Source organism: Gorilla gorilla, chromosome 14, assembly GCF_029281585.2.
Source record: "Gorilla gorilla gorilla isolate KB3781 chromosome 14, NHGRI_mGorGor1-v2.1_pri, whole genome shotgun sequence".
In the NCBI taxonomy this organism is placed as follows: Eukaryota; Metazoa; Chordata; class Mammalia; order Primates; family Hominidae; genus Gorilla; species Gorilla gorilla.
Genome location: NC_073238.2, coordinates 114,623,810 through 115,771,124, shown reverse-complemented (window position 1 = coordinate 115,771,124; position 1,147,315 = coordinate 114,623,810). Strand labels below are relative to the sequence as shown.

The 1,147,315-nt window shown below is 42.2% G+C and overlaps 7 protein-coding genes, 7 long non-coding RNA genes and 3 pseudogenes across 31 annotated transcripts; 13 read left to right on the top strand and 4 right to left on the bottom strand.

Annotated features, from left to right (window-relative positions):
• Positions 1-77,808: 77,808 nt before the first annotated feature.
• Positions 77,809-78,057, bottom strand: LOC129526082 (putative uncharacterized protein C5orf17). The gene has a single exon (XM_055359446.1). The coding sequence runs from the start codon at positions 78,040-78,042 to the stop codon at positions 77,809-77,811; it is 234 nt and encodes a 77-aa protein (XP_055215421.1). The 5' UTR covers positions 78,043-78,057.
• Positions 78,058-109,510: 31,453 nt separating this feature from the next.
• LOC109029479 (uncharacterized) lies at positions 109,511-114,457 on the top strand. Its single transcript, XR_002008572.3, has 3 exons — positions 109,511-109,801; positions 112,843-112,973; positions 114,368-114,457. It is a non-coding gene; the product is annotated as an uncharacterized lncRNA (long non-coding RNA).
• Positions 114,458-200,092: 85,635 nt separating this feature from the next.
• LOC129526081 (uncharacterized) lies at positions 200,093-208,758 on the top strand. Its single transcript, XR_008670690.1, has 4 exons — positions 200,093-200,165; positions 200,419-200,469; positions 201,416-201,454; positions 208,729-208,758. It is a non-coding gene; the product is annotated as an uncharacterized lncRNA (long non-coding RNA).
• Positions 208,759-307,545: 98,787 nt separating this feature from the next.
• On the top strand, positions 307,546-308,023 carry LOC101131785 (ADP-ribosylation factor 4-like; annotated as a pseudogene).
• Positions 308,024-314,911: 6,888 nt separating this feature from the next.
• On the top strand, positions 314,912-316,709 carry LOC129526080 (uncharacterized). The gene is made up of 3 exons (XR_008670689.1): positions 314,912-315,024; positions 315,948-316,075; positions 316,557-316,709. It is a non-coding gene; the product is annotated as an uncharacterized lncRNA (long non-coding RNA).
• Positions 316,710-383,609: 66,900 nt separating this feature from the next.
• TMTC4 (transmembrane O-mannosyltransferase targeting cadherins 4) lies at positions 383,610-453,312 on the top strand. 9 transcript variants are annotated; one of them, XM_055359441.2, is made up of 20 exons: positions 383,610-383,736; positions 389,698-389,913; positions 394,090-394,205; positions 395,247-395,463; positions 401,975-402,062; positions 415,875-415,975; positions 419,324-419,497; positions 420,156-420,248; positions 420,476-420,640; positions 421,444-421,646; positions 422,983-423,154; positions 423,242-423,373; positions 431,939-432,018; positions 432,197-432,304; positions 432,413-432,554; positions 442,277-442,315; positions 442,818-442,932; positions 444,735-444,847; positions 450,820-450,889; positions 452,104-453,312. In XM_055359441.2, exons 2-20 carry the CDS (start codon positions 389,752-389,754, stop codon positions 452,250-452,252), a joined length of 2,439 nt encoding a protein of 812 aa, XP_055215416.2. In that variant the 5' UTR covers positions 383,610-383,736; positions 389,698-389,751; the 3' UTR covers positions 452,253-453,312. The 9 variants fall into 9 exon arrangements, with proteins under 9 accessions (XP_055215416.2, XP_018895417.4, XP_055215417.2 ...); XM_063697482.1 differs by lacking the exon at positions 383,610-383,736 and adding an exon at positions 387,771-388,135; XM_019039872.4 differs by lacking the exon at positions 419,324-419,497.
• Positions 453,313-468,116: 14,804 nt separating this feature from the next.
• Positions 468,117-524,800, top strand: GGACT (gamma-glutamylamine cyclotransferase). 2 transcript variants are annotated; one of them, XM_004054689.5, is made up of 3 exons: positions 468,117-468,210; positions 472,952-473,124; positions 523,782-524,800. In XM_004054689.5, exon 3 carries the CDS (start codon positions 523,792-523,794, stop codon positions 524,251-524,253), a length of 462 nt encoding a protein of 153 aa, XP_004054737.4. In that variant the 5' UTR covers positions 468,117-468,210; positions 472,952-473,124; positions 523,782-523,791; the 3' UTR covers positions 524,254-524,800. The 2 variants fall into 2 exon arrangements, with proteins under 2 accessions (XP_004054737.4, XP_063553550.1); XM_063697480.1 differs by lacking the exons at positions 468,117-468,210; positions 472,952-473,124 and adding an exon at positions 475,594-475,862.
• Positions 524,801-525,935: 1,135 nt separating this feature from the next.
• PCCA (propionyl-CoA carboxylase subunit alpha) lies at positions 525,936-982,458 on the bottom strand. Of its 7 annotated transcripts, none has more exons than XM_019039752.4 (24): positions 982,064-982,458; positions 957,982-958,059; positions 949,076-949,123; positions 948,900-948,968; positions 906,278-906,391; positions 904,029-904,082; positions 851,390-851,521; positions 824,996-825,032; positions 803,214-803,292; positions 798,054-798,156; positions 792,319-792,413; positions 787,897-788,047; positions 758,105-758,248; positions 756,710-756,784; positions 752,448-752,516; positions 749,778-749,853; positions 729,007-729,117; positions 719,441-719,543; positions 691,213-691,315; positions 633,828-633,926; positions 611,309-611,362; positions 540,356-540,496; positions 528,563-528,640; positions 525,936-526,273 (listed from the first exon to the last, which is right to left on the bottom strand). In XM_019039752.4, the coding sequence occupies exons 2-24, from the start codon at positions 958,027-958,029 to the stop codon at positions 526,205-526,207; spliced, it is 2,052 nt and encodes a 683-aa protein (XP_018895297.3). In that variant the 5' UTR covers positions 958,030-958,059; positions 982,064-982,458; the 3' UTR covers positions 525,936-526,204. The 7 variants fall into 7 exon arrangements, 6 of the variants coding, with proteins under 6 accessions (XP_018895297.3, XP_004054742.4, XP_055215991.1 ...); XM_004054694.5 differs by lacking the exon at positions 982,064-982,458 and adding an exon at positions 971,708-971,906; XM_055360016.2 differs by lacking the exon at positions 957,982-958,059 and having other exon boundaries at positions 982,064-982,109.
• LOC134757020 (uncharacterized) lies at positions 540,492-546,086 on the top strand. Its single transcript, XR_010130620.1, has 2 exons — positions 540,492-541,144; positions 542,375-546,086. It is a non-coding gene; the product is annotated as an uncharacterized lncRNA (long non-coding RNA).
• Positions 575,229-576,653, top strand: LOC129526296 (uncharacterized). The gene is made up of 2 exons (XR_008670934.2): positions 575,229-575,935; positions 576,437-576,653. It is a non-coding gene; the product is annotated as an uncharacterized lncRNA (long non-coding RNA).
• Positions 910,283-910,931, top strand: LOC109029433 (large ribosomal subunit protein eL15-like; annotated as a pseudogene).
• LOC134757019 (uncharacterized) lies at positions 971,914-974,901 on the top strand. The gene is made up of 2 exons (XM_063697481.1): positions 971,914-972,300; positions 974,205-974,901. Exons 1-2 carry the CDS (start codon positions 971,914-971,916, stop codon positions 974,208-974,210), a joined length of 393 nt encoding a protein of 130 aa, XP_063553551.1. The 3' UTR covers positions 974,211-974,901.
• Positions 982,459-997,586: 15,128 nt separating the features above from the next.
• LOC101129383 (asparagine synthetase [glutamine-hydrolyzing]-like) lies at positions 997,587-999,838 on the top strand (annotated as a pseudogene).
• A 1,564-nt stretch (positions 999,839-1,001,402) lies between these two features.
• Positions 1,001,403-1,061,054, bottom strand: LOC129526295 (uncharacterized). The gene is made up of 4 exons (XR_008670932.1): positions 1,060,926-1,061,054; positions 1,060,027-1,060,062; positions 1,020,808-1,020,974; positions 1,001,403-1,001,503 (listed from the first exon to the last, which is right to left on the bottom strand). It is a non-coding gene; the product is annotated as an uncharacterized lncRNA (long non-coding RNA).
• A 10,503-nt stretch (positions 1,061,055-1,071,557) lies between these two features.
• ZIC2 (Zic family member 2) lies at positions 1,071,558-1,076,926 on the bottom strand. 2 transcript variants are annotated; one of them, XM_031001432.3, is made up of 3 exons: positions 1,075,179-1,076,926; positions 1,073,210-1,073,373; positions 1,071,558-1,072,996 (listed from the first exon to the last, which is right to left on the bottom strand). In XM_031001432.3, exons 1-3 carry the CDS (start codon positions 1,076,251-1,076,253, stop codon positions 1,072,637-1,072,639), a joined length of 1,599 nt encoding a protein of 532 aa, XP_030857292.3. In that variant the 5' UTR covers positions 1,076,254-1,076,926; the 3' UTR covers positions 1,071,558-1,072,636. The 2 variants fall into 2 exon arrangements, with proteins under 2 accessions (XP_030857292.3, XP_030857293.3); XM_031001433.3 differs by having other exon boundaries at positions 1,072,869-1,073,033.
• A 9,657-nt stretch (positions 1,076,927-1,086,583) lies between these two features.
• Positions 1,086,584-1,095,371, top strand: ZIC5 (Zic family member 5). 2 transcript variants are annotated; one of them, XM_031001455.3, is made up of 2 exons: positions 1,086,584-1,088,242; positions 1,092,565-1,095,371. In XM_031001455.3, the coding sequence occupies exons 1-2, from the start codon at positions 1,086,706-1,086,708 to the stop codon at positions 1,093,005-1,093,007; spliced, it is 1,980 nt and encodes a 659-aa protein (XP_030857315.1). In that variant the 5' UTR covers positions 1,086,584-1,086,705; the 3' UTR covers positions 1,093,008-1,095,371. The 2 variants fall into 2 exon arrangements, with proteins under 2 accessions (XP_030857315.1, XP_055215987.2); XM_055360012.2 differs by lacking the exon at positions 1,092,565-1,095,371 and adding an exon at positions 1,088,440-1,088,531 and having other exon boundaries at positions 1,086,714-1,088,242.
• A 5,690-nt stretch (positions 1,095,372-1,101,061) lies between these two features.
• Positions 1,101,062-1,114,654, top strand: LOC115930436 (uncharacterized). Its single transcript, XR_008670931.2, has 3 exons — positions 1,101,062-1,101,151; positions 1,113,647-1,113,799; positions 1,114,011-1,114,654. It is a non-coding gene; the product is annotated as an uncharacterized lncRNA (long non-coding RNA).
• The last annotated feature ends 32,661 nt before the right edge of the window (positions 1,114,655-1,147,315 follow it).

Here is a 1,147,315-nt window from a genome sequence, read left to right as displayed (position 1 = left end):
AACAGAAAAGGCACTTACAGGTCCAGGGCATGGGTCTGTACTAGTGCTGCATAAAAACAAGATGTTTTTGGCTCATTACACTTGAGTAATACAGCTTCATTCTCACGAAACTGCTGAGCCCTTTCTAAAACGTCTGGAATTGATGTTCAGCAGCACATCATTGTTGTTCATTCCGCAGTGAAGCCAGGGGCAGAATACCAATGTATTTAAAGCCATAGCACCCTATATTTTCAATGAAGCGAAACAGTCACACACTTCCTGTAGGACTCCTCTGTACGATTTTCCCGAAACAGGTAGAGCAGATGCAAGCCAGAGAAATTAAGCGCCATCCCCTTTTAGATTTTACCGCTAGATAAGCAAACAAACATATGAACAATCCCATTACACAGATGGGAAAACTTGGGTCACAGTGTTCCCTGGTCCTTAGGGAAGCCAGACACTGATACTAATTCTGTCATCACGCCACCCACTGCCTTTAATTAGAGGGCACTGTCGGTTCCAAAGGCACCAGAAAGCATATGGGGTGGAATACTTACTTGACTCAGAGCCCCTGAGAGAGCAGGCCACACATGCGTGACCCGTATGGCACTTCAAGGAGACTCAAAGGGAACAAGGATGGACAGAATGGAAGGGCCAATGCTATTCACTCTATTTTTTTTCTTTTTTTTTTTTTTTTTTTGAGACGGAGTCTTGCTCTGTCGCCCAGGCTGGAGTGCAGTGGCACGATCTCATGCAAGCTCCACCTCCCGGGTTCACGCCATTCTCCTGCCTCAGCCTCCCAAGTAGCTGGGACTACAGGTGCCCGCCACCACGCCCGGCTAATTTTTTTGTATTTTTAGTGGAGACGGGGTTTCACCATGTTAGCCAGGATGGTCTCGATCTCCTGACCTCGTGATCCGCCCGCCTCGGCCTCCCAAAGTGCTGGGATTACAGGCGTGAGCCACTGCGCCCAGCCTACTCTATTCTTAATGGTACTTCCAGACCAACATACATCAGCAGTGTCTGGCTGGCTGTGCCTTGGCCAAGCTGAATGAGATAAGGGTACATAGAAGAAAAACCAGTGTTATAAAGCCTTACAGGAAAGCAGCTTTAAGCCAGTGGAATGATGTGTTTGCCTGTTTCCTTGTAGGAAGTGGCATTCTGTACATGGGTGGTTTTCAGTATATCGGTAAGCAGTGGAACTGTTTCTAAGTCCTTCAACAGATCCCAAAATTTTAACCAGCCAAAAGCCAGGCAGCCCTCGTTGAAGTTGAGGTGAAGATGAAAACGGCACTCATGTGGTCTCTTCTCATCCACTATTATGGGTTTAAGTGTGACCCCCCAGAAGGATAGGTTGAAGTCCTAACCCTTAGTACCTGTGAATATGACCTTATTAGGAAATAGGGTCTTTGCAGATATAATTACTTATGAGGAGGTCACACTAGAGGAGGGTAATCCCTTACTCCAACATACCTGGTATCCTCTGAAGACACAGGCATGTGGGGAGGACGGCCATGAGATGGTGAAGGCAGAGGCATCGGAGCTATGCTGCCCAGAGCCAAGGGACACCTGGGCTACCAGAAGCTGCAAGAGGCAAGGAAGGCGCCTCCCAGAGGCTTCTGAGGGAGAATGGCCCCCTGTCAACACCTTGATTCTGAACTTCTAGCCAGAAGAACTGTGAGAACATACATTTCTGTTGTTTTAAGCTGCCCAGTTTGTCTGCTTTTTTATCATTTTATCATTTTCGTTTTTTAGTTTAGTCTCTGTCTTCTACTAACTCCCTTTCCAATTCTACTTTAGGACTCTCTAACATTGCACCTCCTTCTTCCTCTATTTCTTATTCATCCCACATAACCACAGGTTCACCACAGGCTTGATCTTGTCCACCCCATATACCCCCAGCCCGCAAGCTCTCCTTTCACACCTCTAGAAATACATTTGTATGCACTTCTGACCTCTGCCTTGAGTAGTTCTTCTATGATGCTTCCCAAGCTCTTGTTTCTATCTCCCAGGGAACTAGCAACCCAACAAGATAACAGCTTTCTCATGTGCACTTCCCCACCTCCCTTTTTTTTCATCTCAGTGTTTTTGTACATGTTCATTCATCCCCTCCCCCTTCTTTTCTGTCTTATAAAGAACCTCGCTTCTTCTCCAAGTCTTACTTCTCCACCTGAGCCACAGATCTCTTTATTTCCATCAAAACTTTCTCAGCATCTTCTATATACTGTGCTGTGCCTTGTGAAGAAGCCAGAGCCGAGCATACCAACATGATCTTTTGCTTAAACTGTAGTAGGAGAGACAAGACAGATGTGCGGGTCCCCATGATATAAGGTAATTGTTAAATCTGCCATAGAAAGGTGGAGTGGTGATCAGAGGAAGCTTTTGGGGTGGTGATGCCGTTTGAATTAAGCATTAAAGAATGAATACTTGGATTTAAATTGTCATAGATGGGGAAGTAGCAGACAGAATGATGCCTGGAATAATAAAAGGAAAATTATCAAGGAGAGCGTCAGTTGACTCTATTCAATGAATTCCCAAGTCTTCTGAATAGGTGTGCAAAGGCAAGACTGGAGACTTGGTCAAGGGCACAAAGAACCTTTAATGCCCCACATTTCATGTGGACAGTGATCAGTAGAAAAAGGGAGTCCATGGAGGTGGGGAGGGAGGGAGATTATGGTAATAATGCAAGACCAGGCTTTAGGAGGAGCACACCGGGAGCAATGTGCAAAATGGAATTGAGGAGGGAGAGACAGATGCAGGGTGAATGTTTACAATACCCCAGCTTTTCAAGAAAATTGTGGTTCTAGTTCTCCAACCTCAAAGTTGAACTTCTGTAGCAGCATGGGACATGGAAGGAGGGTGGAGATGTGACAGGGACTTACCAGGTGAAAGGGGCTGCAGGACCTCACCACACTGGGCTCATTCATCTTGCACCAATGACTTGCTCTTCCAAACAACACTGCCCTTTGTTAATCTTTTCTTGAACCAGGACCCACAGAAATACACTGACCATTTTCTGGACCTAATTCCAGAATACGCTTTCTCTCCTAGCTTTCTCCTACAGGCCTTATAATTATAAATTTTATTTAACTTACCTTTTTTGTTTGATTCTCAGTTCCCTGGATCACTTGTTAATCTTTTACATTATAATTGCTTGGGGGTACTACTCCTGGATCTTGCAAGCTGAATGGAATTTACAAGTTGGGAGTTTACTAGGTAGAGTTTTGTAGTTGATGGGAGAGGGATGGCCCCTCCAGACTCACCTGCTCTTAACAGCTATCCCCCTATGGAACACCCCTTCTCTCTTTGACTTTAGGGTTGCATTTTGAGATGTGGGCATCAAACTGCTCAGATTTTATTGTGGGGATGGGATGAAGAAGAATAGAGGTGCTGGAAGAAGAAAACTAAGGCAAAAAGAAACAAAAGTTCCCTAGAAAGACACACATTCTCCCTTTATCTACTGACCACAATGGTCTGGAATGAGGACTTATCATAAATAATGACAATTAATATTTCCTGGATAGAATTATGGTCCATCACCATTGACACCTTTTCACTCCCTATCTCTGACCTAGCTGGTTCCCGGTCTCACCATATCTTTTCCATATCATCTAAGCACCTCAATAGTCCCCAGACTTCTCTCCAACCATGCTCAAGGTCATGGCTTCCTATTAAAAAAAATTCTGTAGGCAGAAAAGTGCTTTCAGTCTCTCTCTTTCTCTCCAACATGAACCATTCTATCTGCCCTCCTTCCTCCTTGGCTTCAAACACAGATGCTCTCTCTCTTCCAACCCTTTCCAACAGACCTTTCATCTGTGCCAACTCTTGTTTCTGACACACCATCTTCTTATTGCACCCCCTACATTCCTGAACAGAAGTCACATCCAGCCTGAACATGCTGCATGCTTCCTGATTCTCAGGACATTCTTCTTCCATCAGGACAGAGCTCAGCAACGTCCAGTGCAGATTCAGTACAAAAGTTACACCAGAGAGATCTCCTTTCCTGTGATGATCCTCTGAGAATTCAATTCACAGGGGAAAAAAAAACAAAGTAGCTTTCCAAAAGACAGGTTATTCTCTAATTAGGAAGAACTGTCTGAACTCTGCCTATAGTAATTTATCAGTGGAAAGTCTAAATAACACAAGACACACTGTAATTGCCTGAGATCGACTATTGTCCGATGAATGAATCATCAGGTAGTTCACTTACTTACTCATCCATTCAAGATTGGGGCAGTCACGCTTCTTGCTCTGTGAGTCTACAGATGGATGCTCTAATCTCACGGTGTTTATGGTCTATTGGGGAAGCAGAAAATAAACAGGTAAATATATAAGTCAGAAGGCTTTAAGTGTAATGGAGAAAAATTAACTTGACTGAGAAGGATAGGCCTTCCTCTTGGATGTAATTTAGTCATTAAGGGACTCACTGCTCAGTTGCCATTTCAGCAGAGACCCGAGGCAGTGAGCATGGCAGCCATGGGGATGTGCTTCCCACAAAAGGTGCTATTTGCTGACAGCTTCTAGCTGCTGGTGCTTTCAGGATCTGCCTCGGTCTGTTTTTTTTGTTTTGTTTTGTTTTTTACTGTAGTAAAATGTATTTAGCATAAAATTTGCCACTTCAACCATTTTTAAGATTTTAAAGTGGTGTTAATTATATTCACAATTCTGTGCAACTATCACCACCACTATCCAGTTTCAAAAATTGTTAACACCTCAAACAGAAACTGTACCCGTTAAATGATAACTCCTCATTTCTTCCTTCTGCAAGCCTTGGACCGTCTAATCTATATTCTGTCTCTATGGATTTACCTGTTCTAAATATTTACCATAAGTAGAAGCATACAATATTTGTCCTTTTGTGACTGTTTTATTTCACTGAGCACAGTGTTTTCAATGTTCATCCATGTGGTAGCGTGTGTCAATACTTCATTCCTTTTCATGGCGGGATAATATTCCACTGAATGTGCATACTACGTTTTGTCCATCCACTCATCTGTTGATGGACATTTTGTTGTTTCTCCCTCAGCTTTTGAGTGGAGGTCACATGCTTCCTGGATAATCCTCAGCCAATGATGGAGCACAATGATACAAAGGCTTGCCATTTCCCGGGCAGTGTGGAACCCTTCCACAGGCAATCTCTGTGGCAAAAGCTCCCTGCTGGGCTGGCTGATACTTTCTCAGTGCAGTATGCATGGAAATCTGAGGCTCTTCATCCAATCCTCCTATCCCCTCCTATCCCTGCAAGGATGTCAGACCTGCACTGTGGTCTGAAGGCCCACCCTTCCCACTCCTGTCCCTTCTCTCCTTTATCTTTCACAGGCCTTACCCCCAGTAAATCTTGAGCTCTCCTAATACTGCCTTGGAGTCTGCTTCCCAGAGGACTCATCCAACTTAGTGAGAGAGTGGGCCATGGAAAGACCTCGGGCAAGGGTGTTCTGGCAGAGGAAATGTGAGGTGTCAAGGCCCTCAAGTGGATATAGGTTTGGTCAATTGGAGAAAACAGCAAGGAGGCCATACTGACTTAGAGTCTAGATATTAAAAGGGAAAGAGGGATGACATGAAGTCAGAGATGTCACAGGAATCATATCATTCAAGACTTCCTAGGCTGTGGTAGTCCCTCACTATTCCTATCTCCCAGTAATTCAATCAAATATTAACCTGGGTACTGCTATGATGAGATTTGGCAGATGCAATTAATATAGCAGACCTTAAACCAGGGAGTGGAACCCATCTAAAATTAGAGAAATGTCTCTGGCTGGAGTGAGAGAAATGTGGCTGGAGTGAGAAGAGTAAGGAGGAAAGATCTAAAGCAAGAGAGGGACCTGGACCCTACCTGCTGTGGGTGGAGGGGCCACCTGGAAAGATTGAGGGATGCAAGCAGCATCTAGGAGCAAAGGCTACCCTGGGCTGACTGCCAGAAAGGAAACGGAGATCTCATTGCTACAACCACAGGAACTGAATTCAGTGAATAACCTGAATGAACAAAGACACACATCCGTCTCCAAAATTTTCAAAAGGGAATACAGCCTTGTTAGCCCCTTGCTGTCAATCTGATGAGACTCAGGACAGAGAAACTAGCCAAGCCTACGAGACTCTGACCTGCAGAACTGTGAGTTGATAAATGGGTGTTGTTTTCAGCTGTTAAGATGGAGACAATTCGTTATGGCAGAATAGAAAACTAATACAAGAGAGTTGGCAAGATGGCTGAATAGGAACAGCTTCAGTCTGCAGCTCCCAGCAAGACCAATGCAGAAGGTGGGTGATTATTGCATTTCCAACTGAGGTGCCCAGTTTATCTCATTGGGACTGGTTAGACAGTGGGTGCAGCCCATGGAGGGGGAACAGAAGCAGGGTGGGGTATCGCCTCATCCAGGAAGTGCAAGCGGTCGTGGACCTCCCTCTCCTAGCCAAGGGAAGGCCTGAGGGACTCTACTGTGAGGGACTGTGCTATCCAGCCCAGATACTATGCTTTTTCCATGGTTTTTGCCACCCACAGACCAGGAGATTCCCTCGTGTGCCTACACTGCCAGGGCCCTGGGTTTCAAGCACAAAACTAGGCAACTCTCTGGGCAGATAAACAGCTGCAGGAGTTTTTTTTTCATACACCAGCAGTGCCTGGAACCCCAGTGAGACAGAACCATTCACTCCCCTGGAAAGGGGGCTGAAGCCAGGAAGCCAAGTCTTCTCGCCCAGCGGGTCCCATTCCCACGAAGTCCAGCAAGCTAAAATCCACTGGCTAGAAATTCTCGCTGCCAGCACAGCAGTATGAAGTCAACCTGGGACAATTGAGCTTGTTGGGGGAGGGGCGTCCACCATTACTGAGCCTAGAGTAGGTGCTTTTCCCCTTACAGTGTTAACTCTGACTGCAGAACTCACCACAGCATGGCAAAGTACCTGGGGCCAGACTGACTCTCTAGATTCCTCCTCTCTGGGCAGGGCATCTCTGAAAGAAAGGCAGCAGCCCCAGTCAGGGGCTGATAGGTAAAATTCCCATCTGCCTGGGACAGAGCACCTGGGGGAAGGGGCAGCTGTGGATCCAGCTTCAGCAGACTTAAATGTTCTGCCTGCCAGCTCTGAAGAGAGCAGCGGATCTCCCAGCACAGTGTCCAAGCTCTGCTAAGAGACAGACTGGCCCCTTAAGGAGCTCCCTGACCCTCGTGCCTCCTGACAGGGAGATACCTTCCAGCAGGGTTCAACAGACACCTCATACAGAAGAGCTCCAGCTGACTTCTGGCAGGTGCCACTCTGGGACGAAGCTACCAAAGGAAGGAGCAGGCAGCAATCTTTGCTGTTCTGCAGCCTCCACTGGTGATACCCGGCAAACAGGGTCTGGAGTGGACCTCCAGCAAACTCCAGCAGACCTGCAGAAGAGGGGCCTGACTGTTAGAAGGAAAACTAACAAACAGAAAGCAATAACATCAACATCAACAAAAAAGATGCCCACAGAAAAACCCCACCCAAAGGTCATTGGTATCAAAGATCAAAGGTAGATAAATCCACGAAGATGAGGAAAAAACAGTGCAAAAATGTGGGAAATTCCAAAAAACAGAATGCCTCTTCTCCTCCAAATGATTGCAACTCCTCTCCAGCAAGGGCACAAAACTGGATGGAGAGTGAGTTTGACAAATTGACAGAAGTAGGCTTCAGAAGGTGGGTAATACCAAACTCCTCTGAGCTAAAGGAGCATGTTCTAAACCAATGCAAGGAAGCTAAGAACCTTGATAAAAGGTTAGAGGAATTGCTAACTAGAATAAGCAGTTTAGAGAAGAACATAAATGATCTGATGGAGCTGAAAAACACAGCATGAGAACTTCGTAAGGCATACACAAGTATCAATAGCCAAATCGATCAAGCAGAAGAAAGGATATCAGAGATTGAAGATCAGCTTAATGAAATAAAGCATGAAGACAAGATTAGAGAAAAAAGAATGAAAAGGAACAAATAAAGCCTCCAAGAAATATTGGACTATGTGAAAAGACCTATGATTGATTAGTGTACCTGAAAGTGATGGGGAGAACGGAACCAAGTTGGAAAGTATACTTCAGGATATTTTCCAAACATATTTCAGGATATTTTCCAAGAAACATACTTCAGGATATTTTCCAAGAGAACTTCCACAGCCTAACAAGACAGGTCAACATTCAAATTCAGGAAATATAGAGAACACCTCAAAGATACTCCTCAAGAAGAGCAACCCCAAGACACATAATCATCAGATTTTCCAAGGTTGAAAAGAAGGAAAAAGTGTTAAGCACAGCCAGAGAGAAAGGTCAGGTTACCTACAAAGGGAAGCCCCTTAGACTAACAGTGGATCTCTCTGCAGAAACCCTACAAGCCAGAAGAGAGTGGGGGCCAATATTCAACATTCTTAAAGAAAAGAATTTTTGACCCATAATTTTATATCCAGCCAAACTAAGCTTCATAAGTGAAGGAGAAAAAAATCCTTTATAGACAAGCAAATGCTGAGGGATTTTGTCAACACCAGGCCTGCCTTACAAGAGTTCCTGAAGGAAGCACTAAATATGGAAAGAAAAAACTGGTACCAGCCACTACAAAAACAAACCAAAATGTAAAGACCATTGACACTATGAAGAAACTGCATCAACTAATGTGCAAAATAAACAGCTAGCGTCGTGATGACAGGATCAAATTCACACATAATGATATTAACCCTTAAGTAAATGGACTAAATGCCCCAATTAAAAGACACAGACTGGCAAATTGGATAGAGTCAAGACCCATTGGTGTGCTGTATTTAGGAGACCCAACTCACATGCAAAGACACACATACGCTCAAAATAAAGAGATGGAGGAATAGTTACCAAGCAAATGGAAAGCTAAAAAAATAAAAATAAAAAAATAAATAAAAAAAAACAGCAGGTGTTGCAATCCTAGTCTCCGATAAAACAGACTTTAAACCAACAAAGATGAAAAAAAGACAAAGAAGGGCATTACATAACGGTAAAGGGATCAATGCAACAAGAAGAGCTAACTATCCTAAATATATATGTACCCAATACAGGAGCACCCAGATTCATAAAGCAAGTTCTTAGAGACCTACAAAGAGACTTAGACTCCAACACAATAATAGTAGGAGACTTTAACACCCCACTGTCAATATTAGGCAGAACAATGAGACAGAAAATTAACAAGGATATTCAGGACTTAAACTCAGCTCTGGACCAAGCAGACCTAATAGACATCTACAGAACTCTCCACCCCAAATCAATAGAATATACATTCTTCTCATCACCACATAGCAGTTATTCTAAAATTGACCACATAATTGAAAGTAAAACACTCCTCAGCAAATGCAAAAGAATGGAAATCGTAACAAACAGTCTCTCAGACCATAGTGCAATCAAATTAGAACTCAGGATTAAGAAACTCATTCAAAACCACACAACTACATGGAAACTGAACAACCTGCTCCTGAATGACTACTGGGTAAATAACAAAATTGAGGCAGAAATAAATAAGTTCTTTGAAACCAATGAGAATAAAGACACAGCATGCCAGAATCTGTGGGACACAGCTAAAGCAGTGTTAAGAGGGAAATTTATAGCACTATAATGCCCACATCAGAAAGCAGGAAAGATCTAAAACCAACACACTAGAGCAGAACTGAAGGAGATAGAGACACGAAAAACCCTTCAAAAAATCAGTGAATCCAGGAGCTGGTTTTTTGAAAAGATTAACAAAATAGATAGACTGCTAGCCAGACTAATAAAGAAGAAAAGAGGGAAGAATCAAATAGACACAATAAAAAAAAGATAAAGGGAATATCACCACTGATCCCACAGAAAGAAAAACTACCATCAGAGACTGCTATGAAAACCTCTATGCAAGTAAACTAGAAAATGTAGAAGAAATGGATAAATTCTTGGATACATACACCCTCCCAAGACTAACCCAGGAAGAAGTTGAATCCCCATATACACTAATAACAAGTTCTGAAATTCAGGCAGTATTAATAGCCTACCAACCAAAAAAAGCCCAGGACCAGATGGATTCACAGCCAAATTCTACCAGAGGTACAAAGAGGAGTTGGTCCCATTCCTCCTGAAGCTATTCCAAACAATAGGAAAAGAGGGAATCCTCCCTAATTTTATAAGGCCAGCATCATCCTGACACCAAAACCTAGCAGAGACACAAAAAAATATAAAATTTCAAGCCAATATCCCTGATGAACATCGCTGCGAAAATCCTCAATAAAATACTGGCAAACCGAATCCAAGAGCACATCAAAAGTCTTATCTACCACGATCAAGTCGGCTTCATCCCTGGGATGCAAAGCTGGTTCAGACATATGCAAATCAATAAACATAATCCATCACATAAACAGAACCAATGACAAAAACCACATGATTATCTCAATAGATGCAGAAAAGGCCTTCAATAAAATTCAACATCCCTTCATGCTAAAAACACTCAATAAACTAGGGATTTATGGAACATATGTCAAAATAATGAGGCCTATTTATGACAAACCCACAGCTAATATCATACTGAATAGGAAAAAGCTGGAAGCATTCCCTTTGAAAACTGGCACAAGACAAGGATGCCCTCTCTCACCACTCCTATTCAACATAGTATTGGAAGTTCTGGCTAGGGCAATCAGGCAAGAGAAAGAAAGAGTATTCAAATAGGAAGAGGGGAAGTCAAATTGTCTATTTCCAGATGACGTGATTATATATTTAGAAAACCCCATCATCTCTGCCCAAAATCTCCTTAAGCTGATAAGAACCTTCAGCAAAGTCTCAGGATACAAAATCAATGTGCAAAACCCACAAGCATTCCTAAACATCAATAATAGATGAAAAGAGAGCCAAATCATGAGTGAACTCCCATTCACAATTGCTACAAAGGAAATGAAATACCTAGGAATACAACTTACAAGGGACGCAAAGAACCTCTTCAAGAAGAACTACAAACCACTGCTCAAGGAAATAAGAGAGGAAACAAACAAATGGAAAAACATTCCATCCTCAGGGATAGGAAGAATCAATATTGTGAAAATGGCCATACTGCCCAAAGTAATTTATAGATTCAGTGCTATTCCCATCAAGCTACCACTGATTTTCTTCCCAGAACTAGAAAAAACTACTTTAAATTTTATGTGGAACCAGAAAAGAGCCGATGTATAGCCATGACAATCCTAAGCAAAAAGAACAAAGCTGGAGGCATCACACTCCCTGGCTTCGAACTATACTACAAGGCTACAGTAACCAAAACAGCATGGTACTGGTACCAAAACAGATATATAGACCAATGGAACAGAACAAAGGCCACAGAAATAACACCACACATCTACAGCCATCTGATCTTCAACAAACCTGACAAAAATAAGCAATGGGGAGAGGATTCCCTATTTAATAAATGGTGCTGGGGACACTGGCTAAGCATATGCAGAAAACTGAAACTGGGCCCCTTCCTTACACCTTATACAAAAATTAACACAAGATTGCTTAAAGATTTAAACATAAAACCTAAAACCATAAAAACCCTAGAAGAAAACCTAGGCAATACCCCTCAGGACATAGGCATGGGCAAAGACTTCATGACAAAAACACCAAAAGCAATGGCAACAAAAGCCAAAATTGACAAATGGGATCTAATTAAACTAAGGAGCTTCTGCATAGTAAAAGAAACTATCATCAGAGTGAACAGGCAACCTACAGAATGGGAGAAATTTTTTGCAATCTCTCCATCTGACAAAGGTCTAACATCCAGAATCTACAAGGAACTTAAACAAATTTACAAGAAAAAAACAACCCCATCAAAAAGTGGGTGAAGGATATGAACAGACACTTCTCTAAAGAAGATATTTATGCAGCCTACAAACATGAAAAAAAAAAGCTCATCACTGGTCATTAGAGAAATGCAAATCAAAACCGCAGTGAGATACCATCTCATGCCAGTTAGAATGGCAAACATTAAAAAGTCAGGAAACAACAGATGCTGAAGAGGATGTTGAGAAATAGGAAAGCTTTTACACTGTGTGAGTGTAAATTAGTTCAGCCATTGTGGAAGACAGTGTGGCGATTCCTCAAGATCTAGAACCAGAAATACCATTTGACCCAACAATCCCATTACTGGGTATAAACACCCAAAGGATGATAAATCATTCTATTGTAAAGATACATGCACATGTATGTTTATTGCAGTGCTATTCACAATAGCAAAGGCTTGGAACCAACCCAAATGCCCATCAATGATAGACTGGATATAGAAAATATGGCACATATACACCATGGAATACTATGCAGCCATAAAAAAGAATGAATTCATGTCCTTTGCAGGGACATGGATGAATCTGGAAACCATTATTCTCAGCAAACTAACACAGGAACAGAAAACCAAACACCACGTTTTCACTCATAAACAAGAGTTGAACAATGAGAACACATGGACACAGAGAGGGGAACATCACACACTGGGGCCTCTCAGGGGATGGGGGACAAGGGGAGGGAGAGCATTAGGACAAATACCTAATGCATGCAGCACTCAAATCCTAGACAATGGGTTGACGGGTGCAGAAAACCACATGGCACATGTATACCTATGTAATAAACCTGCATATTCTGCACATCTATCCCAGAACTTAAAGTTTAATGATGATAAAGAAGAAGAAGAAGAAGGGGGGGAGGAGGAGGAGGAGGAGGAGGATGAGGACGACTAATACACAGGGCATGGTCACATTTTGAGATGTTACTCTAAGAATTGTGGGACGTCATTAGAGAATGGCAAGCTAAGAAATGATGGTATCTGATGTATGTTTTAAGAGTATTCTCACTTTGGGAGGCCGAGGTGGGCGGATCACGAGGTCAGGAGATCGAGACCACGGTGAAACCCCATCTCTACTAAAAATACAAAAAATTAGCCAGGCGCAGTGGCGGGCGCCTGTAGTCCCAGCTACTCGGGAGGCTGAGGCAGGAGAATGGCGTGAACCCGGGAGGCGGAGCTTGCAGTGAGCCGAGATCGCACCACTGCACTCCAGCCTGGGCGACAGAGCGAGACTCCGTCTCAAAAAAAAAAAAAAAAGAGTATTCTGGCTATGTGTGGAGACTAGACAGTAGAGGCAACACCAGACAGAAGGTGTTGTCCTAACCTACGAGAAATAACAGTGGCTTTAGCCAGCATGGTGGTGGCAGTGGTGAAGAGGGGCAGGATCCTAGATGAATTTATTTCAAAGGCAGGGCCGACAGAGTTGTTGACTGACAATTTGAGAGAAAGAACAAAGTCCAGAGTGATCCCCACTGAAAGAATAAAGAGGACATTTGTTGAGGTGGGCAAGGCTGATTGGAGGTGGGGAACAAAATTAACAATATCAAATTTGAAATCTCAGGCACCACAAACACAAAACCCAAAGGGAGGAGTCAAATTACCCTTGGCAAATTTCAGAATAAATGCATGGGAAATATTTTCAAGACTCTTGGATCCCTAAGCCAAATCTGGATTATGAAAAGAAGTCAAGCTGTGGAGAGATGGGACGATGGGTTTACAAGTGTGGTTTTTGTTGTGTGTTTTGTCTGTTTGTTTCTAAGAGGGAGCTCTTAGAGAGGTTACACATACCTCATTATACCACCTCCCTTTTGGAATTCAGGAAGAGCTGACCAGCATGTAACATCAACACAGACCTTAAGTCTGATAAGAAACATTTACAATCTATTCTCTCTGGAGCCTGCTACCTGGAGGCTTCATCTGCATGATAAAACTTTGGTCTCAGCAACATTTTATCATAACTCAGACATTTCTTTCTATTGATAGTAAGTCTTTCAACCAATTGCCAATCAGAAAATGTTTTAATCTACCTATGACTTGGAAGCTGCCCCGCCACCACCCCCCTGCCACTTCAGGTTGTACCACCTTTCTGAATCGAACCAATGTATATCTTAAATGTATTTGATTGATGTCTTGTGTTTCCCTAAAGTGTATAAAACCAAGCTGTGCCCCAACTACCTTGGGAACATGTTCTCAGGGTCTCCTGAGGGCTGTCATGAGCCGTGGTCACTCATATTTGGCTCAGAATAAATCTCTTCAAATATTTTACAGAATTTGACTCTCTTCATTGACACTATACTCTGATCCCAAAAGCTAGTGACCAAATTGAAGTGGCAAAACCATTTCAATGCCACCCTTAAATTATGCTTCCTTGACTGCCTGCTCTCTACATTGGACCAGTTTACCTGATTTAAATTTTGTACTGTAGTCTCTTGGTGGAAAAGACCCATGCTGTCATTGAAACCAGCAACAGTATTCTATTATTTTGCCCCAATGCTCTATGTTACCCATTCAACTTAAAAATCCCCCACAGTATGCCTAGTAAATACCTAAATTCCATTTGAATGCTAGAGAGCTGGTATCCCAACTCTTGAATTAAGCTATGGATGGTTTATTTAGAGGCAGATTTGAGGTTATTTCTCATTCTCCCTTCACGGGCAGTGGTTCAATGTCAATGTCAATTTTTAAGGCTTGGTTACAGATCAACTAACCTACAAGAGGAATTATGTAGTTTCATTGTGTTCCTTTCTCAAATTGGTATTTGTCACTCCATTTCCTGTATGATGTGGATGGTAACCCCCAAATAACACTAAGTGGAAACACTTGTTTTGTTGCAGCCTTCCTAGCAGTGTTCCTAATGCCTGACCACTGAGATGTTTAGCATTTAAATGAGATTAAACCTCTCTGTGGGTGCAGAAATGAACTAAGGCCCATGGGTTCTCTGCAAACAAATACATATTAAAAGATGATACTTTTGCATTCTAAACCATATCAAAACCAACTAAAATATTAAATTAGCAACTTGACCAAGGACTGCCAGGAAAAACAGTTTCCAGAAGTGTTCTTTTTTTTTTTTTGAGACAGAGTCTTGCTCTGTCACCCAGGCTGGAGTGCAATGATGTGATCTTGGCTCACTGCAAGCTCTGCCTCCTGGGTTCACGCCATTCTCCTGCCTCAGCCTCCCGAATAGCTGGGACTACAGGTGTCCGCCACCACACCTGGCTAATTTTTTTGTATTTTTAGTAGAGATGGGGTTTCACCATGTTAGCCAGGATGGTCTTGATCTCCTGACCTCGTGATCCGCCCACCTCGGCCTCCCAAAGTGCTGGGATTACAGGCTTCAGCCACCACGCCCAGTCCCCAGAAAAGTCTTCTTTAGCTAAGATTCCATGGAAAAGTGTTGAGCACATAAATTACACCAAGGCAAAGAGTTGAGCGCATAAATTACACAGGGAAATGTTGCTTTTTTGTTTGAATTATCTGCATATTTTCAGGCACTCTTTAACTTTGAAGACAGAAAATAATAAAAGTAGGTAACACTCTTGGAGCATAATAGTAGGTTGGAAAGATTAAGATAAGGATAGAGGACAGGGGAACAGGGAGATGGGAGGAAAAAAATAGCCTCTATTCTATCCTCTTTTCTGGGCAATAGATCATGCTATCTCATGTTTGCAGGTAATAAGGCTAGTGTTGGCCAATGAGTGTGGTCAAGGAGGACAGATCATCTACAATAGACAGAATGATTGTGTTAATCAGGGTTATCCAGAAAAACAGAGCCAGTAGGATATATAGGAGAGATTTATGTTAAGGAATTGACTCATGTCATTATGGGGGATGATGACAAGTCCAAAATCTGTAGGGCAAGGCAGCCTACTGGAATTTCAGGCACAAGATGATGTTGCAGTCTTGAGTCCAAAATCTGAGGCTGAGAGTCTCTATGTTAAAAGTCTTGAGGCAGAATTTCTTCTTCCAGAAACCTCGATCATTCTCGTAAGTCCTTCAACTAACTGGATGAGGGCCACTCCCATTATGGACGGTAATCAACTTTACTCAAAGCTTATGGATTTAAATGTTAATCACCTTCACAGCAACATCCAGCTAGCATTTGATAAAACAATTGGGCACCATAGCCTAGCCAAGTGGACATGTAAAATGAACTATCACAATGACTATCACTTTCTTAGTCATAGTTGTTGGTTACTATAACCTTAGGTCACTGTCTGCCCATGGAATCCAACCAGGTGTCTTTTGTCCTCAGAATAAAAAGCAAATAATTCTGATTTTATTCACTCACCTTCTTGCATTTCTTCTCTGCAAGGAAGCTGGGAAAGGAGATTGAGGAAGAGAGATGTTTAATGTGACTTTGTTTTAACATGTGTATTTGTGGTCAAGTGCTAATCTGAATTCACGAGCCTGTGTCAATGAATTTGAAGATGCATCGCCTACCACAAGGCACCTTCTTGATCTCCTCCGTCTTATGGGTCTTGGGAGCATTAGCACATTCATCTTAGGATAGATCAGGCTCGAAGCATTGTCTTCTCTTTCACAATCTGCATATTTTATATTAGAAACATCAGGTAGGGACCAACCCAGGGTAACACTGGAAGCGCAACAACAAAACAGTCAGCTAGGGAGCATCAGGCTGACAACAGATTGATAATGTATTTCACATATAGCAGGGAAAGCTGTCACACTGAGCCCAATTCCCTTCTCTGACACCAGGGAGCACTTAGTGGTGGGTTCTCCAAGACACAGAGAGAAAGCCTCTTTCTGTTCCTGTTTGAGCCGAGAGACGTGTACGGAAAGGAGTCCTCACTCCTTTGACACCATCCATGAGATTTGCAGTTTAACTGAAACATTGCTTATGAATTCTTTGCAAGGGGCGCGTTGGTCTCTTCTCACAAATCGTCTCTTTCTGGCCTTTGTTTGGGGCACCATACAGCCATCTCAAAAAGCCCGCCCTTGCCTCTGTGACACCGGATGCTCCTGGTACTTATCCTTCCTGTAGTCATCACTGGTTGCAGAAGAATGCCTCATTTCTGTGTTCTACTAGCCTAGCTTCAGAACCAAACCCATGGAGCGTGTCAAATCAGGTGTCCTTTTTGACTCACTCACTCTTTTTTTCCAGGGCAATGGAAAGGGGCCTTGCTTAGGGCCAGGTCAAGAGATAATTGGGAATTTTGCAAAGCCCTAATGAGCACAGCCTGAAGGTCCCGACTGTGTTCACACTTCCAACAGCCACTATGTGTCGACACGTCACACAACCAGCCCTGATTCTCCCATCCCGAGGTCTCCCAGCCCAGGCAGGGCCTCCACTCCCCTCTGCAATTGCCTCACACCCTTGTCTAACTGCTAATTAGATGCCTCATTTCTTGGCACGTGTATGGGCTTGAGCCATCTGCTTATTGATCACATCCTTCAGAATATATTGGATTTTAAGGAACCCAGCCACAAAGCAGGTTATGCTGCAGGTGGCTCATTGACATTTCTCCAGAGCAAACTCACGAGTGTATAGTGTGTGGTGACCTGTAGCCAGGCACACGAATCAACAAGGTATAGACATACTGCCTGCAAAGCTCAGAGACCGTCATCTTTATAAATTGATGCAAAAACAACACTCAAAATTCCTACCTGAAATCCTTCCACAATATTTGGTATTGCACAAAATAAAAATATATAAAGTAGGCAAACAAGGTACACACTTACTGAGACCTCTATTACAGTATTAAAGACTAAATAGTGGATTGCCTAGCTTACAGACAATCCAGAAGCTCAATCCTCCAGGCCAGGTGATGTTTCTGAATCCTCCACCAGACCTTAGAGAGCTGCTAGGGACAGGGACGTCTGTCCACATCTGTGCCTCTAGCCTCTCTAAACTGCATGTTGGAACATGTGTGATTCTTGATGCTGCTCTTTAAACAGAAAACAGTGGAAATGCTTTGGATCTTTTAAACTCACTTCTGAATAAGAATGTCTGATATCCCTGGCATTCATCATAAACAAAACAACAACCATTGGAAAGATTTCTCATTTTTTCATCCTGAATTCCTGTTTCATTCCTCCCTTTAACTTGCTCCTTTTTGGATCACAGCAACTTTTCTGGGTTAAGGTAAACCACCAGCATAAACAAAACAACATAAACTTTCCTGGAGAACATTTGGGATTATTCTTCAATTAATTAAAGTATCTCAGGACCCCTCCAAAATTCTTATGCAAAAGGGAAGATCACTGCAACACCTTCTCCCAAATGAATACCTGTTACCAGCATTATGCATTAGGTGGGTCCTCGGAGAGAAGTAAAAGGCCTCAGGTGAGGTGGAGGTGGAGCAAGATGGCAAAATAGAAGACTCCACCCATCATCCCCCCTTCAAGGACACCAATTTACACACACACACACACACACACACACACACACACACAACCTTCATCAGAACCAAAAATCAGGTGAGCCCTCATAGTACCTGGTTTTAACTTCAGAGGCAGGAAAAACCGTTGTGATGTGGTGTGGAGAGCATCTCTAGGCACTAGAGGAGGGAGAGCACAGCAATTGTGAAGCACTGAACTCAGTGCTGTCCTGTTAGAGCAGAAAGGAAAACCGAAAGGACCTAACTCAGCTCACTCTCACCCACAGAGGGAACATTCAAACCAGTCCTAGCCAGAAAGGATCACAGATCCCAGACATGCAAACTTGAGTTTCTGCAAACCTCACCACCGAGGGCTACAGCGCTCTGTGTCTCCAAGTAAACTTGAAAAGCAGTCTAGGCCACAGGAACTGCAACTCTCAGGCAAGACCTACTGCTGGACCAGGCCCAGAGACAGTGGACTGGGGATGTGCGACATACTGAGACACAAGCTGGGGAAGACAAGGGAGTACTGGCATCGCCCCTCCCCTAACCCCAGGCTGCACAGCTTGTGGCTCCAAAAGAGACCCCTTCCTTCTGCTTGAGGAGAGGAGAGGGAAGGGTGGGGAGGACTTTGTCTTGTATCTTGGATACCAGCTAAGCCACAGCAGGATAGGATACCAGTCACAGTTGTGAGGGCTTTGATCCAGGACCTGGCGCCTGGATGACATTTCTAGACACATCCCGGGCCAGAAGGGAACCTGCTGCCTTGAAGGGAAGAACTCAGTCCTGCCAGCACTCAACACCTTCTAACTGAAGAGCCCGTGGGCCCTGAATAAACAGCAGCAATACCCAGGAACTATGTTGAGGGCCTTGGTGAGCCTCTGAGACTTGCTGGCTTCAGGTGAGACTCGGCACATTCCCAGCTATGGTAGCTCTAGTAAGAGAGTCCTTCTGCTTGAGAAAAGCAGAAGGAAAAGTAAAGGGGACTTTGTCCTTCACCTTAGGTGCTGGTTTGGCCACAGAAGGGTAGAGCACCAAGTGGGCTCCTGGGGTCCCTTATTCCAGAACTTGACTCTTGGATGGCATTTCTGGACCTGCCTGTGTCCAGAAGGGAGCCCACTACCCTGAAGGGTGAGTCCCAGGCCAGGTAGCATTCACCACAAGCTGACTGAAGAGCTCTTGGGTCTTAAGGGATCATCGGCAGTAGTCTGGCAGTACTCCCTGTGACCTGTGGTGGCAGGGACTTCAGGGTGAGGCTCCTTTGCCTTTGGAAAGGGGAAGGAAGAGCAGGAAGGACTGTGTCTTGTGGTTTGAGTGCCAGGTCAGCTGCAATACAGTAGAACACCAAGTAGACTTCTAAGGTTTTTGACTGTAGTCCCTGACTCCCAGATGGCACCTCTAGACCCACCAGGGGCCTGGGCAAACTTGCTGCCCTGAAGGAAAAGACAAAGGCCTGGTTGGCTTTGCCATCTGCTTACTCTAAAGCCCAAGGGCCTTGAGTGAACATAGGCAGTGGCCAGAGAGAGGTTACAGCAGACCTTGGGTGAGACCCAGTGCTGTGCTGGCTTCAGTTCGACCAAGTGCCATCATAATGATGGTAGCCACAGAGGTGCCTGTGTCACTTCACCTACAGCTTAAGGTGGCTCAGAACAGAGATAGAGAGACCCTGTTTGTTTGGGAGGAAGTAAGGGAAGAGAACAAGAGTCTCTGCCTGGTAATCTAGAGAATTCTCCTCGATCTTGTCCAAGACCATCAATACCAAGAGATACCAGATGGTATATCTCTGCTAGTCTGCAAGAACCACAGTGTTACTGGGCTTGGGTGCCCCCTAAAGCAGATACAGCTTATATCACAACACGCTAGTTCTTTAAATATCTGGAGCCTTCCCAAGAAGAATGGGTACAAACAAGCCCAGACAGTGAAGACAACAATAAATACCTAACTCTTCAATGCCCAGACACGGAAGAACATCTAGCATCAGCACCATCCAGGAAATCATGACCTTGCCAAATGAACTAAATAAGGCACCAGGGACCAATCCTAATGAAACAGAGATATGTGACCTTTTAGACAGAGAATTCAAAATAGCTATATTGAGGAAACTCAAAGAAATTCAAGATAACACAGAGAAGGAATTCAGAATTCTATCAGGGAAATTTAACAGAGACTGAAGTAATTAAAAAGAATCAAGCAGAAATTCTGGAGCTGAAAAATGCAACTGGCATACTGAAGAATGCATCAGAGTCTTTTAATAGCAGAACTGATCAAGCAGAAGAAAGAATTAGTGAGCCTGAAGATAGGCTGTTTGAAAATACACAGCCAGAGGAGACAAAAGAAAAAAGAATAAAATACAATTAAGCACACCTACAGGATTTATAAAATAGCCTCAAAAGGGAAAATCTGAGAGTTATTGACCTTAAAGAAGAGGCAGAGAAAGACATAGGGGCAGAAAGTTTATTTAAAGGGATATCAGAGAATTTCCCAAACCTAGAGAGAGATATCAATATCCAAGTACAAGAAAGTTACAGAACACCAAGCAGATTTAACCCAAAGAAGACCACTTCAAGGCATTTAATAATCAAATTCAGGATAAAGATCAAGGATAAAGGATCCTAAAAGCAACAAGAGAAAAGGAACAATTAACATACAACGAAGCACCAATGCTTCTGGCAGCAGACTTTTCAATGGAAATCTTACAGGCCAGGAGAGAGTAGCATGACATATTTAAAGTGCTGAAAGAAGAAAATGTACACCCCAGAATAGTATATCTGGCAAAAAATGCCCTTCAAACATGAAAGAGAAATAAAGACTTTCCCAGACAAACAAAAGCTGAGGATTTCATCAACACTAGACCTGTCCTACAAGAAATGCTAAAGGGAGTACTTCAATCAGAAAGAAAAGGGTGTTAATGAACAATAAGTAATCACCTGAAGATACAAAACTCACTGTTAATGGTAAGTATACAAACACAGACTATTACAACACTGTAACTGTGGTGTGTAAACTACTTTTATTCTAAGTAGAAAGACTAAATGATGAACCAGTCAAAAATAGTAACTAGAACAACTTTTCAAGACATAGACAGTACAAGAAAATGTAAATAGATAAAACAAAACATTAAAAAGTGGGGGGATGAAGTTAAGATGTAGAATGTTGGCCAGGTATTGTGGCTTATGCCTATAAACCCAGCACTTTGGGAGGCTGAGGCGGGCGGATCACTTGAGGTCAGGAGTTCGAGACCAGACTGGCCAACATGGTGAAACCCCATCTCTACTAAAAACACAAAAATCAACTGGCCATGCTGGCACATGACTATAATCTCCACTACTTGGGAGACTGAAGTATGAGAATCACTTGAATATGGAGGCAGAAGGAGCAGTGAGCTGAGATTGCACCACTGCACTCCAGCCTGGGCAACAGAGCAAAGACACTGCCTCAAAAAAAAAAAAAAAAATGTGTAGAGTGTTTATTAGTTATCTTTTTGCTTGTTTATTTATGCAAACAGTGGTTAAGTTGCTATCGGGTTACAATCACGGGTTATAAGCTAGTATTTGCAGGCCTCATGGTAACTTCAAACCAAAAAACATACAATGGATACACAAAAAAGGAAAAGCAAGAAACTAAATCATATCACCAGAGAAAATCACCTTCAGTTAATTGAATACAGGAAGAAAAAGAGAGAAGGAAGAGAAGACCACAAAACAACCAGAAAACAATAACAAAATGGCAGGAGGAAGTCTTTACTTATCAATAATAACATTGAATATAAATGGACTAAACTCCCAAATTAAAAGGCATAGCCTGGCTAAATGAATGAAAAAAGCAAGACCTGCTGATATCTTGCCTATAGGAAACACACTTCACCTATAAAGACACACACGGACTGAAAATAAAGGGATGGAAAAATATCAAATTTGTCTGATATAAGCAGGAGTCACTATATTTTCAGACAAAATAGATTTTTGAGACAAAATCTATAAGAAATGACAAACAAGGTCACTATATAATGATAAAAGGGTCAATTCAGCAAGATAATATATGAATAACAATTTTAGATATATATGTCCCCAACACTGGAGCATCCAGATGTATAAGGCAAATGTCAGAGCTAAAGAGAAAGATAGACTCTAATACAAGAATAGCTGGAGACTTCAACACACCACTTTCAGCATTGGACAGATCTTTTAGACAGAAAATCAACCAAGAATCATCTGACTTAATCTTCACTATAGGCCAAATGGATCTAATAGATATTTATAGAACATTTCATCCAATGGCTGCAGAATATACATTCTTTTCCTCAGTGCAAGGATCATTCTCAAGCATAGACCATACATTAGGTGAAAAACAAATCTTAAAACATTCAAAAAATTAAAATAATTCCAAGCATCTTCTCTGACCACAATGGAATAAAACTAGAAATCAATAACATGAGGAATTTTGGGAAGTACACAAACACATGGAAATTAAACAATATGCTCCTGAATGACTAGTGGATCAATGGAGAAATTAAGAGGGATATTGAAAAATTTCTTGAAACAGATGTTAATGGAAACAACATACCAAAACCTATGGGATACAGCAAAAGCAGTACTAAGATGAAGTTTATATCTACAAATGCTTACATCAAAAAAGAGGAAATCCTTCAAATAAATGATCTAATGATGCATCTTAAAGAAATAGAAAAACAAGAGCACACCAAACTCAAAATTAGTAAAAGAAAAGTAATAAAGATCAGAGCAGAAATAAGTGAAATTGAAATGAAAAAAATAATAAAAAGGATCAATAAAACAAAAAGGTTCTTTTTATAGTTAAACACAATTGACAAACCTTTTAGTCAAACTAATTTAAAAAATAGAGATACAAAAACATAAAATCAGAAATGAAATAGGAGACTTCACAACTGATACTGCAAAAATTCAAAGGATCATTAGTGGCTACTATAAGCAACTACAGGCCAATAAATTGGAATTTCTCCAAGAAATGGACAAATTTCTAGACACATAAAACCTACCAAGCTTGTGCCAGTAAGAAATTCAAAACCTAAACAAACCAATAACAAGTAATGAGATCAAATAAAAATTCTCTCAGTAAAGAAAAGCCCAGGACCCAATGGCTTTACTGCTGAATTCTACCAAACATTTAAGGAAGAACTAATACTAATCCTACTCAAACCATTTTGAAAAATAGAGGAGAAGTGAATACTTCCAAATTCATTCTATAATGCAAAACCAGACAAAGACACTCAAAAAAAGAAAACCACAGGCCAAAATCTCTGGCCTTGAAGTCCTCAACAAAATACTAGCAAACTAAATTCAACAACACATTAGAAAGATCATTCATCATAACCAAGTGGGATTTATCCCTGGGAGGCAAGAATTTTTCAACATATGTATATTAATCAACATGATACATCATGTCAACAGAATAATGGATAAAGGATAAAACAGAATAATGGATAAAGGATAAAACAGAATAAAGGATATAAGGATCTTTTAAATTGATGCTAAAAAAGCATTCAATAAAATTCAACATCATTTCATGATAAGAAACCCTAAAAAAACTGGGTGTAGAAGAAACACACCTCAACATAATAAAAGCCATATATGACAGACCCACAGCTTGTATCATATTGAATGGGGAAAAACTGAAAGCTTTTTTCTAAGATATGGAACATGACCATGACAAGGATGCCCACTTTCACTAGTATTATCCAACATACTACTGGAATTCCTAGCTAAAGCAATCAGAAGAAAGAAATAAATGGCATCCAAATTGGAAAGAAAGAAGTGAAATTCTCCTTGTTTGCAAATGATATGATCTTATATTTGGAAAAACCTAAAGACTCCACCAAAAAACTATTAAAACTGATAAACAAATTTAGTAAAGTTGCAGGATATAAAATCAACATACAGAAATCAGTAGCATTTCTGTATACCAACAGTGAACAACCTGAAAAAGAAATTTTTGTAAATCCCATTTACAAAAGCCAAAAGTAAAATTAAAAACCTAGGAATTAACCCAAAGAAGCAACAGATCTCTACAATGAAACAACAAAACACTGATGAAAGAAACTGAAGACAACACCAAAAAAACGGAAAGATATTCCATGTTCATAAATTGGAAGAATCAATATTATTAAACTGTCCATACTACCCAAATCAATCTACAGATTCAATGCAATACCTATCAAAATACCACTGAACTTCTTCAGAGAAATAGAAAAAACAATCCTAAAATTTATGTGGAACCACAAAACACCCAGAATAGCCAAAGCTGTCCTAAGCAAATAGAACAAAACTGGAAGAATCACATTACCTGACTTCAAATTATACTGCAGAACCATAGTAACCAAAATAGCATGGTACTGGCATTAAAACAGACACATAGACCAATGGAACAGAATAGAGAACACAGAAATAAATCCACACACCTACAATATGTGAATTTTCAATAAAGGTGCCAAGAACATACACTGGGGAAAAGACAGTTTCTTCAATAAATGGTTCTGGGGAAACTGGATATTCATATGCGGGATAAAACTAGACCCCTATCTCTGGTCATATACAAAAATTAAATCAAAATGAATTAAAGACTTAAATCTAAGACCTCAAACTATGAAATTACTACAAGAAAACATAGATAAAACTCTCCAGGACATTGGTTTGGGTAAAAATTTCTTGAGTAATACCCAGCAAGCAAGGCAACCAAAGCAGAAGTGGACAAATGGGATTACATTAAGGTAAAAACCTTCTGCACAGCAAAGGAAACAATCAACAAAGTGAGGAGGCAACCTACATAATGGGAGAAAATATTTGCAAACTACCGGTCTGACAAGGGATTTATAACCACAATATATAAAGAACTCAAACAACGCTATAGGAAAAAGTCTAATAATCTGATCAAAAAACTGGGCAAAAGATTTGAATAGAGGTTTCTCAGAAGAAGACATGCAAATGGCAAACAGGCACACGAAAAAGTGCTCAACATCATTGATCATCAGAGAAATGCAACACAAAACTACCATGAGATATCATCTCACCCCAGTTAAAATGGCTTATATCCAAAAGACAGGCAGTAACAAATGCTGGCGAGGATGTGGAGGAAAGGGAACACTCCCACACTGTTAGTTGGAACATAAATTAGTACAACCACAATGGAGAACAGTTTAGTACAACCACAATGGAGAACAGTTTGAAGGTTCCTCAAAAAACTAAAAATAGAGCTACCATATGGTCCAGCAATCCCACTGTTGGGTATACACCCAAAAGAAAGGAAATCAGTATATGCAAGAGATTTCTGCACTCTCATGTTTGTTGCAGCCCTGCTCACAATAGCTAAGATTTGGAAGCAACCTGTGTCCATCAACACATGAATGGATAAAGAAAATGTGCTACATATACACAATGGAGCACTATTCAGTCTTAAAAGAGAATGAGATCCTGTCATTTGCAGCAACATGGATGGAACTGGCGAACATTATATCAAGTGAAATAAGCCAGGCACAGAATGACAAACATTGGCAATAAGGTGATTATAGTCAATAATAACTTAATTGTTCATTTTAAAATAAGTAAAAGAGTGTAATCAGATTGTTCATAAAAGAAAGGATAAATGCTTGAGGGGATGGATACCTCATTGTCCATGACATGATTATTACACATTGCATGCCTGTATCAAAACATCTCAGGTACTCCATAAATATATGCTCCTATTTTGTACCCCCCCGCTCACCCCAAGAAAAAGGACTCAGGCATCAGGAAAGGACAGTCCCCACAGATCATTCCTAAGTACATTCTTCACTGGCCTCCCATAAACAGAACCACCAGTTATAACTGTAGGTCTACAAACTAAGCCTAGCTCCTAAAACTAAAGTCTGTTGATTCCACACTGATGTCATGAAGAACTTCCTCCCAGGTGCAGAACAAAGACATAAGTAAAATGGACTATTCCTTTACTCTCTTTCTCTCTTCATTCGCCTTATCTTATGTAAAATGTAGTATTTGCCAACTGCCTACCTGCCCCTCTTTCCACATGCCTTTTCCCTCTAAGGAAATGTATAAATACTAAATCTCCCAAAAACCTCTTTGGAAAAACAACCCCAGATGTATCTGTGGCTCATGTTTTTTCCAGACGCACCCTAAGTAGTTTAATAAACCTTGATGATTGACACTACACCTCAGTCACTCATTCCAGTTGTCACTGAATTCTGGTTCCATTCCTCCCTTTAATTCCCTCTTTGAGGATCACAGACAACTGTTCTCTGATTAAGGTAAGACACCAGAGTACACAAAGTAATGAACTTTCCTGGAGCACCTGTGGGACTGTTCTTCATTTCTCGCCAAAGAGCTTTCTTCCAGAGACTCTGGCAGGATGCAAGGTTGCAAGAACACAGAGAGCAGCCATGGGAACCAAGCCTGCAATAAGCAAGGCCTGGAGTGGGGGCCACAATGCAACCCTGACCGCTGGCAGGGATGGCTATCAGGCCCTGTGGGTAACCATAGCTGGGTGGCTGGCTGGATGAGTGACAGGAAGCCACCTCTGATCCTTACCCTGTGCCCTGTGTCAGATAAAACAAATCCCAAGTTAAGTAAGGAAGAGCTTTCTTAGAAAAGACTATTGCAATATTTGATGAAAGTTTAGCATTTGGGGCCAGGCACAAGTTAAGTAAGGAAGAGCTTTCTTAGAAAAGACTATTGCAATATCTTGATGAAAGTTTAGCATTTCGGGCCAGGCACTGTGGCTCACACTTGTAATCCCAGCACTGTGGGAGGCTGAGGCAGCAGATCACCTCAGGTCAGGAGTTTGTAACAAGCCTGGCCAACATGATGAAACCCTGTCTCTACTAAACAAACAAAATTAGCCGGGTGTGGTGGCACATGCCTGTAATCCCAGCTATTCTAGAGGCTGAGGCAGGAGAATTGCTTGAACCCAGGAGGCAGAGGTTGCACTGAGCCGAGATGGCACCACTGCACTCACTCCAGCCTCGGTGACAAGAGTGAAACTCCATCTGGGTGGGGTGGGATGGGAAAGAAAGAAAGTTTGGCATTTCGAACTTTTAAACAGGTCAAGTTAGCAAGTACCTTGTCTAGATTAGTCAGTAGATACAAACAGTTCAACTGATTACATATAAGGCAAAGAATGGGAGTTTGGAGGATCTGGCACTGTGTCTGGTTCTGTCATAGGTAAACAAGGAGGTCATCTGTGAGGGTTTTGTAAGTTTTTATAGGGAAGGGCCAGTCGTTGTGGCCGGCCATTTCCTGGAACGCAGAAAAGTTTCCTGACCATGGCTCAGGTAAAGCTGAACGTTGTCAGACCTCCCAGAAGTGGATTCATCTCTCAGGACTTCCTTTTCTCTTCTGTAAAAGGAGATTAGTAATAATTGCTTGCTTTACACACCTCATGTTGAGATTATGAGGATCAAATGAGATCCTGTTTGTGAAAGTATTTTACAGCCTGTAAGTCATCCTATTAATAATGTCAGCTGTTGTTATTATCTCTGATAGTGGCTATTCAGCTCTCTTGTTCACAACGGGTGAAGGGGGGAACAGGTTCCAGAGGTCACCCTGGCTGACATTATTGTCTTAAAATCTCCAGACTTCCTGGCCGGAGGCCATGAGTTAGCTGTGGCAGCGGTGGGGCCTCCTCGTGGCTCCTCAGTAAACCTTGAGATGAGGCGTGACTTCCCCTCAGAGCCCATTTCCCAGTCTGCAAAATCCAGCTAAAGAGGTTGCCCTGGGTGTGTAATGGAGCCACAGCAAAGTATTTTGTCAGCCCAAGGAGCTACTCAGCTGCTTACGCAGAGGCGCAGGACCTCACAGAAGGCATCTTCCACACACGGAGACAGACAAAACAAGCACCTGCGACGGGCTTTACATCCTCAGAGGGCTGAGCTCCTAAATCACTTTTCTTTCAAAGGGCTGCACGGCTCAAGTCAGAGATTCAGACCACTGTTGTTCAGAGATAGGAGACTGGGAGCACCTTGCGGCGGGTGTGGCATTGGCGTGGCCGCAGGAGAAGTGTGAATAATGCTTTGGTCAGCAAACCAAATAAAGATGCCTGGGAAGAAAAGCTTTTTCAGAAACCCAGGGAAGAAAATCAATATTCCTGGAAAGGAGAGAGGGAAAAATCTATAGAAAGGGAAAGGAGTGGTATGTAATGCAATTCGAAGATTTTCTTTTTCTACCCTCAAGCAATTGACTCAATAGAGAGCAAAACCTAAAACCCTCTGATTAGAAAGGTGAAGGTTTCACTAGAAGAACCAGCTGGCTCTCATATTGACTGGCCACTGGTTGACTGGGCCACTACTGGTGTCTGGGCCTGTTTTTCTTTTTTTGTTGTTGTTTTTTGTTTGTTTGTTTGTTTTGTTTTTGTTTTCTGATTTATAAGAGTAGAGCTGATATGAATCTTCCAAAAATCAGACATTGAGTTCAGATTTGAAAAGAATGCTATGTCAGTTTTTAAGTTATTCTCTCTGCTATGAATAAAATCCAAATAAACATAATTTCTGCATTTGACTTCATAAGTGAATACAGGAAACTGCTTTTCAACAAGGTCTTGAGCACTAATTTGCAGCCTTCAGAAGCAATTTCATCAGAAATATTCTAGAAAGAATATCCATTTTTGCATTTGTTTAAGTGATTGATGGAGATATGGATGGCCTTCCTTAAATGATCAGATCTAGAATATGAATTCATCATTATTATATTATTGATGTTGGGGGTCAGGTCTTAATTACCTTTGCATGCCCACTACTATGAATATATTCATTCATTTTCAGATAGTGAAAGTGGCATCACTGTTTGTCACACAGACTACTGACCACTCTGGCCCACCTGTTTCTCCATCAATATACACATTGTTCTAACAACTGGTTCTCCATCACATATATGACTGAAAAAGACCAAATATCTTCAAACAAATACAAAGAGTACACAGTGACTTACGTTACCAGATCCTCCTCATATCTGCCTTGTCCTTCTGCCCGTGAGACCCAGGAATCCATGGAAATGATGGACAGGTAGTGTTTTCTGTCAAACACGTGAGAAATATTCTCCTAGGAAAGACTGTATTAGAAATGACAGATTGAATGGTGACTGTCGTCAACACCATTGACTATTAAAATGACCCATCTCATGAAAAACAAAAGAATAAAGCTCCTGGCTAAATGAATAAAATGTAACAGTTCTGTGTTTGTAACCTGGTCCTGTTTATCATTCCTCATCTCTTCAAATCAACTGAATATGACAGAGGCAAAAGTTAGCCAAGGGAACAATAGCTTTTAACTCTGATTTCACTTTGATGTGTTTGTTCACCAACCAGGAGCCCTGGGGGTTAACCTTTCTCTTGTAGTCATTGATCCTTTAAGATCTGAAGGCTTTTAATAAAATTGAGCTGACCAAGGCCTAATTTTTTTGATAATTTGTTTAAATCATAGACTGCCTCTCAGATTGTAATGAAACCCCTTACATCTATAAATGATGACAAGGAAACAGCCCAAGATATTGAATTTCCAGCTGTTTTTTATTTGAACAACTGACTGGGCCATTTTTTAAGCATAAAATAACTTCTAAACTGGCAATGTAAGGATACTTTCTCACTAGATATGACTTTTGCACCATATGGAGAAGAAAAAATGATTAAATTATTAGGTGACTCATGTGAGACATGCCCTATATACCAGAATCCTAGTTGGCCATGCCAAGAAAACCCCAACCAGTAGATATCATCCTGCCCTCTGAAAGAATCTTAGCTTTGTAATTATAGTTCATTCAGGTCACATTGGTTTCTTTGCTTTTGAAACAAAAAGAGAATGAACTGAAAGATAGTCACTAGAAGGAGGATGGTTTTATGATTCTCCTTAAGCTTCATCCATGGGAGCAGGCTAACTTTCTTATCACAAATGTGAGTTGCATCCACATGATTTGCCAATATTTCCTGTCATTTCTCCAAAGTAAGGTCATGATTGACTTGTAATTCAGTAAAAAGTGTTTGTTTTGTGAATTGGTTGTTTTCTAAATTACATTTAAAAATTGAATGACTGTCTTCTTTAAGAACAATAATTTTTAAGACCTGAATGGAGTACTTCTGTGAATTTCAGCAGAATTTTTCCTTCAATTAGCATAACAGGTGGGTCTATTTTTCTGTACAGGGCCCACTGCAGGATTCAGACATTTGCATCCTATCTACAACTACTCTGCTAGTTTCTTTTATTCTATCCTGGTAAATTTGTTTCCTAATTAGACAACAAGAATGATCTAAATAAGAAATTATAAAACTGTGGTAATATAAAGGGAAAAGTATGAAATTTGGAATCAGGAGACCCATTCTTCAGTCTTGAATTTTCTATATTCTGCTTATAGGCCCTTGAACAAATAATTAAACATTCTCAATCCCCCATAAAAAGAATAATAATACCTAATAAAGGTCTTTTATGAGACCAAACAATAAAATAAATGTGAAAGCTCTTTGATAACCATAAATTTCTGTGAACAAAGAACACCTTTGTTCTTACCACAGAGAAACAAATTGGTAAAATAATGTTCATGTAAGCCTTAGGATCAGACACACCTAGATTCAAAATCTGACTCTAAGACTGATGTGTAAGTGGCATGGTACATTGAGGTAGACACAATTCTTAAATTTACCCCAAGACCTTCAGCCCTAATGCCAGTGACTGGGAATATACGAGATAACACATCTATGGAAAAAGGAATTTTACAGATGTTATTAAGGTTACTAATCCATCAACCTTGAATTAGTAAAACTGGCGATTATGGAGGTGAGTTTAATATAATCACACGAGCTGTTTAAAAGCAAGTTTTCACTAGCTAGTAGCGGAAGGAGGAGTCAGAGAGGTTGGAAGCATGAGGAGGATATGATGAATGGTTGCTATCTTTGAACATAATGTAAAAGTTAAAAGGAACTCAAAGAGACATCTAGAAGCAGAAGGCAGCCCCTGGCCAACAGCTCACAAGAAAACAGCAACCTCAGTCCTACAACTGCAAGAAGCTTGATTCTGCCAAAAACGTAACTGAGCTTAGAAGTGGATTCCTTCCCCAAGCCTGAGTGAAGAGCCTAGCACAGCAATACCCTGCTCTGGGCCTGTGAGATCCTGAGCAGAGAATCCACTTGAGCCTCCCCAGACTGCCAATCCACAGAACTGTGAGAAAATAAATGAGTGTTGCTTTAAGTTACTAAGTTTATGTTAATCTGTCAGGACAGCAGTAGAAAACCTACACAGGCAAGTTTCAGTGACTTAAGTATAGCCCACCCAGTGCCTGGTGTGTAGTAGGAGAAGAGGAACCTGTGAAAATATTCATCCATTCCTTCTTGTAGAACCCCATTTCCCCAACTTTAATGTGTTCATGCATCACCAAGGGATCTTGTTATAATGTGGATTCTGATTCAGTAGGTCAAGGTGGAGCCTGAGACTATGTGTTACTGGGAAGTTCCTACGTTGTGCTGATGCCAAGGCCACTCATCAAGAATCATACTTGGAGGGCAGGGCTGTGGAGCTCACCTCCACCAGTGGATCTGAACCCTGATTGTACAGGATCCCTTGGGGGAAATTTTAAAATGCTCAGAAACCTGGGTTCTGCTTGTAATTTAATTGGTCTTAGGTGGAACAGAGGGGTCAGTATCTTTTTAAAAGTTCTTAGCACGAGTCTCCTCTGAAGCCAGGGATGAGAAGTATTGCCCAAGACTTCTGCTACTCAAAGCATGGTCCCCGGACCAGCGGCACTAGTTTTACCTGGGAGCATGTTAAAAATGCAGATCCCACTCCAGACCTATTCAATTGGAATCACTGGGAGTAAGGTGCAAGAATCTGTGCTTTCAGTAGCTCTCCACATGATTCTAATGCTAGCTGGAGTGTGAGAGGCATTGTCTTAGAACAATACTCTAATTTTACAGGTGTAGAAATGAAACCCAGAGAGATTAAATGATTTTCTAAGACTGAAGCTGGAACACTATAGCCTGTGGGCCAAATCTGGCCAGTTTCTGTTTTTGTAAACCAAGTTATATTGGAACAAAAGCCATGCCCATTCGCTTATGTATTATCTATGTCTACTAGTGGCAAAGTGGAGGATAACAACAAAGACCAAATGGTTTGCAGAAATGAAAATATTTACAGTCTGACCCTTAAAGAAAGAGTGTGCTGACCCCTGCTCTCAGAATACGCTTTAAATTAGTGGGGGGAAAAAAGGCAAAATGTCAGCTGTTTGGAGGTAGTAACTGATGCAGACATAGAGGATGCAGAACATTCGCTAAATAACCACTGGGATCTGTTTTATCCCTATGTTTTCAGGGCAGGCAGGGCTATGAGGCCTGATCCTGGTCATTGGTCTGGAGATGGTAAGGGGTCACAGCAAAGACCCTGAGGAGGATGAACACCACCTTGTGAGGAAGGATCAGCCTCAAGTGAGGTCTTTGTAGATATCCACTCTTCCTCTGGCTAAAGGAGGTCATGGTTCTTTAAACTCTTCCAACAGGCCTCCAGCTTTCACAGCACACCTTGAGTTGACAGTTGGCTGACCTGAGGGTACCATTTTCTTTAAGGCTGTCAATGCAGTTAACAAAATCCAACATACACTGTGATCCTAATAATTATGCTTGCACTCACACAGTTTTCCAAGTCCAGTAACCAGTGACCATCGGGAATCACCTGTGGTCAAACAAATTAGCATAAACTCAGCAGCTTGAAAGAGTGCTCATTTATTTCTAACTCTGGAGATCAGAAGTCTGGGGGGCCTTAACTGTGTTCTCAGCTTAGGGTCTCACAGGCCCAAATCAGCATTGACAGAGCTGGGCTCTTCCCTAGAGGCTGTGGGGGAGAATCTGCTTCCAAGTTCATTGAGCTTACTGCAGAGAAAAGAAGGCATTCCAGAGAACTGAAAACTGAACACACCCATGGCCAGTGGCTGGACCAGAGGTGGCAATAAGACTCTGAGCCACAACCTCTGTAGCAATCAGCCCAAAATGACCAGCACATGATTAATAGCTGACATATTTCTTGATTTTTGTCCCCACTTCCAATTCAGGACAAACCAGAGAAGGTCAAATATGTCCCCAACCAATCACATAGCCTGCCCTGCTCCTACTTGGCCACCTCCAGCTTCTCTAGGCCAACAGCCTCCAATCGGGGCACACCTGAAGACGTCCTTTTTGCCCACTGTAAAGCTCTCCCACCCACCCCCCTGCCTGCCTTTGAGTCTCTGCCAAACACCAGTGATGGTGGCCGACTCTTTTGCTACAGCAAGCTCCGAATAAATCACCATCCTTGTTCTCAGTTGGGTGGTCTTTATTTCTGTAGGGCTGTGGGATATCTTGGAAACTAGGAATTAAGATAGGATTTTTGTAGAATTTGACCTTGTGCCAGGTGATTGGAGGGAGAGTTGAAGGAAACAAAGACAGTTCTAGACTGAATGCTGTTAGGGTGTGTGAACAATTCAGTGATTTGGTTCCTTGGTAATTTTTAATTAGGAGGCAGGAGGATTGAATCACAGATAGAGTTGCAATCAGCACGAAGTGATAGTCTCTCATTCTTGTTAGAAGAGTGGCATGTTAAGTTATTTGGAGGGGAGTTGCAGGGTGTCCTTGTCTCTATCTTGTTTCACTCACAGTCATGAAGTGGTCTTGTCTGTCTTGTTCCATGGTGGTGACGCAGTGGCCTTGTCTAATTATTGCTTATATTCTGTGAGTGTTACTCATGTTCACTAGTACTATCTAGCCGTTAGCTGTCAGCTGCCATGGCCATTCTTCATGTTCTCATTGTTCACATGGTACCCTATCACTTACACCAGAGTTCAGCAAACTTTGTCAGTAAATGGAAGACAGAAAATATTTTAGGCTTTGTAGGCTACACACAGTCTCTGTTGCATATTCTCTGTGTGTGTGTGTGTGTGTGTGTGTGTGTGTGTGTGTGTGTGTGTGTGTGTGTGTTCCAATCCTCTAAAAATGCAAAAGCCATTTTATACTCACAGGCCATACAAAAATAGGCGACGGACGATGGCTTGCCAGCTGCTGACCTAAGTTAATGCATTACCTTCCACCTGTGCCACACATCACTCTACCACAGGCAAGAGCCGTAGTAACAGGAAGCTGTTGCATACCAAGGATTATCACCACTCCTCTTATCACCAGCAATGGGGTCCGTATTCCTCTTTGACTTTTAAGCAATCCAACTCTTCCCAGACTAATTCTCTTATCCACAGTTTCCCCCAAAGTTGAGTTGCAAGTACTTCAGTAGGGAGGGTGGTCCATGGACCAAGGGTGAGAGAAAGCAAAGCAGAGGAGGAGAGAGTCACCCTAACACTCTAATGATGTGTTCAGAAAGTTGGCCATCACCACAGGCAACCAGTTGCTCAATTCTGCAGACCTTTTTCCCAGAGGAGGAAAGGAGGAAGCATTTCTCCATTAGCTTCTGACCTACTCTGGTCACAAGCTGCCCACAGGGAAATAACTCTGGTGCACTCATGAGTACTGAGCAGGTGCTAATGGCCATGATCCATGCCATACCGATGGAGAAGACAGCAGCACAAAGCAAAGGCTATGTGTGTGAGCCTGGGTGAGTATTGTCAGTTACACCTGCTGGAAGGTGCTGGAACGGGGGCACAACATGTAGCTCAGTAGCCAAAATGAGAGATAACACCTAGTGGATTTGAAGTGGCACTTGAAGAGAAGCTATATGCCTCCTACCTCCACCATTCCCTCTGAGCCAACTACTACATGAAAGCATCAAGGGGAACCTCGCCCGCCCCAGTGGAATCCCTAGGAAATTCTTGCAAAATGAGTTCAGAGAAAATTAGATGACGCACTCCAGAAATCCTCACTTAGTCAGGAATCATATGTTTCATGTATCCACAACCCTGGCCACTGCTGACTGCTGCCCTCCCCGATGGAACTCTTGCTCCACCCTTGATCTCCACAGCTCCTCCCATCCCTGGTTTTCCTCTCACCTTCCTGGCTTCCACTTCCCTGACTTTTTCGCATCTGCAAGCATGCAGCTGAATTGGAAATGCTGATGTTTCCCAGGAATTTTTCCTAGGTTCTCTTTTTTCTCACTCTAAATGTCCTCCCAGGGAAGTCTGACAAGGCTTTAACGACAACCTGTGGACAGGCTCAAAAATGCATGTCAACATTTTTCAGACCACTGGGCACCTGATCTTACCTCTATTTCCATACCAACAAGCATAATGAAGTCATAACTGTATGTATCTGCAAGAATAGGCCTGAATTAGCATGGAGGAAACCTGAACAGCCAGGAAACATTTTTCCTTAATTAGTCCAGCCCCAGAGGAAAGAGGAACAGAAACATCCAGTATTGAATGAGTCCCTTGACTCCTTCAGCAACCTGTGACCCAGCCATCACTATCACTGATGGAGGCCAACAGCCAGCCTCACCTTGGGTCTCTTCTCTGTGAAACTACCTCAGGAAGGGAGCAACACAGGTCACTTGTGGAAGGTGTGAGATTTGGCTTTATTCGGGCATGAGCTAATAGAGCTGTGGTGGCCTCCTTTGATCACAGCACCCATTGAGGACTGGGTAAGAAGGTGCCTATGAAGGAAAAATGCATTTTTGCTTCCAATAACAAGAAAATAATTTGGAAGCAGGAAAGATAAAGTGTGTGGAGGTGTGTGTGTTTGTGTGTGAGAGAGAGAGAGAGAGTGTGTGCTCTGAAAATATGAATTACTGTCTCAGCTAATACAGGAAAGGCAGGAATGGTGAAAGAGGAAAAGGGAATAAGAGGAAAGACCTCTGTAATTTTATTTTCAAAAATAAGATGCACATCTGTTATGAGCTGAAATGTGTCCCCCCAAATTTATATGCAGAGCCAGTACCTCAGAATGTGACTGTGTTTGGAGATACGGTGTTTAAAATGGTAGTGAAGGTAAAATGAGGCTCTACCCTAACCCAATATGACTGATGTCCTTTTAAGCAGAGAGTAAGACACACATACACAGGGTGAAGACCATGTGAGGACACAGGGAGATGACAGCCCCCTGCACGCCCGGGAGAGAGGACTCAGAAGACACCAACCCTGTGGATGCCTTGATGTATTCTAGAACTCCCGGCCTCCGGAACTGCAAGGAAATAAATCTCCGACGTTGAAGCCACCCAGTCTGCGGTATATTGTTATGACATCCCGAGCAGGCTAATACATCATCTTATCTCGGGGTTCCTCAGATTCAGAGATTACCTTATTCAAAAGGAAATGGTTTGATTTTTTTTCTACATAAAGGATTTATTTCCCTACTGAAGAGTGGGCTGAATGAAGTGTCTGGAAAATCTAATATTGAAAAATTCCAGTTAAGACTTCCCTCCCTAGTTCATCACTCCACAATTTCAGGGACAGTGTGGGGAATTCCTGTTTCCCACCCAACCCTTGGAACAAGACCCTCTCTCCCAGCAACAATGGAGCAGACAGAGAGGCTCCTGACATGCTGCAACCTCCCTGGGTGCAGCTGAGACTCATTATGTCTCTTTATTATAAATAGCACTTATTGCCATGGGTACTTATATAATCTGAAAAACGAACTCTTTTCAAAGGAATGAATTAGAATGGCAATGTGGAAAAATGTAACAACCAATTACTGCAAGAAACTCCCTTCTTTTTTCTCCTTTTGACTTATCTCATTAAATCAGGCAGTTTATATACTGAATCTTCCAATTTTTAAAAAATTAATTATAAGTGCCTGAAGGTATTGAAGCCCTGAACATTTATGAGACTACACAACCAGACAAAAACAAAAGGATGGCTGATTTCCCAACCAGGCAACTTAATTTCCCAATTATCTTCCTTAGGCAAATTGCGGATCTAAATATAACATATTGTAACCTTTGCCATTTTTCTGCAGGGCTGATGCATCAATGCCTTCATCTCTTGTTTTCTCTCTTCTGCTCAAGAAAACAAAGTTGGGGGTGCTGTCTGGATGTTTGTCAAATAAGGCATTGCTACATTAAAAATGGAACCCACATAATATTACCCAGCCGGTATCAATGAGGGGAAATGGAAGGGCTTGAGCTCCCCATGCTGTGGACCCTGGGAACAAATTAATTAATGCCTTTGGATTTAGACACTTTAGGCAGCATCTCTGAACAGACTATGGCTGACTCATAGGAAGCCCCTGCTTGTTATTTCAGGGTGATGCTAATTCACAGGCCACGGAGCCTCCACTAAGCAGAGTGTTCATGGCAGCTGATGGCAGCCCAGAGAGCATCGGGAAGTGGCCCGTTCCCTGAGAAGGACCCCGCGGTGCAGGGGGTGAGGATGGGATCCAGAAGCAACTGAGTGTCGATGACTTACAGGACCAATCTCCTTTCTCAACTCACACCCTGATCTCCAACAGCTTCTTGAAAAGGTCCAACTGCACGTCCTAAAAGTGTCTTTTCCTTAACAGAGCCATCAAGCCTGGCTCTTCAGTTGTTCTGTGTTCAAATTGTTCCCGACCCTCTGCAATGAGAGAAACCACTTAGGGTCTGCCAAACCCCTCCGCGTGGTGCCCCAGCCTCTTCTCTCCCTCGGGACCACCTCATCCATGCCTACTATCCAAAACTTCTTCCCTTTCCTCATGCTTTGGTGTTGCATTTTGCTTTTGAATCTGTTTTTGCCAACATTGTTTAAATTTATATTTTTGCTCGTGCCTCATGTTGTGGGCTGAATTGTGCGCCTCCTGCCACCAAAATGCATATATTGAAGTCCTAACCTCCCAGTATCTCACACCGTGACCCTATTTGGAGGTAGGTCTTTAAAGAGGTGATTAAAGTTAAGTGAAGTAATTAGGGTGGATCCCAATCCAAAACAACTTGTGTCCTTAGAAGAAGAGATGAGGACACAGACACCCACACAGGAAAGACCCTGTGAGGACGCAGGGAGATGACAGCCACCTACATGCCCGGAGAGAGGTCTGAGGAGGATGCAAACCCGCTGACAGCCTGATCTCAGACTTCCAGCCTCCAGAACTGTGAGAAAATAAACCTCTGTTGTTCAAGCCACCCAGGCCATGCTGCTTCGTTACAGCAACCCTGGTAAACCAATCCACATCAACACCCTTCTAAGACATAACTTCTGATTTTTCCTTTTCTTTTTTTTTTCTCCTATTTCAACTATGTTTAAGGGAAAACTCCTCCACAATGCCTTCATCCCTTGGGACCAGGGGCAATGTTCAGAATATTTCAAAACATTTACCGTATGGGCACTGTTCACCCAGAATAGATTGCAGTTACAGTGATGGAGTCATTATTACCCATCTTCTAATAAAAGGTAAGTCAAGGAGTTCCTATCCATGCAACCGGGCAGCTGTGGCCACCCCCATACCTATCTTCCTCTAGTGGGAAAGAGGCATCCTCATTCACTCACTTCAGTAGATGCTGGAAACCTCCACATCACCCTTGATTCCTCCCTCTCCCTTGCGTTATTTGTGATCACTTCTTACTGACCCTATTTTGAATGTTCCCGCATTACTCCTATTTAACTTTAGTTTATTCTGTCTCACCTGCACGCTGCAATGGCTTACTAACTGGCTCTCTCTTCCATCCCATTCAACCTTAGCACTCATTCTAGAGCTATCATGCCGAAGGACAGTCCCAATAGAATTATCTCCCACCTCAAAAACACAATAAGCAGTTTCTGGTTGCACACTCCCAAAAAAGGTAAGAGTCTGCCAATCTATCTTTCAGGATCATCCACAAGCTGAGCCCAGCTCACCTCTTAGTCAATTTATTCATTCCATAAGTATTTATGCAACTCCACTAAGTAACATGTACTAGGATGAATGACACATGGCCCTTGGTTCCTCATATGCTAATGGAATAGGAAGGAAATTATAACAGAGCATGAGAAGTGCTGTGATTGGGATAAGTGCAGCATGCTCTGGGGACAGATAAGAGGGGCATCTACCTGAATTCAGTGATGACACCTGAGCTTGTTCCCAAGGGACATGAAAAATGGGGCACTTGAGCAGAGGGAAGGAGGACAGCTCAAGGCAGAGAGCACAGCTTAAACAAAGGCCAAGCACATTATCACTTTTGGTAACTGCAGAAGATTTAATAAGGTTGTAGGGTCAACTTCAAGGGGAAGAACGATAAGACCTAGACCTGGAGAGGCAAGCTGGAGCCCCTCCCGAAGGGCCCTTTCCTGCTGAAATACTGTGAGCAGTTGTAATGCAATGGTAATATTTGTTTATCTAAACATAGAAAAGGGACAGTAAAAAGATGATATTATAATTTTACGGGACCGCCATCATTTATGCAGTCCCTCATTGACCAAAACGTCCTTATGCAGCACATGACTTTATCTGTGCTTCCTGGCATGCTTTACTGAGAAAGTGGTTCCAGCTCCTGTGGTTTAGTCAAAGCTTTTACATGAGATCACCAGTTACCTTAACAGATGTCTCCTTTTCCAGGCCGATGGCTCTACTGAGTAGACCACCAGGTAGGACAGGCCCCAAAGCCCTCAACTGTCTCCATGAAAGTGCCTGAGGCAGAAGGAGATGGTCAGCGAGGTATTCCCATTTCCCTCCTTAGGGGATAAGAAGAGTGACCCTTGTTTTTCGATATCAAGCAGTGGGGACAAAAGATTTTCTTGTAAATGCTTGGGAATGATGGTTTCTAATCCCCTGGAAGCTTTGAAACTTGCAAAAGCCCTACGTCCACACCCAGAAAACTTCCTAGGTCTAACAGACAGAAGAAAACAATGCAGCTCTTATGGGAAATTTAGCAAAGCCTTAGCCAGATGCTTAACACTCTTGGGACTGGAGAGAGTTGGACCTTCCAGCACATGGGGGTGCCCTGTTGTTTTGACTGGAAGTTCTTCTCTTAAGATCTGGGGTGCTGTCTGATTGGGCCCTTTCCCTGGGCCAAACAGGCAGTCAGGGAGACCATGCAATCCCCGTGGCTCCTCTGCACGGTGGGAAGCAGAGCTTCTTCTTTGTATTTAGTGGCAGGGTGGCACTGAAGGATTTGGGGTAAGAAAGTGCTTTGTAATATCCTAGAAGAATCAGTGAGATCTAAATGGAGGCTGCCTGCTTGCATTCAAGACAGCACTCCGAAACAGTTCCTCCTGGTGTTTTGTGTGTTGTTCCAGACTTTCACAAGGGATAAGCCTCCTTGGGCAAGATGACATCTCCCTTCTCACCAAGCCAACCCCAACCCCACCCTGCTGGGGTGGCAGTGAGTTCACCCATTGAATCATAGGCACCTGCCTTAGAGGGTGAAGCACTACCACCATCTCAGCCTGCAAAAGCCATTTCCCAGCCATCGCCTAGGATCCCTGTGGCACTAATGACTGATGACTAACATCATATATTATTGCTCTGTTCCACCTGCCACCTTCTGGACTATTTTGTATATTTAGTCCTCATTTCCTCTTTTAATCCTCAGGACTTAGCATTTTCATAAATTTCTTACCATCCAAGATGAGAGGAACATCAGAACTCCTGCTCGCTAATGACCAGCAGGCTGTGTAGAGGTGAGCAACGGCCAGCCTCCACTAATTCCACATCAGAGATCACTGAGGCATCCCCAGAGCTTGAGAAGTTAGCTTGCAAAGGGAAAACAAAGGTCAGCAGCCTTTTGTGGTTGTTGTTTCACTAATTCTCTTCCACCCACTGAGAAACAGGACTTTGAATGTTCCAAGACATCATGAGGGACCTAGCTTCCTGCCACCTAGTTGGGTCCTGAAGAGACAATATGAAATCCGCTTTGGAAATGGCATGTGTTTTGGATACAGCCAGATCTTATATTTTTAACAGATAGGAGGGTCAACCAATGTGGAAGCATTGTCTTGACCTCAATATCAAAGAACTTAAAGAAAGAAACAATACTGTAATCCCAGCACTTTGGGAGGCCGAGGCGGGCGGATCACGAGGTCAGGAGATCGAGACCATCTTGGCTAACACGGTGAAACTCTGTCTCTACTAAAAATACTAAAAATTAGTCAGGCGTGGTGGCGGGCGTCTGTATTCCCAGCTACTTGGGAGGCTGAGGCAGGAGAATGGCATGAACCCGGTAGGCAGAGCTTGCAGTGAGCTGAGATCATGCCACTGCACTCCAGCCTGGGGAACAGAGCGAGACTCCGTCTCAAAAAAAACAAAAAACAAGAAAGAAACAATACAACATTAACATCCTCTTTTCTTCAGAAAAGAGCATAGAGAAAATTACAGAAGCTCTGTTCTTGTTGTTTGATTTGAATCTTCTCTGGGAAACACACTGCTGTTATTGTTCAATTACATGATTGCTTCCTTGTTAGATTCATTATTATGACTAAATATTAATACATTCCTTTTGGAGGGTGATGCAGTGGTTCTCCAGTGAAACTCGCAAGCAGAGTTAATGTCATTCCAAAATATCTTTATGAATTTAGATGTGCATACAGCCCCAAGGTTCCTGATTTTTCTCTCTGGTTCTCAGAGAGATTCTTTGCCATATACACATTGTCTGAAGGCTTTGTCAGCATAACCACATTTTGAATGCAGGTAACAGACATTATTTTGGTATATTCTGCACCTGAAGCTCTTGTATTTCTGGATAATGATATTTCTAGTACTTTATTCCTGTGCAAGAGCTGCAGTTCCTTGCTTCCCTCAGCAGATAGACAGCTGCAGTTTTATTAGGCATGGACCTTAAAAAATATATTTCTATATATTTTTGAAGGGATGCTCACTCCAGACATAATATTTCAGAGACAACAAACATCACTACATGTGAAATGCCAGCAGAAGAATTCAGGACTTCAAGTCAAGAGACTACAGAGCAGAGAAGCAGTTGAAAAAGCAATTCCAAAACTTAACACTGTGAAAAAAAAAAATCTGCCAGATGACAATTCTGTATAAAAGTAGCCATACACACATAGAGTTGTACATCATGTTGAGACATAGGACAAATTTAAATTAAGCAAAAAGAAAAGCCAAGGCACATTTGGGAAATATACAGACCTCAGGGTTTGGGGGGATTTTGGGGGGTGCTGTTGCTAGTGGTGGTTTGTTTTTTGCTTTTTTGTGTTTTTTAATAAATTGGAAAGTCAACTGTGGAAAAAGACACAGATGCAAAGAGAAGTGTGATCAAGATAAGAATTTTAAGAAGGTAAAAGAAACTTCAGACACAATAGGACTTTAAAAGAATCAAACAGTTGAATATTTCTTTGGCCTGATCAAACTAGAGGCCGCAGATTTTAGAGAAGACTTGCTGAATAGAATCAACTTTGGGTTTGGGTTTAGTTTGGGAGGTGTTTGTGGGGAAGGGTGGAGTTTGTGATTGATATATATATGATATATATATCATATATATAAATGGTATATATATCATATATATATAAATGGATATATATATCATATATAAATGGATATATATCATATATATAAATGATATATATAATATATATAAATGGTGTATACATATCTCATATATATATAAATGGTGTATACATATCTCATATATATATAAATGGTATATATATCTCATATATAAATGATATATATATCTCATATATAAATGGTATATATATAAATGGTATATATCTCATATATATAAATGGTATATATATATCTCATATATATAAATGGTATATATATCTCATATATATAAATGGTATATATATATCATATATATAAATGGTATATATATCATATATATATAAATGGTATATATATATCATATATATATAAATGGTATATATATATCATATATATATAAATGGTATATATATATCATATATATATAAATGGTATATATATATCATATATATATAAATGGTATATATATATCATATATATATAAATGGTATATATATATCATATATATATAAATGGTATATATATATCATATATATATAAATGGTATATATAATCATATATATAAATGGTATATATATATCATATATATAAATGGTATATATATATCATATATATATAAATGGTATATATATATCATATATATATAAATGGTATATATATATATCATATATATATAAATGGTATATATATCATATATATAAATGGTATATATATATATCATATATATATAAATGGTATATATATACACCAGGTCCAAGATCGATGTCACACCAAATTTTACACCCTATGTTGATGTCTGCTCCAGCAGACAAACATTATTAAATTCAATATATGCCACTCACTAGAGATATGGCTCCTCAATTCTGTTGAGAAATGAGTATCTCCCTCTTTCTTACTTCCCCTGCTCCTTGGCAAGCTTCTCTTTTTGGCCTTTCTGTTATAGTAATTTATGCCCAGATTCTGTCCAGGTGAGCCAGTTTCCTGAGATCACTGAAGAATCGCCTTGATGAGAAAAGCTGCAGATCATTTTATCGTATCATGTTTAGCTCAGCTTAACTTAAAGCAGGGCTAAAATGCCATAACTCCACACTGGGGCTTCCCGAACTCCTCTCACTCTATGATGAAGCACCACACACCCACCTCTCGGCCTCCCTTCCTGAGGGACAACCCCCAAAATGGCCAATATTTCTCATTTCAAATTCTATGCACAGCCCATATTTGTCATTTCAAATTCTATGTAAGCTTCCTGCAGCCCCTTGATATATAGTAGCTATGAAGATATACGTCTTTAATGCTTTAGAAACATACATTTATATTTATTATCCTTAATAAAAAGCAACAAGTTATCAACTGTTTTGTTCTCTGAGTTGATCTACCAGCCTATAACTGGTTTCTAAATGCTCCTAGATGTCCTGTACCTCCGCAAGTCACACTGTGGGAAGCAAATGAAATGCATGATCACAGTTTTACATAACATTCATATGTAAAAAGATGAATGCATCTCTTCCAAACACATAATTTAATAGGCTGTTCTAATAAAACACTGGGGAATTTAAATGTATTACACAATAACAATTCCAAATCCAATAAAAAAGAAAAGTGGATACATTGTCTTGAACTAATAAGGAAAATAGAATTTAAAATTTTTAATGCTATTTTTGTACAAAACAAGAGTTGGGCTTTTTTTTCTTCATCTCCCACAACAGAGTGCAAAGAATGACAAATTGTCTGATTCTGCATAAAGCTTGGAAATAGAGTATTAATCTTAGGTTGATGTAAAATGTAACATATAATGTGAAAGAGCATATTGTAGAGAAGAAATGGGACTGTATATCGTGACGAAATCTGAATACTTGTGTAGTGTCATGCTCACAGGGGTACCAAATGTGATGAGTAAACAGTCATGTTATTTTTCAAAAGGAGGTGATAGGTTCCTTTCCCAGCCATATGGGAAATTAGTTTTGGAGGGAGTGTTAATACATACCCCAAAATTGCCTCCAGACATAGCCAATCACCCAATCTTTGCTCTTTGTTGGGTTGTATTTTAGCTTTGTTTTTGTTGTGTTATATTTCCTGAGCATCATTCTATACATTCTCTGTTTTCATTATTGTTACTATCTATCTTCTGTTATCAGGCAAGCAAATTATGCTATATACTGGATCAAATGGAAGAAAACATTAACTTTGACCCCTGTCTCACAGTATAAGTAAAAATCAATTCCTGTTAGATTGTAGATCCAAATGTGAGAGGTAAAATTTAAAGTTCCAGAAGACATCATAAGAGAATATGTATATGATGTTGAAGTGGACCAGATTTCTTAAATAGGTGCTAAAACCACCAACTGTAAAGAAAAATATTCATACTTAACTATATTAAAATTAGATACTTCTGTATATGAAAAATTCAACATGAAGTAAATTTAAAAATATAAGTAGGAGAAGATATTTTCAATACATATAACTGCCAAAGGACTTAAATCCTGCCTATTTAAAGTATCAATAAAAAGGGAAAAAAATAAGTAGTAGAAAGTTGGACCAAAGGCTTAAATAGACACCTCACAAAAGAGGGTATCCAAATCACCAAGAAACCTGAAAAGGTGTTCAACCTCATTAGTCATCAGGAAAATGAAAATTAAAACTTCAATGAGATGCCACTCCACACTTGTTAGAATGAGTAAAATTCCAAAAGACCGAGAATACCAAAAGTTGACAAGAACATTGAGTAACTGCAACTATTGTGTAATGTTGGTGGGAGTCTATAATACAACTTCTTTCGAAAACTCTTAGATAGTATATGACCATGTATAGCTCTAGGATCTAGCAATTCCACCTCTGGGAATGTATATATATGTACAATAAATGACATGTCCATCAACATTAGAATAAATTATAAAATTGTTGTATACTCATACAGTAGAATACAACAATGAAAACATGCTACATTCAACTATATTGATGATCTCAAAAACAAAAGTAGATGTACACACAAAATTACATACTAATCAATTGCAAAGACAAGCAAAGTTACCTGGGGCATTAGAAATCAGGTTACCTTTGGGAGAACGGTAACTAAAAGAGAGTATGAGGTGGGGCATGGTGGCTCACACCTATAATCCCAACACTTTGGGAGGCCAAGATGGGACAATCACTTGAGCACAGGAGTTCAAGACCAGCCTAGTCAACATAGTGGGACCTCGTCTCTACAAATAATAATAATAATAATAACTAAAAATAAAATAAAAAGGAGTATGAGGAGGGGTCTGGTTGCCAACATTCTGCTTTTTTACATAAGTTGTAGGCACATGGATGTATTCACTTTATGAAAATTCATCAAACTGGGCTCTTAAAGCCTGGATACTTTTCTATATATACACTATACTTCAAAAAAATCTATTATTAAAAAAATTAAGAATGGCATGGCAACTATGAGCCCTCCTGGGTTGTCAATCCTCCCACCTCAACTTCGGAGTAGCCAGGACTACGGGAATATATCACCATGCTCATATTTAAAATGAAGAAGGTTGATTCCCACAATTGCAGACTAATTATATTGATATTTGATTTCAGGGGAAAAATAGTAAATCGGGTGAAAATCGCTTCTATATCGTAAAATGCCTTTAAGCCCAGCTATTTTCTAATAAAGCTTGTATATGTTTCTATAGACCATCCCATTTTGAATGGCATTATAATGCAAAAACCAGCTAATTTTAAGAAAACAAATTAAATTAGTTAAGCTATTTTTCTGATACAGCTTGTGTATGTTTCTATATACTGCCCCGTTTTAATAGAATTATGAAGCCCAAAGCTAGTAAGATTAAGAAAAAGAATTAAATGAGAATTAACTTATACAACAGGGTGCAATTAATTCTAAACTGCTATAATATATTAACTCACCAGAAGTGAACATCTTTTTTTTTTTTTTTTTTTTATACTTTAAGTTTTAGGGTACATGTGCACATTGTGCAGAAGTGAACATCAGGAGTAAATCAGACCTGCTGAGAGAGTGAGGGTGTCAGAATGGCACAGTCAGTTTTATGCCTGCCAAGTCTGTATCATTGCTAACCAAAGTCAAATACAGTTACTTTGAATATCTGCTCCATTTTCTCCATGTTTCTTTCTTCTATTAGTTGCAGGATAACTAGTAAAAAAAAAAAAAAAAAAAAAAAAAAAGATGCAGTTGTCAAATGAGACATCTCATACCTTTTGTGATGTAAAATTTTCAGGAAGGAAAATGTAAGACACATTACTCAGGATAGTTGATTGTCTTAGATTGGAGATAAGGGAACACCATAGCCTCACCCGTCTCTTTCTTACTAAGAAAAAGACAGATAACCAATAGAATATTGGATGGGAGACTTAAATAAGACTTCACAAAAGACATAGTAGAGGTGTAATGGCTGCAGTATTCAAGCGTTCCCAGAAGAGGGACATTAAGAAGCAGTGGGACTTGACAAGGGGTTAGACCAGGGCCAATGAAGGAAACTGCACATAGGAATGTAGCCTATGGACTTTAGATGATGTATAATGTTGACACCTTTCTTTTTTGCATTTCTAATTTCCTTATACCTTCCTCAAGTCTCCACTGGGAAAGTAAGGTAATGAGAAAGCTGCTAGAGAGTGGAGACAACCAGAAGAAGCAGTTTGACAGGAATTGAATCAGTTAGACATTTGCAGCTGCAGAATGCAAGCCAGTCCTGAGGCCCTTCAGCAGACTGTAGGGGGAGAGAGGGTGGCTTCCCCAATGTGATGGTTAATACTGAGTGTCAACTTGATTGGATTGAAGGATGCAAAGTATTAATCCTGGGTCTGTCTATGAGGGTGTTGCCAAAGGAGCTTAACATTTGAATCAGTGGGCTGGGGAAGGCAGACCCACCCTTAATCTGGGTGGGCACCATCTAATCCGCTGTCAGCGAATATAAAGCAGGCAGAAAAACATGAAAAGGCAAGACTGGCCTAGCCTCCCAGCCTACATCTTTGTCCCATGCTAGATGCTTCCTGTCCTGGAACTTCAGACTTTAAGTTCTTCAGTTTTGGAACTCGGACTGGGTCTCCTTGCTCCTCAGCCTGCAGGTGGCCTATTGTGGGAACCTGTGATTGTGTAAGTTAATACTTAATAAGCTCCCCTTTGTACATCTATATCTATCCTATTAGTTCTGTCCCTCTAGAGAACCCTGACTAATCTACCCACCATATGGGACAGAGCTCACATTTGACTCTCCACATAGTAAACAGAAGCATTTAGAGAGGTGGGGTCTACATGTGGAAAGAATCTTGCACACAGTAGTTACCCCAAAATAGGTAGCTATTATTATAATCATCTAGTTCATGCTACAAAAACATCAGGACCTCTACAATATTATTGAAAATCGAACAGCCTATGGCCAGTTAGGAACTGGTCCATACAGCAGGTGAGTGGTGGGTGAGCAAATGTGACCATCCAAGCTCCACCTCCTGTGAGATCAGTGGCAGCATTTGATTCTCATAGGACTGCCAGCCCTATCATGAACTGCACATGTGAAGGATCTATTCTGTGCCCTCCTTATGAGAATCTAATCCATCTCCCCACCACCCCTGTCTGTGGAAAAATTGTCTTCCAGGAAATCAGTCCCTGGTGCCAAAAAGGTTGAGGACCACTGGTCTACAGGAACATACACAATCTCTATCAGAAAAATAACTTGAATTTGAGGTACCCTGCAATATGGAAATTATGATATCACAACTAAGGAAAGTCACTCGTTGAAAAATAAGACATTAGTGCAAAAGTAATGATTTCTAAGAAAAGTTTGGAAGATTTTGTCAATAAAGAAAATGCAGATAGAGACTGGGAAGAATTTCAGAAGATTCACCTACAAATAGTCAGGGTTGTGGAAAATTGCATGTCATTATAGATTCTGCTCATTGAATTTTCTTTCATGTTCATTTTCCCTACATAGGAGGGATGCAAGTGTCAAATGAAATATGTGATATCTTTTGCAATGTGAAACTGTCAGGAAAAAAAAATTAAGATGTGTTACCAAAGGGCATAAAATTCAAGCTTTTAGGCCGGGTGCAGTGGCTCATGCCTATAATCCCAGCAGTTTGGGAGGCTGAGGCGGGCAGATCACCTTAGTTCGGGAGTTTGAGACCAGCCTGACCAACATGGAGAAATCCTGTTTCTACTAAAAATACAAAATTAGCCAGGTATGTTGGCGCATGCCTGTAATCCTAGCTACTCGGGAGGCTGAGGCAGGAGAATTGCTTGAACCCACGAGGCGGAGTTTGCGGTGAGCCAAGATCGTGCCACTGCACTCCAGCCTGGGCAACAAGAGCAAAACTTCATCTCAAAAAAAAAAAAAAAAAAAACCAAGCTTTTAATAGATTTACTAAAGTATAAAATTTCATCTGTGCAGACATAAATACCATATTTTACATATGGCATATTATTCAGTGTTATGGAGTAAAATAGGTACATTAAGCAACAGAAGGCCATGGGCACAAGATGAGTAAAAATACATACAATATACTACATGGTGCTTAAGAGGTAAGCTCCATATAGGATGCACAAAATGAGCGGAGAGTGCTTGAGGAACAATTCTGGTGAGCTGCACTTAGCTGTACTTAGATGAGCTCTACAGGACAGCTGAGACAATGAGAGGTGTCTTAGTCCATTTTGTGTTGCTATAATAGAATACCTGAGACTGGGTAATTTATAATAAACAAAAATTTATTGGCTCATGTTTCTGGAGGCTGGGAAGTCCAAGGGGTGAGCATCTGGTGAGGGTCTTCCTGCTGCATCATTCATGGCAGAAGGCAACAGAATGAGAGAATGAAAAGGGGGCCAAACTCATCCTTGTATAAGGAACCCACTCCTATGATAACAGCATTAATTCACTCAGGAGGTCACAGCCTTCATGGCTAATCACTTCTCATTAGGACACACCTCCCAACATTGTTGCATTAGGAATAAAGTTTCCAACACATGCTTTTTGGGGGATATATTCAAATTATAGCAAGAGATTCCTGTCCAACTTGATGGACGGGCAAAGCTAGCAAATGTGGCTAGATGAGGCTGACACACTTATAACTGGGAAGCATATAATGAATGCTTAAAACGTTGAGGATGGGGCAAATGAGTAAGTCTAGAGGAGCTGACTGGAGGTACCATCCAAGTGAGAAATAATCAGCATTAAGCGTGAGCTCAGTTTCCATCTTTTTTTACCCGATCCATGAGAGCAATGTGGATTTGTAAAACCAACCCAAGCGAAAAATGTATTGATGTGGCTTGAGTTTGTGTCTTTTCAAGAGTTCCCTGTGCCATCTGGCACCACCAAAAGCCTCGTGTTGGAGTGGGGTGCACTACTCCATTAGTGGCACAGGTGATGAGCGTGCCGTGAGGTCTGCTCTGCTGCGAAGGTCAGTGACATGCTGAGCTACACAAGATGCCCATGTCTGTAGTGCAGGCTCCAACATGTATGCTTAGGCACATGCGGGGCCCTTCTTTCCATACATGGAGGTGTTACAGTGCCTGCCTACTGAGATGCTTCATGTCAAATCAACATCTCCTTCATTAAACTTCTTGGAAGCCCTGTTTTCCACACTCATGATTTATGTCACTGCTTCCTTAATGAAAGGTCTACTATAGCTCATGGAATCCTGCATCGTGCTTTCTGTGAACAAATTACTTGGGGTAGGCCAGTCTCTTGAAATTTTTACTTAGCAGTGATTTGTCCAAGTGCCTTTTAAAATACTTCTAAAAGATTCATTGGTAACATGTTTTTTAATAATCAGCCTATATAAATCCCTCACTGACTTGTTATTACAAGAGTACTTATTATTGCAATTTCTAATTTGCCTCCTGAGATAATTTTAGTTTCCATATTTCTATTATAAATATTGTGAATAGTACCTATTATCATCATCATTCTGTACTGTGGCCTTTATTACACACAAGAAATTACACACAGACCTTCAAGCAAATCCAGAGTTTAGAAAGGCAAACTAAAAACATTCCTTTTATTTGCTAGAACAGTCTAGATCTGTGAGAGAGAGAGAGAGAGAGAGAGAGAGAGGGAAACTTCTGACAAGTTCTCACCCATAGGAATTTGTTCTGGGATTGCACCAAGTTGGCCTACATCCCTGAAGATACAGAAATCAAAGGAAGAATTTGACTCTAAGTATTAAGAGTGCATTTTTGTTTGAATGGTTCCAAGTTTGGGATAGAAACAATGATAGCACAAGCAGTAATCTGTAATAGTAAAGATTAAAATAAAGAGGTATTGGACTCTTACTTAGATTTTGCTCTGGTTCATTCAACAAGTATTCCCTAGAAATCTTTGTGTCTGGGGTAAGCATAAGGACTTCAAAATGAATGAGGTGTAATCTCCATCCTTCAGAGATTAACAAGACAGTGGGGGTAAGAAGGGAGAGCAGACACATAGACTTTACTGTTGCACAGGAAGCCTAAGTGCACGTGTATCATACTTAGTGTAAATTAATTGCAATGCAATGAGACTAGAGTGAAGAGAAGCAAGCTTCTATGGCACCACCTTTATACTGTTTTTATCAAATAGCCATAATCCATACTTAATTACAGCCGGATAAACTACAGAATTTACAACCAGCCCATATGATCCTGTTCAAGACGGCAGACTGAGTGCAAACATGTATGACCACTTCTTCCCAAGACTTCCTTAAGGTGTTAATAAAGCAATGTGGTTATTAACTATATACTCACAAATTAATTAAATATGGGAGAGGGAGGCAGCCTAAAACAAGAGATAAAACAAATTTCTAGAAGACAGAAATAGGTGCAGAGAAGGCTGCAGCTAAGGAGGAAGCCAGACTCTGGTGGGACCTCAGTCAGTACAGCTCTGTCATCAGGATGGCAGAGGTGGCAGAGGGCAGGGTGGGAGGGATGTTAATTAATAGTCTACATCTGAAACGCCTGAAACCCGCAACTCCATGTACAGATTGTCCTGCAAGACAGATGTTTAATCATGAAGAAAGCTGCAAGTTTTTCTCTCTAAAGAAATAGACAAACTACCAAGTGATAATTATAACCCTTAATGTAGGGTTTTGACATCCTGGAGCAAAGCCCCCCACATTCCAGCATTAGGGTAATCCTCAGTTTAATCACTAGGTCCTCTAAAAAAAAATCCTGCTGCTTTACAAATGCCACCAGGGAAACCTCAGTCTGAATATGACTGGGAAAGCAAGAACCACCAGAAATCTGAAGAAAGCCTGCAGCATGACAATGACCATGACAAATTATGCAGAAAAGCTAATCCCAGAGGGAAAGGACGGGGACTTGCAAAAATGGCTAATTAATATGAGAATTAATATTAATACGAGCGTTGATATAATGATGTATTACATCCAGAGAAGCAAGAGGAGAAGTAAGAGGAGCAAAAGAGGAAGGAGAAGGATAGGAAGAGAGGACGTCTCGTGAAAAAGGAACAATTACTTCAAAATCATGCCACTTTTTAATTCTTATATTAATCACTTTCTATCTGGACCATGCCTACTTCTGTTTTGTTTGCTTTAGTGGAGAATAAGAAAGCTGAATCAATTTGAACGTTTTTCCTTAAGTTGCATGGGGCTCGTGACACTGGAAGCATAGAGAAGGAAGTGTAATCAAAAGAAGCTACTCCATTCTCAATTTTCAGTAAGCAATGTTTGTATAATCATCTTAACAGAAATTCTGCATGTTCATTCAACACGTGTTTATTGACTCCCTACTATGTGCCAGGCTTGTGTAGGCACATGGACTACATCAGTGAACAAGACAGTAAACAAACAAGCCTCCCCATTGTAAGCTACATTCTAGAGGAAATCCATAATATATTATAGATAATCATTAGGTAAGTTTTGTAGGGTTAAGTGCATTGGGGAAATGCTAGAACAGGCAAAGAGGGATAGGGTGTGAGTCGTGAAGCAAGTTGCATAGGGGCCAATGAAATTAGGTGAAAAGATGTCATCCAAGGGAGATTTGAATATGGCGAGGAGGTAGCCATCTGAAGGCCATGAACAGCCTTTTGATGAGAAGGCTATTTGCCAACCAAAAAGGTAAAGGTGGCTGTCCCAGAGCAAATGAGTGAGAGAGAGAGTGGGAAGGTGGGATGGAAGTTGAGTGGGAGGAGGTAGGTGGGTTGTGTGGGGCTTTCTAGGTCCTTAGAAGGACTTCGGCTTTCACTTTGAGTGAATGGTGGACATTGCAGGGAATGGGGCCAGATGAGTGATGTGATCTCTAACAATATCATTCAGGCTGCTGCAGTGAGAACAAGTTAGAAGGGGCAAAGGTGGAAGCAGACAGACCTATCAGGAGGCTATTGCAGTTTATTGTTTTTTAATCATTTGATAGCCAAAGCACAGGAGGCTTAATCCATGTTAAAACTCAGATCGTCAACGTTAGCAGCCTGGCAATATTAAAGTCAATGCAGAACTCATAAAGGTGGGAGCTCACGATGGGGAGGAGAAGACTGGGATCAGTCGGTGCCTTTAAAAGACACTGCCTTTCATTATAAGCTCTTTTATGCTCTCCAGTTTTTAAACTACATATATGGATAACCAATTTTTAAATTGTAGGTTAAATATGCCAATTTCAGTCTAGAAAGTAGTCAAGATAACTACCGTATCGCTTATATTCAAATTGCTGCTTGTTGGCATTTGGGGCAGAACTTATTCCCTCATACTGGCTTTCTAAATTATTTTAAAACATCTATGTTATCATCTCTTTCAGTCATATGAACATTTTCTGCCATCTTCATTTACACGTCTGCAGCATCCAGTATTAAACAGCCAAAATTATGGTGCAAGACAAGGAGGTTGCTGGACTTAAATATTCAGCATGGGGAATGGTAGGAAAAAATGCAGAAGATTCCAGGCTCTGCCACTTAAGAAGGATGTGTCTCAGAACAGATATTCCTGAGCAACTTCCTGAATATCCCTGAGAACTGATAAAACTGGCCCAAGATAAGTGTTGAAACTGAGGGTTGTTTTGAGTGCTTAATAAGCTAATAGATGTGGAATACTTTGTAAAATTAAAGGTGCTAAAATTTTTAGGCTTATATAGTTGATATTTCATAATCATTAATCATTAATGCTTTGCACGATGCTCCATAAATTCTATACATTTTACTTTGTCTTCATTCCTTATAATAATTGTTAGTGGTGTGCTATTAAGTAAAACAGCAACTACCCTGAACTTTGATTCAGATGTGACAGGTGGCTGGTCCCATAAATCACTTTGTGATACTTCAAATCTCATTTCTTCATCTTCCAGTTTTAGGTCAACATAATTTCTATAATGAATTCTTCTGAGTCAAAGAAAACATTTTAAAGAACTTTACTCTTATCCTATGCAAAATTGGTCTTATGAAAATGACTTTACTTTGATCATATAACTTGCATGCTGGATTTTATCACATGGTGTTTTGACATCTATTTGAAATTTAAAGGAAATTATTTCACTCACCATGAAGTGTCTCTGCATACATCTCATATAAGAGGCTCCCTAGAATTAAAATACATGTGTGAAAAGAATAATTGCTCCTTCCAACACCCTAATTGTTCATAATATCAGGTCACTGAATGTTTAGAAACCAAGTTGTAACTAGCTTGCAATCATATCATCTTTGGCATGGCTGACAACAAGCCTTTTAACTACACATCCTACAATAAACAAGAAAGCAGGCCTCACATGTTCCCTAAAACTTTATTACGGTGCTAACCTTTCTACAAGAAATGGCATTTTGGAAATGCCACATGCATTTTAACTCTTGTTCCAGTTACTAATGGCAAGAATGACCTATCAACAAAGACAGAGGATAAAGAGTCTCATCATTACCCATATACTAACAACAGTCATTCGGGGTTATTACAACCCCATTTTTCACTCAGGGCAATGCCATTTTATTTGTCAAATTGCTTTAATAATTATTACTTTCTATCATTACCAGAGAACAGAAGTGTCCTGGGATACTTTAAGTTACAAAGTCCTATAGGGACTTTACTTCCAGTATCTTCCTGTATCTCTTTTCTTAAATTTTCTCTTTTCAGGTTGATCAGCAGGAATTGCTCTAAATGTCCAAGTCCAGATTCACATACAAGTAAAGGAAGAATGGATAATTTTTTTTCTCCTCAAATATCTCTTCAAAACATTTGCAGAGATTCTAAAAAGAGGGGAAATCTTCTTGTCTATTCTAGTCTGAAGAACAATCTACAGGCAAGAAAATCTCCCCTGGACCATGCAGATTGGGAAGGATGTAATTAGCATAATGAATAGGTTCAAAAGACTCTTGCTGAATCATTCAAATTAGCCAAATCAACTCTGACCACTAAACCAGATGATAGTTGAAGCTTCTAATGTGGTCAGCATTTGGAACTGCCAAGGGTTCAAGTCCAACAGCCCCATTTTAATAAATACTCTAGCAAATACATTTATGTTTTATTCATCAAACACCAATTGAGATGTAAATATTTATGTCAACCATGACCATAGGGTGTAGGAACAACAATGAACAAGACACCGACACCAAGTAATTGCCAAGTCAGTTTCCATTCCTGATGGGGCACAGAGATCAATAAAGGAGAGCAAGGGGCTTTGGGGTGTTTCATGTTAGGGGATGTTGTCATTTTACACATGGTGGTCAGAGATGTCTTCTGGGATAAAAATGACATTTCAGTAAAGACCCAAAGGATGGGAGAAAGTTAGCCATGTGAATGATGAATTCAGAGCAGACATCTACCTTGCCTCCTTACTTGTCTTTAAAAGCAAAGTTTCTGTCACTTATGTTTATCTTATTTTGATATGGAAAATAGAGGATAAGCAAAAATATTATTTTTCTTCTACTGCATCAATTTTTAACTTTCAGAAGCTAATTGCCTATTTGCATCTTCTCATTTCTGCCAAGTCACTTCACGATTCATCACACACAGAAAAAGTCACCAACAATCTTGGTCCTTGAGAGGACATGCCGTCAGGATCAACTCAGCGACTGCGTGCTGCACTCCAGCTGGAAGGCTGGATAAGAAATGCATGAGTGGGACATGAGAACTTACTGGATTTTCTTCATGCTTTCCTTGAAGCCTCTTGCCATAGATGCTCCATTTAGCTGAATCTCAGCCTACACATGCATCATAGAACCAGGGATGACAGCCAGCAATACTTTTAGGGGCCAGAACAAGTTTTCATTTCTTTTAAAATGACAACAAAAAAAATGAAGTTTGAGTTTTTTCAAGAGTCTTCATTTGGACACTTAGTTCTGATTTTGTGGTCCTCTTCCTTTCTGATGGAAGCATTTAGGATACAGCCATCTTTCCAGTTTTAACTGCATCCCATGAGTTGTGTTCCGTAACACTGGTGCTATCATTCACTTCCAGATATTTTTGGATTTTCATAATGGACTCTTCTTTGACCCATGGGATTCTTAAAATTGTGTTTTAAAATTTTAAATTATGGATAAGGATTAATATTTTATATGGCTTTCTAATTTGATTGCACTGTGGTATGATTGCACCGAGGGAACATGGTATGTTTGATATCAGTTTTTGGCGTTTATTAAAATTTGCTCTAGTGTCACTATTTAGGAAATTGTTTCATGTGTCATGAAAGTTCAAGAATTCTTTACATGTTGGGAGAAAGGATGTGTAACTATTATATTAAGCTTTCAAATTTTAATCTCCCATATCCTGTCTAGTATTTTTGTTTATACTATGAATTACTGAGCACGGCATGCCAAATCCCTCATCATGACTGTAGATCTGTCCATTTCCAAATGTCATTTAAAACGTTTGCATCATATAGAGCCAAGTGGTAACACGGGTGGAAACAGGTTTAGAATTCTAGTATCTTACTAGAGACTTTTCTTTTTTTCTCTTCGTATAGTGATTGTCTCTCTCCTAAATTTTGTTTTCTCATTAAAGTCTGTGTGGCCTGGCATTAACACTGCCAGCCACTCCGGTTAATATTTTCCTGGAATAATGTTTTCAGTTTCAACTCAACCTTTTCCTATTCCATATTTTAGGATTAATTCTCACAAATAGCATTCACAGTTAACTCAAAACAAAACTATTATTCACTGGTTATTCTGTGCCAGGTACAGTTCTAGGCAAAGGGAGAACAGAAGTGAACTAAACAAAGTCCCTGCAATCAAGGAGTTTACAGTCTACAAGGGGCAGTCAGAGGACAGGAGAGGAAGAAAGACAATAACTAACAAGGTAATACAAGAGGTATGAAGAAAAACAAATTAGAGTAAGAGGGTATGGGGGAGTGGGAGGGCATACTGTTTTGTGGAGGGTAGTCAGTGAAGAATTTGCAGATACAGTGGTATTTGAGAAGCCAGGGAAATCAGGGAGCAAGCCAGGGAAATACCTAGGAAAACAAACCCCAGCCTTAAGGAAGAGCTGGGGAACAAGCCCACAGTCAAAAGTAGGCTTGGGCACACTTGGAGATAGCAGGTGGCCAATCCCACTTCTGTAAGTAAAGTGAAGGGTCACAGGGAGAGCACAGGAGAGGAGGTCTGGGGTGGGCCAGCGAGATGGAGGGACAGCTCCCAAAAGGTCTTGAGGGGATGATAAGGATGCTGGACTTTCCTGTGAGTGAAATGGAGTGGACGAGTGACCAGATCTGATTTGCACTGAAGAACACATTATGACAATATTCCAGGTGAGAAACTTCCATGGATGGCTGAGCGGGGCTGAGCACTGAAAAGTAGGGAGCCACGGTCAGATTCTAAATGTATCTTGAAGGCAGAACCAAGATGATTTGCTGTTGGGTTGGATGTAAGATGTGATGGAAAGGGCACATCAAGGATGACTCCAGGGTGACTAGAAGAATTGAACAGCCATTTTCTGAGATGCAAGACTGCAGGAGGAGCAAGTTTAAGAAGAAAACCCGGAGTACGGTTTGGAAATCTTGTTGGGTTGGGAGGAGGCTTAAAAACCAACACCTCAATTCCAATTTCTGGTTTGAAACCAAAGGTTTCTAGGGTCAAGCAAAGAGATCTACCATCACCTTTCTTACTAAAGATGTTTGGAGAATACGGCTTCGTTGTGAAAGCCAGTTGGGCTGGTTCTTTCTCTCTCTCTCTCTCTCTCTCTCTGTGTGTGTCTGTGTGTGTGTGTGTGTGTCTGTCTGTCTGTCTGTCTCTCTGCCTCTACCTTCTAGTCCAGACCTTAGAAGAGCACACCCAAGGAAAAGTCTAAATCTAAGGGAAGACACACTTCCCCAGTATTGCTGCCTTGTACAGATCCAAGGCAGAGAGGGAAGAAAAGAAGTGGATTTCCAGGCTTTGCAACATTTTATTAGATTCGTTTGACTCACTCTAGGAAATCCGGGGCCATTGGTTATGGGAAGAAGCCATAAGCACTAGGGCCAGAGGCCAGGAACATTACTGCAGTAGGCCTCTTGACATGGACAGATGAAGAACTGGGAAATAAGTTTTGTTTCCTAAGTTTGAAATGACCACCACACACCTAAGTGCAACATATTTACAGATTTTGTTTAGCCAATCTGATTCTGTCTTTTAAAAATAGTGAGTTTGTTTACATAGATCATAAGTATTGAAATTTTAATTTCTATATTTTGTTATTTCTGTTTATTATGCTTTTATCTGCCCCTTTCATTTTCTCTTCTCTATATTACATTGGCCAAGTTTTATTTCTTTTTTTAACCTCCAATGATCTGGAAGTTTTATTTTTTAGTGTTAAATTTGACAACCCACACACCTCACCAACAAATATCTCTGATCATCAGAGAAATGCAAATCAAAACCACAATGAGATGTCATCTCATACCAGTCAGAATGGCTATTATTAAAAAGTCAAAAAATAACAGATGCTGGCAGGGTTGAGGAGAAAAAGGAATGCTTTTACACTGTTGGTGGGAGTGTAAATTAGTTCAACCATTGTGGAAGACAGTGTGGCAGTTTCTCAAAGATCTAGAAGCAGAAATACTATTTGACCCAACAATCTCATTACTGGGCATATACCCAAAGAAATATAAATCATTCTATTATAAACATACTTGCATGCATATGTTCATTGCAGCACTATTCACAATAGCTATCAACCTAAATGTGCATCAGTGATAGACTGAATAAAGAAAATGTGGTATATATACGACATGGAATACTAGGCAGCCATAAAACAGAACGAGATAATGTCCTTTGCAGGGACATGGATGGAGTTAGAAGCCATTATCCTCAGCAAACTATTACCTGAACAGAAAACCAAACACCATGTGTTCTCACTTATAAGTGGGAGCCAAATGATGAGAACACATGGACACATAGTGGGGAAAAACACACACTGGGACCTTTTGGTGGGGGTTGGGAGAGAGAGAGCATCAGAAAGAATAGCTAATGGATGCTAGGCTTAATACCTAGGTGATGGGATGATCTATGCAGCAAAACACCATGGCACACATTTACCTATGTAACAAACCTGCACATCCTGCACATATACCCCTGAACTTAAAATAAAATTTGAAGAAGAAAAAATAAAACAAAATCTAATCAGTAGCTCAATTCTAGTCACAATCGCTGCAAGAGACTTTTAACTTTGATTATCTGTCTCTGATCTTATATATTATTACTGCCAGCAATTTACCTCTGTCTTTTCCCCATAATCTGGATCTGTTATTCTTATTTTTGTTGTTCTGTATATTTATTATTTGGTTAGATTTCCCATACACTTGTCTTTTCCCCACACCTCACTATTGGTTTTTGCAGCTCATTTAACTTCCTTCTTCCTGAAATATATTCTTCAGAAGATTTTTTTAAGTCTGCCTGAAAATATCTTTATTTTTCCTTTGTTCTTGAATGATAGGTTAGCTATGCAGCATGACAGTTATTTTCTCTCAATACCTTGGCAGTTCTAGTGCTTTTGGTTTTTATTTTTGCTATTGAGAAGTGAACCATCAATCTAGTTGACAATTAGATTAATCTGATTTTTTTTTTTTTTTTTTTTTTTCCTGAGACAAGGTCTCTCTCTATCGCCCAGGTTTTGAGTGCAGTTGTATGATCTCGGCTCACTGCAGCCTCCACCTCCTGGGTTCCAGTGATACTCTCGCCTCAGCCTCTCAGGTAGCTGGGATTACAGACACATGCCACCATGCCTGGCTAATTTTTGTATTTTTAGTAGAGACCGGGCTTCACCATTTTGGCCAGGCTGGTCTCGAACTCCTGACCTCAGGTGATCTACTCACCTCAGCCTCACAAAGTGTTAGGATTACAGTCATGAGCCACTGTGCCCAGCCTCATCTGTTCTTTTCTATGCTTTTTAAGATTTGGGGGGTTTATTTGTTCTAATCTTCAATTTCACTCTGGTATATCAAAGTTTACTTTCACTTTTATTCACTCTGCTTGATATTCTCTGGATTTTCTAATGTACACATTCATATCTCTCATCAATTCTGGAAAACTATTAGCCATATTTTTTCCAAGTATCATTTCTTCTCCCACTGTTACTATCTTCTCTTTCTGCTCTCTCCTCTTGACATATGTTGGAGCATCCTGTTCCTTTCCTCCAGGCCTATTCATCTGTTTCTTATTTCCTATCATTTTATCACTCTTTGCCACATTTTTCATTCCTTCAAACCAATCTTCCAGTTCACGAATTGTCTCCCTAATTGGCCTTAAATACTAATGAGTCCTAAAATTATGTATCAGACAATTGTCACTGAAGTCAGACATTGCCTCTGAACTTGAATCTCCCATAACCAGCAGTTAACCCGACATCTCTACTTGGACATGTAATTAGCATATCAAACTTTTATGTCCAGAAATAAACTCTTGAACTTCCCTATGCACCCTGGCTCCTCCCACAGTCTTTCTTCTCTCATTAAATGGCAACTCCAACTTTCTAATTGCTCAGGCCAAAAACATGGAGTAGTTGTACATTTAAGTCTTAATTCATCTTGAGTTAATTTTTGTATACAGTGAGAAATAGGAGTCCAGTTTCATTCTTCTGCATATGGCCAGCCAGTTATCCCAGCACCTAGAAAACCCCATAGTCAACTTTGTCAAAGATCAGATGGTTGTAGATGTGCAGGTTTATTTCTGGGTCCTCCATCCTATTCCATTGGTCTATGTGACTGTTTTGTACTAGTGCAATGCTGTTTTGATTACAGTAGCCTTGTAGCATAGTTTAAACTTGGGTAGTGTGATACCTCCGGCATTGTTCTTTTCACTTGGAATTGCTTTGTCTATTTGGGCTCTTTCTTGGTAACATATGAATTATAGAATAGTTTTTTTCTAATTCTGTGAAAACTGACACTACTAGTTCGATAGGAATAGTGTTGAATCTTTAGATTGCTTTGGGCAGTATGGCCATTTAATGATGATTCTTCCAATCCATGAGCATGGGACATTTTCTATTTGTTTGTATCATCTATGATTTCTTTCAGTAGCATTTTGTAGTTCTCCTTGTGGAGATCTCTTATATCTTTGGTTAGATATATTTCTAGGTTTGTGTGTGTGTGTGTTTGTGGCTATTATAAATGGGATTGCATTCTTAATTTTGGTCTCAGGTTGAACGTTATTGGGGTGTAGAAATGCTACTGATTTTTGTACATTTATTTTTATATCCTCGATCTTTACTGAAGTTGGGTCTGTTCTGGGTTTTATCTCCTGACTCAGACTTGGGAGGTTGTATGTTTTCAGGAATTTGCCCATTTCCTCTAGATTTTCTAGTTTGTTAGAGGTGTTCATAATAATCTGAGAATCTTTTATATTTCTGTAGGATCAGTTCTAATTTAACCTTTGTTGCTTCTGATTGTACTTATTTGGATCTCCTCCCTTTTTTTCTTTGTAAATCTAGATAGCAATCTATCAATCTTATTTATCCTTTCAAAAAAGCCAGCTTTTGTTTTTGTTGATTCTTTGTATTACTTTTTGTGTCTCAATTTTGGTCAGTTCTACCCTGATTTTAGTTTTTCTTTTCTTCTGCTAGCTTTGCAGTTAGTTTGTTCTTGTTTTTCTAGTTCCTTCAGGTGCAATGTTACATTGTTAATTTGAGATCTTTCTAACTTCTTCACGTAGGTGTTTATCGCTATAAACTTTCCCCTTAACACTGCTTTAGCTGCATCCCAGAGATTTTGATATGTTGTGTCTCTGTTTTCATTTATTTCAGAGTTCTTAGATTTCTGTCTTAATTTTACTGTTTACCCAAAAGTCATTCAAGAGCAGGTTGTTTAATTTCTATGTAATTGTGTGGTTTTGAGAGATCTTCTTGTTATTTATTTATTTATTTATTTATTTATTTATTTATTTATTTGAGATGGAGTCTCGCTCTGTTGCCCAGGCTGGAGTGCAGTGGCGCGATCTCGGCTCACTGCAAGCTCTGCCTCCCAGGTTCATGCCATTCTCCTGCCTCAGCCTCCCGAGTAGCTGGGACTACAGGTGTCCGCCATCACACCTGGCTAATTTTTTTGTATTTTTAGTAGAGACAGGGTTTCACCATGTTAGCCAGGATGTTCTCAATCTCCTGACCTCATGATCCACCTGCCTTGGCCTCCCAAAGTGCTGGGATTACAGGCGTGAGCCACCCTGCCCGATCTTATTCGTATTTTTATTCCACCGTGGTCTGAATGTATGGTTGATATGATTTCAATTTTTTGAATTTATTGAGACTTGCTTTACGACTGAGCATGTGGTCAATCTTAGAGTATGTTCCCTGTGCAGATAAGGATAATATGTATTCTGTGGTTGATGGATAGAGTGTTCTGTAGATGTCTATTAGGTTCAATTGGTCAAGTGTCAAATTTAAGTCCAGAATTTCTTTGTTAGTTGTTTGCCTCAATGATCTAACACTGTCAGAGGGTGTTCAAGTCCCTCACTATTATTGTGTGGCTAAGTCTTCTTATAGATCTAGAAGTACTTGTTTTATGAACCTGGGTGCTCCAATGTTGGATGTGTATATATTTACAATACTTATGTCATCTTGTTGGATTGAACCCTTTATCATTCTGTAGTGCCATTATTTGTCCTCCTTCTAACTGTTGTTAAAGTCTATTTTACCTGATATAAGAATAACAACCCCTGCTCTTTTTTGTTTTCTGTTTGCATGATCTTTCTCCTGCCTTGAGTCTATGAGTGTTGTTATGTGTGAGATGGGTTTCTCAAATACAGCAGATGAATGGGTGGTGGTGGTGGTGGTGTTTTTTTTAACACAACTTGCCACTCTGTGCATTTTAAATGGGCATTAAGACCATTTACATTCAAGGTTAATATTGATATGTGAGGCTTTGATCTTATCATGAAGTTGCTAGTTAGCTGTTTTGTAGTTTCTTCTGTGTGTTGCTTCAAAGGGTCTGTGGATTATGTTGTTCCTTCATCTCCATGTTTAGAATTGCCTTAAGGATCTCTTGCAAGGCTGGTCTAATGGTAGTAAATTCCCTTAGTGATTGTTTTTCTGAGAAAGATTTTATTTCTCTTTTGCTTATGAAACTTAGTTTGGTTGGGTATGAAATTCTTGTTTGGAGTTTCTTTTTTTTTTTTTTCCTTAAAGATGCTGAAAATAGGTCCTCAATCTCTTCTGGCTTATAGGGCTTCTGCTGAGAAGTCTGCTGTTAGCCCGATGGGATTCCTTTTGTACATAATCTGACCTTTTTCTCTAGCTGCCTTTAAGACTTTTTCTTTAGCATTGACTTTAGACAACCTGGTGACTACATTCCTTGGTGATGTTCAGATTTTTATAGTATCTGGCAGGTGTATTTGGAGGTATATTTCTAGCCAAAAAAATTCAAGAATACTCTTCTGGGCTTATACCCCCACCTCCACCCTGTCTTTTCCAGGGTTGTTGCTAATTCTTTCACATAATGCCAGTTCTTTAGGCTTTAAGAAAAGCCAGTCAGCATCTGCACTGTCTTCTCTCTTCCTTAGTACTGTCACAACCCATAGAGGCCACCTCCCAGAGATGTTGGTATTTCACTGAATTGGCACATTAACATTCCTTTTCAACTTCACCATGCATTCACAGAAATTTGCTTTCTCTGGATCAAAGTGGGGAGAGATTCTGGGTTTTTTTATTATTATATTACATTTATGTTTTAAACAGTATTCATTCCACAACTAACTTCTTTAAAAAACCAAGTAATTAATTCTTAGCCAAGAATAACCAAGTAGTTAATTCTTAGATTCTTTTCTTACTCCTAAAGTTATTACAGAATGGCATACAAGACCTGAGGAAACCTGGAAAAGTATCAGTTTGTCTTTAAATTATCTTTGTCAGATGTGTAGAAAATATATGGGAACTGAATAAAGAAAGAGCTGAGAGCTGGATAAAGAAATAGTTGAGAATAGCAGAGTGACTAAGAAACGTTCTTCAAGCTTGGCTCTTATTTTTTTTTTTCTAGACAGAGTCTATTTAGTCTATATAGTCTATTTAAAAGAGTCTCCTATGCTGTCCAAAGGTCAGCACTATTGACTTTTGTGCTGGTTAATTCTGTATTGTAGATGTTTAGCAGTATCCCTGGCATCTACCCATGAGATGCCAGTAGCACCCACACACACCAGTTGTGATGATACAACGTTTGTATCTCCAGATGTGGCCAAATGCCCCCTGGGAAGGGTAAGGGTTGATCATCCCATTGAGAATCACTGGTCTAGAGGTTCAAATTCCATTTTCACCACTTACAATCTGAATGATGTTATCCAATATCCATTCTTGCTATTCTTACTAATAGAACCCCAAATTTGATCAGGTTTGCTATATGCCCAGCTAAAAACGTTAACATAGTTCTGCCTATTGAGACATAAGCTGAAGTTTTCTGGAAGGCTTTTGTTGATCTGATCTAGGCGACACTCCTTTTTCTTTCATCCTCCCCTTTCTCTTTGCCTGAAATGCCAACACAGTGAATGAAGCAGCAGCAGTCACAATGTGCCCATGAAGACCAAGCCATGCACTGAAAATGAGAATGTAGGAAGGTGGAAGGAAGCTAATACAAAGGCCAGCAAATCCAGCTTGCCTGTTTTTATACAGCCTACAAAAGGAATAGCTTTTACATGTTTTAATGGTTACAGGAAATTTTTAAAATCTATAATATTTTATGACATAAAAATAACATGAAATTTGTATTTCATTGTCCATAAATAAAGTTTTATTGGTACACAGTCATTTGTTTACATATGATCTGTGCTGCTTTTGTGCCCTAAAGGCAGAATTTAGTAATTGCAGCAAAGATGGTACAGCCCACAAAGCCTAAAATACTCTCTGACCTTTAACAAAATTTATCAACTCAGACAGAATAACATCCTTGACAACTCAACTCCAGACTTTTTGTTGTGCGAGAAAAATAAGCTATTTGCTTATATAATCCACTATTTTTCAGCTTTATGTCACTTCCAGCCAAAGGCAGTCTAACTGGTGCACAGCTAAATGAGATTTGATGAACTGGAAGAACCAAGGGCAGCATAATGAGGACACTGTCTAGAGGACATTCTGCAGACGTCAGGACATCTAATTTATTTCCCTATAATTTCCCAGGAACTTTAAAGCTTTTCTTGGAATAGACTGTGTCTATAAAAGGAGAGGAGGGAAGAAATGAAAACTTTGAGGAATGAATCTTTATAGGACTCAGCAGACAAATAGGTGCACAAAGCAGAGAAGGTACAGTAAAATAATAATACCTTAGTGTATTAGTTATTTATTGCTGTGGAACAAATACTCCTAAGCAACAACACTTTCATCTCACATATCCTGAAATTCAGGAAGCTGGGCATAGTTTAGGACTTGCATTTACTGAATTGTAGCCATCTCAGTAGATTGTAGCCATCTCAAGGCTCAATAGGAGCCACTTCCACACTCACTCACAAGGTTGTTGCCAGAATTCAGTTCTTTGCAAGCTGTTGGGCTGAGACCCTCTGTTCCTTACAGCTATCAGCCAGAGGCCGCCCTCAGCACCTTGCCACGTGGCCTCTCTGTAGGGCAGCTGGCGATGTGGCAGTGGCTTCACCAGAGTGGGCAAGTGAGGATATGAAAAGGAGTGTGTCCCAGATAGAAGTCACAGTCTTGTACAACATCATCCAGAAATGACATCCCAGCACTTCTGCTGTATTCTGTTCACTAAAAGTGAGTCACATTAAAAGTGAATCCCCACTTGAAGGGAGGAGATTAAGCAAAGGTGTGGGTACCAGGACGTAGGGTCATCAGGCACCTGTCAGAATCTCCCTACTACACCCAACAAAGTGTTCAAATTCATGGATTATTTTCACCTGGATTACTTTTGCTGCTAATCTTGGGGCCTTTTCTGAAAAGCAAAGGAAGTGGACCCAGGCCCATGACCAAATCTTTCAAATGTCATCCCTGTGTAAAGATTTGTGCCCTAAATAGAAGGAGGTTCCTGCTCCCACCTCGCTCCAACTGACACATAACCATCTCCACCCTCTCTGCTCTTGTCTTGGGAGTCCCTTATGTTAGCCAAACAACAAGAGAACAATTCTAACCCTGTCACCTAGAATCTAGGTATTTTTGGAAAAGTGTTTCCCGTAAGTAGTTTACCCTTTATCTTTTGTCTTAAAAGTGTTTGTTGCTTTTGCCACGATGTGGGTTCAGAAATGCAGGCTGGCTTGTTCGTGAGTACCTACCTACCAGTAAAGGCAAACAAGGCTCCCTTGGCTTAGATCTTCTTGTCCTGCGGTCTTTCCCACTCTCCCTCACTTTCCTCCTTAGCCTTCCTCCTCCAAAAGAGGGCTCCCTCACTTCACATTCTCTTCTCCCAGTGGGAAGTGCTTTCTGAAACAAAGAAGCCCTTGCCTAGCCCTAAGACGGCTCGAGTGTCCACTTCTGACCAAATAGGCTTCAAGTTGGTGCTACAACTAAGCACCGAGGGTCTGTGAATTAGACCCTTTAGCATGTGCAGCGCTGCTTTGATCTTGGCAGACAACAGCCCTCACTGAATGCCCCCTACCTCTTCTTCTAAGCGGACACTTCAGCCTCCCTTTGCTGAGACAAACCAAAGAGTTAATCAAACTCCTGAAATGAGTCCCAGGGAGTTAGAAACATGGCATCTTGCCCTGTCTATTTTGCAAATTTAAAGACACTGGGCTTCCAAAGAGCTGATACTTGACGGTCTTTTAAATGCCTAGAATACTAAATAGGCTGGGGGTTTTCTGTCCTTAGGCTAAACCAGCTGAAATAAGAAAGAAATATAAAATACTTTATTTTCACCTTTTGGACAGATCCATTTTTTATTTAAAAAGCAATAAATCAACAGATTGAAATAAAAAATGGTGAGTTCATGTCCTTTGTAGGGACATGGATGAAGCTGGAAACCATCATTCTCAGCAAACTATCGCAAGGACAAAAAAACCAAACACCGCATGTTCTCACTCATAAGTGGGAATTGAACAATGAGAACACATGGACACAGGAAGGGGAACATCACATACCAGGGCCTGTTGTGGGGTGGGGGGAGGGGGGAGGGATAGCATTAGGAGATATACCTAATGTTAAATGACGAGTTAATGGGTGCAGCACACCAACATGGCACATGTATACATATGTAACTAACCTGCACGCTGTGCACATGTGCCCTAGAACTTAAAGTATAATTTAAAAAAGGAAAATATGCATAAGTTTATACATATCCAATAATTACACTCAGTTGTTTGCAGAGCTTTTTACTTAATTCATCTTTTTCTTTTCTTTAAATGCAACACAGTGGGAGACCTTTCCTGCCTGGCCATTCAGAAGCAGGTCACAGGGGCAGCCACCAGTAGACCAGCTTGCATGAGGATGCCACTGCCCCTGGGAAAAACAGAAACAGTGAAAAAGATTTTGAGGACTGATGGGATTAAGACTTTCCACAGGGCAATAATGCAGACACAAGTTTTACCCCCAAATCTCTGAAAGAGGCAACCCAGGAGGGAAGAAGGCATTGAATTTCCTGGCACTCATCCTCAGGTGCGGGTTTATGATCAGCAAGGATTGAGGCTTATTAATATGAAAGTGAAGGAAGCCAGCCAGCTGTCCTCTGCAAGGAAGGAAGGAAAGGGTCTATTTAAAATAAAATCATCATAAAAATGAAGAAACAAATGAAAGACTGAATGTACAAATGCACAGCCTGGACCATATAATAAGAATAGAACTATCACCCTAAATCTGTAGCAGCCTGCTTAAGAAACCAAGCCCATTATGTATGATAAACAGCCCAGGAAGACAGCCTGCTAAAGCCAGACTTGCAGGAAGCCAGTCTGCTATCTCTAGTTGATAACCCAGGAAGCTAAACAATAACTTCTGTAACAAAAGGCCCAAAATGTTCAGGACTTAATTAATAATTGTATTAGTCAGGATTCTCCAAAGAAACAAGACCAATAAGATGTGTGTTTATACATATATATATATATATATATACACAAATATATATACTACATATATATTACATATACATGTATGCCTGTACATACATACATATATATGTGGAAATTTATTATGGAAATTGACTCATGCCATTATGCAGATTATGCAGGCTGAGTAGTCCCAAGATATGTCATCTGCAACTTGGGGAACCAGGAAAGCTGGTTGTAGTGGTTGTATAATTCAGTCCAAAGCTGAAGGCCTAAGAACCAGGGGAGCCTGCCCCACCTGCTAACTGCTGGAGTAAGTCCTGGAGTCCAAAGGCCTGAGAACCAGAAGCTCTGATGTTTAAGGGCAGGAAAAGATGGATGTCCCAGAAGAGAGAACTTCCTGTGCCCTTTTGTTCTATTTGGGCTGTCAAGGAATCAGATGATGCCCACGTGGGTGAGGGTAATCTTCTTTACTCAGTCATCTCATTCAAATGCTAATCTCTTCCAGAAAAACCCTCACAGACACACCCAGAAATAATTGATTACAAGCTATCTGGGCACCTCTTAGCCCAGTCAAGTTGACATATAAAATTAACCATCACAGTAACTGACAGCCTCCCTAATTTTTGTGACTGCTTCTAATTTAGGACTAACCAGAGAAAGCCAACTATGGCCCCAACCAATCAGACAGGCTTCCGTGCTCCAAATTGGCCACCCTGGGCTTCCTCTGGCCAACAGCTTCCAATAAGGGGCACACCTGAAGCCATCCCTTTTGCCCACTGTAAAGCTCTCTCACTCCTCTGCCTACCTTTGAGTCTCTGCCAAATGAAAGTGATGGTGGCCAACTCCTTTGCTATGGCAAGCGCTGAATAAATCACCTTTGCTTTTCTCATATGAGTGGCATTCAATTTTTTCTACATGGGCAACCTAAAAGGACTAAAGTATATTTCAGGAGTCTAGTTTTTAAAATCTCCAGGAAGACAACCTCCAGGGTGAGACCTTGGGTAGAAAACAATGTCACTCTCACTGTCACTGTAATCCATCCTTTTCTGTGTCCCCCAATCCTGAGTCAGCCTCAGATGGAAACCGAAATCAATTTAGCTCCATGAGTTCAACTGCTGATTCCTCACCTCGAGTTAGCTTCAAGCTTTTCAGGCATCTTTGGCAAGTCTCAAAACTCCTTAGCCCCTCTTGTAACAATTCTTTTTGAGCTCTGAACATTAATTTACATGGTGTATGTACTTTATTCATTTATCCTTGTTTTCATGTGTTTCTTTAGTATATTCTTGTAGGTTTATTTTTCCTCTCCAGTTAGAGACCTCATCAACCTTTATCTATGCCTATTATCCCCACCCAATACCCTTAAAAATGCTTCACACATGGAAGCCTTCTGGTCACTAAAGTTAACTGACTTTTAGAAATCACGTGTCTTACAAAGATTTGAAATAAATGACTCTTGCAAATATTAATACGTAGACCTTTGTTTGTTTTAACAAATGTGAATCTAAAATTGCTTGCCACTATGAATCAAATATAATTTCAGTACACATTAAATATAGGCATATACTTGTTCTATGTTTTAGGTAAGGAAGAACTAGCTAAAGATATAACAGATAAAATGCTAAATCTTAGTGGCTTCAGAGAACAGATGTGTATTGTGTTCACAAACAGGTTATTCCCTAACAGAGGGCAGGTCTCCAGTGACTCAGGGACCCAGGCTCCTTCTGGCTCACAGCTTCGTCATCTCCAATGCCAGGTTCCTCAGGTTACTACGCTTGTCTGCATCAAGTCAGAGGGGAAAGACCATGGGGGGCCATATTGTGCAGTTTTTATGAGCCAAGCCAAGAGGTGTGAACACGACTCTTAGCACATTCCATCAGTCAGATCTCAGTCACGTGGCCACACCTCACCACAATAGGGCTGGAAAATGATCTAACTCTGGGCTCAGAGGGAAGAGAAAATGGCTTTGGTTAAGAGCTAACCAGTTTCTTTCACACCTATCAAGGCAAAAAAAAAAAAAAAAAAAATCTCTGCTGTAAAGACCTCCTTACAAATACCACTCCCCTAACCCAAATGACTGGCTTAGTCACTGGAAAATGTGCACAGACTAAGCTCTAAATTGGATTCTTCATACATCAAAGGGTACAGTAAAGCTCTTGACAGCCCCTGCTTCTCAAACATGAAGGACAGCTCACAAGGACAACAGCAACAACAGAAAGCCCTGCCACTTCTCCCTGCCTTTTTAAGAGAGCACTGTGCTTTAATTTTAATGCTTCTAGAAGCATTGCAGCTTCTCATGAGCCAGTGAACTAGCTAATTGGCTACAGCAAGGACTGTATCTTGGAAGGTGGCACTTAATAAAACAAATATTAAGAAACTATGATTCTCTGGAGTATGAGCTTTCAAGGGTGAAGGGTATATCATGGGTCAACATGATACAACACCTGACAGTTAAGGATGGGGAGGAAATGACATCTTAGAAAGGGAGAAACTCAGTGGGAATGCTTAGGTTTGTCTCATACTGAGAGTATTAAAACCATAAGCTCCTATATAGCTGGGTTTTTTTTTGGCTGCAATTAAAATATAAAGAGCTGGTTTCTTTGACGTTCTGTGTCTGCCCTTTTTTCCCATTTTTATATATACAGCCTAAGCAAAACTGACAAAAAAAGTAATCGAGATTTCGGTTCTAATGCAGATCTTGATTTATTTTGACTTATTCACAGGGTCTAGTAAAATGATCCATGTCTTCCTACAGAAATGAGATGTCAAGATGCAAACAATGCTGCCTCCCTCCAACAAGCAGCCACAGCCCGCCCCACAGCCATCTCATACTGGCATCCCTCAAGGGCAGTCAAGATCTCAGCCCCTTCATCAGACTGACACCTGCCAACCTTTTTGTCCATTTCTGTAGGAGTCAAAGTTGTTGAAGGCCATGCTGAACTTGAATTTTCCCTGAAGTTCAGCAGAAAAGTAAGATCTACTTGCAGGTGATTCTTGCCGAAAAATGAGTCATAGACTAAAAATAGTGCAGCAATTTTTTTAATGAGAAAATGAACAAGATACGTGAACATGGCTCAGATATACCCATCTGTTTTCAATTGTAGTTGGCGGCAAATCAGCTCTCAATTTTCCGCTTGCTGTGCTTTCTAACACAGCTCCCCGTGCGTCTGCCAATGACCAAAATGCACAGCAACCCTAGGTAATCTTGCTCTACCTCTTTCCCCTTCCCAGACCACAGAACATCCAGTTGAATTGCAACATTATTAGGGCAGATATTTACATATTTATAATCTTTTTTAAAGTATGCATATGTTATCTTTTTCTTGCATTCATCTCTTATTATTTGCTGTCTTGTATTGCCAATGCCTCGTCTCTCCTCCATTAACACTGATAAATTGCAGTTGATTATAGTTTAGTTCCTTTTCTCGTGAGTTAAATGCAGTAAAATGAGCAGAAAAGTAGCAAACAAGGCCTCAGGGTGACATCAACACCCTATAATAGCTTATTTTTACCTCTAATATTTTCACAGATGATTCTGCCTGAAATTCTCCAATTTGGGGTAATGATGCTGAAAGTGTGTAATATAAGAATTTGGAGTATAAGCAAACAGCTGATGATGATGATGATGTTGACAGAAGGGTTATGTTTGGATAAAAAACCAGCTCTGCATGAAAGGATGGTCAGGGCAAATAACCCAAGAGCTAAGCTGAATCTTGATTCAGTGCTTCCATTAGTAAAAAGAATATGTTTGAAGCTTACCTTTTACAAAATAAAAAGAGCATATCTGACAGTGTATTTAGAAATGAGGGACCTGGCATCTAGTTTAAGAAAACCATTCTATTCACAGGTCTCTGGTGGCACAGGGATCTTGTACTTGGAGTAATCAACCTTTGTAGAACCTCTTTTTTGATGCTGGAATATTAGGCCTGCTGTCTTGAACCTCTTGGAGCTAATGGGATGTCCAGATGTACCTCCATACCTATATAACCCTGAGGACTGCTATGCAGCTGCTATGGAACATGAGGGGCTCATCTCTGTACTGAAAAAAAAATTGCCCCAAGCTTTTGTTTCCTAAGGCACTTTTTGTAGAGAAATTATGGCCACGATGACATGCTTACTCTAGGATAGAGGGAGTGAGACCATTAAAATTTAGAAAAGACCTGAAGTCTACACCAAGTGGCATCTCTCCCCTCCCCTGCAGAGACAGAACATGGTACCCACTGACCTCAACCCTTAATCCCTTGGGCCCTCTCTAAGTCTCCAATTTTACATGTCCCACTGTACTTCAGTGAATTCCTGCCAAACAGTTTTGGAGACTGTGCGGGGTTATCATGTACAGGTCCTTCACAACACCCTGATGCCTCACCCCTTAGAGCTTTACTTATGCCCAGCATTGTCTGGGCTCCCCGCCTGATTACTTTCCTTCAGTTTCACCCTGAACTCCAAAGCACTGCACCATAAAACCACAATGGCATTCATAATGGAGCCCCCTAGCCATTCAGGCAAAACTTTCATTCCTATCTTATCACACAGATAAGTCCTCTGAGAACATTTCTGTTAATCCCTCTTGCTTCTCAACTCCCACTTCCACACTCACCTCCTACACTTTAATATCCCAAATGGACTTAGACACATATGAGAGCCTCAGTATCTTTCTTCCCATCCCTGCCATTTCTAAGGAGAGAATTTGATCCTCTTCTAATGCCCCACACTTTCTACCTTTGCGCTGATCCCATCCTCACACCTTCTCTGGGACTTGGCTGCACCATTCCTCCTCACCCATACTTTGAACTTCTCCCGCCTTGATCCCTTTCTGCTCTTGAGTAATTCCTTGCATTAAATCAAAAGGAACAAAGTGAAATGAGCTAAAACCTCTTTTCCCTGGCCCACCTATGCTTAAGTTCCTTTTTAAAAAATTCCTCCTACTGAGCTAGACACAAACTCTCATATGTCCTCCCCCATCCCACCAAAAAAATTTATAGTTTTCTTCTCTGCAGAAATTATCTGTCAAACACCAACAATTTTTAAAACTTTTCCAAGGTCAGATTATCAGAATATTATATCTTACTGAATATCATTACTTACTGAATTTTGATTGCTTTTTAAAATTTGTACTGAAAAGCAATATGCATAAGTAAAACCTGCAATGAATGTGCACAAACTGAACACGTCTTTGAACCAGCACCCAGACCAAGAAACAGAAAATTACCAGAATTCTGGGCTTCCTGCTCATCATATACAGTGAAACTAAGTAGTTTAGAATGGATGAGGCTAGGCTGTGACAGAGAATAGAATCATGAGGCTAGAAACGTGTATTGAAGGGCTTCTATATCTTGCTAAGAAGCAACTGAAACAATAAATCAAGAAATCCATGAATGTATTGGGGTAGTGCTGTCTAATTTACTAAAGAGATCGTGTCTGAATATAAGATTCTATTTTAGTACCCAAACTAAGACAGCCATATGTCCTGGCTTTTCCTTGAGTCCACTGATTTAAAATATTTTGCCTTATCAAACCATGTGTCAGAACACAGCCCAACTTAGGGTCAGGAAAATTTTGTTACCATAACCTCATTCCATCCCACACACCATATTGTTTTTCCAAAAAATAGTACCATTTTTTCTGGTTGGTATCCTATACAGAAAATAATTTGATTTGCAGGCTTGCAAATCACACTTATAAATATTCAAATGCACAGCTCCAATTAAAACAAGAGCCAAAAGCCTGTGCTGCAGGCAATGAAAATATTCTTCCCATAGCTACATTTACTTTATTAACAGGCTGTAGCCTAAATGCCTAAGGAAAAAATTGTTATAGGCTTGTTATCTTGCTTCTAATCGAGTGATTTTCTTTCTTCTTTTCATTTACTGAAGTATTATGGACTTGGCTACTATAATGTATGAAACTGTAGTTACTGTGACCAATTCAGACCTAGCTCTCATACATTTAAGGGCTTCACATGACTCAGTCCCTGCTGGGAGTCAAATGCCAGGAAACCCAATTCAATCAAAAGGAATTTAAGAGGAATTCCAAATTTTAGGTTTACCTATGAAGAATTAGCAGTTCCAATTCACAACCCCCAACAGCAACACTTCTTAAAGTTCCTGCCCCCATTTGCAGCTCCCTCTCCTGCAGTGGCCCCAGCACCTCTCTCTTGCCAATCCCTTGACATTCTTCTTCTCTCCCCAGCCCTACATCTTTATCAAGATTGTTGCTGTCCTTGGCTTTATTTATTCTTGTCTAGAAGCATTTGGCAAGGAGCCATTCTAAATAAGTTTAGCATAATAAGGTTTTCTTTTTAAAAACAATTTTTAAATAATTCTTTATAAAATACATTACATACTTATATATTAAATCTTGTACACAAGTACAGGAGAAAGAGACCTGGGGAAAGGCGAACAGGTTTAATGAATATATGATAATACCTATGAGAGCAGATTTTCAGAATGAGAAGAGAGATTTTTAAAGATTCTGAAACAAATGGGAAATAGGAAATAAAGGAAAGTTAGTCATGCCTAAACTTAAGATTAAGTAAGCTTCAAGTGGTTCCAGGTTTAAACATCAGCAGGAAGATAAAAAGAAGTCACTCACTGAGACATAAGACAGAGAAAATTCCTTTTTCATGGAATGAAAATTCATAGGATAATTGTAGAACAAGAGGAAGCAGCAAGATGGGAGAAAGGCATAAATGATATTCAAAGCAGCTATGCGTAGGTGAGACTTTTACATTCTCATAGCAGCATGTCTCATGGCAACAGACATACAACCTGTATGTCCATCCCGTGAAGTTCCCCTTCAACCCTCTGCCATTTCTATTAGCAAATTCTATCAATTCTACTGACTTTCCCATTTTTGTCAATCTTTCTACCACTTCCTCAATCACGGTTGTTAAAAACTTTATAGTTTACTTTTTCAACAAGTCCTGCCAATACGTCTTTCAAAGTGGTTCTCAAATGTAGCTCTTTTCTTATTCCCAAGTACCACTCCCAATTTTGATCTCTTCATACATTATTTCTGGTTACTCCAATAGCTACTTTTTTTCTTTACTACTTTGTTGCAAATTTTTTAGTAAGTTTTTACTTTCTTTTACTAATTTATGAAGACATACATTACATAACAAGAACTGAACATATTTTAAATGTATCATTTGATAAATTTTGACATATCCACCCAAGAGATAAATCAATCAAGACATTGAACAGTTCCATCACCCTGCCCTGGAAATTTTCATGTGTCCTTTGCAATCAGTTCTTCCCTTTCCGATCCCATGATCTCCAGGCAACCAATGACATGCTTTCCGCCACTATACATAAGTTTTCACCTTCTGCAATTTTATCTAAATGGGACCCCATAATATGTACTCAGCGTAATGATTTTAAGATGTATCCATGTTGCTGCATGTATTGATTTTTACATCATTTTGTTGCTTGGTGATATCCCCTTATATGGATAGACGTATTTTGTTTTCCAATTTACTGTCCATGAACACACAGATTGTATGTCCATTGCAATGAGCCATGCTGCTATGAGAATGTAAGAGTCTTTGTATGAACATGGCTTTCATTTCTCCTGGGTAAATACCAAGGAGTGGAAGAGGCTTGAATTATGTATTGGTGTAGGTTTAACTTTTTAAGAAACCACTAAAATCTTTTCAGCTTGGCTGTTCCCTTGTACATTCCCACAACACTGTAGGAACATTCCAGTTCCTACATCCTCACCAACACTGGGTCTTTTTCCTAACAGCCATCTTATTGAGTATACAGGGGTACTTCATCACGGTTTCCACTGAGATGTCCCTGATGGTTAACAATGTTGAGCATCGTCTTTCCTGCTTACCAGTCATTCCTACAACTTCTCCTGTGAAGTGTCTCTTCAAATCTTTTTCCCATTTTGCTTGTTGTTGTTTTCTTATTTTCCAGTGTAAGGGGTTTTTGTTTTGTTTTTTGTATTCTACATGCAAGTCTTTTGTTTGATGTATGTATGTGTTGCAAATATTTTATCCCAGGCCATAGCTTCATCATTGCCACTGGGCTTAGTAAATCTTTGCCCTTCTATCTTGAGTTATTCAAGTAGGTGAATATTTAGTCACAATAATTACTGGAATAACGCAAAGAAAGCATAGAGCCTTTTACCAAACTTGCAGGGAGCCCTGAATGGTTTTAATTCTAAACAGCATTTCCAGTACTTTTACGGATCAACATACACTTTCTGGAGCTTTGGTAGAAGCGCTGTTGGAAAGAACATCGTTTTCCATTAGGCTATGATAATACCACTTTTTATCAGATAGCAGAGGTAATACTATGCTATTGAACGTGTGGGTAGACATGAAAGATCTAGCAGATGGTTTTGACTCAGCTGTTGTCACTGTGTGGGTTCCCCTGTGAGGAGGTAACCGTGATGGGTGGAAGGTGAAGGTGTGTTGATGGCTTTATGCGAGACTCTTCAAAAGGCAAATAGGCTAGAAATTCACCTGCACCCAGAAAGAAAGGAAACAAAATAACCACCACCAAAAAAGCCACAACTGGGTAAGGTAGTCTAGCCTCCGAACACACACACACACACACACACACACACACACACACACACACACACACACGAAGATGGGGAGTAAAGATACAAAGAGAAATAAACTGCAATCTGCTGCTTTCTTTTTTTCTACTGAAATAATGCATGTCCTACTGAGAATTTCTGTATTCTGCATATTAAGATACACATGCTTCCTTTGAATTCTCAGAAAGCTAGGGAAAAAATATCCAAGGTGAAAATCTCAGGGAGATGAGAGACAAAACCAGTAGTCAATGAGAAAACAGCCCAGAAGAGCTCCCCACGAAGGCAAAGTGAATGAAGTCAAACACACTTTTTTAAATAGTGACTTAGACTTGCTTAGACATTTTTGGTCTATCTGATCACTTGTTTACTTGGTGCTCTGGGGTAGGCAAGGTAGGTGGATGTTGGAATGGAAAAACCATGGGCTTTGGCATCAGACGGACCTGGATTCCAATCCTGGACATAAATATTTGAATGATTGTGAATTTGGTTACGTTTCTTAATTTAGTCATTCAGAAATGGAAGATAAATAATATCTATTTTATAGAATTATTAAAAATATTAAATGAAATCAAATGTGCTCATTTTTAAAAACAGGTATCAGAACAAAGTACACATTCATTAAATTCCAGACATTCTTTCTACTCCGACTTCTACTTACCCTTAATAAGAATGTTGTTTGGAAATTCCAGGCCTTTTTTGAATATATTAATTCTTGAAGTTGCACTGTGGTAAGCGAGAGAGGCTTGGCCACCAAAAGCCACATTCCATAAGACTGTAGGGATTATCTAATTTTATGCATCCATACTTTTGCCTGGGCATACAAGAAATGCTGAGCTAAAAGTAATGTCATAGTGTGTCTGGAATTGGGTTCTTGGTCTCACTGACTTCAAGAATGAAGCCGCGGACCCTCGCGGTGAGTGTTACAGCTCTTAAGGTGGCGCATCTGGAGTTTGTTCCTTCTGATGTTCGGATGTGTTTGGAGTTTCTTCCTTCTGAGGGGTTCGTGGTCTCGCTGGCTCAGGAGTGAAGCTGCAGACCTTCAAAGTGAGTGTTACAGCTCTTAAGGCGGCACGTCTGGAGTTGTTCTTCCTCCCGGTGGACTCGTGGTCTCGCTGGCTTCAGGAGTGAAGCTGCAGACCTTCGCAGTGAGTGTTACAGCTCATACAAGCAGTGTAGACCCAGAGTGAGCAGCAGTTAAGATTTACTGCAAAGAGCAAAAGAACAAAGCTACCACAGTGTGGAACGGGACGCCAGCGGGTTGCCATTGCTGGCTGGGGCAGCCTGCTTTTATTCTGTTATCCGGCCCCACCCACATCCTGCTGATTGGTAGAGCCAAGTGGTCTGTTTTTGATAGGGTGCTGATTGGCGCGTTTACAGTCCCTGAGCTAGACACAAAGGTTCTCCACTTCCCCACCAGATTAGGTAGATAGGGAGTGTGGACACATAGGTTCTCCGAGGCCCCACCAAAGTAGCTAGATACAGAGTGTCGATTGGTGCATTCACAAACCCTGAGCTAGACACAGGGTGCTGATTGGTGTGTTTACAAACCTTGAGCTAGATACAGAGTGCTGATTGGTATAGTTACAATCCCTGGGCTAGACATAAAGGTTCTCCACGTCCCCAGCAGACTCAGGAGCCCAGCTGGCTTCACCGAGTGGATCCCGCACCAGGGCTGCAGGTGGAGCTGCGTGCCAGTCCCGCGCCGCACGCCCACACTCCTCGGCCCTTGGGCGGTCTATGGGACTGGGCTCCGTGCAGCAGGGGGCGGCGCTCGTCGGGGAGGCTCGGGCCGCACAGGAGCCCATGGAGGGGGTGGGAGGCTCAGGCATGGCGGGCTGCAGGTCCCGAGCCCTGCCCGGCGGGAAGGCAGCTAAGGCCCGGTTAGAAATTGAGCGCAGCGCCGGTGGGCTGGCACTGCTGGGGAACCCAGTTCATCCTCCGCAGCCGCTGGCCTGGGCGCTAAGCCCCTCATTGCCCAGGCCGGCAGTGCCCGCCGGCTGCTCCGAGTGCGGGGCCCGCCAAGCCCACGCCCACCCGGAACTCCAGCTGGCTCGCAAGCGCCGCACGCAGCCCAGGTTCCCGCTCGCGCCTCTCCCTCCACACTTCCCTGCAAGCTGAGGGAGCCGGCTCCGGCCTTGGCCAGCCGAGAAAGGGGCTCCCACAGTGCAGCGGTGGGCTGAAGGGCTCCTCGAGTGCCGCCAAAGTGGGAGCCCAGGCAGAGGAGGCGCCAAGAGCGAGCGAGGGCTGTGAGGACTGCCAGCACGCTGTCACCTCTCAATAGGAGATAAAGAAGCTTGGGGTTTTGGTCCATCCTTTCAGTTTTTAAAAGTTTTGCTAATATGCCAGCATCAAACTAAATACTTTAATTTTCACAACCACCCGAGGATATAGGTACAATTGTTTACATGTTTTAGTTTACCTGTAAGAGACAGGGACTAAGAGAGGTTAATTTTCCTAGAGGTCCCTGACTTCAAATCCTGTTGTTTATAATATTACCTCTACTACATAGCTTTTAATTTCTGACTTCTATTTTTAAAGACTTATTATTTCATCTTTTACTCTGTGCTGCTCAATTCCTTTTAGGAAGTGAAAATGATATCAATTATAAATAAATGTTTCCAAGACAAATCAAAGATAGAAAACACAGGTAGGCAATTGATGAACTAGGCCTGGACATCAAATGCACTTACATGAAAATACAACCTATGGAAACAACTGTCAGTCAAATGCCTAATATGTACTGCCACAAGCTATGTTATTTATGGAAAACGATATGGCACCTATTTTCTATCCAAAATAGCATGTAGGGCTCCTATGAGATACCTAAGAGTGAGATTTTTAAAAAGGAGAAACTTGAGAAGTGAAATATATATACAAAGTCTGAAAAGACTGGAAATAGCTCTCAGATTCTGTCCCCTGAATATGACAGTATCTAGAAGGGCCATCTGCCTTATCCATCTTCTTACTTGGCTGGTGACAAAAATGATATCATCTCATTTTTTCTGCTTAAGACCCTGATCCCTTCTAAAATAAAAATAGTCCTGGGAGGGCTAACAAAGTTCTATCTGTCATTGAGAACTTGATGATGATGACATTCTATCTCTCAGAACACAGGAGGCAGAAATGGGCATGAGACACCAAGTGACTCAATTTAGAAACAGGAAAGAGCCAGTTCTCAATTTTGCCTGGAGTAAGCTCAGAGATACCTTTGCCCTGTTTGAGCTGACGTTCTTCAATCCTTAGGCCTTCTATGAAAATAAGTCAATGTTTTTAGAAAGCCAAAGTCCTCTTATTCGCACAGCAAAGTGCTGCCAATAACCTTAGTTGTGAGTAAGATGAACACAGTGATTTGCCTTTTTTCTATTGTGACATATTATTAGATGTTTTGCAGATTGACTGGAAAGGGCAATTCTACAGTAGTGGCCACAGATGTTATTGCATCCAGTTATTCTGCTACATCTGGCTCAAAAAAAAAAGGTGACTAAATGGCAACATAAATGCACTTCAGCAGATTTGTTTAGGGTAAGTTTTAGGTGGATTTCCCACAAATCCACCTATGATTGCAAAAGGAGAAACAATTGAAAGATAATACATTGAAGTACATTACAGGAATAAAATAATTGGAGCACAGCTTCAAGAACTTTCACAACTGACAAGTAGACCCATAAGTAAGAAAAATCACTGTTTGTTGTTTTAAGTCACTGAGAAATAGTGCAGTTGTTACACAGTGTTACTGGAAAACAATAGAAAGAATCAAGAAAACCAAAAACTGGTTATTTGAAAAGATCAACAAAATGGACAAACTTTTAACTAGACTGACTAAGGAGAGAAGATGAAACTAACTAAAACCATAAATTAAGGCAAGAATATTACTACCAACTTTATAGAAATTAAAATAAGAGAATAATATGAACAATTATATGCTGTGATATGTATGTGTATATATGTGTGCATGTATATGTTTGTATATACATATATGTGTGTTTATGTATGTGTATATGTGTGTATATATGTGTGGACGTATGTGTATATTTGTATATACACACATATGTGTATGTATGTACGTTTGTGTATATATGTGTGTATATACACACATACACATGTGTGTATATACATACGTATGTGTATGTGAATATGCACACACATATACACACAGGCACACATATATACACACATACACATGCACATATATACACACATATACACACACATATATACACACACACATATATATGTATTATATATATAATATATATGTGCGTGTGTGTATATATATATGTTTCACCCATGGTTCCTGGCTCATAACTCTCATAGCTCTTGTTACAATATATAGAATCTCTTTCTCTTACCTTCTAGCAGAAAGGGTCTTGCCTCATACCCCGAAGGAAGGAATGCTACACAGAGAGGCCAAAACGAATCTGGACAGGTCTTGCTAGGTTTAGAGCATGGCTTTTTTGTCCGATCACATTTTGACATGGTTGCCCATGCTTCAATCATGCCTACATAATGAAGCTTCTATAAAAACTCAAAAGGACTGGGTTCAGAGAGTTTCTGAATAGCTGAACACACGGAGGTTCCTAGAGGGTGATGCACCCAGAGAGGGCATATAAGCTCTCCACCTATTCTCTCTTACCTCACTCTATGCATCTCTTTATCTGCATCCTTTGTAACAGCCTTTATAATAAAAGGGTAAACATAAGTGTTTCCCTGAGTTCTGTGAGCTGCCCCAGCAAATTAATCTACTCCAAAAAGGAGATCATAGGAATCCAAACTTGAATTCAGTCAGTCAGAAGTTCTGGAGACTTAGACTTGCAATTGGTTTCTGATGGGGCCTGAGTTTTTGGGGACTGAGCCCTCAACCTGTGAGAGACCTGACAATATCTCCAGGTAGATAGTGATGAAATTGAATTGGAGGACACCCAGTTGATGTCTGCTGCAGAATCAATTGCTCACTTGGTGGTGGGGAGAACCCCACCCCCTACATTTGATCACAGAAGTATTATTCTGTGTTGATGATTATTGTGGTATGAGAGCAGAGGAAAAGCAGTTTGAGTTTTTTCCAAATATATGCCAACAAATTAAATCTAGATGAAGTGGGCAAATTATTAGAAACACGAATTACCAAAATAGACTCAAAAAGAAATAGGAACCCTCAATAGAGCTATAACAAAGAACAGATTGAATCAGTAATCAAAAACCTTCAGAGAAAGGCAAATCCAGGACCAGACAATTTCACTAGTGAAGACTACCAAATATTTAAAAAGTAATGAACACCAGTACTAGTCAAGCTCTTCCAAAAAATGACAAGGAAGGAATACTTCTTAAAACATTTTATGAGGCCAACATTCCCTGATACCAAAACCATACACAGAAACCACTAGAAAACTATAGACCACTGTCTCTTATTAATATAGATGCAAAATCCTCAACAAAATACTAGCAAACAAAATCCAACATAACATTAAAAGAATTACACACCATGACCAAGTGGGATTTATCTCAGGAATGCAAAGATGGTTCAACATTTAAAAAATCAATACACTATATTAATAGAACTTCAAACAAAGTGAAAAAACCACATGGTGATCTTAACAGATACAGAATATGCACTTTACAAAATGCAGCACCCTTTTATGATAAAAGCACTCACCAAATTTGGACTAGAAGAGAACTTCCTTAACGTGATAAATGGTATATATGAAAAACCCACACTACCATTATACTCAAAGGTGAAAAAATGAAAGATTAGGATTAGGAAAAAGAAAAGAATACCCACTTTTGCCACTGCTATTAAACATTGTACTGGAAATCTTAGCCAAGCATTTAGGCAAGAAAAAGAAAGAAAAGTCTTCCAAGTTGGAAATAAAGAAATAAAGCTATCTATATTTTCAAATGACATATTCTATATATAGAAAATTACAAATACACACACACAACACACAAACTACTAATGCTAATAAATGGGCTGGGCAGGGTGGCTCATGCCTGTAATCCCAGCACTTTGGGAGGCTGATGCAGTTGGATCACCTGAGGTCAGGAGTTTGAGACCAGCCTGGCCAACATGGTGAAACCCTATCTCTACTAAAAATATAAAAACTAGCTGGGTGTGGTGGTGGGCACCTGCAATCCCAGCTACTTGGGAGGCTGAGGCAGGAGAATCACTTGAACCCAGGAGACGGAGGTTACAGTGAGCTGACACAATGCCACCGCACTCCAGCCTCAATGACAGAGTAAGACTCCACCTCAGAAAATAGATAGATAGATTGATAGATAGATAAAAATAAGCAAAGTTGCAGGGTACAAGAACAACATATAAAATCAGCTATCTTTTTGTACACCAGTAATAAACAATCTGACAAAAATATTAAGTGAACAATTCCATTTACATTAACATCCAAAGAATAAAATACCTGGAAATAAATTTAACCAAGGAAGTAAAAGGCTTGACCAGAGACCTATAGGATATTGTTGAAAGAAATCAAAGACAATATTAAGAGAAGACAGCCCATCTTAATGGATTGAAAGCTTTAATATTGTTAAGATGGAAATACTCCCCAAAAGGATCAACAGATTCAATATAATCCCATTCAAAATTCTAATGGCTTTTATTGCAGAAATAGAAAATATGATCCTCAAATTCACATGAAATTGTAAGGCACCCTGAATAGCCAAAATAATCCTCAAAAAGAAGAATAAAGATGAAGGACTCATACATCTCAATTTCAAAATTTACTGCAAAATTTACAGTAATCAAAGTAGTGTGGTACTTTCATGAGGATAGACATATAAACCAACAGAACTGCAGTCCAGAAATAAAACCAATATCTATGGCCAATTGATTTTTGACAATGCTTCCAAGACCATTCAATGGGGAAAGAATAGTCTCTTCAATAAATGGTGCTTTGGCAACTGGATAACCACTTGCAAAAGAATAAAGTTGAACCCCTACCTCATACATAAAAATTAATTCCAAATGGATCAGAAACCCAAATATAAGAGCTAAAACTATAAAACTCTCAGGAGAAAATGTAGAGTAAATCTTCACAATTTGGCAATAGATTCTTGGATATGACACCAAAAACAACAAAAAGAAAAAAATAGATAAATGGGACTCTATCTACATTAAAAAAAAAATAAAATTGACACTTTCAAGAAAATGATAGACAACCTACAAAATGAGATAAAACATCTGTGAATCATATACCTGATTAGGGCCTAGTATCCAAAATATTGAAAGAACACTTTCAACAAAAGACAAAAATTCCAATTAAAAAATGGGCAATGCATTACTGGGTATATATGCAAAGGATTATAAATCATTCTACTATAAAGACACATGCACACGTATGTTTACTGCAGCACTATTTACAACAGCAAAGACTTGCAAGCAACCCAAATGCCCATCAATGACAGAATGAATAAAGAAAATGTGGGTTCCAAGATGGCCGAATAGGAACAGCTCCAGTCTACAGCTTCCAGCGTGAGCGACACAGAAGTTGGGTGATTTCTGACCAGGTTCATATCACTGAGACTTCTCGGACAGTGGGTGCAGGACAGTCAGTGCAGCCCACCGAGCATGAGCCAAAGCATGGTGAGGCATCACCTCACCCAGGAATCGCAAGGGGTCAGGGAATTCCCATTCCTAGCCAAGGGAAGCTGTGACAGATGGCAACTGGAAAATCGGGTCACTCCCACCCTAATACTGCGCTTGTTCAACGGTCTTAGCAAACAGCACACCAGGAGATTATATCCCGCACCTGGCTCAGAGGGTCCCATGCCCATGGAGACTCACTCATTGCTAGCACAGCAGTCTGAGATCAGACTGCAAGGCAGCAGTGAGGCTGGGGGAGGGGCACCCACCATTGCTGAGGCTTGAGTAGGTAAACAAAGTGGCTGGGAAGCTCGAATTGGGTGGAGCCCACTGCAGCTCAAGGAGGCCTGCCTGCCTCTGTAGACTCCACCTCTGGGGGCAGGGCATAGCCGAACAAAAGGCAGCAGAAACCTCTGCAGACTTAAATGTCCCTGTCTGACAGCGTGGAGACAGTAGCCGTTCTCCCAGCACGGAGTCTGAGATCTGAGAACAGTCAGATTGCCTCCTCAAGTGGGTCCATGACCCCCAAGTAGCCTAACTGGGAGGCACCCCCTAGCAGGGGCAGACTGACACCTCACATGGCAGGTACTCCTCTGAGATGAAGCTTCCAGAGGAACGATCAGGCAGCAATATTTGCTGCTCAGCAGTATTCGCTGTTCTGCAACCTCCACTGCTGATACCCAGGCAAACAGGGTCTGGAGTGGACCTCCAGCAAAGCCCAACAGACCTGCAGCTGAGGGTCCTGTCTGTTAGAAGGAAAACTAACAAACAGAAAGGACATCCACACCAAAACCCCATCTGTACGTCACCATCATCAAAGACCAAAGGTAGATAAAACCACCAAGATAGGGAAAAAACATCAGAAAAGCTGAAAATTCTAAAAATCAGAGTGCCTCTCCCCCTCCAAAGGAACGCAGCTCCTTGCCAGCAACGAAACAAAGCTGGACAGAGAATGACTTTAACAAGTTGAGGGAAGGCTTCAGATGATCAAACTTCTCCGAGCTAAAGGAGGAATTTTGAGCCCATCACAAAGAAGCTAAAAACCTTGAAAAAAGATTAGATGAATGGCTAACTGGAATAACCAATGAAGAGAAGGCCTTAAATGACTTCATGGAGCTGAAAACCATGGCACGAGAACTACGTGACAAAGGCACAAGCTTCAGTAGCCGATTCGATCAAGTGGAAGAAAGGGTATCAGTGATTGAAGATCAAATTAATGAAATGAAGTGAGAAGAGAAGTTTAGAGAAAAAAGAGTAAAAAGAAACAAACAAATCCTCCAAGAAATATGGGACTATGTGAAAAGACCAAATCTATGTCTGATTGGTGTACCTGAAAGTGACGGGAGAATGGAACCAAGTTGGAAAACACTTTGCAGGATATTATCCAGGAGAACTTCCCCAACCTAGCAAAGTAGGCCAACATTCAAATTCAGGAAATACAGAGAACACCACAAAGATACTCCCTGAGAAGAGCAACTGCAAGACACATAATTGTCAAATTCACCAAAGTTGAAATGAAGGAAAAAATGCTAAGGGCAGCCAGAGAGAAAGGTCGGGTTACCCATCAGAACCTTCCAAAGGGAAGCCCACCACACTAACAGTGGCTCTCTCAGCAGAAACTCTACAAGCCAGAAGAGAGTGGGGGCCAATATTCAACATTCTTAAAGAAAAGAATTTTCAACCCAGAATTTCATATCCAGCCAAACTAAGCTTCATAAGTGAAGGACAAATAAAATCCTTTACAGACAAGCAAATGCTGAGAGATTTTGTCACCACCAGGCCTGACCTCAAGAGCTCCTGAAGGAAGCACTAAACATGGAAAGGAACAACCAATACCAACCACCGCAAAAACATGCCACATTGTAAAGACCATCAAGGCTAGGAAGAAACTGCATCAACTAACAAGCAAGATAACCAGCTAATATCATAATGACGGGATCAAATTCACACATAACAATATTAACCTTAAATGTAAATGGGCTAAATGCTCCAATTAAAAGACACAGACTGGCAAATTGAATAAAGAGTCAAGAACCATCAGTGTGCTGTATTCAGGAGACCCATCTCACGTGCAGAGACACACATAGGTTCAAAATAAAGGGATGGAGGAAGATCTACCAAGCAAATGGAAAACAAAAAAAGGCAGGGGTTGCAATCCTAGTCTCTGATAAAACAGACTTTAAACCAACAAAGATCAAAAGAGACAAAGAAGGCCATTACATAATGGTAAAGGGATCAATTCAACAAGAAGAGCTAACTATCCTAAATATATATGCACCCAATACACGAGCACCCAGATTCATAAAGCAAGTCTTTAGAGACCTACAAAGAGACTTAGACTCCCATGCAATAATAATGGGAGACTTTAACACCCCATGTCAACATTAGACAGATCAACGAGACAGAAAGTTAACAAGGATATCCAGGAATTGAATTCAGCTCTGCACCAAGCAGACCTAATAGACATCTACAGAACTCTCCACCCCAAATTAACAGAATATACATTCTCTCAGCACCACATCACACTTATTCGAAAATTGACCACATAGTTGGAAGTAAAGCACTCCTCAGCAAATATCAAAGAACAGAAATTATAACAAACTGTCTCTCAGACCACAGTGCAATCAAACTAGAACTCAGGATTAAGAAATTCACTCAAAACCGCTCAACTACATGGAAACTGAGCAACCTGATCATGAATGACTACTGGGTGCATAGCGAAATGAAGGCAGAAATAAAGATGTTCTTTGAAACCAATGAGAACAAAGACACAACATACCAGAATCTCTGGGACACATTTAAAGCACTGTGCAGAGGGAAATTTATAGCACTAAATGCCCACAAGAGAAAGTGGGAAAGATCCAAAATTGAAACCCTAACATCACAATTAAAAGAACTAGAGAAGCAAGAGCAAACACATTCAAAAGCCAGTAGAAGGCAAGAAATAACTAAGATCAGAGCAGAACTGAAGGAGATAGAGACTCAAAAACCTTTCAAACAATCAATGAATCCAGGAGCTGGATTTTTGAAAAGATCAACAAAATTGATAGACCGCTAGCAAGAATAATAAAGAAGAAAAGAGAGAAGAATCAAATAGACACAATAAAAAATGATAAAGGCGATATCACCACCGATCCCACTGACATACAAACTACCATCAGAGAATACTATAAACACCTCTACACAAATAAACTAGAAAATCTAGAAGAAAGGGATAAATTCCTGGACACATACACCCTCCCAAGACTAAACCAGGAAGAAGTTGAATCCCTGAACAGACCAATAACAGGCTCTGAAATTGAGGCAATAATTAATAGCCTGCCAACCAAAAAAAGTCCAGGACCAGATGGGTTCACAGCCGAATTCTACCAGAGGTACAAGGAGGAGCTGGTACCATTCCTTCTGAAACTATTCTAATCAATAGAAAAAGAGGGAATCCTCCCTAACTCATTTTATGAGGCCAGCATCATCCTGATACCAAAGCCGGGCAGAGACACAACAAAAAAAGAGAATTTTAGACCAATATCCTTGATGAACATCAATGCAAAAATCCTCAATAAAATACTGGCAAACCAAATCCAGCAGCACATCAAAAAGCTTATCCACCATGATCAAGTGGGCTTCATCCCTGGGATGCAAGGCTGGTTCAATATATGCAAATCAATAAACGTAATCCAGCATATAAACAGAACCAAAGACAAAAACCACATGATTATCTCAATAGATGCAGAAAAGGCCTTTGACAAAATTCAACAGCCCTTCATGCTAAAAACTCTCAATAAATTAGGTATTGATGAGACATATCTCAAAATAATAAGAGCTATTTATGACAAACCCACAGCCAATATCATACTGAATGGGCAAAAACTGGCAGCATTCACTTTGAAAACTGGCACAAGACGGCGATGCCCTCTCTCACCACTCCTATTCAACATAGTGTTGGAAGTTCTGGCCAGGGCAATCAGGCAGGAGAAAGAAATAAAGGGTATTCAATTAGGACAAGAGGACATCAAATTGTCCCTGTTTGCAGATGACATGATTGTATATTTAGAAAACCCCATTGTCTCAGCCCAAAATCTCCTTAGGCTGATAAGCCACTTCAGCAAAGTCTCAGGATACAAAATCAATGTGCAAAAATCACAAGCATTCTTATACACCAATAACAGACAAACAGACAGCCAAATCATGAGTGAACTCCCATTCACAATTGCTTCAAAGAGAATAAAATACATAGGAATCCAACTTACAAGGGATGTGAAGGGCCTCTTCAAGGAGAACTACAAACCACTGCTCAAGGAAATAAAAGAGAACACAAACAAATGGAAGAACATTCCATGCCCATGGATAGGAAGAAACAACATCGTGAAAATGGCCATAGTGCCCGAGGTAATTTATAGATTCAATGACATCCCCATCAAGCTACCAATGACTTTTTTCACAGAATTGGAAAAAAACTACCTTAAAGTTCATATGGAACCAAAAAAGAGCCTGCATCACCAAGACAATCCTAAGCCAAAAGAACAAAGCTGGAGGCATCACGCTACCTGACTTCAAACTATACTACAAGGCTACAGTAACCAAAACAGCATGGTACCGGTACCAAAACAGAGATACAGACCAATGGAACAGAACAGAGCCCTCAGAAATAATACCACACATCTACAACCATCTGATCTTTGACAAACCTGACAAAAATAAGAAATGGGGAATATTTAACAAATGGTGCTGGGAAAACTGGCTAGCCGTATGTAGAAAGCTGAAATTGGATCCCTTCCTTACACCTTATACAAAAATTAATTCAAGATGGATTAAAGACTTACATGTTAGATCTAAAACCATAAAAACCCTAGAAGAAAACCGAGGCAATACCATTCAGGACATAGGCATGGGCAAGGACTTCATGTCTAAAACACCAAAAGCAATGGCAACAAAAGCCAAAATTGACAAATGGGATTTAATTAAACTAAAGAGCTTCTGCAAAGCAAAAGAAACTACCATCAGAGTCAATAGGCAACCTATGGAATGGGAGAAAATTTTTGCAATCTACTCATCTGACAAAGGGCTAATATCCAGAATCTACAAAGAACACAAACAAATTTACAAGAAAAAAAACAAACAACCCCATCAACAAGTGGGCAAGGGATACGAACAGACACTTCTCAAAAGAAGACATTTATGCAGCCAACAGACAAATGGAAAAATGCTCATCATCACTGGCCATCAGACAAATGCAAATCAAAACCACAATGAGATACCATCTCACACCAGTTAGAATGGCAATCATTAAAATGTCAGGAAACAACAGGTGCTGGAGAGGATGTGGAGAAATAGGAACACTTTTACACTGTGGGTGGGACTGTAAACTAGTTCAACCATTGTGGAAGACAGTGTGGCGATTCCTCAAGGATCTAGAACTAGAAATACCATTTGACCCAGCCATCCCATTACTGGGTATATACCCAAAGGATTATAAATCATGCTGCTATAAAGACATGCACACGTATGTTCATTGCGGCACTAGTCACAATAGCAAAGACTTGGAACCAACCCAAATGTCCATCAGTGATAGACTGGATTAAGAAAATGTGGCACATATACACCATGGAATACTATGCAGCCATAAAAAAGGATGAGTTCATGTCCTTTGTAGGGACATGGATGAAGCTGGAAACCATCTTTCTCAGCAAACTATCGCAAGGACAAAAACACAAACACCGCATGTTCTCACTCATAGGTGGGAATTGAACAATGAGAACACTTGGACACAGGAAGGGGAACATCACACACCGGGGCCTGTCGTGGGGTTGGGGGAGGGGGGAAGGATAGCATTAGGAGATACACCTAATGTAAATGACGAGTTAATGGGCGCAGCACACCAACATGGCACATGTATACATATGTAACAAACCTGCATGTTGTGCACATGTACCCTAGAACTTAAAGTATAATTTAAAAAAAAAAAGAAAATGTGGCACATATACACCATGGAATACTACACAGCCATAAAAAAGAATGAGTTAATGTCCTTTGCAGGGACATGGATGAAGCTGGAAACCATCATTCTCAGCAAACTAACACAGGAACAGAAAACCAAACATCACATGTCCTCACTCATAAGTGGGAGCTGAACAATGAGAACACACGGACACAGGGGAGGGGAATATCACACACCAGGGCCTGTCAGGAGGTGGGGGGCAAGGGGAAGGATAGCATTAGGAGAAATACCTATTGTAGATGACGGGTTCATGAGTACAGCAAACCACCATGGCACATGTATACCTATATAACAAATCTGCACACTCTGTACATGTATCCCAGAACTTAAAGTATAATACTTTAAAAAATGGGCAATGGACATGAACATACATTTCATGTACAAATAACCAAAAAGCCCACAAAAGGTTAATCAACTTAATTGGTCATTAAGGAAATGCAAATCAAAACATAATGAGATACCACTTCACCCACATTGGAATAGCTATAATGGACAAAAAAATAAATAAATAAATAAATAAAGGAAATAACAAGTGCTGCCGAAGATGTAGAGAAACAGGCACCTTCATGCATTGCTGGCGGTAACATGAAACGGTGCAGCCACTATGGAAAACAGCTTGGCAACTCCTCAAAATGTTAAACATAGAATTATCTTATGATCCAGCAATTCTACTTCTAGGTATATATCTAAAAGAAATGAAAACATATGAATACCAAACATGAATGTTTATAGCAGCATTTTTCGTAACAGCCGAAAGGTAGGAACTACCCAAATGTTCATCATTGGATGAATGGATAAACAAATTGTGCCATATACATACAATGGAATATTATTCAGCCATAAAAAGGAACAAAATACTGCTACATGCTACAAGTTGGATGAATCTGGAAAGGATTATGAATTGCTCACTTTAAAATGGTAAACTGTATGTTGTGTGAATTTCACCTCAATAAATATGGTCATATCATTACAGAGATGAAGATAGCTGGTAAACAGTGGTTGCTTCTAGAGACTAGGAGTTGGAGTGGGGGAGAGATTCCCCGTAGGGAACTATCACTTCCTATTTTAAGTCTTTGCATATATTTATTGATTGATTTCCATATTTCCATATTTTTATTTTAACTCTGTGCATGTATTACTTCAGCGAAAAAAGTTTTAATTATTTTAAAAAGACAAGTGTTCCAGGATGCTGGAAGTACTGGCAGTTCTCTGTGGATCCTCAGGAAACACCTGAGAATGAGCCCTTCTTTGACACACGTGGAATAACCACTCTCCAGAAATCTCTGCAGAAGTGAAATCCAAGGTTGGCATTTGGCAGGCAGGGGAATGTAAATGCCAGATTGTGAGCTGGAATTCAAGAGGTTGCTGAAATGAGATCCCCGAAGCTTTTGTCCCATGGTGACCACCCAGCTCCAGCTGCTGAATTCATCATGTCATCATCCTCGCTGTGAGTCTGGATTCCTTCCTGACGTTCCATTAGGTGTCCTCTTGTAGTGTCTTTTGAGCCTGTTCCAAAACTCATCTCAACACTTTCTGGATAATAAACTACACATCCAATCCATCAGCAAGACTTGCCAGTTTTACTTCCAGAATATGTGTCCAGCGGGCTCTGTTTTCACCATCTTCACTATCAATTCTTACCACCACTGCCACCACAAAACCAAATTGTTTATATTGGGACAAGTGCAGAAGCCCCTAAGCGCTGCCCCTCCATCCACACTTACCTCCAGCTCAGCCTCCACTCACCAACCACAGTGATGCTTTAATAAAATCGTTATGTCACACTCTTGCTTGAAACCTTTCAATGGATTCCTCTTACTCTTCAAATATTCCCAAATTCTACCTGTAGCTGACAAGGCCCCACATTATTTGGCCCTCTCCAGTTTATTGTCTCTCTCTTTCTTGGCCTTCTCTTTTTTTCCTGCTCACCCCAGGACCATCACACACGCTCTTCAACCCTCCGGGATGCAGGGCATCCCACAAACACCCACCCCATTCTCCCCTGGCTGACTCCTTCATGTCCTAGGTGGAAAGGCACATGGTGTGGAGATGCTAGCCCCCACCCCAACCAGCTCGGGTTTCCTGCTGCTCAATCTACTGCTTTTCCTTAGTAACAGCCTGATATTAATTAGATCATATTTAATTATTAGTCTGATTTCTCTCTCTTTCACTAGACTATACACTCCATGAATAAGGGTAAGGACTGAGGCCATTTGTGAACTACTGTTCTTCACCCCTTAACACAGGGTTTGGCACATAGTAGATGCATCAGAGATGCAATTGAATTAATGAATGCATGAATAAATGAGTAAAGATTATTTCTCTCTCTTAAGGAAAAAGACATTTGTGGTTGAATGTCTACTACATTTACAAGTTAAATTAAAATTTTTATTTATAAGCTGCTTATAAATCTTAACCAGGATGAATAAAGGCATATATCGCAATGCCTACAGGTAGGAAACTCATTAAAAATGAGGAAGAACACTTTAAAATAGGACTCTCACAATTGTGTGCACCAATGCATCTGTTCCAATTACAAATCACCAGTTTGAGAAAGTGGCAAGTAATTCTGATGCAAGTATTTTTAATAAAGAACTTATTCGAAAATGTTAAAACCAAGGTAACAATACTTCTGGACTTCAGAGCACAGTGACATCATTAACGCAAGGTTAGGTCACAAAGCCCGCAGTGAGATGTGGTGTGATTTTAAATAATTCAAGGGGCTGCTGTATTATTCTGGTTGGTCACTCAGAATGCTACACATGTAAAGCAAAGTGGAAAGTTCCCATAGCAATGACTTTTTACCAGAAGCGTTTACCGTTATGGCTCCCTCATCTTTTTGTGGTCTGAATTCTTCCTGATTCAGTCAGACTGCAGCTACATATTAGCCTTAAATTAGAATTTAACAAGAATTTGTGATGCTAACTTTCCAGAGGAGAAATACTAAGCCCTGGGTGTGCAGCCAGGGCAGCTCTAGGATGGGGCACAAGCCCACTGTGTCACTCACACCTTCTGCCACGTGTGCCCCTGAACCATGTTATATTTGCATCGTGTACATTTTGGAATGTTTTTATGTCTCCCCAAAGTCAGGAATTAGGAGTTGCAGACCCTCACCTCTCCATATGTGGAGAAACCAATTTTCAGAAGGTTGAAGTGTCTTGTCCACAATATTAAATCCAGTTCTGGAACTAGGACCTTCAGCTTATTCATTTTTTAAGCCAATATGTAATGGGTGCCTACTGTTTCCAGGCACTATTCTAAGTTCTCAGGAACACATCAGTATTTTTTGTTTATTTGTTTTAAAGACAACTATTTTTGCTTTCATGGAGTTTATGTTCTAGCAGAAAAATATGCAGGTTGTAATTTTATTTTTTGACATATCAAATTATTTTGAATTTTATTTGAATACAGAATTCCATGGTTAATAAATAAAGTTATCTTAATAAATTCTCAATTTTTAGATTCTAGAAATCCTAGATTTTCAATTTATGATGGAGAAGTGCAATAGAATACTTTTTAAATTTTAAATAGGGAGGTCAAGATAGGCCTCCATGAGAAGAAGACATTTGAGTAAAGAGGTGCGAGAATTGCCCTGAGAAGGTCTCTGGAGGCCCACCCAAGCAGAGCCGTAAGGCCCTAGTTCAGACATAATAACTGAGGGGTGGGAATGAGGATTACTGACAGTGAAGTTGGAGGAAAAAGAACCTGCTAGACACATATTTTGGAAGTAGAGCTGATTTGTCTCGCGGATTAACTGGACTGGTGGTTTGCGCTTCCTCCAGAAGGTGTAGAGATGATTTTTGAAACAGGTTCAAGGCACTAGATGAAGAAACCTGATGAAACATCACTAATGAATCCGTCTCAGGCCAACACTGAGCTGTTCGATGGCTGAGAAAAGGAAGGAAGACTTTGCTGAGCAGAAAGAGAGAGGGAGAGAGTCTTAATAGGGGAGGCCAAAGAAGGAACAGGAGCTAAGACTGCAGAGCCTTGTAAGCCACTAGAAACCCTGTGGCTTTTATTCTAAGGGAAATGAGGGGCCAGTAGCGAGTTCTGACAGAGAGATGCATGGTCTGCCCTTGGTGTTCACCAGGCTGCTAGGTTGATGTCAGTCTGTCAAGGACAAACATGGAATAGGAAATCCAGTGGGAGGCTGCTACAGCAATCCAAGCTTGAGATGATGGCAACTTGGACCAACATGTTGGCAATGGAGGTGATGAGAAGTGGTCAGAATTCAGACTTATTGTGTATTATGGAGACAAAGGCAACAGAATGTGCTGATGGGTTGGATGTGAGAGAAAGAGAGGAATCAGGGATAGCCATAACGTTTTTGGCCTGAGCAACTAGAAGCATGGCACTGCCAAGCACCGAGGGGGATGAACTGAGTGGGCAGGTTAGGGAAGGAGGAACAGGAGGTCAGTTTTAGATGAGTTAAGGTTAAGATGCCTGCCTGAGAGATGTCCAGGTTACTGTTGGATGTACAAGTCTGGGCTTCTGCAGGCACTCTCTGGCTGAAATGCTAATTCCTGGTACAGTGCTCATTTAAGCTTGCTGTACTTCTCCATAGCCATAGCTTGGATTTCTCCAGATTGAGAAGCACAGTGGTGAAGCTAAATTGTGCTGCTCTCAAATCTGCACTGGCCTTATTTCTGAGAAAAATAACCAGTCATCCTGCATTTCACCTAAGAAGACCTTCAATCAAGGAGACTCCCGCCCGTCTTAGTATGGCAGAAACCCAACTGCAGAACTTAAGACACAGTGAGAAATGGAACTTCATATGCTGGCACTGTAATTGAATATGGTACCATTTCTCCAATATCTATAGTATATTTAATCATTTTCCTACTCTATCAGGAGGATGAAATTTTGTTTTTTATATCCTTGTAAGACAAAATTGTAAAAGTCTGGGTAAGATCAAAAGTAGCTGAGTTGATCCAAAAGAGCCACACTCAATGCATCTAAATAACCTCGTCTTTGGTTAACAAGGAATCGATGCCAGTGGAATGATCATATTTTAAAACTTCCCCTATAAAATGTGACATATGCATCCCCATGTGTCAGCGTAATCTCTGCTGAAAACATTTCAGTGAATGACGAGTTGATTGGCCCCAATTTGAAAAGCATAGTGTATAAAAACATAATTTCAGGGGGCCAACATTATGACAGATTCTATATTCTGCTCATACACAGAACTGGTTTGAACTGTTTTGAGAATTTCGATAGTCTGTAAATGCCTGCAGCCAAGAAACTTGGCCAGATCGGAGAAGGAGGAAACGGAAGGAAGGAAATTCACAACTGTTGGGCAACTATTCTCAGCCAGACAATGCTTGAGAGAAAATGGCAGGGCAAGGGGACTGATAGATAATCATTGTTTTCACCACCAAAGGAACAGCAGCATAGAGATGAAAAGAACACTGGTTTTGTAAATGCAGACCCCTCGTGCAAATCCCAGCTCTTTCTCTTACTGTGAGATGTCAAATCATGTCACTTATCTGACCCTTGACTTTTACATCTGTGAAAGGAGGGTAACAATAGATGCTTTCTAGGTAGCTATGAGAATTGAACTAGGTTTTAGTTGCATACTCTCTCTCTCTCACACACACACACAATGTGCTTGACTTATTTCTAATGTCAATGTATTACAAATGGCATGTTAATAAGGCTCCAATATGATATGGAAGATATCTGAACCACACAGAAGGTATACACCACGGTTTAGAGGACCAAAGAAAAAATGAAAAATGCAGGTCATTTCTGCTAAGATGCCATACAGGGTATTGTCATTCAACAGCTTAGAGACTAAGAATAAACAAAGCCCAACGCAGGTCTCTGTTTTCTGTCCATTATACATGTCAGCCACGTTGGAGCTCTCTCCTGTGGTCTCCTCATTCATTTTAGTTGAGTGTATCTCAAAACCTATGGCCTCATCAGTTAAAAGCCACCAAAAGAAATTCTGATTTAAAATGTATAAGGTATATCAGTGAAAAGGTTTCCTGATTATTTGGGGGAGTCGAAGACATAAAAAAAAAAACCTTGTAAAAATTCCTCTGCAGTTTTCTATCAATAAACACCTTGCCTAGTATTAATGAGAAGCATCCGTAAGAGAAGTCTGCTCTGCAAACTGCTGATTCATAAGGGATTTTAATTCCTTTGTTACTTTTTTTTTTTTGGCCTGCTGTGAAAACAGGAAGGATGAGGACCAATTCCAAATCCTGGATCACAGCAGAAAGTCCAGAAAAATGGATGGCATATGGAGGCTGGGGATTAAGCAGGAAGGTGAGAGGGTAGTGAGAATCAAAACCCTGGAGAGAGGAGGAAAGCCAAAAACGAAGGAAGTTGGCTTGCCGATCCCATCCCAAGGGGACCTTAACTTTCAAATGAGAATGGTGCCTCTGTTTTGCTCTTTAAGCAAATATTGATTGGGTTTTTCAGAGTGACTCTAATGTGAGAAATTCTGTGACTCTGCTAGAAGCAAGAGTGGATAGATTGGCACCTTCTCCATTGAATTTGCCATCAAGCCAGATGAAGAAATAAACAATAACAAGTGAGGGGAGGAAAGTCATTGCTCAACTCTTCCTCAATTTTTTTTTTTTTGCACCAGTCTTCTCTTGCATAACAAAATCATCTCAAGAAACAGCATCTGTTTTGGGGGAATTGAAGAAAGAAACCCAAAATGTGAGACTGCAGCATACTTGCTGAGTATGAAGTGCTTTCATTTGAAAACTCTGATCTACCTACATACTGGGAACCTCCTTGGGAAAGATGGGACACATCTTGTATGGCAAGGAGGACCTCCACTGTGACCCATGCAATGGCATGCACTGAGCAGAGGGACAGCTCAAAGCCACATGCAGGGACACCACGGAGAGGTGCGCTGCAATAGGATCAAGGTCAAGGATACAGGTCTGTGGTGCTAGGGGCTCCAGCTTAATCCATGACCAGAGAAGGTGTTCAAAACCTGGGCTCTATGCAGTAAGGTCTCTGCCATGTAGCGTGGCCTCAAGTTGCCTCCTGCCTGGAAGAGGGAAGGAAGCACTTAGGCCAACTTTGCTGTGGGCCTTAATGGACAATACTCTTTGTCACTGGTACACTTTTCCTTGGTTTCATCTTTTCCTGACTCTTTTGTCATCAGAGAGTTAAGATTCAAGAGTAAGATCAGGTGTGAACTGAAGGAAAGGAAGTCACATATAGCCTGAGTCCCATGCCAGAGAGACAAGGGTAATCCCTGTGACTCACGTATCCCAGCCCAGCCACACAGGACTCCCTACACACATGGAGCAATGCCCCATAAGGGGCATGGGAGAGAATCAGGGGGACTTCTTTTGGCAAGGAGGGGAATGTACACTTTTCACTTAGCAAACTAGCTGCATGCACACACACACACACACAAGTGTGTATGGGTTTTCGTACTTTCCATATTTTCTACTACAAACATATTATTTTGACATCACAGAACCACAAGTGTCATAAAATGAAGATGAGCACCTAAAACACTTAAACCCTAAGGTATACTGACTTATTCAGCTAACCACACTCAACAATTTTTTGAATTATCACCTCTCCCACTGTTTCTGAGATTTGAACTGTTCAACAAACAAATGCTGCTCACTGTTCACTGTGAAATATTCATTTATTACCACTGGGTTCTGAAGCAGGTACAACCTATCTTCACATTAGCACATCCCTTACTATGGATCCATTGAAAAGCACTACATAGTTGCTTTTGTTTCATCCTACTTAAACCCTCTTAAAGCAAACGTCAAAAATTATTTTGTGAGTTTAAAAATGCACTGATGAGTATATACCCAAAACAATTGAAAACAGTGTTCCCAAGGGAGACAGTTGTACACCCATGTTCACAGAAGCATTGTTCACAATAGCCAAAGGTGGAAGCAACACAAGTGCCTGATGACAGATGACCCAATAAACAAAATGTGATATATGCACACAATGAGAATTTTTCAACTTTTGAAAGGAAAGAGAATCTGACACATGCTACAACATGGATGAACCTTGCGGACATTATGCTAAGTGAAAAAATCCAGTCACAAAAAAAGACAAACACTGTATGAGTCCACTTGGATGAGGTACCTAGAGTAATCCCATTCACACAGACAGCAAGCAGAATGGTGGTTTCCAGGACCTAGGGGTAAGGGGGAATCAGAAGTTTTGTATAATGGGTGCAGAGTTTCAGTTTTGCGAGATGAAAAGAGTGCCGGAGATTCGTTGCACAACAATGTGAAGGTACTTAACACTACGAAACTGTATGCTCAAAAATGGTTATGATGGTAAATTTTCTGTTATGTGTGTTTTACCACAATTAAATTTTTTTTAATTTAAAATGTATCATACGGGGCCAGGTGCAGTGGCTTACACCTGTAGTCCCAGCTACTTGGGAGGCTGAGGTGGGAGAATTGCTTGAGCCCGGGTAGTCGAGGCTGCAGTGAGCCGTGACTGTGTTACCACACTCCAGCCTGGGTGACACAGCAAGACCTCGTCTCAAAAAATAAATAAAAGTAAAACTAAAATGTATTGGGCCGGGCTTGGTGGCTCATGCCTGTAATCCTAGCACTTTGGGAGGCCGAGACGGGTGGATCACAAGATCAGGAGTTCGAGACCATCCTGGCCAACATGGTGAAACCTCGTCTCTACTAAAAATACAAAAATTAGCTGGGCGTGGTAGCACATGCCTGTAATCCTAGCTACTTGGGAGGCTGAGGCAGGAGAATCACTTGAACCCGGGAGGCGGAGGTTGCAGTGAGCCAAGATCACGCCATTGCACTCCAGCCTGGACAACAAGAGCAAGACTCTGTCTTAAAAAAATAATAATAAATAAATGAAATGTATCGTACAATCTATCATTCTGTTAAACGAAAAAGGCTATAGGAAAGAGGTGAAATTTCAGCAGGTACGCTTGGCAAAGAGCGTGGCTGGGAGAACAGAAGTATTGGGAAGGGATTCAGAGGCAAAGGGAGCAACACTGAGAAATCCATCTGGAATCCACTGGCACGTCGCCAATCGATTCTTGATGGAGTGAGCGTCTCTAAGGGCTAGGGACGTCCTTGTGTGAATGTACTGTCAGCAGAACACTGGCTAGGACTGGAGGGGAAAAGGCTCTTGAGGCAGTGAGGGTCTTGAAGCTAAGGGGATAGCTTTGGGTGTGGATGGACATGAGGGGTAATAGCGACTGTAGGGATTGAATGAGAGAGGTGATGCTGTCAGAGCAGCGGGTGAGAAAAATGAAGTTGACAGCTGCATGAAGGATTGACTGCAGGGAGCCATGCCAGAAGCAGGAAAGCCAGTGAGGAATGGATTGTAATTATTGGTCTTGGAACATAAGCATTTCCTTGCCATTAAATTGATCTGACCACAATAAATCACAGTATTTACCCAGTCCTACAATAAAATGGCTCAGTATTTTCCAGTAACAAGTTTCCAAGGAAACCCCAATATTAAAGTCCCAACAGATGCAAAAGGAAAATATTGAAGAAACGGAACCTTAGACAAGGGGGGAAAATGAGGAGAAATACAAAGACTAACATATAGGGAAATATATTGCGAAACCAATTTGTATCGGCAAACTAGAAATCCTCTTTTTTTTCCAAAAATAGCTGAACCACGTAACACTAGCCAAGACAATATATTAACATATCACACATTGATGAGTATTTCTTCTTAGGAGTGTTGAATAAGCAAAAACTGTAATAAGAGAGAATCATGTGCATTAAAAAGAAGCACAGAAGAAAGAAAGCATCAAATATTTTATGGAAGAGTAAGGGTCCCATTCCTAGTGGAGCATGGGGTATGAGTGAGGGAGAGGCAGGGAAAAGTGTGTGTATGTACGTGCGTGTCACACACATGCTAGAGTGCTACAGGGCTGGTGGCTGCATATGGCGGAAAGTACGGCACAGAGCCCCAGACCAAAGGATGGCGTGATGGTGCTGACTCACATATAGACCTGATTGTCAAAGATATTTGCTGGTGAGAATGAGCTCATGAAAGAGCATGGATATTGCTAAAAATAACTTATATTTAAACCTCAGTTCAGGACACTTCTGATGTGCCTTGGAAAGGCAACTTAACCTCATGAAGTCTCAATAAATATATGTCTAAAACAAGATGAATGCACTTAGTTGAGATGATTAGAAATAATGTGCATAGAATGCCTGGAATAGTGCCTGACATAGTAGGTGCTGAAACAAACAAACAAACAAAAAACAGTAGCTATGACGAAAATAGTGTGGTATTACTTATATATGTATATATAAACTACTATTGATCATTTCAAGGAAATTTACCTAGTCACATACCTTTTCAACAACACACATTTACTGAGCATCTATTATATGGCAAGTATTAGGTGTTGAAGGGATATACCACATCTCTGCCTTTAACAAGCTTAGAATGTACGCTGATGTACCAGTATATGTACTCTTCAGAGCCTCCTATGTGGATACCAAGATGGTCAGGTGCACAGGTGAGAACCTCAGCTGATGGAAGATGGGAGGACTCTGGTCACTGTCCGCCAAAGGCCCAGGCCAAGGTCACAGTCACCCTGTGATGTGCAGTGCTTTCCCTATCGGGAGGAGGGCTTGAAGACCCTGGGGCCTAAATTCCCATAGAATCAGAAATGGACCCGCTCAGATTGCTCAGCTACCATGCTTCAGAAAGTGGAAGAAGAGGAGCAATGTGAAGAAGGGAGTCCTCAGATGCAGGAGGGGCAGCCAGCTGACCCAGAGAGGAAGGCCGTCAGCTGGGTCTCTCTTGGCAGCACCACCACATCCCAAACCCACAGGGAGTTCCTGGCCACAGCAAAGAGCCAGAGGCCTGAGGGTGCTGCTACCAAAAGAGAAGATAGTTGTGAAGAATGAGTGAGTCTCTCCATCCCCATGGCCCACAACACAGTCATTTTGATCTCCTTTTTCAAACAGATATTCAGCAACTTCCAGGGACCTCTCTCATGGACTGTGTTGCATTCAGCCAGCCATTTTCATGTCCTGCAGCTGCACGAGCTCACCCCTGACGAGCTCACTCCCGTCATGTTGGATGCCCCCACCTCTGTGAGGGAGAGCAGAACATCAGGGAAGGCAGACATCGAGCAACACAGAATGCCACGTGGTGCTGCTCGGGGAACAGTGACTTTCAATGAGATGGCACGGAAAATCATATGAGGATGCAGAAGCTCGAAAGAGGTGTCAAAGGAAAGATACTCACAGATGAGGGGGATGAATAGAGAGGGCAGCAGGAAGGCTGCTGGGGGTTCATGTGGAGGAGGAGGTGGAGAGGGAACAGAAGAGCAGATCAGGAGACAGTTCTCAAAGATACAGAACATCAGGCCCACTCTGTAGACAATGGGATTGTTCCTGCCACACAGAAAATGAACGCAGGATTATTCATTTGGCAACTGCAACTCAAGATGCTGCAGTGGAATTCTTCTTGTCCCTCCCCCATTCCATATGCATTTCTGCTTCCTGAATCCCTGTCTCTGCTTATGATACCACCACCCACCCGTTTCCCTACATAGAAACTCGGGAGTCATCCTTCACTGCTCCTTGTCCTGGGTCCCCTACATCCATGCAGACATTCATCCTTATCTACACCAGTTTCTCTAAATAGCTCTCAGCATCCTCTCCTCTTCTCCATCCCTGCTGCTACTACGACCATTCAGGCCCTCACCCCTTTCTTGATCAATTTGCCTCTAACTTCAATGTCACTCAGTGTATTCTCTGCATTGTCCATCTCCTGCCACCAAGCTGCTTGCTCTCAAATTCAAAAACAGCCAAGCTGCCGCCATCTATTCGCACTATTTCACCAGCTCCCTATGGCTTTCATAAGAAAGTCCCCACAAGAAAGTCCCGGCTTGTCATGGGAGACCCTTCATGATCTAGTGCTCACCTATCTCTCCTGTCTCATCAACCATTCTCCCTGTCCCCCAGACACCTTGTCCTCTGGCTTTATCAAACTCCCTGCTGTCCCTTGTACCAAGAATGGGCCAGGTTGCTCCCACCTCAGGACCTTTTGCATGTGCTGTTGTTTTCAGACCAATGTCCTATTCCCTCCATTGTCTTGATTCACCCAATGAGTATTTCCTTCCTCCTGAAGAAAGGAATCCAGGCACACACACTGCCTCTTACATGAAGTGCCTCTGACGGCTCAGGCTGATTTAAGTTCCCCTCTTCTCTCTCTCCATGGTGCACCCTGTGATCTTCATAACAGCACGTATCACACTAGGCAAACCTGTAGACTAGACTGGGAGCTTCTTGACAGCAAGGACTGTTTTATCCAGCCCTGTGTCCTCAGCATCTATCAGGGTACTTGATTCATGGTGGATGTTTAATAACTGCTTTGCATTTAATGTATGAATAATGTAAACAAATGATAAATACTTGTGCCAGGCAGAAAGAAAGCTTGGAATGCTTGGGTTTTATCATCTGAGCTTCCCTCTAAATGGTAATTTCTAGAAGTAAAATAGAACACAACATGAAAAGAAGTTTCACTGAGGCCCAGGTGATTTGGCATATTGTATATCACCACTTTTAGGGTCAGATTATAAAGGTGGAAATACTTATGTGCCCACATATATTTGAGTTCAATTTGGTCTCACTATTCTCTGTATTATTGAGGTTAGTGTGCCCCACAAGTATTTCGTTTGGCATGTGTGGGGAAATTGAAGTTATCGTGCAAGTAACCCAATATGTCTGCTCAACGTCTTTCGTCTGTTCACACTGGTGCCCCATTGAGCCCTCTCTCCCACCATTGCCACCAAATGCCCTTCCCATCCTTGGATGTAGAAATACACCAGAATGTCAGGACAGATCTTCTCCTACCATGCCAGGCTCTGAGCCATCCTGCAGTCTTTACAGAGCCAAAGGGCTCCCTGGATTGCCTCAAGTGCTTCAAAATGAGCCCAGAAAGACAAGTGGAGGGCAAACATAACAAAAATATGCACCTGTAAAAATAGCCTTGTAATAACAGCCGCCCATGAGCGAGGTGGAAGCGGTAACAGATGGCTACGTCTGTCTAATTTTCCAATCCCTGAGGTTGTACCTCTCTGCTTCCTTTCCATCTCTTCTCCTGGAACACAGTTTTGGCAGGCAGTGGGTCCCTTGGAATCAACAGCATTATTCAAAGTCATTCCAGAATCTTACAGCAAACAAGGCCAACCTACATGCGATGCAGAATCAGGAACTCCAAGTTACAAACGTGAGCCATGCCCAAAAGAAGTCAGTGACCTTATTAGGACGTCCCTTGCAATTTAACAAAGGACATTCATTGAAGATCAAGGTGCCTTTTGAGCGAAAACAGGAGAAATTGGGCTCCATTGAAAGTCAAGAAGTATTTAGGCAATATTACCTGCTGATTACCTGCCAGGTGACTGGGCTCAGATCGGCCGTGCTGTACTAACTCCTGCTGCTGCATTGACCCACTTCTGACCCCCACCAGGGCATCACTTGTAGGCCAGTCCGCTTCCTCACTTCGAAAACAGTCTGCAACTTTACACAAACATTGACTAAAGCTCTTCCTCCTCATCAGTGTTCCCTAGGACAGACTCCCAGTGTCCTGACAGTTATCGATATTTATAAATATTTCATAGTGAATACAAAATGTAAAACACAATGTTTTCAGAATCACTTGAACTTATATTGGAATTCTATTCTTATAACTTCCTGGGGCCACTAATTTAAAGAGGTCGTGCTTTAAAGTATTGTACAAATAAAATATTTAATATATTTCTTAATACCTTATTTTCTTTACCATAATTATACAGGATAAAGAAAATGGATCTGATCTTCTCACTAAGCACCACACTGATGCCCTCACAGCCCCGCCAGGTTATCCATACAAATATTTTCACTTTCTAGGAGCACCAGGAGGTGAACAAATTTGGGGATTAACAGTCTAAGGAAATTGGAATTAATATGTCAAACATTTGATGTGCACTTACTAAGCATGGTGCTAGGCCCTCTAGGAACATGTCATATTGATAACAGTATTAACCCTGCACTCACAGAACTTTCTGTCTAATGACGATGAGGAAGCCAGTAGCCCTAGTGCCCAGCAGATGCAATGGATCAGGGTAAACTTAGAGAACACGGAGCTTATGCAGAGAGCTTCATATTCCTCCTCCCCATCCTCACCAAAGTCCTCTGATTTGGGTATTATTGCACCTCCAAAGGTGGGAGAACAGAGGCCTAGAGAAGTTAAGTGACTCGGCCAAGGTCACACAGACTAAATCATCAATTGTGCATGAGCCTGAGTCTGTCTGACTCTATAGAGTCCATAGTCTTTCTCTTAACTGAACCAGTTACTTCTCAGAAAAAGTATTACAGTAACACAAAATGCTGAGGCGACTAAGCAAGAAGGAGACATCCATTTCATTGAGGTTGCCAGTATAGGTATCAGAGAGGGCTTCGTGGAGGAGGTGGCGTTGGAGCTGGTCCTTGAAGGAATAAGAGTGCAATCGAAAATTCATGAGAAAGAGAATTTCAGGCCAAGGAACCCAGAAGGGTGTGAGGTTAGTGAGCTACCAGTTAATATGGTATGTTCTTGAAATGCAGGGAATCTGGAGGGATGGAGCAGGAAACGAGCAAAACGACACTGCCTGCAAAAGTCACAGTGTACCAGTGATGGTGTTTTCTGCATAGCAACCAGGCAAGCACGTCCATCCTCCAGCCCTCCTTCACCGTGGACTCTCCTCTAGCTGTTTACCACTAGTTCCCACCTTCCTCTTGCCAAAATGTTTACCTCTCATCCTTTCTCCCTATTCCAAGCGATTTAATGAGTGTGTGAAAATCAGAAGTCTTTAAAAAAGAATTCAGGCCAGGCGCCGTGGCTCACGCCTGTAATCCCAGGACTTTTGGAGGCCGAGGGGGGCAGATCACTTGAGGTCAGGAGTTTGAGACCAGCCTGGCCAACCTGGTGAAACCCTGTCTCTACTAAAATTACAAAAACTAGCCGGGTGTGGTGGCAGGCACCTGTAGTCCCAGCTACTTGAGAGGCTGAAGCAAGATAATTGCTTGAACCTGGGAGGTGGAGGTTGCAGTGAGCCAAGATCACGCGACTGCACTCCAGCCTGGGTGACAGAGAGAGACTCCACCTCAAAAAATAAATAAAGTAAAAAAATAAAAAAGGAATTCAGTTGAACTTGCACAGCATTTTTTTGTTGTCAAGCCACTCAAAACCATCTGTCTCTAGCCATCTGCAGCAGATACTTCCAAACTCCTGGAGGAGCCTTGGGACATTGTGACCTTCTGCTCTTTCCATGAGACACACATGGGGCCCAGACAACCTGTGAAGTCTACCCCAGAGATAAGACTGGGCATCAGCTTTACAGTTACATAGAACATATGGATCCAGGCACAAGAGAAAACTTCCATCCTCAGGTCACGACTTAGGGGGGATCTTGTGGGAGGAAGGCACCCAACTGCACTCTTTTCTAGACCTTTGCCAAGGTCGAGATCATTCCCACAGAAGAAGCAGGGATTGTCGTAGTGAGGCAAACCACACCATGTGCTCCAGACGAAAACAGCAAACGGAGGTAGGTGGGGCAGGTGGGTAGAAACAGAAAGGCACCACCTCCTGAGAATGATACTGGTCATGAAGGTATAGGGAAGGTAAGAGCAAATGCGTGGCTACTGGGCTGGTTTCCCTGAGAATTCTGGGTCTTTGTACCACTTGGTTCTTAGGAGAAACCTAATAAATAGATGAAAAGCCTTTGCTTCTTTAATTCCCTAGAGTGGAGCCGAGACAATGGCCTGCATGCACTGCAGCCTAAAATTATTCATCAGCCTAAGTGTATAAGGTTCCAGAAAAGCAGGGGTCTTTAGTGTGGTGGGGGCGGAAGGAGATTGTAGAGGATTTCAGTATGAACAGGAGTGAAGGCATTCAATAAAAAACACGTAAAAAAAGGAAATGAATGAGAGAAGAAAGAATCTAAAATAAACATGGGTGAGAGGGTGGGCTTGGGGGTTTGTTTTCCTTTTTTTTTTCACAACTGGAGAGATTTGATCATGTTTAAATACTGACGGCAAAGAATCAGTAAGAAAGAAGCTGTGGAAGCCCCAGGAGCAAAGCTGCTGGGTGAAGGGAACCCATGAGCAGGTGGGAGAGCACAGGGGAAGGTGTGTGCTTATGGAGGAGAAGGGAAAGGAAGTCCACACCACATTGCGATGACTGAAGCATGTGAGGATGGACGAAGACAAGTGTCGGGGAGACTGGACAGTTGAGCCAATTCCCATCTGATATCTTCCACTTTCCCAGGGGGGTCGGGGGACACAGGGAAACTGAGGAAGCCTTGAAGTAAATATGGTGGCAAGTGGAAGAGAGATGACTGAGACTCACAGAAGAATGGTCGCCCTCAGCTGAGGTTGGGGATCATGGACTGGTAGCAGCTGCAACCCAAAGATCGCGTGATTTCCTCCAGCCATGTTCAGCAGGCCAGGGTAGGGGCAGGAAAAGGAGATGCAAGTTGACCAAGATTGGCTTTTAGGTGGATGGCTGGGGAAGGCATTAGAAGGCAAGAGCACTGAAGACATTGGCAAGGGAATTGTTGAAATGTCTTCACTCATTCAACACATGTTTACTGAGCGCCTGATACATGCCAAGCTTTAGCCTAAGCATTGGAGACACAGTGGTGAGCAACACAGGCAAGGATTGTTCCAGTGCTGTGCAGTGGAGGCAAACAAGAAACAAGAAGACAAACAAGGAAATCAGAATTTCAGATGGTGGGTAGGGGCCATGACATAGTGCGACAAGGAAGAGCCTGCTGTGTTTGGGGTCATCCAGGAAGACCTGTCTAAGGAGGCTGAAGTGATCACCCCTAAGGTATAGGCAGGGTGGGGAACAAGCGGAAGTCCCTTGAGGCTGGTAGATAAGGAGGCTGACAGTCTTGCAGGGGCCCAAGAGAGTGGGGACACTGGAAAGCCAGGAAGCTGAGGCCAGGGCGGTGCATTCATTGCACAGTCTCAGCAGTTGAGCTGTTCCTGGACCTTTGGTTGAAAGGATGACACTGGGGCTTGGTATGTTTTCTCTGCTTTTCTCAGAATTGCAACTAAGGCCCAAAGCTGAGCCCAGAAGTCCTAAGAACTCAACATTTTAAGTTCAGAAAAACTTTCAGTTATTGCACAGGCTTGCTGAGACGTGTCCTTGCCAAGAGGACGATAACAGCACAGAGAGCCCAACAACTCTGACAGCTGCTGGCTATGAGGCGGAAGATATCTGCCTTGTCACCTTCATTTAGTTCCACTCGCCCCTGCCCCATAGAGGGGAGAGAAGACTCAGGAGAAAGAACCACAACTCTCTTCCATTCTAAATGGGGACCAGCCTCATGCGGTGGCCTGTGCCAGGTACCAAGGAGTCCTTTAGATGGTAGACAAAAGTTTAGAAGAGATAGGACTGGAATGAGCCCATCCTGAGACCCGAGAGTGACTGCACAGTTATGAGAGTCATGCCGAGAAGGGGCAGAGGAGGTCCACTCTTCAGTGGTAGCACTTTGGGAGAAGAACTGCTATTTTAGGTCTCTAGCCCAACACATCTGGATGCCACAAGAACTTGTTTTATGGCTTTAAGACAAAGTGGCTGGCGAAGAGTGAACTGGCTACCTTGTTCCTTCATCATCCAACAAGGGTTTATTTGGCACATAGGATGTACTCAGCTCCACAGCAGGCGCTGAGGAGACAGTGGTGGGCACAGTGCACAGATCCTCACCTTCCAGGCACTTAATGGAGGAGAGAGACATTAACACACCCAAGGACACAATAATTCTGCTTCTGATGTGTGCCCAGCATCAGGGTTGAGAGTGGTATTGGGGACAGGGAGAGGAAGGAACTCTTGTAGTTAAAGTGACCAGGGAGAGTTGGCATTTGAGTGGGGAACTGGATGGAGCAAGGGGCAAGCTCTGTGGATGACTGAAAGAGGAGCTCTCTCTGGAAGAGGATGCTGTGGGGAAGGAATGAGCTTGGTAGAATTGGGGGTGGCTGGAGTAGCCTGAGCAAGATGGATGTGGTAGGAGATGAGGGCAGAGAGGGGCCTACCCTGGAGGCCTTTCCAGACATGGTAAGGCTTTGGAGTTCAGTCTTGGTGTGAAGAAAAGTTCCTGGAGGGTTTTAAGTGGGGGTGTGACACAATGTGACAATTTTTTTTTTTTTTTTTTTTTTTTTGAGATGGAGTCTCTCTCTGTCGCCCAGGCTGGAGTGCAGTGGCATGATCTCAGCTCACTGCAAGCTCTGCCTCCCGGGTTCACGCCACTCTCCTGCCTCAGTCTCCCGAGTAGCTGGGACTACAGGTGCCTGCCACCACACCCGGCTAATTTTTTGTATTTTTAGTAGAGATGGGGTTTTACTGTGTTAGTTAGGATCGTCTCGATCTCCTGACTTCGTGATCTGCCCACCTCGGCCTCCCAAAGTGCTGGGATTACAGGCGTGAGCCACCGTGCCTGGCCAATGTGACACATTTTTAAGACATTCTTCTGGGTGTCATAGAAGATGGAAGATGCCATATAGGGCAAAAGCAGAAACAGGAGGCTGATTCCCAAGGCTGCAGTAGCCCAGGTTGAGGACTGTCGGGCCTAGAAGCAGGAAGGCAGAAGAAACGGTCAGATAGATTGGGATGGTGGGTCCTGCCATGTCCTGGTCTGTTGAGGTAGAAAAGAAGGTAAGATCCCAGGGTGGAGGGTGACTCACACACGCTTGAGACAAAGAGAATGGCAGCAGGTCCACGGACTCCCTGAAAGAAGGGAAGTGACCAGGAGACATGGTGAATGAGCGAAGATCTGCAAGGGACTCTGAGAGCAAGGAGGACCCCAATCCAAATGAGAGCATACACTTGAGAGCAAAGGTTTCAGTGAGAGCAAAGAAATGGTGAAACTTTCTGTAACTAGGTGAAGAGCATGCATGAAATTGTTTGCAACTAATAGAGGTTCCACAGAGCACAGCAGAAAAGTTTAGAAGAAGAGCAATTACATCAGGTCCAGGGAGAAGGAAGCACATGGCCACGTGAAGAGGACAGTGACCAGAGGACCTTGTTCAGTTTTTGTGAAAGACATGGATGAGTCATGGGGGAAAGAAACGACCTAGAAATGTCCACAGACCTGGACTCTGAAGTCTCTGATGGATTGGAGGACTCAGGCCTCTCTGGAAGAAGCCGGCTGCTCCTGGAAATCCTACACCAGGTGGGCTGGCAACAGGATTAGTTGGTTCTCAGGAGCTACCCTGAGTGCTGGAAATAATATTAGCTCCAGATGGATGGGAGGCCTTTCTGGATGGAATCCTTCACAGCTTGTCTTAACTGTGACTCCAGGGGAATACATGGAAAAATGGCATCATGGATTCTAAAATAACTGCAAGTGAGATCGTTGTATGTACTTTCTGTTTCCTTTACACAACCCTCACTCACTTCTCAACCCACAGAGATATGATTTCTGCTCACTCCATTTCACTAAAACAGCCCTTGCCAAGTTCTCTAGTGGTCTCCATATTACTTGAGCCAACTGACCTTTTTCAGCCCTCATCTTCCCCGACAACTCAGCCCTGTTGGCCACACGCTTCTTTGTGAAACACTTTCTTCCTTGGATTTCTATAGTGATGTCACCCTCTCCTAATTGTCTTCCTGTCCCCAGCTACTCATTGGCTCTACCTCTCAAATCCTCACTTACACAGCCTATAAGTGTTGGGGTGCCTTAATGCTTGATGTTAGGCCATCTACTCTTCTCACTTAATAACCTTTCTCTAAGGCATCTCAATCAGGGCTGTGGCCTCAACTGCTTAATATAACAGAGGCATGTGAAAAGTGCTGCAGGAGTGTTCAGCCGAGTGCGTGACTATGGCATGTGAAAAGTAGCTTGATTTGGGGTCACTGCTGTTCAGTGGAAAATGTAGCCTTGGGATGGATAATGCAGCCCAAATTTGAACTCTGAAAGACTATTCACTGGATTGGAAGACCAATAGATACCAATAAATTAAAAGTAATTGCTGTTTATCCTTCATCAAAATTACCATTATTCTACAAGGTAAGTGCTTGTCTATACATTACAAGCCCTGTGTCTATTGCCTATGCATTAACTATGTATTAGCATTTCCTACATTCTGTACATTCCCTTTATCCAAAATATTCATGTCTACCTCTTATTCAGCAGTCCACCAGTCTTTCCCATCCTCAGTAGCATTTATTGATTGCCTTCAGGATCTATAGTGATGTTTAAAGCACTATAATCCATCTCTATCCTCAAAGATCTTGATGGAGTATTACAATAACCCTATCACTTATTGTTGTCAGCTTTTCCATCAGCATCAATTAGAAAAGGCATGAAGGGACCACAGGTTGATCAATTACTTTATCAAGGGAACAAGTATGGAAGCATCACTTGCAAATGATCAACAATCATTATTGCATGCAACTAAAAGGAGTATGTTTTATTTATTTATTTTTTTGAGGCAGAGTCTCACTCTGTTGTCCAGGATGGAGTATAGTGGCACGATCTCGGCTCACTTCAACCTTCACCTTCTGGGTTCACGAGATTCTCCTGCCTCAGCCTCCCAAGTAGCTGGGATTACAGGTGTACACCACAACATCCGGCTAATTTTTTTATTGTAGAGACAGGGTTTCGCCATGTTGGCCAGTCTGGTCTCGAACTCCTGACTTCAAGTGATCCACCTACCCTGGTCTCCCAAATTGCTGGGATTATAGGTGCGAGGCACTGCACTCAGCCTGTTTTACTTTTTTTTAAATCCACAATATAGCCAAATCTCTTGTATACACAAAATAGTGATCTGCGGTCCATCTCATGGCAACCATGCTGTTCAGCCTATTGATCTTCTTTAATGAAGTACCTGCTTTGTTGACATCTGCACTCTGCAATTCCAGAATTGATCACACATTTCCCTCATAGCCCATCTCCTCATTTCCATTAATTTTACATACTGTCTGCAGAGATAATCCGCTGTAAAGGAGGTAACACTCACCTTGGAATCAGAAGTCCTGGGTCCAAGGTCTGACTTGTAATTCATTGGGTCATGCACAATCTAATTTTCTTCATCTATATATCTGCCGGAATAACCCTACACTCTCTCCACACCTCTCAAAATAGGCAGGTGGTAAGAGTTATTACTTATTAGAAGAAGCTTTAGAAATCCAAATATTTCACCATCGTCCTTGATCAATGGAAAGTTTAAGAGAGACAGAATCATCTATTCTCAGTAGCATGGACTGCAGGGAACTGCCTCGCTGAAGACCCTGTTGATTTATTACATTAATTCATTACAGTTTGTGTGCAGAATATTAGACACGCCTAGCTTCAGGTCTCAACCTGAAGACATGTGTCATCCAACTAGATCTTCAGAATTACTCTGTAAGATAGGCAGGGCAGGTGCTATTGTTTTGATTTTGCAAATGAGGAGAGGGTCAAAGTTTAGCAAACTGAACAAGATCACACAGCTAGAAAATGGACAAACCAGGGCTCCATTTTTCAAGCTTTCTAATCCCTAGTTCTTCACCTTCCAACACCTCTAACCGGAAGGGAGAAAGCAGTGCTTAAGTCCCTTTTCAGTGCAAAGAATGACAATAACCTGAGAGAGTTAATGCACCTTCCAAAAGATTCATTTCTCCCCTATTCACAAAGAGTCAGGCAGAAATTGATTTAGAACAATCAGGAGAAGACTCAGTAAGCTTCATCTACACAATAAAAATAATATACTTAGCATTCTCGTGTGACTTCACATTTTGTAGTTATTGACAATAAACAATTAAAAATGTATCTCATAGATAACCAAATGGCTAGTATAATTATTTTACAACACAAAACACCTAGACAGGCTTCCTTTTTATTAGGTAGAGATAATTTAAAAATCAATTTAACAATACCACTTTAAATGTACAGAGTTCCAAGCCTCGTTGTGGTGGGTTAAATCCCGGAAATTTGGGGCATTTAATTTACAATAAGCCTCAATAAACTGCCCTCATGAGATGGCTCTCATGACTAGAGGTCATTCATACAGGCTGAAGCTTAGTTGTAAACAGACTACACAGTGCGTTCTAGCCATTTCCAGCTTGAGACACAGGAAACTCCTCTTATCGTAATCAAATGCTGACAAGTCCCTTTGACTTAGAAAGTGGCATACAGTGAAATGGACCCCAGTTTAAATTCTTCTCAAGTTTTCAGGGTGAGAAAGCAATTCCAAAGCAGCCCATTAGAGGTATTTGTCTGCATGCACAAGACATTAGGCAGCCTGACATGACTTGATGTTTGCAAAGGGAAGGATGGGTTTGAGGCAAAAGGATTTTGTACGTGCAAAGTGATACAGGCCAAAAGAGCCACACATGTAACTTCTTTACATATAGCTTGCCAGATCTTTGCTTGGCTGCAACTAGCTGATTTTTTTATGAATGTTAAGTTCATGAGCAAATGAATAGAGGATCCAAACCTACCTTTTTAATTACAAAATGCTTTTTCCTCCCCTACAATCAGACTTCTACTCATTCCAGCACTTAAAAAAAAATGTAATCATCATAATTCCTAGTAGCTTGCTTCTGTTTCCGCTTCAATAGATACCCTGTAGATGGGAAGTCACATAACAGCTCCACGTCCTATCAAGTTGCTTCCACCCGAAAACAGCTGCAATGCTTATCTAATTAAACCCCAGCACCAAACTGTGAGCTTCCGCATCAATCATTAATATTGTATTATGGATCATTTTAAATTCTGACTGGGGTAGGTGGCTCCCCGCACACTGGTCTCTGAAGGAGATTTTTCAAATAATCTTTAAGCGGCATTGAAAAAATAAAACAAGCTGCCTGCTGTTTGAGGAAAGCTCTACTATCCTGCTGCACCCTGATTAGCTGTTAACACTAATTGAGAGATGAATATTGTTTATTCCAAAAATGCTAAAGATGGGTTTTTTTAAATTATGAAAAGGAAAACGCAGTTCTCCTCACCTCAAAAATGTGTCTGTGGCTCTTTGCCCAAATTCTAAACAGCGCCAAAAGAATGGTGGTTTCTGGGTCTCTTGTCTACAGTTTGCAGAGTGATTATCCTGAAACACTTCTTTTCTCTAGGTGGCCCTCCAGAGTTAGTGAACTGTGACCTCCACGTGGGATTTGGACATGCGTGCCCTACATCTGGAATGCAGAAACACTCTTCACAGAACTCTGATAGCCCAGGAATATTTATGTAAATCTCTGTCCTGGTAAGGCACATGTTGATGTACTTGGGCTTAAGCTCATAAACCAAGAGGAACAGTTTCCTACATCCCCCTTCTAATGACTAAAGCCAACGGGCTGAGCCAAATGGGACAATTTAGACAAAGAGAGACTGGCGAAAACCAAATGAATGTCTGCTTCCTTCTAGCATTCTAGGAAAAATACCAAGCGGCTGTGCCAATGTGCACTGCTTGCCTTTGTTAGGAAAATACACTCAAAATCAGGGGAATCAGTCAGTACCAGGTTCGGGAAAGATGTATGCAAGAGAGACTCCCTGATGAGGAAAAATCGACTACAGAAACACAGCACGCACCCAGCTCAGCACAAACACAGCTTAAAAATCCAAGGAATTAGGATGATGTGTAGAATCCCGAGGTTCTCATTCTTGTTCCCATAAGCCAGGATTGGCTGAGCCTTAGCCAGGATACCACCTGGCATTCAGCCACATCAGCTAAAGAGATGAGGAACCTGAGAGGAAACAAGTGTGAGGAAGAGGATGATTCAAGAGGACCAGAAATACAAGGAAAGGACAGAGGCCCTCGGATGGTTCACTGCAGAGAAGACAGGCTGAAAGATTTAGGAACCGGCTGAGAGCCAACATGCCAGAGCCTCCCGAAGGGTGGAATCAGAGATCTCTCCTTCTATTATTGTATCAGCAGCCTCACGTCTACCCTCGGGCCTGAATTTTGTTATAGATTTATACACATTTGATATAGAGTCCTTCCCATGCTACTTTCCTACTATCTCTGTGTTTCCTAGAACCAAGGTACACCCTCCCCATGGCCTCTCCCACTGCCATCACATTCTAAGCATATGTCCAGTCCTAGGGAGCTATAAGACCTTGAGTGTATTGGTGAAACTCTCCAAGTCTCATTTTCCTCATCTGTAATATGAAAATAGTGGAATATATTTAGGTACAATTGACATTTTTTAGTACTTCCTACATATCAAGTTAAATGTGGGTTTTTTGTTTGTTTGGTTTTTGGGTTTGTGTGTGTGTGTGTGTGTGTGTGTGTGTGTGTGTGTTTGAGACAGATCTCACTCTGTCACCTAGGCTGGAGTGCAGTGGTGCGATCTCAGCTCACTTCAACCTCCACCTCCTGGGTTTAAGCAATTCTCCTGCCTTAGCCTCCCAAATAGCTGAGATTACAGTCACGCACCACCACACCCAGCTAATTTTTGTATTTTAGTAGAGACGAGGTTTCACCATGTTGGCCAGCCTGGTCTTGAACTCCTGACCTCAAGTGACCCACCCGCCTCGGCCCCCCAAAGTGCTGGGATTACAGGCATGAGCCACCGCGCCCGGCCAAATGTGTTTTGATATATTATTATTATCCTTGTCCTAAAGCACAATGTGGAAAATGTTATTTCCATTACACAGATGAGAAAATGTAGGCCACAAAACTTTCCTGACGCTCCCAAAGTCATCCAGCAAGAAGTACCAGAATCAAAATCTTCTTATCCTTGCCAAAAAAAGAGAAAGAAAACATAAATAAAAGTGGAACAGTAAGAATAACAAAAAAGAGTGAGGGAGACAGAGAGAATCGGGAGGTACTACAAGAGGAAGAAACCTAAATCTAATTTATCTCACTTGGAATTAAGGACAATTTGTAAAATTTAGCAGTAAAGACTGTAATATGTTTGAAATTTAATAGACTTGGGAGATGTAATAAGAACAGTCTTTTTTTGCAAGTGTTTATTTTCTAATAAACAGGAATCAGGAAATTTGCCTGTGGGCAGTTTTTCCCCACAACTAATAATTGAAAATGTGAAGTTAGCAAATAATTCCTTTACAGCAAACATTGCTCTTTTATTCAATTGTTCATGAAAGAGAAACATCTATTGATTCCCATCTAGGTGCCAGGCATTGTGCACTCCATATGCCAGGCATGCAGTTTAGAGCCAGACAGTCTGGTATCTGAGCTTTAAAGGCCAAGAATCAAGTGTTTATGTCTGGCATGTTGTAATTAATTAAACCATTTTTATGCAATAATTGCAGGGTCTCAGAATACAATGCATTTGGTGACAAGCTGACTGGACTCAAAGACAAGTTGCTGTGGGATTTCTGCAAGACCAGAGTCTTAGAGGAGACGGTGCCCAAGTCTAACTTGTTCATTCTTGGAATGCCAGGCGCCAAACATGGTGCCTGGTCCATTGCTGGCAGTGGGTTCTTCCTATGTGCCATGCATTTGACTCTCTTAGGGAACTCCTTTAAAATAGAGGTATCAAGCACCCCCTCCTTCCCAGGAGATGCTCATCCTGTTGGTGGAGACAGGACCATGATGAGATTTGTTTGTATTTCTCCATGGGTGATTTGGGTGATTCTCTTCTTTTTTTTTTTTTTTTTTTTTTGAGATAGAGTCTTACTCTGTGCCAGGCTGGAATGCAGTGGCATGATCTTGCCTCACTGAAACCTCTGCCTCCCAGGTTCAAGTGATTCTCCTCCCTCAGCCTCCTGAGTAGCTGGGACTACAGGCGCACGCCACCATGCCCAGCTAATTTTTGTATTTTTAGGAGCGATAGGGTTTCGCCATGTTGGCCAGGATGGTCTCGATCTCTTGACCTCATGATCCGCCCACCTCAGCCTCCCAAAGTGCTGGGATTACAGGTGTGAGCCACCACCCCTGGCCAGGTGATTCTTATACATACCCAGTGACAAGAACCACTCAGTGTGAGCTTTATGCATATTTTTCAGTGTATGGTGGTTCACACCTGTAATCCGAGAACTTTGGAGGGCCAAGGCAAGAAGCTTGCTTGAGCCCAGGAGTTCTAGGCTGCAGTGAGCTATGATCTTGCCACTGCACTCCAGCTTGGGTGACGGAGTGAGATCCTAGCTCTAAAAACAAACAAACAAAAAAGAGTGAACTAGTATTATTAAAGTAAGTGCACACTATACTTTTTAAAACCATGTGGCACCCTTATGGGTATAAATTCTAAAGCAAGAAAGGGATAGGAGGAAGCGTTGGATTAACATTATGTGTAGGGGCAATACATACTATAATAGGATAAAAATCTTACTAGAAGATGGAAGGAACGTGGAATCTCTTAGGGTGAACATGAGGACCTTTTTTAACACCTAAAATAAAAGTTTAAAATAACATTTTTTGGCTATTATTAAACAGTCAAAAAAAAAAACAGATGCTAGCAAGGTCTTGGAGAAAAAGTAATGCTTATATGCTGTTGGAGGCAGGGGTGTAAATTAGTTCAACCACTGTGGAAGACAGTGTGGTGATTCCTCAAAGACCTAAAGACAGAAATATCATTCGACCCAGAAATCTCATTACCAGCTATATACCGAAAGGAATATAAATGATTCTGTTATAAAGACACATGCCTGTGTATGTTCATTGCAGCACCATTCACAATAGCAAAGACATGGAAGCAACCTAAATGCCCATCAGCGGTAGACTGGATAAAGAAAACATGGTACATACACATCGTGGAATACTATGCAGCCACAAAAAAGAATGAGGTCATGTCATTTGCAGGGACATGGGTAGAGCTAGAGGCAACTATTCTTCAAAAACTAATGCAGTAACAGAAAACCAAACACTGCATGTTCTCACTTTTAAGTGGGAATTAAATGATGAGAACACATGGACACATAGAGGGGAACAACACACACTGGGGCCTATTAGAGGGTGGAGGGTGGGAAGAGGGAGAGGATCAGGAAAAATAATCAATGGGTACTAGGCTTAATACCCGGCCGATGAAATACTCTGTACAACAAACCCCCATCACACAAGTTGACCTGTGTAACAAACCTGCACATGTACCTCTGAACTTAAAAGTTAAACAAAACATTTCTTAGACCCCTATAATATAGTTAGCATTTATATTTATTTTCTTTGTATTAATAAAAACAAACCTCTATGAATTCGATGATGCCTTTAATTAATTTGAATTATTTTAATCTTAAGTGTCTACTTACATTTTTAAAATACTAACCCATACATGTGCAAGAGATTATTTAGTCAACCTACAGATACTGCTTACTGGGCACACGGACTCAAGAAGAAACTCATGACGCACATGGTCTGCACGTCAGGAACCACAGACGTAGACCATCTAACTAGTAGTAAGACTAGAATGAAATTTTTCAACCTGAGGAAGAGGCAAAATTAGACTCTTTAGTGGTAAAGGGCATTTTAAATTTCTTTGTAGTGGCAAAATAAGTCACCAGGACCAAATGCAAAAATGTGTGGTGTTTTCTTATAAGTTACCATTTTATAGAATAAGTAATTTTAGCATGCCTAAGGAAAAGAAATAAATTAGACAAGATTTGGAGCAATAAAAACAGGATGCAGAGAATAGCTGAGGTAGAACAACTGTGCAATATTTGTAAGATTTTCTCTGAATAGGATTCAACTTAACATGATAATATCTGAAGAGACAAGACCAGGGAAAGAAAATTCATTTGATTATTCCATTTGGGGAAATGGTTAGGGAAGTACAATCAAATGCATAGCTGAAAAAAGTAAAAAACACAAATCCCATAAGTCAAAAGACCTTTCTTTTAAACTTATTGATAAATGTACACCCAAAATCAAGATCAAAAAGAGGTTCTTAATTAGAAATCATTTGTTATTAACAGGCAAAGTAAAAGAGGCTGTTATAGAAAAAAAAAAGCATCTTTTATCATTGGATGGATAAGCTGCTGAAACCTGAAGGTCACATAAGACCAAAATGTAAAAACAGCAACAAATGTTGCTGGACTTCCTTCTTCTCCAGGTTTTGCAACTTAGCCCTGAGTTGTTCTCAGGAAATTACATTTCTCTAAAATAAACATAGTGATAAGATTAGGATTCAACAACACCCGAGGCTCTCATATTACTACTAAACCTTTCTTCTATGCACGCCTCACAATATTATTGGCCATTTAAAATGGATTATCTCTTTTAAGGGGGCATATCTAACATTCTGCAATATCTGCCTGTTTATATGGACTCCAAATCACCAAAAATCCCAAGCAATCAGAATCATCCTCATTTGCTATTCAGCAACATTTCCCCAAGTCTTTTTCTCTGAATATTGGTGAAGATGTTCCTCAAAAAAGAGGGGAGGAGGGACTATGACTGGATAATTCGTATCTTGAAGATTCTCAGAAATCTTACATTGAAAACATCTGTTTAGCCTTGTTCATCCCATTATTTCTCACATTTATTTGACTTCAGAGCCCCTTTGTCATGTAACATTGGTTAAAATTCCACAGAAATAGCCTTCCAGGCACACAATTTGGACAGTCTAACTCTTTATGACCCTGAGACACTCCGAAATTGACTGCTCTGGTCCACCAATAGATGTTGAGCTTCAACATCGCCCAGGAACTGGTCTAGCTGCCGGGGATACTGTGGTGAACAAGATGAGCACAGTCCCAGGTCCCTGTGGAGCGCATTTTCTAGCATATGACGGAGTAAATGCACCTGATGGCTTCAGGGGAGTCTGAGAATAGTGATTGGAATGGGAGCAGGATGTGCCTTTAGACAGGATGGGCACGGAAAGCTTCTTCCCAAGGTGATGTTTGAGACCAGATCCTGATTCTGTTCACTCTCGTTTTAATACTTAATAGACTTTTCCAATTGTTTGAAAATCATTGATTAAAAAGTAGTAATGCAAGATTTGTGTTTTAGTAATGTTCTGTTAATAAGAAAGTCAGTTAAACAATGCTCATTCCCCATCCATCCCATTTAAATAGGCATGCATTGCATGTGCGTTAAAAACGTTTGTCTACTGGGATCTTACACTCAGTTCTCAGGGCAAGTGCACAGGGAACATCTCCGAGTCACAGCACTAAGTGGTAAAACAGTGTTTCTGACACAGCCCAGAAGTCCCTCCACACCGAAGGCACTGAAACGATTCCCCCTTTTTACTCTTCTCTAAACAGGATACACACCTGTAATTCGGCACCAGGAAACTCCTGTATAGCACATTGACAATGAATAGTTGTCTTAGTGGCTTATAATTAAGGAGAGTGATAATGTTGGGAATTTAACTTTGGTGGTACTTAACTCTGAAATCCCTGTTGATTGCTTATTAAAATGACTCCTGAAACTCCCAGGAAAACAACATGGAAGGCTGAGTAAATGCTTTTGTATTGTGAAGATACTCTTTAATGAAATACTTCTTTCCCACAGCAACAGACCTACTCTACAATCCAGGAAAATGGTTTTAATAAATGCTTCTGATAATAATCTTTATAATGATCATTGTGTTATTGGTTATAGTGATGAATAATAAAACCTCCTTCAAAAAGGCTCTAAAAGATAAGGTACTAATTCAAAAGAAGGTGGTGGTGGTTGTTTTTAATTCCAACATGCTTCTGAGAGATCCACTTAAACATTTGCAATAACAGTGGAAAATGTTTAAGCAGACCAATGAAAATTTTCTTCTTATTGTGCTTTGAGTAGTCAAATTGCACCCAGTATTGTAAAATCAAAGTGCTTTGTTGCTAGGCAATTCCATGAATCATCCCAAATCAGGTTTTAACCAGATTGATAAAAGTGTTACCCCCCCCTTGTTTTTTTTACTAGAACACAGTTTTTGGTTGAGCAACAAAATATGTGAACTGATCACATGGGAATAGAATTTTTATAGCAATAAATAAATCTTGCCCCAATGATAATATTTAATGATATGCATAATTATTGTTATAACACACAGGAATCAGATATAAGTGATATAAAGCCCAAGTGATGATTGCATTTAGCATTATGTTGACGTTGCAGATAAAAGCAGCTTTGAGATCAGCATGGAGGAAGAAGGAAAAGGAAGAAGCTGCTCTGAACTCCCTCCAGAAACACCTACATTCACATCCAAGGCACCAGCTGTTGAGTTTCCCTGACTTGAGAAATGGCATCGCTCTTGGCCAACATCTCCCAAGGAGACTAAATAGAATATTAATGTATTAGTAGAATATTAATATTAATATATTAGTAGAATATTACTAACAGATTAGAATATTAATATTAATATATTAGTAGAATATTACTAAGTAATAGATTAGTAGAATATTAATATATATTATTAGAAATAATATATTAGTAGCATATTCATATATTAGTAGAATTAAGCAAATTGACTGGTTTTAAATTCTAATATATTTGTTAAAGTTTAATCATTTAATTGATAGTTATATCTGATAATAAGAAATTCATCTCTTCATTTCATTTAATAACAGAATAAACAGATCATTAAGCATATGAATTTAGAATAGAGGTGAATCTAACTGAAATATTATTGGCATATGAGTATTTATGGAGTCTTCATATTCTTCACTACCTACCTGCAAAGTTAAAGTGTTTATTTGAGGATGTAGACATGGAGATCCACACAAATACGTGAAGAGCTATATATTGAAGACAACAGCCTTCAATCTTTAAACCAAGTACAAAGCTCTTATATATTCATAGTATAATATAGCTCCTACTATTTCAATGTTTATGTCGTATCTCTTCCGTAAGCGATTGGTGGGTCTGAAATCCACTTTCACTGAGATACTTGGTTGACGTCAATACAAATAAGAACAGTGCGGACCGTTCTGCCCTTCCCCTGAAAACACAAAGTGGAGCTTTAAAACAGGCTCTCACACTGGATTTTAGGTGGATTTGGATTTTAACTCCAGTTGTCTATGAAGAATTAAAAAAAAACCCACAGCAGGATGATTTCCAAGGATATTAGAGGATTTAATGAACAAGGATCGCATTTAAGGGAAGACGGGTAACGAGGAGTAAAACGAACTTTTCCTGCTTTTTCCTGTGAGAAGTATCATTGTAATTACCCATGTATCTAAATTAAAATTGCATATTCATGTTTTGCATTTTCAATTGGCCTTGTATAATTAAAACTGCATCACATTTGATGGATTTATAATTATGGCTAAATGTTTATGTTAACGTTCATCTCTTCCATGCTGAAAAACAACAAAAAACGAGAACATTTCTTTAACTTGTTTCTTACCAGAAATTCAATCTCCAGATACAAAATTCAATGACCACGTGTCCTGAAAATAAAATATCTTTGAGATCAATAGGCACAGCTTCAAGTGTGAGATCCAAAAATCCTGATGCTTGCAAAGCACAAACCCAAACTGCTTTAAAGAATAATCTATAGAGGAAAGAAATAGAATGAATGGTAGAAGGTCTGATTAAGGTCTTACAGAAGATACCTTACTAACTTCAATGAATTAGCAGGAGACAATCATATCTCCTCAGGCTATAATCATTGTACTTTAAATCCCCAACTATTTCCATTAAAAAAAAAAGAAGAAAAAAAAAAACTATGTGCTGCAAGATCAGAGCTTTCACTTCTGAATGTAAAAATGGTGACTAAATCAAACACCCATTATTCATTCTTTACTGAGAAACTCTTTCCTAACTTTTCCCAATGAGGGAATCATAAAACAAAAGCACAGTAGATTATAAAAGTTTACGTTGGAAATAGAAACACATGACTCTGGGTCTCTGTCTTGGCTGTTGGGAACGTTTCAGGTTCAAGATCTCCTGGACAAACATTTAGTGCTTAGATATTGCTATGAGTTGAACTGTGTTCCCCCACAGTGTTGAGCCCTAGCCCATGGGAATCTCAGAATGTGACCTTATTTGGAAATAGGGTCATTGTAAGCCGATAGGAAACACCAAACTGTTTGTACTATTCTCACACTCAACACAACACAGAACCTGCTGTGACCAAAATGTATGGGGGATTTTCTCTGCACTCCAAGCAATTCTCCAAGCAGACACCAACTGGGTGTCCTACAATTCAATTCAATTCTGATGCTATCTACCTAGAGATGATATCAGGACCTAAGGTGAAGGGCTCAGTCTCACATGGCTGCCCCCGACTTCAGATGCCAGTCACAAGCCCCAGTTGTGATCTGTGCTTCTGACCAACTGGCTATAAACTAGAGTTCCCAAGACCCGCTCTTCGGGTTTGATTTATTTGCTAGGACACTCAGGGAAATGCTTTACTTACATTTACTCATTTATTATTAAGAATATCACCAGCGATACAAATGAACAGCCAGATGGAAGAGATGCGTAGGCAAGGAATGAGGGAAGGGTGTGGAGCTTCCGGCACCTACTGGCACCTCCTCAAATTCAACAACCTGAAAGCACTCCGAATGCTGTCTTTGTAGGTTGTTACACAGGCGTGATTGATTAAGTATTGGCCATTGCTGATCAACTCAAACTTCAAGCCCTCACCACTCCCCAGAGATCAGGTGGGACTGAGAGTTCCAACCCTCTAATCACATAGTTGGTTCCTCTGGCAACCAGCGCCCCCAAGCCTGAGGCTATCCAGGAGCCCCCAGCCATCAGTCATATGCCTAGCATACACAGACACATATCATCACACTTTGGAGATCCCAAAGATTTTAGGTGCTGTGTTTCAGGAAATGGGAACAAGACCAAATATGCACACAGTCCCTCACGATGGGTTGACTTACAATTTTTTGACATTTTGACAGTGTGAAATGACATGATGCAGTGGAAACTGCACTCTGAGTACCCATGCAATCATTATGTTTTTCACTTTCAGTACAATAGTCAATAAATTACAATGAGATATGAGAAAGAAAAGACACACTGTAGCAGAAGAATGCAAGCCCCCCTTAAATGATTGGGCCCAGAGAAGCGTTGGAATGGAACAGCAGTCACGTCCCACTCCATTCTGACTTGATCTCTTCAAGGTGCTTGCCACGTTGACTCTAGACTGACTGACGCCAAGTAACTATAAATTACCCTGACAATGCCGCACCCTGGACACCACAGCTCATAACCTACAGTTCAACCATGTATAGCCAATCACTAAACAATGTTATTTCTGTAAATCAGTGTGACTTGTATCAGCCCACTCCTTGTCCACCTTTGCCCTTAAAAACCTCCTTGTAGCAAAGGCCGAAAGGTGCACTTCTCAAGACAACTTAGAAGTATTTCCCGGGCAGTTGTTCTCACCTTGGCTCAAGTAAACACTTTAAAATTATATTTTGTGTCTCAATTTCTTCCTTCAGGTCAACATAAATTCAATACCTTATTTTAAAATGGGCTTTGTGTTAGATGTTTCTGCCCAACCACAGGCTAATGTAAGCGTTCTGAGCACGTTTAAGGTAGGCTTGGCTAAGCTGTGGTGTTCAATAGATGCAGTGCATTGAACGCATTTTTAATTTATAATATTTTCAACTTACAATGGGTTTGTCAATTGATGTAATCCCATAGTAAGTCAGGGAGCTTCTGTGTATTTCTTGTTATAAATCACAGTATCACAGTCATTAAAATGTAATTAGTTAGATTAAATGGAAGCCATACTGTAGTACGTGGATACTGAATCCAATGTAACAAGTCTCCTGATAAGAAGAGGGAAATTTGGACACAGAGACAAAGAGGGAGAATACCACGTGAGGATGGATGCAGAGACTGGAATGATGAGCCTACAGGACAAGGAGCGCTAAGGATCACTGGTGTGAAATAAGAATGAAGTCCTATGCCTGGGCAACATAGCAAGACTACATCTCTACAAATAAAATAAAAATAAAAATAAAAAATAAAAAAGTTGTAAGTAGCCAGGTGTGGTGGTGCATGCCTGTAGTTCCAGCTACTGAGGAGGGTGAGGTGGGAGGATCGCTTGAGCCTAGGAGTTCAAGACTGCAGTGAGCCATGATCAGCCACTGCACTCCAGCCTCTGTGACAGAGAGAAATCCTGTCTCAAAAGAAAAAAGAATGTTCTAACCCCCTACAAGCAACTTAACAGACCTCTCTTGGCCAAGGGGACCCCAGAGAAACCTTGAAAACTGAGTTCCTGGCCACAATGAGATGGGAGGTCAGATGCGCCTGTTTATACCCTCTCACCCCAAATTGCCTTTCTTTCCCTTTCAAAAGACTTGCTCCACCACTGATTTTAACCAATCACTAGACGCCATACCCAGACTCTGCTTTCCTGTGGTCTCAACACAGCAGGTGACAAGGACCACATCACATTCCTCCAGAGACCATGGACTGGTTCTAGCCAGTCTACAGAAGCTGCACATGAATGCCCTGTGTCCTCCATTTCATCTTCTGACATATAAAGCCTGCTTTTAATGCATTTAAATGTTGTCTCCACCCCTAAGTGAACATGGGATGTATGCAACATACATTTTTGCTTATTAAGCATGCATGCCCCCTCTTTGTGAATATTCATAGTTCCTCCTATAACCTGTTGAATACGTCTACTTAGCTAAACTATTCAGCATTAGTTCCTGTCTCATCCTTCCTCCTTCAAAGTGCCTGCTTTCAGTCTCTGCCAGGGGCTATGCCTCTCAGCCTGCAGCATGGCCAGCCTGCAGGTTGCAACCTTTATTAAAAAACAAAGTTCTCTTCTCCAAATTTATGGATCTCATGATTTTAAGTCAACATCAGTAAAATCAGAAGCTAGAATAAGAGGCGAGGGGCTGGGCACAGTGTCTCATGCCTGTAATCCCAGTACTTTGGGAGGCCGAGGTGGGCGGATCATAGGTGAAGAGATTGAGACCATCCTGGCCAACATGGTGAAACCCCATCTCTACTAAAAATACAAAAAAATAACTAAGTGTGGTGGCACACGCCTATAGTCCCATCTACTCAGGAGGCTGAGGCAGGAGAATCACTTGAACCCGGGAGGCAGAGGCTGCAGTGAGCCAAGATTACACCACTGCACTCCAGCCTGGTGACAGATCAAGACTCCATCTCAAAAAAAAAAAAAAAAAAAAAAAAAAAGAAGTAAGGAAGGACCCCTTCCTAGAGCTTTTAGAGGGAGTATGGCAGCCCTGGCAGTACCTTAATTTCAGATGCCTAGCCTTCAAAACTGTAAGAGAACAAATTTCTGTTGTTTTGATGTACCCAATTTGCTGTACTTTGTTATGACAGCTCTCAGAAAATAATACAGATGTCTGCGGGACTTGGAAGATTATCTTCCCAGAATTTCAACTTGTATCCACATACTACAAGCTGTGTGAACCAATGTCTTGATGTTTTATGAAACTGAAGCTTCTTGCTTAGAATTCAAGCTTAGAATTCTTTTCTTTCCTTTGTTCTCAAAGAAACAGGTGAGAGAAAAATGTTCTTCTTGCAGAATTTATTCTCCAGTGCTAAGATCACTAACAGTACCTGCCTGCAAGGTCTCTAGGTCTGAGCCACGGGAGCCAGGATGTGGTATTGGAGGCAGCAGTGAAACCTGTGTTCACTGCCCCGTCTCCCTTACAATAAGGTCCAGAAGGTGCAGCCCCTCAACAGCAACGTAAGTACATGACGCTGTACAGACATACATACCCAGGTGTCTGGCTACCTTTTCAGGCTCCCACATCAAGTCTGAGGGAAATTGTCTTGTGAGTTGGCAAAGAGAACAAAGAAAATAAAATCTTTAACATGAGTATCCATTCACAGACATTAACGCAGACTAGACTGTGATCTGGAACACGAATCCAAAAGAACCACACAAGTTGTTTTGATTACTATGTGCAGATTGATCAACATGCTGATTACTTGACCAGTCATCAGCACCTCTTACCTTCCAATATTTTGTTAATAAATGTTGTACAGCAGGTACAAAGAGAGGCTGAATGCACAGGTCTATATTCTAATACAACCAGGATGCAGATCAACAGAGGCTTTGGGCAGAACGTGGTATGAATCACAGTTTAGGTTCTCTAGCACTTTTCATTCTACAGTGCACTTTAACAAACATTTCTACGTCTAGTTCTCATGTGGTCCTGTTAATTTTAGAGAGGTAGATAGTCAGAAAAGTTAAGTGACTTCCCCTGGTCACAAAGAAAGTACAACTCAAGCCATTTCTTCTGACTTCATATCTCCTGTTACAAATTCCCTGGAGAGAAATTCTCATTGGCTCAGTGGATCAAGTGTCCACCCCTGGTCCATTGCCTGGAGCATGGTCTAGCCTGGAGCATACTCACTGCCAGCTCACTTGCTGCTATGATCTGGAGATCTGTCCCCCCAAAATTTATATGTTGAAACATAATCCCCAATGCAATCATATTAGGAGGTGGGGCTTTTAGGTGATTACACCATGAGGACAGAGACCTCATAAGCGATATCAGTGTCCTTATAAAAGTGTCCTGAGAGAGCTTGTTTGCCCCTTCTACCATGTGAGGAACCAGGAAGAAGGTGCCATCTAGGAAGCAGACAGCCCTTACCAGGCACTGAATCAGCACATGCCTTAATCTTGGACTTCCCAGCCTTCAGATCAGTGAGCAATAAATTTCTATTGTTTATAAATTACCCAGTCTAAGGTATTTTGTTATAGATGCACAAACAGCCTGAGATGCCCGTCCTCCTCGGAATTGCTACCTAGCACTGTTACTACAACACCACTTCTGGTAATATCCTCTGCAGGAAATTTTTTTCAACATCAAGATCATCAACAAACAGTATTTTTTCCTGCCCCAATGACTACGTTTTCTACTGAACTGTTTTCGTCTCAAAGTAATGTTCTAGGCAACACCGTTGTCTTCGTTTGTTCAGCTGCCTTAATAAAAGGCCACAGACTGGGTGGCTCATGAACAACAGAATTTATTTCTCACAGTCCTGGAGGCTGAGAAGTCCAAGATGAAGGCACCAGCAGATTCCCTGTCTGGGGAAGGCCCTCTTCCTTGTTTGTACTCAGCTGTCTTCTCCCCAGATCTTCACATGGCAGAAGGGATGAGGGATTTCTCTGTGGTCTTTTTTATAAGGGCACTAATCCTATTCATAAGGAATCCACTCACATAACCTAATCACCTCCCAAAAGCCCCACCTCCTAATACCATCACTTTGAAGGTTAGGATTTTGACATATAAATTTTGGGTGCACATAAACATTCAGTCCATTGCAATTGTATTTGTCAGGGTTCTCCAGAGAAACAGAACCAATAACCAATAGAATGGAGACATATATGGGGGACCAGCACAAATATGAAGCATATATATACATACACATACACACACCCACATATGTAGGGAGAGAGAGAGAAATTATTATAAAATATTGGCTCGTGCAATTATGAAGGCTGAAACATTCCACGATTTGCCATATATGAGCTAGAAAGCCAGGAAAGCTGGTGGTATAGTTTGAATTCCTGAGAGCCAGACAGCTGATGGTGTAGATTCTAGCCCGAGTCAGGCAGCCTGAAAACCGGGAACACCAGGGCCAGAAGATTGATGTTCCAGCTCAAGCAGTCAGGCCAAGAATGATTTCAACATTCCTCACCTTTTTGTTCTATTTCAGGCCCTCAGCAGGTAGGGTGATACCCACCCATATCCCATGACCCTGTCAAATTGACACATAAAATTAACCATCACAGTCACTCTCACAGAACTGTTTCTAGAAGAGGGAAATTGGAGTTTCAGCAGCCCCCAGCCCTACAGTAATGTTAGATGTCACAAAACGGCACCAGAAAAAAAACAAAGGTCCACATGCTTATATTTGACCATCCTATAAAACCATCCTAAAACCACGACCATCCTATAAACCAAAAGCCTTCAAACTTCATTGCTCACATACCTCTTTAATTATTTTGAAAAATTATGTGCCCCTGTGAACACTTTTAAATTGACATCTAAACATTTGCTTTATAAGCTTAAATAGTTGTAAAGAATGTGATATTTAGCATATTGTAAATGTTGAAATTTAAAAATGAAAGTTACAACATCCTTCTAAATATATGCAATGGAATCTAAATTTCATAATGGTTTGAAAACCATCTGTTGGAAAACAGTTGCCTTTTCTGTTGCTTCTGCCTCTGATGATGACAGTATCCTGCAGAAGCCAGAGTCCTTCATCCCAGAGGTGAACACACACATCTGGCCCTGGAGTCAGAGAAGCTAAAAGAGGATCTAGAGGGAGATGGGACACAATACCCACAGGCCCAGTTACTACCTCACATCAACAAGGTGAATCAGTAGATCAGGAACCGTGAGGGTCATCTACAAACGGCTGCGACTTCCCTTCAGCCCTGCACATCTTCCACATCAACCAGAAATACACAATAAAGGGAATTCTGGAACAGTTTAGCCTAGGCAAACAGACACAAAGCCATGGCACCATGGACCTTGCCAGGCATGGGGGACATCAGCCCAAACATGAAGCTCATGCTGTCTTCTGTATCCTGAATAATGAAGTCTTATGTCTCTGATCCAGGAGTCACACGTCTTCTACCAGCATCCATGAACCTGTTACAGGCTAACCTACTAGGTTGCAATGAGGGTAAAACCTCAGCCTCTTCACAGTTTTTAGTAATACTATTATCTATTTAACAGTGCATGAACTAGCTCTTTCTTGACCTTTGAAATGTTTACATTTCCTTTCCTGTCTTGTATTCGTATTTTCATCACTCTTCATTCCGACTTGTAGCTTAATACATTTTAATGCTTGGAAGTCTTCTACTGATCCCACTACCACAGTTTATTCAATAAAAGCATGTTTACAGCAATCAAATTTTTTAATGTTTTATTTTCTATGATCATGTTTCAAGCATTAAAACTTCTTTCCATATTGTGTAATCATTAAAATTATTAGTAAAAAACAGATCAAAAATGTAAATATATTAAAAATGTGAATAAATATTAAAAGAAATTTAATTATTGGAAATTAGTTATCTCTTAAAGCAAAACTGCTAAAAAGCAAATCCATTCAGAAGCTAGCATATATATTTTATGTTACCAAGAAGTTGAAAATATTAAACATTTTATAACATGAAGTAGATTAATTATACTTAAATACTATATATATATAATGTGACAAAATAATTTTTAACTACCTAACTGGATAACATATCCTAAATCTGAAAAAAAATCACATAAATATTTAGCCAAGGGTTTTATATAATGTATCCTAAAATTTTTTGTAGTTTTAGATGCCTTCCAGTGACATTTTAAAGATTCTGCAATACTAACCTACTGTTAGCTTCTTCAACAAGCAGTCTCTGCTTTCCAGCTAATAAAGCAGACTAAAAATGAGTCCTAAGAATAGCTGAAAAGAATTGCTTATGGTTAAATAAATGAAAAAGGTCATTTTTAGCACTCAATATTTCTTAAAATGCACTTTGCTTTGCTCTCACAGAATTTTACATTTTTTGGCAAAAGGAGGGGGATGGAAGAGATACAGTCATTATTAAAAATGTCTTAACTCCCACTATTCCTATATCTGAACCAGATCATCTAACCCAGAGCTGGAACAGCAATTTTCACCCTTAATTGCATAGTGATTAAGACAGAGAAATACAGGGAATCTCTATGTGTTCAATGTGTCTTTACTAACATTTAAAGGAGGCTGAAGAGATTTTCAGACTTCTAATCTGTGGATAAGATTTGAGATGGGTTAGAGGTCACCTTTTTGTTTACCAGTTGGAAGAAGAACTATTGTGAATTCAGGCAAGCGCTCCAGGAATGAACTTTAGGAAAGAGGGCCTATAGAATTTAGGGACCTAGACACTGATTTCTTTAAAACTCTCCATGTTCTTATACCCCCTACGAAGCATATTCCAGTGGAGACCATTGCCATAAGCCACCTTGAGCTTCCCCCAAGGTGAATGAAGCTCCTTCTCATTTTCATATGGCCTCCATCCTCTTGGGGTACAGTTTCAACTGTTTCCCAGAGCTACGTATATGTTATAAATGCAAAGAAGAGCCTAGAAGGATGCGTGCCAAAGAAAGATCACTGTGGTAGAAAGCAGAATTGGGAGGAGGGGATTCATACTATTGTTTTTGCCACAAAAGTGTATTTATGCATTGTTTGATTTAAAATAAATAAATAGCAAAACAGGGTGAGTATAGTCAATAATATAATAATTGTACCTTTTGAAGTAACTAAAAGATTACAATTGAACTGTTTGTAACACAAAGGATAAATCCTTGAGGGGATGGAGATATATATATATATAAAATATATATTATAATTATTCCATTAATTATATATGTAAAATATATGTATTTATGTAAAATAGATGTAAAATTTACATATATGTAAAATAAAGTGAATAAATAATTTTAAAGGAGACATAAAGCAAGAAATTTACAATTGGAAAAAATGTTGGGAATGAGGAATTGGGGTAGGGTCAAATGTGGTGTATAAGGAAATAAGACAATGGCCAGGCACAGTGGCTCACGCCTGCAATCGCAGCACCTTGGGAGGCCAAGGTGGGCGGATCACTTGAGGCCAGGAGTTTGAGACCAGCCTGGCCAACATGGGGAAGCCCTGTCTCTACTAAAAGAACAAAAATTAGCTGGGCGTGGTGGCACCTGTAACCCCAGCTACTCCAGAGGGTAAGGCATGAGAATCACTTAAACTCGGAGGCGTAGGTTGCAGTGAGCCAAGATCACACCACTGCACTCCAGCCTGGGTGACGGAGTGAGACTCCATCTGAAAAAAGAAAAGAAAAGAAAAGAAAAAACAAGAAAAGGGAAGAAAAGGACAATGAAACCATACAGGGGATTTGCAGAGCTCCAGAGTTTAGACTAAACAAGCCACATACCAGAGAATGACCTCCTCAGAGTATTTTTCAACATTTTTCTCAAAATTCTATTTATTATGTACAGTTTCTAATCTCATCATAGTTAAAAATTGAGTGCTTGCATTTTAAGTGCAGCATCTGGGTATGATTTTACGGTAACCCTAACCCTAGGTCCCCCACAAAAAATAAAAAGCTAATATAACCAGGATGACTTAAACAATCAGAAATGGTAGCTATTGAGCAGATTGAGGCAAAGACAGCAGCCCTGCTGATATTTGCATCCTATCCATGCCATAATGAAGAAGAGATACAAATTCTGTTTTCACAAAAGCCTTTCGTTTGGTCTTTACTTAAAATATTGATACTTTGGGAGGCCAACGCAGGAGGGTTGCTTGAGCCCAGGAGTTTAAGACCAGTCTGGGCAACATAGTGAAACTAGGTCTCTACAAAAAAAAAAAAAAAAAAAAAAATTCTAAAAAACATTAGCCAGGCATGGTGTCACATGTAGTTTCAGCTACTAAGAAGCTGAGGCAGGACGATTGGAGGACTGTGGGAGCCCAGGAGTCTGCTTTATACAAACAATTCAGAAAGGTCATGCACCTTCAAATCACCAGCATGAATGCCAGATGTATAGTATGATGTTAAATTTTTTTATTTTGAAAATCATGTATCATTTGTGATTTCGTTGTTACGTCATTCATTTGTATAAAGCTGCAGTGAGATATGATTACACAACTGCACTCCAGCTTGGGCAACAGAGAGAGCTGGTCTTTGAAAAAAAAAAAACTGTGGAAAGCCAAGTGTGCAATGATGTTTTCAGTGATATTTGTTAATGTTGATGAATGTCAGTTTACAAAGATTGAGACTCTGAAACACTAGATGAAGTTGAAACTCTGAGTCCTCTAGCAAAATGTCAGAAAGAACTTCATTAAAGGACACCCCCCGAACAAAAGAAATGTCCAGCCCAGAATGCCCCCTTCTTTCATGAGAACTATCTGCAACACAAGAGGTGAGGGGCAGAAGTATCGGTCCTGCTTTGAAGATACTCAGGGGAATTGCGAAGAAAATGCAAAGGAGACCATAACGCTGCACACTGTGATGCCAGTTGCATCACGTCAGCTGCAGAGGACAATAAATTGGGTGCTTTGAATGACATAACAACTAAATCACAAGTGATAAATGGTTTTTAACAATCAAAAAAATTTAACATCATACTATACATCTGGCATTCACGCTAGTGATTTGAAGGTGCATGACCCTTCTGAATTGTTTGTATAAAGTAGCAACTACAAAATAGAATGCAGTGTAAGACATGCAATGATTGGAGGGATACGTGTTCCTGTATCTCCTGGGCCACAAAATTGTCTCAAAACCATTTGTTTCCAAAAACCTTATCTTATTGCATGATAAGGGAAGTGGAAGAAATAACAATATTTTGAGAGGCTGGGAGTGATGTGGATTTGTGCTATATCTTCAAGTTTAGGAGTGAAACCAAGAAAAAAAAATGCCCTAATTTTTTCTTCCCTGCCCACATTCCCTCAACCCCTACTGCCCTCAGATTCTGTGCTTGATCATCCCACTCTTATAACCCCTGGATTTTGCACCAACTTGTGGCCCTGGACGCGGTGATTTCCGTCAGAGATGACCAAAGGAGTGCTCATTCATTCATTCAGTATGTAGGGAACGCCTTTTAAACGCTGTCATTGGTCAGCTCTCCTAGAAGCAAAGTCTCAGAAGGGGACTCACTGGAGTGATTTATCGGGTGACAGGTCACAGGAGGAGCAGGAGAATTGTGGGATAGGACTGAAGAATAAAGAAAGCAAGGATGCAGCCATCTGAAGCTGGTAAACAGTGGCTCTTGTTTGGCCAAGGGTATCTGTGAGCTGTGGACACCAAGGCTCCCAGAAGCTGGGGCAGGTGAACTGGCTCAGTGACTGGATCTGGGTGGGGCCCTGACTGCCCCCACTGCACACCCATGACCTGGACTCAGATGCACTCAAACAAATGATGGATACATGCAAATAAATAATCCCCCTTAGATTTTTTTGGAAAACAATGCTCTTTCTGCCCTGCTCTTCAAGAGCAGGGAGCATATCTTTTATTTTATTCAATAAACATCTGTCCGCCCACTGTTAGCCAGGGACTCTACTCAGAGCTAGGAAAGGATCATAAGAGAAAGCAGCTATAAAAAGGAATGACTCGTAGAAGGGAGAATGCCTGCTGAGAAGGGTAGAGAGAAGGGGAAAATCAGGAGAGAGTTTTAAAGGATATAGTTACAGCTATATAGGGAGAATAAGTTCTAGTGTTCTATAGCATGGATGTAGGATGACTGTAGTTAAAATAATATGTTAATTATAGTTTCAAATAGCTAGAAGGGGGATATTGAATGTTTCCAACACAAAGAAATGATAAATGTTTTAGATAACGGGTAGCTAATTACCTTGATCTAATTATTACACATTATATGTATCACAACATCACTATGTACCCATAAATATGTACAATTATTATATGTTGGTTTAATTTTTTTAAGGAATAGAGACAGCATTGCTATCCCAAGCAATCTTTACCATCCCCCACCCAGTACCTGGCATAGTGTTCCGTGCCTAACATGTGTGAACTAACCTTGTTCACTTGCTTACTGATTTTTTTTTATCCATTTGTACCATGGTAAACACATTGTGATGAAACATACATAACATAAAAATTTATTATTTTAACCATTTTAGGGGACAGTTCTTGCTTATTCCTTCTAAAAGCAGTGTTCTATCAAGGGTTGGACATGTAACGTAGTAAGGGAGTCAGATGACCCTACCTTTGGCCTTTACGGGGAGAAAAAAAATCCCTTAAGCTCTGAGTCCTTACTACAAAACAAGTTGTCTGCAATGCTACTAGCTATGATATTTGGCACAACCATATCAGGCATTCAGCATTTCCATGTTCATAGGGGGAAAAAATTAAATTGCCCCTCCCTGGGCTAAACAACCTTGGCACTGCATTTTGATCCTTAAATGTATGCACATGCTATCATCAACAACAGACAGGGGTTCTGTTTGCTGAAAGAATATAAATAATTAAAATCCTGCAGGGAGCAGATTTTTATTTACAGGGCTCCATTGTCATTCTCGTACCTGGTGGGGGTATGGTCAAATTACACGAGTTTATTAAAAAACAAAAATTGATGGTTCCGGCTCCGTTCCTCTACCCCATGGAATGAGATCAAATAGAGGCTGCACAGAAGCAAACACTGTCAGTATTTAAAGAGCTATCGTTGGAATGGGGAGGGGCGCTAACTAACATTCGGGGGAATGAGCTCTCAGATGCGTGAGCTCCCTATCGCGCCCAGGGCTTCCTGGACATCACCACATCTTGGAGTTCAGATGTTCATGCTATGAAACGTTTCCAAGCCCGCTCTTCGCCCTTGTTGGATGTTCTGTTTCATCATTCCCTTTTTATTTATGATTCCCCACATTTCTTAAGATAAAAGCTTACACTGCAGAAACAGTCTAAAGCATACCCCCTACATACAAACTGATCTCCAGATTTCCAGTGAAATTGCTGCCTTTGTATACTTATGGACTGACGTGATAACTGAAAATAACTTCCATTAGCACTATAAAAACTCCAGCTGACACCAAATGAATTTCATTTGATACCAGCAGAGAAAAATATTGGCTACTGAGATATTCTTTGTTCATGGTTATTTACGGTTAGCTAGAATCCATGTACAATTCAGCCAGCCAGAAGGCCCCAGATGATTCCCTTTCCTGGAGGACCTTGTGTGGAAGGTCTTCCATGAAAACTGGCTCACCTTCATTTGGCAAAATACGAGGACCGCTCTTCTCACACCTGGTCCACCATAATACAAGGAAATGTCTGGTGATTAAATTTCTTGGGGTAAGAAAGATGTCAACAGATGTTTGAGAGATGTGCAGTACCTCCTTCTCCACCTCCAACCCATCACCAGGCGATCCTGTAAATGTTGGAAATGGTCGACTAAATTATCAGGAAATTTCCCCAAACCATGGTCCTGGTGATTTCTTTAATGTAAATATTTCAAAGGTGCATGTACCACCGCTAAGAATTATGTATCGATATTTTGTTATGTTTCCTTCAGATCTTTGACTTTTTAAGAAATATCACACGCAGTTGAGGATTCCCACTTGGCTCTTTCCCTCTCCGGTAAAACCACTGTCTTGCAACTGTGTACACCCTGGCCATTCATGAGTTATACTTTCAATACATATGCATGTATCATAAACAATCTTAGTTATCTTAAAATATATATACCTTTCTACAAATTTCTTTCTCCACTCCACGTTATGGATTTTTAATATTTTTATTGTAAATATACATAAGATGTCTATTTTAACTATTTTTATGCATCCAATTTAGTAACATCAAGTATATCCACAATGTTCTGTAGCCATCACATCCATTTCTAGAACTTTTTCATCATTCTAAATAGAAACTCTGCACCCATCAAACAATACTCCCCTACTTCTTCCCTCTCCCTAGCCCCTGGCAATCACCATTCCACTTTCTGTCTCTATGAATTTGACTATTCCAGGTACCTCACATAAATGTAATAATCACACAATTTCTGTCCTTCTGTCTCTGGCTGATTTCATTTAGCATATCAACATTGTTTTTAATATCAGCCCACGTTGGTACATACTGATATAGGTCATTCATCTTAAATATTGTATAATATTCAGGAGATTCCAGATAATAATTTATCCTTAACTCTATTGGTGGACATCTAAGTTCCAATTTTTTGCTATAACAAAATCCATCTTGCAGTAAGCATCAGAGGCGCTCAGCTGAAGTAGAAATGCTGGGTGTGCACATCCTCTGCTTTACCAGGAAGCTGCCCAATTGCTCTCTTAAGTCACGATAGTAATCAACATTCCTGCCAGCAGCAGAACTGAGTTCCTGCTTCCCCATGTCCTTATTTGTACTGACAAATTTTCCTTTTAAATGTTTGATAATTTGATGGGTGTGAAATGGTATCTCAATGTTTTCTTACTTGACATTTTTTCAATGAGCAGAGTGAGGCTGAGCATATTTTCATGCTCATTAACCATTAAAGTTTCTGTTCATGTGAAATGCTTGCTCATAACTTTTACTCTCTTTTATATAATTTTTTGCTTTTTTATTGATTTCCAAAGGGGAGAGATACATAGATACATACATGCATAGATACCTAGACATTCTGCATAATAATCATTTGACCAGCATAGTTCATTAATTTCTGACTTTATCCTTATTGTATTTTCCCTTCTGCTTGGGTTTACTCTGTTTGGTTTTAGTTTGATTTTTTGTCCATTTTCTTGATTTGGATACTTATTTGTTTATTTTATTTTTTGTTTTGTTTTCTAACTCATGCATGTAAGGCTACACATTTCTCTCTAAATAAATGGTTCATCTCATCTCACAAGCATTAACATGTAATATTTGAATTTAATTTAAAAAATTGTACAATGTCTGTTCTACAAACATACAGCCTTTGTTAGTTCCTTCAGAGGAGACCGGACATTTTCTTTCTCTTTGTAGATACGAAAGTGTCTAATTTTGCCTTAACTCTTGAATTACAAGAACAATGTGTGTTTTTCCCCGACCTCTTAAAGACCATTTTTACCCCCTCTTGCTGCTGGGGACAGCAGCTGTCCCCACGGGCATCTTTCTAAGTCATTGTCTTCTTTCTCAGGCAGAGTGGAGGATGTTCTCTTTGTCTTTGATTTTTTACAGTTTAACTTTAATGCATCTGGGATCTTTCAGGACAGTGTGTTCCTTCAGTCTGAGAATTTGCATCTTTCCTTGATACGGAATATTCCCCCATTGCATCTCTCCTCCATCCTCTCTGTTCTGTCATCCAGGAATGTCTATTAGGCATATCTTGGAACTGGCTTACTCTGTCCCAAGCCCTATAAATGCTCTCAAATTTTCCGTCTTTTGGTCTCGCTAATTTACTTTGCAGAGTTTTTATTTTTATTCAGTTCTCTTTCAAATCTTGTCACAGTGTCATGTTCCTACTCTGGTTCCTATTCCTTCATTTAAATATTTGAATGCTTAAAACACACTTACTTTTAAGTTATCTTTTATACTGTCCTGTTTTCTTTTGCTTTGGCCCTACCCTCCCTCCCTTCCTCATATGATTTGTCACGTTGGCTGCAAACTCATATTCAGAGAGCTTTCAAATCCATGGGAATTCCCAGAAACTAGTTATACAGGAAGCTCAGGTCACCCCCAACCCAATTAAATGAGAATTTCTGGGGTTGAGGTCCAGACACCAGGGCTTTTGGAAGCTCTCCAGGTGATTTTAATGTGCAGCTGAGGCTGAAACCACTTCCTACAGCACAGAGCAGCCTCCACCTGCCTCACAACCTTATGAGGCTTTTCACCCACCCTCTTCGTGCTGCTCCTAATTCTGTCTTTAATTTTGACACTTACGGATTTCCCTTTCTTGCTTTCAGTTTAGATATACTGGGGGGAGTTCCCATGATAAAATATACCTAACATAAAATTTACTGTTTTAATCATTTTAAAGTATACAATTCTGCAGCATTAAGTCCATTCAAAATGTTGTACAACCCTCATCATTGTCCATTCCCAGACATTTTCATCATCCAAAACGGAAACTCCGTACCCATTAAACAATACTTCCCCATTCTCCCACCCTTAGGGCCCTGGTAACCTCTAATCTACTTTTTATCTCTGTACATTTGACTATAAGAGGTTCCTCATTGGAGTGGAATCATACAATATTTGTCTTTTCGTGACTAGCTTATTTCATTTAGCATAATGTCTTCAAGGATCATTCATGTTACAGCACTATCAGAATTTCATTTATTTTAAAAACCAAATAATATTCCATGTCAAGGATATACCGTTCATCTGTTGCTAAACACTAGGGTTGTTTCAACCATCTGACTATTATGAATACTACTATAAACATTGTTCTACAAGTATATATACCTATACAGTACTATATGTATATACATTCATGGGGTACATGAGATGTTTTGATAAAGGCATGCAATGTAAAAAAGCACATCATGAGGGCCTGTCGTGGGGTGGGGGGTGGGGGGAGGGATAGCATTAGGAGAAATACCTAATGTTAATGTCGAGTTAATGGATGCAGCACACCAACATGGCACATGTATACATATATAACAAACCTGCACGTTGTACACATGTACCCTAGAACTTAAAGTATAATAATAATAAAAAAAGCACATCATGAAGAATGGGGTGTCCATCCCCTCAAGCATTTATCCTTTGAATTACAAACAATCCAATTACAGTCTTTATTTTAAAATACAATTTAGTTATTATTAAGTTATTATTGATTACAGTCACCCTACTGTGCTATCACGCAGTAGGCCTTATTCATTCTTTCTATTTTTTAACCCATTAATCATCCCCATCTCCTTCTCAACCCCTCACTACCCTTCCCAGGCTCTGGTAACCATTCTTCTACCCTCTATGTCCATGAGTTCAATTGTTTTGATGTTTAGATCCCACAGATGAGTGAGAACATACAATGTTTATCTTTCTGTGCCTAGTTTATTTTGTGATACTTCTTAAAGAAATGTAATGCAGACTTTATTCAGGACCATCATGATAGGCATAAGGATCCCCGCAATGGGATTTTGCGGTGGGAGAAAGATTGAGCTCAACTCTGAATACAAGAAAAAGTGGAAATTTATAGCCCAGGATAAGGGTGGGGGTCAGTGGACGGAAATTACTAAGAGGAAACATCACAGGGAAGGGAAGATTCTGGCTAAACTCACCCAGCATGATTCTTACTGAAGACAGACCAGGGCGATCACACACAACCTGAGGGATGGTGGTGGACGAAGAACCCTATCAGGTATCAGGGTGCTCAGATATCGAGGATGGAGGATTCTTGCTAAACTGACTTAGCAAAATTCTTGACAAAATTGGACACTGACCGCAGAATTCAGGGATTAATGGAGGAAAGGGGCTCAGAGGAGCCTGGGTAGAGTGTAATGAAGAAAACAGTCTTCGTCAGGAGTCAGGAAAGAACACAGCACTTCAGGAAGCTGATGAGGAAACCAACTTGCTGGGAGCAAGAGATGCTGCAGGGGTGGGAGCAAGAGATGCTGCAGGGGTGGGGGCAACGACACAGCCAGCCCGAGGACTGAGAGTTGATACTTCTGTCCACAGACTCCGGGGCATGACAGAAATTATTTGAGCGGGGCAATAAGCAAACCACTATTTCCTTACCTACAGCAGATAAAAGACTTCCATCCCAAACATATAATGAACTCCTATAGCTCAATCACAAAAAGAAAAACAATCCAATTAATTTTGATGGGCAAAAGACTAACTAGCACATCACACCAAAAATATACATACACACACACAGCCAATGGTCACATGAAAAAGTGCTCAACATCATTAGGGAATTGCAAATATAAAGGACAATGATATGCCACTAGGCACCCACACCATGGCTAAAATGAATCAACTGACAATACCAAGTGTTGACGACTTTTGCGAAGCAATTGGAATTCTCATACATTGCTGATGGGAATGAAAAATAGAAAAATCACTTTGGAAAAAAAGTTTAGCTATTCCTTTTATAAAAATTAAATATACACTTATTTTGCAACCCAGATATTCTACCCCTGGAAATTTTCTCCCAATAAAGGAAGAGAACATGTCCAGAAAAATCTTGTACATGAATGTTTATTATTAGTCTTGTATATCAATGTTTATTACTTACTAATAGTCCCCCAGAACTGGAACAACTCAAATTTCCATCAATAGGAGATTGGATAGTGGTGATCTATCTGCCTAATAGAATGCACAGGATAGAAAGGAACAAATCCCTGTACAATATAGAAGAATATCAAAGATATTATGCTTAGAAAAAGAAATCTAGAGTAGGCAGTTACTGATACTGTTTAACAGTTCAATGATGCTCATAGCTGGTCTCTTTCTTTTTTGTTTCACCACCCTTATCATCCTGACTTTCAGCCTCATGGTCACAAAAACACAGCCCCACACAACATATCCATGTAAAAGGCAGGAGAAAGAGGGCAAGGGAAGTACCAGTTCCATCTGCCTACTCCTTGTCAGACTTGCACTTCAATATTTTTTGCCAGAACTAGGTCACATAGCAATCTCAATGAAAGCCAGAATCAAGCATTTCAATCTTGATTTAGACCAATTTTGATTTCTTGTCTTAGGACTGGGATATACTGCTGCCCGGAGCAAAATCAGGTTTTTTTTTTTTTTTCAGCAAGACAGGGGGATGGTTATCACATAGACAACTAACAGTGTCAACCACACAACTTAAAGTCTAAACAAGTCATTCTAAATCCCTTGGGCCTGAACACACAGCAACAATGAGCACAAATGGCTTAAGCCATGTTACAGGAACCCACAAGAAGTCAAGGTACTTTCTCTCAAGCAGAGACTAAGAACTTCACTTAATACCAAAGGAAGAAAACCAATGGCATGGCCCAATAAGATGTGTTGAAATAGCTGCCGAGAAATGAGAAGCAAAGATTAAGACGTTGGAAGTCCCAATGCTACTGGCATTAAGAAAAAGTTAGATCCAGGAATTTAGAGAAGGAAAATAAGGATTATTAGCTTTGGTTGCCATAACAAAATACCACAGATTGGGTGGCTTAAACATCAGAAATTTATTTCTCACAGTTGTGGAGGCTGGGAAGTCCAAGATCAAGGTGCCAGCCAATCTGGTTCTTGGTGAGAGTTCTCTTCCTCGCTTGCAGGTGACCACCCTCACCACATCCTCACATGGCAGAAAGAGCAAGCTCTGGGGTCTCTTCCTCTTCTCATATGGGCAATGGGCCATCACATTAGGGCCCCACTCCTGTGATTCAGGTAACCTTCATCACCTTCTCACAGGCCCTGCCTCCAAATATAGTCACAGTGCAGGTGAGGGCTTCAACATATGAATTTGAAAGGGTGGTAAATAGTCCACAACAACGATCAAGGAACTATTTGGGAGGCTATGTCTCATTTCAAATGAACCCATGACTGTGGACATCAGGACACCTCTCCAAATTAAGCATCTAAGTCTGTTGAGAGAAAAACCACAAAAGCAGCACCTGGGAGGAAATAAACCCTAAATTGTTCCCCACTAGAGTCAGCAGGTTTGGTCTGAGGCATGGCCCCCGTGTGTTTCAGACACTCAAGATGCACATCCCAGCATTAACCAGGCTGCTACACACGACCACAGCCAAGCTTCCAATTCCTGCCTGTAGCAGATGTGTTGTTTACAAACAAAGTACACTGGCTGGCATATAGCAGATGTGATTAAGTTAATGACTAAGTGCTGTTTTAAGATGACAAATATCTGAAACCTACATATCTTGCATGCTATTATTTGGTTCTGTAAATGTTTAGACAGCTGGTAGAAGTTTGCCCTGACACTGGCATTAAAACGCATGTTCGTGAAGTCGAGTGCACCATGCATTCCTAACAACTAAGATTCTATTTCTTATGTATGAGGGACTCAGATCTGCTGTTCTGAGGCAAAGCCATCCAGGGCTCAACCCCCTGTGCCTCATGAGTGATCATTTATGTTCCGTACAACAAAAAGATGATAACAATGTCCCCCTCATTATTGCTTCATAAGAAAGAACATGGGCATATCTTAGCTGAAAAAGGCTTTAATGATCTTCTAGGCCTCAAACTCCCATTAGCAGTAGAACCCTGTTTCCAAGTGAAATATTCCATAAAGTCCCAGTAATTAAAAGAGAGAAAAGGAGCACGGCTTGGCTACAGCACAGATGTGGGTGATGTTCACAGCACCCTGGGGAGACCCTAAGTGCCTTTTCAATACCCTAGATCTCAAAAGAGCCTGCCTTAAAAACTCTTTATCTGGTCTGTTTCTGAGATTTCTAGAGCCTCTTTTGACACCTTATACATCTTGGGAAATAGAATCAGGCCCCTCCTGCCAATCTTCAGAACCAGGAGCCTAGTGGGAAAGACTGTGCAAGGGGAGTCGGGACTAAACATTTCCCATTGCAGCTGGAATGAGTTGTGATCTCCATGTGCTAAAATAGTTGAAGGGAAAAACAGAACCTGTCATTCCCAGGGAGGATGGGAACATTAAAAACAAATAAAAATCAAGTAGGTATCCATAGATTACCAGCTAAGATGGGGCAGGTGTGTTCCAGGTTTGAATCCAGTGAGGCGCCCTGGCTGAATGGGGCCAATGGTGAGAGGCCTGGGACCCTATTCCCTGGGTACCACCCCCACTCACCAGGGGTAGAAGTCTCAGAAGCACCCTCACTGAAGGCTAAGGCTCCCCAGAACACAGTTTGAAATCCACCATTCAATGCTAATGCCTGTAGTAATAGTAATGGGTGTCGTGAATTACCAGTAAAAAATAATGCTTCTAAAAGGACCATCTACAGAGATTCAAATCCAGTTTGTTTTTAGCATTCTCCACTCCCTCCTTCTGCCTGTTTCCCCACTCCCCAAACACAAAATACTCCCTCCTGCCAACGAGAAAAGCTACCAGATTGACTCCTTGACACTCACAGGTCTGGGGCTATTGTGGCTCCCCTCTCAAATGTCACTTCTAGAGAGGCAAGAGGAAAGAGAGAAAATCTTAAAAGAAGTAAAGGAAGGGTTTATGGAGAGATTGAAAATATCACAGAGTGTGGAAATTCACAATTCCTCTCAAATTACAATAGGAGAGAGAGTTCCTTACTTATGGGTAAAGTGGAGCTGAAGAAGCTGGTATAAAACAACCTCAAGGAGATCTCTATGCACCTAGAGTTTAATCAAAAGTTCAACAAAGATTTATTGAGCACCTACTAGTGGCAAGCCACTCTGTTCGCACTGGGGAGACAAAAGTTAAGGACGCTGGACCTTCCTTAAAGGGACTCAAAATCCAATGAAAGAAATTACAAAGGAACAAAAATTATTAAAGGAAATAAAAGGTAAAGATAAATTTCTAAAGAGGAACAGTAACTCATTTAGGGAGGGGACAGGGTGAGATATGTCTTAAAACCTGTATTTATCATTCCAAACTCTCCTTAAGTTTAAGGAGACTAAGGAATAAAGTCTATTGGAGGCCCACACACATGTGCAACTGGGAAGATTTGAAAGCATGAGTGGCATGCTGTAATCCATCTAGATATGTTATCCCAGCAGACTGTGGAAGATGCGTGTGGGATTGTGAGAACACACCTGGGTGCAAAGAGCCTGGTTAGAAAGTGAATTTAATAGTGCAGGCAACAGAGGATGGAAGTGTGAACTAAGGCAGGAGCAGAGCAGTTGGCTTCAAGACACATTTAAGAGATAAGACGGAAATAATGTGGTGACCGAGAGGGTATGAGTAGACGAGAAACTGACAATATCTATGGGTATCTCCTCCATCTTGCCATCATACCAAATTACTTTTTATTTCTATGTCACTGTCTTCTTTTGCACACTGTCACTCACTCAGTCCCTATGTCAGAGACTTCGAGACATCCTTAATGCTTCTCTTTTCTTCATTCTGACATTCAATCTATCAGCACAACCTGTGAACCTACCTACTGCTGATTATTTCTTAAGTAAGTTTACTCCCTCCAACCCACTTTACAATGTTGACTTTTACTTGAGTCCCGTGCTTCTAGAGAACAGTGGTGATTAAGAGATTTCCTACTCTTTTGTGCTCTGGAAAATGACTTATTGCAAAGAATCCTCTTCTATAACTTAGATAAGACCCTCGGATACCCCCCACCCACCTTTGTTTACTATGGCAAAGTCAGGCTCAGACCCTCCAATTCCACTCTTTGCTTCATAAACCATTACATGAACTGTGTGTCCCCACTGATCAATCAAAATAAGATGCCCATTAATCTGATTTGACCAAACTTTAGTTAGGTTTCTTTCTTTTCTTCAGTCCCTAACATTGACCTACCCTCAGCCTGAGGAGTGTGGCTCCAGCTTGAAGGACCCTCCTGAGAACAGGCTGACCCCAGGATAAAGCATTCTCAGATTTAATGTCTGATCCCTCCACCTGCCCCAGTTCATCCCACTTCCCCACACCCAGTTCTTTCCAGCTTTATTCACTCCTCCCTACAAAAGAAAAGCCTTTTTCCTGGGATCCACTTACAAATCTCATGGTCAGAGCATTCTCTCTCTTGCAATAATTCTCCTTACCCCCCACTGCAATCATCCTTTTCAATAAAGTCCCCCCTTACCTAACTTGGATTTGTTTTTATTTGGCACACTGCACCACCCTTGGCCAAATCATCCTTATCTCCCTTCTGAGGTTCTACAATGGGCTCCAAACTACTCTCGCCACTTTCCTTCTGGCCAGCCTTCAATTCATTCTCCATACCTGCACACAAGACTATGAACATGACTCCTGCCTACCTCTCCAGCTTCATCTCTCACCACTCGTCTCTTTGCTCTGTCCATGCCAGGCTGCTTTCAACCCCTCAAACACACATTCTCTCTTGCCTTTGGGTCTTTGAATGTGCTGCTTCCCATACCTGACTACTCACAATGGCCAACTGGCTATGACTTATCTTTTAGATATGAGTTTTGAGGTCAACCTCCCAGAATTGACTAGGGTCCCTGGTGATGTATTCCCATAACTCACTTTAATATTTGTTTATACCACACTAGATTGCAAACACTTTAAAGCAGGGACCATGCCTATCTTATTCACTTGTCAATTCTGTCTCAAACACAGAGCTTGTTAAGTATTTGTTAAAAAGATGGAGATGGAAGAATGGGAGGATGGCTAGAGAATAAGAAAAATGTTATTTGGTGGGTTGAGTGCAGTGGCTTATGCCTCTAATCCTCTAATCCCAACACTTTGTAAGGCTAAGGCAGGAGGATCGCTTGAGGCCAGGAGTTAAAGACCAGCCAAGGCAACATAGCAAGACCCTGTGTCAACAAAACATTTAAAAAATTACCCAGGCATTGTGGCACAAGCCTGTAATCCCAGCTACTTGGGAGGCTGAGGCAGGAGGCTCCCTTGAGCCCACATGTTCAGGGTTACAGTGAGCTGTGATCACACCACTGCACTCCAGCCCAAGCGACAGAGTGAGACCCTGTCCTTGGAAAATAAATAAATAAAGGAAAGAGAGGAAGATATATGTCATTTAGAGAGAAAGAAACTATTTCCCTGAGAGGAAATGGCTATAGAGATAGAAGGAAAACCAGGAAGCTAAGGCATGTAAGAATTTCAGGAAGGAGGAGGTGTTCAGCAGCATCCAGTGACGAGAGGCCAAGTGAGATGAGAATGGGAAGTAAATGTTCAATAAACTAAAAGATAATTAATGAACATGGTGAAAGGTGTTTCTCTGGAGTGGAATGGGATAGAAGCCAGGTGGAACTGGATTGGAAACTGAATGGGTGATGAGGAGGCTTTCAAATAGAGACTGATCTACCAAATAATGCAGATGGCAAGAGCAGCAGAGAGAGATAATGTGTCTGGAAGAGAAAACTTCCCACCTACCTGCTGCCCAACCCCATGTACTACTGTCCTGGTATGGACATCCTCTGGATAGAGAGACAATGATTTGGAGTTAAACAGGTCAAAGTGCTTATTTCAGACCTTTCTACCCATGGGAAAGAAGACTGCACAGCTTTCAGGTGAAGCCTTTGTTGCGTGGCCCCGAGTTCAACAGCAGCCCATCACCAGAGCACGGCAAAGGCCAGAGTTTGTCCAGGATCATTGAGCATGTGCCTTGCATTCTTCTTCCCCATCCCTCAGCCTAGGATGATGACACTGGCTAAGAAGAAGGCAAGAAGCACCTGAGTATTGTGTCAGTGCTTCTGACCCACGTATGCAGTTGACTTGTAGGAAACCAACAACAGGGACCCTCTTCTAACCAATAACAAGGTCAAAATATGAACCTCTACTTTTATTTTTGGTGAAATGGTTAAGTAGTTAGATTGAACAACTCTCCCACTGAAACCACTAAAATAAAGGTTAAGGCTTGCTAAATGTCCTTTTAAATGAGTTGGCAGAAGGGAAACAATCCACAATGACCAAAAATAAAATAAAAGCAGGAACCCTGAAGACAAGAAAACACCAAAGCTAGCTCTTTCTTTGTGAAGGTTTCTGCTGAACCCTGAATATATTGAGTTTACACTCTGATGATGGCAAGATTGGAGAGAAGAAGAGATGAAGCCTAGGACTCACCAAACATCAGGAGGCTAAAAGAAGAATCACCACGTGAGATATGGAAGAACTGTGCCTGACGGTAAAGATGGAGAGAAATAAACTGGCCATTGAGAAGAAGACATCAAGGAAACTTATCTTGACTTTGGCGCTAGGTAAAAGAGAGAAGGAATTTCCCCTGAGAATGCATAACCAAAAAATAAGCTCTCGTGGGCCTGTGATCTAATCCACAATAACTGAGAGTACAAAAACAAACTCAAACTTATTTTCAATTCGTCCCAGGTTGTCAGTATCTGCAAGAAATAAATGCGAAATTACTCTGAAAAAAACACAATTTCAATCAAATTTTCAAATTAATTCCACAAATGACACTCCAAGGAAAAAGACCAGCTTGCAGTCAAAACTTAGAAAATAACATCATGAGTGAAGCAAAGACAAAAATAGCAGAATCAGATCAACAAAGACTTCAGAGTTTTGAATTAACAGATGCAGAATATAACTATTATGAATGTTTTTAAAAAATTGTTGTTGAGATAAAATTCACATCACAAAATTCACCGTTTTAACCATATTAAAGGGTTGAACACTATTAAACATTTCAGTAGTTTTTGGCATGTTTACAGTATTATGGAACCATCAGTGCTGTCTAATTCCAAAATATTTTCATCACCCCAAAAAGAAAACTCATATATCCCAATGCTTCCCTCCCCATTTACTGACAGCCACTAGTCTTTTTGTCTCAATGGATTTGCCCGTTTGAACATTTTATCTACATTGAATCAATATGTGATTTTTTTCTTACTAGCTTCTTTCACTGAACATAATGTTTTCAAGTTGTAATTTGTATCCATATTTCATTCCTCTTTATGGTTGAATGATGCTCTATTGTAGGGATATATACCTTTTGTTTCTCTCTTCATTGGTTGATGAATATCTGAGTTGTTTCCACTTTTTGGACGTTATTAATAATGCTGCTATGAACATTTGTGGACAGATTTTTGTTGGAAGATGTTTTCAGTTGTGGGGGGCATATACTTAGTAGTGGAAATGCTGAGTCATATGGTAATTCTATGTTTAACTTTTTGAAGAACCACCAAACTGTTTTCCATAGAGGCTGCACCATTTTATGTACCCACCATCAACATATGAGGGTTTCAGTTTCTCCGGACGCTCATCGATACTTGTTTTCTGGGTTTCGGTTTTGTTTATTATTTAGCCATCCTAGTTGGTGTGAGGTGGTGCCTCCTGGATGTTTTGATTTGCATTTCCCAGATGACTAATGATGCTGAGCATCTCCTCATGTGCTTGTTGGCCACCTGCATATCATCTTTGGAGACATGTTTATTGAAATTCTTTGCCCATTTTAATACATGAATTTTTTTACAAAAATCAATTGTATTTGATTGTCTTTCTGTTGTTGAGTTGTAAGAGTTCTCTATATATTCTGGATAGTAGACTCCTATCAGCTAAACTATTTGCACATATTTTCTCCAAGTCTGCAAGTTGTCTTTTCACTTTCTTGATGGCATCATTTGATAAGTGAAAGTTTAAATTTTTGACAAAGTATAACTTCTCCTTTTCTTTTGCTGTTTGTGCTTTTGGTGCTATATTTAAGAAACCATTGCCTAATCAAAGGTCATAAAAATTTACACCTACATTTCTTTCTAAGAGTTTTATAGTTTTATCTCTTACATTTCAGTCTTTATTTTGAGTTAATTTTTGTATATAGAGTGAGATAGAAGTTCAATTTCATTCTTTTACATGTGGTTTTCCAATTATCCCAGCATCATTTATTAAAGAGACTATTTTTTCACCCACTGAATGTTCTTGGCACTCTTACCAAAAACCAACTGATTATAAATGTATGGGCTTATTTCTAAATTCTTAATCCTATACCATTAATCTATATGTCTATCCTTATACTAGTACAACACTATTTTGATTACTGTAGATTTGTAATAAGTCTTGAAATCAGGATATGTAAGTCTTCCAGTTTGTACTTTTTCAAGATTGTTTTGGCTATTCAATGGTCTGTTGTATTTCCAATGAACAGAACATTAGTTTTGTCAAGATTGTTTTGGCTATTCAATGGTCTGTTGTATTTCCAATGAACTGAAAATTAGTTTATCCATTTCTGCAAAAAAAAAAAAAGATTGGGATTTTGATAGAGATTGCATTGAATATGTAGATCAATTTGGAGAATATTGCCATTTTAACAATATGAAGTCTTCCAATACATGAACACATATAGTCTTTGTTACTTTTGGTCTTCTTTAATTTCTTTCAACCCTATTTTGTAGTTTTCAGTGTACAAATCTTGCACTCACTTGGTTATATTTATTCCTAAGTATTTTGTTCTTTGGTGCTTTTATAAGTGGAATTATTTTCTTAATTTCATTTTCAGATTGCTTATTGCTAGTGTGTAGTGATACAATTGATTTTTGTAAAAAAATGTGTTTTGAAAAAAGAAAAAAGTTTGAAAATATAAGAATCTGTTGACAAAAAGAGTCAAACTGTAAAATATTTTAAGAGATTTATTCTGACCCAAATATGAGTGACACATAGAGATTTTAAATATTTTAAGAGATTTATTCTGACCCAAATATGAGGTACACAGCCCTCTGGAGGTCCTGAGAACATGTACCCAAGGTGGTCGGGGTACAGCTTGGCTTGATATGTTTTAGGGAGGCATGAGACCTCAATCAAATACATTTAAGAAGTACATTGGTTTGGTTCAAAAAGGCGGGACAACTCAAAGGGGAGTGGTGGAGGGGGTGTGGGCTGGGGGTGGCTGTCACTTCCAGGATATAGGTAAATGTAAATATTTTCTGGTTGACAGTTGGTGGGAAGACCTGGGATCTATAGAAAGGAAATGTTCAGGTTAAGATAAAAGATTGTAGAGACCAAAGTTCTTTTGAAGTCTTATAGTGGCTGCTCTGAGAGACAATAAATGATAAATTTTCCTATTCAGATCTTTAAAAGGTGCTAGACTTTTAGTTAATCTCTTCAGGATTGGGAGAGCCTGGAAAAAAAAAAATCTAGCTATGTTAATAGAGATTCTTTACAGATGCAGATTTTCCCCCACAAAGGACAGCTTTGCAGGGCCATTTCAAGATATGGCAGAGAAACATGTTTTGGGGTAAAATATTTTTATTTTCTTCCTTGTTATGCCAGAGTCAGAGTCAGATTGGAAAGTAAGTCATAATATACAGGATTTAAAAAAAAAAAAAATCTGATGAGAACTTATGGTTTGTAGGGCATGACTCCCCAGACCCCTTAGATAGAAATGTGGGCAAGATAAAACAAATCAGAGCCTAGTCCTCAAAACAAAAGACTAAAAATTTAAACCAGAGACTTCCAGTTTCAGCTCTCACATGAAAAGATCTTAGAAGTTGCCACTCCCATCCTTACACTGAGAAGCTGGGCAAACTGGAAACCAATATTACTTTTTGGCCTAACAGAACTGAGCTCATTGGCCAAATCAACATCTCCAAATTAGGAGAGATAGGCACATCCAGGGGAAAACAACAGAGATCTTCTGAGCTGGAGGAGAAGCAACTAGAGCCATGAATTGCTAGGAATACTTAAATGGCAGTTGTGAGAAACTTCTGGAGGTTGGGTGTGAACTAGCACAAGAGTGAGAAACTCCTGGATACCCTGCAGCTCTAGGAGGACCTGCAGGCATTTGTGGCCTTTACCTCCAAGAACCCTACAAGGCTCTTCTCATAGTAAGGACCCAACAAAGATCTTTTCAAGGCTCTGTCAAGGGGAGGGGAAGAGTAATCATTGTGAAATATGCCCAGAGCCTTCTCCATAACAAATTGAGACAGCCAGGTAAAAAGGGCTCCCTGGCAGAACTTCCCACAGGCCTGTGCACTGGGAGGAGTGCACACCAGGGTGGAGGCTTGGGAAGTTCAAGTCGTCTTTTGCAGGGGGGAGGAGACTGGCCTCTCCTGGTCTGGGTGGTAATCTGGAATTCAATCTGTGAGGCGAGAAACTGGTTAGCAGGATTCTTGCTTTGCTGAGAGTCCCTGTTTCCCTTTTTTTTTCCTTTTCACCCAATAAATTCCATTTTTCTCACCCTTCAAAGTCTCTGACAAGAACCTCGTATGACAAGAACCTGAGTTTTAGCTGAACTAAGGAGAAAGTCCTACAACAAAATGCCTACCCTCCAGGTGAAAGGACTTGGCCAGAGCCCAATTCCCATACCTTATCCCAGATGGAGGAGGGAGATACTCCCCATATCAGCCCACACTAGCCTTCCTGTCTCACCTAATGAAGGCAGAAAGCAGTCAACAAGGGTCAAGGCTTCAGAGAAATTGTTCAGGGTGCTGCAGCCATGAGATGGAGTAGGGGAAGGGGAAAGAGGGCAAAAAGCTACACCTACACCATGGGAGGAATACTTATGAAGGTCGCAGCTCCAAGACAAAGGCCCATCAAAACACTGATGAGTAATTGGAAAATTATGAAACAATCTCCCTCTCCCGCCTTCTACCACCACACCAACAAGGCTCCAGTATAATAACAGTGGATTATAACCAAAAGAGCTATAAGACACAGACTCTTTGAGGAGAAGCACATAGGGAAACCCAAAGTCAAGAGGAGAGACACAACAAGGACTTGGAGGTACTTGATGCCTATGGTCCACACAGCTGCAGCAGACATTAAGCACAGCCCACTCACAGCCAGTCCAACATATTCATCCTCAAATAGCTTATTTACCTCAATTTCTACCCAATACAACACATATGGCTTTCAACAACGTATTGCAAAGCATGCCACAAGGCAGGCAAAACAGTCTCCAGAGAGAACGCAGTTATGAGAAACATACTCAGGTTTTATTCAGATCTTGGAATGGTTAGACACGGAATTTTTAAAAATGATTATTAATATGTTAAGCATTGAAATTTAAAAAGTAGATCACTTGGAAGAGATGGGGAGGTAAGCAGAGAGATGGAAACTCTAAGGAAGGATGCTACAAATCAAACACCCAGTCACAAAAAGGAAAAATGCCTCCAGTGAGCTCATTGGTAGATTGACAAGGCCAAGGTAAGATTCGGTGAACTTGAAGATAGGTCAATATAAACTTCCTAAACTTAAATGTGAAGACAAAAAAAAGAAAGAAAGAAAAAACAGAGCAGAACATTCAAAACTGTGTGACAATATCAAAAGGAAATGATACATACATAGGTACATAGATACATAGATAGATCTGCAATATATACATAATTGGAATGCCAGAAGGACAAGCAAGAGAAAACAAAGCAAAAGAAATATTTGAAGTAAAAATGGCTGAGAACTTTCCAAAATTCATGAGACCCAAAGCATGGATTCAGGAAGCTCCAAGAACACCAAACAGAATAAATACAAAAAAAAAAAAATAGCAATGCCTATGCCTAGGCTTATATTCAAACTGCAGAAAGTCAAAACAAATAAACTGAAAGAAGGCAGAAGGAAAAAAAAGTTACCTATAGATAAACAAGGATAAGAATTACATGCAAGCAAGAAAAGGGTAGAATGAAATATTTAAATTGTTTAGAAAAAGAAAACACTAACCTAGAATGCTCTATACCATGAAATTAACCTGTAAAAGTGAAGAAAAATGCATTAATAGTGGAAATTTAAAATGGTGTAGCACCTGTGGAAAATGGTTTGGCAGTTTCCCAAAGAGTTAAACATAGAATTACCATATATCCCAGCAGTTCTACTTTTAGGTACATACCCAAAGGAATTGAGAGCAAGGTCTCAAAAAATACTTGTATACAGTGATTACAGTAGCATTATTCACAATAGCCAAAAGGTAGAAATAACCCAAGTGGCCATCAGGAGATGAAAGGATAAACAAAATATAATCTGTCCATACAATAAAATATTATTCAGTCTTAAAAGGGAATAAAATCCTGATGCATATTGCAACATGGATGAAACTTGAAAACACTGAGCTCAATGGAATAAGCCAGACACAAAAGGACACATAACATGAATAACGCTACTACACACCTACTATAGTAGTTAATATCCAAAAAACTGACAATGATAATTGCTGCCAAGAATTCAAAGCAGCAGGAACTGTCATTCATTGGGGTTGGGAATACAAAATGATATAACCACTTCAGAAGACAATTTCATCAAGTGCATAGTATTTGACAGTACAAAGAAGGAACCTTAAGTTATGCAAATTTAAAAAATATTATTTCAAAGGTCAAGGTATGTCAGGGTGGGATGGAGACAAAAGAATCTAACCGCGTTACAAATGTTTGAGAAAACCTCACAGAAAAAGGTTGTGGGAAGGGGGAGGGGATGATCTAAATAACTTTGGAAGTGAGTGTGGACTACAAGACTGAAGACCAAAGGAACTGTATATAAGCATGGTACTCTCCTAGATAAAGTTTTTCCACAAGTCACAGGTTAACAATCCTGAAACCATGATATATGTATAATGGAATCAGGTAAGTGGATGCCTAATGGTGGGAAACAGGTTTCTTTCTGTTGGAGTGGGAGGTTACAGATAAGCAAAAGAAGAAGGCTAGAATGATCCACGTAGTAATCCACATGACTCATGTTTAGCTTAATGTACACACAGATGGATACATATAGAAATATTTATAGATATATGTATACTGTATACATGAGTTAGCATACCCACATATATTTTCTTGCTCTCTCAGCTCAGAGGGCCTAAAAGCGTTAACATCCCAGTAGCAATGAGCACATCTAGTTCCCAGGTCTTGGTTTCTAATTCCGTTCTCCAATAAAAGGAGCCATGGTTCCTTAGAGAAACAACTGATTCTAGGGCTGGGGCAGGACAATATACAGGAGGAGCCTGGAGCATCTCATGGTGCCAGAAGGTAAGAAAGGGCTCAAGAAACCAAAATGATGTTGGGGGGGGCGGTGCAGAGGCATGTCAAAGGGACATCAGAGCCAGCCTGAAAGAACTATCAATAGCTACAGCTGAACAACGTAAGTAACAAAATAATGTAGTATTGGATTCTAAAACCAAAGTATCAAATAAATCTCCATGAGTCCAGACTTATATAGATGGGGTAAAAGAGACAAATCTTCCATAGAGATTAATTTCAAATAATTTATGTACATATCCTCATTTCTAGGAGGTGCAGTGTAACTCCTCACTCTGGCACAATATGGAAAGGAAGAAAAAGAGTTACTTTATAGCAGAGAAACCTGACAAATACTACTTCAGCCAGGTGATCAAGATTAACATCGATAGTGGTAATATATGCTGATAAAATGCACTAATATGCACTTTATCTCTGTGGTCTTCCTTCCAAAATCCCAGTTTAATCATAAGAAAAATATCAGACAAATTCCCACTGAAGGATATTTTATAAAATATCTGACCAAAATTCCTGAAACGTCTCAAGGTCTTAAAGCGCAAGGAAAGTATAAGAAACTGTCAGTCCAGAGGAGCCTACAAAGATATGACAGCTGAATGTAATATTGCATTCTAGATGAAATCCGTGAACAGAAAAAGGTCATTAAAGGTAAACTAAAGAAATTTGAAGGATGTACGAACTTTAGTTAATAATAATGTATTGATAGTGACTCATTAATTATTACAAATGTACCATAGTAATATAAGATGTTAAAAACGAGGACACCATGTAGTGTATATGGGAATTCTCTGTACTCTCTGTAACTGTTTTACGAATCTAAAACTATTTTGAAATTTGTTAAAATTGAAAGAAATAACAAAATGACTTGGGATTTATTTAGAATATAAAGAATATACTTTAGGCGGAGAAAAAATAACACTAGATTAAATATCTGAGATGGAAGAAATAATCATGAAGAAAATATAGATAAATATAAACAAACATCAATTGTATTCAATAAAATATCTAATATATATGAGAATAGAATAGACGATAAAAATGTAGATGGTCATAACATGTGACTTAAAAGAGTTTAAAAGAAGTTAAAGTATTCTAACATCTTTAATTATTACAGAATACAGTGAGCATGTGATAAACTTTAGACTTTGATAAGTTGAGTAAGCACATTAAAATAGTTACTGTGAGCACTAAGAGAATAGACATAGAGCATCATAATCCTATCAGTTCTTCAACATTTATTCAGAATCTGACCATTTGTCTTCACCTCTTCTGCCACCTACTCAGGTCCAAGACATTGGATTCTTTCACCTGGGTGAGTGTTGCAACCTCCTAACTGGTCTCCCTGCTTTTACTCTACCCTTATTGAGTCTACTGTCAACACAGAAACTAAAGTGGTCCTGTCAGAATGTAAGCTAGATCTTGGTGTTTCTCTGCTCCAAGTCCTGCAATGACTTCACTTTTCATTCAAAGTAAAAGCCAAAATTATCACAATGATTTGCAAGATCCAGCATTAACTGGCCCCTACTTACTGCGATAACCTTGTATCCTACCGCGTTTTCTCACCTTCCTTCCATTCCACACCCTCAGGCCTCTAACGTCTAACATTGAAGACCCACTCTCACCTCAGCCTTCACACTTCCGTCTGCCCAGAATGCTCTTCTCCATGGCATCTGCATGAGTCATTCCTTGGTTTACTTATACAGGAAACATTCCCTGACTACCCTATTTAAAATGAAACCCCTTCATCAGAATTCACTATCCCTCTTCCTTGGTTAATTTTTCTTTGTCACCAATGAACTTACCACATAGTTTAGAGAAACTTTGTTCTCTAAGATCATAGACTATCAAAAGCTTTGCCGTTTGAAATTAAATCAATATGAGACATTCTGCTCTTGACTGAGGATCTAAGTCACTTTGACGCAGAGCAGCATTCTTGATTCACAACTCAGCTACAGAGCACCAGATAAAGGATTTCTGGACTCAGCCTTCCATGTCTATCTTAACTTTGTAGATTCCAAGGAAATAGGACCTTGGGTTACCTGATGCTGCTTTGAGCCTAAACTCCATCCTTCCCCCAAATCCTATAATACTTCTATCCTTTCCTTTGTTTGGTGAGACATCTTATGATTCTCAGCATGTGGTTTTCCTCATTGCAATGGGCCAGTAAATCTGATTTTGTCAGACTGGAGGTCACACAGAGAAAATTCTAAAGTACTGGTTCACAGGGGTTCATTTTATTGTTATTCTTTATACATAGATATTTTATTGCACTCTGCCATTGAGGTATATTGATTATATCAGTAAACTATGTTATCTTTAATTACTAAGACAAATCAAAATTAAAATGAGCATCTCTCTAAATTAGGTTTTCAATTACATTACGACATATCAAGATTTCCTAATGATTTCCTATTTCATTCTTAATTCATGGAATGTCTGACACTCCCAAAGAGCAGTGCCTTCTTCCTTTGCTGACATAATCTGACTGCGAGTGGCCAAATCACACCGTTCGGTTCAGCTGCAAGGATGACAATATCCTCAAGTGGGTGGTTTCTCTCCTCCTGAAGCAGGTGATGAGGCTGTGGGAACTTGGCCCCATCACCTCATTCCTTCCATCATATCCTTGCCAGATGTTTCTGCCAGATTGATAAGGCTTCCATCCCTCTTTGTGTCTCATATTTCTTTAGTAGTCATTATACCAACCTGTCTACTTTCTGGAAAAAAAATTCCTATAATTAAGAGCCCAGACATTGTGTACTTATTAGACACAATGGTGTCTCAAAGACAAATTAGGCACATTAAGTGTTTTTCCTGTGACTAGTTTATTGAGCTTATGTGAGCACAAGTGACAACACAACAGGGCCATCTTTTAAATGAATCACTGATTTGCTGAACATCTGTTGAGTTTAGTCAGAATTAATCATTTGATGTCCTAGTATATGTCCTATATTTTGTAATCTTTCTTCATGTTCTCCTCAGAACTTGATGACATGTTTCAATAAGTAAATTTCAAGGGTTTTTTCTCCCATAAAATAAAAAAGCTATTTTCCTTCCAGGAAGAATTATAAATTTGACTAAGTTTTTTAACATTTGGATTCTTTATGAAAATCTTCCATGGTTTCCTGCTCTCTAGCTGGAGTTATTTAGAAACCCTATTAAAAATCCTATTTAGAAAGTGATATTACATATCTTTGTTCTTTTCAGTAGTAAGTAATTATTGGTATGGCAATAATAATAATGATGTGTAAATACACTTGCTATGAATTTCCTATGTGCCAGCTAGCTTGCATACCTTCATTGTCTCATTTAATCTTTTAAAAATCCTGCAGATTTAGTATCCTTATCCACATCTAAGGGTAAGGAAATGGTAGCTAAGAGAGGCTGGGTGACTTGCTAAGGGCACAAAGCTGGGTCAGTATTTAGACCCAAGTCTGTCTGATCCAAAGTTTACCTACATTCCAATATACTCAGCCTCCTGCACCGATGGTGCAGTTAATTAAGAGGGTAATTAACTGATAGCTAAGCCTTGGCCTCCCTATGTAGAAACAAGACTGCATTTTCATTTTTTATTTTTACCAGTCATTAGGACATTCCCAAACATGAGCATGCTAGGACTTCTGAATTATGAGTCAGAAAGGCAAGGAAACCAGGACTGAGCTGATGGAGAGTGAACAACCACCACCCTGGTACAAGGAAGACAATTCTTTTCCAATGTTCAGTATTTATCCAATACAGAGGATAAACGGAGAAGATAAACAGATAGGCTTCAGTCAAGGAAATCCAAAAGGACCACTCTGATGGCTAATTTTATGTCCACCTGGCTGGGCCTGGCTGCCCAAAGATGTGGTCAAACATTATTCTGGATGTTTCTGTGAGGGTGATTTTTGGGGAGACTAACATTTTAATCAGTGGACTAAGCAAAGCAGATTGCCCTCCATAATGTGAGTAGGCCTCATCCTGAAGGCTTAAAAAGAGCAAAAAGCTGACCTACTCCAAGTAAAAGAGAATTCTCCTGCCTAATAGCCTTCAAACTTGAAGTGCAACATCAGCTCTTCCCAGGTCTTCAGCCTGGCAGTCCACTGGACAAGCTTTTGACTTGCCAGACTCCAGGATCACATGAGCCAACTCATCATAAATCTCTCTCTCTCTCTTTCTCTCTCTCTTATTGGTTCTGTTTTCCCGGAGAATCTTAACAAAAACAGCCACTTTGGGTTTGGTTAGCATCTCCAGGGCAGCAGCACACAATGCTTCAAGTCAGATGGCAGCACAGGGGCTCTTAGGGCCTCACAGCAGCTGAAGGGCATGGGAGGTAAGAAGCAACCCTCTAGGGGCACCAATAAGAAGCTGAGGAATTAACAGGGTAAGTGAAGGATCCTGGTGTTGTGAATGGATCTGGCCAGCAAGAAGCTCTCGAGGGGCTGTGACTCCAGCTGGTGCACTGAGGCTGCTGCTCACTTCCTCTGGTCAGAACTGGTTCAGGAAGTAGGCAGGACTAAAGCCACAGGTAAAAGACACACACACAACTTGAGCCTGAAAGGTGAGGAAGGCCAGCAATTGACCTTTGGTGGGGGTGGATGGGGCAATTCTTTTGTTGTTTAACATCTTGGAGGAGAAAAGTTTTTGAAACCTAGTGCATCAAGAAAACACCTCAAACCTCAAAAGGGAATGGGCTAAGACTTGAGAAGACTTTCACCTCCTCTCTCCCAAGCATAGGAAGTAACAAAGACCTCTTCCAACCCAATCCCAAGCCCCTGCAGTCTACAGAGCTGGTTTCAGGAGACTATTACATCAATTCCAAAGCAAGCAATCACTTTCAGAATTATTTTTCATCCGCAGAAATGTCCATGAAGTAAAAGTTCCCGTCAACTCCCACAATCTTTCCCAACTCCACCTGCCACCCTCCAAACACTTCAGATCTATTAATGAAAATAATTTTTCTAATTTTGATGTGATATCAATTCTAAGTCTGGGAGCAAAAATACAAATATTATCATGTTGTAAATATTAATAATTCAAAAGACCATCTGGAGGATGCTCTCTTGAATGCTCTGAAAATCACAATTACTGATAACTGCATTGTGCATAATTACCACATTTTATGAATAATCTTTTATTTATCCATCACATCATGGGGGTCAGTTTAATTATTGTTTCCTCTTAACAGAAAAGAAAAACTGTCTCCAGAGGTAATGACTGACTTGCCCAAGGTCATGCAACCAGGAAGGTCAAGGCTGGGTGTATAAGTCCCAGTTCTCTGACTCTGCAGCTTATACTGTGTCCCTTCCCACCACACTACACTACCTCTACACTTCAAGAATCTCTCTTCCAAAGAAATAGAGGTCAGGTTACCGTGTCCACTGCAAGCCTACTCTTCAAGATATGGCTCTTTGCTTGGCATTAAGCCACTGCCACCACCCTCCAACTTTGGTACAACTGAACAACCTTATTTTTGAAGGTCCTTCAAGAAAAGACTAATAAAGCCCTATGGCTTAGTTAAGACCTAAACATGATGTGTAAGCTATCAAAATTTCTGTTCAGGCTCAAAAAGAAGCATACTTTATTTCAATAGTGGCACATTCATTCATAGATCACACTCCTCTGGTCTGGTGTGTCATTCCTTTTTAATTGCCATGTAAATCACAATGTCACAAACCACAAAAGCTGTGAAATTCTGAGCCTGCCATGGAAATACGACTCCTAAAGTATGTCAAGGGAAATTGGCCAAATCCAGCAGGACTTCTTCAGGGGAAGCTTTGCATTTTTCAGCCCACTGTTTTCACCTCCATATCTGCAATGAACACAACGGTGTGGGGTAATGGTTACTTTTACTTGTGTTCATTAGAGATGCAACATTTATCTATCTGCATAATTTGGGTGTAAAAGAAATTATTCTATTCAAGATTCTCTCTTCAAGAGTTTCTTTCCATCACGTGTGACAAATTGCAAAATTTGTCATTTTTGCCTCGATGACACCATAAAATCTATTGTCTTTTTTCATGGTTTCCATCTTTCCTTCCTACTTTATAAATAAGATAGACTTTTTAAAGGAATATTAACAATCATATCAGTAGCATAATTTGTAATTTAATACCTTTGGATAAGGAAAATGGCTAAGATAGGGACATGAAGATATTTCCCTTCCCATTAAGGTGGTTTGGCCCAGGGTGAGAGAAAGAGATCACTGTTTTATAAAATATACAGTCAGATTCAACCTCAGAGGTCCCAGGAAATTTTAGGACCTACTCACCAATGAAAATCAAATGGTTCAAAGACCTACTCTTGATGGCAGCTGAAAGTAGTTTGTCCTCAATGCACATTCAAGATTACGGCTACCCATATTTCAGTTCTGAAGGATTAAGTACATGATGCTTTTGCCTTATCAAGGGTGGTTCTGGCACCAGACATTGACCTTAGCCTGAAAAGCAACCCCACAGCTTTCAATGATCGATTGCCAAAAGGTATTCATTACAAGATAAGGACTTAGATCTCTTCCATGAACGCTCAGGGTAAATTGTCATTTCTTCCATAAGGTAATTTGAGAGATCAGATTACAAAAAGACCTGTTTCCATCTTGAGTGCCCTCTCTTGCTCTCATTTGCTTATTCTGAGGGAAGCCAGCTGCCATATGGAGAAGTCCATGTGGCAGGAAACTGAGGGAGCTCTTCAGCCAAGAATAAGCAAGAAACAGGCCTCCATTCACCAGCTAAAAGAAATTGAATCGACCAACAATCCCATGAATGAGCTTGGAAGCAAGTTCAACCTTCAGTCAAGCCCACAGATGAGAACACACTCCCAGCTGACACCCAGACTGCAAATCTTGGGGAGAAGCAGAGACACCCAGCTAAGCTGCATCCAAATTCCTGACCCACAGATATTGTGAGACAATAAATGTTTGTTGTTTTAAAGCACTAAATCTTAGGGTAACTTTCTATGCAACAATAGATTACTGATACACACATCCTTGTCTTGTCCCATACCAGACACAGACATCTCACATACCAGCCCTGACCTAATTCCAGCTCTCGGGCTAGAATAGGGGCTAGTAAACCTTGACAAGCAGTCCCAGTACTACACAGTCCTTCAGAAAGACTGAAGATGGGCCAGGCACAGTGGCTCACACCTGTAATCCCAGCACTTTGGGAGGCCAAGACAGGTGGATCACTTGAGCCCAAGAGTTCAAGACCAGCCTGGAAAATATGGTGAAACCTCATCTCTACACACACACACACACACACACACACACACACACACACACACACACAAAAACACACAAATAAAAAATAAAAAGACTGAAGATGACCAAGGAAGCGTCCATTGCACAGAAGACTACTGACTGCATCCCACATCCTACCCCCATTTCTTATAGACTCAAGCCTCCAGGGCCAGTGGAACCTTATAGCAAGTATCTGAACCTCTTAGGGTTCTCTTCATCCCTATGTTACTCTTATAAAGAATCAGATCTTAAAGCCACCTTCTCTGTTCTTCTTAGCGTTTCTAAGGCAGATGGATAGGTAATTATCTTGCAAGATGAATCCACAGAGTTTCAGAGTCAATTCCCAGCAGTTTTTTTTAATGTATTTTCATGAAGTTGAGAAGCTTGTACATTTCTAAGATACTGTGGTAAACATAAAACCAAGTAAAGATACCATTGTTTCCATTCAGGAATTCATGCTCTTTAAAAAATAAACCCAAAGTTATACATGACAAGGAGCAAAGCATGAACTGCAAAGACAACTCCCCAGGAAGAGCGTAAGTCAGAAGGTGTAGGTGTTTACACGATGTGGAACTTTAGTGTTGGTGGGTTTCATGCTGCAGACCAGACTGACTTCTATGAACATTACATCTTATCCTCCTACAAGAACAATTCGCCAGTCGTATAAAAGTGTTTGTGCATCCATTAATGCATTATTCTATCTGAAAAGCCCGACTACAACAAAGGGAAAAGCTGAAATCTCATCTCACCCTGAACTCAGCCTACTTAGTTAGAGATGAGAAAACAGAACTTTCTTTATGCCAGTGCAAGGGGGAGAGCTTTTTATACTCGTATGTAAGAGCAGAATTACAAAGAAGCAGAATAAGAGTTTCTTTTTGGGAAATGATGTCTTTTACCTAATGATCACAATTCTAAATACTAGATCAGGTTCCATATCCCAAGCAAGGCCCAGACACAAAGTCATTGAGAGTCAACAAGAGTGAGAAGATAGCTACTCTAAAAATGCTATAAAACAAGAGTATTCCTCCATTTGCACTGCATTCTCCTGGGATAACTAAGGCAGCTTTGTCCTCAGCAAAGAATGGTGACAACTATGTGACCTTTATCAGACACAATGTGCTTGTGTTTTATGAGAACACAAAGGGTGACTAAGCAAGTTGGGTGACCCTCAGCCCTAACTCCTTCTAGAACTCATGTCCAGTTGGCAGAGCAAGGCTGAGACACCACCATGAAGTTGCTTGTCCATTTCTAAAGCATATACAGGTAAACTACCTATCTCAACCAACATTTTGCAGGATCTGAGATTGAACAGAGGCAGTGGTAGAACAAAATCCAAGGCTCAGATATTCCAAAGTTCCAACCTTAAGAAAATGAAAGGAAAGAAGCCAACTTGAAACCTTAGTCCCCTGAGAGCCTGACACTGCAATATCCCACTCAATTTCTATGTCTGGAAAGGTTGGCAGGGCCAACAAAGAGGGTCTTTGGTGTTCCATAATGTGTGGCCCTCTCCCCCAACTAAAGCTTGCTGTTCCTCTTGGTCTATTCATTACCTCTGTATTCTCTACTTGCCCATCTCAAACACATTCACCCACCACACACACACACACACACACACACACACACACACACACACACACTCTCACACACAAGCCCCAAAGCCTGTTATAGACCCTTGGCTCTCTCAACTCTAACCCAACCAAAAGTAAATGTGCCCTCACCATAGCTAACTACACAAAAGCATCAGTGTGTCGGCCTTCACGTCTTACTTACACAAGGCATCTTGAAGCATAGGGATCACTGCCTTCAATTCCCAACCACCCAATCATTTTACAATTTTCATTCAATTAATCTCTAATATTTCTTCAAGCCAGGAGAAAGCAGTGACCTAAATAGTCAATAAAATGAAAATATCATCTTTTTTGTATTTACTTATCCATAATACACATATTTGCAATTACATATTTTTTGCATTTATGCATTTATTTATTTGCACACTGAATGCACAGGCAGCCATGTTCCTCACTGTGTGAACTTCACCTTTCCAAGATCAGTGTCTTCATCTGTGAAGCTCTTATGAGGACTAAATGAAACAATGCACATGAAATGCTGGCCACTTCCTGGCACATGCAAAGTGCTTAGAAAGTGACAAAGCACTGATGACTCCAGAAATCCTTGACTTTGATAGAACATGGATATAAACAGCAATGACACTAAGATAATAATCTCTTGGGATGCTGGAAATATCAATCTTTGTAGTTTACAAGCAGCTCGATATCAAGAGAATCACCAGTCATCATGGATTGAAGGAAACTTGAATAAATTATGAATGGTTCTGTTAACAGACTCATATGTTAAATATGATACTTTTGAGAATGAATTGATGCTACAGAGTAAATGAATCTTTACAATTTTTCCAAAGAGTGTGGAAAATTGAGAGATAACCTTTAATTGCAAAACTATTTAGGTCCTACACCTCTAGCATCTAATCCAGCCACTGTGCCTTATTGAATCATGGCTCATGGTTTATTGGATGAAGCCAGATTTCCAGATTTCTTTTTAGCTTCCTCAGTCAAAACTGGAGGATTCTTTCACCTATCAAAGGAGAAGTTCTGGCTGAAGGCTTTTTCCTTACTTTGTGGATTTTCTGACACTGCTCTCTTTTTACCACTCTACACAGTGCAATCCAGCAAACCAGAAGATCAAAAAACACGAGTAAATGTGACAGGAAAAGTAAATGTCAGGGCACAAATATTCCTCTGGTAAGAGCATCAATGGTCAGGGGACAGTGTTCTGGTGTTCTTCACATTTTTTTGTTTGTTTGTTTGTTTTTGGTTGTTGTTGTTTTGTCTTTGAGAGAGAGAGAGTTTCGCTCTTGTTGCCCAGGCTGGAGTGCAGTGGCGTGATCTTGGCTCACTGCAACCTGTGCCTCCTGGGTTCAGGCGATTCTCCTGCCTCCGGCTCCTGAGCAGCTGGGACTACAGGGATGCACCACCATGCCTGGCTAATATTTTATTTTTAGTAGAGACAGGGTTTTGCCATGTTGGTCAGGCTGGTCTCAAACTTCTGACCTCAGGTGATCCTCCTGCTTCGGCCTCCCAAAGTGCTGGGATTACAGGCGTGGACCACCACGCCCGGACTTCACCTTGTCTTGAATGTGCTCACTTACATCTGCCAAAGAGGGAAGTACCTTAATGCAGTCTGTAATCACACCAATATTTCTGGGTTAAGGTTGTTCAAGCTAATTGGCCCAAGCTCTTCCCAATCTTCTGGTCCCTGGAGAAGTATGGATAAGGGGGAAGTCAGACAGACAGTTTCCAGTGAAAATTTAGACTCGAAGAAATTACCTATTTGACCTCCCCCTTGATACTCCCTTTTTGTCCACTGTAAAGCTCTCCCACTCCCCTGCCTACCTTTGAGTCTCTGCCAAATGCAGGTGATGGTGGCTGACTCCTTAATCCAGGGAGATTGGGTATCAGGTTAAAGAGCAGGGTGGATGGAAGTGACTCTGTAGTACAATGCACTTGAATGAATTATTGCAGGATGCTCAAATGGGAAAGACTGAAGCAAAAAGAACCCTCAAAACTCACCAGGGATGTGCTCTGATAAACCCTACCCTGAGTCCCCTCAAAGCCTTTTATATCCTTGGATGATGAGGAAAAGAAAAGACAGGGAAAGCCTGCTATCCCCTAAGGAGGAGGCAGGGATGTGAAAGACAAGGGGGCACCATTCCAAAGGGTTAATCTGGCCTGGCCACTGCTTGGCCAACAGCGCAGCAATAATAGGCATTGATGCCATGAGGAGCTAAAGTGAAAAACTTCCACAAAGGGTGTGAGATGGGGCAGGAGTGTTGAACACAGCCCTTCTGTAACTGTGAGTACAGGATTGGGCATGCTGTCTACAGCCTGAGAGATAGTGGGTCATGTGGGATGGAACTTAGCGGAGAGCGTAGGACTAGAAATCCATCAGTTTCAATGCCTGAGCTCTGAGGGGTGCCTTCTGTTTTCCAACCACACTTCCAGGCTGGTGAACCCTAGAGAAACAAAGGTTCAGTTATTACTCCTTCCAAGAGCACACACCCAGATGCGGCCTTGTATGGGAGAAGCTAAGCATGGCATGTGGACGCTTTAGTTTGACCTCTATGTATATGCAATGCCGCATCTCAGATGTGATTCTGATTTCATTCCTCTAGGGCTGTGAGTCTCAATCAGAGGTCAGCACCAGAATCAACCAAGGAGCTTTTCCAGTCTGCAGGTATCCACTTCCCACCCCAGACCTATAGGAGCAGAAACTCTGGGGGTTAAGCCCAGTAATCTGGGTTTAACAAGCCCTCCAGTGATTCTGGAGTTCATTAAAGTTTGAGAACCACTGCCTTAAAGAAATAGTTTAAACCTGAGAGACATTCGATAGGACCAATGTCCGGGTCTCACCCCCCAAGAGTACAGCCTACCTAATAGGAGTTTTAGAAACTATCCAGATGTTTTTAATATGCAATCCAGGTTGAGAACCTCTGCCTTTAAAAGTCTATATAAATGGATTCCTCATTTATGAACCCCTTGAAACAGTGTGTAAAATTGGGTGTATATGTATATGTGTATTTTTCTGGGAGAGAATCCATAACTTTTATCAAATTCTCAAATGGGTCTGTTATTCCAAAAATGGTTAATAATATGAACACTTAAGAGAGAGCATGCATTTTCTCTTATTTATTTTGTAACTGGGACACTTCATGAAGAAAGTGGTTCAAATATTAATGTGTGCCAAAGATGCTAAATAAATATGAATTAACCTTTTTCAATCAAGTACAATATGGTTTCATATGTCTTAGAGTAGACAGGGGTAAAGGAAGGATAGCTGTTATTCCATACTGGTCTCTGTCATTGTCATCATTAAAATTTATTCCCTATCCTAGAGACAAGCTACCATATTGCATACAATTTTTCTCATTTGATATACATACAACCCTGTGAGCTATGCTAGGCAGGTAATACAATCCTATTCTTAGATGAAAGGTGAAGTGACTTGCTCAGGGTCACACAAGTCTTAGTAAAATAATAATTTAAATGAAGATCTCCATTAATGTTTGGCCTTAACTACGGGAGACTAATACAACATGGAGAATGGCTAGACCATCTAAAAAACAGAACTCTGACTTGCAAATGCAGCAGCCTGCCCAGTAAACCAACCCCTTATCTATAATAAACAACAAAGGAAGCCAGCCTACTCAAGCTAGACTTGCGGGAAGCCAGACTGCTATCTCTAGTAACAATCCAGCAGGCTAAACAATCACTTCTTCAACAAAAAAAAAAACAAAATGTTGAGGATTTGATTAATGAATGGCAGTTTCTCTAATTTTTGTCACCACTTCCAGCTTAGGACCAGAGAGAAAGCCAAATATGCCCCCAACCCCTTACATAGACTTTTCCAGTCTGCAGGTATCCACTTCCCACCTCAGACCCATAGGAGCAGAAACTCTAGGGGTTGACCCCAGTAATCTGGGTTGTTGGCTGTAATCTGGGAAGTTGGCTGCAGCCAGCTTCCCTATGTCAACAGCCTTCAATCAGGACACACTTGAAGCTGTCCCTTTTTGCCCACTGTAAAGCTCTCCCACTCCCCTGCCTACCTTTGAGTCTCTGCCAAATGCAAGTGATGGTGGCTGACTTTCTTGCTACATCAAACTCTGAATAAATCACCTCTGCTTTTCTTATGTGAGTTGTCTGTTTATTTCCACAACTAACTTTATGGGCTCACCCTTCATGGTTTCAAAAGCAAGGAACACCACTACTTATTGCTAAATACTACATATACCTTCATACAGATACACTGATGGGATGATGCCTTTTCAAGTTAGCCCAGGGTAGAGTTTTTCCCAGAGAAATATCTATAAACTCTACCAATATGTGAGTCAAAGCGAAAGATAGATCCATGGAATAGATTCTCATCCCCACATGGCTTCCAGACTGAGGATTCAACTGGATCTGGGATGAATATCTTAAGTGACACCTTCTTCCCCCAGCCCAGGTCATATTTAATTCTGATCTTCACCTTTGGATCTAGCTCTAAAGCATGTATTGGTGATTTCTTAACTACGTATAGGGCTTTTTTTCTCTTTTTTATCTTTTCAAAGTATTATTGATGATCATATCCTCTTACGGAGTATGAGCTAGGTGGGGAAACTGATCTAGAGAGAGATTGCATGACTTGCTTGAGGTCACGTGACCATGGCCTCAGTCTCCCAACATGGCTCTGTGTTATCCCAAAACAGGATATGCAGGACATTGCTGTCATCCCATTCAGGAATGCAGGACACTGCTGTCATCACATTGCCAGCCCATATCTTGCTCATGGGGCCCTCCTGACCCCAAGGAAAGGCATTCTCTGCCTTCATTGCATGCTCACTTTGTCCCAAGGGAATCTGGAATGAGTTTCCTTCACAGCCTCTTAATGACACAATGGGGTTGAGAAAGGACATTGCTGAGTCATTTCCAGCCAAAGGAAAGTATTATTTATAGCAATCTGCACAGACCAACCTTGGTAGTAACTGAAATGACTTCCTTCTGGCACAGGGTAAGTACCAGGCTAATTGTCACCTGTACCCTTTAAAACAGCTCATTAAGTATATATGGGCTGCCAATTGCCTCCCCTAAGTTTTCCTATCTCTCTACTCTGGACATGTTCAGGTTCTTTAGCCCCATGGGCTGCATTTATACAGCCTGAGAGGTTTGTTCTTCCGACGTAATTTAAATCTATATTGTGCATTTTTGGCAAAGTTTGACTATGGGCGGAAAACTGAAAATTTTGCAGGACTTCCATCACACCAGTGCAGTCTCTATCTCTTTACCTTTTATTATTGGAACCTCCTTCTCTTTTTTCCTACCACTCAGCTTTTTGTGTTGCTTTCTTTCCCTTGTACATTACTCTCCACTGTATTCACCAAGTCTTTCATCTTTCCCATAAACCAGACTGATGTTGACAACTCATTTCTTGTCCTTGCGCTTCACACCAAAGTGTCTAGTTGAAATATATGGGCCATAGCACAGTGAAAATTGAGCACTGGCAAGAGATATTCCTTGACATTTACTATATTACTCAGGTGATTCCTAATTATGTATTGTCTTGCATTTTACCTTTTTATCCTCATATGATTTGTATGCCCAGAGAGACCATAAACCAAGACACTACCATATCTTCCATTTATATTAGCCCTGTTAGCCCTCACCGTATCAGTGCCCAAAGAATTTGGTTGAATCAATGTCTTTCTTATACAGCATGCCCAGATCCCAGTATTTAGAAAATAAACCTGCATTTATCGCTTTGAAGATTCAAATAAAATCTCTTGTCCCACATGTCGAGTTTCTCACTTTGCTTGTTCTCAGATAGAAGAGTAAATAGTAAGTTTAAATGTTCTCTCAATTTAACTCTAATAATACATATCATTAAAATTGTATCTTTGAAATTTGGAGTATACATAGATACATATACACACATATACTATGTGTGTATACTATACGTATACATATATTTGGAGTACACATATGAATACATACATGTTTATATACATATGTAAACATGTGGATATGTGTACTCCAAATTTAAATTAAACCTTTGCTTGAGATTTCAAGCATAGCTAAACGTTTGAAACTCCCGTTTCTCCATTTGTAGCACAAATGCTACAAAAATTACTCAGCAAGTAAGACTGCTCTTCTAAAAGAAGGAAATGATCATTGAAATGAGATTTTACCTTGGATGGATTAACGTTTGAGTTATTTAAAATATTCAAATAAAGTGTTAAATGGGAGCAACATGGAATATGTAGGACACCACATATGGAATAATATAATTTGTTCTATAACAAATACAAAAACATACATATGTATGCATATAGCATATAGATGTGTGGAAATTTACTTTTACTTTTCACTTGTTTTTCCTGATATTTTACCATAATCATTAACCACATTTTACAGAAAAAAATACTAGCTAAGGCCAGGCACAGTGGCTCACACCTGTAATCCCAGTACTTTGGGAGGCCAAGGTAGGTGGATCACAAGGTCAGGAGTTCAAGACCAGCCTGGTCAAGATGGTGAAAGCCTGTCTCTACTAAAAATACAAAAAATTAGCCAGGTGCAGTGGCAGGCGCCTGTAATCCCAGCTACTCGGGAGGCTGAGGCAGGAGAATCGCTTGAACTCGGAGGGCAGAGGTTGCAGGGAGCCGAGATTGCACCACTGCACTCCAGCCTGGGCAACAGAGTGAGACTTCGTCTTAAAAACAAACAAACAAACAAACAAACAAAAAACTAGCTAAAAAATTACCAATCTCTTAACATAATTTTCAAGATTAACATTTTCCATATGTGCCCAATATGAAGTATCTCTAGATTGGCATGACTACTTTTGCCTATCTCCATGGGTCCTACTCCATTGAACATTGATCTAGGCCAAGGTTGACAAGCTTTTTCTGGAAAGGGCTAGATGATAAATATTTTAAGCTTTGCAGACTAGTCTCTGTTGTAACTATACAACTCTGCTGTTGCAGTTTAAAAGCAGCTGCAGCCACATGTGGCTATTTAAATTTAAATGCAGTAAAACTAAATACAATTTAAAATTCCGTTCCTCAGTTGCACTAACTACATTTCAAGTGTCCAGTGACCACGTGTGTCCAGCAGCCACCATTTCAGACAGCACAAAGAACATTTCCATCATCACAGAACAGCAAAACCTAACTCTCAAGATCTTCAGACTACATTAAAATTCTTCAGAAAAGAATGGGAAAAAAACATTTCATTCCCTAAGCTACTAAATCCTAGTCATTTTTGACACTTATTCAATATGAATGATTTATAATAGCATCAAGTAGTGTGAAAGTTTCATATTTTGCACAAAATTTCCATGGTGTGATTTTAAACAACATTTTAATTTTCACCAGAGATGAGGTGTTAAAAAGCATGGTGGAAATTTTATTTAGAAGAGTTAAGAATGGAAAGCCAAAACTATCTATACAATAAAAATTATGGGGCTGGCCTCCAATTATTTTTTTAAACATCTTATAAAACTGAAATCCAAAATACAATCATTTTAAATACATCCAAAAATGATAAGGAAGGAAAAAAACAGGCAAGAGAGAAAGATATCAAGCAAAACTGTGTCTAGGGAATGTATCATTTAAAACTACCACCTGCTTTCAGCGGTATTTGAAAGGGACTTTGTCCAATGACTACTTCCCATGATATGGCCACACTTCTATCCCGAAGCTTGTTCTGCTTTCCTTAGAGCATAGGAGTCAAATATGGACACAAGATGGGACAGAGACACTTTCTTTTTAAAATCAAGCACTAGAAAGGTTGCCAAATGATGCAAAACTAAGCAGGATATGAAGAATAAAAGGAAGAACTTTAAGAGAAAAATCACACCGTAGCATTTCCAACTTGTTACCAGATTTTCATAAGCTTTCATTTTCCCCATGCATTTCTTGGTGGTTTAGGTAGACACACTATTTATTGCCTACCTGCAATTCCCTCTGTATAGAGGGAGAATTCACATTCCAAGAAAACTAGTGGAAGAAAAAACAAAAAAAAACCAATGGCCTAAGAGAAGCGGCTCACATTCATCTACTCACCAGCAGCCAGATGAGCTTTGTCTCTTCCACAGCCCATTTGAAAGTGGGTACAAGAGCAGCTGCCCCCAGCAGCAGCAATAAACATTTGTCCTCAAAAAGTTATGACCATTGACTGCAGAAGAGAGGATGGAGAGTCTGAGAACAAGGCAGTTTGCTTATTGATTTTGAAGCCCACAGTGTGACAAGAGACCAGACAGAAATGTGTTCAGTTAAACTTGGCACAGACGGGGGCCGACAGCCACGTTTTAAACTGTATAATTTTATAATTAAAGATCGGGGTGGTCAAAATAAATAGAACAACATTAATCAAGTCTTTAAGATGCCACTGTACAAATCAGCCTCTCTCAGGTCAAAGAAACTTCGACAACTTTCAAAGGGCGTCATTTTGTGCAAACAACACACTATATTATAACTGTTTAATTAGCTCAGGTATCAAAAGGCAGATGTGGCTGCAATGGGAATCCCAACATTACCTATGGCAACGGCTGCCTGAGCACGATTGTGGTCACATTCTCTATGCGACAGTTCTCCCCAGTCCTCAGCAAGCCCTTTTTATTCTCCAACTCGGTTTTTCTTTATAAAAATGGTCAAAATGTGAGCCTCCTCACAAGAATTTGATGAAATTTTATGTGGTTTCTGGAGACACACTTTGAAGCTGAAGGCAGCAAATTTTATATGAACAAAGAAGAGTTGTGGTTTTTAAAGGAGTGCTTCTCAAACTTTAATGAGATATCCATCACCTCGGGATCCTGCGAAAATTCTTATTCAGGAGACCTGGGTAAAGTCTAAAATTCTGTGCTTCTAATCAGCTCCCAAATGATGGTGGTCTGCTGGTCCACAGACCACACTTTGGATAGCAAAGCTAAGTAACACATTAAGTCTCCATGATCAAAGACTCCTCCTTAGGCTTGGAATTGATAGAGGGTATTATTCTTTAAATGCAGAGTTCTAACATATTAGAGTGACATAGGACCTAAGAGATTATCAAGAATAAACTCTTCCATTGTTATGAGCACTGAAGGGACACACTCACAGTTACACCACAGTGTGGCAGCAGCTTCTGGGTCTGGCTTCCTTTTGACAGCCATAATAACACATATGTCAAGCCCTATGCATTAGAAAAGCATGTTCACTATGACAGAGAAGAAGGAATAGAGGGAAGGAAGAGAAGAGAGAGGGAGATGGCTTATTTCTCACATATCTGTGTAACTGAATTCCGCAAAAAGCATGGTGCACGACATCAAGAATCATTCGGAAGAGTTGTAGGGCTAATGAGGTTCCAATAGAATTAATCAGTTCACAAAGACTTCACCATTCCTATCCAAACTTTTCCTTGTAATCAATACTATTACCTTCTGAAAAACCAGTTGAGATGGTATGGCTCCCATCCTAACTGTCTTACTTCTCTCCACCAAAGCTTTTATATAGCACCTATTCTGTACCTAACATACCTTCGTGTATGGTATCACATTCAACTATTGCACAAATCTGTAAAGTGGATAGAATTACCCCTTTTTTGGATGAGAAAACTGAATTTCATAGTGATTAAGTACTAAGTATGCGGTAATACAGCTAGTAAGAGGCTCAGCTAAGATTCAGAGTCATGGCCCCTTATTGCAACCCTGAACTATTTCTTTGTTTTCAAGCCTGAAATCATACCAGGCCTATAGCTTAAGTCAACTTGTAATGAGTTTACAAATTTATTACGTTCCATTTGAAAGCTAGCTAGTACAAGTTATTTCTAAAAGAAACTACCTCTCCCACATTGCATCAGTTTGTAGATTAGGAATAGCTCAACTCCACCTTTTTTTTTTTTTTTTTTTTGCCTTTAGTACCTCAGGAACAGAGATTTGAATTAATCATATGTATTAGTCAGGATTCTCTTAGGGGGACAGAACTAATAGGATATATATATACATATATATAAAGGGGAGTTTATTAGGTATTAATTTGCATGATCACAACATCCTACAATAGGCTGTCTGCTAGCTGAGGAGCAAGGAGAGCCAGTCTGAGTCCCAAAACTGAAGAACCTGGAGTCCAATGTTTGAGGGCAGGAAGCATCCAGCACGGGAGAAAGATGTAGGCTGGGAGGCTAGGTCCATCTCGTCTCTCCAAGTTTTTCCACCTGCTTTATATTCACTGGTGGCTGATTAGATGGTGCCCACCAGATTAAGGGTGGGTCTGCCTTTCCCAGTCCACTGACTCAAATGTTAATCTCCTTTGGCAACACCCTCACAGACACACCCAGGATCAATATTGCATCCTTCAATCCAATCAAGCTGACACTCAGTATTAACCATCACATCATACCTCTGGATTTAGAACATATTATAATAATCATTTTGTACAAGGACCTACTCTTGTTTTCTTTTGTTTTTCCCCACAACCCTCATCCCTAACTCTCTCCTCTCCACAGATTTCCACTGTGATGTGTTGGATATGCATCTTTGAATAGTTGTACGGATACACACAAATTTTAATTTGCATGTATGACGCTGTTCTGTTTTTTTAAACAAATGCTCTCCAAAGGTGTTTCACTTACTACTGCAAATGCTCCCAGGAAGCAGTTTTAGGCATTTCAACTGGGCAGCATGTCCCTGAAGGGAAGCAGAGAAAGGCTGGCACTCAGGCATGGAGAAGAGTCTCAAGAAAAGGACATTAATTTCCCTCTCTACCCAGTTATGCCTGGTCCTCAGTGTCCTCCCTGGGGGAAGGCTCATCCGAAGACCTCCTAGAGATGCTGAAAGTGTAGATGCAACCAATGGAAACCCAGAGATGGATACAGGGGAAAATTTTGTCCATAATCCAGGCATATAATTCAGGCATAAGAAATCATAACTGATTTATTTTAATCCATCTATTTCAATTTTTTTACACTTTTAATATTTTCAGCATGAGGGCCACTGATTATTTTACCTCTTTTCTCTAAAGAAAAGTTAATTATAAAGACTCAGGCCATAATTTCCCAGGAAAGTGTCAGGATGATCTAAGACGAGTCCCAGGCCTTTGCCATGAAGCAGACTCTCATGGATATTGTGAAATTGATATTTGAACAATGTGTGCACATTCATTTCTCTATTGCTTCAAGGACATTCAAACCCAGGAAGGCAGGTGGGCTTCTGAGTTTTGATCTGTGCCAGTAGCTCTCACCCTTGAGCTGGCATGAGAACCCCCAGAGGGCTTGTTAAAGCTGGGTCCATCCCAAGAGCTGCTGACTCAGTAGGGCTGGGGCTAGGGCCCATCAGTCTGCATTTCTAACAAATTCCCATGCGGCACTGATGCAACTGATCCAGGGCTTTCACTGCAAGAACCGCTGCTGTATGCAATGTTAGGACCAGATGTTTCAAAAGATCAGAAAATGGATTGGGATTCTTAATTGACTCTTTCTGTTCAGACAGTATCTATACAATGTGTGATAATTTTTATTTTCTCCACATATGTCTTCTTGTTTCTTAAATCCTCGTGATCCTCTAGATATATATTTGGAGCACAATTTTCACTCAATGCCCCCAAAAAAACCTGTTATGGTTTTCAAATACTCTGTATCTTCATTTTCTGTCTACTTGATCTGTCGGTTTCTAAGAGTATTAAAATCTCTCACTATGAATGTAGATTTTCAATTGTTTGCTTTATTTATATGTCAAAACTATGATGGGCACTGTAAATTGCTTTATGATTCTTTTATCTTCATGGTGTGTTTTTGATTAATATAAAACTTCTTTTTCCTTCTTAACGCTTTTACCCTTGAGTTACATTTTGTCATTTTAGCATTATTACTTCTGTTTTCTTTTTATTAATGTTTGCCTGGTTTGTATTTTTCTTTCTTTTTATTTTCAACCTTTCTGCATCATTTGGTTTTATATTTGCCTCCTGTAAACAGCTCATAACTGGATTTTTTATTCAATCTGAGAAAGCCGTGTTATTTGCATAGATTGTGATTCCTGACATGTTTTTCCTTTTTGCAATTCTGTTTTGGTTTTCTGTTTATTGTGCACCCTTTTTATTTTTTTCCCTGTTTCTTGTTATAAAGTTTTCTTTATTCCATTTTTCTCCTCTGATTACTTGGCTATTACCTCTATTACTTCTATTCTCTAAATAATTACCTTAAAATTTTTAACATGCATATTTAAACATATTTTCCAACACTGAAAATTATTTGTTCATTCAACAAATATTCAATGCCTGCATACCCTGTGTGAAGCATTGTCCTGGGAGCAGGGGTTCCACAGAGTAGGAACAATAAGCTCATGGAATTTACATGCTGGTAGGAAAAGCAAGGCACTAAGGAAAGTAAAGCTCACCTGCAGATATTTGCAGAAGAGCCAGGAGGCAAATGTCTGGAGCCACTGAGCAAGATGGAATGTCATGGGAGATGACATCAGGGAAGTAAAGAATGTTGCCAGGGCTGTGTGGGTCAAAGTGAGAAGCTTAGCGTGTTGTTGTTGTTGTTGTTTTATTTTGTTTTTGTTTTCGAGACAGAGTCTCACTCTGTCGCCAGGCTGGAGTGCAGTGGTGCAATCTCAGCTCACTGCAACCTCTGACTCCCTGGTTCAAGCGATTCTCCTGCCTCAGCCTCCTGGGTAGCTGGGATTACAGCCACGTGCCACCACACCCAACTAATTTTTGTATTTTTGGTAGAGACGGGGGTTTCGCCATGTTGGCCAGGCTGGTCTCGATCTTTTGACCTTCTGATCTGCCCACCTCGGCCGTGCTGGGACGACAGGCGTGAGCCACTGCACCCAGCCGAGAAGCTTAGTTTTGCACTAAGTTGGGAATCACTGGAGGATTTTGATCATGGAGAGAAGCAACCTGACCTGCGTTTAAGCAGGTTCAGTCTGGCTGTGGAGGTGAGAATCCAATGACAGAAAGCACCGGCAGAAGCAAAGGCTGTTAGAAAAATCCAGTCAAATCCAATGGTGGCTTGGATCAGAGTGGCTGCAAGGAGTGGGGAAGTGGCCACATTCTGCGTATATTTTGGAGGTAGAGCCAAAAGTAAGGTTTGCTAAAAACCAGATTATCGGTGTTAGCGTAAGAGAGGAGATGAAGTTAACAGCAGGTGTTTAATCTGCAACACGGAGGACCAGATGTGCCATTCACGAGAGCAGAAACTGGTTCCTGCAGGGCAGGGTGGGAAATGTGGGGGCCACGTGCAGGTCATGTTCAAATGTGAGATATCTACTACACATCCCAGTGAGACAGAGTGTGCAGTTATAGAGAAGGGACTGCAATCGATGGGAGGCAGAGTCCTCGACATACGGATAATATTTAGACAGGAACTTCGATGAACTCTCCTGGGCAAGCAGAGTAGATGGCAAAGAGAAGAGTTCCAAGAATTGAGTCTTGGGGCAGAGACCATGTAAGAGGCCAAGAAGAGGAAGAGAAACCAGGAAAAAAATTAAAAGAATGAGAGAGAAAAAAAGTGAGAATGATTGCAGGAAAATCAGCTGAGATGTGTTCAGGAAGCCAGGGACAAACAGTGTTTCCAGGAAAGAATGTCAATTTCTGTTGATAGGTCAAGTATAATGAGCTCGGAGATTAACCACTAGATTTTTCTAGGAACAGTTTCAATGGAGGCAAAAACCTGTTTGGAGTATTTTCTGGAGAGAAGGAGAGGAGAGGAATTGGTAGCAATTATAGATGATACTTTGAAAGAGTTTTGTTGCAAAGAAGAGATGCTCTTGGTAGCCTCAGTCAAGTCAGGTGAAATTTTTTTTTAAGATAGGAAAAATAATAACATGCTCGTATGTTATGGCACAGATTCATTTGAGAGGAAATAACTGATTTCTGCAGAAGAGAGAGGAAAGCATTGATGGAGAGCAGGTAGAATACATGGGGACATCCCTTTTTCCCTTTGGAATATATCTGCTAAAGAGACCAGACCACTTATCCTGTAGAGTTTCCTGAAGTCTGGTTGTTGCTCACTGCATTTTCATGGTATAGTTTGGAATGTTCTCAATGGTTTCTAAACACAATTTTGTAATAACAAAACTTTTCCTTTAAATCAAATTTTAGCTGGAAGCACAGTAGAAAAAGCCTCAGAAGGTGCAGCTTGCGTGTTGGAGTGGGGCCAATTGGACAGTCCCAAAAGTGAGCCAGGGGCTCCACCACGGCTGTCTTGGGGCCTTGTATCTGAACAACTGTGGAATGGATAATTAGTAGAGAAACACAGATTTCTGTTAAAAGGGAGCTTTTGAACACCTCCACTTGTTTATAGCATTGAGCCCAAATGAGACCAAAATCTCACTTCCTGAAATAGCTAGCATGCAGATTTTCCATTTAAAGCTATTGTCATGACAAGAGATTATCTTCCATAAGGTGAAAACCATAGGCAACCATGCTGTCTGGGATTTGTACAGCCCTTTGCATTTTGAGAGTTTTTCACAGACAGACATGACATCCCTAAATTCTAACCGCTAACCACCTGAGAAGGAAGGTGAGGCTCTAAAGGTCAAGGGAGGCCATTATCACACAGATAAGTGGGGTTCTTTCCATAGACTGTTTTCTTTGGGTATGGAGATAGCAATATTGACCAAAGACATCAACAGGGCTTGCACTCTTAAGTGGATTGGCCAGAAGTAACAATGCCCAAGTGTTCAGGTATTTGGTTTCTTTAATGATGAGGAAGACATGTTCTCCAAATGACTTTGCAGAGCCAGAGACACAAGCAGTGATTACTGAACTCAGCCAAATTAACTGGCCCTTGGGAAAGTCAGAACATGGCCTCTTCAGGGGGCCCTCACTAACTCAGCTCACCAGCCTGGGAAGCCTTCTAATTCAAGTAATATTAGAAAGGGGTGTTTTTCTCACTGGTTGTCCATTCCATGTGGTACATAGAACTATTTATTTATTTTACTATGCATTTTGTATCGTGTTGTATCATGTATCATGTCGTTCCCAGTTAGAGCATATCTTGGTTCTGTTGCAGCACAGCTTTGGGGTTTATTAGAAAAGTAATGAAACAGGGGAATCAAACATGTCAAAAAAGGAGAGACAATTTAACAAGAACATTTCTGTGTAGAAACAAAGACCTGTTTTTTTAGAACCGTGAGTTTCTTGCTGTCTTCTCCAGGCTTATGTAACTGCTAATTTGCAATCAGGACTTAAGTTATTTTCACACCCTCATATTAAAAAGCAGAGAATTCATAAATATTTACCAGATAATTGCATGTGATACATAATTTCTTCTCTCCCCATAAATTATGAACACATTTGATACATCATGAGGAGGAAAAAAGTTTAGGAAGACAACAAACAAAAATGGCCATTAAAATGGCCAGTCCCACTTTGGTGGCCTGTCCAATTCTTTTTCCTCATAAAACCCCACTACGGAAAAAGAAAGATTCTCAAAATTCCTAAGGCAGTGGCTTAAATTAAACATCCACAGTCCAAGATGAAGCTGATTGATCCAGGTCACTTCCTAACTCAGGGTTCTCGCACTTACAAAGTTTCCAATAATCAACCATTAACTACTGTAGTTCCCTGAAGTAAGCTTTTAAAGGGCCATAAAGCCACATTTTCTAGCTTCTCCTCTAACACAGAAATCTTCACATTGATTTTCCTCTTCTCATCGGTTCTAACCCCAATATCCCAAACTCATTTTTATTATCTTAAATAATCAAAATAATGTCCAATAAGAAATAATAGCCAAATAATAACTAAACTCTCAAGCTATAGAGGATGCATTGCTTGAATGCTATGGCATAAGAGATTAAAAAACGTACAGATTAAAAACCAATAACTCACCATTCCAATCTAGTTACAAACAGGTATTGTCTATCCCACACAGTGTTTCATAATTTTTAGTAGATTACTAACATTGACAAATTGGGAGATTTCCCATAAATCTGCTTTTATGGCTCAACCTCAAAATTTGGAAAATCTGGCAAAACTGGGTTCACTGATTATCTTGGGGTCTCCAAATTGCCATAGTTCCTCCCATTCCCTCCTGCCCTTACACTCACTCTGTTTCCCTTTGTAGGCATTTGAGCTTGCAATCCCTTTCCAATTGTAATTCCTGTCCAAATGCAGCCTGCTTCAGTAACAGAGGAACCTCGAAGAATAAGTAGTAAAATACTCTTTTTTGTCCCATTTCATTATTCATTGATTTATTCCAACAATAGCATGCCCTATGCTAGACTAGAACTTTGAAGATATTAGTATACATCTAGTAGAAAGGCTCACATCCGAAAATCTGACAGCATCAAATGCTGGAGAGGATGTGGAGCATCAGGAACTCTCACTCATTGCTAGTGGAAATTTAAAATGGCACAGACATTTGGGAAGACAATTTGTCAGTTTCCTATGAAGGTAAACATAGACTTACCTAGCAGTGAATCTGGCCCACAGTTGAGGTACAATACATAGTTTTGGAAAGAAAGGAGGAAGGAAAGAATGAGGGAAGAAAGAAAGGAAAAAGGAGGAAGGGAGAGAGAAGGAGAGGAGGAAGGCAGGAGATGGAGAGATATGGGAGGAAAAGACGAGGAAAGGGAAGGATTTGCATTATGATAGAAAAACTCATGGGATGAGAAGGATTTGACTGTGCAAGTTTGGATTCTCAGTAGAGGTTACATATGAAATAAAATTTGAAAAATAAATAGGAATTAGCTAAGCAAAAAAGGCAGATAAAGCAGTCTTATGAGGTACTTAGTAAACACATTTGCTCTTTTCCTGAGCACTCGACTAGTCATAAATTCAATTGTGGTTGGATTCATGTGACCATATTTGGCTATCACAATATAAGTGGCTAGTAGAGTGAGTCACCACTTTGGTTTGCCCAGGAATTTCCCTTTTTAGTGCTGAAAGTCTGATTTCCAAAAAATCCCTCTTCATGACACAAAGAGTCCAGATTTTTGGAAATGAATGCAGAAGTTTGGGACGAGAAGTACAAACTCCCAATGGATAGGGTTTGAACTTCTTGGGCAAACCAGGGTGGTGACTATACATTGAGTTCTTCAAAAAATAGAAGCTGGAAGCAACGCTGTTTTTAGTGGCAAAAAGATATGGCAAAGATTATCAGCCTTCCATAGCTGTCATCACTGTTTTTTCCCCCAACCACTGATTTGACAACCTCATTTTTGGTTCACAGTAATGAGTCATTCATCTTTACATCATTTTGAGTGACATGACTCAAGTTTGCAATTTAAGTGCATTGTAATTGTGAATCTTCACAGACCTACTTTGCCTGTGAATTACCTATTGTGCCTTGAGTCAAGATGGTGCTATTTTACTATTTAACAGTGTGAATGTTGTGATTAGGACTAGAATTAACTAGTCCCATTGTTGTGCATGTTTTCTAAGAGTTCAGATAATGAAAATGAGAATGAATACAATACCAACACCAGCATGACCCAGACATCACTGAAAAGAAGGCTAAGAATGATGATTTCCAGTTTCATCCATGTCCCTACAAAGGACATGAAATCATCATTCTCAGCAAAATATCACAAGGACAAAAAACCAAACACCGCGTGTTCTCACTCATAGGTGGGAATTGAACAATGAGAACACATGGACACAGGAAGGGGAACATCACACGCTGGGGACTGTTGTGGGGTGGGGGGAGGGGGGAGGGATAGCATTAGGAGATATACCTAATGCTAAATGACGAGTTAATGGGTGCAGTACACCAACATGGCACATGTATACATATGTAACAAACCTGCACATTGTGCACATGTACCCTAAAACTTAAAGTACAATAATAATAATAAACAAAAAAAGGCTAAATGACTGTTATTTTAATTCCAGTTGGAAGGACACATAGAACTGAATTAGCAGGTAAATAATCAAAAGAGATAACAATGCACAATCTGTAGAAAAGGATTTGGGATTGGACCTGGTGGAGAAGAGAACATGAAAGCGTACTTGGAGATGGAATCTCACAAGTTCAGAAGGACAGAGGCAGGTATTTCTAAATCAATCAAAAGTTGTCTTTTCTCGCCAAAAGACACCAATGCCCTATCAAAAACTGTAGCCGCTAAATTAGCTAGTGTGCTAATTAGTGCTAATGCTCTAAATTAGAGCATAACACAGGAATGAACACACATCATTGCATGGTTCCCTTGATTGCTTTATGGAACTGAATAAAGCCAAACTTTCTGATTCAGAGTTGCAACTAGACTGTTTCACGGATGAACAGAGAGGAGAATTTTGATAACAGATGTGTTAGCCTCTCTGAGTATGGGGCTGATTCTGTCAGATCTTACCAGTGATCATATTTTCTATAGTAAACCAAGTGATGTATAGAATCACAGCAACATAAAAATGTCCTCTTGGATCTTAGATACTTTGATGTGAAAAAATGGAGTTTCAAATCAACTTCTTGATTTCTTTGAAGATGTTAAGGAAACCACGGGAAATACAAAACAGAAGATTGTTGATATATCGTGTCCAAATACAAACTAGGCTTTACTCATCTGTCTGCACATTCAGGAGACAATGCAAATGTAAATTTGGGAAAATTCCATCCAGTCTGTAAACTTCTTACCAAAGAAAATAAAAAGATCTGATTTCTAAATGTCCTACCTCCTTTGTCCATGACACTGCTGGAAAGAGGTGTGATTTGCTTACCTGGGATACTGAGACTTTCCTAATCAAAGTTTCTGGCCACTTTACAATTTACTCAAAATGTGCAAAAACACTTCATGAGACTTTTTGCTTTGTGGAAAAGTGAAAAGAGATTGCTTCCTAAAACATGTCCTAAAAGATAACTGTAATTGTGGTCCACCATAAAAAAGATGTTAAGATGTTGGCTTTCCATAAAATCTTACTTTCAAAGAGTGGAACAAGAAGAATGCCCTTGTCTAATTTGGAAATACATCAAGGATAAGAATAGGGAAAAAGATTATAATAATACAGACATTTATGTGCTATTTCTCCAAAATTGTGTGATGACCTTTGAAGAGGCCATAAGAGCTTAGAAAGAGATGAACTAACCATACCTGAGTTGTTTGGTGCAATGTGTAGGTTGTAACAAAAACTCATACAGAAAAAAGACCACAGACTTTTCTAAAAGTTGGTCACCCTAGGTGGAAGGGATGTTTGCCACTTCTAGCCCAGCCAATAAAACCTCCCACAGAATCCTCCATACTCCCACTTTCCTCATCAGGTGAGTACAGTGATTGGCCAAAGGGGTCCAAGGGCCTAAGACATGGTAGAGCCACTAAATCTAAGGAACCTAGATCCCTGAAGTTCTGTGTGGAGCAGAGTTTCACTGCCACCCTGCATTGGACCCTGGCACGCGCAAGGTGTTAAGACTCTGAGACTCTGGGGCTGTTCATTACAGCAGCTGGACTGCCCAGACGTAGAGGGTGGCATAATGCTGTCTCATTCAGGACGGAGAACAGGAAGCCACAGCACGAACCCTGAGGATGTAAAAACCTCAGTGCCATCAGGGAAAGTGCTTCAGAGCAACTACTTCCCCAGGCGGCAGCAGCCAGAGCCAAGTCTGTAGAAGAGGCAGCAGAGGCCCATAATTCAGGGCCTGCACACCCGCCCTGGGGGACAGGAGCACCCAGGAGCTCTCCCAATCAGCCCTGGGGTGCTCTCCCACTCAGCAGCCTGGGAGGAGCAGCACATTCCCTTATTTACTGTAGCTTGAGCAACGGGAGCCATCGATGGAACCAAAACAATTTCTCTTTATTCTTGTCATTGTAGAAGAGGTGGCCAATCTCATCACCCTTCTTGGGATTTAAGGTTTTATGAGTAAACATCTGGCAGCTGGAACTTCAGGGGCCCAGGAAGATTTAGCAATAAGGCAAATCAAGCCAAGCCTGCTGTGTGGTGTTTACATCAAAAGAATGTTTACACATGGTGAGGACAGAAAACAGTGGGTGGTGAGACGGTCCCTCTGAAACTTCTTCACCCTCCCTCCCTACTTTCTAGCAGGCCACCTTGCCTGACTGACCAAATGAATGAATTAATAAACATCTTCCAGGTACAATTAGAAAGGGCTTTCATTGGGGTTGAGGAGTAGTAGCATGAGAGTAGAGAAAAAAAATGGTGCAAACTAAAGGAAACGAGAGAGGAAAAGTAAACTTACAAATTATTTTTATGTTGAAGGCAAAGGAATAAGAAGGATAGAGGCACATAAAGACTGCCTCACAATTTTCTTCCATTTCTCGCTCTCTATTTTATTAAAATAAGTTTTCTCTTGGCAGGGCACAACGGCTCATGCCTATTATCCCAGCACTTTGAGAGGCTGAGGCAGGAGAATCACTTGAGCACAGGATTTCAAGACCAGCATGGGCAACATGGTAAATCCCCATTTCTACAAAAAATACAAACATTAGCTGGGCATGGTGGCACACACCAGTAGTCTCAGCTACTTGGGATGCTGTGGCGGGAGGATGGCTTGAGCCCAGGAGGTGGAGGTTGCAGTGAGCCGAGATCGCACCATTGCACTCCAGCATGGGCAAGACAGTGAGACTCTGTCTTAAAAACAGAACCAAACAAAATAAGTTTTCTCAAAAACTAAACAACGAGTACATTCCATTTTATTACTCATTAATTCTTTTAAAAATACAGCTATTATCAGCTTGCAGTGAGCTGAGATCGTGCCACTGCACTCTAGCCTGGGCGATAGAGTGAGACTCCGACTCAAAAAAAAAAAAAAATACAGCTATTATCAAGCCATGAAAAAATATGGAAGAATCTTAAATGCATATTACTGAGTAAAAGAAGCCAATCTGTAAAAGCCACACACGTTGTGATTCCAACTATATCATGTCCTCAAAAAATATGGAGACAGAAAAAGATCAGTGGTTGTCAGAAGTGCGGGGATGGAGAGACGAACAGGTGAAGCACAGAGGACCTTAGGGCAGAGAAACTGTTCTATATGCTACCAGAAAGGTAGGTTAAGGTGGATGCATGCCATTACACATTTGTCAAAACCCAGAAAATGTACAACTCCAAGAGTGAACCCTAATGTAAACTATGGATTTGGGTGATAATGATGTGTCAATGTAGGTTCATTGATTACAACAAATAGAATATGTGGTGGGGGATGTTGGCAGTGGGAGATAATTGGCAGGGGCTACATGGGAAATCTCTGTATCTTCCTCTCAGTTTTGCTGTGAACCTACAACTGCTCCAAAAAGTAAAGCCTGGATTTTTAAAAAATACATTCGGCTTTCCAAAATATAAAATATATTTTATAACATGAATACAAATGACAATATATACCACTTATACACATGTACATTTTCATATACACATAAAACACTTACACAAATGTAGCACGTATAGAAAATGTGTACAAAAGCTCCTTTCCGAAAGATCACCATCAGACAGGATTGATTTTGCTTCTTTGTTTTTGTTTTCTTTTGTTTACTTTTTTACCCTTTAAAAACAACACTGCTAAAAACAACACTCCAAACTCTAGGTCCAAAGGTTCATGGAATCCATACTTGACTGAAAGGCAACATTTTATTTCAAAGCATGCCCATTTTTTAGTGATGTTGCCAGTCACTTTATATATTTCCTATGTGTCTCTACATTGCAATTAAATCTTCAACAGATACAGTTCAACAACATCCTGGGGCAGGAAGGGACACACTGACTCCTAGGCGATAAAAATTCACAGTGAAGCCACAGATGTAGCAGAGTGAGAATTACTGCACCAGCAGGAACTGAAGATAAAAGAGGATTACACAGGATGAAATGTAGTAATTGACTAGAAGTCACTGAAAAATACCAGATGGATGTCACTGCTGTATATAACTCTAATGCGCCTGTAGACTTTATTGAGCATCACTGGAGATTCACTTTTAGTATTTTCTTGAGTGTAATTGAAGTTTATTGATATGCTATTATTGCCCAGTTTAGATGTGACTAGAAAAAATACAGTTTGATGTACTTATATCACCATATAAATCTTGGGCTTTGCAGCTTAAAATAAAAGCTCATAGTAATAATTGCCATAATATTTATTCCTCTTCCTCCATTAGTCCTTTACATAGAATATGGACAGTAACTGCTCCAGATAGCATTGAAATTGCAGGGATATTTTCAGAAGTGATTCATACATAAAAGATCAGACATGCAATTTTGGATACTACCAAGGGAGATTTACAAAGGATTTTTATGTTGAAGGTAAAAGAAAACAAATTTATGTACTGAAATGAGTTGCCATAGGTGGCGCGGTCCCCTATTAGTCTTCATAGGTTTATTTCCCATTTGGTTTTCAACATAGGAATGGGATACAAATAACTGTCCATCCAAGCTAGAATATTCATTCTGTAAACACAGAAGTCTCAGATCTCAGCAAAAGACCCCCCAGCACAAGCATAGGCCATTTCCCTCAGCAACAAACATTTTAAATTAAGCTGGAAATAATGGGTGTGAAAGCCATTGTTTCTCAGAAAAGCAAAGAAAAACTCTTCCTGGGAATTCCAAGTACAGCTCGAATCTTAACACTGACAAGATAGTCTAAACTGGTAAGAAGCTGCTGTAGGCCAAAGTCGAAGGGCCAGGCCACTTGATTATATTTTCACAAGCTGAAAATCAAATTCCATTAAGAAAGGAAACCATTTAATTCTGAACTCTGGTGAGCTGCATCGAGCAAAGTAAAGCCAGGAAAGGAAGAACGTGAAGCCTGACCATTGGAACCCAGGACTCCTCAGGGAAAAGAGAGGCAGGAAAGGCAGATCCCAGCTGAAGGAGGTCCCTTTCATTTTCCCCACAGCCCCTTCTCTCCAACCCATGCACACATACTCCATTCCTATGGACATACCCTATAGGTCCTGCCCCAAACACACTTATTTTCTATGGGCTGCTCAACTTCAGTGTTAAGAGCAATGTGCTAATATGGCTAAGGTAAGGACCACTCACCTGTACTTCCAACCCCACAGTAGTATTCTCAAAGGGTATTTGTCCATGGACCACTTGTATGGGGATCTCCTGGAGTATTTACTAAAAATTCAAATTCCTAGGCTCCACACAAGACCCACTGACTCAGACTCTCTAGGAATAAAGAACAAGCAATCTACATCTTTAATAAGCAACCTGGGGAAATCACATTCACAGAGAAGTTTGAGAAGCATTCACTTAGAGTTTACAAAGACCTGTAAAAACAACTAAAGGGAAGAGTTGGTACTACATTATAAAAAGGAAAAACCCTCTAGATATACGGTGACTGACTGTGGATCTGGCACACAGTGGGGTCTCAACATGTTGAATACTAGATGCATGAATGAAAAACTTCAAAAGAATAAAGGATTCAGGACAGAATGTTACCAAGATAGCTGACTAGAAGCTCCTATTACTCTCCACCACCAGCCCCTCCAGCCAAAAAAAAAATCCAAAACAATAAATAAACAACTCCATTTCAACAAATAACTAAAGAAGAGCACAAGAGAAGAGCAAAGAAGCAGCAAAAATCCTGCAGAGCACAGAATCACATGTTGGCCACACAGCAAAAGAAAGGAGGCACCTCTCCTCCACCACCCCAGCCCATAAGTGGGGATCGGCCTGAAACCAAGAGGGACCCCTTCCTGCAGGGGAATGGTCAGCAAGAGGACCCCAGCAGCCCCCATCGCCAAAGCAGACACCTGCAATTTTCACTGCTGGAGACTCCTGCAGTCCTCACAGGCTCAGAGCCCCATTGAGAAAGTCTCTGGAGTCCACATGCTGAGCTACCCACAGAAAAGGAGCTGACACTCTTCCCTGCCCTTCCACCATGGCCCATGCTGCTACTATACTGTGCCATCTTGGAACTGGAGACACGCTACAGTGCGTCCTGCTCTGGGGGTGGGTAGCCACTGAATTCTTGCATCCCTCAGGCTCAGCCACCAGTGCACCATACCCACTTAGTGCCATCCCAAGCAAAGCTGCTGCTACACTTTATTCCCTAAAATCAAGCTATTGAGCTGCTACATCTTCCACATCCTAGTCAGTGGTGCACCCTCCCCTTAGGGATAAGTGGAAGTGGTGCTCCACCACTGGGGACTCGGAGCCTCGAACTACCAGAGCAGTCATACGCCCTGGCACCACAGTTGAGGCAGCACCCCACCCCCAAGGGACCTCAGGCCTTCCACACACTGGAGCTGTCTTGCACCACCACCCCATGCCACAGGTGAAGCGGCATTCTACCTCCAGGGGTTCTAAGTCTCCAGCACACCAGAGCAGGTGCACCTCCCAGAACCACAGCTGATGCCGTACCTACCCACAGGGACCAGAGGCTCCACTGACCCATGCAGCTGCACTTTTTAAGGCCAAGTAGACACAATGCCTCAAGTCCCAGGGAATCAGAGCCTTGGCTGAGTTGTGCCACCCTATCCTCCAAATACCCACAGAGCTCGACCTACCTAGAACAGGACTACCCTCCTGTAGTCCAAGTTGCTGAGGCTTTCTGCCTCTCTGAGGAGTGGAGCCATCACTGTGCTGCTCCCTGCCTCCTAGGACCCAAGCCATGGTGGCATCTTGCCATTCCTAGTTCATTCCTTCTGCTATACCTGGCCTCACAGAGCCTGGAATATTGCTGTATCAGGGTCCAGAGGTAACAGCACATGATATCTTATACCCCAGAACACAAGTTGTCGTGTCTGTTGGCTGTGGGTCGCGAATTGCAGCTGTGCTCTGTTCCTCAGGGCCCAAGCCTTCAGAGTACCCCTTATTTCCTGGAGCTATGTCAGTACTATATATACCCTTCCCTTAAGGGTTAGAAGCACAATTCTATCCCCCTGGGCCTGAGATGCTGGGGTATGCCTCAGAGCAACAGATCCTGGCTTAGTGAAAGAACTGCATTCACTTGTGCCTTGGAGAGTGAATCTGTGCCCCACATCCCAGGTGCTATAATAGTTTTTCAAGACCCTCAGCCCAAGAACCCAGCTCCACAGCCCCTCTGAGCACCTGTGTCTTGGATCCCAGGGCCACTGTGGCTGCCTGTGAGCTGTGTCAGACCCAATACTAAGAGAGATACCCTCAGCTAAGCCTCCCCACTTTGAGTAAGACAGTAACAGAGGATATTGATATTGTCTTTGAAAAAGGCAATAACAGAGGATTCCCTAAAGCCCTTGCCGTGATAACCTATGCAGCCACCATTATTGCCACAAACTCCTGCAGCCTAGGCCACCAAGGCACCTGCTGTCATTGCTAACATTGATCACAGCTGAAGAATCTGCATGGAGACTATAGCATTACACTCACAGTGAACTAGTGAACGTGAACATTCTGCTCAACCAGTACTCTCAGTCCCATCTGCAGGTGAAAGTCTTCCCCTACAAAAGCCACTCTGTAAAGTTTGGAAGAGGTACACCACCAGGTGCACAGACATAAATGCAGAAATACAAGAAACATGAAAAAGCAAGAAAACATGACACCACAAAGGAACATAATAATTATTTGGTAACTGACCCCAAAGAATTGGAAATGTATGAGTTACCTAAAAAATAATTAAAAATAATAATCTTAAGGAAACTCACTGAGATATAAGAGAATGCAAATAGACAACTGAATGAAATTAGGAAAACAATTAATAATCTGAATGAGAAATTCAAAAAAGAGATATCAAAAAAGAACCAAACAGAAATTTTGGATCTGAAGAATTCAATCAATGAAATAAAAAATTCATTTGATAGCTTCAACAGCAGACTGGATCAAGTAGAAGAAAGAATTTGTGAACTGGAAGATAGGTCTTTTGAAATGACTCAGTCAGAGGAAAAACAAAAAAAAAAGAATGAGAAAGAGTGGAGAGAGACTACAGAACTTATGGGATACCATTAAGTGAACAAATATTCACATTACAGAATTTTCAGAAGGAGAGGAAATAGAGAAAGCAATAGAAAGCTTATGTAATGAAATAATTCCTGAAAAGCTCCCAAGTCTTGGCAAGTCTTGGAAGAGATATGGACATCCAGATCCTTGAAGCTCAAAGGTTCCTAAATAGATTCAACCCAAAGAGATCTTCTCTGAGACACATTATAATCAAACTGTCAATAGTCAAAGAAATGAGAAAATTTTTAAAGCAGCAAGAGAAAAGTGCCAAATCACATATAAGGAAATATCTGTCAGACTATCAGTGGATTTCTCAGCAGACGCCTTGCAGGCCAAAGGAGAATAGGATAATATATTCAAAATTCTGAAAGAAAAAAATACTCTTAGCCAAGAATACTATACCAAGCAAAGCTATCCTTCAGAAATGAAAGACAAATAAAGTCTTTCACAGGCAAGCAAAAGACAAAGGAATTCATTACCATAGGCGTGCTTTACAACAAATGCTTAATGAAGCTCTTGAAGCAAAAACAAAAAAAGGAGAATATTTACTATCATGAATACATATGAAAGTATAAAACTACTGGTAGAAGTAAGTACATAATCAAATCCAGAATACTCCAATACTATAATGGTGGTATATAAATTACACATATCTCTAGTATGAAGCATAAAAGTCAAAATGGTCAAAAATAACTAAAACTATAATAAGTTGTTAAGGAATACACAATATAAAAGATGTAAATTGTGACATCAAAAACATAAATTGTGGGAGGGCAGGGTAAAATATAGAGTTTTTTACATGATGAAAGTTGTTATCAGCTTAAAATAGTAGATTACAACTCTAAGATGTTTTATGTAAGTCTAATGGTAACCACAAAACAAAAAGCTACAGTAGATATATAAATGATAAAGAGAAAGAAATCAAAGCTTACAGAAAATTATCACATCACAAAAATAGAGAACAAGAGAGAAAGAAAGGAACAAAGGAGCTACAAAACAACCAGAAAACAAGTAACAAAATGGCAGTAGTAAGTCCTTACATATCAATAATAACCTTGAATGTAAATAAATTAAAACCTTTAATCAAAAGACATAGAGTGGCTGGATTTAAAAAATTAAAAACAAGGCCTAACTATATGCTACCTCCTTATAAGAGATATGCTTAAACTTTAAGGACATACATAGGCTGAAAGTGAAATAGTGGAAGAAGATATTCCACGCAAATGGTAATTAAAAGACAGTAGGGGTAGCTATACTTATACCTGATAAAATAGACTTCAAGTGAAAAAATGTTGCAAGAGACAAAGAAAATCATTATTCAATGATAAAGGGGTCAATTCATTAGAGGACATAACCATTAGAAATATATGTATCCAAAACTGGAGCACCTAAAACATAAAGCAAATGTTAATGGAGGCTGGGTGTAGTGCCTCATCCCTGTAATCCCAGCACTTTGGGAGGCCGAGGTGGGCAGATCACCTGAGGTCAGGAGTTTGAGACCAGCCTGGCCAACATGGCGAAACCCCATCTCTACTAAAAGTACAAAAAAATTAGCCGGGCGTGGTGGCGGGTGCCTGTAGTCCCAGCTACTCGGGAGGCTGAGGCAGGAGAATGGCGTGAACCCGGGAGGCGGAGCTTGCAGTGAGGCGAGACGGCGCCACTGCACTCCAGCCTGGGCGACAGAGGGAGACTCCGTCTCAAAAAAACAAAAAAAAAAGAAGAAAGATTCCAAGTAAAAAGTCTAACATTGTATGCCTCAAGGAACTAGAAAAAGAAGAACATGCTAAACCCAAAATTAGCAAAAAAAAAAAAAAAGGAAATAATAAAAATCAAAACAGAAATAAATCAAATAAAGAATATAAAAACCATACAAATAATCAATAAAACCCACTTTCAACAATGTATTAATCAATTAGACAGAAAACTAATAAGGAAATACTGGACTTAGAATTTCACTTTTGACCAACTGGTGTAACAGACACATATAGAACATTCCATCCAATGGCAGCAGAATACACATTTTTCTTCAGTGTGTGTGGGAACATTCTACAGGACAGACTATATGTTAAGCCACAAAACAAGTCTTAACAAATTGAAGAAGACTGAAATCATCTCAAGTATCATTTCAAACCATGGTGGTTTGAAACTAGAAATCAGTAACAGAAGGAATCTTGGAAAATTCACAAGTATGCAATGGGTCAATGAAAATATTAAAACGGAAATTTACAAACATCTTGAGACAAATGCAAATGGAAATACAAAATACCAAAACCTATGGGATGCAACAAAAGCAGTTCCAAGAAGAAAGTTTATAGCAATAAATGTGTACATTAAAAAAGAAGAAAGAAAAAAAAGAAGAGAGATCCCAAGAAAAACATCTAATATTATGCCTCAAGGAACTAGAAAAAGAACACACTAAACCCAAAATTAGCAGGAGAAAGAAAATAATAAAAATCAGAACAAGCCACCTGAGAGGCTGAGGTGGGAGAATCACTTGAACCCAGGAGGCGAAGGTTGCAGTGACCCGAGATTGCACTACTGCACTCCAGCCTGGGGGACAAAGAAGGGAGGAGACCCTGTTTCAAAAAAAAAAAAAAAAAAGAACAGAAGTAAATCAGTAAATCAACAGAGAACATAAAAAAATTAAGAGATAGTTTTTGGAAAAAATAAACAAAATTGACAAACCCTTAGCTAGTCTAAGTAAAAAAGAGAAAAGGCTCAAATAAGTAAATCAAAAATCAAAAATAAAACTGAAGAAATTTCAAGACACCCCAGAAATTTTAAAAAAGATAATAAGGGACTGTCATGAACAAATATATGCCAATGAATTAGATAACCGAGAGGAAACGGATAAATTCATAGAAAAATACAACCTACCAAGATTCAGTCAGGAAGAAATAAAAAGCCTGAATAGGTCAATAACAAATAATAAGATTGAATAAGTAATAATAAAAAAAAAAAAACTATCAAAAAATATCCCAGGCCCAGATGGCTTCACAGCTGAACTCTACTAAATATTTAAAAAAAACAATAATTCTTATACTCTTCTACAAAATAGATATAAAGGGAATACTGCCAGCATTACCTGATATCTAAGCCAGACAAAGATATCACAAGAAAAGAAAACTACAGGCCAGTTTCTCTGAGGGCCATTGATGCAAAAATCCTCAATAAAACACCAGCAGACCAATCCAACAACAAATCAAAAAGATTATACAGCATAAAAATGAGATTTATCCTTGGTATGCAAGACTGGTTTAACATACACAAAGCAATCAACACAATACATTACATTAACAGAATGAAAGTTAAAACCACATGATCATCTCAACTGATTATCAACTCAAATAAATAAAATCAAAGATAAAAGTGAAGAAATTTCAACAGACACCTCATAAAATAGAAAAGATAATAAGGGACTGTTATGAACAAATACATGGCAACGAATTGGTATGATGCTGAAAATACATTTGACAAAGCCCAGCAGTCTTTCTTGATAAAAGTTCTCAACACTTTGGGTATAGAAGGAAAGTTCCTCAACATAACAAAGGCCATTTATGAAAAACCCACAGCTAACATTTTAAGCAATGGGAGAAAACTGAAGACTTTTTCACTGTGATACGGTACAAGACAAGGATGCCCATTCTTGTCACTTCTATTCAACATAGTACTAGAAGTACTAGCAAGATCAATCAAACAGGAAAAAGAAATAAAAGTAAAATGATCTCTATTTGCAGATGACATGATCCTACCTGTAAGAAAAAAACAAAGTATCCACACACGAAAAAAAGTTAGAAATAATAAATGAATTCAGTAAAGTTTCAGGTTACAAAGACAACATACAAAAATCGGTAGCATTTTTATATACAAATAACAATCTAACTGAAAAATAAATCAAGAAAACAATCCCATTTATGATAGCATTTTTAAAAATCTAGAAATAGATCTTACCAAGGAGGTGAAAAATCTGTACATTGAAAACTATAAAACATTAATGAAAGAAATTGAAGAAGATACAAATAAATAGAAAGACAGCTCATGTTCATGGATTGGAAAAGTTAATATAGTTAAAATGTCCATACCACCCAAAGCAATACACAGATTCAACACAATCCCTATCAATATGCCAATGGCATTCTTCATAGAAATAGGAAAAATATTTCCACCATAATGAGAACTTGTCTCTACAAAAATTAAAACAAAAAGGCCGGCCTCGGTGGCTCACACCTGTAATCCCAGCACTTTGGGAGGCCGAGGCAGGTGGATCACGAGGTCAGGAGATCGAGACCATCCTGGCCAACATGGTGAAACCCCATCTCTACTGAAAATACAAAAATTAGCTGGGTGTGGTGGCGCGTGCCTGTAATTCCAGCAACTCGGAGGCTGAAGCAGGAGAATTGCTTGAACCAGGGAGTCGGAGGTTGCAGTGAGCCAAGATCACACCAGCCTGGCGACAGAACAAGACTCCATCTCAAAAAATAAAATAAAATAAAATAAAATAAAATAAAATAAAATAAAATAAAATAAAATAAAATAAAAATAAACAAAATAAAATAAAAACTAGTTGGGCATGGCGGTGCATGTCTGTAGTCCCAACTACTCAGGAAACTGAGGTGGGAGGATCACTTGAGACCAGGAGGTCAAGGCCAAGATTATGCCACTGCACTCCAGCCTGGGTGACAGTGTGAGACCCTGCCTCAAAAATAAAATAAATAATATAGCAAAGCTATAGTTATCAAAATAGTATATACTGACACAGTCTAGTAGAACAGAATACAGAGTGCAGAAATACATTGAAATATACACAGTCAATCAATTTATGGCAAAGACACCAAGAGGATACAATAAGGTATCTCTTCGATAAATGGTGCTGGGAAAACTGATTTCCAAATGCAAAAGAATGAAACTGAACCCTTATATCATACACAAAAATCAAGCTGAAATAGATAAAAGACCTAAATATAAAACCAGAAACTATGGAAGAGAACATAGGAGAAAGTTTTCTAGATATTGGCCTTGACAGTGATTTTTTGGATATCACACCAAAAGCTTAGGCCACACAAGCAAAAATAAATAAATAAATAAATAAATGGGACTACATCGAACTAACAAGCTTCCACACAGCAAAGGAAATAATCAACAAAATTAAACAGCAGCCTACAAATTGGGGTAAAAATATTTGTAAAAGATATGTACAAGAAGTTAATATCCAAAATTCATAAAGAACTCATACAACTCAATAATGGGAAAACAAATAACTGAATTAAAAAATAGGTAACAGACCTGAATGGACATTTCTTCAAAGAAGACAGAAAAATTATCACTAGGTATATGAAATGGTCCTCATTATTATTTTATTTATGTATTTATTTATTTTGAGATGGAGTTTTGCTCTTGTTGCCCAGGCTACAGTGCAATGGCGTGATCTTGGCTCACTGCAACCTCCACCTCCCAGGTTCAAGCGATTCTTCTGCCTCAGCCTCCTGAGTAGCTGGGATTACAGGCACCTACCACGACGCCCAGCTAATTTTGTATTTTTAGTAGAAACGGTGTTTCACCATGTTGGCCAGGCTGGTCTTGAACTCCTGACCTCAGGTGATCCACCTGCCTCAGCCTCCCAAAGTGCTGGGATTACAGGCGTGAGCCACCACACCCGGCCCTCACTATTAATAATCATCAAGAAAATGCAAATCAAAACCACTATGAGATACAACAGTGGATGGCTATTTTCAAAAAGTCAAAAAAAAAAATGTTGGCAAAGGTGTGGGCAAAAGGGAGCTCTTGTACACTATTGGTGGGAATGCAGGTCGGTATAGTCATTATGGAAAACAATATGAGAGTTTCTAAACAAATTAAAAATAGAACTACCATATGGCCCAGCGATTCCTCTTCTGGGAATATACCCAAGGGAAATGAAATCACCACCTCATAAAGACATCATCTGCACTCCCACGTTCGCTGCAGCATTCTTCACAACAGCCAAGATACGGAAACAATGTAAGCATCCAGCAATGGAAAATGGATAAAGAACCTGTGCTACCTACATACGATGGAATATTATTCATCCCTAAAAAAGAACAAGGTTTTGCCATTTGCCACAACATGGATGAGGCTGAAGGACATTACTCTAATAGAAATAAGCCAGACTGAGAAAGAAAATATTGTATGATATCACGTAGAGTAAAAAAAAAAAAAAAAAAAAAATTCAAATATTCAGAGATAGACATAGAGGACAAAACAGTGGCTACCGGGGGCGGGGGAGGAAATGGGGAGATGTTACATCAGAGGATTCGAAACAGCAGATATGTCAGACGAGCAAGTCTAAGAAACCAATGTACAACACGAGTACTGTAGGTAACAAACTTATGCTGGAGATGGGACTCGTGCTAAATGAGTGGATTTTAGCTGCTTTTGCCACAAAAAAAAAAATAGAGTAACTATGTAAGAGGATGGAATACTAATTTGCTTCATGATAGTAACTGTTTTACTATCTATATGTATTGTATAATATGCTGTAGACCTTAAATATACATGATGAAATTTATTTTTTAAAAAAAGAAAAAGAAGAAAAGATCCACTTCTTTCATGTCGGCACCAACATATTTTCACAGGTCAACTACATCTGCTCCTACTTATGTATTTTGGGGAAAATGAATTTATATTTGTAAGTAGTTGCTTACAAATTCTAAGAGTAAAATAGCCACAGGCTGGCCCAGCACCTCCGTGCATCTGGCTGGACTGGGACACCCAGCAACAGGGTGGGCAGAAGAAAGCAACAGAGATAAGCTGAAGCCCAGCTCTGCACAGCACGGGCAGCTGGGGCTGTTTGGAAACAGCAGAGAAAGACAGGAACTCCCAGGAGGAGGCCATGTCTTCTCCCTTTGCTTTCTATCACATCCTGGTCTTGATTACAAAACATGATACGTATGTGGACAAATTTCCATTACACAACTCCAATAGTTACGAGCATTACACAAACAACAACAAAAAGCCATATGTCATGACTATTATTGCTATGTGCCAGCGTACCTATTCCTCTCTGGCGTGTCTGTCTCGTCCCCCCGCCATCCTCATCTTCCCATATGCACATTTTCACCATGGACCCTAGATTTCACTGTGGGACTGAGGGCCTATATAGAGTGAGCACAGAAGCAGAAATCAGATTTGTCCTATTTTTGTTTTTCCCTTAAGAATCAAAGGTTTTAAGCACTGACTTTTGTTCCACATGAGGTTCTGCAGGTACCCAAGTGCATGAAACACAGTTCATTCCCTCAACTAATACATACTAGTCAGGGGACTGCTAGGGCTGAAATGTGTCACCCCCAAAATTTGCGTGTTGAAGTCCTTAATTACAGTAACTCAGAACATCACCATGTGTGGAGACAGGGTCTTTAGAGAGAGAATTGAGGCAAAATGAGGTCACTGGGGTAGATCCTAATCCAACAGGACTGACATCCTTCTAAGAAGAGATTACGACACAGAAACACACAGAGGGAGGACCACGTGAACACACAGAAGATGGTCATCCACAAGCCAAGAAGAAAACAACCCTGCTGATACCTGGATCTTGGACTTCAGGCCTCCAGAATTATGAGAAAATAAATTTCTGTTGTTGAAGCCACCCAGTTTCAGGTACTTTGTTATAACACACTTAGCAAACTGATACAGATGCACTCAGTCCTGTGAAGTGACCTCTGCAGATCTCAAGGAAGAGGCTGCAGAGGTCACTTTATAGGACTGAATCCTTCTGCATTCCTTTCCTATGGCACTATAACAAAGCACCACAAATTAGGTGGCTTGCAGCAATGGAAACTCATTCTCTTACTCAGAGTGCTGGAAGTCAAAGATCCAGGTGTCGTCAGGGCAATGCCTCCTCTGGGACTGAATAGGATGCATCCTTGACTCTCCCAGCTTCTGAGGGTGGCCGGCAACTCTTAGCAATCCTTGGCTGGCAGCTGCATCACTCCAATCCCTGCCTTCGCCATCCCCTTGCCTTTTCCCTGTGTGTCTCTGTCTTTATGGGGCTATCTTCTTTTAAGGACACTAGTCGTATTAAAGCAGGGTCCACCCTACGATGAGTATGACTTCATCATAACTCATTACATCTGGAACCACCCTATTTCCAGATGAAGTCACATTCTGAGGTACTGGGGGTTAAGGGCTTTAGCATATCTTTTAGGGGGACACAATTCAACCCATATCAGCTTATTGTAAACATACCCAGTGAGCTGAGGTAGAAAGAGAAACTGCCCCATCAGCAGGACAGTCACCTTAGGCTCAAGTTTTCCTGACTGTCAAAGACACGACAGAAGTCACAGGCAAATGAGAAAATGTTTCAGCGTCCCCTGAGGCTTCACAGACTTGGAACCCATGTCGCACTGAGTTGCTCTCCATTTGCCTTCCATGACGAGACTATAACCAGGGTAATTTCACTTCACCCTGAGTTTGGAGTGACTCTCTTGGGCAAAGGAAGTGGCTCCACTTCAGGAGTGACTGGGCCACATGGCCCAGTGTGGCCAGGAGAACAGTTGGCACTGCCCATTTAATGCAGAGTACCTGCGTTGAAACAAAAAGTTAACTAGACCCACTTCAAAAGGTGTTTTTATAAGTGATCTGCACTAAATAATTATAATTGCTAAATGTATGTCTCATTTAACTATCAGAAATTTTTGCCCAGAGGCTGAGGAAGGAAAATGGTGTGATCTGCCAAAATTTACACTCCTAGAAATACTGTTCCTGTATATATGCTTAAAGAGCTTTAAGAAATGAGGAAACCTAAACTCATACACTGAAATGCACGAAAGAGAAGTCTTTGTCTTTGCAATAAGCTGCATTAAAAACTAGAATGATATATAATCGCATCTTCAGTCACCAAATTAATGCCAATTATTTGTATCCAATCCCCCTCCTATTCAAGATAACTACAGAATCCACTTTGGGTGCTTGGAGCCCAAACATCAGCAGCCATGGTATTGGCCATTGGATGGTGACTCCACACATGGTTAATTAGGATTTAGGGAATAGAGAAAAGAACAGTTGCGCCCACCCAGTCGTTAAATGGTGACTGCCTCACGCACAACCCCGTTCCAGCAGCACTTGCCCCTCTGATGCAGATGGGTCAGTCTCAGGACCTGCATTGACAACTAGCTGGTGCTTGCCTGCCATAGTCCCAAAAATCAGAATCTCAAGAGACCAAAATCCATGTCCCTGAGGCAGGCTCTGTGGGTTGCCTTTCTTGAGAGTTCCAAACGGACGTAGCATGTGGTCAGAATCAAATTATTACTATAATATTTTACAATTATCTCCAGGGTCAATTTGTTGCCTAGAGCATTTAAGCATTTATGGACTCAATGAGTGTTTATGGGGTGCCTATTATTTTTCAGGGACAGGCATTTGTAAGTTTCTCCATTCATCCTTTCTGAGTGCCAGGCACTGTGATCTGTGCTGGGCATAAAGTGGAGGATCAAAGCCGTGGCTGTTGTACTGTTTTCCTGCTACTGATTTTTGTGAGGAAAATACCCAAACACTCCTGGCCTCCACCCTACCACTAGCTCCTCCTCATGCAGGTCGAATGACTTACCTGGTTGGTTTGGTTCAAATTCTCCATTGTATGAAGCTAAACTATTAAAGATTCTCATCAAGCCAGGCACGGTAGCTCACGCCTATAATCCCAGCACTTTGGGAGGCTGAGGTGGGTGGATCACCTGAGGTCAGGAGTTCGAGATCAGCCTGGCCAATATGGCGAAACCCCATCTCTACTAAAAGTACAAAAATTAGCCAGGCGTGGTGGTGCATGCCTGTAGTCCCAGTTACTTGGGAGGCTGAGGCAGGAGAATCACTTCAACTGGGGAGGCAGAGGCTACAGTGAGTCGAGATTGCGCCATTACACTCCAGCCTGGGTAACAAAAAAGATTCTCATTAGAGGAGGGCGGAATCTGCCCCCTTTCTCTTCTTCACTGGACTCATGGAAACAGCCATCTACCTAAGTATGGGCACCTGCAGACTCTGCTTGCTCCCAGAAGCCTCTTCCAAAGTGTACTGAGGAGGAAAAAGGCACCCTACCCATGTGGGCTCACACATGTCCAATACCTTCCAGTCCCCCTGCCCACGGGAAGTGAAAGAGTGACTGGGACAGAGACATACTGTGAGGCTGGATCAGCACTTGGGAGGTCTTGGTAGTCTCCACTCTGCCTGCCCTGAGGGCACAGCAGCAGGGAAAGCCATTCTGCCAAGAGAAAATAATGAAGCACTCATGACAGAGGGAGAAAAAGAAGCCAAGAGATGGGCAGAACAGTCCTTGGGTTTTTATCAAATTCCCAGCTTTTTTTAATGATCACCAGTGACAAGGGTGATCCTTCCATTTTCTCACTGGTGCCTCTTTTTATCTTATTTTCCAGCCAATCAAAAACACATGGAGAAGAGGATGTTGGTGTCTCCCAACATGTGCACGCACGCACACAGTCTGAATAGAGGCAACCATCTGCCCCGCCCCCTCTCCCATTCCCCCATCCACCCATTGGGTGTGAGCTTCCCTGGCAAGGCCTCTGCACCTTCCATGATAATGTCACTCAGGATTTATAATGATGAAGGTGACAGAATAACTCCAAGTTCCTTGATGAATCCTGGCACCATTGTAGCTTCTTATTTATCTTGTGTCTTGGGTTAGATAGAAATGTATGTTTTGATTATTCCCTGATAATTCATTCCATAATAGCAATAATTAAAACTTCACAGTTACAGCTATTCCCTTCTTCAGCTTTTCACAGCTTAAAAAAAGTTTGCATCTTTTGAGGATTTCAGGCAAATATGGTACAAAAACGATAAAATACGGTCCTCATCTCACAACAACTTGGGATGCTGAAAAAGAGGAAGAGGAGAGGTTGAAACAGTAGGGCAAAGAAGAAACTAAAATTTAGGAGACTGCAGAATCACAGATAAAATCTGTGGCCCTCCTTTCAGTGTTTTTACTATAGGTATAATCAAACTCTTTAGCGGACTGCTCAGTATATGATGTGTATAATTTCAGAGTGCTCTCTGACCAAATCTCTCTTTTACATTGGGAGAAATGGTGTGTTGGTGTTGATCTAGCTCTTGGAAGCATCTTGGACTCAACCTGACAGGTCACTACCCCTTTGTGTTCCCTCCTCACTTGTCAACTCTGGGTACCAGACTGTGGTCACATTAATGCTCTTCCAAGTGACTCATTTGAAGAACATATAATGTATTTAGCGCTCTCTTAGCTCTAAAAAGATATGAATTGCCAAGACCTCACCATGACGATCCTGGTTTTCATGATCATCTAAAGTATTAGGAAAATTCCTTGATGAAGTCAGTTGAATGTGTCAAATTAAAAAGCAGTAGAGACATGCAGACAAGGACACCTGGTGTGTCATTAACTGTCCTCACCTATTCACAGTCATATTTGCCAGCCCACCCTGTTCCACATGCAGATGCATGCATGCATGCACACGCACACACACAACACACATAGGCACATACACAACCACCCTGGCCCCCTAAGACTGAACCAGAGGCTAGGCAATAGATCGAGGCTGGGCCAGGGTCCCTTCTCTGGAACTTGGAATTGAGGAAGTGAAAGACTGACTGGGACAGTGACACACTGTGAGGCTGGATCAGCACTTGGGAGGCCTTGGTCACCTCTGCTGTGCCTGCCCTGAGGGCAGAGCAGTGGGGAAAGCCATTCTGCCAATAGAAAAGAACGAAGCACTCACCACAGAGGGAAAGAGAAGCCGAGAGAGGAGCAGAATATTCTTGGGGTTTTTATCAAATTCCCAGTTTCTTTAGTGATCATTTCTGAATCCCAGTGCCATCCATGCCCTTAAATTGCATGAAACACACCTACCTGTGTCCCTAATAATTAACTTGTTTTTTGTTACTTATAACCAAAAGAGATGGATACGGTGCAGAGCCACTGTAAAAAGTCGCTGGGTGCCCAAGTTGTAGCAAAAGTCACAGTGAACAAAAACGCCTTGCATATATCTGATATCACTCTCCCTTGTTAATTCCCTTGGACATATGAATAGTGCCTGTACGCTACTCATTTTCTGTCATCAAAGACATTCTCCAACCCCTAATCTAGAGCCCTGAACCCCTTCTGGGAGACAGAGCTGGTTGACAATGCTTGGATGTGCCGAGTCTGTGCAATTGCCATGAAAATAATGGACCAGTACCATGCAACTCAGATTACAAAACAAGAGGTTAAGTGTGTCCAGCCCAGATCATCAAAATGCAATGGCAATTATTTATATCAGTCACAAGCGGCTCCACTTAACAGCTATTTGGAGAAAAAAAATGGAGGGAAGTAGGGAGAGCATTCTTGCTACTGCATCGAAAAGCATGAAAATGATCATTTGGATAACGTAGCTGCTGTCTTAAACACTAATATGCCCACAATGAAAGTGGAGGTCAAAATAACGGCACCGACAAACAGTGCAAACATGTCTCAAGAAGCACACCCAGGGTTTCATTTTCTGACTTACTTAAAAGGCTCACAGGTTGCAAGCATCGTTCTTTTCTCATTTCCAAAGCCTAGGTTTGTCATGCCTGTTCAGGGCCAGTGTGACCGAGCTGGGTCTCCACTGCCCTCCTTTAAAGTATGCATAAAACAGAGGTGCCCAGAGCTGTCCCTGAGTACCAGACCCAGCTGCCACAGCTCTGGAATGCAAGCCACTTCGGCTGGGAGTGATGAAAGCCCAGGATCAGGCATCTCCACCGCTTTGATTTGCAAGAACAGCTTGACATCCATAGCAACATGGTTAACGTGAAAAACACAAGATAAAAACATTCCATTTAATTAAAAGCCCACAGTTCAATGGTAGTATAATTATTACAAGTGCATTTTATGGCTGTCTGCATTCATTTTGGGTACATAAATTAATATGCAAATTACCAGCCCCTCTCGTGTTCTTAAGAAGTCCCCCCATCAATCTTTTTTCCAACATGTCAATTGGATAAAGCATGGCTTTTTAAATGCAAAATAAAATTCACATTTATGGTCCTTCTGTAATCTCCCTGTGCTGGCATGCTTTGTTTTAGATGAAGAGTGTTTAATTAACAGAGTTCACCTCTCTCTGAGGGCCTTCAGGACAACAGAGAGGCCAAGACACTTCTATGGTCTTCGGGCTAGTCAGGATTAGAGACGATTTTCCATCTCAAGGACCACCTATCAAGGTATTTGTGATTCTCCACTCAGCCCATCAAGGACCTTGTTATGGGAAAATATTGTTCTGATTTACAAAAAAGCAAATTCCTAATTGTAGACAGATGAACTTAATATTATTCACCAGGGAAATGCTATAACGAATTACTTAACAGATGGTTTGTGGGTATTTAGAAAACATTTTGCACACAGGCAGCGGACTCTAAGAAACGGTATGGGAAAGAACAAGATGGGCTCATCAGACCTCATTTCCTTCTTTGATAGAGTTGCTCAACTGGTTCATAGGAGGATCGCATAAGTACAACGTCTCCTACTGTAAGTAAATCTTTTGGAAAAATCTTTCATAACTCCCTAATAGATGTATACAGCAGATGAATCCACTATTGGAGCAGACACACCTGCAGTGTATTCAAGCATCAGGACTTGAATGTGGGACTCTGAGGTCTTCTCTAGAGCCCCAAACTTGGTGCTATTCTGTCAACACCTCTAGTGTTAGCCTGAATAAAGCCAGAGAAAATATGCTTGAATAATTCACAAGGGTCTCAAAGCTAGAAAGGACAACTAGTATACTTTTTGTCAGAATTAAAACTCCTGAAATACAGACATCTCAAGACACTGAGCCAGTCTGATGAAAAAAAAATCCACTTTCCAAGGACAGGATCAACTTAACAGTTTATTTTTAAAAGTAAGTTTTAGTTGCCTGTGAGTCCAATAGTGCCCATTAGCTTGACATGGATGCCTACATGATGATAACAGGTTTCATCAAAATAACAATTCTATAATATAAGCAAAATGAAGGCAAGGATTTTGTCTTATTTGCTGCTGATGCCAAGCACAGTACCTAATACATCCTAGGTGCTCAAGGAATATTTATTGTATCAATAGCATAACATATTTTCCATCCATCTTTTTTAGTTATAAATGAAATTTGCATGGATTGTAAAAAATTTGGGAAGTGCAGAAAAGCACAGTTACCCTTAATCCTGAAATGATCTACATTAATATCTTAGCATATTTCCAAGTCTTTTATCTATGCACTTTTCACATGGTGAATTTATTTATATTATAAAAAAATATTTTCTATGCTATTAAAATCTTTATAAATGCAATTTATATAACTATGTAACAGTTGACTTTGTCTATGTAACTTGGTTCCTTTAGCTGACAATGTATTGTTGACTATTTATGCTGCTTCCAAATGTTTTAAATATTTAAACTGCTGTGATGAGTATCACTGTGCAAAGCTTTCTCTATATTTCAGAATGAGTAAGAACTTTCTGGCAGCTGGATATGTCCCAAGGTAAAGTGAGTTCTCAATGAAAATTGCCAAGGCAATTGCCCTTCCTAAAATACAGTGCCTGTCAGGGAAATGTCAGAGAAGATAGTTAATTTTGGTGAAACATGAACTTGGGAGCCACACATTTCTGCCTGATTTTTGGCTCTGCCGTGTACCTGCTCTGTAACAGATTGGGCAAGTTTTCTTGCAGTCAGAGCTATTTTCTGTTCTGCAAAATAGTAGTAACATGGACTTTGCTGGGTTGCTGTAAGGGAAAAAGGAAACTATTGCCTAGTAGCTCTTGATGTAATAATTTAGCACAAGGTGATGATTGTGACTGAGCACATACTGATGGTTGACATTGCTGCTTCTGCTACCAGCATTACATGATTTGCAGGTGGATTCATTCTATTTCAATTTGGAGAGGCTTGACCCTACAGAGGCCACTAGCAGGGATGCTGAGTGAGATTGTGCAGGCAGGACCAGTTACAGAATTTGCAGGGCCCAGTGCAGAATGAAGATGCAGGTCTTCTTGTTCAAAGTTATTAAGATTTTCAAGACATCACCAGCAGAGCATAAAACCTAAGTACAGGGGCCCTGTGGGATTGCACAGGTCACACATGCATGAAGCTGGCCCTGTGTAGAAGCTGTATGCAGTCAGCTCTGGGGCATGCAGCAGCTCCGATGGGCTCCTTACTCTGGGAGGCTGCTATCCACAGTGAAGGAGGAGCTCAGTGACTCTACCCTATTATTATTATTATTATTATTATTACTACTACTATTAATTGAGACAGAATCTCACTCTATCACCTAGGCTGGAATGCAGTGACACGACCTTGGCTCACTGCAACCTCCTTCTCCTGGGTTCAAGCAATTCTTCTGCCTCAGCCTCCCAAGCAGCTGAGATTACAAGCATGTGCCACCACACCCGGCTAATTTTTGTACTTTTAGTAGAGATGGGGTTTCACCATGTTGGCCACACTGGTCTTGAACTCCTGACCTCAGGTGATCCACCTGCCTTGGCCTCCCAAAATGCTGAGATTACAGGCGTGAGCCACTGCGCCCATTGTGTTATTGTGAATGTGGACGTGGCTATCCAAGCCTCAACTGGCTCTTGGCAGAATCCTGTAACTTGGCCTCCCAGAACACATACTCACTCACTGTTGGGCAGAAAGTTCTTCCAAGTCAGCTGAACAATCAGAAAGGCTAAGAACAAACTCATGGGGAGGTGGGGAGATGAGAACTACAAAAAAAGGCCACCTCTGACTTAATGGCATTTGAAAACTTCTAAAGTCATCCTGAACTATGCCTCTCCTGACAGTCTCCTACTACCTTCAATGGTACAGTGTTGTGAGTCCTAAAATTTTCCAGAAAGTTCCAAAATAGTTTTAGAAATCTATTTGTTTCAGTCTGTTCAGGCTGCTACAACAAACTCCCATAGACTGGGTAGTTTATAAACAACAAAAATTTATTTCTCACTGTTCTGAAGGCTGAAAAGTCCTAGATCAAAGCACTGGCAGATTCACTGTCTGATGGGAGCCCATCTTCTCACTGTAACCTCACATGATGGCAGGGGACAACTCTTTCATCCCTTATGAGGGCACTAATGCCATTCATGGGGGCTCCACCTTCATGATCTAAGTACTCCACTTCCTACTCCATAACCGTGGGGATTAAGATTTCAGTATGAATTTTAATGGGACTCAAACATTCAGTCTATAGCAATTTTCCTATAATTGCTAATAACTTCCATTCAGTCAAGAAATCAGAGGGGACCAGTACTGTGGCACACACTTGTAGTCCCAGCTATTTGGGAGACTGAGGCAGAAGGAACCCTTGAGCCCAGGTACTTTGAGACCAGGCTGGGCAACATAGTGAGACCTCATCTCTAAAAACAACTGAAAAATAAAACATAAAAAGGAAAATTAATAAACCAGAGGAGCTCTCTCTAAAATATAAATCAATGTTGTTGGGATTATGTAACAATAGGTGGTTACTAACATCCAGCAGTTGTTATAAGAAGAATGGCTAATTATCAACATTTATAGCTCTTTCTACATTTCAGAAAAATTACAATACCCTTATATTTTCTTATTCTAAGACTTTATTTTCCAAGTTTTTCCCCGTGTTCAATGTTTCTTTCTAAAGAGTCTACTTACAAGTATTGCTTCATCTATCAAGTGATTCAGACTCAAACTGGATCCATAATTCCATGCAGGGCCCCTGCCTTGCCACAATCCTTTTTCCGATCCTTCTTCTAACCTGGGTCTTAATGTAACTCTGTCCCCCTGAGGTAAGCTGAAAAATAGTCCCCAAAGGTGCTCACATTCCAATCCCTGAAACCTTTGAATATTACCTTATATGACAAAAGAGACTTTGCAGGCATGATTAAGTTAAGGACCTTGGGTGGGGAGTTTATCCTGAATTAGCCAAGTGGGCCCTAAATGTAATCACAAAGGCCTTTTAAAAGTGAGGTAGGTCAAAGGAAGGTCAAAGGAGAGGTCAGAGATATGACAGCAGAACATGAGGTCAGAGTGATTTGAGGAAGGGGCCACAAGCCAAGGAATGTAGGTGGCCTCCAGAAGTGGGAAAAAGCAAGGAAACAGATGTTTTTCTAAACCCTCCAGAGGGAACCAGCTGACTGACCACCAGTGATCTGGGCTTAGACCCCTGGCCTCCAAAACTGTATGAGGATAAATCTGTGTTGTTTTACAACACTAGTTTTGTAGTGATTGTTACAGCAGCAATAGGAAACCCTTTGACTATGCATTACCTTTTTCCTAGAAAACCTTTTCTTCATCACCCACCTCCTCTCACCTCCTTCTTTCATCCAACCTCATGAACAAATTACTTCTATAGGGAAAAGGAATTCTCAAACATCTTTTTAAATAAGTTTTTGTTGTAATTTTTAAAGCATGTACAAACATTGAACAAGTAAAAACTCCTGTGCATATAGCTCTTAGACAGCTCTACCACCAAAATAAGGTTACAAAATAAATACAAATGAAACTACAACCCCAATACAATTTTTCAAAAATCATTGCTGTGATGGATGGTATTTACTGAGAGCAAATCACTAACACTGTGGTTCATAGAAGAAAGATATATATATACATCCCTTTTGATTTTGCTGATTATTGACTTGCTTCTTGTGACTTTAAGCAAGACAGATCATCACTGAAGCTCTCACTGTTATCTCTGTTATTTTTCCTTTCTAACACTAAACTAAAATTGAGCCCTGAACCATTTTATCTATAGGCCATGCAATGTAATAGTATATCCCAGAACAAAATATTGTCATCTTCCACGTGTTCATTTAAAGAAAAAAAAATCATAATTTCATATTTAACACTACAATTGCTAATAATTACAAAAACTTATGTACGCATTCAGGTTCAGAATAATATCAATCAATACGTTCATGTGTTGGTTCTTTTGTGTTGAGCAGCCACATCCCATATGTTACTTCATTCGGCCTCCACTTTCTCCACAATCAAACTGCTATGAATAACTTTTTCATCCAGTGTCCTAGAATGTTTTTTTTTGCTTCCAGTTATCACAAATATGAAAGTAAATAGAAGTGCAAATGCAGACCTGAAATTGCCCAGCAGCACCCAGTTAAGAGATACTCATCTGTCACCCAGCATATTCTTCAGCAAATTTTTCTTTAGCTTGCCATCAAATGAAAATGGTAAAGTCTCATAAAACTCATGGGCCCTAGAGAGTTTAACCATAGCCCACAGAGACAAGAAAAGCCAATCTGGGAAATTTTAGTCTAGCCTTTGCTGATTTCTCTACCCTTTCTTTTCTCTACTTCAGTCACTATAATTAATTTGTTTCCATAAATTTCCTTTTCTTCCCTAAGGTGGTCCAATCTGTTTTACTTCCCTCTCTCTTGTCTGATAGCAAATCCCACAGCTGCTAATCTGCCACCTAGGAATCCTTTCCTCCTTTTCTCTAGTGGAGCCCAGGCCACCGGGATGAGTGGATGCGTTTAATAAGCCAAGAGCTGCCTCCGGGAGGCGCCATTCTCATTTTCTCGCTCAGGAAATGCGCTGATGCTATTTCCTTTTTTCACAGTGCTCCCTCCACTCCACTTCCATTGCTTCCAGGGCCTTTGAATGACTTACACCACATTATTGCCTAATTGTGTTGACCTAAATATACTGACTCCTTGTCAGGGGACATCTACTTTGACATGTTCTCATGTCAGTCTCGTGTCAGTGAACATCTGCTGGTCTTTCCTTACCTACTGCATGACCTGGAATATCTCCTGAGAGAATCTATAGCCGTAAAGCAGCAGCAACAGGTACAGTGTACCTGGGGCCTCAGCCTCAGTGCAGTAAGCTCTGTCTCCCAATACTGGGTACAAGTCGTACTAGGTTGTGATCATTTGCACACAACGAATGTGACTGCTCATGCAGTTGTTTCAGAAAATAACTTTTTGGCCTCTTGGACAAGTATACTGTTGCGCATTTCAGCACCTGAACAAAACTACTCAATGCTAAACACTCAGAAGCAAAATAAATATTCAGCTCACTTCATGTCGAAGAAACTCCAGCCTGAATTCATGCACCCCACTCTTGGGATAGACGGCGTTACTGTTCCCAATTCTTCACGCCTCCCTGTGGACACAAGCTTTGTCTTGTGACTCTGCACTTCCTTCTACTGGAGGGAGAGTTTATTCCCTATCCCATGAAACACAAATTTGACCATAGGATTCATGTTGGCCAATGGAATGTGGGTGACAGTGATGGTGTGTAAGTTCTGAGCCACGGCCTTGAGAGACATTGCATGCTTCCACTAACTCTTCTGGAAGCTTCCAACTTCTGCCATGAAGGGAATATGCCCCAGCTAGCCCACTTCTCCAGGAGACTGAGAAATGTGAGACCTGCCAAGCCCACCAGAACCCAGTTTAAATCAACTAAACCCCATCTGTTATGGGATGAATTATTTCCCCCACCAAAATTTATATGTTGAAGCCTTAAGCCCCAGTACCTCAGAATGTGACTATTTGGAGACAGAACCTTTAAAGGGGCAATTAAAATAAAACAATGTCATATGTGTGGACCTTGGTGCAATAGGACTGGTATCCTCACAAGAAGAGGAAATTAGGACACAGACATATCTGTGCACAGAGACCATCTGAAGACACATCAAGGGGCCACCATCTGCAAGCCAAGGAGGAAGGCCTCAAAAGAAACCAAGCCTCCGACACCTTGATCTTGGGCTTCTAACTTCCAGAACGATGAGAAAATAATTTTTTTATTTAAGCTACCCAGTCTGTGGTATTTTGTCATGATAGCCCTACCAAACGAGTACACCATCCAACCACAGTGTAATGAAAAAGTGTAGATGATTATTGTTGCAGCCATTGAGTTTTGGAATGGTATGTTACCCAGTTATCATTGTGGCGACAGCTAACCATTACATGAATTTCCACTCTTCATCCACATTGTGGTCCTTGTAGTTACAATACAAATGTTTTGTTTATACAACACAAAGCCAAAAGTTCCTGGAAGGCAAGAACCATCTTTCATTTGGCTTTGTGCCCCTTTGTCTGGAATGATGCCCATCACAGACCAGGTACTCAGTGAATGATGGTGGAATGAATGAATGAGTGAGGACTAAGGGTGTACACAATTAAATGGATGCTGCTCCTAGCTTTGAAAAAAATGGAGGAAACATGACAGATGAATGGTTTTGAAGGAAATTCAAGGGTAAAACTTGGAATATGTTTTACTGTCTATGTGCAAAGAATAATGGGGGGGGGTTGTTTTTTGGGTTTTCCCCTCTCTTACCATGAAATTGCACATCCAAATCTGTTTTTCTTTAGTCCAATACTACCTAAGGAGCAATTAACCATTTATCAGGCAGCAACAGGAGCAAAAGTCCATGAAATGCAAGCTCATGACCCCTCTGAGACCTTGGTCTGTAGCAGACATCATAAAGGAGTCTAAGGCACTCTCCATCAACCAGGCGCTACATGATGTCAAGAGTGTATTTCTGTGAGAAGGGAAAATGAATTGATGACACTGAATGTTCACTGAGGCCATGCATATGACTGCTGTCTTTTAAAAATCAAGACTGGCTGGGCGCAGTGCCTCACGCCTGTAATCCCAACACTTTGGGAGGCCCAGACAGGCGGATCACCTGATCTTAGGAGTTCAAGACCAGCCTGGCCAACATGGCAAAACCCTGTCTCTACTAAAAATACAAAAATTAGCCAGGCATGGTGGCACATGCCTGTAGTCCCAACTATTCAGGAGGCTGAGGCACAAGAATCACTTGAATCCGGGAGTTGGAGGTTGCAGTGAGCTGAGACTGTGCCACTGCACTCCAGCCCAGGCAACAGAGTGAGACCGAGTCTCAAAAAAAAAAAAAAAATCAAGACTGAGTCCCTCTTAGTTCAATAGTCTCAAAATGGTTTCATAAGCTCCATAGTAATCCTCCTGGAAATGGTTTTGTAGCAGTAATAAACTCACAATTATGTGTGCTGATGATCGAAGAGAACAGACTAATAGATAATACAATAGTAGTTTATAGTTTATAGTTGGCAGGCAGTTTGGCATAGTGGAAAGTATACAAAATTAAAACAGGTCTCCCGTCACTTATTAGCTGTGTGACCTCAAAAAAGTTATTTCACCTCTCTGAGATTTAATTCCACATCTAAATGAGCATAGTAATGCCCATGTCCTAGCAGTCATGTTATCTGGTATTGTACTTGGGGCTTAGTAGGCACTTAATAAATCAAAGGTTTTATTATTATCACTGCTATCATTATTTGGCTTGCTACATAAACAGAATTACTTAGCTCAATACATTTAATGTCCATTTTCCTACCAAACTAAAACCTCCTCGATGTTAGGGATCATTACTTATTCAGTACATTTTTATTGGTGAGAGAATTTTTATTGGACATACTCAAACTCCTGCACTGTCCACAGAAAACAAGCTGCTATCATCACTGGAGATAACCAATTATGCAGACAACTCACTCACAGAGAGAATTTCTTCTGATGGTAGCAATGAAAACTTTGCTAATGAAAAAGCTAATTTTATGGAATGCATCCAAGAGGGACATTCTAGAAGCATTGGGTAATTAATTCATTTGAAATTTAAAATGAGTTATTTATTGACTTCAGCTAGATAGCTTTGTCTTTTTATTTCTGAGCTGTTGGTTCCCTGTTCACGGTCTGATTCAGGCTGCATGACGGTATCTCCCTGGCTTGCAATGTTCTCATGTTAAAACCAAATGCTGGGATTAAACTTACATTTTTCCATTTCCTTTATGGCAGACAATAGCAACATACCTTCCACTCCCACCAAGGTTGTCTAACAAGACTTCATAACAGGATGAATCTAAAACTTGTATTTAACACAGGTAATGGCAATAATTGAATGTTTGGAAAGAGTATTAAGGGTTTAGTCAACTGTTCCCTACCTTCAAATTTGTGCTTATGACTTTTCTTTCCTCCTTCTTTTTTTTTTTTTTTTTTTTTTTTAGAGACAAGGTCTTTCTCTGTCACCTAGGCTGGTGTGCAATATCATGAACATGGCTCACTGCAGCACTGACCTTGGGCCCAAGCAATCCTCCCATCTCAGCCTCCTGCGTGTTGGGACTACAGGTGCATGCCACCATGCCCAGCTAATTTTTTAAATTTTTTTGTGGAGACGAAGTCTTACCATGTTGCCCAGGCTGCTCTTGACCTCCTGGGCTCAAACGATCCTCCCACCTCAGCCTCCCAAAGTGCTGGGATTACATGCATGAGCCACCGCCCCCAACCCGTACTTACAACTTCTTAAGATATGGAGAAGTTGTGGGGGGAATCCTGCTAACCCCTTCAGTGTCAGGTATTGTCCTAATCTATTATCTGAAAAATAATCTAAGTTCACTTTATTTCCTACCACCAAATTGAGGTAGAATATTGAGAAGTTAGCAATATTCTGTATAATAGTGCTTTGTTTTCTAATTTATTTGTGTTTCTTTTTTGGAGGCATTGCAGTTTTTAATTACTTCATGTTATTTTAAAATTTTGTAAGTAACACACGCTTATTACCTTCCCAAAATACAGAAATACTTAAAGAACGAATAAAGATCACCCCAATCCACAACCTAGAGTATTAACTGCAGTCGATATTTCAGTCTGTAACCTTCATATACAAAAATTGATTTTTACAAAAATAGAGTCATAACTGCATGCTGTTTTGTAACCTGCTTTTCTACCCTTAGAAACTTACTGTAGATATCTCTCATGCCAATAAATATAGATCTATGTCATCATTTTCAACAGCTTTATAGTATCCCATGGTAGAGACCAGAGATTGACAAACTACTTAGCAAACTAGTCCCAGGGGCCAAATCCAGCCCACTGCCTGTTTTTGTATAACCCACAAGCTACACATGGTTTTTACATGTTTAAATCCTTACTTTTAAATTATTATATTAGTGCCTACATATATCTTCAATTTTGCCTCCTGACCCCATATATTTTGATCCCGTCCTTTAAGAAAAAGGGCTGACCCCTGTTATAGATATATCATAATTTGCTTAATTCATCCCAGATTGATGGAAACGTTGGCATTTATAAGATTTATCTGGGATAAACACCAGTGCAGTGAACAACCTATGTACGGCTTTTATCGCTGGACCAAAGTTTCCCTTAGGATAAAGTCCTATTACTGGAATTGCTGGAGCAAAGTAGCCTCTTTGTTAAGATTTGGAAACATAACTACCTCATCGTTCTCCAAAAAGTTGGCCAGTGCAGGCTCTCATCAGCCTCTGCAGTATCTGGGGTGAGGGTATTCCCTTCCCCCTCCCATTAGCCTACTGGGTAAGAGCAGACCTTTCTAGTCTTTGCCAGTGTTATACATGAAAAACCATTTCACATTTTCCCTTTAATTTTCATTTTTCCTGATTCCTGACATTGACCATCTTTTAATCAGGTAGAGCAACCATTAGTTCTTTGGAGAAAAACCTGTGCTCATCCCTGGCGCATTTGTCTTCCGTGGTGTGCAAAACACCTCTCTCTCTACTTTAGGGCGTTATTTCATCTCCTTGACCTTGCCTTGTGAATAATTACAGACCCTTACTCATAAACCCTCTTTTCCAAGATTTTAATCACTTTGTGATTCTTCTCTGAATCCTTTCCAGCACTCTTTCTCCATCCATAGGTCTACAGACAGATGTTTTAAAAACCATTTCCATCGTGATAAGTATTCCTCCTCATGGCAGACTTTCTCAGGCAGGTCAGGCCTCTCCTCCCATGCTCAATGCGGGCCCATGGCTGCCACACTGCCTGGGCTCAGTTTGTGGAACTAGAGGCATAAAATCATGCAGCAAGAGCAGGGTGAGGCTACTTCACTGCATTTCCCATCTGAAACCAGCTCCAGCAACTTCAACAAACCACTTCTCCTACTATGAAGATGAAGTGTCATTCCTCTTAGAAATTTTAGCCACAAGAAAACTCAAAGAAGTCTCATTAGTATCAGCTAATTTTTACCCTTGGGAATAAGGGTGACTCTTTCCAGAATCTTCTGCAACGTCTAAAACTATAAAGATTTTATTCTCTCTGCCTAGTGAAGGATCAGTGCATTCTCCAAATCTCAGAGTTCATTTGAAAACAAATTTCCACATCAAATTACAGTATGTGACTCTCTAGCCTACTTGAATGACTGGTGCATGTCTGATAGGGAATTCAGCAGCAATAACAATTCCCAGACTCTACTGGGAACTGTCAGTTACAGCCCTCGGGTGTCACGTTTCGCAGGAATGTTTGCACACTAAATATCTAATCTTGGCTAGAACAGAAGTAGTAGCAAGAAAGCAAATTTCCAATTACACCTACCTATAATATAAAAAGGTTGACTCCTGAAAGATGTTGTCAAAGAGCTTAAGGAAATCAGAGCATCTCCTCTTCCCATCTTCACTGAGGGGCTCATTTACCCACCCTGTGAAAGCAAAGCCCAAAAAATCAATAGCTAAGGAATTAGTAGTCATTACCTGTCTGCCATGCTTGAAAAACCAACCAGAATTTACACAATAAACACCAGGAGATTTCACACACTGGTACTTTATTTTCAAATGAGGCCCCATTAAAGATTGAGCTATTTTCAGAGTGTTAGAGGAAGCTACAGTAGCTTCCTTTATTCATTGTTTTCATTTGCTTCTTGATTGTTTTGCTTTTATCCAGTATATAAGCTGTTCATTTGTTAATTCATTCAACAGACATTTTTTGAATCACCAGGCAATGAAGAAAAGCCTCTATCCACTTGGATATAAGCCCCTGGTCATTTGTCATTGGCTCTTCCAGCCTCAGCAGTCACCTCCCCATGTTTCTCCAGAGAACCTCCATAGCAGAAGAAAATCATCTGTCCAAGAGCGAAAGACAACTTGCCAAGGGGTTGAAATGTAGAGGGGGGAAATCAATGAAAAGGCTGGAGAAATGAGAACTCTCAGTTTCCGCACCTATAAAATGGGACTATTACTTTTTACATCTCGGATGCCCCATGCCACTACGCCTCTGAGTCAGGACAATTCTCTTCTCTAGGTTTCCTACTAAGACACCTATGCACACTCCCACTCCTCTAGTCAAATTGTGAGTCAGGCACAATCTATGATGCTGGGAAATACCAACACAAAAAAGCCCTGATTCCTGACTCCAAGTCGCTTACAGTCTAGAGCAGGGAGATATTCAAGTAAATTACATATGGCAGCCCCATGTGATAAATGGAACAACAGAGGCAAGCACAGGGCTGATGGGAGTGCACAGCAACGTGCCCAATGCAGACAGATATGGAAGCCATAGGCAGGGCCAAAGAAGGTCTCTCTAAAAACAAGTACAATAGTTGCTATTTTACTGAACGCTGACTGCCTCCAGACCCCGTGATGAATGCTTTATACGGATTATCTTATTGAATCCTATTAAATTATATTCTTATCTTCATTTTATAGACCAGGACCCTGAGCCTTCAAGAGATTACCTAAGTCACTCCACAGGACACACCAGACCACATCAGGGACAACACCAAAGCTAGAACTCAGGCCTGTCTAGACTCAGGGCCCACCCATGCTGTCTTCATTGCCATACTCTACTTCCTCAAGCAGGTGACTCTGGGCAAGCACAGTCTTGAGGATGGGCAGCTGTGGGTCCAAATAAGACAGGGTGGGGGACCCCATGGCAGAGACACAGCCCTGGGGAGTCGGGAGGCAGAGCCGCTGTCTTACGCTGAGTCAATTCACTAATTAGCATTGGAGGGCTCAAAAACATTCCAAAAGAATTTCTTTGAAGTTTAAACAGATAATCCCTCCACCGGTAACGTATTGTTTTTGTGAGCGTGGTGTGGTACCCAGAGGGCTGGCCAAAGGGTCAGGAGAACAGGATTCTTGTACTAGATCATTCCCTGATTAGCTCTGTGAATTCTAGCAATTCCATTATATCTTTGGGCATTGGATGCCTCACCCAAGAAATGAGAGGCTGGACTAGATGGTCATAGGATTCCTCCCAGGTCTGACATTCTCTGGCCTCTAACTGATGGTTTTCTGTGGTTAGGATGTGCTTTGAATCTACTAGGCCTCTCAGTCCGGACAATTCTCTTCAGCTTTCCGCCTAAGACACCTGGGCACACTCTCACTCCAGTTACTCTTTGAGCCATTTCATTGGCTATTTCATCTTTTCTCACTTTGGTTCCTCCGTAGGTTTCCCACTGCTGCTGTAACGAATTACCACAAACCCTGAGGGTTACAAACACCATGCATCATCATCCTGCAGTACTGTGGTCAGATATTGAAATGGTCTCACTGGACTAACACCAAGCTGTCTACAGAGCTGTCTTCCTCTCTGCAGGCTCTAGAAGGGAATCCATGTCCTTGCCTTTTCCAGCTTCTAGAAGGTGCTCACATGCCGTGGTTCCTGGCCTTCCTCCTCCGTCTTCAAAACCAGCAACAGCAGGTCAAGTTTTTCTCACTGCCATCGCCCTGGTTCTCCTCTGCCTCCCTCTTCTCCTTGTGTGGCCTCCTTGGATTACACTGACCACCACCTGAATAATCCAGAATCATCTCCCTATTTTTTTTTTTAGAGTCAGGGTCTCACTCCATCACTCAGGCTGGAATGCCGTGCTATGATTATAGCTCACTGCAGCCTCAAACTCCTAAGCCCAAGTGATCCTCCTGCCTCAGCCTCCCAAGTAGCTGGGACTACAGGTGCGTGTCACCACACCTGGCTAATATTTGTATTTATTTTTTGTAGGGATGGGGTCTCACTACGTTGCCCAGGCTGGTCTCAAACTCCTAGGCTTCAAGTGACCCCCCTGCCTCCCCAAAGTGCTGCGAATACAGATGTGGGCCACCATGCCTGGCCTCTCTATTTTAAGGTCAGCTGATTAGCAAACTTAATTCCACCTGCAACTTGAATTTGGCACGTAGCAGGTTCCAGGGCGGATGAAGGGAGGGCCATGACTGCCCCCACAGTCCCCTGCATCCTTCAAATAGTCTCTGTGCCACTTTCACCAAGTAGTTTGGACAGCACAAGAGTAGTTGTGGAAATGGCTGCCGCCAGGCCAGTCCTACCCAGTTAAATACCAATTTCACATGAGCAACACATAATTGTTTTAGTATATGCATGTCCCATTTAATATTTGGGACTTATTTACACTAAAAAATTACTTGTATATTTGTATATTGCAGGTAAGCTGCCACCTTCCTCACAACCTGTCCCTGAGGTTTGCCTGCGCCCCGGGATGGGAGAATATGAAAGGTTCACAATGCTTTAAGAAGACTCGGTATGGGAACTGGAAGTGATACAGTTTCAGGTGGCCCATTCTTGCGCTTCTCCTTTTCCAGAACACGCTGAACAGCCCCCAGTACGGTGTTCAGGCCTCATTCCCACAATGCCTTGCTCTGAACTAGAACCCATCAAAGCTACTATTTCCCTATACATAATGGAAGCTTAAAACAGTATGTTAATAACTGATCTGAAAAACTAAAAAAATCCCTTAAGAACCACAGGAATGAATTTAAAGTAGATCTTTCAGATAAAGGATAAGGTTCCCTGTGTTTAGGGTTGCAACATAACATATAGGAAGTCCTGTCAAATTTGAATCTTGGACAAAAAAACAAATAATTTTCTAGGCCAGGCAGAATGGCCCACACCTGTAATCCCAGCACTTTGTGGGGCTGCGGTGGGAGGATCACTTGTGCCCCGGAGTTTGAGACCAGCCTGGGCAACATAATGAGACCCCATCTATACAAAAGTTAGCCAGATGCGGTGGTGTGCACCTGTAGTCCCAGCTACTCAAGAGGCTGAGGTGGGAGGATTACTTGAGCCCATTAGTTCGAGGCTGCAGTGAGCTATGATCACACCACTGCACTCCAGCCTGGTTTACAGTGCAAGACTGCAACTCAAAATAATAATATAATTTTTTAGTCTGAAATATTGAATGAAATACACTTATACTAAAAATTTATTTGTTGCTCATCTGAAATTGATATTTACTAGGTGTAATGTTATTAGATAAATCTGACACCCCTATCTACCTGAACCCACTCAAATTACACTATACAAGCAGCTCTATATTTCTCCCATCCAAAGGCCAGACATGTTTCCAAGGTCCACTGTTCCCTATCCTGGCAGAGAACACTTCATAGCCATCTGCAAACACTAATAATTGTTACCAGTAATTTTTAAAGCCACTGTAAAGCCATCACTTTTCATGTGTTATTTCCACTTATATATATTGTAATCCTCCAAATAGCCCTGCAAGGAAGAAACTCAGTCTCAGAGAGTAACTTGCCTATGGTCACCCAGCCACTGAAATGCAGACTGAAAATGCAAACCTAGGTCTGCCTGCCAGCAGATGCCAAAGTCATCCCCCTCCCCAATTCCACTCCCAGCCATGCCCATGGGGTCCAGGGCTCTCACACAGGGAACCAGGCCTCTGCCCATTCACAAAGTTTCCATGGTTTCGCTATCCACACATTTGCATTATCGGTGCCACAGTTCTCTTTCTCTGGCATTAATAAAGTCATATTTGACACTTGAAATAAATGTACCTGTGAGCCCAGGCAGGAAAAGATAAAATGCACAACCAATCTATAGGACAGAAGGGAATATTTTCTGCTGTCACGCGGCACGGGAGCTTAGCTATTTCTGTATTTACAGAGATTTCCTGAGTTGTTTTTAAAGTCTGAGGCATATCATTTACTAGGCCACCTTTGACTAAATTGACAGGACCAAATTTTATTTAATTCCATTTGATACTAGATCTGCTCCAAAGCTCACATTTGATTATCCGAACTAAAAGAGGGTATTAGAAAATGCAAGATAAGGCAAAAATTAAATTTTCCTTTAGCATATATTTCTGCACTTACATTTTGTCTAACACTGCAAAGCAGAGTCAGAGGCTGCCCTGCCTGAGTTCTGCCTACCTCAGCCTCTTCTCTCTGTGCATAAGTAAAGGCCCCAGACTAAGGAATGGTCACTGTGCTGTGGTCTTTCCTCAAGAGGCAGGGATAGGGTTAAGCACTGGGTCTTCTGAGGGTTGTACTATTAGGTCACAGCTGAAAATGACAGCTTCATCTTTCAGGACTATAGATCCAGGCCTACTGTCAAGTTAAAGTGCCTCTGAGTGATGAATGAACTATAACTCCATGCCTACCATTGAATGATCAATAGATACCATTTGTCGTTTCTTTCCTTCAACTGTGGTAGGTGCTGGGAATACAGAGATATACTATACATTATCTCTGTGCTCTGGAAACTCAGTGTTGAAGGGAATTGGGACAAAAATACAATGTAATGTGAATGGATAAACAAAATGTGGTATATACCTACAATGGAATATTACTCAGTTTTAAAAAGGAATGAAATTCGGGAACATGATATAACAAGAATGAACCTTTAAAACTTTATGCTAAGGGAAATTAACCAGACACAAAAGGGCAAATATTGTGTGATTCCACTTATATAAGGTACCTAGAATAAGCAAATTCATAAAGCCAGAAAGTAGAAGTTACCAGGGCCTGGGGGAAGGAGAATGGGAGGTTATTATTTCAGGGGCACAGAATTTCCATTTAGGAAGAGTTTTTAAAGTTCTGGAAATGGATAGTGGTGATGACTGCACAATATCGTGAGTGCATTTAATGGAACTGAATTGTACGCTTATAAATGGTTAAAATGGTAAACTTTATGTTATGTATTTTTACCACAATTTTTTTCACCAAACCGAAATTTCCTCTTAAGGTAACTAATAAGCTTCTAAGGACAATTAAAAGCTGATAATTTCCTTGCTAAAAAAAAATAATAAAATACAATAAACACTATACATGCTAGAATTAGCAAAAAAAAAAATCATCTAAAGAAATAAAACCAAGATGGCTATTTAATTCACTGGGAGGCCATACGAATTTGCTTTGCAACTTTCAAAATATAGGAGATGATATCTTTCTTTTGCTTGGCAAACAAAATAGAAATGACTCAATCGCAACCTGCCACAGTTGGATGAAAATCCAGGCTCAATCATTTTGTGAGGGGGTTGGTTGGAGGGAGGAGATTTCCTGAGATGTGGCAGGAGTCTGGTGGACTTAGTCGTGCCCCCCAGGGAAATCTGCTGAAGGGTGGAGCTTGCTGGAAGGTGGAGCTTGCTGGAGGGTGGAGCTTGCTGGAGGGTGTGTAGCTTGGCTGTTTCTTCCTAGAATATGCACTCCCTTCACACCTAACTTAGCGACAAGGACTATCACTAAGATGCTAGAATTCAGCTCTCAGTAATATATGCAGTGACCACACCCCCCCACCAAACTCTTGCCATCATCATCAGGATTTTTATTTATTTGTTTATTTTTACATATTTATACTATATATATATATGCAAACACATATTGCTGTACACGTTCTTTGCCAATAAAATCTAAGATGAAACAATTTATTTATTTTTTTTTTTGAGATGGAGTTTTTTGCTCTTGTCACCCAGGCTGGAGTGCAATGGCGCTATCTCAAATCACTGCAACCTCTGCCTCCTGGGTTCAAATGATTCTCCTGCCACAGCCTCCCGAGTAGCTGGCATTACAGGCGCCCACCACCACACCCACCTAATTTTTTGTATTTTTAGTAGAGATGGGGTTTCACCATGTTGATCAGGCTGTTCTTGAACTCCTGACCTCAGGTGATCCACGCCCCTCTACCTCCCAAAGTGCTGGGATTACAGGCATGAGCCACTGTGCCTGGCCAGATGAAACAATTTAGATATATGTATATCAACAATACCACTATATTATATACAATATTGCAGATATTACATATAATGTATATAATGTAGTGTATATATATAATGTATATTATGTCACGTAATATATATACAATATTATAGAGAGAGAAGTATTGGTGATATACATATTTCTAAATTGTTCCATCTTATATTTTATTGGCAAAAAACATGTACAACAATGAACATCCACGTGTAGCTTGCTGGTGAAAACTGGATGTTAAATATAAGTAAAATTCCATATGGCTTTTAAATTTCAGTTTGAGTTATATTTTCAAAGTGTATTGAGCCATGATAAAGAATTTCCTGTACAAGAGAACACTATATTCCTTTGCACATTATATGGGCTCATGCTGTGAGTCATCACAACACAGGACTCAATTCTCAATATATGTGAAAACGATACTTGCAAATGGTAAGACAAAATTAGAATTCATTCTTTTAAAAAATTTTCGAGCAAGCTATCAAGAAAAAGTATAACTGAAATCGTGCTTAAAATACCATAAAAAAATAAAAATTCTACTCAATACTGAATTTCTTGCAAAGCAAGATTAATATCCTGAAGATATTGGATAGTTGTATAAGACAAATCACTGGGCCTCAGTGATTAAAAAAAAAAAAAAAAAAAAGATTATTAGGCCGGGCACGGTGGCTCACGCCTGTAATCCCAGCACTTTGGGAGGCTGAGGCGGGCGGATCACGAGGTCAGGAGATTGAGACCATCCTGGCCAACACAGTGAAACCCCGTCTCTATTAAAAATACAAAAAATTAGCCGGGTGCGGTGGCGGGTGCCTGTAGTCCCAGCTACTCGGGAGGCTGAGGCAGAAGAACGGCGTGAACCCGGGAAGTGGAGCTTGCAGTGAGCCGAGATCACACCACTGCACTCCAGCACTCCAGCCTGGGCGACAGAGCAAGACTCCTTCTCCAAAAAAAAAAAGATTATTAAGATTATTAAAGATAAAAGCAGAACGTACTGGCATATGCTCTCGGTCTTTTCAGGAATCCACACGTTGTATATTCTCTCCTTTAGCTTTAATTTTATCACCGTGCTTAACATCATTTTCTTATTTGCAATATGTGTTAAAATATTGTCCTATTAGGGATGACTTAATTAAATGTCAGGAAGAAGGATATAAAAAGTGATTAATTAAACTGATTATAAAATGTTTTCAAAGTATCATAGATTTTCCAAGTAATTAATTCAAAACACTTTACTGCAATGCTAAATGGCATAGACACGGCAGCCTTTTGCTAATCAATGAATAGCTTACCTTAATCTGAGTTTATTGAGAGCATTTTTTTTCCCAATTCAGATATGTATATTCAGGTCCCTGGAGCAAGATCAATCTTGAAACAATTTGACCCTTTCTCAGGAGTGGGCAGCCCACTCTGATTTCAACTCTGAGAGTACACTGGCCACGTTCCCTTAAAAAGAAGACTCCTACCCCAAAGGGAAGTTGTAGTAACATTTGCTGATAATGCCCATATTGTTGATATCAGTCAGGATTATTTGTTGCATCAAATATTTGTTGCAGAATGATCTCTGTCTCATTTAAGTAAGAACAGCATTTCTGAAAGAATATTGAGCATCTCACAAAATTACCAGAAGGCTGCAGAATTACAGTCACACTTATGGTTGTCTAAGACCATTGTCATACTCTTCTTCACTGGTGACATTTGTTGAGGCTTATCATGTGTCATATTGTTCTAAAAGGTTTACAAGAACTAATTAATGTAATTCTCACAACAATCCTATGAGGCAATAGAGCAGGCTGAATAAAGGCCACGCAAAATATTCCCCCCAAGAATATTACTCCTAATCCCTGGAACCTGTAAATGTCACCTTATGAGGAGAAAACGTCTTTGCAGATGTGATTAAGGACTTTGGCTGGGGAAGGTTATCAAGGATCAAACTAAATGCAATCACAAATGTCTTCATAAGAGAGAGGGAGAGGGAGATTTGAAATACACAGAAGAAGACAAGGCAGAGATTCGAGTGATGTGGACGCACACCCAGGCATGCCAGCAGCACCAGAAGCTGGAGAGACAATGGAGGACTCTTCCCTCGGGCCTCTGGAGGGGGCATGGCCCTGCCAACACTGTAATATCAGATTTCAGGCCTTCACAACTGTGAGAGAATCACTTCCTATTGCTTTAAGCCACTAAATTATGGTAATTTATTATAGCAGTGCCAAGAAACTAATACAGGTAGATAATATTTCTATCCTAATTTTGCACTGGGGAAACTAAAGCATGGAAAGATGAGGGAACCTGCTAAGGTAAGTGGCAGAGCCAGGATTTGCACTCAGGCAGCTTAGTTGCAGAGCAAACCCAAATGCAGAATAAGAATCCATTCCACTGAAGACAAATCACTGCCATCTCCACAATGTAAGCAACCATCCACAAAGACACTGATCCCCCACCCCACTTCTCAGCCCCCAGGATACATCAGAGACTCTGGGCTGGACACTGCCATTAGCAAAGTGGACACTTGGCAATGGGGGTAGCCAAGTCACGACTCACCTTTTCCATCAAGGGAATTTTATCATGAGTGTTTTGACCAAGCACCGGAGCTGCTGCGGAAAGAGGCTGCCTGCTAGACACAAAGCAGGTCCTTCAGCCTCCTGGCTCTTGGGAGTCCACTATGTATTGGTTTCCTGAGGGCTGCCAGATTGCCAGATCAAAGTACCACATACTGGGTGGCTTAAACAACAGAAATCTATTGTTTCACAGTTCTGGAGGCTGGAAGTCTGAGATAGAGGTATCAGTGGGGCTGGTTCCTTCTGAGGTTTGGGAAGGAGAATCTGTCCGACGCCTCTCCCCTGGCTTCTGGTAGTTTGCCAGCAATCTTTTGGCACTCCTTGGCATAGAAGCATCACCCCAATCTCTGCCTTCATCTTCATGTGGCTGTCCCTGTGTGCATGTGTGCCTCCAAATCCCCAGTTGTATGGGATCAGGGCCCACCCTGATGACCTCACACAATTTTTTGATTTTATAGAGAGACATGGGCCTTGCCTACCAACAAAATTCAACCTGTAGGAGACTCCTTAAACATAAAAAAGGATTCAATTGCTATATAGCTGAAAGAAGAAGGAATGTACATTACACTGTCCCAATAAACAGATCCATCTGAGCTTTCAAAGCAAAATACCACCTTGAGTTGTTATAGTGATGTTCACTTTCTGAAATACTTTCTCATCAGTACTTTCGGGTTATGCTAGATGGGAGGGCTGACCATCTGACTTTGAAATCTAAGAACTGAACCCACCGCCCTAGGTAAATGTCCAAACTTAAGACCAGGAGGCAGGACCCTGGTATGGTGGGAATCAGAGTCATTTACCCATGCCCTCATTTATTAATTTCTTCATTCATCTGATTCATTAAGTCCCTCCCCTATACCAAGCTTATTTTAGTCTTACTCCCAACTGGTGTTGGGAGTGAGCACTGGGGGTAGCCAATGCCACTGTGGAGCATTGAAAGAATGACCTCATTTCTTGGTAGCTCAGTTGTTTCCTCAATAGAATAAGATGATAAAATCTACATCATGAAGTTCTCTTATAGCCCTAAACTCTAGAAAAAGACATTTCTGAAAATGCTGGATGTTCTGGTATCTTTTACAGGGAACATTAACCAGTCTAAGTAGGGTATATAAAAATATAAAGGATCTCTTTTCCGATTAGGAGGTATCATTTGGCTGTGTCCCCACCCAGATCTCATCTTGAACTGTAGCTCCATAATCCTCACTTGTCGTGGGAGGGACCCAGCAGGAGATAATTCAATCACGGGGGTGGGTTTTCCCATGCTGTTCTCATGATAGTGAATAAGTCTCATGAGATCTGATAGTTTTATAAAGGGCAGTTCCCCTGCACACACTGTCTTGCCTGCCACCATGTAAGATGTGCCTTTGCTCTTCCTTCTCTTCTGCCATGATGGTGAGGCCTCCCCAGCCATGTTGAACTGTGAGTCCATTAAACCTCCTTTTCTGTATAAATTACCCAGTCTTGGGTATTTCTTCATAGCAGTATGAAAATGGACTAATACAGAAGGTATGCCTTCTTTGAGGTCATTGGTGTTGACTGCACATAGTCCAACACTCCATTTCCTCAGGGTGACTACCCTTCTGTAGTTGGAATACGACAAGCCAGGGACAGTAGGCTGAGGTTCAGTACAGAAACGGGTCTTCCTGAGCTCATTACCAAGGAAGAGAGCCAGGTTCTGAGGCTGCTGAGATGGGAAGAGGCTCTAAGCATCAGAGGAAACTGCAAGCACAAGATTGTTTGATTGTAGATGAATGTTAGAATTAAGCCACTGCCACGAGAACTACTGCTCCGGAGACTTCAAGTCCAACGAGGACCTAGAGATGGCATCTCAGGAAGGGATGTAGCATAGCCAAGGATGTGGAAGCACATACATGGTGCCCTTGACTTGCTAGTGACTCCAGACAGAAGTACTGGAGCTTGAAAGACTTTTCAGGGTGAGGATGACATGTGGTAAAAAAATATCAAGTTTCAGTTTGTGCATGAGAATGTTCTGGTAGAGGGCTTTAGCCCAACACACATAGAAGAGCTTCCAGAGAAGAGACTATGCGTGGAATGCCTGATAAGCTGCCAGGAACATGACCCCCTGGGAACTATGGTTTAAATATCCTTGGGAGCATTGATATTGATAGTGATAGTGACCTCACAGGCTTTAGGACTCAACGTGGGACTCAAGAGTCATGAGACAAGGTCAAAAAACACAGCACACAGTGCAAGAGTCTAGATAGATCTGTGGACTTTGATAGAATGTTGGTGGTCAGGCCATCCTGGCTAACATGGTGAAACCCTGTCTCTACTAAAAATACAAAAAAAAAAAAATTAGCCAGGTGTGGTGGCAGGTGCCTGTAGTCCCAGCTACTCAGGGGCTGAGGCAGGAGAATGGTGTGAACCCGGGAGGCAGAGCTTGCAGTGAGCCGAGATCGTGCCACTGCACTCCGGCCTGGGAGACAGAGCGGGACTCCATCTCAAAAAAAAAAAAAAAAAAAAATATTGGTGGTCAAGGAGATAGAAATAATGAGTATGAAACATGACCATAATTGGTTCCTTTTAAGGATAAGTAGACAAGAATAAGATTCAAATGCAGGTCTGACATTGAAGATCAGTCCATGAGGCAAGGAGAAATGGAATGCAAAATTTGCCAGGTGCGGTGGCTCACACCTGTAATCCCAGCACTTTGGGAGGCTGAGGTGGGTGGATCACCTGAGGTCAGGAGTTCAAGATCAGCCTGGTCAACATGGTGAAACCTTGTCTCTACTAAAAATACAAAAATTTGCTGGGCATAGTGGCAGACACCTGTAATCCCAGGCTACTTGGGAGGCTGAGGCAGGAGAATCGCTTTAACCCAGGAGGCAGAGGTTGCAGTGAGCCAAGATCAGGTCATTGCACTCCAGCCTGGGCAACAGAGCGAGACTCTGTCTCAAAAAAAGAAAAAAAAAAAAAAAAACAAAGAAAGGAAGACAAGAAAAAGAAATGGGATGCAAATCTCTAAACCAATGCAGAGATAGTAGGCAGTTGGAGAGGCCCACATGGCAAGCAACCAGTGGAGGCCCAGTTAGGTGGCATTCAGACGCCAGGATGTCTAACCACTGAGGGGGGCTGAGTTCTATACAAAAGCAATTCCCTTATTTAAGAAAAGGGGCAGAAGAAACAGTTATGAGAGTTCTGAAGTACAAAGCAGGCATCAGTCACACTGAAGCAAGGCTAGATGTCGGTCACCATGTTTTGTATCACGTGATTTCACTTGCCCCAGCCATGTTGATGGACTCAGAGGTAAGTAAGCACCTGACCTAAAGGCAGGCAGTCCAGAAACTGGGCAAGGACCAACGACATGGTCTAAAGTGAAACAATGAGCTGACCCCCTCGAATTCTCCCTCAGTGTATCTTAGGAAACATGGAGAACTGGGGCCAGTTCAGAGGGAGCTAAAGCTACGGGAACAAGAGAGGGGCCAGGGCAACCACAAACGGCAACACTCGAGCTGGAATTAAGAGAAAACAAGAGTTATATCTAAACAGCAAAAAGCCACATGGTGAAAAGAAGAATGAAAGGGACAGACGAGGGAGCAGAAATGCCTGGAGAAAGAGAAGCTGTGTGGTCTGTGAGAGTCATAGCACAGCTGGTCCTGCAAGCTGCCTTCAGTTTCAAATATGTCCTTATAATAAACATCCCTTTTCATGAGGTAACTCAAGGGAATCTGTTTCTTAGAACCCAAATCCCCGGTTAAAACTGTAGAACCTAGGCCAAGCATGGTGGCTCACACTTGTAATCCTAGCACTTTGGGAGGCTGAGGAGGGCAGATGGTTCAAGCCCAGGAGTTTGAGACCAGCCTGGGCAACATGGTGAAACCTCTCCTCTACAAAAAATACAAAAATTAGCTGGGTGTGGTGGTATGCGCCTCTGGTGGGTGGTAGGAAAGATCAACTGAGCCCAGGAGGTCGAGGCTGCAGTGAGCTGAGATTGCACCACTGCACTTCAGCCTGAGAGACAGAATGAGACCCTGTCTCAAAAAGAAAAAAAAAAAAGAAAAAGAAAAAGAAAAGAAAAGAAAAGAAAAGAAAAAGAAAAACCATAGAACCTAGTGCCAGGGACCTTCCAACCAAGAACTCCTCCTACCTTTTTATGATGTGCAAGATGTGTCTGGGGTCAGGGTGGGGTAACATCCAGTGAAGGCTGAGTGGCCCTAACTTCAAGGTCAAAGGGCTTAAGAAATTGCAAGTCAGGGAGGTATAATTGATCCACATGATTCACAGATTCTGTATTTGCAAATTTGCCTGCTTACTAAAATGTATTTGTAACTGCAGGATCAATACCTGTGGCTCTTTCCTTGGTCATTTGCAGAAGTGCACAGAAAATTTGAGTCACCCAATGTGCATGTTCCCAACAAGCTGAACAAGTTCAACTCTTTGCCTTCTCGCTTCAGTTCTCATACTGTAAATGTGTCCTTTTCAGAGTCTATCCAGTGCCACCTTTTTCTTATTTTTGTGCTTTTTCTTGGTGATTTCACTGTTTAAAATGGTCCCCAAAAGTAGTGCTGAAGTGCTAGCTAGTGTTCCTAATCACGGGAGGGCCATGATGTGTCTTATGGAGAAAAGATGCATGTCAGATAAGCTTCATTCAGGCATGGGTTACAGTCCTGTTAGCCGTGAGTTCAATGTTAATGAACCAAAAATGTCTACTAAAAAGGTGCCTTTAAACAGAAACACACGTAAGGCAAAGTTATGGATTGATCAACTGATGAAACTATTATGACCAGAGGCTTGTAGGAACATAACCTTGTATTTCTCCTAGGAGCAATGGCTTAGTATTTGCTAATTCAGTGTTTTTGGTGACTTCATCAAACAGAACTACCTTGAACACCAAGAATTGACTGTATAATACTTTAATATCTTGTTGGGGAATGACCCCATCTATCATACTCACTGTTGTATCTTCAATGTCAAACATAGCACCTGGTACACAGTAAGTATGCAATAAATATTTGTTGAACAGAGGAATAAACAAAAGGAATTCACTCATTAAGAATCAAAACAACCAGCAGCCTGGGTCAGAAATTTTCCTTGCTCTTGAGAATCAATGGCAATGAGAGTCTTTCTGAAAAACATGAGCATCACTGCATAAGGGTGATAACCCTGGGGGTTTTTAATTATATCCTATCAATTGTTACTACTGCTGCAAAAATTCCCAGTCTGTACTCAGTACTTTCATTTCTAGAGCTGTTCGATAAGGCTTCACAGGCATCACATAAGCCTCAGACATGGCTTGTTGGTATCGACTGTTGCCTCTAGAGGGGGAAACAGACATGGTGAATCTCATCTGCTTCTCTAGGGTCAGCAGTAACACAGGATTTGAAGCCCCTGGTGTGTGTGTCATGATCCTTAGCTAGGATTCATTTCCTCAAAATGAAGTCATTTTCTAAAGAGAATTATTTCGCATTTTGGTAATTGGAGGTGTCACTATAACCAGAATTGCAATTTTAGTGCTTCTGTGTTGGGGCAATTTGGGACTTAAATTTTACTTCATTATGTTTCATCATAAATATTTCTACTGTCAAAACAGAGTTCAGTTGGCAGTCTTTGCCCAGAAGCATCTCAGAACTAATTTAGCATGAGGAATTTAAAGCTGTCTTTCTCCAGCCTTGTTTTCTAGGTCGTCCTGGAAGCAACAAGAACAGGCGGATGGAGGCACACAGCATTCACGGCTCCCAGCATGCACTTTAATATTCTCCCCAGCACAATTATCTTACTAGGCACTGAAAAATCTATTACCCCAATTTATGGCAGCTCTGGAATCATAAGAAAGCACAAATTGTTCCCATTTTGATTGGAAAAGATAAATTGCAATCACTTCGGAAGGAAGCTTATCACGGGAAGCTCTTGTCAACCAGAGTGATTTTAGTTGGAGAATAAAGAGCTGGTCACAGAAGACAGCAGAGGAAGAAACAGTTTCTAAGGTATCATGGTTCTGATCACAAGAGGCTGTACGTGCTCACTTGCACAGGCTGGAAGGAACATTGCCAAATGTGAATTTAGCAAGATTAATAAATGACTCATATATTGTATGTCATGTTCATATTAGCGACAATGAAACAGATTGCAAACACCAAGTAAAGTGATTAACACAATATTTGCCATGCCCAGAGAAGCCAGAAATACTATTAGAGTTCCCTCTTTGATTTTAAGCTTGGGTGTTAAGAGTACAGGCTAAAATATTAAGCAAACATTTGCCCCATTCCAGGGCATATGGCTTAGGGAAGGGAGTAGCAAAACTAGAGAAGTGTTAAGTGCTTCAGTCTTACAGGAAGACAATTTTTTAAAAAAAATTTTAGAAACAACCTGTCGCCCAGGCTGCAGTGCAGTGGTGCCATCATAGCTCACTGCAGCCTTGGCATCCTGGGCTCAAGTGATCCTCCCTCCCCAGTCTCCAGAGTAGTTGGGACTACAAACACATACCACCAAACTTAGCAAATTTTTAAAAACCTGTATTTTGTAGAGACGGGGTCTCACTACGTTGCATAGGCTGGTCTTAAGCTCATGCCCTCAAGCAATTCTCCTGCCTCGATCTCCAGATTGAGCACTGGAGTTACAGTTGAGGCCACCACACCAGCCAGAAGACAAATTTTAGAGTAAGCAATGGAAGCTGCAGAGAACATTAAAGGGAACATGGAACTAAGAGTACAAGGACCTAGGTTTGAGTATCTACCTGTCTATCCAAAATGGCTATACCACTTCAAATAAGCCATTTGGATTTTCTGGGTCTTAATTTTGTCATCAGTAAAGTGAAGATAATTAAAAACTTTCCTCTCTACAAAACAAAGTTAGAAAAAAACGCTGTAAAACCATGTGCAAGGTTCTTAGAAGTCTGCATATTAGCTTTGTTTGACATTTAAGGGTTGGAAGAAAATTATCTAATGTAAATTTAATTTTTTATAAATGCAATTGTTCTTAAAGAGACTGTTCACTCAGATTCTTGTCCTGTACACAGTCGAGGCAGTTGTGCAGGCAGAATACATAGTGAAAATAACCAAAGTCAGGACACCTGAATTACTTTCCCAGCTCTGCCACTGTCTAGCTATGAAGTCTGAGCGCGTCACAGCCACTTTAGATACGAATTGAGTCATCTAGAAAGTGAAAGAACTGGACTAGGTGTTTCTAATGCCCTTTCCAGTTCTAAGATTTTATAAAGGACTTTTTTTTTTTTTTCCATCTGTTGTTCTTAGTTACAGATACCTCCGATCCCTTCCCATGTTCAGGGATCTTGTTTATTTCAACTCCACTGGAAGCAGCAGGGCAGAGAGGACCACTGAAAGCAAAAGAATGAATTTATTTTCTTCTTCATTTCTGAGGTCCTATTATAATTCATGGGACGTGAAAAGGGGGATGATTAAATTTAGGATTTCTGATTTCTTGATAGAAGATTATTTGGAAGGAAAGTTGACTTTGCCACGCGTCGCAAACTCCTGAAAGTGATCATATTTGAGCTGAGTGGTTGTATAAACCTGTGTTCAATAAAAGCATATCGATTGGGCAAAGTAGTCTTCCAAAGCTGAGAGAAAGGATGCAGTGAGCATGAGGCGGGGTAAGAGCACTCCTCAGACTTCAATAATGTATTGTTAACTGGTGTAATCTTCTGAGAAAGTGCAAGACCTCAAATTAACAGCACTGAATTGAGTCTAATAACTACATTTCACAACATCATATCTACTCCTCAATCAATACTTAATTTTCTCGTACAGCCCTCGGCCTCCTGCAAGCTTTTATTGTGTTTTGCAGAGAATAGCATTGACCTTGAGGAACGCTGGTCACCTACAACCCTAATACCCCCAAAAAGCCAAAGGCATCTTGAAATATTCCCGAGACAAATACAGGCTAAAATGCACACCCAGGATAAAAATTGTTCTACCACATTCATTTCCATATTGTGTCAGATCTGTCTGATCTTCATCTTACTGGAAGCCTAAAGTGACTCAGGTTTGGAAATCAGCCTGCACTTTTAGAAGTAACTTTAAGAGACTTGGCTTGAAGTCACATGAGTCAAATCAGCAAATTCATACTCTGAGGTTGCTTTTTGCTGCCTAAATTTCATATTCTACAATTCTGGAGCTTTGATTACGGAAGTTCAGCAAGTCTAGAGGGAAAATGACTTTTTCCATTTCAGTTAACAAAGGTTACTCTGGAGTGTGACAGGAGGATTAACTCTGAATCTTTGGGGACTTTCTTAATATTTTGCTCCAGCATCTCATTGTTGTACATTACATAGCACAGGTATTATTCGAGGTAGGAAGAGGATTTTCCAAAATAAGTAATCTTTTTTCTACTTACTCATTCAATTCATAAATCAGGTGCTGAGTTGACATTCCTTCCAAAGATAAATAATGTGAAGAGGGCAGCTGTCTCTTCACATTTCCCAAAATGTTCTTTGGCAATAATCAAGTGTTGCTCTTCCCAGGGTCTGGTTAAATACCACTTTAACATTTCTATTTATATGAGGTTTCTGTTGTCAATATCACAAATTACCACAAACTTGTCCACATCCAGCAGGAAAATGGGTGCATCCTTGTCCCAGCCTTTCCAGAATAATTATTGAGATTCATTATGATTAAATTGGCTCAGGTTGCACAATCCCCCCTGAACCAGTCCCTGAGAGCAGGGTAGATGGCTTAACCTGGACATCATGTTCCAATCCTGGATCCAGACAGAAAGCACAGCTCTTTCACCAAGATAAGTGTAAATGGATCTTGGGTAGCAAAAACACTGTGCAATTGCTGGACATTACTGTATTTAAAACTTTTCACCAGCTTCATTATAAACTTATGAGTGCATTATATTCTTAACTATTACTTCACTGTTGGACATTTTAGATTGTTTCTAGTGGCTTACTAATAAAAAGTAGTTGCCCAAACAATAACTTTGCCCTGGAATATTCTTTTTATTTAAGATCGTTTTCCTAAAATATATCTGCAGCAACAGAACTATTGAGTTAAAAGAATAAACACTTTCAAGTCTCTTAACACACATTGCCAAATTTCTTTCCAGCAAGCATTTTTCACTTTATTTTTCTGCTACCATTCTGTGAGAATTTCCACATCGGTGCACTCTTTCCCAACATGAAGCATATTCATCTTCCTTCATCTGTGCCAATTTGAGAGGTTCAAAGAAGACCCAGAGGGAGCTTGATAAAATCAACGGATCTGATCATGTGACTTTGCTGTATACAGGATTTCAATGACATCCTGCTGCCTTGAGGACCAAAGTCCAAACTCCCTGGGATGATGCACAAGGTTTTATAGGATGTCAACCCCAATGGTCTCCCCACCTTTGTCTCTGCTGCTTTCCAATCCAGCCCTGGAAAACTGAACAACTTAGAATTCCTCAGACTCTGCATCTACATTCATATTTCTACGTGTTTGCATACACTCTTTCTTTCTCTCCTTATCATTCTATTTCCAATCCAAGAATTCCCTCAACCTGTACATAACATCTAATTCAGGTCTCCATCACACAGTATTGCATTAACCCTTTGCATGATGACCCTTTCCCATACAAAAATATTTTCTGTGGCGGGGGCCAAAAATATATATTTTTATGCAAATACTAGGCCCTGGCACAGTGTCTGGCACCAAAAAAAAAGACATACAGTAAATAATCGTCGAATGAATCACAAGTGGTGATGGAAAGAGAATGGATATTGACAAAAAAGAGTGAAAAGAAAATTGATAACGTACAAAGAAAATCTGCATTTGTCCTCTGTGATCTTGAAACAATATTGAAGCGCTCTGAGCTTCCTTCTTCACAACATTATTTTAAGATCATGTTGAGTATATCAAAGTGCTATATGACTCTCAGATGGTATAATAAATAATACATTTTAAAATATTCTTTAGGGTTTTGAGAAGCCCTGGCTCTGCAATGCTTCAGGAATGTCCCAGTGTTTTATCACCTTCACAAACCTCACACAATCATATGGGGGAGGAAAAAGTGGCAGATGGGAAAATAAAGAGTATTTAGGAGAAATTACAAGCAGACAGCACTCTGGGGGTTCTAGGGTGAGCTCCAGCTTTTCTATAAAGAAAGCAAATCTAGAGTTCTAGTAAACAGTGCTGCTGAAAGCCATTAACTCGACGTGTTGTTGGGGTTGAAATGACTAAAAGAGACATTTTACGCTCTCTGGATCAGGGTTGCATAGAAAATGGAACCCTGGAAAAGGGAGTGTAATCAACAATACAGCCAGTGCAGAAAGGCTGTGTACCACCTCACAAGAAATAAACCCAGAGAAGAGGCCAAGAAGGGCAACTAAGTGATCATAGGAACAGACCAACATCTAAGGCCAAAACAGATTCATTTAAAAAGATAAATTGGCTGAAAGACTCCAAAACATGCCTCTACCTATCTGCAGGCTCCAGCCCTAATTAAGGCAACAGAGCATTATGCGGAAGAATGAATATTCAGAAGAATGAATATGCAGATTATGCATATCAGAGCTGATTGATGGCTTTTTGGCCCTTCAGCTGGCAAGCACTGACCCTGGCACCCAAGAGAGGCCATTTTCACAGCTTCTGGAAAGAGAGGCTATTTTCACGGCTTCTGGAAAGAGAGGCTGGGTAAGACAGCTGCTGTCACTTCCCATAAGCCACTCAAGAAGAGTGGCCGCATGCACCTCAATGGGTTCTGTCGGGCAAAGGCAGGGCCTGGAGCTTGCGGACATTACGAGGATGTACTGAGGATTAATTAGACCATGTCTCTAGAGTACTTTGAAATCCTTGGAGGGAGGTCTTTTAATTATAGTATTGGCCGGGAGCAAGTGGAAAAATAGATAGGGAAATAATACCAGTTTTGTCTGGGTAGGAAAGAAGAGACACCATTTGTATAATTTTCTTGCTTCAAGTAATGTATCTCTGTTTTTCCTCCTCCCTATTCTAGAACCTAGATATTGCTTGGATGAGACACAGCAATGTTATGTTTCCATTTGCTCATGGAGGGTGCTATAGCTGGTTTTTTTTTTTTTTTTTTTTGGTTTTTTTTTTTTTTTGGTTTTTTTTTTTTTTGAGACAGAGTCTTGCTCTGTTGCTCAGGCTGGAGTGCAGTGGCGTGATCTTGGCTCACTACGACCTCCGCCTCCCGGGTTCAAGCTATTATCATGCCTCAGCCTTCCAAGTAGCTGAGATTACAGGCATGAGCCACCACATTCAGCTAATTTTTGTATTTTTAGTAGAGACGGGGTTTTACCTTTGTGGCCAGGCTGGTCTCAAACTCCTGGCTCATTTGATCCACCAGCCTTGGCCTCCCAAAGTGCTGGGATAGTTGTTCTTTTTGTTGATATTATTATTCAGATGTATTACTCTTCAATTCATTTTTGAAAATTGCCTTTTAAGAAGTAAAGATGCCTCTTTTCTCTGCCTATTTAAACTTTATATTAGTTGTATAGAAAGAGCATATTTACCTTAATTCAGTTACAAGATTTGGTTTTAGATGTAATTCGTTTGCTGTTAAATTTATTCCGTATTGAGGAGTAAATACCGGCTCGTAACTGCTTGTCAGAGGCACGTGATGCTGTCTAAGTTTCTTGGAAATTAAGTTGTACTTCAAACTTCAAATGAGAAAGCCAGGCAGGGCTTTTCAGTTGTGAAAACATGAGCAGGTCCAACTCTAAGTTAAAGGAGTTTGTATTGAGACATCCTCCAGAAGAGACTGAAATAATCCGAATTTTGGCTCACACAGCATTGTGCTACATTTAGTCATTTGTATTTAGGAAATAGGAGGTTTGACTTTGTTTCCTTTATCATGTCAGGATTAATCATTTAGGATTAATCAGTTCAATTAATGATATTAATTAGGAGGAAGGAATTAGATTATCATCCAGACTTAGGTTCTAATTTTAATAAGTTAAAAAATAATTTGGAGTGATGGGTCCTACCTTGGCATTATGGGCCTTAGAATGCAAAAGGCGCATCGAGTTTCTCCAGGTTGATATGCTAAAAAGTGAGGGTGAAAAATGACAGGTGCACACTGGACTTGCAGGTTTGCACAGTGCTTGGCACAGATATGCCTCTCATTCCTTGCAACTTGCCGTTAAGGCAGGAAAATGAATGTGGGTTGAAAGTGGATGAATGGAAGCTTGGAAAGGGAATAAGAGAAGCCCAGGGCACAGTCACTTCCTTTAGCTCTCCAATTCAAAGGCATCCCAAGTGTAAGCCCACAGCTCAGTGTATGGCTGAGATGAACTACCTGGCGATTAAACTGCAGCCAGCTGCCTTCAGGCATCAAAGGTCTTCCCCTGGGGTATCCAGAGGCCCTGCCTACATGTTAGTAGCCATATACGAAACCATGGGTGTCTACTTAGGAATTATATACCCCCGGAGGCATCCCTAAAGGCAGGTGAGGGTGTCCAGCCAACATTTGCAAGGTCTGCTCAAGTGACTATTTTCCTGACACTCTGCAATGCAACACAGGAAAATTTTTATCCTTAATTATAGAAGAAGCAACCTGAGTGAGAGAATTTAGACCATTTGACAGATCAATAAAGAAAAATGAAATCTCCACAGGTCAGGGATTTGGATGCTTTTGCCTTAATTGCTTGAGGATCAATCTTTCTAAGAATCTTCCCAGAGCCCTTGTCAGGCCCTCACCACGGCCCCTCCCACCTGGCCCTCTGGGTCAAGGGCATACAACACTGGATTGGATGATTTCCAACTATGGATCATCTTTTTCATTTGCATTATGATTTCATCTTTGATCCATTGGGCTATTTAGACATGTGGTTTAATTTCTAAATATATAGGGAATTTTTCAATTCAATCTTCTTGCTATTGATTTCTAACCTAATTGCATTGTGGCAAGAGAATGTGGTCTGAATATTACCAGTTCTTTGAAAGTAATTGATAGCTGCCTATGGCCTACTATATGGTCAATTTCAGTAAACATTCCACGTGTGCCTGTGAAGAATGCATATTGGGGCAGAATTCTACATATGTTCAATAAATCAAGCATGGTAGTTGTGTTATGCAAATTTTCTTTACCATTTTTCAGTCTGTTTGACATATCAATAACTGACAGAGATGTGTTGGAATCTCCCACACTGATGGTGGGTTTGTCAGATAGTTCTTCAATTTAGATCTAACAATTTTTGCTTTATATATTTTGAAGATATTTTATTAGGTGCATACACATTTGAAATATTAAATCTTCCCAGTAAATTGAATCTTTATTATTAAAAAGCGATCCTCTCATTCCTCAATAATGCTTCTTGCCTTAATGTCTACTTTTGTTTGATAGTAATATGACTGTCACAACTTTCTTTTTAATTGTATTTGACAGGTATATATTTTTCCATCCTGTTTCAACATTTCTGTTCTTATAAGAAATATTTCTTAGAAATGTCATTTCACTAGATCTCTTTGTGTTTTTCCCCAAAATCTGTTTTTCTGACAATCTCTTTTAAGGTATGTAAATTCAGCTTATTTACTATTTTTGAGATAAATAATATACTGAAATTTGTTTCTATTATCTTATTCTTAAATTTGTATTTGTCTCTCCTTTTCTATGCCTCTTTTATTTCCCTTTCTTAAATTTTAATGCCTCTTTTTTCTTTTTTCTTGGTCTTTTGGGATGGACTGAAAATTTTTATTTGTTTTATCATATTTTCCATTTATTCCCTTTACTGGCTTGGAAATTAAAGCACCCTAAATCTGATATTTTACTGCCTTTGAAATTGTGCTATGCATCTTTAACTTAAAGTTTAGTAATAGATTATATCTTAACCTCTTTTCCAAGGAGACAAGGACTTCAGAGAAATTTTTATATAACCACTATTCTTTCCCTGATACAACTGACAAACACACTTGACAAGGGCTTCCATTCTGGGACTTTTTTAAAAGACAAAAATGAATCATTATTTTCTAATTTACAAACTCTTTGCTTCAATGTATGTATTTGCTATTTTATTGGCTCTGCATTCCTTTTTGCCTCTGAGACTTTCCTTCTGTGATCATTTTTTTTTCTTTCTGAAATACACCCTTCAAAGGGTTGTTTTATGCTATTTGGAAGAGGTAAATCCTGCACACCTTTATCTAAGAACAAAAGGTCTCTATTTCTCTCTCAGTTTTAAAAGATAATTTTTCTAGATATAGAATTCTAAGATAACATTTCTTTTCTCTCATGAATATATTATTCCACTATTTTCTGTCTTCCATGTGACTATTGAGAAGTCCACTCACTAATTGACATTCTTCATAGGTAATCATTTTCTCTGACAACTTAAAAGTCTTCTCTTTGGCTTCAGTATTGTAAAGTTTCACTATGCCTTGTCTTGGTATGGGATCAATATATTCATCTTTTTCAACAGTCTTGCAATTTCCCAGCAGTGATCTCTTCAAATGTTGTCTGGCTTGATTCACCCTATTCTCTCTTTCTAGAAACTCTTAGATTTTTAGTATACCTTTTCATTCTGTGCTCCCTCCTAAATTTTATATTACATTTTTCATCTCTCTTCTCTGCATCTGCTCTAGATAGTTTCTTCAAATATATCTTCTTGTAATTCTCTTTTTAGATGTGTCTAATTCACTGTCTCATTATCCCACTAAGGATTTTTCTCAACAATTATAGTTTTGATTTTCAGAAGTTCTCTTTTGTTCTTTTCTGAATTGTTATGGATCATCCTGTCTCCTGTTGCTGGCTCACGTCTGTGAGTTCATCCTCTATGAGTGGTAAGGGTTAACTTTCTAAGATAGACACCCTGAAGGTTGGCCTCCCAGAAAAGAACTTGGCCTCTTGCAAAGCTCCATGGAAACCAGCCACAGCTCAGTGCTTAAGACAATCAATCCTATTCAACCTCAAAGGTTGGCCTGCAGCCCTCTGGCCATGCCTGGGGATACGCTGCACTTCCTCATCCATGAACATTGAGTTGGCAGACCAGCGCTGGAGCCAAAGTTCTGCCATACCATATTGCTGTTGTATCTCTTCCCAACCAATGCAATCTAAAAGCCCCACAGCCCAAGGTTAGGGTCCTCCTGTGGACTCTGAGGTCTGCCTCTGTACCACCCTAACTCAGTGGATTTTTCCCAATAAACACTATCTCATTTCCATGAGTTGGTGCCACATCTCAGTTTAGTACCAACTTCCAGATCAAGATGCTGTTGTTGGCATCTGCTCCCAAGATAACCCTTTTCTCCTGCTAGCTTACTGCTCAAGCCAGAGGTTAGTTTCAGTATTCTCCCCTCCATCACTGACAGGCTTTGAGAGGAAGTTCCCCAAGAGCTTTGGAGAATGCTGGGAGAATGCTAGGATCTAAAACGTTGGTCACAGGCAGTTTGTTCTCATCCCTGACTGCAGATTAGAATCACTTGAGGAGCTTTTAAATATCCCAGTGTCCAGGCAGCACCCAAGATCAATTATATCAGAATCTGTGGGTGTGGAACCCAAGCATCAGTATATGGATGCAAAGATAAATAATTCATGATCTCTGTCCTGGATAAGCTCACAGACACAGGAGGAAACAGATAAGCAGACTATCAAAACAATGTGACATAGGCCGTATTAAAGAGCTGAAGTGGATCAGAATATACAACCCCAAGATATGCCACTTTGGCATATGTATTATTATGAGCGGAAGGCAACTGAGAATCAACAGATACAGAAAGAAGACTTCTCAGAGATTTTCTTATCTGACTAAAAGCAGAAACTTCTGAGAAATGAAGACTGCCATAAATCCTCTCTCCAGCAGTTTTATAGCCATGAAGAAGATGAAAAGTCACCAAGATGAGTCTGCAGAGAGAAACCTTGCTAAAATAACCCTTATCTTCCATGAGTTTCCACACACACATTCACCTCCCCACAATTTACCACCACCCCAGAAGCCTAAACCTCCCTTTTCTTTGTCTAGTCACTTCTCCACAATGTATTACCCTTTGTTAAAATGGTATATAAGCTTCCAATCTAACTACTTCTTGGGGTTTTCTCTGTCTTGTGAAGCTCCTGTGAACAAAAAATATTAACATCATAAAGAAACATACCTTTTCTCCCGTTAACATGTCTTTTGTCAGTTAATTCACAGTCCCCAGTTACTGAGTCTGAGTAGAGGAAACACTTTTCTGCCCGCCCCACCACCCACCCCTAGATATGTGTATATGTATTAAGAGCAGAGAGAACACAGTTTTGGAGCAGGACACGTGGTGTGGTGAATTCACCATCACATCCTTATCGCTATGAAGAGTTGGGGGCAGGTCGGGGGTGGAATTTCAGGGACAGATTCACAGAAAAGGGAGGGGATGCCTGTGCTGTGTTGAAGATTAAATAGAAGTTTGGGTTAAATGCAGTGGCTCATGCCTATAATCCCAAAACTTTGAGAGGCTAAGGTGGGAGGATCACTTGAGGCCAGAAGTTTGAGACCCACGTGGGCAACATAGCCAGACCCTGCCTCTACTCTCTCCCTCTCTCTCTCTCTATATATATATATATGTGTATATATATATTATATATTATATATGTGTATATATATTATATTATATATGTATATATTATATATTATATATGTATATAAATAATATATTATATATAATATACATGTATATATTATATATGTATATATGTATATATATGTGTATATGTATATATATGTATATATGTATATATATGCATATATGTATATAAATAAATAAATAATTAGCCAAGCATGATGGCATACACCTGTAGTCCCAGCTACACAGGAGGCCGAGGCATACTCCAGCCTGAGTGACAGGGTGATACCCTGTCTCTAAAAATAATTTTTAAAATAAAAAATTAGAATTTGCCAGGTGGGAATAATTCCGGGCAGACAGAACAGCAGAGGCAAGGCACACAGGCACAAGAGAGTGGAATGCCTCAGGCATTTCAATACAGCTAGAGAACAGGCACTGTCAGAAGCCTCTTAGAAAGATAGGAAAGGCCTGAGCCAGGAGCTCAGACTTTTTTCAGAAGGCAGTGGAGAGGTATTGATGGATCATAAACACTAATTACTTGGTTAGATTTGCATTTTAGTGACAGGTAAGGAAACAACACCCCAACTACTGTTCACGTTGCTGTCATAAAGAGGCTGGACTATCATTCTGAAGTGTGGCTTTTGGATGTGCATGGAGACCACAGGGCTAGGCCACACCCTTCTAGGTAAGGAGTGTGGATGCCCCTGAAGAAAATAGAGTACCACTATCAGCCCCCTTGGGAAAATTGGAGATTCTAGGACAGAAATAGAGGGCTTAGAGGTTTTTTGTGATACCAAAGGGCAGGGAGATCTCTGCAAATGCCTAGAGGAGCTCCCTGCATGAAGAGGACACATGGTCTCTGCCATGGTACAGCAGAGAAGAAGCTGAGCAGGGAGCATAAACAGGTAGCAAGACCCCCCACTTCCCCCAGCATCTTGAGCATCTCTGGTAACAAGTACAAAACAGCTCCTTGTATTGTCATTCGCTGTTTTTCCATGGAGAGAAAGAGGCTTTTTTAAGTGCTTACGTGCCAGATTTGGTGTCAGCTGTGAGGAAGGAAATTAAAGAAAAGGGTCTATGTCCTGAAGTGCCATGGGAAAATAGAGCTATAAACGCCGGCAGAGGTAGCAGCCATGAGTAATGGCATCCCCAAAGACAGGTTCGATCTCAAGGACGGGAGCAGGGAACATGTGGTCCAGCTGACCCTCCCAGCCCCAAAGCATCTTCTCCACCATCTTTTAGGTAGACTGAGATGTCATATTATTAAGAGAGCCCAGGGGTCCTCAAATATAGTGTGGGCCAGGGACCACAGGGGAGGAGACTGGAAGCAGGAAACTCTGTTAAGAGGATCCATGCCTAGTTAGGAAATGACAATGACCTAAGACAGTGAGGATGGAAAGGAGGGGAGGAGAGACATTTAGGAGGTAGACTGGCCAGGGTATAGTAAAATAGGCCAGATGCCAGGAGCAGGGGGAGAGTAATGATCTTGCAAATGAGAATAAAGGGAGTATGCGTGAGAAGCAGCAGGGAAACTTCCTGAAGCGTGTAGCGGAGAAAAAAATTAAGTTAACTGGGATGCAGCCTTTTCTAGTTCAGAGAGGCAAGCTTTGAAAGTAAGGGAGCAGAGACTTGGCAGGAAATAAAGGATTCCAATCCTCTAGACAATGAAGACAAAAACCATGCCCTGTCTTCTCATCTGACAGGTCCCAGCTTGCAGCTGAATACGTGTTTAATGAATGAACAGAAGAAACGAAACCTTTAAACATATACACATATATTAGCAAATGAAAACGTATCAGTCTGGCAAAGTGAGCCTGCTACATAGTAAGAGTTAGGATTCAAACCCAAATTAGTCTTCTTCCAAATCCTATGTTCTTTCCACCATGACATCCAAGGTGCTAGGGGAATTTGGGGTGGTTTTTTTTTTTCCATTTGGTTTTTTTCACTGAGAATGTGTCTCAGCTTTGTTCCAACAGCACAGCTCTCTTCATGAGGGCCACATGCCCCATGCCATGTGACGGACGTAGTATGTGTACAAGGAGATTGAACCACAGAGATGCCAGGTATTACACAGCTAATCAGGATGTGAAGCTGAATTCACCACACCGCCTGTCCTGCTCCAAAACTGTGTTCTTTCCACCATGAAAGGCGGATTCAAAGCCTGCCTTAGCTTTTTAGTGGTCATTTTCTCAGCCTCAATTTCCTCATCTACTCAACAAGGACACCACAAGGCCTCACTAACAGGGCTGCTGTGCAAGCTAAGTGAGAGGATGCATGCAGAGAGTGGGGTGCAGCCTCTGGCACAGAGCAGGTGTCCTCACTACTGTCTGTCTCCATGGTGGGCAGAGTGACAGCCCCCAAGGACCCCACATCCTAATCCCCAGAACCTGCGGATATGTTAGGTTGTATGGCAAAAGGAACTTGGCAGATGTGGTTCATATTGTGGACCTTGTGACAGATCTGGAGGAGCCTGGATTATCTGGGTAGGCCCAAGAGGATCACAGGAGTTCTTAAAAGTAGAAGGAGGAGGCCAGGCACCATGGCTCGTGCCTGTAATCCTAGCATTTTGGGAGGCCAAGGCTGTCAGATCACTTGGGCCCAGGAGTTCAAGACTAGCCCAGCCAACATGGTGAAACCACATCTACTAAAAATACAAAAATTAGCAGGTGTGGTGGTGCATACATGTAGTCCCAGCTACTGAGGAGGCTAAGGCAGAAGAATTGCTTGAACCCGGGAGGCGGAGGTTGCAGTGTGCCAAGATCATGCCACTGCACTGAAACCTGGGCAACAGAGCATGACTCTGTCTCAAAAAAAAAAAAAAAAAAAAAGGCCCAGCCACTCAGCAGGCTGAGGCAGGAGGATCCCTTGAGCCCAGGAGGTCAAGGCTGCAGTGAGTTATGACTGCACCACCGAACTCCAGTCTGGGCAACAGTGAGGCCCTGTCTCAAAACAAAACAAACAAAAGAGTAGAAGGAGGAAAAAGAAGAGAATTAGAGAGAAAGATATAAAAATGAAAAAAGAATAAAAAAGGTAAGTGAGAGATGATGGAGACCACGCTGCTGGCTTTGAAGATGGAAGAGGCAGCCACGAGCAAAGGAAGGCAGGGAGTCTCTGGACGCTGGAAAAGGAAAGACAGCAGACTCCCTAGAGCCTCCACAGCAAGGAGGCTGCCATCACTAATTCTAAGCCATGTCTGACTGCCGACCTGCAGAACTACAAGATAATACATTTGTATTGTTTAAGCCACCACATTTTTGGTAATTTTCCCAGCAGCCATAAGAAATTAACACAGTCTGGAGGAGCTAAGGATGCTATGCTGTTAGTTGCCCTGCAAGCCAGAGTCATGCTTCTTCAGAAGTCTACTAGGATACACTATAAGCCATTTCAGGGCAGGGACTACGGATGATATCTGCAAAGCTCTAGGAGCATCACTTGATTCTGTCTGTGCGACTTCCTAGGAAATTTGGCCAATGCATCAGACCACTAGGAAATGCCTCTAAGGGAAGAGGCTGTCCCCTCAAGACCCCTCCTCTGTCACCCCACCATCCAAATACAGGAGACTGGGATTCCAGCAACTAACCTCAGGCTCTGTCAGCAACTCAGAGCAGGTGGCACATGAGAGGATGATGGGTCTGCCAACATGTTACATACCTTGCATGTCCCTTGGGCTATGAGAAGTGAGCATAGGTTTCTTGCATCCTTTCCAGGAGTAAGCATGTAAGGGACTGTGCCTGTGTCCCCCTGAGACAGGGGTCATTCAGGGTGGTTGCAGAATAGAAAATTGCCAGCAGCAGTTTAACCTGATTAGCAAAAGGAAAACTGTTGAAATAGCTGCAGAAGCTTGAGGCTGATAAGACTCTGAACAACCAGGGTGTGGGCCAAGCTAAGACTAAGACCAACTAGACCCAACGTGGCACTGGATTTGACCTAGGTTTCTCCTAGGAGTTTGTGATACACTCATTAATATGCTAAATATATTAATATATTAAACACAGCCAGTGCTGTGACCATTCCGGGAAAACCAGTATTTGGTGTAAAAATGCGTGGCACCACAGTTCCGAGAAGTCTCCACCTTTTTCCAGGAATTGTCCTGAATATTCCTTTGTTTAAACAAACACATAAAGGCAGCAGCCCCAAACCCCCTTGAGCATGGCTCTCTCTTGAATACTCCTGCACTCCCCTTTCTTGAGTGTATACTTTTCACTTTGCAATAAATCTCCATACTTTCACTACTTTACAACTCATCCTTGAATTCCTTCTCAAGATGCTGTCAAGAGCCTGGACACTGACTGGGGTTGAGGCCCCACTGGTGTTTGGGGACAACTCCCAGCCCCCTGGAATCCCTTTTTTCCCACATCTTGGAGGCCTCAGAAACACACATGTGTTACTACAATTTAAAAAAAAAAAAAAAATTAGGTCTCCATTCACCTGGGTCCCTCTGGACCCTGGAACATGCAGCATGAGCTAGAAGTATACTTCTGCTGTGTTAAGCCACTGAAATTTGGGGATCGTCTGCAATGTTGATGCATTTTATTGAATGAGGGTAGAGTCAGCTTTCGTAATCTCTTCCAAAAATTCTACAATTTAACCACAGTTAATACCGTCACTGCTCAATTCTACTACTTACCAGGATTTTTAGAAATTACTTACTTAAGAAGGAGGCTGGCAGTTTGGAGCTCCATCTCTCTCAACAGTATTTTTGTCAGAATTTTAAGTCATGCCAATAAAAAACAAAAGTAAGGTGCTACTATAACATCAAGCCTTAAGTGCACATTCTGCTCTAATTTTACAGACTTCTTTTCCCCATGTTTGCAATGTGACGCACAAAATAAACCCGAGCTAGGAATTGTTCATTCTATCCTCGTCTGAGAGCTAAGAGCACAGCGGTTCACAGAGACCATGAAGTGATAGAAGTAGGACTAGAACCCAAGTTCAAGGGGCCCAGAGCCCCCTCCTCTGTGCCTCACTAATAGTGAATACCTCAAGGATTATGTTTTCATCTCATTTCTAAACACCAGTGCCCTATACTTAACATAATAAAACCAGTGTAAGAACTAAAAGTGCTTTACACCAAATTATAGCAATATATCACAAAGCTTAGCATAACATTACGAATAGCTCATTGAACCAAGGCAGTTTGTTTGCAGAGTAAGCAAGCAGATTTTCTGCATAATATAGCAGTGCAGCTGGTAATAGCAGCCACTGAAATAAAAGCTGGGGCCAGTGGGGGCAGCCTCATTTAGGGACAAGTAGTAGACCCTAATGAAACTGCATTTTGGCCATATCATCCTCCTGAGAAAATTCCCCTTGAGGTTTTCCATTTGAATCCTGGGCATATTTATGAAGATCAAAGTAATGGCTTTTTAAAATTAATTACATGAATTTGTAGCTCAACAACACTGAGTGAAAGGCGGGTGTTGTACCCCATGCCTTGTTACAGCTGTACATCACACACATCAAAAGCCCAGGATGCCAGAGAGAGCACGTTCCCGGCTACATCAGCCCCCAAGCCGCCGGGATGAACGTGGAAAGAGTACAAAAGATCAGTCCCCAAAGTTGTTGTGACAGCTTAATTGTATTATAGTGCTCGGATAATTCCCATTTATTTGGCTTTTTCCTCAGAGCAAATGCTGGCCCCCCAAGCATAGCTATTACCAGGAGAATTAAGATTCACAACTTTGATGGGTCCTCTCGCTCGCTCCCTCTAATACCAGCCCTGCTCAAAAGTCCTGGTAATTGTTCTACCCCGATCAGGACTTCCCCCAGCCTTCGGCATGCTGAGACCCGACAGCAGCTAACTAATTGCAATTAAAATCTGCCACGTGAGTGGAAGAGAATAACATAAATTAATCAGTACATTAGCAGAATTACATTTAAATGTTCAAATGTGCATTCAACATAGTGGGACATTTTAAATTATAATGCAAAGTGCTTCATTATGGATGCTGATATTTTAATGAGGAAATGTGATGTTTGGTTAAATAGGAGTACAATATACAGACTTCCTTAAAATTAGCATCAGTGATGCATTTTAATTCAAAAAACGAGTTGTGGTCTGTGTAATTCCTGCATATCAATGTGGAAAATTTGCCTGGAGCTGTGGAAACAGTTGAACATCTCATTCTCTGAAGAATTAATAATTTCAGCTGTACTAACTAGCACTTTATGTAAATTGTCAGACAAATCACAGCAATAAATAAAGGTTTTAGAAGAAGAGAACAGTGTGCTTATCCTTAATTTATTCAATCATCAATTCATGTATACTGAAGCTAAGGGATATGAAAGATTCAACACACGAGGCAAAAAAAATAAAAAAAGGAAAAGAGAAAATGTCTTTTATAGCCACACAGAGACTCCAGAATAAAGATCCCACCCAATTTTACCAAAATCTTGCATGTAAAAATCACTCTATGATGCATGTAAACATAAAAGATAGATTAAAATTTATATTAAGTTTATTTTCAAGTACAGATAGTCAAGGCTTAGTAATCAACATCTACACTAGAGTCTCAAAAGTCCTCCTTATGAAATAAATGTCTTACATAATTGCATGAACATAGAGCCCAAACAATACACGTATATCAAAAGGACTGTGTCAGGCTGTCTTTGTCATTTCCATGTGCCACTTTTGTTTATGATGCTGCAGGCACAAATCCTAATAGACATGGTAGAAGGTGACCTAAATTAGGTCTGCCATTTCTGTCACTGGTTAGAGATGGGGCAACCTCAAAGAAGACAAAATCCTTGTCTTCTTCTTCTGGGCCATCTTCTGATTTTATTAGCAGCAAGATAAATTCTTGCTGGATTTTGTGATATAACAAAGCCACGGCAGGGCAGGATAGAGCAACAAACCACCACTGTTAGAGTATATACAAAAGAGCCTGGATTTATTTACAAGAACTCAAGTGAATGTGGATCTGAAATGATCATAATTAAACAATACAAAACAAGACCAAATTTTAATGCAAAGAAAATCTGTCTTCCATGATACCCATTGGAAACCCCACCCACTGCCCACTTATGTCCTGCTGATAATTCCCTATTAAAATTGCCTTATTACACACAACTTTGCTCTTATTTAGCAAACAACAGAAGGTTTTGGTATGTTCCTTTCTTGGGTTTCAGGAGAGAGAGTTTTTCTCTTTCCAAAGCAATTTTTCTCCCTAAATAAACTGGTTCCTCCTTTGGAAACAGATTCTCTCTCTTGGTGTCTCTGTGCTATGTGTCATCAGTCTGCCACTGCTGATGGGAACCCACCTTCTCCCAGGGAAGCTGGAGCATGACTTGGCACTCTGCCATGTATAAAGACACCAGTTCACTTTGTGAAAAGTGTCTGAATCAAAATGGAGCCACTAATGCTAAAATAAATCCTGACAAATAGAGCCAGGCAAGGCCATAAAGAAAGGGTTCTCCTGCTAGCAGGCCTGATAATGAAAAAGACCTGAGTATTATGCTTACTACCTGGATGACAGGATCAGTCACACTCCAAACCTCAGCATCACACAATATACCCATGAAACAAACCGGTGTGTTTACCCCCTGAATCTAAAATTTTAAAGTTGAAATTTAAAAAAAAGAAAGACTACAAAAACCACAACCTTGCACAAAGACCATCACAACCATACCCACAAAAATACTACTGGAAAGACATCTGCCCAGTAGCTGCCTGTCTAACCCCACACTGGCATCACTCCTGTTGATCCTTGTAGCCAAGAATAATTATTTCAAAACAATGATGTAATCCTCTTCATTTTTTCCTTTCAAAGCCTTTTTCTTCTTCTACCTCCCTGAATACACACACAGTGTATTACGGCATTCATACGCCCGTTGCAATGCTCTCTTCCCAAATAAACATCTTTTCTTTTGGAGAATCACGCTCTGTTATTTAGTTTGACAACTTCTAAGCATAATCATTGACAATGTTGAATTTTACCTGAGCCCACTAATCCTGCAAAACAGGGACGGTTAAAAAATCCCCTTACTCTCTTGTGTCCCAGAAAACAGCTGCCTGCAAAGAACTCCCTGTCCCCACAGGACTTAAAGAAGACTCATGAGTGTTCCCTTTGTTTTACCTAGGATGAGATGACACAGACACACCAGGTCCCATTCTTGGCCTCACAAAAGATTAGCTGAACTGCTTGTCCTCATGAATCAAGCGGAACAAAATGCTTTTTAACCAAGCTTGGGTCAAGCTGCTCGCCTTCCACAGGAACTTTGACCCACCCTCAGCCTGAGCAGCACAAAGCCACCCCTAAGAACAGGCTGACCTCAGAGTAGGACGTTCTCTCATCCACTAGCCTACCACTTCCCACACCCAGTTCCTTCCAGCCTTGTTTATTCCTCTCTGTAAAAGAAATCCCATTCTGCCTCTCTCTTGAGCCGCCTGCCAACCTTATGGTCATAGCTTTCTCCCAATTGCAATTATCCTTTCTTCTTCCGACTTTGCAGTAATCCTTTTGAAATATGGATTTGTTTTTTTATTTGACTCCATCGACAGCCGGTGGTGTCTAAGTGCTGCAGCTCCAAGCACTATCAAAATCTATGCAAAGACATCTTATTATATCCCACATGAATTAAGATAACTCAACCCCAGAAGGAAGTGAGGCTACTAGAAACTGGTACCAACAACAGGATTTTCTTTGGGTACCATCAGAGCTAAAAGCTTAGCATTTTCTTGGTCTGCAAACACAGAAGCCAACTAATTGCACCTAAGCCATTCAGTCTCCACTCACAATTGGACAGAGTCTGGTCCAAACAAAGAAAGGAATGAATGCGCCCGTCCCCTCCGCAGCTCCTGTCAGGGTAACAATGAATCTTGAACGGTCAGAAGGGCAGTAGGCACAATAGGGCTTTGTATAAAAATATGACAAAGCCCCAAAGCAGCTGGGGGAACAATGATGTTGACAAAAGCTATCATTTCTTTAGGGTCCTAGGTCTTCCTATTAAAGTGTGAGTTACTAAACTTGCATTCATGTCTGCATTCATGCATATTACATTTATACATTATGTTTGTGTTTATTATATTGTATTTTTACATATTATACAAATATACATAAAAATCTTCTCAAGAAATAAAATGACAGTATTAGGCACATAATTTTAGAATGAAATAGACTATCTCCTCCAGAAACAGCCTAAAGGGAATGAAAACCAAAGCTAAGAATGCTTTTCATACAGTGACTTGCACGATGACTGTGTCCCCTGGTTTGGGCTTCATAATGTTATATCATTTTCCCACAAGACTATATTTATTATGAGCTCCATTTCTCACCAAGAGCAAGAAATGATATTGAGCAAAGATGAGATAAGTCACAGCAAAATTGAAAACAGAGAAGTCTTGGTGTAGTTTATCTTTTCTCATCTTTCCAGTGGAAACGTTCTACCACATATCCCAGTTTAATAATCCAAAACAAAACCCGGTGTGGTCAAAGAAACAAAGGGAAAAAAACACTGGGTTCCATTTTCAGAACCCATGAGAATAGCAAAAGAGACATGACTGAGAGCTTCAGAATCTAGTGACAAATTGGCCACAGAGAGCAAAACAAGGCAAATAGTAAATAAGAATCAAATATCTAAGTAAAGAAACTTTTGTTGTGTGATGCTGAGAAAAGAGGCACTTCATGAGACTGTTTTACTTTAACTTCTTCTCAATCATTAAACTTCTTGTTACTGTAGCCATTTTAGTGATGACAGTAATATTCATTTTCTCCTCTCTCCTTTTGCTGAAGGAATAGGTAGTTACTTGCAGAGAAAAGGATAAAACTCTTTGATCTTTCTCAAGATTTGGAAAGTACCTAGTTTTACCCAGTCAGGCAACAAAATTTTATAAATAAGATGCCAAATAACCCACAGAAGTGCAAAGTCCTGGTGACATTGGAGACCCTGATTCTAGCTGGTCCCCTGTCCAGATTATGGTCACATAAACGCTATTGCTGGGTTTAGTAATCAACATATACACTAGATGTATGTGTATTTCTCCTCCATTACATTCCGCCTTTTGGATAAACTCATTCTACCACTTATGTATGCCCAAGAGTCCTAATGCATACTTGCTGCAAAATCATTATTATAATGACCACCATCTACCAGCACTTAGTAGGTACCATGCACTCTCCTAAGTGCTTTATATACACGACCAATCAAAGGGAGGTCTAGGCCAGGCACGGTGGCTCACACCTGTCATCCCAGCATTTTGGAAAGCCAAGGCGGGCAGACTGCTTGAGCACAGGAGTTTGAGCCCAGCCTGGGCATCATGGCAAAACTCCCTCTCTACAGAAAAATATAAAAATTAGTTGGGTGTGGTGGCATGTGCCTGTAGATCCAGCTACTCCAGAAGCTGAGGTGGGAGGATCACTTGAGCCCAGGAGGCAGAGGTTGCAGTGAGCCAAGATTGCACCACTACACTCCAGCCTGGGCAATAGAGTGAGATCCTGTCTCAAAAAAAGAAGAAAGAGAGAGAGAGAGAGAGAGAGAGAGAGAGAGAGAAAGAGAGAGAGAGAGAGAGAGAGAGAGGGAGAGAGGGAGAGAGGGAGGGAGGGAGGGAGGTCTAACCATTCCCACGAGGAATCTGAGGCTTAAAGAGGTTAAGTAAGTTGTTCAAAGTTATACAACTTATGAAGGGAGTAAGGATATAAACCCAGGATCATCCAGCCCTTCACTATTCGGCTACCCAGCTTCCCAGGACCCGGTCTGGGGACCTGCAGATGCCTAAAAGATGTGCCCCTTTGCTGTCCTGCCTGCTCTCCCTTTTCTCAGCTTCCTCGGATGACTAACCCACCACAGCACTTACACAGACACCATGTGCAGCAGGTTGCATCGGGTGAGTCTTAGATTAGGATCTGCCTCAACTCTCTGGTGGACTTCACACCGCTCTGCACTAAGCCATTAGGTATAGTTTAGTGGTCAGAGGACAATTCCCTCCCCTCTATTTGTAAGTTCTTGCTGTAAATACATCGAGGTCCTTTCCTTGTGTTCTCTATAGTAATGACACAGAGGAAAACAACAGTAAGCAGAAAGATTACTATAAGCAAGCTATTACAGATTGAACTGTGTCCCTCAAAAAGATATGCTGAAGTCCTCACCCCCCACAAGTGTGAATGTGAGCTTACTTGGAAATAGGGTCATTGCAGATATAATTCGTTAAGCTGAGGTCATACTGGAACAGGGTGGGTCCACAATCCAAAATGACTGTGTCCTTATAAGAAGAGAAGAATGCCGTGGAAAGACCTCAGAGATACAAGGGGAGAGGATGACCGAGGGAAGAGAAAGGCAGAGGCTGAAGTTATGCAGCCGCCAGCTGAGGAACACCTGGAGCCACCAGGAGCTGGAAGAGGCAAGGAAGAACCTTCCCCTGCAGGTTTCAAAGGGAGCAAGACCCCGCCAGCACTGACTTCACACTTCCATCCCCTAGAACTGTGACAAAGAAATGTTTGTGGTTTTAAGCCATCAAGTTTGTGGTACTGTGCTCCAGCAACTGCTGGAAACCAACACACAGGGTGACCCAGAGAGGTTGGAGGCAGATAAATTGGTTTACAGGCTTTTGTCTTTGGTAGTTCCAGGCTAAGAGGCCCCCAGCTCTGGGCCAGGGTGGTTGTGGGCAGTGAAAGCAGATGACCTGTTGACTAAGAGGATTTCTTCCCATTAAATCATTCAGGAAAATCTCCTCTTTTATAGTAACAAATAGAAACTAACAAGAGCAAGCACTTGAGTTAAGAATTCCCTGGAATTCAGACTGGAGAGCCTCTGTCAACTGCTCTCTATCTGCAAAGACAAATAAATACTGCATTTGCTTAGCTTCTGTTCCAGAAGGAAACATAATCATGTCCCTCAACGCATGAGATTCTGATAAAATTTTTAAACCAAAAGAAATAGAATCACAGGAATTAGGAAATTCTATCTAAAAGTCTTATATATAATAGTGACATAGAATAAGATCCTGAGGAGTTGGGTCTCAAAAAAGCTCACCAAGCCAGATGAACACAGGGCAGGTCAGCCTCCAACTCCAAGTTCAATGCTATTCTTAATAAACAAAAAGAGGATTTGAAAACAGAAATGCATGAGGGTAGACCACTAGGCTTTATCTCAGGGTGGGACAAAACTTACAGAATTTCCTTGCTCTGACAAGAAGTCCCTCTAACAAGAAGTCCCTCCTCACTCTTCCTGGATCCCTGGAGGGATGGAGGTGAAACAACTCAGGAGGAAGAAGTGAGAAGTATTTTGTTTCCTTTGGGATAGGGGAGTGAGTCTCACCATATTTTCAGGGGAAGTAGTAACACCTTGTGTTTCTAATGTGCGTGTGTATATTTTACTTTAATCTTTATTATTCAGATATGGTGAAATCAACAGACTAGGAGATTATCATTGAAAAGATTGTTATTCTCCCAGTTCCCAAGAGCTGGGGGCCCATCATGCCATGTGGGATCCCATGAGAAAGCTCCTGGGTTAGGAGATGGAAGGAGCGAGAGGAAAACGTGAGCAAGAGCCTTTATTGTGTTTCCTGAGGGAAGGACCATGCAAGGCAGAGTAAACTGCCATAGGGTTGGCTAGTTTGAATTGTTTTCAGCAGGCTGTGGGTCCCAGGGGTTAGTCCACTACCTGGCCCTGGGTGATGAGGGCACAGTGACCTGCAGTGTGAGAGCTCAGGTGTGGGGGTGTGGGCTCTGGATTGGTTGGTTGGCCTATGGAAGATGCATTCACAGGTGAGTCATTTACCATCTCTAGGAACTGGCTCACCCTAGGAGAGGCAGTGTCAGTGTCTGTTATAGGAAAGGTGTCCCGATACAGACCCCAAGAGAGGGTTCTTGAATCTCACGCAAGAAAGAATTCACAGCCAGTCTGTAGAGTGAAGTGAAAGCAAGTTTATTAAGAAAGTAAAGGAATAGGGCCAGATGCGGTGGCTCATGCCTGTAATCCCAGCACTTTGGGAGGCCGAGGTGGAGGGATCACCAGGTCAGTTCAAGACCAGCCTGGCTAACATGGTTAAACCCGTCTCTATTAAAAATACAAAAAGTAGCCAGGCTCGTGGCATAGGCCTGTAATCCCAGCTACTCAGGAGGCTGAGGCAGGAGAATCGCTTGAACCCAGGTTGCAGCAAGCAGAGATCATGCCAATGCACTCCAGCCTGGGCGACAGAACAAGACTCCGTCTGAGGGAGGGGGGAGAAGAAAGAAAGTAAAGGAATAGAAGGATGGCTGCTCCTTAGACAGAGCAGCCCCAAGGGCTACTGGTTGCCCATTTTTATGGTTATTTCTTGCTGATAAGCTAAACAAGGGGTGGCTTATTCATGCCTCTCATTTTATAGACCATACAGGGTAACTTCCTGATGTTGCCAGCTTTTGTAAATTGTCATGCCACTGGTGGGAGTGTAACAATACGGGTCGTGCAACCAGAGGTCACTCTTGTCGCCATCTTGGTTTTGGTTTTGGCCAGCTTCTTCACTGCAAGCTGTTTTATCAGCAAGGTCTTTATGACCTGTATCTTGTGACGACCTCCTATCTCATCCTATGACTTAGAATGCCTTAACCATTTCAGAATGCAGCCCAGTAGGTCTCAGCCTCATTTTACCCAGCCCCTACTCAAGATGGAGTTGCTCTGGTTTACAAGCCTCTGACATCTCTAAGGTTAGCAAGGCCCCCAAGATGTCAAAACTTCAAAAATACATAAAAGAAAAAGGCACGGTTAATATAACCATCTAGACTTCCTGATGGGCTCTCAGGTATCAATCACTTGGCCAACCCGAAAACAAAGTGGGGGGCCCCAAGGGGAGCAGTGAGAAGTGAGTCAGGAAAGGTAGAAGGCCCTGAGTCTTTGGAAGTTGGATCCCTCAACCTCATCCTGAGAACACTCCGGGGACGGGGAAGAGCAGAGCCTGTGTAGGAGCAAAGGTGTGCAGGGCAGGGCAGGAAATCTTGTGGGAATCTGGGTCTGGGTGACAGAACCCATCCCAATGCCCTTGGGAATAGGGAAGTCTGGGAAACAATCAGGGTTGACACCCTCCAATTTGTTAAATGACTCAGCACCGTGGTGAGAGGTGACCTGATTACCAAGGCAACCATCTGAGAACTCTCAAGTCAAAAGAGAAGCTGCATCCCCCATATCACTCAGTACAGGTAAAATGGTATTAATATGAACATTTTCACCATCGTAGGCCCTCCAGGACGGATCAGAGCAATCACATAATGAAATATAAAGATTGGTTCATTAATGATTAAGAAGTTGGTTTTTTAAAGACTTTGCTTCCTCAATTTTATTTATTTTTCTTTTGTGAGACAAAGTCTCCGTCACTCAAGCTGGAGTGCAGTGGCATGATCTGGGCTCACTCCAGCCTCGACCACCTGGGCACAAATGATCCTTCCACCTCAGCCTCCTGAGTGGCTGGGATCTCAGGCCTGTGCCACCATGCCCAACTAATTTTTAAATTTCCTTGTAGAAGCAGGGTCTCACTATGTTACATAGGCTGGTCTCAAACTCCTGGGCTCAAATGATCCTCCTGCCTCTGCCTCCCAAAGTGCTGGGGTTACAGGTGTGAGCCACCACACCCTGCTGGTTCCTCAATTTTATTTTTTATTATTTATTTATTGAGACAGAGTCTCACTCTGTTGTCTAAGCTACAGTGCGGTGGCACGATCTTGGCTAACTGAAGCCTCCACCTCCAGGGTTCAAGCAATTCTCATGCCTCAGCCTCCCGAATAGCTGGGATTACAGATGCATGCCACCATGCCCAGCTAATTTTTATATTTTTCTGTAGAGACGGGGTTTCACCATGTTGGTCAGGCTGGTCTCGAACTCCTGACCTCAAGCGATCCACCTGCCCTGGCCTCTCAAAGTTCTGGGGTTACAGGCAGGAGCCACAGCGCCTAGCTTGTTCCTCAATTTTAAATACCTTTGTATTTAAAATATTTGTATTGGTTGGATTAGAAAGCCCTGGATAATTGTCCATATCCTTGACATGGACAGGAGATGAATGTTTTTACCCTCAGGATAATCAGCCATTTCAAAATCCTCAAACACTGTTCCTGTACTCCTACAGGGAGCTCCACTCTCCTCCACTCCCTTACCACTGGTTACTGTGACCTCCCATGTGGCCCGAAGAACTTACCAGAACACCGTGCCAAGAGACCTGACTACATTTTAGCCTGGCCTCCACCTGTACCAAGTTGTGTCCCTAAAGCTGACCCCAGCCTTCTATGCTGAATTTTTTGCTCAAGCAAACAAAATGCTGCCAAACCATAAAATGCATGTAATCCCAATCCACATTGCCAAACCACTTTCAATAATTCTCCACTTACCCTTTCTGAAATTTTCCATTTCCTCATAGCGCCCCCAGGTCTCTTTTTTGTTCTGTCTAATTTCTCTAGAGCCCCCTTTCGTTCCCTTTCTGTTCTCCCTTTAAAAATCTCAGTCACCTTTGTTTTAGCTGCAGCTCAGCTCAGCTGCTCCTGGAGTCTGTCTCCCCTACTGCAGTAGTCTGAGTAAAGTCTGCCTTGCCCCCTGTCACAAGTGTCCCGTGCTATTTTTCTTTGACATTACTATACTAAATTAACCAAAACCATTCAGTCTTAACACCAAAAGGCACCTTCCCTTTTTCCCTTATTCTTGCCTAAAGACCCTTGCTACAAGCTATAGATCAGGAATTTAGCCTTCTGGAAGAAATATCAAAAGAATGTTAGCCTCAGTAGAGTACAGTTTTACATATGGAAGGAAATCAAAATGTTTTACCCCAAAATATATTTCTTTGACATATTGTGAGATGGCTGTTCAGAGAGCCAGCAGGCAGAAGTCATCTTGCAGAGCTGTGTTTTGCAGGAGAGATTTGCATCTGCAGAGAATCTGCATTAATGCAGCCAGGTCTTCCCTTGTCCACATCTAGGAAAGATTAACTCAGAGTCTGATACCTTGAAACAACTGAAAGAAACATTTACCATCTATTCTCTCCGAGGGCTGCTACCTGTGAGGTTTCATCTATACAACAAGACCACCTTTGCCGGCCAGGCCTCTTCGTCTCCCCCTCCCATGACCTGTCTTGCCACTATAACCTGATTTACCACCATAATATGGTTACCACCATAACAAAACCACGGCATGGTTTGGGCCATGCTCTTGTTAAAGCAAACTAAACATGGCCTGAGAAGCTAAATATGGCCTGAAGGGGACTCCGTACTTTTAATAGGCACACGAGCTATGCCTATTAGGTAACATAGCTTAATAGGCAGACAAGATTAAAAACCTAAGTTAGGAGTATGCACCTGTAACAATAGCTGAGTCTTGGTCAATCCCAGTGGCCATACTTCAACCACTCATAGACTGCTAAGTGTTCAAACTGCGTTCAGATAAGGCAAACGCTGAGCTGTAACCAATCGAGCTGTTTCTGTACCTCACTTCCAATGTCTGTACATCTCTTCCCTTTTTTTGTCTATAAATTTGTTCTGATCACAACACATACCTGAAGACTCTCAGAATCTGCTGTGATTCTGGGGGCTGCCCGATTTGCGAATCGCTCATTGCTCAGCTGAACTCCTTTACATTTTAATTCGGCTGACGTTTGTCTTTTAAGGCTTTGAAACTCCATTCTTTCTGTAACCTCAAGATGGTATATAAGCTTCTGCACTGCCTTGGGGCATTGGAGTGATTACTCTGTGATTCTCCCCTGTGTACACATTAATAAGTTTGCATGCTTTTTCTCCAGTTAATCTGCCCTTTGTACATTGATTTTTCAGCAAACCTTCAGAGGGCACAGGGAAGTTTTCCCTTGGCTCCCACAGTATTCACGACTCGTGAATACTGTGAAGTAACATCACGCCCCGTCAGCCTGTGCCGGAGGACTGCGGCAGGACTCCCAGGGACCCTGTGGCCCAGAAGCAGGTGACTCTTTACAGCCACCTGCTGACCCAAGCTCCTGCAGAACAGGAATTAAATGTGTAGGACTAAAGTGAACTGAAAGGGGTAATTTAACTGTGGTTACTGTCCTTTTCCTTACAGGAGGCAGAGGAAACAATTTTTCTTACATATTGATCTATCTCTTCTTTCTATAATTTAGCAGACTAATCCTATGCAAATTGCAAGAACATACTCATTGGATGGTATGTTGCTCCAAATCTTACTTCAGAACTCAGGGGAGATACCCTGTAGAATATCTGGATATAAATTATAAGCTAATTAATCAGCAAGAACTTAAGGATGATGGGTGTATAGAAAACACTGGTATTGACTGCCTTTGTCAGCAAAACTGACCCAAACAATCAAAGTGCCTTCATTAAACCCTTTTACTTTTCACAGCAATGTAGTTATTTGCATGGATTCAATAAGATTCTGTCTTTGGGCCAGGCACGGTGGCTCATGCCTGTAATCCCTGCACTTTGGGAAGCTGAGGTGGGAGGATCACTTGAGGCCAGGAGTTCAAGACCACCCTGGGCAACATAATGAGACTCCATCACTATAAAAAAAAAAAAACTTTTTAAGTTAAATTTAAAAGAAAAAAAATCTGTCTTTTTAATGATATAATTGGATAAACCAAACTTGTAACCGTTCCAGAAGCGTCTCATTTAAATCTCATTTAATTGAGTTTGACCAGCCCATTATTAATGACAGAGGAGAAGGGAAAGAACACAGTCAGACAGGCAGTTAGGGTGGGTCCTCAGTTGATTTCTTTCAAACAAAAGAACAGCCTCGAGGCACAGATAAGGGAATTTACACAGAGGGGCTTACGTAAGACATGCCCACAGCTGCACAGATAAAAAAGGCTACACAGGGGCCAGGAGTGGTGGCTCATGCCTGTAATCCCAGCACTTTGGGAGGCCTAGGTGGATGGATCACCTGAGCTCAGGAGTTCGAAACTAGCCTGGCCAACATGGTGAAACCCCATCTCTACTAAGAATACACAAATTAGCTGGGCATGGTGGCATGTGCCTGTAATTCCAGCTACTCGGGAGGCTGAGGCAGGAGACTCACTTGAACCTGGGAGGTGGAGGTTGCAGTGAGCAGAGATAGCACCACTGCACTCCAGCCTGGGTGACAGAGCAAGACTCTGTCTCAAAAAACAAAAAAAAAGGCTACACAGGTGACTTGCCCAGACATGCCCGCAATGGAAAATTCCATGCCCTGACACATGCGCAGTAAGGGGAACAAAGCAAAGCAATATGGAGTAACTGAAGCTAAGGGATCACATGATTACTAGGAGGACAGAGTGGAACTACCAGAAATTCACACCTTATGCAATTGAGATGCCCAGCTCTCATTGGTTTCCTACCAAAGCCTTTGCATTCAACTGTAAAAATTGGCCTCTCTCCACAGCAGAGAGCTTTGTTCTCTTACTTATTAAACTTTTGTTCCAACCGCTCCCTTTGTGTCCATGCTCCTTAATTCTCTTGGTCATGAGACAAAGAACTCCAGGTCATACCTCACAACAAGACACTGCTGCATTGTGGGGCATTGGTGAGACTGTGACATTAAGGAACAAGGACTATATACTCCATGTGGGAATGATGCCTACAGAATCCTCCTGGAAGACTGCTCTACAGCCTTCCCTGGGGCTTACAGAGTCCCAGCCTTACAGGATGTCAAGACTTGTACTTCTTGGCCAGCCAGGAAAAGTAAATATGAAGATTTCAGAGAAAGAAGATAAACCTTACAGTTAAAGGCACTCCAGGGGGAAACTGAATACATGTTTTTGGTTCCTGAAATGGAAATAGATGAACTACTAAAGGCAACAGAGAATATTTCTGGCATAATAAAAGTGATCAAAAATATGAATCCAGGGGCTCTGTGATGGAGTCGCAGACACAAATTCACTCCTTAACCTTAATATCTTATGATCAAGCATACAAGGAGGTCTTTATGTAATAACCACTACTTCTTTCTGTGCCTATGTAAGTAAAACCAACCAAATAAAAAAGAACATCAAGTTAATTATACTAGATCAGAAAATCTAGAACAGACATATTTGGTGAAATTCATGCCTTTGAGGTAGAATTTGCTTATAAGACAACCTGAAAAAATAAAACTGACATTCTCATCCTTAGCTTAGCCCTATCTGATACAAGACGGCAACTACCAGAGCCCAGGAAAGATTTACATTTTTAAAAGCCATGCATTCCCAGAGATAAGCCTTGAATTACAGGCCATTCTAAAGCCTTACAGCCAGAGATAAGCTGTGATCATTTTTCCTATTATCAGAGACAGGACTTTAAATCAAAATGAAACTGTCAACTGCTATATAATAACTTGAACTATAAATACAACCTTCTCTCATTATTCTGGGAGCCCAGTTGTTCTGAAAGCTTGCTTTAGGCAAGCAAACTTCAACTAGGTCACAAATTGTCTGAGTGGGATTTTTACTGGGGAGAGGAGGATAGATTTCTTTTAAAAAGAAACAATAAAAATTGAGTTAGGAGGAGTAAAAACAATTAAAAGAAAGGGAACTGCCCAGCCATCATCATCAACAACTAATAAAAACTAATAGAGCTTTTATTGTAGTGTAAAGAAAACCAGAGCTGCACTGGCGTTAAAGCAGTAAAGACAGATTTTATTCAGGAACTACTACAAGAGGGGGCAATGATATCGGTGCAGAACTGGGCTCCATTCCAGATTCAGCATGGGCAGGCGGAGATTTACAGCCAAAGAGTAGAGTTGGGGTCAGTGGATGGAAAATTAATAAGAGAAAACATAGGGGTGTTGGGGGTTGGGGAGCTTCTGGTTAAACAGACCTAACAGGATTCTTGCTGAAGGCAGGCCAGGGTGACAAGACATCCCCTGGGCAATGGTATGGGATAAGGAACACAATCAGATATCAAGAGTGATTAGATAGCCATCTCCTAACTTAGCAGGACTATTTAAAAAAAAAAAAATCTTGCTCTGTCACCCAGCCTGGACTGCGGTGGCATGATCATGGCTCACTGCAGCCTCAACCTCCCAGGCTCAAGCAGTCCTCCCACCTCAGCTCTTGGGTAGCGGGGACCACAGGCATGAACCACCACACTCAGGTACATTTTAGTTTTTGTAGAGATGAGGTCTCACTATGTTGCCCAGGCTGGTCTCAAACTCCTGGACTGAAGCCATCCTCCCACCTTGGCCTCCCGAAGTGCTGGGAATACAGGTATGAGCCACTGTGCTGGGCCTAGGTTTCTTGTTACAACCAGATTCTTGAGGACAAGGCCTGAGGATGGGGCTTCATCAATGAAGGGCTCAGAGAACCACGTCTAGAGTTTGGCCAATCAGGGTCTCTGTCAGTAGGCACCCAGCAGAGTTGGTGATTGCCCTCAAGGCATGGATAGCCAATACCAGTTAATCCAACAACAAAATCTCCCACACTTAGGAATTTCTGCCATCTGGAATGGAAAAGGTCATATAGAGATATATGATTGTTCCCATCTCCCTGTGGTTCTGCAGTGTAGACAGGTAGACTCAGTCAAGAGGTGACATTTTCCAGTCAGGGAGAACCAAGAACAGGATAGAAAGAAAAGGAACCAGGAGGGAGAGCTGGGAGGACCCGCAAGGAGAACACTAAGCTGTCAGCAGGAACAACAGGAGCCTGTTGGGTGTCAAAAACTCAGTCACCTTCTCTGTTATGAAAACTGATCCCAGGGGACCCTCAAACCTGAAAAACTGGCTTCTGCAGAGCAGCTTTCAAAGCAGAATTCCCCTCTCCTCCTAACTCAGCAAAACAATTCCAGGGGGAGGAACATCCCAGGAGGCTGAAAACACAGACTAACATCCTGCCTAGCCACTCCTCTGAGTTTTGACAGCCCTCAAGGGGTAGACTTTTGGTGGAGCTTGTCCCCACCTCTGCCCTGAGGCAACTGACCCTCTCTGCTCTGCAGAAACCCAATGAATCCAGCCTGGACAGCAGGTGCCACACACACTCCTAAATGACAACTCTTAAGAGAAATAATTTTCTTCTTGAACCAAGTGGGGACCTGAATGTTCAGATATGAAAGAGTGAAGCAATATAGATGAATTAGCCAATTTTCACACTGCTTATAAAGACATACCTGAGACTAGGCAATTTACAAAAGAAAGAGGTTTAATGGACTTACAGTTCTACATGGCTGGGGAGGCCTCACAATCATGGTGGAAGGTGAAAGGCACGTCTTACATGGTGGCAGACAAGAGAAGAGAGCTTGTGCAGGGACACTCCCCCTTTTAAAACAATTAAATATCATGAGACTTATTCACTATCACAAGAACAGCATAGGAAAGACCTGCCCCCAGGATTCAATCACCTCCCACTGGGTCCCTCCCACAACACATGAGAATTCAAGATAAGATTCGGATGGGGACACACCCAAACCATATCAATACACCATCTTCTGTTGTTTGGAAAACAAAAGCTAGCAACCAAAGGCAAGGCATTTTGGAAAGATACACAGACCTACAGATGTAACCTTTAGCAATTTCTGAGTGCAGTGGATACTCTCAAGTAGAAGTTGGTCAGCCCCAGGCTGCCTGGCTTTCCTGCTGAATCTGGATATTGGTTAAAACTGAGTATTGGTAGTTACCAGCTAATATTTATTAAGTGCTATCAAAGAAACAGATCAGGACTTAGTAAGGAGAGACTTATTCAAAAGGATTCTTGCAAGGGAGGGAATGGGACTATTGCAGTAGAAAGAATGCCTTCATCATAAGGTTTGGAAGTGTCTCAAAATCAAGCTGAAAAAGTTTTGTTTAATAGGATGAAGGAGGTGGTAAGTAGAGATTAGCAGAATCTTTAGGGAAAACTGGACAAGCCAGGGGAAATGATCCATGGAGTTGGGCTGGAAAAGTTGGGCTCACTGTACTCAGTTGATTCCCAGGAGAAACTGACTGGGAACACGACAGGGTCAAGACAAAGCAGAGGGCAAGAAATGAGCAACTGTGAGTGCCTTGCCAGGGTTTACTAAGTGGCAAGCATAGGTTAAAATTCCCATGAAGAAGGTGCTATTATTTTCCCCATCTTTGCAGAGGAAAAACAGACTCTGAATGGTTAAGTGTGACATTAAATAATTCAAACTTAAAACTGCTTTGAATTATTTTGAGCCTTGAGAGTAATGTGGCTATATAGCCTGGGTCATGCAGCATGCAGCCACAACCTCTGCTTCCCCAGTTACAGATTAACTCTCTTTCTTATTCTTGTAGATCAGTGGTCCCCAACATTTTTGGGACCAGGGACCGGTTTCATGGAAGACAATTTTTCCATGGATGGGGCCAGTGTGGGAGGGTGGTTTCAGGATGATTCAACCACATTACATTTAGTGTGTACTTTATTTCTATTATTACATTGTAATAACATTGTAATATATAATGAAAAATGATACTAATACAACTCACCATAATGCAGAATCAGTGCAAGCCCTGGGCTTATTTTCTTGCAACTATACAGTCTCATCTGGGGTTTTTAGGAGACAGTGACAGATCACTGGGCATTAGATTCTCAGAAGGAGCATGCAACCTAGATCCCTGGCATATACAGTTCACAATAGGGTTTGTGCTCCTATGAGAATCTAATGCCGTCGCTGATCTGACAGGAGGTGGAGCTCAGGTGGTAATGCAAGTGATGGGGAGTGGCTATAAATACAGATGAAGCTTCTCTGGCTCACCTTCTACTGTGCAGCCCCGTTCCTAACAGGCCAAAAACTGGTAAGGGTCTGTGGCCTGGGGGTGGGGGTTGGGGACCCCTGCTGTAGATGATTAGGAAAGACTGAAAGACACCAGAGATGAGACCCCCTGGAGTCCATTCCTCCTCCATAGGGAATGTTAAAGCAATCTTTCTTGGGATGCAGCAAACTGTAACCAATCAAATTACTGTAACATATGTATTGGCCTTGAGCGGAAATATGTTTCAACTCTTAAGTTTCTCTGCTTCTGGCTATATAAGTTAAAACTTAACTTCTTTGCTTTGGGAAGTTAACTTTCCTGCACTGATTCCATTCTTTGGCAGTCTATGTTACATGGGTAGCTATGCTCATGCTTTGCTCTCAAATAAGCTCTGTACTTAATCCTATTTTCTGAATCTGATTATTTAAGATTGACACAAGCAATTTTTTCAGAGTCACACAGGTGGTAAAATTCATGTAGACTCTTATTACCCAAAAAAGACATAATCAGAAATATATTTTAATGTAATGTGGGGGAGCTGGACCTTTTCTTTAACCCCATTCTCTGTGAAATCTTCAACACATGTTTGGGGGGTAAATTTGTGAATAGGTGTTGGGAGGGTTATAATCTATAAATCCATCTCCCACCCCACTTAATCTCACTGAGTCCTTTGATAACTGCTGTCATGCAATTAATATTTTTGCTGTCCTTTTAAATCTATATGTCATTTTAAATCTATATGCCTTTATTGTGAGCTTCTCCAGGGAGGTAGGAGGGGGGTAAAGAACCCTTCCCAGTCTATCACTGTTGGACATTTGGGTTGGTTCCAAGTCTTTGCTATTGTGAAGAGTGCTGCAATAAACATACATGTGCATGTGTCTTTATAGCAGCATGATTTATAGTCCTTTGGGTATATACCCAGTAATGGGATGGCTGGGTCAAATGTTCTTTCTAGTTCTAGATCCCTGAGGAATCGCCACACTGACTTCCACAATGGTTGAACTAGTTTACAGTCCCACCAACAGTGTAAAAGTGTTCCTATCTCTCCACATCCTTTCCAGCACCTGTTATTTCCTGATTTTTTAATGACTGCCATTCTAACTGGTGTGAGATGGTATCTCATTGTGGTTTTGATTGGCATTTCTCTGATGGCCAGTGATGGTGAGCATTTTTTCATGTGTTTTTTGGCTGCGTAAATGTCTTCTTTTGAGAAGTGTCTGTTCATGTCCTTCACCCATTTTTGATGGGGTTGTTTGGTTTTTTCTTGTAAATTGGTTTGAGTTCATTGTAGATTCTGGATATTAGCCCTTTGTCAGAAGAGTAGGTTGTGAAAATTTTCTCCCATTTTGTAGGTTGCCTGTCCACTCTGATGGTAGTTTCTTTTGCTGTGCAGAAGTGTCCAACAATGATAGACTGGATTAAGAAAATGTGGCATATATACACCATGGAATACTATGCAGCCATAAAAAAATGGTGAGTTCATGTCCCTTGTAGGGACATGGATGAAATTGGAAGTCATCATTCTCAGTAAACTATCACAAGAGCAAAAAACCAAACACCGAATGTTCTCACTCATAGGTGGGAATTGAACAATGAGAACACATGGACACAGGAAGGGGAACATCACACTCTGGGGACTGTTGTGGGGTGGGGGGAAGCGGGAGGGATAGCATTAGGAGATATACCTAATGCTAAATGACGAGTTAATGGGTGCAGCACACCAGCATGGCACATGTATACATATGTAACTAACCTGCATATTGTGCACGTGTACCCTAAAACTAAAAGTATAATAATAACAAAATAAAAAAAGAAAAAAGAAAAAAAAAAGAACCCTTCCCTGCCAAGTCCACCCTGTAAAGGACTGTGTACCCAGCCAGTGAATGTCCCAACCATGTGGTGTCAGCTGCTGACTTCTATACTCTTGATGGGCACTTTAAAATCTAGATGTGCTTATCTTCATGGCCAGCCACCTGTTTCAGTGCCAGCACCACTGGGAGCTCCTCAGAGAGGCATCTGCATCCTTCCTTGTCCTGGGGGTAGGCTGACCTCTATCCCAGTAGACCTGTATTAGTCCGTTTTTATGCTGCTGATAAAGACATACCTGAGACTGAGCAATTTACAAAAGAAAAAGGTTTAATGGACTCACAGTTCCATGTTGCTGGGGAGGCCTCACAACCATGGTGGAAGGTGAAAGGCACATCTCCTGTGGTGGCAGAAAAGAGAAGAGAGCTTGTGCAGGGAAACTCTCCTTTATAAAACCATCAGATCGCATGAGATTTATTCACTATCATGAGAATAGCACAGGAAAGACCTGCCCACTATGATTCAATTACCTCTCACTGGGTCCCTCCCACAACACATGGGAATTGTGGGAGCAACAAGTCAAGATGAGATTTGGGTGGGGACATAGCCAAGCATGTCACCACCCAAATCTCATCTTGAATTGTACTCCCATAATTCCCACATGTTGTGGGAGGGACCCAGTGGGAGATAATTTAATCGTGGGGGTGGTTTCCCCATACTGTTCTCATGGCAGTGAATAAGTCTCATGAGATCTGATGGTTTTATCAGGGGTTTCTACTTTTGCATCTTCATTTTCTCTTGCCTCTGCCATGTAAGAAGTGCCTTTCACCTCCTACCATGATTCTGAGGCCTCCCCAGCCATGTGTAACTGTAATTCCAATTAAACCTCTTTTTCTTCCCAGTTTCAGGTATGTCTATATCAGCAGTGTGAAAAACAAACTAATCCAGGTGGGGACACAGCCAAACAATATCAAGACCCTAGCAGTCTCTCAATTCTTTAAATAACCACTTGGTTTATGACAGTGAAACTGAGCACACCTCTCCTCATCAAGGTGCAGTAAGTAAAAACCTCTGTGCAGGTGCCAGTTAGAATGAAATTAGATCCAGGGCTGATACAGATACAAAACCCCAACTCTGGTTCTTGAAAGTCTCCAGCCCAGAGAAGGACAATATCCTCAAGCAAGTAAATCAGAATGATAAAGTCTTATCCCTTAGGCCCTCCCAAAGACAATCTCACATTTGTAAGGGCATTGTTCACCAGCTGCCTTTACACAATGTCTAGCACCTTCCGAGCCTGCACAAATGCCCCATAGAAGCTTCCTGGAGTTAGACCTCTTCACAGGGTGCCTTTCCTCAGCAAGATCAGGCAGCTAAATATAAATGAGGTCTCAGAGACCCTGGATCACAGACAGATACAAATCAATCTGAACTCTGGTTGGACTGATAAATAGGAATGTTAATTATACATTTTTTAATTTATTTTGTGATGGAGTCTCACTCTGTTGCCCAGGGTGGAGTGCAGTGGTGCCATCTCAGCTCACTGCAACCTCCACCTCCCAGATTCAAGCGATTCTCCTGACTCGCCTCCTGAGTAGCTGAGATTACAGGCACCCACTACCACACCCAGCTAAATTTTTTTTTGTATTTTTAATAGAGACGGGGTTTCACCATGTTTACCAGGCTGGCCTCAAACTCCCGACCTTCAGCGATCCACCCGCCTTGGCCTCCCAAAGTGCTGGGATTACAGGCGTGAGCCACCGCACCTAGCCCAGGAATGTTAATTATACCGGCTCTTACTAAACTATAAAGTCCCTGAGGATAAGACCAGATCTACCTTGCTCACTACTGTGTCAACAGCACCTCTGGATGTGCCCAGCACACCACTAGCAATTAGTAGGAATTTGTTAAATAAATAAAATAATGAAGGAATAAATGCATCCTGCCTCATTAGGCTTCTGTGAATATCAAATAAGATCATGTATAACTTATAAACTACACTTCCCTGCAAATAACAGCTAAAAATAAATTAGCTGTTATTGTTACTCTCAGAGGTCTCTACTGAAGGCATGGTTTATCACCACAATTAAAATAAACCATATCTATTATAGAAATCATTCCCCAGAAAGAGTATATTTTTCTCAAATGATAAAAATTGAAGAAATTTCTTATTTTGAAAGGTTCAATATTTAAGTCACTTGCATACAGTAATAAATAAGCACATGTTATATTAAAGACATAAATACTATGTACAAAAAAATTAACATTAAAATTAAAAGCATTTTCAATCTTTAGAATCAGTATAGAGAAATAAAGATGATAAATGTCATGAATAAAAAACTGGCCATAATTCTTCTCTCCTAAACAAACACATACATAAACACACCCCACACACCAGTCAAAATAAGAAATTCTGCAAGCCATTGTTAGATGCTACGAGTTGGGAAGCTAAATTGTTCTTTCAGAATGGAGAGAGAGATTACTAGAAGCAGCAAATAATGGCTACAATTAGCCATCTTTTAGGAGTGCAAACGGGTTATTGGGGAAAAAAAAAAAAAGGAGGGGAATTAGCCATGTCCAGGAACCTCCCTAGAAACAAGCCATTCTACAGTGTGATGCAGAGAAAATTGACTGATGACTTGGGGTGTCCAGAAGTAGCCAATGTGAAATGTAACTAAAGTAAATTTAGCTGTCATCATAACTATGACACATAGGAAGTAAAGGACCCTGAAACCGCAGGTTTCTCTAAGTTGTAAGAAATGATATCACAAAAAGGAGAGTTGCAGCTTAGAATTTGTCAGCGTTAAGCTGCACAGTTTCAGAAAGGAAAACTTTGTGCCAGATGGTCATTAGGTAGGTGGTGCTACCATAAAGTAGAGAAAAAAAAACCTCAAGCAGCCAACAGAATCCTCCACCAAAACATGCACTGATTCCATGCTCAGCAAGTGACTCTCTTGTGGCTAATTTCCTTCCCCAGGTTCCTTGACACTGAGAGAGTTCCCTAGATCTTTCTTCCTTCCTGTAATGAAGGGTTTTTCCTAACGCTGATGCTTCTTGTGTAGCAGGCAATATTATCACATTCACACTCTCCTTCCTGGACAGACCACATGGCCAGCGCCTGGAAACCAAGGAAAAGAGAGGCCACTTGTTGACATACAGCCAGACACTCAAGAGCAATTCATGCCTCTTTCCTTTACTTTCCAGAAGGAGAATGTCTCCTCACCACATACATCCTGCCCCAGCTGGTCTAGGACCAAGATCTGGAATTGTTCCCAGATCAAAGGGGTTGGTTATTGTGTGCTCAGAAGGGGGAGGTTGTGTGTGTTCTCCCCACTTCTAACCACTTGCCAGAGCTCTGACAAACACTCTATTCTGCCTCCTCCCTTGGCAGCCCAGACTTGCTGAGATCTCAGGCTGAGGACAGCCTCTATTCACAGCAAATGTAGATTTCTCTCTGCTAGACAATTATTTAAGATGCATTTTCCTTTAATTACAACAATTTCTAATTTCTGGCATATATTCTTTAAACCATAGCAGTAGGCATTTTCAAGTTGTAGGCAATCCCGAACTTACATGGATTGAGTTCTCAAACTTTGGGAGTAAGTTATTTGAAATGAGACAGAAGCACCTTGTAACTTCAGAGGTGTCCAACAGAGAAAGGACTCTGTCTTCAGAGACAAAGGACTTCCTGTCACCAGAAGAATGAGCAACCACTCAACAATGGGTTGCCCAGATTCCTGCAGTGGTATTAGCAGAACTTGAAGCAAGGCAGGACAGAAGAGATGGCACCTGTATATGTGCAAATCCTTGAAGAGAGAAAAGTTTTAAGTCCTTCTTTCTGTCTTACAGGGATTCCTAGAGAAACAGCATCTTTTCCTCTCTATTCTCCTAAGGGAAGAAGGCTTATTAAAACAAAATCCAAACCTTCAAAGTCAGCATTTAGGAAAAAAATTAAAACTCACAATGGAGAGGGGTAACTGACCTATGGGATTGATCCTAATTTCTGAGTCCTCTTCCTCCATGACCTTAGCCACCGGCAGGAGCAGGTTGCTCCCTAGAGGGATATTTCCCCACTACTGGCTGGGTTAGCTTGCCATGGTTACCTTCTACAAGCTGAGATAAGCTAGATCATTCAAAGAGAACACAGGTGGTATGGGACCTGCCCAGTTTACCAAGTGCAGGTTTCTGATTCTACCACATTTAATCTCCCCTAGGTCTAGCAAGTCCTTTTCCAGTCTACCTACTAAGTAAGCTTTCACCAGAATAGCCATGAAGTGAACAGCTTTGGGCTCCCCTAGATATTCCCCTCCCCTGCCGGGTGTGTATCTGCCCATGACGCTTATTAGTTTGTTAGGGCTCCCATAAAAAAGTACCACAGACTGGGTGGCTTGAAAATTGAAATGTTTGTCTCATAGTTTTGGAGACTGGAAATCTGAGATCAAGATATCATCAGGGGTGGTTCCTTCTGAAAACCATGATAAAAGAATCTGTTCCAGGTCTTGGCTTATAGATGCCATCTTCTCCCTGTGTTTTGATATCATCTTCCCTTTGTACATGTCTGCATCCAAATTTCCTCTTTTTATAAAGACACCAGTCATATTAGGTTAGGGTCCACTCTAATGACCTCATTTTAACTTAATTATCTCTGTAAAGGCTCTATCTCCAGAGACAGTCACATTCTGAAAGAGGGTTAAGACTTTGTCTTAGCCCGTTCTCTGTTGCTGTAACAGAATACCTGAAACTGGGTCATTTAAAAAGAAAAGAGGTTTATTTTGGCTAATGGCTCTGGAGGCTGGTAAGTCCAAGATCAGGCAGCTGCCTCTGGTTGGCTTCTGGTGAGGGCCTTGTGTTCACCAGAAATGTGGCACAGAAGCAGAACAGGAATCAGGCACATGCCTGAAAGGGAAAAACATGAGGGGCAGCTTCACTTTATAACAACCCACTCTCACAGTAACTAATCCTGTCCTTCAAAAGCAAGAACACACTCACTGCCACAAGCATTAACCCAGTCCCACAAGCATTAACCCAGTCCCACAAGAGTGATATTAATCCATCTTTCAACCTAATCACCTCGAAAAGGCCCCATTTCCCAACACCACACCAGGGGCCAAATTTACAACACATGAATTCTGAAGGATACACTCAAACTATAGCAGACTTTAGCACATGAATTTGGAAGAGACACACTTCAACCCATAACAATGCTGAACCTGGGAGCCCCATCCTGGACTTCCTGACACATTCACACCTGGTAGAAAGAAAGGAAAACACAAAAGAGTGGTTTTCTCTCTGCAGCCTACTGATGGTACACCATCCTTTCTAGTCACTGGGTGAGGAGAATACAGGCTTTTCCTCAGGACAACTTTTTGCAATTAAATAGCCATGCTCTCCACACGTTAGCAAGTCCAACAGCGCAGCCAGAGCCTTCATAAGGCAAGAATTTTTTATCTAAGTCAGCAAGAGAAGGAGGTCCTCTTTTCCCCCAAAATAACCCACTAACCAAATAAGTCACATAAACACAAACCCCTTTCAACCAAAACTAAAAAACTAAATAAATAAAAACTGAGACCTTAATTCAATGATGGAAATGGAAAGCTGTCACGTGAATAGACGGTAACCTTTAATACCCAACTTGTTATTGATAACCTTGTCTCGCCCACTTATTGAGCTGGAAATTGTCAAGAGAAAAATACTGACAGGTTATAGACAACAGAGGCTTCACAGGCTCATGGCCATGGGACGGAGTTTAGACATCACACAGTTTAAGTCCTACATTCATACCTCACCCTAAACAGCTGTTGCTTAATGCAACTTGTTGTTGTTGTTGTTTTTGTTAATGTAGAGATTGTTGTTTTTTAAGACTCATCTCCTTCCTGGAAAGATAAGTGCAAACCCAAAATTAGATACAGTTTCCACTTTTTCCTTTAACATTATTGACATATTTCTCGATGTATTTCAGCCAACATGCAACAAGAAATTTTCTCTCTTAACAACTGTCTTTGAATGTTCCCCTCATTTCTACCAGATTTCTGTCTCTGAAGGCTGAACCACAAGAACAAAACTTCCTCTAAAGATGGAAAGGCCAAAAGAGACTCAGAAAATCCCAGAGACAAGCAGGAAATATTCACAGTTTTAAGCAGGAGATAAGTGCAGGTTCCTCTTTAGAAGGTAGGGTCAGGTCTGATTCAACTAAGCAGTTATGTTTTTATCTGCCTGGATTATTGGAGTCTGCTGAGTGTTTCATTTGAATATATATGCTGAAAAAATACACATACATACTGAATATATATATATATGTGTATATATATATGTGTGTGTATATATATATATGTGTATATATATATATATATATATATATATATATATATATATATACACACACACATTGAATATATATACTGGATATATATTTATATACTCTTCCCAGTGGATGGAAGAAGTTTTAAGGAAATCTGAATAGTCCAAGTCATGTTATAGAGTCACTTAATTTCATATTGTTCGATCACCAAAACATCAAATCAGATGCAGACGAGAGAATACTACTACCTAGGAAGAAAAAAACACAGCTAGTCCACAGAGACTAGCACAAAGCGCGGAAAAGAGACTTCTGCGCTAGGCCCAGGCATGAGGATTCAGCCAAGAGACCAGAACAGCCATCATAAGACCCACAACTTCCCATTTATTTATATGCTCAATAACTGTAGGTGCTCAGAATCAAATTAGAATTATCCCTGGCTGTAACCAAACCAGGTGTGTGGATTTTGTTTTTGTTTTTGTTTTTAAATTTAAATTTTTTTAATAGAGACAGGGTCTCACTACATTGCCCAGGTTGGTCTCGAACTCCTAGACTCAAGCGATTCACCTGCCTCAGCCTCTCAAAGTGATGGGATTACAGACATGAGCCACTGCACCTGGTCCCAAACCAGGTATCTGAACATGTATTTAAACATAAACAATGTAGGGATCTAGTTATTCAGTCTGTAAAAGAATTCTTTGCTTTAAACACAAGTACAAAATAATACAACATCACTTTCAGGCTGACTGGGGAGGCATAACGTGAATCTAATCATGAGGAAACACCACACAGACACAAAATGAGGAACATTCTAATGAAAAGAAGCGGGGGGGATATCTTTAAAAATATCAATATCATGAAAGATAACAGCTTCACATTAAAGGAGATTAATGACAAGATAACTAAATGTATATATAATTCTGGACTGACAGGTACTGAAAGAAATAAGAAAATTCTATAGAATTTATTAGTCAACTGAGAAAATCAAAATATGAATGGGGGATTACATACAAGTATCATGTCAATGTTAAATTTCCTCAAATTGATAAACTTACAGTGGTTATAAGAGGAGTCCTATGTATTATAGATCTAAATGTAAGCTAAAACTATAAAACCCTTAGAAGAAATCTTCATGAACTTAGATTAGACAATGGTTTCTTAGATATGACACCAAAAAGCACAAGTGACAGAAGAAAAAAAGAGTACATTGGAGTTGATCAAAATGTAAAACTTTTGTGCTTCAAAAGATACCACCAAGAAAGTGAAAATTCAACCCACAGAGTAGGAGAAAATATTGGCAGGCTGGGCATGGTGGCTTACAGCTGTAATCCCAGCATTTTGGGAGGTCAAGGTAGGCAGATTGCTTGAGCAAACAAAATTAATGCAAAAATTAGCCAGGTATGGTGGTGCAGGCCTGTAGTCCCAGCTACTCAGGAGGCTGAGGTGGGAGGATCACCTAAGCCCAGGGAGGCTGAGGCTACAGTGAACCATGATCACACCACTGCACTCCAGCCTGGGTGACAGAGTGAGAACCTGTCTTAAAGAAAATAAAAGAAAAGAAAATATTTGAAAATCATGTATCAGATAAGGGATTTGTATTCCAAAAACATAAAGCACTCTTATAAATAACTCATCAATAAAAAGAAAAATAACCTAATTTTAAAACAACATATAATTTGATTAGACATTTTTCCAAAAAAGATAGTAAATGGCCAGTAAGTACATGAAGAGATGCTCAACATCATTCGCCATCATAAAAATGAAAATCAAAACCACCCTGAGAGGCCAGGCACAGCGGCTCACGCCTGTAATCCCAGCACTTTGAGAGGTTGAGGTAGACAGATTGCCTGAGCCCAGGAGTTTGAGACCAGCCTGGGCATCATGGTGAAACCTCATCTCTACCAAAAATACAAAAATTTAGCCAGACATGGTGGCATGCACCTGTGGTCCCAGCTACTTGGGAGGCTGAGGTGGGAGGACCACTTGAGCCCCCAGAAGCAGAGGTTGCAGTGAGCCGAGATCACACCACTGTACTCCAACATGGGTGACAGAGCAAGACCCCATCTCAAAACAAAACACATTGAGAAACCACTTCACAGTCACTAGGAAGGCTATAATAAAAAAGATGGACAATACCAAAGTGTTAGAAAGGATGTGGGGAAATTGAAGAATTGGTGTGGCTGCTTGGAAAATTAGCAGTTCTTCAGATAGGTAAGCATAGAGTTACCATATGGCCCAGGAATGCCACTTCTAGGTATGTAGGTATGTACCCAAGAGAATGGAGAATGTACGTCCACACAAAAGCAGTGTGCAAATGTCCAGAGCAGTATCACACTCAGTAAGCAGAAACAAGCCAAATGTCCATTACCTGTTGAATGGATAAATCAAATGGAGTAGATCTGTACAATAGAATATTACCCAGCCATGAAAAGAATGAAGTACTAATACGGGCTACAACATGGGTGAATCTCAAAATCAAAGACACAAAATACAATATAAGCCCAGGTGAGGTGGCTCACACCTGTAATCCCAGCACTTTGGGAGGCCGAACGTGCAGATTGCTTGAGGTCGGGAGTTCGAGACCATCCTGGCCAACATGGTGAAACTTCATCTCTACTAAAAATATAAAAATTAGCCAGGCATGGGGGCATGGTGGTGCATGCCTGTAATCTCAGCTACCCAGGAGGCTTCACCATGGACGTTAGACCTGGACTTTCGGAGAGTCTCTCAAAGTTGCTGGCCAGCCTCAAAGCAAATACAGATCCAAAAATAAGTGCTTTGGAAATGTAATCTTTTGGGAACTCTTAATTGTATGCTGGTTAATAAGTTGGCCTAAAATATCTTCTCACTATGGCTAAATGGTCATATTGAAAGGAAATGTTACAATGAAATGCTTTTGGAGCATATAATTTTAATGCATATTTTATGTCACTCCATCCCAGCTTACAATGATGTAATTCTCAGAAGATAGAAAGCAGATACTATATTCCTCCTTTGTCTTTGGATCACCAATGTGATGGCATCTTTATGAATATTTATATCTTCCCAAATTCCACCTGACTGCCATGAAATACAAACAATTCAGCTTTGAATCAAGCTGCAAAGACTAGGTAACTTGACATTGATATAGAACCATGACAAAGTCCAAGTATCAGACATCATAGTTTGCCTGTCTTTTCTGATCTGAAAACCAGAGAATATCATGAGTATAAAGATTGTTTCACCTTCCCCAAGTTGGAGGTTTGGAACATGGGAAATATGGACAGAATAGGAGAAGGTAACTAGAGCAGAGATCAACAAAGCACAACTTGGACAGCCAAAGCCTGCCCGCAGCCTGCTTCTATACAGGTTTTGACATGTTTAACCATCATAAATGAACAAGTAATATACCACAGAGACTGTCTAGGGACAGCCAAGCCTACAATATCTGCTATCTGGCTCTTTACAGAGGAAGACTGTCAACCCCTGAACTAGAGTGTCAAAGAATAAAGGTGTAACCCAAATTCCCTCTGCTACAGATAAAGTTGATGCCACTCACATTTCCAAAGTGAAAAATGGAATCAACTCACCTAAACAGATGGGATAAAAGGACTCCCAGGAGATAGGTATATATAATAGTCATTAGCTATTGACACTCTGTGTCATATTGACAGTTGGTAAATTGCACATAAAAAGATGTTATAGAGGGGAGGGGAATCTCCCCCACCACACCCCACCAAAAGACATCATATTCCTCCCTCATCCTAGCTGTAGCAATCCTGTGGCCACTCGAGAAAATAGCCCCTTGTCATCTGACTGTTTCCTTTTCTGCAAGCAGATGTCTCAGATGGAAGGAACACTCTCAATGCTTTAGTAAAATCACTGGCCTTTTGGGATTCTCCAAACACCATGACAGTCAGATCCACAGCCATTTGTCTACTTAAGTGCTCTGATCTGAAAGGAAAATAAAACATCTCTTGTCTCCCCAAAGGCCAAAAGACTAAATCCTGGTATAGACACCTAGGTTAACTCCAAAGGTGCCTGGGATACTGGAGATTTATCTTCTTAGATGTAAGGTGTAAAAGCCTAGTCAGTTGGGGCTACCAGGTACCTGAGGAGATTTTATTTACATGGCAAAGGCTGGAGTTAGGATTTCTGCCCTTTATGTTTCCAAAGAGAGCCTTTCAGAAGGCAAGAGGAGTGGCTGCCTCCTTCCCTTTGTAAGCAGAGCAAATAGTTTTTCCTATCCCCTCACCTAGGGAATGTCCGCTACTTACACGGGGAAAATTCCCACTGTCTCTTATGTGTCACCCAGGGGTAAGCACTGGGGCAAGGGGGTGACATGTTTATTATTTACTGAGCTGTAATAAGAAATCTTGTCTCTGATCCATAATGCCTCATGTTGTATTCAGGATAAAATTAATAAAGATGAAGATTAGAAACTCAACTGATGCCGAGGCAGGTGGATCACCTGAGGTCAGGAGTTCAAGACCAGCCCAGCCAACATGGTGAAACCTCGTCTCTACTCAAAATACAAAAATCAGCTGGGCATGATGGCACACGCCTGTAATTCCAGCTACTCGGGAGGATGAGGAAGGAAATCGCTTGAACCCAGGAGGTGGAGGCTGCAGTCAGCCGAGATCGTGCCATTACACTCCGGCCTGCGTGACAGTGAGACTCTGTCTACAAAAAAAAAAAAAAAAGAAAGAAAAGAAAAAGAAACCCAACTGACACCTTTTAACTGTCTCTGTTTCAGTCATTTTATTCAATTTCCAATATAATGAGTCCAAAAAGGACCAAGTTTCTGCCCTTACTACTAACTTTGATATTTACTGAGTGAAAAAGCCCAAAGCAAAGATGGTTGGGTGAAACATCATAAATCTAAAGTTCCCTATCCGATTGTAAAGAAACTTTATTCCCCTCTAGGTTTCCAAGGAGATTTCTAACATAAAGATTAATACAATACCAACAATCTTGACAGCAATAGGGTTTTTTTTTTATTTGTTGCTTAAATATGAGCATTATGGTATGTTCCAGGCCTTCCCAGTCTGCTGGGAAGGGCCAAAGCTATCGAAAAATATAAAAATAGTGACACGGGAATCTGGAGGCTAAACTTCCATTGGAAAAATGTCCTCACCTAGGGACTTTTAAATGCTACTTTAGTTTTATTTTCAAATAATGCTTTCCTTTCTCTGAGGAAAATTAGAAACCAAGAGTAAGTAAATAATTACAGAAATATTATCTAAATATTCTATGCGTCTTTCCAGAAAAAAAAAAAAAAGGACTACAAAACACAAAACAGTAGGTTTTTGGTATTGGTATGAAAGGCCATGAGGGCAGCAATGAAGATTCTCACGTGTTTTCTCAAACTGATGCTATCTTTGGGTCCTATTAGGTTCTTTAAGCCAAAGGCCATTGGGAGCCAAAACTCATAGTCCCAGCCTGTGCTCAGCCACCTCCAACACTTCAAAGTAGACACATGAAAGCATTTTCTTTATTCCAAAGATAACGAGGATCTTTCTGAAACTGAGATGAGGTCTTCCTGAACCTTTGGCTGTATTAATAACCGCTATGACTTTTGGGGTGCCGGCTCTGTGCCAAGCCTTCTAAGCTATGATATTTCTAATCCTCCTAACAACTGGCTGAGATAGTTATTATCATTCTTATTTTACAGAGGAGAAAACTGGGGATAAATAACTATTATTGATGAGTAAGAGCATGAGCTAAGATTGGGATAAGTGGCCTAACTCCATACTTTTTCCTCCATATCCCTTTTGTTTGGAAGTTTTATGGTTAGAATACCACCTAGCCAAACCAGGTGAGGCTTATTGGCTTTTTGTTTATGTTTGATTGTTTAGGATATTTAATTTTTAGGATATTTAATTGGTGACGCATCAATAATATAATACAGCCATTCAAAACTTGGGGGATCTAACATAGAATGAAACTTACTTTATGAGAAAGCAACACTGAGCAGCAACAATAGTGGGGCAATAAATGGTGGTAGGTCAGTTGCACAGCCAGATGGGGAAAAGTGAATCTGTTCCTCTACCTCGCCCCATATAGAAAAAACCTTCACAGGTGGATCTATATGTGAAAAGCAAAACATTACATTTGTAAAAGATAACATGGAAAAGTATATTTATTGCTCTGAGGTAGGAAAACTTTTTTTTAAACAGGACACAAAATGTTCTAACTAAAATAAAAGAATTGTATTTGATTAATAGAATTAATAAATCTCAATTAATTTTGATCCATTTTTATTAATCAATTAAGAATTAATAAGACATTGCAAAACACAAATTCTTAAATGAGTTGAATAGGCTTTTCACAACAGGATATTTAAGTGGCCAATAAACATATCAAACGAAGTTTAAATTTCTTAATCGTAGCATAAATAAATAAAATACTGGCAAACCAAATCCAGCGGCGCATCAAAAAGCTTATCCACCATGATCAAGTGGGCTTCATCCCTGGGATGCAAGGCTGGTTCAACATACAAAAATCAATAAATGTAATCCAGCATATAAACAGAACCAAAGACAAAAACCACGATTATCTCAATAGATGCAGAAAAGGCCTTTGACAAAATTCGACAGCCCTTCATGCTAAAAAACTCTCAATAAATTAGGTATTGATGGGACGTATCTCAAAATAATAAGAGCTATTTATGACAAACCCACAGCCAATATCATACTGAATGGGCAAAAAATGGAAGCATTCCCTTTGAAAACTGGCACAAGACAGGGATGCCCTCCCTCACCACTCCTATTCAACATAATGTTGGAAGTTCTGGCCAGGGCAATCAGGCAGGAGAAAGAAATAAAGGGTATTCAATGAGGAAAAGAGGACATCAAATTGTCCCTGTTTGCAGATGACATGATTGTATATCTAGAAAACCCCATTGTCTCAGCCCAAAATCTCCTTAAGCTGATAAGCAACTTCAGCAAAGTCTCAGGATACAAAATCAGTGTGCAAAAATCACAAGCACTCTTATACACCAATAACAGACAGAGAACCAAATTATGAGTGAACTCCCATTCACAATTGCTTCAAAGAGAATAAAATACCTAGGAATCCAACTTACAAGGGATGTGAAGGACCTCTTCAAGGAGAACTGCAAACCACTGCTCAACGAAATAAAAGAGAACACAAACAAATGGAAGAACATTCCATGCTCATGGATAGGAAGAATCAATATCGTGAAAATGGCCATACTGCCCAAGGTAATTTATAGATTCAATGCCATCCCCATCAAGCTACCAATGACTTTCTTCACAGAATTGGAAAAAACTACTTTAAAGTTCATATGGAACCAAAAAGAGCCCACATTGCCAAGTCAATCCTAAGCCAAAAGAACAAAGCTGGAGGCATCACGCTACCTGACTTCAAACTATACTACAAGGCTATAGTAACCAAAACAGCATGGTACTGGTACCAAAACAGAGATATAGACAAATGGAACAGAACAGAGCCCTCAGAAATAATACGTCACATCTACAACTATCTGATCTTTGACAAACCTGACAAAAACAAGAAATGGGGAAAGGATTCCCTATTTAACAAATGGTGCTGGGAAAACTGGCTAGCCATATGCAGAAAGCTGAAACTGGATCCGTTCCTTACACCTTATACAAAAATTAATTCAAGATGGATTAAAGACTTACATGTTAGACCTAAAACCATAAAAACCCTATGAGTAAACCTAGGCAATACCATTCAGGACATAGGCACGGGCAAAGACTTCATGTCCAAAACACCAAAAGCAATGGCAACAAAAGCCAAAATTGACAAATGGGATCTAATTAAGCTACAGAGCTTCTGCACAGCAAAAGAAACTACCATCAGAGTGAACAGGCAACCTACAGAATGGGAGAAAACTTTTGCAATCTACTTATCTGACAAACAGCTAATATCCAGAATCTACAATGAACTCAAACAAATTTACCAGAAAAAAACAACCCCATCAACAAGTGGGTGAAGGATATGAACAGACACTTCTCAAAAGAAGACATTTATGCAGCCAACAGACACATGAAAAAACGCTCATCATCACTGGCCATCAGAGAAATGCAAATCAAAACCACTATGAGATATCATCTCACACCAGTTAGAATGGTGATCATTAAAAAGTCAGGAAACAACAGGTGTTGGAGAGATGTGGAGAAATAGGGACACTTTTACACTGTTGGTGGGACTGTAAACTAGTTCAACCATTGTGGAAGACAGTGTGGCGATTCCTCAGGGATCTAGAACTAGAAATACCATTTGACCCAGCCATCCAATTACTGGGTATATACCCAAAGGAATATAAATCATGCTGCTATAAAGACACATGCACACGTATGTTTACTGTGGCACTACTCACTATAGCAAAGACTTGGAACCAACCCAAATGTCCAACAATGATAGACTGGATTAAGAAAATGTGGCACATATACACCACAGAATACTATGCCGCCATAAAAAATGATGACTAGATGTCCTTTGTAGGGACATGGATGAAGCTGGAAACCATCATTCTCAGCAAACTATCGCAAGGACAGAAAACCAAACTTCGCATGTTCTCACTTATAGGTGGGAATTGAACAATGAGAACACTTGGACACAGGAAGGGGAACATCACACACCAGGGCCTTTTGTGGGGTGGGGAACGGGGGAGGGATAGCATTAGGAGATATACCTAATGTAAATGACAAGTTAATGGGTGCAGCACACCAACATGGCACATGTAGACATATGTAACAAACCTGCACATTGTGCACATGTACCCTAGAACTTAAAGTATAATAAAAATAAATATATATAAAATATATATAATATATCTATAAATATATTATATATAAATATATATAATGTATATAAATATATTATATATAAATATATTATATATAAATATATATTATATATAAATATATAAATATACATAATATATATAAATATATATAAATATATAGATATATTTAAATATATATAAATATATATATATAAAAAGAAAAATGTTAATGTCCAGCAATGGTGAACCTTTGCATATGACACAACAATTCCACTTCTAAGATCTGTCCCATAGAAATACATAAGAACTGCAAAAGACATATACAAGAATGTTAGGTACATATACTCAGAACACTCAGATTTGAATACTCAGAGCCAAAACTGGAAACCACCCAAGTGTCTGCCAATAGTAGAATTTGGAAGTAAATTTTGGTATATTAGTTCAATGGACTATTATACAGCTATGAAAATGAATGAACTACATACAACATAACAAGCTCATAAACAATCTTAAACAAAAACCAATAATATAATTTAATAGTATATCATCTTATTCATGCAAAGTTCAAAAACAAGCCAGAAAAAAAATTTGTGGCATTGAAAACAGGATTTTGGTTACTTTTAGAGAAGAAGATGAAGGTAGACTAGGAAAGGGCTTCTAGGGTACTAGGAAGGTTCTGTTTCTTGATTTGGATAAGGTGGTGTTGTGATTTACACACATATATATATTGGTTTTCATCCACAGTTCCTGGCTCATAACTCATGTAGCCCTTGTTAACAGTCTTTTGTTATAATGTTAGGTGTGTCAGGCCTCAGGAAACAATCTCTCCAACCTTCTCCTGCTCTTCTTTCACCTGGCCCAATCAGGACTCTAATCTTCCTTGACTGTCTGATTGTGAGTCATGAGACCCAGCCTAGAGAGGGTCCCACCCAATACCATGGGAAAAGGAAAGCTGATGCCTTGAAGCTTCCTTAAAAACCCAAGAGGACTGGGTTCAGACAGCTTCTGGGTAGCTGAATACTTGCAGGTTCCTGTGTAACTGCCTACTGGATTCACCTTGCCTGCTGCCTAGACAGAACTGATTTATCAAGACAGGAGAATTGCAATAGAGAAAGAGTAATACACACAGAGCGGGCTGTGTGGGAGACCGGAGTTTTATTACTCAAATCAGCCTCCCCAGGCATTTGGGGATCAGAGTTTTTAAGGACAACTTGGTGGGTGGGGGGAAACCAGTGAGCCAGGAGTGCTGATGGGTTAAGTAGGAGATGAAATCATAGGGAGTTGAAGCTGTCTTCTTGTGCTGAGTCAGTTCCCGGATGGGGGGCAGATGAGCCAGTTAATCAATCTGGGTGGTGCCAGCTCATCCATCAAGTGCAGGGTCTGCAAAATATCTCAAGCACTGATCTTAGGAGCAGTTAGGGAGGGTCAGAATCTTGTGGTCTCCAGCTGCATGACTCCTAAGCCATAATTTCTAATCTCGTGGCTAATTTGTTAGTCATACAAAGGAAATCTAGTCCCCAGGCAAGGAGGTCTGTTTTAGGAAACAGCTATTATCATCTTTATTTTAAAGTATAAACTATAAAGTTCCTCCCCAAGTTAGTTCAGCCTATGCCCAGGAATGAACAAAGACAACTTAAAGGTTAGAAGCAAAATGGAGTTGGTTAGGTTAGATCTTTTTCACTGTCTCAGTCATAATTTTGCAAAGGTGGTTTCATCTGGAGGGTGGTGCATCCAGGGAGGGCATGGAAGCTCCATGCCCCTTTGCCCATACCTCACCCTGCACATCTCTTCATCTGTATCCTTTGTAACATCCTTTATAATAAACTGGTAAACCTAAGTAAGTGTTTCTCAGTGTCCTGTGAGCCATTCTCGCAAATTCGGCAAATCCAAAGAAGGGGTCATGGGAACCCCAACTTGAAGCCTGTCAGTCAGAAGTTCCAGAGGCCTAGATTTGCACCTGGTGTCTGAAGGGGTGGTCAGAGGGAGTCTTGGGGGCCTGTGGGATCAACCTGTGGGATCTGATGCGACCTCCAGGTAAACAGTGTTGGAATTGAATCGGAGGACACCCACCTCCTGTTCACTGCGTGGTGATGGGGCAACTCCCACACATTTGGTCACAGAAGTCTTGTGTGTTGATTTTGATGGTGTGAGAAACAGAGGAAAAACATGTTGTGAGAGTTTTTTCCTGAAACAGGTGAAATTTTCAATTTGTGACACTTCTCCAAGCTATACACTAATAATTTGAGCACTTTTTGGTAGCTATGTTATTCTTCAGGAGAAGGTTTATTAAAAACAAAAAGAAGGCTGGGCGCAGTGGCTCATGCCTGTAATCCCAGCAATTTGAGAGGCCGAGGCAGGTGGATCACCTGAGGTCAGGAGTTCGAGACCAGCCTGACCAACATGGAGAAACCCCATCTCTGCTAAAAACACAAAAAATTAGCCAGGCGTGGTGGCGGGCGCCTGTAGTCCCAGCTACTCGGGAGGCTGAGGCAGGAGAATGGCGTGAACCCGGGAGTCGGAGCTTGCAGTAAGCCGAGATTGTGTCACTGCACTCAAGCCTGGGCAACAGAGTAAGACTCCGTCAAAAAAAAAAAAAAAAAAAAAGGAAATAGCTATGGCATAAGTAGACACACATTATAAACAGGAAGTGAGTGGGGGACAAACAAAGGTGAAGAGAGAGATAAGGACAGAGGCAAGGCCACCAGGAATCAGTGTGACTTGGAGAACGAAGTCAAGAGCCAACATTAGAAAGTGAAGAAAGAGGCCAGGCACGGTGGCTCACGCCTGGAATCTCAGCACTTTGGGAGTCCGAGGCGGGTGGATCACCTGAGGTCAGGAGTTTGAGACCAGTCTACCCAACATAGTGAAACACCATCTCTACTAAAAATACAAAGATTAGGGAGGTGTGGTGGTGTGTGCCTGTAATCCCAGCTACTTGGGAGGCTGAGGCACGAGAATCACCCGGGAGACAGAGGTTGCAGTGAGCCGAGATCGTGCACTGCACTCCAGCCTGGGCCACAGAGTGACTCTCCATCTCAAAAAAAAAAAAAAAGAAAGAAAGAAAGTGAAGAAAGCAGAAGAGAGAAAGGAAATGAAATACAGGAAGTAGTAATGACTGAGAAGAGGAAATTAAGCCAAAGGCTCAAGCAAAGTTTGTTTCTAAAAATAAAAACCAAATGTATCTGGAAACCAAGAAGATGGAGGTCCCACCCCACTGATGAAGGAAGAAAGAAGGAAATTAGGGGTAGATGGCTGGATAAAGGAATCGTCATTTATTGAGGGCTTACTCTATGTCAGACACTGTTATTAGAGAACTTCAAGTGAAGAAGGAAAAAGAAAGCAGAAGAGAAGAGCAGTTTTGCTTTTCCAAAATGGTCAGGCTGCAGACCGAATCTATGAAGTCTCAAATGTTCATCATCTACACAGCTAGCATGTCAAGCTAAGTCAAACTTGTTACCACAAATACAGCAAAAACCATCTTGTCTATAAGATGCACACGAGGGACCAGCTGCCTCTGAGGTAGCTTGGGGCAGACTCCTCTCGTAAGTGTTAGATTCATTTGCTCAGGCTGCTATAACAAAGTACGACACACTGGGGGAATTAAAACAACAGAAATGTATTGTCTCACCGTTCGGGAATCAGGCGTCAGCAGGGCTACGTTCTCTCTGATGGTGCTAGGAGGGAGCTTGCCATACCTGCTGCAGCTTCTGCTGTTTGCCCACAATCTCTGCCGTTCTTTGGCTTGTAGATGCCACTCCAAGCACATGGCCATTGTGAAAGGAAAACCTCTTAGGCCCCCAGAATCACTAAGGAAAACTCAAGCTTGAAACTGCTTAGGGCAAACCTGCCTCCCATGCTATTCAAAGTTATTTCTCCGCTCACTGAGATAGATGCATATCTGATTGCCTCCTTTGGAAAGGCTTATCAGAAACTCAAAAGAATGCAACCTTTTGTTTCTCACCTGTCTGTGACTTACAGGCTCCCTCCCAGCTTCCTGCCCTTGCTTCAAGATGTCCCGCCTTTCCAGACCGAACTAATGTGCTTCTTACATATATTGATTGATGTCTCGTGTCCTCCCTAAAATGTATTAAAAAAAAACTGTGCCCCGACCACCTTGAGCGCATGTCTTCCTGAGGCTGTGTCACAGCGCGTCCTCAACTTTGGCAAAATAAACTTTCTAAATTAACTGAGACCTGTCTCAGATGTTCTGGGTTCACAATTTCTATGACCGAGTTTTTTAGTATCCCCTATGTATGGCATCCAAGGAGAGAGAATGTGTCACTCATCTTATCCTAGTCCTGTCCTGTCCGGTGTCTTTTCTTCCATATTCTATTTGTGGCAGTCACAAAATCCTGCCCAGCTTCAAGGGGAAGGGGAAAAGGCTGCAGCTGTCAATGGGCCCCAGAAATATTACTGTGGCTACTTTTGGAGAATACAATCTGCCACACCTTGCAACAAGCAACACTAAGGAATCTGACTTGTTTGGCAAGTACAATAGCTAAATTGATTCCAGGATCCAGAAGAGCAACATGTCAAGACAAATATCCACAAATTCTTAGAATTTTCCACAGCCTTGTCTTAGTAAAATTTTTACTGACTATAGGACAGGTACGGTGGCTCACGCCTATAATCCCAGCACTTTGGGAGGCCAAGGTGGGCGGATCACAAGGTCAGGAGATCGAGACAATCATGGCTAACACGGTGAAACCCCATCTCTACTAAAAATATAAAAAATTAGCCAGGCGCGGTGGCAGGCGCCTGTAGTCCCAGCTACTCGGGAGGCTGTGGCAAGAGAATGGTGGGAACCCGGGAGGCGGAGCTTGCAGTGAGCCGAGATCGCACCACCGCACTCCAGCCTGGGCAACAGAGTGAGACTCTGTCTCAAAAAAAAAAAATTTTTTTTTTACTGACTATATTGTTTTTAAAAAGTCATCATTTCCTCGGATGTTCTATTACAAAGCAATGATCAGTAGAATACGGGCCTTGATAAATATTTGCTGAATTCATTTGAATTGAAAATCTTGTGTTTGGAGAAAACATGTCTTTCAGGCATTATGAAATATTAAAAAGGAAAATCTCCCTTTGTTGTCTGGGAAAATGTCATAACCACTGTGATTTACCAGGTAACGTTATACATATCATAAAAACAAATAGATCCCAAGAACTTTATTTGTGTTGGTAAAGATAAAAAGGCAAAACATGACTTCTCAATAGGTGTTCCAGTGGTTCTCTATTCAGATGCCTAACTGTGAGAATTGGAGATAGTGTGAAAAATCACATCTCCCACTCATTAGACACATTTTAAAGTTATTCTGTTACTTTAGAATGGAATTCTCTTGTCATTTGCTATTTATAAATCAAAAAGGTTGAGTTTACAACATTAACAGGAGCAAAATGTTCCTCAGTAGTTTAAGAAAGAGGAGAAGAAGAACATCGAGGAAACAAACTTGAAAACCATCCTAAGCAAAATACTTAAGAGCTTAAGTTTTGTCTGTGTGTCAAGAACTGTGAAGGGTGTGAGATTTGACCCTATTTAGAAGCTAACAAGTTAGTCCGCCACAATTTCATGGAGGCTGATAGAAGACACAAAATTTCCGGGTCAGCGACAAAGGAGAGTTTTTGCTCAAAGCAGTAGCAGGAATTAGAATATTGGCATTTTAAGTCAGCTCCCCAAGCTCCAAATCCCACAGGGTGATGTGAAGAGGGCCGGATACCACTTGCAAGTGTAGTCGGTTGTTTCTTGAGAAGAATGCTGAGTTTAGGGAATCCGAATGAGCAATAAGCATGCCTGACCTCTGTTGCACAGGGAGACACCCTCTCTCTTTTCCCAGACTGTTCACCATAAAAACATCCTTGAAAAAGATAGTCAGAAACAAACAGTAGGCCAGGTGCGGTGGCTCACGCCTGTAATCCCAGCACTTTGGGAGGCTGAGGTGGGCGGATCACCTGAGGTCAGGAGTTCAAGACCAGCCTGGCCAACATGGTGAAACCCCATCTCTACTAAAAATACAAAAATTAGCTGGGCATGGTGGCAGGCACCTGTAATCCCAGCTACTTGAGAGGCTGAGGCAGGAGAATCACTTGAACCTGGGAGGCAGAGGTTGCAGTGAGCTGAGATCACACCACTGCACCCCAGCCTGGGTGACAGAGCAAAACTCCATCTCAAAAAAAAAGAAAAAAGAAAAAAAGAAATATGACTTAGAAGGTGGAAATATCTTTCCTGTGCACTTTAATATGGTAGCCTCTAGCCAATTAAATGTAAATTAATTAAAATTAGAAACATTTAAGATTTTTCCATTGCATTAGCCATATTTCAAGTACCCAGTAGCCACATGTGGTTATGGGATACCACATTGGACAGCACAGATATGGAACATTTCTACCATCACAAAAAGTTATTCTGGATAGCCCTAAATATAATTCAGTCAGTCAGCCACAAAAATGGAAATATAGATACAATTCGGTTATCCAACCACGTTTATTTAATTCTTCCATATGCCAGGGGAAAAAAATGTTATATTGACTTTGTTCCCTACAGTCTTAAAGTCTACAGTAAAGCAAGGAAGACAGACCTTATTAAAATAATAAATAAAGACAATAAACAAGTTATTGCAATTAAAGGTGACCTGACTTACTATGGAAGATCTGGAATAAGTTTCCTGGAATAAGAGATATTTAAGCTCAGACTTTAGTTAGGTTAAAAAAATATATAAAGGAAGGAAGGAAGACTTTTCCAGGGAGTTGAAACATTGTCAACATGTAGTGGCTGAAACCGTAGCATATTTCAGAAATTAAGAAAACTCAGGATAGGTGAATGCTAGATGTGGTGGAAAATAGTAGGAGATGAGGTACGCGGAGGCCATGGTCATCTGGGTTTTTGTAGACCCATGTTAAGAACTTTGGACCTAGTTCTAAGGGAACTAGGATATTTCTGAAGGGTTTAAAGCAGGCAAATGATAGAATCAACTTGAGGATGATGAGTGATCTTGATAGAACGATACCTGGTAGTTGGACCGGAATGGATTCTTGAAGGCTCTTTCAGAGGATTAGCTCAAAAAGGATGACTGAGCACCTACTTTAAGAAGAAATTTTATTTTTTAAATAAAGGAATTTATTTTTGTTTTTCATATGCTAATGGATATATAATAGCTGTACATATTTATAGGGTACATGTGATATTTTAATATATGCATACAATGTGCAATGATCAAATCTGGGTAATTGGTAAATCCATCACCCCAAACATTTGTCATTCCTTTGTGTTGGGGACATTACAAATCTTCTAGCTATTGTGAAATATATGATAAATTATTGTTAACTGTAGTCACCCCATTGTGCTACTGAACACTAGATTTTATTCCTTCTAACTGTATTTTTGTACCCATTAGCCAAGCCTAAAGAAGAAATGTTAAAATAATACTGACACTAAATTCCTGAAAGATGGATGTAAGTAGGATAAATTTTATAGGGAAAATCAGAGTCCAAAAGAAACTGAAGAAACTTCAAAGCTGGAGCCAATGATCCAAACAGTGCAGGGGTCTGGGCCAGCTTCAGGGAAATACTGACAGATCTGTGGCCACTCTCACCTCTACACTCAACCTTGGGTGGCTATCACAGTCGTTCGATACCTTGCTGGATCCCCCAGCCTAGAAGAGTGTCTGGCAAAGAGTTGTTGCTTGCTGAGTAGGAATGAATATGTGCATGAGAGCAGAGAGGCAGGCAGGACTCCCAGAAGGAAGAGGGAGCCCCCAAAAGCAAATGACAGACCCTCCAAATAATGTACCATCACCACCTAGGGTGAGCTGAAGTGAACCAAGCAGGCAGCAGAACAGACAATCTCAAAAAAACAGTAGTGAAAATCCAAGAAGCAGCAGACATGTGGGGAAAACCAAACCTGTGAGAAAGTGGAGCTAAACTTACTGAAGAGTATAATTCTAAAGAAACACAGTTAATGGAGCAAACAGAAGACTGAAATATGTATAACTCATAACCTCAAAGATTTTGAGATAAGATTATGGCAGGAATCACAGACAAGATGATGGAGGCCTGGTCAGGGGTGATAGCAGTGGGCATAGAGAGAAGCTGTAAGATTCTTAACTATCTTTAGAGGCAAAATTGATAGAAATTGGTAATTGATTGAAAATGGAAAGTTACAAAGATGAAGGAGTTACGACTAACTAGGTTTCTGCTTGTGGAATTTGGTGGAATGCAGTGTGTTTGTTGATGCTGGGAGTGCTAGGAAGGCAGATTCCAGAGGGGCTACCATCAATTCAGTTTAAAGAATGTTCAGTTCGTTGGCAGTGCCATTAGACATCTATTGAGAAACTGAGGGGCTACTGGCTATGTGTGTTTGGAGCTCAGAAGAAAGGTATGAGCTAGCTGTGAATGAGCAAAATAATCTACCTAGGCCATAACTGAAAGCACATGCTTGGGAAGTGAGCTAGGGTGAAACTAGCAGAGGTCACAGCACAAAACCCCTGTTTTTTTGTTTTTTTGGGTTTTTTTGAGACGGATCTCACCCTGTCACCCAGGCTGGAGTGCAGTGGTGCGATCTCAGTCCACCACAGCCTCTGCCTCCAGGGTTCCAGTGATTCTCCTGCCTCAGCCTGCCAGGTAGCTGGGATTACAGGCATGCACCACCACACCCAGCTAATTTTTGTATTTTTAGTAGAGACAGGGTTTCACCATGTTGACCAGGCTGGTCTCGAACTCCTGACCTCAGGTGATCTGCCCACCTTGGCCTCCCAAAGTGCTGGGATTACAGGTGTGAGCCACCACAACTAGCCAATTTTCAAAGAAACTGTGGTCAAGGGACAGAGTTGTTCAGGGAGAAAACAGAGGCTCCATGAAAAACTGAACTGACTGCAAAACTTTTCAATTCTTCATGTTCTATTTTTCTTTAGTAGAGTCCATTGGTTCACGTAACACAGACCGTAAAATGGGGATCATAATAGTACCCGTCCCAAAGGGTTTGATGTGAAGACGAAAAACGATGTACAGTGACCACTTAGCTCAGCAGCTGACACACAGGAACCGTTCCATTAATGAGTTACAGTATAATCAAACAAATCTGACAGAAGGAAAAGTAAAATTTCCCCCAGGTTCTCCCACGATGCCTAATAGGACTGAAGATTATTGTTCTCAATATTTTATTATAGGTTCATTAGGTTTTTGAAAATTATAATTGTAAAAAAAAGTTTGTTTACTTATGACATGGAAATCTAACATGTACATTTTTGTATTGTATAGCTTTTGCTTTGAAAGCATAAAAAAACCCGTGAATTAATCTTGTGTGAAATACGATAAACAGAATATCTGCAACAGCGAATACTCAATTGCATGTCGCACCAATAACTGCTATGAAGTGTACTCTACATCACCCGTCCTTAGGCCACCGCAAGTGCCGCCTCTGTTCTAGATGCACTCAATAAATTCATCTTTCACTAACTCAACTACAAGGCCGGTGTAATGAAATCACAAGCAGCTAGGATTTCCATTGTTTTTCTGACAACTGTTTACCAGGAACCTCTGATTATATGTAGACTGCATGTTTTTGCTGCAATCAGGACAAATAGAGAGACAGACTCTGGAATCGAGCTCTAAGCATAAAACAGGAAGGTTTCTACACTGCTGGGAACAGTCAGTCCCATGAACAGCATGATGGAGCCGTTTTCTCACGCCATTTCCACACCACAAAGCCAACAGGACACATTCAAAGGAAAATCAAGAATTCTTTTTTTTTTTTTTTTTTGAGATGGAGTTTCACTCTTTCGCCCAGGCTGGAGTGAAGTGGTGTGATTTCGGCTCACTGCAACCTCCACCCTCCAGGTTCAAGCAGTTCTACTGCCCCAATCTCCCAAGTAGCTAGGATTACAGGCACACGCCACCACACCTGATTGATTTTTGTATTGTTAGTAGAGACGCGGTTTCACCATGTTGGGCAGTCTCGAACTCCTGACTTCAGGTGATCCACCCGCCTTGGACTCCCAAAGTGCTAGGATTACAGGCGTGAGCCACAGCACCCAGCCAAAAATCAAGAATTCTTTTGAAAGAATGCACAAACCTGCACTGCCATTTTGTCTGCTACTTCCATATGAGGGCCCTGCCTTTTCCAAAACTGGTGTGAAAATAGAAGAAACAAAAAAAGCCAGAGGAGATGAACCCTTTCTCTGGGTGAGGAGTCATCTTAGCTGAATTCAGAAGGACACACCAATTAGATTTACAAAAAGAAAAAGCAGCAGCAGAGGGTAACTAGTTTTATTTTTTTAAAAAAAAGAAAGTGACTGGATTTTAATTCCCTTACACAAGGTACTTCTTCCTTTTTCATGTTCACATTGGGGTGGTGTGGCGAATCCTCCGTATCCTCCTAGCTGCCCTGCCCTCTGCTTCTTTCTCCTGTAATTCAGTTTATAAACAGAATCAACTTCACCAAGAACTGCTCATCTCCTAGACTACACTACTTCCCACTGGCCTTCTGAATGAAATTGAAATGTAAATCAACTCAGATTTCCTCTTAATACATATGATCATATTAATGAATGTGAAGTCTTGCCCAGGTTACAGTTCTTTCACCTGGCCATCCAAGCCCTGAGCCTAAACAACAGCCTGGCGACAGGTTCAGGACTTGGTTTGCCAGGAGAAAGAACTATAATCTGGACAAAACTTGGTTTGCCCTTAAGCTTGGTTTCCCTCACCTGCCTTCACCCCACACCCATTTGCTCATATCTCCCCCTTCAGAATGACTGATGTCATCCCCCTATGACTTAACAATGTTATTTTTTTTTTACTGAAAAGCAGGATGCAGAACAATATGTATGTTATGATCCCATTTTCTCTTTCCTTCTTTCTTTCTGATCTCATTTTCTTTCTCTCTCTCTCTCTCTCTTTCTTTCTTTTCGACAGGGTCTTTCTCTGTCACCCAGGCTAGAGGGCAGTGGTGTGATCACAGCTCACTGCAGCCTCAATTCAGTCTGGGCTCAAGTGATCCTCCTGCTTCAGCCTCTGGAGTAGCTGGGACTACAGGTACATGATACCACGCCCCATTAATTATTTTTCTCTTGTTTTCTCTCTCTTTTGTAGGGACAAAGTCTCCCTATGTTGCCCACACTGGTCTCGAACTCCTGGGCTCATGCAATCCTCCTGCCTCAGCCTCCCAAAGTGCTGGGATGACAGGCATGAGCCACCGCATCCAACCAATCCCATTTTCATTTTTAAAAATTGGAAGAAATATATAATTGTCAGAGGCATTTGAATTAGTGTTATTCCATCTTGAATAGGGGCTGGGTACAATAAGGCTGAGAACTACTAAGCTGCATTCCCAGGAAGTTAGGCGTTCTTAGCCACAGGATGAGATAGGAGGTCAGCACAAGATACAGGTCAAAGACCTTGCTGACAAAACAGGATGCAGTAAAGAAGCTGGCCAAAACCCACCAAAACCAAGATGGTGACGAAAGTGACCTCTGGTCATCCTCACTGCTCATTGTATGCTAATTATAATGCATTAGCATGCTAAAAGACACTCCCACTAGCGCCAAGACAGTTTACAAATGCCGTGGCAACATCAGGAAGTTATCCTATATGGTCTAAAAGAGGGAAGAACCCTCAGTTCCAGGAATTGTCCACCCCTTTCCCAGAAAACTCACAAATAATCCACCCCTTGTTTAGCATATAATCAAGAAATAACTTTAAGTATACGCAGTTGAGCAGCCGCTGCTCTGCCTATGAAGTAGCCATTCTTTTATTCCTTTACTTTCTTCATAAACTTGCTGTCACTTTATAGATTCACCTCGAATTCTTTCTTGCATGAGATCCAAGAACCCTCTCTTAGGGTCTGGATCAGGGCCCCTTTCTGGTAACATAATTAGATATGTATTAAAAAGGTGGGGCTCTCTGCACATCACTATTTTGGAGGATGGTAATATGGAAGACTCATTTTATCTTTCGTATGTTTATGATATTTAAACTTTGTATTTATGTATATATCTGTCATCATTAAAATAATGAGCAATTATTCCAGGACTACCTTCTCTGTGACATTTTATCAGATTACTCCTTTCAAACTCCACTCACTCCCATTCCTTGTATAATGCTTGTAACAGCTGGATATTTTTACCACCATTTCTATGTGTGCATATATGTATCTGCATATGTTTATGCATGTTTCTCTTTTTTTTGCCATTTGTACGTCCCTCTCTTCTCCCTTATATTAAAAATCTCCTGAAGGGAAGTTTTACATCAGATAATAGACATGACTGTCCACAACCAATAGACACTCTTCGTTGAATAACTAAGAGCGAATCTAGTCATGAATGAGTCACATTAGCCCTTGGACTGTCGTAAAATCTGCTTTACTACTCACTTGTTCTTCAGTAGTTGTATATTTTCTCCAAAACATATATAAAATGTATTAAGTTATACTGGCCCCATGAATTCCTGAAAACTTTTTCTTTGTCTGCAGCTACCAACAAAGTTACGAAAGCCAGATTTTTTTTTTTTTTTTTTTAACCAATAATTTCAGTCATTCCTGACAACTGGTTAAAAACCCAGGACCCTTTTTAAAAGATCAAAAGATGTGGCAACTTAAGAATTGCCATGCTAATGGGAGCTCAGTCGGGGTCAACAGTGATAGACTCCACTTAGCCTTCTTGGACTGGATGAAACAAGATTTTACAGCATTTTACTAATGCCCTGCTTTTCCAGCCTTGTCTGTGTCTATCAACATCTAATTGTACTTCCAACGATTGGAGACAAACTATCTTTTCTTCTTTCCAAATGAGAATTTGTAGGGGTTTTCTGGTCCCATTTGCCACCAAGTGCACATCAGAAGATGAGTCTCCTAGCAGGAGGTCAATGATAGCTGAGGAAGAAAGAGGCCTGCTCCAGGCCCAGCGGCGGCGCCGGCAGAAGGGCCTTCCCCAACTCGAGTTGCCATGGCAAACCGACTGATGAAAAACGCTTGCATTCTGAATTCATCACTGGAGGGTGATTAGAATGTAAATAATGATGAGATATGTAGGTGATAACATTTTTCTATTAAAAGAAACGCAATGAAAAGCACGTCCCTGTTGGATAGTCACTGGCAGTGGGTGTGGCTACTGTTGATCACAGGCAAAAACCCTGAAGCCCTTTACAAAACCTACTGTTTTCCATCAGATCTTTCTGTAAACCTCCATTATATTGCACTAGAAATATGCAGCAATTAAAACAAGTTAAAATTTAAATGGATTTTGGGCAAGTAGAGTGAAGTGTGTCATTTTTCTCACTGTAGGGTATGTGCAGTGTCTCTGTTAGCATCTGTTCTCAGTAATTCCTGCAATTCAATTATAACACATTTGGAAACTGCACAGATATGCAAGGAATTATTTGAATCACAATTTATCTTTTTTTTTTTTTTTTTTAGCTATTTAGGGTATACATTGCTAACAAAAAGTGAATGTTTGACGTTTCCCTTCCCGTCAATAAAATGCCCCCAGCCTTGAACACCACATGGCCCATTGCTGTAACATAGCTCCCTTGCCAAAGCTTTTGCCTTTGAAGCTACTCAGACACCTACCATGAGGATCCTTCTTCCACAGTGGGAAGAGTGAGACTAGAATTGTACTTTGGCACGGAGATTAGGTGAGCAGAAGTGACAGAGGCACCAGCACACTGAACAATCCAAACAGAAAGAGCTCAGGGGCCGGGCACATTGGCTCACACCTGTAATCCCAGCACTTTGGGAGGCCGAGGCAGGTGGATCACCCGAGGTCAGGAGTTTGAGACCAGCCTGGCCAACATGGTGAAACCCTGTCTCTACTAAAAATTCAAAAATTTGCTGGGTGTGGTGGCACATGCGGAGGCAGGAGAATTGCTTGAATGCAGGAGGCAGAGGTTACAGTGAGCCACAATCGAGCTACTGCATTCTAGCCTGGTTGACAGAGCAACACTCCGTCTGACAAAAAAAAAAAAGAGCTCAGGGTTTATGTCTTCCTGCATGAGTTTGTTCAGTAAGTATTTGCTGAGCACCTATTGTCATTGTCATCTGTACATGGACCAGAACTGCCTGTGTCACTGAAGTCTTATGTGCAAGGCATAAAGTGGGACTTTCTTTATTTTTCTGAGACACTATAGTGATTTATGAGGCACTTTCTTAAATCTTTCACCATTCTTTGTCCAAGACCACACAACAGGTAATAAATCTCATTATATAATTCTGCCTAAGTGTCACAGGGCAAGGGAGCCCCAGAATTGGAGCTCCACCCTAGAAGGTTCTTGGTTTCCCCCAGTAAGGAATTCGAGGGTGAGCCAGCGGTAGAGGAAAACAGCTTTGCTGGGGCGGCAGTGTCACAGCTCCGTGACTGCTCCTGCAGAGCAGGCCTACCCCATAAGCCGTGCATCGAGAGTAGCAGCTCAGGGGCAGGTCTGCGGTCACATCCATACCCACTTATAATTACGTGCAAATTAATGGGCAGGTTATTCAGAAATTTCTAGAAAAAGGGTGATAACCTTCGTGTTGTTACCAGGCAATGGGTAAACTGTCATGGCACTGGTGGGCATGTCAGCCAGTCTTCAATTTGGTCTGGAGTCGAGTCCCACCTCCTACCTCCTATGTACTTATTTTTGATGCCACAAAATAAACTTTAGTTTTATTATCTCATTTTATCCAAGACTGCTGCAGTGGGTCACTGCCAGCATTATGCCACATTTGTGACAATTACAAAATGCTACTCTCTGAGTGAACAAATTAGAAAAGCCATCCCATTCTCAGGATTTTAGCCCTACCTGCCCCCTCCACCAGTTGCCTTTGAGCACGTGCTGTCTGCACACCACCCGGGGAGGAAAGGTTATCCCTCCCAGTGTCACCTACTGTCCCAGGCCTGGGCCACCTCCCCTGGAAGAAGTCATTTCCTGCATCTGCCACGTCTCTGGGGACTGGTACTATCCTGACTGCCCTACTCACACCCACATTGGCTGAGCCAATCACTGGACTGCCCATGGCTGCCGCACCCCCTTCTTCCTTGGTCCAGAAATATTCCTGGCATCCCAGGTATTTTCTAAAAAGCATCGTGGTTGATTCTTACAATTATTCTCAAGTGTTCTCTTCAATATTCTTCTACTCCTAGTCCAGAGAACCTCTGGATCCCCAAAATGCCTTGAGTTGTAAGAATGCCAGGCCGGGCGCGTTGGCTCATGCCTCTAATCCCAGCACTTTGGGAGGCTAAGGCAGGTGGATCATGAGGTCAGGAATTCGAGACCAGCCTGACCAACATGGTGAAACCCTGTCTCTACTAAAAATACAAAAACTAGCCAGGCATAGTGATGGGCGCCTATAATCCCAGCTACTTGGGAGGCTGAGGCAGGAGAATCCCTTGAACACTAGGAGGCGGAGGTTGCAGTGAGCTGAGATCACACCACTGCACTCCAGCCTGGGCAACAGAGTGATATGCTGTCTCAAAAAAAAAAAAAAAAAAAAAAAAAAGAATGTCACTACCTTGATCCTTTATGCAGCTTGCAGGATGTCTCCCTCACCCCAATACTATACTTCTCCCAACTCTATTGATAGAAGGTGGAGCATCCCATCCCCAAACATGACAGAAGAGTAACACAAAACACACTCAGCATGGAGTTAGCTTATTTGCCACAGAAAGCCCATTATGCTGAGAGCATGGGCTTGAGAAAATTGGGAGAAGATGGTGGTAGGAGCACATGTCTCAGATCCCCTCTCTGACTTAAAACCCAACACCAATCAAGCTGGAAGGGTCTGGAGGGTTCATTTGAGGCCACAGGTCTCAGCATCCCTGGAGGAGAGGGCAGATGTAGACTCTCTTCTGGTTGGCATCTGGGGAAAGCTAAGGAGCCTGTGGCTACAGACAAGGGTGTGCAGCAACCTAAGGCCCTGGGCATACCTGGATTGCTGAGGACTTCAGGCGTCAGAGCGTGTGATTGTTTTCAGGAAAGCTCTTCCTCTGCGTACCTGTGACCCAGTGGCTCTGGAAGGGCCTGCCCATTCCTGTTGATCCCAGGAGGACTGAGTTAAATTGTGCAGGTCTGTGGCAGTGGAGGACCATCATCCCCACTACACTCAAGGGGAATTAACAGCATTCCAGTTTTCTCACTCTGGGCTCACCAACTTGCTACTACTCAGTAGGCCTCAACATCCTGGCCAGTGTGGGGACTAAAGGCACAACCAAGTGAGCAGTTTAAAAAAATACACACTTGTGACTGTTTAAGACGACTCAGTGCCCTGAGAGAGAGAGAGAGAGAGAGAGAGAGAGAGAGAGAGAGAGAGACAAGGAGGAAGAGCAGGATATGGAACAGCTGAATAAGGAGGCTCCCTTTGAGGGACAAATCAGGAAAGATCCAGATGATAACTTGTAATAGAGAACTAATGAGAACCCCCAAGGCGATTTAAGTAGAGCACCCAAAATATGTTCTGGAAGTTTAGGAGAAACAAACACAAAAACTTGATGGTATGGACTGAATTGTGTCCCCTCAAAATTCATGTGTTGAAGCCCTAATTCCCAGTGTGATGGTGTTTGGAAATGAGGTCTTGGGAGATCATTAGATTTAGATGAAGTCCTCATAATGGAATTAACCCCCTTAGAAGAAGAGACATCAGAGATCTTGCTGTCTTTATCTCCCTCCTCCCCCATCTGTCTCTCTGTGTCTTTCCAGAAAAGAGAGTCCTCACCAGAAATGGCTACGCTGCCACCTTGATCTTGGACTTCCAGCCTTCAGAACTGTGAGAAAACAAATTTCTGTTGTTTAAGCCATGCAGTCTCTGGTATTTTGATATGGCAGCTCATGCGACTAAGATACTCAATACCTTTATTTTAAAATTTATTGTAGGGGGGAGGAGCCAAGATGGCCGAATAGGAACAGCTCCGGTCTACAGCTCCCAGCATGAGCGACGCAGAAGACGGGTGATTTCTGCATTTCCATCTGAGGTACCGGGTTCATCTCACTAGGGAGTGCCAGACAGTGGGCGCAGGACAGTGGGTGCGCGCACCGTGCGCGAGCCGAAGCAGGGCGAGGCATTGCCTCACCTGGGAAGCGCAAGGGGTCAGGGAGTTCCCTTTCCGAGTCAAAGAAAGGGGTGACGGACGCACCTGGAAAATCGGGTCACTCCCACCCGAATATTGCGCTTTTCAGACCGGCTTAAAAAACGGCGCACCACGAGACTATATCCCACACCTAGCTCGGAGGGTCCTACGCCCACGGAATCTCGCTGATTGCTAGCGCAGCAGTCTGAGATCAAACTGCAAGGCGGCAGCGAGGCTGGGGGAGGGGCGCCCGCCATTGCCCAGGCTTGCTTAGGTAAACAAAGCAGCCGGGAAGCTCGAACTGGGTGGAGCCCACCACAGCTCAAGGAGGCTTGCCTGCCTCTGTATGCTCCACCTCTGGGGGCAGGGCACAGACAAACAAAAAGACAGCAGTAACCTCTGCAGACTTAAATGTCCCTGTCTGACAGCTTTGAAGAGAGCAGTGGTTCTCCCAGCACGCAGCTGGAGATCTGAGAACGGGCAGACTGCCTCCTCAAGTGGGTCCCTGACCCCTGACCCCCGAGCAGCCTAACTGGGAGGCACCCCCCAGCAGGGGCACACTGACATCTCACACAGCAGGGTATTCCAACAGACCTGCAGCTGAGGGTCCTGTCTGTTAGAAGGAAAACTAACAAACAGAAAGGACATCCACACTGAAAACCCATCTGTACATCACCATCATCAAAGACCAAAAGTAGATAAAACCACAAAGATGGGGAAAAAACAGAACAGAAAAACTGGAAACTCTAAAAATCAGAGCGCCTCTCCTCCAAAGGAACACAGTTCCTCACCAGCAACGGAACAAAGCTGGATGGAGAATGACTTTGACGAGCTGAGAGAAGAAGGCTTCAGATGATCAAATTACTCTGAGCTACGGGAGGACATTCAAACCAAAGGCAAAGAAGTTGAAAACTTTGAAAAAAATTTAGAAGAATGTATAACTAGAATAACCAATACAGAGAAGTGCTTAAAGGAGCTGATGGAGCTGAAAACCAAGGCTCGAGAACTACGTGAAGAATGCAGAAGCCTCAGGAGCCGATGCGATCAACTGGAAGAAAGGGTATCAGCAATGGAAGATGAAATGAATGAAATGAAGCGAGAAGGGAAGTCTAGAGAAAAAAGAATAAAAAGAAATGAGCAAAGCCTCCAAGAAATATGGGACTATGTGAAAAGACCAAATCTACATCTGATTGGTGTACCTGAAAGTGATGCGGAGAATGGAACCAAGTTGGAAAACACTCTGCAGGATATTATCCAGGAGAACTTCCCCAATCTAGCAAGGCAGGCCAACGTTCAGATTCAGGAAATACAGAGAACGCCACAAAGATACTCCTCGAGAAGAGCAACTCCAAGACACATAATTGTCAGATTCACCAAAGTTGAAATGAAGGAAAAAATGTTAAGGGCAGCCAGAGAGAAAGGTCGGGTTACCCTCAAAGGGAAGCCCATCAGACTAACAGCGGATTTCTCGGCAGAAACCCTACAAGCCAGAAGAGAGTGGGGGCCAATATTCAACATTCTTAAAGAAAAGAATTTTCAACCCAGAATTTCATATCCAGCCAAACTAAGCTTCATAAGTGAAGGAGGAATAAAATACTTTACAGACAAGCAAATGCTGAGAGATTTTGTCACCACCAGGCCTGCCTTACAAGAGCTCCTGAAGGAAGCGCTAAACATGGAAAGGAACAACCGGTACCAGCCGCTGCAAAATCATGCCAAAATGTAAAGACCATTGAGACTAGGAAGAAACTGCATCAACTAATGAGCAAAATCACCAGCTAACATCATAATGACAGGATCAAATTCACACATAACAATATTAACTTTAAATGTAAATGGACTAAATTCTCCAATTAAAAGACACAGACTGGCAAGTTGGATAAAGAGCCAAGACCCATCAGTGTGCTGTATTCAGGAGACCCATCTCACGTGCAGAGACACACATAGGCTCAAAATAAAAGGATGGAGGAAGATCTACCAAGCAAATGGAAAACAAAAAAAGGCAGGGGTTGCAATCCTAGTCTCTGATAAAACAGACTTTAAACCAACAAAGATCAAAAGAGACAAAGAAGGCCATTACATAATGGTAAAGGGATCAATTCAACAAGAGGAGCTAACTATCCTAAATATATATGCACCCAATACAGGAGCACCCAGATTCATAAAGCAAGTCCTGAGTGACCTACAAAGAGACTTAGACTCCCACACATTAATAATGGGAGACTTTAACACCCCACTGTCAACATTAGACAGATCAACAAGACAGAAAGTCAACAAGGATACCCAGGAATTGAACTCAGCTCTGCACCAAGTGGACCTAATAGACATCTACAGAACTCTCCACCCCAAATCAACAGAATATACATTTTTTTCAGCACCACACCACACCTATTCCAAAATTGACCACATAGTTGGAAGTAAAGCTCTCCTCAGCAAATGTAAAAGAACAGAAATTATAACAAACTATCTCTCAGACCACAGTGCAATCAAACTAGAACTCAGGATTAAAAATCTCACTCAAAGCCGCTCAACTACATGGAAACTGAACAACCTGCTCCTGAATGACTGCTGGGTACATAACGAAATGAAGGCAGAAATAAAGATGTTCTTTGAAACCAACGAGAACAAAGACACAACATACCAGAATCTCTGGGATGCATTCAAAGCAGTGTGTAGAGGGAAATTTATAGCACTAAATGCCCACAAGAGAAAGCAGGAAAGATCCAAAATTGACACCCTAACATCACAATTAAAAGAACTAGAAAAGCAAGAGCAAACACATTCAAAAGCTAGCAGAAGGCAAGAAATAACTAAAATCAGAGCAGAACTGAAGGAAATAGAGACACAAAAAACCCTTCAAAAAATCAGTGAATCCAGGAGCTGGTTTTTTGAAAGGATCAACAAAATTGATAGACCGCTAGCAAGACTAATAAAGAAAAAAAGAGAGAAGAATCAAATAGACACAATAAAAAATGATAAAGGGGATATCACCACCGTCCCACAGAAATACAAACTACCATCAGAGAATACTACAAACACCTCTACACAAATAAACTAGAAAATCTAGAAGAAATGGATACATTCCTCGACACATACACTCTCCCAAGACTAAACCAGGAAGAAGTTGAATCTCTGAATAGACCAATAACAGGAGCTGAAATTGTGGCAATAATCAATAGTTTACCAACCAAAAAGAGTCCAGGACCAGATGGATTCACAGCCGAATTCTACCAGAGGTACAAGGAGGAACTGGTACCATTCCTTCTGAAACTATTCCAATCAATAGAAAAAGAGGGAATCCTCCCTAACTCATTTTATGAGGCCAGCATCGTTCTGATACCAAAGCCGGGCAGAGACACAACCAAAAAAGAGAATTTTAGACCAATATCCTTGTTGAACATTGATGCAAAAATCCTCAATAAAATACTGGCAAACCGAATCCAGCAGCACATCAAAAAGCTTATCCACCATGATCAAGTGGGCCTCATCCCTGGGATGCAAGGCTGGTTCAATATACGCAAATCAATAAATGTAATCCAGCATATAAACAGAGCCAAAGACAAAAACCACATGATTATCTCAATAGATGCAGAAAAAGCCTTTGACAAAATTCAACAACCCTTCATGCTAAAAACTCTCAATAAATTAGGTATTGATGGGACGTATTTCAAAATAATAAGAGCTATCTATGACAAACCCACAGCCAATATCATACTGAATGGGCAAAAACTGGAAGCATTCCCTTTGAAAACTGGCACAAGACAGGGATGCCCTCTCTCACCGCTCCTATTCAACATAGTGTTGGAAGTTCTGGCCAGGGCAATCAGGCAGGAGAAGGAAATAAAGGGTATTCAATTAGGAAAAGAGGAAGTCAAATTGTCCCTGTTTGCAGATGACATGATTGTTTATCTAGAAAACCCCATTGTCTCAGCCCAAAATCTCCTTAAGCTGATAAGCAACTTCAGCAAAGTCTCAGGATACAAAATCAATGTACAAAAATCACAAGCATTCTTATACACCAACAACAGACAAACAGAGAGCCAAATCATGAGTGAACTCCCATTCACAATTGCTTCAAAGAGAATAAAATACCTAGGAATCCAACTTACAAGGGATGTGAAGGACCTCTTCAAGGAGAACTACAAACCACTGCTCAAGGAAATAAAAGAGGATACAAACAAATGGAAGAACATTCCATGCTCATGGGTAGGAAGAATCAATATCGTGAAAATGGCCATACTGCCCAAGGTAATTTACAGATTCAATGCCATCCCCATCAAGCTACCAATGACTTTCTTCACAGAATTGGAAAAAACTACTTTAAAGTTCATATGGAACCAAAAAAGAGCCCGCATCGCCAAGTCAATCCTAAGCCAAAAGAACAAAGCTGGAGGCATCATGCTACCTGACTTCAAACTATACTACAAGGCTACAGTAACAAAAACAGCATGGTACTGGTACCAAAACAGAGATATAGATCAATGGAACAGAACAGAGCCCTCAGAAATAACGCCGCATACCTACAACTATCTGATCTTTGACAAACCTGAGAAAAACAAGCAATGGGGAAAGGATTCCCTATTTAATAAATGGTGCTGGGAAAACTGGCTAGCCATATGTAGAAAGCTGAAACTGGATCCCTTCCTTACACCTTATACAAAAATCAATTCAAGATGGATTAAAGATTTAAACGTTAGACCTAAAACCATAAAAACCCTAGAAGAAAACCTAGGCATTACCATTCAGGACATAGGCATGGGCAAGGACTTCATGTCCAAAACACCAAAAGCAATGGCAACAAAAGACAAAATTGACAAATGGGATCTAATTAAACTAAAGAGCTTCTACACAGCAAAAGAAACTACCATCAGAGTGAACAGGCAACCTACAACATGGGAGAAAATTTTCGCAACCTACTCATCTGACAAAGGGCTAATATCCAGAATCTACAATGAACTCAAACAAATTTACAAGAAAAAAACAAACAACCCCATCAAAAAGTGGGCGAAGGACATGAACAGACACTTCTCAAAAGAAGACATTTATGCAGCCAAAAAACACATGAAAAAATGCTCATCATCACTGGCCATCAGAGAAATGCAAATCAAAACCACTATGAGATATCATCTCACACCAGTTAGAATGGCAATCATTAAAAAGTCAGGAAACAACAGGTGCTGGAGAGGATGTGGAGAAATAGGAACACTTTTACACTGTTGGTGGGACTGTAAACTAGTTCAACCATTGTGGAAGTCAGTGTGGCGATTCCTCAGGGATCTAGAACTAGAAATACCATTTGACCCAGCCATCCCATTACTGGGTATATACCCAAAGGACTATAAATCATGCTGCTATAAAGACACATGCACACGTATGTTTATTGCGGCATTATTCACAATAGCAAAGACTTGGAACCAACCCAAATGTCCAACAATGATAGACTGGATTAAGAAAATGTGGCACATATACACCATGGAATACTATGCAGCCATAAAAAATGATGAGTTCATGTCCTTTGTAGGGACATGGATGAAATTGGAAACCGTCATTCTCAGTAAACTATTGCAAGAACAAAAAACCAAACACCGCATATTCTCACTCATAGGTGGGAACTGAACAATGAGATCACATGGACACAGGAAGGGGAATATCACACTCTGGGGACTGTTGTGGGGTGGGGGGAAGGGGGAGGGATAGCATTGGGAGATATACCTAATGCTAGATGACGAGTAAGTGGGTGCAGCGCACCAGAATGGCACATGTATACATATGTAACTAACCTGCACAATGTGCACATGTACCCTAAAACTTAAAGTATAATAAAAAAAAAAAGAAAAAATAAAATAAAATAAAATAAAATTTATTGTGAGTTGAAAAAGAAGGTGATCATGGCTGAGAACCAAGTTAATGACCCAAAAGACCAAGAGCTCAATCAAAAGCAAGGTTTTTGCACAACCAAAAGCAAAAACACAGTAAGATGAAAATCCTAAGGGAAAAGATCAGAGGTTTAAAGAAGGTTTATCCATGCTATCAGGCCATGATATCTCTTACTCGCTGCCTATATGCAAGGATTCAGGATATCTTAATATCAATGTTCCTAGCCAATGAAAATAGAAAACAGTTAACCAAATGTCAATTGACTCAGATCAGACACCTGAAGACAGGAAAAGATCAGGGGAAAGGAAAAGGGGGTGAGCAATGAATCTTTCAATCTGTAGCTACACCAGATGGACCACAGCAGTGTGTCAGGGGATCTATAATGGAATAGTGGAGAAGAATACTTCAAATAGAAGACATATACTTACGGAATTGCAAGAAAAACTTCTTTAACATTATAAAAGGAAATTTCAATATGCATCTTTCAGATTTTGACAAACCAAGCAGAGAAAAATCAATAATGATATAGAGGATTTGAATTATGTAATTGAAAAGAACAATAAGCATGGAGGGAGAGCTGTGTTTCCTACAAGCAGAAAATACATCTTTTGCATCCATGTTACAAAAATTGATCATGTGCTTGGCCATAAAGAAAACTTCCCCAAAGCAGAGAAATATAAGAATAGGGTTAGCTTGAAGATGGCCGAATAGGAACAGCTCCGGTCTACAGCTCCCAGCGTGAGCGACGCAGAAGACGGGTGATTTCTGCATTTCCATCTGAGGTACTGGGTTCATCTCACTAGGGAGTGCCAGACAGTGGGTGCAGCCCAGTGGGTGCGCGCACCGTGCGCGAGCCGAAGCAGGGCGAGGCATTGCCTCACCTGGGAAGCGCAAGGGGTCAGGGAGTTCCCTTTCTGAGTCAAAGAAAGGGGTGACGGACGCACCTGGAAAATCGGGTCACTCCCACCCGAATATTGCGCTTTTCAGACCGGCTTAAAAAACGGCGCACCACAAGACTATATCCCACACCTGACTCGGAGGGTCCTATGCCCACGGAATCTCGCTGATTGCTAGCACAGCAGTCTGAGATCAAACTGCAAGGCGGCAGCGAGGCTGGGGGAGGGGCGCCCGCCATTGCCCAGGCTTGATTAGGTAAACAAAGCAGCCGGGAAGCTCGAACTGGGTGGAGCCCACCACAGCTCAAGGAGGCTTGCCTGCCTCTGTAGGCTCCACCTCTGGGGGCAGGGCACAGACAAACAAAAAGACAACAGTAACCTCTGCAGACTTAAATGTCCCTGTCTGACAGCCTTGAAGAGAGCAGTGGTTCTCCCAGCACGCAGCTGGAGATCTGAGAACGGGCAGACTGCCTCCTCAAGTGGGTCCCTGACCCCTGACCCCCGAGCAGCCTAACTGGGAGGCACCCCCCAGCAGGGGCACACTGACATCTCACACAGCAGGGTATTCCAACAGACCTGCAGCTGAGGGTCCTGTCTGTTAGAAGGAAAACTAACAAACAGAAAGGACATCCACACTGAAAACCCATCTGTACATCACCATCATCAAAGACCAAAAGTAGATAAAACCACAAAGATGGGGAAAAAACAGAACAGAAAAACTGGAAACTCTAAAAATCAGAGCGCCTCTCCTCCAAAGGAACACAGTTCCTCACCAGCAACGGAACAAAGCTGGATGGAGAATGACTTTGACGAGCTGAGAGAAGAAGGCTTCAGATGATCAAATTACTCTGAGCTACGGGAGGACATTCAAACCAAAGGCAAAGAAGTTGAAAACTTTGAAAAAAATTTAGAAGAATGTATAACTAGAATAACCAATACAGAGAAGTGCTTAAAGGAGCTGATGGAGCTGAAAACCAAGGCTCGAGAACTACGTGAAGAATGCAGAAGCCTCAGGAGCCGATGCGATCAACTGGAAGAAAGGGTATCAGCAATGGAAGATGAAATGAATGAAATGAAGCGAGAAGGGAAGTCTAGAGAAAAAAGAATAAAAAGAAATGAGCAAAGCCTCCAAGAAATATGGGACTATGTGAAAAGACCAAATCCACGTCTGATTGGTGTACCTGAAAGTGATGCGGAGAATGGAACCAAGTTGGAAAACACTCTGCAGGATATTATCCAGGAGAACTTCCCCAATCTAGCAAGGCAGGCCAACGTTCAGATTCAGGAAATACAGAGAACGCCACAAAGATACTCCTCGAGAAGAGCAACTCCAAGACACATAATTGTCAGATTCACCAAAGTTGAAATGAAGGAAAAAATGTTAAGGGCAGCCAGAGAGAAAGGTTGGGTTACCCTCAAAGGGAAGCCCATCAGACTAACAGCGGATTTCTCGGCAGAAACCCTACAAGCCAGAAGAGAGTGGGGGCCAATATTCAACATTCTTAAAGAAAAGAATTTTCAACCCAGAATTTCATATCCAGCCAAACTAAGCTTCATAAGTGAAGGAGGAATAAAATACTTTACAGACAAGCAAATGCTGAGAGATTTTGTCACCACCAGGCCTGCCCTAAAAGAGCTCCTGAAGGAAGCGCTAAACATGGAAAGGAACAACCGGTACCAGCCGCTGCAAAATCATGCCAAAATGTAAAGACCATTGAGACTAGGAAGAAACCGCATCAACTAATGAGCAAAATCACCAGCTAACATCATAATGACAGGATCAAATTCACACATAACAATATTAACTTTAAATGTAAATGGACTAAATTCTCCAATTAAAAGACACAGACTGGCAAGTTGGATAAAGAGTCAAGACCCATCAGTATGCTGTATTCAGGAAACCCATCTCACGTGCAGAGACACACATAGGCTCAAAATAAAAGGATGGAGGAAGATCTACCAAGCAAATGGAAAACAAAAAAAGGCAGGGGTTGCAATCCTAGTCTCTGACAAAACAGACTTTAAACCAACAAAGATCAAAAGAGACAAAGAAGGCCATTACATAATGGTAAAGGGATCAATTCAACAAGAGGAGCTAACTATCCTAAATATATATGCACCCAATACAGGAGCACCCAGATTCATAAAGCAAGTCCTGAGTGACCTACAAAGAGACTTAGGCTCCCACACATTAATAATGGGAGACTTTAACACCCCACTGTCAACATTAGACAGATCAACGAGACAGAAAGTCAACAAGGATACCCAGGAATTGAACTCAGCTCTGCACCAAGTGGACCTAATAGACATCTACAGAACTCTCCACCCCAAATCAACAGAATATACATTTTTTTCAGCACCACACCACACCTATTCCAAAATTGACCACATAGTTGGAAGTAAAGCTCTCCTCAGCAAATGTAAAAGAACAGAAATTATAACAAACTATCTCTCAGACCACAGTGCAATCAAACTAGAACTCAGGATTAAAAATCTCACTCAAAGCCGCTCAACTACATGGAAACTGAACAACCTGCTCCTGAATGACTGCTGGGTACATAACGAAATGAAGGCAGAAATAAAGATGTTCTTTGAAACCAACGAGAACAAAGACACAACATACCAGAATCTCTGGGATGCATTCAAAGCAGTGTGTAGAGGGAAATTTATAGCACTAAATGCCCACAAGAGAAAGCAGGAAAGATCCAAAATTGACACCCTAACATCACAATTAAAAGAACTAGAAAAGCAAGAGCAAACACATTCAAAAGCTAGCAGAAGGCAAGAAATAACTAAAATCAGAGCAGAACTGAAGGAAATAGAGACACAAAAAACCCTTCAAAAAATCAGTGAATCCAGGAGCTGGTTTTTTGAAAGGATCAACAAAATTGATAGACCGCTAGCAAGACTAATAAAGAAAAAAAGAGAGAAGAATCAAATAGACACAATAAAAAATGATAATGGGGATATCACCACCGATCCCACAGAAATACAAACTACCATCAGAGAATACTACAAACACCTCTACGCAAATAAACTAGAAAATCTAGAAGAAATGGATACATTCCTTGACACATACACTCTCCCAAGACTAAACCAGGAAGAAGTTGAATCTCTGAATAGACCAATAACAGGAGCTGAAATTGTGGCAATAATCAATAGTTTACCAACCAAAAAGAGTCCAGGACCAGATGGATTCACAGCCGAATTCTACCAGAGGTACAAGGAGGAACTGGTACCATTCCTTCTGAAACTATTCCAATCAATAGAAAAAGAGGGAATCCTCCCTAACTCATTTTATGAGGCCAGCATCATTCTGATACCAAAGCCGGGCAGAGACACAACCAAAAAAGAGAATTTTAGACCAATATCCTTGATGAACATTGATGCAAAAATCCTCAATAAAATACTGGCAAACCGAATCCAGCAGCACATCAAAAAGCTTATCCACCATGATCAAGTGGGCTTCATCCCCGGGATGCAAGGCTGGTTCAATATACGCAAATCAATAAATGTAATCCAGCATATAAACAGAGCCAAAGACAAAAACCACATGATTATCTCAATAGATGCAGAAAAAGCCTTTGACAAAATTCAACAACCCTTCATGCTAAAAACTCTCAATAAATTAGGTATTGATGGGACGTATTTCAAAATAATAAGAGCTATCTATGACAAACCCACAGCCAATATCATACTGAATGGGCAAAAACTGGAAGCATTCCCTTTGAAAACTGGCACAAGACAGGGATGCCCTCTCTCACCGCTCCTATTCAACATAGTGTTGGAAGTTCTGGCCAGGGCAATCAGGCAGGAGAAGGAAATAAAGGGTATTCAATTAGGAAAAGAGGAAGTCAAATTGTCCCTGTTTGCAGATGACATGATTGTTTATCTAGAAAACCCCATTGTCTCAGCCCAAAATCTCCTTAAGCTGATAAGCAACTTCAGCAAAGTCTCAGGATACAAAATCAATGTACAAAAATCACAAGCATTCTTATACACCAACAACAGACAAACAGAGAGCCAAATCATGAGTGAACTCCCATTCACAATTGCTTCAAAGAGAATAAAATACCTAGGAATCCAACTTACAAGGGATGTGAAGGACCTCTTCAAGGAGAACTACAAACCACTGCTCAAGGAAATAAAAGAGGATACAAACAAATGGAAGAACATTCCATGCTCATGGGTAGGAAGAATCAATATCGTGAAAATGGCCATACTGCCCAAGGTAATTTACAGATTCAATGCCATCCCCATCAAGCTACCAATGACTTTCTTCACAGAATTGGAAAAAACTACTTTAAAGTTCATATGGAACCAAAAAAGAGCCCGCATCGCCAAGTCAATCCTAAGCCAAAAGAACAAAGCTGGAGGCATCACACTACCTGACTTCAAACTATACTACAAGGCTACAGTAACAAAAACAGCATGGTACTGGTACCAAAACAGAGATATAGATCAATGGAACAGAACAGAGCCCTCAGAAATAACGCCGCATACCTACAACTATCTGATCTTTGACAAACCTGAGAAAAACAAGCAATGGGGAAAGGATTCCCTATTTAATAAATGGTGCTGGGAAAACTGGCTAGCCATATGTAGAAAGCTGAAACTGGATCCCTTCCTTACACCTTATACAAAAATCAATTCAAGATGGATTAAAGATTTAAACGTTAGACCTAAAACCATAAAAACCCTAGAAGAAAACCTAGGCATTACCATTCAGGACATAGGCATGGGCAAGGACTTCATGTCCAAAACACCAAAAGCAATGGCAACAAAAGACAAAATTGACAAATGGGATCTAATTAAACTAAAGAGCTTCTGCACAGCAAAAGAAACTACCATCAGAGTGAACAGGCAACCTACAACATGGGAGAAAATTTTCGCAACCTACTCATCTGACAAAGGGCTAATATCCAGAATCTACAATGAACTCAAACAAATTTACAAGAAAAAAACAAACAACCCCATCAAAAAGTGGGCGAAGGACATGAACAGACACTTCTCAAAAGAAGACATTTATGCAGCCAAAAAACACATGAAAAAATGCTCATCATCACTGGCCATCAGAGAAATGCAAATCAAAACCACTATGAGATATCATCTCACACCAGTTAGAATGGCAATCATTAAAAAGTCAGGAAACAACAGGTGCTGGAGAGGATGTGGAGAAATAGGAACACTTTTACACTGTTGGTGGGACTGTAAACTAGTTCAACCATTGTGGAAGTCAGTGTGGCGATTCCTCAGGGATCTAGAACTAGAAATACCATTTGACCCAGCCATCCCATTACTGGGTATATACCCAAAGGACTATAAATCATGCTGCTATAAAGACACATGCACACGTATGTTTATTGCGGCATTATTCACAATAGCAAAGACTTGGAACCAACCCAAATGTCCAACAATGATAGACTGGATTAAGAAAATGTGGCACATATACACCATGGAATACTATGCAGCCATAAAAAATGATGAGTTCATGTCCTTTGTAGGGACATGGATGAAATTGGAAACCGTCATTCTCAGTAAACTATCGCAAGAACAAAAAACAAAACACCGCATATTCTCACTCATAGGTGGGAACTGAACAATGAGATCACATGGACACAGGAAGGGGAACATCACACTCTGGGGACTGTTGTGGGGTGGGGGGAGGGGGGAGGGATAGCATTGGGAGATATACCACCAGCATGGCACATGTATACATATGTAACTAACCTGCACAATGTGCACATGTACCCTAAAACTTAAAGTATAATAAAAAAAAAAAAAGAAAGAAATATAAGAATAGTGAGAGGATGGGAAATAAAAGAGGAGCTTCAAAAAAAAAAAAAAAAAAAAAAAAAAAAGAAAACTTCCCCAAAGCAGAAATTTTAGAAGCCATGGTCTTGGTTCATACTCTAATAAAGGGAACTGAACAGATAATTCCAAAATTACATTATTAGAATTAAGAAACACTCCTTTGGTTGGCCCCCTTATTTAAAATACGTCAAAACTTGTTCGTAATTTAGCTGGAAATGCATCCAAAAACCAAGCTGGAGTGCGGGATGAGACAGCTGGATAGTTAGATGCATAGGTGATTCGATAAGTACAGCAAAATGTTCCTTGTGGAATTTAGTGCTGATGTTCCCTGTATGATTCTTTCAACTTTTTTACAGGTTTGAAAACTTTTTATAATAAAATATTGGAAGAAATATATCAAAAACTGAAATAAACAAACACCTACAAGCTATTGAAAGGAAGGTTACATACCAAAACCACAGCTAAAAATGTATTCAAAATTGTTCTATCCTTAGAGCTTACTGTTTAAAGGAGTTCATTTGTTTTCTTTCTAAAACTATTTATCAAGTAGCTACTATGTGCCAGGCATTGCTCTAAGGGCTTACGTATATTTACTCATTTAATCTTCACAACCCATTTTACAGGTGAGGAAACTTAGGCACAGAGAGTGTAGGTAACTTGCCCAAAGTCACACAGCTTGTAAATGACAAAACAAGGCTTTAAGCCAAAGCAGTTCGTGTTCAGCATCTATGAACATAATCACTGCATTAGCTTGTCCCTAAGTTTTTCAAATTAGGAAATGAGAATAAAAATCATGCAAAATAAAGTAGGAAGATTGATTTAAAAAGTTAAAAGCTGAAACTGGTTAAATAAAAAAGACAAATTATGAAAGGAATGATAAAAAACTAAAACCTATTAAAGACTTCTACAATAGAAAATTACTAAAACGTATAAGAAATAAGCTAATATATAATTCTTAGGAATGAATGAGTAGATTTTACTACAGGTATGAAATAGACTAAAATATCAGAAAATGTTAGGGGCACTTTATAATAGTAAATTGGAGTAACTAAATGCAAATTAGGATTACAAAAAATCAATCTAATAAGAATACGTGAAAAAAAAACCGTTAAAGAGCTTTTTTAATTATTATTTTTTAGACAGAGTCTCACTCTGTCACCCAGGCTGGAGTGCAGTGGTGTGATCTCAGTGCAACCTCCGCCTCCCAGGTTCAAGCAATTCTCCTGCCTCAGCCTCCAAAGTAGCTGGGATTATAGGCACCTGCCACCATGCCCAGCTATATTTTTGTTGTTTCTTTCACCATGTTGACCAGGCTGGTCTCGAACTCCTGACCTCAAGTGATCCGCCCACCTCGGCCTCCCAAAGTGCTGGGATTACAGGCACAAACCACTGCACCCAGCCCAAGAGCTACTATTTTAAAACACACTTGGCTCATTTGGTTTTTTTCCCCTCTCAAACTTTTGAATATGAGAAACTTATTTTTAGCCTCCTCTAGACCTTAGAAAAAGATGGAAAATGTTTTTAATATAATCTTGAGTTTCAGATAAGTACACAGGTGTTATTTCAGAGTGGACAAAACCTGTAAACTCTACATATGTGTATATATGTTGTTCGAGCATTAGGAGGACTATGGAAGGTTGTAAACCAGGTCTTAATGTTGTTTATTTCAAGAGGATGAAAATTGAGAGGACTGAAGTTTAAAGAATGAGCTTTCTCTTCCCTCTCATTCAGTTCTCCTGGGGGTATGAAAGGAGAAATCACAGAGACACTCCGAGCCCCTTCTGCTTCTGCCATGCCAGTGCCACTACTGCCACGGGCCTCACCATCTCCTCTTTCTTCTCCCACCTCTTTGACAAGAAGCAGATGCACATTTTGATGGTTGGATTGGATGCCGCTGGCAAGACGACCATTCCGTATGAACTGAAGTTAGGGGAGATAGTCACCACCATTCCTACCGTTGGCTGCAATGTGGAAGCGGTAGACTATAAAAACATTCGTCTCACAGTATGGGATGCTGGTGGTCAAGATAGAATTAGGCCTCTCCGGAAGTATTACTTCCCAAATACCCAATATCTTATATTTGTGGTAGATAGCAATAATCGTGAAAGAATTAAGGAGGTAGCAGGTGAGCTGCAGAAATTGCTTCTGGTAGATGAGTTGAGAGAGGCAGTGCTGCTGCTTTTTGAGAATCACAGGATTTGCCAAATGCTCTTCGATCTCCTTCTAACAGGACATGATCTGTTCAAGCCACGTGCATAACACAAGGAACTGGTCTGTGTGAGAGACTTGACCAGCTGTCAAAGGAGCTTTCAAAATGTTGAATGAAACTAGATATCTAACCAGGGACATTTTGATAAAATTGATCTAGGCTTGATCTTGGACTTACAATAAAATCAGTTTGTATCCTGGTTATTAAACAATATCAAGGACTGGTTTGAGCAGAATATTAAACTTATTTTATTGCCAATTATTGTCTACCAAGTATAATGTTGCTATTTAGCAATGTGCTTGGTTTTAAAGAAATGCTCCTTGGGGAAAAAAAGAGTCCTCTTTTAATTTTACTTCCCATAAGCCTAAATGCCTGACATAGCTATAGCAAAACCTTTAAATAAATCCATTTTGAATGTTTGTTGAGCCCAAAACAAATAATGTTTTAAAGTCATCCCCTTCCTACTTTACTGATATTCCTGAGACGTTTGCTGATTTTTAAATGTAGCATTCCATTTGTATTTATTTCCTTCCCTTGCCAAAAAGATTTTCTAATACTGCTATAGCAGCCAGGGAAATGCTCCAAAACACTATTCGGCTCTCTTGCACTGAGGAACTTATTTTCCTCCCAGTATTGACTCCTGGCCTACATCAGACAAACTTACCTTGGTGTGGTTTAGATTTGATAGCTAATTAGTTCTGTACTGGTGGCAAAGAGTTCATTCATTCAGAAGAGTTTTTTTGTTTGTTTGTTGAGACAGTCTCGCTCTGCTGCCGAGGATGGAATACAGTGGCGCAATCTCAGCTTACTGCAACTTCCGCCTCCCAGATTCAACCAATTCTCCTGCCTCAGCCTCCTGAGTAGCTGGGACTATGGGCGCACGCCACCAGGCCCAGCTCATTTTTGCATTTTCAATAGAGACAGGGTTTCACCATATTGGTCAGGCTGGTCTCAAGCTCTTGACCTCAGGTGATCCACCCGCCTTGGCCTCCCAAAGTGCTGGGATTACACGCATGAGCCACCATGCCTGGCCATATTCGGATGGTTTTTACAACTCAACAGATTGTCTTCCTTTATATTGTATCTTTTTTATGTTGCATGTTGCTTGCGGTATCAGCCTGATTTTTTGCTCAGTATATGATAGTTCTGCTGATGTTTTATTATTGTTTATTGGGTGAACATATCTTAAGAGTTTTCGGAAAACATCAAATTCAATGAATACATTTTCTTCATAACCCATTTGGAATTATTTCTAAAAAAGATTTTATATATATATGATTTATTATATATACAATCTGTTATATATGTGCATATTATACATGTAATATATAATATATATTATATATGATCATATATACATGTTATATGACTATATATAATTCCATATGTGTGCATATACATAACATATAATCATATAACTATTGTGATGATTATATAATATATATTATATATTTGTGTATATATTTATATATATATATACACAGAACTAGGATTTCCTTCATCTCCCAATGTGCTTTTTGTAGCAATAAAAACTGAATGTCTGTGTGTCACCCTGGCTCAGTTTTCTAAATGTGAGCTGCTATCCTGGAGTTCATATTCTGCACATTTCACGTGGCTTGAAGGCTTTCTAAAGTGTCCTGGATGGTTCTAGTAACTTGCAAATTTCCAAACTATGTCACAAAGATCTGAAGACAAAATTTGGGATTTTTCCACAAGTTTTAAATGGGATTGATGAAGGAGGGTTGCCATCAGACAATATGTCTGTTTCCAGGAATACAAACTCCAAGAGTCACCCCTATGCCTGCAAAGAGAAAAATCTGGTTACCTGCCCCTTTCCACTGTTTTTAGAGACGGGGGTAGAAGTCCTGGCTGCCAGGACCACTGATTTGCTGATTCCAAGAGTAACCCAGCACAGCAGTGAGGAGACCATGTGTGTCTTGAAAGGAGAGTTGTCAACTTGTCTTCCAGGAATGATTGTGATGCAGTGCAAAATTAACCTGGGTAGGGCAGGCCTCTGTGAGGTCTGAATCAAATATTCAAATGTATTCCTCTCCAGACTGGTGCAGAATTATTGTTGTCATTTTTGTTTGTTGGTTTTGGTTTGGTTTTTGAGTCTGAGTTTTGTTCTGTCACTCAGGCTGGAATGCAGTGGCATGATCGTGGCTCACTGCAACCTCCACCTCCCGGGTTCAAGAAATTATCCTGCCTCAGCCTACTGAGTACCTGGGATTACAGGTGCGTGCCACCAAGCCCAGCTAATTTTTGTATTTTTAATAGAGACGGCATTTCACCGTGTTGGCCAGGGTGGTCTGGAACTCCTGACCTCAGATGATCCACCCGCCTCAGCCTCCCAAAGTGCTGGGATTACAGGCATGAGCCACCATGCCCAGCCTGGTGCAGAATAATCAAAAATTCGCTCTGTACCTAACAGTAGCATGGCTCAGCCCAAAGCTTCCCAGCCTGATGATGAAAACATCACGTAGAAAGGTTCCAGAAGCCTAAATATCCTTTATACACGCCTTGTGTTACTCAGTCCCTCTTTCCCTCACAGAAATAAATTCATCTGCTCTGATGTGTGCTACTTCACACAAAGCCAGCTCTAATTGTTCTGCACCCTCTTTTGCTTTTCTGGGTGATTACAAATTGATTTTGGGGGGAGGCATTCTAGTCACTTCCAGCTACATCAGGTAAAGCGAGCTTCTCTGTAATTATTAAACTCATCTTTTGTCCTTTTGAGAGATGAGCGCAATAGCTGTCTCCCTGTGTAAAGGGAATTTTCCCCTCTTCCATTAATTCCCATGGTTAGTGGTTTTCACAATAAAATCCGTCGGTTCCGTTAGATGAGTTCTTTCATTCTCAAAAGAACAGGTCCAAATCATACCAGTCAAAGGTGCTGTAAATGAGAACATCCTTGGAAAACAAATGTTTTGTGCAAATGTAAGCACCCAGGGTGTATATTTGTGTTCAAGCCAATGCAACACATCTATTGAGGGTTTACGATGTTCCTGGCACATCACCACAGAGAAAACTGTCCTGCTGCCACACTCCCAGAAGCGCTTACATTCAAGCTAGCCACAAAAACATATTTCTGGTTCTAACAGCAGATGTGAAATTGTGAAACACATGCACACAAAAGGCAGGCAGCTTGAGGACCTGCGTGGTGGTCTAGGGACATCCTAAGGGCTGCCAGAGGGATGGAGATTGCTGCTCTCATCCCTGGGGAATTGGGGGAATCAGGCAAGAATTCTGCCTCTCTCCCTCTTGTGTATGACTGCAGATTGAAAGCAACTGTTTCCAACCCAATGACACGATCATAAGGCTGTTTAGATAAAATGTTTTATCTTCTAAAGATGATATTTACATTGTCTACTATCCAATACCAGAGGCCAACAACAAGGCTTTACAAATCCCACTTTCCCAGTTCCCAAATGCTGCGAGAACACATATGAAGCACAATTTAGTTTTTGATAGAATATAAACACCTTGCATGCTTCCAGATTTCTAGCACATGATATAGTAGAAATAAAGTGGATAGAGTAAGAGACAAGCTAAAGCCATATCTTTCTGGGGAAATGCCTCTGGAAATTGTTTTCTTCTGGAAATATGGGCCCTGTCTCCAAATGCCAACTAAAGTGAGTTAAATAGTCATGTATCTTAGTCAGTTCAGGCTGCCATAACAAAATGCCATAGACCGGGTAACTTAAACAACAAAAATTTATTTCTCTTTGTTTTGGAGTTGGGGAAGCCCAAGACCAAGGTGCCAGCTGACTCAGTTTCTGGTGAGGGCTCTCTTCCTGGCTTGCAGATGGCTTCCTTCCCTAGGTCCTCATTTGGCACAGAGAGAGTACATGAGCTCTCTGGTATCTCTCCTTATAAAGACACAAATCCTACTGGATTGGGGCTCCACCCTAAATGACCTCATTTACCCTTAATTCCTTCCTTATTTCTAATACATTGTGGGTGTGGTGGCTTACACCTGTAATCCCAGCACTTTGGGAGGTCGAGGCTGGAGGATCACTTCAGCCCAAGAGTTTAAGACCATCCTGGACAACATAGTGAGACCTCATCTCTTCAAAAAATGCAAATATTAGCCGGGTGTGGTGGTGCACACCTGCAGTCCCAGCTACCTGGGAGGCTGAAGGAAGAGGATCACTTGAGCCCAAGAGGTCAAGGCTACACTGAGCCATGATCATGCCACTGCACTCCAACCTGGGTGATCAAGTGAGACTCTGTCTCAAAAAAACAAAAAAAATACAGTCACACCGGGGGTTAAGGCTTCAACATATGAATTCAACATATGAATTAAGTGCTTCAACTAAACTAAAGGACATAGTTTAGTTCATAGCACCATATAATTCAAGGTTCCCAATTATTTCAACCAGAAAGAAATATCCTGCTGGTTGAGCAAAAGTGTCTTCTGTGAGTTATATAATGTAGGTAATTTCCTCAATTCTCTACTACATTTGGACCCTATCAATGCCATCCAGTTAGCAACGTGTGAATTAACACAAGTATATTGAGCAATGTAAAGAGCTTCAAGTATATCGGCAATGTAAAGGCTATTTTCTGTCCGTACCAATCAACTCCAAATTCTGCATTACAGTCTCGTCTGCTGCTGCAGGGAGCCCTGCAGTACTGGAAAACAGCCAGCAGCTGTCACGGATGCGCCAGCAGCTTCTGCTTCTCCATGTAATGCACGTCCCCCATGCCCCTAGCTTTGGGGACTTGCCGTTTGCCCCAGCACCGGCTGGCACAGGGATGTGTCTGTGGAGGGGTCTTTGCTATTGCTGCCCTCGCGGCAGGGTTTTGGATGATGGGATTCTGCACACTCGCATCTTTCGCTTCGGGGCATGTCATCCTGCTAAATGAAGAAGCCAGACAACCTTTGGGGTTCCTTAAGTGTCCAGGGCAGAGGAACACATGTATTCTCACCTTACATGGCTTTGCCTGGCTTTCTAAACAGCTGCCGTCCAATCACAGGAACAGCCCAGATGCCCTGGCAACCCAGAGTAGCAGTGGGCAGCAGATCTCAATGCCCCCCTGGCCCCCGTGAAAGGTTTGGAGACCTCTTGAGCTTGAGACCACCAGCAGAGGCAGCTGAGAGATGAACATCCAGCCTGCAGACACAGGGCACAGCACTGATGGAGAGCCCCGCCAAGGAAAATGAGAAACGATCTTTCCCTGAGCTTAGCCCAGCCCTTGTCCATTGTCTTAGAGAAGTTCCAAGCTTTCAGGCTCCAGAGGAAGCTCTGGCAGAACCCAAACGTGCTCTGCATGTTTCAGAAGTTCATCAAAGTCCTTCTCTCCTCAAAGCCCCCAGGCCCATGGAGCAGGAGGGGGGCGCGGAGGGGTGGGGGTACAGGGAGGTTGGATGGTGATGGATGAACTGCCAGGGAGGGACAGGAGAACACAGGGACGGCAGTCAGGCGGCCCAGACGGAGCACTCACCATACTAGACCTTCACCCAGGCCAGAGACAAATCTCTTTCCATGTGTGAGGGGTTGGGGACATGCCAGATTATGGGGAACTAAAGGAGAACAAGAAAATACGATTACTGTCATTTATTCTGTCCAAGTTCCACCTGGTAGCAGCCAAGAGGCTCACAGAAAGCTACAGACTTGTTCCTCCACCTCAAAACCCAGGAGGGACATTTCGATTCATAGCTGAAAAGCTAGCAGAAGAAAGAAATTTCCTTTTTGTTTTTAAAGCAAAACAAAACAAAAAAAAACTTTTTTAGACCTCTGGTTAAAGCAAAAAGCCTGAGGCAGGGAATAAGGAACACATTGCTGTCTAATCCAGCCACTGTGATGGCTGACTGCAGCAGCTGAGTGCAACAGTGTGCATATATTTGTGTGTGTGCTTATGTGTGTATGTGTATGTGGTTGTGGTTGCCTGCGTGCAGATGTCTGCTGGCAGGAGACTGGAGGTAAGTGGGGAATAAGATAGTATTTGTGTTAAATAAGATGATTTTCATATTCATCACGGGGGTAGGAGAGAATCTTTGTCTCATATTTGGGTGGTTTTCTCGCTTTCATACTTGTGGAATACCGGCAGTGTGCTACCGAGACCCCACACATTTGACTATGTCTCATCTGACATGACCTAGGAGGGACGCTGCCTCTCCTGGGCTCCCACCCCAATCTCTCCAGTCCCGAACACTATTCTGAGCAACACACATAAAAAGGCTTAGGAAACAACTTAGTCTAATTTATACTTCTGTAAAAGACGCTTATTCCATCACAATATCACACCTCCCTATAGGCCCTATCTCCAAACACAGGGGGATTAGGGCTTCAACATATAAAGGGGAAGGGGGACACCCAGTCTGTAGGTGGGGTTTGGGCATCTGTCATTTGTGTTAACAACTCTCCCAGGTGATTCTGCTGTGCCTAATGGCACATAATCCAGGGCTTGCGCCTAATGGCCCTGGGTTGGAGAACTCTAATTCCTGCCTTCCTTCCCATATGAGTAGCGCAGGCTTCCCGTGGAGTAGGCTGTCCTGCCCAGTACCTGGTCTTGCTCACTTGGCTGTGTTTGGTCATGGCCTCATCATGGGGTTCCAGACTCTGCTACTGCTGACCTACTGCTTACCAGCCTTGGAAAACTGGGCAAGTCATTTCCCTTCCCTTGGCCTCAGTCTCCTCATCTGACAGTGAGGGGCTTGCACAGAAGAGTCTCTGCAAAGTCCCAACTGACATAAAACTCTGATCCTTGAGAGTAACATTCTAGGGGCTTCCATTAGGCCCAATTCACAGTTTTAGCATGGAATTTTAAAAAGCATTCAGGGCTCCTTATCCCATTCCAACTAAGAATATACTATCGCCCATGCAAAATGCCCAACCAAAAAAGTGCCTGGCATGTCGCTGCCCTGTGAAATCTAGGTGTCAGGGAGATCAAAGTAGAGGTTGTCCTTTTTCTTTGAAGTCGGACATGCCATGTTCTTACCATGAGTCAAAATCCTTTCCTTATTCAGTTCAGGACACAGGTTTATCTCTGGCTTCCCGGGACTCATGGATTTTCTCCCCTGAACAAAGCATAGTGCGTCTCTACAACCTCTCCAGGCTCCTGGGTAGAGATGAGACTTTGGGAAGAATGTTGAACCATTTTCGCAGGCATGGGTAAGTGACATATAAGCCCTACACACCCAGTATCAGAAGCCAAGAAGGGGTGAGGAGGGAGGGGAGTTCACCTCTGCCCTTGCCGCCCTGGTTAGCTTTGTCCAGCCTCAGCAGACAAGACCCTCTCACTTCGTTTTGTCTTCCTAGGCCTGTTCCCGCTTTGCCTCCTCCTCTGCTCTTCTTGATGCTTGGAATGCTGCTCTTTTCTGTCTACATAAATATACTTATTTTCCAAAGCCTAAAGAGTATATATGAGGGACCAGGGAGAGTGAGAGGCAGAAGGAGGAAATTCTCTGAATCATTCCAGCCTACGTGATCTTCCTCTGCTATAAATTACTGTTGCACTTGTGATCCTGACCATTGGCATCCCCTATTCCAAGCCCAGAGAGGCAAGCACTGTGTGGGTTCTGCGCAGCACTGAATCCCTAGGGTCTGAAAGATGACCTGGCCCAGAGTGAGTGCTTGGAACTATTTGTGAAGTAGGGGAATGAGTGAGCCCCACAAGTCATCGTTACCTTACAGTCCCTGCCTCCTCTTGTGGTCTGTTTCAAGGACTGTGTCTTCATGCCTCGGTTCTAAGATAGACACAGACTGTTCACCTTTTTTTTTTTTGTTTTTTTTTTTTTTTTTTTTTTTTGAGATGGAGTCTCGCTCTGTCACCCAGGCTGGAGTGCAGTGGCGTGATCTGGGCTCACTGCAAGCTCCACCTCCTGGGTTCACGCCATTCTCCTGCCTCAGCCTCCCAAGTAGCTGGGACTACAGGCACCTGCCACCGCGTCTGGCTAAATTTTTTTGTATTTTTTAGTAGAGATGGGGTTTCCCCATGTTAGCCAGGATGGTCTCGATCTCCTGACCTTGTGATCCACCCGCCTCAGCCTCCCAAAGTGCTGGGATTACAGGCACTTTTTTCTTTTTATCTCCAGAACCTGCAAGGAGACTGGTCCACAGTATGCACTCAATGAATGCTGGAGTGAATAAATGAAGAGCCATGTTGGAACTGGCACTGAATGGGAGAACCTCCTGGGGAGGTTGATGGTGGAAATGCAAAAAGGTATGGAAGGAGAGCAGGCACAAGTCCACTTGTAGCCACCCAGATGTCCTGGGGCAGTGTGGCCTCCATGGGAGGGCTGTGATGGAGACTTCTTCCAGATAGTGTGTCAGCTGGCTTAGCAGGCACCTCTGGTGGCCCCTGCTGCAGCTGTGGACAGCAGTTGTGTGTCACTTTCTCTTGCTCTAGGCTTTGCCCAGTATATCTGCCTTCACCCACACCACTCTGATCCTACAGTGGGAGACCTGGGAAAGAGCCCACTCCATATATCTCCATGTGTTGCTTGAGAGTTCTGGGAGAAGCCACAGCTCCTGGAGCAACAGAGGAGAGACGCCTCTGCAAGACCACTTTCGGGTGGACAGAAGGGTTGGGCAGGATGGAGTCCCCTTGCCAACAACAGTGGCCCGTCCTGTAACCATCCCTTATACTGACTTTTCCTCCTTCCATCTCTCTCTCTCCCTGTCTCCCCACATATACTATTTAGGCTCTGAAAAATAAGTACATTTAGGTGGAGAGAGAGAGAAGAAAGCATAAAGAAAAGCAGAGGAGAGACAAAGAGGCAAGGAGCCTAGAAAGAGAAAAGGATGAGAGAGGCCGTTTGCTGCAGCCAGCTGTGTGGTTCATGGTGGAGCTTGTACGCTAAAAGGGTCACAGTCTACAGGACAAATCAGTGCAGGTACCAGACCCATGCTGATTATCAAACACTATAAATACAGGAGGAAGGGCAGGGAAGAGGGAGAGTCCAAACTTGCCTGGGCGCACGTGTGTGAGCAGCAGCCCCGGCAGAGCAGGCACCTCCGCAGGTCCCCTCCATTTAATAATGTGAGGCTGCATTGTCAAAGCCATCCACTCCAAAGCCATCACTTGTGGCTCTCAATCAGTTTTAGATTGGCTTAATCAATCCTAAACAAGAGGAGCCCCATGCCATTTTCATGGTGCATGGACTAAGACATAAATATGTAAGCAGTTTTATATTAACATTAATTAGCAGCAGTAGCCTGGAAGTGGTTAGCATAACACTGGGAATCGCTAATGGAATTGTGTATCTTTTTCCTGCACCATGAGCATTGAGAATCATGCATAATGTAAAAGCATAGATTGCAGCTGGTAGCAGCAGGCTGGATCACAGGAGATGATTTTGACTTTTTATGATCATGAAGAACTACCTTTCAATCAGGCCCCCAAAGCAAATACTAGCCTACAGCCCTGGGGGTGCAGAATCACACTACATAACAGTAAATAACAATCCTGCTCAGAGGCCCCAAAGCTGGGCTTTTTATTTATGTTCTGTCCATATTTATAGAGTCTAGAAGGAGTGCAGGCGGTGACAGAAAGCAGGTGCCACCTGACTGTAGGGGAGGCTGATTGAGACACGGGAGATGAGCTCAAACTGAGAACAGATAGCTGAGTTCTGGCTGGGCACAGGACGGTCAGCCTGGAGGCGTCATGGACGCACCACCTTCTATACTCAAAATTGCTCAGACTCAGGAAAGACGAGCTACTGGAGAAGCCAAGCCCATTTAATGGTTTCAGCTCATCTGGTAATAGGGCCTCATCAGTGGGTTAGAACAAGGAAAAGTGGGGAAAATTCTGGCAGTCTCCTCAATTTAGCCTTTTGGTCTCCATCACCTGCCTTTTCTCACCCACTACAATCTATTGCAGGGTTTTTTTCCAACAGCGATATTGAGATGTGATTCACCTACCATACAATTCACCCATTAATTAAATGGTTTGGCATCTATTACATTATTTGCAAAATTATGGTGAAATATACATAACAAAATGTACCATTTTCACCATGTTTAAGTATACAGTTCTGTGCATTACATACAGTCACACTGTTGTGCAGCCATCACCACTATCCATCTCTAGAACATTTTCATCACCCCAAACAAACTCCCTACTCGTTAAACAATAACTGTCCATTGTCTCCTCCTCCCAGCCTCTGGTAACGTCTAATCTACCTTGCCTCTATGAATGTGTCCGTTCTAGATATTTCATATCAGGGAATTATATAGTTGTCTTTTGTGTGGTTTATTTCACTTAGCATAAAATCTTCAAAGTTCATCCATGTTGTAGCACATATTAGAATTTCATTCCTTTTTATGGCTGAATAATATTCCACTGTATACATATTCCACATTTTATCCATTCCATCCATTGATGGACACTGGAGTTGTTTCTACCTTTTAGCTATTGTGAATAATGCCATAAACATTGGTATATTAGTCTGCTCTCACACTGTTAATAAAGACATACCCAAGACTGGGTAATTTATAAAGGAAAGAGGTTTATTGAACTCACAGTTCCACATGGCTGGGGAGGCCTCGCAATCAAGGTGGAAAGCAAAGGAGAAGCAAAGTCAGGTCTTACATAGCAGCAGGAAAGAGAGCTTGTGCAGGGGAACTCCCATTTATTAAACCATTGGATCTCATGTGGCTTATTCACTATCACAAGAACAGCACAGGAAAGACCCACGCCATGATTTAATTACCTTCCACCAGGTCCCTCCCATGACACACGGGAATTATGGGAGCTACAATTTGAGATTTGTGTGGGGACACAGTCAAATCATATCAATTGGCCTATAAGCATCTGCTTGAGGTCCTCTGTGTAGTTCTTTTGGATATATACACAGGAGTGGAATTGCTAGATCATATGCCAATTCTATGTTTGGCTTTTGAGGAACTGTCAAACCATTTTCCATAGTACCATTCAAACAGTACATTCAAAATGTACCATTTTGTAGGAGGGTCCCAATTTCTCTACATCCTCACCAATACCTCTTATATTTTCCATTTTTTGTTTTGTGTGTGTGTGTGTTTATAGCCACTCTAGTAAGTATGAAGTGGTATCTCCTTGTGATTTTGATTTGCACTTCCCTGATGACTAGTGATGTTGAGCATCTTTTCATGTGCTTATTGGCCATCTGTATGCCTTCTTGGGGGAAAGTTGTATTAGTTTGCTAGGGCTGCCATAACAAAGTGCCACAAGCTGGGTTAAACACAGAAGTTTATTTTCTCTCAGTTCTGGAGGCTAAAAGCCCCAGACCAAGGTGTCAGCAGGACTAATTTCTGCTGACGCCTCTCCCTTGGCTTATAAATGGCAGTCTTCTCCTGTGTCTTCATATAGTCTCTCTTCTGTGATTGTTTATGTGCTTTCTTCTGTGTTTATGCTCTAATCTCCTTTTCTTATGAGGACTAGGGCTCACCCCAGTGATCTCATTTAACCTTAATTACCTCTTCAGAGACCGTGTATCCAAATACAGTCACATTCTGAGTACAGGGGGCTAGGACTTCAACATATAAATTTTGGGGGAAACATTCAGCCCATAACAAAGGTCAGTTCAAGTTCTTTTTGCCTCTCACCCCCTCTTTTTTGAGACAGTCTCACTCTGTTGCTCAGGCTCAGAGTATAGTGGCATGATTTCAGCTCACTGCAGCTTTGACCTCACAACTCAAGTGATCCTCCCACCTCAGCCCCCTGAGTAGCTGGGACTACAGGCACGCAGCAACACACCCAGCTAATTTTTGTATTTTTTGTAGAGATGGGATTTTGCCACGTTGCCCAGGCTGTTCTCAAACTCCTCAGCTCAAGCAATTCTGCCTGCCTCAGCCTCTTAAAGTGCTGGGATTACAGGCATAAGCCACCACGCCAGCTTTGCCCATTTTAAAAATTGGGTTGTAATCATAAGTTTTGATGTTGAATGTGTGTTTTATTATTCATTTTGGGGGTGGTGAAGGTGTCAGTAGAATAAGAAAGGTAAAGGTTATTGGGATTTTAGTCTTGGAATGTTTCATGTAATCAGTTCTAAGCACAGTCACTGTCCCAAAGGAAATATCTCCATTTTTTCCCCACAGAAACCCAACCGTACTATCTATCTTCCAATAGGTAGTACAATAATAGTCATCAGAGGTAAACAAGAAATCACTATATTATGATTAAGCCAAAGTTAGTTTTCAAATGTCTGCTAGACTGTAAATTTCTTGAAGGTGTCATTTCTTTTTTTTTTTTTTTTTTTTTGAGACGGAGTCACTCTGTTGCCAGACTGGACTGTAGTGGCACAATCTCAGCTCACTGTAACCTCTGCCTCCCGGATTCAAGCGATTCTCCTGCCTCAGCCTCCCGAGTAGCTGCGAATACAGGTCACATGCCACCACACCCAGCTAATTTTTGTATTTTTTATAGAGACGAGGTTTCACCATGTTGGCCAGGAAGGTTTCGATCTCTTGACCTTGTGATCCACCCACCTTGGTCTCCCAAAGTGCTGGGATTACAGGCATGAGCCACCACACCAGCTGTCGTTGCTTACTCAGCTTTGAGTTGCAGTATGCCTCAGGCCATAAAAAACATTTTCTCATGTAATAAACACAATATCCCATGTGGTAAGTATAATAATCCCCATTCCACAGATGGGGCAACAGGGCTCACAGGGGTCAAGTAGCTTGCCCAAGCTGATGCAGCAAGCAGCAGAAGGAAAATGTGGGGTCCCGAATCTGTCCAATTCTTCTTTCCACTATACTATGATTCTTTTCTCCCTCAATGTGGAAATAAGATATGCATGCTCTTAAATCAGGAGAAGCACTCATTCCCATGAGATCTCTGAGTGAGCTGGGCTCATCTCCAACAAGTACATGTTTACCATTCGGAAGGTATCATTCACTATCTGTCTCCATAAAAGATGTTTCTGCCTTTCCCCACTGCATGTTAGACCTTACATACGAATTAAACAGATTTTTTTGTTAATAGACAAGAACTCAAGCCCAGGCAGTTATGTTCTGTTCATGGTAATTGTAATAAAGACATGGGATTCAAAAGAAAAAAAGCAAGAGGATTGGGGGCAGGTAGGCAAAGGGAAATGAGATGTAAGTTTCAGTACACCAAGAAATGGAAAACAGTCAACAGTTGTTCTCCTCTTTTGTTAATTCTTAATCCAAAACAAGTGATTCACAAATTATACACACTGGTTTCAGTCCTCTGCCTCTGAGATAAATTTCTCTTTGTGTAGACATTCAGATAGACCTGGGCTTTTCTTGTAATGAACAAGAAGCTTCTGCAGTAAGTCACAGCCCAACTCCACAGACTCTATCAGACAGCTGCTTCCCAAAGGGAAGGTGTCTCTCTGTTTCTCCCACAGTAGAAGCCTGTGCCATGATGAATCCAATCATATGTATTTAATAAAGCCTAATGGGCAGTCTTTCTCCAGTAGCTACATCAACCATCAGTCATCAACACTGTTAAACAAAGAAGAAATTCTAAAAATTCTAAGGTATTTTGCAAACATTACGCATTCTTCTCATGCTGAGATATTTGTTTTTTGAGGAAGGACATACACAGCCATGTGGTAACTTGTTTAATAATCAGCATTCATATATTCCATCTTTTTCCCCAGGAAAGAAAAATAATCCCATGCATAGAAAATGTCAGTGAATCCTTGTTTCCTAAGGGGCAATCTGACTAAGGGTGTCCCAGAACACCTTTTTATATCTATATGTGTTTTTTTGTGTGTGTTTTACTTTTTGTTCTCAACATACTCATTGCTCCAGAGGTATGGCCTAATACAGTACATGGTGGTGTGTGTTATGAAGACATGTTACACTTTGAGGGCCTGAATGATTGGGGTCACAGGCTCTGTGGACCGTTTTATAGCCCAAATCACATGCACTGTATCAAAGTCATCTGGTGTGTACTTTATATAGTTCTTCTGGTAGGTGACTATTTGGGTGGGCTCAGTAACTAGTGGGATTAGATGAATGTCTCTGGCCAGCTTGGACCCTTGTTTCCAGTGCTAGATTCAAAGCCTGGCAACATGTGTAGGCCTCTAAGAACAGGGATTCCAGAGCAATCCTGCAAAATGGTTTGGGTTGAACAGTCAGGCAATGTCCATTGCTGTTACTCACTTTCTTATCCTGTTTCCCCTTTAATCCCACCCAACCAGTGGTGTGCTAGTAAATGTTCAACAACTGGCTCTCCAAATAATGCATGGAAATATATACATACATGAGGTGATTACTGATTTTACTGATATACAGAATATGTATCATACAATTTACAAATGATAATAAAGTCTACAATTCGTTGTAAATTCCATATAGCCAATTGATTCTCATTGATTCTCAATGCTTTTCTTGATTTTTGCCAAGCTCTTGTTTTCATAGCCAACCTATGGTTGCAGCTGATATATGAGTGCAGTTTTGATTAGAATGTTGACGTTTTTGCTTGCATTAATAAGTATGGTGAAGGTAAAATAATGAAGATATGCGTAGAAACACTACCTGATCATCAATGATTGGAGCAACTTCTTTGCTGATTCAGGTAAAAGTTTTCTAATGCTAAAAGAATATTTCCTCAAATTTTTGTGCTATTGACAGTGTAATGGCTACAGACATGACAATCTTTAAATTTAATACGGATAACATTAAGAGTCATCAGAACAATAAATCAAGCTTCGATTTATGGCAGTTGTCAATTTCCATGGCACAAATATCCCCACTGTGGCTGACTTTAAGCTACCAAGCTGATGTCCTTGAACATGGATTTGGGAAGAGATGCCCAGTAGTGCCCCATGATATACTACTTGGATGATATAAGTGCAATAAATGTAAGTAATTCAAAAGGTCAGATGATATTAAAATAAGTAGAAAGTACTGAGGCTTTGAGTACTGTATTTTTAATACAATTTAATTACAAGTTTAGACAATTTAATAAACCTGCTGTGTTTAACGAGTGCTAAAAATTCTGGAAAATTTAACAGTCAGTTCTTGCAAGCTATTAGAAGTCAGCTCCAGCATGCTATGCCATCCAACCCATAATAGGTTAGGTTATACCATGGACTTTTGGGAATGCTCTAAGCTGTAGGTAACAGGGTATATGACTAAAGTGTCTAGAAGATAGCCCTATGGAACTCAGTGATTTTTTTTCATATTTTTAAAGTACTTAGAACAGTGACTAACAGATAATAGATGTCAATAAATATCTGTTGAATTAAGTTTATTAAAATAGAGGCATTTAGTAATCACACATTGTGAGAAGTCTAGGCACAGGTGATTCTAGAGCTGATCCCTCCAGGACTCTGGGTCAACCACTCTGTGAGGTTCTTGGCCTTTTCACTTTAGCTGAAAGGTGGCCACCATAGCCCTAAACACCAAATTCTTACAGCAAAATTTCTAAGAAAGGAAACAGGGAACAACCAGATTGATGACTGATGTCTCCTTGCCATTTTCCTGTTTTCTCAAGTAACTAGAACAGAATCCGCAGCAACTCTTTTCTAGACCCTCTGATGGCAGATGGGCAAAAAAAAGGAGGTTGATGTTCCTATGACAGTCAAATATAATTTCCCTGGTTTCCTACTAGGCCAATTCAAGGCAAGGAATCAAGTAATACAAATATTTATTTTGGTTCAAATATCTTTTTCTGACTAATGCATAATCATTATTCTGGAACTTTCCATTCTCCTTGAAGTATTTTGAAAATAAAATCTGCAATGACTCTCTCTAATTACCAAGTAATTACCCTTAGAAAGAAATCTTATTTCTACCTTAATTACCTCTTAAGTGTTTATGTACAACTTGACTGAATGTGGTCTATATCAGATTACAAATTATTGCAGTCAAATTCTTTATAAACATAATTGTATTCTTTAAATCGCTTATAAAAATTTCCAAGTCCATAAAACATTTAGATGAGTTACAATAAGGGAATTTGAACATCTTTAGGAGTATATTTTCCTGGGTTTTGAGTACCATATATGTTGTGATTAACAAAGAGAGCAATTGAAAGCCATTCACACATAAAACGTTTATACCCAAGTAAACTTCAAATATTTCAAAAAGCCCCTTTCTACCCAATACTCAGAAAGCGGCCTAGGAAATAAATGCAGCTTACCTTGGGCTCCCAAGGTAAGGCATGGATTCTGGTCACTGGAGAAGATTCCCATCTGTCACCATCCAGACACATCTGTGGCAGGGAGAATCCCTGATTCAGGAAAAGGCAGCAAAGACACGCCAGAAATAATATCGACCAGGATTGACTCTCTTTTCAAATCAGAAAAGAGCCATAGGACTTAGAACCACAAGGGATTCTAGAGATGGTTTTCCTCACTTGTATCCAAAACTATGTTCTCCATTGTCAGTTCTTTCTGGGAAATGATTTTATACAGAGGATATCAGATTTTTTTTGTTTTACTCAAAACTTCTCAGGGGGCCGGGCGTGGTGGCTCACACCTGTAATTCTAGCACTAGCACTTTGGGAGGCCAAGGCGGGCAGATCACTTGAGGTCAGGAGTTCAAGACCAGCCTGGCCAACATGGTGAAACCCTATTTCTACTAAAAATACAAAAATGGCTGGAAATCACTTGAACCCGGAAGGTGGAGGTTAAAGTGAGCTGAGATCGTGCCACTGTACTCCAGTCTGGGCAGCAGAACAAGATTCTGCCTCAAAAAAAAAAAAAAAAAAAAGCCAACAACCACTTCTCAGGAGGCTTGTATACCGTGAGTCTTTAAAATGTATGTGTATAACTACCTTTTCCAAACCTGATGTAACTGTAGAACTTTTTTTGAATGGAACACTTTTTTTGTTTTTGTGGGAAAATATATATACATGAAATTTACCATCTTAACCATTTTTAAGTGTATAGTTGTGATAAGCATATTTATATTGTTGTGAAACCAATCTCCAGAAATTTTTCATCTTGCAAAACTTAAACTCTGTATCTGTTCAACAAAAACTCTGCGTGTCTTCCCCTACCCCTGGCAACTACCATTCTACTTTGTTTCTATGAATTCTACTACTCTAGGTACCTTGCACACATGGAATCATAGAGTATTTATCTTTTTGTGACTGGTTTATTTTATTTAGCATAACATCCTCAAGTTTCATTCATGTTACAGCATTTGTCAGAATTTCCTTCCTTTTTAAGGCTGAGTAATATTCCATTGTATGAATATACTACATTTTATTTATCCATTCATTCACTGATGGACATTTGACTTGCTGCCACCTCTTGGCTATTATGAATAATGCTGCTACAAACACAGGTGCACAAATAACTCTGCGAGATCTTGCTCTCAATTCTTTCGGATATATACTCAGAAGTGGAAATTCTGGATCCTTTGGTAATGCTATGTTTAATTTTTGAGGAACGACCACATTTTTTTCCATAGCTGCACTGTTTTACATCCCCACCAACAGTGCACAAGAGTGGAACTCCTTTTTTATTTTATTTTTTATTTTTTGTTATACTTTAAGTTCTAGGGTACATGTGCACAACGTGCAGGTTTGTTACATATGTATACATGGGCCATGTTGGTGTGCTGCACCCATTAACTCGTCATTTACATTAGGTATATCTCCTAATGCTATACCTCCCCCAGCCCCACAACAGGCCCCGGTGTGTGGTGTTCCCCACTCTGTGTCCAAGTGTTCTCGTTGTTCAATTCCCACCTATCAGTGAGAACATGCAGTGTTCTTTTTTATGGCTGCATAGTATTCCATGGTGTATATGTGCCATAGTTTCTTAATCCAGTCTATCATTGATGGACATTTGGGTTGGTTCCAAGTCTTTGCTCTTGTGAATAATGCTGCAATAAACATACGTGTGCCTGTGTCTTTATAGCAGCATGATTTATAATCCTTTCGGTATAGACCCAGTAATGAGATGGCTGGGTCAAATAGCATTTCTAGTTCTAGATCCTTGGGAACTCCTTTTTTAAAGAACACTTTAATTAACATAAAACTTAATAAACACCAGTCTAGTCCAAATCCACCCTTTTAAAGTGGAGAAGTAGAAGCTCAAGAGGGGAGGGACTTGTGCAATATCCCACAGCTCCTCAGTGGTGAGTCAGCCAGGGGCTTGCAGGGAAACAGACCACTCAGCTTCAGTTACGGAGAGAATTGAATATCGGAATTGCTTACAGAGGATGGGCAGCACTGCAGGGTGCCAATTAGGGATATAAAGACACTCAGGAAGAGCAACAGTGAGAAACACTTACCACCCTTTGGCCTAAAGAGGAAAAGAGAGAAAACAGCATAATTGAACCCAAGGAAACCTAGCGCCTTGAGGGCAGGCTGCTCAGCAGGAGCTGTCCTTGGAGGATGTGGTCGCCACCAGAGCCACGGCACAGAAGAAGCAGGTAAAGAAATACCCCGATTGTTCTCTCCTTCCGGCCATTGATCTCCTGCCTGGCTAAACCAACCCAAAGCCAGAGGGCAGGGGAACAGAGAGCATATACAGCTAAGTCCCTGAGTCCCAGAGGAGAGCAGAAATAGGTGAGGAGGAAAGATAAAGGAGGGAGGGTGGTGTTGGATGGACAATCTGGGGTGTCTGACGCAGAGGGTGTCTGTAGGTGGTTTTCTACACTCAGTGTTTGTCATAGAAAATTAAAAATTTAGAACATTTAGGGCCAGGCCTGGTGGCTCATGCCTGTACTCCCAACATTTTGGGAAGCTGAGGCTGGCAGATAGTTTGAGCCCAGGAGTTCAAGACGAGCCTGGCTAACATGGTGAGACTCCTGTCTCTACAAAAAATACAAAACTTAGCTGGATGTCATGGCACATGCCTGTGGTCCCAGCTACTCAGGAGTCTGAGATGGGAGGATTGCTTGAGCATGGGGAGTCGAGGTTGCAGTGAGCTGTGATCGCACCACGGCACTTCGGCCTGAGTGAAAGAGCAAGACCCTGTCTCAAAAAAACAAAAAACAAAAAAAAAGAAAGAAAGAAAAAGAAGAAAGAAAAGAAAGAAGAATATTTAGGACATTAGAAAAAAGAAAATAAAAAAATTACCAACAATCTCATCACTCACAGAAACCCAAGTTAACGTTTCTGTTTCCAGGGTATAACGTGTTGAAAGATGATATTGACATATGAAGTTGGGCCTGTTTTCACCGCTGTGCAACGGCAGCTCCAGAATGTCTACAGAAGGATCAAAGCGGCTAAAAGCAAGGACTAGACGTGAGTCCTGACATCACACTTACAGAGCAGGCACACTGGTTTTAATTGGATTGTGGGTTTATTTCGGGACCTATCTGGAGCTGCCAATGGAGACAAAAGGCTTTATCTTGAAGCTGCCATGTACAGAGAGGCCTGCTCGTTTATTTTGGTAAGGTTCAGGAAGAAGGTGATGATTTATGTGGCAGATGAAAGCTCCCCTGCTCAAGGCACCCCCTTGACGATGCTGTAAAAGAACTAATATGAGGGTTCTTGGGGAAGGGAGATAATATATTTTACACGTAGAAGAATGTGAACCGTGGTGGCCAAAGGGCAGATTGTGTCACATTATGTCTTCCAAACATCATCACCACAACCTGCCCCATCCCACTTGCCCTTCTGGCAACATCACCTTGACACTTTTCTTGTGGTGGTAGTCTCAGTCCTCTCTTCTCGAATCTGGACAAAACTTGGGCTGCTGTCACCAGTATAATAAGTGAAGCGACTATGAACTTCCAAGGCTAGTTCTTAAAAATGCCACACACTCCTGCCTTGCTGTCTTGGGACGCCAGTGCTTAGAACCCAGCCACAGTGAGGAAGCCCAAACCAGCCCATGTGGAGACGGCCCATGGAAAGGACACCTCTAGGTGTTTAGGCTGATAACTCAGCTGATAATGAAAGCTACTTGTGGTTTATTCTCTGGATTTTTCCTTGCCCACTCCAAGAAAGCCTTTGTGTTTTCTTCCCCCATGAATAGAATCAGAAGTAGATAGTTCTCAAATCCTATCACTCTTTTGGAGATTACATCCTGAGGACAGAAAGGAGAAAAATTGGTGTTTGGAAAAGGGAGAGGGGACATAAAAGGAATGATCATATATAAGGGAGAGTCCCCCATGCTAGAAAACTAGAACAGGGGTAAGCACAGAAACTTCTAACCCACTAAGTCCCTCAAAATGGCCAAGGATGGTGGCCAGACCTTAGGGGAAATGGCTGCTTGTTGTATAGACAGAGATTGGACTCCCAGCCCAGGACACTGCTTTGGCAGAGATTTCTGGATCCATGATGGCAAAGAAGCTACAAAACTAGCAATGGGCCTCGGTGATGGGTTTCTCACAGGTAACCAGGTCAGACTAGAGGTCAGCTTCCAGGATAACTATTCCTGCTTATGATACCCCAGGACCTTTCTATATAATGGGGTACCCCCAAAAGACTGAATTTTTTGCCAATGATGTAAGATGGTGGCTTGGAGTTTATTTTCATTTGACATTTTAAAAAAATGTTCCAAAACAGATTACTAATCCCTCCTACATGACATTCATAGAAATCATTAAAAAGATACAAAAAAGTAAACACGTAAGGGCATAGTCATGATTGGAAAGAAGAACACAAACTCTGGATGAACCAGAACCATACAGAATCTCTTTTTTTCTTTTTGAGATGAAGTCTAGCTTTGTTGCCCAAGCTAGAGTGCAGTGGCACCATCTCGGCTCACTGAAACCTCCGCCTCCCGGGTTCAAGCAATTCTCCTGCCTCCATCTCGCAAGTAGCTGGGACAACAGGCGCATGCCACCATGCCCGGTTGCTACATTTTGTATTTTTAGTAGAGACGGGGTTTCACTATGTTATCCAGGCTGGTCTCAAACTCCTAACCCTGTGATCTGCCCACATCGGTCTCCCGAAGTGCTGAGATTACAGGCGTGAGCCACTGTGCTCGGCCCAGAATCTCTTAAAATTGGAAAGTAGGCAGGCATAAAGAAGAAAAACTGCAGCCCAGCTGGGAGTGGGAGAATTCTGCTGTGAGCCTCAAGGGGTGCACCCGACCAAGAAGGGGGGATCCAGAAAGAGGAGGAGGAACTCAGAGTGGCCAAGGTGAGCGCAGCGTGGTAGGGCAGCCTCCGGGCAGGGCACCTGCACCCATGGATGCAAGTGCGTGTCTTCCCCAGAGCAGCAGGTACAGGAACTCTGGGAGCAAGAGACGCAGCGCAATGCCCCGGATATGCCTTAAAGACCCACTGTGAGATGTCATCTCCTTACACACCACAGGAGCCTCTGCCAGGCTCACTAAAGCCAGTGTAAAGCAGCAGTGACAATGGCAGTTCCCACCCCATCTCAATCATCTGCGTGTACTATTATAGCAGATCTTCTAACAGGGAACCTTGGCATTGATTTACATAAGCAGAATCAAATATTCCAGCAGATCCAGCAACAGAAGATAGAAATAAGTGAAAAAGGAAAAACTTTCATTAAAGAAGTAGGTTGGTGAATAGAAGCAGTGTGTGTGTGTGTGTACATGCACATATAAAATATCTTTCAATATTTAAGGACATAATGTGTGTGATCACAAGAATAGAAAGAGTCTGGGCGTGGTGGCTCATGCCTGTAATCTCAGCACTTTGGTAGGTCAAGGCGGGAGGATCACTTGAACCCAGGAGTTCAAGACCGGTATGGGCAACAGAGCAAGACCCCATCTCAAAGAAAAAAGAACCAATCAAAACTATTGGATGAACATTTTAATTGTTGCAACTTAAAAACCTAGTACATGGGTGAAAAACAAAATAAGCACAGCTGAGAGACAAATAGATTGGAAAATGAAACCATGGAATTTGCTCAAAATGACACAAAAATTAAGAGATTTGTAGAATAAATCTAGTTCCAGCATCCATGTAATAGGAGTTACAAAAGAAGAGCCTAGAGAAATTAAAAGTAAATAAAATTGTAATAAATAGTTGATTAGAAATGTACAGAATTGAAGTAAGACATGAGGTCTCTGAAAGAAGCCATCAATACCCAGCAGGATAAACATTTTTAAAATTACCCAGACACAGTTGAGAAGAGAGAACATTTGCATCCACATGGCTTAAATATTAGGACCAAGGACAAAGACCACCTGTTTCAACATGCCTTAATTATTTGCTCCAGGAAATCCTTGCCGAGAAAGATAAAGCTGTAAACCAATAAATAACTGCTATTTACTTTAGGAAATTCCTGCAAACCAGTTTGTCTGGGCAAATAGTTTGTGCATCTGGCCAGTTTTCCTCACAGCACAGCCATGTTTTCACCTGGGCAAAGAGCTCTTTTATCAAACAGTTTACTTATCAATATTTGCTTTGAGCCCCTAGCTTCACTGTGGCCACAATCCTAAACTATTAGTTACAAACTTTGCTCATCCCAGTGAATTCCCCAGCTTGAAAGAACTGCCTCAAATCTCATGAGCTCAGACCCCAAAATGCTATAAATATCCTCTCCTTACTTCTCCCTTTGAGCCATTGCTAAGGTCTCAAAGTGATGGTCTCCCTTACAGTAAGTTTAATAAACTTAGCTTTGCTTTATCAAAAGGTTATTTTGATAGATATTTTGGGAGTTGACAGTTGAAAATCCATGAAGAAACTTCAACATTAAAATAAAAAGAAAATCCTTAAAATCTTCTGGGGAAGAATAAACTGGTTATTGACAAAAGAAAAATAATATGGCCAGGCATGGTGGCTCATGCCTGTAATCCCAGCACTCTGGGAGGCTGAGATGGGTGGATCACCTGAGACCAGGAGTTCGAGAACAGCCTGGCCAACATGCTGAAACCCCGTCTCTACTAAAAATACAAAAATTAGCCGGGTGTGGTGGTGGGCACCTGTAATCCCAGCTACTTGGGAGGCTGAGGTATGAGAATCGCTTGAACTCAGAAAGTGGAGGTTTCAGTGAGCCATTGCACTCTAGCCTGGGTGACAAGAGTGAGACTCCATCACAAAAAAAAAAAAAAAGAATCTGATTGACCTCAGCCTTCTTGACAATAACCATGGGCACAGGGAGACCTTGGAGCAATTATCTTCGATATCTAAAGGAAAATAATTTTGAACCTAAAATTTTCTAGCCAGACAAGCTACCCTTTAAAATTGAAGTCAGCAAACTATAGCCAATGGACCAGCCCCATTTTTACAAATTGTTTTGGAATACAGTCACACCCATTATTTATGTAGGTATCATTTATGGCTGCTTTTGCACTACCTTGGCAGAGCTGAATAATTGCAGCTGAGACCATATGGCCACAAGTCTAAGATACTTACTATTTGGACCATTTAAAAGGGCTTGCTGACACCTGCTTTAAAATAAAGACATTCAAAAACTAACAGATGCTGGCGAGGTTGCGGAGAAAAGGGAATGCTTATACACCAATGGTGGGAATGTAAATTAGTTCAGCCACTGTAGAAAGCAGTTTGGAGATTTCTCAAATAACCTAAAACGGAGCTCCCATTAGACTCAGCAATCCCACTATTGGGTATATGCCCAAATGAAAAATAAGTCTTTTTACCAAAAAGACACATGCGCACGTATGTTCACTGCGGCAGTATTCACAATAGCAAAAACATGGAATTAACCTGGATGCTCATCAACGGTGGACTGGATAAAGAAAATGTGGTACATATACGCCATGGAATACCGTGCAGCCATAAAAATAATGAAATCATGTCTCTTGCAGCAACCTCCATTATCCTAAGTAAACGCAGGAACAGAAAACCAAATACCATGTGTTCTCATTTCTAAGTGGGAGCTAAGCATCGGGTACACACAGACATAAAGATGAGAACAATAAACACTGGGGACTACTAGAGGGGGGAGAGATGAAGGGGGCCAGGGGCTGAAAACTACCTATTAGGTACTATGTTCACTACTTGGGTAAGGGGATCATTTGTCCCCAAAACTTCAGCATCACCAAATTTACCCATGTAACAAACCTGCACATGTACCCCTATATCCAAAATAAAAGTTGAAATTATAAAACTTTCTAAAATTATGATAAAGACATTTGCAGATATGTAAAATCCCATAAAATGTACTATCCAATGATCCTCCTTGGAAGAATTACTGAAAATTATGGGGCAGTGGGAGGGACGGTTCCACAAGGAAGAGATGACAGGTATAATGCAATGAGCTATAAACACAATAGTAAAATTTATTTTTACATTAAAATAAGTAGTAAATGTTTAAGCTTTATGTTTTGACATCCCATGCAATGTTAAAAGCAATGGAAGCAGGTGAGATTTTAAGTAGGGAAAACTAAAAGGTCAGTAAAGTTTTTCTTCTCAGTGGGACTGAGGAATGCAGAGGAAAAAGATAATTGCAGACAAAGCTTATTAATTCTAGATAATTTCTAGGTAATTATTAATTCTAGACCATGTTAAGTATTTAAGTATTTGATATAAAATATGTACATTTCCAACTTACAGAAGGTAAAAGTGGAAAAATGAACCACTAATTAAAGGCAACTAGAAAGCCCAGTAGGAGAACACAAATTAAGAAAATAAGAATAAACCCAAACATACCAGTGAATTCCATAAATATAACTAAGGGACTTAGTTCATGTATTAGTCCATTTTCACACATACCCAAGACTGGGCAATTTACAAAAGAAAGAGGTATAAAGGACTTACAGTTCCACATAGCTGGGGAGGCCTCACAATCATGGTGGAAGGTGAAAGGCATGTCTCACATGGCGGCAAGGGAAGAGAGCTTGTGCAGGGAAACTCCCATTTTTAAAACCATCAGATCTTGTGAGACTTATTCACTATCAAAAGAATAGCAAGGGAAAGACCCACCCCCATGATTCAATTACTTCCCACCAGGTTCCTCCCACAACACGTGGGAATGGTAGGAGCTACAATTCAAGATGAGATTTGGGTGGGGACACAGTCAAACTATCAGTTCAACCTTATGTTGATGATGTGTATACTTTGTGGCTGGCATTATTATAGGCACTAGAGATACCGCTATTGATGGCTGTCATGAAGCTTACACTTTAGTAAGGAAACAGACCATCAACCAATAGGTATGTTATATAATGTCAAATTTAGGTTTTAGAGAGAGAAAAGGCAGAGTTAGGGGCTGGAGAGCAATATAGGTTGGTCAACTTGGAGGCTATTGTCTTAGTCTAGGCAATATGTGATGGGGACTTGGATTAGGGTGGTATTTGTAGAAGCAGTGACAACTTACAGAACTGGGAAGATATTTTGAAAAAGATGACAGGATTTGCTGATGGAATCTATGAGAGGTGAGGGGGAGGTTAGGTTAAATTGGTGAAGCGGATCAGGACTTGCCACCCCAAAACATGCCATTTTGGCATAAAAATTATTTTGAGCTGAAGGCAATTGAGAATGAACAGGTGCAGGGAGTTCTCTGCCATCCCGCATCCACCTAAAAATAGGGCATACATTTCCTTTTGTAAAGGTGTCCTCCTCTTCTGTCCCAGGAAGAGGAGAGTGACTCTTATCCTCTGAGATGGAGAGGGCACCGAGATGAGTCTGCATAAACACAACTTACTAAAATAACCCTTTTCTTCCATTTGTTTCCCTCCATATATTTCCTTGTCATTTCCCCACAATTTGTTATCCCTTTAAGCCCAAAGCCCCTTTCCTTTATCAAAATGATATTCAGGCCTAGTGTCTGACCCCTTCTTTGAGTTTTACTTCTCTTCTCTCAACTCCCATACACATAACCATTAATACAAATTGTCTCTTTTGTTTCTTTAATTCACGGGTCCCCATCACTAAACTTAAGAGGGTAGAGGAAAAGTTTTTCCTTCCCTACAGCATATTAAAAGGAATATTCAATTTAAGATTAAAACACATACACACACAAACACAAAATCAACTACTTATATCCAGTTTATAAGACACAGACTATAGTAGACACTTGGGACTCCACCCAGACCCTTTTTCAGCCTGGTGAAGCCACCCCCAGCTGCTGTGGGTATTTGTTCTTAAAGTCTCATGGGCTGCCTGCCTTCTCTAGAGAACTGCTGACTGCAGCTGTCCCACCAGGGTGGTTACCCAACCAAAAGCCCTCCAGGTGGCAAAAGAGGAGCTGTCTTTAATGGTTAATCATGTCATAGGACACCCTGATAGGATCCAATCTCTTTCCTGCATTACACACATTTCTGTCAACTATTATCTTGTAAGAAAGTAGAAATGTTGAGCCCTGTTGGGATATCCTGATTTCACTTTAGAATGGAGTGAGATGGTGGAGTAAAATCTTTTATCTCCATTGCCACATCATTCTGAACCATTGTGAAAGGATATTCCAATCTCTTAGAAGAGTCCTCAAAAGAACAAAGTGAAGAGAGCATTTACAAGAAACATTGAATGCAAGAAGTACCTTTTTTCATTATAATATTTGTAAACATAAGCAATTATTTTCAGCTGCTCTCAATACTCATGCCTACGATATTTTAACAGCCAGAAAGAAAAAACATTCAAATAGCATAAGCAGTAAGAGTCAGTGATGTTTTTGTTTTGTTTTGGTTTTGTTGTTGTTGTTTTTTAGTGTAACCAAAGGCTGGTTGCAGGACACACGCCTGTAATCCCGGAATTTGGGAGGCTGTCATAGGAGGATTGCTTGAAGCCATGAGTTCGAGACCAGCCTGGGTAATGTAAGATCTCATCTCCACAAATTTTTTTTTTTTTAAGATTAGCCAGGCATGGTGGCAACGTGCCTGTAGTCCCAACTACTTGGATGGCTGAGGTGGGAGGATTGCTTGAGACCAGGAGTTCGAGGCTGCAGTGAGCCATGATCACACCACTGCAGACCAGCCTGGGCAATGAAGCAAGACCCTGTCTATAAAAATTAAATAATATAAACAGAATTTTTCTGGGAATAAATTGACATATTCCTTACAAAACTCACTGATAAAACATTAATATGATTTCTTGCAGATCAGCAAGACACTTAAATAATAAAATTTTTTTCCGACCATAGTCTCTCCTCATGCCAGTTTATCACATAAAATATTTTATTTTCCACTTCCTATTAAATGAATTAAAAATAAAACGGATGCTGTGCCCTATCTCATTTTAGTAATAGACCATATCGAACTATCAAATTCACTTCCTATTGCTGTAATAACAAATTATTACAAACTGAGTGCCTTAAAACAATGCAAATTGATCATCTTGCATTTCTGGGGGCCAGTCTGAAATGGGTTTCAGAAGGCCACAATGTCGGTGTCTGCAGAGCTGCCTTCCTTCTGGAGATTCTAGGGGAGAATCCATTTTCTTGCCTTTTCCAGTGCATAGGGGCTGCCTGTGTTCCTTGACTCATGGCCTAATTCCTCCACCTTCAAAGCCTGCAACGTGAGGCTGCCCTTCTCATGCTGCTGTCTTTCTGGTTCTCTCTCTTCTTTCTCCCTCTTCCACTTATCAGCATCCTTGTCATTACACTGGGCCCACCTAGACAACCCAGACTTATCTCAAGTTCAGTTGACTGGCAACTTTGATTCCTTCTAAACCCTAATTCCCCTATGCCATATAACTGAACATATTCACAGGTCCCAGATACTAAGATACAAACATCATTGTGTAGCTAGCATTTTGCCTATCACAACTATTAAGAAACAATTCTAATAAAATATAGTTTTAGGTTTATTTATCAAAGTTTGTAATATATTATTCCATATTAATACATTAATATATTATTTTGATCAATTATATTCTAATTTAAGTTATAACTAAATATAAAATAAACTTCTTGTCACTAAAAGCCTGATATTCATAAGAAATAAATCAAGATTTTTAATCAATAGACATAATTTTACTGCAAACAAATTTAATGGAGTGAGTACTAAAGACTTTCAAGCATAAAATTCCATTATATTTACTAGATAAAATTCTATGGGAGAAGTAGAATAGAAATTCAAGCCAAGGAGAAAGATGAAATATACATTTTCCCAATGTTTAGGAAAGGTTTTTTGTGTATACATTTGTAAAATATGACAGTGTATAACAAATCTCTATGGCATTCAGGTTCCATTGGATATATTTAAAAGTATAATTGACAGATTTGCTTTAAAATGTTGATACCATCAAATCTCACCAACTATTGCTGAGCAAAAGAAGTCAAATGATATGATTCATTTATATACTCAGGACAGTCCTCCCCGTGATCTTGGACCGACCCAGTTCTCCCCCACCTCTCACCCCTACCCCCATTCTCACTTGTAGTTCTCAAGAACAGCTGTAGAATGTGCTGGGATTGGGGAGCTGGCCAGAACAGCCCAGACTGTATTCACGCCCCTACCCTAGAAACAAGATGTCCTTCAACAGTTTAGCCCAGCAAGTCACGTTTCCCCGGGGCATAAAACCTTAGGTACAAAGCCCACGGCAGACTGCTTTTCAGGGTCCCTCAGCTGTAATAGAAATGGGTCATGCACAGTCAAGATTCCATCTGTCCTGGGCAACTTTCCAGAGCTTAAGGGGAATGGCTTATGGTGGATCCTAGGATTCTGTCGTCCCTTGCTACCTATCTGTGAGTAATGAACCTGCTCTATGTAATTTGTTGTGTGTGGGGGTGCTCTGTCTCACCAGACTCAGAGAAGTTGGTAACTAGGGCACTGTGAACTTATTTCACAAGATAAAATTCAAAAATAAGCAAACTATTCAATAGTATTAAAAGTCAGGATGGGCCAGGCATGGTGGTTCACACTTGTAATCCCAGCACTCTGGGAGGCTAAGGCAGGTGGATCACCTAAGGCCAGGAGTTCAAGACCAGCCTGGTGAACAAGGCAAGACCCTGTCTCTACTAAAACTATAAAAATTAGCCTGGCATGGTGGTGTATGCCTGTCGTCCCAGCTACTTGGAAGGCTGAGGTACGAGAATCGCTTGAACTCATGAGGTGGAAGTTGCAGTATGCTGAGATTTCACCACCGCACTCCTGCCTGGGCAACAGAGCAAAACTGTGTATCAAAAAAAAAGGGTCAGGATGCTGGTTATCCTTGGAATGGAGCAGGGAGTGACTGGAAAGGGGACAGGAGGCTTCTGGGAGTCTGGTAATGCTTTGTTCCTTAATCCGGGTGCTGGTTATACAGGTGGGCTCACTTTGTAGAAATTCATGAACTGTACACTTATGCTTTATTCACTTTTCTGTATGTGAGTTATAATAATAATAACATCATTATTTAAGATGTCAATATAGCCTTTATGCATTATGGATATTTGTACACTGTTATTTATCTTTCAGATATTTTTCTCGCTCTGACAGTTGTACTTTAACTGCTTTATAGAAAACTGGACAAAATTGACAAGAAGGCAATTCAAAGAGGGTGCCATACATTAAATAGCCAAACAAACATGAAACGACATGCAGTTTCACTGCTAACCAGGGAAATGCAAATGAATACAACATATAACTCTTTCACTCAAATTGGAAAACTTTCTAAAGGTTTATAACATACACTGTTGACAATGAGAATAGGGAAAGAGGCATGCATATGATTTTGGTCAGGGTATAAAATAGTACAGAATTGCTGAAAGGCAGGGTATTAGTCCATTTTCATGCTGATGATAAAGACATACCCGAGACTGGGTAATTTATAAGGAAAAAGCAGTTTAATGGAGTTCCACGTGGCTGGGGAGGCCTCACAATCATGGCTGAAGGCAAAAGGCACATCTCACATGGCAGCAGACAAAAGAAGAGAATAACAGCCCAGCAAAAGGGGTTTCCCCTTATAAAACCATGAGATCTCGTGAGACTTATTCACTACCATGAGAACAGTAGAGGGAAACCGCTCCCATGATTCAATTATCTCCCACCAGGTCCCTCCCACAACACAAGAGAATTATGGGAACTACAATTCAAGATGAGATTTGGGTGGAGACACAGCCAAACCATATCAGGCAGCTTGGGAGCCTTCTGACATTCTTGAGCCGCTGAATTTAGGTAACCAACCATCTATCTGCAAATCTCTAGAGAAGAAAATAAACCCTAATAATTTTTTTAATCTCAATATAGATACTCCCACCTCCATCCAAATTCATACCTTGTGAATTCAGGAACCAAATAGACTCAGAGTTTGGGTAAATCCCTCGTTATCTGAACTCTCGCTACACAGCATCCAAAATTTAGAAATTGAAACATATTATATTTACTATTATTATTCAAACATTACATTCTTTTGAACCATTTAAACTTACAGTCAAATTTTTTTTTTTTTTTTTTTTTTTTTGAGATAAAGTTTCACTCTGCCACCCAGACTGGAGTGCAGAGGTGCAATCTAAGCTCACTGCAGCCTCCACCTCCTGGGTTAAAGCGATTCTCCTGCATCCGCCTCTTGAGTAGCTGGGACTACAGGCACCAACCACCACACCTGGCTAATTTTTTGTGTTTTTAATAGAGATGGGGTTTCACCATGTTCACCAGGCTGGTCTCAAACTCCTGACCTCAGGTGATCCGCCTACCTTGGCCTCACAAAGTGCTGGGATTATAGGCATGAGCCACTGCGCCCAGCCTTACAGTGAATATTTTTAAATGCCAACTTAAAAATGTGCAATGGGGAGGTGGTGTAAATTTTTGAAAAAACCTTTTAAAGCAAAAATTTTTGAAGAAAGCAGTCTTAACATGCCTCTTTTGAAATATATTCTTCAAGCAGACCAAAAATAAGCAAACAAAAATCCATAGGAGTTTATGTACACAATTAACAAGACTAAACAACTAATGTTTTCTGTTTCCCAAAGCAGAGAATATGCGTTTTTTTCAAATACCCACTTCATATTTTGAAAAAATAGCCCTATTACAGGCCACACAAAGCTCAAAATAGTTCAAAAAATTGATATCATACTTTCCCAATCACTCCCTACGAAATAATGTTTTAGCCCCAACATATTTTTGCCTGGAAATGTTTAAACACGCATATACAAAGCCTTGAATTAAAGAGGACATCAACAGAGAGGGAAAAAAAGAAACTAACATTTCTTACACTTCTCATGTGCCTGTGGGGCTCCCCTGGGTCTCCCCACGTTGACACCCAGCTGCCACACTTGCCATGCCCCCTCCACTGAGAGCACCTCCCTGTGGCCAGGGCCCTCCCCACCTCCCCCAGCCAGTGTAACTAGCAGGCAAAGGCACCCAAGAGGCGGGGCTGCGGCACATTGCTTGGGCCCTCCGCACACTCCCAGATAACCTTCTTAAGGGGCTCTGCTGGTGGAAATTCCTGTCCTTCTATGACGAATTAGTGCTGTCTTACTGTTACACACTCGATGTCTGTAACCCCTCCTTTCTTTTGGTTATGAACTCCTTTTCAGTTGCCTCCAGAAAGATCTTAGTTCATTTTGTTCTTGGACTTCATATTTTTCCTCAGCCTAAATTTTCTGATGAAAAAATCTCTTTTTTGTTTTATTATAAGGCTTTGGCTTTTGGCTCTTGTTTAACTGGCTTGATGGTATATAGCTCCTCAAATCATCTTTGGAAATAGATATGGTATAAATATAAAACATACATATACAAACAAATAAAACTTAAAGGGTGAAATTTTCAGGATAGGCTGGAGATCGTCAAAGGTGATATTTTTTGGCAGCTAAGCTCCTGATGTATTGTAGAGTGACCATCTCCCCGACCACTCTGTACAAGAAATTTCCTCCATTCAGAAACAATATAGATTGAACACTGAGAAAACCATGAAGACGGTTATCTCCTGTCCTGAAGATGGTTCAAAACTGCGAAGGAAGAAATGCCTCTTCTGGAAAACTGAGAGTTTAATATTCTACAGACAACCCTGTTGGGGACCCCACAGCAATTTCCCGTAGTAATTAACACATTAGCTCTTGGGAGGTCACACCCGTCATTCTGTGCAGAAATGGCTAAAAAAAAGACACAAGAGTTGCTTGGGGAACACAGGCATAGTCATTTATTCAACTTCTGAGGTAGAAGAACCTGCAATTCCAGTTGTATTATAAACAGTCACTCAGAAAGTAGAGATAGCTGTATTTGCAATTTGGCACATTGCATCCCCAGTCATTCTTAACATGCTTTAATCGGTTTTCCATCAAGCGGCCACTACAAAAACAAGCCGAACCTTTCGATCTTAAATATTTCAAAGTGACATATTCACAAGAAATAAATGGAAGCTGGTTTTAGGCTTTCAGGTAAAAAACAATATAAACCTTAATGCTCTGTTCTTGGGAAAATTTATTTTTCTGATGGTTTCCCAGCACGGTTTTTGCAAGCAATGTAGAAGAGACATCTCTCATTTTCCAAAATGCTGTATCAAAGAAAGTACATGTTGGCCAAATGAACCCTTCTTCTCCACCTGATGTTTGTTTCACAATGTGATTTCCTGGAAGAGTGTTAGCTAATTTTAAGAGATTTACACCGGGAACAAATAAGCCTAAGAATGAAGAAAGACCAAAAGTGGAGCTGATTGCTTTGCCATCAAGGACAAATGCTGTCTTAGTCTGTGTTGTTATAAAGTTATATCTGAGGCTAAGTAACTTATAAAGAGGTTGGCTCATGGCTCTGCAGGCTGTACAGGAAGCATGGCACCAGCGTCTGCTTCTGGCAAAGGCCTCAGGCTGCTTCCACTTATAATGGAAGGTGAAGGGGAGGCCACGTGTGCAGAGATCACAGGGTGAGAGAGGAAGCAAGAGACAGCAGAGGGAGGTGTCAGGCTCATTTTAACAACTGATCCTCATGGGCCTAAAAGGGAACGCTCACTCACCCTTAAAGGAAGGCATTCATTGATTCATAAGGGATCCACCTCCATAACCAGACACATCTCACAAGGCCCCACCTCCAACACTGGGGATCAAACTTCAACATGAGGTTTGATCCAAACATCCAAACTATAGCAAATGCTATTTCCATAAAATGCTACCATTATGATCCTGCCACCCACCAGGATCAGAGCAGTGAGCTAGAGGAAGTTCTAAGCCAGCAAAGAGTTCCACCATCTTGAGTTACTGTCCTCTCCTGCTCTTTTCTGGTGTCTCCCCTCTGGCACTGAGCCTACTGATATCCCTACCCCCCACTCATGTCACCCTCACCTTCTCCCCCACCATGAAGAACAACCTGGAATTAGGTATGACCTCAGGCCCTGGCCCCAGTCTCCCCACCCCCAGCCTCCAGTCCTATATTCCTCTCCTGTTGCTGCTAGAACAAACAACAACAATCTCAGTGGCTTAAAATAACAGAAAGATATTAGTTCTCAGCTCTGTAGGTCAGAATTCTGAGTGGGCTCAGCTATTTCTCTGCTCTGGGTCTTGCAAGGCCAAAATTAAGGTGTTGGCCTGCGTGGGCTCTTCTCTGGAGACTCTGGGAGAACCTGCTTCTAAGCTTATTGAGGTTATTGGCAGGATTCAGTGTCTCCCAGCTGTAGGACTGAGGTACCCATTTCCAGGAGCCTCTGTCAGCTGCCTAAGGTCACCTGCATTCCTGGGCACATTACCCCCTCTGTCTTTAAACCAGCACTGGCACATGGTATCCGCCTTATACTTGAGTATCCTATTGCCCTCTCCTAGGATTCTCTGCTTGAAGGGCTCATGTGACCACATTGGTATCCTCCAACCCCCCACGACCCAGGACAATCTCACTATCTTCATGCCAACTGACTATTAATAGTAATGTCAATCGCATCTGTAAAATCCCTTTTGCCATGTAATGAAACATATCCACAGGCTCCAGGAATTAGAATGCGGACATCTTTGGGGGGCAATTCTGTCTACTCCGCCTCCCTCCCAGGATTCCCTTGTTGCCAAGCAGATCTGTCATCTCTGGTGCCTGGGCTGGGGCAAGCCCTCTGCACCCAGGTACACCTTATGCGGGAACTAAACCACGGAATCGGCCTCCAGCCTTCGTTCTTTACTGTGAAGCATCGTCCTGCCAGGGGCCCAGGTCTCCTTCCCACCTGAGCACCCATATCTCAGAAGCTGGTTTTTGGCCAGAAGGGAAGCAGTTGGCTTCCTCTCCAGGAGGCTGCCACAGTCTGGTGTTACACTGTAATTGCACAGCGCTCTAGGAACTGACTGCCATCCATCAATAGCCTCCTTCCAAGAGTACTGGCCTCTGCCATGCCCTGTTCCCAGAATCCAATACCAACAATGGCCAGAATCATCCCCCCTCCTCCATTCTCCCCCGACTGCTGCCACCAAAGAGACTCTCTTTGCCAAAGCCAGCGGCAGGAGAGCAGGAACCATAGGAGGCTATGAAGCTGCAGGCTGCCTCTCTAAGCCACAAATCAAGACCAGTTAGTTTTTCTGTTAGAAATCCTGTAAATATTTCTGATCAAATCACATTTTTGTAATTTGTAGATGTTGGTGATGTGTTCTCCCAAATATTGCTTGTTTAAAAACATTTCTCCCTGAAAAGAAATATGTTCTAGCTCTCTTTTCTCTAAAGCCAGAAATATAAACAGCACCAAGAATTTATATACGAAAGATTTAATATTTCCCAACCTCCTCATCATTTCTACTCAGCTTTCAACTCCTACTCAATGCATTTTCCTAAGGGAGTCTAAGTTCTTACTAATTCACAAACATAGAATACTGACATAAAGAATTGCTGCAAAATCTGTAGTAAGGAAAAGAGAGAGGAAGGACAAAGAAATCTGCCCACAGAGGTAAAACAACATGCTCCTTGACGCCATCTAGTGGGCGGCCAGATAATTCATCTATCTCACCTACTTGGTCCTCCAGCCTCCCCACACCATGAGTGTTTCCGTACATACAGCCCACCCTGAAATTATGCATACACACGTGAGATCATTTGTATTAATTTATTCTATGACCCTTTTTTGTTAACTTTATAAGCATCAAGTTCATACATGAATCATAGTTCACAAACTCAGGAAACAGCACATCTCTTTATTTATATAAATTAATTTGATTTCTGATCCCAGTGCTAATAATACCAGGCTGGTAGAAAATTTAACCTCAATGACTTTCAGAGTTTCTGGATGTCTCCCTGAAGCTCTCGCACGGTTATGGAGGTCTGTGTGCACTGCTGCAGGTCTGTGACATGCCCCCTGGACTAGCATCAGTTTGCTAATTGCTGAGACATCCTCTTCCCCCTGCATGGCCCCAGCTGGGCCCCATTGCTGCCATGAGACTCCATCTCCCTAAATGAGCTGGATGGCCTTTGGATTCTTGGATTCTCCCCTGGGTCCGTCAGCATCTCCACGTGCTTCCAGGAAGCCATGACCAAGACTCCCTCTCCTCTAAGACCCTCAGACTTCCTGCTCTTGATTCACGTACCTCTCCCTCCTGCCCCTCTGCGGTATCAGATCTCCAAGCAGGACACCTCATCATTGAAGTGCCTCTCAGGGACCTACTGCCTTATCTCCTCAGTGGGTTTAGAATCAAGTCAGGCAGCCTCAAGCCTTCCTGGGGGCAAAGAATCTCGGGTCTATCTGCTTGAAGGAGGTGGATAAAGGGAGAAAATTGGGCTGAAAGCCCATAAATATCTCAACAGCCTATTTAGCCAATAGCAATGAAAATACATAGCCTTTCTCATGTATTTATGGACAATTATGCTCATGTCCAGCAGAGAAATCCTGAAGTATACGTGAGCCCTGCCAGAGTCAGTGATGCAAGTCTTTCTTAGAACCCTGAGCTGGCGGGAGGCTAACCTTAGCCACCAGCAGCCTTAGCATCGGCGGCCTCAGAGGACTAATTTCTCCCTTTGGAGGTGGGACAACATGTCTCCCTTCTGAAAAACAGTCCACAAGTTATTTTAGCACTAGTGTATCAGAATTTAAAAGGAGGCTCTTTAGGAATGCACCATGGTGTTTTTCAGCAACTTGCTGCAAGGTTGCCTTCCCAGCCTCCTGGGACAGAAGGAATTACTCTTCCCTTTGTTCCCACACGGTATGAAATTTGTAGGTATTTTTAGCACTTCTTTTATTCTGCCTTCTCTATGTAGAAATAAATGAACACAACCCACACAAGAAAGGCAAAGGCTATTTATTCAGAGCTTGCTCCATCAAGGGAGTTGGCCACCATCACTTTTGTTTGGCAGGGACTCAAAGGCAGGCAGGGGAGTGGGAGAACTTTACAGAGCACACAAGGGATGGCTTCAGGTGTGCCCTGATTGGAGGCTGTTGGCCTGGGGAAGCCCACGGTGGCCAACTAGGAGCATTGAAGCCTATCTGATTGGTTAGGGCCATAGTTGGCTTTCTGTGGTTGGTCTTAAATTGGAAGCAGGCACAAAAATTAGGGAAGCTGTCAGTTATTAAACAAGTCCTGTTCATTTGGGGCCGACTACTAGAAGGGTTATTGTTTGGCCTTAAATTGGAAGCAGGCACAAAAATTAGGGAAGCTGTCAGTTATTAAACAAGTCCTGTTCATTTGGGGCCGACTACTAGAAGGGTTATTGTTTGGCTTCTTAGACCAGTTGCTAGAGATAGTAGCCTGACTTCCTGTAAGTCTGGCTTTTAAAGGCAGCAGATGGCTTCCTGGGCTGGTTACTGTATATAATGGGTTGATTTTCTGAGGTAGTTGCTGCAGATTTGGGGTCAGAGTTGTATTTTTATATATGGTCTGTCCACTGTCTATGTGTATATTCAGTCTCTCATCTACTACAGTTGGCTATTTCTACTGAAGGCTGTAAGATCCTTGAGGACAAGAGCCAGATCTTTGTATTTGTATTGCCAATGTACAGGGTCTAAGACAAACATATTTTGAAAATTGAGCTGAATCAATTTCACATACACGTTTGTGGAGGTAAACTGAATACGTTTCATTTTCCCTAGTATAGTCACTAGGCTTGTTTTTCCCTTTAGCACAAAATACTAACAGATAGCACTGTACTGTCTTCCATTTTAAGCAAAGCTTGCCGCCACTGCTAACAATACTGCTAACTCCACTGTATTAGTCCACTCTCACATTACTATAAAGATATACCTGAGACTGGGTAATTTAGAAAGAAAGAGATTTCACTGACTCACAGTTCCACATGGCTGGGGAGGCCTCAGGAAACTTACGATCGTGACAGAAGGCGAAGGGGAAGCAAGGCACGTCTTACATGGCAGCAGGAGGGAGAGAGAGAGAGAGAGAGAAAGGGGAAACTGACAGTTTTAAACCATGAGATCTCGTGAGAACTCACTATCACAAGAACAGTATAGGGGAAACTGTCCCCGTGACCCAATCACCTCCCACCAGGTCCTTCTCTGGATGTGTGGGGATTACATTTCAAGATGAGATTTGGGTAGGGACACAGAGCCAAACCTTATCATCCATGTATGAATAATTTGTCCTTAATTTTTTTATTTTCCTGCAACTTCCCTTGCCTGCCTTCTGTCTAAATTAAGGCAACAGCCCATGAGCTGTTGAATACCACCTGATAGGGTTTGTCACTCTATATTTTTTATTGTTGTTATGAAACTGAGCTGTGTCTACCTTTCCCAAGTTGGCTTAAAAACAAGATGCATTTGTATTGAACCAATATTTTCCTAGTATATTTTGGCTAAAGACACCACAGACTGAAGAGATTTGAAGGGGGCCTTCTCTCCCAGGTAAGAGAATTAAGAATATATTATCATTGGTATCCCTTCAGCCTTGGTCTGAACACCCAAATAAGTAGTCCTCTCCTCTCTAATCGAGGTAAAATTCTCATATATAACATTAACCATTTGGAAATATACAATTCAGTGGCATTTACTGCATACACAATGTTATACAATGGTCACCTCTATCTAATTCCAATGTATTTTCCATCACCCCAAAAAGAAATGACATACCTATTAAGCAGTTAATCTCCATTCCCTCTCCCCAATAGCCCCTGACAAAACTAATCTGCTGTCTCTATGTATTTACCTATTCTGGATTTTTTATGTAAATGGATTATACAGTATGTGACCTTTTGTATTTGGCTAATTTCACTTCACATAATAGTGTCAAAGTTCATCCATGTGGTAGCACGTATCAGTATTTTGTTTCATTTATGTTATCTGTTGATGTGTCAGAGGCATTTGAGCCACAGCACCCCCATCTTGAACAGGAGCTGGGTAAAATAAGGCTGAAACCTACTGGGCTGCATTCCCAGATGATTAAGGCATTCTAAGTCTCCAGGTGAGATAGGAGGTCAGCACAAGATACAGGTCATAAAAACCTTGCTGATAAAACAGTTTGCAGTAAAGAAGTCGGTTAAAACCCACCAAAACCAAGATGGCCATGAGAGTGACCTCTGGTCGTCCTCACTACTACACTCCCACCAGCACCATGACAGTTTACAAATGCCACGGCAGCGTCAGGAAGTTACCCTATATGGTCTAAAAAGGGGAGGCATGAATAGTCCACCCCTTGTTTAGCATATCATCAAGAAATAACCATAAAAATGGGCAACCAGCAGCCCTCGGGGCTGTTCTGTCTATGGAGTAGCCATTCTTTCGTTCTTCTTTCTTAATAAACTTGCTTTCACTTTACTCTATGGACTTGCCCTGAATTCTTTCTTGCACAAGAGCCAAGAACCTTCTCTAGTGGTCTGGATCAGGACTCTTTCCTGTAACAGAGGGACATTTTGTCGGTTTCCACCCTTTGTCTGTTGTGAATACTGCTATTATGTACGTGGGTATAAATGCTTTTGTGTAGACACATGTTTTCAGTTCTCTTGGGTATATACCCGGAAGTGGAATGGCAGGGTCACGTAGTAATTTTGCATTCAACTTTTTGAGGAATGTTCTCTTGTTTTAAAGCAGCAGATGCAAGGAGTGCTGAATCCAGTTGAAACAGGCAGGGAAGCTAGGGAGAACTGGAATGGCTCTGCAGGCGCTCCAGGGGTGTTCGCCTCCTCCCTGAAGCCTGCTGAGCCCTGTGTACCACACCAGACTGCACCATAATAATCCGTTTCCTACATCTGTAATGCCAACTAGCCTACAAGTCCCTCTGCAGCAGGGGACACATTTTATAGGTGCCTCTGTGTGTCCCCAGTGCTTAGCAGTTAGCACTGTGCCCCGCACATAGTAGGCATTCAAAAATGTGGATGGGGTCTCAATCAATTTGTAACGATTAAACTAATTAAGGCAGCATTCCCTTAGCAGTTTGGTCCATGTTTAATAAGAACATACTTTTCCTTGGGATACCCACTGAGAGCTGCTGAAAGGGTACAGCACCATCATCTAACACAAAGAACATATAAATTTGGAAAGCAATAAAGCCCGAGATGCGAGATGCGCTAATGATGATAGCAATCTCCACTCTGGGATGGTACATTGAACTTGTGTTTAAATTAAAAGCAAGCGCCTTGGAGCATTTCTCCATTCTTAGTACAATGGCTCATTATCTAAAGCAAAATACAATCTTCGAAAACACTGTCAAATAAAGCTAAGTATTGTGTCTGTAAGAAAAATGATCTAAGTGATTCGCAGGTTATATTGTGTCTCCATCATTCAGAATTTCTAGGACTGAGAGTTCACCCATTCTGCTTCTATAGAATCATCAGTACATCTTAGGATCATGAAGGACAGAGTTAATTTTTAAAATGTACAATAAACTCAGCCCTACTGTTAAATGCTACCGTTACACAGCTCAATCCTCACAGCTCACTGCTTTGTTGGCATTAGGTGTTATCTAAATGCAAGGCCATGGCATTCAAAAAGCTGTAAAAGAAGACTTAACACACCCAGCTCTGTGACACTGGGTGTCATCGCAATGAGATCTTTTTCATTCCCCTGTAAATTCTCCCTTGATGTTGAAGAGCTGAGACTAAAAATGATCAAACACCAATTAAGCCATAGTGATCTAAGAATTATGCCAGATGATGACTTGGAAAGGAGGGTCTGCTCCTGGAAGATAAATCAAGAAGAATGCGAGGGAAAGAAATATTAATGCAGAGTGAAAGGGTGTGATTTCAGAGTGGCAGACAGGGATGAGAGACGGAATTCCCCCTCTCCCTTTCTAGACCAGCCCTTCTCTCTGTTTCAGATGGCACCCCCTCTCTCCCCACTCCAGGGCATCAGTGTGGGTGCCTTCTCTCCTGCCCCCTGGCCAATACAGCCTCCGAAGTCCCCCTCCTGTGCACCCCATTCGTCACCCTCCTGCTGCCACACCCTAAAAACTGATTTTAAGCTTTTGAGAACTCAGGGTTATTAAAATAGCCTTCCAGCCACCTTATTGCCTCCAAGTTTCCCCCATGCTAATGTATAGATTAACCCCCCTCCTGTAGGCTGATTCGCAGTTCAGGAGCTGCTGCTGACATCCCCTTCCTACAGAACAGAGTGCGACCCAGCCTTGCCTGGCACTCGAAGCCTACTGCTCTTTCTGGACCACAGTTCAAATGAGCTATTTCTGCTCCCCAGACACTTTCCTGCTGTCTCAGGCGGAGTTTTGCAGAGGCCCTGAGATGACGATCCGTGTGCAGGTGACTTACTGAGGAAGCTGGACAGATGACAGGGAAAAGCCTAGAGGGGGGTGACTTCAGACACAGACCTTGGAGGGAACAGAGGGGAGCTCTGAAGTTTGTCTTTATCCAAGGCAAGGACACTGGGCCTTCAGACTCCCTACACCCCCCAGCCACTGCCTGACGCTGGAGAAGGGCCAGGTGGGGGTGGGAGGGAAGATGGGCTGTAAACCCAGGCACTCCTGGGACTCTGTAAGAGGAGGCAACGCTAGCTGAGTCCCAGGTACAGAGCTGTGGGAAGCAAAACACACAGAAGTTTGTGTAGGGGGTTGAGCGGGTGGGAGTAGAACAAGAGGAATGGAAAAGGGGCCTAAGGACTTTGGGTGGAGTCACATGTCGGTCACACTTGCTTCCTACCTGGTGTTTTATGGGTGACCATAGAGGAGGCCATACCCTCATCTCCACTTGCCCAGATCTAGACCATCTTTCATAGCCCAGCATCCACAAGCCTTCCCTAACCACCAGACACACACACGTGCACACACGTATATACACACACAGAATTAGGCCCAGCCAACACTGCCCAGCTACCAAATGGACAAGGTCCTGATGAACAGAGTATTCCCAGGCCTGGTCCTGGGAGATGGGGGCATGGGAGGAAGCAGGGAGAATGGGCACCCCAGCAGGGCACTGAGCCCAGCAACCCTGGGTCACCAAGGGTGGGTAGCACATGGGAGTCCAGGTTGTTAGAAGAACAGGGCCAGGCCTCTTCACGGGTGGTGGGATTCCAGCTCCTGTACCAAGTTGGGAGCAAACCCTACCAGTCTTCCCGGAGGGCGGTATAGCTGTGGGAGGCAGAAATAAAATCAGAAACAAGCCAAAAACAGAAGTAAAATTATATGAACTGGAAACAACAGTGGAGACAGAAGGACAAGAGAAGCTGTAACTTGGGAGGTGACCAGGCCCAACCAAGGTACCACAGACCAGGTCAGCCTGACTGAGCACGGGGCCAGATATTGACCTCCACCCACAGGCAGGAGCACGAAGCTGCTGAAACTCAAAGGGGCCCTCTCAGGGATCAAAGAGGCTGCTTTTAAAGTTCTTGAGATGAAATGCCAAAAAAGAGACTAGTGCCTATTTGCTCATTTTCAATACTATGTCCCTCTATCCACAGTAGAGACTGGCAAACAAAATATTCAAATTCCCTGCCTCCTTTGCAGCTGGAGGTAGTCACATGCCACAAGCCTGGCCACTAAAAAATAGGTAAAAGTCCTCAGAAAGGGCTCCTCTCTGCTCTTTCCTGGTCTCCTTTCTTTTCTGGCTGGGATGCAGCTATTGGTGGCTGGTGATGTGGCAGTCATCTTAGGACCATAAGGATGAAAGCTACATGTCCAAGGTAGACAACGTAGAAAGAGACTAGTCGCCTGATGTAGTCTTTTTAAGTTAACAATAACTGCAGTAACAAGCAAACTCTGAACTCTCACACAGCAATCGTTTATGATGTATGTAAAGTTCAACTAGCAGGGGATAGAAGGAACTGCTCTGCTCCATGTCATGATTCAGGGACCCAGGCTGATGGAGGTGCTACCATCTTCAACACATGCTTTCTCAGATCACCCTGGGTGTGAACATCCAGCCAGCAGAGAGGAAAAGAGGGAATGAACCAATTCTGCAGTAAAGTTTTATGAACCAGAAGCAAAAGCTGCATATATCACTTCCAACTGCTTTCCTTTGGCCAGAATTCAGTCATCCGGCCACACTAACTGCAAAGAAGTCTAGGAAACATAGTCCAGCCCAGGAGGAAGGGAAAATAATGCGGCATCTGTCATAACACTCTCCTGTGGCCACACAAACCCCAGACTGCCTCCCTCTTGCCTTCTGGTGGCAGAAGGTTGGAAGGAAGATATATATCTTCCTTAAGATATTGTTTGTTGGGGGTCCTTGCTATACTCAGCCAAGTATAAACCCAGGATAACAGACATCGTGGTACAGTTCAAATATTTACATGTATAAAATTAATCCTTTTAACATTCCTACAACGAATGCAAGACTGTTAATCACAAGATAATTATAGCATGTACTGAAAATATTAATTTATAATGCTACAGAGGTGTGGTTAGTAATAAGATGCAAGATTCAATTTATATGACATCATTTTTTCTCTATCCTGCCAATGATTTCTGTCACTGTGTGTTTAACTTCAACATGAGAAGTGAAGTCTAATGTTTGAAGTTTTTCATGGATGTGAGGCCTGGGCCAAAATGCTCCCCCTGCTCAAATTGGGAGAGGGGGAATAAAGGAAAAGAGGAAAGGAATTGATCTACCTCTGCTTCTGCCAATGGATTAGAATTTGTGTGACTTTGAATTTGTGACTAGAATTTGGCAGAATCTGCTTCTGCCAAAGAATAGAATTTGTGTGACTCATGTTTATATTTCCAACATGTAAAACTTAAAAATGGATAATGGATAGATGGATAAGACTGTCAGAGTGACTGCTACAATGTCAGATATTAGCAGCTACAATTTTCTACACAAAAGACGTAATAACTTTGGAGACATGTAAAACTGAAGATTTCACTTTTGGTAATTTAAGCATTTTTGAAATAAGGTATAATGTGGCTTTGTGAAATATGATTCAATATTCATTTCATAAATATTAGGACTGGAAGGGATCTTAGTCCAGGCCCCTGTTTAAGAGGAAGAAAGGAGGTGAGAGGGTGAGTTTACTTCCCAAATTATAAGTGACTGAGCCAGCATTGAAACCCAGACTGGTCCTGACACCCACCATATATCATGTTTGATAAAAAGAAATGCAACAGCAGTTATGGTCCAGCATCTTTTGGCTACATACCCAAAATAACTGAAAATAAAGACTCAAACATGGGTATACATGCCTGTATACCCATGTACATGGCAGCCTTATTCACAGTAGCCAAAAGGCAGAAACCATCCAAATGTCCCTCAACTGATGAATGGAGAAGCAAACTGTGGTATATACCTACAGTGGAATACTATTCCACCTTCAAAAGGAAGGCAGTTCTGATACCTGCTACAACACATATGAACCTGAAAACATGTCAAGTGAAATAAGCAAGACCCAAAAGGACAAATGTCAGATTCCATTTATTTGAGATAGCCAGAAGGCAAACACACAGAGACAGACAGCAGAATAGAGGGTACCAGGAGCTGAGAGGAGGGGGAATGGGAGTTAGTAGCAGGAACAGTTTAACAAGAACACAGTTTCCATTTAGGATGATGAAAAAATTCTGGAAATGGATAGTGCAGATGGTTGTACAACATCACGATTATACCTAATACCACTGAATTGTTCGCTCAAAATATGGTTTAAACGGCCAATTTTATACTATATATATATTGCCACACACAAAAAAGGAACTATAACAAGAACTTTAAAAAAATACTTCTGGCTGGCCGAGCGCAGTGGCTCATGCCTGTAATCTCAGCACTTTGGGAGGCCAAGGCGGGCGGATCACGAGGTCAGGAGATCGAGACCATCCTAGCTAACACAGTGAAACCATGCCTCTACTAAAAAAAATACAAAAAATTAGCCAGGCATGGTGGTGGGCGCCTGTAGTCCCAGCTACTCGGGAGGCTGAGGCAGGAGAATGGCATGAACCCGGGAGGCGGAGCTTGCAGTGAGCCGAGATTGCGCCACTGTACCCCAGCCTGTGCGACAGAGCAAGACTCTGTCTCAAAAAAAAAAAAAAAAAACTTCTGGCAGGGCCCAGCTGCTCACGCCTGTAATCCCAGCACTTTGGGAGGCTGAGGCACATGGATCACCTGAGGTCAGGAGTTCAAGACCAGCCTGGCCAACATGGTGAAATCCTGTCACTACTGAAAATGCAAAAATTAGCTGGGTGTGGTGGCACGCCCCTATAATCCCAGCTACTCAGGAGGCTGAGGTGGGAGGATTGCATGAACCCAGGAGGCAGAGGCTGCAGTGAGCCGAGATCGCACCACTGCACTCCAACCTGGGCGATGGAGCGAGACCCTGTCTCAAAAATAAATAAATAAATAAATAAATAAATAATAAAATATTTCTAATACGTATTTGGGAGAGAGGGTTCTGCCTAAGAATTTGATCTCACCCAAGTATAAGAAAGTCTCAAATACAAACTTTCAACCTGTTCTTTGTTCTGAAGGTGGAATGGTCCCTTAGCAGAACACCTTAGAGGGCACCTCAAGTCACTAAAACAGGGCCTATCTCCTGGCAGGTGTTCAGGAAATCAGCGTTGAATGATTTGGGGTTTTTTGTTTTGAGATGGAGTCTCGCTCTGTCGCCCAGGCTGGAGTGCAGTGGTGCGATCTCGGCTCACTGCAACCTCTGCCTCCTGGGTTCAAGCAATTCTCTTGCCTCAGCCTCTCGAGTAGCTGGGACTACAGGCATGCACCACCACGCCTGGCTAACTTTTTGTATTTTTAGTAGAGACGGGGTTTCATCGTGTTAGCCAGGCTGGTCTCGATCTCCTGACCTTGTGATCAGCCCACCTCAGCCTCCCAAAGTGCTGGGATTACAGGCATAAGCCACTGCACCCAGCCCAAATGATTTGTTTTTAACTCAAAAAGAAGTCCCAGAGTCCAGTTAGAGATGAGGATGGAGAATTAAATTGCTTTTTATAATTCAGTAACTTTTTTTTAGTCTTGCATTGGTAGTTGGAGAAAAAAAGTTTGGGGGTGGATGTTAGAATGGAGGAAGGAAGTATGGGAGGTGATTTGAGAGAGAGGAGGAGGAAGAGGGAGAGAGAGAGAGAACGAGAAAGTACACATAACAGGAATCATGTGGAAAGCTAAATTTAGGAAGAACGTGGGCTGGCAGGTGAGGAATTCTTGTTGCTCAGATTGGCCACAGAGTTTCCAGATGGAGATGTTTAGAATATGGAGCTGGGATGAGCACGGGATTATAAACTCCAAGGAAATTCCCAGAAGCGTGTAGGAAAGATGCTCAATGCCCTATTCTATGCACAATGGACACGTGCCATGTTGCTTTTGTGTTAGAGGAAAAGGTGGCCCCAAGAGTCTGTAGGACCTGGAAACATCCAGAATACCAAAGGGTGCCAAGTGAAGTGGCTCACACCTGTGATACCAGCTACTTGGGAGGCTGAGGCAGGAGGATCACTTGAGCCCAGGAGGTTGAAGTTGCTGTGAGCCATGATTGCACCACTGCACTCCAGCCTGGGCAACAGAGCAAGACCCTGACTCTCTCTCTATATACACACATGCATATACACATATGGATATCTATACTAATATATAGTATACAAAGATATATACAGTCATGCATCAAATAACATTTTGGTCAACAACAAACCGCATATACAACAGTGATCTAATAAGATAATGTTAGAGCTGAAAAATTTCTATCCCCTAGTGAAATCATAGCTGTCCTAATGTCATAGCACAACATATTACTCACATGTTCATGGTGATGCTGGTATAAACAAACCCCCTGTGCTGACAGTCACATAAAACTATAGCACATACAATTATTCATGGTACATAATACTTGATAATAAACGACTATATTACTAGTTAATGCGTTTACTATACTACACTTTTTATCTTTAGAGTATGCTCCTTCTACTTATTTTTAAAAAGGTAACTGTAAAAGAGCCTCAGGCAGGTTCCTCAGGAGGTATCCCAAAAAGGGACATCATTACCATCGGAGATGACAGCTCCATGCAAGTTATTGCCCCTGAAGACCCTGCCATGGGACAAGACAGTGATATGGATGATCCTGACCTGTGTAGGCCTAGGCAAATATGTATGTGTGTATCTTAGTTTTTAACAAAAATGTTTAAAAGGTAAAAAAAAAAATTAAAAAATAGAAAAAATGTATAAGAATATAAAGAAAGTTATTATACAACTGTGTAATGTGTTTGTGCTTTAAGCTAAGTGTTATTACAAAAGAATCAAAATGTTTTAAAAATGTAAAGTTCATAAAGTAAAAGCATTACAGTAAGGTGGGGTTAATGTATTATTGAACAAGAAATATATTTCCTAAGTGTAGCCTAGGTGTCGAGTGTTTATAAAGTCTAAGTAGTGACAGTAATGTCCTAGGCCTTCGCATTTACGCTCCACTGACTCACTGACTTACTGACTAACCTAGAACAACTGCCCATCCTGCAAGCTCCATTCATGGCAAGTGCCCTGTGCAGATGGACCATGTTTAATCTTTTATATGGTATTTTTGCTGTACTTTTTCTATGTTTTGATACATAAATACTTACCATTATTATGATTGCCTCCAGGATTCAATACAGTCACATGCTGTAGAGGTTTGTGGCCTAGGAGCATAGGCTATACCATATATAGGTATATATAGGCTATACCATTGAACCTAGGTGTGTGATAGGCTATACCATCTAGGTTTGTGTAAGTGTATGATGTTTGCACATGAAGAAATTGCCTAATGATGCATTTCTCAACATATCCCCATCAGTAAGCGACACATGACTATATACTATATATATATAAGATTGTATATGCACATGGTCCCCAACTTATGATGGTTTGACTTAGGATTTTTTGACTTTACAATGGTGCAAAAGTGAAATGCATTCAGTAGAAACTGTACTTTGAGTACTCATACAACCATTCTGTTTTTCAATAAATTACATGAGATATTAAGTACTTTATTATAAAATAGGCTTTGTGTTACATGATTTTTGCCCACCTATAGGCTAATGTAAGTGTTGAGCACATTTAAGGTAGGCTAGGCTAAGCTATAATGTTTGGTAGTTTAGGTGTATTAAATGCATTTTTGACTTACAATATCTTCAAATTATGGTGGTTTATTGGGATGCAACCCCACCAAAGTTGAGGAACATCTCTCTATATACAATCTTACTGGTTTTAGAAATCATGTCTAAGGCAATTTTGCTCTTTGATTTTCCTCTGGAGAATTGCATGATGCATAGAATGCTCATGTTCAACACACACTCGTGGGATTCCCTGCATTTGGGTGACAATAATTTATAATCACTGCAGCTATTTGTTAATGCTTCAGTAATAGTCTGTCCTTACTGGTCGAAACATCAGTAAAATAGAGTTATGCACAGTTCACCCACAGCAGCCTGCTCTTTCTCTGCAACTTTTATTCAAAAAGCATGTAAGCATATTTAAAAAGTAGTGACCAATCATTAGTTTTGTCAAGTCAATCGTCTCCAACTGATAGTGACACAACTCCAAAGTTTAGTGTTCTTTAGAATTACCTGGAGAAGTAATTCTTGGGAACGTACAGGCTCCTAGGCTACAACCCTAAGAGCTTCCCATTTATAGCATTTCAGGCAGCCCAAGAATCTGCATTTTAGCAAGTACGCTAGGAAATATGAAGCTATTTGGAAAACCTTATCTTAGAGACACTTTATTGTTAATACAACTTCCAGAGGTATTAGCTAGAAGTGCCCAATCAAGGCTCTGGATGGTGGGGGTGAAGAAAACGAAGAAAAGAAAGTCATATGCTCCTTCCAAAACTAGTTTCTCTTGGCTAACCAGTTGTTATGGGCTGAATTATGTCTTCCCCAACCCCCAAATTCCTATATTGAAGCCCTAACGCCCAGTACCTCAGAATGCGACTGTATTTGGAGACAGGGCCTTTAAAGAGGTAATTAATTTAAAATGAAACCATGAGTGTTAGCCCTAACACAATCTGACTGGTGTCCTTATAAGAAAAGGAAATTTGGACACAAAGAGAGATACCAGGGATGTGTGCACACAGAGGAAAGACCACGTGAGGACACATTGAGAAGGCGGCCATCTGCAAGCCAAGCAGAGAAGCCTCAGAAGAAACCAGACCTGCTGACACCTTGAAAGAATACGTTTCTGTTGTTTACGCTCCCCTGTCTGTGGTATTTTGCTACAGCAGCCATAGAAAACTAATACACCAGCTGAAATGAGTCAGTTCTCACACTGCTATAAAGAACTACCTGAGACTGGGTAATTTATAAGGAAAAGAGGTTTAATTGACTCACCGTTTCACAGGCCACACAGGAAGCATGGCTGGGAAGGCCTCAGGAAATGTACAATCATGGCAGAAAGCAAAGGGGAAGCAGCACTTCTTACCAGGGCAGGAGCAGGAGGAAGAGCGAAGGGGAAGGTGCCGCCCACTTTTAAACAACCAGGTCTTGTGAGAACTCACTCCCTATCACAGGAACAGCCAGGAGGAACTCCACCCCCATGATTCCATCCCCTCCCACTAGGCCACTCCTCCAACACTGGGGATTACAATCTGACAGATTTGGGTGGGGACACAGAACCAAACCATATCACCAGCTCTCCGTGCCTGCCTCACAGTTGGCTCACAGCCTGCGGAGCTGGTGTGCAATGTGTCATCATGATTTAACTCTCTTCATTTTCCCACCTAGGATGCCAGAAATCAGGGCCGCAAAGCCCACTAATGTTCCTTTGTGGGTGAGTCACAGGTTTGTGGGAGAGAGAAACTGGAGATCAGCTCATCAACCACTGAGCTAAAACAATTGTGCCAATGAGGGTCTGACCTAACCTCTCACTCTTGCGTAAATGATGGAAGAGAGAGACACCTGAGGTTTTGAGGCTCAGCTATCAGAAGCTGACTCAGCTCGATAAAGCCTCTTCATCAGCAGTTACATGCAGCAGCTCATACAACTGATTGATCTAACTGGAATCCCTCAAGTATTCCACAGGCACCAATGATATACTAGCCAATAACCCCACTGCGAGACAGAGTCCGTGGATTCAAAGCCTTATTGCCAAAGTTAGGATCTGTAATCCCTTTCTACTTATTTTGAAATATGCTGCTGCACTTCAGCGAAATCTGATAACATTCTGGCAGGTATTATAAAATTAGTTGAATAATATTAGCTTAATTAGATTAATTGCTTGCTGTGATTATCTAGGGAATTTCATCCTTATCTTCATTCTCCTTTCTCAGCTCTTTCCTTCCCGCATGTTTCCCTATGGGTGGTATATTCAAGATTGCAGGACACTGAGTGAATGGGAGAGGGAGCAATTGCTGAGATGAGTGTCACTAAAGACATTCACCTGCGCTCTCGCTCTCCTTCATACCCCTCTGGGCTACTGTGTCCCACCTCCCAGGGAGCCAGCATCACCACTGGGAGAGACATGGGGACTCATATGAAGCTGGAAATGAAGGAGAGGCTCGTCTGGGGTGAAGGTGAACGAGACAGTAAGACACAGCTGTGTAAAGAGAAAAGGGAATGGTAAAGAATGGAGTAGAAGAGAAGGAAGTTTCATCAGAGGGTAAGAGAAGGAGGAAAGAAGAGTTTTGTGGGCGGATGGAAGACATGTTGAAGTCTTAACCCCCAGAACCTGCAAATGCGCCCTCATTTGGAGATAGGGTCTTTGCAGATGGAATCAAGTTAAAATGAGGCTATACTGGATGAGGGCGGGCCCTTATCCAACACGACTGCTGTCCTTCTAAGAAGAGAAAAATTTGAACACAGACACACACAGAGGGAAGGTCACGTAAAGAGAGAGGCAGAGGTTGGAGTGATGCTGCTACAAGCCGGGGAGTGCTGTGGGCCACCACAAGCTGGAAGAGGCAAAGAAGGACCCTCCCCTAGAGCTCGGAAGGACAACAGCCCTGCCAACGCCTTGATTTCAAACTCTAGCCTCCAGGACTAGAGACAGTAAGTTTCTGTGGTTTTACGACTCCCAGCCTGTGGTACTTGGTTATGGAGTCTGAGCAAACTAACAAGGAGAGAGTGTGTGGAGAAGAGGGAAGCTTCCTGAAGGCTGTGTGCTTCTCATGCTGCCTGGAACATGGTGGCACTCAGTAAGGAAGTGTGGATTAATAGACTAGGTGACACGTACATAAGGCACTGACGACAGACGTGCGAGAGGAAATAAAGCGCAAACCGATGTCTATCATATGTCTTTTTCCCTCATTGCCTAGCTCAGTGCCTTACAGAAAACAGGTGCTTAACAAATGTGTTGATGAACTGATTAAATCATTCCCATAGTTATCTAACATTTATAAACACGGGTGCACAGTTCTGCAGTGAGATCTTTTTTTAAGAGGTGGAACAGCAATTCGTCTTGAAAAAACTGAGCATCTCATCATGGACAGTTTTATCTCTTCATGGTTTGCAAAGGAATGAGGAGAAGGACAAGGAAGCAGAAAGAGAAGGGGAGAGGAAAGAAAAGAAGTAAGGGAGGTTGTTTTCACTCCAGATGTAGGAGAAGTGGTGAGCGCAGCTCATGTGTGGTTCATGGGTAGAGAAAATGTCACTCATCACAATTCTCTTAAAGAAGAGACTTTGTTTGGCAGGATGCCTTCCTAAGTTTCTGCCCACTGAGAACCTGGGTCAGCAGGCATAAAGTCCTCTGGGTGGGGAAAGACATTTTAAGTGAGGACAGAGGAGAAATTTGGCTAGTTTTACTCTTGAAGAGAAGTGATCGTGTTGGCAGGAGCAGGGGTGGAGATGCGGAGAGGATGGGTGGGGACCTAGCAAAAGTGGGAGATGCGGGGAGAGATGAAGGTTAAACTCAGTGGTGGAACAGCTACTTCAGTTATGTACTATTGTCTATAAGACAATCCACCCTAAATCTGGAGTCACCTGGGTGTTTCTTTTGCCCCACAGGATGTGAGCTAGGTCTGAAGACATCTAGGAGCTCAACTGAAATCTCCTTAGCCAAATCCACAAATTCATTGGCTACTGGAGCTGGAGTTTATGCAGCTCCATATTATCATAAGCATATTATCATAAGCAGCTGGAGTTGTGACATCTGGGTACTCAGCTAGACTAGAATGTCCAAGAAGGCTCACTCACAGGGTTGGCGGTGGATGCTGGCAGTTGGCTGGGAGCTCAAGTGGATATATGTGTTGTCTTGAGCGCCTCAATCTTGGCGGCTGGATTTCAAGAGGGAGCACCCCCAGGACAGCATTCTGAGAGAGAGGAAGCAGAAGCCGCCAATCCTCAAATAAACTGATATCGATCAATTGCACTACATTCTATTGGCTAAGCAGTGTGAGGCCAGGCCAGACTCAAAAGAAGGGGAAATAAACTCTATCTTCTAATGAGGATAATGACAAAGAATTTGTTTGCCGTCTTTAACAGCAGGCAGCTGATGGAGCTTTTAAAAATGACAATGTCTTCTGTGACTATTAAAATTGTTTGCTTTGTTTCAAAATAAACCTCTCCAGTCTTCTTCAGGAGTATACATTGTTTACAGAAGCTTTACATAGAGGATTTTTTTAATCCAAATATTGACTTTCTCTTCTGGATTAATGTGGGATAAAATAAAAACATTAGATGCAGAAGAAGACGGCTGTAAGAACATGTATCCCTGATAATTCAGTGGAAGTCAATCTGTTCTCTAACATTGATAAATAAATATAAATAAAATGGTATTTTCTTAACTTACAGAAAGTCATTATAAATAATATAAGTAGAAGTATAAAAAATAGGGGATCCTAGGGAGTGGAACTGGATATCAGGCTGGTACAGATGAAATTAAAAAATTTTCAATGTTTTATTTGAAATATTTTTGAAAACAAAATTAAGCTTTTCTTGCCTATTAGAAAAATCATATATGGTGATAAAACCTGTTAGGGCAAAACATTGAGAAATGAGATTTTATGTATTATTGAAGGAAATATAAATGGGTATAACCTTTCTACAAATGTTTTATAAAATATTTGCATATTCTTAGCAATCTTACATCATCAATTTACCTTAACATGATAATTTTAAAAACTGGAAAATATAAGCATAAAAATGTTCAGCACTGTTTATAATGATGAAAAATCAGAAGGAAACTAATGCCCCTTGATAGAGAGCTAATTAAGTAAATTATGTTACAGACAATGTGATAGTCTCCAAACATCATAAGTGATTTTTAGATTTAGATTTATCAAAATGAAAAGATGTCCATGACAGATTGAGTAATGATGCTGATTACAGAACATGTATAGTATACATTTAGAGAAAACTGTGCACATATACTTAATGTGCCTGACTGCACCAACGTAGTCATCAGTGTGAAGTAGAATTTCTAGTGTTTTCTTTCTTTATTTTCTGCTTTATTTTTTTCCAATAGGTAGCATTTTCAAACATAAAACTAAGTTTAAACATAGCTACGAAAACAATAACAGTATTTGCAACAACTTGAGGTTAAACCTAGGCTTTTTGTATATCAACTACTCAGAAAAGATGAAAATATCTCTGTATTTTATAAAACAAAGACCATAAAAATAATACAAAGTGTACTTTGGCAATTGTCAAAAACAAAACAAACCAAACAAAACAGAAATTGTGGCCTCCTCTCTTCTGAATGAGGTCATTCTACCCAATTTTCTTAAATGGTTTTGCAGAAATAAGAACAGCACCATTCTAGGCAGAAAGCCAGAGTTGTCACATCAAGAAAAGAAAAAGGAAGAGTCACTTACCTCGGGGGTGACTTATAGTGAGAGAAAAACAGGCAAAAGAAAATGTTACTGAATATTATAACCGGTTGAGCCATTTTATCAGCCTGGGAAACAACCAAGGTCAGATCATTTTTCTAATTTCTTGTTTGAGCCCCTGCCTGTGCTATTTATCAAAAATTTCATTATCTGCCTCTTGAAAGCTTCGTTATACCTGCCATCTCAGTGCCAAGAATTCCAAGTTCAATTGCTCAGCCCCAAAGGAGCAGGCAGAGGAAAAGCTCAGCTGTGCAGACAGAACCCAGCACCATTGCTCGGAGGCCACCATGCCCAGTAGATGCCCAGCGCTTTCTGGTCTCAGACACAGCAGTGCCCCTTAGCAGCACCTTGAGGCGATATCACATTTAGTGCAGCCATCTGCACAGCTGCTTTCCCTGCGTGATACTCTGCCAGAACAGCTGGATTTAGAAAGGCCACAAACAGCTATGGCTTGTGCTGAGCCTGGTTCACCAGCCCAGACACCTCCTCCACCCACATAGATAGATAAATGTGAGGTGGGACTTGATTTCTGGTCACAACCCTGCTGACCGAAACAGAATCTGGTCCACATGGGATGAAGTGAAGGAACAAGCAACTAGCAGATGGTGAAAAAAGCGATCCCTAGCTGACCTCATTTCTCATTAGTATAAGACACTCCCACCAGCACTATGACAGTTCACAAATGCCATGGCAACTACTCGGAAGTTACTGCCCCTTTCCATGATAACAACCCAGAAGTTACCACCCCTTAAAAGGGGCTAAATAACTCCCCAAATTTGCATTAACCCACTCCTTACTTTGCATGTAATTGAAAGTGGGTATAAGTGAGTATAAACACAGTTGCTCAGAGTCCATATGTTGCTGACTCTGTGATCACTGCCTACGAGTTAACCCTGCTCTGCAAGGAGCAGTGCCATTCAATAAAAGATTGCTGTTTAACACCACCAGCTCACCCTTGAATTCTTTCCTGGGCGAAGCCCCAATTTTGGGGCTCACCTGTCCCTGCATCATCTGGTGATCATGAAGAGACAAAGATGGTGGCAATTGGCAATCAGTGGACAGGCAGTGAGACAGCAGAGATGGTGGTGATTGGCAGAGAGGCGAGATGACAAGAGACAGTGAGAGATGATGAGATGGTAAGATGTCAACCAGAAAGATGGTGAGAGGTGGTGCCCATCAGGGCAAGAAGACACCAAGAGGTGGCAGTCAGAGAAAGGTGGCTAGTGGCGATCAGCAAGCAGCAACCAGTGATTGGTAAGACAGCAAGAGACAGTGATTGGCAAGAGATGGCAGGACACGCTGATCAGCGCTACAGCAATCAAACCGGCAGAGCTACAGTACTAACCATAGACTCTTTTAAGGGCCGTTATCTTTCCTGACAAGTGGCAGCACTCGTCCCCTCACATCAACTGATCCCACCCAACTGGGAAAACCTGGAGAGACCTTCACCTAGGTCCCATGTTGGAGACTGGTCAGCTCCATTTTGGCTCTGCTGAAAGGGTGTCCCCTCTACCACTTGCCTCAATATCAGGTGAGCCAGAAAATAAGGCTTCTGGCTAGATAGTCGATTCAAAGTCCCCTAGAGCAGGCCTGATCAACTAAATCCTTGTTGCAACTTCTCTCGGTCGTTTCTCTTGTCGTGCCATTATAATTTGCTTCACTGGCCATTTTCTTTGTTTCTGCTCTGAAATGTATGTTTCATTTGCAGTTTTTGCTGTCACTCCCTGTTAACCATACTTGAGCAATTGTTTAAGGCAGGACACTTGGCTGTAAGAGGTCCCCTGTTGTGTTGACCCTGGGATGACAGAGTCACATTGTTCTGTCACCCCAGTGAGGCCTTTGGTGTTCACTATTGGTCCCCTCTGGATGTTCCAGGGTTTTCAGCATTTGGTGCGGGGACCCTCGTTGGCTAATACTTGGGTACTCTGGGTTTTCAGCATTTGGTATTGTTGGCCACCCCCAGGATTCTCTAGGGTGTTTGGTGTTGGCATTTCCTCTAGGACTGTGAGTTGGAGACCCATCCAAGGGAATCTTGGTCTACCTTTCTTGTTTTCTGTCCTAAAGTTATCATTTTCCATAAAAGCATTTTCTTTTCTTATTGTCACTTTATTTACACTTTTCCTTCTATACTTTTATTAATAAATATACTTATTTTGTCATATTTTGTTCACCGGCAAACACTTATAATCCACTTTGTATCCACTTTGTAATGTCTTGCTGCCTATACTTACACCTTCTCTGCAGGAACTGGGAATCTAAAAGGGAACCCTAACGAGCCCAGTTGCTTTCCCTCTCACTAGACTTAGAAAAATTTCTGTGTCTAGTAGAAATTCTTGTTAGACATGGGACAATGATGAGCATCTCAGAGGACTCGCCACTAGGGTGTCTTTTAGGCTATTAGAGCAAATTAAAATCCAGCTTAAAGCAAAAGAAACTCATTTTCTTTTGCAGCACCGTTTGAGTCCAATACAAATTAGAAAACCAAGATATTTGGCCTAAATATGGTTCTATACATTATAACGTTATTTTACAATTGGTCTGATTCTGTAAAAAAAGAAGGAATATGGGAGGAGGTCCCTTATTATGTACAGGCTTTTGTGGCCCTTTCCTGGCTCATGTTACTTCCAGGCACCAGGACGCCATGCCTAAGGGATCCCCTCCTAGCGGCTCCCCCTAGAGGCCTACGCCCTCCTCAGAGCCTCCTCTGCCCGGCAATTCTGAGTCGGTCCCGCCTGTTCTCTAACACAGGATTCCACTCCAAGGTCGTCAGGCACTCCTCTCCCTTACCCGACTAGCCCCAGCCTATGTCCCCTGCTGCCCAAGAGAGTAAGTCCAACCAGTACCCCAGGAGTGGGGCCTTATCTCAGCCCCTAAAATCAAAACTGTGTCCATTGTGGGAAGTAGCTAAAGGAAATGAGGAAACACTCAGAGTACATGTGCCATTTTCTATCTCGAATTTGGCTTTATACAAGGAGAAATTTGGCTAATTTTCAGAAAATTCAAGGAGGTTGATAGAGGAGTTTGTTCATTTGACCACATCCTTTAACTTGGCATGACTTGGAAATGTTATCATCTGCTTGCTGTGCCGTGGAGAAGCAGCAGAGGGAATGGTGTGTGGTTAAGCCAGTCAATTATGACAAGGTTAGAGAAGTAACTCAGGGAAAAGATGAAAGTCCTGCTCTGTTTCAGGGTCGCTTGGTTGAGGCACTCAGGAAATATACGAATACAGACCCAGACTCCCCAGCAGGGCAAGCTCTGGATATGCATTTTATTACTCAATCTGCCCCTGACATTAGGAGAAAACTACAAGATGCAGGAGTGGGACCTCGAACTCCTATGAGCCAACTCTTTTTTTTTTTTTTTTTTTTTGAGATGGAGTCTCACTCTGTCACCAGGCTAGAGTGCAGTGGCATGATCTCGGCTCACTGCAACCTCCGCCTCCCGGGTTCAAGCATTCTTCTGCCTCAGCCTCCCAAGTAGCTGGGACTACAGGTGTGCGCTACCACGCCCAGCTAATTTTTGTATTTTTAGTAGAGATGGGGTTTCACCATGTTGGCCACAGCGGTCTTGAGCGCCTGACCTCGTGATCTGTCCACCTCGACTTCCCAAAGTGCTGGGATTACAGGCGTGAGCGACTGCACCCGGCCATGAGTCAACTCTTAAATATGGCCTTTAAAGTTTACAACAGTAAAGACAGGGCAAAAGAAGTGAAAAAAACAACCAAAAATAATCAAAAAACACAATTATTTGTGGCTGCTTTAAGCTCCCTGCCACCTCACGGTTACCTATGCCAAGAAAGTGTCCTGAGGTCAGTGTCTGGGATCCCCGGATGAGATCCCCTGACTCGCTTCCCAAACATTTTGCTTTTCTCCTTTTTTGGTTTTTGAGACAGACTTTCGCTCTTGTCTCCCAGGCTGGAGTGCAGTGGCGCAATCTCAGCTCTTTGCAACCTTCACCTCCTGGGTTCAAGCAATTCTCCTGCCTCAGCCTCCCGAGTAGCTGGGATTACAGGTGCCCGCCACCATGCCCAGCTAATTTTTGTATTTTTAGTAGAGATGGGGTTTCACCACGTTGGCCAGGCTGGTCTCAAACTCCTGACCTCAGGTGATTTGCCCGCCTCAGCCCCCAAAGTGCTGGGATTACAGGCATGAGCCACCATACCCGGCCCCAAACATTTTTCTTTGGTGTCTCCACTGAGTGAGTTCTCCAGCAGCTCAGGGACTCTGAGGTCTCCCTTGAGCAATGCGTTCACCCCTTCCATTCCTTACTTGATGCTACAGGATTCCCTTCCCTGCGTTATCCTGTCTTCCATGTCTACTGGGGCAAACAAAATTTGGCCAGCAGACAAGTCCCAATTTTATAAATAACTTAGATCTAGTCTTGTATAGGTCACCTCATTTGTGTGATGTGTGTTGTGTCCAGCGTGCTATCCAATTGGCTTATAAATAGAAGAGTGCTCATAAACTAAACAAATAAAACTAGTCTAAACTTATTAGTTTGAAAAATATATGTCTTCTAGAATTTAAGAATTTTACTTAGGTAAACCACTGAGGATTCATAGGCTTTCGAATGGTTAAAATGGCTCTGAGTAGAGAGTTCTTTGTGTGGCTTAAAATCTTAAAATTGTTGAATGGTTCTCCTCTATAAAATACCAATAGGCATTTCAGGATTTGTTGCTTCCTAAGTTTACATAGAATATGCCAGGGAAGGTGTATTTTTTATGGTGAAAAAAATTTTGTTGGAAAAAATAATTTTTGTCTAATTCAGAAGTTACTAAAAGGAAGGATCAAAATAGGAGAAAACCAGTCAGTAGAAAAGAGAGATGTGAGGAAAGTTATAGGTGGGAGATATATGTTTTGCAGGGAGAGAAGAGGAAAAACATGATTTTATATGAAGACAGATCTTGTGTGGTAGATTCTTGTTTTAAAATAAAGTGACTGGTTGTTTGGGAGGTAGGTGGTACGGGACAGGTTGGAGGGTCCAGCCATGTCATTGAATCGTCTTTGTGGGCGATAATAGGGATAATTGTGAAAGGGAATTTGCAACAGGAATTTTGTGTGTGATTAAGCTGGCTGTGATTAAAGGGAGAGTGTTTGTGGTACACTTTCTAGAAAAATTGTCTATGTGTTGGACCTGGTTTCCTTAAAATGTTAATTTGCCAAATTATCAGAAATATTGCTTTTCAATTCCGTGATCGATTTCTTTTAATAGCTTTTCAAATTTGTGTCTTGAACATTCGGTTGTTATTGTGTCTTGCTGCTTTCAGCTTTTTCTCCCTGTTAGAAGGCCTGAAATAACTCTTTCCTTTAGCTTTTCCATCACCTCCTGTGACTTTTTCTCCTCTGTTTCTGATTATTGTTGTGACTTAGAGGTCTGGGGGAGCAGTGGTTTCCCCCAATATAGCTTGATTCTATGCTCTTGGTGTCTTAGTCTGTTCTCATGCTGCTAATAAAGACATACCCAAGACTGGGTAATTTATAAAGGAAAGAGGTTTAATGGACTCACAGTTCCACATGGCTGGAGAGGCTTCACAATCATGGTGGGAGGCAAAGGAGGAGCAAAGTCATGTCTTACACAGTGGCAGGCAAGAGAGCGTGTGCAGGAGAACTTTCCTTTTCTGAAAACATCAGATCTCACACCTGTAATCCCAGCACTTTGGGAGGCCAAGGCAGGTGGAGTACCAGGTCAGGAGATCGAGACCATCCTGGCTAATATGGTGAAACCCCAACTCTACTAAAAATACAAAAAATTAGCCAGGCACACTGACATGCACCTGTAGTCCCAGCTACTCAGGAGGCTGAGGCAGGAGAATCACTTGAACCTGGAAGGCGGAGGTTGCAGTGACCTGAGATTGCGCCACTGCACTCCAGCCTGGTGACAGAGCAAGACTCCATCTCAAAAAAAAAAAAAAAAAAATCAGATCTCATGAGACTTATTCACTATCATGAGAGCAGCATGGGAAAGACCCACCCCCATGATTCATTTATCTCTGCCTGGCCCTTCCCATGACATGAGGGGAATATGGGAGCTGCAGTTCAAGATGAAATTTGGGTGGGGACACAGCCAAACTATAGTACTAGGTTTTTCTTGATATATAACCTTATTTGTGGCTTTTTGTTTTTGACTCTTATATTGCTTTAAAAAATTTCAAGGGCTAATGAGTGCCCACTTTCATTCACATCTCACCTGAAATATTTAATTGGTTGTAAGTCTTTTGACTTTAAGTCCCTTAACCAAAGGGGGGGAAAAAAACAAACCTAAAAAATGAATTCAGGCCATGATTGAAAATAGAGTATCAGACATGCCTCACTGTGCCCTTTCTTAAATTTTAGGCCAGGTTCAAAAGGCCTTTCAAAATTACAAAATAAAGTATTTCCCTTCTCCCCCACCCACAAAAAAGAACAGCTTCTCTGTTCAACCAGAAGACTTAGTCTTATAAGGACACAAAAAAATTAATCCCTCAAGGATTGTATTAGTTTATTCTCACACTGCTATGAAGAAATGCCCATTGACTAACAGTTTCACATGGCTGGGGAGGCCTCAGGAACTTTCAGTCATGGTGGAAGGTGCCTTTTCAGAGGGCAGCAGGAGAGAGAATGAGTGTCAAACAAAGGGTGAAGCCCCTTATCAAAACCACTTGAGCTTGTAAGAGCTCACTCAACAGCATGGGGGAAACTGTCATGATGGGGGAAACTGCCCCCGTGATTAAATTCTCTCTATCTGGTTCCACCCTTGACACATGGGGATTATTACAACCCAAGGTGAGAATTGGGTGGGGACACAGAGCCAAACCATATCCTTCTGCCCCTGGCCCCTCCCAGATCTCATGTCCTCATATTTCAAAATACAATCATGTCCTCCCAACAGTCCCCTGAAGTCTTAACTCATTCCAGCACTAACCCAAAAGTCCAAGTCAAAAGCCTCATGTGAGACAAGGCAAGTCCCTTCCTCCCATGAGTCTGTAAAATCAAAAGCAAGTTAGTTATCTCCTAGATACAATGTGAGTATAGGCATTGGGTAAATAAACTCTTTTCAAATGGGAAAAATTGGCCAAAATGAAGGGGCTACAGGCCCCAAGCAAGTCTGAAATCCAGCAGGGCAGTCAAATCTTAAAGCCCTGAAATAATCTCCTTTGGCTCCATGTCTCACTTTGACCCAGGTCACACTGATGTAAGAGGTGGGCTCCCATTGCCTTGGGCAGCTCTGCCCCTGTGGCTTTACAGAGTGCAGCTGCCTTCCCAGCTGTTTTCACAGGCTGGCATTGAGTGTCTGTGTGTTTTCCAGGTGCATGGTGCAAGCTGTCAGCAGATATACCATTCTGAGGTCCAGAGGATGGTGGCCCTCTTCTCACAGCTTCACTAGGCAGTACCCCCAGTGGAGATTCTGTATGGGGGCTCCCACCCCACATTTCCCTTCTACACTGCCCTAGCAGTTCTCTATGAGGGCTCAATCCCTGCAGCAAACTTCTGCCTGGACATTCAGGCATTTCCATACATCCTCTGAAATCTAGGTGGAGGTTCCCAAACCTCTATTCTTGACTTTTGTGTACCCACAGGCCCAGCACCACGTGTAAGCCATCAAGGCTTGGGGCTTGCACCCTTGAAGCAATGGCCTGAGCTGTACCTTGGCCCCTTTTAGCCATGGCTGGGACATAGGGCATCAAGACCTGAGACTGCACAAAGCAGGAAGGCCCTAGGCCTGGCCCATGAAACCATTTTTTCCTCCTAGGCCTCTGGGTCTGTGATGAGAGGGCTGCCAGGAAGGTCTCTGACATGCACTGAGGACATTTTTCCCACTGTCTTAGTGATTAACATTTGGCTTCTTGTTACATATGCAAATTTCTGCAGCTGGCTTGAACTTTTTCTCAGAAAATAAGGGATAGCATTAGGAGAAATACCTAATGTAGATGATGGGTTGATGGGTGCAGCAAAGCACTATGGCACATGTATACCTCTGTAACAAACATGCACATTCTACACATGTATCCCAGAACTTAAAGTATAATTTTGTAAAGGAATATAAAAAAGTGTTTTTCTTTTCTATTACATTGTCAGCCTGCAAATTTTCCAAACTTTCATGCTCTGCTTTTCTTTTAAACATATGTTCCAATTCCAAACCATATCTTTGCGACTACATAAAACCAAATGCTCTTTAATAGCACCCAAGTCACCTCTTAAACACTTTGCTGCTTAGTATTTTCTTCCACCAGATACCCTAAATCATTCTCTCAAGTTCAAAGTTCCACAGAGCTCTAGCCCAAGGAGAAAATGCCACCAGTCTCTTTGCTAAAACATAACAACTGTGACCTTTATTCCAGTTCCCAAGAAGTTCCTCATCTCCATCTGAGATGACCTCAGCCTGAACTTCATTGTCCATGTCACTCACTATCAGCATTTTGGTCAAAGCCATTCAACAAATCTCTGGGAAGTTCCAAACTTTCCCGCATCTTCCTGCCTTTTTCTGAGCCCTCCAAATTGTTCCAACCTCTGCCTGTTACCCAACTCCAAAGTCACTTCCCCATTTTCATGTATCTTTACAGCAGCACCCCACTTCTGGTACCAATATAAGGATCAAGCATAACCAAAATAAAAGGGCCTTTATCAGGTATTACTGAGTACCCCCATTGCTGTTAAACTTCAGAGAATCAGTAGCTGGGCACACCTGTCCAAGATTAAACCTGTTTCTTATGAGTCCCTGCAGGCATAAGAGGACTGCATGACCTATACTCATGAACCTGTAGAAGACTTAAAGCTGTTGTTTCACAAATGCACAAATAAATAACATGACAAGTAGGAGTATGTGCCATAATCCACCACACTTAATATTCTCACCTAGTTTTTACCTTTCCTAAGACCTATGATAGCTATTTTATTATTACTAATTTTTGCCCCTTGCTTGTTTATTCTCTTAATTAAGCTTATGTCTTCTAGACTACAACAATTCCACCTGAACATGATGCTTGCAGAATGCTTCCAACCCATCCTGTTTTCTGATGCAGAGAATGAAAACATTCTGCCATTGGGTCCCTTAGATTAGGTATCCAGAAATTTTTATTCTTCCAATGCCGGGCAGGGCCTATGCCCAGAAACTCAGCAAGAAGCAGCTACAGAAGATGGACCTCCACCTTTCTGCACCCCCATTAAGATTAAGAAGGGGTATCTAATCTCTGAGTAGGGAATGCAGTAGGATAACTGGCAAGACTTGCTTTCTGGTCACAACCTTGCTGACCAAAAGAAGACCTGGTCCAGATGGGGTGAAATGAAGAAACTAGCAGGAACCAGCAGATGGCAAAGAAAGTGATCCCTACCTGCCCTCACTGCTCATTAGCGTAAGATACTCCCACCAGCTCCATGACAGCTTACAAATGCCATGACAGTGACCCAGAAGTTATCATCTTTTTCTATGGCAAGAACCTGGAAGTTGCTCCCCCTTTCCTTAAAAATTCTAAATAACCCACCCCAATGTGCATTAATCTGCCCCTAAATTTGCATGTGCTTGAAAGTGGGCATAAGTGAGAATAAACACAGCTGCTAAGAATCCATATGTTGCTGACTCTGGGCAAACTGCCTGTGAGTTAGCCCTGCTCTGCAAGGAGCAGTACCCTTCAATAAAAGATGAGCTAACACCACCAGCTCACCCTTGAATTATTTTCTGGGCAAAGCCAAGAACTTTCCTGAGCTAAGCCCCAGTTTGGGGGCTCACCTGTCCTGCATCAGATGGATGGATAGATGGATGGATGGATGGATGGATGGATGGATGGATGGATGGATGGATGGATGAATGGATGGAAGGATGAATGAAGAGATTCCAAATCAATCTTTCTCCCATTTGGGTTCTGAATGGCCTTTAACATCAGCAGACTTCATCTGGGTTGGGGCCATCTTAATTCATCAGAAAGATCTTGATAAGGTAATATCTCATCAGTGAAAGGTAGGAGATGAGTCTCAATCTTCTTCCTCTCCAATTTACCCCTCTCCTAATTTAGTAATCATCTCTGCCAACCAGGATTTTTGGAAGAAAGTCTAGCCAAAAAAGTTCCTATTAAATTAATATAGAATCTTCCCTGTGGTAGGGAAATGGAACAGTGTAATGAATCCCTACTCACCTAACATTTGTAGTTTTAAGAAGGACCCCAGCTGGGTGCGGTGGCTCACGCCTGTAATCCCAGCACTTTGGGAGGCAAAGGCAGGCAGATCACGAGGTCAGGAGTGCAAGACCAGCCTGGCCAACATAGTGAAACCCCATCTCTACTAAAAATACACAAATTAGCCGGGCATGGTGGTGCATGCCTGTAATCCCAGCTACTCAGTAGGCAGAGGCAGAATTGCTTGAACCTGGGAGGCAGAGGTGGCAGTGGGCCGAGATCACACCATTGCACTCCAGCCTGGGCAATAGAGAAAGACTCTGCCTCAGAAAAAAAAAAAAGAAAAGAAAGGACCCCACTTCCCCCAAAACATTCTGCAGAGACTTGCTGCAGAAGCTAACCTTGATAAAAGCTGGCAACTTCTCTGAAAAAACAAAACAAAACAAACAAACAAAAAAACCCTGAATTCTGCCCAACTGGACTTCCTACGAAAAAGCTTTTATTTAAACATAAAATGGGAGGAGGTGGACAGCTGCCTATATAACTTAAAATTCCCTCCCCTGTTCTTAATGTATGCCAAAACTGACTCTCCTGAGTCTGCCTTAATAATTCCAGGGACATGTCACACACCAAAACAGCTCATGAAAATGATTTTTCCCAAAATAGTAACTGAACAGCTAGACACCTGCCCTGGAAATTAAGTCTTTTGTATCATTACATTCAAACATTTTTATTTGATCCATTTCTTACATTTTTTATTAGAAACATATGTGATATCTTTCCTTTGTGTGGCATCATTAAATATAGAGCTAGCTCCAGCTGAATGGCTAATGACACGTGTGAGATGCCAGTGGAGAGACTGGGAAAGTAAGCAACTACCCGTGGTAAGAAAAGTACTTAAAACTTGGAAATAAGGCAAAAGAGTAGGTAGGATGTCCCTTTCTCTGTCTTATGGAGTATACTGAGTTGAATAATCACTCCCTCAAAAAAAAAAAAAAATTCATGTTCCTCCCAGAACCTCAGAATGTGACCTTATTTGGAAGTATGGTTTTGCAGATGTAATTAGTTAAGACTAAGTCATACTGGAGTAGGTTGGGCCCTAAATCCAATATGACTGGTGTCCTGAAGAACACCATGTGATGACAGAGGTAGAGGGTGACATGTCTACAGGGCAAAGAATGCCAAGGATGGTGTGTTAGTCTGTTCTCGCATTGCTATAAAGAATTACCTGAGACTGGGTAATTTACAAAGAAAAGAGGTTTAATTGGCTCACAGTTCCACAGGCTGTATAGGAAACATGGCTGGGGAGGCCTCAGGAAACTTACAATCATGGCAGAAGGTGAAGGGGAAGCAGGCATGTCCTACATGGCTGGGGCAGGAGGAAGAGAGCGAAGGGAGAAGTGCTGCACACTATTATAGACAATCAGGTCTCATGAGAACTCACTCATTATTATGAGAACAGCAAGGGGGAAATCCACCCTCATGATCCAATCACCTCCCACAAGGCCCCTCTTCCAACACTGGGGATTACAATTCGACATGAGATTTGGCCGGAGACACAGATCCAAACCATATCAGATGGCCAGCAACTACCAGAAGCTGGGAGAAGGGCATGGGACAGATTGTCCCTCAGAAACTCCAGAAGGATCCAACCCTGCCTGCACCTTGATTTCAGATTTCTAGCCTCTTGAGAGAATAAATTTCTGTTGTTTTAAGCTACTCAGTCAGTTATAATTTGTTGTAACAGCTCTAGGAACCTAATACCCTGGGCTATTGTTTAACAGGCTCACCCAAGTATTATTAAAATTTTTAGGGGACTGTGACTTTGTTTTTTCTACTTATTACACTAGGTAAGGGTACTGTCTCTGTAAAGTTACATGTTAATTTGTAGACCTTGCCCAGTGGAGATGTAAATAATTTTTGTCTAGAGGAAAAGATAACCCTAAAGGTTATTATTTTAATATCCTGTAGAGCGTTAACCAGTTTTGCTTCAAACTCAGCCGACGTACCAGAATGTGTTTTCTGGTGGAGACAGTTCTGATCCTTCTAATTTTCATTTGAATTGGTTTTACCACCTGTTCCCTCATTAGAAAGTGAAATAAAATTCGTGATGCTTCTTCATTCTACATACAGATTAGTCATGTTTTTAACTTTTTTGAAATTATAGTTTGACAACCCAGAATCTTCACGGACCAGACATCTTTCTGAGGCGGTCTGGTTCAATGTCCCTCTGAATGGAGGAATGCATTCTTTCCTCAGTGCATTCATCAGTAGGCTTGGTCAGTCTGTGCTTGAAGATTTTACTTGATGGGGAACTTGTGATTCATTGTTTTTTTTTTTTATTTCAATGGGTTTTTGGGGAACAGGTGGTGTTTGGTTACATGAATAAGTTCTTTAGCGGAGATTTTGAGATTTTGGTGCACCCATCACCTGAGCAGTGTACACTGTAGTGTACACCCAAAGTGCAGTCTTTTATCCCTCATGCCCCCCTCCCAGCCTTTCCCCGAATTCCACAAAGTCCATTGTACCTCTTATTTTATTTTATTTTATTTGAGACAGAGTTTCACTCTGTCACCCAGGCTGGAGTGCAGTGGTGCAATCTCGGCTCACGGCAACCTCCACCTCCCGGGTTCAAGCGATTCTCCAGCCTCAGCCTCACAAGTAGCTGGGATTACAGGCACCCACCACCATGCCCGGCTAATTTTTTGTATTTTTGGCAGAGATGGGGTTTCACCATGTTGGTTAGGCTGGTCTCAAACTCCTGACCTCAAGTGATCCGCCTGGCTCGGCCTCCCAAAGTGATGAGATTACTGCCACGAGCCACCATGCCCGGCCCATTGTATCATTCTTATGCCTTTGTATCCTCATAGCTTAGCTCCCACTTATGAGTGAGAACATATCATGTTTGGTTTTCCATTCCTGAGTTACTTCACTTAGAATAATGGTCTCCAATTCCATCCAGGTTCCTGCGAATGCCATTATTTCTTTTTCTTTTTTCTTTTCTTTCTTTTTGAGATGGAGTTTCACTCTCTTTGCCCAGGCTGGGTTGCAATGGTGCGATCTTGGCTCACCGCAACCTCTGCCTCCCGGGTTCAAGCAATTCTCCTGCCTCGGCCTCCTGAGTATCTGGGATTACAGGCACACACAGCCATGCCCGACTAATTTTGTATTTTTAGTAGAGATGGGGTTTCACCATGTTTCTCAGGCTAATCTCAAACCCCTGACCTCAGGTGATCCACTCGCCTGGGTCTCCCAAAGTGCTGGGATTACAGGCATGAGCCACCACGCCCAGCCGAATGTCATTATTTCATTGCTTTTTATGGCTGAGTAGTATTCCATGGTATATATATACCACATTTTTCTTTATCTACTCCTTGATGGATGGGTATTAAGGCTGGTTCCATATTTTTGCAACTGCAAATTCTGCTGCTATAAACATGCGTGTGCAAGTATCACTTTCATATAATGACTTCTTTTGTCTGGACAGATACCCAGGAGTGGGATGGCTGGATCAAATGGTAGATCTACTTTTAGTTCTTTAAGGAATCTCCACACTGTTTTCCATAGTGGTTGAAATAGTTTACATTCCCGCCAACAGTGTAAAAGTGTTCCCTCTTCACCACACCCACAACAACATCTAATTTTTTTTATTATGGCCATTCTTGCAGGAGTAAGGTGGCTGCACTGTGGTTTTGATTTGCATTTCCCTAATCATTAGTGATATTGAGCATTTTTTCACATGTTTGTTGGCCATTCGTATATCTTCTTTTGAGAACTGTCGATTCATGTCCTTAGCCCACTTTTTGATGGGATTACTTGTTTGGTTCTTCCTGATTTGTTTGGGGAACTCATGGTTGTTTTTATGGTAAGCTATTCTATTGCTAGACATTTATACTTAGAAAATTATTTCTCAAACTAAGGCAAAATCTCCTTCCAACTTCTACCCACTAGTTTGAATTATGCTTTCGAGAGCAGCACAGAATCTGACAGCCCTTAGGATATTTGATATTATACTCTTCTTGATTTTTTCTCCTCCAGGCTAAGTATCCTTAGATACTTGTGAGCACTAGAGTGTTCCTTACATATTTTGTCATCCTATTGAATTTGGGAACTGAATTAAATTCAACAACCTCCCTTCTTTTTTTGAGCTTCTACTGTGTTCAGTGCTGTACTCAGTACTAGAAAACGAATCAGATGAGAAAACACTACACTTATACAGGAATCTTTGCAAGAGCAATTAACAGATTGGAAAGACTCAGTAGCTTTATGGGATCCACTGAGGACCCAAGGGAGGGTATGATTAATTCTACCTGAGGATTTAAGCAAGGCTGGTTTACAAAGAAAGTTCTCCTTGCACTAAGTCCTGAAGGTGGGTGGGAAGTATCCAGGTGTGAGGGACATCCCAGGCAAAGGTAGAAAGACGTATGACCAAAAAAAAAAAAAAAAAAAAAAAAAAAAAGAACAAGAGAAAATTCTCAAATAATCACAAGGCATTACAGCACCCTCCAAATTCCATGAGAGCTACAAAGATATAAATGTGATTAGTGGGGAAAATAATAATTATGGAAATAAAGCCTGTCTCTAAAAATGTAGGCAGGAGGGTGGTGGTCTGCACAAAGACCATAGAATTTGAGCTAAAGAGCAAGATCTGTCAATGTTCACTCAGCCCAATCCAAGGAAAAGGGAGCATATTGGGAAGATTTATCAGTTTGGAGGAGAAAAGCAAAAATTTGAAGAAACAGTAATCAAATGGGAGGAAATTTTGTGTGCCGATTTTACAATGGGATCTGGTGTCAGTTTGCCTAGTGCACATCCCAGCTCTGACTCTTGCTCTCTACGTGACCTGGAGCAAGTTACTTAATATTACCAAGATTCAACTTCCCTATGTGTGAAATGGGTCATGATAGGCTGGGCACGGTGGCTCATGCCTGTAATCCCAGCACTTTGGGAGGCCAAGGCAGGCAGATCACAAGGTCAGGAGATCAAGACCATCCTGGCTAACATGATGAAACCCTGTCTCTACTAAAAATACAAAAAAATGGCCAGGCGTGGTGGCATGCACCTGTAGTCCCAGCTACTCTGGAGGCTGAGGCAGGAGAATGGCGTGAACCCAGGAGGCGGAGCTTGCAGTGAGCTGAGATCACGCCACTGCACTCCAGACTGGGCAACAGAGGGAGACTCCATCTCAAAAAAAAAAGGGTCATTATAGCAAACTTCAAGGGATTATTAGGTTCCTATAACATAATCAGGTTCATACACATAATGAAAGTGTGTATCATATGCCTGGCACATGCTAAGTTATCAGTGCAGAATAAATTTTATTATTATTTTCTCATTTATTTAAAATAGCAATTTAAAGTGAGGAAGCTGCATGTAGAAGAGAACAAGACCCAGGGAGGGGCTCTTACAATCAAGCTCTTAGAATCTTTTACTTCATGTGCACATTTTCCCTCTACATGACCTTCTAGGCCTTGGGATCCTCCCTGCTCTCCTGGGCTATCAACCCCATGACCCACAAGTCATGGCAGAGACCAAAGTGTCCATTCTCATGCCTGGCTCATGTGGACAACTCGTTCTCTCTAATTCTGCTCAGACAGCTAAGATTGAAAGCAGACAGGGCAAGGGATGGTGGATGGAGGTTAAATTCACCTTGTTCAAGGTTTGGTTCCTTGTCTGACGCAGATAAATTTTCAAATCTTCTTTCCAACTACCTTCATCTTAATCAAGGTTCCTTCATCTAAAAGGAAGAAAAGCTACTCAAGATATCTTAAGAAAAAAAGATGGAATATACTGGAAGGAAACAGAAGCATCTCCCAGAATTATGGGGCAAGAAGATCCAGGAGGCCTCACAAATGAGAGACTTTGGACCTAAGGCACCTCTCTTGGCCTCCAGCACTGCATGGTCTCTGGGCACCATGTCTCTCTAAACATCTAATTCATCCTTGTTTCTTCCAGCAAACCCCCTGCTGCTGGAGAAAAACAAGGTTGCTCCAGCCCTAGCCTTATCCCATCTCACTGTGTACAATCTCTGCTAATTAATCTCCTTTAACATGGCTTGGTCAATTCATTCTCTCATGAGAAACTTCAGAGATTTCCTACTGCTTATAGAAATAAGTCCAAGTTTCTTATCATGACATTGCATGCCCTCTTCAATCTGGAAAGTTCAACCCTTTCCAGCCTGATTCCTCCACATAGATTCCATGTCTAGGCGGTCTGGATTTCTATAAATATGGCCATAGCTTTCCAAAATCTCACATCCATTCGTGGCTGGAATGCTGTTCCTCACAATCCTCTCATATTAAAATCATACACAAGTGAAACCAAACTGATTTTCTCTTTCTGGGCCTATACTTAAATTACATTGCCCAGCCCTCTTGCATCTAGACAGCATGACTGCTTCTCTCCAATAGAAAGAGAATGGAAGCAATGTGTGTAACTTCCAGGCCAAGGCAATTAATAGCATGTGTGTCTTTTCAATCTATTCACTCCTTTCTCCCCTCCTCCCAAGGAATAATCCCAAGCAACTGTGAAGCCAGTTAAAGATGAAAGCCTGGAGCCACAACATGGGTGGAGTCTGGGTCCCAGAATGACGGTATGGAGCAGACTGTGCATGGCTAGGACATGAGAAAGAAAACTTGATCAGGCTAAGTCACTGAGAGTTAGCATTGTTCATAATAGCAGTTGAACTACTCTGATGGCACATCATACCTCGAGACTTTGCTCAAATTTTATACCTTCTTATGTCACTCCTGTAGAAAATGACCACTCTATCATCTGAGTGTTTTTCTCTAGTGCTCCATTTACAGTATTTATCATTTAGCCTTATGTCATTAAGGTTGTTTATGTGTTCTCTCTTTCTCTCTAGATTGTACATTTTTTAAGGACAAGTGTTGAGGTGTTCCTTGCCCAGCAACCACATTTTAGTCCCTGCTAGTATACGGTGAGGGTTGTTGCTGCTGTCACTGTACATGCTGTTTCTTGATGGAATTTCTATCTGGTGAACAGGGGTGGCAAGCAAGAAGGAAACTTGAGAGTCCCCTTACATTCTCCTAGGGCTGAGGGGATCTCATGAAAGGAGTCCTCCAAGTCCAGGGAAGCTGTGTGCACCTGGGAGAGCTGTGCCCTGCCCAACTCCAGAGGGCTCTATTCATGCAAATTACAGTGCACCTGTGTGCACACTTCAGAGCCCAAAGACTTCTTAGACACCAAAACATTTCAACCACCTCCAAATCTACAACCAAACTAACTGAAAGTAGTTATCCCCAAAGTCTCAAATGGCTTATCTCCCAACAACAACTTTTGACATCTGCTCTTCACAAGGGAGAAGGTATGGGGAGACAAGACAATATGTACTCTCTTATTTGTTCCAGTTCTTTCCAGTCCAACATAATCTTATTAGGCAGGTGGGGGTTCTTTAACTCTCTGACTACATCCCTTGGTTGTGTGCCCAATCTTGGCTTCATTGAGTAAAGTACTGACTGCTTAACCCCAGACCTCTGTGCTTCCTTCTTCATCTGTAGGATGAGGATAATGATATGCACTTGGCAGAAGTTATGTTTTGTTTTGGTTTTGGGTTTTTTGAAACAGAGTCTTGCTGTGTCACCTAGGCTGGAGTGCAGTGGTGTGATCTTGGCTAACTTCAACTTCTGCCTCCCAGGTTTGAGCGATTCTCCTGCCTCAGCCTCCCAAGGAGCTGGGATAACAGGTGCCTGCCACCACACCCAGCTAATTTTTTGTGTGTGTGTGTATTTTTAGTAGAGATGGGGTTTCACCATGTTGGCCAGGCTGGTCTTAAACTCCTGATCTCAAGTGATCTGCCCACCTCGGCCTCCCAAAGTGCTGGGATTACAGGCTTGAGCCACTGTGCCTGGCCAGAACTTTTATGAGAATTAAATAACACAAGCACAGTGCCTGGAGCACATTGAGTGGTCCACCACCATCATTCCTTCCGTGTGTGACAGCAACCCCAGAGCTCCTGTCCAAGGGGCTGGGGGTTGCTGTCACATGCAGAAGGCATGATCGGGGCAAGGGGTTGTGGTCAGTGTAGGGGAACAGGAACAGGGAAATTTTCTCTGCATCTTATCCTTCTTACTAAACCACAAGATTGTAAGAGGTGGAATCAGTGTCATGCTTAACTTTACCTTCTCCACAGAGCCTGCCCCTGTGCTTGGCACATAGTGTTATATCATTTTGGTCATGGCTGGCTTTGCAATTTACAGAACAAAAGAACATTGGATAAAGTCAGGAGACTCTGATTCTAACTCCAGTATTGCCAATAACATGTAACGCGACTTTAAGAGTTGTGCTTCTCTGGGAGATACCTTGTTAAATGCCTGCTGTGTGGTAGGCACGGTAGCTGCAAGGGTGCAGGAGTTAACTACACAGACATGGGTCTTGCCTTCATGGCACTTACAGTCTAGTGAGAGTTGGAGATAGACTTTACACAAATGGCCACACTGTCAGTTAATTACAGTTTTAATAAATAAAAGCTATGAGAGTATATACAGATGGACCTACATGTGTTTGGGGAGATAATTCAGGGAAGGGTTTTCAGAGGAGGTGACACTTGAGTAGTGACCTGAAGAATGAATTAGGGCAGCAAAAGGTTGCTCCCCAACCTTTTTGGCACCAGGGACCAGTTTCGTGGAAGACAATTTTTCCATGGACGGAGTTGGGGCCATGGTTTCGGGATGAAACTGTTCCACCTCAGATCATCAGGCATTAGTTAGATTCTTTCTCATAAGGAGCTTGCAACCTAGATCCCTCCCATGCACAGTTCACAGTAGGGTTCCCACTGCTACGAAAATCTAATGCCGTTGCTGATCTGACAGGAGGTGGAGCTCAGATGGTACTGCTCGCTTGGCAGGCTCACTTCCTGCTGTGCTGCCCGGGTTCCTAACAAGCCATAGACAGGTACCCATCCGCGGCCCTGGGGAGTTGGAGACCTCTAAATTGGAGGTAGCCAGGTGTGATGGAGGAGGATAGGAGGGAGCGCTGCAGGTGCACGTGCACAGCCCAGGACGGAAATGAGCTCAGAACACACCAGAGGATGCAAGAAGGCCAACACGGCTGGGGCCTAGGGAATGCAGGAGAGAGAGGCATGAGATGACTCAGGAGCAGCAGGCAAGCAGCCTGATCATGCTGTGGCATTGCAGATCATGAAAGATTGAGGCCTTCAATCTAAGAGTACTGGGAAGCAGGAGCCCACCAAGAGGGGCCGTGTGGGGGCAAGCCATCCTGAAGGCAGGAAATAAGGGGTGCATTGTCTATAGAGAGTTGACAATAATAAAACTGACTAGGCCAGGCGTGGTGGCTCGCACCTGTAATCCCACCATTTTATGAGATCGAGGCGGGTGGATCACCTGAGGTCAGGAGTTCGAGACCAGCCTGGCCAACCTGGTGAAACCCCGTCTCTACCAAAAATACAAAAATTAGCTGGGCATGGTGGCGGGTGCCTGTAATCCCAGCTACTCGGGAGGCTGAGGCAGGAGAATCACTTGAACCCGGGAGGTGGAGGTTGCAGTGAACTGAGATTGCACCATTGCACTCCAGCCTGGGCAACAGAGCGAGTCTCCATCTCTTTGACAAACCTGACAAAAACAAGCAATGTGGAAAGGATTCCCTATTTAATAAATGGTGCTGGGAAAACTGGCTAGCCATATGTAGAAAACTGAAACTGGATCCCTCCCTTACACCTTATACAAAAATTAACTCAAGATGGATTAAAGACTTAAATGTTAGACCTAAAACCATAAAAACCCTGGAAGAAAACCTAGGCAATACCATTCAGGACATAGGCATGGGCAAAGACTTCATGACTAAAACACCAAAAGCAATGGCAACAAAAGACAAAATTGACAAATGGGATCTAATTAAACTGAAGAGTTTCTGCACAGCAAAAGAACCTATCATCAGAGTGAACAGGCAACCTACAGAATGGGAGAAAATGTTTGCAATCTACCCATCTGGCAAAGGGCTAATATCCAGAATCTTCAAAGAACTTAAATTTACAAGATAAAAACAACCCCATCCAAAAGTGGGCAAAGGATATGAACAGACACTTCTCAAAAGAAGACATTTATGCAGCCAACAGACACATGAAAAAATGCTCATCATCACTGGCCATCAGAGAAATGCAAATCAAAACCACAATAAGATACCATCTCATGCCAGTTAGAATGGCGATCATTAAAAATTAAGGAAACAACAGATGCTGGAGAGGATGTGGAGAAACAGGAACGCTTTTATACTGTTAGTGGGAACATACTAGTAAACTAGTAAACTAGTAAATTAGTTCAACCATTGTGGAAGACAGTGTGGCTATTCCTCAAGCATCTAGAACTAGAAATACCATTTGACCCAGCGATCCCATTACTGGGTATATACCCAAAGGATTATAACTCAAACTACTATAAAGGCACATGCACATGTATGTTTATTGCAGCACTATTTAAAATAGCAAAGACTTGGAACCAACCCAAATGTCCATCAGCGATAGACTGGATTAATAAACTGTGGCACATATACATCATGGAATACTATGCAGCCATAAAAAAGGATGAGTTCATGTCCTTTGCAGGGACATGGATGAAGCTGCAAACCATCATTCTGAGCAAAGCATCACAAGGACAGAAAACCAAACACCACATGTTCTCACTCATAGGTGGGAGTTGAACAATGAGAACACATGGACACAGGGTGGGGAACCTCACACACCCACACCGGGGCCTGTCAGGGGATGGGGTGCTGGGGGAGGGATAGCATTAGGAGAAATACCTAATGTAAATGACAAGTTGATGGGTGCAGCAAACCAACATGGCACATACATACCTATGTAACAAACCTGCACGTTCTGCACATGTACCCTAGAACTTAAAAGTATAAAAAAAAAACCTGACTAAAATCTCATCTGCTTTTTATTTCCACCTATATATACAACCATATGTGTGTTATAAATGTTTCTGATATAAAGGATGTGTAATAAACAATACACAAGTAAAAGGCAGACACTCTTTATTGTCAGTTCTATCTACTTGACTGATTCTCACAGAAAGCTTTGGTTCCTTTTTGCCAAAGGCTTGTATCCGAATCCATCCAATGCTTGTAACTCAACCATGATGTGACTAGTGAAATTACATACCGATCCACTTTTTGCCAACAAATTTATTGTCCTTAAATCTGATATGTGATCTGTTAAACTACTTCTTACCCTTGTATAAACTCATTCAACTGCAATCTTGTTTCAGCACTAAACACATTTTTAAGTTTAATCTACATTATTAACATTTTCCCCATCACTTTCTGAAGTCTAGAGACAATCAGCAAAACAAATCGATCCTTGATTCATGATTCATAATGTTGGCTAATTTCCATGGTGTAAATACTTCGACCACGGCCCATTACAGTCTACCAACGAGACATCACTGAGTGTGGGCCGGGAAAACGCATGTGCAGTAAGCACATTATGATACGTAATACTGGAAATGGTAGGAAGTGGACAGACTTCAGAGTTATTTAGGAAGTAGAATCTTGGCGATTTGTTAGATGCCGAGGTGAAGGCAGAGTTTGGGAAACACTGGATGATGGTGTCTTCACTATCACAGGGAGACAGGGAGTTGAAAGCAAGCAGAGAAAGGACGCATTCAGTTTTGGATGGGTTCCATTTGAGGTGCTTGTTACCAGGAGTAGCTGAATAGGAAGCTAGATAAACGGATTTGGAGCTCAGAGGAGCAAAGATTAGAGCTGCAAATTTGGGATATATTGATTTAAATGTTGACAGCAGGTTAAATCATTCAGGGGAAAATTGTGGAGTAAGAGGAAAGGTCTGAGACCTTGAAAACTCTGTTATTTGGTGGTCACCCAGAGTAGACAAGCACGCCAAGACTGGGGACAGACAGGAAAGTGGAGCACCCCCGCCACAGGAAGACGTGTTTTAAGGAGAAAGAAGGAATTTTGCTCAGATCAGGTAACACGAGAAAGGAGAGTGTCCTTTGACTTTAGTGATGTGGATGCTACTTGCGACAATTAAAAAGGCAATTTCACCGAGTGTGAAAACGAACACGTGGAGCTGAGAGACCACAAAACTGGGGGCAGGCGCCTCTTTCACCAACTTCAGCGATGGAAAGTAGAAGAGGGTGGCAGCAAGGGTACGTGGAGTAGAGAATCTTGGAATGATGAAACGCCGAGGATACGGATTCCAGTCCAGAGGGAGCAACGGATCGGATTCTGCGATACTGGAAAAACAGAAGGTGGGGGGGCTCGGTGATGGAGGGAGCAGGTGTGCAGTTTTGCCGGTGGAAAGTGGAAGAAGTTTCTCTTTTTTCCTGAAGCAGGCGGCAAAGACCTCTGAGAGTGCGAGTGTGGGGGGTGTGCCGGGCCCCCGGATGGGAGTGGAGGTTTGGAACCAAGTGGCCCGAGCCTGCGGTGAGTGGGCCCGCCCTGGGTGGCTCTGGCCGCAGCAGGGTCGATGGGGCAGCATGGTCTCGGCAGGAAGAACACGGCTTCAGTCAGTTCTGTTCTAAGAAGCAGAAGGTGGAGACACGCATGTTTTAAACAACTCCTCCCGGACAGGAAGAAGTGGAGTTCTGGCTGTTCTGCTAGGACGCCGCAGTCCCAGCGCGGAGACCACCGCGCAGGCGAAGCGCGAGACAGGCCAGAAATAGGGTCCCGCGCGCGGACCCCGGAGGAACAGCGAGGGCTCACTCGGTTTCCCGCAGCCAGCCTCGCCCGACCCAGCTGGGGCCGCCCCTTCCCGCCCCGGCCCCGCCTCCGCCTCAGCTCCGCGCCCACAACCCGGCTTCCTCCTCTCCCGCTGGGTCCGTCTGTCCCTGCACCTCCTTCGCCGCCGACTAGCGCCCCCTGGCCTGACGTCACCGGCGCGTCCGCCAATGAGCTGAGGAGGGACTTGGCTGCGGCCTGAAAGTGACGGGAGCAGCAGCCAATGGTCGGGCGGAGGGGGCGGGCCGAGACTGGTGCTGGGGGGCGCCCGCGCGCGTGGGGAGCTGCGGGAGGCGCGGCGCGGGGGGGTCGGGTGCGCGGCGGGAGGGGTCGGCGGGCGGCCCCTCCCCCTGCCAGGTCCGGGCGAGCGCCTGGAGCCGCCAGAGTTTCCGCACCCGGGAGGGAGATGCGGCCGGGGCTCAGGCTCCTTGCAGGTAACGCGCGGGGCGGCCCCTGCAGGGCCGAGCGCGCCGCGGGGCTAGCGGAGTTGGACGCGGAGCGGGCGCGGGTTCCCCGCTGCCGCCGTGTCCCGAGCCCCGCACGGCGGCCCGGGCCAGAGCGGCGCTGCTGGAGGAGTTGGTTCCGGGACCTGAGCTGCGGCCCGGGCCGGGGTCACGGGGGACGCGGGCCCCTGTGTGAGCCGCACATGGGACAAAGGGCGCGGCGTGGAGGCTGCGCGCCCCGCCTGTCCGCGCCGCGCTCGGGCCCCTGAGCTCCTCCGCCCGGGCAGAGGTCGCCGCCCCCAGCCCCTGCGTGCACAGCCGCGCCGGCGCTCCCTCGGCCCGGGCGCACCCGGCGCCTGAGGCGTGTCCCCGGAGCGGCCATCTGGCCGCGGGGCCCCGCGCCTGGCCGCCAGCTGGCCGCGGCGCAGGCGATGGCTGGACACAGCCGGGCCGCTTGGCCGCCTGCCCTGGGTTCCGCGGCGGCTCCCCCGCCGCGCCGCGAGCGCCTGCTACTCCACGCTCGGCTGCGGAGCGGAGCGGCGCGAGCGCGGGGCCACCGGCCTGGGCGCCCGGGGCCACCGAGCCGCCACTTCCCGGCGTGGGCTCGGAGTTTGGGGAAGCCGAGCAGGTGGCGCAGCCACTGCTCACCTCCTGCGAACTCTGCGGGGCTTCTGGTCTTGTTGATGTTGTGGCTATGGGCTGCGTGTGTGTTTTTCTTTTTTTTAAACCACACACAAAAGAAGGGAGGAGTTAGAGGAACGATCTAGCCACTATGAGTCATCCCACACTTCGCTCTTTCCCCGGGAGAGCAAATGCATGGGGAGAATGTCTTGAAAAACAGTTATAGTAGGGACTGACTAGGTCCCCTCCCTGTCCCCTTTCTCTGCAGTCCTGTCTGCGCCGGGCGCGCCCCAGATGGAGTGGGGTAAAATCACGGCCAGCGCACCTAGATAGGGGAAATGGCTACAAGCTAGCAAACTGGAAACTTTCTGGGACAGTGGAGCTGTGAATATCAAACCACACACATTCTTGCTATAGGCAGCCATGGCCCTCGTGCGCTACTAAACTATAAAATGGGAAGGCCGTCACAGCAGGACGATACCTTAGCCTTCAGTAGCATGTATTCAGCACTGCACGGAGGAGGGCGGTGGTGGTGGCTCGCGCCCCTGCCTTGAGGGGCCCAGGGTCTGATCAGTCAGGAAACTGCCAGGCCCAGGGATGCAGAGTCACAAACGATTGTGTTCTCTAATCTGATTCCCAGAGGCGCTGTCACCTCTCACCGTGCAGAGGATGGCTGGCTATGTGATTGAATGTTACAGATGAGGTAGAAAGGCTGGGCAGAGGTCAGCAGGCCCCTGGATGCGTGGAGGGGAATATTCTTCTGTAGGTGGCTGCTGCTAATTTTTCCAAGGGGAAACATTTAGGTTTGGTCTCGCCATTCTGTTTACTGCAGTCCAGGCTGCCGTGTCAGCTGTCATTGGGTCCTCATGGTTCACAGCTGGATGACATTTGTTTTTCTGGGATCCCTGTGTGGGGTCTTTTTGGCCTTCTCACTGATGATTAATTTGTTTTAACCTCCTGAAAACAGAGGCTCGATAGGAGAAGTTTGAGAAATTGTAGGATAAAGGGACCTCTGCTTTGTTCCAGATTCAGCCCCTGTTGAGGGGCCAGTTGATTCTGTCGCAGGAGTCAGGTAGCGAGCAGAACACCGACTTCATTCCTCCTGGGTTGTGCCCTCTGCTTGGCCTGTAGCAGAGGCCACAGTGGGTCTCTCTTTTTGTTGCTTCATAAGGTGGACTAACGATCCAGCTATGGCAGAGGAGCCAGGGAGCCCAGGCAGGACATCATGTGGAGAAGAGGGACCAGAAAGTTCAACCTAGGGCCCATCTGGAAGAAAACAGAGCATCCTTTCCTATTTCATGTCCTGACTGTAAAAAACGGTGGAGGCCGGGCACGGTGGTTCACACCTGTAATCCCCATGCTTTGGAAGGCCGAGGTAGGAGGATCGCTTGAAGCCAGGAGTTTGATTCCAGCCTGGGCAACATAGTGAGACCCTGTCTCTACAAAAAAATATTTAAAATAGCCAGGCATGGTGGCATATGCCTATAGTCCCAGCTACTTGGGAGGCTGAGGTGGAAGGGTCCCTTGAGCCCAGTAAGGTGAAGCTGTGGTGAGCTATGATCATACCACTATACTCCAGCCTGGGTGGCAGAGTGAAACCCTGTTCAAAAAAAAGGGGGAAGGGATGTAGAGAGGGTGGTCCCCCGTCTCTGCCACCTTACTCAGACAGGGCTTCTTTTAACTGAGTGCCAGGCCTGGCTCAGGTCATTGAGGAACAGAAGTCGTTTAGTGTTGGAGGAAGGAGAGTTGGGAACAAGGTCACTGTGCATGGTTGTACAGTTTGTGCCAGACACCTGACCAAGGAAGCCATGTGCCCTGGGTCTGCCCAAAAGAAGGGTCCGCCTTTCTCAATCGCACCAGGTCACCCGATGGGCTACTGCTGGCCCTAGTGCTCAGCCCATCTGCAGGAATAAACACTGGCAACATGGGTGTGCCTGAGACAGGCAGTCAGGGACTAGGAAGCAGCGGCTAATTTCTCCAAAATCTAACAATAATGAGAACTAGTTGTTTGCATACATTTTCTCCTTTAATCCTTACCACCACCTTCTGAAGAAAGTAGTGGTGGTACTATGTTGTGCCAGTGAGGAAATTGATTCTTAGAAAGACTAAGCAGTTCAGGGTCGTGCAGCCGGCAAGTCCAGGTTTGTCCGTCACCAGAGCCTTTGGTCTCAACCACTGGACTAGACTGATCACTTTGCCTGGCTTTCTAACAAATTGTAGCTTTTTTTTTTTTTTTTTTTTTTGCTTTTGCTAGTGAAAGGCATTTTCCAAACTGTTCCACTATGTACGTTAACAGTAAATCCCTTCAAAGAAAAGAGCATTTGTGAGTATTTTCAGTGGCAGCAAAGAAGTGGGAGGCCTTGGAGAAAGGAGAAGGAGCCCCCTGAGATAGAGAAGCAGGGGAGTCACAGCAAGGAGGGGAGAGCCAGCCAGAACTGGGAAATGATGTGGGAGCAGGGGCATTGGAGGTAGGCCAGGTTTCCTGCTGTCCCTGCAAGAGCAGAGGAGGAGATCATCTGAGATCCACTGAGTCAGCCATCCACTTGACTTCCCAAGAGTCTGGACGTGGCCTCCTACCAGGGCACCTCGTTGATGGTGTGGTCCACAGTCTGCCTTATATATCCTGGGGCTGTGGCTTGGAACATGATTATGCTTAGAACATATTGCTTAGAACACGTTTATGTTCTAAGCAATCTGAGGTACAGTCGCTAATTTAGGAGCACAAAGTATTTCCTGATTTAATATTCTACTTAGAAGGCCATTTGAACCTTGACAAACGTTTGTGAAATAATTTTCAAATATTTGGGCCTGAAGCAGATAATATCCAGGCTCAGTGGCACACTCCTATAGTCCCAGCTACTTGGGAGACCGAGGCAGGAGGATTACTTGTGCCCAAAAGTTGAATCTAGTCTGGGCAACATAGCGAGACGCCATCTCCAAAAATATATTGCATGAGCCAATAAATTCACTATTGAAACAATAAAACAGATAACGTCAAAACCGGTTACATGACCTTTTGTCAGCTCATGACTCTATTTTGCATTTAAAATTGCTATAAATTATTTGTTTTCCTTCACATTTAGTTTTCTAAATTTTCTTATTCTCCCCATGTTAAATCATAGTATCTTCCTAACTATTCAGTATTTGGCTTTGTTGGGCTTTGTTGTTGTTTGAGACAGGGTCTCACTCTGTTGCCCATGCTGTAGAGCCGAGGTGTGATCTCAGCTCACTGCAGCCTGGAACTCCTGGGCTCAAGCAATACTCGCACCTCTCAGTCTCCTGAGTAGCTGGGACTGCAGGCATGCGCCGCCTCCACACTCAGCTAATTTTTGTATTTTTTTTTGTAGACACGGGGTTTCACCTTGTTGCCCAGGCTGGTCTCGAACCTCTGGGCTCAAGCCATCCACCGGCCTCGGCCTCCCAAAGTGCTGGGATTACAGGCGTGAGCCATTGCAACCAGCCTTGATTTGTTGTTTTTTAAGTAGCAGGAGTAATTTCTTTAGCTGAAATGTAAGCATAGAGGTTGGGGCCTGTGTGCTAACCTGTGTTGTGTTTGCAGTTGTAATTTAGATTCGAGAAGTGGTTTATCCTTTGACTGGAAAAGAAAAGTAGCTGCAGTATTCCCCCAGCACTTGCTGAGAGCATGCCGTATGCCAGGCTGTGAGGCTCGAGAGAGAAGTGGTGGAAGAGTTGCGGCCTGTTTCATCTCTAGATTGTAAATCTGAGCCTCCTTCTGGCCCCTGGAAGGGGACAGCATCACCATGGAATGGTGTGTCCCGTTGCCTGTTGGATCTGTCTCCATCTTCACTCAGACAGAAGGCTATAGAAAGATGCCTGTGACTTCAGGTGGCCTGTTTGGCTGGCTTCTTATTGATTCCATAATCTGGGGTATCCACTTAGAGATCCAGAAACGAATACATCCAAACTGCCTTCCCAATCAGGGGGCTGGAATTCTCTTTCATCTCAGCAGGAAAAGAACAGGGTCCAGGTCGCTTAGTAAAGACAGGAGCCTTGGTACCAATCAACCAGATACTAAAAGGGATTTCCCACAGAAAATCATTCTGTGCCTCTGCTTTCAGCCTTCTGGAAGAAAGTATTAGTAATAGTAGCTGGCCTCCCCTGAGCCTTCATTACAGCCAGGCAGTGCTGAGAATCCTATTTAACCCTCATGACAACTCTAGAAGGTAGGCACTCTTACCATCCCCATTTTAGTGTTGAGGAAACAGGCCCAGAGAGGTCAAGTAAGTTGCCCAGAGGTACCCCAGGTCAGAACCGAGCAGTCTTACCCAAACCTGATCCTGGTAAATCCAAAGAAAGCACCTGTCCAGGATGTGGTGGGAATGGGGACAGATGAAAGTGTGAGTTTGGGGGTAGGTTGAGATTTGTTTTGGTGAATTCCAAGGCGGGAAGCTGTTAGGCACCACTCACCACTGGGCGTTAAGATGCTTTGCAGAGGGCCGCAGGGGGTGGGCTCAGAGAGGAAAGGGGTTGTGCGCAGGACCGCACAACTAACGCACGGCAAGGATGAGGCACAGGCATCCCCGGCGAGAAACATTATGCCCATTTGAAAGAAAAGTTCAAAATAGGATATATTTTTATCTTGACTCTTTCACCAGGATTGAAGGTCATATCCTCACACAGAATAGCCTCCCTTCCTTTCCTTTGTATGGCTCAGCCTTTTCTGGGACAAGATATTGTCCCCACCAGTCATTTCCTCTATCTGTCCTCTGTGTTGAGCCAGTAGCCTAGGAACCCAGCACTCGATCCTGTGCCCCGCCTTAGGATTTCTCTGTTCGACTCCCCTGTCTCTGTGTCAGAGTCTCAGCTCCCTGGCCTGTGTGCCTGAATGCTACAAATAGACCATAAGCTCTTTCAGAAGCAGGATTGTGTTTTACACACGACCCTCTCCCCCGCCACACACGGTGTGCTAAAACCCAACAATGACTATTTATTAATTTTTCTGGATTGGATGAGGTAAGATGGTAACTTTTTTTTTAAGCTTTGTAAACTGGTTCAAGGACGATTAAAAATGATTTGCCTTGTGGGGTTGATGAGGATACCATTACATTCGTATTTCTAAACGATATTCCGGCATCAGAAACCAAAGGGCATCTGATTTGATAGATCCTGTGGTCGGACCCAGGAATCTGCATGTGTCCCATGTGACTTTTCTGCCCACTAAAGTTTGGGAAGCACAGCTTCAAATTGTTACTGATCACATCCTATAAAATCATAGCATAAATGACTATCTAGCTCTTACTCACGGTGCCCACTGCAGAAACGGTCCTACCAGTGTTGATGAATATTTATACGGTGTTGTTTTTCCTGCAGATTCCTAACCAGCATAATGCTGGAGCCGGGAGCCACCAACCTGCAGTTTTCAGAATGGCCGTGTTGGACACTGATTTGGATCACATTCTTCCATCATCTGTTCTTCCTCCATTCTGGGCTAAGTTAGTAGTGGGATCGGTTGCCATTGTGTGTTTTGCACGCAGCTATGATGGAGACTTTGTCTTTGATGACTCAGAAGCTATTGTTAACAATAAGGTTTGTATCTCAACTCTTTTCTGGTAAACTTAACTGCCCAACTGTGTCTCAATAATCATCTAAGTATGTGTTGCATTGTTCTCTGTGGAATGTAGGTTAAGCATTGGCCTGGGCCCCGATGGTGCTCTCGATTTTTCTCTCTTTTCAACATCGCCTCCATGATTTAGTGCCTTTCTTATTGCTGGCACCAAGGTTCTGAACCCCTGCCTCAGCTCAGGCACTCCCCTCAAGAGCTCCAGTCCACATATGGATCAAAGAGGCCGTTATTCTAAGATTACAAGGCAAGGGCATTGCAGGGTGTTGCAGACTTAGTATTCCAGATTTTGCGAAACATTTCCACAGTTGTTCAAAAAAAAAAAAAAAAAACCCATCACGCATTTGCTGCAGTGATGGACGGGTGTGATCACCTGCCAGAAGGTGCATCTTCAGCAGCAGGCAGGGAGCTGGCTGCCGCTTTGTCCTTCTCCGAGACTGTCGGGACAGCCTGCTGACAGCTGCTGGGGCAGGAGGAATGTGCTGCCCATGGGCGCTGCAGTTCCTGCTTGTTTCGTGTTTGGAGATTCGGTGTTGCTGAACTTGCAGAATCCCAGTCAATTTTGCTTACCAGTGGTTGCTATGTATCAGTGCAGGAAAAATGGTAATCTTTTTCCACTCCCTACCCGGAGTTAGGGCAGAAGAAAGAGGTTTGTGGGAAAAGATGAAAAAGATTCAAGCAGGCTAAAAACCAGAGCAAGAAATGCAGAGGCAGGCAAGGCCCAGAGGAGAAAGAACTCGGAAATGGCACAAGTTAGAGCCTCTCAACAATCTGTTATTCAGAAGATATTTTATGTGTGTTCCTTAGCCAGTGAAGAAGACTTAGAGGAATATACACATTTAGCTCCCTACTAGATATAATTAGAGCAACTCTTTGTAACACTGTTGGATGCTCTTAAAAATTTGAAGTTATGGATTCTACCAAATAAGTATAAAGTCATTTTCATGCTGAAAATGTTGAGAAGAACTCTCTGTATGACAAGCATGTATTGTATGGGGGCAACATGACTGATTTGCATATATTTTATTTGTGATATAATATTGCAATTGATCTCCATTTTGAGGGCACACACTAGATCATTTTTAATGTTTTAATGGGTTTTCGTTGTTGTTGTTGTTTTTGAGACAGAGTCTCATTCTATTGCCCAGACTGGAGCGCAGTGTCACGATCTTGGCTCACTACAACGTCCGCCTCCGGGGTTCAAGCAATTCTCCTGCCTCAGCCTCCCAAGTAGCTGGGACTACAGGCATCCCATGCCTGGCTAATTTTTGTATTTTTTAGTAGAGATGGGGTTTCACCATGTTGGCCAGGCTGGTCTCGAACTCCTGACCTCAGATGATCTGCCTCCTGGATTACAGGTGTGAGCCACCACACCCGGCCAATATTTATTTTTAATTCAAGTTCTTCATTTGTAATTTTCCTCAGATTCACTCAGCAGTTACTGTAGATGATTCTGTTTCAGTTCTTTTTTAAACCATGCTTAAAAGAACTAACGACGGGGACAAGGTCTTACTCTATTGCCCAGGCTGGAGTGCAGTGGTGCAGTCATAGTTCACTGCAGCCTCCGATGCCTGGGCTCAAGCCATCCTCCCATCTTAGCCTCCTGAGTAGCTAAGATTACAGTCATGCACCACCACGCCCAGCTGATTTTTAAAATTTTTTTGTAGAGACAGAGTCTCACTGTGTTGCCTGGTTGACCTCACCTGGCCTGAAGCAATGCTCCCACCTTGGCCTCCCAAAGTGCTGGGATAACAAGCGCAAGCCACCATGCCCAGCACAGATTGGTGGCTTAATGGCCACAGAACTGCTTTTCTCACAAAGATACAGTTTTATTATTTAAATTCCATTATTCATTTTGGTGAGAATATCTTGACTCTTTCACTTGTGTAAAGCAGAAGACATATAAAGTGTTAATTCAGAAACTATGTTGAAAAATGTTGGTCAGCCAGGAAGAAGAAAAACACGAGCCATGTTGTATGTGGAGGCCCCGGTGTCTGGGTGTAATTCTCGTTCCTTCTGTGAGGTGAGGCAGATGAAGCCATTTCGTGGCTCGGCTGAGCATGGTCTTGGCAGTGTTTTGGGGAGCATCACACTGTGCCCCTTTTGTTAACTTGCTAGCCCTCCCTTTTTCTTTTCCTGGTTAATGAAAGGCACTCCTCCGTTCATTGGCACTGTGCCTACAGTAATGTGAAACAGGCTGTTACTGGATTTTAGTGATGTTAGAGACTGTTTTCCAGATGCTTCCTTGCAGTGTGGAGTTGCCTTTTTTGTTCCTTGAGATGATGATCTTCTTTGAGACAGTGGAGTTAGGGGGAATTTTAGACACAATACATCTTTTCCATAAATCATTATGAGGAAGAATTGACCTTTCTTTCTGTAGCACACCCTGCTGTGGAGGCTCCACTTAATCAAATATTTAGAGCCTCGTTGGTGTTCATTTCCTGTTCAAAGGGAGGAAAAGATCCTCTGCCGAAGCCCTTCACAGCTGACCGGGTACTTCTGTAAGAGTGTAGAAGAAGGTAGGCTTCCAGGCTTGTCACTGAGTCAGCGAAGGGAGCAGGTGCCTCACATGACCTTCACAGAATCTCTAACCTGCTCTTGGGGAGTGGTCAGTGTGCTCCTGGCATCTGAAGCCGATCCCCATGGAAGCAAATGTCACCCTTAACAGTGGACATCAGTGACCAGCTTTGCATCTGTCACCTCTTTTCAAGCCTTTCCCTTTGAGTCAGCAAGCACTTAAGTCGCAAGTGCTGAGTCGCATGGTGGGTGTGGACCTTTGTTGCTCTTTGGGGCCACCCATCATTTGACCCATTTCTGTTTGGGGCATTCTTAGATGCTCAGAAGATGATTTGATTAGGGAGCTGGTACAGACGGGCTGTCCCATCAGATGCGCCCACCTATTGGAGTCAGGAACTGGTCACGCGAGGTGGGGGCCCAGAGGCAGCCGGGCAGTCTCTGCGAGGTGCCCGGAGCATGATTTGTGGTTTTGCTCCTGCCACGTGGCCCTGCCCTGGCTTTCCAGGCCACAGGAGGGTCTGTGAGCTGCAAACTCCCCTTTGAAGAATTCCTAAATTAATCAGAGTTTGGTTACTGCGATGAAGAATCTTGACGGACAACCCGGGGAAATGATGAGCATGTTGTAATTTCTAGTCCCTAAAACACTCCTGTTTAATTATGCTTTAAAGAGAAAGTTAATCTGTCATTTTTCTTACTTACTCCACCACAGTGCCTTGTTTGCCTCTCTTCTCATTAGACACAATTTAAGCCATCTACTTTCATCTTTTGAATGTAAAACAATGCATTTTTAAGCATCTGTAGTATAGTACCAAATTATCTCAGCAGTAAGAGCGGTACAGTGTTTTTTTTAATATTTAGTGATTTTTGTCTGGAAAAATTAAGTTTTTTTTTCTGATTTCATAGTCTGCTTAGCTCATGATCAAAAATGGAAACTTAAAAAAATATGTTTATCCATACTTAACTGGGACATTTTGGTAAGTTACCTTATTTAGTAGATATGAGAGGTTAATAGTGATCTTATTTAGCTGTGTGGTCCACTTATTTGACACGTATTAAGCACCTTCTGTATACAGCCAGCAAACCCAGATGTGGCCCAGTCCTCATGGAGCCCAGTCTAGTGGCACAGACAAATAGTCATGTGACTGTAAGTCACCAGGGTGCCACGCATTGCTTGACAGGGTGAGATGTCCAGAGGCCTATGGAAGAGGGATGGGATCAGCTCAGGAAGGGCAGAGCCGGGCAGCTGGGAGATGAATGGCGGAAGGAGTTGAGCCGTGAAGAGTTGAGGGTGACTGTCCAGGGGTGACCCGCACGTGCAGAGCCTCTGGGTTGGGAGCTGGCAGAAGCACAGCGCCAGAGCTATGGGCCTGCAGAGTTCGGGGGAAGCCAGGGTCTGCAACAGCCCCTTCGGCATATCAGCTATGTCCCAGGAGGGTGAAAGCTGATCGGTGTTTGAAGCCTGGTGGGGTGAGCCCATGTGTATTTCGAGATATCAACATAGAGAACATGTTGGGCACAGCATCCCCGCTAGGAGGCCTGACTGCATCCCAGGTGAGAGATGGAGGAGCTTGGCTTAGGGCTGATGGGAGACCCTTCTCCAGAACATCCCCTTTGTGACCCTGCAGGACCTCCAAGCAGAAACGCCCCTTGGGGACCTGTGGCACCATGACTTCTGGGGCAGTAGACTGAGCAGCAACACCAGCCACAAGTCCTACCGGCCTCTCACCGTCCTGACTTTCAGGTAAGCTGTGACATTGAAGGGCCTGGGAAGGTCACTCCCAGCTTGTGTGTGACATTGGATACAGGTGTGTGTCACCAGGTTCTCAGCATTCAGGAGTCTAGTCAGTGGCTCCAGGTGGGGTCTGAGCTGCTCATATACATGGGTCTCTAGGTGCAGAGAAGGCCAGCGTGGCCCCTGTGAAGGATGACATGCACGTTGGTGGTGTTTCATATTTTTCTCAGTTCTTGGAGGTTTGACCCTTTGCTGGTTAACACCAATGGAATAATATGAGTGAAAGCGTCATGGGGCCTCTGATGAAACTGATTTTTTTCACTACAGAAATAAATAAGGTATAAATCTTCCTACTGTTACCAAGTCAATATGCAAAAGCAATATGCTGCTTAAAAACAATCCCCCCTCCGTTAATCAGGGAGCCACTTGCACTGAATAGATGCATTTACCTCACAAAGGTTCTCGTCCATACCTGCTTGTCGGGTGCATTTAAACACTTGTGAGTAGACGTCCCACAGGAGCATGGGAGTGATGAATTGGAACCACCAGCAGCTGAGAAGCAGTCAGAATAGGAATCCCTGCCAGCGGAGGGTGTTTCGTTGGGGGAAGGCTGGTGGGCATACTGATAAGGAGCCCTTTTTTTGGAGGATAAGCAAGTTATAAGACTATCTTAAATCCAGGTCCCTAGGGGGTAACCATGAGTAGTGTGTGGAATATTATATCTTCTTGGATTGCAGCCTTGCCCCTTCTGCACTTAAAACATCGTCTAGCTTTCCTTTCGATTTTCCTCTGCAAATTGCTTCAGCGCCACTCCCCTTGGACACATATGTTTCATCCGTTTTTCCCTGTAGTTAATTACATTCCCACCTTTTCCACAACCTTCTTAGCTCGACAGGCATTATTTATCTTGATGCTATTTTTATCAAGCTGGCACGAAGTCTTCCGCTTCTCCTTTTAATATTTCCACACACAAGCCTTCTCCTCCAGACCTTTGCCATTTCTTGCCGCATGCCGCTGCGCGTGTACCCTGAACACCCTGTGTTTCTGCAGGATTAACTACTACCTCTCGGGAGGCTTCCACCCCGTGGGCTTTCACATGGTCAACATCCTCCTGCACAGTGGCATCTCTGTCCTCATGGTGGACGTCTTCTCGGTTCTGTTTGGCGGCCTGCAGTACACCAGTAAAGGCCGGAGGCTGCACCTCGCCCCCAGGGCGTCCCTGCTGGCCGCGCTGCTGTTTGCTGTCCATCCTGTGCACACCGAGTGTGTAAGTGTCGTCTGCCTGAGGCATCTGTATGCATGTGAGAAGTGATATGACACCCCCATGTCGCCTGGTTTCCTAAAACAGGCTCCCTTTATGTACCCATCTTGGTTCCAGAGCTGGAGAAAGTCTACTCCACAATATACTCTAGAAATAGAAAGGACACTACATAAATACCCTGCCAGACATTTGAAACAATTCTGTCTGGGGCAGAGACATCTCTTGTGAAAAAAAAATGCAGAGCACCATATTGGTGGAGACTGTGTGATAAGGTATGTTGTGATCTCTGGTGATACTTTCTGTTTAGCTTCTAGGATAACACCAGCTGTGAAGGCACGGATGTTAAATATTGCCGGACTTCGGGGTCTAAAGTTCAGAGGCTAAGAACTGTTCTTCAGTGGAGGGTCTGATGCAGTGTTTCTGTGTTCGCTGACAGCTTTGTGATTTATAAAATCCTTTCTTAGACTTAACATGCTTGTTATGAAAACGCTGTGACATCAGCTGGGCTAGTACAACAGTTCCACTTTAGGGATGAGGGAACGGCCTGGCAGGATAAAAATTTATCCAGGGTGAGGAGCAAGTGGATGTCGGGCAGGACTTAAATTCTGGGCTTCCCAGGCCTCCACTGAGGAGATGCTGATGTACTTGGTATTGGACTGGAAAGCGGTGCCCGCACCCTGCTGGGGAGCTGCTGGTGAGGTCTCTCCACCCTCCTCCACCTCACCCTGATCACCTGGGGGAGAGGATCACACAGGGTGAGGTGGAGGAGGGTGGAGAGACTTCACCAGCAGCTCCCCAGCAGAGTACCGGCACCGCTTTCCAGTTCAATACCAAGTACATCAGCATCTCCTCAGTGGAGGCCTGGAGGCTGCGTCTCCATCCCATCACGCTGCCTCTGTGTATTTGGAATAGGCGGGGCTGGGATTTCACTAGGCATTTGTGAAGTTGTCAGGAACCGCCCCCTGCACCACCATGTGGACCCTTTGAAAATGCAAAAGGCAGCGTGTTTGCTGAGGGACAAGATTTGACTGGAGTCATTCGTTCTGTGAGCACGAAGTGCCTAAAATAATCACATACGCTTTATTACTTCCCTCACAGTAGACTTCTCGTTTCTTAGGGATTGAAATATCTACATTTAACCAATTGCATGTTGCTTCTTGAAGTTTCAAGATGCTGAGCAGACGTCCTGTTTTTAGCATCTGACTTTATTAAATTGTCTATTCTTCAGTATCAAGAGTGTTGTGCAGTTGTTATCACACCCTCCTCCTGATATCTTTTTAAATCTTTGTTTTTTACCTCAGCAAATTCAGAGAATGTTAAGGGCTGGATAGGCTGCGGACTGCTGTGTAAAAATTTAGTTATAAGCTCTTTATACATAACTGTGACTGAATTAGACTTTGTTTCGATCTGAGTTCTCTCTGGGACCCAGATATAGTGCAGCCATTGATCCTGAATAAGGGACTGGAAGAGAGGGATTCACTGGAGAAGTACTGATTCTGTCTTTCTTCTCGTCTAATTCAGCATGATCTTAAAAGCAAAATGAAATACTTGAATTATTAGCCAAGGAAAGTTTTCTAAAATTCTCATTTTAAATATTCAGAAGTTGATTTATAAAAAGGTTTCAAGTGCCAACAAGTATAACTGAATGTGCTTACACACACATACACACTCACACGCACACATTCTCTCTCACACACACGCACATTCCAGGTAAATGCAACCTGGGAACATGGTAATCTTGAAAGTCTACATTCCAGATGGTTAAAAGGAAACTGAGGCAGACTAGCTCTAGGAGAAAAGGGAGCATTTGAAAAACCTCTTTCTCTCTTCCCCTCCCCACCATGACATCCATTCAAACTCAGATTTGAAGAAATACTTGTGGATAATTAAGAGTTAGCATTGTAAGACAGATATTTTGTACATTTACCTTTCAGCGTTTCTGCAGATAGTATTCAGTTTCCTTCTGTCTGCATTCCCCTGTTATCTCCTACCCTGCAGTTAAAAATTCCAGCTTTAGGCCAGGTGCAGTGGCTCACACCCGTAATCACAGCACTTTGGGAGGCCGAAGCAGGTGGATCACTTGAGGTCAGGAGTTCCAAACCAGCCTGGCCAACATAGCGAAAAACCGTCTCTACTAAAAATACAAAAATGAGCCGGGCATGGTGGTATGCCCCTGTAGTCCCAGCTACTCGGGAGGGTGAGGCAGGAGAATCACTCGAACCCAGGAGGCAGAGGCTGCAGTGAACCAAGACCATGCCACTGCACTCCAGCCTGGGCGACAGAGCAAGACTCTGTCTTAAAAAAAAAAAAAAATCCAGCTTTAAAAACATGCAAAGAGTGGAACACCCAAGGAAATGGGTGGCAGGCGAGCTCCTCCCAGGTGCTGACCAACACCGAGGAGCCAGCCCCACTTTCTGACTGGCTGGGCCAGCGGCCTGAATGCTGGCCTTGGGCACAGCAGCCCCAGCCACATTGATCCCTGTGGGATGAGGACAATGGGGATTTGGTTAGTAAACTGCCTCAGTTTACCCCATTTGTCTCAGTGTACATTTATTAGGAGACAGTAATAGCAGTATAGGCTCCTGCAGTTTTAGTGACATGAATTTCTTTTTTTTTTTCTTTTCTTTTCTTTTTTTTTTTTTTTTTTTCTGATACACAGTCTCACTCTGTCACCCGGGCTGGAGTGCGGTGGCACAATCTTGGCTCACTGCAACCCCCACCTCCCAGGTTCAAGTGATTCTCCTACCTCTGCCTCCCAAGTAGCTAGGACTACAGGCGTGCACCACCACATCCGGTTAATTTTTGTATTCTTAGTAGAGATGGGGTTTCACCATGATGGACAGGCTGGTGTCAAACTCTTGGCCCCAAGTGATCCACCTGCCTCAGCCTCCCAAAGCGCTGGGATTACAGGTGTGAGCCACTGCACCTGGCCTAACATGAATTTCTTTATATTAACATTTATGTTAATATGTTTTAGGTCTTTACCACTCTCCAGCATTTCACACTGAAAATGATTTTTCCCACTGCAAATAAGCACCTGAATTTTCCAGTCTTCTAGGGTGATCAGCCATCTAGTGTGCCTGAGATTGAGAGGGTTCTGGGACTGGGGATTTTCCATTTTAAAGCAACAACAGCCGGGCAAATGGGGATGACTTGGGCACCTCACAGTCTTGCCCCCTCCTGGCCTCTGCTTGGTGATGCTGTAATTGCAGTCGGTGTTTTGTGCTCCTCAACTCATGGAATGTCTCTGTTTTTCTAATGAACCACCGCACATTGCTTCAAGTGGTTTGTAGACACCCAAACCCTCTGACAGGCCAGTCCCTACTGCAGGGAGGAGAGCCTGGGAGGGCCACACAGCCCCTGGTCTGCTGATGGCTTTTCAGCTCTGTGTGGCCATTAGCAGGAGGACCCCAGCGCTTCCCTGAGGACAGAAGTGGCTTCTGTGGGCTTTCCTTTTTGTTTTCCTCAAAGTGTTGGGGAAGATTTCACTTTGTCTGAATTCCAACATCAAGGAGAGAAGCTCAGGCCCCCTTAAGAGTTCTGCCTGTAGCCAGGTGTGGTGGCGCATGCCTGGAGTCCCAGCTACTTGGGAAGCTGAGGCAGGAGGACTGCCCAAGCCCAGGAGTTTGAGGCTGCAGTGAGCTATGATCACACCAGTGCACTCCAGCCTGGAAAACAGAGTGAGACCCTGTCTCTAGAAGTAAAAAATTAAACAAAATGTTTGAAAAGAGTTCTGTCTGTCTAATGAACCCAGACTTTAACCCACAAGGAATCGGGAGGTGAAACCTTCCCCATCCCCCTAATTCCTTTTCATGGCCGCCACGCAAATTGTACCTACTGGGGAAACAATGGTGCTGCCTGCTTTATGGATTCAGAGGGATTGCAGTGATTTCTCCAGAAAACTCTGAGTGTTTCACAGTATTTGTGAGAAAAAAATAGCCTTTGTAGAAAAGTTTGCCTAAAAATACATATTATGCAAATATCAGAAAAGGAAAAGAAAATGTTTTCTTGCTTATGTACATTCTCAAACAGTGATTGGATACAGTCCCTCTCCTTGGGTAGTTCTTTAACATTCTTTTAGTGAAATCTCTCTTAATTACTATGCCAAAAAAATTCATTGTAAATACTAAATGCTCTTTTGCTTTAAAACACTTCCCATACTTTAAAAATTTTGTTTTTCTTTATGTCAAGGAACATAATGTACATTGCTCAAAGTCGTGGGATGGTCTTCAGCAATTAGCAGAAAGAAACATTTCTGTAAAAATAAGCTTTTGATGTTTAAATTTCATTTTTGGTGATTCTTCAAATCTACGCTAGCCACCCAGATAGCAAGTGGTTTAGGCAGCCTGGCCCTCCTGGCCCCTAGGCCTAGTATTTTTCCAAACCACTTCCTTCCCCCTCATTCACCTCACTTCCCCTTGGTCTCTGACACCTGCTCCCCCTGTTTCCTGTGACCCTGTTCTCTGTGGTCCCCTTCGGACAGGCTTGTCTGGATTGGCTTTTATTGCTTTCTCTTCTCTAAAGGGTTGGGATTCCAGTCCATCCTGAGGTGCCGTAGATAGTCACAGCTCTGAGATGCTCCTGTCTCCTCTCATGTCCTCCTGGCGTGAGGACCACAAAGCCAGGATGCACCAGCTGCCTCCTCACTCACCCGGGGCTGCGGAGATGATACCTGAGCTTCTGCGTCCTTTGTCCTTTGCCTTTCTGCTACTCCTGTTCATAGACATACCCCATAGGACCCACCAGGGAACTCATAGTGAGCTGCACCCACCCTGTACCAGGCTCTATTCTGTGTGGCTGCATCTCTGACTATTTTACTGTGTCCCTGATGGAGTGAGTTTCCAGCCCTGAGTATTCCAGAGCGCTCATTGCATATTCATTTCATTCATAAAGCAATTGGATTGTTCCCCTCCAGCATACTGGCATACTTGTTCCAGATCTGTTAAGCCTTTGTTTTGTCCCTGGCTTCCTTCTCGGTAGTGTTTGTGTGTGTGTGGTGTTCACTGGGTGGATTTATCAGCTTATTCAATTTTCCCAGCCATCACCTGACACCACGGGCTGCCACGTACCAACCATCAGGAGGTCACAGTTACAGTGACGAATGGTCCTTGGCATTTCATGTATAACCGATGTAGGGGAATCTGCTCCTAAAAGACATCCTGTTTCAGCTATTGACTGCACATGAACTTGAGAATCATATGTAAATATAGTAATTTCGTAGTCAGTGTATATTTTCTTATCTTGATTTATAGAAGAGTCCTTTATTCTGCAGCTCATATATCACACCCCCATCCTTTGGGAAGGGATTAACCTACCAGCCTTTAAAGCGATACCTGGACAATCACAGCAGAAGCTTTGGTTCATGTCACATTCAGGTGCCAGTTAGTAAAGAATCCCACCTAAACTAGTCCAGTACCCCTGGGGGGAATTCTGTGTCTTTCATCACCGTACAACATTGGGAGAACAGTTACTGGAATAATCAGCCTGAAGAAAGAAACACATAGTTGATATTGCTTCATTCTCACTGAGGGAAGGAAGGGCAGAGTCACCATGTGGAAAATGTGGGAAAGAAATGGCAGAAATTGTATTCTGTTCTCATCCTAGTTGTTAATCACTCTTGAAGCATTCAGCTTTCCAGGTTAACCCACTTAATCAGTTTGGTCTGAAGGGAAGAAAAAAGAGCAGAGGCAGCTTTGAAGGATTACTCCTGTGTCTTTTTCTATCGGCAGGATGGCTTTTCACACTTCTCTCACACCTTTATGTCCTTCATGTTTCCAATCACATTTTATTTTTTAAATATCATGACCTTTGAGCTGATAACATTTTCCAATTGAAAATCCACTTTGTGACCTCAGAAGACTAAGTCTTTGGAGCTCTTGGGTATTGTGTGTTAAAGAACACAGCTTTTACGGCACATGCATATTGCCGTCTGTGTCCGGCAGAATAGCTAGCAGCAGGTTCAAACCAATCCAGTGTTCTCTTGAAGCAGTTAAGTCAAGTCCTACACCCAAAAGGGAGGAGAGAACTGATTGTAAGATAACACCAAGTGCTATTGCACAGCTACATCGTGTATTTATTTTAATAGGTGGCAGAGTCTAGGAAGTTTCTTGTTTTATATGTCTAAAGAATTTGGTTTTGGCTAGGCACGGTGGCTCACACCTGTAATCCCACCACTTTGAGAAGCAGAGGTGGGTGGATCACTTGAGCCCAGGAGTTCAGGACCAGTCTGGGCAACATGGTGAAACCCCGTCTCTACAAAAAATACAAACATTAACCAGCTGTGGTGGTGTGCGCCTCTGCTCCCAGCTACTTAGGAGGCTGAGATGGGAGAATTGCTTGAGCCCAGGGGGGTTGAGGCTACAGTGAGCCAAGACCACACTGCTGCACTCCAGCCTGGGTGGCAGAGTGAGACCCTGTCGCGCAAAAAAAAAAAAAAAAAAAAAGTTATGTCTCCTAAGTTTAGGATTTCCTTAAATGTGTTTTATGTAATTCTTTGTTTTCTTCCCCCTTTTTTAAGGTTGCTGGTGTTGTCGGCCGTGCAGACCTCCTGTGTGCCCTGTTCTTCTTGTTATCTTTCCTTGGCTACTGTAAAGCATTTAGAGAAAGTAAGCATTCCGTTTGCCTTCTTAATTTTCCACCTTCATGTTTTTGTCCTGTTGAGCAGTGTCTTAACACACGGGAAAGAATCCATCTATGTGAATGTGTCACTCTGAGGGGATCTGGGCCAGAGGGTGCATAAACTCTCTTTAGATGTGTATGTCTATTTGTGCCATTGCTTTTTCCATAATGCAAAGCTCTGACACTGGTGTTCACACTGTGGCCTATCCTATTAGGTATTGAGACCAAGAACAGAAGCAGCAGCACGATTGAGTCTTGCCATTTTATTTCCTGCAAAATTATAGGATTGCGAACGATTCCAGGACAGGCTGTCCTGTTTTGATGTTCTAGGTATTTATTGCCCAGCTATCCTTTCATAGCTTCCAAAGGTGGCTTGGAAAGAGCCAGGGAGATTTTTCATACACTGTCCCTCCTTCATCCCATCCTGTCCAGACTGAACCCAGGCTCAGGCCCTGTCTTGGAGCACCTGCGACTGCCCTAAGGCACAGCAGAAAGGTGACCCCAGTGGCCCTAGCCTGTGCCAGTGCCCACTCAGGGCATGGTTACACCCAACCACTCCTGCCCCCTTTTATTATTATTACCTTTATTATTACCTTATCATGCCTGGATAAAAGCACCACTTCTTCCCATCGCTCATCGGTTTTCTGATACATTAGAGAGTTTGGGGACAGCTGAGCAGAACACCTTCAAGTATTGAGAACGGTGGTGGTAACTTTTCTTCCTGCAACTTAGCAATAATGCACTTCAGTCTCTTCCTGGGGTAGGGGTCTCCCCACCTATGATGATTATAAATCTCCCAAGAGACACAGCCACCAGAGACCTGGCGAGGTTGCATCGGCCGGCCCCATAATGAATTCAGCACCATCGTGTGACTCTTCATGAGACAGTGAATCAGTAACAGGACTGGGAGGGAGGGGTCCCTTCACTACCTCACTGTTAACGTTCACTACAGATAATGGTTCTTCCTTTTCAAAAGTTGGCAATTAAATCTGAATTTACAGATACAGATAACAGTTTATCAGAAATCATATTTTTCCTGAAGAAAATTTAAAATTAGGAGTTGTGGGCCCGGCGCAGTGGCTCACGCCTGTAATCCCAGCACTTTGGGAGGCCGAGGTGAGCAGATCACTTGAGGTCAGGAGTTCGAGACCAGCGTAGCCAACATAGTGAAACCCCCATCTCTACTAAAAGTACAAAAATTAGCCAGGTGTGGTGGCATGTGCCTGTAGTCCCAGCTACTCGGGAGGCTGAGGCAGGAGAATCGTTTGAACCCGGGAGGCGGAGGCTGCAGTGAGCCGAGATTGCGCCACTGCACTCCAGCCTGGGTGACAGAGTGACACTCCGTCTCAAAAAAAAAAAAAAAATAGGCGCTGTGGCTGTTCTCAAAGACAACTCTAAAGTTTCTGAAAGTGCCATTTGATTGATGTTAACATAATTTTAACTTATCCTCTCTTAAAGTCACTACTCCCTGTTCTGAATGGATTTCAAAGACAGAGTGATTTTTGAGGAAAGTACTAAACCTTGATAGATTTAACGTGTGGGGGACATCATTTAGGAGATATGATAGAACCTGTCACTACTTCTAAAGATTGCTCTTGTGAAATAATGAAAAAGCTATTATGATACTAAACACTCTCCCATCAAGTGAACAGATACATGTATTGGCCTTCTTTAATGGCGTATTCTCACAGAAAAGTGAAAAGGCTAGACATTTTATATTCTTTTTCTGGAATCTTTTACTAACCTTTTTTCTGTTTTAATTCACAAATTTGTATATTAATATATATTACATATATATTTTTGATACATTTGTAAATTATAAAATTATTTCCAAATATCCATACAAAAGATACTTTTTAAATAAAGCTTTTGGCAAGAAACTGACACCAAAGTTAAAGGTACTGAAATGTGTGATGGCTGTTCCATTATTAACACTTTGACTCATGAGAAATAGGCAAAGTATATTTCAATACTGACATAAATATATTAACTGTAAGTACCAATGTGACCTTTCTTTTTTGTCCACTAACATTCTTTTAGCATTTATAATGTTTATTTTAAAATTGGAAAGAAATTATGAGGCCTTTAATGTTAAATTTTTAGATGTTTTTGAGAATGTTAACCTGGGCATTTTTGCATTTGCAAACCGATAGCAGTGGTAGATGTGGCTTCCATAGAAAGCTTTTTAAGATGACTAGATTTTGACTTGGTTGAAGTTACTTGGGGCAGTTAAAAGACAGATAGGTGGACTGGGAAGCCTTTGAAGAATGCTTTCTGTTGACCTCTTGTCTACAAGCTGCCCCGTCTTCGTGGGATCTGTTCTCTTGTTAACATGAACCCTCTTGAGGAAAAAGAAAGCGTTCATTTAAATGGAGCCAATGGAGTCACCTCCAGAGTGGCCTCTGGGCCTTTGCAGGCACCAACAGCTTCTTTGGTCTTTGGAAAATACAAAACTACAGTAGTTTGCATCTTATGCTCATCCAGGCTTTGGTGTCTTGACCCTGAAACTGATTGTTGGTCGTGCATTTTGTGTCCTTCCTGTCCCCTCGTGGTGTCCACCTGCCCTGGCAGGCTTTGAGTTATGGATCATCACAGTTTTTCTCGGCAGTGTAAAGCGGAGGGTTTGAAACACCCATCCTCGAGCTGCAGTTCCCATCATTTGGAATTGGCTTTCACTGCTATTTTCCATTCCCACTCATCGCTTCCAGATTTCCGACAGAATGATTGGATTCTGCCTCAATTCCATCACAGGCCTGGAGGCGCAGAGCCACGTGGATTCTTGAGAGAGGGCCTTAGACACACTGTGACCAGCTTACTTGGGGGAGTCCCCTGTGTCCCACATGTGAACAGGTCTCTGACCCCTCCCCAACAAGGTGCTGTACCCTGCCACCCACCCTCTGTCACTTCAGGACCTCAGGGCTGGATGCCTATCCCCGTCCACCTCGTTCCCTGGCCCGGCGACATCAGAACAGCCCCTCACGCTGCCAGCCCATCTCTCCCCTCCTCCTCACAACTCCCAAAATTGCCTTTGTCTGAGCAACCCCAGAACCGGGGCTAATGAAGTCTGCTGGAGCCTCTCCTAGTCCCTTAGCAGATGTACTGTTTTTAGCAACTTTTCTGTTTCTGATTTTCCATACTCCTTTTTAAACATGCGAAGAATAGAATGTGCTTCTTTGTTGATAGATTACAACTCTTTGGAATAGTCCTTGAACATCATGTTAATGATCAGTTCAGTTCGTAGGGTGCTTAAGAGTCTTTTTTAGGAGCAGAAAACTTGCTGCAAATTAATAATACCTTTACAGAGAAGATGCAGTAAGAGCCCCATATGCAAAAATAATTCCGGTTAAGGTGTTCATGAAAAGCCATGAGTTTCTGATTCTGTTCTAAAATAGTATAAAGGCTTATTGATTTTAGTCATTCATTCCATCACCAATAGTTAATCAAACTTTAAGGGCGTTTCTTGTACCAGGTCAGGTTTCCGGTGCTGGGGATACAAAGACTAGAACAACAAAGTTCATGCCCCTGAGGGGCTTACCATAACTCCAGTATATTTTGATTAAAATAAAGCTTCCATGATTCAGAATGCCTACAGAGCAGAATATTCTGGTTCTCCTTCCTTTCCTGTTGACTTTTTCCTTCCTGTACCCCTCATAGCAGGCACTCAGTAAGGATCCTTTCTTTTCATGCTGTGTTTATGCAGAATGGGAGTCCATGGCCTTTGTTCTACTTACTTCCTTCATCTTCTGTTAAATTTCCTTCAGTACAACAAAACAAGAGCTCTTGATCCTAATGAAAATTCAGGTGTATATATATATATTTTCATTTGGATCAAGAGCTTTGTTCATTTGGAGTTTGAGATATCTTAAACAGTCGCATGTTTATTTATTTACTTATTTCGAGACCAGGTCTTGCTCTGTTGCCCAGGCTGGAGTGCAGTGGTACAATCTCAGCTCACTGCAACCTCTGCCTCCCAGGTTCAAGTGATTCTCCTGCCTCAGCCTCCGAAGTAGCTGGGACTACAGTCACCCACAACCACGCCCAGCTAATTTTTGTGTTTTTAGTAGAGACGGGGTTTCACCACATTGGCCAGGCTGGTCTTGAACTCCTGACCTCAAGTGATCTGCCCACCTCGGCCTCCCAAAGTGCTGGGATTACAGGCTGAGCCACCGTGCCCAGCACTGGTTTTTTTGTTTGTTTGTTGTTGTTGTTTGAGACGGAGTTTTGCTCTTGTCACCCAGGCTGGAATGCAGTGGCACGATCTTGGCTCACTGCAACCTCCACCTCCCAGGTTCAAGCGATTCTCCTGTCTCAGCCTCCAGCCATGTTTTTATTTTACCCTATGTAGTCAGTACAAATTGTACAAAAAGCTGAGTGGTAAACACATGTATTTATTGTCATTGCAGTGATGATTTCTTGTTCCAAGTGCCCATGTCTATAAATGTTCAGCAGAGAATAAAAACTAACTCTTTGGTGGTAGACAAGTCATTTTTTATTGAGATATAAATAGTAATGCTATTTAATGTTTAAGTTTCAGGTTTAAAGTAACCCTGGTCTTTGTACTTTTGGGATCTGAACATAAATTCAAAGAAAGGCCTAATATCGGAGGAACAAATTTAATATTATAAGGGAACAAAAAATTAAGTACTCTGAAATTAATGATTCAACTAGTTAATAAGTTCTTTCAGAGAATACTTTTTTTGGTAACATCATTAACTTTTTTTATGGATGGGACGTCTTTATTATAAAGCTCTGGACGATTTTTAACTGCTTGAGTTTATTCTGTCCTAACCTCTGGAATCCTAGTATTTTCAGAAAATGAAAAATGCACTCACATAACATTTCTGGGGCTGTGCCTTTTTTTTTTTTTTTTTTTTTTTTGGTGCATAAATAGAATGTCTAGCAAGATCTTTGCAACAGAATTTTTTTAAAGTAGATGTCCTCATAAAGGAAGCATACATTTTCTTTAAAAAAACAAACAAAAAACACTAGTGAGATGAAATCAATGGCACACTGGGTATTACTTCTGAATGCCCAAAACAAAAAGTGTTATTCTTACAATGAGCATCTTGTATTTACATCTCTCTTAAAGCCTGGTATTTCAGATTGGAAACAGATCATCTCTGCACATTAAACTCGCTAGAATAGCCAAAACAATTTCGTTTCTAAACCGATACCTTAAAATACTTGTCTCATGGGAGTTAAGACCAAAAGAAGAAATTTATTCTCATTTATAATGGGGAGAAGAGAGTCTTTTCCAGAGGGGGATGGATTTTCTATATACCTAGAACAACCATTTTAAGTTCTAAATTCTTACTCATAATATCAAAGGCAGGATCTCAAATCTCCATTGTTCTTAAGCTGTATAGCTCCCCTTAAGCTGTGTAGTTCTATAGCTGTATAGTTCACCTTAAGCTGTATAGTTCAGGCACTAAAATGGGATAACTCTTACTCTTGGGATATCATTGCCTCATATTTTCATTCTGATTAAAGACACCTGTTTTTCTTTGACTTAGAATCACACTGCTTATAAAATAGGGCAATTGGCTAACTCATGTCCGATAGGACGCTTGGTTTTCAATTTGGGGCCATTGCTGACTGCATTCTGACGGTGGGAGTCATGCAGATTCTCTTTTCCCCGTTTCTTTGGTTGCTTCATTGCTTGATTTTCCCCCAAATGGACCCGTGTTTTAGAGCAGCAAGCCTGACTTCTTTCATTCTGTGCATAGAAGCACGGCTTGGTCGTTCCAGCTTTTGGAACGTGAATCTGATGCTCATTGTGTAGCTCTGGCAGAGAGAGAGTCGCGGCCACCTGTCGGGGTGGCGTGGTTCCCACACACAACATGACGTGCCAGTTTTGAGCGGTGGAGATGCCAGGCATAGAGTGGTGAAGAGGGGTAACTTGTACAATGTGATGCTTTTTCTGAAAGGAGATCTTCCCACTGGAAAGGAGTGCCAAATCCGAGGCACATGCTTCATTAAATGGATCACATCTGCTGGCACTTGTGGGTGTTAGCACTGACAAGTGTCTTTCTGTCATTGCATTTTTTTCCCTGTGCTCCCTTCACTCCATTAGCCTTTGCCTCCATTTACCTAAGTGAGTGAATTCTCTTAGATGCTAGAGACAATATACTGAAACAAGAAGAACATTGCCTAGGCACGTCTCTGGTCAATTCTGGATCGTAAACTATTGATGTTTGCTAATGCTGCATAATTATCCTAGAGCAAGTTGTCTTCTTAAAAGATGAGAGAGGCAGCATGGTGTCCAAATGGTTTTTGTTTTTTTTTTTCCCATCCTCTCCTGGGTCATTGGTATTTAAAATGTAACAGTCTTGATGGAGAGGAGAATGCTGGGGAAGAGTGATGTCCTCAGATGTTACATAGAGCCATGCACAAGTTAGAATTTTAAATCTGGGGAAGATTTTTCTGAATAAAAATATTTATAAGTGCAGCTGTGTTGGAGGTGACATCTGCCACTCAGAATTTATTTGTACTGTTTTTAACAGTTACTTCTAAATTTAAAATGAAAATATTGATTTTCTCCATGGTTTTTAAATATTTCTTAAGTAATTTTTATTTATTTATTTAGAAGAAGAATATCTTAATGATGGCAATTCTTCCAGTGTGAAGGGGTTCAAAGATTAAATTAAAAGTGAAAAAGACCTGAATTCTGGCAGTATTTGTCCACACCGAGCAAATGATTAACTTTTGGGTATTAAATTACATCTCATAATTGCGAGAAAAATGTAACATAGTAAGACTCTGATAGACATAGAAATAAATGAAACTATTTATTGATTCAACAGATGTTTATTTGGGGAATTATGTGGGCAGAAGTTTGATGGAGCAGGTCATATTTCCAGAAGTCCACTAGTCTGGGCCATCTAGACACTCAGAGCTAGTTTTTCACTTGAATTTTTGTAAGGCCTTTTTTGTTCACCTCCAGAACTGGAAACATTTTGTCAACGCTGTATGGGCTGGCCTTGGTTTATCATTCATGCACATATATACTGCGTATATATAAAGAGGACCCCTTTCATTTATATGAAATGGTTTTAAAATATTAGATTAAGCTTTCCAATTTAGATTCTGGGAAACTCAAAGTGTGTGTGCGTGCTTAGTCTTATGACTGGATAAAATATTGAGTGGCAGCTGGGCACAGTGGCTCACACCTGTAATCCCAGCACTTAGGGAGGTCAAGGCGGGAGGATCACTTGAGCACAAGAGTTTGAGACCAGCTTGGGCAATATAGTGAGACCCTCTTTCTCGACAAAAATAAAAATTTTTAAAAATTAGCCAGGCCTGGTGGCAGGTGCCTGTGGTCCCAGCTATTCGGGAGGCTGAGGCCGGAGGATTGCTTGAGCCTGGGAGGTCAAGGCTCCAGTAAGTCATGATCATGCTACTGTACTCCAGCCTGGGCAAAAGAATGAGACCTTGTCTCAAAACAAAAATATACCAAAAATTGTTGAGTGACTAATCTGGTAGGGATTGGAGAAAGAGTTGGCTTTAAATAGGCAAACTCATTTCCTGTTTTCTGAGTTTTCAAGGACAGAGCTGGATACAAACATAGCAATGTGCACATTATGTCATCTGTGAGCTGGGTCTCTGATCACATGGTCTAGACCCTGCCATGCAATCGAAATACAACAGGAGCCATATATGGCATTGAAAACTTTGAGGTAGCCACGTTATAAAAAGAAACAGGTGAGATGGATTTTAATAACATTTTATTTGCCTTGATATATCAAAATTGTAATTCCAACATGTAATCAATATAAAAATATGAAAATGTTCACATTTTTTTTTCATACTAAGCTTCCAAAATCGGTTTTGTATTCCACACTAACAACACATCCCACCTGGGACTAGATACATTTCAAGCACTTGTTAGCTGTAATGATTACTTTCTTGGATAGTGGTGGGTCTAGAATGTAGTGCTCACTAGGTTTATCTCTGACCATTGAGCTTTTGCCTTTGATCTGAAATTGCCACAGTTTTGAGAAGTGGTACTTAATATTTAATAATTGCCGAGACTGAAGACACTTCTTCAGCAAAGAAACATTACCTTCATCTTTCATATCTTTTCATGCTGGGTGTGTTTGAAGCAAAATCGGAAGTCTAAGGAAAAAGAGTAGGACTCTTCTGTCAGAATTGCAATAGAGGATGGGAGAGGTGGAGTTTAGAGTTTGAGAGTGTGGTGAAATTATGAGGTGAAATTAGGGAGAAGGTTGTCAGTAAACCTGAAGGCTGTGTTTTCTAGTTGTTATTTTTCTGTTTTCAACTAAGTCTCTGGTTTAACCTTGTAAGGAGAAAGCCATTTTAAATTCTAGATAAGAGGACTATCTAGAATTCTTATCTAGAGGAATTCTAGAGGAGCCCATCACTTTCGTGTCTGTGTCATAATTTAGCTTTGTGTTAATAGAGTGCTTTCAAGAGCTGTCTTTTGGGCATTTTTAATGAAGGAACTGGGAATATTTTTCTTTTCAAAGTCCTTGGGGGAAAATTAATCTATGTTACAGTCAAGTAAAAATACAAGATAATTCCTTTTTTCTAGGCAGAAATGTAAAATCAAGGAACTTGCTTTTGAAATTAAGAACAGAGACTGTTACATTGGGGAATGTATTATGTTTAGTTGAGAAGTACCAACACAAATTCTGAGAGTGAAAGAAGCCTACAAAAACCAAATTCAGGTAACAGTTTGGTGGGATGGGATGGGGTGGGGTGGAAGGTGTCCATTTGGTTTCTAGTGAGCTATGGAGCTGAGCGCCTGGTCAACTTGAAAACAATGGATGGAGCCCGGCCATGGCACCATCTCCTCATGCTGGGTCTAGAGTGGCCGGCAGGGGCCAGGGGTCTCTTGCTCTGTTTATCTCTGGATGAGATCCCATGGTAATTAATCAGGTCGTTTATAATTAAAGGTTTTGTTTACAAATAAACTGCTAATAGGAGAAAATCCTAAAGGTAGTTTGACCCAGACTCAGGAAAATGTGTCATGGGAAGAGAGGCTGTACCGAGACTGAGTGGACAAAGCCACCCATCTCTCATGACGTGGCGGAAGGCCCGGACTTCTCCGAGGCTCTGGCATGGACTTGTAAGCTGGACGCTGTGCTCTCTCGCTAAAGCTTGTGTCCCTTTCCCCAAATCATAGCCTAAAAGAATTCATCAATCTGTTAGTTTCGGGTTATTTCGGCCGTAATTTTTTTTAAACCTTTAGTGCCTGCCAATACTTATCTGCTGATGAGTGCTAGCAAATGCCCACATGAAACAATAAATACGTTAAGTGCTCAAATTGGAATTATGTGTAATTTGACAGGGTTTTGTTGTTGTTGTGGCTCCTTATTGTGATCTTTTGACATTAGATACATAGAAAGTAATTAATTTCTGCAAGTAAAATGATCCTTAGTTTGCTTGATGGATCTAAGTGTACTGTTGTGTAATGGTTTTCAGTAGAGGAAGCCTGACTTCCGGGCTCCATGCCTCCTGAACAACTTGGAGGATCGCTGCCCAAGGGCACAGCTAAGACCTGAAGTTTAGGGAGACAGGCTTGGGCTCAGCATTTAGAATAATCTGACAACCCAGAGTTTAAAAATGAAACGGGCTGTGGTTTGAAAATTAATCCCCACCAGTGAAGTTACTCAAGTCGAGGCCAGGTGGCCCCCTGCTGGAAGCATCTTGGAAGGGATTCCAGCATTTCCATCCTTTCAGGAGAGATGATGCACAGCCTCTAAGAAGCAGTGTTGACACCTGCGGTTCCATGATTTGTCGGGAGCACAAAGCTTATTGCACCCCTTTTGATAGAGAGTAGATAGTCACTTCACTCACTGAACATATACTGCCCTTCCAGCGTCAGTCGGGCCTGCTGATTTAGTCAGAACAATTTTTAGTTGCTCCTACGAGCCAGGCATGGTGCCAGCCGTCCAGCCGTGAGCAGGCTTACTCTCAAGGGGGTGCACCCTGCCTTTAGGGAGCATCAGAGCCACCTGGAAAGCTTGTTAAAGGCCGATTACTGGTTCCCATCCTCAATTTCTGATTCATCAGATCTCAGTGGGGCCTGAGTCTAATAAGATCCAGGTGCAGGTTCATGGGCCACACACCTGTGAGTAGCACTGGTTTAGGGCAATGGTTCTCAACTGGGAGTGATTTCCTACCCTCCCCACGCCCCTGCTGACATCCGGCAATATCTGTGACTTTTTGATTGTCACCACTGAGGGGAGCGGTAGGGGGTGGTGCTGCTGGCCTCTGATGAGTAGAAGCTGAGGGTACTGCTAAACATCCTGTGATTCACAGGGCAACCCCCCTCCAAAAAAAGTAAGCAGCCCACATGTGATTAGTGCCGAGGTGGACAGACCCTCGACTCGGGAATGACAGAAAATCAAGTGCTTGTGATAAACTCTGTGAGGAATATTGTGATAGACTGTGATCAGGGCAGTTTAGAGCACTACAGCTGGGCCTAACCTAATCTACGGGGGCAGTCAGTGAACAGGGCTCACCTCACAGGGGCAGTCAGGGACTTGGAGCGGTGAACGGGGCTCACCTGCTCACAGGGGCAGTCAGGGACATGGAGAGGTGCACAGGGCTCACCTGCTCACGGGGCAGTCAGGGACATGGAGAGGTGAACCGGGCTTACCTGCTCACAGGGGGCTCACCTGCTCACAGGGGCAGTCAGGTGTGCATACAGCAGGCTCTTTTAACTGTGGAAGGAAACGTGAATTGCAGAGAGACCTGCCTGAGAGGGTGGGTTTGGCTTTTCACAGCATAAGTGATATTTAACAGCTTTATTGATTGGGTAGGATTCTGCCAGGACTGTTCTGCCCCAAGGGAACTCAGTAAGCACACCCAGGTGAGAACCTGCAAGTGGGCAGTGGTGGTGGGCCTGGAGTGAGTGTATGCTGGGAGGGGCTGGAGAGGGTTCATGGTGGCCACTTCAGCAAGGCCTTTAAAGCCACAGTCAGAAGAGGAACCATTATCCTGAAGGCAAAAGAGATAATTAGAAGGCATAAAACAAGAATGTTCAGGCCGGGTGCAGTGGCTCACGCCTGTAATCCCAGCACTTTGGGAGGCCGAGGCGGGTGGATCACAAGGTCAGGAGTTCAGGACCAGACTGGCCAACATGGTGAACCCCGTCTCTACTAAAAATACAAAAATTAGCTGGGCGTGGTAGCGTGCATCTGTAGTCCCAGCTACTCAGGAGGCTGAGGCAGGAGAGTTTCTTGAACCCGGGAGGCGGAGGTTGCAGTGAGCCGAGATCGCGCCATTGCACTCTAGCCTGGGTGACAGAGCAATACTCTATCTCAAAAAAAAAAAGTATGTTCGTTGTGTTTTATGAGACAATGGGATCTCAGTTAACGAGGCTTTCCTGTCGATCAGCTGGCCTTGTGAAAAGCTTTAAAGTGCCTCAGCTATAATAGCCAAGTCAAGTCAACTTTTTGTATAATAGCTATTCCATTTGTTTGTATTTTAAATCTAGAAATTTGATACTCAGAGATTCTCCCCCCAAAAAGCTGAAAGGGCCAGACTTTCTGCTGCCGCTGGAGCCTGTGTGGGAGTGAGGAGGCTGTCCTAGCAGCCCAGCTGTATAGCTGCAAGCTGCTAGTGTTGGGCACATCAGGAGTTAGTCCTGCTCGTGGTTCATTGAGAGCCGGGGGCCCAGCTGGGGACAGGCCTTCTCATCTTGACAGGGTCTCAACCCTGTTGTAGAGCATTTGAGGTGAAGAGCACCTCCCGGCCGGCGCAATAACTCACGCCTGTAATCCCAGCACTTTGGGAGGCCAAAGTAGGCAGATCACGAGGTCAGGAGATGGAGACCATCCTGGCTAACACGGTGAAACCCCGTCTCTACTAAAAATACAAAAAATTAGCTGGGCATGGTGGTGGGCGCCTGTAGTCCCAGCTACTCGGGAGCCTGAGGCGGGAAAATGGTGAACCCAGGAGGCGGAACTTGCAGTGACCCGAGATCGTGCCACTGCACTCCAGCCTGGGTGACAGAGCGAGACTCCGTCTCAAAAAAAAAAAAAAAAAGAGCACCTCCCACCCCCAGGCCAGAAAGCACTGGCTGTTTTCAGGATAGGAAGGCCTTCCATCCTGAGGTGTTGCTGATTCTATCTCAAGTATTCACAAGTATTTTTCTACCCCTCTGTGCAGGGTCTGCAGGACACACACAAACACTTGTTAATTTCCCCAGCAGGCAGTTTAATGAGAGTCACAGTGTATTTGTTACACTATCCAGTTGTCTGGCACATTTTGTGGCACAGTGGCTGATCAGCCACCCCTTGACTACTGCATCAGAGCCCCATTGGAAATTCCATCTCCCTCTAAGCTGACCAGGTTTGGCTGACCCAAGTGCCACAAACATTAATTAAATGATTTCTGTAGTCCCAGCATTATACCAAGTGATTTTTAACATGCTTAGTTTTTAACATAGTTTTTTAATACACACACGGTTAAAATAATGTAAAGAGTACTGAAAGTTATGTAATGAAAAGTAAGATTAAAAGTAAGACTTCCTCCCTCCTCTACCCCAATTCTTCATTTTAGAACTTCTCAGAAACTAGTCAGTTTCTTACGTGTTGTCATAGAGATATATTTTGCATTTGCAAGCATTCTTTATGAGTTTTTAACACAAATGGCCAGGTGTTCGTATGTAATTTTTTCCTTTCGAATATATCCTGAGGTCGGTAATGTTGCCCCCACGTTATAGGTGAGTTCCTTGAGACAGTGAAAGTCACTTGCTCAGTGTCACGCAGTGAGTGGCAGAGCTGGCATTCAGATGCTTACATAAAGCCATAGGCATTCAGACCGGGAGTTCCAGGTGTAAGTGGAATTGAATCGAGTAATGCCAGGCGAGCTAACAATTGGATTCTCCAAGAAGGTTCACTTTTGTCCCACTTGATACCGATCTCTTTTTTATATGTTGGCTTATTCATTTAGATGAAGAGTGAGGACTTCACAACGGAGAGGAGTATCCATGCAGCTTCCCTCTCCTCCCTAGTAGTTTAGTTCTGGCCACCAAATTGCACACACCACCGACGAGATAGTGTACAGCCAGACCCTGCTCGCAGAAGGCCACTTAGGGACCAGTGGTGGTTACTGGAGCTGCCGCCCACCTGAGCTTCTTACAGTGTTCACACGTCTGGGGATGTTTTGGCTTCTTGTTGGTGCTCGAGCCCCCGTGCAGATTGGCAGCCCAGCCTGGTCCATGTCTTTACCTGCCCCAGGTGCTAGGTAGGTGCCAGCTCTGTCAGTAGCCGTGTATCCTTTGGTAGGGGTTGGAGCTGTTCCACACAGGGAGCAGAGCAGACCCATCCTAAGCCACCTGGTGTCCACAGGGCCCAAACTCCTATTCCAGGAGTAGTGGAGATTCTCAGAGGCATTCCCAGCAGCTCCATCATGGCAGCAGCAGTGACCATTGGGGTCATCTTGAAACCAGATGGACTGTTTGCAGTCTCAGTGAGAGTTCTCAAAAAGACTCGTCAGAATGGTCTAGCGGGTGATTGGTAGGTTGGGAAGAAGGTACCTGCTGCGTGGGGACTCTGGCATGAGGCGTCTTTGTGGCCAGGGCTTCATGACAGTGCCTCCCAAAGGCCCTGGGCACGTTCTCAGGAGAGCCTTGAGTGGGGACATAGGTACCATTTAGAAGGTGTTGTCTAATGCACTCTTGCCCACAGAGAAGTGCTGTCTGAAGCCCAAACCCTGTTTTTAAGTTACGGTTGTTTAAGGTATTTGCTTAGAATTTTAGTTCCTGATGCTAAAAAACTGAGCTGCATTCCATGACTTTTGCACTGATCATTTCTCTTAATTGGCAGGTAACAAGGAGGGAGCGCATTCTTCCACCTTCTGGGTGCTGCTGAGTATCTTTCTGGGAGCAGTGGCCATGCTGTGCAAAGAGCAAGGGATCACCGTGCTGGTGAGAGCCGCAGCATGGCTGGGGCCTGCTTTTTCTGTGTGTCCTTTTCCCTCCTATAAAGACATCTGGGGCTGGCCCTGCCTCTGTGGCGTTCTCCACGCCTGCATCCCATTGCTGGCCTGAGGTGATAGACCTTTCTGGACAAATGGCTTTTGCTGTCACAATTCTGGCATTGCAGATGGAGAATTGACTGACTTCCTTGACAGTCATGTGCAACTGGGGAGAAATGGTGAATGAGGAGTTCTTAGGGAGCCATGATGAGTGCTCTTGAGAGGCCCTGTAGAAAAAGATAAAAGAATGGTTTGAGTTTTCTGGGATGCTTGTACATATTTCAGCAGTCCTAGATCACCTAGGACTGACCCCATCAATGGTTTTGATCCTGGATCTAGAAAGGCTGGTGGATAGTTTAGAAATGAAGGAACAGGGCCAGGCGCCATGGCTCACGCCTGTAATCCCAGCACTTTGGGAGGCCAAGGCGGGCAGATCACCTGAGGTCGGGAGTTCGAAACCAGCCTGACCAACATGGAGAAACCCCTTCTCTACTAAAAATACAAAATTAGCCAGGTGCGATGGCGCATGCCTATAATCCCAGCTACTCAGGAGGTTGAGGCAGGAGAATCGCTTGAACCCAGGAGGCGGAGGTGGCGGTAAGCCGAGATTGCGCCATTGCACTCTAGCCTAGACAACAACAGCAAAACTACATCTCAAAAAAAGAAAAAAAAAAAAAAGAAAGAAGGAAAAGATGAAGGAACAGGAGTTCTGCCGCCACTCAAAGCCTCACGTGCACACACATTCTGTCTCTCTTCTCGTCATTCCTCCACCCCCAGCGGTTACCTATGGTTATAGTTAATCACCACCCAAGTGCAACTTCAAGCAACGCTGGAACCAGAGTGTTCCATGGTCACAAATGTTTGACCTGAAATTACAAGATTAATAACTAGTCTAGTATTTAAAGGAGAATCTGTAATGGTGCTAATGTTTCTAGTGGGACTTTGTTCTCAGAGGACTCTTTTTATGCCAGATGTGCCGGGTAATCACGTGTTTTAACTTCGAGCCTTGAAGTCTCTCTGTGTGTAATATGTGTATACACTGTATTCTCTTGGGGTACATTGTTTTCCTGGAAAGAACCTGTACCTCGGCTTCCACCGGCAGTGTCAGGGGGGTGGGGGAGGGCTCTCTGAAGCGGAAAGACATCTACCTTTTCAGTCTGATCTGAGTAGATGCTAGGATTAAAGACCCAGGAAAGGAGAGGTGTTAAAATCCATTTTTCTTTTTCTCCATTCTAACCAGTTTCCTGCTTTCCATTGCTTTCCATTATTAGAAGAAAATATAGAAATTAAGGTTGTGAACAGAGGTAGAGAAATGGAAAGATGTGGAATTTTTTTCCCTTTTTTTTTTTTTTTTTGAGACAGAGCCTCACTCTGTCACCCTGGCTGGAGGGAGGGCAGTGGCGTGATTATAGCTCCCTGCAGCCTCAACGATCCTCCCACCTCAGCCTCCCAAGTAGCTGGTATACTGTAGGTGTGTGCCACCACCCCGGCTAATTTTCTAAAATTTTTTGTGGAGATGGGGCCTCCCTGTGTTGGCCAGGCTGGTCTCAAACTCCTAGCCTTGGGGTTACAGGCATGAGCCATCGCGCCTGGCCAAGTTGTGGGATTAGAATGATCATATAGAAATAGCTTGGAAAGGAAAGAACAATTAAAGCTGTTTGGGGCTTGATACAAGTCAAGGCAAAAATTAGTGTTTTATTAGGTTGTATCTATTAAGATTAAGCTAGCAAGGAGATGGTATAGGGAGAATTACCATAGAAAGATACTTGAATTTCATGAGTTAATTTTTTTTTAATTTGCTCTAAAACAGTGTTTTTCAACCTTGGCACTATTAATGTTTTACAGCAGACAGTTCTTTCTTGTGGGGGCTGTTCTGGGTTTGTGGGATGTTTAGCAGCGTCCCTGGCCTCTACCTACTAGATGCCAGTGGGACCTCTCAATTGTGACAACCTAAAATGTCTCCAGACAGTGCCAAACACCCCCCTGGAGGGCAAAATCGTCCCTGAGAACTGCTGGTTTTAGAACCTTTCCCTAATACGAAGTGTGGTTTGAGGACCAGGAGCATCAGCAATATCTGGGAGAGTGTTAGGAATTCAGGATCCCAGGCCCCACCCCCTCCCCAGGCCTGCTGAGTCGGAATTTCCATCTACAAGGTCCTCAGGAGGCTCCTCTGTGCAGTACTTTGTTTTATTTTATTTTACTTTTATTTTTATTCGAGACGGCTTCTCTGTTGTCGCTCTGGCTGGAGTGCAGTGGTGCAATCTCAGCTCACTACGACCTCCACCTCCCAGGTTCAAGCAGTTCTCCTGCCTCAGCCTCCTGAGTAGCTGGGATTACAGGCACGTGCCACCACGTCAAGCTAATTTTTGTATTTTTAGTAGAGACAGGGTTTTACCATGTTGGCCAGGCTGGTCTCGAACTCCTGACCTCAGGTGATCCACCCACCTCAGCCTCCCAAAGTGCTGGGATTACAGGCGTGAGCCACCGCACCAGGCCTCCTCTGTGCCGTTTTTCAGGAGCAGGAGAGAGTTCGGTTGAATTTACATGAATAAAGATACAGTGAAAGGTAGCTATTCTCAAAAATTGGATTAAAATGGGGCCATTTTGATGATGCATTTAAGAAGGAAGGGGGCAGTCTTGTGTTTGGCTCAGGCCTCTTCACCACATGACCCTGCCACCCCTTGGTAACTGTCCTGCAGCTCACAGGAAAACTGTGAGAAGACAATGGCTGCTACACAGGGAGCATCTGCCTTCTAGAAAGTGGTTTTCAACCAGGCAGAAACGGTCTTCTGTGACCCACTAAGATCATGTCTCACATGGGTGAATAAAATCAGAATTCTTTGAACTGATTAACCCAGCACTGGCCCATGTATTAGATAATTAGTGGCTCCCAGCATTTCTGGGAGAGGGTTAAGTAGGGATGTCATCCTTGCTCTGAAAACCACAAATTACCACTGACTTCTGATGATGTGTGATCTCCTTTGCTGCAAAGAAGATCATATTAAAGAGACCCAAGTCATTTAGGGGCAGCTTTAACAATATCCACTGAGTATGTGCAGACCACTTTATCCAGATTGGGCAGGGAGTTCTGTCGATGACACTGCCTGCAGCAGTGACATTTATAGAAAGTCCATGGCAGGAGAGAGAATAGAATCCAGGGCCATCTCTCCTTTCGCCTGTAACTACAGGTTTAATTTTACCGGCTAGAAAGTAACTATCGTGGTGCTATTGGAAACTGTTAACATAGATGGACTGCTAATTGAAGTTATTTGTTGTTCCCCTCATGGGTCATGGACAGAGCTGTAAATTGATAGAGGTGGCCGTCCTCCACACCACGGCCCCACCTGGCAAAGGCCTGCTCTCATCAATGTGTGGTTTCCAAAGTCACCCTGTCCATCTCCATTCCAGCCAGCTGGAAGGGGAAACCAAGTGGGAATGTGTGCCCAAGTTTTACAACCAAACATCCAAAATGGTACGTGTCACTTCTCCCACATTCCATAAGGCTAGAACTCAGCCCTGCAACCTAGTTTAACTGCAGGGGAGGCTGGGAGATGTCATCTAGTTGTAACCCAGCGAGAAAACTACTGGACAACTAGATTTCTGCACAAGAGATCTCCAGAGCTCCATTAGAGATTATCATGTGCGTTCATCCCATTTCTAAAGATGCCAGAGTGCACTGGCACTTAAGGTTCACTTACATGGCTGGGTTTTTGAGGTTGATGGCTGCCTTTATCTTCCAGTATGATTACTGCCCAGGAAAACACTCTGTTGCATGAACTAAAGGACTGTTTTATAGTGACCAAAAAAAGTCGGGAGGGGGGATCTCTCGAGAGCTTTTCCTAGGAATCCCAAATTTCTAGCTATCCTGAATCTTGTAGAACTCCTACACGCAGACTGTGAAATCATTACTATCAGGGGCTTACTAAATAATAAATATGATCTATTACCTTGAGCTAATTTCATAGAAACGTACGGCTGTTTTGTGTTTTTTTAAAGAGCTGCAGAGGTCTTCCGTGATTCTCTAGTCTATGTGTTCCTTGTCTAGATTGAGTAATGAAATTGTGAAGTGTAATTGCTGCCTAACACAGCCAAGCTCTCCCGTGGCTGATTGTCTTGCTTTGCTTTCTTAGGGTTTAAATGCGGTATTTGACATCTTGGTGATAGGCAAATTCAATGTTCTGGAAATTGTCCAGAAGGTACTACATAAGGACAAGTCATTAGAGGTGAGTCTGTACTTTTATCTCCAGCCCAGACATGGAAAATGTCAAGTACCAGCTGATTTAAAATGCCATTCTCAAATATTCCTTGTGATTTTGAATTCTACAATAACCAGCCTTTTAAAGCACAGTGTTGAAGCAGTTCAGGCAGAATTGCTGCACATCTGTACCTGGCTCAGCCACACTTTTATTTGAAAATCGGCCACCTCTGGGGCTTTGCGATGTCCTTGCAGAATCTCGGCATGCTCAGGAACGGAGGCCTCCTCTTCAGAATGACCCTGCTCACCTCTGGAGGGGCTGGGATGCTCTACGTGCGCTGGAGGATCATGGGCACGGGCCCGCCGGCCTTCACCGAGGTGGACAACCCGGCCTCCTTTGCTGACAGCATGCTGGTGAGGGTGAGTTCTGAGCCTGCCGCCCCCTGGACTCTTTTCTTCCCCCACCAGATTCCCAGATCCCTCACCCCTCCTCCTCATCTCACTCCTCTGCACGCCAACAAAATCCCCAACACACGCGCCACCTCCATGTTTGTTTGCGATCACTAAAGATGTTCTGGGATGAAAGCAGGTCTTCCTGAGGGGGTTGAAAGGGCATGCGGAAGCTCCTTGCATTTCCGTTCTAACAAGGAGTAAAGAGGGTGGTTCCTTCTCACATCAGGGTCCTTGCCAGTCCCGTGAAAGGTCTCCCTAACCCTGTGGCTGGGTTAAGGCTAAATATAACCTTCTTGGTGGTATCTTTAGAAGACTAGTGGTGTCGAGACTATTCTTTTAGATTTGCCTTTTTTCTAAAGGCAAGGGTATCAAGCCACAGATTCTTAGCTGTGCATTTCATAGAGACCAAAATCAAGAGAACAGCCGTCGAAGCCTGTTATGTTACTGGGTGTATAGGTGACCCTGGGTCCTCAGATTTAGAGGTCACGGGCTTCAGGCAGCAAATAGATCATAGCTTTGCCAGAAATATAACGAATGTATTGCATAGTCTGATGGCTTTGCCATATTTTTATATACCAAAATCTGAATACATTTAATACATTTTTACAGACTACAGTCACATACCCAATACAAGTTGGCAACATTTTATTTGATACAACTGCTTTCATTGAGCAGAAGCATATGAGTGCCTCCAAAGTGAAGTTAGTGCATATATATGTGTTTTTTAAGTTCAGTATCAAATAGATGTTTGTTTTCCTTTTGACTGACAGGCCATAAACTACAATTACTACTATTCATTGAATGCCTGGCTGCTGCTGTGTCCCTGGTGGCTGTGTTTTGATTGGTCAATGGGCTGCATCCCCCTCATTAAGTCCGTCAGCGACTGGAGGGTAATTGCACTTGCAGCACTCTGGTTCTGCCTAATTGGCCTAATATGCCAAGCCCTGTGCTCTGAAGACGGCCACAAGAGAAGGTAAGAGGCAGCACTGAATCTTAAGTTCCACGCTGGCTGAGTCAGAAGCGTTTTGTGAAATCCTGCGCTGATCATTTTTATGATTTTGTGGAAGTCACGTCTAAGGACATTTGTTTCAAATTCATATTTATGGCTAGGATGAGTTCCATCCATTTGGAATCCATGGCTGGCTTCTGCGGGTGGGGAGCGAGGCTGGAAGAGGGGCTACGGATGACTGCTTCATCCCTCCCTCCCCCTTTCCCTAGGAAGTAGCATTTTGCGATCCTTTTCGCCATAGGTGGTAAAGAGTAATTTACGGTCAGAACAGAGAGTGTAATTGATGTGTGTTGTGCCCATTATTGCACAATTCTTCCTCAAAACACCCTGGTGAACGCTGCCATGATTCCTTCTGTTGTAGCTGGGTACAAAATAAGCCATTGCCCCAAAGAGACTGTTCTTTCTTGATGGAAAAAAAAGTTATTGAGAAAATAATTGGGGAAAACAAATGTGTTTCATGAAAAAGAAAACTGTTTAAGGTGATTTCCTTTAAGCCTAAGTGTTTATGGAATTAGATTAGTAGTGTCTCAAGATAAATTAAGTTTTAAGTTTACCTGTGTCTTAAATTGGTTGGTAATTCTAAAGAGCCACAAACTTTAGTCCCAGTTCCCTTATCCACAGAAAATGGGATTTTTATAGAAATGCTGTAGCCACAGGGCCCAAGAAGGAGCCACCAAAAGTGACCTAGAGTCTTAATTCATCCTCTTGCGTCATAGGGGACATTGGGAATGATCAAGTGGTTCTAGAAGTGTTTCAATGCTCAGCTTCGTATCTCCCTGACTGAAATTTATGGTGGTGATGTAGCAACCAAAAAATGGCATTTGTTTATTTCAAATTTCATAAACTTTAAACTTACTTAAGTGTTATTATTCTCATTACATTTTGGAGGAATTTTTTTTTCCCTGTGAAAACTGATTGGGACAGTTTTTGAATTAATTGAGACCAACAATATCCACTGAACTGTTCAATACCTAAATGGTTTGAGGCATAGTGAGGAGTAGGTGAATTAATAAGGCCTCAGAAATGCGATCATGCTAACTTTCTCCATACGAATTGTATGGCTTTTAAGTTTTACCCTTAGACTCGCTGTGAAGTGCCAGAGGAATATTTTTGTGCCTTATCCACATGCTACCAAGCTAAACTCTCTCTAGTGATGATATCCTTTGGCTGACAAGAATATCTTTTCTCAGTTGATGCCATGGAAAAGAAAAGGTCTTTAGCATTAATTTAACGTGGAGTAGGATGTTTTTCTTGAGAAGTCTGGAAATAGCCATTTATTTAAATACTTTTCATCATCCAGGATCCTTACTCTGGGCCTGGGATTTCTCGTTATCCCATTTCTCCCCGCGAGTAACCTGTTCTTCCGAGTGGGCTTCGTGGTCGCGGAGCGTGTCCTCTACCTCCCCAGCGTTGGGTACTGTGTGCTGCTGACTTTTGGATTCGGAGCCCTGAGCAAACATACCAAGAAAAAGGTATCAACTGAGAGTGGTGCCCGTTGATGAACAAAATGACCGGATGCATCTCACTGGTGACAATTACCATGTCTTTCTGTTCTTAAGAAACTCATTGCCGCTGTCGTGCTGGGAATCTTATTCATCAACACGCTGAGATGTGTGAAGCGCAGCGGCGAGTGGCGGAGTGAGGAACAGCTTTTCAGAAGTGCTCTGTCTGTGTGTCCCCTCAATGCTAAGGTACCTAGCTGCCAGATTTCTTTTAAAGAGACCTCACTAGGGTATCTGTTAAGTTCTTGGGCTGAATAAGAACATTTCCTGTCGTGCAGTATTTGGTGTAAGACCATGACCGAATACTTGGGTTTTTCTTTGTTGTGTGTGGTTTTTTTAAATGATTTCGATAAGATTCATTAAAATTCCACTCAGCCAAAATTGAAAAGAAGTCATTTAAAAGCAGACACTATCAATGAAACAGATGACTCTAATGAGGTCTTAATCATCTTCCAGATGATCTACTCACCCTTTGAAGTAGCTTCAGGGGAGGTGACATTGCGTATTCAGACTGAGGGTGGGCACGGCACGGATTCTGACGTCTAGAGCACACTTTTCAAAACCCCCTCTCTAGTGATAGCATTAACTAGCCTCCTCCAAGCTGGAATTTAAAGGGGTAGTAATGCCTACAAATTGGCAATAATGTAGTTCAGGAAGTTTATGCTATGTGCTGCATAATAGTACACATTTATGTCACCTTTGGGTCCCCTGCTAGTGATTTTTTGGGGGTCAGATTAGGTAAACATAAATGTACATACAGTCATGTGCCATGTAACGATGTTTCAGTCAGCAAACCACATATTGCATATATGTGACCGTGGTCCCATAAAATTATACCTTTTTTTTTTTTTTTTTTTTTTTGGAGACTGGGTCTTACTCTTGTCACCCAGGCTGGAGTGCAGTGTTGTGATCTCGGCTCACTGCAGCCTCCACCTCCCGGGTTCAGGGGACTCTCCTGCCTCAGCCTCCTGAGTAGCTAGATTACAGGCGCTTGCTACCACGCCCAGCTAATTTTTGTATTTTTAGTAGAGACAGAGTTTCACCATGTTGGCCAAGCTGATCTTGAACTCCTGACCTCAAGTGATCCTCCTGCTTCAGCCTCCCAGATGCTGGGATTACAGGCGTGAGCCACTGCACCCGACCAATATTTTTACTGCCTCTTTTCTATGTTTAGATACACAAATCCTTACCATTGTGTTACCATTGCCTCCAGCATTCAGTACAGTCACACGCTACACAGGTTTCTGGCCTAGGAGCAGCGGGCTAGACCACACATAGCCTAGGTGTATAGTAGGCTTTACCATCTAGGGTTGTGTAAGTACACTCTATGATGTTCAAACAATGACAAAATCAGCTAACAATGCATTTCTCAGAATGTGTCCTTGTTGTCATCAAGTAGTGCATGACTGTACTCTAAAATTGGCAGTGTTTTTGTTTGAAGCAATCTGGTAGGAATTTTTTCACTTGTATTCTTGATGAATCCAAGCTCTTCACTTGACTAGCTGTGCCTCTTTGGGCAAAACTACACTTTTTAAAACTTGCAGTGCCCTTTTCTATCAGAAGTGGATAATACCTATCTGCTGGATTTGTTGTTAGGGCTGAATGAACTAAAATGCCCTCACACGGTGGCCAGCAGTAGGTGCTCAGAAAGTGTTAGCTTTTTTTTTTTTTTTTTTTTTTTCCCTGAGATGGAGTCTTGCTCTGTTGCGCAGGCTGGAGTGCAGTGGCCTGATCTCGGCTCACTGTAACCTCCACCTCCCAGGTTCAAGCGATTCTTCTGCCTCAGCCTCCCGAGTAGCTAGGACTACAGGCATGCGCCACTATGCCCGGCTAATTTTTGTATTTTTAGTAGAGACGGGGTTTCACTATGTTAGCCAGGCTGGTCTCGAACTCCTGACCTCGTGATTCGCCCATCCTCGGCCTCCCAAAGTGCTGTGATTTCAGGCGTGAGCCTCCGCGCCCAGCCAAGTGTTAGCTTTTGTAGGTTCATTTCAGTTTGGGTTTTGCATTATGTTGGGAAGAGAATGCTATTTGCTCAAAATGGGGGCCAAGGGGTTAGGTTAGAAGAATTTTCTTTTAGTATAGATTATTATCATGAAATAATAATTCATTCTCTCTTAGGTCCTCAGCGTAAGAGCTGCCTAGATTGCTTAAATGTAATCCTCCTGGATGGAGACAGGGAGCTCTCTGGATCTGTTTCATGTCTATGTTCCATATTTAAGGGAAAGCAATGATTTCAGACAAAATTATGTAAACAAAACTAATGAATAGTTGACATCTTATTATGAACCTTAAGTAAAGAATAATATATAAGAGATGCTGGCTACTTATCTTTTTCTTGGATTAAAACCTCTCGTTCATATTTTAGTTAAGAGACTTAGATAAAATAGTGAATTACTTTCAGCTTTTATCTTTAGTTTGATTTGCTGACTTATCAATTTATTTTATGCTACCAAAAATAAATTGCCTGTGATTTAATTTCACAAACGTTAATAGATCTGCTTTATTTTTCCTTTACTGTTTGAATCGCAGTAATTGCCCCTTCTATTTGTGGAGTTCCTCACCACAAGGAGTTCAGATTTCTTTGCAGAGGCTCTATAATTCATCTCTATTATCCTCTCACTCAGCTTTTTAAAGAGACAGCATATTATTTTCTCTGTTTTCCCAGATGGGAGAAACTGAAGCATAGCAAGATTAAACTGACATTATCTAGGTTAGTAATGTAGGTGGCTACAGAGAGACCTGGTATGGTGATGTGCCCAGGTGCCTCTAGTAAATAAGGGGGATGGAACATAGGTGATGTCTGAACCCAAAAATCTGCCCGGGAAGTGATTTCATATGTTACAGGCTAGAAAACACAGGGCGTGTGCTTGTGGGAATGCACGTTAAGTATTAGGAGAGAGAGAGAGAGAGAGAGAGTGTGTGGTTTCCTCTTCTTAATTTAAGGAATACATATAAGACCTCATCTTCAAAATGGACCCAGTGGTAATAGTCCTTTCTCAAGAACATTTTTCAATGATTCTATTCAATAGAAGCAAGATCGAGATTTTTGGGAGTTTCTTTTTAAATTGAAGTGTCATAAAATTATCTTTACTTCCTTTTTTTGAAAAAATGTAAGTTAATTTTAGGAAAGTAATCTCACTTAGGAAGACACTGGTTTCCTTCAGTCCCATTATTTCAGGGGACACATTTTCTATACTGGTTTCATTTGATATCTATTGAATATAAAGTAAGAAATTGGCAACTGGCTCTAATTTAGGGCCAGATGTGTGAGCTAAGACTCATCTTTTTTGAGAGATTGCAATGTCAGTGTAGGTAGTGCTGGTCCCTGGTCTGCATGTCAAGGCACAGTGCCTTGCATATGGTAGACAATCAATATTAGTTATTGAATTCAGCCAAAGGGAAGTTGAATTCCCTGAGACTACTGTGGATGAGATACCAAGTATACTTATAATCATTTTTAGTTTTTAAGGGTTAAAAGTATGTCACTCTGTGATACAATTCTATAATAAATTCTTTTAACAACGAAACAGATCATATGCCACAATGAGGTATTTTCTTAAGGAGTAAGTGACCCAGGATGCTATAGGATTTTTATGTTTTCAGAACATTTTAAGTTTAACATTAGATGTTGCCAGAGTATTTATAACAAATTAGTTGAGCCCTGGCATTAAAGGTGCCTTTCATAACCGATACTCTCACTTTCTTGCATTTACGTGTTACTGGGTTGTAATGTTTGTTTTATCTTCGACTTCTGTTCTAGTTCATTGCCTCAGCATGTGCATCACAAATGCTAGGGGGAAAGTTGAAGAATAAACAAGCTTTTCAATCATTTATATTTCAGGGAAACAAAAGTCACTCATTCTCTAAACACTATTTTAAGTGACCTGGTTGTGAGATTTTTGTTCTGTTTTGTTTTGTTTTGCAATCTAGGCAGCTATTTTTTATTCAAAGAATTCCCTCCACCTAACCCATAGGATAAAGCTGGCCTCTAGGGAAACCTGTTTACCAATTCTTAATGATGGCCTGCCTTCTAAGGCTGTATCAGATTTTTAACTAGTTCCTTTTCCAGAGTCCCACGTCCTTCTCCTTTGATCTTCTGGTCTCTGGCATTCTGAGTGTCTAACAGAACACTGTCTATACTGCAGAGGGCGGTTGAACTCTTTGTCTGGGCTTTTTATTGAGAAAACAGAATTTGCCTGGAACAAAGGAAAACAGCAGGAGCTTGGGGCGGAAGAGGCTGGCGTCGTGTTGATGTCTGAGTAGAAGCTGTATTTGTATTCTGAGGACTACAGGGACATCACTGACAGATTGGATTCTCCGGCCCTAGGTTGTTTTGTGCATATGAGAGGAGGTGAAGTCACACGTCCAAGCTGGGTTGGGGGAAGCTCAAATTCTAATCATTTAGAGCACTTTTCTCAACACACACTTCAGCGATAGCATTAACTGAGCCTCCTCCAAGCTACAATTTGAGGACAAAAATACCTATGAATGGACAATAATTTGGTGCAGAAAGCTTAAATTCTACTGTGTGGTACATGGTAGTACACACATTTTTATCACCTGCGATTTCTCTGCTTGTGAGTCCTTTCATCAGAGTGGGTAAACATAAATCTATATGCTTTAAAATTGGCAGTTAAGAAAACCTGTTAATATGCACTGCTGCATACTCTTCCAGAAATCTAAGTATGTTTGACGAAGTGCTGTAACTGTAGGTTAAGATGGATAAGGCAGGATGTGGTTGTGTTTTCAGGGGTCATTTGGAAGCAGTGTTCAGACATAATGTTATTTGAATGTGTTTAAACCACTTCTGTATTTCGAGATTTTATTAGTCTTCTCAGGCTGTTATAAACACACACACACACACACACACACACACACACACACACAGATTGGGTGGCTTAGACCACAGTTTATTTTCTGACTGTTGTAAATGCTGGAATTGTCACATCAGGGTGTCAGCAGGGTTGGTTTCTTGTGAGGCCTCTCTCCTTGGCTTGCAGACGGCACCTTCCCCCTGTGTCCTCACGTGGTGTGTCTTCTGTGCACACATATCTCTGGTGTCTGTGTCCATATTTCCTCTTTCTGTAAGGACGCCATTCATACTGGATTGGGGTCATATGGATGGGGGCCCAACCATATGACCTCATTTGACCTTACTTACCTCTTTAAAGACCCTATCTCCAAATACATTTTCATTCTGGGGTGCTGAGGGTTTAATGTGAACTTTGGGGGACAATAACATATAAAAAGAGATGTGATTTTACTTAGGAAAAAGGCCAGTGCTATGAATGAGTGGATCTAGAAAGTGCCTCGAGCAGTCACCCTCATCTTCCCCCAGCACTGTAATCAGTGTATATTATCTAGTGGGAAGAAACACAGGCTTCAGAGCCTGGTTCTAATCCAACTTCACAGCCCTAGATGAGACTCTGAATGGCCCCGAAGCAGTTTATCAACTCAGAAGAGAGGGTCACAGCAGCCACGGCCTCGAGCCACCGTGAGGAGAGACTGCGATCACACAGCACGCAACACCGCACCCAGCTGGTGGGTGCCACTCAAGGTGTGCCAGCTACACACCATCTTACCATTCACCGTGACTGTTGTTAGCAATACCCACACTTCATGCTTCTGATTGAGTGAGTTTCTGTAGCATCGTCTCCTCTGGGCTTGCTACTCACTTTGTATTGTAAAGTCCCAAAAGGAGCTTTTGATCATCAACAAATACTTTTCTTTTTCTTTCACTTTTTCTTTTTCTTTCTCTTTTTGTGAGACAGAGTCTTGCTCTGTCGCCCTGGCTGAAGTGCAGTGGCATGCTCTTGCCTCACTGCAACCTCCACCTCCTGGGTTCAAGCTATTCTCCTGTCTCACCCTCCCACCTAGCTGAGATTACAGGCGTGCACTACCACGCCCAGCTAATTTTTGTATTTTTAGTAGAGTTGGGGTTTCACCATGTTGGACACGCTGGTCTCGAACTCCTGACCTCAGGTGATCTACCCATTTTGGCCTCCTGCAGTACTAGGATTACAGGCATGAGGCACTGCGCCCGGCCAACAAATTCTTTTTATTGTAGTCTTCGTGAGCTTGTGTAGTCTTGCTGCCTTAGGCTTAGTTCAAGTCCCCACTTTTTTCTTTGTCATTTATTCTAAGCCCATGTATAGTTGAGAAACTACCAGACGTTGGCTTCCCTGATGCCCTCGTTCCAAGGTGACCTGAGAATTCCTAGTAGATTGGCAGCTGGGAGCCCCATTCTATCCAGCCTACTTCACCCCCTCTTCAGTCATTGAAAATCCTTTCCTCATTCTCTTTTTTTTAAATGGAGGTAAAATTCCTATAACATAAAACTATCCATGTTAGTACCTCAAAAAATTAAAAACAGAATTCTGTGATCCAACAATTCCATTTCCGGGCAAATATCCAAAAGGACCGAAAGCAGAGACTCAGATTTGTACACCCATGTTCACAGCAGCGTTATTCACAATAGCTAAAAAGTAGAAGCTACCCAGATGTCCATCCAGGGACAAATGGACAAACAGAATGTGGTGTACTCATGCAAGGGAATATTATTCAGCCACAAAAGGAAGGAAATTCTGACACATGTGACACAAATGGACAAATCTTGTACAATTCCACTTACATGAGGTACGTGGGAGTCAAATGCATAGAGACGGAAAATGAATGGAGGTTGCCAGGGTCCGGTGGAGGTGAGAATGGGTACAGAGTTTCAGATTTGCAAAATGAAAGAACTCTGGAGATGGATGGTGACCATGGACTTCCACGTCAGCCTATCCTGTCCCCCTAAACAAGCCTGGTCACCCATCACATCTCTTGAAAGTCATCACACCCATTCTGTCCTGAATGTTGGGAACCTACCATTTGTTCTTGACACTCTTCCCTCTCTCCTATCAGTTGGTCACCAATTTCTATGCTTTTTGCTTCCTCACTGTTCTTCAAACCCCTCCACAGATTCACCACCACCCTAGTTCAGTCTGCTGACCTCTCTCCTAGGACTGCAGCCACAGCCTCCCTGGAGCCCCTGACACCTGCTTCTCCCCCACTCACATCTCTTTCCCACCACGGGATTTGTTTCATATGAACATAAACATGGTGGTGACCTCTGCCACCCTCCCACCCCTGGCTTCCTGCTATGGCTTTAATTGTGCCTCCCAAAAGCTACGCTCAAATCGTAACCCCTGGGACCTGGAAGTATAATGTATAACCTTTTTTGGGAATAGGGTTGTTGCAGATGTAATTAAGATGTAAGTTAAGATGAGGTCATACAGGAGGATGGTGGGCCCTTAATCCAGTGTGACCGGTGTCCTTTTAAGACAGGAGAAGAGACAGGGAGACAGACAAGAGGTGAGATGGTCATGAAGACAGAGGCAGAGGTGGGAGCGAGGCATCTGCAAGCCGGAGATTATGGGCAAGCACCGTGAGACAGGAGAGAGGCAGGGAGCAGTCTCTTCCCTCAGCCGGTAATGGGACCAGCCCTGCCCACACCGTGATCTCAGCCTCCAGGACTGTGAGAGAAGTGTGTTGTGTTAAGCCCCTCAGTTTATGGTGCTTTATTGCTGCAACCCTGGGGCACTCACACACTTACAGACCCCACCCCGCGCTGGCCTCGTGGCTCTGAGGACGACTGATCCTAGCCTGCCCTTGCTCAGGGTTCCCTGCGAGCGCAGCTGCTCCTCCCGGGCTCTCCAACCTGCATCCCTGCTCTCTGTGCTCCAGCCACACTGAGGCCCTTGCTCAGACCCTGTGAGAATAATACCAGAGACAGGGTGCCAGACACTCACTTCTCACAGTGCCAGAGGCTGGAAAGCCCACCATCAAGGTGCAGGCAGGTTGGTTGTGTGGTAAGGGCATGCCTCCTGGTTCACAGACGGTCATCTTCTCACTGTGTCCTCACGTGGCGGAAAGGGGGCATGGGAGCTCTTCAGGGCCTTTTTGATGAAGGCACTGATCCATTCATGGGCCTCCACCCTCATGACCCAATCACTTCCCAGAGGCCCTACTTCCCAATACCATCACGTTAGGAGTCAGGATTTCAACATCTGAATTTTGAGAGTCCATAAACATTCTGCTTATTACAGATACAGAGTAAAATGCTTGTGATGCTAGCTATAGAAGAAAGGTGCCATCCAAGAAAGGGCCATATTTGCTTAAATGGGTGGACAGAATCATGCTTTCTTCTACTCATGTCCACATGTGACTAGACTTTGTTATCTCAACTCTAGTGGAGTGTGTAGGTGAGGGGAATTTGAGGTTTTGATGATAAAAACAAGCCAGGTGTGGTGGTGTATGCCTGTAGTCCCAGCTACTTGAGAGGCTGAGGCAAGAGAATCACTGAATCCGAGGGGTTCAAGGCTGCAGCACGCTATGATGGCACCTGTGAATAGCTACTGCACTCCAGCCTGGGCAACATAGCAAGACCCCATCTCTGAAAATCAAAAGTAAAATTTTAAAAAGCCCAGCTTTGTAGTTTTCTGGTTGTCTCTGGTGAGGTCTTTAGTTATTTCCCTTCTGTTGTGCTTTAGAGATGTATCATGCCTATACCCCGTTTCTTCTGATCCTCTTACAGGGTTGGAGATTAAAGCACAAGCAACTCCTAACCCCTGTAGGGTTTTAGCTAAAGTTCTGGTGGGTGATTTTTTTCCTCATCCCTTTACCTTTTGTCTTCAGTTAGAAGATGTGATGGAGTCCAGGCTCTGAACAAGAAGTCTGTCTGCTGATGGCCCAATTATTCTCTGTCTGCAGGTTCACTACAACATTGGCAAAAACCTGGCTGATAAAGGCAACCAGACAGCCGCCATCAGATACTACCGGGAAGCTGTAAGGTATGGCGAGTATGTCTTACAGAAGAATTATGTACACAGATCGTTTTCACTTTCTAATATGAAACACCTGTTCCTTTAAAGACCCCAACTTTACAATATCTTTACCGATTCCTGAGAGTTTAGTAAAAACTTACTATTGAGCATTTAATGGTCAGCTTGGTTTTTTCTCAACTTCCAGATTAAATCCCAAGTATGTTCATGCCATGAATAATCTTGGAAATATCTTAAAAGAAAGGAATGAGCTACAGGAAGCTGAGGAGCTGCTGTCTTTGGCCGTTCAAATACAGTAAGCATTGTTTTTATAATTATGCTAGTGACAAAGAAAGGAGCTCCTGCATTCCGGCATCTAAGCCTTTCATCTTCTTGTTTATCTTTGTTAAAACTGCTCCTCTAGGCCAGACTTTGCTGCTGCGTGGATGAATCTAGGCATAGTGCAGAATAGCCTGAAACGGTTTGAAGCAGCAGAGCAAAGTTACCGGACGGCAATTAAACACAGAAGGAAATACCCAGATTGTTACTACAACCTCGGGCGTCTGGTAAGCTCGGGGTGCCCTGTGCCTGTGGAAGGAAGGATGGGTTATTTTTCTTATTTATAATAAAATGACATAGTGACACCCACCTAGCCCATACATTTTATAAAGTTCTTTCACATGTTTCTATCTCATTTGAAGGTAGCTATTTGATTTCCTTTTGAGTAATTTTTTAAAGCTCTCATTAGAGAGCAGTACAGTGTGAATTAGTCAAGTTTAAGAGGTCACCCACGCAAAAGGTTAAACCAAGGAATAAATTAACATGTTAAAATCCCGTCCGCCCTGTAAAACAGTGCTCCAACGGGTAACTTCCTGATAAACATCAGTTTCTCTGTTTTTAAAACAAGAATTGAGTAAGAACAGAGATTAAAGTAACAAATCCGTAGTATGATTTCTGAGCTCTCTTGTTCTCCTCCTTCAAGGGAGCAGAGCTCTTCATCTGCAGGGAGCATTTCCCCCAAAAAAGGCAGCTTTGGAGGGCACGGGATTTATTTGAAAGGGCTTTGACATTATTTGATGGAAATAGAAAATAACGTGTTCTGTAGCAGCTTTATATTTTTGGTTATTGACAGGATGTTTACGAAGATCTGATTGCTCTTGATTTTCTTGACAAAAATAAAATGAGACACACACATAGCAAAATTCTTTAAACACGAATGGTTGTCTTCTCCCTATAATCAACCATTTAATTTGGTTTCAAGAAAACAAATACATATGTTCCTAATATATTTAGATGTATTCAATAAACATTGTTAATTAAAAAATTTGTGTTCATTCTAACCAAACTGGAATACATCCATAGTGATATGACTTTCACAGAAGTTTACATGTAGATTTCCAGATTTTATCCAGCTTAGCCTTACAGGTGGGAAAGCATCCTCGTGTTCTAAAGAGATGCCTGCTGCCGTTTTAAAGGCCTGAAGCTTCTTGGTTTTGTTTTTTCTCTGTTTGTTTGTTTGTTTGTTTTGTTTTGTTTTTGGAGACAGAGTTTCGCTTTAAAGAGTTCTTATGTTGTCAAAACTGGTAGTTCCCTTAGCTGCTTGTCGATGGCTTTCAAGGTTACTTCATGGAGCTGGAGCGCTTGGCTGTGCAGGCCCTGAGGGCTGGCGGTCCTAATGGCATGGCCACGGTGCGTGCCATGGCTTCCGGAGGTGGTGTTTCTTTTTTTATTTTTATTTTTATTTTTATTTTTGAGACAGAGTCTCACTCTGTCACCCAGGCTGGAGTGCAGTGGCGGGATCTCGGCTCAGCGGGATCTCGGCTCACTGCAAGCTTCACCCCCCGGGTTCACGCCATTCTTCTGCCTCAGCCTCCGGAGTAGCTGGGACTATAGGCGCCCACCACCATGCCCGGCTAATGTTTTGTATTTTTAGTAGAGACGGGATTTCACCATGTTAGCCAGGATGGTCTAGATCTCCTGACCTCGTGATCCGCCCGCCTCAGCCTCCCAAAGTGCTGGGATTACAGGCATGAGCCACCATGCCCAGCCTGGAGGTGGTGTTTCTACTGATAACAAGTAGGTGACTGGCCTAGAGATGGAGGTCATGATGACTGCAAGGAAGAGACTGGACCCATACAATGTACTACCCCCAAAGACAGCTTTAGGCACCAAGGAAGACCCTAATTTAGTCCCCTCCATCACCAACAAGAGAATAGTGGGTGCATCTGTGAAGAGGAAAACAGTGCTGTCATCTGGTTTTGGCTGCACAAAGGCAAGACCCAGCAATGCCCCAGCTGTGGAGCCCATTACAAGCTGGTACCCATCAGCTGGTGCATTGAGCGCCTGCACCAAGTTACTCAAAATGTGCTATAAAGTTTCATCTTTCCGATAAAGACCAGCCATTGCATTGGCTCCTTCTCCCTCTGCAAAAAAAAAAAAAAAAAAACCCAACTAGTAGTTTCCAAAACTGACATGCATCCAGACCATCCCACCCCATCTGACATTTAGGGAATTCAAGGGCTCTATAGAGAATCTGTTTTAAAATAACAATAATAAACTGGGCACAGTGGCTTACACCTGTAATCCCGGCACTTTGGGAGGCCAAGGCGGGCGGATCACTTGAGGTCAGGAGTTCAAGACCTGCCTGGCCAACATGGCGAAACCACATCTCTACTAAAAATACAAAAAATAGCCAGACATGGTGGTACGTACCTGTAATCCCAGCTACTTGGGAGGCTGAGGCAGGAGAGTCACTTGAACCTGGGAAGCAGAGGTTGCAGTGAGCCGAGATTGCGGCACTGCACTCCAGCCTGGGCAACAGAGTGAGATTCTGCCTCAAAAAAATTAAGTAAGTAAAATAACAATAATGAATCACCCAGGTGATTCCAGTAACCTGCCGTTGGCCCTGCAGCAGGGAAGCAGCTCTGTCTGAACTTGGTAACAGGGTAATCATGTCAGAGCAGAAGCCATGGTTTGTGGGGAACAATCCTAGAAAACACTGACTGCTTTACATTTATTGGAAAACCAGGCTTTGGTTTTTACCATAATGTGAATGTCTTCGGTCTTACTGTCTTTGTTTCTGGAGTGGGTAGCCATGATTTTGTGAGTTGTGGAGATAGAATCTTATGAATGGAGAAACAAGATAGCAGGAACGTCTGGCTAACTAATGGTAAAATGTGACCTTCCCCCTCTGCAGAAGTCCCTTTATGTGGACGAGTAATGCTTGTGTTAGAAATATATACATATGTAACTAACCTGCACATTGTGCACATGTACCCTAAAACTTAAAGTATAATAATAATAAATTTAAAAAAAAGAAATATTAAAGTAAAGTGGTTGCATGTATGAGTCCATTTTCATAATGCTGATAAAGATATACCTGACACTGGGTAATTTATAAAGAAAAAGAGGTTTAATGGACTCACAGTTCCATGTGGCTAGGGAGGCCTCACCATCAAGGTGGAAGGTGAAAGGTACATCTTATATGGCAGCAGACAAGAGAGAATAAGAGCCAAGCAAAAGAGGTTTCCCCTTATAAAACCATCAGATCTCATGAGACTTAGTCTCTACCACGAGAACAGTATGGGGGAAACCACCCCCATGATTCAGTTATTTTTCACCAGGTCCCTCCCACAACACATGGGAATGATGGGAGCTACAATTCAAGATGAGATTTGGGTGGGGACACAGTGAAACCATATCACTGCATTTTTATTACTCAAAAAATGCAAAACATGTTTCAGTTATGATATGCCACAGGAAGATACCACCTCTATGTGCTGACTCCAGTGTGGAAAGGAGGAATTATTTCTTCCTGGGCACAGAGGGTGGCACAAGGGTGGCAGGAATGTGGCTGAACTCATGGAATGGCATGATGCTTGAACAAGGAAGATTAATGGCAAGATATTCCTTTGTCTCACATTAACTTTCTCCAGAACCACTGACCTTGCGTGCATTTTTGTTCTTTTACATTTTAAAATTCTGTGCTTTATGACCTAGTTACCTGCTTTGATGTTGAAACCACTTTCTCTGTGAGACCTGAAGATCCCAGGAGAGCTGAAATTATTATAATGATCGGCTGTTTGTTCCCAGGGGGAAGGGGAGGCTGTGAAACCTCAACATAATGTTACGAGTGGTGACTTCAAAATTCAATCACATACAAAGCAGAGGTGATCCTCACAAAGTTAGTGAAGTGAGAATAGGGGTGGGGTGGAGGATGGGAGCACGAGGTCTTACCTGAATTCATGCATTTGGGTGGTTATGAATATATGGGTGTAGGGATTATCATTTCTGTTCACTGTATCTGTTAAACTAGTACTCAGTGACTAAATATGAGACTTGGTATTAATAAGAATTCTTCTTTTGGTCGGGCGTGGTGGCTCACGCCTGTAATCCCAGCACTTTGGAAGGCCGAGGCGGGTGGATCACAAGGTCAGGAGATCGAGACCATCCTGGCTAACATGGTGAAACCCCATCTCTACTAAAAATACAAAAAATTAGCCAGGCGTGGTGGCAGGCGCCTATAGTCCCAGCTACTCAGGAGGCTGAGGCAGGAGAATGGCGTGAACCCGGGAGGCGGAGCTTGCAGTGAACCGAGATGGCACCACTGCACTCCAGCCTGGGCGACAGAGCAAGACTCCGTCTCAAAAAAAAAAAAAAAAAAAGAATTCTTCTTTCATCCCTTTTTTTCCTTTTCTGGTGATTGCTCTTCTGTTACTTTATTGCTCACAAAGTGAGTGGGTCTGCCCACAGCCTCCCAGGTTATCCTCTAGGCTCTACAGCTTAGTCTTCTCCCCTCTCCTAGTAGCTGCCCCTCACTGCAGTTCCTTGGTATTTGGAAAATAGAGGATTTATAATAAATGCTCCTTCTGTAAGAATGATGTCCAAAGGGAGGAACGTAGAATATAAAGTACCAGCTTTTATCATGTGCTGTAGTCGTTGGGATTCATTACACTTTCACTTGGAAAATCATCTGTAGCATTGAACACATTGAGACCTTGTACTGCTTTTTGTTTATATTGTTTACTAATTACACTACCGTGAAATGGTCTTCCTGTATTCCTTTCCGCCAACTGTTCCTGCTTATTTAAGGCTTTTGCTTTCCCTTGTGGTTTAATTATCCAGCTTTTTCCTCTTTGACAGCTTAAAAGCATTAAGAGCTTAATCTTTAACAACTCAACCAACCCATTTATGTACTGGCAAATAAGAACTTAATAGCTTAAGAGGGTTTTTTGTTTGTTTGTTTGTTTTTAAGAAATCACTCTCTAGTAACAGGAGACAGCGATTTGTTCTGATTTCTAGACCCCAATATGGAGAGAATATAAGGCAGTTCTCTTGTGGAATAGGAAATCAGGAAGAGCGCAATTACTGGGACATATTACTAATCTTAGAAAGTTATATTCTAAGCAATAATGGCTAGAGGGATTGCCGAAGACAATGCATGATGGAAGGACTGGATGTGTCCAGGAAAACAGAAACCATTCTAAGTGTTTTAGATAGAGAAGACTTAATATAAGGAATTGGTTAGACTGTCATTGGAAGGCTGGATGAGCAAAAATGGGATGGTAACATGAACTCAGAGATTAAAGGGAATCCTATAGGTTTTGGGGGAACAGACAGGAGGCACTACCAAGATTTAAAAACTCACAAGAGGTTACAGTCTCTGGAGCTACCACAGCCTCAAGAGCTATGATCATGGGAGACAGACCACTGCTTCCACCCTGGGACGGTGGAGGAGGGGACATAGTCACTTCAGAGACACTGCCAGGGGAAGGAAGGAGAGAGTGAGAGTAAGAGGAAATTTCGACTGCTCCCCTCTGCCCACCATCCAGTGCCTGTTGACAGAACGGAACAAAAGAGTGAAGAAGCCTGGGAAATGTAGTTGCAGACTCCCAGCCCCCGCTTCTCAGAGCAGAGTACAGAAGGGTGAGCGTAGGACTGCTGGGTGATTGATGTTACCCATCTACTTCCTGAATGAGCAGTTCTGGTTAAATCACCACTTTTTCTGCTTCCCTGAAAGTTTGTTCCCTTCGTGTAGATGCTGTAAGATGAGTAGAATTTGAGACAAAATGAAACTAAATTTTATCTGATTCAGTCTATTCTTCAATAAATAGTAATAATTGTAGTAGTTAACAGTAAAGTAGTGAAGAATTTTGTCATGTTGGATAAAGGAAGTTATGTTGGTTGTTCTGGGTGTGTTCAAATGTTGCCATGGATTTTGTCCAAGTGACTCAAATGCGTATCACTTGGTGGAGTGAATAGATCTGAGGAATCACTGGAACATCAAATAGAGATAATTAAGTGTTAGAATAATTAAGCATCCCATTATTTTAATTTTCTGAACTTTTCCTATCATTTCCTCATTAAAGGGTAAAAATATTGTAACTTGAGTTTCTGAGTCTCATGAGAAATTCCCACAACATCTTTAGCAAATGGATGTTCATAAATGTTTCCATAATTCATTAAAGCTTTCTTTTTCTTGCATAATATGCTATCTATTTGTTGTGTAGCATAGGACAAGTCAGAATGTTTTTGTTGTCTGAAGAAAAGACAGACTTGCCAGTAAGTAAGGAAACAGCCTTAAACTCTGATAAATTGTAATCATTTGTACTTTTTGCAGAGTTAAAGGGATCAAGTACACTCAAATAAAATGTGCATTTGAACTGAGATAAGAGGGCAACAGGGTCACCTGCTAAAAAAATCCATCACTCTGTGTGTGTGTGTGCTTTTATTAACTATGCAAATTGAGAGCTAGCCATTTTATATTCTGTTACCAATGTTAACATTCCCTCTCAAAAGAAGCAACAAAAATCTGGAAGCATTCCCCTTGAGAAATGGAACCAGGCAAGGATGCCCACTCCCATCACTCTTATTCAACATGGTACTGGAAGTCCTAGCCAGAGCAGTCGGGCAAGAAAAATAAATAAACGGCATGTAAATAGGAAAAGAAGAAGTCAAGCTATCTCTCTTCATGGACGGTGTGATTCAACACCTAGAAAACCCTGCAGACTTTACCAGAAGGCTCCTGGAACTCATAAACAACTTCAGTAAAGTTTCAGGATACAAAGTCAGTGTACAAAAGTAAGAAACATATCTATATGCCAATAACATTCAAGCTGAGAGCCAAATCAAGAATGCAATCCCATTTACAAGAGCCATAAAAAGGATAAAATACCTGGGAATTCAGCTTATCAAGGAGGTGAAGGATCTCTACAAGGAGAACTACAAAACACTGCTGAAAGAAATCAGAGGTGACACAAACAAGTGGAAAAACATTTCCTGACCATGGATTGGAAGAATCATTATTGTTAAAATGGCCATACTGCCCAAAGCAATCTACAGATTCAACACTGTTCCTATCAAACTGCCAATGCCGTTTTTCACAGAATTAGAAAAAGCTATTCTTAAATTCATATTGAACCAAAAAACAACCTGAATAGCCAAAGCAGTCCTAAGCATAAAGAACAAAGCCAGAGGCATCACATTACCTGACTTCAAACTATACTATAAGGCTACAGTAACCAAAACAGTATGGTACTGGTGCAAAAACAGACACACAGATGAGTGGAACAGAATAGAGAACCCAGAAATAAAGCCACACATCTACAGCCATGTGGTCTTCAAACAATTTAACCAATTTTTTTTTAAAAGCAATGGGGAAAGGGCTCCCTAGGCAATAAATCGTGCTGGGATAGCTGGCTAGCCATACGCAAAAGAGTGAAACTGGACCCCTACCTTTCACAAAACACAAAAATTAACTCAAGATAGATTAAAAATTTTAATGCAAGACCTCAAACTACAAGAATCCTAGAAGAGGCTGAGCTCAGTGGCTCACACCTGTATTCCCAGCACTTTGGGAGCCAAGGCAGGCAAATGGCTTGAGCCCAGGAGTTTGAAACCAGCCGGGGCAACATGGCAAAACTTCATCTCTACAAAAAATCCAAAAAAATTAGCTGGGCGTCATGGTATGGGCCTGTAGTCCCAGCTACCTGGGAGACCAAGGTGGGAGGATCGCTTGATCCCAGGAGGTCAAGGCTGTAGTGAGCCACTGGTCACACCACATCACACCACTGCGCTCCCGCCTGGGCGACAGAATAAGACCCCGTCTTTAAAAAAAAAAAAAAAAAAATCCTAGAAGAAAACCTAGGAAACACTATTCTAGACATCAGCCCTGGGAAAGAATTGATGACGAAGTCCTCAAAAGCAATTGCAACAAAAACGAAAATTGGCAAGTGGGACCTAATTAAACTAAAGGGTTTCTGCACAGCAGTAGAAACTATCAAGAGAGTAAACAGACGACCTGCAGAATGGGAGAAAATATTCATAAATTGTGCATCCAACAAAGGTCTAATATTGAAATCTATAAGTAACAAATCAACAAGCAAAAAAACAGCCCCATTAAAAAGTGGGCAAAAGGCATGACCAGACACTTCTCAAAAGAAGACATACAAGCAGCTAACAAACATATGAGAAAATGCTCATCATCACTAATCATTAGAGAAATGCAAATCAAAACCACAATTGAGATACCATCTCACACCAGTCAGAGTGGCTATTATCAAAAAGTGAAAAAACAACAGTCACTGGCAAGGCTGTGGGAGAAAAAGGAATGCTTAGACACAGTATATAAATTAGTTCATCCACTGTGAAAAGAAGTTTAGAGATTTCTCAAAGAACTTAGAACTGCCATTTGGCCCAGCAATCTCATGACTGGTTATATACCCAAAAGAAATCATTCCACCAAAAAGACACATGCGGCCGGGCACAGTGGCTCACACCTGTAAACCCAGCACTTTGGAACTCCGAGGCAGGTGGATCACGAGGTCAGGAGTTCAAGACCAGCCTGGCCAAGATGGTGAAAGCCCATCTCTACTAAAAATACAAAAATTAGCTGAGCATGGTGGCGGGCGCCTGTAATCCCAGCTACTTGGGAGGCTGAGGCAGAAAATTGCTTGAACCTGGGAGGTGGAGGTTGCAGTGAGCCGAGATTGTGCTACTGCACTCCAGCCTGGGTGACAGAGCAAGACTGCATCTCAAAAAAAAACCAAAAACATGCATTCATATGTTCATCAATCACTATTCACAATAGCAAAGACATGGAATCAACCTAGGTGCCCATCCGCTGTAGACTGGAAAAAGAAAATGTGGTACATATACACCATGGAATACCACACAACCATACGAAAAAAAAAATCATGTCCTTTGCAGCAACATGGATGCCACTGGAGGCCACTATCCTAAGGAAATAAATCCAGGAACAGAAAACAAAATGCCACATGTTCTCATAAGTGAGCGCTAATACATAAAGATGGCAATCATAGACACTTGAGACTACTAGAGTGGGGAGGCAGGGAGGCAAACAAGGGTTGAAACACTAACTATTGGGTACTGTGCTCACTACCTGGATGACAGGATCATTTCTATCACAAACCTCAGCATCACACAATTTACCCATGTAACAAACCTGCACATGTACATTCTGAATCTAAAATAAAAAGTTGAAGGCCAAGTGCGGTGGCCCACGCCTGTAATCCCAGCACTGTGGGATGCCGAGGTGGGTGGATCAGTTGAGGCCAGGAATTTGAGACCAGCCTGGGCAACATCGTGAAACCCCATCTCTACTGAAAGTACAAAAATCAGCCAGGCATGGTGACACACGTCTGTGATCCCAGCTGCTCAGGAGGCTGAGGCACGAGAATTGTTCGAACTTGGGAGGCAGACGTTACAGTGAGCAGAGGTTGCAGTGAGCCAAGATCATGCCACTGCACTCCAGCCTGGGCAACAGAGCGAGACTCTGTTTCTAAATACGTACATACGCCTGGCGCGGTGGCTCACGCCTGTAATCCCAGCACTTTGGGAGGCTGAGGCAGGCAGATCGTTCACAAGGTCTGGAGTTCAAGACCAGTCTGGCCAATATGGTGAAACCCCATCTCTACTTGAAATAGAAAAAATTTGCCGGGCGTGGTGGTGGGCATCTGTAATCCCAGCTACTCAGAAGGCTGAGGCGGGAGAATCACATGAACCCGGGAGGTGGAGGTTGCAGTGAGCCGAGATCGCGCCATTGCAGTCCAGCCCAGGCAACAGTGTGAGACTCTATCTCAAAAATAAAAATAATAATAATAATAAAAGTTTAAATTATAGAAAATAAGAAAGCAACAGGTATTTTTCTCCTTCCTAAATGAAGCAAACAAACTCGAAATTGCCAAGAGGTTTTACCTTACCATAGGAGACTTTTCCAAGGAGTTTACAAAGTATGTCTGATATGCTCCTGTTTTTATATTTACTTTAGACACAGGCAGGAAGAGGCCCGGAGACCACCCTTCACAAGGTGAATTGGACACATAGCTTTTGATCATGAGAAATACTTTGTTTACTATTCTAAGTAATACTTTATCAACAATGAACTTATGAAGTCTTTAGTGAAAAAGACTAATGATGAGGCTTTCTTCAGTATTTCAGCAGTCTGAAATATGATTTGATTCCTAAAATCACTAAATAACAGGAAATAGGACATTACAGGTTCGGACCGTGTTCTTATTCCTGCTTTACCATTTCTAGCCTATAACTTTGGGCAAGTTCATTTCCTCGTGCTTTAGTTGCTTCCTCTGTAAAATGGGGGTAACAATAGTATTTACTTCATTGGTATTGTTTTGAGGATTAAATGAGTTGATATGAAAAACTAGAAGCTCCATAAGTAAAGTTAGGTTTTGGTTTTTTATTGTTGTTTGTTGGGCCTTTTCTTTCTTTCTTTTTTTTTTTTTTAAATAATGTCTTGGAAAGAGGAAGCAGGAAACTTGGAATACTGATTTTTTGGTGTGTTTTATTTTCAGTATGCAGATCTCAATCGCCACGTGGATGCCTTGAATGCATGGAGAAATGCCACCGTGCTGAAACCAGAGCACAGCCTGGCCTGGAACAACATGATTATACTCCTCGACAATACAGGTACAGAAAGGTGGATGGAACAAATCACAGGAAATGGCTCCACAGTAAAATGCCACCGAAGACTTAGGAAATAGAGATTATTGTGCTTTTTTCCTACTGAGTTTAAAAAAAAATTAATGTGAAGTTAATTGTTTTCTATTACAAAAATGTCTATTCCTCTAGAAAATGGAATTTCTAGGCCAAGCACGGTTGCTCACACCTGTAATCCCAGCGCTTTGGGAGGCCAAGGTGGGCAGATCTCCTGAGGTCAGGAGTTCGAGACCAGCCTGACCAACATGGAGAAACCCTGTCTGTACTAAAAATACAAAATTAGCCGGGTATGGTGGCGCATGCCTGTAATCCCAGCTACTTGGGAGGCTGAGGCAGGAGAATCACTTGAACCCAGGAGGTGGAGGTTGCAGTGAGCCAAGATCACGCCATTGCACTCCAGCTTGGGCAACAAGAGGGAAACGCCATCTCAAAAAAAAAAGGGAGGGGTGGGTAGGGGGGAGAGGGGGAGGGAGGGAGGAAGGCAGGAAGAAAGGCAGGAAGGAAGGGAGGGAGGGAAGGGAGGGAAGGAAGGAATTTCTTTAGACATACTGGAATGTAAATGTCTGGGAAAATGACACTCCACCTAGAGCTGGTGTTGAGTAATGGGGGAGAGGTGTGACAGTATCTTGTTTCTTCTGAAGCCTGTTATCCACCACTGGCCATCCTCTAGGGTGTTGGGAGCACTCAGAAGTGAGCAAGAATGGCCTTGGGGCTAATGACATGGATAGTGCTAGGTCCATGCCCCAAGTTCAGGGACTTCACTCAAAGGAGCCCCCTCAGTCTACACTTAGAGCCATGGATTCTTACTTTTTATATAATGCTAATCGACTTGAAGATCTGGTTTCCTATCCCTGAGCAGACCAGATTCAATCAATTAGGAGTTACTCTGCCTCCTTCACTTTAAAAATCCAAACGTCTTTTAAGAAATGATGGTGTTAGGCACAGAAAGGCAAATATCACATGCTCTCACTCATGGGGGATCTGGAAAAATGGACCTCGTGGAACTAGAGAGCAGAACAGTAGTTACTAGGGGCTGGGAAGGGGGCGGGGATAAAGATAGGTTGGTTAATGGGTACAAACACAGATAGAAGTCAGTTCTAGTGTTCCATTGCACAGTAGGGTGACTGTAGTTAACACTTTATGATATATTTCACAAGAACTAGAAGATTTGAAATGTTCCTAACATAAAGAAATGATCAATATTTGAGGCGATGGTTGTCTTAAATACCTTAATTTGATCACTACACATTGTATGCATGTATCAAAGTATCACATGCACCCCATCAATATGTACAGTTATGTGTCAGTAAAAATATGTTAATGATGGTGTTAATTTGATCATGGTGTAGAGCAGAGATATATGGTTGTTTCTAGGGAAAATACAGAATGTATACTTCAGTGTGATAAATTCTTAGTTATGAAAGTGTTACTGTCATCCTCTTATTTTGCAGATTTGTTTGGGTATAACTGGTATCTGGGAAAAAATTAAAACTAGGTTTTAGATGGTTTTACAGAAGTTGATCAAAAGCTGTTTATGTGTTGTGTCAGAAATGTGCTGAATTGCAGTGGCTTTGCCACTGATAACGTCGTATATGTGTGTGTGTGTGTGTGTGTGTGTGTGTGTGTGTATTACATGATCTACACAGATTTTCTTAAGTAGTTTATTCATAATTGTCATGTGCTGTGCACATAAACCCTGTTAGTTATAGAGAGAAGCTAAAATGCGAGTACAACATTAACATGTCTTTTATTTTTCCATTTTTCACTCCCAGGTAATTTAGCCCAAGCTGAAGCAGTTGGAAGAGAGGCACTGGAATTAATACCTAATGATCACTCTCTCATGTTCTCGTTGGCAAACGTGCTGGGGAAATCCCAGAAATACAAGGTGCGTAAACCGCAGGCTGTGAGTTCTTGCAGTTAGTGCCAGCATCTGACAGAAGACGTAAGTGTTACTTCTGCCCAGTTAAATTAGGAATCAGGCCAAAACAGTGGCAGTGGTGCACCAATGTGGCTTGGCCAGTTTGTTTCCTTGAAAAGTTGCTTCAAAGACAGCGGTGTGGGGCCAAACCCAGTGTCCTTTCTCATCAGAATTAACCACTGTTGTTCACACGTGGAGAGAGGAAGAGAAGCCCAAGGAAGGGGTGGGAGCGGGCAGGGAGTTGTGGAATGTTTGGCCTCAGAGGCCGGGAAGGCTGGTGCAGGAGGAGGACTCAGGGCAGCCACAGTGCATCCCCAGAGGTGCCCCTGCCCCAGCCCCGCCCTAGCACAACAGGGTTTGACTCTGTCACTTGCACATGGGCTGGAGCTCTAGGTTTTATCTGCAGGTTCCATCTTCTGCACAAAAGAATAACCAGCCCATGGAGGATGCATGACTGGTTCTTGCTGCTTCCAGGTTTTTCTTTATCTGAGTTATATAGGCCGCCAGCAAGGCCCAGTTTTCTGACCAACAAAAACCACAAGATACTAAATCTTTGCTCCAGTTGGCAGCCAGGGTGGAGCAGGAATAGGCTATGCATAACTCCGTGTGTGTTGAAGGGGACTGGTTGTAAACTTTAATTTTGTCTATCAGAATCACTGAGGGAGCTTGTTAAAGTAGAGATGCCCAGATTTTCTCCAGAAGGGATTGGCTTCGTGGGTTAGGTCAGGTCAGGGAATATGCATTTTTTTTGTTGTTTTTTTATTTTTTTTGTTTTTTTTGAGACGGAGTCTCGCTCTTTCGCCCAGGCTGGAGTGCAGTGGCGCCATCTCAGCTCACTGCAAGCTCCGCCCCCCAGGTTCACGCCATTCTGCCTCAGCCTCCCGAGTAGCTGGGACTATAGGCGCCCGCCACCATGCCCGGCTAATGTTTTGTATTTTTAGTAGAGACGGGGTTTCACCATGTTAGCCAGGATGGTCTTGATCTCCTGACCTTGTGATCCACCCGCCTCGGCTTCCCAAAGTGCTGAGATTACAGGCATGAGCCACCACGCCCAGCTGGAATATGCATTTTTAGCTGGCATCCTGGGTGTTAAACACAGATATCACAGAAGCAGTGCCTTAGTCGTTTCTTAAGAGAAATACCTTTATTTCAGAATCAGGGGCTATATCTTATTTCAATCACTCAGCCTATGTATAAGACCTAAAGGCAGCAACTAGCTAATATCTGTCCAGTGTTATTCACTTCTCTTTTTCTGTTTATTACATGTCATTATCAGTATAATTTTCAATAACAATGGTAAGATAATTTCATGCATATCTCTAGTTTTATAATGTTGGGGAGTTGAATAGCTTCACTATACATTTTTTAAATTTCTAGATTTTACTCCAGAAATAGCTTTTTGAAGAGGGTTTAGTTTTATTTTTTATGAATCTACTTGTGTAGCAGGGGAAGGAGGTGAGGTTTACAGGTTTCCCTTCTAATGACCTTTCCAGCCATCTGTCAGCCTGGGACAGGTCCCAAGTCTCAGTTCTCCTCCAGTGACCCAGCTACAGCGAATCTTCTTGAAGACTTGTCTTATATAATCATTGTATTGATTTTTCTATCATCCCACAGTCTGTAAACTGCTGGAATTTCTATTAAGGGGACAGAACCCAGAGTTCGTTTGGCTTCCAGTTCACGTTGTTCTTCCTCCCCCACCCCCAAGTAAAGTAGAAAATATTCTGTAAAGCAGAATGGAGAAATCAGCTTCCTCTTTCTCTACACATTTTGCATTTTAATTATCAAGGCCAAAGCACTGGGCCTAACTTAAGGAAACAGAAGGTGAAATCTGAAACACAGAACTCACGATGAGATCTTCAGGAGCTACCAAGTGGGGGGACGTGATGTGACTTCCTGAGCCATGGCATCAGCCACCAAGCAAGAATTCCATGTATTTTTTTAGTTAAGGGTTTGAATTTTAAGCAACTGTTTAGGTTTTCCTCTTCTAATGCAAAAATGATACCGGTTGCTAATGGTCAGCTGCATCCCTGGCACTGCTTGTTTCAGGATGTAGTGAGGGGACGTGTTTCCTCGCAGAGCACTGGGCAGGATGTCCCAGAGAAGAGGGGATGTGGTGAGTTGCAGGGCTGGGTGAACAGACCCTCCAGCCCAGCTATCTTGATGGCAGGGCAGGTGTCTGCTCCCTGACAACTCACTTTTTACCCAAGCACTTGCTGTTTTATTTATCATGCACTTGGTAAATCTCCTCAGAGAGCCTGGAGGCTTCTTGAGGTTGGAGCCGAGCCTTTGGTCCCGGTTTTGTATCTCCATTGCTGTCGGGCAGTTACGAAGCACCCAGTTAAGTAGTTGTAAAATGATCAAATGCATCTCTCATTTGGCCCTGAAACGTTCAGGCTTCCAGAACCTATTTTGAGATGTTGATATGCAGAGTGAGTGTTCTCATTATATCTGCGTGGCTCTAAGCACCTTTTTATTCTATCTGAGCAGCCCTTCTTAAAACCTAACAGCAGTCACTTAGCCTCTCTGGGTCTCAGTTTGTTCATCTATAAAATGGAGATAGTTATCTGCCCAACCTCTTGACAAGGTGATACAAAAAAATGCACAACAACATAATTTGCAACTATCAAATGGTTAATATGTATATGTATATATGTATGGGTGTGTGTGTGTGTATATATATATATATTTAGTTTAGTGAGCATTCAATCATTCAGTGAATCTCTAGGGATCATTAGAATGTATTAAAATTTATATTACTTCTTGCCATTTAATTTCCAGTTTCAAGCTAATGTGGTAAAGCAAAAATACAAAAGTAATGTTTTTCAGTGCTTAAATCATTGCTTCCTGTGTTGATTTCTTTTTCTGTAGTGCTAATTCCAGTGGCCCTGTAGCTTAAGTGCAGGTTATGTTGACAGAGTCAGTTTCCTAAGCTCCAGACATTTATGTCACACCTTTATGATATTTTTTTGCCACATCTAGATATTACCTTATTTACTTGACATTTTTATTTAAATAGATTTTTAACACGAATATATTTAAAGGAGAAACAACGCATCATTACTATAAATACAGGGTAACTGAAAGTGAAATAATCATACTAAATCCCAGCTAGATACTATTGCTGGCCAAGGCTCTGAGCTCTCTTAGCTTCAAGGAGAGATTGGCCGGTATGTTAGAGGGTGGGGCCCACACACCACCACGACCAAGTGCAGACTTCAGCCCCAATGCAATCAGAAGGAAGGAGGGAGAATAGAGAATAACTCTCTTCCTGTGTGATTCATGGTTTCAACTTCACATCAGATCTCCCATGTTACCCTTCCTATTCTAGCGGAGGCACAGTGGCCCCTGTGCCCCAGAGCACTCTTGGGTGGCTGCTGTGGCTGAAATGACCTCCGTCCACCCAGGCTTCCTCGCCTAGACATAGAGACTAGCGCTTGTTCCTACCTAGAGACATAATTTGCAAGGCTTTCTCAGTCCTACACCTTTGTTAAATACATTTTGTCTAATATGCTTCAGAACATAATACCTTATTTTTCCCCTTTCTGTTCAGAAAAAAAATATCCCCAACTCTAAATGTGAGTTTATTGGTTCATTGGCATTAAATCGGCTCATTGCCTGGGTCTTTAGTCATCCAGAGACCTCCACAGAAGATCAATTTATAAACAGTTCACTGCTTTCCTGAATGAGGCCATTAGAAGGCTGATTTAATAGATGAACATTTCATGGGCTTTGAATACTCACAGATGCTGCGTTCTAAAGAGGCCCCTCCAACCCCACTCCCAGGCCCAGGTACAGGCCCAGGGGCTGCCCCCGTGACTTGGATAGAGCCAGGCCGACCCACCCACACCTCCTCTCAAACCATCTCTTCCTCCTGACACCCCTTCTTTTGTCCACATGCTGTCGTGTTTTTGTTGCCCTGGCTTGGAAATCTTGACTCATTTTTCCTCCTTTGTCCCCCTGGCCCAGTGCTCTCTGCCTGTTATTCCTCATCCCTGTTCCTTCACACCGGCCTCCTCCTCACCCTGCAGAGTTTGGGTCCAGCCCTTGCTGACAGCAGTGGCCCTCTAACAAGGTGTCAGATCTGAGCCCTTCCCTGTCTTCAGCACCACTGTGTCCCCCAAATTGCTGACTCCTCAATGTCCTGAATGATGTTCATCCTCACAGGCATCTGAGAACTTAGCTGAATGAATAAATGAATTTAGCAACACTAGAAAACTCCTAGCTTTTTATCCCTAAGCCATTTCTCTCTAGTTAACACTACTTCATTTACAGGTTGGGAAGCATTTTTAAGTACATGTGGTTCCCTGGCCTTCGTATGTCTCAAGTTTTAGGTTTTAAATGGAAATGTTTGAAAATCATCAGAAACAGCCCAGAGAGTCAGAAACCACTGCAAAACTACACAACCCATTTGACTTTTTTTCTGCAGCCTTCCTGATACGGCCGGAGTCTTGACCCTCTTGGAAGGAGTTTCAGCCCCTGAAACTTGGAATGTAGACACTACACTGACTTTGAACTGACATCCCATATGTTGTCCTGATGTCTTTCTTAAGTCCCTCTTGGATGACATTTCTAAAATATAAATGTTTCTCTGCCAGCTCTGTCCGAAAGGTCATGGTTTTGGAGATGGTCCCCCACATTCTCAGCCAATTTCTCAGGGGTACCACAGGCCATACAGGGCAAAGGAACTGGTGGTCTTGCACATTATAAAATGCACAGTCCCAGATATGGGAAGCCCACCTGGAAAAAATTCATGTATGACCCAGGTAGAAGGCACAAAAACTATCCTCACACCAACAAATTTGTTTGGTTAAGCTCAATGTGTGATACCGATTTTTTTTTTTTTTTTTTTTGAGACAGAGTCTTGCTCTCTTGCCCAGGCTGGAGTGCAGTGGCACAGTCTCGGCTCACCGCAATCTCCACCTCTTGGATTGGAGCAATTCTCCTGCCTCAGCCTCCCAAGTAGCTGGGATTACAGGCACGTACCACCACACCTGGCTAATTTTTGTATTTTTAGTAGAGACGGGTTTTCACCATGTTGACCAGGCTGGTCTCGAACTCCTGACTTCAAGTGATCTGCCCACCTTGGCTTCCCAAAGTGTTGGGATTACAGGCATGAGCCACCATGCCCAGCATGTGATACTGATGAAAGCATGCTCCCCTTAAGGAATGTGAAGGTGGATGGAGTGAACAGCGCCCCCAGGGCACATGTCAATAAAAACAGGTTAGGCGTCTTTATTTCTCAGCATTATGGTAGAAGGGACCAGCCAGCCATCAGTTTTTAGCAGTGATCAGGGTAGGAAGACACTTTGCCCTGCCTCTTAGGGGCCAGGTTGGAAGTGAGTATGACTTGGAAGAAATGCAAGGCTGTACAAGAATCGATTCACACCCATCAGGGGCATTTGGTCATGGTCATGTGCAGTACTGTGACAATGTAGTTGACAGGTGGCCATTCCTTCCTCTTTTCTGCGCATTCTTTCCAGATGGATGGGGCTGCTTCTGGGCGGCCCAGAGTGTTGTAGGTTCTTGAGGGAGAGGAAATGGGCCTCAACTGCTACCCCAAGAGCTCTGGAAATGGCATTGGCATGGGTGTGCTCCACGGCTCAGCCTTCTCCTGTTCCCTGGGCCTCCTGTCGTCATCACGCACCCTGACCTGGGCGACTTGCATAACATTACAGAAGTCCAACCACTGCAGGGAGGCAGGTGGTGGCACTCACGAACATGTTCATCCCCTCTCTGCGGCCACCACTCCCTCCCACTGCCGCTTGTCAGCCTCTCTTTGGCAGAGCGTGGCCCCGCTGGGCCTTCCGAGTGTTTCTGGAGGAATGCATTGATACAAAAGGAGGAGGTTAAAAGTTTGAAAACCGTAGGTGATAAAACTGGGAACTGCTTTTGCTTCATGTACAATAAATATCTTCCTTTTTATGTTTCTCATTTTTTAGGAATCTGAAGCTTTATTCCTCAAGGCAATTAAAGCAAATCCAAATGCTGCAAGTTACCATGGTAATTTGGGTAAGAAAAATGTTCAACTGGAATCGTGTTGAAATTTTGTTGCTTTAATGAAGTGGGTGCATGTCTATAAAATTAATGTTGGGAGAGTAGTGTTTTCAAAGCTAGCCTGGCTTTAAAATGTGGTTCTGTTATTGCATTGAAAAGATAGCAAAGTGATAGCCACACTTACAAATCTCAATTGCATGACCAGAACAGCCCCAAAGTATGCCCACTCTATCACCTTCTCATGATGAAACTCAGATTGTCCTTCTTTGTGTTAAGCTGAGAAGGGTGAGATTGGATCAAGAGAATGAGGCTATGGTTGCGAAGAGTTCTCCTAGTAAATTAATCGTAGGTACTTTGGAAGCTTGCCATTGAACTTACCTCCTTTTCCTTCCTTCTTACAGAGTAGACCTTCCCCTTCCAGCCTGGTCTTCTGCTTTATATCCTCTTATGCCTTGGCTAAAATGCATTTATAATCATTTATTCCCTAGAATTCATTTCTTGCATTTGTACGTCTCCATAGTTAAGATGTTCAGAGCATAGCATGTTGATGTTTAGAATGCTCACAGAAATGTTTTTTCACCAAAGCCGTTCTCTACCAACTCTGAAGCTTCTCTTCACAAAAGCCAGAAAGCGTCCACAGATGCTCTTCTGCCCATATAGAAAGTTAATTTTACTAACAAAATCACTGTCATGATCAGAGGCTAATCATCCTAATGATTAGGTTTACCGTAACTATCATTTTAGGGTCAGCTCTTGATATCAGAGGCCTTTTTTCCAAATGGACCCAAACAAGCTATTACTTCCCCAAATGGTGTAAGGAAATATTTAAAATAAACAGCTGAACTTCTGCATAGTCAGGGCTCTGGGCAGTGCCTAGCATCCATCACCCCCACCTCCCATACCCAGCCTTGCTTCCTGGAAATTTCATGGCAGCACTAAGACATTGCATGTACTCTTCTTTTTGCTTCTTTATGTAATAATGTTACTATAGGCAGATGTATCTTATCTAGTGCTATGAAGAGCCCTAGGAGTAACTGGCAGTAAATGGATAATCATCACGGAGTGTGATTACAATAAATAGAGTTTTCAGTACAAACAATATTGTTTCATACAATTGACTTTTGAAAACTGTTTGCATAGGATCTGTAATATTTCTTTGTCCAAGAGGGTAGGAATACGGCACGTTACTCAGAAGCATTCCCAGTGAAATTTATCTCCTGCTATTTCAGCTGTGCTTTATCATCGCTGGGGACATCTAGACTTGGCCAAGAAACACTATGAAATCTCCTTGCAGCTTGACCCCATGGCATCAGGAACTAAGGAGAATTACGGTCTGCTAAGAAGAAAGCTAGAACTAATGCAAAAGAAAGATGTCTGATCCTTTTCCTTCATGTTTTGAGTTTGAGTGTGTGTGTGCATGAGGCATATCATTAATAGTATGTGGTTACATTTAACCATTTAAAAGTCTTAGACATGTTATTTTACTGATTTTTTTCTATGAAAACAAAGACATGCAAAAAGATTATAGCACCAGCAATATACTCTTGAATGCTTGATATGATTTTTCATTGAAATTGTATTTTTTCAGACAACTCAAATGTAATTCTAAAATTCCAAAAATGTCTTTTTTAATTAAACAGAAAAAGAGAAAAAATTATCTTGAGCAACTTTTAGTAGAATTGAGCTTACATTTGGGATCTGAGCCTTGTCGTGTATGGACTAGCACTATTAAACTTCAATTATGACCAAGAAAGGATACACTGGCCCCTACAATTTGTATAAATACTGAACATGTCTATATATTAGCATTTTTATTTAATGAAAAAGCAAATTAAGTTTTTTTATCTCTTTTTTTAAAAACAATATACTGTGAACTTTGTAAGGAAATATTTATTTGTATTTTTATGTTTTGAATAGGGCAAATAATCGAATGAGGAATGGAAGTTTTAACGTAGTATATCTATATGCTTTTCCCCATAGGAAGAAATTGACTCTTGCAGTTTTTGGATGCTCTGACTTGTGCTATTTCAATACATAGGAGATTATGTAATGTAATATTTTACATAAACGGTTACTATCAATTGAAAGTTCAAGCCATGCTTTAGGCAAGAGCAGGCAGCCTCACATCTTTATTTTTGTTACATCCAAGGTGAAGAGGGCAACACATCTGTGTAAGCTGCTTTTTAGTGTGTTTAACTGAAAAGCCGTTTTCCATTTTGCTTAATGTAACTACAGACATTATCCAGAAAATGCAAAATTTTCTCTCAAATGGGGCCACATTCGGGAAATTCGTGGTATTTTTAAGATTGAGTTGTTCCTGCTGTTTTTTATTTGATCCAAACAATGTTTTGTTTTGTTCTTCTCTGTATGCTGTTGACCTAATGATTTATGCAATCTATGTAATTTCTTATGCAGTAAAATTACTACACAAACTAGCATGAAAATGTCATATTGCCTTCTTAATCAATAATTTTCAAGTAGTGAACTTTGTATCCTCCTTTACCTTAAAATGAAATCAGAGTGACCAAATCATCTTTTATGTGGCTTCTGTGTGACTTGGGGACCATTTCATAGAATTGCACTACAGTGTTTTCCAAGTTCAGAGAACAGAGTGAGTAGATCCACACTGAGAGGAATGTGATTCTCTGGACTCACTTGTTGGGGGCAGGTCTGGGTAGTGTTTCAGTCAGTGATTGTAACTTCTGGTGTTTGAAATGTATCAAGAAATAAAGTGCTGTGTTTAAAATATTTCTTTTTTTTTTTTTGAGATGGAGTCTTGCTCTGTCTCCCAGGCTGGAGTGCAGTGGCACCATCTCAGCTCACTGCAACCTCCGCCTCCCAGGTTCAAGCGATCCTCCTGCCTCAGCCTCCCGAGTAGCTGGGATTACAGGCATGCACCAACATGCCTGGCTAATTTTTGTATTTTTAGTAGAGACGGGGTTTCACCACGTTGGTCAGGCTGGTCTCGAACTCCTGACCTCAAGTGATTCACCCACTTCGTCTTCCCAAAGTGCTGGGATTACAGGTATAAGCCACCATACCCAGCCTTCAAATATTTCTTAAATGGTCCCAAAACAACAGTAGTAATTTATAGCTCTCTTTAGTGGCTAAGACCATCTTCCTCTTATTTATGTTCCTATAGTGCTTCACTTGTCATACAATAGATGCATTATATGCTTTGTTGATTTTTTTTTTAAAGCAAACTTCTTTTTTTGAAACAGTACTTGTCTATTGAGAGTAATCAAAAAATGATGTTTCTTACAAAAGCCCCTTCAGGATCCTTCTTTTTTCCTACCGATTCTAAGACTAGTGCCAAATCAAGTTGTGCAAATCTGGACCCCTGCCTACCGACAAATTCCCTCAGCCTTCACTGCTTCAGCTTCCAGCATTTCCATCGTAGCTGTTCTCTTTCCAGAGAACACAGTGATTAATTTGATTGACATTTCAGGAAGTCTTTGATCTGTGCAGATTTTGGAAGCATAACACACTGGCTCCCTTTTCTTCTTTTTCCATCTTAAGGCAGCCACCCTCTTTGTTTCTTCGGTTTCCTTTCAAACAAGACTGAAGTGGAAGGCCGCCTCGCAGTTCTTCTCTTATTTGGAGTCTTTTACTATTTTAATGTTTTTATTGCTAATGACAGTTGGGAGGCAGGTGTCAAAACAAACATGGGGAAGTCACAAGTTTGAGAAATCTCATCATCCTTCTCTTCCTTGGTAGCGAACATCAACAAATCTGGAAAGAGGCTTGGAGCTGGGTGTTGGTTTGTTGGGTGGTTTAACATATGTAGCACATGTGAAAATGCAGCACTTCTTCCCTGTTCTTGTTTGGATTTTTACAAATTTAAATGCAGACTTAACATTTGTTTCTCTCCGAGTTCATCCTGTCAGACGTAGCCTACAGGCCTTGACAGGACCCCTTGAGGTTCTCATTCTGTCACATTGCTTACAGATGTTCTTTCTCCTTTTTTTTCTTTTTCTTTTTTTTTTTGTTTTTTTCTTGTTTTTTTTTTTTTGAGACAGGGTCTCACTCTGTCACCCAGGCTGGAGTGCAGTGGTGTGATCTTGGCTCACTGCAACCTCTGCTTCCCGGATTCAAGTGATTCTCCCACCTCAGCCTGCTGAGTAGCTGGGACTACAGGCACGCACCACCATGCCTGGATAATTTTTATATTTTTTGTAGAGACAGGGTTTTGCCACATTGCCCAGGCTGGTCTTGAACTCCTGGGCTCAACTGACCCACCTGCCCTGGTCTCACAGTGCTGGGATTACAGGCATGAGCCACTGTGCCAGGCCATTCTTCACATTTTATTTCAAATTATTGACAAAATATCGGAACAGAAGACTGAGCCCTCCACCAAAGCACTGGACATCTATGTCCATATTCACACCCAACCAGCCTGGACTTTGGGGTGAGAAAACCCAGACTTGGACCTGGGGCTCTCCCACTGCAGTATGATACGTAAGGCATTGAGCATTGCTCAGGCGCCAGTTTCCTATCTGTACAGTGGTGATAAGATCCCTCATAGCCATAACGTGGGGAGCCCAGTAGACCCTCCATAGGTGATAGCTTGGACTTTTGAAAGAGGGGCTCTGTTGGGAGTACACAGATCCGGCCTTAGATACCTTTATTCCCCATTCACTCAACACATACTAAGTGCTATGTACCAGATACTTTCTTAGGCTGTCTGAATACTAAGGTGGGTGGAAGAGGACACGGTCTCTTGCCCTCAGCAGTGGACAGTCCAGTAAGAGAAAACAATGATCAAAGAGTCACATGAGTAGTAGCTGAGGAGGGAGGCCTGCTCTAACCTGGAGAGTCAAGAAAGTGCTCCCTGGGAAGGTGGCTTCCGGATGGAGATTGACAGGCAGAGGGGAGGAAGATCACTCCAGGCTGGCTGTTCTCAACCAGGGGAGATGTCACCCTTGGGGGCAGGGGGCATTTGGCAAGGCCATTTGGCCTTGCCAAAAAGGGGATATTTTTGATTGTTAAAACTGATTGGGAAGTGATAGGGGAGAGAGAGGCTGCTGCTGTACATGCAATATGCACAGGACAACCCCCTACAAAAATCACCTGGCCTAAAACATCAGTAGTCCCAAGGTTGAGAAAACGTGGACCACACAGAAGCAACAGCATCTGCAAAGGCCCTGCTGTGGGAAAGCTGAAGTCTGAGGAGGCCGGGGAGGGTGCTTGAGAAGGCTGGCCTTGGTGATGAGCCAGCTCATACAGGGTTCACAGACCACGTGGTGCTTACCTTAAACTGGGGGAGAATCCAAAGCAAGTCAGTGACATGATCCAAGTTAGTGAGGTTTTGACAAGGTCACTTGGCTGCTGGTGAGAAGAGAATTGGAGAGAGGCTAAGGATATAAGCAGAGAAGCCAAGAGACCATCCCAGGTGTCAGCGTCGAAATGAAGGTGGCTCTATGCAGCCAGGTGGCAGTGGGGCTGGAGAAATGTGGACAGTTTAGAGTAATGATAAGGAGTCAATCAACTAGTCATGGGCAGGAGGTGGGTGGTAGGGGAATGAGAGGCACTAAATAAAATTCGGCGCAGAAGCCACTGAGGGAGAAGCTGGCCTTAAACTGGAGAGAGAAGGTTCTTGAGAAGAAACAAGATAGGGCCCCAAATCACGTAGAGTTTGGCCCTACAAAAAAGGAAATAAGGCTCCTGTATGTATGTTAAGAGGTCCAGATGGGAACAGATGTAGGCACCTCTGCACATTCATACAGTTGGGTAAGCCCCAGTTGCAGCATTCAGTGGTCATATTACAAGAAGTTCCACCTGACTCTCAACTTCTTCATATGAAAAAAAAGGCCGGTGCGGTAGCTCATGCCTGTAATCCCAGCACTTTGTGAGGCCAAAGCAGGTGGATCACCTGAAGTCAGGAGTTCCAGACCAGCCTGACCAATACGGTAAAAATACAAAAATTAGCCAGGCCTGGTGGCGTGTGCTTGTAGCTCCAGTTACTCGAGAGGCTGAGACAGGAGAACTGCTTGAACCCAGGAGGCGGAGGTTGCAGTGAGCCGAGATCAGGCCACTGCACTCCAGCCTGGGTGACAGAGAAAGACTCTGTCTCAAAAAAAAAAAAAAAAAAAAAATTAAAAAAAAAAAGCAGGTAATGTCTAATTTGCAAGGTTGTTGTGAAGGTTCAAGTTAATATAATAAAATGTCTACAGCTGTCCTGTCCAGTAAGGTAGCCACTCACCACATGTGGCTAGTGAGCACTACACACATGGCCAGTTCATGTCAAGGTGTGCTATAAATGTAAAATACACGGTGGATTTTGAAGACCTGGCATGAAAGACTAATGTGAGATCTCAATAAAGTTTATTTTGATTACATGTTGAAATATTTAGATATATTGGGTTAAATAAAACGTTAAAATTATTTTCCCCTTTTTTTAACTTTTTAATGTGGTTACCAAATTTAAAATTACATCTATGGCTTGCTTTGGAGCTCACTTGATATTTCCAATGGGTAGCACTGATCTAGAGTACAGTAGGAGCTGGGTATACAGTACCTACCTCGCAATCTAATTTGTGTTTTTAAAAAGAATATTTATTGCATCTAATTATTGCAATCTAATTAATGTTTTCATTCTTGGACTCCTACAAGGTCTATATTTCTCATCTTTGTCCCTAAAGCTTTCCTAAGTGGACCAGTCCGATGCCCTTTGGAAAACTGGATTCCGCAGGCCTATCGTGATTATGTGATTAGGAAACAGCCATAGCTGATGAGGAAGACTCTTCCTTATAGACTAATTATAGCTAATACATGATGAAAGAATGGGAATTAGGAAATCATCCTTTTTTTTTCTGGTCCCCAAGGAACCAATTGATTCAAACAGAGATCAGCAATAAATAAAATCATTGATGGGAAACTGCACTGGAGGGACCAGGCTGTCACCAGCCGAACCCACTGACCAATTTCTTTTTTTTTTTTTTTTTTTTTTTAAGACAGAGTCTTGCTCTGTCCCACAGGCTGGAGTGCAATGATGCAATCTCTGCTCACTGCAACCTCCGCATCCTGGGTTCAAGCAATTCTCCTGCCTCAGCCTCCTAAATAGCTGGGATTACAGGCATGCACCACCATGCCCGGCTAATTTTTGTATTTTTAGTAGAGATGGGGTTTCACCATGTTGGCCAAGCTGATCTTGAACTCCTGACCTCAAGTGATCTGACCACCTCGGTTCCCAAAGCGCTGGGATTACAGGCGTGAGCCACTGTGCCCAGCCCCACTGACCAATTTCACAATCATTAAGAATGGGACACCCAGATGTGTGTCTCCCACTGTGATGCTGCATACAGTACATTGAGCCTCTCAGGATGTATCCTTGCCAAAAACAAAAACAAAAAAGGCAGTTCCACCCGAATCTAACCAAAATCTGCCTTTTTTGATGCCTAATGTTAAGAAAAAAAAATGCAAAGTGACATTTTTGAGAACGTAAGTAGTAAATTTGTCATGATAATGCTATTATGATTACATAGAATATGTGTATTTTTAAGATAGAAATACATACTGAGTCTGTAGAGGTAAAATGTTAGGAGGTCTGGGATTTGCAATAATTAAAAGAAAAAGGAAGGGAAAGGAGGGAGGAGAGGAGAGGGGGGGAAAGAAAGAAGAATGGATGGATCTCTGCTTATCTTTCCTGACACCATTCTTGCAAATGGTCCCTTTCATATTGTCCTGGGGCAAGTCATATTTTTGTCTTTTCGGTAAATCTTTTAAATATCTTTGTTTAATGGTGAACTTCCTGATTTTATTACTGGTTTTAGGTGCCTGCCCATCTTTTCCGTCCCTGGAATCACAATCCAAATTGCATTTTTGAGAGCTGACAGCTTCCCTATCCTCTTGAGATATTTACTTAGCTTCTGGAAACGTGCCTTCCTGAAGCTTTTGGTTCAAGTTAGTTGCACCTGCACAGCCGTTTCTGCTTCAGCTTTCACAAATTGACTGTATAGCCACTTTGTCCCGCAGTTGCTATTATTTTCACTTTACCAACGCACTTCCAATTGTTGATTAGAAATAGTTTGTGCAGTGGCTCATACCTGTAATCCCAGCATTTTGGGAGGCCGAGGCAGGTGGATAACCTGAGGTCAGGAGTTTGAGACCAGTCTGGCCTACATGGCAAAACCCCATCTGTACTAAAAATACAAAAATTAGCCAGTCCTGGTGGCTCAAGCCTGTAATCCCAGCTACTCGGGAGGCTGAGGCAGGAGAATCGCTTGAACCCGGGAGGCAGAGGTTGCAGTGAGCGGAGATTGTGCCACTCCATTCCAGCCTGGACCACAGAGTGAGACTCCATCTCAAAAAAAAAAAAAAATAGTTTGTTCCAGTTATTACCCCCAAAACTTAGTGGCTTAAAATAACAGTTTAATTTGCTTATTGTGATGGTTTTGTTTTTTGAGACAGAGTCTCACTTTTTTGGCCCAGGCTGGAATGCAGTGGCTCACTGCAACCTCTGCTTCCCGGGTTCAAGTTATTCTCCTGCCTCAGCCTCCCTAGTAGCTGGGATTACAGGAGCATGCCACCATGCCTGGCTAATTTTTGTATTTTTAATATGGGTGGGGTTTTGCCACATTGGCCAGGCTGGTCTCAAACTCCTGACCTCAGGTGATCCACCCACCTCAGCCTCCCAAAGTGCTGGGAGTACAGGCATGAGCCACTTCACCTGGCCTGTGATGGTTCATTTTATATGTCAACTTGAGTAGGTAGGTCATGGGGTGCCCAGATATTTGGTCAACCATCTTTATCCTGATTAATACACTCATGCATCTGCAAGTTGGGCTGGATTCATCCCCAATAGGTCCTGTCTTGCTCCATGCCACATGAGCTGGGGTGGCACAAAGACTGGGACCTGGAATGAATCATCTGTGGTCTTGGTCACCCACATCTGGCAGTTTGTGCTATTGGCTGTGAGCTCATCTGGAGCCGAGACCTGGAATGCCAACACGTGGCCTCTCCATGTGGCTGCTTAGGCTTCTTCACAGCATGGTGGCTGAGTTCCAAGAGAGTCAAGCAGAAGCTATGTCACCTTTTCTGACCTAGCTTTGGCAGTCACAAAGTGTCTCCTGCCATCATCATAGGTCCATTCAGATTCAAGAGGAGGGAACGCAGACCTCACTTCTCCATGGGAGGGATGTCAACATCACGTTGTAAAAAGAGCACGTGGAATGGGAAATTTTGTGATGGCATCTTAGAAACCCAATTTCCCCCATAGACCTACATAGCATCTACCTTCCTCTTCTAGATTATTCTTGGGAAATTAAAACGTCAGCATGTCGAGTCAGTCTTAACAGAGGCTCTGCCAAAGACGACATCCAGCAGGTATTCACATCACTGGAGCATCCCTCCAGGCACTCTATGTTGAATTGGTGCCAATTTGGGGATTTGTATTTTGAGGCATATCACTCATTTCCCCCACTCAACCACGCAGACAGTACTGACCTCCTGCAATAACATCACAGATCTCCATTTCTCTCTTCATCCTCTTCCAGTTGGCTTCCACCTTTAGGGTCATGCACTTCCACACAGGTGCCTATCTTTTGGATTAATGAGCCTCCCTCCCTCAGCAGTCTCTTTAAAACAGGGTATAGCTTTTCAAAGCCAAAATCCATCCTGACTCACATTCTACCACATGCTGGGTTGATGACACCAGAGACAGGGATTAGAGTGATGCTTCTACAAGCCAAGGAACACCAGGGGCCACCAAAAGCTGGAAGAGACAAGGAAGAATTCTCCCTTAGAGGCTTCCAGGGTAGCGTGGCCCCTGCCAATACCTCGATCTCAGATGTCCAGCCTGCAGAACTGCAAGAGAATGCATTTCTGTTGTTTGAAGCCACCCAGTCTGTGGGGCCTTGTTATGACAGCCCTAGGGAACTAATACAGCAAGTCACTTAATCTTTCAGTACCTTGGCTTCCTTGTCTGTAAAATGGGGAATGTAACTTTTTCACAATTATCGAGATGTTTACATGAGAAAAGACATATAGAGTCCTGGACCAGAGCTCGGTATATCAAAATATTTGATAAATAACTGAAGGGGGGAAAACCCTTCACTTTTCCTACAATTAAATGACCCAGAAATAATTTCAGATTTATATATTTATTTTTTTTTGGGGGGGGTAGACAGGATCTCACTCTGTCACTCAGGCTGGAGTGCAGTGGTGCAATCTCAGCCCACTGCAGACTCAACCTCCTGGGCTCAAGCAATCTTCTTGCCTCAGCCTCCTGAGTAGCTGGGACCACAGGCATGTGCCACCATGCTGGGTTAATTTTTTTTTTTTTTTTTTTTTTTAGTAGAGACAAGTTCTCCCTATGTTGCCCAGGCTGGTCTTGAACTCCTACTTCAGCCTCCCCTCAAAGTGCTGGGATTATAGGCGTGAATCACCACACCTGGGCAATCACTTATTTTCTGACTAGTTCAAGTAGTTTCAATCAGTTACATTGTTTATCAAAACTGCCTGAGTGTCCTACATTTCTAATCATTTATTTTTAAATATGTGGCATTTCCCAAAGACCAATAAAGCTTTCTTCTTCCCACTTGTGATGTGTTTGAGAAAATGTTTTCTCTCTTGATTTAAATTCTACTTTTATCCATCTTGTAAAAACAATTTTGTCTCAGCAGTTAAATTTTGATAGCATTAATTATGATGGCTAGACTTGAGATTTGTCTCGAAGAATATCAAAACTGCTAATTTCTAGAACTTTCTGATAAAACATACAGATGATAGCTTTCACAGTACTGGCCTAGGAAACTGCAGACCTCGGCAAACAAGGTGGCAGGGTAGAAAAAGCACGGGAACAGGTGTGTGAGCTGTGCTAGGGTTAACTTCACTGGCATGTGTCTTTTATTTTTAAGTTCCAGCAATCCAATTAGATACAAACAACTCCAATCCTTCCTTTAGTTACTTGGAACCTGGGATGAGTCTGTTAATTACTCCATGCCTCAGTTGCTTCTGATAAAAATAATGGTAGTGACACAGGATTTTCTTCTCAGTCATTTTGCAAGATGCAACACCCCACCCAGGCCTCATTCAACCACACTACCTACTGCAGGACACAGCCTGCCCACTCAGCCTGCCCAGGCCCGGTCAAGCTTATGCACTGATTCCCCAGTTCTTGTCTTACACCCAAGAAGAATGAGGATGCACTGACAATCAAAGCGTGAGCAAGGCGGGGTTATTGAATGATGAAATAACTTTCATGGAGAGGGGACACCGGGGTGGTCCCCCTACCCAAAGGTGGGAAAGTTCCCCTAATATGGCTGAGTCTGGGGCTTTTTATGGGCTCAGAATGGAGAAGGGTCAGGCTGTAGGTGATATTGGAAAAGGCAACATTTGATTAGTTAAAAGGCATAATTCAGAAAGAATCAATTGGGAAAGGGTGGGCAAACAGGAACAGAAGTTCTCTCTCTGGGTTGCAGACTTCATCCGGGACTGGCAATCCAGTCTTTCAGCTTTCAGGCTGTTTTTGGGCTGAAGGTGGCGTTTCACTGGGGACCTTCCCTATCTGCCTAGGCATTTGGCTGCCTCCTGTCACTATCAGTAGTTGTCCTTGCTTTGGTTAATTTCTCCTCTATGAAATAAGATTGGACTAACCCAGGAGTCTTCAAAAATACCTAGATGCTTAATCCTTTTTTAAAAAAACATGAACTCTTATAGAGAAGTCCACTGGAAGAAGTTATAAAGGTGAGCTGCTTTGCATGCTTATGCAAATCCTCATCAAAATCTGTTGTGAAATGTCATAATGTTTGAAATGCCAACACCCCCATGGAAATAAAGTATTTTGAAGGTTTCTAGTCCTGATATGGCCTGATAAGTTAAAAAAGTATCTCAGAATGAAAAAGTAAACTTCTGCCCCCTGCCATCCATCAGGCTGAGATAGTACAGATAAAGACAGCAGGAGAGGGAGCGGGAAACACGTCCTCCAAGGACACACGGATGTCATATCAGGTCAAATCACCCCCATCCTTGGGTGCTTGCTGCTTTCTTACTCACTGAGAGGCCTCCTTCTGGAAAAGCATTGACTATCAGAAGGTCTGCTGTTTGAAATCATCAGGACGGAACCATCTCAACTTACCTGGGGGATCCAAGTCTCCTTGAAACAAACAAGCAGCCTCTATTTCCAACCTGGGTGCAGAACTTCCCTTAAAGGGTTTCTGAGTGTGGCAGTCTTCATCTATATTAACTCTAGTCTCCAAGGACATAGACCCCCAGACTCCAGACCCGATGCTGATCTGTACTCACAGCTCTGTCTGCCTTGAACCTGTCAAAACACTCTTTCCTTTAAATTTCACCTACACACCACCCCTCCCCTAAGTCTTCAAACTTTACCTTTGCTGAGGCATCCCAGGATTCCTCTGGCCTCAGTCGTCTCTCCTTGCAATGAGCCAATAAATCTGACTTTATCCAACTACAGTTTTGCACCTGGTGGTCTTTGATTGGGCCCAGACAGGCCACGTGCCAATCAAAGCAGAAGAAATTCTCCCTGGTCTTTACTATTTCATGCAAGAATAAGGATCAAATGGATCATGTGTGTGAAAGTGCTTCACTGAGAGAACTACATGTATAGGATTACTTACTGGAACTAATAATTTTAACAAAGAGGTTCAAATATAAATGATAAGTCCTGATAATATACATTTCAGGGTATACTACCCAGCTTCCCCGTTTAAACCTCATGGTAAGAGCACGGGTTTTCAGCTCAGCTGCATGTGAGTTCAAGCCGTTGCATGCTTATTTACAGTGTACCTTTGAGTGAGTTATTTTACCTCTCGGAGCCATTTCACAGGTAGAATGGGGATAATAATATCTGGTTCATACTATTGTTCAAAGGATGACACGAGAAGAGTCATGTCGTGCCTGGCATATGAGGCCCACTCAATATGCCTTCATTCCCCACATTGACCACTCAAAGAGAACCAAGCTACATTTCATTTTGTAATGTCTACATTTCTAGACACCAGATTAGCATTATTTCCTTTTAAAAGTTACTGTTTGAATAGCAGGGCCCAGTGACTTGATTGGCAGCAAGGTGATAGGGTTAGAGAGGCTGTGGCCTGCCTACAGCTCTTTCAATGTCATTAGCTTTGAGCATGGTGGATAGTATATTTGGCTGGTCAGATTACTTCTGAGAATTCTTATTCTCCTGTTCATGACTGGGGATTTATTCAACAAAGCTAAGGAAATAACCTCATATAGTGCTTTCTTCCGGTCTTTGCTTGTTGTTCCTGAAATTACAGAAGATGGCAAGAATAGCATAAACCATCTCAACTGCAATTGCTTGGAAAATTTCATACACTTTTTAAAAAAGATACTGCATATCTTTTGTGGAGAAAAGGTCAATGCCTTATTCACAAAAACCTGCCGGCAACCCACATCATCTTTAAAACATTAATTCTAGAAATACTGGGATTGAATTTAAAGTGAGCGAACTTAGCTTCGTGAGGTTGGTTTTCTCTGCTCGTTAATTTGTCATGGAAATTGTTTAGCAGTGAGACCTGTTGTAACAAGTAAAATAATCACACAGAAAGAAATAATAATCCTGCTGTTTTCAAATTTAACAACTTTTTAGAGCCGGGTTTAGAAGTGGAAGTAAGGAATCCAATGGTTTGCAGAATATACACTATTTGCTATCTTTTGCACACTCATTTTCTAAATTAGCCTACTAATCCTATGCTGAAATTTGAAAGTCTTCTTGTTAAGTTCATACTGGTTTACACAGGGAAATGATCAGAAAGTAAACCTCACGGCATGAGGTGCTTGAAACATACACACAAAGCATGAAGGTCTGTGCTCGTGAAACTGGGTTCAGTAGGGAGACAGTTACAGAAAGGAGAGGAAGGTGTTGAAACAGAGGCAAGAGCAAGAAACACAGTTTGCAGTGTGGGCAAACTTTCTGTAAAAGAAGATGTTAAGTATTTTAGGCTTTACAGGCCATATGGTCTCAGTGGCAGCTACTCAATGCTGCTGCTGTCCTGTGAAAGCAGTCACAGACAGTGTCAACAAACAAAATTCTATATACAGACACTGAAACTTAAATCTCATGAACTATTATGATTTTTTTTCCAAATATTTAAAAATGTAAAACTCATTATTAGTTTGAAGGCCATAGACAACCAGGTTGGATTTAGTCTGCAGGCTCTTTAGGCCCAAAGATGATTATTAAATGGTTTACTGAAATAATTTGGTAATATTTCAGTAGACTTTATGGTGTTATTCAGTTGGACTTCAAGCTCCTTATATAGCCCTCCTTTTGGTTGTTTACCTCACATTATAACTAGAGTTTCAAGAGACTTAGGGGATATCTTCCCCTCTATTGGACGTTACTTGCAATGCTGGAGGCACGCAGGAGAGAAACACCTAGAGGAGGCTGGCCTCGTTTGCATAATATTAAGTAGCAATGTATTTAGTTAAATAGGAATATAAATTAGACATCTATTACACCCGGGTCTGGAAAACAGAGCTCAGCAATTACCTGCTCTGATTTAGGCAAATACAAATGCCAAACTGGTTAATTCTGGTTAAAGACAATTTGCTGGTTTAAATCCTTGTAGTTGATAAGGAAAATGTTTGCTGAGTTTTGAACAGGTGCTGATATGATTTGGGTCTGTGTCCCCACCTGAATCTCATGCTGAATTGTAATCCAGGGTGTCAGGGAAGGGCCTGGTGGGAAGTGATTGAATCATGGGGGCGGATTTCCCCCTGGCTGTTCTCGGGATAGTGAGTGAGTTCTCACAAGATCTGGCTGTTTAAAACTCTGTGGCGCCTCCTCTTTTGCTCTCTCTTTCTCCTTCTCTGGCTGTTTAAGAATTTAAGATGTGACTCTTTCCTCTTCACCTTCTGCCATAATCGTAAGTTTCCTGAGGCTTCCCCCACCATGCTTCCTGTACAGCCTGTGGAACTGTGAGTCAAACCTCTTTTCTTTATAAATTACCAAGTCTCAGGTAGCTCTTTATAGCAATGCAAGAACAGACTAATACGGGTGCATAGTGATTTGCTGACTGCATGACCCTAAGCCTAGAGGATTTGAGAGTTTGTAAAAAGGCAGAGCAAAGGGGCCAGAATGAGCAGCTGAACCCTTTGCAGTGAATGACTCAATTGTACCATTTGGACACAACCAAACAGACTTGGTGAGTCGACCCAGTTCCTAAAAGCTACCAGAGCAGTTGGCTTGCCAAGGGATCCTGAATAACTAACCAACCCTAAACTGACAAGCCCGGGACCTGCTTAGATTGACCAGTCTATTTCCTTGAGGCACTTTGTGAGTTTTATCTCTATGAGACCCAAGCTTTGCTGTGGAGCTGTCTTCACAGTGACAGCACCCTGGAGTATGTCTATACACAAGAAAATCTTCACTTAGCACCCTCTGTCCACCTGCAGAATCTTAGACCCTACTCCTGGCTAGCTGAACCAGAATCTACATTTTTAAACAAGATCCTGGGTTGACTGACGTGCACGTTAAAGTTTGAGAAGCACCGAGGTACATCCTCAAAAGACGATGGTTTTCAAACTTGAACTGGCATCACTCATTAGAATGTCCATCTCTGGGCGCCACCCCCAGACTTGCTGACACTGAGTTGACCCCCAGAGTCAGGACACCTCTGGTGTGGCTGGAGATTGTGCATTTCTAAATACCCAGGTGCTGCCGATGCTGCTGGACTGGGACCACATTTCAAAAACTGCTCTTCAAACTGTGAGCTGTTTTCCAAGAAGTTAAACTGAAGGCTTCATCCCACAGAGCCTATTCTATGTTAGATTGGGCTTCCCCAGTCTTACCTGGGATGCAACTTAACACTTGTCTTGACTAGGCGCTGTGGCTCATACCTGTAATCCCACCGCTTTGGGAGGCCAAGGCGGGTGGATCGCCTGAGCTCAGGAGTTCAAGACCACCCTGGGCAACATGGTGAAATCCTGTCTCTACCAAAAAATACAAGAAACTAGCCGGGCGTGGTGGTGGGTGCCTGAGGTCCCAGCTACTCAGAAGGCTGAGGTGGGAGGATCACTCGAGCCTGGGAAACAGAGGTTGCAATGAGCCGATAACATGCTACTGTACTCCAACCTAGGTGACAGAGTGAGAACCCATCTCAAAACAAATAAAAAATTCGTCTAGTCTGCGTCATCTTTAATTTTCCTTTATCAGAAGAATTATTTATCTATTTGCCTCACTTTCCTTTGCTGACATGATTTTCCTCCCTCAAAAAAGAGATAAAAGTGGAATCATTCTTTCGCTTCAAAAAGTTAAGATTACTGCTCTCTTTAAAAATATTAATATGAGCTAGACAAGGTTTTTTAATACATTTCAATTTAATCATGAAGTGTCCAAGACAAGAAAAAACTGTGAAAACCAACGACTTATGTACCTGATGGTTTAGATTTCTTTTGGAATTGTACATCTGTTCAAAATACAATTACATCTGCATTGTTGGAAACGTTTGGATAAAAACCAGTTTATATAAAGGTTTCAATCAGTCCACATCCATGAGAAAGTAGAAAGGGCAGGAAATGATTAAGGGGGATTATTGCTAATCTGATAAACACAGATTTGTGTCTTTCGGAGAGACAGAAGTGTCACTCTCTCCATATCTGTACCATTCCTACCACCTGGCCCCCAAGTGGCATTGTTTCAACCCAATGTCTCTAGGGAAAATGTTCTCTTCCAATTTTGTCCTATAATTTCTGGGGCTTAAATTAGTCCTGGAGCTAGGGAAGAGGTGATGTCATCCTTCCATTGTCTCCTTCGACCACAGTTTCATTTTAAGAGTATTGGTAAATAAGTGGGCAGCGTGACTAGATGGCGGTCTAGACTCGCTATCAGGGCTGTGTGCATGCTCAGCTGGGGGGCCTTGGTGGTGTGTGATGTGATAGATACACACATGGTTGGCATCCCCAAGTGTGTCTGCGCTTGGGTTCATTTGTGTGTGCATGTGTGTCCATTTGATGTGGCATGTCCCCAAGCTTGTGGAGTCGTCTGTGAGTCTGTGTTTCGTGGGGTGTGGCCCAGGTGTGTCAGGGTCCACCATGCAGTCGGGGCTTGAGCCTGAGTGCCCAGGTGTGTTAGGGTGGATGTGACTTCTGTGGGGCGTCCCCAGGTGTGTGAAGCTGGTTGCGCTGTGTCTGCGGCGGGGCGTCTCCGGCGGGCATCGGCGTGGGTGGGTCTGGCTGTTAGATGGCCAGTTGCGCGAGCGGCCACGCGTGTGCGAGGGCGCAGCAGGGGCTGGCGGGCCTCGCGTTCCGCCTGCAGGGGGCGCCGCCGGGGGCGGCCTGGGAGCAGAGGCGCGGGCCCGGCCCTGCATTTCCGCCCTGGCCCTGCCCTCCCCGACAGCCCCGGCTGCCGGCAGGTGAGGCGCTGAGCGCGGGCGGGGGGCGGGGGGCGGGGGGCGGGGGTCGGGGGTGCGTCTGCTCCGCCCCCCAGGCGGGGTGTCCTGGCGCCCGCGGGAACCTGGGGCGTCGTTCCCTGCGCGGTGTCCAGGCCGAGGCCGCAGCACTCGGCGTCCCCGCGGGCGAGGGAGGAGGCGTGGGGCGCCGCCGGCGAGGCCAGCCGGAGGGAGGGGACGGTGGACCCCGAAACGCGTCCTCCATTGCCCCGCGCGGGGGCCACGGGCGCGATTGCCAGAACGGGCAGAGGGCGGTAAAAGCCAGGAACCGCCTCACGCACGGGCGCTGCTTCCCTGTAAAGGAAGCGTGACAGCCCACACGCTGGCTTTCAGAGGACCTCAGCTGAACCGGGCTAACACTTCTCAGAAATTGTTTTTCATTTTAAAGATTTCCTGTTTGTAAGGAGACTAGAAGCTGCAAAAGAAATCTAAAAACGTCTCCTGGCACTTGTGAATTTCTGATCTAAGGTTTCTTTGGAGCCATTAGTGAAACTTCTGAAATTTTGAAGAAATTTACTGCCTTGATTATTAATTATGGTTATCATTGCTGTTTTACTCTGTGGGCCAAGGACAATGCCACAAGCTCAAAAGCAGACTTAAGTGTTTTTTGAACACAGCTTCTTAACTCCACGCTTAGTTGATTTAATATTTAAGTGATAAGAAAATGCAGTCGATTTCTGGCCCTTTTTATTGTTTGGGATGGAGTCTTGCCCTGTTGCCCAGGCTGGAGTGCAGTGGCGCGATCTCGGCTCACTGCAACCTCTGCCTCCCGGGTTCAAGCGATTCTCCTGCCTCAGTCTCCCGAGTAGCTGGGATTACAGGCGCCTGCTATCACGCCCAGCTTATTTTTGTCTTTTTAGTAGAGACAGGGTTTCACCATGTTGGCCAGGCTGGTCTCGAACTCCTGACCCCGTGATCCGCCCGCCTTGGCCTCCCAAAATGTTGGGATTACAGGCGTGAGCCACTGCACCCGGGATTTGTGGCCTTCTTTAAAAGCAAGTTATTCGTTTTGCTAAATGTCTCAGGAGAAATGATTAATGAAAAACTAAAGGTGACCTATTTAAAGTGTAGGTCTTACACACACGTAGGTGTCCTTATGTACATTTACCTGTAAGTGAAGACTTTTCCCTGGCCTCATTCAATTTACTGAAATGCTCAGATGAAAAGCACCTGCAGTTTGCCAGTATTTTCCCAAAATGCCTTGTTTTCCTGAAACTATTCCCAGAAGAAGCCAGACTTCCCTGAATAAGCAGACGACTGTGCTCTAGCAGAGATTCGTATTGTAAAAGCTGAGTTTGCAAAGTTAAATTAATTTCTAATTGGTGGATTTTTGTACGGAAATGCTTTGGGCTAGTTGACTTTACTAACCAGGCCCTAACTACTACTAGTTAGGAGAGGGTGGTTGTGGTGATCTGGATAGTAGGTAGCAGTAAGCAGAATAGAAGAGGGATTTTAAAATGATCTGTTCATTTCTCTCTTTACTAGTAAGATTTCCAATCTGTGTCCATTCTTGAAGTGAAGTCATTGGGAGGCTTTGTATCCACCTCGAGCCAGGGCCCGTACCAGGGATTAGGGCACCGGCAGGCTGGTGTGGAAGTGTAGTGCAGCCATGCTTGAAGAGGGGACAGGACCCAAGGAAAGGTGACAGTAAGAGGACAAAAACACAAAATATTCGCAGCCCTCTTTAGAACATCCTCCATCTAGGCAAAATCTATTAGGAATTTTAAGAGGCCTCAATTAAACATGACTGCCCAGTGTCCTGCTGAACAGGAATTCATTCTTCAGTTGAAGCTCTATTGTCAGTAAAACTACTCAGGATAAGGCAGCCATGTTTAGGCCGTGAGGACCTGCCCCTGGACTGCGGAGCTTGCTCCGTAAAAGGCGTCGTGATACCCCCTTAAATGGATTTACAGAAAAGACTTAGCTATTGGAAGTCTCTGGGATTGTATGGCATCATGAGGTAACAGACCTGGTAAATAGCTAGAACGTAAAGAAGAATGAAACCAGAGGCAGTGTGCTGTTGGAACTGAGAGGTGAGTGCTCACTGGAGGGCCAGGAGAAGGTCACAGTTGGGGAGACGTTAAGCAGAGAACAGATTTTTATAGGCAGAGGAATGGAAAGGGTGGCCGACACCATGAGCAAAAAATAAGAAGCTGAAAATGACAGTGTGTTCAGAGAAAGGTGAACAGCTGGCGTACTGAGGCTGGACTCCGCGAGAGGAGGGGTGGGGTCGGGGGTGGGGGTGCCTGGAAAGCAAGGCTCTCCAGTGATAACCTCTACGTTTTGATCAAGGTTCTGATTTTGTTTGTTTGTTTTGCTTATTGGGAAAATTTTAAGCAAACATAAAAGCACAGCAAAGTAGAATGAATTTCCATATATCCATCAAATGGACTTCACAAGTCTCGTTTGGCCATATCCACTTCATCTTTTTTTTTTTCTTTTTTTGGTTGTGGCTGAAGCAGTTTAAAGCAGTTTATTCCGGACAACATAACATTTCACACCTAAATTGTTCAGTATGTTTCTCCAGAGAAGGCATTTGCTTGTGTAACCATAATACAGTTATCACCTCCTGATGAAATTGACAGTAATTCCTTAACATTTTCTAAAACCTAGTCCATGATCAGATTTCCCTGATCACCTCAAAAATGAACTTATTTTTACTGTTGGTTTGTTTGAATCCACATCTAGACAAGAATTTGTTGACTGTTACCTTTTTATTTTATTTTTTGAGACAGGATCCAGCTCTGCTGAGATCATGGCTCACTGTAACCTCGAACTCCTGCATTCAAGCCATCCTCCCACCTCAGCCTCCTGAGTAGTTGGGATTACAGGCGTGTGCCACAACGCCCAGCTATTTTTTTTTTTTTTTTTTTTTTTTGGTGGAGACAGGTATTGCCCAGGCTGGTCTTTTTTTTTTTTTTTTTTCCTTCCTGAGACGGAGTCTCACTCACTCTTGTCACCCAGGCTGCAGTGCAGTGGCACAATCTTGGCTCACTGCAACCTCTGCCTCCTGGGTTCAAGCGATTCTCGTGCCTCAGCCTCCCAAGTAGCTGGGACTACAGGCGCATGCCACCACACCCAACTAATTTTTGTATTTTTAGTAGAGACGGGGTTTCACCATGTTGGCCACACTGGTCTGGAGCTCCTGAACTCAAGTGATCCACCTGCCTCTGCCTCCCGAAGGGCTGCGATTACAGCCGTGAGCCACCGTGCTCAGCTGTTATCTCTTTCAATCTAGGGCAGGGGTGGCAAATTTCTCTGTGAAGAGCCAGATACCAGCTCTTTCAGGCTTTGCAGGCCCTATGGTCTCTGCCACAACCGCTCCGCTGTGCCATCGTCATGCAGAAGTAGCCAGGGGTGATAGTAAATTGATAAGCATGGCTGTGTTCCAATAATACTTAATTTCCAAAGCTTTTGTGTTTTAAAATCCACCCACAGGCTGGACTTACCCGCAGGCTGTGGTTTGCCGACCCAGGTCTAGAGCAGCCTTGGCGGGTTTCCTCAATACCAATGACTGTTGATGTTACTTGGTTGATTGCCTGTAGGGTGCCTCACACTCTGGATCTGCTGGGCTGCTTTTCGTGGAGTGTGGTTTGGCTTGCTTCTCTATCCCCTATATTTCCTGTAAACTAGAAGTTAGATCTAGAGGCTTAATTAGGTTCATGCTTGCCATTTTTGGCAAGTCTACTTCAGAAGTGGTTTGACTTTTTTTAAATCTAAATTTATCTGACTTTAAAGACTTGGAAACCCTCATCAAAGAATCAAAGAAGCTCAACATTACCAAAATAGGAGCTCAGCATTACTAAAATCGGCTTTGCCTGATGGCTGAGAAGACACTTTTTTCTTTTTCTTTTTACTTTTCTTATTTGTAGGAGAGTATATAGAGCTGTTATTTCTCAAATAGTTCTTTTTTGATAATTTTTGTGGGTACCTAGTAGTAGGTGTATATGAGATACAATGTGTAATAATAAACCCTCATTACAAGGTATATGAGATACAATGTGTAATAATCACATCATGGTAAATGGGGTATCCATCACCTCAAGCATTTATCTTTTGTGTTACAATCTAACGATACTCTTAGTTATTTTTAAATGTACAGTTACATTATTACTGACTATAGTCACCCTGTTGTGCTATCAAATACTAGATCTTATTCCTGCTTTCTGTGTTTTTGTACCCATTAACCATCTCTGCTTTCCCTCAACCCCCCTACTACCCTTCCTAGCCTCTGGTAACCATCATTCTGATCTCTATCTCAGTCAGTTCAATTGTTTTAATTTTTGGCTCCCACAAATGAGTAAGAACATGCAAAGTTTGTCTTTCTGTGTCTGGGTTATTTCACGTCACATAATGACCTCCAGCTGCACCATATTGTTGCAAATGACAGGATCTCCTTTTTAATGGCTGAATAGTACTTCATTATGTATATGTACCACATTTTGTCAAGGAGGTCTTGAGAACTTTGAACCCTTTCTCTAGGTCACTGGGAAGGTTCCTCTATTCAAGGCATTCTTTGGCCCCTCAAGCATGTGGACTGCATTTTTTGCACTGAATATAAATATATTCCTTCCCTGGGTATGTGCCTAGGGTCTGAGATTGCCTTCTAATGGTAGTTAGGTCATTTATGTTTGTTTTTAACCCCCTTATTGCTTAAATGTTTAACTTTCTTCAGTTGACTTCCTCTTATCTCGCCTCCCAACAGGACTGAAAACTGGATATTTGGTCCCCATGGACTTTCTGGTCACCCTGTGAGGTGGACTTAACTTTTTCTTGAGTCATGTGGAAGGACTCTGAAGTCAAAAGTTTTTAAGACTCTCAGGCTTACTGTGGATCTGGATTCTAAGGCAACACTTCCTTGAAGAAACAAGCTTACAGGTGAGAACTGTTAGCCTCTGTTCTAGAGTGTTCATTGCTCAAATTCTAGAGCACCACAAGAAGTATGCTGACAAATAGTGCCAGTTGGAAGCCCTTGTCTCTTTGTCATTTAAGAATAGTAGTGGTGAGGAGCCAGGTACGGTGGCTTGTATTGTAATTCCAGCACTTCAGGAGGTTGAGGCAGGAGGATTGTTTGATCCCAGGAGATTGAGGCTGCAGTGAGCTGTGATTACACTGATTATGCCATTGTGCTCCAGCCTGGGCAACAGAGTGATACCCTGTCTCAAAAAATTAAAGGAGGAGGGAAAGGGAAGGAAAGAATAGTAGAGAAACTGTATATTCATTTCTGCATCTGTTTTTCTCTGGGGTTGTCTTTTGATTTATAAGAATTATTTATACATTGAGAATACTAATCTTTTGTCATACGTACTATAACTATTTCCACCCTATTTTTTGTACTTTGTGTAATACAATCTCTAGGCTTTGCAAAAAAATTTAATTTTATGTAGTTAAAAATATCGATCTCCCCTTTATAGTGTCTTTGTTTTGTGTTTTGCTTAGAAAGACTTGCCCGTTTTAAGGTTTCTTTTAAAAATTCATGTTAACACAGATAAATGAAAATGTAATGAGAGCTAGGAACATGTGATTCTCAAAAAGACTATTGAAGGGGGAGTATTTCCAGACAATAAATACCAAACTAATGTTGGCATTAAGATTGGACGTATGTTGCTAAGTGTTGAAGTTGGGAGATGAGTATTTGAGAGTTCCTTCTATCATTACCCTAGTTTTGTACATATTTTACTTTACATAACACAGTTTTTTTTTACCAAGAAAAAAATAGCAGGGGGAAGTTATATCTTTGTCCCATTCATTCATATTCAGCAGCTATTTATTAAGCTATTCTGAACACTGGAGGGTATCATGTTAATGAATGAAAAAGGTGTTGGAATTTCTATTATGTGGGAGACAAATATTAGCATCATGGCTAAGGGCACCAACTTCTGTGTCAGACCGCCTGGCTTCTCGTCCTGACACTGCCACTTACTAGCTGGGTGATTTTGGACTTTTTAATTAAAAAGATATGTATAATAACAGCTGTCTGGAGGCTCTAGGGAGAATCTGTTTTCTTCCTTTTTGTAGCTGCTAGAGGCCACCTGCATTCCTTGGCTTGTTGGCCCTTTCCTCCATATTCAAAGCTAACAATATTACCCTTCTCTGACCCTGCTTTTGTCGTCACATCTGTCTGATCTGATCCAGGGCAGGTTTTCCAGTTTTAAGGATTCCTCATTTGATTAGATTGGGCCCACTTGGATAATCCAGATTAATCTCTGCACCTCAAGGTCCTCACATCTGTGAAGTCCGTTTTGGCATAGGAGGTAACATATTCATAGGTTCCAGGGATTAGGATGTAAACATCTTTGGGTGTCCATTATTCTGCCAACCACAGATTTGAGGAGACAAAAGAACGTGAATGTGGCTGAGTCCTTGGCAGGGAGGAGATGGGACTGGAGAGGGAGCCAGGGAGAGAGGATTCTGTAGGTCATCATAAGTTTTGAAGTTCCTCCCAACAGTAAGAGGAAGTTATGGTCAGATTTATTGCCCCAAATCTGAAATCAACTGTTTCTCCAAGGAGCCCTGGTTAGCTGTTGTAAAGTGAAAAATGGTACTTAAAGACCATAATCTGGCCCTAATAAGGTGCTCATTGCTGTTGGATTGGCAGTTGTTCTTAAGCCATTTCAACAGACAGAGACAGGGAAAACCATTGTTCAAGATAAAATATTTCATGAGCACATACTGGTAACATCCAAGTCTTTTTCTGGACTACAACGTTTTTGCTTAATGTCATAGAACTTATATCCATACCCCTTTCTTCCACTCCAGAAATCTCAGTTCAGAACAACCCAGCATAATTTATTATTTGCTTTAGCCCTCACCCCACAGAGTCACTGCCACAGGGGTGTGGGGATTGGGAGGAAGACCATGGAGATAAGGTGACATTTTTGCTACATCGTATCAAGCGTACATACTGTCTACATGACTTCTCTCTTTTGCTGTTGACCTTGATTACCTGACTGAAATAGTGATTGTCAGGTTTCTCCACTGTAAAGTCACACTTTCCCCCTCCCTTCATACTGTGCTCTGAAAGGAAGTCACAGTGAGCAGCCTGCACTTCTGAAGGGAGGAGTTATTTAGGCTTCATCTCCTTAAGGGGAAAGTGTCTACATATGTTATTTGGAATTCTTCCGTGCAGGAGGGTTATCTGTTTTCTTGCGTTTGTTTACTCAGCCATTTATATCATTATGGACTCACAGATACTTATATTATACTTTAGGTTCTAATCCAATACTCCTTATTTTGTTCTCCAGTTGTTCCTGCTTTGGCCATTGGGAGCCTGTTCCATTGTCTCTTGTGTCCCTTCAACTTGTCCCATCTTTGTGGGCTGGTGGGTTTGTTTACTTTTGAGCACTTCCTTGCTTTCCGATATTGCTAGATGCCCTAGATTGATCTTGTGTATTTCCTGTTTCAGTCTTAGGTTCAGCCGTTTCTCTGGGGAACCCTGGTCCCCTCTGTTGGAGATGGTGTTAGAAACCACAAGCTGGATGCTGGTGTGCTCATTTTGACCATGCTGGCATTGCTTTTAGGTCCTCTCAGCTGATGAAGCAAGGAAATGTCTGTGTGTACTGACCTGTGTATATACACATATCACTAAATACTTCTGTATGGAACCATTTGTTTCTGTGAGTCCACACTGGTGTCTCCAGCCCTAATCCTTTACCCCGTGGATCACTCTTGCCTTTTCCCTGCTGTCTCTCACCTCCCATTCCAACAGTGAGAAACGTGGCTCCCGTTGCCTGTGGCGCATTTGCCTACTTGTTCAGTACATATGTGTGTATCACAGTGTTGGAACTGCCATCTCGCCCTATGGGAACCACTGAAACAACGAGAGCCCGGTTTTTATGAATATACACAGTTCCTTTTGCCTTTAGTCTTGTAACTGTAGACTGGGCCAACAGGTGAAACAGTTTCTTTGGGCAGGCTGAAATGAGATCCTACTACCTTGAGAACATCTTACCAGTCAGATCTACAGGGTGGAGATTTCATAGCTTCCCCCTGGCAGTTCTTCCATCACTTGTGAGCCCTGGCTGTTTTATTCTGCCTAAGCCAAGGCAGCCTTTGCTATCCTGACTTGACACAGAAGAGTTACTTAGTAACTGTGTTCATTTGCTAGGGCTTCCATAGCAAATTACCACAAACTGGGAAGCTTAAGACAACAAAAATTTATTCTCTGCTCACAGAATCCAAAACCAGAAATCAAGGTGCTGTCAGGGCTGCCCTCCCTCCAAAGGCTGTATGGAAAGTCCTTCCCTACCTTTTTCGGCTTCTGGCGGCTCCAGGCGTTCCGCGGCAAGGGGCCGCACACCTCCCGGCTCTGCTGTGTCTTCACATGGCCCCCTCCTCGGTGTCTGTCTTCTCTTCTGTCCCTCATAAGGATATTTGCCATTGGATTCAGGGCCCATGTAGATTGCCCAGGATGATCTCATCTCAGCTTCCCTAATTAATCACATGTGCAAAGCCCCTTTGGCGTGCGAGGTGCCATAGTCAAAAGTTCCAGGGATTAGGGCATGGACATGTTTGCTGGGACCTTTGTTCTGTCAGCCTCACTTTGTGATGCAGCAGCCGTCGCAGGATCAGAGCAGATCCCCAGGCATTTTTGGCAGAGTAAGACCAGGTCCCAATCCCCGAGGTGTGTTTCTGCTGCTCTTGTACACCGAGGCAGACCCATCAGGTCTAGACCCAGCAGGCCCCTCTTTCCTCAGCGCTGAAGGGAGGGAGCTTTGGGCTGACAGGAGACATAAGTTCCACGTGTGAATTCCATCAGCAGAACGGTGCTCAGAACCTTCTGATTCACTCTGTAGGGGCGGAAAGGGGGTGATCCCTCTCTACCCTGTCATAAGGGTCATGGCTGACACCCCAATGACAAAGATTAACAATAGAAAAGCAAAACACGTGTTCAATCATAGTTTTACATGACATAGGAGCTTTCAGAATGAAGACCCAGAGACCCAGGGTGAACTCTCCAGATTTTGCTTAGATGTGAAGAAGCACAGACCGCCATGTGGAAATTCATTTGGAAAAAAGGGTGTGAGCTGATGGAAATAGACCGAGTAGGGAAGCCCAGCAAGGCCTGTCTCCTCAGGTTCTTCTTGGCCTCTCTGTTGTAGCATTTCTTCCTTCCAGGAATGGGGTAGGACCCTCTGGAATGAGGGTCTCATTGTCCAAGGTCTTTATGGCCAGCTGTTATACAGAAAGGCATGGGGAAGGCTAGAGAGTAGTATTTTTAGGTTTTATGGCTGGCTTTGGGGAAAGGGGTTCTGGTTCCTGTTACCCGCACTGGGGAAGAGAAGTTCTGGATCCTATGGTTTGTCTTGGGGGAGGATGAGAGGGGTAAGACACACGCAGGAGAAGGTCAGAGAGACTGAGCTGCTGAACCCCTCAACTCCTAGGCCCTCCTCTCCCCACAGCTGTGGGCACTCCTGCCTCCGTACCCTGGGGGTGGTTTTGCTACAGTTGCTCTTTTATTTGAATTTCACGTTATTTTGTCTTGCATAATTAATTGTTTTTGCATGCTAGCCTAAACACTGCAGGGCTGTGAGCTCTGATTGGGTGAGAACCATGCGTTCCTCATTCGGAGTCCGCCATCATGCCTTCCACATAGTGGGCACCCAGTAAGAAAGAACTCATTTCCAGTTAGTCGAGAGTGTTTTTACAGAACTGATGTTCTGAGTCAGGCCAGAGTAAATTAGAGTAAGGAAGAGTATATGCGGGAATACTCCCCATATTATGCTGTGTTCCTGTCCATTTTTCAAATGACCACATTTACTTTTCAAGCTTTTGAGTGTTAATTACCTCTTCCTGCTGTTGTCATCTGTACTTGGGAGTATGAGGCAGGTAAGTTAAAGAAAATTAATATTTTTACATCTCATGATGGTTTTACTAACTTTCCAGCATTAAATGAGGTTTGAAAAGTGTTCTTTGAGCCATTATTGAAAATAATCATAACTGCCTGCTTTGAATTACTCTTCCTCCCTTGATTTGGTTTTCTGCAAAGTTAGATCCAGATTATAAAAGCCTAATAAAAACTTATAAGAGGAGATTAGTGTATCTCGTAAATGAACAAAGAATGGTTTGACGGCATTGGAGGGAACATTTACGAAGTCTAAGTCATGGTTAACGTGGTAATTTTAGGAAGAATTGTGAACAGCAGGATCTTTTACAACAGAAGTCAAGTAGACTCACAGGTCAGCCAGCAGAACCAGGGTTCCGGGGCTTAAGATCAGCTGGGATATAAATGAATGTACTGACTGTGGGAGCTTGCCAGAAGCTCGGTTACCTGCCTCTCGCTGGGTTTCTCGAGCCTCTGTGTCACTTTCCGTCTGGGCTAACTGGCAGATATCTTACGCAAATGTGACACATTCTGGACTCTCAGGTTTCGGTGTAGCGGTGGCATAAGTGGATGTTTTCATTATGTAGAATAAAAACAATATTGGCAGAATATCTATAACAAAGACATCTTGAACAAACTTGTGTCCAGGGAGGCGCTCTCTCCATTGGCAGTGTTTGGGATTAGAGCTGTGGAGGTGAAGGTAGCCACTACCGTGGGAGGAAAAGAGGAGTGCACTTGGTGTTCGGACATTTCCCTGTGGACGCGCAGATGCCAGTATCTCCTTATCAAATGAATGGTTTTCAGAGTCAACTTTGTGATCAGGGCTCTCTTAGAAAACATCCATTTCCCTTTCCTATCTTTCCCTTCTGATATTTTAGTTGTGCCTGAGTAAATAACGAACCCCTGGTGAAGAAAGGCAAGTGAAAATATCATTCCCACCCTTTATTCATAACAATTAGGTACAAACTGGCCTTGAATTTGGTTCCTGCGGGGATAGAGACACATCCCAGTTGATGAACCCTTCTTCCCTCCCTGCCGCCCTCCCTCCTTTCCTTCTCCCCTTCATCCCTCCCTACTTTCCTTCTCCCCTTTCTCTCTTTTTTTTTCCCTTTTCAGCATTTTACTGTGAGCATTTCCAGACATACTCAAAAGTACAGTATAGTAACCCTCATGTGCCACCCACCCGGGATCAGAGATGACTGCACCATACTGGCTTTGCCATGCTTGTTCTACGTGCCCTCCTCCCTTTGTGTTTTGGAGTTTTGTTTGCTTGTTTCTAGAGTTTTGAAGCAAATGCCAGAAATCATGTCATTTCACCCCCAAATATTTTATTATGAATTTTGAGGGTTTTTTACATAAATATAATTCTGTCCAACAGTGAAAAAATATTCCTTAACATCTTTTAATTTTTTATCCCAATTTCCTTTCTTTTTCTTTTTATTTATTTATTTATTTATTTATTTATTTATTTATTTATTTTTGAGATGGAGTCTCGCTCTTGTCGCCCAGGATGGGGTGCAATGGCGTGATCCTGGCTCACTGCAACCTCTGCCTCTTGGGTTCAAGTGATTCTCCTGCCTTAGCCTCCTGAGTAGCTGGGATTACAGGCACCCACCACCACGCCTGGCTAATTTTTGTATTTATAGTAGAGATGGGGTTTCACCATGTTGGCCAGGCTGGTCTTGAACTCCTGACCTCAAGTGATCCGCCGTCCTCAGCCTCCCAAAGTGCTGGGATTACAGGTGTGAGCCACTGCCCGGCCTATTTTTCTAAAACAAGGTCTATACAGTTGGTTTATTCGAGTCAGAATTTTTAAATCCCATCTATTGTATTTGGTTTATGTATCTCTTGTCTCTTTTAAAAATAATTTTGTATGCCAGGCACTAATTTGATTCAGAGTGTTCTTATTCTTTTACCTTTCATTTTTAAACTGTTTTAGAGTAGTTGCATGCTCTCATGCTTTCATTCATTGTTATTAAGTTTACAGTAAAACCAACTTGTTTGTACAATGTGAATAGCTTTAAAATGTGTGGATTCTTGTACTGGCCATCACCAACGGTATACAGAGCAGTCCCATCACCAAAAAGCCAGGAAACAAAACAAACCCTCCCTCATTCTGCCCCTTTGTAGTCTAACCCACCCCTTCCTCAAACCCTGACAGCTTTGATTTGTTCATCTTCGTATGTTGTGCCTTTTCCAGAATGTCATGTAAATGAAATGATATAATATGCAACCTTTGAGGCTGACTTTTCACTTCGACGACACCTTTGAGATTTGTTTGTGTGTATGTCCTTTCTTATCGCCATCGTCTGGATGTACTGCAATGTATGTATCCGTTCACAGTGGAGGGCCATTTGGATTATTTACAGTTTTTGGTGATTTTGAATACAGCTGCTGTAAGCACTTATATACAGGTTTTTATCTGAAGAAAAGTTTTTGTCTTTCTAGGGTAGATTCCTAGGAGTGCAATTGCTGGGTCATAATTTTGTAAGAAAGTTCTAGATGTAATTTTATAAGACACTTTCCACCATGCCTGTACTGCTTTGCATTCCCACCCGCAATGGTGAGAGTTCCAGTTGTTTCACATCCTTCTCAGCATCTCATGTTATCAATTTGGTGTTTCTTTATTTGAGCCATCCTAATAGATGTGTTATTTTTATTTTTATTAGGTTTTTGAGATTACAAAAATTTGTTTTTAATAATTCTCTTACAAGTTATTGGATTAAATTCATATACCTGTTTTCAAAATAAATATTGGTTTTCTGATTTTTTACATTGAAATATGGTAAGTATACTGAAAAAGCCAGGATATTATATAGATAGTGAGATTCGAGAATGACTCTTAATTGAGAGATTATATTTGGCAAAGTATTACAAAATAATATCTGAATTCACAATGCATTTTGCAATGCAAGATCCATTCATTATATGCATTTCATTCCTGAGCATCTCATTCCTGTTTGACCATTAGTAGTAGTAACTAGTAGTGCCATGTTTGCTTTTGCCATCAGTTTTATGCTAGATTGGATTGGTCGATGAATAGTTGATTACATGGGAACAAACTGGATGTCAGCAGAGAGTAATTTGTTTGAATGCCCTTTAACTGTAGCAAACACCATTGTAGTGTTTGTTTGTTTGTTTGTTTGTTTAGACAGGGTCTCACTATGTCACCCAGGCTGGAGTGCAATGGCACAGTCACAGCTCACTGCAGCCTCGACCTCCTGGGCTCAAGTGATCCTCCTGCCTCAGCCTCCCAAGTAGCTGGGACCACAGTTGTGCACCACCTACATCCTGCTAACTTAAATTTTTTGTAGAGATGGAGCCTTGCTATGTTGCCTGGGCTGATCCCATCATAGTTTTTTTAAAGGGCTGCTCCAGTGTGTCTGAAGCAGTAGTCAAAGCTTGCATTTGAATACCTTTTTCCTTATTAAAACATGGTGAGCTCAAAGAAGAAAACAAGTCGAAATTTGTGAAACAAAAATCATGCATCTATCTCTTTGTCTGATTTAGGAACAGTAGTCTCTGATCACTATTGGTTGAAAGTCTGGAGTTGACTCCTAGATTAGTTACTAAAATGCCACTGTTAATGTTTGTCATCTCTCACTCCTCCCCTACGATGAAACTGGGAAGGTCTCTGGGTACACAGGTCATTGCTAATGGAGGTCCTTCTGTAAATTCAAACCTCACCACCCGTTAACTGCTATGGTATAGGCTCTCAGTTGGTGGTAGTATTTAAAAGACACAGAACGAAGATTCCTGTCATCTACTTGGAAGAACGGTAGCATATAGGTTTTATTTTGTGACTGGAATCTCCCTGTTTTTCCTTCTGAAAAGTTGCTGGAGGGTTCGACCTATTGGCAGACCTTCCTTTCTAATATAGGGACATCACAAAGGAAAAACTGAGCTGACAAAGGAAGACTGAGGACAGACATCAGATGGGCTCTTGAGGTTGCTGTGGCTGAAACCTCAGAGGCCAAGTGTAGGGAAGATTTGGTTTCAAGTGTTAAAGAAATAGGATAGATTTCTTTCTCTCTTTTTTTAATACACATAAGTATGATTTATGTATTATATGATATTCTGGAGGAAGCAGTTCTGTTAATTTCTTTTTATTATTTCAGCTTTTATTTTAGATACAGGAGGTACCTGTGCAGGTTTTTTACAGAGCATATTGTACCCAGGTAGTGAACATAGTACTCAGTGGGTCATTTTCAACCCCTGCCTCCCTCCGTTCTGTGCTCTAGTATCTTCACTGGCTCTTGCTCCCAGGTTTATGTCCATGTGTGCTCAGTGTTTAGCTCCCATTTATAAGTGAGAACGTGGTATTTGGTTTTCTTTCTTTTTTGAGATGGGGTCTCACTCTGTTGCCCATGCTGGAGTGCAGTGGTGCAATCTCAGCTCACTGCAACCTCTGCCTCCCAGGTTCAATCGATTCTTCTGCCTCAGCCTCTGGAGTAGCTAGAACTACAGGTGCGCACCACCACACCCAGCTAATTTTTGTATTTTTAGTAGAGACAGGGTTTCGCCATGTTGTCCAGGCTGGTCTCAAACTCCTGACATCAAGTGATTCCACCGGCCTCAGCCTCCCAAAAAGTGCTGGGATTACAGGTATGAGCCACCACGCCCGGCCAGGTTTTCTGCTCCCGTGTTAATTCAGTTAAGCTTATGGCCTCCAGCTGTATCCATGTTGCTGCAAAGGACATGATTTCTTTCTGTTTTATGACTGTGTAGTAGTCCATGGTGTATATGTGCCACATTTTTTGTCCAATCCACTGTTGATGGACACCTATGTTGGTTCCATGTCTTTGCTGTTGTGAATAGTACAGCAATGAACATATGAGTGCATGTGTCTTTTTGGTAGAATGATCTATTTTCCTTTGGATATGTACCCAGTAATGGGATTGCTAGGTAGGTCTGTTTTAAGTTCTCTGAAAACTCCAAACTGCTTTCCACAGTAGCTGAACTAATTGACATTTCCACAGTGTATAATCATTCCCTTTTCTCCACAGCCTCGCCAGCATGTTTTTTTTTTTTTTGACTTTTTGATAATGCCATCTTGACAGGTGTGAGATGGTATCTCATTGTGGTTTTGATTTTCATTTCTCTGATTAGTGAAGATGAGCTTTTTTGGGTATGTTTGTTGGCCACTTGTGTGTCTTCTTTTCAGAAGTGTCTGTTCATATCCTTTGCCCATTTTTAATGGGTTTATTTGTTTTTTGCTTGTTGATCCTGTGGTTGAGTAGTTTTTGTTTTAAAACTAACATATTAGGCCAAGCACAATGGCCCTCACCTGTAATCCTAGCATTTTAGGAGGCTGAGGCGTGTGGATTGCTTGAGCCCAGGAGTTTGAGACCAGCCTAGGAAACATAGTGAGACCCCATCTCTCAAAACAAACAAATAAAGAACCTAACATATTAATTGACCATTACATCTGTTGGGATTGGAATAAATCAGAAATAGTAAAGGATTAGTAAGGGTGTTACATCCATTGGACTCAAGTCTTTGTTTTGTTTAAAAAGTTATGTATGGGTCTCTTTTAAACTTCTGGCTTATTGAGATTGTTTCAATGAAGTCACATATATGCACATATTTCATGGGATGGGGGAAGGGTAATGGAAGAGTATTGGGCCTTAGTCCAGGGTGTTTAGAATACCAGACTAATATAGCTGCTGCCCCCTGGTGGCAGCGTAGTAAACAGTGAAGTTCAAAGGTAAGGACTTGTGGAGAGCTAAGTCCAGTGGACTGTGGGTGTCAAGAGGATTGTAGAGGAAACTGGGAAGATGCCGCTTCTCTCCCACTCTTCTTGTGATTGCTACCTATATGGTCTTAGAAAAATCTTTTAGTTGGATTGAAGTGTAGATTTCATATTCAACTTTAAAATGTACTTTCTAAACTTTTTCCAGCCTTAATACCCTATGCTTCTCCAAGGGTATTAATAAAAGATGCCATTATATAGCAAAAGATGTCAAGTTCTATTTTTTTCCTTTAGCAGCTGTATCCTAAGAAACCCCAGATATTCGTTCAGGAAAGCAAGTTCTAGAGTACACCCTGAAGCTGGATACAGATACAGCTCTGGGCAGCAAAATGCATAAATGTACCTGCAGCACAGTTCATCATTAATCAGTATGAGGACTCTGCATTCTTATGAAAAGCTTACATCATCTGAAAAATGTTTTTTTATCCTGGTGTGATGGTGCACGCCTGTAGTCCCAGCTACTCTGGAGGCTGAGGCAGGAGGATACCTTGAGGCAAGGAGTTTGAGGCTGCAGTGCACTATGATCACACCTGTGAATAGCCACTGCACCCCAGCCTGGGCAACATAGCAAGACCCTGTCTACAAAAATAAATAAATGTTTTAAACATTAACACATAAATTTTACCATCTTAACCATTTTTAAGTGTACAGTTCAGTAGTATTAAGTATATTCACATTGTTGTGCAACCAACCTTGAGAACATTTTCATCTTTTAAAACTAAAATTCTATATCCATTAAACAACTCCCCATTTTCCCCGTCCCCCAGCTCCTGGTAATCACCATTCTGTTTCCTGTCTGTATGAATTTGACTACTCTAGGTATGTCATAAAAGTGGAATCTTACAGTATTTGTCTTTTTGTGGACTGGCTTATTTTGCTTCGCATAGTGTTCTCAAGGCTTATCCTTGTTGTAGGATGGGTCAGAATTTCCTTCCTTTCAGTCTTTTCAAGGCTCTGTAATATTCCATTGTGTTTATACCCCACATTTTGTTTATTCCTTCCTCTGTCAGTGGACACTTGGGTTGCATCCACCCCTTGGCTGATGCTGGGAACGTGCATGAGCTATGTCATTTTTAATATACTGTGCAGACCAATGCAGAGAAGGGCTTATACAGGTTTTTCCTGCACATAAAAGGTTAAATTTCATAATAAAGAACACCAGTCAACCATACCAGATAACTAGTGTATGGCTTTTTGTATGTTTGAGTAAGTTAAAAAAGGATAAGACTTATTGGATACAAGATATATGTGAGGCATTATTATATCTGTGATATATTCTATTTAGTCCTTGTTCTGTGATTTATCCTTCTCTCAGAGGGAGTAAGAGTTATTGAGATCATGTGTGGGCCAGAATGTATATATACATACATTATCTCCATACATCAATGTTTGAGGTGGGCATTATTATCCCCATTTGTAGGGAATTGGAACTGAGGTTCACAGAGATGAAACACCCTGAACAAGGTCACACAGCTAAAACACAGCAGGGTTTTACATGACTTTGAAATGAAGTACATCTAGTTCTAAAGTGTGTCCTCTGGGCCGCGTGCAGTGGCTCATGCCTATAATCCTAGCACTTTGGGAGGCTGAAGTGGCAGGATTGCTTGAGGCTAGAAGCTTGAAACCAGCCTGGCCAAATGAGACCCCGTCTCTACAAAAATTAAAATTAAAACTAAAAAAAGAAAGTATGTTCTCTGTCCACACCACACTTTCTTCTGCTGCACAGCATATACATCTGTGTTCTGAAGGATATTAGAGTGATATCAAAGAATGGCACTTCTATATGATCATTAGAAAAACTGTAATATCTTTGCATTAAATACAGTCTTTTCAATTTTTCTTGCAAAGACACAGCATCAGTTTGGATGAGTTCATCTGAAATGTATTGCCAAGGCTTGCCTGCTGGGGGATTTTGCAAAATAAATCTCCCTACTTACAAAAGTGTGCTTCTCATGTGCCAGTTCCCATGTATCTGAGGTTATCCTCCTCGACACTGTTATCTTCCCTTTTTTCCCTTCTTTCCTTTGGATTGGCAGAGAGCTAGGACTGTTGTCACTGCTCTCTGCTTCCCCGTCTCTTTAATGCCATGGTGTTTTGGGCTGGAGCTTTGATCCATTCTGGCACTGTGTTTTCACACAGCTCAAGGGCTATAAACTGTCCTCATACAGGGTCGTTTTCTTGGAGACTCAGCAATCTCTCGGGGAGGCCAATCGCAACATTTTCTTACATATGGAATTATTAGATGAACAAATAAGTAGCGATACATCATCTGAGCAGGCATTTAAGCCTAAGATTCCACGTTTTGGGGTATCCTTATAGCAGCACCCCAGTCTCTGTGGTACAAATTTACTGTATTAGTCTTTTCTCATACTGCTAATAAAGACATACCTGAGACTGGGTAATTTATAAAGGAAAGAGGTTTAATTGACTCATGTTCAGAATGGATGATGAGGCCTCAGGAAGCTTATAATCATGGCAGAAGGAGACATTCCTTGGGATTTTATAAACCTAGAGGATGGGTAAGGACCCAGACTGCTTCCAGAGATTCATTTGAGGTCTGATATAATTTGGCTGTGTCTCCACCCAAATCTCATCTTGAATTGTAGTTCCCATAATCCCCACATGTCGTGGGAGGGCAGGTGGACATAACTGAATCATGGCAGCGGTTCCCCCCATCCTGTTCTTGTGATAGTGAGTTAGTTCTCATGAGATCTGATGGTTTTATAAGGGGCTTCCCCCTTCATGGGGCACTCATTTTCCTTGATGCCACCATGTGAAGAAGGACATGTTTGCTTCCCCTTCCGCCATGATTATAAGTTTCCTGAGGCCTCCTCAGCTATGCTGAACAGGAGTCGATTAAACCTCTTCCTTTTATAAATTACCCAGTCTCAGGTATGTCTTTATTAGCAGTATGAGAATGGACTAATACAGTAAATTTGTACCACAGAGAGTGGGGTGCTGCTATAAGGATACCCAAAAATGTGGAAACCACTTTGGAACTGGGTAACAGGCAGAGGCTGGAGCAATTTGGAGGGCTCAGAAGAAGACAGGAAAATGTGGGAAAGTTTGGAACTTCTTAGAGACTTGGAGGGCTCAGAAGACAGGAAGGTGTGGGAAAGTGTGGAACTTCCTAGAGACTTGTTGAATGACTTTGTCCAAAATGCTGATAGCAACATGGACAATAAAGTCCAGGCTGAGGTGGTCTCAGATGGAAATGAGGAACTTGTTGGGAACTGGAGCAAAAGTCACTCTTGTTATGCTTTATCAAAGAGACTGGCGGCGTTTTGCCCCTGCCCTAGAGATCTGTGGAACTTTGAACTTGAGAGAGGTGATTTAGGGTAGCTGGTGGTAGAAGTTTCTAAGCAGCAAAGCATTCAAGAGGAAGCAGACCATAAAAGTTTGGAAAATGTGCAGCCTGACAATGTGATAGAAAAGAAAAACCTATTTTCTGGGGAGAAATTCAAGCCCACTGCAGAAATTTGCATAAGTAACAAGGAGCCAAATGTTAATCACCAAGGCAGTGGCGAAAATGTCTCCAGGGCATATCAGAGACATTCTCAGCAGCCCCTCCCATCACAGGCCTGGAGGCCTAGGAGGGAAAAATGCTTTTGTGGGCTAGGCCCAGGGCCCACATGCGCTATGCAGCCTCGGGACATGGTGCCCCCCTGCCTCCCAGTTGCTGCAGCTCCAGCTGTGGCTAAAAGGGTCCAGTGTAAAGGTCAGGCCATTGCTTCAGAGAGCACAAGCCCCAAGCCTTGGCAGCTTACACATGGTGTTGGGCCTGTGGGTACATAGCGGTCAAGAATTGAGGTTTGGGAACCTCTGCCTAGATTTCAGAGGATGTACAGAGGCACCTGGATGTCCAGGCAGAATGTTGCTGCAGGGGCAGAGCCCTCATAGAGAACCTCTGCTAGGGCAGTGCAGAAGGGAAATTTGGGGTTGAAGCCCCCACACAGAGTCCCCACTGGGGCACTGCCTAGTAGAGCTGTGGGAAAAGGGTCCTTCAGACTCCAGAGTGGTGGAACCACCAATGGCTTGCACTGTGCACCTGGAAAAGCAGCAGACACTCAATGCCAGTCTGTGAAGGCAGCTGGGAGGGAGGCTGTACCCTGCAAAGCCATAGGGGCGGAGCTGCCCAAGGCCATGAGAGCCCACCTCTTGCATCAGCATGCCCTGGATGTGAAACATGGAGTCAAAGGAGATCATTTTGGAACTTTAAGATTTAATGATTGCCCTATTGGATTTCAGACTTGCATGGGGCCTGTAGCCCCTTTGTTTTGGCCAATTTATCCCATTTGGAATGGGCTTATTTATCCAATGGCTGTACCTTCATTGTATGTAAGAAGTAACTAACTTGATTTTGATTTTGTGGGCCCATGGGCAGAGGGGACTTGCTTTTGTGTCAGATGAGACTTTGGACTTCACTTTTGAGCTAACGCCGGAATGAGTTAAGACTGAGGGACTGTTGGGACGGCATGATTGTGTTTTGAATTGTGAAGACATACGATTTGGGAGGGGCCAGTGGTGGGATGTTATGGTTTGGCTCATCTTAAATTGTAGTTCCAAATCTCATCTTGAATTGTAGTTCCCATAATCCTGACGTGTCATGGGAGGCACCTGGTGGAGATAATTGAATCATGGGGGACGGTTTCTCCTATCCTGTTCTCTTGATAGTGAGTTAGTTCTCACGAAATCTGATGGTTTTATAAGGGGCTTGCCCCTTCACTGGGCACTCGTTCTTCTCCTTGATGCCACTGCCTTGTGAAGAAGGACATGTTTGCTTCCCCTTCTGCCATGATTGTAAGTTTCCTGAGGCCTCCTCAGCTATGCTGAACGTAAGTCAATTAAACCTCTTTCTTTTATAAATTACCCAGTCTTGGGTATCTTTATTAGCAGCATGAGAACAGACTAATACAAGGTCTTCAGTAACCCCTGACAGCAGGATGTTGGCCAATAAATATAAAAAGTGGGATTGGTAGAAATTGCTGATTGCAACCAAATATCCATTCTCTTCTTTTGTAATTACTGGTCCTGTTTTATTCAGTGACCCATGTGCCTAGTTATGGTGAATGAGAGGTAAGCAGAAATGTGTGGGGCTTCCAGGGAGGTTTTGAAAAGGAACCCGATTCAGTTGGAAGTAGGGCCCTGGTTCTTCACCTGCCCTGCCTCATGCCACCTCCTTTGAATGTGACATTATGGCTAGAGCTCCACCAGCCTTTTTTGTCTTGTGAGGGAAGATGGTGGTACCTGAGATTAGAAATTAGTTAACACATAGAAGGATCAGTCAGATACATAACTGCATTCAGGCTAGTGGGAGCCAGGTTTCCCAGTGTCAAAGAGGAGAGTTATTAATACAGAAATGCAGAAAACTGGAATGAATCCTGTGATATGCTTTGGGTTGAGTGTGTTTGTGTGAATTCATGGTTTTCAATAAGTGTAGACAGATATAGAAGTGAACATAGATGTAAAGGTGTAAAGAAGTGAATGTAAGTGTGCGTGTGTGTATGTTTATATGTGGATACAGGCATATATTCTGCTGGCGCAGGAGTTGTGGACAGATGCAGCCCAAAGACAGCACACCCTGCACCCAGATCTTGGCATCTAAATGCCATTTGCTACAAGAGAACAAGAGCTCCTTGGAGAGAGGGCTGATGCCAGGGCTGGGACAGGGAAAGTCTAAGGTGAGCCTGGAACATCTTGAACCAGAAAGCAACGGAATAATGAGGAAGATGGGCCAAGGGGACAGAGAAGCTTGCTGGAATTCACCCCATCTGTCCAAAAGGGGACAATGTAAGCATCAAAAGAAATAATGATAGCATTGAATATAATAGGAAACCGTAAGTCCATGTAGATACAAATAAATAAATGAACAAGTGGCAGGTTTGATGGTGAGTGAGATGTTGCATGGTTTCAAAATCCTTCTTCATAAAATGCTTAACTATAAAGGGCAAAAGAGTAACTTCTCTGTGGAGAAGCCTGGCAGTCACCACCTTAAGTGATCAGAGTGAATGTCATCAATAATGGAGCAAGTTGAAATCATATGGTGTCTGATAGGAGGCAGTGAGAAGAACATAGCATCATTTCAGAAAGATTCCTGCTCAAGATATACCATCCGAATCTAATCAGGAGACAGCATCAGACAAAACCAAATTCAGGGACATTCAAATCAATGGCCTGCAATCTTTAAAAGATCGTGAATGCCAAAGACAGGCAGGAATTGTTCCAGATGGAAGGAGGCTAAAGGACATAGCTACATGCAATTGGGATTGTGCACTGGGCCCTTTTGCTGTAAAGCATGTTATCAGGACAGTTGGAAAAAGTTCAAACTGTCTGTGAGAAGGTGGTAAACTTAGTCACAAATGCTGATGCCCTGATGTCACAGGTTGTAGTGTAGCGAGATCAGATGTCCTTGTGGGAAAAAGACATGACTGTGTTCAGGGATGAAGGGCATCAGGTTGGCAACTAACCAGTGGTTTACTCCCTGAGCAGACACTTCTTAAATACCTACCACACCCAGTTAACAGGGCTGAGAGCCGAGGAGCATGAGTTGCTGGTGCCCGGGCCCCCAGCGATCTGGTAAAGGAGACCTCAGCAGCCACAAGGCCCTGAGGCTGCAAAGGGCGGCAGTGTCCCAGGGTCAGTTCTGCCTCTAGGGCTCAGAGTGAGAGACATGGTACCAGAATGATGGTGTCTGAAGTAACCTGGAAGCACAAGGAGGATTTTGCCAGGCAGAGTGCTGAGGAGTGAAGAGTGAAGGGCCTGAAAGGCAGTAGCAACCGAGAAAGCAAAGAAAGTACCACAGGCAGTGTGAGGCATGGCTGAGCGGCAGCTGGCCTTTGTGAGCACGTGAAGACATTTGGATTGGCCCTCTGGACTTATCCACTGCTGAGGAACAAATCACCCCCAAAATTAGTGACTGAAAACAACAAAAATTATCCCACAGTTTCTGTGGCTCAGGATCTAAGAGTGGCTTAGCTGTGTGATTCTGACTTGGGTCTGTCACAGGCTGCACTCAGGTGCTGGCTGCACTGTGGCCTTCTCCAGGCTTGACTTGGGGAGACCCAGAGCTCGCTTCCCTGACAGCTGGCATGCCTTGGTCCTTTCTGACTGTTGGTGGAGACCTCACTTCTTCTGTACGTGGCATCTCCATGGAAATGCTCATAGCATGGCAGCTGGCTTCCTTCACAGTAGGGGATCTGAGAGTGGAAGAGAGCTCCCAGGACAAAAGCCGCAGTCTTTTTATAACTGAATCCCATCACTTCCTCTGGATTGTGTTTGTTGGCAGTCAGTCACTAAACCCATGCTTGGAGGGGCAGGAATCACACAGGGACAGGGATGCCAGGCATGGGCTTGGTGGGTGCCATGTGAGAGTCTGCTTGCCACACAGAAGTCCCCACAGCTGGACAGGCAGGGGCACACCTGGGCATGCATGTTGGAGGTATCACTCTAGCTTTGAGGGGGAGCAGCAGTGAAACTGTTTGGGAAAGGATCACAGAGGACAGAATTGAGTGGGGAAGAAGAAAGGGGCGTCATCATCAACGTAAAACACTGCTCAAGCAGTTGGGGAGGAAAGGGGGGTTAACCTGAGTGGTTAGAAACCAGCTTCTGCAGAGATGCTTTTGCAGAATCCCTTTGCTGTGAAAGCTACAAGGCAGCGACCTCATTTCAAACACCTGGTGTCACCAGCACCACGTTTTAAAGTTGTGAAATATCAGGGCTGTTATTTTTTCAGTTATGTCTCGTAAGCACTACTTTGCCTTGACTGTCAGGAGTCAGATGTGCAAATGAAAGCTGTTAACGTTGTCAGGTAGGTTGACTGGACCAGGCTTTAAAATACCAACTAATCCCTTTTGACACTCCGATCTTTCAGCATGATGGTTAAAGGATTGTGTCTTTCCTTTTGAAATCTCCCAGTTTTTTGAAGTCTGATCTGAGCACAAATTATTTTAAAGAATGAAGTTTTCCCTGAGATTTTAGATTTGTAATCTCACCAAGCCGCTCTAAACAAGATGAACCGTGAATTCTTAGAGTAGAGCCACATATGCAGTGGGAACAAGGTCAAAGATCGGGAAGGAGGAGGCGGCCATCCCCTGTGAAATACTACAGAGAGAGCATACCAGGTCTGTATCACACCAGGCTTTTCCTTGCATCATTGTGCTTGAAGTTAAAAACAAACATCACAACCTCCCTTTAAACCTGTATGTTTCCTGGGAATAGTAGCGGTCTGGAGTGTGGTTAAAATGCTGCTTCTGGAAGGGTGACCTGGGCCTCGGGCTTCCCTCCCCCATAAAGGCCTGGCTTCTGCTGGGTTCAGGCCCAGCCCCCCCCCCCGCCCCAGGCATAGAGCACTCAGAGCCGGGTACTGCATGATGCTGGTGACAGCAGGTGTTGAAAGTAAAAAATGTAATTTATTTCCACACTTTTCAAATGGCCATTCCTGTGGCTTAATATTTGTACTTCGGTTGACCTTGAATCATGAGAGTAAAAACATAATGCTCTTAGAAAATGTGTACTCAGCGTTATTTAGGCAACAGTCTCGTAGTTACATAGAATGATGGGAAATGTAAAGGGTGAATGTGTACTAAACTTGGAAGGGCTACCTGTTAGTTATTCTAAGGCTTTTTGTATTATCTTCATTTTCACGTATTTTGTTTTCCTTTTTGTATAACTTGGATAATTTTTTTAAAAAAGATGTTTATACAAATCTTCAATCTTTAATACTTGGAAAATTAGCTTTTCTGGTTCTTTGAACTTGCCATGTAGGTGAAGGTTGAATGTAAGTCTTTTTTAGGAAAACCTGTGAAAATGAAGGAGTGCCCCTTCTGTTTTTACAGTATACAGAGCATCATGAATCCTCTTTAATCTAAAAGTTAGTAGTTCGAGAGCATCACTGTAAAACGGAAAGACCCTTCCCACAATCAATGATTTTCCCAAAGGGTAATCACCAGAATTGCCTGGAGAGCTTTGAAAAATACTGTGTTTTATTTGAAATGTAGATTCCTGCCCCCAACTCCTAAATTACTAAATCCAACTCTCTTGCGAGGGACCTAGAACATCAGCGTTGAAGCTTCACATGCATTTTGGGAACTCAACAGGCATGGGGAGCCCCAGCCGCAGGTCCAGCCCAGGGTGGCCACAGGCACCCAGACTGCCCCAGGCTTCCCTCCACCCAGTCCCTGTCTTTTGGTTCCCAGTAGCCCACAGGCCCCCAGGGGGTCCAAATCTCTGTTCCCTGCACACGCCTGGGCTCACGCTTCTTGCGTGGAAGGCACCGACCTCCTCCTTTCCCCTCTTTCCAGCATGGGTTTTACCCTCCTCCAGGGGCAGTGCCCGACCTGTTGGGGGCTGCATCCAAGTCACCCACACAAAATTCATTCTTCTCTTTCCTGTTCCTTATGACATGCTGAACAAACCCTTCACTGTGGCATTCCACACATCATATTCTAATAGTAGATTTTATCTGTATCATCTTTTAAAGTTTAGTTTAATTAATTAATGTAAAGACAGGGTCTTAACTATGTTGCTCAGGCTGGACTCAAACTCCTAGGCTCAAGTGATCCTCCTACCTTGGCCTCCCGGGTAGCCAGGACTACAAGCATGTGCCACCATGCCCAGCTTGGACCATTTTAAAAGATTTATTTACTTTTAATTTAGAGGTTTTTTTATTGAGATAAAATTCACAGAACAGAAAACCATTTAAAAGTGAAGGATTCCATGATTATTTAGTACATAATGTTATGTGATTACAACTTCTGTCTAGTACCAGAACATTTTCCTCACCCCAAAGGAAAGAAACCTCTTCCACACTAAGCATCCCTCCCATTCTTCCATCCCGAGCCCCTGGCAGCCCCCATCCCCCTACCTGTCACTGTGGCTTTACCCGTGCTGGGTGTTCTGGATCAGTGAACGCATGTCACATGTGCCTCATGTGTCTGGCCCCTCTATGAGTGAGGATAATATTTGCAGATTGATCGTGGGGCAGCGTCCATCAGTGCATTCATTCACTAGGGTTGCTACAACCAAGTGCCACAGACCGGGTGGCTTCAACAACAGAATTTTCTCACAGTTCTAGAGGTTCAGAAGTCCAAGATCAGGGGCCGGCAGGGTTGGTTTCTCTGGAAGCCTCTGCTTGGCTTGATTTATATAAGTAAGATTGTGTGGAGTCTGCTTGCAATTCGAGGCAAGTAACGCTTTGACTTGCTTTCTTTTTTAGCACATGGCAGTGGGGGCCCAGGCAGGGGAACGGGAGCTCTTTTTTTGAGGTTGTTAGGAGTTTGAACTCTGGAGTCAAGAAACCACCCAAGTTTAAGGCTGTGTTTTTTCTTTTTTCTTTTCTTTTCTTTTTTTTTTTTTTTTTTGAGACATTGTCTCGCTGTGTTGCCCAGGCTGGAGTGCAGTCGCACGATCTCAGCTCACTGCAACCTCCGCCTCCTGGGTTCAAGTGATTCTCGTGCCTCAGCCTCCCAAGTAGCTGGGATTACAGGCATGCACCACCATGCCTGGCTAATTTTTGTATTTTTAGTAGAGACGGGGTTTTACTTTGTTGGCTGGGCTGGTCTCAAACTCGTGACCTCAGGTGATCTGCCTGCCTTGGCCTCCCAAAGTGTTGGAATTACAGGCGTGAGCCACCACACCTGGCCTCATGCGCCTCTCTTACCAGTGGTGTGACTTTGGGTGAGTTGCCTGTGCTGTCTGTCCCAGTGTCCTCTGAGTGCTGTGAAGGTGGGTGAAGTATATTTGGTGAATCACAGGTACTGCGTGAGGTGCCAGGCATGATCCTTGCTGGTGCCAGGTTTGAAGAAAATGGTGTTTGTGCAAGGAAAAATTTTTTTTTCTGTGCAAAACTAAGGTGTATTTATGAAAATGGAAATCAAGTCTTAGCCCTCCACCGAGCTTAGTTGTAGAGAATATCAAGGGTAGTTTCTGTCAGGGTCCACACAGGCAGTGGACAGGGGCTTGCCGTTTTATAGAAGAATAAAATTTCACAACTTCTGTGTACTTCCAGTAATTTGAGCTTTAGGTTGAAGCTTGCGAGGTAGGCAAGGTAAGAGTTTCTGTCCCTATTTAGAGGCACCTAAACCCCAGTGAGGCAAAGTGAGTCACCCAGGAGCTGCCTGGAATCTGGTCCTTTCGAACCCACTGTTGGGCACAGCCTCCTCTGGGGCATGCAGACTCTGCCACATGACCTTTGAGCAGAGTTAATGTTTTCCTATTTGTTTTATTTCATTCAAAACAACTGTCATTGCTTGAACCCACCCATGCTGGGCACTTGTGTACTCCCAGGGGATGCCACTCCCCCACTCTGGGAAGTGCCAGGGTCTCACTGGACAGAGAAGGAGATCCAGGATGAGAGGTTCAGTCATTTGCCAAGGTCGTGAGCCCCAGCCCCCCACTGAGCAGCACCTCTGCCCCTCCAGGGTCCTGGGTTGGAGGTGTGAAGGGCATCCCAGGCCCTCCCACTGCTGGGTTCTTCTAAGTACAGGAATGTCTGCTGCACACGTCTTCTGAAGATAGCATTCTCTTGATCTGAGAAGGGAACCAGTACCACTTGCTGGGTGTTTAGCCAGCGCTGCACATTTCAGAATCTCATCCTGGTGTTAATAGCCCCAGGTAAGACAAGGCCACGTGTCCAGGAAAGCCTTCTGTGGGAAGACACAGCATTAAGATAGCTCAAAATCGGGGTGAGGAGGCAGGAGGCAGGGCTTACCGTCTTCATCCATCAGCTATTACCTTTATGATAGAAACCATTTCAGTGTTATTTTTATTTGCTATGGATCTATACAGAATTGCATTATTTTAATGCTTTATTGAGAAATAATTCACATACCATACAGTTCACCACCATTACCAAGTCAGATGTAAGCAGCTCTCTGGGGCTGTTCCTAATATGGAAGTGTTGCTTATACCAGAAAATGATAACCAAAATGAAATATAACACAACGTTCAAGGAAAGCTTGTAGATAATCATTGGTAAAATAATAGCAATGGAGCTGGAAATACTGAAATGGAGAGGTTAAAATGCCCGGGTTGGGGGGGGGTATTGCTGCTTGATGAGACTGAGGAGGGTGTAGCCACAAGCTTCACCATGAATGCAGTCAGGAGCCGGGGGAAGAGGCACGTGTTCCTGGGCTGTGTGGATGAGTGGTCTAGGAGGCATGCTTGTGATGAAATGACAGCCCACCAGCCCACTATCCCAGGCCCTGGAGGAGATGCGGGGTGCGCAGCCTGGGCTGTCAGAGATGTTCGCAATTGCAAAGATTCTGACCCATATTTTCCCCCACACATCCGTCTTGCTAGAGCACGTGTCCTGGTTCTTTAGAAAATCACTCCGTTGTACTTGAGGACACCATGTCCTAGGAACACACTGACACCAAAAACCTTGGCCAAGAGTCAGAAAAACAAAGCTAGATTATGTGAGGGAATGGAAATGTCCAGAATAAAACCTGGGGAGGCTAAAGGGATCGCGTGGAGCTCAGTGACAGCAGAGCTGCAAAGCTGCAACCCTCCTCAGCCAGGAGTGGCCCCAGTGAAAGCAATGGATACAAACCCACAGAGCACGTTCCCAGCGCAGCCCTCAGGGCCTGGGAGGGCCACACAGCTCCCACGGATGCTCACTCCCTGTCCATTCCCTGTTGGCCCTGGAAGTAGACTTGAGTTAAGCTCCTGGGTAAAGGGCTAAGAAAGGAGAATATGAAGAGACTTCTAGCCATATTCACTCAAATAGGAGAGAGGAACAGACGGGCCTGTGTGGCAAAGAAGAAAAGGCTTAATGTTTATGGAGCAGCAACACGCTGCAGAAAAGCGAGTCAGATCCTGGGGGATCAAAGGACTTTGTTCAGATGCTGCTGTTGAGGAAGGGCTTCTCCCCAAAATAATTCAGCTTTTTTGATTTACAGACAAAATTTACTCACTTACTGTTTAAAGTTCGGTGCATTTTTTTAAAGGGTCAATGAATCTTGATAAATATATATACTCATGTAATCACAACTGCATTCAAGATACAGGCCCTGTCCATCTCCCCAAAAGCTTCCTGAGACCTCTTTGCAGTCAGTCTCCCTCCCCAGTAACAGCCCTTTGCAGCCTCTGCTCTGCCCCCATGGCTTGGCTTTTCCCGAATCTAATGGAATCATACGGGATGTAGTCTTTGGTGTCTGGCTTCTTTGACTCAGCTCATGTGTTTGAGATTTATGCATGTTATTGTATCTGTACACCTCAGTTTGTTTAAGCATTCTCAAGTTGATGGACATTTGGGTTCTTTCTAGTTATTGGCTGTTAAACTGGTATACATAACTGAATTACATGCGACACAAAATCTTTTTAACAGCTAGATTTCTTTTTTTAAGACTTTCCTATCAGCCGGCTGTGGTATCTCATGCCTGTAATCCCAGCAGTTTGGGAGGCCAAGGCAGGTGGATCACTTGAGGTCAGGAGTTGGAGACCAGCCTGGCCAACATGGTGAAACCCCATCTCTACTAAAAATATAAAAATTAGCCAGGTATGGTGGCACACACCTGTAATTCCAGCTACTCAGGAGGCTGAGGCAGGAGAATTGCTTGAACCCAGGAGGCAGAGGTTGCAGTGAGCCGAGATGTTGCCACTGCACCCCAGCCTCTTAAAATGTACAGGTCAGGCACAGTGGCTCACGCCTGTAATCCCAGCACATTGGGAGGCCGAGGTGGGTAGATCACCTGAGGTCAGGAGATGAAGACCAGCCTGGGCAACATGGTGAAACCCGATTCTACTAAAAATACAAAAATTAGCTGGACATGGTGGCACATGCCTGTAATCCCAGCTACTCGAGAGGCTGAGGCAGGAGAATCGCTTGAGCCAGGGAGGCGGAGGTTGCAGTGAGCCAAGGTTGTGTCATTGCACTCCAGCCTGGGCAACAGATGAGACTCCGTCTCAAAAATGAATTAATGAATGAATAAAATAATAAGTAAAATAAAATATACAGTCCAGTGGTTTTTTGGGATGTTATACAGAGCTGCATTTACCATCATCAGAGTTGTGCTCTGACTCATAAAATGGATCACCGTGATGGGTTTAGAACACTTTCATCATCCATTAAAGAAACTCCATAACGATTAGTGGTCATTCCCTATTTCTCTCCTCTTCCATCCTCCACACCCACCACCCCTACACCCCAATTCCAGGCAATTACTTGTTTTTGTTTCTGTATGTTTGCCTATTCTGGAGATTTTTCTTTTATTTTTTTAACTCCTCTCATCTAACTGTGAATGTGTGCTCTCTGACCAACCTCTCTCCATCCCCTCTCCCCCTAGCTACCTCAGCCTCTGATAACCACCATTCTGCTCCTAGGAGGTCAGGTTTTTCAGATTCCACATGTGAGCAGGAACGTGCAGTATCTGTCTTTCTACGCCTGGCTTATTTCACTTCACATAGCATCCTCCAGTCATGTACAGGTCTTTATGTGGATATATGAGTTCATTTATCTTGGGTCTATTCCCCAAAGTGAAATTGCTGGGTTGTATGGTAAATGTATGTTTAACTTTAAAGACACTGTCAAACTGCTTTCCAGAGTTGCTGTACCATTTTGAATTCTCAGAAGCAATGTATGAGCATTTCAGTTACTCTACATCTTGCCAACACTTGGTATTAACAGTCTTTTCAGTGTTAGCCACTCTAATGGTGTCTCTTTGTGGTTTTTATTTGCATTTCCCTAATAACTAATGATAGTGAGCATCCATCTGTTCATGTGCTTACATGAGATTCATAGGTCTTTGGTAAAGTGTCAGTTTAAATCTTTTGCACATTTTGTTTGTTTGGTTTTGGTTTTTTTGGAGAGGTAGTCTTGCTGTGTTTCCCAGGCTGGTCTCTAACTCCTGGGCTCAAGCAGTCCTCCTGCCTCAGCCTCCCAAATAGGACTACAGCACCTGGCTGTTTTGCCCACTCTTTTTTTTTTTTTTTTTTTTTTTTGAGATGGAGTTTTTCGTTCCTCTTGCCCAGGCTGGAGTGCAATGGCACAATCTCGGCTCACTGCAACCTCCGCCTCCTGGGTTCAAGCGATTCTCCTGCCTCAGCCTCGAGAGTAGCTGGGATTACAGGCACGCAACACCATACCCGGCTAATTTTTGTATTTTTAGTAGAGACTGGGTTTCTCCATGTTGGTCAGGCTGGTCTCAAACTCCCGACAGGTGATCCGCCCGCCTCGGCCTCCCAAAGTGCTGGGATTACAGGTGTGAGCCACCGTGCCCAGCCTTTGTTTTGCCCACTTTTAATTGGATTGTTTTTCTTCTTCTTGAGGTGTGAGAGTTCTTTGTATATTCTGGATAACAGTCCTTTATCAGATAGCTATTTTGTAGATATTTTCTCTGTCTACATTTGCCTTTTCATTTACTCACCCGAGTCTTTTGAGAGTAGGTGTTTTAAATTCTGAAGTCAAAACTTATTCATGTTTTCTTTTTATTATTTGTGCTTTTTGTGTCCTATCAAAATATTTCTAGAAAGTTTAACTCTTATATTTGGATACATTTTGAGTTAATTAGTGTATAGGGAGTGAGATAAGAGGTTTTTAAAAATCTATTTTTTTTGCATATGGATATGCAGTTGTTCCAGCACCATTCGTTTAAAAGTCTATAGATTCTCCATTGAATTACTTTGGCATCTTTATTGAAAACAGTTGACCCTACAAGTAGGGGTCTACTTCTGGACTCTGTTCTGTACCATTGATTTTTTTAACTAGTTTTTGTTTTTTAATTGAAGTAATTCACACAACATAAAAGTCACCATTTTAAAGTATACAAGTAAGTGGGTCTTAGTATATTCACAAAGTTGTGCAGCCCGCACCACTAATTCCATATCATGTTATCTCAAAAAGAATGTTCCATCAACCTTAATGCATATCTTTTCTCTAATTCCACACTGTCTTGTTTATTGTAACTTTGTAGTTAAGTATTGAAATAGAAACTTCGGGCTCGGCATGGTGGCTAAAGCCTGTAATCCCAGCACTTTAGGAGGCCAAGTCTGGCAGATCACTTAAGGCTAGGAGTTTGAGACCAGTCTGGCCAACATGGCAAAACCCCATCTCTACTAAAAATAGAAAAACATTACCAGGCATGGTAGTGTATGCTTGTAGTCCCAGCTGCTTGGGAGGCTGAGGCATGAGAATCGCTTGAACCTGGGAGGTGGAGGTTGCAGTCAGCCAAGATTGCATCACTGCACTCCAGCCTGGGCAACAGAGCAAGACTCCACCTCAAAAAAAAGAGAAACTTTGTTTAGCTTTTTCAGTGTTGTTTTGGCTATTCTAGATCCTTCAAATGTTTATATAAGTTTTATTTTAAATTTTTGTGGGTACATATTAGATGTGTATATTTATGGGTTACATGAGATGCTTTGATACAAGCATGCAATATGAAATACGCACATCATGGAGAATGGGTTATCCATCCCCTCAAGCATTTATCCTTTGAGTTATAAACAATCCAGTTACACTCTTTAAGTTATCTTTTATATAAATTTTAGAATTAGCTCATCAATTTCTAAAAAAAAAAAAAACCCTGGGATTTTCATTAAGATTGTGTTGAATGTCTAACTCAGTTTGGGGAGAATTAACATTTTTACTGTGAAAATTATCCATCAAAACATGGTATATCTCTCCATTTATTTAGATACTAAAATTCTCTCATCAGTGTTTGGAATTTTCAGTGCACAGGTCTTGCACATATTTTGTTCAATTGGACCCTAAGTATTTCAGATTTTTTGGTGATACTATAAATGATAATGGATTTTTAAATTTCAAGTTCCAGTTTTCCCCTGCTAGAATATACAAATACAATTGATTTTTGTATATTGTCCTTATATCCTAAAACCTTGCTAACCTCATTAGTTCTAGTAATCTTTTGGTAGATTTTCTTAGGATTTTCTATACTGACAGTTATGTTAACTGCAAAAAAGATAGTTTTCTTTCTTTCTGAAGTGTATGCCTTTTATTTCTTTTTCTTCCTTTATTAGCCTGGCTAGAACCTCGAGGATTTAGAAGTAGGAAGAGTGGACGTCCTTGCCTTGCATCCAGTCTCAAGGGAAAGTACTTGATTATTCACTACAAAGAGAAGGATGTTAGCCGTAGGTTTTTCAGAGACAACCTTTTTAGTAGATTGAGGATGTCCTCTTTGATTTCCAGTTTGCTAAGAATTTTTATCTCAAATTTGCTGAATTTCATCAAGTGCTTACCCTGTATTTATTGACATCATCATGTGGTTTTTCCATTTTAATCTGTTTCTATGGCATGGCAATTCATTGACTGATTTTTAAATATTAAACTACGTTGCATTCCTAGGATGAAACATTAGTAATGATGTATTATCCTCTTAACATATTGTTGAATTTTGTTAGTATTTGTTCAAGACCCTTACATTTATGTTTATGATGGACAGTGGCCTGTAATTTTTTCTTTTCTTTTTCTTTTTTTATTTTTTGAGACAGGGTCTCTCTCTCTTGCCCGGGCTGGTCTTTAACTGCTGGCAGATGATCCTCCTGCCTCTGTCTCCCAAAGTGCTAGGATTACAGGTGTGAGCCACCATATGCAGATTTTTTTCTTTTTAAAAAAAATCTGAGATGGGGTCTCACTCTGTCATGCAGGCTGGAGTACAATGGCACAATCACAGCTCACTGCAGCCTCGACCTCCTGGGCTCAGGTGATCCTACCACCTCAGCCTCCCAAGTAGCTGAGACTGACTACAGGCACGCACCACCATGCCCACCTAATTTTTTGCATTTTTTGTGCAGACAGGGTTTTGCTGTGTTGCCCAGGCTGGTCTGAAACTCCTGGACTCCAGCAGTCCACCTGCTTTGGCCTCCCAAAGTGCTGGGATTACAGGCATGAGTTACCATGTCTGGCTGTAATTTTCTTTTCTACCAATGTCTTTGATTTGGTATCAGGTACTACTGGCTTCATAAAAGGAGTTGAGAAGTGCTCCTTCCTCTGATTTTCTGGAAAATTGTTTGGTATTTATTGGAAAACATTGGTATTATTTCTTCCTTAAGTGTTCAATAGATTTCACCAATGAAGCCATCTGCCTCTGGGCAAGGGTTTTTAACTGTGAGTAGATACAGGGCTTTGCAGGTTATCTACTTCTTCTTGAGTGAGCTTTGATACTTTAGACCTTTTGAGGAATTTTTCCATTTCAGTTAAGTTGTAGAATTTATTGGTATAATGTTGTTCATTATGTTCCCTTATTATCCTTTTAACGTTTGTTTTATAGTGATGTTCCCTCCTTGATTTCTTATACTGATGATTTCTTTTCTCTCTCTCTCGTTTACCTATAAAAGTAATAGAGCAGTACAATAATTCTCATATATCCATCACCCAGTTTCAATAACTATCAAGCCTTTGCACACATGCCTTATCAATTCCCTCTTTTCTTTGATATGCTGATGTATTTTAAAGTATGTTCCAGACATGATATTTTCAAATGCTAGATACTTCCATATGCGTCTCTAAAAAAATAAGGATATTTTCTTACAGGACCACAATGCCATTACCATACCTTAAAATATTAATCGTGATTCCTTGGTAGACTCTTATTACCTAGATTTACCTATAAGATTTTCCTAAGTGTCTCAAAAATGTCATTGTGTATAGGTCATATCTTCAAATCAGAATCCAAACAAGGTCTGTACATTTACCCATGGCTGTACCTGAAATTGTTAATGTAAGGGAAATCACCCTCACTTTTTCTAATGCAATAAACTGTCTTATAATCATTTCTCCCCTAAAATGCCTCACATTCTGGATCTGTCTGCTTCTAGTTGGTATCATTTAACTTTTCTGCAATAGGAGTTTCTTCAATCTGAGAGGACTAAATGATGACTTGGAACTTTCTGAACCCCTGAGAAATGTACCTTGGCTTTCATCCCCTGGGGGAACATAAAGGAAGGGTGGGCAACTGTCCATCTCAAGACCTGGGAAATATCTGGTTTCTGTGTCCAGTTCAGGCCAGGCAATGTCCATGAAGCCTTTGATCTCCATCACCTCTGAATTCCACTTAATTATGTATAGTACTAACTACATGTAGTAATTAATTATGTATCTTTGTTCATTGTGTTTCCTTTATGTAGCTCTGGCCCTTGAAAAATCCGTCCTCTACTGTTACTCTTTGTTTTTAAGGCTTAGTGTACATTTATGAAAGTATACCATACGTTAGAAGAGTGCAAGATTCCTGTGGACACACTGTGTACCTGGCCCATGGCACAGAGGTTCGTTTTGGCTGTTACTACCTTTTTTTTTTTTGAGATGGAGTCTCGCTTCGTCACCCCCGCTGGAGTGCAGTGGCGCGATCTTGGCTCACTGCAACCTCCGCCTCACTGGTGCAAGCGATTCTTCTGCCTCAACTTCCCAAGTAGCTGGGACTACAGGTGCACACCACCACGCCTGGCTAATTTTTGTATTTTTAGTAGAGATGAGGTTTCACATTATTGGCCAGGCTGGTCCTGAACTCCTGACCTCATGATCCAGCTGGCTAAGCCTCCCAAAGTGCCGGGATTACAGGCGTGAGCCACCTTGCCCGGCCTGCTACTTCTTTACCTTCAGGTAAACTTGTCCTGCAGTGTGTGCCCTTGTCTGGCCGCTCTCAGGTGGTGCTGCTCATGGTGAATGCCATCGTGTTGCTGCCCCTATTCATTCTTGTTGCCATAGAGTATCCCAGGTATACCACAGTTGACTGGCCCATTTGACTGTTGGTGGACATTTCAGTTGTGTCTGGTTTGGGGATATGACATCTGGTGCTGACCAGCACATTCCCATTCGTGCCATTTTGGTGAACCTGCGTTCACATTTTTGCGTGCATCTGCCTGGGAGTGGAATTGCCGGTCCTTGGGGACACACAGGCTCAGCTTTCCTAGAACTGCCACGCAGTCTTCCCTGGGGATTCACTGCACAATATTTTAAAACCCAGATCTTACCATGCCCCTCCCAGGCTTGGTGCCCTCGAACGGCTCTCATCACACAGAAGCCGAAACCTGGCTCCATAAGGTACCACGGAAGGCCCGGGCCCTGCCTCGCCCTGCCTGCTGGCGTGCTTTCTGTTCCCCCAACAGCCCACCATCCCCTCTGCTCAGGTCCCCCTCCCCTCCCCAGCCACCCGCCACCTGGCCTGCCTGCTCCTGGATATCCCCAGAGGCTCTACTGCTTGCCTGGGTCGCCCTCTCCTGCAGGACACTTGACACCTGGTCCTGATGCGGGACTCATTGTCCCCACTCTAGAGTGTCCTCTCATCAGCAGCACTCAGCATCTCTGCCACCCCACCAGGCTGCAGCTTTTTACGAACAAGGACTGTTGCTTTTTCTGTCTTGGATGCCTGGCCTGTCGTAGATGCTCAGTACCTCCTGAATGAGTGAATGAATGAATGGCCTGTCAGCCAGCCTGGACGTCCTGAGCACTGGGCAGATGATCTTAACAGAAACATTAAGTGGCTGGCAGGCACTCCTGGCCTTAGAAAACCTTTACATCTAGCTTTGGTTTTTAAAGTTGGAAAGAAAAGGACTCAAAGCACAGCCCCTTGCACAGGAACAACAGGTGGGGATTGATAACAAGGCTCGTGACAGGTCACCGTCTTTACATCTCAGAATGGTAGTGTTTGCTGGAAGAACCAGCTAGAGCTTCAGTCTCTTCTTCAACAGAGAACTTCCCCGTCTGTTTCTCCTAGTTGACCACAGAGTATGTTGGGGGGTGGCGTGTAGATTTTGGATCAAGCCCTGGCTTAAATCCAGCCCATAACAGCTTTGCTGTGTCAGTTAAATAACTCTTCTCAGCCTCAGTTTCCCATGTGTGGGATGGGACAGTAACACCTGCCTCGTCACGGGGCTGTTGGAGGCCCAGTTTGTGAATTCCTCATTTCCCCAGGAGAGAACAAAATCAGTTCCTGGAGAGCCCCTGACAGCCCCCATCCATTGAATTTTCTTCTTCTCTCCTGGGGAAATTAGAAATTCACAGGGCAAGTTTCCACAAGGCTTTGCCTTCCTGAGAGATCTGGCCTGGACCACACTCGAAGCTTGCCCTGCACATGGCTGGGAGAAGGGTCAAGGGCCGCTCAGGTGCGGGTCGCTGTAGAGCCAGCATGGTCTGGAGGGAGTGTGCCCACAGGGAGCTACCCCAGCCAGGCAGCACCTCCTTTCCTTCTGGGATGCTAGGCCAGGGGAGGAGGTATAGCCTACCTCTCTGTACTGGTCTTGCCCCCTCTGAGAGACAGAGACCTGCTCCCTAGGGAATTGCCTTTAGATGGGGGCAAAGGGAAGGGAGAGAAATTCCGTAACCTGAAAATAAGTATAATCATTGTTACATTAAAACAACGCCAAGTTTGCATGAATTTTAAAGAAAAACCCTGTACATCGAAGGGATGGGAGCACCTTCTTTGGGCAGCTGTGCCCCGTTCCTCAGCCCTCCTCTGCCTGGGCACAGGTGCTCCCTGGACAGCACAGCCTGGGGGTCCTGGATTTTAGGGGACCCATTCAAAGGGCCAGTAAAGAGTTGAACACTTTTAAGGTGCTTCAACTAGGACTTTAGCTACCCCTTAGCTATTTTGTGGTTACTGAAGCATGGCCCCCAGGAGAAATCCCTTTTTCCTTCTTTTCTGGGAAGTTCCTGGGAGCCAAGGGGAAGTCTGTTAATACCAGTTCTGGCAGGTGGGAAGAGGCTAGTGGCCTCCTCACCTTGCCACGGGCGCTGGTCCCTCCCTGGGGAAAAGGTTTTCTTGGCTTGGACAGCTTAGGGGCAGAGAGGAGAACATCCTTGGTTTTATCCTGTCTGTGTATATATACATTATGGGTTTTTTTGTTTTGTTTTGTTTTGTTTTTTTGAGACAGAGTCTCACTGTCGCCCAGGCTGGAGTGCAGTGGCGTGATCTCGGCTCACTGCAAGCTCCACCTCCCGGATTCATGCCATTCTCCTGCCTCAGCCTCCAGAGTAGCTGGGACCACAGGCGCCCGCCACCACACCTGGCTAATTTTTTGTATTTTTAGTAGAGATGGGGTTTCACTATGTTAGCCAGGATGATCTCAATCTCCTGACCTCATGATCCACCCGCCTCGGCCTCCCAAAGTGCTGGAATTACAGGCATGAGCCACCGCGCCCGGCTTTGTTGTTTTTTAATTAAGAAAGTAGTTTTGGATGAGAGAAATGATAAAACTTTTATATACTCCTCCCAAAAAAGTTAAATGCCTCACATGTGTGAGCTGTTCAATTCAGAAAATGGCTGAGTAAACATGATTTTAACTTCATGACTGAAAGAACACTGTAAATTTGGGGAGAAAAAAACAACTCCATAATGAAAAACAAAGCGGCTGTTCTGCTGTCTCTGAAGCAAGTGGATTGGAGAAAGCGCCTCAGTGGGAGGAGCCGCCTCTCTCCCTAATAACCACACAGCAACAGCTGGGGATTTGCACGTTCTCACGGGGCATTCCACTGTCTCAGGAGTGGCCTGTGCGTGGGCCTTTAAGTGCTTTTTCAAAAGCCAAGTATATACCCAAATGTGCTTTTAAATAATATCTAGGGTCCTGGGATCCACCCCCAACACTGGGGAGGCCAAGGAGTAGTAAACCCAAAGACTGGCGTGTTTGGCTGCAGCCTGGCCTGGCTTTCGTCAGCGGTTTCTGGCTATAATGGAGCTTTTAAAAGTAGGGTGTGTGTGTGTGTGTGTGTGTGTAGAGTATAATCGGCTCGGATTTAATTCATTCAGTGCATCCAGTTTCCTTAGAAGGGCCAGTCCCTCCAGCTCAATGCCTTTTTCTGGAAGTTTTGGCCTCAGAATTCAGGCTGTCCGGCCAGCACACAGTGGCCGGCCGTGCGTTCAGGACTCACAGGAATGTGGCAGATGGACCCACTCTGTGCAGGGGCTGTAGAAGCTCGCTCAGGGACACATGCCAAATTGCCTTCCCCGCTCCCTTCTTCCTTGTAGTTCAGTCTTAACTTCGCTCTCAGCCATTTTAATTGAATTTAACTTGGGGTAATTATACAAGCACTGAAAGGATTTGAATGCTTTGGGAACAAGATAATTTATACAAAAAAACTTAATCAGGCTTAATTTTGAATTCTATGCTTTTATCTTTAAAAATGTTTATTTTTTTCAAATGTGTGAAAATGGCATTGTGTGTATGTGCCCATGTGTGTTGGGGATGAGGTCTCATCTCCTTGGGTGCACTGACGTAAGCAATGGACTTTTCTAGAGTTGCTTTCCTTTCTTTTATCTGCCACCTCTGGCTATATGATCTCCAGGTAGTTAGCATATTTTGGAGGGTTTAAACTGGTTTTAATAATATTCTTAGCGAAAGGTGATGCTGAAGGCAAACCTGTTATTACTACCAAAAGGAGTCCTGCCTTACAGAGCCCACTGGAGGCGGAGTCTGGCTGGGCCCTGACCCAGCTCCCTGCCACTGGCACAGGAGACCAGCTAGCTATGATACAACTTGTTGCCCAGTTTTCAATGGCCAGTTGGGTTCCTTTTAGCTCCTGATTTCATGTTTCTGGGCAGTGGGATGTAGGGCCCTGCCTGGCAGTGCCAACCAGCAGCGAGCCCTGGATTAGAATGACGCTGTGCTGGTTTGAAGTGGACACATGAGCAGGTAGGGCCACATGGGTGGCTGTTGATTTATTTATTGAGACGGAGTTTCACTCGTTGCCCAGGCTGGAGTGCAATGGCACAATCTCGGCTCACTGCAACCTCCGCCTCCCAGGTTCAAGTGATCTTCTTGCCTCAGCCTCCTGGTGTAGCTAGGATTACAGGCACCCACCACATCTGGCTAATTTTGTTTTTAGTAGAGACAGGGCTTCACCATGTTTGGCTGGTCTCGAACTCCTGACCTCAGGTGAACCACCCGCCTCAGCCTGCCAAAGTGCTGGGATTACAGCCGCGAGCCCTTGCTCCTGGTGCATGGGTGGTGGTTTCTAAGCTGTGCTCAGCCTCCACGCGTAGTGGAGGTGGCATTCCTAGGGATTTTAAATTTGACATCTTGCAGTTGTATTTGGTGGTTATCTTTGAAAGTATTCTCTGAAATACTTTGACTAATTCATGCTGATGCATTTATTCTGCTTCACGATGTTGGGTGGTGGCCTCCCTGGTTGGCTCTCCTGTGGACCCTGTGTCCCCTGGATGTGCCTGCAGTCTATCCCACCCTGTTGTGGCTTTGCCTTGCTTGGCCTGGGCCAGGCAGGCCTCTTCCCAGATGTTTGACAGGAGTGTGGCTTTGACCTCTGTTTATCAGCTCTCGGTTCTTACATTTTTTTAATTTTAAATTTTAAGGGCACAAGATAATTGTTCCTGTTTATGGGGATCTCTATTTTTGTACCCACTGTGTCCAGTCCCTCTCCAAGGGACTTGATCCTCCCAAAACAACCAGATGGCTAAGCTGCTAAATACAGGGTGCGCTGGCCCAAGCCTCGCCAGGGGCCTCACCTGTATCTTTAATTTGTATTTCTTCACTTTTAAGTAGGTTTAACTTCCTATTCTTACATATTCTCATCCTTCTAGAATATTCTGTCAGCAAACCACCTAGAGAAGAGAATGACTGTGATATTTTGTAATTGTTTTGTGCTTCTTCTAACTTAAAGTTGGATTCTCTATTTCTCACTTAAGAAGGCAAAACAGTATTATAAAACTATGTTCATCAATACAACCTTAAGATGTTTCTAAAAAACAAAACACTAATATATATTTTATTCCTGTTTCAAACTCAAAGTATTTCTAGCCCAAAGGTTCCAAATGAAAAGCAGCCATGCTCTAGAAAAATGAACAGCAGAAAGGCACAGGTGGCATTCCCAGGCCTCCCTTGCCTTCTGCCGGAGTTGAAACAATCCAGACCTTTGGGAGCACACAAGGTAGACGAGAAGTTGCCTGCCATCAGCCAGACCTGGGTGTCCTATTTAACAAGTGGAGAGCGGGCTGGGACAAGCCACAGATTCTTGGCTTTTCCCGGCTGCCCGGGGTTTTGCTGCCCCAGGCAGAATAAACATATTTTGAGCAACTGCCAGCGTGTGATTGCTGTACCGTCTTCCAGCAGGCCTGGAAAAATACTCTAAAAGGCAAACCGTTTGCTGTGTTTCTTCGTGGGAAATCACTGCTTAGTCAGCAGCTGGTGTGCATGGGGCCTGGGTGGGCAGAGAAGGCCCTGGTCTCCACCCCAGTGCCCAGGCCTGCAGAGATTACGGCCACCTCATGCCTCCGGGCCTGCTCGACCTTGACCCTGCTGCCAGAGACATCTCGTTCTTGTCCTGTTTTATTGAATGTCTCCAGAAAGCAAGTGAGTGTAAGGGAAGCCAGCACAAATCTGTAGAAATGCTTTGGACAGACTTGGGTACTTGTGGAAACCCTAAAGAAAAGATGAGGAGCTTCAGCTTCTGATTCGGGGCCATGAAGCCTGCTGAGCTCCAATAAGAACGCACACGAGTGACAGTAAGCGCAGACCAGGCCTGCGCGGGGCCTGCCTGCCTCCCGTGAGCTCATTCAGTCTTGTTTTTAGATTACCTTTTTTGAGGTATAATTTACATGCAACAAAATCCACAGATTAAGTGCATAGATAGGTCAATGATTTTGACAAATGTATCCCCCATGGAACCACTGCCCAATCAGTATAAAGAGCATTTCCATCTCCCCAGAGGGCCCTGTGTCTGCGGCAGCAAGTACCCCACCCCCTCTGGTCTGGGTGCTGTCCCTGGAGGTGAGTTTTGCAGGTTCATTGTCAGTGGCTGTGATGGGGGCTGATTACATCCCGCCTGGCTACTCTGCACGTCCTGCTTCTGCCCTGCTCCCGGGCCTGGTCTGAGGGTCTGGAGACCTGGTTCTCTTGTGGGAAGGAAGAGGTGGCAGAGCCGGCACTGAATCCAGGGCCTACGAATGTGCCCCTAGGGCTATGTTTGAACCTGTGGGGTTTGAGAGACAAGGAGAACTTAAAGGATTCCCAACAGCCTGAAGGCCCAGGTGCCTCTTTGGGAATCTGGGCTGAGTGGGATGGCCCCTTGGCTTCCTGCAGTATTTATGAAGTGCCTACTGCATGCGCCGGGCCATGCCAGATGACGTAGGGGGGTGAAAGGAAGAGAAGGCGAGACCTCGCCCTCGAGGAGCTGTGGTTTAGAGGCGTGAGGATGGGCCATGCAACTCCCTTGCTCGAAAAGCAAGAAAAGGTGCAGTCGAGAGACCTAGAAGAGGCGGCAGCCCTTTCCTCTGCTGACTGGCAGCTCAGCCTCGCAACTTGGCATGGAGGGTTTTAGTTGTTAAAAACTAAACATTATTTTATTACATATTCCATATTTGTTATTATTTATTCAGAGACAGGGTCTCACTCTGAGGCCCATGCTGCAGTGGTGAGATCATGGCTTATTGTGGCCTTGACTTCCTGGGCTCAAGCGATCCCCCCACCTCAGCCTCCCAAAATGCTGGGATTACAGGTATGAGCCACCGCACCCAGTCTATTTCCTTATTACAAAATTCTCAGCATGGAGTTTTTCATTCATCTTTATGTTGTGCAATATCAGTTTTAAGTTTCAGTGCATTTAACTCGTGGAATCACAGAAATGACAGTTTTCATAACTTACACATGCGTATTTCTTTTTTTCTTTTTTTTTTTTTTTTTTGAGACAGAGTCTTGCCCTGTCGCCCAGACAACAGATGTCTTGCACTGGAGTGCAGTGGCACCATCTCGGCTCACTGCAAGGTCCGCCTCCCGGGTTCACGCCATTCCCCTGCCTCAGCCTCCCGAGTAGCTGGGACTATAGGCGCCCACCACCATGCCCGGCTAATTTTTTTTGTATTTTTAGTAGAGATGCGGTTTCACCATGTTAGCTAGGATAGTCTCGATCTCCTGTCCTTGTGATCCACCCGCCTCGGCCTCCCAAAGTGCTGGCATTACAGGCGTGAGCCACTGTGCCCGGCCATCTATTTCATTCTTATCAGAAAGTTAACTGAACTGTATTTCACCTCTTGAGGTGCACATATTCTATCAACACTGTCTGCCTTCACCTACTGATGATGGAGGAAAAGAGGGGGAAAGGCACTCTGGGTGGCCCAGCAGGTTGCCCTGGCTTTCTGTGTCATTTTCCGAGTATGTGGTTGGCTGACCCATGTGTAGGAAGGGACATGATGGGGCCTTTGGTGTCTGAATTCTCCAAACCCTTACTTCCTTCTGCAGGGGGAACAGGTTCTGCTTGCAATGGGAAGTGCAGCAGCTCACCCAAGCTTCACCCTAATGCCAGAAAGCCCCACACCCTGGGTCCACCACGATCCCACACTCCTGGGCTCTCCACTCACAGGAGTGCTGTCTTACTCCAGCAGGCTTCGCTTTGCTTACAAAATACAAAGACAAAATCGGGAATTTCAGGATAGTGGCAGCTTCTGAGTGCCAGTTCCATGGCACATGCCAGGCAGGCAGGCAGCCCAGGGTGTGCTTAATAAACCCTGAGGGCACCTTCTAGATTCAGGAGGCCACGGCGGATGTGACTGGAGCCTGGTATGAGGGCAGCCCAGGCCACTGGCTGCCTGGGGCCCTGGAGTGCTTGGGGGCAGTGAGGGGGTGCCCTCCTCCAGGGGCCCTGGGACGTGGAGGTCAGGAAGGAGGTGTGAAGGCTCTGCTGCCCTTGCCTGGGTTGCCTTGTGTGTGAGTCACTTCACCTCTGCCCCAGCTTCCCCATCTGCAAAAGGGGGGAGAAGCTGGGAGTGAAGCGGCCTCACCGTGTGGTTTGGAGCACCAGGTGAAGAATGTAGGTAAAGCACTTGGCATGGGGTGGGCATGGAGGCAGGGCTCTCCCTTGGGGGTGGCGTTGATCCCCCGTGAGCCACAGGTAGGTCCGGCAAGTGGAGCCAGGTTCCTGAGGCCGTGGCCGCAGGTTGAGGGCCCTGTGTGACGAGGTTGACGGCATCTCCAGGGTTGGGCCGCTGGCCGCCTGCCCAGCATGTGTTCCTGGCTCTGCCTCCCGCTGCCGCCTCCGCTGCGCCTTCTAAGTGTCACACCAGGAGGCAGCAGGGGCTGGCAGCACCTCCGCTCCTGCTGCCGCACCTGGAATTTGGGGCCATGGCCCTGGCCGGTTCTCCATCCTGCCTGTTTGCATAGAGCTCGTTCCCTGGCCTGGCATCTTGGGATTTTCCAGTGATTCCTTTCCATACTTGAAGCAGACATGGGGATGCAGGGGATGGTCATGTCTGCGTTGTTGGTCACTGAACATTTTAAAGGTGGCAACACAATTGCCTTTAAAGTGATATGGCATGAAAAAAATCGTTATTTATATTTGGCATGGCCAAAGAGTAAAAACTCAAGGGATGGTTGCTGAGGAGCATTCTGGAGGCCTGGGGTGGCATCAGGGACCAAGTGTCCGTTTGATGTCACAGACCCGTGAGTGTTCAGTGTCTTGAGCGAACTGTGAAGAGGAGACCCTGGCCTCTGATTTCAAAGGCGCCAGCGTTTTACCGGGGCCTGTGCAGATAATGGAAGAAAGGTGTTTTGCCAGGGACTTTTCCGGGGTATGCAGTGGGGCTGGTGAGGGGTCTGCCTTAGCAGGAAGCCCTTGCCTTTGCTGTAAAGAAACTAGCAAGCGACAAAATGAAAGCATCAAAGAGCCAACAGGATGCGGCCCGAGCCCTCCCTGGCACGTCGCCCCGAGCCGCGCGGGGAAGAGTGACCTTAGAGCCCGCCTCGCGCACACAGGCCAGGCACAGGTTGAAAGTTCAAGGCATTTTGTTTTTTCACCTGTTTCCTACAGTTCTAAGAAACTTCTGAAGAATTAATGTGTAACTATATCAGACACTCGGCGTTTTCTCCAGGGAAAATAATGTTACAGTGGGGGAGGGAGGGGAAGTGGCTACTTGATGAGGCGCAAGAAGGTTTCCATAAAGTAAGAAAAACCCTCTCTAGGGGAAACGTGCACAACATCGCATGTGACTCTTACTCCGTCTCCACCATGTAGAATGGCTGCGTTTGCTCAGGGCTGGCACAGTGTGGGGCTGCTGGTGGTCACAGAAGGACTAGAGCAGCAGTTGGTGTCCTTGAAACTGGTGTACAGCCGTGATCGCCATGCCCTTCGTGAGTCTGGTGGGCCCAGGATCTGCTGCGGCCAATTTTGACACGAGGTATTGAATGACAAAAGCAAATTAATGCAGCAAATGTAAAGATAGAGATAAGCTCTTTGCCAGGCCATCTTCTGGACCAGGAGTTTATGATTCTGAAACTATTTCTTCCTGGCCAGTGGCAGAGCCCCTCTGGCAGGGGCCTGAGCTTCATGCTACCCAAGTCTAAATCGTTTTACTTTTTTCTAACAAAGTCTTAACTTGCCAACTGGCAGTATGCATTGTTACTGGCTTGATTTATCATGTGGAGAAAACAGATGCTTTGACATGATGACATACAGATTTTACTAACATTTCCTCCTGTCATGAAATTTTCATATAAAGATGAATATTTTCTTGAGGCACCATTTATAAAGGTGGTTTTTATGTTAGAAGCTGGTGTGGGCCAGGCGTGGTGGCTCATGCCTGCAATCTAGCACTTTGGGAGGCCGAGGTGGGCGGATCACAAGGTCAAGAGTTTGAGACCAGCCTGGCCAATATGGTGAAACCCCATCTCTACTAAAAATACAAAAATTAGCCAGGCGTGGTGGTGGGCACCTATAGTCCCAGCTACTCAGGAGGCTGAGGCAGGAGAACTGCTTGAACCCGGGAGGCGGAGGTTGCAGTGAGCCGAGATTGCGCCACTGCACTCCAGCCTGGGTGACAGAGCAAGACTCCGTCTCAAAAAAAAAAAAAAAAAGCTGGTGTCTTTTTAAAATCCTTTTGTAAATTAGTTTAAGAAGAGTTAAACACTAGCCCTTTCCTTGTTCGGTTCACCTGGTCTGCGTAAGCATGCTTTTAAACGTGTACCAGGCATATGAAGTGGTTGTGATTTGTAAGCTATCATCATAAACTCTTAAATCCTGCCTTTTACACTCTTGCCACCAGGTGGCTAAGAAAAAAGAAATCAAGAAAAAAATCTAACAGTTATGCAAAGGACTCGTAATCACTTTCAAGTTCTGCTTCAGTGGTGAAATATGAAACTATAGACAGACTGCGTTTCAAGAAGGAGAACTGCTGAATAAGTGACAGGCATTTCAGGCAGCGTCCGACCAGATGGACAGCTCATGAGTGTTCTTATTTTCTCAAATATTGGCAATGGGAAACCAGATTTTGCTCATCTAAAGCTTTTGGAGACTCTCTGAGCCTGTTCCACCTCCATGCTGTCCCCTGGATGTCGCTATTGTCCGGACCAGTTAGCTTTGGGACAGAGGTTCAGCTTTGGCCTCTTGGATTTCCAGAGTGGAGGATGCCTGAATCCTGACCACAGCAGCAGGCTGCCCTTATCCTTTAACACATCAGCATCAGGGAATGACATCTGCAGAGATGTTCAGTGCCCTCAGAATTGGCTCTAGGAACCCAAAGTAAAATTCTCCAAACTGATGTTAAGGTCTCATGCATGTCATTCTTTGATTCTGTGTATTAACAGTAAGATGCTATGAGGAAATCCATGCACGAGGGATGATAGCGTGGCAGGCTGGAACACGCTTTTTAGATTTACTTTCGTGGACTGGATCTGTTAAGAGTAAGGCCAGCATCCTAGGGCACAAACCGTGCTCTCCCCAATGTTTCCACAGCGTCATGAAGGACGATCTTGTCCCATGAAACAAACCCTACCCATCTTCTTGCTGGGGGGTCAGCAGCTGCTCTGCTTCTCCTGTGCACCCGGGGTTGCTCTTCAGTTCTCTAACTTAGTAAGTTGGACTGGCAGCATCTTGGTTGTATGCCATTTTATTCTTGATTCGCTTTTCTGATTCAAAGTGAACCTGAGTGCCTTAATCCTCTAAGGGGAATTAATTGCTTGTTTCAGTGCTTAACTCTGATCCTGGCTCAGTCCCCATGGGGACAAGTTTCATCCTGTTAGGATCTGTGTGTGTTGTTCAAAACACAATCAGAAAGGTAATGAAGTTTTTCTTATGACAGAAGCCAGAAATGCAGGCTATTTTCTTTTCTATTGCATAAGTAGTGTTCTCAAACTAACTTTATGTTATGAAGGATGCTATTGAACTCAATACATAAAATGTAGAAAGTTTTAGTTGGTCATTCTAGCAGGCTGGATTATTTCCTAGAAATGAAGCTTAACTTTTATTGCCTGGTTTTATTTTACAGAAATAAGCTATTATCTTCTGCATAAGACAATTACTGAACTGATTTTCCAGAGTTGGAATTAACCTTCTGTGGCCTAATCACCTTCATTTCTATGTAATATCACCCTCCCAAGCATTTTTCTTGGTTTTGGAAAATCATTAAGGCCACAACCACTACTCGATATGCCTGATGCCCTCTCCCACTTATAATGTGTTCATTTTTATTTTTTACAGGGCTTCATTGAGAAGACTATAGCTAGTAGATATTTCTAGAAGATCTTGATAAAGGATGGAGTTAAGTGGAGACCTGAGGAGGGAGCAGGGATAAGGAAGGGCCAAGGGGAAGAGGGAATTCACATTCATCAGGTGCTCATGCCTGCACAGTCGGCAGTCAGTGGAGGGTAACTCTTTGGGGTAAATAGGAGGAAATGGAAGCTCAAGGACTTGAAATCACTTGCCCAAAGTCCCACAGGTGCTCAGGGATGGAGGCAGGAACTCAAGTCAGGCCTGTTATGGCACAGTGGATTGTTTGATACTTGCCATGCACTCTGTCCCTAAATGCCCATCTACAGAATTCTGAGGTTGCCTTTCCTGATGCTGGCCCTGCAGGGGCTGGGCTCACACTGTGTCTGATGCAGCAGGGCTGACTTGGGGGCAATTACTTCACATTAAGGTAGAGACCAAGAGAAATACTTGTTTTAATCTGGAAAAACTCAGATGGCTTGCCTACAGCTGTTTCTTACCATTACTCATTAAACCAAGCCCTTACATTTTATCTAAGACTCTGACTCTAACCCTGTGCCATGGAAAAACAAACAAACAAAAAACTAGCATGGTGAGAGGGGGCAGGGTTGAAGACACAGTAACATGTGGCTTTCAGAAGGTGGCATCCCCTTCTGCAGTGGCAGTGTCACCCCTCCCAGCCCGGCCCAGGGGCCTGGTGCAACCAAAGAGGAGCCCGACATTTTCCCAGCCAGAATGAATCACAGGCACATTCTGCTGCAGTTCTGAGAGGCATCTGGCCAGTGTCATAGACTTTTCATGTGTCCTGTTGGTTGTGATCCTCACATCAGCCCTTGGAGATGGGCTGAACATGAGAGACAAGGAACAAGAGTTCAAGGAGATGAGAAGCTCAAAAAACAACAAACAAAAGCCAAAGCTAGCAGAAGGAAAGGAACAGTAATGATTAGAGCAGAGATAAACAAAACAGAGAATTTTAAACAACAGAGAAAATCAGTTAAACCAAGAGTTGGCTGTTTGAAAAGACTAACAAAATTGACAGACCTTTAACTTAAATAAAAAGAGAGAAAAGATCTAAATAACTAAAACCAGAAATGGACGAGAAAACATCACGTCCTACAGAACAACACATCTTGCAGAAATAAAAAGGCCAAGAGAATATTATGAACAATTATGCCAACAAATTGTCTAACCTAGATGAAATGGACAAATTCCTAGAAAGACACAACCTACCGAGACTGAACAGACCTACAACTAGTAAAGAGTTACAACTAGTTTACAACTAGTAAAAAGACTACAACTAGTAAAGAGACTGAAGCAGCAGTCAAAAATCTCCTCCAAAAGAAAAGCCCAGGACCAGATGGCTTCACTGGTAAATTCTACCAAACATTTACAGAATTCACACCAGTCCTCCTGAAACTTTTCTAAAGAATGAAGAAGAAGGAACATTTCAGTGTTGAGCATCACCCTGATACTAAGGCCAAAGACACTCCAAGAAAGAAAACTACAGACTAATATTCTTGATGAAGATCGATGCCAAAATCCTAAACAACACACTAGCAAACAGAATTCAACAACACATTAAAAGGATTATATGCAATGGCCAAGTGGGATTTATTCCTGGAATGCAAGGATGTTTCAATATAAGAAAATCAATCAATGTAATACACTACATTAACAGAATGAAGGAAAAAACACACAATCACTTCAATTGATACAGAAAAAGCATTTGACAAGATTCAACACAACTTCATGATTTAAAAACACTCAACAAAGGAACAGAAGGAAATTACCTCAACATCATAAAGGCAGTATATGAAAAGCCCACAGCTAACATGATACTCAGTGATGCCAGAATGAAAGCTTTTCTTCTGAGATCAGGAACAAGAAAAGGATGCTGCTTTCATCAGTTCTGTTGAACATAGTTCTGGGAGTCCTAGCTGGAGCAATCAGGCAATAAAAAGAAATTTAAAAGGCATCCAAGTCAGAGGTAAGAAGTAAAATTAACTCTATTTGTAAACAATATATTGGTCCTGTATAGAAAATGTAAACATTTCACCTTAAAACTTTTAGAACTAATAAACAAATTCAGTGAAGTTGCAGGAGACAAAATTCACACAAATAATTATTGCATTTTTATACACTAATAATAAGCAATCTGAAAAGACAAACTATTCCATTTATGATAGCATCAAAAAGAATAAAATACTTAGGAATAAACTTAACCAAGCAGGCAAGATGTGTACACTGAAAAGTACAACACATTGCTGAAAGCAATTAGAGAGGACACAAATAAATGGAAAGACATCCCATGTTCATGGATTGGAAGACAATATTGTTCAGATGTCAGTACTTCCTAAAGTGATCTACAGATTAATGCAGTCCTTTAATGCAGAAAGAGGAAACCCAATCCAAAAATTTATATGGAAATATCAAAGGACCTTAAATAGACAACGTGATCTTGGAAAAGAACAATGTTGGAGGTCTCATACTTCCCGACTTCAAAACTTACCATAAAGTTGCTGTAATCAAAATAGCACAGAACAGGAATTCCTCCTTATCTGTGGTTTTGCTTTCCATGGTTATTGTTTAATGGGTACAAAGTTTCAGTTTTGCAAGATGAAAAGGTTCTGGAGACCTTTTTCACAACTCAAATATACTTAACACTACTGAACTGAACACTTAAAAATAGTTATGATAAATTTTATGTTATGTGTATTTTATCACAATTTTTAAAACTCCACAAATTAAAAAACAGGAAATACAGAGAAGGATTTGGTTTATCAGATAAAATTTAAAACAAGTAGGGAACAAAAAGCATAGGGAAGTGTAGGGTGCTTTGCAAACCATCTCTGCCATTGCAGAGCCTGAGTCCTCCACCATACTTGACAGGGTCACCTCCCTTGGGCCTTGGGGGCAGTGCAAGTGACAGAGCCAGAGAGGCTTTTGGAGTCCAGCAGGCCCAGGTTCAGTTCCTGCTGCTGCCTCTCACCAGCTTTGGGCCAGAGGCCTCATCTTAGTTTCTTCATCTGTTAAATGAAGATAATACCACCTACTTTACAGAGTTGAGAGCATTAAATAAACTGAGATGACACAGGCTACTTAGTGCGGGGCCCAGTACACCCAGGTGAACCTCGGTCATCGGTAAGCAAGGTCCCAGAAGTCCTCCCTGGGAATTAGCCTTCTTCAGAAACACCATCCTCCAACTCTCTTCTCCTCCTACCTCTGTCCTAAGCCTGCTTGTCCACTCTTGGATGAAATATTTTTCTTCCTTTGCAGTTGAATCCCCGGAGTAGTGAAAACAATGACCGTTGCGTGCTGAGTACCTGCTCTGTCCTGGCATCTTACAACTCTGTTCCAAAGTCTGTGCTGCTTCCATAGGACTGTTCTCACTTCTTTCCATTTTGCAAGTTCTCAGCCTGGTGGCAGTCTCCCTGCCCGAGTGGATGGTGCCACCACCTCTTACTGAAGGAGCGGTTTCTGAGGGAGAGCGCCTGTGCTGTGCAGCTGTCTCCCGCGAGGCGCCCTTTGACAAGTCTGTCTTCTGTCTCCCCTCAATGACACTGTGGCTTCATGGAGTCTCACTGCATGCCCAGCACTTAGCACAGGGCATCCCTGCATGGCTGCGTTGTTCCCTGCATGGCTGCATTAGGCTTTCCTTTTCCTGCAAGTGCTGCCTCGTCTTTCCTTTCTCTCGTCTCAGCAGCAGGAAGAGCAAGTTCTTTCTCTGCCTCCCCGATGCCTGGCTCCTTCAGCTATCACCAGCCATCCCCTCTACCCAGCCCTCACTCTGGTGCCACAATTGCTACTTTCCTGGCTTCTTCACGGGGACCTGACATACCCTTGAGTCTCCTGTACCTGAAGAAAACCTCCTTGCCATCCTTCTAAGCAAGCAGTTTCTGTCTTGTCACTTCCTTTCTGGCTCACATCAAGTCTCTCAGAGGAAGGGGCTAGGGCTGGCGGTGCAGCAAGGGAGAAGACAGGGAGGACAGGCCCTGTGTCCAGCTTCCTCCTAAATGCTACTCAAACGACCCACAAGGACAGTGGAGGAAAGCGGGCGACACGCTTCTGGAAGATGGAAAACAGAAGTGAGTGACAGCGGACTTAACCTAGAGACACCCAAAACTTAAGCTCCTGCACAGTGAGAGGCTGACAGGTAGTCAGCTGAGCAGTGTCTGCAACGCTGGAGGAGTCCAGAACCGCAGGCCACAGAGGCAAGGACAGGCCAAGACACGGAAAGGCTGGGAGTGTGCACAAGGTGCAGGGAGACCCCACTGCTTCCCCTCACACCTGGCAGAGGATGGCGGGTTCCTTTCTGGAGAGCTTGACAAGAACACCTCTGTGCTGGGGACACAGGCCTAGCTGAGTGGTGGTGAGGTGGCACCCTGAAAACAAGCATTGGGGGAAAGTCTGCAGAGCTCCCAGCGCCGCTCCCCAGAGTCCCGTGTGAGGCCTGCCACCTGACAGCTCAGCCTCACTTCCAAAGAGTGGCTCAGCTTTTCCAGCCAAGATCACATGTGAAGAAAATCTCTTGAAACACAGATACCAAAACAGAGAAAAGAGGGAGTTAGGAGAAATGGAGGCAATGAAGGGAATGAAGAAAACTTAAAAAAAAAAAAAAAAAAAAAAAGTATTGAGCCTGTGAATGAACAAGAAGTTGAAAAAAAAAAAACCACACAACAAGAAAAATATATTGGAAATAAATATCATGGCAAAAAAATTTTTAATAGAAGAAGTGCGCGATAAAGCAGAATATAATATAGACCTGGAGGAAAGGAGAAAATATAAGAACACTGGAGGCTGAAGTCAGGACCTCCACTGCCGGAATATTGGGAGAGCCAGAAAGAGAACAAAGAGGAAGGAGGGGAAGAAAATGCCCCCGTGGTCCAGGATAAGGAGCATTCAGATAAAAATTCCAGCACAATCAATGAAAACAGAGTCTACATCATCAGAAAATTCTAGAATCTGAGGGATAAAAGGAAGCCCTTAAGAGCCTCTAGGGAAGAGCTCGAGTCACACACACAGGGGACCTGGATCACAGCGCACTGACTTCTCCGCAAGAACTCGGAAAGTTAGAAGACAATGAAGAAATGTCTTTAAAGTTCTGAGGGAAATGATTTCTAGAATCCTCTACGCAGCCATGTTATTTACCAAAAGTGGGAGAGAATACACTTCAGCAAAATGTGGCCAACATCCCAGCCAGAGGACAGGACAGGAATGAGGGTGGCCTGGATGGCAGCGACACAGAGAGCCCAGACTAGACTGGCAGGGAGGACCTTCCAGCGGATGGTCAGGACCCGGGTTCTGGCCATGCTCTCAGAAACTGCGAGGCTGAATTACAATCCTTGAAACTAAGCAAAATGCAAAAAAAAAAAAAAAAAAAAAAAACTTGAAGCAATTTTTAATTTCAAGAAAAACATAAAGTTGTCCAAGAAAGGAAATGTAATCATAGTATGCTGTGTGTCTTAGCCAAGAGCCGTGTTTGCATGGTTCTAATGCCGAAATAGATCTGGGTCTGACCCAAAACTATGATGAGTCTGTTGGGAGGATGGCGGGATGTGGTAGGAGAGCCAAGGGTCAGGCTTCTACAGTGATGACAGCAGCGGCACACGCTACATGTCAACAGATCACACAGGACCACGTGTGTTGGTACCCACTGCGGTCTCTGAGGCAGGCTGCTACTGTGACTTCAGTTTACAGTTGAGGAAGCTGAGGCACAGAGAGGTTATATGATCTGCCTAAAGTCACACAGTTAAAGTCTGTGCTTTAGAACCACTATGCTCACCCACTTTTTGAGTAGAAGGGCAAGATATGATTTAAGACATCAAGAAGTAGCAGTGTAAGTAACAATATGGAGATAAATGCCGAACACAACAGTTAAAAGCCTTAAAAGTGTTGCCTCCAGGGAGTGGAAATGGGTAGGAAACTTCATTTTTCTTATAAAGCAATCTATTGACATTTTGGACACATGCCATTTTAAAAAACTGCATCAGGGAAAGCCAGGCAGGCACCTGGCAGTGGAGAGCTGGTCTGCAGTGTGACTATGGCCCTGCCCGGCTGGCTGGTCCTAAATCGCCACCAGCCTGGGACTGGGCTTCCTCACCTGCGGGTGCTGGACCAAACAGTTTCCAAGTTCTCTTCTGGCTCTTCATGTTCCAGCAACAAACAAGACCAGTGATTTAGAGAGCACGTGTGCTATAACGACAACCAGACAGAGTGATGTGACAGACTGAGTAGGCCCTGCCTACTACTTCTGCACCCTCCAGGTCAGGCGCTGGTCGGGGCAGGAGCCACCTGGATGAGGGGAGAGAGGGTGCAGGAGATGAGGTGGGAGAGTTAAGTCTGCAGCAGGAGATTGACAAGGACCCTCTGGGTGGTGCACTGGGGGCAGGATCCAGGGGAACAAGGACAACAGGGATGCAGGCAGGCATTGGAGGAGGAGAGCAGGGTGGGAGACGTGGCAGGGAAAGCGCTGATGGGTCTCGCTGGGGGCTGGGATGCAGGTGTGGGGAGGGACATGAGTCCTTCCAAATGCTGAGTCCCCAAGGCAGCTGCACAGCAGGATCCAAACCATCATCGCCCTCCAGGTGCTCGTCTTTTGGGATAGCTCCTTGCCTGCTGTTGCAGACAGCCGCTTCCATCCAGTGCCCTCTCCAGACACCAGTGCTGCTCTCAGCCGGTGCCTTTTGTCATTTTCATGTACACCCCCGCTCGTTTTCCCCAGCAGCCGAGTCCTGGCAATTTTAGGCCTGAGCACTTGCCTCTTCTCTTCCTCAGTACCGTCCTACCCCAGGTTCTCCTTAATTCACATCTCAACTTTTCTATCCCAGCATGCCCCCAAGGTCTAATCTGTGTCCCCACACTGGCTAGGGTTTCCCAGGGCTATCACATGGCCAGGCCCACAGGGCGCACGTATCTGGCTAGCCTTGTGTTTTTCCCACGGCCACACCTTTCCTAGTGCAATGTGCCTGAAATCTGGGGAATACTGTTGTTGCACAGGCTGGTGATAGAACCAAGAGGCAGCAGACGTGCCTCTTGAGCAAAATGAGGCCTAGAGCCCCCCAGAGCAGCTCTTGTTTGCTGAGAAGAAAACAGAAGTCCCATGAGTTCAGTGTGACTTCTTCAGTTTCTTCAGGGTCCATTTGTCCACATGATTGGTGGCAAGTGTGGTGTCCGGGGCCATTTCTGGCGGGTCACGAGCCGCTGCTGGTTCCTGGATAGCCGCATTTGTTTTCCTGCACCTGCAGTCCTGTCTGCAAAGCCCATCTCAAGGAGTCGCCCCACAGGCTGTCACCTCATGGCAGGGGTGCACAGGGCAGCAGAGCGAGGGGCCGGGGAGAGCGGCCCCCACCCCTTTAATGTTCATTTCCATTTTTGTTTGAGTCACTTTCACGCAAATCACTTCTGTCCTTATGTAACAGTCTGTGGCCCAGACCCAGGCAAGTGGTAAATATTTACCTTCACGCTGGAGCCAAGATCGCTGCGGGGAGTCCCATGAAGCACCACTGCCCTCTAAGACCTTGGAGAGGGAAACACCAGAAGGTGTGGGTGCTGAGCTCCGCTGCGTCAGACTGCCAGGACCTGAGTGGAACTCAGTGCTGAAACCTGGGTTCTCACTGCAGCTGGATAGCAGGTGGTTACAAAATTATATGTATTTTTAGGGTTATTTCTAATTTTTCTCTAATAGTTATTGGCAATTTTCAAAGTCCTTTAAGAAACATTGAAAACTGCTCAAGAAAATGGCAGTTCTGCAGGGCTCAGGTAGCAGGGCAGGCTGTTGGGACAGGTTTGACAGACTGTCCTAATACAAGGAGCGCCTTTTCCCAGATCAGCAGCTCTAGAGGGTGGCGGCCTTGCCTGGAACCTCCGCAACCTCCGCGCCCACCACACAAGGGCTGAGAACAGTGAAGTATGGGCTGTGCTGGGCTCAGGAGCAGGGGTAGTTGCTCACCTGGACAGGGTGTGTCTGGGAGGGCCATACTAGGGCCTGGACAGGGCGTCTTCTGGCCTTGAGCTGCTACGATGGGGGTAGGAGTGGGGAAGGGTGGAAGGCTGGTGCCCTCAGGGAGTCGGGGAGGCTGCGCAGTCAGCAGGTCAGGACTGTGTTCCTCAGAGAAGGGTGGCCTGTGCAGGCGAGGCAGGGCTGCCCCTGCAGGGCTGAGGAGCATTAGTCCATCCAGGTGGTGTGGGGAGGCTGAGGGCACGGTCCTCCTGCCCAGAACGCAGGTGTCCTGTCTGCTACAGACACATCAAGGAAGTCACCAATGTGTGCCCCTTTCTCTAGCCTAGGGATTGGCAAACCCAAAAACACCATGCCCACAGGTTAGAGCCGACCTGGTGACCGTTTGTGAACAGCCCACAAGCTAGGAATGGCTTTCACATGTTTAAATGGCCGAAAGTCAAAATATCTCATGATGTGTGAAAACTGTAGGCCATTCTCATCTGCGTCGGTAAGTAACGCCTTATCTGAGCACAGCCAGGCGCGTTCAGGTGGTGCGGCCCCAGTGGAGGCTCTGTGGGCCGGGAGCCACGTCCCAGGTGCAGACACGGAGCTCCCACCGCGGGCTGACCTGTGGCTTCCCCTCTCCCCGCAGCTCTGCCCGGATGGCCCTCGTCTTCGTGTACGGCACCCTGAAGCGGGGTCAGCCCAACCACAGGGTCCTGCGGGACGGCGCCCACGGCTCCGCAGCGTTTCGGGCGCGCGGCCGCACGCTGGAGCCCTACCCGCTGGTGATCGCGGGGGAGCACAACATCCCGTGGCTGCTGCACCTGCCCGGCTCGGGGCGCCGCGTGGAGGGCGAGGTCTACGCGGTAGACGAGCGGATGCTGCGCTTTCTGGATGACTTCGAGAGTTGCCCGGCCCTGTACCAGCGCACGGCGCTGCGGGTACAGCTGCTGGAGGACCGGGCCCCGGGCGCAGAGGAGCCGCCAGCGCCCACCGCGGTGCAGTGCTTCGTGTACAGCAGGGCCACCTTCCCGCCAGAGTGGGCCCAGCTCCCGCACCATGACAGCTACGACTCCGAGGGGCCGCACGGGCTGCGCTACAACCCCCGGGAGAACAGATAAGGGGGACGGGCAGGGTGGGCCTAGGTTTGAGAGCCCTGGGGCTCCAAGATGCGCCCAGCCCGCTGGGTGAAGGCGGAAGCAGAACAGGGCCCTTTCCAACGAATCTGCGGGAAAAGGAACCAATCTTTCAGTGGCAGCTGATTTTACAAATAATGTTGAGATACGAATAGCAAGGTGCTTCCCTCCCATCTTTCTACCTGGTAAGAAAAATTTAGGATTTTAACTCCCCTAAATGACATTTAGAGAACTCGTGTTATGCCTAATTCTTCTTCCTCCTCGTGTTGTTTCTGCTGTTGGCTCTGCTTTGAGCTCAAGATAATATTTAGGATCAGTGTAAAGACTTGGTGTTGCCGCTAGATTTTAGAAGCCCTACTATACTGATTCTGGCCTGTAACCCCTGAGAAAGCTGATTTTACACGGCTGGGTAGAATTTGTAAAAAAAGATCCACAGGGCAAGCATGCTGTATATCAGAGTGCATATAGCACCATTCTTCCTAATTTTCAGATCAAGCTTCACAGCAAATATTAAAGATTATTTAAATTTGAAGTCGATGTTTTGGGAAATCAGATATAAAAGTGTTGGTACTGTGTTTGACCCCCACGTTTTTTGGTATACTTATTTGGTAGAAGGTTCTTTACATTCTGATCTAGCAAAATAATGAACACCCACTTGCGGGTAGACACAGCTGAGCGCCCGGACTTCAAGTGGAAGTTTATCTGAGCCCAGATCTCAGTAGCCAGACCCCGTCCCTGCCCCCCGAAGGGACAGCATTTGGGGGTGGGTCCTTTCAAAGAAGAGCCAGTGCATTAGTAATTTGTTCTTCAGGCCCGACAGAAGCTTAGCTTCCAAATACAAACAGCACTTAAAATAATTTTAGCAAGGCACGAAGTACCAATTACTACCCACCTCCATCTGATAATTGTCAGCATCGATTCAACTCGGTGCACGGCTCTTTGCTTCTGCTTCCCAGCAAAGTCTGAATGTATTCCAAGAATTTCAGAACCAAATGAAAATGCAGCTGCTGTGATCCTTAGTAACCTCATTCTCTGTTGGGAGAGCTCACTTACTCTTCAACTTAATGGCAGACTGTGATCGCTAACTGCATCTGGCACAAAAACATGATCATTATTTTTAGCTTCTTTTGCTTAATTGGAAACTTGCTTCACAAAAAAACACAAAAAGGCTAGGCTGGGTCTCCGCTGATGAGCTCGTGGCGGCCCTGTGCTTGATGAGGGCGGTGAGGCAGCCCAAGCTCCTTGTGACTGCCCTGGCTTGTGCAATGGGGAAGGGACCAGGCAGCGCGCTCATCCTCAAAACAAACAGTGGAGACAGCACCCCCGGCCAACCAGGAAGCTTCAGGGTGACCTCCAGGGGGGTCAGCCACCAACACTACACCCACATAGAGACACAGCAGGAAAGGGATTGCCAAAATCTGCATTTGCAGTCTCTGGTCCTTAGGAAGTTTTGAAAATCAGCACCAGGAGTGAGGGCCTCACTTCTAGAAGTAGTAAGGCAATCAGATGAAAAAATGGCAAGTGCTAACTTAATAAAGCAAGGCAGAGAACTGACATTTATATCAATCTCTTAAAAGGATCACAAAGAAATGCTGGTAGTCTACTGGCAGAGCCTGTCGCCTATGTGTACATTGTCTTCATTCAAAGAAAGGAAGGGCAAACTAATATTTAGACAAATGCTCAGTTTTATTGATTTAATTTTGACACTAGGAAATCTCACAGCAGAAGTACAAATCATATGTACAAGTATTTATATCAGTGAAAATTTCCATTGGTGATTTTTTGGCAGAATATTGGTCTTGACTCTGTGGAATAAATGACGACGTAAACGTAGCTGCACAGGGGTGTTCCTGTATAATGCTTGAATCAATTGTGTGTGAAAGCATCATGCAAATGGCTAATTAAATTGGGTGACGATTGAAAGGTTATAAATCCTTCATTCCAGCTCCACGAGCAGATCCCCTTCTCCAACTGTGTCTCCAGCTTGACAGTGCACAGATTTCACCTTGAATTTTGAAAAATGCAGGGGGAGGGGAGAGTAAGAAAGAATTAGTTACCAGAACCAAGAAGCGGCAGGCTCCTAATCCACTTCTAAAAATGCACAGTCCTGCAAGCTCAGCAGCACAGGGACAAGCCACCCCACCGGAGCCCATCGAAGGGACCCTGCTGAACAGGGAGGCGCCATGGTGGCCGTGGATCACCCCTCCCCTTTCCCGTCTCCTCTGTCCTCGGCACCCTCACAGTGGCTGGCCTGAGGGCTACTCTCCGGAGCATTTGCGCTGTGGCCTGCGCTCTGGCACCCTCAGGTCTAGGCAGGCTCTTCACTGCCAGGTGAGTTCTAACCCCTAACCCCTAGCCTCCTTCTCTGTGGTTTTTAGGTTGTGGAAATGTTCTCTGAGAATTAATGGAATACTTAGTGTAAAAGAAAAAAAGGAACAAAACACACGACAGTCAGATCAGCTGCTGAGTAAGAGGAGGACCTCCCTAGCCTGACCTCCATTTTCTGAAGGGAAATGGAGTCCTTGGCAGGTGGGGCTGTGCGGTCGCCCTTTCCAGCACCATGGGTGTGTGGAACTGTGCCTTTTTGTCCTACCGGTTTCAGTCAATCTTTATCAAGTTTTGCTTTCCGAAATTTGTTTTCTGACTTAAAATTAGCAAGGAGGGGGTTGAGGTGGGGAAGAGACAGTCATTTGACTTCTTGCAGGCTCTTGCTTGGGCCTGAAAATGAAAAATGGATTAGAACTGATCGGCCACTGCAGATGCTGCTTGGACTAAAGAGGCTGCTTTCCACAATGCTCCTGCCTCCATTTAGCAGCCCTACTAGAGGACGCAGTGTTAGTGATGCAGCGATGACCAGAGTAGAGGATCTGTTTCCTTTGTGAACTTTTTTTCTCTGGGAGGAAAAGTGGCCTCGCAGGTAGGAACCAGGGCCTGCTACTTTGCACGGGGGCTTCGGGCCACTTCTGCTCTTCTTGGCTGGGTTGGAACTGAGAGGCCTGGGGATGGGGGGAGGTGAACAGAATGCACAGGAAGACTCCAACCAGGAGGGCCGAGGGAGACCCAGGCCACGAGGACAGGAAACCCACTACCGCATGGCACCATGCCCCTTCAGGGAACTGAGGCCAAGGTCATTTCTGCATTAGCACCTCAGACCTGCCGCACAGGGCCCTTGGCATGTGGCGGACACATGTTCTCGGTCCCCCACAACTAGGCCAAGTTCTCATCATGGATGGATGTCGTGACACTAGGGCAGCACAAATGTTAAATCCCAAAGAACAGATAAAATTTTTACATGAACAGAAACCAACCAACGCCACAAATCATGTCATTCTACTCTCCACACCACACCAGCACAGTGCAACTGTCCACACCCCTCCAGACCGGCGGGCTGGGCTCAGGAGCCCCTGGCATACACCTGGGCCTCTGTTCTCCCAGCCGGGACCGGGCGTGACATCCCCGCTGCCCCTTCTCTGAGAATCCATTTCATTGCCTTCTGCAGTGACAGAGCATGAGACAGAGGTTGTGTGTCTCTCTGATGCAAACCTGGTTATGAACTGATGGATCTCTCTTTGCACCTGATGTCCCCAAGGCATGGCCACATGCAGAACACGGCCAGCCTTGCGCTTCCAATCATGCTGTCCCATGCAGACACTTCCAAACCACAACGGCCCTCAGAAAAGGATCATTTACCTACTAATGGATCTTTTCAGTCTTGTTAGTCACAGGAAGAATAATGGAGTTACTGCTTAAAAGGACTTTTCTATCTTCAAGAAAAAAATACACTTAAGTTTCACTATTAATGAATTTCAGTACTAATATTTTTTTCTCCCTAAATAATTAAGTCCCACATGTACATGGGGTTTTGGCTCCTCTTGATCTGCAACTGAATTGTTCCCTTTGTAGAGAAATTGTCTTGAAGAGTTACATTAATTTTTGCAATCTGTAAAACCATTTGCTGCTGTGTCACCTAAGTCTCAGATAACTAACTGCCTTCAAGACAGATGTAAACATTAAAAATTAAAGACCCCTTAATTTGAAAGACATTAAGGTGAAGAACAATTGTTCTTTGACTACCTGAACATAAAGCACAGACTTTTTGGAAGGCACGCTCTCCACGAGGCAGGGATGCATCAGGGCAGAATAGCAAAAGCTCCCAATCCTAACGTCCTCCTCTGTAGAAGCGAGGGGGAGAGGGCGCCTCTGTGGCCCTTTCCAGCCAAACCACCCACGATTCAAAGGTGGGCGTTAGTCCATCACAGGGCCGGCCTGGGCTGATGGGGACTTAGGGACTCACCGTGCCAGTTTTCCCAGCTGTCATACTATTCTGCATTTTCATGGCTTCAATCACACAAATTTCTTGACCTTCTGCTACCTGGAAAACAAAAATGGGCAGAAGTTTTAAAAGCATTCTAATTTTGCAATAACACTTAGGAATGAAGCCATTAAGAAATTCTTTGTCAAATGCCCCAAAATATGTGTCTATGAACAGCAGCAACAATCTCTAATGTTTCCTATTCCAAGCTCATCTTTAGGAACAGTAGAGAAAAGCCATTCTCTCTCTCATAAAGTCCTCGTTGAAAAAAAAAAAAAAAATCCCTGACCCTGGAGAAGTGGGGACCCTGGCAGCGGGGCCTACCCTGGGGATCTCTGAGTCTGGCTCTGCCACTAACAGAGGTGTTCGGAAATTGGAATGTTTTCCACTTACCTGAAATGTCCAGAATAGGCAAATCTCTACAGACAGACTCGAGGTTGCCTGGGGTTGAAGAGGGAAGGGGAGTCACTGCTGAAGGGTACAGGGTTTCTTTTGAGAGTGATAAAAATGTTACAAAATTGATTGTGGTGACAACTACACAACTCTGAATTGACTGAAACCACTGAATCGTACACGTTAAAGGGCTAACTTGTATGTGAATTACATCTCAGTATAGCTGTTACAAAAAAAAAAAAAAAACCACCACCAAATATACATATTTCTGTCTATAGTCCCGGGGAGCTGGGAACAGCTCGGCCCTGGCGCCACGAGGATCACTGTCCCATCCTCTGCAAGACACAGCGAGTACCCACAACGAGGCACAAGGCAGCTTCCGGAAAACCCTCCAGACACAGGAACAACTTCCAGAGCTACATGCATTCCATGCTAGGAGACTGGGAGCGCCCACGGGCCTTTGCTCAGACTGCGCTCAGAACTTGCCTTTCATCCCTGAGGGGCAGCCAGGCTGAGCTGGGTGTAAGCCCACTGGCGTTAAGTGCGAGGCTTCCCTGCAGGAGTGAGCTGCAGCTGAAAACCATGCTGCGCACTCACTTCACTCTGCCCCGATGGGTCAGCGTCCTGAGCCGGCCAGGTTTTTCTTTTGCCTCCCAGTCTTTGAAACGGGCAAGTCCAGGTTCCTAGGGCAATGGCTATGTGGTGTGGGTAGGTGTCCTGGCATGGGGCTCCTGGCCCCTCACACCACTGTGGCCATATTTGTCCAATGCCTCAGAAGCGCCTAGAGAATGTTCTTTCCTGAAATCCCCAGATGATCTCCAAGTCCCCCTCTGGGCCCCCTGTGTGGCGCAAGCTGTCTTGCTGGCACTCTAGAGTGCCTGAGCTGATGTACTCTTTTCCTCTGCTGTTCAGGTGGTGGGCTGCTTTTTCCTGGCACAGAAATATAGGAAGAGAGACGATGCCAAGGCTTCAGCGCTGGCACGGAGGAGAGACACCGCGCTGAGGAGCTGGGCCTGGAAGCGCTGCCCGCGCTGCCCTTTTTGATTCATTTTCACCTGGCATCTGCATTCCAGGGAGAGCGAAGAATCGGCCTCGAGGGCTGTTTGCAGGGGGACGGGAGGGGCAGCGCAGAGACAATGCGGAGGCCCCCATCAGGGGTGTCAGAACAGTCACTCTCTCCAGTTGGCATTTTAGAGCCTTTTTTCTCTCTTCAAAGGCAGGCAAAGACCAGGGAATCCAGGAGCAGGTCCAGTTCACTGCAGCACACCTGCCAGCCAGCTCCACACAGGGGACCCTGGAAGCCTGGCCGTGTCCTCTTAGAAGCTGGACTCACTGCGACCGACTCTGACCTAGGACTGAGCACTCAGGCAACAGGACCGGGGACTCTCTGGGAAGTGGATCTGAGACTCAACAGAACATAGTAGAAATGCCGTCCAAAAATGAGGAATCCACTCTCCCGCTCTGGGCACTGTTCTCTCTCCAGGTGGAGGAGCTTCCTGGGGACTGCATGCCGGCCTCCCACACACCCACCCAGCCCTTCCTCTGCAGGCATCTGAGGGCCCAGGACTGGCCAGAGCCCCGTCCCCCCGCCAAGTACATTGGCTTCACATGGGTGGCACAGCCCCTACCCTCTCTGCCAGTAGGTGTGCCCTTCCACCACATGTCCCCTCCCATCCCCTTGCTCAGAATCTGCGGGCCAGACAGGCAGACAGCTCCTGCTTCTGTTTTACAGGATCTTCAAGTGAGCGCGTTAGCAACTAAACTGCAAATATGAAGAAATGCGGCCTGGGGATTTCCCAAGGTCACGCCAGGGGCAAAGGCCAGCCTGACCTGGTTACAGCTCTACTCTGGGCCCCGCCAGGGCCTGGGAGCAAGTGGGTTGTGGACAGGAGCTTAAGGGGCTCTGCTGTGGCTGCCACTGACCATCTTTCTGGCTGGCTCTGTGCTTCTAATGTGGGCAATTTGCAAAGAGGTAACGCGCAGGTAACTGCAAGTGCTGGGTCCCCAGTTGTTCATCAGAACAAAACCTCGGATTTAGCCCGAGACAATCAGGAAAAGTGGGGAGGCCTGAAATTCAAATAGTCCTTCCGTCTGATTGTGAGAGTCCGGCAATTCAATTCAAAGGACTTTAAAGAAGGCGTGTCCCCACTGAAGCGATCCCAGCTTCTGCCCCATCCAAGCACAGCACTGAGTCATAGCATTAGATCCTCCCTGCTCCATCCGCCTTTCGTTCCTGTTTCCCCTCCCTAGTTCCTTCGTGGTGTCTATTAGTCTACTTATTTAGCTCTAGCCTATCTTATCTGTCTGTCTGTCTATCTATCTATCCATCTTAGAGACAGAATCTCGGTCTATCCTATTTTATCTATCTATCTATCTATCTTATCTTATCTCATCTAATCTAACCTATCTAATCTATCTATCTATCTTAGAGATAGAATCTCGATCTGTTGCCCAGGCTGGAGTGCAGCGGCACAATCTCAGCTCACTGCAACCTCTACCTCCCAAGTTCAAGCGATTCTTCTGCCTCAGCCTCCTGAGTAGCTGGGAATACAGGTGTGTACCACCACGCCCAGCTAATTTTTGTATTTTTAGTACAGATAGGGTATCACCACATTGGCCAGGCTGGTCTCAAACTCCTGACCTCAAGTGATCCGCCCACCTTGGCCTCCCAAAGTGCTGGGGTTACAGATGTGTGCCCCTGTGCCCAGCCTAGATTATTTAGCTGTAAATGAAAAACTAAGTAACACACTTCTCTATTAATTTTGCACCATCTGTTTTGTAGACCGTTTTCCCTAATTCATCCCTAAGAGATAGTGTTTAAAAACTTCCTTCATGCCTTACAAAATAGTGAGATACATCTTGTTCAACAGAAACATGTTCTACCCCAACACACACACACACACACAAGCTTAATTGAATTTCAACTTGTGTCATCCTTTGGAAAAAATTGAGCTGGAGAACCAAATGTGCAAACCAAATGTCAAAGAATGCAATGGAAACACAAACTACACCTGCCCCAGTCTGTGGGAAGAGGCTGACACTCAAGGGTGTGCTCCAGGGATGGCTGGGCATTGAGCTGGGCTCCTTCCAACAACAGCAAAATGCCAGCACTCAGCCCTCGGGAGCAGGGGCTCTCACCTTAGGACTTTGGAGCCTTGCTCCCAGCAGCGCTGACTCCTGCAGAATGTGTCGCACACCGTAGAGTATGTGTAGGGTACACCAGGGAGCTGGGCAGTGGGCCCAATGGAAGCAACACCTTCCGGATTGCCCGGGGTGGCTGGGAAGCCAAGCATTAATTGGGTGCGCAGAGAGGGCCCTCCACCATTCCGTCTCCATCAGGCGCCCCTATGTGCGGGGCCCGTTCCTGCAGGATGTGTGCGCACGCTTCTCCAACACTTTTGTGAATCATCTGATAAAGACTTAATGATTGTGACAGGATGTCTCCAATGTTGGGCTTACAAAACGGTCACAAGCCTCACAAGTCTTTTTGATGAACCCAGTGGGCCTGATGTATCTCCCCGCTCCCTGTCTAATTGGTGTAAAGTTTGGAGGCCTGAATCCTGTATCTTTCATCCAGCTTATTGCGTCCTCTCCTTTGACACGAGGTCAAGGTTCACATTCGCATCCGATTATCAGAGCGGCACTCATTAAGCAGGAGTCGGCCTTGCCCCAAACAAGGCTTGAGAGAAACCTCGGCCCATTTACTCAGCAGATTTTCGCATGTCGTGGGGGCCCGAGTGTCACCCAGCGTTGCTCTGTGCTGAAGAGCTGCAGACACCTCCAGCTGATGATGAATTGTGAGTGATGGGAATCAAATCCCGTAAAGCCAGCTGCTTGCCATGGTCGGCAAAATGACTCTAATGGATATAGGCTGCCAATTTTCCAGTTTTACTGGCAAGTCTTCCAAGTGTAATTAAGGGAAGTTATAAATGATATGGAAATCTATCAAGTTCCATTTATTTTCAGAGGACTCTTTCCCCAGAGACTTTTATCTTCAAGCTTATAGTATGCTTTGTTGTGCTAATGATTTAAACCACTTCTTATTTCTGATTAAAGCCCCCAATATCCTTCTACCAAGTTCTCTTCACTCCTTCCACAAAGATTAAAAGACAGAGAACCTTCTCCCGCACATGCCCCCTCTCAGAAAACACGCTAAGACAGGGACACATTTGGCAATGCCGATCATTCAAACTGCAGACTGCCATGACCACGAAGAACGCTCAAAGAAAGTGCAGGAAGAAAAAGAGGAGAGAACGGGGGAAAAAAGACCACCAAACATAAAAGGAAGCCCCCACAAGCACAGGCTTGAAAGCAGTGCTCAAGACCAGATATTCATCAGAAGGTGGTGTAGCTCACTAATGTTATTTGATTTGGAATAAAAGCATGAAAATGATGGCAAAGGCCTAAAATTGGAGATGTAAAGGATGACTGCACAGTATTCCATTTCTCAATTTCATCCTTCAGAGCCACAAAATGGGGGTGATACAGTGAGTGGATGAGATTTACAGTAACAGCTGTGGTCTCCCACACAAGGGAGGCCCTTCTAATGGGCTGAGGTCTGTTTGGAACAGACGGGGAGTAACAAAACAAGGTTCCCTATTAAGAGTGTGCAGTCGTATTTCTGATAAAGAAAATGACAAGGGAGTCAGGTCTCCTTTAAGACAGCCCATCCTCTTTTTGTTGCCCAAACCCAGGGCTGTTTTAAAGGTGTTATCGTTGAAATAGAGGCCAGGGGACGTTCACAGCATCGAGCCGCCCCGCCCCCCAGGAAGCCCACTCTCTAGCAACTGTAAGGAATGCAGAGGAAACGGTGCCAGTGGCATATGGCTTTCCACTGTGCTAAACATTCATACAAAAGACAGGTTCATCAGTCATTGGAGTATCTGGATAAAAAATTAGCTCCTGATGGATGGTATTTTGAGCTTACCTGCTGCTAGTACATTACCAGAGAAACACAGGTTTTGAAACCCACATGACATTAGAAACTGCAGACCATGAAATACGACACGTGCAGGAGCACACAATGTACGCCAGATTATACAAAATAATAAATAAGCTATTTAAACCCTCTGCCTAAAATTGGGCCCGCTGCAAGGAACCCTGGGTCACTTCTACGCAGGCCAATTAATGCACAGCATCTGCTGTACAGAAGCAGGGCATGAAGCACTTCCGAATGATTTCGGCAATTAAAAGAAAACTGTTTCCTGCCTGTTCAGACCGCAACTGTTTCGATGCAAGAGTGAGCACCAAATCACTGTGTGCAGCTGAAAAATTAAGTCCCCTTTTTGGGGAAGAAGGGAGGGTGGGAGGAAGAATTTTTATGGAAAAAGGAGGCTTCTTTTGTTGTCCTACATTCTGTGTTTTTCTGCCAAATTAGACAGAAGGCTCGGAGGGCTTACCAGCCCGCTGCAGTTTCCACTTCTGCAACGCCAAGCCACCGGAAAAACACGGATCAATATCAGCCCTGGTGACTACGCCACAAAAGTGAAAATCCCTCCATTTCATTGTTAAAGGCTGGTCTGCTTGGAACACAGGTGCCTGAATGCCACACATTTTAAGGCCCTTAGATCTGAAGAAAGGTTCAGTTAACAGTCACAAAAAAAGGCATCTCAGATTGAGTGAAAAGGCATTGCTCCCATCTGATTATATTAATAGCAACTTCCTCTGAGCCGGTAAGATAGGCTGGTAAATATCCCCTGATATTTCCTGAAGAAGAAACGTGTATTCACATCCCAACATCTTCATGTAAAGCGAGACAGGGAGGAGGCCACGGGAGACTGCAGTATTTGAGCAAGGATGGAACCATCATCAAATTACAAAGAGAGACCAGGCGGGCAGGAGACACCGCCCAGCCCTTTCTCCGGCTGAAGGCTCCTTTAATGGCCCATGCACGAGCAGCCTCACTCTGGAGGGCGCGGGAACCCAGGGGCCACCCGTCCAGTCCCGCTGCTGGCTCGGGACTTCAGGCACACATGCCGTCTGCCTGGTGCTCCCCTTGTCTCTCAAGTGGGGCTCCCCAGAACTGGGCAGCACCCAAGGGGCTAAGGGTAAGAGTACAGACTTGTGGCCGATATAAAACAAGTCCAGTTTCTTTTAAAATTCCTTAAAATGAAGAAAAATATGACTCCCTACTGCCCTCTAAGTTAGCTCAAAATCAGAGCCAAAGCCTACAGTTACAAAGAGAACTAGTGAAAACTGATGTCATTCACAATACCTTTGGAAATTAGCCTGGACCCTCTACCTTTGTAAAGCATGCTGCCTGAAAGCGCTCCGTGAAAGGATGATTTTTTGTAAACTTTTATTTTTATTAAAAGAGAAAAAGACAGTTTACATCTTGGTAAGGCTGAGAATGGTCACTTATAAAAATGTTGAAAACAAAGAAAACACCTTCTACTCCCAAGCAGATCACTCCTGAACAATCAAACGCCAAGCTTGGAGAAGACTCTCCTATAATATTAATATACTGATCCACATAAATATTTTTTATTTTATAATTATCATTGAGTATATTCAACTGTAAAAATTCCCAGTACTAATAGATATTTTTTTACCTCCTAATCTTTTTCTGCCTCCTCTTATCTACTAATAGATATTTGTTACCTCCAACAAAAACCAACTCTTAACATTTAAAAATAAACGTTATCTGGAAAAGATTAAAAGGCCAAATCCAGGGGTAGTTGTTACCTCTGAAGAAGACAGGACAGGAATGAGATGGAGGAGCTTGCCACAGGGGAAGTTCATGTTATATGTAATGTCTCATTGTTAAATAAAATTTGAAACACACATGGAAATGGTGAACGAAGGGCACAGGAATGCTTGTTGGATTCTTCTCTGTAACTTTCTGCATGTTTGTAGTATTTCATAATTTTAAAGTCTTAAAATGTTAACAAATGCATGGATCTCTGTGTACGTGCTGTGAGATATAATCTGACGTTTGGGTGAAAACTGGCATCTTGTCAAATAAACTGCTTGAATAACTATTGCTATAAAACATATAAATTTAATTACTGCAATTATTTTGTGATTGTAAATCAAGGTATCCAGAAACTGGAAAGTCTATGAAGCAGCCAGGCTAGCCCCTCTGCCAGGGAAAGATGCAGTGAGCGAGCCTGGGCTGCGTGAGGCACACAAGCACGATGCCAGGCAAACACCCGTCGGGAGGGCCCAGCCCTGCCTTCTCGTTAGGATACGTGAGAGCTTATGAAATTTTAAAATCTTGTTTAAGAAATAAAAAATAAAGGTATCTCATCAAGTTTGCCAGTTCTGTATGGTCGGCTATAAGCTCAGTTACGTGAGGCTTAGAGACAAAGGGGAGGAGGGGACGTCAGACTTTGAGATGGGATGGGGTGCCTGTGTCTTGTGGCCCTGACTGTGCACCTGCTTGGGAGCCTGCCCTGTCAAAGGAGCACGTGCAAGGAGGAAACAAAATCAGGGTGAAGTGTAAGTGGTGTTGCTACCGACGCCCACCGATGTGATGCTTTCACTGGCACACTGTACAGTAGGCTGTTTCTCGCCTTTAAGGCGTTGTTCACAAGAGGAACAACCGCAGACACCTCACTGTCCCCTGCTGAAGGTCAATTCCATCACGAGGTGGATCTTTTCATCTTAGCCCCACCAAAATATCCCGAAGTCTAATATCGAATGGGCTAATTCGCAAGAAAAAGCAGCAACAGGTACTTAATTTCAATCTATTCTTTCACCTGGTTTCACTGATTGTTAAGAAAGAAAGAAATGCAGATGAGTATATAGCCAGCTTATGGTTTGTTTCTCATTTGTTTGGTGTATTAAATGAGTATTTCTGATGCAAATCTGCGATGACTGCAGAATACGAACATTACTTGAGAGAATCTTAACTAAATGCAATATTAAAATGCCTCCTTGGGTGACTATCTTATGGGGTTGTTTTGTTTCTGATATCAAAACGCTAACAAAGCGAATGTGCTCATCATGACTTTATTTGACTTCAAAGTCAAAGTGAAAATTATGCAATAAATTCAGCAGCTATAAGTCTAATTTGACATGTGGAAAAATGTATTCTACCGTTATTCTGAAAATATATATATTTTTAACATTTCTGTTCAAGAGTATCATAAAGGTAGAAGTTTGAAACAGTTGAGTCATGCTAACTTTGATTACAGAAGTGCTCCCAGTTTACAATAGTGTTACGTGTCTAAGAAAACGGGTTTTCAAACTGAAATGAGTTACTGCAGAAACATTTTCAGAAGGCATATAAAAAGGCACTAAAATTTATTCTATCACTTGTTTCCTAAATTATATTACTGATTCTGGACCTTAATAATCCACTGTACTTTCTTATTGATTTGTTTGCTTACCTGCATTTTACTGTGTATTAACATCCTCTCTCCACGTGTTCAGAAAAACTATTACACAATCATTTAAAATGTGACCTGCCACATTTAATGTTAAATAGTATATAATAGACACTGAAAAAGTTATTAGGAACTTTTGCTGTGTGAACCCTACAGAAGCCCTTCAAATAAAACACAGCTTCTGTGTTTAGGGCAGGCTGAGTGTTTCAGATGAATCACTTCACAAGGCCTTGGCACACCAAGTGCCCCGAGTGGATTCACTACTTCTCAACGGCCACCCCACATCTCTTCTTCCTGAGGTTTTTAAACTGTGTTCAAATTGTTTACTTCACAAAACAGATTTGTTCATTACGATTTATGTGACACTTTTTTAGAACTTATTGCCAGGCCCACCATTCTACGACTGGTCAAGTTTTACTTCAGCTAAGCTAAACAGAAACATGATAGATTACTGGAATTTAAACGATAAAAAGTAACATTTCAAAGAAAAACAGAATACTTGTAAGGCCCTTAGTTGTTTTAGGGTCCTTATTTTCCCTGAAAATACACCAAGGAGACTGACTCCATTATCTTCCCACCCATAGAAGGGGAACCTCGCTCGGCTATTGTTAGTGCGGAGGAAAACACAACACGCCCCGCGGTGTTAAAATCACTTAAAACCGCAAAATTTCAACGTGACAAGTAGTGTTTCCTCACAATGGCCTCAAGTAAGTGACGTGCCTCTGGTCCAAGGAAGCTTCTTGTGTTTTAATTACACTAAGCAGAATTTAACTATAGAAGTTGCTCTAAGAGCCGACGATGAAACTTCTCAGGCTGCACTGGGTTTCGGTATTAGTGGTTTGGGACATTTTTCACAAGCAGTAATTCAAGAGAAAAGACTGTTTCATCAAAACACAATGGCACAGAATATGAAAGGAAGTTCTGCAAGTACCAAAAAAGACAAATAAAAGCAAGTATACGCCCCACCTGAGCAGCCCCCGCAAAGAGAACTTAGGAGCGAGCTGACAGATCCCGAGGTCCTGAGCCTGTTCACTACGCGTGCCCCCCAGGTACTCTGACTTTAAAGGAATGCATAAAATATAGGCCCCGTTGCTCTGCCGTAACATATTTTTAACAGTTCTCAAACCATTCTTAATGAGTACACACATTTAATTATTGGTGGGTGTTTTTAATATCTGAGCTACATCAATGAACCGAGGACTGATATCACATTGTTCCCATTTACGAAATGCCTTGCTTTTCTACATTCAATTATTAACCAGGAAATGGAACGTACAAAGGCCAAAGCCTTTCGGTATGTGGGAAAGTCAGATCAGGAGCCAGCAGCTGTTAAGAAACCAGAAGGCTGCGCTGATCTGGCCTTGGGAGCGCCCCGTTTACTGCCTCTGAGCAGCCTCCTTGAGGGCCGTGTGAGGGGCCAGGGCTGCAGTCTCACCCTCTTGCCCTCCAGGCTTGAGGCAGGAGTGGTCTCCCTCCTCCCTGCCCGCCCTCCCTCCACTCCGGTTTGGATTCAGGTGTTAGAAAAGGATTTAAGGAAAACACTTACTTGAAACACACACACACACACACACACACACGATTTTATAATTAAAGCCACACAATTAGGAGTGGAAAGCTCAGGCTGGCAGTATACAGAATAGATAGATGCCTTCCAGAAAAAAAAACTTAAGAAAAATGAAAAAAACAAAACAAAACCCTTATATTGTTTACCAACCTACATATCTAGTCACTACAAGATTCCACTGACAGCTCTGATAATGTCACGTGCAAGTGAACGATTCTTAATGTCAAGGCCACGAGACTATCCTCTTACGACCCTAACTCTGGAGAAGGAAGATGCCCTCCCCCGAATTTTACACACACACACACACACACACACACACACACACACACGTAATTTTTCTTATGGCCTCTCCCAAATCCTTAACACGTGGGCATTAGACAGTCTTAAAGAGGGCTTTCTTCCAGGAGTATCAATGCTTTCACAGCAAACAACAATTCACAGCCACGTAGCCTCTTTTATGCCTTTCTGAAAAAGTGGACAGTTCTATTTCTGTATCACCAGGTAAAGCAGCTGTTAAGTCGGTTTTCTAACTTCGCATATTAGTTTCAGGGCTGGTCATTCAAACAACTAAAACTGATCATGTTTTCTTAATATTCACATTTATTGCAAATACTTTTCTAGAAGCCAATGCCAACTACCTGATTTTTTCCTCAATGTTAAGCAGATATTTTATCTATACTAATTGAGAAATCAGGAGGCACTAAAATGTAAGTCCCAGTGACCTGAGATACAAAACAGAATCACCACCTCATCCATGAGAGACAGTCATGTCTGGATGCTATTTTCCTGCACATGAATAAAAATGCAAGTATTTAAGTGTACCCGGAAATCTGGTTGCCTCCTAAATTGTTTTCTTTTCACTTTTGCTGCTCATCAGTAGAGATTTCTATCCACGTTCTAAGAAAATGTGTGCATCCTATCAATGTAAGTTATCTCGAGGAAATAATATAGCTTTGATTTGTGCTTTAATGTCACAAGATCAAGATGAAAAACTTCAAACTGTGATGCTACATTTTATTTATCAAGTAATGGAAGTGCTCTGGTACTGTACAGATTGCAGAATTAACCTTTCCTCAACTCTTCTTCCCAATTAGACATTTGTTCCAGGAATCATGCAAAAAGTTCCTCATCGTAGTCTTATTCCCTGGCATGACTTCATGGATGCTTTAAGCACAGCATACTAGAGAGTAAGCAGCACTTTTAAGGAAAGTACTTCCCAAAACACTGCATTTGCAAAATGATGGAATGAATCTGGCCTTCTTTCTGCTCCACTCCCAGATCATTTGGGAGGGGAAGCGCTGAGGGTCCTGGCACCAACGTAATGCAAACGTGAAACAGGTCGACAACACACGAAATCGATTTTGCTGTTTAGGGGGGGTCGGTTAAGTAAGAACTGGAAAGAGCCGAATCGTGCTGTGCCGTTAGCCGTCGCTTTGGAAGGGGAAGTTGGAGACCAGCATGTCCTGCAGAGACACACACAGCCCTTACCGCGTCTCCAGGCTTGACAGAGACGGCCACCACCACTCCGGGCATCGGGGAACGCAGAACACTGCTTGTGTCCTCAGTCACTTTTTCCAGCATAAATTTGTTCAATTCTGCAGCAAGTTTGGTTAAGATATTCACCTTGTACTTAAGGGAAAAACAAAACAAAACCATAAATGAGTTTAAATGAAATTTTCCTCAAAAGTAGCATTCATTCTAAATCAATTTTTATTTTTATTTATTTTTTTTAATTATACTTTAAGTTTTAGGGTACATGTGCACATTGTGCAGGTTAGTTACATATGTATACATGTGCCATGCTGGTGCACTGCACCCACTAACTCGTCATCTAGCATTAGGTATATCTCCCAATGCTACCCCTCCCCCCTCCCCCCTCTAAATCAATTTTTAGCTTTTAAATTCAAATTACAGTAAGAGCCTTAAATTCAAATGGTTCTCAGTTGCTGCACACATCAAAATATATTTGTTTCTGTCATATATTGAGCTATTTCAGAAAGTTCTTGAAATAAGGGCTATTTCAGTTATTAAAATTAATCATTGATAAATATCATCCTGTATCTTTAAGAAAAACATCTCAAAACGTTATAAAGAAAACTGAGAATTTTACTTGTATTCCCTTCACCACCTACAAACTTATCCCTATCAAGGAAAATCCCGTGAGCTGCGCAGGCCCAGGGGATGGAGGAGGTGACATGTGGACAAGCGCCAGTAGATGGCAGCAGATGGCTGTTGCAGCTTCCCACGGCCCTCCAAGAGCGGCTGCACTACGTATCGGTAAGTTAAGACAATGGGGTTCAGTGTTCATTTTGGGCAAAATAGTATTTAAAATTCCATTTTTTCAGTGACAGAAAATGTTATATTCATGACTGAAAAAGTTGGCTTTTCTTAAAGGCACTATGTTGTCTTTCTGATGTAACAAGATGGTTAGGAAAAGACGCAAGATAATGAGAATGCCTTCTGCACTGAGAGACAATAACATCAAGATGTTATAAACACTGATGGAAAATACACACAGACAAGTATATTCATGGCACCTTCTGTAGGTGGCTTTCAAACATTCGGGCATATTCAGGGCAGTTCAGTGAAGCAGAACATTTCAAAAAAGAGAATTCCTATCCTCTCCATGAATAAATCTATGAGCCACAATTTGGTCTATCCAAACAGAAAAAAGATAAAATGGTTTGAGGAAGTGTCTCTTGGTGAAATTGGAACCACCACCCGAAGGTTCTGGATCCCTACCAGGTCTGATTTCTCTTGGGTAAGAAAGAAGCAGCAGTGAGACAGCTCCATTTTGTTCAAAAAAACCTGCTGTAACTCAAAGCCTCCTGTGGGCATCATGATGGCAGGGATGCAAAAACAAAATATAATTCCCCCTTTAATTCTGCATGGGGACGGCGGGAATCTCTAAGTGCCTCTTCACAGGGCCTACTGAAAAGGGTGGGGGGAGAGCTTTGATGGCCTAAGTTCCAAGTGGATTTGCGACACTGTGACAGGTTGAATAATAACATCTTTTGCATGTTTCTTTACTCCTGAGTGTGTGTTTTGCAATCAAGACATAGAAGCGTCTGCCAGTTTCTGAAGGATATGATCCTTAAGTGAAATTACAGTGCAAATAAAAGCTTTTTGCTCCTATTAAAATTCATCTGAGTCATAAGTGGTGAGGGAAAAAGCGAGGAGAGTGCATGCTGCTGTCAGTCTAATAAACATTCTGGGCAGAGGGACTATTTATCAGTGAATTGTACCTCCAAGTCCTTCATTAAATCAATGGGGGAGGGTGTGGAGGGACAGAGAGGACTATAATTGGACCAAATTGCACAGTTTTCCTATCTGTGCTGTCTGCAATGGGGGAAAACATCCAACATCACTAGAGGCATCAGAGTCAACAAAAAAGTTACTTTTCTAGTTGGTATCGCCCTGAGCTGCGCCTTCTGTGTGACTGACTTACGACGTGCCTTGTTCAGTTTTCAGTGTAGCACACAGATCTGTTTTTTTCTTGTTTTGCAGAATTCGACTTCAAAATATGAAGCCTAAATTCAGGAAAAGTATCTTCATTCGCTGAGAATATGATTTACCACATTTCCCCACAGTGGATATACTCCAAAAACTAAGTTTAGTTATATCACAGATCAGCCTGCATATGAACGAAGTGCTAAGACTGTATTTAGCTTCATTTCTCCCCAGAAATTACAAGATTCTGACGAACACTGGATCCTTTTACTATTTTTATAATTTTCATCTTTCAGATTCCTTTCTCTGTAGGACTCCTGCTTTGCTTGGAAAGAGATGTAAAAGAGTCACAAACTCAATGCCTTTAGATGCAGTCTTTGTTACTGATGAGATGTTCCTTTTCCTTTTGTATTTGTTTATTGTTCTTAAATCTGTTTGGGGGATAAGTGACTTATTGTAATAGCAAGTAAAAAATAACAACGGGGTAAACTCCTCCAGAGAGGCCTTGGTGCAAACAGTTGGTTTAGAAATGACCTTTCTGAATATAAAAAGAGAAGAGAGAGAGAGATTCTCTTTTTAAGATCACCTTTGATGTTGTCCTGAGCCCGTGAGTGTACCACACAAACACGCCTTCTTAAAACAGCCTCTCAGCTGGCCTGTGCTGTGCTGCACAGGGCGCGTGCCGGGATGGGGCCCAAGCGGGGTGCAGCATATGGGCCCATCAGAATGAACTGCCTGGTGAGGACCGTAAAAGCTTTTTGATGCCCCAGAAAAGAAGTCATTTAAGAATGTACACCAGGGCCTTCCAAGCTTCTGATCAAAACTGCTATTTACTAGCATCTCTGGATTCTTTGGGGGCACAGAGAGCCAATGCTTTGTGAGACTTCAGGAATGTGCCCCTACCTGGACCGTGGGGTACAAGCTCGGTTTCACCGTGGGCATTTAACTATTCCTCAAGGGTTGTGCGAAACTCCCTTAGAGAGTTTTGATTTTAAGTTTTTGTGGTTGTTTTCAAGAAGATAAATCACAAAGTTGATATTTGAGGGTAGGAATCCAAGACTCTGAAGGCTTGTGGACAGGACAGAGTAGAAGGATCCCAGAAGCAGCCAGGTTTTCCTGCTGCCTGGGTAGGATGAGGGAACATGCCAGCGTGGGTGACAGGCAGCTGCCTATGGGTGGGGCTGGGCTGCCATGGAGCCGGAAGATGACTCGCTCCAGTGAGCTCGGGGCTGGTCAGTGCGTGGAACTTCACTCCGCTGGCTTAGGAAGGTGTTCTCCAGACCACACAGCCAAATGAAAAAAAAAGTTCTTGAAAAACAGCTCACCACGTAAGTGAGAACAGAACAGTTGCTCTCTGGCTTGGCCTGGTGGGACTCCTCAACCCACACACGACAGTAATGGGAGGGAATGAGGTGTTATCTAATGACTCAATGACGGAAAGGTGACCCAAGCCCGGGTCTCTAAGCAAATTAATTTTATGGCCTCTACAGTGTGAAACCATGTCTAACAAGAAAATTTCTCCCAAAAGTTTAAAAGCAAGAAAGAAAAGGAATCACAGCTGACATGAAAGGGTCAGGAAGAAAGCCACAAGAGCTGGACAATGACAAGAAACACCAGTGGGATTGTTTTTAAAACTGACACGCAGCTCTTCCGTGGACCTAATGAAAGCCTGGGGGCTGAGAGTGGTTGCTGCAGCAGGAGGAGGCGGCTAGTCACAGTCTGGGTGAGAGAGGGATGTTATCACTGGACCTCATTAAGAAAAGCATCCTGCAACTGGGCATGTATGCCTGTGCCCCAGCACCCCAGAAATCAGCACCCCAAAGACAGCAAAGAATGACCCACTTTGAGACACACTCCACTTTCACGGATACACAGCATACCACCCTGGAGGCTTCTGTATTTGTACAGTACATGCACCTCCTTACAGCGTTAAATCCACCCACTTTTTTCCACAGCCTGTAGAAGTACCAGTAATGTAATTCTGCAGACCCCATGCGCTAAATGTTGCAATGATCCTGAGGTCTGCGGCTGCTCCCGAGGTGAGCGCTTGCAGTTTGCTGTACAGTTTTCAGCTGTGATTTCAAAGCCTCCAGTGCCACTGTCAACCTCCGTTCCTCTTCCAGTGGGCTCACTTCCAGTTTCCATTTATAAGTCATTCTTCCAGTAACAATTAGGACACGTACAGTTGACTGACTGTTAATGTTCTTTCATGTCCTCAACTGTTGGCCATCTCAGTCAATACCAACTCAAGGGCAGGTGCTATCTTTGACTGTAAATCACTGTGCATCAGCTATCTTGAAGCACTGGCCAAATACTGTCCATGCACCCCTCACTAAGTAAGGAGGCAGACACTTCTTCAAAGATTAGGCTCTCTTCCTAGTCAAGGTTTTACACCTTCTGGCCCCAAAGGTCTCCAACATTAAGCTCTGTCTTCATTTCCGCAGCGTGGCAGTGAGAGCAACGCTCGAATACTCCCCTAAAGGTCTACTCTCCTAACTCAGAGCTGGGGAAACAGCGTCAGTGTTTTTAAAGTGGTGGAAAGCGCGAAATGCAAAAATGATGCATCTTTAAAAACACTGGCGTGGCTGAAAAGCAGAGAAAAACTAGATATAAATTAAAACAGTTCAGTGGAATGACACTTGAAATTCAACCACGTCCTACTCTCCTAAATTCTTTGTAGGGTACACAATTATCACTTGAGGAAAAGCAGAGCAAGGTTCGGAGCCATACAAAATAATTTCCCTCTACTTCTGCCCAGGGCCCAATCGCCTGATATCTGAGCTACACCACCACCACAAATCTCCAAGACACAACAGTGACAATACACAGAATTGAAGCCTACGGCTGTCCTTCCTTTGGAGGTGCAGCCCAGGCAAAGGAGCGGACATGAAGAGGCAGCAGCTAAGGCGCAGGGCGAACCGCAGCCTCCTACAGCTGCAGTCGCTGGAGCAGCCTGTTAGCATAATGCTGTGACAACTCCATCAGTGCAGTCTCAAGGTAGCTGTCAATCAGGATGCATCATTTAATCCAACAGCACTCGGAGGACTTTCTCCTACAACCCACATGACAGCGTATCTACAGCTCTATTTATATCAGCGCCCAGTTGTGTTTACAATGTTGTTGTAATTAGAAAAGATGCAACAGGCGGCAATATTATTGAGACTTCCATTTTGTAGTATTGCCCTGTAAAGTGTGATCTTGCTTCACAGAGTCATGCTAAATGACAAAAGGCTATTTTCTTCAATCTCCCAGCTCAGACAGCACTTCATTTGCAGCTATCTATAATTAGATTAATGGTGTAGTGCGGTACAAAGCAGGCCCACTTCACATCAGATAGCATATGAATTAGGACAAACACTTATTTCAATTCCAGGCAGAGAAAGCAATGACTGGGGTATTTAGCATACCCTTTATGGCGGAATGAGATGTTAATTGTGTACCATTACCTCTAAACTGCTTGCTTGTTGTATAAATCACTGTGCTAATTGATGCAGAGATAGAAATGTAGCCACAGGCGAGAAAGCAAAGGAATGAGAGCTGAAGATGGTGGATAGGGGATTATCGAGTAAAACCATATGGAGATGAGGCTCCTTTGAAACCTTTGCTTTCTGCCCATGAGCAGGATTTCTTCATATACAGCAAAACTCTGATACAAGAATAATTAATTTTACATTCCTTTTTAAAAACACAAATTCCTTGTAGAAGTTCCGGCTGCCAGAAATCCAAATAATAGGTATGTGGAATTCATCATAATATACATTTATAAAAACATGGAATGTGTAGTTTTCAATAGTCAGAGCTCCTCATCTGGGTTTTCGGCTCATGGGTTAATAAATAACACTTGTCAACTATACCTGAAGCAGATGTTTCTGACCCATCCACAGGGCAAAAACAAATTCTTTCCCAAGGCTTGAAGTTGTTCTTTTAGACAAAAAACAACAACAACAACAACAACAACAACAACACACACACACACACACACACAAAACAAAAAACCCACACCACCACTATGCTGGCTTAGTCTGTTATAGACTCTAATTGTGTAGAAACATTTATTCAGGATGTGAATCCAACAGAACAGAATCATTTTCATCTACCATTAAAACAACGATTTTAACACCATCACCCAAACACTGAAATCTGACTATTCCAACTTGAGATATTCTTCCTTGTTTTTCTAAAACTAGCAAAATAATAATAATAATAATAAACAGAAGCAAGTAGTAATTTAAAAGCTTCCATTTTAAAATCTCTGAATTTTACTCTTCCCTTTTAAAATGTCTTGTTCTGCACTCAACAACTCTTAATAGGGTAAAAACGAGTGTCTCAAAAGCGCACATATAGAAATCAAATGTTACGTCCCACAAGTCAAACCGTCCGTGATCCACAGATAAACATGCCCCTGGAAGTTCATCATCAAGTACATGTGTCCTGAGTACACGCTCACGTTTTCTCACGAGCAAGGCAACACTGAGGCGCAGATTAGTGCTGGGACCTTCTCACAAATTCAGCTGCTTAGTAATTAGCACTGTTACAACATTTTACGCAGAGAACAAACGCATAGGGTCAGTTAGCTCCAGTCCTCAGCGTCACGGTAACAGTTAACATATCCGTCTACTGGCAAGTGCACATTTGAGAAACACTGTATCTTTCAGCGTTGTGAAATACGAACACCACACTAACTTGCAAGAAAATAAAACAATGTTTCAAGAAACTAGAAAGTCTAGTTCAAGTTACCAGGACTGAAACTTGGGAGGGGAAAGTCCAGAGCTGCTTTTTTAGGGGCCACAGCTGTCACCTTTCACTGTACAGAGTGGCCCTTATTATACATCTGACTGCTGAACTAAGGACACCTGGATCGCAACTGCAAGCGTTTACGGTTTAGGTTATTATGCTAAATAATATTAAAAACAAACAAAATCCACAAAGAAACATCAAGGACTCTCAGGATGGAAACCAACGTCAGCACAATAAATAGCGTGAACCCCCCACCCCAAGCATCAAGGCAACATAAATAGAAAGGAGAAAAGATGTGGAAACAGTGTAAAGCCCTGCCTCCTGGTCATTAATCACTTGTTTAGACCTTTTTAAACTAGAGCCTTACAGCCTGCAGCCAAAACCAACATGCCTCAGTGAAGCTGGTGTTAACAGAAGAAAATATATGGTTTCTGACATTGCATCCCAGTTCCTCAACATTTGCTCCAACTGAAAAAGGCAGTTAAACACAAAGTAAATCATCCAGTTAGCCTGGCTGTTTAGTGACACACAATTGATAATGTCAATACATTGCAGCGACATAATGCGTCACTTTCAACACTCGTCCGCTGCCATTTATGAATCAATCTCTACTCAAGGTTTTATTGTGTTACTGGTAGGTGGTTCTTGGAGTTAAGTCTTTTACTGGACCAATGAATGTGCCACAAGGAGGCTCAACGGCAGTGAGCAGCAATCTCATTTTTCGAGGGAAAAATTAACACAAATAGGAGTGGGAAGAAAATCCCAACAAAACAGAAGAATAAAAATATCTGAAGCCCATTCAGCAACTCATTTTTCAAACATCCTGCAAAAATGGGGAGGGTTTCCTTAGAGAAAAGAACCATCTTAAGGCTAATCATCAACAGCATTGAAGGAATGGGTAAGACTGTGTGTATCTCGGGCTTGCTTCCGAAAGATGATCTCTCCTCTGCAGGGAAGAATATGGAGTTGTCAATAATACAAAAATCTAGCCTCATCCTTTGTTCCATCTTGTTTTTGTAACTGGAAACACAAGGCTCATTCCAGTTATACTGTTCTAAGATGAGCAACTTAAAAAAAAATAGTGCCAAAAAATTAAATTGAAAATTAAACACTAGGCTGGGTGCGGTGGCTCACACCTATAATCCCAGCACTTTGGGAGGCCAAAGCTGGAGGATCATGAGGTCAGGAGTTCAAGAACAGCCTGGCCTACATAGTGAAACCCCGTCTCTACTAAAAATCCAAAAAATTAGCCAGGCGTGGTGGCGGGCGCTTGTAATCCTAGCTGCTCAGGAGGCTGAGGCAGAAGAATCGCTTGAACCTGGGAGGTGGAGGTTGCAGGGAGCCGAGATCGCGCCACTGCACTCCAGCCCAGGCCACAGTGCGAGACTCTGTCTCAAAAAAAAAGAAAAGAAAAGAAAGAAAATTAAACACTAGACCCAGCACTCAATAACAGAGAGGATTTATTTCTTCCCTTGTGTTGCACTGAGGTTACCTTGTAATCTGAATCACTTCTATCATAAGAGAGGCCTAAAACTGATGTGGCGGGAAAAGAGCTAGCGTCTAGGAAGCTGCCCCATTCCTAGTCTTCTAAGAATTCCGAGGCGGTCTCTGATGGGCAGGAGGGCACTGAGAAGTCCTCAGTGGGTTTCCCAAGGAGCAAGTCTGTTAATGACAGCAGCCTCCCTGGAGTGTGGCGCCACAGTGCCATGTGTGCAGGTGTGCCCATGATAAAGGGGGCCCAGCCTCTGCCTGGCCCAAGTGCCCCCAAGCTGTCTAACAAGTAGGTGCATATGCCACAAAGGCAATTTGCTGGAATAAGTGGCACTTTCACTTCCACAAAGGCAAGTCCATTTACAATGAACTGTACAGAATGCACGAAATAGAACATGTGCATTCTGTTTGATCAGGAGTCTCCGTGACACATTACGACTATAATGAGTCATTTTTTTCTTTTTACTCAAGAAAAATATTATAGATCTTTGAAAGCCATGTACTCAATTATATAACAATACCAACACCTGTTAACAGTACAGGCTGTTTCTATTCTGTATCTCAAATTGTTTTATGTAATTACGAGTTTATAAGGTATTTGGTAAACCGGTAAGAAAGTACCTTTTTAAAGCACTGTATAATTTGGGGTACAATGAAGTGTTCTCTTAAAAATCTATAATTAGGGCAGCATCAGCTTACAGAAAAGTAAAGGAAATGTTACAAAAACACAATTATGTAGATAAGCACTGCGGTGAGGAAGTGTACCATTTCACGATGGTGCCCAACCCTCTTCTTTTTTCTCCTCCTATCTGAAATGTTCTTTGCTCATACCAAGTTGAAGTCATGCTTTCAGAATGAATGATCTTTGGGGAAAAAAGATGGGGAGCTCAGACTTCCCATGTAAGTCCTCAGTCCCCCCCAGGTTGGAGCACCTGGGAAGTGTTCTAATGTGAGGGGCTTCAACAACAATCTTGCCTTTACAGGTTTTCTTAAATGTTTTTACTAGTATGAATTCACTGAAGAAACTCAAAATTCAAAATGCCTAAATGCTGGCTTTATGGGACAGAAATTCAAAAACTAAAATACAGAAAGGCAGAGTAAATGAAAGTAAAGATGACTATGATACTGTGAGGTAGACCGTCGGCCAAGAAAACTGAAGCAGAAAGCAACTGAAACCCCCGCCACCCCCGCCCCCACCCTCACCCGCGAAGGGTTCTGGTCTGAAGTAGCAGAAATGAGGGCTGGTAGGGGGGTTGCCTAAGAATCTTGGGGTTTACAGTTCTGACATATCCTAGACGCTGAGCCAAGGAGGACTGCTGGCACCCTCATGCTGTGCTGTGTACAGAACACACGATGCTGAAGGTGGCCAAGGCCTGGAGAGCCGTGGGAGAAATCGGGAGACAGGGCGATGTGGCCCCCCTCCTGGCAGCAGCAGAGCATGAAAGCCCAAGTCTCTGAAGCCAACCGGCCCGACTGTGACATCCCAACGAGATGGCACCTTCTGACCAAGTTACCTCCTTCTCAGACAGATGTCAACTCTAAAATCAAGCTAATACAGGTGTTGAGTAACTGTTTTGAGGATTAAATTTACGAAGATCTGCAGCGCGCCTAGCAAGTGCTCGAGAGTAACTATTCACCAGGTATTATTTCCTGTCTCCTTTCCAAACATCTCTGGTTGTTCAGAATGAAAGAGTGGTGGATTTTTTGGGGGGGGATGGGGGAGGGTGGGCAGAGAACAGGGTACCACTCTGGCACCCAGGAATGGCTCACTACAGCCTTGACCTCCTGGGCACAAGTGAAACTCCCACCTCAGACTCCCAAGTACCTGGGACTACAGGCAGACGCCACCATGCCTGCTTAGTGTTTCAGTATGTTTTGTAGAGATGGGGTTTTGCCACATTGCCCAGGCTGGTCTTGAACTCCTGGGCTCAAGGGATCCGCCCGCCCCAGGTTCCCAGAGTGCTGGGATTACAGGCATGAGTCACTGCACCAGACTGACACTGGTAGATTTTATTTTAAAATCATGTATTGTAGGACATCTCAGATTAACTTCTAATTGTTGGAGTTCTAGCTCTATGCTCTCCATGTTTGAGAGCAAATAGATTACATTCTTCAAACATCACATCTGGCTCTAAAATCAAAGAAAGGAAGTTGATTCTGTGTTCAGAGAGGTTCCCAGGCATGCAGCGAGGGACCCCACGGTTGTCTTTTCCTTAGACAGTTAAAAGCATAGTGAATTAGAGAAACAGTTTGGTTAATTCATTCAAAAACCATTTATCGAGCATATCTGGGCAATGTGAGAATACAAAATAAACAAGAAAAAATGGTTCCTGACCTAAATACCATAATCTGGCCAGAGGGAAAAGACATTCATGAATGACACAATATAAACGTATTCAAGGATTACTAAGAATGCGATCAATATGAGGTGGGCTTTTTTATTTTAGCCCCTCTCTTACAGAAAATCTCCAGGCTGCGAGGCAGCAGAGAGTAGTGGTCTACTGTTTAGGATCTGGAGTCAGAATACTGTTCCACTTACAAGCTTGAGAAAGTTCGACTTTCCATGTCTCAGATTCCTTCTTTATGAACTGTGGATCATAACAGTGCCTGCTTCTGTGGAAAGTAAGTGAATTCTTTTTTTTTTTTTTTTGAGACAGAGTCTCTCTCTGTGTCACCCAGGCTGGAGTGCAGTGGCATGATCTTGGCTCACTGCAGCCTCCGCCTCCCGGGTTCAAGTGATTCTCCTGCCTCAGCCTCCCGAGTAGTTGGGACTACAGGTGCGTGCCACCATGCCCAGCTATTTTGTATTTTTAGTAGAGATGGGGTTACACCATGTTAGCCAGGGTGATCTCAATCTCTTGACCTCTTGATCTGCCCGCCTCAGCCTCCCAAAGTGCTGGGATTACAGGCGGGAGCCACGGTGCCCGGCCAGTAAGTGAATTCTTGTATGAAGAAGCCTCAGAACACAGAAATGTCATTAAGTATTTAATAGCCATCATTACCACTAATTGCTGTCATTAAAACATGTCCACAGATGGACAGAAGTCTTGGGCACAGTCACTGAGAAGACACTGGAGGCTGCCTGGGTGGGTCTAGAATTCAACACAGGGATCTAAATCACTCTCACGCCCGCGTACAGGCTCTCAGATGCACCTCAGCTCTTCATGCTGACTCTCTCCACTGGAAGTGTCCTCTGATCACATTCTTAGCCTAAAAATTCGGCCTTCTATTCAATTCTCATATGAACATTCTCCCGACTTGGAACGTTGTCCTATCTATGTGGATCTGACTATAATCTTTCCCCAGACTTTAAGACTATGTTGCTAATTTCTCATGGCAGAAGAATTCATATTTGAGGAACCTGAGATTTTATAAGAAAATGAGAATCAGCGGACTGAGCAAGTGAAATTCGACAGCTCTTACAAAACAATGTATTTTATGGAGTTAAAAATAGTTATAGGCTTATTGTAACAAGTCCAATGGTAGAGAGGTGTGTAAAACAACTTACTAATCCACCCTCTCACATCTAATCCCACTCCCCTTCAGTAATGTCAGTTTTTATTGTATATGTTTTACTCACATGAATCTATCAAAATATAAACATATATGTAAACTACAAATACATTTAGCCTGGGTAAAATGAAACACTGAAGACTGCTTATTATTGAGGATCTCACTCTGTCACTCAGGCTGGAGTGCAGTAGTGTGATCACAGCTCACTGCAGCCTCAACCTCCTCAGCCCATGTGATCCTCCCACCTCAGCCTCCCAAGTAGCTGAGACCATAGGCACATGCCACCATGCCCGGCTAATTTTTTTAAATTTTTTGTAAAGACAGAGTTTTGCCATGTTGCCCAGGCTGGTCTCGAACTCCTAGGCTCAAGCGACCCATGCCCCTCGGCCTCCCCAAGTGCTGGGATTACAGGCGTGAGCCACTGCACCCAGCCCGCAGCTCATTTACAGAGGGAGAGATTTACGATCTTTGGCCATTCAACATCCTTGACTCACTGCAGACTTTTAAACACAAGATGTTTAACACAGAAAAAACTTTATTTTATTATTATTTCTTTTTTGGGGGGGGATGGAGTTTCGCTCTTGTTGCCCAGGCTGGAGTGCAATGGCGCAACCTCGGCTCACCACAACCTCCACCTCCTGGGTTCAAGTGATTCTCCTGCCTCAGCCTCCCGAGTAGCTGGAATTACAGGCATGCACCACCACACCCAACTAATTTTGTATTTTTAGTAGAGACAGGGTTTCTCCATGTTGGTCAGGCTGGTCTTGAACTCCCGACACCTCAGGTGATCCACCCGCCTCGGCCTCCCAAAGTGTTGGGATTACAGGCGTGAGCCACTGCGCCCGGCCAGAAAGAACTTCAGGTAAATTATTTTTCCTCGTACCTGCTTAGCTAGCTTATCTTAAGCATGGCTGTTCTGAGCCTCTGTCGACAGGCAGCCTCTGCCCAGGACAACTCCATAATGTGGCAGAGTATCCTCCACTGGCCCTGCCAGTCTCTCTTACCCACGATCCAGCCTCCCCTCCTCCCCGGGAATCAGAAGGTCCAGCTGTAAATACAGCTTTAACGCCCTAGGTCTGCGTCGGCCTCAGCTTCTACAACCTTTCCCAGCGCTGCACTGAAAATTCCTGTCCTCTGCCGTCTGCTCTGCCTCCCTCTTCTTTTCTCAACTTTGTTTCCTCTTTTTCTAATTATCCCCAACAGCGTGACTTGTTATCTGCATGTAACAGACAACTCTGCCTGGCTGCAGTGACTCCACTAGGATTTTCCCTAAATCCCTGTCCTTTACTCCTAAGTCTATCTCATATCCTACCATTCACACCAATCAACAGAAAGCTCTCTTAACTTTGTAAATTGTAACCACTCAGTCATTTTCAAGTCTAGAGGGCCAGAAATGCCAAAAGTAACTGCCAAAAGCTTTAGTCACAGAAGTTAAGGTCGATTCCCTGTGGTCTAATTTGTAAATGATAGCTGTCTAATCAAAATGAGAAAGGCCTACCTAACCCTCTTACCATTGCAATTCAATAATGCTACACAGTAACTCATGAAATAAGACTAGGAGACATTTCCCTTGCATCTGTATAATCCAGAAACCAGGAATACTGAGTACCAGCCATTCTGTGCCGCTCTGCTGTCCTCTTGGTTAAAAATATACAGTACACACAGCCAGGGTGAGGTGGGATGAGAGGGTGCCCGTTCAGCAGGGACATCTACCCTGGCCTCTACCTTAGTGAAATCTGCCTGGATCAGGGGGCTGGGCCTCTGTTTCACAGGCTTAGAAGCTAGACTTCCACTATACACTCATAATGCATCATTCTGAACAAGATGGATTCACTTTTATCAAGCTCACAAGATATTGACGTGTAAACCATCTTAGGAATTTACAATCAGAAATAGGTTTGTAAAGGGAACTCACACACCTCCTAACTGTAGTGTGAGCACTAAATTATAGTCAGTGGTTCTTTGATAAATACAGAATCAGCAGAAGAGGCACTGGCTGAAGTGCTCTCCACCAAGACAGCATAAGCAGCAGTTCTCAATCACCGAAGCATCAAAACTTGCCTGGAGGGCTAGTAAAAACACAGACCGCTAGGTCCCCAACTTGAGTTTCCAATTCAGGTTTGGGTGCATTTTATTTATTTATTTATTTATTTATTTATTTATTTATTTATTTATTTATTGAGAAGGAGTCTCCCTCTGTTGCCCAGGCTGGAGTGCAGTGGCATGATCTCAGCTCAGCACAACCTCCACCACCCGGGTTCAAGTGATTTTCCTGCCTCAGCCTCCCAAGTAGCTGGGATTACAGGTGTGCGCCACCATGCCCGGCTAAATTTTTTGTATTTTTAGTACAGACGGGGTTTCACTATGTTGGCCAGGCTGGCCTCAAACTCCTGACCTCGTGATCCACCCGCCTTGGCCTCCCAAAGTGCTGGGATTACAGGTGTGAGCTGCCACACTGGGCCTGGGGTCTGCATTTCTAACGAGTTCCCAGGAGACGCTGAAGCTGCTGGTCTGAGGACCACATTGTGGGTGAACAGAAGGCCTTCTCCATTATGGAATGGCCTTTCCCAGGGAATTTAGCTCATGTCCATGAGAAGCCTCTCTTCTCCTAGACTCAGCTGACAATGCGCTGCTGGAGAAGGCTTTTCTGATAGTAGACAATGGAGACTCAGAAGGGTGACGGGGTGGGAGGAGGGTAGATGATGAGAAATTACTTAATGGGTACCATGTACATTAGTCAGGTGATGAATATCTAAAATCCTTGACTTCCTCTCTATTCAGTCTATGCATGTCACAAATTTACACTTGTACCTCGTAAGTTTATATAGATAAAATAATTTCAAAAAGTATGTTTGACTCTTGTTCTAGGTAGCAAAATCTCTGAGTGACACATTTTTTCTTTTTTTTTAAGAGTCTCACTCTGTTGCTCAGGTTGGAATGCAGTGGCATGATCTTGGCGATCTTGGCTCACTGCAACCTCCGCCTCCCAGGTTCAAGCAATTGTCCTGCCTCAGCCTCCTGAGTAGCTGGGACTACAGGCACCCACCACCACACCTGGCTAATTTTTGTATTTTTAGTAGAAACGGGGTTTCACCATATTGGCCAGGCTGGTCTCAAACTCATGACCTTGTGATCTACCCGCCTCGGCCTCCCAAAGTGCTGGGATTACAGGCGTGAGCCACTGCGCCCAGCTAAAGAAACATCTTTAAAGTATCTTTTGCATAAATTCAGTCTTGCTTATTTGATGTCTCAAGATTTGGGGAGTGTTTTGGTGTCTACAGTTACTACCCCATTAATTCTTCTCTGGCCTCAATGTTGCTGTCCCTAAATTGGATCAAATATATTCTTAGAAGGGTGAGATTAGGAAAGGAACTCATTAATATAGACTGAAGGCCTCTCTAGTCTGTAAGTAACCTTAATATTCTGAGACTGGAGAATACCACTGTGCTCACTATCTTCTGGGAGAGAGGTTCTCTTTAAATGTTTACAGATTTCAGATGAGCTGAAACCAGCCTTAACTGCTCAATATTTGGGCAACGGGGGACTGTTCGTTTGATCTTTTGGTTTATTAAAAACTACGGGGAAGCTAACAAGTCTTAGAAAATTTAGCAAGGTAACTTTAAATGGAATGCACATGTTATTATTACATGAATTAATTAGTATAAATTCCTTGAAAAGAAACTTTAATATTAAAACATATATAAATATATCCTTAAGGAGAGTTCTGGTCTCAACAAATAATAACAAAATATAAGCGCCAGATCACTACTGCCCTTGGTCTGGTGTCTGCAAGAGGAAATGACACACTGAAGAGCTGGACTTTCATTTGACTTTCAACCGTACTACAATCTTACTAGAATGTGGAGAGCCTGGTGACTCCATCCATTTTAACAGTGATCGCCTCAATCTGAAGACAGTCTCAGGAGAAAATGGACTGAGCCACAATTGTTTAGCTTTTTTCCTGGGTGGTAAGATTCCATTCTTGCCCAATTTCTTACTTCAATTAGATTCAGAGGTAGAATAATCTAAAGATAGATTCCAAATACTCTCTCTCTCATCTTTAAAAAAAAAAAAAATGAATCTGTTATTCCTTCTCCCCAAATGACAGAAGCATGATTTAATTGTATTTTCCTTCAAAACTCTGTGGCCAATAAAATACTAGCACCTCCAAAAAAAGTCTCAAGCAACCTGTGAATTAGAAACACAAGAAATATTTTTTCCTTTGCTTCTCCTATGTTATTTTGAAAACTGTGAAAGAAAAAACCTTTTTAAAATGTCATATATACTTGTCTTGTTTACATTCAGATGTATGAAAAAGTTCACTGAGGCGTTGGTCTTATTTTTGTCACTAGACATAATGGGACAGATGTGCTTCTGCAACAGAGGTACGGATGTAGCATGCAGCAGTCTATCCTAGAAGCTCTGGAAACAAACACTCTTTATCCCAAGGAGACAGGATATGAAAGGCTGGAACCGCCTTAATAAGATACTACTTGTCCCAACATAAAAGTCTGTCTTGAGGCATCCTACTACAGTCTTGCCTATTACTCTGCTGATTAAAGGAGGTTGACTAGAGCCATGTGGGCTAGAAGGAGTGAGGCCTGGACCAGAAGAAAATAATTGCAAAAGTTTCTCTGTCAAACATTAGAAGTCATCAACATCAGAATCACAAATATTTCACTAATCTCTTACATCCTGCAAATGTGCAGATAAGCCATTTCTCTCTGCCAAACACCTGAATGGAACAATGATTATCTTCCGGGATACAAAACTATCTCCTAGTTTCACCAGTTATGTGAACGCAGATGCTGACAAAGGAGAAATCTTATTTTTCAAACGTCTTTTGGGAACAGCAAAGGCTATGAATATTTTAGAACTAGTGAGAGAGTGCTATGCTGAGCCATGGAAGCAAACTCCTTGTGTTCCGTGTATTGACTGCATGCCCATAGTTTTGTGGCTTGGTGAAAAGCTTTCACTTGTCACAACTCACGGTCTTCCACAATAACATGAATTGACATCAATGATTTTGCTTGCAATGCGGGTGGAAGTCTTGTCTTCCACTGCCAAGTTCTCAGAACCAGAGAACCGAATCAATGCCTTGTTAAAAGGTTTTGACAAGGTATGGTGGCAGAATACAAAATTTCTCTCTACCATAAACAAGCATGCTAACATGACAGAGATGAATCATTAAACTACCCCCACCCCAGGAAATATCACTCCAAAACAGTTCAATAGGGAGGAGTTATTTTAAGCATAAAGAACATGGTTGGTAGTGGAATAAACCTACGAAGACCAGACACATGCTCCAGTGTGGATGAACCTCAGAAGCGTTATACTGAGTGGAAGAAGTCACACACAAACAGTAGCTAGGGGTTGCTGGGGGAGGTGGGGGAATAGGGAGTGATCACTTAATGGAAATGGGGTTTCCTTTTGGGGTGATGAATTGTCTTGGAACTGGAGAGAGATGATGGATGTACAGCGTTGTGAATGTTAATAAATGCACTGAATTGTATGTTTTAACTTAGCTAATGGTTAATTGTGTTATGTGAATTTTAACTCGAGGAGCAAGGAAATCTATTTGGCCATATGAATTTGTAAAGCTTTCATTTGCAGGCTCTTCAGTCACTAACACGGGCGTGTTTCCAACTGATTTGTGGCTTTCCTCTTTCTCTCTCTCTTGTTTTTGGTATGTCTTCTCCAGTAGACAGTACTAACCTCCATGAGAGAGCATAATAGTATCTGGTACACAGAGAAGACATTCAATATTTGTGAATGAAAAAGTAAAAAAAAAATCAGTAATTTTTTTTTTTTTTTTGGCTAACCTACACATCTCCAGACAAAAAGAGAGGCAACTGGCGATAACTACGACAACTTCCAATGTTGGGCTGGGTGTGGTGGCTCACGCCTGTAATCTCAGCACTTTGGGAGGCTGAGGAGAGAGGATTACTTTGAGGCCAGAAGTTTGAGACCAGCCTGGGCAATATAGCAAGACCTTGTCTCTACAAAATAACAGGTTAGCCAGGTGTAGTGGCACATATCTGTAATCCTAGCTACTCATGAGGCTGAGGCAGGAGGATCAACTGAGCCCGGTAGTTCGAAGTTTACAGTAAGTTATGATCCTGCCACTGCACTCCAGCCTGGGTGACAGAGTGAGACCCTGTGTCTAAAAAAAAGAAAAGTAAAAAAAGAAGGAAAAACTTCCAGTGCTGAAGAATGTGATTCTTCAGGCTAAAATCAAGAGCCCATGAATCTGGCAATTTCTCTTAGGGAGAAATTTACCAGGTCTTAGAAACCTCGCTAAATTCTTTTGAACATTTATTTTTGCCTAGACATCACTGAAATTTAGACCTCAGTTCATAATCCTTTTCTTGCTGACAGCATCACTAATGGTCAGCTGCAAAGATGACCTCACTGGTAGAAGAACAGAGGAAATGACTTGGCATGAATTTAATCTGAAGACTCTTGCAGAATTGCAGCAGTTTCTTGACAGGAGCCTGGAAAAGTCCTGGCAGCTCTGATAGTATCTGCTACCCCAAGCCTTGGTAAGTCAGTACTTACTGCCACTAAAATTTAAAAAAAAAAAAAAAAAAAATTAAATTGGCTGGGTGTCAAAGAGGCTACACTGCTTTACCATTCCACAATTTACACTTCTCATTCAAGCCAAAGAACAGTAGGCTTCTCAGATGCATACTTCAAAGCCAAATTCGGTGACTTTTTAGTTTTATTTGCACAACTTGTTCATATTTTCATTTTTCACTAATTTTTCACCCTCAAAAAAGTGAGAGAAAAAGAAGTGACAATTTTTTGCAAAGATGATTTTTATTTTCTAAGAGAAGGAAACCAATTTCCAGTGCAACCAAATTAACTGTACATCCTGTGATGAAACTTCTTTGACTGTAATCTTCCCCCCAATTCCCCATTTCTCTGCTATTTTTAGCTCTGTGTTAATTAGGGGAGAGAGAACTATGGAATTAAGAGACAAAAGAGACCCTAGAGCTTTTGAGGAACAAGGAGCACAGCCTTTGCTTCCAGCCTCCCGTGAGAACAAGTGCACTTGTACTGCCATACTGGGATTCCGTGACATCTTCTGAACTCCATCCTAGAACTCAAGCTGCCAGCCACTGTAGCGACCTGAACACGCCGTGCAGTTTCGTGGCTCCATGGCTGTGTTCATGGTATCATGTCCTTCTACAATATCCTCCCCATTTTCCTTGGCTTGGCTGACTCATAATCATTCCTTACGTCACAGCTGAGGTGTCATCAACTCCAGAAGCCTTCCCTGAGCCACCAGGTTGGGTGACGTCTACTTACTGGCTCCCAAGGCACCCTGGCTGTCTGTTTAACACTCACCATATTATGCTGAAATTACCAGCTTAACTGTCTATTTCCTTTACCAGATAAATGGAAAAAGGAAAGTAGTAACTTTAGAGTGGAGAAAGGGACAAACACCACCTGAACCAAATGATCAAAGTGATGCCATTAACAATGGGACAAAGAGAAATGTGAACATGCGCCTCCCAAGAGGAGACAACGAGGACAACGCAGCAGCACCACCATTACACGTTCCTGCCAAAAATGAGTAACAACCTGACTGTGAGGAAACACCAAATGAATCCAAATTGAGAGCCATTTGACAAAATAAATGGCCTTGTCTTCAAAAATGTCAACATCACGGAAGCCAAAGAACGACGGAGGAACGATTCGAGATTCAGGAGACCAACAGGACAGGAAAAGTCAACGCGAGGTGTGACTCTGAGCGGATCCTGGGCCAGAAAATAACACTTCTTTTTCTTTTGCTTTAAAGACAGTATTTTTTGTAGTGAGTAAACTGGCAACAATTTGAAAACATTTTAAAGAGTAGGAAAACTGGCAAAATTTGAAAGGTTTGTAGATTAGACAATGGTGCTGTTTCAATGTCAGTTTCCTAATTGTGGTAACAGTACTGCATTGCAGTTCCATAAGGGAATGTTGTCCTGGGTGTCGATGAAATACACACTTAAGAATTGTTAGCAATTTGCTGAAATGGTTCAGAAGATACCAATTATTTACATATATAGATAGTGGAGGTGAGAAGAGAGAGAGAGAGAGAGAGAGAGGAATACACAATAAATCAACCCTGATAAAATGTTAATATTTGCGGACTCTGGGTGAAATTGTCTGGACATTCTTTGTATTATTGTTTTGCAACTTTTCCCCAAGTCTAAGTTATTTCAAAATAAGTTTTAAAAAATTAAAAAGTATCAAAATCTAAAATAAGTTTTCCTTTTAGATGAGAAAAAAATAAGTGTAGGATTAAAAGCGTGTAGGCTATGTTCAGGGTAGTGAGAAAAATCTGCAGTAATTACTTTGAAATTGAAGTCAGTGGTTACACAGAGTGCTAATTGGAAGTTGGCACAATTCCAGGGTGCTGACACTATCTCCCAAATTAACCCAACAAACTGGACAGCAGAGCAGGAAAAGGTATTTTCTTTATTGGGTAGTCATAAATGAGAAGCAAGAACATTCCAAATAATACTGAGCTTCTTTACAAATAAGGATTTTTCTCACAAGCTTTATAAACTTAAAAAAAAAATTTCTGCACTAAAGGCAATCATCCTACAAATAACTACAAGTTAACAAAAATAGAAGGGACACCTAGTAGTCCCCTGACATTCACCATCAGCAGCAGTAGCGTCTCTCCAGTGCTGGCCATTTCAGAGAGGTGGCATTTTCCATGATGACCAGAAATTAACTAGACTAGCTATAGGGGCTACGAGACATTACAAAGTGTGCAATTACTCGGGAACATGCACATGTAGAGGTAAATCGTGGAACCAGGTATGTGGTGGTAATGTGGACAAGTTTCCCAACAGCAGCCGAAAGCCTGGATTAATCTTTGTTTTGGAGTTGTCCTGTGTTGGGTGGGATGGTTAGCGGGGTCTCGGGCTTCCACACACTAGATGCCATAGCACTCCCTCCCAGCTGTGACAACCAAGTATGTCTCCAGACATTGCCGAATATCCCCGGGGGCACAATACTGCCCCGGTTGAGAATCGCAGCTCTAAGTTCCCTCCTACCAGCAAATTTCTCTGAGTCTGTGTTGAGAAAATGAAATGCTATGGAATTTCAGAGGGAGAACTAAGGCAGTGAGAGGAGGATTTTGGGAGCAGGGAGGATTTGAGATAAGTCTTGGGATAAAATAAATCAAATAGGGGTAGAGGAAATGGTGAGCTTTCCAGAAGCAGGGATGTCACAATTTAAGGAGTGTACACAGGAAAGAACAGACCGCCACAGGACTGTTAGGAAGCCAGCGGGCCGGGCAGAGTCTTCACTAATAGATAAGGCAAGAAGCACTTGTCATGTTATAATGTGTTGAAGGAATTACAAATTTTTTTTTTTTTTTTTTTTTTTTGAGAAGGAGTTTTGCTCTTGTCACCCAGGCTAGAGTGCAATGGCGCGATCTTGGCTCACCGCAAACTCCGCCTCCCGGGTTCAACCCATTCTCCTGCCTTCAGCCTCCCGAGTAGCTGGGATTACAGGCGTGCACCACCACGCCTGGCTAATTTTGTATTTTTAGTAGAGGCAGGGTTTCTCCATGTTGGTCAGGCTGGTCTCGAACTCCCGACCTCAGGTGATCCACCTGCCTCGGCCTCCCAAAGTGCTGGGATTACAGGCGTGAGCCACTGTACCCGGCCAGAATTTCAAATCTAAAGTCAAGACTGCTTAGGCTGGCATCCTGACCTAGCCATGGCATCCGAAGGTGAATGCTAAGTGCAGTCCCACAAGGGACAATGTTCTTGTTAGATAACAACCCATATCATCTACTACTCCATTAGACAAACAATGGCTTAAGAGATGAGAACTTGGTAAAAGTTTGCCCTTTATTTATTTATTTATTTTTTGAGACAGAGTCTCTCTCTGTCACCAGGCTGGAGTACAGTGGCATGATCTCAGCTCACTGTAATCTCCACCTCCTGGTTTCAAGCCCTTCTCCCGCCTCAGCCTCCTGAATAGCTGGGATTACAGGCGTGCACCACCACACCCAGCTGATTTTTGTATTTTTAGTAGAGATGGGGTTTCACCATGTTGGCCAGGATGGTCACCATCTCCTGACCTCGTAATCTGCCCACCTCGGCATCCCAAAGTGCTGAGATTACAGGCGTGAGCCACCGCGCCCGGCCAAATGTTTGCTTCTCATATGCCACTGCTCTCTATGTCTGAATGATAGATTGAATTTTAAGATGTACTTTAAAGAGAAGCTGAAAGCAAGCAAGTTGGGAGGGAGGGAGGTGGAGAATAGTGTTCACCGGGCATGGACTGAAACACATCACGTTTTGTGAAAGATGGAGAGTGCTGACTTCCTGCTATATTCATGCAACACTCACAGGCCAGGAAGGCTGGAATTTGCAAGCGTGTAGATGACCAAGACTTCAGCCTTTTCTTTTGACTAATTCTATATTTTCCCAATTTGGACCACAAGAGGGATTTCTCAAGACTCTGTGGGGGTTTGCAAGAACTGGGGTTGTGGCACATGCTTGAGGCAGTCTTATCAAGTTTTAAGTCAGCCCTAAGAACCGAGCTGCATCCACGTGGGTTGGCTCTCTTGTTGGTGTGGAGCTCGGACGTACTCTGAAAGCCCCAGGAGAAGCTCACTGTAGTAAGAGGCTCTGTTGCTGTACAAGAGACTCTTCTAGTGGCCTCCCCTGACCAGGCATCAGCTTGGTGGGGCAGCGCACACCCCCACATCCACCCGACAGGCCTTTGAAGGTCTGAGAATGCCGAGTCCCACCTGTGTCAGAATGAAATGGGAGAGTTCCCTGACTCCTCTCAGGACTTGTGACAGGGGTGAAGCTCGTTTGCTTGGCCGACACGTGCTCAAACCCCTTATGGGAGGGAGAGCACGCAGATGGGCAGGGGCAGGTGTAGGAGCTGGGGTGAGCACTTTTAGGCTCTGGCCCCATGGTAGTGTCTGGGGGTGTGTTACAATTAATGCTCTTTTAGAAGCTGCCATCTGCGGATGACTACATGTTAAACCAGCTCAGCGGAGAATAAGGGTGACAGCCCTGTAAGCCCTGCCCTCTTGGTACCCAAGTCTTTGTCCAGCATTCAGGAAGAATCAGGTCACCCAGACTTGAAGGATGGTGAATGTGAGGATTTTACTGAGTGATGGAGATGGCTCTCGGTGAGACAGATGGGGAGCTGGAAAGAGGACAGAGTGGGAAGATGATCTTTCCCCTGGAGTTTGGCCATCCCATAGCTGATCTCTCCTACCTTCCCCAGCCGAACTCCTCTCAATGTTCAGAAGCACCTTTTCCTTTCTCCTTCTCTGCTGCACTGCTCTGCCACTCTTCTGCTTGTGGAGCCTGGGGTTTGGGGTTTATATGGATACAGGAGAGGGGGGCGTGGCGAGCCAAAAGGCAACATTTGGGCACAAAAACGGGAATGCCTGTTCCCATTTAGGGCTACGGATTTCCAGGCTTGAGGGTGGGGCCTTTGCTGGGGAACCACCCTCTTCTACCCAGTATTTCCCTGCCTCCTGTCCATATCAAGAAGGTGCTAGGGGTGACTCTGGGGCCAATTCATTCAGTCAACTGCATGAGGCTGCAAACACCCTTCTTCAGTTCCCACTGTCTCTTACTGCTTAGAGAGATGACAGTCCGCCGGGCTCGGTGGCTCACACCTGTAATCCTAGCACTTTGGGAGGCTGAGGCAGGTGGATCACAAGGTCAGGAGATCGAAACCATCCTGGCTAACACAGTGAAACCCTGTCTCTACTAAAAATTCAAAAAATTAGCCAGGCATGGTGGCGGGCACCTGTAGTCCCAGCTACTCGGGAGGCAGGGGCAGGAGAATGGCGTGAACCTGGGAGGTGGAGCTTGCAGTGAGCCGAGATCACGCCACGGCACTCCAGCCTGGGCGACAAAGCGAGATTCTGTCTCAAAAAAAAAAAAAAAGAGAGAGAGAGAGATGACAATCCATCTAATCAATCTAAGCAGCCCCTGTGGGGCAGGGACTGCAGCGTCTTCTAAAAGTCATATTGAACCATCTCCTCTCCAAGTAGATGAACCTTTTCTAAGTAATTCTTTCCCTACATTCCAAAAAACTTCTGAAATGGGACCTCTGATTGAACTTTGCCCAGGTGCTTTATGGATTACAATTCGGCATCATGAGAGTCATCCAGTGCTTCCACTTGATCTTTCAGGGAGGCCCAGAAGCCACTTGATTCTCATTTAACTCATATTCACTAAAATATTTTTATTTTAAAAAATAGAGAAAAAAAAGGGACCAAAATATTTACATTTATTGGAGATTTAAAATAAAAGCATTATAAATCCAAAAGAGCTTGTACAAACCGAGAGCTTTCAATCCCAGGCCTCCTGCTGAGCCAGCCACCAGGCCGCAGCACCTTCTGCCAAGCTTCTCACAGTCAATCCAGAAGCCTTCTCCAGGGCTACGAAAAAGTTATTAAGAGTGCACCGCTTTGGCCATTATTTCACAACCGAGTTAACCTCTATCCCAAGGGCAACATTTTGCAGCTGTTTGCAGTGAGTCAGTACTTTCTTTCCATTCTTTTCCTTTTTATCTATTTTCTTCTTTTTTGGTAAATTACCCTTTCCATTTTTGCCTATGACTAGGGGCATACAAACAAAGTTTGGGTCTGCTTCTTGCTGTTCTGAATAGCTGCCTGCTTTTTAAAAGGCAGAAATGAAAACAGCAGTCACGTGATGTTCTTTCAAATTAAAGTTACACAATGACACAAAGCTGAGGCGCGCACACACACAAAATACGCAGCAATGCTACTTCCTGCCATTGAAAACACCACTTTTCAGATGGCATTTAATGGTTCTGTTTATTATATAATTCTATCTCATAACATACATTTCCTTCCTTTAGAATGAACAATACTTACTTTTGAAAAATCCTCGTACAGTCTGCACCAAGCACACAAACCAATCACATGAGTGACTATTTCTTACAATGTTTGAAACTGCATAGACCAGGAGGTCTTAAAGCAGGTTTCCGTGACCAGCAGCAGCAGCAGCATTCAGGAACTTTTTACAAATGCAAATTGTCAGGCCCCATCCCAGACCTAGGGCGTCAGGAATTCAAGGGTGGAGCCCAGAAGTCTGTGGTCAAACAAGCTCAGCAGGTGATTCTGAAGCTCACTGAAGCTGGAGTGGGTAAGAGGGTTCTGGGCCCTGAGCACCTGGCCTCGGTCATTTGAAACCACCCTGAGTGCCCTCCAGTGCCTCACTTCTTCACTGTGTAAAACAGAGAATGACAGTAACACCCCAAAGGACTGTCTTGAAGCGTCCATTAGGTAATCCAACACTGTCCAAACATTGACAGCGCTTGCCTGTGGCTGGCCAGGGAGCAGGGACTGGCTGCAAACAGGCAGAAAGGAACTTTTGGGGTGATAGAAATGTGCTAAAACCGGAACATGGTGATGGCTGCACAACTCAGTTTACGAGAACTCATTGAACTGCAGCTCAAGAGGTGAATGTTATCTGTAAAGTATACCTCGACAAAACTGTTCAGAAAATACTAAAAATGTTTAGAAAAGTGCCTTGCTCACAGTAATCAGATGTTGGCTCTGATCATCTAAGCCGTTTGAACAGATTATCTAACTGTGCATGTTCTTCTAAAAAGGAACTAATCTCCCTCCAAAGTGTGAGGGTCTTGTTCCGCCTTGATGCAGGAATGGGATTTATGCTGTGACCTGTTACTGATCCAAAAAGTAAATCAGACCTATGGTGACCGTTTTCATGAGGAAAATTTTACAGAGGGAAAAATGATATTCTTTGGAGTACGGTAATATACCAAAGGCGAACTGAAATGGAAGCTACCCAGTGATACTACTCCAGAGATCACATGCGTTTAAAACGTATTGGATGTGTATATTTGCTCTAATTTATAATAGCTGGCTTCATTATTGCCATCTCTATTTCAATAAGCAATGATTCACCATAAACTGTGCTGACCAGGATACAGGCAACAGAAGCAATGCAAGACGGAATGCAGAAACAGACAGAGGTGGCCATGGACAGAGCCTTAGGAAACAGCCCCATTTCAGTGCCAGAACCACACACCATGGGGTATTTAATAACACTTACTGATTTTGTTGACAACTGACAATGCTGAACTTTCCCTGAGCCCTGTGCTCCTAGAACACAGAAACAGTTACAGAATCTTCCTCCTCTTTCTTAACCCAGGAAATGGCTGGAGGCAAAGCTACCTTCCCCATAGACTTCCACTCTTCTTCATGAACCCCGTAATTCTTGGACCCCTCCCTTGTTCACCTGCATTTATAAAACCCTAGTTCTTCCTCTTCTCTGAGACATTTCTCATTAATAAACATTACCCCTACTGCAGTAGCCTGGGTAAAATTATCTTAATTGTCTGGTACATTTTGTTTTTAACACAATAAATATAAATTTGGCCGGCCATTCCGTCACTTTCAGTTAACAATGTTATTTGCAACACTTGACATTTTATAATATTTTAGTACACATATGTGCACACACATACACACACCTATATTAGCTGTTCAATTGCATGTATTCATGCTGGAGTATAAAAAGAAAATTAAAGTCAATTTGCAAATGCAACTACCTATGACTAATCATCTAGGTCAGAGGTGGGCAAACTTTCTTCTACAATGGGCTAGATGGTCAATCTTTTCTTACCTGTTTTGCATGTTACACTGTCAGTTCCGCTTCAGTCATGTGAAAGCAGCCACTGACAGTACATACAGGAATGAGCATGGCTGTGTTCCGATAAAACTTTCTTTTTTTTTTTTTGAGACGGAGTCTCGCTCTGTCGCCCAGGCTGGAGTGCAGTGGTGCGATCTCGGCTCACTGCAAGCTCCACCTCCCGGGTTCACGCCATTCTCCTGCCTCAGCCTCCCGAGTAGCTGGGACTACAGGTGCTCGCCACCACGCCTGGCTAATTTTTTTTTGTATTTTTAGTAGAGACAGGGTTTCACCATGTTAGCCAGGATGGTCTCGATCTCCTGACCTGGTGATCCGCCTGCCTCGGCCTCCCAAAGTGCTGGGATTACAGGCATGAGCCACCGCAACCGGCCGAAACTTTATTTTCAAAAATAGTTGGCGGGGTGTAGTTTGCAGATCTGATCTACAGTAGTGTTGCCTGATGGAATTCTAAGGAACATTACTTTCAGGGCATGTTAATAGCTAATGTGAAAAAAAATAAAAGTGGGGGTAAGGGAGTGGCCCATGGTAAAACAGATTAGGGGAAAACTGGGAAAAGTTTACTATAGCACTTTCCACTAACTTTATTTGTGAGGGAGGGTCTCGCTCTGCTGCCCAGATTGAAGTGCAGTGATGCGATCCTAGCTCACTGCAGGCTCAAACTCCTGGGCTCAAATGATCCTCCTTGCCTTAGCCTCCTGAGTAGCTGGATTATAGGTATGCACCACCACACCAGCTAATTAAAAAAAAACAAAAAAACAAAACAAAAAAAACAAAAAACCAAAACTTGTAGATACGGGATACCACTATGTTGTTGCCCAGGCTGGTCTCAAACTCCTGAGCTCATGCGATCCTCCAGCCTCAGCCTCCAAGGTATTGGGATTACAGGTGTGAGCCACTGTGCCCAGCCTCCACTAACTTTAAAATGCTAATGTGCAATATTTTTGCAATTTTTTTCAAAATCTCAACTCAAAGATTACTGTGTTTCTTAAAAGCTTTTAAAAAACATATAGGGCGGGCCGGCTCACACCTGTAAATCCCAGCACTTTGGGAAGCCAAGGTGGGTGGATCACCTGAGGTTGGGACTTCAAGACCAGCCCGACCAACATGGAGAAACCCTGTCTCTACTAAAAATGCAAAATTAGCCGTGCATGGTGGCGCATGCCTGTAATCCCAGCTACTCAGGAGGCTGAGACATGAGAATCACTTGAACCTGGGGGGCAGAGGTTGCGGTGAGCCGAGATTGTGCCATTGCACTCCTGCCTGGGCAACCAGAGTGAGCCTCCATCTCAAAAATAAATAAATAAATAAATAAATAAATAAATAAATAAATAAATAAATAAATAAAAAGCACAGAGGCAGAATGCTTGTGGCTTCATTAAAAAAAAAAAAAAAAATATATATATATATATATATATGGCTGGGCACAGTGGCTCATACCTGTAATCCCAGCACTTTGGGAGACAGAGGCAGGAGGATCACTTGAGCCTAGGAGTTCATCACCAGCCCAGGCAACATAGTGGCACCTTGTTTCTACATTTTTTTTAAATTTTAATTAGCAGGCTGTGGTGGTGTGCATCGGTAGTCCCAGCTGCTTAGTGAACTGAGATAGGAGGATCGCTTGAGCCCAGGAGTTTTGAGGCTGTAGTGAGCTATGCTCCTGCCACTGCACTCCAGCCTGGGTGACAGAGGGAGACCCTGTCTCAAAAAATAAATTAATTAAAAGGTCCCAACGCAGCATTTCCTATGGTATCCCACAAAATGAGCTCTGGGAAAGGCTACTTAGTACATGCCCAAAGAAAACAAGGACTCAGTGGTCAAATTCCATTTGAGAAATGCTGCATTCTATATTCCATCTTGGAGATTCAAAACAGACATCCACTTAGTAAAGACTTTGAGACATCCTGAAATAAAAAACATTAATTTAACCCAGCATTTCCCAAACTTATTTTAAACATCACACCACACACACAATCAACTAACTGAAACTCTTAGAATTCTATGTAAATTCAGAGTCAATAATGTTAAAGTCTTAAAGTCAGAAACTTGGTTAACACGTCATTCAGTGATTTGAAGTTTTTCCCAGTTTTTCTGGGTTAAAAAAATTCATGGTGTGATACTTCCAGATGTTAGAAACCTGGAGTGTTGCTATTAAAGAAATGTGGGTTCCCCCCTTCAAGCACCTTAGTAATAACACTGCTTCAGTTCAGAACCTCTGCCCTTAATTAGTTCTATTATACAGGTAACAATGATTGAGTTGATTGAGTTATCAGTAATACTGCTGAGGCCTCTATGTCTTACTTTCATTGTTTTTCTTCCTCAATAATCAATATTTTTCATTTCAGCTACTTTTAATTAGCACAACTCCTTTACCTTGATGTATTTTTCAAATATATTGTTGAATCTATAAGGGATATGTTCATTATAAAATATCAGATGCTAACATAAGAGCATGAAGACAATTCCGCTCAAGTTCGGCAACTATTAATAGTCCTGGATTAAGCCTTTCATGTTTGTGGGGGCCTTTTGTTTTGGAAACAGAGTCTCTCTGCTCTGTCACCCAACCTGGGGTGCAGTGGTACGATCACAGCTCACTGCAGCCTTGACTTCCTGGGCTCAAGCGATCCTGCCACCACGGCCTCTTGAGTAGCTGGGGTCATGGGCATGTATCATCACACCTGGCTTACTGTATTTTTTGAATTTTTTGCAGAGATGAGGTCTCACTAGGTTGCCCAGTCTAGTCGCAAACTCCTGGGCTCAAGTGATCATCCTGCCTTGGCCTCCCAAAGTGCTGGGATTATAGGCATAAGCCACTGCACCCAGCCTTAACTTTGTGTTTGTAAAACAAAGCAATATCCTACACGGGCCATTTTAACTTTATTTTTTCATGTTACAATATAGTTCATATTGCATCTTTCCATGTTTGTAAACATTTACCTGATCACTATTTTAATGGCTGCATATGAATATTCTGCCATATGGAACAACCAAACTTCTTTAACCAAACTCCTATTGATGGACAGTCAGGTAGTTTCTAATTATTTTGTGAATACAAAGGACACGGTGGTGAATGTCACTGACATAAATCTTCGGAAACTTATCCAGTTAGTTCCCATGGTGGACTTGGGTCTCAGTACTTCTCCCGCAGAAGTCATCCCAGGTGGCAGTATTTACAGTGTCTTGTAAGCCCTGCCTCCCATCTCTGGGACTGGCTGATAGACTAAAGAAGAACATCAACCCTCAGATTACCCAGTGATCCATTGAACACCTAGGCGAGAAAAGATGAGATGGGCCAGCCAGAGTCCTTCCTTCAGGAATGACAGAGAATGAGGCAGTTTTCAGGCAGACGGTGGTTTAGAGAATGGCTCATGACACTACGATGGGCTCCGACCTGCCAGATGCAGAAACTGTGGGTGGTAGTGGGAATGAAAGCCCCAGTGGGCAGAGGCCAACTCCTGTGTTAGGGGGAGCTCAGGGAGACCAACGGGACTGCACTAGGATGAGTAAGACCTGGGAGCTGCTGTCGATGATGCTAAGGCATCACAGCTTTTGTTCTTAGAGAGCCCTGGTTTAAGCCTCATTCCTAGTACCAGCTTATGTGACCCTGGGAAAATTATTTAACGTGTGTATTTCTCATGAGAAGATTAAATGAAGAGAGAATCTATGGTGCCTCACACATACTGAGTGCTCCACATACATCAGCTCTCCCAGTTACAGTATTATCATTATGACCCAAGCCACTGTGGATCCCAAGAACTGTCAGATAAGATGTTCCCTAGGGTTTGCATGGCTGGCCATTCCTTAAGGTCTCTGTATACATATATCCTTGTAATAAGTTTAGGAAACTTGGATGAATCTCTTGCCAGAAAAATTAACAAAAACAATTCTGTAAGTTCTAGAGTTGGGGTTGCCAGTTCAAAGAGCAGGACTCTTTCAGAGAAACTCCTCTTACAGTTGACCTAAGCACTAACTCAACTCTAGAAATGCTCACCACACATGTGCTGACTGGTTTGTAAGTAGCTGTTATAATATGGTTGTGCTATCTGCGTTCAATTTCAACACGGATTCAGAAACCTTGCCTAGAAACTTGCAGAGCACCTTGCCCCATCAGCAGGGCTGCCACAGCTAAGTGGTTCTAGGCAAACACTCAAGGAGGCAAAATATGGGAGAGAAAGAGATGGCTTAGCTAGCCAGTGCTTTAAAGAACAAAGTAGCTGATAGAGAAACACAGGCCCAATCCATGCACCCTTTCCACTGTCATTAAAGCAATGGGGTGGGAACAGCTTTTCTCTTTTACACCCATTCACTCCCTTCCTCCTCTTCAGCCCTGTCCCCCTCTGTTTAGACTGCTAAATATTAAAGCAATCCTTCCCCTTGGATTTTTTTAAACTCATTTCATATGAGAGAGAGAGAGAGAGAGAGGGGAGGAGGGGAGGGAGAGTCAGTGAGAGGAATGTGGAAACGGAAGACAAAACCAGTGTGAAATTTAAGTCGTCTCAGGCCTATATTTCTAAGAACAGCCCTAGGTCCTATCAGTGCATCAAACAGGGAGCAATAAAAACCAAACCAGTCACCACCGGACCTTGCAAAAGTGTTCACAGCAGTGGCTCCTACCGAGGTGCTCACCAGAAGCACTGGGCAGCTAATTCAAAAAGGGTGTGAAGCAGCTGCCCGGGTGACTGGCTCCACCCAGACCCAAAATGCTGTTGAGTTAAGATTTATAGTGGAAAAAACAATGGTTTCTTTCAGAGTTCCATTAGTTTTTTCTGAGTTCTAGCTGTCTATTTGATATGTGTTAATATCTGGAAGAAACTGGTATCAATAGTGGGCTCTCAAATTCTACATATGCCAAATATATCTACGGGGGGGAAAAAAGAAAAATTCAAACATCTCTAATGCTCTTTCTGTAACTTCAGTCCAGCTTTTATCTCAGAGATCCTGAATGTGTTGTTTAGAAGTCTAGAATGGGAGTGCAGAGGCGACCGCAACACATCAAAAACTTGAGGCGCAGTCTGATGAGTTTCTCTACTCCCCGCTTAGTAAATTTAGAGTTTTCTATTTTTGGAGGACGTAATCCCTATGCACACTGCTTTTAGCATCTAAGCATTTTCCTCAAGATGGGTCAAAGTGTCAAAGGTTTCACGAGAGCCTCTGTCAATTCCTGCAGAACCCGGTGGATCTGCTAAAGACTTAAAATAGGGACACAGTCCTTACAGTTTCAGCTTAAGGATCACAAACACAAACGACCACCTGAGACCACAGAGGACCGGATATGAGCTACTTATAGTCATACTGAGCCGGAGAACAAGAATAGCAGGAAAGCGGCCAGTTTTCTTGTAGTGAGGTTCTTTGAAGTAAAGTATTTATTAAACATTATATTATAGTGCATGAAACAAAAATCTTTGAAGGCAGGTTATCCTACTCTGCACAGTGGCCACTGCTAACGAATTACTTCCTTTTCCTCTCAGGTTTTGTTTTTCTATTTGTGAAACTGAAACCCAGATTGTTTTCCTCCATCCATGAAACCAGCTGGCACAAAGCACTCCTTCTGGTAATAATGTCCCATCAATGGAAACAGCATTAAAAACGATTCCAACCCATCACTTCACCATCACACACAAGAGGATGTGCAGATTAAGGAGGTGCTCTCTAAATATTGGTCAGCAACTTCTCTAAAATAGAAACCTAGGCTATTAAAAAATGATAAAATGACTAAAAATGGCAACAATTAAAATGGGGCTTCCATTTTTATTTAAAAGCAAAATTTACCGATTGCATTTCTCACTTCCTAACTCTAGACTGATACGCCTTATTTCAGCTAGCATTTTCTATTTCTCAATAAAGTACCCCAGATATACCAGTAAGAGCCTCATCTTAAAGAAATGTCCAAAAGAAGACCAAGAGGGCGGTATAGTTTATTCTTCTGAACCAATTATTAACTTAAGAGTCTTTGCCTGGGGAAGGAGTACTGAGCAGCGGAACTCCCAATGAGCCAGCACAAATGGTCACATGCTGAAGATGCATGGAAGAATCCTGGCCCATTGGCCAAAAGGTGTCTCCGGCTAAGTGTGTGCTGAGAGGAGAAAAGGACAGCGCCGGACACATGGCTGGGTCTGTTTCAACGTGGCTGAGAACAGTGGGAAGCTTTTTAAAATCTGGGAATACATCAAAGGGCTAATGCAGATTAAGCCCAGCTCCTTTTTTTTTTTTTCCCTGAAAGGCTCACTTTTGTTCCTAATAGAAAGACTTAGATGGTATTTCTTCAGATCATAAAGCAAGTTGTACTTTTAATGATGGAATAAAAATTATAAAAGTAAAACGTGGCTTTTCCTCCCCATTCTTTTTTTCCTTTTTTAAGTGATGAATTCAGGAAAAGACCAGTCTAGGCCAAATTTATCTCTTGTTAACCTTCAGGGATATGGAGTACGCCAAGTATGTTAGTACAAAGTCAAATTTGGATGATGTAGTCATTTTTTGCTAATTCCATTATTAGAAACATTAGATAATATGGTAGTATCTAACGAATACAGCTTTAAAAATAGTATGCACCTTCACTATCAAGACTGTAAGGCAAAATCAACTTGTGCCCACGACTGAACTTTTGAAATAGAAAATTTTATTATATCCATGTTAGCCAGGCTGGTCTTGAACTCCCGACCTCAAATGATCTGCCTGCCCCGGCCTCCCAAAGTGCTGGGATTACAGGCGTGAGCCACTGCACCCGTGGCATGCACCTGTAATCCCAGCAATTCGGGAGGCTGAGGCAGGGGAATCGCTTGAACCCAGGAGGTGGAGGTTTCAGTGAGCTGAGACTGCACCATTGCATTTCAGCTTGGGGAACGAGCGAACGCTGTCTCAAAACAAACAAACAAAAAACCTTGTTATGTCAATAGAGTATTTCTAAGTGGGTTAGCAGCTCCCTGACAGGCTACCTCTCCAGCCTTCCCAGGCCCACCCATCCTTGGTTCCCTCTCTAGCCTCACAAGACAGCGCTCTTCTCATCACACTCAGGCATTTCACTGGAGCCCCTGATCTCGCTTTGCCCTCCTCCCTGGGAGCCTGCCTCATCAACTGTCCTCTCTTCCCTCTCTATTGGCCCCTTCTCTTCATCCTGAAAGTCAACCTGAGTCATTCTAATCAACAAATTCTCTCTCGACTCTGCATCCCTCCTGGTTACTGCCTTCTGACCCGACCCGTGTTCTCCACACAGTCCTCTGTTCTAGCTGCTGCAACCACACTTGCACTCACGACCAAACCGGCCCTACGTGGCTATCGCCACCACTGTTCTTCCTAACTGACAAGCTGTCTCAGGTACCCACAGGTTAGATATTTCAGGGGAAATGACTGTTACAGAAATGTTCCCGTTAGAATGAAGAAACAGATCAATACACATCAATCAAATTAAAAAGGTACTTCTAAGACAAAGCATAAATTATTTTTATTATTCATATTCAATATTTTAGGAATTAAAGCAACTATGTTTCTACAAATTTATGGTTTTGAATTGACGGTACATTGTAATAATGCATAGATAGGGTCTACCTGAGCTTTCACCCCAGGAACTGTAAAATTTATATTACAGTAGTCCCCCCTTATCCAAGGTTTTAGCTTTCCAAGGTTTCATTTACCTGTGGTCAACCATGGTCCAAAAACATTATATGGAAAATTCCAGAAATAAACAATGTATAAGTTTTAAATTGTGAGTCATTCTGAGTAGTGTGAGGAGATCTTGTGCTGTCCTGCTCCATCCTGCCTGGGTCATAAACCCTCTCTCTCAGGGTCCAGCATCTCCACGCTGTAGACACCCCCACCACCAGCCAGTCACTTAGTGGCCATCTCAGTTACCAGATCTACTGTCAGGGGGTCTCAGTGCTTAGGTTCCTTTTTTATTTTTGAGACAGAGGCTGGCTCTGTCGCCCAGGCTGGAGTGCAGTGGCATGATCTTGGCTCGCTGTAACCTCCACCTTCTGGGCTTAAGCCATGCTCCCACCTCAGCCTGCCGAGTAGCTGGGACTACAGGTATGTGCCACCGTGACCGGTGAATTTTTGTGTTTTTTGTAGAGGCAGAGTTTTGCCATGTTGCCCAGGCTAGTCTCAAACTCCCGAGCTCAAGTGATCCACCTGCCTCAGACTCCCAAAGTGCTGGGATTACAGGTGTGAGCCACTGTGCCTGGCAGGAACTATTATTTGACTTCACAATGGCCTCAAAGTTCCAAGAGTATGATGCTGGCAATCTGGATATGCCAAAAACCAGCCATGAAGTCCTTCCTTTAGTTAAAAGGTGAAAGTTCTCAAGAAAAAAAAAAAGTATGCTGAGATTGCTAAGATCTACAGTAAGAACGAATCTTCTATCCATGATATTGTGAAAAAGGACAAAGAAATCTGTGCTAGTTTTGCTGCTGTACCTAAAACTACAAAAGTTACAGCCGCAGTGTGGGCTAAGGGCCGAGCTGAAATGGAAAAGGCATTAAAGGCAAGCGTATACACGGCTCGGTCCCATCCGCAGTCTTAGGCATCCCCTGGGGATTTTGACATGGATCCCCCGTGGAGAAGGGGGGTTACTGTACAGTACTTCCCTTCAGCAAGCCGCATATTCAAGTTCTCTATTTCAGATTCCCCTTCGTGACTGTCATGCAGGAAGCAAAGAAAACCCATTGTGTCCAAGGAAATTTTTACTTTCTCTAGGGATTCAGAAACCTGACTTTCTGATACTCAGAAACTCAGTCCGCATGGGTGAGAAGGCTCGGTAGGGAAGAGGTGCTTTGTAGCTCAGGATCTGCTGGAGCTGAGGGCATTTTTTTGGTTTAATCTAGTTTCACTGTGTGTTTCATGGAGAGGTTCCTCTAGGAACAAAAGGTTCTATGGAAGTCACGTCCTTTACCCCTCTTAGCCATCCCTGTGTCTGCCTTAGCCAACCTCCCATTTGTAAAAAGAAAGCAGAGACCAGGCTATGGCTGAATAGTTTCAGACAGCCCCTATACCACTGTCAGCCTTTGCAAAGTGTAATGCTTTAATTACAAGGGTCACACAAGGTCTTAAGACACAGGAGTCCCTGTGTCTGAACGTAATCACTGTGTATGCGTCTCAGTCTAATGAGGAGGTGACTATCATGAAGGTCTGGTGGTGAAGATCTTGCAAGAAGGTGCCTTGTTTGAGATCTTTCAAGGAAACACAGTACTCAATAAACGTGAGTGAGTAGAAATTACAATTTAGTTGGGTTAATTTTTGGTAGTAATATGGAGCTTTGCAAAGAGAAAGGCATTTGCTGAAGACACTGGTAAAATATGTGCTGAAGCTCTGCCTCATCTAGTCTGGTTCAAAAGTCAAATATCAAAGAGTCAAGAGACCCTCCTATTCAGAAGAAAGCCCTGACTTGTTAATTTATTAGAAGCAAGAGTAAATGCTCCATAGGTTTTTCATTAAATAAAATTAGATCTAGTCCCAGGGCTTTTCTGTAACGGGTGCTCCTGAGTCAGGAATCAAGACCCACGAAGTAAGAAAAGAACAGGTAGGCAAGGGGGTACCTTCTCCTCTAACAAAAGTGGCCTATCAGATGGTCAGGGAGTCTCTATCAGTGGAGCCAAACCAGCTCCACTGACACAGTTAAAGACCCTTGCCACCAAATGCAAAGGGAAGCAGTAGGACTTAGAGTAGGCGATTTCCTACTAAAAATGGAATCATTTTTCAGTTTGGTGTACAGTTGAGCCTTGAGCAACATGGATTTGAACTGCATGGGGCCACTTAAATGTGCATTTTCTTGTGACTCCGCTGCCCTTGAGACAGCAAGATGAACCCCCCTCCTCCTCAGCCAACTCAACGTGAAGACAATGAAGATCAAGATCTTTATGATGATCCACTTCCACTTAATGAATAATAAATATATTTTGTCTTTATGATTTTCCTAACACTTTCTCTAGCTTACTTTATTGCAGGAATACAGTATATAATCATGTAACATACCAAATACGTGCTAAATGACTGTATGTTATTGGCAGGACTTCTGGTCAGCAGTAGGCTACTAGCAGTTACATTCTGGGAGAGTCAGAAGGTATCCGTAGATTTCTGACTGCACAGGGCTGGTATCCCTAGCCCCCATATTGTTCAAGGGCCCACTGTATCTAGGACGTTGGTCAGCACACTTGTACCCCATCGGAATCTCCCAGGAGTCTTCCCTGTGCCACACTCAGTGATTCCCTCATTACAAGATTAGGCGTCCCTGTGATGAATGGGCTTTCATTTTGGTTTTTATTTTTGAGTAACCAGCAGGAGTTTACCTGGGATTTGAGGAATGGATAACACGGCCTTTTTTCCCACTATATAAAGAGCTTTACCTAAAAGGGCCCAGCTATTTCTTTAATAAAAGTGAGTAGTGGGGCTATGACTGATGATTACCTGTCAGAGAATAAGTGGGATTATTGTGTTTTTAGGTAACGTCCCAGAAACTGTGGGTGTCCCTTACCCTGAGTGAGAAGGTTCTGGTGCATGCAGAGTCAAATTGTCTGTGTGTTTCTATCCCTCTGAACCCTGTGCAGAGAGAAAAGCTGGTCAGCTTCCATTTCTCTTGGCTTACCAGTTCTAGTACCAAGAATTCTGCTACTATAATATGAGGAGCCCCATTCTTTCCTTTTTATAGTAGAAAAAGCAACTCTACTAGGCTTATCCAGAAAGGCATTCTAGAAGCAACTCCCTTAAGCCAGCCTAGCAGGATTTCCAGGACGAGTGTTCATGCCCCAGGGCTGCTTAGGAGGTGAGGAGTCACTCCCAGGGTGACCGCTCCTGAGGCCGCTACGGTGCGCCTGGCTGTGAAGAGGCAGGCGAGCCCTCCTGACCAGGCAATTTCCTCCTCATCAAGGTGTCAAGGGTAACAGCAGCAGCTCCTGGAAGCTGTTGCCTCCTCCTATGAGAACTAAGTCAGAGGCTGAGAGTGTGCTGGGGGAGGGGACGCAGGTCTTCCCACCTCTCAGTCGGGGACCTCCCCAGGGCCCCCAGGGAAGGGGTGGGGCCTCCCAGGCACCCGCCCAGCATCAAGAAGAGGGCTGAGAAGCTACAGTTCCAGAGTGGGAGGGAAAGGACACTCGCCAGAGCAGGCCGATCCCAGAACCCCAAACTCCTCTGGTGTCCACTTGGGCCCAGGAAGGGAGACAGTTGTCAGGGCTCTGGTCTGACCCACTGACCGCAGGCCACAATGGTGACAGACTGCTCCTCAGAGGATTCAAAACTTTTCTCTGCAGGAGACAAGACTAGGTTGTTGAAGACAGACAATTTCCTGGATCAAGGGGGAAAAAAATCCACAGAAAAATATGTCCTCAGACCTCCCCTTCCTCTTCAGGGTAAAATGCAATGAATCGCGGGCTTCTGAGCTAACAAGGCCAAGTTAGGCCAAGGGCAGTTCACAGCTGATCATTTGCTAAGAAACAAAAGCCTAAAAGGCCCGATTAGCTCGAGCTCGTCACGTCCAGCAACAACCTGGAGTGGCCGTCAGCGCAGGGCTGGGTACCGCCCGCGGCCACAGGCCTTGTCAGGTGCAGGTGGCCAGCTGTTCCTCATGCTCTGCGGACGGGACAAGAAGGGCTGCATTCAATCCAGGGAAGGTAGAGGCTTCTTTCTTTCCCAGGAACCAAGGAGACAGTCACATGAAGAGGCTGAGAAATCAGGACTCAGGGGTGAAGGGTAACTCTGCGACTGCCCACAGGAGAACACACGCTTCATAGGGCTCACCCCATCATTTTCTTTTGTTTATACTATTCCTGAGATTTCCCTACCGTATACTGTCCAAACTTGCTATTCAACAAGGAATACCACGGTTCTTTTTTAGGAACAATCCTTGCTACAGTACTCTCTGGATGATTTAAACAATTATTTGCTTAACAACTCTCTTCCCATCATCCACAGGGTCACTGCCTTGCCCCTAAAGCCGCCGTCTCTCACCTGCACCACCTGAATGAGCACTGAGAACTTAAAGCTGTATAATATCAAATCATTAACATGCAGAAAATAGTATAACTTTCAGTAGTATTTTCTTATTCACTGAATTTCCAACAGGAATTAGAAACTCCACATCTAACTTAGTTGCCTTTAGGAAGCAGCTATGGCAACCAGAAAGTTCCCAGGATCCTGTCTCCTAAAGGTAAATAAAACTTTACTCTTGGGTGTGAAATATTTCCACACTGCTAGTTATTGAGTGGTAACATTGTGCCAGGAACTATACTAAGTGTTATGCATGCACCAACTCATTTAATTCTCACTGTCGCCAATGAGGTAGATGGTACAATCACTCTCATTTTACAGACCCAGAAACTGTGCCGAGAGAGCGTAAATGAGGCCAAGCAAATAGCCAGTAAATTAGTATGCACCTGACTTTAAAGCAGGTGCCCTCGGTCATTACCCGGTAAATTACCTTTTGTATATAAACAGATGGGATAGAATTATTGAAGTAGTAACTATAACATTTGAAAAGGAATTCAAGAAAGGAAGCAAGATAATTAATTTCTGTAGAGATTTAATACCACAAAACTAAAATATGGCAGAATAAAGTGACGAGCTTCAGAGTCTAAAGTTTTCATTCATTCTGCTCCCTTATTCAACTGCCCTGCCCCACCCCTCAACCAGGTATTCTGGGGACTGACCTCAGAGTCCCCCAGTTTTGCTATGAAGAACTAAGAAAAGTGACTGTGTGACACATGAAGGTGATTTTGATGCCTATGAATTTGTATTTAGGTGCAGTGTGTACACCAGCTGGTTGCCACTGGATGCTTATTTGTGATTCAGATTTCTGTCCTATTGAAATTGGTCCATTTCCACAATACCTGGAATGTTGTCCACCACAAAATATGTACCTATCAAATACTTGGATAAATGAATGAGTAAATGGATCACAAACTTCCATGGGTATGCAAACTAAGGGTGGGGGGTAGACAGGACTTTCTCTTCCCTTCTGCTAATTTCAAACTAGTGACTTGGAAAGATACTTAATATGTTTTGCTTTTTTCACAATATTAGTGCTAATTAAATACAGTGTCAGTTATCACATCCCTTACAAACACATGTAGGTGGTCTCCAGAACAGGATTAATATCTAAATGACTAAGGAATTAAACACTGGTATTTGAAGCTTTGACAAATATTTTTACTATCTGAGTTTCCAAGGCAAAGTATCAGTTCACAGGCAACAAGAGGAAACTGCCCAGTAATGTACAAAAAATATTAGTAGTTGGTTTAAATCTCAAAATTTTACAACATTCCTATTAAAAATTACACAAACAGCATTAATTTTCTCTTCTATGCTGATTATTCTTTTTTCCTCTCTTTATATAATGACCTTCCTGCACAGTATGTGATACCATTAAAAAGAGAGAGAGAGAATGAGCATAGGAAAATGAAAGGAACTCTGTGCTTAATATCGAAATCATCTCATTTGAGAAGAGACAATAACATCCTAGAAAATATATATTAACTGAAATGTATGTGCTTTGTTGCTTTTGGGGGGTCAAGTTTGTTTTAAAAAAATAAAACAAATTAACATACACAATTTGGGCTACTTCTGCATTAATTATGATTTCTAGGGAAGAAAGCAGAATACTACATAGAGAATATTTAAAAACAAGCCTGTCTTCATAGCCACTATGATGACCATAATAAAAAAGACAATAACGAGTGTCAGTGAGGATGTGGGAAGAACTGGATCGCTCCCATTGCTGGTGGGAGGGTAAAATGGTACAGCCACTTTGGAAAACAGTGTGAGAATTCCTCATAAAGTTAAACATAGAGTTACTACACCACCTGGAAATTCCACTTCTAGGTATACACCCAAGAAAAATTAAAACCTTGTCACCCCAAAAACTCGTACATGAATGTTCATAACAGCATTATTCATAGTAGCCGAAAAGACAGGAACCAACACCCACCAACTGACAGGTAAATAAAATGTTAAGGTATATCCATACAATGGGATGTTATTTGCCCATACACAGGAATGATGTACTGGCACGTGCTACAATGTGGATACCAGTATGTAAGTGAAAGCCACAAAAGACGACATACTGTATGATTCCTTTTCTAAGAAATGTCCAGAATAAGCTATACACAGACAGAAAGTAGATCAGTGGCTACCACAGGCTGGAGAGGTGGAAGGGGTGAGGAATGAATGCTAATGGGTAGGGGGCTTCTTTTTGGGGTGATGAAAATGTTTTAAAATATTACAGTGATGGCAGCACAGCTCTGTGGACAGTCTAAAAACCGGTGAATCGCTGGGTGCTGTGGCTTGCACCTGTAATCCCACTTACTTGGGAGGCTGAAGCAGGAGGACCACTTGAGCCCAAGAGTTCAAGGCTGCAGTGAGCTGTGACCAAGCCACTGCACTCCAGCCTGGGCAACAGAGAGACCTCAGCTTGAATAATAATGCTAATAATAATGCTAATAATAACAAGTGTTAGCATATGTCCCAAATATTGAATGAAACATAATTATACTAAAAATGTATTTGCTGCTTATCTCTTAACAAAAGAAACAACAAAAACAAGAAACAAAACCCACTGGATCCTACATTTTAAGTGGGTGAATTATACGTTAATTGCATCTCAATAAAATTGCTACAAAAGTCCTTAGAGGCAGATATTTGAAAATTCTCTGTAAATCAAACGGTCAAAGAATTCTAGCCTGCAAAATGGACATATACGGCCAGGCACAGTGGCTCACACCTAGCACTTTGGGAGGCCAAGGTGGGAGGATCGCTTGAGACTAGGAGTTCGAGACCAGCCTGGGCAACGTGGTAAAATCCCTTCTCTACAAAAAACACCTAAAAAATTAACCAGGCATGGTGGCGCATTCCTGTAGTCCCAGCTACCTGGGAAGCTGAGGTGGGAGGATCACTTGAGCCCAGGAGGTCGAGGCTGCAGTGAGCCATGACTGTACCACTGCACTCCAGCCTGGGCCACAGAGTGAGATCCTGTCTCAATATGAGAGAGAGACAGAGACAGAGAGAGAGAGAAACAGTAAATACATAAAATTATAAGAATGACAACAAAAGCAGCAACGTTGCAATAAACTTAAGGAATTTGCTTCCATAGGCTAATACTTACAATGTGTAGTAAGCAGGACATTCACTATACCATCAAAAATAAGTTTCAGATACATAAAGGAAAAACATGAGCCTTTATCTTGGAAATTCCACTAAAAGTCAAATTAACTCATTTGCATTTAAAATTGAAGAAGAAAAGAGGTTTAGTTTATGACAGTTTTGGCCTATTTTAGACAGGTATTTATTAAATATTTATTAAAATGCTTGAGCTTGAAATAATACTATAGGTACCAGAAAGAAAACAAATATGAGCAATTCAATTCCCTACCTTCTGTTCAATAAAACTCACTTCTCATGGCAGGTGGCACAGAGAACTCTACCCAGGGGGTTAATCAAAATTCCGTTAGAATAATTGAAAAGCATCTGCATTTTTTCCCCAGAAACCACAAAAAAGTCACAGTAAGCAGAACATACAATCTTGATTATTAGCACTGTGCCTGTAGCAGCACAATGTGTTGTCCCCAGAAATTAAGTTACAAGACACGATGTCATTGTGCGATAAGCCAGAGATGTCTCCCCTAATGAGACTGGAAAACTCAAGGAAATCAAAAGATAGACAATGATGATAATAAGTTGCATGTGTCATTTTGCTACTGCTGCGAAGCAAACTGCATATTGTGCCAAATGCAATCACTCTCAGAGCAGGCTAGGGGTGGGATAGACTCTAGAGGTCACCGACCCCAACCTTTCATTTTACAACAAAGAAAACTGAGGTTTACGAAGGTCACACAACCAGTTTAAGGCATCACTGGGACTAGAGATGAGATTTTTCAGGGCTCTCTTCGTGAAATATATTTTTCTGTCTGAGTTTATGTACCATAGAGAGTGTAACCTAAGAAATAGAAAATTCTTAGGAATTTCTGAGAGCTACACTGGTAAAACTCCACAGAGCAGTACTGTAATTGCCCATCTGTGAAAGTGTACAACCAGAGTTTGGGGACACTCAAAATTCCAATCAAAGTGGCCTGAGTGCCGCCCTAAGGGCAGGAGAAAACTGTAGTTTGACATCGTTTGGGTCTGTGCCTATTGTTTAGGTAGCTGAAGCCTAATCGACTGCAGGGGGCCTTTCTGTGGGAAGATAACAGCAGCGCAGAGGTAAAGAAAAGGGAAGGCATGGAGGTGGCCCTTGGCGGGGGTTCTGGGAGAAGAGATTAATTCACCAAGTCCCTGCGCGGCACAGGTACACCACGTCACCGTTTGCTCTGATTACCACATAAACCAAACTAGTTTGAAATTAAGGTGACTAATGAGTTTCCTAATTATTCCACTCTAGAAGGCAGAATATTTAGTCAATATTCTGGAGGGCAGACTTAAAGATTTGGTCACTGGAAGAAACATTCCTCCCCTCAAGCTAATATGCATATTCTGGCTTAGCTATCAATCCCTGTGAGTTTACTCACTATAGGTCAGTTTCCTAAAATCTGGTTACTTCTAGGTTCACAGTGTATTAATCATGTTTTAAAATTTTTTTTTTGTATCTTATGACACTTTAACATTTTCCAGGGACTTACAGACCCAGAAAGACACTGCCCCTCCCAAGACCAGCTAATTCCTCAATTTAGTAAAGAACTTGGAAGTAAGCCAGCTGCCCATTTTCTCTAACACACACCAAGCCAGTATTTTCCCTGCCTTAAAATATCCCAGGGCCAGATACCAGGCAAATAGAGACCACCCCAAAGCCCACCATCATTATTCAAACCAGCCACGCACTGCCTTTCCCGAGGAAGCCCCAATAAGGTTCCCACCCACACTTTTCTCTGGCTCCTTTCTGCCTCCTGACCCACACTGGTGGTTCCCCTGTGCCCTGCATGGCGGGGTGTGCCCCCTTCTCTTAGATGATGAAGTAATAAATTCTCCTTTCAAGGGCATTAACCTCTTCTCGTCGGCACTCAGTCACTTCCATAAATGAAAATCCGCAGGTACCTTTCCAAACACCCTGCAAAATCAACACCAGATCTGCAGGACCACCGAGGGCCAGACTGCAGACTGGGGAGTAGATGGAGGTAGGAGGCAGAGAACTCTCCCCGGTAGACAGGGGAGGGTCCCCGGAGAACCTCTGACCCGCCAAGGTCGTCGTGCCCAGGGACCTTGCCCAAACGTGCCTGCGGTGGAAAAGTTCTGTCCCTTAACACACGCGCAGTAAGGGAAATAAATCAATGTAGAGTGGCTCAGACTAAGGGCCCGCGTCTGCATTGGAAGGACGGGTGGAGCCGCCAGGAATTTGCGCTTACAGAAATAGGGAACGCAGCCCCATCAGCAGGTATATAAAAGCCCTTGTATTCAACTGTGAAGGGAGAACCGCAATCTGCTTTCAAGACCCTTCCTTTAAGTTTTCCTTTCCCTTAGTGCATTCTACTCCACTCACTCTCCAAGTGTCCGCCTGCCTACTTCTTCCCAGTCCTGAGACAAGAACCTGGACTCTGCTGAGCTAAGGAGCAAAATATCCTTGTCACAAGAGACAAGGCCCACAGAGCTCCGGGTGGGCCCCAGTGTCCCCTTCTCCCTAGTTGGCCTGCACACGAGAAGCACCGCCATTGGGAAGATCCAGGCTTACGGAAAGCTCACCTGTGTTGTGTCTGCACACGGAACACACACACAGCATGTACTTATGTTAGTTCATCTTCAACAAGTTGATAAGTTGATAGCACAATATTGAATTGAACTTTACCCTAGACAGATGTGGCATTAACAGAGAAGATCCACAGAGAAAACTCTACTGATGGGCAAATTTGAACTGTAAAATGTTTGCTCTGTTTGAGAAGAAACTTAGATACTATCAAGTATCCAAAAAATCCAGGCCTACCTCATTTTATTGGGCTTCACTCTATTGTGTTTCAAGGATAATGCACTTTTTACAATTTAAAGGTTTGTGGCAACCCTTTATCTATTGCCACCATTTTTCCAACAGCATGTGCTTACTTCACATCTGTGTGTCACATTTTGGTAATTCTTGCAGTATTTCAAACCTCTGCATTATTAGGAAACCCATTTTCATCGTTATCTGTTGTGGTGATCTGTCATCGCTGATCTTTGATGTTACCATTGAAATTGTTTTGGGGAACCACAAACTGTGCCCATGTAAGAAGGTAAACTATAATAAATGTTGTGTGTGTTCTGACTGCTCCACTATCTGGCCAATCCCCCATCTCTCTCCCTCTCCTTGGTCCTCCCTATTCCCCAAGACACAACAGTATTGAAATTAGGCCAATCGATAACCCTACAGTGGCCTCTAAGTGTTCAAGTGAAAGGAAGAGTCACATGTCTCTCACTTTAAATCAAAAGCTAGAAATGATTAAGCTTACTGAGAAAGCATGTGGAAAGCTGAAACAGGCCAAAAGCTAGGTCTCTTGTGTCAGTTACTCAAGTTGTAAATGCAAAGGAAAATGTCTTGAAGAAAATTAAAAGTGCTACTCCAGTGAACACATGGATGATAGGAAAGTGAAACAGCCTTGTTGCTGATACGAAAAGTTTTTTTATTTTTATTTTTTGAGACAGAGTCTCACTCTGTCGCCCAGGCTGGAGTGCAGTGGTGCGACCTTGGCTCACTGCAACCTCCGCCTCCCGGGTTCAAGCGATTCTCCTGCCTCAGCCTCCCGAGTAGAGTAGCTGGGACTACAAGCGTAAGCCACCATGCCCAGCTAGTTTTCGTATTTTTATTTTTTACTTTTATTTTATTTTTTATTTTTATTTTTTTGCAGAGACAAGTGAACATTTATTTTTGGGGCTTTCTTCCTATGTGTATTTCAAGTCTTTTTCAAAACAAGGCCCCAGGAATCTCCAGATTCAATTATGTCCCTGGGCTTGGTTGACTGCTGCCAGAGTCTTAGGGGGTCTTGTACAAATGCTAGAGTTACTCGTTTAGCAACATTAAACCCAAGGATAGAAGATGCACATGGAATGGGTTGATTTCAGACGAGGCAGCAGCCAATGTAGAAAACTCTGGAATTTTTCCTTGGGACTGACTGTGATGAGAGGTGCCTGCCATGAACATAAGCTACTGTCTTTTCTTTGACCCTTCCTTTCCAGTTTTTGAAGATTAAGCAGGAAATAATCTTCTCTGAAGATACTTGATAAAAATTCCCCAAAAAAACCCCAAACACACGCTTCCACTTCACTGATAAAAATTTACTGCAGTTTGGCACCTGGGTCTAGTTCAGCTGGCGGATGAGCTGATTGACGTGTTCACCCCGATAGCCAGGTGTGCCCATCTCGAGGAAGCCCACTCTATTTTTGGTAGCATGATGGGCCACTGAGAGGTGGAAACGACGCAAGAACCATGAAGTCTCCTGGAAATACTTCCCCAGGTGCTCCGCAATCACTGTGTTGTCTGTCAGAGGGATCGTCTTATTCTTGACCTTGACCACCTTTCAAAATCAGTTCCCAGAGAAAATTCAGATTTGGAAATCCCCAGGTCACATAAGATTCCATTACATGCAGCAGGGGGTGACTTTTACAAAGACACCACTAAAAATTTTCTTTAGGCAAAATCTTGCAATGGTTTTCTGCACCAGTAAACTCACACGCCATCAAACTTTTTTTGTTTTGTTTTGATTTTTTTGTTTTTTTTGAGACAGAGCCTAACTCTGTCGCCCAGGCTGGAGTGCAGTGGCGTGATCTCGGCTTACTGCAACCTCCGCCTCCCGGGTTCAAGCGATTCTCCTGCCTCAACCTCCCGAGTGAGTAGCTGAGACTACAGGCGCCTGCCACCACGCCCAGCTAATACTGTATTTTTAGTAGAGATGGGGTTTCACTGTGTTGGCCAGGCTGGTCTTGAACTCTTCACCTTGTGATCCGCCTGCCTCGGCCTCCCAAAGTGCTGATATTAGAAGCATGAGCCATCATGCCCGGCCACACCATCAATCCTTTTGATACGTACAAGAAAGGCCAACGAATGTTTATCTGGCAATTCCAAAGCATGAGGTTTCACTTCTAGTCGTCTGAGACGCACCTTGTCATGTTTCTGCCGCCAGGAATCATGTAGGATTCCAGTCCCTTAAACCTGAGCCCTTTTCCTTTCCTTTGTTCCTCTTTGCCAAAAGTACCTGCTTTGCCTGGGTAGCTTTGAGGGCTTAATAAGCCTTCCTCTTTTTAAGGAGATTTTCTGGAACCAAAGGGATTCTTTTTTTTTTTTTTTTAAGACAGAGTTTCACTCTTGTTACCCCGGCTGGAGTGCAATGGCGCAATCTTCACTCACCGCAACCTCCATCTCCCAGGTTCAAGCGATTCTCCTGCCTCAGCCTCCCTAGTAGCTGGGATTACAGGAATGTGCCACCATGTCCGGCTAGTTTTGTATTTTTAGTAGAGACTGGGTTTCTCCATGTTGGTCAGGCTGCTCTTGAACTCCCGACCTCAGGTGATCCACCCGCCTCAGCCTCCCAAAGTGCTGGGATTACAGGCATGAGCCACCGCGCCCAGTAAAAGGGATTGTTTCTTTGTTCTTGCTCCACCATCTTTCTATTGTTGCAGCTCAATTTTTGTATTTTTAGTAGAGATGGAGTTTCACCATGTTGGCCAGGCTGGTCTCGAACTCCTGACCTCAAGAGATCCGCCCCTCTCGGCCTCCCAAAGTGCTGGGATTATAGGTGTGAACCACTGTGCCCAGCCTAAGTTTTAGTGGTCTCCATAGACAATCAAACCAGCCACAACATTCCCTTAAGCCAAAGCCTACTCCAGAGCAAGGCCCTAGCTCTCTTCAATTCTACACAGGATGAGAGAGGCGAGGAAGCTGCAAAAGAAAAGTGTGAAGCTAGCAGAAGTTGGTTCATGAGGTTTAAAGAAACTATCTCTATAATATAAAAGTGCAAGGCAAAGTACCAAGTGCTGATGAAGAAGCTGCAGTAAGTCACGCAGAAGGTCTAGTTAAGATCACCGATGAAGGTGGCCACACTAAACTACAGATTTTCAGTGTAGACAAAACAGCCTTCTGTTGGAAGAAGATGTCATCTAACTTTCACAACTAGAGTGGAGAAGTAAACCTCTGGCTTCAAAGGACAGGCCGACTCTCTTGCTAAGGGCTAATGCAACTGCTGACTTTTAGTTGAAGCCAATGCTCATTTACCATTCTGAAAATCCCAGGGCCCTTAGGAATGATGCTAAGTCTACCCTACCTGTACTCTAGAACGCAAAAACAAAGCCTGGATGACAGCACATCTGTTTAGGGCATGGTTTACTGAATATTTAAAACCTGCTGTGGAGACCTACTGCTCAGAAAAAAATATTTCCTTAAAAATATTACTACTCATTGACAATGCACCTTGTTACCTGGGAGCTCTGACGGAGATATACAAGGAGATGAATGTGGTTTTTGTGCCTGCTAACACGACATCCGTTCCGCAGCCCATGGATCAAGCAGTCGTTTCAGCTTTTAAGTCTTATTATTTCAGAAATACATTTGGAAGACTACAGCTGCCATAGTGTTTCCTCTGATGGATCTGGGCAAAGTAAACTGAAAACCTTCTTCACCATTCTAGATGCTATTAAGAACATTTGTGTTGAATTCACATGGGAAGAGCCCAAATTATCAACATGAACAAGGTTTGAAGAACTGGATTCTAACCCTCATGGGTGACTTTGAGGGGTTCAAGAAGTAAATGCAGATGTAGGGAAAACAGCAAAAGAACTAGGAGTGGAGCCTGGACATGTGACTGAATTGCTGCACTCTCACAATCAAACTTGATGCCAGGTGCGGTGGCTCACGCCTGTAATCCCAGCACTTTGGGAGGCCGAGGCGGGTGGATCACCAGGTCAGGAGATCGAGACCATCCTGGCTAACAGGGTGAAACCCCGTGTCTACTAAAAATACAAAAAATTAGTCTGGAATGGTGGCGGGCACCTGTAGTCCCAGCTACTCAAGAGGCTGGGCAGAAAAACAGCTTGAACCCGGGAGGTGGAGCTTGCAGTAAGGGGAGACTGCACCACTGCACACCAGCCTGGGCAACAGAGCAAGACTCCATCTCAAAAAAAGAATGTGCCCACTCCTCCCCCACCATACAAGAGTAACTGGCTCAGGAAGCAGAGAAATCCGGACCTCAGCCATCTGGCCCGTTAAGTGGCTGGTGTCTAAGTCTCAACACAGAAGAACTGGTTTTGTCCCCTCAAATTGCTCTCCACCCAACAGTCAGGAATAACTAACTCCCAACCACCCAGATGCTCATGTGAAGGAAGCCACATTTGTTACTAGATCTGGGTTTGGTCCTACAGCTGCTCTTCTGATATAAACCACTCTGAGCAAATCCCTTACTTCCTGTCCGTGTTACTGCATCTGAAACATGGGAGTTCTACTGGTGATCTCAAAGGGGAGACTTCAATGAGAATGACAAACATACGGTGCTAGGTACCTACAGGCACTCAGCAAGCAACGATCATTGCCCGGCCAACCTACTTTAAAGTCACTCAATAAGTGGCTGAGACAGGAAAGGAGTGGTACAATCTTTTTGCCATGGTGAACTGTAAAGGTAACTGTGTTTTTTTTTGTTTTGTTTTGTTTTGTTTTTTGAGACGGACTGTCCCTCTATTGCCCAGGCTGGAGTGCAGTGGCGCAATCTCAGCTCACTGCAACCCCCGCCTCCTGGGTTCATGCAATTCTCCTGCCTCAGCCTCCCAAGTAGCTGGAACTACAGGCACGAACCACCACACCCAGCTAATTTTTGTATTTTTAGTAGAGATGGGGTTTCACCATGTTGGCCAGGCTGGTCTCAAACTCTTGACCTCAGAAGGGTAATTGTTAGAACCTATCCACTAATTCTTTCCCTAACCCCTAAATCAGGTAGAGATTCTATTTCAAACGAGGGTACTTTGACTTTGCAGTGTTGCTATGTTCCCTGATGCTTGGTAATTACCTTAGGTAATTAACACGGATACCTTAGGAATTACCTTAGCTGTTCCCCTCACAATCTTGAGAATTTACACCATACAAAACATATGCCAGCTTGGGAAGGCTATTTCTCAGGAACACACACTTGAGATGCTGACTACTGTGTGGCTTCCTACGTGTCTTGTCAGGCATCCTGCCATATACTTCCTTGCACAAGGGGGGAAGTGCCACAAAATATTAAATAGCCAAGCAATTAAATAGTAGCTGCAAAAAGAACAGAAGAACTTCACAGATGTCACTGTGAGGTGATGCTTATCACACTCTAATATGTCTCACCAGCAGGATTACGGGGCTTTTACAAAACTGAAGACAAAATGAAGAGCAGCAGCTTCTAGAATAAGGTATTGAGCTGCACACTCACTGTATACCTAAAATGTGTCTTTGGTAAGCAGTAACAGTACATCTACTCAAATGGTAAAAAGAACCCAAATGAACACAATGCAATCACACAAACTAGACTTTGCCCTAAATTCCATGAATGGCTGTCCATGGTAGACCTGGTTCATGATCCAATATGAGGAAGATAAAGAAAAAGTACCCCTTACACACTTCCAAACAGCTATTCGCTAAACATGTTCCTAAAGCAAATCCAGTATCAGGACGGGTAAAGTTTATTTTCTTCGCATAAGGTATTCAAGTAGGTCATGACACGTGTACTTTGTAAGCTTCCAGCCACTAAGTTTCACATCTGTTCTGGAGTCTCTCCCCAACCAAGCTGTGTGCAGCCATTTGGCAATATTTGGAGACAATTTTGGTTGTTATATCTGGAGACATGTTCTGACATCTAGTTGGTGGACGCCAAGGATGCTGCTAAACATCCTATTACGCATAGGGCAGTCTCCCACAACAGAGAATTGTCCAAAATGTTAATACTGCCCAAACAGATAACACTGCCCTGCTCTAGGGCAAAAATAAAAATTATCACTGTCTATAAGACTTGAAATAACTCAGACTGAATCTAAAGAATTATACGGGTGATAAGTAAACTTAAAAGATACAGTTGATGACACTATGGACCTAATTATACTTTAGATCCTATCATGTCACTCCCTGATTTTAAAAAAGTATGTATCATGAAAGTACATGTTAATTAGCACAAATAATCAAACGTTTGTCCTATCTTCTCATTCTGAAAAGGATCCAGAACACTGCTCCTAAGCTTGGCTCATGGGGCCAGGAATATCATGTGTCTTTTGGTATTGACTTTCCAAACTAGATAGTAATTCTACATTAATGTTCAAAATATATTGCAAATTCTAGTCCTGGTGCATTTTAAGCCGATTTTGACATCAGACATGGGGGTCAGCTTTTCTAGGAACAGATCTGGTAATCTGTATTTTCACCAGGATTTCCTGGTCATCCTCAGGCATGATAAAACTTGAGAACCACTGACTCAGATTTTGCTTCTATAAGAAAAGAGCTGCCATTCCCACTTCCTTCTCACTATAAATTAAAGAGTGAAAATCAAATAATTCATAGGTACAAGAGATCAATAGTCCACAGTAACATATGACAGTGCCCTGAAACAGCCTACCTAAAATGATATCCCTTTAAAAGTGAGGCCAGTAGAAGAAAGAACATCTCATAGGCACTGTCATAAAATGTCCTATATCAGAATGGTTTTGCCATTCTTTCCATCTGAATATATTTTAAGCAGCACAGTTTAAACACAAGGCACCAAATTCTTCCCTGGTCAAGTTTGGTGTTGGTGATTCGCAAGATTCTTCAAGGAAACAGATGTTTTTAAGCACCCTGCCACCACAAGGTACACATTTAAGTATGTGCTTTCTATTCCATATTCACTTACAAAACATTAACTATGTTAAGGCGTCATAACCAGGGGATTAACACAAATTTGGTTTTTCAAATAAAAGGGAACAATATTTTCCTTCTGGATTTTTCTGTAGGCCAAGCACCAAATTGAAGACTCGGTGGAGACTATCACTTCAGATGATAGCATGTCTCCAAGCAAGACAAATGAAAGGGAAAATGAAGCAAAGGGAGAGTAGGGAGCTACAATAAAAACCGAGCTATTCTTTGCCAAGTGCCTGCTATTTTCAGGCATTTTACAAACGTTTTCTTTTTCAGCCCTTGCCATCTCCATAAAAGCAGATAATATCTATTCTGTTGATGAAAAAATTGAGGACCAGGGAGGTTAGGCAACCTGTTCAAATTCACAAAGCTAAGAGATAGGTGATCTGAGATTCAAATGCAGTCATGCAGGAAGACAAACTCTACTTATTCCTCCCCCACCCCTGCCCGATCCTGTTCACTAGCAATCTGGCAGTGGTTCATGGTAATTTCCTGTGAACACATAACTTGTAATCTCAAATATTTTAAATGGAAAACACTGCAAGGAGTATTCCATGTCTAATTTTTACGACTCACTCTAAGGTGTGCTATGGCTTATTCATCTTAGCAATTGAATGGAATCAAGTAAGCTGACATATGTAGAAGCATTCTAAAGCCCTAAAGCACCATACACACGTAAGGCATTGTTTATAAATATTAATTTTACTTTGAAGATCTTTGGCAGGTGGCAACAGATCCTGAGATACTTTGAAATAACTTAGTGATACCCTAGGATACTGTGAAATCATAACTGAGGTTACACTGAACTGGCTTCTAATAGTATATATAAATGATTTCAATAATAAACATGTCATCATTTTGTAAGTGACTCCATTAGAGAGGACAGGCCTCCACCTTAGCTGTGGGCATTTCCTGGAGCTCCATTCTGGGCCTGGCCTCTGCTTTGCCATTGTCCCTTTGGCAGGTTCATCTACTGCATGGCTTAGGACCTCACCTCTGCTGGGGCATCAACTTACGTGCTCACTCTTAATCTTCTTCTTGCTCTCCAGACCAGAAATTTCCCTTATATCATAGATGTCTCTCGGCATTTCAAACTTAAATTGGTTAAATCCATCTTTTTAATCGAGTCCACCTTTTCTCTGGTACAATTCTTCTCTTCTTCCTGTTGTTCCTTCCTCAGTTAACTGCATCAGTTATCACCTCTAGAAATCTCAGAATTATCTTCAATTCTGCCCAATACATAGAATTGTACACTGGATTCTAAAGAAGTGGCTCTCAAATGTACCCTCTTCTTTCTTTGCCTACTCCCATAAGTTGTCAAAAAAAAAAAAAAAAAACAACAACACACCAATAAAACCAGCCACCTCTGATGAGATTATGATTCTTCTTTCAACTCCTTCAATGAACCTCAGAACCTAGGGAATGCCACCCAACCTCCTTGGAATGGTCTTGTGTCATCTTGCCCCCAACAGACTAATTTCATCTTCCAAAGGGACCTTTGTTGCCCTGCCCATCACCCTCATAAGCCAATCTGCTCTTCCTTAAACACTTGGGACATCTTAATACCTCTGCGCCTTTATTAATTTCATTCCGTCCTCTTTCTCCATCATCAGTACAGAGTGCAGTTTCTACAACCTGCTATCTCCAGGCTCGCTGGTCCCTCCATCTGAAATGCCTTCTCCTGCGTGCAAACTCAATTCATCCTTCAAGTCACAGCATGAGCTATAAACACTGAAAAACTGTTCACAATTTCTCCACTTTCTTCACCTCAGCCCCAGAATCCCCCTACTTCATATACACCTCTGTTAGCGTTCTTATCACTGTAATCAGTCATTTACATTTCTCTGTCCTTAGGTGACAATGGGCCCAATGACTGCAGGGATATTTGTTTCCTTTGAATTGCCAGAATTCAGTGTCTGTCACCAGTGTAAGATGACTGACTGACTCTCATGACTACCATTAAATGCTAGGTTTTGTGCTCATTTTCAAAAAGTAATGTCTAATAAGATATGAAATACAGTTCTTCTTTTCCCTGTGTTTATTGAAGTGTACTTGACAAATAAAATGCAAATTCTTAACCAGAGACCTACGCCCTATGGACTGTACTGTTTATCAATAAAAGAAACAAATAATAAGCTAACAGATCTACAATTCGCTCTGCTACTGTATGAGCCTATGTATTACCCATCTCAGCACTGACACCATGTTTGCATGGTATCAGTTTGTCTGTCTTCACCAGCCAGTGTGCTACTTAAGGGTAGGGACCAAGGCATGTTCATCTAACCCACTTCCTAGCACATAGTATAGCAGGCAGGCAATGATTTCTTTTAAATTTTTGTTCAGAATGCATCACACTGCAATACTAATAACCAAACTTTTATATTATATAGAGCATGCCAATTTCAAAATAATAAAAACGTAGTTATATTCCAAAAGTTCATTCTTAGATTGGTTACATGGCACACAGAACACACATTACCACAAAAACAATGTTCAAGATTAAGACTACATTTATATTCCATTTCATAAAATCTTATTCTACCCATATTTTGTCTGAAATTTTGTATATTTAGGGGCAAATGCAGGAAGGAATGCTATAGATTTTCTTAGCACTGTAAAATATATCTGAACATCAGAAAACTTCATCACCCCTCCACAAAGTGTCTGCTCTGTGACTGCCACCTGCTTCCTATTGTTGGACTAGAAAAGGGTCAGGAATACAAAGAGTGTGACCTAGCAGGGAGGAAGCCCTGTGGAGTTGAGGGTAAACAGACTAGAAAGGCTCTGGTTTCTATGCCAGATACTTTCTATCCGTTTCTCTTTTCCCCATCCAGAGAAAGTGGGGACCAATGCAGCTTGGGTAGGCAGGTAACTGCCAAGAGCCAACTCAGCCAGATGACCCACCAAACCACAGCACAAGCAGAGAGCCTACCCTAGCAGGACTTGGAGCAGCTGCAAAGGCAGGCAGGGACAGGTGGAAAGTTACAGCACACGTGTGCAAGAAACCCCAGTAAGCCATCATGTCATTCCTGAAACCACATTGACACAGAGAAAGGGATGGGACAGAGAGGAGAGATCAACTTAAGTCAGACATGTCAGTTGAGGAACTGCTTATGCAATTATGAGATACAGAAGACTGAAGAAGTTCTCTGGAAGTTTATGTTTAGGAGATGATACACAACCAAAAATGTATGACATCACTTATTTCTCAAGAGTACAGATAAACAGTAACAAACTTAATTCTTTTCATTTTTTAATTAAATTTCAAACAAATGGGAGTCTGCTCTATTAAAATTTGATATCTGTAAGTGAATTTTCAGAAGCAGAAGACCTTTTTGATGATGTTTACATATCTATAAATATGAATGATGCAAATTTCGAGTCCTATGATATCAGATGACAAGATACAGCCCAAGCTTCAGCTCTTGCTAATTAAACGAATCAATTAAGAGACTACAGTTGCAACTGTGTAGCTGCTGTTCTATAGTAGCAATAACAACCCCACGGGGAGGTCTTTTACTACATTAAAATGCTGTCCTCCACAACTCCATCTGATATTATTAGAAACAGTTATTTGTGTCTTGCTGTCATATTAGTAGCAAAGGCAAATTATGGAAATATGCAGACCAGAATGGTCCCAGTATGAGATCAGGTTGGGTTTTCAGCCTCCAAGGGAACAATTGCTGAAACTCCAAAGTTCCCCAAAGTTCTTTAATGGAACTGATAAATATATCAGCACAGCATCCATTTAGAAGCTAGGTAAGGGTCACATATTTACATACCTTCCTGCTAAGCTGATACAATTCAACTAGATGAATTATCATATTAAGTTTACCCTCCTGAGTTAAACTGATGGAGTTCAAAATTGTTTTCGATGGTTGTCATTAATCGCTGTTACTTCATAAGTGCTTACTTTGAAATCTAATTGTGCTGGTGTATCAAGGGTCATATTAATAGCATTCTTAATGGTAAATCTTTGTAAAACATGTTTATTCTACTAATATTATCACTCAAGCTTTCAAGGGTAATATGAAATAAAGTATATTTATTATCAATAAAAACTTAATTTAAAATGTATAATTTGAGGTTTAAATTAGCTTTAAGAACTTTAGCATCATTTGGTTTCATTAGATCTCTGGCTAAGCTTCAAAGATACTGAAAATTTCATCGTTTCTCAAGAGTCCTTGGGTGAATGCCAATACTGCAGCCATGAAGAAGCTGTTCAATGGAGTCTAAGCTTATTTTCTCTTTCATACAAACATTGTTTTTATAAGGGAAAAAAAGTCAGTCTCACTGAGATATGTTTGCCTTATGATAGTACTTTAAAACATAATTATAATAAAAATTTGCAATAAAATGGTAACTTCTGCATTCTTTAATAACAAAATATTTATTCTTATTGTGAAGCACAGTTCAAGTAAGGAATTCTGGTTAAGGAAAACACCAGCTCTCTTCGATTTCTTTGTGAGCTTACACTATCTGATGTACACAGACTCACAGCTTCACCAAAAACATGCAAACAAAACAAACAAAACCCAGACAATTTGCAATTTGAAATGGGCACAGATATCCTGGAAAAATTCTGGTTATCTGCAGCTTACCAACCAAATGTATGTTAGGGACTGAACGTCCAAATTCATATGCTGAATGCCTAACTCTCAATGTGACAGTATTTGGAGACGCAGCCTTTCAGAGTTCATTAGAGGAGGTCATGAGGGTGGGGCCCCATGATGGGATTAGCGCCCTTAACAAGAAGGGAGATCAGAGTTTGCACTCTCTCTCTGCTACGGGAGAATAGGCATCTGCCTGCAGCCTAGGAAGAGGGCCCTCACCAGGAACTGAATCTGCTGGCACCTTACTTAGACTTCCCAGGCTCTAGAACTGTGAGAAATAAACATCTGTTGTTTAAGCCACCCGGTCAATGGTGTTTCATTATGGCAGCCTGAGCAGTTGTACTTAGCAGTTACTGCAGAGAGCTCCCTGGATTCCACAGTCAAGCAATTTGTTCTTAAGGTACTCTGATGTTCAACAGCCTGACTTCAAAGTCGGTGAGGGCTGGTTTTGCATCCTGTTTCTACCAGTTATTACCATAGGATAGTTATTTTAACCTTTCTATGCTCACTTTTGTCTTCTGAAAATTAGGCATAGCCATCATCAGTGTTCCTGCATTTTTGAGTATGAGGTACGAACTACAGTCATACAGCTGATGTATGAAAATATTGGGGAAATAAATGGTAGTACTCAAATGAGACCTAAGAATTAATGCTCTGTATGTAAAATATATTTTCACGTAAGTCACCTCAGTCACTTTTTAGCTTTACATATGTGTCAAGTATGCTTTCAGATCTATATAGCATACTGGGTTGAACAGTGTCATCCCAAAATTCATATCTACTCAGAACCTCAGAATGTGACCTTATTTGGAAATAGGGTCTTTGCAGACATAATGAGTTAAATGAGGTTTCACTGGATTAGGGTGAGCCCTAAATCTGATGACTGGTGGTGCTGGATTTATGTGAATGAACACACACAGTCATAGGGAAGAAGGCCATGTGACAGCAGCAGAAGACCCTGGAATTACGTAGCCACAAGCCAAGGAAGGTGAGGACTGCCAGGAGCTACTAGAAGCCAGGAAAGAGGCACAGAACAGACCCTCCCTAAGAGCCTCTAGGGAGGCGCCAACCCTGCCCGCACCTTGATTTTAGATTCCTGGCTCCCAGAACTGTGAAGGAATACATTTCTGTTATTTTAAGCCACCCAGTTTGTGCTAATTTGTTGCATCAGCCCTAGGAAACTAACACGGAATCCTATGTATTACAGTTTGGGAGTGGCAGAGTAATAAAACGGATAGATACCAAAGGTGAAAATGTGGTGTCCTGAGTACTTGTATGTACACCCAGGCCAAATGTGCCCTCCTGGGTCATAAAGGCACAAATTTTATCTGAATGTCCCATTCTGTTAATTTGGAAAACTTTTCCTTCATTAAACAAAAAACTGGCTAACAATCTTATTTTAATTTTTAAATCTTCGCTTTTTTGATTTTTTTGAGGTGGGGTCTCACTCTGTTGCCCAGGCTGGAGTGAAGTGGGGTAATCATACCTCACTATAGCCTTGAACTCTTGGGCTCAAGCCATCTTTACTCCTTAGCCTTCTGAGTACCTGGGTCTATAGGTGGGCGTCACCATACTCCGCTTGTGTGTGTGTGTGTGTGTGTGTGTGTGTGTGTGTGTGTGTGTGTAGAGATGGGGTCCCACTGTGTGTGTGTGTGTAGAGATGGGGTCCCACTGTTGCCCAGGCTGGTCTTGAACTCCTGGGCTCAAGCAATCCTCCTGAGTAGCTGGGATTACAGGCATGAGCCACCATGCTTGGCCACAATTTTTAAATAAAGTTCAAACAGCGTAACAGGAAAAAGACCTTACGCTTGGATTGAAAGTTTATGAGCGAAAGGACTGAAAGTAGACAGAATAAACCTAATGAATCTCCATAAAATCTGAAATCTATAAGCGGACATGGGGTTCTATGAACAGAAGGTGGTCCTTCATGTTCCCAGACTATGTATCAGGATAAGCTGGGCTACGCATTAGCAATAAGTCAACACTGAGATCTCAGTCTACTACAGCTTGCAAGTAGCAGTGCTCACTGCCACTCTTCAGCAGGAACTCATGCTGACAGGAGTATCAGCGTCACACACAACCTCCAAGGGGGGCATGGCAGGGACTACAGGGCTCACACTTGCTCTTAGCTATCTCTGACCAAAAGTGACACACATCACTACCAGGAGACAATTCACCCCAAGGTCTCTTGCATTTTTCCACTTCTTGTGAGCAAGACACTGATTGTTCTTTGCTCTGAACTACCTTTTCAAAGATGCTTGTACAGTAAATGGCCTTGGTAGAGTGTCTCCCTCCAGATCAAAGGGCAGGTGCGATTACTGCACAGTATAAAAAGACTCAGGTTCTCTAAACTCAGAGCTCCTCTCCTATAATGCAACCCATTATGTGTGCAGGTATCATGTCTCTTTGTATTGCCCTAGGGGAATCTGGGTTCAGGGAAATGGTACAAAGACAATGGTATCATGACCACTGCTGCTGCTGTAATAAACTGTCCTTCATCTCTGATCCTGGAGTCTCATGTTTTCTATCAGCATCTATGAAATGTCGCAGGCTGATTTGTCAGCCAGCAAGTAGCATAAATCTCAGAACCTTCAGAGTCGTTGACAGTCACTTCCATTCATAGCTCATAGTCAGAACGTGTGGGTGAAAGATTACCTAGGTGCCGAGGCAAGAGACTGAAGGCACAAACTGTTTCAGTATATTAAAGAAAATAGAGTAAGAGTAGTCATAATACAAATTAGATATAGAGATGATCATGGACATTATCAATCATTATAAACATTATGAATCATTAGCTTTTAATATTACTCTTTGTTGCATTACTAATATAACCTAGGAATAACCGGCGGGCATAGGGTCAGGTGCTGAAGGGACATTGTGAGAAGTGACCTAGAAGGCAAGAGGTGAGCCCTCTGTCACGCCCGCATGAGGGCTCCTTGGTCAAGCGGTAATGCCAGTGTCTGCGAAGACACCCATTACTTAGCAGACCACGAAAGGGAGTCTCTTTTCCTTGGAGGAGTCAGGGAACACTTTGCTCCACCAGCTTCTTGTGGGAGGCTGGATATTATCCCAGTCTGCCCGCAGTCATCCGGAGTCCTAAACCCCTCCCTGTGATGCTGTGCTTCAACGGTCACGCTCCTTGTCCACTTTCATGTTCCTCCCGTACTCCTGGTTCCTCTTTGAAGCTCGTAGTAGATAGCGGTAGAAGAAATAGTAAAAGTCTTAAAGTCTTTGATCTTTCTTACAAGTGCATAGAAGAAAATGCTGACATATGGTGCCTTCTCTCTCTGCTTCGGCCACCTAAGAGGGAAGGGGCCCCCTGTCCTGTGATCACGTGACTTGCTTCACCTTGTCAATCACTTAGAAGATTCACCCTCCTTACCCTGCCCCCTGGTCTTGTATGCAATAAATATCAGCGCACCCAGCCGTTCAGGGCCACTACCGGTCTCTGCATCTTGATGGCAGTGGTCCCCTGGGCCCAGCTGCTTTCTCTTTATCTCTTTGTCTTGTGTCTTTATTTATTACAATCTCTCGTCTCTGCACACCGGGAGAACACCCGCTAAGCCCCAAAGGCCTGGGCCCTACAAGAATGAGTCATAAAAGTCCACACCTAACCCTTCTTGCCTTATTGAAAAGCCAAATGACATATACTTAATTTGTATCATTCACATACTAAATTCATGTATTTTTGCAGTCCCATGTCATAGAGAAACACACAAAAAGCTATAAGAGGTACTTTGCAGAGGTGGAAACCAAATGGCTGATGAAGAGAAATAGCCGATAAATAAGAAAAGATGTTCTACTTCATTAATATCAGGATGAAGCAAATTAAAACAACAATGAGGGCACTATTCACACTGGCAAAAATTAAGAAGATCCTAGTGAAGATGTGGAGCAAAGTGAACTCATTCACTGCATACTCAATGCACAAAACCCTAAAGAAACTATTGCATACGGCCGGGCATGGTGGCTCACATCTGTAATCCCAGCACTTTGGGAGGCTGAGGTGGGTGGATCATTTGAGGTCAGGAGTTTGAGACCAGCCTGGCCAACACAGTGAAACCCCATCTCTACTAAAAATAGAAAAAGTAGCTGAGTGTGGTGGCATGCAACTGTAGTCCCAGCTACTTGGGAGGCTGAGACAGGAGAATTGCTTGAACCCAGGAGGTGGAGGTTGGAGTGAGCCAAGATTGCACTACTGCACACCAGCCTGGGTGATAGAGGGAGACTCTGTCTCAAAAAAAAAAAAAAAAGAAAGAAACGATTGCATATGTGCCATCAGTACACATATACCCATGTACCAAAATGCTTTGGGTAGCAGTCAGAATTACAGCACAAAACACTGGAAACTACCCAATTATCCATGAGTAGCAGGCTAGTTTATCAACACCACAGCATCCTACATTGCTGAGCATAAATGAATTACACCTCCATGCAACACACGAGTCTCACAAACACAGAGCAAAATAACCAAGTCACAGATGATTCCAGAATATAATTCTATGTATATCAAGTTTAAAAACGTGTAAAACAAAAATGTATATCACTTAGGGATATCAATGTGGGAAAATTATAAAGAAAAGCAAAGAATAATAGATACAAGTCGGGAAGATGTTAGTTCCTTGTGCAGGGAGAGAATGAGTGACAGAATGGGAGTAACACAGAGACCTTCCAAACTAATGGTTACGTTTTTAAAAACTCTTCAGGCTAGTAGCCTCCTTCTCAAGGAAGGCTTCCCCGGTCACACCACTTACAATTCTGGTCACTCTTTCCAACATTTTATTCCACCCTTTGCCCACTTTATTTACTTTTTTTCATTAGCAGTTACCACTGCTTGACATACTACATATTTTACTTTTTTGATGTATTTGATCCTCCCGCCTCAGCCTCCCAAAGTGCTGGCTTTATAGGCATGAGTCACCAAGCCAGGCCTGTATTTCCTGTCTTTAGTCTTCTGTTCAAGTCTAACACTTAGGTATGCAAATCTGTTGTATCATCATTCTTTATAAATGTTTTATAAATGTTATTTTACATATTTTTATAAGAATGTAAAGTATAATATTTCATATATATAATATCTAATACAAGCATTTTTTTTTAAAGTAATGAGATTTGTTTTACTGAAAATGAAAATCACAAACCGGCTTTTTTTAAAAGTTCAGAGTGAATAAAAAATGAAATGAATTATTTTTAAGTTTGTATTTTCTCTAAGTTGAACAGTAACCTTATTTTTGAACCTTATTTACACAACAGAAGTACTTCTCTTAGTCTAAAATTGAACTCTCCTTTGAACATTGAAGATCATGTTTATCAATATTGACAAAAACAAATTTATATAGAAAATTCTACAAGGATTCTCACAAAGACAAATCTATACCTGGAAAGCATCACCTTTGCCATGGGACATGCTGCTATTCCTGACCTGTGTGTCTTGGAAACTATATTTGCTTTAGACATCTTTGACTGAAGCAACATATGCTAGCTAGGAATCAATCTGTATTTGTTGTAACAGGACCACTACTATCTTCAAACTATTTCTTTCCCCCTTTCAGACTGATCTACTATTGCTAATAACACACACAGAAAAATTCAGTAAAACAAAACACATTGGCCATCCAAACTGCTATGCTGTACCGTGAATTTTACAGTAATTAGAAATTACTCTAGAAATTGTACCTGAAACTGACATTCCCGCTAGGTATAAACTGTATAAACAGAGTGGACACAGCCCCTTTAGAACTCATTGGCAAGGAATCTATGATTTATTAGGGGCAGAGGAAAGTGTCAGCTACATGAAATTCTTTTTTTTGGCCGGGTGCGGTGGCTCACGCCTGTAATCCCAGCACTTTGGGAAGCTGAGGCGGGTGGATCATGATGAGGTCAGGAGATCGAGACCATCCTGGCTAACACAGTGAAACCCTGTCTCTACTAAAAATACAAAAAAATTAGCCGGGTGTAGTGGCCGGCACCTGTAGTCCCAGCTACTCAGGAGGCTGAGGCAGGAGAATGGCCTGAACCCAGGAGGCGGAGCTTGCAGTGAGCGGAGATCGAGATCGCGCCACTGCACTCCAGCCTGGGCAACTGAGTGAGACTCTGTCTCCAAAAACAAAAACAAAACAAAACAAATCAAAAAGACATTCTTTTTTTCCTTTTTTCCGGTGACTTTTGTTGTCCATTTAGGTAGGGGTGTGTACATGTGGTGTGTTTTTGTTTGTTGTGTTTTTTTATGCTAGCATGTTTTGGGTGCCTGAAGTGGATGAAAGGGAGTGAAATTGAAGGGCACCTGCTGATGGAACAGGCCCTGAACTGAGAGCCGGGAAATCTGCATACCCTTCAGTGCTCTACACACCAGCCAGACGTGAAACCTTGGGGAAGTCAACTGACCTTTTCTAAGATACAGTTTCCTTACCCATGGAAGACAGCTTAGTTCAGCTCCACAGTCCCAAAAAGCTCCCTGCACTTTCTTTTTCTCCATTTGTTTCTTCTTCCCTTTTTTTTTTTTTTTTTTAAACTACAGTGTAGTGGTTGCAATGTCAGCTCACTACAACCTCCACCTCCAAGGTTCAAGCGATTCTCCTGCCTCAGCCTCCTGGAGTAGCTGGGATCGCAGGCTCCTGCCACCATGCCTGGCTAATTTTTGTATTTTTAGTAGAAACAGGGTTTCACCATGTTGGCCAGGCTAGTCTTGAACTCCTGACCCAGGTGATCCTCCCACCTCAGCCTCCCAAAGCGCTGGGATTACAGGTGTGAGCCACCATGCCCGGCCTCCATTTGTTTTCATATTTGCTTTTTTCTTTGAGACAGGGTACAGGGTCTCACTCTCACCCAGGCTGGAGTGCAGTGGTGTGATCACGGCTCGCTGCAGCCTCAACCTCCCTGGGCTCAAGTGATGTTCCTGAGTAGCTGGGACCACAGACATGCACCACCACACCCAGCTAATTTTTTTAAGGATGGGGTCTCCCTTTGTTTCCCTGGCTGGTCTTGAACTCCTGGGCTCAAGTGATCCTCCCACCTCAGCCTCCCAAAGGGCTGAGTTTATAGGCACGAGCCACCGAGCCAGGCCTGTATTTCCTTTCTTTAGTTTTCTTTTCAAGTCTAACACTCAGGTCCTACACTGGCCAATTTCAGTCATTCATTTGCCCAACCCTGACTGAATACCTCCTCCAAGCCAGGCCTTGTTCAGGGCACTGGGCAGAGCACACTGAGCAGAACAGACAAATCACCCTGCACTCAAGGAGCTTATCACTTCCAGGTGAGGAAGATAGACAACAAATACATCAAAAAAGGAAAATTGCAGTATGTCAAGCAGTGGTAACTGCTAATGAAAAAAAAAAAAATAAAGTGGGCAAGGGGGAATAAAATGTTGGAAAGAGTGACCAAAATTGTAAGTGGTGTGACCAGGGAAGCCTTCCTTGAGAAGGAGGCTACTGAGTAAAGACCAGAAGAAAGTGAGGAAACCCCTGAGCAGACATGTAGGGGCAGATGTTCTTAGCAGAAGAAAAACAAGGGCAGAGACCCTAAGGCATGTGCCCAGCAGGTCTGAAGAAGAGCAACAAGGCCAACCAAGGGATGTTTTCAAAGGACTCCTTTTCCTGCTCTATTAGTGATGGACTAGGGAGTAGCATGACAGTGAGGTGGACGCCAGCTACTGCCATCCTCCAAACAAGAGATGGCAAAAGGCAGGGCCAGGAGTGGGGGGCGTGGGGACACAGAGACAGAGACAGGGGAGAGGGGGACAGGGAGATACAGATGGGGAAAAGAGAAAAGGAGAGAGAGAGAAGAAAAAGAGGAGCGAGAAAGAGGAGAAAGAAAAAAGAGAAGGAGAGAGAGGGAGAAAGAGAGAGGGAGAGGAAGAAGAGGAGAGAGAGAGGGAGAGGAAGAGGAAGAAGAGGAGAGAGAGAACGGAAGAGGAGGGAGAAGAGAGAGGGGGAGAGGAGAGAGGGGGAGAGGAGAGAGGGGGAGAGGAGAGAGGGGGAGAGGAGAGAGGGGGAGAGGAGAGAGGGGGAGAGGAGAGAGGGGGAGAGGCGAGAGAGAGGGGGAGAGGCGAGAGAGAGGGGGAGAGGCGAGAGAGAGGGGGAGAGGCGAGAGAGAGGGGGAGAGGCGAGAGAGAGGGGGAGAGGCGAGAGAGAGGGGGAGAGGCGAGAGAGAGGGGGAGAGGCGAGAGAGAGGGGGAGAGGCGAGAGAGAGGGGGAGAGGCGAGAGAGAGGGGGAGAGGCGAGAGAGAGGGGGAGAGGCGAGAGAGAGGGGGAGAGGCGAGAGAGAGGGGGAGAGGCGAGAGAGAGGGGGAGAGGCGAGAGAGAGGGGGAGAGGCGAGAGAGAGGGGGAGAGGCGAGAGAGAGGGGGAGAGGCGAGAGAGAGGGGGAGAGGCGAGAGAGAGAGGGGGAGAGGCGAGAGAGAGGGGGAGAGGCGAGAGAGAGAGGGGGAGAGGCGAGAGAGAGAGGGGGAGAGGCGAGAGAGAGGGGGAGAGGCGAGAGAGAGGGGGAGAGGCGAGAGAGAGGGGGAGAGGCGAGAGAGAGGGGGAGAGGCGAGAGAGAGGGGGAGAGGCGAGAGAGAGGGGGAGAGGCGAGAGAGAGGGGGAGAGGCGAGAGAGAGGGGGAGAGGCGAGAGAGAGGGGGAGAGGCGAGAGAGAGGGGGAGAGGCGAGAGAGAGGGGGAGAGGCGAGAGAGAGGGGGAGAGGCGAGAGAGAGGGGGAGAGGCGAGAGAGAGGGGGAGAGGCGAGAGAGAGGGGGAGAGGCGAGAGAGAGGGGGAGAGGCGAGAGAGAGGGGGAGAGGCGAGAGAGAGGGGGAGAGGCGAGAGAGAGGGGGAGAGGCGAGAGAGAGGGGGAGAGGCGAGAGAGAGGGGGAGAGGCGAGAGAGAGGGGGAGAGGCGAGAGAGAGGGGGAGAGGCGAGAGAGAGGGGGAGAGGCGAGAGAGAGGGGGAGAGGCGAGAGAGAGGGGGAGAGGCGAGAGAGAGGGGGAGAGGCGAGAGAGAGGGGGAGAGGCGAGAGAGAGGGGGAGAGGCGAGAGAGAGGGGGAGAGGCGAGAGAGAGGGGGAGAGGCGAGAGAGAGGGGGAGAGGCGAGAGAGAGGGGGAGAGGCGAGAGAGAGGGGGAGAGGCGAGAGAGAGGGGGAGAGGCGAGAGAGAGGGGGAGAGGCGAGAGAGAGGGGGAGAGGCGAGAGAGAGGGGGAGAGGCGAGAGAGAGGGGGAGAGGCGAGAGAGAGGGGGAGAGGCGAGAGAGAGGGGGAGAGGCGAGAGAGAGGGGGAGAGGCGAGAGAGAGGGGGAGAGGCGAGAGAGAGGGGGAGAGGCGAGAGAGAGGGGGAGAGGCGAGAGAGAGGGGGAGAGGCGAGAGAGAGGGGGAGAGGCGAGAGAGAGGGGGAGAGGCGAGAGAGAGGGGGAGAGGCGAGAGAGAGGGGGAGAGGCGAGAGAGAGGGGGAGAGGCGAGAGAGAGGGGGAGAGGCGAGAGAGAGGGGGAGAGGCGAGAGAGAGGGGGAGAGGCGAGAGAGAGGGGGAGAGGCGAGAGAGAGGGGGAGAGGCGAGAGAGAGGGGGAGAGGCGAGAGAGAGGGGGAGAGGCGAGAGAGAGGGGGAGAGGCGAGAGAGAGGGGGAGAGGCGAGAGAGAGGGGGAGAGGCGAGAGAGAGGGGGAGAGGCGAGAGAGAGGGGGAGAGGCGAGAGAGAGGGGGAGAGGCGAGAGAGAGGGGGAGAGGCGAGAGAGAGGGGGAGAGGCGAGAGAGAGGGGGAGAGGCGAGAGAGAGGGGGAGAGGCGAGAGAGAGGGGGAGAGGCGAGAGAGAGGGGGAGAGGCGAGAGAGAGGGGGAGAGGCGAGAGAGAGGGGGAGAGGCGAGAGAGAGGGGGAGAGGCGAGAGAGAGGGGGAGAGGCGAGAGAGAGGGGGAGAGGCGAGAGAGAGGGGGAGAGGCGAGAGAGAGGGGGAGAGGCGAGAGAGAGGGGGAGAGGCGAGAGAGAGGGGGAGAGGCGAGAGAGAGGGGGAGAGGCGAGAGAGAGGGGGAGAGGCGAGAGAGAGGGGGAGAGGCGAGAGAGAGGGGGAGAGGCGAGAGAGAGGGGGAGAGGCGAGAGAGAGGGGGAGAGGCGAGAGAGAGGGGGAGAGGCGAGAGAGAGGGGGAGAGGCGAGAGAGAGGGGGAGAGGCGAGAGAGAGGGGGAGAGGCGAGAGAGAGGGGGAGAGGCGAGAGAGAGGGGGAGAGGCGAGAGAGAGGGGGAGAGGCGAGAGAGAGGGGGAGAGGCGAGAGAGAGGGGGAGAGGCGAGAGAGAGGGGGAGAGGCGAGAGAGAGGGGGAGAGGCGAGAGAGAGGGGGAGAGGCGAGAGAGAGGGGGAGAGGCGAGAGAGAGGGGGAGAGGCGAGAGAGAGGGGGAGAGGCGAGAGAGAGGGGGAGAGGCGAGAGAGAGGGGGAGAGGCGAGAGAGAGGGGGAGAGGCGAGAGAGAGGGGGAGAGGCGAGAGAGAGGGGGAGAGGCGAGAGAGAGGGGGAGAGGCGAGAGAGAGGGGGAGAGGCGAGAGAGAGGGGGAGAGGCGAGAGAGAGGGGGAGAGGCGAGAGAGAGGGGGAGAGGCGAGAGAGAGGGGGAGAGGCGAGAGAGAGGGGGAGAGGCGAGAGAGAGGGGGAGAGGCGAGAGAGAGGGGGAGAGGCGAGAGAGAGGGGGAGAGGCGAGAGAGAGGGGGAGAGGCGAGAGAGAGGGGGAGAGGCGAGAGAGAGGGGGAGAGGCGAGAGAGAGGGGGAGAGGCGAGAGAGAGGGGGAGAGGCGAGAGAGAGGGGGAGAGGCGAGAGAGAGGGGGAGAGGCGAGAGAGAGGGGGAGAGGCGAGAGAGAGGGGGAGAGGCGAGAGAGAGGGGGAGAGGCGAGAGAGAGGGGGAGAGGCGAGAGAGAGGGGGAGAGGCGAGAGAGAGGGGGAGAGGCGAGAGAGAGGGGGAGAGGCGAGAGAGAGGGGGAGAGGCGAGAGAGGGGGGGAGAGGCGAGAGAGGGGGGGAGAGGCGAGAGAGGGGGGGAGAGGCGAGAGAGGGGGGGAGAGGCGAGAGAGGGGGGGAGAGGCGAGAGAGAGGGGGAGAGGCGAGAGAGAGGGGGAGAGGCGAGAGAGGGGGGGAGAGGCGAGAGAGGGGGGGAGAGGCGAGAGAGGGGGGGAGAGGCGAGAGAGAGGGGGAGAGGCGAGAGAGAGGGGGAGAGGCGAGAGAGGGGGGGAGAGGCGAGAGAGGGGGGGAGAGGCGAGAGAGAGGGGGAGAGGCGAGAGAGAGGGGGAGAGGCGAGAGAGAGGGGGAGAGGCGAGAGAGAGGGGGAGAGGCGAGAGAGAGGGGGAGAGGCGAGAGAGAGGGGGAGAGGCGAGAGAGAGGGGGAGAGGCGAGAGAGAGGGGGAGAGGCGAGAGAGAGGGGGAGAGGCGAGAGAGAGGGGGAGAGGCGAGAGAGAGGGGGAGAGGCGAGAGAGAGGGGGAGAGGCGAGAGAGAGGGGGAGAGGCGAGAGAGAGGGGGAGAGGCGAGAGAGAGGGGGAGAGGCGAGAGAGAGGGGGAGAGGCGAGAGAGAGGGGGAGAGGCGAGAGAGAGGGGGAGAGGCGAGAGAGAGGGGGAGAGGCGAGAGAGGGGGGAGAGGCGAGAGAGAGGGGGAGAGGCGAGAGAGAGGGGGAGAGGCGAGAGAGAGGGGGAGAGGCGAGAGAGAGGGGGAGAGGCGAGAGAGAGGGGGAGAGGCGAGAGAGAGGGGGAGAGGCGAGAGAGAGGGGGAGAGGCGAGAGAGAGGGGGAGAGGCGAGAGAGAGGGGGAGAGGCGAGAGAGAGGGGGAGAGGCGAGAGAGGGGGAGAGGAGAGAGAGAGGGGGAGAGGAGAGAGAGAGGGGGAGAGGAGAGAGAGAGGGGGAGGCGAGAGAGAGGGGGAGAGGAGAGAGAGGGGGAGGCGAGAGAGAGGGGGAGGCGAGAGAGAGGGGGAGGCGAGAGAGAGGGGGAGGCGAGAGAGAGGGGGAGGCGAGAGAGAGGGGGAGGCGAGAGAGAGGGGGAGGCGAGAGAGAGGGGGAGAGGAGAGAGAGGGGGAGGCGAGAGAGAGGGGGAGAGGAGAGAGAGAGGGAGAGGAGAGAGAGAGGGAGAGGAGAGAGAGAGGGAGAGGAGGGAGAGGAGACAGGGAGAGGAGGAAGAGGAGACAGGGAGAGGAGGAAGAAGAGACAGGGAGGAGAGAGAGAGGGAGAGGAGAGAGAGGGAGAGGAGAGAGAGGGAGAGGAGAGAGAGGGAGGAAGAGGAGAGAGGGAGGAAGAGGAGAGAGGGAGGAAGAGGAGAGAGGGAGGAAGAGGAGAGAGGGAGGAAGAGGAGAGAGGGAGGAAGAGGAGAGAGGGAGGAAGAGGAGAGAGGGAGGAAGAGGAGAGAGGGAGGAAGAGGAGAGAGGGAGGAAGAGGAGAGAGGGAGGAAGAGGAGAGAGGGAGGAAGAGGAGAGAGGGAGGAAGAGGAGAGAGGGAGGAAGAGGAGAGAGGGAGGAAGAGGAGAGAGGGAGGAAGAGGAGAGAGGGAGGAAGAGGAGAGAGGGAGGAAGAGGAGAGAGGGAGGAAGAGGAGAGAGGGAGGAAGAGGAGAGAGGGAGGAAGAGGAGAGAGGGAGGAAGAGGAGAGAGGGAGGAAGAGGAGAGAGGGAGGAAGAGGAGAGAGGGAGGAAGAGGAGAGAGGGAGGAAGAGGAGAGAGGGAGGAAGAGGAGAGAGGGAGGAAGAGGAGAGAGGGAGGAAGAGGAGAGAGGGAGGAAGAGGAGAGAGGGAGGAAGAGGAGAGAGGGAGGAAGAGGAGAGAGGGAGGAAGAGGAGAGAGGGAGGAAGAGGAGAGAGGGAGGAAGAGGAGAGAGGGAGGAAGAGGAGAGAGGGAGGAAGAGGAGAGAGAGGAAGAGGAGAGAAAGTAATCAAGGATTAGTTCAAGTTGCCATTTTCAGAGAGAGGAAAAACAGGGAGAAACTTTTCGAGCTCAGTTTTCGATACATGAAGTTTGAGAAACCGATTAGAAACCCAGTAGAGACACTAAGTAGCAGAGACGGCATGAGTGGACTTCCCAGCACGAACACTGAGGAGTGAAAGCAGTCCTCTCCATCCACGTAATGCAGCTGTGTGTGGCCCTTAAGGCGACTGAGGTCCATCTTATGGACTGACACAGAAAGGTGTCCAAGATCTATGATTGCATGAAAAGATGCATAATTTTCTGGAAGAATTATCTATTGCTAATAACTTAAAAACCTCTAAGGATAGGATATATACTTCTGTGATGGTTAATTTTATGTGTCAACCTGACGAGGTCATGGTACCCAGATGTTAGGTCAAACACTGAGATGTATCATCGAAGATATTTTTAGATGAGACGAACACTGAAATCAGTAGACTTAGAGTTTAGCAGATCACCCTCCACAGTGGGTGGGCCTCATCCAACCCGTTAAAGGCCTTAAGAGAAAAAGACAGACCTCCCCAAGCAAGGAGGGCTTCAGCCAGTGGACTGTCTTTGGACTTGAACTGCAACGCTCCCCTGGGTCTCCAGCCTGCTCATCTACCCTGCAGATTTTAGTCTTGCCAAGCCTCCACAATTGCTTGAGCCAATTCCTTAGATCTATCTTTCTCTTTCTCTCTACACATACGCACACATCTTGTTGATTCCGTTTCTCTGGAGAATCTTGACTAATGCAATATCTTATGACATACATTTGAATTGTATTTCAAATGTTTTACAATAAGCATGTACTACCTTACTAATCAGAAAAACAAGAATAATCACAAAACTTAGTTCCAATACTTAAAATTTAGGTTACATTGACCAAGTACCTATACATATACTTTATATACATAAATTATATATACATCTCTATAACCGATAAAGCATTCAGTAAACACACATTTTATTAACATCCTTCCTATCTCAATGGCTGCAAAACCCTTTTTCACGCAAGCTCTCGCGCCTGAAATACCTCTTGATATTCTTGCAGAATACCTCTGATATTCTTAATAAACTCCAGAGTTATCTGAAATGCCCAATATGAATCCATATCCTGAATGAGGTACCCAAAGGACATGAACAGACATTTCACAGATTAGAAATGATATCTGGTGAATGAATACATGGAGAAATATTCAAATACAATAGCAATAAACAGAAAAATGAAAATTAAAATAAGGTACTTTTTTTTTTTGAGATGGGGTCTCGCTCTGTCACACAGGCTAGAGGGCAGTGGCACAATCTTGGCTCACTGCAACCTCTGCCTCCTCAGTTCAGGTGATTCTCCTGCCTCAGCCTCCCTCAGCCTCCTGAGTAGCTGGGATTATAGGCGCCCACCACCACGCCCAGCTAATTTTTGTATTTTTAGCAGAGACAGGGTTTCACCATGTTGGTCAGGCTGGTCTCAAACTCCTGACCTTGGAATCCGCCTGCCTCAGCCTCCCAAAGTGCTGGGATTACAGGCGTGAGCTACCGCATCAAGCCAAATAAGGTACCTTTTTAAACAAATTAGTTTGAAAATTATAGTAACTAATACCAATTATAAACTTATAAGTAAAATAGCAATAATAAACTGAAACTCTTCAGCAGATCAAGTTTACTAATCTTGAAAATTGTAACTCACACTAGGTGACAACACAAAGTTGTGTTCTAATATATGATGGGCGGTGTTCTAAAGAGACATAAAATAATGGGCAACATGTGTAATAAGCCATAAAACTATTTATGACTTTGATTCTATTTGGGAGAAAATATATCACACATGTTTAAAAATATCTTATCCACATTCGAAAATAATTCCAGGCTGGACATGGCTCACACATGTAATCCCGCACTTTGGGAAGCCGAGGTGGACGGATCACTTGAGGCCAGGAGTTTGAGGCCAGCCTGGCCAACATGGTGAAACCTCATCTTTAGAAAAAAAACACACAAAAATTAGCCGAGCATGGTGGCAGGCACCTGTAATCCCAGCTATTTGGGTGGCTGAGGCACGAGAATCGCTTGAACCCGCGTGGCAGAGGTTGCAGTGAGCTGAGATTGTGCCCCTATACTCCAGCATGGGCAACACAGTGAGACTCTGTCTCAAAAAAGATAATAATTCCAAACACTAAAATAAAGTGAAATATATGAAGTTGTTCCCTAGAATATCATTTGTAAAGGCAAAAAAGTAGAGGTAATTTAAATATCTAGCAGTAATGAAGCCAAGTTCAAACACATGAGCTACAACTAGTTGAACATTTTTTCTCTGTAAATTAAGAGAAGAATGATTTCATACTTACCACTGTACCAAGAAACTGAATGCTCATGTTTCCACCTGCTTCTCGAGAAAGACACTAAAAAACAAACAAGAGATATAAAATGAACTCATATCCACACAGCTTGTATGTAATGTTCACGATAGCCAAAAAACCCAAATGTCCATCAACTGATGGATGGGTAAACAAAATATAGTATAGCCATACAGTGGAATATTATTTGGCCATAAAAAGGAATGAAGTACTGATACATGCTACAATAGAAGTCGGTCACCAAGGATCATGCATTATATGATTCCACTTAATAAGAGATGTCCAGAATAGTAAAATCCATGGAGATGGAAGGTAGATTGGTAGATGCCTCCAAGAGGAGGGCTGGGAGGACATGGAGATGACTGCTAATTGGTGTGGGGTTTCTCAAGGGTATAAACATGGTCTAAAATTGACTGTGGTGGTGGTGGAACACCCCTGTGAATTGACTACAAACCACTAAACTGTAACTTTAAATGGGTGAATTGTATGGTGTGTGAATTATATCTCAATAAAATAGTTATAGAAAATGAATTAGCATTTGTTTAAAACAACAATGCAATTCTATGTCCAGAGAGTAGTGAAAGAAATAACCTCTTTATTATTCATTTATTTATAAATAAAATTTGTTTACAGCAAATATATCACTTGCATATATCTTGTTTGAATTTTAATTAAAAGTAAATACTATGACTATTAAAATTTTAGTTAAAAGTAAATACTACTGCTACTAAAAATGGGTGACTAAGTAGTACACTGGAAGCTGACTACACTGTGAGATAATTCTCACCTACAAAACTGGTCTGTTGGGCCAGGCGCTGTGGCTCATGCCTGTAATTCCAGCACTCTGGGAGGCTGAGGCAGGCGGATCACGAGGTCAGGAATTCAAGACCAGCCTGGCCAATATGGTGAAACCCCGTCTTTACTAAAAATACAAAAATTAGCCAGGCGTGGTGGTGCACGCCTGTAGTCCCAGCTACTCCGGAGGCCAAGGCAGAAGAATTGCTTGGACCCAGGAGGTGGAGGTGAGGTTGTGGTGGGCCAAGATCCTGCCACTGCACTCCAGCCTGGATGACAGTGAGACTCCGTCTCAAAAAACAAAAAAAAAAAAAAACAAAAAAACTTGCTCTACTTAATCCTAACGTATTACTCAGAATTCTTCCTCTTCTGGCTAATCAGAGGGCTCAGTGACTTCAAAGACTACACACACAAATAAAGCAGTTCTAACTAAGCCAGCATCATTTTTTTAAGTTCCCAGATGTAGAGTATTAGTGGCTTTCACTCAACTACATGCCATGAGCATTACGATACAGATGTATCCTAATTTCATTCCTTTTTACAGAAGTGGAGGTTTACCAACTCTGATCTCTATGATCACAGAAGTAATAGAACCCAGAGAGAACCTCTAGAAATCAAGCTGAGTCCTCGGTTCCTTGACGGAGGGAGGTTAGATCAATAAGAAAGACAGTGGTTTAATGCAAAATGTTTTCCCCTACCTGCAAATATTGCCAAGTAAATTGACACAATGGTAATCTAGATAGCATACTTAAGGCAGTGTGGTATAGAATAGAAAAAAAATCAGTATGGGAGCATTTTGACCCATGTCACTTCTTTCTTTTTTTTTTTTTTGGAGACAGAGTTTCATTCTTGTCACCCAGGCTGGAGCGCAATGGCACGATCTCGACTCACAGCAACCTCTGCCTCCCAGGTTCAAGTGTTTCTCCTGCCTCAGCTTCCTGAGTAGCTGGGATTACAGGCACCTGCCACCACATCTGCCTAATTTTTGTATTTTTAGTAGAGACAGGGTTTCACCATGTTGGCCAGGCTGGTCTCGAACTCCTGGCCTCAGCTCCCAAAAGTGCTGGGATTACAGGTATGAGCCACCATGCCCAACCAACCCATTTCACATCTTTTTTTTTGAGACAAAGTTTCACTCTGTTACCCAGGCTGGAGTGCAGTGGCATGATCTCGGCTCACTGCAACCTCTGCCTCCTGGGTTCAAGCGATTCTCCGGCCTCAGTCTCCCAAGTAGCTGGGACTATAGGCATCTCCCACCATGCCCGGCTAATTTTTTGTATTTTTAGTAGAGATGGGGTTATGCCATGTTGGCCAGGCTGGTCTCGAACTCCTGACCTCATAACCCGCTCCCTCAACCTCCCAAAGCGCTGGGATTACAGGTGTGAGCCACCGCGCCCAGCCAACCCATTTTACTTCTAAGAATTTATCCTGAGGAAAAAATGTAAGGATAGGCAGAAAAATAAAGCTGAACAAATATCACAGTGTAGTTTATAGAACTGAACAATGGCAAGCAATGTAAATGACTGGGAAAGACACTAGCTAAGTAAATTGTGGTATATATCCAGCCTGCCATTTAAAAAGTTTCAAGATATGAAAAACGCTTACAGTATATTTCTAAGGGCAAGAAGAACAAAACAATATGTTCAGAATAAGCCTTGTAAAAAATTATGTTACAGAAAAATTCTAGAATTAGTGCACATAAAACTTATTTCTAGGCAAAAATATTAGTTGACTCTCGTTTTCACTTATCTGTTTTTCCTATTCTTTTATATGCACATGTTGAACTTAATAAAGGCAAAAAAAGACAGAAAACAAAATGGAATAAAATAGACTCCTTTCCTGTGTCTTAGGGAGACTCAATTAAGAACGGAGGGTTGATTCCTAGGTTTTGACACTGGCATTTCTACGTTGGTCATCCATCTAATCATCCATCTACCTCTCAACTGTGTTGGGCACTGCTGGCTGAATTAAGACCCACCTTCCAAGAGACTAAGGAAAAGACAGCAGAATTATTGGGAAAATAAGTATAATTCAATACGATAAATGCATAGTACAAAATGTACAAAGTATTATGGGATAAGAGGACAGACCGACTAAATGAGCAGAAAGGTTAATAAGGAAGACATTAGATAGGTTAAGACAGACATTAAAGCTGGATATTTAAAAACAAACAGGGGCAGGGTGCGGTGGCTCATGCCTGTAATCCCAGCACTTTGGGAGGCTGAGGTGGGTGGATCATTTGAGGTAGGAGTTTGAGACCAGCCTGCCCAACATGGTGTCTCTACTAAAAATATAAAAATTAGCAGGGCATGGTGGCAGCTGCCTGTAGTCCCAGCTACTTGGGAGCCTGAGGCAGGAGAATCACTTGAACCTGGGAGTTGGAGGTTGCAGTGAGCCGACTGTGCCAAAGCACTCCAGCCTGGGCACCACAGCATGACTCTGTTCCAAAAAAACAAAGAAAAGAAAAGAAAGAAAGAAAACACGAACAAGATTCAGCCATTATGGAAAACAGTACGGAGGTTTCTCAAAATATTAAAAATAGAACTACCATATGATCCAACAATCCCACTACTGCATATATATCCAAAGGAAAGAAATCAGTTATGTCAAGGAGATATCAGCATCCCCATGTTTATTGTAGCACTATTCATGATGGCCAAGATAGGGAATCAACCTAAGTGTCCATCCATGGACCAACGGATACAGAGAATGTGGTATATATGCACAATGGAATATTATTTAGACTTAAAAAAGAAAATCCTGCCATTTGCAACAACATGGATGAACCCGGAAGACATTACATTAAGTAAAATAAGCCAGGTACATACAGAAAGACATACCATATGACCTCACTGACATGAAGAATCTGAAAACGTCAAACTCATAGAGTAGAAAATAGAATGGTGGTTGGGGGCGGGGGGTTGAGGAAATATTAATCAAAACCCACAAAATTTCAGTTATAAAGGAGAAATAGGTACAAGAAAGCTATTCTACAATATAGTAACTACAGTTAATGACGACGTATTATTAATATATTCTTGAAATTTTCTGAGTATATTTAAGTGTACCTCACATACAGAATAAGTATATGAGGTAATACATATATGTTAATTAGCTCGATTTAGCCATCCCACAGTGTATCCACTGTTTGAAGTGTGTACTTCAAAACATGTTGTACATGTGCGAAAGTTTGAAAGTTTATCTCCTCCAAACCTCATGTTGAAATGTGATCCCCAGTGTTGGAGGTGGGGCCTAATGGGGGTGTGTGGATCACTGGGAAGGATCCCTCATGAATAGATTAATGCCCTCTTTGAGGGCGAGTTCAAGCTCTTAGTTCCTGAGAAAGCTGGTTGTTAAAAAGAGCCTGGCACCTCCCTCCCTTCTCTCTCACTCTGTGACCTCCACACACACCAGCTCCCCTTTGCCTTCTACCATGAATAAAAGCAGCCTGAGGTCCTCATCAGATGCCTAATCCTCAACTTTTCCAGACATCAGAATCACGAGCCAAATAAACTTTTTCTCTTTATAAATTATCCAGTCTCGGGTATTCCTTTGTAGCAACACAAAAGACACTACTAAGACAGGATGACAAATATATGCAACTTTAATTTATCAATTAAAAACCAAATTACAAATTTTAAAAATGAGCAGGAATTTTCCAAAAGAAAACTGAAAAACAGCTGGGAACGGTGGCTCACACCTATAATCCCAGCACTTTGGGAGACCGAGGTGGGCAGATTGCTTGAGGTCAGAAGTTCAAAACCACCAGGTGCAGTGGCTCACGCCTGTAATCCCAGCACTTTGGGAGGCCAAGGTGGGCGGATCACCAGGTCAGGAGATCGAGACCATCCTGGCTAACATGGTGAAACCCCATCTCTACTAAAAATACAAAAATTAGCTGGGCATGGTGGCGGGCACCTGTAGTCCCAGCTACTCGGGAGGCTGAGGCAGGAGAATGGCGTGAACCCGGGAGGCGGAGCTTGCAGTGAGCCGAGATCGCATCACTGCACTCCAGCCTGGGTGACAGGGCGAGACTCCATCTCAAAAAAAAAAAAAAAAAAAAAAGGTTGTTCAAAACCAGCCTGGCCAACATGGTGAAATCCCGTCTCTTCTAAATATACAAAAATTAGCCGGGCGTGGTGGTGGCACTTGTAATCCAAGCTACTCAAGAGGCTGAGGCAGGAGAATCGCTTGAACCCGGGAGGCGGAGGTTGCAGTGAGCCAAGATTGCACCACCACTGCACTCCAGCCTGGGAGACAGAGTGAGACACCGTCTCAAAAAAAAAAAAAAAAAAAAAAAAATTGTGGGCTGATGAGACAGTTAACAAAAATTTCAGATTAAGGGATGGCACGATGGCATGGCGAGTTTAGGGAATGTTAAGCAGTTCAGTGTGGCCAGAAATAGGGTTGGATGAAGGTGGAAGTGGCAAGAAAGGAAACCAGGAAGGAATTATAAACCCAGGTCAGATCTTGTACAAAGAGAGCTCATACCTGACAAAGTTCTTACACTTAAGAACTGGAGTGTGACACGCTCATGTTTTAGAAAGACGGTGGTCTGAGGTCATGCTGAAGATACATAGAATGGGGAAGGACGAGGCTAGGAGGCCGAGTAAAACACCACTACAATCATTCAGTTAGGAGCCTGATGTGCTAAGCAGCCACAACAGAAGAACTAAGTCTGATTCAGACCTAGGACCTTAGGATGGGGAGAGCAAACAGACCTGAAAGATGATCTCAATTTTGCTCTACAGATGAGGAATCTAAGGCACAGGAATATAAAAAGTAATTTGGCTACCTGCAACTCTGCACGAAAAATTTTAATCTTGGTCCTGAGATTAAAAAAAAAAAATCACAATAACCTACTGAACTGCTGCGTGGCAAGAAAGTCTGTGCATTCAGCTTCATATGACAAAAACTGCAAAAGCAGCTATAGATGGCAGACAAAAATGAATGAATGTGGCTATGTAACTGCTTATCATCAATAAGATCTGAATGTAACATCATACTTCTCATGGGTCATGAAACATTGATTTTTTTTTTTTTTTTGACAGTGTCTCATGCTGTCACCCAGGCTGGAGTGCAGTGGCATGGTCACAGCTCTCCACAGCAACTGCCTGGACTCCAGCGATTCTCCCACCTCAACCTCCCAAGCAGCTGGACCCACAGGCATGCACCACTGTACCCAGCCAATTTTTAAAAAAATTATTTGTAGAGATAAGGTCTCACTATGTTGCCCAGGCTGGATGAAACATTCTTCTTTAACTTTCTCCCTCAACTATTTAAAAATGTAATAACCACTCAAGTTGTGAGCCCCATAGAAACAGGCGGTGCCTCCTGGTCTAAGCCACCAGTACCTCTCACCTGAGGTCTGCAATGGTCAAATCAATGATTTCTCTGTCTCTACCCCAAGGCCTGCAATGATTTTAAAAATCACATCACATCACTCTCCTACCCAAACCCTCCAAACGCTCCACAACATGAATAGAAAGAAACAAAACAAACAGTTCTTTAGCCCCTAGATGGTCTGGTTCTGTCTTCCTCGTTCCACTCTCCCCAACTGGCCTTCACACAAAACAAGCTTGTCCCGTTTCAGAGCCTCTGCTTTGCCCCTTCTGCTACCTGGGACTTCCTTCCCCCAGACTTCTGCACGTCTGCCCCCTCCTCTTCGTAGGTCTCGGCTCAGTGTTAGCTATTCAGAGAGGACTTCCTAGCCATCCTTGCTAAAGCTGCCTTCTCTAGTGACTTTCTATCAATTTCATAGTCTTCATCCAACTTCTTAGTACTAAAATCACCTTATTTAGGTATTTACATGTTTAGTATCTACTTCCCCCTGCTGGAAGGTAAGTCTTGTTCCTTGTTCTATTTGCAGTGTCTAGAACACTGCCTAGGCCATACTGGGCGTTCCCTTCTATGTAGGAGACACTAAAACAATATCATCATTCCTTTGGCTGACACTACAAAGGTTAGATTCATTCCCAGGCAAATAGAAGTAATTTTGCATTATGTAAAATGGAAACAAATTTTCACATTAAAAACAAACTGTATCAATGAATGTGTGACCATAGGTAAAAGCACCAATAAGCTGTCCTTAACATTGCATTCAATTTAAAGCAGGTCACAATTACATATATAATGACTGTCACCTTTTTTTCACCACACTCCCACAGTTTGTAAAGGAAGGAAGGAAGGAAGGACAGACCAGGTGTGGTGGCTCACGCCTGTAATCCCAACACTTTGGGAGGTCAAGGAAGGCGGATCACTTGAGCCCAGGAGTTTGAGACCAGCCTAGCCAACATGGTGAAATCCTGCCTCCACCAAAAATACAAAAATTGGCCGGGCATGGTGGCACGCGCCTGTAATCCCAGCCACTCAGGAGGCTAAGGCAGGAGAATCGCTTAAACCTGGGAGGCGGAGGTTGCAGTGAGCCGAGATCATGCCATTGCACTACAGCCTGAGTGACAGAGCAAGACTCTGTCTCAAAAAGAAAAAAAAAAAAAAGAAAAGAAAAAAGAAAAAGAAAAGATTGATGTAAGGAAAAACAGAAATAAAATTTTACTCAAAACTGGAATTTATTTCAATCTTCCCTAACAGGAAGATATACTTTTCCTAGAGCCTAGGATTAAGATAATTCAGTTTTAGAATCCACAAAAAAAAAAGCATTCAATGCCTATCATGAGTCTAATGCATGCCAAAACAAATATGAACTGACCACTTGATATGCTAATAGCAAAATTCTTCATAAAAATTAAGACTTGTATTTGATGAAATATATCCACGCTTATTAAAATATTTTCTCCAAATATTTCATCCCTTTTCCTATTTTAAATGGCACTCCAAAGCCAGATAAAAATGTTCTCCTTTTCTTATTTTGATAGTCTGCTCCAACGTTTACAAAATATATTCCTTTTTATTTCTTTAAAAAATACTTTAGAAGATTTTGTTAACAAAATGACTTCAACATTTGTTAGAATCAAATTCATACAAAATTAGCAAAGTTATTCACACAGAGGCAAAAACATTTGCAAAACAATAAATCAAATGTTCCAAAAATACCTTCCTAGGATAATAAAATCAGAGGTAATTTCACCTTTAAAAATAATGTCACTGAACAGTAAGAGGAAGAAATAGTAATAGTTTTCTCTTTCCCCTCACTGATTTCCAACTTGATAATATGTTTTAAAGGCCATTACTGTGGGATTTGTCTTATCGGTCTCCAGTGCAGCTGTTTGTATTATTTTCCACATTTACTACAATCAGCGTTTATACTACTCAAAATTCTCTTCCTCAGGCAGCAACGAAAATATAATTTTCTAGTTAACAGAAGAGGAGAAAAGCTTGTATGTGTGGGGGTGTGGGAAGGGGAAGTTCAGAAAGACATTTTCCCATTCGGTTAAATTTTAAAAGCAACTCCAAATTATAAAACCCAGAAAACTGCTAAGCTTCTAGGACTACATTACAAAAGCAGGTAGCCTCGCATCAAAATTAATATTTTATACCATAGCTGTAAATACATCCCAGCTGTTAAACTGCCTGGAAATATTTTAAAGCAGAGTCAACAGAGTTATTTCTGTTCTACTGGTGAGCTTGTTTCTAAGATGTGTAGCTGTATTGATATGTCAGGAATGTAAAAAGGATATGGTTAATAATTACTCTTTCATTTCCTACTTCATTCGAAAAAAAAATACCAACCTCTACTTATTCTAAGTTATATATTTATGTATCCTATATATCCTGAGAGTGTCGTGTCACATGTAATGATTCTAGAGAAATCACATGTGTAAAGTACAAAATAATAATGACTTCAAAGAGATGGGGGTGGGGGGAACATTTTTAAAACCTGTAAAACATTTTAGGACTGAAAACATAAGACAATTACTTCCCAATTCATTTGTGTACCAGCAAAGTACAGGCAAAAATGTACGCCGCTTTATTTTTCTAATTAAAATATTAATTTTACTATCTATAAACAGTTATTAGGATTAAAACTAAAGTTTATTCTTGGAGGGTGTGGGAGCTACTTTAATCTAAAAAAAACTGAAAAGAAAACATTTTTAACTTCCTCTCAAGTAGATATGAAAATCAACAATTTATTTTCTTCAAAACTGAAATTTAAGGTTACAATTTTAAAATTGATTCAAATTCTGTGTGGACAAGCATTTGTATATATACTACAGATAGTTTCACAATCTGCAAACAGAATAACATCTCGTCCATCATACTCATGTGCTTGTGTAATATTTTATATTACACAGGCCCACTGGGCATTTTAAGTTATCATGTTTTATATATATATATAATTTAATACTCTAGTCATTTCACAAGTAATCCATTTAATCTGGTATTCTTCAGTAAATAACATGAGATTCATGTGACACTATTCCAAATTTGTCGGCTTTAACATAGAAAATTAGTTCCACTTAGCTGAATATCAAAGACCTATTCAATATAGAATGCAGTGGTGCTACAATCAGCTCTGCACTGTTATTTATAATAAATTTATCTTCTCTTGAAAATATTTGAGCAAGAATATGAGAAATAGAAAGAAAAAAGTCTTCAAAGGTACAGCATGAATAGCTTCACATCACACAAATGCAGAAATTGTTAGACCTTAGCAGGATCTCAAGATATTTTCAAAAGTATTTAGCTACTCCTCAGGCCTGAAGGCAACCTGCTGTGAGCAGGTGGATAGAAGAAATCACGCCATACAAAGAAACAGGCCAACAGCAGTTAGTCGGCTCTGCTTGCAAATGTTCAAACAACGTGACTATGCAAAATGAAAATCTAGTATGTAAAACGCTAACGACAAACAATACATTAAATCCCGGTACACAAATTACACTGTAAGAAATAGAGAACAGCAAAATTGAAGAACTTCTTTCAAGGTCAAAAAAATTACTTCACAGGAATATACACATAGTAAAAAAATAAAATAAAATAAAAAACTTCTACTCATCCAGCAGGTTCCACACTACAAAGGTTCTGGGGTTTGTGAGGAAAACAGAGAGTGAGCTCACCATGGCCAGGACACAGCGAATCTTCTGTTTGTTTCATCACTTTAATTATATGCCACAGGCAGGAAATCATTCCATGTTTTAAAAATGGCTGTAATTTTTTAAATCTTCTAATGGGAAATTTAAAAAGTTTGTCAGCTAGATGATAAATTCATCTTCTGTTTAAAAATAAATTCAACTCATCTATTCCGAATTTTAAGAGATAAAAACCAAAACTGTGGTTGACATTAAGAGGGAATACTTTAAAAACCATTATGTAGAGTTTTCTCTATCTGTAAACACTCTCTGGTTTACAAAAAATTTTGCCTGTGAGTGGTCTAACCCAGTAACCACTAGCTACACGTAGCTACTGAGAACTTGAAATATGACTGGTGTGACTGAGGAGTTAAATTTTCAATTGTATTTAATGTTAATTTTAAAACTGAAGCAGTGTAATTTTCTGTTAAACCCAACTCCATTGTTTTGGTAGGACTACATTCCACTCTGACCGTTCCATTGTTTAAGATACTGTTGTATTAATGCCAATGTCTATGTTGTTTCTGGTATCACATTAGTAATTTTTAAAAGTCTTTCATGTTGAAACGACAACATTTGGGGTATTATTCTGTGAAAGGGCCATAAATGCAAAGCAGCCCCCAAATGCGGAGGGAGCCAAGAAACCAAAGAATAAGGCAAAGAAACTCAATTTGTTGGTAAAGGGTGTTTTCTTGGGGGAACTTACAGACAGACGCGTGATCTCGGATGGCTGCAAGACAGGTATAACCCACACTGCTACTGGCCAGACCCAGAGCTTATATGCCACAGGGAAGGGGTGTACGTGCTCTACAGAGGCAATTAAAGGCATCCTCCAGAACAGGTGAGAATGCTATGTGCGTCACTGCCTATAATTTGTGTGGTAAGATCAAGGCTGCTTTGTTCTTACACCAAAAACAGTAAATAAAATCGGAATCAGGAGGCATTCACGAGACTGGGGCTAATGAGAAATCAACATGGCTTTGCTGGGAGTGGTGGCTCAGGCCTATAATCCGAGCACTTTGGGAAGCAGAGGCGGGATGATCACTGGAGTCCAGGAGTTCTGGGCAACATAGTGTGCCCTCATCTCTACAAAAAATCAACAAAATTAATTGCATGTGGTGGCACAGGCCTGCCGTCCCACCTACTCAGAAGGCAGAGGCAGGAGGATCAGTTGAGTCTGGGAGGTTGAGGCTGCAGTGAGCCATACTGCACCACTGCACTCTAGCCTGAGCAACAGAGCAAGACCCTATCATTAAAAAAAAGTAAAATAAAAAATAAATTAAATTAAAACAACAAGGTTTGCCTTCAAGAAAAAAAAAACCAACATGGTGCATTAGCAATTAAGATGGAATCACTTTTGTCTCCACAGGTACACTGGTTTAAATAAAATGTATTAGTAAAATTAATTCCACTTGTTTCATCTCTTTTAATATGACTACTAAGAAATCTTAAATGACAGTTGGGAACGATGGCTCACACCTGTAATTGCAGCACTTTGGCAGGCTGAGGCGGGCAGATAACTTGAAGTCAGGAGTTCAAGACCAGCCTGGCCAACATGGTAAAACCCCCTCTCTACTAAAAATACAAAAAATTAGCTGGGCATGGTGGCAGGTGCCTGTAGTCCCAGCTACTTGGGAGGCTGGGGCAGAAGAATTGCTTGAGTCTGGGAGGCGGAGGTTGCAGTGAACTGAGATTGTGCCACGGAACTCCAGCCTGGGCAACGGACTCCGTCTCAAACACAAAACAAAACAAAAAGCTAATTAATTAAAACAAAGAAATTTTAAATATGGCTTGTGTTAGGCTTCTATTAGATAAGGCTATTTAATAAACATCATTACCAACTGACTACTTCTGCAATGAAAACAGAAACACTGGTAAAAAAAAAAAAACAAATAAATATAAAATAGTTATTTCATTTTCCTTAAATGATGATATTTGAAGAAAAGTTGGCTAAATTATTAGAGAAATTAATAGAAAAAGACTTTTTAAAATTCTGAAGAGAACTTTTAATTATTTTCAAGAGTTCTCAATGTTTATGCCCCTGGTTCTTTATCATTTCAAAATATGTGATTTCCTCCTCCCTTAGGTAATATGTCACTAGCTCCATATTCAAAGTTATCCACAATGATTAGACTTTTTCCGAGAGTATGATTTTCTTGAAGTCAGAAAGGCAGTGTACTTAAAGCAGGTGCGGGTGGTTCTGTGGGAGTAAGAGCTGATATGACCTCACCCAGCAACGCACAGTGAGAAAGCCTAGGGCATGCACAAGCCTTTGAGAAAGAGAAAACCAGGAATAGCAGGAGGCAGACCCTTTCCTCCACCTATTGAAACTATCAATAGCTATCTACACTTGTCAATAGGTGATACTGTGGGCCTAAAACAGCCGAGGTGCTACCCAGAGCAAACAGAGGCCAACAGGAAAGAACCATGCTTGGTGAGCAAAGCGCCTCTGTGGGCAAGTCCTTGGGAGCCCTCTTGTTTCTTTTTGCTCTCACAAAAACCATGGTTATTCTGTATCAAGAGAGGTCCACCAGCCACACTAATGGAGTATGGATTTCGCAAATGTTGGGAGGTCAGGAACTACAAAGAATCAGCAAAACATTCTATAATGTAAGATGACTGTCCACTTACCCATTCACCCACCCACACCTATTCATCCAATTATTGAGCATTTATACGCTCCGAGAAGTCAGCAGGGCAGTGGGAATTAAAAGTCAAATCCAAAAGGAAACAGGTGATTTAGATCAATTAAAAGAGGTTAATAACCTATGAAATTTATTATTCCAATGATAGCATTGAGGCAGGAGAATAGGGTCTGGAGGCAGGGAACCTAAGGCTGTTTCACGCCAACTTCCTAGAACTAAATTGAAAGGAAAATCCTAGCTTTCCACACCTAAGTAATAAAAGGACCAGAGGCTACTCCCTTTGCAAACCACCCACCTTTTCTGTGTGGCACATGTGAAATCGGACAGTCAATTTCCCATCCAATAACAAATCAGAAAATCAGATTGACTGTGGGTCCAGTCTTTGCAACTTTGTAACTTCACTCCAGTCTCTGAATGGTTGCTGTCCAAAACCAATCAGACTGATTGCCAGCCAAGTCTTCGTTTGCATAAGAGTATAACTTTGCAACATGTTTGCACAGGAGTGTGACCTTTGTAACTTCACTTCAGCCTCTGGTTGGCTGCTTTCTGCAACCTTATAGGCTACAACTTCATTTACATGAGGTGAGTATAAAGTAATCAATGGAAAACTTCTAGCGGGTATTTGGAACCAAGAAGATTCTGTATCCGGGCCCTTGAGCCGCTGCTCAGGCTCGCTCCCACACTGTGGAGTACAGTTTCATTTTCTTTCTCTCTCTCTCTTTTTTTTTCATTTGAGACAGAGTTTCGCTCTTGTTGCCTAAGCTGGAGTGCAATGGCTCGATCTCGGCTCACTGCAACCTCCACCTCCTGGGTTCAAGCAATTCTCCTGTCTTTGCCTCCCAAGTAGATGGGATTACAGGCATGCACCACCACACTAGGCTAATTTTGTATTTTTAGTAGAGACGGGGTTTCACGATGTTGGCCAGACTGGTTTCAAACTCCTGACCTCAAGTGATCCACCTGCCTCGGCCTCCCAAAGTGCTGGGATTACAGGCATGAGCCACCACACCTGGCTGCCTATACTTTTGTTTTCAATAAATCCCTGTTTTTGTTCTGTTGTTGCTTCATTGTTTGCTTTGCTGGACATGTTGTCCAATTCTTTGTTCAAAACGCCAAGAACCTGGATAACTTGCAATCATGACCCTCTACCAGTGATAGTATACACCAAAATACAACTTACTTTTAAAGGAATTTAATGGGTAATATTAAACTTATGAAGTTTACCAATGAAAACCAGGAACATGAATACACGTGATCGGACTGGATGAATCGGGAGCTAATTCCTGAAGCAAAGGTAAGTTGCCTTCCCAACTACTTACTCATCTAATCAGATAAGGAAGTTAAATGCTCCTTAATATGGTTTGGATGTGTCCGCTCCAAATCTCTTGCTGAAATGTGATTCTCAACATGGCAGGTGGGGCCTGGTGGGAGGTGTTTGGATCACAGAGGTAGATCTTGGTTGTTTAAAAGAGTGGGGCGCCTCCCCGTTCTCTCTCTCCCTCATTCCTGCTCTTGCCCTGTGATGCTCCTCCTCCTGCTTTGCCTCCACCATGACTGAAAGCTCCCTGAGGCCTCCCTCCCCAGAAGCTGAGCAGATGCTGGCACCACACTTCCTGTACAGCTGGCAGAATCATGAGCCATTTAAACCCGTTTTCTTGATAAATTATGCAGTCTCAGGTTTTTCTTTATAGCAATATAAGAACAGATGAACGCACTACTTTTCATGGAATCACAGGGGTTCAGCAACAAAAAGAAGTAGACGCCAAGTACCTATACATCTTTAAGTCAGATGCTAGCCAAGGCTACCTGGTAGAATGTGCTAGGAAGCTGTGGGACCAGTGACTGTCCATCTCCCACCTTAAAAGAATAAAAGAGGAAAATTAATTTGAGGAGGTCGAATTCTTAAGCTTAGAATTTAAGGCTGAACTCTGCTTAAGCTACGTGAAAGCGACTTCATGAGAATCACTTATTCATGCGAATTCTTAGAGACAGACCAAGAAGAGAAGCTTGTACTTTGTTGGTTTGGTGAGGCAAGGACTTATTGCTATTTCTTGTGGCCAGATGTGGATTGTGCAGGAGAAAAGCAGGCGGGGTCATTATGAGGGACCATGCCCAATGAGAACATTCAGAGTCAACACAGTAGTTGCTCAGGAGACCAAAGGCAACTGGAAAAGACAGGAGGCATTAAGTGTTCTGCAGGTGAGAAGTTCCCCCAAATCCACATGAAAGTACCCCAGGGCTACCTGCCAGCTTTGGACATCTGCCATGCCCCAAGAGAGTGAATGCCAGGTTGCCTCTGCCCCAGAAAACCTGGTTCTTCCTGCCATGCTCTTCTCATCTTTACCCCATACTGCAAATTCTGAGAGACCCAATATAGCAGCTCTGAAGTAGAAAAGGGTATTGTTGAGGCTCAGAAAATGATACCCCAAAGAGAAGGCCTCAGAAGTAACCTCAGAACTAAGGTCTCTGACCTTCTGCCCTCCTGTCTCTCACCCCTCATTCTCTCCTGAGATGAGTCACAGACATCAGAATTCCTTTCCCGCAAAGACAACTATGAAACTAGAAACAGGACTCTAACCCCTCCCTGCCTTTCTAAGAGCTGCTCATAAAGAAATTCTCTGGCCTACCCTTCTCTACAACAGTAGCAGGTCATAAGACCGTCATCCCAGATAGGTCTTGTCCCATACCTGGGAGGAAGAAATAGTACAAGAGAGGCCAGGAAGATCTGAACATAGGCCTTGCTGGGTTCCTCTCAGCCTACTAGCATTCACTTACATTCTTTGTCCCATCAGTTTTACACGGCTGCCCATTCTTCATTAAACCTAAGCATTAAACTGGACAGCTTTCCTTGTATCTTTGGATCTCTGTTCTGAAGACGCTCATGTCACATAAAACTTTGATTAAATAAATCAGTTATACTTTTCTCTTGTTAACCTGTCTTTTGTTATAGGAGTGTCTGCCATGGACACCCTTATGATGGGGAGGAGTGGGATCACACCCTTTTGCCCCTACAATATAAAGCAAGCAAGAAGAAAGCAACATTCTCCTCTGCACTAGTAAAGGTTTCTCAGTGTGAGGTCAAACTGAGTTTAGAGAGGAGAGGTTTTACCAGTTTTGATATTACAATGAACTAGACTTTGAAACACACCCTCCTCTCCCAAATACAGTATGGCTTGTTTATTACCTGGTAGCAACATTACAGACTGTTAGAATGGTATGTGGTTTTATATATGGGAAGGAAAGAAGTTGAGATAAAGGGTTTAAAAAAAAAAAAAAAAAAGCTCTAAGAAACTTGCTTCTACTTGGACTGAAAAAAGTGCCACTTGTGCAGTAAACTGGTTACAGAGTAATACCAATATAGGAAGCACACATCCTAGAAGTATTCGGAATGCTTTTTCTTCAGTTACTATCTAGATAAGTCCTGCTCCACAATGAGATACCACTTCACCCCCAATAGGATGGCTATTATTAAAAAACAAAACAAAACAGAAAATAACAAGTGTTAACAAAGATGGCACGAAATTGAAATTATTGTGCACTGCTAATGGGAATGTAAAATGGTGCAGCAACTATGGAGGTTCCTCAAAAAATTAAACATACAATTACCACGTAATCCAGCAATTCCACTTCTGGGAATATGCCCAAAAGAATGGGGTACTCAAACAGATATTTGTACACCCATGCTCATGGAAGCATAATTCACAGCAGCCAAAAGGTAGAAACAACCCAAATGTCCGTTGACAGAGGAATGGATAAACAACATGTAGTATATTCACACAATGGACTATTATTCAGCCATAAAAAGGAAAGACATCCTGTCACATGCTATAACCTGGATGAACCTTGAAGACAGTATGCTAAGTGAAATAAGCCAGTCACAAAAGACAAATACTATATGATTTCATTTATAGGCGGTACCTATACCCACAGTAGTCAAATTCATAGAAACAGAAAGTGGTTTCTATGCATGGAAACATAGGTTTCTCTCAAACTCAACCCCCTTTTTCTCTACACTGCTTGCACCCTAGTGGAGGATGAAGGCAGTAATAGGATTGTCTTCTAAACGAACTCCATCACCACTTCACCCTTCAATCCCTTAACCCCTCCTCTATTATGAGGACACATTAATATTCTACGATGGCATTTTGATGGACGTTACTTTACTCTGCAGAAAGTTGTAATATCTCCACTGCTGACTGGAAAGCATGAGGATTAAGTAGTTAACTTTGAAAAGCACAATTTAAAAAGGTTTAAAAGAAAATATAGGTATCTTTGTGAGCTTAGGAGTAGAACAGGATTATCTACACAAACGCAAAACACACAAACCATAAAGGAAAATATTGAAAATTCTGACATTAAATCTTGCCTTAAAACTTCACTTGGATAACTTAAAACAATAAAAACAGAAGCTACTTTATCAACACATATGACAAAAAGGAGCCATAACACAGGAAGAACTTTTATGGGTCAATAAGAAAAAGACAATCCAATTTAAAAAGTGGGCAAAAGTCATGAGCAGATATTTTACAGAAAACAAGACAGCCAATAAATATGTATTTTCAATGTTCATTGTCATACTAATCAGGGAAGTATACATTAAAACCATAATGAGATGCCATCTAAACCCACCAGTCAGGAAAAACCTAAGTAGTCTGGGAAGGCCAAGGGTTCACCAGGATGTGAAAAAAAATGTTAAGGGCACAGATTCCTTGGTTCAAATTCTGGCACTCCCATTTACTACCAGATGGGAAAGCAATTTAGCCTCTACAAGCTTCTGTTTTCCCAAATACAAAATGAGGGATAACACTAGTACATACTTTATTGGGTTTTGGGGGGCATTCATACATACAAAGTGCTTAGAACAGTCAGTGCCGGGCATAGTAAGTACAGAATAAGGTTAGCTCATTGTTCTCATTGTGACTATCATCTTCACTACTGATGGGCACATAAGCTGGTACAGCCACACAGGGAAACCCACCTGGCCTTGCCATGCAGGAATGAGAAAGCACAGGCCCCACAGCATGGCTGTTATACCGGCACATGACCTGGAGAACCTCCTATGTCAAGAGGAAACAGGAAGTAGGGTGTTCATATAAGCATCACTGTGACAACAAAATAAGGAAAATAACACAGATGTCTATTTAGAGGAGAATAAATAATTGGTGGTAATATTAATATGATGTATGGAAGTAGACAAACTGCAGCTATAGGCAGCAACATGAGCCAGGCTCACAAATATCATGCTGGTGGGGAGAAGACAACTCCTGGAGTAACACAAAGAGGATGGGGGCAATTACAAGGTTCAAAAACAAGAGCAGCTCAACAAGATACTGCTCACAGTGTTGGTGTATTCATAAATATCCCTAAAGAAAAGCAAGGTAGTGATCAATTTAAAACTCATAATGGTGTTCTTCAGGGACACTGGAAAGGAGGATTTAATCAAGGAAGAATGATACAAATAGCACTGATAATGTTTTGGTTTTTTGTTTGTTTGTTTGTTTTTGAGACGGAGTTTCACTCTTGTTGCCCAGGCTGGAGTGCAATGGCGCGACCTCGGCTCACCACAACCCGGGTTGAAGGGATTCTCCTGCCTCAGCCTCCTGAGTAGCTGGGATTACAGGCATGCGCCACCATGCCTGGCTAATTTTGTATTTTTAGTAGAGACGGGGTTTCTCCACGTTGGTCAGGCTGGTCTCGAACTCTGAACCTCAGGTGATCTGCCTGCTTTGGCCTCCCAAAGGCTAGGATTACAGGCGTGAGCCACAGTGCCCAGTCTGTTTTCTTTTTTTTAATCTAGATAGTGGGTAAACAGGTTTTCATTGGGTCATTCTTTAGCTTTTATATAGATATAATAGATATTTTTGGCTGGGTGTGATGGCTCACACCTGTAATCCCAGCACTTTAGGAGGCTGAGGCAGGTGGATGACCTGAGGTCAGGAGTTCGAGACCAGCCTGGCCAACATGGCGAAACCTCGTCTCTACTAAAAACACAAAAATTAGGGAGGCATGGTAGTGCGTGTCTGTAATCCCAGCTACTCCAGAGGCTGAGGCAAGAGAATCGCTTGAACCCGAAAGACAGAGGTTGCAGTGAGCCAAGAGCGCACCACTGCACTCCAGCCTGGGCAACAGAGGGAGGCTGTATCTCAAAATAATAATAATACATATTATTTTATATTAAATGAGGTTTAATAATAAAATTTAATGATACAAGTTAATGATAAATAGTAATATTTAATACTATTTAAGAATATGAAGTTTATATGTATGCTCAAAAATCCAGAGAAAAAAGAATTGTAGTTATTACTTTAAAGTACCTACAGTTACTATAGTAATCAATTACTACAGTAATCAATTTCAAGTGATTACTGTAAAATCACTTGAAAAATGCCTTTGGTAATATTCATCCCTTATTTCTCAGAATAAACAATTGCAAAGAGATACACAAACACTTGTAATTGCATTTCATAGCTATCTGCTTGGAGGTGTTAAGCTGAAACTCTTGGAGCAATGCAGCCCAGGAAGCAAGCAGAGAGAGAAAAGGGGGAGTCAGGAATAGAATTTGGAGGTTTGCCCATGCTAACGGTGGTCAGAAGAGAAATCAGCAGATGACTGTAAAGCCACCAGTTCTTTCCCCTGTCACGCTTGCAGATCCCTTCTGCACACAGTGCCCTCATCCCCACAGCTGCTGAGACTTCTCACCTCCGAATCCCTAACATCTGCTGACTTCTCTCTTTGCCTCCAATCTTCACCTGATGCTTCTTCAAGCCACTCTCCACAAAGCAGCCAAAAACCAAAAAAACCTCGTAAGCTGCAATTCTGTTCAATCATTACTTCCTTACTGAAAGCTCTTCCACGGGTCCCTACTGACCTAGGGATAAAGTAGAGCCTCTCCTATGTCCTTAATAAGGCTCATGTGACTCGGTTCCTACCCACCTTGCTGGGGCACACCACTCCTCAGCTCATTCTCTGACTACAAAGGTTTAAAGCAGAGGGTGTCCAAATGTGGCCCAGACCAGCAGCATCACCTGGGGGCTTGCCAGAAATGCAGACCTAGCCCAGACCTGCTAAATCAGAGTAAGCTATGGGTGGGTCCAACAACTTGAGTTTCCACAAGGCTTCTAGTTGATTCTGAAGCATATTAAAGTTTAAGCATCTCTGGTTTAAAGCATGAATGACAGGTAATTATAATTTGAAAAAGAATGTGATTGGAAAAATCGCAAAGTACTACAGCATAGTGGGGGAAAGCACACATGACTGCCACGGACCAAGTTTTTGCTCTGCTTCTTCCTAGCTTTGTGATGCCCAGGAAGTTACATAGCTTGCCTCAGCATCCTGCAATGCTTGATGGCAAGGATCCTACCTACAGCAAGACTGCTTGGATTTAAATCATGGATCTAGGCTGAGGGTGTGGGGGGGTGGGGTTGGGGGTGGGGGGGTAGGGAGGGTCAGGGAGGAGGCAGGGTTGCTTGAGCCCAGGAGTTCCAAACCAGCCTGGGCAACATACTGAGGCCTCATCTCTACAAAATAAACAAAATTAGCTGGGTGTGGTGGCAGGCACACCTGTAGTCCCAGCTACCTGGCGGGCTGAGGTGGGAGGATCGCTGGAGCCTGGGAGGTCAAAGCTGCAGTGAGCCCAGATTGTGCCACTGCACTCTAGCCTAGGTGACAGAGCGAGATCCTGTCTCATTTAAAAAGAAAAAAAAAAAATCATGGCTTTACCTCTTACTAGCTGGTGACCTTGAGTAAGTCACTTACTTTTCTCTGAGCCTCAGCTGTCTCATTTATAAAACTATAAATAGCACGTACTTCATACAATTGTGAAGATCAAAGAAGTTCATATCTGTACTATGCTTAAAACTACACCTGATAACACAGTAAGCACTGTGTGTTATTTATTATTACTACAATTGTTATTATCTTCATAGGGGCCACATTACATTTTTGGAAAGAGTCGATATAATGCTAATGCCTACAGAAAGTAAATAAAATCCATCCCCTTTCACAAGGAAAAACTCTCCTTACCTTTTTTTTTTTTAGGTAAACGACTGTTTTTCCTAGTATACCATTTACCTCTCTGAGTTTATTTCCTTCCAATTAGAGAGTACTTAACTTGATGCAACGACCTCTTCCTAAGAGTCAAGGGATCTCTCTTTAAGGGGTCACTTATTTCAGACACATTAATTCTTTTAGTAGCAAAGTACTTACAGGATAAAAAGGGATTTACCGAACATGATCCCTACACTAAGGAAAATATTTTTGATTATTCTACATATATATCCATATTAATCTAGCTATAAATTCTACATGTAAAAGTGCCATCAAGACAACTATCTGCACACTCACTGAAAAGGATGATGAAAGTAACACAATACAAAAAATTTGCATAATAGGAGTTTGTACCTCTTTCTTCTGACTACTGAGAGTTAACACTATGTCCCTCTGACAAACACCTGAGCCATAACATATTTGATGCACTGTATAGTCTATCGAACATAAACCAGTATAACAAAACCACAGTTTTTTGTTTGTTTGTTTTGTTTGTTTGTTTTGGAGACAGAGTCTTGTTCTGTTGCCCAGGCTGCAGTGCAATGGCGTGATCCTGTCTCACTGCAACCTCTGCTTCCCAGATTCAAGTGATTCTCCTGCCCTGGCCTCCCAAGTAGCTAGGAATACAGGCGCCCGCCACCACACCCGGCTAATTTTTGTATTTGTAGTGGAGACAGGGTTTCACCGTCTTTGGCCAGGCTGGTCTGGAACCCTTCACCTCAGGTGATCCGCCTGCCTTGGCCTCCCAAAGTGCTGGGATTACAGGCGTGAGCCACCGCGCCCAGACACCACAGTTTTTAAAGACATAATAATACATGGATCTAAGTAATGTGAAATTATGTAGTGATTTTTTTTCAAGAGTCTTAAAATATTTCACCTCATAATTTATACTGATATAATATTATATAAAGTTATATAATATGAGTTAAGTTATAAAATATGAGAAAAGACAGGAGTTAGAAAATTAAAAAAATGAGAAAAAATATACTGGGACAAGTCACAAAACCAAAGTCAAAATATAGGGCTCATTACCAAGAGTTCAAGGTTACTTGGAACCATAGAGATAATATATCAATTGAAACTGACTTAGAAATCAGTTCAGTCATCACATATTTTTTGTGGATTCTGAAGTCCACTGCCCCAGTCTCTCATAGAGGTAGCTAAGAATCACGTATGGAGTAAGTAGTCTTAATCTGTGATTATCCTGATTTCTCAAGGTTTTTAAAACCAGTTTCCTGTGTAAAATCAAGTTAAGACGATTTTCATAAAAAAGAACAAAGAATGAGCATTTAATGCTATGGGTGGGGCTAGATTTTTATTAGCCTGTGATAGCCACATGTTCCATGATTTTTTGGTTGTTTTTTTTTTTTTCTAAAACACTAAACCTCAAATATGAGGCAAGGTGAAGAATTTTGGCAGAATCTCTTTTCATAACTTTCTACTTTCAAATGGAAGTCACAGGTTACAAAAAACATTCTATCGACTCTGGGTTCCAAGGCATCTCCTCAAGGCAGGACATTTTATATTGAGGCGAAAAGAAAGATTAATGAGTTAAGATTACTAAATTTTTAAAGGACATCAGTGAGCCATGGAAAGTCAACCTGAATAACACAAGTTTTGCTAGCCTAACACTACGTAATTTCAACTGCACAGAAAAGAAAGGTAACAAAGTAAGTTGTATTTTACAACTAAAAACCCACAGAGGAAAAATAAAAAACAGCTAATCTAGTATTTTTAGAAAAGCCTGCAGAATTCCTTGTTTACAACAAAGTACAACACATGAACCTTCTCGGACTGTCTGAAAAAAGAAAACATTAATTTCTCAGGTTAACACTTAAGATCCTCTAAAATAAGAAAAGAAAAAGTTTTCGACTGTAAAAAGTATAAGGTGAATAAAATACAGCTGTTCCCTCCTACAGCTCTAAGTATTAGCCACACAGGTGCTGACAAGGATTCTGGACTTGAGGAGCCTTCTAAGGAAACCCTTACAACACTCACCTGGACAGTCCTCTGAGTGCCATCAACGCTGACAGACAATAAGGGCGAAGCCAGGTTCCACGTGCTGGTCACATTTAGTTTCGACCCATCAACTTCCACCTGTTGTGACACCAAATAAGACCATTACCACAAAGAAAGACAGAAAACTGATCTCAAGTTCATTGCTGCATACAAAGCAGCAGCCATTTTAAACAGATGGCTCCCAAACAACCTGTCATGTTTACTGCTCCAGCCAAGAAAGACAGGGTCCAACAACAGCGTCTTCCCAGTCATCTCTGGGGAGAGGTGCAGGACCTGTGAACAGCTGCCTCCGGGTACTGAGGCTTCAAGTGATTTCCGTAAGTAACAAACAGCCTTCTAACTCGAAACCTATCTGGACATGCTACATTTACTGCAATTAGACAAGTAATGCATATAAATTCCAGTGACATCTTGCAACCCACACAACAGGGCTTGCATATAATATTCTCTCCAAGGACCAAGGAAGAACTTTTTCTGTGTTAATTTTAATGAAGGACTATGCATTGTTATCTTAATTAAACAGAAGCTTTAATTAGACAAAATTCTTTGGTGTTGAGTATCAAAAGTCCATTCAAACTTTGCAAAGTTCTGTCATATTTCTGTCAATCATAAATGACTGATTTCATCCAGTCATCCTTCATGAATATGCAAAAAAAGACCCAGAATCTTTCAAAACAGGGATACTCGTAAAAGAAAAAAAATAATTCCCAAATAAATATAAAAGTAATGGAAATTTAAAAATCATAGCTAATTTAAAATGAAAGTACTATTGGTTTTCTTCCTTTCACTCACTGATGCAACTCTTTAATATGAGAGGCTTACAGATGACATTATTATTATATGGCAGACAACCTAACAAGGTGATACTGAATCTTGCTCAAGTTTCCAAATAAACCTGCAGCAGAACTATGATATATGATCCCTAACAATTCCCCCACTATCACTTATTTCTCTTAAAAGATACTCATTAAAATCAGATTATCAGAGACCTCACTATTTCCTCTTCTGCTGGACCCTTGGGGATAGGGTGGGGGTGGCAGTGGACAAAGATTGCTGAAAACATTCTGACAAGTATCAGGTGCCCTAAAAATATCCAGGCAAGAGGTCTGCTTCTGGGACACAGGTAGGGGAGGCTGCAGGCTTGCAGTGAAGCCCAGGGCTCAGTTTTGTGGCATTCTGAATATGGCGTGGCAGCAACAGCGCAGCATGGCTGGAGGGAGGGGCTGGGCAAATAACCCAAGTACATCGTGATAGGAATCCAGAAGTTCTGACCAGTGAAGGTCTGGGTCAGGATGAAGACCACACAGTATGGGGAACTCCATGATGACTGCAGGTAAATACAGTTGATCCTTGGAATCCATGGGAGACGGGTTCCAGGAGCACCACCCCCGCCCCGCCCTGCAGATACCAAAATCCGGGGATGTTCAAGTCCCTGATATAAAATGGTGTAGTATCTGCATCTAACCCATGCACATTCTTCCGTATATTGAATCATCTCTAGATTACCTATAATACCTTTGAATTATAATACCTAATACAATGTAAATGCTATCTAAATAGTTGTTATCCTCTATTGTTTAGGGAATAAAGATGGGGGGGAAAAAGGCTGTACCTATTCAGTACAGATCCAAATCTTTTCCTCCCCGCTCCCCCAAATATCTGCAGTTGGTTGGATCCACAGATGCAGAGCCCATGGGCCGACTGTAGTAGGTCTAAGGACAGGAGAAGCCTCCTCAAGGCTTTCAAAGCCTCAACAGCGAGAGATGTTACTCAGTGGTTACCAACCCAGGCCCTCGTAGCAAAGCCTCAGGAGGACTGCGTGTGAGTCTACGTTCTCCCCACGCCAGCGCCGCGAGGCAGATCTAAGCATCATTCCCAAAGGCCTCTCTCACTGCTCCCAGACCTCACCTCAGCAGAAGCTGGGGATAGAAGAAAACTGAAACGCATTACCCCAAAGAGACTGTTTAAACCAACAGAGGCCAAGATCCTGTTTACTCACAAATTTTTCTTCCCACCATCCACTACTAAAGGTAGAGGGCCTCTGACAAAGATGACAGGTGATAGAAAATACACTACATTTCATCATCTACACAATGAGTCATGAGTCGAAATTTGCAACTTCCCTACACAACTGAAACAAGGAAGCTATCATGCCTCCAAACCATAAACTGAAATCTATCTGCCAGTACTAAGTGGGGCAAGGGATGTGTGGAAAGCCATCACAGGCCTTCTCAGGCTTCCAGCAATACACAGATACATAAACCCGAATAAGAGATACAGTGATTCTAATGATGCTAGCATCCAAGGAGGGAATCTAGATGGAAGTATAGGCCAAAGGAGAAGTAGAGAACGTCTGTGAACCACGGGTTAATACCAGAGACAGGTGGGCTGGCTGAACCAAAGAATCCTTGTTACCATGCCAGATCCACTGTGTACATGCAACTCTTCAGTCAAGGGTGACTGAAGGGGCAGATGTGGAGTGGAGGTGGCATTTCGTGATAGACTCTGACACGAAGAACCAGCCTACCCTTTCAAACTAAATAACAGATTTGGTGAGAAATGACTAAGTAACATGTCCAAAAAAAAGGCTGTAGCCTGCTTCACCTACCCTCCCGCCCTATTTCAACATAAACAACACTCAGAAAACAACCAATACTCGATGTCTGCATACAATTTGGGAAAAAAAAAAAAAAACTCAGAAAGAGAAAAAGGTAAATTAGTAGCATATAACACAAGAACTACTCAAAGAAACACAGGAAGAGTTCAGATAAATAGTTCTCCAAAGTCTCAAAGGCAACCATAGGAAACGTGACCCCTCTTAAAAAAATAAAAATAAAAAAAAAGCTCAAAGAAGAAAAACAAAGGTTCAAAGAAGAGATTATACAACAACAGAAGGAAATGAAAGTCAAGCTGATAGAACTCAGAAAAAAATGGAGAGAAAAATAACATTATTGAGATAAAAGCCACATTAAGAAGCAACCAAAAATAGAATAAATGTGACTAAAAAGAAAGATAAGGACTGAAGAAATCATATAAAATGAAATAGATAAGACTAACAATATAAAACCAATTTACTGAGAAGACAACAGATATGGAGGAGGAAGGGGAATAGAAAGAATATGTAACTGTCCAAAGAGGCTCACAAAGCAAAAAGAACAAATGTACATTCAAAGATATATAACAGGATAAAACTTGTCAAAAAAAGTAAAACCTAGAATTTGTGGATTGATTATGTTTATAGAACTTTAAGGCTAGAGAAAGAATTGTGGCCAGGCATGGTGGCTCACGCCTGTAAGCCCAGCACTTTGGGAGGCCCAGGCAGGAGGACTGCTTGAAGCCAGGAGTTTGAAACCAGCCTGGGCAACAAAGTGAGACCCCATCTCTACAAAAAAAATTTTTTTTAATTAGCCAGGCATGATGGCCAGTGCCCGTAGTCTCAGCTACTCAGGAGTCTGAGGCAGGGGAGATTGCTTGAGCCCAGGCCTTCCAAACTACACTGAACCATGATTTTGCCACTGCACTCCAGGCTGGACGACAGAGCAAAATGCTGTCAAAAAAAAAAAAAAAAAGAAAGAAAGAAAGAAAAGAGAAGAGAAGAGAAAAGGAAAAGAAAGAAAAGAAAAGAATAAAAAGAAAGTATGGAGGCATTAAGTTAGAAATAAAAAATCATGGGCTGGGCGCCGTGGCTCACGCCTGTAATCCCAGCACTTTGGGAGGCCGAGGCGGGTGGATCACCTAAGGTCAGGAGATTGAGACCAGCCTGACCAACATGGTGAAACCTCGTCTCAACTAAAAACACAAAAATTAGCTGGGCATGGTAGTGGGTGCCTGTAGTCCCAGCTACTCGGGAGGCTGAGGCAGGAGAATCGCTTGAACCTGGGAGGCGGAGGTTGCAGTGAGCTGAGATTGCGCCACCACACTCCAGCCTGCACGACAGAGCAAGACTCCATCTCAAAAAAAAAAAAAAAAAAAGAAAAAGAAAAAGAAATCATGTACAAGAAAGGAAAAAAACTCAGGTCAGTCTAATTTCTCAAAAGCAACACAGATACAGAAGACCACACAGCAATATAGTCTAAGTACTAAAAAAAGGAAATGTTGTCCCCCAATTTTACACCCAGCAAAGATTTCCTTAAAGTATATCAAATAAATATATATTCTGTAGAATGTAAAAACTTAGTGCCCCTTCTTTAAAAAAATGAGTCATCTCTATACATATTGATTTGAAACCATTTTCAAGAAAATACAGAATAGTGTATACAGTGTGCTATCATTTTTTAAGAAAAAAATAACTATACATGTGTGTTTTTAAATGCAAAGAGTATCTCTGGACAAATGCTTAAGAGGAACAGAATAGCTGAGGAACAGGGATGAGAGGGAGGCTTGTTTTTCACCACAAATCCATTTGGACTTTTTGAATTTTGTACCATATATACATACAGTACATTAATTTTTTTTTTTTTTTAAGCCTCACCCTGTGGACCAGGCTGGAGCACAGTCTCGCAATCTCAGCTCACTGCAACCTCCCTCCACCTCCCGGGTTCAAGCGATTCTCTTGTCTCAGCCTCCTGAGTAGCTGGAATTACAGGCGCCTGCCACCAGGCCCAGCTAATTTTTGCATTGTTAGTAGAGACGGTGTTTCACCATGTTGGCCAGGCTGGTCGCAAACTCCTGACCTCAGATGATTGGCCTGCCACGGCCTCCCAAAGTACTGGGATTACAGGCATGAGCCACTACATCCACTCTGAAGTTTTTTTTTCAAGTGAAGTGTGCTCATTTTCTCTGTCATTACAATATGCAATCAACAACCACTTCAGACCTTTCACTAGTAGGCACACAATAAATCGTAGCTGTTTTTTTTAAACTGCATTTAACAGGTGGATACTAATTTCTATTTCTCTGGTTGTAGATTTACAGACTTCAACTACAACACCAAATTTTACTATGTGTTTCAGATAATCTCTCTTCCTCATCTGAAAAAGAGAGACCTGAACTAACAAGGTCCAATATCTCTGCTACATCTACAATTCTGTGGTTACAAAGCCCTTTTATTTCAGATGTATTTAGATGGTTAATGTCTTTGTTTTTTTGAGGCAGAGCCTCACTCCGTCACCCAGGCTGCAGTGCAGTGGCATGATCGTGGCTCACTGAGCCTTGACCTCCCAGGCTCAAGTGATCCTCCCACCTCAGCTTCCCGTGTAGCTGGGACTACAGGCACGAGCTACCACCTCCAGATTTATGTATTTATTTATTTATTTTGGAGAGACAGGTTCTCACTATGTTGCCAGGGCTGGTCCCGAATTCCTGGGCTCAAGCAGTCCTCCCACCTTGGTCTCCCAAAGTGCTGATATTACAGACGTGAGCCACCATATCCGACCTCAGACATTTAATTTCTAATATGGCTATTTCCAATATTATAAAGTGAGTGTTTTGCTCACACACCTCTGTTTGAGGTTAGAACTTTTTGACATTTTGCCTTTAATTGACAATAAAAGCTAACAAATTAAATCAAATTCAGTGTGGGGATAAAAAGAAAAATAAGCCAAAAGTGAAGTGATAAATGACATAATATCCTGAGGCACAAGTAAAATCTGCTCCTTTCAAGGCAGACAATATTATCAAAATGTCTTAGCACTGTGAAAACACCGGAGTATTTTAAATTATGCAAAAAACTCTGTATTTCATAAACTATCCAAAGACACAACGCTAGAGGTGTTTAGCAGCAACGCTAATGTAAACAAAGATTTTATAATTTGCCCTGAAATTGACCAAGGACTCAAGTGCACCAAACTTACATTAATTATAACCCTGCCCCCTACTCTCAGCAGATGACTTCTCCTCTTTACCAAAATCGAAGCCATAGGCCCAAGTCCTTATTTTCTTGCCTAACCAGCCATGCTCTTTCCTTTACTCACATCTCATGCCCTCTCTGCTTCTTAGTTAATCCTTTTAACTTCACTGTTCTCCAGCTTGCAGTCTACACTGGCGTCTCGCCTCTGCTTTCAAACGCATGCACAACTCCATAGCTCCTTAACCGTGTCTCTTCCTTTCTCTGACAGGTTCTAAAACAAGTTCTCTGTAGCTATTTTCTTACCATACACCTTTCCCCATAACCTTCTATAATCTGACTACTAAAACTGTATTGTGAAAAATCACAAATCTTCAGCAATTTCTTTTCTTTTCTTTTTTTTTTTCTTTGAGACAAAGTCTCGCTCTGTTGCCCAGGCTAGAGTACAGTGGTACAATCTTGGCCCACTGCAGCCTCCGCCTCCCAGATTCACACAATTCTCCTACCTCAGCCTCCCAAGTAGCTGGGATTACAGGCGCCCACCACCACACCTGGCTAATTTTTGTATTTTTAGTAGAGATGGGGTTTCACCATGTTGGCCAGGCTGGTCTCAAACTTCTGACCTCAAGTGATCCGCCCACCTCGGCCTCCCAAAGTGCTGGGATTACAGGCGTGAGCCATCACGCCCAGCCAATTTCTATAGCCTCTTCTGAATTCTCATTATTCTTTACTTGTCAGCAGGAAGAAGGACCTCTCTGAGGAGGTGATCTTGAGCAAAGACTGGAAGGGTGAGTAGGAATTAAGTATGCTAGTGATGGGTGTGTGGGAATATTCTAGAAGGAATATCATATTTTTAAAAAAAAAAGAAAGAAAAAAACCCTGAGGTGAGAAAGAGCTGAGCTTGTTTGAAACCCGTGTGGATGGAGCAGAGAGAAGAGGAGGCTGGCTCTTGAAGAACAGGGACAGGAGTGGGAAACATGAAGCGGTTCCACCTGCAGAGTGTCATTGTCTGCTGTCCTTTCTTCTTTTTTCTTTTTTGAGATGGAGTCTCACTCTCTCGCCCAGGCTGGAGTACAATGGCATGATCTTGGCTCACTACAACCTCCACTGCCTGGGTTCCAATGATTCTCCCATCTCAGCCTCCCGAGTAGTTGGGATTACAGGTGTACACCACCATGCCCGGCTAATATTTTGTATTTTTAGTAGAGACGGGGTTTCACCATGTTCGCCAGGCTGGTCTCGAACTCCTGATCTCTGCCCACCTTGTCCTCCCAAAGTGCTGGGATTACAGGCGTGAGCCACACTGTCCATTTTTGACAGATCATTCAGGCTATAGCTTGGACAATGAATTAGAGGAAATAAAACTAAAAGTCATGGTGATCAGATCTAGAGCCCTGGTGGTATAGAGAAGAGGGACATTCAGAAGTAGTGTCAGCTGCAGCAGGAACGTGGGACATGTGAATACAGTGGTGAAGACAGGAAGGAGTCACTGAGGATAAGGGAGGAGAAGTTATCAGAGAAACAGCAACCCTTCTGCCCAGTGTAGGATGCTCAGCTGGCCCTGACCAGCAGACGCATGTTAATGATGGGACTGTGCCCTTGGTATGTGACGTTCACCAGCAATGGTAAGGTGCTCATGCGCAGGCATAGGGAAGGCGGAGGCAGAGTTCCTCTAAGTTTGAGACTGATGGAAGAATGAAGGAGTGAGCAGTTAAGGGTATTCATGAGTGAGTGACTATAATGCCAGGCCAGGGATTGGATAAAGGATGTAAAATCAGGAGTGGTGTCTATGGATGGAGAGAAAATACAGGGAATAATGATTGTATGGAGACAGACAGACAGACCAGGAACTGGCTGCTGGTCTTCACGTGCAGGGAGAGGGATACAGGGAAGGGGAGCTGAAGGTTGCCAAGAGGAAGATGAGGTAGATGAAGACTGATGATGTGATTTCAAAAAAGAAAGGGCTTACAAGAAAGAGCGGAGCAGTCGTCCTGAACGACACGAGGAGGAAAGTAATCCCACCTCCTGTCTTGGAGGTGCGTGTGGTATGAGAACAAAACTACCCTAAGGTTTTAGTTAGGGTAAGTAATTAGTGGAACATTCCAGAAAAGGCTGATACAAAAGGCTGTTGGTCTGAAAGTGGGCAATACAGGGGGCCCAGTGGAAGGGGCTGGGAGGCAGTGGAGAGATGACAGAGAAGGGTAGAGGACACAGAATTAGAAATAATGGAGGCTGGAGTGGCTCTCAAATACCGCAAATTCTCTCCGTCTCCACCAATAACATCTTAGACCAAACCCCGGCCACTGCATCTCTCAGGCAGACTGCCACAATACTCTGGCCTCCCCACATACATCTTCCATATCTCCAACTGTTTCTCCCCACTACAGCCAGAATAATCTTTGTAAAGATGAAACCAATCATTCACTAAACAGAGATGAAGGGGAAATAAACACATGGAAGTGCCGCCTGTTTTTGAAAAGTGTAAACTCCAAAAAAGACATGGAGCACGGAGTGTTTGGTATAAAAACATCATATGCCTCACCATTCCACCATCACTTAAAGGCTAAATGCTAATTTAAACTATTGGCATTATAAATTTGAATTAACCAGGACAAGGCTTTGGTGGGTACAGTTCATGAAATTCATCTCAGTGTACTCTATTTTCTGAAAACTTTCCCCAGCTTAACCAAACATATCAGTTGGGTTGAAAATTATTTATAATTAGAATACACATGACAGGCCGGGCACGGTGGCTCACGCCTGTAATCCCAGCACTTTGGGAGGCCAAGGCGGGCGGATCACCTGAGGTTGGGAGTTCGAGACTAGCCTGCCCAAAATGGAGAAACCCCGTCTCTACTAAAAATACAAAATTAGTCAGGCGTGGTGGCACATGCCTGTAATCCCAGCTACTCGGGAGGCTGAAGCAGGAGAATTGCTTGAACCTGGGAGGCAGAGGTTGCAGTGGGCCGAGATCGCGCCATTGCACTGCAGCCTGGACAACAAGAGCAAAACTCCATCTCAAAAAAAAAAACCAAACAAACAAAAAGAATATATATAATACTGGTCAGGCGCGGTGGCTCACGCACCTGTAATCCCAGCACTTTGGAAGGCCAAGGCGGGTAGATTATGGGGCCAGGAGTTTGAGACCAGCCTGGCCAAGATGGTGAAACCCCGTCTCTACTAAAAATACAAAAATTGTTGGGCGTGGTGGCGGGTGTCTGTAATCCCAGCTACTCAGGAGGCTGGGGTCACTGGAACCCGGGAGGTGGAGGTTGCAGTGAGCTGAGATCGTGCCATTGCACTCTAACCTGGGCAACAGAGCAAGACTCCATAAAACACACACACACACACACACACACACACACACGCACAGATATTTAAAACAAGTTCAAAAACATGATTTGGCTGGGCACAGTGGCTCACGCCTCTAATCCCAGAACTTTGGGAGGCCGAGGCGGGCGGAGTACTTGAGGTCAACAGTTCAAGACTAGCCTGGCCAACATGGTGAAACTTTCTCTCTACTAAAAATATAAAAATTAGATGGGCATGGTGGTGGGCACCTGTAATCCCAGCTACTCAAGAGGCTGAGAACTGCTTGAACCTGGGAGGTGGAGGTTGTAGTGAGCTGAGATCATGCCACTGCACTCCAGCCTGGGCGACAGAGCGAGACTCCGTCTCAGAAAAAAAAAACAAACCATGTCCTATTTCAAGAAGGCATCTCCCCACATGTCATAATCCACCTATCACTCTGGATTCCATTAAAAACATTTCACTGCATTTGTGGTACAAATAACGCTGAAGTGGAACATTTTCCATGAGTTGTTTGGAACATTCGATTTTCCTATCTACGTCATCATAGGGAAAAAGAAAGTACACACCCTAAATTAATTTGACATTTGAGAGATATTACTGACATCCTTTACCATTAAAAAACAAAAAAGAAACACTTCCTCAGAGATACCTCATGACATAATTAAAATATTATAGCTTCTATTACAACAAGCACCTGCTAAACATTTAATTTTATTCAACTTTAGAAATGTAAAACTTACAAAACAAAATATTTGCCAAAAAACCATTTCCAAAAATAATAAACTTTAGGAAGAGAGAGGCTGTAAAAAGTGTTTTTGATTCACCTCATAAGTCATCCTTTTTGTCATATACAAATTCCAAGTTTTTTCTTTGTCATCAAATGTTAAGGAGATTAGCATTGTGCAGAGTGAAAATATAAAATAAAAACCCAGGTATTCTGCTATTTTTAAAAAGACTTTGATCATATATCTTGCTTCTACTTCTGAAGATGATATGAAGGATAAAAAACCGATTTGTTGGTCAAGTTATATCTAATTCTCGGAAAGGAATAACTAGTTCCTGCTCCTGTAATAGGCTTTCATAGTATATCTTAGAAGTGACTGTTCTGCACAAACTGTGGAAAAAGATCTGTACATTTCTGACTGCTTTGTTTTGTTTTGGAGACAGGGTCTCACTCTGTCTCCCAGGCTGGAAAGCAGTGGTGGGATCCAGCTCACTGCAGCCTCAACCCCCTGGGCTCAAGCAATTTGCCCACATCAGTGGGTTGAGTAGCTGGGATTACAGATGTTTGCCATCATGCCTGGCTAATTTTTTTTTTTTTTTTTGTAGAGGTGTGGTCTCACTATGTGCCCAGGCTGGTCTCAATCTCCTGGCCTCAAGCAATCCTCTCACCTGAGCCTTCCAAAGTGCTGAGATTACAGGCATGAGCCACTGTTTTCTGATTCGACTTGTGGGCTAGAAAGAATCCTAGAAATAATACACTCCTAGAAATAATACACTCCAACTCAACACTCTCCTCCTCCCATTTTACATCTAAAAAAATTAAAGAGCCATATAAATTATGTAATTTATAGGGGCAATTACCTTGCAATACTCCTTAGAGTATTTCACTTAAGTTCACATGTGAAAAGCAAAATAGCAAATGTAATCTAAATATGAAGATATAGTGCTTGTATATAGTAGATGCTCACTGCATATTTGCAAGACTGTTTTAGAGATGGAGATGTTTATTGCTTCTTTTTAGTTCTTATCATTTAACTACTGCTAACAAAAAGTATGATTATTAAATTATATATCAAATAGATGATGTAGATCCCATTCCCCATTAACAAAGAACTTTGTATGCTATGCAGTTAATTACATTGTGACATTACCACCATCCAACGTTATTATAGTTCACTAAATTCTACATAAACTGCAACTAGAGATGTGAAGCACAAACATACTTTAAAATTCTAAAAAGCCAAGATGCTGACAATAAGCACATAAATTTCCAATTATTTAATAGATCTAATAACGTTGCTAAGTCACTCGCTTCAGTGCTGATTTCTAGGCAAAGCATGACAAAACTCAAACAATTTAATCCTCTTATAATAATTGATTCTTAATGTTTTAGTATAAACTGTAACACAGTTTTAAACCTTAACATAACACAAAAAGGGGAGGCTTTCTTTACCCTGCTTTCCTATTTACTAAAATATTATTTCAAAACAGAGCTATCATACCTCTAGTGACCTCCCACAGGGAAATGAGATGGTTGTTTTATACAAACAAAAGGAGGCAACCATTTTTATAAGTTTGCTCTTTATCACCATTACCTTGGAAACAGCCTTTTATTTCTCTCCCAAATATATATGTAATAATGACAAAAACATCAAGAGGAATTACACATAATGATAGTGAAGATCTGTCAATCTGTCACAAAAGATTATATTAAATATGCATGTGTTATAAATGTAATTAAATATATCTCAAAGGATGTGAATTGCAAAAACAAATTTTAGGTATTGGTCTACAATCAGTCAGGTTGGCTAGTTTCTGTTTAATTATCACCTCATTAATTGATCAGTAACAACTTTAATTTCAGTTTTACGGTCTACAAAAATATCCTACATTATTTTGCCCACAGTTTAATTATAGTAGTAGTTTCTTTTGGATTGGTGTGATAAGGTCATTCTCTGCAGATCACACTGTAAATTATATCAGCTTAATGAATAACTCCAGGTAGATGAGTTCTTTACATAAAGAACAATTGAAACTGCCTTTCGCTCCCCTACCTGATTATGGTGGAATCCTGTGTTTCTATGCAGTATTGCCGTCAATGGTCACTATGCTTGTGTTTGAACCTCAGTTCCACAAGTAACCTAATTGTTCATGTGTCCATTTTCTCATACGTAAAATGCATATTCAAGGAGTGGTTGTGAGGAATGAAGTCAAGCCCTTAGAACAGCACCTAGTACATAATAAGCCCTCAATGAATGCTGGCTGTTGGTGGTAGTTCAACTTAGTGAGGCTCTATACTCCTCCCCAAAAATGATAATTAGAGATCTATTTTTCTCCTTTTCCAAGCATGCCTACTTTTACTGTTCTTCAATTTTTCTTGTTCTTCACTAATATCTCCTCCATTATTTATTCTCTTAATTTCATCAGATTCCTATCAGTATGCTTTTGCTTTTCATATGTATTTTGCTACCACTGATGTCCTCCAATAAATCCCATTACCTAAGCTGGTGGTTTACCACCACAGAATACATCTATTGTCTAAGTGGACTATAAGACGTCCATAAAAATGGCTACGTATTTCCTTTGCCTAATTCCCACACATTGTGACTGTGATGTGCTGTTTCTTGTTAATCCTACCTACTTTATATGATTATCTGTGACTGTTTAGCATTCTAGTACTATCCTTAGACACTCAGAATTTCCCCTAGTAGTCCATGTCTCCTGGCCAACAATAAATGCATTTGATATTCTGTTTTCTATGCTCCTATCTACCAAGGATTTTCCAGCAGGTTTGCATTCTGTTTTTTAGCCTCTGTGGCCACCAGTGACATTATTCCTAATATGTACATATTAAAATATTAATTATATTTTACATTATAATACAAATAACATGTTTAATAGTTTTATGTTTGTATCTTAAATTTATTTGCTACAATTTTATTCCCAAAATAATTGGTGGACTACAAATTGATTAACAGGATTCTTTTGTAAGCATGAACAATAAAACTCCTTTTTCTCTTCATTTGTTTGCTATCATGGTTTGTCCCAATTTCTTTGATAGGTAAAGGTGAGATATAGAAACTGATGCCCCAGACCAACTCATCATATCCATCCACAGAATAAGCTAACAATCAGCCATTTACTCTGTGCCCATTACATCTCAAGGAAGACCCTGGTTTAAAAAAAAAAAAAAAACTAACTATCCATTAGGTTGATCATAATAAAGCATGCACTTGTACAGAGTATACAGGGCACTATCAGCTGTAAGCCACCGCCATGACCTTACTTTTAACTGTTAAATTTACAGTTACCAGTGTCCTTCTATTGCACCTAATAAGAAATAGAAAAATGGTATAGTTAGCCTCTATTGTTCTAATAAACATCCTGGGGAGGTATTTCTTTGTATCTTGTTTGTTTCTTGTAAAACAATTTCAGATATACATAAAAGTTATAGCAATAGTACATGGAGTTCCCTTACACCCTTCACCCAGATTCCCTAGCTGCTACCATTTCTGAGCAGTAAAGAATACATTTTATGATGTCCCATTACCCTTTAATACTTCAGCATTTATTCCCAAGTACAAGGACCCTCTCCTTAGTGAATGTGAACAGAGTCTGTGAACTAGACGGCAATACTGGAGTAACAGTAACTTCCTGATTTTGTTGACTGCACTGTGCTATCAACAACATTTTGCTGTCACTAACATTTTGTCGACAGCACAGTGCAGTCAACAAAACAGGAATTTACTATTAACCCAATATTACCAACTAATCCACAAACTCTATTCAAATTCTAATAGCCCCAATAATGTCCTTTATGGTATGTCTAAGATCTAATTTAGGCTCATACATTTAGTTTTCATGTCTCTTTGGTGTCTCTCTCAACCTGAATAGTTCCTTAACTTTGCTCGTCCTTCATGATTTTCCTTGTGCTACGGACTGAATGGTTGTGTCCCCTCAAAATTCATATGATAAAAGCCTAACTCTCAATATGACAGTATGAGGAGACAGGACCTTTGGGAGGTGATGAGGTGGTGGGGGTGGAGCCCTCCTGATGGCATCAGTGCCCTTATAAGAAGAGACACAAGAGCTGCTTCCTCTCCCTCTGCTCTCAGCCATGAATGAACACAGCAAGAAAGATGGCCATCTACAAACCAGGAAGTGGGTCCTCACCAAACACCGGATCTGCCAGCACCTTGATTTTGGACTTGTCAGCCTACAGAACTGGAGGAATAAATGACTGTTGTTTAAGCCACCCATTCTACGGTATATTTATTATAGCAGTCCAAACTGACTAAGACACTTTCCAGACTTGCAGGGCATAGACCAGTTAATTTGGGAAAATGTTTTCTCTTGATTAATGTATTTTTATCAGGAATACCACAGAAGTAATGTTGTGCTTTTTTCAGCATCAAATCAGGAGGCACAGCCTGGTCAACATAGCAAAACCCTGTCTCTATTAAAAATACAAAAAATTAGCATGGCTTGGACACCTGCAATCCCAGCTACTTGGGAGGCTGAGGCGTGAGAATCACTTGAACCTGGGAGGTGGAGGTAACAGTGAGTCAAGATTGTGCCACTGCACTCCAGCCTGGGCAACAGAGCAAGACCATGTCTCAAAAAAAAAAAAAAAAAAAAAAATCAAGAGGCACACCTCTCCCATTACCAGTAAGGTTACTTTATTACTGGTTAAGATGGTTTCTGCCAAGTTTGTAAAGTTAAGCCCTAAGCAAATACATCTAAATCTGTTTCTGTGTCTACTGATTTAAAAAAAAATGACTTCACATTGATACCTCTGATTCCAAACATTTCAACAATGTAGGATTTATTTTAACTTTCCCCTATTCTATATTTGCAACTCCCTTCAAAGACAGTGAGAAACTGCCTCACATTATCCGGCTAACTAACAAGTTTGCTACTATTTTCTTTCCCAATTTGTCTGACATACACATAAATCTTCTACTTTAAATATATTTCACAGTAAGTCAAAGAGTATATATTATAGAAAAAAATATGACAGTGCTTTAACAAAAAAAAACAGTCAACCGATTTGACACTAATGCAAAATTTAATAAGAAACAGGTTTCTCTTGGGGGAAAAAAAGAGTGTGCTAGGTTGTTGGTGGACATGGGTTTGGGAATTTAGGATACTGCAATTCAACAAACTTTAAAAAAAATAGCATCACTTTACAGGACTGCAATACGTGCTATAAAATACTTCAGAATAAAAACAGTGGTGTGCAAGGAGAGGTCCGCAAGAACTGCACACGGTGCTCACTACACTAGTAGCTCCATTGTGTGTAGACTTTACAATTTCCCTGGCAGGCTGGGCGTGGTGGCCCATGCCTGTAATCCCAGCACTTTGGGAGGCCAAGGCAGGTGGATCACGAGGTCAAGAGATCAAGACTATCCTGGCCAACACAGTGAAACCTTGTCTCTAATACAAATACAAAAATTAGCTGGGCATCATGGCATGCACCTGTAGTCACAGCTACTCAGAGGGCTAAGGCAGGAGAATCGCTTGAACCCAGGAGGCAGAGGTTGCAGTGAGCTCAGATCATGCCAATGCACTCCAGCCTGGGGACAGAGCGAGACTCCGTCTCAAAAAAAAAACAAAACAAAACAACAAAAACAAAAAAAAAATTCCCTGGCAAAAAATTAAGGAAAATAGATAATTAGGCTATGTGGACAATCACGTTTTGTACCAAAGAATTCCAGTCCATATAGTACATTAATTAGCAAACCAATTTGGCCATAGAAACGGGTTTGTTGAATCATATCACAAGTAGGGGTGACAGGCCGGGCATGGTTGCTCATGCCTGTAATCCCAGCACTTTGGGAGGCTGAGGTGGGTGGATCACTTGAGGTCAGGAGTTCAAGACCAGCCTGACCAACATGGTGAAACCCCATCTCTACTAAAAATACAAAAATTAGCTGGGCATGGTGGCATGCCTGTAATCCCAACAGCTACTCAATACGTTCAGTTGCTTGAACCTAGGAGGCAGAGGTTGCAGTGAGCTGAGATCATGTCATTGCACTCCACCCTGGGCGACAGAATGAGACTCCATCTCAAAAAAATAAATGAGTGGGGGTGACAAAAATGGCCAACTCTAAAAGACACACTGATACAGTTTGGATAGCTGTCCCTGTTCAAATCTCATGTTGAACTGTAATCTCCACTGCTGGAGGTAGGGACCAGTGGGAGGTGTTCGGATCATGGTGAGACAGCCAGGCGGGAAGGGGTCCCTGGAAAAACTCCAACTGGCCTGTGCACTGGGGTGGAGCCTCAGGAAGTCCTCACCATCTGCACTGTTTGGCCCCTCCTCTTCCTATGTGGAACTAGGAATTTAAGCTGTGGGCGAGAAGCACTCTAGCAGGAACTCCGGCCTCGCTGAGTCCCTGTTCCCCCTTTTTTTCCTTTTCACCCTATAAAACCCTGCCTTACTCCCATTCAAACTGCGAGCCTGAATTTTTCTGGCCATGGGACAAAGAACCTCATCTTTAGCCAAACTAAGGGAAAGTCCAGGAACCATTTTTGGCGCCCAATATGGGGCTCAAGAAGCAGTGAGTGAAATGGGGACTCAAAACCTCTCACTGTGGCTCCTAAGCCTTTTCATCCTGAGATTTCTGAGGGTGGAGGAAACTGTGCCCCCACCGCCTGCTGCTCCCAGGGGTTGAGAACCAACCCGACCTTTCCATAGCCCTTTTCTTCCTTTTTCGGGAGGGACCAGAGAGCAGCAGCTCCCTACCTCCCTCCTCCACTGCTGAGGCTTGGACACATGGTCCAAGGGCACCAGGGGTGGCTGGCTGGCATTTTCTGCCACGAGCCACTGGAGCCTTCCCCTTCCCCAGCCAAGGGTTTCAACTCCATCGGACAGTAATTAAGCTTAAGCTTCTCTCCTCGGTGGAAGAACCACTTGCATGAGGATAAGAGGTTCTTTCCCAGGCATTTTTTAACCTGTTGTTGTTGTTGTTGTTGTTGTTTTCCTACTCTACCCTGTCAACAGTTAACTTTTAAGTTTTTTCTCTTTTAGAAAACACTTTACTAGGCCAGACCCCCACCCCGGAACTATCACTGTTTGTATTCTCTGCAAGGTGTTGGTTGTGAAATCAGGCTTCCATCTTGTTTTACATCCTGAGGGCATGGCTTCTAACTCCAGTGGCAAGGCTTTGTTTAGCAATCCTGCCTTAGGGGATGAGCCCTCTCTGGTTCCATATCTGCATGTTTTCCTAGCCCTGTCTCTTAAAGGGCCCCACCCAGCGACTGGGTTTTCTTTTGCCTGTCTGTGTATATACTGTGTGTGCTATCTGTAAAAAGAGCTCCAATTAATTTGGCCTAAAGAAAGACAAGCACTTGGATCTAATATTTTTTAAAGGGAAGATAAAAACTGTGGTACCTTTCAGTTCACGTGACTTTAATCATTGAGAAACAAAAACAGCCTTAAGGATTATTGGTAAAGAGCAGATGTTGTCAAAATGTAAATAGGTGGACTAAACAACGCAGGTCAGATACAAAGTTTGCTAAGTGTTTTGAGGTTACAAGCTGCTCTCTGAGTTTTGAGAACTATTTGACTTGCTGGCTTCACAACTGGTAAGGGCTGGGGACATATAACCATGCTCTTAATTAAGAAGGCAAATCTTGGCAGCACTTAGCACACAATTAAACAATTAAAACAACTTATCAAGTTTGTTTGTTTGTTTGTTTAAGACGGAGTCTCGCTCTGTCACCCAGGCTGGAGTGCAGTCGTGCAATCTTAGCTCACTGCAAGCTTCGCCTCCTGGGTTCAAGCAATTCTCCTGCCTCAGCCTCCACAGTAGCTGGGATAACAGGCACCTGCCACCATGCCCAGCTAATTTTTTTGTATTTTTAGTAGAGACAGGGTCTCACCATGTTGGTCAGGCTGGTCTTGAACTCCTGACCTCAGGTAATCCACCCACCTCGGCCTCCCAAAGTGCTGGAATTACAGGCATGAACCACCATGCCCAGCCCCAAGTTTTAAATTAAAGTTAAAAATTGCTAGGAGTTACTATTATAACATGTAATTAAGACTACTGGAAATAGATTTACATGCAAGGTATGTAAGAACAGTAAAATGTGTTTTTTAGCAAAAGGTTACAAGGAGGCATGGAAATATGTATTTCTGTCTAGGTTAAAGGACAGTTTTAAATTAGGAAAAAGTTGAAGGTTCAAACAAGTGGTGGAAGAATTGTGGAAATGAATCTTGCAGAAGAGGTTCTCTATGTGAACATATTAACTAAATTCCAAAAGGTATTATATGGTTTTTCTGCAGATTGAGCTTTGAAATAAAAACACAACAAGGTTTTTGTAAGGCGCTAATCTGCTCTTTGGCAAAATTCGTAAAGGGTTATAACAGGTTTTTACTTATTTAAAATTTCTGAGTCATTACTTTGGCAAAATAAATAATTTATGGTAATCTGGAATTCTATTTTATAACACAAAGTATTTAAACCTTGAACGTTTAACGGCCTTCTCAAAATCAAACTTCAGCTTCAAAATTGTCTTTCCTGACAACTGGCTTTTCGGACAGTCCAGAGGGCCCCTGGAATGTCCAGAAAGAGAGGTAAACAGGATTATTTAACATGTTTAGTTACATGGGATTGCCAAAATGATGTTCAATCTTCTTTAGGTTATATTTTTGTGAATAATGCTAATATGTGTTCCCAAATTGTACGGGATTTCTAAAATTCTAATGTCCAAGTATATGCTATTAATCATAATTAAGGTTGTTATGTTAAGTTATTGTAAACCATGGAGATAACCAAACTTCTTTGTCAGTTGTGTTTCTAACTGTAACTACCCTGGATATTTAGCTATTCACAGCAATTGTCGTCTTGTTTTAATCCTTTTCAAAAGATGGTTTATAATAAGCTACAGAATTTTAACAGGTCCTCTCAAACACAGGCTTCTAATAACTTTGAAGATTGTAACATTAAAATAAAGGAAAAAGTACAGGACTCATAAAGAGCTGAAGTGTTCACAAATATCAAGCAAAACAAGAGAACTTAATGGAGTGAACTCAGAAACCTGAAGCAACCTTTTTGACTTTTGCTTGGAATATTGCTGATCCTTGTTTAGTTTTTCAGAGTCAAGGAAACTTATTTTGAACTATTTTTCTTTTTTTGGGGGTGGGGAGACAGTTTCACTCTTGTTGCCCAGCCAGGCTGGAGTGCAATGGCATGATCTCGGCTCACTGCAACCTCCACCTTCCCGGTTCAAGCGATTCTCCTGCCTCAGCCTCCTGAGTAGCTGGGATTATAGGTATGTGCCACCACACCCAGCTAATTTTGTATTTTTAGTAGAGATGGGGTTTCTCCGTGTTGGTCAGGCTGGTCTTGAACTCCTGACCTCAGGTGATCTGCCCACCTTGGCCTCCCAAAGTGCTGGGATTACAGGTGTGAGCGGCCATACCCGGCCAATTTTGAACTGTTTATGGACTTTAATAATTAAGTAAGTTATACACTACTGTGATGAAGGTTTGGAGCATGTTTGTTTCTCTCTTCCTGCTTCCTCTAGAATTTGGAAACTATCTGTGAGTGTTCTTAACTTATGACAATATAGTTGTTTGCATCAGTGCAGTAAGAATCCATTTTTCTTTTGCAACAGGACACAATTGGAGAAAGCGGTTATTTTACCAAGGCTTTCACTGTGAAAGGAGTGAATCTTGACTTGCAGAGCCAATAAGAGCCCAGGGGGAAAATGGCCTCATACTCCTGTCTACGCAGTCCCTGTAAAGGGTTACTGACCTGTGGTCAGTAAGTAATGTCACTTTCTGGTGGGGCGCAGTGGCTCATGCCTGTAATCCCAGCACTTTGGGAGGCTGAGGCGGGTGGATCACAAGGTCAAGAGATCGAGACCATCCTGGCCAACATGGTGAAATCTCGTCTCTACTAAAAGTACAAAAATTAGCTGGGCATGGTGGTGCACACCTTTAATTCCAGCTACTCAGGAGGCTGAGGCAGGAAATCACTTGAACCCGGGAGTTGGAGGTTGCAGTAAGCCGAGATTTACTGCACTCCTGCCTGGTGACAGAGCAAGACTCCATCTCAAAAAAAAAAAAAAAAAAAGAATGTCACTTCCTAACAGGTCCAGGAGCTCCAAGTTTAGCTTGGGACCTTAAAAGGAGAGGACCACCCAACTCACAAGTATTTGAGGATAGAAAGCCATGGCTGGGCTCGGCTTAAAAGGTCTTATCTGAGATTCCTTGTGGAATAGACATCCATCAAAGCCAATCCAAAAGGCCTATGTAGAAATAATTATTCTTGTTGCACTTTATGCAAATATTCAGGCCAAGTATAAAACTAAAGTCTACTTTGCAAACCATTCAGTCCTATCATAATTTTTTTTTGTTTAACAAAAATGAGGACTGGAGAGAAATTATGTTCCAAAACTTATCATAAATTTGTCATTAAATTCTAAACTCACTAGTTGTTTTTAAGTTTTCACCTACATTTTAGACTAACCCTGCTTGTTCCTGTAAACCAACCAGCAATCTCTGGCTGCAGCTCAGAAAGAACAAGAGGGATGGGTAATGTAAAAGTCTGGATCAGTATTCTAGTTCTGAGCAATTATCCTGTAAATCCTGCCAGGGGATGGGAATAAATAGGATGCCCATCACTCCGAGGTTTCCTTTGGGTAAAGTAAGACCAAGGGAGTGAACCAAAGCCAAGCACCATGCACCCAAATCCTAGCAAGCATTAACTACAGTCACCAGTTATCTGGGTGTGTCACAAGACATGCTTTCCTCTCCCTTGTTGGAGGAGGACTCAGTTCCACAGTTTCACCTTAGTATTCCACTTAGGATAAGGAGTCCACACAACTCCCCTCGAGACACATTTGTGTTCCAGACTCAACTCCAAGCTTCGGGTCAAAGCCCTAGAAAGAAAACTGGACGTAAGGGATCCAGAGGCAAATGACAACACCAAGGTTAAAAGGCACAGCACAGGTGACAGTGGCTGATTCCTGCTGATTCAGCCAACCCAAAGCTTCCTGTTTCATGGATAAAGGCCACATTAGTATCCATGGCATAGAGAATTCAAAGCTACTGACAGCAGGGGAGACAGGGCGTTATGTGGGTAAGAGTGGATGATTCTCACCCCCTAGGCCCCCTGCTTCACCGGTGCAAGTTGATTTGACAGCCATGGCAGCACCTACCAAGGTTGCTGGGATTCAGGGATGCAAGGATAGAAGAAGGGAAAGAGGATGCTCTCTCTTCTCTCCCTCACTAACCCTGTGTATCTGCTAGGAAGAGAAGGGAACCAGGGACACCTGCTCCCCTCTTTCTAGATAGGTAGCCATTCACCTTCAGTTTGTACCCCTTTTGAATGCATCCGGGACCCCCAGGACTCCTTTGAAAAAAAAACGCCTTCTTTTCTTCTTTCTCCTCCTCAGTTCTCTCTTCACAAATAGGTAATTGTGTCTCTATACTACGATACACTCACCTCAGATGCATCCTCCAAGCTGGAAAGAGTTAATTTCCCAAACCTTAAACGGGTTGGCTTAGGACTGGGCTCAGGGGAAGGGAACCCAGAAGCCCAACATGCCAGCAAGTGTGAAGTTTTCCTGACCAGTCGGGCTTTTGGCCTCCTTCTCCCTGTGCAAACTGGTAAAAGGCCTAATTTTTTAGCTATCTTTACCCTTCCTCTGGTATCGTTTTGATACATGTTTTCTAACAACCCGGTTTGTCTGTTCTTGCCTTCAGGCCATCAAACTCCAAATGGTCATGCAACTGGAGACTCTGACAACGGCCCATTCTGCCGGGAACCCTTAGATAGGCCTTTGAGGGATCTCTGACTACTGTTTCCCCAAAACAGCATCCCCTGTCAGCAGGAAGCAGTTAAGATCGGTCTTTGTCCTTATCCGTATTCTAATGGCAGTTAGATGTACTTCTTTAGAGGGGAGAATGAGACAGCCAGGTGGGAGGGAGGGGGTTCTTGGAAAAATTCCAACCAGCTGCGCACTGGGGTGGGGCCTCAGGAAGTTCGCAGTGTTTGTAGCAGGGAGGAACCTGGCCCCTCCTCTTCCTGTGTGGAACCAAACATTCAAGCTGCAGGCAGGAAGCACTCCAGCAGGACTATGGCCTTGAAGAGTCCCTGTTCCCCCTTTTTTTTTCCTTTTCACCCAATAAAACCCTGTCTTACTCACCATTCAGATTGTCTGTGGGCCTGAATTTTCATGGTCATGGGACAAAGAACACCATCCTTAGCTAAACCAAGAAAAAGTCCTGCAACAATGGGGGTGGATTCCTCATGAATGACTTGGGCCATCTCCTTAGTGAAATCTGGTCATTTAAAAGTGTGTGGCACATCCCCACCCCCGCTAGCTGTGGTTCTATGTGATGCGCCTGCTCCTCTTTGGCCTTCCACCATGATTGGAAGCTCCCTGAGACCTCCCCAGAAGCAGATGCTGCTATGCTTCCTACACAGCCTGCAGAACCATGTGCCAACTAAAACCTCTTTTCTTATAAATTACCCAGTCTCAGGTATGTCTTTACAGCAGTGTGAGAAACGGCCTAACACACATGCCAATAACTGAGTGTTGTTTGTTTGGCCCTTCCCAACCCCCAACTATTACCTGACATCTCTCTCATCTATCTCCCCAAATTTTGTTCTCAACTTCTAAGCTGAATGTGAACTCTTTTCCTTCCCATTTCTTTTACTACTGACAATCCCATCAAACAAGAAAACCTTCCCAAAGCCCCATCTCCAACCTGCTACAGTTGTATTCACTTCCATAGACCAGTTACAAATGTGGCTTTACTGTGTCTTACAAGTTTTCTCAGTTCAAAATCCTTCTTGGCTTCTGGTTGCTTAATTAAAAAAAAAAAAAAAAAAAAAATTAAGTTCTCCACATGGTCCTCTGGGTCTTCTGTACTAATGGTCACAATCTAACTATCATTTCAATTTTTCTTCCCACTTTCTCTTACATTCAGCAAATGTGCACAGGCACTATATCCTAAACTTTAGTCCTACTATTTTTTAAATTTGGACTAGCCAATTCAGCCTAACAGAATTCTACCATCCATCTTCCATGACCTGACACCTATTCTATTCATTTTGTTCAGTTTGCTCTTGATTTTCTGCCTCATCCCCCCTGCCCCTACCAATACCACCCACCCATACCACCCCTTGGCCCACTGCTAAATAGGGCTGGGTCTTTCCTTGCTCTGAATTTCTGTAACACTTTATATCTCAATGTACTTATCAGAGTAAGCCTTATATTACAATCATTACTGTATTAATCTCAACACCTCCAAACTAGGCTGGAAGTTCATGAGGGTGGGCATTATTCCTTCATGGCCCTCATGAAGAACTCAGCACAGTGCCCTGATCTTGAAGAACGACAGATCCTTGATAAGTATCTATTGTATTAAAATAAAAATTATCTAATTAGAGAGAAAATCTAACTTATATTTATAATTATAGGATTGCTAAAAAACTATGTTTTAAACTAAAATATAAAAACTGACACAAGCATCGTGGCTCACTTTCATTATCTTAATGGATGTTTTCCAGCTAAGTGTTTTTTACATTTGATTGTTGACCACTGACAACATGGTTCTTTAAAAAAAAAAAAAAAAACAAACAAAAAAAACTCTTCAACATAGCTTTTGTAAGACTAATAAAGCAACTTTTAAGTCAAAATATTTTCAGTTGTAATATCCTATAAAGTATTATAATGGTTGTATTTAGAAATCCATATATGCTTACAATAGCAGATTACAGTTATTCCAGCTATATAAAGGACTCTATTATGCACTTTTACAATACAAAATCTATAAGGGATCCACACAGAGGTAAACATCTCATCACCAGCACACGTATACACCCAAGCATACTTACCATAGCTCATTTAATGAAACGCAGGCAATAAGAAAAGATATTGAAACAAATTTAAAATGCTACTTAAAATTCTATCTCAATACTAAGGTTTCACTTCCACGTCTACAAAAAAAAAATTATCTATTCAAGTTGTTAGATAAATCCTTCTAATTCTGCAAACAAAGTAAGACTATTCTATTATTTGTGAAACTGTGCTCCCAAACTGAAAGGAGAATAAGATTGGCACTTTTCCAGGAGTCTTGAAAAACAGCATGTCTAATATATATCGGTTTTGGTAGCACTTACCAGAAATTGTACACAGAACATGGCCAAACTGAAAACTAATAAGGAAAGGAATGAGTAGAAAATGACTGGGAATGGTACAAAAAATAATGAGCAAGCTACATTCACTCCTGAAGGCCTCCCAAGATACAATTAAAAAAAACAAAAAAACACAAAAAAACAGTTGGCTGGGCATGGTGGCTCACGCCTGTAATCCCAGCACTTTGGGAGGCCAAGGCGGGTGGATCACGAGGTCACGAGTTCGAAAGCAGCCTGACCAACATAGTGAAACCCCATCTCTACTAAAAATACAAAAATTAGCCAGGCATGGTGGTGCACGCCTGTAGTCCCAGCTACTCGGGAGGCTGAAGCAGGAGAATCGCTTGAACCCAGGAGGCAGAGGTTGTGGTGAGTCAAGATCATGCCACTTCACTCTAGCCTGGGCAACAGAGCGAGACTCTGTATCAAAACAAACAAACAAATAAGCAACAACAACAAAAAAACAGTTAAAGTGTTTTTAGAGTTCAATTCCTTAGAAAGCTATAAAAAATCTAAAATATTTCAAGCAATGCTACTTTGAAATAAAAAAGGGAACACGTCAAGTCAATTCTCGGGATAAGCCAAAACCATGGGAAAAGAAACAATAGTCTGAAATATGATCTTGGTTTCTCTTCCTCTCCTTAGTCAAAGATCAGTATTTTGAACATATTCTAAAAAGTCCTAAAGAAAAGCACTTTCTTTTTGGAAAGTCTTTCTACAGAAGAAAAAGACATCATTACCTCTAACATAAGAACTAAGATCAGGCCATGCTGGTGGCTCACGCCTGTAATCCTAGCACTTTGGGAGTCCAAGGTAGGTGGATCACCTGAGATCAGGAGTTCGAAACCATCCTGGCCAACATGGTGAAACCCCGTCTCTACTAAAAATACACAAATTAACCAAGCATGGTGGCGGGCACCTATAATCCCAGCTACTCAGGGGGCGGAGGCAGGAGAATCGCTTGAACCCAGTGGGTGGAGGTTGCAGTGAGCTGAGATCACGCCACTTCACTACAGACAGGGCAAAAGAGCGAAACTCTCAAAAAAAAAAAAAAAAAAAAAAGAACTAAGATCAATCATCATATTACACCTAAAATTATCACCTAACACTTCTGTAAGTGTGAAGAGTGGTCTACATATAGTCACATATAGACACAAAGACCCACCCCAACACTATAATTCCCAACCCAAGAGCCATTCCTTTAATTAAGGCAGTGTCTTTAGAAAGCTCCTATTAAAATCCACACTGCCTAGAAAATAACTCATTTATACATAAGCGCACAGAATAGCTTGTCAGGTGATGTAGTTCTCACTTTAGATGGGTACTTTTTGATAAAAGGAACTGGGGGAGAAAAGGCAGATCCTGGAAAGGAACTGGCAGGTATTGAAAAAACCTGACAACAGCAGAGGGTGAAGTCACCCCGCATACTAAACAAACAAGCTTTCTGTTCTGGAAAATTGCAAACATATATAGAAACAGAAAGAATGGTTTAATAAACCTCTATATATCCATCACCCAAGTTCAAAACTTATCCACTCAAAGCCAATCCTGTTTCATCCATATCCCCACTGATTCACCCACCTGCCCCAAGACTATTAAGAAGCAAGTCCCAGTCGTCCTTTTGTTTCATCCATAAATTCAATGAATACTTTTTCTTAAGTTTAGCCTAACTCTTATGACATCCTCAAGCTTTTGGCAACAAACCACTCAAATAAATTAATTCAATATTCATTAATGATTGTTATCTCCTTTTTATTCCACACATTTACAGTACTTTGGTTTCTCTGAGCACTGGGAAGGGAGGTAGTGGGGGGGAGGAAGTAGGCAACAGAGCAGATAGCTGTAAAAGGTTACCTGAAAAACAATCAGTCATCACATACACTGCATATTATGCTTTCTACAATTTCTATTCATTGAAGAATGAGGTCAGAATAAAGTGTTCCTGTTAGTCTGGGTCACAAAAGTAATTCAAGATGCATATAAAAATGCTTATTACCATTCAAGTTCTCTAAACCCATTCAACCATTCAGCCCTTTGCTTTCTGATAAGACTGCCAACAACTATGCCAATTAGTGTCAATTGCGATGTTAGATTTTGTAACATCTGCACCTGCCTACCAGTTAGTTTAGTGGGCAGAAAGAAATGAGTGATGGTTAGAAGGTCCAGCAATACTCAACTCTGTTCCTGAATTAACATTTACAAGTCTACAAATTCACCAATTGGCTTTTCAAAAAATATATTTTTGCAAATTAGTTTCTATTTCTTTTAAGGAGGAGGGGCAAGTTTAGCCATTATAGTGTAAATTGTAACAATAATAATACTTTTTTTAAGCCTGAAGTTTTACAACTAAGGAAAATTTAATCTATAAGAAACTTAGTGAATTAGAAATTCACGCCAAACAAAAATATATTTACAAATAATATGAAATAAAATATCTCAAATTTAGCAAATGCTAAACTTATGCATTTCATTTGAATACGTGAGTAATTTTTAAAACTACCTAGCCATATTTTTAGATATTTTCCCATTTTTGTATAAGAGTTTAAAGTTTCTCTTTTATACTCAACAAAACAAAAATTAAGGCAAATATAAATAGGCAAAGCATATTTAACATGGAAAAAACCATGAATACCCCAAATTTGATTGTATTTCTTCAAATTAATCAATGCATCTATTTCATCTTTTTTATGTTAAATATTCAGAATTAAAAAGAATACAATACTTCTGAAATATCCAGAACAAAATACAGCAATCTTTAATTTCTCCTTGAATCAAAATGCTTCACTTGGATTTATTATAATTAATAGTAAATTTTTAAATTTCACAACTGAAGCAAATTGCATGTAGTTGATGGAGCTTACGGGAAGTAATGTAGTGGTTACAGACAAAGTGCATCACTAAAGAGAAATAAAAATTGCATGTCAATATCTAAAAGTATGGGAGATGTATATAATGTAGCACATTCTATCTAGTGTCATTACTTAAATTGCTACTTTTCCTCAACAGTCTATTCTCCAGCTCTAGCAAGTAGAATAAATGGTAATTTTACCTGCCAAATTTGGCACAAAAAAGGACAAGCAACTTCATTAACAGAACAATGCTTTCAATATGATTTTTTTCCCTTTTCCACCCAGTGCCAAATAGCGGAACAATTCAAATCAAGAAATCTAAGCAAAATTACCTCCTCTTGTTGAAGTTTTATATGCTTGAATAAGCAAATGATACATACAGAATGCTAGCAAGAATATCCTTCTAGTAAGTGCGTATATTTTTTGTATTGCAGCTTAATTACAAGCTGGAATGCTATACTCAACCAAGAATGAAACAACCTTCCCACTGAGGTAACGTTCTCAATGTGAGATGTGCTGTGGTATGCATATATGATCATTTAAAACCCAGTGGAATAGGTTGAACCTAAAAGACTTGATTTAGATTAAAATTTTGGTTAAAATATCAATTAATGCACCTAAACCAGTGGTATGAAATAAAATGGCACAGAGCTTCCTTCAATCTTTGTTAAGTTACACTACTGGAAACAACATCCACTCCCAGCAAGCTCACCAATTACTACCAGCTTTCACATTTCCTTGGTGTTTTTAGTAGCTGGTTGTAAACAAAATCATAAATCCTTCTAAGCTTTGTTTCAAATCTAATCACAAAAACATTTAAAACAACTCTTCTTCTAATCACGCTGAACCTGAATGATTAAAGAGACTTAAGCCAGTTCTCAAATCATCATCACTAGGTTTTCAAAGCTAAAAAGAAGCACTTTTTGTCCAACTGGGGAATTTGGTAGCTGCTCACAAGTTTGTCTATGGTTATTTACAACAGAGGATTGTGCTATGTTTAATCTCCATCTAGTTTCCTTAATCTTGTTCTGAACGACAGTCACACAGCCAAACACAGTTTTTATTTTATAAAAACCACAAGCGATAAAACAAGCATAAACCCATTACCACGCTGCCACAATAAATATGGCCAAGAGCAAATACAGCCACACACAGCCATGCTCAAAGCCATAGGTTTATTTTAACATTTCAAGAAATGTCTCTTTTTTTAAGGTTTAAACACTGAGTTAGAAAATGGCATATTTTATAATTCCCTCTCTTAAAAATAAGAATACCTTCAAAGAAAACACTGAATCAAAACAGAAATTTCAATAGTGGTAATATCCATATTATGAACGCTCTTTGGGTTTTTTTCCCCAACTATAAACATCGTATTACTTTTTCAGAGAAATGAGTCTAAAGCAAAGAAAGGAATACGACTGAGGCCCTAATATCAATCAGGTATTTTAATACACATCACACTCACAGAATCCTAGGAACGATCCTACAATGGAGACGTTACTAACCACATTTTATAGATGACAAATCTGACACTCAGAGAAGTTACATAATTGCTCAAGGGTCTACAGCTAGCAAAACAGCACATCCAAACCTAGGCTGATTTGATGACACCTCGACCCAGCCAATGCAGACACTTGTCAGTAAGTTTATGTGGTAGGAAAACACAATGGCAAGGGTCACTATTTTATTGCAAATAATGGCCACTCTAATAAGTAGTGCGGTAAATCCATGACGTCTTCGGTTTATACCAGGGAGTTTGCAAGAGACACTCAGTAGAGGGTCCATGAATAAGGAAGGGCCTCTAAATGGACAAGGATCAAACCTCCCACAGGGCAGGAGCCAGTCAGCCCCATACCCTAACAGTGTAGGTGCGCCCTATCGTGGAAGAAAGGGAAACTGCAGGTTTATATGGGCTTTTGAACCACAGCAGGGCCTTGGGGACAGAAATGCGGAGGCAGAAGGAGCAGCTTTCTAGGTTCACCAGCCTCACTCAACAAAATTTCCCAAAGTGAATCACCAAGACACGATGATGACCTCTATAACTACTTCCCAGGTAGTCTGCTGTAGATTCAAAAGGGGCTTCATAAAATAAATACAATTCTAACAAAGAATATTAGAATGTAAAAATATTAATCAGTACTGACAAACCTTGCTAATATATGTTGGCACATTTTATTTTTTGTCTTATCTTTATTATATAGATAAGAGGTTTCTATATTGCCCAGGCTGGCCTCGAACGCCTAGCCTCAGCTGCTTATGTGTCAGGACCACAGGCCTGGGCCACTGTGGCTCCCTTTTGTCTTATTTTTAAAACTTTCCAAGAATTTTTCATACAATGGAAAAGAACTGCTTGCAAAGTAAAAGCTACTTTAGCTTCTTTTAAAAAGCAAAATATCCATGTTTTAGAGGGAAGAGAAATCATTTCTGGGGTGCTTATTACATCAGCCACTGTACTAGAGCCTTTATATAAAATCTCATTTAATTTTTACAAAAACCCTGGAGAATACTATCCCTATTCTACAGATAAGGAAAACTAAGGCTAAGAAAAGATAACTAACTTCTGCTGGATTCCACAGCCAGCAGGTTCAGGATTGGTATTTAAACTCAAGTCCACCCGCCTCGTGACCCTTGGTTTTCCTCTATGCCAACATTCAGATAAACACCACTGCTGCAGTGGTTCAGGGAGGCTAAGTAACTTTTCCAACTTTACACAACTGGTAAGTGACAGAGGTTTCTCTATCTTCAGAGACTATTGTTTTCAGCATAACGTTACATTATTGCTTCTCTACCATCCCCTTAGGTAACTCCAAACTAAACCTTGTGGGTAAATGCTGATGGTAGATAGGTTGATTTTTACAGACTAAAGATAATAGAGGAAAACTATGATTGCTTGTGTCCCTATATCCAAAAAGACTGACGTTTCTTTTTTATAAGACTGCCCACTCTGCATGATAAAAAACGTGATCGCTGTGATTTGTTACTTATTAACTTCAACTACTAGAAATAGGGCTCCCTAACAAGTTGTCTTGCAAATTGATATAAAAGATAATTATCAAATGTTCTGCCTTCTGAGATTCTATATTTCTACCAAGATTTTTAGAGCTTTTTCAACAAATAAAAACATTACAAAATCATGGAACACTGTACCAAAGGCAGAACCACTAAAAGAATATTTAAATCACATCCATAATTTTAAAAAATTATTTAATTTACACAAATGTAATAAAATATTCCTGAGCCACACCCATAATTCTTTTAAAATTAGGAACTCCACAAGATAGTCACAAGACATAAAACACACAATCAAGAATACAGAGAATGGAAACCTAATTGTATATTGGCCCTTTCCGTGAAATCTTTTTCTGACCTATTGCTATTATTGCTCCAAATACATTTTTTAAACTTTTTCAGCCTTTGTTGATTATTTTTAATCTCTTCAATGGTGGTATATCCCTGGCCACTGAGTTTCAGAAATTGCCACAGTTATGCAGTGCTGAGTCTGGTGAATAAGATGGAAAAGATCAGTTATGGCTAAGAAACAAGACAGAAATATAAGCCTACAGATTCTACAGACTCTTGGATGGAATATGGAAACAAGACACCAAAATAATTTGTGGGCTGTATTACTATGTGTTTTCAGTGTGATCTGTGGCTTTGGGATAATTTTAAGCTTGAACAGTCTAAATTAATTTTGTCTTTCCTTAAAGGCAAAGAATAATTAGAAGTCTGAAATTTGCTTTTAGGATTTTTATACAAATCAGGATGTTAGAGCAAAGAAAGTTTCAGATATGCAAACCTGTGCCCATGAGTGTACAGCCCCAAAACCCCTCAAGCATTTCATCCTAAACACAATGCACGAACGGGATTCTGGGAGAGATCACAACCCCCTGAAATGTAATTAGAATCACGGACACAGAAGATAAAAGCTGCCTTGATGATGGAGCATGTCAGACCCTGGACACACAAACTGGAAAGAGAAGAAAGCAGTTTTTTCAGAGTAAATTGAAGTAGCTATTCTAATGAAATGTGAAGGTTTAAGGATAATTTAAAAAATATTAGTAGTAGGACATATTTTTTAAAAAACATAATTTTACTATGAAGGATATATTTCATTCTTTCAACATATTTATTGAGAAGCAGACCTGACCTGTGCACTGTAGGCAAAGTGAATCAAAATGCAATTACTATTTGGGTCATGGTAACCCTTGTTAGTTGATTCACTTTGTTTTTGTGGTTAATATAAGCTTCTGAAACAAACAACTACCCTGTTACCAGATTCAGTTACTGGTTTTTATCTTATATTTTGGGTTTAGGGAATTACTCAAGTTTACGCCTATTTTCAGTTCATGCCTCTCATAAGCAAAATCTGCAAACACACAGCTGCTGTGATAGTCTGACAGAGATCCATTCCACAGACCTCTGACTGCCACCAAGAACCAGCGCTGATGCAAAAGGAACCTCGCTGAAGAAAGCTGTGTTTTCTTAATAATAACAGTTGTATAAACATAAGGTCTTCTCAGTTAAAGGGAAACCAACATCAAAAAGCAGTACAACATAGAACCCTAAACCCCTCTTTCTTTGAAGAAACCCGTTTGAAGCGAGGTGTTTCTAGTTATGGGTGAATGAAATGAGAATTCAGTTGCAACAAACGGACATCCAGTTCTACGAAGGACTAATTAAATCCATCTGAGAAGCTGCATCTCAAACCGCCTCACACATTTCAAAGGAAAGCACTCCTCTGCCTTTTGCTAAGACATCAAAACACTCAGTCACAGCTGACGCATATAGAGGCTCTACAACAATGTTATTTTTATGGACTACAAAGCTCCACAAAAGTAATGTTAAGAGTTTGCACTATTTCATGACTAAAAATTCAGAGTTAAGGCAGAACATTTCTATGTATCGCTATCTGAAATTTCTTTCCAGCCTCCAACTAGTTTTGTAGATCTTCTACCTGATCTCAAAACAAAAACAAAACAGATGCATCAGTCTTTAATGTGTTTCATATACTTGCTAAGTAGAAATCGTTAAAAAATTAATCAAAGAATTAGTCCTAGTTGCACCACTAACTTTTTTTCCTTATAAACAAAACCAGGATTTTGATGTTCAATTAAGACTCTTGAGTAGGCAGGGTGTGGTGACTCATGCCTGTAATCCCAACACTTTGGGAGCCCGAGGTGTACAGATCATGAGATCAAGAGTTCAAGACCAGCCTGACCAACATGGTGAAACCACATCTCTTCTAAAAATACAAAAATTAGCCAGGCGTGGTGGCGGGCGCCTGTAAACCCAGCTACTACGGAGGCTGAGGCAGAAGAATCGCTTGAACCCGGGAGGCAGAGGTCGCAGTGGGCTGAGATTGTGCCATTGCAATCCAGCCTGGGTGACAGAGCGTGACTCCATCTCAAAAAAAAAAAAAAGACTCTTCAGTAGTTAATAAAAGCCAGCAGAAGAAGCTGCTGAAAACTTTAAAAACTTGGTTTGACAAAAATACTCCATTTAACAGCCATTTTTTGGCCTTTAAAGTGGTAGAAGAAAGTTATATTCAGAATTTGGGATATTATCCCAACAGGATACTGTGGTGTTAGTGTCTATCCTCCCAGGATTTTCTGTCTGTCATTGGTTATGGTGAGCTCATATAATCATATTGAGCAATCGTGTTTTTTTCTTAAAGAACACTATTAAATGTGACACAATCCATAAGCAGGAGAAATTCAATTCTTCAACATTTTGTTTTCAACATACATAGAGAGACATACAACTAACACCATCCAGATGGTTGCTAACATTCAGAGTTTCTTCCCATGGCAGAAGACCTTAGTAAAAAGAGAAGCAGGAGCCGTCAGGAGGCCCCAGGCTTCTGGCTTCTCTCTTTACTTACCAAGTAACCTTGGGTGAGTCACTTGACCTTCCCTGGGTGAGTCACTCTTCCCTGGGTGAGTCACTCAACCTTCTCATCCCCTCTTGCTGTTAAGTGAGGAGTTGCCCTAGGACAGCCAAATTCCTGTAAGTTTTGAAAGTCTGTGACTTTTTTCTCCAAATGTGAATTCATTAAAACGCTACATGGATTCTGTTTGGAATCCCACTTATCAGTTATTCACACAATGGAAACATGGTAACTTACCACCTCTCTGCTACCTCCTCTGCCCCAAGGAAATTTCAGGCATTCCATGACAGTTTGGTAAATTAACTCCAATTCAAAAGTTTTCAGGTCACAGGAAATTTTATAGAAGAGAATAAATTTCTGGAAATTAACACACTGCTACATTACTGACAGAAAAAACTGTGAAGAATAAGGCAGATTTTGTTGACCCTTCAATTTTAAAAAGAGTAAAAAATGCCTATGCTTTGATATTTGAAATCACATTTCCTAGGTGCTAAATTTATAAATAAAATCATTGTTTTCTTTAATCACAACAAATTAAACTAGCAAACACATTGACTGAATTTTGATATCCCGTTATGTAACTAGTTTGTTAAGGTGTATGAAAGGCAATTGTCAATGCATATTTGCCTGTATTTTTTGGAGACAACATTCTAATTTATTAAAGAGTTTCCATGACCACTAGGGAAGCAGTTTTTTGAACTCCTTCCTTCCTGCTTCACTGTTCTCTCTCTTCCTTCCTTCCTTCCCCAACTCCTCTACCCTGCCCCCAATGAATATTTCCTGAGAAGTACAAGAAGTGTGACAGTGAACAAGACTAGGTCCTTGCCTTTACAAAGCTCCTATTTTAGTGTGAAGAGGCTGAAATTAAACAAGTGGACAAAGAAATAAACATGAGAACTCAAGTGCATGATAAGCACAATGATGGAAATGAACACTATGATACGACAGCAAGTGACTAAGGGGTCACTTAAGAGACCAAAAGCTAATTCTGCTTCCAAATATAAAAACACAGAAGACAAAACAAACAGTAACAATAACCCAAAAAACCTCTCATTCGAATTCATGACTAAAAGAATTTGATTAGATATCAAATATGAGTTTACTGAAAATATGATGTTAATGTATTTATTTATGAAAGTGATCTAAATATGTATTCTATTAATTCTCACAAGATACCAATTTGAACACAATTTAGACTTTTGAAAAACCTGTTGATCAATAGTATTTCCTAGAACATACTTTATAAACTGCTCCTATAAAAGCTGGCTAGATAATGAATAACGTCACAATAAAATCAAAACACATAGTTTAAAGGCCCTTCAGGATCTGCCCATCTCCACCTCCCTCACTGGCACCTCTCCGCCTAGCCTCCCTGTGTCCTGGCCTCCTGGACATGCAGAGCTGCCTTGCACTATCTGACCACATGGATTGATACCCCATCAACTCCTGCTCCATGATTTCAAATGGAAGCTTGGTTAGCCTAGCCCTTCTGTTGTGTTTAAGTCAATTCTTGCTCCCAGCCTCAACAACATTCCACGTACTTCCAATTTCTAATGCCATAATCAACTCCTCCCAGTCTCACCTCACCTCTTCCCCCACAGCAGCCATCACAGGTGAATAAGTCACCAACTCTCCCTTCATCTCCACCCGCTCCTTTGTCCTTTCATATAAAAATGGAACAGAGGCTGGGTGTGGTGGTTCATAAGGTCAAGAGATCAAGACTATCCTGGCCAACATGGTGAAACTCCGTCTCTACTAAAAATACAAAAATTAGCTGGGCGTGGTGGCGTGCGCCTGTAGTCCCAGCTACTTGGGAGGCTGAGGCAGGAGAATCACTTGAACTCGGGAGGTGGAGGTAGCAGTGAGCCAAGATCGTGCCACTGTGCTCCAGCCTGGGTGACAGAGCAAGACTCCATTTCAAAAAAAAAAAGCACAGAGGCCCTTCTCCTAGTTCTTCTTTTTCTCCTTAGTCTTTAATCATCAAAAATTCCCTTCTTCTGGCACCTGTTATCAGCACTTAAGAATTTATTAAACCTTTAAAAAGTCAATCCCCTCAACACCATGGCCCACTCTAACAACCATGCCTTTCGAAGAAGAGTCATTCACTCCACTTGTCCGCATATCTCAATGTCTGAACTCACCACAATTTCATTTCTGGCCCCATTACAACATTGAAATTGTTCTCAATTATTTTCACTAAATCCAATGGATAAATCTCAGCCTTAGTTGTTTTTTTTGTTTTAACATGACTTCTTATATTCACTGGCATCATTGACCTCATCTTCTTAAAACAGCCTCTTCCTTTAAATTCTGAAACAACACAACTTCTTGGGTTTTCTGACACAGTCTCTTTCATTGCTCCTCTTCAGTATCCTTTGCTGATTCTTCTTCCTCTGCCCATCCTTTAAATCTTTAGCGTACCTCAAGGTTTCATCTTTCTTGGTCCTCTTCCCTCTTCTACTTTCTCCTCAATTCAACCCCGTGTTCAACTGCCATTTATACTACTGGAGACCAAATCTTCCCCAAACTCTCTCCTGGGCCACAGAACCTCACATCCAATGACCCAGGAAACATCTCCACTTATGTATCTCACAGATCCCTTCAAAATTAAGTCTGAAATTGTCTTCCTATTTCTCTAGACGTAACCTCTCTATGCTTCAATTTCCTTATACTTAAAAATAGGACTAATAACAGTACTTATGCCTTATAGGATTGGAATAGAAATGAAAGTAGATTGTACATGTTGACTACAATTGTTGTTAAATAACATATTGCGCGGATCACGAGGTCAGGAGATCGAGACCATCCTGGCTAACATGGTGAAACCCCGTCTCTACTAAAAATACAAAAAATTAACCGGGCGTAGTGGCGGGCGCCTGTAGTCCCAGCTACTCGGGAGGCTGAGGCAGGAGAATGGCGTGAACCCGGGAGGCGGAGCTTGCAGTGAGCTGAGATTGCGCCACTGCACTCCAGCCTGGGCGACAGAGCCAGACTCCATCTCAAAAAAAAAAAAAAAAAAACATATTGCATGTGGACCACTTAGAACAGTGCTTGACACATATTAAATATGCAATATATATTAGCTAATATTATTACTGCTCAATAAATGCACGGTTAATTCTACATCTTAAATCTCTTCCATGTTGATCCATTTTTTTCTCCAAAATACTTGCAGCTGAGGCTCACAGCGCCCACCTGCATGACTGCTTCTAGCAGGCCCTCTTCCTCCAGTCTTGCCTCTCCAAACCTATTCTCCATCATGAAGGCAGAGTGATCTCCCAAACAGGCAACTCTGTCCGACTCCCTGCAGGCAAGCCTTCTGTGGCTCTCCACTGCACTCCAGACACATCCAGACCAGGTTCAGGGCTGGCACTTTCACATGGCCGGGTCCCGGCTGCTTCCCCTGGGGCCTGCCCCTCCCATCTCACCACTAGTTTCCCCCTCCCTGCCTGCCACCAGGTCCCACACTTCAAGCTTTCTGTGCTGCAGTCATACACAACTTCTCTCTTGCTTCAGACACAAATAACTTTCTTAGTTCTCTTTCTACTTTTTTTTGGTGTGTGTGTGTTTTTCTTTTCTTTATCTTCCATTTTACATTCAGGGATACATGTGCAGGTTTGTTACACAGGTACACTTGTGTCATGAGGGTTTCTTCTACAGATTATTTCATCACCTAGGTATTAAGCCTAGTATCCATTATTTTTCCTGATCCTCTTCCTCCACCCTTCGGTAGGCGCCAGTGTGTTGTTCCCTTGTGTCCATGTGTTCTTGTTATTTAGCTCCCACTTATAAGTGTGAACATGCGGCATTTGGTTTTCTGTTCCTGCATTAGTTTCCTAAGGATAATGACTTCCAGCTCCATCCATGTCCCTACAAAGGACATGATCTTGTTCTTTATAGCTGTATCTACTTTTTATGTAGGCCTTCAAAGTCTGACTCCTTCCCCTACCCTCCCCCAAACCTCCTGTGTAGGTCTCAGCCTGGCCAGTATTTCCTTCCTAAGCCTCCCCTAACCACCTCCGTGTTCAGTTCGGGGCCTCCGCTACATACATGCTCACCACAGCACCTGCCCTCCCTGTTACCACTCAATTTTCCTCCTTCACTGACACAGCCTTCATCCTTGTCCCCCTCAACAGATGACACTGTGAGAAGTCAGATGTATCATCTCTTTTGATTACCACTGGTTCTCCAGGACCTATGTCATAAAAGGTACTCAATAAACAGCTGTTATATTACAACTAAAATGATCAATGCATGGTGCTATAAATATGTCAAAATTCATCTACTAGCTGAGTCACTCAGCCAAGGCATTTTAACAGATGGCTCCACTGTTCATTCTATTTATAAACAACTTTGAGGGGTCAAAATATCATACCAAAGTGAATTTTAAAACTTTTTAATTATTTTTATTTTTTAAGATGGAGTTTCACTCTTGTCACCCAGGCTGGAGTCCAATGTTGCAATCTTGGCTCACTGCAACCTCCACCTCCCAGGTTCAAACGATTCTCTGCCTCAGCCTCCCAAGTAGCTGGGACTACAGGTGACCACCACCACACCTGGCTAATTTTTGCATCTTTAGTAGAGACGGGGTTTCACCATGTTGGCCAGGTTGGTCTCCAACTCCTGATCTCAGGTGATCTGCCCACCTCGGCCTCCCAAAGTGCTGGGATTACAGGCGTGAGCCATTGCGCCTGGTCTTAAAACTTTATTTTTTAAATTTGTGAGTTTTACATTTTTTGTCTGTTTGTTTTGAGATGGGGTCTCACTCTGTTGCCCAGGCTAAAGTGCGGTGGCACGATCACAGCTCACTGCAGCCTTGACCTCCCAGGCTCACTTGATCCTCCCACCTTAGCCTCCTGAGTAGCTGGGACCACAGACATGTGCCACCATGCCTGGCTAATTTTTTTTTTGTAGAGACAGGGTCTCACTATGTTGCCCAGGCTGGTCTCCACCTCCCAGGCTCAAGCGATCCTCCTGCCTCAGCCTCTTAAACTGTTGGGCTTATAGGCGTGAGCCACTGTACCCAGCCAACTTTAATTTACTTTTTGTTGTTGCAGAAACCTGACCAGCACCCGTAATAGGCTCCTTGACTACTATAAATATTTTATAAAGATTTATAAAACTGAACTGAACTAAAGGTGACTATCTGGTATCAACGCTGAAAGTTTTATTCTAAATAAAATTCTTCAGAAAGTGAATCCAGGGCTAATATTAAAAATCACTTGAAGTCTTAATTACAGTATTTGCCAACTGTAATATAACAACCAATACCATTCAGTGTTTTTCATTGCCAAAGTAACTGAATTTTATATATTTTTGTTCTTCACTTAGCACCATAACAAGTTACTCGGCCCTTGAGCACACCATGACTGAGTCATTCAAGAGGGTACAGGTGCAGCTGTGCACCCAATTAGACAAGCAATTTTCCAGAGTACACGGGCAGGATCTTCACATTTTTGTGAAAATTTAGTCCTATGTTTCAAAAGTAGAGTGCGATACCCACTGAACAAGCCTGCATTTAAAAAGTAAACAGATCAAGCTGTGCAAGGTTACTCTTCAGACCTGATTTCTCTACAACCTTGTTTATCCAACCCCCTCCCATCAGATGTCAAGCTGATTTGGATGAATTTGCCTTGAAAGGATATTCTTTAGCTTGGGATAAGGAGTCACATTGGTACATCAGGTTACTTTTGGATGTTCTTGCTTAAACCAAGAGTAAGGAAAAACATACTGTTCTCTAAAATAGCCTTGTGATGTCTTAGGACGAGTGAAATTACTATGAGCTCTGGAACCCTAAGCAAAACTTTCGGAGTGAACTACCTTTACACTGCCTTTTGCTATTGGGAAACACATCTCTCCAACTATTCTACATTCACAGTAATCTCTCTGGGTAGTTCATACACCTACAGAAGGGGAAACAGGAGGCTGTGGAGGAACTGCTCGGACTCAGCTTCCTTACTCTGACCTGTGCTACTGCTCTTTCTTTGCTTTTTCCAATTTCTTAATTCAGATTAGATCAACCTGTAACCAGAGCCTATTAAGTGATCTCCAGCAACTGTCTCCAAGTTGGAAGTGCTAGCCAAAGAATTTCAGTGATTGCGTTTTGTGTACTTACACCTGTGGGACCAGCACTCTCCATTTAATGAGCCAGCTGCTTGTCTGATTGCTTCCCTGGATGGCCAAGTCACTGCAGAAGTTTCTTGAAAGGTAATTAAGGCTCCATTATTTCAACACTGCTCCATCTTACAGACCCTTCCACTGCACAATTTTGAAATGTTTTTTTTTAAAAAAAGGTAATACACATGTAGGGTTCAAAATTCAAAAAATACTAAAAAGATATGATCTAAGAGATGTATCCTTCTCACTTGTTATGGAGTCAGCCCTCCAGCTCCCCAACTCACAGGCAACCACGGGTCCCAGTTTCTTGTGGCTCCTTCCAAAGATATTCTGTGCATATCACAAGCACAAACACACACATTCTTTTTTATGCCAATGAATGTCGTTTGCCTCTGTCACTTGATAAAGCAGCACACAGGGCTGGGCGCGGTGGCTCACGCCTGTAATCCCAGCACCTTGGGAAGCCAAGGCGGGTAGATCACGAGGTCAGGAGATGGAGACCATCCTGGCTAACACAGTGAAACCACGTCTGTATTAAAAATACAAAAAATTAGCCGGGCATGGTGGCAGGCGTCTGTAGTCCCAGCTACTCAGGAGGCTGAGGCAGGAGAATGGTGTGAACCTGGGAGGTGGAGCTTGCAGTGAGCTGAGATCGCGCCACTGCACCCCAGCACCCCAACCTGGGCTACAGAGCGAGATTCCGTCTTAAAAAAAAAAAAAAGAAAGCAGCACATAGAAGACACTCTCAACTTTTTAAAGGCTGCACAGTATTTCAATGTCATGAATGTATCATATTTATTTAACTATTCCAGTCTGACAGGCAGTTTGATACCATGTTACACTGGTACAGTAAGTTACTTTTAGACATTCTTCCTTAAACCAATAGCAGGGAGAAACATACTATTCTTTAAAATAGTCCTGTGATGTTTTAGGACAAATGAAATTACTACGAACTCTGGAACCCTAAGCAAAACTTTTGGAGTGAGCTACCTTTTCATTACCTTTTGCTAGTTCTTTCCAGTCTTCTGCTGTAACAAATAATACTAACATGACTATTCTTGCACATCTCCTACATGTGGACATAACACACAGTATAAATTCATTTTGTCAAATTGCTCTCCATGGAAGTTGTTATATCAATTTATACTCCCACCAGCGTTTGAGAGCTTATGTTTCTACAATCTTAGGAAGAGGCCAGGTGCAGTGGCTCATGCCTATAATTGCAGCACTTTGGAAGGCCAAGGCAGGTGGATTGTTTCAGCCCAGGAGTTCGAGACCAGCCTGGGCAACATAGTGAAATGCTGTCTCTACAAAAAATACAAAAAGGAGCTGGGCATGCTGACTATTCAGGCTATTCAGCTATTCAGGAGCCTGAGGTGGGAGGATCACTGGAGCCTACGAGGCCGACGTTGCAGTCAGCCGTGATCATGCCACTGCACTCCGGCCTGGGCAACAGAGCAAGACCTGTTCTCAAAAAAAATAAATAAATAAAATCAAAACAAAACAGAATTAACGAATTTTCCATTTTTGCCAAAATGTGCATGGAAAATAGTATCTCATCGTGATTTTAACTTGAATGTGTGTGTGTCTTTTAGCACTTTTTATCATATGTGCAGCAGCCATATGTCCTTTGCTGTAAACTGTCTCTGAATATTTTTTTACCAGGGCTTTTGTTCATTTTCATATTGATTTGTAAGAGTTCTGTATATATGAAGGGCATCCCTTATTTTGTGAGTAAAATGAATTGCAAATTTTCTCTCTGGTTTTTTGGCTTACCTGTTGGCTTCACTTACGATAGTTTTACATTCTTTGCAGAAAATTTTTACATTTTTAAGCATTATCTTGACTGATTATCCTAATAATTTTTCAAATGGAAAAATAATTTTATCAAGGAAAAAGTTCTTGCCAATGTAAAAGAATTTCTATGTTTATGCATTATGTTTTAATTTTAAAAAACTATTGACAGAAAATAAGGCATTTTCCTCAAATAGAATATCTTTTGCTGCTTTGTTCAGTATACTTTTTAAAGGTAGAGGGGTAGAAAGACTAAGTGAAAAAATTGCCTAAGAAGAGAAGTAGTTTAATGATCATAACATTTAATTCTGGCAAAAGACAAATTAATGAAAAATTAAAAATAAATATAAAATATGACTTCAAAAAACTTACCTCAATTTTCTATCATTTGCCATGTACTGTAAGTCAGTTTTCTAAATAGAATTATAGTCCTTTATTATAAACCCCTAATGGTACTGTAGTATTCTCTTTAAAATGCTCAGGGAAAAAAAGGTTCTTTTTCTGTCTGCCTTCTCTGTATTTAAGCCATAGGTAATTTTTAAACTAAAAGCCTATAATAGGCATAAATATAATAGTTAACTCACCTTGTTTACTGATGTCCTTTTCATGTTCAAGATTAAAAGCCTACCCTAAAAACTGACAATAGAGGCAAAAGAATAGATATAATAATGTTCTATTTTTTGAACAAAGGATGTTCCAAAATTAACTCTTTAAAAGAACCACATGATTCTTATCATGTTCCTATAAAAATTCCAGTAACTTCATGATTTAGTATTATGCTCTATTCATAGAATAAAAGTAAAAGAGATTATGATGTAAAATGCATGTATAAATTCTTAATGAAGATACATTACAGATTCTTTATATTACTATTTGAGAACACAAAGTTATTATTTTGTGCAGAAGATTCTTGGTATATTCTAAGTTCATCGAATTTTTCATTTTTATGAAAACGTTACACAAAAACATTTAAACAGATTTACTTAAAATTGAATTTTTGGCCAGGCACAGTGGTTCACGCCTGTAATCCCAAAACTTTGGGAGGCTGAAGCGGGCAGATCACCTGAGGTGAGGAGTTTGAGATCAGCCTGGCCAACAGGGTGAAACCCCATCTCTACTTAAACTACAAAAATTAACCAGGCGTGGTGGCACGTGCCTGTAATCCCAGCTACTCCGGAAGCTGAGCCATGAGAATAACTTGAACTTGGGAGGTGGAAGTTGCAGTGAGCCAAGATTGTGCCTCTGCACTCCTGCCTGGGCAACAGAGTGAGCTCTGTCTCAAAAAAAAAAAAAAAAAAAAAAATCAAACTTTCAAAGTCCTCTTTAAATATTAAAATAAACTATGGTGGAATGTTTTCTTAGTCAAGAAATCCAGAACAAAACATATGGTGGTAGAACAAAGGAAAAAGGGTGAGTTATAGCAGAGAAGGAAAACGTCAAACAATGCATATATAATTATTTCTTATTATGCATCCATATGTAGTTATTATTTTTTATTCTTAGTTCATCACCATATTCTTTCTTTGAGGAGAAAAATATAGGGTGGTAATTTCAATGATATGAATACTACAAAACAATTCCCTCCCTCCACCTCAGGCATCTAAGATGAAACAATTTTGCATCAACCAAAACAAACATTATAAAGAAAACAAAATGAAAGCACAAACTCTCTTGTACACAAAAGCTTACCTATCTCAAATCTTTATTTTTTTTTTTCGACACGGGGTCCAGGATTTCACTCTCACCCAGGCTAGAGTGCAGTGGTGCAATCACGGCTCACTGCAGCCTCAATCTCCCAGGCTCAAAGCATCTTCCCCCTTGGGCCTCCTGAGTACCTGAGGCTACAGGCGTGTATCACCACGACCGGCTAATCATACAAAATTTTTTTTGTTGCCAGGGCTGGTCTAGACCTCCTGGGCTCAAGTGATCCTCCCGCTTTAGCCTCTCAATGTGCTGGGATTACAGGCGTGAGCCACACACCCAGTCTCAAATCTTATATTGCTCTCAAAAAATATTGCTTGGATAAAACTTGAACTCACAGGCTGGGCACGGTGGCTCATGCCTGTAATCCCAGCACTTTGAGAGGCCAAGGTGGGCAGATGGCTTGAACCCAGGAGTTCAAGACCAGCCTAGGCAACATGGCGAAAACCCTGTCACTACAAAAAATATAAAAATTAGCCAGACATGGTAGCATGCCCCTGTAGTCTCAGCTACTTGGGGGACTGAGGTGCTCTCCCCCATGCTACCACATTCTAATGTTTTTCCTCATTTATTTATACAATAATTTTGAGGCAAGTTCTGGCTTACATATAGTAAAAAATATGTTCTAAGCTGTGACTCATCAGTCATCTCCCCCAAGAGGAACTTCTTTCATCTTCCCCCAGATCCTTCCCTTCCCCCAAGCAGTTGAGTGCCTTTCTTTCTTTCTCATAGATTTAACTGGTTGATGACACCTCTATTAATGCATTTATTACATTATTTTAATTACCTCCAACTCTGCCTTCCCTTATAAGTACGGATTGTTTACATGGATATCTCCAAGGCCAACTGCCTTTAATTTATTTTTTTCCCGACAAAATATTATATGTTGAATTAGCGATTTTTCATTGCTTGCTTGGAATATGTTCTAGAAGTAAAAACAGCAGACCAAAGAATATGAATGTTTCTAAAGGTCTCTGATAAATGTTATCATATATACCTATTTAATTCATCTTTAAATTACTGACATGTAGGCCAACAACTATTGTTTGATATTGATACAATGATAGAGACAGGAGGCAGAGAAATTCTAGGCAGACAGGTGTGGGTCCCTGGTGAAGTTCCACCCTCAAGCTGAAAAGCCTGAGACCGTGGCCCAAAGTGAGAACTTCTCTCCCTGTTTTCCAGCTCAAATGTGGCCTTTTCCTAAACTACCCATGGCCCCACCCCGCCTCATCCTGTGCCTATAAAGACCCCAGACTCAATCAGCAGAGAGGAGAAGCAGCTGAATGTTGGAGAGAAGGGACTTGACTTCAGAGGGACAGCTTGATGGAGTAACTTCGGAGAAAATCCAGCCGGACTTCAGGGGAAGATCACCTACCCCTCCTCTGTCCCCTTTTCAGCTCCCCTCTCTTCCCACTGAGAGCCACTTTCATCGGCAATAAAATCATTCCTGCATTTACCATCCTTCAATTAGTTCGTGTGACCTCATTTTTCCTGGACACCAGACAAGAGCTCAGGAGCCATGTGTGTGGATACAAAAGGCTGTTACACTGGCCTTTTGCCCTCGCTGGTGGAGGGCAGCCGCAGGCCAACTGAGCTGTTAACACTTAAGCCGCCTGTGGAGAGCAGAGCTAAAAGAGCACTGTAACATGCCATCTGGGGCTTTGGGAGTCACAGGCACCCCTCCTGGATGCTGCCATGGGGCCTGCACAGAGTTAGCTCCTGCTGGCGCCCAAAAGCACTTGCTCTGGTTCCTGCACCCACTCACCTGTGCACTCCCTCCTACGAGGTGTGGAAGGCAACAGGTGCAAATGAGTGGAGTTTGATCCCACTGGCGCCAAAACGGCTGGTCAGTTCCGGTTCTCCTGCACTACAGTTCCCTCCTCCTTCGCTCGTGTGCTCCCTCCCACAAGCAGTTGAGAGCTATAGGCTGATTAAAGGAGGCACCCCGTCGCAAAGCGGTCCCGCAAAGGGGTCAGGGAAATATCTTGCTTCAATATTATTTGAAAGGTAAGATATATTCACCATAGTAATAAAGAAATACATAAATACTTATATAAACATTCAAGATTAAATACTCCTGATACAACAGAGCCAAGGTTCTGAATAACCCAGATATTTAACCATTTGAGGAAATGCCATCCTGTTTTCCAAAGCAGCTGCACCCTTTTACGTTCCCACCAATAGCATGCGAAGGTTTCAATTTCTCCACCTCTTTGCCAACACTTGTTTTTTTTTTTTTTTTTTTTTTGAGACAGAGTCTCGCTCTGTCGCCCAGGCTGGAGTGCAGTGGGGCGATCTCGGCTCACTGCAAGCTCCACCTCCCGGGTTCATGCCATTCTCCTGCCTCAGCCACCCAAGGAGCTGGGACTACAGGCGCCCACCACCATGCCCCGGCTAATTTTGTTTTTGTATTTTTAGTAGAGACGGGGTTTCACTGTGTTAGCCAAGACGGTCTCCATCTCCTGACCTCGTGATCCGCCTGCCTCAGCCTCCCAAAGTGCTGGGATTACAGGCGTGAGCCACCGCACCTGGCCTGCCAACACTTGTTATTACCTGACTTTTTAAAGTAGAGCTATGTAGTGGGTACAAAGGACAATCTCACTGTGGTTTTGATTTGCATCTGGATCCCTCCATGCCTTATGATGCAGAACATCTCTATATGTGCTTACCAGCAATTGCATATATTCTTTGGAGAAACGTCTATTCAGATCTTTTGCCTATTTTTAGAGTGGGCTGTTTTTTATTGTTAAGTTGTAAGTGTTCTTTATGTATTTTAAACACAAGTGCTTTACTGAAAATTTCATTTGCAAATATTTTTTCCCATTCTGTGGTTTGTCTTCAATTTCCTGTTAGTGTCCTTTGAAGCAAACATTTTAATCTTGATGTTGAACAACTCATCTATTTTTAAAGATGTTTTGCCTCTTATATTTAGGCCTTCAATCCATTTTGGATTAATTTTTGTACACTAATCAATATGAGGTAGGGGTTCTACTTCATTCCTTTACATGTGAACCCAGGTGTTTCGACACCATTTGTTGAAGAGATTATTCTTTTTACCATTGAATTATTTTGGCACCTTTGTCAAAGATCAATTGACCATACGTTTTTGGGCTTATTTCTGGATTCTCAATTCTATTCTGTTGATTTATATGACAATCATTTTGCAAGTACTACACTGTATTTGATTACAAGGCTGTTTGTAGTAAGTTCTGAAAGATGGAAATATGAGTTATCCAATTCTGGATTTTTGTGGGTTTGTTTGGTTGGCTGGTTTTGAGACAGAGTTTTGCTCTGTATCCCAGGCTGGAGTGCAGTGGTGTGATCAGAGCTCACTGCAACCTCCACCGCCTGGGCTCAAGCTATCCTCCAACCCCAGCCTTCTAGGTAGCTGGGACTAGAGGCACATGCTACCACCATCAGCTAAAAAAAACTTTTTTGTAGAGATCGGGGCCCTCACTATATTTCTCAGGCTGGTCTCGAACTCTTGGGCTCAAGTCATCCTCCTGCCTTGGCCTCCCAAAGTGCTGGGATTACAGGTCTGAGCCAATGTGACTGGCGTGTTTTTTTGTTTTTTCGTGTGTGTGTGTGTGTGTGTGTGTGTGTGTGTGTGTGTGTGTGTGTTTAGATTACTTTGGCTATTCTGGGTCCCTTAAGTTTCCATATTTTCCAAATTTTAGGATCAGCTTGTCAATTTCTGATAAAAATACAGCTTGGACTTCGGCAGGAATTGTGTTGCATCTTTAGACTAATTTGGGAATTACATGATTTGGGTGTGTCCCCACCCAAATTGCATCTTGAATTGTAGCTCCCATAATTCCCACGTGTGTGGGAAGGACCCAGAGGGAGGAAACTGAATCACGGGGGTGGGTCTTCCCCGTGTGGTTCCTGTGACAGTGAATAAGTCTCAGGAGGTCTGATGGTTTTATAAAGGGGAGTTCCCCTGCAAGAGCTCTCTCTTGCCTGCTGCCATGTAAGATGTCCCTCTGCTCTTCCTTCATCTTCTGCCATGATTATGAGGCCTCCCCAGCCATATGGAACTGTGAGTTCATTAAAGCTCTTTCATTTATAAACTACCCAGTCTTGGATATGTCTTCATTACAAGCGTGAGAACAGACTAATACAGGGAAGCAGTGCCATCTTAAGTTTTTCAATTCACAAATATTAGAAACTTTCCATTTATTTGGATTTTCCTTAATTTCTTTTTTCAATGGTTCGTTTCACAATACAAGTTTTATACTTCTTTTGTTAAATTTACTCACCTGGACCCACTAACATCAGTGTCAGCACACGCAACCCCGGGGCCCAAGGACAGACATACTCAGCCCACCACTGCCACCATTAGGCCCAAAGACTGGCCCATGTGGCATCCTTGTCCCCAGAAAACCTCATTACAGCCTCTACTAATAACAGCACCCTAAGCCACTAAAGAAATCACAGATACCACCGATACTGTTTACAGCCAAAGAAATCATACAGTGACTACACTATACAGTGACTACCACATGCACCCAGAATCAAAGGCAAAGGGTCCTACCCAACCAACAGCATGGATACATCTTCAGGAAAAAGTCTTCCCCTACGAAAGCAAATTCTAAAATTGGAAGAAGCGAATATTACCCTACATGTTCAAATATCAACGTAAGGACACAGGAAACATGAAAAAGCAAGGGAATATGATACCTCCAAAGGAATACAATAATTCTGCAGCAACAGATCCCATCCAAAAGAAATTCACATTCCAGAAAAATAACTAAAAATTTTGATACTAAAAATAGTGAGACACAAGAGTGATCTGAAAAACAACACAAAAAAATCAGAAAGACAATTAAGGATATAAATGAGAAATTTACCAAAAAGATGGGTATCATAAAAAAGAATCAGACACATTCTGGAATGAAGAATTCACTGAATGAAATGCAAAATGCATTCAAAAGCTTCAACAGACTAGATCAAGCAGAAGAAAGAATCTCATAGCATGAAGGGAAGTCTTTTGAAATAATGCAGTCAGACAAAAAAATTTTTAAGTAATTTTAAAACATAAAGAAAGCTTTCATGATATATGGGACACAATAAAGTAACCAAAAATCAAGATTATCAGTATCCCAAAAGGCAAAGAAATAATGAAAGGATATGAAACTCTATTTAAGGACATAATAACTGAAAACTCCCCAAGTCTAGTGAGAGATACAGACATCCAGATACAGAAGGTCCAGAAATCCTCAACCAGATTGAATGCAAAACAGTATCTCTTCCATGATACATTATAGTCAAACTATCTAAAGCCAAATACAGAGTTTTAAAAACTGTAAGAGAAAAGTATCTAGTCATCTATAAAGGAAGTCCCATCAGACTAACAGTCAACATCTTAGCAGAAACCTCACATACCAGGAGAGAATGGAATTGTATTTTCAAAGGGCTGAAAGAAAAACACTGCCACTCAGTGGTACTATACCCAGTAATAATATCCTTCATTAATGAAGGAGAAATAAAGTCTTTCCCAGACAAGCAAACGCTGAATTTGACCAGTGGAATGCATTACCACTATATCCGCCCTATAAGAAATGTTCAAGGGAGTCCTAAACCTGGAAGCAAAAGGACAATATACACCATCATGAAAACACGTGCAAGTATAAAACCTACTGGTAAGGCAAACACACAAATGAGGAACAGAAAAGACTCAAATGTTGCCACTGAAGGAAAACACCAACCACAAAGATAAACAATATAAAATAGGAAGGAACATATAAAACAAACAGAAAGCAATTAATGACATGACAGGAACAAAACCTCATATATCAATAATAACCCTGAATGTAAATGGATTAAATGCTCCACTTAAAAGATGGAAGCTGGTGGCCAGGTGCAGTGGCTCACCCCTGTAATCCCAACACTTTGGGAGGCTGAGGCGGGTGGATCACAAGGTCAGGAGATCAAGACCATCCTGGCTAACACGGTGAAATCCTGTCTCTACTAAAAATATAAAAAATTAGCCAGGGATGGTGGCAGGCACCTGTAGTCCCAGCTACTCGAGAAGCTGAGGCAGGAGAATGGCGTGAACCTGGGAGGTAGAGCTTGCAGTGAGCTTAGATCATGCCACTGCACTCCAGCCTGGGTGACAGAGTGAGACTCTGTCTCAAAAAAATAAAATAAAATAAAATAAAAAGATGGAGGCTGGCTGACTGAATAAACATATGACCCAAATATATGCTGCCTGCAAGAAACACACTTCACCCTTAAAGACACAAATAGTCTGAAAGTAAAGGGATGGAAAAAATTGTTCCATCCAAATGGAAACCAAAAATAAGCAGGAGTAGCTATACTGTTATCACATAAAACAGCTTTAAGTCAAAAACAGTCAAAAGACATTTTTATCAAGTGGCTGGCAAGATGGCCGAACAGGAACAGCTCCCGTCTGCAGCTCCCCGCGAGATCAGCACAGAAGGTGGGTGATTTCTGCATTTCCAACTGAGGTACCCGGCTCATCTCACTGGGACTGGTTAGACAGTGGGTGCAGCCCACAAAGGGCAAGCTGAAGCATGGTGGGGCATTGCCTCACCCGGGCAGCACAAGGGGTCGGGGAACTCCCTCCCCTAGCCAAGGGAAGCCGTGAGGGACTGTGCCATGAGGGAGGGGCAGTGCTATTCAGCCCAGATACTATGCTTTTCCCACAGTCTTCACAACCCTGCAGACCAGGAGATTCCCTTGGATGCCTACACCACCAGGGCCCTGGGTTTCAAGCACAAAACTGGGCGGCCATTTGGGCAGACACCAAGCTAGCTGCAGGAGTTTTTTTTTCATACCCCAGTGGTGCCTGGAACACCTGCGAAACAGAACCATTCACTCCCCTGGAAAAGGGGCTGAAGCCAAGGAGCCAAGTGGTCTTGCTCAGCAGATCCCACCCCCACGGAGCCCAGCAAGCTAAGAGCCACTGGCTTGAAATTCTCACTGCCAGCATAGCAGTCTGAAGTCAACCTGGTGGGGAGGGTCATCCACCATTATTGAGGCTTGAGTAGGTGGTTTTCCCCTCAGAGAATAAACAAAGCCATGGCAGCTTGGCAAAGCCACTGTCGCCAGACTGTCTCTCTAGATTCCTCCTCTCTGGGCAAGGCATCTCTGAAAGAAAGGCAGCAGCCCCAGTCAGGGGCTTATAGATAAAACTCCTATCTCCCTGGGACAGAGTACCTGGGGGAAGGGGCAGCTGTGGGCGCAGCTTCAACAGACTTAAGCGTTCCTGCCTGCTGGCTCTGAAGAGAGCAGCAGATCTCCTAGCACAGCACTCCAGCTCTGTTAACAGACAGACTGCCTCCTCAAGTGGGTCCCTTACCCCAATGCCTCCTGACTGGGAGACACCTCCCCGCAGGGGTTGACAGACACAGGAGAGCTCCAGCTGGCATCTGGCAGGTGCCCCTCTGGGACGAAGCTTTCAGAGGAAGGAACAGGCAGCAATCTTTGCTGTTCTGCAGCCTCTGCTAGTGATATCCAGTCAAACAGGATCTGGAGTGGACCTCCAGCAAACTCCAGCAGACCTACAGCAGAGGGGCCTGACTGTTAGAAGGAAAACTAACAAACAGAAAGGAACAGCATCAGCATCAACATCAATAAAAAGGAGGTCCACACAAAAACCCCATCCGAAGGTCACCAACATCAAAGACAAAAGGTAGATAAATCCATAAAGAAGAGGAAAAACCAGTGCATCTTCCTCCATCCCTTTATTTTTAGCCTATGTGTGTCTTTGCATGTGAGATGGGTCTCCTGAATACAGCACACTGTTGGCTCTTCACTGTATCAAATTTGCCAGTCTGTGTCTTTTAATTGGGGCATTTAGCCCGTTTACATTTAAGGTTAATATTGTTATGTGTGAATTTGATCCTGTCATTATAATGCTAGCTGGTTATTTTGCCCATTAGTTGATGCAGTTTCTTCATAGTGTTGATGGACTTTACAATTTGGTATGTTTTTGCAGTGGCTGGTACCAGTTTTTCCTTTCCATATTTAGTGCTTCCTTCAGGAGCTCTTGTAAGGCAGGCCTGGTGGTAAAGGGATCAATGCAACAAGAAGTGCTAACTATCCTAAATATATCTGAACCCAATACAGGAGCACACAGATTCATAAAGCAAGTTCTTAGAGACCTAAAAAGAGACTTAGACTCCCATACAATAATAGTGGGAGATTTTAACAACCCCACTGTCAATATTAGATCAATGAGACAGAAAATTAACAAGGATATTCAGGACTTGAACTCAGCTCTGGACCAAGCAGACCTAACAGACATCTACAGAACTCTACACCCCAAATCAACAGAATATACATTCTTCTCAGCACCACATCGAACTTATTCAAAAATTGACCACATAATTGGAAGTAAAACACTCCTCAGCAAATGCAAAAGAATGGAAATCGTAACAAACAGTCTCTCAGACCACAATGCAATCAAATTAGAACTCAGGATTAAGAAACTCACTCGAAACCACACAACTACATGGAAACTGAACAACCTGCTCCTGAATGACTACTGGGTAAATAACAAAATTAAGGCACAAATAAATAAGTTCTTTGAAACCAATGAGAACAAAGACACAATGTACCAGAATCTCTGGGATACAGTTAAAGTAGTGTTTAGAGGGAAATTTATAGCACTAAATGCCCACAGGAGGAAGCAGGAAAGATCCAAAATCGACACCCTAACATCACAATTAAAAGAACTAGAGAAGCAAGAGCAAACAAATTCAAAACCTAGCAGAAGACAAGAAATAACTAAGATCAGAGCAGAACTGAAGGAGACAGAGACACGAAAAACCCTTAGGTCCTTACAAAATTTTCTGTCATTGGCCCACTGTAACAATTCAATATACAGGATCATATACAATTGCTTTCTAGTTTATTAGTAGTAAACATGAAACATCAGGCAAAATTTTTCAAAAAGTGCATGTATAGTGCTCATTTTTCCATCGCTAGGAAGGCCAAATTTCTAACTAATTTTCTTACACATTAGTACTACTCTGACACTCTTCTTTCAACTCTTTCTTTCAAGTGTATCACATTCAATATGAATTTAGTTTTTCACCATCTTTAAGATATTAACTGTGTTAATATTTTAATTCATCATAAACTTATTTTCTCCTGAGTGGATGGACTATAGGTGCGCACCACTGCACCTGGCCAAAAACTATTTTGACTAGTTTTGTGTTATACTGAGCAAGACAGAAATGGAAAACATCCTGGGAATCCAAAAGGGAATCATGAAAATAATTATAATAAAAATCAGTTTGTTATTGGGTACTTTTCGGCTTATCACCATGACAAGCTGAATAATATTTCTACTTGTGCCTAGCAGGTTTTATACTATTAATTAATTCTGTCATTCATTCAGACAGCTGTATTCAGAAATCAGAATAAAGACCTAAAACACATAAAATACTTCACTTCTCCTACGATTAACACTTCACTTAACTTTCATTTCTACCATGGATTCATTTCCCAGAATTTTCATACCTCCTTTTTTATTTATTTATTTATTTTTGAGAGACAGTCTCACTCTGTCACCCAGGCTAGAGCGCAGTGGCGTGATCTCAGCTCACTGCAACCTCCACCTCCTGTGTTCAAGTGATTCTCCTGCCTCAGCCTCTCAAGTAGCTGGGATTACAGGCGCATGCTACCACACTTGGCTAATTTTTTTATTTTTAGTAGAGACAGGGTTTCACTATGTTGGCCAGGCTGGTCTCGAACTCCTGACCTCAGGTGATCCACCCACCTCAGCATCCCAAAGTGCTGGGATTACAGGTGTGAGCCACTGCACCTGGCCACAACCCTCCTTTAAAGTTTTTCATTATAAATACTGATTTGTTTTGTGTATGTTTTACTTGTGGTAAAACACGTATAAAATTTACCATCTTAACCATTTTTAAATGTACAGTTCAGTGGTATTAAATACATTTGCATTTTCCTGCTACCATCACCACCATCTACCTCCAGAAAACCTTTCATCTTAAAAAGTGAAACTTTGTATTCTTTAAGCAATAACTCTTCATTCCCCTTCCTCTGCCCCTGGCAACCACCATTCTAGTTTCTGTCTCTATCAGTCTGACTACTCCAGGTACCTCATATAAGTGGAATCCTACAGTATTTGTCCTTTTGCACCTGGCTTATAACCTAGCATAATGTCCTCAAGATTCATCTGTGTTATATAGCACATCAGAATTACCAACTTTCTAAGGTTACTATATAATTCTACTTTTAAGTTTTTGAGGGACCATCATACTGTTTTTTCCAAAGTAACCACATCATTTTATTCCTACCAACTGTGCACAAGGGTTCCAGCTTCTCCACACCCTCACTGGTACTTATTTTCTGTTTATTTGATAGTAGCCATTCTAACGGGTGGGAGGTAGTATCTCATTGCAGGTTTGATTTGGATTTCTCTAATGATTAGTGATATTGAGCATCTTGTCATGTGCTTATTGGCCATGCGTATATCTTCTTTGGAGAGGTGTCTATGAAAGTCCTTTGCCCATTTTTAATTGTTTTTTGCTATTGAGTTGAAAAATTTCTTTATATATTCCAAATATTAAATTCTTATCGGGAGGGCTGGGCGTGGTGACTCACACCCGTAATCCCAGCACTCTGGGAGGCCGAAGTGGGTGGATCACCTGAAGTCAGGAGTTCGAGACCAGCCTGGCCAACATGGTGAAACACCATCTCTACTAAAAATACAAAAAAAAAATTAGCCAAGTGTGGTGGCATGCGCCTGTAATCCCAGCTACTTGGGAGGCTGAGGCAGAAGAATCACTTGAACCTGGGAGGCAGAGGCTACAGTGAGCCAAGATTGTGCCACTGCACTCCAGCCTGGGTGACAGAGCGAGACTCTGTCTCAAAAAACAAACAAACAAACAAACAAACAAACAAACAAACTCTTATCATCTATGTGATTTGTAAATATTTTCTCCCGTTCTGTGGGTTGCCTTCTCACTCTGTTGATTGTACTCTGACAGAGCGGTTACTTTGGGAAAAAAGCAGTAAGAAGGCAACCCACAGAATGGGAGAAAATATTTGCATGAAACATTTATATATTTATAGTGTTTATAATGAAAAATTTTAAAGGAGGGATGAAAATTCTGGGAAAATATTCTCCTTTCATATACAGAAGTGTTTAACTCTCACGTAGTCCAATTTATCTTTTGTTGCCTGTGCTTTTGGTGTCATGTCTAAGAAACCATTGCCAAATCCAATACCATGAAGCTTTTCCCCTATGTTATCTACTGGTTTTTTTGTTTTGTTTTGTTTTGTTTTGTTTTTGAGACAGGGTCTCACTCTGTCACCTAGAATGGAGTGCAGTGGCACGATCTCAGCTTACTGCAACCTTTGCCTACTGAGTTGAAGAGATTCTCCTGCCTCAGCATCCTGAGTAGCTGGGATTACAGGTGTGTGCCACGCACCACCAAGCCCAGCTAATGTTTGTATTTTTAGTAGAGATGGGGTTTCACTATGTTGCCCAGGCTGGTCTTGAACTCCTGAGCTCAAGTGATCCACCTGCCTCCCAAAGTGCTGAGATTACAGGCATGAGCCACTGTGTGCAGCCTTCCCCTGTGTTTTCTTCTAAGAATTTTATAGCATTAGCTCTTACATTTAGGTCTTTGATCCATTTTGAGTTAGTTTTGTATATAGAGTAAGAAAAGGACCCAAATTCATTCATGTTGAAAAGGCTGTCTTTTCTCCACTGAATATTTTAGAAACTCTTGTCAAAAGCCATTTGACCATACACACAAGGGTTTATTTATGGGCTCTCTATCCTAGTCCATTGGTCTATATATGTGCAGTACCACACTGTTTTGAAAACTGTGGTTTTGTAATAAGTTTTGAGATGAGGAGGTATAAGGCTTTCAACTTTCTTCTTCTATTTCAGGATTGTTTTGACTATTTGCGACCCCCTTGAAATTGCATGAATTTCAGAATAAATTTGTCTATATCTGCAACAAAATGTATTTGGGGGTTTTGATAGGGATGGCGTTGTATCTGTAGATCACTTCAGGTAGTACTGACATCTCCTTCTTTCATTTTTCTTTTGTTCACCAGAGATGGAGTCTTGCTGTGTTGCCCAGGCTGGGCACAAACTCCTGGGCTCAAGTGAACCTACTGTCTCAGCCTCCCAAGTAGCTGAGAGGTACTGATATTTTAACCATATTACATCTTCTAGTCCCTGACACAAGATACCCTTCCATATATTTGTGTCTTTTTTAAGCTCTTTCAGCAACATTTTATAGTTTTCAGTGTGCAAGCCTTTCGCCTCCCTGGTTAAATATATTCCTAAGTATTTTAGTCCTTTTGATTCTATTGTAAATGAAATTGCTTTGCCTAAAATTTACATAAATGGTGCCATTAAGTATGTATATTGTTGCAACTTTCCTTTTTACCATTATTGTGGTATATACATCTGTACCAAAAGTCTTAACAACACATACAGAAAGGACACACAGCATCATCAGGTTAGCTGCCACCACTTGAGAGAAAGTGGAACAGGATGATGTAAAGAAAGGACTTAGTTTAATCTATATATTTTTCTTTTTAAATAGGAGACCTGTATGGAAAATCTGCAACATCTGCTGTACTTTCCTTATTAGAAATATCTTATAATTTAAACTCCTAAATATTAAACAGAAGAACTCTGGAAATGTAGGGCACCTAAAGCTTTACTGTGTGCTCAATAAAGCCTTTGCCTGCACTATCTCCAGAGTCATTAACCCAGACCTGGCTTGTCACCTGTAGGCTAATTTTTTTCTTGATGTGACAGTGGGTGATCTGGGAAACTAAGTTAACAATCACAGCTCTCCCGTCTATGACCCTAAAAGCAGACAATAGTGCCATACTATTGAAATCTTTCTACCAATGAGCCTTTACTTCGCCACGCTGTTCAACCTGCCTCCTTTCATAATACTGATGTCAAATGAAAGTAGCTAAATTTAAATACGCCTAGGAAAAAGGGCTACACTATCATGTGCATATGCCTTTCATTGGGCTATTGATGCTCTGATAGTAGCTAAGCCAATAAATATAGGAAATCATTTCTGATATTATATACTAAGGTGGATATTTTACAGGGAAATTTTTAATGCACTAATTTTGATGTGTTTTAAAAACAGCCCTGTTTTCCTCATAAGCTAAAAAGTGAAGCTGGAGATAATTTTACAGAAAAAAATTTAAAAGATACCACGTATGCAGTCAGGCCAGAGGTCTCTAGTTTTCAACATGGAATCTAAAACAAGCATAAAGAAGCAACGCTCGCCTGTGATCCCAGCACTTTGGGAGGCTGAGACAGGAGGATCACTTGAGCTCAGGTGTTCGAGACCAGCCTGGCCAACACAGTGAAACCCCATCTCTACTAAAAATACAAAAATTAGTTGGGTGTGGTGGCATGCACCTGTAGTCCCAGATACTCGGGAGGCTGAGGCAGGAGAAATCATTTGAACCTGGGAGGCAGAGGCTGCGGTGAGCCGAGATCATGCCACTGCACTCCACCCTCTCTGGATGACAGAGCAAGACTCTGTCTCAAAAAAAAAAAAAAAAAAAAAAAGAAGTAACAGCTCTGAAAAGTAATCTAGACAGTTTTCTTTATTAAGGTAAGGCACTACTTAAAAGAACATTGTATCAGAATATCAGATTACAGTAAGGCTTCAGTGGTGACTCAATATAGAACTGAAAATTATGCTAAACTCTACATTTTTGTAAAGTTAATCTTCCCCCAGAAAAAAAAATGCTACACTGTAATATTGATACTCTTTACTATTTACTTCCTATAATTTGCTACTCAACTTGATCTCTGGTTAAATGTCCACTTACAAAGCTGTTTTTCTGAAATGACCATGTCAATAGGAGGAATGTAGAGAGTCACACAAGATCTCATGAGACAGCTGTTTAACTCCATCATAGCTTTCATTTTAAGAGAGCTGAGTGAAGTATCTTTCAGTATCTAACGTTTCAGCAATTTTGGCATATACAGTGAATCACAACATTTAAAGAAAACCAAGGAGACTACCCTTAGTTCATGGACTGACATCATTGATCTGTGAGTCTGACACCACACAAGAATGTCAGCTTCTCCAGGGCAACAGCTTGGAACTGATCTGGTGCACAGTAGGCATGCAACAATTATTTGTGGAATGAATGAATTCTCATGAATCTTCGACTTGTGATATTTTCTCACTGAGATCAAGAAACTGCCGTACCCCTCTCAAGCCACACCAGGTCTTATTTGTGTGAAATTATATTGTTTTGATGTTCATATCCTATTTCAATATTCTGATAAAAATTCACTTGTTTCCCCAAAACAAAGAGAAATGTAGATATACAGAATAGTCATTATACTAACTATATATTAATAGCAACCTCCTTGAGTTCAGGCTGAAAATAGGAAGGCATACGACTTAAAACAGCAACTCTTAATGGTATTTTTCTGGCACACTTGGATCACAGTTTTAAACATATCACTCATACTACAGTATAAACACTGAAATCTTACTGTAATCTTGTTCACTATAGACTAGAATTCCAACTATGGCAGTTCTATCTTGGACCCTATATCCAAGGGGTTTAAGTTCTTCAAAACAAAAAGAGTGTCACCACAAGGTAAATTTAGCCTCAAGAGTGTCTTGCCGCATGAGATTTAAAGATAATGTTATGTGAGGCTTCAGATTATTTGTTTTAAAAGGATGGTTACCTACCACCACTATCATACATTTGGAACTGTAATTCAAAACGCTCTTCTCTTGTAACAAAGGCGAAAGCATTACTTCTCATAGCATAAAAGAAAAATGAATCAAGTATCAGAAAGTGAGTTTAGGATGTGGCTAAATCTAGAAATGTATTTCCTAATAAGCATAAGAGAACAAAAATTTCCATTTCCATTCAGCTTCCTAAAGAAGATGAAAAATACATAGAGGTACTATAAATTCAAAAGACGAGAGTCACTGAACAGGTTAAAAATGGCTTTAAATATTCATAGATAATATCAAGATTACCAAGAAAATAAAGAAAGAAAACTCACCGAGAACATTGACCCATTGTTTGATGCTACTACAGTATGAACTTTATCATGCAATTTTACTGAGAGCTCCCAGTTGGCTATGTCTGGTTTAATAACAGGCATTCTGAAGTAGAATGAAAAGAAAAAGCGTTAATAATTTTATATTATTATTTCTCAATAAACTAATTTCCCTTTGATATAAAATGTGCAGGCTAAAACTGCCATTGAATGTATTTGCGAACATTTTAAACACCTACTCTAAGAATCATCATGTATTCTATGAATTTGAATTGCCTAATTGTTACAGTCATTCACAAATTCATCTGCCTGAAGCAGTATTAGTTTTTTTCAATATTTGGTTACTATTCAAAATGGTTTTTTTAAAAAAAAAATTACAATGAAATAAGTATGCCATGCCTTAAACTTCAGAGACATAAAATGAATTACTGAGTTAGCATGATGTGGCCTAGAGAATCATTTTGTTCTTTACTGGTGATGAGACTAGAAATGTATTAAACAATGGACCTCTGTACATTATTCTACTTATAGAATGTTTCTTCATGATGTCAATTAGAAGATAAATATCTTAGTACATTAGCTAGGATATAATTTTTTTAAATTATTATTATTATTTTTGAGATGGAATCTTGCACTGTCGCCCGGGCTGGAGTGCAATGGTGCGATTTTGGCTCACTGCAACCTCTGCCTCCTGGGTTCAAGTGATTCTTCTGCCTCAGCCTCCCGAGAGGCTGGGATTACAGGAGCCCACCACCACACGCGGCTAATTTTTAGTATTTTTAGTAGAGATGGGGTTTCACTATTTTGGTCAGGCTGGTCTCGAACTCCTGACCTCATCCACCCGCCTCGGCTTCCCAAAGTGCTGGGATTACAGGCATGAGCCACCGCGCCTGGCTGATATAATTATTTTTTGCAAAAAAAAAAAAAACAAAAAACTATACTTATTTTATAATGTTATTACTAAAAATTCACGAAATTTAAAAAACAAATTTAAACATTACTCAGATACCCACTTATTATGTTATTATATAATAGGACAACATCAAAATTTTGCTAAAATAAAGCACAGCCACACACACACACACACACAAAACCCTAAATGACTTATGAGTTCAACAAACACTAAGCACTTGGCTCTAAATTGTGGGGCACCACAGAGAAATAAAACACAGTCCTCATCTTGGAAACTTGCACACTATTTCTTTTCTAGCCCTGGTTTTCCCCATCACCTAAAACCCCCCAGAAAGGACTCCATATCTATGAACAATGTTAGTCTTATCATACGGGTCTTTTCTTGCATATTATCAGTATTACATGGTTCAGAAAATCCGTATCAAGCAGCCAAAGACAAAAATGTTTTTAGAATATAAATGTTTCCCACAACTTTTTAAAGTAACAAAATTTAATGATTTCAGAATTAACCTAATTTAAGTATTTCATATTTATACTTGTGAAGTAATATTTACCAAGTACTAAACATCAGCACTTTGTAGTATCTGGGCTCCAGCTTAAACCACAGTTCTGAAAAAATGTTCCAAGTTATGTTTTCATTTAAACCCACCAAATTTTCAAAAGAAGTCTCTGTGTATTCAGCATTAAAAAAATCAGAGTCACAAAAACTATGCTTCTAATCGAATCACCTCTAGATTCAATATCTGATGATTAATATTATTAATTTAAATACATATTTGTATTTGACCTACCACTTCTTGATCTGCATTATTCTGAAGATAAGGATATGTTTTAAATACCATGGAAGTAAAAATAAAAGTAAAAAAATGCATCTACAATAATGCACACTGTACACACAGGCCTTGACGATTCTTTCTGGCAGTGTGCAAAGAACTGTTTCAGGGGATAGAGCCTCACACAGAAGAGTATGAATGAATGGGGGTGCAGGGGAGTTGAGGGAGACAACACACAGTGGGGAGGGGAGGAGGAGAGGGAAAGAAAAGGAGGTCTGAGCAGAAAGGAAGAAGGGAAGAAAGGGCTTCTGTGCCAGTATTCCCTCTTTTTTTTCTTAGCACCTTTATTCTACAGGGCATTTATTTGTTTATATGTTTGTCTCCCAGTGTCCTGTGGGCTCCTAAAAGACCAAAATCATTCCTTCACAGGATGGAGACAAAGAGATGAGGGATAAGTAGAAAAGACTGTGAGGAGTGTCTACTATGCACCAAGCAAGTGTAGAAGGGGAGGCTGACTTGCCCAGGAGACAGAGCACAGGTGTGACAGGAGGACTGTGCCCCAAGCTCCTGGATACTCCCTGGTATCCCTGGACTACACCTATCATCTCGCTAAGACTTCATTTTGCTCACTTCGAATGGGGTCAATACTCCAATTTCACAGGGGTATTGTGATTGCAGAAACAGCCTCACATCTAGATGACCGTGCAACTTGGCTTTCTTGAATCTGTGCTTTCCTCAAGAATTATGTCACTACCTTGCTCATGATCATTTGATGGTTTTCTACCCCACACCAAGTTACATCTTTATTAACCTAACTACCATTCAATGCCTTGAAAGTAAGAACCCACCTTTTGCATTCAATTTTATTTCTGCTTATTCTCTGATTTGTCTATTTGGTTAGGACAGACTCTTAAACCAAGCTACCATGAGGCAGAGAGCAAGACAGTGGTTTTGAACTCAGGCATTGATGAGTCACAGAAGCTGACAAAAAACCCGGAGCAAACTGTCTGTCTCAGTTTCCTTATGTATTAAAGATTGTAACAATATCTGCATTGATAGGGAGGTGTTGATTAAATTAGGTGTATACATGCTATAGCTTTTATTATGAGTAGTTGTCCTGGCTCTCGGCCTATATTCTTACTTTCCCCTATAACTGAAACCTCTTTCTTTATAGAAACTTTGGATCCTCATCTCATCTCTCTGCTTCTCATACTAACAGATCCTTCAAGGAAAATATTGCCTCCCTCACGAATTTTTCCTTAATTATAGCATAAACTCAAGAGATCTTTCTTCCATTTAATCTAAGTCATATGCTATAATATTTTTCAAACTGTAGCAGCCTGACGGAGTAGGGATTGAGAATTCCTTCTGTCATGTAACAAGTCTCTGCTTCCAGAGGCATTGGAACATTGCTGATCCTGACATCCTGTTCCAACCCAGAACCCATTTTCCCACAGAAAGGGACCTTATAGATGGTGATGAGATACAGTTGCCACTCTCCAAAACCTAAGTACTATTTATTTTTCCATTGTTTTATTTTGATTCACATCTGTTTCATATATATTATAATTTGTCCCAGGAGGGGCCTTATGGAAAGAGTACAGGGTTTCGAGTTAAAACATCCAGGTCTAAATCTCAGCCTGTTCTACTAGCAATGTACCTGAGAACTTATTCAATCTGTTTGAACCAACATTTCTACACCTGTAAAAGTGGATCAGAGCTAGGCAAGTGATAGGAAGCTACTGCTTCTTCTACAAACTTAACTCCTGCAGTGGCACTTTTCTAACAATTTTTTCTTTTTCTTTTAAGAAACATGATCTCACTGTGTCACAATGGCTGGAGTGCAGTGGCCCAATCATAGCTCACTGCAGTCTGGAACTCCTGGGCTCAAATGACCCTTCTGCATCAGCCTCCTGAGTGGCTGGGATTACAGGTGTGTGCCACCACCAGGTCTGGCTTTTTTTTTTAAGAGATGGGGTGGATCTCACTATGACGCCCAGACTGGTCTTGAATTCCTGGCCTCAAGGGATCCTCCTGCTTTGTCCTCCCAAAGTACTGGGATTACAGGTGTAAGTCACAGTACCCAGCCTTTTTCTAACAATTTCTTTCAGGGTGATATGTTAACAGGATATAGGAAAAGGCTTCACTGTGCAAGACCTCTAAATACCAAAAAAGAGTCAAAACTGTGGAATCTATTTGTAAGTTCACTCTTCTACAAACAAAATTTGCAAAGATTCCTTCTGGCTTGACATAAGTTTGAAACTAGTTTTGTTTGGGTTTTTAAATAAAATGGATGGGTTGGGCATATATGCCAGTTAACTGGCAGATATAAATATGCTCTGCAATAGAAATAAACTATAAATTTAAAAAAATACAAACCTGAAAGAATGCATGCTCTATTTCTGCAAAATCACTGAAAATACATTTATAATACTTACTTTGAAATATTCTTATTAATTTAACCAGCACAGACAGATTTATGATAGTAACAATTACCTACAATTATGTGCTAAATGTTTAGAAAAGAATTATACAGATCCATTAAATTCAAAATAGTCTCAAAGAAGATTTTTATGAACAACTCTCTGACAATAGGGAAAAGGTCTTAGAACTCATTCAACTCACCATAGTAATGATACAGTTTCCTTTAACGAAGTACATTTCTAGTGAAAGATGCTGTCATCTGACCAAAAATTTAATCTGTGCAACTTATTAGTCACCTGCAAAGCTGATACCAATTAAGTTATTTCTTCAACAAACAAACAAAAACCAAAAACCCCAGTAAAAAAAGAATTCACATAAACAGTGACTCACAAAGCAAATAAAATAATAGCTCTAACCCAGGTCTGTCCACTTTATCATCAGCCAGCCAGGATGAATATGCTCAACAGAACTAAATTTTTTATATTTGATGGTGAAGAACTGTCAGCTGATAGTCACTATTAATACTAATACATTTAACTTACCGGAATATTTTACTCAAAAGGGTGCTTTTGAGTAAATACTTTGCTATTACAAGTCATTTGCTAAAAGAAGACTGTATAAACATAAAAACTCTCAGCATCTTCAGTTAGAAAGGATTATAAGCATTTTAAACCATAATTATCAGACACTCAAAAAAGCTGGTTTTTGATTGTGCCATCACCTCTTTAGGAGTAAAATACTGAGTTAAAACAATGCTAATGGTCAAGGAATCATTAAGAAATGCTTCATCATAACTTTCACAGTGGGTGGGCTGTAAAATGATCGAGAATAATATGCTGCATTCCATGGCCACTGAGGTCACTTTCTGCATACAAATCTTTGCAGGAAGAAAAAGGCCTTCAGAAAGTGGGCCATTCATCTGAACCAAGTTCAGAGAATTTCCAGCACAGTGAAAAGATATGTTATGCAAGCACATAGATGTATTCAGTGGGGGTAGACAGAACCAGCTACATGGAGACTACAAAGGAGCCCTCCCATGGCTCATGAATAAGTCGAGGAAATGATCAGAAAAAAAAAAGGAGAGAGAGATGTTTAGACAGATGGCCCACTTAAAATGCCTGAGACAGGGCATAAGCAATTTTAATGAAACTTTAGATCTAGTATATGAATTGTTTCTTATTTCCCCAGGGTTGGGGAAGGGGAGGAACAACTCCCAGGGAAGATAAAAATTCAGCAATTCACTGGAAAACTCACTTTTAGAACGTTGAGATGGAGGAATAGTTAAGTACAAGTTTTAGTAGTTTTTTAACTAGTGCAATAAATTCAAAAAAAATTCTTTACAGAGCCATCAGTTATTAAAATGAAGATAAAAAGCATAGAATGAACAGATTAAAGGAATTTTAAACAGAAGTCTACTGCCAAACCAAACAAAAATCTAAGCCTTATTATGTGAGAACTTACAACACTCCAACATTAAAGTTCATCACTGCAGAAGAAAGATAAAAGCAGCATTTTCAGAGAACCTCTTCAAAGCTAGGAATTGGCATAGAGGAGGATTAGAATTCTGCCTACATGCAATTGAAAATGTGTATGTTCAAATACATGAGACTGTGTGGAAGAGTCTGTATCACACATAATCATGCTGAGAAATAGGGAACACCCCCAAGTTTGGTGTTATTAGCATTACAAATAATTACACAAATGACATCTGAATCTAGGATAGAATACATAATGTTACTCATAATCTCATATATTTAAATATTATGCATACTCCCTTTCCTTCTTCCACCGATAAGGGCTTAAGGTTCTCAATTTAGACACTGGGCATGATTAGCCAGGAAAGGCACTGTGGCACAGCTGTCACCCCAGCAGACCCCACGTCTCACTGACCAAGTGCAGACATACAAAAGCTGTGTGACCTCCATCCACAACTCACTTAGCCTCCTTGTGCCTCAGTTTCCTCATCAGCAAGACAAAGATAATAAGAATGCCTAACCCATATGCTGCTTACATGAGATAAAAAGTGTAAAATGCTTAGAGTAGTGTTTGGCACATAAACGCTAAATTAGTTATTGTTATCATAATTTGGTGCAGAAATATCTGAAATCTCTCTCTTTTGTTTCAGCAACTGTTATTTTTTTTTAAATTTTACTCTCATACAACTAACATACAGTCAAATTTCAAGATCTTAAGTTCCGTCATTCACCCTTCCAGTCACTTGGCTCTGCCTGCCACTAACAGTCAACCAGAGATTATGCTTGCCTGTTCTGAGCTTCACATGAACAGACTCCAAAAAAAACTGTGGCTTTTTTGACCAATATGTTTTTGAGGTGCATCCATATTGTTGAATAGTTCATCCTTTTTTTCTTGCTGAGAAGTATTTTATTGCACCAACACACCAAAATGAGTTCATCCTTCTGTGGATGGACATTTTGGTGGTTTCCAGTTTGGGGCTGTTATAAACAAAGCCACTGTAGATATTTTTTGTACTTGGTTGTTTTTTCCCCCCTTAAAGAGGTATGTCTTCATTTCTTGTGGGGTAAAAAATCTAGGGAGTAGAAGTCGTAGGCTAAATGTAGGTTTAATTTTATATGAGTTGCTAAATTGTTTTCCAAAAGATTGCAACATTTCCATATTCCCACTGCAATGAGTTACTCTACATCCTTGCCACCATTTGGCATTGTCAGTCTTTCTAATTCTAGCCAGGCTAGAGGCTGGGAAACCGCATCTTATCATAGTTTCATGTATATTTCCCCCATGACTAGTAATGCTGAGGACCTTACGGTGCTCAGTGGCCATTTATATTCAAGTTTTTGCCCATTTTTATTAGGTCATTGGCCTTATTTTTATTGATTTGTGAAAGTTCTTTATTTTGGATACAAGGCCTTTGTCAGATTTATGTATTGCAAGTATTCTCCTCTTCTGTGGTTTGCTTATGAATTTTCTTAACAATGTCTTTCCTTCAGCAGATTAAAAAAAAAAAAGACATTATTTTTTAAAGCAGTTTTAGGTTGACAAAAACTCAACAGAATTTCAATTTCCCACACATCCTCCCCCACATGAATTCCTCTATTATGAACATCTTGCATTTGTATGGTGTATTTGTTACAATTGATAAGCCAATATCAATACGTTACTGTTAACTGAAGTCCATACATTAAGGTTCACTCTGTGTTATACATTCTGTGGGTTTTGACAAATATCTAATGAAATGTGTCCAGAATTACAGTATGATACAGAGTAGCTTCACTGCCTACAAGTCCCCTGTTCCACCTATTTATTCCCCCTCCCTCCCCCGAATGCTTGGCAATCACTGATCTCTACCATCTCAATAGGTTTGCCTTTTTCAGAATGTCACTTAGCGCTGGAATCACACAGAAGGCTGCCTTTTCAGATTAGCTTTTTCCCCATACCAATATGTATTTGTTTCCACTGTCTTTTCATGCCTTAGTAGCTCATTTCTTTTTATTGCTAAATAATATTCCATTGTACGGACGTACCAGTTTATCCACTCGCCTACTGAAGGACATTGCTTCTCAGTTTTGGCAATTATGAATAAAGCTGCTGTAAGCATTCACGTGCAGGTTTTAGTGTGTGACTATGTTTCCAGCTCATTTTGGTAAATACCAAGGAGCACAACTCCTTGATTATATGGTAAGGTTATGTTGTGTAAGAAACTGCCAAACTGTCTTCTAAAGTGGCTTACCATTTTGCACTCCCACCAGCAATGCATGAGAGCTCCTGTCGCTCCACATCCTCAGCAGCACGTGGTGTTCGGTGTTCTGGATTTTAGACATTCTAATAGGTATGTAGTGGTATCTTTTTGCAGTTTTAATGGAAGTTTTTAATATTAACAAAATCTAACTCACTAATTTTTCCTTTTATGTTTAGTGCTTTGTCTCCTTGCTAAGAAGTTTTTTGCCTATATACAAAGTTTCAGAAGATATACTCACATGTTTTAGATGTTTTACATGTAGATCTGTCTATGATGCATCTCTAACTTTCCTGTGTGGTAGGAGACAGGGGTGAGGCCATTTCAGGAAAATTTGTAGACCAAGTACTGCAACTTTGTTCCTATTAGCTATTCTAGGTCTGATATGGTTTGGCTATGTCCCCACCTAAATCTCATCTTGAATTCCCACGTGTTGTGGGAGGGACACAGTAGGAGGTGACTGAATATGGGGGCAGGTCTTTCCTATGCTGTTCTCATGATAGTGAAGGAGTCTCACGAGATCTGATGGTTAAAGAAAAAAAAGGGGGGGGGGTTTCCCTGCACAAAACTCTTTTTGCCTGCTGCCATCCACTTAAGATGTGACTTGCCCCTCCTCGTCCATGATTCTGAGGCCTCCTCAGCCATGTGGAACTGTAATTTCAATTAAACCTCTTTCTTTTGTAAACTGTCCAGTCTCAGGTATGTCTTTATCAGCAGGGTGAAAATGGACTAATACAAGTCCCTTTGCATTTCCATAGAAATTTCGAAATCAATGTGCCAATTTCTTCCACATCCTCCCTGAGATACAATCCCAATAGAATTACTATCGGGCCTGCATTGAATCTGTATTACTGTAGAGAGAGAACTAACATCTTAATATTTTCTCTTCCAGTCCATGAGCAGGATATAACTCTTACTTCTTCTGATTTTTAATTTATTTCATAAAGTGTGGTAGTCATGAATCTGTTTTGTTAACTTTATGCCTATTTTTGTCTTAGTTTTATTCATTGTATGGCAGACTCCTTAGAGTTTTCTTAGGTAACCAATTAAGGTGTGGAAAGCTTCCTTTGCAATCATTAGACTCCGTTATTTCTTGCATGCCTTCATACTCTAACTAGTGACGGTGTCTGCTTTGCCTATTTTTATGCTATGTTAAGTGGAACTTTAATTTTCATTTTCCCATTGTTGCTAGTTTATTCAAATACAACTTGCATTTGATTGCCTTTTTATCCTGTAATCTTGCTAAATTTGTTAGTTCCAGCAATTGTTTTATAGATTCCTATAAGGCTTTCTATGCAAACAATTATGACCTCTGTAAATAGAAATGACTTTACTTCTTCCTTTCTGATTTCTATGCCTTTTATTCTTTTCTTTCCAACTGCACTGGCTAGGATCTCCAGGATAATACTGTATAAACATGATAAAAACAGACAACTTTGTTCCCAATCTTAAGAAGACAACATTAAATATTTTTTCTGAAATTTCTTCACTCTCTTGCCTTTCCTTTTGTCCTTCCTAATACATGCTTCCTGATAACTTATAGTGCCCACAAGTCACCGAGGCTGTCTTCCATTTTTTTTTAAACAGCTTTTTTCTTCTTTTTTTTTTTTTTTGAGGAGTCTTGCTCTGTTGCCCAGGCTGGAGTGCAGTGGCACGATCTCAGCTCACTGCAAGCTCCTCCAGCTCCCAGGTTCAAGTGATTCTCCTGCCTCAGCCTCCCTAGTAGCTGGGATTACAGGCGTGTACCACCATACCTGGCTAATTTTTTGTATTTTTAGTAGAGACAGGGTTTCACCATGTTGGCCAGGCTGGTCTCAAACTCCTGACCTCAGGTGATCCGCCCACCTCGGCTAAACAGCTTTAGTGAGGTGTATTTGACATTTTAAAAAACAGCATGTTTAATGCACACAAGTTGATTAGTTTGGACATATGCATACGGTCATTACATTATCACCACAATCAAGGTAATAAACATGTTTACCTCCAAAAGTTTTCTTTGTCCTTTTGTGTCTCTTCAATTTTTTAAACACATTTTTCTTTCTCTTTTTTCAGATTGCATAATCTCTATTCTTCTGTCTTCAAGGTTACCTATTCCTTCTTCTGCCATCACCAGTATGCTTTTCAGCCTATCCAGCAAATTATCCATTGCAGATATAGGACATTTTAGATCTGGAATTTCCACTTAGTAGTGTGTTTTAATTTCCATTTCTATGCTGGTATTTCCCATTTTTCCCTCATTTTCATCTTTAATACTTGAAAATGATTTTAATAGCTACTTTAAAGCTCTTACCCATGAAACAAACATTTTAGTAATCTCACGGTTGATTTCTGTCGACTGCTTTTCCTCTTGATTATAGTTGTCTTCATTCTTAGATTGCATGCCAAGTAAATGTTTATTGTAAACTGTACTGTGGAGATGTTGTCAGACTTCACTCATCATGTTATCTCCCTCTGAAAAGTACTGATTTTTATTACAGCAGGCAGTTAAATTGCTAGTTACCAGTCCTGAAGTTGTGAAGGCTCACTTTTATGTTGTACTAGGAACTATTTGGTTTTGCTCTCAATAAATAAAAAGTCCAAACCATTTATTCCAGAAACAGTCTTTTCTCCCAAGGCATGGTCCTTCCAGGGTTTTAATGGAAAGCTCAAGGTGTTTACAAGTACCTCAAATTGATGAGATTCAGATTCCAACATTATCATAACCACGGTAGGCAACTGAAATTTTAGCTCAGTTCATTCAGCATTCCAGCAGTTCTGGGATCTTCTGGGATCCCTGGGGTCTTTGTTACGCACATTTCCAGGGTCAACCAACAATTTGAGAGAATCTGAATTCACATATGGAACTCTTCACTCTGTTGCTCCCTTTCTGCCATGATATCCCTGCTTAATTTCCAGCAGTTCTGACAACACTGAAATCATTCTCTGAGACCTAAAACCAATAACTGAGTTACAGCCATGTCTTAATGCATGCAATAGTGACTGCTTTCAGAGGAAAAGCCACATAAATGTGCATCTCACTGGTGTAGTTTTCTTCTTTTAGGGGTCGTATTTGGTTGTACATCGACAGCCTTCAAATAGTTGTGCTTTATATTTTGTCCAGAGTTTATAATTATTTATCTGGAAAGGAATTCATTGAAAATACACTACACTGCCATTGTAGGAACTGAAACTTTTCCGTGTTGTTTTAATTTTATGTCACTTGCATTTCAAGGCAGAAGAGGAAAGAAAAGATGGAAGAACGCGGGTTCACATACATTTACTACTTCCACCTTCCAGGTGGTAGCCCAGGAACACTTGACATTGCTACCCCCAAGAGCTACTCTTGCACTAAATTGAGAGCAGACATAGAAACATATTTTACAATTTGAAAAGAAATATTCTTAAAGACTCCATCAAACTAGAAGGAAGAAATGCCTCATTTAATTCCTAAAATTTGAACATCTATTATACCATTAGGAAAACAAATTCTTAAATATAAAATGCGTAACAGACTATTAACATTTTAAACAGTTTGAGATGAAATTCACATATCATACATTTAACCCATCTGAAGTGTACAAGTTAATGGTTTTTAGTATATTCACAGAGTTATGCAACCATCCCCACAAGCAACTTTAAAACGTTTTCATTGCCTCATAAGGGAAACATTAGATACGAGAGCAGTTACTCCACATTCCCCTCCTCAGCCCTAAGCAACTGTTATTTACTTTCGATTTCTATAGCTTTGCTTATTCTGGGAAAATTTGTGATCTACTTTGACTGAATTATTTCATTTAGCATTTTTGCAAAATTCATCCATGTTGCAGAAAATATCAATACCTCATTTATTTTTATTGCTGAAAAATAATCCATTCTATGAACATATCACATTTTATTTACTATTATACACTCATTCATCATTTGAAGGACATTAGGGTTGTTTCCACTGGCTATTACGAAAAATGCCACTATAAACATTTGTGTACAACATTTCTGTGGACACATGGTTTCATTTCCCTTGGGTATATACCAAGAAGTGAAATAGCTAGGTCATGTGGTAATCGTCTAATATTTTAAGAATCTGTCAAATTATTCCCAAGTTCATATCACTGTAGTCATAAATTCCCACCAGGAACATGTAATGGTTCCCATGTTTCCACATCTTCACCACTTCATGGGTGTGAAGTGGTATCTCAGTGTGGTTATGACTTACATTTTCCTATCAACTAATGATACAGAGCATCTTTTATGGGCTTATTGGCCATTTCTATATCTTTTTTGAAAAATTTTTATTCATGTCCTTTGCCTATCTTTTAACTGGATCATTTGTCCTATTATTAAGTTGTAAGAATTCCCTATACTAGACAAAAGACTATTAAATATATATGATTTGCAAATATTGTCTCCCATTTTGAGGGATGTCTTTTCACTTTCTTCATCATGTCCTTTGAAGCACAAGTTTTAAATTCTGAAGTCCGATTTATCTAATTTTTCTTTTGTTGCGTGTACTTTTGACATCTTATGTAAGAAATTATTACCTAACCAAACGTAACAAAGATTAACCCCTATGTTTTTCTCTAAGAATTTTGTTGTATGCACTGTTACATTTAGGTCTATGATTCTTAAAGTTCATTTTTATGTATGGTGTGAGGAAGGAGACCAACTTCATTCTTTTACATGTGCATATCCAGTTGCCCAAGCAGAATTTACTGAAAAGATTAATCTTCACTCATTGAATTTTCTTCCTATCCTTACTGAACTCAATTGACCGTAAGTATAACAATTTATTTCTGGAGTCTCGATTCTATTCCATTGATCAACATGTCTGTGCTTACGCCAGTACCACTTTGTCTTGATTATTGTAGCTTTGTAGTGTTTTGAAATCGGGAAGTAGGAGCCTCCGAACTTTATTCCTCTTTTACAATGCAAAGGCATTTTCATATGAATTTTGGAATCAGATGTCTATTTTTCCAAAAATAATGCAGCTGGGATTCTAGTAAGGATTGTGCTGAATCTGTAGATCAGTTTGGTGATCAATATTAGGTCTTCTGATTCAAAACATAGGGTGTTTTTCATTTAGGTCATCTTTATTTCAACAACATTTTATAGTTTTCAGTGTTCAAGTATTGCATTTCTTGTTTAAAATTTACATTTAAGTATTGTATATTTTTTGGTGCTATATAGAGTTGTTTTGTTAATTTCATTTTTGGCTTGTACAATGCCACTGTATAAAAACAAAAATTGATATTTGCGTATCATTCTTGTATCCTGTAACCTTCCAGGACTCATTAGTTCTAACAGATTTGTTTGTCAATTCCTCAAGATTTTCTACATCTAAAATCATGTCATCTGCAAAAAGAGGTAAGTTGACTTCTCTCCAATCTAGATGCCCTTATTTTCAGGTGTGGGTTTATTACACATGCTCCTCATCAGTCTGAGGAAATTGCCTTCTATTCCGAGTAGGCTGAGTGTTTTTCATAATGAAAAGCTGTTGGATTTTGTCAGATTTTTTTTTTTTTGCATTTGAGATAATCCTGTGGTTTTTGTCTCTTATTCTATTAATATGATGTATCACACTGATTGACTTTTGTATGTTAAACCAACTTTGTATCCCTAGGAGAAACCTCATTTGGTTATGATGTATATCACTGTATATATTCTTGGATTCAGTTTGCCACTATTTGGTTGGGAATTTTTGCATTAATACTTAAGAAGGATATCAGCCTTTAGTTTTTGTCTTGCAATGACTTTATCTGGTTTTGGAATCATGATGATATTGGTCTTGTAAATTGGGATTTTGGAAGAGTTTGTGAGGATTAGTATTAAGTAATTTTCCTTTAACTGTTTTAACCAATGAAGTCATCTGGTCCTGAGTTCTTTCTAAGAAGTTTTGCAACGATTAGTTCCATCTCTTTACTTATGATAAGTCTATTCAGATTTCCTACTTTCTCTTGAGAAAGTGTTGGCAGTCTGTATCTTTCTATGAATTTCTCCATTTTATCTAAGTTATCTTGTTTATTGGTAAACAATTGTTCACAATATTCCCTTATGATCATTTTAATTTCTGTAAGGTCAGTAGGCATACCCCCTATTATTCGTGATTTTACAATTTCAGTTTTTTTTCTTTTGGTCAGCCTATCTACAGGTTTGTCATTTCTGTGATCTTTCCAACAAACACATTTTGCTTTTATTGATTTCCTCTATTGCTTTCTAGTATCTATTTCATTTATTTGTACTCTAGTTTTCAGTATTTTATTCCCTCTGCTTTTGTTTGCTCTATTTTTCCATGTTTCCTGAAGTGGAAGATAAGGTAATTGATCCTTCCTTTCCTTCTCTCCCTCCCTCCCTCCCTTCCCTGCCTGCCTGACTGCCTTCCTTCCCTCCCTCCCTCCTCCCACCGCCCCCTCTCTTTCTTTCTCCCTTTCTTTCTCTCTCTCTCTCTCTCCTTCTTTCTTTCGACAGGGTCTCACTCTGTCAGCCAGGCTGGAGTGCAGTGGCACGATCTTGGCTCACTGCTACAGCCCTGACTTCCTGGGCACAACCGATCCTCCCACCTCAGCCTTCTGAGTAGCTGGGATTACAAGTGTGTGCCACCACACCCAGCGAATTATTTTATTATTATTATTATTATTATTTGTAGAGATGGGGTCTCAAACTTCTAGGCTGAAGTGATCCTCCAGTCTCAATCTCCCAAAGAATTGGGATTACAGGCGTTAGCCACCAAACCCACACCCAGCTTTATTTCTTCTTTTATTTTGAGATAGGGTCTCACTTTGCCACCCAGGCAGGAGTACAGTAGTACAATCTTGGCTCACTGCAACTTCCGCCTCCCGGGCTCAAACAATTCCCCAACCTCAGCCTCCCGAGTAAAAAGGACTATAGGCACGTGCCACCATGCGCAGCATATTCTTGTATTTTTTGTAGAGATAGGGTTTCACCATGTTGCCCAGGCTGGTCTCGAATTACTGGGCTCAAACAGTCTGCTCGCCTCAGCCTCCCAAAGTGCTAGGATTACAAATGTAAGCCACTTTGCCTGGCCTCTTCTTTTTTTAATACATGTGCTTACAGCTCTCATTTCCCTCTAAGCACTGCTTATGTGCGGCCCACACGTTTTTAGATGTTGTGTTGTTTATATTAACCACAAAATATTTTCTAGTTTCCTCTGTAATTTTTTAAATCTATTGGTTATTTGGTAGTACATTGCTTAATTCCACATATGTATGAACTTCCCAAATTTTCCTTGTTGCTTTCTAATTTCATTTAATTTGTCAGAAACATACTTTGGATGATTTCAATTCTAGTAAATTTACTGAGGCTTGTTTTATGGCCTAGTATATGGTATGGTAAATATGGTCTAGCCTGGAGAATGTTATACGTGCACTTGAGACAGGTATATTCTGCTGTTGTTGGAGAGATTATTCTAGAGATGTCTGTTAGGTCTATTTGGTCTATAGGGCTGTCCGACACTTTTACTTCCTTGCTGATATTTTGTCTAGTTGTTCTATCCATTTTTCAAAGTGATGTATTGTGGAATTGCCTATTTCTCTCTTTGTCTCAGTTTTGCTTCACATATTTGGGAACTGTGTTATTAGGTACATATATGTTTATCCTTGTTATAGCTTTCTGATGGATTGACCCTTTTATCATTATAAAATATCCCTCTGTCTCTAGCAATAATTTTGTCTTGAACAATATTTCGTCTTGGCAGCTCATGCCTGTAATCCCAGCTACTTGGAAGGCTGAGGCGGAAGGATTACTTGAGTCCAGGCATTTGAGGTCAGGAGGTCAAGACCAGCCTGGGCAATACAGGAAAAACCTACCTCTAAAGAGATTTTTAAAAATTAGCTGGGCATGGTGGAGTACATCTGTAGTCCTAGTTCCTTGGGAGGCTAAGGCAGAAGGATCACATGAGCTCAGGAATTAGAGGCAGCAATGAGCTATAATCACACCACTGCATTCTAGCCTGGGTGACAGAGCAAGACCCTGTCTCTGGAAGAAAAAAAAAAATACAAAAAAAGGCTGGGTGTGTTGACTCACACCTATAATCCCACCACTTCAGGAGGCTGAGGTGGGAGGATCACTTGAGCCCAGGAGTTCGAGACTAGCCTGGGTAACACAGCAAGACCTCATGTCTATTTAAAAAAAAAAAATAGCCAAATGTTAGGGCATGCACTCTAGTACCAGCTACTCAGGAGGCTGAGGCAGGAGAATCACCTGAGCCCAGGAGTTCAAATTTGCAGTGACCTGTGATGCCACTGCACTCCAGACTGGGTGACAGAGCAAGACCCTATCTCAAAAAAAAAAAAGAAGGCTATTTTGTTTGACATCAGCATTATTAGTAATAAAATACTGATAATAATATTATGAATACAATGTCTGTCTGATACTTTTTTCCATCCTTTTACAATTGACCTATTTATGCCTTTGACTCTAAAGTGTGTCTCTTGTAAAGCATACGGTTTGATCATATTTTTAAATCTATTCTGTCAGTATCTGCTCTTGATAGGCTTAAGCCATCTGCATTTAATATAATTAATTACCCATCAGGTAGGATTTACATCTACCATTTTGCTTTTTACTTTCTATATGTCATATCTTTTTTCTCCCTCTATTCCTTTATTATTCTCTTGTTTTAAATCACCATTTTCTATTGTCTTATTTTAATTCCCTTGACTTTTGTTTTACTAATATTACCATTTTTTAAAGTTATTTTCTTAGTGGTTACCCCGGGCATTACAATTTGAACAATGCTTCCAAGCAACATGGTTTGCTAGTCTCTGCTCTACCTTGTCTTACACATTTCTTAGTATTTTCCAAATATCACAGGATTTATTCACAGAACAAATTTCATTGAACATATTATTGGGGATAAGGCTGAAAAGATGACTAGGTAGCTCTGTAAAGGGAAACTGAGGTCTATCCAATTCAAGTCAAATGATCAATATCTAAACATATGCATTTTTATCTTCACTAATCTATTATTATTAAATTACTTATTTTAAGGAAAAGGTAGTTCTAAAGTAAACTGATGAAGAGATATTAAAGCACACAATGCCCACACTGGTCTCCTAGAAAAGATGTCTAATCTCATTCTAGTACATCTCGTTACTTCACCCATCTCCACATGCATAAATCATTATGGTCTTCATATATACAAATATAGAAAAAAGCATTATACTGAAAAATCAAGTAATCACATCTTCATATATACAAACAGAGAAAAAAGCATTATACCGAAAAATCAAGTAATCAAATCTTCATATATACAAACAGAGAAAAAAGCATTATACTGAAAAATCAAATAATGGGTTCAAAAGATATATTTTCCCATTTGCACAAAATCTATTCCTTTTTTAAGTTTTTTACTTATCTCACTGACAATCTCTAAACCACTTTTAAATCTTTTTTTGGAACAAGGCTGAACACAAATATAATATATACAAATATTCCTCCATTACCTACAGAAAATTGCCTTACACAGATCAGCTAACTTGGGTTTTTAATAATAATCTTTGTATTATGGAAATTAATCTTTTGACATTTTATTATAAATGCACTGATGGTGTTGATTTAGTTTCAATTCAAAAATCAAGGATTTCATTACCCTATAAAACATATCCAGAGTTCAAACTATTTAAGGGGGTTAAACAAAATGCAAACATTTAATGCAACATTAAGCATGTGAAATAAAAACTTGATTGCCTAAAGAAAGCATGCTATGCTGTTACCCTGGTGACAGGTTAAAAAAGGGATTGTAAGCTGAATGGCTGTATGATATGAAATTAAAATGTTTCACACTGAACAATCCAAAATGAATTGGGAAAGGTTAGAGTAGAGGAGAGAGAAATCAATTCTCCAATGGCAATGGTGAATGGGAAAGAAGTATGAATAGGATTTGCCAGTGGGGTGCAACAGCTGCCAAATATCCTGCAGCCAAAGAATTACAATAATACTGATGAAGTGTGCAAGAGCTTCTGGAATCATGGTAGAGAACAGAGAAATTCTCCAGCAATAATCAGGCTATTCTGCCTTCCCCTCAGCTCTTATAGTAGGATCAAAATAAAAATATTTTACAATGTAATAGTAAGCAAAAATATGTAAATATGCTTTCTTATCCACTTAGTATCTTGTACTTAATCTCGCATAGATTTCTAAACCATCTTCAACACAGTCATATTAAGTAACTGAAAATATCATAACAGAGACAGTAAAAAGTAAGGCAAGCTTAAGTGATAATGATTGAGTTAATGTTTTCTCCCATCTTGTTGCTTTTAGGGGATTTATTTGCTCAAATGAACATAGCTATTTCCAAAGACAAAGAGCGTATACATACATTTGTAAATATATACTTAATGTGCTATTTTTTTATTGTATAGTTAGGTATCACGTCACCTTCATTGTCACAGTGAAGTGGCTTATCTGAGAGTATGAAACGAGTTATGATAAGTTGTTTTATTTTCATTGATGTATAAATGTGTTAGAATTTCACATGCTCTTTTAATTCAGAAGACATCTTAGTAAAAGAGCCAGTATGTACCCGTTCAACAATACTGGCTTTTCCTCAGGAATTATTTTCACATGGTTACTTTTTTCTATGTTTCTCACCCCACTCATCTTTCAGTGGTTAAGATCATATTTCAAAAACCTTAAACCTTTATCATCTAATTGAAAATTTAATAACAGGTGAATAAATTCTATATCTGAAACCAGGAAAGGCAAAGAAAAATAAACAGATAATTGTCTCTGCTAGGCAGAAATCACTAAAAAATCGATTCTCCATTTTATCAGGAAGCCAGATGAGGAAAGATAATACAATACAAATACAGACACAATGACTGCACATACAAAGAACCCAAGAGGAAGTAATTTCCCGTTATGCTACTGTGGCTGAAAGAGTTAAACTGACACCAGGCTGTGTAGCCAGCCGTGATACTTGATATGTTCTCCTAAGCCTGAGCACAAAGTACACTGATTCCATGCAGCCAAAGTCATCCTCCACCAAAGGGAGTGCTTTATTTTAACCTTTCAGGCTGAAGTATTTCCATTAATATTATAGGCCATAGTGAAGTTGTTTCTTTTTCTGACTCTTTAACCCCTGCTGAAATACCAAGAGGGAAATTATGAGGATAAAGGAGAAACCAGAAAGTGGCCGGGCGTGGTGGCTCATGCCTGTAATCCCAGCACTTTGGGAGGCCAAAGCAGGTGGATGACCTGAGGTTGGGATTTTGAGACCAGCCTAGCCAGCAGGGCAAAACCCAGTCTCTACTAAAAATACAAAAATTAGGCCGGGCGCGGTGGCTCACGCCTGTAATCCCAGCACTTTGGGAGGCCGAGGTGGGTGGATTATCTGAGGTCAGGAGTTCGAGACCAGCCTGACCAACATGGAGAAACCCAGTCTCTGCTAAAACTACAAAAAAAATTAGCCAGGCATGGTGGTGCATGCCTGTAATCCCAGCTACTTGGGAGGCTGAGGCAGGAGAATTGCTTGAACCTGGGAGGTGGAGGTTGTGGTGAGCTGAGATTGCGCCATCGCACTCCAGCCTGGGCAACAAGAACAAAACTCTGTCTCAAAAAAAAAAAAACAAAAAAACAAAAATTAGCCAGGCCTGGCAGTGCATGCCTGTAATCCCAGCTACTTGGGAGGCCGAGGCAGGAGAACTGCTTGAGCCCAGCGGGCAGAGGCTGTAGTGAGCCAAGATCACACCACTGTACTCCAGCCCGGATGAGAGAGCAAGACTGAGGAAAGAAAGAAAGAAAAGAAAAGAAAGAAAGAAAGAAACGAAACTAAACTAAACGAAATGAAACGAAAAGAAAGAAAGAAAGAAAGAAAGAGAAAGAAAAGAAAGAAAGGAAAGGGAGGAAGGGAGGAAGAGAGAAAAAGAGAAAGAAAGAAAGAAAGAAAGAAAGAAAGAAAGAAAGAAAGAAAGAAAGAAAGAAAGAAAGGAAGGAAGCAAAAAAAAAAAAGCCAGAAAGTAAAAGCTGATTCTCAAGAAAGCTGAATCCACATCCAAGAAAAAACAGACATTTTGAGCAAAAATAAAGATTACTAAAAATGATTAAAATGTTACCTTTACTATTTTTTCTTCCAATCATTACCGGTTAGTGAAACAAATTATTATATCAAACTACAATGTCAACAAAATCATTTTAGCTTTTAAAAAAAGTGGTTGTTTAATATAACTAGCTTTTAATGATTCATTTCTGTCAATATAAGTGTTTAAGAATAATTATTAAAAAGAAACCTTCATGGTAAGTCAGTAAAAGATTGAGTTCATCAAATTTATTTTATAGTCATCCCCCAAAACATGGCTATTGTTTCTGACATTAACTTTTCTTTTTTTCTAAAATGTACCACTATCGTTTTACTATCCAAATACTAGGGGTATGTATTATTAATGTGTTTTTCCAAGTCATAAATGATGAAAGAGTGAAGCCCATAGAGAAATTGGGAAAATAAGATCAGCAGCCAAAACAAGCAACACAAAGGAAGGGCTGTGGGCTACTGGTTTGGAAGGAAAAACATTTCACGAACACACCCATGACAAAGCAATACACAGCCACACCTGGAGGGTGACTCTTAGAATCCATTCCCAAGCCGATTGTGAAAACATGACTCTAAAGCCAAAATGTGAAGGTTCAAACACCCTACATCAGCTTTCATGATGTAGGTGTCAAGGACCTCCTCAGTAAGCAAGCCAGAAACATAGCTTCACTTAGCTAAACAAGATTATGCTTCGTGAAGAAGAACACTATATTTACTAAATGTTACAGCTCTACACTGTTACAGGGTGTAGCAATTTTACAATAAACTGATAATACTAAATAAGTGATAGTACCTTTTTTTCAACAGAAAATAAACTCACCAAAAATGAACAATTGCTTGTTGTATAGAAAATAAATGTGCAATTATCTGGATAAGTGAACTTGCAGTCTACATATTTCGTAAATACATATTTTGTTTCTAACTTCTAAAAGATAATGAGTTAAAAAATAAGATACTTAAATTTTTTAATGTAGCAATTATCACATTTACAATTTTAGCTAGAAATTAGCAAAGACTATAAAGATTGCTTCTTAACCTCCACTTTATAAAGCAATTGCCCTAAATATTTCAACAATCTCTAAGGAATGTTGTGTTTGAACTATCTAAAACACTACAAATCACAATATAACGTACTCTGTGTTTCCCAAAAGCATTCATTGGAATATTAATTTTTCAAAGAGCTTTTAGGAAAAAGGTTTTCACAAGAAAAAAAGAGTGTAGGTAAGAGTCCAACTATATCCTGCTCTTAAGAGTTTCAGAATGCATTTTAGTATATAGGAATACCTTGGAGATACTGTGAGATCAGTTCCAGACCACTGCAATGAAGCAAGTATTTCAATAAAGCAAGTCACATGAATTTCTTATTTTTCCAATGTGTATAAAAGTTACGTTTACACTGTGTTGTAGTCTATTAAGTGTGCGATAGCTCTTAAAAACAACGTACAAACCTTAATTAAAAAGTAGTTTAGGCTGGCGTGGTGGCTCACACCTGTAAACCCAGCACTTTGGATGGCCGAGGCAGGCGGATCACAAGGTCAGGAGATCGTGACCATCCTGGCTAACACGGTGAAACCCCGTCTCTACTAAAAAATACAAAAAAATTAGTGGGGTATGGTGGCATGTGCCTGTAGTCCCAGCTACTTGGGAGGCTGAGGCAGGAGAATTGCTTGAACACGGGAGGCGGAGGTTGCAGTGAACCAAGATCACACCACTGCCCTCCAGCCTGGGCGACAGAGCGAGACTCCATCTCCAAAAAAAAAAAACTTTATTACTAAAAAATGCTAACCATCATCTGAGCCTTTAGTAAGTCATAATCTTTTTGCTGATAGAGGGTGGCTGCTGACTGATAAGGCTGATGGATGCTGAAGGCTGGGGAGGCTGCGGCAGTTTCTTAAAACAAGAGAACAATAAAGTTTGCTAAACCAATTGATTCTTCCTCTCATGAAAGGTTTCCCTGTAGCATGTGATGCTGTTTGATACCATTTTTCCCACAGTAGAACTTCTTTCAAAATTAGAGTCAATCCTCTCAAAACTTGCCGCTGCTTTATCAACTAAGTTAATGTAATATTCTAAAATCCTTTTCAACAATGTTCACAGCATCTTCACCAGAAGTAGAGTCCATCTTAAAAACTTTGCTTTTTAAGCAAAATTTCTTTGCTCATCCATAAGAAGCAACTCTCATCCATTCAAGTTCTATCACGAGATTGCAGCAACTGAGTCACATCTTCAGGTTCCACTTCTAGATTTCTTGCTATTTCCACCCCAACTGTAGCTATTTCCTTCAATGACATCTTGAACACCTCAAAGCCAGTTCTTCCAAACTCCTGTTAATGTTGATCTTTTATTTTGCCCATTGAAGCAGAAATGTTCTTAAGGGGATCTAGAATGGTGAATCCTTCCCAGAAAGTTTTCAATTTGCTTTGTCCAGATCCATCATAGGAATCACTATTTATGGCAGCTATCGCCTTGTGAAATGTATTTCTTAAATAATAAGACTTGAAAATCAAAATGACTCCCTGATCCATGAGCTACAGAATGAACGTTGTGTTAGCAGGCGTGAAAACAACATTAATCTCCTTGTGCTTCTCCATCAGAGCTCTTGGGTGATCAGGTGCACTGTCAATGAGCAGCAATCATTTGAAAAAAAATATTTTTTTTTTGAGAAGCAGGTCTCAACAGTGGAGTCAAAATAATCAGTAAATGATGCTATAAATGTACATTTTGTCATCCAGGCTTTGTTGTTCCACTTCTAGAGCACAGGGAGAACAGATTTAGTATAATTCTTAAAGACCCTAGGGTTTATGAAATGGTAAATGAGCACTAGCTTCTACTTCAAGTCATCAGTTGCATTAGCCCCTACCAAGAGAGTCAGCTGGTTCTTTGAAGCTCTGAAGCCAGGTATTGACTTTTCCCCTCTAGCTATGAAAGTCTGAGATGGCATCTTCTTTCAATAGAAGGCTGTCTTATCTACATTGAAAATCTGCTGTTCAGTGTAGCCACCTTCATCGATGATGCTAGTGAGATCTTCTGGATAACTTGCTGCAGCTTCTACATCAGCACTTGCAGCTTCCCCTCCACTTTTATGTTATGGAGACAGCTTCTTTCCTTAAATCTCATGAACTAAGCTCTGATAGCTTTAAGCTTTTCTTCCGCAGCTTCCTCACCTCTCTCACCCTTCACAGAATTGAAGAGAGTTAGGGCCTTGCTCTAGATTAGGCTTTCACTTAAGTGAATGTTGTGGCTGGTTTGATCTTCTATCCAGACCTATAAAACTTTCTCCATATCAGCAATAAGGCTGTTTCACTTTCTTATCATTTGTGTGTTCACTGGAATAGCACTTTTAATTTCCTTCAAGAACTTTTCCTTTGCATTCACAACTTGGCTAACCATTTGGCACAAGAGGCCTAGCCTGCCTCGGCTTTCAACATACCTTCTTCACTAAGCTTAATCATTTCTACCTTTTGATTTACAGTGAAAGATGTGCTACTTATTCCTTTCACTTGAACACTTAGAGGCCACTGCTTTGTTATTAATTAGTCTAACTTCAATATTACTTTATCTCAGGGAATAGGGAGACCCAAGGAGAGTGAGAGACACTGGGAATGGCCGGGTCAGTGAATCAGAACACACACATTTGTCAATTAAGTTCACCACCTTACACGTGCATGGTTTGTGGCACCCCAAAACAATTACAATGGGAACATCAAAGGTCACTAATCCCAGATCACCAAAACAGATATGATAATAATGATGAAGTCTGAAATGTAATGAGAATTACCACAATGTGACACAGAGACAGTGAACACATGCTGTTGGAAAAACAGCACAAAAAGACTTGCTCAATGCAGGGTTGCCATAAACCTTCAATCTGTAAAAAATGCAATATCTGAGAAGTGCAATAAAGCAAAGGACAATGAAATGAGGTGTGCCTGTATGACAGTCTCTAAGAGGTTTCTAACTTAACAAGGGATTTTCCACATTTATTTAAACACAGAAACATTTTCTTAAGTAATGCATTTTAATACTCCCCCAAACTAGCGCTCTATGGAGCACACATTAAGGAACACCACTGAAGTCTAAAACTGTGTGCATTTGATTATTACAAAAAAATCATGGAACTAATGAGTACAAAAGCATGCCCCAAGTATTTCCTAATGGGCTCAAAGGGGCATATATATTATTATTAAAGAAGAAACAGTCAAAGGGATAGGAATATATCATATTGCTAAGTCTTTAGGAGCTAGAATTATGGCTGTCAAGGATCTCAAACTCAACTGCCTAAATGGAACTTCTCATATTTTCCTTTCAAAGCTGCTCTTGCACTTTTGTTATTACCACCATCCACCAGGTCTTCCAAGTCAGTAACCTGACTCCTTAATATCTGCTTCTACTCAAGTTTCGAATACAATTTATTTTTACATGTATCTTCCATCATCCTAACACTTCTCATAATACTTCCCACCTCTTTCAAGCCCTTTGTTGGTACCACATTTACAGTTTTTTAAGTTGCATTAAGATATAATTTACTTGTATAACATCTATACATTTTACTTTTTATTTTATTACTTTGAGACAGGGTCTCGCTCTGTTACCCGGGCTGGAGTGCAGTGGCGTGATCTCGGCTCACTGCAACCTATGCCTCCCAGGCTCAAGCAATTCTCATGCCTCAGCCTCCCGAGTAGCTGGGACTACAGGCATGCGCCACCAAGCCTGGCTAATTTTTGTATTTTTAGTACAGACAGGGTTTCGCCATGTTGGCCAGGTTGGTCGCGAACTCCTGGCCTCATGTGATCAGTCCGCCTTGGCCTCCCAAAGTGTGGGACTACAGGTGTGAGCCACTGCACCTGGCCAATAACATCTATACATTTTAATTGTATAGTCTGATGAGATTGTAATACATTTATATCACTTCTTGGCCTTTTGGCTAAGATCAAGTGAGATTGTAATACATTTATACAGTTGTACACCCATCACCACAATCCAGTTTTAGAACAATAAAACTCATGTGCAGTCAATCTTGCTCCCATACCCAGACCCAGACAACCACTGATCTTTCTTTTGTTCTTTATACTTTTTGCCTTCCCTAGAAATTTCAAATAAATGAAGTCATACATTACATAGTCTTCTTTATCTGGTTTCTGTCTCTTCACATGTTATTTCTGAGATTTACACACATTAGTGAATGTAGCTGTTTATTCTTTGTTACTGCTGAATAAGCTCATAGTACGGATATGCCACTTTTTATTTACCCACTCATTACTTGATGCATATTATTCTAGTGGGTGTGTAGTGGTATAGATTTGTGATTTTGTTTCTCCACTGACCGATGATGCTGAGCATCTTATCATGAACTTATGTGCCATTCATTTATCTTCTCTGATAAAAAGTCTAAGTCAAACCTACTGCCCGTTTTTTATTAGATTGTTTAGCTTATTTGTTTGTTTGTTTGAGACGGAGTCACACTCTTTCGCCCAGGCTGGAGTGCAGTGGCGCATTCTTGGCTCACTGCAACCTCCGCCTCCTGAGTTGAAGCAATTCTCCTGCCTCAGCCTCCCTAGTAGCTGGGATTACAGGCACCCGCCACCACGCCCCTGCTAATTTTTGCACTTAGCAGACACAAGGTTTCGCCCAGCTCAGGTCTATAATTCCAGCACTTTGGGAGGCCAAGGCTGGTGGACTGGATCACCTGGGCCCAGGAGTTCGAGACTAGCCTGGACAACATGGTGAAACCCCATCTTTACAAAAAATACAGAAATTAGCCAGGCGTGGTGGTATGTTCCTGTAATCCTGGCTACCAGGGACACTGAGGCAGGAGGATCACTGTAGCCCAGGAATTCAAGGCTGCAGTGAGTTATGACTGTGCCACTGCACTTCAGCCTGGGTGACAAAAGCAAGACTTCATCTCTCTAAAAAGAAAAGAAAAAAAAATGTTTACCAAAAAAGCAATCTGAAGAAATCACACCGCAGGTAGCACCACAAGCAAAAGGAGGCAGGGAGTGCACTGGAAGAGACGATGTAAAGATAGAGTCGTCTGAGTTACACACAAGCATCCCTTTGTTAAAACTGTACAGGTAAGGCTGGGTGCAGTGGCTCATGCCTATAATCTCAGCACTTTGGGAGGCCCAGGTGGGTGGATGACCTGAGGTCAGGAGTTCAAGACCAGCCTGGCCAACATGGTGAAACCCCATCTCTACTGAAAACACACAAAAAAAATTAGCCAGATGTGGTAGTGTATGCCTGTAGTCCCAACTACTCAGGAGGCTGAGGCAGGAGAATCGCTTGAACCCGGGAGATGAAGGCTGCAGTGAGCCGAGATCGCACCACTGCACTCCAGCCTGGGCAACAGAGCAAGACTCTGTCTCGAAAAACAAAAACAAAAACTGTACAGGTAAGAAGTGTATATGTGTGTTTGTACATTTTACCTTAAAAAATTAACAAATGGGGAAAGTGTGGAGTGGGTAGAGGTAAAAATGAAACAAGGAAGATAGATTTTTTACAGTTGTTGAAGCTAGATAATGTGTGCATGGGTGTTCAATATACTGCTGTTTATCTTGCACAAGTAATTCAAACCATATTCCCAGGTTTATGACTCTAATTATGCAAAGCATAAATGCTACATGTATGTATATAAAAATACATATATATACAGACACATATATACATATATATATATATATATATATATATACTTCGAAGGGATTCTACCAAAACATTAAAACTAATTATTGAATAATTATGGGATTACAGGTAATTTTTATTCTCCATCTTTTTAAGTCCTTTTCAGATTCTTCCACACAGTAAGGCAGCACTCTCTGAAAATAACTTGCATACGTTTCTTAAAAATCAAACCAGTCATATTTAGCTACACTCAGAACTTCTGAAATAATCAAGGTCCAAATAACATTTGAAGGTAAAGGAATTAGGATATGAATACTGCATTTATCAAAAGAATAATAAAAAATATGAAATTCAGGTTTTAAAACAAAAGCAACATTCTCTCCTACACACATATCCCTCCAGACAAATGCTGTCCAACAGAACTTGATGGAAACACACCTGCCATGGTGGAAAGGCTCTTAGAGTTGCCCAGTGCAGGAGCTGCTAACCACGCGTGGCTATGGAACAGGTGAAATGTAGCCACGTTTCCGGTAGCTTTGAAAAGGATTCTTCCATTCACTTTAATCTTAATCGCCATACATGGCTAGTTCCTCCCATACTAGACCGCACAACTATGCGGGGGGGAAACAACCAAACAACAAGCACTGAGGTGTACGGACATCGGGGGAGCAAAGACCATTCAAATAAGACAACAAAATCCTGCTCACAGGAAGTTTATATTGGGAAAGAAGTTTAATTTGGGAAAGAAGATATTAAACAGATGCACAAGCAGATTCATGGTTCTATTGACCATTTTCCTCCTCCGTCCAGTCATTCAGTCATTTACTGATATTCTATATCCTCTCATCTCTCCCTGGTAGCTACCAAATCATAACTTTTAAAAAGATACACTGTAAGCTTCCTATTCTTTCTAGGTAAAGAGAACAAGTGAAGAGTACCAACTACACTGAGATTTCCTGAATAAAACCGCATTAGCCACTAAGATACAGCCTAAATCCAATTTAGTTTCTCCTCTACCTAATTCTTCAGAAGTAATTTCAGTTTCTGATTTGTGCTTTTCAAAGCTAGTTCATCACCTTCCATCTTTTTTTTTCTTTTTTTTAATCTTTGTTCTTCCTCTTGTGAAAAAGTAAAAAGGAAAAGAAACTGAAGTAACAATTTATCAACAGCATGATTCCTTTAAAGGGATTGCTCCAGCAAGTAAACACACATTCATAATAAACAATCCTCTCTCTAGAAGCACCAATGGCATTGAGGTTTTGTTTCTACTTATCCTGATATAAAGCATGTTCCCCTTTTACCTGGGTCACCAGGAAGCTAAAAGGCACACTTGTGCCTCACAAATGACTAATCGACCTGGTGTTAATTCCTTCTTCCATGTTCACTAGTTTCTGATATATATTTTTTAACTGCCCAGATTCATTCCTACATTTAAATATACTTCTCCAAACGTTTTTCAAGATAAATAAATAAAACAGAAATCATAAACACAAACTACTCGAACAGATTTCCCATCGGATTTCAGAATATCTTCTTATGTCCAAATTAAAAGGGCCAAGATCCTTTTATCCTTTCTGAACTTAAAAAAACTTGTTTAAACAAAATGTAAGCAATATCATATTTATACAGTGTGACTTTATTATACTTCTCCAAAGACCCATAAGATCTCTAGAACTGAGATCAGCCACATATTTTATTAGTATTTCCTGTGTAGACTGGATTATCAATATTGTTCTGCTCATTTATTCTGTTTTAAATGATCTACCATACCTTGAATTTTCTTGAAAATGTTGTGCTCTTAACTGGAATGCCACAAACAATGATGATGTTATTGCCAATAACTGGTTCTTCTCACTCTTGGTTAGCATGTGTCCTGAGGGAAATCAATCAACCAATCAATCAATCAATCATTTATTTTAACATCTGTGCTTCTCTCCTATAGAATTACTAGTCATTCAAACAAGTATTTTATAGGGCATCTATTATGCAGCTAGGATTGTACTAGGCACTGGGGTGTGCGGACATTGAGGAAGCAAGACCATTCAAATAAGACAACAAAATCCTGCTCACGGGAAGTTTATATTGGGAAAGAAGATATTCAACAGATGCACAGAACAAAAACAATTAAAAAGAAAAAACCATCCACACAGAGATCTCCAGGAAAAGCATAAGCTCCTCACATCTGCTTCTCTCTGTCCTTTCCCAGCCCAGCTTCCCTGCTGAGGGAAGTGAGGATAGCGTGCAAGAAGCCCCCGTCCCTGGAGAAAAGGAGAGCGGCTGGTCAAGGACACAGATGAGGCCATGCTTTCTGGTGCGAAGATCCAAAGAATATCACGCCGTGATTCTTCTGCCTCTCTGCATGAATCCCAATCAACCAACCAATCTCTCTCCTCCTCTCACTCACAATATCTTCCTACCATTACACAGCTGGACCTGGGATAGTCGGCTGGTCACAAAGGCCTGGGGTGAGTGACTGATTGAAGAACTTGCATAATTCTTCAAGAAAGTTGTGAGTCAAGGTAGGATTCAAATACTCCAGGGTCTATAGGTTAACACATCCCTTGACAGCTCTGCAACTTCACCACAAATCTAAAACTATTTATTTACCAGAGTACTACATACAGATAGTAGAGTATTAAGTGGGACAGTATGAGCAACTTGAAAGCTGGCTCATCAGCCATAAGGTGCTACTTTTACAGTCGACCCTCCATGGATTCAAACAACTGCAGGTTGAAAATATTTGAGAAAAAAATGTATTGTTGTCTGTACTGAACATGTACAGGCTTTTTTTTCTTGTCATTTTCCACAAAGCAATGCAGTATAACAATGATTTACACAGCATTTACATTGTACTAAGCATTGTAAGTAACCTAGAGATGATTTAAAGTACAGGGAGGATATGTCTAAGTTATATGTAAATACGACACCGGGGAATTGAGCTTCTGTGGATTTTTGTATCCGAAAGGGTCCTAGAACCAATCACCCACAGATACCAAGAAACAAATGTACAATTCAAAAAAAGAAAAAAACTAGTTGCCTAAACTTATTTGGAAGAAATGAAGTAATTTAAACATTATGTCTAAAAAACCACTCAAAATACAAATAAGACTAAAAATATTCAAAATTAAGATACAAATACTTCCAATATCTACAGCACAATTTTCCACAGGGAAGTAATCTATCTGCTCCCTGAAGGGCAGGGAGAGCACAGGTAATCCACCCTCTTTTGAGACAAACCTAGACATTACATAAAACATAATGCAAATATGGGATCTACCAACTGGTTCTGGGAATTCCACACTAGATCCTCACAACAGCCTAATAAACCATACTCTTATGGGCATTGGAAAGTTCCTCATTTTCCCCTGACACCTAAGCAGTGATGAAAACATCCCATATGATTACATAATTACTCTATATAAGAAGTATTACAAAAATTTGGTCTCAGTCTTGTCAAAACATACAGTTGAGAAGAACAGTTCTCATAGCGTGACCTGCCAACAACTGGGAGTCCCCAGGAGTCCTTGCAAGGTCAAATGATTTTCATAGTACTACTAAAATATATTTGCTTTTTTAACTCTCATTTTCTCAAGAGTATACTGCAGAGGTTCCCAGATCCAAGGGACACATATTGTGTGATGACATCACTGCTCTCATGTCAACACATAATGGATTTATTACCATTACTTTCAGAATGAATGAATAAATATTTTCAAGTTCCTCAGTTTTAATTTATAATGTGGCAAATATCAATATATATAATCACAAAAGCTCTCTGGAGTGTAAAAAGAACCAGTGCTTCTCAAACTTCACCAAACATCAGAATCACCTGGATTAAAGATGCTGTGTGCGCTTCACCAGCGGACTGACTGGTAGAAGGTATGAGGGCAAGGGGTAACAATCTGCATTTCTAATAAGCTCCAGGGTGATGCCGATGCTGCCAGTCAGCAGATCTCACTTTGAATACAACTGTTCTGGACTGATATTTATCAAACTGTGTAAAGAAACTGTTTAGTAGTTCATGAAGCCAGTTTAATGTGTCATGTGCAGGAAGACAAATTATCATAGCACTTTAAACACAGTATTTTACATGAAAATGTTGTGTGTGTTTATATGTGCATACTATGTCAGGATGTAAAATGTATTTCTCATGGTGGTTCACAATCAAAGTCCTTTACAAGTCAGTTCTTTAGACACATATGCACAGTATATACCATCAGCAAGGGAAGAGGCAATGCATTAGGGGAACCTATTCACTGCAAGATGCTCAATCAGTATTTCATCTGGTCTAACCAACTATTAGTGCACGGACTCAGGCAATATTGAGAGAGGTCTCCAAAATAAAATGGACCATCATTCATCACATCTCCCAGGCAAACTGATATGATGCACATCAACTTCAAGCATTTTACTGACATTCCACTTCAAAAGGGGGGTACTCAGTTCCAACAGGCTCTGTATAAGAAGTCTGATCATAACTGACCTATTCTTTTAACAATTTTAGCATAATGCTACTCCTGATCACAGGCCAGAGTGGACTTGACTTCTGCAAGTTCCCCTGCAGCCTGATACTAAGTAAGGCATGTCTTCCCTGGCTCTGACCTTGAGCTCCCTTTGAACGGTCTCCACTGTTTGCCCTCCGGGGGTGGTAGACCAGCTTGGTGTTAAGTCAGACACACTGACACTGCATTCTGGGCTAGTAAGCTAAGGTGAATGTAACTCATTCCCTTTTCTGAGCAGCTTCTAATGTGTAAACCCTGCCTGGCTGCCATGAGGGGAGCTGAGAATGCATACTGCCTGCTAACCTGCTGGAATGTAAGTCCCATGAGGGCAGCTCCTTTTTCTGTTTACTGATGAATCCTACACACCTAAAACTTGGGGGCACAGTAAGTATTTAAAAAGCTCTCCAATTCTTCCTACCCCTTTTAGCGAGTGTGAACGTAAACCAAGAGTGCTGTAATCTGACACTTGGTTTACCCTCTCCCCCAACCCCGACAGAGAAGACTGAGAGGATGCTGCTGGGTGCATGTGGAATACAGGTGGTGAGGAGGCAGAAGGACTGAGAGCTCCAGCCTCACATGCAAGACACATGCAGCCTCAAGCACTCTTCAGAGGAGCAAGTCACTTGTACTTGTTACAGGTCTAGATGGAGTTCTAAGGCTTTCTTAAACCCAGCCTTGGAACGTTCACAGCATTCAAGCTTAGAGCCTCTACTGCAAAGTCAACGAGGCTGGGCACAGTGGGCTCTTCAGTGAAGACATGGCTGGAAAAAGCTGCAGCTCTTGGTTCTAAAAGCCTTAGGCTTTTTGAAGTTTTACCTCTCTATTCCCAGAGCCTAGAGCACAATCTTTTACCCAATAGGCTCTATAAGTATTTGTGACTGAAAGAAGAAAAACCTTCCTCCTCACAACTAACTTTTACCTTCTTAAACTTTTGGGGGGATAATTTCAAGCAAAAGTCCCAACCGCTAAACAATGTTTATTATCTCCTCTCCTTGTTCATTAAGCCACTAATTACTGGAGTTCAAAACCATGTAACAGCACCTACAAGCTTTGTGACATGCCACTATGACCCTCGTGCTACTGGCCACCCTCATTGGCATGATGCAGTTTTCAAGAAGCCTGACCTGTGTATTTCCCGAATGGTTTTAGGTCTACCATTTATTTTTAACAGCTATGCATTGGTTCCCATTACATGTAGTGTTTTCTGTTTTTTTGTGTGTGTGTTTGTTTGTTTTTGTTTTTTGAGACAGAGTTTTGCCCTTGCTGCCCAGGCTGGAGGGCAGTGGCGCGATCTCGGCTCACCACAACCTTTACCTCCTGGGTTCAAGTGATTCTCCTGCCTCAGCCTCCTGAATAGCTGGGATTACATGCACATGCCACCATGCCCGGCTAATTTTGTATTTTTAGTAGAGACGGGGTTTCTCCACATTAGTCAGGCTGGTCTCAAACTCCTGACTTCAGGTGATCCGCCCCACTCGGCCTCCCAAAGTGCTGGGATTACAGGCATGAGCCACCGCGCCCGGCCATAGTGTTGTATTAAATAATGCAGATAAAGAGGTCCTGATTCGACTCCAGGCCCGTTCTCTCTTTGTGGGCTATGGCTTTGTTGACCACTGGCAGCTTTGTCTATAGGGTAATCTGGCTGGACTGTTTTGTTGGGGAATCTTTAGGTAATCTCACCAGGGGGTTAGATTTTTCAAGGATCGTCTACTTTCATGTCTGTGAGTACCTGTCTGCCTGCCAGTACCCTGGGAACCAACTGACGAACGAAGCTGGGGCAGAGAGTGTCACCACATTTAGTATGTCCATGTTCCCTCGATCCTTTGTCCAACTGTGCCTGGTGTCCCCTGGTTTTTATCCTCTGCAGAGAAGAATCTGAAAGCTTTCACCAGGATGAGGGAAAGAGAGTCGCCTTACTCTGAAGAGTGAGGGAAGTGATATGGAGAAAATTTTACAGAGATTTTAGGCCAATAGTGCTACCTTTAGGAATTTCCCAGGGTATCTGGAGCTAATAATTATTGAGACTTCTGAAGGGTTCTGCAGTGGTAATGAGCTACTTCTCAGTTTCTCCCATTGTCAGCTTAGGATTCAACTTTCTTAGGTTACTAAGTCAGTTAAGTATCATCTTTCAGCTGTTCATTTTACCAAATGCTATTTCCTTTCTTCTTCCTAGTGGGCTTGTGTCTTTAAAAAACTCAAGTTAGTGGATTTGGGGGTAGGGGGAAAAATGTGTATATTTTTAAGCTATCATCTTACCTCAAAACTGGTTAAAGTACTTTCTTTAGCAATTTCCTCAAAAGGAGTGTATATGGTAAAATAGTCTGAATCCTTATTTAACTGAAAACAAATTTATTTATATTGATGACGATATCTTAGCTGGGTATAGTACTCTTGAGTCAAATTCTTTCCTATGTAGCAGACACTATTCTAAGATTTCTAACTTCCAGTTTATAGAGTATGAACATAATCTCACTGTACATTCCTTGCATCTTCTTTCTTTTCTTCTAGAAGATTTTAAAAAGTATTTGTTTTTTATATGCCTAGTGGAGTTACTTTTTAAATTAATCCAGTCTGAATCTCGGTGAGTCTTTCCAAGAATACCTAAGGCTTTCTTAAGAACAGTGAGAAAAAAATCTCTATTATTTCTTTAAAAGTTATCCTTCATTTCCATTTTTCTTTTCATGAAACCCCTAGTATGCACTTATGTGTAAAATCTTTTGGATCTTCCCTCCGTATCTCTTATCATTTTCCACATGATTTCATTCTCTTTACCTTTTTGCTACATATTTTGAGATACTGCCATTTATTCCTTTGAGTCACTAATTTGGATCTTAGTAGTGACCATCCTACCTTCCACATTGACTGCTGAATTGTTTTATTTAGAAAAATCAGTTTTTTAGTTCATTAAGTCTTTCTCCTCTAATTCAGTATTTTTAAGCGTTCTTCCCATTTTTCAGTAAGCACAGTCATCTGCCTCCTACAACAGCAGCTCTAAAACTGAGCACCACCTGTCCTTAGTGAGTCTTCTAGGTCTTCCTCCCTAGATGAGTAATTCTTTTCCTTTTTACATCAGGGACTCTGCTCAATAGGCAGACCAAAGAGTTAGGCAGTGGTTTGCTGGTAAATGCTTAACAAACAACTGGGGTGTGGGGGAAGGAGAAAAGCCGCAGGGTACAACCAATTTCCTTACAGTAAATACTTTCTTCATGGCTGATTTCAAACTACCAACTTCAAAGAGGATGGCTTATAAAGATGTGCACACATGGCTCTCACAAGCGCAGCCCAGCTCCCATGGAGAGAGTCCCCGGAGAGGTATTCCAATAGTCTAAATGCTACCTCATCCTTAAGGCCATTCTTTATTCCCTCAAATGGAACTGGGTTTCTGGTGTTTTGCTGTTGTTGTTGTTTTGTTTTTTTTCTCTTCTATCAAGATACTTTGCTTACATCTTTACCAGGCACTTACTTTATCCTGTCCTGTAGTATAGTGGGTACTTTACATTATTATTTCTCTCATGATGTCAGCTCACTAACAGCAGGTAAAATATACCCATCTTTGATTTTCTTCTAGAGCCTATACCAATTATTTGTTGAATGACTTTAATGATTGAATTCAGTCCAAATATCATAGTAGTGTTTTTTAAAGTGTAGATATACTTGACTAAATTCAGTGGAAAAAAGAGAAGTATAATTAATTATATACTTTTTGTGTTGAGTGAAATTTTTACCAGAAGATCTGTAACTTCTTAAAAGAAAGAGATAATTCTGACAATTTCTTTCGATGGGGCTTGGGGTTGAAGTATAAGAAGGTATCAGAGAAATAAGCCCAAAATGTTCATTATAGGCCAAATGAAATTATAGTTCTTAAAATATCTTCTTCCTCATGTTCCATTTATTTTTCAGAATCAAGGGAAACCGCTTTTCAACATCCACATCTAAAGAGATGACAAGAATAATTTCTCATGTATCCTATTTTTTAATTTTAGAAGCAATCATTTCAAAGTTTAACTCTAAGAATCTCTAGTAAAACTGGCTTAGTCTACATACAAATAAATGTGGGATAATAAACATATACAATAGAAAATTTTAATGCAGTCATAAAAATAGGTGCTTGCCTGTGAATAGTGCCTAGGATAGCTGGACAGATGGGAAGCAGATGGGAAACCCCAAAGGGGCAAAATGACCTGGCCTCAAACATATGGAGAGGATCCTGGATTAACTGTAGTTACCACTTCCTGCAGTCTCTTGGGCACATATATCAAACAGTCAAAAGACGATAGTTTAAAATATCTAAGACCTGATTTAGGGGGAAAATACAGCAATCTGAAGAAGAATGACAGACAGTAACCACTCAAAGAAGAATGAACTGATATGAAAATAAGAAAATAAAACAAGAGGGAGACATTAAGAATGGCAAATATAGGAGTGTGTTTCTAAAGTATTTAGAGGCAATATAACAACATGTAGCACACCCTGATTGAAAACATTTGTGATTTATGAATTTGAACCCCAGCATAACTCAAAGACTACTCAAATAGGAGTTGAATAAGCCTAGGTTCAATTCCTGGCATTATTATCTTACCGGTCATTTAGCTTTACTGATATCTCTGAGCTCTAGTTTCCTCACATGTAAAATGAAGGCTGCAACTAAATAATTGCTAAAAGCAATATATGCCAATTTTAAAAATTGGTCTAAGCATAAAAAACAAAATTGTGGTGTCCAAGCTGTTAATTCCTTACAAAAAAAGAAATGTAATATATTATATGCATCACAGAAAACTGCAATATTTAGGTTTAAGTACATTTCTGAGTTTGAAGGGGATCCCTTCTCTAGAGAATTTGGGATATTCTCTATTGTTGCTAAACGTCCAGCACATACTAATCAACTCTGATTAGAAAATTTAAATGCCCCATTTTCTTCTTCTCTGGGATACTTTACCATACATACATATAGACAGACTTATATATAAATGTGTATTTGTGTGTGTGTATATATACATAAATACCCATACATGCATATAATGTTTGTTCTAAAGGTTCTCTGTAGTTTTTCCCTGTTTTCTCCTTCTGCCCACTGTTTCCTATCTTATCACCATCACTGAATTGCCAGGCAGACATAAAAACATGGAAGTCCTAAGTCCACTTCAAAACGTACTACAACTTTTAATTAAAATTTTAGGAAGGACAAGAAACTAAATATTAGGATCAAAATAGAATGAACTGGTTATCTGGATACATGTATAAATGATTAAAAATATCCAAAGTAGCGGCCAGGTACGGTAGCTCACACCTGTAATCCCAGCGCTTTGGGAGGCCGAGGCGGGCGGATCACGAGGTCAAGAGTTCGAGTTCAAGCCTGGCCAACATGGTGAAACCCCGTTTCTACTAAAAATATAAAAATTAGCCGGGGGTAGTGGCACATGCCTGTAATCCCAACTACTCGGGAGGCTGTGGCAGGAGAATCGCTTGAAACCGGAAGGCGGAGTTGCAGTAAGCCAAGACTGTGCCACTACACTCCAGCCTGGGCGAAAGACCAAAACTCCGTCTCAAAAAAAAAAAAAAAAAAAAAAAAAAACCCAAAGTAATCCTTTCTCATCAATACTATGGCTAAGATTTTTTTTTTCATTAAATCAACAAATACTTAGTACCTACTATGTTTTGTGCTAGGGATAAAATGAAAAGCAATGATGTAAGGGGTTCTTAGCCTCATTAAACCAACAAATATTAAAAGAATAGTCACAAAAGTATAAAACTACTACCCTGGTTGTATTTTATTTTGTATTTTTAAAAATTCAAAAGTTTAGGAAAAACAACCTAATAAATCATTAGTTTTTGTTTTAAGATCCCAAATTAGAGCCATTCTTCATTTGCCTTAATACTAATGATAAAACTCTGTAACACTAAAGTTTTAAAACAGTATTCAAATCAGTTATCTCTGTTGAGTCTTATGAAAACTCTGTATTGTAAATTCTGAATTGAAAACTGCTTTATAAATGCACCCAACAACTCAACGACATCAACTTGACCTGAATCTATACATAGCTCCTAATAAGAATGTGAGTCATTTTACATTAAAACACTTTAATGGATACAAAGAACACTTGAAATATGGGACAGACTATCTAACCTTCATACCTCACTAGCTCATTAAAAACGTAGGTAGAGGCTTTCACCTGAATAACATTTCTATTAAGTCTCATCTAAATCTTGTTTATCTCTCAATATCTTATGTTAACTATGTTTTGAATGCTCACTAAAGGGTTTTCTCTATCTCCCATTTGATGAGCAATTTTTCTACTACCTGGAAATGCTTGCTGATAACTTTGCTGTGTTAAATTTCACATTCCACTCATTACTTTATTGAAAACTTCATTTTTCAGAATAAAATCATCATCTTCCTAGATTTTCATTAATAGGACTAGAATCTGGTTTTCTGAAATTTTCAGTGCTATTTTCATTAATATATCTCTTAAAAATCACTTTAGAAGAGTTCCTTATATACTCACCTCAGTAGAAAATACAAATCTGATTTGATTTTCAGAAACCAGGAAGTCAGGTAGGCTAATGATCTATCTACATGTTTTGCTCCAAAACACTGGACTCATAGAACAATCCACATGGTTGAATTCTGCACTCCACAAGACTGCAGATTATCACACTCATGAGTCACCCATAAATACTTAAAATCATGAATGTAAACAGTCTTGCATGTTCTAAAAATGCTAAGTATAATATAAGCCAAAAGGCCTTAATTTCAAAATAGAATGAAATTATGTATTACAATAAAGTATAAAAATAACAACTTTAAAACACTAAAATATTTTAATGCATACAAACCTTTGAAGCCATCAGGATACACATCAGAGAGAAATTTAGTGCTGATGTCTCCTTTTACAAAGCGTGAGTTGATTATCACCTCTCGAAGTAATGCAATATTATGTGTAACACCTAAAAGTAAAATGATATCAAATTGAAGAACAATGAATCAGTGAAAAATTGAATTCTGATAATCTGGAGAAATTTATCATCACTGTTCTATGACCTAGCAGAAACCATTCAAGATTACTTATTTCCTTGAATTCTATTAACAACAAAAAATATCTGAACTTGTGGTATCAATAAAACACTAAATATAAATTTAAGAAGCTTGGTATTGCCAAGTCAAGTCAACGGGCTGTATTAGGGTGGTGCAAAAGTAATTGTGGTTTTGGGCTGTGAATTTTAAATCATTAAAACTAGGCTCAAACACATCTTTATTAATCAAAATAGGGACCATTACATCAGCTCCTTTTTCTCAATGAGAAATAAGTTTGTTTATTCCTGTAGCATAAAAATCCATGCTTCGGGATTTGACGAACTCTTGGAGAGCATTTTTTGCATCCTGCTGGTTGTGGAAGTGTTTTCCCCGCAAAAAGTTGTTGAGATGCTTGAAGTGGTGGTTGGTTGGCGAGAGGTCAGGTGAATATGCTGGATGAGGCAAAACTTCATAGCCCAACTCATTCAAATTTTAAGCATTGGTTATGTGACGTGCAGTTGGGTGTTGTCATAGAGAAAAATTGGACGTTTCTCGTTGACCAACGCCAGCTGCAAGCATTGCAGTTTTTGGTGTATCCCACCGATTTGCTGAGCATACTTCTCAGATGTAATGGTTTCACCAGGATTCAGAAAGCTGTAGTGGATCAGAACAGCAACAGACCACTAAACAGTGACCATGACCTTTTTTTGGTGCAAGTTTGGCTTTGGGAAGTGCTTTGGAGCTTCTTCTTGGTCCAGCCATTGAGCTGATCATCGCTGGTTGTCATATAAAATCCACTTTTCATCACACATCACAATCCAAGAAATGGTTCATTGTCTTGTAGAACAGGAAAAGACAACACTTCAAAATGATAATATTTTTTATTTTCAGTCAGCTCATGAGGCACCCACTCATGGAGCTTTTTCATCCTTCCAATTTGCTTCAAATGCCAAACGACTGTAGAATGGTTGACACTGAGTTCTTCAGCAACTTCTCATGTAGCTTTAAAAGGATCAGCTTCGATGACAGCTCTCAATTGGTTGTTATCAACGTCTGAAGGCCGGCCACTAAGCTCCTCATCTTCAAGGTTCTCATCTCCTTTGCAAAACTTCTTGAACCATCACTGCACGGTAGGTTCATTAGCAGTTCCTGGGCCAAATGCGTTGCTGATGTTGCAAGTTGTCTCTGCTGCTTTACATCCCATTTTAAACTCAAATAAGAAAATTGCTCAGATTTGCTTTTTGTCTAACATCATTTCCATACTCTAAATATAAAATAAACAGCAAGTAGTAAGTCATTAGCAAAAAAACAAAGCGAGAAATGTACATTAAAATGATGTATAACATAACCACATTTATTTAAGAATGTATTCCAATATCAAACAGCACATTTCAGCAATGCAAAAACCACAATTATGTTTACACCAACCTAATAAATGTCGTTTCAATAAATGGTACTAGAACAAACAGCTAACCATTTGGACCAAAAAAAAAAAAAAAGTCCAGGCACGGTGGCTCACACTTGTAATTCCAGCACTTTGGGAGGCTGAGGCAGGCAGATCATGAGGTAAGGAGTTCGAGACCAGCCTGGCCAACACAGTGAAACCCCATCTCTACTAAAAATACAAAAATTAGCTGGGCGTGGTGGCAGGCACCTGTAATCCCCGCTACTTGGGAGGCTGAGGCACGAGAATCGCTTGAACCTGGGAGGTGGAGGTTGCAGTGAGCCAAGATCGCACCACTGCACTCCCCCCTCAGTGACGGAGCTAGACACCATCTCAAAAAAAAAAAAAAAAAATTAACCTCAACCCTAACACCTAACAACATAGACAAAAAATTAACTCCAAATGAATCACAAACCTATTTTCATAACTACAGTAGAAAATATGGAGGAAAAAATCCGTTACCTTAAGGTAGGCAACGGATTCTTAGTACATAGAAACCATGAACTATAAAAATATTGACAAACTGTACTTCATCAAAATTTAAGTCTGCTCCTCAAAAGAGGCAACTAAGAAAATAAAATAGCAAACTACAGCCTGAGAGAAAATATTCACATAAAATATATTATTATTATTATTATTATTATTATTATTATTATATATTTTTTGAGACAGGGTCTCACTCTATCGCCCAGGTCAGAGTGCAGTGGTGCAACCTCGGCTCACTGCAACCTCTGTCTCCTAGGTTCAAGCGATTCTCCTGCCTCAGTATCCTAAGTAGCTGGGATTACAGGAACACGCCACCACACCCAGCTAATTTTTGTATTTTTACTAGAGACGGGGTTTCACCATGTTGGCCAGGTTGGTCTCGATCTCCTGACCTCATGATCTGCCCGCCTCGGCCTCCTGAAGTGCTAGGATTACAGGCGTGAGCCACTGCACCCGGCCGCCCAGCTAATTTTTATATTTTTTGTAGAGACACGTTTTTGCTGTTGCCCAGGCTGGTCTCGAACTCCTGGGCTCAAGTGATCCACCCACCTTGGCCTCCCAAAGTACTAGGATTATAGGCACAAGCCACCGTGTCTGGCCCACAATACATATATCGAACAAGGGAGTTGTATCTACAAACATATAAAGAACACTTACAACACAATTATAAGACAAAAAACAAACCAAGTAAAAAAACACAGTCAAAATGTCCACTAAGCATAGGAAAAATTGTTCAACATCATTATTGTTAAAGAAATACAATGAGATGCCATCGATATACCGATTTACATGGCCAAAGTGAAAAGACAGATAATAGCAAGTGCTAGTCAGGATATGGAACAAGGAGAATTGTCACACTGTGGTGGCAATATAAAATGATACACACACTTTGGAACAGTTTGGCAGTTTCTGGAAAAGTTAAACATATATTCACTGATTCAGACAACTCACTCCTACGTATTAAGTCATGTTAAATAAAAACATATGTCTATACAAAGACTTACATACAAAGGTTAATAGCAGCTTTATTTACTATAATCAAAACCTGGAAACAATTTAAATCTCCATCAACAGGCAAATGAATTAACAAAACTGGGCTTGTCCATACAATGGAATTCTATTCCACATACACACAAAGAGTCAATAACACATTAAATAACAAGGATAAACCTAAAAATAATTATGCTGAGTTAAAACAGCAAGACCAAAAATAATGCATAATAATGTATAATTCCATTAATATAAAATTTTAGGACATGCAAACGAGCCTACAGTGACAGAAAGCAGATCATGTGGTTACACTGGGAAAGGGGTAGAGGGAGGGTAAATGGCAAAGACCATAAGGAAACTTCCAGAGGTGAAAGAAGTGTTCAACACCATGGTTGTGGTAATGGTTTCACAGGTGTATACGTATGTCAAAACTCATGAAATCGAATACTTTAAATATCAGAAATTTATTATGTCAAGTATACCTCAATAAGTCATTTTTTTAAAGATGCATGTAATCTAGTAGAAAAAAATTGAGCCTAGTACACAACGACAATTTCAAAGCACAGGTGATGACTGAATAACATCAGGGTTAGGGGTGCCTCCTGCACAGACAAAAATCCATATATAACTTTTGATGCTCCAAAAAAGTAAATACTAATAACATACTGTTGACTGAAACCCTTGCTGAAAACATAGTCAATTACAAGTTTTATATATTATATATATTAAATACTGCAGTCTTGCAATAAAGCTAAAGAAAATGTTATGAAGCAAATCATAAGAGAAAATATATTTACTATTCATCAAGTGGAAGTGGATCATCATAACAGTCTTCCTCCTCCTCTTCAGGTTGAGTAGACTGAGGAGAAGGAGGAAGAGGAGGGGCTGGTCTTGCTGTCTCAGGGGTTGCAGAGGCAGGAGAGGTGGAGGAGGTGGAAGGGGAGGCAGGAGAGGCGGTACACTCTGTATAACTTTATGAATATACTTTGTAATTTTTGTCTGCCTTTTTTGCTTTTTCATTTCTCTAAAAATGTTTCTATATGATTTCAATCCTTCTTCCACTGTTTTAGTTTTACTGCCAGTATCACAGAAGGGTCCATGTCGTAAAATAAGTCAATAGCAGTCTTGAATAATCAGAATCCTTCTGCCGCATTGTCTGATGTGATCCTGTTTTCTGGCACTGCTTCTTCTATGTCTTCTTCTTCATCCTCTGGCACCAATTCAGAAGCATTTATCTACATCAAGTCATCCTCTGTTAATTCCTCGGGTGTGGTGTCTATCCGCTCTTGGATTCCTGTAAGATCCATACCTTAAAACCCTTCAACCCCCACTCCACCTTTTATGTCAAATCCACAATCTCTTTCATGATTTCCTTGGTTGCCTCTTTCATAAATCCTGTGAAGTCATGCACAACATCCAGACAAAGTTTTCTCCAGCACAAATTTTGGGCTTGACGGCTTTCACAGCTTTTTATATGACAACAATGCATCTTCAGTGGTGTAATCTTTCCAGACTTTTTCTCTTCCACAGTGTCAACGATCGTTTCCATACAGCTCTGTGTATAACGAGCCTGAAAGGACCTTACAATACTCTGAGCTAGAGGCTGAATTAGACTTGTTGGGTTTGGGGAGAAGCAGGCCACTTCGACACCTTCGATGTTAAACACATGTGTTATGGGTGGCTGGGGTTCTGTCCATATCAAAAGAACTTTAGAAGACAGACCCTTACTGGCAAAGTACTTCCAGACTTTAGGGACAAAGCATCAATGGAGTCAATCCAGAAAAAGGGTTCTCATTGTCCAAGCCTTCTTGTACAACCAGAAGACTGGCAGCCGGTGCTTATCATTTTCCTTCAAGGCTAGGAGATGAGCAGCTTCACAGATAAGTGCAGATCATAAACCTGACTGCATTTGCACAGAACAACAGACAGAGTTAGCCTATTCGTCCCTGTCTTAACTCCTCATGCTTGCTTCTTTTCCCTACTAAGAAATGTTCCTTGTGGCTTTTTTTTTTCCCCTCAGAATAAGGCACTTGCGTCTGCATTAAAAACCTGTTCAGCAGATATCCTTTCTCTTCAATGATTTTCTTAATGGTGTCTTAATGCTGCCTCTTAGTTGGCAGAAACAGCTTACCCTTCACATTTTGTCTTCACATTTTAAAGCCAAATCTCTTTCTAAAATTATCAAACCATCCTTGGTTGGCAATACATTCTCCAGCTTTATATCCTTCCACCTTCCTTTTGCTTTAAGTTGTCATATAACAACTTCACTTTTCCCATAGACAGTCATATTCGAGTCTATGGGAATGCCTTTCTTATAGCAATCCTGTACCCACATAAAAGCTGCATCTTCAATATGAAATGAAAGGTGTTTCACAAAAAGTGCAAGATTTTCACACCTGCTGGTGTAGCTGCAGCAAATGCTTCATGAATTTCATTTTATTTTCTTTTGCAATGGTCCTTATATGGGATTCATTTATCTTGAAATGACAGGAAACTACATCTGCAGACCTCAATCTACCATACATTATCAAGTAATTCAACTTTTTCTCGTAATGTCATGACTTTTCTCTGCTTCTTGGGAGGACCTCCAGCATTACTAGTAGCACTTTGTATGGATTCTGTCCTGTTATTCAAAGTTTATGGTTTGCACTAAACATGATGAAAAATATTCCAGAACCATAAGCGATGACTTTTTACTGCCATATGCAATTTACTGGAGAGAGAACTGATCACACAGCGGTGATCAGCATCACATGGTGTTTTAAGCAGATACTCGCAACACTTGAGCTCACTCCAATAGCAACAGTAGGTGGCTATGAAACTATACAGTAGTACAGTATGTACTACAGTGAATCTTAATGTGGTTATGATTTCATGCTGCGTCTTTACTGTTTGTGTACATTTCTCTCTGCTTTGAATGGCACCAGGTATGGTCTCTGTTTGTTCAAGTTTTGATAAATGTTAACTTTTATAATAGATTTGTGTATATTTTATAATAGCAAATGATGAAACAGACTAGTATCTCTATATATAATTTTATGTATTCATGACATACCTTTTTCTTTCTTTGGTACTTCGAGGCTATAGAGTTTGTCTGAAAGCTTTTTCAAATTGTCACAAATCTTCAAATAATTTTAGGATATATTTATTGAAAAAAAATTCAAGATAAATGGACCTGCACAGTTCAAACCAGTGTTGTTCAAAGGTCAACTGTAATATCAAAATAGGTAACTGCCACAAAAGGATACTAATAGTGTTGGGAGAGTTCTAGGATGCAGGAAGGTTTTGTGAAGAATGAAGTATCTAATCTTGGTCACCCAGATTACAAAGATGTTACACAAGAATGAAAGGAAATGGGAGGAAGCATGTCACATCCAGGGAAGGCAGAAATTACATCAGGATTCCACAAGAAGAGCAGGTGACTGCAGCATGACAGCTGAAGTCAAAGTAAACAGAGGTTTGTTCATTCCTTCCTATTACTTTACTCCACTCTTTTATGGTTCTAATCTGTACCATCATGCTGCATAAGAAACCTACAAAGTATGATTCTGATTTTACTATTCAAGTCTCACAGAATCCCCACTTTTGCAACAATAACCATAAAGTAAGCAAAGAATCAGATAGTCAAGTTCAAATACCAGGTCTACCCCTTACCTTAGGTAAGTTAGTTAACCTCTCAAAGCTTTAGTTTCCTCATTTGTAAATTAACAATAATAGAACCTATTACGCATGATTGTTATCAGGTATAAATGATATAATGCTTAATGCAATGCTGGGCTCTCAAAAAAGAACATTACTATCCTGTTATATGGGAATACACAAAGAGCATGAGACAAAATGTAATTAATAAAACATCAGACAGAAGTTTTCCTGCATCCTAAGCTTCAGCACTGACCTACCTAACTTCTAGTTCTGTTTTCTGTTAAGAATGGAGCTCCTGGCCAGGCACAGTGGCTCACACCTGTAATCCTAGCACTTTGGGAGGCCGAGGCAGGAGGATCACAAGGTCAGCAATTCGAGACCAGCCTGGCCAACATGGTGAAACCCCGTCTCTACTAAAAATACAATAATTAGCCAGGCGTGGTGGCAGGCGCCTGTAATCCCAGCTACTCTTGAGGCTGAGGCCTCCCGCTTGAACCCGGGAGGTGAAGGTTGTAGTGAGCCGAGACCGCACCATTGTACTCCAGCCTGGGTGACAGAGTGAGACTCTGTCTCAAAAAAAAAAAAAAAAAAAAAATGGAGCTCCTGAAATCTAAGTTTACACCTGTATCTATTTGGAAAGTGTAACTTTCCTATAAGACAATGGTTGGCAAAATATGGCCTGAAGGCCAAATCTAGCCTCCTACCTATTTTGTAAATAAAGTTTTATTAGAACACAGCCAGCGTGGTTTGTTTACATATGACTGTTTTCATGTTGTAACAGCAGAGTCAAGCAGTTGTAACAGAAACCTTGTGTCCCACAAAGTCTAAAACATTCACTATCTAGCCCTTTAATCTGAGCAAACCTATCTATATCCATCAACAGGTATTCTACACTATTACTCATGCAGCCATTAGATATCATGGGAAGGAAAATGAGAGCACACAATATGGTACCTGCTCTTGGGAAACTGCGCAACTAGTTATAGAACAAGTAAACTACAAAGAAAAATGGGACCTTACAAATGAGAAAATTGTGCTGGGTGCAGTGGCTCACACCTTTAATTCCAGCACTTTGGGAAGTCAAGGTGGGAGAAGACTTGAGACCAGGAGTTCAAGATCAGCCTGGGCAATGTAGCAAGACCCTGTCTCTACAAAAAATAAAAACAGAAAATTAGCTGGGAATGGTGGCATGTGCCTATAGTCCCAGGTACTTGGGAGGCTGAGGCAGGAAGATCACTTGAGCCCAGGAGTTCGAGGCTGTAGTGAGCTACGACTGCATCACTGTACCCAAATCTGGGTGACAGAGAGAGACCCTATCTCTAAAAGAAAAAAAAAAAATTAAAAAAAAAAACAGAAAAAAAAGAAAATTGCAATCCAGAGAGACTGAATAGTTTACCTAATGATTAGCACATTATATATCACAATAGTTACATATATATAATTATATATAAACAAGTTTTAAGATACAGTTTATTGTGACAGACTACTAGTTTCTCCTAAAACCTGCTTTTCATTTTTCCACAGTAATAGAATTTTAGCTGAGCAAAAGACACCCAGACACAGACTCCACTTTCCCATCTAGCTTGTAGCTAGGCATGACAAACTAATTCCTAGACAAAGGAAGGTAAGCTAAAGTGATGTACACAACTTCCGACTCTCTCATTGCTTGCTTGAGCTTCCTTTCTTCTCATCTTACTATGGGTTTCCTGACATGGCAGAAACTCAGCTTTGGCAATTCAAATGGAGTGGCACATCAGGATGGGTGTGTGTATCTTTGAATGACCTCAGTAGGCTGACTTGCCCTCCCAGCAGCATGGACCAGACAGTTACATGAGAGGTAAATAAACGTCTCTCTTATTTATCCCACTGTATTTAGAAATCTTCGTTACAGCAGGTTACCCTGTACCCTAGTGCATGTGTTTGAGCGAGCAGGGCACACCTTTTCAATACGACTTTCCATCTCTAAGCTAGCCAATGATAACAGCTTAACATGTATACCCTCCCAGGCATTTTCCTATGCATCTCTTTTATAGTAGACCATATCCACAACCATATGGAAAATCCTGAGCATTTCTGTTCCTGACTCAAGAGATGCTATGTATCTAAACTTTATAAAGGCCAATTCTCAATTTATAAAAACTGCCTCAAAACATTTAGAAAACGTTCACAAATTCAAATTAATGCTATTCCTTTAGCTACACAAAAATTCCATGGAAAAAGTTATATATATATATATCAGAATCGATCATATTCTTCACTATATACATATATATATATTACAGATCACTTTATGTACACACACACACACACACACACAGAGATCTTCTATAGCGCGTGCCCATGAGATATACACAGCTATTTCATGCTTGTTCTGTGGGTAATGATTTACTTGGCCCATATACAATAACTATGTTTCAGAGTGCTTTAATAAGTTTTTTTAATGAGAAACATAGAAGGCATATGAAATTTCTAATGACATCAATATACCTAAGAAATCATTGAAAAAATGTGGCGTTGCTTTTGTTTAGATGAAAGTGAAAAGCAATTGAAGGCAATACGCTAGGATGCTTAGAAAGATCAATTAGGTAGGCAAAAATGTAAAAAGCTCCTTGAAAGAGATCAGGCTAAATAAAACATGGGAAATTAATCCCTTGATCATGTTTCACAAAGAGACAAACTAGAGTGCTTTTGAAAAAGAAAAGAGGTATCACTTGCCAGAAAGGTTCACCTGCATAGGAAATGACAGCTTTGGTGTTCCGGGAAGAGGAAAGTATTTGAGACTTACACAGATTTTCCTGGCTGGGAAGGAAAACAGAAAGATGAGAAGGATCCAAAGATAAGTAGCTAAGGCTATGGTAACATTAGGGAGGAATTTAGCTCACACCTGTAATCCCAGCCCTTTGGGAGGCTGAGGGAGGAGGACTGCTTGAGGCCAGGAGTTTGTGACCAGCCTGGACAACAAAGACCCTATCTCTACAAAAAATTTAAAAATTAGCCACGTAGGGTGGCACATCTGTAGTCCCAGCTACTCAGGAGTCAGAGGCAGGGGGATCACTTGAATCCAGGAATTCAAGGCTGCAGTGAGCTATAATTGTGCCACTGCACTCCAGCCTAGGCAACACAGAGAGGCCTTAAAATATTCCTGATGAACATCGAGGCAAAAATCCTCAATAAAATACTGGCAAACCAAATCCAGCAGCACATCAAAAAGCTTATCCACCATGATCAAGTGGGCTTCATCCCTGGGATGCAAGGCTGGTTCAACATATGCAAATAAATAAATGTAATCCAGCATATAAACAGAACCAAAGACAAAAACCACATGATTATCTCAATAGATGCAGAAAAGGCCTTTGACAAAATTCAACAGCCCTTCAGGCTAAAAACTCTCAATAAATTTGGTATTGATGGGACGTATCTCAAAATAATAAGAGCTATTTTATGACAAACCCACAGCCAATATCATACTGAATGGGCAAAAACCGGAAGCATTCCCTTTGAAAACTGGCACAAGACAGGGATGCCCTCTCTCACCACTCCTATTCAACATAGTGTTGGAAGTTCTGGCCAGGGCAATCAGGCAGGAGAAAAAAATAAAGGGTATTCAATGAGGAAAAGAGGAAGTCAAATTGTCCCTGTTTGCAGATGACATGATTGTATATCTAGAAAACCCTATCATCTCAGCCCAAAATCTCCTTAAGCTGATCAGCAACTTCAGCAGTCTCAGGATACAAAATCAATGTGCAAAAATCACAAGCATTCTTATACACCAATAACAGACAAACAGAGAGCCAAATCATGAGTGAACTCCCATTCACAATTGCTTCAAAGAGAATAAAATACCTAGGAATCCAACTTACAAGGGATGTGAAGGATCTCTTCAAAGAGAACTACAAAACACTGCTCAACAAAATAAAAGACACAAACAAATGGAAGAACATTCCATGCTCATGGATAGGAAGAATTAATATCGTGAAAATGGCCATACTGCCCAAGGTAATTTATAGACTCAATGCCATCCTCATCAAGCTACCAATGACTTTCATCACAGAATTGGAAAAAACTACTTTAAAGTTCATATGGAACCAAAAAAGAGCCCACATTGCCAAGACAATCCTAAGCCAAAAGAACAAACCTGGAGGCATCATGCTACCTGACTTCAAACTATACTACAAGGCTACAGTAACCAAAGCAGCATGGTACTGGTACCAAAACAGACATATAGACAAATGGAACAGAACAGAGCCCTCAGAAATAACACCGCACATCTACAACTATCTGATCTTTGACAAACCTGACAAAAACAAGAAATGGGGAAAGGATTCCCTATTTAATAAATGGTGCTGGGAAAACTGGCTAGCCATATGCAGAAAGCTGAAACTGGATCCCTTCCTTACACCTTATACAAAAATTAATTCAAGATGGATTAAAGACTTATATGTTAGGCCTAAAACCATAAAAACCCTACAAGAAAACCTAGGCAATACCATTCAGGACATAGACACGGGCAAGGACTTCATGTCTAAAACACCAAAAGCAATGGCAACAAAAGCCAAAATTGACAAATGGGATCTAATTAAACTAAAGAGCTTCTGCACAGCAAAAGAAACTACCATTAGAGTGAACAGGCAACCTACAGAATGGGAGAAAAATTTTGCAATCTACTCATCTGACAAAGGGCTAATATCCAGAATCTACAAAGAAACTCAAACAAATTTACCAGAAAAAAACAAACAACCCCATCAAAAAGTGGGCGAAGGACATGAACAGACACTTCTCAAAAGAAGACATTTATGCAGCCAACAGACAAATGAAAAAATGCTCACCATCACTGGCCATCAGAGAAATGCAAATCAAAACCACAATGAGATACCATCTCACACCAGTTAGAATGGCAATCATTAAAAAGTCAGGAAACACCAGGTGCTGGAGAGGATGTGGAGAAATAGGAACACTTTTACACTGTTGCTGGGACTGTAAACTAGTTCAACCATTGTGGAAGTCAGTGTGGCAATTCTTCAAGGATCTAGAACTAGAAATACCATTTGACTCAGCCATCTCATTACTGGGTATATATACCCAAAGGATTATAAATCATGCTGCTATAAAGACACATGCACACGTATGTTTATTGCAGCACTATTCACAATAGCAAAGACTTGGAACCAACCCAAATGTCCATCAATGATAGACTGGATTAAGAAAATGTGGCACATATACACCATGGAATACTATGCAGCCGTAAAAAATGATGAGTTCATGTCCTTTGTAGGGACATGGATGAAGCTGGAAACCATCATTCTCAGTAAACTATCGCAAGGACAAAAAACCAAACACCGCATGTTCTCACTCACAGGTGGGAATTGAACAATGAGAACACTTGGACACAGGAAGGGGAACATCACACACCAGGGCCTGTCATGGGGTGGGGGGAGGGGGGAGGGATAGCATTAGGAGATATAACTAATGTAAATGACGAGTTAATGGGTGCAGCACACCAACATGGCACATGTATACCTATGTAACAAACCTGCACGTTGTGCACATGTACCTTAGAACTTAAAGTATAATGAAAAGAGAGAGAGAGAGAGAGAGAGACAGAGAGAGATTTCACTGTTGCAAAAAGCAAATGATTACCACCAGGTATTCCTATGGAGAGGAATGAAAGGAAAACACCATGGTCTGAGTATGAGCAAAGGAGAGAATGGTGCTGGGTGCAGTGAAAAGGCCAATAGGCATTCAGCGTGTGATAGGCCATGCACAGATTCCAGATTCCTATGAGACCAACTAGAATGGGAAGCAGGGCAGGTATGACTAGATTTATGCAATCCAGAATCACTTAGGCTGCTATACGGAAAAGGGACTGAGGAAGGGCAAGAGGGAAGATGGAAAAATTCCTTAGGGGACAATTGCGGAGATATGCTGAAAAATGGCAAGGCTGGGGTCCACAGCCAGGACACTGACAATACAGATGGGAGAAGTAGCTGGACTTGACGGATATTCAGGAGGCAGGCAGGGACTGATGGCAAGAATGGGGAGATGAGGGCCAGGTGCAGTGGCTCATGCCTGTTATTGCAACATTTTGGGAAACCGAGGTGGGCGGGTCACTTGAGGTCAGGAGTTCAAGACCAGTCTAGGCAACATGGCAAAATCCCATCTCTATAATAAATACAAAAAATTAGCTGGGTGTGCTGGCTTGTGCCTGTAGTCCCAGCTACCAGGGAGGTTGAGGTGGGAGGATCAGCTGAACCCTGGAGGTCAAGACTGCAGTGAGCCCTGAGCCCACCACTGCACTCCAACCTAAGTGACAGAGTGAGACCCTGTCTCAAAACAACAACCACAATTACAAAGAATGGGGAGATGAGCACAACACCCAAAGTTCTGGCTCTGCAACATGAGAGAAGTTGCCATTTGCAGAGAAGAAACAGGTTGAGAGGAAAATAGCAGATTCATGGACAAGTTAAATTTGAGATGCCTGTGAGATGATGTCTGAATGATTAAGGTTCAGAAAAGCAGGCAGATTCGATGGTATACATCAGAAAACAGACGTTCCTACTTATGGGGGAACATCTCCCATATGTGAAGGAATCCAAAACAGGGTGAGACAGAGAAACGTGAAATAAAACCAGCAATATGCAAATCGCTCATATATTACAATGAACAAATAAAGTTCTGGAAAAAATAAGACTCTAAGGGAGGGACTGGAAGGGATGAAAGGTATTAGACCAAGGTACATCAACAATTTAATTTACCAAAAATATTGATCTTATGTACAAATAAATAATTCAGAATATTTCAATTTAGAAGTGTTTTTGCAAAACAGTAGGTAAGTTAGCAGGCAGTCTCAGGATTTCTGAACTTCCCTCCCCGGGTTAAACAGAAGTAGTATTGTTCATTTTGGGAGGCCGAGGCAGGCGGGTCACCTGAGGTCAGGAGTTGAGACCAGCCTGACCAACATGGTGAAACCCCGTCTCTACTAAAAATACAAAAATTAGCTAGGTGTGGTGGCGCACCCCTGTAGTCCCAGCTACTCAGGAGGCTGAGGCAGGAGAACTGCTTGAACCTGGGAGGCAGAGGCTGCAGTGAGCCAAGATCATGCCACTACACTCCAGCCTGGGTGACAGAGTGAGACTCCATCTCCAAAAAAAAAAAAAAAGAATACTATTAACATATATATTTCATATTTCATATTTAACTTTACTGGCTTTCATGTTTATAGCCTATTGCTGGTATAAATTTTTTAGCTCCCTGTGTGGCCAATGTTAAAACAGGTGGAACCAAACTCTGTCATCAGTAAAATACAATATAGTTTTCAGAAATAGTTAATGATAATTTGAACAAAAAAAGAGATTATTTTCTGATGCCCAAAATTTGTGACTGATAATATTCAGAAAGTTAACATGCTTGCAGTTTCACAGGATAAATCATATGTTGTATTTGTCCTCTATATCCAAAGCTGAAAAATAGGTGTTAATTTTAGAAAAATCTAACTCAAAGGAATTGAAAGCAAATACTAATTTACATTTTGGATATCAAAGAACAGAGCCATCAAGCACATAAATGAAGCATGGAATTTTAAAAATCTTTCTACTTGAATAGTAAATACAGCATAAAAATACAGACTTTTATCTCACTAAATGATATTTTAAAAACAAAATTAAAACACAAAACCATTTTCTCTTTAATGTTTTCTAAATAAAATATTATATATGACTATGCAAAACTAAATTGTTATCTCTTTTTCTTTCCTAAGGCCAATATGGTGAGATAATGGCTCATGGCAGACAACAAACATCTATGCCTCGACTAACTGTTCCCGAAACTATTGTCCATTAATTAATCCTAAAGCCAAAAGAGGGTAATAATCAGAAGAGTATTTTATACCTAAGAGCTCAAAAGATCAGATAGATGGGAAGAATCATTGAAGCACTAAACGGTATCATACAGATTTGAAAGTTACCATTTTGCATTTAGTTTCTTTCTTTTCACATCCCAGGAAAGACAACACTATTTGAACAGATCCTTGTTTAAATGGTATGGGGACAGTAGAGGTATTCTTTGAGAGTTAGTTTACAACTTCAAGGATATTATTAATCACATACTCATAAAAATTATGACTGGGAGGTGTGGACTGGGAGTCAAGGATGACCTCTGGCAGAGTTCACCAGGTCCCATCTGTATGGGAAATCACCACCAGGCCACAGAGAACAGGCCCCTAGGAGTGGCCTTCCCCTGACTGCCTGCTGGTTCCAAAACACTGCCCAGACATCAGCTAGACATGCTGCCAGGATCAAACAGAGGCCAAAAGCACTCTTATTTCATGAGGATTTTGAAATTCATTTTAACCCAATTACATTTTTGCTTCAAAGTTTCTCTGTCTTAACAAAAGTTCACAATCAGCACAGAAAAAAAAATTCATATTTGAATAATTAAGCAGTCACCAAACAAGACAGTAGATTGTCTTCCCTTTTCTGCCTTTCATAAAGCAAGTTTTTAAACCTGCCTATCCTTCAGAATTAGCCAGATAAGTAATATGTAAGTTCAAAATCCCAAATGCATCTCTGCTTTTATTCTTTAAATATTAGTGGAGAGTGGGGGTACTTGCTCTTCCCTATTTTTTTAACTTTTTATTTTGAAATTAAATTTTAAATTTTTTAAATTTTGAAATTATTTCAAAATAAAAAAATTCAAAATTATTTTGAAATAATTTCAAAATTCAAAATTAAAAAACAAATTTTAAAAAATAGTAAGCAGAATTACTATATATGGAGGTTCTACAAATGATAACATCTTATCACATTTATTTGCTTTGTCACTAATTTTTTCTATTTATACACAGATACATAATTTTCTTTCTTAAACATATGAAGGTAAGTTGCAGACAAGATGTCATTTTACTTCTAAATATGTCAGTGTACATCTCCTAAAAGCAAGGTATATCTCTTCTATAATCACAGTACAAGGATCAAAATCAGACAAGCCTAACACTGCTAACATTGCTATCACCTCATCTCCAGACCTTATTCAAATCTCACCAATTGTCCCACTTATGACCCTTACTACAAAAGAAAAACATTTTTCTTCTGGTCCAGGATCTAAACCAGGATCACACATTGCATTTAGTTGTCATGTGTCTTTAGTTTCCTTTGATCTACATAAGTTGCTCAACTCTTCTTTGTGTTTCCTGACCTTGACATGTTTGAAGAGAAGAAGCCATTTATTTTGTAGACTGTCTTTCAATTTGGTTTGTCTGATGTTTCCTCATGATTATATTCAGGTTGTACATTTTTGGCAAGAATATCATAGAAATGACTGTTGCAAGAGGAATGTCTTTTGTTATTCATAACAAGCTCCTTTCAATCATACCTGAGTTTATGCTAATGAGATGACACTTAGAGGATGGGAGCAGGTGGCCAGAGGATCCAACCATGTGATTAAGGGGTTGGAACTTTCAGCCCCACCCCCACCCTCCAAAGGGGAGAGGGACTGAAGAATGACTTAATCACTAATGGCAGATTGATAGGATCAATCATGCTTACCTAGTCAGGCCTTCATAAAAACCCAAGGACAAGGATCAGAGGACTTGTGGGTTGCTGAACACACGGAAGTGATGGAGGGTGGTGCACCTGGAGAGGGCATGGATGCTCTGCACCCCTTCCTAACGCCTTGCCCCGTGCATCTCCTCCACTGGGTTACTCTCAAGCTGTATCCTTTATAATAAACCGATAACAGTAAGCAAAGAGTTTCTGCGAGTTCTGTGAGTGATAGTGCAAATTATCACCTACAACCCTCATTCTTGGAATCACTTCACAAGTGCCTTTAGTGAACCAACGTTAACACTTTCTATCTAGAATGTGCCACATTCTACAAATCAACTGCCGTGGACTCTCCTGAAAATTAATGAAATGAAATATGAAAGAGGGCAAGATAATAAAGAGACATAATCAAAGACACTGTGTAACTTTGGGCCACAGATGGGATTAAAAAACAATAAAAAAAGACTCCAAGGGACAAGCTTAAATATGGACAATACATGAGATGAAACTGTTAGGTTGCTGTCAATTTTCCTTGGGGTGTAATGATGGTATTGTGCTTTTTTGCAGGAATGAAATGGCCATTGCAAAAATTATGACACTGAGAAAAATCTGACCTAACCAACTTTATCTTGCTTTTAACCTCCAAGCTGCCCCTGTTCATTCCTGGGTATAGGCCATGCTAACTATAAGAGGAATTTAATTTATACTTTAACTGTAAAACAATGAAAACAGCCCCTTCCCAAAACAAACCCCCTCCTTGTCTGGGGAACAGACTGCATTTGTAAAACTAACATTAGAAATTACGGCTCAGGAGTCATGCAGCCAGACCAGCAAACTGGCTCAACTAGTTCTGTGATCTTACCCAGTAACTGAAGGTAGCAAGAAGACCCTGCCTCAAGCACCTATAATTTTATCCCCAAACCAACCAGTCAGCATTCCTCACTCCCTGGCCCCCTGCCCACCAAATTATTCTTTAAAAACCCTAGCCTCCAAATTTTGGGAGAAATTTATTTGAGTAATAAAACTTCAGTCTCCCATTTAGCCAGCCCTGTGTTTATTAAACTCTTTCTCTATTGCAATAACGCTGTCTCAATAAATAGACTCTATCTGTGCAGCAGGCAAGAAAAATCCAGTTACAGGAACATGGTCTTCCCCTTAAGAAGCCTGGTAAAGTATTCAGGAGTGATGCGCCATGATGTTTGCAACCTTCTTTCAAATGATAAGGAGAAAAACAGAGAAGAGAATGGAGGGAGGGAAGGAAAGAGGAAGGGGGAGAAAGGAGGAGGAAAAGGCAAAGAAAGGGAGAAATAGAGAAAGCAAATATCAAAAAAAAGTTTATTAAATAATAATTAATCTAGGTGAAGAGTATACAGGCATGCACAGTACTATTCATTCAACTTTTCTATAGATTTGAAAATGCCTAAAATTAAAAAGTCTAAGAGAAATGTGTCAAGAAAAACCCCTCTCTCATAAATCCTTTGAGCTTAAAAAAATCATTGTGATATGTAGATGTCCACACCTTTCTCTGTGCTCATCCAACACAATTTAAAATATTTTAGGATGAGAAGATGGTTCAAGTGATATGAGAATGTACTACACATGACTACAAATTGCTTTTCTACTTTAACGATTCATACAAACAGGTCTTTAAGTCACAGCTGCATAGTATTTTATAGTAATAATTCATTGTAATTTATTCAGTCATTCATCCATTTAGTGGACACTATGGTTGGTCAGCATTTTGGCTATACAAACAATGTTGTTGTAAATGTCATGGTGAACATGCTCATAATTCAGTTTTTTAACTCTATAGGAAAGATTCACAAAAGATGAATAGCTGGGTCAGAGGGTATGCACTTTTATTTTAACATCTAACACCAGATTATTTTCCCAAAATACTACAACAAGTGATACTGCAAAGACGCTTGAGCGTGCCCATCCCCTTTATTTCACCTACACAGGACATTACCAGTCTTTTTAAAAATCCTGCCACTCTGAGGATCATTTGAAAGCAGAACAAAGTGAGGTACTCTCGACAGAGACACAGAGACACTATGAGTCCTAAAGCAGTACTAGTTACTTTCAAAGGACTAAGAGAGGCAAGAAAAGAAAGATATGCTAGCCTCTTCCTTAAACTCCCACTACACTTTTTTCAATCCCCTATTGTGGCACCTACAAAGCTATATTAATATTATACTTATCTTTTCATATGTTTTCACACCAAGTATATTAGTAACTCCTTGAAATCAGGGATAGTATCACTTGCTCACTCATTCATTCATCCAACAAACATTTATTAATCATCTAGCATGTGTCAGACACTGCTAAGCACCAGCAATATGCATACAAACATGATAAAGATCATCAGTGTCCTCATGTGCCTAATATTCTTATAGGATAACCCAACATTTCACAGTTAATTACACAATTAATACTTTAATTTTACAGTGATGGTAAATTCTCTGGAGAAGTATTTGAACAGGGTGCAATGAAAGCATATAACCTCCGCACACAGTATTAGAATTTACCTAAAACGGTCTTTCAATATTGTTTATCTATGATTTAGTAAATTTCATATGACTAATGAATTGATAATGTGATTTATAACACATGACTTTTATTTTTTTTTTTTGGAGACAGAGTCTTACACTGTCACCCAGGCTGGAGCGTGATGGCGCAATCTCATCTCACTGCAACCTCCACCTCCTGGGTTCAAGCGATTCTCCTGCCTCAGCCTCCTGAGTAGCTGGGACTATGGGCACCCACCACCACGCCTGGCTAATTTTTGTATTTTTACTAGAGACGGGGTTCTGCCAAGTTGGCCAGGCTAGTCTTGAGCTCCTGACCTCAAGTGATCTGCCCTCCTCAGCCTCCCAAAGTTCTGGGATTACAGGCGTGAGCCACCATGCCTGGCCTTGATTCTTAAATATATGGTTTTATAAGTGTGAGGAAAGAGGAAGAAAGGATGAGAACTAAAGTTATTGAACAACATAAGCCAGTGTGGTGCCAAGCCCTTTATATACTTAACCTCAGTTAATCCTCACCAGTAATTTATAAGGCAGAGACTATCACTCCATTTTTCAAATGTGGAGTATGAGATTCAGAGAGACAAAGTCATTTGACAAAAATCACGTAATTATTTATTTAAAAAAAAATTTTTTTTTTTTCATTGAGACGGACTCTCGCTCTGTCGCCTAGGCTGGCATGCAGTGGCGTGATCTTGGCTCACTGCAAACTAAGCCTCCCGGGTTCAAGCAATTTTCTGCCTCAGCCTCCCAAGTAGCAGGGATTACAGACGCCCACCACCACGCCCGACTAATTTTTGTATTTTTAGTAGAGACTGGGTTTCACCATCTTTGCCCAGCTGGTCTTGAACTCCTGACCTCACAATCCACCTGCCTCAGCCTCCCAAAGTGCTAGGATTACGGGTGTGAGCCACCGTGCTTGGCCAAAAATCACATAATTATTAAATGGCGTCAGGACAAGGGCTATGAACCCAGCTTTGTCTGGTTTCTGTCTACTACATCACAGTAATTCAAAGGCAAAATTTCGGACTAAGCCTGGAAAAATCTACCTATACAACAAAATATATTTTTTATATGTGACACATATAAAGTTAGGAGAATAATGGCAAGCCTACTTTGTATTTTAGTCACTTAAAAACTGCAGTAACTGGTGAACCTATATATACATATATAGAGTAAGCAAATTAGTGGGAAAATGTTCATTTAAGTATAAAACATGAAATGGTATTCATGTAAATACAAAAGAGTACTCCTTTCAGAAGCCAGATGGAGTAGATAAATAACTTCTAGTTGGGACCAAAACTAATCTAATATTTTGACAAACTGCCCAGATGCCATGTCCCTATGTCGTATTATATCACAGCTTAACAGAAATGAGTTTTGACAAAATATTCTTATTCAGACTCTCAAATTCATGGATTTACTGCTCAAGCACATTACAGTAAAAATTAAATTAACCAAAATCTAGTATTTCAATTACCACAATAAAAATGCAGAGATAAAAAGGGAGAAAATCCCCATAGAATGTGCTTACAAATACTTTAATGTCTTCCAGGAATAATCTTCCCAAGTAACTTATTTATGTCTATCTAAACTCACATATATAGATAAACATAGATAAACTCACATCAACTGAACGTGTGTCCCAAATACGCACTAAAGACCTCTCCACAGCAATATTACTTCTGTAAGAAAAAAGACGCCCTCCTGAAGGCCTGTGTAACCAATGTGTACTGGTTATATAGAGTAATATATATGTTAGGCATATAGAGAAAATATGCATTTGCTTAAAACAGTGGAAACGGCTATACTTAGTATGGTGGTTTGATGGATTTGAGTTTTTCTTATTTCTCTTTAAGCACACAGTGAGCAAATGTGCTGTGCCATATTCTCATTGGTAAACCCCCAGGCTGTTCTCTGGAACTGGACACCATATACAATAACCAATGAGTGCAAATCTTTGTTTTTACCTCGAATAACATAGTTATCCAGTGCATCTGCCATTCTCTTCAGTGCCTCAGTTCTATCAGAGCCATATGTGATTAGCTAAAAACAAGCAAACAAAAAACCCAATATATATATATTTAGAACTATGTTAAATGATTCATTTTAGTAAAAATTAAAATATTTCATAACAGATTTCTAAATATATCTCAAAATTTTATGGTAGTTCAGTTTCAACACATGTCCATTATGATTTTTTAAGTATATAAATATTAGAATCAAGCTATTTCAGACTCTTCTCCTACATTTCATTATCATAGTAAAGAGTGATTTTACAAAAACAAAACTGTAACAAAAGTAAGTACAGAAAAAATTTAAAAGGAGATACAGCTAAACGTGAATATTTGAGATAGGATTTGAACATCTAGGGTAGTGGTGAGGATTAGATAAGACATTTTTTCCCTATTTTTCTGTGGTTTCCAAGTTTGATACCCTGAATAGCTAACACTTTCCTTTCTTTTTATTTTTTATTTTTGAGATGGAGTCTCGCTCTATTGCCCAGGCTGGAGGGCAGTGGCGCAATCTCGGCTCACTGCAACCTCCGCCTCCCAGGTTCAAGCGATCCTCTCGCCTCACCCTCTTGAGAAGCTGGGATTTCAGGCGTGTGTCACCACGCCCAGCTAATTTTTTTGTATTTTTAGTAGAGACAGGGTTTTGCCATGTTGGCCTGGCTAGTCTCACACTCCTGACCTTAGGTGATCCACCTACCTCAGCCTCCCAAAGTGCTGGGATTACAGATATGAGCCACTGCGTCCAGCCCTTAACACTTTCATAACTAACAAAAAAAGTAAAGTTTCAAAAACAAAAGTATAAAGAAAGAAGACGACTATCTTAGAAATCATTTGCAGTTTTACATATCATATACACAGAAGCAAATGGTACTTTTTCAGAAATCAAAAAAACAGAAAAGTCTTACTATTCTACATGATTTAGTGCCTACTTATATGTATCTCTATAATTTGGCAGTGAAATAAGACCTTAACTATTCATTAAAGATTTTTCTGGCAGTTATATTAGCCAATCTATAGATTGTGATTATTTTAGTAGGTTTTACTAGCTCTTCAATATCAAGCAAATTTGAAAATTAATTTGTAGGCCATTTTTCTGAAGAGAAAAACATTCACCTAAAAATGGAATATTTAAAAATCAACGTATAATATTGTTACATAGTTTTATTTTTAAATTAAATGGTGGTTCTCTAATAAACAAAAGATCTAAATTTTATTTCAATACTACTAATAACTTAGGCCAACCACGGTGGCTCACGTTTGTAATCCCAGCACTTTGAGAGGCCAAGGCGGGCGGATTGCTTGAGCTCAGGTATTCAAGATCAGCCTGGGTAACATGAGGAAGCCCCATTTCTACAAAAGACATAAAAAAATAGCCCTGCGTGGTAGTACATGCCTGTAGTCCCAGCTACTTGGGTGGCTAAGGCAGGTGGATCGCTTGAGCCTGGGAGGTCGAGGCTTCACTGAGCCAAGATCGTGATACTGCACTCCAGCCTGGGTGAAAAAGGGAGACCCTATCCCAAAAAAAAGCACTAAAACCTTAACTGAAGAGAGACAGATAAAAAATTGTTTGTTTACTGCAACTATAACATTAAAAAGGACACTTGGGGAAAAGCCATCTTGAGAAACAAGGCTTGAAAAACAAATCATTCCTCAATACAGATGTATCATTTCAGAGAACACAGAATTTTCAAAATAAAATCCACAATCTGGCCGGCCATGGTGGCTCACGCCTGTAATCCCAGAACTTTGGGAGGCCGAGGCGGGCGGATCACGAGGTCAGGAGATGGAGACCATCCTGGCTAACAAGGTGAAACCCCATCTCTACTAAAAAAAAAAAAAAAATTAGCTGGGCTTGGTGGCACGAGCCACCCAGCTACTCAGGAGGCTGAGGCAGGAGAATTGCTTGAACCTGGGAGGCGGAGGTTGCAGTGAGCCAAGATCGTGCCACTGCACTCCAGGCTGGCGGACAGAGCGAGACTCCATCTCAAAAAAATAATAATAAAATAAAAATAAAATCCACAATCTTAATTATTACAGCATTTTACACTTTATAAGGTTTTAAGGGTTTAAAGATCCAAAAATTCAAGGTTAAAGATCCAAAAATTCAATTCATTTATTCTGGAAAGTCAAACTTCAAAAAGACAGGTGGGCAAAACAAATCTTATACTCTTACATCAAATCTACTTAAATAATTGGTAATTTGTAAAAACTGAAGAGAAAAGATCGAAAAGTACTCTAACAAACACTGCCTATCAGCCCAACTCTTGCCATTCATTTATACTTTCATCTCAGGTAATTTCTGCCAATGGCCAAAAAAAACCTTAATTCCTTCTCATGGCAATGAGTTAGGCTGGCACCACTGGTTAGATGTTTATTATTATTATTGTTCATGCATGTGTGTGATGGTGGTGGCATGATTTAGTTGGGGAGGAGGAGTACTACAAACTAACATAACGCTGAATTTTCTCTCAAGAGAAAAAACCTGCTCTGCTTTCACATTTACATCAGTGCATAATTAGTTGTTTAATTATAGCTTATGATTCAGATAAAGGCCCAGTTTCAGACTCTTTAAATATCATTGATTTTTCGAAGAAATCAAATAATCCATTGAGAAATTAAACTAACTTTTGAAATCATAGGATCATAATAAATGCTAATATCACTTCCTGGTTGGATGCCACTGTCCACTCGGACCTGGAAGAAAAAAAGAAAAAAATAAAAGTAATTCATATTGTGTAGATATTTTTTTGTAACCACAAATTTCATTTCCATGGAGCAAATGGATAGAGAATTTCAATCTCAAATAACATTTCAACTTCTGGAAAATACGAAAACAATCTAAAATCTTGATCCGTTAATATGCAATGCAACACATTTTTTGTTCTGCCACTGAATGACGAAACTAAAAAACAGCAAAAATAAAAAATAAAAAATGAAGACTTCCTACATCACTATGCCAGGATGCTGTGGCTCTCTGATGGTGTCTTCCAGCTGAAGCATGGCATGGACGATGCCCTTGCTAACTGCACTCCCTGCCAGACCCTTCTGAGCCCACCAGTGAGGCCCCTCGTCAAGCCTGCTCCTCAGCTCCACAGGAATGTGGGCCTGGGCCTTTCATGTCTGTAACACTTTCCTTTTCTGCCTCACCCTCTCAACTGTAAAACACTATTTTTCTGTTACTGTTGCTCCCCTGAGGCTTTCATGTTTACACAGCTTTTCCTATGGCTTTGCTTTGTAAAGCCCCAATTAGAGTTATGATTTTGTGATTTTCTTGGGATGGGGGGTAGGGGGATAGCACAAGTTCAAAATATTCTTTTGAAGAGGCTGATTGCTGTTAACCAGCCAAAGAGTGAGTTAGTACATCACTGATTCTTGTTTTCATTTCCCAGTTTGATACCAGCAGCAAGGCACGGAGGTTAGCCATGCAAAACTTTAAAAATGAGCAGTTACTGAGGACAGAATATTTATTAAATTATTAGAAAGAAGTTTTGGAATCTGAAGTATTTAAAAGCTAATCAAAATACTTCAGACTGTCAGGCACATCCTAGGGGTCTTGAGGATGGAGGAACTGAATCAAAGCTGCTGGAACAGCAGGACTTTGATGCCCAACATTGTAAAGGGGTGGGAAGAGAAGAGCGGAAGCTCACGTAGCCTTCCACCTGTGGGAAGAAGCCTTCCTAATAAACAGCAGCTCATCTGTCTGCAGCAAGGCAGAAAAAGGTCAACACAGCGGCTGTTAGGCCTTTAATATTTTAATTTAGGCAATTATCAAGGGACCACATGTAGAACCTCTTGTCTAGGATATCCACATGAGGGTATAATGATGGCTTTATTATACGGTGACATCAGAAGACAAGCTATAGTTTCGTTTTCTTAAAATTCACACTACTATTATTCTCTTTGTAAGGTTGTAAAAGGAACACTATAACATACCTGAAGGGCTTTTATTTCTGTATTTGCAAGCACAAACAAAAATATAGATATCTGTATTTGTATTCACATTCATATACAAAAATCTTAATTATAAACAAAAATCATTCAGCACACTTACGAAATATACTTGGCTTTCTATTTTCTGAAAACATATTTCAGGACATAAACTGATGTTCTATGAAATTCACAGTGTTGACAAAAACTAGAAAAAAATTAATGGAGCAGCTTTAAAAGCAATAAAATCACAATCTACCTTTTCCCCACATTAAAAAGCCCCAAAATGGCAACTAGTAAACGGGTTACATAACAGAAAATATATCTGTGAGTTTTCATTTTCTTAATTTTAGTACCAAAAAGTGAAAGAGCTAATTTGACCACTATGTCATCTTTAAAACCACAGCATGCTTGCTAATGCTGTGTTTAAAAACGACACTGATACAAGTTCTAAAACTTCTGACTTTAACTACATCCTATCATTTGCTACATAAACTGCTACAAAGCTAGGAAGAACTTAGATGTTCAACCCACAAATAAAATAACATAGACAATAAAGAATATTTATTACATTCTTCTACAGTTCCTTACTTAAAACGTCAGTTGCCTTGAATAATATCATCCTATAAGGTGTTACCTACAGATCTTAATTAAATATAATTGTCTTTGTTATTTACTAATATTATGATCACAGAAGTTATGTCATCTTAACTTTAAAATACATATGATAAAATCAAGATATATATAAACATGTATCTTTGTATAAGCAAATCAGTATTCCCAATTAAAAACTGTACCACAGTATGAAAACTCTGCTTTATAATTTACTATTTATGCTGCTTTTTCCAAGTAATAATCAGCTATATTTTTATTTCTTAACAACCAATTTGAAGTCAGATCAAGTCTCCATTCCTTCATGAAAGGCTATACAAATTTGCACTAAAAGCTTTAAGAAAAAATTCAAATGAAATCAGAACCAAATTTCTGAGCAGAACAAAATTGTGGTCTGAAAATAACAAATTTACAAAACATGATGAACAAAAATAAAAAAGGAAATCTTCACCTCTGCCATATTAATAAATCTCAGGCTTAATGAAGCATGTGAAAAGTACAAACCATAAGTTAACTCTTAAGTATGCATTCTTGTGACCAAAAAAGGTAAGAGCCAAAAATTGTTTTCTAAGGTAAACTGACTGCTCTAGTTTTAATAAGGCAAGGAAGAAAAACAAACAATAACAACCACAACAAAACACCCAAGCACCTCTGTACAAGATTCTCAAACTACTGCTCAGAAACCTCTAGCATAATTAAAATTTCTGTCTTCAGTACCACAGTGGACCCTGTGAAACTATCAGACGTCTCCCACCCTTCATTCTCAATTCACCTCTCCCCCTAAGCACAACTCCCAGCCCGCCATTTCTACCTGACAAGTGACAGCCCAATCTGATTAAATGCTTCCAAGGGAGGGGACTCATGGGCCTCCATGACAGGCCAAAAGTGATCACCATGGAGATACATAATTACAGCTGTCAACGCATCTACTGTCCTGCTGACATCAATTTGATTGCTCCCAGCAATAATGATAGACAAAGCTTAGTGTGCACTCTCCTGCACCCAATCACTTTATCTATTCCTTGGTCCATTTAGCTGACATGCAACATTCACACAAGCAAATAACAGCAGTAAGCAGAACATTTAAGGCATTTTAATTGTTTTTTCTTTCTATGGATGGCTCAAAACTGCAAATGTTATTACATAAAACTCCTGCTGCAGCATTAATTGAAGAAAGATTTGGTGGGACGAAGACTGTAGGGGGTATAGTTTGTCCATTATCACTTGTACTTTCAACAGGTCTCACGTTTGAAAATTGCAAATTGCAAAAACTTGCGAGGGCAAAATGTTTGACATCCTGTTAGCTATTACAACATGGTGAAAACTTCTAACAACTAGAGTAATCATTATGAATTCTTATTTAATACTTCTTTTGTTTGATTAAAAAAGTGTTTAGATATGTCCCTATGACACTTGTTTTCTCATGTGCTATTTAACGTCACATAATGCCTGTTAAATCTTTACAATTTTTTTTCTGCCTTCTGGCTTTGAACACAGCATGGAGTCTCCAAGCCCAGAAAGGGTCAAGTCCCTTTAGAAAGCACATGGGCAAAAACAATTTAAAAAGTGAAATAAATCATATATCCAATAATATCTTCAGATTTAGAATTCTTCCTGTAATCTTTCACCATCTTCATGCCAGTAATCAAAATGAATAATTTGAATATTCACAGATGGTACAGCCTTGTCATCTACTAGCTAACTTAATGTCATATATATATATATATATGCACTTATTACCTTGATTAAGAAAAAGGGTATGTCCTTGCTCTTTTTCTGCAACAAAAACTATTTTCAAAATACCTATTAAATACAGAAGAGCTATGGAATAAAATGGACAGTGGTCACTTTTATTTAACTGATATAAATATTATGTACTCCTTAAAGTCCATGAGGTTTAATAGACTGAGGCACACTTTGTTTGCCTTAATTCAATCTCCTTAAATTTCAATTAAGGAGCTGATTTTGTGCTTGAATTTCTTGACAAGTGACTATATAGCACGGCTGGACTCAATTTATTGAAAAGATTAAATTGTAACACAAAACATCATTTCTCATTCTTAGGATTCACAGCCTTTTTTATTATAATTTTCGAAAGAATTGGGAACACTGTAAGCTATCATTTATATCATCAGATGTCACCAGGCTTCCCCTGTCCAGTGAATCCTGACTTTCTTGAACACCACAAAATACTGAAAAAAATTTGTTTTCAACACAAAAACCATGATTCCCATGAATTTCACTTGTCCTTCAATTTATACCCTTTGGTGTTGACATGCTTTAACATAAAAGTATGACATAAATCACGATTTTAACCCTTCAGCTGGTATTACAGCTTAATGACTTACACCAGGTAGATGTAACGGTTCTTGGTACTGAGACAATCTCCCAATAGACGGTAAACCAAAAGACTTGTAGGGGTCCTGAAAGTTCAAAGGAAAGGAAGCACAGTCTTTGAAATATAAATCAGCACAAGTAAGGTTAAATATTTACACAATGAAGAACCATTTATAGGTCTATTTTCAACATATGGTATTTACCAAATCACAGATTTCAGAATATTATTGTCTTTTACGCTAGACAACTTAGAATGTACTTAAAAATCAAACAGAACTGTAAGCAGAATTTAGCCTGACCTTGTTCATACTTTATTGAAATTGGTAAAATTCCAACATTTTATAAAACTTCTTACAATGCCTTGGGCAAAAAATAAAATAACCTAGGCCCTACATCAAAATATACTCAAGTTTAGAACAACAAATGTGGTATACTAAAGATATTTGTTTTTCTTACTTCTCAAAACAGCTCACATATGGTAAAACTTGAGAATTTGGGTTCTTCAAATAAAGACCTGAAAAAAAAAACTTTGCACATGCTACTAGATATGTACTTCATTTGTAAATATCTTAGATCATCAGAATAAACAGGTTCAGTGTCATAAGAATGAAAGTAATACTACTTAAAATATGAAAAAAGCAAGAGCAATACAGTCATGCCAAAACATATTTTTGAACTCCTTGAAAAATATTTCAAACCAGCTCTCAGTATTCTTAAACACAGACACTGATTTATTTTTAATCTTGACAGACATTTTTGATGTCGAAAAGTAAAAATAGTACAAATGTTACCTTGCATTCTTGTTTTAGTCATTTGAAAAAAAGCATTTAGAAGTACTGAACTGAGAGTTTATGAGTAAAACCCAAAATTAAAATTATAAATTGAGTACATGTTTTACTAAAAGCTTTACAATTTAAATTTTGATTGTTATTTTTATGTAATAATAAAGGAGAAAATTATACAAAAAAAAGGTTGGGAAAAATTTTAAGTAAATATCTGATCAACAACTATTGTGTACCCAAGGTGGGCATTTTTTTAAAAAACCCATGGAAATAAATGCTACTTCTTGTTAGTGTTGTTTGAAAATAAACAAAGAAAATGCAAACAAAACAAAAACCATGGTCCATTCAAGCTCAAGAATATTTAACCAATGCTCTGTTGCCTCTTAAAGGATTGGTAGCTATTTCCCCATCTACAAATACATGACAATTAACTAAGCCCAATTCTTTAAAACTATCTGGAATTAGGTCAAAATTATCTAATTTTTTTCTGATTTAATTATGGATTACATAATCCAATAGTTGGCAACGTTATAAAACCCTAACTTTACCTCATTGTTTGGCTATACCAGGTCTCATGACTCTGGACATAACCACCATCCTTCCTCCCAACACCATTCATTTTACCTCAGCATAAACCCGACATTCAACTGCCCAGCCGTTGATGCGAATATCAGCTTGTTTGTGCCTGAGAGGGTAGCCCTTAGCAACACGGATCATTTCTTGGACTAGGTCCAGGCCAGTAATGCATTCTGTGACAGGATGCTCAACCTGCAAGGCCAAGGTCTGCCAGTCAGTAGGTGTAGAAAAGGGTAAATAAATAGAAACAAACAAGAAAAATCACAAAAGTTTTTGGGTAAAATGAAGTTAATCGAATGTAACATTTAAACATATTTGACTAAAAAACTCTTGAGCTAGGGGAATAAAAAGAAAGAATAAACACAATACACAAATCATAAGAAAAACTAAGGCCTAAAAGTATTTGTAAACTATCTGTATTATTTTTCTCAATTTTGATTTATTTGCGGTCCAACAATATTTAAGAATTTTAATTTTGAAACTAATTCTTAACCAAAAAGCTATATATTTATTTCACTGCAATCTTCAATGTGGCTGATAATCAACCTATTCTGCTGCACTTAACGTGGCATCTACAGGGGCAGCTTATGATTTTCCAAAGCACTAGTCCACCCTAAGTCTCACCCACTTGCACGCTTTCACTAACCTGTCCTGACAAGCAGCCAGATTAGCGTAATCTTGCATCGAGGCAGTGTAGCAGAAGGGAGCAGATGGATCCTTCAGGTTGCTTTCCCTCCACACTGACTTGGGTAATGCTTAGCATGCACAATTGCAAAACAGAGCCAGTGCGATCGCTCTGCTCTCTCAGCAGATTGCTGATAACTACTTGGGCTGATGCTGTCATGCAAGTACCTGGCTTTCTGCACTAACACATGAGATATGTATGTACAAAAACATGTGCTGACATATAGGTACACAAACAGGGATACATGTCAACATAAACTTGGTCGATCACTTAGAAATTCTTAACCTTGAGTTAAAATGAGGCCACTTAAGTCACTGGAAAAGAGTGAATTATCTACCGTTCATCTAAAACCTTGAATAAGTTCTAAGAATTTAAACAAAACTTTGGCCACATCTGCTGCTTTGATGTCATTTTTTTCTCATAAAAATTAAGTATCTTCTAAATGCACTTCACAATAGTTTCTTTATCATGACATGTCATATTTCATACACTCTGACACAGGAAAAGGTCAGTGAACAAACGAATTATCTTCCCATCTTCAACTACACTAATTGAAGGACAGGACTTAGTCATTATAATAATCTTGAAGCTTATCATAAGCAGACAATGCCATAGTCTTAAAAAAAAGCTTTGTAAAAATAAACAGATGGCACCCATAATTAGCTTTGTGCGTGTTGAGTTTGTTTACAGTTTCAACAACATTTTAAGACATTTTGACATAATTTTAATGACAAATCATCACTAAAATAAGCATCAACCCTTCGTAAAATAAATGTGACACTAAATAAAGATCTTATTAGGTAGTTTAAAATATGTATTTTTGAAAGCAAATTATGATTTTGTAAGAACCAAGACTCTATAAGATAAATATAATAAGAAAGTAACTAGCAAAAAAACCCTCTATTATTACTAGAAACCAATTTCATGTGAGAAAGCATCTCAGCACTCTACTCAAGAGGTGAACCTGGATGGGTGTGGTGCTTCACGCCTGTAATCCCAGCACTTTGGGAGGCCAAGACGGGCAAATCACTTCAGGTCAGGAGTTTGAGACCAGCCTGGTCAACATGATGAAACCCTGTCTCTACTAAAAATAAAAACAATTAGCCGGGTGTGGTGGCACATGCCTGTAGTCCCAGCTACTCAGGAGGCTGAGGCATGAGAATTGCTGGAACCCAGGAGAAGGCTGCAGTGAGCCGAGATTGCACCACTGTACTCCAGTCTGGGCGACAGAGCGATATTCCATCTCAGAAAAAAAAAAAAAAAAAGAGGTGAACCTACTACACGCCAAGTGCTTTACATCAATACTATTCACACATCCCTGATGGGTGAAAAGACAATTTCAAAAGTTAAGTGAACCATTCAGTTTCCTCTTTCTATGACCAGTGCCCATATAAGTACATACTATATACAAGGCAAATAAATACATATTGAATGAATGAACAGCAAATACAGAGTCACATCTATGGTAAGTGGTCACGATGGAGTTGGAATTTATCTCACTAAAGAGATGACATTATCTTCCTGATCTTCCTGACAGAAATGTATATGAAAGAAATGTATGTATAAAAGTATATGCAATGGCTATACAATTATGTATACATGTCTTTTAAAAAGCATATTACTATGAAGGTTTCAAGATCCAAATTTATTGAGTCTCTGCTTCACCTTTGAAGAGGGATCTTTAACTGTGTAGGAAAATAAGTACATCGGATCCACTTTAAATGGAATCCAAAAGTGGACCCACTGTGTTCTAAACTTAGTCATATAACAGAGCCATAACATTTTACAATCTAAATTAGGGAGCTACAAGTAATTCAAATTAGAAGCAACTAAGCAGATAACTAAAATAACAAGCTGCTAAAGGTAAAATCCTTACTAACAGAAATTTTAAAAAACATTTACCTTTTGACAAGTACTGCATAAGTCCACAAAATAGTCTAACTTGCTTCAATTTTCCAGGTAAAAGAAATCAACTTCTTTAAAGTAAAACTTATAATTTTAAACATTTTCAAAAGAAATCCTTCTAAATACATAGGATTCCAAAGCTACTCCACAGGATATGAAGCATTTCCTTTAGACTGTGTTATTACCAGAAATCTTAAAAGCACAGCATTGCTTAAATAATCACAAATATCCCCCTATTCCCAAGTGCTTAGCAATGGTTTCTCTCTGCAAGTTAAGCTCAATACTTAAGTGATTGAGGGTTATACAAAGGAACAAAAGGACGGATGGAAGGAAGGAAGGAAGGAAGGAAGGAAGGAAGGAAGGAAGGAAGGAAGGAAGGAAGGAAGGAAGGAGGGAGGGAGGGAGGGAGGGAGGGAGGGAGGGAGGGAGGGAGGGAGGGAGGGAAAAGATGGTTAACCTGACCAAAAGGTTAAAAAAATAAAAAAACAAAAAAGTCAAAAATTGGTGTCTGGTAAACCAACAAGTTCATCTTGTCCCACTTAGAAGAAAAATGTAACTACAGAAGTCTGATGCTAATAAGCATCTGTTGTGAGGGCTATTACGTGGGGGGAAAAGGTTTCTGTGTCACTTCTATTTGGGAAACACCGGGTTAATCTCAGTTCAACAGACTGTTTAGGAAAGACTCTTGTCATTAGGATGTCCATATGTCCTGTGACTCTCCTAGAGAAGGGCCTTGTGCAGCACTTCCTCCTCTTTTTGCAAAGTACCTTTATGAGTTGCCAAGTCCATGGAACACACTTTTGGAAACAATGCCTCAAAAACATTCAAAATACAAAATGGAATTCCCTTATTGTTACTCCATCCTTACCATACAAATATTTGAGAACCTGGCTTCATATGTTTTTCCTACCCAACAGCAATGTGCTCTTTCTAAAAAGCACACAAATCAGGGATCCACCAGACAGCATTGTTTTGCATTGTTAACGTACTAGCATGTGAATACATAAATCTTGGGATTTAGTGAGCAAGAGTAAGCCCGAACCCCCCAAAAAAAAAAATTCACACTCACAAAAAAGGAGTAAGCCCTACCAAGTTATAATACCTGAATCCTCAAAGACAAATTTCTCAAGGGAGTGCCACACTGCAGAGTCTAACAGTTGTTGATAAATTTATTTGTATTGGTTATATCCCTAGCTCACCATGAATCTTTTGTTCAAACAGGTACAAAAAATTATCAAATGCCATATTATAGGACATAATCGTGCCTTATAACATCTCATGCCATAATCACCCTCATGGGACTAGAATAAATATGTTTAGCTCCATACACCTACGCTAGATGGTAACAATCGGCTAGCTTTTTATAGATCTACTTGCTATTTTAATTTAGTTTTGTATTCTTAATCACCACCAAGCTGTCACTATTAGCATTGTGTCTAATACCTCTTACCACTCCCTCTTACTCATCTGTTGCTTCAAATTTATTTCCCAAAATATAACTAAGCTTGTCAAATGCAACTGTGAGGTAAATTAGGTTGTGCTTCATCTCTGAGTGCTTAATGTATCTCATTTCGGTAGCAGAATAAGCTTAGGAAAACTAAATCTCCTTGGCACTGTGTTGTTACCTACCTCATGATTCTAAAAATTATAATAATAAACTCTGACACTGCCATTGTCATCTTTAGCCTATTCCTCACTAAATACAAACTAGGAAGTACGTTAAAGCTAGTGAGTGAAAGTATGCTGGCTATTTATAGAGTCTCAAAGTATCTCCCTATAAGATACTTTATTAAGGACAAAAGGAAAATAGAAAGTCTACAGTGTAGAAACGCCAGAGATACCTCCTTAACAAAGCCAACACCACCAATAATGGGATAAAGAGGCACTTCGTGCTACCAACATGGTGCTCATAGATGGACAGTGTCATTTCTACTCCTGCCCAGAATGCAAAGACTGAATCTAGTACATGAGAAAAGAGGCAAACCTAAAATGAGTGACATTTTATAAAATAAATGGTTTATGCTCTTAAAAAATGTTAAGATCGCAACTGACCAAAAAACTAAGGATTATTCCAGATTGAGAGAGAATAAAGAGATACAACAACTAAATGCAATGCAGGATGCTGAACCAGATTTTTTTTTCTTTTACCACAAAAGGCATTAATGAGGCAACTGGGGAAATTTGAATATAGTCCCTAAATTGGAAGACAGTAATATGTTAATGTCCAAATCCTGATTTTGATTATGGTGCTACAGTTACATAAGAAAATTTACTTGTTTTTAGGAAGTACAGACATATTTAGGAGTAAAGGGACACTAGGCCTGCAACTTACTCTGAAATGCTTCCAGTAAACACAGATATAGATAGAAAGATAAAGTAAATGTGGTAAATATGAGTGAAGTGTATTCAGAAATTACCTGTAATATTTTTACAACTTTTCTGTGAGTCTGAAATCATTTCAAAATTTAAAGTTAAGAAAAATATGTCAGGGTACGGTGGCTCACCCCTATAATCCCAGAACTCTGGGAGGAAGCCAAAGCAACCTCCCCCTCCCCCTCCCCCTCCCTCTCCTGTCCCCACAGTCTCCCTCTCCCTCTCTTTCCATGGTCTCCCTCTGATGCCAAGCCGAAGCTGGACTGTGCTGCCACCATCTCTGCTCACTGCAACCTCCCTGCCTGATTCTCCTGCCTCAGCCTGCCGAGTGCCTGCGATTGCAGGCGCGCGCCGCCACGCCTGACTGGTTTTCGTATTTTTTTGGTGGAGACGGGGTTTCGCTGTGTTGGCCGGGCTGGTCTCCAGCTCCTAACCACGAGTGATCCGCCAGCCTCGGCCCCCCGAGGTGCCGGGATTGCAGACGGAGTCTCGTTCACTCAGTACTCAATGTTGCCCAGGCTGGAGTGCAGTGGCGTGATCTCGGCTCGCTACAACCTCCACCTCCCAGCCGCCTGCCTTGGCCTCCCAAAGTGCCGAGATTGCAGCCTCTGCCCGGCCGCCACCCCGTCTGGGAAGTGAGGAGTGTCTCTGCCTGGCCGCCCATCGTCTGGGATGCGAGGAGCCCCTCTGCCTGGCTGCCCAGTCTGGGAAGTGAGGAGCGTCTCTGCCCGGCCGCCATCCCATCTAGGAAGTGAGGAGCGTCTCTGCCCGGCCGCCCATCGTCTGAGATGTGGGGAGCACCTCTGCCTGGCCGTGACCCCGTCTGGGATGTGAGGAGCCCCTCCGCCCAGCCGCGACCCCGTCTGGGATGTGAGGAGCCCCTCCGCCTGGCAGCCGCCCCCGTCTGAGAAGTGAGGAGCCCCTCCGCCCGGCAGCCGCCCCCGTCTGAGAAGTGAGGAGTCCCTGCACCCGGCAGCTACCCCATCTGAGAAGTGAGGAGCCCCTCCGCCCGGCAGCCGCCCAGTCTGAGAAGTGAGGAGCCCCTCCACCCGGCAGCCACCCCGTCCGGGAGGGAGGTGGGGGGGTCAGCCCCCGTCCGGGAGGGAGGTGGGGGACAGCCTCCGCCCGGCCAGCCAACCCGTCTGGGAGGTGGGGGGCGCCTCTGCCCGGTCGCCCCTTCTGAGAGGTGAGGAGCCCCTCTGCCCGGCCACCACCCCGTCTGGGAGGTGTACCCAACAGCTCATTGAGAACAGGCCATGATGACGATGGCAGTTTTGCGGAATAGAAAAGGGGGAAAGGTGAGGAAAAGAAGAGAAATCAGATTGTTGCTGTGTCTGTGTAGAAAGAAGTAGACATGGGAGACTTCACTTTGTTCTGTACTAAGAAAAATTCTTCTGCCTTGGGATGCTGTTAATCTATGACCTTACCCCCAACCCTGTGCTCTCTGAAACATGTGCTGTGTCTACTCAGGGTTAAACGGATTAAGGGCGGTGCAAGATGTGCTTTGTTAAACAGATGCTTGAAGGCAGCATGCTCGTTAAGAGTCATCACCACTCCCTAATCTCAAGTACCCAGGGACACTCTGCCTAGGAAAACCAGAGACCTTTGTTCACTTGTTTATCTGCTGACCTTCCCTCCACTATTGTCCTATGACCCTGCCAAATCCCCCTCTCAGAGAAACACCCAAGAATGATCAATAAAAAAAATAAATAAATAAATAACTCTGGGAGGAAAACCCAGGTGGATATCTTGAGCCCAGGAGTTTGAGAGCCGACTGGGCAACACGGCAAAACTTTGTCTCTATTTAAAAAAAAACAAAAAATACAAAAAAATCAGCCAGGCATGGTGACGCATGCCTGTAGTCCCACTAATTGGGAGGCTGAGGTGGGAGAATCACCTGAACCCAGGAAGTCGAGGCTGCAGTGAGGCAAGATGGAGCCACTGCACTCCAGTCTGGGAGATGGGAGTGAGACCCTGCCTCAAAAAAATAAAAAATAGAAAAGTTAATAAAAATAAAAATAGTGTCCCTAGAAAGACTTGTTTTTCATATTATAAAACATTATTAAAAATAAAGACATCTGACTTGACCAACATTCTTGTCAGAATCCTCCCACTATGTTAAATAAAAATAGTTATACAATAGCAGATAGTTTGTGCGATATGTTTCCTCTGACCTAAACTTTTAAATATTTTACTGTGATGTTTACCTAATAATTTCTAAAACTTTCAGGATCAGTAACTGAATAACAGGCAAGTCATCCTGAAGGTGAGCAAGATTCAAGGAAATTTTAATTATATACCTGAGTTGAAATAAAAATTAAAACTGAGGAAAATCAGTTTTAAGGGGAAAGGGGAAAAGTCACAACATGTAAAAAGAAGTCAGAAAGACGCAGTGTGTGTTAACTTGGCCATTATGAGGAGGAGGCTGATGAGAAGTATTAAAATTCCTTCAAAAGTGCTATATCTGCAGCTCCAATTGTTTGGCAGCTGGTAAGTAGTGGCCCAGTTGCTTAGTCAAAGCAGAAACTGCCCCTAAAAGTTTAAGGCCCACCATACGTAAGTATAACCAACATCGGTGTGGCACTTTGAAATTTGCAAAATCCTTCCACACATGCACAAACTTCTTCAATACATCACTGTCATTTAATAGAGAAGGCATAGGAGATTGCTCTCAAGATACGGTGTGGTGAGAGAATGCTGAAATTTTTTGTTATCAAAATAATGTTCTTTTAAATTAACAAAATTTTAAGTGACAATTTTATTCAATATATCCTGTCTAAACTGACAGATATTACAAAGACTTGTTTTTTCGAAAGCTATCTTTTGTAAGCAGAACTTGTTGGATTCAACTTAGCAAAGTAGTTTAGTATGATTACCCACTGAAATATGAGGAAACTGTCCCATTACATAAAATTCAGTTTCATAAGTGTTTGGCATAATAGGCCTCTGCCTTTGTAGTTCGTTGCTATTCCAGCCTGAAAGGATGGTCAATGCCATTATTTTTGGTTCTGCTCTGTCTGTTCAGAAAGATTCTGCTCTTTCTGTTCACGGAACAGAATCAAGCATGTACCTACTAAAATTCTGAAGCTCTACCTCCTGAGAATACAGGATTTCAAAATAATGATCTAAGGTTATTAGATTTTGATCCACAGCACTCAAGGATGAAAAGCATGTTGGGAAATAAGACCCAACACATCACTCCTATAAACTCACCTTGGAAACAATGGTTATATTCAAGAGTGACAGCCTGGGTGACAGAGTGAGACTCTACCTCAGAAAAAAACAAAAAAAAGAGTTGGACTGCAGGGCTTAGAAACCAATTTTTCTCCCCTTTTCTCTGATACATTCTTCGTGTTTAGAATAGATGGATGAAGGTGCGTATACCTGTGTAGGATTATATACAGACGTGCTCTTCAGAGATATGACATTGTCAGTTGCCTGTTTTGTGCTTTTGATTTGTTTATTTTTGCCAATAACATCAGAACTATACATCAAAGTGAGTACTGGCTATTCCTAAATAGTCCAACAGCACTAAAAACTAAAAATTTAGTTTTCCAGCTCATCTTGGAAAACTAAATATGCATTTAATATCACCACTGCCAATTCATTTCTGGAACTTGTCCGTAAAAATTCACTTTGGAGCTGAAATCAGAATGTTTAGAATAGACTAACTGGTGTCAAGTCTTCATTTTGGGGGGATGGGAGATAGGATTTTTAGAACCAGTCATATTCTAGTAAGTTGTTTAAAATTTTTATATGCTATGTATACATGGGAAAAAAAAACAGTGACCATGAAAACGGAACAGATTCTATTATAGGGTTCCCCTGGTGACCCCAAGAATAATAATCACATGAAGAAATGATAAGGAAACCATTATGGGCTGAATTGTGTACCCCCCAAAATTCGTATGTTGAAGTCCTAGCCCCACCACCTCAGAATGTGACTGTATTTGGAGACATGGTCTTTAAAGAAGTGATCAGGTTAAAACGAGATCATCAGAGTGGGCCCTAATCCAGCATGACTGGTATCCTCATAAGAGAAGATCAGGACCCAGACAACACAAGGCACAGAGGAGAGGCCACAGGAAGACACAGGGAGTGGATGGCCACCCACAAGCAATGAGAAAGGCCTCCAAAAGAAACCGACCCTGTTGGCCCCTGGATTTTGGACTTCCAGCCTCCAGAACTGTGAGAAAACACATTTTTGTTGTTTCAGCCACCCCAGTGTATGATACTTTGTTATGGCAGCCCTAGCAAACTAATACAAAGACCAGTTTTGAAAAGTTAAACATAGATAAAAAGAGTCCAGAACTCAGACAGCAAGATCATTTACAATATGCTTTAAAACAAAACCCCAAATCTAAGTGCCTAAAAAGCTTATCTATACATATCTGTATACCAAAAACTTCTTTCCTTCATTTTCTACTAAGGTTCAGTAAATAATAAGGGACGGTATAACACATCCTACCTTCTATCCTCAGTTTCCCAGAACAAAATATGCCAAAACATCCCAATTCTGGCTCACTCTAAACAGCCTGAGAGCCCTGGCCTCTATCATTTTAAATACAATCAAAAAGGTCAACATTTGCTCACATCCAAAATGCCCCTTCTGACAAGAATGAAATTTTACAATTAGTTAGAAATCCTTTTCCCAATAATTTCTCCTCATTCTTTCTATCAAACACTCCAATTCCATAAAAGACCAAAATCTTTTCATCTGGCAAGTCTAGAAATTTTTTTTAATCCAAAACTAGTCTGAAATTAGAATATGGTATTTGTTCAATTATAGTTAATTGTTATAAACCAGAATTTAGGTTGCAATAATTCTTAATTTTTAAACAAATGGCAAAGGGCAAAATCAAGTTGCAAAAAAATTTCTAAAATCCTTCTGGAATATAAAGGTTCCTTGTGATGCAGAATTCCCCCTGATGAGATTAGAGTGTATAGCCTTCATAGAATTTCAACAATTGTACTGTACCTTTCCTTCCATGGTAAAAGTAGATTCCTCCTGCACTGTACCAATCAATATAAGCAACTGACTAAGTCTAACTAAAGTGGGACAGTTTACCTGTCTGTTCTCAAAGATATGGCCAGCTGACTGACCATGTTTGGGGTTTTAATTACTTATTAAGATTTTATTCCTCTCTATTTGGGAATTTTCTAACTCCTATAGACTTTGTAGACTATACAGAGGATGCTTTTCCAAAACACTTAAATCTAAAAAAAAACCTAGCATCTGGAAATTATTAATTACACACACACAAACAGACACACACACACACACACACACACACACACAGACACACACGAATTTGGAAAGGTGTATTCAGGGTCCTAATATTAATCTTAACACAAAGGCCTAAGCCATGTAGTAAATACTTTTCTCTATCAGCTTCATTTTTGGAAGATTTCAGTTTCCATTTTTCCTCCCAGACTCTTCTTACACAAACACCCTTATAACAGAAAGGAGATCTCTTTAAAAGTGGTTAATGTTTCAAATATGTTTGTTCACATGTAACAATAATTTTGCAGTTAACTGACAAAAGAATGAGAGAAAGTTATTATTTAATATGTGGCTTGCCATCTTTTCAGATGTCAGGCTTTATATTAATGACAATAGTAATAGCAATAATGTTAATAATAATGACAACAGTTAAGAGTAAAAATGTCAACCAATATATAATAAACAGCATGCAAATGTTATGGATAAGATACTCACAGTTAGCAGAAAGAATGTGTGCTCAGTATAAACCAGGTACTATTTTGAATTTGTAAACTATATTAACTCATTTAATGCTGACAATCCTATACAGCAAATGCTATAATTAATGTCATTTTACTAATGAGGAAATCAAAACATACAGAAGTTAAGGAACTTGCTTATGGTCACACAGCTAAGAAGGAAGAGAACTAGAATTTACTTGCTCTGAGTGAAAACAGTAGATGTTTGCAATTAACAAAAACAATGATTAAATGAGTCCTCCATTAGTCAGCTGCAGTTGTTCTGAAACATTTTACAATTTTGAATCTCACTGAATTTCTCACTAAAAAACTATGTATCTGACTTCAGAGGGTTCACAGACTTCCCTAAAGCTCATGAGAGATCCAGATAACCCAGGTTAGCTATTCCTGCTCTGAGAAGCTGTCAAAACCAGCCTGGAACCAGCCTGGCTCCCACCTCTCCACTCCAAACTCCATGCTGTCTATCTCCCCCAGAGTTACTAAGCAGCTGAGGACATGGGAAGCACCAAGATCTAGGGAGAAGATGAGAGCCAAAAACTGGGAACAGGCTCTTCTCCCTCTGTTGCTGAACGAAAACTGGAGACTAGCTTCAGAGAACTCTAGGGAACAATGTGAAAGGAACACATCACATCATGAAGACAGATTGGCCTGCGAAGAGCCATGGACCTCAGGGGAAAAGTCAATAAAGACTCCAGATGGGTCCGTGGTCTCTTTGCCCAGGAATCCAAGTAGTCAATAAAAATTAGCTCAATTCTGTCCTTGAGATGAGAATGCTAGGAGACATATGCTCTTCCAGGCCTCTGGAGTAGATATGGTCATTTCTTCAACCATCTGAAGGGCTGCTGTCACTTAGAATATTTCAAGAAGCAGAACTTAGTACTGATACCCCCCAAAAAACCACAGCAAAACCACAGCAGGGGGATTACTAGCACAAGAAAGAAAAAACATTCAGAATAATGAGTACACAGACCAAGTGAAATAGAGCTGCTGAAGGACAGGGGAAAAATACAACTTTGCCCAAAAAGCAGTAAAGGCACTTAAAAACTTAAGGAGTAGCAATGCACATATGTGCATGTGCACACACATCCCCTGAGTCCTCCTTCCATCTCCCCAGGGGACTGGTCCCAGGACCCCTTTGAATACCAAACTCTACAGATGCTCAGGTCCCTGATATAAAGTAACATGGTATTTGCATGTAACCTATGCATATCATCCCGTACACTTTTCTTTTTTTTAAGATATGGGTCTTGCTCTGTCACCCCAGCTTCAGTGCAGTGGCATGATCATGGTTCATCACAGCACTGATCTCCTGGGCTCAAACAGTCCTCCTGCCTCAGCCTCCAAAAGTGCTGGGATTACAGGCATGAGCCACAACACCCAGCCCTTTCCGTATACTTTAAATCATCTCTAGATTACTTATAGTAATACAATGTAAATGCTATGTAAACTGTTGTTATACTATATTGTGCTTTTATTGGTATTTTTTAATTGTTGAATTGATAATTTCATTTTATTTTTAAATTTTTAAGCCACAGTTAATTGAATCCACAGATGCAGAACTAGTAGGTAAGGAGGGCTAACTGTAACGCACAATTAGAATTTCTGAGCTAAAATAATGTGATTTCCCAATTGCACAATTTAGTCAGTTACTTAAAGGAGAGGATAACCACTGTTGCAACCTGAATTAGTAACCTGGAAGATCAATAAAGAAATAATGTCAAGAGACACAGCATAAATATAAAATGACAGTTATCATATGAGAAACATATCCAGTAGACCTAAATTGCAAAAACTAGAAGTTCCACAAGGAGGAGAAAATTGCTGATGGAAGGAAATAGTTAAATAACAGAAGAAACTTCCTCTGAAATGAAGCAATACTTAAACCTGAACACTGAAAAAGGGCATGGACTAAAAGGCAGGGTTAATGTATACAAACACACACCAAGGCATATCCCGGTTGGAAAAAAAAAGTCCCTGAATTCCAATGATCAAAAGAAAATTAGAGCCAGACACAACGGCTCATGCCTGTAATCCCAGCACTTTGGGAGGCCAAGCTGGAGGATCACTTAAGACCTGGAGTTTGAGACCAGGCTGGGCAACAAAGTGAGATCTCGTCTCTACAAAAAAATTTAAAAATTAGCCAGGCGTGGCAGCATGCACCTATGGTCCCAGCTACTCGGGAGGCCGAGGCAGGAGGACTGCTTGAGCACAGAAGGTCGAGGCTGCAGGGAACCAGGTTCATGCCACTGCACTCCAGCCTGGGTGACAGGATGAGGCCCTGTCTCGAGAAAAAAAAAGAGAGAGAGAGAAATAAAAAAAATTGGGCAAACTTTCAGACAGCAAGACTACATTATCTACAATGGGAAAGAAATCAGAATGACACCAGACATAATACTAGAAGCTAGAACACAGCTGAAATTCATATGCTCCTGAAAGACAAGAACCGAAACCCAATCCTAATCAAGAATCCTGTATTCAATCAAAACAGTATCCCCCGTTCAGGGCTAAAGAAACATAGTTGAGCATATGACATTTCAGAGCATATATTCCACACATTCTACTGAAAAAATTTCATGAAAAAATGTGCTACACAAATAAGTGAACTAGGGCAGAAATCTCAAAAAAGAAAGCTGAAGATATAGCAAATAATGAAAGATGTGTCTGGGCTGTATACATAGGAGCTTAAAAAAAGCTAAAAAAGAAGAGATAAACTACAAAAGAAAGTCAAAAATAGCTTAGAAGTATTAAATTATCTTAGCAAATCTTCAGTGTTGGAAAGTCAAGGAAACTAGTTACATCATCTTTACAAATGACAGAGAAAACGTCTGTCTGAATAGAAAAATAAACATAAATAAAATTTTAAAGGACAATAGAATTTCCAAATTATCAATGGGAAACAAAAGGGATAATTAACCATTATTTCAAGCAACAAACAGAAAAGGAAAAACAAAATGGAAAACAAGAAAAAAAATTTTTAAATGTAAGATAAAAAAATCAAGTATTTAAAATGGGAAGAATTAAATTTTCACACTAAAAGAAAATGTTGGATTAGGTTCTTAGAAAATTTTTTCAGGCTAGGTGCCAGCAGCTTGCTCCTGTAATCCCAGCACTTTCCGAGGCCAAGAGAGGAGGATCCCTTGAGCCCAAGAGTTCTAGACAAGCCTGGGCAATATGTTGAGACCCCATCTATACAAATACACATACACACATAATTTTTTCTAAACTAAAAAAAAAAACAACTAATAAAGAAGGCTTTAAAATAAAGGACCAGACAAAACAGGAAGAGATACAGTATGACATGAGTCAAAGTAGGACTTCAGATTAAACATTTAAACAAGATAAACATTCAGGCGAGAAAATGGCCACATAACTCATGTACAAGAGTCATAAACCCACATACATCAAATTATACTGTATATAAATATTTAAAAATATGCATTATTAGGAATGCAGGGAAAACTTAAAGACATATACTTCAGTATAACGTGAATTTATATAATTGTCTGATACTCCAGCCAAGAGAGGAACAACTGAGGAAAAGAAGGCATATGTGAAACACTGGGAAGTAAATAAGAAGCTGGTTGCAGATTCCTAGGGCTCTACTCTACTACTGTTGCTATTCTGAAGTACTTCTGTATGTGTGAAAATTACAATGAGGAAAAGAAAGTGAGACAGACACACAGAGGGAGAAAGGAAAAGAAGGAAGGAGGAAGGGAAAAAGGAAAGGAAAGAAGAGAGACAGAAAGAACCAAACAAGGAAAGAAGGAAAGAAATGCAAAGGTGTCTTGGATACAAAGATTTTTGAGGCAATGAACCTATTCTTATGATACCATAATGGTAGATACACTTGTCCAAACTCATAGACTGTGTAACACAAAGAGCAACCCTAGTGTAAGCTACAGACTTTAGTTAAAAACAATGTATCGCCGGGTGCCCTGGCAGAGGACTATAATCCCAGCACTTTAGGAGACAGAGGCCCCAAGAGTTAGACTAGCCTGGGCAACATGGTGAAACCTCGTCTCTACAAAAAATACAAAAATTAGCCAGGCGTGGTGATTCATGCCTGTAGTCCCAGCTACCTGGGCGGCTGGGGTGGCAGGATCGCCTGAGCCCAGGAGTTCAAGGCTGCAATGAGCTAGGATCTCACCACTGCACTCCAGCCTGGGTGGTGGAGTAAGACCCCTCTCTCCAAAAATAAACAAACAAACAAAAAACCCACAATGCATCGATAACGGCTCATCAGTTGTAACAAATGCACCAAACTAATATGAGATGTTAAGTAGAGAAATGGTGTGAGGGAGGGGCATATGGGAATTCTGTGTACTTAGATTTTCTATAAACCCAAAACTGCTCTAACAAATAAAGTTCGTTTTTAAAATTATGATAAAAACTCCATCTATCTCTTTCTTAATCAAACAGATTCAATTTTTAAAGGGAAAAAGAAGAAAAGATATATAGAGGAATTGAATAAAACAATCGATAATCTTAAATTTTGATACTCCCTCATAAAATTCTGAAGGTCTACCACAGAAAGATGTTTAAAGTCCTACAATTGTGAAGGTATCAAACGGTTTGCATCTGAGTTAAAATTTCAAATATAAGGGTAACCTTATCCATCTAAGAATTCAAATACACTACCCACAGGTATCTCTAAAAAATAAACTCTTGATTAAAAAGAAACCCCTAACTTTATATAAAACAAATCAAAATAAAGAACTCACTAATCATGAAGCTATGGTAAGATGCTGACAGTGACCATAAAGTGATAAAATACACAAGTAAGATGAAACCTCCAGGAGAGCCATGCCTACAGAAAAGAAAGGAAATGCTACAATCACATAGAACTAATAATAAAACTAGCAAACATGAAGAGTTAGGAAGTAAAGACAGCAGGATTAAATATAAGTATGCCAATTTCCATTACTTTTGTAAAAGAGAAACAACACACTCTTTCAGATTGAAATATGAAGGAAAATGATGACAAAAATATAAATGTTTTTCATAACCATTTTTCTTATTAAGAACATATTTTAGTTCCATGTCACTGGAAGGGAAAAAAAGAACATATTTTAGGAATTAATATATCTGTGGAAAGTTATAAACATTTATCTAATAGTCCAGAGATTCTGTCATTTTAATTTCTTTTTCTTCTGTTAAATATAAATATAATAAGCTAATCTATAGGCTAATTTTTCATATGGAAAAATAAAAGTAATGAGAAAGGAATAGTTCTACTAGATACTGTACTATAATATATAGCTATAATACCTAAACCAGTGTGGTGCTAGGAGATGAATAAGCAGAAAAATTAAAAAAAGAAGAGTGAAGTAATAGGTCTGCATACATCTGCAATTTCAGTATGTAATGTAGATACCACTTCGAATTATTATAGAAAAGACTGATTATTCAATAATTGTTGGAACAATCAGGTAGCCATTGGAAAATAAAATAAAATGAATTCCAAATGAAGTGAAGATTTCACCATTAAAGATGAAATATTTGATGAAAACATGAAAGAAAACAGATTGCTCATAGAGCACAGAAAGCCTAAGTATGTCACTCCTGAAATCACAAAGAGAAGATTTAAAAATTAAACTGCATACAAATAAAAACTTTCTATACAAGAAGAAAAAATACATACAAAGTTAAAAAGGCAATAGATAAGGAAAAATACCTACAAATCATATCTGTTATGTTTACATACGAGTATTTGTTAATCCTGCCAAGACATTAAAAGAAAAAAAAAGGTTTCTCCTCCCTTAACTATCCTCCACCTTATCCACAGAAGCTTCTTCTTTTGGAAAATCAAGCAAAACAACTAAGCCAAGACACATTAAAAAAAAGTTTGAAAAGAAAGCTGTAAGGAAATACAAGGGGAGGGGTTGTTAGATATGAGTTCTACATTTCGTTTCAAAGAATTAATATGTCAATATGTTCAATTCGTTGCCTTCTACTTTTAAACTTAACTTCCTCGTAAAGCAACCTTTTTCGATTACCTACTCCACCCTAACTCATTCCGATCACATGCTACCTGCTCTGCCCTGACTCCCACCAAAGCACTCACCCCGTCATTCTCTTTAAATTAGCCAATTGGATTTAGTTTAGCCTCTGCGGTCTAACTCTAGCCAACAGGGGAACAACACAGCAGCAGGGGCCACGTGCGTGAGGGATAAGAACCCCTTCCCCTCCCTTGTCCGAGTGTGCGCTCACCATTGCTCCATCTGTAAGGGCACACCCTTCTATAGAAATAACTTGCCTTGCTGACAATTAAAAAGAAAATTTTATTAAAAATAAAAAGGTTTCTGAATCATAGATCAGTGCAATTGTTTACTCACAGAACATCTTAGTCCCATTCCTCATACCCCACTTCCCCATGAGGCAGCGTAGTTAATGGCCTGCTTCCCCCCACACATGTAGAGGGGTATGCACATCTGGAAAGGAAAGCTCAGACTATTAAACTTAGAGCTTGTAGAAGAGTTGCTGGCATATCTGCCCCTTCTCAACTTTCGGTGGTGGGGAGAGGGAGGGTGAGAGGGTGATGCACTAGTTCCGCTAACTGGGCACTGGTCTCTGGGGTAAGAGGCTTGCTTTCAAGTATGGTTACATCACTAACTATGGCGTAACCTGCCCTTCGTATCCCATTCTCCACAAATGAACTTCCATCGGTATATAGGTTAAGGTCAGGATTAGTTAAGGGGACTTCTACGAGATCATCTCAGGCGGCATAAGTCTGGACTATAATTTGTTGGCAGTCATGCTCAATTGGTTCCCCATCCTCCAGGAGAAAAGTGGCAGGGTTGAGGGCCACACACGTGCATATTTGAAACACGGGTCCTTCGAGGAGGAGCGCCTGGTATCTAAGTAGGTGGCTGTCTGATAGCCATAAACTTCCTCTGGCACCTAGTATGCCATTTACATCATGAGTAGTCCAGACAGTGAGATCCTTTCCTTGTATTATTTTGATAGTCTCTGACACTAAGACGGCCACTGCTGCAACTACCCTTAAACAGTGAGGCCAGCCTTTTGCTACTACATCAATTTCCTTACTTAGGTATGCCACTGGTGGTGGGGTTGTCCCACGAGTCTGAGTAAGGACTCCAAGAGCTATCCCGGCTCTCTCTGTGATGTATAAAGAGAAGCTTTGTCCTGTGGGAAGGCTTAAAGCTGGAGCTTGTACTAGGGCCTGCTTTAAGGTTTTGAAGGCTGTTTCTGCCTCTGATTCCCACCAGAGTATTTGCCCTCTGGGTGTCCTTGATTAGAGTACAGAGGGGCCTGGCTATCTCACTGTATCCGGGGATCCATAGTCGGCCAAAGCCGGTAATTCCAAGGAACCCCCGCATGTTTTAATGTCTGAGGGCAAGGATAAGCCAGTATAGGCTGTATTCGTTCCTTGACGAGGGCCCTGGTCCCTTTGGCTAAGATTAGGCCTAGATATTTAACCTGCTGTAGGCAAAGCTAGGCCTTCGACCTAGACACCTTGTACCCTTGATTAGCTAGAAAGTTCAAGAGATCTAGAGTAGCCTGCTGGCACGAGGCTTCCCAACTGGTAGCCAAAAGTAAATCATCCACATATTGAAGGACCAGAGTGCCTGGACTTGAGAAGTGGCCTAGATCTTGGGCTAGGGCCTGACCAAACAGATGAGGGCTATCCCTAAACCCTTGGGCAAGACCATCCACATAAGTTGGGATGTGTGGTCTGTGGGATCCTCAAAGGCAAAGAGGAACTGGGAATCAGACTGCAGGGGAATACAGAAGAAGACATCCTTGAGGTCCAGAACCGTGAACCATTCTGCTTCCTCTGGTACTTGAGAGAGCAGGGTATAGGGGTTGGGTACAACTGGATATAGTGGAATTACTGCCTCATTAATGAGTCTAAGATCTTCCACTAGTCTCCACTGACCGTTCAGTTTTTGTACTCCTAGAATTGGGGTGTTGTAGGGACTGCTGCATTTCCTTACTACGCCTTGAGCTTTTAAATGTTTAACAATATTCTGTAATCCTTTATGAGCTTCAGGCCTTAAGGGATATTGCCTTTGATAAGGAAAAGTGGTGGGATCTTTTAACCTGATTTGGACTGGGCAGGCATTTTTTGCCCTTCCAAATTGTCCTTCCAATGCCCAGACTTCAGGGTTGATTCCCTCCTCAAGTAGGGGACAACAAATGGGTAACTTGTTCCCCATATTCATGTAGATAATAGCTCCAGCCTTGGCTAATATATCCCTCCCTAATAAAGGTGTGGGACTTTCAGGCACAACAAGAAAGGCATGTGAAAAGAGCAAAGTCTCCCAATTACAACTGAGAAGGTGGGAGAAATACCTGGTTACAGGCTGTCCCAGGATTCCTCGGATGATAATGGACCTTGAGGACAGTCATCCAGGACAGGAGATTAACACTGAGAAGGCCGTGCCAGTGTCCAGGAGGAAGTCAATTTCCTGGCCCTCAATAGTTAAACATACCCGGGGCTCAGTGAGGGTGATGACATGAGCTGGCACTTGCCCCAGGCACCCTCAGTCCTGTTGTTGGATCATCTGGTTGGGGGCTTCTGACCCAGGGAACCTTCGTCTTCTGGGGCAGTGCACCTTCCAGTGATTGCCTCGGCATAGTGGACATGGACGAGGGGGCAGCCTATTTCTCATTGGACAATCTTTTTAAAAGTGTCCTAGTAAACCACACTGATAACAAGCCCTACCAGGTGATTGGCCTGCTCCATTTTCTGTCCTCTCTGAACCACCAAGGTTTGTTTGTCTGAGGGCCATGACTAAGGCTGCGGCCTTTCTCTGATCTCGCTTTTCCTTTTGGGCCTGTTCCTCTTGGTCCCTATTATAGAACACCGAGGTTGCCAGGTTTAATAATGCCTCTAGATTTTGTTCAGGGCCCTGGCTTGCTTTTCGAGCTTTCTCCTGATACCTGCGGCTGATTGGGTAATAAACTTATCTTTTAGAATCAATTGACCCTCAAGTGATTCGGGTGACAGGGGAGTATATTTTCTTAAGGCCTCCCGTAGCCGCTCGAGGAAGGCAGAAGGATTTTCTTCCTTTCCCTGAGTTATGGTGGACATCATTGAATAATTCATGGGCTTTTTTCTAATTCTTCTTAGTCCTTCTAGAACACAGGTCAACAGATGTTTATGCCTCCAGTCCCCATGATCTGAGTCAAGGTCCCAGTGGGGATCCAAACTGGGGATGGGTTGCTGACCGGTAGGGAATTTGTCCCTTTCTTCGGCTGTCATTCTATCATTTACTTGACTAAGATACCAGGTATCTCCAAACTCTTGGGCTGCAGCTAAATGTAAAGGCCTTTACATTAAAGGCCAGAGTTTGATCTCACAGTAGCATGACGTCTCTCCAAGCAAGGTCGAAGATTTGCCCTAGACCTTGTAGGACATCTATGTACCTATCAGGATCATCTGAAAACTTCCCCAGGTCTGCCTTGATCTGCTTTAAATCAGAGAGGGAGAAGGGAACATGTACCCGGGTTGGGCCAAATTCCCCTCCCCCTACAGCTTGAAGGGGACATAACCAATAGCCCGGGGGTTTTTGTGGTCCTTTGGAGATTTCTTTGCTTATTTCCTTCTGGGCAGAGGAGATTAGAGGAGGACTATCATTAATAGGAAGGGGAGCTACAGGGAAGCTAGGATATGGGGGTAAGCTGAGAGGTCCTCCTGTGGGATGTAAATTGCAAGCTTTGCATAGTTGTGTATTCTCCCTCAATGAAAAGAAAGCTTGGACATAAGGTATTCGACTCCATTTGCCTTCCCTCTTACAGAAAAGGTCAAGCTGCAGGATAGTATTGTAATTTGTACTTCCCTCAGGTGGCCATTTTTCCCCATCAGAGAGAAAATATTGGGGCCAAGCCATAGTGCAGCACCGGTGGGCTGGCACTGCTGGGGCACCCAGTACAACCTCCACAGCCGCTGGCCCGGGTGCTAAGCCCCTCACTGCCCGGCTGCTCTGAGTGTGGGGCCCGCCAAGCCCACGCCCACCCGGAATTCCAGCTGGCCCGCAAGCGCCGAGTGCAGCCCTGGTTCCAGCTCGCGCCTCTCCCTCCACACCTCCCTGCAAGCTGAGAGAGCCGGCTCCGGCCCTGGCCAGCCCAGAAAGGGGCTCCCACAGTGCAGCGGTGGGCTGAAGGCTCCTCAAGTGCCGCCAAAGTGGGAGCCCAGGCAGAGGAGGCGCCGAGAGCAAGCGAGGGCTCTGAGGACTGCCAGCACGCTGTCACCTCTCACAACTGCCAGGGTCTTTGCTCAGAAAGCACCTGCCCTGTAGCCCTATGAAAATATTCACAAAGCCACTCCTTTCTGACAATATCACAAAGGGCTAATTTCCCCCAAAAATAAGCAAATACCTACACATCAATAAGAAAACCCAAAGGGCAAAGGATCTAATAGTCAATTCACAGAAATATAAATGAATCTATAAAGAAAAATTCATGATAAACAATGAAAACAATATACCATTTTTCACTATCACACAAAGATCAAAAGGCAAAAAACACTTTTGGCCAGGGAGAGAAGAAACAAGCTCTCATTTAAGAGGTAAACTGATAATACTTAACTAATTTATAAAAGCACATATATTCCCAGCAATTCTACTTCTGCACATGCAAAGTGGATATAAAGGGTCACTCATAATTGCATTATTTGGGATAGCAAAATACTGGAAAAAGTATCAATAGAGATCTGGTGAAATTATATGACTGTTACATCCCTATGACAGGTTATTAAAAGTCATTAAAATGAAAAAGATAATGCTTTAAATTAGGCATGGAATACTCCCAAATTAGTATGTTAAAAAAAACAAAGGTTGCTTCAACAGAGGAAAAATAAATGGCTATGATAAAAGTGTGGTATGGAGAGTAACTTTTCCATTGTAGACTCTTATGAACCACTAGATTTTTTTAAACGAAGTATCACAAATTCTGAGTATTACCATTCAATAAAATAAGAAACTAAAATTATCCCAGCAAATTGCATATATAGTAGTCCCCCCTTATCCTTGGGGGACATGTTCCTAGGTCCCCAGCAAATGCCTGAAACTGTGGATAGTATAGAACATGATTGCTGTCAATTAGAACACTTTTCTATTCATGTCTTATACACACACATTTAATGTCTTTTCCATCTTAAGCACTTATCATGCACTGTGGCCATAACTTTTGAAGTCTGACTTTTGACAGCAAAAGTAGCACAAATTTCTTTTCCTTCTTTACAATGCCACCGACGGAAGATTCATCCCTACCGCAGAGCTTAGCAACCTCAGCACATGACTCTTTTCTTTCCTTATTAAGTCTAGAACTTTCACCTTTTCACTTAAAGGAAGCACTTTATGGCTTCTCTCTGGCATATGTGAATTGCCAGCAACACTACTCTTGCATGCTGGGGCCATTATGAAATAAAGTAGAGATGACTTGAACATAAGCACTGAGGTATCATACAGTCGATGTGATCACCGAGGCGGATTTTTTTTTCCTTTTGTTTTTTCTTGTTGTTGTTTGTTTGTTTGTTTTTCAGAGACAGGGTCTCGCTCTGTCCAGGCTGGAGTGCAATGGCACCATCATGTCTCACTGCAGTGAGGTAGCTTCTAAGTGACTCATGGAGAGGGAGTGTCTACAGCATGGAGATGCCAGACAAAAAGAGGATCCACGCCCCAGGCAGGATGGAGCAGGAGGGTGTGAGATTTCATCACACTACTCAGGATAGTGCACAATCTAAGACTTATGAATTGTTTATTTCTAAAGTTTTCCATTTAATATATTTGAAATGAAGTAGACCCTGTGTGTAGCTGAAACTTTGGAAAGGAAAACTATGGATAAGGGGGACTACTAGAATACACTTCAATAAAATAGCATTTTAACAAAATCCTAGTTTCCGTAGAGTAGTTCTCCATCTAGCTGTCCATCTTTCAAATGTGGAGAGAGGTGAGATGAGGGAGAAGTATGGTCAGAGAGGGGAGACAGGTGTGTGTGGTGTGGGTGTGCAGGTAGATACATAGCTCAGTGTTCACTGTGAGAGGTGAACAGAGAACATTCCAAGCAATGGGAGTGGCATGATACAAGGCACAAAGAAGTCAAACTGAAAGGCACCTTCAGGAAAAAGAAAGGAGTCTCTCGCAATTCAAACACAGAGATCGGCACTGGCAAGAAACAGGACTCTGGGGGAAAAATCAGGGCTACAAAAAAAAGCTTGTGTTGTGATGCAAAAGCATTTAAACTTTATCTTTAAGCAACAGAAAACCAGTGACTTAAAAAAAATAAAGCAAAGATATGTGAAAATAGCAAAGGTAATTCAGTTACATAAACTGTGACCAGATTGAGAACAAAACCAGTCAACGGAACCAACTATTAATGCACCAAACATGGTGACTTTCTTAGTGTTGCATCTCTTTATGGAGAAACTGTATTGTTATTTCAAATTTCACTCTTAAGAAAATTTAGAAAGTGAAGATGCATTTCTGTTACCAAAAAAAAAAAAAAAAAAACAACACATTTCTGAAGCTGGAAAAAGTGAAAGTTCAATCAGGAAATTTCAAAGAAAATAAAAAAAGAACAAAGAAAATTATAGCCCTCTAGCTCAAACTGAAACACTAATTAGAGATAACATATATCTTGGGAGATAAAGAATTTGGTGAATGTGCCTTAAGTATAATTTAAGGTTAGTAAAGAAATTTGAAAGAGAATATCTACTATTAAAAGAACACTTGGGCCAGGCGCGGTGGCTCATGCCTGTAATCCCAGCACTTTGGGAGGTCGATGCAGGTGGATCATGAGGTCAAGAGATCGAGACCATCCTGGCCAACATGGTAAAACCCCGTCTCTACTAAAAAAACAAAAATTAGCTGGGCGTGGTGGTATGCGCCTGTAGTCCCAGCTACTCCGGAGGCTGAGGCAGGAGAATTGTTTGAATCTGGGAGGTGGAGGCTGCAGTGAGCCAAGATCGTGCCACTACACTCCAGCCTGGTGACAGAGCAAGACTTCGTCTCAAAAAAAAAAAACAAATTGGATTGTTTAAACAATATCAGAAAGAAATCTTTGGAATATGTAAGAATAGTTTTCTGAACACATATGAAGTCCAAAATTCTTTGTTCATGCTCCCATTTAATGATATCCTCCACATCAAATACCCCCTATCACACAGATGCATTCTAAAAAATTAAAATTAACTTATTCTGGTAACTGACAGGATCACAGCCACTGGAAGTAAACCGCAAGAGAGAAAAATATGATTAAACACTAAATGGGAGACAAATGTCTCAAAGTATGATGTTAAATATCATAGAATGCTATTTAAATAGCACGCTTAACAGCATTAGGTACTATCAGAGCTCTGTTCGTGAACAAGAGCTCTAATCAGTCAGAGACCTTGGGACGTTTGCTAAGCACAGGCATTAGTGAAATATTTTCTCACAGTGTGGGGCCCAGACCACTGGTGAGAAGTGGGGCAATTTCAGGCCGAACATGGACATGACATTCTATAGCATTGATTCATATCATTATGAGTCAATGATTCACAATTTTTGTCATATTAGATCTGGTAATATGACAAAATCTTTGTGAATTTGATTTTTTTTCCTGAAATATTTTTATAATTTTTTGAGGGTATAGAACATAATTTCCTAGCAAGCTATCCAATACACAAAACATAGGTACTTAGATAGTCTTGACCAACTGCATAGAATTATTTGATAAAAATATCAACTACAGGATGGGCACGGAGGCTCACGCCTGTAATACCAGCACTTTGGGGGGCCCAGGCAGGTGGATCACAAGGTCAAGAGACTGAGACCATCCTGGTCAACGTGGTGAAACCCTGTCTCTACTAAAAATACAAAAATTAGCTGGGCGTGGTGGCACGCGCCTATAGTCCCAACTACGCGGGAGGCTGAGGCAGGAGAATTGCCTGAACCCGGGAGGCGGAGGTTTGCAGGCCGAGATCACGCCACTGCACCTCAGCCTGGTGACAGAGTGAGACTCCGTTTAAAAAAAAAAAAAAAAAAAAATCAACTATCGGGTCTTATACCAGAAACAACCATGGTACAAACTTGAACAAACTTATAACCTGAGATAAATGAGCCAGAAACAAATGGAAAAAAAGAACACAAGAACAGAGTAACAAACTGCCCATTTGTCAATTCCATAAATACTGATAAGTACCTCAATTAAAAAATCTCAGATCTCTTTGGTCTAGAATAGAATACAAATGTTTTGCAGTCGTCTCAAATTGTCTTCAGAATCGAATTACAAGCTATTATTCTCATTATGACAAAATAAAGTCTTCACTTTAACCAAAAACATGATTTCCCAGCTAATTATCTAATTAGACATACTTAGTTATAAAGATACATTTTAATCAAAATCAAATTAACCTTCAAAAGGCAAAATTCTGTCATTTCTAAAGATAGTCACAAAATAAAATATAGGCTACAAAGGTGATTTCAAAGGAAGTATGAGTTTTAAGCAACAACTACTGAGCTACTACCTATAAAATGCTACAAGTATTTACAATATTGGTCTCAAAATGCATCTAGATAGATCACTTTTGCCATACTTAAGGAAAATCAGCCACATTATTTGACAGTTATACTTTACAATGAAAATACAGCAATGTTTTTCACTTTTTACATATAACTTATAGATTAAAATTTTGGTGATTATATTCATGTGAAAATGGTGGGCTGGCACTGAACTTTCCCTCCAAACTCCTTCTAGGGTATACTCTTACACTGCAGAATACAGATGGTTAAAAAGCCTATTCCCAGACTCCCTTACAGCTGAGGTTTCCATGTGACTGCATGAGGTTCTGGATGTGCAAATGCATGAGATTTGGAAAGGAAAAGTGAGATAGCAGTGAGGCACAGACTGTCATTCCACTGCCCGCTCACTGCTTTTGGGGGGTGTTGAGAGTCAGGACACAAACTTATTTAATCTATAGGCATAATGTACCTCTAAAGCCACTCAGCTTGGAACTTGGGCTTATTGGGGACTAGAAAACAACTGGTGGGGAATGGGAGATGGGGAGGTCTTCTTAAAAACATCACAGGGTAAGAATATAGGAAGGGATCAGCCAAAACCAAGATGAAAACACAGATTTGCAAACCCAACACTCAACACCATTTTTGCCCTAACGTCATTTGCCATTCCAGGAAAAAAAGGACTATGAATATAAGCTATACTTTTGGTGGCATCAACAAATCAAAAGCATAACCACGAAGATAAGAAGCCACCAAAGTATCAGTTTATCAAAGAACCTTGATAAACTACCCCCACTTTTAGTGGGCACCACAAAGGAATGCAACCTCAAGATAAGACTGAACTGGAATAAAACCAACCATTCTCTAGAACTGCAACCGGGCTGTGTATCCCCTCAGGAGTTCAAGGAGCCTTACACTTTGAGCTTAGATTGCCGTAGTCACAAATACTACTGTCCATAGGCATGTGGCAGAGAAAAAATTGAAAAATCTCTATAAGAAAGAATCCATCATCTTAGGTTTTGATTAATAAAATAACAATTTTTAAAATAACTGTATATGACAGTATAATAACAAGGCCCAACAGGAACTCAACAGCACAACCAAGAAACAGCATAAAAAGCAGTTAATACAAGTAGTCATAAGACTTCACATGTCAACATTATCAGACATGTACTACAAAACAAATAAGTTAATTATGTTCAAAAAATAAAAGTCAAAATTGAAAATTCAAATAGGAGACAAGAAAAGATAAAAACCAATGAATCATACTTTTAAAAGAACCAAATAGAAATTTCAGAACCGAAATATAAACAATTGAAATCAGGAACTCAATGGGTGATTAATTAATTAAATACAGCATAAGGGAAGGTAAGAAAGACAGAAGAAATTATCCAAAAAAGATGAAAAATATCAAAGAGAGCATAAGAAACATAAGACATATATTAAGGAGGTCTAAAATGAAAGTTATAGGTTTATTCATCTGTGTATGTGAGATTGTTCCGGAAGTAATAATGGTGGAGAATTTCCAAAAAAAATTAAAAGACATTAATCTACAGACAAAATATTCAATGAATTCCATGTATACATGTACACGAATCAGCAGAAAGTTAAAGGAAATCTAACAAAAACAGAAATTAATAAATGCTACCAAAAGAAAAAATCAATTATGTCCAAATAAGCAGAATGCAGAATGAGTGGGGAAGTCTCACCAGAAACAGTGAAATAATATTTTCAATAAATTGAAAAAAATACTGGCCAAACTGAGATTTCTAATTTTTTTTTTTTTTTTTTTTTGGTACAGACAGGTTCTCACTATGTTACCCAGACTGATCTTGAACTCCTGGGCTCAAGGGATCCTCCCACCTCAGCCTCCCAAAGCACTGGGATTATAGGGGTGAGCCACGGCCCACAGCCAAGACGTCTAAGAAGAGTAAAAACGCATTTCATGAACAAGGCAACATAGAGTCATTGGCTGTCAACAAAAAGAGATTGTCCCAAGTAAACCTCTAAAAGAAACTACCAGAAACAAAGACAAAGAAAGGTAAATATGTGGGAGGAATGGAATGAATGATGACTAAAATAATAAGAGAAATGGCCTCGGGGGATAATTGTACCCAAGTCAGGAGACAGTAAATGGACTTTAAATGTTCTAAGCTCCCTTGTCAGTCTGGCAGCTCAGGTGAAAAGACACTGTTATCAGTTTTTGATAAATTAAGGATGTGTGTTGTAATGTAGAGGTTCTACCAAAAGATCAGCAGTATTTATAACCCCCAAACTTGTACAGGAAAAAATTAAATGATAAATACTGCAAAAGAAAGGAAAAAAAAAGGAAAAAGGCCAGAGATTGGACAAGAAGAAAACATTTTTAAAAATTAGAAATTTAAACTCAAACATACCAGCATTTCTGTCAACTTTCTAAGGAGCAAATGGTCAAGATACAAGACAAACATATCAAACTGTCAAACTGGGCTGAAAAATTATACACTGCTTACAGAGGCACATGTGAACTGTCTTCAAACAGGTAGGTCAAGAGTAAAAGCATGAAGAAAGCCATAGCACGCAAAAGATAACCATCAGGAAAGAGGTAGAAATCCACCTGGAGCCCCGAACATCAGCTTCCCGACGGCTGGGGAGCGGCAGGGCCACTACTGAACTCACCTCAAAGTTCAAGCACACAAGGACCGTCTACCGCCAAGGCACAGGGAACAGAAAACAGCCCTCCTGCACCCATGGTAGGGCTAACCAGGGCCCACAGGAGTCTCCCTCTGGGAAAGAGGCACAGGCATGAAGACACGGCTCCCATGAAGCACAGGATCAGAGGCAAGCCCTCAAGCTCAGGATGAAGCAGGCATGCAGAAATCCCACAAGCGGCCCCTTGGTGCATGTGAGAAAACCACTGCAGGAAGGCTTAAGCTCGACCCAGCTCATGCCTGCAGTGACTCAACACCCCCTCCCCCCCACCCCCTCCCCCAAGGGCCTAATGGAAGAAGAGTTGACACTGTTTTCAGGCATAAGTATGCCTTCCTCAGTCTCTCCTGTCCTATTCCACCCCTTAGCCATCAGCCCATAATCCCCCCACTCACCCACCCCAGTCCTAGGCAAGTACTAATCTATTTATCTCTGTAGGCCATATGTGTTTTTTGAATGGTGTACTGGACTGAAGAGTGTCGTGTCAAAATTCACATCCACCCACAACCTGTGACTGTGACCTTACTTGAAAACAGGATCTTGGCAGAGGAAATCACGTATGATGAGGCTGTACTAAATGGGAAGGGTCCTGAATCCAACGTGACTAGTGTCCCTATAGAGAACGGGAACCCTGGGCACAGAGATGCACAGAGAGAAGGCAATGTGACAACTGAGGCAGGGATTACAGTTATGCTGCCAAAGCCAAGGAACACCAAGGACTGTCGGCAACAGCAGAACCAGGAGAGAGGCATGGAGTGGATTCTCCCTCCAACCCCCCAGGAAGGAACCCACTCGGCTGGAACCTGCATGATAGACTCTGGCCTCCTGAACTGTAAGAGAACAACTTTCTGTTGTGTTAAGCTATAGTTAATGATCATTTGTTATGGTAGTCCTAGCAAACTAACACAAATTCCATAAAACTGGAAATAAACTATCTACAGAAATCTAACAGATAAAGAAACAGTGGCATTTTCTTAGAAAATGTATCATACAGGAGTTCCATGAAATAGCACAAATCTCACAAATGCCATGCTGAAAAAAGAAGCCAGGCACAAAAGAACAAATACTATATGATCCCATTAATATAGTTTTAAAAAACAAACAAAAGTAATAATGCTGCTTAGGTATGTGTAATTCAAAGGAAGAATGATATGAAAACTCAAGGTTCTGAGAAGTCAGTCAGATAGGAGACAGCTCTAGGGAAGATGGAGGGGGAATCAGAATCATTGAGAAGGAGAAGGAAATGAGGCTGGTGTAAAAAGAGATGGCTGTTTTGTAAATACTTCTAGACCCAGTTGATGTTTACATTGATTTTTGCTTTATAATAATACGTTCAATTATTCACCTGTGTTCTATGTATGTTTCTGTATAGTTCACAATTTAAACAAAAGAAAAAAGGGAAGAAGGAAGGAAATAAAGCCACCGGTTACAACACCAGTCGCTTCCTGAGATTTGGTTAGAACTAAGGAAGTTACGTCCCCCAAAGCCAACAGTTCCAAGGGCAGCCACTTGATTCTCAACCTCCTCACTGTGGCAGAGGTGCCGGTTCCTCTGGGAGCCTGGCTGAGTGGTACAGCAGTGGGAGTCACCAGCGAAGTTCACTCTGGGTACCCTTCCTTCCTCCATCCTTCCAAAGATTTTGCAATCACTGAATCACTTCCTATTTGTAATATCCAGAGTAATTTTTCTTAACAGCACATACACACTGACAAATACAGTTCATCTAGAAAGGTTCAAGAAAAAAACAAAGTGGTATTTCCAACATAAAGTATTAACCGTGACAAAGCAGAGGTCTAGACATTGAACTTTAGAGGGATACTTATCCGTCATTCCTAACAGATGTCTTAGCACAAGCATAAAAACTAAATCTTCATTTAACACTTTATGGAGTTAATTTTTTAACATTTATAAAACAAAAAAGGGTGGAGAAGGAAGGGTAAAGTACAGAGGCATGGAGAGGAATAAATAACAGTTGTTGTTACCTGGAGTCTTGTATTCATTTCCAAGAAATAAAAATTCTTCTTAGAGTCCACAAGGAACTCCACGGTCCCAGCAGAGGAATATTTTACTGCTCTGGCAAGAGCTACAGCTTGTTCTCCCATCGCTCTTCGAGTCTCCGCATCCAAAAAAATGCTACATATACAAAAAAATGTTTGTCTACATTTTGGACAAAAATCAAGTTATCTTTTGTGTGCATTACATAAACATTTTCTTAAACTTTACTCAGATATAGATCATCTATACCAATTTAAGAATTCAAAATATGCTTTATATATGTTTTATAATATATGTTGACTATATTATTAAGCATAACATGCTTAAATAAGTCAACTTTAGATTTGTATAAAACATTTGAACTTTTCACATTACTCTGCAACTTCAATCCATTTACAAAATATATAACTACTCTTCAACTTCTAATATTTAACATATATATTCAGAATTGCTTCGAGCCAAAAACTGGGAGAAAAATAACTTCTTAGTATCTAACACACACAATCAATCCTCATTGCTCATGTAGTCCATATTTACAAATTTGCCTACTTGCTGAAATTTATTTGTAACCCCAAAATCAATACTTAAGGCGCTTTCATGGTCCTTTGTGAACAAGTGCAGAGAGGTGAAAAATTCGAGACTCCAGCATGCTAAGGCTGAACAAGGTGATGCTCTCCCTTCTCGTTTCAATGCTCATACTATAACAAGCATCCTTTTCAAGGTCTGTTTACTGTCACTTTTTTTGCATTTGTGTGTGTGTGTGTGTCATTTCATGGTGTGAAATGGCCCACCAAGCATTGTCCTAGGTGCTGTCTGGGGTTCCCATGTGCAAGAAGGCCATGAAGTACTGTCTGGAGAAAATGTGTGTGGGATAAGCTTTACTCAGGCATGTGTTATAGTCTTGTTGGCCAGGATTGTGAGTTCACTGTTAATGAATCAACTGCAGATATTAAATGAGAAATACACATAAAACAAAATTATGTATTAATCCACTGAGGAAAATGTTATAAGCAAAGGCTCGCAGGAACCTAACCCTGTATTTCCCCTAGGGGAAATTATTCAGTGTTCACTAATTCAGTAATCAAGGTGACTTTAGAGAACATAACTGCCACAAATAACAAGAATCAGCAATACATCCACTAAATCCTGCACGTTTGGCTTCAAGATACCAAACCCACCTTCAAGCAGGCAAGTTAAGCTAAAATGACTTCAACAAACCCTGAAAAAAAATCATCAAACCACTTTGCATTTTCACAGATTTTGCTTCTATGAAAGAAAGGCTCTGAGAAACAAAACATTAACTACTTTTCTACTTGTGGATTAAAATTATTCTCAAATGAGCAGGATTGAGATGACATGCTATAAAAGCTTTATTATGGAATAGTATAAAAAACTTGCATGAAGCTGCCTCCAATATATAGCAATTATTAATACATAGCCACTCTGGCTTTATCTATGCTACTTGCCCACTTCTCTACCAGGTCCACCCTTTATTGTTTTTAAAGTAAATCCCAAATTAGGTATCATTTCACTTGTAAAAACATACATATCTGTTTCTATGAGATAAAGTACCCTTTTGTAACACAACTACACAAAAAACAAGAACTCCTTAAAAGCATTTAATATCCACTTGGTATTCAAATTTCTCTATCTCATAAATATCTTTATACAGCTGATTTCTTTGAATCAGGATCCAAATAAGGTCCAAAACTGCATTTGATTGGCTTTTGTATCTTAAGACTCTTTTAATCTGTAATGCCCCTTCCCCATTTTCTGGCCAAGGATCTGGTCATTTCACTGTCTTATTTCTCACATTCTTGGTTCAACTGCATGCAACCCCACGGTGTCTTTTAACATTCATATTACATTTCTGTTTCATATAGATTGCTAGTTAGACTCAGAGCCTTGAATATATTCAAGTTGGATTGGGGTGGGGGAGGAGGAAGAGTTCACAGGTGGGAAGTGTACTTCCTACTGTCTCCCTTTTGGTGAAGTTAGAATAAATCAATGGGTTCAAGCGTTATGAATTATCTATAATATAGTTTGCATTAACCTAATGTATAGACATAGATGACATTTCAACAATAACTGGCTGACAAAATTACTGCAACTAAAAAAAAAACCCAACTAACAATTAATAGCATAACATCTGGAGAATCTCAGTGCAGCTCTGTGAAACTATCTTTCTCCTATTTGATCTTGCCCTTGCCCTTTTCAAAAGCCCTGCTAGATATCCAGAGATATGAGTGACCCTAGCTAGCATTGCCCTCAAAACACATTAGTAGATTCTTTTTTTTATTTTTATTTTTGGGGGGGTGGGGGAGAACAGGGTCTTGCTCTGTCACCCAGGCTGGAATCTGGTGGCATGATGTTGGCTCACTGCAACCTCAACCTCTGGGGTTAAGCAATCCTCCCACTTCAGCCTCCCAAAGGGCTAAGATTACAGGTGTGAGCCACCATGCCCAGCCGATTCTTACTCCAGGAACTGAAAACTACACATTCCATTTATTTTAACACTTCACAGTGTACAAATACATATCAGGTCAGTATTAATGATGAGTTCTAGCTTTTTCATTTTGATTCCTACTGCTGTATATTTTCCTTTTTTTCTCTAAATCAGTAGATAAGGTATTCATTATGAAAAGTTTATATTTCTAGACAAAGAGAAAAAACAAACACATTTTATGATTCAAGGTTCCCAGTCTGGGAAAGATTTCTATCCCAGGTAAGACTTGAGTAGGTTTTTACTAAAAACAGAGTGTTAATTGAATTGGAATTGGTAATCAGTCAAGGAAACAGAAAATTGCAAGACGTGTGTTGAAGACTCTTACTGTTCCACAGGTATCCTTTTTCCCCTTCCTCCATACTACAGTACTACAGTACTAGTTCTAGCTCAGCACATGGTTTCTTAAGAAAAAGATATTAACAAGTCTCCCTAGCTAAGTGTCTAACTTCAGATCAACACCAAGTAATTAGCTTCAGCACCTTCCAGGATCTTCCTAAAGACACAGGAAGAGGATTCCCTTTGGCTTTTCTTCTTTCTCCCTTCTTACATCCTGTTCCTGGGCCTTGAGAACTAGATGGCCACATCTTATGTAAGCTACACAGTTCTTCACAGCATACTGGCTGGTGTGTAAGCACAAGCATCCCATGAGAACAGGAAGCGGAAGCTGGCAGTTTCCCAAGGCCTGGGTTGGAAACTGGCACAGCATCACTTCTAAGTAGTCTACGGGTCAAGCATTCACAGAGCACAGAATCAAGAAAAGGGAACAATGATCCTTCCCCTCACTGCTCAAGGAGAAAAATGGCAAAGGATTTGGGGTCCATGTTTTAAAACTAATAACACCATGCCATATTTTTAAAAACCAATGTAACTAAAATAGAGTTGAATTTTTACCATTACTCTGGGATTAAAAATATACTCACATTCTCACTTACTATTTTCAGAAACTATACAGGCATTATATCAAGATATGCTAGCTCTGCTGATTAAAGCTACAATAAGCTATACTTCTTACTGTCTGGTAATTAAAAATTACTAGGAACACTCACCTGAGGATTTTTAAGAACAAAGAGAATACCAGAGTATATACAAATAGCAACCTAGCATCAAATGAGAAATGAGGCCCCATACACCAAACTCATGAAAGATGCCCTGGAGAAGTACCCAAAGTGGCTCTGATAAATCAAGGAATTTCCAAGAACCACACTCCAGAAGCCTTTCATGGTAGGATAAATTCAGGACCAACTTTATGAACCCTTCACCAACATGAAAGTCTAGAAGGCATATATCTCAGAAATCCCGTGAAGTACCATCAGGTTCCATACTTCCTAGAAGCCTGCAGAAGTCACAGTTGGCTGTCTACCCAACTTTCTCCTCTAATAAAAACCCACTTCTTTTTCAAGTATTCTCTCCCTTTTACACATTAAAGCACTGAGGAAATCAAGTAACAAATTCTTAATTATAAAAATATGCAGTAATAGAGTCTACATGAACATTAGTGCAATTGTAGCCGATAAAGCAAACAAATAAAAAAAGAAATGTGGCTGGGTGCAGTGGCCCACACCTATAATCCCAGCACTTCGGGAGGCTGAGGTGGGCTAATCTTTTGATGCCAGGAGTTCAAGGCCAGCCTGAGCAACATGGCAAAACCCCATCTCTACAAAATACAAAAATTAGCTGGGCATGGTGGCACTCACCTGTAGTCCCGGCTACGTGGGAGGCTGAGTTGGGAGGATCACTTGAGCCTGGGAGGTGGAGGGTGCAGTGAGCCATGATTGCACCACTGCACTCCAGCCTGGGCAACAGAGTGAGACCCTGTCTCTGAATGCATGAGTCAGTGAATGATGAATGAGTGAATGAAATGCATAAAAGCAGCCGCTTTATAAATGTTTCTTAGGAGACTTACCTTGGTGCTTCCTCCACCACCTTCTGATTTCTTCTCTGAATTGAGCACTCTCTTTCATTAAGCCATAAAGCATTCCCATGTTTATCACCTAGAACCTGAAAGAGCAATACCATTTGAAAAACCATATAACCACACCCACAAAGTAGATGATGGTTAATATTTTCCCCATGCAACATCTCTTGGTTTTTAATACTCAAACCTCATAGTATATACATACCTCTCAAAACATTATTTTGATTCATGTTAACAAAGGAAAACTATATTTATTACTCCAAAGCTCAATAAAACATTTTTATCAAAAAGATTTGAGGAAAAAGTGTTCATATCACCTTTCAAATACAATGAGTAAAACATCAGAATCAGTTGTACAAATTTTGTGAAGGACACTGAGTGTTAGTGAAGGGGATAAACACTGGATGTCAATGTTGCTGACAAGTGCCACTGCAGCTTTATTACAAACATCTGCTTGATGTTAACATTATTAAATGTCTGTTGATTGGGAAATGACATTGTATGCATTTCCACCCAATATGTAATCTGTTATTTATCTATGGATGTCTGTACTGTGGTTTATTTTTGTTCTAGGAAACTGCTAAAGGTCTGGAGTTAATATACAAACATAATAGTTTTTCCCATTTGCAATACTCATTGAACATCTCTAACCAGAAAATCTGAAATCCAAAATGCTCCAAAAGCTGAAATTTTTTGACATGACGCTCAAAGGAAACGGTCACTGGAGCATTTTGAATTTTCAGATTAGGGATACCCAACCAGCAGGTATAAATGCAAATATTCCAAAACCCAAAAAAATCTGAAATCTGAAACACTTCTGGTCCCAAGCATTTCAGTTAAGAGATACATTCAACCTGTAATGGAAAATAAGCTGAGATTGCCAGATAAAATACAAGATATCCAGCTACATTTAAATTTCAGATAAACAATGAATAATTTTTTTCTAGCTATGTCCCAAGTACTACATGGAACAGTGATTTAAAAAAAATCATTGTTAATCTGAAATTCAAATTTAACATGTATCTTTTTCAGCTAAATCTGGAAACTCAAAAGCAGCTCTTCATTAAAGTTTTTGCCTAGAACATCTGATTTTCAGAAACGGACCAATCTATTTTCAGATTCAAGGTGTTGATGTATATTTCTGAATACATATATTAGGTTTACAGAGGTAAGATCTGTTTTAGAAGCCAAAAGACCAGGCACTAATTTTAGTTCCAAACAGCTATGCAGCTTCTCTGGACAAGTCATTCTGTTTCTTTGTGCATTATAAATAGCAGATAATATCAATCTTAATATTTGATATGGCTTCTGAAAAAAAATCAAACAAAGATCATGGTTATAATTGGTAAAATGTAAAATAAATAGTTAATATATGACTGTAAAGTTAATTTTTAGGAACAAACCCTTTCTGAAACTCAAGAATGATTCCAAGCAATGAAGGAAAACATAACAGCAATAAAATGCCAATAAGCTGGAATTTTCTAAGACTCAAAGGTGGCTGCATGAAGTAAATCTAAAAATATTTGAAATCATTAAAATAACTCTCAACCTCTTTTTAAATTCTAGTTGACAAGAAAGTAAAAGTAGACAGTCTCCAAGAAATAAAGCCAAAATAACCAAGAATTCTCAGAAATATTTCCAAATATAAAATATCAGATTCATATACAGAATCAAGAGTTTTTTCTTCTCTAAATTCTGTATAGTCTCCCAGTTCATTTTTTAAAAATTCTGTGCACTTACTAGGCATTCAACAAAAATGATTTGCTGATTATTTATTCCATTAAATAAATGAGGAAGCCATGTAATCAGAAAACATTATAAATAAATACTGCTTTTAAGGGAAGTTAATCCTTAAATGCATCATGAGTTTTTTAAAAATTTTATAGGTTTACACGTACTGAATGTAGAAAAATCTCTAAGCTATACTGCTTCCTGAAAAAGCTTTATTATAATAGACAATGTCACATAATGCAAGCCTGTTGGTATCCCTAGACCCAACCCAGGAAATGCCAGTAGTGCCCTGGTTGAGAAATACTGGTTTATGCCACAAAGAGAGGTGCCATTCACACTACCAGTGCAGTTTCATTGTGGAAAGGACATAGTATATAATGGTTCATGTGAAAAATAATAGGTGACATACACACATATACTTCTTAGACTATGTATGGAGGAATAGCCAAGAAACAGTAACGGTGCCTGCATTTAGGGACAGAAACTAGAGGACTTAGAATAGAGTAAAAGGGATGCTTACTTTTTATTAATTACCCTTTATCATGTGCAGAAATTACTTAATATAAATAAATAAGTGAAAACTAAAGAAAAGTAAACTAAAAACCCTTCTAAGTATAGATGAGATATGAGAACATCTGTGTGGCCTATTAACTGGGAGGCATTTTCACTTATGTTTAAAAATATCACCCAGGCTGTATGCCATGGCTAAATAAAATAAACTAAAAAGCTGATCCAGGTATGTAATTATTTAACACAAAATAACAAACACTTATTGAGTATTAGTAATGTGAAAGACAATGGTCTGGTTGCTGGGGACAGCAAATGAGTAAGACCTACTCTCTACCCTTAAGGACCTCATGGCCTGTTACGAAATTCAACTAGTTAAAGATAAAACAGCCTACCTAAGTGGTCTTCCAGTAGTGTGAACAAGTGCTAGATGGGGAATACAGTGAAGGACAAAATTAATTCTGCCCCTAGGATCTTACAAGAAGGACAATCTAAATATCTCCCTTAAATTACAGATTTAAATAGCCAACTGTCTACTCAACATCTACACTTAGATATCTAATGGGCATTTCAACCTTGATTTGTCCAACTTTATAACCTGATTTCCTCCCTCAAAAACAAGCACATCTCACAGTCTTTCCTATCTCAGTAAAAGCCCATTCCATTCTTCTCATTTCTTAGGCCAAAACCCTAAAATCACCTTTTTTTTTTTTCTTGTACATAACATCCATCTATTAGAAAATCTGGTCTACCTTCACAAAATATCCAGAATTCTAGCCTGGGAGAGAGAGTAAAATTCTGTCAGAAAGGAGGAGGGAGGGACGGAGGGAGGGAGGGAAGAAAGAAAATTCAGCATTGTTAAGATGTCAATTCTCCCCAGAATAATCTCTAGATTCAATACGACCCAAATACAAATCTCCCATCAGATGGGGTGTGTGGGAGTGGAGGTGGAGGTGGGAGTGGGTGGGTGTAGGCGTAGGTGTCCGCAGGGGGAACAGGTTGACAGGTGAAGTCTAAACTTTTCACGGAAATTCAAAGAACCTAAAGAGAATGAAAACTATCTGCAGAAAAACAATACATTTAGATCACTTACAGAATCAGGTTTCTAGATTTATTATAAAAGCAAAATAGTTAAGACAATGACTAAGTCTCAATTTGCAACAAAAGGTCACTGCAATAAATGATGCTGGAAAAAGTGGATATCAGAATTTTAAAAATTACTCTGACCCTGCCTCACATCAAACAAACAAAATAATAATAAGTAAAGGAGAGTAACAGACTTAAATATCATACCTAAAACAAAAAAACTCCTAACTAGGGTACACAAAGTAGACTTAAACTTGACTTCACTATAATTCAGAACTTCTGTTCTTTGAAAGACATTATTATCAAAGTGAACAGGCAAGCCGCATGAAGGGAGAAGGATACACTATACATACATCTGACAAAGGACTCATAAACAAAATTGATACAGAACTCGGACACTCCAGTAATTTTTAAAAATCTAATTTGAAAAAGGAAGGCAAGGATGAAAGTTTGAGAAGTCACTTCACAAAATAAGCCATTCAAATGGTCAATAAACTTATAAACAGATGCTTAACATCATTACTCATCCAGGAAATGCAAATTAAACAGACATACCATCGTAAGTTCACTAATATGGTTAAATGTTTTCAAAAATTGAAAATATCACACGTTGGCAGGGGTGGCATCAATGGAAACTCTCATGTATTTCTGGTGGGAGTATATATTAGCACAACCAGAGTACCCACTGAAACTAAAAATAACCTTACTATGTAATCCAACAATACCTCTCCTCAGTCTATCCTAGAGATGTATATATGTTCATAAAAAGACACAGCAATTTATTTCTAATATAAAGAAACTAAAAACCCAAAGATCCATCAACAACAAAATGGATAAACTGCAGGTGAGTCAAATAATGGGAGATCACAGAGCAATTCTTAGAAGCAAAGGACAACAGAGCCTCAGGGAAGAATCTCAAAGATACGATGATGTGTGAAAAAGAAGACGTGACAGAGTACATCACTGGATTTCATTTATGCAATTTAAGAACTAATCTCTGACATCAGATAGGAATAGCAGTTACTTTTGGCGGCCACAGGTAGGGACTGAATAGGAAGAGGTGTGATGGGACATTCTCTATCTAGACCTGGATGGTTGTTACACAATTAGATGTGTGTGTATAGAAATTGTCTTGAATTGCACACTTAAGATTTATGGATTTCACTGTATATATATATATACATATATGTGTATATATATGATATATAGATATCACATATATATGATATACAGATATCACATATATGATATGCAGATACCATATATGATATAGATACCATATATATACGATATACAGGTACCATATATATACGATATACAGATACCATATATATGATATACAGATACCATATATATATGATATACAGATACCATATATATGATATACAGATACCGTATATATGATATACAGATACCGTATATATGATATACAGATATCGTATATATGATATACAGATATCATATATATATGATATCTCAATTTAGAAAATCTTTTTAAAAAGGCAAAAAACAAAGCCTGCTAGCCTCAGAAAGAAACTGTGTTCAATGTTGTAAAACATCCAACTGATTATGTAAGTTTGGATATTTTTTCTCACTTTAGAAAATTTGAGGATCTAAATGATGATTTTTCCACCCATAAATAATATCTATGAAAGTGACCATTAAACTTAAGGAATAAACTCACAGAATCTAGGACTTTTTATATCATGCCCCTGTCAGAAAATATAAGGTCAGCAAATAACCTTTTATTTATCTGGTTCTCTCTCCACACCAAATTAAGATTTAAAAAAATACTTAAAATTCATTATTTCTAATTTGACATTTGTTTTTATCAATTTTAGCTATTACATATCAATTCATAGTCATAATGTACAAAATTAGCATGAAGGCATTTTCAACAGGCAAATGAAAACTTCAACAGACTTGTCTTCTTCCCCGTTTTATTTTAGAAAACCCATTTTGTTTTGCCAAAATCTATGCCCCTATGTAACTACTTTAAGGATGAATATCTTAAACTGAATAGAAGAAATGATTTACGGATCTCTATACAACAAGCTCCTAGCAGAACACCTGTCACAGCAAGCTACACGGACATTTGGTAAACTGAAGTAGCATAGGAGTCCACGTCAGGCACTTTTCTTTTTTAAAAAATGCCCTATACTGGTCCAGTCTTGGAAGGAGATTAGCCTGGTCGGCTATCTTGGGAATGCTTTTTTTGGAGGTAGATTTTTGTATCATTCCCAATCCCAACCAACATCCTAGCACTTTAACAGAAAGTACAACAGATTCTAAAGGCACAACTCACAATCATTCTAAATGGAAGAAAAGATAATTCCAATAGGATTAAATGATATTATTTTAAAGTCATAATAATGAAAAAGCATCTTAAATGTACCAACCTGGATTTCTATATGACGAGGATTATCAATAAATTTTTCTATTAGTAGTCTATCATCGCCAAAACTAGAAGCAGCTTCTTGAGATGACAATCTAAAACCATCCCTGTGAAAAAAAGAAGGAAGAAGGAGGAGAGGGAGAGGGGGAGAGGGAGGGGAAGGGGAAGGGGAAGAAGGAGAAGAAGAGTCAGACTAACAAAACAAATAGAGCTATCATTATAAAAGAAAACACAATCGATTAAATATTTATTTTGGCTTATTCTGAAAAAAGCAAAAACCTTTACTCAATATACAAATAACTAAGTTAATTTTGGTTGACCTGCGACTTTTCCACTCACTAACTCTGTGACCATGGATGAGTTATTTAACTTCTCAGATCCTAGATTTTCCATTGAAACAGGAATGCCGATACTTTACCAACTGCTAAGTATCAATTTTTTTTTTTTTTTTTTTGAGACAGAGTCTCACTCTGTCGCCCAGGCTGGAGTGCAGTGGCGGGATCTCAGCTCACTGCAACCTCTGCCTGCCGAGTTCAAGTGAATCTTCCACCTCAGCCTCTCGAGTGGCTGGGAATACAGGTGTGTGCCACCACGCCCGGCTAATTTTTATATTTTTGGTAGAGACGGGGTTTCAACATGTTGGCCAGGATGGTCTTCAACTCCTGACCTCAGCCTCCCAAAGTGCTGGGATTACAGGTGTGAGCCACAGTGCCCAGCCTAAATATGATATTTTAATAAACCATACAGAGCAAGTAAAATTAATTCCATTTCTTCAACCATAATATACCTTAATTCCACTAGCAAAAATATAAAAAAACATCTGTTTGATTCAGAAGTCAGAAGATGCAAAGAAAAATGTAAAGGGTCTAGTCACCTGCAGGACTGGAGTGGAACTACAGCAAATACACTCATTGAGACTGAACATCCAACAGGAAGATTCTTAAGAACACTGCTTAATATTTTAAATCCACATCTTGAAACGCAATTGCCTCCCACATACACCCACACAGATCATTACAATTTTATCTTCTATAAAATTGATCAAAAATAGTAATTATAAAAGTATAGTTTTTTAAAATAAAAATATGGACCTAATTATTGCTTTATATATTTTGTTTACAAACTAATTTAAATCATTACTATTTAAATATGCCTATTATTCAAATATTTAGGGCTCATTTGACCAATCTTTTAAAAACCCAAACTTGGGTGGGCACAGTGGCTTCCCTGAGGTCAGAAGTTCGAGACCAGCCTGGCCAACATGATGAAATCCCATCAGTACTAAAAATACAAAAATTAGCTGGGTGTGGTGGCCCATGCCTGTAGTCCCAGCTACTCAGGAGACTGAAGCAGGAGAACCGCTTGAACCTGGGAAGCAGAGGCTACAGTGGGCAGAAATTATTTCACTGCACTCCAGCCTGGGTGAGAGTGAGACTCCATCTCAAAAAAAAAAAGAAAAGAAAAAACAATAAAAAAAAACCCAAACTTGCTTGCCTAAAAGTAATTGAGCATATATTGCCTTCTATCCATTGATATAATCAGCATATAAAATTTAATTCCTTTACATTTAATAAAGTTTCTTAATCTGAAGATTAAATACCTGTATTTAATGTACAACATTAAAGCCAATTCTTCCGATCCTTTAAGAGGCAAATGGTCCATCTAGTAATATTAGAAATAACTATCCAATTTGCTTACTTTTGTGCTTTAATTCCTTTTATATTTAATAAAGTTTCTTAATCTGAAGACTAAATGTCTGTATTTAATGTACAATACCGAAACCAAATTCTTCCAGTCCTTTAAGTTGCAAATGGTCCATCTAGTAATATAAAAAACAACTATCTGATTTGCTTGTTTTGTGTTTTCTTTAATGATGTCAGCCCTATTGCTCTATTTGTTTTGTTAGTCTGACCGTTCTTCCTTTTTTTTTTTTTTTAAAGGATGGTTTTTCATCTCAAAAGCTGCTTCTAGTTTTGGCGATGACAGACTACTAATAGAAAAATTTAATGATAATCCTCGTCATACAGTAATCCAGGTTGGTACACTTAAGATGCGTTTTAATTATTACAACTTTAAAATAATATCATTTAATCCTACAGTCCACCTAGTAATATTGGAAACAACTAATTTGTGGCCAAGTGCGGTGGCTCACACCTGTAATCCAAGCACTTTGGGAGGCTGAGGCGGGTGGAGTGCCTGAGCTCAGGAGTTAGAGACCAGCCTGGGCAACATGGTGAAACCCTGTCTCTACTAAAATACAAAACATTAGCCAGGCGTGGCAGTGTGCGCCTGTAGTCCCAGCTACTTGGGAGGCTGAGGCAGGAGAATCGCTTGAACCCAAAAGGCAGAGGTTGCAGTGAACCGAGATCACACCACTGCACTCCAGCCTGGGCAACACAGCGAGACTCCATCTCAAAAAACACACACACACACACACACACACACACACACACACACACACACAACTAATTTGCTTGTTTTTGTACAACACTGCAGGTAAAACTGACTAGAAGACAAATTTCAAAACATTGCAAAAAACTCATTTCTCAGAGGTCTCAGAGAAAAGGTATTATGTTTTCTCAGTCCTCCACTACATTGTTGATTTAGGGGAATAAAGTCCTCCATTACATTGTTGATTTAGGGGAATCTTAGGAGGCTGCAAACTTCAAAGAAACTGGAAGCAAAATGAATTAGTTTTCAATACCATATAATCAACTTTTTATTAGATTGGATATAATAACAGAAAGAAAAAATATAGCGCTTTACAGTTTGCCTCCACTATAATGATTGAGAGCTTTCATTTTGCATTTAAACCCAGAACACCACAAGTAAAAAGTCAAAGTCACCAAAATAAAATAAGCAGCAAGTTTGAAAGCATCGCCAGCAACCTATTTTAGAACTCATGGGAAACTCTATTATTAATATCATTGGTGACATTCAATTATACATTCATTCAATAAGTATTTACTGAACTTTGTGCCTGGATATATTTTAGATGCTAGGAATACAAAAATAAAACAGAAATTGCACTCACAATGCCAAAAGTCTTACTGGGGATATTCAAAAATATAGACACAATCAGTTTCCCAATCATGCCATACGCTTCATTTAAACTTGAATAGGGAAAAGAAAGCCAGAGATTACTATGAAAATATCTAAGTGAACCTTCAACAATCTTCATAATTCTCACCCAAATTTACTATATAATAATTAAAGGTTGGGCGCAGTGGTGCACGCCTGTAATCCCAGCACTTTGGGAGGCCGAGGCAGGCGGATCATGAGGTCAAGAGATCGAGACCATCCTGGCCAACATGGTGAAACCCCGTCTCTACTAAAAATACAAAAATTAGCTGGGTGTGGTGGCGTGCACCTGTAGTCCCAGCTACTCGGGAGGCTGAGGCAGGAGAATCACTTGAACCCAGGAGGCGGATATTGCAGTAAGCCAAGATCATGCTACTTCACTCCAGCCTGGGCGACAGAGAGAGACTCTATCTCAAAAAAAAAAAAAAAGTTACATTTTTAAAAAAAATCTTTCAGATGTCCTACAGATTCCAAGACAAGTCATAGATGCTACTTCCCCAAGAAAAACATAGGAAAGATGTTACAAGAAAAAGACACCCCTTAGGATAAAGGAATAAAGCAATTAAGCTACCAAATTTTCCTTTGTACCTGAAAAATGAAATCTTTGTGGATTATGTAAAAACCAATTACTTCCTCGAGAGGGAGAGAGGAAAAGAAGGGGTGGGTAAGTTGTGGCATGGTGTTCACAGTTCGTGGCTCCAAAAGACAAGCATAGGCATGTTTGCAGTACTGTTCTTTCCCTTTTTAGGTAGTTTTGACTTTCCCAAATAAATAAGGGATATAGAGCAACTTTTTAAAATGAGGAGCTTGTACTATTAAATCTAATAGGCATGCCTGTGTTGATCTCAACAAGTTTTCTGAGATGGTTTATTTATCAAGCTGAAGAGAGTAATATTTTAAGTAGAAAATTATTCATGTATTTTTATTAATTTTATAAACATATTTTGAATCAATGTGCTATTTACTTGCCAAGAAAGGGCTAAATTATTTACAAAATGATGCCTAATATATGAATGGATATAGTGATTTCTCAAAATATTAAGCTCTAAATTAAAATTTATAAATCAACAGCAGCACAGCAAACCTCACTTCCAAGAAACTATAAAGAGTAATCCGCACCATAAAAGAGTAAGTTACTAACAGCAGCCCTGGAGAAATGACTGATAAGAAACCTGAGATCCTAAGATGAATAATGAAAAATAAGTGCTAAGCGTTCAGTGAAATTGCTATGTAAGTACTGTGCAAAACAGAAAAACAATGAGAAAAAAATTGAAGTCCACAAAATACACATCTCTTGCAAAACCATTAAGTTGTATTCGACTTCTTTATGATACCATTCTTTCCCACAAAACGGGCTGTGGCAGATTGTCTTTTCCAAAGATGGCCACAACAGTATCTCCCATTCCACCTGCTCTTCTAAGAATCTTGCCCACTCTCTCATGAAGAAGTGAAGACTCAGTCCCCTCCCCTTGAATTTGAGCAGAAGCTGTGTTCACTGGAGGGAAACCTGTGTAACTTCTGAGATTGGGCCATAAAAAGTATTCTAAATTATAATAAGAGTGCATTCCATATAAAGGACACAGTAATTTCAAACTCAAGGAAAAAGAATATATTTCACACTCTAAAATTATCAAAGTAATTCACTACTTTTATGCACTAGCAAAGGAAAGCAACTACATATTGAGGTAATACATTAAGTCTCAATGAAATTATAACTGCTTTTAAATATAGTTGATTTAAATCTTTAGATGACATTTAGAATTATATAGCCAAATGTTAGTAATTTATGCCCAGAAAATAGAATCCTGACTGTAATTTTTAAAAATAGATGGTAAAAACAAAAAGAAAATCCTTTGTTAATGTTTAAAACAGTAAAACCCTTTCTATAATAAGATAATCATCATCGAAATATAAATAAGGAAGGTTTCCACATAATTTCAATCTTTTCCCCATTCAAAAGTGTAAAAATTAGATGGTTACTGTAATTACTCCATTATGCTTTTGGTATCTGTTTACCTGTCAGTTTAATAAAACTCTGGTAACTGCAATTTTCATCAAAAGTATATTTTGGACAGCCTCTCACCTGGTCTCTTCATCATCCCAAGCGATGCGCATGCCTTTCCCACCACCACCTGCTGAGGCCTTGATCATGACAGGGTAGCCTAACAGCAGGGAAGAATTAGACAGAAGTTCAGACTTTGATCATTGGGATGTATGAACATGACAACTGACCACATGTTCAATAACGCAGAAAACAATAATTAATTTATTTAAAAGTTCCTTTCTTTAGAGTCAGGAAAATAACACCAGGAAAGTAACACCAGTGTAATGATGTATTTAAAAAATGAGAGTGTGACCATTTTAAAAGAAAAAAGGGTACTTGTACCAATAAACGTAACACTTTCCCCAGTAACAAAAGCTAAGAAAACATACATAAATTAACAGTGGATTCCAAAAACAGAAGTACAGTATTAAGTAACCAAAGATATAAGAAACAACTTATAATAGCACCAGGAAACATCTCCAAAACTGAGGTTTGCATGCATAACAAATTCCCTTTTTTCAAAAATGGTGATTTTCAGGTACTTAAGGTATTTTCATCTGAAGAGTCACAGAGAACCCCTACAGCTTTTATTAGCAAGAACTGACATGATGGTATTGGGGAAAATCCAAACATGGCTACGATGCTATGGGCTGGAGCAGAAGCTCCAGGGCTCACTGGTATCAATGGAGAAGCTATTCCACTGTTCCGTACATTAACAGGGTGTTATGAAAATACAAAGTAAGGTCAAAACAAAGGACACTTCCAGCTAAAGTTTTAAACTCATAAAATTGTCATCAGTTACATGATTAAGTATTTAGTTATTATACAGTAAAATTTCTGACAGCAAGAGTCATTTACAACGATTTATCAAGAAAAGTGTACAAGTCCCCTTCTTTAGATGTTTTCTAAAAACAAGGTAGAGATACTCCTATGTTTGGGACCATTTGTTTATGATCTTTTCTGAAGAAAAAAGAGCTCAGTGAGCCCTTACAGGATCCTTCCTGGCCTGTGATGCTCTACTGGCACTCAACTCAAGCTATAGGATCCTTAGAGGAAAAGGGAAGAGAAGGCCAAATGTCACAGACCTTTTGAACCCCAAACCACAAAACATCACTCTTTAACTTCAACTTAGTTAAAATGGCACCTGCTTCCTAAGCGTTTTATAATTAATTCAATTTAAATTTTTTTTCTGTTCATGATGTTTATATGGGCTGGTATTTTTGAAACAATGCTCGGTGCACTGAGAAGACAGATAAAGAACATGCTCTTACACTGGGAGCCTTCAAATCCAAGAAGAGAAAAGCAAAGGACCCAAATAGTTCTATCACTGGCAATTCAAAACAGAAAGGATCACAGGGAGGTAGAGAGAAAAATAATTAAGAAAAGTGTATTATCAGAAGGGCCATTTAGGCTGGGCACAGTGGCTCATGTCTGTAATCCCAGCACTTTGGGAGGCTGAGGTGGGCGAATTACGAGGTCAGGAGATTAAGACCATCCTGGCCAATATGGTGAAACTCCGTCTCTACTAAAAATACAAAACGTAGCTGGGTGTGGTGGTGTGCGTCTGTAGTCCCAGCTACTCAGAGGCTGAGGCAAGAGAATCGCTTGAACCTGGGAGGCGGAGATTGCAGTGAGCCAAGATTACGCCACTGCACTCCAGCCTGGCGACAGAGCAAGACTCCGTTTCCAAAGAAGAAAAAAAAGAAAGGGCTATTTAAATGATGCTATGAAGAATGAGCAGGACTTGAACATTTCAGGCAGGAATAGTGGGGAAAACAGAGGTGGAGATTATAGGACAAGTTTAAGGAATGACTGAAACAATTCAGTTGAAGTACAGAGTTATCTGCAGGATGGTAGAGGAAAACACAGTAGAAAACATAGATGGGGACAAAGCATAGAAGATTGTGCACGCTTTGATTCTTGATTCTGCAAGAGATTATGCATGAGTTTTAATCCTGCATGAGAATGGCAAGAATGGTATTTGTCTCATTCACAATAACAAGCATAAAATAATCAGAATGAAATCAGTAGAGAAGAATTAGCCTGTTTTACGGGAGTGAAAAAGCGCAATCTAAAAATTTGAAACTGGTATACCTGCAAAACCCTGTTTACAACAACTTAATAGATCCTTACCCCCATCCTCTCAAAAAAATATTTTATCAATGCATCATCACAAACCATTTATCCATGTAACAGGAAGCCACAAGAGCTGAGAGACAGCTCACATCTCCACTACATTCAGTTCCCTCTGACGATTAGGAAATTTGCAGTTTTTCTGGTTCCAGCACTAATCTCATTTTAGTCATTTACTAAGGACCCTGGACTATACAGTGATTTGTGAATTTCAAAATATGACATGGAAATCATTCTTGCTCACAAGGAACAAGCTGGGGAAACAAGATACATAAAACAATTTATCAACAAAAAATTATCAGATGCTCAGAAAAGGCGGGAAGTCATTAGAGAATAGGACAATATATAATAAGGCATTGTGGTCTCCCAGTGCTGCTGGCATCACAGCATTAGACCTGTGAATACATGCAACCCAGGAAGGCAAGATTCCCTGACCAAAATCTCACAAGCCAAACAGAAAAATGTTGGGAGGAAGGAAGAAACTGATGCAAGTTAGACTAGGTTTTTTGTTTTTGGTCTCGCTCTGTCACCCAGGCTAGAGTGCAGAGTGTGATCTTGGCTCACTGCAGCCTTGACCTCTTAGACTCAAGCAATCCTCCCACCTCAGCCTCCTCAGTAACCGGGACAACAGGTGCACCCCAACACACCCAGCTAATTTTCTTTTTTTTTTTAAAGATGGGCGTCTCATTATATTGCCCACATTGGTCTGGAACTCCTGGCCTTAAGCAATCCTCCTGCTTTGGCCTCCCAAAGTGCTGGAATTACAGGCATAAGCCACTGAACCTGGCTGATACTCATTCTTAATTTAACCATTGAGCTATATTCTGAAATAATGTAACAGTAAGGTTTTCTACTCAACTTCTTATGCCAAATAGATTTCAGGCAGTACATATGCTGTCACCACACCATGAAGAAACAATACTTAGAAATCTGAAGAGGAGGGAAAAGAATAATCCACACAGATAATGTTAAATAATATCCAACAGTTCAGTCCCTCATCCCTACTTTCTTGTGTCCCTGCCACTCTAATTAAGATAAGTAAACGGGAAGTGGAAGGAAAAAAAGATTTAGTCAAAAGTTGGCATTCCTGGAAAAATCAGAAATGATCAAGTTGATGGTACTTGTTACCCCTCACCTCATCTGGACATGAAATTTCCACTAATGTTCTCTCACATTTTCTCATCCGCTGGAGCACTTACTTCTGTGCTTGGCTCTTATCTATACTGTATTTGTTTAATTTTGTATTCTTCAGCTGACATATGTTTGAAACAGAATGATAAGGGTTGGCTCTGTGTCCCCACCCAAATCTCATCTTGAAATGTAATAATCCCCATGTGCTGTGGGAGGGACCTGGTGGGAGGCGACTGAATCATGAGGGCGGTTTTCCCCATACTGTCCTCGTGATAGTGAGTGAGTTCTCATGAGATCTGATGGTTTCGTAAGTGTCTGGTATTTCCCCTGCTGGCACTCATTCTCTTCTTGCCTGGTGCCATGTTAAGACATGACTTTGCTCTTAATTCCCCGTCCACCATGATCGTGAGGCCTCCCCAGCCATGTGGAACTGTGAGCCCATTAAACCTCTTTTTCTTTATACACTACCCAGTCTCAGGAATGTATTTATTAGCAGTGTGAGAATGGACTAATACACAGAGCATAACAAAATACAAATTCTACTCGTAAAAGGAGGTGAAAGTCCTAGTAAGAGACTGCTTAAAAAAAAAAAAAAAAATCAGGCTCTAGTGCCCTTCCCAAGTTTTTCCTTACCTTCCAGGTCCTCTCATTGGATGCTTACTGCTACTACCTTACCTCACCCCAGACACAGAAGTGACTCCCCTACTGACACTGCACCTCCAACACAGAGACAGTCTCCACTCCTTATTCTCTTCTGCACAATAAAAGAGGCACTAATGCTTCCGAAAAGAAATCTACTAATACTATATGACAAAATATATGAAGAAAATACAGAAGCTTAGGTTAGCAAAGTACTACAAAGTTTCCATTGCTACTTTTCTGAACTCAGTTTTCAAGGGCAGGTTTAAGTGCAGGACAGGACATCTTCTCTGGGTCCCTTACCTCCCAGCTACCAGTGCGTCTTACTTTCTACCACAAAGCAAGCAGCCTTCTTTCTAACTCTACTATCAAATTTGTATTCATCAGTTTAAAAAATGTTTATTGAATATACACTATAAGCCTTATCTGGCTCTCTGCAGGCTACAAAGGCCAACGATTCAGAAAACTCCCTGCTATCTAGCAGACAATGATATACAAACATAAATGCATCTAAATATATGTGTGAGTCGGGTGGAGTGGCTCACATCTCTAATCCCGGCTACTTGGGAGGCTGAGCTGGGGGGACAGCTTAGGCCCAGGAGGTCAAGGCTGCAGTATTTCTTTATGTATATACATATATTAATATAAATAAATAAGTGCATGTATGTCTTATACACAATGTAAGATAGTGATGACTGCTATAACACGGAGGGAATAAATGTAACTGAGAGTGATAGGGTTACTGCTCCTTGAAAATGCTTCTCTGAGAAAACTAGTATTTAAACTGAGAACCTAATGACAAGATAGAGTGAGCACTCTGAAAATCAATGAGGGGGGATGAGTCCAGACAGAAGGAACAAGTTGGAAGGTGTGATACAGGAAAGGGAAGTACCTAATACAGCATTTTAAAAGATCACTTTGGCTGCTGTGCAATGAATGAATGGTGAAAGGGCAAAGGTAGAAACAAGGAGCTGATGAGGAAGCCTTTGCAGCAGTCCAGCTAGCAACAGAGATAGAGAGAAAGACAAAGACTAGAGTTAGCGACAGTTTGGATGTGGAAGATAAGGGGATGAATGAAGGAGGATTCTAGGAGCTTAGGAGATTTTCCATTTAGTTATGGATTCCAAGTTAAAAAGAATTATCTTTTTTGACCAACTGATAATGTCACATTTACCTACTCAAGACACAATAAATAACCGTACTTTTCAAGCAAAACCCAAGCCACACATGGTAGCACAACCTGGTAACTTGAAAGCTGATAAAATGACACCCTATTGATGCAACAGTGGTATGCTGTATAATAAAGAATCTTATGTGTTTTTCTCACCTACAGTTTCTTGAATTAAAATTTCATAGAATATACTAATGGGAAAGGAAAAATAAAAAGAAGGGAAAAGAAAAGTATTTCTTAGAAAATGTCTTATTCCTAATACAGCGGTACTAATCAGAAATCTCTCATGAATCAAGGAGATGTGATGGGGAGTGGGGATCTTCTTTAAATAACCAATTGCAAAACACCTATAATTAACTGCAAGGCCTTTGTTTCCTCAAGGAAAGGTCCAAGGTAAAAAGAAAACAAAAGATATTTCAGGAAGTTGAACAGTCCTCTAGATGGATAGAATAGGCCCTGATATGGGTAATAGGACCTCAGAAGAGAAAAGACACCCCACTCCGAGAAAGAACTAGGACAGAAAGGAAGGAAATCCCCAGATGAAAGTTGCTCATGAGAATTACATAGAAATCAAATAGTACGCATTGCTTTGTTTCGTTTCTTTGTGCTCCTCTAATGTAAAGTAGTTCACTTGCCTTTTGAACCCCCTCAGCCTCCCCAGAAGGGAAAGTGTGGGTTTGTGTTTGTTGTTTTGTGCTGATGGCGGGGGGAGTTCTTCATGACCATGATATTTTTGAAGAATCCAGGGTGGCTGTTTGATAGAATATTCCACAATTTGAATATACCTGATTATTCACTCATTAAATTCAAGATGTTTAAGAAATCTTAAATACAACATAGTTGATATTGTATCCTCGAGTTCTTCTATCGCATCAAAAGTAAAATAAAAAGTCAACTTATCCCAAACTGTTAAAGCTTGATTACTTAAGATGGCATCCATTAAATTTACTCACAGAAAGTATGCCATTTTTTCTTAGCAAATAATCTGTAGATTGATACTTTGAAACTGTGATGATCCTATATCCAGACAATTTTCACCCATTATTAAAAATGAACGTTAATGATTCTTGCTTTAGTCAATATCTACATTGTTCACTGCACGATGATTAAAAAAACATAAAGACAAAGACCTTTGCCTGTCTTCTTTGTTGTTTCTGCAGTGGCCGAAACTGCCTAAAGAATAACATGCAAAGTAAGAGTTACTAAGTAAATGTATTAGTTAATCTGAGCAGCTGTAAGTCATTATTTTTACTGCTGTAATCTATGTCACCTACAAACATACTGCAGCATTATCCATTCCACTGTGAATGAACATTCAGACTGTAACCTGTTCTATTTATATAACAATGGTCCTTTGAATATTTTTGTACTTGTTGTCTGGAACTTTGTATATGAGCTTCCTGGATCTATGTGTAAGAGCACAACTGCTGGATAGTATGAAACTCTTATAAATTCTTTATTTAAAAAGATCAAATCTATTCACTTTTCTTTATCTCAGTTATCATAATAGTTAATCATAATACTTACACAAACTACCAGCAGTCCAGGACTCTTGTACTGGCCTACTAGCAGAACTCCCCACTACTACAGTTGCCCCCATCCAAGCCACATAGTGGTCAGTGAAATTTTCTTAAGGTATATATACTATTGTATCTCTCTCCTGCCTACATCTTTCATGGGTTTACATTATACTACGAAAAAACCATAGACGTATAATGAAATAGAAATTATGAACCAAAGGATAGGAAGTGTGACGGGTAGAGAGACAGCATAATACAAGCTTGTTTAATCAGAACACGAGAAAGGACTATGCTAGACTTGCCCTAAGAAAACTTTTTTAAAGCCTAAAAGGCCTTAACCTAAACAAAATTAATGTACCTGCCAGACTAAACATCTATACCTTTTAAATAAAGGTAACAAAATCCAAACACACAATGTAACATTTACAATGTCTAGAATCCAATCAACAATTAAGAGATAGGTAAAGACGCAAAATGTGATTCATATCAGAAGGAAAATAGCTGACAGAAAGAAACCCAGAAATGAAGACTCTTAAAACAGTTGTTACAAATACTATTATAAGTTACAGCTATTACAAACAGGTAAAATGATTTGGAGAAAAAAATAAACATGATGAGATAAACAAGAAAAAAACAAACATTTTAAAATTAAGTTTTTAGATATTAAAATGACTAAAAAATCCAATAATATATAAAAAGAATTATATACCATGACCAAATGGGATTTAATCCTGGTATGCAAAGCTGATTCAACATCCAAAAATCAATTAACGTAATCCATCACATTAACAGGCTAAAGAAGAAAAATCCTATGATCATATAAATAGATGCAGAAAAAGCATTTAACAAAAATCAACAATCACTGAGTTCAGCAAACTAGGAATAAAGAGAAATTTCTTGTACTTGATAAAGAATATACACAAAAAGCCTACAGTTAACATTACACTTAATGACAAGAAACTGGATGCCTTCTCCCAAAAATCAGGAAAAATACAAGAATGTCCCCTCTTACAACTCTTATTCAACATCTGACTGCAGATTCCAGCTTATGAAGTATGTTAAGAAAAGGAAATAAAGAGTAAACAGACTGGAAAGGAATAAATAGAACTGTCTTCACTAGTGGATAAGATGACTGTCTATGAAGGAATTCCAAAAAAATCAGCAACAACAACAAAATTCTTGGAACTAATAAGCAATTATAGTAAGGTTACAGAATACAAATTAATATACAAAAGATTATCACATTCCTATATACCAGCAGTGAACAACTGAAATTTGAAATTAAAATAATGCCATTTACATTAGCACTAAAGAAATAAAATAGGCATGAATCTTAAAATACATACAGTGTATCTATGAGGAAAACTACAAAACTCCAATGAAAGAAATGGATGAAAATCTAAATGTAGAGATAATCAATGTACATGGATAGGAAGATTCAATATTGTTAAGATATCAATCCTCCTCAACGTGATCTATAGGTTGAACACAATTAAAATCAAAGTCCTAGCAATTTATTTTGTAGATATCAACAAACTGATTCTAAAGTTTATATGGAAAGGAAAAGACCCAGAATAGGCATCACAATATTGAAGAAAAAAGAACAAATTCAAAAGACTAACAATACCCAACTTCAAGACTTACTATAAAGCTACAGACATCAAGACAGTATGGTATTGTCTAAGACAGACAGATTACTCAAGAGCCCAGAAGTAGACCCACACAAATACAGTCAACTGAACTATGACAAAGAAGCAATGGCAATTAAATGTAGATAGTCTTTCCAAACAAAGGGTACTGGAATAACTGGATATTCATTATGCAAGAAAATTAATCTCGCCACAATCCTTATACCTTTCACAAAAATTAACTCAAAATGGATCTCAGACCTAAATATACATTGCAGAACTATAAAATTTCTAGAGAAAAAATAGAAGAACATCTAGGTGACTTTGGTTTAGCAATGAGTTTTTACATATAACACCAAAAGCACAAACCATTAAAAATTGGCACATTTAACTTCATTAAAATAAAAATTTCTGCAGCCCAAATAACATTCTTAAAAGAATAAAGACACAGCCGGGCATGGTGGCTGATGCCTGTAATCCCAGCACTTTGGGAGGCCGAGGTGGGCAGATCACCTGAGGTCAGGGGTTCGAGACCAGCCTGTCCAACATGGCAAAACCCCATCTCTACTACAAGTACAAAAAAAAAAAAAAATTAGCCGGGCATGGTGGCGGGTGCCTATAATCCCAGCTACTCAGGAGGCTGAGGCAGGAGGATCACTTGAACCCGGGAGGTGGAGGTTGCAGTGAGCCAAGCTCGCGCCACTGCACTCCAGCCTGGGCAACAAGAGTGAGACTCCATCTCAAAAAAAAAGAATAAAGACATAAGTTCTAGACTGGGAGAAAATATTTACAAAACCCATACCTAAGAAAGAACTTCTATCCAAAATACACAGAGCTCTTAAAACTCAACAAGAAAACAAACCACCCAATTGAAAAATTAACAAAAGATTTGAAGAGACATCTCAATAAAAAAGAAACACAGATAGCAAATAATAGCATGAAAGGATGCTCAATATTATATGTCATGAGGGAATTGCAAACTGAAACTATGAGATACTACTATGTGCCTATTAGAATGGCTAAAATCCAAAACACTGACAACACTAAATGTTGCCAAAGATGAAGGACACCTGAAGGAATGTCTCCAAGTTGAAATTTCTATAGCAAGCACTGAAACAATAGAAATAGAGTATAAAATTTCCAACATAGTGGAGGGAGGAATGGGAAGGGGACATAAAATAAGAACAAGAGACATATTTTTTAAAGTCATCATCAAAAAGAAGCCAAGAAAGAAAACAGAATCCAAAGAATGGAACAAACAAAACCCCCAAAAAGTAGATTATATAAATCAAAATATAATTTTAAATACAATAAATATAAATGGACTAAACTCTCCAGCTAAAAGACAAGCTCCAGCAGGCTGAATAGAAAAACAATAAAATAAAAATCCAGTCCAAATTTAGATGTGCACTTACAAGAGACACACCTAAAACAACAGTTCACTGGCAGATGAAAAAGATAAAGAATGATACAAGGATAAAACAAAAATAAGCTTGTTTAGGAATATTAATATCATAATTAGACTTGAAAACAAAAATTGGTCATTATGTTTTGATAGCCAAGGAAACACGATACACTGTAATATACCTATTATCTAAACAGGGACAAAACCTAACGAGCAAGGAAAAATTGGAAAATCACTTTTTCAAATATAGGTCCATCAGATATCCAAAAACATCACAAAAAGGCTGGATGTGGTGACTCATGACTATAATCCCAGCACTTTGGGAGGCCGAGGTGGGCAGATTACTTAAGGTTAGGAGTCCGAGACCAGCCTGGCCAATATGGTGAAACCTCATCTCTACTAAAAATACAAAAAAATTAGCCAGGTGTGGTGGCAGGCACCTGTAGTCACAGCTACTCGGGAGGCTGAGGCAGGAGAATTGCTTGAACCCGGGAGGCAGAGGTTGCAGTGAGCCCAGATTGTGCCAATGCACTCCAGCCTAGGTGACAGAGCGAGACTTTGTCTCAAAAAAAAAAAAAAAAAGGCCGGGCACGGTGGCTCACACCTGTAACCCCAGCACTTTGGGAGGCAGAGGCGGGCAGACCACGAGGTCAGGAGATCAAGACCATCCTGGCTAATATGGTGAAACCTCGTCTCTACTGAAAATACAAAAAATTAGCCGGGCGTGGAGGCAGGCACCTGTAGTCCCAACTACTTGGGAGGCTGAGGCAAGAGAATGGTGTGAACCTGGGAGGGGAGCTTGCAGTGAGCCGAGATCACGCCACTGTACTCCAGTCTGGGCAACAGAGCGAGACTCTGTCTCCAAAAAAAAAAAAAAACCCACACAGGCTGGGCACGGTGGCTTATGCCTGTAATCTCAGCACTTTGGGAGGCCAAGGTGGGCAGATGACCCGAGGTCAGGAGTTCGAGACCAGCCTGGCCAACATGGTGAAACCCCATCTCTACTAAACTATAAAACTTGGCCGGGCATAGTGGTGGGTGCCTGTAATCCCAGCTACTCAGGAGGCTGAGACACGAGAATCACTTGAACCCGGGAGGCGGAGGTTGCGTTGAGCCAAGATCGCACCATTGCACTCTAGCCTGGGTGACAGAGTGAGACTCCATTGTCTTAGTTAAAAAAAAAAAAAAAAAAACTCACTAGAAGTTTTGAATATTCCAATAGGTAGGTATGACCTCTTGAGTTATCTATAAGACATTGCATATAATAATTTGAGAATATACACTCTTTTCAGGAACATACAGAATATGTATCAGAGTGACTTACTCCTTAGCCATAAAGCAATTTTCGTCAAATCTGAAAGATTTTTAAATGAAAAAGATGATACTCTCTGACCACAAAGCAATTAAGTTAGAAATCAATAATAATAAAAAACTATTTTTTTCAGTTATTTAGAAATATATCACTAGGCTTGGCATGGTGGCTCACACTTGTAATTCTAGCACTTTGGGAGGCCAAAGCAGGAGGATCAGTAGAGCCCAGGAATTTGACACCAGCCTGGGCAACATGGCAAAACCCTGTCTCTACAAAAAATACAAAAACAACAACAACAACAAAAATTAGCCAGAAGTGGTGGCATGTGCCTGTAGTCCCAGCTACTCCAGTGGCTGAGGTGGGAGGATCGCTTGAGCCTAGGAGGTTGAGGCTACAGTGAGCCGTGATCACACCACTGCACTCCAGCCTCAATGACAGAGCAAGACTCTATCTCAAAAAATTAAAGAATTAAAATACATCACCAAATAACATATGAGTCAAAATCATAGCAGAAATCTGAAATTACTTAGAAATGAACAATCATGAAAAATATATCTCAAAGTTATTAAGTACAGTTTTCTGCCCAGATCCCTAGTTCAGGACATTGCCCCAACTGTTCTAAGTATTGTCAACCAAAAGCTGACTTGTCCTCGGCTTTCTGCCTAAGGTCATGCCCCTTCCTAGGGGCAGCCCACACCCCCTAGATAGTTGATACAGGTGTAAAAAGGCTGAATCCTCTTGCCCGAACTTGGAACAACTAAAAAAGACCGACAAATATTCACAGCTCTCTAAATTATTAGCTGATGCCTTTGTTGAGAGAGAATCCATTCAACTTTTCCTTTGGCTCAGTTTCCTTCATTCCCCCTCAGGTATTGGTCCCAAAATTATTTCCCCCAATAAGCTTCCAGAGTCTACCTCCAAGGGATTACAAGCTATGATAAGAGGAGTACATTTCAAAAGCTGTTACAGTGATGTAGGCAAGGGATGACACTACCTTAAACAAAGAGAATAGCAACAGAAATGCAGAGAAGTAGATAAATTCAAGAAATATTTAGGAGATGGTGGTGACAATCTGCAAATTTCAAAACCACACAATGAGATATAATAGTAAACACCTCGTCATGAAGAATGTCTTATTGATGATTACCAAAACTGAGGCTTTTCTGTGTCCTGCCTCTGTAATCTATGACATTGCAGATGGTGGAAACTCCATCAGCCTTAGCCACTGAATAAGGATAGCATAGAACAAAATGCCTCCTTCTCACCCTACAACCTGACGAATGAGAACTGAACACACAGAATGAAGAAAAACTAAATCTGTGTTGTTTAAAGTGACAGGAGAGGGGCAGTAAAAATGTGGTATAGTCGAGGTCTCGTGAACTAATAACAACTCCACAAACTCCAATTAAATTTAGCATATTACTAGAGTTTTCCAAGGAATCTAGTTCAGAATCTACTGGGAAATTTGGCTGCCATGCACCATGTGACTAAACTGAAAAATTCCTGCTGTAGATACAAACAAGGAAACAGTTTAAATTCAAACAAATTGGGGAAATACACTCTACTATCAATGCATTACTCATTTTTTATTTGATCATAATTTTCCACTGATTTTATTGCTCTCTTTAAATCACAAAATAGTTATATTTAGTTTCATCATTATCAGTTTAGTTTTGGAGTATCATTCGAGTTGGCAGACCTCAGACTGAGGTGATGCACATTTGCATCAATACTATTTGGGGTCTGTAATTATCCAGTAACTAGTAAACATATATATGTTGGAGTCTATGATTTATCCACATCTCTACTACTGCACACACACACACACACACACACACACACACAGCCTTTCCTCAGTTTGTCATACACATATATACAAATAACTATATAAACATATTTAAATAAGAATCAATATTCAGTACCTACAAAAATATAATCAAGATGTATTATACACCAAACAAACCAATACATGACACTATTTTATGACACTATTTCTTTGGCAGAGAAAGGCAAAACTGATTTTGCCTGCCTATTTCTCTCTACTTAGGCAAATAAAAATACTAGATCCCTAAGTCTGCTCCAGGGATCGGAAATCAGTGCATTTCAGTGCCCAGATTAGAGCAAAACGCTTCACACACAGGAAGTTTCCAAACAAAAAAAGCAATGTTTTTTTCACATTACAATGTGTTTCCACATTCCTGCCTGAATGTTATGCACAGCCTTTTCCAACAGAGTAATAGAAAAAGGAAAAAAATGGTATTCACAAATGACTAACAATAAAACAAGAGAAAGAAGATGAAGGACTGAGACAAAAGGAGACAGAAACAGCAAATTTAACAGTAAAAGACAGAAAAAGAACTTGTGAAATTATGCTTAAACCCAAATGTGCATGCTGGAATAATAAAAGAAAATATAAGCACCCATTGGAAAAGAAAGAAGAAAAAAAGCCACAGAACACAAGTTCCTGTCTCCCAGGGAATATCATTCTAATCTCAAATGACCACATCACTTCAATAATAGGAAAACAGCAAAATATACATCTCATTATTTAATGGATTTCACATAGATTATTTTAATGCCATTTTCTTTAACATAACTTTTCCTTAGGCGTTATTCAATCTCCTTAAATATTAAATGTCTTCTCCTGAAGACAAAATTGGCAAACAAATTAACAAGATGTAAGATTGTGAAGAAGGTATAAATTGTAATGTTTTTGCAAAGGTTTCTTCCATATAACCTTAACCCCAGAGTCATATATAACATGTGAAAATTTTTATAAGCTGCATGAAATAGACAAAATAAAAAGATTTCTGACTTAGCCACATATTTTTATCCCTCTTAAGTATGAATTATTGGTTGTATATAAGCAACAAAAGTAACTTTTTAAAAAAATTTTGTATTATGCCAAAAGGAAGATGAGAAGAATAGGCAAAGGCAAACAGCCAGGGCAGAAAAGAAAGGACTACCATATAGCCCCCACACACTAGGCAGAGACAGGGCAGACACACTACATCAGAAGACTAATAGTAAAATAAGTCAAATGGGAGAGCCAGACTTTCAAAGAACATAAGATGTCATGGGAACAGGCTGGTGTAAAGGCAATAAGGTTCAGTAAAAGACTTTCATACATTTGAATCTTAGATTCCTATAAATTTCTATTAGTCCAGCCTAATGAACACAAGGACAGCCTACAAGAATTGATGACTAGTGGTCACTAACAAGTATATACTGAATTTATTTGAATAATCCTAGATCATTTTGTTTCAATTATCTATTTGCTGAAAGTTTATCATGTTTTGCTTAATATTCCTTTTTTTCCCCAGGTATCTCTATTATAAAATTGAAGATTAAGGGGGAAAAGGGAGAAAATTATAGTCAAATTCTGGTCTATAAATATTACAAAAGAACTTTAAAATATGTGATTGCTTAATTCATTTCTATACATATATATACATATTTCATTTTGATTTATTCACCAAATAACCACTTGCTGAATATATACTCTGTAACAAGCATTAAGTATTAGAAATACAAAGAAAACTAACTCATGGTCAATTTTACTACAAAATAGTAACCAGCCAGATGTGGTGGCTTACACCTGTAATCCCAGCACTTTGGGAGGCCAAGGCAGGGGGAGCACTTGAGGTCAGGAGTTTCAGGCTAGTCTGGCTAACATGGTGAAACCTTGTATCTATTAAAAATACAAAAATTAGCCAGGCGTGGTGGTGCATGCCTGTAGTCCCAGCTAAGTGGGGGCTAAGGCAGATGAATCGCTTGAACCCAGGAGGCAGAGGTTGCAGTGAGCTGAGATCACACCACTGCCCTCCAGCCTGGGCAACAGAATGAGACTCTGTCTCAAAAAACAACCACAACAACAACAAAAATTTTACTATAAAATAGTAATCAAATTAATATAAAGCAATCATTTGCAAAGAAAAATAAAATTTATATATTGCAGAGAATCCTATACTATTTTAAGAAAAAAGCAATCCATCAATATAAATCAGTACATGCGGGGAAAAATATTTCTATATCAAACTAAGTCTTGGGAACATTGCGAGTCATGGGCAACACTTTATGAGATATTGCTCCTGTTTGTTATTATATTTTCTTTTTCTTTAACAATTATTTTAACTCAATCATCACTCCTTTCTTCTTTTAATAGTTACTTGAGAAAAATGTGCCTTATATTGTTATTGGGTAGAATGGTCATTATATATCCATAAGGTCTAATTAGTATATAGTGCTGTTCAAGTCCTCTATTCCCTCCCTTACTGATCTCTCTAGATGTTGCATCCATTACTTATAGTGTGCTATTAAAGTCTGCAACTATTATTGTAGAATTAGTCTGTTTCTCCCTTCAATTCCGTCAATGTTTATCTCAAGTATTTTAGGGCCATGTTTCCTGGTGCATATACATTTGTAATTGTTAATCAATATAAAATGTCCTTCTTTGTCTCTTATAATAGTTTTGGACTTAAAGTTTATCTTGTCTGACATTAGTATGCCACCCCAGCTCTCTTTTGGTTACTATTTGCATGGGATATCTTTTCCCTTCCTTTCACTTTCAACCTATTTGTGTCTCTGCATCTAAAGTGAGTTTCTTATAGACAGCATACAGTTGAGTCACTTTTTTTAATCTATTCTTCCCTCTGCTATAATAAGATATTACTCTACACACACACTAGGATGGCAATAGTTTTCTTATTATAAAAGAAAGAAAATAACAAGGGTTGGCAAGGATATGAAGAGATTGAAACCCTTATATATTCTTGGTAGAAATGTAAAATGGGACAGCCACCATGGAAAATAATTTGCTAGTATCTCCAAAAGTTACACATAGAATTACCATATAACCCAGCAATTTCACTTCTAAGAATATACCCAAAATAATTGAAAACAGGTATACAAACAAATACATGGACATAAATGTTCATAGCAGTACCATTTACAATAGCCAAGAGGTAAAAACAACCCAAATGTCCATCAATAGATGAATAAATAGATAAGGCCAGGTGCAGTGGCTCATGTCTATAATCCCAGCACTCTGGGAGGCCAATGTGGGTGGATCACTTGAGCCCAGGAATTCAAGATCAACTGAGGCAACATGGTGAAAACCCACTACAAAAAAATACAAAACTTAGGCATGGTGGCACACACCTGTAGTCCTAGCTACTCAGGAGGGTAAGGCAGGAGGATTAGTAGAGCCCAGGAGATTAAAGCTGCAGTGAGCTGGGATCACACCACTGCACTCTATCCTGGGTAAAAGAGCGAGACCCTATCTCAAAAAAATAAAAAATAGACAAAATGTGGCATGTACATACAATAGAAAATTATCCAACCATAAAAAGGGATAAATGGTAGAACATGGATGAACCTTAAAAACACTATTCTGTGTGAAAGAAACCAGACACAAAAGTTCATATGTTGTGATTCCATTTATTTATATGAAATATCCCCAGGATAAGTAAATCCACAGAGACACAAAGTAAATTAACGGTTGTCAGGGACTAGATGGAAAGAAAATAAGAAGTACATACTAATGAGTACAGAGTTTCTTTGGGGAGTAATGAAGATGTTCTGAAATTAGATAGTGATTACAGTTACACAACCTTGTAAATATATAAAAAATCACCGAATTGTGCACTTTGAAAGGCTGAATTGTATAGTATTAAAAATTTATCTTAATTTTTAAAAATCTAATCTTTAGTATAAAAATCTGAACAAGTTACCTGCAGGCCAGGGGGTAGGTGAGAACTGACTTGGAAGGATCATGAGGGAAATCTCCAGGGAAACAGTATGTTCAGCACCTTGGTGGGATTCTAAGTTATATATATATACATGCATATGTCAAAATCCACAAATACAGACTTAAGATTTGTTCACATTATATTGTCTACAAATTTGGCATCAAAATAACAAAACTGTATACAAATACTGAATTCAATTAATAACACATGTTGAAGTATTTAATGGGACATATACTGGTTGTGCAATTTACTCTGAAATGCAACAAAAATAAAATGGATTAGTATATGAACAGATAAGTGGTAAAGCAAATCTAGAAAAAGGTTAATAGTGGGATCTTAGTGTTGGGTATACGAGTAAAAACCGTAACAATTATTTCAAAATGCCGTATGATTGAAATTTTTCAAAATAAAATACTTGGAGAAAAGTTAATGAATAAAAAAAATCTGCAAGTCATGAATACTATGCAGAAATTTAGAAAATAGTTATAAGACAGAGAATGACTGGGTGGCAGTATTAGAGAATCTTCTCTTGAAGACATGATACTTAGGCTAAGATATGAAAGACTGCAAGGAGCTATTTTTGTGAAGATATCAGCAAGAGTCTGCTAGGTCCTGCCATCCCCCTTCACCCCGCAAAAGATTAAAAAAAAAAAAAAAAAACTTATCCTAAGGCCCTGAAATTTGCTGTGTTCAAGTAAGCTAATGTGACTGAAGTATGGGAGGCAGAGAAGGGAGTAGTATACAATAAGACTGGAGAGAAAAGCAGGTGTCAGATTACATAGGGATAGTAGTCAGAGTAAAGAATTGTGATTTTTATCTAAGTTCAATGGAGTCATTACAGAATTTAAAGCAGAAATGGGCTGGGATGAGATGAAATATGTCCTTGTTCTTTAAAGATTTTAAATATCTCACTGTCAGCTATGTAAAATGTTTAAGAAATGAAGTAAAGAAACTATTGCCACAGTCCCTGCAAAAGACAAAAGTAGTTTGGAGGAGAGTGGTAGTAATGAAGACAGTGTATATAAGATGAACTGACAATGCCTATTGATGTATTTACAACAGGATGATGAGGAAAAGAGGCATCCAGGAGAGACTCAGTTTTGGCCTGACTGAAAGGGGTGACATTTATTGAGATTTGGAAATTCTGGGAGAAGTAGGTTTGTAGTATGGTAGACCTGAGGATCAAAAAAAAAGTTTTTATTTAAATTGGGCAAGATTTGTGATTGTGAGAAAGACAAGCAAAGGAAAAGAATCTGAATAATCTGGAAGTTGTTAAAGGACAGGTTTTAGATTCACAATTTATTTTCCTTTCAAGAATCAATTTTGACTTGATTGTATTAAGGACCTTTGGCCCAGTAAAAAGATCAAACTTCAATGGAAATCAAGCTCACTGATTACTGTTGTCTATCATTGAGGTTAAAGACAAACTGAGGATCAATAGCTCTGTATCTCTCAACTTAGATAGGTCAAAGTAAAAAATCAGGAACAAGAATGAGAGAAACTAGGTAGTCCAAAAAACAAATACATACAAGTAACATATTAAGTCTTAACTGTCTCTCACCTCTTCAAGGATAGGAGACTGTCTGCTTCTTTAATTCCACGTATAACACATTTGAGTACCTTACGGTATTTTACACAAAGTAGTCGCTCAAATTTTAGCTGCCATCCTCTAATCCCATTGGTTTAGACACAGTATAATAAAAAGTCTATGGTCTTTGGAGTCAAATAAACCTAAATTTAAACCAGGGTCCACCACTCGATAGTTCTGTGACCTTGAGCAAATTACTTACCATTCCTAATCATTAGTTTCCTTAAATGTAAACAAAAATAATTAAACCCAAGAATTAGCATTAGAAACAACATTTCCAAAGTGCCTGGCCTAAGGAAGAAATGCTCCATAAACTGGAGTTACCATTATGTAAAAGGCACTTAATTCATCAATGCTCAATACAGTGAGCTTCCTACTTTGGCAGCATAGATTAATGTTTCCAGAAGAAAAGCAAAGACATGAGAAAGGAGGAAATCACATAAAACAGGATAAATTTCATTTTCATCACATAACACAGAAAGAATTAAGAGAGAACTCTATGAATAGGTATAATACATGGACAATCAACAACTTACAAATGGATACGTTCAAAGGTTTGATTATAAATCAGTTGTTTAGAACTAGGAACACATTTTCACATGGAATCATAATCATAGTTAAAATGTTATATATCTCAATAAAATCAGTAGTAAAAAACTTACAAAATATCAAACAACACAGAAAGCCAACAGACTTTAATAAAACATAATTTAATTTATTTTAGAAAGTAGCACTTCAAGGAAAAGATTTTATGCGAGGCTTCTAAGGTGATTCAGAAGAGATTTTCAGAGAAATTCTAAAAGCTTTTTAAGAGCTGATGACCCTAGTTCTTTATGGTTTATTTTACCTCAAATTTTATGGTTTCCCTTTCTTTCAGTATAAGCAAAACACCAGTACTCTTATACTTAATAGCCATGATTGCTATCATTTATTTCACAAGCAAGAGAGAGTAATTGGGGAAGAATTAGAAGGACAGGAAAGAGAAAGGATTCATAAACAATGTGCCCAAGTACAAAGAAAAAAGACTTAGATTAGATTAGGTAACTTCAGTAGGAAAAAATAAAAAATGAAAAGGAGGTAAAGCACAGCATTAAAATATTGAGGGAGGAAAGCAAAGTGATGAGAACTAGTTAGACAGAGGCCCATCATGATGAACTGGTTATCTTAAAGGTGACAGGTTATAACAAAAGTGGAAAATGGCCAGGTGCATTGGCTTATGCCTGTAATCCCGGCACTTTGGGAGGCTGAGGTGGGCAGATCACCTAAGGTCAGGAGTTCGAGACCAGCCTGGCCAGTATGGTGAAACCCCATCTCTACTAAAAATACAAAAAAATTAGCTGGCATTGTGGTGTGTGCCTGCAATCCCAGCTACTCAGGAGGCGAAGGCAGGAGAATCACCTGAACCCGGGAGGCAGAAGTTGCAGTGAGCAGAGATCGCGCCACTGCACTCCAACCTGGGCAACAAGAGTGAAAACTCTGTCTCAAAAAAAAAAAAAAAAAAAAGAAAGAAAGTGGAGGAAAAGGCATAAAGGAAGCAAAGCAATCCACGGCCTGCTATTTACACAAAGGGAATGCTCGCAAGTCCAAAATTCACCATTCAAAATGTGGCACTGCAGTGTAACTGTAAATTTTCTTCTAATCCCTTTATTTCCCTAAATTTCTCTAAATATTGTCCTTTTTTATGTAGATACTGTAATAATAATAATAGTATTATTATATCCAATGAGGTTGATAATAATATCTAACCTAGAACTAGAAAAAGAGCTTTTTAAATGTAAAGATGTCTGACAGGATGGAATTAAACTATTTTAGAAAACTATCCTCAAAAGCCAGTAGGTATATTACATGCCTCTTAGGCAATGAGGAATACCAGTGATTTCAAACCATGAACAGAAACTTTTGATTTTTCTCCATAAAGAAACCACAGAATCAGTTCTATATAGTTCAATTTATTTAGCAGTCGAGCAAATGTTCCTATGAAGTACTGAAATGCTTTTTGAAATGTTAATGATTCTGAAAAAAAAAATGAAGAGATGAGGTAGTCAGATAAAATAAGATTTTCTATGGTCTGATCTTAAATCCAGGACCTATATCAATAAGATAGATTTTTGCAAAGCAAACAACAAAACATACTTAATGATGAGCAAAGCCCAAATAATTTAGACAGAACCAACCACAAACAAGGATGCAATAAGCCAAACTGCTTTTCAGTCACTAAAGACCTGCTAAGTTAGACTGTCCCATTTGCAAAGAACACGCTTACTAGTACAAGTGATCACTTCCAGACCAATAAGATATTTCTACATATCACAACTATATGAACTTTGCCAAATCAAATGCTCTCTAGAGGCAGAAAATAGATCTAAATAATCTTAGTGAGAAAACAGGCCTACAGAAATGTTCGTGTGGCACGATGAGATGCTTGGACTGAGGCGTGCAGGAATGCTAAGAAGACGCTGGGATCCCTACAAGCATTGCCTAATGTCTCTCATCTGCACAAATTTCTGTCAAATGTATACAATTACTGATCTGATTATTAAATCTGCAAAGTTATTTAACAATATTGTTAATCCATGATAATAGCATGCCCTTACACATTTTCTCAATTAGCAGATACCAAAAATAGTTCTCATGACCGCCAAGAATATTTTTAAAATTAAAAAGTTGCGAGCCGGGGGCGGTGGCTCACGCCTGTAATCCCAGCACTTTGGGAGGGTGAGGCGGGTGGATCACCTGAGGTCAGGAGTTCGAGACCAGCCTGGCCAACATGGTGAAACTCCATCTCTACTAAAAATACAAAAAATTAGCTGGGCGTGATGGCAGGCACCTGTAATCCCAGCTACTAGGGAGGCTGAGGCAGGAGAATCGCTTGAACCCGGAAGGCGGAGGTTGCAGTGAGCCGAGATCGTGCCATTGCACTCCAGCCTGGGCAATGAGAGCAAAACTCCATCTTAAAAAAAAAAAAAGAGAAAAAGAAAAGAAATTAAAAAGTTGGGAAACACTGCCCAAATACAAGTACATGTAAAACAGCCATTAAAAACTCCTCCAGTCTACCTTTTATTCCAATTTAGATCATTCAGTTCTAATTTCCCACATTTATTTTATCTTTCCCATCTAACAAGATTAAGTTGATACCTAACATCTTAGCAAAAGGCAAAAACTTAAAGAACTATGTCACATATGGTATCTTCATTTTAATCCAAATGTTCTTAATTTTAACAAACCACATTCAACTATGTACATATAAATTGACATTAAACTTATATCCAATCTTTAGAATTCTTAAGACAATTCCTTCTTTGAATTAGCCTGTGATCTCATCTTACAAAAGAGCTATGTATAGTTAAGGTCAAATTACTCTTTAAAGTCTCCTTTAATAATAGAATTTGGCAATTCAACTGATACATTCTTCCAGAACAACAAGTAATCAAAATCTAAAAGTATTAAAGTATTATTTGCTCTATGGGAATACTTATTACCTGTTGACTCAACCATATCTGCTGAAAGACACAGAAATCCTACCAAAGTTAATTTAAGGACTTACCAATTTCCCTTGCAATTCTGACAGCTTCTTCTGCATCCTGTAAAAGCAGGAAATGAGACTCAACATTAATCCCATGAGGCATTGCACAATGTCTTTAGGGCAGTCATATATTGCACTACTGTCTCCTCCGATTCATTTAATGTTCAATTTTACTACCTTCTAACCCTTTTCATTCAGAGAAATGTAAAATTAATACCATAAGTGGAATGTAAATTCTACCTCATCATTATTATATTAAGAAACTCAAAGCAGTTGAAATGAGCTGGCAGGAAGCACTACCAGAATTGCCAATGATTTGGTGCAGTTGCCGGAATTTAATGGCAGAATTTAGATGTTTACAATCAATACTGAATCATAAATCAGGTCATTAAAGCTTGTCCGCAGCCAGCTTGTTTCTGTCCAATATTATGTGTCGTGTTTTCCTAGATTCTGTCAGCAGGGGGAGTTGATTCTCTATTGTTTGGGAGTAGTTGATCGATTTTGCAGAAATATAAAAGTTAATTTCCAGTACCTACAGGAATTACGAATTGTTCCAAAAAATCCTTTTGGTAATCTGCATTACCTTTTCTTTTCTATTGTTTCTTTCTTTTTTTTTTTCAGGTACATATTTTATCTCTACAATTGTATCTTGTTACATAAATTAAAACTTTAATTTCAATGAACCAACTACTGGAGGAAAAAACTCCAAAAAGCAAAAGAAAGAAAATACCTTCCTAAACAGTAAGGGGTAAGAGTTTATCCACTTAAGGATTAGTTATTGCTAAATATTAACCAATGCCACTTCTACCTCTAAGAAGATGAAAAGACAAAAACTTCCCTTGAATCTAAGTAATTTCACTGATCATTAACCCTCACGTAACACATCCAACACAGGACACTGCTGAATCATTTCCCCAAATAACAATAAAGATAATGTTGAAATCTAAGCCTCCTTCGTGTGTGTGGGTGTGTGTGGTGTGTGTGTGTGTTTGTGTAATTCAGTGACACAAACTAAACTACCACAAAGACTGTTTTGAAACCACAGCTGGTAAGTGTGACTGAATTTTTAGAAAATGACTAAAATGCTGAAGTGAAGCCCAGTGTTTTTTAAGCTTTTAAGCTAATACATTTAAAATGTAGAGCAACCATGTCAGAATCCTCCGAGAAGGGGGCAGGGGGGATGTTTATAACTGGTTCACTTATGTCTAATAAAAAAAATCTTCCTTAAAGTTCTTCAGTACCTAATAACATCCCCTGAATAAGGAGGTTGGCAGGGGAAGTTGTCAGAAAAATTTAATTTCCTTTCATTAGCCAGTCTGCTCCACAAATAGGTGCTTGTTAAGTTCAAAGGGGTCCTGAAAGCGACATCAGTTTTAAGTTTTTTTTTTTTTTTTTTTTTTTTTACTCCAAGCAGTCACATCTGCTAATGAGATTTTCCAAATAACAATTGTTTTCAAGTCAGAGATAAATCTATATCTCCCACCCTATGCCTTCCAAAATCAAGGTTTACTGCTTTATTACACCTTGCTGTTTTCACTGACCCTACATTCTCCAAATTTTAGCTTCAAGGGATGAAAATCCATGAAAAGGGTCATTTAAGAATGTTAGTGGTTTCCACACATTGAGTTGGAAGGTTCTTTGTTCCAGCCAGTGACAGTTATTGGAGAATACTTACCTTTAATAGCCTCTCTGTCAGGAAGTGTTAAACCTGCCAAATGCGAACAATTAGTGCCTCTTGAACAAAATACAGGAAGAGTGATGGCTGATGAAGACTGGATTATAATAAACCTAGAAGAAAACTTTTAACATTTCTTTCCAACGTGATGAGAGAAAATAAACTGCTATTGTAAAAAGTTCATCACTTGAGAGAACTAACAGGCAAGTTTTAAAAGGTAACTCAAAAATTCATTAGACATATTTTGTCACTTATTTGTATATACATGTTATAGCTGGGTGTGTATCGATACATAAAGCCATATCTATATCGGACACAGCAAATTAAAAATTCCACTGCCACAAATCCAACACTTCTATAGCATGCCACAAAGCAAGCTTATCTTTCAACTTAACAGCATGCTAAGTTTTCTTACTATGAAAATCAAATTCTTCTAAATGAACTTTCAAATAAAATCAAGCTGCCTTAAAAATTCACTTTTCACTTGTCACTCATTCATCCAAAAATACTTTACTGAGGACCTATTATGCACTGGACATTAAAAGCTCTATTACTGTTTCAATAATAAACTACTAAATATTATACACTCAGCTCCAATATGGTCTTTGAGAACATGAAGTTTTATTATCAGGCTCTACAAAATTACTTTTGAAGAGATAAAAAGCCCTATATAGCTCCAAATTCAATGGCACTAAGTGACATCACACTGTAAAGGTTGCCTATAACATCATAAGTTTAAAAAATTTTAATCAAACTCTGAATCAACTAAAAAAAGGACCAACAATCATCACAAAAGATTAAATTAAAAGCTCACAGAAAAACAGTTCCAGAAGCATAATATCTGTGCTCAGGCTTGCTCCTAATTACAGAAATACAAATTAAAACAATGAGATCTCACTTTTCCTCTAGCAAATTAAAATCTGATAATGGCCAGGATGACAAAGTTAAATACTTCTCATATTACTGGTGTCATAGAAAATGGGATAATCTTTTTTAAAAGAAATTGTCAGTATCTATCAAAAGTTTGAGGGCACATTAACTTTTGTTCTGAAATTTTACTCCTGGGAAGTCATCCTACAGATATACCCACATGAGTGAACCCAGAGAGACATACAAAGAAATTCATTATTTTGAATTCGTTGGTGGTGTTTTAATAAGAAAAAAATTCTGAAAAACAATTTAGTAAGCCTTCAATAAAGGACTGGTACATCCATAAAATGAAATATTAGCCTTTAAAAAGAATGCAGTTGATCTATATGTTCTTATTCAACCACTTATACATTAATTCAATAACTATCTGCCCAGCAACACTACATGAAATACATCTTCTGCCTTCGTGGAGCTTATTACAAACTAATGAGAGAAACAGAAAATAAACAAATCAATTGATAACTAAAATAAATGTTACATAGAAACAGAGTACTCAGGCAAGAATACTAGGGAGAACTTGTTTCAGACAGGCTGCTCAGAAAGGGCCCTTCTGGAGTAAAATTTTAAACCTAAGGATAAAGACATCTAGCCAGGCCAAGCACAGTGGCTCACACCTGTAATCCCAGCACTTTGGGAGGCCAAGATGGGAGGATCACTTGAGGGTAGGAGTTTGAGACTAGCCTGGGCAACATGGCAAGATCTCTAGCTCTACAAAAAAATACAAAAATTACTGGGTGTGGTGATGGGACCTGTAGTCCCAGCTACTTGGGAGGCTGAGGCAGGAGGATTGCATGAGCCCAGGAGGTCAGAGCTGCAGTGAGCCATGATGGCGCCACTGCACTCCTGCCTGGGAAATAAAGTGAGACTCCGTCTCTAAAACCACACACACACACACACACACACACACACGCATACACACACACATAAACATAAACAGCTAGCTACCATGGAAAGATCAGGGAGAAAGGACATTAGACAGAGGGAACCACACATATAAAAATCCTAGATGAGGAAGCAATTTAATAGGGAAAGAATATCAGGCAGCTAAAGCTGAAACACAGTAAGGAAGTGGCAGCAAAGCACAAGATAAGGAGGCATGGACGGCATGGCCCTGTTCTGGCCAGGTCTTATGGGATTTGGTACACGGTCCAAGATGCCTTGGTTCTATACAAGGCAATGACGAATGACAATTAAGCTTTAAGAGAGTAACTCTTACACTGTAAAAATAAGCAAAATAAAGTATATACTGGGGGCGGGGGTAGCAAGTTGGAGTACATAGAGTATGACCTTACCTACATTAAGACAGAAATACACATTTGAATGCACAGGAAAGTTTAAGCATTAGACAGCTACAGAAACCAATTTACTGCTCAAAAGTAGGATAGACAGCCAGGCATGGTAACTCAGGCCTATAATCCCAGCTACTCAGAAAGCCCAGGCAGGAAGACCACTTGAGCCCAGGAGTTCTGTACTGACTTAAGCAACATCGCAAGACCTTGTCTATATTTAAAAATAAATAAATAAACAAATTTAAAAGGTAGGATTAAAAGTTGTAGGAAAAGGGAAATTAAAATTGTATGCTCTTAGGTACACGTTGAACTTTTTTACCATAAGAATCATAATTCCATACTTCATATTTTCATACTTTAAAAATTAAATCAGCCATGCCTGAAGTTTATCAAATTATTAATGATTTTGAGAATATTAAATGTTATCAAAACAAACTAGGAGTCCCCAAAATCCACTTAAGCTTTTCATGACATCCCATTGCCTCAAAACCAAGTTTGAACTCCCTAGGCTGGTTTCAATACTTGATCCTGTCTGCCTAAGCATGAGTCTCAGCCCCACCCCTGTTCATCTTGCATCTTACCCTGCAGCCCAAGGCCCAGGCAGGCTCCCCAGCCTTGCACGGCCTTCTCAGTTCAGCCAGCCTCAGCCAGGAACTCTCTCCCCTTTTACCAAACCAGCTTTTATTACAATAGGCCCAATTCTGGGCCCTGAAGACACAGGACGGAACAAGACAGACATCATCTTGGCCAACAGGTAATTTACAGGCTGGTGGAAAAGACAAACCTTAAATGCAGCCATACAGCAGCTAAGGAATGATTATGTGGTGCATGTTATGTACAAGTTTTAAAGAGGGCATGTGACAACAGGGGATCTCTAATCCAAAAATAGATTCCTGAAAACTTTCTCAGGCGTGGTAACTGAAAAGACACCTAAGAAATAGAAGCGTAGTGAAAAACAGTGTCTGGGACCTGGAGAGAGAGGCTAGGGGAAGGCTGGGCCTCACAGCCACATGAGAGAAACTGAACTGCAGCCTCAGAGCGAGGAAATGAAGGGCTCGCTCTGGTTGCAGGCTGGAGAATTGTGGCATAGCATCTGCTTACTTATCATGTGCACTGTCCACCCTCTGCACCTCCCTAGCCCATTAAAATGTAAGCTCCATAAGGACAGAAACCCTTGTCCAGCTGGTTCAAGTTAGGTATTTCAAACCCCGAGCACATGCCTGGCACAGTCGTTATTCAATCAACAGTTGCTGGAAGAATAAATGAATGAATGAACAAACAAATGAACACTTTGAGAGGCAAGAGGGATCTGAAGAGTCAGGCTGGGAGGCAGTAGTCTGGGTGACAGGAAAATGACCATTTCCTCCCAGAGTCCAGGGTGGCATGCTTCCAGTTTCAGCTAATGCCACGTTCTTTCTTTTTTTTTTTTTTTTGAGATGGAGTCTGTCACTCAGGCTGGAGTGCAGTGGCACGATCTCGGCTCACTGCAACCTTTGCCTCCTGGGTTCAAGTAGTTCTCTTGCCTTAGCCTCCTGAGTAGCTGGGACTACAGGCAAACACCACCACACCTGGCTAATTTTTGTATTCTAAGTAGAGACAGGGTTTCACCATTTTTGGCCAGGCTGATCTCTAACTCCTGACCTCAGGTGATCCGCCCACCTCGGCTTCCCAAAGTGCTGGGATTACAGGCATGAGCCACCGCGCCCAGCCTGCCACTTTCTTTAGAGTGCCTTTCCAGTCCTCCCACACCTGGCTAGGTATCATTGCCACATGAACACATACACCACGCCCTGCAATCATGCAGCCCTTTTCACACTTAATCTTCATGAGGGCAACAACTAGCTGTCTTACTCTACTGAATCCCCAGAGTTTAGCAAATTAACGCAATCAACACATTATTTCTTCCATGAATAAACAACTATCCGCATCAGCTTCCATAAAAATTAGTCTGTTAGGATAAGACACAATCTCAGAAATGCCAGCAGAACTATTCATCTCCAGAGCAGCGGTTTTATAAGTGAGTTAACTGACATCCAAAGGCAGGGGTTCAGGGCAGGGACTCAGAACCAGACAGGCTTCTGTTAGAAATGCGTGTTCCCCAGTGCCGTAAAGAAATAGCACTGGAACATAAATTTAATTTCCTCAGCAAGGCCATGTTTACTTTCTGCAGAAAGGGTACACTCGCCAGCAGTTCTGCCATGAGAGTACACTGAACAAAGGAGACAGCCCACCCTACTGCTGTGTCCGGTTTCCATTGGCTGGAACAGGACCTCACATTCTGTATTTGTCCCAATTGGCTAACAACGTAGAACTTTTTAAAAGAGGCAATGGCAGAGGAGAACAAAGGAAGGAGGAAGTAACTTGTGGAATACTGAGAAAGGTAAAAACACCTTCAAATAAGGAAGAGGAACAGGCTATGACTTAATGCTTGCTTGGCCCAGTATAAGCATGCCAGGGCAAATATTTAGGCTAAATTGTGGGAGCTAAGAACATAAAGTACATTGATTTCTTTATTACAGCTAGCAGATATTTAAGAATGTTAGCACAGGTCTTAGAATAAATTTTGCTTCTAAGAGAAGTTACTATTTATTCCTAATTAGATGGGGAGGAAAGTCTTTGAAGAGGAACCTCTACTTTACTTTTTACACTTCGGTTTTGCTTCAGTTTAAAACAAGGTGCACTCAATGAAATACTGTTGGCATTGGGCAAAACCAAGCCCAATATTTTCAGGATTCTCAGTCCAGCACTTCTTCCGCCACATCATGCAACTTCCAGAGTTTGAATTTTAGGTTTCGTAAAACCTGCTCTTCTAAAAAATATAGTTCTACTCCATAATTTTTAAGTAAAGTGTTGCATTAGGAAAAAAAAAATCAAATTCTACATGGCAGTAAGTTTTCAAATTGAAAAGCCACAAGTTTAAGTTATAATACAAAAGAAAGCAGCTCATTTCAATGTACAGATATCAAACTTTATTTCATAAAAATGTAAAAGGTTAAACTTTATTTTACTAAATATACTTTGTGCTTTTTTTTTTTTTTGAGAAAGAGTCTCACTGTGTTGCCCAGGCTGGAGTGCAATGGAGCAATCCCCGATCATTGCAACCTCCACCTCCCAGGTTCAAACGATTCTCCTGCCTCGGCCTCCCAAGTAGCTGGGATTACAGGCACACACCACCACGTATGACTAATTTTTTTTGTATTTTTAGTAGAGATGAGGTTTCACCATCTTGGCAGGCTGGTTTCAAACTCCTGACCTCAAGTGATCCTCCCACCTCAGCCTCCCAAAGTGCTAGGATTACAGGAGTGAGTCACCGCGCCCAGCCTTTGTTCTTTATTTATATAAAATAAATATATTTTAAACAAAACAACATTATCTCTTCACAAATACAGCTTGGCAGTATTTGAAGAAAAAGTGGAGCTGATTATTCTTAACACTCTTTAAAATATTCTTAAGACAGCTCTCACATCTATGATTACATGACACACAATACATGAAAATATGAAAGGGCTTAGAACAATAAACTCTGTTAACGTAATGTTCAATAATATCCTATAATTTATTAAAAGAAAATTTCTGACACATTACATAATAATCCTCCCCAAAGTGGAAGAAAAGTCAAATATGCCAGGCGTGGTGGCTCACGCCTGTAATCCCAGCACTTTGGGAGGCTGAGGCAGGCGGATCATCTGAGGTCAGGAGTTTGAGACCAGCCTGGCCAACATGGTGAAATCCCATATTTACTAAAAATACAAAAATCAGCCGGGCGTGGTGGCACGCGCCTTTAATCCCAGCTACTCTGGGGGCTGAGGCAGGGGAATTGATTGAACCTGGGAGGCAGAAGTTGCAGTGAGCCGAGATGGCACCACTGCACTCCAGCCTGGGTGACAGAGCAAGACCCTGTCTGGAAAAAAAAAAGAAAAAGTCAAATATAAAAATTTCAGCAGAAGTGATAAAACAAATTTGATGCTATTCATTTTCCCTTAAAAATTTTTCATTTGAAGTCTTTAGAATAGTTTTATTTTCATATCACAAGTAATACAATTGAGAAAACAAAAAGTACACAAAAAAATTAAAAATGTGTCAGCAACAATGCTCAGATAATGGTATTCCTGATGGTTTCCAATCAGGAGGTAGGAAAAAAAGAGTCCAATGATATCATTTTATTCTATTCTTCTAAGTGATAAACTACCCCGTGGTCCATTCTTTCTGTAATCCCAGCTTGTCCTGAGGGAAGGCACACTCAGGTTCTGAAGCTATTTAACTCTTTTGAGCACGGATGGGGAAAGAGTTACAGGAAAGTACTAAGAATACAATGCCAAAAGAGTAGCTTAGGAAACAGAGAAAAGGGAAAGAAACCAAGCAAACCAGTACCCATTTCTTTTATTCCTCTTATTCCTCTATTACAAAACAACTCACATTAAGTGGGCTCTATCACCCAACCCAAGAATAATAACAGTAAAAAGTACTATTTAACTGTGAATATGATGGGAGTGGTGGATGATGCTACAAAAACTAACTAAATGGTAGTAAAAACTAACCAGAAAAAACGTGAAAAGAGTTAACAAAAATCTGGTGCCTTTTCTGCAAGTGTCATTTATTTGTTAATACCTAGAACATGGCCTGCGGGGTAACCAAGCCTTGCAGTTAAGAGCTCAGGTGTGGGCCGGGCACAACGGCTCCTGCCTGTAATCCCAGCACTTTGGGAGGCAGAGGCAGGCGGATCACCTGAGGTCAGGAATTCAAGACCAGCCTGGCCAATATGGTGAAACCCTGTCTCTACCAAAAAAAAACAAAAAAATTAGCTGGGCGTGGTGGCGCATGCCTGCAATCCCAGCTACTCAGGAGGCGGAGGTTGCAGTGAGCCAAGATAGTGCCACTGCACTCCAGTATGGGCGACAGAGCAAGACTTCGTCTCAAAGAGAAAAAGAACACAGGCGCTATGCCAGAAGGCTTGGGCTCCAATACTGCTTCTGTGACTGTGACTGAGTTACTAGAGTGCCTCTCTGGTATTCGGTTTCCTCATCTGTAAAATGGACATAGTAACAGTATCTATCTCATAGGGTTATTAAGAAGATGAAATTTGTCAAGGCTGAAACACATTAGAACAGTACCTGGCCCACAGTAGGTACTCAATTAAGGTTAGTAATTATGAGAAAATGGGCAGCCCGCCACCCCAAACTACCATGTTGGTACCTTCCCTGCCTGGCCTTACTTGTTATATCCTGTGTCATTACTCATCTTCTGAACCTAGATAACATAAAACTAACCCTGGCACTATAATACTGGAAAAAACATGTACTTCCTCTCTTATAATGCACTGGATCAGACGATCTACAAACTCGGTATTGCTGGTGAACAGGGCAAAACACAGGGAAGCGCAGAAAACACTACAACAAAGACAAGCACATTTGAATCATTCTTCCCAGATGCTAAACACCCATACATTTTGATAGTGGTATTAGTGTCAACACCAACCACCATTCATGATTCAGACATCCTTCTCACTTGCCACTGCCTACTTACCAATCCTTAATTTTCTATTCTGTGGATGAGAATCCTGCTACCCATTCATATGAAAGCCACTTAGGAGTTTACTTTCCTCAGCTGGTTCTAGAAGGGAATCAGTGACTGTTTATTAAAAAAATAATAATAATTTGTTTCAAGACACTACAGGTAAGAGTTATATCTGTACCCTAAAAGCTGTCCTCAAACTATTCTGCATTCATATATAAAGTAAAGCAGAAACTTTTAAACAATCCTGGGCTCAGGAATGGCTTTCTAGCCTCCACATAATCCAGTTAACTCAAAGTCAGGCAGAAGATTCTTTCTGTTTTAATATACTTCCAAATCTTTCGGCCGGGCACAGTGGCTCATGCCTGCAATTCCAGCACTTTGGGAGGTCGTGAAGGCGGATCACTTGAGACCAGGAGTTCCAGACAAGCCTGGGCAACATGGCAAAACCCTATCTCTACTAAAAACACAAAAATTAGCCGGGTGTGGCAGCCCACACCTGTAAACCCAGCTACTTGAGAGGCTGAGGCACAAGAATCACTTGAAACCGGAAGGTGGTGCTTTTCAGTGAGCCAAGATCGCGCCACTGCACTCCAGCCTGGGTGACTGAGCGACACTCTTCGTCTCAAAGAAAAAAAAAAAGCTTTCTAAAATTTAGTACACTTTTCTATCATTGTAAAAACAGCATAGTAAAAATAATTGAGTCTTTTTTTCCAAAATATAAAACCTTTGAGGCTTCATCAGGAAAACTGATTATTCTTGGTTTAGCAGGGACAAATACACTAATGTTTAATGTTATACTTTCTAATTGCTGAGACACAGCTTGTCTCCAATTTTTTTGGTTTTTGTTTTTAGGGTCTTTTTAAAATGATTTCCTTCACGCTAGCTTTTTTAGTTATTTGCCTCCTTCTGCTAAAGCAAGAGTACAGTTTTTAAAATCTGGCTAATTAGGTGATAAAAACAATTACTACTTTAAATCTACACTACCTAATTTACAAAACTCATTCAAATACACGGCCATACTCTGTTCTGTGGTGTAAATGGGTATTACTATTTCCTCTTAACGAACAATTAGAACTAAAAGACATTAAATGAATTTCTTCTGAAACTGGTGTGCTAATAGGTATTACAACCAAATGCAGTAAAATAATCATCAATGATCCTTCCCTCCACTTCACACCTGACATTGAACAGATCACATAATCCCATGGATTCCACTTCCACTATCTTTCTCAACACCATCTACTTTGTTGCATACAATACTTTATTTTAGGGGTCTACCGTTTCTATCCTGGATTAGAAGAGGATCCTAATTTGTCTACCAACTTCAAGTTTTGCCATGCTCCAATTTATTTTCCACACAACAAACCAAAATGAGTTTTCTAATGGCACAATTCTGTCATGTTAACTCTTCTGCATGAAATTATACAGAGGCTCCCCAAACCACAAGAATAGCCTTCAAAATAAGTTACATCACATTCAAGCCCATACATATCTGGATCCTAATTTTCTCTCTAGCTCCCTTTCTAACCGCAGCCCCTCATACTACAAATCTGCAGTTTTCCAGAGTTCTCACTGTCTCTCACCTCCAGGCTTTTGCAATAAGATATTTTAACTGACATTAGAGCTGTGTCCATCATCAATCTCACTTTTCAGCTAACTCACTACCACTCAGACTTGAGGTTTCACTTAGCTATCATTTCCATTGGAAAATCTGCAATGATACCTAAAACTAGGTTACATACCCATCCTATACGCATAGGCCCCTGCGCCTTGAGCTTAGCATTATCAAAATGTAGTCAATTGCCTGAATACTTGCAGTCCTCCTGAAGAAGTGAGAGGTGACAATGTGCTGGCAGTCCTCACAGCCCTCGCTCACTCTCGGCGCCTCCTCTGCCTGGGCTCCCACTTTGGCGGCACTTGAGGAGCCCTTCAGCCCACTGCTGCACTGTGGGAGCCCCCTTCTGGGCTGGCCAAGGCCGGAGCCGGCTCCCTCAGCTTCCACGGAGGTGTGGAGGGAGAGGCGCCAGCGGGAACCAGGGCTGCTCGCCGCGCTTGCAGGCTGGCTGGAGTTCCGGGTGGGCGTGGGCTTGGCAGGCCCCGCACTGGGAGCAGCCGGCTGGCCCTGCCGGTCCCGGGCAATGAGGGACTTAGCACCCTGGCCAGCGGCTGCGGAGGGTGTACTGGGTCCCCCAGCAGTGCCAGCCCACCGGCGCTGCACTCGATTTCTCGCCCAGCCTTAGCTGCCTTCCCGCGGGACAGGGCTCAGGACCTGCAGCCCGCCATGCCTGAGCCTCCCACCCCCTCCCTGGGCTCCTGTGGGGCCGGAGCCTCCCCGATGTGTGCCGCCCCCTGCTCCACGGTGCCCAGTCCCATCGACCACCCAGGGGCTGAGGAGTGCGGGCGCATGGCGCGGGACTGGCAGGCAGCTCCACCTGCAGCCCCGGTGGGGGATCCACTGGGTGAAGCCAATTGGGCTCCTGAGTCTGGTGAGGACATGGAGAACCTTTATGTCTAGCTCAGGGATTGTAAATACACCAATCAGCACCCTGTGTCTAGCTCAGGGTTTGTGAATGCACCAATCGACACTCTGTATCTAGCTACTCTGGTGGGGCCTTGGAGAACCTTTGTGTTGACACTCTGTATCTAGCCAATCTGGTGCAGACATGGAGAACCTTTGTGTCTAGCTCAGGGATTATAAACGCACCAATCAGTGCCCTGTCAAAACAGACCACTAGGCTCTACCAATCAGCAGGATGTGGGTGGGGCCAGATAAGAGAATACAAGCAGGCTGCCCGAGCCAGCAGTGGCAACCCGCTCAGGTCCCCTTCCACACTGTGGAAGCTTTGTTCTTTAGCTCTTTGCAATAAATCTTGCTGCTGCTCACTCTTTGGGTCCACACTGCCTTTATGAGCTATAACGCTCACCGCGAAGGTCTGGAGCTTCACTGCTGAAGCCAGCGAGACCACAAGCCCACCGGGAGGAACAAACAACTCCAGACGTGCCACCTTAAGGGCTGTAACACTCACTGCGAAGGTCTGCAGCTTCACTCCTGAGCCAGCGAGACCACGAACCCACCAGAAGGAAGAAACTGCGAACACATCCCAACATCAGAAGGAACAAACTCGAGACGCGCCACCTTAAGAGCTGTAACACTCACTGCGAGGGTCCGCGGCTTCATTCTTGAAGTCAGTGAGACCAAGAACCCACCAATTCCGGACACAGAAGCCTTTAAGCTCTTTGAAAGCAGGATCTGTGGCATGTTATTCATTGATTCAAAAAAAAAAAAAAAAAGCTGTGATCCCAATTCCTGTCTCCAATATCTTAATGTGCATGCCTTTCACTCTGCTCTCCAGTTCCTGAGATCAAGGTAATGAAATGTTGAATAAAATTACATTTGTTAAAGGCAAATACTTGATACCAAACAATTACTTGATAATTACATTTTAAAACATTAGTTTCTCTCTAAGGAAAAGGATGATTCAAGGACAGATTAATAAGCCATTTAAAAAAAGAGTTGCAGAAGACCACTGAAGAACTGCACACAGTGCTTTAAAGGGGTGTGGGTAAACTGTCTCCATGTAACATCCTACATATTCAAATAAGAAAGGAACAAATGTTTGAAGGAGAAATGTAACAAACTAAAATTGTATCATAACTGGTGGAAACTACTTGGGGAAAAAAAATAGAATATAGTTACCAAGGAAAAGAATTTAGTCTTAAAAATACTGTAGACTAATTTTAAAGAACACTAAACATTTTTTAAAAGACAGAATTACCTGTAATTGGCATATGCACTCTGCCAATGAAAAACTGTTGCTAAAAACCCAAGATATTCCAAAATTCGGTACTATTAATTTCCATCAGCAAACTTCTATCTGCATAGATATTCTCAAAAGTAATCTTATACTCAATGTATCTAAACTAGTAAATGTGAATGGTGTAGCTCCAAGTGAATGTGGAGTCACTATACCAGAAACCTAAATTAATAGCCAAATTTAAAAGAAAAATATGTACAGCCTCTTGTATCAGAAATAAAAACAAACTAAAAATAAAACTAGTATTAAAAATTATTTCCAGTCAGGCACAGTGGCTCACACCTCTAATCCCAACACTTTGGGAGGCTGAGGAGGGCGGATCACCCAAGCTCAGGAGTTCAAAACCAGCCTGGCCAACATGGTGAAACCTCATCTCTACTAAAAATACAAAAATTACCAAAAAATTACTAATTACTAAAAATACAAAAATTAGCCGGGCATGGTGGCGCATGTCTGTAATCCCAGCTACTCCGGAGGCTGAGGCAGGAGAATCGCTTGAACCCAGGGGGCGGGGATGGACTGAGTCCAGATTGTGCCACTGTACTCCAGTCTGGGCAACAGAGTGAGACTCTGTCTCAAAAAAAATTATTTCCACCAGGCGCAGTGGCTCACACCTGGACACCTATAATCCTAGCACTTTGGGGAGCCAAGGCAGGTGGATCACTTGAGGTCAGGAGTTTGAGACCAGCCTGGCCAATATGGTGAAACCCTGTCTCTACTAAAAATGCAAAATTAGCTGGACATGGTGGTTCATGCCTGTAATCCCAATTACTCGGGAGGCTGAGGCAGAAGAATTGCTTGAACCCGGGATGCAGAGGTTGCAGTGAGCTGAGATCGCACCACTGCACTCCAGGGTGAGACTCCATCTCAAAAAAAAAAAAAAAATTATTTCCCAGGGAAACAAAAGGACATTCCTTAAAAATTATTTGTAAATGCTTATCTGAAAACTATAACCTGCAGGTTCAGTTGTGGCGTCACAAATTCAGAAACAGTCGTTAGTGCAGATAATGAGAATCAATCATTATTTGAGAATGTAATAGGATGTTACAAATCATCTAATGCATACAAGGAAAAAAACTGAAAAGATGAGATTTCTTTTCTCCTGTCTACCTTTCCATATTTTCCAAATTTACTAGAACAGAGGCTGCAAATTCAGATGCAGCCTCCTAAGAAGATAACCAAAATAACCTGTTGAACAAGCAAAACCAAGTGTATTACCCACAGACACATGTTTGAAGCCCACTAAAAGCCACAGTTCAAGATCTTAGATTTGGCATCTGCATGCTTCTCTGAGGCCCACTGAGCGACCCCCTCGGGGGTCTCCCCAACCACAATGGTGAGATGAGTCACACTGGGTAGAGGTCCAATTTCCTTTTCAACAACTGTAGGAATAAAGACCCATTGAATTTCTTATCACATTTGAAAATGTTTAATATTGGAAGAAACCTCCCATATTACTAATATACTATTCTCAACATTTTTTATTCTAAGTCCATAAGTGAAAGTTCACCTGAAAGAAGACAGGCATAGGTTTCATAAGGCCATCTTCATGCTGACTCTAGAAGCCAGTGAGTTCAGAAGGTTTCATCAGATCATCATCCAAATAGAACACAATTTACCTGGGAACCTTGAGTATTTTCCTGTCTTGACTTGCTTTGTCCATGGAAGTCTGGGCCTAGGAGAGACAGTCTCTCCAAATCTTAAACCAACAAGGCACTGTCAGGTTTGCAGTTAGAGATGGCCAACCATTAGGTTGTGAGCCCAAGACAGGAGGTGCACAAACAACATATTCAATATGCCATTAGGAGACTCCCATGAGTTTGGCTCAGACTAAGTCTGTGGTCTCTCAGAGTCAGACTTTTGTTTCTTTAAATGCATTAAATATGTAATGCAAATTCATGGTCTTCTCTTTATAAATGGCATCATTTCACCAAGGATAGTTACAAAGTGGGGAACAAGGAGAGCGAAATAGGAAGACCTATTAGAAAGGGGAAACAAATATCCTGAGAGTGACTTCAGACCCCAAATGCACAGAAAGCCAGTGGGGTTTAGAAAAACTGTGAATGACGGGGCGTGGTGGCACATGCCTGTAATCCCAACACTTTGGGAGGCCGAGGCAGGTGGATCACTTGAGGTCAGGAGTTCAAGACCTGGCCAACATGGTGAAACCCAGTCTCTACTAGAAATACCAAAAAAAAAAAAAAAATTAGGCATGGTGGCTCAGGCATGTGGTCCCAGCTACTTGGGAGGCTGAGGCAGGAGAACCGCTTCAACCCGGGAGGTGGAGGTTGCAGTTAGCCAAGATTGCGCCACTGCACTCCAGCCTGGGTGACAGAAAGAGACTCTTGTCTCAAAAACAAAAACAAAAAAACAAAAAAAAAGAAACTGTAAATATTGGACAAGGTCTTTTGAAGGCTATTACCAAAATCTTTCCTGTGAAAACAGGTAACTCTAATCCAGTTGTTCTAGCAGACGAAGGATAAGCCCCTTGGAGACTTCCAGGGTGGGCTCTTACTACCTTCAGTTAGCATTCAGGAGTAAGCCCTCAAGTAGTTGTGACCCCAGCTCCTTCCTCACTTCTTGTGAACAGCCTTAAGCCAGAAAAAGAAAATGTTATAAACAAGCAAAAACTGGCTGGGAAGGCACCACATTGTCAAACAATGTAACTCCATATTACACATTTCAAAAGAGCCTGAAAACAAAGGCAGTATAAGACCCAGAATAAGATGATACCCTTGAAGATAAAACTAGATGCTCCCACTCCAAAAATTAAACACCAGTCTTTTGACAAAGAAACCTGCAGAGATTGTAAGAAGAAATTACAATGGAAAAATAATTGTTCTGTTTTATTCAAGAGAATTGGGAAAAAATGATAGTAGGCAATGTTCTAACAGCAAATCAAGTACCCATTTCTCCTTTTACTCTTCAACTCACAAGAAGAATTTTCACTAATTATTAGTGGAGAAACAAGTAAAAATTTTATTGATATGGGTGGCAGTATATTTACCTTAATTCCTGCCATTGTTCCACAAGCTCTCCCTCGGAAATCAACAAACTACTCAGTTGACAGATATGGATAATACCCGTCGCATTTCCCATGTCCCAGCACACAACGGTCACCTTTGGACCTTTAGCCAAGAAACATTCCCTTCCTATGAGACACTACATTCATTAATTTCATAAGGAAAAATCTCCCGTGTAAACAGAATTTCCAGATCAAACACTCTCCTGATGGTCTCTTCCTTGAACCCTTGAGGACTCCACCATTCATCATCAAGCCAGAAATAATTTGGACAGTGACACATCAGTATTCTTGGGAATAAATCAAGTCCAAATTGAAGATATCAAAAAGGCAACATTCCTCATCAAAAAAATATATAATTATACTGGTAGAAATATTCAGGCTGAGTAGATCAAGGTTCATAATGACACATCCAAACCCCTACCCAAATTCACACAAATGTCTAAAACAAAAAGGTAAAGAGGACAAGACCTCATAAGGAAATAATAATAATAATTTCATCATACACTGCTCAGGGGTTTGCAAGGCTGCAATCAGGGAGTGAACCAGGCTGCATTGTCACTGGAGACTCGAATGGGGAGAAATTTGTTGCCAAGCTCATTCAGGTAGTTGGCAGAATTATGTCCTTGTAGCTGCATGATGAAGGACCCCAGCCTTTTGCTAGCTCTTGGGTAGAGACTGTCCTTACATAGATCCTTAGAATCTGCCCACCATTCACTGCCAAGTAGGCTTCCTCAATATGGCTGCTTACTTTATCAAGCCAGCAAAAAGAATCTTGTTCTCTAGTCTGTTAAGATCAAGTACTATATAATGAAACATAATCACAAGAGTGACACCCAACCACTTTGCCACATAATGTAATTGAATGCAGTGACATCCCATCACTTTTGCCATATAATGCAACCTAATTAAGGGAGTAATATCACATCACCTTTGCCATATTCTATTAGTTAGAGAAGCAATTCACAGGTTCTACCCAAATTGAAGAGGAGTGGATTATACAAGAGGAAAGGAGTACATAAAGGTTTGGATGCCTGACAGTTCCTCAAAAAGCTAAACAAAGAATTACCACATGACCCAGGAATTCCACTCTTGGGTACATACCCCAAATAACTTAAAAAACAGACATATGGCTGGGCGCAGTGGCACGCGCCTGTAATCCCAGCACTTTGGGAGGCCAAGGCGGGTGGATAACCTGAGGTCAGGAGTTTGAGACCAGTCTAACATGGTGAAACCCTGTCTCTGCTAAATACAAAAAAAAAAAAACAAACCCATTAGCCAGACACGGTGGTGGGTGCCTGTAATCCCAGCTACTTGGGAGACTGAGGGAGGAGAATCACTTGAACTCAGCAGAGGTTGCAGTGAGTCAAGATCACGCCACTGCACTCCAGCCTGGGCAACAAGAGTGAAACACCATCTCAAAACAAACAAAACAAACAAATAAACAAACAAATATATAAGCAAATACTTGCATACAAATGTTTGTAGCAATACTAATTGCAAAGGTCAAAATGTAACCCAAATGTCTTTCAACTAATGAATGGATTTTATTTTTTTTTTTGGACAGAGTCTTACTCTGTTGCCCAGGCTGGAGTGCAGTGGTGCCATCTCAGCTCACTGCAACCTCCTCCCCCAGGGTTCTAGTGATTCTCCTGCCTCAGCCTCCCGAGTAGCTGACATTACAGGGCCTGCCACCACGCCCAGCTTATTTTTTTTCTATTTTTAGTAGAGTCAGGATTTCACCATGTTGGCCAGGCTGGTCTCGAACTCCTGACCTCAGGTGGATTTTTTTTTTTAAGTGGTATATTCATACAATTGAATATCACTCAGCCACACACACAAAAAAACCCTCCGCCCCCAGGGTTCTAGCGATTCTCCTGCCTCAGCCTCCCAAGTAGCTGACATTACAGGTGCCTGCCACCACACCCAACTAATTTTTTTGTATTTTTAGTAGAGATGGGGTTTCACCATGTTGGCCAGGCTGGTCTTGAACTCCTGACCTCAGGTGGATTTTTTTAAGAAGTATATTCATACAACTGAATATCACTCAGCCACACACACACACAAAAAAACTGATACATGCTATAACATGGATACTATATTTTGCTTGGTTGAGTCCAATGTTAAGCCTATCTAAAGTCCTTATTTTCATATATTTGCAGTTACAGAATTTCTATTTAATTTTTTTTTTTTTTGAGATGGAGTCTCACTCTGTCACCCAGGCTGGGGTGCAGTGGCATGATCTCGGCTCACTGCAACCTCCACCTCCTGTGGTCCAGCGATTCTCCTACTCAGCCTCCCGAGTGGCTGGGATTACAGGTGCGCACCACCACGCCCAGCTAATTTTTCTATTTTTAGTAGAGACGGGGTTTCATCATGCTGGCCAGGCTGGTCTCAAACTCCTGACCTCATGATCCACCCATCTCGGCCTCCCAAAGTGCTGGGATTGCAGGCATAAGCCACTGCACCCAGTCTTGTATTTAATTTTTAAAATAGATTCAAATTCTCTTGTGAAATTCTTTTTTTTTTTTAGACAGAGTTCCGCTCTTGTTGCCCAGGCTGGAGTGCAATGGCGTGATCTCGGCTCACTGCAACCTCCACCTCCCAGGTTCAAGGGATTCTCAGGCCTCAGCCTCCCGAGTAGCTGGGATTACAGGCACCTGCCACAACACTCAAATATTTTTTGTATTTTCAGTAGAGACAGGGTTTCGCCATGTTGATCAGGCTGATCTTGAACTCCTGACCTCAGGTGATCCGCCCACCTCGGCCTCCCAAAGTGCTGGGATTACAGGTATGAGCCACCATACCCGGATGAAATTCTTTATATACTTTTCTATTTTCTCCATATTTTCCTTGGATTTCTTTAGCATATAAATCGTAGTTATGTCAGCCAATTCCAATATCTGAAGCATATGTGGATCTGTTTCCATTGTCTTTTAATTTTTTCTCTTGGTTTTTGGTTTCTTTTGGTGTCTCTAATAGATGTGACTAAACAATATGTACTAAATGGCAGACAACATATATAAAATGAGTATATGTATAAAATTTATCTCCTAGAATATTATTCATTCAACAAATACCTAGTGAGCACTGACTGAGCACTGACTAAGCACTGACAATATGCCAGGCACCATGTGCATGTGATACAGTAATAAAGAGAGCAGCATCCCTGCCATCAGAAGCTTACGCTCCGTGTAGGAAGGAGACATTTACCTAATACTGAAATGGCCTGTAAGGCCCTAAAAATCTAAGCTCCCTACTACACCATTATCTTTTTTTTACCTTATCTCTAAATTGTCTCTCTCGATGATTCCAATCACATGCTTCCTCGGTGTTTATTCAGTAGCAGGTACACTTCAACCTCAACCAACAATCTTGCGCTTGTTATTCTTTCTGCCTAATATGCTTTGCTCTTCTCTAGGATAGCAACATGACTTGTCCTGCCACTTCCTTAGATGGTCTGCTAAACATGCACTTGGCCCTCTATATCCTTGGGTTCTGTATCCCTGGATTAAACCCAAAAAAGGGAAGGGGAAGGGAAAGGGGAAGGGGAGGGGAAGGGGAAGGGAAAGGGAGGAAAATAAAAATACTGCATATTTTAAAACACAGTGGGACAACTATTTACATAGCATTTACATTGTTTTAGGGTATTATAAGTAATCTAGAGATGATTTAAAGTATACGGCAGGGCTGCGCACAGTGGCTCACACCTGCAATCCCAGCACTTGGGAGGCCAAGGCAGGTGAATCACTTGAGGTCAGGAGTTCAAGACCAGCCTGGCCAATATGGTGAAACTTCATCTCTACTAAAAATACAAAAAACAGCTGGGCATGGTGGTGCATGCCTGTAATCCCAGCTACTTGAGAGGCTGAGGTGGGAGAACTGCTTGAACCTGGGGCGGACGGAGGTTACAGTGAGCCAAGATCATGACACTGCACTCTAGCCTGGGCAATAAAGTGAGACTCCACCTCAAAAAAATAAATATATAAAAATAAAAAAATAAAATAAAGTATACAGAAGGATGAGCGTAGGATATATGCAAACACTACCCTATTTCATATAAGGCACTTAAGCATCAACAAATTTTGGTATCTGAGGGGGTAGGTCTTGGAACCAATCCCTTGTAGATATGAAGACATGCCTGTATATAAAATTGTGAATATAGCCCCACCTTCCAGCAGTCTTTTTCTCTTATGTTTCAACATAGAACATATGTTTTATTATTTGTTTATCATCTGTTTCCTTCTATAGTGTAAGCTCCTTGAGGGCATAAAAATATGTTCAGTCTCTTTTGTTCACTACTATATCAACAGCACTTCAAACAGTGTCAGACAAATTGCGTGCACTTGGTAAATATCTACTGAATAGATGAATGAATAAATGATTTAAAATGTGATGAGTTAAGTGTAGGGTCCTAAGGAAAAATACAGCAGAGAGCCTAATCTAATGAAGACAGTTAAGGAATGCCTATGTGAGGAATTTACATTTAAGCCAAGACCTAAACAATGACTAAGAGACAATCAGGAATGAAGACAGAAGCAGATATGACTAAGTACATAAGTTTCAAGAATCTGAACGATGTCAAGTATGGCAGATACATACAATGCAAAGGATAGACTGGCACGGTATCAGTTTGGAGAGCTAAGCAAAATCCAACCATTTAAAACATTTATATGAGTAGTCATTCAAAAGTTATTAAAGATAGGCATACGATCAAATCTGGATTTTTGGTCACTCAAACTGAAGTATCATTAATTAATGGATGGGAATTCCTATACGCCAACAGTGAAGACGATATCAAGAAAATAATCCCATTTACAATAGCTATGAATAAAATAAAATAAAATACCTAGGAATAAACTTAACTGAAGAAGTGAAAGGTCTCTACAATGAAAACTATAGGCCGGGTTCAGTGGCTCATGCCTGTAATCCCAGCACTTTGGGAGGCAGAGGTGGGTGGATCACAAGGTCAGGAGATCGAGACCACCATGGCCAACATGGTAAAACCCCGTCTCTACTAAAAACAAAGCAAAAATTAGTTGGGCGTGGTGGTGCATGCCTATAGTCCCAGATACCAGGGAGCCGGAGGCAGGAGAATCGCTTGAACCCGGGAGGCAGAGGTTGCAGTGAGCCGAGATTGCACCACTGCACTCCAGCCTGGCAACAGAGCGAGGCTCCATCTAAAAAAAAAAAAAAACACACACACACACACAAACAACTATAAAACGTTGATGCGAGAAATTGAAAAGGACACAAAAGATGCAAAGAGATTCTACATTCATGGGTTGGAAGAACCAATATTGTTAAAATGTCCATACTACCTAAAGCAATCTACCGATTCAATATAATCCTTATCAAAATACCAATGACAATCTTCACAGGAATAGAAAAAAAAATCCTAAAATTTATATAGAACCACAAAAGACCCAGAATAGGCAAAGCTATCCTGAGGAAAATGAACAAAACTGGAGGAATCACACTACTTGACTTAAAATTATACTACAGAGCTATAGCAATCAAAACAGCATAGTACTGGCACAGACCAATAGAACAGAATAGAGAACCCAGAAATAAATCCATACATCTATAGTGAATTCACTTGACAAAGGTGCCAAGAATATACCTTAGGGAAAGGACGGTCTTCAATAAATGGTGCTCGGAGAACTGGATAACCAGATGCAGAAGAACAAAACTAGACCCTTATCTCTTGCCATATACAAAAATCAAATCAAAATGGATTGAAAATTTAAACCTAAAACCTCAAATTATGAAACTACCAAAAGAAAACATTGCAAAAACTCTGTAAGATGCTGGTCTGGGCAAAGATTTCTTGAGTAATTCCCCACCAGCCCAGGCAAGCAAAGCAAAAATAAATAAATGGGGTCACATCAAGTTAAAAAGGTTCTACACAGCCAAGGAAATCAACAGTCAAGAGACAACTCACGGAATGGGAGCAAAATATTTGCAAACTATCCATCTGACAAGAGATTAATAACCAGAATATATAAAGAGCTCAAACAACTCAACAAGAAAAAAAAATCTAATAATCCAACTTTTTAAATGGGCAAAAGATCTGAATAGACATTTCTCAAAAGAAGACATACAAATGTTAAACAGGCATATGAAAAGGTGCTCAACATCACTGATCATCAGAGAAATGCAACACAATGAGAGATCATCTCACCCCAGTTAAATTGGCTTTTATCCAAAAGACAGGCAATAACAAATGCTGGCGAGGATATACAGAAAAGGGAACCCTTGTATAGTGTTGGGGGGAATGCAAATTAGTAAAGCCACTGTGGAGAACAGTATAGAGGTTCCTCAAAACACTAAAAATAGAGCTGCCATATGATCCAGCAATCCCACTGCTAGGTATATACCCAAAAGAAAGGAAAGCAGTCTATCAGATATCTACACTAACATGTTTACTGCAACACTATCCACAACAGCCAACATTTGGAAGCAACCTAAATGTCCATCAACAGACGAATGGATTTTTAAAATGTGGTACATATATACAATGGAGTACTATTCAGCCACCAAAAAGAATGAGGTCCTGTCACTTGCAACAACATAAATGGAACTGGAGGACATTATGTTAAATGAACGAAGTCAGACATAGAAAGACAAACTTGACATGTTCTCACTCATCTGTGGGAGCTAAAAATTAACATAGTTGAACTCACAGTGATAGAGAGTAGAATGATGATTGCCAGAGGCTGGGAAGGGTAGTGAGGAGGAGTGGGGGTGGGGGATGTGGGGATGGTTAATGGGTACAAAAATGGGTCCAGTTAGATAGAATGGGTAAGATCTAGCATTTGACAGCACAACAAAGTGATTACAGTCAACAATAATTTATTGTACATTTTTAAATAACTAAAAGTATATTAGACTGTTTGTAACACAAAGACATTATAAATACTTGAGGTGAAGAATTTTTAAAAAATTAATTGGATGGAAGCAAGAATGACTACAAGGAGACTAATTAGAAGGCAGATGAAGTAATCCAGACTAGATGATAGTAGCTGGAATCTGGGGTTGGTTAGCATGGGCAAAGAAAGAAGTAAATGGATTAGAAAGCTATCTGAGTGAATTCTCCACAGTCGCATTTGTTAAGAATCACTCTATGTTTCTAGCCACCACCTTCCTAGGCAGAAAAGAATGAAGGATAAGAATTTTAGAGCAGGGATAGGCAAACTTTTTCTTAATGGATCAGGAAGTAAATATTTTAGGCTTTGTGGGTCACATAGTCTACTATGTGTCCCATGTAGTTGAGTCTACTCCACATATTGAGTCTACTACTCAGCTCTACTACTGTAGTGGAAAAGCAACCACAGACAATATGTAAAGGGATGAACATGTTTGCCCTCCAATAAACCTTTATTTATAAAAATAGGTGTGCATGGGCTATAGTACCAATCTCTAGTTTCAGGAGAAAGATGAGTTCAGCTTTTAACTTGTTAGTTTCAAGGTGCCTCAGAGGCATCAAGTAGTAAGAGCTATATAAGAAGCAACTGGATATGTAATCCTGAAGTTCAGAACAGATACATACATTTGAGATTGGTCAGAAAAGTGGCAATAGGCCAAGTGCAGTGGCTCATGCCTGTAATCCCAGCACTTTGGGAGGCCGAAGGGAAGGACTGCTTGAGCCCAGGAGCTTGAGACCAGTCTGGGCAAAAGAGTGAGACCCCCGTCTCTACAAAATATAAAAAAGTAGGCAGTTGTGGTGGCACACACCTATAGTCTCACCTATTCAAGAAGCTGACGTGGGAGGAGCACTTGAGCCCATGAGGTTGACGTTGCAGTGAGCCATGATTGTGCCACTGCACTCTAGCCTGGGTGACAAAACAAGACCTTGTCTCAAAAAACAATAATAATAGTAAAAGAAAAAAGAAAAGGTGGCAATTGATGCCATGAAAAAAAGTAAGATTGCCCAGGGCAAGTTAGCACAATAAAAAGAGGAAATGTCCTACTCAGGACCCAGAATAAAACCCCCATTTAAGGAACAAAGATAGGAAGAACAATCGGGAAGGAATCTAAGAAGGGCATTCAAACAAGCCAAAAAAACACAAAAACTAGAACTGAGTAATGTGCCGAAAGTGAGTATCTCATGAGAGAAATATGGACTGACCAAGAGACTCAAACGTTGCTCAAAGATTGATATAAGATCAGAATTCAAAATTATATATTGGATTTAACAAAGGGAAGAGGTTGCTGGTAGCTTTGCAAGAGAAATTCAGTAGGAATGAGGAAAGAAGCTAGACGGCAAGAAAAGATTAAGTGAAAGATACAGAAATGAAAGTGAGGAAGGACAATTCTAAGAGCTTTGGCACTGAAAGGGGAAGAGAGAAAGAAGGTGGCAACTAGCTGTAGAGTGATGGGGTGATGGTGCTTTACGAATGGAAGAAATGTTTGTTTCTTTCCCACCAAACTGTGAGAACTATGATACGCAGATCATGTGTATCTCATCACCACAACCTTCCCACATAACTGAGTGACCAACACATTTGTTCACTGAGCATTTTTAATAGCAATGATAACAGAAAGGAGCTAAAAGATGAGAATTTTAAGACACAGAAGAGAGAAAAGATAATCAGTAAAACCATAGCCTGTGAAGGCTATAAAGAATACATTTGGAGCGTAGGAGGAGGAGCTGGCTTTCCAGAGGATGTGGAACACCTCTTCCTTGTAACAAGGGGGAAGAAACGACATGGATACACATAGATAAAAGTAAATGCAAGTAAATATGGGCAAGAAGCTGAGGATATTTATTAACCAGGGGGCAAGTTTTCTAATCGTCCTCTAATGCATGAAATGATCTTGCACAATGAAGAACAGCCCAACACAGAATGCCAAAAGTAACAATACGAAATGCTGAAATGAAGAGCTCCTGCAGGCTAAGTCAAATCGCAAGGTTAAAACTCTACATGAGGACTCTCTTCTAACTAGAAAAAAATAGAATAATTTTTCATGGGAAAAGGAGAAATTGCATACTTCAATTTCTGCATGTCTCCCTCAGAAGCCTTCAGCTGCAGAAAGCCCTTGCTAAATGTCTGCAATATACAATTACCTATAGCTATACCACTTTCACCAGAAACATGATCCTAACTTACATATTATGCACATGGAGAGAAGCTCAAGATAAAGATATACAGAGAAACTCATAATGTTTAACACATGAAACACATACCACTATTAAATGCAGTCCAGAGATCTGACAGTACGTTTTTTAATCACCAAATTTTTTCCTATGAAAGTCTGAGTCACTGCTGATTCATTAAATACAATGCTCAAACAGTTTCTCACTCTTTTTAACTTATGCTATTTAAAACAATCCAAGTTGGCTAGGCACAATGGTTCACATCTGTAATCCCAACACTTGGGAAGGCCAAGGCGGGAGAATCACTTCAGCCCAGGAGTTTGAGACCAGCCTGGGCAACACGGTGAGACCCTCATCTCTACAAAATAAAAATAATTAGTCAGGTGTGGTGGTGTGTGTCTGCAGTCCTAGCTACTTGGGAGGCTAAAGAAGGAAGGATTCTTGAGTCATGGCGAGAGGATCATTTGAGCCTAAGAGTTCAAGGTTACAGTGAGCTATGACTGCACCAGTGCACTCCAGCCTGGGCAACAGAGTGAGACCTCCATCTCTAAAAATAATAAAATAATCCAGTTAAAAACACTGATTTCTGGCCGGATGCAGTGGCTCACGCCTGTAATCCCAGCACCTTGGGAGGATGAAGCAGGCAGATCACCTGGGGTCAGGAGTTCGAGACTAGCCTGGCCAACATGGTGAAACCCTGTCTCTACTAAAAATACAAAAATTAGCTGGGCTTGGTGGCAGGCACCTGCAATCCCAGCTACTCGGGAGGCTGAGGCAGGAGAATCGCTTGAACCCAGGAGGCAGAGTTTGCAGTGAACCGAGATTGCATCATTGCACTCCAGCCTGGGCGACAAGAGCAAGACTCCATCTCAAATAAATAAATAAATAAATGTAAAAACACTGATTTTTTAAACATATATACATGTATGTATGTGCGTGCATACGTGTGTGTGTGTGTGTGTGTGTGTGTGTGTGTATCCCAAAAAAGCAATAGTTACATTTTATCTTATACTTTTGACAAAATCTTTAACTTGAAGACATATACAATAAAAGTTAAAGTAGCTTCTCACCTTGACTACTCCATCAAAGCCAGGGATTGTATTAACCTCTGCTTTCTTAGCTAATAATTTGCTTTCAATCTTGTCGCCCATGGCTTGAATAGCATGTGTGTCAGGTCCAATGAAAACAACATCTTCTGCTGCCTGTGGAGAAAAACAAGTCAAAATTTATAACAAGAACATTACGGAGCATGATGTGGAGTCACAATTTTATAAAAGAAAAGCCCATATGTGTATTTTCTAATTATTTTTATTGCAGAAACAACAGTTTTTGAGCCAACACATTAAAATACTATATTGCATATAGTACATGTGTGGATAGATGCATGCAACAAAGTCAAATGAAAACAACCAAAAGCACTGAGGAACTCCTTCTGGGTAAACAGTGTGCCTCGGAAAAGTCACTCTATGACACTGTATTTGTATATAACGTCCTACACCACCTAATCTAGCCAGTAAGGTCACCACCCGTAAACACCTTATAAATCTCTGTGTTCTCAATAGCCTGCAGCATAGTGCCTAGTATAACACAATATCCATATTTCCTGAATACCAATTCTGTGCCAGGCTCTGAGCTAAACACAGGAGATAACATGGATGAAGACAACAGGATATCAACAATTTCCAGGAAACGTGAACAGATCACTGACACCTCAGAGAAACAGACAAAAGAAAGTACATGTTTGCATCCTGTGACTATTAAAGATGAGTCAAAAATCCAGTGGGAATTTAACTGGGTAGAGTTCAGTTTCAATCAAAACCACTCTGCACAAACCACACTGAATACCTTGACAATGGATCTACCTCTCTTGTTTATGCCACTCTAATTTAAAAAAAAAGCTAATGACTTAAATAGATCTAGAGACAGAACAAAATATGATGCCATTAGCTCCACCACAGGGCATGGTCTAGAAAAGCAATGGGGGTATTTGCTGAGATAAAGGATGAAGTCATTACATAAAGAACTGAAGGTAAATATAAAATGGGAAAAACCAGACCTATATGCAGGCCTTCCTCGAGGAAGGCGCCTGACTGCTGATTGTCCTACGACCTTGTCAGAGGTGGTATAAACAATAAACTGCATATTTGTATATCACTTTTACATCACCTGTTCATTCCATGTTAGCGTTGCTGCCTGCAAAGAATCTTGACTTGGGAAAAAAGGTTCATTCTCCTGGTGACCAGGGCAGCTGAGCAGCCTGTTGCTTGGACTGCTCTCCTGGCCATCATGGCCAGGAGGATTAAACCCACCCTGAGCAGGAAGTAGAAGTAGAACAAGGAATAAACACAAAGAATATACAAGGAGATAAATATTTAAGAGGCGAGATGATGACTCCAACTTTGCACACGCTGAGCTGACAGGCCTCTGCAATAGTCAAGTATTCATGTTCAGGAGGCAGATATAGAGGTATAGAGGTTATTAGACAAGTCCAGGCTGAAATACAGATTTTTTCTTTTTTGAGACAGAGTCTCACTCTGTCACCAGGCTGGAGTGCAATGGCACAGTCTTGGCTCACTGCAGCCTCCGTCTCCCGGGTTCAAGCGATTCTCCTGCCTCAGCCTCACGAGTAGCTGGGACTACAGGAGCGCACCACCACGCCCAGCTAATTTTCATATTTTTAGTAGAGATGGGGTTCCACTATATTGGCCAGGATGATCTCGACCTCTTGATCTCATGATCCACCGGCCTCCGCCTCCCAAAGTGCTAGGATTACAGGCATGAGCCACTGCGCCTGGCCAAAATACAGATTTTTAAAGGCATCAAATACAGGACGGAATTAAAAGCTGTGAATGGCAGTCCGGGTGCGGTGGCTCATACCTGTACTCCCAGCACTTTGGGAGGCTGAGGAGGGCAGATCTTGAGGTCAGGAGATCGAGACCATCCTGACCAACACAGTGAAAGCCCGTCTCTACTAAAACTACAAAAAATTAGCTGGGCGTGGTGGCATGCGCCTGTAATCCCAGCTACTTGGGAGGCTGAGGCGGGAGAATTGCTTGAACCCGGGAGTCAGAGGTTGCAGTTAGCGGAGATGGAGCCACTATACTCCAGCCTGGCGACAGAGCGAGACTCCATCTCAAAAAAATAAATACAAAAATAAAAGTTGTGAATGAAATCATTCAGAGAAAATGAGTAGAAAAGCCAATGTCTTTAAATTCAAGAGGTATGCTTCTCTCCTACCCAAAAGCAAAACAAAAGAAAAGGGAAATTTTAGACCCTGAGTCTAAAGCACCCATTTCTTTGAGTGACAATGTGGATAATATCTGACTTTTAAGTTTGATTAAAGAATTAAATAAAATAATATTCAGGAGGAAAACTATTATTTTCCTTCTACCCTTCTAAGTTTATGGCTAGGGCACCTATTACAAAAGATAGATTAACCAAAAAAACAAGCATACACATTTACTTAATGTAAGTTGTACGTGACACCGGAGCCTGCATAAGGAAATGAAAATCCAAAGAAACAGTTAAACTTGAGTGTTTTTATACAGGGTTGATGAGGACTGGTGAGTTATGGAGAAATGATAGCACGGAGAGCAAGAGGTAAGTGTCATAAACTGGGGAAAACTACTCAGATTATTCTGCGTCCTTTTCTCTATGGGGATGAGGATGCTCCTCTCTTCCAGATACAGGAAGGGCATCTCTCACATGAAGGTCTTAGGATCTGGTTCAGGGAAGGTCAGAAAGTCCCTCCTAGGTCTTAGGACCTGCTTCAGGGAAGAGAGGAAGGGGAAGGTCAGAGACCTTCGTGCTTCTGCTGTTTTCTCCAAATCCTTCAGCTTATATGCCAAGGTGCTAAATTTGGGAGTAGCATGTCCTAAACCCCATCAATAATAATATAAAGCACCAAGTTGAGTGCCACAACTGTTAGTTTTTGTCCACTCTCCAGAAGTCTTGATAAAAAGAAGACATTAGAATGGCCGGGCACAGTGGCTCACACCTGTAATCCCAGCACTTTGGGAGGCCAAGGCCGGCGGATCACCTGAGGTCAGGAGTTTGAGACCAGCCTGACCAACATAGTGGCCTCTACTAAAAATACAAAAATCAGCTAGGCATGGTGGTGCGCGCCTGTAATCCCAACTACTCTGGAGGTTGAGGCAGGAGAATTGCTTGAACCTGGGAGGTAGAGTTTGCAGTGAGCCAAGATTGCACCACTGCACTCCAGCCTGGGCAACAGAGTGAGACTCTGTCTCCAGAAAAAAAAGAGGACACTAGAATAATAAGATAGCTAGGTCCACAGGACTCTAAAATAATATTATAGGAACCCAAATGCCTAGAATTTGCTGGTGTTACAAGTGGCAGGATGCTAGATAAGAAACCCCTTCAGCCATAAGAGGTGCTTATAAAGTATCTCTCTATCAAATGTTTTTGTATTTGGTTTTAGTAGAACCTTATTTTCATGGAAAAAAAAATCTTATGCAAATCCCCAAAAATGTAAAGCGCATACGTAGGAAGTAGCGCTGCTCTGTATGAGGAGATAACAGAGGTAAGCTACACCTCTATCAGCTCTACGTCTCCAGGTGGATACATGAATCATTTCGGACCAGGACAATAATCATATTCATTTCTCTTTATCCAAAACCTGAAACCCACTAAACACTATGTAAAGACAAGAGGAAACAATCATGCTTCAACCGTCAATTGTCTTTCCATATTCTCATTTTACTTGCAAAGATGGAAAATTTTATTATAAATGCTGCTTTAAAAACGACTATGCCAGGCAGATGTAATCAAGCAATCAGAGTACCCACACAAAGAATTGAAGAAATAACATAAATGAGAACATCCAAAATACATTATGATTATACAGTAAAACCTCTGATTAACAGGAGCCCAACGACCTGGAACACTGATTAACCAGATTTTTCTTGTGCATTCTAATTTGAGGAAAATTACTCACCCAAAAATGTAAAATTGTCAAAAAAAAAAAAAAAAAAAAGCTTACATCAAGTATTTAGAGACTATTTTTTGTCCCACCCAATACAAAAGAAAAATAGCCAGTAGTATGCTGGATAACTACAAATGTTTCAATGACTTAACTTCCTTTTCATCAATGTGTTTTGGAAGTGCTCCCTAGGTTGGCCTTTAAAAGTAATTAAAGCAAAATGAGAAAGCAACATTAGAGGCTCTTGGCTCCCATAAATCTGTAACCAAAAAGGATGAGGTCAGGATAAGAGAGTATGGTAACTGCAGAGTGACGGAGCATGTTTCAAATGTTTTCAGTTCTTGACCAGGCAGCGGTGTGACTTAGAAAAAAAGGCCAGATTTTATCCACTAGTAACCTTCGATACTCTTCTGTTAATCCAGTATTTTTTGTTATCCATCTAATTATCAGTTTCCTTAATCACTGTAAGTTTTTTGTTATGCAATAGCAACTAAATTTGTTTCCAAAAATATGCTTTTTAAGGTCCTTTTAAATTTACCTTGCATGATACATATAATATCTGAATACAAGTAAATGTCTTATGATCACAAAAAGTGGGCATTTTTCATCATTAAAGTGATTCATTTAAAAAAAAAAATTATGAGCCAAGTGTGCCTGTAGTCCCAGGTACTTGGAAGGCTGAGCCAGGAGTATCTCTTGAGCCCAGATACTGTTCAAAACTGTTGTGCGCTATGATGGCACCTATGACTAGCCACTACACTTCAGCATGGGCAACACAACAAGACAAAAGAAGAGAAAGAAATTATGAAAAGCTGAAATCACTGCTCCAAAATTCTACTCATTTCCTAAATTCTGTGACTCTATGGTTCTGGACAAATTTTAACAGAAGAATGGAGGAAAGGGTTGGGTTTGAGCAGTATGTTAAGGAAATGAGATTTAATTTACCATAGGCTTTATGTCAGGAATGAAGGACAGAAAGAATCATTGTAAAAATTAAAATGTATGATACATATTTCATTCTTAGAAATATCACAAGTTAGTAAATTGCTATATTATGAATTCAGATTTTAAAGCGTATAGATTTTAGGCTTACCAAGAGTTGCTACTTCGATAACCACAAAACCAGGGTCAGAAGAAAAAGACAGCCATGGGGCTGGGCGCAGTGGGTCACGCCTGTAATCTCAGCACTTTGGGAGGCCGAAGCAGGTGAGCTGCACGAGCTCAGGAGTTTGAAACCAGGCTGAGCAACATGGCAAAAACTTTTCTCTACAAAAAATATAAAAATTAGCCAGGCATGGTGGTGTATACCTGTGGTCCCATGTGGTCCCAGCTACTCAGGAAGCTGAGGTAGGAGGATTGCTTGAGCCCAGGGGGTGGAGGCTGCAGTGAGCCGAGACTGCACCACTGCACTCCAGCCTGGATGACAGAGCAAGACCCTGCCTCGAAAAAAAAGAAAAGCCACGGAAAAACAGCTGAACTGTCCAAAAGATCCAGATTGTGGTTTTTAATACTAGTCCATGCTAAAAGAAAAAAGTGTTTCTGGTAGAAAAGGCCAGTTCCAGGATTGGTTCAGGAAGTTAGCACATGAGATAAACTGAGTCAGAAAGAAAGCTTTCAAAAACTAATGTAGCAGATAGAAAGGAGCACCCACTGAATATAGTGATGTCAATAGGAACATCAAAAAGAATACTGGGGAGATTACAGGGTTAATTCATTCTTTTCAAGACCTCAGAATAAACCACTTCCTGCTATCTCTACTCGTGTTTGAACTTCTTGGACATGAGTCACTGATTTTAAAATACATGGCTCTTTAAAAAGAAATGTAGAGAAAAACCAATTTTACACATTAAACTAAGCAAAATAAAATATCAAGGTAAAATCCAACATAATTTTTTTTGTTTTTTGTCTTGATACGAAGTCTCACTCCGGAGTGCAGCGGTGCAATCCTGGCTCATTGCAGTCTCCGCCTCTTGGGTTCAAGCAATTCTCCTGCCTCAGCCTCCAAGTAGCTGGGACTACAGGCACCCCCCACCATGCCGGGCTAATATGGCTTTATATTTTTAGTAGAGACAGGGTTTCACCATGTAGGCCGAGCTGGTCTCGAAATCCTGACCTCAAGTGATCCACCCACCTCGGCCTCCCAAAGTTCTGGGATTAAAGGCGTGAGCCACCATGCCTGGCCCCAATACAATGTTTTTATAAGGCAAAGAAAAAGGGACCAGAATAACATCCATGTAGGGCAGGAAAGCACAGGAGAAAAACATACCAATACAATAGATCAAAACTATCATCTCATTTCTTTTTTTTTTTTTTTTGAGATGGAGTCTCACTCTGTCACCCAGGCTGGAGTGCAGTGGCGCGACCTCAGCTCACTGCAACCTCCACCTCCCAGGTTCAAGCAATTCTCCTGCCTCAGCCTCCCAAATAGCTGGGACTACAGACGCGCACCACCACGCCCGGCTAATTTTTTTTGTATTTTTAGTAGAGACGGAGTTTCATTATGTTGGCCAAGCTGGTATCGAACTCCTGATCTCGTGATCCGCCTACCTTGGCCTCCCAAAGTGCTGGGATTACAAGCGTGAGCCACCGCACCTGGCCTATCATCTAATATTTCAAAACAAGTTAAAAGACAGTTTTAAATGACACATAACATAAAACAGTATAAATCAGATTTAGAAAAGCTCAGAAATGAAATGACAGAACTCAGGATACAACTAGAAATGAAAAAGAAAATCATTCCAGAAATGAAAACAGCTACAAAGAATGTAAGAGTGAATAAGGAAAACAGACAATGCCTTATGAGAAAGACAAATTGAAAATAAAAATATTTAATTTAAATATAAAAAATGAATAAATAATACAGAAGATGACAAATATTGAAGATAAAAAAGAACATCCAACATATGAATAATAGGAATCCTTGAAGAGAACCAAAGCAAAAAAAGAGCAAATATTAAAAATACAACTCAAGAAAATTTACTTGAACTAAAAATACATATTAAAAGACCACACTACAGGAGAAATTCATTCCAGGATGACCAACATACCAAGAAAAATTCTAGCAATATTACTTAAGTAAAAGAAAATGAAAAAAAAAAAAAACAGGAATAGGTAACTTATACAAAAGAGAAATTTAAATAATCATCAGACTTTTGACAGCAACATTTTATACCAAAAGAAAATGGAATAATAAACTCTTTTGAGTAAGAAACTCAAGGAAAGAAAGTATGAGCTAATAATTTTATGTTCTTTTCAGGGAACAGAGTCTTGCTCTGTTACCCAGCCTGGAGTGCAGGGGTGCCATTATAGTTCACTGCAGCCTCAAACTCCTGGGCTCAAGTGATCCTCCCATCTTGACCTCCCAAGTAGCTAGGCCTACAGATGTGTACTGCTGTGCCCAGCTTTTTTTTTTTTTTTTTGGGTAGAGATGGAGTCTTGCTATGTTGCCTATGATGGTCTCAAACTCCTGGCCTCAAGTGATCCTCCTGCCTCAGTCTCCCAAAGTGTTGGGATTGCAGGCATGAGCCACCGGGCTGAGTCAAGCTAAGAATTTTAAATCCATAGAAGCCAGTGCAACTATGAAAGGCAGAGAAAATTTAACAACATGCAAGAACTCATAAACTCTGAGAAGTCCAATACAGCAGAGGTTTGCAAACTAGTGTGTAGACCAAATCTGGCCCATTCACTGCCTGCTTTTGGTTTGTTTTTTTTTTTTTTTTTTTGAGACGCAGTTTCAGTCTTGTCGCCCAGGCTGGAGTGCAATGGTGCAATCTCAGCTCACTGCAACCTCCAGCTCCCAGGTTCAAGCAATTCTCCTGCCTCAGCCTCCCAAGTAGCTGGGATTACAGGCATGCACCACCACGTCCAGCTAATTTTGTATTTTTAGTAGGGACGGGGTTTTGCCATGTTGGTCAGGCTGGTCTCAAACTCCTGACTTCAGATGATCCGCCCACCTCAGCCTCTCAAAATGCAGGGATTACAGGTGACAGCCACCACACCTAGCCTCACTGCCTGTTTTTGTACAGTCCATGATCTAAGAAAAGATTTTACTAATTATTGAGGGTGGGGGTTAGGCAAAAAATTTTTTTAAATACTGTATCATTACATGTAAAAATTATATGACACTGAAACGTAGCCATGCTCATAGTTTACACTGTCTGTGATTGCTTTCTCAATACAAGAATAAGAATGAGTACTAGCAGAGATCATAGGGCCTGCAAAGCCAAAAATATTTACCCTCTAGCTCCTTACAGAAAAGGCTTGCCCACTCCTGTACTAGAGAATGAGCTTCAGGAAACTAAAATGACAAAAGAGATATCAACATAAAGAGTCGGGATTTACTTGTAGAGCTAAAACTAAATGAAAGCTAAGGAGATATATATATAAAACCTTATAGATAACAGCCACATTTTCTGACAATATAGATATAGTACAACTTTTTTTTTAATATTACAGGAAGATTATGTACAAATACATTTTTAATGTTTTTAGTAATCATATTGGCAGTGGTATTAACATTGTTATCCTGAGATTGCTCTGTGTATAGCACAGGACAAGACAAATAAGCAATTGTGAGATACTCTAATTCTGTCATTTCCCCTATCCTTGAGAGTCAGAATTCTGAATCCAGAAGAATGAAGATACACAGAGGCAACAAAGAGGTTAAAGTTCTGCAATTTTGAATTGTAATGGAAAATATTGCTATGAACACAGGAGTTGTTTTGTCTCACATAAAATGTAGACTTTATTTAATTATACTTTTATATTGTTATATACATTATATATGAGAAAAATGTTATGTGGATTTTATTAATACAGTATGATTATTATAATATAAATTTGTTTTATATACATACCCTATTTTGGGTTAGGGTTGGCATTATATTTAAACATATTTATATAGTAAATATATTGCCATATGGTATATATTTTATTAATATAATATAGTTAAGATAACATATTGTATTATAAGCAATATACATATATAACATAAAACATATATGTTAAAAATCTGTTAATATATATGTATATTTTATTTCCTAGCCTGCAACTAAAAAGGCTTAAAATGACCAATCAGTAGCAATGACCATGCCTAGTACCCCAACTGTGATCTCCAAATACCATTAGAAGAAGCCAAGGCATTTTGAAAAGATGGCTGATTAGAGTTGAACAGAAGGCCAGGCACTGTGGCTCACGCCTGTAATCCCAGCACTTTGGGAGGCCAAGGCGGGTGGATCACGAGGTCAGGAAATCGAGACCATTCTAGCTAACATGGTGAAACCCCATCTATACTAAAAATACAAAAACAAAATTAGCCAGGCATGGTGGCAGGCTCCAGCAGTCCTACTCAGGAGGCTGAGGCGGGAGAATGGTGTGAACCCGGGAGGCAGAGCTTGCAGTGAGCCGAGATCGCGCCACTCCACTCCAGCCTGGGTGACAGAGTGAGACTCTGTCTCAAAAATAAATAAATAAATAAAAATAAAGAGTTGGAACAGAAAATGTAAAACATGAGCCTGGAATGTCCTGTCAGATCAGATAGTAAGGAAGCTAGAGAAGATTATGAGGTCAAGCCAAAAAGACCCGTGAGTCAACTTAAGCCCCACGGACCAAAGAGGAACAACTTGACTTCACAGTAATTTCAACAGTATGACTTCATAGTGATTTCTTCAAAAGAATTGGTTAACTTCGAGGGATGATAAGGAACCAATCATTACTTCAGAAATAGTAAATAAAGGTAAAGAATTAAGCATTTATCTTGCTTTTCATATATGAATTGTACCAGTGGTAATAAAACAGTAAATGAGAAGAAGGGTTTCTTTCTAAATATATTCCAATTAACTAATGAAAAAAATGTTAGCATTAAACTACCAAAATTTTGTAATCCAATAAATTACTAGATATGGGCAGTAAGCACCAAAGTCTGCTTATATCTTAAAAACAGCTAGAAAGACATTATGTGCCTCCTATAGTCTTCATCAAGGCATCAAATCCAAGTCTGATCCCATCTCTGAATTCAAGTGCCAATTTGTAGGAAACACCAAGAATGGGGGAAACCACTGAGCTATAGCATCGCCATGCAGTGAGCTAAGTCAAGACTGGGGGAAGACTCTGTAAGTCAAACACCCAAGTTCTTCAACAGATAAGTCATGAAGAAAAGGAAGCAAGAGGAGCCTACAGACTAAGATTTTAAAGACTTATCAAATTTAAAAATAAATGGACAAGACTTAAATATTGTGTCCAAGGTGGCACATTTGGACAATAAAATTATTTTTAAACGCAAAAAAAAAAAAAGATTACTATAAAAGCCAAAGGAATGGGTATGTTTAGAGAGAGGCCGGAGGTTAGCACCGAGATGGGTCACACGGCTTTCCAGGATTCAGGGTAAACATCTGCGTCTGGACCTATTTCATGATTTCAAAATAGTTCGCCCTATAATAGTTCATTAAGCCATATGTTTCTTTTGTATAGTTCTCCTGTAACTGCCTTCTATTTTACAATAAAAATTTTGAAAACTATTTCAGAGTAGCCACCAACTTATAGGAGTAAAATCAACACACGGACTAGGAGCAGCTTCAGCAGCTCTATGCCCAGTGAAGTGTTTCTCAAGCCAGTTTGCCAGCCTCTTCCAGGGACTTTAAGCTTTTTAAAAAAAAAAAAATTGTAAAGTACATGCTTATGTTTGTCTGGGATGCTTCAGTAAAGATTCTCATTTTGTACAAAGTGAACCATGGTGAAATGTTTACTTAGCACTAAAGGTTAAATGTGGCAACTGCAGGCCAGGTGTGGTGGCTCATGCCTGTAATCCCAACATTTTGGGAGGCCGAGGCAGGCAGATCACCTGAGGTCAGGAGTTTGAGACCAGCCTGGTCAACATGGTGAAACCCCATCTCTACTAAAAATATAAAAAATAGCCAGGCATGGTGGTGTGCACCTGTTATCCCAGCTACTCGGAAGGCTGAGGCAGGAGAATCACTTGAGCCGGCAGGTAGAGGTTGCAGTGAGCCAAGATCATGCCATTGCATTCCAGCCTGGGCAACAAGAGCGAAACTCGTCTCAAAAATGAATGAATGAATGAATGAATGAATGAATGAATGAATGTGGCAACTGCAAAGTATGAAAACATTTGTTTCACTTGTTTGGACATGGACAGCCAGAACAGGAACTCACCTCTGCAGCATTACCATGTCCAAAACACTCAAGCTTTGCTCCTTAATCAGAGATTCAATCTTACTCCTGGGTTGCAAAGAAAAAGAATGTTCCCATTGCCATGAGTGCTGCTGAAATCACAGACGAGATGAGACTGCAATATCTGAGCAACAGAAACTGGGCATCAGGCCACCTGCACCAGTATTATGGAGACCGGCTCTGTAAAGGTCTGGGTACCACCAAATCAGTGATGAAATGAGAAGCAAATGAATAGAGAACAACTCATCCTCCTCCCTCTTTCTTCCTTACCTTTTTACTAAATCCACTTTATGCTCCTGCAGCAAGCTGTGCAACACTGTGTATTGAGTGCCAGGAGCTGTACACTGTGCTGTAAATGTGGCAGACACACCTGCAAACAGATTTCTTAACGAATGTAAATAGTTTTGGTTTCCAACAAGGCCATTTCTGGTACTCCTACGCAATATTACTCAGACTTTTATTTTTTTTTAACTGGAAAACAAGTCAGTTTAGCACCAGGATGAAATCTGGGGCATGTTAGTACCTGGACTCCAAAGAGTTACTGCATAAAAGAAGAATGGCCCCTTCTCCCAGCTTTTAGGTGTTAAAATTTACTTTGGCAGTTGGTTTTTAACCTGAACTCAGTGTACTTTAAACAATAATCATTAAAAATAAAAGATAAGGGCTGGGCACAGTGGCTCATGCCTGTAATCTCAGCACTTTGGGAGGCCAAGGTGCCTGGATCACAGCCTGACCAACAGGGTGAAACCATCTCTACTAAAACTACAAAAATTAGCTGGGCATGGTGGCGTGCTCCTGTAATCCTAGCAACTCAGGAGCTGAGGCAGGAGAATCTATTGAACCTGGGAGACAGAGGTTGCAGTGAGCCAAGATCACGCCACTGTGCTCCAGCCTGGGCGACAAAGCGACACTCTGTCTCAAAAAATAAAATTAAATTAAAACTAAAATAATAAAAGGTAAAGCCCAGGAGTTCAAGATCAGCCTGGACAACACAGTGGGGCCCCGTTTCTACAAAAAAAAATTTAAAAATTAACCAGGCATGGTCCCAGCTACACAGGAGGCCAGGGCAGGAGGACTGCTTGAGCCCAGGAGGTCAAGGCTGCAGTGAGCCGTGTTCACACCACTGCACTCCAGCCTGGGCAACAGAGCAAAATCTTGTCTCAAAAATAAACATATAAAAATAAAAGATAAGGAGAACATTTGAATGCTGAGAGGGGAGAAACATTCCTAGTGTCATTTTTGTGATCCTGGGTAAGTTCCAGTCCCCTGGGTAAGGATGTGCACTGGTACTAGTCAACACTGCACTGGAAGTCCTGAGTCTGTGCAATGGTGACAACACATTAGAGAAGACTGGAATAAAAATCCTAATTAATTTTCCCCAACACTGACTGTGGGGCATCAACAAAGGGAGGAAGGAGCAGAATAACCTAGAAGAGGATGCCCTCAGCCTCTCACCTACTACATTTATAGGAGTCATTTTCTTTAACTCTTACCAGCTCATTGTAAATTAAAACCCAATTTAGCTGATTCATTAGGATAAGAACATAAAGGAATGTGATTGCTCTGGGAGATGGGGAGTGGAAGGGGGTAAAGGTTCTATTATTTTAAAATTCAAAAGTAAAAACTTATAAACCCACACGATTTTTAAATGTTTGGGATGCTAATTGCAAATTCAATTAAAATCTAATGACATACTCACAAACTGTATTTAATTTATGGTACACTGTACACTATGACTTAGTTTAACCAAAGGAACCCGTGTCTTTCTATTTCAGTATTACTGGGATCTGGATTTCATTTAGTCTAAAGTATATTCTGTATTAAGTGTCTACTGGCACAATGCACTGAAGTAATACTATTACTTCCAGATGATAGCTATGTACGGTATTTAGTTAGGGAAAGAGAACAGTGGTAACTTTCCTCACTGTAACTGTTGGCAGAAGTTAAGTTTCCTACTTAAGTATATTTTAAGGAATATATTATAGTTAAATATAAAACCTTGTTTCTCCTACACTGATGGGGAGTGAGCATTACAGCAATAGAAAACTTTCTATTTTTAATATCTGGCAATTAAATGATTTCCATTTCTACTTTTTAGCTAACATTAAGTCAAAGAATTGTTCAATTTCTTTTATTAAATGTTTCGGGTTTCTGACCAAGGTACTTAGATCAAACAAGAGTTTTTTGGTATTGATTACTTTAATAAAAACCATTTCAACAAACAAACTATAAATCTCAATATCTTTGTACTTTCCTAGTAAGCTTTTCAAATTTATGGAGGAAATTTTTTATTTTAAAAAATTTGAATTACTATATCCGTTATTAATTTTGGAAATGTTCTTTCTATTCCTAGAAGACTAAGATTAAAGTATGTTAGTGTTTTCCATTTCTTTTGTGCATATTTGATTTCTTCTTTTTATTTCCCTGTAATCAGCACTGATACCGCTTCCAGAGTCTCCTTGATTGTAAAGAAGAAAGAGCCTGGGTGGGTAAGCCTCACATTCTTCACTCTTTGTGCACATCAGGATACTAAAAAGAGATGAGTTAACATAAACCTGAGTGGGCTGTTAACCTTTTTCTCTTCGGGAAATGTAGATGCAATAACATTTCCAGTTGAAAGACTTATTCTGAGTTCCTAATGTTTAAGAATGCAAATGAAGTATTTTGTCTTCTCTGTGCCTGGAGGTGTTAGGTAAGAAAATAGAAAGAGGTTTCTAGGATTAGCTCCACAGATTTCCTTTATCATGTAAAACCTTAGACTGGTTGCACTGACAAGAATCAAAGAAAGGCAATATAGAAGACACCCAGAGAAAATTCAGTAACTTGTTCAGCAATAACACTGAGAAAATTTGAGTTAACAAAAACAAACTTTGGGATGAATTTTAGCCTCCCTCCTTTAAAGAAATGCTAGCTTTAATATTAGAACGCTAATGAAAATACCTTGTCAAATACTGTTAATCAGTTTAAATAACACTAAATTTCCTTAGGTGAAATGCTTAAATGTATCACTCAACTATTTTTCAGAAGTTTCTTTCTGCTTTACATAATAATAACAATAATGTTTTAATTAAACATATTGATACAAATTTTAGTTTTTCTTTTAGATGTATCTTTTAAGAAGATGAGGTAAGAAGAAGGTAAGAAGCTTCACATTTAAATTTGGTATACACTGCTAAGGTCTTCCTCATGGAAGCTGATCACAGGAATTTGTTTTGAAGTTGTCATTTCTTTCCTCTATACCTCACATAAAATGCTTTTATTTTATATCCCTATTTTATATCATTTTAAATTTGAATATTTAAAATGAGCTGTTTTCATTTCTCCCTGATTCAACTCTTTTTATTGTTTCATGAACAGGAATATTAATTGGTACCTTTTTGGCTGCAAAATAATATTTTTCCAGTTAAACTTTGGAATATAACTTACAATAACTATGAATATAATTAGCAATTTTACAGTATAAGCAAAAAAATGAAGATTTGATAACACTTCACTTAGCATGAGGGTCTCTTGCTGTAAATGCCCAATGCCACCCCTTCCTGCTCATGCCTCACAGTCCACTCACCCTCAGTGAACTAAGAGTGAAAAAGAACAGAAAGCTGGTAAACTGGTGAAAGGAAAGAGATCTTTTGTTTAGTCCGTCAGATCAGATATTAAATTTAATTTTACGGCCGGGCGCAGTGGCTCACGCCTGTAATCCCAGCACTTTGGGAGGCCAAGGTGGGCAGATCACAAGGTCAGGAGTTCAAGACCAGCCTGGCCAACATGGTGAAACCCCGTCTCTAATAAAAATACAAAAAAAATTAGCTGGGCGTGGTGGCACACGCCTGTAATCCCAGCTACTCGGGAGGCTGAGGCAGGAGAATTGCTTGAACCCGGGAGGCGGAGGTTGCAGTGAGCTGAAGTTGCGCCACTGCACTCCAGCCTGGGCGACAGAGGGAGACTCCGTCTCAAAAATAATAATAATAATAATAATTTTACAACTTTTTAATTGGCTTTGTATATTCTCTGAATTGTGTGCTTTTTCTATTTTCTTTGAAAATATTTACAATTTCTTTCAAAATTTACCACAAGTCAAAATCCTCCCACGTCTTGCTTAACCTTGTGTTTTCTGAAACGCATCAAGTTTTTGATCCCATTGCTGGATAGAAATAAGAGTCATACACATGCACACGTATGTTTATTGCAGCATTATTCACAATAGCAAAGACTTGGAACCAACCCAAAAGTCCAACAATGATAGACTGGATTAAGAAAATGTGGCACATATACACCATGGAATACTATGGAGCCATAAAAAATGATGAGTTCATGTCCTTTGTAGGGACATGGATGAAATTGGAAATCATCATTCTCAGTAAACTATCGCAAGAACAAAAAACCAAACACCGCATATTCTCACTCATAGGTGGGAATTGAACAATGAGATCACATGGACACAGGAAGGGGAATATCACACTCTGGGGACTGTGGTGGGGTGGGGGGAGGGGGGAGGGATAGCATTGGGAGATATACCTAATGCTAGATGACGAGTTAGTGGGTGCAGCGCCCCAGCATGGCACATGTATACATATGTAACTAACCTGCACAATGTGCACATGTACCCTAAAACTTAAAGTATAATAAATAAATAAAAAAATTAAAAAAAAAAAAAGAAATAAGAGTCACATAGTTTAGGTAAAGTATGCTGTACCTACAGTTGGGATATTCTTGTTTTAAGCACTTAATTGCTGTGTTTTACTATAGCCTACATTATAAAGCTTATTTCAAATACTGAGCAGAATATTAAAATAGCAGAGATCATGATTTCTTTTTTTTTTTTTTTTTGAGACAGAGGCTTGCTCTGTCGCCCAGGCTGGAGTGCAGTGGCACAATCTCGGCTCACTGCATGCTCCGCTTCCCAGGTTTGTGCCGTTTTCCTGCCTCAGCCTCCTGAGTAGCTGGGACTACATGAGCCCGCTACCACGACAGGATAATTTTTTTGTAGAGACGGGGTTTCACCATATTAGCCAGGATGGTCTCTATCTCCTGACCTCATGATCTGCCTGCCTCGGCCTCCCAAAGTGCTGGGATTACAGGCGTAAGCCACCACACCCGGACTATGATTTCTAATTAACTACCTTGAGCACAATTCCTCACAATACTTAGCACTACTCAAACCCTACAACCTGCTAAATTCACCCTTTATTCTGATTAAGAGCAATGATGCAATGAAGTGAAAGTGACAATAAGATGTAGTAGATGGACCCAAGCTGACATTTGTTTATCTGTAGGAAACAATTCTAAGTTTAAAAATGAATTAAAAGAACAAGGAATATAATCATACTAACAAAAACTACAATATTTATTTACTTGTTTATTTCATACTGTTTAAAAGCACTGTATTAAGTCTCACTTTATTACTAAAAAACCATTTTATAGATTAGCATTTCAGTCATCAGATTCAAATTTGTTTACAAAGTTAGAAAGTCTTCAATTGATTCTAAAACGATATTGTAGTATCTATGACACTTCACAGCTCTCAAGGGCGTTTTTTTATATCTTGTCTTCCTCAAAACACAAAAAGGAGGGAGCCTAAGAAACAGCAGGAAATAAATGGTCATCACTACTTAACATGTCAGTAAAATGAGGGTCTTCAAGATGAAATAAATTACCCACAGTCATTAGACTAGTGAAGTGACAAAGATAAGACTAAGACACAAACCAGCGTTTTGAATCTGCAACTCAATCACCTTCTCAGGCCCATCTCACCTGCTTGTAAACAGGTGCAAGTGGCCTCTGCTTTTTCAATAAGCTAAAGATTACTGGAGAGTAACCAGACATCAGGTTTGCCTCGCACAGCCTTGAACACATCTATTACTCGGTGTCCTATCTGATTAGCATCCCTTTTCACTCTCAGAAGCAGGCTGGTTAAGTAGACATGGTTTTCACACTCAAGAGTTTATAGTCTAGTAGAACAAACAATAACACATGTACCAAAAAATAAAAACAATACACGGTAAGAATAGTCAGTGCACTAGAAGAGGTAAAAATCAGACACGGTGAACAGAGTCCAACAAGGGAATCAAGGAAGGCTTCACAAAGGAAGGAGCATTTGAGGGGGAAAAGGACAATTAGGATTTGGAAAAGTAGCATGGGCAAACAAACATTTAAATATTTAGGAAAACACCTCTCTCACTGATCTGTAAACCATTCTTTTCTTTTTAAGACAGGGTCTGGCTCTATGGAGTGCAGTGGCGTGATCTCAGCTCACTGCAACCTCTGCCTCCCAAGCTCAAGGGATCCTCCCGCCTCAGCCTCCTGAGTAGCTGGGACTACTGGTGCATGTGTAAACAGTTTTTTGATCATCAGAGAATAATAATGATCCTGCAAACAACCAGCGCTCATCTATAAGGATCTCCTCTCTTTTTAAGTCTTACAACAACTAGATTTCAATTTTATACGTCTTTGATGTCTGCTTAACACAGTCATGTATTCATTCATCCTACAAATAGCTGCCAACACCAACTCTACGTCAGGCACTGTGGTAAGCCTAGGAATTCAATGATGGACAAGACAGAGGTGCACCAGGACCTCGCTTATTTGACTAACTAGAAGAGAAAATATAACACAATTAAAATCAAAATAAAGCATGAGTACTGTGGTAGAGGAATTAGAAAGTACTCTGGGAAACTAATGGCAATTGAACTAAAGCAAAGATGGATGGGAACTTTGTTAGCCAACTCTACATAAATTTACTACAATGATATTTTCATATGTGAAGTGGCAATATTGCAATTATCAACTGCATAAATAATAAAAGACAAAGGCAATTCTTTCCAAGATACAAATTCCTCCCCCTTTGCTTCAGAGAATTGCTTCCTCCAATTCACATTAAGTACTCTTACAATTTAACACGTTCAGATCACCTGAGATTTGTCTTTCTCAATAATTCCAACCAGAGCCTTCATAGCCTTCTAGATCAAACTTGAAAATGCAGTCTTCTCCTTTCATTAAAGTCAAGCCTTGTAACTGATGAAGGAAAAAGCTGGCATTGTATATAATAGACTAAGCTTCATTTTATGTCAACTACCAGCCAGCGTAAAATCTCAGCAGAATGATATTCTCACAATGTTGTAGCAGCCAGCGTGACTTCCTTAGGTGTATGTTATCACCCCTATTCCCAGCCGTTTGAAATATGACTGACACCAACTGTAACCCCTCACTTCCCATGCCACTAGAATCTTACAAAACAAGTGTTGGGCAGGATTTTAAATTATATTCTTGTATAAAAGAAAGTAAGGAATTAGAAGCAGTGGAGTGTAAAGGTTAGGAACAGGGACTGTGGAGCCTGCCTTCACTCCAGTTCCACCATATGCTACCTGGTTGGCCTTGGACGAGTTCCTTGGCTGCTGTGTGCCTCAGTTTCCCTATCTGTGAGGATATACGAATTAATAAATGTAAGACACTTAGGACAGAGGTGACCTGTAGTAAGCTGCTACACAAGTGTGAAGGGACTCCAGAGTCTCAGTCACACCACTATTGGCTGCTGAGGCCTCCCAGCCTTCCTCCCTGGGTGGAGAATTTTCCTGTGTTCCACGGGCCTCATTCCTGAGACAGTAATAGTGCTGCGGTAAAATGCTGTGCACTTGAAACCTTAAGAAGCTTATGTAATCACAACTGTCGTGTGCTGAGATGCACTTCCAACAGCTTTGAAATAGTTTACTGACTATCATTGCCTTAAACACTTCTAACACAAATAGGATGCTTGGAAGTACTATGGTTGAGAATGCTTTCTGATTTGGGGAGGGTGTTTTGTTTTGTTTTGTTTTGTTTTATTGGAAGCAGGATCTCTCTCTCTGTTGCCCAGGCTAGAGTGCAGTAGTGTGATCACTGCAGCCTTGACACCAAGGGCTCAAGCCATCCTCCCACATCAGCCTCCAAAGTAGCTGGGACTACAGGCGCGCACCACCATGCCTGGCTAATTTTTTTGTATTTTTAGTAGACGCGGGGTTTCACCATGCGACCAGGCTGTTCTCGAATTCCTGACCTCATGATCCACCTATCTCAGCTTCCCAAAGTGCTGGGATTACAGGTGTGAGCCACCACGCCCAGCCCCTTTTTCTTACTTTTTGTAGTGATGGGGTCTCCTTATTTTGTCCAGGCTGGTCCCAAACTCCTAGGCTCAAGCAAGCCTCATGCCTTGGCCTCCCAAAGTGCTAGGATAACAGGCATGAGCTTTTTGGTGTTTTGTTTTGGAGACAGGGTCTCGCTCTGTCGCCCAGGCTGGAGTGCAATGGCACAATCTCGGCTCACTGCAGCCTCCACCTCCCAGATTTAAGCAGTTCTCCCGCCTCAGCCTCCCAAGTAGCTGGGACTACAGGTATATGCCACCACATCTGGCTAATTTTTAGTAGAGACAGGGTTTCACCATGTTGGCCAGGCTGGTCTCGAACTCCTGACCTCAAATGATCCACCTGCCCAGGCCTCCCAGAATGCTGGGATTACATGCGTGAGCCACCACGCCCGGCCACGCTTTTTGGTTTTAAAGGCTCAGTTTTGACACTGAATTTATCACACTTGACAGTGTTTTGACTCTTTATTTTAATAATGCTATTTAATTACAAATCAACTTCAAAAGCCCTTTTGAATTTTTGGCCTTACTATTCACACTAGAAGTTGAACACACAGGAATCACAAGTCAATATAACGCAATAACAGCCATCAAAGATTACGTGCATGATCTTCAGATAACATTTCATAAGGTCCACCCACCTTATTAATCAGAAAACAGTGCTCTCATTATATAATATTAATTAGTCATGAGACATTTTCAACTATTATAAGAGGAGGCTAGATTCTAGTTAAGACCTGCCAAGAAATGAAGGGAAACACCTCATGAAATGACAACTAATTTGAAATACATTCTCTGTCCTCTTTATATTACCAATAACAAAACCCTAAAGGGATTTGGTACTTTTCCAATATGGCTGTTCAACCTAGCAAAGAATTTTCAAACTAACAACATGTATATTGATTCCAGGGTATTTTTAGTGAGAGGACAGTCTAGAAATGATCTTAAGCTGAAAAAGGTGTGATTTTATGGATTTAAAATAATAATGCAGCCAGGCACAGTGCCTCATGCCTGTAATCCCAGCACTTTGGGAGGCCAAAGCGAGGGGACTGCTTGAGTTCAGGAGTTCAAGAGCAGCCTGGGCAACACATATTTTTTTAAATATAGAGACAAAGTCTTAGGCAAAGAGCTTAAGCAAAGACTTCCAAGACCAAGAACCCAAAAGAAAATGCAACAAAAACAAAGATAAAAGATGGGACTTAATTAAACTAAAAAGCTTCTGTACAGCAAAATAAACAATCAGCAGAGTAAACAGACAACCCACAGAGTGGGAGAAAACTTTCACAATCTAAACATCCAACAAACGACTAATATCCAGAATGTACAACGAACTCAAACAAATCAGCAATAAAAAAACGAACAATCCCATCAAAAAGTAGGCTAAGCAGCAATTCCATTACTGGGCACATACCCAAAGGATTATAAATCATTCTACGATAAACACACATGCACACGTATGTTTACTACGGCACTATTCACAGTAGCAAAGACATGGAACCAACCCAAATGTCCATCAATGATAGAATGGATTAAGAAAATGTGGCACATACAAATACCATGGAATACTATGCAACCATAAGAAAGATGAGTTCATGTCCTTTGCAGGGACATGGATGAAGCTGGAAACCATCATTCTCAGCAAACTATCACAAGATCAGAAAACCAAACACCGCATGTTTTCACTCATAAGTGGGAGTTGAACAATGAGAAGACATGGACACAGGGAGAGGAACATCACACACCGGGGCCTGTCAGGGGGTGGGGGGCTAGGAGATGGATAGGATTACGAGAAATACCTAATGTAGGTGACGGGTTGATGGGTGCAGCAAACCACCATGGCACATGTATACCTATATAACAAAACTGCACATTCTGCACATGTACCCCAGAACTTAAAGTATAATTAAAAAAAAAAAAAGTGGGCTAAGGACATGTACAGACAATTCTCAAAAGAAGATATACAGATGGCCAACAAACCTGAATATATGCTCACTAAAGATCAGGGAAATGCAATTCAAAACCACAATACAATAGATACCACCTTACTCCTGCAAGAATGGCCATAATCAAAAAATCAAAAAATATTAGATGCTGGCGTGGATGTGGTGAAAAGGGAACACTTTTACACTCCTATTGGGAATGTAAGCTAGTACAACCACTATGGAAAACAGTGTGAAGATTCCTTAAAGAACTAAAAGTAGAACTACCATGTGATCCAGCAATCCCATTACTGGGTGTCTACCCAGAGGAAAATAAATCATTATGCAAAAAAGATACTTGCATATGCACGTTTATAGCAGCACAATTTGCAATTGCAAAAATATGGAGCCAGCCCAAATACCCATCAGTCGACGAGTAGATAAGTAGTGGTATATATACACCATGGAATACGACCACTCAGCCAGAAAAAGGAATGAAAAAATGGCATTTGCAACAACCCAGATGGAATTCATTATTCTTTCTTTCTTTTTGTTTTTGTTTTTGTTTTGTTTTGTTTTTTTGAGACAGAGTCTTGCTCTGTCGCCAGGCTGGAGTGCAGTGGCACGATCTCGGCTCACTGCAACCTCCACCTCCCGGCTTCAAGCGATTCTCCTGCCTCAGCCTCCCAAGTAGCTGGGATTACAGGCATGTGCCACCACATCCAGCTATTTTTTGTATTTTTAGTAGAGACGGGGTTTCACCATGTTGGCCAGGGTGGTCTCGATCTCTTGACCTCGTGATCTGCCCACTTCAGCCTCCCAAAGTGGAGACCATTATTCTAAGTGAAGTAACTCAGGAATGGAAAACCAAACATCGTATGTTCTCACTCATAAGTAGGAGCTAAGCTATGAGGAGGCAAAGGTATAGGAATGATACAATGGACTTTGGGGACTTGGGGGAAAGGGCGGGAAGGGGGCAGGGGATAAAAGACTACACCTTGGGTACAGTGTACACTGCTTGGGTGGTTGGTGGACCAAAATCTCAGAAATCGCCACTAAAGAACTTATTGATGTAATCAAATACCACCTGTTTCCCCAAAATTTACTGAAATAAAAAGAGTGCCACCCCCATGACACACATTTACCTATGTAACGAACCTGCACATGTACCCCTGAACTTAAAATAAGTGTTTTTCAACAATAAAATAAGAACCTTACAGTACTGAGAAACAATTTTAAAAAATAATTATTGTTGGCATAACTAGTCAAGATATAGCTGTAAAAACATTGTTTGACTCTAACTCGTGTAAACATCCAAATTTAAAAAATACATTCTTTAAAGTAATATAATTCTCTATTACAACTCTGGATGATATCGCAGGTCATCCAGACCTCATGTAATATATTATTCCCCACCTTGTGGTCAGCTTGATGAAAGTGAACAGACTAAAAATAGCATTATTTCCCATATCTGCCCAAAAACCTCTCCAGCCTATCGCAGATCCCAATTGACGTATTACCAAGAATTTCTTCCTCCCATGTTGGTCTGAACATACAAAGTCATAATCTTGATTCTTTCTTACAGTGATTATCCTCTTTCTCCAATTTTTTTAATCATGGAGGATAATACCTAATCCACAAACTCAAAAATTAATAATCAACAGGTATAAATCTATTAAACATCCATGGAATGGAGTATTTTTAAACTTCTTTGTGCTCCAACCCTACATCTATTAGGCTGCCAAATCCTGTATCAGTATAGCTACATTTAGGGTTGCAGGAGTGAGTCCCTGGACTTTTCTACAGCATAATTCAAATATTTTGGGAAAACTAGGAATTTTACAAATCTAATCTAACACTAATGTTTACATAAGCTACTACATGTTACATATGTTTCATCATTGCAATTAATTCTCAATTATCCATTGAAAATTTTGAATTCTGAAAATAATTCCTTCACAGCATCCCTGAACTCACTGCACAATTCTCAATTGGCATATACTTAAGAGAATATAAATCTGGTATTATTAAATATAGTTACTAGGCGATACACATTAAATTGTAGAAAACACTCTCAGATTTCTTCTATACTATCCCTATTTTGTATTTTCTTATTTTTGTTGTTTTTTTTTTTTTTTTTGAGATGGAATCTCACTCTCACCCAGGCTGGAGTGCAGTGATGCAATCTTGGCTCACCGCAACCTCCACCTCCCTGGTTCAAGTGATTCTCCTGCCTCAGCCTCCTGAGTAGCTGGGACTACAGGCACGTGCCACCACACCTGAACCATTTTTGTATTTTTAGTAGAGACAGGGTTTCGTCATTTTGCCCAGGGTGGTCTCAAACTCCTGGCCTCAAGTGATCCACCCACCTCAGCCTCCCAGAGTGCTGGATTACAGGCATGAGCCACCACGCCCGGCCCCTATTTTGTACTTTCCATATTACTATACATTCCCCAACCATTAGCAGAAATAACTGTACCAAATAATTTTTTTATCCACATGGTCACCCAAAATCTTTCTCGTGGCCATATCTAAATGTGTGCTTATGGACAACACAGACAAGTGTGTATTAAACTAAATATATTTGTAGAGATACACAACTGTTTCAAACGCCATATCCAGATCATTGAATAGTCCATTTTTGCCTAACTAAAAAGCCCTACTCTACTTTTGGCCCTTCCCTAATGGATATTTTTACTAAATACTTGTATAACGCCACACAAAGACACTGATTGCCTAATTGAATGATGAACCAATGCTGAAAAAGAATGATAAAATATTAATTCAAAGCTATTTTAACTCGATGGAATGATAAGACTGAAATCAAAGAGAAAATTGAATAATTTTTAAGACTCAAACTTCTAATAATAAATACAGTGAAAATGCACAATACTTCTAAGCAGGAAACTAATAAATGTTACTGAAAGAAATTTAGCCGGGCACAGTGGCTTACGCCTGTAATCCCAGCACTTTGGGAGGCCAAGGCGGGTAGATCACCTGAGGTCGGGAGTTCGAGACGAGCCTCACCAACATGGAGAAACCCCGTCTCTACTAAAAATACAAAATTAGTCAGGCGGGGTGGCACATGCCTGTAATCCCAGCTACTTGAGAGGCTGAGGCAGGAGAACCACTTGAACCTGGGAGGTGGAGGCTGCGGTGAGCCGAGATCGCACCATTGCACTCCAGCGTGGGCAACAAGAGCAAAACTCCGTCTCACAAAAAAAAAAAAGAAAAAGAAATTTAAGAAAACCTGTAATCCCAACACTTTGGGAGGCGCCAAGGCAGGCATATTACTTGAGCCCAGGAGTTCAAGACCAGCCTGGGCAACATGGTGAGACCTTGTCTCTGCAAAACATAAACAAAATTAGCCAGGCATGGTGGCTTGTGCCTGTGGTCCCAGCTACCCGGGAGGCTGAGGTGGGAGAATCACCTGAGCCCAAGAGGGTGAGGCTGCAGTGAGCCATGATCATACCACTGCACTCCAGCCTGGGAGACAGAGCAAAACTGTCGAAAGAAAAGAAAAGAAAGAAAGAAAAAGAAAATGTTAGAAAGAAAGAAAAGATAACAAGAGAGAAAGAAACAAAGACAGAAAGCAAATTTTTTTAACTATATGATTCTATCTATAGAAAGTTCAAAAAAATAGGCAAAACTAAACTCCAGAGTCATAGGATGCATATTAAGGAGGTGAAAGTATAAAGAGAAGCAAGAAAATGATTCCCATAATAGTTAGGACAGTGTTCCTGGGATGGGAGGAAGGAGCATCATTTGAAGGGAACATGCAAAGGGCTTCTAGGGTGCAGACATTTGTCTTATTTTTTGACCTAGGTAATATTATGTGGGTGCCCACAATAATTTGTAAAGCTGTACATTTATATTATGTGCATTTTTCGGTATATATGTCCTATTTCACCACTGAAAAAATAGGTAAATATTCTAAACAGATAGATTTCAGTTAATACAATGAAGGATTTTCTAACCATTAAAGATGAGGAAGACAGAAAGCTCTATAACAAGTACTGGCCAATTACAGCCTACAGGCCAAATTCAGCCCACCACATGTTTGTAGTCTATGAGCTAAGAAAGGCTTTTTATGTTTTTAAATAGTTGAAAAAAATCAAAAGCAGAATAATATTTCGTGTTAAAATTACATGAAATTCCCATTTAAGTATTCATAATGAAAGTTGTATTGAAACACAGCCATACCCATTCATTTACCTATAGTCTAGGGCTGCTTTCACACTACAACAGAAGAGCTGAGTATTTAGAACGGAGTTGAATGGTTGTGACAGTATGGCCCACAAAGCCTAAAACAATTATTATCTGGCCCTTTACAGAAAAAAAGCCTGCCAAATGCTGGTCTATATGATGAAAGGGCGTTAAGATTCCAGTCATCATAAGCTCGTGCAACAGTTGAATAGCTATCTTACGGAGACACCTTAGAAGCCATTTCTGTATTTATAAATATCTGCCTACGTAACAGAGAATTTATGGTATTAAACTTTCCATGAATGGCCTAAAGCTAAATAATCCATCTTTTATTCATTTGTTCATTAAACAAATATATATGAGCCAGACACTGTCCTAGGTACTGAGGAAATAGCAACAATCAAGAGACAGGAACTCCTATGGTTGTGTAGGCTGTATTTCAGCAGAGGAGAAAGAGAAACAAACAAATTATCTATCAGGAAGCAATAACTACTATAGTTATAACCTTCCCCCTCTCTCTCTTAGTCCTGCTCTGTTCATGTAAGACGTGCCTGCTTCCTCTTTGCCCTCCACCATGACTGTAAGTTTCCTGAGGCCTCCTCAGAAGCAGATGACACCACGCTTCTTGTACAGCCTGTAGAATCGTGAGCCAATTAAACCTCTTTTCTTATAAATTACCCAGTCTCAGGCATTTCTTTATAGCAATGCAAGAACAGACTAACACACGGCCTAACAGCAAAGGTGGGCAAAGATGATATCAAATTTCTTGCCATTTGCTGAATTGAGGAAAAGGGCAGAAAAAGCCAGCCTCACACAGAATGCTCCCCTGAAGCATTTCAAAGCTCACAGGAGTTTTCTGGAAAGCTTGAATGGTATAAACAAATTCAAGCCCAGTACCCAGGGCCCTTCGCCTTCCGGGCTTACTCTTACACTCAAAGGTCTGTCACAGCTCATGGCTCAATGCAGCACCCCTTTTTCTGCCATCCCCACACTACAGCCCCCTCCTGGAATGTCCCCTCCACCTGTGTGTCCCCATTCTTCTCCTCTATCATCTCCCCTGCCTAAACACTACCTATCTTCAAGACCTACTTCAAATGCCACCTTCTTCATGAAGCCTTTCTGGGCACATCTCCTCCATCAAAATGGATGACTTCGTCATCTGACTTCCCCCGATGGCCAACTATCCTCTCCTGGGAATCAGAGAAACTCCTCCCAGTATTTCCTCCCTGCTGTAGTCCCCCTATAAACTTCTTCAGGGTAGGGAACCTGCTTTGTCTTTATATTTACCAGAATCTGCCACATCAAAAGATGTATGTCAAACAAATTAGATAAGTTTCAAGGTCTTTCCAGCTCAAAAAGTCCATGATTTTCTTCTATCTTCTGTACTTTGTAACTGTAATGATACCACAGTTATGAAACTTAGCATCACAGGGGCACAGAGAGTATTTATGATAGGAATAAATTCTTAGGGAGGAAACCAACACCTATACCAATATAAAATACTCCCCCTCATGAATCCTTCGTACACACGCATGCATGCACCCACACGCACACACACAGACCCTTTATGTGAAGTTTGACAATCTTCTCTTCAGCTGTACCCAACCCCCAACCTACCAGAGTTAACCACTACCTTCCTGTACACAACACTCAACAGCCTTTGATTGCTGCAATTATCATACTGTCCCATAATTATGTGGTTTAAGAGACATTTGGTGGCAGAGTTAGTCTGATTTTCCTGAACTGCCCTTTTCCCAAACTCAGCGAAAGACCTCTTCAGTTGTAGACCTTGTGAATGGCATAATCTTGCTCTCTGAACAGACGGGAGTGGCAAAAGGCAGCTGGCCCAAACTAGACCTATCAGAGTCCCTTTCCTAGGAATGGGGCATGGGGACAGAAAGAAAAAGAGGCTTTCCTCTTTTCAGGATCCCTGGCCTATATCATGTAGGCTTAGGAGCAATGAAGTCAGCATGTTCCAACAGGGCCACGAGCCAGACAAGCGGAGGTGGAAAGCAGAGAGGCTTGCAGAAACAGCTCAAAGAATGGAGCATAAACTCAAGAGAGAAGACTGACTGACTGCTGGCTACTCTCTGCTTCCAGTGCTGTCTTCAAGGCTAGCTATCTTCTCATTGTTGGATTCCTCAAAGCACCCATGTGTAACGCACAGATAAGCCTGGCTACCCAGCAACATCACTGAAGGCAACTCACAGCCCTGACATTGGTTCCACAGTAAGCAAAGGTTAATATGCTTTAAGTACTAGGTTTCTAAAATTTAAAACTGAATATTAGTAACTGGCCAGGCACAGTGCTGTAATCCTAGCACTTTGGGAGGCCGAGGCAGGAGGATCACCTCAGGTCAGGAGAATGAGATCAGCCTGGCCAACATGGTGAAACCCCGTCTCTACTAAAAATACAAAAATAAGCCAGGTGTGGTGGCGCACACCTGTAATCCCAGCTACTCAGGACGCTGAGGCAGGAGAATTGCTTGAACGGGGAGGCGGAGGTTGCAGTAAGCCAAGATCAAGCCACTGCACTCCAGCCTGGGCAACAGAGCAAGACTCCATCTCAAAAAAAAAAAAAGAAAAAGAAAAAAACAATATTAGTAACTAAGTGTTCTTTCAGTCCCCAAATCCAATACAAGGGGCAGTTATAGAAGGAATCAAGACAAGCAGATCACTTGAGCCCTGGAGTTCAAGACCAGCCTGAGAAACATGGCAAGACCCCATCTCTACAAAAAAATACAAAAATTAGCCAGGTGTGGTGGCACGTGCCTGTAATCCCAGCTACTCAGGAGGCTGAGGCAGGAGAATCGCTTGAATACGGAGGCGGAGGTTGCAATAAGCCAAGATCACGCCACTGCACTCCAGCCTGGGCGACAGAGCGAGACTCCATCTCAAAAAAAAAAAAAAGATAAGAAAAAGAAAAAAAAGAATATTAGTAACTAAGTGTTCTTTCAGTCCCCAAATCCAATACAAGGGGCAGTTATAGAAGGAATCAAGACAAGTGGATCACTTGAGCCCAGGAGTTCGAGACCAGCCTGAGCAACATGGCGAGACCACATCTCTACAAAAAATACAAAAATTAGCCAGGCATGGTGGTGCACGCCTGTAGTCCCAGTTACTCAGGAGGCTACGGTGGGAGGATGGCTTGAGCCCAGGAGGCAGAAGGTGCAGTGAGCCATGAGCACCCTACCGCACTCTAGCCCGGCCGGCTAGGCGGCAGAGCAACACCCTGTTTCCAAAGAAGAAAGAAAGAAAGAATCAAAACCCAATACCTGTAAATGAGTTTCCTGGAAAGGCAAGTTCTGTGCCCTACTTTATTTTTTAAGTAATTTCCTCAGTGCCTAGCATAATGGGATAGGAAAATTTTTCAATAAATATATGATAAAGAACAAAACGCTGTTAACCCATTAAACATCCCAGCTCTCTTCTTGCCATAACACATACCCCACCAACACTTTTAGACAGAAATTCTTCCAAAAATATATCTCCCAATTCTGGATTTCTCTGCCATTCTCTCAGATCTGCCTTATTCTGTAAGTCAGCTTTACCCTCAGGCTAGCTACCCTCATGGTCACAATATGGCTGCCAGCAGCAACTAAGCCCTCTCATTCACAAGGTGGTGGGTGGGGGAGAATGCAAGAGAACCTGGCTTCCAATGTCTTTCTCTTAAGAATAAGGAGGTTCCTTTTCCAGGAATCCCAGGAAAGCCTTTCATCATGTTTCAGTGGCCCACAATGGCTTAAGCCTTGATTAATCCCTGAATCAATAATTGTCAGGGAAGATAAAATGATCCTGACTGGCTTCCACAAATCACCTGCAGTGGAAAGGATGTTGGCAAAGCAAACTTCACTGGAATTTGAGTATTTGTGTGCAAACATAAGCCCATATACAAGGATGCCAATATACATGCATTCATTTAAGCATTTGTGCAACGTAACCTCACCTACTAGCCAGACAGAAAGTCAAAGAAGCGTATTAGTAATTAACACCAGGGGAAAGAAATCGGAGGAGACAAAATCAGAGGAGAAAGAAATCAGAAGAGAGTGGCCACCTTAAACTGGAATACCACATACATACAACCTCTGTATCCACACCTACCCCCTAACTCTAACTGTTCTTAGGATCTGAATGGTCAATGGTTCCCATGGGTTGTCTTATGGGGCTGTTTTTCAATACTGAATAATCCAGCTTGAGGAAAATAAACCATTGTGGGAAGAGGAATCTTGGATCTTGGTATTAGATTAACCCCAATCGGCAAGAATGGGGTTTACGGAAAAGCAAATGATTTGCAAAGTATAAATTAGAAGATAGCTTTGTTTTCACAAAGAGCTATGATGCTAAGAACAGCAGGACAAATTAAGGAGTGAGGACGTCTACAGGTGGATGCCCAAGAGAATTTAACTTCTTCTAGGGCACTGTTTCTTCTTTAAATTTTTCTGCTCCTATGTAGCAAAGTGTTCTTAATCACATAGTTCTTCAGTCTGATATGCACTGCTGTTACAGTGATACAGAAGTGCATCACATTAGGTCAGAAGTGATACAGAAGTGCACCACATGCTTAAAACTCCTCCAGCAGCTCCCCGGTGCACTCAGACCTAAATCCCAGCTTCTTAGAATGACCCTAACTGATCTGCCCTGAGCCACCTATTTTTTCAACCTCATCTTGTACCATGTGTTTTCTCATTCATGATTCTCCTGCCACACCAGTTCCTTTCTCTATATCCAATCTCTATATTCTATGTCTCAAATCTCATTCCAGCCTCAGAACATTTAAACCTGCTATTCCCTCTGCCTGGAGAGCTCTTACTCTAGATCTCCAAGTGCTGGCTGCTTCTCTCATCATCAGTTATTAGTCAAATGTCACAACCTTCTTGGCACCACCACCACCATTCATGACCACCACACACACACACGTACACACACACACAAACACACACACACACAGACACGCCAATGACCCTTCTGTAGATGTCTGCCTTGGGTCAGGCACTAATCCTTGATCCAATCAATTGTCAATAGAGTGACAGGATCACATGATAAAGAAAGCATGGTAATTTAAACAATTTAAGGAGCTGCATACAAAGAGGCAAACAGAAGCAAGACTATAGGTAGCAAGTCAAGTATTCATGACCAAACTGAGCTGAAAACGCAGAAATGATTAACAAGCGGGTCTACCATGACCTCACTTCCCTAAAAGATCACGACAGCATTGAAGGGCAAAAAAGTGGCAGATTATTACCCCAATTCAATACTAGCTGTACATTTTAGTCTTTTTTTTCCAGTAAAATGCAGAAATCATCTGTTTCTCTTATGCCTTAAAACCCAGCAGGCATGAAGGGTGGCATGAAAGTCATTTTGAGCACCTCTAAGAGAGTATACATTTGTGTTAATATTATTCATCAGTATGTAAGGTATGTTTATTATAAGATCAAAATTATTTATGGAAGCAATACTTAATTGTGTTAGGGTATGTCAAGGTACAAATACTTAACTTTATTATTCTATAAAATTCAAGATTTAAAAAGCCCATCCAAACAAGCACAAATATATATATATATATATATATATATTTTTTTTTTTTTTTTTTTTTTGAGAAGGAGTCTCGCTCTGTCGCCCAGGCTGGAGTGCAGTGGCGCGATCTCGGCTCACTGCAAGCTCCACCTCCCGGGTTCATGCCATTCTCCTGCCTCAGCCTCCCGAGTAGCTGGGACTACAGGCGCCTGCCACCACGCCCAGCTAATATTTTGTATTTTTAGTAGAGATGGGGTTTCACAGTGTTAGCCAAGATGGTCTCGATCTCCTGACCTTGTGATCCGCCCGCCTCAGCCTCCCAAAGTGCTGGGATTACAGGCATGAGCCACTGCGCCCGGCCCACACATTTTAATTAATTAAAAAAATGTGGCTAAATCTTGTGTCTAAATTATTTTTTTTAAATAAACAGGCATTAAAACAGGATCAAAGAAAGAAAAATATTACAGAAAACAGTAATTCTGTATCTCCGCCCCCGCCCTCCGCAAATAAAATCTTAGTATTTGCCAGAGGAAATGCTGCCTGAACCTCCTATCCTTCTAAATTTGGTGCATCTTAAGAGATTCTGTGTCAGCAATTGAAGCCAGTGCTGAAGCACAACTACAGCAGACCACTCTCAAAATTCTTAAAAACCCATTTGGGATTTGTCAGTAGGGGGTAAATTAAAGCCTTATGTATTGAGAAGCAAATAATTTGAAAAATGTACAGGGGCAATGAACCCTGAAGTTATCAGGCATCAAAATGACTATAAAAGTGTTTTGTATAGTTTAGCTAAAAAGACCTAAATTTTCTACTTTTCAACTATTTTCTAAACATGTGTAAGACTGCTAAACTTGGCCCTGGGGTTTAAGATACAAGTTACCAAATGTATCTAAAACTATTAGATCATTTGCCTAAGCATCTTTTCTACGTTTTAAGTTGAAATAAAATCTACCTAACATCGAAATAACCATACAGGGTAGATTTCCTGAATCAAATTAAATAATCCACTGATTTTCTAGTAGCAAAAGTACACGACTACATAAAATATTTATCACATATTCATAAGTGGAGAGCAAAAAAGAAACCCTGAATTAAATTGAAGTCTGGGAATACTGAAAAACTCATCCCAGAAATGTTGCTACAAGTCCTAACCACCTTCAATTCAGAATTCTACCTCTACTGCTATATAGAACTGTTAAAACAGGGAAAAGAGAAACTTCACTTTCATATTAATGATTATCAAAAAAAAAAGATCTCCTTCACAGTTGAATTTTTAAAGACATACTTTATATAGTCTACTTAGTGCCATGTTCTAATTTTTAGTAACTAGAAAATTGAAACATAATCAGTATGATGGGAATATTTTCTTTGGTCTTTTTTAGTTCTGAGAATGTTTGAAGACTTGAGTTATTTTTACATGGACTACTTGAAGGTGATGATTTTTTTCGTCCTTATGTTTTACATCTTAAAATGTTTTATAAATGGTAAAAACAGAAATAATCCATTTTCTTTTTCAACAGGGGGCCCAGGCAAGACTTCCTTTGCCAAGATTCAAACAGATACTCCCTTCTCAACACAGGATGAATGTGTATAACAGAATAAAACTTAAAGCTCACGTTTAGATTTTTTTCAGTTTTTTACTAAAAAGAATCTAACATGTTTACTAAATAATAGACAACAGAAACATGAATTCTACATTGCCATCTATGACCCTTAGTCTAATAGACCAAGTCTTATTAAAACTAGTAAAATTTTCATTATGCAAGAGACAATTTGTCAGTAATTGAAAAAGGTCTACAAAATTAACAAATAAATACTACTCTGACACTAGAAAGCTGGCAATGATGATATAAGCTTTAGTCTTCTCATAATCAGAACTCTGGAAGATTAATCAACATTTTAACACTTCCCATCTGTACAACTGCTCAAGGTAGTGCTTACTGTCACTTGACAAGTTGCTTAGCATTGCAAAATTTGATAATTCATGTCTTACTGAATTTTTACTGACTTGGAAGAAAATAAAACAACAATTAAAAGCAGATGTCACCTTTAATTCTAACTGGCTGAGAAACTTAATTTTTTCACCCAATGCAGTGATAGGACGCATGTAGATGACAGTTTGGACAGTTAAACACTCAAAGTCACTGATATCCCTCACAAATTTGCAAGCGATTTACCAGAACTTAATCCCACAGGGCTTTTATCTGGCAAGCATCCAAAAACAACAGTTTCAAGTAGTCATCTAGAAGGTAAATTTACATTTTTTACAAAGGCTACAAACACTAATCAGAACATTACTAAACTAATATTCTCAAGACTTGCATTTTTATCTTCATACACATAAACATTTTCCATGTTGCTCCTCTGTTAAAACTCTACCTAATTAAAAAAACTAATATAAAGACTTAAACTGTGACTAACATGCCTTTATATTTAAATGATCCAAGTGCTAAATCACATCTAACTGGATTTACAGTAAAATAATAAAAATCTGAATTGAGTCCTGACATTTGTCAATGTTTTTCAATAATGTAAGTCATAAATTCACTCACTTTTGATTCTAACCACCAATTCTGAACAAATTCTCTCAAGCTGCAAGTTTTGACTAGCACCACAAAGATAAATAAGTAGACAGATACATGGGTAGATGTATCATACAAACACACAGAAACAGCAATATCAAAACCTACCTTCTTGCAATAAACCCAAATTTTTATACACATGTAAATAATTAAAATGTATAAAGAATTATAACATTTTCTTCTAAAAACAGCTAGGCCTGAGTTTTCTAATGCTACACCATCTATGCATGAAGTAACTTGTAATCAAATCCCAAGTTCCAAAAATGCTTCATTTTAATATATGAAGTTTTTCTACAAAAAGAAAACTTCTGGATTTTCCCAAACACCACAATTTCAGAGTCCTGTCTCTATCCCCAACAACACTGACCACAGCCTCCACAGTTATTCTTTACTGATCTATGCAAGCTTTCAAAAGCCAGAACAAGCTGGTACCTACCAATCAGGCAAAGATGGAAAAAATGAGTCCCAGAAGGAATTATCACAAAGATTCCAATCACAATCATCTGATCCCTAAGAACCAAGGCCTATCAAGCCCTTTGCTTCTGAAAACTCATTGCATAACGATCAGACTTGGCTTCATAGTTAGAAGGGGTACAGGAACCAGGTAGATCCTGTAGTATTCACATCTTACGTCTAACACAGAGTATTTTCACTTTAACGAAGTCTGCCATGAAAAAAGAATTTGGAGAAGATGAAATGGAAAAGCAGTCACAAGAAGAGGATTTAAGGGGAGAAGCTACCTGCGACAACTTTTGTAGGCCTCATCTTTGCATTTTCATCCTGCTTTATGCATTGCTAATCAGAGATCCACTGGAAGCTTCAGAACCAACTGAAAGGCCTGGCAGGGTATTTGGCTTTCAATTCTTCTACTCTGTTTATTCCCAATATATATTCATCAGGCTTAGAAACAATTCTTGAACAAGGGCAGCCTCTCCACAATGAAATGTAAATTACTGACATGTGCTGAAACCTAGACTTGCCACCACTAATGAGCACATTAAAGGAAAATGCTCACTAGATGACTGCAGCCTTTTCACTTAACCCTGTGTGCACGGAAAGCCACAATTCAACATCAATTAAAGATGCTAGCTGCAAAACAGAGCAGCCTGTCACCACTCTCACTACCTTATAGATGGAAAGTTAAGACAAATATAAATTGCTTACATTTCATCAACTAAAAATAGTGTGCAAAATATTAGTAGACATGTGGCTAAGATTTGCGAAACTTCTCTAAAAGTTGCAATACTTTCAAACAGTTTCCTAAGAGAGCAAATAGGATCTAAGGTTTGGGGGAAAAAAAAAATCAACAATGTACTAATCTATTGGTTTATTCATTAATTCGGTCAACAAACTCTAGACTCAGAGATCTAAAACTCACCAGGGACTTGACAAGACTGAACAAAGCTCAGAAGTTTGTCAAGAAAAAAATTAATCATAATAACCAATTACTTAGATATCAAAATAACAAAATATCTGACTTACATAAGCAAGGACTCATTTACTAGGGCACAGAATATTAGAAGATTACAGTCTGTTCATCATAATCTAATCTGCAACTTACAGTGGAAAAATGAAGTGTGAACAGACATCTAGTATTTATTAACTTTTTAAGTAAATTATTTTTATAATTAAAATACATTTTAAAACTTTAATGAGAATTTCAAATATGGTAAATGAATAAAGACATAATTAATATGTTATTGTGTGACAATAGTTTTTCCAAAGAATACTCATAAAGAAGAGTAATACTCATAATACAAGCACATTTGAATATGATTTTATCTCTCTGGTTACCTAAATGCATGCTAAATTCTCTTTTTCTTTTTTTTCCTTTTCCTTTTTTTTTTTTTTTTTGAGATGGGGTCTTGCTTTGTTGCCCAGGCTGGAGTGCAATGGTGCAATCTTGGCTCACTGCAACCTCCACCTTCCAGGTCCATGCAATTCTCCTGCCTCAGCCTCCTGAGTAGCTAAGACTACAGGCATGCGCCACCATGCCTGACTAATTTTTGTGTTTTTAGTAGAGACAGGGTTTCGCCATGTTGGCCAGGCTGGTCTTGAACTCCTGACCTCAAGTGATCTGCCTGATTTGGCCTCCCCAAAGTGCTGGGATTACAGGCGTGAGCCACCCCAGCCCTCCAGCATACTAGATTCTTAAAGCCCATAAAAGAGTACCACAACAAATATTATACTATAAAACATTTAAAACCTGGTTATTTTCTCTATGTGGTTTCTGGCTACATTTAAGTTTTCCATACAATGGTTCACAGTGAAACTCGAGCTTTTTAGAACCCTCAGGGCTTTGTAAAAAGAATTTCAATCAAAATAACCTGAGTTCTAGTCCCAGCTTGCTGATCTCCTACTGGCATGTGATTAAAAAAAGCATTTTATTTCTCTAAATATTATTATTTCTACATCTATAAATTAGAAATAATGACACCATAAGGCACATATACAGGTTTTTTAAATCATACGTGAAACCACTTTTCATATAGTATCTGACAATCCTCCAAACAAGGGAATCATTATGTATTAGTCAATTCTCATACTGCTATGAAGAAATACCCACGACTGGGTAATTTATAAAGAAAAAGGTTTAATTGACTTATAGCTCCACATGGCTGGGGAGGCCCCACAATCATGGTGGCAAGTGAAGGAGGAGTAAAGGCATGTCTTACATGGCAGCAGGCAAGAGAGCATGTGCAGGGGAACTGCCATTTATAAAACCATCAGATTTCATGAAACTGATTCACTATCACAAGAACAACACAGGAAAAACCTGCCCCCCGTGATTCAATTACCTCCCACCAGGTTCCTCCCACAACACGTGGGGATTAGAGGAGCTACAATTCAAGATGAGATTTGGGTGGGGACACAGCCAAACCATATCACATTTAAGTTTACTAGAAACCTGAAGTCCTCATCCTTCTCCATTCAGACACCCATTAACACCTACCAGCCTACGCAGCAGGAGTTCAGGAGCTTGACTATTTTGCTTTGCAGAAATGTACACTTATCCAGGTAATTTCCTGAGAGGATAAAAACACTTGTCTACCTTTCTCTAGGGTATGTATTTCTCCATTACCAAGTTGCTTTCTGGCACCTGAGAGCTGTTTTATCTTCTATCTCTTATTATTTACTTGATATCGATCAATGTCTGCAGCTCGTCATCCCTGGTTGCTGTTTTGAATCTCTACCAAATGCTGTTATTCCTGTCCCCTACATCCTAGTAACTAAAACCATCCTACCCAGAGCATGTAAAAAGCGAGTCCTCCAACAAGTGAAGACTTGGTTGCTGACATGGCTGCCCGTACCGACTCAACCAGAACCAGCACGCTGTAGACACCACTACAGATCACCACTGCTGCTTCCACTATTCTCTTTCTTCCTCCCTGTGCTTTGCACCTCATCTCTCCTGCCTGTTTTTCCCACTGCTAGCTTTTGGGAGGAAAGCAGAACTTTTACAGACAGCTCTTTATATAGTCCCTTTGGGACCCTGAAATATTCTGCAAGCTAGATACCAAAAGGCTGAATAAATAATAGTCGTATGGGGAAAAAATAAGGATGGGTAAAAAAAAAAGAGCTGAAAACATTTTAAGGTTTTGTGTTGTGCCACAACAAGCTGTATAATCTCTTCTTCAGAGGTAGCATAGTCTGGTAGTTATGAGCATGGTAATGACGGGGTTCAAATCCTTGCCCTGGCACTAACAGCTGTGTGATCCTGAGCAACTTCTGCTTCTTCGCCTGAAAAGCAGAAATAATAGTACCCGCCTATAGGGCTGCTAGGAAGAGCAAATGAGTTAGTACATGCAGAGGGGTGGGAATAGTGCCTGGCACACACTAAGTGTTCAAAAAAAGTTATTAATTTGTTAAAAGTTGAAATCTCATGCATTCATAACATGGCCACAATCAACTTTGTTTGCTTGTACTCTTATTTTATCTAAACTCATTAATTCCTGATTGTCTTTCTCTACTACTCCATTTAAAACTTCTATTGCTTTTAAATGGTATGATCAAGGATGATGACGGCAGGAATGATAATAAAACTACATAGTCTTTACGTATGGGCCCAAATTAAAGCTACAAAGCATGAAAATTACAGAAACAAATTTATCATTAACAAATATGTCTAAAAGACAAAGCCCTATTAACATTAAAAGTCATTTTTACAAATCAATTTATGATCTTTCATGTAAAAGGAATTTAACAGGAAATAACATATCCTAAAAAATATTTGTTTTTAAAAAAAACTAAATAAAAATATATGTCAAATTAGTTTGATGTGAATACCAAAGACATTAAACTTCCTTCAAAAGTTTGTCTCATGTGTAGAAATGTACATAAATAATTCCACTGAAAGGTAAATTTTTTTCTTTTTTTTTTTTTGAGTCAGGGTTTTGCTCTGTCACCCAGGCTGGAGTGTAGTGGTGCAATCTCAGCTCACTGCAGCCTCCATCTCCTGGGCTCAAGCAATCCTCCCATCTCAGCTTCCCAAGCAGCTGGAACCAGAGGCGCATGCCAACACACCCAGCTAATATTTTTTTTTTTTTTTTTTTTTTTTGAGACAGAGTCTCACTCTGTCACCCAAGCTGGAATGCAGTGGCGAGAACTCCGCTCACTGCAAGCTCTGCCTCCCGTGTTCACGCCATTCTCCTGCCTCAGCCTCCCGAGTAGCTGGGACTACAGGTGCCTGCCACCACGCCTGGCTAATTTTTTGTACTTGTAGTAGAGACGGGGTTTCACCGTGTTAGCCAGGATGGTCTCCATCTCCTGACCTCGTGATCTGCCCACCTTGGCTTCCCAAAGTGCTGAGATTACAGGCGTGAGCCACCGCGCCCGGCCACACCCAGCTAATTTTTAAATTATTTGTAGAGATGGGGTTTTCCTATGTGCCCAGGCTGGTCTTGAACTCCCGGACTCAAGTGATCCTCTGGCTTCAGCCTCTCGAACTGCTAGGATTACAGGCGTAGGCCACTGCGTCTGGCCGTAAAGAATTATTAATGACTAGTAAGTAAAGTGGTAAGCAACAGGAATTCAGAAATGAATGAGTAAAAGTCCTTGACTTGACGTGGAAGTAATTATACTAAGGCTAAAAAGGAATGTGGAAGTACAGTGGGGCGTAGTACTCAGAGGAGGCATGCTCATTCTGTCTAGAATCTCAGCTTAAAGGCCACACTCTCAGAGAAGACTGTCATCACCCTATCTCAAGAGGCTACCCAGTCACCTTTCAGGACAGTGCCTATCAAATTTTCTGGGCTTTACAGTTTTAAATATTGACAATCTCAAGGAGCTCTGGCTTATACATGTTGTATATATCAATATTTACCATATTAAAATTAAGAAATTTTTAAAAATGTATTTCAAAAGAATAGCCCATTTAATGTTAACAATTAGAAGTAACATTTTTATGACAAATTCATTAGAGTAGAAATGTTTTACATTTTCACAAATCTCTTTAACATGTGGCTTAAGACAGCTGGATTCTCAAATCTGGTTCCTGCATTCAATCTGTTGTGATAACATATATCATATAACTCTACTGTTACATGGAAAACTCTACTGCACAATCCTCAGAGAATGAGAGCAGGAAAAACTATTATGGAAAATTGTTTACTTCAGAGTGTCTGAAAGGGTCTCAAGAGTCCCCAGGTACCCCAGAACATACTGGGAACCAATGCTCTATTGTATCACCCACTCTTATTTTATGGCTACTGTACGCTATGCTGGTAAAATATGCTGTTACTTGTGTATAGATTATGTAAATATGTAACTAATTTACATCCAATATATTTTCTATCAATTGTGGCATTCTAATCAGTAAGAGCATATATTAGTATAAATGCTGTTATCAAAATATTTCCTTATAAATCAAAGATTGTGGTTAAGAAATGCAACATATTATTTTTATCTGCACTCAACAATCAACTAGCACATAAAGGACTGAATAAAAAGCTAGGAACATGTACACATGCACACACGTAGTGGTGCAGACAGGCGCTACACCATAGGTAGGTTGGGAAGTGGAAACATACAGAAAATAATCTGTGCTTGGAACATTAGCATATCACATATTATGAGTCAAAATGGTAACTTAGGAACGTTGTAATATCCTTAAATAAGGACCAGTACAGAAACAAAGCCCCAGTGATCATCTCATTATTTCTGCTTCTTTGCCTGTTTTAGAAAGCATACATTTAAAAGTTTAAGTTTAGAACAAATCTGGGGGCAACAAGAATCATTAACTATATGTAACAGAGATAACTAGCATTACTTCATTTAACCCAGCCAAATCCTCGAGCAATGTACTTCCTTCACTAGAACAAAAACAAAAATCTTTCCAACTGAATTCTAAGCTTAGGAGTCACATACAAATAAATCAATGAAAATAAATTTTAAGACATCATGAAGTTACCATAAGTTTAAAATAGCATTACACAATGAAAGCACAAGGATGTTTCTCAAAGCGTCCCTTCTACATTTATTTCCAGAATTCTAAATTTGAATTCAGCAACTAATCTAGCAAAGAGTTAACAAGCACCTCCAGAAAGCCTGAGTGATACAGAAGAATCAAAAAGCATGAGTTCAGGCTGGGTGTGGTGGCTCACGCCTATAATCCCAGCACTTCGGGAGGCTGAGGTGGGAGGATCACCTGAGGTCAGCAGTTTGAGACCAGCCTGGTCAACAAGGTGAAACTCCGTCTCTACTAAAAATGCAAAACTTAGACAGGTAAGGTGGTAGGCATCTGTAATCCCAGCTACTCAGGAGGCTGAGGCAGGAGAATTGCTTGAACCTGGGAGGCGGAGTCTGTAGCGAACTGAGATCGCACCATTGCACTCCAGCTGGGCAACAAGAGCGAAACTCCATCTTAAAAAAAAAAAAAAAAAACAGAAATTAGCCAGGCATGGTGGCGCTCACCTGTAGTTCCAGCTACTCAGGAGCCTGAGGCAGGTGAATCACTTGAACCTGGGAGACGGAGATTGCAGTGAGCCAAGATCATGCCACTGCACCCTAGCCTGGGCAACAGAGCAAGACTCCGTCTCAAAAAATAATAATAAAATAAAAAATAAAAAGCATGAGTTCAGCCTTCTACTTGCATACAAAAGAGACTAATCCTTACATAAATCAAGGGATTTTTTTTTTTTTTTTGAGACAGTCTCGCTCTGACGCCCAGGCTGGAGTGTAGTGGCACGATCTCAGCTCACTGCAACCTCTGCCTCCTGGGTTCAAGCGATTCTCCTACCTCAGCTTCCTGAGTAGCTCGGATTACAGGCACCCGCCACCAACCTGGCTAATTTTTGTATTATTAGTAGAGACGGGGTTTCACCATGTTGGCCAGGTTGGTCTCAAACTGCTGACCTCAGGTGATCCGCCCACCTCGGCCTCCAAAAGTGCTGGGATTACAAGCGTGAGCCACTGCGCCTGGCCAAATTAAGGGAAATTTTTAAAACAATTTACTTTATGGTTGAAACATGCCTTTTTTGCCATGTAATCCATAAAGGGTTTTGTTTCTAAATTACTTCAGAAAGCTTAACACAAGAATCAGAAGCTATATTCTATTTTAAGATTCAATAGAATGTCAGTCTGTAAAACACTGGTCTTTCAACCTGGTGGTTTTGGCCAAAATTAAAATAACAAAACAAAAATCCCAACAACAATAAAAACCCTCAGTTTACAATGGCTTAAAATAATTTTAAAAAGGCTTATTTCACACAATGAAAAGAAACCTTTTCTTGAAAGGTCCCTTCACTTGCCAGGAATCAAACTGGACCACGAGCCTCCCATAAACTGGTCATTGGTAAGGAAGAGAATGAATCCTGGTCAGGATTTCACTAGTCAGGATTTACCACTGAGACTCACAGGGAAGGGATGGTCACTTAAGGTGACGCTAACAACTGGGCAGAAAGGGTGGACAGCAGCATCAACAGCATCTGCTACGTTGTCACATTTCAAAAGGGGGTTCAAGAGTCACCTAGGTAGAACCTGAATATTTTCTCCCAATACTAGCATAAGTAACAGCTAATAATTCTCTTTGGTTCTTTTAGCCTCAGCTGGAGTACTTGGAATCTGACCCATGCATACATGGAACACTTCAGAATTCATTCCACGAGCTGTTCAAAAAAGGCCAAAAAAGGAAAGTGCCCCCATGCCATTTCCTCCTTCCAAGGGTAGTCGCCTTCCTATTTCTGTCTAATTGTGGCTGCTCTCTGGTACCCACAGGTATTATGTAGCTTTTTCTATTTTGTCCAGAATTTATAATTGGGATGTGTGGAGAGTCTGGTTTGATATACAAATATGCTTGGTTACAGCCTAATTTATCTTAGACCCAGTAAAACGCTATCTGACATCTTGTATACTGTTAATGACTGGAGCAATCTTAAAGCTCATCCTTCTAGGGGAATGAGCCTCTCTTACTCACGATGGTTATGTGTGGAACTGAAGAATGAACATTAGAATCTCTCAGGTTGAGATTCAACTGCTGAATAAGGCGGCATATGTGTTCAACTGGATTGTTAAAGTAAGGAAGTTCTGAGAGAGAAAAGAAGGAGTCAGTGGTGAGGGAGGAGGTCACACCAAGATGGCCTCAGCAGGATTAGTAATACTTGGGAGTAAATGAAAGGGGGTGTGGACAAAGTATTTTTAAGAGTTCATTATCTAGCCAGTTGTGGTGGTGGGCACCTATAATCCCAGCTACTCAGGAGGCTGAGGCAGGAGAATGGCGTGAACCCGGGAGGCAGAGCTTGCAGAGAGCCGAGATCGCACATGTATGTCCCATTACTTTTTCTGCAAGGGCGCCAAGGCAATTCAAAGAGGAAGGGATAACCTCTTCAAGAGATTGTATAGCAAACTGAATAGCCACATGCAAAAAAGATTAATTTAGACCCTACTTCACACCACATATAAAAATTAACTCAAAACTGATCAGAGATCTAAAACTATAAAACATTAAAAATACAAAACAAAAAACAAGAGTCTCAGTGACCTTGAGTTTGGCAAGAAATTACATATATCTATTTTTTTTTAATAATTTATTATTTTGAGACACATTCTTCTTTTGTCACCCAGGCTGGACTGCAGTAACACTCCACAGCTCACTGCAGCCTCAAACTCCAAGGCTCAAGTGATCCTCCCACCTCAGCCTCCCAAGCAGCTAGGACTACAGCTGCATGCCACCAAGCCCATCTAATTTTTGTTACTTTTTGTAGAGATGGGGTTTCACCATGTTGCCCAGGCTGGTCTGGAACTCCTGGACTCAAGAGACCCACCTACCTCAGTCTCCCAAAGTGCTAGAACTACAGGTGTGAGCCACCGCACCTGGCCCATATTTTTAAGACTCAAAAGGTTCAAACTATAAAAGAAAAAAAAAATCAATAACCTGGACTTCAACAAGACTAAAAGCTGTTGCTCTTCAAAAGATACTGCTGAGTAAATGAAAACAGAACCACATCATGGGAGAAAATATTTGCAATGATATGCACCAGACAAAAGATTTTTCCTAGAATAAAAACCCTAATATGTCTAAATAAGACAAGCAACTCAATTTAAAAATGGACAAAAGACTTCACAAACACATCGACCAAGATATAAAGCAAATGAGCTCAACATTATTAATCATCAGACAAATGCAAATCAAAACCACAATAAGACATCACTACATAGTATAACAGTTAAATTTAAAGAGTGGTAAGAATGTGGAGCAACTAGTACACTCATACATTGTTGGCGGAAATGTAAAATTGTACCAACGAGTTTGCAGATTCTAAGAAGATAAAACATACAAATGATCTAGCCATTCCACTCCTAGGCATTTACCAAAAAAAAAAATGAAAGCATATGCCCACATAACTACTTGTTCACAGCACCTTTAGTTGTAGTTAAAAGCTGGAAACAACTCACATGTCCACCAACAGATGAACGGCTACTAAAAATATGGTGGTAAACCCATACAATGGAATAAAAAGAAATGAATGCAGCAATAAAAAGGAATGCAGGCTAGGCACGGTGGCTCACACCTGTAATCCCAGCACTTTGGGAGGCTGAGGCAGGCGGCTCACTTGAGGCCAGGAGTTCGAAACCAGCCTGGCCAACATGACAAAATCCCGTCTCTACTAAAAATACAAAAATTAGCTGGGCATGGTGGTGCACACCTGTAATCCCAGCTACTTGGGAAGCTGAGGCACAAGAATTACTTGAGCCCAGGAGGCGGAAGTTGTGCCACTGCACTCCAGCCTGGGCAAAAGAGGGGAAACTCTGTCTCCAAAACAAAACAAAACAAAACAGGGAATGAAGTACTGATACAATTACATGGATCAATTTCAAAATAATTTTGCTGGGTGAAAAAAAAATCCAAAAAACAGCATAACTTGTGTTATTCCACCTATATAAAATTCTAGTAAATGCAAAATAATCTATAAGAAAACAGATCAGTAGTTGCCTAAATGGGAAGAGGAAGGCTAGGAAGTGGCCGAAAGAGCCAGCGAAGGAGCACCAGGAAGTCTTTGGAGTTGAAGGATACATTCTTTATTCTGACTGTGATTATGATTTCATGAGTGTACACATATAAGTGTACAATTAATTTCTTATATATGTGCACTTTATTGAAAAGCAATTATATTTCAATAAGGCTTTCTTGGAAAAGCTGTAAATGAATAATGAACTCTGGTTTATTTTTTTATTGTACTTATTTACTTATTTATTTTTTTGAGACAGGGTCTTACTCTGTCACCCAGGCTGGATTCATAGCTTGCCACACCCTCAAACTTCTGGCCTCAAGTGATCCTCCTATCTCAGCCTCCCAAAGTGATGGGATTATAGGTGTAAGACACCACACCCGGCCTGAACTCTGCTTTAAAAATTGCATGCTGAAGTGTACAGGAGTGAATTGTACTATTATCTACAACTTAAGTTGACATGCAAAATGAAAATGAGGTCGACTGATAGATGAGTAGAAGAAAACACAAATGAATAAATATGTTAAAAACAAATAAGAAAATGTTAATTATAGAATCTACTGGCATTTGTAGTAGTACAATTCTTCAAACTTTTCTGTGTTTCTTAAATTTTTCATTAAAGAAAATGTGAGGGGAAAAAATATTAATAAATGTCCATGGCCTATAGTCCCAATACTCCCACAAGTCTGCGCAATAGGTCTCTGGCAGTAACACTAGACTAACAAGCATAAACATATTGGTTAGGAAGATACTGTCAAATTAAACCTCTTAAACTTATGTAAAGCTACATTACAAATATCCAATGAGTCAACTAATTACCCAGAGCTTGCATTAAGGAAAGGCATGATTTGGTGGTTATTAAAAACAATAAAACAATGGGAATGAGAAATGGTACAGCCACTATGGAAAACAGTATGGCAGATCCTCAAAAAGTTAAACATAGAATTACCATAGGACCCAGCAATTCCTCTCCTAGCTATATACTAAAAAGAAGCAAAAGCAGGGACCCAAACAGATACTTATATACCAGTGTTCATAGCAGCATTATTCACAACAGCCAAAAGGTACAAACAGCCCAAATGTCCATCAACAGGTGATGAAGAAACAAAATATGGTATATCCACAGAGTAGACTATTATTCAGTCTTAAAGAGGAAGGAACTTGGATGAACCTTGAAAATATTATGCTGAGTGAAATAAGCCAGACATAAAAGAACAAATCTTATATGATTCCACTTATGTGAGGTACCTAGAATAGGTAAACTCACAGAGACAGAAAGTAAAAGGAAGGTTACCAGGGGCTAGGAGTAGGTGGGAAATGGGGAATTAGTGTTTAATATGTACAGTTTCAGTTTGGGGTGATTATAAAGTTCTGGAGCTGATGATTGCAAAACATTGTGAATAAAATTAAAGCCACTGAGCCACACTCTTAAAATTGGTGAAAGGGTAAATTTTATGTTATGTCTGCTTTACCACAATAAAAATACATATGTAATTTTAAAATACAACATTTTTTAAATGGACCAAAATAAAATGAGTCTTAATTTCAACTGAATGATATTTGGATCTGTGAAAGTTGATTATATGAATTGGGTCATTCTTGTATACCCAACTACATAAGAGTCAAGGAGTCAGGGGAAAAAAGCACTCAGGGCACATAGCACAGGCTCCAAGAACTGAACTATCCAGAGGCCCAGTTGCTGAAACAGCCTGCTGTAACCCTAAGACCAACTTTACCTAGTAACTGCTGAAACAACCTGCTATCACTCTAAGATTAGTTTTTAACCTACCACTGTCACTCTCCTATCTGAGCCTGCCAGCTCCCAAAGCTTTTCAAGTACCAATTAACTTTCTTTCAAAATAATCAGTAACATTTTTTTTCTATCTAATAAAACCTTCAACCTTCTCTTCGTTCCTTGGACATACTGAAGACCCCATGTGTATGTCTCAAATTCCAATTCTGTGATTCTCAAATAAAATATTTAATCTAGAGATTTGTCTCTATATTTTAAATTTGACAGATCATTTCAAAGAAATGTCCTAACTCACCTCAACATGTTTATAACAAAATTATAACATTTTCCCATAGAATTTATAATACATGCAGATGAAATACACATGACAACTATAACATAGAGGATAGTGATGGGAAGAGAAGGAGGATGGACTATATGATCGCAAAATTTCTACATTTTACTTGAAATGGTATCATATTAGCTCTAACTAGAATATGAAATGTTAGGATGGATATTGCAATCCTAGAAAAAACACTGAAAAATAGATAGATCCAATAGATAAATTTTAATGGAATTTCAAAAATTACTAAAATAATCCAAGTCAGAAAAGGAAAACAGAAGGAGAAAAAGGGGAGACTGAGAGAAAACAAATAATAAAATGCTAGACATAAATCCAACCACCTTGATCATTTATTAAATGTTAATGGATTTTACTGACATTGCATAGCAGTGATGGTTACATAACTCTGTGACTATACTAAAAATCACTCAATTGTATACTTTTAAAGGGTGAGCATGATGACACATGAATTAAATCTCAATAAAGCTGCTATTTAAGAAAATACACTAAGGCAAACTAAAGAAGAAAAAACTTAATAGTCTAAACACTACAATTTAAAAATGGAGACCATCAGAATTATTTCAAAAGCATGACACAACTACATCCTGGCTACAAGAAACACACAGTATTTTCAACATAAAATCACAGATGGAGAAATACATATCATGCAAATAGTAAGAATAAAACACAATCTTCAGAGGCCGACATTAAACAACCTGTCCAAGATCACACAGCTACTAAGTGGCAGAGAAAGAATTTACCTGTCATTCTGACTCCAGAATGAGCTAATAGATGCATAGGGCAGTAAGGAGAGAGGGTAATAGGAAAACTAAAACGTAACACTTCAATCTGTTTTAACCTCAAGCAAAGGGAAAAAAATCCCAGCCTCATCAAATCCCAGACTTTTCCTATTGAAACCACTCCCCAAAATCCCACAAGCCCTAAAAGTATCTGACCTATCTACATCCTTAAAAGACTCCCTAACTGTAAAGGGAGAGTTTTCCTTTTTCAGGCATTCACTTTAGAGCATTTAGTATTCCACATCGCATTCAAAATCTTCAAATATTCTAAAAGCTGAACTTAAGCCAACATATAAGAAAGGAAACGTTCTCAAACATTTCAAAAGATATTCTGTCATAATAAGGGTTTTATGAAGTTGCATTCATTAGTTCTTATCAATTCTTTTGAACATCACATATGTACAAGTCACAATTAGAAAAATATTATAAAATTATTATGAAAAGGAAAAAGGAGTCACAGAACTTTCTCCTCCAAATCCAGGGAGACTTCATTAGTTCCACTTAAGAATATCAACGAGTGGTAAAAGGCATCAATATCTCTATGCTGCAGCTCTGGCACTCAGTTAACTGAGCAAAGCTCACTCAGTTACCTTACTTAGTAAGTTAGCAAATCCAAGTGAGGACTTGCCTTCACTGGCATCCAAGCTACAAGATGAGAAAAACAAAAGAAACAACTCTACTTTTTAGATCTCTATGATGATACACCAATGGGGAAGAGGGGAAGGAAGCAGAAAGAGAGAAGCCTCCATCAACAGCAAGAACAGATGCCAGCTAAAGCTATCGATTAAAAACAAATACCACTAACAGCCCAGCCCAGTTCCAATGCATCTGAGAGTCAGTCTGGAACATATACTAAACAACGAATCCATACTCTCATTTACCAGCTATGTGACACTGGATAAGGCATTTATTTAACCTTTCAGAGATTGTTCTCTCTTCCATAAAACCAAGAATAAAAATAAGAATACATCATAGGTTGTCATAAAGATTAAATAACTTACCTGCAGGTAGGTATTCCATACTTATTTTTAAAAGCCTAGGGACCACTGTTTTCTTATATAAGAAAAGTTCTATGCCACTTGTTTTCATATAAAAAAGTAAGTCCTACTTAAGCAACTAAGAGTATCTTATAAAACAAATGATAGCAAAATTCTAGCACACGCAGACAGACAGACAGACACACACACACACACACACACACATACACACATACAGACACACATGCTCCAGAAGGTAACAGTGATGACCTCTAAAGACTTAAATTGGGGTCTTGTTTCGAAGGTTCAAAGATGGAAAGAAATCCTAATTTTCAATGTTTTCATGTGCTTAAATTTCTTAGCATTTTACATTCTCAAAAATTAAAAATTTTAAGATACTAAAATCAAAGGTCTGTGTCCAAAATGGAAAATATAATGTTAATAAGAAAATTTATGTCATTAAAATGATGTCTACACAAAATACACTACAGTAACAATTCTCAACCCTTCTTAAGCTGCGATATATAAAAATAATGTATTTCCATGAGCTATGCAGATTATAGCCCATATAGTGAAAATAAGAGTTATAAACAACCCTGGGCTCGCAAGGTCTAAGTCTCTCCTATTTTTTCCTACTCAAATAAAAAAAAAGTCCAAATATGAATGAGTAGAGTATCATATGGATCATTTTTAATCCACTTTAAACTATTTTATAAACAAAAAAAAATTGTTAAAGTCACTGGCAAACTTGCTAACTTCAGAATTTTAGTATTAGTTACAAAGTGCCTACAACACACTTTAAACTATAACACATCATGGACTGCAGCCTTGTAACTGAGGACCAATGACCCCGCAGGGAAGCCATCATTCTCCACATTTTACTTTTGAACACTTTCTAAATTTTGCTATTATGAAACACCTTACCACGAACATTTTCTCAAGTATATCTTTGTAAGGGAGATTCTTAAGGGTGGAACTGTTAAATTAAAGAACATATAGATGTTTTAAATTTTGATAAATACTAGCAAATTTCTGGGGGCTGGGGGAGGTCCGAAACAATTTACACTTCCAGGAACAAAACTATGTGACCCTTGCCCACACTGGATGCCACAGCTATTTAAAAGGTTTTTGGTTAACCCAGTGGCTATTTTAAAAATTACCTCTCATTTTACAGTAGTTACATGTCTTATCTTGCTAAAAACTCAAGAAAGAAAGAAGATAAAAGAGCACAATCGCCAAACCTCACACACTCAGCACAGTTCCCTCCTATGCTTTCAACGCTGAGCATCCTGATGGAACTCACTATCCATCTACATATACGTGTATCTTTCAAGTACACAGATAGGATCCAAACACAAAACACAAATTCTAACATATGTTTCTCTTGAAACTAATTACTATAACTTATAACGCTATGTTACCTGAAATGACAAGGTATGACAATATGATTAAAACAACATAGAAAAACCAGAAAGAAAACACAGAATACTAGGAAATATCTTCAAGCCAACATCCCATTTTTCCAGAGAAGGTAGTTTCACGTTTCAAAGCTCTTTGTAAACTCTTTTAAGATGTCTTTGCCTCATCCTAACAATCCTCATAGTCTCCCATGGATGGCCCTTTAATGCTTATAATAAAAGAAGCCTGCAGGGAAAATACAGAATAGAAAACAGCTTGGAAATAAAATCTGTTGGCTCAGCACATTAAAATTATTGAAAATTGCTATTTTTATGAGGATTATGTGTAGCTTTGTTTTTTCTATGAACTATCTAAGCAATAACAAACTATCTAAGCAATAACTAAGCAATAACAAAGACATGATCTTTTTTTTTTTTCTTTTTTAGACAGAGTCTTGCTCTGTTGCCTAGGCTGGAGTGCAGTAGCGTGATCTCAGCTCACTGCAACCTCCACCTCCCGGGCTCAAACGATTCTCCTGCCTCAGCCACCCAAGTAGCTGGGATCAAAGCCTCGTGCCACCATACCTGGCCAATTTTTGTGTTTTTAGTAGAGATGGGGTTTTGCCATGTTGTCCAGGCTGGTCTCGAACTCCTGACCTCAAGTGATCTGCCCACCCCAGCCTCCCAAAGTGCAGGGATTAGAGGCGTGAGCCACCGCGCCCGGCCCACATCATCTTTTTCAAGTCATGGACAGCAGGGACTGTATAAAATCCAATCCCACTTCGCGTAAACTCAGCATAAAAAATTATCAGTCTTATAAAGTTTGGTGTGTTTTTACATTGGGGGAATTTGGCCTATTGTACACTTTCTAAAGCAAATACACAGCAGTTACGCAAAAAAAAATCAAAAAATCATTTTAGTCCTGGATATTAAGTAAAAACAATGTTTCAGATAAAGCACAAATCATTTTTCCAAAAACAAAAACATTCCAATCAAACTGAAACAAAAAGTCCAAGGAAAGAAATTACTTCTCAACAGAAGGATCTAAAACCCTTTCCCCGCAGAGGCTGCATATGAACTGTGCCTTCAAGGGCAGGCAGCAGTTAGACACGGTGGGTGGGAGGCCAGGCACACCCACCCAGAGAGAGTGAGGAAAGCACTGAGGGCAGAGCCAGCCACGCATGGAAGCAGCGCACAGTCAGGCTGGGTGGAGGCACAGCACTGATAAAAGGGAAATGGGGAAATAGGTTTGGAAAGAAAATTCGTGTGAAAGAAAGGAGGAGGTTGTATATTCTACAGGCTTTTCTCTAATGTAGAACCCCAGATGGAAATCATCCTTCTTACTTTCATTTACAAAGATATTGATCTTATCTCACAGTATTTTCTTCCCTGAAGTGAAGTTATTTGTGTATCAACTTATTTTCCGTAACATGACTATGAGCACCCAGTGCGCGGGAACCAGATTGGATTCATTTTTATTAATATATCCTTCTCAAAGGCCTTAAACTTTAAAGAAGCATTTTTTGGCCAGACACAGTGGCTCACGCCTGTAATCCCAGCACTTTGGGAAGCCGAGGTGGGCGGATCACGACGTCAGGAGTTCGAGACCAGCCTGACTAAAATGGTGAAACCCCCGTCTCTACTAAAAATACAAAAATTAGCCAGGCGTGGTGGTGTGTGCCTGTAATCCCAGCTACTCAGGAGGCTGAGGCAGAATAGCTTGAACCCGGGAGACAGAGGTTGCAGTGAGCCGAGATCATGCCACTGCACTCCAGCCTGGGTGACAGAGCAAGGCTATGTCTCAAAAAAAAAAAAAAAAAGGCAGCATTTTTTTAATAACTGAAAAAATGCATAAACTGTATATAATATTATATATAATATATAAAATAAATAAATGTATTAACCGTATAGGAATAAATGTATAATACTGGCACCACATCACTTATCCTACTCATATAATTTGGATTTGGATATTCATCTATAGCAGGAGTTCCCAAACTTTTTCTATAAAGGACCATAGAAAAAGTATTTTAGGCTTGATAGGCCAAATGGTCTCTGTCACAAATACTCAACTCTGCTGTCACAGGACAAAAGCAGCATAGACAATGCATAAATGAAAGAGCATGGCTGTGTTTCAATAAAATTTTATTGACAAAAACAGGCAGCAGGCTGCATTTGTCCTGTGGACTGTAGCATGCCGACCTCTCATCTATACGGACTTAAATGTAATACATTACATTATATATATACACACATACACATCTAAATTTAAGTATTATATTCAAATAGTTTTTATAATAACAGAATCTTGGTCAAAATTCCAAGGAAGATAAAAAATAAAAAGGGATATAAACAAAAAAATGCAGATATGCTGCATAAAACCTGGGAAACTGGAACCTCTGGATGCGTCCATGTAATCTGCCCTCTCAGGATATCTCTTTAGGCCTTAGTTTTGGACCCACAAAGCAAGGTGGTTCAAATAGACAACTCTGTGATCTTAATAATTGTTTCAAGTTAAAGTTACAGATTTTAAGTGGAAATTCCATCTAGAAAATAACAACATTCACAAATAATTTCCAATCCATGGAAGAACAGAATACGAGTACAGTTATGCTCCACAGAATATTTCAATGAGGCACCACACGTATGACAGTGGTTCCATAGATTCTAATACTGTATTTTTAACTGTATCTTCTCTGTTTACGTGTTTAGATACACAAATATCTACCACTGTATTACAACAGCCTACAGGATCCAGTATAGCAACACGTATAGGTTTGTAGCCTAGGAGCAATAGGCTATAACACACTTAGCCTAAGTGTGTAGGAGACTCTACCATGTAAGTAGACTCTGTGATGTTCACACAAGGATGAACTCGCCTAATGATGCATTTCTCAGAATGTATTCATGCTGTTAAGCAACACATGACTGTATGCCACAGAAACAAGTATAACATATTAGAATAAATTAAGATAGTACCTGGCATAATTGATCTAATAACAAACATATGTACAAACATTAATCAAAATCATATTCTAGTACCTAAAAAATAAGGTTTCAGTACTATCTTGAATGAAGTTATAAATATACCTGGAAAAATCAATTTAATAACAAACATACGTTAATTCACCTAGCTGGAAGGGGACATTTAGATCATTAAAAACAACTTCACCCAAAATAGAGGCATTGGTAAGATTTGATATTAAATGCCACAAAATAATTAAATCACTACAATAACTCACTAAACTCCCTAACATATTTACAGTTAAAAATCTGAAGTTTTTAACTTTAATTCAAATACCATGCAGTATATAATAAACCAGGTATCATTCATTCAGTGTAATGGTGATTTTCTAAACTTTTCTGTTTTTATAATTACTCTTCAAATAAACAGTTGAGTTTCAGAATAAAACCACTTCACTTGTCACAATTTTCAAAGAATTGCTGGGTTAATTAAAATTCTATAATCCATCACTACCCACATTTACAAAAGCCATGCTACCACACTGCTTTCTGAAAAAGAAATGAACAGTTTCTGGTTCATTACCAACTTACCAAACATCTGGCAAATTCTTTGTTTTCTGAAAGGAATCCATAACCTGGATGTACCTTAGAAATGAAAGCAAAAAGCACTTTCAATTTTATCATATTGCAAAAGCTTTATAAGCAAAATGTACAGTGCATTTATGTATTAATATTTACTGTTCAAGAGCCCTTGAATAAGTACACTTCTCTTATACACTGATGAGTTCTAACTCACATTTCTAGGATCAGAATCAAATTCCAAGAAACTGCCTCTTATATTTACTTTCTCCACACTCCCTTTGTCCTAATTGATTCATTTTCCACACACTACCTTTGTCCTAACCACAATGGGGAGTATATGCCCACATAGCTTCCTGCCCACTGGCATTTGTCTACACTATTCAACAAAACTCTCCCTCCTTTTCCTGAGGCTAACTTTGTCCACAATTCTGGAGAATTTCACAATGGCTGGTGCGTCAAAGAATAATGTAAAAGGAACCTTGGCAAAGATGGATGAAAAACTCTAAATTCTCCTTTCTTTACAGTACTCACGAACTGGTAATTTCCAAAACCCAGACTACTAGGACAGCTAACACATTTTATTCCTGATGGCATTAATAATACTCAGCAACTACCAACAAGCCGTTTCTATCAAACTGAACTAAAATGGAGGTGTGGTTTTACTTTTATTTTGTGCTCTGAATTTTTTTTCTTCTAATGTCTACTCTTCTTTCCTTCCTCACCCCAAACTTTGCCATCCACAACTACTTTATACTATCCTCACCCACAAGCCACATTGCTACAATCTATCAGCCTGATCCAATCAAGTAATTTTTGGCTCTCCCAGACTGGCCAAACATAAATTTAGCCACTTCAGTATCAGCCAGTGTTGAACATACTTCTAGTAAAATAATTCTGCTAAAAAGAAAGTCAAATTTCTAAAGGAACCAGTATCATAATCCAGAAATAGCTACGTATCAGCGACTTTTTAAATGCTGAACTCGGGCTGGGCACAGTGGCTCCTGCTTGTAATCCCAGCAGTTTAGAAGGCTGAGGCAGGCAGATCACCTGAAGTCAGGAGTTCAAGACCAGCCTGACCAACATGGTGAAACCCCTTCTCTACTAAAAATACAAAATTAGCCAGGCATGGTGGCAGGCACCTGTAATCCCAGCTACTTGGGAGGCTGAGGCAAGAGAATCGCTTGAACCTGGCGGGACAGAGGTTGCAGTGAGCCGAGATCATGCCATCGCACTCTGGCCTGGGCAACAAGAGCGAAACTCCATCTCAAAAAACAAAACAAAAAAAAAGCTGAACTAAGCTTTATGAGCATGGTACAGAAGAATTTAAACTACTGTATCAGAGAAGAAGAGTTTTCATTCCACCAACTTCATTTTATCAACACTCAACTACATATTTATTTTGGCAAGCTATAGTTAAAAGGTTAAAGTGTTTTACCTTCACTAACTGTGCTAATAAACTGTAAACATCTATAATATGGGTTCACGAATTAGGTTTTTTATTTTAACATGCATCTTACTAAAACATTTCTTTCAAAAGAAATGTGAGCACTAATTGAAGCGCTCCAGGCTTAATTGCTGGTGTTGGATGTTTCCATCCAATTTTAGAGATAACTTTGCATAGTTTTTAACACTGTATATAATTAGTTCTGATAATTAAAAAAAGAAAAAAGAAAATAGAAGAAAAAACACTGTTTCTGATATCAGAAATCATTTTTTTCCTTGGATTCCACTCTATTCAAACAGAACTGGGGGTGGAGATAATGATTTATCCTTGTAAATTATGAGCATTCTACTGACATTAACAAACTAAAATAATTACCAAATGTGCTGTTTTTATTTCTGGAAGTGTACTAGGTATAAGTAATTTTTAAATTATTAAAACGGAATTTGAACACAGTCTTTGGATCTTGTTTATAACACAGAATTTTTTTAAATGCTCTTATTACACGGAAAGGGTTAATACTGAAAACTAATTGGGATTTCTTTTTTCCTAGCAAATTTGGAAATGAACTGAAACTGCTCCCTGGTGTGAAAGCTGAATCCAGCAGCCACCTGCAGGATCAGCGACCAACACTGCCAGATGCTACAAAGCCTTTGATTTCCAGTAGCGAATTCGACCACATTTAACTCATGTGACATGAACTAACTGCAACAGCATTTTCAATCATTCTTTCCTATTTTTTTTTTTAAATACAAACTCTATCTTTCTGCTCACTACATATGAAACAGCTGCAGTAGATAGATTCATTCAGACTCACAGCTTGGGCCCTGGTTTTCTTAATGGCTTCCATGATGGCATCCATGTTGAGGTAGCTTTTACTGGTGGGAGCTGGGCCAACACAGACGGCCTCATCCGCCATTTTCACATGAACCTGAGGAGACAAATTTCTGCATTAACAGATGCGCCCAGCAAAAAGAATTACCATCATCTGCAAATACACACAAAATTGCAAATCTGATTGTTCTGCATATCATTTATAGAGTCGTATTTCTTTTTGAGTATGCACTAAAAAGCAACAATGCAACAAATAAACTCAGGAACTCTATTAACCATGATTTCATTTATTACAGCCTAATTCATTGTCTAACCAAATAATTTCCATAATATCCCCTATCTCTTTATGTAAAATCACAGCAAACAATTTTAGCTTCCTATTCCGTTCATCAATACATAAATTTGATATCAAAAACTACCTTGTTACATGTAGCCAGGGTAGCCCAATATTTTAATAAAGAGCACTCATGCCCAGTTCTAAGCAAGCTCCCCAGGAAGTTGGGATAATTAGAGGGACTGAATGGAGGGATGCAGTGAGTGTCCCTGCACAGCATCAGGTCAGCACCAGGCACAAATTAAAGCCTAAGACGAAAGAAAGAGTTCAATATCACAACACATGAACCAGAAAATCTTGAGAATCATTTAAATACTCTCACATTCAATCTTCATCCATTTTACATTTATTCCTAAAAGAAATGATATGTGTATTAAGTTCTAAAGCTACTCAAAATTCAGGAATGTATGCTCCATTTTTAAGACTACTCACTCTATAATGTTTAAATCTATTTATTTTGCATAATAGAAGCTAAGCATTCAATATGAAAAAGAGTAAACTGCTTAGTTCTAAAAGGAGTCTATTCTTTTTAACTGATGAAAGGATTATTATCTTTTTAAATGACTTTTCCTAATTTCCTAATGGTTTTCCAGTTTCAGAAACTTCCAGATTACAATTATTTTGCAAGGCAGATATAAAAACTGGAACACAAACATATACCTAAACATTTATGACCCACCCTCTACCAAAAAAAAAAAGTCAAAGGTGGCAAATACCTGAGTATTTCTGTTAGAGTCTTCAGTTATGAAATAATTTTTAAATACTTTGTTTTAAATGAGATCTTAAAAAACTAAAAAAGTAGTCCTTTAGAAAGCTAAGAATTCTCTTTGTCAATTCAATAAATATTTTCCACTTTAGTAAAAAATTATATTGAGTATTGAAAGGTAAAAGATCAGGTAAATGCCCAAGGGATTTTCAGGTCAATATCTTACTATAAAATGTCCAAATATATACATTCGGTAATTACTTAATAATACCAATTGTAGGGAAAAGCAGCCCTGCTTGCAAAGGGCTTCTAAATATCCCTGTGTTCAAAGCAAGGCCTTCCTCGTGGTTATCGTTGCCTGGTATGCCCCCAACCTCAAGTTGCTCTTCTGCCCTCAGACCAGGATGCCCCCCTCCTCTATTGCCCTACTGCCCTCTGTCCACTTCAGATCCTGTTACTGTCAATTTTGTTGTTGTAATTGTGATTGTAGTTTTTTTCTGTAAGAAAGAAATTGAGTACTTCACAATCCTTTAAAAAGAATACATTTAAGTCTTTGTTTAAACTTAAATCCACACTTGTTTTATTGTCCTCAGATACCACCTATTATAGAAGATGGACTCCAAGTTTCACATCTACCACTGGATCTTTCCCAAGTACTTCAATTTAGGATGAATCTCCTCTAATCTAAACTCTGAGAGTAGTTAGTGCAAATTTTAGCATATAATCTCATCTACCCAACAATCTCATTTTAACTGCTTTGCACACTGTTACAATTTCTCCTCCACCAGATCATAAGGTTACGCCTTAAATTCTTTTTTTAATCTCCCCTAGCCCAATGTTATGTGATTAAAGCTATTTACTCATAGATATACTTGGATAGCAGCTTGCTTAATAACTTTCATTATCAAATGTTAAAAGCCATTGTCTTTGAGGTACAAAAAGTTGCAACTTTTATTATCTTTTTTTCATTATGTTTAAGGTAAAAATCTACACCTACATAAAGTCTTCTTAATCTTGGCAATACATACGGCAATTGGTGGTTTATCAAGGAAAACAAATTAAAATATACACATAGGCACATGTGTTTATGTGTCCAAAATTTCTATAATGAACATGCATTCAAAAGTAAAAAGGAGAGAGAGAATCCTAATAGTATTGCCATTTTTAGTCTTTTCTCTAAATACACTTTCGTAATGATACCACATATATAATTTTCACCCTTTTGTTTTTTAACTAGCATAATAGACATTTTTCCTATGTTATCACAAACCTTTTATAAACATACCAAGAACTAGGCCGGGCGCGGTGGCTCATGCCTGTAATCCCAGCACTTTGGGAGGCCGAGGTGGGCGCATCACGAGGTCAGGAGATCGAGACCATCCTGGCTAACATGGTGAAACCCCGTTTCTACTAAAAACACAAAAAATTAGCCAGGCGTGGTGGCGGACGCCTGTAGTCCCAGCTACTCGGGAGGCTGAGGCAGGAGAATGGCATGAACCCGGGAGGCGGAGCTTGCAGTGAGCCGAGCTCGCGCCACTGCACTCCAGCCTGGGCGACAGAGTGAGACTCTGTCTCAAAAAAATAAAGAAATAAATAAATAAAGTAAACATACCAAGAACTAGCTCAGAGCCTAATATATTTTACTGGGTGATTAAGATTGTTCCAGTTAAAAAAAAAAAAAAAAGAGTGCTCCAATAAACAATTGAATAAATCATGCATTAAAAGCAGGTCAAAACTGCTATGGACTTTACAAAGAAGGACTAAACACAAATTGTTTATAAAGGATTGGTTGGCTTCTTTTCCTCCATTTGCAGGAACAAATCTTACTTCAGGGGGCAGGGTACATTCACATCTCAACAAGCCCACAGTCTAGCCCAGGGTCACTAATAGCAAAAGGCCATGCAAAAGAAAACATTTGAATTCTCTACTGCCTTAGTTTAAGAGACACTTAAGAGTCAACCTGGAAAGAACAATCTAACAAACTTTTGAAACTCTATTTCAATTTTGTTGTCGTTGTATGAAATGTGTGAGGTGTTTTTTTTGGCTTAATAATACAAAACAAACAATATTCAAGCAATGTAGATGCTATTCTGCAGAATGACTTAATATTGCATAGGCTGAGTAGATATATTTGTTTCAAAAATTTCAACATCTTGAAAAATATAAATTCCTTTTTATATATTTTAATGGCAAAGGAAATACATAACAACCATGGAAAGTTTAAACTGAGGTACACTAATCAACTAAGCAGGATTTACTGGCTATATGTTTCAAAAAGAAAAGTAAAGCATTTTAAATACTAACACTAAGTATAGTTTGTCTTCATAAACTTCTCCGTTCTCAGAAAACCAATAGAGATTTTTAAAGCAGATTATTAGCTTTCCCATCAAGCATTTAGGTTTTGTTTTGTTTTGTTTTGTTTTGTTTTCTGTTTGTTTGTTTGTTTTTTTGAGACAGAGTTTTTGCTCTTGCCCAGGCTGGAGTGCAATGGCGCGATCTCGGCTCATCGCAACCTCCACCTCCCAGGTTCAAGCGATTCTCCTGCCTCAGCCTTCCCAAGTAGCTGGGATTACAGGCATGCGCCACCAACCCCGGCTAACTTTGTATTTTTAGTAGAGACAGGGTTTCTCCATGTGGGTCAGGCTGGTCTCGAACTCCCGACCTCAGGTGATCCGCCTACCTCAGCCTCCCAAAGTGCTGGGATTACAGGTGTGAGCCACCGCGCCCAGCCAAGCATTTAGTTTTATATTTTGAATTATTTTATTCTTCAGAGAAAAATTAGTAGCATCAACTATTACCCGTATGAGCCTAATTTCCAAATAACTAGGAGAACAACAGATGTGTTTTTCATCTCACATGACTGAGAAAAATCATCTTCTTTATTAACTTTTAAAAAATAAATTAAACTTCTTTTCTTCCGTCCGGCAGCAGCCATCAGGTAAGCCAAGATGGGTGCATACCAGTACATCCAGGAGCTATGGAGAAAGCAGCAGTCTGATGTCATGCGCTTTCTTCTGAGGGTCCGCTGAGGCAGTACCGCCAGCTCTCTGCTCTCCACAGGGCTCCCCGCCCCACCCAGCCTGATAAAGCGCGCTGACTGGGCTGCAAGGCCAAGCAAAGTTACGTTATATATAGGATTCGTGTTTGCCGTGGTGGCCGAAAACGCCCAGTTCCTAAGGGTGCAACTTATGGCAAGCCTGTCCATCATGGTGTTAACCAGCTAAAGTGTGCTCCAAGCCTTCAGTCCGTTGCAGAGGAGCAAGCTGGACGCCACTGTGGGGCTTTGAGAGTCCTGAATTCTTACTGGGTTGGTGAAGATTCCACCTACAAATTTTTTGAGGTTATCCTCACTGATCCATTCCATAAAGCTATCAGAAGAAATCCTGACACCTAATGGATCACCAAATCAGTCCACAGCACAGGGAGATGTGTGGGCTGACATCTGCAGGCCAAAAGAGCCCTGGCCCTTGGAAACGGCCATAAGTTCCACCACACTATTGGTAGTTCTCGCCGGGCAGCTTGGAGAAGGCGCAATACTCTCCCGCTCCACCGTTACCGCTAATATAAGTAAAGTTTGTAAAATTCATACCTAATAAACAATTTGAAATAATAATATAAATAAACATATACAATAATAAAAATAATATTAAAAATAATAAAAATAAAAAATAAATTTAAATGTTTGGATATAAATAGGTTAAAAATTATGCCTGCGGCCAGGTGCAGTAGCTCACGCCTGCAATCCCAGCACTTTGGGAGGCCGAGGCGGGTGGATCACAAGGTCAGGGGTTCAAGACCAGCCTGACCAACATGGTGAAACCCTGTCTCTACCAAAAAATACAAAAAAAAAAATTACCTGGGCGTAATGGTGCATGCCTGTAATCCCAGCTACTCGGGAGGCTGAGGCAGGAGAACTGCTGAACCTGGGAGGCAGAGGTTGCAGTGAGCTGATCAGGCCACTGCACTCCAGCCTGGGCAACAGAGCAAGACTGAATCTTTGCGGGCGGGGTGGGGGGGAATTATGCCTGCATTTAAAAACTTTGGATTAATAGAAAATTTCATATTAGTCAATTAGATGCCTAAAATACATTGAAAAAGACATTCTATTTGGTCCCTGTCCTTATCAAATAGATTGCATATGAGTGATAAAAAGTGCTAGGCCAGATGTTATATTTAGCATAAAACTCAATGGTCTCAGTGAAAGATTCTGAATACCTTCTAAACTAGTACATACTGAGAAAGGTAGAGAAGACAAGCAGGTTTGGAAATGTTTCTTCATGCCTAGAGATATTTTGAAACCTATCACTCAAGGAGATCTGTAATGAAGTGGACACTATTTACCACGACTGAGAATACAGGAGTTTTCCTTCTGATGTCCTTCAATGCAAGACACTGGGTAGAACACTCCAAGGATGATGTAATACGGACTAGATGCACTCCTTGGCTGAAAGTAGCAACAGCTTACATAACCCGGCCAGTCTTCAGTATCCACCAAATCTAATCAAATTATCCAAACATTACTAACCAATGAAAATTATCCTGAAAGTAGAATGGTGGTTGCCAGAGACTGTGGGGAGCCTGGAATGGGGAGTTACTGTTTAATGGGTACAGAGTTTCAGTTTGGAATATGAAAAGGGTTCTGGAGATAGATTATAGTGATGGCTGCACAACAATGTGAATGTACTTAATGCCACTGAACTGTACACTTAAAAATAGTTAAGATGGTAAATTTCCTTATAAGCATTTTACCACAATTTAAAAAATAATAAACTTATTGGGAGTCTCAAAAAAAAAAAGAAAGAAAATTACCCTGAAAGACTAAAAGGTTAAAGGAAAGCCAACTGCATCAATCTTCATTTGAATAACTGAAAAAAAAAAAAAAATCAAACAACCACATAAAATCCTATTTCTAAAAAAAAAAGAATAGAACTCTTTCTATTTCATTCAAAGTATCTAAAGATACTTTTACAAGTTTTAAAAAACTAACATTCTGGCATGTCCTTTCCCAGAAAGGCAATTTGATCATAGAAAACAAAACGATTTTTTTTAAAGATTTGCTTTGATTCCATTTTGAAAAACTACATGTGTAGCACCAAGACATATTTATTCATGGTTATTTTGGATGGTAGAATTAGTGGACTACTATTTTTCTTCTAAGATAACTTACATGATTTTCAAAGTGGTAAAATTTTAAACTACAGGAAAAAAAGAGAATACGTTTTTGCCAGTTGCAAAATTCCCAGCCCATTTTCTACAATCCTGTTTTCATTTCACAAAAGGGAACTAATACTGAATCAATCTCGGAACCAAAACAAAGGTGTTTTGGGGTTTTTTTGCTGTTTGGGTTTTTTGTTTTTTGTTTTAGTCTTTGTCTTGCAAGCATGCATTCCTGACAATACAGTAAACAACAAAATAATGAAAACCAGCAGGAGGAGAACTGTCTTCTCATACCACTGACCCCTTAGTAGAAGCATCAAGGGAGAAGGAGAGGAATGACAGAGAGAAAGGAGACATCAAGTATTCAAGCAAAACCTTAGCAAGAGTCATGTCAGTGTAGCTGGTGGGTACCAGACCACAAAGGAAAGGAATGCCGAATAAAGCAGAGGAAAAAGTAGAGTAGGGGTGGGGTGGGTGGGGTGAGGACTGTACATATGGTTGGATGTAAAGAGTAGGAGAGGCAGAGTGACAGCCAAGAGATGACTCAGGTTTGTTTTCCTTCATTAGCTTAGGAAAAACTTGAACAAATGCCTTTGAGAAGGGTAATGTGCAAAATAACTAGGTAAAAACACCTGAGACATGACATAATTCAGAGTAAAAAGTTTCTGACAAGCAGTGGCAGACCCAAGAGGCTTCCCAAGTGGAGGCTAAGGTGGCAGTGAGCTGTGATTCCACCACTGCACTCCATCCTGGGTAACAGAGTGAGACCCTGTCTCAAAAAATAAAAAATAAAAAGACTAAAACTGCCGTGTGCAGTGGCCCAGCTCCTGTAGTCCCCGCGGCTTAGGAGGCTGAGGCAGGAGGATCACTCAAGCCCAGGAGTTCGAGTCCAACCTGGGCAACATAGTGTGACCCCATCTGTAAAAATATAAAATAATAATTAAATAAATGAAATAAAATGAGCAAAATAGTAAACTTTATGTTATACAGATTTTATAAAAAACACAAAAAAAACTATATAGATCCATCACAATTTCCAGCCAATTACGGACAAGCCAGAGTGAAAGTATACATTTGAAGAATGTCACTACGTAGTAAAAAAGAAATAAATAATACTACCTAAGAAAAACTATGACAAGGTAAGGTTAGGGGAGGAAACAAGAAAATACCAGTAAGAGTGTGGGCTCAGCTCTAGCTTGCAATCTTTAAGATTATTTTCCACTTACTAAAGAGAAAGCTATCACACATGCATTCAAAGTCTAGTGATGAAGACATAAATACACAGGCATATATTTCTGAATATATCTTTCTGAAGCAATAACAGAGTGAAATTCTAGGAATAGGGTTGGGAAATAATCTCCACTGAAATCAATATTTTTAAAAAAGTGTTTCCAAACCATATGAACAGCTAATGCCAATTCCACAAAATATGAACAGCCACCAAAAGTCATGGGATCTTAAAGCCCTACCAGAGCCCCAGCAGCAGCTATCACTGCTCAACACAGGCCACTAAATGATGACACTATGCATATAAAGCAAGTCATTTAGATGTTCTTACATTTTTCAATTTTATTGTAATTACCCAAGTAATGTATGAGTTACTCCTTTGGTTAAAAAGAAAACAAGCTTAAACAGTATAGATACCAGATAACCATTATTCCCTGCCCCGTTTTAAAGGCTCCCAGTCCCATTTCCTGTTATCCAGCCATCATCAGTTTTGCATGTGTCCTTCCAAACTTACCTAAGCATTTTCATATGGATATGCAGACATAAAGGTGCAGAGTTTTATTTCATGTTTAAGATTTTTCTTGGTATAAACTGAATCACACTACATTTTATTCTACAACTAATTTTATCACTCATTTTTTTTTTTTAGAATTCTACCTCATAATTTTTAACTGCTACCCAGTATTTCTAGTAATCTAGATGAACCATAACTTATTTAACCATTCTCCTAGTATTGGACATGGTTCCAATTTGCAGGTATTGTGCGCTGCAATAAGCTTCCCTAAACATGCCAATCTGCATACATATGTATATTTCTATAAGAAAAATATTTAATTTAAGTACAAATACCACAAACTACACATTTAAAATCTTAGGTCAACTTACACTACTATTAGAGATTAATTTCCCAACACTACACCATCACTGAACATGATTTATCTTTCTAATTTTATTAATGTAATGGAGAAAAATGATTCATTTTTTTAATTTGCATTTTCCTGGTTATTACTGAGTTTCGGCACATTTGCACGTTTGTGAGCTACCTGTATTTCTTCTAACTATTAACCTTTTTTTTTTTTTTTTTGAGACAGAGTCTCACTCTGTCGCCTAGGCTGGAGTGCAGTGGCACGATCTTGGCTCACTGCAACCTCCGCCTCTTGGGTTCAAGTGATTCTCCTGCCTCAGCCTCCTGAGTAGCTGGGATTACAGGCATGTGCCACAACACCCGGCTAATTTTTGTAGTTTTAGTGGAGACGGGGTTTCACCATGTTGGTCAGGCTGGTCTCAAACTCCTGACCTCGTGATCCGTCTGCCTCGGCCTCCCAAAGCGCTGGGATTACAGGCATGAGCCACCGCGCCCAGCCACCATTAACCATTTTTAAATTTAATATAACAGATATCTTATAAAAAAGCAAAGCTGGCCGGTGCGGTGGCTCACGCCTGTAATCCCAGCACTTTGGGAGGTGGAGGCAGGCAGATCGCTTGAGGCCAGGAGTTTGAGATCAGCCTGGCCAGCATGGCGAAACCCCATCTCTGCTAAAAATACAAAAAATAAGCCGAGTGTGGTGGCGCATATCTATGGTCCCCGCTGCTTGGGAGACTGAGGCACAAGAATCACTTGAACCCAGGAGGCAGAGATTGCAGCGAGCTGCCAAGATTGCACCAGCGCACTCCAGCCTGGGCGACACAGTGAGACTCTGTCTCAAAAAAAAAAAAAGCAAAACTATCTTTTGTTTTGTTTTTTAATTACATGTAATATATGTAAATATATGTAATAGCTAAACTTTTTTTTTTTTTTTTTTGAGACGGAGTCTCACTCTGTCACCCAGGCTGGAGTGCAATGGTGCAATCTTGGCTCACTGCAACCTCCACCTCCTGGGTTCAAGTGATTCTCCTGCCTCAGCCTCCTGAGTCGCTGGGACTACAGGTGTATGTCACCATGCCCAGCTATTTTTTTGTATTTTTAGTAGAGATGGGTTTCACCATCTTAGCCAGGATGGTCTCCATCTCCTAACCTCATGATCTGCCTGCCTTGGCCTCCCAAAGTGCTGGGATTACAGGCGTGAGCCACCGCGCCCGACCGTTATACCTAAACATTCTTATTCAAAATAAAGCTAACAACTCCACTGACCACACCTGTCCCCATTACAATGTCTCTCTCCGGTAATCACTTAACAGGTGAATATGCATTATTAGACTTCAATATATGCCAAGGGATCCCAACTTGGAGCAATTTTGTCCCCCAGGACACAGTTGGCAATGTCTGTAGATAGTTTTGGCTGTCACTACTGGGGCCTGAGGGGACACTACTAGTATCTAGTGGGTGCCAGGGATGCCAGGGATGCTGCTAAAAATCCTATAATGTGCAGCACAGTCACCCATGACAGAGTTCTCTAATCCATAATATGAATAATGCCACTGTTGAGAACCTATGCTGTATGCTTTTACATAGGTAACTATAAAAATATTTTAGGTTGGGATTCTTTTACCATTAATGGTATCATTATACCATATGTGTCCTTACACAAGTTCTCTTTCCATTTTTAATGTCTTAGAGATGTTCTCTGTTGATATACAGAGATCCACCTCAGTCTTTTTAACTACTAAAGAATTCCAAGATATGGCTCTACTTGTTTACGAATCATCTGCTCCCTCATGGACACTGAGTGTGGAAGAATTACCTAGCTGGATGTCACTTCTTGTGCTCAAGGCTGTCTCCTCTGGAGCTGCTCCCATCTTTGCAGCCATCCTCTCCTATCTGTGTTTCAGACTGGGGTTTCCTGGGGCATGATCCCATCAGCCATCTCTCTTTCAAAATTCCTCACTGTTTCCAGGACCAGCATTTCCAGGATCCCACGAGTACTCTTTGCCATTTTCCATCAAAATTCTGGTTTGTTGTTTATCTTTAGGTCTTTTCTCTTCAACTTTTTCTCATCCCTGGGAATTTGGGACAGGAAGATGAAGTCTGGCTCATCCCAACAGCCTTAATTATAAGTCGGGACTTTTAAATTTTTTCATTTCTTAACATAGGAAATATACAGTGTATGTATTTTTAATTTAAAAATCAAAGATTATAAACAAGAACATAGTTTTCTACAATTAATCAGTTAAAACTTATTTTTAAGACTGTCATGAAAAGCATCAACTAATCTAGTGAGCATCTAATATGATATAAAAATGAGTACATGAAAGTGATCATACCAGTCCTAAATTATTACAGCCATTCCTCTATTTATGTATCTTAATGGTGAGAATCTTTCTCATAGTATCTATTCAGACATCATGGCATTCCTAGAAACTCTAAAAGCTGGCTTTCTGGGCTCAGATTCCATTTCCCACATTATCCAATATTTTTGCTGGGATCCCAAAAGACAGAACAACTCTTGATTTACGGTATATGGCTGTTTAGTTTCTTACCAAAAACTATCAGATGAGTATTACAAATAGCAGCAAAATCAACCACTCAAAAGCTTCCTGGTATAGTTAGCTCCCAGACATTGAAGGTAATCATGAAAAGCAGTGACGGAGCTCAAGAAGTTTTCCTTAGCACAGTCATTTTTCACTGAGCAGTGATATGAAATTTAAAGACATCAGAAATATCTGGGGCCAGGCATGGTGGCTCATGCCTGTAAACCCAACACTTTCGGAGGCCAAGATGGGAGGATCATTTGAGCCCAGGAGTTCCAGACCAGCTTGGGCAACACAGAGGCCCCATCTCTACAAAAAAAAAAAAAAAGAAAAAAAATTTCTCTTAATTAGCCAGACATGGTGGCTGGCACCTGTAATCCCAGCTACTTGGGAGGCTGAGGCAGAATGATTGCATGAGCCCATGAGTTGGAAGTTGCAGTGAGCTATGGTCGTGCCACTACACTTTAGCCTGGGTGACAGAGCAAGACCCTGACTCAAAACCCAACAAACAACAACAACAAAAAGAAAACAAAAATGTCTAGAAGTGTTTTATTTTCTCTTCAAAAATAAATATTCTTTCTCCCCATTTCCCAAAAAAGAAGATCATTCTATACCCGAAGACAGAATGAGTACTTTGAAGGAGCTCAAGAAACAATTTTTATTTCCTCCTATTCATCCAAGACTAATAATTAATAAAGATTTTTATTTTTTATATTTGTTATTTTTTTGTGGATGCAGAGTCTCGCTCTGTCACCCAGGCTGGAGTACAGTGGCGCAATCTCAGCTCACTGCAATCTCTGCCTCCCAGGTGCAAACAATTCTCATGCCTCAGCCTCCCAAGTAGCTGGGACTACAGGCGTGCACCACCACAGCAAGCTAATTTTTTTTGTATTTTTAGTAGAGACGGGGTTTCACCATGTTGGTCAGGCTAGTCTCAAACTCCTGACCCTCAAATGATCCACCCACCTCAGCATCCCAAAATGCTGGGATTACAGGCATGAGCCATTGCACCTGGCCAAAGATATTTTTTTAACTCAGTAGTTAAAGACCCAAAGTGACTATGCCATTCACTGAATTTACCTGCAACTCCTTAAGTAGGTCCAGCTACCAGGAACAGAAGTTCCTCTTTAGGGACTTAGTTTACAGAGTATAAGAGAACCACACTCAGATAAACACAGCAAGAGTAGCAGGATTGAAAAAAAGAAGGGTACCTGTATCTCAACTCCTACCTTCCTTGGAATTGAAGCCCATGTAAGGGGGAGAATCAGAGCCCAAAATGTGAAAAAACATAAATGTATCAGGGGAGATCAAATTACCTACTAGTCAAAGAATGACCCACCTCCAGCGGCACTGTCATACACAGGGAGCCTGATATGCTATGCTGGGCCACCAGCTGAACCTCATCAGATGAAAACCCAAGCATGATGTCAGCAAGCTTACCAGCCTCATACTAGGACAACCACATAGAATCTAGTCTGTAAGAAGGTTCATTTCAGCTGGGTGTGGTGGCTCATGCCTGTAATCCCAGCACTTTGGGAGGCCGAGGCGGGTGGATCACCTGAGGTCAGCAGTTTGAGACCAGCCTGGCCAACATGGCAAAACCCCATCTCTACTAAAAATATAAAAATTAGCTAGGTGTGGTGGCACGCACTTGTAATCCTAGCTACTTGGGAGGCTGAGGTAGGAGAATCACCTGAACCCAGGAGGTGGAGGTTGCATGAGCCGAGATCATGCCACTGCACGCCAGCCTGGGAGACAGAGCAAGACTCCATCTCAAAAAAAAAAAAAAAAAAAAGAAGGCTCATTTCATCTCATAGAGATTTCAGGAAGAGTTAGTCCTTTAATTTTTGGAACTAAATTTGTGACAAGAAGTACTATAAAGACGGGTTAAAGACACCCTACCTGGCAGCAGCAATAGGCAAGGAAAAAATGAATGGTTGAATGAAGGGCTATAATCCACCTGTCTTTTATTTCAAAATCTAACTTTTCTCCAAGTCCAAACGTCTGGCTGGCTTAGGAAAGAACACTTAGTGCAGCTGTTGGCATGCCTCTTTTGTGTAAAAGAGTAAATAAATAAAGTCAAATAAAAAGAAACATCTGGACAGCACAAGGTAGAAAAACTACCTTATAGGAGGTAGCAGCTGGCCCTCTGAAGAGAAAAGACTAGAGAAAAAAAAAATCTGCCCTACTGGAAGAAAAACTGTATATAATAAAAAGATCAGAAAAAATGAATTTCCAAGTATTATTGCCAACACTCAAAGTCATCGAAACATATTTCCCAAAACATTAGTTCCCTAATTCCATTTAAACAGTACTTGCCTTTGTTTTCCACTCTCTTATGTAATTCAACTATTTGATGTTCCACCCATCATATCCCTTTAACATTAACTAAATCGTGAACACTTCCTTTCTTTTCCCTGATCCACTCAAAAATTTATTACAGGTATACTTTATTACAGCAAGGTATAAAAGATGATAAATCACAGTCCTCTACCCCTCCAGGAGTTTGGTCTGGTATGAAAGACTTATACACCAACTGCAATTAAGAGTAATAAAGGCTGGGTGTGGTGGTTCACGCCTGTAAACTTAGCACTTTGGGAGGCCAAGGCGGGCAGATCACTTGAGGTCAGTAGTTTGAAACCAGCCTGGCCAACACGGTGAAACACTGTCTCTATTAAAAATACAAAAAAATCAGCTGGACATGGTGGTGCATGCCTGTAATCCCAGCTACTCGGGAGGCTGAGGCATAATAATCACTTGAACCTGGGAGGTGGAGGTTGCAGTGAGCCGAGATCACACCACTGCACTCCAGCCTGGGAGACAGAGTGAGACTCCGTCTCATAAATAAATAAATACATAAATAAATAAATAAATGTAATAAAAAATAACATGTACAAATGGTTTCACAGAGAATTGGCTACTGAACAATAAAACTGGATTTCTAATAAATAAAAAAAAGTGAGAGAGAACAGAGAAAGAGTACATTCAAAATGGTGGAAATGTGAAAGGTGCCAGTCTAGAAATCTGTGAGATGGCTTGAAAATAAAGTGTATGAAAAGGGACTGATGGGAAAGGATGGTAGAAGAAAAATCAGTAGGAACTTGAATGGATCTTGAATGTCACGGTAAAGTGTTTGGATTTTGGGAAGTCTGTGATTCTCAATGTTTATCTCCTATGGAAAGAAAATAACATCCACAGGAGGCAAGCTATACTGCATCATTAATAGCAGCTTACTATATATTACTGCAGTTGAGTCATTCAAGCAATTAGCTGTAACACTTTCCTTTCTCTCCCAGTAACCTCAGATGAAGGTTAGGACATAGTGCTATCACAATGAAAACCTCCTTTATTTTCCTCTGTTATCTAACCAAACTTTTACCATAATATAGGATACACAACATAGTATACAGGATGCAAACATGCATTCTGCTAATTCCTTCCCACATTTGTTTTCTAAGTAGCTTTCAAGAAACACCCCTGGCCATTCTAACTGCAGGTAAGATGGACTAAGCATGCTCCACCCCAACTATCCCACTGAATGCAACTATGAAACCTCAAGAAAATGCACGAATCGAGTATTTATAGACTTGGAAAAGCAAACAGTAGCAGGCAGATCAAGGAAGAAAAGAATTCAAATTACTATAAACAAGTGGTGAGTTTTATCATTTTCTTTTCCTCCCATGATCTCCCTGCCCGACCTTGGAAAAGCCTGAAATGCAAAGTAGGCATGGGGACACTGATGGAGAGAACTCCAGGAGAACCCCTATTCATCTCACTCAAAAGGCAGAAAAGGGAGCTCCTGATACTTACATTATGGAAATCTCAATTCCCATATTTTTTTTCCTTTTGCTCTATTCTTTTTTGCCCCAACCCCCAAGTAATTTTGTGGCTGTGGTACCAGAGGCAGACATAGATGCCAGCAAGAGCGAAAACAATGAGAGAAGAAACATTCTTCTCCAATCAGTGAAACTGCAGTCTCAAGAGGGCAGGTAAAACCCCAAGGTTTTTTCTGCTCTCTCTGTGCTCTTTACACGTCCTGGACACAAACACAAAATTTGAACAGCAGAGCAAGGTAATAAAACCTCAGATTTCTAAGTAAGAAGACTGAAAAGTGAAGGCCTAAAGAACCAGAATGGGAGAAGCTAGCATGGAGAAGTGACACAAAAAAAGTTGTTTATGAACTTCTGAGCTCATCCCTAGGTTGGGCATGTATGGATGTAATCCTAATAAGTATACCAAAGAATTTAAACACTGAACTAACCACAGATCCCAGACTGATGAGTTGTTGACACATATGTGGGGCAGATCTGTATAGGAGTACAAAGACCCACAGCCCACAGAAAAAAAAAAAAAGAAAAAAAAAACTGGAATGTGCACTCTGAAGCCAACCAAGTTAATTGCTACTGAAACAAAAATATTAACATCCCAAAAAGAAATGAACTAAATTCAGAGGATTATGTCTCATAACACCATACTCAAAATATCTAAAATTAACCCAAGAACCAGATAAATCTCTTACAGGGAAGGAAAAATCAAATACCAAGACCAAAGTAACAAAAATGTTGAAATTATCTCACAAAGATTTTAAGGAAGTTATTATTAAAGTTTTCCAACAAGCAATTATGAACACTCTTGAAACAAATGGAAACTTTGAAAGTATCAGAAAAGAAACAGAATTTGTAAAAAGAAACCAATGGAAATTTTTAAACTAAAATATGCAATAATCAAATTTAAAAAAAACATACTGGATGGGGCTCAAGAGTAGACTACAGATGACAAAGGAAAGAGTCAATAAATCTGAAGACTGATCAACAGAAATTATACAATCTGAAACAAGAGAGAAAAAAGAGTAGAAAAAATTAACAAGAGACTATGGAACAATACTTAAAGGTCTAACATACATGTCTATCAGAGAAAAGAAGAAAAAAAAATGTTCTCAGCACCATGCTGAGAAAATATTTTTTTAAATAAGGACTGAAAACTTCCCAAGTTTGGTAAAAGACATAAACCTACATATTCAAGAAGGTCAGTGAATCTCAAACAGGGTAACAAAAAGAAATCAGAAAACATAATCAAACCACTGAAAATTAAAGACAAAATTCCTGAAAGTAAACAAAGAAAAACAACACATTAACTACAAAGGAATGATACTCAAACTACTATGGATTTCACATCAGAAGCCACAAAGACCAGAAGGAAGTGACATAATGTTTTTTCAAGTGCTGGAAAGAAAGAACTGTCAACTCAGTACTCTATATTCAGTGCAAATATCCTCTAAGAATGAAGGCGAAATAAAGACATTTTCTTTCTTTCTTTTTTTTTTTTTTTTTTTTTTTGAGATGGAGTTTTGCTCTGTCTCCCAGGCTGGAGTGCAGTGGTGTGATCTTGGCTCACTGCAACCTCTACTGCCCCGGTTCAGGCCTTTCTCCTGCCTCAGCCTCCCAAGTAGCTGGGATTACAGGCGCCTACCACTGCGCCTGGCTAATTTTTTTGTAGTTTTAGTAGAGATAGAGTTTCACCATCTTGGCCAGGCTGGTCTTGAACTCCTGACCTTGTGATCCACCCGCTTCGGCCTCCCAAAGTGCTGTGATTACAGGCGTGAGCTATTGCGCCCAGCCAAGACATTTTCAAATAAAGGAAAACTAAGAGCACCAGTTGCTAGCAGATCAGCTCTAAAACTGCTTAAGGAAGTTCTTCAGACAGAAGGAAAATAACATTAGAAGGAAATTTGGAACATAAGGAATGAAGGAAGAGCAACAGAAATGACAACATTGTCTTTGAAATACGTTTAACTGTTGAAAGCAAAAATTTTAACATTGTCTGATGGGGTTTTCAATGTATGCAGACATAACATGTAAGAAAACCATAACATAAGAAGAGAATGTAGATACCTGCATGATGGTAAGACTGACATATTCCAATTAAGGTGGTAAAATATGAATTTTCAATAGACTACAGGAAGTTAAGTATGTATATTATAATCAATAAAGTATTAATTTGAAGAAAAACTACACGAGATAGTCATAAACACAATAAATTTCAAAGGAATACTTTTAAAAAGTTCAAATAATGCAAAAGAAGACACAAAGAGTGAAACAGTGAAAAAAACTAGATAGAAAAACAAAATAATAAAACAGTAGCCCAAAAGCCAAACATTTCAATAACTACATTAAACATAAAAGTGGCCAGGTGTGGTGGTTCATGCCTTAATCCCAACACTTTGGGAGGCCGAAATGAGAGGAATGCTTGAGCCCAGGAGTTCAAGACCAGCCTGGACAACATAGGGAGACCACGACTCCATGAAAGAAAATTAGCTAGAGGTGTTCCCAGTTACTCAGGAGGCTGAGGTGAAAGGATCACTTGGGCCCAGGAGGCTGAGGCTGCAGTGGGCCATAATCGCGCCACTGCACTCCAGCCTGGATGACAGAGTGAGACCCTGTCTCGAAAAAAATAAAAAAATAAAAAGACTTAAACATACAAATTAAAAGAGACTGTCAAAATATGACCCAAGTATATGCTGTGTACAAGAGATTCACATCAAATATAATGACATATGTAGTTGAAAGGTAAAATGATGGGAAAAAATACGATGCAAACATCAAGCAAAAAAAGGCTGGAATGCCTAGGTTAGTATCAGAAAAAGTAGGCTTCAGAGCAAAGAAATTTACAAGGGATAGAGACGAACATTACCTAATAGTAACAGGGTCAATTCACCAAAAAGATACAGTAATCCTTAATGTGTATGTTCCTAACAACAGTGCTTCATAAAGCAAAAACTGGCAGAACTGAGAGGAGAAACAGACAATAACCCAGTCATTGTTGGAAACACCAAGACTCTCAAAAGAAAGACAAGTAGTAGAAAATTGGCATGGATATAGAGGAACTGGACAATACCACAAACCAGTTGTATCTCATTGACATTTATACAGTACTGAAGTCTAACAACAGAAGACACAATCTTTATAAGTGCACATGAAACATGCAACAAAACAGGTCACACCTGGATCAGAAAATGAACTTAACACACTGAAAAAAACTATAATAATACAAAATATGATCTCTGAACAAAGAGAATTAGTATTAGAAATAAATAACAGAAAGACAGTAGAAAAATCTCCAAATGCTTGGAAATTAAACAATTTTAAATAACCTATGGGCAAAAAAGGAAGTCTCAGAAAACATTCTTAACAAAAATGAAAACACGATATAAAAAAATTATTAGATGCACTTAGAGTGCTTAGAGAGAAAATTATAGTATTAAATATTATATAAGAAGATATATCTCAAATCAATAATCTAAGCTCCTACCTTACAAACCAGAAAAAGAAAAGCAAAATAAGCCTAAAGTAGAAGGAAGAACACAACAGAGGAGATATCAATAATTTTTAAAAGAGAAAATAGAGAAAAAAAGACATCAATGCAACCTAAGCTAGTTATTCTAAAGCATCAATAAAACTGATAAATCTCTAAAAAGACTAAGAAGAAAAAACGACATCCAAAATAAGAAAGAAAAGAGGTTATCACTACAAACTATGCAGATATTAAAAGGATAATAAAAGGTTTCTAAGAATAATTCTATGCGCATAAATTGGACAATTTAGATGAAATGAACCAATTCCTCAAAAATGGCAAAATGCAAAGCTAACAAAACACACTCAAAATAAGATAGATAACCTGAATACTCAAATAACTATTAAAGAACTTGAATACGTCATTTAAAACCTTCTGAAGAAGAAATCTCCAGGCCCAGTTGGTTTCACTGGAGAATTCTAAACAATTTTATAGGCCGGGCGCGTGGCTCACACCTGTAATCCCAGCACTTTGGGAGGCCGAGACAGGTGGATCACCTGAGATTGGGAGTTTGAGACCAGCCTGACCAACATGGAGAAATCCCATCTCTACTAAAAATACAAAAATTAGCCAGGCGTGGTGGTGCACGCCTGTAACCCCAGCTACTCGAGAGGCTGAGGCAGGAGAATCGCTTGAACCCGGGAGGTGGAGGTTGCAGTGAGCCGAGATCACACCATTGCACTCCAGCCTGGGCAACAAGAGTGAAACTCCGTCTCAAAAAAAAAAAAAAAAAAACAATTTTATACACTCTCATTCAGAGAAGAAACATTTCCCAATTAATTGTATAAGGACAACATTATGCTAATACCAAAGACAGTACACAAAAAGAAAACTGCAGACCAATGTCCCTCATAATAATGATGTAAAAAATCCTTAACAAAAAATTAAGAAGTCCAATCCAGCAATATATAAAAAACAATACACCACAACCAAAATGCAAAACTAGCTTCATACTAAAAAAATCAATCGCTCAGCGTAAAATAGCATATTACAATCAAAAGGAAAAAACCCCACATGATCATATCAATTGATTTAGGAAAAGCGTAAGACAACATTCAACATTCATTGGCAAATTAGGAGTAGACAGGATCTTCCTCAACCTGATAAAAAGCAACCACAAAAATCCCACAGCTAATACCATACTTAATTCTGAATGACTGAACACTTTTCCACTAAGATTGGGAACAAGGCAAGAACGTGCACCACTGCTACTCCTCTTCCTCTTCATACTGGAATTCCTAACTAGAGCAACAGAAAAAAATAAAATAAAAGACATACATATTATAAAGAAAAAAAAATCGAACTGTCTCTGTTCACAGACAACATGATTATCTACATAGACAACCCCAAGGAACCTACGAAAATACTCCTAGAACTAATGAGTTTAGCAAGATCACAGAATGCAAGGTCAACACTCAAACATTAATCATACTTCTACTACTAGCAATGTACAACTGGAAACCAAAATTTTTTAAACAATAACGGAGTCTCACTCTGTCACCGGCCTAAACAATAATTTTTTAAAAGAGACAGAGTCTCACTCTGTCACCCAGGCTGGAATGTAAGTGTTGTGATCATAACTCATTGCAGCCTTAAACTCCTGGGCTCAAGCAATTCTCCCCCTCAGCCTCCAGAGCAGCTAGGACTACAGGTATGTGCCCCTACACCCTACTATATTTTTGTTTGTTTGTAGAGACAGGGTCTGGCTATGTTGCCCAGGCTGGTCTCAAACTCCTGGCTCAAATGATCCTCCCACCTCAGCCTCCCAAAGTGCTAGGATTACAGATGCGAGCCACCACGCCTGGCCAAACAATACAATTTTAAGAGTCTCCAAAAAAAAAATTATACTTAGGTTAAAAATCTAACAAAATAGTACAAGCTGGGCATGGCAGCATGTACCTACAGTTGGGAGCTATTTGGGAGGCTGTGGTGGGAGGATCACTTGAGCCCAGGAGTTTGAGGCCAGCCTGGGCAACATAGTAAGACCCTGTCTACAAAAAACAAACAAAACAAAGCATGTGCAGGATCTGCATATTGAAAACTATGAAATGCTAATGAAAGAAATCAAAGCAGACCTACACAGGCTAGGCATGGTGGCTCACACCTGTAATCCCAAAGCAAGAGAACTGCTTGAGCACAGGAGTTCAGGACCAGCCTTGACAATACAGGGAGACCCTGTCTCTACAAAAAAATTAAAAACCTAGCTGGGCATGGTGGCAAAAGCCTGTAATCCCAGCTACTCAGGAGGCTGAGGTGGGAGGTTTGAGCCCAGGTGGTCAAGCCTGCAGTGAGCTATGATCACACAACTGCACTCCAGCCTGGGCAACAGAGCAAGACCCTGTCTAAGAATACCACCACCAACAAAGAAAACCTAAATAAATTAAGAGACACGCTATGTTCATGGATTGGAAGACTCAACACAGTGAAAAATGTCAATTCTTCCCAAACTGATGTAGATTCAACAAAATTCTAATCAAAATCTCAGCAGGATATTTTTTGTGTCTGTACATAAACATAAGCTGATTCTAAAATGTATACGAAAAGGCAAATGAACCAGAATAGCTGAAGCAGTTTTGGAAAAATGGGGGGAAAAAAAGAAAGGTAGAGGAATCCAATTTTAACACTATGTAGTACTGACAAGGGAATAGACACAGATGAATGAAAAAGAACAGAGTCAAGAAACCCATCCAAATATCACCCCATATGATTTTTGACAGAGGTGCAAAAGTAATTGTATTAGTCAGGGTTCTCTAAAGGGACAGAACTAACAGTATGGATGTACATATGAAGGGGAGTTTATTAAAGAGTATTGACTCACATAATCACAAGGTGAAGTACCACAACAGGCCATCTGCAAGCTAAGAGCAGGGAAGCCAGTCTGAGTCCCAAAACCTCAAAAGTAGGAAAGCCGACAGTACAGCCTTCAGTCTGTGGCTGAAGGCCTCAGAGCCCCTGGCAAACCAGTTAAGTCCAAGAGTCCAAAGGCTGAAGAACTTGGAGTCTGATGTTCGAGGTCAGGAAGCATGCAGCACAAGAGAAAGATGAAGGCCGGAAGACTCAGCAAGTCACGTCCTTCCACACTCTTCTGCCTGCTTCATTCTAGCCACGCTGGCAGCTGATTAGAGGGTGCCCACCCAGATTGGGGGTGGGTCTGCCTCTCTCAGTCCACTGACTCAAATGTTCACCTCCTTTGGTAACACCCTTGCAGACACACAATACTTTGCATCCTTCAATCCAATCAAGTTGACACTCAATATTAACCATCACAATAGAGAAATACTATTTTCAATGAATGGTGTTGAAATAATTCAACATCTATATGCAAAAAAAACAAAAAATAAAAAAACCGACTGCAAATCTTACAGAGAATTAACTCAAGATGGATCACATATCTAACAATAAAGGGCAAAACTACAAAAATCTTGAAGAAAATCTTCGTGGCCTGAAGTTAGGTAAACAGTTCTTAGACATGACAGTAAAACACAACCTATAGATGAAAAAAGTGATCAGCTGACTTTATTAAAATTAAAAACAAGTGATCTGCAGTAGACACTGTCAAGAGGACAAAAAAGACAACCTACCAACTGGAAGAAACTATTTGCCAATCACAGATCCAACAAAGGACCTGTATTCAGAATACATAAAGAACACTCTAAACTCAACAACAGAAAAACAAACAAACAAATGAATTAAAAAACAGGCAAAGCTTATTCACTGAAAAGGATACATGGATGGCAAATAAGCACATGAGAAGAAGGTCATCATCATTAACCATTAGGCAAATGCAAATTAAAACCACAACTACTTCCAAACCATATTAGAGTGGTTAAAATGAGGCCGGGCATGGTGGCTCATGCCTATAATCCCAGCACTTTGGGAGGCTGAGGCAGGTGAATCACGAGGTCAGGAGTTCAAGACCAGCCTGGCCAACATGGTGAAACCCCGTCTCTAGTAAAAATACAAAAAATTAGCTGGGCATAGTGACAGGTGCCTGTAATCCCAGCTACAGCTACTCAGGACACTGAGGCAGGAGAATCGCTTGAACCCGGGAGGTGGAGGTTGCAGTGAGCCAAGATGGTGCCACTACACTCTAGCCCAGGTGACAGAGTAAGACTCTGTCTCAAAAAAAAAAATATTGACAAGACTGCTGAAGAGGATGAAGAACCACTACAACTCTCATTGTATTCTGGTATAGCAACTCTGGAAAAGTCTAGCAGTTTCTTATACTTACCATATGACCAGCAATCCCACTCCTAGATATTTATACTAGAGAAACAGAATCTGTACACAAATGTTTACAACAGTTCTATTCATAATTGTCAAAAGCTGGAAACAACCCAAATGTCCTTCAACAGGTAAATGGATTTAAAAAAACCTGTGCATCCACACAATGCAATACTACTCGGTAATAAAAAAGGAACATTCTATTGATACACACAACAGTTTGGATGAATCACAAAAACATATTCTGAGTGAAAGTAGCCAGTCTCAAAAGGTTACACGCTGTGAATTCCTCAAAAAAGCTTTCCTGACTCCCCAGGCTGGTTCAGATCCTCCTGTTCCACACTTAGAGAACACCCTGTAATTTTTCATTACACTAATGTCATCAATGTGTGTAATTATAAAATGTCTGCTTCTTCCACTGAACTGGAAGCCACAAGAGTGCAGGAACCACAACTGCCTAGTTCAAAAGATGTGGAGCATCTTCACATAACAAGTGCTCAACGGTATTTGTTAAAGGTTGAGTATCTGTCACTGCCTACAACCCCATACAATGAACATAAGCTAATATAATAAAATACTGTAAAGGCATAAGTTTTTTCCAACACTTTAAAACACTGCATACTAGGTAAAAATTGATAATGCGAAACCATCGCCACCACCCGTTTCCAGAACTTTTCATCCTGCAAAACAATGTGAATGTGCTTAATGTTACTGAACTGTATGCTTAAAAATGTGTGAAATAAAATTGTAAATAAAACTGCAAGCTCTCCAGATGAGATGCACTCCCTGTGGCTAACATACCCACATTTAGACAATGGGTCCAAGCGGCCATAGCAGAGTGAGAGAAGAGTGGTCAGCACCCTTCGTTCTTGGAAATCACGGCTCTTGATTAAGAACTGTTCTTAAGCCAGAACAGTTCCTGTGACTGCGGCCAAGAAGAATTGCAGCAGAAACCTCCCCTGCACCAGCCTTTGGAAGGAACATCTGACAGAGACACTTCTGGCACCAGATTAGGGTTCAATCTGAACCGAACAAGCTTGAATCCTTCGTTTGCACACACCTCACAGAGAATGAGGGCAAGAACTTTCCCTACTTAAGCCAAGCCCCTTTTTTTTGCTCTTTAGAGCAACATTTTCACTAGTGAAAACTATGCCTCCCCAATCTGCAAGTTTTTTCTATAGAAAATAAAGCTCTCCATTTTTTCCTCCACAGATCTCATCATCTTTTGATAACAAATGGTTAAAATGGTAAACTTTTATGTTATGTATACTTTACCGCAATTGAAAATAAATTACTTTTTTAAATGTAAAAAAACTGATACATGGAAACACTTCTTACTGAAAAGAAAAATTACACGAAACCTTCACAAATAGGTTGTGTAATTTTGAAACCAAATTTCCCTATCACATGTAGAGCATCCCAGCTGAGTTTCATCAGTGCAGCCTGGGGATCTATAACATTTAATTAATACAGTCCACGGAAGACACTTTGCTATATTTAATTATAAAGTCCCCTTTACAAAAATACCTACTATCCATTTGAGGAATATACTATAGACCCGGAAACTAAACTAATCTATCATTGATTTACAGGAAGATTTGCAATCAACTAAACACTCAGTTGTTTACAAAATAAGACATTTTCAAATACTATTTATAAGCAGTTGTACCTCAACTTAACAATTTCTACAAACTCTCCATTGGATACACCACACCCTGTCCCCACACCTCGAGAGTGCTTTTCAGTGCATCTAATTAAATAAATGAACGCCTGAAGATAGCAACAATGAATTTATATCTATTTATCTGAGCTAGAACCTCTTTTCCTTTGTACAGGTTCCAATTCAGATGAATAACTCAGATATAAATCCACCACTGCCATCTCCAGACAGTATTCTGTCTTCCTAAAAGATGCCTACTAAACTTTTCCCTTTGCTACTCCAACTTGGCAGCTGCCACTGAGCAGCAGCAGGAACAAGCAGCAAAGGAAGCAATCCCAAGTGGGGTGAGTGACTGGCTACAGCCAGAGTGCCAGAGCCAGCAAAACAATGCCTCGACTTGCTAAGTAGGGCACGTCAGGTATCAAGTGGGTAACCTGGATAAATTGATGCTTGAAATTGAGCAAAAACACAATTTTGAGATCTGACATTTTTCTCTGGTTTTTGTGGACTTCAATAAATTTAGCACAAAAAAAGGATGGCACAGTGAGTTCATATTTCAAAAGCTCTCTCTACTTCAAATGTACAACAATGACAATAAAACCCAGAAAAGAAAACTAAGAAAACAGGTAAGCAGAAATAAATGGTAAACATTTCACAAACTCAAAACAGGAGAAAAACGCATAACAATGCTAACCACTGGCTGGTTCCTCAGAAGCAGGAAGTGCCAAATGCAAAGTACAGATGGCGAGAATGTTCTGACAAGACTGAGAAGAGCCAGAGCCACTGGTGAAAACCAGGCCAAAGAGGAACTGCCCTTGGCCTGAAGAGGAAGCCACCAAGTATTGTCTGCAACTACAGCTCACTACAACTCCTGGAGACTGTGGACCTAGGGAGGCAGAACCACAGCTTCAGGATCAAAATCTGAAGAAGCTGCTGGGACTAATCTGCCATGTGTCCAGACTATCACCATAAGACCTGGATGTAGATTAGGAATCCAAAATGCCGGGGGGGGGGCACCCACAAAACTACTGGTCAGGGAGAAGGTGGGAGGCAGCAATGGCCGGGGTGAGAGAGAAACTAGGAAAGAGAGAGGAAGAGGAAGGTCAAGGAAGCAAAGGGAAGGGAGAAGACGAAGCATGAAGAGCAACAAACATTTTTAACTTTCACCAGAAAAAAGAGCCTATGAACTAAAATTCCAAAACAGAGTAAGAAAGCATTCGCTATCAAACAAAACTTCAGAAACTGAAACAGTTCACATCAGATAAACTGCCCCAGATGAAATTAATTTTATCAGTCTAAAAGATTAAAAGATTCACTAGAAGATTTTAAAAGACCTTGCTAAAGAAGCAATAACAAAGTGAAGAGAGGTGACTAGATTCCAAAATTATTTATGAAAAGGACTTGCTCATAAATTGGAAATGAGAAATGAAAGAAAGAATGATGGTGAACATAAATTCCTACATCTTGTGCTTCTGCAGTAGGATTCAGATACAAGAAGCCCAAAGGATCAAAGTTCAGTTTGGGTAATGCTGGGTTTGAGGTAGTGGTAAAACATTCAACTAGAGACGTCACAGAGAGAGAGAAAACAGAGCTGGAGTCTAGGGTTGATTAAAACCACAGAAACAGAAGTGGAAGAGAATGCCATCTTTCAGGGTAAGGGTAGAGAAAGTACAAAAAATAAAACAATTTTAAGAAGAGCCCACCAATCAAACCTTGAGTGATTCCTGTAGAGGGGACACAGAGGAGGGCCACAGAAGTAGAAAGAAAACTAGGAGATTAAAATGGCACCAAAGCCAGAGGATGAGAGTGTCTGAAAAAGGGTAATAGTGTTAAAAGATTCTGGGAAGTCAAACAGAAGAGGACTGAAAAATGTCCACTGGACTTAACATGAGAAAACTGGTGGTCACACTAGGAAGAACTCTATAGTAGAGTACTGAGGACAGAAGCAGACTGGGGTGACTCAGAGCCTTTGCGCACGCGGTCTTGTCTGCCTAGCTGGCTGACTCCTTCTCATCCATCATTCTCAGCTTACATTTTACCCCTCAGCAAGACTTTCCCTGAGCACCCTATTACTGAAGGGAACCATGATTCTCTCTCAACAACTTGTTTCCCTCAAAACACTTATCACAATTTGTAATTATTTATGTTTTATTTCTCTATACCCATCTCTAAAGTAGCAATCCTATCACTTCCAGTCACTCTTCTAGTTCCAGTACCTATCATAGTACCCAGCCTCCAACAGGCACTAATAAAAACTCTGCCTTCAAAGTAATAAACTTCACTTCGTTTTGTGGTGGGAGGGGACTTTTCCTCATACTTAGTATGAGAAGCAACATGCACAGTGGAAAGAGTACAACTTAGAAGTTACACATAATTTGAATCTCAGCTCCACTACTTACTAGCCCAATGATCTTTGGCAACCCGAAGATTGGCTTTATACTTGAAGCCCCAATTTTCTCAATTTAAAACAGTAACAATAATTCAATCCTTATGTAATTATGTGCTTTTCCAGTACACCATAGATTCTGAATGAGTGAGAGGCATTATTTGGAATAATCATGTCCTTTCCCTCCACTAAGGAGTCTGAATGAGGGAGGCTGTAAAAATGAGTTAAGTCATGGCCTTAGAAACACTGGAACATCAGAATAGTTAAACTGTATATCAAATCTTTTTTTTTGTTTTTTTGTTTTTTGAGACGGAGTCTAGCTCTGTCGCCCAGGCTGAAGTGCAGTGGCGCGATCTCGGCTCACTGCAAGCTCTGCTTCCCGGGTTCACGCCATTCTCCTGCCTCAGCCTCCCGAGAAGCTGGGACTACACGCACCCACCACCACGCCCAGCTAACTTTTTGTATTTTTAGTAGAGATGGGGTTTCACTGTGTTAGCCAGGATGGTCTCGATCTCCTGACCTCATGATCCGCCCGCCTCGGCCTCCCAAAGTGCTGGGATTACGGGCATGAGCCACCGCGCCCGGCCCTCAAATCTTTTATTAAATGTATGCTTTTTCAGTAAGATAGGACTTCTGATCCTTCCCAAATAGCTGCTTAGAGAAAAATAAATCCATGATTAGGTACTTTTTCATACCAGCAGGTACTAATTACATTGAAATACATAAGTTCCCTTTAAAACCATGTTGTTTAAGTTTACCAGAAATTATAAAATAAACAAAACCAAAAAGATATATTAATACAATATTTCAGTTTTTTTCTTAATTTAAAATTTTAGTATAAGTAAAAAGTAACTTCAGTATAAGTTATTAACAAAAAATTCAGAAAGTCTTAAGACATCTCCTTAACGTTTTATAAAAGAAAATATCCACAAGTCACTTCCCACAGATTAAAAAAAGCTGGATGGTTTTACTGAATTTAAATAGCAAGGTACATGAACATACAAATGAATAAGTCATACATGAAGATACTGATATAAATCCTGCCCAAATATAATTTTTGCCTGACTACTAAATAAAGTCATAGTCCATCTTGACTGGAATGACTAGTTTACCTTTAACTCTGGGTGGCTTAAACTATCAGTCCTTTAAGAAGCTTTACTGGTTTTTGACAATTTAACCTGCTGAGCTCACAGCACCCATGGGAGGGTCTTGGTTGCAAGTTTTACTTCTGATGCTGCTGACCACTAATACTGACTCCATTGATAATGGATTTCAATAACAGCCATCCACAGGTTAACACTGAGTATTACCCATAACACTGCTTTAATTAAGTTAATACATGAAGGTCACAGTTTGGTAGAAAGTTTTATTAAATTTGGCAGTGCTCACAATAATAAAAAAAAATGGTGTTCATCTGTACAATAACTCTTTAAATTTGCCTACAGATATAATCCAGTTTGCTCATGGATTTATGCTGCATTTCAATTTATTTTCTAAAAGGAATTCAATTTATTAGTTCCATTCCCCCAAAATACATACATTTCTAGCATTTCTAATAGATAGTTTCCTGACAGATAACCCCAACCATGCTGGGCACAGAATGGGTCTGTCTACCTGGCACAAAGAGACCCCCCGCTACAGCAAAGGAGGTTTCCACCCCCACCCCCAATTTAAATTCAAGCATTTTGATGATGGAAAAGATTCATGCTTTGATTTGTCCATAGTTCATGTGTTAAATATTAATTTGTCTCTGAAACACTGGAATTATTTTTTCATCTTGAAAAGTAAAGACACATAAATTTCACTTTCAAACCCAAACCCTTTATGCATAGAAAACAAGCCAGAGAATATTTACACGAATATATGAAAGGGCAAAGCAAACATAGGTTTAAATGACTCTGTTAAAAAAAAAAAGATACCATACTATAAACACAAATCACAGCACAGTTGACACAATTTTCTATTTTTATACATATAAGGAAATCTGAGGTTATTTTATGGAAAAGCAAACAATGGCTGAATTCAGCTCATATACATATTGAATTTGGCAATGATTGTGTTTTTTTAAATACACAACCTGACAGGCACTATGGTAGATAATAATGAATCAGCATGGGAGCCATTTAACATACTTCTTGATTAACTCATTCCCTGTCCAATTCGTACACAGACATGCTTACATGTCATAATCGTCATAATTCCCATCATCCCCACCACTAACACTACAGCGCCTTGATTAGTCCACAACTCCCAGACGAGCCATTGCTAATGCTAAATAATTCTCTTCAGCCTCCTGCTACTATTCTGCAGGATCTCCAATTAAATATAGTATTAATGTGAACAAATACCTACCAGGAATCCCATCCTATTCCATTTTACCCAAAAATGCAGAGAAAATAATTTAGCCAAGTCAAAGATAATCAAAACATTTAAAATTGATACAGTATACTGTTTCTGCAAAATAAGTTTTTCCAAAGACAATAAACGCAAAAAAGAAAAGGAAAAGAAATGTCTACACATCTTAAATGCTTTCTTCTCCTGGTTAGTTCTTTAATGAAAAGTCTATTGTTTTAAATTTGGATAGTAGGTACATCGTACTCTTAATCTAAAAAGATTTCTGAAAGCTAAGTTTTATAAGAAAAGTGAGCAATAGCAAGTTTTAAAGCCATTATGCCATTTTTTAAACCCTTTGATTACCTAATTACCAGACTCCCAGATTCAAAACCATATACTAAGGCAAACAATTCCTCCCTCCCCATTAAATGCAGTACTGCAGTCACTCTCCAGAGGCTTTGCCGCAAGACTTTTTGCTGTTGGTAAGGAAAGTTAATATTGAAGAATGGCAACTATAAATACCTTTTGTAAGAATAAATTAAGAATCCTATAGATTTCCTATTGCAACCTAAATGTCTGGAAATATTTCTGATCTAATTAAGACCAACTGTGAAACATGGACCAGGACAGCCATCATCTTAAAATATCCCTTACTAAGAAAAGGCAGTTTAAGAAAATGTTACTGAAATATAACATTCTCAAGTACACACACACACACACACACACACACACACACACACACACACACAAATAAAAGGTCACCTGATACTTTTCAGTTAACACCCCAAAAAAGTTTTCCAAGCCTGACTTTAGTCATTTGCTCCTATTTGAGGATCAGTGATAGGCATCAGCTCCAAACAAGTCCATTAACAATTTTTGTGAAATTAAAAAAAAAAAGTTTAATTAAGAACCTTAACTCCTTTCCAAACAGAAAAAGTTTGAAAATATTCTGAAATCAAGTAAAGGAGAAAAAAAGTGTTTGAGGTTTTCACATTTAAGTTGCTTCCATCTCTATATACATCTAAGGTAAAACTGAAGATACACTGACAAAAATATAAATAAGTGTATGTATATACAGAGACATGTAAATATGAAAAATGAAATAAAGATATTCTAATAATCCCATAAAATGTTGAAAAGTTTAACCCTAAGGTCTTTTATACCTTAGTCTGCATTAATGTGTTCCATTTCCATTTACCTGATCATTACCCTCCAGTTTGTTCAGCTGGAACCAACATACACTAATTACTTAGACATCACCAAGTCCTATTTGTCCTCGGTCCCTCCCCAGACAGCAGGGACATATCATCAAGGGTAGGCATAAAAAGTGATGACTGCCCTCACCTTACTGTCAATCACCCCAGAGTGCTCACAGGAAACCCCACTCAATCTCATTATAGAATCCTGAGGCTGAGACTACAGTGCGCACCAGGGATCATCCTTTCAACAGCAGGCTGCCTGGGTAAGATGTGAGTCACAGTGAATACTTCCCTAATTTTAGGTTCTTGTTTCAACGTGGTAAAATCAGATATTTCTCATTTAAATCCAACATGACTGTACACAGACAAAGCAAGAAAATATGTATAGATAGGTTCAATTTAGGAACGTAGATAGAGAATACAGTCAAAGGTTGAATGATTCTGTTGATGTACAGAATCATTTTCCTCTTTGGGAATGAAGATTCTCAACTCTTTTCATTTAACCTGATGAGATCTCATTTTTTAAAAAATATCAAAACTTATTTTAGCTGTTTGATATAAATGTGACAATATATTTTACCATTTTTGTGGAAAGACATACTAGTCTTTATACTTAAAACATTCATTTGGAGAAGTACAACAATCTTAAATTCCCAAATTCTTTGCTCTCACTATTCACCAAACTAATGAAATGGGCCCATGTGTCCATTTAGAAACTCCTAGTCACTAAAGTCATTAAACATTTCTCATTCCTTATATTTCTTATCTTCTCTGAGATACCTAAAAATCTCAGTAAATTAGAGGCAAGCAATCCTAGAATTACCTCGTCTTCTAAATCCACATAATATTCATGAGACCCTCTTTAACAACTCAAAAATCCTCCCACATCATCCCACTGCCTAAAATCTAACAAATTTATTCCATAGACCTACGTCTTCTTGCTGACTTACAATGTATTAAAATGTATTTTAATATGTTAGGCTACTCCCCGTCAATTTTCCTCAGAATTATCTAGGCTATTCTTGCATATTTACTCTTTGTCAATCCAACCCCCATTATGTTGTTATATTAGGATTTAATAGAAAATGTACCGAAAAGAGCATTTTTAAAAATCGGTTTCCCTATACAAAAACAAGAAGTCCTCATGTAAGTCCTAAAAATTCATTTTAAACTCACATCATACAGTGTTTTATCATTTCCATTGCTTCTACGAGGTTACATTTCTTGTTGTATTTTCTACCTTATTGATATATAGGAAATTTATAGATTTATTTATATTTACTATTTAACCAACCACCAGAGATTTTCTCTGTTTCTAAAGAGTTATTCAGGGCCAGGTGCAGTGGCTCACGCCTGTAATCCCAGCACTTTGGGAAGCCGAGGAGGGTGGATCACCTGAGGTCAGTAGTTCGAGACCAGCCTGGCCAATATGGTGAAACCCCAACTCTACTAAAATACAAAACCTAGCCAGGCGTGGTGGCAGGCACCTGTAATCCTAGCTACTCGGGAGGCTGAGGCATGAGAATGCTTGAACCTGTGAGGCGGAGGTTGCAATGAACTAAGATGGTGCCATTGCACTCCAGCCTGGACGACAGAGTGAGAATTTGTCTCAAAAGAAAAGGAGTTATTCAGTTCATTGTATAACTAGAAACTCAATACAATCTTCTTATTTTTGCCTTTCCTATCCACCAATTTATAGCTCTTGACTAACTGTATCACCTTGTACTTCTGGAATGCTATTTTAGAACACTTGTGGCAGAGACCTCATGAATGAGATCCTTCCCTTGCTCCTTCCACCATGTGAGGACACAGCAAGAAGGCTCCATCAAAAAACTAAGAAGGGAGCCCTCACCAGGGACAACATCTAACAGTGCCTCGATCTTGACCTACCAGCCTCCAGAACTATGAGAAATAAATTCCTGTTGTTTATAAGCCACCCAGACTATGACAATCCATAACAAGCCTGAACAGACTAGGCCAGTGACCAAGAAAAAAAGGGAAGGCTCAAATGTCTAAATTTAGGAATGAAAGAGGAGACATTACTACTGACCTTATAAAATAAAAATAAGAAAATACTATACCAATAAGCTAGAAACTTTGATGAAATGGATACATTTGTAGAAAGACATAAACTACAGACACTGATTAAAGAAATAGAATATCTGAAAAAACCTACAATAAGTAAAAAGGTGGATTTAACAATCAAAAACTAACCAAACAGAAGCCCAGATTCAGATGGCTTCACTGGTGATTTCTAACAAACATTTAAAGAAAAGTTAATACCAATTCTCCCAAAAAACTACAAGATGAGAGAAAGCTTTCCAATTCATGAGGCCAGGATCACACTAACACCAAAACCAAGCAAAGACATCATAAGAAAACTACAGACAATATCTCTTGTAAATATGAACACAAAATTAATAAAATACTAACAAACTGAATCCAGCAATATATACAAAGGATTACACAGCATGACCAAGTGGGATTAATCGCAGGAATTCAAGGCTGGTTTAACATCCAAAAAAATCAATTAATGTAACAATACACCATATAAATAAAGGACAAAAACCACATGATCATCTCAGTAAAGACAGAAAAAGCATTTGAAAAATGCAACACCTGTTCTTGATAAAAATCCCTCGGTAAACTAGGAACAGCAATTAACTTCTTCCACCTGATAATGAAAGTCTATGAAAATACCAGAGCCTAAATCAAATTTAAGGGTGAAATGCTGAATGCTTTCCCCCTAAGATGAAGAACAAGACAAGGATGCCTCCTCTCACCTCTTCAGCATTGTTCTGGAAGTTAAAGCCAGAGAAATTAGGCAAGAATACGAAATAAAAAGCATCCAGATGGAAAGAAGTAAAACTATTTCTATTCACACATGACATGATCTTATATAAAGAATCCTGGCCGGGCACAGTAGCTCATGCCTGTAATCCCAGCACTTTGGGAGGTTGAGGTGGGCAGATCACAAGGTCAGGAGTTTGAGCCCAGCCTGGTCAACGTGGTGAAACTCCATCTCTACTAAAAACACAAAAAATTAGCCGGGTGTGGTGGCAGATGCCTGTAGTCCCAGCTATTCCGGAGGCTGAAGCAGGATAATTGCTTGAACCTGGGAGCCAGAGGTTACAGTGAGCCAAGATCGCACCATTGCACTCCAGCCTGGGCAACAGAACGAGACTCAGTCTCGAGAGAGAAAAAAAAAAAGAAAAAAAAAGAATCCTAAGGCCTAGACGCAGTGGCTCACACCTGTAATCCCAGCACTTTGGGAGGCCACAGTGGGAGGATCACTTGAGGTCAGGAGTTCGAGACCAGCCTGGCCAACATGGTGAAACCCCATTTCTACTAAAAATACAAAAAAATTAGCTGGGTGTGGTGGCGCATGCCTGTAACCCCAGCTACGCGGGAGGCTGAGACAGGAGAATCACTTGACCCCGGGAGGTGGAGGTTGCAGTGGGCCAAGATCATGCCACGACACTCCAGCCTGGGTAACAGAAACTCCATCTTAAAAAAAAAAAAAAAAAACCCAAGAAATCCACTAAAAAACTATTAGAACTAATAAAAGAGTTCAGCAAGTTTACAGGAATCAAAATCATTATCTGAAAATCATTTGTATTTCTACAGACTTACAACTAATTTAAAAAATTGAAATTAAAAAACTAATTACTTATAGTAGTACGAAACTACAAAACATTGCTGAAAGAAATCCAAGTGACCTAAATATGGAAGAATATCACACGTTCATGGATAGGAAGACTTAAAAATGTTGAGACAGCTATACACTCCAAAATGATCTACAGACACAATGCAATATCAATCAAAATCCCAGCTGGTTACATTCTTGCACTAGAATTGTCTTCTCTTCATAAACTATTCTCCACAAATCTTCCCAGAGAATAATAAGCGTGCTTTCCTAGGGCCTGGAAAATGAAACATAAAAAAAAATTCATGACTTAATAAGAGGCTTAACTCCCATTTTGCTTTCTCCTGCCCTGACCAATTCCCATTGGAGTATTTTATACTGCTTCCCTGTAGCCTCATCCCCTGGATTCAGGCACATTAATCTCATCATTATAAATGAACTGTTTTCCTAGGGAAAGCGTGACTTTAAGACTGCTCTAGATCAGTCTTTATTTCTCAAAGAAATTCAGGGAATTTCCTCAACAAAGAATAGGATGTCATATTGTTTTAAGACAAACCAACAATAAGCCAACTAAATAACCTGCAAATCCTCCTTAGAAACATCCAAAGACCTAGATTAAATATAACAAACATCCTTCAAATGAAGAGCTTGGCTCACAAAAAAACTACAAGGGATGAAAAAGAAAAAGGAAGCAGGGCACAACGGCATGTGCATGTAGTCCCAGCTACTCAGGAGGCTGAAGCAGGACGATCACTTGAGCCCAGGAGTTCATGGCTGTAGTTTGCTATGATCACACTACTGCACTCCAGCCTGGGCAACAGAGCAAGGCTCTGTCTCAAAAAAAAAAAAAAAAACAAACAAACAGTAATCTGAAAATCTGGCTGGGCACGGTGGCTCAAACCTGTAATCCCAGCACTTTGGGAGGCTGAGGCGGGTGGATCACTTGAGGTCAGGAGTTCGAGACCAGCCTGGCCAACATGGTGAAACCCTGTCTCTACTGAAAATTCAGTAGTTTGGTGATGCATGCCTGTAAGCCCAGCTACTCGGGAGGCTGAGGCAGGAGAATCGCTTGAACCCAGGAGATGGAGGTTGCAGTGAGCTGAGATTGCGCCATTGCATTCCAGCCTGGACAACAAGAGCAAAACTCCGGCTCAAATAAATAAATAAATAAATAAATAATATAAAAATGAAAATCAGTCTGCATCCACAAGAGCCAGTCTTGGAGAGTGAAGGTGGGAATCTCAATAATCTAGAAGATTGGGTTTTAACGATCAGAGAAAGGAAACAGATCCCGTGTGAGTTGGAGGTTTGAAGGAAACCCTTCTGTCTAAAGCCAGGAGGCTCAAAGATTACATTCTCAGTGAAAGGTTGTGGGGGAGGAATCAACCTACTAAATAGAGAGGATAAACCCTATGTTCGTATCTCTGTGGTTCAAAGTAAAGGAAAATGTCTCTAGATATTAGAAACCACGAGCCTATTCAACAGGTGTGTATCTGTGTGTGTGCAATCTCATTCTGTTCTTCCCATTATCTTCAAAATTTGACAATCTTTATGCCAAAAATTTAATATAAAAATTAGTCCCAGATGAGTGATACCCTGGAGGGTGTGATGGAAACAAATATAACACCTATCCTACCTGGCCAAATCCATAACCCAAACCATCTTGAAATTCAACAACAAAAGCACCAAACATAAAATCACACACCAAAATTTAAACATGCAAGGAAACAATATGTTATGAGGAAGAGTCAGGAATAGAAATAAACACCCACAAACTTGAAATAATACAACAATATGATAGATTCTTTAAATTAAATATGCTAAAAATAAATATACTAAAGGCCTCAAATACATAAGAAAAAAGATAATACATAAAAACAGGCAGACTCAAAAAGGAGCAGAAAATCAACAGCTTACTCCACAGACAGCAAACAAGACAAATGTAACCAAAGTAATCAGGCTCAGGCAATTTTCATTATCGATGCAAAAACATTAGATGAGAGGTGGTTGAGGGACAAAATATTCACAAAGATTCAAAAACTCACCCCAAAAATTATTTAACAAAAAAAAAATGTACCATTATAATGGGAAGACCTGATGAAACCAAATGATCATACTTAGCATAACAACAGAACAATTCAACATTAAGAACCTCTTGTTATGATGTTACTATTAAAAAAAATAACATTACTGGCTGGGGTACGGTGGCTCACGCCTGTAATCCTAGCACTTTGGGAGGCCAAGGCAAGAGGATCTCTTGAGCCCAGGAGTTCAAGACCAGCCTGGGCAAGATGGTGAAACCCCATCTCTACAAAAAATACAAAAATTAGCCAGGCGTGGTGGCACGCACCTGTAGTCACAACTACTTGGGAAACTAAGGTGGGAGGATCGCTTGTGCCCAGGAAGTCAGGCTGCAGTGAGTTATAATCTCACCACTGCACTCCAGCCCGGGCAACTGAGAGAGACCCTGTCTCAAAAAAAAAAAAAAAAAGAAAGAAAGAACATCACTTATGAAGTAGTCTTGTCAAATATTTAATCTGAATCTATTCATGAGAAAATAATCATACAAAGCCAAAATATCTAAAAGCCAACATAATAAAAATCAAACAAAAAAAGAGGGAGGATAGGGGCACTATTTTAGATTAAGAGACTAAAGAGGTATAATAAACAAATGTAACTCATGAACCTTGATTGAACTGTGGATCAAAGAAAAATATTAAAAAGGACAACTGGGGTCAACTGGAAAAACCTGAATGTGGTAGGCATATTACATGATATTATAGAATAATGAGTTATTTTCTTAGGTTTCATAAGGTATTATAGATACGTAGAAAACCATACTTATTACTGCGAGATGAATAGGATTTACGGGTAAAATGCCACAATGTCTGTAACTTACTTTCTTTTTTTTTTTTTTTTCTTTTTTTTTGAGATGGAGTCTTGCTCTGTCGCTCAGGCTGGACTGCAGTGACACGATCTCAGCTCACTGCAAGCTCCGCCTCCTGGGTTCACACCATTCTCCTGCCTCAGCCTCCCAAGTAGCTGGGACCACAGGCGCCCGCCACCACGCCTGGCTAATTTTTTGTATTTTTAGTAGAGACAGGGTTTCACCGTGTTAGCCAGGATGGTCTCAATCTCCTGCCCTCATGATCTGCCCGCCTCAGCCTCCCAAAGTGCTGGGATTACAAGCGTGAGCCACCGCGCCCGGCCTCTTTTCTTTTCTTTTTCCTGTCCAGGGGATTCTTTTTAATGCTGCTTTTTTTTTTATATATACTTTAAGTTCTAGGGTACACGTGCACAACGTGCAGGTTTGTTACATAGGTATACATGTCTCATGTTGTTTTGCTGCACCCATCAACTCGTCATTTACATTAGGTATTTCCCCTAATGCTATCCCTCCCCCATACCCCCACCCCACGACAGGCCACAGTGTGTGATGTTCCCTGCCCTGTGTCCAAGTGTCTTCATTGTTCAATTCCCACCTATGAGTGAGAACATGCAGTGTTTTGTTTTCTGTCCCTGTGACAGTTTGCTGAGAATGATTTCCAGCTTCATCCATGTCCTGTAACTTATTTTCAAATTGTTTAGCCAAAAAAAAAAAAATGCACACACACAATGTACATATGGATACAGATATAAAGCAAACAAGCCAAAATGTTAACAATTGGTGAATCTAGGTGAAGGGTATACAGATACCGTTATACTCATATATAACAGTAAACTGATACCAATATACTGGTACTACTTTTCTAATTTTTTTCATTATGTTTGAAGAAAAGCTTCAGAAAAAAATATATATGAATGACCAATAACACAAAAAAGTACGCAACATCAGTATTCATCAGGAAAATCTAAAATTAAAAACACAATGACATACTGCTTCACAACCACTTAAAAATAAAACACAAAATCAAATGGACTGAAAACACCAGGTGTTGGCAAGGACACAAAAGCACCCTGACCTAGACATTTCTGGAGGGAGTAAAATATGATACAACCATGAAGGAGAACTGTTTAGCAGCTTCTTATAAATTTAAACATGCATGTATTTATTCTAGGCATCAGCAAAATACTGTCTACCCACTGGCCAAATCTGATCCAAGGGCTGTTTTTGCACAGCTCTCAAGCTAACAATAGTTTTCACATTTTTAAAGTGTTGTTAAAACAAAACAAAACAAAAAGAAGCATATGTAACAGCAACCACAGGGGCCTGCAAAATCTAAAATATATTTGCTATCCAGACAAAAATGTATTTACTTTCAAACAAAAAAAGGTTGCCAACTCCTTATCTACCCTAAGACCCAGCTACTCCACTCCTAGATATTTACCCAAAAAAAATCAAAATTATGTTCACAAAAAGACATGCAAAAGTTATACTTATAAAAATCTTGTTCATGGTAGCTAAAAATTGGGGAAGGTGGGTAATTGGGCCAGCTCATCCTAAAATTCACATGGAAGAGCGAAAGGACCAAGAATACTGAAGACAATTTTGAAGAACATGCTGGAGGGAAGGGACCAACAGAGGTAAACTGCATAATCATCTCTAAAAGCCAACATTTTTCTATCAAATATTAATTGTTTGCAAGTTAGCTGGCCTTCCTTCCTTGTGTGACTTATCAGTTGATATGTGCAGTATCCATTCATCTTTTTCCTTGCATAATTACCTTAAAAATTAGTTGTTTATTATTATAAACAACTAATGAATAGCTTTCGCAATCAATTGTTGCAGTATTTTCCTACTGGAATAGTATTTACATTTCCACATGTGAAATTAACATACAAAGCCTATAAAGTTTTTTACTCCAAGTTACATTTAAAATGCTCACCTCTTGAAAACAAACATGCAAAAATTAATACATCTGAATAGCATGGCTTTTTCATATTACTGATATTATAAAGCTGATTAGCTATGATAGTAACCTCTGTGATCATGTGCTGAGGATGCAAAAAATGCTGTTACAGGAATTCACCTTTTCAGCCTCTTTGAGACTGAAACAGAAACCACATAGCAGATTTGACCCTACTGTTGAGGTTTAAATGAAACTTTTGACATTCCCACCATCATTATCCTGCTTTTACTTATAGTATCTTTCTAGAAATTGACTTAAAGTAGGTCATAGTAAGAGAAAGTTTTGACTGAGTGTGCAGTTGCTTCCATTGTGGGGTCTGGTAAATTTTATTATAAATTATGTATCATAATCTCTGGTATATTCCCCACTGCTTTCAGCCAGAAGTGGTGAAAAGTCTCTAAAATGTAAAACTACCACATCTGCTTCAGGGAAGGTACAAATGAGAAAAACCTAACAACAATTCTTTTGAAACCACTTTTGCGAAGTCTGAAAAGTCTACCTGTAGATCAGAATACAATCATGCGCCATATGACATCTTGGTCAGTAATGTACTGCATCTGCATTTCAGCTCCAATAATGGAGCTGAAAAATTGCTATTTGCCTAGTGATGTCTTTTTTTATTTTTGTGGGTATACAGGAGGTGTATATGTTTATGGAGTACATGAAATATTTTGATACAAGCATACAATGTATAATAATCACATCAGGATAAATGGGGTAGCCATCATCTAAATCATTCATTTATTTGTGTTACAAGCATCCCAATTCTATTCCCTAAATTATTCTAAAATGTACCACAAATTACTGCAGACTGTAGTCACCCTGTTGTGCTATCAAATACAAGATCTTATTTATTCCATCTAACTATATTCTTGTACCCATTAATCATCCCCACCCCTCCACTCCATACACCCTGCCAAGCCTCTGGTAACCATCCTTCTACTCTCTCTCTCTATGAGTCCAGTTGTTTTCATTTTTAGCTCCCACAAATGAGTGAGTACATGCAAAACTTGTCTTTCTGTGCCTGGCTTATTGCTCTTAACATGTCCTCCACCAGTTCCATCCATGCTATTGCAAATGACAAGATCTCATTCTTTTCTACGGCTAAATGGTCCCGTACATATGTACATTTTCTTTATCCATTCATCTGTTGATGGACACTTAAGTTGCCTCCAAATCTTGGCTATTGTGAAAAATGCTACAATAAACATGGGAGTGCAGATATCTCCTCCATATACTGATTTCCCTGGTGCTAGGTGTACACCTAGAAGCAGATGTACATCTAGCAGCCGGATCATATGATAGTTTTAGTTTTTTGAGAAACCTCCATACTGTTCTTTATAGTGGTTGTATTAATTTACATTCCCACCAACAGCATATGAGGGTTCTTTCTCTACATCCTCGACAGTACTCGTTATGTCTTTTGGATAAAAGCCGTTTTAACCGGGGTAAGATTTTATCTCATTGTACTTTTGATCTGCATTTCCGTAATGATCAATAATGTCAAGCACCTTTACATATACCTGTTTGTGATTTGTATGTCTTCTTCTGAGAAATGACTATTCAGATCTTTTGCCCCTTTTTATTTTCCTTTGGACATAGTCTCACTTGGTCGCCCACGCTAGAGTGCAGTGGCACGATCTTGGCTCACAGCAACCTCCACCTCCCAGGTTCAAGCTTCTTGCCCCAGTCTCCAAGTAGCTGGGACTACAGATGTGTGCCACCACACGCGGCTATTTTTGTATTTTTAGTAGAGACAGGGTTTCACCATCTTGGCCAGGCTGGTTAAACATGCATTTATTTATTCTAGGTCTCAAACTCATGACCTCAAGTGATCTGCCTGCTTGGCCTCCCAAAGTGCTGGGATTACAGGCGTGAACCACCACACCTGGCTATTTTGCCCATTTTTTAATCAAATTACTAGATTTTTTTCCTATAGAGTTGTTTGAGCTCCTTATACATTCTGGTTACTAATCCCTCATCAGATGGGTAGTTTGCAAATATTTTCTCCCATTCTGTGGGTTGTCTCTTCATTTTGTTGTTTCCTTGGCTGCGTAGAAGCTTTCTAACTTGATGTGATCCCATGCCTACTGATGTCTTGATGAGCCTGATCCTCTGCAGGTCTAGGCTAATGTGTGCATTTGAGTCTTCGTTTTTACCAAAAAAGTTCAAAAAGTCAAAAACAAATGAAAAATAAAAAACTTTAAAAACAGAAAAAAGCTTATAAAATAAGGATATAAAGAAAACATTTTTGTACAGTTATACAGTGTTTGCATTTTATGCTGTTTTATTATGAAAGAGTCAAAGAGTAAACCCGGGCGTGGTGGCTCACGCTTGTAATCCCAGCCCGTTGGGAGGCCGAAGCAGGTGGATTACCTGAGGTCAGGAGTTCAAGACCAGCCTGGCCAACATGGTGAAACCCCGTCTCTACTAAAAATACAAAAATTAGCCAAGCGTGGTGACACATGCCTGTAATCCCAGCTACTGGAGAGGATGAGGCAGGAGAATGGCTTGAACCCAGGAGACAGAGGTTGCAGTGAGCCAAGACTGCGCCACTGCACTCTAGCTTGGCCAACAGAGCAAGACTCTGTCTCAAAAAAAAAAAAAAGAAAGAGTCAAAGAGTAAAGACAAAATTTAAAAGTTTATAATTTTAAAAAGTTATGGTATGCTAAGGTTAATTTATTATTGAAGAAAGAAAACTATTTTTCTATAAATGTTGTGTAGCCTAAGTATACAGTGTTTATGAAGTCTATAGTAGTGACGGTAATGTCCTAGGCCTTCGATCACTCCCTGACTCACCCAGACCAGCTTCCAGTCCTGCAAGCTCCTTTCACAGTAAGTGCCCTATACAAGTGTACCATTTTTTATCTTTTATACTATATTTTTACTGTACCTTTTCTGTGTTTAGATACACTTATATACACAAATACTTACCATTGTGTTCCAATTGCCTACAGTATTTAGTACAGTCACGTGCTGTACAGGTTTGTAGCACAGGAGGAATAGGCCATACCATACAGGTGTGTACTAGGCTGTATCATCAAGGTTTGTGTAAGTACATTCTGTGATGGTCACACAATATTGAACTCACCTAACGATGCATTTCTCAGAACATATCCCTGTCATTAACTGATGGACCCTACCAAAGGGTCCCATTATCAAAAGTAGTATGAGACAATGAGAAACAATGCTTGCACTAGTATTCAACTACTTATATTTCATGCCATAAAGATTTAATAATTTACATTCTTTCCCCATGGGATTTTTTTCTACTCATTCATAACATTACTACTAAAAAAATCCCTGCTGTGGGCCGGGTGTGGTGGCTCAAGCCTGTAATCCCAGCACTTTGGGAGGCCGGGGCAGGCAGATCACCTAAGGTCAGGAGTTCAACACCAGCCTGGCCAACATGGTGAAACCCCGTCTCTACAAAAATACAAAAATCAGCCAGGCATGATGGCAGGTGCTTGTAATCCCAGCTACTCAGGAGGCTGAGGCGGGAGAATCGCTTGAACCCAGGAGGCAGAGGTTGTAGTGAGGTGAGATCACACCACTGCACTCCAGCCTGGACAACAAAGCAAGACTCTGTCCCAAAAAAAAAAAAAAAAGACCTGCTGTGTTAAAAGTACCAAATAAAAGTATATCTGCTTTATGCTAAACCTTCTTTTGTTCGTATCCAATTAGCATTAGCCTATCTTTCATTTTTGTCAAACTTTCAGCTGAACACGTTGAAGCATTTAGGAAAGGTTAAACAATTGTAGCATTCCCTTAGTGATACTGAAGTTATGCTGGGGGAAAGTGCTCTCATAAGGGAGCATTGTGTAAACATTTCATTGATCTTTGACTCAAACTTTCTCATGCTTTGCTTAAGTCTACTTGGTGACCAGCAATCAGCCTGGCAATTCTTCTGTCTAAGTTTTTAAAGCTATGAAAAGAAAATACTTACGGCACATATAGAAGATACTGTGATACTGCCATTTTGCTTAACACAACAGTGAACAAGTAAACAGTTTTTAAACTTGAATGTATCTTGTGCAGGCCAAGAAAAAAAGCCTGTATGTCTCACTTTTTCTGCTTGACCCAAAATTAAGTCCTGATTTAAACAAAGCAAAAACATACTTACAGAACTAGCATCAACATCACTGTGGATGGCAACTGTCTTAATGCCCATCTTCTTGCAAGTTCTAATAACCTATTTTAAAATATATTAATGTCTATTAATAGTGATTCACACTTAAAGGGGTTTAATAATAAATACTTTCAGAGTAAAATGGAAAATAAGACGAAAATTCTACTCACCCGACATGCAATTTCTCCTCTATTAGCAATAAGAATTTTATCAAAAGTCTGAAGAGAGAAAAAACACATTCATTAGAAATTGTTACTTTTAAACCGATGGTTTAAGACCAAAAAACACCAAGTTTTTCCAACATCAACACTGAATATAATCCTAATAAACATTACTTCCTAGAGTAACATTAAATACTATATTACTTAGAGTAATATTAAATGTACTATAAATACTTAGGGTAATATTAAAATAGGTTATTAAATAGTATAATCGTTTACAACCAGGGAACTACAAAATTCATCTGATATGATCGGGTTCTATAATTACTTTGTTAAAGCACTGTAGGTTAATGTATTCACAATGGGGGTATTTACATATTCTGTAGCCAAAAGAAAATCTTCAAATGATATTTCAGACACTAAAAGACTTTGGTCAAGCCCGGGTGCAGTGGCTCACGCCTGTAATCCCAGCACTTTGGGAGGCCAAGGCAGGTGGATCACGAGGTCAGGAGCTCGAGACCAGCCTGACCAACACGGTAAAATCCCATCTCTACTAAAAATACAAAAAGGCTGGGCACGGTGGCTCACGCCTGTAATCCCAGCACTTTGGGAGGCCAAGGTGGCTGGATCACAAGGTCAGGAGATCGAGACCATCCTGACCAATATGGTGAAACCCTGTCTCTACTAAAAATACAAAAAAAAAAAAAAAAAAAAAAAAAAAGGAGCTGGGTCTAGTGGTACGCGCCTCTAATCTCAGCTACTCGGGAGGCTGAGGCAGGAGAATGGCTTGAACCCGGAAGGCGGAGACTGCAGTGAGCTGAGATCACGCCACTGCACTCCTGTCTGGTGACAAAGCGAGTCTCCGTCTCTAAATAAATAAATAAATAATTTAAATACAAAAATTAGCCGGCGTGGTGGTGCATGCCTGTAATCCCAAATGCTGGTAATCCCAAGTAATCCCAGCTACTTGGGAGGCTGAGGCAGGAATCACTTGAACCTGGGAGGCGGAGGTTGCAGTGAGCTAAAATCGTGCCACTGCACTCCAGCCTGGGTGACAGAGCAAGACTCCATCTCAAAAAATAAATAAATAAATAAACAAAAAAAACACTTTGGCCAAAATTACTTGACAATTTATTTTCTAAATTCTGGGAAATTCTAAGTGTCATGAGTTGTTTTCAAAGGGAAGTCTGATACTAAGTAAGTATAATTTATCTGCCATCTCTGTTGGGACAGGGCATATTTTCAGTAACTCAGAATAGGTACCTAATTGTGCATATATCCAAAAATGCCCAGACTAAGCAGATTACACCATTTGAATACAATGTTAAGTTTGAATAACCACCAAATTTTGAAGCAGCTGAGACCAAACAGTACAGAAGTTGTGTATCCTGTGTTTATCTAGAGACCTAAACCCAAGTCCAGCTTTGCCACTAATGACCTATTTAACTTTAAGCAAATCAATCTCTGTAGGCCTTGATTTCCACATAAACTGGTAGCACTCAAATGGAAAGCTATTTAGTAAGGTTTTCTTCCTACTCTAAAATTGTATAAGCTAATCGTTTTTTAAAACACACCATTCCAAGTAATTTGGATGTAATACACATTAGCACACGGTAATTTCTGTATTTGTGAATTATTTTTAAGTTCAACGGAACTACAGAAAAAATGTGTCAGTTATATTTCTAAAAGAAGAGTTAGAGTTATAAATGATCTTTTAAAAAGTACTCTTATATAACCTAGAGCAGTTTGTTTGTTTGTTTGTTTTTTGAGATGGAGTCTCACTCTGTCGCCCAGGCTGAAGTGCAGTGGTACGATCTCAGCTCACTGTAACCTCCGTCTCCCAGGTTCAACATATTCTCCTGCCTCAGCCTCCTAATAGCTGGGATTACAGGTGCGCACCACCAAGCCCGGCTAATTTCTTTGTATTTTTAGTAGAGATGGGGTTTCCCCATGTTGGTCAGGCCGGCCTCGAACTCCTGACTTCAGGTGATCCGCCTGCCTCGGCCTCCCAAAGTGCTGGATTACAAGCCTGAGCCACCACACCCGGCCTACAGCAGTATTTTAACATACAGGAAAAAGTCCAGAATCTCAGAAGTGAAAAAAGCTTGCTAGGTCTTGGTTTAACCTTTACATCATATATGTCTTAACTCCTCCAACCCGAGCCAAGCCCCTGCCTTAAAAATAGGTAAACTTCTAATGTGATAAAACTCGAAGCCACTCACACCTCAGGTCTGAGAATGCATAATCATCTACTTTTCTGTATTTAAATGGTCATGGTAAACCCCTCTTAAGCAGTAAGCATATCCTGAGAACACAATGTTTACACTTCCTTAAATGGGTTTTAAAATGTGATGTTAATATTAACTGTGAAACAGACCACATCTGATAATCACCACAAACACCACTCCTAGAAATTATATATTAAGCAATTGTTACAGCGAATACAACAAATCATGATAACACTGGAAGAATTAAGCAAGAATCCCCATTCTAATTTCTGTTCAAGCAGCAGAATGGTCATTACGAGTCAGTCTGCAGCCAAGCCACCCAGGCTGAACTCCCAACATTCTATGTTCTCCTCCTGTGTGTCCTGCTATGAACAAGTCACCCTTCTTGCCTCTCATTTCCTGGTATGTAAAATAAGGGTAAAAACAGCACCTGCCACAAGAGGTTGTGAGAATGATTTGAATTAACACTCTTAAAGTGTTCAGAATAACGTCTAGCATGTAATATATACTCATTCAGCATTAGCTATGGCTACTGTTCTTCACCCCTTTGGGCTACATGTCAGACTGTTATGAATTTAGGAGTGTGCCCCTATCTGTCTAAATGGGGAAAAGCTATAACAAAACAAATACCTGCACCTGACACATCTTCTCTGTTAAGGGCTATTAATGTATTACCAATTAGCGCATAAAACCCAATAAAACTAATCATATCAATTAATCTTCCATACATAAAATTTTCTTTTAAATAAATCATAGATGCATACAATTCAGAATTTTTAAAGTACAAAAGGGGATACACTGAAGAGACACCCAAGTCCCTGCCCAAAAGGCAACCACTGTTACTGGTCTCCTATATATTCTTCCAGGTAGGCTATGCCTATCAAAGAATATGCATACAAATCAATTAAACCCAACCTTAAAACTGCCCCTCTGCATCAACAATTACAGGTAAATATCAAGTGCATTTGGCAACTTCAAAGTAAAATATGGCACAACCACAACAAATTGTGTTAAATGCTCTAATAAGGCTTTGTGCAGGATGCTACACACAGAGAAGGGAGCACATGAACAGCATGTGTAAAGGCCGTGACACTGGAAGAAGAGGGTAGCACTAAGCAACTACAAGGAATTCTCAATATGACTGAAGCGCATGGTATGCTTAGGAGAGTTGTAGCAAATAAAGCTAGGATAAAAAAAAGTCCAGATGATGGAAGGACTCATATGCCATTCAAGGAACTGGGACTTGATCCTATATGTGGAGAGTCACTCATAAGGCAAGCTGAAGACACTCAGGAAAAAACAACTATAAATTAGGATCCTGGATCCTTGAAGATAGATGAGATTTCAGGTACCAGAAGAGATAATGAAGAACTTTGGCAGTAGCTGCTCTATAACTGTACTAATAATGTCATCTGAAGTAAAAGATTTCCTAAGGATCTTTTTTGTTGTTGTTATTTTTCTCTTAACCCATTCTCTCTCTACCCCTCCCTCTTCCTTTCCCTTCCCTAGGTTTAGATGCTCTCTCCCAGGCTCTAACTCCATAGCTAGCACCACACTCCATTCAGAGACCAAGAGGACTGAGCTGGCCCTGCACTGGGTACTTGTTGGAATGACGGCAGAACTCTGGACACTGGGTCACTTGCCCAACTCTTCTGAGAAAGGATACAGCACAATGGGTAAGTCCACCAGCTCTGGAAAAGGACAGGCATGAGTTTACACCCAGCTACTCACTATCCATGGGTTTTGAGTCTTGCTTTCCAAATGTGCAAAATTCAGTTAAGGACATTAAGCAGCCGACATTTAGGACACGTTTTGTATACAGCAGGCACTGGGATGAATCCCTTCTGTGCATTATCTCATCTATCAGGTAATGGCTATGACAACAGTATCTAGCATAATAATCCCACGAAGTCAGTTCTGATAATATCTCCGTTTTACCAACAAGAAAACTAAGGCTTGATGAGGCCAAATCACTTGCCTTAAATCACTTACAAAGTTCACTAGTGGTAAAGTCAGAGAGGTCACATCCAGGTATTCATGTCAGAAATATCATGATATAATGTGATCAGAGTATAACAATGCAAGCTCTAAACACTATGTTATTAACAACACCTAAGATCACTTTTTTTTTTTCTTAAGAGACGGGGTTTTGCTCTGTTACCCAGGTTGATACGGAACTCTTGGTCTCAAGGAATCCCGTGTCTCGGCCTCCCAGAGCGCAGGGACTGTAGGCGTAAGCCACTGAGCCCAGCCAGCTCACATTACTGTGAAAGGAACAGCATAGTACTGTACTGGCTCACACTAACTTAAGGCCAACTGAAACTTAATGGTCTTGATCCAAGCAAGCTACCATAAGTTAAATCTTCCTTATTCTCATGAACATACGTAAGACAACAAGTTAGCTTGTTAAAACTCAAGTTAAAAAAAATAACGTTTTCAGTAACGATTAAATTTCACCTGGATAATCTGCACATGATGTAAGTCACTGATAAAATGTGGAATAAGAAATGAGTTAATAACAGATTCAAACGAGAATCAATTTATTTAACAAATATGTATTACACCAAAGACCAAGTCTACTTGCACTTGGGACAGTAGGTATAAACAAACCAGGTCAGTATTTAATGAACGGTTACAAGGACAGCAGGAATCCGGGAAGGAGAAAGGTCTGATTAAGTGCAGCCCTCAAGTGAAGGGTGAAGCGACGAACTTAGTCTGAACATGTACCTGTACTACGAATAGGTGCCAAAGAATATTCATCACTCACTGAGGGAAACACAGTTTCTCCACAGCCACCTTGGGCAAGGGCACAGCAAAGGAGATGGCAAAGATAGCAGGGAGCAGAATTGATTTCAGGATTTATGACGAAACATGCTTAGTGAATTCCAAGGAGATTCCACTTCTACACCCTTTATCCCTGCTATCTCTTTAAATGTGCTAAACCTGGGCCAGGCACGGTAGCTCATGCCTACAATGCCAGCACTTTGGGAGGTGGAGGCAGGTGGATCACCTGAGGTCAGGAGCTCGAGACCAGCCTGGCCAACATGGTGAAACTCCATCTCTACTAAAAACACAAAAAAAAATTAGCCGGATGTGGTGGTGTGTGCCTGTAATCCCAGCTACTTGGGAGGCTGAGGCAGGAGAATCGCTTGAACTCGGAAGGTGGAGGCTGCAGTGAGCCAAGATCATGCCACTGCACTCCAGCCTGGGTGACAGAGCGAGACTCTGTCTCAAAAAAAAATAAATAAATGTGCTAAACCCAGACAGTTACATACATTTATTTATTTTTAGTAATTACCAGTGGTCACCAATGTGGGAGGTCAGTTAGCTATTTCTGTAACTTCACTATGAGGTTATAATGAAAGCAAGTACCAGACCAAACTCTGTCCACACATACAAACATTTATTAAGACATAAAAAGAATCATAAAACCTGCTTGATAAGTTCAGTGAAATCTTAACTTCCTGTACTTTGTAAGGCTCCAAAAGACTGCAAGAAAGGCTCACCATAGGCAAAAAAAACAATATTCTGATTTGGCTAACCATACTCTCAGACTAAGCCATCAAGAATCCACCAGACAAGTGGCTGAACACAGAACTATTCATTTAGGGATCGGGCCCGAGTATTATCCTTAAAGGTAAAGAATTAAAGGCCAACTACATTATTACATTCTAACAGTACAAAGGCACAGAATTTCCCTAAAGCAATAGCCAATAACATATATTGACGAATATCACAAACTTCCTAATGACAGCCCATTTCTTTTTTTCTTTTCTTTCTTTTTTTATTTTTTTTATTTTTATTTTTTGAGACAGGATCTCGCCCTTTAGCCTAGCAGTCTGGAGTACAGTGGTGCAATCATGGCTCACTGAAGCCCTGACCTCCTGGGCTCAAGTGATCCTCCCACCTTAGCTTCCTGTGTGGCTGGAACTACAGGCGCACGCCACCACACCCAGCTAATTTTTGCGGGGTGTTTTTTTGTTTTTTTTTTTTTTGGTAGAGACAGGGTTTTGCCAGGCTGGTCTCAAGTTCCTGACCTCAAGCAATCCACCGGCCTCAAACTCCCAAAGTGCTGGGATTACAGGCGTGGGCCATCACACCTGGCTGATAGCCCACTTCTAACAGTTATTACGCTAATGAGGAAGGCTACCAGTGTTTATAAGGAGAAAGATGGCTGAACCGTTTGTAGTATTCCACCCCTCTAGAATGTGGCCTCTTCAACAAATGTTAGTTAATCACTCTTAAGAGTGTAGCCACTTAGGATAGCTGATTACTTCGAGATTGGAATGCAACACATGGATACATGAACCCCAAAGCATATCACCTATGATGAAGATTTTAAATTAAACTACAGCTTTCATAACAGGGAGTTTATCCTAACTAATTCAATAGACCTGCACTATCCAATATAGTGGCCACTGGCCACATGAGGTTATTGGGCTCTTCAAATGTGGCTAATCAAACTGAGATATGCCAGAGGTATAAAATATACACTGGATTTAGAAGACTTAGGGCCCAAAAAAAAGAATCTAAGCTGTCTTGTTAATACTTTTTATACTGATTATGTACTTAAATAACATTTTAGATATTGAGATATTATTAATTACGCCTGTTTACTTTTTTTTAATGTGGCTATTAGAAAATTGAAAATTGGCCAAGCACAGTGGCTCATGCCTGTAATCCCAACACTTTGGGAGGCTGAGGCAGGAAGACATTTGAGGTCAGGAGTTCGAGACCAGCCTGCCCAACATGGTGAAACCCTGTCTCTACTAAAAATACAAAAATTAGCCGGGCTTGGTGACGTACACCTGTAATCCCAGCTACTCGGGAGGCTGAGGCAGGAGAATTGCTTGAACCTGGGAGGTGGAGGTTGCAGTGAGCCAAGATCACACCAATGCACTACAGCCTGGGTGACAGAGCAAGACTCCATCTCAAAAATAAAAAAAAAAAAGAAAATTGAAAATTACATTTGCCCTGTGTATTAATTGGTTTTTACATTGCTATGAAGATACTACCCAAGACTAGGTAATTTATAAACAAAGGTTTAATTGACTCCCAGTTCCGCATGGCTGGGGAGGCTTCAGGAAACTTACAATCATGGCAGAAGGAAAGCAGGCCCCTTCTTCACAAGGCAGCAGGGGAGAGTAGTGCAAAGGAGGAACTTCCAAACACTTGTAAGATCTTAAGATCCTGTGAGAACCAACTCACTATCATGAGAAAAACATGGAAGAAACTGCCCCCATGATCCAATCACCTCCCTCCCTCAACACATGGGGATTACAGGTCGAGAGGAGATTTGGATGGGGACAGAGCCAAACCATATCACCCTGCAACTGTGTTTCACATTGTATTTCTACTGAACTGAAGATGTGTAGACTCTTTCTTCCTCCAGGCCTCCAGATTCAAAAGAATCCGGAAAGCAGTATTGCGCACTTCAGCACATGATTCAGAAGATACCTCAGACATGTCACTATCAAATAATCATTCCTGTCAGTTGTATTTTGATGACACTCACCTTGAACAATCCCTTCTTAACCAAAACTCCCGCCCACTTCGATGCCTTCATTGCCATGAAGGCATGAAACCATATTTTATTTCCAATCACTTCTTCTAGTCCCTACAAGGCTCAAACATTATTGTAATAGCATTTTAATTAGAAACCCCTTGTCCTGAAATTTATAATACAAAAAATTACCTTCAATCTAAATGAATCATATAGGCCGGGCACAGTGGCTCACGCCTGTAATCCCAGCACTTTGGGAGCCCGAGGCAGGCGGATTACCTGAGGTCAGGAGTTTGAGACCAGCCTGGCCAACATGGTGAAACCCTGTCTCTACTACAAACACAAAAATTAGACGGGCGTGGTGGGGCGCACCTGTAATCCCAGCTACTCAGGAGGCTGAGACAGGAGAATCTCTTGAAGCCGGGAGGCGGAGGTTGCAGTGAACTAAAATCACACCACTGTACTCCAGCCTGGGCAAAAGAGCAAGACTCTGTCTCACAAATAAATAAATAAATAATATAAATATTAAGTAAATGAGGCCAGGTGCACGGTGGCTCACACCTGAAATCCCAGCACTTTGGGAGGCTGATGCAGGTGGATCACCTGAGGTCAGGAGTTCGAGACCATCCTGGCCAACATAGTGAAACCCCATCTCTACTAAAAATATAAATGTTAGCCAGGTGCAGTGGTGGGCGCCTGTAATCCCAGCTACTCAGGAGGCTGAGGTGGGAGAATTGTTTGAACCCCAGAGGCATAGGTTGCAGTGAGCCTAGGTCACACCACTGCACTCCAGCCTGGGTGACAGAGCGTGACTCCATCTCAAAAAAAAAAAAAAGTATTAAGTAAATGAAAGAAAAACTCAATAGTTTAATTAAATCTCTCAAATGCCCAGTCTTTAAGAACAAATGTTTTCTTAGTTATTCTGCTGGAAACAAAGGAAACACATTGTAAATGCATTCAATTTTTGCTAAAGATATAAATACAAAATTAAAAAGATTCAGACTGTGGCCCACAATGAAAAACAGAATACCTAAAGACTGAGCACCTATTGAAACATACAATGCTAGAGTGATCAATGACCACACAGCCTGAACAAAATCTCATCTGTCCACTGAACACAGTGTGGAGACGAGAAAGTAAAACCACGATAAGTTAGTTGTTGAGAGTATCTTTTAAATACTTACTTTTTCATTAGGATCATATCCCACTGAACCAAGATTACGGGACACCATTAAGCACTGTCTTGAATAGTACGGAACATGCTACAAAAAAAGGAAAGCAAGATAAATTGCAAATACTTGATGGGCTTTAGAACATTTTTCCAGGATATTTCTTCCAGTTAGGTTCTAGCGAACGTGTTTGATCAATAAATGTAGTTCTAGGCAATATACCATAATTATAATTACAAAAGGGAAATCATATCTACAGACACAGCCCCTTGGCATGTAAGAGAAACCAAAAGCATCAAAACAATCTCCAGAAAAGCAAAACAAGAACTGTCGAGGGGCCAAACAAATCTGAAGAAAGCCTTTCTGATCATTCAAAAGGATAGAGCAGGGTCAGAAATGTCACAGACCACACAGAACTTTTAAAAACACAAAACGAGAGTCTTGGTCTCAAGGAGCTTCAAATTTAACAGTGGCCAGAACATAATAAAATATTCTTTTTATATTTGCTGATGTCTTCAGCATGATTTCTTATTTCACATTTTCTGGTACAAAAGTGGTTTGGCTGATAAACATGAAAAAGCAATACCAGTAATCAAGGATATTTCTCATTCATTGAACTGTTTGTGGAGAAAGCGTATCTTAATGCTTAAAAACATTAAGAAAAGTGACTAAGCCAGGCTCGGTGGTACAGCCTGGAATCCCAGCTACTCAGGAGGCAGAGGTGGGAGTATTACTTGAGCCCAAGAGTTTGAGGTGGCAGTGAGCCAAGATCATACCACTGTACTCCAGCCTGGGCAACCGAGCAAGACCCCACTGAAAAGAAAGAAAAGAAAGGAGAAAAAGAAAAGAGATAGAGAGATACAGAGAGACAGACAGAGACAGAGAGAGAACTTCCCAGTAGTCACTGTTAAAGCTAGATGGAAAAAAATGGAGGAAAAAAATCAGCAAAAGGCAACCAACAGGTACCACCTCTTAGAACTTTCTAAGATGATAACGACTCAAATAAGAAACAAAATGTTTTTATAGCAACATTTTTAAATGAACTGAAAAATTTGTACAACTATTTTTTAAAGAGTCGGGCACCATGGCTCACGCCTGTAATCCTAGCACTTTGGGAGGTCGAGGCAGGTGGATCACCTGAGGTCAGGAGTTTGCGACCAGACTGGCCAAAATGGCGAAACCCCGTCTCTACTAAAAACACACACAAAAAAATTAGCGGGGCACGGTGGCACACACCTGTAGTCCCAGCTACTCAGGAGGCTGAGGTAGAATTGCTTGAACCCAGGAGGCAGAGGTTGCTGTGAGCCTAGATCGTGCCATTGCACTCCAGCCTGGGCAACAAGAGCGAAACTCCTCAGAAAAAATTAATTAATTATTTAATTAATTTAAAAAATGTAATCTCTGTATAAAAGTGGAGGTAAAAGATACAAAAAGATATAGTTTATAAAATAAAACCTTTACCAAGTAAAAGACCAAGAACAAGAAGGAACTGTGAACAGGAAATTATTACTGTGTCCCTATTAAAGATCAAGACTATCTCTCATATATTCCTTCAAGCATAACTGTGAGTTAAAAGAGTATTATCCCCAATTTTATGACAAAGTTGAGTCCCAAGGACTTTAACTTTTCAAAGGTCACAGGCTGAGGCTGTAATGGTTATAAGATTTAACCACAGATTGGTCAAGAGCTTTCTGAAATTTTTTATTTCTAGATAAGAAAAACAGTGGCAATTCCCACATAAACACTAATATATACTCAAAGATATGATGTTGTTCCACAGAGCTTGCACACATGTGAACTTGTAATAATGTGGCCTAAAGCTGTAAAAAGCATAGATGCCTCCCGGTTACCCAGTAACCAGAAGTAGAACTCGGGCCGGGCACAGTGGCTCATGCCTGTAATCCCAACACTTTGGGAGGCCGAGGCGGGCAGATCACTTGAGGTTGGGAGTTCGAGACCAGCCTGACCAACATCAAGAAACCCTATCTCTACTAAAAATACAAAATTAGCTGGGCGTGGTGGTGCATGCCCGTAATCCCAGCTACTCGGATGGCTGAGGCAGGAGAATCGCTTGAACCCGGGAGGCGGAAGTTGCAGTGAGCCGAGGTTGCAGTGAGCCAAGTCTGTACCGTTGCACTCCAGCCTGGGCAAAAAGAGCGAAACACTGTCTCAACAAAAAAAAAAAGAAGTAGAATTCGTACAAGCAAACACAACTATAACAGAACAACTACCAATGTGAACCATTCCCACGACAAGTCTGAACTGGTTTGGAGTCAGCCCCATAAAGGCTCTGTTCCTGTTTCCTCCTGGGAGACATTCATGGAAGGTCAAAAATGAAGAATCAGGTCAACACTCAGACCATTTGTGTAAAGCCACAACATAAAGTTTATTTTCTAAATGAAGGAAAACGTTTGTAAAAGTCTGCTAATTTGGACCTCTACACAGAATTTTAACGTTTGTTGTTTTTGTTAAGCATGTAACAAACTGGCTACACGCCCAGTCCAAAATTCTTTGTAAGGTATTTCCTAGCAACAAAGGTTCTGAGAAAGAACTTTAATCAATTCTGTTTATAAAGGCTAGCCAATCACAGCCAAAATGAGAAAGGTCAGGGTGTGCAAAATGACTCCCCAATAACATATTGCCATTGGCTCTCTCCCACAGGAATAATGATTTCCTGTATTTTCCACACATAGAAAAGAAATGCCTGCAAATGGCTTGGCACATAGGAAGTGGCATTGACCCTCAGAGTCACAAGACTTGGGTCAACTCTCAGCTGTGAGTCATTGAGCTAATCATTTCTCTGGGCCCCCATTTCCATCTACAAAATGTAGGTGATGACACCTCCCTGATTTCCTAGGGAGTTGTTAAAAGGATCAAATGAGTTTTATAAACAGTAAAGTGCCAAAAAATGAAAGGTTTTACATGAAAACTAAATCCAAATATGTAACTGTCACCTTCTTTCTTAAAATTATACCAGAACCACTTGGGAATTACCATTAGAGAATAATATAGTCAATAAGAGTTCTGGTCTAGACTCAGATCCTGACCTGGATTCAAATCTTGGCTCTGACATTCCCTAGATATATAGAAAGTTTCTTCATTTGTACACTGGGGATAATAATAGTACTTATCTAGGTCATAATGCTGCTATGAGGATTAAATGAGAATGTCTAACATGGCTAGCACAGTCTTGCATATATTATCATCAGCACACAATAACTTAGACAAAAAGCGGGGGAAATGATAGGCTTTTAGACAAACTGGATGCATGCCTTCCAGCCACTGCAAACAGGGAAACAAATCCTGTTTGCAGTGGCTGGAAAAAAATCCTTTCTTAAGATTAGATAGCACCAGCCGGGCACAGTGGCTCACGCCTGTAATCCTAGCACTTTGAGAGGCCGAGGCAGGTGGATCACCAGGTCAGGAGATTGAGAACATCCTGGCTAACACAGTGAAACCCTGTCTCTACTAAAAATACAAAAAATTAGCCGGGTGTGGTGGCAGGCGCCTGCAGTCCCAGCTACTCGGGAGACTGAGGCGGGAGAATGGCATGAATCTGGGAGGCAGAGGTTGTAGTGAGCCGAGATCACGCCACTGCACTCCAGTCTGGGTGACAGAGCAAGACTCCATCTCAAAAAAAAAAAAAAAAAAGATTAGATAGCACCTACTTTCATAAGCAAGATGTGGCCTCACGTGGCAGTTAAAACTGGTAAATCCACTAGCAAATATCTTAAAGAACAATCTGAACACTATTTCTGCCAAAACCAAAACTACTGTTGTTAACATACCCACAGTAGCATTCAGGTGAATAATACTAAATAACTCATTATGAGATAAATTCATTATCAGAATGCATTCTGCTTCAAAGAAGAAACTATCCTCAAAACTGGGTTAATGGAGCTATAAAATGATCTCACCAAGGTCAAAGTAAACATTAGTTTACTTCATCTTGCTTCATCTCTAAAATTCCAGGTGAAGGTCTTATCCATGTATTATGACATGGTATTTCATCGTGCATTGTAACAGAGCCCATGCCCTTCTCTGAAGACACTTTATTAGGTCTGGCTTTTTCCTGGAAGCACAGCTTTTCTTTCAAATAGACTATTTAGTCTTCAGGATCTTAGAGACCATTCCAATCTTCAGTGTCTGCCAAAAGCCAAGCTGAACACCTAATATTTGAGAGAGATGTTCAAGACTCAAGATTCTCTGGGCTCTGCCTCTGTACTAAGCTCAAGCACCAGGAAACTATACATGTCAACTCTAGAGCTCCATCATCCCACCCTTGACTCTTCAGCCAGGCCATTCTTCCCCATCCCGCTGTAGCAGATGTTGTCAGTGGCCACTGAGATCCTCTCTAACTGCTGTGTTGACAACTAACGGCTCACACCTGCACCCTCATCTCGACCATGTTCCTCAACTATATAGTTCTCCATCAAGCCTGAGAGCTCCCCCCACCCTGCCTGGCCAAGGGCTGACTAACACTGCATTCAAAAGGCCAGTCCCAGCACCTCAAGGTGGGACTTGACTAGTAGCACAATCTGTGCCCTAGAGCTGTTCCATCCAATATGGCAGCCACGAGCCACATTCAGATGTGCTCTAAGAGTAAACTACACACTGGATTTTGAAAACTTAGTACCCAGAAAATGTAAAACACCTCATTAGTGAATTTTTACATTTACATATTCAAATAATACTTTGAATATTTGAATATATTAAGTAAAATATATTAATTTCACCTTATTTTACTTTTTTTGTTTTTTTAAGAGATGGGGGTCTTACTATGTTTGCCCAGGCTGGACTGCAGTGACTACTCACAGGCACAATTATAGCCCATGGCAGCCTCTAACTCCTAGGCTTAAATGATCTTCCCGCCTCAGCCTCCTAAGTAGCTGAGACTACACATCCCTGCCACCACACCTAGCTTCGTTGTACTTTTTTTTTTGAGACAGGATCTCACTATGTTGCCCAGACTGAAGTGTAGTGATAGGATCATAGCTCACTGCAGCCTTGAACTCCTGCATTCAAGCAATCCTCCCACCTCAGCCTCCTGAATAGCTGGGACTATGGATGCATGTCACCATGCCCCACTAATTTTTTTATTTTTTGTAGAGACTGGGCGGCGGGGGGGTTCTCACTATTTTCCCCAGGCTGGTCTTGAACTGCTGGCCTCAAGCGATCCTCCCACCTTGGCCTCTTCGCTTTACTTTGTTAACATAAGTATTCGAAGATTTTTGTTTGTTTATTTTTTGAGACAGAGTCTCACTCTGTCGCCAGGCTGGAGTGCAGTGGTGCCATCTTGGCTCACTGCAACCTCTGCCTCCCAGGTTCAAGCAATTCTCCTGTCTCAGCCTCCCGAGTAGCTGGGATTACAGGCATGTGCCACCATGCCCGGCTAATTTTGTATTTTTAGTAGAGATGGGGTTTCTTCATGTTGGTCAGGCTGGTCTCAAACTCCCGACCTCAGGTGATCCACCTGCCTCGGCCTCCCAAAGTGCTGGGATTACAGGTGTGAGCCACTGCGCCCAGACCATTCTTTTATTTTTTAATTGAGATGTAATTCACATACCATAAAATTCACCCTTTTAAAAAAGTATACAACTCCGTGGTTTTTAGTATATCCACAAGGCATGGAACCATAATGGCTACTGATTCCAGAACATTTTTTATCACCCCAAAAAGACAACCCTTAACTATGCGCAGTCACTCCCATCCCCTCTCCTCCGGGCCCTGGGCAACCACTAATCTACTTTCTGTCTTCATGGATCAGTCTATTCTGCAGACTGCATATAAACACAAAATCACACAATAGTGACCTTGTGTATCTACCCTTCAAAAGTCACTCTTAATTCCTTCCTTTCCCTGTTTGGACATACCTTACAGATACTGTAGGTTCAGGTCCAATTCATTATTGTTCAAAGCAGTTATTGCTCAAAAATGCTAACAATCATCTGATCCTTCACCATGTTAGCCAGAACGGTCTCAATCTCTTGACCTTGTGATCCGCTCGCCTCGGCCTCCCAAAGTACTGGGATTACAGGTGTGAACCACTGCGCCCGGCCTCACTTCTTTATTAAACCCCATGAACCAACCTCTGCTTCCAAGTTTTCTTCTGCAGCATCCTCACCTCTCTCAGCCTTCGCAGAACTGAAGCGAGGACCTTGTGCTGGATTAGGCTACGGCTTAAGGAAATGTTGTGACTGGTTTGATCTTCTATCCAAACCACTAAAGCTTTCACCATATCAGCAATAAAGCTGTTTCACTTTTTTTAATCAGTTGTGTGCTCACTGGAGTAGCACTTTTAATTTCCTTCCAGAACTTTTCCTTTGCATTTACAATTTGGCACAAGAGGCCCAGCTTTCAGTCTGTCTTGGCTTTTGACAGGCCTTCCTCACTAAGCTTAATGATTTCTAGTTTTTGATTCAAAGTGAGAAATGTGTGACTCTTCCTTTCACTAGAACGCTTAGAAGATTATTAATTGGCCTAATTTCAATATTGTTGTATCTCAGAGAATAGGGAAGCCTGAGGAGAGGGAGAGACATAGGGGAATAACTGCTTGGAGAAGTCAAAACACACACATTTATCAATTATGTTTCTCCAACTTATATGGGCGTGGTTCACGGCACCCCAAAATATTTACAATAAGAATATCGAAGATCACTGATCACAGATCACCATAACAGACATAGTAATAATGAAAAAATTATCAAAATGTTTCACAGAGACACAAAGTAAGTATGTACTATTGGAAAGATGACACCAATACAGTTGCTCAAAGCAGGGTTGCCACAAACCCTCAATCTGTAAAAACAACAAAAAAAAAAGCAGTATCTGCAGGGCCAATAAAGCCAAGATATGAGGTACGTCTGTATCTGCCTTCAAACCCCACAGCAAGATACTGGCTCTAGCTCCAAAATACATTCCAAGTCTGACCAGTTCTCACCAACTCCAGTGCCCTAGCGCATGTTACCATCATCTCTAGCTTGGTCTTCTACAACAGCTTCCTGATGGGTCTCTCTGTTTCCACTCTTCCCACCCCAGTCCCCAATCCTACTCCCACCCCTACTAAGACATTCGCTACATACTAGTCACAAACGTCTTTTCCAAACATAAATTCAATGTGCTTAAATGCCTCCAACTGGACTCTCATTACTAAATTCCAAATACAAGCCCCTGATGACTCTGTCCCGCCTACCCACTCCTCCTCCCTCATCTCCTAAGATCACCCCCTCATTCAGTTCACTCCAACCACAGCAGCCACATTCATCCCTTAATTATGCCAAATGCAATCTCCCCTCAGAGCTTTTGCCCTGGCACTCCTTGGTCTGCAATGCTAGGCCCCCATATAGTCACATGGCTGGCTGGCTCAGTTTCCTGTCCAAACGCCACATGCTCAGAAATGTACCCCATGGTCTCATTAGATAACATCCCCAACTCAGCACCACTACCACTCTCTATCCCATTAACCTATCTTTTTCCTTCGAGAGCACTTCTCACTCTCTGAACTTTTCTATTTATACGAGCACAGTCTCCTTACTCAAATGTAACCACAATGGGAGCAGAAACAGTCATGATTATATTCCCAGCTCTAAGTAGTGTCTGACACATACTACGTGTAGGTGAATTGAACGATAGCCCCTAAAATGATGTGTCCACGCCCTGGAACCTGTGATAAAGGGTCTTTGCCAATACAACAAAGTGAAGGATCTCGAGATGAAATCATCCTAGATCTTGTCATGGCCCTAAATCCAATGAAAAGTGTCTTTATAAAAGAATGAGAGGGAAAGACGCACAAGAAGGAGGAGGAGAAGGCAGCCATGTGAAGACAGAGGCAGAGACTGGAGTGATGCAGCCACAAGCCACGGAATGAATGCAGCCACCAGAAGCTCAAAGAGGCAAGAAAGGATTCTCCCCTAGAGCCTTCAGGCGAAGCATGGCCCTGCTCATGCCTTGATTTCAGACTTCGGGCCTTTAGTACTGCGGGAGAATGAATTTGTTGTTTTAAGCCACCAGGTCCATGGTCATTTGCACAGCAGCTCTAGGAAACCAAAGGTTTCTTGAATAAATAATACCAAAGAGAGGGCAGGCACAGTGGCTCACATCTGTAATCCCAGCACTTTGGGAGGCTGAGGCAGGCGGATCAATTGAGGTCAAGAGTTCGAGACCAGCCAGGCCGACATGGTGAAACCCCGTCTCTACTAAAAATATAAAAATTAGCTGGGCATGGTGGCACATGCCTGTAATCCCAGCTACTCAGGAGGCTGAGGCAGGAGAATCACTTGAACCCCGGAGGCGGAGGTTGCCATGAGCGGAGATCACACCACTGAACTCCAGCCTGGACAACATGAGACTCTATCTCAAAAACAAACAAAGAATACCAAAGAGAGTATGCCACATGGATGCTGTATTAGGTTTTGTGAATGAAATCACAAAACTGTATCTTCCAACATTCTTTAAATTCACTTTTATTTTGATCTTATTAGGTTGATCCCATCAGTTTGTGGGGTTTTTTTCTAACGAAAATGTCAATAGGCATTTAAAATAAAGAAGCTAATTTTTGAAAGTTATGCAATATGCTTATCTTTCAAAAAATATAATTTTGCTTCAACTATTTAAGAGTGTTGTCAAAAGCAGTATTTTTTGTATATAACACTTTACCATACTACTAAAATTATTCTCATTAAAGATCAAAGATCTTTTCAAATTCTTTCACCAATCTTTTTTTTTTTTTTTTTGAGACAGATTTTCGCTCTTGTTGCCCAGGCTGGAGTGCAGTGGTGCAATCTTGGCTCACTGCAACCTCCACCTCCTGGGTTCAAGTGACTCTCCTGCCTCAGCCTCCCAAGTAGCTGAGATTACAGGCATGCGCCACCATGCCCGGCTAATTTTGTATTTTTAGTAGAGACGGGATTTCTCCCTGTTGGTCAGGCTGGTCTTGAACTCCCGACCTCAGGTGATCTGCCTGCCTCGGCCTCCCAAAGTGCTGGGATTACAGGCATGAGCCATCATGCCCAGACTTTTTTTTGAGACAGGGTCTTGCTGTGTCACCCAGGCTGTAGTACATTGGTGTGATCACAGCTCACTGCAGCCTTGACCTCCTGGGCTCATGTAATCCTCCCTCCTCAGCCTCCCAAGTACCTAGAACCACAGGCATGTGCCACCACACCCAGCTAATTTTTATTTTATTTTATTTTATTTTGTAGAGATAGCCAGGGGTGGGGGTGGTATCACTATGTTGCCTAGGCTGGTCTCAAACTCCTGAGCTCAAGAAATCCTCCCACTTTGGCCTCCCAAAGGGTTGGGATTGCAGGCGTGAGCTACCACACCTGGCCTCATCAATCTTTTATTCCTTAGCCTCTCTGCACCTGGGACATAGTTAGGGAATATGTTTTAATTTCTTTTTCTCTCCTCTGTACGTGCCATAGTACCTGGAACTCAGAAAATGCTCCACAAACACTTTCTGAGTAAAGAGCTAGATCTCTAGACGAATGAATGAATGCTAACTACTTCTTGAAATTTCTTTCCTAGGTTTAGTAACACTACACTACATTGGCTCCTCTCAAACCATACCTCTAACTCCTCTTGTCTCTTCTTCCTTCTTCCAAATCCTAATTTAGGGTTATAAGACGAAGCATTTATTCAATTAAATATTAACTGACTCACTATATCCTTCAGGGCTCACAGATTCTAACTCTAGCCTCGTATCCCTGGCCCAAAAGCCAGCCACTGATACCCTCTGTCTTCCCAGCACCTCAGCATGGCTCCTGTGGGCATCTAACTCCAGATACCTACAATGAAACACTGTTTCCAGCCCTACCGAAAAAATGTTTCTTCCCAAATTCCTTTTTCATCCTTGTTCTCCCACCTACATTTTTTAAAGTTTGGAATCATTTAAACAAATCCTTTTCCCTCACTCTTCATCAAAAATGTCACATCTTTTCCTCTTACTTAGAAAAGGACTAGAGCAGTTTCTACCTCTGTTCTGAACCTCTCAGGAACAGAATAAAATCCAAGTGTAGATGTATAAATATATAAATGTCTATAAACATTTTTTTACACCAGAAACTAGTTTCTGTAATAATCTCAGAAATTTCTTTTCCCAAATGATTTGTCAGAAATTTATCAGCATGTTGGAAAGATTAACCTCCAGGCAATTCTAAAGCATTCATATAAGCCTAAACATTCTTTTCCATATTTACTGATTACAAAAGAAAATAATGGATTTCAAGTAACACAGGGCTTAAACATTCAAATTTCATGAATGCATCACACAATGAGACCATGATTCAAATGAGACAATTTGTAATTAGAAAAGCAAGCTGAGGTGGGTGGATTGCTTGAGTTCAGGAGTTTGAGACCAGCCTGGGCAACATAGCAAAACCCCATCTCTACAAAAAATAAAAATTAAAATTAAAAAATAGCCAGGTGTGGTCATACGTGCCTGTGGTCCCACCTACTTGGGAGGCTGAGATGGGAGGATGGCTTGAGCCCAGGAGGCAGAGGCTGCAGTAGGCCAAGATCATGCCACTGCACTCCAGCCTGGTCAACAGAGCCAGACCCCATCTTAAAAAAAAAAAAAAGGAAGAAAGCAAAGAAAGCCTTCAGAATCATATTATCTAAGGTTCAAATTCTACTTCAGCCAATTGTGCTTTTAAGCAACTACTTAACTGCCCTGAGCTTTGTTTCCTCTACTGTAAAATTGGGATTTTTTACCTAGTTGTTATAAGGATAAAAGATATATGAAAAATCACACCGTCGGGCTCGGTGGCTCATGCCTGTAATTCCAAGCACTTTGGGAGGCCAAGGCAGTGTGGATCAAGAGGTCAGAAGATCGAGGTGGCCAACATGGTGAAACCCCATCTCTACTAAAATACAAAAAAAAATTAGCCAGTGGTGGTGGCGTGGGCCTGTAGTCCCAGCCACTTGGGAGGCTGAGGCAAGGGAATCACTTGAACCCAGGAGGTGGAGGTTACAGTGAGCTGAGATCGCGCCACTGCACTCCAGCCTGGCAACAGAGCGAGACCCCATCTCAAAAAAAAAGAAAAGCAAAGAAAAATCATGCAAGGCATATAAGAGTTCAATAATAACCATAGCAATTACCATAAAACCAACATCCTAGAGCCACTGAAAACATTTACGCAGAAGAAAAAACTAGCCATTAAAACAGAATGTGCTTAAAAAGCTGATACACAAAACAAATAAGACTAAAAGGTGAACTCTACATATACCCTAAAAATAAATAAACTCTGTTGACTGGCTAAAAGAATGGTCAGAATTCTCTAGACTAGACCCTAGAGTTAGCTGGCTGCTTTTCAACCAACCAAAAGGTTTGCAGAGGTGGAGGGAGGGATGGGAGGGGTTAAAATCTTCAAAAGATTCAGCTTCAAACAGACTCAGTAGAGCATATTTCAAGTTCATAGAAGAGAAGCGCAGAGAGAAGCTAAGCAGCAGCTCAAGTTCCCCTAGAGTGATAGTGAACTTCAGAGATGCTTCCCACCCCAAGGAGGAATTCTTTACCGGCACAAACATAATGCTACTCTATTGTTACACATTCAGCACCTATTGTGTCAAACATTGTACTAAGAACACAGAAATAGACAAGATGCAGTCTCTGCCAACACATTAAAAGGAAAAAACCAGGTAAGAATCATCAAAGCTTATGTATTACACAGTAAGTGTATAACAAGTGTACAACAGTAAGTACAGTAACAGCCTTCCTCTCAGCCTCTCCAATCTAAAATGTCAGTGTCATCCCTCCCACCTCCAACATCAATGTCTTCCCACTGCTCTAAGACAAACACCAAACCTCATAATGTGATCTATAAGAGCCAGCATGGTCTGACTCCTGCCAGCTTCCCCAACACCATCTACTCTCTGCATCAGAGCCTCTGTAGGCTTTTTTCAGTTCTTCTAACCTGTCATTCCCTCTGGCCACAGGACCTTTGCATACACTGCTCTCTCACCTGTAACATTCATCTCCTCTGTTTGTTAGAGAAGTTCACTTCATCCTTCAAAACTTGTCTCAATTTTCAGTTCCAAAGGAAAACACTCCCTTACCGTAGGTGGTATAGTATGATTAAGAGCACAGGTTCTGGAGTTCTAAATCCTGTTTGCCACTTATTGGCACTATAGCTTTGAGCAAGTCACATTAACACTTAGTGCCTCACTTTCATCTTCTGTAAATGGGGGACAAACGACTGTTGTGAGATTGAATAAATTAGTTCAAGCAAAACAACAGAACAGTATCTAGGACACAGAATTCAACATCTTGGCTTGGTCAAATCCCTCTATTTTATTTTCTTATAGCACCCGGGCATCTCCCCTAATACCATTTTACACTTGTTACAGTCTCCCTACTAGAGTAAAATTTCTAAGAAAGCAGAAACCATATTCATTCCCCAGAAGTGGAAGACAGGAGATATTCAGTAAATATTTGTTGAAAAAAATAGCTACAAGGACGAAGCTGACGCCCAAGGAAGAGACCTGTCCAATATACAAAGCCTCAAGCGCCTGACCCCAAAGCCCACACTTTCCACCATACTAAGTTGCCTCCTATGTAAATACATAAGTCTTACAGCTGCAATTGAAGTGGCCAACACAGATGAACAGAATGATAAAGATTAAAGAACACTAAACTGTATGGGGACACAGAAAACAGTGAAAGTCCGCACGCTGAATTGGACACAAAACAAACATAGGTGCCACTCACTTCCATGTCGATAAGCTCCAGCTCTCATACTGCCCACCTGGGGCTCGGTTCCCTCCTCTTTAAAGAGTAGGATGGGGCAGGTCGTCTCTAAAGTGTCTTCAACGTCTAAAATTCAATGACTATAAATCAAGTTATGTGGCAATGTTTTAATAATTATTTTTTAAAAGGAAGTTTAACAAGCACACTGAACCAGCTGACATGGTTTTCAGAGGACCTTCATTTTAAAGAATGTGTTCAAGTGCCTCAACAAACCTTATAAAGTAGGTTAGGTGGTCTGTGCCCCAGAATTAACGACAGACTCGACACTGACTGGAGACAGAGCTCAGAAGCACACACAAGCACTCCAACCTGTTTGTCAATCTGCCATCATGACAGCCTAGGTATACAGAACAGTCATGAAATGTGTTTAGAACAGTGCCAAAATCAGGCTCACCACTACACCGAAAAGGAAAGTAAGTTCACGGGATGCATTGAGTACACAGTAGACTGGGGTGTCATACAATTAAAACAGGCTTTCAAACGAAACGTAAAATCTATTGGCAGTCCTGACATGGTATAATACTTTAAAAGATAAGACAAACTCACAACCCTAACACTAAAGCAACAGTTCACGGTGTCCCTTCAAAAATGCTGGAAAGAGGCAACAGAACATGGAAACTATAAGGACACCTAAAAAGACACCCTGGAAAGCTTAAGACAAAGCCAATGCCGCGGGGCCCTGGAAGCAGACCTCGGGCAATATGCCTGCCCAAAGCCATCAGCCGCCTCGAAGGGCGTGAGGGCACCCAACTGCCTCTGCCCTAGGCCTCTCTGCTCCGCAGGATCCCCGCGAGGAACAGCTGCAACGCGGGATGCCTCCTGAGCCCGCTGCCACGCGAACTCCAGGAGGGAGGAGAGCAAGCGGTGTAGCTGAGGCGTAACCGGGGCGCGGGGGCAGCCGGACCCAGCCAGCGCTCTCCCGGCGCCAACCGCCCAGAGGCGGCACGGCTGGAAGCCCAGTGAAGCCCGGACCCGCGACGCCCCGTTGCTCCTCACCTTCAGGGTCCGCAGCGCCGCGCTCAGCATCAGCTGCTGCGGAGGCCACCGCCCACGCCGTCCGGCAGCGACCAGCGGTGCTGTCCCGACCCAGAACCCCGCCATTGTTGTCTCCGCAGACCGCCCCTCTGCTGACCTCTCACACAGACGGAGGGGGTGGAGAAGGGGAGCACAGGAGCTCCGGCAAATCACGAGCCAGAAACCCGATGCCCCGCCCCCTAACTTGCGGAAAGGGGAGGGTGAGTGGTCGGCCAGATCCGCCGGATCCGGGATCCGGGAGTCGCGCTAGGACCTGGAGGGCTAGTCGGCGGGCTGCGCGTCCGGCCGCTAGCGGAGCTGCAGGCCACCGGCCAGAGCCGACCCCAGGAGTGAGAGAGACAGGGGCGCGCGTGAGTTCCGGCGGCCTGCACCGGGGAAACCCCGTACCTTCCCAGCATCGGCTCAGCAACCCACGTGCATCCAGGCCGGTTAATGTCATTGAGTCACCTCCGCGCCTTGGCCACCCTGGAGTCCCGAGAATCCGAAGTTCCAGACAAATGCCCAAACTACATTCCTGCATGTTCGAAAGCGTAAATTGCAAAGCACAAATCCAGGTAAGGTTTTTAACGACTGTAATAACACATAAAAAGTTCTAGGTCTGGAAATCAGAGATCCGAGCTCAAGTCCTACCTCTGCCACTTAATATGTGTGTGTGAAAGAAATTAGCCACAACTAGAGTCAGTCTTTGTTGCTTGCAAGCAGAAACCCTTGTTAGTACAACTACTGGCCAGGCGCAGTGGCTCACGCCTGTAATCCCGGCACTCTGGGAGGCCGAGGCGGGAGGATAACCTGAGGTCAGGAGTTGGAGACCAGCCTGGACAACATGCCGAAACCCCGTCTCTACTAAAAATACAAAAATTAGCTGGGCGTGGTGGCGCACTCCTGTAATCCCAGTTACTCGGGAGGAGGCTGAGGCAGGAGAATTGCTGGAACCCTGGAGGTGGAGGTTGCAGTGAGCCGGATCATGCCACTACACTCCAGCCTGGGTGACAGAGCAAACTCCGTTTCGAAAAATAAAATAAAAATTAGTACAACTATTAAGGGCCGGGCCGTGTGCTAACGCCTCAGATTCCCTCTTACTTGAGAGTTTACAAGAACCTTAATGGAGTATATATTATTTCCATTTGGAGAAACTGAAGCTGTAGCAGGGTAAAGTCACTCAGCGAGTAAAAGGTCAAACTAGGGTTTGAACCCAAATCTGGCTGCCTTGAGGGACTGGGCTCATGTTTTGCTATATTATGGAAATTTTAAAATATATACAAAAGAGATAAAATTGTACTATGATCACCCAGATACCCATTACACCGCGTCAACGAATCAACATTTTGTCAATCTTGTTTCATCTATTCCCCTTTTTATTTTGTGCAGGAATATTTTAAAGCAAATCTAAGACATCAGACCACCTCACCTATAAACACATCAGTATTAGGGGTTCTCCTCTTAACTACTTTGCATCTCCTGCAGAGTCACCTTGAGAGAGTTACAAAGCTAGGAATGGCCTAGAGTACACTACAGCATGGTAAATGCCCAAAGAGAGAGAAATAAAATGGGGATATCAGAAAGGTGACATTTAATGGAATTTTAGCATGTAAGTAGGGACTTTTGTGACAAAATGAAAAGGATTATCAATTTTACAGGACTTCTCACTTATGTACCTCAGTCTTCATTCATTTTCTACCTGGGAAACTTGCTTTTCTTTTTTCTTTTGTTTTTTGTCTTTTCCCCATGTTTTACCCTTTGGATTAGTTTTCCTTAGGCCCTATTTGTTTTTCTTATAGGAGTTCTTTTTATGAAAGGCACTTGTAGTAGAAACTGCTTCTCATGTTATCCATTCTCCATGCATTACTTTAGTAAGAGTGCCCCTGAGATCTAGCTGGGTACATGGCCACCCAGCGAAAGGCTGCAATAGCTAGCCTCCCTTACAACGAGGTGTAGCGCCATGACTAAGGTCTGGAATGTAAGGACTGTGCCCTCCATGCCCTCTTCTTTCTTACCTAAATAAAGATCTACATTTCCCAACTCCCACTGCAGCAAGGGTGGTTACCAAGATTTGGTTACTAAGTTTTGGCCAATGAGACATAAGCACAAGTGACACAGACAACTTTTGGGTTATACCTTTAAAGGGAAAGGCTTGCTTTCCACTTGCCCTTCTCCTCTTTCCAGTTTGCCAGAATGTGGACACTACAGTGGAGGTAAAGTTGTCATCTCAGATGATAAGAAGGAAGTTAGGTGATCGGGGAGACAAAACAATATACCAGGAGCCTTTAGTGCCTGATTCTGTGGAGCTGCCACGTCAACCCTGGAACACTTTGTTCAGATTTTTATGCAAGCAAGAAAAATACTGTATCTTGTTTAAGTTATTGCATTGTGTTTTTTTGTTTTGCCTTTGTTACAGCAGCTACATGTGTGTCCTCACTGATAGAGGACTAATATTTATCTTTGCCTTTTCCATTTAAAGTTGTAGATTGTGGCCGGGAGCAGTGGCTCACGCCTGTAATCCCAACACTTTCGGAGGCCGAGGCGGACGGATCACGAGGCCAGCACTTCGAGACCAGCATGGCCAACGTGGTGAAGCCCCATCTCTACTAAAAATACAAACATTAGCCAGGCATGGTGGCAGGCCCCTGTAATCCCAGCTACTCGGTAGGCTGAGGCAGGAGAATCACTTGAACCCGGGAGGCAGAGGTTTCAGTGAGCTGAGACTGCACCATTGCACTCCAGCCTGGGCGACAGACCAAGACTCCATCTCAAAAAAAAAAAAAAAAAAAAAGTTATAGATTGTAAGGAAAATACCTCCAAGGAAGTTGAGGACACAGCAGAGTTGGACTGTCTCCAAACCTGTTTATTCATCTGAGTGCACTGCTCGGAGCATCCTATTGGGCAGCATATCCTGGCCTCCTTTCCAGTTCCATGTGGTAATATACCTGATTTCTGGCCAATAAAATATGAGAGGACATGAAATTCAACAGCCCCTGGGCTTGGCTCATAAAACCTTCCATGTAATCCTCCACACCTTTTCACCTCTCAGCTGCTGAGACTTTTCTAGGCACTACACAGAAGCAGCCTGGGTCTCCAGTAGCAAAGGAGAGCAGATCCTTCTCACTATCCTGCACCGAACTGTGACATGAGCAAAAAATAAAGTTTTTATTTTCTTACACCATTGAGATTTGGGATTGCTAGAGCAGTTAGTCTTCCCAGCCTAATACAGTATTAGTAGAGGACAATTAGGCCAGACACAGTGGCTTATGCCTGTAATCACAGCACTTTATAAGGCCGAGGTGGGCAGATCACCTGATGTCAGGAGTTTGAGACCAGCCTGGCCGACATGGTGAAACCCCAGCCCTACAAAAAATACAAAAATTAGCCAAACATGGTGGCATGTGCCTGTGATCCCAGCTACTCAGGAAGCTGAGGCAGGAAAATCTTCAAGCCAGGAGGCGGAGGTTGCAGTGAACCAAGATTGTACCAGTGCACTCCAGCCTGGGCGACAGAGTGAGACTCTGTCTCAAAAATAAATAAATAAACAACAAAAAACCTTTTTCAGAATAAAAACATACATTAACAATATCAAGAATGGCCGGGCACGGTGGCTCACACCTCTAACCCCAGCACTTTGAGAGGCCCAGGTGAGCAGATCACCTTAGGGCAGGAGTTTGAGACCAGCCTGGCCAACATGGGGAAACCCTGTCTCTACTAAAAATACAAAAATTAGTCCGGGCGCAGTGGCTCACGCCTGTAATCCCAGCACTTTGGGAGGCCGAGATGGGCGGATCACGAGGTCAGGAGATCGAGGCCATCCTGGCTAACACGGTGAAACCCCATCTCTACTAAAAATACAAAAAAATTAGCCAGGCATGATGGCGGGCACCTGTAGTCCCAGCTACTCGGGAGGCTGAGGCAGGAGAATGGCATGAACCCGGGAGGCGGAGCTTGCAGTGAGCGGAGATCGCGCTGCTGCACCCCAGCCTGGGCAACTGAGGGAGACTCTGTCTCAAAAAAAAAAAAAAAAAAAGGTAAAGTAGAGGTTCTTCTTCAAAGACTTTCCTCCCCATCTAATTAGGAATAAATAGTAACTTCTCCTAGAAGAAAAATTTATTCAAAGACCTGTGCTAACATTCTTAAATATCTGCTAGCTTTAATAAATCAATGTACTTTATGTTCCTAGCTCCCACAATTTAGCATAAATATTTGCCCTGGCATGCTTATACTAGTCCAAGCAAGCATTAGGTCATAGCCTGTTCCTCTTCCTTATTTGAAGATGTTTCAGCGGTGGGCTGAAGGGCTCCTCAAGTGCCGCCAAAGTGGGAGCCCAGGCAGAGGAGGTGCGGAGAGCGAGCGAGGGCTGTGAGGACTGCCAGCACACTGTCACCTCTCAATCCCCCCTCTAAACAGGACACCCCAACTGCTGTTGGGAATTCGGCCAATGACCGCTCTAGCTACTTCCTGCTGTATAGGGGCGATGAAGGGGCCCTGCAGTTGTAGTGTCCTCCAGAGGGGAGGTCTCTAGGCCAGGGAAACTGCCAGCGGGTCAGTCCAGGGGTCCTCGGTAGAAGTTGTTAGTTGAACTCATTTGGGAGTCCATTTGTAAGACCATCTGTAGCTTGATGGCCTCGATTCTAGAAGAAACAAATTTGACAAGAAGGTTAAAAATACAGGGCCCAAAGGCGAGTAACAGCAAGATGGCTGCCACAGGACCTAGAAAGGGGAGAAGCCATGTTGCCCAACTCCAGAGGTTGGTATAAGAATTTGAAAGGCATCTGATTTCAGAAGCCTTTTCCTGTAAATACTAGGCGGCACCTCATACTATGCCCGACTGGTTAGTGTAAAAACAACACTCTTCCCCTAAGAAGGTGCAGAGTCCTCCTTTTTCAGCAGTGAGGAGGACTAGGCCTTGGCGGTTTTGGAGAGTCACTGCTGCCAAAGAGTCTATTTGGGATTATAAAATAAGAATAGATTTTGTTATTTCTTGCAGAATGTCTGAGAAATCCTTTGAGAGTGTGTGGTAGTAGGATAATGAAGTAGATAAACCGGCTATTCTGGTTCCTGTAGCAGTAGCCATTCCTAACCCTATAAGTAGGGGTATTAGTTGTATGGCTCTGCGCTGACTGACTTGAGCTTTGAGGGGTACTGATAAGGTCTAATTTCCTGGGGCAATGTTAATGTTGGGACTTAGAAAGACTAAGGTGCATGTGCCTGTCCAGTTAGTGGGGAGGCAGATATAGGTCGATGTTCCACATAAGAAGAATATGCCTTGTCTGGGTAGAAAGAATTTTACCCTGGCTTTTAAAGGAATGGGATACACTGTTTTTTCTTTACTACTTCCATCTCTCTTTCTCTTTGACTTCTTTGTCTCTTCCTCTCTTTCTGACTCTGACTTTCTGTGTCTGTCCCTCTTTCTCTCTGACTCCTTCTCTTTGTCTCTCTGTTTCTGTCTCTCTGTCTCTCTTTCTGACTTTCTTTCTCTCTTTCATTCTTGCTGGTCTTTCCCTACGTCTGCCAGCCGCTTATGCTGCTGTTCTCCCCTCTCCTTCCCATTTTGATGGCTTTGTCAGTGTAAGACTGCCACCTCCTTGGGTTTTTCCGCTGCGTGCAATAACTATAATTTCCTCGTGGTATTTGATGGGGGTTCCTCCAGAGGTTAGGAACTCCCTCTCTTTCCATATTGCAGCATGGGCATGTAGGATTAGATGAGCATACTTGCTATCTGTATACACATTTATTCTTTATCCCTTTCCCAGTTCTAAGGCTCGGGTAAGTGCCACTAGTTCTGCTAACTGGGCGCTGGTCCCTGGGGGAAGAAGCTTGCTTTCAAGTATGGTTACTTCACTAACTATGGCGTAACCTGCCCTTCGTATCCCATTCTCCACAAATGAACTTCCATCGGTGTATAGGTTAAGGTCAGGATTAGTTAAGGGGACTTCTCAGTCCCCTTTTCTGGGAGACTTCTAAGTCTTAGAAGGACTTAGAAGGGGACTTCTAAGTCCACTTTTCTGGGAGAAAAGTGGAAGGGTTGGAGGCCACACACATGCGTATTTGAAGCACCGGTCCCTCAAGGCAGAGCGCCTGGTATCTAAGTAGGCGGATGTCTGATAGCCATAAACTTCCTTTTCACCTAGTATGCCATTTACATCATGAGTAGTCCAGACAATGAGATCCTTTCCTTGTATTATTTTGATAGCCTCTGACACTAAGACGGCCACTGCTGCAACTACCCTTAAACAGTGAGGCCAGCCTTTTGCTACTACATCAATTTCCTTACTTAGGTGTGCCACTGGTTGTGGGGTTGTCCCACGAGTCTGAGTAAGGACTCCAAGAGCTATCCCGGCTCTCTCTGTGACGTATAAAGAGAAGTTTTGTCCTGTGGGAAGGCTTAAACCTGGAGCTTGTACTAGGGCCTGCTTTAAGGTTTTGAAGGCTGTTTCTGCCTCTGATTCCCATTCTACTAGATGAGTATTTGCCCTCTGGGTGTCCTTGATTAGAGTATAGAGGGGCCTGGCTATCTCACTGTATCGGGGATCCATAGTCGGCCAAAGCCAGTAATTCCAAGGAACCCCGGCATGTTTTAATGTCTGAGGGCAAGGATAAGCCAGTATAGGCTGTATTCGTTCCTTGATGAGGGCCCTGGTCCCTTTGGCTAAGATTAGGCCATGATATTTAACCTGCTGTAGGCAAAGCTGGGCCTTTGACCTAGACACCTTGTACCCTTGATTAGCTAGAAAGTTCAAGAGATCTAGAGTAGCCTGCTGGCACGAGGCTTCCGAACTGGTAGCCAAAAGTAAATCATCCACATATTGAAGGACCAGAGTGCCTGGACTTGAGAAGTGGCCTAGATCTTGGGCTGCAACCTGACCAAACAGATGAGGGCTATCCCTAAACCCTTGGGGCAAGACCGCCCACGTAAGTTGGGATGTGTGGTCTGTGGGATCCTCAAAGGCAAAGAGGAACTGGGAATCAGAATGCAGGGGAATACAGAAGAAGGCATCCTTGAGGTCCAGAACCGTGAAGCATTCTGCTTCCTCTGGTATTTGAGAGAGCAGGGTATAGGGGTTGGGTACAACTGGATATAGTGGAATTACTGCCTCATTAATGAGTCTAAGATCTTCCACTAGTCTCCACTGACCATTCGGTTTTTGTACTCCTAGAATTGGGGTGTTGCAGGGACTGCTGCATTTCCTCACTAAGCCTTGAGCTTTCAAGTGTTTAACAATATTCTGTAATCCTTTATGAGCTTCAGGCCTTAAGGGATATTGCCTTTGATAAGGAAAAGTGGTGGGATCTTTTAACCTGATTTGGACTGGGCAGGCATTTTTTGCCCTCCCAAATTGTCCTTCCAATGCCCAGACTTCAGGGTTGATTCCCTCCTCAAGTAGGGGACAACAAATGGGTAACTTGTTCCCCATATTCATGTAGATAATAGCTCCAGCCTTGGCTAATATATCCCTCCCTAATAAGGGTGTGGGACTTTCAGGCATAACAAGAAAGGCATGTGAAAAGAGCAAAGTCTCCCAATTACAACTGAGAAAGTGGGAGAAATACCTGGTTACAGGCTGTCCCAGGATTCCTCGGATGGTAAGGGACCTTGAGGACAGTCGTCCAGGACAGGAGATTAACACTGAGAAGGCCACACCAGTGTCCAGGAGGAAGTCAATTTCCTGGCCCTCAATAGTTAAACATACCCGGGGCTCAGTGAGGGTGATGACATGAGCTGGCACTTGCCCCAGGCACCCTCAGTCCTGTTGTTGGATCATCTGGTTGGGGGCTTCTGACCCAGGGAACCTTCGTCCTCTGGGGCAGTGCACCTTCCAGTGATTGCCTCGGCATAGTGGACATAGACGAGGGGGCAGCTTGTTTCTCATTGAACAATCTTTTTTAAAGTGTCCTAGTAAACCACACTGATAACAAGCCCTACCAGGTGATTGGCCTGCTCCATTTTCTGTCCTCTTTGAACCACCAAGGTTTGTTTGTCTGAGGGCCATGACTAAGGCTGCAGCCTCTCTCTGATCTCGCTTTTCCTTTTGGGCCTGTTCCTCTTGGTCCCTATTATAGAACACTGAGGTTGCCAGGTTTAATAATGCCTCTAGATTTTGTTCAGGGCCCTGGCTTGCTTTTCAAGCTTTCTCCTGATATCTGCGGCTGATTGGGTAATAAACTTATCTTTTAGAATCAATTGACCCTCAAGTGATTTGGGTGACAGGGGAGTATATTTTCTTAAGGCCTTTCGTAGCCACTTGAGGAAGGCAGAAGGATTTTCTTCGTTTCCCTGAGTTATGGTGGACATCATTGAATAATTCATGGGCTTTTTTCTAATTCTCCTTAGTCCTAGAACATAGGTCAACAGATGTTTACAACTCCAGTCCCCATGATCCAACTCAAGGTCCCAGTGGGGATCCATACTGGGGATGGCTTGCTGACTGGTAGGAAATTTGTCCCTTTTTTCAGCTGCCATTCTATCATTTACTTGACTAAGATACCAGGTATCTCCAAACTCTTGGGCTGCAGCTAAATGTAAAGGCCTTTACATTAAAGGCCAGAGTTTGATCTCACAGTAGCATGACATCTCTCCAAGCGAGGTCGAAGGTTTGCCCTAGACCTTGTAGGACATCTGTGTACCTATCAGGATCATCTGAAAACTTCCCCAGGTCTGCCTTGATCTGCTTTAAATCAGAGAGGGAGAAGGGGACATGTACCCGGGTTGGGCCAAATTCCCCTCCCCCTACAGCTTGAAGGGGACATAACCAATAGCCCGGGGGTTTTTGTGGTCCTTTGGAGATTTCTTTGCTTATTTCCTTCTGGGCAGGGGAGATTAGAGGAGGATTAGCATTAATAGGAAGGGGAGCTACAGGGAAGCTAGGATATGGGGGTAAGCTGAGAGGTCCTCCTGTGGGATGTAAATTGCAAGCTTTGCATAGTTGTGTATTCTCCCTCAATGAAAAGAAAGCTTGGACATAAGGTATTCGACTCCATTTGCCTTCCCTCTTACAGAAAAGGTCAAGCTACAGGATAGTATTGTAATTTGTACTTCCCTCAGGTGGCCATTTTTCCCCATCAGAGAGAGAATGTTGGGGCCAAGCCATAGTGCAGAAAAAAATGAGCCGCCTCTTTTTCAGGGTTTGTGGGTCAAATTGGTCCCAATGGCTTAGGATGCGTTTCAAGGGTGAGCCTGTTGATGCCTGAGTGTTTCCCATCTGAAAGACAAAACCGCCCGCAGTTTTGGTTTGTTTTGTTTCTCCCCCTGCCCAAGAACCCACGACAGTCCCTGGACCCTGCTGATCGGAATAGTTGCGCTCACTGAAGCAGCAGCAGAAACACTAGTTTTCCTCCCAGACCACATGGAGGACCGAGGAAGGTCGGATTTAATGGTCCTTACCGACGCATTCTCGAAAACCTGCACCCTTGCCTGTCCTCCTAGACCACAAGGAGGACCGACCGAGAAAAATCGGATTTAGTGGCCCTTACCGATGCATTCTCAAAATCCTGTTAGAGTCCTAAGCATTCTCCTGTTAGTATTGGGACTTTACCCCATCCTATAAAGATATTATGCCCCAAAAATGAAGTGGAGGGCCATACCCTGAGGGAGGGCAGGGATCTCCAGGGTTGGAAGAGTGACACCTTTTGTCCTCACTTATATGAATATGAAGGATACAATTTCTGAGGCTCCCCATATCCTAGCTTCAGGAATAGCTTTGTTAGGCCTATTAGTCTGAGGAGGGATCCTAAAATTCCAGGTAGTCCCCACTATGACGGGGCTTTGGGCAAAAATTTTGTCTTTCTGATTGGTGAGCCCGGGTACCTAAAGAAGGTAACAGAGTCCTGGAGTTTATACTAGAAATCATTCTTATGGGAGAAACTAGAAAAGCACCAGAGACAGGTAGCAATTTTTAGAAGCGGGACAAGCCTTGGAGAAGAGAGGCGAGAGGAAGTTTGTCTGGCAGGCATTAGGACCCAGGGGGCAAGGGTCAGGATAGATGGGCGAGTCTCACTTGGGCGACATGCCTTTGAGAGTTCCGCTCATGGCCGCAGGGTCAACCAACTTGTTGTCGGGACCTCGGAGCTGCATGGCTTTCCTCTCTATCGACCCTCAGCTCAGCCCAGAAGTACAGGAAAAGCAGAAGCTGATTCTAGGCAAACCAACGGTCCCAACTCTGAAGAGTCGGGATTTGTTAGAGAGCCCTTTCCCAGAAAGCCTGACACCCGTGTCTTTATTCCGGCGGCCGTGCTAGTCCCTTTTAACTGGCCAACAGGTGGCTGGTATTTAGCCTCTGAATTATAAGGAAAGATAGGACAGAATAACAAGCAAAAGGAGTCCGATGGTCTCACCGCTCTGCAATAGGCGAAGGTCTCACCGTTCGGCAATAGACAATAGTCTCACCACTCGGCAATTGTCTCGCCGCTTGGTGATAGGCGAAGGTCCCTTCATGGTCACCAAAATGTGTCCAGAATTGGTGGGTTCTTGGTCTCACTGACTTCAAGAATGAAGCCGCGGACACTCGCAGTGAGTGTTACAGTTCTTAAAGGCAGCGTGTCCAGAGTTTGTTCCTTTTGATGTTCAGATGTGTTCGGAGTTTCTTCCTTCTGGTGGGTTCGTGGTCTCGCTGGCTCAGGAGTAAAGCTGCAGACCTTCGCGGTGAGTGTTACAGCTCTTAAGTTAGCGCATCTGGAGTTGTTCATTCCTCCCAGTGGGCTCGTGGGCTCGCTGGCTTCAGGAGTGAAGCTGCAGACCTTCACGGTGAGTGTTACAGCTCATAAAGGCAGTGTGGACCCAAAGAGTGAGCAGTAGCAAGATTTATTGCAAAGAACGAAAGAACAAAGCTTCCACAGTGTGGAAGGGGACCCGAGCAGTTTGCCACTGCTGGCTCAGGCAGCCTGCTTTTATTCTCTTATCTGGCCCTACCCACATCCTGCTGATTGGTAGAGCCGAGTGGTCTATTTTGACAGGGCGCTGATTGGTGCGTTTACAATCTGTGAGCTAGACACAAAGGTTCTCCACATCCCCACCAGATTAGCTAGATGCAGAGTGTCAACACAAAGGTTCTCCAAGTCCCCACCAGAGTAGCTAGATACAGAGTGTCGATTGGTGCATTCACAAACCCTGAGCTAGACACAGGGTGCTGATTGGTGTGTTTACAAACCTTGAGCTAGATACAGAGTGCCGATTGGTGTATTTACAATCCCTGAGCTAGACATAAAGGTTCTCCACGTCCCCACCAGACTCAGGAGCCCAGCTGGCTTCACCCAGTGGACCCCGCACTGGGGCTGCAGGCGGAGCTGCCTGCCAGTCCCACGCTGTGTGCCCGCACTCCTCAGCCGTTGGGTGGTCGATGGGACTGGGCGCCATGGAGCAGGGGGCGGCGCTCATCAGGGAGGCTCCCCCAGCACAGGAGCCCATGGAGGAGGTGGGAGGCTCAGGCATGGTGGGCTGCAGGTCCCGAACCCTGCCCTGCAGGAAGGCAGCTAAGGCCTGGGGAGAAATCGAGTGCAGCGCCAGTGGGCCAGCACTGCTGGGGGACCCAGTATACCCTCCACAGCCACTGGCCCGGGTGCTAAGCCCCTCATTGCCCGGGGCCGGCAGGGCAGGCCGGCTGCTCCGAGTGCGGGGCCCACCAAGCCCACGCCCACCCGGAACTCCAGCTGGCCCGCAAGCACTGAGCGCAGCCCCGGTTCCCGCTCATGCCTCTCCCTCCACACCTCCCTGGAAGCTGAGGGAGCCGGCTCCCGCCTTGGCCAGCCCAGAAAGGGGCTCCCACAGTGCAGCGGTGGACTGCAGGGCTCCTCAAGTGCTGCCAAAGTGGGAGGAGCTCAGGCAAAGGAGGTGCCGAGAGCGAGCAAGGGCTGTGAGGACTGCCAGCATGCTGTCACCTCTCATTTTTACTTTTCTCAGCATTCCACAAGTTACTTCCTCCTTCCTTTGTTCTCCTCTGCCTTTGCCTCTTTTAAAAGTTGTAAGTTGCTAGCCAATCAGGACAAATACAGAATGTGAGGTCCCATTCCAGCCAATGGAAACCGGACACAGCAGTAGGGTGGACACCTCAGGTTATGAATGTCCCTGTCTCCTTTGTTTGGTGTACTCTCATGGCAAAACTGCTGGTGAGTGTACCCTTTCTGCATAAAGTAAAAATGGCCTTGCTGAGGAAATTAAATTTATGTTCAAGTGCTATTTATTTATGGCACTGAGGAACAAGCATTTCTAACAGCTTGAACCCAGGAGGCAGAGGTTGCAGTGAGCTGAGATCACGCCACTGCACCCCAGCCTGGATGACAGAGTGAGACTCTGCCTCAAAAAAAAAAAAAAAAAGAATAATATTCTCCAGTGAATAACAACCTAGGCATATAAGTCTGTGGCAAGCGTTCTTTCTCAAAGAATTCAACAGTGGAGGACACCCAGGGCAGTGACTGGCAAACTTTCTCTAAAGGGACAGATTTTCAGGCTTGGAGCACCACAGACATCTGTTGCATGTTTGTCTGTTCTTTTTTTGAGACTGAGTCTCGCTCTGTCTCCCAGGCTGGAGTGCAGTGGCGCCATCTCGGCTCACTGCAAGCTCCACCTCCCGGGTTCACACCATTCTCCTGCCTCAGCCTCCGGAGTAGCTGGGACTACAGGTGTCCGCCACCACGCCTGGCTAATTTTTTATATTTTTAGTAGAGACAGGATTCCACTGTGTTAGCCAGAATGGTCTCAATCTCCTGACCTCATGATCCACCCGCTTCAGCCTCCCATAGTGCTGGGATTACAGGCGTGAGCCACTGAGCCCGGCCGTTTGTTTGTTCTTTAGCAACTCTTTAATCATGTAAAAAAAAAAAACTGTAGTTTTGCAGGCCTTATAAAAACAGAGGACTGGCCAGATTTGGCCAAGGGTTACTCTGCTCTGGAGTAACACTACGCTAAGTGTAATCCCGGAAACAGTGCCAATCTGCCAACTCTCTGTGATAATTCTGTGATTAAATAAGAACATCTATCTTCTGAGTATTTCTTAGGGCTACAATAAGAGAAATGCCACCCTCAGTTTCTGTAGTTATTCCAGCAAGAACCCATAACCAACACTTTGAGGTTTGATACTGGCCTGCAGAAACACTTGCATCATGCTGCCGTCAAAGATGTGTGTCATGTTTTATGGGCATCCACCATCATCTGAAAACCTTTCTCATGTTGGCAAATTTCCCATGTGATGAGTTCTTCTAAAGACAGGGCCAGAAATTTGCTTTGTCTTCCTTACTTGGAGTTTCAGTGCAGGCAGATGACCTAGCTGCACTCGTAGCTGTGTCTGAAAGAGACCTTGATTCAAGAGAGCAATGTGGTGAAGCAGTTGCAACACAGAATCCATTTCCTGGTGAGGGTAGCAGTAGAGGCTTCCAGCTGTTAGGAGCACCAACGACAGAGGTTCTGGCATCAAGTACCCACTGCAGTGTCCATGCCAAGCCCTCATGACAGTGAGGCCTTTGCTATGGGCTTGGAGGAGCAGTGGGGTATTTTTTCCTGGCTGTGTAACTTACAGATTGATTCTTAGGCCCTTTGAAGATCTTGTGCGTTAATGTTCTTAATTTATTTATTTTTGGGACAGGGTCTTGCTCTGTCACCCATGCTGGAGTGCAGTGGCACGATCTCAGCTCACCGAACCCTCGGCCTCCCGGACTCAAGTGATCCTCCCACCTCAGCCCCCCAAGTAGCTGGGACTACAGGCATGCACCAACACGCCTGACTAATTTTTGTAATTTTTGTAGAGACAGGTTTCACCATATTGTCCAGGCTGGTCTCCAACTCCTGGACTCAAGCAATCCACTGGCCTCAGCCTCCCAAAGTACTGGCATTACAGGCAGGAGCCACTACACCCAGCTGAGTCAATGTTCTTTAATAAATTCCATTCGTATTTAAACTAGCTAGATTCCTCTTGTTTGCTGATACAGATGCCTACAAATGAATGATATTACCTTGCTACCCTAAATTATAAATTGTAGACATTTATTATTACTAATTACCAGAGAGCTCTCTTCATTCAATAAGAATTTATTAGGCCAGGCACGGTGGCTGACACCTGTAATCCCAGCACTTGGGAGGCTGAGGTGGGTGGATCACCTGAGGTCAGGAGTTCAAGACCAGCCTGACCAACATGATGAAACCCCGTCTCTACTAAAAATACAAAATTAGCAGGGCATGGTGGCGTATGCCTGTAATCCCAGCTACTCGGGAGGGTGAAGCAGGAGAATCACTTGAACCCAGGAGGCAAAGGTTGCGGTGACCCAAGATCACGCCATTGCATTCCAGCCTGGGCAACAAAAGCGAAACTCCATCTCAAAAAAAAAAAAAACAAAAAAACACGAGACCGGGCAGAGTGGCTCACGCCTGTAATCCCAGCACTTTGGGAGGCCGAGGCGGTTGGATCACGAGGTCAGGAGATTGAGACCACCCTGGCTAACACAGTGAAACCCCATCTCTACTAAAAATACAAAAAAATTAGCCGGGCACAGTAGCTGGCGGCTGTAGTCCCAGCTACTCTGGAGGCTGAGGCAGGAGAATGGCGTGAACCCAGGAGGCGTGGCTTGCAGTGAGCCGAGATCACGCCACTGCACTCCAGCCTGGGCGACAGAGCGAGACTCCATCTCAAAAAAAAAAAAACAATGTATTGAGTTCTTTTGTTCCAGTTAGTGTAATAGAAATACAAAGGTGCGGTCCCTTTCTCAAAGAGTTTAAAATGTATCCTAAGAGTCCGGAGCAGCATCCTGAAAACAAATTTTAAGCATCAGGTTGTGCACCACTCTACGGAAGCCCACTTCCAAACAGCCTATGGAACGCCTGCCATGCCCATAACTTCTTCTCAGTATGGCAGCCACAGGAGATTCCTTAAACTTTAAGTAGCCATTCTTTGTGTCAAGTAACCTTCTCATCCTGGCAACAATTTATTGGCCCAGGAATTTGAACCCAACAATCATGGAAGATCTTGGGGAAATTCTTGAATATGGTTGAGTCCCCTGGCATCTCTGTGTAACATTTCTTCTCACAGAAACAATTCAGTAGTAGTTTATGAACACTGATCTTGAGAAAATATGCCAAGATTCCCTTAACTCATATCTGCATTGAGAGAACAAGTAACATTTGTAAATACTGTTATTTAGGAAAGCTTATCCTTAATCTACCTACACTTATTAGAAAGAGTAAGCAAGCAAAAGGATAAACTTGTTTGTATCCTAAAAGATTAAAAGAGCTACAAATAGTCTATTTCTTGCTCAGATGAAAAGGAGGAGTAGGCTGGGCATGGTGGCTCACACCTGAAATCCCAGCACTTTGGAAGTCCGAGGTGGGCAGATCACCTGAGGTCAGAAGTTTGAGAGCAGCCTGGCCAACGTGGTGAAAACCCATCTCTACTAAAAATACAAAAATTAGCCAGGTGTAGTGGCACATGCCTGTAATCCCAGCTACTCGGGAGTCTGAGGCACAAGAATCACTTGAACCTGGGAGCCTGGGAGGCAGAGGTTGCAGTGAGCCTAGATCATGCCACTGTACTCCAGCCTGGGTGACAGAGTGAGACTCTTGTCTCAAAAAAAAAAAAAAAGGCCAGGCGCGGTGGCTTATGCCTGTAATCCCAGCACTTTGGGAGGCCACGGCAGGTGGATCACCTGAGGTCAGGAGTTCAAGACCAGCCTGGCCAACATGGTGAAACCCCGTCTCTACTAAAATACAAAAATTAGCCAGGCATGATGTCGGGTGCCTGTAATCCCAGCTACTCAGGAGGCTGAGACAGGAGAATCGCTTGAACCCAGGAGATGGTGGTTGCAGTGAGCTGAGATCACGCCACTGCACTCCAGCCTGGGTGGCTGAGCGAGACTCAGTCTCAAAAATAAATAAATAAATAAATAAATAAATAAATAAATAAATAAATAAAGGAGGAGTAGACAAAATACTAATTATTAATGTTTATTGAATGCTTACTCTATTCCAGAAACTGGCCGTTCTAATCCTCACAATTCTGTAAGATGGATACTGTTATTAACCCTTCTCACAGATGAGCTGGTTAAACAATTTGCTGAAGGTGAACAGCTAGTAAGTGACAGGGCAGGGATGATGAACCTAGGCAGTGGGTGTTCAGAGCACATATACTCCACTATGCTAAACCACCTCTCTTCAGGTGGCTGTAATTGCAGCTTTCAATATTTTTTCTCAAAAAAAAAAAAAAAAAGACTTGAGGTTAGAATGGAAAAGTGTCAGGAATTAATGGAGCTCATTGGTAGGTACACAGTTATTACATTATTCTATGTTTCTCTGTATATTTCAATCACAATATTAACACAATTTAAGTAAAAATAAAAATTATGCTGTTTAGCAGCAACAAAATAAAGTAATCAGTATGTACATGTGAGTCAGGGAAGACTTTTACAGAATAGGAGACACTTGTGCTGGATCTTAAAAAGTAGTCAAAAGATAGATAGGCCAGATGAGGTGGCTCACACCTGTAATCCCAGTACTTTGGGAGGTCGAGGTGGGAGGATCTCGTGAGCCCAAAATTTCTAGACCAGACTTGGTAACAAAAGGAGACCCCTTGTCTCTACAAATAAAAAATAAAAAATTTAGCCAAGCATGATGGTACGCACCTGTACCAAGTACACAGCGACTTGAGAGGCTGATATGGGAGGATCACTTGAGTCCAGTAGATAGGGGCTGCAGTGAACTATGATCACACCACTGCACTCCTGTCCAGGCAACAGAGCAAGACCTTGTTTCAAAGCAAGCAAACAAACAAACAAACAAAAACAAACATAGGTAGATGGACATTCTGGGTGAAAAGAGAATACCACATGCCACATAGCAAGGCGTGAAGCTAGCCACATGCATTCCCAAGTTACAAATGGTACCACGCGACTGGAGAAAATACTAGAGACAAGTCTTTAGGAATAGGCGAGGGCCAGGTCCTAAAGAAAGTGAATACTGTTCTAAAGAGTTTGGAGTTTTTATCTAAGAGGCCAGAGATCACACTGAGGCAAAAGGGGGGGCCACATGTGGCATAAGGCTATGTTCAGTTTGTGTGTGTGGACATGTGTGTGCAAATTTGAATTAGTTAACTACATATATATCCAAAATATGGCAGCTTTCACATAAAATTTTAAGTTTTCTACTTCTCATGAGAAATCAAAAGATTTAACAATACAGGGATGCTCAACAATACAGGGATACAGTATTAGATAGCATTTACACTGTACAAGGGCAGCTCACTTTGCCACGTCCCGTACTTTACTCTGATGTAGACACTTGTTTTTTTTTTTTTTTTTTGGTTTTTTGTTTTGTTTTGTTTTTTGAGACTGAGTCTCTCTCTGTCACCCAGGCTGGAGTGCAATGGCGTGATCTCGGCTCACTGCAACCTCCGCCTCCCATGTTCAAGTGATTCTCCTGCCTCAGCCTCTCAAGTAGCTGGGATTACAGGCACATGCCACCATGCCCAGCTAATTTTTCTATTTTTAGTACAGACAGGGTTTCACCATGTTGACCAGGCTGGTCTCGAACTCCTGACCTCAGGTGATCCGCCCTCCTCGGCCTCCCAAAGTGCTGGGATTACAGGCATGAGCCACCATGCCGGCCAACACTTGTATTTTTTTATCCCTATTCATTCTTTTTTTTTTTTTTTTTGAGACAGAGTTTCGCTCTTGTCACCCAGGCTGGAGTGCAGTGGCGTGACCCCAGCTCACTGCAAACTCTGCCTTCCAGGTTCAAGCGATTTTCCTGCCTCAGCCTCCCGAGTAGCTGGGATTACAATGCATGCCACCATGCCTGGCTAATTTTTGTATTTTTAGTCGAGACGGGGTTTCGCCATTTTGGCCAGGCTAGTCTTGAACTCCTGACCTCAGGAGATCCATCCGCCTCGGCCTCCCAAAGTGCTGGGATTACAGTCATGAGCCACCGCACCTGGCCCTAATTCTGTCATTTCTTCTATATTCGTTAGCTAACATCCTGTAAAGCAGACATTTTCTTTTTTACTCTCCCATCTGTCTCTCTCTGTCGCACACACACACACACGCACACACACACACACACCCCACTGTGGCCTCGGCTTTTTATTTGCTCAATGAGTTGCAATCATTCTTTGTATTATTCAGAATTTCCCAAATCTCAAGTAATATAGAAAGGACAAATAGAATTCTCAAACTCTAGTTAAACTTTCAGAAACGCTTGAACTTCCTTGACCCAAACTATTGCCTTTTCTCTTAATGACAGTGAAGTCAACTCCATAGGTAGCCCATTAACTCTCAAAATCCTGGCCTCAAGTGATCTTCCTCTCTTGGCCTTCCAAAGCGTTGGGATTACAAGCGTGAGCCACAGTGCCTGGCCTAGCTCATTGACTCTCAACCTATTAACTGACACTTAGTCATCTTATCTGCCTGGGAATGTTGCTCCCATTATAGACTGTCTTATTACGAGCTGATATAGCCAATATTGCCTATGACTGGGGGGATACGCTTGGTTTTGTAAAAACTGAGGTAAAATAGGCATAACAAAATTTAGCATTTTAACCATCTTTCAGTGTATGGCCCAGTGGCATTAAGTACATTCATACTGTTGTGCCCTTATCACCACTATCCATCCCAAACTTTTTTCATCTTGCAAAACTGAAACTCTATCCATTAAACACTAGCCCCTCATTTTCCTCCTTCTCCCAGCCTCTTGCAACCACCATCTACTTTCTCTCACTATGAATTTGGCTACTCTGGGTACTTCACATAAGTGGAATTGATACACTCATATCAACAACTATTTGTTTTATCAAGAAATATGAATACCTTTTCAAAAATATCCCTCAAAACAATCCCAGGCCAGGAACAGTAGCTCACACCTATAATCCCCACACTTTGGAAGACTGAAGCAGGAGAACCACTTGAGGCCAGAAGTTTGAGACCAACCTGGGCAACATAGCAAGACATGGTGTGTACAAACAATTTTTAAAAAACAAAAAATTAGTAGGGCATGGTGGCACCCACCTGTAGTCCCAGCAACTGGGGAGGCTGAGATGGGAGGATCGCTTGAGGCTGGAAGTTTGTGTGCTATGATCCTGCTACTGGATCTTGCTAGAGTGCTATGATCCTACTACTGCACTCTGCACTCCAGCCTGGGCAACATAGCAAAACTGCATCTAAAAAAACAAAAACAAAAACCATTGACAATTTAAAATGTAGAGGCTTCATCTGCTGAAGGACACATCAGAAAAAGACTGCCCTTTACCTCAGTGGAAAGGACCTTGTAGGCACTAATTAACAAATAACACAGCAATTGAACTCTAGGGTATTGATCCTTGCATCCTTCTTTCTTTCTTCCTTTTTTTAAGACAGGGTCTTTGTCACCCACGTTGGAGTGCAGTGATGCAATCATAGCTCACTGTAAACTCAAACGCCCTGGTTCAAATGATCCACCTCAGCCTCCAAGTAGCTGGGACTACAGGCATGCGCCACCACACCCAGCTAATTTTTTTTTTTTAAGAGATGGGGTCTTGCCATGTTGCCCAGGCTGGTCTCAAACACCTGCCCTCTATCCCTCAAGATATCCTCCCACGTCAGCATCCCAAAGTGCTGAGATTACAGTCATGAGCCACTGTGCCCAGCTATATCCCTGTTTCTTGACCAAGGAGAAATTACCCATTCTTGAATCAGGAAGACATTGCTATCAGAGACTCAACTGAGAATACTGAGGAATCATCCAGAAGCAGAAAACTGCAGGAAGGGGACAACTTCCACTGAAGACCATAGGAACAAGTTAATGACTGCATGAAGACAGCCCAAGACCTGAGGACCATGGAAGATAAGGAGCTGGAGCTATGTGTTTGTCACACTTCAATCTGCATGGAGGCTTTTCATAATTTTTCTAGATATTTTCTTTCATCTTTTTTGATTTATGCTTTGCTTTGTTGACAGACAGCTTGTTACCTTGACTAGAGTACCTATAAGCAATGATTTCTTAGAGCCAGATAGAACCAGCTTATGAGAATCAATTGCTAAATTGTCAGGAATCTTGCCAGATGGTTGTGAAACCACTGGTGACTTGAAATCAGTCTACAGGAACATGCACACAATGGAAATCAGAAAACATAGTTTTATTTGTCCTTACAGTGTGTGTCTGGAAAATGTTACTGCCAGTGTTCTATGTTCCAAAGTTATTTGAAGTAATCATTTCCCCTGTGTGATTAGGTTTTATATTCAGGTCTGTTCGTTTGTTTCTGTTTGTGTTCAATTGTCTCTGTTTGTGTTTAATTTGATTTTTTCCCATTTGACTTAATTTTGGTTTTTGAATATGTGAGTCATTTACATGATTGAAAAGTAAAAACTGTATAAAGAAAGATACTCAAAGAGTTCTTGCTCTCACCCTGTTCCCTATTCCCATCTCACCCATCGTTCAGAAGTAGCCATTTCCATTTTTAACAATTTCTTGTTTATTATCTCTTTGAAAAAATAAATACATATGCATAAATATGTGTGTGTGTGTAGATGTGCCCTAGTTTATTCAATCAGTCTCCTATTCATGGGTAGTTGTACTGGTTTTCAAGCCATTCCTATTGCAAATAGCATATCTGTATAGCATATCTTATTTTGCATTTGCATATCATATCTGTACATCATAGTTTTCATTTGTGGAGGTGTATCAGCTAGATTTCTAGAAGAGTCACTGAATCAAAGAGTAGATGAACATGTAATTTTGTTAAATATTGCCAGATTTCTTTCCAGGGGAGTTGTGCCATTTTGCAATCCCAACATCAATGTGTGGAAATACCTGTTTCTCCTCAGGCTTACCAACAGCGTATGTTGTCAAGCTTTTGTACCTCTGCCTAAGAACTGTGAGGGGTCTGAGATTTTTGCCCTCCTTGCAAGGTGGATGCCTTGCCCTGGTGGGCTTGTGTCAGAGCTAAAGAACACTGAAATTAGGAAACCCCCAGTCTTATAAGGAGCTGCTAAAAACCTACCTAACCTTTGACCTGGAGGAAAATGTTGTTTTTATTGCCTTGGTCAGGAGAGGAATCTACCCTCTGTCCTTCCAGAATGTTTGCAGCACAAAAGACATTGAGAACAGAAGCTGTCACAAGACGTATAGAAACACCATGAAGGATTGTCTCCCAACACTGCCAATCTGATAAGGGAAGAACAGTATTTGAATATACGCTGTCCAGTACCTCCTGTGAATACCAAAATCCATGAATGCTCAGGTCCTTTATGTAAAATGTGGTAATATTTGCATATAACCTATGCACATACTCCAGTATACTTTAAATAATCTCCAGATTACTTATAATACCTAATACAATATAAATGCTATGCAAATGATTGATATACTCTATTATTTAGGGAATACTGATAAGAAAAATAAGTCTGTACATATTCAATACAAACAATTTTTTTTTCAAATACAGTCATGCGCCCATAAGGAAGTTTTAGTCAACAGCTGACTACATATACAATGGTGGCTATACCATATAGCCTATGTGTGTAGTAAGCTATACCATCTAGGTTTGTGTAAGTACACTCTATGATGTTCGCACAATGGTGAAATCGCCTAACAACACTTTTTTTTTTTTTGAGACGAAGTCTTGCTCTTGCCCCCAGGCTGGAGTGCAATGGTGTGATCTCAGCTCACTGCAACCTTCACCTCCCAGGTTCAAGCGATTCTCCTGCCTCAGCCTCCCGAATAGCTGGGATTACAGGAGTTTGCGACCATGCCTGGCTAATTTTTTTTTTGTATTTTTAGTAGAGATGGTGTTTCACCATGTTGGCCAGGCTGGTCTAGAACTCCTGACCTCAGGTGATCCGCCTGCCTTGGCCTCCCAAAGTGCTGGGATTATAGGTGTGAACCACCGCACCTGGCCGCCTAGCAACACATTTTGGAGAATGTATCCCCATCATTAAGCAATACATGACTGTCATTTCTATCCATGGTTGATTGAATTTACAAATGTGGAATCCATGGATGCCAAGGGCTGACCATATTTTAATTTGCATTTCTTTTATAAGAAGTGATGCTGAGTATTTTTCCAAGTACTTCACAGACATTTGCCTTTAATCGTCTGTGAACTGTCTCTTAACAGTTTGGGCCATTTTCCTACTAGGATTTTACTTCAGAAACCTTTTTTTTTTTTTTTTTTTTGAGACTGTCTCTGTTGCCCAGGCTGGAGTGCAGTGGTGTGATCTCCATTCACTGCAACCTCTGTCTCTGAGGTTCAAGCGATTCTCCTGCCTCAGCCTCCCAAGTAGCTGGGACTACAGGCACCCACCACCACGCCCAGATAATTTTTGTATTTTTAGTAGAGACAGGGTTTCACTGTTTTGGCCAGGCTGGTCTCAAACTCCTGACCTCAAGTGATCCACCTGCCTCGACCTTCCAAAGTCCAGGGATTACAGGCATGAGCCACCACACCCAGCTTCTTGAACAGTAAAATCTTTTATACTTAAACAGCTTTATTGAGATATATTTTATATATATATATACACACACACACACACACACATACACACACATATATACAAATATATATAGATATAGATATAGATTTAGATTTTTTTTTTAGATGGAGTCTCAGTCTGTAGCCCAGGCTGGAGTGCAGTGGCATGATCTCAGCTCACTGCAACCTCTGCCTCCCGGGTTCAAGCAGTTCTCCTGCCTCAGCCTTCTGAGTAGTTGGGACTACAGGCACACGCCACCATGGCTGGCTAGTTTTTGTATTTTTACTAGAGACGGGTTTCACCATGTTGGTCAGGCTGGTCTTGAACTCCTGATCTCGTGATCCACCCGCCTTGGCCTCCAAAAGTGCTGGGATTACAGGCGTGAGTCACTGTGCCCGGTTTATTGAGATACACATACCATTAATTTCATCCGTTTAAAGTATACAATTCAATGGTTTTTAGTATATTTATGGAGCTATGCAACCATTGCTATAGTATAATTTTGGAACATTTTCAACATTCCAAAAAGAAACCCCTTACCTCTCAGTAGTCATCTCCATTCCTGCCCCTTGCCCCTACCCTCCCCAGCCCTATGTGACCACCAGTCTACTCTATCTCTATAGATTTGTCTATTCTGGACATTTCATATAAATGGTATCATACAATATGTAGACTTGTGACTGACTCTTTCACTTAGCATAATATTTTGGAGGTTCTTCCATGTATCATGCATCAATACTCTTCTTTTTTTTTTACTTATTTATCTATGATGGAAATTAGCTATTTTGTATAATTTAAACTACAAATATTTTCTCCCATTTTTTTCATCTCTTTTGATTTTGTTTATGATGTTTTTGCCAAGCAAAAGTCTATCCATGTATCAGCCGGGTGCAGTGGCTCACGCCTGTAATCCCAGCACTTTGGGAGGCCAAGGCAGGCAGATCACCTGAGGTCAGGAGTTCAAGACCAGCCTGGACAACATGATGAAACGCTGTCTCTACTAAAAATACAAAAATTAGCCAGCACGGTGGTGGGCACCTGTAATCCCAGCTATTCAAGACGTTGAGGCAGGAGAATCACTTGAACCCGGAAGGAAGAGGTTGCAGTGAGCCAAGATTGCACCACTGCACTCCAGCCTCCATCTCAAAAAAAAGTCTATGCATATATATATATATATGTTTGTGCATATATAGATAAATACAGCTGTAGATATAAATGGATAGATTTGAATTTATCAATCTTTCTCCATGGCTTCTGGAATTTTAGTTATAATTCAGAAGGCTTTCCTTTGTCCAGATTACAAAGAAATTCATATGTTTTCTTCTTGAACCTGTTATGTTTTCATTTTTTGTGCATTGAAATAAGGGATCTGTTTGAAGTACATTCTGATGTAAATTTTTTTTTCAAATGGAATTTCGCTATTGTCACCCCAGCTGGAGTGCAGTGGCGCGAGCTAGGCTCACTGCAACCTCCACCTCCTGGCTTCAAGTGATTCTCCTGCCTCAGCCTCCCAAGTAGCTGGGATTACAGGCATGAGCCCCCGTGCCTGGTCCTAATGTAAATTAGGGACATAAACACTCCAGTTGTGCTAATGTCATTATTTAAAAGTGAATCTTTTCTGGCCTGGCATGGTGGCTCATGCCTGTAATCTCAGCACTTTGGGAAGCCAAGGCGGGCAAATCACTTGAGGTCAGGAGTTCAAGACCAGCCTGGCCAATATGGTGAAACCCGTCTCTACTAAAAATAAAAAATTTGCCAGGCATGGTGGCACGCACCTGTATTCCCAGCTGCTTGGGAGGCTGAGGTGGGAGAAACACTTGAATCCAGGAGGCGGAGGTTGCAGTGAGCCGAGATTGTGCTATTGCACTCCAGCCTGGGCAACAGAGCGAGACTCCGTCTCAAAAAATTAAAAAATAAAAAAGTTAATCTTTTCCCCAATAATTTAAGATCCCACCTTTGTCATATGCTAAATTTCCCTATGTACTTCATAACTATTCCTACTGGTTTGAATGTCTAGGCAGGAACGAACACCACACTGTTTTAATTATCAAATCTTTATAATAAGTTTTAATATGTGGTAAGACCAGTCCCCTTTTATTGTTCTTTCTTTTGAAGATGTTCATAAGTATTCTTGCTTATTTATTTTTCCATATGAAGTGTAGGATCCCGTGCCAGGAAAAAAATTTGCTGGCATTTTTATTGGGATTACATTAAATTTATACATGAACCTGGAGAGACTTTATTACGTTGATTGGTTCTATTCAAAACAAGGAATGTGTTTCTATTTTTGTTCAATCCTACTTTTGTGATTTTTCAGGACTATTTCAAAATGTTTCTCGTACAGGCTTCATGTGTAATCTTTTAAACTACAGGAAGTGATCCTATCCTCTGTGAAACTAGGTCAACTGAATATCACCAGTCATAGCTACTCTTCTCTTTGAGGAGAGGTGAGGAAGGGGGCTGATCACGCCTCAGCCTCCCAAAGTACTGGGATTACAGGCGTGAGCCACCATGCCCAGCACAAACATCTACATTCTATTTGCTCTGATTCTTGTTCTCTTCACTGAGGATTTTGCATATGTTTATTATATTACTGGCTATGATATTATGTAGTACTCATTGAAACACTCTTTAGGAAGCTTTATTGTACAATATGGTGAAGCATAATGCAGGATGGGAAATAGCTTGGAGGGTGAATTTGGGGATACAGTATACAATAGGATTCTGGAGTTAAATTGTTTTTTGACTCAATTCAGAGACTTCTGATGGGCACCCCTCATCGCCCCAGTGAGGTGATTCTAGGAGTCAGAGGAGAAACAATGACCATCAGGCGAAGAGTCTCACAAAGTCAAACGCAGGATTTCCCTGATACCCATCAGGGCACTTTCCCATATGAGACAGCTGCGCTCAGGCTTACTCCAGGCTTTACTTTAAAACCTACTAGAATAATAGTAGGAAAAACAAGGAAGAATGGGTGAAAGGAAACAGCCTATTTATTTCCTCAAATCCTTTCAGCTGCGCTTCACCTTAGGGAACAATGAGGCTTATTAAATAGGGCCAGCAGCAATCTTGTGTAATTGTTCAGCCATCTTCTCTGTTGACTCCTCAGCCTATTCTGCGACCCTCAAGTTACCCACAGCTTGGCTAAAAGACTTCTTCTTGCAGGTTTCTCATGCTTTGAATCTTTCCTAGTACAGTTGTTCCCTCTTGAAATGTACCAGAACGTCCACACAACAGGGTACTATAATACCTGTAAAAAGGAATGCAGAAAATCTCTGCATATAACTATGCAGTGATTTCCAGGATATATTGTTCAGAGAAAAAAAAATTGTGGTAAAGAAAAATGTGTACAGTTGCTAGTATTTATCTAAGAAAAAAGGAATAGAGATATATACAGAGATGCTTGTACTGAAAGTAAACAATGGAAACAGTCCACAGCCCTGGCCTCTGCTCACATACCCACAGAACCCGCAGCTCCACCGTACCATGTGTGGCATTTGGGCCCTCTTTGGCAGCAATGATAGCCTCTCTGGTCAGCGTCCGAGTGCTATGAAGATCACACACAGGGGTCCAGATGCATTTCGTCCTGAGAATGTCAATGGATACATCAGCTGCTGCTTTGGATTTCACCAGTTGGTCGTAGTTGACCAGCTGTTTGGAATCCAGCCAATTCAAGTGAGGAAATATCTTCATTTGTGGCTCTGTTGCAGTGGTGCAATTTACAACCACAAGAAGGTATAATACCATTTTGAATTTGATTACAAGGCCAGAGTGGATGGTGACATAATCCTTCATCTTTATGACAAAGGAGGGACTGGGCAGAAAATGTGTATGTTGGGTTGAGTGTTTGCATTTATTTTATTAAATACTGTCAATAAGAAAGTATTCCTGGGCAGAAACACCTACCTAGAGAGTCATCACTGTAGAGATTAACCTCTGCATGCCCTCTATAACAGTGTGGAGAAACAGTTTTGAGATAGAAACTGTGAAGAGCAACCTCTGGATTCCTTTTGACAGTGCTATTAAGAAACGACTGATGACAGAGAAAAGGCTTGGATTCCAGCTTCGTTGCTGCCACTCTGTTGATGCAGCTGAAAGAGGCCCAAGTGTAAGACACTCTCTAGACATTTGCGATTGGCATGAAAAACAGTCCCAATGTACTGGCTGCTAGAAAGGTGGAAAATCATATTGAAAGTGAACATCACTCTGAGGAAGGCATTCAGGTCCTGGATGAAATAATATTTTCCTTGGAAATTTAAGACATAACAATAGTTCACACTTCGGTAGGTAGGTATGTAATTTCCCAGTATATATGGAAGAACACAGATATCATAGTGATTTTCTCTAGAGAACATTCAGATGAAATTACACAGGGTTACATGTATTTTTACAAGACTCCTCCTCAGGAAAAAGCCAAGGAGCAGAGTCAGGGGCTTCTGAAGGACTCTTTGTTTTATGTAGTGTGTGCATATTGAACTGCTGCTGCCTGTGACCTTGAACTGAGAGTCTAATTCCTGGATCATCTGTTTTCTTCTTATTGCCTCTGGCACCAGAAATAAGAATTCTGAAGACTGGGATAGGAAAACATCTCCTGATAAAGATATTTGAGTACTATACCTGATACCTAAAGAAATTCTCTGGCCAAAAGAAGCCTTCAGTGATGGGATAACTTAGTTAAGAATTTCTGTTTTAGGGTTTTACAGAAATATACTGAACATCAGGTTGATGACATAATGATGGCAACTGCAACACAAAAATTTTCCTTCAGTATTCTTAAAACTAAATAAGGCTATTACAGCAATCTACAAATTCAATGCAATTCCCGTCAAAATACCACCATCATTCTTCATAGAACTAGGAAAAAACAACCCTAAAATTCATGTGAACCAAAAAAGAGCTTGCATAGCTAAAGCAAGACTAAGCAAAAAGAACAAATCTGGAGGCATCACATTACCTGATTTCAAACTATACTATAATGCCACAGTCACCAAAACAGCATGGTATTGGTATAAATATAGGCACATAGACCAATGGAACAGAATAGAGAACCCAAAAATAAACCCAAATACTTACAGCCAACTCACCTTCGACAAAGCAAACAAAAACATAAAGTGGAGAAGGGACACCCTATTCAACAAATGGTGCTGGGAGAATTGGCAAGCCACACATAGGAGAATGAAACTGGATTCTCATCTCTCACTTCATATAAAAATCAACTCAAGATGGATCAAGGACTTAAATGTAAGACCTGAAACTATAAAAATTCTACAAGATAACATCAGAAAAACCCTTCTAGACATTGGCTTCAGCAAGGAGTTCATGACCAATAACCCAAAAGCAAATACAGTAAAAACAAAGAAAAATAGGTGGGACTTAATTAAACTAAAGAGCTTTTGCACGGCAAAAGGAACCATCTGCAAAGTAAACAGACAACCCATAGAGTGGGAGAAAATCTTCACAATCTATATATCCGACAAAGGAATAATATCCAGAATCCACACGAACTCAAACAAATTAGCAAGAAAAAGCAAACAATCCCATCAAAAAGTGGGCTAAGGACATGAATAGACAATTCTCAAAAGAGGATATACAAATGGCCAACAAACATGAAAAAATGCTCAACATCACTAATGATCAGGGAAATGCAAATCAACACCACAATGTGATACCGCCTTATTCCCACAAGAATGGCCATAATCAAAAAATCATAAAATAATAGATGTTGGCATGGATGTGGTGAAAAGGGAACACTTCTACACTGCTAGCGGGAATGTAAACTAGTACGACCACTATGGAAAACAGTGTAGAGATTCCTTAAAGAACTAAAAGTAGAATTATCATTTGATCCAGCAATCCCATTACTGAGGAAAAGAAGTCATTACACGAAAAAGATACTTGCACACACATTTATAGCAGCACAATTCACAATTGCAAAAATGTGGAACCAGACCAAATACCCATCAATCAACAAGTGGATAAAGAAACTGTGATATGTGGCCGGGTGCAGTGGCTCACACCTGTAATGCCAACACTTTGGGAGGCCAAGGCGGGTGGATCACCTGAAGTTGGGAGTTCGAGACCAGACTGACCAATATTAAGAAACCCTATCTCTACTAAAAATACAAAAAATTAGCCAGGCATGGTGGCGCATGCCTATAATCCCAACTACTCAGGACGCTGAGGCAGGAGAATCGCTTTAACCCAGGAGGCGGAGGCTGCAGTGAGCCGAGATTACACCATTGCACTCCAGCCTGGGCAACAAGAAAGAAACTCCATCTCAAAGAAAGAAAAGAAACTGTGATATATATATCACATCATATATATATATATGATAGAATACTACTCAGCCATAAAAAGGAATGAATTAATGGCATTCGCAGCAACCTGGTTGGGATTGGAGACTATGATTCTAAGTAAAGTAACTCAGGATTGGAAAACCAAGCATCGTATGTTCTCACTCATAAGTGGGAGCTAAGCTATGAGGATGCAAAGGCAAAAGAATAATACAATAAACTTTGAAGACTCGGGGAAAGTTGTGGGGGGAAGAGGGATAAAAGACTACAAATTGGGTTCTGTAGATACTGCTCGAGTGATGGGTGCACCAAAATCTCACAAATCACCACTAAAGAACGTACTCATGTACCCAAACACCACCTGCTCCCCAAACACCTATAGAAACAAAAAATTTTTAAAAAAATAAAGCATTGATTAAACGCAAAAATAAATAAATAAATTAGCCCACCTAAAAAAGAAAGACACGCTCACAGTTATTTATTGCAGGATGTTTGTATCAGAAAAGTATGGAAATACACAGAAACAATACAAATGTCCTTTAGTAAGGAACTGGTTGTATAATTATAAAGCCACATGTTGGCATACTGTGCAACTGTAAGCAAAAATTAAGCCAGAGATGGTGGTATGGGCCTGTAGACCCAGCCAGGAATTGGAGACTGTGCTGTGCCGTGATCGTGCCTGTGAAAAGACAATGTACTCCATCCTGGACAACACAGCCAGACCAACCCCACATCAAAAAAGACAGAAAGAGAAAGGAAGAGAGAAAGAGAGAAAGGAAGGAAGGAGAAAGAAAGGAAAAGAAAAGAGAGAAAGAGAGAGAAAGAAAGAAATTACAACTATCACTATTTATTATCATGAAGTAATCTCCATAGAAGGATGAATGAATCATGTTTTACTGTTGTTGTTTTGGCTTGATTTAATTTTATTTTTTTAACCATGAGATCCCTTTATTGAACATCTTGTTTTGGTCAGTTTTGAGTGAATTTTTATAGGAATCTTGATAGGTCCTCCAAGAAATTGCCATAGAGCCTTATTCAAGCCAGTCCAGCTTTCAGAACAAGTAGATTCCTGGAATAAGGAGTGAAGACCGTATTTATAGCTTAAATTTTTATATTCCAATTCTTTTTTTTTTTTTTTTTTTTTTGAGACGAAGTCTCACTCTTGTCCCCAGGCTGGAATGCAATGGCTCACTGCAACCTCCGCCTCCTGCATTCAAGTGATTCTCCTGCCTCAGCCTCCCGAGTAGCTGGGATTACAGGCATCTGCCACCACACTCAGATACTTTTTGTATTTTTAGTAGAGACGGGGTTTTACCATGTTGGCCAGGCTGGTCTCGAACTCCTGACCTCAGGTGATCTGCCCGCCTCGGCCTCCCAAAGTGCTGGGATTACAGGCGTGAGCCACCGCCCCTGGCCTTTTATATTCCAATTGTGATCGGAGAGCATTTTTGTCAGTGTTTGTATTTAGAAGTTTATCTCGAAGGATATTACAAAGGATACAGATGAAGAGACGTATAGAGCAAGGTAGGTGGGAAGGGACGTGGAGCTTCCATGCCCTCTCCAGTGTGCACCACCTTCCAGGAACTTCCCTGTGCTCAGCTATCTGGAAACTGCTGAATCATATTTTTAATTTTCTTTATTTTGTGATGCCTTGACATCCTGAGGGCCTTGCTGGCCAGGGAGAGACTACCTCTCCCAGGGCTAGTTAATTCCTAGAGGTAGCAAATGGCTCCCCTGTAAACTCCCTCCCTCCCTTCCTCCCTTCCTCCCTCCCTCCCTCCCTCCCTCCCTTCCTCCCTCCCTCCCTCCCTCCCTCCCTCCCTTCCTCCCTCCCTCCCTCCCTTCCTCCCTTCCTTCCTCCCTTCCTTCCTTCCTCCCTCCCTTCCTTTTTCCTTCCTTTTTCTTTCCTTTATCTCTCTCTCGCTCTCTTTCTCTTTTCTCTCTCCCTCTCTCTTTATCTTTCTCTCTTTCTGACAGAGTTCACCCTTGTTGCCTAAGAGTGCAGTGGCATGACCTCGGCTCATTGCAACTTCCGCCTCCTAGATTCAAGCGATTTCTCCTGCCTGAGCCTCCTAAGTAGCTGGGATTACAGGCCAGTTAATTTTGTATTTTTAGTAGAGATGGGGTTTCACTATGTTGGTCAGGCTGGGCTCAAACCCCTGACCTCAGGTGATCCATCCACCTCGGCCTCCCAAATTGCTGGGATTACCGGCTAGAGCCACCCGCCCTGCAGACTCACCTTTCTTATGCAAACCAACCAACCAAAGCACATATTTGCAACCACTTTAGCTTACTCTCGGACACCAAGTGAACATTTCCCCTGCTCTAAATCACCCCAGGGCCAGGTGCCAGACGATCAGAGGCCACCTCTATAACCCTGAGCCAACCGAAATGATTTTAAGCTATATAATCCTAAATTTGCTCAAATTTGCCTGTGTCCTGCCTCATCCCTTCCTTTCCATAGAAATGACAATAAAGGCTCTGGGCCGTGCTTCTGTCCTTTGCTCCTTCTGCCTCCTGACCAATCCTGATACTTCACTCTATGGCCCTATGTGTCATGATGTGGCCCCTTCTCTTCAGGAACTGTAAGTAATAAGACTTCTTGCAGGGCACGGTGGCTCATGCCTGTAATCCCAGCACTTTGGGAGGCTGAGGTGGGGGGATCACGAGTTCAGGAGATCAAGACCATCTTAGCTAACATGGTGAAACCCTGTCTCTACTAAAAATACAAAAAATTAGCCAGGTGTGGTAGCACACGCCTGTAGTCCTAGCTACTTGGGAAGCTAAGGCAGGAGAATCTCTTGAACCCAGAAGGTGGAGGTTGCAGTGAGCTGAGATCACGCCACTGCACTCCAGCCTGGGCTGCAGAGCGAGACTCCATCTCAAAAAAAAAAAAAAAAAAAGATCAGGAGATTGAGACCATCCTGGCCAACATGGTGAAGCCCCGTCTCTACTAAAAACAAAAATTAGCTGGGCCTGGTGGCATGTGCCTTGGTCCCAGCTATTCGGGAGGCTGAGGCAGGAGAATCGCTTGAACCCGGGAGGCACAGGTTGCAGTGAGCCGAGACTGCACCACTGCACTCTAGGCTGGAGTTCGAGACTCTGTCTCAAAAAAAAAAAGGCTTCTTTCAATGGCATTGTCCTGTCTGCATCATCACTCAGTCACCTCTATAAATTAAAATCCAGGTACAATTAAAACAAATAATAAATCATAAAATATTTTTAAGTAGTTAATTATGGGAGAGGGAAAGAATAAGGTGAGAGTGGCTAGAATAGAAGGTAGACTTCATTGAAATAACTTGTTTCAGAGACTTGACTTTGGAAGCAAGTACACATTTTATATAATCATTAAGTAAAATTGAATTTTAAGGGGAAATTCCCCAAAATAAAATCAAACAAATAGTATTTAATGCATATCCAGTTGTGGCATAACCACACATAAAAACCATTCCAAATGACTTCGTAACAGAAAATTTTCACTGTACATCAATAAAGGGAAATATCCTAAAGATTAAAAATTGCAAAAAATAAAAGCTTAGGCTGATTTCAATAATCATATTATTAGCAGCAGTATTGGTATTATTATTCTGAGACTACTGTGTGCACATTTTGGAATGCAAATGAATAATTTTGTGAGATATCAATTCTATTATTCCTATAATCTTGAATTTACCTTGTAAATATTTGTATTAGTCCACTATATACCTAATTATGCTGCATAACAAACCACTCAAAACATCAGTGACTCACAACCCTAAGCATTTATTTCTCATTCACATATCTGTGCCTCTGCCTTAAGCTACATTCTACAGGTTGACTGGCATTTGAACAATTTAGGCTGGGCTCAGCTGGGCTTAGCTCCAGATTGCAGCTTTGGTTCAGGTCTACAAGATGTATCTTTCATTATTCTGAAAGCAATAGGCTACTTATGGCATGTTCTTCTCATGGCAATGGCAGAGGTAGAAGAGGGCAAGCCCATATGCACGAGCACATTACCAACCTTTTCAGTCATATGTGCTAGTATACCATTGGCCAAAGCAAGTCACATGTTCAAGCCCCAAGTCGATGGTTGTCATAAATGACATGAAAAAGTCTCATGGCAAAGCCTAATGTCAATAGGAAGGGATGGTATACTTTTTTCAGGGAGGTGATGGGGATGGAGAATTATTTTCTTTTTTTTTTTTTTTTCGAGACAGAGTTTCGCTTTTGTTCCCCAGGCTGGAGTGCAATGGCTCGATCTCAGCTCACTGCAACCTCCCCCTCCCGGGTTCAAGAGATTCTCCTGCCTCAGCCTCCCGAGTAGCTGGGATTACAGGCATACACCACCATGCCCGGCTAATTTTTTGTATTTTTAATAGAGACACGGTTTCTCCATGTTGGTCAGGTTGGTCTCTAACTCCCGACCTCAGGTGATCCACCTGCCTTGGCCTCCCAAAGTGCTGGGATTACAGGCATGAGCCACCTTGCCAGAATTTTCTTAAAAAACAAAACAAAAAAAACTACCATAATACCAACATGAACTTGTAATATATTTTATTAAAACAAAAAAAAATTTCTTTTCTCTGTCCACCTAAAGTGTCTAGAAACAAAAATACTTCAGTAGCTATAAGTACTCCTGGCACCTGAAGGAGTTCAGATTATGCCACTGCAAAATATGCCATGCTGGCATGTTGACTGTTTTGAGTTAAAAACACTCAACAAACAGCAGATACAAGGACATTCTGATCTCTTTTTTTTTTTTTTTTTTTGAGATGGAGTCTCGCTCTGTCACCTAGGATGGAGTGCAGTGTCACAATCTTGGCTCACTGCAACCTCCACCTCCCAGGCTCAAGCAATTCTCCTGCCTCAGCCTCCCAAGTAGCTAGGATTACAGGTGTGCACCACCACACCCGGCTCATTTTTTGCATTTTTAATAGAGATGGGGTTTCACAATGTTGGCCAGGGTGGTCTCAAACTCCTGACCTCAAGTGATCCACCTGCCTTGGCCTCCCAAAGTGCTGGGGTGCTGGGATTATAGGCGTGAGCCACCACGCCTGGCCTGATCTCCCTTCTTTTTCTTAAAAACAAGAGATGAAATTACCATGTGAGAGCTGCTCTTCCTGTAACAGGAGAAAAGAAACATTCTTATCATCTGGGAGATTGAGACTGAGAGAATCCTGTACAAACAGACCTTATTAAAAAAATTGTTATCTTCCTTTAGCCTCCACATACATTTTCGTTTTTGTTTTTTTTTTTTTGAGATAGAGTCTCGTTCTGTCGCCCAGGCTGGAGTGCAGTGGCATGATCTCAGCTCACTGCAAGCTCCACCTCCAGGGTTCACGCCATTCTCCTGCCTCAGCCTCCCGAGTAGCTGGGACTACAGGCGCCTGCCACCACACCTGGCTAATTTTTTGTATTTTTAGTAGAGACAGGGTTTCACTGTGTTAGCCACAATGGTCTCGATCTCCTGACCTTGTGATCCGCCAGCCTTGGCCTCCCAAAGTGCTGGGATTACAGGTGTGAGCCACCGCTCCCGGCCTTTTTTTTTTTTTTTTTTTTGAGACAGAGTTTTGCTCTTGTTGCCCAGGCTGGCGTGCAATGGTGTGATCTCAGCCCACTGCAACCTCTGCCTCCTGGGTTCAAGTGATTCTCTTGCCTCAGCCTCCTGAGTAGCTGAGATTACAGGCACCTGTCATCACGCCCGGCTAACTTTTTGTATTTTTAGTAGAGACGGGGTTTCATCATGTTGGCTAGGCTGGTGTTGGAACTCCTGACCTTAGGTGATCCGCCTGTCTTGGCCTCCCAAAGGGCTAGGATTACAGGCGTGAGCCACCGCGCCTGGTCTAATTCTTGTATTATTAGTAGAGACGGGGTTTCACCATGTTGGTCAGGCTGGTCTTGAACTCCTGACCTCGTGATCTGCCCGCCTCTGCCTCCCAAAGTGCTGGGATTTCAGGCGTGAGCCACCACAGCAGGCTCAAAATTGTGTCTTTTTACTGGAAGAAAACAATCCCTCCCTTACCCACATCCTTACTTTGTATCCTGGCTTATAACAGGCCATCAATTTTTTTTTTTTTTTTTTTTTTTGAGATGGGGTCTCGCTCTGTCATCCAGGCTAGAGTGCAGTGGCATAATCTTGACTCGCTGCAACCTCCATTTCCGGGGTTCAAGCGACTTTCCTGCCTCAGCCTCCCGAGTAACTGGGATTACAGGCACCTGCTGCCACGACACCAGGCTAATTTTTATATTTTTAGTAATGACAGTGTTTCACCATGTTGGCCAGGCTGGTCTCGAACTCCTGACCTCAAGTGATCCGCCCGCCTCAGCCTCCCAAAGTGCTGGGATTACAGGCGTGAGGCACTGCGCCCAGCCTGAGCCACCCTGCCTGGCCAGGCCATCCATTTTTGTACCACTTTTTTTTTCTTGAGATGGATTCTCACTCTGTTTCCCGGGCTAGAGTGCACTGGCACAACCTCAGCTCACTGCAACCTCGGCCTCCTGTGCTCAAGCAATCCTTCTGCCCCATAGAGGCGCGCACCACAACACCTGGCTAATTTTTATATTTTTAGTAGAGACAGGGTTTCGCCATGTTGGCCAGGCTGATCTTGAACTCCTGACCTCAAGTGATCCACCCACTTTGGCCTCCCACAGTGCTGGGATTACAGGCGTGAGCCACCAGGCCACTCCACACCCAGCCTTGTAGCACACTTTAAAACAATTATATGGGCATGGTGGTGCATGCCTGTTGTTGGGGGGTAGGGCTGAGGCAGGAGAATCGCTGAACCCAGGTGGCAGAGGTTGCAGTGAGCTGGGACCGCGCCATTGCATTCCAGCCTGGGCAACTTGAAACTCCATCTCAAAAACAAAAAACAAAAATACAATTATATAATCTGGTCCTATCTTTCTAGGGCCGCCTGGATCTGCCTACACAGGAGGAAAAATAAAGCCACCAACTTTTACACAGCTCTGCTAATCATGGAAGTGTGTCCAGGCTTCAAATAACTTGAGTTTTAATTTCTTAAATTAAAATTGGGAAAGATATTTACTATTTAATACTAAGCTTTAAAACAAAACCTGCTAGCATTGTTATGTATCCTGATGCAAAGACTATGATGTTAATAAAAGATAGTACAGAAGACAAAAAATAAAGTAGAATAAAAATAAAGGCTTTCTCTTCCAGAGTTATATACTGAAATGTTTATAGATACCATTATTTCATGGCTGGGGTTTGCTTCATAATAATCTGGAGTTGAGGACAGTGGGTGGCGGCTAACTGGACCAAGATTGACCATGAGTTGACAATTGTTGATGCTGGATGATAGGAAATGAAAGTTCACTATTCTGTTCTGTATGCTTTTGCGTATGTTTGAAGTTTTTCATGGAATACGAATGAACTATACACAACAGGGAATGAATCTCACAAATATTAAGCCAAACAAAAGAAGCTGGACCAAAAAAGCAAGCATACAGTATGATTCCATTTACATAAAGTTTAAAACAGGCAAAACAAATCCATGATGTTAGAAATCAGAATAATGGTGGCTGGGTGTGGTGGCTCATGCCTGTAATCCCAGCACTTTGGGAGGCCAAGGTGGGTGGATCACCTGGGGTCAGCAGTTCGAGACCATCCTGGCCAACATGGTTAAACCCTATCTTGACTAAAGATACAAAAATTAGCTGCACGTGGTGGCAGGTGCCTGTAATCCCAGCTACTTGGGAGGCTGAAGCAGGAGGATCGCTTGAACCCAGGAGGTGGAGGTTGCAGTGAGCCGAAATCGTGCCATCGCACTCCAGCCTGGGCAACAAGGGTGAAACTCCTTTTCAAAAAAAAAAAAGAAATCAGAATAATGGTTACCCTTGGGAAATAACAACCGAGAGGAGTCAAGGGGTTTCTGCTTCATGGGAAATACTCTTTATGGTCTAGGTATTGGTTATATAAGTATCTTTACTTTGTAAAAATTCATCAAACTGTATACTTATGATTTAAGTCCTTTTTTGTATAAAACCTGTACTTTAAAGATGTTTTGATTTGCAAAATAAAAAGTAAAAGTAAATAAACAGTAAAAACGGTTGCATATCCTATGATAGCTATTCCTACACCAAATGTAAGCGGGTATTTTAGGAAGACAGCTCTACTAATAATACTATGCTCAACTCTGTTAATAGAAACAAGAAAACAAATACCCAAAACCCAGAAAGCAAACTCAGTCAGTACCTAATTCTCTCTCTTTTTTTTTTTTTTTTTTTTTTTGAGACAGGGTCTCACTGTGTCGCCCAGGCTGGAGTGCAGTAGCATAATTTCGGCTCACTGCAACCTCCACCTCCTGGGTTCTAACAATCCTCCTGCCTCAGCCTCCCTAGTAGCTGGAACTACAGGCGCGTGCCACCAAACCCGGCTAATTTTTGTGTATTTGTAGAGATGAAGTCTCACTTTGTTGCCCAGGCTGGTCTCAAACTCCTGGGCTCCAGCGATCCACCCGCCTCAGCCTCCTAAATTGCTAGGATTATGGGCATGAGCCACTGTGCCTGGTCTACCTCAGCCTTTTGTGTGTGTTTTTGTTTTGTTTTGTTTTGTTGAGACGGAGTTTTGCTCTTGTTGCCCAGGCTGGAGTGCCATGGCGCGATCTCGACTCACTGCAACCTCCGCCTCCCAGGTTCAAGCAATTATCCTGCCTCAGCCTCCCGAGTAGCTGGGATTACAGGCGTGCGCCACCATGCCTGGCTAATTTTTTTGTATTTTTAATAGAGACGGGGTTTCTCCATGTTGGCCAGGATGGTCTCGATTTCCTGACCTCGTGATCCACCCGCCTTGGCCTCCCAAAGTGCTAGGATTACAGGCGTGAGCCACTGAGCCCCGCCCTACCTCTTTTGAATGGATCAGTATTTCACCAAAGTATCTGACAGGTAGTAAAACGGATTGATATATACCCATATATACACACAGAGAGGCTAATAAACATTGAAATGCCCCAAGCAATAGTAAGTCCACAAGGCCTACTCTTGTATGTAAGTAACAATATGGCAGTTTGACTTACTATATTTGACTAAATTCTTAGCTTGACTAAATAATACATACATACACATATCATACAACATATGTAATTTTGTTTTTCAAGGCATCAAGGAGCAATCTCAGCTTCAAATCTCTGATTTGAAATCACTTCAAATCTCCGATAAACACACTCTGCTTTGCCCTGTTGTAAAAGAAACTATAAACCAAAAAGAAAATCCTAATCTTCCCCAACCTACTGAATGGAGCTCCTATGGGCCAATGGGACCCCAGAGAAACCTGAAAAACTGAATTTCTGGCCATGACGGGAAGCGGGGTCCAAAACACCTCGTTATCCCCTCTCCCTTTTGGAGGTGAGGTACAACTGACCAGCATTAACATTGAAACAGAGATCATAAGACAGAACAGACTCTTTGTGGCAATAAGATACCAAATTTCAACCTGACTCTGGTATAGCATCACATGACAGCAGATCCTGAAGAAAATAAAAATATTTTACCTCAAAATAGATTTATTTGACATATTTTGAAATGGCCCTGCAAAGTCATCTTTCATGGGGGAAATTTGCATCTGTAGAGAATCTCCGTTAATGCAGCCAGGGCTTTCCCAGATCTAGGAGAGATTAGAGTCTGACACCTTTTAAGGTGTGAAAAGAAACATTTACCATTTATTCTCGCCAAAGGAAGAGCCTGGAGGCTTCATCTAAATAAAAACATTGGCTTCCACAAGCCGCTTTATCTTAACTCAAGCATTTCTTTCTACTGACTTCAAGCCTTTAGACAAAGCTTAATTCTTTCTACCAACTGCCAGTTAGATAATCTTTGAATCCACCTGTGACTTCTAAGGTCCCCTGAACCCTTTCTCCCAACCCCCATCATCCCCAACCCCCCACTTTGAGATGTCCTGCCATTATGGGCCAAATTAATGTATACCCTTACATATATTGATTTATGTCTTTGCCTGTAACTTCTTTCTCCCTAAAATGTATAAAACTAAATTGTAACCCAATCACTTTGGGTGCACTTTCTTAGTGGTGCTGAATTTTTTGCTCCTTAGCTCAGCTAATCCAGGATCTTGTCTTATGATCAGGGAGAATTAGGTACACAGACACATGGAAGGGTGAGGAGGGTGGAATTTATTAAATGAAAGGAAAACTCTCAGCAAAGAGAGGGGGTCTTGCAAGCAGGTTTCCACCTCACAAATTGAATATCACGACTACCACACAGGAGCTGAAGAGGCCAGGCTCCTCCCCTGCATAAGGTGTGAATTCCTGGTGGCTCCACCCCATTCCCCCAGTGCATGTGGGCCTCCAGTAGTCTGCGGGCATGCCCAAACAAGCGCCCTGTGCAGGTTCCCTTATTTACAGGAAACATATGGTGTAAACACTTGCGGGGGGTGGGGGGCGGCGGGTGGTGGCGGGCACAGTGGTTCACACCTGTAATCCCAGCATTTTGGGAGGCTGAGGTGGGCGGATCACTTGAGGCCAGGAGTTTGAGACCACCCTGGGCAACATGGTGAAAACCCATCTCTATCAAAAAATACAAAAATTAGCCGGTTGCGGTGCAAGCGCCTGTTGTCTCAGCTACTGGGGAGGCTGAGGCAGGAGGATTGCTTGAACCTGGTAGGCAGAGGTTGCAGTGAGCCGACATCATGCACTGCACTCCAGCCTGGGTGATAGAGACCCTGTCTCAAAAAAACAAAACAAAACAAACAAAAAAACACTTGTGGGGCATGTCAGAGATTCTCTGGGTCCCTTCCTTATCTGCCCAGGCCTTTGGCTGCCTCCTGCCTCTATCAACAGGACTTCTGGAGACCATTCCCCAGGCCATGGTCATTTGTATTGGCTCAGAATAATCCTCTTTGAATATTTTACAGAGTTTGCGTTTTTTTCGTTAACGATATACATACTCTGTCACCAATACAATATAAAACCTGGATAAGACACACCAATCTGAACCACTTTCTAATGGGATGCAGTCCTCTATTTAATATAAAAACAAAATCCATTGTGTGACCTTCCTTGACTCTACCTCAAATTCACTACCTTGTGCGCATCACACATCTGGTAAAGAGTGAAATTATAACTTTTTTTTTTTGAGATGGAGTTTCACTGTTCTTGCCCAGGCTGGAGTGCAATGGTGCGATCCCGGCTCACTGCAACCTCCACTTCCCAGGTTCAAGTGAATCTCCTGCCTTAGCCTCCCAAATAGCTGGGATTAGAGGCACATGCCACCACGCCCAGCTAATTTTTGTCTTTTTAGTAGAGATGGGGTTTCTCCACGTTGGCCAGGCTGGTCTCGAATTCCTGACCTCAGGTGATCTGCCCACCTCCCAAAGTGCTGGGATTACAGGTGTGAGCCACCGTGCCTGGCTGGAATTAGAACCATTAACCATTATAATTACAGGTCTCAGTGATAAAGCTTTAGAAAGGCAGTGATGTTAAGACACTTTCCACTCATCCCTCAGGCCCACACTTCACTCTTCTAATATTTCAACTGGTGTTCCCCTTAGAATAAGCAAATAAATAGATATTTTCCCTTATAACTCAGGTTCCCTTAAGAGATTAAAAGAAGTTTATTATCCATGATAATTTTAGATATTGTAAGAGTTCAGGGTCAAAGGAAATATTATATCTCCCTCAACTGCTTATTAAATACTTACGAGATACTGAAGTAGTTTGGATATTCATCCCCACCCGAATCTCATGTTGAATTGTAATCCCCAATGCTGGAGGTGGGGCCTGGTGGGAGGTGTTTGGATCATGGGAGAGGATTCCTCGTGGCTTGGTGCTGTCTTTGTGATAGTGAGTGAGTTATTGTGATCTGGTCATTTAAAAGTGTGTGGCACCTCCCTGCCTCCCCTTGCTTCTGCTCTGGTCATGTGACATGTCTGCTCCCACTTCACCTTCCTCCATGAGTGAAAGTTTCCTGAGACCTCCCCAGAAGCCAAGCAAAGGCTGGAACCATGCTTCCTGTACAGCCTGCAGACCATGAGCCAATTAAACCCCTTTTCTTTATAAATTACCCAGTCCCAGGTATTTCTTCATAGCAATGCAAGAATGACCTAACACAAATATCTTTCATTCTACTATTAGAAATAAAGGGAAACGGGGGTCTTCTGTTTCTGACCATGATCAAATAGCTTGGATTGGACTAACCTCCCACAGAACAATTGCAAAGACTACCCAACAGGCCGGGCATGGTGGCTCATGCCTGTAATCCCGGCACCTTGGTGGGCGGATCAACTGCGGTCAGGAGTTTGAGACCAGCCTGGTCAACATGGCGAAACCCCGTCTCTACTAAAAAAATACAAAAATTAGTCAGGCGTGGTGGTGTGTGCCTACAATCCCAGCTACTCTACTCAGGAGGCTGAGGCAGGAGAACAGCTATAACCCAGGAGGTAGAGGTTGCAGTGAGCCAAGATCATGCCACTGCACTCCAGCCTGGGCAACAGAGTGAGACTCTGTCTCAAAAAAAAAAAAAAAAAAAAAAGAACTACACATCATACTTAAATTGATTGTGTGGCCAAACTGTTGGTGCCCCACTTAGATCTCCTTAGGTCCCTTTTCCCAGTCCCATGTACTCACTTGTCAGCAACTATAGCAAATACTTTGTTGCTAATAATTTACACTTGCAATCTCTAGAGTATGCATTCTCAACAGGGGCAATAATTGATTCTTGGGGAGCAAAAAGTGTATAAAGGTTTTTTGTTTTTGTTTTTGTTTTTGTTTTTTTTTGAGACTGAGTTTTGCTGTGTCGCCCAGACAGGAACGCAGTGGCATGATCTTGGTTCACTGCAACCTCTGCTTCCCGGGTTCAAGCGATTCTCCTGCCTCAGCCTGTGGAGTAGCTGGGATTACAGGCGTGCAACACTAGGCCCAGTTAATTTTTTGTATTTTTAGTAGAGACGGGGTTTTACCATGTTGGCCAGGCTAGTCTCAAACTCCTGACCTCAGGTGATCCACCCGCTTCAGCCTCCCAAAGTGTTGGGATTATAGTCATGAGCCACTGCACCTGGCCTAAGTTTTTTTATGTATAAAAAGCGTTTACTCTTTTTATGTATAAACCACAAATAAAAATATAATACATAAACAGATACACAGTAGGCCAGGCAGGGTGGCTCATGCCTGTAATCCCAGCACTTTGGGAGACTGAGGCAGGAGGATCACCTGAGGTCGGGAGTTTGAGACCAGCCTGACCAACGTGGAGAAAACCCATCTCTAATAAAAAATACAAAATTAGCTGGCTGTGGTGGCACATGCCTGTAATCCCAGCTACTCAGGAGGCTGAAGCAGAAGAATCGTTTAAACCCGGGAGGCGGAGGTTGTGGTGAGCCAAGATCACACCATTGCACTCCAGCCTGGACAGCAACAGCAAAACTCTGTCTCAAAACAAAAAACAAAACCAAAAAAACAGATACACAGTATATTTGTGGTAATCAAATTACATGGGGGGTGAACAGAAAAAAAATGCCAGGCTGCACATGGTGGCTCATGTCTGTAATATCAGCACTTTGGGAGGCCAAGGTGGGAGGACTGCTTGAGTCTAGGAGTTTGAGACCAGCCTTGGCAACATGGCAAAACCCTGTCTCTACAAAAAATACAAAAATTAGCTGGGCACAGTGGGTCACACCTATAGTCCCAGCCACTTAGGAGACACGCGGGAGGGTCATTTGAGCCCAGGGGGCAGAGGTTGCAGTGAGCCAAGATCAAGCCATTGCACTCCAGCCTAAGTGACAGAGCAAAATCCTATCTCCAAAAAAAAAAAAAAAAAAAAAGTTTTGGCAAGAATATGAAGAAATTGGAACCCTCATGCATTGTTGGTAGGAGTGTAAAATGGTGCAGCCACTGTAAGAAAACAGCTTAGAAGTTCCTCAAAAAGATAAATAGAATATAATTACCATATCATCCAGAAATTCCACATCTAGGACAAAATGGTAAATTTAATGTTATATATATTTTGCCACAATTTAAAAAAGCAAATTTCTTTTTCTTTTTTTTGAGACAGAATCTCACTCTGTCACCCAGGCTGGAGTGCAGTGGGCACGATCTCTGCTTACTGCGACCTCCGTCTCTCAGGTTCAAGTGATTCTCCCGCCTCAGCCTCCCGAGTAGCTGGGATTACAGGCATGCACCACCATGCCTGGCTAATTTTCGTATCTTTTAGTAGAGACAGGGTTTCACCATGCTGGCCAGACTGGTCTCAAACTCTTCACCTCAGGTGATCCACCCACTTCCACCTCCCAAAGTGCTGGGATTACAGGTGTGAGCCACTGCACCCGGCCAAAAAAAAAAAGCAAACTTCTAAACAGTATTCTACCTCTTCTGTTAGAAACAGATACATAAGACTACAGGCCGGGCCTGGTGGCTCACGCCTGTAATCCCAGTACTTTGGGAGGCCAAGGCGGGTAGATCACCTGAGGTCAGGAGTTCAAGACCAGCTTGGCTAACATGGTGAAACCCTGTCTCTACTAAAAATACAAAATTAGCCAAGTGTAGTGGCACATGCCTGTAATCCCAGCTTTTTGTGAGGCTGAGGCAGGAGAATCATTTGAACCTGGAAGGCAGAGGTTGCAGTATGCCAAGATCACAGCACTGCACTCCAGCCTGGGCAACAAGAGTGAAACTCTGTCTAAAAAAAAAAACAAAAAAACTATATATTCATATTTCCTTGTATTTGCCTAAAGAAATATTAGAACAACAAACAATAAACATGTAAGGTTTACCTGTAAGAGGAGAAGTACAATTGGGTGGATGGATACAGATGTGAGGAGATTTCTCATAATGCATACTTTTCATATCATTTTTATTTTGGGTCATGTAATGCACTATGAATAAATTCTTCAAACAAGTAAATAAATACAATTTATCCAGATATGTTTTTACTCTGCCCCTCAATGAATACTCAAGGAGTAACATGACTTTTCAGATCATTCTTACGTGATTAAAAGTCTCGTAGTTAGTTTGATTCACAAACGTAGTCTTAATTTCATTTTAAATAAAAATGTTTGATCCCATAAAATAATGCACTGCAAAGTTAATTGAAGGTAGATCTTGTCCTCTCCCACGGATGGGGTCTGCAGTGGGGTAAGCCCGTTAGTGTCAGAAGGGAACATGGTCCTTTCTCCCCTCAAGCTGCTACCCTGCCTACTGTGATTTTACTAACCTGTCTTTCTGACCTGGCCTTCTCCACACAGAGGAGGACAGCAATATTCTTATTCTACCCATAAGGTCATGAGATGGTTTCATGCTTTCTGGGCTTGCAGAAATTGAAAGCTGACTCTTTCTCTTTTGGAGTCCTTTATAGCAGAGGTCCCCAACCCCCGGGTGGCAGACTGCTCTCTGTCAGTGGCCCGTTAGGAACCAGGCCACACAGCAGGAGGTGAGCAGAAGGCAGGAGAGCATTACCTCCTGAGCTTCACCTTCTGTCAGATAAGCAGCAGCATTAGATTCTCATAGGAGTGCAAACACTATTGTGACCTGCGCATGTGAGTGATCTAGGTTGTGTGCTACCTACGAGAATCTAATGCCTGACGATCTGAGGTGGAACAGTTTCATCCTGAAATCATCCCCCCACCCCTCACCCACCCCATCCATGGAAAAATCGTCTCCAAAAAGGTTGGGGACCACTGCTTTATAGGTTCTTAGGAGATGTCTCCCACAAATCATTGTCGGACTCTCACCTGCAGTTCCCTTGAACAGAAAAAAATGCACTCTATTTCAAGGACCTTATTCATTCCTAACCACTAGGAATTCAGTGAGTTTCTGCCAGCTTCTCCCCTGCTAGGCCTGTTCACCCTTTCAGTGGCCTTTGAGTCAGATTATGAAATGGCCCCAAACAGGCTGTCTTTTCATGGGACAGATGTTGCACTCCAGCCTAGGTGACATTTTTATTTAAAATGAAATTGAGACTATGTTTGTGATTCAAACCAACTATGGGACTTTTAATTAAGTAAGAATTCCCATGACATCTGGTTCATGGGAAACACTTAAGCACTCGTTGCCTAACAAACTCTGGAATAACAGGCTAATTCCAATCTATTAGTAACTCTCCTCTGTTCCACCTCCAAGCTGCAAGGCAGCCCTTCTCTCTCTTTTTTTTAAGACAGAGTCTTTCTCTGTCGCCCAGGCTGGAGTGACCTCGGCTCACTGCAACCTCTGCCTCCTGGGTTCAAGTCATTATCCTGCCTCAGCCTCCCGAGTAGCTGGGATTACAAGCAGCCGCTACCACACCTGGCTAACTTTTGTATTTTTAGTAGAGACGAGGTTTCACCATGTTGGCCAGGCTGGTCTCGAACTCCTGACCTCATGATCCACCCACCTTGGCCTCCCAAAGTGCTGGGATTACAGCCCTTCTCTTAATGTCAAGATTTCCTCCATCCTGGCTAACATGGTGAAACCCCGTCTCTACTAAAAGAATACAAAAAATTAGCCAGGCATGGTGGCGGGCGCCTGTAGTCCCAGCTACTCGGAGGCTGAGGCAGGAGAATGGCATGAACCCGGGAGGCGGAGCTTGCAGTGAGCCGAGATCACACCACCGCACTCCAGCCTGGGCAACAGAGTGAGACTCCGTCTAAAAGAAAAAAAAAAAAAAAAGATTTCCTGGCCGGGCGCGGTGGCTCACGCTTGTAATCCCAGCACTTTGGGAGGCTGAGGTGGGCGGATCACGAGGTCAGGAGATCGAGACCATCCTGGCTAACACGGTGAAACCCTGTCTCTACTAAAAATACAAAAAAAAATTAGCCGGGCGTGGTGGCGGGCGCCTGTAGTCCCAGCTACTCGGAGAGGCTGAGGCAGAAGAATGGCAAAAACCTGGGAGGCGGAGGTTGCAGTGAGCCGAGATCGCGCCACTGTACTCCAGCCTGGGCGACAGAGCGAGACTCTGCCTCAAAAAAAAAAAAAAAATTCCCGAGGAGGAATCAGACATTAGTGAACTGTGACCTGATAAATAAATTAAGAGAACACATATTAAGCTTTCCAATTGGTCTCATTGAAGCCTTTCTCTTTTAACTTCAGATGAGTGGGAAATAAAGTGTCTACTTCTCTACATTAGAGGAGAGTAGGCTTCAAAGCCCATCAGCAGCTCTTGCCAAAGAAAGCCTTGTAAAAAATTCCTCTCTCTTAAGAGTGAAGAAACTGCACAACACCTTAGTCAGATTATCAAAATGAATATCAACGATGAGAAATAGACATATCGGTGCACCTAAAAATGTGATACTCTGAGAATATATCATTTATGTAGCATTTTAATTAAGAACACATAACCTGAATATTATCATGAGAAAACTAAAAATGAGAATCATTCTTGTTAAAAAAGAATCAGATATCATTGTCATAAAGGACAAAGAAAAGCTCAGGAACTGTTCCAGACAACAGACTAAAGAAACATAACAACTAGGCCAGGCACAGTGGCTCAGGCCTATAATCCCAGCAATTTGGGAGGCCGAGGTGGGCGGATCACCTGAGGTCAGGAGTTGGAGACCAGCCTGACCAACATGAAGAAACCCCGTCTCTACTAAAAATACAAAATTAGCCGGGCATGGTGGCACATGCCTGTAATCCCAGCTACTTGGGAGGCTGAGGCAGGAGAATAGCTTGAACCCGGGAGGCGGAGGTTGCCATGAGCTGAGATCGCGCCATTGCACTCCAGCCTGAGCAACAAGAGCGAAACTCCGTCTCAAAAAAAAAAAAAGAAAAGAAAAAAGAAACATAACAACTAAATGTGATATGGATACTGCAACCTCTAGTGGAGGACAAAACAAATGCTATAAAGAACATTATTTAGGCAGTTGACAAATTGGAATGTGGATGGTAGATTATTTTTAAAAGTATCGTTTCAATGGGAAATTTCCTGACATTGATAACTGTACTGTGACTTTCTAACAGAATGTCCTTTTTCTTAGGAAATATACAAGGAAGTATCTGGAGGCAAAGGGGCGTGATGTATGTAGTTTATTCTTCAATAGTTTAGAAAAAATATATATATATGTTGACAGAGAAAGAATAAATCCCTAACAATAAGCAAATAAAATAAAATGTTAACCGTAAGTAAATCTGGATAAAAGGTAAATAGGTAAGGCTGTGTGTGGTGGCTCACAACTGTAATCCCAGCACTTTGGGAGGCCAAGGCAAGCGGATCACAAGGTCAGGAAATTGAGACCATCCTGGCTAACACGGTGAAACCCCATCTCTACTAAAAATACAAAAAAGTAGCAGGGTGTGGTGGTGAGTGCCTGTAGTCCCAGCTACTTGGGAGGCTGAGGCAGGAGAATGGTGTGAACCCAGGAGGTGGAGCTTGCAGTGAGCCGAGATCATGCCACTGTACTCCAGCCTGGGCCACAGAGCGAGATTCCATCTCAAAAAACAAAAAACAAAAAAAGGTAAATAGGTATTTCTGATATCATTCTTACAACTTTTCTGTAAGTTTGAAATCATTTCCAAATAAAAATGTTTTTATTTAAAAAAAAGTCTACTCTCTGTCTCTTATTCAAGAATATGATTCATATGTATCCCTGATAAAGGTAAAGGGACCAAGAGTCATACAATAATAATGTCTTCTATTTAACCATTTCAATGTGAAAAAAATTATACACAAATTAAAAAGTGTATGTTATGAACACACAGCTTAGAAAATAACAAACACCTGTGTACCGAGGATGTAGCTTATAGAGAGAACATTATCAATACTTTGACATCCTTCCCCCACATCATGCTTTTTCCCAGTCATCATTCCACCCCAGGTAATTACGATCCTGAATTTTATAATAATTGTTCAATCATTTTCTTCAGGGATTTATGACATATATATGTTGAGCTTAACAATGTATAATTTAAATGTGCCTGTTTTACATTTGATACAAACAGAATATTATTTACTCTTCTGTGACTTACTTTTTTCATTCAATATTACATTTTTTAGATCATTCTTACTAATGAGAACAGCTAAGGCACATTTATTTTCATTGCTAAAAAACAGATCAATGTATGACTGTACTGTTATTTATTTATTTATTTATATTATTTATTTTTTTGAGACGGAGTTTCACTCTTGCGCCCAGGCTGGAGTGCGATGGCGTGATCTCAGCTCATGGCAACCTCCGCCTCCCGGGTTCAAGCGATTCTTCTGCCTCAGTCTCCCAAGTAGCTGGGATTACAGTCATGTGCCACCACGCCCAGCTAGTTTTATATTTTTAGTAGAGACGGGGTTTCTCCATGTTGGTGAGGCTGGTCTTGAACTCCCAACCTCAGGTGATCCGCCTGCCTCGGCCTCCCAAAGTGCTGGGATTACAGGCATGAGCCACCACGCCTGGTCTGATTATACTGTAATTTATTTATCTAGCTTACTATTGATGAACATTTGTGTTGCTTCTGTGTTTCTGTCCTTATTAAACAATGATAGTATTAACATTCTTGCACTTGTCTCTTGAGGAGAATGAGCCTTCTCTAGGTTATGGAAGTTTCTTCATATTCCTAGCTTATTTAGATTGGGCTTTTTTTTTTGTACTTATTAAGATGATCATATGGTTTTCAATACTTTATCCTCTTAATCTAGTAAATGGCATATATCATTAATAATGACAATAGAATTGATTTTTGAACATTACACTTTACCTTACATTCATGGGTTGAGTCCAATTTGGTAATGACGTATTTATCATTCTTATTAATCACTAGATTCAATTTGCTTAGATTTTACTTAGGATTTATGAGTGAGATGACCCTATACATTTCTTTTACTATCTTTGTTAGCTTTTGGTGTTGCTCTAAATGAGTCTCTTTCATAAAGAATGAGAATTTCAAAGATAAAGAAAAGTTGCTGACAGTGACAATACAAAGGACCCTAGATATTAGAATAATTATTCTGTCTTCTGATTCTCCTTTCCTTATTCTCTCATCCCATTTATAGAGAATAATATTTTTAAATGATATATACTATGCCACATCTCTTTTTTCAATTTTTTATATTTTATAGAAATTGAGCCAATACAGGAAATAATGTAAATGATGATAAATAGAATTAAATTATTGAGTTATAATTCCTAAAATTATACTTTGGGCTGGGTGTGGTGGTGGGTGCCTGTAATCCCAGCTACTTAGAAGGCTCAGGCACAAGAATCACTTGAACCCGGGAGGCAGAGGTTGCAGTGAGCCGAGATCGTGCCACTGCACTCCAGCCTGGGCAACAGAGTGAGATTCCATGTTAAAAAAAGAAAAAATTATACTTTGGAAATAAATCATGTTCTATAATTTCCCACGGAGTGGAGTGGTCTCTTCAAACCATGTCATGTCAACAGCTGTTTCAAGTTAGAAAGATATGTTAGTGAAAAAGTATGAAAAATAACTCTTAAAATATTAATAGAGAAAAATAAAAATTGAAGTCTCAAACCTGGGTATTTTGCTGCTTCCTCTAAAAATGAAACTGTAGTTGATGAATGCATTGATGTGCTAACTCCCTAGTATACAGAGAAAATTAGACTTGAAGTGATTCCGTCTTTGTTAAATGCAAACAAAATTGTTGACTCAGCTCTCAACAGGAAAGGCAATGTCCTTGTCCTGGGAATTCAAAACATAAAAGGAGCAAATGTTGTACAAGCTATCTAGTGACAATTTGAATGAAAATAAGGTAATTAGGTTCTAATCTTCTAAGCTTAGGCATTTACACGCAAAATAAATATATAAAGTGTTATATCTTACTATATTTTCTTGAAACTCTAGGACATTATTTTCTGAGATTGCTATTTTAAAAGTTATCAAAGCAATGCTAAGTCTCTCGGAGTTAAAGATATACAGTGTAGTTATTTAGGCATTGGTTCTCACACTCTCGGTCCTTCCACATGTCACATGGCTATACGATATTCCCAAGTCATGTGTTTTGCTGTTTGATCTCTGATTCAGCTCGAAGATATTTCAGGGCTCCAGAAGCTAGGCAGTTCTCTGAATACGCTACGTATACATATGAAGCAGCTCAAATGTACAAGTGCTTCCATCAACAATCACTTCAAAGGTCATTAATAACTTACAGGTGTGAGAGTGGAAATGCCCTCTGCACTCTCCTGCCCCTTCCTGAACTCTGGTCACTCTCTCTGGGCCATTTTTGTAATGGTAAATTCTTAACTTGATATTTCTTTTCCCCATTTTCTCTTCTCTGGCTCTGGGGCTATTAAGATGACATTCCAAAATCTTCTAGGAAACACAAAATCGGACCAAAATGCTTAGATGTGTTAATTCTGTTTTTTAATCCTTTCGCGATGTATTTGTTTATTGACAGTAGAGAAAAGCAATTTAAATCCTTACATTGAGAGGACATATATAAAGGAAATGGAAAGACAGAACAGGTGGGTAGTAAAAATCTGCCTGGTTTGAATCATGGGAAAATCTTGATGGACTCTAACATCTGCTTGGTTTCTACTTCGAAGATAATCTCTAAAACTTTACTAGCATCTCCAAAAAGGCCAGTGAACTGTGTGTGAGAAAGAAGCTTAATCCAATGTCTAGATTAAGGTTTCTCACTAGTGGAACTACTGACATTCTGGGCAGGATAATTATTTGCTGTAGGGGGCTGCCCTGTGTACTGGAGGATGTGTAGCAGCATCCCAGGCCTCTACCCACTAGATACCAGTAGCACCCCTACCTCCAAGTTGTGACAACCAAAAATATCTCCAGACATTGCCAAATGTTCACTGAGGGGCAAAACTGCCCCCACTTGAGAAACACTATCACTGAGGGGCAAAACCTCCCCCAGTTGAGAAGCACTAATCTAGATGGAGGTGTCTTCTGATTTTGAGCCTATAAATATGAATCAACTCCACACCAGGACAAGCCAAATAAGACAGTTAAATGCATGTTTAGGAGCCAGGTGCAGCAGCATGCACCTCCAGTCCCAGCTACTAGGGAGGTTAAAGCAGAAGGATCACTTGAGCCCAGAGTTCAAGGCCAGCCTGGGCAACATAGCAAGACCCCCTTCTCTATTAAATAAATAAATAAATGCATGTTTAATCATTGGGTGAAGGAATATTTGTGCAATGCCAAAGTATCACTCCATAGCTTACCTGTAAGTACAAAGCGAAAATGTACCTTTCTGATAGAATTTGCAATTACTACCTTACTGCAAGTGACCACTTAAGTGATAAAACATAGCATCACTAATAATGGGAAAAAATGACTTTATATATTTAACCTGTGTTTAATCAAGTCTCTAGACTCACAATGAATTTATAGAAGAGAAGGGATACAGCAAGTTAAATAACATCATAATGAAACAGACAAACACAGAATGTAGGACATACTATAAGAAAAGCAGCCTAAACTCTTCAAAAAAGAGTTAATGTAGGGCCGGGTGCGTGGCTCATGCCTGTAATCCCAGGACTTTGGGAGGCCGAGGCGGGCAGATCACGAGGTCAAGAGTTCAAGACCAGTCTGGCCAACATGGTGAAACACTGTCTCTACTAAAAATACAAAAATTAGCTGGCGTGGTGGCATGCATCTGTAATCCCAGCTACTCAGGAGGCTGAGGCAGGAGAATCGCTTATACCCAGCAGGCGGAGGTTGTGGTGAGCCAAGATCACACCACTGCACTCCAGCCTGGGCGACAGAGCAAGACTCCGTCTAAAAAAAAAAAAAAGAGTTAATATAATAAAAAGAAAATAAAAGGTGAGAGACTATTCTAGATAAAAAATTATTAAAGAGATGTAATAATGTGGAAACTTTTATTATATCTTATGATTTATTTATTTATTTATTTATTTTAATTTTTATTTTAGAGATGAGGTCTCACCATGTTGCCCAGGCTCATCTTGAACTCCTGGGCTCAAGTGATCTTTCAATCTTTTTTTAAAAAGCTATAAAAGATACTTGTTGAAACAACTGGGCTGGGCACGGTGGCTCACGCCTGTCATCCCAGCACTTTGGGAGGCCCAGGCGGGCAGATCACGTGAGGTCAGGAGTTCGAGACCAGCCCGGCCAACATGGCGAAACCCATCTCTACCAAAAATACACAAATTAGCCAGGTGTGGTGGCAGATGCCTGTAATCCCAGCTACTCGGGAGGCTGAGGCAGGAGAATTGCTTGAACCTGCGAGGCAGAGGTTGCAATGAGCCGAGATTGCACCACTGCACTCCAGCCTGGGTGACAGAAGGAGATTTTATCTCTCTCTCTCTTTTTTTTTTTTTTTGAAACGGAGTCTCGCCCTGTCGCCCAGGCTGGAGTCTAATGGTGCAATCTCGGCTCACTGCAACCTGCGCCTCCCAGGTTCAGGCAATTCTCCTGCCTCAGCCTCCCAAGTAGCTGGGATTACAGGTATGTGCTGCCATGCCTGTCTAATTTTTTGTATCTTTAGTAGAGATGGGGTTTCACCATGTTGTCCAGGCTGGTCTTGAACTCCTGACCTCACGATCCGGCCGTCTCAGCCTCTCAAAGTGCTGGGATTATAGGCGTGAGCCACCGTGCCCAGCCTCGAGACTCCATCTCAAAAAAAAAAAAAAGAAACAACTGGAGAAATTTGAATATTATCTGTATATTAGAAGTTGTGGGCTGGGTCCAGTGGCTCATGCCTCTAAACCCAGCCCTTTGGGAGGCCGAGACGGGCGGATCACCTGAGGTCAGGAATTCAAGACCAGCCTGACCAACATGGAGAAACTCCGTCTCCACTAAAAACACACACAAAAAATTAGCTGGGTGTGGTGGCGCATGCCTGTAATCCCAGCTACTCGGGAGCCTGAGGCAGGAGAATTGCTTTAACCCGGGAGGCAGAGGTTGTGGGGAGCTGAGATCGCCATTGCATTCCACCCTGGGCAACAAGATCGAAACTCCATCTCAAAAAAAAAAAAAAAATTGTCATAATGGTGATATAGTTGTATCGGAGAATGTATTTTTAGCAGGTACATGCTGAAAGTTTAGGTGTTGCTATGGTGTCAAAAAGCTTTTTTGGCTGGGCGCAGTGGCTCGCACCTGTAATCTCAGCACTCTGGAAGGCCGAGGCCAGCAGATCACAAGGTCGGGAGTTCAAGAACAGCCTGGCCAACATGGCGAAACCCTGTCTTTACTAAAAATACAAAAAATTAGCTGGGCGTGAGGCGCATGCCTGTAGTTCCAGCTACTCAGGACGCTGAGGCAGGAAATTGCTTGAACCTGGGAGACAGAGGTTGCAGTGAGCTGAGAGCATGCCACTAAACTCCAACCTGGGCAACAGGGTCTCACCATGTTGCCCAGGCTGGTCTCGAACTCCTGAGCTCAGGAGATCCACCTGCCTTGGCCTCCCAAAATGCTAAAATTACAGGAATGAGCCACCATGCCCAGCCCCAAAAAGCTTTTTTATGCACGCACGCACACACACACACACACACACACACACACACATTAGATTCACCTGCCTCGACCTCCCAAAATGCTAAAATTACAGGAATGAGCCACCACGCCCAGCCCAAAAAGCTTTTTTATGCACACACAATCACACACACACATACACAAACACACACACACACTAATTAGCCTCTACATAATGATGTTTCAGTCAATTATGGACCGCATATATGATAGTGGTCGCATAAGATTATAATGGAACTGAAAATTTTATGTTGCCTAGTGATGTTCTAGCCATCATAACATCATAGTGCAACGCATCTCCTTTTCTATGTTTAACTATGTTTAGATACACAAATACTATTGTGTTACAATTGCCTAAGGTATTCAGTACAGTAACATGCTGTACAGGTTTGTAGACTAGGTGTATATCAGGCCATACCATCTCAGTTTCTATAGGTATACTCTACCATGTTTGCACAATGAAATTGCCTAATGACACATTCCTCAGAACACATCCCTGTCAAATGATGCATGACTATGCATATATATATGCTGTATATATACATGTATACAAACATACAAACACATAGTTACTGTATGTGTGTGTATCTATAAATTGCTATATAGGCCAGGAGCAGTGGCTCATGCCTGTAATCCCAACACTTTGAGAGGCCAAGGTGGAAAGACTCAAGGTGCTTGAGACCAGGAGTTCAAGATCAGCCTGGGCAACATAGTGAGACCCTGTCTCTACAAAAAATAAAACTAAACTAGGTAGGCGTGGTGGCATATACCTGTACTTCCAGCTACTCAGGAGGCTGAGGCAGGAGGATCACTTGAGCCCAGGAGTTTGAGGCTACAGTGAGCTATGATCATGCCACTGCACTTCAGGCTCCACAACAGAGTGACAGCCTGTCTCAAAAACTTGTTACATACATGAATTGTGTATGTGTGTGTGTGTATGTGTGCATACATATATATATATATATATAGTGCTAAGGTCTATATATATACAGAGAGAGAGAAAGAGAAGTACAAAGCAAATGTGGCAAAATGTTAACAGTTGTTGAATTTAGTTGGAGGTGTTCATTTTACTACTTTTTAAAGCTGTTAGTATGTTTGAAAAGTTACAAAATAAAAAAATTAGGGAATAATAAAAAAGAAAATTATTTAATGTATAATCTAATGGAAAGGATCACTAGCATTTATATCATTGCCAATAATAATTGTGTATTGAATGTAAAGTACTGTGAGCAATTCAAAATATATATCATACACAATTCTTGCCCATGAAGGAAAAAAATTTAATTCCTTTATCAAAACTAAGAAAAGAAAGCTCTGAAAAATACAGCATAACAACTGCATAGCTTAGAATTGGATCTAAATAAATATCATTCTTTTTTTTTTTTTTTTGAGACGGAGATTCGCTTTTGTTGCCCAGGCTGAAGTACAATGGCATGATCTCGGCTCACTGCAACCTCCACCTCCTGGGTTCAAGCGATTCTCCTCCCTCAGCCTCCCGAGTAGCTGGGATTACAGGCATGTGCCGCCATGCCCAGCTAATACTTCCTTTTTAGTAGAGATGGCGTTTCTCCATGTTGCTCAGGCTGGTCTTGAATTCCCGACCTCAGGTGATCTGCCCGCCTTGGCCTCCCAACGTGTTGGGATTACAGGCGTGAGCCACTGTGGTCGGCCAAATATCAATTCTTGAGAAAAATCTTAACACCTTTTTTTTCTTTTTGAGATGGAGTCTTGCTCTGTTGCCCAGGCTGGAGTGCAGTGGTGCAATCTTGGCTGACTGCAACCTCTGCCTCCTGGGTTCAAGCCATTCTCCTGCCTCAGCCTCCCGGGTTCAAGACATTCTCCTGCCTCAGCCTCCCAAGTATCTGGGATTACAGGTGTTCACCACCACAACCAGCTAATTTTTGCCTTTTTGGTAGAGATAGAATTTCACCATGTTGGCCAGGCTGGTCTTGAACTCCTGACCTCAGGTGATCTGCCCTCCTCAGCCTCCCAAAGTGCTGGGATTACAGGCGCGAGCCATCGCACCCGGCCAACAACTTTTTATGTCTGTCCGGTATGGGTGTTGCATCAGCCTAACCATAGCCCACTAGACTGGGCCATGAGCTCTCAAAATTCATCCTGAGTCAATTCTTGTTCTTTCTTTCTTCTGAGACGGAGTCTCGCTCTGTCGCCAGGCTGGAATGCAGTGGCACACCACATCCAGCTAATTTTTGTATTTTTAGTTTCACCATGTTGGCCAGGATGGTCTCGATCTCCTGACCTCATGATCTGCCCACCTCAACCTCCCAAAGTGCTAGGATTACAGGCGTGAGCCACCGTGCCCGGTCTTGTATTTTATTTTAATTTGGTAGTTAACTCACACCTACCCTGGTATTTTTGGACCCATGTCATAAATGAGAAAATTGAAGCACAGAGAGTTTTAGTAACTTTTGCAATTTTACCTGGCTAGTGAACATCAGGACTAGGACTCAAATCCAAGTAGTTCTGTTGAAACGTATAACCTAAGAAGGTGAAATGAAATCTATGTTTCATGGGACAGAAAGCATGGTTTTCCAGGCAGGGCTAAACTAAAAACTAAGTTAAAGATAAGATTACAGTTTACATAGCAATTATAGTTAAAAGTTTAAACTTCTCAGCCGAGCGCGGTGGCTCACGCCTGTAATCCCAGCACTTTGGGAGGCCAAGGTGGGTGTATCACGAGGTTAGGAGTTCAAGACCAGCCTGACCAACATGGTGAAACCCCGTCTCTACTAAAAATACAAAAATTAGCCAGGTGTGGTGGCACCCACCTGTAGTCCCAGCTACTCAGGAGGCTGAGGCAGGAGTATCGCTTGAACCCAGGAGGCAGAGGTTGCAGTGAGCCGAGATCATGCCACTGCACTCTAGCCTGGGCGACAGAGCGAGACTCCGTCTCAAAAAAAAAAAAAAAAAAAAGTTTAAATTTCTCTTAGATGAGGGTTACATTTGGGACTCCTCCCCCTACTACCAAGCTCCCAGCACTCAAGTGCCTTTGTACAGCCTCTTGGTGTCAAAGGCCCACCCCTACAACATATGGTGGCCCATTATTGTAATATTTCCCAACCTCTTGCCTTCCATCAGAACTTTCCTGAGTATTCCATGAAACTGATTATCCAAACTTAAGATTCTAAAGCACATCAAATTATGAATGAAGATCTAGGTTAGCATGTTACACATTTATATTTTAACTGGGACCCACTGAACACAGCACCTGAATTCAAGTCAAGGACACAAATTAGAAAATCCAGGCACTTTGGTGGGAGGTCAGTGGCTCAGAGCTCCCTTCAAATTATAAAAAGCTGTCTGAAAAACAGAAAAAAAAAAAATTGTCTGCTTCAAGAAGTCTTTTTTTTTTTTAAACAAGAATTTGCATTTATCTATGAGGTCTTATTTTTACTGTGTGTAATATATTTTCATGATTAAAAAATTAAATAATATAGGCAGGGTGTGGTGGCTCACGCCCATAATCCCAGCACTTTGGGAGGGCGAGGTGGGCAGATCACTTGAGGTTGGGAGTTCGAGACCAGCCTGGCCAACGTGGTGAAACCCTGTCTCTACTAAAAATACAAAAAAATTGGCCAGGTTTGGTGGTGCACGCCCGTAATCCCAGCTACTTGGGAGGCTGAGGCACGAGAATCCCTTGAACCCGGGAGGTGGAGGTTGCAGTGAGCCAAGATCACACCACTGCACTCCAGCCTGGGGGACAGAGTGAGACTCCATCTCAAAATAAATAAATAAATAAATAAATAAATAAATAAATAAATAAATAAATAAAATAACATAACATAACATAACATAACATAACATAACATAACATAAAAAGATATTCACCAACAAGCCTTAGCTGCCTCTCAAGCTGTAGGGAGAAGCATTTTTATTCATTTTTTTGTAAATTCAGTATTTCTTTTCTTTTTTTTTTTTTTTTGAGACGGAGTTTTGCTTTTGTTGCCCAGGCTGGAGTGTAGTGGCACAATCTCAGCTCACTGCAACCTCTTCCGCTGGGTTCAAGCGATTCTCCTGCCTCAGCCTCCTGAGTAGCTGGGATTATAGGCGCATGCTACTGCACCCAGCTAATTTTTGTATTTTTAGTAGAGACGAGGTTTCACTATGTTGGCCAGGCTGGTCTCGAACTCCTGACCTCAGGTGATCCGACTGCCTCGGCCTCCCAAAGTGCTGGGATTGCAGGCGTGAGCCAACGCACCCGGCCAACTCAGTATTTCTTTATATAACACAAGCAAATGGTATCTTCCTCTTATACAAAAGATAGCTTAATATATAAACTGGTCACCTCCACGCTTTGTTCACTTTCAGTACATCCCAGAGATCTCTCTATATATTAGTACCTTGAGATCGTTCTCATTCTCTTTTACAGCTGCTTAGCACTGTATTTTGTGGATATACCGCTGCTTATTTAACTAGTCCCCTATTGCTGGACACCTTGAATTGTTTCCAATCTTTTATTATAAGCAATGCCACTAAGATATCCTCGTATATGCAGATATATCTGCATGATAGATTCCTAGAAGTGGATATGCTAAGTCAAAGGATGTGGTAGACAGAATAATGCTCCCCAAAAAGATGTCCATGTACTAATCCCAACAAAGTGTGAATATGTTACCTTGTATTCAAAAGGAATTCTGAAGAAGTGATTGATTTAAAGACCTTCTTACTTCCACCCTGAATATGAGTGTAATCACAAGGGTGCTTATGAAAGGGAGGCAGGGGAGCCACCGTGGCTCAGGCTGGTTGCCCTGGCACTCGGGAAGGCGAGGCTACATGTTCAAGGCCAACCTGGTCAACATTGATTTAAAAAAAAAACAAAACCTTAAAAAAAAAAGAAAGGGAGGCAGGTCAGAGAGGAGAGAAGATGCTACAGTACTGCCTTTGAAAATGAACGAAGGGTCCATGAACCAAGGAACGCAGGCAGCCTCCAGAAACTGGAAATGACAAGAAAATAGATGCTTCCCTACAGTCTCCAGAAGGAACACATCTGTGAAGACCCATTTTAGACTTCTGATCTCCAGAACTGTAAAATAATAGATTTGTGTTATTTTAAGCCACTAAGTCTGTGTCAATTTGTTAGGCATTAGGAAACTAAGACAAAAGGTAAATGTAACTGTAAAGTTTCTATATATATAACTAAATTTCCTTAATAAAGTTTGTACCTTTTTGTTCTTAAACCAGCAATATACCTATTTTCCCTTTTCTCACCTCTCCAACAAAGTGTGTTATTAAACTCTAGAATTTTTGCACATAAGATAGGTGATAAATGATTCATCTCAAAAGGGTTTTAATTCATGAGTGAGGTTGAACATCATTTCACGTACTTAAGATTTCTTTTTCTGAAACTGTTAAGATACTTTCTGCATTTTTCTACTGAGTTGTTAACTCTGTTTCTTCTTGATTTATTTCTTTTTCTTTTTATTTGTTTTGAGACGGAGTCTCACTCTGTCGCCCAGGCTGGAGTGTACTGGCGTGATCTCAGCTCACTGCAACCTCCGCCTCCCAGGTTCAAGTGATTCTCCTGCCTCAACCTCCTGAGTAGCTGGGATTACAGGTGCCTACCACCACGCTGATTAATTTTTGTATTTTTAGTAGAGGCGGGGTTTCACCATGTTGGCTAGGCTGTTCCTGAACTCCTGGCTTCAGGTGATCCACCTGCCTCTGCCTCCCAAAATGTTGGGATTACAGGTGTGAGCCACCGCGCCCGGCCTTCTTGACTTATTTATAAATGTTCTCTATATTTTAGGAACCTTACCTATTTATAATATGAGTTGCAAATATTTTGCCACTTAATCATTAGCCTCTTCATATTACTTGTGGTACTATTGCTGTAAGTTTTTATTATTTTTAACTTAAATTTTAGTTTTCCTCATACAGGTTTAGTACATTCAAAAGATTTTAGTGTAGCCTTTTTTAGTAGATCAATAATTCAATAAGTCTGCTCTCTAATCTCAAGCAATAACTTTGAGGTGAAGTGTAGTGGCTGATTTGTTTTCCTTTCTTTTTTTCTTTCTTTCTTTTTTTTTTTTTTGAGACAGTCCTGCTCTGTTGCCCAGGCTGGAGTTCCGTGATGCAATCTCAGCTCACTGCAACCTCTGCCTCCTGGGTTCAAGCAATTCTCCTGCCTCAGCCTACTGAGTAGCTGGGATTACAGGCGCCCGCCACTACGCCCGGCTAATTTTTGTATTTTTGTAGAGATGGGGTTTTACCATGTTGGTCAGGCTGGTCTCAAACTCCTGACCTCAAGTGATCCACCTGCCTCGACCTTCCAAAGTTCTGGGATTACAGGCATGAGTCACTGCACTGGGCCTGTTTTCCTTTTTTATTTCTGCAAAAATACTTCAAAAGGAGGAAAATTATCATGTAAGAAATATTCAGAAGATGGCAAAAATATTCCAAGTAAGCTAACACAATTTTTAACATGCAATTACTGCTTTACTTAAATTCATTAAATTAGTTATAAAAATAATCCATAAATTTGCTGGGTCATCATAAAATACTACTATTAGAGTATGGTTTTGTTCTGTTTTTTAGAGACAAGGTCTCACTCTGTCAAGTCTGGAGTACAGTGGCTTGATGATAGCTCACTGCAACCTCAAACTCCTGAGCTCTAGTGATCCTCCTACCTCCGCCTCTTGAGTAGCTAGGACCACAGGTGCATGCCACCAAGCCCAGCTAATTTTTTTAAAAAAACTTTTGTATAGACAGGGCCTCACTATGTTGCCCAGGCTGGTCTCAAACTCCTGGGCTCAAGGGATCCTCCTGCCTCAGCTTCCCAAAGCTCTGGGATTATATGCATGAGCCACTGCACCTGGCCAGTTGTTTTTTTAAACCCCACTTGTGTTCCTTTAAATTGTGTTTTTGAGAAATCCATCCCTAGATCTATAGAAAAAACATTGTTTCTCCTAATTAATATGAATTAGGAACCATTTCTGGATCACAATAAGGCAATAACATTCAACTGAGTTACAACTAATTAAGAAAGAAATGTAAGCAAATAAAAATGAGGAAGTTGAAAACAGAATTTTGCTAAAATTAATTACAAAAATATTTTAAGTTTTCTTACAATCTACAAATTATTGGTAGTGGGAAAATATTGTGTTTATACTTTATACTATGTTGCTTTTACGTTTTCCAAAGAATGTTTCTATAGTTGTGGGGACTTAAAAAATTCTTTTAAAGCTATTTGGTGATAAAGTTATATATCAAAGAAAGCAAAAAAAAGTTCTTGTTATTGTTCTTGGGAGTTAACCTACCTTAGACTTTGCATTGGGCCTATTTTTACTACTTAGATTCTACTGAGTGTTGGCCACCAGGCATTAAGTCCAGAAAAGAGGAGCATGGGCCGGGCGCGGTGGCTCACGCCTGTAATCCCAGCACTTTGGGAGGCCGAGGTGGAAAGATCACCTTAGGTTGGGAGTTCGAGACCAGCCTGACCAACATGGAGAAACCCCGTCTCTACTAAAAATACAAAATTAGCCGGGCATGGTGGCACATGCCTGAATCCCAGCTACTCAAGAGGATGAAGCAGGAGAATCGCTTGAACCTGGGAGACGGAGGTTGCCGTAAGCCGAGATTGCGCCATTGCACTCCAGCCTGGGCAGCAAGAGCGAAACTCTGTCTCAAAAAAAAAAAAAAAGAGGATCATGATCCAGAACACAACAAGATGGGAAGCATCCCATCCACTTTTATGATGTCAATGGTCATATAGGTGACTTTCAAGTCTCTTTCTCTAGCTGTGATCTGCCCCCTTAACAGAACTATACTTCCAGTTGCCTTCCTGATACCTCCATTAGGATATTCCAAAGGAACTACAATACGAATTTTAATACACTCAAAGTTGAATGCATCTTCTCCTCCAAAATCCACAGCTCCTTCTGAATTCTCTATTTCAATTAGTGATCATCCTTTCATCTTTTGTCTGATCAATTTCATCTTGCCTTGTCCTACTTACTCATACTATAAAGGTAAATTACTACTCAGGAGACTGAGGCAGGAGAATCGCTGGGGCTCAAGAGTTGATCGCGCTTGTGAATAGCCACTGAACTCCAGCCTGAACAATGTAGTAAGACTTTGTCTCTTTAAAAAAAAAAAAAAAAAAAAAAAAAAAAAAAAAAAAAAAAAAGCTGGACGCGGTGGCTCAGGCCTGTAATCCCAGCACTCTGGGAGGCCAAGGCGGGCGGATCGTGAGGTCAGGAGATCGAGACCATCCTGGCTAACACGGTGAAACTCCGTCTCTACTAAAAATACAAAAAATTAGCCAGGCGTGGTGGCGAGCCCCTGTAGTCCCAGCTACTCGGGAGGCTGAGGCAGGAGAATGGCGTGAACCCAGGAGGTGGAGCTTGCAGTGAGCCGAGATCACACCACTGCACTCCAGCCTGGGTGACAGAGTGAGATTCCATCTCAAAAAAAAAAAAAAAAAAAAAAGGTAAATAAGCTGATGAGCACCAGGTAAAGATGGAGTCCTTAAGTATGGGCTGCAGCAGGTTAGTGGCTATGGTGGCCTCCATGTCTATCTGTGAATTTTCTTCAGGGCAAATTATATGAGGGTTGGTGCACTGGTGGGGAAAGAAAAATATGGAAACAAATACCATGAAGACAACAATCAATTTTTTGGCCATCACCAATGATTTATAGCTGCTGCTGAAATTAATGGCAAAACACAATCTGGGATGTGAATGAGAGCACAGTACCTCCCAAATGGCACAGGTGGTTTCACTATATGACTGCTGATTCTCCAGAAACAAAATGACCCACTCCTCTTAAATTCATTTAGACAAACCCTAAATTCAAGATCCAGAACAGTATTACCTTATTCTACTACTAGAAAGAAGGTTGAGAAGTGAGTCCCACCTTCAGCACTTTACAAATAAAAATATTAATTAACAATTTAAACGTAAAAATATGGGCCTTTTCACGTAATTACACTTCTTTTTTTTTGAGATGGAGTCTCACTCTGTTGCCCAGGCTGGAGTGCAGTGGCACGACCTCAGCTCACTGCAACCTCCGTCTCCTGGGTTCAAGTGATTCTCCTGCCTCAGCCTCCTGAGTAGCTAGGATTACAGGTGTGCACCACCATGCCTGGCTAATTTTTGTATTTTCAGTAGAGCTGGGGTTTCACCATGTTGGTCAGGCTGTGCTAGAGTTCCTGACCTCAGGTGATACACCCAGCTCGGCTTCCCAAAGTGTTGGGATTACAGGCATAAGCCACCACGCCCATCCGTAATTACACTTTTACTGGTTATTATAAGTTGATTAAAATCATTTGACTAAAAAATTTTTTAATAAAAAATAAGTTAGCCGTTAAGCATTAATTTATAAGCCTTCCTATGAAATGCATTTCAAGAGCTGAACAGTTTATTGTATTTCTATAATACTTTGAAATCTTTTAAGTATAAATTATTTACAAATACAGTTGACCCTTGAACAATGCAGGACTTGCATGGCATCAACTCTCCATGCAGTCAAAAATCAAAGTATAATTTTTGACTCCCCAAAAACTCTACTAATACCCTACTATTGATCAGAAGCCTTATTGATAACATAAAAACATATTTCATAGGTTATATGTATTATATACTGCATTCTTACAATAAAGTAAGCTAGAAAAAGTGTTAAGACAATTATAAGTAAGAGAAAACATGTTTACTATTCATTGAGTGGAAGTGGATCATTATAAATGTGTTCACCCCCATAGTTATCACACTGATTAGGCTTAGGAGGAGGAACAGGAGGGGTTGATATTGCTTTCTCGGGGTGGCAGAGGCAGAAGACGTGGAGGAGTTGGGAGGGGAAGCAGGAGGGGCATGCACACCTGGTGTAACTTTACAGAAATACATCCATTTTTGTCTGACTTGTTTGCTTTCTCATTTCTCTAAAAATGCTTCTATATGGTACCAATCCTCCTTCCACCATTTGCCTTCCTTTAGGTACCCAAATCATAGAAAAGCCCACATTGTAAAATAAGTCAAAAGCAGTCTTGAATAATTGGAACCTTTTTCTATGTCATCTACCTCATCATATGGCACCATTTCGGAAGCACTCGTCTGCATCAAGTCGTCTTCTGTTAATTCCTCTGGTGTGGTGTCTATTAGCTCTTGAATTCCTCCAAGATCCATATCTTAAAACCCTTCGCCCCCCACTCCACCTTTTTTGGCCATATCCACAATCTCTTTCATTATTTCCTTGATTGGTTCTGTCGTAAATCCTGTGAAGTCATGCACAACATCTGGACAGAGTTTTCTCCAGCAGGAATTTTTTGTTTTGGGTTTGATGGCTTTTACAGCTTTTTCTATAACAATGATGATATCTTCAATGGTGTAAACCTTTCAGACTTTCTTTTTCTTTTCTTTCTTTTTTTTTGAGACGGGGTTTCGCTCTTGTTGCCCAGGCTGGAGTGCAATGGTGCGATCTTGGCTCACCACAACCTCTGCCTCTGGGGTTCAAGTGATTCTCCTGCCTCAGCCTCCTGAGTAGCTGGGATTACAGGCATGTGCCACCACGCCCAGCTAATTTTGTATTTTTAGTAGAGACAGGGTTTCTCCATGTTGGTCAGGCTGGTGTCGAACTCCCGACCTAAGGTGATCTGCCCACCTCGGCCTCCCAAAGTCCTGGGATTATAGGCATGAGCCACCGTGGCCAGCCCTTTCAGACTTTCATGATGTTCTATCACAGTTCTCTTCCACAGCATTAACAATCCTTTCCATAGAGTACTGTGTGTAATGAGCCTATGATTCCGATCTAGAGGCTAACTTATAGATGATGTGTTCTGAGGGCCAGGGCCATTGGCCAATATCAAAATAACTTTAAAAGGCAATCTCGGCCGGGTGCAGTGGCTCACGCTTGTAATCCCAGCACTCTGGGAGGCCGAGGTGGGCGGATCACGAGGTCAGGAGATCGAGACCATCCTGGCTAACACAGTGAAACCCTGTCTCTACTAAAAATACAAAAAATTAGCCGGGCGTGGTGGTGAGCACCTGTGGTCCCAGCTACTCGGGAGGCTGAGGCAGGAGAATGGTGTGAACCCAGGAGGCAGAGCTTGCAGTGAGCCGCGATCGTGCCACTGCACTCCAGCCTGGGTGACAGAGCGAGACTCTGTCTCAAAATAAATAAATAAATAAATAAATAAATAAATAAATAAATAAAAAGAAAAGGCAATCCCTTACTGGCAAGTTACTTTCTGACTTCAGGGGCAAAGCATCAATGAAACCAACCCAGAAAAAGGGTTCTCACTGTCCAAGCCTTCTTATTGTACAACCAAAAGACTGGCAGCTGGTGTTTATCTTTTCCCTTCATGGTTCAGAGGTTAGCAGCTTTATAGATAAGGGCAGTCCTGATTATAAATCAGTTGCACAAAAACATTTACACAAAGCAGTAGAGTTAGCCTGTCACTTCCTGCCTTAAATGCTGGTGCTAGCAGTTGATGCCACTTTATGTATTTCCTCATTTCTTTGAAAATTCCAGAGGTTGTTCCAACTTGTGTTCCCATTAACACCAAAGAAGTTTCAGTTTTCCCACATTCTCTAATAACTCAGGCTATCAAATGTATTGATTTTTATCAATCTGATGGATGTGAAATAGTATCTCCTGATTTCTTAATTTGCATTTCCTTGATGCCAAGTGTATCATTAACCATTCAAGATTCTCTTCTTTGAAATGACTAATTCATTTTTCTATTTGGTTGTCTGTTTATTTGATTGTAGAACTGTGTATATATTCTTGATATCAATATACCTTCAAAATAGTTTCTCCTAGTCTTTGGTTTGAGCATTCAATTTTTTCATGGTGTCTTTTATTATAAAGAAATTTTTAATTTTAAAATAATTATTGCAGACACTACTAATTGTCCACTGTACTCTATTCTCCCCTTTTGCCACAGTAATATTTGGAGTTAGACACAGTATTCTGTTGCAAACAATGGAGAGTACCTGGAGGTAAAGTGTGCCACTTCCTGGTATGTGCCTTAAAATATTGAACATGTGTTCCATCACTGTCTCTTCACCTTCCTTCATACTGGCATGTTAAATGTTATAATTGAGAGCAATCTTACAAGCTATATGTTAAGAATAACAAAGTTACTCAACCAGGCTGGGTCTGTAAGATGGCTTTATGGAGCAAAGTTCATCCACCTACCCTGAACTATTACATAAAAGAGAAATAAACTTCTATCATATTAGCCACTGAATTTCGAATATCTTTTTAAAAAGACACTTGGTAAGCTGGGCATGGTGGCTCATGTCTGTAATCCCAGCGCTTTGGGAGGCCAAGGCAGGAGGACTGCTTGAGGCCAGGAGTTCCAGACCAGCCTGAGCAATATAACAAAACCTGTTCTCTACAAATTACTTAATTATTTACTGATTAAGATGGGGTCTCACTTTGTGACCCAGGCTGGAGTACAGTGGCACGATCTTGGCTCACTGCAACCTCTGCCTCCTGGGTTCAAGTGATTCTTGGGCCTTAGCCTCCTGAGTAGCTGGGATTACAGGCATGCACCACCACACCCAGCTAATTTTTGTATTTTTTTGTGGAGACAGGGTTTCACCATGTTGGCCAGGCTGGTCTCAGACTCCTGAGTTCAAGTGATCTGCCTTGGCCTCTCAAAGTGTGGGATTACGGGCATGAGACACCATGCCTGGCCTCTACAAACAATTTAAAAATTAGCAGGATGCAGTTGTTCGCACCAGTAGTCCCAACTACTCAGCAGGCTGATGTGCAGCGGGCTATGATTATGCCACTGCACTCCAGCCTGCATGACAGAGTGAGACCTTGTCTCTAAAAAAAAAATTTTTTAAAGACACGTGGCCGCTGGGTGCGGTTGCTCACGCCTATAATCCCAGCACTTTGGGAGGCCAAGGCAGGCGGATTACAGTGTAAGGAGATAGAGACCATCCTGGCTAACACGGTGAAATCCTGTCTCTACTAAAAATATAAAAAATTAGCCGGGCTTGGTGGCAGGCGCCTATAGTCCCAGCTACTTGGGAGGCTGAGGCAGGAGAATGGCATGAACCCGGGAGGCGGAGCTTGCAGTGAGCCGAGATCGCGCCACTGCACTCCAGCCTGGGCGACTGAGTGAGACACCATCTCAAAAAAAAAAAAAAAAAAAAAAAGACATGTGACCAAATATTGCCAAATACGTTTAAGAAAAATTTCTTAGATAACACACAAATAGTAATTACAATTGTCACTCCTCATCTGTAATTTGGTTTTTTTTCTGTTTCAGTTACCTATAGGCTGAAAATATTACATGGAAAATTCCAGAAATAAATAACTCATAAGTTGTAAATTGCATGCCATTCTGAGTAGCGTGATTAAAATCTCACATCTTGCCCCATCCTGCCCAGGAAGTGAATAATCCCTTTGTCCAGTGATCCCATGCTGTATATGCTACCTACCTGTTAATCACTTAGTAGCTGTCTTGGTTATCAGATTAAAAAAAAATAGTATATATAGGGTCAGTACTATTTCTGGTTTCAGGCATCCACTAGAGGTCTTGGAATGGATTGCCTACAGATAAGAAAGGACTACTGTACTTTATTTAGGGTGATTGTTCTTTGTGTCTAATATAAGAAATCCCAGCCAGGCGCGGTAGGTCATGCCTGTAATTCCAGCACTTTGGGAGGCCGAGGCGGGCGGATCACCTGAAGTCAGGAGTTTGAGACCAGCCTGGCCAACATGGCGAAACCCCATCTACTAAAAATACAAAAATTAGCTGAGCGTGGTGGCAGGCCCCTGTAGTCCCAGCTACTCAGGAGGCTAAGGCAAGAGAATCGCTTGAACCCAGGAGGCGGAGGTTGCAGTGAGCCGAGATGGTGCCACTGCACTCCAGCCTGGGCAACAGAGCAAGACTTCGTGTCAAAAAATAATAATAATAATAGATAAAAAGAAATCCCTCCTAAGATCAAAAAGATACTCTATTTTTCTTTCCTAAAACTTTTAAGCTTTGCTTCTCAAATCCAGGCTTTAATCCTGGCATGTGGTATGTGTACAGTTGAAGTAAGGATTTACAGTTATAATGTAGTTAACCAATTCTTTCAGCACTATTTATTGAATATTCCATCCCACTGATTTATAATGCCATCTCTGTCATATACCAAACAACCATAGATGACTATCTTCTGTTCTATTGCCCTATGCTTATAAACTTGCGCCAATGTCACATTGCTATAATTACTAAAACTTCACACTAAATTCTGATGTTTGGTAGAACAAATCTCTCATTAGTTTTCAAATGTGTCTTGAAAATTATTGATATTTACTCTTCCATTTAAAATTTAACATTCACCTATCAAACCACACATACACACACACACACACACACACACACACACACACACACCTGCCAGGATTTATAATGGAACTACGCTGTATGAATAGATTAATACAAGAAGAAATGACATCTTCAGGCCAGGCGCAGCAGCTCACACCTATAATCCCAGCACTTTGGGAGGCTGAGGCGGGCAGATCACCTGAGGTCAGGAGTTCGAGACCAGCCTTGCCAACATGGTGAAACCCCGTCTCTACTAAAAATACAAGAATTAGCTGGGCATGGTGGCCGGCACCTGTAATCCCAGCTACTCGGGAGGCTGAGGCAGGAGAATGGCGTGAACCCAGGAGGCAGAGGTTGTAGTGAGCCGAGATTGTGCCATTGCACTCCAAACTGGGGGACAAGAGCGAGACTTTGTCTCAAAAAAAAAAAAAGAAATGACATCTTTATAAAACTGAGTTCTCATTCATGAGCATGTTGCCTCCATATTATGTACTTAAGTAAATTTTTGTAATTTTCTCCATAAAGATCTTCAATTTTTTTCTTTTTTGAAACAGGATCTCAGTCTGTCATGGGGTTGTACCATGTTGCCCAGGCTGGTCTTGAACTCCTGTTCAAGCATCTGGCCACCTTGGCCTCCCAAACTGCTGTGAGGTGAGAGCCACTAGACCCAGCCAACATCTTTTGTTCGGTATATTTCAAAGTTCTTCATAGTTTTTTTTTTCACATGTGTATTAGTCTATTGTCATATTGCTATAAAGAGCTACCTGAGACTGGGTATCATAAAGAAAAGAGGTTTAATTGACTCACAGTTCTGCAGGCTGTACAGGAAGCATGGTTGGAGAGGCCTCAGAAACTTACAATCATGGCAGAAGGGCAAAGGGGAAGCAAGCACGTCTTGACATGGCAGCAGGAGAGAGAGAGTGAAGGTGGGGGAAGTACTACACACTTAAACAACCAGATCTCGTGAGAACTCACCCACTATCACAACAACAGCAAGGGGGAAATCTGCCCCAGTGATCCATCACCTCCTACCAGGCCCCTCCTCCAAAACTGAAGATCATAATTCAATATGAGATTTGGGTGGGGCCACAAACCATATCATCCTGCCCCTGGCCCCTCCCAAATCTCATGTCCTTCTTACACTGCAAAACACAATCGTTCCTTCCCAACAGTCCCCCGAAGTCTTAGCTCATTTCAGCATTATCTAAAAGTCCAAGTCCAAAGCCTCATCTGAGGCAAGGTAAGTCCCTTCCACCTATGAGCCTGTGAAATGAAAACCAAGTTAGTTACTTCCAAAACACAATGCAAGTACAGGCCTTCGATAAATGCTCCCATTCCGAAAGGGAGAAATTGGCCAAAAAAATACAAAGGGGATACAGGCCTCATGCATGTTTGAAAACCAGTAGGGCAGTCATTAAATCTTAAAGCTCCAAAATAATCTCCTTTGACTCTATATCTCACATCCAGGGCATGCTGATGAAACAGGTGGGCTCCCAAGGCCTTAGGCAGCCCCACTCCTGTAGCTCTGCAGGGTACAACCCCTCCAGCTGCTTTCACAGGCTGGTGTGAAAGCACCTGCAGCTTTTCCAGGTGCACTACACAAGCTGTTGGTGTATCTACCATTCTGGGGTCTGGAGGATGGTGGCCCTCTGATCACAGCAGTGCCCCAGTGAAGACTCTGTGTGGGCACTCCAACACCACATTTCCCCTCTGCACTGCCCTAGTAGAGGCTCTCCATGAGGCTTTGGCCTGAACATTCAGGCATTTTCATATATCCTCTGAAATTTAGGTGGAGGCTCACAGACCAACTCTTGCCTTCTGCGCACCTGCAGGCCCAACACCTGGTGGAAGCCACCAAGGCTTGGGGCTTGCACCCTTTGAAGCAACAGCCCGAGCTGTACCTTGGCCCCTTTTAGCCGTGGCTTCGCCCCTTTTAGCCATGGCTGGAGCTAGAGCCACTGTGATGCAGGGTGCCATGTCCTGAGGCTGCACAGAGCAGCAGGGCCCTAGGCTAGCCCACAAAACAATTTACCCCTCCTAGGCCTCCAGGCCTGTGATGGGAATGAGCTGCTTCAAAGGTCTCATTGTCTTGGCTTCTAACATTCAGCTCTTCTTTACTTGTGCAAATTTCTGCAGCCTTGAATTCCTCCCCAGAAAATGGGTTTTCTTTATCTACCACATGGTCAGGCTGCAAATTTTCCAAACTTTTATGCTCTGCTTCCCTTTTAAGTTCTAGTTTCAGGTCATTTCTTTGTTTATGAGCATAGGCTTTTAGAAGCAGCCAGGCCAATTTTTTTTTTTTTTTTTTTTTTCTGAAATGAAGTCTCGCTCTTGTCCCCCAGGCTGGAGTGCAATGGCGCAATCTCAGCTTACTGCAACCTCCGCCTCCTGGGTTCAAGCGATTCTCCTGCCTCAGCCTCCTGAGTAGCTGGGATTACCAGCGCCTGCCACCACACCTGGCTAATTTTTGTATTTTTAGTAGAGACGGGGTTTCACCATGTTGGCCAGGCTGGTCTCGAACTCCTGACCTCAGGGGATCTGCCCGCTTCGGCCTCCCAAAGTGCTGGGATTACAGGCGTGAGCCACTGCGCCCAGCCCAGACCAAATCTTGAACACTTTGCTGCTTAGAAATTTCTTTTGCCAGATATCCTAAATCATCTCCCTCAAGTTCAAAGTTTCACAGGTCTCCAGAGCAGGGGCACAATGCTGTCAGTCTCTTTGCTAAAGCATAACAAGAGTGACCTTTACTCCAGTTCCCAATTCCTTGTTTCCATCTGAGACCACCTCAGCCTAGACTTCACTGTCCATATCCCTATCAGCATTTTGGTACCATTCAACAAGTCTCTAGGAAGTTCTAAACTTTCCCTCATCTACCTGTCTTCTTCTGAGCCAACCTCTGCCCATTACCCAGTTCCAAAGTCACTTCCACATTTTCAAGTATCTTTATAGCAATGCCTCACTTCTCTAGTATTTTCTGTATTAGTCCATTCTCACATTGCTATAAAGAACTACCTGAGACCAGGTAATTTATGAAAAAAAAAGTTTAATTGACTCACAGTTCTGCAGGCTGTATAGGAAGCATAATTGGGGAGGCCTCAGAAAACGTACAATCATGACTAAAGGGTGAAGGGGAAAAAAGCACATCTTGACGTGGTGGCAAGAGAGAGTGAAGTGGGAAGTGCTATACACTTTTAAACAACCAGATCTCCTGAGAACTCACTCACTATCATGACAACAGCAAGGGGAAATCTGCCTCCATGATCCAATCACCTCCCACCCAGCCCTTCCTCTGACACTTAAGATCATAATTGAACATGAGATTTGGGTGCAGACATAGAGTCAAACCATATCAATATGATATAATTTTTTTATATTGCATTTTATCTTGTTTCTTGTTGGTATATAGGAATGTTGTTGGTCTTTTGCATGCTGATCCTGTAATTAAATTTTGCTGAATTCTCTTATTAATTTTAATGGTTTAGATCTTCTATGTAAGTAATTATGATGAATGATAAAAAGTTAGACTTTCTTTTTTCATCCTTATGCATTTCACTTCTTTTCTTATTGCCCTGATAGAACTTTAATAAGATGTGGAACAGCAGTCATGAGACTGGCATACTTATCTTTTTTTTTTTTTTTTTTTTGAGATGGAATCTTGCTCTGTCGCCCAGGCTGGAGTGCAGTGGCGCAATCTCAGTTCACTGCAACCTCCACCTGCCAGGTTCATACCATTCTTCTGCCTCAGCCTCCCAAGCAGCTGGGACTACAGGTGCCCACCACCATGCCCAGCTAATTTCTTGTATTTTTAGTAGAGACGGGGTTTCACCATGTTAGCCAGGATGGTCTCAATCTCCTGACCTCGTGATCCACCCGCCTCAGCCTCCCAAAGTGCTGGGATTACAGGCGTGAGCCACCGCACCCAGCCTGGCATACTTATCTTGTTCCTCACTTAAAAGGGGATACTGACTGATGCTTACTTTGAGTTTTATGAGATACCCTTTATCACGTTAAAAGGATTATCTTATCATTTCTCCTATATAAGTTTGTACTACAAATATGTGTTAAATTTTATGAAAACTTTTTTTTGAATCTTCTAAGGTGATTGTATCATTTTCTTCCTTTAATCCATAAATGTGATAAATTATTTCAGTAAGTGTTCTATTGTTAGACCATCCTTGAATTACTGAGATAAATCCTCCTTAGCCAAAATTGTGTTTTTATACATGCCGCATATTATTTGCTCATGTTTTATTTAGGAATTTTGCATTTATGTTAATAAGGAAAACAAAACTATATTTCTTTCTTGATTTTCTTTTACTATCCTCATTAAATTTTACCACACTCATCAAATAAATTGGAAAACTTTCCTTCTTTTTAAAAATTCTATTGAACTGTTTATGTAAAATAGGAGTTTTATACTGTTATGAGGCAGGATAGGTAGTCAAGGAAGGGACCATGTTCTTGGGACGCAGCAACCATGGTGACCGTACAATTAACACAACAAGCCTTTGCATTCACATTGAAATTGAGCTCATTCAAGCAAAGCTATCTTCAGTGGGGACTTTCCCCTCTAGAGAGCATGCACAATTTTTTTTTTTTTTTTTTGAGACGGAGTTTTGCTCTTGTCGCCCAAGCTGGAGTGCAATAGCAGGATCTCGGCTCACTGCAACCTCTCCCTCCCAGGTTCAAGTGATTCTCCTGCCTCAGCCTCCCCAGTAGCTGGGATTACAGGCGCCCACCACCGTAGCCAGCTAATTTTTCTATTTTTAATAGAGACGGGGTTTTGCCATGTTGGCCAGGCAGGTCTCGAACTCCTGACTTCAGGTGATCCACTCGCCTCAGCCTCCCAAAGTGCTGGGATTACCAGCGTGAGCCACCGTGCCCATCCAAGCATGCACAATTTGATTTTACCTGTCCTTGAACTGACCCTTTGCTCATTTTAATAGTAAAAAAACAGACCTCTGAGTGGACATTTAAGATGCTGAGACATGCGATGTATGAACAAGCATGTACAGTTACTGTACATGTGCACCCAGAAAACCACCCAGAACATGCTTACTAGCAATGCTTCTTTCCACCTCCTTATGAATAATCATGTAAGACTTCATAAAGGGAGTCTCCCTAGTGCTAGTCTTTACTGTCTTGCCCTTATGATCAGCCCGTCCTAAATCCTCTTTCTCAGGGTGTACTGTTTATTCTGTACCTAGCTACCTAACTTTCAAAATATTCTTTTTCTTTTGCAATAAATTTCTCTATGCTATACCTCCTTTCCTGTGTGTCTCTTGTTTAATTTTACATTCTTTTAAACCAAGAAGACAAGAACCGAGGTATCACAACAGCCATCAATAGTTAATCCTTGAAGCCTGAAAGTCATTATGAGCCTCTAAGTTTTTGTTTTTTTGTGAGGGAGTCTTGCTCGGGCTGGAGTGCAGTGGCTGCATCTTGGCTCACTGCAACCAACCTTTGCCTCCCGGGATCAAGCGATTCTCCTGCCTCAGCCTCCCAAGTAGCTGGGGCTACAGGCCCATGCCACCACGCCTGGCTAATTTTGTGTATTTTTAGTAGAGACGGGGTTTCACTGCGTTAGCCAGGATGGTCTCGATCTCCTGACCTTGTGATCCACCCACCTCGGCTTCCCAAAGTGCCAGGATTACAGGCATGAGCCACCGTGCTCAGCCAAGCCTTTAAGTTTTAAAAGCATTATGGGGCCAGGTGTGGTGGCTCACACCTGCAATCCCAACACTCTGGGAGGCCAAGGCAGGTAGATCACTTGAGATCAGGAGTTCCAGACCAGCATGGCCAATATGGCGAAAACCTCGTCTCTATTAAAAATACAAAAATTAGCTGGGCATGGTGACATGTGCCTGTAGTCCCAGCTACTCGGGAGGCTGATGTAGGGGAATGAATCGCTTGAAACTGGGAGGCAGAGGTTGCAGTGAGTCAAGATCACGCCACTGCCCTCCAACCTGGGTGACAGAGCAGACTCTGTCTCAAAAAAAAAAAAAAAAAATTAAATGAAAATGAAACAGAAAAAGGTGGCACCTATATGAGGAAGCCAAAGCTTTTATCCAATCACCCAAAATCGTGCTTTGTGACCCACCTAGCATCAAAGGAATCTGGGAAAGTACTTTTATCTAGGCACATTATTACCCCAAACAAAATCAGAGCTCTGATAGTAAAAGAGGAAGAAGGTCGGATTTTAAATTGTCAACTGGCTGCATCTGCTGTAGTCACTTTGGTTGCTATATCCTTCCAGGAAATTGTCCATTTCACCTAAAGTCCTAACTTCTATTTTTTTTTTTTCTTTGAGATGGAGTCTCACTCTGTTGCCCAGGCTGGCATGATCTCGGCTCACTGCAACCTCCGCATCCCAGGTTCAAGCAGTTCTCCTGTCTCAGTCTTCCGAGTAGCTGGATTACAGGCACATGCCACCATGCCCGGCTAATTTTTTATATTTTAGTAGAGACAGGGTTTCACCATGTTGCCCAGGCTGGTCTCAAACTCCTGAGCTCAGGCACCTGCCTCAGCCTCCCGAAGGGCTAGGATTACAGGCATGAGCCACTGCGCCCGGCTTCTCTTATAATTTTTAAGAATCCCTACCATATCTACAGTTTTGCACCTTTAAAAAATGCCAACTATTGTACTTTTGTGCCTTTTAAAATTCTTTTTTGCCAAAAGTTTGTCCCCAAAGTCCTGGGATTACAGGCATGAGCCACTGTGCCCGGCCTCCACCTTTGGTTTTTTTGAGCCTCCAATTGTTTGATTTTTTTGAGACAGAGTTTCACTCTTGTTGTCCAGGCTGGAGTGCAGTGGTATGATCTCAGCTCACTGCAACCTCCACCTCCCCGGTTCAAGGGATTCTCCTCCCTTAGCCTCCGAGTAGCTGGGATTACAGGCGCGTGCCACCATGCCCGGCTAATTTTTTGTATTTTTCATAGAGACGTGATTTTACCATGTTGGCCAGGCTGGTCTTGAACTCCTGACCTCAGGTGATCCACCCACCTCAGCCTCCCAAAGTGCTGGGATTACAGGTGTGAGCCACAGTGCTCGGCCACCTTTCTTATTTTTTAACATGAGTATTTAAAGCTACAAATTTCTCTCTAAGGACTGCTTTAGTTGTGTCCCCAGGTTTTATGCGTTTTCATTATCATTCAGCTCAACATATTTTCTAGCCTCCTTTGTGATTTCTTCTTTGATCCATAAGTTACATAGGCTGTGTGGCTTAATTTCCAAATATTTCAGCATTTTCCAAATATCTTTTTTGTTTTCAATTCCTAATTTAACTTAATTTAGGTCACATATCTGTATAATTTTAATCTTTTGAATTTTGAGACTAGATTTATGACATGGCATATTGTCTATTTTGGCAAATGTTCAAATTGCAATTGAAAAGAATACATATGCTGGGCGCGGTGGCTCACACCTGTAATCCCAGCACTTTGGGAGGCCGAGGCAGGCGGATCATGAGGTCAGGAGATCGAGACCACGGTGAAACCCCATCTCTACTAAAAATAAAAAAAATTAGCTGGGCGCGGTGGCAGGTGCCTGTAGTCCCAGCTACTTGGGAGGCTGAGGCAGGAGAATGGCGTGAACTCGGGAGGCGGAGCTTGCAGTGAGCCGAGATTGTGCCACTGCACTCCAGCCTGGGCGACAGAGCAAGACTCTGTCTCAAAAAAAAAAAAAAAAAGAAAAGAAAAGAAAAGAAAAGAATACATATATGATTGTGTGTAGTGTTATATAAATGCCAGTTATCTCAAAGTGGTTGATAATGTTGTTTAAACCAAATCTTGGGTGTAGTGTTTATATATTTCAGTTAGGCTCAGGTAATAAAGTTGTTAAAAGTATCTGTATCACCATTGAGTTTTTCTCTGTTTTATCAATAACTAAGAGAAGGATACTAAACTCATCAAATGTAATTGTAGCTTTGGGGGCCAGGCACTGTGGCTCATGCTTGTAATCCCAGCACTTTGGGAGGCCGAGGCAGATGGATCACTTGAAGTCAGAAGTTCCACACTAGCCTGGCTAACATGGCAAAACCCCGTCTATTCTATAAATACAAAAATTAGCCAGGTGTGGTGGCGCACACCTGTAGTCCCAGCTACTTGGGAGGCTGAGGCAGGAGAATCGCATGAACCCAGGAGGCAGAGGTTGCAGTGAGCAGAAGATCGTGCCACTGCACTTCAGCCTCCCAACAGAGCAAGGCTCCGTCTCAAAAAAAAAAAAAAGTGTAGATTTCTGCACTTTTGCCTTTAGTTCTGCCCATTTCACACTATTCTATTTTCTCCATGAATGTTTATCATTATTTCTTGAGTAAGTGACACCTGTTCCCTACCATCAGAAGCAGCAGTCCCAGAATGCCACCCCACTCCATGGATGTCAAACCACTCCATTGTTTAAAAGACACAACTCATACAGGCACTGGATGGAACCATACTTTACTCATGTAGAGGACAGACACGGAAAGAGATCAGTTTCAACAGCAAGCATTCGTTCCCCCAAGGCCAGCAGGTCTGACCACATAGCCAATGCAGGGAGATGGTCTGCAGGCATCCATCTTGTGTTATAGGTGAAGGACACCATCTGCTCCCTACTGGGAACAGATATCATAGTGGGGTTGGCCAGGCACACATGAAGCACACACTTTAAGTAAAACAAGGTAATAAACATCTAGCCTAGAACAGGAGAAGATAACCCCAAGCAAGGCGATATGCCAAGCACAAGTTGTGAAGTTTCTTTATCTCCATATAAAAAAATGTTCTGGCCAGGCGCGGTGGCTCTCGCCTGTTATCCCAGCACTTTGGGAGGCCAAGGCGGGCAGATCACGAGGTCAGGAGATCGAGACCATCCTGGCTAACATGGTGAAACCCCGTCTCTACTAAAAATACAAAAAATTAGCCAGGTGTGGTGGTGGGCGCCTGTAGTCCCAGCTATTCAGGAGGCTGAGGCAGGAGAATGGCGTGAACCCAGGAGGCAGAGCTGCAGGGAGCCGAGATAGCACCACTGCACTCCAGCCTGGGCAACTGAGTGAGACTCCGTCTTAAAAAAAAAAAAAAAAGAAAAAGAAAATGTTCCAGGCCCAAACACACTCTTACACAGTTGTTCAAGGGTCAACAGGCTGTACAAGACTGTCTTTATAAACGTTCTGAAATATCCCTTTTTTCTCTGATAATATTCTTTTTTGTTGTTGTTGTTCAGATGAAGTTTTGCTCTTGTCACCCAGGCTGTAGTGCAATGACCAGATCTTGGCTCACTGCAACCTCCACCTCCCGGGTTCAAGCAATTCTCCTGCCTCAGCCTCCTGAGTAGCTGGGATTACAGGCATGCGCCACCACACCCAGCTAATTTTGTAGTTTTAGTAGAGACGGGATTTCTCCATGTTGGTCAGGCTGGTTTCAAACTCCTGACCTCAGGTGATCTGCCTGCCTTTACCTCCCAAAGTGTTGGGATTACAGGTGTGAGCCACCACACTCAGCCTCTGATAATATTCTTTGTTTGAAGTATACTTTTCTGACATTAAAAGCCACTCCATTTCCTCATGATTAGTGTTTACATGGTATATATTATTTTTCTATCCACACACAAATTAGGCAGGTGTGGTGGCACACACCTAAAGTCCCAGCTACATGGGGATGTGAGGGATCTAGATTCTCCTTATGAGATTCTAATGCCTGATGATCTGTCACTGTCTCCTATCACCCCCCATATGGGACCATCTAGTTGCAGGAAAATAAGCTCAGGGCTCCCACTGATTCTACATGATGGTGAGTTGTATAACTATTTCATTATACATTACAATGTAATAATAATATAAATAAAGTACACAATAAATGTAATGTGTTTGAATCATCCTGAAACCATCCCCTCTCCCCCATCCATGGAAAAACTGTCTTACACAAAACAGGTCCCTTGTGCCAAAAAGGTTGGGGGCCACTGTTCTAGCCTGAGCGACACAGTAAAACTGTCTCAAAAATTGTTGGGTTTCAGGCCACTATCTGAATCTTTGTTTTCTATTAGTACTAGATACTACAAGATGTTTTTGTCGTTGCTGTTTTTTTCCCCTCTTTCTCTGCATTATTTTGGATTATTTTTGTTTTCCACTTTGTGTCCTCTATTGGCTTTTTATTATACCTCTTTGTTTTTCACCCATTGTTCGCGGGGTTATAATATGCATTCTTAACTTATTACACACTTTACCATGAATTCATATTGGACCATTTTGTATATAACAAAGGAATCTTAAAATGATAGACTTCCATTTTTCCCTTCCTGTGTATTGTGCTATTACGGCCATTACAGTTCACTTCTACATAATTTAAGCCCCACAATAAATCACCATTTTATTTTGTTTTTGCTTTAAATTGTCGATTATGTTTTAAAGGAATTTAAAAATGAAAAAAGTCTTTTATATTTACCCACAAATGCTCACGTGTTCTTCATTCCTTCTTGTAGACATGATTTTTCTACCTGGTATCTTTTTCCTTCAGCTTTCCTTTAACATCTCTCATAGTGCAGACCTGCTAGTGACTAATTCTCTAACCTATCTGAAAATATCTTTATTTCCCCTTCATTTTAGAAGGATATTTTCATTGGATATAGGTTGACATTGTCTTCTTTCTGCACTTTAAAAATGCTATCCCCTTGGCTTATGTTGTTTCTGATGAGAAGTCATTCTTCGTTATGTTTCCTAAATTTAGTTAGTTGTCTTTTATTTATCTTTGTCTTCGGTTTTTAGAAATTCAACTATAATGTGCCTAGTTGTGTTTTTTCTTTTTCTTTTTTTTTTTGAGACGGAGTTTCGCTCTTGTTGCCCAGGCTGGAGTGCAATGGCGCAATCTCGGCTCACCACAACCTCTGCCTCCCAGGTTCAAGCGATTCTCCTGCCTCAGCCTCCTCAGTAGCTGAGATTACAGGCATGCACCACTACACCTGGCTAATTTTGTATTTTTAGTAGAGACGGGGTTTCTCCATGTTCAGGCTGGTCTCGAACTCCTGACCTCAGGTGATCTGCCCATCTCAGCCTCACAAAGTGCTGGGATTACAGGCGTGCAGGCGTGAGCCACTGCGCCAGCCTTTTTTTTTGAGACAGGGTCTTGATCTGTCACCCAGGCTGGAGTGCAGCAGCATGATCAAAGCTCACTACACCCTTGACCTCCTAGGCTCAAGTGGTCCTCCTGCCTCAGCCTCCTGAGTAGGTGGGATTACAGGCATGTGCCACAACGCCCAGCTAATTTTTTTGTAGTTTTGGTAGAGACAGGGTTTCACCATGTTGCCCAGGCTGGTCTTGAACTCTTGGAGTCAAAAAATTGGCTGGCCTCAGACTCCCAAAGTGCTGGGATTACAGGGTATTAGCCACTGTGCCTGGGCCCCTAGTTGTGTTTTCATTTGTTTATCTTACTTGGGGTTTATTAAACTTCTTGAATCTGTAGGTTTATAGCTTTCCTCCAATATGTCAGATTTTTCAGCCACTATTGCTTCAACATTTTTTTCTTCCTTATTCTTTTCCATCCTTATGGGGTTCCTGTTTCAAAAATCTTGTCCAAGAGGTCACCGATCTTCCATTAAAATTTTCCTCCTAGCATTTTGCTGTCTGTGCTTCTGTTTGGATCTTTTTTTTTTTTTTTTGCCTTGTCTTCAAGTTCACTGATTCTGCCTTCTGCCACATCAAATCCACTGTCAAGCCCATCCTGTATAATTTTCCCTTTAGATATCATATTTTTCAGTTCTTGAATTTCTATTTGGTTCTTTTGAAATAGTTTCCATTTTTCAACTAATATTTCCTATCTTTTCATTCACTAGGTCCTTCTTTTCCTTTAATTTATTTATTTTATTTATTTTTTTTTTGAGACGGAGTCTCATTCTGTAGCCCAGGTTGGAGTGTAGTGGTATGATCTCGGCTCACTGCAACCTCCACCTCCCAGTTTCAAGCAATTCTCCTGCCTCAGCCTTCCAAGTAGCTAGGATTACAGGTGCCCACCACCATGCCTGGCTAATTTTTTTTTTTTTTTTTTTTTAATAGAGACAGGGTTTCACCATGTTGGCCAGGCTGGTCTAGAACTCCTGACCTCAAGTGATCCGCCTGCCTTGGCCTCCCAAAGGGCTGGGATTACTGGTATGAGCCACCACACCTGGCCTCCTTTAATTCTTAAACATTTAAAATACTCACATTAAGCCCTTTTTGCTTATTCTTATACTTCTGTCAACTCTCAGTCTTTGTCTATCTCTATTGACTGTTTTTCTCCTAGTTACACATATCAATTTCCTACTTCTTTGCCTTTCTTTTTTTTTTTTTTTTTGAGACAGAGTCTCACTCTGTTGCTCAGACTTGAGTGCAGTGGTGCAATCTCAGCTCACTGCAACATCTGCCTCGAGGGTTCAAGTGATTCTCCTGCCTCAGCCTCCCGAGTAGCTGAGACTACAGGTTCACGCCACCACGCCCAGCTAATTTTGTATTTTTGGTAAAGACGGGGCTTCACCATGTTGATCAGGCTGGTCTTGAACTCCTGACCTCAAGTGATTCACCCAACTCGGTCCCCCAAAGTGCTAGGATTACAGGTGTGAGCCACCGCACCTGGCCTTTTCTAATAATCTTTAACATTTATGCTAAATACTGTGAATATTACTTGGGGTCTGGATATTCTTTTTTCAAAGAATTTTGTTCTGGCAGGTTAATTTTTTTTTTTTTTTTTTTTTTTTTGAGATGGAGTCTCGCTCTGTCACCCAGGCTGGAGTACGATCTAGGCTCACTGCAGCCTCAACCTCTCAGGCTCAAAAAATTCTTCCATTTCAGCCTCTGAAGTAGGTGGGACTACAGGCATGTGCCACCACCCTGCTCCCAACAGCTAATTTTTAAATTTTTTTGTAGAGATGGGATATTGCTATGTTGCCCAGCCTGGTCTTGAACTCCTGGTCTCAAGCAATCCTCCCACTTCAGCATCTTGAAATGCTGGAATTATAGGCATGAGTCACCACACCCAGTCTTATATGGATTTTTTTTCCTTCCGAGTCGGAGTCTTGCTCTGTCACCCAGGCTGGAGTGCAGTGGCATGATCTCGGCTTACTGCAACCTCCGCCTCCCAGGTTCAAACAATTGTCCTGCCTCAGCCTCCTGAGTAGCTGGGATTACAGGCACCTGCCACCACACCTGGCTAATTTTTGTATTTTTAGTAGAGATGAGGTTTCACCATGTTGGCCAGGCTGGTCTCAAACTCCTGACCTCATGATCTGTCTGCCTTGGCCTCCCAAAGTGCTGGGATTACAGGCATGAGCCACTGTGCCTGGCTGGATTTTTTTTTTTTCTTTTAATGACATATCAGCCAGGTGGCTCACCCCTGTAATCCCAGCACTTTGGGAGGACAAGGTGGGCAGATCACTTGAGGTCAGGAGTTCGAGACCTGCCTGGCCAACACGGTGAAACCCTATCTCTATTAAAAATACAAAAATTAGCCGGGCATGGTGGTGGGTGCCTGTAATCCCAGCTACTTTGGAGGCTGAGGGAGGAGAATCCCTTGAACCCAGGAGGCGGAGGTTTCAGTGAGCCGAGGTCACGCTATTGCACTCTAGCCTGGGCAACAAGAGTGAAATTCTGTCTCAAGAAAAAATAAATAAAACAACATAAAATGACCTATCAACTCAATTGTTTTAAAATTTTGTTTTCATGGGTCTAGTAGACACTTTAGGGTCAGAATAGCCATACTCCTATGTTGTTAAGTGGTGTGTTTAGTGAGGTCTCTCTTGTGGCTGACTGAAAGTCCAACATCTCTTCCAGTGCAGTATGATTTCTGGAGTCTCCATTCAGCTACACTGTAGCTACTCTCTGCCAGGTCTTGCAGAGTTTCTCCCTGTGAATACACAGCTTATATTTTGTCAAAGACTTAAGTGGCCCTTACGCAGACTTTTAGTGCTACTTCTCTGTGGAGCTCCCTCTCTGGTACCTGACCTAGCCATTATAGAACTCAACAGCTCAAAAATCCAATCTCTATATCTTCAACTCATGAAGACCACAATATTCTACAAGGGTTCCACCTCCCTGCACCATGGATCACAAAGTGCCTCCACACAGAAAGGCAAATTGTGAGGCTCAACTTGTACATTTTCCTTCCCCAACAGATACAGTCCCATACTGCCTGTTGTCCAACATCTGAAAACAGTTGTTTTATGTATTTTGTCCAGTTATATGTGGTTTACACTCTGTTATCAGTTATGTTGGCTTGGCCAAAAGAGGAGTGATTGTTCAATAACTTGTTAACAATTATATATATGTATTATACAAAATGAATAGAACTTATCAAAACTGAGAGATGATCTAGAAAATATCACATAGAGGCTGGGCGCGGTGGCTCAGGCCTGTAATGCCAGCACTTTGGGAGGCCAAGACAGGTAGATCACCTGAGGTCGGGAGTTCAAGGCCAGCCTGACCAACATGGAGAAGCCTCGTCTCTACAAAAAATACAAAATTAGCCAGGTGTGCTGGCGCATGCCTGTAATCCCAGCTACTCAGGAGGCTGAGGCAGGAGAATCGCTTGAACCTGGGAGGCAGAGGTTGCGGTGAGCCAAGATCACATCATTGCACTCCAGCCTGGGCAACAAGAGCGGAACTCCAGCTCAAAAAAAAAAAAAAAAGTTTATATATATATACCAAAACTGGGAGATGATGTTGAGTTTTGGTGGGTTGTATTCATTTTATATTAATTATATATGTATAATATATATGATATGCATTCAAATATATATAGATTTTCTTTCTTTTTTTTTTTTTTTGGAGACAGAGTCTTGCTCTGTCACCCAGGCTGGAGTGCAGTGGTGCAATCTCGGCTCACTGCAACTTCCACCTCCCTGGTTCAAGCAATTCTCCTGCCTCAGCTTCCCAAGTAGCTGGGACTATAGGCACCCATGACCACGCCTGGCTAATTTTTTGTATTTTAGTAGAGATGGGGTTTCACCATATTGCCCAGGCTGGTCTCGAACTCCTGAGCTCAGGCAATCCACCCACCTTGGCCTCCCAAAGTGCTAGGATTACAGGTGTGAGCCACTGCGCCCGGCCAAATATATATATTTTCTGTATCATATTAACTTTCTATATCATCTTCTGTTTTGGTAAGTTGTATTTCTTCCATATTTTAAATATCTCAAATTAGTCATTAATATTATTTTATATATGCAATAATTATTTCAATATTCCCATATGTTGGTGATCAACTTCTTTGTATACCATTCCTTCTTGTAGTCCACTTTCTCCTGCTGGGTTTAATATACTTTTTCCTCCTATACATCCTACACCTCTGTAATAATTATTAAAGGTGTTTAAGTGGTAAATTCCCACATTTGAAATCTGGAAAAGTGGGAATTTACTACTGTAAAATCTGTAATAATTATTAAAAGTCTGTAAGTGGTAAATTCCCGCTTTCTGAAATCTGGTTTTTGTTTAGCTCTCATTTTTGAATAATAGTTTAGCTGGGTATGGCATCTAAGTTAGTTATTTTCTCTTAGCTCTTTCAAAATATTATTCCTTTGTCTTCAGACCTGTCTTATTAATGTTGAGATGTATACTGCTAGCCTAAATGTTGCTTCTTTGTATGTAATTTTTTAGAGTTTCTGATGTTATCTTGTCTACCTTTGATTATCCAATAAAAATTTTCTGATATTTCTTCTCTTTTTCTCTCTCTTTTGAGATAAGGTCTCACTCTCTTTGTCACCTAGGCTTGAGTGCAGTGGCGTGATCACTGCTCACTGCAGCCATGACCTCCTGGGCTTAAGCACCTCCTGAGTAGATGGGACTACAGGTGCATGCCACCATGCCTAGCTAATTTTTAGATTTTTTGTAGAGATGAGGTCTCATGATATTGCCCAGATTGGTCTCAAACACCGGGGCTCAAGCAATCCTCCTACCTCAGTCTCTCAAAGTGTTGAGATTACAGGCATGAGCTACCGTGCCTGGCCTGATACTTCCTTAAGGCACTTACTATATTTTGTATTAGCCCCTTTCCATACTTTAACATTATTTACCTTGTATTATTTCGTTGTGTTCCATACTTGCCTTAACCCCACCATTAGAGAACAAGCTACCTGACACTATATGAAGTACTATGCATCTTTTCCTATAAAGAGGCACCATTTTCTTTCATGGACTGGGGAGTGGTACATAAAGAAAAAAGAAGGATGGGAGCGGTGGCTCAAGCCTGTAATCCCAGTACTTTGGGAGGCCAAAGCGGGTGGATCACCTGAGGTCGGGAGTTCGAGACCAGCCTGACCAACATGGAGAAACCCCATCTCTGGCCAGGCACAGTGGCTCACACCTGAAATCCTAGCACTTTGGGAGGCCCAGGCAGGCAGATCACGAGGTCAAGAGATTGAGACCATCCTGGCCAACATGGTGAAACCCCGTCTCTACTAAAAATATAAAAATTAGCTGGGCGTGGTGGTGCGTGCCTGTAATCCCAGCTACCCAGGAGGCTGAGGCAGGAAAATCACTTGAACCCGGGAGGCGGAGGTTGCAGTGAGCTGAGATCACGCCATTGCACTCCAGCCCGGGTGACAAGAGCGAAACACCGTCTCAAAAAAAAAAAAAAAAAAAAAAAAGAAAGAAAAGAAAAGAAACCCTGTCTCTACTAAAAATACAAAAATTAGCTGGGCATGGTGGTGGGTGCTTGTAATTCCAGCTACTTGAGAGGCTGAGGCAGGAGAATGGCTTTAACCCAGGAGGCAGAGGTTGCAGTGAGCCGAGATCGTGCCATTACACTCCAACCTGGGCAACAAGGGCAAAACTCCGTCTCAAAAAAGAAAAAAGTTCAAAATGCTGAATCTGAGTTTAGCAACAGAGGCTCATCTCAAAGACTGCCTAGATATGGCTAATGTTTAAGAACAAATAAATAAGTTATGTATGCATTGACTATTCTGTTCATAATTTATTGTCTGGCTTTCAGCAGATGGCTGGCATTCTTAGGAACTGTTTACATATCAAAAAGGTATTTGTTAAGCTCAGCAAAGTTTTCATCTGCCAATTTAGGAGTTTATCGGTGTGTATACACATCTGTGTCTGCGTGAGTGTACTGGGAAGAGGAATAGTCTCAACTACTCCCCAACTATAAAATCTAAGTTGTTTCCATCACTAGGGTTCATACATATCAGAGCAATTCTGAAAGCATAAGAAGAAAACCACCTGAAACGTATTCCTATGACAGACTGAAAAGCCTCCTGGGTGTAAACTTATCTTAAGCAAGAGAAGATCAAGTAGTTTCATTTAGAAACAAAGCTTTGGGCCGGGTGCGGTGACTCACGCCTGTAATCACAGCACTTTGGGAGGTCGAGGCAGGCAGATCACGAGGTCAGGAGATCGAGACCATCCTGGCTAACACAGTGAAACCCCATCTCCACTAATTAGCCAGGCGTGGTGGCAGATGCCTGTAGTCACAGCTACTCTGGAGGCTGAGGCAGGAGAATGGTGTGAATCCGGGAGGCGGAGCTTGCAGTAAGCGGAGATGGCGCCACTGTATTCCAGCCCAGGCGACAGAGCAAGACTCTGTCTCAAAAAAAAAAAAAAAGAAAGAAAGAAAAAGAAACAAAGCTTTGGTGCTTAGTGGAGTAATTTTGAAAGTACCATAGTGCCTGATACTGGAAATTATCTCTACCACAACTACTTTGGATTCAAATCTAGGTTTTAAGAAAAGAGAGAGGTATAAGTAAAAATGAAAATATCTGTTTCTATTAAAACCAGTAACAAAATACATTGCAAACCATTTTGAAACCCTTTGAGACAGTACAGCACAGATAATTAACAATAAATACCTCAGAGCTTTAGCATCTCTATATTACCCATACAGTCAACACCAGCTGTAACCAGGAAAAGCAGCAACAATGCACACAGAAGAGATGCCTGACAAGAGGGGGAACACCCAGCAGACCTATCATCAGTGCATGCAGGCCAGGCGCGGTGGCTCACACCTGTAACCCTGGCACTTTGGGAGACCGAAGTGGGTGGATCACCTGAGGTCAGGAGTTTGAGACCAGCCTGGCCAACATGGTGAAACCCCGTCTCTACTAAAATACAAAAATAGGCCAGGTGTGGTGGCGTGCACCTGTAATCCCAGCTACTAGGGAGGCTGAGGCAAGAGAATTGCTGGAGCCTGGGAGGCGGAGGTTGCAGTGAGTTGAGATCGCGCCACTGCACTCCAACCTGGGTGACAGAGCGAGAATCTATCTCCAGAAAAAAAAAAGAAAAAAACCAACAACAACAGTGCATGCAAACACAGGGTGTGGCAAAATCACCAGAAGAAGGTAAATAGTTGGAGAAGAGGTTTAGGTTTTTGTTGTTGTTGTTGTTGTTGAGAGTTTCACTCTTGTTTGCCCAGGCTGGAGTGCAATGGCATGATCTCGGCTCACTGCAACCTCCGCCTCCTGGGTTCAAGTAATTCTCCTGCCTCAGCCTCCCAAGTAGCTGAGATTACAGGCATGTGCCACCATGCTCGGCTAATTTTGTATTTTTAGTAGAGGTGGGGTTTCACCACGTTGGTCAGGCTGGTCCCGAACTCCTGACCTCAGGTAATCAACCCACCTCAGCCTCCCAAAGTGCTAGGATCACAGGCGTGAGCCACCGTGCCTGGGCCAAGAAGAGGTTTAAAATGCAATATACTATTATATACTAAGTCTAGTAGTCTAACAGACTTGCTACTGAAAATACCTGAGATGGCCAGGTGCAGTGGTTCACGTCTGCAATACCAGCACTTTGGGAGGCCGAGGCAGGGCTCAGTCGAGGCCAGGAGTTTGAGACCAGCCTGGCCAACATGGTGAAACCTCGTCTTTACTAAAAATACAAAAATTAGCTGGAAATTGCATGACCCCGGGAGATGGAGGTTGCAGTGAGCTAAGATCGCGCCACTGCACTCTAGCCTGGGCAAGAGAGTGAGGCTCCAACTCAAAAAAGAAAAAAAAATACCTAAGACATCTCTTGAACACCTTAGAAATATCCGGATGGGGTTTTACTAAAGGCTGGGGTATCATTTTAAGAAATAGGGCAAGAGCATTGCTAATGCATACAGCAAAACAATCAGGCCTAATTTAACAGTTGGTCAAGGATTGAGAGAGGCTTCAAACCCTTACATTAAGAATGTTGTGGCCGGCCGCGGTGGCTCACGCCTGTAATCCCAGCACTTTGGGAGGCCGAGGCAGGCAGAAGATGAGGTCAGGAGATCGAGACCATTCTGGCCAATATGGTGAAAACCCGTCTCTATTAAAAATACAAAAGTTAGCTGGACGTGGTGGCTCGTGCTTGTAATCCCAGCTACTTGGGAGGCTGAGGCAGGAGAATTCCTTGAATGAGGGAGTCACAGGTTTCAGTGAGTCGAGATTGTGCCACTGTACTCCAGCTTAGGGACGGAGTGAGACTCCATCTCAAAATAAATAAATTAAAAAATAAAAAATAAAAATTGCTGGGGGAATACCACTTAGGAAGTGAATTTGTAACCTGTTCCTTAAGTCCACAATCCAGTCAATTTTTGTTACTACACTGACGATAATTATACTCACTATGAGCATGATGTTTTAAAATCAAGATAGTTCTGACTTTATAAAAGCATTTGGTTATTTTAATAATTGAAAACTCCTACATTTCCCTCTAGTTTAGACATTTTAAAACAGCTAGAAATAGAATGTCCAGAGAAATCTTTCTCAGAATGACAACCAATATGAAAAATATCATCCAATGAACTAAAGCAGGGGAGTACTGCTGAAGTTTAATCTAATTTCCACACAGTATACACCATTTTACTATAAAATAATACTTTGTACTTACCTTCCTCAGAAGAAAACATCCTCCTTCCTCTTCTTCTTATTTTTGAGACAGAGTTTCGCTCTTGTTGCCCAGGCTGGAGTGCAATGGTGCAATCTCGGCTCACTGCAACCTCCACCTTCCAGGTTCAAGTGATTTTCCTGACTCAGCCTCCGGAGTAGCTGGGATTACAGGCATGCACCACCAGGCCCGGCTAATTTCGTATTTTTAGTTAGGGACGGAGTTTCTACATGTTGCTCAGGCTGGTCTCAAACTCCCAACCTTAGGCAATCCGCTTGCCTCGGCCTCCCAAAGTCCTGGGATTACAGGCGTGAGCCATGTACGGCCAAACCTCCTTATTATTATTTTAGCTTTCTAGGGACGAGAATGAATACAAATGGTTTTGTGGCCCAGATCTCAAATTAAAGCCCAGACCTCAACCCTCTTACTGTCTTTTTTGCCAGAAGCAGCACTAACCCTCATTCTAACAAGGAGGGAGGGATGTCATAGCAATGTCACAGCAGCAGACACTTTGAGGGAGAAAGACCAGAAAGGAAAAATGGAGAAAGGATAGGAGGCTGAAAGGAAAAGACAGAAAAACAACTCCAGGGCTGGGCACGGTGGCTCATGCCAGTAATCCCAGCATTTTGGGAGGCTGAGGCAGGTGGATCACCTGAGGTCAGGAGTTCTAGACCAGCCTGGCCAACATGGTGAAACCGTCTCTCTTCTAAAAATACAAAAGTTAGCCAGGTGTGGTGTCGGGTGCCTGTAGTTCCAACAACTTGGGAGGCTGAGGCAGGAGAATCATTTAAACCAGGGAGGCAGAGGTTGCAGTGAGCCGAGATTGAGCCACTATATACACTCCAGTCTGGGCGACAGAGTGAGACCTCCGTCTCAAAAAATAAAAAGAAAAAATAAGAAAAGGAACTCCAAAATATTGAGTTGAGTATAGACGCTCTAGTATAGAAACTGCAGATCACTGGACCGTCTCTCACGAACTGGTCAAACTCCTCCTGGACTTTCCCAGACAGGGGTGGGGACAGACTCAAGGGGCTGAGCTGAGGACAGAGCCCCACCAGGCGCTGTCAGGGCGGTTTCCCGACCACACGTCCCTGTCCAAAAACAACCGCACAGCAAATGTGGCTATGCCAAGTCCTTCAGGTATCAGTTAAATCTCCTCCTCTTCTTTATGAATTTGTATTATTTATAAGACACTTGACACACGTTTAAACACTTACATTGCTCCTGCGACTCAGGAAATAGGGCTTGTTCAGCTGAGGGAAAAAAAGCATGTAATGAGGAAGTTAACAAGGGCTGATATTTTTTTACAACATTCTTTAAAAACTGAAAAACCTCTTTAAACACCAGGAACAGCTTAAATAATTCACTGTAGGCCTAAGGGGCCCCTGTGGACGTTTCCCCCGCGGGTCCCTTTCTGGCCTCGGCCTCCCCGACTGTCATCCGCCAAGGTGGGCCCGGAGGGCGACGGGCTCCAGGCCTCGGTCTCAGCGGTCCTCCGGCTTCCGGGACCCACAGGGGCCCTGGGCTGGGTGGGGGCCAGCCGGACCTGAGGAGGCCGGACCCCGGAAGTGGGTCGAGGCGGGCCGTGCCTTTTGACCCCTGGGTGCGCGGAAAGTCGGTAGCAGGCGGAAGTGCGGCCCTCGAGGCGGTGGCGGCCTGTAGGGGCTTGGAGGCCTGTCTGGGCCTGGGCCGCAGCCGTGGGAAGCCGACGATGCCTGAGGCGCTCTGTTCTCGGCCCACCCTAGGAATTTGTATGACCGCAGGAAAGGATCAGGAGAGGCCGCTGCCCGTCTCCCACCGGCTCTAGGCTCCCTCGGCCGACCGATGTGGGGAAGGGGCCCGCGCCGAGGCTCTAGGGGCGGCTCCTAGGCCGGGTTCTCTGACTTAAGGCCCTCTTGGCTGTGGTTTTGCGGGAGTGAGTTGAGGGAGCTGCATTCACTCAAGACCCTCACATGCCCGAGGGCCCGGGAATCGTGAAGCCGGGCCTGCGGACCCGATGGGAGGAAGGAGTGCGAAGCGCGGCCGCCGTGCTCGGCCGGCGCCAGGCTAGGTCGGGCGGTGGGGACCGCGCCGGCGTAGGACAACGCGGTGGAGGGAAGCACCTGCCCCCGCCCACCTTGACTCAGGGCCGCCGCGCCCCTCCTGGGCCATCCGCGCGGGGGTCTCAGGATGGCGAAACCCGGGACCTCGCGGCCCTCGAGTGCTCCCCTGCCAGGGTGCGACCTAGGTACCCTTTATTATCGAGCCCCACTCCCCAAGGCAGAGAGAATTCGACGTTCCCAAGGAGGGAGTCTCCATGGAGGAATTCGTCCTGCTTCACTTCCAGAGTTGAAAGCCCGTCGGTTCTGCAAAGAGGAGCAGTCGGGCGCGGGCTAGCAAGCAGCTGATGAAAATAATTGTCCTCGCACACACAGCCCTGCGCCCAGGGGCGCGTGCACACACACACACACACACACACACGCACACACACAACTTGCCTCCTCTAGCCGCCCAACCTTAATATTCCGGGCATGCAGTTTTCAACAACTTGCCTGACACAATAACAAAGACATTTAAATGCCAGGACGCAGACTTCACTTTTTAACCTGCTGAGAGGAGCTACTTTCAAAGCTTCCCCACCGCGAATAAACTGACAAAAAATATGGGGTGCACTTATAAATTAAACACCTTACCGTCAAAGCAACATACGTTAATCAGGTTTCTAAGGCAATAGCCATCTCTGTCTTTTCCTATTCACCCAAATAATGCCCCCAGAAGGAACCCCTTTACACAAGAGAGAACTGGAAAAAAAATGAATTATACCCATTGCTAGTAAAAAATCATCTTAAATCAATAGAGCACCACTTGAACTTGAGTTTCTATTGTTTCACTGAATCATCAATGTTTTTAATTAAACAGAGCTACCCTTTCTGTTAAAACATTACATAAAAGGGTTAGGTTTCTACTTTTGTTGAGGCAGCTGGCGTTTGTTGGCTGTTGTGTTTGAGCAACAGACTGTTCAATGGAAGCGAGAAATAGCTCAACGCGCTCTTAATAGACCTGTTTCAACAATGTACCTTGAAAAGGAATACATTGTGTTATTGTGTTAGTTTGCTACAAACCTATTAAAAGAAAAATAGCATCCATCAGGTCTAACAAAACGCATTTGTATTATACGTACTTATCTGCTTCAAATACACTTCTTGGCACAATGTCTAGAATTCAACTAGATCATCAGGAGCTGGACAGAAGAACACATACCAGTTAGGTAATGATACACGGGCTAAAAATAATAATAAAGGAAGGACTAAGCAGACGGTAATTGCTACTTTTTTGTGTATCATGAGAAATAACAGGCAACGCTACTTCAATTAAAAATATATTGCAAAAGTGTGGACTCCTACGACAAGAACAATTTAAAAAATATTTGTAGCATGGGAATATTGATCCATATCCCATATTTGGAACGAATCTGATACACTTTCGATAGGAATTTGTTTCAGAGAAGGATTCAGGGCAGAAGCGATGCATTTTTAAAGCAGAATTAAAACAGCGCAAAGAGCCCGGCTCTTTAGGGAAATGCGCGAAACAAACAAATCGAAAGCAAGCGTTCCAGCCAAGAGGTTGGGGAGCACCGTTGTCTGGCACTAGGAAAGGAAGTGCTTCTTGAAAGTGCTCTCTTAAAAATGATTTTCCAGACTTATTTTATTACATTTTAATCACAAAGTGAAACTTAAAGCAAAGAAACAGGACGTTCCCGCTACCGAACAGAACCTATCGTCTATTGCAGGAATGACTGCCACTTGGACCACAGACCTTTAGAAAAAACAGAGAGGCAAATGATTAGGCTAATTTAACGCGGAGATCTGCTTAGCAGAAAAGACACCCAAAGTAGCATCTGTCAGAGGAAAACATCTTTTGCTTCCACACAAGGCACTCCATTTGGTTTCCAACCTTGAGTCCTCAACATTCAACTTTCAAGTGCAACAATGTTGGAGGCACAAGAGAATAGTAGATTACCTACAAGTGAACACAATTGTACAGAAAAGAGACTTACATAAGTTACAATGGCACCCTATGTGAGATATCTACTTTAACAAATAGGTAGAGCAATATTTTGCCCAATAAAGTCAATCATTTGTTACATTTTTGAATAAGTAAATTATCACATGAAGATTTAGAAAAATGTTACCCTGAAACATTAAACGATAGTTTTGCCATATTACAAAATAGCTATTTTAAACTTTTGTATAAGGCATTTGAAGCCAAATGGCTGATATGACTGTTCTCTTCAGCTGGAACATTTTTTTTCTTCTCAAGAAGGGTGTGTGTGAATGATGTGTGTGCATACTGGAGGTAGTTGAGAAGAATTTGATTAATACATAAGACTTTTCACTAATGTCTCCCCTCTAATCCAAATTTACTTTTTAAATTAATTCACTTGGATTTAAAAACAGAAATGAGATAATAAACCACAAATTACACATTATAAAAATTAGTTTCTCAAATGTATATGATTTTTGGAAGAGTGCATTTTCAAGGTGAGAATTTTTGATGTGTCTGATAATCTGCCAGATATGAGAGGAATGTCACAATAAAATTGGTTTTGCCATGATATGAAATGTTGTTGCTGAAGCTTTATAAAGTCTTTGATTTACATTTAGAACTTTTAGAAATATTTGTGTGTCTGAAGTTGAAGTACCTAGAGGGAAATATTCAATCCATTTTAATTTCAAGAGATTGTTCAAATAAACAAAGAATCACCAATGATATCATTTGAAAACCCAGCAGAGGAAGAAGTGTATTTTAGAGGAAGACTGTAATCTGATTCTTTGTTTCGTTCTTGGTCTTTAAAATCCTTGATTCTCTACTTTCGCAAATAATTTTCAATAGTATATGAAAGCCAAATATTTTTATTGATCTAAAGTTTAAAAAAGTCCACATAGTATGTACTATAATTTGTCTCCCTTTAAACAATAGGAAGAGTATTATTAGATTACTAGATTACTTTCTATATCCCTCCCAAGTTTCTATATCCCTTTCAAGTTCCTAGAAAGAAACTTCTGATCTGTTAATTTATCATCACTAATATCTAAAAATGTTTTAACCAATCAAATCATAAAAATATTTTTACTGCCATTGATCTTAAGCAGCATCTAATTTGAAAGATTTTACAGAGTACATTTTCAAAGTATCAAGCATCTTTACAGTTTCTTGGTCTGCCTTCAGTAGGTAAATGAGTATCATTTCAGATTTCCTTTCAGCTTCTTTTGCCTTTTAATTCACAAGTATAGAAAATAAGAGAGGTTAATGTTTTTAAACATTTCTGCTACACGCGATTATTTCAGTGCCATTCTCTGGTGTTGTGTCTGAAAAACGGGTGGCCGAGCCCGCTGCCCGCAGCTCCAGACATTCAGCCGGATCCACCCCCGGGCACAGTCATCAGGGGAAAGAGATTCAGCTTCCAAACTTGATTAAAAACAACCCAACAATTTCTGCCCCGTTAAAGAACTGTGTGATTGGAGAAGCTGAGTAAATTGCCTCAGAGAGGAGGTGGCTGAGGTCTATGTCTCTTTCAAGTGGGAGCATCGAGAAGCTGAAATATGCAGTTAGACAGTGTGCTGCAGAAGGGCAGCTTGTCCACCAAAATCTGCAGTTAAAGTCCACTTTACAGGATTTATGTGCTGAGATGGAGTGATTCTCCCTTATAATTTTTTCACCTTAATTTGAAAGGAAAAAGGAAACACACACACATGCCAAAGACCCACAGAGATGCTTAGGAATTGTTAACTTATTTCTGAGTTACTGAGACCTTTTGTTTTCTATTTAGAAAATATGTCAAAATATACTTCTTCCCTGAAAGTTACAATCTGAAAGATATAATTACAAGAAAAACACTAAGAGGGGAAAAATGAAGTAGGAATGAGGAGTGTGTAGGTTGGTGAATAAAATACATAACTGTCAGCATCTTTTTAATGACACATTGTTGTTGTTGTTTGGTTTGTGATATTTTTTATAGTAAAAACAAGACATCCAAACAGGAATCCAAATATGAATGGAAGTGGGAGGTTTTCTGGTGTGTTTCAACACTAAAATGAACACTATGTCTCTATGTGTCTGTGTGCTCCTTCAATTCATTTTTTTTTACCCCAGAAAGTGGTGCAATTTGTTACTTTTTTTGTGGGCACAGGAGGAGGAAAATATGATACATTTGGGGATTTTTCAGTAGAGCTGTGTTTAGTTTTAATTTTCCTGTATTTTAAAATAAACACTTTGACCAAAGCATGTTTGATCTTTGCAAGAAGGAAGTATACATTGTGAAGGAATGTGCAGCGGTTGGGTATGAAAATGGGGTTGTGACTCACAGCTGCAGGCAGAAAAAAAAAGGCGTCGTGGTGTCAGCCAGAGGTGTTCAGTCTAATAATTCAAGCTGTAAACTGCATCCCCTAAAATTACCTACATAATAAATCATTGTGCAAAGAAAAAAAAAGTTTGGACTGAAAAGTGTAAGTGAAACAGAATCCTCAGGAGACTTCAATGCTGGGACCTATTGACAATGAAGTGAAATACAGGCTTATTTTGTTCAAAACTTTAAGGATCAGAATAATGGAAATTTCTCTAGCACAACTGATTTTTTTTTTCTGGCTTGGGTTTCAACGCATTTCTACCTAGTCTGTCACAAAAATGGGCTTATATATTTCTCTCCTGATCACACAGCCAAAACTGCTTTATAGAATTTACAGTCGACTTAATGCAGTTTCAAGAAAAAGCTCATTCAAGAATGGCTTTATTTTTATAAAAGTGATTATACATAAGTTATCAAATGCATATCAAGAATGGAGGCAGAAATCTTTCTGACAATTCTTTTAGATTCCTGTCTCATATTACAATGTCGCTTGTAGGTACCAAAGAAACCACAAAATTTGTGTAACGTGGTAAATTAGCTTGCCTAAGAATCACTGCTAGGTTGAAATACTTAGACACTGCGGTTGGCAAAGCCAGTGCCAAGTCCTGGAGACTTGAGAAACGTGAACGTTTGGGGAAAGAATGCACCGTTTGGAGTAGAAAGGAGCTCCGTGGCGGGAGAAAAGATGAAATTGTCAAGAGGAAGTTTAAAGGCCAAGGACACACGAAGTCTTTGAAACAATAAGGGTGAAGAAGTCAAGAAGCAGACTCGCCAAAGCCATATTGAAACAATTTATTTTATAGGATCCCTATATTTCCATAATTAGTAAACAGAGCCACACTGGAAACACGGGCTGTGGGCTCTCGAGCTCGCACGGGCCTCTCGAAGAGGAGAAAGTCAAGTTGTCACGGGTCTCTTTCGCCTGGGTATTTCACAGGAAAATACAAGGAGGCGGGAGGCCCGAGAAAGCTGACTCCAGCGAAGTTTGCAATAAGGATTAACTGGAGAAAGGAAGTCCACAGCAATTAAAACCCCTACCCTGGCTCATTAGTATTCATGACTGAATGTCCAGCTTTTCTGTTTATCTTTCTCCCAGGATCAATATCGGAGCAGCGTGGGCCTGGGAGGAGCCCAAGTTGGGCCCGGCGTGCGCCTGACCTTTCGCGCCCTCCCTCCAGGTCAGCGCATCTTCAGAACCGCCGGCCAACGCCACACAAGCGCTCATTAAATCCACCATTCACAGGCGGGCCGGCGGAGGCTGGGGGACGAGCCCGGGGGTGAGGACGGGGCCAGGGGCACGCAGACCCAGCCGACTCCAAAGAGTTTCGGAAAACCACACTCGGCCACCTAACCACTGTGGGCCCAGTGGGCCGAGAGAGAAAAGACCAACAACCAGCTCTGGATGCAGCGAGAGGCTCCAGCGCAGCTCCTGGCAGGCCCTCGCTGGCTCGGCCTTGTTCCAGACCCTAAGTTTAGGGGGGCTTTGCCTGGTGGTAGGGGGGAGACTGGCAACATAAGAGCCGGGGTGAAAAGGGAACCACACCCACACCTCCAGTTCTGCCAGTCAGGAGCCTCTGCAGGTCTCCGCCGGCCTCTGCGGAGCAGCCCAGTCGCTGAGCGTTAACTGCGATGATTATCTCTGACATTATGAACATTATCATTATTTCTACCCCCCACCTTCTCCAGCAGCTCTGAGCTCCCTTCTGCTCCCCAGGGCCACCGGCTTGGCCTTTAGGACAGAGATAAACCTGGCCCGGGAGGTTGGGAAAGGCAGAGGTTGAGGCCAGGTTCAGGGGACGCGGGGGCCAGGCAGCTCTTCCCTTACTCCAGATTTCCTCGGAGGTGAGGGGGCGCTCCCCTCCCTACACCCGAGGGCTGGAGGGCGCGCGGGCAGGCAAGGCAGCCTGGCCTCTCTCAGCCCCTGGAAGTGGGCTTGGGAGACCCAACTGCAGGGAGCCTTAGTCCCACGCCAGTGGCGCGAGTGCCGGCCTGGGGAGTGCCGCCCTGGGTGGGGGAGGACCCTCCGAGGCCGAATTAGGTTGAGAGCGCAGGGCAGGCACGGTCCCCTCCAAGCGGCGCTAGAAAGGGCTGGGGGAGGTAGGAATAGGAGGAGGGGTGCGGGGAGCATCTCCTGCTGCCCACGCTAACCCACATTTCTGCGGCCTCAGGTCCTTCCCACTCACGCGAGCCCGTGGCTGGGAGGTGCGGAAGCCGAAGGAGGTGAGGATGTGTGAGCATATGGTGTGAGTGTGTTGTGTGTGTGTGTGTGTGTGTGTGTGTGTGTGTCAGTGTGTGCGCGCGCGCGCAAAGGCAGGGGACCTCCCCACACACTCTCTGCCTGGCAGCTGCGCTGAGCATCCTCTCGCTTCGTGGGGCAGGAGGGATGCTGGACGAGGGCAGGGCCTAGAGCAGGAGAAGGCGAAGCGAGGTGTCACCTCTTCAAAAGCTCGTCGGCCCCTGGGAACAAAAGAGAAACGTGGGAGGGCGACGAGGTGGCCCCAGCACCGAGAGTTTTCGGACTGTCGGGGCGGGGCAGGAGTGGGAGGACCCTGGTCTTGAATTCCCTGCCGAAGATCTTGGCTGTGGCAGCTCGGGGGCGGGGCGAGGCCTGGACTCGCTGGACCTAGTAGCCCACAGCCTTGACCGTGAACTCAGACCCTCGGGATGCCCTGGTTATGGCTTACAAAAGTTCTCATTTGCAACACCCTGTTCAAACGGCCACGGAGGCCTTTTCGTGCTCGGGCACCCAGCCGGACTAGCCTGAGGGTTTTTGCCCGATCACCTGATCCAGTCTGGAAGGACCTAGTGTTTTGTTTTCTTTTTTTCCCCCGAAAATAAAAACCCAGCAACGATCTGGTGTCGGGAGGGGGGAAGTGGAGGGGAACTTCTTCCGGTCCAGTTCTGAGCTGCCAGTGAAAAATAGAAACCTTTCATTTCGGTCTGCTGGGGGTAACAGTGGGCCAAGGAGCTCTGAGTTTCTGTGGAACCAGAGCGATATCAGACTATAATCAATCCATCCACAAATAATGATCATTATTGAACCTTTGGGTTCTGAGGACCTCTTTCCAGGACGTGTCTGCTAAAACAAACAAACAAACAACAACAACAACAACAAACCTACCCAAAGGTTCAACCAAGTCTTGATGGAGTGTGATTTTGAGGCCTTTATCACTCAGCCCTTGGAAGCAGGCCTAGCGCGCCCTTCCGATCATTTCGGTGGAGTAGTGTGGGGGAGGGTAGGACCCGAGTCTCTAGTGGGCGCCCGGTGGGTTCCCGCGGGTCCCCGATGCCACGGGTGAGCTCACCAGGGACCTACCGGGACACACCTCCCCCCGTCCTGCCGACCTGGGCAGGAGACCCGTCACCTCGCCGGCCCAGGCCTTCCTTCCTAGCCAACCCTGGGACGCAGAACAGCACAGAGTCCAGGGAAACCCGAGCCTCCGGTACAGTCTGTGATCTGCCCTTGATCTCAGGGTTTTGTGCGGAAAATAAAACCACTTGAGACTGAAAACATCCGTCTGAAAAAGAGACAAAGGGACTAGGGGGTGGGGAAGAGGAAGAGCGAAGGTGCCGGCCTAGGGAAGAGCACTGGGACAGCTCGGTATGGGCGTGCGGGTCCTGGGACGAGTTTCTTCCCTCGCGTCCAGCCGTGGCTTGGCCCCAGCAGCCTCCCTTTGCCCATGCCCCAAGCAGAACCGACGCGGCCTCTGATCCTGGAGTGACTTCCTCCCCGCCCCGAACTTCGTGGGATATCACTGAACCAGGGAAAGCTGATACCGATGCCGGTTATCATCCTGGGCATTAATAATGCAGTGAGGATCACGATAATTAATAATAATAATGACGGGCCTCCCGAGGGGGCTCCAGCTGCCTCCGGATAAAGCGACGCTCGCGCTGAGGGGACTTCTTAGGTGGTGGATGGAGGTGAGCGCGAAGGAAGCCGGCCTTGGCTCACTGAAGTTCAAGTTGACGGCGGCGGCTAGCAGAAACCGTGCTCCAGCCGCGGCAGGTTGGGCCTCCCTGCGGGCAGCTACCCGCAGCGCAGCGCGGGATCCCAGAGAGGGGAGAGGGCTAGCTTCAGTTTCGTGTCTCTGGAGTCAAGGCAACAGCAGGTTAGCATTTAGGTCCGTTTAGACAGCCGGGCAGGGATAGGGGTGGGGTTGGGGTGGGGGGGACGCCTGTCCCCCCCACCCCACCCCCAGGCCCAGGACCAGGCTCCTGAGTGTGGTGCAGGCTGTTGGGCCGCGAGCCCCCGCGTGCGTTCTCAGTTGAGCAATTTTCACATCTTGACACTTCTACACTATTGCCATCTCCCCTCCCCTCCATCCAGTCCTTCGGATTCGAAGGGCAGAAGAGAAAGGCCAAAGAGAGAGACTGGACCACCTTGTCGGGTCCGCGACTTGTTTGGACAAAGCCTTGGGAAGCGAGGGACCAGGGACTGGGAGCCCTTTCGAGGAAAAGCGGCTCCCGCCAGCTCCGCACATCCTAGGGTGGACTCGGAGACCACTCCCAGGCTGTGATCTTCCTCGTTCATATTTTATTCTCCTGCTGAAAACTAGGATCAGCGCCCCCGCACCTGAAGGGGCCTCGGGTGGCTCTCCGACTTTCAGATGAGGAAAGCAATCGAACCAACTCCAGGCTGTGAGATCGGCCACCTCTTCTGGCCCTTTTCGTTCTTCCCCAGATGGGAAGAAAAGCCCCAAGCCCCATGGTAAAATTGCCTTCCCCACCCCCATCTTGTCCTTCTCCTTAGATTTGGGGCTTCTCTCAAAACCAATTTCCACCAAAAAATAAATAAATTTTTAAAAAAGTTGAAACATTTCCAATAGGCCTTTTTGTTCTTGCACAAGTTATGACAAATATTTCATTTGACTCCTTCGTCCCCCCATGGGGGTGGGGGTGCTTTGGAAAACTCTAAACGATTTTCCTCACAGCTTATAATGTGTTCAATGAACTCTCCCAAGGATCAGTAACATATGCCAATTATTTTAATAATTTCGCCTAATATTATTAGCGGTTATAAATTTGATTTTAATGGGGCTCTGATTGCTTCAGGAGTTGGCGCTTGGGCAGTTCGCAGGGCCGCTGGGGAAGGCGAGCCTGGCCTCTGTCACCTTCTGATCACTCCCCCACCCAAGGCTGGACGCCTTTCCTCCCCACTGAACAGGTAGTGTGACCTCCGGGAGGTCAGGGCTGCCCCTCTCTCCCCAAACACCCCTCAGGCCTGGCCAGCCTGGTCCAGAGGCTCATTCCAGGGCTGGAGGGAAAGGAGAGCAGGGCAGCCGCAGCCATCGCAGCCACCCGCGCTCTGCGTCTCCACGGCGGTGCTGCGCGATCCTCTGGAGGTGTCGCTGCCACCACCCAAGTCTTTTTCCAGCTGGGGGAGCTGGAGGGGGGAGGTCCAGCACTGCCCAAGGACTCTTGGAGCTACTGGGAGAGGGAGATATTTTGATGGCTCAGAAATTTAAAAATAATCTTCCCCATCCCTACCCTTTCGTTATTACAATTATTTTTGCCTTCTTCCTTAGAGTATCTTGTTTGAAAACTCTGATCAGCTCCTGCAGGGGAGGTAGGAAGGCTGTAAACGTGGGAGAAAAGCTGGTGGCTGGGGCTCTGGATTTCTCACTTCCACCTGGCAATTTTAGTCTTGATATTTTATTCTATTTTATTTTTACTGAATTCTTCAAGAGATTCTCTTTCCTTTGGAGCCAACGGTTTGTTGCTTTCCTATCTAATCTCCTCCCCCAAGAAGATCAAAATATAGCCTATTTATCACCTTCCCTTGACCATCCTGCTTGTTGGCACACAGCTGCTTTGCTTCAGCAGGATTTCTCTGCTTAAAATTTCAAGCAACTTTTGGTACAAACGGGCCCTTAAAACTATAATCATTAGGCCAAGTTCAAAAAGAAAGTACTCTGCCCAGTTTTAAATGTGTAATTAAAAATAACTGTACCTCAGCTTTTCAGAGGGAGGGAGAGGAAAGGGGGCAGGAAAGGGGGAAAACAAAGAATAAGGAAATGTTTAGTGCTCTTAAATCCAGCCCAAATAGCTGAAAGAAAGAAAGGCATTCCCTCAGATAATGGAGCCATTAGAAGCTCTGAAGGTTCCTGCCGCCATTCCTCACAGGGGCTTTCCAAAAATTTAATTCACTCTCAGCTATTAAACAAAGGCCGAAGAAAATAATTTTGAGACCTTCTGCCAAACGGGCACTTTGGCTTGGTTTCTATGCAGACACACACCTTCCTCCCCAGAACGCGTGTGCCTCCCGCCCACTCAGGCTCGCTGAGGCTTACCCAGGTCAATCCTCAGCTGCCTCTTTCCCCATTTTCTTTAATAACTTTGCTAGAAAAAATAGTATGTTCATGCAGTTTCAACACATTTTATTATATTTCTGTATGCATTACTCTCAAAACATCACAAGAAATGATCAAACCACTTAAAACCTTCAAATAAAAAATCTGAAACAGTTTATGCCCACAATTGTACATATTTATAGTTAAGAAACATTCTTTATAAATATTGTTTCCTCTGTAGCAAGTTAATACCATAATTTAATTACAAATGGATAAATATGGTAACGGGTATTTACAGAAGGAAGGGTGTTATTACGGAAAAAGCTAACGGCACGACGTTTATTTTTCCCCCACAATCTTTCATACAGGAACTAACAAATTGAACTTGCAAAAGCACTAAAACATCACATGTAAACCCAGCTAACAGAAAAATACATTCACAAGCGTTGTTGGTGGTGGTGTGTATGTGTGTACTATGGGTCAATGTGCTGAAGAAACAGAAGGGAGACTTTGGCACGGCTCATTTTTTCCAGTCTATAGTTACATGAAGTTTACAATCAGGTTGCCTCATAAAAAGGAACACAATATTCAATACCACAATACAAAATAAACCATTTTCTTCCACATTACTTAAAAAGAAACCGGGTAAACTAAAAAGAGAAAAGAGAAAGCCCATCACTTTAGGGAAGGGAAGGGGCGGAAGGCGGGGAGGAACGCAATCCGGAGTTTTACAAATGGACAAACTTCTATACACCAAAAAGCCATTAAAACCACCTCGGAGGAGAAAGGAGGAGTCCGCTATGTACACAGTTTGTCAGAAGACTGGGAACAGGGTGGGAAAGAACGTGGGCATGGAGATTAGCAGGGAGGTTTGGTTCAACATTTTTGTGGGTTTTTATTTTTTTATTTTTTATTTGTTTTATATTTTCAGCTTCAAAGACTCCGGAAGAGATACTTTTGCTCTTCATGCCTAGATTATTATTAAAAAAAAAAAACTTTAAAAAATCCTTCTGCTGGTAAAATTTTCATCATCATAAAAATCAGATTCATAATTTTAACAACATGATCACAAGGTGCCCTCGCTGCTAGCTGTGGGGAGGGCTGCTGCGCTGGGGTGGGGACAGGGAGAGGGAGAGAGGCCCCGACTCGTCACACGTACCATTCATTGAAGTTGGAGGAGAGGCCGCTGTGACCCCCGGCTGTCCCGCTGCCCCCGCCAGAGCTGCCGCCGCCCCCGCCGCCCGCCCCGCCGCCGCCCCCGCCACTGCCGCTGCCGCCGCCTGAGCCGCCTCCCGCGCCGCCACTGCCCGAGCCTCCGCCCCGGTGCACCGCGGACACCGCGGCCGCCGCCGCCGCAGCCGCCGCCGCTGCTGCCGCCGCCGCTGGGGACAGGTTGGAGCTGCTCTGGGGCTCGGCGCTGGGGGACACCAGCCCCGGGGGCGTGGACGACTCATAGCCGGAGCTGGCGGCCGGGGAGGATTCAGAGCCCTGCGGGGAGGACTCATGGACCTGCAAGACAAAAGCCGGGAGGGGGGACCAGAGGGGACTGGGTGTGAGTGCAGCTGCTGTGGGGCCGGGCCCCTGGGGGAGAGCACCCCCAGAAATGTTCCCCCCGCCGCCCTGGCCCCTGGGGACCCTCCCAGGCCGGCTGAGGTGGTCCGGGCCAGTGCTGCACCGGCGCCTCGGCCTGCCTCGCCCTCCTCCCGGCCGCCGCGATGGTACCTTCATGTGCTTCCGCAGCGAGCTGGGGTGCGTGTAGGACTTGTCGCACATCTTGCAGAGATAGGGCTTATCGGAGGTGTGGACGTGCATGTGCTTCTTCCTGTCGCTGCTGTTGGCGAAGCGCCGGTCGCAGCCCTCAAACTCACACTGGAACGGCTTCTCCCCTGTGGACGGCAAACATCGGCGCTGGCTGCAGACACCCAGAGCCTGCAGAGCCCCCACTCAGGCTGCGAGGGGGCTGGGCCGCGGCGAGGGAGAAGGGCCTGAGGGGGCTGGGTCCTTAAACCAGTCCAATCCCCTCTGCGGCAGAACTAAGATCAAATTAACCGCCTTCCCGCCCGACAGTCCTGCTCATTTATTTCGTATTTTACTTTCTTCCAGGCTGACGTCCATCTCCTCAAATTTCTTAGGAATGTGGGGTAGCTCCTGGCCCTGCCTGCCTTTCTGGAGGGCTTCTTGGATTTGCAGCTTCTAACAAGTTGCTCTCGCCACGGAGAAGCTGTTATTATGACAAAATATTTGGGGCATTATCAAAATCACACAGGCTGCTGGGCTGCTGTCGGTTTCTCGCCAGGGCCAGTAAGCAATTACATTTGGAGTTGCTACGTGTTGTTTGGGGGCCGGGCTGTGGAGAGTGACTGAGCCAGTATTTTTCATCCAAAATTCTGCAAATTGAATTAACCACAATTCTAGTCTCACCTCCCGTGTTTAAAAAAATAAGTTGAAGAAAAGGTAAATATTAGAGATAAGGCAGCATCTAGTGACTGTGGAGAGGCACAAGCTGGTGGGCGAGGGTTGGGGGAGTCAGCAAAGCCTTTCAAAACCTCCCCGTTTAATTTTCTGGCGGTCTCTGCATCCTGTTGCCAGAATTCCAAATGCTTGGAGTCATTTAGAGGTGCGAGAACTCAAACGTCGTTCCACTTGGAAAGGGGACCGTTTAACGTTAAATTCCATTAGCACCTAAATTGTTTCTTAAAGACATCCGCTCAGACACAGAACTCGAAAGCGAGCATTTCATGCAAATAAATTTCTCAAATTTTAAACCTTGTTAAAAGCTTGTCTCGCACCTCGGCTCCCTCCCTTCCCGGAAGAGAACAATAGGCCGCTGGCGCATCCCCACTTCGGAGTAAATATTGACGGGGGAAGTTGCTAAAACATTTGGCTTTCTTTTAGGAAATCGTCTGGCACGATTTTGGCTGAGACCTGGTCATAGATGAATAATCTATGAGGCGGGAGGCGCGTTCTTTTGCGGCTCTCTCTTCTCACGCGATCCCCCCGCGGGGCCGCGCTGCCTGGGGCTCTAGCTGACCTGGGGCTCTAGCTGACCTGGGTCCAAGTTGGGAATCGCAAACTCTGTGGTGCCCATTAGAGAATTTCACAAACTGCTGCGAAACCACAGTAAAGCCCCCGCGACCCACCCCGAGACGGGCTTTAAAAACACTTTAAAAATGAGAAACGCATTACAGCTTCGGCTCACACCAGACTCATTTAATGGGAAACAGTCCCGGGAAGGGCGTTTGGACCCCGAGTAAAAGAAGTGGGAAAACACACAAAACACTCAAACAGACATACACTCCGAGCAGAAAAGCACATTCAGACAAGCTGGCAAAATCCTCTCTAGGCTCGCTTCCCGGGCACCAAATTAACGAGCAGTTTTATTTTGTGCTTTCTACTTAAAACGGAAATTATTAACCGGGGCTGAGCAAACGAAGCAATTGCATGACCCAAGCATACATTTGATGTGAGGCTGATCACTTAAAACTCGATTTCCGCACATGGAAAAACCTAGCCCAATAATATTGTCATCGTCCAACAGAAACAAGCTGCTGGCTCTCTCGTACACGCAAAAACACCTCCCATCCCAGGTCCCCGGCTGGCGGTCTGCGCCCAGCGTCGGCACCCACAGCCTGAGTCTCAGCCTGTGCGTGTCTCCCCTCCGCGCCTGGTCCCTGTCCCAGCCCGCGGTTACCTGTGTGGGTCCTTTTGTGGATCTTGAGGTTCTCGGAGCGCGCGAAGACTTTGCCACAGCCCGGGAAGGGGCAGGGGAAGGGTTTCTCGCCTGTGTGCACGCGGATGTGGTTGACCAGTTTGTATTTGGCCTTGAAGGGCTTGCCCTCGCGCGGACACTCCTCCCAGAAGCAGACGTGGTTGCTCTGCTCCGGGCCGCCGACGTGCTCCACGGAGACGTGTGTCACCAGCTCGTGCATGGTGCTGAAAGTTTTGTTGCAGCTCTTCTTGGGATTGCTCAGCTGCTCGGGGTCGATCCACTTGCAGATGAGCTCCTGCTTGATGCACTGCTGCCGCATATAGCGGAAAAAGGCACCGGGGTGGTGGTGGTGGTGGTGGTGGTGGTGGGCCGCGGCTGCTGCCATGTTCATACCCATGTTCATATTCATGGGGCCGTACTGGTTGTGGAGTTGCGCCGCCGAGTAGGGGTCGGTCCGCGGGCTGGCCACCTGGCGGTATTGCTCCGAGCGCCCGAACACCTCGCCGGGCAGCCCGAGGCGCATCTGCCCGTTGAGCACATTCTGCGAGCCGTGCGGCCCATGCTGCTCTGGCAGGCCCGGGAAGAGGAGGTGGCCCTGCGCGTCCGAGTGCGCGTGGTGCAGGCCGCCCGCTCCCGGCCCGAACAGCCCGTGCTGCCCGCCGCCCGGCGCCGAGTCCCCGAAGCCGCGGCTGCGGAACAGGAAGTCCCGGGTGGAGTTAAAGGGCGGCCCAGAGTAGGAGCCAACGTGCGCGGCGTGGGGCCCGAGCGCTGCGGCCGCAGCGGCAGCCGCAGCGGAGCCGGGGTAGGCGCCGGGGCCCTGCGACGTGAACGCCGAGCTCTGGCCCGGGGACAGCTCGTGCGCGCCCGGGTTGAGCTTGAAGGCTCCCATGTGCGCGGCGGCGGAGTCAACGAAGCCGTTCTGCGCCGCCGCCAGGCTCAGTTCACGGTCCTGCATCTCGGCGGCAGCCGCCGCCGCCGCCGCGGCGGAGTGGTGATGGTGGCGCGCGAAGCTGCCCACCCCGATGGCCGGGAACTGCGGACCCGCGTCCAGGAGCATGGCTAGCGCGCCCGCCCGCCCCTGCGAGCCCTGCGCCTCCGCGCCGCCTCGACTCCCGCTCCCGATCCGCGCGGTGCGTCCGGCGGCCACCGGGCTCCAGGCGCAGGCGGCGGTGGTGGCGGCCGCTTCAGCCCTGGGAGCCGCTCTCCTGCTCCCGCCGCCTCCGCCGCCGCCTGGATCTGCCTCGGGCGGCCGGGCGCGTAGCGAAGGCGCGGAGAGGAAGAGGAGGAGGAGGCGGCGGCGCGGGAGGAGGAGGAGGAGGTGGAGGAGAAGAGTCCAAAGCCAGGCGGAGAACCAAAGTGTATTAAAGGAGCTGCAGCGGGGGCGGGCGGGCAGGGCAGGGGAGGGCGGGCGGGAGGAGGGAGCCGGAGGGAGGTGTGGGGAGCCGAGAGGAGAGGGGGGCTACCGGGGGGCGAGCGCCGCGCCGCAGCCCCCACCCCTGCGCGCACCCGCGCGCGCACGCACACACTCACTCGCTCGCACGCCCAGCGGACCCGGAGCCCGGCCACGCCGAGCAGCGCCGGTAGAATGCAGTCACAACCGCGGCAGGGCCACGGTGCCCGAGCGCGGCGGCCGTGCGCACGCCAGGCAGACGGGCGAGGAGAGGACCGAGGCGAGCTCCGCGCTCGGCACCCGGGGCCAGCGCACCAGCGGCTCCACCTGACCGCGGCGGGGGCGCCGGGGCGGCAGGCGGAGTCCAGGCGTCCTCTCCGCGGCGCTCTGCGGCGACAGCTCCCTCCCCCGCGGCCCTACTCGCGCCGCCCCGCGCGCGGCGGGTATTGTTCGGAGCCGCGGCCGCAGTGTTTAGCCCTCCTCGGCCTCGGCGCTTGGCATTGGCTGCGCCTCGCGTAGTAAACTTGCAGTGGCCACGAATTTCCCCAGATGAAGGCAGCAGCCGCGCCGCTCCCCCTTTCTTTAAGTTGTGCCGGAGGAGGAGGCGGGGGAGTAGGGGGGAGGGGGATGTGGGAGGGGAGAAAGCGAGCAGGGGGAGGGGAAGAGGGGGAGGCTGGGCTGAAAAACAATAACAACAATAAAAAAGTGATCTCTCGCTCTCCTCCTCCCTCCCGCCGGTCGGGCCTGGGCGCTGGGCCCGCAACTAGTGACCGCGCCGCGTGGACCCAGCGCAGTCCGCGACCCGAGCGAGTGTGAGGCCCAGGCGGGCTCCCAGGTCTCGGCTGCGGTGGGCTGCGTTCGCCACCGCCTCCGTTGATTTCGATGGGCGCCGCCAACGCTGCAGCGGCAGCCTTTTATTTTTTATTTTTTGTCTCCTCCTTTTCCTCTCCCCTCCCCCCGCACCCCCTAGTCTCCCGCCCCGGCCTCCCTCCCTCCCTCCAGCTCGAAGCCGGGCCCCCCCCCCCCGGTCAAACCGCCCCTTTAACGGCGGCTCCCGCCCCGCCCGCCCTCCCGGCGCCGCGATTGGCCGCCGCGGCCTAGTCATTCCCGCGCCCCCGCCCCACTGCCGGGCCCGCCCCTCGGTCCTCGCGCTCCCTGAGCTGCTGCCGGCTCAGGCAGCCGCCGAACGTACCCGTGGGCCCGGCCTGCCATCCTGCTGCGCTTCTCCCGAGACCTCGGCGCCGCGGCTTCTAGTCCTGGCCGACCGCGGCGCTCCCGGGAGCCGGGCGTCCAGCGTGGCTCGGACGCGGGCCCGGGCCGCGGGGTCAAGGCGCCCTCAGCCGGGTCGGGAATGGGCGGCAGCCCAGCGCTCCAGTCTTTCTGCGTAGGCCACCGACTTCCCCGGGATCCGAGCAGCTCCCAGCGGACACCGAAAACCCCGGGGACGCCTGGCCCGAGCACTCCAGGCCGCTTGAGACGTGGCTAACAGCTGGGTCGCCCGGCAGGAGGCTCTGCGCGCGGGGACATTTCAGGCCCGGGGCCTCGCCGGGAGCGCGCCACAAGGAGCGGCGGGGGGCTGGTCTGCTGCCCGCTTGGCACGCTCCCTACTTTCACCCCGCCTTTGTAAACTTGCTCTGTGGCATTGAAACCACAGGTGCAGGACCGTGGGCACAGAGAAAGCCAGGCATGCCCCTTCTTCCCACCCTCCGGACGCCCACCCAGACACCGCCTTCCCCGCCCCCCGCGGCGTCCCCGTCCGCCCCTCGGCGCGCTGAGCTCCCCCCCGCCGCTTGCGTCCTGCTCCGTTTACAGCAGTAAACACTGGGCAGCGGCCCCTGCGTGGAAGGGGGTTGTTCGGAAGTCGTTTAAAGACAGTGTCACCCTCAGGGTAAATGCCCAGAAGCCGGGCCGCGCATCCTTGGGATGAGAAGTGTGGGAACGCCCGAGACCAAGCGAGACTCAGGCCGGAGTTTGGCTGCGGGTCAGGCTCAGGGTCTCGGGAGAAGAAGCCCTCAGACACGGCAGGGCTTAAACCTTCTAGAAAGCATATATATCCATCCACTCCTTCTCCAGGAGCAGGGAGTACCACCCGGGCGGTGGCCCAGCGGCGAGGCCGCTCCCGGCGCCGCGCCTGGCCAGCCCCGCGGCCCCAGGCTGACCGCTGCGGACGTTTCCTGTCCCGCCGCCCAAATCTCGCGCTCCCGAGGTAACCAGAGAGGGAACGGAGGGCCCAGAGGCTGCAGAGGTGTGAAGGGACAGCCTGAGGCCAGCGCCTCGGGCGTGTTCTCCTGGCTGGCCTGGAGAACTGCTTTAATTTATAAATCTCTAGGAGTTGAAATAAAATTAAACGAAGAGAAAATAATAAATTTTTCAGAATTATGTTCTGAAATGAAATAAGCAAAAACGCGGGAAGAATCCTCTAGCTCACTATGGCTGGCAGAACCCGGGCTCTCTTGCGCCGGCTCAGGCAGCCTCTCCCGGCTTAAGCGAGTCTCTGCAGGTTGGCGCTGGCCGCAGCCCCTTGCATAAGGAGCCCTGTGCCCTCCCTCCGTCCCACTCTTCCCTGTCCTGGGGGTGGGGTGGGGGTGCAAGAAGGAGGGAGGCTGTGGCATTCTGTCTGAAAGCAAGGCAGTTTGCCTGGAAGATGGAGATTCTCACCTTCCCTGAAAAGAGGAAACGTTCCCATTTCCACACCCCTCTCTCTGTGCATAAAAGGGGGCGGAGGGCACTAGCCAAACTGGCCCCCTAGACCTAAAGGGACCTGAGACATAGACGCAGAGAGAAAAGAGAACATCTTTGGCAGAAAGGCTGCCCTGCCACGTTGAATCCATTAAAAATTGCCTAGTGCAATTTTTGTACTACACACTTGTTTGCTTTATTCATCAATTTTTATGGGGATGGGAGGAGAGCACGAGAGGAGAGTATTTGGAAGGGCTTACTCCAAAAATATTTCCGAAGGAAAATGTTTTCTTGGAGATTGGTTATGAGAATAGCAGACCTGGCACATGCAGAGAGACCTCACTTCCCTTCCTTCTTTCAGGCCATCAGACTTCCAAGTCTTCCTCCTTTCCCACTGTCTTACCCCCTCCCCAGTCCTCCCTCCCTCTCCTCTTTGACCCATTCTCTCTTTCGCTTTGATTTCGCCTTTGCTGCTCCCGCGTTTGGGGATCGCGCGGCTGGGCGCTCGCTCGCGCCGGATTCCAGGGGCCGCGCGCGGCCGGGCGGTGGGGCGGACGCCTTAATTCCCGCCGGAGACCCTGCGGGTTGGGCCCTCCTGGCTATTCTTTCCCGGCTCTAGTTCTCCTTTCTCTGCAGGGCACAGAAGAGCTGAGCCAAGTTCAAAGTCACGTCGCCGTCCCTTCTCAGAAGTGCTTTATTTCTCTACAAACCGCAAAACCCCTGTACTTCATGACTTTTTTTTTTTTTTTTTAAGGAAGGAAAGTGAACAGAGAGCTAGAGAGACCAAGGGGGGAAAAAAAAGCATGCAAAGGCTTTCAGAGTTACTGCCTCAAAAGTAGACTCGGATTCCTTGGCTGAAGGAAAAAAGCGGCCAACCGGCGTTATGCACAGTGTGGGTGAATTCAGTTTTTCAACAGGTTTCTGGAAGGGCCCGTCTGTGGCAGTGTCAGGGCCGCAGGACCCACAACTGTCTCCATCCGGCAAACAAGTCCCCTCTTTGTAAATTTCCCAAAACTATGCTTCCGAAATCTTATGGAGGCAGCGTGCGGCTGGGCGGCAGGCCGGGGCTTGAGCGGATCCGGCTCAAGGCCGCGGGGGCCGGTGTTCATTTCTCGGCAAGTAGAGGGAATGGCAGCGCGATGGAGAATTGGGGTTGTCTTCAAAAACCAGAAAATCCCGCCAAACACCCGAGCGCCCATCAACCAAAGCACCTCGTTGCGGTTTGTGGGCCTCTGTGAACAGTGTTGACTGAGTTCTTTTGTGGTATGGGGTGTGTTTTGTGTATCTATGCATAAATATAACGTGTATGCACACACTATACCCTGACACACAAATAGGTATACATTGCTGGACAGGAGAAGTCAAAGAACAAGCAAACAGAATTGACCTTTACATTGAAAAGCAGAAGCTCTCGGTTGCCACACCACTCAAACTTGTAATTTTCCTCTTAAGGAAGAAGGTGGAAACGGGGGTAGTGGGAAAGAGTTGAGAGAAGAAATTAGAGAAACAAGTAACCAAAAAAAAAAAAAAAAAAAAAAAAGCGGGGGGGGGGTGGATTTCATAGGATTCCAGCACCATCATCTGTATCACAGACTCATAAATTCAACAAGATCATCAACAGGATATTAAGTTGCAGGGCACCTTTGATTCCGCCTTCTCAGCCACTCCTGGGCTGGGTGACCCCTGACCCATGAAGGACCACATGTGTGGTGCGGGAGCCCCCTCTATAAAACCCACCTAGAACAAAAGTTCTTTGTTAGTGCTTTAGAGAAGTGTAATGTAAAAGAAGGGGAAATTGTGAAAATCTCAGCCAATGTTGTAACTTTTAAATACCATTTTTAAGAAGTGGGGGTGCTGAATGAGGTTGTGATAGGATAAGGCCCTCTCCAGTTTGCTAAAAGAATGTCTTTTCTTCCTACAGTTAAAATTTACTGTTCTGTAACTGGGCTTATAAAAAATCTCCATATAAAATATGTGCTTACCAGCAGTTTAGTGATAGGGATGTAAATATTTGTGTATTTGTCAAAAGGGACTCAGAAAAAATAGAAGCCATCAACCACCCTGGCCTTTACCCCTGCAATGGTGATAGTCAGTGGTTGTGGTTTTCCAAAAGGAAGAGAATTAATTGTCCTTACTTGTCTTCTCTTTCCTGATGGGAGTGATTCTACTGCTGAAAAACAAACAAAACCAAACAACAAAAAATAGGAGGCATTAGCTTACGTGAATGTGTTTAATTATTCTGAAGAGCTATCCTTTGGGCTCCCAGGCGAACTATATCCAGAGAGATTGAATACAGATGACAGGCGAGCAGCTTTCCAATAAACTGCAGTATTATTGCAATAGACTTTGTAATACAATTTATGCTGTCATTCATAAATAACAATGCCATATGTCAACCATATTGCTTACACAAGTAAATCCATCAACGTGTCACTATTTGATTTATCTCAACAGCTTCTTCAAATATTGAAGTATAGATATTGGAAGGGGTGTGGAGTGGGAGGAACTACCCAAGAAATTTGAGATTTTATTTTGAACTGCACAAACTCTACTTCTCCTTCATTTCCCATCCAAAAACATCCTAAAGGATAAGAGATGAAGGGGAGGAGAAGCACATCGAGGGGCCAACACAAATAAATATTGGGTGGTTATATGAACTGTGAACATGTAAGAGAGTTCTGTGGTTGTTTTGACCTTCTGGAACATATTTTAGAACAATAATGCATTTCCCAAGAAACTGTTAATCCTAATGGTCAACTGTAGGTCAAAGGTCTTTCTCCAACAACCTCCATCTCTGAGGGTAGAAATGACTGCAAACCAAATGAGAGTATTTGATAACAGTCAAATTGTATTGAACTTTTTCTTTAGTAGTAAGGAAGTAAAGGGAGTGATAGTTTTTCAATGGCTTTCAACCACAAAGGTGAGGTGGACATGGGATAGGCCCACTTCATGACTGTACAAACAACAAGACAAAACAAATCTCCACAGAATCCAACGTATCAGTCATGGCCACACAGCCCCAGTCTTCTGCCTTTTCATCCTCATTAAGTCTACATAAGTGTGGTAGGGCTATTAGAAGCACTTTTCTGGATACTCTTAGCTCCACACATATCCGTGGAGCCTCAGGACTCAGCGCCACCTCAGGAGGGCAGTAACCCTCCGAGAGCCCCTGGGAGGGCTGCCAATTGCGGAGCGATTCTGAGCACCCCAAGGCCTTGGGCCAGTCGCAGCCCCCAACGCAAGTCAGATTGCGAGTTGTCAAGGCCGGAGGGTGGGGATGGGGGATCCGGTCCCTGCCTCGTGCAGACGGGGCGGGCGGCCAGGAGAGGCTGCCCTGAAACTCCCTGCCTAGCGCCTGGCCAACCTGATTTGGGAAAACCCTTGAACCCAAAGTCACCATCACTTACGGCCCTGGCGAAGCTCTACTAAAATGCAGCTGTGCCGGTGCCTTTGCCCACCCCGCCCTAGCTTTTAGGAAAGATCTCAGTGGACCATCAGGCCCTTTCCAGTGTCTGCTAGCAACCCCCTACTTCCGCGCCTGTTAAGCACCCATTGGCGCCCTTGGGCTGGGGTTCAAAGGTCCTTCGATTCCCCTAGTAATTTGGGTGCCCCATTCGCCCTTGAACCCGCCCCTGGCGCGGCCTAAATGACACTAGATGCTCCAAACCCGCCGACACCCAGTCCTTCTGCAGGGAGGCCGCTCTCACAGAAACCACGCGGGACCAGCGAGTCGTAAAGCAATTGCAGGGGCAATAAAAGGCGGTTCGGTGGGTCCCCCAGCTCCTTTCTTGTCCACCCCACCGTCCCCGAGATTCCCCCTCCCTCCGCCTGCAGAAACAATCAAACAAAGGCTCAAAAGCCAGGAAATGTCCAATTCACTTCCCTTAGAGTTTATTAATTGCCCACACCCCTCGCAGGAAACTTGGCTGTGTTCGGTGACATACAGAGGGCACCGGGGAGCGTTGGAGCCTCAGTCCCCCACTACGCGCAGCGGGAAGCCGCAAGCGCCAGCTCGAGCATCCCCAGAGTTCGGGTCCCGTGGCCTCCAGGCAGCTGAGCGCGGTTAACTCAGCTAACCTGGGTTCTGGTTAGCTGGCCATTTACTGGGCCTCTCACCTCCCCAACCTACTAGCGCCTTTGTCTGGGGTTGGAAGGAGGTTGGGGTTCGGGGTGCAACCTAGAGGTCTGGAAATAGACGCCCCGCAAGAGCCCTTGCTAACTCCAGAAAGGACATTTCCATGGCTTGCCACTTTGCTGCCTCCACGCAGGCACCTCCGCTGCAAAACGCAGAAAGGGGCATGGGTTTGAGGACTGGCCCTGACGACCAGCACCACTGTCGAAATATGCGGGCCAAACCCCCAGAAGAATTGGCATAACGCCTTCCACAGCCCCCTGCTTTTAAAACTAGTATTATTATTCCCTTCAGCGCCCTGGAAATTGTTGGTGTTTATTTAGGAAGTGTGACAGAATTATTGGGTCTTCAGAAACTTGGGATGTTAAGGGGGTTTGATTTGGCTCCCAAATAGCTTGAAAAAGAAACAGCGCACCTGGGGTCAGGCGGGTCATCACAATAACAAAAAGCGCTTCTACAAAATAAAAAGCTCTTTTATAAAGAAAGGCAATCCCGGAAATCCACTGCAAGCCTTCCTGATGACCATCTAGCTAGGCCTATTCTCAGGTTTAATTGGCAGGCGGTTTATTGGCGCCTTATTGGTGTTGATTGAAATTTTGCTCCCAGTCTTTTCTTTTAAGAATTAGCATCTCAAGTCGATTTACCTGAGTCAATTATCTTTTTAGGGTCTAGATTTGGTCATAAATTTGCAAATATTCATTAAACTCACTTTGTAAATATCCCTCTTTCCTATCGCTACCCAAATCTCTATTATTTCCTAAGAAAGTCTTTTCTTTTTTAAGGCTTCCATAAAAAGAAATTGATCAGGGAGCTATATTTGAATTAAGACATATTAAATCGATGACAGATACATATCACGCTGTGTTTAACAAGAGTTGTACAAGGAGGCGGGTTCCAGATTCCGCACGGCTCTGCTACACCATTATTCACATTTTTACAGCCTTTCCTTCATGCCTTCACCCATTAAACCATTAAATTTCAGCAATTCAATAAAACAAAGCAGTTATAATTTTGACGAAAAGCTATTTTGAAGGGGGTGGAGGTACCCATTTTATTGCACAATAAAAATGCTCAACCGTCCATACTAAAGGCTAGTTTGTGTTTATTTTCTTCTTTCTTTATTCATTCTTTTTGTTTTGTTTTGTTTTTACTTATAACCTGCAGGATTGAACCCAAAGCTGCCATTACTGCAAGAATTAATGCTTATTGCCAAGAAATTCAAATAAAGGAAACTCATTGGAAATGTTCGGAGAGGAAACGATGACAGTGATAATTCCAAATATGACGCTTTCTTCATAAACTATCCATAGAGATGGCACAGCTCTCGATCAACCTTTGCCTGGTTGGCTTGAAATGTTTTAAGTCTTTGATATAAAAATTGTGAAAGCACTCGTCGTTTCCAAAGTGAGATGAAGATTTTGTTACTGCTGTTTATTAAAATTTTTTCGTTGTGTTTCCACACATGCCTTTAATTCCCCATATTTGAACTTCATTGCAACTTGAAAAAGTCCATTTGAAATTTGATGGTAGCATTGTCTTTGTTTGCTTGTCAGTTTTATAAAAGAAATGACATTCCTAAGTCTCATACCGAAGCCCCCTGTTAAACATCGTTCACACCAATGTAAATGGCACTATCGAATCAACTCTTTTGAGAATATTTCTGATTACTTCCCACGGCCATCTCCCCAATAACGGCTTTGTGCAGTCTACTTTTACTTGGACTGCAAACGAATTAAGTTGGAAACATATTTTATTGTATCCCCAAAGAAAAAGATCACGTTCTAATCATTATCACTTTTTTTTTTACAAGTAATGTTACGGATGACAGCAAAATACAAATTTTAAAACCCTCGCTTTAATATTTGAGCATTTTGTAACATCACAAATTTCAAAAATGCTTTCTTTTAAAATCTGAAAAGGACACTTTGGGGCAGTAAAATCCTTAATTTGGGGGGAGGGTCCCACATTTCTCCGCCCACCAAAAAGTGATGCAGGGAATTTCCATTTTTAAAAAATCGATTTGATACCAAACCTCTGGAAAGGGATGGGATTCGCTTTTTTAAAAGCCAGTTTTTATGGTTTTCAAATAAGACATCTTAGAGGTAGACTGGTTTATTAGAAAACGATAAAAAGGTGAAAGATTATTCTATCAGTAAATAAAAAGCAAAGATATTTCTTGATTTCAAAATAATATTTTATTGGATCAGTTCTAATTGTGGACCAGTCAAAGAAACTGAGGCATACATGTGGACTGTGGACTGGGATCTGGACCGGAAGGAGAAATTCTGCTTAAAGGACGGTGCTTATTTAGCGGCTTCTCTCTGCAGAGATGCCGTTTGGCCTGCCCTGCCACTGTATCTCCGAAAGGCAAAAGTTAGAATCGCTGCCCGATCTCCTCTCCCCCGCCCCTACTGTAGATCTAATTGGAAGTGGCAGATCTAGAACCGATGAGTAGTGAGATTACATTTCCATCCAACTCCTTTGAACCATGTTGAAAAGGACTCTCCATGAGCTAAAAAGTCGAGGTAAAACGGTTCCTTTGGGGGAAAGACTTATTTTGACTTCACCTGGTGTTTCGCGGAGCCAAATCACTCAAGTTGTCTTGCAACCAATAGACTTTATCTTCTTCACTCCGTCTACTGTCTATGCGCCGTAGGTGAGCGCTAGGCAGGTTGGGTGTCCAAACAAGAAGTTTCTAGCATCACCACTACAGGTAGGACGGGCTATTCACCCTTCTCTCCCAAACAGCAGCCCAGGGCTCTTCCACCCCACAGTGGAGGTGGAGGTAGAGGTAGAAAGTACTCGGGTGCCAGAAGGCACACAGAGAAGTGAGGCCAAGGTTTTTGAAACTGGGACTGCCCCTCGGGGGTCCTCAGCCCCTCACCACCCCGCGCCCTCTGCCCGCGTGCCGGCGCGCGCTCTGCGAGATGCGTCAAGGAAGAGCGGGGCGCTGCGCGCGCAGGCCAGGCTCAAACTTTCTGCAAGTGCAACTTGGGCATCCCCGGGGAGGCGGGGACGTGTGGCTCCAGCGGAGGACGGGGCGCGAAGCGAAAGCGCAGGCGGCCGCAAGCACGGGGGCGAATCCCCGCTGGGTCGAGGGCCTGAACGGGAGCCAATCGGGCAGCCGAGGCTACTGCCAATCACGCGGCTCCCTCCAATCCCACCCGTGCCATTTCCAAAATCTCGGTCCCACTGTGCAGCTCAAATGTGGTGTTCACTCTGCCAATCGCTGGAGGATAGAGTGGGAACAGGAATAAGCAGAGTTAGGAGGCCAGGACAAAAGAAGTTAAAGAGCGCCCAATACATACATGTTTTTGAAGGCGGGCAGAGGGAATAAAGTCCCCCCAGTGAGGGTCTATGGGCCTGATTGTGTAGTTCTGATGGAGCCCCCTTTGAGCAAGAGGAACCCGCCAGCGCTGAGATTAGCGGATTTGGCAACGGCTCAGGTCCAGCCGCTTCAGAATATGACAGGCTTCCCGGCGCTGGCCGGCCCGCCCGCCCACTCCCAACTCCGGGCCGCCGTCGCGCACCTCCGCCTGCGGGACCTGGGCGCTGACCCCGGCGTGGCCACCACTCCGCTCGGACCCGAGCACATGGCCCAGGCGAGCACGCTGGGCCTCAGCCCTCCCTCCCAGGCGTTCCCGGCACACCCGGAGGCTCCGGCAGCCGCCGCCCGTGCTGCAGCCTTGGTCGCGCACCCCGGCGCGGGCAGCTACCCCTGTGGCGGGGGCAGCAGTGGCGCGCAGCCCTCCGCGCCCCCGCCCCCAGCCCCTCCTCTTCCTCCCACCCCTTCACCCCCTCCCCCTCCCCCGCCTCCTCCTCCTCCTGCCCTCTCGGGCTACACCACCACCAACAGTGGCGGCGGCGGCAGCAGCGGCAAAGGCCACAGCAGGGACTTCGTCCTCCGGAGGGACCTTTCCGCCACGGCCCCCGCGGCGGCCATGCACGGGGCCCCGCTCGGAGGGGAGCAGCGGTCCGGCACCGGCTCCCCCCAGCACCCGGCCCCGCCTCCCCACTCGGCCGGCATGTTCATCTCCGCCAGCGGCACCTACGCGGGCCCGGACGGCAGCGGCGGCCCGGCGCTCTTCCCCGCGCTGCACGACACGCCGGGGGCCCCAGGCGGCCACCCGCACCCGCTCAACGGCCAGATGCGCCTGGGGCTGGCGGCGGCAGCGGCAGCCGCGGCGGCTGAGCTGTACGGCCGCGCCGAACCGCCCTTCGCGCCGCGCTCTGGGGACTCGCACTACGGGGCGGTTGCGGCCGCAGCGGCGGCCGCCCTGCACGGCTACGGAGCCGTGAACTTAAACCTGAACCTGGCGGCTGCGGCGGCCGCAGCAGCGGCCGGGCCCGGGCCCCACCTGCAGCACCACGCGCCGCCCCCGGCGCCGCCGCCGCCGGCGCCCGCGCAGCACCCGCACCAGCACCACCCCCACCTCCCAGGGGCGGCTGGGGCCTTCCTGCGCTACATGCGGCAGCCAATCAAGCAGGAGCTCATCTGCAAGTGGATCGACCCCGACGAGCTGGCCGGGCTGCCGCCGCCGCCGCCGCCGCCGCCGCCACCGCCCCCGGCCGGCGGCGCCAAGCCCTGCTCCAAAACTTTCGGCACCATGCACGAGCTGGTGAATCACGTCACGGTGGAGCACGTGGGAGGCCCCGAGCAGAGCAGCCACGTCTGCTTCTGGGAGGACTGTCCGCGCGAGGGCAAGCCCTTCAAGGCCAAATACAAGCTCATCAACCACATCCGCGTGCACACCGGCGAGAAGCCCTTTCCCTGCCCTTTCCCCGGCTGCGGCAAGGTCTTCGCGCGCTCCGAGAACCTCAAGATCCACAAGCGTACTCATACAGGTGGGTGTCTGTCCCCGGCCGCGCCGCCGCCGCCACCAGCTCCTGCGCCGCCGCCGCTTCCGCCGCTGCTGCTTCTCCTCCTCCTCCTGCTCGCCTTAATTTTTTTTCTCCTTCTGCTGCTTCTCTTCGCATACGTATAACCCGGACATGTGACTTCTTTTTTTTTTCTCTCCCCCCCTTTTTTTTCTATGAATAAGTAATTCGATAGCACACACAGGCCCCGCGTTGGGTTCCCACACGGCGGAGTCTCCAGCGCGCCCGCAGCCCCTCGGCCGGGACCCGCAACGCGCGCCAGCCGCCGCCGCCGCCACCTCGGAGCAGACGCAGCAGCAGCTGGAGCAGGAAGGCGCCCAGGACGGTCGGCAGCCCCCACCCGCCCGGCCCTGGGAAGTCTGGGAGGGCGATGGAAAGAGAGGCCGGGGCCGCCCCGGCAAGCGCCTCTCTTCCCACCGGGTCGTAGGCCCCGCGCAGTCGCCGCGCTCCGAGGACCGGGCGTGGGATTTGCTGCCGGATTTGGGCCGCCCGAGGCAGGCCTTCCGGGAGGGGAAGGGACCCCTCCGGGAAGACAGGAATGCGCTTTCGGAACCCCGGAGACCACTCGCACTCGCCCACCGTGACACACTCTTCACGCACACCTTCTTCTGCGTGCGTCTCCCACAACTTTACACACTCATATCCTCCTGCGCGTGCACCCCATTCCCGCGACACCTGTGTGTCCTCACACTCACATCATTTACACGCCCCACGCGCCCTCTCACACGCAGTATCACACTCGCCCTGGAGGGTGCTGGAGTTGACATCTGCCTTTCTAGAGAAGGTTCTAGTTGGAGGAGGACCGAGCCTCCCGCCATCGGTGAGGCCTACCCTGTCGTGGAATTGGTGGGGAGCCACCGGCGTCGTGGGGACCCTCCCACCCCACCTCAAGCCCTGCCTCTGGGGATCCCACAGCGCTGAGGAGGGCGGCTGCGGCGCGGGGCGGTGGATGGCTCCTGTGGGTCGTGTGCCCCCTTTGAGCGGACGAGCGCGTCGGGCGGAAGCGCTGATGAGCGCGAACGCAGTCGGGATTTATAGGGACAGACACGATTACTCCTCGGAGGACACTTAAGTAACTGGAGTTTACGTTCAGTAATCACTTGGCAGATTTATCGGCGCTGCTGCGGCCAGGAGGTAGCCGCCAGGTCCCACGCTCGGGCCGGGGGGGCTCGGGGCTCTGCGGGGGCAGCAGCGTCGGGGTGGCCCGAGGCGGGAGCCTTGGCCTGGTTCCTGCGGGCCGCCTGATGGCCGGTGGGGAGCACGTTTTCCCAGGAGCCCCGTTTCTCTCTAATCGGGATCAGTCCGCCTTAATGACTTTTCCAGAAAGAAACTTCCTAGGAGGCTCTCGTAAAAACGCCCTGGCCCGCTAAGCCGGCTGCTCGCTCCTGTGCCCAGCACTTCTCGGCAGGGCAGGATCCAGGGACCTTGAAGCCGCTCCCCAGCCCGGCCCCGAAAGGGAACTCCCAAGCGCTGTGCCGCGCGCGGCCTCGGGCCCTTCCCGCCTGCCCAGGCCTCGCGAGGGGAGCGACCTTCCCTAGGCGGCTGCCGGGAGCTGCGGGCGCAGAAGCCGATCCGGGCCCCCGGCGGGACAGGCCACTCCCTGCCCCCTGTCCCCGGTGGCTTCCCGGGGCACGCGCGCGTGCGTGGGGTCGGGGGGGGGCGCGGGGGACCCCAGGGGCCGAGGGGACCCGCGGTCATTTGGGTTTTTGGCTCTGCGTCTCGCGGACGGTTGCATTTCCTGCCCCCTCCCGGCGGCCGCCTTGGCCCCACCCGGTGGAGCGTGGGGGTCCCTGCGGGAGGGACGCAGGCGCCTCGGGTTCAGACTCCAACCCGCGCTTGGTGTTTCTGGCGGTCCCGGGGCCGCTCAGCTATTGGGCATTGTGTCCTAAGAGGGCCCATCCGGACTTCCTTCCCTCCCTGCCACGCCGCTCTCCCTTTTGGGGGTTATCCGGGATCCCGGAACGGATTGATCAAAGGGACTAATCCCCGGGCCACTCCCGAAGGCCCCTTTCCTGACCCACGTGCCCCCAGTTCCGTTTATAGCCGTCCCGCGGGCCCAACTCGCGCTCTCTCGGGAGAGGGAGCTGCTAGGAGCTGGCGGGGTCCGCAAGTAGTTCCTTACTTTCCCACAGGCTCCAGGCTCTCAAACTCTGTAAATAGTTAAATTCTGACGTGACTCGTCTATCAGAATCTTAAATGTAAACACTGAGGTTTCTCAGCCTTTCTAGTTAGGTAGAATTTGCTTATTCCCCTTAGGCCCCCTGAACAACACAGGCCTTTCCATCGCCCTTGCCTTGTTTTCTTCTGTTTTGTCCGTGCACCTCTTCCTTTATTTACCTCTAATGTTCTACCTTTCCTTCCACGACATCTGTCCCTTTCCTGAGTCTAATTGTTCCCCTTTTTCATGTGCAGTGGAGGAGTTAGCAGTGTTCAAAGCGTTTCTTCACAACCCGGGATATGTAGGTTGAACAGAAACGACCATGCTCAAAAAGAGCATTGCACCTTCGCGTAGGGTGGATGAGTAAACCCATGTAATTACGCCTCCATATTGAAGAAAGGCTGATTTTAATTTCTTAAAAAGAATATGATGTTAACTTGGTCTTATCTACGACTTAAAGTGTAATGTAGAAATCAGGACAAATCACTGATGTTTTGATAAAAAGGGATTAGCTTTGTTTTTGTTAAAGCTCATCTACAGAGAATTTTTCGAGGTTGTGATTATCATGGGGTTGTTTTTTCTCTCTTTATACATCACTGTAGGAGGCATATTTGAATAATGTCTAATTCTATTTTTAAACAGTATTTCCAGGTAGGGAAAGTTAAATTCCAGGCATCTGCCTGAATACTCTCAGATGTGCTAGCATACTCTGCCATGGAAGCAGTTATTGTTGGCGAAATATTTTTTAAAAACTCACTACAGTAAAATATCTGCAGAGGGTGTAAGAAAAGTCACCACAGAAATGTATGTACACTAAGCTGAGGCTTAATAGTTTGTTTTTGAAAACAAGTTATCCAAAACAAAAGAAAATGTCATACCTAGTGTATCACCAGAGTAGCTGCTGAAATATGAGAAATTCAACTTTATTTTTAAATTATTTACCTAAAAGAGGAAAATATTAATTCAATAATATGTGTGAAATGACTTGTTTAATTATGGACTCACCTCTATGAAGTTCAGAGATACCAAAGGGAGAGGGAAAATTCAGTTAGACTGTTACCTGCTGTCTTCCTTTTCTTGCTGTTTAACACCAAAATGTAGTGTGGCTGAATTTCTCTAGTTGTCTTATTAAGTATTTCCATTTCCTGGACTAGAGGCCTTGTGTTTAAAGGCGTGTTTGTGGGGTGGTTAGGCCAGCTTAAGGAGGTGACAGCCAAAAGACCCTGGCCTTTTTAAATTTTTTTAAAGTCTTTTTGACTAGTAAGCAATGTAGGGAGCTGTGAGAGTAAGTATACTTATGGCATAAAGTAAAGGTAGGTTCTGCTAAGGCTTGTGGTCTTTATTAATGTATGTTAAAGCTCGATCTGCTGTGCTCTTAACTGCCCTGCTCTTAACTGCCCTGCAAGTAGTGAGGAAAGCTGTAGAATGCAGAGGTCAACAGCCTATTCTCTGCCCAGCTAGCCTGTAAAAATCGAGTGGTGGGAGTGTGTTTCACAGGTGCCTCTATTTCTAAAGAAAAACATTGTTTTGTTTTACCTCTTTCCCTTTCCCATCTCCACGTTCTCTCCTGATGCCCCTCTCCTTCAATGAAATCCTGGAGAACACTGAAAGGAAATGCCATTATTATAATTTGACTGTACCCCCCAGTTTACTTTTAATTTAGTGTATGTGTTTGCTTTTATCTCTTTTTCTTATATGCTTACTTCCGCCTGTGGCTTTGGAAGTATCATTTTGTGTTTATTTTGACAGGAGGGTCTCCTGCTTGTGTTTTTGAGTGTACAGACCCTGAGGGGAGTGTGTCTGTCGGGGGAGGGGGTCTGCGGGTCCCAGGTGGGTTTCAGTGTTACATTCTGGCCCTTAGCTCAGCACTAGGGATCTCACCCTGACCCCTCTGGGACTGCAGGGCCTGACAGCCTCTCAGGAGCCCAGGTCCAGGCAAAACCACCAGGTCAGCAGAATCCAGGCCCATCCTTGAAGTATCCATTCCCTTTTGTGAATTAGGAAGAAGAATTAGGCTGGGAGTTGGTCTTTGGGAGAATAGGAAAAACACAACCTTGGTTCTGCTTCAAGATTTCTGTCAAGTGAGGGGTCTTGGAAAGCCATTGTTGACCTTTCCTGTGTTTCCTTGCAGGGGAAAAGCCTTTCAAATGTGAATTTGATGGCTGCGACAGGAAGTTTGCCAATAGCAGTGATCGGAAGAAACATTCCCATGTCCACACCAGTGACAAGCCCTACTACTGCAAGATTCGAGGCTGTGACAAATCCTACACTCACCCAAGCTCCCTGAGGAAGCACATGAAGATTCACTGCAAGTCCCCACCACCTTCTCCAGGACCCCTTGGTTACTCATCAGTGGGGACTCCAGTGGGCGCCCCCTTGTCCCCTGTGCTGGACCCAGCCAGGAGTCACTCCAGCACTCTGTCCCCTCAGGTGACCAACCTCAATGAGTGGTACGTTTGCCAGGCCAGTGGGGCCCCCAGCCACCTCCACACCCCTTCCAGCAATGGAACCACCTCTGAGACTGAAGATGAGGAAATTTACGGGAACCCTGAAGTTGTGCGGACGATACATTAGAATTTATTATTAATAATAATAAGTGAAATAATAAGTGGGAGTCCTTGGACCACATCCTAACCTGAGACAATGCCGAGCCTGAGACAAACCCGTGACTCAGACTTGCCACCGGGTCTAATTAGCCCTATTTATTCAGTATGAAACCCTATGGTGTTTGTACATTTAATTAATTTAATTAAGATATTTGGGCTTTTTTTTTTTTCTTAAAAAACAAACAAAAAACAACCAAGCTGGACTTGTACATTGCAGGAGGATGGGGCTGGGGGCAAATTGTACCAAGGAAAATGAATGGAGAGATTAGTTAATGGCGATACACACTGCCGATGCAATATATATATATATATATATATATATATATACATACATATATATATACATATATTATTTTTTTTTAAAAGGGGGAGAAAAAGAGCATTAAGTCAGAACTTAACACAGCACCAAGGCCCTCTGCATTTCCCGGAGTGCCTCTCAAATGCCTTTGACACCATACCATGGGCTGCTTTTGAGCCTCCTTGTTGGACCCTAATTCTGCCAAGGCCTCTTGATTGTAAACCACACACCTGCTGCATTGCCAACAGATCCTGTTCCGTACCTGTGTCCAAAAACATTTGTAAAAACCCTTTGAGTTTAATATTTGTAATTTTTAATTTCCACTCTTTTATTACTGATCTTACCTTAATACAATATTTTTATACAGGATTATTTCTTCAGTATCCTACTGTGTGATTTTAAAAAAAGATGCAGCAACCTTAATATATCTCCATATCTTGTGCTACTGTGATTGTTCAAGCAAAAGTGGAGAGAAGAAAAGCTGCTGCAAAAGACAACTGTGAAACTGTGATATTTTATAAAATAGAAGAAATTCAAGTGCTTTCTTTTTCCTATATGTTTTTTTTTAATCTGAATTCTCAGATACTGCCTCCTAACTGTGTCCAAACTTCTTGTGTAATAAAGAGATTCTGTTTTCGATCCTAAGTTCTTTGGGATGCCAACATTCACAGTCAAGTCTTGAGGAGGTGTGATGATGGCATCATGCCTATTTTTTTGGAAAGCTGTTGTTTTTAAAACAGGCCAACACCTCTTTTATACTGTTGTATCAGCCTTTTAAAAAGTCTATTTTTCAATGCCTGAAACTGCATTTTAATGCATTTTCTTCCACCTGAGCACTGAGCACACCAAACTGGAATCCATTTGAAAATGACAGTGTGTGAAGTGTATGATTTACATTAAAAGAGGGGAGGGAGTTGCCATACATATTAAAATTTTTAAAAGGTTTATAGTTACCACCAAACACTGATGAATGTGTGACCTTTGCCAGAGCTGTCAAGCTAGGATAAAAAAGGTCAAGGACCTAGGACAATAACTCTTAGTCAATTTATTTTCGGTTGGTACAACACATCTCCTGTGCAAAATGTAGTCCATCAGAAACATCCTACAGATACACTAAAGAGCACTAATTTATCCTTAGAGACCCCGAAGACACCCCCTCCCCAGGGTTTGTAGAAATTTGTTTTGTGTGCTGTGAGTGGTTGATGTAGTCTTGTCATTGTTAATAACTTGTATGTGAACACTATTATTTGTACAGTTGAATTAATTTATTTTCAGACATCATCCTTTTTTTTTTCTTTTCTGGAAGAGTTCAAAGCACACCAAAGAATTATATTATACATTTTGGTGAAAGATTGTCATTTATGATCCATGGTTTATTTAAAAAAAAAAGGAAAGAAAATGGAAAAATATATTTTTAAGCTTACTTGAATGAACAACGTAATGTGAAAACCAAGACTCTTCCTGCATGTCTTTTTTGCATTGTGTTGATAAGATTATATATAGTTTATAGATATATTATATTACTAGTACAGTGCATGGTGCTGTCACTTGGAAAGCCTTTCAATGTTGTCTTCAGATTGTTGTGATGAATATGAAACATGCAGACCCTCCTTTATAAAGAAAAAGACCTTAAAACTTGAATATGAGATAATTTTACATTTTAAAAGTTTATTTGATTTTCATATTATTCACTTTCAAAGCCCTTTCAAATAGAAAAGGTATGAACTTTTGGGGGGATAATTTATGTATCGTAAACTTATTAGGACAAAATATTCCTGATGTATAATGAGTTGTTTTATTTATACAACTTTTTCAATGGTAGTTTGCACTATTCTTTATTATGCTACAGGTTTATTTATTATGAAACAAAGGAATATGTATTTTATGTATTTTACCATGCATAGGTTAACTCTTTGCCACAGATTTATTGGTTCTTGATACACCTAAAATAAAAAAAAATGTACCTCCAATAGAGAGCAAGCAAGAATGATTATGAAGTAACAAATTTAATAAAGGTATTCTTATTATTGCTTATGTTTTACGTAATGGCATATCTCTCATACAAATAGAACAGGTTGCTAATGGAGTGAATGTCTTCCCTTGGTCTCTTGATTTCTTAGCCTCTCCCCAAGCAATACAATATTTTTGCAGCCTGGTTTAACTTAACAACTTACAAGCTTATGTAGGAAACACAGATATTTATGAAGACTAAGCCTTGCAGGTTATACTTACAGTAGCATAAATCTTTTGGGTTACTGCATTTATTTGTTAAAATAAGTAATATCCTGATTGATTCTAATCAGTGAAAAGCCAAAAAGTGAATTTTAGCATTTCTTTGGTGCCCAGCCTCCAAAAGGAAAAAAAAAGAATAAAGAAAATGTGGAGGAAGGGACGGTGAGGCTTCTAGACACAAAGAAGGTGAAAGCAAAATCAGTCAGGGGCTGAGATAGGTATTGAATGAAATTGAGTAGTGGGCATCAAATGCCTCTTATGGCGTGGGAGATCAAGATGCAATTTTACTGTAGTTTGTTCTGGAAGTTGAGTGGCTATTGGTAATTTAAGCTTAGCATTTTGGGGCAGGTGTGTTGAACAACTAGATTCTTGCATGGCAGCAAAATATTCAAGTGGCTTAAATGCAGGTGTTTGGCTATGCACATTTACAAGACTGGATGTTTGCTTGTGTTTTTGTTAGCAGATACAAAACTGATAAAAGTCAAATAGTTAAAAGCAACTGCTAGTAATGTCAATAAGCATTTCTCTGAAAGGTTATAGTGGCTTTTAAAAGTCAGGTTTGTTAAATGTAGTAAAGGTGAAACAGGTTGCAAAGAGTTGTTTTAACTCAGATGACAATAACCAGCACACGAAGGAGAAAAACACTCATAAATGAGGGCCCCAATCAATGGGAAAACTTATAGCTCTCTAATGAAGTTTCTTGTGAAAAGAAGGGTGACACAAAGCCACCAAGACATGAATCATTCATGGGAAATATAAAAGATAAAAGATATCTGACAATGAGCAGAACCTTGTATAGAGTGTATAAAACAAGTTTCCCCTTCTTATTTTCTGCTTTAAAACGCACAATCTCCCACTCCCAGCGTTCTCTGTCCAGTCTATAGAGTTAAAATTGACCACTGCTCGTACTGCGCCACTTCAAAGTAATTTAGTCCAGAACGGAAGGCTTGGCGCTCGGACAATCTTCATGGTGTGTTAAGATTTCTATGGCAATTGGCAAGCAAGACGTTCCCATCTGAATATGTCTCAAAGAAAGCCACTTATTGACACTAAGTTGGCTATCATCAAAGACTTCATCTTCCCTAGGCAAAACGTGGCCCTTGCAAATACTGTTTAAATCATCTACTTTTGTTTTGCAGGCTAGGAGAATCTTCAAACACACAATTATTTGAAATTTATGTATATATATTTTCCCCATTCAGGATGCTCTTGGTAAAGCTAATGGTCCTAAAATCTAAACTCCATAGAGTTTGAGGGTGGGAATTATATTCTCTTAAGGAGTTGGAGATGGCCACACAAGCATCATAACACTGGGGACAGGAAAAGAGGAGGCCCAACTATCTGCAAACATGTTACACTCTCATAAGTGATCTCTTCCACTTTGGGGAAGGTTTTGGAGACCATTGTGGTTTTACCCACCCAGTAATCTATCATCTATCATCTCTCTAGCTGTCTATGAAATGGGACAAGAGGTGCTGGCCACTAGTATTTTTAAATCCCAGTTGGGTTAGGAAATCCAGCTCCTGGGGAGGGGGCAGGGGAGACATCTGGTTTCTCAAGTGATCACCTTAAGCCAGCAGAAAAGAAGGCTGATCACAAGGCAAACAAAACAACCCAGCCGCTTATTATTAATGGCACTTTCATCCCCTCACATCACTCCTGGCCTGCCAGTCCACCCACAGTGTAGCAAAACAGGACGCCCAGCCACGGAAGCCTTCCAGGTCTGGAGGCACAGGCAGGCGGGCAGGAGACCCTAGGTGAAACTGCCCTGGGGACCCCAGTACACTTCCCCTCTGTAGACAAAAACTCAGCCCTACACCCACGCACTCCCCGAGCACACATTAACATACACTGCAAGTGCCTAATCAGGCAGGGAGAAGTTCAAAGCCATGTTTTTTTTCTTTTGGAAATTCAAACTACTGCTTCTATGGTCCATCCGCGCGGAGCGTCAGGATCGCTGTGGCAGTGGGCAGGGCCAGGGCAGTCGCCGGCAGAGGGGCCACTGTGATTCGAGACTGTCGATGAGACACAGCTGCAGTGACCTTTTTACTTTCATGCCAAGTTACTTCAGTCCACTTGCACCTCATCAGAAATTATATATATATATATATATATATTCAGCGTTTAAGATTCTTCTATAGAACCTCCTAGCTTGAGAGAAAGGGGAGAGAAAGAATGAAGAAAGGAGGATAGGAGCGGAGGAGAGTCGGGGTGGGGAGTGGGTGATGTTCGAAGGGTGGGGGAGAGGGGCAGGGGCGCCAGAGCCCCAGCTCCTCTTCCTTCCCTCCCCACCTAAGTACTTTTATTTGCAGAGCGATTGTTCTTTGTTTATTTAATACAAGTACTGTGTGAATGGTGAAAAATAAACACGATGAAAAATAACCAAACAGATGATTCCTCCGAGTGAAAAAGCCCGGACTTAATAAAAGTGCGAAGCAGTCACCGCTGAATGAGAAACCCTTTGAAGTGGAACTTATTATAGGAGGAATACTTTGGGGTTGCCTTAACGACGCCGCTGAATCGAAAGCGCTCGCCTTTGTCAGCGATTTGTTCTCCTTTGCTGGGGTGCCCGGAGAAATTACTTACATGGGCTGCCTTAACATGCAGCCTGCAAATCAGTAACTTTGCAGCTCAGACTCGCAGACGCCACTCGGCTGCGGACAAAAAGAGTCAGGGGGGAAACGCACCAACCTTTCACGCAGAGGCTCTGGGGCTGGGGGCGCACGGGCGTGTTGGGGTCGGCAGATAAGAAGTTGTATTACAACGCCCCCCCCCCTCGTCCAGGCTTCCCTCTTCTTCCCTCTGCACCCCCTCGCCAGTTCGGGCTGGGGCTCTGCGGGCCCGGACTCCGCTCGGTGGCAGTGGAGGCCCGGCTCCTCCAGGGCCCACCGGCGAGGGGCGCTCTAGGGCGCGCGGCCGGGCGCGGAACTTTCCCAGCAGCTCGGGCCATATTTAATAAGGGTCGTTCATCACCGAGGCGCTTTGAAGGGTCGCCTCCAGCCCTGTGCCCATTAGAAAGGCGGAGGTGACATTTAAACTCCGTTTTCAAGGATCGCGGGGGGATTTCATTGAAAAGGCAACTCGTTTGTCTTATGAGCCTGGAAACAACCCCCTTCTCGCTCCTTTTGACCACATGGCATAACTCAAAAACAATAGTTCAAAAGTGAAATGGCATCGTGGTGTTCATTCGGAGACAGGCCCCCATCTAGCACCAGAGAAAAGGGGTAGTCCGCAAGACAATGTGCTTTTTGTGTCCGACTCTGTCACAAGGATTGTGTTGTTTGCTTTGGAGGCTGCGCCTGTTATACTTTCCTGAAAGTGCTTGTGTTAAACAAGAGTTATAAGTCATCCAAAACAACAAACATTTTGATTTTCTTTGCCTAAAGGGCTTTCCCTGGCTATGCGCACCGTGAAAAAATAATGTCCTTGCTGAGAAAGGAACACCAGTAGTAGCATTACAAGCGGGCGCATTAAATATTGAATGACACGGGAAAAAGAGCTTGTCGAGGGGCACTCAGCCTTAAAGTCTTTCTTCAACTTTGTCTTCGGTGGCTGCTGGACTATTTAAGATGGTATTAATTAAGGCAGCTTCGGATGCTGCCGAGCCGGCCGGCCCCTCGGCCGCGCTCGGTCAATGGGCCTGTGCCCCCGCGCTCTGCTCACGCGTTGGCTGAGCCGAGTGCAAATGTCACTTCTCATTTGGAGGCTGAAGAGAAGTGCCCATCCTACATTAAGGGCAGCAGGGATGCAGTCAGCAGCAGGCGTTAAAGGAATACGAGGGACTGGGGTGAGGGGAGGGGAGGCGGGAACAAAATGGGAACAGCTGCCCGGGGCGGGGTCGAGAGAGTGCCCCAAGCACAGCTTTTGGCACATTTTGGAGAGCGCCGCTGGCAAACCGGGGCCACGCGGGACTCGCTGGGTTGGAAGACCCCCTCTCTTTCGTCGTTCCTGCGTGGGGAAAATGAAAACTCTAGCTCTGCACAAATCCATTAGGCAGGCTGGCGGGGCGTTATTTTACAAAGGGACTCGCTTCTACAAAGAAAGACAAAAGCTTGGTGCAAACAGGCGTCTTGACTGACTTCCACCTCCCCCTACGGTCCCCTTCACAGATCACAAACAAATAAAGCCCAAAGGACCTCAGCCAAGGATCTCCAGATCCAATTTTACAGATGGTGAAACTGAGACCTCAAGCAAGACTCAAACTGATTTTTGTCAATATTCCCCGAAGTCAGAGGTTGAGACCCTCTTTGAGACCAAAGATCCAGGCGGGAGTGGAGTTCTCTTTAAAGTCACCAACAACCACGCCAAAATGTCCCTTTCCCCTGCCCCCCATTGCAAGTGTTTGATTCAAAGTCAAATGGAAATTGGTTTCAGCAGTTGAAAATTCCTAACATAAAAAAAGGAACGAAGCTCACTGCCAACTGACTGTGGCATAAATGAAATGCATGCTCTGAGAAACTCTGTTAACTATCAGTTCTTGATGAAGAGAGACAAGATTTGGCTGGGCAGAGGGGGCAGGGCATCCCGGCAGATTGATTTCTGCAGCCAGAAGCCCAACAGGCGCCCCCGTCTCCCTATGTGGCGTTTCACCTGGATGTGGGTCTTCTCTTTTACCACACGACCCCTTGTAGGTGGGGGGAGATGCAGTAAAATGCCCTCCCCACCCCCACCCCCCGTGTGTGTGTGTGTGTGTGTGTGTGTGTGTGTGTGTGGTTAGCACCCTTAGTTTTTGATCCATTTGCAATGTCTGATTCTCCATCTTAAAATGTGTCCATTCAGGGCTCCCTCTGGCCTTTTGGATAAGGGGCGGGTCATGTTTCCACCAAGAGCCATGTTTCAGGAGAACTAGTCCCTACCCTTCCTGCAGAGACTGGAATCTGAGCGCAATGGGTGGCCGGAGAGCTCGCATTCAGACAGCCCTGAGATGCGGGCCTGGGGCCCTACGCCCCATTGGCAGCTGGAGGCGTCGCTCTGGGGCCAAGGAACGCCTGGCCGGGTCAGGACGCGGGCAGAGGTGGGCGGTGGGGCAGCGAGAGAGGGCCGTGCCAGAGCAGCCCACTCCCGCACAGCCTAGGACTGGAGTTCCCAGGCCCAACCGCCTACCTGAGTGATCTGTTTTGCACATCTTTCCTCATTCCTCTTCTCTGCTGTCCCTACCTCCTCTACTTTTTTGCATGAACAGGGCCCAGGCCGGGATAACGGATGCAGAAAGATGGCCTTTTGGCCCGGAACGCACTCTCTCGCGTACGCATACACCCACCTCCCTACCATCCCCCCCCCACACACACACACTCACGCGCAATTCAACCCCCCCCCAGCCCAGCCGCAGCCAGTGCACTGGGCACACGCTCGGGATCCAGGCACCTTGCCAAGAGCTCGCGAGCACCCTGCGTGGCACACTGGTTGGAGTTCCTGCACGAAGTGGCGGGGGTGGAGTGAGGAGGGAGGGGTGGGCGGCGGTGCACGCCGCCGACTGCTGGCGGTGAGCACAAGTTCAGTGCTCAACTTCCCGCTCTTAACGAGATCCGGGATCCCTTTGGAGAGGCCCTCGGGAGCTGGCGACAGGGCTGGGAGTGGCGTGGGTAAGCTGGCCGGCGCGGGGCGCGGGCGGCGGGGCACAAGGGCGCTACAAGAAGAGGGCGCGAGGGTGCCCGCGGCCAGCCGGGCGCTCCGAGAAGTCAGCGCGAGCAGCTGTGACTTCACCTATTAGCCCCGATGTCTTTCCGAGGAGCCTGGTGGAGTTAAACAGCCCACAATGGGCGCTCTGGGGCGCCTCCAGCCTGACCTCCACCCGGGTTTAATAGTTTCATAGGAACTTCATTAAATCAATTACTTAGTGAGCACATCATCATTTATTTGTAATTAGCAGCGAGGAGCGCGTTCTCTCCCCCAGCCCGCGGCCCGGGTCCCAGCGGGGTTGACTAGTTGTGCAAGCACTTTTGTTTGCTCGAGTGTTGACTCCCGGCATTATTCGGCCCGGGTAATCTTTACGTCTCAATCTAGTATTCAGGGGGCGAAAGGAAAACAAACAGGGCGCAGGCCGGAGGCCAGCCCTTTGGTCCCAGCCGTCCCAGAACTCGGCCCTCGCTGGGCGTGCAGGGCGCACCTCTGCGGCCCCGGCTCCTCCCGGGAGGAATAGGCGAGAGCGCCACCGGGGCAGAGGGGCAGGAGCCAGCCCGGGGGGTCCCGAAGGAAAGTGGCGAAGGAAGAGGCGATGAAGGAGAGAAAGGAGAAAACCAGGAGCAGGAGCTCTGGGCCTGCAAAACGAGCACAAAAGGGAAACATCCAGGCTCGCGCACGTGTGCGGGCGGCATTGGAGGGGGAATGCGCGTTGTGCGTGTGTGCAAGTGTATGTCCATGTGTGCATGTGTGTGTGCGCGCGCATGAAGTGCGTGAAATCACATCCATTTCAGCTGCCCAGGGCTGGGCGGAGAGAGGGGAGTGGGAGCAGGAGGTGCCGGCCTGGTGTGCGCGGAGGCAGCTCGCTGGGTGTCCGAGCTGCAAAAGTGCTTTAATTGGGGGGCTGCAGCCCCGGGCGCAGCTCCACTGCGGCCCACAAATTACGAGCGAGTGGTTAGCGAGGAGGGAGGAGTTGCTGAAAGCCGGGCCAGAACCTGCGCGTGCGGAGCGGCACGAGTAATGGCTCCGCAAGGAGTCGTGATTCCTTTCGAGTGTAATCATCTTTCCCCACACGCCGCAGCGCCGGCCAAATCTCGTTTACATCCAAGGAGTTGCGGCTAGCCGGGCCAGAAACGTGGGCGACACGCCCCTGCGTCCTTGCCCCGGCCCCGATTTCCGCTCCAAGCTGGAAGTCCTTCCAGCATAGGAAACGCTCAACTTCTGGGGCTATCCCAGCTCAGGAAATGGAGGAGGGCGGGGAGGCGAGGGGTCATTGATGACCCGGCCTGGGTTCCCTCAGGAGCAGGCGAGTGTGAACAACTGTGAGGTGAGGAAAGGCCGTGGGGAAAAACGCTCCTCCAGAGGGCTTCCAGAAGAAACAGTGGCTCCTGGGGATCCTTGAGGTCAGTCTCTTAGACTCCCTGGGGCTGTGAGCTTTTGAGGACCGGGTCCTGAATTTCTACCTTGGTTCTGACGGCCGGGCCTGGCTGATCGGGGTTAATACTTGCAGGCAGGGAATGTGTGAAGGCGGTGGTTGCCTTGTGGATTTTCTAACCAGTGGTTTCAGTACAGATCGAATCAGTGTCTGGAGTGTTTGTTCTCTGGTGGGACCGAAGAGGGTTCTGTGGCCCTGTGGTGGGACAGGGTCCGTCCTGGAGCGGGGGTGGGGAGGCAGAGGGCTGGGGTGTGGCCCCCAGGCCTCTCTGGACAGCCCCAGACCTGGAGGCCGCTGGCTATGGCTGTGTCTGGGCGTACACGTGCGCGAGGGCGGTTTTACTCCTGGGAGTGGGAGCTTAGCTTGCTGGGGAGCCTGTCGCGAGCTCTCCTGAGGCCCCCAGTCTGGGGAGCCAACACCGCCACAGTGCTTTGGGCTCTCAGGAGGGTGCCCTAAGCCTGCAGCTGTCTCACTCCCCCAGTCTTCTTGCTTCCACCTTTCCTCAGGTCTCACCATCAGACACCCATTCTGTTCCTCTCCCTAGCCTCCTTTTCTGCAAAGTTGACTCCCAGGTCATTTGGCCTCTACCCCAGGGTCCTAGGTATACTTTGCTTGCAGGACACAAGGATGAGAGAGGCAGGAGCAGCTAGGATCCTGTTTGAAAATAGGCTTTCTTGGCCTCGCGCGGTGGCTCACGCCTGTAATCCCAGCCCTTTGGGAAGCTGAGGCGGGAGGATCGCTTGAGGTCAGCACCAGCTTGGGCAACATGGTGAAACCCCATCTGTACAAACTATACAAAAATTAGCTGGGCCTGGTGGTGTGCGCCTGTCATTCCAGCTACTTGGGAGGCTGAGGCAGAAGAATCGTTTGAGCCAGGGAGGCGGAGGTTGCAGTGAGCGGAGATGGTGCCACTGCACTCCAGCCTGGGCGATAGGGCAAGACTCAGTCTAAAAAAAAACGGTTTCCCTTCAGCCCCCCTCCCCAGCATGGCAGAGCTCCCTGAGCTGCCCAGCTGCTGCTCACCCCGCCATGGTCTGAGAGTCTGGGTCAGCCTGAAAAACAGGAAATAGATCCGGTAAGGACTATCAACCAGCCGGTCAACAATCTGGGAGAAGCACCTTTTAAAATATAAAAAGTGGTTTGTAACTTTGCGTACTCCTGTTCCCCCATCCCCAGTGAGTCTGTGCTGAAGAAGTTACAATGGTCAGGCTTCAGGAAGAATTACCAGGAAAAGGAAATCTTAAAGCATAAAGCCAAATATGATTTTCTTAAAAATACCTGGGAGCCTAACATGATAAACACAAATACTCCTTTGAGTCTGTTGTGCACATTTCTGCTCCAGTGTACAGAATACTTGTGCATGTTAAATATATATTGATCAGACAGGTGCACACACACACACACACACACAATTATAGCATGTCTAAATCCCACCTTGGAAATTATCAGACCTAGCCAAATTTAGGACAGTGTTGAAGGAAGCAAGACTGAGAAAAGCTACAATGAAAATAAAATTGAAATATTCACCCATGACTTGTCTCTCTACTCCTCCCCTCTCTCCCACCTCCTACCCATTTAATAAAATAGCATCGTTTAGAGAAAGGAAGGCACGTCAGGAGACATTTTATGAGCTGGCAGAGAATTTGTTGAAGTGGTTGATTTAGGAAATCTGGATACTGACTGCGAAGTTTTCTTAGTGATATTCATATTATGCGTCTTTCTTCCCAATCCAAGTCCTAATAGCTTTTAAGTCGTTATCTGACTAGGTTCTGTTTATTAATCAGGCTCTGTTCTGATTCTGCCTTTATTGGGCTGCAGGCTCCTTGGCAGTCCCACCTGAGGTCCTCCTTGGATCAGTGGGAGCCCCGTGCTGTGTTCTTTGTGCCCTTTCAGGAGAACTCCCCATGCAGGGCGTATGGGACCCTTCCAGGGTCCTTGCCACTGGACTCATCAGTCTGAAAACTAACAGGATCATGCCCACAGACTGTCCTCCTCTCTCTGGGAGGGCTTGTCTTGTCACCAGTCATGAGTTTCATCCTCCTGACCTGGCGCAAAGAAGAATGTTTGGCACTCACATAAACACCCATGCAGCGGGAGCCTGGAGTTTGTAGCAGGCTGATTTCGGATAATGACATGCATGGGACATTTCAGGGAGGGCCCAGGGGAGCCTTGGAATGGGAGGAACTATGCCAATGCTTGTCCCCTTTAAGGGGCGAGGGCAAAGGTTTGACTGCTCTGGTCATTTCTTAAGTAAACTGACCCAAAAGAGCTCGCATTAGAACAAACTGTGGCCTAGGGCAAGAGTCTGTTGTGTTCCTGACAGAAACTTCTGGGTGAGTCCTGGCCGCTGCTGGGCCACCACTCTGTGTTCTCACAACCGGCAGCACTGCTGGTTCCCTGTTCATACCCGCGAGGGACAGAATCATGAGGTGATTCCAGGCGTCTCTTCTCAGGGAGAAAGAACACCTAGAGACACAGAGGCAAGTCCAGGAGAACCACTGCCCGTTAGCCAGCGCCACCCCTCCTTGGCCACTCCTCCTGCTATTTCTAGCCTTCAACACCCAGATCCTTTATATCCACTCCGTAAAGCAGAGGGCTGGAGTGGTCCAGAGACAGGAATGTGTCTTCCAATAACTTTAGTGTCTTTGGCCCCTGGCAAGATTGGAGTATTTATTTTTCTCCGGCTCCTCCAATTGGAGTGATGCCAGTTAAGAAGGAAGCAGAAGCTGGGTGTGGTGGCTTATGCCTGTAATCCCAGCACTTTGGGAGGCCAAGGCCGGCAGATCGCTTTTTGTCAGAATTTCAAGACCAGCCTGGGCAACATGGCGAAACCGCATCTCTGCTAAAAATACAAAAAAATTAGCTGGGTGTGGTGGCGCAAGCCTGTAGTCCCAGCTACTTGGGAGGCTGAGGCACGAGAATCATTTGAACTCAAGAAGCAGAGACTGCTGTGAGCCAAGATTGTGCCACTGCCCTCCAGCCTGGGTGACAGAACTAGATTTGATTTAAAAAAAAAAAAAAAAGCAGAGAAATTGCATAATGAAAAGTATAATATCCTGCTTGGCCCTTAAGTTTCTTTTGAGATTGGAATGAAGTTTTAATAGGAAGGTTTCCTTGGCCCCATGACTGTCTGTGGAACGGCAGACACAAAACTTCTTAGGCTCAGCTGAGTAACAGCCTCCCTGGGAGCTGGGTGCTCTGAGGCCCTAGAAGCAGAGCTGTGGGCCCTATTTTGGGGCACAGTAGAAGAGGACACAGGAAGTTGTAGAGAAGCCTAATATCCATTGCTCGCATGTTTTCCCCATCATTTAAAAAAAAAACTGTGGTAAGGCCAGGCATGGTGGCTTACACCTGTAATCCCAGCACATTTGGAGGCCGAGGCAGGCAGATCACTTGAAGCCAGGAGTTTGAGACCAGCTTGGCCAACACGGTGAAAACCAGTCTCTACTAAAAATACAAAAAATTAGCCGGGCGTGGTGGTCTGCGCCTGTAGTCCCAGCTACTTGGGAGGCTGAGGCACAAGAATCGCTTGAACCCAGGAGGTGCAGGTTGCAGTGAGCTGAGATTGTGCCACTGCATTCCAGCCTGGGCAACAGAGTGAGACTCTGTCTCAAAAAAGAAAAAAAATGTGGTAAAATGTATATAACATAAAATTTACCATTTCAATCATTTTTAAGAGATGGGGTCTCACTGTGTTGCCCAGGCTGGCCTCCAACTCCTAGGCTCAAGTGATCCTCCTGCCTCAGCCTCCTGAGTAGCTGGGACTGCAGGTGTGAGCCACCATACCTGGCTTCAACTATTTTTAAGCATACAATTCAGTGGTATCGAGTACATTCCCATTCCCATGCAGTCATCACACCATTCGTCTCTAGAATGTTTCAGTCTTCCCAAACTGAATCTTTGTATATGAAACAATAGTTCCTCATTTCTTCTCCCCTAGCTTCTGGCAATCTCCATTCAACTTTTTGTGTCTCTGAGTGTGACGACTCTAGGGATCTCATCTAAGTGGGATCATTCAGTACTTGTCCTTCTGTGCCTGGCTTATTTCACTCAGCGTAATGTCCTCAAGGTTCATCCCTGCTGTAGCATGCATTAGAACTTCATTCTTTGTTATGGCTGAGTAGTAGTCCACTGTGTGGATAGACCACATTTTGTAGATTCCTCCTGTTGTTGATGGACACAGGTTGTTTCCACCTTTTGGCTACTGTGAGTAGTGGTGCTGTGAACACTGGTGTGCTTACATGCTTTTATATGTACATGTGTACCTATATAATATACTTTTTATGAACCAATTTAAAACACTTTAAAGGGGAGCTCCAGCCATGGATTTAGACTATCAGCTTTCTCACTTGGCTGTGGCTTTCCGAGGTCAGCAAAGTGCAGCTAGAATTCAAGGGAGAGCCAAACCATTGTCTTCCAGTTTCATGGCCGTCCCATCTTTGTGTGTGTGTGTGTGTGTGTGTGTGTGTGTGTGTGTGTGTGTTCAGACCTACCCAGTGCTCCTGCTTCAGAGGAACTATTAACACATTGATATTATCAATAGCAGGCAGTGCCTGAGCCATTAGGGATTTATGAAAACATCTGAAGCAAGTCGTTTCAAAGCACTGATTTGTTTTATAGTCAGTATTACATTTTATGACAGGCTCTTTTGCCAGCAAAATGAGCGCATAAGCATCATACACAGCTCAGGAGACGGAAACCGGTGCCCTGGGCTGCCCTGCAAATTTGTGCTCCAGATCCCTTGGGAAGCTTCTGCAATTCACGGACAACTACTGACCCTTTGCTGAAGGGTTGACCCCGAACTAGATAGGGTGTATGCCCACCCTTACATTTGTGGCAGTAGAAAAGCGACATCCACCCCCTTTCCCTTTTCTGTCATTTTTCTCAAACCGAGAACACAATAAGAACACCAGTCAGTACCCAGCAGACCAAGGTCAAACATTTCCTGGCCACTTCTGCTGCTTTTTTTTTTCTGATTTTTTTTCTTTTTCCCTGATTTTCCGGAGTTTCATGGGGGCAAATTCCCGAGTTTTGGATAAAGTAGTCTCAACCCTCCTGGGAACGGTGGCGCCTAAGCAAAGGGACAGACAGGCCACTTGGGGAAGGTGGATGTATGATTCCCAGCAACCCAGTGACTGTCCTTCTCATTCAAACATCCCCCCACTCCCCAACCATAAGAGCAGGGAGAGGGACCACTGTGCTGTACAGGGTTTGTCAGGTCTGGGATTAGGGGGGGAGGCAGCGCTCTTCCCTGGGATGGGAGATAGTTCCTTCTCAGTGTTCCCAGGGAGCAGGGTTTGTCATATTTTACAGCAGCTGTTTCACATTCCCCTACCTAGTTATTAGACACGAAAGGGAGTAAATTAAAATAGCAAAGTAAAAGGAAATAAAAGGCGTCTTTTCTTTCTGTAAAGAGACAACACCTAATTAAGGAATATTTGAATCCCACAAAAATGCAGACTCTCACGGGTGACATAAAACTTCTCCTTTTAAACCAGGAACAAACCCCAGAAAATTAGGGACAGGCCCAAGAGGTAGTCCTTTAAAACAAAATGCTCCTGCCTCTGGAGACTTTTGACTTTTTTTTCCCTTCCTTTTTTCCTCTTCTACAGTCCTGGGGGAGTATTAAACTCAAACGACTCCTTTGAGTTCAAGTTATCTGGGCTGTAGCCAGCCAAGCATACAGCCAGCCTCCTCCCCTCCTGCCATCAGCAGCGCTTGCTACAGCCCACAGCCTTGTTTTCTTCTCTCCCAGCCTCCTCCCCTCCCCAGCAGGAGCTTTTCAGCCCCCACTCACCACTGCACCACAGTTTATTTCTTTTGTCCTCTCTGGACTCTACTTTTTTCCTAACACTTTCCCTAGCTCAGGCTAGTTCTCACCCACTCTGTCTTCCACTTTCTTCACCCCACAGAGCTGAGACACTGGGGCCTTCTTTCTTTTTCTCCTGGGCTCTTAATCGTGTTCTTGACCAGAAGATAGCAGAAGCTTTGGCCTTCTTCAGCTTGATTCCACCCTGGGTTCCAAATTCAGTCCTTCCCAGCCCTAGCTCTGCCCTTCCTCCCCTGGGTGTGGTCTCCTTATACACCAAAGGCTGCTTTGAGTGTTGGCGCTCAGCCATTGTTGACCTTGACCTTTATACGGGAACGCTCTCCTGGGGCACCTGCGAGGAGTAAAACTTTTAAGTGTACAATTCACTGGTGTCGAGTACATTCACATTCCTGTGCAGTCATCACATCATCTGTCTCCACAACGTTTTCTTCTTCCCAAACAGAATCTTTTTACCCATGAAACGATAGTTCCTCGTTTCTTCTCCCCTAGCCCCTGGCAATCTCCATTCAACTTTCTGTCTCTCTGAATGTGACTACTCTAGGGATCTCATCTAAGTGGGATTATATAGTGTTTGTTCCTTTGTGTCTGGCTTATTTCACTCAGCATAATGTCCTCAAGGTTCATCCATGCTGTCGTATGCATCAGAACTTCATTCCTTGTTATGGCTGAGTAATATTCCACTGTGTGGATAATGAATCAATACATGTAAGGGGCGTGAAAGCCCATGGAGGTGAGAGGGGCTGACTTCTCAGGCAAGACATGGGCCTCCTACCTCATTTCTTCGGGGACCACACAATAGTTAGGACAGTGCTTTTTCTGTGAAAGTTGCTCGGTTCATTCAGAATCCCTTTAATTGTTGTTTCTAGGAGAGTATCATTCTTCTGCTTAGTTTTATAATTGGGAGGAAAGAAAGGAAAGCTGGGATGAGGCTAAGAAAATATGGAATGTCATACCTTGAAATAGCCACAAATTAAATAAATTCTTAGTGACAGCTCACCCCAATTTTGCCTCTCTGGGATTTTTTGTTCTTGGCTTTTGATGGCTTGAAAGTCCTGCAGAATTTTTCCCAACATCACAATGCGGAGGATGGAGCCAGGGTTTCCAGATTCCTGCTTATTAGACTAAACAGTGAAAGGAAATCATTTTTTCCATTCAATGAGTGAGGACAGGCTATTTTGTTGGCATTTCCTTTTGGGGATGGACCCTGCCTCTGGCTCTGCCTTTTTTACTTTTTTTTGTTTTTGTTTTTGAGCCAAAGTCTTGCTCTGTCTCCCAGGCTGAAGTGCAGTGGCGTGCTCATGGCTCACTGTAGCCTTGACCTCCCGGGCTCAAGCGGTCCTCCTGCCTCAGCCTCCCAAGTAGCTGGGACCACAGGTGCACACCACCGTGTCTAATTTTTAAAATTGTTTTTGTAAAGACGATGTCTCACTATGTTGCCTAGGCAAAGGTCTGTTCTTCCCTGACATGCTGCAGAAACAGATGTGTGGCTGGCTCTGCCCAGGGCCAGGACCCAGCCCTCAGCCACACTCCTATCTTCTCTTCTCTGAAACGTGTAGGTAAAAAATAAGTTTCAAACTTCTCTAATTCCTTTCATCTATATTAAAAGGCATATCATATTTCTGAGTAAAGCCTTGGGTGGGATTTTTAGAAAAATGATCATAGTAATAATAATAATAATATGTTACATCGATGTTAGACCGACCTAACACTTTAAGGGGGGGCTTTCCTCTGCCTTATAGGATGTTTAGCAGTATCCCTGGCCCCTAGTGACTACATGCTAGCAACAGCTTCCTCCCTTCCAAACTGTGACAGTCAAAAATGTCTCCAGGCTGGGCATGGTGGCTCATGCCTGTAATTCCTTGGGAAGCCGAGGTGGGAGGATGGCTTCAGCCTGGTAGTTTGAGACCAGCCTGGGCAACATTACAAGATCCCATCTCTACAAAAAAAAATAGTCTCAGCTCCTTGGGAGGCTGAGGCAGGAGGATGGCTTGAGCTCAGGAGGTAGAGGCTGCAGTGAGCTGTGATCACGCCACTACACACTAGCCTGGATGGCAGAATGAGATTCTGTCTCAAAAAAAAAAGAAAAGAAAAGAAAAGAAAAGAGAAAACATTTCTCCAGACATTGCCAGATGCCCTCTGTGAGGCAAAATCATCTCTGATTGAAAACCACTGAGTAAGGGGGCCAGAGGGATGGCCCATGTGGCCAGACCACAGGGAACAGGAGTGTGGTTCAAGATGAGGCTGAGAGATGGAGGCTGGACTGTGACCATATTGTGAGTTGAGATGTTATTTTAGGGCCAGGGAAAGCCACTAGAGGGGTTTAAGCTGGGGCATAAAATAATGTTATTTAATATTTGGAGGAGGGGTCTGGCTGTTGTGTGGGATGAAATTCGGGGCCGGATGTCCTGGGAGCAAGCCATTGCAGTGGTCCAGATGATGGGGGAATGGGGACTGAGAACAGCGCACAGGTCTGGGCCATGTTTTAGATGAGCAGGTGGCAGCGCTTGCTGAATACACAGGGAGAGGTGCGGTGGAGAAGGATGAAGGAAAGGACCCTGACCTGACTCCAGCACCTGGTGGCAGGAGCCATGCCATGAGTAGGGGCAGGAGCCAATTTGGGACAGAAAGTTATTTATTTATGTGGAGGTGCCAGTTAGATGGGAGGATATAAAATTCTGGAGACCAGGAAGAGGTGAGGGCTGGAGGTGTAGGTCTGGAAGCTTTAGGGCATATTGGTTTTTATTGATATTTAAAACCATGAGTATTTAAACTCACATTACCTAGGGATATTGTGTGAGCCCACAAGAGAAGAAGCCCAGCAGAGTGTCCTGGAGGCATTTTAGCAGGAAGTGGAAGGACCAGAGAAAGATCCAGAGGAGCTGTCTGTGAGGCAGGAGATAAACTAGGGAAGGATGAGGTCATGGAAGTAAAAAATGTATCTGGAAGGCTGAGAGCTTCCTTGATGGGGGCCACAGAGTTTTCCAATGACACTGCTATGCATGGTTTGTGGACAGGTGAGGGTGGAAGGCTGATTGGGTGGGTGGGTGAAGCCAGGGACAGTAAAACCTGGACACTGTCCCAGAGGGCTGGGAAGGGGCAGAGCCCAAGTGGGAGACTGTGGGGAAGCAGGTTGCAGGAGTTTTTTACAGGCAAGAGATGTGGGGCGTGTTTGTATGCTGGCCCTGGTCCGAGTGGCCTCCAAGGGGCAGGGGGAGGCAGAGAGAGATGAAGAGGTTGACAGTGCTGGAGCAAAAGAGAACCGCGTGGGAATCAAGTCCTTGAGCACGGTGGGATCAGAGCCCAAGTCAAGGGGCTAGGGTTAAAGACTTTTTGTGTGTGTGTGGTAAAATATATATAACATGAAATTTTCATTTTGACTCTTTTTAAGTGTACACAATAGTGGCATTAATTGCATTCACAATATAGTACGACCATATTGTGCTAGTTCCAACATTTTTTCATCACCCCAAACCCAAATACTCTGTAACTAGTAAGCAGCTGTCCCCCTACCCCCTACTCCCACCACCTTGAAGGCCGGGTTTTTTTGTTTTTTGTTTTTTTGAGACAGGGTCTTGCTCTGTTCCCCAAGCTGGAGCACAGTGGCACAATCATAGCTCACTATAGCTCAGACTCCTAGGCTCAAGTGATCCTTCCACCTTGGCCTCCCACAGTGTTGGGATTATAGGTGTGAGCCACTGTGCCCGGCCTCAACGGGCTGGTTTTTTTTTTTTTAATAAGAGCAGGACATTTCATCCCGAATAGCAAGAGGGAGGGATAGACCAAGGCTGGAGGTAAGGGTGGGCTTGTAGCTTTGTGGATGGGAAGATGAGGGGGCTTCTGTGGGATTGCTCCAATGTTCTCACTGAAGGGTTGGGGGAAGAAAGAGATAAGGGTGTAGGAGGGAGACAGGAGAAAGGGTAAAATAGTCATCTGGAGAGTGGGAAAGTGAAAAAACTGAGGAAATATGTTAGTATTGATGGCCAGGGTCGATGGTCCACTTCTTATTTATATACCAGAATTTAAAATGAGACCAGCCAACAATGTTGAGTGTCTTTTTTTTATTTTTATTTTATTTTATTTTATTTGTTTATTTTGAGACGGAGTCTTGCCCTGTTGCCCAGGCTGGAGTGCAATGGCATGATCTCAGCTCACTTCAACCTCCGCCTCCAGGGTTCAAGCGATTCTCCTGCCCCAGCCTCCCAAGTAGCTGGGATTACAGGTGTGCGCCACCATGTCCAGCTAAGTTTTTGTATCTTTAGTAGAGATGGGGTTTCACCATGTTGGCCAGGCTGGTTTCGAACTCCTGACTTCGTGATCCACTGGCCTTGGCCTCCCAAAGTGCTGGGATTACAGGCATGAGCCACCGCGCCCAGCAAGTGTCTTTTTAAAAACTGTTTACAAATTGTGGTGAAATATACATAACATAAAATTTACCTTGTTTTTTTTTCTTGAGACGGAGTCTCGCCCTGTCACCCAGAGGTTGGAGGGCAGTGGCTTGATCTTGGCTCACTGCAACCTCTGCCTCCTGGTTTCAAGAGATTCTCCTGCCTCAGCCTCCTGAGTAGCTGAGATAACAGGGGTGTGCCACCACACTCGGCTAATTTTTGTATTTTTTTGTACAGACAGGTTTCACTATGTTGGCCAGGCTGGTCTCGAACTCCCGACCTCAGCTGATCCACCTGCCTCGGCCTCCCAAAGTGCTGGGATTACAGGTGTGAGCCACCGTGACTGGCCCTGAACCATTTTCAAACATACAGTTCAGTGGCATCAAGTACATTCTCATTTTTGTGCCACCATCACCACCACCACCATCCAGCTCCAGAACTTGTCCATCTTCCCAAACCAAAACTCTGTCTTCCTTAGACAATAGCATCAATTCTCCCTCCCGCAGCCCCTTGCAGCCACAGGTTGTTTTTCCCACCAGTGTTCAGGTGCAGACACGGAGTGGGTGATGGCTGAGTTACACAGGGTTGTCGAGGGAGGGGGCAGCAAGGGCGTTACGGGTGGTTGTGAGGTAGTGATTACAAGGGTGGATCATGGAACTCGGGCTCTGTAAGCAGGTGGAGGCAGGAAGAGGTGTGCAATGGTGTCTTTGGAGTCCAAAAAAATGTTGATATCTTTGTTCCTTTCCTTTCTCATGGTGCTGTAGATGGCAGGAGTCAAAACTCATTTTTTATTTATTCATTAATATAGTTTCCAATTGCTCTGACATCTCTGAAGAATGTTCTACAGAAGGACCCAAAACGGCCACTTGAGTCACCGGCATGGCTTCCTCCTACTACATGCCGTAGACCTGGGAAAACGTTATGGGTCCCTAGGATACCCACATACTCTGCACCTAATTAGGTAAGAAAAGAGGCATATGGTGTTTTATATGGGGAAAGAGGTACATTTTCTATGAATAGCATAACTATGCGAACAGACAGGCTGACAGATGATTTCACTTTATCTCATCACACAATATGGGCATCCTCACTGTGTGAAAACCCCCAAAGCTTCAGAAACTTGCTAACGTCCTCCTTGCTTTCTGCATCTCAGTTCTTGCCTTTCTCTGCAGAACTGAAGTGGAGATGGGAAGCCTTCTCTCAACCGCTGTGAGCTCTCCACCCGGAAATGTCCTCTGGTGATTTTCATAGTCCCAAGCTGGTTTCTGCCTTATTGATGGAGTCATCTCTTCTTTATAGTACACTGCTTATTCTTTCTGGGGATTGTGTTTCCTGGTTTTGTCTACACATATATGTATATTCTTGGCCTATAAGTTCTGTTTCTGAAAGATGCACTTGCACTGTGTTACAGCCACACCTTTGAGAGAAATGCTGGTGGGGCTGGGTTTTGCAGTGCAGATGCCCTTCATGAGGATAGAACAAGTTGCAGGGAATTTATTTTTATTTTAATAATGGAAGAAGCTGGCCTGGCGCGGTGGCTCATGCCTGTAATTCCAGCACTTTGGGAAGCCGAGGAGAGCGGATCACCTGAGGTCAGGACTTCGAGACAAGCCTGGCCAACATGGCGAAACCCCGTCTCTACTAAAAATACAAAAATTAGCTGGGCATGGTGGTGGGCACCTGTAATTCCAGCTACTTGGGAGGCTGAGGCTGGAGAATCACTTGAACCTGGGAGGCAGGGTTGCAGTGAGCAGAAATCACACCATTGTACTCCAGCCTGGACAACAAGAGTGAAACTCCATCTCAAAAAAAAAAAAAAAAAAAAAAAAAAGGAAGAAGCTGAGGTGGATCACATCTTGGATTTACCAATTGATAGATAAGCCTAATATCACAAAGAGTTACTTCAGAAGACACAGGAGGTCATCAAGATGGAGATTTTTTTTTTTTTTTTTTTTTGAGACAGAGTCCCGCTCTGTCACCCAGGCTGGAGTGCAGTGGCATGATCTTGGTTCACTGCAATCTCCGCCTCCCGGGCTCATGCCATTCTCCTGCCTCAGCCTCCTGAGTGGCTGGGACTACAGGCGCCCGCCACTGTGCCCGGCTAATTTTTTGTATGTTTAGTAGAGATAGGGTTTCACCATGTTAGCCACGAAGGTCTTGATCTCCTGACCTTGTGATCCGCCCACCTCGGCCTCCCAAAGTGCTGGGATTACAGGTGTGAGCCATCGCGCCCAGCAAGATGGAGATTTTTTTTAATGTTTTTTTTTTTCTTTTCTTTTTCCCTCCTGGACTCAAGTGATCCCCCCGCCTCAGCCCCCAAAATTTCTGGGATTACAGGCATTAGACACCGTGCCTGGCCTCTTAAATATTAATAGTTAGTGACCCCTCAGTACTACCTTGAATTGTATATCAGCAATGCAGAACCTTCTGCCGTCATGATGATGTTCTATAAAGCACTGTCCAATATGGCAACCACAAGAATCCTCGCCCACTGAACTCTTGAAATGTAGCTAGTGCCACTGAGGCACTGGATTTTAAATTTTATTTAACTTGAATTTAAACGGTCACACGTGGCTAGTGGCTACCATACTGGACAGCTCAGCTTGCAGTAGGAAGTACCAACTCACTAATGAGCTACAGGCTTTCCAATTAATATTCTCTAATTTAAACATTGTTAGCACTGTTTAACAAGTTTAATTTGCTGGGCACGGTGGCTCACACCTGTAATCCCAGCACTTTGGGAGGCCGAGACTGGCGGATCACGAGGTCAGGAGATCGAGACCATTCTGGTTAACACGGTGAAACCCCGTCTCTACTAAAAATACAAAAAATTAGCTGGGTATGGTGGCAGGCGCCTGTAGTCCCAGCTACTCGGGAGGCTAAGGCAGGAGAATGGCGTGAACCTGGGAGGCAGAGCTTGCAGTGAGCCGAGATTGCGCCACTGCACTGTATCCAGCCTGGGCGACAGAGCGAGACTCTGTCTCAAAAAAAAAAAAAAAGTTTAATTCAATTAAACTTACTCAATATTTAAATTATTATATTGCCTTTGGCTGTACGTAATAGGCAGCTGAATAACCAGGGCTGTACGGGTGAGGGGTTTGTATTCCTCCCCTGGCGAGAAGCTTAGTGGCAGTTAGTGGAGGGCTGAGCCGGTGGGCTGGCGAGGCCTTGGGGAGCTCTTCTGGTTTCCAGCTCTGGTATTCATGGGAGTGGCTTGCAGCCTGATAGTTGTGAGATGGCTGCTGTACTTTCCAGCATCAACTTCCGGCAGGAAGGCAGGAAGAAAGGAGATGGAAAAAGAGCAAAGGGAAAACAAAAGGCTTCCCAAAGGCAAATGGTACAATTCCATGGCAGAGAATTTGGCAACATATAGTCCAGTCATATTTTATCATCACCCTTCAACCTGGCAATCCCACTTCTAGAAATCTATCCCCAGTGGTATCAGATAGGCATAAATACAAACTGGCTCATGCACAAAATTCTTCACTGTGGCATTATTTATGATCGTAAGACACTGGGAGTAACCCAAGTATTCGTCAACAAAGGACTGTTTGCATCATCTATAATATAGCTGCACAGTCAGATACTGTGCAGCAAGGCCAGGTGCGTGGCTCATGCCTGTAATCCCAGTGCCTGGGGAGGCTGAGGCTGGAGGATTGCTTGAGCCCAGGAGTTCTTCGAGACCAGCCAGAGGAACACGGTGGGACTATGAACGGGCGAAGAGTGAGACCCTGTCTCTAAAAACTAAAAAACCCCAAATACCATGCAGTAAAAAAGAAATGAGGAGCACTGTGCATACAGGTATGGAGTGATCTCCAAGAGTCAAGAATATTAAGTAATAAAGAACAAGAACAACATGTAGAGATCTAGAGTATATAGCTGTACTGATAGGCAGCCTCATAGGTAAGAAAAGAAGGAAGGAAATAGACACACACAAATTTGGTTGTATTTGCAAGGGAAACAAGCAGACAAAAAAGCAAACATTTGCCTTTAAGTGAAGCTGGAAGAGGAGGGAGACAGGTAGAAGGGATGGGGGGTGGGAAACGAGACAACTGTGCACGTACCTCCTTTCATACTTGGGAGTTTGAAATGTATGCTTTCCTATTCAAAAACTGAAATAAAAGGCAGGGTGCAGTGGCTCACACCTGTAATCCCAGCACTTTGGGAGGTGGGGCGGATTACTTAAGGCCAGAAGTTTGAGACCAGCCTGGTCAACATGGTGAAACCCCATCTGTACTAAAAATATGAAAAAAAAAAAATTAGCCGGTTGTAGTGACACATTCCTGTAGTCCCAGCTACTCAGGAGGCTGAGTTGGGAGAATGACTTGAATCTGGGAGGAGGAGGCTGCAGTGAGCCGAGATCACACCACTGCACTCCAGCCTGGACGAAAGAGTGATACTCAGTCTCAAACAAACAAACAAACCCTGAAATAAACATCGTTTTAAGAAAAGCAGCCTCACCTACACATTTTCTCTCTCGATTCCTTGGCTGGAATTGGGAGGCATGGCCAGGCCGAGTTGCAAGGGCAGCGGGAGGTGAGTGTTCTCCTGGGCAGACTTGGTCAGGATGGGGCAGCTGGGGAGGAAGGATTAGACACTGGGCTGGCTTCACGCGGGGTCTGCTGTGGCACCACTTGTCCTGAGGAGAAGGTGGCCAGGCCTGGGAGTGTTCCAGGGCTGCTTTAGGACTCAGGAGAGCTGGTGCTGATGCACCATTCACTGTGAGCAGGAGCTGTGCTCTGAGCACCACATGTCCTGCCTCCAAGAAACCAGCTGTTTTCATCGTCCTCTTTGTGTACAGTGGGAAACTGAATGGTCGGTCGGGAGATTTAGTAATTTGCCCTAGGCAGAGCACGGCAGAGGGCAGATGGAAGCCCTCAGTTGTCTGCTGCTGCGGCCCAGAGCTGAGCAGCCACAGGGCAACTGCCCTCTGTCTGCCGCTAGCCTAGCAAGTAATTCACCCCGACCTCACACGTTCTGTTGTAAAAAGTGATGGGAAAAACGATCGCATTTCAAGGTATTTAGCAATTCCACTTCTGGGTACATACTCACAAGACATGAAAGCTAGGACTCCAAGCTGGGGGCGGTGGCTTATGCCTGTAATCCTAGCACTTTGGGAGGCCGAGGTGGGAGGATTGCTTGAGTCTAGGAGTTCAAGACCAGCCTGGCAACATGGCGAGACCCCGTCTCTACTTAAAAAAAATTAGCTGGGGGCCGGGCGCAGTGGCTCATGCCTGGAATCCCAGCACTTTGGCAGGCCGAGGCGGGCAGATCACGAGGTCAGGAAATGGAGACCATCCTGGCTAACATGGTGAAACCCCGTCTCTACTAAAAATACAAAAAATTTAGCCGGGCGTGGTGGCGGGTGCCTGCAGTCCCAGCTACTAGGGAGGCTGAGGCAGGAGAATGACGTGAACCCGGGAGGTGGAGGCTGCAGTGAGCCGAGGTTGCGCCACTGTACTCCAGCCTGGGTGACAGGGTGAGACTCTGTCTCAAAAAAAAAAAAAAAAAAAAAAGGTGGGCATGGTGGTGTGCGTCTGTAGTCCCAGCTACACGTGAGGCTGAGGTGGGAGGATTGCTTGAGCCTGGGAGGTCAAGGCTGCAGTAAACTGTCATCGCACCACTGGACTTCAGCCTGGGTGACAGAATGAGACCCTGTCTCAAAAAAAAGAAAGCTGAGCCTCCAACAGATAGTTGCATACTCATGTTCGTTGCGGCACTATTCACAACAGCCAAGGACGGAAGCAACCCACGTGTCCATCAGTGGATGAACGGAGAAGCAAAATGAGGTCTATCCACATGCAACGGAGCATTACTATTCAGCCTTAGAAAGGATTCTGGTTCTGACACATGCTGCAACACGGGTGAACCCTGGGGCCATTATGCTAAGTGAAATAAGCCAGTCACAATAAAATGGATAAATACTGTATGATTCCACTTACATGAGGTACCTAGAGTAGACGACTTCATGGAAACAGAAAGTAGAATGGAGTTTCCAGGGTCTGAGGAATGCGGTGAGTGGGAAATGATTGTTTAATGGACTCAGAGTTTCAGTTTGGGGTGACAAAAAAGTTCTAGGGATGAATGGTGGTGATGGCCCTACAACATTGTGAATGTGCTTGATGCCACGGAAATGTACACCTGAAACGGTCAACATGGTAAGCTTATGTGGGGTGTATTTTACCACAGTTTAAAAAATGTGGTTGTCGAGAGCAGAATAATGTCTATACCAGGGCAAAAAATAATTTGCTCCCTTTCCCCCAGGGATATTTAGCACTGTCTAGAGACCTTTCTCTCGCTTAAAATTAATCATTTAAAAAATAGACTTTATTTATGGAGAGCAGTTTTAGGTTCACAGCAAAGTGAAGCAGAAGGTACAGAGAATTCCCATATACTTCCCTGCTTGGCCCCAAGCCCCTCCTACTATCAACATCCCCCACCAGAGTGGGGCATTTGTTACAACTGGTGAAGCTGCGCCGACACGTCGCTGTCACCCACAGAGCGCGGTTTACATTCAGGCTGACTCTCGGTGTTGTACTTTCTCTGGGTTTTGGCAGTTATATACATGTCCCATATGTCCACCAGTATAGCATCATTCAGAATAGTTTCAAAGCTCTAAAGATCCTCTGTGCTCTACCTATTCATCCCTCCTCCCCCCAACCCTTGGCAACCACTGATCTTTGTTTTTTGTTTTTTTTTTTTTCTGAGATAGGGTCTCACTCTGTCACCCAGGCTGGAGTGCAGTGGCACAACCATGGCTCACTGCAGCCTGGAACTCCTGGGCTTAAGTGATCCTCCCACTTCAGCCTCCTGAGTAGCTAAGTAGGTACAGGCACATGTCAACACATCTAGCTAATTCTTAAAAATTATTTTTTGTAAAGACAGGGTCTTGCCGTGTTGCCCAGGCTGGTCTTGAATTCCTGGGCTTAGGCAATGCTCCCACCTTGGCCTCCCAAAGTGCTGGGATTACAGGTGTAAGCCACTGAGCCTGGACAACTGCTAATCTTTTTTACTGTCTTCTGGAGACATTTTTGATTGTCACACCTGGGTGGAGGTGCTACTGGCATCTCTAGTGGGTGGAAGTACCTCCAGCAGGTAGAGGCCAGAGATGCTGTTGAGCATCCTACAGAGCACCCCTGACCCCAAACATCAACAGTGCTGAGGTTGGCCGGGCGCGTGGCTCATGCCTGTAATCCCAGCACTTTGGGAGGCCAAGGCAGGCAGATCACCTGAGGTCGGGAGTTTGAGACCAGCCTGGCCAACATGGAGGAACCCTACTAAAAATACAAAAATAGCCGGGCGTGGTGGCACATGCCTTTAATCCCGGCTACTCAGGAGGCTGAGGCAGAAGAATCGCTTGAACCCACGAGGCGGAGGTTGTGGTGAGCCGAGATTGCACCATTGCACTCTAGCCTGGGCGACAAGAGCGAAACTCCATCTCAAAACAAACAAACAAACAAACAACAGTGGTGAGGTTGAGAAGTCCTGATGCAGAGGCTAAGCAGGGATTTCTTTCATCAATGACTTTGTAGGATCCATAGTAGATTCTCAATGAATATTAGCTAAGTGAATGAATGAATGAATGACGTTTACAAGAGAAGCATTTGAATAACCCAGAAATCCTGCTTCTGAGTTGTAGCTTGTTTACATAACCCAAAGAAGAGCAAAGGGAAACAGTTTCTATTAGATTGGTGTCCTGTCGCTACCCAATGTAGTGAGATAGGCAGGTAAGGAGAGGGTATTTTGGCAAAGGGAAATACTGTAATTTTCTGTAATTACTGTGCATGGAAATGACATGTGATGTGTGTGATAGTTTGTGCAGATACATGGAGTGGCCCATTGGCATTAGGTATGAATTATGTGACTATTGTCAGACATCTGGGTATGTATTGTTTTCTCCATAAGACAGAGGAATCCATTCTAAGTATTTAGCACAAAAGCAACGCATCTTGGCACTTTTCTTTGTCTTATGAAGCATCCAAGAGGTTCAGAAATGCAGAACGTCAAGGGGCGGTGGGCTCCTAAACATCATTTGAAAGTGCATTTTTTTTGGCCAGGTGCGGTGGCTCACGCCTATAATCCCAGCATTTTGGGAGGCCAAGGCAGGTGGATCATGAGGTCAGGAGATCGAGACCATCCTGGCTAACACGGTGAAACCCTGTCTCTACTAAAAAAAATAAAAATAAAAATAATAAAGAAAGCTGGGCGTGGTGGCACATGCCTGTAGTCCCAGCTACTCAGGAAGCTGAGGCAGGAGAATGGCATGATCCCAGGAGGAGGAGCTTGCAGTGAGCCCAGATCGCCTCACTGCACTCCAGCCTGGGAGACAGTGAGACTCCATCTCAAAAAAAAAAAAAAAGGGTATTTTTTTTTTTTTGGTCCTCAGAGAGTTTTTAATACAGTGTATTGAAGAACTGTCAGGGAGATAACAGAAGTGAAGACTTTTGATATTTAGTTTGAAACAAAGCATAGAGACATGAGATTCAAATTGAATGATGGGAGGAATTTCAAAAGAGAAACTGGGCTACATTTCCTGGTTTTTACTCTCACGTATCAAAGCCCAGTGTAGATAATCGTACAGTCTGTTGTCTTGGTTATGTCAGGGAACATACGTTAACGCCCCAGTCTTTCAGAGACCCCATCACCTTTTGGTGTGTTTAGTGCCATTCTCAGGGCACTAAGATGTACTCAGATGTGGGCAATGATATTTTCTGGATCCTGAAGTTGGTCTGGGTGCTGGTATTCTGAACTTTCTTTTTTTTTGAATAGTAGAGATGGGGACCTCACTATGTTGCCCAAGCTGGTCTCAAACTTCTGGCCTCAAGTGATCCTCCTGCCTCGGCCTCCCAAAGTGCTGGGATTATAGGTGTGGGCCACCACGCCCAGCCCCAAACTGTCTTTGACGATATTGAGTCCTACTCAGACCTGTCTTTGGCATATGTGTTTCTAGCAAGCACAAGTAGCCCAAGTTCATGCCAACAGGAATAAGATTCCATCTCACCACAAGGAACTCACAGTTAGCTCAGCAAAGGAGGCTTGTACGCAGATGAACTGTGTGAGCCGCACAAAACCGTGCTCAGTTTCTAATATTTACAGAGCGCTCCAGAACAGTGAGGACAGAGCAACCCTGCTTGCGAGAAAGCTTCTGAGACCTGGTGACTTTTAGGAGGAGCCTTAAAGGATGAATAAAAGTGGTACTAGGCAGGAGTCAGAGGAATGTTCCAGGCAGAAGGAGCACTTGTGAAGATCAAGGGCTTGTCAATGAATGGGTCCTTATGTTTGAGCGCAGGGTGACAGGTGCACTGGGCTGAGGATTGGGAAGCTAATAGCAGGTAATGAGGCAGGATAAGTAAATTGGAGCTTACCTGTGAGGGGCACTTGGTGAAAACACAAAGCTAATGGTCAAGGTCCAGGGGGCGCTGTTCACAGCATAGTCAAAAATATGAATGGTGCCTTGGAGTTGCAGCATGCATAGCTGTGTGGCCGTACCCATTGGCTCCGCTGATGATTGTTGAGTGATTGCTACTGGAGAGTATACTGAGAGCCCTGTGTTTTTTATCTTTTCTTTTTCCTTTTTTAGCTGTAGGGTCTCACTCTGTAATCCAGGCTGGAGTGCACTGGTGTGATCATAACTCACTGCAGCCTTGAACTCCTGGGCTCAAGTGATCCTCCCACCTCACTCCTGAGTAGCTGTGACTACAGGTTCATGCCACCATGTATGGGTAATTTTTAAATTTTATCTTAAAAATTTATTTATGTAAATGAGGTGTCACCCTTTCATCCAGGCTGGAGTGCAGTGGCACAATCATAGCTCACTACAGCCTCTAATTTCTGGCCTCAAGCAACCCTCCTGCTTTAGCCTCCCAAAGTGCTGGGATGACAGGTGTGAGTCATTGTCCCCAGTCTTATTTTTTTCTTATTTAATTCTCACAACTATCCCATGAGGTAAGTTCTATTTTCATTCCCATTTTATAGATGAGGAAACTGAGGTGTACAAAGTGAGCTTGTGTGGCTCTGAAGTGCTGGCATTGGTGTTTTCATCTAGGCAGTTGCCTTTGGAGCCCAAGGCAGACTGCTCCCCAACGTTTGTCATCTGAGACACCCACAGAAGTGATGCTTTCTGACACCACAGGGAAATGACAAAGCTGCTCACACTCCAAGGGGCATGGGCCCAGGGACTCCAGTGTCCCAGGCTGCACCCTGGCCACCCCAATGGCTGGGGGGTACTCAGGGTCTTGGCAACCCGTGGCCCACTTCTACAGCATTCCAGGGCGGCAGGTGGATCTCAGCTCTGGGAATACATTTGAGGTCACTTTTCCAACCTGGTTGTATTGCAGTCAAACACTCAAAAGGGGGTAGAAAAATTCTGCCTACTTTAGCGTTCTGGAACATTGGCTGTCACTTTCGTGGTTTTGTAGGTTGAGGGACAAAATGATTTTGCACAAAGCCTGGGCTCTGGAGACAGACAAATCAGGTCTTCATCACATGACCTTGGACAAAGTATTTGCTCTCTGTGAGACTCAGTTTCTTCGTCATTTAATAACCGGGCACAGTGGCTCACACTTTTAATCCTAGCACTTTGGGAGGCTGAGGCGGGCGGATCACTTGAGGTCAGGAGTTTGAGACCAGCCTGGCCAACACGGAGAAACCCCGTCTCTACTAAAAATACAAAAATTAGCCAGGTGTTGTGGTGCGCACCTGTAATCCCAGCAACTCGGGAGGCTGAGGCAGGAGAATCACTTGAACCCAGGAGGCAGAGGTTTCAGTGAGCCGAGATTGCGCCACTGCACTCCAGCCTGGGCAACAGAGTGAAACTCAAAAAAAAAAAAAAGAAAGGCTATAATACGTAGCCACCTCCTGTATGAAATGTAGATATTCATGGAAAACAGCTGGTGCTGCCTGTAAGCCTTCAGTATATGCCATCCTCTTTCTCTCCTTCCTCTCCTCCTTTTGTCTCTGAACATTTCTGATCAGCGATTCTGTGCTACAGGGCAGTGGTTTTGGGAGAGCCAGGCAACAGCCATCTATTGGCAAAACCACTTTATTTATGAGGACATTGCTGGTGATAACACCCTTTCTTTAGAATTCCCTTTTTATTAAAGTACCCCTGAGTTTGCTGTGAAAACTGTCTGTGGAAGCAAACAAGCAAAATAGTCCCTGATACTGTTTGGCTCTGTGTCCCCACCCAAATCTCATCTGGAATTGTAATTCCCACATGTCGAGAGAGGGACCTGTAATCCCCACGTTTCAAGGGAGAAAGGTGATGTATCATGGGGGTGGTCTCCGCCATGCTGTTCTCATGATAGTGAGTGAGTTCTCACAAGATCTGATGGTTTTAAAAGTGGTAATTTTTTTTTACTGCATTCTCACTTCTCTCTCTCCTGCTGCCTTGTGAAGAAGGTGCCTGCTTCCCCTTGACCTTCTGCCATGATTGTAAGTTTCCTGAGGCCTCCCAGTCATGTCGAACTGAGTCAATGAAACCTCTTTCCTTTATAAATTACCCAGTCTCGAGTATTTCTTTATAACAGTATAAAAATAAACTAATACAGCCCCGAACAATTTCTACATCTTTCCACGCTTGTTCTCCTGTGGTCATCTTTTTTTTTTTTTTTTTTAGACAGGGTCTCACTCTGTCACCCAGGCTGTAATGCAGTGGTGTGATCTCGGCTTACTGCAGCCTCTGCCTCCCAGGCTCAAGTGATCCTCCTACCTCAGCCTCTGAGTAGCTGGCACTACAGGCATGCACCACCACGCCTGGTTAATTTTTGCGTATTTTTTTGTAGATATGGGGTTGCGCCATGTTGCCCAGACTGGTCTCCAACTCCTGAGCTCAGGTGATCTGCCCGCCTTGACATTCTGAATTGCTGGGATTACAGGTGTGAGCCACCATGCCTGGCCCATCTTATTGTTTTTTTAAATATTAACTTTTTTTTCTTTTTTGGCGATAGAGTCTCACTCCGTTGCCCAGGCTGGAGTGTAGTGGCATGATCTCAGCTCACTGCAGCTTTTACCTCCTGGGCTTAAGCGATCTTCCCACCTTAGCCTCCCGAGTACCTGGGACTACAGGTGCACACCACCATGTCCAGCTAATTTTTCTATTTTTTGTAGAGGCGGGGTTTTGCCATGTTGCCCAGTGAGCCAGGATCATGCCATTGCATTCTAGCCTGGGTGACAGAGCGAGACTGTTGTCTCAAAATAAATAAATAAAAATATTTATTTGTCAAATAAAGGTTGCATATATTCAAGGTTTACATTGTAACAATTTGATATATGTATACATTGTGTAATGATGACCACAACCAAATGAATGAACACATCCATCGCCACTCATGCTGTACATTAGAGCCTCAGAACTTACTCAGCAACTTCTGTAACTGAAAGTTTGTACCCTTTGACCAACGTTTCCCTATGGCCTATCCCCTCGCAACCACTGTTCTACTCTTTGCTTCCATGAGTTCAGCTTCTTTAGCTCCCATATGTGAGTAAGATCATACAGTCGTTGTCTGTGTCTGACTTGTTTCACTTAACATAATGTCCTCCAAGTTGTTGCAAATGGCAGGATCTCCTCTTTATGGCTGAACTCTGTGTCTTTTAAAAAAAATTAGTATTCAGGCTGGGCCTGGTGGCTCGCGCCTGTAATCCCAGCACTTTGGGAGGCTGAGGTGGGTGGATCACTTGAGAGGTCAGGAGTTCGAGACCAGCCTGGCCAACATGGCAAAACCCTGTCCCTACAAAAAAATACGAAAATTAGCCAGGCTTGGTGGTAGGTGACTGTAATCCTAGCTACCTGGGAGGCTGGGGCAGGAGAATCGCTTGACCCCGGGAGGCAGAGGCTGCAGTGAGTGGAGATCACACCACTGCACTCCAGTGTGGGCGACAGAGAGAGAATCTGTCTCAAAAAAAAAAATAGTATTCAGGGGAGATGAAGATTGATAATACTACTCAAAGACATATATCTCACAGAACATCCAAATCTTTTATTTTTATTATTATTATTTTTAAATTTAAGAGACAGGGTCAGGCCAGGCACGGTGGCTCACGCTTGTAATCCCGGCACTTTGGGAGGCTGAGGCAGGTGGATTACCTGTGGTCGGGAGTTTGAGACCAGCCTGACCAACATGGAGAAACCCCGTCTCTACTAAAAAATACAAAATTAGTCGGGCGTGGTGGTGCATGCCTGTAATCCCAGCTACTCAGGAGGCTGAGGCAGGAGAATCGCTTGAACCTGGGAGGCGGAGGTTGCGGTGAGCTGAGATCATGCCATTGCACTCCAGCCTGGGCAACAAGAGTGAAACTCTGTCTCAAAACAAAAAAAAAAGAGACAGGGTCTCACTGTGTTGTCCAGGCTGGAGTGCAGTGTGTATTCACAAGCACGATCCCACTACTGATCAGAGTGGGATTTTGGACTTGCTCCAATTCCGACCTGGCCGGTTCATCACCCCTCCTTAGGCAACCTGGTGGTCCTCGTCTCCCAGGAGGTCACCCTGTTGATGCTGAGTATGGACACCGCAAATGTTTTTTTATTCCTGAATACTTGATTTATCTCATGTCTATCCAGTGGTCTGAAAGTGCCCTGGGTTTGACAAGTTCCCTGAGAGGGGTGTTACTGCCTTTCATACACAGGTCAGGCAAAGTATGAGTGATGCCTCGCTGGGGATGGGAGAGTAGGAGTTAGTAGAAAAACACAAGCACCTGGACCGTGTCTGCCACAGAGAAAAACAATGCCCCTCCCCCAGTACACGTGGAGAGTACGCCGCCCAAACACACCTGTGCGATTCTCGGGGCATGAGAGGCCTGCGGGATCTCCTGCTGGATTGAATTCCTCATCCTAAGAAGCGGCTCATCCAAGCTAATCAACAAAAGATGGAGGATTCTGGCTGAGCAGGAGGGAAATACTGAGTGACAGCCTAGAGGCGTTTTCCAGATTCTGCAGAATCAGGCTCGTATTGCTCATTATTGTCTGTATGGTTCTGGCCAATTCCTAGACTAGCGACGATGAAAGGCCTCTTTTCCCAAATAAATTGCGCCAGGAAATAGAAATCAGCCCACAACAAACGGTCTTGGGGAAGAGGCCTCCTAGGTCTGGTTGAAAGAGGCGTTGTCTCTGCCTTATTTGGGGGTCGTCAGGTGGCAAGTTGCCATTTTTCTTTTCTCATGGTGTGTGTGTGTGTGTCTGTGTGTGTCTTTGTGTCTATGTGTGTGTCTTTGTGTGTGTCTCTGTGTTTTATGTATATGTACCTGTGTACGTCTGTGTGTGTCTGTGTGTTTGTGTGTGTCTTTGTGTAGGTGTGTGTGTGTGTCTGTGTGTTTATATGTGTGTCTTTGTGTGTGTCTCTGTGTTTTATGTGTATGAGTCTGTGTGTGTCTCTGTGTGTGTGTGTCTGTGTGTGTGGATGCGTGTGCTGATTTTTCTTCCCCAAGATGTCTTGTTTTCTCCCATGGATGGGTGGTTCTGACGGCCTTGCTGGCAGTGGCAACATCCTGGCTGCCCAGTGTCCCTTCTCTGGTGACATGTTTTTGCCCAGGTGTGTCGCTGGGCCTCTGCCCAAAGGATAAGGGTCTGCTTGTCTTGGTCATCCCCGTCACTGTTTCCTGAGCTGGGAGCCGTGTTCGTCTTTCTGCTGGTGGGCTCTTATTCATGTGGACTGGTGAGATTTTTCTGGACCCCACACCCAGACAGCAGACCTTGGCTTCGTGCCCAAGAAGGCCTCCTCCTCCTTCCCTGGGCCACCGCCTTCCTAGCAAGCTTCCGGTTTAGCTCCCATTCCTGCTGCAGCTCCTGCACGCACCCCTGTCTCAGCAGGCACTTTCCCTCCCGTGCACCTCTAAGCCTCAGAACTTTTGTTTTCTCATTTTGGTTCCTCTGTTTGTGGCATAAAGTTGGGACCTGGGCAGACGCATGAAAGTTTTCCAGTGACCACAAAGTGATGCCTGCCTTCTCTGCTTGGTACTTCCTGTGCCTGCCCAAGAGACAATCAATAATAAATCAGTGAGATGTGTTTCAATAATTCTCTTGCTTGAAGTTCTGGAAGGCAGCTCTCAGGAAGGTAGGAGGAAACAGCAGCCCTTAGAATTTCTTCTGGCCTGTTGTCTTCAAACAGCTTGGTGTTGACTGGTGTCTATAAATAGTCAATGGGGTTGGGGGATTGGAAGAGGAAGCTGAAGGGCAAGCTAGAGACTCTGGGTTTAGTGTGCTCCTAGTTACCCCAGTGCAGTGCAGGATTTGAAATCTCCCTGGGTATAGGGCTGCCAGAGCAGGTGAGGAGTGGCAGCGGTGGAGACTGAGCTGGTATGGACCAGGGCCCTGGAAAGAAGGCGAGCTCTGAGGTTTGCTGGCACACTCTGGCACGGAGAATGCCATGCTGCATGTCTGCATTCTTTTTGTCATTAAGAAAAAAATGCGGGCTGGGGGTGGTGGCCCAGGCCTGTAATCCCAGCACTTTGGGAGTGGAGGCAGGCAGATCATTTGAGCCCAGGAGTTCGAGACCAGCCTGGGCAACATAGCGAGACCTTGTCTCTACAAAAAATACAAAAGTTGACTGGGCACGGTGGCTCACGCCTATAATCCCAGCACTTTGGGAGGCCGAGGTGAGCAGATTACCTGAGGTCAGGAGTTCGAGACAAGCCTGACCAACATGGTGAAACCCCATCTCTACTAAAAATACAAAAATTAGCCGGGCATGGTGGCACACACCTGTAATCCCAGCTACTCGGGAGGCTGAGGCAGGAGAATTGTTTGAGCCTAGGAGACGGAGGTTGCAGTGAGCCGAGATCGTGCCACTGCACTCCAGCCTGGCCGACAGAATAAGACTCTCTCTCAAAAAATAAAAATAAAATAAAATAAAAAAGTTAGTTGTGGTCTCCTGCTGGCCAGACCCAGTGGGTCTCGTTATCACGTTGCTTATAAAGTACCCCATCCATGACTCACTGGTTGATGTACTGGTTTACATGGCTGGAGTGAACAAGCCATTTCTCCCTGTCCTGTGAAAGGAGGAGGAGGGGGTTGTGATAGGCAGACTTTAGGTGTCCAAATGGAACTGAAGCTCGTCAGTGGGTGCAGTTCACAAGTGGAGTTCATTGTTGTGGGGGATGAGTGCACCTGGTATTTGATGTAGCATATGATACCTGTTAGTTGTTCCAAGTGAATATTTCACAACATCCAGTCCAGCTTGTTCTTGGGATGAAATATCCCAAACATGGTGGCTGAAGATGCATGCATAGTGCATGGCGATGCTGTATAGTTCAGGCAAATGACGTGGGGACATGGGCTTACTAGTGTTCCGCGTTAAGGCCGGGTGTGTGGTGGCTCACGCCTGTAATCCCAGCACTTTGGGAGGACGAGGCAGGTGGATCACCTGAGGTCAGGAGTTCGAGACTAGCCTGGGCAACATGGCAAAATCCCGTCTCTACTGAAAATACAAAAATCCACTGACTGTAGTGGCGAGTGCCTGTAGTCCCAGCTACTTGGGACGCTGAGGCACAAGAATGGCTTGAACCTGGGAGGCAGAGGTTGTAGTGAGCTGAGATTGAGTCATTGCACTCCAGCCTGGGTGACAGAGTGAGACTCTGTCTCAAAAAAAAAAAAAAAAAAAAAAGTGTTCTGCATTAGGTAGGGCAGTGTTCCCTAAGATCTGATTCAGAACACAAAATCTGGTGGGGGCTGGGTACGGTGGCTCAATCCTCTAATCCCAGCAATTTGGGAAGTTAAGGCAGGAGGATCCCTTGAGGCCAGGAGTTTGAGATCAGCCTGGCAACATAGGGAGACCCTGTTTCTCAAAAAAAAAAAAAAAAAAAAAAAATTAGCTCCAGCCTGTGTGAGAGCTATCTCAAAAAAATAATAATAATAAAATGAGTCTGGTGAGGTCCTGGCACCTGGCAGCCCTAGGTGGTTCTCTAACTCATCTTGTGTCACAGGTACCTGTATTCGGATGCAAGTGGTCACAGTCATGGGGGGCTTGGTGAGAGTATGTTTTGAGGCAGTAGGTGTCATCAAGTTTTGTTTTTTAAAAATTTATTTTTGACAAAAATTATATATATTCATCATGTACAGCACAATGTTCTGAAATACGTATACACTGAGGAATGGTTAAATCGGCTAATACATAGTCATCAGTTTTTGTGGTGAGAACACTTGAAATCTACTCTCGTAGTGATTTTTAGGGCTGCGGTGGTTGCTGTTGACTATGGACACTGTGCTCTTCAGCACAGCACTTGGACTTATTCCTCCTGTCCTTTGTTTTGATTCCACACTGTTTTAGGAGCTAGGTTTGCTATCGCAATGTGAATTCTGTGTTACCTATCTGCACAATGGACAAACAAAAAGTTCATTTCCTTCTATTTAAAATGTACTATTAGGCTGGGCATGGTGGCTCACACCTGCAATCCCAGCACTTTGGGAGGCTGAGGTGGGCGGATCGCTTGAGGTCAGGAGTTCAAGACCAGCATGGCAGGACATGGCAAAACCCCGTCTCGACTAAAAATACAAAAATTAGCTGGGAGTGGTAGCACGTGCCTGTAGTCCCACCTACTTCAGAGGCTGAGGCAGGAGAATCTGGGAGGTGGAGGTTGCAGTGAGCTGAGATGGCGCCACTGTACTCCAGCTTGGGCGACAGAGCAAGATCCTGTCTCAAAAATAAATAAATAAACAAAATGTACTTTTATTGGGCTGGGTGTGGTGGCTCACACCTGTAATCCTAGCACTTTGGGAGGCTGAGTCGGGAGGATTGCTTGAGCCTAGGAGTTCAAAACCAGCCTGGGCAACATAGTGAAACTCCATCTCTACCAAAAATACAAAAAATTAGCTGGGCATGGTGACATACACCTGTGGTACCAGCTACTTGGGAGGCTGGGGTAGCTGGGGTGGGAGGATCACTTGAGCCTAGGAGGCTGAGGCTGCAGTGAGCCATGATCATGCCACTGCACTCCAGCCTGGGTGACAGAGTGAGACCCCATTTTATTTTATTTTATCAAAAATAAAATAAAATAACAAACTGTACTATTATTGGCCAGACATGGTGGTTTATGCCTGTAATCTCAGCGCTTTGGGAGGATGAGGTGGGAGGATTGCTTGAGCTCAAGAGTTGGAGGCTGCAGTGAACTACCATCATGCCACTGCACTCCACTCTGGGTGACAGAGTGAGACTCCATGTCTACAAAAAAATACTATTATGATTAATACCTATCATTAATTGTTTATGCCAGGCTTTATACATACATGTGCTATATACAATCGTCCATTCATTCCTGAAACAGCCTCATCAGCTAGGAGTCTTGTTTTTGCCCCCACTTTGCAGAAATGGAAACGGAGGCTTAGTTACATAGCTTGGCCATAGCATAAGTGGCGGAGCTGGGCTCTGGACACAGTTCTGTCTGAATCCAAAGCCCATGCTCCTGACTACAAATGAGACTGCCTCTCCCTTCAAGTCTTTGGTTTGAATGACTTATTTTTTTCACATGCAGTATGGTCTCAAAACAATCATCTCCTTATACCTCTTCCTGCCGCTCCCTGAACACCTGCCTGGCTCCTCTTCTGCTTAGAGTTAATGATGGTGGCTGGCTGGGATGATACGCGGGTGGCCTCCCATGGTGAGCTCGTGGGGGCTCCCCACTTCAAACCAAATGGTGAGATCAAGCCCATTGGGGTATCATTTCCTCACCGGTCCAAAAGGAATTCAGTTGTTTCTGCTTGTCAAATGCTCTGTGCTTCCTCGCCCAGCCCGCGTGAGTCACTGGGCTGTGTCAGTACGAGAATGGATGTTCTGTGTCCGACAGCCGCCAAGCTGCAAACACATACCCAGCACAAGGCAGAGACGCGGGCTGTGCGGGGACCCAGCGGAAAACCAGACCCCCACAGTGATGCCCAGACCCAGAGACCACAGAGAAGACGCCAGGGAAGAAACCATTTTTCATATCCAGCAGCCTTCTGCCCCAATTCAGCCCCCACCCTGGAAACGCAGCAGAACACATTTTGTGTGCAGTGAGCTGACAAGCCCTATAAAACATTTCCACTCTTCCGCACTCGGAACAGAGCCCATCTGTCCAACAGTGTCTGAAATAACACCGGATGGCCAGCAAAAGGGTATCCATTGTCACAGGCGTATTGGTACCGCAGGTAGTCCACACGGGCCCCCGTAATTCAAGTCGAAACAGCCTCTTCACCGACAGGGAGGCGGGGAGTGAAAGTGGCGGTTGTGATTCCAACAACGGGGAGGGTTGTTTTTCTAAGAATTCCTGCCAGTGGCCATGGAGTACTCTTTGTGCACCTACAGGAGACCTTGAAATTTAGGCAGCTATCAAATTCCAAATTAAACACCTGTGTGCTGCCTGCTCGCCGGTGAGGCAGCTGAGTCACACTGATCTGTGTTTGGGAAAGACCGGAGTTGGATTGTACTTGCTGCTTTCCTCTAACTAGCTTTCCTAACAAGCTTTCCTAAGATCACAAATTAGATGCTGGGGTTTCAGTTTAACAGGCCGATGAAGCTGTTGTTGAAAACTCAGGAATAATCAGCTTTGAGCCTGTAGCCTTGGAATTTCCTAGAGTGGGCTATTATGATCTGGTCATGTGGGGACTTGTTATTTCTATACAGATTGGGACTTCTAGTTTGCATCTGGTCTTCTGCAATCTCTTTTTTCAGGAGTGAGCACTAGCCAGAGTATAGCAAACATTTTCTCTTTTCTCCTAAATATGCATGTTAGCATCAGTGGGGGCAAGCATCAAGATGATCCCGTCAGGATTTAAGTTTATGAATGATTTCTCATGGTGTGGGACCCTAGCTGAACATGGGCCATGAAAGAGAATGCTCATTTCATATCCTGAATTGGCCCCTTCCTGGCTTTGGGACCTTGGGCAAATTACTGAGTCCCCAAGCCTCGGGTTTTTCATCTGTAAGATGGGATGATGGTAACAATAAGAACTAGTTTGTTGGATTGTTGTGAGAATTAAATGAGGTTCAGTACTGTGCCTAACCCATAATAAGCACTGAACACATGTCTAGGGCATTATCGGAGGATGAAAGTGGAAATTGTGTTTGAGTGTCTCATAAGGTCTACTCCTGGGCTTTGGGGGCTGGAGTTGGAGCACGAGCACAGGCCACAGAGGCAGAAGCCCAGGCCACTGCGAGGTCTGTGGGGAAGGCTGAGGTTTTGACCCTCCAGAGATGGACAACAGCCCCAGCTGGGATGGCCAGAATCATGGGGCAGAGAGGCCCACTCCATGCTAGAGGCAGGCAGGGCACCTGGAGGGCTGTGGGTGGGTGGGTGGGTGGGTGGGGTGTCAGGCCCCAGATGATTGCTCTGGGAGGGCACATGGACAGTCAAATTGGGTTTAGGGCTGCAAAGAAGGGGTATTGATGTTTAAAATTTTTTTTTACAGTGATAAAATATTTGCAACAGGCCAGGCATGGTGGTTTACACCTGTAACCCTAGCATTTTGAGGGACTGAGGTGGGAGGATCGCCTGAGTCCAGGAGTTCGAGATCGGCCTAGGCAACATAGTGAGACCTTATCTCTAAAATGAATAAAAAAAATTAGCCGAGCATGGTGGTGCATGCCTGTGGTCTCAGCTATTTGGGAGGCCGAGGTGGGAGGATCACCTGAGCCCAGGAGGTCAAGGCTGCAGTGAGCCACTCAAAAAAAGAAAAAGCATAACATAAAAATCACCAGTTTAGGACAGGTGTGGTGGCTCATACCTGTAATCCCAGCACTTTGGGAGGCCGAAGCGGGTGACTTGCTTGACTCCAGGAGTTTGAGACCAGCCTGAGCAACATAGTGAAACGCCATCTCTATGAAAAATAGAAAAATTAGCCAGGCGTGATAGTGTGTACCTGTAGTCCTAGCTACTTTGGAGGCTGAGGCAGGAGGATCACCTGAGCCTGGAAGTTGAGGCTGCAGTGAGCTGAGATCATACCACTGCAGTTCAGCCTGGGTGACAAAGTGAGACTGTTTCAAAACAAACAAACAAACCCCAAACAAAACCCAGTTTAACCATTTTTAAGAGTACAGTTCATTGCCATTGCGTACATTCACACTGTTGAGCAACCATCCTCACTATCTGTTTCCAGAAGTTTTTTATGATCCCAAACTGAAGCTCTGTTCCCTTTAAACAACAACTCCCATTCATTCTTCCTCCAGCTCCTGGCAACCACTATCTTACTTTCTGTCTCTATGAATCTGCCTACTATAGTTACCTCATATAACTCGAATCATACAGTCTCTGTCTTTTTGTGCCTGGCTTGCTTCCCATAGCATCATGTCTTCAAGGCTCATCTGTGTTGTCATGTGCATCAGAACTTCCTTCCTTTTTAAGGCTGTATAATATTCCATTGTATGTGTATACCACATTTTGTTTCTCCATCCATCAACAGACACCTGGGTTGCTTCTACCTTTTGGCTACTGTGAATAATGTTGCTATGAACGTGGGTGTACAGGTATCTGTTTGAGTCCCTGCTTTCGGTTATTTTGAGTATATTCTCAGAGGTAGAATTGCTAGATTATATGGTAATTCTATGTTTAATTTTTTGAGGAGCTGCCATACTGTTCTCCAAAGCAGCTGCAGCTTTTTTTTTTTTTTTTTTTTTTTTGAGACAGGGGTCTTTTTATGTTGCCTGGGCTGGTCTTGAACTCATGGCTTCAAGTGATCCTCCCACCCTGGCCTCCTAAAGTGCTGGGAATACAGGCATGAGCCACTGTGTGCCTAGCTGCACCATTTTACATTCTGGCCAGTAGTGCACAAGGGTTCCAATTTCTCCACGTCCTTGCCAACACTTATTTTTCATTTTTCTGAAAATAGCCACCCGAATGGGTGCGAAGTGGTAACTTATTGAGGGAGGCTGGCTGTAAGGGCATCATTAAAGAGTCCATCTCTAAACAAAAGACACCAGTCTGAATAATTGTCCCTCTGTTAAGGAACTCATACTTCGAGTGTGTAGGACCAAGTGGTCGCTCGCTAGATTCTTCACTCTGTCGGGTGGGCCCTATTTGAAGACAGGTGGTAACCTTGGCAGTGGGATTGCATGGGCACCAAAATGTCCATCTGGCCCCAAAGGTGGTCGTTCCCAGGTTGGCATGTTGCCTGACATCCTCAGCAGGAAGGTTACCTGTTAACACGGAAACAAGTTACCTGGGAGGAGAGACACGACACATGAGTGTGAGCACAGTGGCTGCTGCCGCCTGGCACGGAGCCTGGGAAGGCGGTACAGGGCGTGCATGTTTGGAAAAGGCGGGGAGATTGGAAGCTGCAGACCTTGCTCTGGCAGCAGAGGCCAGGCAGGCCGGGGTAGAAGGGAAGGCCCCAGACGGCCCGGGTATGGGTTGTTCAGGACCAACACCTGTGTTCCTGAAGCACCAGCTGCAACAGGGGGAAACATCCCCCACGCCCTCTCCAATCCCCATGTGGCTTCCCCATACTTTTGCACGACTCCCACTCACTCCAGTGACATCTTCAGCGTTGCCTCCTCCCATCTGCCCACTTTCCACCCTCTCCCAGCACGCCCACGCTCTTCTTCACTCCTGGCTTCCTCCCTGATGTTGGGCCTGTATTTCCCACCACACGCGTCTTTGTTAGAAAATCCAAAGGCTTGATTCATGCTTGTTGGAAATGGCAAGTAGCTCGAGGCTAAATGTGCTAAATGGGATTTAGAGAGCAAAACAAGGATTCTGGAGAACCCAGGCATCTGTTCATTCAACATTCTCTACAAGGACGACCAGGAGTGGCAGTGGATGGGGAGTGACAGAGACACTCACTGCCACTCTCGAGGTGTTTGCTGTATAGCCAGGGATTCAAACATAGAAACCAATGAGTGCGGACAGTTTACAGGTTCTGTAAGCGAAGGCTGCACGGGGTCCACTGGGAGCACAAAGCAGTGGCTGGGGAGGGTGGTCAGGGAAGGCTTCAAAGAGGAGGTGGCACGCAGCTTACTCAACCAAGGAACAACATGACATCACTGGGGTTCGGGTCCTGCCAGAGTCTAGGAACCCACCATACCATTCAATACACAATTATTTCTCGACTTCATTTTCCTGCACTGCATTTATGTTTGAAGAGGAAAATCTGTTGGTGAATGAAGAGCCATCAGCAGGGGTTCCTGCAGACCTCCGTTCTGCTGAGTCTCCCGCCATATCTGTCATTTTCCATGTGTCCCTGTGGCTTTTTCCTCATGGGATTGTTGGGGGGATTTATTTGCAAATTGATGGTTATGAAGCTTGGAAAATCCAGTGTTGGAAAATGTTTTAGGTTAGTGTCAAGTAGGAAGCACTTCTTATTTACTTAGAGATGGCCAAACAGGCCAGGTGCAGTGGCTCATGCCTGTAATCCCAACACTTTGGGAGGCCGAGGTGGATGGATCACCTGAGCTCAGGAGTTCAAGACCAGCCTGGCCAACATGGTGAAACTCTGTCTCTACTGAAAATACAAAATTAGCCAGGCGTGGTGGCGGGCGCCTGTAATTACAGCTCCTCAGGAGGCTGAGTCAGGAAAATCGCTTGAACCCGGGAGGTGGAGGTTGCAGTGAGCCGAGATTGCACCACTGCACTCCAGCCTGGGCGACAGAGGGAAACTCCATCTCAAAAACAAGCAAACAAACAAACAACAACAACAACAAAAGTCATGAGTAAAAAGTAAAACTTTTAAACTCAAGTAAACGAAAGATACCAAAGGAGAAGGAAACTTAACACTATGGACAAACTTTTGCCATTAAAATTATAGGAAATGAAAACAAACATCACCAGCATCTCAATGCGAATGGTTTCCATTGATAAAATAAGGAATATTGTTAACTGTTAGTATTATTAATATATAATTTTTCAGACCCTTGAAAAATTGGGGTCTGGATATCCAAATCAAGTGAAAACAGTATGATATTTATTATATATGACTTGAATAAGACATTGGTTTCGAGGTGTGGTTATAGAAGTGTTTGTTTGTTTTCATCCTGCAAATCTCTACTGTATATATATGTGTGTGTATATATATATATATATATATATTTTTTTTTTTCCCCCAAACGTTTTCCTCTCTCCCTTGAAAGTTGGTACATGCTTAAGGTTAGGAATCATAATAGTAAAATATGCTATTATAATGGCTGCAGACAGGAGCTCAGCCTTTCATCTTCTTTCAACTTGGCAAATATTTGAAAAACAAGATTGGGGGGAGGGGGGAGGGATAGCATTTGGAGATATACCTAATGTTAAATGACGAGTTACTGGGTGCAGCACACCAACATGGCACATGTATACATATGTAACTAACCTGCACGTTGTGCACATGTACCCTAAAACTTAAAGTATAATAATAATAAAAAAAGAAAAACAAGGTTAAAGCCGGGCGTGGTGGCTCACGCCTGTAATCCCAGCACTTCGAGAGGCCGATGTGGGCGGATCATGAGGTCAAGGAGATTGAGGCCATCCTGGCTAACACAGTGAAACCCCATCTCTACTAAAAAAAATACAAAAAAAAAAAATATTAGCCGGGCGCGGTGGCGGGTGCCTGTAGTCCCAGCTACTTGGGAGGCTGAGGCAGGAGAATGGCATGAACCCAGGAGGCGGAGCTTGCAGTGAGCGGAGATGGCACCACTGCACTCCAGCCTGGGCTACAGAGCGAGACTCCGTCTCAAAAAAAATGAAACAAAACAAAACAAAAAACAACAAAATGATTTAAAAAAATTTGCGACTTGTAAATCCACACATTATTTTGTTGTTCTGAAAAGAAAATTTAACATTTTATATTTTTAAAATTTGGGGGATCCTATCATATAGTTTTTTGTAACTCCAGATATTAGCTTAGAAATAGGTTTCAACATGAGTGATTTTCAGGCATTTATTCAAACATTTCCTCCTACTTCAAAAATACATAAAAACGTGATATGACTGCTTTCTTAAAGGATTTACCGAGATTATATCCTTTGAGTAAAGTGATCCTGAACTCAGTCTGGTTGTCAGTTTCATTAGGAAGGAAGTCGCTCATCTTGGTCTAAATATTCTCCAATGCCCCGTAATGCGGACATTGCTTTCAAGGAGCCATGCTTTCAAGGAGTGCCCAGATGGAAGCCCTTTCTAACGACAGTTGGAAATATTCTAAGAAAAATTAATGCTATTTTAGAGTTACTAGTGGTAGGTTTTAAGATAAAACGTCTTTGTGGGCTTGTAATTTTTCCTGGGTAGCAAAGTGAAATTCGCAAACCTTGGGGCTCTCTTCTCAACCTTCTCAACCTCACATTTCTTATTTCACATGGCCTTCTGTCTAGTAACACTATACTTACACATTTAAGAACCATGCATTTAGGCTGGGCATGGTGGCTCACGCCTGTAATCCCAGCACTTTGGGAGGCTAAGGCAGGTGGATCACGAGGTCAGGAGTTCGAGACCAGCCTGGCCAACATGGTGAAATCCCATCTCTACTAAAAATACAAAAAATTAACCAGGCGTGGTGGCGCACACCTGTAGTCGCATCTACTCAGGAGGCTGAGGCAGGAGAATCGCTTGAACCTGGTAGGCAGAGGTTGCAGTGAGCCGAGATCGCACCACTGTACTCCAGCCTGGGCGACAGACAGAGCGAGACTCTGTCTCAAAAAAAAAAAAAAGAAAAAAGAAAGAAAGAAACATGCGCTTATAGTTCCTCATGGCTGAGCCGCAACCTCGTTCTCTTGGAAGTGAGATATTTTTGAAAGGAAGTGTTGACTAGAAAGTGATGGGTCAGGGCTGTGTCTAGGATCAGGTTGTTCAGATAGGAAGGAAGGAAGAAAGTTTTGATGCTATTTAGAAACCTGACTTTGACATTTTGGGCTAGCAGCTTGGTTTACTGGAAAAATGAAGAAAGACAGTTTTTTCTCACAAAATTGTGATATGGGTTAGAAGAATACTGAAGAATTCAGTGATCGAGCCTTTGATACGGACAGTTGAAGTGCAGGAGACAGTTGCCAACATTTTGTTGAAGTCATTCATATACATATCTGAATCATAAATTAATTCTAAATGAGTGACATGCTTTTTAGCTTGCCAGAATTATGGAATTGCTGAGAGTAGAATGCTGTAACCTGAGCATCTAGTGATCAGACTAACCCTGGGTGGCCTGTCTGGTCACAGAACATGAGGACTCTGTGTGTTTGGAGGTTGGGCAGGGTCTGGAAGGTGACAGTATTTTGGGGGTGCTCTATTAGTCAGGAAGTCATGGGAATTTGCCTGCCCTGTTTGTCATATTTGGTTTTTGTTTGTTTGTTTTTGAGACGGAGTCTCGCTCTGTCGCCCAGGCTGGAGTGCAGTGGCACAATGTTGGCTCACTGCAACCTCCACCTCCCAGGTTCAAGTGATTCTCCTGACTCAGCCTCCCAAGTAGCTGGGATTTCAGGCACCACCACCATGCATGGCTAATTTTTGTATTTTTAGTAGAGACAGAGTTTTGCCATGTTGGCCAGGCTGGTCTTGAACTCCTGACCTCAGGTGATCTGCCCACCTCTGCCTCCCAAAGTGCTGAGATTACAGGCTTGAGCCACCATGTCCAGCTGGTTTGTCATATTTGTGTTTGAATTTGGCTCTACGTGGATTCTGCGTAAGATTTAAGTGTCTTAGTTGGAAAAAGCCTCTGCATAAACGTGCACTGAGGAATATTTGTAACAAAGCTGGGAGCCAAGTAGGGAACTGGCATAGAGATTCTTCTAGACACATGGGCAAAGGATAGCTACCACAGAAAACGGGCAGATATGTGGGATTAGAGTGAGAGGGGTAATTCAGGCGAGGAAATGAGCTGGTCTCTTGTACCACCATATGGCAGGTGAGGCAGATCCCCAAGATGAGGGTAGCGGTGTTCCTAGGAAGGGGAGACCACCACACCCCTGCCCTTTCTTGGCAAAGTATACCAAGTGCAGATTACACTAGAGACAGCCAGGCCGATGCCAAGCTTCCCGCTGGATGATGAAGGCCGTGGAGATGAGGAAGAGACACAGAGAGCGAAGATGCCAGAGGGGTTAGAAGTGAGGAGTTTACTGTAGTGGGGCACACAGAGAAAATAATATTTGATGGCAACTGGGCGGCTCGTGGCAGGAGATGACCAGCTTGGAAGTCCCTGCCATTCCTGACCCAAGGGCTGTAGGGGTCAGCAGCTCAGGCACACACCTGTAACCCATCCTGCACACTGACTGGGAAGTTCTGGTCTAGTCAACGTCAGAAATACATAGTGAAAAGACAGGGTCATGGAGCCCTTTGAGAATCTGATGGAAGTTATGGGCCTTCTCCCCAGAAAGCCCACAGATGTGACACACCCATACAATTGTGCTCACTATTTCAAGGGATTTATGAAAATGCTCATCTACTTCTTTATTTTTATTTTGAGACAGAGTCTCACTCTGTCACTCAGGCTGGAGTGCAGTGGTGTGATCTTGGCTCACTGCAACCTCCACCTCCCAGGTTCAAGTGATTCTCATGCCTCAGCCTCCCGAGTAGCTGGGATTGCAGGTACACACCTGCAATGCCAACATGCCTGGCTAATTTTTATATTTTTAGTAGAGATGGAGTTTCACCATGTTGACCAGGCTGGTCTTGAACCCCTGGCCTTAAGTGACCTGCCCGCTTCGGCCTTCCAAAGTGCTGGGATTACAGATATGAGCCACTATGCCTGGCCAAAATGCTCATCTAATTTTGTATCTTATGATAAGAACCTTGGTTGGAGATTATTAAAGAAAGGGTGTTGATGAAGAAATGAAGGCCAATTCACTTGAATAAATTCAGCAACTAGGATTTAAAAAGTCCATCTAAAGAAGGAGAGAATCACAGACTCTTAGGGCATTCAAAGGCTCCATAAACCTCTGGCTTTGGAAGTGGTTCAAATGCTAGGGATACCAAGCAGAAAATATCCAGGTCAGGTCATTAGATCCAAACAATCGAGCACATTGCAATGGTTGAGCAGATCGCTCGGCTCCGTGTTGGCTACTTTTTAAAGGTCCTGATGTTAACTTGGTCAGGATAATAATTTGGTAAATAGTCAATGGCACAAGTTTTATTTCTGTATCCCTCCTTCCAAACATTTTTCCCTGGGAGGGACCCTTCTCTAGTTTTCTCGGTATGCATGGCGGAATGGGGAGCGTGTGGTGAGGTGTGCTCTTGCACGGACTTCCAAGATTGACAGTGGCTGCCTGGGTACTTATTGTCTCAAGGACTCTGCCACCCAGTGCATAATCAGTTCTGAGCCACTCATCTTCGCTCGCCCATATGCCCCCTGGAAGCACCCGTATTGCTGAAATGACATGTATCGAAAACAACGAGACAGTCAGGGCTCAACGCCTTACCAACTATTTGTGAACCAAAATAATAACCAGATCTCAAAAGACTAAATGGTGGGCGAGGGATGGAGTGTCAGTACTACCTTAGAAAATATGTGACTTGTGTTAGTTGAATCTCAGGTCTGACATCATGTGAAAGTGCTTTCTTTGCAAAATACAGCCTAGGGGGAAATTTTGCCAGTGTCTTGCTCTGGTGAGTTAATATGCATTTAACCAGTTTTATAACAGATTATTTACCAACGGGAACAGAATGCCTTGGCACGGGTTGCCTTTGAGAGAGCTATTCTATTGCTCTGGTTAATTCCATATTTCAAAATAATTTCCACATACTCCTGGTGGATGTAGGTTCTCTCAAACTCTTCCCTCTACTGGTGAAATGGGAGAACTGGCAAGTAGGTGAGATTATGTTGCCCTCTGGTGTCTGCCAACCCAAAAGAAAGAACTAGAACTCAGGAAGGCGATGAGACGTAGAAGGAGGGTAGAAGGTGCTCCCCGTCGAGAGAAAGATAAAGATGGAGAGGTTGCGGATGAAGAGGGAGGAAGGGAATGAGCTTGGTGTCCTCTGCCCGTTGGACCTTCTTCTCTTGGGTGAGTGACAGGATTCCAACTACTCTTCCTGTCTGAGGAGGAAAGTGACACCTCCAGGGCTATTCGCCTGATGAGTCTGGGGCCTCTGTGATTTGTGATGGAGAAGTAGGCTCATCGGGGGGTGGGACCTGGCCATTCTCTGCAGGGAGCCGCTGGGGAAATGAGCTGGGTGATGGCCACCCATAGTCCCATCCTTCAGGTTTGGCTGAATAGGAGAATGTCCCTGGGACTGGGAGTGGGAGGGAAATAGCCCTTGTCCTTGGGGGAAACTCTTGGCAGTTATGACATTATTAAAAGTACAGGGATGGCGAAGGGGAACTCGCTGGTTGTCCACTGCAGGGGTCTTCACACCTGGTAGCAGTGGCCATTTTAGACTGTGGCCCTTTGGAGCTCTCTCAAGAACATCCTGCCAGGAGGGCAGCTCCAGAGAGCACGATGGAGAGAGGGAATTTCTTCCCCCACAGGGAACTGAGTCCAGCCCTCCGCCCTCAGAATTGCAGCTACTGCCTGAGGACCCACCTGTGTCTAGGATGGAGACCAGGATTTTCATTCTCCTTAGGGAAACCCACCAATAACCTCAAATGTACTTCTCATGGCCTAGCCTGGGGCACCCGGCTCCTCCCCTCTGGGCCCGTGTCTGGGCTTTGCCATGCTTGCCAGGCACCCGGGGGAGCAGGGTGTGGTAAGCCCAGCCAGCCTGTTATTACATCTTGTATCATCTTCTGATGTGCCTATCCTGTCATTGACTTTTGATGCCCTACACAAGAGCAGGCATTACATCTTCTTGCCACAAACTATGGCAAGTCTGTGGAAATTGTTGATAATTTTTCTTACAGAAAGACCATTGGCTGGGCATGGTGGCTCACACCTGTAATCCCAGCACTTTGGGACGCCAAGGCAGGCAGATCACCTGAGGTCAGGAGTTCGAGACCAGCCTGGCCAACATGGTGAAACCCCATCTCTACTAAAAATACAAAAATTAGCTGGGCGTGGTGGTGTGCGCCTGTAATCCCAGCTACTTGGGAGGCTGTGGCGGGAGAATCGCTTGAACTCGGAAGGCAGAGGTTGCAGGGAGCCAAGATTGCACCATTGTACTCCAGCCTAGGGGTCAAGAGAGAAACTCCGTCTCAAAAAAAGGAAAAAGAAACAAACAATTGATGACTATTCATAGAAACTGATGGCAGCTAGGAGTAAAAAGGTGGGCAAATTTGGGCAGAGACACAGGGAGGCAGAGCGCTCCATCTTTGGTCAGGGTTAGTGGAGACCATGGAGCCATGGGAGGAAATCCTTTGGGTGCCTCAGCCCTGTGGGCCTGGGGAGGGGACCTGGTTACCCTGGTTTCCTGGAAGGAGGCTGTGGGGAGGCACAGGAGGGGAGTGAAGCTGGGAAAAGGAAGCACCTTCAGCAGCAAGTTTCTTTTGTAGATTCTCTTGGGTTTTTCAAATCCTAGTTCAAAAGCCAGTAAAGAGCCATGAGTGTTGGCATGTTTCTGTAGTCCCAGCTACTCGGGAGGCTGAGGAGGGAGGATCACTTAAGCCCAGGTGTTGGAGGCCACTCTGATTGTGCCACTGCACTCCATCCTGGGCAATAGAGGGAGACCCTGCCTTAAAACAAGAACAACCACACACACACACAAAAACAAAAAACCCAAAGCCAGTAAAGCTGGGATTTCTTTTCTTACTTCTTTTTTTTTTTTTTTTTTGAACAGAGTCTCGCTCTGTTGCCCAGGCTGGAGTGCAGTGGCGAGATCTCGGCTCACTGAAACCTCTGCCTCCCAGGTTCAAGCGATTCTCCTGCCTCACCCTCCCAAGTAGCTGGGATTACAGGTGCCCACCATGCCCAGCTAACTTTTGTTTTTTTAGTAGAGGTGGGGTTTCACCATGTTGGCCAGGCTGGTCTCGAACTCCTTACCTCAAGCGATCTGCCCGCCTTGGCCTTGCAAAGTCTGCTGGAATTACAGGCGTGAGCCACTGTGCCCGGCCAAAACTGGGATTTCTGATGTAATCCCCAGGCTGACAGAACTCTTGAGTGAAATGGGGATAATGGTCTAGCACTTAGCTCCCAGTAAATTCAAAGTATAGTTATTGAATGAATGAATGAATGAATGGAATATTGCAATTGATTTTGTTATTGGTTTTTGACTAGAGGGTATGTATATGGATGGTAAGTAAGAAGAGAAAATGGGAAAACAGATTTTGTTTTAAAAAACTGTATGACCACGTAGGAAACATAGGTTCAGATTATAGTTGTAGAAACTCTGCAAGACTAGGAGATGTAAAAGAAGGTTAGAGTGAGGAAAGAAAGCCAGCAGAATAATTTTCAAAGATAGCTAATTCATGGTCTGTAAATTATTTTATTTAATCTTCATGCAACTGAAACAGAAGCAGGCATAATAATTTTGCAGGCAAGGCAGTACACAGGGGGTCGGGCCAGCACCTCCACCAGGCACTTGCTGATTCCCTCCTTGATATTTTCCCCACAGGTGAGACCAGCTTAGGCTAGTGACTATGAATGTCCAGCGTTGACTTTTAGGGAAAACATGCTGCAGAAGGACATCCTGCACCCTCCATAGCGGGGGTATGATTCCCCCCATTGGCCGAGGTGCCCGCCAGCTGGGCGATGCCTTTGAACTTCTGGGCTTTGAGTGCCCACGCACCCGGCCACAAGTCACCTTCCCCAGCACTTGCTCCCTCTGAGGAAGCGGCATCTACTCTAGCACGGGCTTTGCCTGTAACCTTTAGTGCTGTTTTCTAGAAAAGGATTTGGTGAGGTTCATTGTATTCAGACTGGGTTGTTCTTTTAGAAACTGGTCTGTGCTGTCTTCATTTTATTTGCCAAAATATGAGCTACAACGCTACGGACTGATCATTTTACTAAATCTTTCTCCTTCTCCCACTCCTGTCTGTCTTTGTAAGTCAAAGCTATTTTGCATTATGCGAGCAACAAAATGATTTACAAAATGAGAGACAGGGACAATCTATTCTAACGGTTAGATGGCAATAACAAATATTTACACGAGCCTGGCTGATGCTGACTTTTGGAGAGCGCGCGCTTGTCAACTGAAAGCTGGGGAAATGAGCCATGGGAGGCCAGCCTCTGGTGTTCTGCTGGACAGCCTCTTGGGCCAAAAATAATCTTTGTTTTTGTTTTAGAGTCTGTATCTGTAAAAAGAAGCTAATAGCTTGGACCCCTCTGTCAGTAATGCTGTGCAGAGTTCCCAGTTGACTTTCATAAGCCTAAGCCTCAGAGCTGGGGCTTGGAGGTTGGTGGGAAGGGGTGAAGGTTTGCGGGGAAGGTAAGTGAGTCCCTCTAAGGAGCTGCTGAGGGTGTCCTGGGCCCGGGGTCCTGGGGAATTTGAACTCCTGCTAGGCCTCATTTTTTCCTTTATCTCCTTTCCTCTCTCAAATAATAATGTCCTTGTGAAGAAAAAATATTTATCTTATTTTATTTAATTTTTTATAAAGACAGGGTTCTTACTATGTTACCCAGGCTAGACTCAAACTCCTGGGCTCAAGCAATCTTCCTGCCTCAGCCTCCCAAGTAGCTGGAACTACAGGTGCATGCCACCTCGCTCAGCTACAATTATTTTTAAAATTAAAAACTGGGCTGCGCATGGTGGCTCACGCCCGCAATCCCAGCAATTTGGGAGGCCAAGGCAGGAGGAACGCTTGAGTCCAGGAGTTCCAGACCAGTCTGAACAACATAGCAAGACCCTGTCTCTGTAAAAATACAAAAAATTAGCCAGGCATAGTGGCGTACTCCAGTCTGGGCGACAGAGTGAGACCCTGTATTTTTTTTTTTTTAATTAAAAACCAGCAGACTTTGATATATGCTTCTTGAATTCTCCTGCTGGGTCTCCCACCTTGCAGGATCCTCCTGCAGCCCAGTGTTGGGGTGTAGGAGACATAAGAGCTGTTGGGGTCAGACTATAAACCTGCTTACTCTGGCTGATGGATCAGTAGCGGAGCTTTGCTCTGTAATATTTGTATGGAAAATGCAATGTTTGCACAATGAAGCCCACCAGATTTTCAAGTGGAGGGAGTGAAGCCAGTTTACAATCAATGATAACAGCTTTCCCTGGCTGCCATTACCCCAAATAGTATCTTATTTCAGCAAAATGGTGGCAACCAGCAGGAGGTCCGACAATGCAGATTTTAATCAGAAAGTTTAATTTGATATACAATTCACAGTTTGTGCACAGTGAGAAATGTTTCTCACTGCATGAACTTTCAGGACTCAGCTCTGAGCAAAGGAGTTTCAATTTATGTAACACCTTTCTCAGCAGACAATACCCCAAAGCACTTCCTGGTAAGAGATGGCTTGCATTGCTGGGAAGCCACCGCAGAAGCCTTTCTTAAAATTACCCAGGATATTTATTTGGAGCAATTAAAAGAAGCGGCTGCATTTCACACAAATCTGTTTTTAATGTAGACATTAAATCGGCTGAGATTTCAATGCAGAGTCTCCCAGTCTCCAAGAACTCAGCTGCACCGTGTTCTTTTTTGCATAGATTTGCTCCCTTGTAAGGCAAACTTTCTGCCTGGGCTCATTTTGTTTTCCCAGTTGGCTTGTAAACTCTCGGAAGAGAACCCTATAATGGAAATGTTGACAGAGCCTTTTACACGTAGGGCGCTGGGCTGCAGTTGTTGAATGGCAGGCTGGGCCCAGGAAGAGTGGCTGGGTGTGGTGTTTGCCTCAGCGACTCTTGACCGACAGATAAGAGTCAATCCTACGCCAGCTCACGTGGGGAGGAGAGGAGGCTCTCGCGGCTGTCCTGGGGATGACCGAGAGATGCCAGCGCTGTGCTTGAGCATTGCCTGGGTTTGAAGAGTGCAGGGCCAATTCCTCTGGAACAGAGAGCAAGAGGATGTGGTGGTGGGGGAGCGTAGGCATACACCTGGTGACAGCAGGCCAAGACAGAGTGAGAGGTCAGAGGGAGGCAGAGTCAGAGGGAGGAGGCAAGTTCTAGGGAAGAGGCAGAGTCAGAGGGAGGAGGCAAGTTCTAAGGAAGAGGCAGAATCAGAGGGAGGAGGCTGAATCAGAGGGAGAAACAGGGAGGAGAAAGAGAGGGGAGAAACAAGTTGGAGGGAGGAGGTGGAGTCAGAGAGAGGAGACAGAGCCAGAGGGAGGAGGCTGAATTGAAGGTCAGAGACAGAGTCAGAGGGAGGAGGCTGAATTAGAGGTCAGAGACAGAGTCAGAAGTCAGAGGTAGAGTCAGAGGGAGGAGACTAAATTAGAGGTTGGAGACAGAGTCAGAGGTCAAAGGCAGAGTCAGAGGGAGGAGACTGAATTAGAGGTTGGAGGCAGAATCAGAGGGAGGAGGCTGATTAGAGGTCAGAGACAGAGTCAGAGGGAGGAGGCAGAGTCAGAGGGAGGAGGTTGAATTAGAGGTTGGAGACAGAGTCAGAGGGAGGAGGCTGAATTAGTAGTCAGAGGCAGAGTCCGAGGGAGGAGGCCAAGTCAAAGCTTCTCAGGAACAACTTTCCAGTTGGAGGGGGGACAGGAAATTATTACTGAGTTGTCCACACAGAGGGCCAGCTGGGAGGAGGTAATGAGAGTGGCTCCAGAATAAAGCATCTCAGGTAAATGGGCCCTGCATTAGAACAGCTGGAGAAGGCCAGTGG

Bases quoted from the DNA above. Each gene is read 5' to 3' on its own strand.
- LOC129526082 (XM_055359446.1), bottom strand. From the start codon at position 78,042: ATGCCTGAGCCTCCCACCCCCTCCATGGGCTCCTGTGCGGCCCGAGCC.
- TMTC4 (XM_063697482.1), top strand. The intron at 420,641-421,443 runs GTGAGTTCTGAG...TTTGACTGACAG, and splicing joins CTGACAGCATGCTGGTGAGG to GCCATAAACTACAATTACTA. The intron at 442,316-442,817 runs GTGAATTGGACA...TTTTATTTTCAG, and splicing joins CGGAGACCACCCTTCACAAG to TATGCAGATCTCAATCGCCA.
- GGACT (XM_004054689.5), top strand. From the start codon at position 523,792: ATGGCCCTCGTCTTCGTGTACGGCACCCTGAAGCGGGGTCAGCCCAAC.
- PCCA (XM_004054694.5), bottom strand. From the start codon at position 971,812: ATGGCGGGGTTCTGGGTCGGGACAGCACCGCTGGTCGCTGCCGGACGG. The intron at 949,124-957,981 runs GTAAGTATTTAA...TTCTCTCTTCAG, and splicing joins GATATGATCCTAATGAAAAA to ACTTTTGATAAAATTCTTAT. The intron at 540,497-611,308 runs GTAAGTATGAAA...TTTTCCCTTAAG, and splicing joins TTCAGTTTCTTGGTACAGTG to TACAAGGTGAATATCTTAAC.
- LOC134757019 (XM_063697481.1), top strand. From the start codon at position 971,914: ATGCCCCGCCCCCTAACTTGCGGAAAGGGGAGGGTGAGTGGTCGGCCA.
- ZIC2 (XM_031001432.3), bottom strand. From the start codon at position 1,076,253: ATGCTCCTGGACGCGGGTCCGCAGTTCCCGGCCATCGGGGTGGGCAGC. The intron at 1,073,374-1,075,178 runs GTAACCGCGGGC...TGCCGTCCACAG, and splicing joins CCACAAAAGGACCCACACAG to GGGAGAAGCCGTTCCAGTGT. The intron at 1,072,997-1,073,209 runs GTACCATCGCGG...TTTGTCTTGCAG, and splicing joins CGCTGCGGAAGCACATGAAG to GTCCATGAGTCCTCCCCGCA.
- ZIC5 (XM_031001455.3), top strand. From the start codon at position 1,086,706: ATGTTTTTGAAGGCGGGCAGAGGGAATAAAGTCCCCCCAGTGAGGGTC. The intron at 1,088,243-1,092,564 runs GTGGGTGTCTGT...GTTTCCTTGCAG, and splicing joins CCACAAGCGTACTCATACAG to GGGAAAAGCCTTTCAAATGT.